Here is a 1,113,985-nt window from a genome sequence, read left to right on the forward strand (position 1 = left end):
ACCCGGAAGTTCATCTAGCCTAACCCCCTGCAATGCAGAAATCAAAGCGATTTTCCTTCCAAAAAGCCAACCTGAAGTTAAACTATTAGGATTATATGCCATTAAAATGTCGTTTAGGGCGAGGTGTGCTCGGAACGGCTGTCCCCAAGGTCTATCCGTAGTTGTCCCGGGCCGCAGCCCTTTAAAAACAGGACTAGGTGACTCCGGGTGCTTTTGCTTCTTTTGGTCCTCCTTGCTTTTTATTTCAGGGGAAATAGTGCGAATCCGGTTAGTTTTAGGAGCAGGAGCAGCAAGATGGGGGGGGGGCGCCTTGGGATCGTAACTGCTGGCTTCAACGTTAAGCTTTGGGGTCAGAGGGGGGAGAGACAGGAGAAAAATAACGGGGAGGGGCCAGACCCGCCCAAGCATATCCTAATAGCCCAGGTTAATTAGTCTGGGATAACGGCCACGCCCACTTCTTTTTACGCATAACCAGAAGCGCGTTTTAGAATCCCAACTCACCCACGAAGGACCGAGCTCGAAAAGCGTGGGAAGGGATGGGGGGACTGGCCTGTGGTTTTAGCACATTTTAGGCTCCTGAGTGCGAGCTGGACAGCTAAGGCGGAGTGACTAATAAATGATCCTGAGCAGAATCCAAAGAGGAGGCATTAATCCTGGATAGAGTTAAAATTAAGTCACACGGGGACATGGGTCTTCACATACACACACACATGCAGTGGTGCCATCATGGCAGGACTTTGGAGCAGAAATCTGGGGCAGAATGAGCAAGGAGGACCCCCCACCTTTTGAAGGGAAACAATACGCGTCGCCAGCTAAACAGAGGACGGGGCTTTAAAAGTACCGCATTCAATCCAGGGTCTAAAATTACCAACTGCACCAACTGGAAGGAAGAAAGAAAGAAAACTTCTCTCTTTAAAAAAATAATAAATCTAATACACTTGAAAGAAAATGCTGACAACTTTGCGACGCTAGAAGAAAAAACACTATGAATCCTGCAACGTATGGGAAAGAGAACCTAAAGAGCTATGAAGACATTGGCCTTCCTCCAGTTCAGAAGAAAGTTGCGTTGGGAGCCACTGGAATATCTATCTATCTATCTATCTATCTATCTATCAGCTATCTATCAGCTATCTATCTATCATCAATAGTAACAGCAGGTGTGCTTGGCATTCCCACAATGCCCGGGCCTTCCAACGAAATCGTTTTGCGCGCGAGGCTCTCCTCTTCCTGTCCTGCAAGGAAGCGAAGTTCTCCGGGCAACCGAACCGAACCTCCTGGAGTGGCGGCGGGGCTGCCGGGTGGAGCGTGTTTCCCTGTTGCGGCGAGGACGCTTGCCTCCGGTGCTGCCTCCTGGTAGTAGGACAGAGAAAAACAGCCACGCGTGAGATGCACAGCCACGGATTTGCCTCTTTCAGCAGTATAACCCGATACGATTTCCCGGGAGAAATAGGAAGGGAGGGGCAGGGCGGGGAAAGTGAAGTTCTGCCCCCCTCGTTTCCAAAACTGAAAGCTGCTTTCTGTTTTTTTGTTGTTTTGTTTGCAGGACTCGGATCCTGCCTCCCAGAACGGTTTCTGTGTACAGGATCGCAGAAACAACCTATCTGGCACTGCCCAGATTTTTATGCTCGAAAGGGTTTTTTTATTTTGTTTTTTTAGTTGTGTACAAAGAAACCACCCTCCAAGCTCATCCCCTCCCATTGTGTTAACGGCGGTCCGCCGCGCATCTTCTGCCTAAGTTAGCCTTGCAATTCTTGCAAGCAAAGGAATTGGAGGAACCGTGAGCGCTTCGGAAAAGAAAACGCTGCTTGCCAACCTATTGAATTCTTCCTTTCCTTTCAGAGATAGCCAAGCAGTTTCTTGAACCCAGAATCTACCAGGCTAAATCGTGATTTCCCTCCCCCCCCCAAAAAAAAAGTGAAGTCTACAACGCACAGGGGGGGAAACCCACCTGCCTAAACGCCATCCGTCCTCACAAACAGCACCCATAGTGACCAGGCAGTGACGTTTTACAATCCTCGCCTTGAAGAAGGGAATTTTTTTAAAGGAATCAGGCCCTGTCATTTCAATAGGATTGCAGAACCGACCCTATACAAGGCGTGCAAAACTGGGAAATAACCCACCCCTTGAAGTCTCTTTTTTTAATCGCGGTGATGCCACGTGGATAAGGTCTCGCTTTTATAACATAACATTTAAGGGCGGCTTCGGTTCTGTAGTCACAATTACTAATCCTGATTTAAAACCTCCAGTTCTCCCATAAACACCCATGGAAAGGGGAGGAATTAAATCCCAGCTTTTCACCACTCTCTTAACACCGTAAAGCTGGGTCGTAGTGGTGGCTTACAGGCGACAAGAATTCGGTGCAAGAGCTTCCCGCTACGATTAGTCTCCTTCGATGTATTGCTACTATTGCCTTGCGTAAAATTTTGCCACCCTACTTCGTTTGGAAGCGGTTGCCGTGGAAAAGCTATGGGCCGCCTTTCCCCGGGAGTGAATTTAGGGCTCTGGGTGTTGGTCTAAAGAATTAATCAATCAGCCTAAATTTAAACAAGGGGAATGGGGTCACTCTAAAAATAACCCAGCAGCTGCCCCTAATCCTTAACCTCCTCTTAACCGGGGAGAAAACAGGTTCTCCAAAGTTTAGCTCCAAAATAAAAGGAGGAGGGGTGCGGATCAATGCGCACAGCCGTGAACTCGGTTGGACAGGCTCCCGGGGAGGAAATGGAGGGTCGCTCGCCTCCTCGCCCACCTGCTCGCTTGGGGGCTTTCAGAAAAACCCAGCTTCAAATGGAGCAGCTCGGAAGGAGGGTTTGAAAGTGCTCGTTTTGGATACCCAGCTCCCTTGGGTGTCATAGAAATCAAATGGGCATCGACTTTCCGAGCAAGTGTTATGTTTAGGATCCCGGGGTAGGAGGTTCAGCGAGAAGCATTAACATCACGATCCCGAGCGTGTCTGCCCAAGAGGTTAGTCCCATTGAAGTTCAAGGTGTCTGATTCCAAGTCAAGGGCTGCAGGATGGAATCTAAGCGCAGAATATCGAGACGAGGATTTGGTATCGACCTGCCCTTGTTCAGAGCGCTTAGCTGAGCAGAGGAACTGGACTGTCCGAGATAGTGCGCGGGGCGGGGGGGGGGGGAGAGAGAAATAGACCAACAAGGTCAAAATAAATAAAAGCCTGACATTCCCCCCCCCCCCATGGACGAGCTGTTTTATTAAATGGCACAGACGCGGGGAGAGTTTTAGGGATATGGAGCAGTCGACGGTTAGGGACTAGAAACTTGAACCTCGCTCTTCTGGCTGCGTTCGCCCCAACCTGCTCTAGTACAGTGGTACCTCGGGTTACATACGCTTCAGGTTACAGACTCCGCTAACCCAGAAATAGTGCTTCAGGTTAAGTACTTTGCTTCAGGATGAGAACAGAAATCGTGCTCCGGTGGCGCGGCGGCAGCAGGAGGCCCCATTAACTAAAGTGGTGCTTCAGGTTAAGAACGGACCTCCGGAACGAATTAAGTACTTAACCCGAGGCACCACTGTACTTTAAACTGGAAGGGGGGGGGGGAGGTCGCAAAGACTGAACGACCACCGCCTATTAAAAGAAAGGGGGAGAGGAACAACCCTCCACATAGAAAAACTAGCATATCAAGGATCAAACGATCTTTGTGTCCTTCTTGACACATACGTACTGGTCTTCTCTTTTTTTCGATGCGGATCAGGCCAGCCCCGATCTTCAGCCTGAATTGAGAGGGCCGGACAGGGGTTTAAAACCTCGCCCTGAAGCCGTGGTGAGCTTTCAGTCCCGCCTTAGGGGACGCCCGACCTGGAAGAGTGACGATGGAAGATCTCTGATCCGTTTACAAATCTAGAGTAATTATAATTAACGAATTATCACAATAATCATTATTGTGTATTTGTAGAGAGGCTTTAGTCTTGGAAGCATTGTGCGTACATTATCTTGTTAGTGAGTCTTACAGCAGCAACAACCCTGCAAAGTAGGCCCGGTATTATTATCGTGTTCATATCGCAGGCGGTGGAGACTGAGAGGTTTTTCCACCTCCGTAACGCCCTCGCCTGAGCTCAGGGCAAAGGCGTAATTGGAATCCGGGACTTCTAGACCAGTAATGTCAAGCGCGCTTATTAGGGGTTAAACTCCGTTGAAGAATGGGGTTTATTATTTCTGTGTAGTCATGAACGGGATTGTAATGTCAACCTCTGACATTAGTGTGCCAGGCACACTTGCCCTGAGGTAAGCTTACTTACGAGTAAAGGTGTCCGAGTTTGCGCTGCTGTGCTGCATTCCTAAGCATCTTAAGAGTGTCTGCGCAGAAGCAAGACCTGTTGAATTCAGTGGCGGCTACTCCCAGGTAAGTAGGGTTAGGATTGTAGCCTTGGACCCTAAAACAGCGATCCTGTACCTGGGAAGTAAACCCCACTGAAACACAATGAATTTACATACATAAGATTACGCTGGGAGGACCTGTTTGTGGTTGGATCAGGACCTGGGAGACCAGGGCTTGCATCCCGGCTCAAGCCATGAAGCACACGGGGTGACCTCAGCCTGACCGACCTCACGGTGTTGTCACAAGGCAGGGAAACCCTGTAAGTCGCCTTGAGCTCCTCGGAGGAAAGGCGGAATACAAACGCAACAAACAAATACGCGGGAGTATGCCCCGCCAGCCACAAAAATAGGACCAGGAATGGAAAGAAGCTTCTCTAAGCCTCGCTGTTGAGAACACTGCAAGGGGCACTATCCTGGTTCTTTGGTTAGCATCTCTGGCGGTGCCACAAACGCTTAGCCATCTCATTTCTGCTATAACTAAGTCTGGGAGGGTCAGAGAACCCGGACTACGAGAAAGAGAGAGAAAATAACTTTTTCAAGGCCATGCAGGGGACTTGGCGGCTGAAGGAGGTGGCTGAATTTGAACCTGGGACTGACTTCCAGTCAGTTTGAGGGTTAACATCAGGGAACAAGTTCAAGGCTGCACCCATCTCTGGTAGATGGAGGGACGACGACGACGACACACAGACAAAACCCTTTTCAAAACAGATATATATATATTTGCCCATCTCCATCTTTCCTCCCTGGTCGTTGCGCGTTTGGTTGGGTTTCAGATGTTTGTTTGTTTGTGTTTCCGCTGTTCCCTGCTTCTTGAGTGTTGCCCTGGCCGGCTTTCCCGCGTGTGTGAAAGGGGGCTTTGTAAAACGGGACAGATAAAAATGAGCCACAGCATATTGTTTGACAGAGTGATCCAGGATGATGAAGCGCCTTCTCCGAGGGAGGGGGCGCGGGCGTCGCGAAAATGGAGAATCCCTAAAAAACAGACCGAAGCGCTCCTTTCCTTTCTTCGCTTTGTGACCGGAGGGGATCTGCGGGGAAAGAGAGAGAGAGAGGAGTCGGCGCAGGATCACGTCCAAGCCGCTCCTTTCAAAAGGGGAAGTCATTTGTTTTGTTATCGAGACAGCTCTGGCCTGGGATTCTCCTGCGTCCTCCTCTCTCTCTCTCTCTCTCTCTCTCTCTCTCTCTCTCTCTCCTTCCCCTCCCCTTTTTCCTGACGGCGGATGAAAAGAACAATTTTCGAGAGAAAGGCCCGTTTTGATTAAATCTGACATGCTGCTGATAACTCCATGCTAATGTGAAATAATTAACATAATAGCCATAATTAAAAGCACGCTAACAATGCCATAAATTTATCACACAATTTTACTAGCTTTCTGCCCTTAACTGCTCTCTCATCGTTAATTAAACGTGTTGCCTTTTGCAGAATGGATGTTTGTACATTTCCAGGACAAATATATCCAGTTTTGGAAACAGGACGCGCTCTTTTGGTTTTGGCTTCTTTTTTATTTATTTTTTGCTTTTTCGTGAATTTGCTTTTATTATTAATATTATTATTATCTTGCTTCTATGGAACCTTATCTATCTATCATCTATGAATGAATGAAAGAGAGAGAGAGGTGTTGAGATGAAAGTGGTGTTCCCTTTTGTTCTAAAACCTGCTTATGGTTGGGGCCACACCAGGTTGTGGCTGCAGGGAGAGGTGGCTGGAGGAGCCTCGCTTGGATCCAGACGGCGCTTTCTAGGGGCGCCTCCATCACCTCCTCTCCCAGCCCGCTCCGGCCTTGCAGGAAACCTCGGGAAAGTGGCGTCAAAAACACAGGCCAAGGGGGTTCACAAGAGGCGATTCCCCGCCGCCTCCCGCGCTCCAAGTCCGGGCCACTTCCGACGCAGCCACCAAAGATTTCAGCCCAGAACAGAACGTCTGGTCCTTTCCAATTTCTACTCTCAATTTCCCCCGCATCTCCGATTGGTCGACATGCTTCTTTGGAAACAAATGGAAATATGTGTCCATTTTATTTTAAAGTATCCCCCTCTTCTGTTTTCCTTGCCTTTATTTTTAAAAGCCCAGTAGGTACATCCTACTTACAAACCCCACCAGCCACCCGATAATGCAGGTCAGGGATGTATATACCTAATTAATGGAAGTAATTGGGTTAAGGAGAGGAAAGAGGACACCTTGGGTCCCTCCTTTCCCTTAAAAAGATTAGAGAGAGGATCTGAGTCCAGCGCTGCGATTCGCTCTAGCCGCCCCCCCCCCCGCCACCTCCTGTCCCACCTGGTCTCGGGATTCATCTTCAACTCGCTTCCCCGGCCAGATACTCTCTCGCTTTGGTCGCATTAGAAGCGAAGGGGACGGGAATTAATTTCTCCTCTCCATCATAAGTTGCTCCTCTCTCTTCTCCACCCCCCCCCACCCCACCCGCAACCTCGGCTCCCGGCTTTGATGCTGCTTATGTCTCTATCTGACTCCTTATCGATCTAGGCTGTACAGTTTCCTTGCCTCTCGTTGCTAAATCTTTTGTGTGCGTATATATCACATGCACACAACCTCTTCTACTTCTGGTAGCTCAAGTAAGGTCAACAGCTCTTCTTCACCTAACTGCAATATATATGGTAGATGATATAGATAGATAGATAGATAGATGATAGATAGATAGATAGATAGATAGATAGATAGATAGATAGATAGAGGGGCTGGGGCAGTCACCCTAAACTCTTCCAAATTGGGCGCCTCTCGGTACCCTCCCCACACACCTCCTGTGAAAGTTTGCTTATTATTATAAAAGGGTTTCTCTCCCCACCCCCGCCACTCCCTCCCTGGCTCTCGCCCCCTCCTGCCCGCCCGACATCCCAGCTCAGCTTAGCGCTGATGATTGAAGACGTGTGGGTTTTAAGAGCAAACTTCAATTAGGCTTAAACCAGGATTTACTTAACACCCGAGCACTGTCAGATGGACTGGCCCGTTGCAGAGGCGCTTTCTCGACGGTGACCTTCCTTTTTCTCTGCTACCCTCCCCACACACCTCAACCCACCCCCTCCTCACCATATCACCCTTTTCCACCCACTCCACCCAATATATTTGGACGCAGCCTTATTGGGGTAGCGGGGGTGGGGTGCTGTTTTAGGGTTGTGCTTTCTAAAGCAACGCTTTTCATTTTCCCTCCATTTATTTTATTTTATTGTATTGTCGTGCTGGACAAGGAGGGCAAGACAGCCCCCAACGTGGCCACCATATTCAGAGTGACCCGTAGTCCGGATGACAAATCCTTTCCACTCCGCCTCCCCCCCCCCCCCCGGCAAACCCCACAGTCATTTGATGGAAATGAATGGCAAAAAGAGATTGGGACGACAGCGGCCAGCCTTCCCGCTCAGAGCTCCCTTCAACGCCAAAGGGAGACCCAAACTTTCTGTCCAAAAGGGGGGTTTATCTTTTCTTTTCTTCCCTCCCCCGCTCCTTCTCCTCCTCTCTGCGCCTTCTCTCCCCCCCGCATCAGATGGTAACACTGATTGAACAAGAGATTAGCACAATAGATCTCTAATCGAGGGGAAACGTTTCTTTTCACGCTAAGCACCGTAATTAATGGTATGAATCAATTAATTTGACTTTTATTGTGTCGAAAGGGAAAAAAGCGCAACAAATGAAAGCGAGGCTTTTAGCGTGGGTCAGGGCGCATTTTGTTTTGTTCCAGTCTCCCTCCCGGTTTACATTTCCCTGAGAGATTTCGGGAAGAGAGGATCTCTCTCGGAGATCTCCAGCTCAGAGAGGTCATCCAGACTCTGGCCAGAGCTCAGCCAAAGGGACAACTTTTATTTTAAAGACCCCAGAAAGAAGAAGGAGGAGGAGGAGGAGGAGATGCTACTTAGGAGTTCATTATTCCTTTCTTTAAAAGGAATCCTGTTGTGTGGATCGCAGATGCTATAAAATAAACGGGCTAACTCCAATTCCTCGCAGAAACAAGGAAGAGTTTATGGACCGGGTTGACAACATTAAAACTGGGATCATTTGAAGGAAATATTTTTTAAAAAACACACACACACACAAACGGAAATCAATAGAAACGACTGTCATCCTCACCAAAAGAAAAGGGATATGCGGAATTGGGCGAAGCACGGCGGATTTTCACGCACCCGCCCCCCCCTTTATGGATTTTCCCCAAGCAAGCATCTCATTACCTCGCCGCCCTGATCAGCACCTCAGCGAAAAGTTAACATTTCTCCACTGTTTTTGATCGATACTTAGAAATACACTAACGTCCAGTCCGTTTCCCCACCGCGACCCAGAGAGCAAGTTCGTACTTGAGTTCTCTTTATTAAAAAGAAGACCTAAAAGCACGTGATGAGGGCTTGTGGCTTATTTCAGAGGAGTTTCTTTTAAATCCTTTTCTTTACAGAAATTGGGGGGAGGGGAGCGATTTGCGGGGGGGAAACAATAATAATAATAAAATAAACCCAGACGCAAACAATCTTTTCTGAAGAACCCTGCAGCATAGCTGTCAAATTTTCCCTTTTCTTGCGAGGAATCTTATTCGGAATAAGGGGATTTCCCTTTTTAAAAAAGGGGGGAAACGTTGACAGCTATGCCCTGCAGCTCGGCTTCTTTTTACCTTCGTGTTCATTTAGCAGATCAAGTTACGCTGAAAGAGAGAGAGAGAGAGAGAGAGAGAGAGAGAGAGACCCCTTCTAGGCGGCCGAGGAGCAGCCCCACCTCCCCGCAAGACAAGGGCTCAGCAGTTTCGAAAACTTCGGATTGCCCCAGTTTCCCGAATAGTGAAACAGCGAACGCCTATCCCCTCTCGTGTGAACAAACAATTCAGAGGCAACATACGCACCGAAAATTAGATTTACTCCTATGGCTCCCCCCCCCCCACTCTCCCCTCCCCGGTTTCTTTGGGTTTGGTGGAGGAGGGAGGACGGAATAAATCAATCTTGTATTTTCCCAGTGCCACGCGTGTAATATTCGCCCCTCGATTTCTTTATTCCCCAGTTTAGTTCCGCAGCGCGTCACCCTCACCGTAGCAGCTTCCCCGTGTCCTTACAAAGTCTGACCCACATTTTATAGGCTAACCTGGATGACAGATACTGCGCTGGAAGAAGTAACGCCACTGAGTTATATAAACCCATACATATGTATATGTATGTATGAATATTGCTGGGGTGGAAATCGTTTGGTTTGTCTGCAAAATAATATTCATATACATTTTGTATATATTCATATACAATATGTATATAGCTATAACTAAATAGCTATAGTTATCTATCATCTATCTATCTATCATCTATCTATATCTATATCTATCTATCTATATCTATCTATCTATCTATCTATCTATCTATCATCTATCTATCTATCTATCTATCTATCGTGTATCTAAATTAAATCTGTGTCTGTATATCGCCTTCTGGTTTATTTGGAACTGTTTGAAGGCTGTCCTTTCCCCCATCATCCAATTCCCCTTTTTTGTGACGGTTGTTGGTGTTTGTTATCCACATCGCCTCCCAAATCACAGGCGATTATTGCAACAATACACAGGATGAACAAACACAAAACAAAGCCACCCACGGAGCGGGCTGTTTCCTACCTAAACCCGAAGTTATTGCTCTCCATTGACATCGCTGACACAAGAAAAGGAAATAGGAATTTGCAACAAACTTTGACGACTCCCTCCTCTCCCTCCCCCCCCCCCAGCTTTTCTGCTTCCTTGGAAGAAACCCCACCTTGATCGGAGCTGAATGGAGCTTTTTCATTCGCACACAGCTTCCCCCCCCCCGCCTGCCCCATTTCCTACTTTTGCATATGCTAAGGCGCCGTCCTTTCTACTTCGTTAGCACCTCGGCAAAATAATACCAGTCACAACAAAGCTAAAGATTTCTGCATTTACATTTTCTCTTTTTTTTTCTTTTGTGGTGCGGGTTTTTGTTTTTGTTTCTCTGTTTGTTGTTGTTGTTATTTTACGTCTTTTTTTTGTTTTATTCCTTCTCTGCAACTGACCTAATAGATTAATCAATAGCTATTTTCTTATCTTCGGCTCCCAGCAGATGCTGCCGTTGTTTGGGAAGCTGGGGGAGGAAGGGAAGAAAAAACAAAAACAATGGTGGGGGTGTGATTTTCACAGACCAAAAGTAGTTCTAGTGGTGGCTGTTGGGGTGTGTGTGTGCGTGCGCTCAAAATAAATTAAAATAAATTAATAAACCAGGGGCTGGTCCTTGGTCCTGGCGATGATCCCTTCAGAATTTGATCCCGGCTCGTTTAGCACAGCTGAAGAGTCCTTCCCCTCTTTTGTTATCTGACATTATCTTATTTACTTTGACAGAAAGAGCATGGAGTTTTTAAAAAGAGCAACTCCTCCGCCTTTCGCAAAATTTCTGCCTTTTGATTTTTTATTCTATTGATAGATGCGTAGATGGAATAATTTGAGCGCTCCTTTCGTTCCCAACAGAAGAAAGTTGCCGGACGAGATTGTTAAAATGAAGGCAGAGCGAAGAGGGGGCTTGTGAGGGTCTCTGTATGTTTTTCACGTGGCAAAGGTGCTTCTCTTTCTTTCTTTCTTTCTTTCTTTCTTTCTTTCTTTCTTTCTTTCTTTCTTTCTCTCTCTCTCTCTCTCTCTCTCTCCTCACCCCGCCACCCCCAGAGCCTCCCTGAAGGGTCTGCACTGATAACTCGGCTGCGATCAAGGGGGCGCGAGAGCCGCTGTTGTCCCTTTGTTGACAATTCCGCGCAACAACTTGAGTTTTGCCTGGCTTGCCAGCGGGGCTGCGCTGACGTCAGGGAACCACGTGGCCCCGCCTCCTAGTATATCTTGCACGGGAAAAGTAATCTATCAGGCGAGCCTTTTTCAAAAGGGACTTTCAAAGTGGCCAACGAGTTCCTCCTCACGCCCGTCGCTTCCCCCGCCCTCCTTCCTTCCCTCTCTCTCTTGGCTGCAAAGACACCACCTCCCCCCCCCCCGCAACACCACCAGCCTAAACCTTTAGAGGGAGGGGGCAAGAAAAGAAGGAGGGAGAGGGCAGGAAAGAGAGAGGGCGAAAGATCCTAAAAAGAGAAGAGAGAGGTGGAGAGGAAAGGAGGTGTCTATTGAGAAGTAGGGGGGTTATAGGCAAAGCCTGGAGCCGTGGCTGGAGCTTCCCAGCCCCGCGATGGGGAGAGCGGCTCGACAGGGATCTAACCTGCAGCGCCGGCGGCACTTCCGATGACTTGCGAGCAGCAGCAGCAGCAGCAGATCGCGCGATCCCTCCGGCCGGGGACAGCCTCGCCGCTCGGGCGCTCCGATGCGCGCTCTCCTGCCGCCTGCAGAGACGATTCCCCGACGAGGAAGAACCCCTGAAGTGATCCCAGCCCGGAAGAGGAGCCAGGCGAGGAGTTGGAGCGGAGAGCAGCTTCAGCCGCCTTCCTCCTCCCCCTCCCACCCGACGCCCCCCCTCCCCACCGTCCTCGCCTCCTCCTCTTCCTCGCCGCCGCCCCGTCGCTGCTTCCGTCGCTGTCCTTTACGGAGGGGCTGGTGGGGGAGTCCCTCGCCGCCGCCGCTGCTACCAGCACTATCCTGATCCCTGATCGGAGAGAAAGAGGGAGACCCGGCTGAGAGATCGCTCCGAGAGGACTTGGAGCTGTTCCCAGATGCCTGCCCGGGGAGAAGAAGGCGCCGAGGCCGGCAGCTAGAGGAGGAGGAAGAAGAGGAGGAGGAAGAAGGGGGGGGAGGAGCAGGAGGGAGGGGGGAGCCTCTTCCTCTGCCAGCTCCGCTACCTGTTGGAGACGGATCTTCGAAGGAGGGGGACTGGATTGGCTCCCGGGCGCCTGGCTGGCCCCCACCCTTCCTCGTTTTGTTTTGTTTCTTTTTAAAAAAAATAGTAGTAGTATTACCCGCGATATTATTATTATTAATCCCCGCTCTCCGTCTCCCGCCACCCTCCCGCCAGCGGTGATGACCCTGTCCGGCAGCCTGAGCTCCAGCGACATGTCCGGCCAGGCGGTGCTGACGGCCGAAGATGTGGACATCGACGTGGTGGGCGAGGGAGACGACGGCATGGAGGAGAGAGGCTGCGGCGGAGGGGCCAGCGACGGCGAGGCCGGCTGCAGCCCCAGCGCACTGGCCGCGTCGTCGGGCTTGCCAGTCCAGCTGGCCCTCGACGAGGCGGCCGCTGCAGAGCTGCTGCTGGCCAAAGAGGCAGCGGAGACGGCGACCAGCGGCAGCAGCAACGGCGGCAGCCCCGTCGAGGAGAAGCTGGCCGGCGAGGAGGGAGCGCCGTCGGGGGGAGCGCCGTCGGGGGCCGCGGCGGCCGCTGCTGCTGCTGCCTCCAGCGGCGGCAAGCCCAAGAGCAGCTTGGTGAAGCCTCCGTACTCGTACATCGCCCTCATCACCATGGCCATCCTGCAGAGCCCGCAGAAGAAGCTGACGCTGAGCGGCATCTGCGAGTTCATCAGCAACCGCTTCCCCTACTACCGGGAGAAGTTCCCCGCCTGGCAGAACTCCATCCGCCACAACCTGTCGCTCAACGACTGCTTCGTCAAGATCCCCCGCGAGCCGGGCAACCCGGGCAAGGGCAACTACTGGACGCTGGACCCGCAGTCCGAGGACATGTTCGACAACGGCTCCTTCCTGCGCCGGAGGAAGCGCTTCAAGCGCCACCAGCAGGAGCAGCTGCGCGAACAGACGGCGCTCATGATGCACAGCTTCGGCGCCTACAGCCTGGCCGCCGCCGCCGCCTCGGCCGCCGCCGCCGGGCCCTACGGCAGAGCCTACGGCCTGCCCCACGGCGCCTACCCGCACCCGGCCGCCGCCCTGCAGTACCCCTACATCCCCCCCGTCGGGCCCATGCTGCCTCCCGCTGTGCCGCTGCTGCCGTCCAGCGAGCTCAGCCGAAAAGCCTTCAACTCCCAGCTCAGCCCCAGCCTGCAGATCCAGCTCAGCGGACTCAGCGCCGCCGGATCCGCAGCCGCAGCCGCTGCAGCCGCCGCCGCAGCCGCCGCCGCCGCCTCGTCGGGGGTGAAAGCCGAGCCCAGCAGTCGGCCGTCGTTCAGCATCGAGAACATCATCGGCTGCGTCGGCGGGCCGGCCGCTACGTCGTCGGCCGCCAGCGCGCAGACTTTCCTGCGGCCGCCGGTCACCGTCCAGTCGGGCCTCCTGGCGCACCAGCCGCTCTCGCTGGCGCGGAGCACGGCGGCCATCGCGCCTATCCTCAGCGTGCCCACGAACATTATCTCGGGACAGTTCTTGCAGCCCGCCGCCTCTGCCGCGCCGGTGCAGGCGAAGTGGCCGGCGCAGTAGGCTCGACGGGGCCCCCGCGGGATGCTTCCCCTCTCGCGCTCCTGCGCTTAGGGCGGCTCTTGGGTTTTTTTATAATAAGAAACGGCCGTAAAGATTTTCTACCCGACGTCTCCGGAGAGAGCAGAGACTCCGACGAAGAACGGAACGCGGCAAAGACCGCGGACTTCTTGGGACTCCAGTCGCTGGTTCCTGGACGGCGCCCTCTTGGAGGCCGAACCGTTGCACGGACGCTTCTCCAGCGCTTAAAAACTCTCGCGCTCCCGCTCACACGTACAAAAAGGAATGCTGTGTCTGTCTGTGCAGGTAAAAAAAAAGCCTAACGCTCAAAAAACCCACGGCAAAGTATTTGTACATATTTGTATTCGGGCGAAAGCGGGAGGCAAAAGACTGTCTTCCCTTTTGCGGTTTTTATTTTTTTAAAAGGAGCCACATTTGGGAGGGAAATAAAGGAAACACGCGCGCGCAAGCAAAGGATTGGGAGCCCCGAACTTTCACTTTTGTTGAAGGTTCTTATTCTCCTCGGTCGTTTCCTTCGGCAGGGGAAAAATAAGCCCGAACACACACCTGAATAATGAGGGGAGGCATTTTGATTTTGGATAGGAGGAAAAGAAAAGAACAAAAAGAAATCGAGCAAAAAATGAAATAGGGGGATTCCCCTATCGTTCTATTATAGAAGTCTGTTTATATATGAATGAATATATGTATTCTAAATGTTATCCCTTCGTGTTGTACACAGCTTTGTAAATAAATTTTTAAAACGGTGCTTTTGGTTGTTGACTTCCTACTGATGGGAGCGTGTGAAATCACTCGAGGCAGAGGGGATGCCGTGGAAAAACAATTTCGCGGCTTCAGGTAGGAAGTCGAGGCCCTCAGGTGGGAGAAGATTCAGTTTAAATCGCTGGGATTCGCTTCCCCGCAAAGGTGGGCATTCCGATGCCTTAAAACGGAATAGGCGAAGGGTAGCTATCACAGACTCCACGAAAAATATCGCCCTTAACATTTTTTAAATAATGATGATGATGATGGAAAACATATAAAGACAACTTCCCGTTTAAATACCTGCAAAATTACGCAGCGCGAGTTTTAATTTCGCAAAGGATCTTATTTACAGATTTTAAGGTCTCAGGTTACTGAAAATGCCTTCGTTAATAAAGCAAGCTGGACCAGGGTTGTTCGCTGAGGCCAAATTGTTTCTCGGTGGTGGTGGTAAAAGGACAACACCCCCCTCCCCCCACAAAGCTATAGGAGAGGAAATCGAATTAAATGCGGAATCAGCATTAACAAAAATTAAATTAAGTTTTCCATTCTCATCCAATAACCGGATAACTTTAATTCTCCGCCAAGTTTCCTTTTCCTTACCCAAATAATGCATTTCAAGATGGCGGCGCGCATAGACGCTGCGGCTTAGTGCTCTCCCTTAGCGTTTTGTTTTGTTTTTATTATTTTTACTTGGTCTGAGTTTGTTTGGTTGTTGTTGTTGTTTTGCTTTTGTTGTTTTTAAGGGATGGCATCCAATTTCGTTGCACTTGTGCAATGTTGCACTTGTGTAATGACAATAAAGAATCTATTCTATTCTATTCTATTTCCTCCCGCTTTTACAGCAGAGGAAAAGGCGCCAGGCTTCTCACCTGCTCGACTCTGAAGGTGTGGGTCGCTTTGTGCGATGTCTGGGAATACTGGGGTTTAACTCCAGGTTTTCGAACTGAAGGCTTGGAACGGTTTTTGTTTTTGTTTTTTTCCCCTTCCTGAAATAGAAACAAAGGTATAGGGCACAACCCAGAATCACCCACCTTTGTGAATGAAAGCTCCTCTTTTAACAAGGAGCGTCGCGGTGAGGTTGCGGCGCGATGGAAAAAAGAAGGTGTGCGTTACAAACCGATCATCGACGAGGAAAAAAAAATGTATTGAAGCAGGAAATCGTGCCTTTTTGCTGTGTCCGATCGGGTAAAGACGTCTCTATAGCTATTCCTATATATCAGTAGCCTTGTAGATAGAGATCTGTGGCTTCAGAAATGGGGATATTTGGGGTCATATTTTAAGTCACCGAAGGGCCTGGCGAGGAGGTGGAGAGGGGAGCCATTTGACTCAATGGGCGCCTTTCTCCTTGACTTTCTGAGAATGTCGATCCCACCCTATGGCGTGATATAACCATTTTGGAGCGAATTTGTTTGCATTCTGAAAGAAAGGAGACAACCGAAAGCTTCAAAGGGTAGGAAATATGGGTATGGCGCGCGCGCGGGTATCTATCTGATATCTCTATGTATTATATATATATATACATGGCAGTGGAAGTGCAAATGACCCCTCTCTCTTTGGAACAAAACATGCGCTTTGTCAGTTGAGGGAAGGCAAGGATTTCGTTCTGCTCTGTCCCTGGTCAGGAACGGGCCTTGCTCAGTTTCCTTTAGCGCAGGCAAGAGGCTGGATACTGGCCTGGATGCGCCTTTAAGGAGGGCCGCTGTCCTTGCCTGGTGCACAATTTGTTTTCCAGATAAACCATAAATATTATTCCACCCTAAGTAAACATTTAGACCTCGGGATATGTGGACGAAAATAAAGTAAGCTGCCTGGTGACGGGGGGGCGGCGGGGAGGAGGCGGAGAGCGAGTGCTTGAACTTTATAAATAAGGACCTGCTAATCATTTGACACTCCGAGGCAAACAGGCAGCTCATCCAAGCGGGCGATTAGGTATCAGCCGCTTTTTCAAGCAGGTCCCTACATGGAAGCACCGGGTGTGTGTGTGTGTCCCGTCCCCCGTCCCCCCCCCGTCGGGCCGCCGTGGCCTCCCATTTTCGCCCCCTTCTGCCCCCGTTTACCAATCTCTCTCTCTCTGTCTGTCTCTTCGCTTTTAAAAAATCTCTCTGCTTCTCTCTCTCTCTCTCTTTTCCTTTTATTTATTTTTTCTTCCAAGGCCAGAGAAACGGATTTAACTTGCTCGGTGCGCTGCTGCCTCTCCTCCTGCTGCCGCTATAAAAGTCACAAGTTGTTTCACAGTTGTGTCTGGCTAATCGGTTTTTACACAAACAGCAAATGGTCCGTGGGTTGTGCAAAACCCCGGTCTATATTTAGCTGATACCCCTGGGAAAAGAGGAAGGGGGCTCTTCTTGAATTCACAGCCCGGCTCGCCGTTGCTGCTGAGCCAGGCCTTCGCCATGACATTGGATAACAGAGGGCTCATTCCAGCCCTGATCCTTTGTTACTTATAAAATTACTCCCTTCATATTTCCGCGCATAGCTCCAATACCTCGCGGCCCTTGCGGAGGGGAGGGAGGGTGTGTGTGTGTGTGTGTGTGTGTACTGAGGGTCACCAGAAGCCTTTTGGTTTGAAGTGGAATAAGGTCCACGCAACACACCCAAAGGCGTCCCCGGGCATCATCTGGAGGTAGAAGAGAAGGAGGGAGGGCAGGGGAAAGAGAGCCGTCAACTTTCTGCCCAATTGGCTCCGCTTGACAGAAAGGAGGGGGGGGGGTGGAGAGGAAAACCTCGAGACTTTTCTGCTTGGACCTGTTTTTTTGTCTCGTAGCGTGCAAGAGAATATATAGGGCATGATAATCTGGAACGACATTGCCGCTTGGGTAACAGGGACCAAGGTGTAGAGTTAGGGGAATTTCCAGTTTCAACAGGAATTATAGTATTCTCTCTGTTTTTCTCCTTCTGCGTGTATCAGAGCAGCTCCTTGATCTGAGCAGGAAGGATCGGGGATCCAGATCGAGGCGCTTCTCCTTCTTAAGGGGATCCCTGCTCTCTGACCTGCTCAGAGGTGGATCCTTTGAGTTAAACTGAATCCTTCTCCACGGCGTTAGGTTGTGTCCAAGCTGCTGGGAATAGTTAAGAGCTAGGCATTTGCATTCGCAAACCTAACCCCCCCCCCAATGGCTGGTGCCTGTGCTGAAGGCACAAAAAGCGCATTTGGAATTATTACTGTTAGGCATAAGGAGCTGTGGTGAGAGAGAGACAGAGAAGGAAGGGAAGAGGGCGGCCATTGATGTTAGCGCCAGGAATCCGGGGAGAAAAAGTCCGAAGAAGAGGCAGGCAGGTGAAGCTGGACTCTGGAAGGATGACAGCCTTGTAGTGGCAGAGTGACACCTCTAGGGGGCTTTTGTCGTGCGCAGAGTTCTCCTGCTCTCTTGGATCGTTGCCTTCCAGCCTCCAGGCCCATTGAATGAAAACTGGGACAGAAAGAGGCGCGCCTCATTTTATCCTTGAATCTTGGGTTGGGGCGTCATCATATCATGGCAAGAGGAGGAAGAGAACTTTTCATTTTAGGGGCTAAACTGGGAGAGAATCCCAGGGAAAGCCACGAGAAGATGACTATCGTTGTGATCATTCAAAGATGGTCATCCTTACGCGGCTTAACTGGGGAGATGCGCAAGACAAGGGAGGAGGCGGATATAGTCGGGCAGATGCTCGGATATACAGGCAGGCGAGAGAAAGGCGGGAGGGGAATTCTGGGGAACAGATAATCGATCTCGAATGCTAGGCATTGATTTCGCAGAATATATGCCCGTTTGCCTTCTGACCCTTCTGAAGCGTCAGTCAATGTCAAGAGGGACGTCATATTTTTCAGGATAGACACCTGGGTGTTTGTGTTTCATCTGGTTTGAATTGGGGAAGGAATGTTAGGTGAGTAGATGCATCTTGGTACACCCCCCCTCCCAAAAAAAAGTGCTGTGGAAGAGTAGTAGTCACAACAGAAACAACCCAATTCTGCTCTTTTCGTTGGTTGCTGCAGTATAGTAAGCGCGGGTGTAGGGGGCGATAGAGATAGTAGTATCTTGGTCACGTTTCGGACCCCATTCCCAGGACCTGCTCCTTCCTTCCTGCCCAGAACTATGGCGGCAAAAGAGAAGGCAATTTCCTCCCAATTCCAGCAGTGCCACCAGCCCCCTAACAAAAGGCCAGCCCCCTTAACAAAAATCCTGGATACGCCCATGCCACGATCCAAATTCTCAGAACACCAGAATTTTTCATTTTCTTGTCCTTCCATTTTCTCTTCTCTGCCATCCTCCAGAAACCCAACTGTTCAACTAAAACAAACGCCTGTTTTAACCAGACATGACACTCTGTCCTCTGGAGCATTTTCAAAGTAACAAGATAATGGGTGGTGTTCAACTAAGTCTTACTCAGATCAGACCAATTGAAATTTATGGACCTAACTTAGGCAGGTTCGTTAATTTCAATGGGATTGCTCTGAGTAAGACTTAGTTGAACACTACCCTTTTAGTTGTTTTATTATTATTATTATTATTATTAAAAAAGGGACGCGGGTGGCACTGTGGGTTAAAGCCTCAGCACCTAGGACAGGCTGATCGAAAGGTCGGCGGTTCGAATCCCCGCGGCGGGGTGCGCTCCTGTCATTCGGTCCCAGTGCCTGCCAACCTAGCAGTTCGAAAGCACCCTCGGGTGCAAGTAGATAAATAGGGACCGCTTACCAGCGGGAAGGTAAACAGCGTTCCGTGTGCTGCACTGGCTCGCCAGCTGCTGCTTCGTCACGCTGGCCACGTGACCCGGAAGTGTCTGCGGACAGTGCTGGCTCCCGGCCTATAGAGTGAGATGAGCGCACAACCCTAGAGTCTGGCAAGACTGGCCCGTACGGGCAGGGGTACCTTTACATTATTATTATTATTATTATTATTATTATTATTATTATTATTATTATTTTGTTACATATATCCCCCTTTTCCATGAAGAATCATTTCGCTAACAATAAAATCCAAACAGATAATAAGTCAGCAACATCCCAATAACTCCCACAGTAAAGTCAGACCCAGTTAAATAAAACAATTATAGCAAGGATGCAGATTAACCATAGAGCGTTGAAGAAAAACACATCACTTCACTGGCAAAACATCTGTTTAAATAATATGGGGTTTACCTGTCGAAAAGTCGGGAGACTTCATCAGGAGAAGGGAATCCTTCAGGTAGCCTGTTCCCAAGCAATTTAGGGTTTTGTACATTATAACGAATGGTGTGTAGGGGGGGGGAGGTTTGGCTGGGCCAACAGTTGGTGACGGATTGTGTCTTAGTCATTTCTCCCTTTTGGATTCTCCCGTGCTGAAGCTGAAAGACCTTACCTGGTGGTTCAGCAACTGAAGCAAAGAGACATTAGGATGAGGCTTCTTTGGAGGACTTGGAATTTTTGGAAAGAGGCTATTGCTGCCCCCACCTGTACAAACTTTGGGACAAATGGATGGGAAAAGCTACGGCACTTTTCATAGAGTCCATGCCACCCAAGAACACACACCTGAGCTCTTAGTAGGTACTGTATATGGAAAGCAAAATGTCATTGCTGCCCTACATCTCTAGGGTTAATCCCCAGGGGGCAGCTGGTGTGTGGAGGAATTTGTATATAGAGACCCATAGAATTGTGTGTGTGTGCATGTCGGGGGTTGGGAATCAATACCATGTTCTTGCTAATAATAATTGGGACAGGGGCATCTCCACCCCCATCGTTCAGCCCGGACATTGAGATCCAGAGCCGAGGGCCTTCTGGCGGTTCCCTCATTGCGAGAAGTGAGGTTACAGGGAACCAGGCAGAGGGCCTTCTCGGTAGTGGCGCCCGCCCTGTGGAACGCCCTCCCTTCAGATGTGAAGGAAATAAGCAGCTATCCTATTTTTAAAAGAAAAAGGCAGCCCTGTTTAGGGAAGTTTTTAATATTTAATGCTGTATTGTTTTTAACTCTCGATTGGGAGCCGCCCAAGGTGGCTGGGGAAACTCAGCCAGATGGGCGGGGTATAAATTGTTGTTGTTGTTGTTGTTGTTGTTATTCTCAGTTTTATGCAGCTATTCCATTAAAAAAAAAGCATTAACTGTAATGAAACACACTATTCATAGAAGGAAAGGGCATTTAGCCACCTCTCTCACCTTTTCTAAGCTACTGTACTATGCAGCCTCATATTGAGTCAGGCTATTTTTTTTTGTTTTGTTTTGTTTATTATATTTATACACCACCTTTTTCTTCCAAAGAGCTCAAGGGGGTGTAACATGGTTCCCCCCTCCCACTGCATCATCACAACAACCCTGTGAGGTAGGTTAGGCTAAGAGATGGTGACCAGCCCAAGATCACCCAGTGAACTCCATGGCTGAGCAGGGATTTGAACCCTGGTTTCCCATGTCCTAGTCCAGCACTCTAACCATTACGCCACACTGGCTCTATTGGTCCATCTAGCTCAGCCTTCTGGGAAGGCAGGGAGGGGCCTGTCTCAGCTGTGCCTGAAGATGCCAGGGACTGAACCTTGGACCTTATAATTCACACAGAGCACATGCTGTCTACCACAGCAACAGCCAGCCTCTTCCCAAGCCGTTAAGTTACATCTTTTGCTTGTATTGCCAAATATTAAAAGCCTGGCCTATACGATCTGAATAATCGAGTGAAAAAACCTTTCCTGGATTGTACCACTTTAGGTTGCAGGTGGAGGGATTTTATACCTGAATGTCTGAAAAACCAAAAGGGGTAGGAAAGGCTGCAAAAAGATCTTCCCCAAACTGGGTGAATTGTCAACTTAAGCTGGGTATAAGTGGATCACACTGGGGCAAAAAACCCTAATGAATTTCACATATATACATTGATAGTGTTTGAACTAGCTACGAACTAATTAGGAAAGAAACAATTTGGGTCATGGCTCTATGAAAAAGGCAAAGTCCATGCAAGGGATCTTTAGGGAAAGGGATGGAAAATAAAACTCGGTGCTGATATTCTCTTGTGCAAATTGATGGCACATCCACATCTGGAACACTTTGTACAGATCTGGTTGTCCCACCTCAACAAGGCGATTGCAGTGCTGGAAAAGGTACAGAAAGGGACGGCGAAATTATCAAGAGGCTTAGAGAAGCATTTAGTTTAAAGCAGTTATCACCTATGCTAAATATATTCAAAAATATATTAATATGTGCACATGTGCACCTGCAATATTGCAAGCCCCAATACTCAACCAATTTGAGTGGCTGCAGCAAAAAAAAACCCCACAGAATATTAAGGTAGGTAAATCCTTGGGATAGGCTGAGCCAATAGTCCTAATAGGGATACAAATCGTCACCCTCCCCATTCATCAGATTAATCATTTGATGAATGGAAGTGGATCAGCTGTGTTTGGGGGGTTATCTGCCTGTGTGCACATGCGTATGTGGAGTGACCACCCATTTTTAGCCACATCCACACATGGCAGGTGGCGGGTGGGTGGACCAGGGGTAAATGCAGCACTTGGGCCAAAAAGAGTTTATTACCCCTACTTTAGGGCCTAAGAACATGCTTAAGAACCTGATAGCCCTGTTTGTGAATGAAAGGTGGCTTTGGGGAGGTGAGGTTGGAGCAGAGAATCAGCAGAGGAGTGCTTAACCCCAATCCCACCCACTGCTTTTCCATTCCAACTCCCCTTGCCTCTCTCTTCCCATTGGATTTCACATGTGTTTGACTTCACAACTGACCAGCTAACCTACTGACTTCTCCAACAAGGGGAATAATAATACTCACCATCCTTACAGGACTGTTTTAACCACTACTGAAGGTAAGGGTATCATAGTGCTTTGAACTATGCTTGTTTAGCTGCAGCTTTGGAGGTGTGGGTGCAGCGAGGGCTTGAATGGAAGATTGCATTCCAACCTTATCCACACCCATTTGCTTTCCATTATAGACGTCCATGATAGGTGGTAAGCTCCTGCAGGGGGTATCACACAGAGACTGCAAACTGAGCTTTCAAGGGTGGGGCACCAATAATTTTGGGTCCCCTTGATCCAAAGCCCCATTGATCCTTGGGTCCCTGAGCTACACCAACCTCTTTTACTTAGGGCACACTTTTGCACACTTTTGGTCAGCTGTATCAGCCACAAACCATGAAGTGATATACATGGAATGTACTTCCCCCCCCCCTTCAGGACTATTGTTTTTCTTCATGTGCAAATGTTTCCCTCTATCGATTGCCTTGAAAGCTGCCTTATATAACAGAATGAGTATCACCTAGTCCACCCCCCCTGCAATGCAGGAATATGCAGCTGTTCCATACAAGGATCGAACCTGCAACCCTGGCATTATGAGTACCACACTCTAACCAACTGAGCTATCCAACCAGGTCAGACTATTTGCTATCTAGCCCAGCATTCACGCTCTGGCTCTGAAGTACACCTCCCTTCTACCCAGCTCGGGCGATGGGAATTATGGTCCAAAACAGATGGAGTGCCCCAAGTTGGTGGAAACCTGGTCGACTCTGACTGGCAGGCAAGTAGCCTTTCCCTTCCTGATCCTTTTAAGTGGAGGTACCAGGTATTAAAGGGACATGGGTGGTGCTGTGGTCTAAACCACTGAGCCTAGGGCTTGCCAATCGGAAGGTCGGCGGTTCGAATCCCCGCAACGGGGTGAGCTCCCATTGCTCGGTCCCAGCTCCTGCCAACATAGCAGTTCGAAAGCATGTCAGAGTGCTGGTAGATAAATAGGTACCGCTCTGGCGGGAAGGTAAACAGTATTTCTGTGCGCTGCTCTGGTTTTGCCAGAAGCAGCCGAGTCATGCTGGCCACATGACCCAGAAAAACTGTCTGTGGACAAACGTCGGCTCCCTTGGCCACTAAAGTGAGATGAGCGCCACAACCCCAGAGTCGTTCATGACTGGACTTAACTGTCAGGGGTCCTTTACCTTTACCTTACCAGGTATTAAACCTGTTTGGAAAGTTTCTGCTCTATCCACTGCATTGGGGTCCCCTTCCCTCAATTAATTGGTTGATGACTAACGAAGTGAGCCATTGTGAGAAAGTGGTTAGAACATCACAGACTAGCACCTGGGAGACCAGGGTTTGAATTGAATCCCTGCACAGCCATGAAGCTCATTGGGTGCCAGTTGCTGCCTCTACCTCACAGGGTTGGTGTGTGGGGATTAAATGAGGAGGGGAGGCTGGGGAACCAAAGAACCATAGAATTGTAGAGTTGGAAGGGACCCCAAGGGTCATTCAGTCCAACCCCCTGCAATGCAGGAATCTCAGCTAAAGCATCCAGATGACCATTCAACAGATAACCATCCAGTCTCTGCTTAAAAACCTCCAAGGAAGGAGAGTCCACAACCTCCCGAGGGAGATTGTTCTATTCTTACTGCCAAGAAAGTTTTCCCGTGCTCCACCTCGAGCTCCCTGGAGAAAAGTTGGGATATGAATGCAGTAAGCTAGCAATCCCATGCACGCCCAGGATAGAGACCCACCGAGTTCAACTGACCTCGCTTCCTAAGAACCGAGTGTAGCAGGGGCTGCAGCCTGGAACCCTTCGACTTGATGCGTCGACTGCAGCCGCAATCCTACTCCACGTTTCTTCCTGGGAGCGAGGCCCCATGAGACGCAGTGGGCATTGCTTCCGAGTAGGACTGCGCTGCAAGTCAGAGAGGTGGCAGGAAACGCGGAGGAGCGGGGCTTCCCCTAGCCTTCCCTGCCCCTAATTCATTTTCATTTAACAGCAGGGAAACCCTGCCGCTGCACATCCCCTTATCAAAGGCAGAGAGCAGCTCTTTCTGGGAGCTTGCCGTGATTTGCTCCGTCCCAGGCTGTAAAGCTGCGACGGCGCTTGGTTCAAGTGCGCGCTAGCAATGTTTCCAGCGCCCGCAGCAGGAGAGGAGGGCAGCCTGGAGCGCAGCCCCCTCTGGCCGTCGAGCGCCTCTCTCCGCGACGCTGTCGCTTCTGCCGTGACTTTGACAGCTCTGCTGAGATCAATGGTTGGGAAAGGCGTTAAGGACGCGCGGAAGGACGCTGGGCGGGTCAAGTCTGATCCGGGAGGAGGTGGGAAGGCTGGGGATGCATGAGATTCTTAATCTCAAAGTCGTGGGTTCGAGTCCCACCTTGCGCAAAAGATTCCTGCGTGGGAGGGGCTTCGACAAGATGAGCCTTGTGCCCCCTTCCAGGCTGCACAATTCTATGATTCAATACCCTCACGTTAACCTTTGGCGGGCTGGACGGTTCTGTGGACCCGCTCCTTTCCCTGGCCTGCCGCCCAGGGCAATGATGAAGACCTTGGATGAAACGATCAGGAAGAAACCAGCAAGCCAGAAAACAACAACACCAAGATCTTTTCTGAGCTACGGGGAGGAGAGAAATCGGTAGCACTTTTAAATTCTTCCCTGAATTAGAAAGGAGTTGTCTATGAAATTGGAAATCCAAACAGGTGGTGGTGGTGGCTTTTTAAAGCAGCGCTTATATGTGCCTTACTTTCAGTTGCAAGAGCCCCAGCTTGACCTTCCTCTAGGTGAGCTTATTACAGTATTAGACCTTCTGGCGGACTGAAAGGAGGACTTGGCGCCCCCTAAGGCTTTTGTTGGGAAGGAAGCACCGCGTCGGTGTAAAAGGGGCTTCCTCCTAAGGAAATGTGTGCTTAATTTAAGGGTCGAGGCACATAGAAAGCAATCGATGGTGAATAGCTCCCGAAAGGATTGGCAGGGTTAGTCAACGGGTTGACAGGCAATGGTGAACTCCAACTCCCATCAAGCACAGCCAATGGTCAAGATTGATGGGGGCTGTAGTCTAGCGACGCTGGAGAGCACTGCAGTTATTTACTCAGTATCTTTGGTTTCTCAGCCAACCTTTCTCCGTTGCTTCAAAGGTTTGTTCGAAGGCAACAGTCCAGAAATGGTGTGACAGGTCTTGACCCTGTGACCCACACATTCATTTGTTTTTGGTGGGATTTTATCACAACTAGCTTTGCTGAATTTTAAGACTTGCTAAAATAAGAAAAGAATCTCCAAACTAGACCCAAAGTCTAGAAGACTTGATAATGCATTAAAAAAATAATTTGCAAACTCTTTTATCAAGAAGGGCTGGGGCAGGTAAAACTACAATAAACTCATCACATTGATAGCTCAGTCCTATGTCTACTTAGAAATAGGTCCCACTGAGTTCAGTTTCAAACATGCTTACTAAGAAGTAAGACTGCAATCCTAACCATTGAATTCAATGAGACTTATTCCCATCTAAGTGGGGTTAGGATTGATTGAACACACTGGAACTTGCCTCTCAGTACACATGCATAGGATTATATTCTATGAGGACACAAAAATACTACTGACTGTATCTGCGAGATGTATTTGATATCTATGTATGTATGATTTAAATATACTGCTAAAGTCTCTTTGGCCAAATATATGTCGCTCAAATAGGAAAATCTGACATTGTCTAAGAAAGAAGTTCACACACTTTAAAAAAAATATTACTAAAGATTTTCTTGTTTCACAAAAGTGTTTGCAATGTCTCTCTTGTATTTTTTCCCCATGTAACATTTTTACAAATCAGTTTCGTTTGTTGAGACATTGGGAAGAAAAGGGGGAAAGAGGTGCGGGGGTGGGAGTGGGGTCGGGCGACGGTGTTACTATTTTACTTACTATATGTAGGGTTTGGTGTCAGCGTTGCTTGTGCAAATTCTTTGTTGTTCGCTTGTGTTCCTTTGGTGGTGGTGGTGGTGGGGTTGGCCTAGGGTGAGGTTGTTCATTAAGTTCACACATGTTGAGTTCATCGCTGAAAGACTGTAGGCTCTCCCAGGCTGCCCTCCAAGTCCTGCAGCCTGAGTCTCAACAACCTGGCTACAGGCACCTGCTCTCCTTGGTTCTGAAGATACAACCACTTGTGTGGATTTAGGACGTACCCCTTTACATCTACAGAAATGCATTGATAATGGAGAGAGAAACAAATCTCTTGCTAGCCTCACCTGTAAGAAAGTTTTTACAGTGTTTTATTTTACATTTATATCCCACCTTTTCTCCAAGGAGCTCAAGGTGATGGCATACTTTTCCTCATCTTATTCCCACAGCAATCCTGTTAGGTAGGTTAGGCTGAGAGGGTGCATGACTGGCCCAAGGTCTCCCAGGTCCTAGTCCAACACTCTAACCACTATACTACCGTAGCGGTTTGGGGCTAACTGCCACCTAAATGGGAGGGTGAATGATCTTGGTGGTAAGCTCTTAAAGCCAGAAAATGTGTGTGTGTGTATGTGTGTGTGTGTGTGTGTGTATGTAACCTTTTGGCACCTTTGCACCAAGAATAGAAGTTAATTCAGTGTTAACTGAAAGAAGTTTCCTTTTGCTTCTGGTGTGCCTCCTCCCCCTTTTCAGGGGGTAGAAGGGATTTAATTGAAGTTTTAAGTTCAATTACATCTCCTTTCCCTGTCTCAATCAAATGTGTGTGTGTGTGTGTCTCCTCTTTAATTTTCAAATTGCAGAATCAATCTAGTTTATTCAAGCTGTTTAAATATCAGAACTGAACGTGAGGGAGGGAGGCTTTACCTTACTGGCTTATTATTATTTTTAAAAAATAGTAATTCTGATTTAGAATAGGCTGGATTAGCATGGATATTGCATTTCCAAGGACCCTGCCACTATTAAATAGACAGTTAAGTGCATTTTATGGTTGTTGAGGCCGTTCCCCTTTCTATCCGGAGAGACGTGCTAAGTTCATGTCTACCTGCTACATTACACACTCGTTGACTAAAATACTTCCTGTGGATGTAATACCAATGCTCTGTATCTTTTAAGTACATAACGCTAACTGTTTTAGGACTAGTAAAACCGAACTTCATAAAAGTCCCTAGGATCAGTGTGCTGAACATGTGTACATAGAACATGGGACAATTGGGAGACCTTGAGCAGTTCCATGGAGTAACAAATTCTGCACCCACCTCTTGCATCAACAACATTAGACTGTGTTAACAGAGTTTATATGCAAACATCATCTGCATCGATATGTACACCTTGACCCCAATATGTAGTCACCATCTGGTGGCTGCAGACTAATTCAGAGCTCACCATTTGGCTCACTTATTTTCAAAATAAGAATACCAGGCATTGATTCCACTAATTAAAATTGGATTTCAATGAGTTGGAATTTGAATTCTATTAATTTAAAATGTCTTATAAATGAAAACCAATCAAGCAATTTGTTAAAGACACGGCAGTTTATCTTTCTGTTTCTCTCCTTTTCTGTATTTAGCTGGCCTGATACTTAGACTAAAAGTGTGCAGGCGGTTGCTTAGGATACTTACTTTAAGGACATTAGCAAGAGACAATATAAAGCACACATTTCCTCCTAGAGGTGAGCAGCATTGACTGTCTGCCATGCTTTCATTTAGTTTAATGGAAAGGCTGGTTTCTGAGTTTCAAGACCTATTGTGTAAATTTAGGGAGAAAATTATCAAGTTATAAAGCTCTTCTGCAATCCTAATCCCTAATCCCACTAAAATGGGAGTAAGTCCCACTGAATTCAGTAGGATTTACTTCTAAGTAAACATACTTAATATTGCACTGTTAGTTCCTTCTACTACAGGGGCGGGCTTGAAAAACCTGACAGCCAGGTTCAAAATAGTGGTGGATCGCAGGACCAACTGACTGCCCCATTCCATGAGCAACACATGGGGACAACCTGCATATTATAGTACAAGTACAAATCTGATTCTGAATGACAGATCAGGGTGGGACTTGAATGCAACATTTTATACCTGGCCTGCATAAGTTTCCAAGGATTTGATCAATAATTAATATTCTGCAGGCAAGGAACACTTAGGCTGAGAGGTAAGTGAGAGGTAAGTACTACACCTGCCATGGCACTGGCAGATTTTTCATTTTCATTTTTCTTGCCAATCTACTACAAAGCCGTCAGAATTCTACAAGCAGATCCTGCTCCCATTCTATAAAATATTCTGATCCTAAGGTGCAGCCTGAAGGTTCATGACATAACAACTTAGGTGCAACTAAGCAGGTTTAGTGTCTGGATGGAGGGGGCTTCTTTTAAGCCAACATGGACAGATTTATTTATTTATTTTTGATAGTTGTACACTGCACAATAAAAAATGTCCTTTGGGTGCGTTAAGAGTAGGATAAAAAAAACACCAAGCACAATATAAAGCTAAAATAAAACAAACAGAAGCAAAATATTAAAATAGCAGAACAAAGGGGGTTATCTGAAGCCAAAAAAGACAAATATGCAGATTCCCTTTCAGCCATGAAGTTCACTGGCTGAAACAGTCATTATTTTATTCACTTATCCATCACATTTATAGCATGGTTCTCTTCACCCCCATTTTATCCTCACAACAACCTTGCCCATTAATTCTCTTAATGAGCCAATCCTGGGGATTGAGAGTGTGTTGAAACCCTGGTTCTTCTGGAGACTTCCTTCCATTGCCTCCACACTTTCAAAATCTAGACTGCAATCTTCTTGGGGAAGGGACGTGCCTTCTTTATACAGTGGTACCTTGGATTACAGACGCTTCAGGTTACAGACACGTCAGGTTGCAGACTTCGCTAACCCAGAAATAGTACCTCAGGTTAAGAACTTTGCTTCAGGATGAGAACAGAAATTGTGCAGTGGTGGCACAACGGCAGTGGGAGGCCCCATTAGCTAAAGTGGTGCCTCAGGTTAAGAACAGTTTCAGGTTAAGAACAGACCTCCAGAACGAATGAAGTTCTTAACCTGAGGTACCACTGTATATGTCCTTCCAGCATTGTATTTAAGCACCCACCTGGTAGCCAGAGGAGGCAAGGAATTACCTGCAGGCAAGAGAAGAGTGACTGGGAGGCTGGAGGAGGGACACAGCACTCTCCACCCAGCATGGAAAACCAAGCAGGCTTTCAGAAGAGAGAATTTTTTCTGGCACAGGCCCTGCATGCACCTGAGGACCCAGGTCCTAACCCTTTACCATTTCCACGGTGGTAGTGCTCCTGTTGCAACCCACCTTGGATCAGGTTGCAATAAGTTGAAGATCAGGGCTTCATGCCAAGCACAGGTAAAGGTACTTTACTAACCACCCAGAGGTCCTTTACCTTTTTATGCCAAGCACAGAAACGCAGTGGGGCTGCCTGATATAGCGTGCTCCCTCTCGCTTCTGCCACCTATAAAAGTATTTTGCAGCCTAGCAACTTTTGCGGCCTTGTTACTCTGTGGTGCTGGGACACAGGCGCTGTGGGTTAAACCACAGAGCCTAGGGCTTGCCGATTAGAAGGTTGGCGGTTCAAATCCCCGTGACGGGGTGAGCTCCTGTTGCTCAGTCCCTGCTCCTGCCAACCTAGCAGTTTGAAAGCACGTCAAAGTGCAAGTAGATAAAGAGGTACCGCTCCGGCGGGAAGATAAACGGCATTTCCGTGTGCTGCTCTGGTTCTCCAGATGCGGCTTAGTCATGCTGGCCACATGACTTGGAAGCTGTCTGCGGACAAACGCTGGCTCCCTCGGCCAATAAAGCGAGATGAGCGCCGCAACCCCAGAGTCAGTCACGACTGGACCTAAAGGTCAGGGGTTCCTTTAGCTTTACTTTACTCTGTGGTGCTGCAACAGCAGCATTTGTTTAGAAAGTATGCAGCGCAGCACCCCTCAGAATTCAAGCCTGCTTCTTCTCTGCCAACGGCGCAGCAACTTCTCTAGTAACAAACGCCCTACCAAGGACCTCCCTAGAGCTGCAATTGCAAACCCACACGGTGTTCAAACTCGACCTCGTGCAGGGTTAAGGCTCGCCTAAGGGCCGGCCTGGCTCTGCTAGAGATCGCCCTAGTTCCTAGGCTACCATCCCAGTCGACGGGGCGCGCTTCCGAATGAGAAGCAGCACTTAAACTCAGGGCTGCGACTGAGCCGAACGCTCCAATCCGTGGGAAGGGAAGGGAAGAGAAGGGAAGGCACGTCACGACGCGCGCGCGGCTGCCGCGTCAGGAGGACTTTCTGCGCATGTGCCTGGCCTCCGAAGGCGGGGAGGAAAAGCAGGTCGGGCGCGCGCCTGCCCATTCAACTTCCTCTTCGCGCCTGTCAGTCTCGGTGAGTTCGAGAGCGTCCGAGGCAGGGGAGCCTCGCGCGGAAAGGAATGGACGTGGCGTGTTGGACTGGCGGGGAGGGGAGGGGGGGCTGAGCGAGGGAGAGAAAAAAGGCGGGCTTGCATCGGGAGCGCGCTCCTGAGCTGAGCCCAGAGGCGGGAGCGCGGCGTCTCCCGGCTGGCAGAAATGGATTTGAGGGGCGGGGAGTTGTAGGAGGGTTGCAGGTGGCGAGCGAAGCGGGCGGGACCCTCTATTGGAAACTCGAAAGGGGGGCTTTCTGAGCTGCGCCCGACTCGAGGGAGGGAAGGGAGAGCCTCGTCGTTGAAGGAGGCGTTGCTTCACCACCACCAACCACCGCCCCCATCCTTTTCCTTTGACAGGGTGTCACTCCAGCGACTTTCCCCGCTCGGGGTTGTGTTTTGTTGGCCCTGCCAGCAAAAGGGGCGACCCTGGTCTTACTCAGCCCTCTCAGATGATTTGCTTAGATGCTGTGCCTCGGCTGCTGCAGAACCCGTTTCGGCCCTGGGTTATGTGAAGTAGTCAGTTTTATAGAAGAAACATCTTCTGGAGGCGTGTGCAAAGTGTCTCTACCCTTTTTCCACTGAGCATCCCTACCCTCGCGCGCACACACACACGGGGGCAGGAGGTGGAGAGTGTTTTGGTAGGCAAGTGAGTTTTTGAAAAAGCGTCTGCCACAACACTTCTGGGTATTTTTTTGGGGAGGGGGGAATAACCTCTTGGGATAGCCCTTTCTCTACAGAACTGCCATGCAACAGATGTTTGCCCTATTTCCACGCGAGTGGCAATTTCACAGATTAGACATTGCAGGTCTGGTGTGCAATTTATACTTAGCAATTCCATTGCTGTGTCTTATTTTATTTTTATTGCTAAAACCTATCAAGGTAACCATTAGGTCCAGTCATGACCGACTCTTGGGTTTTGGCACTCATCTTGCTTTATTAGCCAAGGGAGCCAGCGTACAGCTTCCGGGTCATGTGGCCAGCATGACTAAGCCGCTTCTGGCGAACCAGAGCAGCGCACGGAAATGCCGTTTACCTTCCCGCCGGAGCAGTACCTATTTATCTACTTACACTTTTGAACTGCTAGGTTGGCAGCATGGAATAAGAGGAAATAATATTGACAAACAAAGTCTTCGATTTTAAATATTTATAAACCTGAATTAAACTATGGCTTAATTACATGGTATTGACTATTGCCATTGAACATCAGGAGCCCCAGATAGATTAAATTAAACCTAGTCCTTGAATGTCCATTGTGCAGGAAAATACAGGATAAAGTTTCCAACTGTTTTGGTCTAATGGTTGACTTCTGTTTTGGTGTAGGTTAAGCTCAGCAGAATTCTGAGTAGATATGAATAGGATTGCACTGTAACTCTCCTGAAGAAGAGCCTGCTGGATAACGCCAGTGCCCCATCTAGTCCAGCATTCTGTTCTCAAAGTGGCCAACCAGATACTTATGGGAAGCCAGCAAGCCCGAGCTGAGTGCAATAGCGTGCTTCCCACTTGCGATTGCTAGCAAGTGCTATTCAAAGGCTTCCTGCCTCCAACAGTGGAGGTAGAACATAGCTGTTGTGGCAGTCAGCCACTAATAGCCTTCTCCACAAATTTTTCTAACCCTCCTTTAAAGGAATCCAGGCTGGCAGACATCACTACCTCTTGGGGAGTGAATTCCATAGTTTAACTATGCATTATGCAGAGAAATACTTCCTTTTTTCTGTTCTGCACCTTCTAACATTCAGTTTCACTGGATGTTCATGAGCACTAATAATATGTGATATTATTGATATATATGTGATATATTGATCTGTTTTTTTCTAGACTATGCATAATTTTATACATCTCCCTTCTTTCTTGCATTTTCTCTAAATTAAATACCCTTAAATGTTACAACCTTGCCTCAGAGAGGAGTTGCTCCACCCTCTTTATCATTTTGGTTGAGCTTTTCCAGCTCCTGATATGCATGATTTATGCATTTATAATTTCTGGCGTCTGTCAGATTCTTGGAAAAGAAAAACAAACACTTTGAGTTTCTAGGTCAGGATTTGCTTTTGTTTTCACAATGGTTTGTGAATTGTACCATGTTGTCATTTTAATGCTTCACTGCTTGACTCTTGGACCATTGACAACCAGGCATTATCCCTTGTTATCAAGCACAGATGGAGAACCTGTAGACCTCCAGAGGTTGTTCGACCACAACTCCTGTAATCCTGACTCTTGAGTATGCTGGTTGGAGTTGATGGAAATTGGAGTTCAACAACACCTGGAGACCTGCAGATTCCCTATTCATGCTTGAGTCTAGACTATCATTAAGGCCTAGCACGAAACAGAACTAAAGGGGAATATCTGGGGACAGGCTTGCCATTTCGTATGTTTGATTGTCAAATGTAAACTGTGGGACCTTTCAATCTTTTCTGGCCATGTGGGATTATGACTCCCTATCTGCTTAAACCAAGAGAATAAGTGTTGCTCTGTGCATGAGTAAATCAGCAGCGGAACATATAAGTAAACATGCATGGAACTTAGATCATGGCTGTGATTCCTTTAGTCCAGCTCTATTCTATTAGCCTTTTCCCAAATAATAGGGGTGGTTTAGCTTGTAGAATTGGATTGGTTACTTTGATTACACTTCCAAAATTTATGATCAGGGGAAGTTACATTTTCTTTGACATCTCCTGGAACTACAGTGGTATCTCAGGTTACATACGCTTCAGGTTACACACTCCGCTAACCCAGAAATAGTGCTTCAGGTTAAGAACTTTGCTTCAGGATAAGAACAGAAATCGGGCTCCGGCGGCACAGCGGCAGCAGGAGGCCCCATTAGCTAAAGTGGTGTTTCAGGTTAAGAACAGTTTCAGGTTAAGAACGGACCTCCAGAACGAATTAAGTACTTAACCCGAGGTACCACCATCTGCACTTTTGCCAATTTAATCCGTCCAGCTGAATTCTCCTTGTGAACAGAGACTGAGTAAAAATTTGATTTTGCTGATATCCCTGGCAGCATTAGAGAATTCTTTGCTCTGAAGATTACTTTGCTGGCTTTCACTGGATTTGCCTTTCCCATAGTAGCATAATCAAAAAGGCTGCATTTGCTCACTGTCCTACCTGTGGATTTATCTCTGTATATAAACTTTAGGGGCAGAAGCCAGAATTTTGTCACATTATTGTTTCTGTTCTTGTTTCAAGGTGATTTCGGAAAAGCAGCTATGGAAAAATGGAGCTTAATGACAATTACTGCATTACTAGGCCTTCTTGTCCGTTGGACTGTGTCTCTTGGTTCTTACTCAGGTAGTAAATATTCTGAATGTATATGAACTATTGTAGTGAAATTACTGTTAGAAGTTTCTTAAAATGAAATAAGTATATAACAGTTAAAAATGAAAGGTATATAATAATCATGTTCTCAACTCTGAATAGCCTTGTTCTTTTTAAAAAAATGTATTTTATTGCTTTTTCATCATTATTATTTTATTTGTATGCTGCCTTTTCATAGTTAAAACTATGCTCAAGGCGGCTTACAACATAGAATCAGTGCTTTTTTCTGGGGGGATGCAGGGATATGTATACCCCTAAATATTTTGTTAATCCAAGTTTGGCCTCATTGAAGGGCAGTATTTCAATATGAGTAGGAAAATGAGAGTACCCCTAAACATTTTTAAAGAAAAAAGCACTGCATAGAACTATTTACATAATTAAAAACATAAAAGTTGTCATAAGCAATAAATTAAGCACATCAAAAAGTACACAACCAAACTGAAGAATTTTCACATGTAATAAACAAAATTTAAAATGCAATAAAGAATTTCCTTCATTTCCTGACAGCACTACAACCATAGCTATAACTATTAGAATAAAGTAGTGTTATCTTCCCATTCCCTGTTCCACCACATCATACTCATAACTATTTTCTTAGCATTTCATGTTTACTTTCCATTTGATGAAAATGAAATCTATATCATTTCAGCTTGTTATAAATCTAAGCCAAATACAAAAGAGAACAGAAGAAAATATTACTGTTGTCACACAAATGTAGTGACGACAGTAGCTGTCTAATGTAGTTATTTAGAAAAACATTTAGTTGTACAGTACAAGATTAGGACCTCAGGTTCTTTTCACAACTATGATAAACAACATCTGAGCTCTGTCTGGGTGTTGACCTCTCACACGATTCATGTGAAAGCGAGAGCTGTTCTTCCTGGCCCACCTGCTCTGCTGCAACTCTAGGAACGCGCTTTACACATGAGAAGCTCTTTGTGCAGCTTAGAATCCTTCTGATCATGTTGCTTGGGGAGCCTACACAAGAACAGGCTCCTTTCTTCAGCCTTTCCCCAACAATACATGGATGGTGGGAAGGTGGGTCCAAAAAGCACAACTCTGGTCTCCCTTCACATTATTATAATCTAGTTACCATGATGTGGAAGTCAAAATGGGAAGATTGGTATTTAATTCTGGTTGTACCCTCACCTGTTCAAATTAACAGAACAAAGAGGAAGCAATTAAGATTCTGCTATGTCTAATGTGCTATGTTTTTTGGTATAACAAAATTAACTTTCCAGATGCAATAGTGTCTGAATATTAAGTTACAACTACTGTCCTATTCTGACGAAAACATCTAAGAACTAAAAAACAAAAAAGGCCAACACTTTAACAAACTTTCAACATACAAAGGAGAGTTAAGTTGAAGCTGTTAGTAGTTGTGTATATTGCAACTTGTACTGTATGCCTTGTGTATTGTAATGCATAGCGCTGACCTGCTCACTTTTTGTTTAATGTATGTATTGTTAGATGCTCACTGGGGACAAGGAACAATTCCTTGCAGTTGAGTAATTTGTTAGATCAGTCACTATGACGGACAGATATACTCCGTCTCCCCTACAATTGGCCAGCGTGGCAATTCTTTTGTACATATATCAGGTGAAAGTGGTGATGAAATGATGGTAGAGAGAAGCTACACTTTATACTTGTTGCCTGTATTAATACAAACTGCTTATGAATCACATTACATGTTTTCTAAATAGGTTCAGTAGTAGCATAAACCACCATAAAAGACTTGGATGCAAAACCCCAAATGTTCATTCATAAAATCCAACTATGTATCCAATTTGCTGGTTACCCTCAAAATGTATGCAGGTGCTGCCCAATGCAATGGCAGTTGAGATCGAAAGGCTGATATGAGCAGTTCTAATTTAACATAGTTCCAACTTAAGATGTGGATGACCAGATATAGGAAGGTTACTTCTGCTCTGAGTCCACTATATTTCAGATTCATCAAGCTTTTTTTTTTACTTCGCTTTTGCTTACTCACCATATATTTTCTTCCAGGTGGGTTTGCTGAACTAGTTAGCATTAGTGAATGTGGCTAACAAATGACATTGAACACTACTGGTTCATTTTTTTTCATGGTTAAGAATAATATAATACAATGTAAAGGTGAAGAAGAATTAATATGAGGAATTAAATTTGTTTTTTTGTGTGAGAAATTTATGATTGTGTCATCAAGCTGTCCAAAGTCTTAGTTGCTTCTATATATGGGTTGCATCAAAAGCAATGGAGAATGTCCTGGTCTTTGACTGATCTTAGGGCAACTTTTTATACTTTTTATATTTGGGAACCTCTTGTTCTTCAAAGGCACATCTCGTTCACTATAATAAAGCAGTACTGTATGCTGCTTTGAAGATCTGCTTAGTAATAACTTTTAAAATGTTATACTTTACAGCTTTTGTCTCCCTTGCAAAAGGTGTATGGAATTAAAATGTCCCCTTTGGAAGCACTTCATTGCCTGCAGCCCATGGCTTCAATACTGCACACATGCTGTTTAAGGCTCACTCATTACAATGTGCTTTTGCAACCTAATTTCCCAGAATAGCAACCCAAGGCAAAATATAAAGTGCAAAAACTAAAAAGAAAGGACCAAATAGTTTAGCTGATCAGTAATTTAATTACTCACCATTACTACTTTGCCTTGAGATGTCAACCTATATCCTTTTGCATCATGTGTACAAATAAACCCCAAACAATTAGAAATGGGTACCAGTTTTTTTAATGCATTCTGCTTGGTTCATTTTGGAAAACAACAACCACAAAGCACAGCAGATGCTAAAATGCTTGCCCTTGCTTTGTTTACTTTCACTGCTGCCTCAGAGTTGATAATTTTAACGGGCCTAGCTTTGACTGATTCTGGTCTTGTATTATATATTTTGCTGTTTGGACATCAGTTCCTTTTTGGTTTTGTAGTGAGAAGAACACTGTCATAAACTCCTTCTAGGAGAAGCCATCACTGGTTGGTGATTTTTGTAGGTTTCTTAATCTTCCCAGCATTGTAAATAATAGTGATAGATATAGATCTGCAGTAAAAGACATCAGTGGTCAAATATGAAGCATTTCCATCAGACATTATTGTTTTCTGTGGAATCAGTAGGACCCTTGTAGGGATGTTTCCCATCCTTTTGGTTGTGCCCTGTACCTGGAACATGGGCCGTTGCCATGTGAAGTTATTGCACATGTCTCTTGGCACATATTCTTAGATCTGTTCCCAAATGTCCATAGAGGAGTCTTCTGTTTGTAGAAGCACTGGCCTATCTGAAACCCTTTCCTCTTAATATCCTTCTTGTAGCAATTGTCGGCTCTCGGTGTTGCAAAAGGACAGATTATGTCCTTCTCTGCTGTTTGTGTGAATCGCTCAAACATAGATCATATGAAAGAATTATAGATAGCTTTCCTATATTTAAAAGAAACTCTTCAATCTCCATGAAGTTAGAGTCAATACCATAGAAATAAGTGTGTGCTCTCAATAGCTAATCAGGAACGACAGGAAATGAATAATCTGTGTGCCTAATTGTTTAATGTGATACTGCCACAATTGGCTTGTTCTGTAGTATTCAATAAAGAAGAAACTCATGCAAATTTTGTACTGATTTTAAAAAGTTACAGGAAAAAACAAAGAATTTCTGACGAGAGAAGAAAGGGGGGGGGGGAGAAAGGGAAGAATAGGGAACTAAGAAGAATACTCATAAAAGATGTATTCATAAAATGGAAATGTATCCTACGTCTAATACTACCCCAATAATTTATTCTCTTCCTGACAGAGTCGATTGTAAAACAATCTTACATGCAAATACCTGTTACACTTTTGCTACAGAGAGGGTATATTAATTTCCAGGCAAAGCATTGAATTGCAGGCATTAGTAGAGCAAAATTAATTTATACATGAATTAACAAATGATAAATATAGTTTCCCATCTTTTTTCTTTCTTTTAAGGTGCAGGAAAACCACCTATGTATGGAGACTACGAAGCTCAAAGACATTGGCAAGAAGTTACCTACAATCTGCCAGTCAAACAGTGGTATGCCTAATTTTGATTTTTTTTATTCCCTTTTTATATGGAAAGACTATAATCTTGGGGTGCATAAAACCTTCCTGCCTACACAGCCCTTTGCAGTGTAACCCTACATAAGGCTGCAAAGAAGTAAGCCCCAGTTAAGTGTACATAGCATTGCAGCCAATTACCATTTCCTTTACTTATTTTTGTTTCCCTTGAAATATCTCATTCTAGAGCTACTTAGATCTATATAATACCTGTGTCTAAAATGTTTTAGAACAATTTAGTAATGTAACAAAAAATATATATCGTACAACGATTCCTGTCATCTGCCTTTAAGATGCGATCCACCAATTTCAATATTTTAGCAAAATAAATGTTTGAAAAAAATATTTTCCAATTTGTCCAGTTAAATATATTTTACAACTATCAGTACCGATTTGTAAGTGATACGAATTCTCTGAAAACTGGAGTTCAGACATAAGCAGTAGATTTCTGGTTTCCATATCTCTCAACTTGTAAGGGTGGTGAGCCCATTTACATGGCCCGCTCTCAGAGACTGATGGGACCAGATATGTTCCTGAATGCTCTGGGGAATTTTCCAGTGGAGAAAGCAGGTGATATTGTCAAAGACCTCGTCGCTATGGAATGGCAAGAGGAACTGGGCAGTAGACACAATCACTGCAGAGCATTCTCTCTGGCATTTTCGAGCCCAAGGAGTTCTTGGTACTCTCAGGAGCTCCAGACTGTAAAACAGTCCGGATGAAGACTGGAGTGCAGGTGGCGCAAGTCTCACTCTGAAGCCAACTGAACACTGCTAAGAACACACAGTCGTGCCTATAATGTGGCAGTGAGGCTGCAAAAAAAGAAGAAGGAGGCTTATTTTGCAGTGCACATTGGGTCCTCTAGTTCTGTTGCCAATTTGCTACTGGACCAACTTCAAGGTGTTATAAAGCCCTTAGCAACTTGGAACCAGTTTACCTACAAGATTGCCTTTTAGAGCATATTTTGTCATTACATTGTGTCCTCCAGTTGTAATAAATTGACCACTCCGATGTGCAGAAGATGCTTTCTTGCTACATGGTGAAGTCATAACTTATCTTTTATATGTGCTCATAGGTTGAGCACATAAAGAACAGTACAATATTAAGAACAATAGCAGGGCTGCAAGATACTTTGGAGGTTGTTGCCTAACAATAGAGAATACAGTGGTACCTTGATTTACGAATTTAATCCATTCTGGAAGTCCGTTCTTAAACCAAAGAGTTCTTAAACCAAGGTGTGCTTTCCCATAGCAGCGAGAGACTCAATTTACAAATGGAATACACGCAACAGAAAGCGAAACATGTTCTGCTTCCAAGGCAAAGTTCACAAACCAAAACACCTACTTCCGGGTTTGCAGCGTTCTTAATCCAAGTTGTTCATAAACTAAGCTGTTCTTAAACCAAGGTACTACTGTACTGGGATAATCGGCCAATTGACTTGGTATACTGTCACTGTATATAGTAATGATGTTGTTGTTTTTACTGTGTGTGTGTGTGTGTGTGTAGAGAGAGAGAGAGTAAAGAGAGACATTGTTTGCAACATGACCTAATTGCAGGAATGTATTTGTCATAAAATGTGTGGTTGGTATTGATATTGGTGAGAAAGGGGGGAAAGATTGCTTAAGAATTAGCTGTTTTTAGAAGTTGATAGCAGCATTAAAATTTACAGCCAATGGAATGATAACCAATAAATCTGCACTGTCTGCCATCAAAACCAAATACTGTACTACAATTAGCCAATACGTGCTACTAGTTTAAATTTGGAAACTTACAATTTGTTCTGCATATATTGCTGTATACTATAACAGTGTGAGCGGTACAATGGGATGAGATTTCATTGTTTGGTAACAAACAAATTTGTGATCCCCTGTACTGGGTGCAAGGTGGCATCTTTTGAACGTTTGCCCCCTAAAGTCTTTGCCTTTGAAAAGGCAATGATTACTATTATTATTCAGGTATGCTCAAATGGTATTATCATGTACTCCATGTTCACTTCCTTTGTTCTGGAAAAAAAGTATATTAAAAAAGGTAGGCAGTAAATGAGAAATGTGATTTGTATGTAGTTTTCCTGTATGTAGTTTTTCTGAGCCAGAGGCACAAATTTAAATATTTCTGCCTTCTCTATCTTTCTTTGGAGCCCATGCATATTTATCAAAGACAATCTTGACAGCATCTTTTTCTTCTTATATTGCATGTTAGAAATGTGACAGTTCTTACCTTTTTTTCCACACCTATACACAAACTTTTTCTTTGGAATCTAAGTTCAAATAAGAGCATGGAATTGAATGAGATATTTACTAGTAAATCGCAAGACATCAATATCCAAATGAAGGAGTTAAAACTATCCTGGCATGAGAAATTTTAAATGGTGGGATAAGGGGCAGAGATGCAGCTTTAAGAAATATGATTTATCATGAATTGTTCATAAGATACTTCAGGCTGCTCATAAGGTATTCAAGAAATATCATTTATTGTAATAAATGTCAAAAATTGGCTGCATTTGAGTGGATAGACTGGGAAAGCTAAGAACTTGCCCCTTGGCAATTATAAAATACTAGTCACTCTGTTTCACTGAGATTTAAAGGTTCTGATGTCTTATTTTTGTAACTTTTATTTTCATTGAATAAAATCTTCTGCCTTTCAACTTGAAGATGTGGCTAAATTCTGACTGCTCTCCACAGAAACATAAGTACAGAAAAGTCGTATGAATGAAATCCCTTTATCTTTGCGCTTTCTTATTGTCCTCTAGAGGTTACTTTCTTGGCTAGTTTAGAGGGCCTGTTGAATTTGTTGTTATTGGTATGACTGAACAGGCTCATGACCTTTGTCATCTATTGTGCTGACAACTTGGTATTGTTGTAATTAAGTAGAGTTTAGTTTTTAGCACCTCCTAATTCTTGTGAAAGCCAGCAGTACTATTTGGATACTGTTGATATGGAGCAGCTCAGGTTCAGTAGTTTGTTAGCTCACAAGAATGGCCAATCATTCTTTTAGCACAGATGTTTGGGTTTTGTGATTTTGGAGAACTAGTGTTGGATCTTAGAATCCCTTAGATAAAATTGCGCTTAAGACTGCAAAACCTTGAAGGCTGTAATGCTCTAACCATTTTTGTGGGTGAGCTGAGAGTTTCTTTGAACCCTGGGTTAGAATCTGGAGCCTTAGAAGGAGAGTGTGTCAGTAACTATATTAGTGACTTTGTATTACTGTAACATTTTTATATGCAACTCTGTATTTCTTTAATACTTTGTTTAAGTTGTCTGTTGACACTTCAGGAAACACCATCTTGTCAAAGCCACAGACTTTGTTAGATGAGGGTCCTTGGGAACATATATTCAGCTGAAGGTGATTGCAGAAGGTTTCAGGAAAAAGGCTGGTCAGGTCAGGAAAAGCGTCCAACGAATGTAGGGCTGACTGGAATAGAGTCTTGTATTTTTGGAGCTCCTCACATATGAGAAAAAAGTGAAATTAATGGCACTGATGAATCAGATCTTGTGAATCATGGCAATTGGAACAATAATTACCTTTCATAGCCCAGTAGATTTTTGAATTATTCTAGCTTTGTTTCCTAGAAATGAAAATGTATTTCCCAGAACAATATCAGCTGGTTACAGGCACAAATTTTATATCCTTCAGATTCTTTATGTCTTGTATTCTGCTATAACACAAACATCAACAACTGCATCCAAAAACACAGGCAAGTCTTTGTTTTATTTTAAAAAAGAATCTACAACAAAAATGCAGTAAGAGCCATATTTTAATTTTTTTTTTTTTTTACTCTTATACTGAAACTGTCCAGCTTCATAGAAAACCAAGATGACCCTGGTTTGTATCCATTGGTTGTGCGAGTAGAATGCTGTCTGGGTGGAATGCAGCATGTATAACCAATCTGACGTGTCCTCTCTTCCCCCCTGAAGTGCTCTGTATCCCTCGCAACCCCTCCTTATAGGGTTTGGGACACTTCTGAACAGTAAGGGCTGTGGTTTACTAGGCTGCAGTGCAAGTGGGGAATTGGACAGCACTGAGCAGGGGGATCTTGCTGCAACAGGGAAAGGGAAGGAGGAAGATCTGCATTCTGTGTGAGCTGCATCCTGAAGACATATTTATTTCAGGGTTTCCTTTTCTTTTTCAGGTACTTCAACACCAGTGACAATAACTTGCAATACTGGGGCCTTGACTATCCGCCTCTTACTGCTTATCACAGTCTTCTGTGTGCTTATGTGTAAGTTATATATGTGAGCATTATTTTAAATGCATTTTGTTTGCTAGAAGAAATAGAAAAATGCAGGCTGATCCACGTATGGGAATTCTGATGCACAACTACAGCATTCCCCATTCACAATAAATGTGGTGATTACGCACGTCTGACTGTGTACACATAAGCAGCACATGGGAGTGCTTACCTGTGTGGTAAGCAATCACAGATGAGGCAGCTCTGTCTCTCCTGATTATTTAGTGGATAAAAGGGGTTTGTAGTTGGCTAAGTTTCTATGCCTACCTCATGAGAAGAGAAGAGAAGAGAAGAGAAGAGAAGAGAAGACTCCCTGGAAAAGACCCTGATGTTGGGAAAGATTGAGGGACAAGGAGAAGGGGACGACAGAGGATGAGATGGTTGGACAGTGTTCTCAAAGCTAATAACGTGTTTGACCAAACTGCAGGAGGCAGTGGAAGACAGGAGTGCCTGGTGTGCTCTGGTCCATGTGGCCACGAAGAATCGGACACGACTAAAAACAACAACAACAAAGTTTCTATGTACAGGCAACTCCCAATTTACGCAGGGGTTACATTCCAAGGCACCACGTGTTTACGTGAAATCATGTATATTTGAAACGCCATTGTAAAAGTCTGCAGACAACCTCTAAACCTCTGAAGCTCCCTGAAAAACCCCTTTAAAAAACCAGCAGCACTTACCAGGCGCCAAACTCCACCACGGTCACTCCCTCCAAACCTCCTTTCTCAAACTCAGATGTTCCAGAGGCCTCAAAGGTCAGTGCAAGTGCTCCTGGAATTGCACCTGCAAAGGCTCATGGGATTGCTAGGTGTTGTTTTTGTACTTTTTGCCCTTTCTGGGCTATTTTTGCCATTTTTAAAGTCACACGATGCATGCATGTGCGATTGTGTGTCAGTTGGACACGCGTAAATTGTTAGTTGCCTATATTATGTGGTAAGGCAATACCCAGCATTGTGCCAGAAGATGTGGCATGACTTCCTCTGCCTTAGTGTTATGCCTGAAGCAGATTGTGGTCTGTTTTACATATAATAGCAATATAATCCATGATTGCCTTTTTGGACAAAACACTGAGGAACGTTTTGTAGTTTGTTGTTGCTGCTCACACGGGGAGGGTGGGGAGTGAAATGGGAGCCATCAACACACATTAACTATGGTTTTCTGTGGTGCACAAACGTAGGCTGTATGTGAAAAGATAAAATATTTTCAGTTCTCTGTATTGCTGATAAAGTGCTTAATTATAATTGAAACTGAAGCAGTTTCTTCATGATGATTCTATGTGTGTCATCTGCATTTGTTAAGCTGAAGCAATTAGCAGTGTGAATAGTCTACTTTTTAATGTTTTGATACTTTGTTTTATAGAGCGAAGTTAATCAATCCAGATTGGATTGCTCTGCACACATCTCGTGGGTATGAGAGTCAGCCACACAAGCTATTCATGCGGGCAACAGGTAGAAAATAGCCTTTTTTCCAACATAAGTTCAAAATGTTCCTGATCCAATTCTATGTTTTTGCAGTGCAGATTACCCATACAAGGGGTGTTCTTAAGGTGTAAAGATGCAAGGAGATAAATAATTCTAACTGGGAATGGCCTCAGCCCCCTAACACTAAAGCAATTTCATGCTGATAAAAGACTATAGTGGGAGAGATTGCTCAAGGTATGGGTTACATGGCCATGAATGAGTAGTCAGGGGTACAACTGATAGCCACTGCTCATGACCCAATGTTTCAGATAAATTAGACTGAAGGGCATAAGAGACAGAATCTTTTCAGTGGTGACCTCATACCTATGGAATATGTGCTTCTTGGCTCCATTAGCTCATGCTTTTTAAAATGGGTCTCAAAAATCCAACCATTTGGGGCTGCTTTTAGTTGATATGCTGTGCTGAATGTTAAACTATTTAATGATCTGTGGATAATATAGTTTTTAATTCTTTAGATATGCCAGTCTGCTGCTGGCTGTGAATTGTTTTAATCTGTGGTTTTATATATTATTGGAAATTGGACATTATAGGGTTTTTTGTTTCTGTATAACTGCCTTGTATGAACTTAGTTCTACAATGTAACACGGTAATATTCTACAGTAATGGCAGTATATTGAGAAGTTACCTATTTGACATAATAGTTTTGCCAATTCCTACTATATAAGGTTAAGTTTTGATAGCACTCTGAAGTTCATGTCAGTTATTAACTATAGCCTATGCGTGTCTGTTTTTTTAAAAAAAGAATTTCATAGTTCTTTTCTGGTTAGTTTTCAAATTTAGCGGTTGGAAGGGCTGTCATGCTCAGGGATTTTTAATATTGAAGTAATGAAATTATATATTTTTAAGAAACATTGGAATGAAGAAGGTGTTATTACGCATGTTCAAAATCAAATGCTTATAGGTGCTGTGTAAAGTAAAGTAACTTTTCCCAGGCTTCAAAAAAGTTCCAATATACAGCTAAAAGTTCAGTGTTCATTTGCCTTTACAGCTAAACCAAATGAAGGATAACGACAATGATAATTCTCAGATGCATATCAATTGATAGTTCGCATGGTGGTCAGTGAAGAAAAACATGGACAGCATTGTCACAAGAGTAAGGTATCAGGCAGCCCAGACAATGCATTTATTGGCTTATATTCAGTCTTCCTCTGTTTCACAGGATTGAGTGAAGTCCTGTAAAAATCTCTTATGACGTGTCAGCATTGTCTTATTGCTGATTATCCTGGGCAGAAGCAGACACTCCTCCACACCACCTCTTGCATTGGCCAGAAACCTTTCCATCTGGTCTCTAGTAATTGATTATATTTTAAAAATCACTAGAACCAAATTACCCTTGAAATGGTCTTTAATAATGCTCAAATCAACACGCTTGACAAATCATTGATGTACAAACTAAGAAAATGGATAGACATTCTTTTTAACAATTGCCATTAAACGAGTGCACCAGGGTTACAAAATTCAATACAGTTAAATGTTGACCATTAGTTTTAGATGTTTTAGAAGATTCTCTCTGTGTTTCTGAAGCACATGCACAGACAACAGATTCTGCCAAATAAATTAAAACCATAGGAGTCCTGGAGCTCATTCAGACACCAGGATGTGGCATTTCATGAGTGAATCCTGAAGAGCCTTGGCCTCAGACACTCTTTTGCCCCTTATTGTGTTGTGGTCCCCACCTTTACTTTCGCATTTCTTGCACACCATAGTTTACCATTTCCCCCTCCAATCTGGGTAAACTATGGTATTGCCCACGAACCAGGATGGCTTACTGTTCTGTCTGAATAACTCTTTAGTGTTGGGCTTCCAGAACAAATAGTATAGAGCTTCTGAGACAAGGCAATACCTAAATGATCAATAACAGTAATTTTATTTATTTATTTATTTATTTATACATACCCTGCCCATCTGGCCGAGTTTCCCCAGCCACTCTGGGCAGCTCCAAATCGAGTGTTAAAAACAATATAGCATTAAATATTAAAAACTTCCCTAAACAGGGCTGCCTTCAGATGTCTTTTAAAAATAGGATAGCTGCTTATTTCCTTGGCATCTGATGGGAGGGCGTTCCACAGGGCGGGCGCCACTACTGACAATTCCAGTTGGCTTGAAATAGTTAACAGTAGTCTCTGTTCAAAAATGCCTCTGTTGTGAAGAGCTCTCCAAACCACTGGGTTTATACTACCCCAGCATCATCCAGGTGGCTGGTGTGTGTGTGTGTGTGTGTGTGTATTTCCTAAATTTTTTGCTTTGAAACCCCGTAATCTAAAGAAGAGTTCCGTATCCCTCTCTTCCATCATTTTGAATATTATGGGTGCAAATAAAGGTATCATTTCAGTTGCTCTACATCTTAAAAGAAATTTCAAGGTTATATTCTGTCACCTTGGAGGAATTTGGGGTTCTAGTCTTACACGGTTCTGAGCGCATGGGCTGCAGTCCTTATGTAGAGTTAAGTCTTCTTTAATCTCATTGACTTCAGTGGAATTGAAGTGGCCTGTGTGCAGGATTGAAGGGTTCAGCTTTAACTCTGTCAAGGACATTTTAATTATAAATGCTTAATTTTAAACATTTAGGGAAGTTATCGGCATTCTTTGAATGTAACTGAATGAAGTGAGTCAGAAAAAGAAAGAAAGCAATCCATTTTGATTTCAGAACTGCTATGAGGAACTGCCCTGCAAGCAGTTCATTCTTTGAACTCATGTATATATGGCTTGAACAGCTTCTGGGATTACTATTTTAAACATGTCATAAAACCTTTAAGCAGATTTCAATGAAAAGAGTGGCATTGGGCTGATCTTCTTGCAGCTATACCTCTTTGGTAGCATTTCTGAAGGAAGCACTTGGTTTTATGAGAACTCATTATCAGCTATGAGTACCAGCCCTATGATGCCACTGGATCAAATTTTGTAGAGTTTTCCTAGCCTTGAGGCTAGCTGGTTTCTGATATTACCATATTGACAGTATTATGACTTATGTTTAAAATAGTAATCCCAGAAACTGCTCATGCCTTATATACAAGACATGACTCCAAAAAAAAATTAACTGCTTTAAGGTAGCTCCTTGAAGCACATATCATTACTGTATGAAAATGAGGCTTGCCGGGGGCTCGCTTGGAGATGGTGTTTCTACACTCAGAAGCTCTAGCACTAAGAGATGATACAGCTTCTATGTTGTTTTCCCCATTGATTCCTTTACATACCTTTCCCCCCTGCCTACTGCACAAGGAGTCCAGTTTTACCATCCTGCAGGCAGGGGGGAAAGGAATGGAAAAGGAAGACCAAAGTGAGAGACATATTGACTGTGTTCAGCACCTTAAAGCATTTAAAAAAGCAGAGATGGGGATCTTTTTTCAGCTGCATTTAGGTTTCAGGGGCCAGACGTGGGCAGGGCAAAAGTGGGAAAGTTATGAAGAAAAATTTTACCTTTGTGCAGTAGCCTAGTTTCTTCTGTCTCTCACTTTTCTCTGTCTTCTATCTAGACAAGCAATAGAATTCAGGGACACATTCCAGCCAGACAAAAGCACTTGGGGCACAAAGAAGGGACAGTGAGGGGTGTGGCCTGGGGAGAGTTCTGAGGGCCATATAAGGATGTCTGAAGGGCCACATTCAGCCCCAGACCTGGCATTCTTCACCCCTGATTTAAAGGTGTAGACTGGACACTATCTCAGGTTGAGGATCTGTCAACCACAGCATGAATCCTGTATTTTCTTGTGGCCACAGAATCTTTGAAAAGGATATTATCCCTAAATCAGTTTTGAGTGTATGTGCAGACTTACATCTGGTTGAACTGTATGTGTGTAATGAATTATTGTGTCTACAGCACATAAGAGTTAATCTTGGTTGCTTTTGATATTTTAAATAATTCAAATATATGTCAGATGCAGGTGATGGGGAAATGGTTATGGGGGAAGGCCAAGAATAATAGTATTGTCACAGTTAGGAGACAATATTTGAAGCAGAATAATCAATAGCCCAGTTGGCTAATAGTACAATAGTAGTTTGATTCATACATAAATATATTTTCTATGTTTCAGTTTTTGTTGCTGATATGCTAGTTTACATACCTGCAGTAATCTTGTACTGTTGTTATTTAAAAGAGACTTCAGCTAAGAGGAAGGTTGGTATGATTTCTTTTTCTTTCTTTTTTTGGACTTGCAATGAAAACTTTTCTTCTAGAATGGAAGGCAAGGATGGGGCTACTTAATGCTACAAACTCAGAAAATATTTTCTTCTAACATAAAATTGATAGCACAAATTGCTAGTTTGTTTTATAGTTAATAATGTTACATTGACCTCAGTTACTGGAAAGCCTTGCAAAAACAAAACGTTTTGCAAGTAATGTTGACCATTTTTTGTATAATTAAGAAAGAAGGATTGCAAAAACAAACAAACATAGTATGCAGCATAATGAAAATTATATTTTTACTCAGAAGTAGGTCCCATTAACTTCAGTGGAATTTAGTCCCAAGAAAGATCGCATAGGATTGTGGACTTGTTTTTCTTCATTATAAATACTTTGGCCCTGCTTTTCCACTAAAAATGCCCAAGGCTGCTAACAATCTGGTAATGGCCACAGGAAAAGCCTTCTCCCAGGCCACCTCCAAACGCCACTCAGATGTTGATAGGACACAGATGTTGATAGGAGCCTCTACATCAGATGTACCTGCTCACCTTGGAAGAGACTTTCTTTTTGGCCTTACTTGCACTTTAGATGCTCCCCGCCCACTTCCAATGTCCCTGCCCAATGTAGGTCACAGATCTTACTGTAGTCAAATGTTTGTGTGTGCTTGGGGCTAAATTCAGTACATGCTTTTGAATCCCACATTTAACATTTAGACTGGCCCTTTTAATAGCCACGAATAGCTGGCTGAATCACAGTTTTGGCCAGTAGAACAAGATATGTTTGTAGAGTGATGCAGTGGATTCTCCGTTGCCTTCTATGCATTGTTTCAGCTGGGAGAAGTGAACGTGTTTAAGGTCACATACTCTTTCGAGGTTGCATGGGGATGAAAACATTTTTTCATGGGCAGCCTGGGCTGCGTACCAGTAGGCAGCAGGACAAGGGGCAAAATGCAGAAGAGCAATGGATGTGCCTCTTACCTTTGTATTCTTACAAGTAGGACTACATTCCAGCCTTGCAAAAGTCACACACCCCTTTTCCTTCTGTCCTCAAGACAAGTAAGCAAGCTCCATCACAGTTCAAAGCCTTATTCCAAAGCAGAAATACTTAATGAGGGTGTGGACCAGGGCTGCTGAGAAGTGTGGCCTGAGGGCCACATAGAGAGGCTTGGAGACTGCACTTGGCCCCCAAGCCTGAGGGTTCCCCACCCTTGTTCTAGTATGTGATGACTTATTACAAAATTAGCTTATTTATGTTTCTTTTAATGTAGAATGTCTGTCTTTCTTTCCCAGATTTCTAGTGCTCTATGCATACTGCTTTATCCGGGACTCATTCTGATTGATTATGGACATTTTCAGTATCCTTGGCTATTCTGTGATGTCATCTCTTTACACTTTACCAGTTCAATGGATTCTCTTAACCCAACACCAATCTCTTTGCTATAGAGCAACAAGGGGTGTAATGGTTTAGGGGAAGTATGTGAACAGGGAGGAATAATTCCTGTTCATTTCATAAGATCTTTATAAGAGCAGTGAAAAAGATACAGATAAAGGATACAGCCCGGTGCACGCTTACCTCAGAATAAGCCCCATTTGAACACAAGAGCAGCTAACTCCAAGGTAAACATGCATAGGATTGTGCTTAGGTATTAATGGTACAGCTAAACATTTAAAACAACAGTTATTGCCTAATCTGGGTTTCTTCTCTTATGCTGAATGTGTCGATACATGTTTGTTCAGTATGCGGTGCGTGGTATAAATACCCGAAGGTGAGTTCACATAGGCATATTTATCTCAAGATGACTGAAATAAAAGTTGTATGTGTGAAACAGCCATCGGAGATTAAACAGCAAAGATAACAATTTGATGTCACCTGACGTTATCTCAAAATGAGTTTCAGTGGAGGCAATCCATAGGAATGTATTTTGCATGGATCTTTATGGAAAGGTACCAAAACTGCACATCATTATGATGGTTGGAGCCAGTATGGGCAAACTACAAATTTTCAGGGTCCTTGTTTCATGTTATTTGAGAAGTGTAGGAACTCTGCTTTCTTTTGAGTTTCCGGTAATGCCAGAACAGAGACACACAGATGATGTCGTTCCTTCAGGTTCTGTCATATTGGTCTTTGAGAGCTCAGGGCAAAATCTCCTCACAGGTAAATGCTTTGAAGTCACATTTATTTCAACTGGAAGATTAATTAAACGTCAAATCAAATTGCTTAAATCTCTCCCATTGAAATCAGTGGGACTTCAGGCTTTGACAAGATTAAATTTATGGCTTGGGCAATCAGTAATGGTGGCGAGAGGAGACCATCTGAAGTATTTCCTTTATAACCTAACTTTTTTAATCTGTTTTGTCCTTAACATTAAAAACATATATAATTCTGTGAGCCTTGGCTTTGCTTTGTGGGGAGTGCTTTTCCTGTCTTATGATTTGGACCTCTTGGGCTCAATAGCATTCTGCTTGGCTCTAAACTACAAACAAATGGAGCTGTACCATTCATTGCCCTTCTTCAGCTATCTCTTGGGAAAGTGCTTCAAAAAAGGCCTGGTGGGGAAGGGGTGAGTATCTTTAAAAGTTGACATCCAGAAAATGGTCCTGGAATGCACTTAGGCAGGCTTGCCTTGGGAATTTGTGCATGTCATTCATTTCTCGATTAAGCTTTTGGAGAAGGGATTCATGTCATTATAATTCTTTACTCCCCCCCTCCCCCAGAAGAACATTTTCTCCTAAGTCATTAAATAACATACTAAATAGTTTTAAGAGTGTCCATAGTGTATCAAAATACACACGACTATCTTTTCTCTTCAACACCTGTCATTAGTTAAGCACAGGTCACAAATGGACACCCAGATTTAGAAGATAAGAGTTTAGCATATCTTTTTTAACATTTAACAGTTTTCTTATCCCTGATCTCTTCTCCTGTTAGCTATCTCACATTAGGTTATTTAATGTCTGCCATTATGCACGGTACTTTAAGTCAGCTTTATTTTTTGAGAGCACACAAACATTACTATTTTCTTTCACATGAGCACTTCTTCTTCAGGGCTTGGATTATTTTAATTTTTTTTCTTACAGGCTGTTACTGTTAATGAAACTGGGGTTTACCGTAGGTGTTTCTTTTGCTCTCTGTTGGCTCCCGTTTTGTACAGACGTTGAACAAATTTTGCAAGTGCTCAGAAGGCTCTTCCCAGTTGATCGAGGTTTGTTCGAGGTATGCCTCATCTTCCCTGCCCTGCCCCCTTACAAGCTTCTTGTAAATGTTTTATATTTTTAGCTCCCTTGAGAAACCTTCACTTTGACCCTTAGGGATTTCATGTGGAAGATACACCAGAAGGCTAGTAATATGATCTGGCTTCTCTGACCGTCATTTCTTGCCAGTTATTTAATCCAGCGTTTAACCCCTAGCTCAGCTGGCATCTTCCAGGATATTATATGAGTAGACAACATTTATCCCATCGTCAGATCTATAGCTCAGACGTACATTTTTCCGTTTGACCAGATTCCATAGTAATTAACAGCGTCCTTGCTCAATCTTATCTAGAGGGTCTAAAAAAATGAATACATACTGGATTCTCTTTTTTTACTGTTCTAAAATAGTCACTGGACTGATGCTAAAATGTTACATGCTTTAGAAGGCATTGAGATTCCTGATTTGCTGTGTTGGAAAGTGCTATCTTGCTTTGCTAAAGTAAGGCCTAAAGGTGTTGAGCATAAAGTATATGATTTTATTACAGATACGACTTCTATTAAGTGGTTTGCACCAGTGAGAGGGTGTGGGGAAGAGAGAGTGAGAAATAGTGATACAACTCATCAGTGGACTTACTTCTGAAAACCATTAACATCCCTGGTAGTGGTGCTGGCACATTGGTAGAAAAATTTAGGCTCACTTGTATGTTGACATTTTACGCGAAGTGTGAGGTATATAGAAATTCACAAGCCAAAGAACTGTCAAGTAATTTGGTGCGTTTACATGTGTATTTTTAGGGAAGCAGGATATGTATTTTTTTGATCCACACTGCTAGGTTTCACTGATGTTTTATAATGAAGAAACTTCACACGATTTTATCCAGGATAGCTCAGGGATTTTTGATCTAATGTTAGCTGAAATGTTTTCTGAGCTGAGCAGAGGAGTGACTGATTTGGATATTAATCTGGATAAACTGAGAAACTGTCTACGTAAGCAGTGCACGGTAAGTTTATACTGGGTTGCCTGTGACAGGTTCTTTGAATTGGTTCCCATTTACAGAGATGCCTGCAAGTGCTGATAGTTGTAAAACTTCTCTGGCTATTAAACAGGCATCTTATATGTTTGTGGGTGCTGCCAAGCACTTGTCACCTTCAGCAAATTTGCAGTGTGTGTTCTGTACACTTGTAAGTGAACAAGGAGGGATGTCTCAGTTGTTGGTAGTAGTTTTCTTGCTGTTATGTCTACACAGCTGTGATTCAAGCAGCTGTTTAGGGATGAGTTTCATGAGCATGCTAGCTGTGTGGTTACAAATTTAATTTGGAAAGTGATCCTAGCACAACTGCTAATGTCTTTAGACTTCTTGATTTATTAGGGTTAACTCTGTCATTGCTAGCAACTAGCAAGCAGAGCTAAATATGTTCTAGCAGCAGAATGTGGCAAAATATAGTGTGGCTTCACATTTGCAAAAAAAAGTTTCAAACTTCTCTTACTTAATATGCTACAGTATTGTTATAAGAGATTTTTCTAACACAAGCTCTGGCTCTTGTACTCAGTAACGTACTTCTCTGTTAATTAAAGGCTTGTTTAATCAAAATGACATTGCCCACTATTTTGAACCAAGGTCACACAGATGCATTTAATCTCGGCATCAAATATACATCCATGCAAAAAGATCCCTGCCATTCAATGTATAAATAAGGCCCATCAACAAAAAATAATGCAACACTTTAAATATCTTCTCAGGATAAAGTGGCCAATGTTTGGTGCACCGTAAGTGTTTTTTTCAAAGTAAAGGCAGTGCTGTCAGCAGAAACTCAACTTAAACTAAGGTAAGTAAGAATAGAAGTCCATAGCAACTTTCAAGTATGAATTATGTTACACTGTTGGTAGGATCACAAGATAGTATTTTAAAACAATGTAATAATATTGCCCTCTCTATGGTGGTTCCCACGTCTGTGGAATGCCCTCCCCTTATGGTTATGAGTAGTGCCAACATTGTTATCATTTCAATGCCAGCTGAAGACTTATATCTGCCCAGGCATTTTAAGTTTTGCAAGTTGATTGCTATTTAACTTGCTTTGTTTTTTCTAGCTGCTTTGATGGTTTCTTTTACAATTTATTGTTTGCTTTATGATTTGGTTGGTTGGTGTTTATTTCATTTTGTGTTCTGTACCTTACTCTTGAATCTGTATTGATGAAGGACAGGTTATACATAGTTTTTAATAATAAATACATTAAATGTCAGATTCTGGCACTGGTTCAACCATCTGCATGGAAACAGAGTTGATTTAAACAGTTAGTAGTGTCATGTGGTTGTTTTCTGTTTGTTTAATTTGTGAGTTTAAAATTTGGAAATTCGAAGCAGGAACCTTATTATTTGTTTTTTAGTGCAGGTATGAAAAAATCAGATTTGATCCATAGTTTTAAGAAGGTGAATCCATTGTTACTGAGATAGCATTTTTAATACATTATTTTATGTTCAGCTTTGCCTTAACATTCCTGACTGCACTTCCCAGTTGCATAAAACTAACTCTGCAGCCTTCTATCAAAGGATTTAAATATGCTTTGGTAAGTGTTTAATGAACTTTTTTTATTTTATTTAATGTAATGTTTGTATGTTTTATAATAGAAACAAATATCTTTCTCCATTCACACTCTGTTCAGTTTCATAGAACAACATATATATGTACCATATGATATCTTCCAATAAGAAACCCAAAACCTGGCCATTCTGAGTGACCATAGGTGCTGTATCTCAGACCAGTCCGACTGCTCATTATTCTTGTTTGTGCACCAAAACATGGTGCTCTAGAAACAGATTATGAAGTTAGAATCATCCATACGTCAGAGGACTTATTGCTTTCCTTCCCATAAATACATATGCACATATGCACGCACACACAATCATATATAGGATGGAAATATATCACAGAATGGAAATTAGGATTAGGTGGCAAAATGTGCACAGAAATTGCTATATAGACCATTTGGCCTATGCAGGAAATCTAGAGCAATGTCACCCTGGCAGATGACTGTCTAACCTCTGCATGAATTCCTCTAGTGAGGGGAGCCCACTACTCTCAAGGTAATTGGTGCTATTGAGAAACTTCTGAAGTCTATCCTCCTGTAAGTTATGCTTATTACACCCTTGTTCTGCCCTTTGGGACAGCAGAGAACAAATTTGTTTAAAAGCTTATATGCAATTTATCTGGTTCTAAAGACTTCTAGCTCACCTGAAGTAGCTAGGTATTTCCTGACCTACTTGGAACCACAACTCCTAACCTCTCACCATAGATATAATTATAGAATTGTAGGGTTGGAAAAGGTTCCAAGGATCATCTAGTCCAACCCCGTGCAATGCAGGAATCTCAGCTAGATCAGACCTGATGGATGATACATGATCAGTCATGCTACTTGTGCAAGGTTGCACACTTAAAAGTTATTTGGGCAGTGGAGTTCATCTATTTCATGTCACACGGACCATTACATATTAATCTAGATTAAGGATAACCAACTCCACCTCCAGGGAATGAGGAAGCCTCATTAATTAAACAATTATGTGGTAGCCTAAACAACCGCAATCCCATTAATAGGCCTGTTGGTCCAAATTGCCCAAAAAGACTCATAAATCAGATGACTAATATTTCAGGCTTGGAGAATAGCCACTGTATTGCGATGCTCAATGTTCTTTTTTGACCTATGCCTTATGTTAATAATCTCTGATAAACAGCCACCCTTGTCTCCGTTACTTAAATTTTGAAGTTTATCTGTCATTGAATGCTGAAGCTTTGCCTAAATAGTACTTTTAGAAGGATCAGTAAAGTTACTCCGCTGTGCTACTTTGTATTTCTTAAAAATTACTTAAAACACTTTAAACAAAACACGATTATAGCAGTCCTCCAGCAATACGTAAGTGGTATTCTTAAAATTGCTGTATTTTCTTCAAAATACAAAATCATGCAAAAAAGCAGAGGTGGATTTAAGGAAATTTGACTGGTCCAGCATCACAGGGCACAGAGTCCTATGTGCGTCACATTCTACAATAATGTAGAATGGAAGACGGGGTGGGGAATCATTGTTTGTGTTGCACAGGCTGCCGCTGAAATTTGAGACCTCAAGTTCCACCACTGAAAAAAGCCTTGTATGGATGAGTGTTCACTTCTTATTTTGCTTTTTTTCCAGATCAATATTACTTGTAAAAAATAACAGTAATTATTGCAATAACTTTAAAAAGGAACTATGCTTTTCTCTCGAATGCTGTTTTTATACTGCAACTTAAAAATATTTCATACACTTAGTTATGGTAACATACCCATTTTAAATGTACTTGAAAATAAGGAAAAGTGGTCTTAAGCACAGTGACATTTCAAGCAGAATCCTGTGACCTGGTGATCTCCAGATATTGTTGGGCTAAAGCTCCCATCAACCCTCACCATTGACAATGGAAATTGTAGTCCAAACATCTGGAACACCATGTTGGGAAAGCCTGCTTCTATGGATACATGTAAGCTGTTCCTGAATAGCAAAAGCATCCTCTACACGTTCCTGTCGATGGAAATATAAACAGTACTTGTTGCCTCTGTGTTAACCCTTGTCAACTTTGTTTTTAACAGGTTAGCTGCGCATTATCCTTCTTCCTGTTCTCATTCCAAGTGCATGAAAAATCTATTCTTCTAGTTTCAATGTAAGTTGTATTTTCTACTTTAAACATAAATTGCATCGTTATCTGTTGAAATGGGAAGTAAATAAACAGCACATCTGATGAAGTGGATCATGGGATCTGATCTAGAATCGGGCTCCAGCACCTATGCAAGGGTACATCTTGAATGTGCCGAAGCACAAGAGAATTGGTTCAACCAAATAACATCATTCCCTTTGCCCAGGATGCATGAAAGGGTATTTAGTATACCTGGCCAAAGGAGGTGCCTTCTATGTCTTATTTTTGAAAAGCTAAATGTTTTAGAATGCATTGTTGTCTTCCATCCTCTTTTCTTTTTACACCCATCATGTAAGAAGTAGACTTGGGAAGTAGGAAAAGTATGGGGAGGTGGAAAAAGTGACAGCTCTAAAATTGATCCACATGCTTCAGAGATGGCTTTTGCCAAGTTCACAAGATGCTGAACATGCATTGAAGTCACATGCTCAGCAGGAACTGTAAAGCCAGGTTCCTATATCACAGTAATGTCAAATCTGGGATTGTGGGATTTACTTGGGACCGAAGAGCAGTTTTTGCATCTGTAGGTCTGTTTGCCCAGAATGTTAAACCATGGCGGAGTGCTACATGCTTCAGCTGAAATGAATCTGAGCAAGACTCAGGCTTGCACGCTACTCCTTTCCTCCTGCATAGCTGGAAGGATGTTTCTAGTATTTACTTTCCGGCTTCTTTGGAAATAGTCTCGTTTTATCCAGACTGACAAACTGTAGTTAAACCAGCCAGCTTCAGAAACCATGATTTTAAAGTTGGCTTGTTTTGAAACTGAAATGTTGTATGTCTTTCTGCAGGTCACCTTTATGTGAGCTTCATTATCATGCCCTTCAGTTAACTACTTTCAGATACAGTAGTACCTTGGTTTGCATACATTTTGGATTACAAAGACTTCAAACCTGGAAGTGCGTGTCCTGGTTTGCAACCTTTTTTTTGGATTACAACCTATTTTTTTGGGATTATGAACTAATTTTTTTTGGAGGCCCCATTGGCGAAAGCGCACCTTGGGTTACAACCTGTTTTGGTTTACAAACGGACCTCCGGAACAGATTATGGTTGTAAACCAAGGTACCACTGTATTTGCTTGCATGGGTCTGTCAGAATTGCTCTTATTGACAAGGAAAGGGATATGGCTGAATGATGGAACACGTCTGCGTGCAGTATGTCCCTGGCTCAATTCCTGGTCTCTCCAGTTAGAGCTGGAAAAAGCTCCTGCCAGAAACGCTGGAGCCAGTCAGCATTGACATTACTATGCAAGATGGGCCTCATGGTCTGACTTGGTATAAGGCAACTTCCTGTGTTAAAAATGAGTCAAGTAGTAGTAAGGAGTGGGACTTGCAATAGAATGTTGAAGTGTGGGGTGACAGTATTGAATATGCCAGCCAGCCAAGCTTTCTTCCATTTTCTAGGTTCACTATATTTTGCTTTGGTTCCTTTGCCAGTGCCTCATCCCCTGACATCCCACATTCAGTAGCTACTGTGCATACTCAGCTCTCCCCTTAGTTTCCCCTACTAAATATTGCTAATGCCTTTATCTTGGTTTCTCAGTGGCCTTGTTTTGGTTACAGTTCTGGTGGCACTCACCATTTGGATTTTCTGTTGCTATATATACATGATTGTAAGAATAGTAAGTGGTGTTAACACTTCACTTACCCCCATAGGAAGGTGCATAAACAATCTCCATGTGCAATTTATTTTACTCTGTTGCCCTAATGGGCTGCTTAGCCATTATTGTTATGTATTGTGTATTAATGTGCTTGTGGTCTGTATTCTAAATAAATGCCCCTTACTCTTGTTTTGCGTCACTTTCGTTAAAACAAAAAAATAATGTATGATGTAGCAGCTCCGCTATCAACTAATTGAAATGTTACCTTGACAATGTTTATGTAGGTTTTATTTGCTTTTCCCCATAGACCCGTCTGCTTAGTTATACATGAAATTCCTTTTATGTCTACATGGTTTCTACTTGTTTCAACCTTCAGGTGAGTTTGAATATTAGTATTTCTAAATAATTCTAACTTGAGTTTATTGAGAACTTCCCACACCCTTATATAAAAGGTAAAGGTACCCCTGCCCGTACGGGCCAGTCTTGACAGACTCTAGGGTTGTGCGCTCATCTCACTCAAGAGGCCGGGGGCCAGCGCTGTCCGGAGACACTTCCGGGTCACGTGGCCAGCGTGACATCGCTGCTCTGGCGAGCCAGAGCCGCACACGGAAACGCCGTTTACCTTCCCACTAGTAAGCAGTCCCTATTTATCTACTTGCACCCGAGAGTGCTTTCGAACTGCTAGGTTGGCAGGTGCTGGGACCGAACAGCGGGAGCGCACCCCGCCGCAGGGATTCTAACCGCTGACCTTTCGATCGGCAAGCCCTAGGCGTGAGGCTTTTACCCACAGCGCCACCCGCGTCCCTACACCCTTATATATTGTTGGGCAAATAACCATGATAGGGCATGAACTAACTTGTCTCTTTCTCCACAGCATGCTCCCCCTTCTCCTGAAGGATGGCCTGCTCCTGCCATATATTGTGACAACACTGGCCTTTCTCACAGTGTGTGCAACTTCTTTTTCAATATTTGAAAATACTTCTGAGGACGATATGCAGCTAAAACTTTTCCCCACTTCCATTAGACGATGCATTCCATGGTTCAGAACATTCTCAAAGGTTATTAGGAGTTCAGTAAGTAACTCTTACAAACACCTTGTCTTTTATGCACTGATTTGTCTAAGGGGTAGATGCTTTCCTTTTGTTTATGTGTTTTAAACATAAGCTACTGTATAGCTGCCAAGGTCCCCAGTCACACCACTGCCATGATTCCCACCGTGTGCAGATGCTGCTGGTGAATAAAATTGCTGGAACATTTTAAGCAGTTATCTGGGGCAGCATCTGACACTTTTAGTGTGGCATGAAGAAGCTGCAGCATGCCTTGGCTGGCACTTAACAAAACAACCCTGCAGTTTGGCTATTATGTTCAAACCAACCAACTGTGGTTAACATTGAAACAAGCATCAAGAAAAGAGGAGAGGGAAGGATATGAGTAGGAAGTTTGATCCAGCTCATTTGGGCTTGTTCACCTCACACTAAACCATGGTTAGATTCGGCATCCTAATATGGCTGATGTGACCATGTTTGCATCAACCCTGGCAATTGGTACATAAGATGTCATGTTAGAGACACATTGTATTTTCTGAAATATCTTCCATAAGGATGATGAAAACAGAGCACCTAAGCAATGAAACGACTTATTGGACATTGTAAATCAGTGATAACCAGTGTACCTTTTCTCTCTCCTTTCAGTTCCTTGTCTCAATAACTCTGATGGGCATCCTGACTTTAATGAGTGCTACATTGGATCCTCCACAAAGGCTACCAGATTTATTTCCTCTAGCTGTCTCTGCTGTATCCTGCTTGCACTTTCTATTCTTCTTGCTATATTTTAATGTCATTGCAATATGGGAATCAAGAGATAGCCGAAATCAGAAAAAAACCAATTAGGTCAAAGTGCCAACCCGCAAAACTAATGACTAAAGCGAGGGAAAACCTTTTAATATTTTCATAGAACTATGTCTTAAATCATATGTAATGTGAGGTATAAATTGCTTTCTTATTTTATGTATTTGCTGGGGAAAGCCACACAAAAATGTTTACATGTCAATTTGTGCTGTTTCAGGAATGTGAATAGCCATTATTAAGAGAGGTTTGAAATGGACTCTTTGTCCTCTGTATGCAATAAAAGGGAAACATCATACTTGATTATTTGTTGAAGATGGAAAGCTACTGGTACCTTGAAAACAATTAAGTAATATTTTGGCCACCTTTACTGGCTTATTTTGAATAAAATTTCCAAATTAATTTAATAGTATGAGTTTCAGTTTAATGCACTTCAAATGAAATGTGTTGGGGATGCAGAACCATATTTTACAGCGTATCTTGTCTGTTGCTACTAAATGCTGTCTCTTCTACCCTATTTGATTACATACATTAAGCTGCCTTGTACAATATTTCACTATTCTCTATGATATGCTTAAAATCATCAAGGCCACTGAACTAATATTCATGACTCAGTGTCATGGTTCATGCTTCCATGACAGTCTTATTTCAGTATTAACCTTTATACTAGCTAAAAGTCCATAACAAGAGTTCCAAGGCACTGTTGTGGCCAACATTATTTTTAATGTACATCAACATGTAAACCTCCCAGCGATATGCAAATTTTAAAACCAAAATAGCATTTTTAGTCTATATGGATTCTAATTCTATAATTCTAATGCAGCAGATCTCTAAGAACTCAAATTGTGCAAAGTCCTTTTTCTGTAGCACTCTCTTGTAATAGTCTTGATATTTAATAGCCTGCAATTCAAATATTGTTGGGTTTTTAAAAATGAAGTTATTTCACAAATTCAAATCCATTTGGAATTCTTTGGTGCTTGATGGTTGTTTCCATGCCATCTGCCTGCACTGACAAAAGTATACATGGCGTATAAAGAATTAGACCAATTTCTAGCAGCCACTTACGAAGACTTGACATTTCTGCTGTATTTGACACATATTTATCATGGACATGAACAATTAGTTCATTGTTCCTAGCCAAAGTCTTACATTCAATACACATTGACTTTGAGTATTCATTTTAAATACAAAATTCAACTAGCCTCTGATTTAATTTGATTTGTTGCCATATTTTAGCACCTTATTCAACAAGACACTATACACTTATCATCACATGCTTCTATTGCATGTCAGCTCCACCCAAATTTATTCCTTTCTGCTGTTCTGAAAACATGTACAGCAATAAGACAAAGCCCTCAAAATGGGATAAAGTTGGTACTACATATTTCTGATACAGATTTTCAGTTTGCAAGTACATGGTTTGGTTTGCTGCCATACAAAATGCAACATAATCTGAATGTAGCTCTTTACAAAGCTCAAGCTGCCTAGTATCTTGTGCCAGGAAGCCAAAATTCTTCATGCACAGTTACAATCTATTATGCAAACAAATGCTAATGATGTCCTTCCCCTCCATTTTTCTAATGGCCCTGCTATGCTCTATGAAAATGAACAGAAGCTGAGAGCATAGGTTCAATCATGGGGACTTGAAATTAAAACATTGTGCTGGAATGTGAATATTATTAAAAGTAAAGTTGCCACAGAGCAGTAATACATAATTTATTGTATTAAAGGGAATGATATCTCACACCAATGAAACTTGTATTTTTCCTACACCAAGTGAGCCTTCTAAGTCTCAAGTATACAAAACCCGTATACACTTTCAAACTGTATCCTTTAAAGTTTTGTATATCAATCCATCAAAGGTCCAGTGTGCTGAAAGAAACTGCATGCATAAAGTGTTTGTTTAGTTCCTGTCAGTCTATATCAAGCACTCCAGGTTCCCAATATTGGATCAAAGATTATACCAAACAGATGGTTGGCTCTGTCAGCCTGGATGGTGCAATTGCCTCGCTTTTGGGTGTGCCCCAAATCCAGCCAAACTTCCTTCACTGTTGACCATCTGTTGGATGGCTTGTTGCTCAGATATGTGTGCAAAGAAACCCACTGGTGTGTGCAATTTCCCCTGGAGTGGAGGCCCAGCATTCCTATGCAATTTGGATATATTTATTGTGAACTGAAGAGGATAGCATGTGCTGAATGTGCAGCCTAAATCCTAAGCAGGGAGTTGGATTCAGAGTTGCCTTGCACCAGTGGGAACTGGTGTGTCGGGATAGTTGGCAGAACCTCCCCACTTCATCGCATCAGTTCCCATGCTATCCTCTAGGATTCTCAGGGCTATGTAAGGGGAATTGCTGGGTGATGTTTCATGGACCAGGTAGGAAATCTCAATTTTCCAAACTGTTGTCTGGTTCCAACCCAATGTTTTATAGAATGATGACATTAACAATAGTCTGTTTCTACCCCATTCTTAAAGCTATTAGTGTGGTAGGAGAGCTGATTCCCCCCCCCCCCCCAATCTGGCAACCAATGTACTCCTTTGGTTTCAGATAATACATGAGTCTAAAAAGCCCAGGACACAATTTTTATGGCCCTGATACTGATTTACCAGAAGTAATGCATGTAACATTAACTCTGCCATGTGTATACTCAGTTCTGACCAAACTAAGCCTCCTAGCCTCCACATATGAAAGGGCTATCTTATCTATGGATCACTTCCACATTTCCCTTATTAAATACTACCAAGCTTAACTTTACTCCTTTCTTAAAGCAGTTATTCCTCCCAAGAGGCATAGGTACCGCAACCACTGAAGAGCCAATTCAAAGTATGGAGCAACATGGGCCTAGTGCCAGCCTCACTTCCCTCGGGTCTAGAGCCGCAGATGGGAAAAAGCAGGCATATTCAGTCTCTAGAGTGCTATCAGAGTGCTATCAGCAACTGAACTGCTCCAAAATGAGGATTGTGTGGGTTTTCATTTACTTCATTAATTAGTTAAAAAGGTAAAGTAAAGGACCCCTGACAGTTAAGTCCAGTCGTGAACGGCTCTGGCATTGTGGTGTTCATCTCGCTTTACTGGCCGAGGGAGCTAACATTTGCTCGCAGACAGTTTTTCCGGGTCATGTGGCCAGCATGACTAAGCAGCTTCTGGCGAAACCAGAGCAGTGCACGGAAACGCTGTTTACCTTCCTGCCGGAGCGGTACCTATTTATCTACTTGCACTTTGGCGTGCTTTCGAACTGCTAGGTTGGCAGGAGCAGGGACCGAGCAACGGGAGCTCACCCCGTCACGGGGATTCGAACCACCGACCTTCTGATTGGCAAGCCCTAGGCTCAGTGGTTTAGACCACAGCACTACCCGCATCCCAAATACAGTTTGGTAAAATATTTCTAAGATGTTGAAGCACTGCAAAAATCACTCAGGGAAGGAGAGTGTGAAACAGTCGCTCTTGCTGACAGAGCACTGATCTCACATTTCCATTAGCCATTTCTTCTGCTTGTAGTCATCAGAAGCCCGGAGCAAGTATTCCCCAGCATAGAAAAACATTAGTTTTATGTGTATCTCTTTTCTTTGTCCTTCAGATGGCCTTCAAGGGTGATAAAGTGCGAGTTATCTGATCTACCTTATGTAGAACTAGGAAATGGTTCTTAACAGACCCAGCTGTTTCTGAAAAGAGAAAAAGCTTAGTACAAGTGGCTGAGAAGCAGTACTTTAATAGCCTTAGGCTGCAATTCTGAAGAAGCCTACAAGGGAGCAAGTCCCAAGGAAATCAGTAGAACTTACTTGTAAGTAAACATGCTTGGGACTGAGTTATGATGCCGCAAACGTGAAGAGGCAGCAATGATGTTGCCCCAATAAAGTTCCTCAAACTATGTAAGTGAAACTAACTAGCAATTGCATCTTGAGAAGAAAAAGGCCCTCAACCTTTTCCTGCTTAAAAGCATATGCATATATTTGAAGTAACTAGCACTGATAGCAGTGAAATACCTTGAACTGAAACCTGTACTCTTTACACCGAAATGTCTAAGCAAATCACTTTTTAAAAACAATTTGTCAACACCAAATTATCCTTCAAAAGTTTTATTCTATAAAAAGAATTGTGACCCAATTATAGTTGACAACTTCAGTTTTGAAATTGGTACATGCCGAACAACTTATTACTGTCTGCTTGGTTGCAAAAAGCTGCTTGCATGGGCAGAAGGCACTTACATTCCACATTGGGAGCAAGGGCTCCACAATTTCTACCTGTTTCTCTCCCACCCCTTCTGCAGCTCCCAAACCTGTTGTATAGAGCCTTCTAACTTTCAGGAGTGGCTTTTGGGGGATCAGAAGGGGACCCAGTGCAAAGCAAGAAGGAAAACCTCCCTATGTAGTGTCTTCAAACCATCATAAAGGGTATATATACAGAAGAGATGAGCAAGCACATTCTTAAGGCTCCACTCTTTGCTTACACTCAAAATGGTGAAGCTGGCATTTCAGTGTCAGTCATCTGAGAAGGTACATGCCTCAGCTTCACCACCACCTAAATTTCCATTAAAAATAATCTTTATGTTAAAAAGTTATTAAAGATGTACTTGGCCCTCTAAACATTCCAGCATAGTTACCATTTATTTTGACTGAAACATGATATCATTTGTGGATCTCAGTACATGCTAGGATAGGTTTTACTGATTCCTGTCCCTGCAGGTACTATTGCAAAGAAACATTAATCTCTATGGTGTTGCTTTTTAATGATTTTGCAGCATAAGTTCAGGCACCACAAAGCAGAAGAACATACTGATAGCTTTGCTAGCAGTGCAAAACTAAAGTTATGTGGTGCTTTTGTAAACCAAAGTAACTAAAAAGGCATTGCAAATGTTGCATGTGAGGCACATAAGGTTTTGCTAGCAAAATGATGGTAGCGAGCCAAAGATAGATGGAAAATTGCTTCCTTTTGGGTGTGCTGATAAGTTGCATAAACAATGCCCCGCATGTTGGCAAGCAGTCTTCATTGTTTGTGGTCAAACTGGCACTCCTTCAGAGAAAGCATGGAGCATATCATTACTGTGAAATTTACAGTTTGTTTGAAGGCCTGGGAAATAGTGTCCATCCTTAAGCACAGCTCTTCTTCCCAAAACAGGAGGGGAAAGCTCACAGAGGCATTTTACCAAGGTAGGGCAAGCGTAGGGGCCTGGTGCAGAAATTCAGCTTGTGCCGTTACCCATTTGCATAAAAGAGCTATGGAGAAGTGTATTATTTACATTGAGATTATCTGGTTGTGCAGATTGTAAAGTTTAAATTAGACGCAAGAAACTGTATCTAGATGTGCACCTGCCTAGTGCACTGAGCAATCCTTAGCTGGTATTTGCTGGGGAGATAGATTTACAGGCGTTTCTTTTCAACCTTTTAAGTAGGATCAGGCAGTTGTAGAATCTTGCAGCCAAGCAGAATATATTCTTCAGATATGGCCTGTGTAGGTTAAAAAATGATTAAAATAAACGACAGTTTTGGCATCCGTGTTGTCCTTTGAACACACTATTTGTGGTTTAGCTCTAGCTTTCCTGTGTATATACAGAACACCTAGAAAACAAAACACCCCACTTCCTTGAAAGCATCCTGGATGTTAAAATACAAATGCTTCCCAGTATTATTTTAGTTCACAATTTAACATGGGGCAACTTCATGTGTCAGCTTAATATTTCAAGGGACATATTTAATGAAAAACCCCAAATACATTGCTTCTGGTTGCTATTACCAAGAGCCAGTTTAGAAAGCTTCAACCTACAAAGGATTTGTTTCCTGAAAGGAGGGATATAAAGGATTAGAATAAAGAAGTATAAACTTAGACATATTACATAGCATCCTTGGGTTTGAATATTTTCTCTGTTTTGTGACTTCCTTTCAGCAAACTCCTGTTTCTTTCATAGCTGCTCTGGAATAACGGGAGGTGATTTTTCTAATTAAGAGACATGCAAGAGCTTTGCCTTTTGTGTAACTGGCAGTTCATCAACTGATTGTGCCAGCTGTGTTGGCTACAATTTTGGCTTCCAAGACTTCAGCTTGTTTTCCTGGCATGAGCATCCTACAGGGTGGTGTCCATTAGCAAGCATCGAAAGGAGACTCTGCATGCCCTCAATGTGCATGCTGCACATAAGCACAAGTTACTTTTAGATGCTTGTGACAGATGCTAGAGAGTCTATTGCTGTGCTCGCTATGTTTGGAGTCTCCTTGGTGCATTTTATGCCATGGAGACAGGCAAGAAACTGTATTACTTAAGGCACTGCTTTTCACATTCTTGCTGCCTGCCATAGCGCCAACATTTTCCTTGGAGGAGCATGGCTGCTACTGCAAACCTGCACAGTCACCTAAGCAGTGTTGCAGGAGTGGCAACTCCTGGATCTTTCTGCAAGTCACCTCCATTCACCTGGAGGTACATGTCATAGGTCCAATCAGAGGGATGGGATTCTAAACTGATAGGTCTTTCAACAGCTGGGTTCTTCTGCTCGCTGTATCTTGCAGAAAGACACTCTACTCTCTCAAGGCTCACTGTACTTTTGAAATTATGAACCAAGAAGATTGGTGGGCGTAGGAGCTAGCTTAGGAGAGAGGACTCTAGATCAGGGCTTCCAAAACTTGGGTCTCCAGCTGTTTTTTGACTAAAATTCCCATTATCCCTGACCACTGGTCCTGCTAGCTAGGGATGTTGGGAGTTGTAGTCCAAAAACAGCTGGAGACCCAAGTTTGGGAAACCCTGATATAAATGGTTAATGGGCCAAGGTTAGCAGCAGTTTAGTAAATGAGGGTTAGAACTTAGAGTAGGTGGGAAACAGGAATAAGGGGGTAGAGGAGAAGGCCAGAAACAGGAATCTGAGTGGGAGAAAGCTAGACGGGCAATAAAAGAGCTGCCTGTCTGGCGAGAGGTGAGGATTCATATTCTGATTTCAAAAGAACAGCCACATCTTTGTCTACAGGCAAAATTGCCATCCTATCGTGATAGTATGAAACCATTGATTAAAATAATTGAGCAATCATTAATTAAAATGCCATTTGGTAAAAGATATCCTGCAATCAACTACTTCTTTTTTTTAAAGGGAGTTCTGTAACAGCACAATTCATTGCACGCATATTCAGAAGTAAGCCTCACTAACTTCAGTGGAGTTTATTTCCATCTTCTAGATTATTTGAGGCATGATGGTGTCTTTTGTACTGTGGCAATAACAAAGCAGCCATGTCTGTTCCCTCAGCAAAAAAAACTGTGGTGCTTTGCAGCAATAAAAATAGCATCTGTAGTATACCATACACCTAAGTCTTTACTGTCCAAAACCAGAATTTGCTGCAGAACTGCCAATATGGCAGTTGATGCTCAGAACCCAAGTCCCTTTTTTGCATTGTGTATGTATAACAATGCAAACAGCACCAGGAATGCACAAGGGATGGCTTATGTTTGCTACACTGGGTCACCTGAGATTGAGCAGGAGTCCTTATTTTATCACTGACTGACATGAAGAACTGCTAACAATTCTTTTTTCAAAACTTCTCATTCAGCTAATAATATAATGAAGGTGTTTGGAAGAGATGACACCCAAGCTACTATCAGACACAACACTGGCCATGTGGAATGGGTAAAGGACCAGGTACTAGCTACAAAAAACAAATTTAAATGCAGCTAATGTAGTTCTTACCACATGTGTGAAAAACTGCAGATTTTATAAAAAGTGACAATCTGTAGGAGTCTGTAAACGCAGAAACAAGAGCCATACATTTTGATGGACTTGTCATTTCCTTGACAAACATTTTCTAGCTTTGATTAGGGTTCTTGGCTGACATATTGGGACAGGCTCAATGAACTTAATGTTTGCCTGCAAGGCAAGACCTGGAATATCTTCATTATGTTTCAGAAAGGATGAGATTCTTTTAAAAATTATGCTATGGAATAGCTCTGTGCAGCAAGATAATTTAATTTTGTTTGGGGACTTGTGTCCTAACCACACATGCCTTGTCTACTTTAAGTCGGGGAACAGGATCTTGCTGCCCCCCACAACCCATCCTCTGGGCCACATGTTGCATACAATGCTGGAATGAAAAGGTCTACAGGAGGAGAGTTCAGTATATGCAGACCCAGCTGATGGAATAGTTTTTCCTGCTCAAATAGTTGGGGAAAGAGTAGATCACACAAATCAGACCTACTCAATTTAAATGGTGCATTAAACACCATTTTGTCACATGCAGCTTATGAATGTGGGGTGGCCCTTGGAGGAGGGCGTGGTGTTCATGTCCCACTGCAAATATACTGCATGTTTTAAGATGAGCTGGGCTTTGGAAATGCCAGTACTCGAAAGTGAGAAACTTGTCTCATCTCGTGATTCAGCACACATATTCCTGGAGAAAAATGGCAATTAAAACAACATGATTTTAGTAGAGCTTCAGAGTAAATTTTGCCTTTGCGCAAGGGAACCTCGTCAAAGTTGGAAGTCATCCTATTTTGAGCAATTGTAAAATTACATCTCATGAGCTCTCAAGTAAACTAGAATTTCCTGAGCTAGCAAGAAACAAAAATGGTTCAAATACTTGCTAAGTTTGCTTTGATGCCGCGCCAAAAATAGAACGCACTTCATGTGGTATCATCCCAGCAAATATTTCTTTGGATGAATGAAAACACAAACAAAAAACTGTTTTGGAAAACATTCTGACATATAAACTTATGCATGTGTGCTAAGTATTGCCTTTTGAAAGACATTATGTCTGAACTAGCCCAGCATATTAATACACATTTTGGGAATTAAAGAATCATCAGTTTGCAGAGAAAATATTAATAATTAACTCTCAGAGTCATTTACATTCAAATTAAGTGAACACCAGTGAAAATAGTTCCCCCCCATTATGAGTTATTAATCAAGGGGTGCTAGAAATTAAGTCCCACTAATCTACCATTCCTCAAAAAGCTTCCAATAAACACATATATTTTAACTGTACTTTCAATTACAGATTTCAATCCTGTCTTTTAAACATGAAGATCTCCTCACCTCAGTTGATGAGGGACTTAAGGTACTCAAAGCTGTTGGCAGGTTGGAGATAGTCTGTAAAACAAAGAACATTTTTTCCACATAACAAGAAAACCAATACAATTATACATTGCAGTTTATAATTACAGTATAGAAAATGAAAAATCTAACATAGTCACTGGACACAATCTAACATGTAGTTGGGCCCACTGTTTTCAATGGGATGCATTCATCTTGTGGAACACAAATTGCTTTTAAACACAAGTTAATACAAATGTTGAAGATTCTATTTTAACAATAGGGACAAAAGCAGAGGCTTACCCAAAAGGTTTCAGTGGGTTGTTAGAACTTCAAGCTCTTAGGATTTGGCAAGTTATAAACTGAGGTAAGAATGAACTCCAAGCCAACTCCTGCTGACCACCAGGAAGCTACTTTTGTCAGGCATGTTGCTAGGTCAGCCTGACCCCAACGTGGTGCTCAACAGATGTTCTGGATGACAACCCCTATAAAAGGTAAAGGTACCCCTGCCCGTACGGGCCAGTCGTGTCCGACTCTAGGGTTGTGCGCCCATCTCACTCAAGAGGCCGGGGGCCAGCGCTGTCCGGAGACACTTCCGGGTCACGTGGCCAGCGTGACATCGCTGCTCTGGCGAGCCAGAGCCGCACACGGAAACGCCGTTTACCTTCCCGCCAGTAAGCGGTCCCTATTTATCTACTTGTACCCAGGGGTGCTTTCGAACTGCTAGGTTGGCAGGCGCTGGGACCGAGCAACGGGAGCGCACCCCGCCGCGGGGATTCGAACCGCCGACCTTTCGATCGGCAAGCCCTAGGCGCTGAGGCTTTTACCCACAGCGCCACCCGCGTCCCTGCTGACCATCAGGAAGCTACTTTTGTCAGGCATGTTGCTAGGTCAGCCTGACCCCAACGTGGTGCTCAACAGATGTTCTGGACGACAACCCCTATAATCCCCAGCTAATACATGCCACAATCAGAGATCATGAGAGCTTACAAGGTCCAAGGAATTTGAAGGACATAAGATTGGGGGGACTTGATGCTTGCTACTTTAACGGCCCTGTGGCTGAGGCCCATGACACAAGCTAATTTATATGTATAGGTACCCCTGGAGATTGCTTCTTGGGAGAAAAGCAATGACAAACCTAGACAGCATCTTAAAAAGCAGAGACATCACCTTGCCAACAAAGGCCCGTATAGTTAAAGCTATGGTTTTCCCAGTAGTGATATATGGAAATGAGAGCTGGACCATAAAGAAGGCTGAAGAATTGATGCTTTTGAATTATGGTGCTGGAGGAGACTCTTGAGAGTCCCATGGACTGCAAGAAGATCAAACCTATCCATTCTTAAGGAAATCAGCCCTGAGTGCTCACTGGAAGGACAGATCCTGAAGCTGAGGCTCCAATACTTTGGCCACCTCATGAGAAGAGAAGAGTCCTTGGAAAAGACCCTGATGTTGGGAAAGATTGAGGGTACAAGGAGAAGGGGACGACAGAGGACGAGATAGTTGGACTGTGTTCTCAAAGCTACTAACATGAGTTTGACCAAACTGCGGGAGGCAGTGGAAGACAGGCATGCTCTGGTCCATGGGGTCACAAAAACATGACTAAACAACATCATCCCTGAAGAATGAAGATGGTGGTACTGGGGAACACTACTTTCCTTATGGGATGTGCCCACTGCAAAGTCAGTGATCCTATATATATTGTGTGTGTCTGTGTGTGTGTGTCTGTGTGTGTGTGTGTAAGAACAAGCAGGAGATCTAAGACTCACCACCAAAGGTCCAGTCCCCGAAGATACCTCCTATGTCTTGTCCTGTGTTTATTGTAACAATATCAGGCCCCACAGTGGGCTTCTTACCATTCCATTCTGCCCTTTCTCCAACAACGCAACAAGTTAGTCAAGATACTGGCTTTCCCAAGGTCTTACAGAGAGTTCAATGGTCAGTGGGGATTTGGGGTTACATAGGAAGCTCCTGATACCAAGTCAGACCGTTGGTCCATCTAAGTAAGTGTTGTAAATACTGTCCAGCAGCCAGGACTCTTTCCCAGCTCCAGCTGCAGATGCCAGGGATTCAGCCTGGGACCCTGGCCATGCTATGGATGCCCTCTTATCACTGAGCTACAGCCCTTCTTACAGATTCTGGTCACTGCACCTCAGGGGCTCTGAGCTGAATCAGAATCAACTGTGACGCTATGTAGAGACCTTAATCAACTTTGCCATTCAACTTCAAGAGACCTGCCCAGGTCAAGGGGCGTTACACAAGTCTTTCTAGAGAACTACCCTAATCCCCTTGTGCAAAGTGGGGGAGAATCTTCTGTTCCTCTACCCATCCACCAGCACAGTGAAAGGTCATGATCTAGTTGAAAGTTTACTCTCTTTTATGCATGTGTGTGCAAGTTTAAATGCTTTAAACCATGAACAGCTCTAAAGTGGAGAGGGAGAGAGGAAAAAATGGCCACCTGTCTGGTGATATAAAACCAATCTTCTCTTAAATGTGCCAGAATAATTTTTCTCCACCTCAACTACAGTTAAAACCTTCAGTCTATTCATTACTGTCCTTTTATAGTATTTTTATTTAATAAAACCTATTAAGACTACCATACAAATCTCTTTACTTATGCTTTTATCTTTTAACTGATCAATTTTTATATTGCTGACATCCCCTCTTCACCATTTGCTCATTTAAAAATTCATAGTACATGAGCTATGTCTCTGGAGAAAATGTCTATAAAATTTGTTACAGCTGGCAAATGTGTATGAGTCAGTGATAGCACATGACTAAATGCTTCACAGAAAATAAAACTTGTTTCTGTAGTAAGCAGAACTGTTTAAATGTTATTTATTTTTATGTTTCAAAGAAAATATATTGTGAAGTGCTGCATTGATTTAATACGCAACAGTGTCTGTGTACACGCTGTATAAGGAAAATTTATGAAACCTTTGCACAACTCCTTTAATTGAATTTTCCAAATCTCTCACCACACACAAATAATCAATATCTTCTGCAGAGAAAACCAGTCAGAATTATTGCAGTCTTTCTTTTCAATTTTGTTGTCATCAGCACATACAGAGCACCTGGATATTTGTAATGTCTGGATAGCAAGTTATTTACACCTCTTAAAATGTAATTGCTATTAAGTGGCTCCAAACCAATGCACCTTTCCTTTTTTATTATTTAAAATAACTATTGTACATCTCAAAGAAGACATATTTAGGAGTATTTATGTACGAATTACTATACATAACACTTATATAATTAATAGTTTTCATTTCACCTGATATCTAATGTCAGGGTTTGGTTTTTTTGTAAAAAGCATTGTAGGAAGAGATCTGCAAGAAAAACACGTTGTAAAAGTAATGCATCAAAGTTCATGTACAATGGCTGAATGGTAGACCTTCATATAAGGAATGCAGTTTGACAGGTCAGTGAGTGTTTGTGCACATCTGTGTGGTTGGTTGTGTATATATATCTGAAGCTTTATAGTCATATGTCTCATATGCATTTCTATGTCTGCCACCAAAGTTAATAGCTTAATATTTCATCTACATAGCATAGGATAGTAAATAATTGGAGAAGTTTGTAGTTTGCCTCCCAAGTATCTATCACACTTGTAGCTCCGGCCTGTGATGCTAAACATGCCAAAAGCTGTATTTTAAAATTCACACCCTAATTACAGCCACATATTAACGTAAGTGTCTTTGGGGAAACAAAGCATTTTTTTGTTGAGATGAGAAAAAGATCTAATCGTGCAGTATTTGTAGATCAAATGAATAACTGAGTTCTGACCATTTTTCTTCACAATAAGTAGTATCTCTCTACTAGACAGATTAAAGTCTCACCTGAAGCAAAAACACAAAAATACCCCACAAAAATCAATACAGCCAAAACTTTGTCTCTTACAAAATAATCTCAAGAGTGGCACAGCCTTCGAGGCAACCAAGGCTGCAATCTTACACACACTTGTCTGCGAGTAAGTCCAGGGTGCCAGCAGTATAATGGGTCCAATGCACTCTATGTGGATTAGGCCTTATGCCCCCTCTTGCAAAAGAGGACACAAATTGGTTTAAGCTTTGTATCCTATTTTGCAGTTTGGTTGGACAACCCCAAAACAAATTAGGGTCACACAAGTAATAACATGTTTGACAGACTGAATGTGAACAGGTAGAGCTTTTTTCCATACCAGAAAAGGCTTCACCTGTTGAATTTTGACCTGCCACACAGCTGTTAAAGGCAGCTCTCTGGAAGAGGAGTGGACACAAAGCCTGAGGCTTGCTCAAGGTCATCCCCATCACAACAAACCATAGTTTATCATGTCATCATAACACAGCCAGTATAAGGCAGATCTCTCTGTTCTTCACAAAAGAGCACCTAAAAAGTGCAAGGGATGAGGTAGTAACTAACAGGACTAGAGCACTTATTAGCTCTGTTCACCGTTTTAAATGTCAGGCAATATCTTCCCAATTCATCCCACAATTTTTTTCCGTTGAAAATCTTTTGTTCCTTTTTTAATCTTCTGGGACAACTGGACTGGAACCAAGTCACTACATGGTTGCAGCAGCCTGGACAACCCCCCCCCCCCAAAAAAACCTGTAGACTCAGATACAGTCCGCTAGCGTTCATTTGCCTACCTCTGATCTACACTGGGTGATGATGGGAAACTGGACAAGCTGAACCAAATCAGGTTGGAAGCAGTACATTCAAAGCTGTGTAACAGAGAACAGCACTTTTTAAAGCCTGCAGAACTTTGGTGCTTTGTCTTGCATTGAACAAAAACATTTGTAAACAAATCTTTCAATCCTGGTTGATTAGGGAAGAGTTGAGTAAAAAGTCTCTTTTAGATCTAGCATTTACTGAAACCCTGCCTAAGAACCAGCAGGATAAAGGTTCGTTTTGTTTGTATTCACTCCCACAAAATGCTAAAACTGTTAAAAAGTTCCCCTTTGAAATATGCAGAGTGCAACCTACACACACATAAAGCATGCTTTGGACAGCAGCAACATGACTAGATTTCATCTCCTGGCAGCTGCTCTCAAGTTTGCTTACATTCTCTTCAAAAAACATTTTGTTTACTGTAAATGCTAGTCATGGGCAAACAATGGGGCCATTTTTTATGTTGCTAATGCAGAATGATATACTAAGATCTACATAATGCTGCCCATTGACAAAGGAATGTTCTGAATTAAGTTGTTTTAAGTAGAGGCTGTTTATGTAAAGTAAATAAATTTCATGCCTTACCATGTGATGATAATGTGACATTCCATCTGTATCAAGCCAAAGAATAGTCATAGGTTTCATGTCCTGAGCGTAACTAATTAAAAATAATTATGGAAAACCACATCCAAAAGTAAAAAAGCTAAATAAAGAAGACAGTCTTTCTCCAGCTTTTATTTTCATTAGGACAGCAGAAGGGATCAAAGTTCCCGTTCAAGAAGTATTTATTATATAGTTAACATGCTAAAAGTGCGTCATTTTGACTCATATGATTTCAGAGTCATACTAAATTTTCACTGCTTGGGTCATTAGTGTTACAAATGGAAGAAACATTATGATGCAGCATGTTTCACTGTTGTTCTTGAGCACAAATAAGGCTATATGGTTGCTTTACTTAGAAAGCAACTAAAGAGATGCTTAGTATACTATGGCACTGGTTTCTGTGGGCTTCATTAGGCTAAGAAGACAGTGGGAGAATTTGTAAGCGAAACCAACTTCAGAACGAGTAAGAATGAAAATTCCTTAAGCAAACTCGCTCTTCTGTCCTGGTTTTCTGCAGCCCAACTTGACCAATTTTCTAAACTTGCAGCTGTAAGGATTCTTGTATGTGACCAAGATTAGATTTCCCAGCTTAAAATTGGTCACGGATATTCTAGCGATTGGTTTCCAGACAGTAGCTTGGATCCAGACTTTGCTCCCATCAGCAAGCTCATCCCCTGCATGGAGTTCTCCTTGGGGACACTTGGGGAAAGTGGGAGAGAGGCAGGGCTGGCCCACCCATACAGCAAGGTGAGGTGCCTGCCTCAAGTGGCAAGACCCACAGGGGTAGACCCAGCCTCCAAGGAATGCATTGCCCACTGCTGTGGCTGCAGCAACAACACATAGAACATACTCCTTGGACGCTGGATCTGACACCTCCTCAGCAGCCCCACCCCCACCCCAATGCCTTCTCTACAGTGGCCTCTTGGCGAATAGGAGGTGCTGCTGGTCCCCTCCCACCCTCGTTCCTTGTTCCCATCCACTTCACTCATCTCTTCTTCCTTGGCAGGGGAGAAGCACCATTTTGTGCTTCGCCTCAGGTGCCAAAATGTCCTGGGCCGGCCCTGGAGAGGGGACTGTAGTTGATTATTCTTTCTGCTTGCACCCTCTGATAGTTAGGGGATCCCCCGAAAAGAGTAGGGGCTGCAGGGCAAATCAGCAAAATGGTCTTCCCCTCTCTTTCACTGGATCAACTCATCTAAAAAGATTTGAATTGAACCCGTATATGTTTATTCTGACTTACCCCTCGTATTACAAAGACATGGAGATGGGAAAGTACTGCTTCTCTGTGCTATCATTTACATACCTAGATCCATATGTGCAATTGTTACCTTGGATTTTAAAAGCAATAATCTCATAGCTCTGGTTTATATACACAGGCACCATTCCAACAGATATTAAGTAGGCCTGGTATGTGGCCCAATGCAATTTTGTTCCCCTAACCAGTTGTAGTCTTGCATAAACTCAACTCTGTTCCACTCAGAGGCAGTAACTGCCACTGTGATGTTCTAAACTTCAAAGTTAAAAAAAAGAAGACGATAACTAAGGTCTATATATTACATTAAAGAGAGAAACAACTCTTTTCAACGATCCTATGAACTGATACAAGGCAATTTTTAAAAGTACATAATAAGGAGGTGGGGAGAAACCAAGGAAAGAAAGTCATTTGTTTACTCCATGTTAAAGATAAAGAATGAGAAAACACCACTCAACTCAACTGACACTTGGCAAGCTAAGTCTTCATCGTTAAAATGTCCTTTATTCTGCTTCTTTTAAAAACTAAATCATAAACCACGAGGGAAAATTAATCTACTTGATCAAGATGTGTGGCTGCCTGTCTGGCATCAAGAACACACTGCTGAGCTACAGAGATTTCACTTCATATCGATATAAATGCTAAATGACTTCAAGCTTAGGAGGAAGTATTGCCTTGAGTTTAAGGCACAGGACCAGGAGTCAGCTGTCGTCTCATTTCATACTTTACCTGGGAGGGCAGACAAGCCACTCATCTTTTCAGCATTTAACCACAACTTTGTAGTAAAAGACACACAGGCACCTTCTCTGTACCAGCTGGTGGGCTGGTCTATATTCATACCCCAAATGTGCTTACCTAGCTGGCACAGTGCCAAAGCTCTCATTTTACTACAGAGCTTTGTTACTACATTTCTGAACATTTTGGGGAAAGGCTACAATGGGACAGAGGAAAGAACAATTCCTCCTGGGAGAGCCACTGACTTACATGACCCAGGTATACATGACAGAACAGTAAAATGGCATGGATGTTGTAAACTCATCTGCAAGGCTGGTGCGTTGCATGATAACACAATGCGCATTTAGAAAAGTGTTTTTGGAAACTCAGTCAAGTTTAATTTAAAAGCTTAAAAAAAAAAAAAAAGATCTGCCAAAAGGGTGGGTGTTCCACAGGATTTCATGGAAGTAGCTGGTATATTTAATCTGCTCGAAAGCTCATTCTAAGCCACTCATTCGCAGAATAGCAAAACCATAATGTGCCTGTTCTCCAAGAGATGCCTATGCCCCATATCAGACAAGCCGTGACGTCAATGATGCGCTTCCTCTGTTTAATGCAAGGCATGTTCTTAAGCACCTCGCCGAAATGGGACTTTGTAAAATAGAGATCATATGTCTCTGGGATGTGGCAAGGCTGTATTCATAAATGTTTGCAAAGTACGCTCAGGTCCTCTGGTAATAGACACTAGAGAAATATTATTATCATTATTAAAGCCTTGAGATACATCAAGGCTTTATAGTTCACTCAAAAGCCTACACCTAAGACAAGGTGATGTGGATAAGGAAGAAAATGTAAAAAAGTAAAAAATAAAATAAACATGGAGGCAGTTCATATCCAGATAGTTAAATAAAGGTTCTTCTCAAACTGGTAGGGTGCTCATATGCCAATACCAAGAACAGTTCTGACTACCATCCTGTGCCCAGTAACTCAGATTGACAAGTTAAAGATATATTACTGGGCAAAAAACTGCAGCCTTAATTTTTTTAATGGGGCTGACTAGTAAATGGGGCTCAACCTTTCCCGAAAGCCAGAGCTGAGGCCAAACCATGTGGGGGAAAAGGAGAGAACAGAGCAACTGCAGAGTGCATTCTCCTAACCACTGCGTGGATAACTCTGTCCAACATGCATGGATAGCTCTGCCTCCCAGGAGCTGAGTGCAACACCCACCCAGACCGAGGGGGAGCGAGGAGTTGACATAACCCACATGAGTTCCATCATTCTCACCACAAGGCCAGTATGCTCTGGATCTGGATTTGAGTATTTGTTCTTGGTTCTGGGCCAGAAAGACAGAATAGGTATGTTGCTGGTGAACTGCCCACAAAGCTGCTTCATTGAGCTAATGGTGAAGGCGAATTAATAAATACCCTTAGGGACATTGTATGAACATCTTAACATAAGATAAATGCTGGTGTCCATTTCACCTTGTGTGCAGGCAAGCAAATCACTTAGCAATTGTGGCTTCCTATCTTTTGCAAACACTTCAAAATAGAGAGGTATGTATCTGTCACCCGTTATGGCAGACGGCTGGTTCTCCTCCACTGCAGCTCCTTCTGGTGTCACAGCCAACAGAAGTGCAACTGATGTCCCCCCTTGGAGCCATGCCTTTTCTGCAATTGTACCCTTTATATGGAATCACTTTCCTCCTGAACGTAGGCAGGCAGGCACCATCTTTTATTCTTTTTCGGCATCTCTTTAAACCACACTTATTTAACCAGGACTCTGAAGATGTGCAATTCCACTTTTTGTTCTTACTCCCCCCCCACCGCCTACTGCAGCTGAATTTTAGCCTGCATACTGTTGTGCTTCTTAATAGTTTATCATTTTTATCTTGCTTATTTTTAATATGAACGCCACCGGGAGACTTCAGTAAAAAGGTGGTATATAAAAACATATCAAAGAAATGCATTTTTAAAATGCATAGTTTGTTCAGTTAGGCACTTTTGTAATCTGAAAGCGGCGGGTGGGGGAGTCTTTATCTTGCCAACAGCTTAAATGTCATACAACCAAAGAGAGGGCAAGAGACCTAATTTTGCTGAAAAGAACGCAAATCTGATACAGTCTCTTGCAAAAGGCCTTTTCAAGTCTTTCAGAAGAAATTTGCTAAATGGACCCCTTTGACAACTGTTTGCCACCAAAACAAATAATATGGGGGAGTTACCTTGGGCAGGCTGTCTTGCGCTGGTCCTTCTTAGCAGCTTTCCAGCTTGCTTTACTGAGGAACAAAACATATTTAGATATTGTGAGAACTCTACTCATGTGATGCTAATATAGAAAAATGGTACAAATGTGTTTTTTCTCTAACGTTCCAGGGAATTTTTCAATTAAAGAAAATACTGGATTGAATTCATAATTCCTCGAGCAGAGTTCTACTCCCAGAACAGGGCACTTCCAGATCTCTGCTCTCCCTTTCCCCTGCAAACCTTTGTACATCGGAAAAATCAGAAGAAAACAATCACCTCCCTTTTTCTCACACACACTTCTGTAGACAAAAGTTCTGCTAAATCTTTTTGGACATGGCTAGCTGAAGAGTGCAATCCTAAACACACTTACTAGGGAGAAAGTCCCATTGAATACAGAGGGACTTTCTTCTGAGTAAGACACACTGGATTGTTAGGCCAAATGTAAAACTAATGATACCCCTCAATACCTTCATTGAACAACAGGCTCAGGACACATCACTGTGGCACCTAACTTCTCACCCAAGTTGATGAGGAACCATTATTGGGAAGTCTTTTGGTTTAGTCAGTCAACCAGCTACAAATCCACCTAACACTTACCTCGTCCAGCCCACATTTTAGCAGCTTCTCTGCAATGTTATTATGCAGGACTTTGTCAAAAGCCTTATTGAAGATACACTACATCCACAGAATTCCCCTGATCCACCAAGCTTGTAATGCCATAAAAAAATAATAAATGAAATTGGTCCAGCATGACTTGTTTTTGAGAAGCCCACTCTGGGTCTTAGTAATCATAGCATCCTTTTCTAAGACTGATCACTTAATTATCAGTTCTAGGCCAAGCAAAACACTCAAAGAGGATGTGAAACAGGCTGAAGGGCAAGAGCAAGGGCATGGTGTTGGGAGAGTCATGAGGGCCAGACAGAGACTTGGAGGGCCACATTTGGCACTTGGGCCTGACACTGCCTACTTCTGTTTTATAGCAACTTGGATATAGAGACCCGTAATATAAATTCACTTGAGTTATACCAAGAGTGATCTGTATTGTTACCACTTATCAATTATTTGTTTGCTTAATTATGTTGCTTAATATGAAGTACTCAATATGGAAACTAATCTGTATTTCTGCAATACTTAATATTTCTAGGACACCTAGGCATGCTCATGTAAAACAAAGATTAAATATGTGAAAGGATGCATATTAATTCTTTCACAAAAAGGGAAATTATGAAAAGTCCTTCTTACTTAGCTTTCTGGTTTTGCTCACTTCGCCTTTCAAGTTACCAGCGGTCTCTGAAACACCGATAATATTTTCAAGCTCTCTGGTGCCCTCTAAAGCCTGAAAAAAAATATTTTCTTAAAAAAGCTGAATCTTAATGCCAAATCTTCTAACAAAACAGAACTCTTAAAACCTCCCACTCTTTCTGCATCATTAGTTTAAATGGCTGAAAAAAAATTCTGTATTACTAACATTTGATATTAGAAATGGAACGCTTCTGTATGCACAGCACGATCAACAGGTGTGAAGTTGGAAGCCTTGTCGCATCCCCACAATCTGAGCACATTATCGCTGAAGGACACCAACAGGCAGCCACCTTACCTTTTCAGACTGTTTGCTTGCCTGAATCCTGGTCAGTTCCCCTAGTTTACCCCATGCCTTTCAATCAAAGGAAGTGTAGCCCTGACTTTGGCTTCTAGCCTGGACCACAGAATCCATCCCAGCCTACCACCTCTGCTTTCTTTCCAGCCCTTAGGACATGACCCCACCCAGGATTCAGGTACAGAGCGGTGGGCAAAACAGGTGTCCTTAGGATACTCATAGGTGTGACCTCATGGGGCAAATAGCAGCTGAAGAGGGGCAGTTTAAACCAGGAAGCAGATATAAGGGAAAGTGTTAACATGCTTAAAAAAAAAAAAACTGTGGGAGATGCATGATCAAACTCCACAATCACACCTAGTTTGATCCTCACAGTGGAATCAGAAAACCTTACTGGTTACGAGGTGGAGACTGACCTACGGGAACAACAGTAGCTAATAAAAATATAGGTATTGTCAGGTGTGGGCAAACTTTTTGGCCCAGTAGGCCAATTAGTTATCTGTCCCGTGGGCTAACTTCTACCCACCTGTCAAAGTCTCTTGCATAACACTTTCCAAGTGCCCATCTGCCAGGTGGTTGTTGGATGCCTGGGGACTGCAGCGCAAGGGCTTTCTGAAGATAAGCTGCACAATCATGTTGTCAGCTGCACAGATGATGCAGCTGCATCTCTACCTGCCCCGCACATGATGTCACATATGAAAAGTAGGCTAGGGAAAACAGCCTTGCAAGCCAAATTTTATCGGTGGACCAGACGCTCCCCACCCCTGCTCTATAACGAAGATTGCAACAATTGAGAAGAAAGAAAGAAAGAAAGAAAGAAAGAAAGAAAGAAAGAATCAAGGATCAAGATGGGGGAGAACAGACCTGTAAATTGGTTAGGTTTTGTCTGATTTTCATAAATCTCGCCAAAGAATCTTCAACTTCAGATTGCAGTATTAATAGTCTTAAGGAAAGAGGGAAACAAGGAATTATTTAAATTGATGGCATAATTTCTGAAAGAAGAACAAAAATGAATAAAAACCAAGTAACAAAGTAGCTTTGCCGGCAACATCCCTCCCCTGGCTGTGAAATACTGTAACTTGTTGGTATATAACAGGTAAATAAGTCTAGGGTTTATCGTACATCAACCAGTAGCGAAATGCATACATTTCTAGCATGTCTAATTATACTAATTTCCCATCATTATCATACCTCCTCCCTAAACTCCAGCATAGAGAGTGAGCTCCACCCATTTCCCATGGATAGTGCAAAGAAACCCATCAATACTCCTGCACAAGATTCCAGCCCAGCCCAGTCCTACACATGGGACTCTTTAGGACAGGGTTTCCCAAACCTAGGCTGTTGGACTACAACTCCCATCATCTCTAGCTAGCAGTACCAGTGGTCAAGGATGATGGGAATTGTAGTCCAAAAAATGGCTGGAGCATAAGTTTGGGAAGCCCTGCTTTAGGAGACAGTAGAAAGCAGATCAGGAATGGAAGGGGGGGAGAGAAGTGGAAAAACCAGTAGGATCATCCAAAAGGCTAGAGAGTGCACCAGAAGCACAAGATTGCATGAATAAATAAAGCAAAAGGATGAAGGCAGCTTAACTAGCAATGTAACCTTTTCTCTTATAGAACAGATCTTAATTGGAGTGACATAAGCCTGAAACAACTGAAGCAGTGCCGTAGTACCAGGCAGCTCATTGCATAGACAGACAAATTGTATAGAATAAATTCTGGGGAAACTGGCTGCCATTTCTAAAATATTGTCAGGAAAATAATTAACCCCCACAAAAACAAATTCAAGCAGGTTTTGATATTTTTTTTAGAAGAATTTTTGTGATTTTATGTTAATCTGCATTTACCTGTGTAACATTGTGATAGAAAACAAACATTTCTTAGGGTTTTTTAAAACTCAGTTTTGTTGATAATTAATAATTGCAAAAGGACTAAATAAAAATTACTCCCCAATATTGCTACAGCAGAAACAGCTTTCCCAGAGGCTCTGTTGCAATAAAATTTGTGCCTCTCCATGCTTGGTTTAAACTATAGAATTAGGTAACATTACTTTTCATAGTCTTCCATTTCAGGATGCCCCCTTCTGGGTGATCTGATTAGCAAGTTACTGCGTTTCTCTCTGTTTCCTAGGAATAAGACAATCAAGAAATAAGAATTAACAATATAACCATCCTGTAGCTGAAGACAAAAATCAAAACAGTATAAAGCTTTACCATCTTCTGCACGAAAGATAAACATGAACTATTTTCTCTATTCCCACCCCCTTTTCATTACAAATGCACTGTAACCTGACATTTAATTAATTACAGCTTTTCCATTATAAACATCTTATGTTAGAAAGGAAAGCTACAAATACAAAAATAGAAATGGTAAAGTTAGTAAGTACTACTACTACTACTAACAGATTTAAGAGGTTAAAAAATTCCCAACATTCATTTCACTCCATAGCAATGTAAGATTGTTGGCAAATGCAAGATATTATGTATTATTAATTTGGATGCTAGGTATATGAAAATATATGAAAGAACATGCTCAATAACCACAATAATTTCCATTCGAAATTATGTCTTTACTAACCAAAGTTATATAGCTGCCCCATAATATCAAACTCACAAAAACCACAGAACAATTGAAAACACTACTCTGAAGGGTCCTACGTAGTAACATGAGAATGGTGCAAGGGACTGCTAGAGAAAAGAGTGAGCAGCAGAAAATGCCATCCTTGCCCAGTACGCTAATGGGGGCCTGCAATGGATCCCAGCGCTCCCTGCAAACAGAATGAGCCCTTCCATTTGCAGAGGGTTAGCTGCTTTGCAGTGTAATTTGCCTTAATATTGTTCTCTGTTCATCTCAATGTTCAACAAGACTATATATATATATATATATATGAATGAGATTTTACTGGATTTTGTATTCGATCTCATTGCAAAGGCTCAAGCATAGGGGACAGACCAAAACAAAGAGTGTAAATGAAAAAGCCCTTAAGGATATGGGGATATATGTGCGTGTGTATGTGTTTCAGGTCAAAATACCTATTCATTTACATTTACTGTAATAACAAGTGCAACTTGTATAATTGCACTTATACATCTATCAACAATAAAGCAGTGTTAACACTGTTGCAAGATAAAAAGAAAGCATTAAATATATAGGAGACAACTCAGAATTCTAAGTCCTTACCACCATTTTGTAGCTTGGTGAAACTAGAAAAGGAAAGCTATTCCTACTTTACTGAATAATTATCCATCTAAATGTCAGCTGCGGACACGTGATCTCTCTTTTTATGTGCAAAAGGACTGTTCCCTTATGCCCATATTTAATTACAATATGGAAATATAGCACACACTCACCTTTGCCTTTGACATCCCGGCACACAGGCGTTTTACTCCTTCAGGCATTTCCCTCTTTTTTTGTCAGAAATGGCATGGTGAAAAAATCCAACAGATTTTTTTCTTGTTTCACTTTCTCCCTCCTTCCTTCCCTCCCTCCCTCACACACAAACATAGAATCACATATGAACAGCGAAAGCAAAACTCATATAATATCATCAATAAAAGATTGGCTTGGGAAGTGGGGAGATAACAGCATTTGGAGTTTTCAAGTTGTATGTATACTTCACTGCTTTAAAATGTCAGTCAGTTTTCAGTTAACAGGGCAGAATCAGCAGAGCAAAGATGCGCTTTCACAAATGGTCATATTGTGTTTTTTCTCCTACAAGCAACTGGCTGCTTTGTGTAAAATGGCTGCATTTTGCAAAATGGCCTGTGATATGCAATCAAATACAGATAGCATCTCACTAAAAGTATCTAGACCAAGTAATATGGATTCCTAAACCAGGTCCTCTGCTTCCTCTTCTTCACCTCAACAGTAACTCCTTTCTTGTATTATTCTGTGAAATTAAATCAAAATGCATTTCTCATCTTTTGCTAAAACAACAACACCCAAATTATTTGAGGGCAGGAGTAACAGGAAGCAGAGAGTAAGGCTAAATGGACACTTCTCCCAGCAAAGGGATATAAAGTTAAACTGTGGAATTAACTAGCGCAAGTAGTAACACCCACCAACTTCAAAAAAGGTTCCAAAACAGATGGAAGATAAGGTTATCAGTGGCTATATGCTACCTCCATGATCCCAGGCCCCCGGCTTCTTAATACCAGTTGCTGGAAAACAACAATGCAAATCAGATATTGTCCTGCTTTTGGCATCTGGTTGGTCACTGTGGGAAAAGGATGCTGGAAAAAAACAGGCCACTGGTCTGATCCACTAGGGCTCTTTTATTTTCTTATGAGATAAGCGTTTTGAATTTTTTAAATGATGCCTTGTTGAACACCAAGGTGCATGGAGAACAATATTAAGGCAAATTGCACTTGATAGCCACTAGCCATCTGCGAATGGAAGGATGCCTTCTGTTGACAGAGAGAGATGGGATCCAGTAAAGATTCCCAAGTGGAGGATCCTTCAGGACAGATTTTCCACAAGCAAAAGTGGAGGGGAGAAGAGGGAACCATACTATTCCCCTTCTGCTGGTAGAAGTGCTTCATTAGTGGAACGGATGCTCTCACCAATGATGACTTAGTTGAGATATAACCTTTGTGCTACCATGTTCTGCAAATGTTCACTGTAAAGAACTTGCATAAGCCTGGAAAAGATTGTGCATGTATGATGATGTAGACTGATGGTAAAAGGTTAGAAGATTTGCACAAGATCAGACACACAGACAAATTAATGCAGGGCTCAGCATTATTAAAATATTATTAGCCATCATTACAGGGCTCAGTGTTAGAGCATATAATTTGAATGCAGAAGGTCCCAGGTTCAATCCTCACCATTTCTTATCAGGGCTGGGTGGGATCCCTGCTTGAAACCTTGGAGATCTGTTGCCAGTCAGTGTAGTCACCACTGAGCTAGGGGGACTGACGGTCACCCTATACACAAGGCAGCACCCTCAGTTCCATTGTACAGGGCAGGTAAGACCTTCTTTACTTTCCCCAATACAGATGTCAAACCTGTTAAATGTTATCATAGCAAGTTTCAAAGGGCAGGGAACTAGTAACAGCACAAACTCGCTGGATTAACAAACTCTGCCCACTCTACACAGAGAGAAATTTGGTTCCATTAAATTCAATGCCTGATTCCAGTTGTGTAGCTGGGGGGGGCGGGGCGGGTAGCACTGAGCCAGTACGTTTCCGAGCACAATTCAAAGTGTTGGTGCTGACCTTTAAAGCCCTAAACAGCCTCGGCCCAGTATACTTGAAGGAGCGTCTCCACCCTCATCGTTCAACGTGGACACTGAGGTCCAGCACCAAGGGCCTTCTGGCGGTTCCCTCACTGCGAGAAGCAAAGTTACAGGGAACCAGGCAGAGGGCCTTCTCGGTAGTGGCACCTGCTCTGTGGAACGCCTTCCCATCAGATGTCAAAGAAAGAAACAACTATCTGACGTTTAGAAGACACCTGAAGGCAGCCTTGTTTTTAATGACTGATGTTTTAAGGTATTTTTAATCGTTGGAAGCCGCCCAGAGTGGCTGGGGAAACCCAGCCAGATGGGCGGAGTATAAATAATAAATTATAATAATTATTATTATTATATGGGCAGCAGTTACCTTGGGGGTGGCATGCCGAAGCCCAAGATCACACCCAAGTCCAGGTGCCCCAGAGCACAGCGTGCTGCTCCCCAAGGAACTGCAGCCCAGGGCTGTGCTCACAGGGTGTTGAGCTGCTGCATTTTCCCCAGCCATCAGAGGGTGGCCGAGAAGTACACAACTGGAATGCGTTGGCCCTGCAAGCAGCACTGAGCCAGCAGCGCGCCTGAGCCATTGTGTCTCTCTTGGGAGTGGCTCGGGCACCTGTAGGCACTGTGTCGCCCAAAAAAGCAGCGTGGGGCCGGCTTCCGCCCACCACCTGCCCCTCAGCCAACCTCCAGCTGAGGGGGAAACAGCGGGCAGACTCTGTGCAGGTTCTGCGCTGCTTGAAAAAGCAACGCAGGCCCACAGGGTGCCCAAACGGAACATGGCAGCTCGGGCACTGGGACTCTGGCAGAGCGCTCTGCCCTGCCACGCCCCCCATGTGCAGAACGCACATGCCGCCCCAGGCGCACAAGCGGCTAGCTATGCCACTGCTTGATTCTCTTCAGTGAGCAAAAGTAAGCAAAACTAGTCAGAGGAGAATTGTTGAAGAGGTTTGTGAAGGCTGCAGAAAAGTTGGACTTTACCATAAAGATCCAAATTCATATTCGTGGGTGGGTGGGTGGAAGGAATCAGAATTACCGAGCAAGACATAAATTACTAAATCAAGAATTTGACTTGGTCAATAACCAGAAAAATTCTGCAGTAAGTAGGAGAGAATGTTCAACTAACCATTTGATAGACCATTTCCATGCTCTTGTACATTATTGCTCCTGGGAGTTGAAAAAGGACTGATTGGGCACGTTCCTGTTGTTGGTGAATAAGACTTGAGATTCTTCTTACTCCTCGGCAATGGTGTTGCAGACACCTAAAGTATAATAAATAATGGTAACAAAACAACCTGTACAGGATTATTATGCAGTGTAAAGCACATTCATATTTTCCTTTTCAACCTTCACAATATCCAATTCTGCCTTTTTATTTCTAGTCAAGGCAGGCTATAGAATTCTCCTATAACAGACGTGGGGAATCATGCCTCTCGGTGCATTTTTAGGTAACCCACACACTTTAACACTTCAAAGCTCAAGTTCCTAGAACAAACTATGTTTCTAGTCCTTGTGCTGGTAACATGAGTCTCACGTTTAGTCCTTTATCCAAACAAAAAAGAATCAAATGATTTTCAAGCCCACCCATCTATTCCAAGGGACTAACACAAGATTTTAACTTTTTGTTTAACAATTCCTGATGAAGGAAAATAGCTACAACACTCAGGGCCATCTATCACATTAGTGGAAAGAACAATCAAATTAAATGAGCAAACTACCTTTCATGTTCCAACTCAAATGGTCTTTTAGAAAGGTGGCTCTGAAAGGTGAAGCTATATAAATAGCACAAAGCTTGCCCTATAGCAGGGGTGGGAGACCTCTGGCCTTCCAGATGTTGCTGAACTCCAACTCACATCAGCCTAAGTGCAAATGGCCAATGGTCAATAATTAAATAAGTTGTGATCCAAGAACATCTGGAAGACCACAGGTTCCCCATCCTTGCCCTACAGTAAAACACTGTTGCTCCTTAATACTCCGGAACCATGACTGTAAATGCTTGGAGATTCGAAATTTTGAGAGCGGGTGGCGCTGTGGTCTAAACCACTGAGCCTCTTGGGCTTGCTGATCAGAAGGTCGCTGGTTTGAATCCACGTGACGGGGTGAGCTCCCGTTGCTCTGTCCCAGCTTCTGCCAACCTAGCAGTTCAAAAGCATGCCAGTGCAAGTAGATAAATAGGTACCGCTGCGGCAGAAAGGTAAACAGTGTTTCCGTGCACTCTGGCTTCCATCACGGTGTTCTGTTGAGCCAGAAGCGGTTTAATAATGCTGGCCACATGACCCAGAAAGTTGTCTGTGGACAAACGCCAGCTCCCTCGGCCTGAAGCAAGATGAGTGCCGCACTTCATAGTCGCCTTTGACCAAGGCTCCTTGACCTTTACATGTTTTATATAAATACTAGCTTTGGTGTGAAGAGATTAGTGGATTAGTCTACCAATCCTCAACTTATGACACGGCAGCCTTGTGTTTAAACCACTAGCCTAGAAGTAATGGGCAGTAAGAAACTGCATGTAGACAAGTGATCAGGCTGGTGAAGAAAGGATGGAGAGCTTCATCCCTCCCTCTGCACTGAGCACAGATGCCAAGTGGACTGCCAGAGGAGGAAATCCCCTCTTTCGTGACTAGTACAGGCCTACTGCAAGAAGGGCAGAGCTTGCCTTCCCTCCTCTGCCAACCCCCAGCAGACTAATAAACTTTTCTCTCTTTTTTTTTTGCAAACTAATGATTTCTGTGGTCTCATTTATAAGGCTGCAATATAGCCATATTAAGCTGAATTGCTTGTGGCCTATTTGGGTGACTCCATAGATGTAGGCCTAATGTAAACATCACCCATGCAGTGGATCCTACGTCACATCAGCAAAATCTGAATGAAAGAATCACTTGGGAACTAGCCATGTTAAGCCCCATGAGTCACCAGAGGGGTGCAGCATGGCTCTTCCCAAATGACCCACTCATCAGAAGAATCCCTGTCAACAGTATGGCATGAGATCCAGAAAATGTGCTACACCTGGAGTAAGTTAAAAATATATATTTAAGTATTTTGCAGATTGATAGATTGGTGTTATTTATAACCCGACTCTAAAACAAATCTTCCAAAGCAAACTTGAGTTAAAAGAAATATACTATTAGCAACAAGACAATCAGGTAAAACACTAAAAATACACCGATCAGACAGCTGTACAGTCACAAGTTCACGTATACTGGAGTACTGTTTGCACGGGACTATGGAGTTGCAGTCCCTGGGAGCCTTCCCATGGAAGCTTGCCTGACGCCATCTTTGGGCTCTTTTCAACATCAGGAACTTATGTAGTGTGGACCCTTCAATTTTAAGCCTGTGTCTTCATTTGGAGTGTGTGTGCGTGTGTAGTGAGTTTTGATTTTGTTATATTTTTTACTTTATGGTTTTATGTTGTATTTAAATTGTTGTTAGAGATTTTACTTATTTATTGTAACCCAGTCCAAGAAGTTTATTGTTATGTGGCAGCATACAGATGCCATAGGTAAATAAACCAAAGGAATAATTAAGGTGCAGTCCTACACTCATTTGCTTGGAAGGAGAACTCACTGAACCAAGTAGGACTGTCCTCTGAGTAAACACGCAGAGTTAGGAAAAGTAAAGAGTGACAATTAAAAACATTTCTTGGTGCAGGAAGGACTAACGTATGGCTCTCTAGATGTTATTGGCCTCCAACTCCCTTCACTTCTGACCCCTGGCTATGCTGACTGGGGCTTATGGGAGTTGTAGTCCAACAACATCTGGAGAGCTGCAGAATAGCCACCTTTGTTTCAATTGGAAATGACTGATAGTAAACTCCTATGCGTGTTTCTGATACATATAATAAACCATTTTCTCCCTTTCCTCTTTCCTTTTCCCTTTTCACATAACTATTTCAATTATCTTAAAACTCTGGTTAAGGATACAACATTTATACTAGGAATAATAATAATTCTGCTTCATAGACAGCTTTAGAAATTAATTCCATCACTGAATTTTGGAAAACCTGAAACCTCAAGCTTTCAATGAAGAAATTTTGACACTAGAAACTTCCTAAATAGTTAATCTCAACACAGACATTTTCCCCCTTTTAATTTCCATTTCAGAAGGAAAAATAGCTTTAGGGTGGAACAGAATCATTTCAAGCTGGACTGCTCGCCTCCAAAAATGCTACTCCAACCAAGGAAGCAGATGCAAAATTACAGTCACAGCTGTATTCAGAGCACAACAAGGTGGGTAATGGAAAACTAAATTGCTAATTAAATTGCTAATGATTTTTGTTAGTGCCCCTGCTGTATTTTGTCACCTTTGTTTAAATACAAAAAGTATACAGAAGATTTTTAACACTGCCAAGTTTCCAATTTTGCTAAGTACCACTGAGACCTCTGAAGACTACCATCTATAAAGAAACTGTTGGTATGTAGAAACAAAACAGGAGGCTCATTTTATTTACCAAACATTTAGGTATACATTTCCCCCCAACCAATTTTGCCTCCTTAAAGGCTACCTGCCCAATGAACTCCTCTGCATTATTGTTCATAGCAACGCCCACAGTTGGTATTGGAAGATAATAAACTGGCATATGTCGTGACATGATGGCACTGGAAAAACGGAATGGCCACATTTTATCAGAGAGAGAGATGGGGTGGGGGTGGGGGACAGCAACAGTACAATTTTATTTTTATTGTGATAACTGTAGGGGAAATTTATTGCAGTGTTAGTACTTTATCGTTTCATTATGTTAGATTAGCTGAGAGAGGTAATTATATTCTCAACATAAAAATGTCTTTAATGTTTTCATTTCAATTTTGCAGTTTATAATATGCAGATTACGGCATTATCATAATCCCATATTGTTATATGTACAGAGAGATGGCACTGCATTTGCTTCACAAATTACGGAACTAATTTCTAATAAATGATTTCACAAAGGTCCCTAACTCATTTGAGAGAGGCGTGTACATAATAAAAAACAACCACTGCAGTCTCCTCGGTTATAGCCAATTGCTTCATGTAGGCAAAGTCCGAATATTATATAAGAATAGTTTTTCTCCCAAAGACGTCTGGCAGTCAATTCTTTTCCATATTCAGGAATGCTTTACTGCAGATTGCCAAGTAATTTATGATAGTCTCACTGAACTGCTGATCATTTATGTATTTCCTAGAAAATAATTTAATCATAGTGTGCGCCACACACACACACACACACACACACACACACACTTACTTTTCCCATGGCAAGGCTTTCCAACTTCAGAGCTTTCTTAGCACTAGAAAAGAAAGGGGGGGAGCAAATTTTATCATATTTCAAAAGCAAAGTTTATATTGTTAACTTTATCAGTGATTATCAGACCACATATAGCATTTTTTACACTAGTAAAACTAACCTCATACATGGCATATAGTTTTTGAATACGCTTTGAAAATTTGATCCTATCCTGACTGCCCCCCCAACCTGTCCACTATCCCAATGTCACACTACCAAAAAAATAACAACAAAAAACAATTGCTTTTTATATAAAACTGATAAAGAATGAGATTATACGGACGTGCATAACAACTTACCTTCTGTGTAGGTGTTGCAATTATTTTGCTGTTCACAGAAATAATGTACTAGGCATTTAACCACCAGTACATTCAAGGTGAAAAAAGTAGTTCTTCTCATCATTTTAGCTCTTAACATGATTCAATGCTACTAGACTTTGACTTAACTAGGGAACAGATGCTCTATGTCTTTACAGGTCCCTAAACCATACGAAACTATTTTCTCGTGTTCTTCACTATACTGATTCAGGAACACGCCAAGCTTTCTCTGTAAAATCTGTTCTGCTGAACTGGATGCCCAGCTGTTAATGGCAACACTAGGAATGGAAAGCTGAATATTTATAATACTTTACATCGTACAGCTGTCTTCTAAAGAGCAGTCATCAAAATTTTATTGAATGCAGACTAAATACTCAAAGGAAGGAAAGGTCAACATAAATTAAGACTATTTTTTCCCAGAGACAACTCCAACTTTTAAAGTACATTCTTAAATCTTAAACAACAGTTAAAGGCCTTTTTATATAAAGCAACTAAAAACCCTTAAAATCATCCAATAAAAGCTTCAGAAGATTATTTTAGATTAAACAAGGTTTGCAGAAACATTTCATTTCAGAATAGAAAGGCGCAGGCACCATATTAGGAATAGGGCATTTTGATTTAGTAACCAAGATCTCAATGCTAAAAATGCTCATAAGGTTTAACAAAGCCCAGATTCTGCAAGCATAAATGGCTTGGCATTCCAGCAGGGCCACAGTCTGAAATGATTTCACTCAAAGCATTTTTGTAACCTTGTCATTCTTCAAGGTGAACCATAGAAAGAAAGTTTAAAAGCATATTTGAAACATGACTGTACTATGCTAGTTCCAGTTTAACATCTTATGTTGAAAATAGATCACTGAAAAACATTTTTGTCTTAAAAAGCAGACTAACTATACTGTGCAAGATTTACATTTTTTTATATTAAAAAGCCATCCACATTCTTGCCAAGGGACAGTCAAAGCTGAAACAGTTTGACAAAAATTCTTAACATCATGTTTCTTTTTAAATATAGTGCCTCATATTGCTTAAGGAATGTAGACTCCATTACATCTTCCACCCCAGTGGCAGCAGAGAAACATTTTATACGCTAATACATTCACTCTGCAAAGGTGCTCTAGGGGACCATGTATTTGCATGCTATACTAAGGCATGCTATGATGGAAGTTTTTATGACGGACTTCAGAGGAAGCTGGAAGCCAAAGTACAGCTGAATCTGGACTCAAGGTAGCTTTATGATTAGGATAAATGAAAAACTACATGAAAATCACATTAAATTATAGCAACCTGGAAAAAAAAGACTTGACAAAAAAAAGTGGCAGAATGGTCAAGCACTATGCTATTTAAAATCTTCCAGTGACTTTGGCTGGTAGTAGTTATAGGCCTGGTTTGGACGTCACACAATGCATGGGCTCCTGGAGAGGAGATTACAGCCATTTTACTGCCGTGCCATGCTGGGCTAAACTATGGTTTGGTTTAGCATGTGAAATCATGGTTTAGTTCTCTGCAGATTAACCATGAGCTATAATCAAATTTTGTCCTGTGGTTTATAGCTTAGGGTTTGTCTGGGAAAGCTGAACCACAAGCTTGGGTTGGACAACCTGCAAGTAAAACAGTGACTTTGCACAGCAGCTAAACAATGGGGTGTGGGGGTGGGCAAAACAGCAGGAACTCAGCAAAAAGGATGGGGACAAAACTAGAATTAGGACAGGGTTTCCGTGCACTGCTCTGGTTCGCCAAAAGCGGCTTAGTCATGCTGGCCACATGACCCCGAAGCTGTACGCCGGCTCCCTCAGCCAATAAAGCGAGATGAGCGCTACAACCCCAGAGTCGGTCACGACTGGACCTAATGGTCACGGGTCCCTTTACCTTTACCTTTTACCTGCCATTAGCTCTCGCTCCACCTACTGGTGGCCTCCTTGCCTTCCACACTACAAGTCCAAACAGGCACCAACTACCACTGTGCCCAACATAAATGCTTGCCACCCCAATGCACTAACAGTAACAGAGGCAGGTAGGAGCACTAGTGCCAATTTAAAGGGCAGGAAATTCATTCAAGGTTCCACTATGAAAAACGTCGCATTAGAAGAATTTGTTTATTTCACATCACTGTTTATGTCTCATAGGATATCAGTATCAGAAAATAAATTATATTTAAGATGGGCTAGCCTGTCATTCAAACTAGACTGCCACAGTTGAACAAAGGAAATGCATGAAAATGTGAATTCTAGTTATCATTGACTCTGGGTTGGATAGAGACTAACAATGCAGTCCTATGCATATCTAGGCATGAATCAGTCCTATTGAGTTCAATGAGATGTATTCCCAAGTAAACACAGTATATGTATAGGACTGCATACAAAGTTACAGTGGTACCTCAGGTTAAGTACTTAATTTGTTCTGGAGGCCTGTACTTAACCTGAAACTGTTCTTAACCTGAAGCACCACTTTAGCTAATGGGGCCTCCTGCTGCCGCTGCGCCACCGGAGCATGATTTCTGTTCTCATCCTGAAGCAAAGTTCTTAACCTGAAGCACTATTTCTGGGTTAGCGGAGTCTGTAACCTGAAGCGTATATAACCTGAAGCGTATGTAACCCAAGGTACCACTGTAGTTTAACTTAGGAGTCCAGGAAGAGCAACAGCTAAATGCTTCTGTTTACTAGTTCCATGGAACGGTATGGCGGATGGACCCTTTGGGGAAATGTCTTCGTCCTTCCATCCCATCTATCTATTCATAAGTTATCGTTGGTTATGCTCACTATTTGTCAATGTACTTAAAGGAGGTAACTAATGAGTGGCAGAGCAATCCTAAGTGGGCTCAAAGAAGAGTGGGGTGCAATATCCACCACTGGATCCTAAGTCCTGCCACCTCAGCACACACCAACCAGGGACAAAGGTGGAGGGCATTTTTTCCCTTTCTCGATATGCTAGTTGCAGGCTCAAGTAGCTGAGGGACCCAGTTCCACGGGGCTTTGGATTTGGTGCTTGCCCTTGTAATGCCTCATTTTGAGGCTTAACACTATCCACCTGCCTGGGTGCAACTGGGGTCTCCACCATGGCAGAGATCATCTGCACTGGCAGCACTCCTCTCTGCTGGTAGAGGCCAGCAGAGAGACACCAAGCCATGATCATAACTCCTTCCAGCCATCAGCATCAGGGGATTGGTTAGGAATGTGCTCTGCGATAGCTTATTCATTACTCACAGCAACACTAGTTGTCTTCCATATACTTATCAGAACTTCCATAACCATGATATGCTACTTTAGATTTGGGATTGAACTATTGTAGTACTTGAGGAGAAGCCAGGCCCATTATTCTTCTCTCCAAAACTATTTTTAATGACAAAGGAAACCAACAAACCCCACCCCACTTTGGAGATAGTCAGCAGTGTTCTGAGAAGCCTACGCTATACCCTGAAGAGGTTATGACCAACTCTTCTATCAGCAGTCATCTCCATGATTGTACTCAAAGACAGCATGCCTTAAACGTCTATTGACCCCTCCATATGCACTACCCCACCAATTCCTATCATCTTAAGGTGGTCTGCTTCAGAGGAACATACGCAGCTGCCTTATTCTGATTCATTGGAGACAATGGAAGGGCAGATAATGAAGGTATACAATGCCATCCCAGCCCCCAGTTAGGATGTAGCCCACCTCACACAAGATATGCACGAGTGTATCTGCCCAGTTAGAAACATAGAATTGTAGAGTTGGAAGGGACGCTCAGGGTCATCTAGTCCAGCCCCCTGCAATGCAGGAATCCTGCCCACAGCTGTCCCTGGGTGGGCCTGAACCACCAAACTTCTGGTTAACAGCCAGATGCACTGACCCATTGCGCCAAAGGCTCCCTGAATTGTTCAGTCTGGCTATAAGCTTGTCAGAACATGGACTTTTCTTTCTAGCTCTATATAGAACGCCTGGTGCTACATGTATCGATAATAAACAAACAAGAGAGCAGGGGCGCTGCATCCTGTTTCACCACTTGAGGAGAAATGGGAAGTGATGCCTTGCCCTGCCACTGCTGCCACTCCCACACCACCTACCTGCTCCTGCCATCACCACCCGTTCTGCTGTGAGCTTTGTCACATCTGTCACTGATAGAGAAGTGGCACCACCATCGGCACCGACTCTGGGCAAGATCTTGCCAATTTGGGGCGAGATGGACATGATCTTGCCCCCAATCGGCACCAATGGTGTGTGTTCTGCCACCTGAGGCAGTGGCTTCACCCTGCCTAATGACAGGGCTGGCTCTGGCATCTGCCATCCCTGTTTCTTCCTAAGGTTCCCTTCCATGGGTCCTTTTTATTGAGCATTCACAATGAGATGGCAGTTTGTGGGGGCAGCAGTCACACCGCTTCATTCCCAACCCGAGCGTATCCCGCCGTAAACAACCAGCAGCTGAAATAGAACAGCTTTTCACACCACAACGGTTCCTGCTTATATTTCTGTCCTGCTTTTGATGTGCTCAGAGACATCAACAGGGATATATATTATGGTAGCCTAATTGGAGAAGCACCACAAAAGAAACCGAAGCACTACTAAGGTACTCCCATTGCGTCGAGAACTTGTTGTAGTAGTAGACAAAGACCCGTGCAAGGAAGCCCTCAGCCCTTGAATAATAAAATAATAAAAATATATTATTTATACCCCGCCATAGCTGTCAACTTTTCCCTTTTCTTGCAAGGAATCCTATTTGGAATAAGGGAATTTCCCTTAAAAAAAGGAAAACGTTGACAGCTATGTACCCCGTCCACTCTGGGCAGCTCCCAACAGAATAATAATAATAATAATAATAATAAGCGGCAAAACATCAAACATTTAAAACTTCCCTAAACAGGTATACAAAAAACCTGCATAGGGCTAAACTCTGGTTCTCTCCAGTTGAAATGAAATGCACATAAGAAAGGGAAGGGGGGTGTTGGGGGGGGATGAAATGCCCCGTGGGCCCCCCAGGTCCTGCCCATCTATCCAGCTACCCCTTACCCTGCCCGCGACTCACGGCATGTCCGGCGCCCGACGCGCTTCTTCGCCTTCCCAGCCCTCGAAACTGAGATTCCCGCCGTGCAGCTCTCAAAGCGCTCCGGGTAGAAACACAGCCAGTCTGCGGGGAAGAAGAAGGCGGGCCCTGGAAGCTCCGGTTCTCGGCCCGGCCTGGCAAAGGCAGACGCGGGTTACTAGGCGACGGCGACAAAGAAGGCAGGGCCGCAAAAAAAACGCCCAAGGCCAGGTCGGACTTTCTTCTCATTTGCTTCTCGTCTCATCGTCCTTTATATTCTCTATCTCTCCGCGCCCCCCTCACAACCTCCGCCCCTCTCATTATCACCACTGTTATAACGGCTGTTCTCACAAGCGTCTCAAGAACTTGCAAAAGCGAAGTGGCTTCAAGTCACGGAATTCGGATTTAAGATCCGGGTTGGTCCAAATAAAGAGGCGGCGTCGTTCTGTTCCTTTCTGAATCGTGTCACGGTCGAGTAGTTTGCCGCTTTTGGGGGGGGGGGTAAACTGGGAGTGCGTGCATTTTCTTATGTTCTCAGGTAAAATGTTTTTTGGGGGGTTGCTGGGAAGCTATTCCTCAGAGGTGAGGAAAAGGCTTTTTCTGCTGGTGCCTAGATGCACTTATGCAGATCACAGCCCAAGCCCTGACTTCGACATTGGGTTTTGGAGCTCCATCTGGCAAAGTTTAAAGACCTGTTGTTGTTGTTGCTGCTGTTATCAGGGCTTTTCCCCCCAAAGGGAACTCACAGGAACTCAGTTCCGGTGCCTCTCAGGTGAGCGCCATTGCTATCCTAAGAGAAGAAGAAGGGAAGTGTTCCTGGTGAGCTCCTGCACCTCTTTTTCTATTAAAAAAATTAGCACTGGTGGTAATTAATTAATTACATTTATGTACCGCCCCTCATCACAAGATATTAGGGTGCTTCACATTATCCCCCCCAAAAAGTACCATAAAATGTTGTGACATCTTTTATTATGGTAGGAGCTGGTTCACTGGGGTTTGGTTACAGGTTTTGATTAGGCGTGTTTACTTCCTGTGCATGGCAAGGAAACTGTAGAGAAGTGGTAACTAGATGTGCCTTACTCTAGGGCAGGGATGTCCAACTCCCAAATGACTGTGATCTACTCACTGTATAAAAACACTGGCAGTGATCTACCCATTGTCGTTGGATGGACCATAGTTCTTGAGCTTTTTTAGGAAGCCTGAGTTGTTGAGGGTTTTTTTTTGGGGGGGGAGATCACTGAGGGGCCACAGATCTACCAGGAACACCCCACGATCTACCAGATCTACCTGTTGGACATGCCTGCTCTAGGGTTACAGTTTGCTTACAATCCTTGAATCAGATGATTCAGTGTTTCATCCTTCCAAACCACACATTACTTGTCAACTGCGCGCACTGATTTAGGGGCTGGTCTGCATGGTAGAATAAGGAATTGTCTGTGCAGTTGACAGTGTCTCGTCTGATTTAAGCCCTGTTCCCTGTCTTTCCCACCCCTGGTTTCCTGAGTGTTGACTTCCTGTGTACATGAAACTCATGCAGTCATGCATGTATAACTTGTACACTGGAGGCTGGAGGTAAGGATAGAAGGCTTAATCCCACTTCCACCTTAGTTGCATTAAGTCTACACAGATTTTTAACATCTCCACAGAGAATTTTGACTGCAGTTGTGTGCTTGCTTGCTTGCATGCTTACTTATCTGGGAATAAATCACATAGAATTATGGGGCTTACTTATGAGTAAACATGGATTGGTCTTTAAGGGCCTTTTGAAAGAATGTGGCTTCACGTGGGTGTAGCCAAGGTGGGGGACCTCTGCCCCCCAAATCAATAAAAATACATAGCCAACTGAGCCCCCCCAACAAAAGGCCTGCACCACAAACAAAAGCCCTGCCCCCTAACAATATCCTGGCTTCGCCCATGGCTTTTGCAGAGGGAGTGTACTGCTGAGAATAATCCAAACACTGTTTCTCTTCAGGACTTCTGTAATATAGTATCACACAAATGAGTTGTGTTAGCAGGGAAAACTTCTTCCTTCAGTAAGTGTTGGGAGAGTTCTTAGGCAGCCAGTTTTCCAAGCAAATTTTGGCAGCATTTACCCATAAAATTTAATGTATTAAAATTAGGATACAGCCATTATGCCTATTGCCTTGTTCTTCTGTTGATCACATCACCCAGTCTTCTCCTCTGTGTGCACTGAGGGCTAATTAGCGTCTTGCTCCTGGTCATCGATTTTGACTTTGGAGTCTAGGAAATGGTCATTCAGAGTGAATATTTTTGCAGTATACTTTAATCCCAAGTATTTTAATTGAACTTATTTACAAATATACCGGTAAGCATTTATGGAATGTTTACTCTGTTTGGAAGCAGGCACTTAGTAAGCAGTGTTTGAGAAAAGGGCATAGTATGTGGAAGGTGTTGTTCAGTGTAAAAAAACATTGCCTGATACTGTAATGCCACAAGTGTGGACAGGTGTGGGGACTGGCAAAGTCTTCCTTTGTTGGAACTGGACGTGCTGCATCTAGTACATTCAGGTCCCAGGAAGAATACCATTTGGACATGTTCTAACTCCCAAGTACATTCAATTTAAATTGAGGCTGGCTTCTGGAAGTGTATGGTGTGTTCCAGTCTGCCTGCATTGGCACAGAAGTACAATTGGAAAGGGCAGTTATTTTAAATAAATAACGGGGGGAAATGTAGGTGTGAGATTTTAATGCCATCTATTCTATGCTGAAATAACAGAAATTAGAATTTGAAAATTCAGTCAGATTGTCTACAGCCACCAACAGTAGATGCTACAAAATTGTTCCCTAGTCTATATTTCTGTAGTGCACTATCAGTGAAGTTTATATTTTAATAACCTTAGCAAGAGAGCTTCCCTCTACTAAATAACTCTTGCATGCTGTACGTTGAGTAACATATTGGAAACATCTCTGTGCTGCACAGCTGCCCAAATAAGAAATGGCTAAGTAATGAGAGAACTGAGGAGCATAAACAAGTGTTCATATTTGATAAAACTGGTTACTGGAAAATTAACATTTATTCTCTTTTCCCTCATTGGCTAGAACTCGCTTTCCTTTGTGTGTGCTAACACTGGTGCTTAATTATTATAGTGACACCCGTTTGCAGTAACTGGACTGTGTCCCTGTTGGGTCCTTCTTATGCCACTGTAATATGAAACTGTCAGGCAAGGCGGTCTGTGCATTATAAATAGGGTACTTCATCCATGATAAGCGATTATTATCTTTCTTTCCCAAGTGTAAAAGGCCTATATAACTCAAGAAGGTGCGAGTGATTTAGGCCTCCTGAGTAAGGCTCCAATGAGTCCTGAAGGGGACCCTACCTATGTTGTTGTCTTGTTATTGAACTTGAAATATTCAATTTATTATAGTGGAATATATTTTCAGAAGTCAGCACTGGATAAAATAATGTTGCAGGCTGTTAGACCAACAGTAGCACACGATTTAATGCCCCTCTGTGATGGCCTTCTAAAAACCCTCATCACCTTTGTTATAGAAGAAAATTACTATTGACATTTACTAACCATACGTGAGGAAAGGCTGTGCAGAATTATATCAATTATTTAAAAAGAAAATGCATTTATGTGGTCCTTTTATTCTATACAATTTTCTTCTGTTGCGCTACTAGGTTCTTCATCCAGGCAGCTACTGCATGTGATGGGCTGCCCAATTCACAAACCCATTAAGTTAGAACACTTGCATTTAAATCCACTTGGCCCTTTTGAAATAAACTGCCCCAAAGATGATCAGACTGCCACCCTCATGCCTATATCCCATTTATTTGGAAGAAAGTAATATTATTAATTTCAGTGGACATTATTTTCATATAAAGGTAAAGGTACCCCTGCCCTTACGGGCCAGTCTTGACAGACTCTAGGGTTGTGCGCCCATCTCACTCAAAGAGGCCGGGGGCCAGCGCTGTCCGAAGACACTTCCGGGTCACGTGGCCAGCGTGACATCGCTGCTCTGGCGAGCCAGAGCCGCACACGGAACGCCGTTTACCTTCCCGCTAGTAAGCGGTCCCTATTTATCTACTTGCACCCAGGGGTGCTTTTGAACTGCTAGGTTGGCAGGCGCTGGGACCGAAGAGCGGGAGTGCACCCCACCACGGGGATTCGAACCACCGACCTTTCGATCGGCAAGCCCTAGGCACTGAGGCTTTAACCCAAGCATGCATAAAATTGTAGCCTAATCACTCAGTCAGCTGTACATTTCCCCTGCTTCTGAAATCTTTTCTAATCTAAATAATCCCCCCACAAAGATGCTATCAGTCTCATGGAGGAAATAAAATAGGTACCTGAACTAGATGGCCCACCGGCCTGACTCAGTGTGTGGCAGCATCATATATTTTATTCGGTTGCTCTTTTTTTGGTGAGCCTATCTCACCTGAATCCTGATTAACCTACCCTTTGCCTGTTTGTTCCAGATTTCTTCTGGTCTACCTAAACACTCTTACTGTGTTCCAGTCTGATTGTCCTTCTTTATTCAGGTGAATTCCTGATTTACACAGCTGGCCTGGAGAAGAGTCCTGTTAGAATCTTGAATGTAAAGGTTAATGAAGTAGTTTCTACCCATTCCCTCTCAAGATGTTCACACTTCTGCTGTTGCACACCTTAATATTTAAACCTTGGATTTTCAGATCATGCTTAGGAGAATCCTTGAGCTTCCTTTGAGGTTAATCTGGTTTCCTTGGTGAAAAAATATGGCAGTGGTGAACAAGCTTCCTAGAATAGATATTTCCCTGCAACAAAGAGCCACAGGGAAGTGTTGAGTGTGTTTAGGGTACAGTGCATGGGGCAATGGTAAGGTAAACTAGTGCATTGTGTTAGCTGAGCTTATTCTAGAACATGCCCCAGAATCACTTGGAATGCAGGGAGCTTCATGGTGGATGTTCAGGGCTTGTTTGACAGATGAGTTGCTGTGGAAATGGTACCTTGAAGGTCAAAGGTTTGGAAACCACTACCTTATAAACCACCAGTTTTAGATCAGCCTAAGGTGGAAATGTTTCCTTTGCTAGGGACAGAAATTCTCATACACTTCATCAAAGCCAGGATTTGTGTTTAATCGAATCCATTTCAATAGAATGAGAAGCCTATTCACATGGCAATCCAGCACATGTTGGCTGCTTGCCCACGGGCAGCTGGTCAAGTGCACCTGCCAGCCACATGCAGGATTCATCTTTCAACGCACATTGGTAGATACTGGGGAAATGGCATTTTCAGTGGTATGCCAAAAGCTGATTCTGGTGTGAGGCAGCAGATGCACACAACTCAGGGAGCTTGTAAGTACAAGAATTTTGGGTGTTTTTCTTGCACCTACTATGCACTCATGCCAGGCATGAGATGGATTTTAAAAAGATAAGGTAAAAAATACTTTATTGCAGAGCAAGTCTTAGTCATTATGGGATGTCCTGCCATAATAATCCCACCTTCATGCCTCATTCTCCACTGCATCTATACCGTGTTACAGTGTAATGTGTAAACTTAAGTAATAGAATTTCCCAGCTGCTTCAGAGGAACTCCAGGTAGAGAAACTCTATTTCTCTGGAAGCTGGGTAGAGAAACCCCATTTCTCTGGAGAGTTCTAAGAGTTGGGAGCCAATGATACTTTCCGCAAAATTTTCAGCCGCTGTAGCGGCTGCAGGAAAACCTCAGGGACTGGGGAAAGGGGGCTTTGAAAAACAACTCCACTCCACAGACCACCCTTCAATGCCACAGCTTTTGATAGAAACAGAACAAGGAGCCATACAATATCATTTCGTAGATTAGACAGTGTGTGGTATGCTGGGTCTATCATTGTGAGGGTAATATGAGACACCTGCAAATCTGATTTTATTATTGTGAATGGCTTTGAAAATGATGGCTATCAAAGGTATATAAATATTCTAAAAAGAAATGCAAACATATACGTCAAAGCATATTTGCAGACTATTCCCATTTTTGCAGAAGCAGAAGCTCACAGCAAAGTCCAGTAAACACTCCCTCCCACCTGAGAGGGATGGACAGATGGTGATGTGATACTGAAATATGCAAATAAAAGAAATAGGCTCTAGATATGTTTGCATTATTCACAGGATGGCTGGCAGTCAGGAGAGCAATGCATCCCTCTTCAGTGATCAGACCCCATCCCAGGAAAGTTCTCAAGCAAAAAGATCCCAGAATTATGAAGAGGAGACATTTTATAAGAACTGCAGAGCAGCCTATTTAGCTGTCTTCAAAAGCAGCTTAGAAAACATTAAATCAAAAGAACAACTGTGTTTGGGTGAGTGTATTTTTTTAAGTTGTTATCAGTTTGGGAGAAATCTTGAATTCCAGCAGTGGATAATATATTTGAGTCCTTATAGTATCTTGCACATGTTAACTGTTTTAATGGATCTAAGAACCTTGATACGATTCATGTGCCATATTTCTCTATAATCAAAGCACTGTTGGGTGGACACTCACTGAAGTGCTTCAGGGAGAACCCCAGGTGTCCTGCCCTTGCTGCACACTAGGGGGACACGGTAGGGGGGCCCAAGGAAAGAAAATCAGGCCAAGCATCTTACTGTGTTCAAAACAGTATCTGTACCTAACTCTCTTCTCCCTAGGAAAGGTGAGGAGAAGTAAGTTTATTTCCACTGAGTGGCAAAAATAATAGCCACTTTGCATATTGTTTTTGATGGATACACAGAAAGGACACAACCCTACTCATTCTGCATGCGTAGATTAATAGCTATGCTATATAAATCAGTATAATTTTATTGTTCATGGGAAAAGTTGCAAATTAATTTTAAACCAAGGCATCAGTTTCTTTTTTTAAAAAATCATTCCAGCATGATATATAATAATAGACTTGTAGAGTTGGAAGGGCCCATGGGGGTCGTCTCGTCCAGCCCCCTTCAATGCAGGAATCGTTTGCTCAGTGTGGGGCTCGAAAAGTTTTCAAATTTCTGCAGAAAGTTTATAATCATAGAGACAGGCACACCTTACTAGTCAGGGCATTCCACAACTGAGGGACCACCAATGAAAAGGCCCTGCAACAGCTCAGTGCCAACCAGGTAGTTCCCAGTGGTGGCACCAACAGCAATGCCTCGCTTGCCAATCATAGTCTGATATGGTTGGTATTAGGGAAGATGCTCTTTTCAGTACTTGGGTCTGAAGCCATTTAGCGCTTTATATGGTAGTACTAATGCCTTGAATTGAGCCCAGTAACTACCTAGTAGTCAGTGCAGTCCTTTCAGGACTGGGGTCCCATTGGACCGCCCCATTTATCTACCTAGCCGCCACATTCTGTGCTAGATGCAGCTTCTGGACCATCTTCAAGGACAGCCACACATAGAGCACATTACAGTGGTCCCAGCAGGAGGTCACTATAGCATGGACAACAGACCAAGTTGTCCCAGTCCAGGAGCAGCTATAGCTGATGAACCAGCCTAATCTGGGCATAAGCACTCCTAGACGCAGAAGCTATTTGAGACTCCATTAACAAGTTGGAATCCAGTGATAAGTTGGAATACTCCTAAACTGCAAACCTCATATTCAAGGGTAGCAAAACGCTGCTCAGCACAGGATGTACACTTAATGACCAGACATGGGAACTACCCATCTACAGCACTTCTATCCTATGAGGATTCAACCTCAGTTTTTTTGGCCCCCATCCAGTTCATCACTACCTCCAGATACCCGTCCAACACTTTTGCAGCCTTTCCTGATTCTGATGGAATGGAGAAATAAAGCCACGTGTCATCAGCATACTTATGACACCATGTTCCAAATTCCCAGATGACAGCTCCCAATGGTTTCATATAGAAACTAAATGACATAGGAGACAGAATGGACAGTAAAGACATGGTTGTGTACACAAATTCACCTGTGGAACAGATTATTGGTGGTGCATTGGAATGTTACATAGACAGTAGCATAAGTTTAAAAGAGAACAACAGTATAAAAAATTTGATAAACACTGCATCCTGTTGTAATGTCTTTTCTTCGCAGTTGATGCTATTAATTAGTTATATATTGGCATCAATATACATCAAAGGATCAATGTCCTTTACATCCCACCTTCTACATTTTTACACAATACTCTGATGGTTTCAGAGTCAAAGTTCTTATACATTAGCCTTACGTGGTGTGACTCTAATATCAGGCTAGTAGAATCAGTTTGTAAATCTGTGTTAGCATCATATAAACTGGATTTTAAATATGAATGGTGTGAACAAATGCTCACTTGCTCTTTTTATGCTATTTCTTTCATCTCTGTCCATATGTCACTTGGGAACAGGGCATGTGTTTGGCCATGTGCACTTCAAGGTCAGTTTAGGAAAGACAACGGAGAGTTCAAGCTTTCCATATTCTTAACGAGATGTCTGGATCTTTAGAAAAAACAAACAAACATGTTTTAGCCCATTACAGATTTGTGTCGAGGCTTAGAGTTCAGTTCTAGCTAGGAATAAAATCACCGGAATGGCATTGGTTATATGGTGTTTGATTAATAACACAGATTCTGCTTTGTAATCTACAACCTGGTTCTTCAAACTCTTGTTTATGTGAGTTGTACTTATTTTATGAAATGTAATGTAATGTCCTGAGCTAAAATGTCTCTGTAGACACTTATCAGAGTCCAAGTCTTTTTATCAGGTACATTTAAAGAGTACAAGAAAAGAACTTCTTATAAAAATAGTCTGAGGAGACTAGTTAGCAGTTCACAGAAAGTACTGAGTTCCCAGTAAGTATAAATAATATACCAACCAGCAGAATTTCACAATATCTTTCAACAATATCTTTCAAGAGAGTTGGAGTTTTAAAGTGTTTTTTTTTAAAAAATATATTGAAAAAATGAATATCATCTTGAAGAGGGATGGCAAATTGCCTCCCAAGAAGCTAAACCCACCCACATAGCAAAATGTACCTTGCAGGCAATTACCACAATTCAGCAACCCATGCAACTAGATTCAAATGCCCAACAGGCCTTTAGACTTCACTTTTAAAACAAAAGCCTTCCGGACAAACTATTTTTGAATATAGGCAGAATTCAAAAGTAGTTTGTTACTTATCATTGGGCTTTGCTATTAAAAAGGAAAAGAAGCTGAAAGTTCTGTTAGGCAGTTTCAAGCTCTTAAGCATAATATCAGCAACAGCTGCAGAACATCCTTGGAGGCTGGATGCGCTGCCTCCTTGACAGCTGCGCCCCCCCATGATGCCTCTACAGCAGCCTTTTGGCAAATCGGAGGCACTACTTTGTCTCCTCCCACCCTTCTTTCCAATATATATACTTATTACCCTCTTGTTCCTGTTGTAGATCTTCATTCATTCCTTTCCCCCCCTGCTAGTGGTCATTTTGTAGTTCACTCTCGGGTGCCAAAATGTCTTGGACCAGCCCTGGTAGTCACATTGTTCTTGCACCAGCACCTGCTGCATCAGGAAAGATTGCACAAATACTAGCTATTAAATACCTCCTGGAATTGCACTGGTGGGCCTTTAATGCACAGTGGGGTTACAGGAGTAGAAAAGAGTAATTTGCAGTAGTATCAACTTAGAGTGTTTTAAGAAAATGATATATACACAGTCTTGTCAGTGTCACTAAATGCTTTTTTGCTTCTTCTTCTTCTTCTTCTTCTTTTTCTTTTTTGCTTTATTTTGCAGTACTTCAGCAAGCTGGAAGAAATCCATCTCAGAAGACAGTTAATAAATACTGGACGCTGCAAACCACCACACTGAATTTTGATGATTTTTGCTTCATCTTAAAACAAGAAGAACCTGTTAGGAAAACAGAGCTGCTCAAAGCATTTGCAAAAATAGATGTAAATAATGAGGGCTGTATTTTACATAGTGAGCTGCATAAACTTCTTACAACTGTAAGTACCTCAAAGGGTAGTTAGGACTGATACTTTTAACAATTCAAATAAACCACAGGGGGAATATGTTTAAGCTTTAATAAATCATTACTGTTAGTGGGGAGGCATAATAACTAAATATTGCAGCGTTTTTCCTTCATTGCTTTGCAAGTGAAGCTGACTTTTTTGTTTTGTTTTAGAGAGGTGAAAAAATGACCCCAGATGAAGTTAATGCAATCACCGAATTGGTGGAAGTGAACAGTGATGGAAAGTTTGATTATTACAAGGTATAGTGGATAAGACTACATAGGTTTGTATCTAAAGTTACTTGAACAGACATATGCTTTTGTATTGGGGATTTCCTGCCCTCTCCTTCCCACTACACCCTCAGGAAAGGTCTTCAATCTTGATGGTGCAGTCTTGACTGGGAGTCGGAATGGGTAAAAATTGGGGGAAAGCAGCTTATAAAAGTGGAGGTCCCCTGAGCCCTGACATGCTGTTCAGGGGGCTTAAACAAGAAAGAGGTGAGGCTGAATAAGTGAGAGTGATTTGGTTCTTAGACGCCTAATAGGATATTTCCATGGTGTCAAAGTTTTCTGGTCACCTTTTAGTAATCATTTCAAAGGAGGTTACAGCAGTTCAGAATGTGATACATAGGTGTTAGAGGATCTGCATGCTTTCAGAGAAAAGTATGTCAGGCACTAACAAATTGCAAGTTTTTAGTTGTGATATATTAGAACAGCTCTTCATGTTGCAGACATGAACAATAGAGCTCAGTGTGGTTGGCCTTTGACAAAGTAAAGGTATAGGTTTGCAACCTTGAAGTATGCTTATTAATATGGTAATGTAGCTAGTACTTATAAATATCTTATCACACACTGTGTCTTGGATGCAAAGTACTAGGAGTGGAGGGAGAAAATGTATTGGTGCTATTCAGTGTGCTGCTTGGCAAGGGAGTGTAAGACTTCTCACAGTGAGGCACCACAGTGCATCAGAGGTTGTGTTATAGTATGACAACCATGATAAATAAGGAAGATACATACTGTAGCATGGAAACTCTAGTTGGCTATAAGAATCTCTTGAGAACTTGTGCAAATGGAAGAGCTTCTCTGAATATGCAGTCAATTCTCTCATGTGACACTCTTTCAATTTGCTAGAAATGAAGAAGCTTTTTACTAATGGGAGAGTCACTGTCAGCATGAATGTATTAGAACAATAGAAATATAGAGTTGGAAGGGACCCCAAGGGTCATCTAGTCTAACTCCCTGCAATGCAAGGATCTTAGCTAGATCATACATGTATCTGTGAAATCCAAACTTGCACTGGCAGACTTGTGCTCATGCAGTAAGTCATCCCTCTCTCCTCCCCGCAACCTTCACTCACATCCCAGATCTGCTCTGCAGGATCCCCCAGTCCTCCAAAGCAGATTTTGAGGACTGCGGGGGGAGGAGAGGCAGGTGATATCCCATTGTGTGAGCAGAATTCAGTTCTGCTTGCAAACATAAACCTTTGGACACAACCGTATATACAACTATATATTTATGGCAGACATCAAGCTTAATACTTAAAAATAGAAGGAGTGTAGAGAGTGTCAGAACAGGAGTAGTATCCCATCGAGCTATATTGACAATGTCTTTTTCTCGTAAGAGTTCACAGTGAATATAGAAGAACATCCATTTTTTAACAAAGAAAAATAGAATAAGGAATGTATATGTGTAAAATAAGTGTTGATTAAAGGCTGTTCTTTCCAAATACTTTCACAAGAATGCAGTGCCATCTATCACAATACTATCTTTCTGGCCGTAGCTAAAGCAATGTTCTTTTAAAAAATCCAACTGTTAATTTTATGTTATCTGGAGTTCGTTAATCTTGGAGTTTACCTTATCTGAAATGACTGTGTTGTTCATTAAAGTTTCCCATCTAGACTCATAGAAAAGAAAAGAAAACTCCTTCATTTAAAATTAGACATAAAAAGCCAGTCTGTCCACAAATATGTCTGGTAGACAATATAAATCTTATCTTGGGGTACCTTTCATTTTTATTTTCTCTCAGTGGTATGATCTCCTCATTGAATCATGTCTCCATTTTATTGTGCCACTGGAGAGTGGTCAGTTCGATTCATGAAAGCAAGATGAGGATTGTACTAACAGAAGAAATATTTTTTATCTGTTGATCTATTTCTTGCTTAGTAGTGCCTTTGTTTATTTTCCTTCTAAAATACTTAAGAGACCAAGGTGTGTGTGTGTTTTGTTTACAGTTTTGTAAATTGTATATGACAACCAATGAGCAATGTCTGAAGAACGCACTAGAGAAACTGGAGGTTGACAGTAAACTGAAGCGTCAGCAGTTTGGAAGTCAACTGGAGACTTCATCAGAAGTGGCTACATCACTAATATCAAAAACAATACCAAAAACTGCAAGGAAAACAGAATCCAAACCAATGCTAAAAAGAGGTAATAATTTTTCAAACAAGAAGGCTCTAGTTCATGGAGCGTCATTTCCCCTCTACATGACACCTTGGATATAGGTTTTTTCCTCTTTTTTTTGAAATGTGTGTTCATTTATTTCACTAAAAATATTTGCTTTATCAATGGTGGAAATGTCTCTCTGGTATTTCCAAAGCCCTAGGCTCAAAATAAGTTTTGCTACATCCCTCATTTCAGCATTTTTCTTTCTCTAGCATTAGCTGATTAATGTTTGAGTGAGCCCATTCCCACAGCATATCCCAATAGCACTCTTCTCCTGCTGTTGCAATGCCACAGAAGAAGCAAGCTACAGTTTGGCTTTCATGTCTTCTGAACCTTACTTGCAGTTTGTTTTTTTCCAAATAAGCTAAGAACAAACCTTGGACCAGAGATCTTCCATATGTTGTGTTTTGTCAAATGAACTTTTCCTGCATTATGAGTGGCTGGTTCACTGAAAGCTGGCAGAATGTCCACTCTATTTAATAAAAGGGCGGTTTACAATTTAAATTTGGCCTTACCCTGATAAGATTTAGCACAGTATTATATGACACCAACTTTGTGATATGGGTTATTTAATGTTTGAATTAATAGATTTGATAGATTCTCTAATCTTTTAGTGCAAATATCACTTGGCAGCTGCTGGGTTGGAGATTCATTACCAGTAGACTTGGCAGGTTCAGTGCAAATCAAAGCAGATACCAAATTTTTCCAGTACATATACTGGCCCAGCAAAACACAAATCAGTTTACCAGACCAGATTAACTACTATAAGGTATATTTATCATTCTGTATCTATTTTCTCACTTGATGAATGTAAATATTCATAAATAAGGTGCTATAAATAAAACTCTGCAATTGTAGGTCACTGCAAGACTTCTTCACAATGTTCCTCAGCTCCAAGTTGCAAAGCATCTGTTTCTTCCACTATCAGTATGGGTGCCAGCAGCAACAAACATTCGAAGCTCATTGAGGCAAATGCTGCAAAGGTAGACTTCGTTAATTTAGTTTGACTCTTGCTCCCCCTCACCAGGTATAGACATTGCATTTTAAATAGAAAGCAATTTTTCTCTCTTTTATAGCTTATGTTTTATTAACTGCTTGTCAAGGGCAGCAACACAGCGCACAGAGATTTCTGGTTGCAAAACACTATAAACATTTTTATATAATGTTGGTTTTGCTGACATCCCGTTATTTAGGATCATTTTTCAGGTGTGAAGGTTTGCTAGAACAAAACATGTTTTTCTATAAAGGAAAGCACTCTTGGATAAAATTGTTAATGACTGTTTGAGAAATGCAAAATTGAATAATTTATTAGTACTTTAAATGCTTAAGTAGCCTGAAAGATTATATATCACAACCCTCTATAGGCAAGGTAATTGGAAATAAATATCTTCAAACGTACCCAGATCAGAAGACATTAATTGGTAAATATACACTGTAGCCTGAAAATATTGACTGTTATTTAGACTAATAAGTTTTACAAGTAATTTCTTTTAAATAAGTCATTCATTCAATAACCATTCCTAAGGGAGAAAGACAACAAAGTCACTTTGCTAAGTCAATATTTGTAGAGTGTTAATATTGATCTTTTCCCTTTGTTTTCCCTTTCCTGATTCAACCTTTACTAGTTTTCTTTCAGCAGAAAATAATAGCTAGAGAAATATAAAACATTAACTGGAAACTTCTAAGATACATTAAAAATGTGCACCTTGAGACCTCTGTGTAAGGGAGAACGAATGGTTATGACCACATAATATAACTGCAGCTAGAAGACTGAACTGATTGTTCTCTTGAGTTACATTTTTGTTTCAAATAACAACTCTGTATTTGTTATTGAACTCTGAAGTCCTTTATATCTTTAACATTGCTAGACAGTGACATTTGTTCTATATTAAAATTTAAAAGCATCCTCTCCAAGGATTTTTTTCTGTGTGTTTAGGTATCCAAACCCCTATGCAATTTAGCCTGTAATTCCAGTATGTTCAAAGATGATATGTTGTTGGTTATAAAAACACATACAGTAGTTTTCTACTAGTTGTAATTGGTTCAGTTTCAACAACCTATTAGATGGTAATGAAAACTAGCTTTCTAAGCTGTTAGCGAATGATCGGTTTGGTCATCACAAGAGCGATCCACCCCCTGCTTAAATAGTGAAGTTCCCAAAGATTAGTGTTTTGAGTAGGTTTCTGTTAAATTTTTGCTAATAAAAGTTCGTTGTTGTTCTTTTGACTTGCACCCCATTGTGTATCTCTTAATAGTATTCTGCTGATAGTTATTTGTGCATGAGGTGTTTTTGCAGGTGGAACAGGAGTATTCCGAAACAAGGTTTGGTTTCCTAACAGGTGGGCACTGCTAGAAAGGACAGGATCAGCTGAGGGGTGTCTGGATATTTTCCAGTATTTTTCTGAGCACTACAATTCCCTCAAACCATTAGGTACCACTTCCACTTCAACTGTTTTCCCACTACATGTAATATACAAAGAAGGAAAGCAGACTCCTGCTGCACATGGGGAACTGTGTGGTCCCCAGGTTCAAATAGGGGATATATGTGAATTTCCTTTCCCATCACAAGGTGTAGCAGAAAGCTGAAACCCAAATAATACTTGGATGTCTACTTTACACTGGTTATTGCAGCATGCACAGGTTATGTGGCAAATCAAAAAACTCAGGAATATATGATAAATTTCCAAGCCATTGCAATTTCTAATTGCCGACATCCCTGACAATCGGGAAAGCTTGATAAATTATGAGGAACATTCATCTATATGCTTATAACCCCACTCTGCCTCCAGTCTACCACATAAGAATAACAGCAAAGCATTCGTAGTAGAGCCCTTCCAGTTATGCTATATAAAGTTGAGCAGTGTATGTGATAAATTGCAAAAATATCCATCTTAGTCAACTGTCCTGTACTGAAGATAGGCAACTCCATAATAATATGATATAAAAGAGCAATAGAACCTGTGATCCCCTTATACTGTAAGTGTTCTAGTGAATGTAGAAATAGGTTGTTATGAAATAAATGTAGAAGAATATGTAAAAAAGCAAAATCCATCTGAAATATTTTAAACCAGAAAACTTGGTGAATTCCATGCCAGAATTAATTGCAAACAGCAGTAGATGCCATCATTTATGATTTGTCACTTGACTTGGGTTAATTTTTCTCTTGGATTTAGGCATAGACAAGTATACTTTTTCCAGTATAACCATTCCTATGATTTAAATCTGCAGCGTCAAATAGCAGGGCATGTAGAAAAAGTTATTCTATGCTTAAACAAACACAGTGGCATCATGCAGCTTTATCCCATATATGGTATCAAGTCCTACTCCAAAGTAACTGTAAGTAGGCTTGTAGCCACAAGCCTTGTTCAATTCATTGGACCATATATGGGGAATTTTAGGTAAAATGAATGGCAGTTTCTCTGATTTGATTGTGCCCAAAGCTAAAAAGCCATGGCCATTTCACCATTTAATCTTAGTTTTCAGAGTGTGGATGTTCCTTATTATTCAACATTTTGTTCTTTCCCATGTCACACTCTGCACTGCAAATTGAAATGAGCCATACAATGTGCAAATATCAGTTTGAAGAACGCTATATTATATTGGTTTACAAGTAGATACAGGGTCTGTAGCACCACCTTATGCTCTTCTGAAGCATAACAGGCTAGAGTTAGAGTTTTTTTCTGAGTTTTTCAATCCTTTCCACAACATAGACAGTGTTTTCTGCAGAATTATTGCAGCTGAATTTTTCTGTTATTTGAGACATACAAATCCACTCCAGCATTTAAATATTAGGAGCCAATATAGTGCAGTCTTAACAAGAGTGAATAGTGAGATGTCCCTGATTGAAACATTGTCTTAGCTAAGAATTTACAAGGTTGCCCTAGCAAGTTACTGTTTTCTCATCCTCTGCAACAACCCCGTCTGTATAAAACTGGAAACCTTAAAGCGTTGTTATAGGGATGACTGAGATGATGTACACAGCATACTCTCAACACTCCAAGTGCCATATAATTTATAAGTGTTATTATTGCTGCTGTTAGCAGTACTGTTCTAAGTTGTATCAGAAGATACGTTGTTGTCGCAAGCAAATTTCTGAAGGGGAATGTTCCAGTTTCCAATTATCCAAAGAATTATGCAGTAAATAAGGTTTGGAAAATAAACCTTCAAAAGATCGGACACTAACCTTTTAAGACTTAAAGAACCGCTTGGCCAACAGATGGTAGGAGTGACTAGCAAAGTCACTGCCTTACAAGGAATTAAGTAACTTCTTTTATATTAATTATTTGATTTGTCTCTAGGAATGGCAACAGGCACAGTCCAAAGGATGCTTCTTCTTAGAGGAAAATGGAGAGATAATTAGTCATAAATATAAGTTGTTTTTATCTCAGAGATCTACAGTATGCATTACCATTAATCCTGTGAACCTCCGCCAAATGGAAGGTAGGAATACCTTTTAAAAAAAACAACTAGGGGTTGAAAACTGGGAGATGTTCCTGTAATAGAACTGCACAAGGGATCAATGGAGCAGCCCAAGATAAAATGTAACCATTGCAGGGTTGCAAATTCTTAGTTCTAGCATTTTTTAAAAAAAAAACAACACCAAAAACATAAATGTTAATATTTGCGGCATATGTTGCTGTTGTTAACAGCAACAGCAGCAGCTTTCTGGTCTTTGACCACAGTAAAGATTGATTGATTGTATGCTGCAAACATGCATTCAATCACAAACATGCATGACAACTGTTTTCACTGCATGTGAGACTTTACAATGATAATGGGCAAAACACAATGGATTCTTTTGGTACCACTGTACATCACTCAGTTAATGACAGATCTTTGACTATTAGTACAATTTTTCTTGCTTTTTGATAGGAAAACCCTCTCCTTGGTTAGTGGTGGACACAGCTTTGTACATACTCAAAGAAAATGAAACTGAAGAAAACATACAGCTTGTCGGCTTCACTGAGCTACGAAATAAAGAGGTCATAGACATTTTTAAGTTACCTTTACTGACTTTATATATGCAGCATATTAATAATGAAGATATCTATAAATGGCTGGTACTTTGTGCTTTGCCATTGAGAAAATAGCTAAATTATCAATGAAGTAGTCAAGGAAACGTAATATTATTCCTAACAGAATTAATACACTGTTAATTATATACTTTCCAAATATTTCCCCTGTGAACAGACGATAAAAGCCAAAATCTGAAGAATCCCTTTAAAAAGTTACTTATGTTGGTTAGGCCTGAGACTGTTGATTTCCTTCACAACACATAAATGTGGACTTGAATAAGCAACAGAACTCTTTCATTTTAATTTCCAAACTGTCCTCAAGCGAGTGTAGTAGAAATACTAAGATAAATCAATACTTACTACTTTTATTTCCTCCTATACCAGATATGAGTCAATCCAAATGGATGGATTCTCTCTTATGGCTCTTACTTTATTATTTCTGGTTCCTTTTTTAATCTATGTGATCTACATGTGGAAAAGGGCTACAAGATATGAACTCTCTTAAACCAAGTATAAATAGGAGTCCCAGGCCTTCTATGTCCAATTTATTTATTTATTTATTTATTTATTTAGCAAGCACAGTAAGTATACATATGTAACCCGCTTCTGGTGCAGAGTGCTGATGTCTTCCCTCAATATAACATTTCTTTTGGAGGGCCATTGCAGAGTTCCCCACATTTGGCGTACTCTGTTTTGTATGTGATATAATGTCATTATTACCCCTCTTCATCAAGGTCAAACAATATGTGACTTTAAGGATAGGATTCAAAAACATATTTGGACTGGCCACGTCCCTTTGTTTACAAAAAGTAGTTGCAGGAGTACAAGGACCGCCAGAGTATAAAGAGTTTAATCCTAAGGCCACACATAATTTTCTCACTGAAAGTTAGCTCTGAACCTGCTGTCTTCTCCAGTGTTTGAAAAACTACAATTGGTGAGAGAGATTCCCCATGCTCACACTGTTTTCGAGGTTTTACATATTGTATTTGTTACTTTGTAAACCACTTCGAGACTATCTTAAGCATTAAGTATATAATGGTACATAAACATATAAAATAAAATAAATTTGTTTGTTTGTTTACATGAAAATATGCTCACTTCCAGAAAACACGTCAGGGAACTGGACCCAAATCCACTGCATTCCAATCTACTTTATAGAGAGTGGGAATGTGCAGCTCTCCTCCACATTTTATGCATTTATTACAGCAAATACTTTTGTACCCAGGTTGCCTCGTAAAGGGTGAAGCAATGCTGTGTGAGCTTTTGAGCACAGGCTTCTCATTTCTGAGTCCAGAACTCAATTTGGTGCACTTCATTGGCTCTTACTTTATTATCTCTGGTTCCTTTTTTAATCTATGTGATCTACTTGTGGGAAAGGTCTACAAGATAGGAACTCAAATACTTGTTGTGCTTGAATGAGGGGAAAGAATGATGGCAGTCAGAAATCTAAAACATCCTGCATCTATCTTTTTCCTTTGTGGTAGGTTTTTGGTTGGAGAGGGGAACTTGAAGGTGGTGTCTATTGGGTAATTCCTTTCACCACAGGCTGTAGATTCAGAAAATCAAAAAAGCAAATTAGAAGAGAAGCCAAACTTGTACATGGAGATGGAGAAGTCACAGCTACCAAAGAGTTCCGGTAAGGCAGGCCAGCTTTTGTGAAATTTAGGCCTTTCACATTTTAACAAACATATGTTGCTGAAAAAATTGTCTCCCAAAGAAATCAGTCTTCTGAAATGAACCGATGAGTGAGTCCAAGGGATGAAATGAAGGAAGCAGACAATCTGTTGAGCTGCTTTTTCTCTTCAACCTTTCAGAGCAGCCTTATCAGAAATATTTGAAATGATTGATTTGGATGGGAATGGCTTTCTCAGCCTGGAAGAGAACAACTTCTTTGAAATGAGAACTAGTGGAGAAAAGTGTGATGAAGAAGCTTGGGCCATATGCAAAGGTAACACTGAAATTATCTATATGCAAATTTAACCTCTCTATGCCCAAGTGCAGTGTCATTTATCTGAATGCCTTTGGCAACATTATTCACATAATCATATGATTAAATAGAAATGCTGATTACATAGATTCACAGTTCATTAGCATGAGGCTACATGGAAGGAACAATATAGTTTGTTAACGGTTAATGTAGTTTGGGTGTATTCACGGGCAACGTTATTTTTCTAATGAAAATATATCTTAGAATTCACTATCTTAAGCTCTGTGTGACATACATTGCTTTGGCATCTTTCCCGCCCTTATTGCTTTGTGCTGTTGTTACAAGGTCTTTCTATTACTTCATAAATTCATTTCTTTCCTCTTTCTTCTTTTAGCTTGCATCTCTGTAATATCAAAGGCAGCTCCTTCAGTCCCCTGACTGTCATTTTCAGTCTCCCTGCTAGCTCTCCCATTTCCTTTTGCTTTATTTTGCTCTTGCCTGAGGTCAGACTGTAAGATGTCCCTAATAGGGGGTTATGTTGGAGAATAACAAAAAAAGGGGGCAAACCCTCCACTGCTTTATCTCCTCATGGCTTCTACTCTTGCAGCTTCAGTAAGTCTCATGTCAGTTGTGGGGGGCATTCCAGATGGTCATTTTATTGCACAGTAAATGTACAGTTGTTATTCATTTGTTGCAGGGGATCTAAATGTCTTTGCCCTAAGGTAATGTTTCTTTTTCATTTCCCCAGCATTCAAGCAGCAATATTTTGTTAATGGGAAAATGTGATGTTTTCCTGCACATATTCTGCAGTGCAGAGCAGGAGTAGAAAAGCACAGGTCCAGGGACCAAATGTGGCCCTCAGACTCCTCAGACCTTGCTTCCTACACAGATCGCACCCCCTTACTGAATTTGTTTTGCACCCTCCTAAACTGTTGTTGTTTGGCTTGAATTGTGATAATGCCCCTTGCTTGTATGAATGGAGAGAGAGAGAGAATAAACCTCTTACTTTTGCATGGCTGGAATGTAATCTACTGTACAAAGGTAAGAGTCAAATCTGTTGTGCCACCACTCCAGACTCTGGAGAAATATGGTTTTGTGTCAAAGGCACCAGTTGATTAACATACATGACTTCACCAAAATACTTCCCAGCACATTTCCTGCATTATTTTGTAAATCTTTTTTATTTTAAATTACTTCTAGACTGGTATAGAGACAAGAGCTTTCCATGTTAAAATGAGAATTCATATAACCTACCATCCTCCTCCACATAAATGTCCTGCTACTAGTGTCCACCATGTTTTGAAATCCAGTGCTGAAGTATCTTCCACTTTTAGAAAGAAAATGGGTGGAATCATAGAATTGCAGAGTTTGAAGGGACCCTCTGCAATGAGGGAATATTCAGTTGTCCCATGTAGGAATCAAACCTGCAACCTTGGCATTAGCAGCACTGCGCTCTAACCAAATGAGCTACACAGGTTCTATTACATAAAAAAGAATATTTAGATATTGGCACTCAAAGGGGGAAGGGAGGCAGAATAGATTTGTGATTGCATGAAAGGGCCCATGTTATGCTGGCTGCTTGGTCATCATAATCATTCATTCATTCATGTCAACTGCATTTTTTAAAAAAGTTTTATAATGTGTTCATGCCTTTAGAAAAATCTGGCTGCATAAATGTTCCTATATATGTAGATATATTTCATTGCAAATAAAATTTCAGGAGGTTCACGTAACCGCATTGAAAACTATGTCTGTTCAGCATGTGTGCACAAATGCATGCCACCTCATTCTCCTTAATGTTGGGAAGTGCGTAATGAGTTCATGCATGGCAGGAATTGCATTTCCAGACATGGAAGAGAATTGAATTAGCCCTTACTCACCCAGAGTGCTGTATGTTCTCAGTTTTGAATTTTTAGATTGTAAATACGTTTGAGAAAACTATGACCATGCATGCCTTCTGAGACTTTCATCTAAGCATTCAACTATTCATAATCCACAGACATAGTTCAATTTATTGTCACTTCTTATTTGGCCTTCAGTATCACAAATTAGGAATTGCATGCTAAGAATAAATGATCTCGCACATGGATGATATGAAGGTAAATTCATTAATGCTTATGAGAAACTTCGTTATTATTACAGCACAAAATAGAAACTGGAATTAATGAGGTGTACCAGTAGACTTGCATCAGCTTAAACAGACATTTTAAAGGCTGCGGTGCTTTGTTAATTCCGGCTAAAATATTCAGCATTTGACAGATCCAGTTTCATATTACTCTGTAAAATCTTTAGAGCTTTTTATGTTTTCATTAAGGAGCACAAATTCAGACATCCTTTATATGATGGCTTCAGTCCAAAGGACCATGTGACTAATTCCATATGCCCAAGGGAAATTGAAATTGAGGGGACTTCCATGAAGATCTCAAAATCTGTTGCTCAAAGAAGGGAATTATAAAAATCTCACTGGCCATGCCCAAGCCTTTGGGCAGACATAAAGTTCTCAACTTTGGCTTTGCATTTTGTGCATTTGGTTTCTTATATATTTGAGAGTAGGGGACACAAGTCAGAGAACAAGGGAATGTATATCCCTTCCTCATTAATTCTTACATTTTCTGGAACAAACACAGCAACAATACTTAGAAGAGATTAGCCGGCCCGTCAAAAGGAAGCAACAGCAAAAGCTGTGAATAGATTACTTGGCAATTAATCAGCTGGAGGGTTCAGATGAACCTCATAAATCTTGAGAACAAAGTTCAAGCAGTTTATAATAGCACCTGAACCCTTAGATTTATTCATTTGGTAATCTCTTTTAAATAATACATAGTAAAGAATTAGCATTGTAATGAAGATGAGAAATCCATTTTTAAATATTCTGTGCTTTAAGAACATTTTAATTTTGTATTTGCTTGATGACCTGGTTTTCTAGCAAAAAATTGCTAGAAGAATTTGCTGAATATTATTGGAACCATATTACTTCTCAAAAATCAAACTTATCTAAGATATGAGCTCACAGCATCCATAACATAAAAGCCTCTCTCAGTGATGAAAGTGAATGGTAATTTCATAGATAAAAATAGTGGCATTCTTGTATCAATCCAATTCTCATACCAAGGATTGCCATTTGGTTCCCGCTCCACAATTATACACGGCAGAAGACTGTAGACATTGTTTATATACTGTATTCATTTACTTTGCAATACCTTGTCTTCCACTGATTTAAGAGCCAATATTTTGTTTATTCTTGTTGCTGAAGAAATTGAGGTTACTACTGATCTAGTTTGCTGTTTCCAAAAATTGGGATTGGGCATTAGCCTCTTTCATGCATCACAGTATATCATAGTTAATAGTTTACCATAAATGTGCCCATCTTGGCCTGTAGAGTATTCCTACATTGGCCAATTTGCTCTTCCCTGCTTGCCCTGGGAAGAAGAAAGCCATAAGAGACCATACAATGAACCACAATTTGTGGCCAAGGTTTTTATTGATTTGCTGATAAAACTCCACCCACTGCCTCAAATAATTTCAAGAGAAACTCATTAAATTTGTCATTTCTTGCATGTTGAGTTTTCAGTGAAGACAAAAAAATAACTTTGTCATGTATACATTTCATAACAAATTTTCTGAAACACAAGGATGCAAAATCTTTATAATTACTGAAATATATATACTAGGACTGGGGAATCTGGTATATACGACAGCTCCTGTCTTCCCTTATTATTTCCTTGATGGCTGGGGATGATGGGAGTTGCAATCCAACAATATTAGGAGGGCCATAGGTTCTCCACTGCTGATGCAAACATTGCCATCAAAGTGCCGGTTCTTCACAGAGTTTCACAAATCAAAAAGACACAGGCCTGCCTAAAGGAGCTTACAGTAGGAGACAATGTGAAGAAAGGAAGGAAGAGAAAAGCTAGGGTGGCAAACAACAGAAGGAAAAGAGGGATGGGAAGGGCCAAGGGATGAAATCCAATGTTTGTTTCTCCTGAATACAGGCAATTTTGATCGTTTCCACTGTAGCCTGTGAAAATATTTGCCTTATGTTTTCTTATTAAATAGAGAATTTTGATATGAAGAACAATGAACTCACAAGACAGGGATTTATGGATCTGAATCTCATGGAAGCCAGTCAACAAGGCAGGGATCTTAGCAGCCTCTGGATGACATTGCAGTCAATGGGCTACAACAAAGCATTGGAACTGACTGAGGTATGGTAAATGTTGGGCAAGGTGAGGGGGAAGTAGCCACAATGTGCAATTGTAATGTTTTTGCTGCATTGGGCTGATCTTAGGTTGAACCAGTTACAAAGTTGTAATGTAAGTATGTGCTTCAAGCTTTGCACATTATCATAGAATCATAGAATTGAAGAGTTGGGATGGACCCCAAGGGTCATCTAGTCCAACACCCTGAAATGAAGGAATCTCAACTAAAGCATCCATGACAGGTGCCCCTCCAATCTCTGCTTTAAAAACCACCAATGAAGGAGAGTCCACCAACTTCCAAGGTGGTCCCTTCCACTGTTGAACAACTTTTGCTGTCAGAAAGTTCTTTCTGATGTTTATTCAGAATCTCCTTTCTTGTAACTTGAAGCCATTGGTTCAGGTCCTACCCTCTGAAGCAGGAGAAAACAAGCTTGCTCCATCTTCCATGTGATAGTCCTTTGGATATTTGAAGATGGTTATCATATCTCATCTCAGCTTCCCTTTCCCAGGCTCCCTGAAACTCCCTCAGCTGGCCCTCATAAGGCTTGATTTTCAAACCCTTAGTCACCTTCCTCTGCACAAGTTCCAGCTTGTCAATATCCTCCTTCAATTGTGGCACCCAGAGCTGCACACCGTATTCCAGGTGTAATCTGACCAAGGCAGAATAGAGTTGTACTATTATTTCCCTTGATCGAAACACTGTGCTTCTGTTGATGCAACCTAGAATAGCATTAGCTTTCCTTGTTGCTGCATCACACTGTTGACTCATGTTAAGCTTGTGGTCTATTAAGATCCTATTAAGCTTTTCAGATGATGCGAAAACTGAAGCTCAGAATATTCTCTGGCATGCATATGCATATGCCACCTCTTCAGATATTGTCCATGGCCATGTAAGGATAAGTAGTTCCCAATTATAGCTTGGAAATAAGATCAAGGTCCATTTCAGTCATCAGGGGAGCACAGCAGGCTGCTCCCTGCTCCATTGTTAGCATTAACTGTAGTGGAGCATTATGTAGCATTGTCACAATCATAGCTTATACTAACCAGGGAAGGAGCTTTCAAGGCTTTTAAAACCAATTGCTGTGCCTATCTTGCAGTTTTAGGTCATCAAATAGAACAGATCTAGGATCATTTTCAGATTCCCCTACCCAAAAATTTAAATTTGGTTTCATTGAATAGATCAAAATATGATATCTACAATATCATACCCCCCTTCTTTATAGGCATGCCCCTTTTCCATTCGCGTCTATGCAGAAAAATGCAAACCCAGGATTCAACCTGTTTGTCTGGAAGCAGGTGGTGAGCAACTTAAGACAGCCATTTGTATGAGCGTGGCTAATAAAGGAGATGCTAAGCCGATGGATGCCAGTGAAAATATAGTTATTTACACTTATAAAAGTGATACACGGATCACATCTGTTATTGGAAACAAGGTATTGTATGAAATATATATAACAGGAACAGCCCTTACATAAGCATTTCCTTACATTTTTTTTTGTATTTTTACCATTGACTTATCACAGTCAGACTGGGACCAATCTAACCCTTCTCGTTCAGGGTCTTTGTTGTCAATGACTTGAGCTGGACTCTCACGTTGAAGCCAGACATGCAGTAAGCAGTAAATTCTGACCAAGCAAAGCCAGGAAATGAGGTGTGACTAGGTCAATGGGACAGTGCTATGTTGCTGCCTTCCTGACTGTGTCACTGCTGTTTACAGGATAAAGGTGGGGCAGGGCGATGGCAAGGTCAGAGCTGCATGGGCACTCCAGTGGAGCCAATTGGGTGTTCTTGCCTGTTTACTAATCAGCTCCAGTCAGCTGATGGGCCCAGAGAGGCATCAATTGGAAGTCCCTTTGCAGAACAGCTTGTTACTGAAACCACTTGTAAATGGATTTCATAGGTGATCTCTTCTCAAGTTGTTGCCTAACATCTTAATGTTGTCAGGTGATTGACGCCAGCTACATCTCAAAGTTGGGTAGGATGCAGGGTAAGTTCCCCACTTGTAGCCTAGATTGTCAGCAAACCTGTGATAGGCTTTCCCCTTTGATGATCGTTGTCAGCATGCTGTCAACCTGGACTTGGGTGGTGGGGAGCCTGCCTAATGACCAGTTCACCATATCCAGATTTATACTAGGTTTACAGCAAAGAAAGGGAACAGGTTTGAATTTAAGGATCAAATGGATCGTGTGAATTGGCCTAATGAACACTCTTCATTTCTCCTTCCTGATTTCTGTGTATATATTCAGGAACTAGAAAAGTTAGTATATTGGGCATTTCCATTGTATATTTTGCCATTTATCTTTACTAGGTTTATTTCAACTCATTACAAGTTTTCATATATTCAGTATCCATATTAGTGAAACATTTTATTGCCGACGAATTCCATTCCAAATAAGCAATGAAATATTAAGAAATGAAAAAAGGAAAATAGCAAACAGCTAGTCTTCAGTGTACTCTATACTTAATTATTTATCCAGGCTAATCAATATCACATTAGCTCAGTAACAGATAAAAGCAAATAGACCAAACTTTCTGTAGTGTTCATTACAAATGAAATTTAAGGACCTTCTGCGTACGATAAAATATGCTTACCATAATAAAATATTTCTAAGCACTTTGTTTACTAAAACATGCTATAACAAATGGCAATCCGTTTAAACCTGAGTAGTCCAAATAACAAAGGTCCTCTTGTCTATATTTCCCTCTACAACAGCTTTAACCACTTAGTTGCCAACAATCCCACCTTAGACTATAAATCTGCTCCATTTTTTATTTTAAATCTGTTGATGTGAAGAACATATGTAGAAAATGGAGTGGAGGATAACCATGTATGCTGTCCTTAGCTCCTTGGAGGGAAGGTGGGAAGTAAATGTAACAAACAATATTGATGATAATAATGCTTGTTGGTTATTCAGGGCCATTATGACCACCATGCAGGTTGCCTGGCATGACATGGTTTAATGCCTGGATATTTCTGTTTCAGCCACTGCACCGCTGAGGAATCAAGCAACTTTTAATTTAAAGTTCAACCTTGCTTTCCTCTTAAGCTGTTGCAGTGAGTTTCTATCTCTTCAAAAATACACAGATGCCCACTAATAAGCCCTGGAGCCTGAGAATTATTGGCCTATAAACACAATGATGACATTCACAAACATTCATGATTTCCTTGGCCAGTCAACTCCCAAACCAGCCTTTGGCAGTACTGAACTGCCGGCGAAAGACCATGACACAACTGGAACAAACCACTGTCAAAACCACTATTTTATTTTTCTTACTGGGTTTTTTAAGGCTAGAGATAGGGACATAAAAAGCCATACATAGTTTTTAAGAAGCAAAACAAAAATAAGTTGATCTGATATTGCTGGTTGAATTTAAAGATGGGCCCTGGGCCTCAAGGGGGTTGAAAATCACTGCCCTGTATAGCTTGAGTTAAAAGCAGAGCTCCCATAGATAATACTAGGTTTATGATCTTTTCAATGGACAGTATTTAGATAATTTCTTAATGGTCTTGTTTTTTCTTGTAGTGTCATTAATATTAATCCCATGGATTGATACTACTCTGAATGTGTTTATGCTAAAGTTCCTTTTCTCTTAACAGTCTGAAAGCAAAACAGTAATTCACCTCAACAATGAGCAAAGTAGAAACTGTGTCAGTAATAGAGGGCTCAACACTTTTGCCGTTGAAGTGGCATCCAACTCCATGATGGTAATTGCATCTATTTATTTAAGATTATTTAAGATATTCTGCCTTTTGACCTGTCAGGGTCCAAAGGGCAGTTTACATGTTTTATTACATTTTTCATGCAGTTTACAACAGCATGAAAAATGTAATAAAACAATACCACAAACAAACCAGGGACAAAACTGATGCTGTTTAAAGCTGTGCAGTAATACGCTGTAAACAAAACGTTATACACAACCATTTATGTCCTGTTCTTTAAAAACATTTTCTTGTAGACTTGAACACGTGAAAAGAAGAAAAGTAAATTTTTAGGAAAATCTAGACAACACTAGACTTTGAAAATACATTTTGTGTCCATGGCTGGGTATTGGCATTCATCATAGCCAAATATGTATTTATTTCATGCTATTGATAGATTTGTTTTCCTGTTCTACAAGTTTGCACAATGCTTTCAAAGTACAGGATAAACTTCATTTCACGACATCTTAGATCCAGAGTTATACACATGGATCTCACAATAACAATTTTCAGTGTTTTCCCCAGTGAACTGCTCTCCAAAGTAAACCCCCAAACTGTTCTCTAAATGTGGATGTTTTGGTACAAGAACAGCTGATGGAGAAACTGCCTCTAGTGTCTATGCCTGTGGCTTTTTCTGTTCTGTTTCCCTATTACATATGACCCAGCTGTCACTGGTTCCCAGGTATAGTACTGAATTTTTGGTAACTATACTTGATAAAGCATTCTCCCTGCTTTTGCCTTGAGGGTTCCCTTTTTGAAATTTTGTTAGCACAAGTTGCCAGACTTGTCATTTTTCAGACTTTCGCTCCCTTCACGGAGTCACTAGAGTTCAGTCACTTTGTGGGAACGAATGCATATTACTCATAGTGCACATCCACTTAAATACATGCATATGAGCATTGAGGCAGCATGCAGTGCACAGCCCACCATTTCACACATTGCAGCTGCAGAGGTATATTTTGAATGGCTTGTCACATATTGTAGAACAGTTATGTTTTTCATTAACCAAAAGTCTAGGCTTTTCACAATAGTAGATCAGGGTTTTCACAATGTGTAATAATGGAGAAAGGATGCTTGACCAGTAATCCTCAGTGGGTGGAATCCACTTGGTCCTCCTTGTGCTTTTGCTCTAGTTGGAAGTGTCACTAATGGAGGGATGGGGTGATTTTTTGCTGATTTCCTTCTCCCCCCAGCAGTTCCCAATGCTTCCTCAAAAATATGGTAATTATGTAGAATTCTAGAGGTAAATCTCTAGTGTATTTACAAAAGTCAAAACATAGATGCAAATCTATAACTAGTTATAGGGGAAGTGTGGGATAAACATTCAAATCAAGAAAAATAAATGGTGTGTGTGTGTGTTAATATATGCTAGGTAACTATCAACACTTTCCATAGTCCTTGCACAATATAAATCATTTTTCTCTTCAAATTGTTATTTCCTTTTTCTGCTTTTTGTATGCAGGTCTGTCAGCATGTGATGCCACAGAATGAGCAAGAAGAATGGATATACAGCTGTGTTTATTCTATCTTGCCTTAAGCTATCATAGGTAGGAAATGGTATTCTCTTGGTCCTTGTAGAAAAGATTCAATCTTGCACTACACGTTGATACATGGATGGCTTGATTTATCTCATCATTTTTAAAACCAAGAATCTGTTCCTCATTTTGGATTATTGTGGTTATCTTTTCGAGAATCTATCACAAATCTTCAGCCTTTGCCTTTCTGTACAGTTTCATACATAAGCAGGGGACTTAACAGAGGTGGCCTGATCCAAAAAACACGCTCTAATATTCCTAGACATTTCTGTGCATAAAGACAAACATCAGAGTGCAATATGAAGATGATGCCTCACATCAAAGTTTCTTCGCTCCACTTTCAAAACTGCAGCTTTCTGTGATTGCAAAGCTGGCTGTGGCCTTTTATCTGGGATTTGGGTCTGAAATGGTCAATCATGCATTCATAATCTTAAACCTGTACTATTGCTGCATGTTTGTGTACAACTGGTCATGAAGACTCTGCAAAAACTGCACCTGTTCTATAATGAGCAGGTCCACCTCATTCTCAGTCTTGTGAATAATATAATCAGTGCATTGTCTGTGGCATCCATTGCCTGTGCTATCCTTCCTGCAGGTGATGGACTTGACCTACAGAGCCCTTGATAGCTAAAATCCATGATATTTTAAATATTAACCCCTCATTTCACAATGTCTAAGATATACCAAGAGGGTCCAGTTGATTATAGCATGTATGTGAGGAGACCATAGAATGAATTCACAGAGCAATATTTGCAATGGCTCATCCACAAAAATTAACTTAAATTTTTGAAGAGTAGCCAAAACCTGAGTTTGCCATCTTTTGGAAGCAATGTGAAAACATTTTATTTGTTCTGGCTTTGGGTGGTGAGAATTAATACAACAATAAGCCATATTTAGCATGACTATTTTTATGACAGTCTTAATATGTGGAATATATATTGGGTTAAGACCAAGTAAAGAAACTGAGTTTAACCCAGTTGGGGCATGAGAATTGTAAACTGGCATAAGCTTGCTCACCTGAGCTGTAATAAACCAGGCTGTGTGCACTTTTATCAGTTCCTCCCCTCCATTCTAAAGAGTACATAGATTAAGGCTAGGACGAGACTTTTGGTGCCTAAACTAAAGAAGTAGAAAAGCGGCTTTTGAACTGATTGGGGAAAGCCTACAGGAGCTGAGAAGTATTGGCTCAGGATAAAACATCCCTAAGAGATGTGGGTGAAAATGTTTGATTGTCGAAATGTGAGAGGATGATACCAAATGCCATAAGGTGAAAGGCATATGCCAGAGGCATTTGGAAAAAGAGAGCTGGCATAGGTGTTTATATGCTCATGCTAGAGATTGGCTAGAATAAAGATGGATGGACTGGAGTGCTTGGTATTAAAGGAGAGCATGGATACAGAGAGCACAATGGAAATGTGGTAGGCATGGTATGAGATACGAACACTATACAGTGGATAGGGAAGGGCACACTGGAGATGGTGTTGCTCTGTACCTCAGTGATGTTGAGTCAAGCAAACTAGAAATCCCCATAGGGCAGACTCCTTCATGCAATTCCTGTGGGTGGCAATACTGGGCCCAAGAGTAATATAGGAATGCAGGAATGCAAACTTTGCCACACACACACACACACACACGAAAAAAGTATCAGGCAGACAATCCAAGATGCAAATTAATAATTCAAGGACCACATCATTAAAGCATTAAGATCAACAATAAATAATTTTACAAATTACCTAAAAAGACGACAAAATGATCTGGACTCCTTCGCAGGTTTTGAATAAACATCCACAAATTTATTAGTTGAACACATAATAAATAAGGCAAGGATATGTACAGTTTTATAACATGCAGAGAACAAGATGTGCAAAGAAATCAGAGGGGAGCTGATGGAAGTCCTTGGGGGGGGGAGGAAAAAAGGGGGGGAATGATGTAATTGACTATTTGGCCTGATAATTTGTTATGTTGAAATTGTTTAATAAAAATATTTTTTTAAAAAAAGATCAACAATAAATAATATTGAATACATTAAAGGAGGAAAGCAGCTAGAGAGGCGGTTCAACTGTTGGATGACAAAGGAGTCAAAGACATGCTAAAGGAGGAAAAGAAGATTGCATAGATGCAAAGAATTCAATCTTCACCGCAAACAATGTAAGAGATCCCTGTGCTTTAGCTAACTTTCTAAGGAATGGAATCTTGGGAACTGAAATAAACAGTGGTGACAAGAGATGAAATTCTAGACTTTATTGATGAAATAAAAACTGCCAAATCAGCTGATCCATAGGGCATCCATCCATGAGAGAAATTAATGTCTGTCATGGGAAAACTGGTGGAAAGCATTGTTATAGCTAGGATTGCCAAGCATATAGAAGAATAAGTCTTGCTGAAGGAGAAACAGCATGGGTTCTGCAAGAGGTAAGTCTTGTCTAACTAACCTTTTAGAGATCTTTGAGATGTTAACACTTTGAGCATATCCATTAGATATTGTATGGTGTGTGTGTGTGTGTGTGTGTGTGTGTAGTATCCCACCCTTCATCCAAAGATCCTAGGATGGTTCACAACAGAAAATGAGAATACATAATATATAATATATAATAAAACTAAAACAAACCAATAACCTCCCAAAACCCACAGGAAGTTTACACATTGCTACCCCTATCGCTAGCAAGTCATTTTGCCAGGGGTAATGAACTTCCAGCTGCAGATCTAATTAGGCCCCCCAGCCCCAATTTAGCCCATAAGACTATTTCTGCCAAGCTGCATCCACTTGACATCAGGTGCAGAGGAAATAATAATGGGGTGTGTGTACTGCGCCATGTGTTCTATTATGCAGGGCAGGCCTTACCTGGCCCCCCCCCTATTTTATTCAAGTTGGCACCCCTGCTGCCAACACTTTCAGCTCCCACTGCTCTGCTGTTTGCTTGCTCAGATACTGATTCAAGCAAGGCCTGTCAGCTTACACCACAATCCAATTTTAAGTTTATATTGAGCTTATCTGGTGCACAGAGGGCATTTCAGTTGATGCAGTGGCCCTGAACAAACAGGACAGGGCAATGTTCTGGAATTTAAAATTAGGCCACAACTAATTCCAGGTGTAGGTTGAATTTGGCTTAGGCATTGGAGGGCTGGTAGAGGACAGGCACATGATAGAGTCAAGACTAGGATTAATGAGTCCTCCCCAAGACACAGGTCTACACGGATGACCCTCCCAAGCCACTGAAGAAAGCTCTGTGGCCCATCTGCCGTACACCTAAGCTTTTGGACAGAGACTTCCAACTAGACTCCTCTAAGGGGTACCCTCTTATTGCACTGTTCTGTGGTGGCGTTGATGCACCACTGCACCCCCCGCCTGATGTTAGACTTAAAGAATTTCATGCAATGGCTTCTCCGCCAAAGTTGTGACCATTGCTATGGGGAGGGCAAATCCAATATTAAGTTTATACTGAGCTTATCTGGTGCATCAGTGTCCATCAAAGACTCATAAGCAGTTAGGGGGAAATGACAGGTCCTGTTAGGAACCAGTAAGTGTCTACAGAACAGGAAGCAGAGAGTAGGAATAAATGGAGAGTTCTTACAAAGAAGGGATATAAGAATAGGATCATGATTTGGATTGGTGTTTTTTAACTTGTTTATAAATGGCCAAAAATTAGGAATGAGCAATAAGGTAGCAAAGTTTGCTGACAATACCAAATTGTTTATGACAGTAAGAACAGAAAGGAGCTCCAGAAGCAGCCTTCCAAATTGGATGAATGAGCAAGTATAAAGTGATGTACATTGGGGTAAAAAATCCTAATTTGATGTATATGTTTTCAAGTTTTGAACTGGCAGTTACTGGCTAGGAGCAGTGGTGGATAGTTCAATGAAAATGGCAACACAATGTATGACACCTATGGAAAAAATGATTACCATGTCAGGGTTAATTAGATAAAGAATTGAGAAAAACCGAGCCAATACATATCTTTGGTGCAACTGCACTTGGAGTACTGTGTACTCTGCACATTTCAAAAGGGAGAATTGAAAAAGTTTCAAAACACCTATGAGGAAATGTTACAACTGCCTACTAAAAACAGGCTTATAATTTAAATAAGAGATCAGATTTATATGACCTTGTCTAAGAAAGTGCAAGAAGTCTTGAAAAGCTATATTTAAATCACAGCCACTCTTGTAGACTGGCTTCTTATGCCGTAACAGGATACTAGGCAAGTAAATGTCAGTTATGAAATTTAAACCATGCTTCGTCAAGTGCAGAAACTGCCTGCTTAAGTCTATCTAAAACTGTTCTCGTATATATGTTTGTGTGTATATATATCTATAGATATAGATATAGATATATAAAAGAAACTGTAGAACTAATGAAAAATGTATGTTTGGAAAGTAATTTTTAAACAGAGAAGCTAAAACAACATGTTTAAACAAGGAATAATAAATGAACCATGTATTCTAAAGTGTAAGGAAGGCCTCTAAAGTATAGAGAGATAAGTAAAAATAATAAATCAAGGTACTGGTTTTTTAAAGTCCTAAATTTCCTTGTACCAGTATACCTTAAGAATCTTGGCAATTCTTCCATCAGGGCAAGCATAGTGTGATTTTGTGTGTATGCATTTTTTTCCATCACCAAACATCTACTGATCCCTTTTGCTGCTCATAAATAAAGGCATCCATTTATCAAATATTGCTATGCATGGTGTCTATGGTGGTGCACACAGAATCTTAGAACTGTATTGCTGGAAGGGACCCTGAGGATCATCTAGTCCAACCCCTTGCAATGCAGGAATATGCAGCTGTCCCATATGGGAATCGAGCCTGTGACCTTGGTGTTACCAGCACCATTCTCTAACCAAACTATCCATGGATTTTTCCATCTCCCTTTTTATATTGAACTGAAAAAGCCAAACAAGTATGTCTCTTCCTTCATAAAGTAAGGCTACATGATCTAGCACAATTGTTGGGAGTTACCATCTATATAACCCAAAGACAAGGCAGAATTCTTGGGCTTGCCAATATGAGCCTCCCTGTACTGTAGCTGAAAGCATCAGCCTCTGGTAAGCTAATTTTTAAGAGCAAAATAATGAGAACTGCTTTTTGTTTTTCTAAAGTAAAATAAAGCTTCATGACAGTCAAATAGGATTTGCAAAACCATGCTTATGCTTTGGTTTGTGGGATGCTAAATTATTTAATTTAAAGCGGTGATGGTATTAAGTTTTTTTTAATTAACACTTATAAAATAATGACAATATGCATAAATGCTTTGCTAGATAATTCCAAACTCCATCCTCATGCCACACTCCGCAGGTTACAGCATCATGCAGAACCTGCAAGAGGTCTCTACAGATGAGGCAACTCTGACCTTTATCCAAACAGTAAGTGGAGTTTTTTCTTCTTCTAATACTTGCCTATTTGAAGCTAGGTTAAAGCAGTCATTCACTTTGCACAAACCAGATGTTTCATATGTGAGAGTGTGAAGTAATGTCTAAGGGCTTAGGCAGACACACACAGACTTCTAAGGACTATTAAACACCTTTCCCAGGTGTTAATTGTCTAAAAACGCCCACATTTGGGGAAATTATTATTCCAAGTATTTATTCTCTGAGTTTCTTCTTTTATAAAATGCATTTGCCAAAGTGTCAGCTGCCAAATAAGGAGAGGGGTGCCCCCTGCTAAAATTGTTCCATACAAAATTCCTTTCTCCTCTCTCATCCAGAGGGGCAAAAATACAGGTACATGTTTCTTTTTGTCTAACCATAACCCCCCCCCCCCATTGCAAGGTAAAACAGCTGAAGAAGATTGTGAGAAATATCCGGGGGGGGGGGGTAAGCAGCCCCTCTCTCACACACTCAGCTTAGTCTTCCATCACAGAAGGCTACATCTGTGGCTACATTTCGTAAACTAAGAAAACTGGAGAAACTACACACAACTGAGCATCACCATAAGAGCATATGACTTGGCTCTGCAGGGTCAGACTAAAGTCTGTTTAATGCAGCATTCCATTACCAATAGCAGCCATTATGAAAATGGCTTATTTCCCCTCTTCCATCCCAATCCTTTTCCCATTTATATTGTGCATTTTTAATTTTATTCCTAAGGACAAGGATTGTCTTATTATTTATATTTATATCTATATTTATATTACATTCTGGGAGCCTTTTTTGCCACTGATAAGTGGGGTAAAAATACTTTAAATAACGGGCATATGCAGTATTTAATCTTCTACCTGACTGCTCATTGTTCCAATATGAAGAAATCACTTTTTAAAAAGGGGGAAGTTTGCTTCTGATTTTAACCCAGAAAAAACTGTATCCAAGATACTGCAACTTCAGGAAATGTTGCTCAGTGTAACCAGTTTTAGAAGCTCCACTTCAAAACTCATCAGTGTACAGTAACCCAGAGCTATAAACTCCAAAAGCAATTTGTGTGGCACATACTTGCATATTTTAGAATGCTTTGATCTGTTGAGCTTTTTAAAAAAATCAAAATGGGTTGTATCCAACTAAGGTCCAATCAGAGTAGACCCATGGGAACTCCTGGACCTAAGTTGTGCTTAGTAATGTCAATGGGTCTACTCTGAATAGAATTAGCATTGGCTACAATCCCTTGTTTTTAACCATTTGACTTTATTATTGACCTAACCCGCCCCCAAGCCATCTTCCCTTCTCTGAAAATTGTGGCCTAATTGAATAAAATAGATTATAATTAGCATTGTATGTGAGCATACATGGTGTTTTTCAAAGTATAAGGGGGCAGGCCCCTTTCCTAGGAGGTTACCATCTTAAATTCAGCACACCATGGAGGATGAGGGAGGTGGTGACAGATATGCAAGGAAGCAATATAGGATTGTTTCACTTAACCATGCTTTGATACAGTTAAAACTGGAATGAAGGGATTATACCATACTTCAAATACGATTTTTTTTTTTAAAGGAGGTGAGCAAATAAATTCACTAGCAGAAGCTGGATTGGTAACCCATATGCAAGAGAACTAGTTATGATTATATATTTGTTAGCAGTGCTGGTGTACAGCTCAAGGACCCCATTTTGCCCCCCAAAGAGCAAGATGATGGACAAATAAAAGCTTGGACTTTGTCTATGATAAAATAAAAAAATCCCTTCCAGTAGCACCTTAGAGACCAACTAAGTTTGTTATTGGTATGAGCTTTCGTGTGCATGCACACTTCTTCAGATATACTGAAACAGAAGTCACCAGACCTTTATATATATATAGTGAGAGGAGGGGTATTACTCAGAAGGGTGGTGGGAATGGGTGATTGGCTGATAGGTGTGGTAAACCTGTTGACAACTGTTAACGACTGCAATTGGTCTTACAGGAAAAAGCAAGGGGTGAGATGGCTAAAAATAGCTTTATCATGTATAATAAGATAAGAACCCAATGTCTCTATTCAGACCAGGTCTCTCTATGGTTTTAAGTTTGGTAGTAAGTTGCAATTCAGCAACTGCTCTTTCCAGTCTATTTCCGAAATTATTTGGTAATAAGACAGCTACTTTGAGATCTTGTATAGAATGCCCTGGGAGATTGAAGTCTTCTCCTATTGGTTTCTCTGTCTTGCGATTCCTGATATCAGATTTATGTCCATTTATCCTTTGAAGAAGTGTGCATGCACACGAAAGCTCATACCAATAACAAACATAGTTGGTCTCCAAGGTGCTACTGGAAAGGATTTTTTGATTTTGTTTGAACAAAGTGAAATAGTCATGAATGAAATATGTCTCGAATCTGTGCGTACTCCCGCTGTCGGCTATGGGATGCTGCCGTCTTTTACACCCATACCTGCTTCAGTATGAAATCGGTGGGCACTTGCTTGCGAATCGACGCGCCCAGGCTCGGGCTGCATCGGCGCAGCACGGAGCGGGGAAGGGGAAGCTCAGAATGGGGCTGCAGGCGGGCGATCCGGAAGGGGAGTCTCATCTCCGGCGCCTGCGGCTTTAAGAGGGCGGAGCTGGCTGCTCGGTGTGAGAGGTGACTGCAGAAGTCCAGCCCCGCCGCTTGTACTAGAGGCGGAGAGAGGCGAAGGCAGAGTCACCCTGCAGCCAGCCCAGCTCCCCAAGCGCGCCCGCCCGCCCGATCCAGCTCCAGCCCCAGCCCACGGCACCATGGTGAAGATCGTGACCGTCAAAACCAAAGCCTACCCCGACCAGAAGCCCGGCACCAGCGGCCTCCGCAAGCGGGTCAAGGTGTTCCAGGGCAATGCCAACTACGCCGAGAATTTCATCCAGAGCATTATCTCCACCACCGACCCCGCCGAGAGGCAGGCGGCCACCTTGGTGGTCGGCGGAGACGGCAGGTTCTACATGAAGGAGGCCATCCAGCTCATCATCCGCATCGCCGCCGCCAACGGGGTAAGGGGGCCGAAGGGGCTGGGGTCCCGCTCTCTAGGCGCCCTGGCAAGCGCGCTGGAGGAACTGGCCAGCTCCGGAGGTTCCCTCTCGGCGCGCAGCTCGGGGCTTCGAGCCACCCTCTGCCCTCCCTTCATGCGTTCTCGGGCCCCGCGGCTTGTCCTGCAACACAGGCGTGGGAAATGAAGCAGGGCGCGCGGGACAATTCGTTGCTCCAGGCAAAACGAAATGAGCAGGCATTGCCACCACAAGCCATGCTCCTTGCTTCCTGGTCATCTTTGGGCCTGCTAATCAGGCTTTGGGTTGTGTTCTGTGCGCTCTGATGGGCTCTGTGCACTAGGCAATAGGCTGTATGCATCATTATAAAGTTTAATTTTTCCTAATCTTCCTTTCATGCGTCCCCTCCCCATTATTTTGAGTGGAGTGTTGTCAAGATTTGCCAGTGAATGGAACCACAATAGCATTGTGATAAGCGAGAGAAATAGCCATGGGAGAATTTAAAATCCTTGTCTAAGTTGGTAGGAAGGGAAAACTAATTCCACACCTGAAGCTTAAATCCCCAAACAAATACAAATTTCTAGTATCAAATTCAAAGGAAAAAATTATCCTGCCTACAGAGTTCTCTTTTTTTATCATTCTCTTCCATTTTGTGTTGCCTTAATGACAACCACAAGTGATGTGCTCTAGGCAAAAAGATGTTCTGAGTGCCCCTTATGAAAATGCTTCTTGTGACTGTGGTGGCTGCAAACAGAGAACGAAGCACCAGTAAAGTTAGAGCAAGTTGGGATTGAGGTACCGCTTAGGTAAGTTAATTATTTTTACACACACATCCGTTGCCATTAGAGGGGGGTGTTTGTGATGGCACTCCTCTTGCCTACTGCAAAAGGCTCGGCAATCTCTGACATTTAGCTTAACCTTTCAGGCATTAGAGATATGGTTTCTCTTGCTTTGCTGCAGGAGTACGTGCAGCTCGTAACAAATCAGTTGAAAGGTGACCCTCAATTTAAAATAAAGTAGGATTTTTGGAACTTTGCAAATGGACCTAAGTTACCTCTTCATATGTTTGCACAAGCGTGACCTTTTGCAAAGACCTTGATTGTGCAAAGGCTTGTTGTTATGTTCCTCATGACAGTTAAAAGTCCACTTCTTATATTTTTTAAAACTCTTGATTTCCACCCCTTCCCCCTCTCCCGAAGGCAGCTTTAATGCCAAGTGCATTGCTAGGCCTCTTGGCATGGTTCTAAAAAGGCCTTGCTTCCCTAGCAGCGAAAATGCTGGCCTCTCGCCAGCCAGGAACTAAAATGATGATTAGCATAGATTCAAAGAAACTATCCTTCAGGTACATATTTCAAACAAATGTTAATGGGGCATGAGCAATAAGTCAGTAGGTTTTTCTGTCCTTTGAAAGTAAATAGATTGCCCAATACTATTTAAAGGTTATCTTTCCAAGGGAGAAGGATAAAACTTGTAAGACTGATATCTGGGCTTCTTTCTTATTCTATCTGTGTACAGGCCTGCACAACCTGAGACCTAGCAACCTGTGCAAAGTTCACCAGCCATGCATTGCAGCCTCACAGACCCTGACAATCCTTGTGGTTTCCCAGTCCCAGATAGGGAATCAGTATTGCTGAGTTAAATGAACCCTTGATGGGACACTATGCATCACTACCGGGTTGTGTCACTTGCAAAGTAATGGGTTTGCATTTCTAGTCTATGGTGATTTCATTTAGTAGTCAAAGTGTGGCTATGCCCGAAACCAATCTAGGATACATAATAACATTTGACACTTTCAAAATGTTTCACATACGTTATCTAGTTGCAGTACAACAACCCTATTATCCCACTATTGCAGGCATAGGCAAACTCTGGCCCTCCAGATGTTTTGGACTACAATTCCCATCATCCCTGACCACTGGTCCTGTTAGCTAGGGATGGTGGGAGTTGTAGTCCCAAACATCTGGAGGGCCGGAGTTTGCCTATGCCTGCCCTATTGTAAATGTTGAGCCTGAGGGAGAGTAGCATGTCTAAGATCATCTAAGGAGTTCATTACAGAAGCGGGATTTGAACTGGATATTTACTCTTTTGTAGCTCAATCTCTTATCATTTGTGCTGCATTTGCTCTTGTCTCCCTCTGCATACCTACTGTACTTGCATTATTTATCGTCCTAATGGTCTAATTATTGAATTGTTCAAAGGTTTAAAATGCTTGGGCTCAAAATTTGAGTTTGTGTTCAGATGTACTACTGTACATTTTTTTAAAGATGCTACCCCTAGGATAGAAGTGCTTACCATTTCTTGGTCTGAGGACGACTTTAACCCTTGGTTAGTCCTTCAGCGGCTTCCTGCCAGTGATGGGTGTGGTCAAAACAGGCACACAACCCCTCCTCCTCAGCTGATCCAGGGTTACTGCCCCTACTCAGCTCATCAAATGAATGATTTGTTGACTGGGAAAGGCCTTTAGTTTTTTTTGTGGCCTTTTAGAAGTTGGTGGGATGTTTTTAATGTATTTCTTTTACCTCTTGGTTTTAATGTATCAGTGGACGGTTGCCATGGGCAAGATATGGTGACTAACAAATAAGAGGAGGAGGAGGAGGAGGAGTAATAGTTGTTCTGAGCTCCAGTGTTGTATCTACATACAGTGTTGTATCTACATCATCCCCACCCCCCTTGCCACTGCTGCCAAAATTGCTGGAAGCAGGCAGCAGGGGCAGACAAACTGGAGGGGTTGGATCAGCCCCCACCCAACTTGGGGTTAGCTGCTCCCTGCCCTAGGATGTTTTAAGTCCAAAGTTTGAAAGTCACAAGTACGGGCTTGGAAGCGCATGGATCCTACAGGTGTGTTCAGCAAGAAACTCACTGTTGACAGAATATTTGGTAGCAAGCCTATCAATGGCTGCTTGCCACAATGGCTACATTCTACCTTCACAGTCAGAGGCAGTATATCTCTAAATACCATTTGCTGGGTATCATAAGTGGGGAGTGTGCTGCTGCACTCAGGTCCTGCTTGCTAGCTGTCCAGTTGGCCACTGTGAGAACAGGGTGTTAGACAAGAGAGGGCATTGGCCTGATCCAGATGGATATTCTTATGTTTTGTGTGTTGTTTTTATTTTAGGCATTTATATGCCACTCTTCATACATGCACCTTCCCAAAATGGTGTAAAGTGGCCCTATTTTACAGAATATGAGTACACACACACACACACACACACACACACAAACACACAATGTATGCATATAACAGACATTCATTTAAGTTTAATAATGTGCATTGTCCGCTGTGCAAGATTTGAAGTTGCCCTAAGAAACTTGATAAAGATTACCTGTGCTTTGGATGTTTTTTCTGCCCGACTTAATTATAGCACATGATTAGTCTGTCCTCAGTGGACTAATCAAAGAGATCCTAACCAATGTGAATTGCCTTGTTAGCTTTGGAGGTATGCTTCCTAGTTCTGCTGAACTTCATTGTTTGCTTAGCACTTGGAAATTTTAAACCAAAATGAATAGTTTTTTGGCTGCAATTGTATGCTACTTACATGGGAGTATGTTCCATTTAAGTCAGTGGTGCTTACATGTCTGATGAGCAGAGAATTCAATCCATGCTGGCAAAACAGAGTCCTGCATGGCTGAACCCTGCCAGATGTCAGCTGATGGACAAGTAGCTGTGATTTGGGCGAAGCAGGCTTGCAAGCCAACTTTGATCCTATGGCAGACCAAGATTAGTACCTGGGCCGGAGGTGCTCCACCCCTTCAGTAGAAGATCCAATAGCTGTGGTGATCCCTTTCTATGCCAACAACTGCATTCCTTTGCTGGTATTCATTTGGGGGTTGTACACCAGGGATGGGCAGAGCTTGAATAGGTGGTGGGCACAGAAGAAAAGAAAACCGGGCAGGCCACCTGTTCCTCTCTCTTTCTGCTACTTCACTCCCTCCCCTTTTTTTCTCCCTCACTCAAAAACAATAGCATTTTATTAAGAAGCCGCAGCATAAAAATGGGGTGCTGTCCTTTAAATTTTAATCACCCCCTCAAATGTATAATGGTCTTACAGCAAACTTGTTATTCCTTAACCATAGAGGTCCTTCGGAATTAGAGCTCTAGAACAGGGTCGGCAAACTGCAGTCTGCTTTCATGTCACCTTTGGTTTAATTTAATGTGAGCACTTAGGAGGGGTGAAGGTGGATGAAAGTAGGTGAAAAGTAGGGGAAAGCTGCCCCACCTGCTTCTAACACTGGCTTTGTCCACCCCTGGCAGATTGCCCCTGAGAGAATGCAGCCCTATACAGGTTTTTTGTTTTTTTTTTGAGGTTGGGGGTTCCCCACTCTTGTTCTAGAATAAAGTTTTTAGAAAGGAAAGAGTAATATTTTAGATGAAAAGGGATTAGTAGTGCAACACAGCACTAATTTTAAACATTAGTTTTCAGAACACGGGGAAGTGTATATACAGATCTGTTTGAAGAAGGGAGTGCACAAATGGGCAGGCATTAGGATTGGCTTCAGCTAAATATAAAGGCTGGTTTGTCCAGATTTTGGAAGTATACCCAGGGGACCATAATGGAACATGGCGTGTTTCCAGAAGACTGAGCACTAGCAGTGCCTCTGCTTATGTCATAGCAATGCCAAGTGGCGAAGGATGAGTAAGAAATTAGGTCACACAGAGTCCTAGTCATCTTCTTTTTGTAATGTGTGTTGAAGCAATTTCTGTTCAAGCTACATTGAACATACATCTGAGTAAACACACACATTTCTGAATATGCAGTAGAGATAACTTTACATTTTTTAAAAGAAATGGTTTTCCTCTAGCCAATCTTTGCAAGCCATAGTATTATGCTTGCAAAGATCCCCTGCCGTCCTGAAAACAAATTATGAACTGTTGAAATTAAGACAAGTTTTCTGTCTGACTTCAAATGAATCTTGTAATTTAGTATGTGGGAGCATAGTTCACAGGGTCTCTAGTGTTGAACAGGCCTTATGCAGCCTTTTGATAGCATCCAAGGTTGGGTTGCTCCCAAATGTTCCAAAGTCTAAACTGGCACATAAGGAGGCATGAAGTGGGCACATGTTGAAATATACACAGGAGGATTTCAGCATACTAAATGAGTGAAATGGTAAAGTTAAAGCAACTTTACTAAGTAAAAAAGTGGCTGTGTGAATCAGCATTCTGCCCATGGCAGATCATGCTTTTTGAAGGGATATCTGTGTCCAGTTAGTGTGTCCGAAAATAAATTCATTCTGCAGTCCTTTACTCACTTACCTAGGAACAAATCCTATTGTGCTCAGTGCTGTGTATTAACAGTGCAGCTCTATAACATCTACTAAGAAGCCCCACTGAATTCTATAGAACTTAATTCCAGGGAAGAATTGTAGCCTAAGGCTGCACAGACCAGTGCTGGGAAACCTTTTGCCCAGAGGCCTATTAAGCCCAGCAGCCCTCTTCATTTGGCTCACAAGGGTGTCTTTGCTAAGCCATGCCCAGCTCCTCCATACCTGGCACTATATATAGCATCAGTGGTAGGGAGGGTAAAGACAGGACAAAGCACTGTTGATCAACCGTGCCTGCAAAGCCCTGTGCCTTTGCAAGCACCAATGATCTTTGCCTGACAGTGCACTGTCAGAAACTGTTTGCAGGCGACCATAAACAGAGAGGAGGGATGTCTGTTTACAGACATGGCTTGGATTCATTCTACAGATGTAAACAGATATTTTTTTCTGCTGATTGGTGCTGACAGCATACCTTCAGAGGAACAAGCCCCTTTGAATTTGTCATCTGATGTCATAATGATGTCATGTGATTGCCAAATGGGCATTCCCACCCTTTTGTCAAAATTGGCCTACAGTGAGGTGGGAAACCTCCACCCATCAATGAGGTACATAGCAGAATGAGTCTGGGTTCATTACTATGCCTAGAATTGAAGGTTAGAGATGCTTTTCACTAGGTGTAACAGTCATAGCCACTTTGATCAGATATTGCTAATGGCCTGCTGTATGACACTGGCTTTGACAGTTGTTTGGGAAATTTAGCTTTTGCAGAATCCATTGACTGATTCTAAGCAGGCGGGGACTGTAGTCGGGCACTGACAGCACATGCCCCAGAATCTACATGCATTATGGGCAATGGCCATTTTATGTTGGGGTTATGTTCCAAAGCACTGTGTGCTTAAGTGTAAGTGTGTATATTGGGAGCACCATTGAAAAAGCCTGCAAACAGCACAATCACTCTCTCCAAACTTCCTTGCTCAAACTCCAACTCTCCACAGACATCAACGGTTGGTGCAAGGGCTCCTGGGATTGCACTTGCAAAGGCTTCTAGGATTGCTAGGCACTGTTTTTGCTCTGCTTTTGCCCTCTCTCTTAGGGCTCTGTGGCTGTGCACATATTGAATGCGTGTAAAATGGCCGTGTAAAATGTACTAAATACCTTCCAGAACAGTTCAAGATGCAGGATCTTGACCTGTTAAACCATAAATGGCACAACTTACCTAAAATGTCACAGTGTCCCCTCAGTCCCTTTTATTTGTAATGTTTAATATAAACCAAGAATACCCTTGTAAATTTAATTAGTGCCGTGTTTGGACAGCAAAGGTCTCTACATTGGCTTTCCTGGCAGGCTGCTTCAGGAGAGCTGCTCTTTCCTTTTCCCAGGAGCAACAGAGACAGAGCTACTTCCACTACCTCAAACACGACAGGAAGCTTTAAACCACCCAGGGAGTAGGTGGGAACCAGTGACACAACAACTAACTCTCTTTAAAGCCATTAGGATAGATTACTCACCCTATCTGCATTACTGCTGAGAGAAGAGAGACTTGTTCAAAAAGCACCCAGGACTGCCACCAGGGGGAGCCAAGTTATATTCTATCAGTTGAATGAGGATGCTTTTCTGAATCAAGCAAAGCTGTATCCGGATTAGTAATTAGGGGCGTCTGTAGGAGGTGGGGACAACAAGGACAGTTGGCCATATGTTCCAGATTCCTTGCTTTCTTTCCTTTTTTTTCAAATAAAAAATTGTGGGAATTGAACTGGAAGGCCAAAAAACTTTTAAAAAGAAAAAATTCTGGAGCCGTAGAATGTACCAAGTTATTGAAAAATGAAAATAATGAGATTATGAACACATGCAGATTGCTGCAACAGTTAGCTTATACATGCAATGCATAACCCAATGTGACTTGAAAATTATTTTTAGTGAGATAAACACTTCTGCACCTTCAGACTTGGAGGATTGCAATGAAATTGTTTTAAAGATCCTAATGTTAGCCTTTCTTTTTATTGTCAGCCATCCTAACTTCAGAAGTAGTGTTTAATGCAGGCTAGCCAATCTCAGAAATGCCAGCAGTAATGTTAAGTTGTGACAGAATTTAATAAACAGTGTGACTTCAGAAAAAGAGTTTTTTTTTAAAAAAAACAACCACACATGTTGCGACTACAGTATTTCTTCTAAACAGAAGCAGAGATTTTCTCCTTTTGTTCCTTCCAGTCATTGTTGATGTTGTGCTTTGTGACAGAGAAGATTTTTTTTAAAGTATTCCAGTGCTAATAGAAAATAGTAGGGGAACTTCTTTTTCCAAAGTTTTGGCTTCAACCATACCAAAGGTTTCGTAATTGAATTCTGGCCTACATTAACCAGAAATAGTTTCCAGAAGGGCAGAAACAACAGTGTCTGGTCACACCTTGTAAACTGACAAATTTATTGTGGCACAAGTTTTTGTGACCACAAGATTCTTAGCTGTTTAATAATCCGAAAGGAGAGCCTATTCTATGTCTGGAATGTACAGTTTCCCTTTGGGATGTGCACTTGCACGTATGTACCACAAGAGGAAAGCCTCTACCTATGAATTTAACCACATTGCAGAGTTCAAGTGCATGTGTTCCACAATTTTCAATACAGACAGGGTTTTACAAAAAAACCAAACAAAACACTGCTTTCTTCCCTTACCTAAAACTTGATGTTTTCCATGCTATATATTGGGCCAGTCATTTTCTCAAGGGTGAGGCTACAGTGAGGGAATATATACAATTCCACCCTGGAGATATAATTACTGATTTGCATGGAGATGGAAAGATGGTAAAATCCACTTATCCAGCCTCCCACTGGTAGCAAAACAGGATAGACTTCAGTTTTAGTAAGACTTTAAAATTTATGTATGCTCTGGATTTGTTGTGAAATTGTGTGTTGGATTTGTTGGCTTTGGCATCTCGTTCACCTACTTCTGGCTTAGTTGGTGCTGATTTAGGGGCCATTTCCCCCAGGCACTTTAGTTTAGGAGCTACTCCTTCAGTCTTTTCTACCTTTCCCCCCGTTTTGCCCCTGCAAAACTGTACTTCATCTGCCCATTGTCATACATGGCTTGTGAGCCACATGTCTGGTCAACCCTAATGGGAGGAATAAACTCCATGAAAGGCGAATTATCATAGCAGTTCAGAATATTACTGTAGGGACTGAAGTTGTGGTGCTACAGGGACTTACCAGGCAGGGGGCCTTCTCGGTAGTGGCACCCACCCTGTGGAACGCCCTCCCATCAGATGTCAAGGAAATAAACAACTTTTAGAAGATACCTGAAGGCAGCCCTGTTTAGGGAAGTTTTTAATGTTTGACTGTATTTTTAATATTCTGTTGGGAGCCGCCCAGAGTGGCTGGGGAAACCCAGTCAGATGGGGGGGGGATATAAATAATAAATTATGATGATGATGATGATGATTACCTTTACCTGCTACAGGGTTCCCCTAATTCCTTGGGCAAAATATTTTGAGCTCATTACACAACTCTCTAAAACCCATTAAAAGGCATTGTGTTTCTGTCTTTTAAGATCAATGTTTCAGGTTTATTCTATGGAATGGAGATATGTTTTCTTTTTTAATTGTTTGCAATACGAATGTTAAAGCACATGGGTTGCTTAGATTGTCATATGCCTTGTATTCAAGCAAATGACATTTTTAATAAAGTTGCTATGATCAGCTTAAAATTAGGTGTATCTGGAATGAAGTGTTTGAAATCAAAGCAATTATACTGCACTTTATCCAAGAAAGGTTGAAAATTGGTTGCAAAATTTGGCATTGCCAATAACTCTTCTGTTTGTTATATTAGCTCAGTTTACAGTATGAAGCAAATCCTTTTTGACACTGGAGAGTTTTCTAGTTATTAAAATAACAGAGGGCTAAGGAAACCGTAGGTAACTGAGAAGTCCTGACTTCCATTTTAAGAGTGACCTTTTACATGCTAGACTCCACAAAATAACTTTCACACTACATTACCACACTTCTAACAGGGCTTACCTTCTCAACATACTTGCCTCTTGATGAAGACGATGTTAAAGTAGGCTCCACAACTGGAAACCAGGCAGTCAATTTATAAACCTGCTTATCTGGCTGAAACAATTCTAGCTTCGCATTGGTTTGGAGAGCTCAGCCTGGTGACAAATCAATCAATGCTTCTGACTGAGGAGCTGACCTACTAAACAGCTTTCTCTCCCCATCTCCTCTCCCCAAAAAAGAATGTCATACAGATTTCATTGTGTTTAAATCCCGCTTGCGGTGACAACCAGGAGCTCAGAGCCCTGCCGCTGTCGTGATCAAAAGGCTTTAAAGACTTCTACAACATCCATTTTTCCTCAGGGATTGCAGTGTGGAATTGGATGTATTCTCTCTGACAGTGATCTTTCAGAGCAAGTGCAAGAAAAGTTCTTCAGTTACAGAAACCACATTCAGCAGAAGGTTCAAGGAGCTATTTTAGGGTACAGAGCTACTTAACTGAACCTCTAACCAAGAGATCTGCTATTACCAGTATCAAGGCTGATTCAAATATATTTTTTCACTGTTGTTGTATTTTTCTATCTTTATTTTTTAATGCATTTATATGAAAAAGGATCATGGAAGACAGTCCATTGCCAATCCTGACTTTGCCAACAGCACCTTACTATGACCAGAAACCAGGAACTAGTGGATTACGGAAGAAGACATATGTTTTTCAGACCAACCTAAACTACCTGCACAATTTTATCCAGAGTATATTTTTCTCCATAGACCTAAGAGATCGACAAGGATCTACTATGGTAGTTGGAGGAGATGGGAGATATTTGAATAAGCTTGCAATAACACTGATAGTTCAGATGGCTGCTGCCAATGGGGTTGGTATATCATAAATGTGATTGCATCTCTAATACCTAACAGCTCTCTGATGTGCTGACTCTTTACATGTTAAAAGTTCTCAACATTTTGTAATGCAATAATAACACATTTTTATCTGGATGCTACTGATTGACTACTTAGGGTCAGATATAGTGATTGGTGGGATGTGGGGTGGGGGTTGCCTTAGCAGTCTTGGAAACTATAAATTTATGTTGTTCTGTAGTCTAGCATTGAAAAGTTGGGTTTTGATGGAAACGGAGAAATATTTCCTATTGTTTCCGTGTTGTCGACAACAAATGGTTGGCTGTTCGGTGGATTTCAGTGTTAGATTACCATGTGCTAATATTGCGGTATAGTATAGTAAGAAGTGTATGATTGCTTGAGAGAAGGATTTTGTGTCATCGTTCCCTTCCTCTTCCCTGCTTAGAGTAGCCAAAGCTCTGTCATTCTCCATCTGAGCTACTCAGTAGATGAATCGACAAAGCATGTTTTCAGTTTCTCAATGGATATAAATAGCTGTGTTATGAGAATTGCTATAAAAGCATTCTGTTGGATAATTTAGAGCGATGCAGAATCAGCCTCCATTCTGGTTAAATCCTTATGTTAGGAATTATATCTATCATTTGGTACAGTGTTAGAAACTGAGATATGAAAGCTAGGAGCTAAATGGCACCTTAAACCTGGGTTATGGGCACAACAACGGAATGTCTAGGCATGCTTTTTTTATAACAAGAATACAAAGCTGAAAATGAATGAACTGTAGCTAAAATATTATGTTCACTTTTCACATGGTCTACTCCTTCCCACCCCCTAATATTCTTAGGAGGGTCTCTTCTCCAGTCTTCACAGAGTAGCTAGAAGTGGGGAGGCAGAAAAGGTCCTCCTTTCCTTTCACTCTGCAGTTTTAATCTGAAATCTTAAGCGCAGTACTGCGCCCAGAGCTCAGATACGGTTCGCGCTAATGAAATTCCCTGTCACAAAATGCGCCTAGAACAATGGGAGTTTCAAACATTGATTTGGTATAGGGCAGTTAAATCATTCGTTTGATTTGATTGGGAAAGTTTGGAAGGATAATGTTAAAATTGCATTTGAACCTCTGGCGTGTACATGTGCATATTGTTAACGCAAAAGAGAAATCAATATGCATTCTAGCCAATGGAGGTTTTCCATACACGAATGTCTGAAAACTGACATTGGTGGTTAAATCAGTTTTAAAATTAATAGTTTTTCACCAAAATTTGATATCGAGTAATTCATAAGGGCATGTAGAAGACAATGATTATGTCTGGATATCACACACAAGCATAGTTTAGCATGATGAGAACAAGCCCCAGGGAGCCAAGGCATAAGAGGGTGTAGGTGGTTCTCGTATAATGCTGCATTTTAATGGAGGCAGTTTTGGCTTCAGAGTTCTCAGGATCAGGCAATTGCAACTGGTCATTAAACCACATGTAAACTTGGGGGGGGGGGGCTGAGTATGTATATTGTAGAAAGATCATTCCAAAGGTATATCTAGTCCAACATTCTGGGTTCTCACAATGGCCAACCAGATTCCTCTGGGAAGCCTGCAGACAGAACAAGAGGAATAGTCCTCTCCTGCTGTCATTTCCTAGCAACTGGTATTCAGAGGCATTATCCTGGAGGCAATATACATCAGTCATTCCTGGTAGCCATTGATAATCTTATCCTTCATGAATGTGTCTAATCCCTTTTTTTTAAAGCCGTCTAGATTGGCACCAATCACTGTGTCTTGTGGCAGTGAATGCTGTACTGTATAACAATGTGATGTATGAAGGAATAACCCAAATATAATATTTTGGAGGTATCTGCTCAAAATCAGGGAAATAAACTTTACATTGTTGTCCAAATGATATCTTAGATTAGGGCAATTTATTACCAAGGGTGGTTCTTAAAGGCAACATCTTAGCAGGTCAAAAGCTTCCATGATACAATGCTGGTGGGCTTCCAATAGGCATTTGGTTGGCCACTGTGTGGGAACAGGATGGGCCATGGTTCTGATCCATCTGGCTCTTCTTAGGATTGTTATGCTTCAAAAGAGGTTGGTGGGCAGGGAACAAGCTCTCAGGTTTTCAGCAGTATGGAGGAACCATGGTTAGAAACTCAATAATTGCAGCTGTCCCTCTCTCTCCCACCTTTGATTCACAAAATGTTTAGGAAAGTAAATAAGTGATAAAAGTGTGTTGTTTCCTTCCCACAATTTAGACCCACAGGCTGTGAGCATTTATTTCATTATTTCATTTCATTTCATTTCATTTCATTTCATTTCATTTCATTTATTGAATTTATATACCACCCTATGCCCACAGGTCTTAGGGCAGTTCACAGAATAAAATCAGAATATAAAACCACAAAATACATAATCAAAATAAAAACAACAGCCAAATAACACCCCCCCCCAAAAAAAACACATTTTAAAAGGGGCATAGGATGTGTTTACAGTGAACAGCTTGTGTGTGTGTTTTAATCATGTTAAAGTCAATGGATTGGATCAAGATTTAGCCATGCTTTCAGTAGCTCCATTGAAATAAATGGGAATTACCGAGTTCTACTCCAAGCATGGTGAAGATCTAACCCAGTGAACTAAAGTGCACTCAAGTCTGCACTGATTTACAAAGGCCAAATAGGTCAAGAGAATAAACGGAACAGAAATGAGTTACTGTAAAATTGTAACATGAAGCTATTCAGCGTGGGAGCATGTCAGTCATCTAAGACCTTCTGTAGCAAGCCTTAAAGTGACCATAGGACTGTAGGAAACTCACGTGTGAAGCAGTACTTAATTCTGTTTGCCACGGCAGGAATTTGTTTAGTGGAGAATTCCAGAGCCCCTGACTGTCCCGTGCTGATGCAGCAATTTGTACAGTTTATTTCACCACATCCCGTGGTTCTGTGCAGCTGAGTGGGGATATGCTTGCTGTACAAAGATTGTGCAGTAGCCATTGGATGATACAAACAAGTCCCCTCCCTCGCTTAACCACACTTGGCCTTTCTGCTCTGTTGTGCTGCAGTTGTCTTTGGCACCAATTCTCAACAAATTTTAGAATGTCTTGTACTTGTGGGATTTATTCTTAAAGATTGAAGAGCTCTCCCCCTCCGCCCTCTACTCCATCACTGCCATGCCATTTCTTCTTCAGTGGTACCTTGGGATGCGAACGGGATCCGTTCCGGAGCCCTATTCGCATCCTGAACGCAATGTAAGCCGTGATGGGTCGCGTTTTGCCACTTCCGTGCATGTGCGTGATATCATTTTGAGCGTCTGCGCATGCGCGAGCAGCGAAACCCAGAAGTAACGCGCTCCGTTACTTCCGGGTTGCTGCGGAGCACAACCTGAAAGCGCTCAACCTGAAGCACATTCAACCCGAGGTACGACTGTACACTTTAGCCACTGCTCTGCTCATTTGCTCATTTGGGCCCCTTTCTGCTTACTATTAGTCTTTCTTTCAGGGTATTGGCCACTAGGGGTGTTAACTTTCTTGAGCTCAGCTTCCAAATCTGTCAGTAAAGTAGCCCAGATCCAATTATCTTGACCTACACACACTGGCCATTATGGACTGGATTCAATTAAGTAGGTGTGCTTGCAGGAGCCAGGGCAACAAGGCCCACTAGTGCAATGGGACCCCTAGTCAGCCCCGATTATCAGCTGGTCTGGAGAACAGCATGTGGGAGAAGGGGGGGGGGGTCATTTCATCAGGTGAACTGAAATGCTTGCGACTGGAAGAGTGTTATGTTGACTTCTCCTGCAGGGCTGTATCCAACTAGGTTCTACTCAGAGTAGACCCAGTGAAAGTAATAAACCTAAGTTAGTCATGTATATGAACTCCAATGGCCTCCTCTGAGTCAGACTAGTATTGGCTAAAATCCAATATACGGTATCTTCCAACTGAAAAAGCATGATACGTTTTTTTTTAAGGGTTGCTTTTCCATCTCACCCAAAATCAGCGCTGTTTTAGAAGTGCCGGAACTCACCGGGAACACCCCCCTTGTTCTCTTATAATAGCAATGGTGCCCACCTGAGAGGCGCCATAACTGAATTCTGGCAGAAAAAGAGCCCTGCCAAAAATTACGACTATAACAGAACATAGAAACCAAAAAACAGGACTTTTTAATCCAAATGATAACTAGACTGCAACTTAGTTCATAGCACACTTGTTTAAAGTCTGTTGAAACTGGTTAATTTGTGCAAGTAATTTAGTACACAGCTGCTACACTTGTGGCTTTAGTTCTAGAAAGCTCTTAATTTAGCAGTACTTTAGGTCATGGAATTTAAGACCAGGATCACCTCACATTATTTATTTGTGAATGTCAAACATTAAATACAATTTTATTAAATGTTTTTACTTCTGTGAAATGTTTTTCAACATCTGGTAATATATTTATGGCCTTCATTCATCAGTAGTTGTGGGGGTTAAATGAAATATGCTTCCAAGGACATCTGCTAATATAAACTTCTTATGAGATGAACATATCACGTCTTAGGTGTGAGCAGTGGTAGGTGATAGAGGCAGGTACAATTACCTCTTTAGGAATGATGAATCCAAAGGATTTCCAAATAAGACCACAAATACTTGAGAAGTGATTCATTACCTTTTATGCTGGTTATTTTCACTGGCTCCTATGGGACTACACTACTGTAAATGGTTCGTCAGTTAAGTAATGTATTTTCCGTTTTTTACATGATGATTTAATTTAATTAAGGGAAGTTAATACGTTAGTAGCTCCCTGACTTGGCATGCCTAGGCAGTGATATCTATAATTGGACTTGTAATTATAGGATGGTTTACAGGGCCATAGAAGCCACATTTAGACTGCTGATGTGTCGTTCCGGTTTCCTTCCTGTCATATAGATGTTCTAAAGAAGAAAATGGTACTACAGACACCAACTAGCTTGACTGGGGAATCTGATCTTTACTATTTAAGGGCCCAAGAGCCAGCCATGTGAAAAGAAAAATGGAGATGTACTCTGACATGAATTTGATTAAGAACATAGGTAACACAATGCAATTTAAAATGACAGAATCCATCCAGGTTATATAAATGTATCTATTTTGAATTGGTATTTCAGATAATCAATTTATTTTCCACTTTAGGAAATGCAGCAGATGAAATATGTTTTGCTTAAACATTTTTCCTTGATCTGCAGAGAACTCTTGTGTAGTACATGATGATCCCTCCTTCTTGGAGCTTAGAAAATGCTATAATGTAGGTAGTAGTGACTTGTCAGTGGTGTGTGTGTGTGTGTGTGTGTGTGAGAGAGCGAGAGAGAGAGAGAGAATATATATATATGGATGATTTCATGGTTATGTTCTGCTAAGGGACATTCTTTACCTTTGGGATGTACAAATAAGCTGTTTGGATAGCTGCAGGAAATGAGATTGAAATGTGCATGTCTAATGTTTGAGTTGTAACTTAACACCAATTTCCGCCCTCTCCCCTTCTCCCTCCCTCTCAGTCGCATCCTAATTGAGCAAGTTCCTATGAACTTACACAAGAGTCACAACAAGCTATCAGTATACTTACTGCTCCTGAATATGGCCAGCTAAGTCGAAGTTCACATAGCTCTCACCCCAAGGGGTCAGAAGAGAGACACAAAACTCTTCTTCACTCTTAATAGGAAAGCACCAGAATACCTAAGTGGGAAGAAAAGTACCAGCCCTATTTATCTTAAAAGCGGGTAGAAAACATCAGAATGTTGCCAGACTTGAGAAAGTGTGTTTATTGATGAGATCAGTTGCATTGTTCTGTGCTAAAAGATAAAAAATGATCCTGTTAGTTTTGAAAAGGGGTCAGAGTTAGTACCTAATCCTTAAACCAGGTTAGTGACATAGCTCGAAATAACTAACTACTATTGCTGACATGTTCATGGTATTCCCTAGGTATGTTAATGATAGCTCATTAACAGCAGAATTGGGGCATGATCCAAAAGATTGCCCCAAACGCATATGACATCGGTAAAAGCTGCTGAGCCTTTAGCCCCTTTTTTGTGTGAACAATATTTAAAACAATTCATTCTTACAATCTATTTATATATAGCAGCATTTATTTTCATGTTACCAGTGCATTTCCTATTGATTCAAATTATTTAAAATAAGTCATATTCACATGTCTTAAATAGAATATAAAGAATGAATAACAAATATTAAATAACATAACTTTTAGAGGAGGCTAAAGTATTACACTTAAACCATTCCATACACAGTTGATCTGCCTCATCCCCAGCTGTTCAAAGTTCCTTGCTTATATATTATGCAACTGACCTCCATTTCTTCAGTCTTTCTTTATAATGCCCCTGCTTCTTTAATGCTATTATTAACATGACTATTGTCACTTGCTCCCATGCCCTCCTGACTGATTCCTCCTTATGAGATTCATAGTTTTCATTACATGCTTTTACATGCATAACTCTTTCTAAACCATTGGACAATCTTGGGTAGATAACATGCCTCCACTCTTCAGGATTTCTGACTCTGACCCAGGTAAGAATCTGTGGCAGATGTTCTCTGGAGCCAGCATTCGAAGTCCCCATGGCTGGTGCAGATGCCTTCTCTTTCCTCTTTTACATACTTTTGAGTGTCAGAGGCAGGGAGAAAATGGGTCAAATATTTCAGATGGGTCAAGGTCTTGATAAGGTGGCAGATGTTTGCGAACATACAAAGGGTTGAATAAAGACTTGCAGGGAACAAGTTCCGTGCACAAAACCTTTCCCCTGGAGAAAAGGTTTGTATGTATTGGGGGGGGGGGGGAATAATTTCCACGAATTCTTCCTTTCTCTCCTGAAAATCTGCTATAGAGTTGGGTGATCCTCCTGAACTGTGGGAAGGGTTGCATATGGGGAATCCATGAACATGACTTGCATCCCTCCAGTGGAGACCCTCACTGGATTGCAGTGTTTCCCGTAACTAGTTGGAGTTCTGTCTGTGGAAGAGCAAGATTGGATCAAACTCATATTTTATTAATATTTAGTGGAAGAAAGTACAATGGCTCTTTGGCTTTATTGGTAGTGAAAGGCAACTTGATGAACCATCCTGAATTACTGTGATAAGTTTTACAATCATAGACTCATAGAGTTGGAAAGAGACCCTATGGATTGCTCATATAGTGTTAGCCAGCATGATGCTCTGCAGATGTTGTTGGACTCCAACTCCCATCAAGGATGGGAACTATAGTCCTACTTTTGCAGGGCACTATGTTTGCTACCCTGATGCATAGCAACCTTTTTTTTTTTTAAAATGTTCACAAGCCGTATGTCTCTAATGCACTGCTGTTTCCCCTTCCCTTGAATTGTTCTTTCAGATTGGCCATTTAGTCATTGGACAGAATGGAATCCTTTCTACCCCAGCCGTGTCCTGCATTATTAGAAAAATAAAAGCAATTGGTGGCATCATTTTGACAGCAAGCCACAACCCTGGTGGACCTAATGGGGATTTTGGCATTAAATTCAATACTTCAAATGGAGGTGAGTACTTCTGACCGCCAATCCCACTCATCACCTGTGATCGCTTCCCTCTTGACTTGTTAAATCCATTGGGTGGGCTGCTTCAGGTTAGAGCAGAAGTTGAGGAAAAGGGAGAGGGAGGGAGTTTGAAGGGGAAACCAGGAAGGAATTGTAGAAATTGAGCAGTGCAATTAGAATGATACACTTAGTTTCAGCAGTGCCACAGCAATGCATGTTCTGAGGCAAGGATAGCCAATGAGGTGCCCTCCAGAGGTTGTTGGACTACAACTCCCATCAGTCCCTGCAAGCATGGATAATAGTTAGGGATGATGGGAGTTGTAATCATTGGTACCACATTGGCTACCCTTGTTTTAAGATAATGCTGCATTTACTACTTTTTTACCCAGACGCGTCTTGCTTGGGTTAAAAAGCAAACAAGGTTTTCCTTAAAGAAAAGCAATGATAATATAACTCCATTTAAGGTGTTGTTTCTTCTATTATCTACACTGCCAATACATACTCATTTCATATGAAGACAGGAGTGACTTGTCCATTTCAATATAAAACTTTCTCTTTGTGTGTGTGTACACACGCACGCACATACATACACACCTTTTGTATCGTAGGACGTTGTAGCTTTCTTTTACCACTGATGTGCTGGGAATTATACAAACAGTTTTGTGTTAATGGTTCTGAGCACATATATTAAATCTACCTCCTTATATCATTATCTCCAGAGGCACACTCTTCTGTCTCTGACTCTGAGATCATATCTGAGCATATCTTTTGTGGTCTGCCATAAAAATCTGTTTTCCCCCTAGGGCCTGCTCCCGAAGGAATTACTGATAAAATTTTCCAAATTAGCAAGACTATTGAAGAGTATGCTATATGTCCAGATCTAAATGTAGACCTCAGTACCATTGGAAAGCAGCAGTTTGACTTGGAGAATAAGTTTAAACCATTTACAGGCAAGTAAAATCAATTTTCTCCTCTTATTAATGAAGGTTCTCATTTGCAATAGCTAGCAATTTAAATATCATAGTATTATTTCAGCTTTGAAAGCCTCAAAAGGAAACATTAATTGGACTGGCTTCAGACATGCTTGACTTACTTCATTTCCTTGCTTAGAGTAGACTTACAAATAATATGACTAAATTCTGGATCCAACCCATATTCTCCTGAATGAGAGGACATGTAATAAGCCCAGGCAACAAAGACATGTATGTTTTTGGTTTTGTAAAACGCTAACTTGTTTGGTTCCATTTTGAACCACCAATTGATCTATCAAAGTTTGCCTCTTACGTCCATATCCCACTTTTACAATTTGGTAATTGTGAAACATTGCCATGGGGCATTGTGCTAGTGGGTTTGTACACAAAAATGTTGGGCAGTTTCGCAAAGGACCAAGTTGTAAATCTCAAACACTATTTTCCATTGGGGTCATATTAGCACATACAAGTTTGGAAAGATGAGGATTGTTTCCTGAAGTTGCACATCTTTTGTACTCTTCTCTCAGAAGTGGCGATGTTCCATATTTGTATACAGTAAGCACATCTCTTGGGCGTTTCCCCTATTACTGTTGCCGAATGATCATCGACGTATCTCCTTGTATTGAATTAGTAGTATCTTTTATATCATCAGGTTCTTCAAATAATTGTGGGTTGTTCTGTTTTATTTTTCAGTTGAAATTGTGGACTCAGTAGAAGCTTATGCTAACATGCTGAGGAATATTTTTGATTTTAGTGCACTGAAAGAACTGCTCTCAGGTCAAAACCATCTAAAGATTCGGATAGATGCTATGCATGGAGGTAAGAAAGATTAAATAAGGACACGTCCACTGAAAAAGTACAAATGTTCTTCTCTAAAACTGCTTGAAGATATATTTCATATTCTGATAAGGGGAGAGGAAGAGAGACTGTTTTTTCCAAGCACCATCACTAGCTTGAGGAAGCCATTTAAAAAAGGCCTTGTGTTACAATACTGTCAAGTTTTCCACCTCCCTCTTCTTTGTTCCATGAGCTTGAGGTGAAGTTCTCCTGAAGAGGGCTGCCACTACCATTAGGCAGAGTGAGACAGGTGTTGAGGGTCACAGAGTGAATGGAGTTGTGTGTCTGCCTTGCACCCTCAGAGTTAGCCTGCTGCTGTCAGGTGCAATGAAAGAAGCTGTTCCAAATGTCTTGGTCCTGTGCTGCTCTTGAACTTCATGTACCCAAACAATTTTGTGCATATTAAATGTTGTTGAAACACTTGTGTGAAGCGTATCAATACCTCTTTAACGTGTATGAGCAGTCAACCATTCCTTAACCACATTCATTTTATAGCAAAATCTTTAAAAGAATACAATAAACTTTTGATTGCCAGTAATTTACATGTGTTTCTGTTTTATCTGTCCATTCATTGCTCAATCAGTTGTCGGCCCGTATGTAAAAAAGATCCTCTGTGAAGAACTTGGAGCAGCAGCAAATTCTGCTGTGAACTGCGTACCCCTAGAGGACTTTGGTGGTCACCATCCTGATCCAAACTTAACCTATGCTGCTGATCTGGTCCAGACCATGAAGACGGGAGAATATGATTTTGGAGCTGCCTTTGATGGAGATGGGGTATGTGGAGCTATTTTCCTCCTGGTTCTCTCAGAGAGAAGAAGACTGTTCCCGACAACATGTGGAACATGAAGAATTGGACTAGACCTATCATTGGCAGAACTTACCGTATTTTTCGCTCTATAAGACGCACCAGACCACAAGACACACCTAGTTTTTGGAGGAGGAAAACAAGAAAAAAAATATTCTGAATCCCAGAAGCCAGTACAGCCTCTTGCTGTCCTGGCCTATGGGATAGCCGTGCACAGCCTCTCCCAGGTAGCGGGATGAAGGCTCCCCCAAGAGCCGCACTCCCTTTAAAGAGCGCGCAGAGCGTGTGTGAGGCTCTTTAAAGGGGGCGCTGAGCAGAGCCTCCTGCCTGCATTTGTTCCATAAGACACACACACTTTTCCCCTTACTTTTTAGGAGGGGAAAAGTGCGTTTTATAGAGCGAAAAATACGGTATATTGAAATCTAGGATGAATTAATTTCTATGTTCTGGAGTTGTAAGGGGAACTTGTTCAGGACTGTATGCTACTTATAGAATAATTATAAGCTAGAGGGTTGTAATTTGTATTTATTTTTTGAGCAAAGCTCTATAGTGGCAATCTTCCTGCATAATATCTGGAGAGCGCCAGGTGAACATGGTGTTAAACTGAGCATAAACATCCCACTCACGTTATGCAAGTAACATCAAAATGCACATTTTAAAAACCACAATATCAAAGTTTATAGAGATGCTCAGTCCTTCCCACAGGACAGCTGGGGGCCTGCAGGTGGGAAGGGACAGTCCAGCTAGGACAGGTTCCGAGGTGCTTTTCACTTGCCACCTTCTCTCTCTTGGAATCCTGGATTGTATTGTCAATGTGTTTTAAACTTGATCTTACTCTCAGAGTTTATGCGGAGTACGCTTTTGATTTTTTCTTCCAGCCATTTGTATCAACGAGGTAACAATCTGTCGCCACTGTTATTATTATTTTACTGTCTTCATTAGGATCGCAACATGATACTTGGAAAACATGGGTTCTTTGTTAATCCCTCAGACTCTGTCGCTGTTATCGCTGCAAATATCTTCAGTATTCCTTACTTTCAGCAGACGGGTGTTCGGGGATTTGCCCGGAGCATGCCAACAAGTGGAGCAATTGACAGGTAGGATTCTACATGTGGAAGGCCTTCTGCTTGATTCATTTGCTTCGGATGGCTCCTCCTTATGGCAGTTGACTATCAAGGATGGTTTATGTAAATTATGGGTGAACCATGACTAGGAATGAATATGTTTTACACTCTCACATTGTATCCTATTAGGGTGGACAGATGCAAAAGAGACGGGGCTCTGACACCTTTAATAGCTGTGTACAAGAGAGAATTTCATTTGATGTGGCTTGATTGATGAACTACTCATGTTGAAAACTCACTCTTCTCCACAACTATGAAATGTCCGGGAGCCACTGCCCACCCTCTTTTCCTGTGTGTGCTTTGGGAATGCTTGTAGGGATTGAATGATGTAATAACAGGAGTGAGGATGATCTGTGTGCAGACAGAACTGGCCGCATGAACTGAAGGTTCCTTTGGAGTCATGGGACTTGAAACCAAATTAATAGATTTATAGCACCCCTAATTCCTCTTTAAGATGGCACTTTCTTAACTCATGCCTGTTCTTTTAAAATAGTGGTTCTTAACTGTTGGCTAAATTTTTATTACAACATCTATTAAATGGATTTGTTTTTTAACAGTTTTTAATTGGTTTTATTGTATGTGTCATTTCAGTGACCAGTCTGTTAGCTGAGGGGGAGGATAAAATTTTTGAACACACAGGAAAGTGTTGGGTTTTTTTAGTGTATTTTTAATTGTTGTTATGCAAGCAGTATTGGCTTGGATTCAAGATACTGGACATGCCTAGTAAGGTTCTATATTATAATATAAACAACCAATCTGCCAGGCAAGCTACTTTTGGGACTCTTCTCCCATTTTAAAAGTGTGTTGGTCATGCAGCATGAGGGGCTTTTGTTTAGGGAAACCAAATCCAAAGAGCCCCTTTCAGCACACAGATCAAGTTGCATTGGACCTTTGGGACCTGGCCTTGCTCTCAAGGCCCCCTTTGTCTAAAATGTTGGAATCTGATGACTTCCAGCTCATCCATTCCTAGCTGATGCTTGAGTAAGGTAAGCATGTTCTTAAAAAGCACAGGAAGCTGTCTTATACGTTGCTCCATCTAGCTCAGTATTGTCTACACCAGGGGTCAGCAACCTAAGGCCCATGGGCCGGAAGCGGCCCGCAGAGGTCGTTTGACCGTCCCACGAGCCGCCCCCAAACCGAGCTGCCCACTCGCATGCTGCGCTAAACCGGCGCAGCGCGGCACAGGGACTCGCTTCCACAGCACCAAAAATCACGTCTCTGCATCCACAGAAAATCTCACCTGCGCAGATGTAGATGCTGAAAATCGCAGGCACACATACTCACGCACGCAATCCAGCCCACGGAGGGATCTCCGCAGGCAATCTGACCCAGGCAAGATAAACCTTTCTGACCTCTGGTCTACACCGACTGGCAGCAGCTCTTTCAAATGGGGGACATTCCCACCCTTACCTAGAGATGCTGGGGACTGAACCTGGAACATGCAAAATAATTCTGCCACTGAGCTATAGCCCAAGGAGCTGACTTCTGAAATGAGCCTTGCACCTCTGGTTTATTAAGTGGAATGCCCAATAACAGCTGTTCTTCTCTATAGTAAAACATTGGTGATTCTCTCTTGACCTCTTTCGCAGGGTGGCCAAAGCAACAAAGATTGCTTTGTATGAAACTCCGACGGGTTGGAAGTTCTTTGGAAATCTGATGGACGCAAGCAAACTGTCCCTGTGCGGAGAAGAGAGTTTTGGTACTGGTAAGTAAACAGCCTCAATATCCAGTTGCTTTATTTCAGTTTTTGTACCCCGCCTTATATATTGTAAACAGAAGACCACAACATACCAAACCGACTACAACAATATAAAAAGCAACATCCAAACAACATAAAAAGTTGTTTAAAACATAAAAATGCTACTATAAAATGTAAATTCGGTTCTGGGGGGGGGGGAATAACAGTTAAGACACCATACAAAATGCATAAACAGTAAATTCCTGTTTACAAATATTTTAACAAAAGGGGGGTTATAAAATACAACGCATACTTTAGTCAAAAGTATCTCAACACTCAAAAAGAGACACTACAAGACAGCTCCGTCGGTAGAGGATGAGGCTCTATGATTCTAAGTATGCACGCTTTATAGCTACCATTCCATCAGACATAGCATGAAGGCTTTAATCCCATATACATTTATGTAAGAGTAAGACACATTCTCCTTGATGTGACTTTTTTCTGAGTAGGTATGCATATCACTGTGCTATAAAGCAGAGAAATCTAGCTTAGAGCCAGCAGGAGCAGAGGTCTGGATTGAACCCTGTGATTTTCTTTTCTTAAACTCTTAGGGTGACATCTAATTGTTGCCGCCCATCAATGGCAGTGGACTTCCACTGGAGCAATAATTTACTCTTCCTCTATTTCTCCCCCGCAGCCTCCATGAAACCTCTTATTTGTTCAGGAGGATTAAGGGTAGAACAGATTGGGGGGGGGGCAAAGAAGAGGAAGTTGTAGAAGGGAAAATTCATTTGCATGCTGCCCTTAATATAATAAGTTTATAAACCAAACCTATTGTTGATTATGTTTTCTGTACAAACCAGTAGATAACAAACATTTTTACCGCAGAGAGGTCTTAGTATGCAAAATACTTGTTTCAGCCCTCTGATTGTAGCACACTTATGTTTCTCAGTTAGTGAAGCATCAATTGTCTACTCTTTATTATGCTTTTAGTGCAGCCATCTACCAACCGCCTGTATTTTGTGCAAGGTGCAAGTTTTGTGAGTTGCAGATTAGACATCGTTTTATTCCACCATGGTTAACCCAAGTTTTTCTCCGGATGTGCTGCTATTCCATTTGTCTGATTTGTGTGTGCTTCAGGGTCTGACCATATCCGTGAAAAAGATGGACTCTGGGCAGTCTTGGCATGGCTGTCAATCATCGCTGTCCGTAAACAGAGTGTGGAAGAGATCCTGAAAGACCACTGGCAAAAATATGGGCGGAACTTCTTCACAAGGTGAGGATTAGCACATTTCACATAAGAATTGTGTCATGGCAGTGCCACACATTTTATATGTGGTTAGCTGGAACAGGCAGAACTCCCATCGCCCCATATTCCATGAAAGGAACTGATATGCAAATTTGGAGAATCAAATTCTGCACCAAACGTTAAAATACTGATCAAACAACCTGTTTGAATGTGGCACTTGGGAAGGGAGACCAAAAGCCACTTTGCAGATTCAGGAGCTGGGGTGGTTGAGTAGGAACCAAAGAAGAGAGCTCTCCTTACTGCCCCTTATTTTTAATCCAGCGCAAGAAGGTTTACTAGGAAAGCACCCAGCACAGACTGTATGAAAAGCTAAACATGAAAAGGCATGTCTGGATGGTGGTGGTTACTGGTCATATTTGCCCCTCTGTCTCATTAAAGTCTCCCTGACTACTTCTAGGTATGACTATGAAGAAGTGGATGCTGATGGTGCCAACAAGATGATGAAGGATCTAGAGACGATGTTCTTTGACCGTTCTTTTGTGGGGAAGAAGTTATCAGCGGGGGACAAATCTTACACTGTGGAGAAAGCTGATAATTTTGAGTACAGTGATCCTGTGGATGGAAGCATCTCAAGGAACCAGGTAGAATAAAGATGGACTTGTAGATTTAAATTCCTAGAAAGATATGCTTTGCCTTATAAATCAATTTATAATGATGCCCTTAGACATGCACACAGCTTACTTGAGAGAGAAAAATTAATTTTGTATTTAGTTCCATTTTGTAATGGTAAGACCATGCCTGGTCACCTGTGGGAAGCATAGAAGCCATATCAGACTTCTCTGTTCTTCCCATGGCTACAAGGAGCTGTTATGCTACACAATAACTTACACAATTTATAGCCTTATAATCACAATTTCTATTGGAAAATGTCATAAGAATGAATGCCTCTTATCTCCTCCATCTCCTGAGGTCCTTTTGACTTGATCTGGAAAAGCAAGAGAACATTTCTTTTGGACTCTTGATCATCTAAATCAGTCTTCCTTAACCTCGGTCCTCCAGATGTTTTTGGCCTACAACTCCCATGATCCCTAGCTAGCAGGACCAGTGGTCAGGGATGATGGGAATTGTAGTCTCAAAACATCGGGAGGGCCAAGGTTTGGGAAGCCTAATCTAAATAGTTGTTGCAGACGGTGCAAAAAGAGTGCCGTATCCTCCTAGTGGTGCAGCAATAAAACTGCTAGCACATTTGCAAAGCTAAGCAGGATCTGGTTTGGTTTTAAATTGGATGGGGGACAGCATATTGAGATTCCTGTAGTGCAGAGGGTTGGACAAGATGACCCTTGGGGACCCTTCCAACTCAACAATAGTATGATTCTAGGATTCAATATGAGCTTCTCTCATATTGAAGGCAAATATACTTCAGAGCTAAAGTGACACAATGCTTGTCTGTTTCAATGAACAATAGTAAAATGGGTTGCTTCTCTAGGAACTATGAAATCATCTGTCCTGCTTGGGTGCAGTTAAGCTCACTTGGAAATAATTTGCCTATCCTGGTTTCACTGGCCTCAGCCTTCACATTAGCCCCTCTAGAAGCTCTTTTTTAAATGTTTCTTTGCTCTTTTCTTGTCCAGTTCTATTTTGTGTGGTGTCTGCCTTCCCTGAGTTTTCCTATAAACATAGCTAAGTAGTTCATTTAGCTGGATAATAATTAACGGACAAAGGAACTACAAGAGATATAACTTCATGGCATGCATAATATTATTTCTTTTATGCATCTTTTTTAGCATGTGTCGCTCTGTTCAGCAAAAAATAAAATTTGGGACTCTTGTCCCCCAAGCAGCAATATATCAAGGATCACCAAAGAGGAGAGTTCACCAGCTGTCGGATGTGGTTTTCTAAACGCATACACACTTTTTTGTATCTCTGCAATCTGAAAGGAGTGGCCTTCCAGGAAAACTGTTGTTGTGTGTTTTTCTCTTGCTAGGGTTTGAGGCTGATCTTTGCTGATGGTTCTCGCATCATCTTCAGACTAAGTGGTACAGGAAGTGCTGGAGCAACTGTGCGACTGTATATTGATAGCTATGAAAAGGATGCACCAAAAATATATGAAGACCCACAGGTAGGCTTCATTGCCACGTGCAGGACCTCATTCTGTTCCATCTGTCCTTGAGACTCCTTTCCTGGAGTGGGAGTGCTTAGATTCTCATTATTAGACTAACTGATACAGATTTTCATAAATGTGCTCAATTTTTTATTTATTTGTAGCGAAGACTGTGGGAGGTGCAAAAAGGAAGCATAGGCTGTCATGGTCAGAAACGTAAGAAATAGGGATGCTAATATATATTAGCATATTTCTGAACAAAGGGGTCATAATGAGGCATACAAAGCACCAAAGCTTATTAAATGTGTAACTATGAGTGCTAGAAAGTTGTCATTCATTTTGTAATGTTAAAACCAATATTGAGTCTGCGCTGCATAGGATGATTATAGCCATGAAGCAGAGGAAGATTTAGGGTGCTGAGTCGAGAAGGTGCCTCAGGGAATACCACAACAATGATGTAGAATAGAAGGTGAGAGGTAGGAAGGCCCCCCCCCCAAATTTTGGCGTTGCATTGCACAGGGTGCCACTGAAATTTGAACTCCCCAAGTCTGCCACTGCATGAAGGTTTCTAGATCTCTAGCTTTATCTATCTTTGCAGTGCTTCTGAATAGGATGAAATAATAAACGTTGCACTGTTTCTAGGATTTTGACTTATTTCTCTAATTTTTGCCTCTTTCCCTTCATTGCAGGTCATGTTGGCTCCCCTCATCTCCATTGCACTGAAACTTTCACAGCTTCATGAGAGAACAGGCCGCACCGGCCCCACAGTCATCACATAAATGTAACACATGAAGCCATTTGGGACAGGCTTCATGGAGTGACTGGCAGCTGTCAATTGGAATTAGCTAGTTTTAATTGCTGTTATCAAGTTTATTCCTAAAAATACTAGCTAGCACTGTATTTAAAAGCCCTATAAAAGGATAGATGTGATATTTTTTAAAAGTTTACACTATGTGTATGCTGATATACATTGTCTTTTTAATGTCACCTGTTACCGTTATCATTCGTGCAATGGACTTACTTAGTATACACTGCCTTTTGGTTTAGCAGGAATTGTAAGATGTGGCTGTACAAAAACAACAATGGGAGTAAACCCTGGAAAAAGATTACTCTTCCTTTCTCAGGAGATCCTCTGCACAAAGGTGGTTTTCTTTGGTTTTATTGGCAATGTGTAGGCTTTCTTTTTAGCTTTGTGCAACAAAATGTACAATCACTGTGAACAGCTGTCTTTCCAATCACCATGGAATGGTCTTGTTTCCAAAAGAAAAACAAGAACCCCAAAGAATCAATTGAACTTTGTCCCATGATCTGCCATACACAGATTGCACTGCCAGCCCTGCACAAAATTCACCATTGATACAAATGTTACAAGAGATTAAAGAAATGAAGCAGTATCACTGTGGAGTGGTTTTATTTATTATGGATTATTTTTATTATCAGCTATCTGAGGTTTATATAGCAATCTTATAGAGTCATGCTGCAAGTGGAGCAAAAACAAACAAACCCCAAACTAGGTAAGATATTATTAGCATTTTACTATATATTTTTATATTACATGTTGTTGGAATGCCAGCTCCCTACTCGCTCCAGTTATCATCTTCTTCATTTTATTATTCACAAAGTCAATGCTCTAGGCGCTGTACAGTTCTGTGTAAGACATCACTCGTTCCTGCCCACAGACTCTCAATTCTGTCACTATGTTTTGCTAGATGAGACATAGTTTTCAGCCGTGTCTCATTTCCTTTGGCCCTCTCCAACTACCATAATTCCTAATGCTGTCACAGCCCACTCTTGAGTTGAAAAGGATCTGGCATTGAAAAGGATCTTGTGGAAGCCAAGAATATGTCTTTGGGGGTGTGCCCCCCCCCCCACTAGCTGAAGTTCCTTTCAGATAGTCTGGAAGTAGCAGTTACAATTCCCTTCTAAAGTTTGCAAATGTCCTTGCTTTGATTTCCCTTGTCATTTCAACATTTCAGTAAGGAACGTTGCAGAGAGGTTCTTCGGCTGGATCGGAAAGCACTTGTGAAGCTGCGCTGCGAGCTGGATCATAGATGGGAAATGAAGACATCCATATCCTCGGGGCCAAGACAATATAAAACATAAATTCAATTGTATCCTTACTTCAGAGTGAGTCCCTTGGAATCAGTGCAACAAAGTATACACAGGGTTAAGCTATGTAAGAATTTCTTCCATAAGAGCCATAATACACAAACGAAATGACTAACTAGCTTGAGTGCAAATCGGCCCTTCTCTCAAAAATGTTTCTCTTTATGCTTAGGCAGGTGTTTCTCTTCTTGGGAAAGTCACCAAGTTGTGATGCGTACTAGTATGTGTGTGGGACCTGCCACCACAAGAGAATAGACTAGACCAGTGGTTTCCAATTGGAGGTCTGTGGCACCCCCACCCAGTGGTCCATGGCACCATTCACATATCAAAAGCTACCATAGAGAAATCAAAATTTCCAAAAGTAGGGGGTCCATGGCTTGGCTTTTGAAAAATGGGGCCTGCAGTTCTTAGCTAAGTGGGAACCACTGGACTAGACCTAATAATTCTGTACTTTTAACCAACCTAAAAAAGATCATTTATCAATCTCCTCACCTGAATTGCATAGAGGTTTATAGTTGGAGGCAGTATGATTCTGAATACTAGCTGCTGGAAACTGCAGGAGGAAAGTGTGCTCTTGTGCTCGGGTCCTGCTTGTGGATTTCCTGCAGCCATCTAGTTGGGCACTGTGAGACCAGGATGTTGGACTAGCAAGGCCAGTGGCAGATCCAGCAGGCTTGTCTTGTGTTAGTGATCAGAAAGTACAGAAGCCTTAGGAGTTGTGTGGCTGAATCAGGATATATTTTCGAGCATCTCTGGCAGCTGTTTTCCAACTAGACTACATTTTTTATCCGCTGTTCTTTGACAGGGACCCCTTTTTCCTTCCCCCATCTTCGTTAACAGCATGTCCCAACTGTACATGAAGTTAGAGTGAGATAAACAGATCAGGGCCTTCATCTAAGGCTTCTAATAGCTGTGCATTCAAATTGCCTGAACTTTGCCACTAACAGAGGAGCCCAATAAACTACTCTGCACAGTTTTTCCTGCAAGTGTCAAGAACCATTAATGTATGCAGTTGCTCTGGTTTTGGGAAAACTAATCATGCTGCAAGCCCCGTCCCCACAGTCAAGAGAGCCCAGATAGAGCACATAATGAGGCCTCCAAATTACTTTTGGGTGTCTCCTTCCCTCCCTTACCCTTTTTAATGGGAAAACTACCATCATAATTGGACATGACAGCTTCTAAATACCAAGTCCCAGGAAGGAGGAAAATATTTGCTCTCGCTTTTATTCAGTGACACAAGTTCAAAGTTTTAATAGTGAAATATATATCTTTGTTTATCCTGAATAGCAGCAAATGATGTGATGTGGGGAAAAAGAAGCCCTGATTAGATTGCAACACACTATCTGGGTGCATTTTAAAAACATCCCTCTTTAAAATACATGCTAAACTTATTTTGGTCAAAGCATGCCAGTTTGGGTGTATCCATTGCACTTCTGTGGTGGAATTGCTCTGCAAATATGGGTCCTCTCTAGCCTAGTTCTAGCATGTCTATTCCAAACAAATTCCCAGTGAAACTTATTTCCTAGAAGCCATGTTTAGGATTATATATTTTCAGAGTTTTGAGGAAGACCAGTGCTATGTAATTCCTGCTGTGTTCAATGGAACTTACTCCCAGGTAAATGTGTAGAATGCAGCCTCTGTTTCTATGGATGACTTTTACCTAACATTCTGAACAACAGCTGTATGTTTTTAAAAATGGGCATCAGCCATTGCTTCTTCAACCCTGAATCCTACATGTAACCTGATACCTGCAAGCACTCAGCAGTCTAATTCAGTCTTCATCTTCAGACTGAATCTAAATGCAGACCTCAAGGCTGCAACATCCAGCCTAAGTTTAGGATGTGGTTTTCTTTTTTTGCAGGGTGGGATCTGACCCACCCAGTTTGGGTAACATATAACCTGATAAAAAGAAATCTAGAAAAATCTGAGCTATTTTGTGACATTTTGGTTGGCTCTGATAACTGTATTGCCCAACAGTGGATTTTGGAATAAATATTTCTCAAATCAAAAGGTGAGTGGTGTTATCAATACAGTGGTGCCCCGCAAGACGAATGCCTCGCAAGACGGAAAACCCGCAAGACGAAAGGGTTTTCCGTTTTCAGAGGTGCTTCGCAGGACGAATTTCTCTATGGGCTTGCTTCGCAAGACGAAAATGTCTTGCGATTCTTGAGGGGTTTTTTCGCTCCCCAACCCCTTTTTCTAAAGCGCTAAGCTGCTAATAGCCTTTTAGCAGCTAATCCGCTAATCCCTTAAGCCTTTAATAGCAGTTAATAGCCCTTAAACTGCTAATAGCGCTAATCCGCTAATGGGCTTGCTTCGCAAGACGAAAAAACCGCAAGATGAAGAGACTCGCGGAACGGATTCTTTTCGTCTTGCGAGGCACCACTGTATGCTGGAACCATATCTAAACAACAGCATATCCCTTTCCAATGTTGCACCCTTTATTCTGGACTTTAAGCAGTACTTAATGTGTGGGTAGCTTTCAGTAAAACCTTCATGTGAGAGTTTCAGTGGTCTGTGAAGCTTTGCTTAGGATTCTATTGAGCAAGATCAAAACATATTCCAAAGTGTGAGCCACAATTAACAGAAGTGAAATTCTCTGGGAAAAGGAGGAGTGCAATTTCAGTTAGGAGTATCGCCCTTTTCTCTAGCTCATACGAAAAGAATAATCATAGAATCATAGAGTTGGAAGAGACCACAAGGGCCATCGAGTCCAACCCCCTGTCAAGCAGGAAACACCATCAGAGCACTCCTGACATATGGTTGTCAAGCCTCTGCTTAAAGACCTCCAAAGAAGGAGACTCCACCACACTCCTTGGCAGCAAATTCCACCGTTGAACAGCTCTTACTGTCAGGAAGTTCTTCCTAATGTTTAGGTGGAATCTTCTTTCTTGTAGTTTGGATCCATTGCTCCGTGTCCGCTTCTCTGGAGCAGCAGAAAACAACCTTTCTCCCTCCTCTATGTGACATCCTTTTATATATTTGAATATGGCTATCATATCACCCCTTAACCTCCTCTTCTCCAGGCTAAACATGCCCAGCTCCCTTAGCCGTTCCTCATAAAGCATCGTTTCCAGGCCTTTGACCATTTTGGTTGCCCTCCTCTGGACACGTTCCAGTTTGTCAGTGTCCTTCTTGAACTGTGGTGCCCAGAACTGGACACAGTACTCCAGGTGAGGTCTGACCAGAGCAGAATACAGTGGCACTATTACTTCCCTTGATCTAGATGCTCTACTCCTATTGATGCAGCCCAGAATTGCATTGGCTTTTTTAGCTGCCGCGTCACACTGTTGGCTCATGTCAAGTTTGTGGTCAACCAAGACTCCTAGATCCTTTTCACATGTACTGCTCTCAAGCCAGGTGTAGCGCTAGAATAATATTTCCATCTTTTTCACCTTCTTCCCTACTTTGTAGAAAGATGCATTTAGTAGAGGCTGCCAACATGGTTCATAGCCTGTAGAGGTCACTGTGGTCCTTAAAGAACTCGAATTTCAGGCCTTTGCGTGTGATACACTTTATAAGAACACAAGAACAAAAGTCCTGCTCTTGTCCAACATTCACAAAGACCAACCAGTTGTTTATGGGAAGCTCACAAGTAGGAGAGTTTCACAAAAGAAACCTGAAACTGTTCTTAACCTGAAGCACCACTTTAGCTAATGGGGCCTCCTGCTGCTGCCGCGCCGCCGGAGCATGATTTCTGTTCTCATCCTGAAGCAAAGTTCTTAACCCGAGGTAATATTTCTGGGTTAGCAGAGTCTGTAACCTGAAGTGTATGTAACCCGAGGTACCACTGTACTGAAAACAGTTTAAAACAACTTATATATTGCCACTGTGACAAGTAGTCCTTGATAGACTCATATTTCACAAATTCACTGAACCCCTCTTTAAAATCTTTCCCAGCTGGTTGCGGCCTCGTGGTAACAAATTAACTATATGATGTGTGAAGAAGCATTTCCCTTTATGTGTCCTGCAACTCCCACCTTTCAACTTAATTGGATGACCACAGGCTCTAGTCTTATGAGAGCAAAGAAGAAAAACTTCTCTCCATCCATTTTCCTCCCCCTCCCACATCATTTTATAGACCTCCATCAAATCCCTCCTTATTCAGCTTCCCACCCCCGCAAACCTCAAAAGCTCCAAGCATTGTAATCTTTCCTCACCATCTTTTGGTGGCCTCTCTGTGACTGGGCACTGACTGGCAACCAGGAGCCAAAATTTACAAGAGGCTGTGGAGGACACCTGAGAGAGACAGGAGAGACTGGCAGGCAGAAGTGGATTAAAGCATTATGCTAAAGCAGATTATGGGCTTCTTACTTAGAGCTGCCAGCCAATTAAATAAATCTAAGCCAATGAATGCTATGATTCTTAATTGACTGAATGATTCAACTTTCATCAAGGGTAGTTTTTCAAGCCAGCATCTTGGCAGCTCGAATGCTTCCATGATAAAATACTGGGCTTTTCATAGGCACTGTGAGAACAGGATGCTGGACTAAATGGGCCACTGGCCTGATCCAGCAGCCTCTTTTATGCATACACTCGTTTATAAAAATAGGCAATAATAATATAAAAGTCTATTTCACAACTAACGGAGGTTACTATTTTACTGGTTTTTTAAAACCGATTAATCTATTAAAAGTTGTAGTGCTAGACTCCATGCATCATTGACCCATAACTCTGCTTGCCTCCTAGTTACTTGACTTGACTAGTATTCACAAATACACAGAGAGCCTGCACAAATGCAGGCCTGTCCACCTATTCACTTGCACAGCCTCCCTCCTTCAAATTCAACTCACCTCGTCTTCCACAGCACAGACAGAACTCTGTTCCATATGGATGTCCAGATCAGAAACTAAAAACTTTCTGGAGCCAAAAATATGAAGGATCCTTTGACTTCCCCTACCTTTAGGTAAGTTCTTCAGGGCAACTTCTTCCTGAATGAGTTTCTCTCTACTTGCTGGAAAAAGCACGGATCACTTTTACCACCTGATTTATTATTTATTATTATTTCCTTCCAGTAAGAATCTGGTCATTTCCTCCCGGGTTTGTGCAGTCAGAATGTTCAAAGTTGCCAGGAATCTTAGGCTTTGTCCAGGCAACTATTTCTCTATATACTCTGTTTAGAGGAGATAATGGTATATTTCATATACCTGAGCAGTTGATTTTGTTAAGACCATTAAAGCTAGGAGGTTTTGTTGCATAATGATACAGGAATCTGAAATGTTGCCGCTGCAGAAGAGGCATATTGTAGATTTGATCAAAATGTTTACACATCTTGTTAGGCATTTCTTGACCCCTGGGGACTAACAGTGTTCTAAATAAACAGAAGCAGCATCCCCAATAACACTTCCATGGCAACCGTTGTGATCCAGTGTCAGTAATTTGATCACTGGAACCACTGTGATGAAAGAAGGGGAACTTTTCTTTGGGGTGGAGGGGGATGCAGTTATTTACTCAGTTTGTCTAATTCCTGATTTCGGTCTAGCCCAGATAAATAAAAGGGTAATATAAAGGATTGCAAATAACACCTAGTCTAGCCAATGGAACTGTTAAGGGGGAAATGGCACTTTTGTTTTCTTTTGTAAGGGCTCCTTTAGCGAATTTGTACATATGCACCCATTTTCTCTTATGCAAAGCTAAAAATAGTTCCAAAAGTGCTCTGGATCTTGAAGAAAGGGGACCCCTTATCATGAGTATTATTGAAAGCCATTATCAGCACTGCTGCAATACTGGTTATGGTGCTAGATTTCAGCTTTTTCAAAGTACTTATTTAAAGTGCTGCAAAAACTTCCAGAACCAGTTCTTCCTGTGACCATGGCAGGACATACAATGTGAATGTAAGTACAGTCGTACCTTGGAAGTCGAACGGAGTCCATTCCGGAAGTCCGTTCAACTTCTGAAATGTTTGGAAACCAAAGTGCAGCTTCTGATTGGCTGCAGGAAGCTCCTGCTGTCAACTGGAAGCCGTGGAAGCCCCGTCGGACATTCGGCTTCTAAAAATAGTCACTTCTGGGTTTGCGGTGTTTGGGAGCCAAAACCTTCAGCTTGCAAGGCGTTTGGGATGCAAGGTATGACTGTACAATGATGACTGACAACTCTGAAATACAGCCATCAACCCTCTAAACCAGAGTCGGCCCACCCATGAGGCCAGGTGAGGCAACCACCTCAGGATGCCCAAGGGCAGAAGATCTGTATGTAGATCTTTATTCCCCTTCTTATTCCCAATGTAGATCTTCACTGTCCCCTTCTTCCCTGGCGGGGGAGAGGGGGAACCATTTTGCAGTTCGTCTCAAGTGCCAAAATGTCTTGGACCAACCCTGCCCTAAACTAATGTGCATAGACAGACTTTAAGAAGCTCAGCGCTGGGAATAAAGAGGCCAAAATCTCCCTGTATGTGGTAAGCAACTTCTAAGTTCAAGAATCTCTGATCAGGATGAGAGATGCATCAGGGGAGAACGGGGAACTTAACCCTTTCCTCCCCACTATTTCCTGTTTCAGATCATACTCACCAAGCTTCCCCCTGCAGAATTCCAAATTGGGCATGAAAGCGGTTCTCCTGATCTTTATAGATCAGGATTCCAAATAGCAACACATACTTGGTATTCTGCAGAGAGAAATCCACGGGGGGAGTTGCAGGGGGGGAAATATTATGTAACCCCTCCCCTGCCACTTCTGTGATCTCTGTTGTTCCCTCTGGAAGCCACATTTCAATATTTGAAATTGTTGTCCTGATAATGTTACGCGCCTCTGCCTATAGTATCTAGCATAGACCTCAGTTTTCATGTGTTGAGACGTTTAACTGAAAATGTCACTATGTTAAAGCATGGCTGCTGTCAAAATGCGCCTCCAGAGAGGGCTAAAATAACCTTCCATACAGTGGGATCTAAAGCAACCAGATGCTTGTCAACTGAACCTACCTTAGGTGCATCTGTCTGTCTAATTTTAGGCAAAGGACAAAACCAAACCTGCCTGTGAATGTATGAGCTGTTAGTCCCAGCCAGCAAGATATTAAGCTAACACGTATGAGGCCCAGGTGCTCACGAGTTTCCTTGTGGTTACAGCTGTTCCCCAGTTGTTGTGGATATGCAGTTGGCATTGTTTTGCCATTATCCTCTGAGCAGCTGAACAGTAGAAGATTGTACGGAAGAACAGAAGGACAGCGTGTACTCATTTCGCTGCTGAATTCAGTGCTTTGTTCTTTGTACTTATCTCCTGTCCCAAAGGGCTCATCCCTGATATGGAGCAACATGCAAAGCGATTAGAAATTATAATACAGTGGTACCTCGGGTTACATACGCTTCAGGTTACAGACACTTCAGGTTGCAGACTCCGCTAACCCAGAAATAGTACCTCAGGTTAAGAACTTTGCTTCAGGATGAGAACAGAAATCGTGCTCTGGCAGCGCAGCAGCAGCGGGAGGCCCCATTAGCTAAAGTGGTGCTTTGGGTTAAGAGCAGTTTCAGGTTAAGAACAGACCTCCGGAACAAATTAAGTACTTAACCCGAGGTACCACTGTACTCTATAACTAAAAGTAAAATCCAGGTCCCCTCCTTTTTTAAAAAAAGAAAATGCCATCAGTTCTGATTTTTGAAAAGGGGAGACACTCCCCCTTGTTGGCTCCCTTCTTTAGTTCACATCAGAAATGGGATACATCCTTGCAAAAGGCAGGTACCTCTTCGACCAACACATCATTAAGTCAGCACTGCAAACAGCAAGGCTCACAGTGGAAGTGGTAGTGAAGAAGGATTTGGGGTTAGTGAAGGTGACGAGCAAAGAACTGTCCCATTTAATCAAGCACATCAAATCTCCCAAAATAATCCAGCACGCTACACATGCAGGGTCTGGGGGATACTATCGGTGGAATTCAACATTATGTCTGCGCAAGCATATCAGCTTGCCAGATGGAATTATCCCCCTTTCCCCACATGCTTTTTGGGGATTCTCCTGACACCCCCCCTTCCCTCGAGCCAATGGAAGAGGTGCAGTGGGAGGATGGGGGAAGCCCTGGTGAGCAAACGGAAGCTGTGATGGAGTTTGTTAGGTGAATCCTGCCCACTGTGTTCACCTTGGCCAGCAAGTCATTGCTTTTCCCACCTGCCTTGCCCCACCCTCCAGCCCTAGGTGCCTTCATAAGGGACCTGTTTCCAGAGGAAGAACTGATGAGAGAGATGCTCTGTTTGCCATCAGTGGGTGGCTTGTTTCACCTCCAATGCCCCACCTCCAGCCAGAAGAACCTTCAGAAGAGAGTTGCTGCCATAGGCATTATGTGGATGTGTATTTTACTGAGCTGAAAAAAGTAAAAGATGATGAGTCATGATGGTGTGGACGCAGTGAGTATGAACTTAATGCTGCTTAGTTTAGATTTTGGTTGCTAGATGTTGTTAATATTGTTGTATAGATTATAAATGCTGTAGTGATTTATTAAGCATAGAATATGACTTTTGCTTTAAGTGTGATGTTTAGCTTATTTTGTTAGTTGTTGCTTTGTTAATAGTGTTTTATAGATTATAATTGCTTCAGGGATGATTTATTGATTATTCTATGTGATTTATGTGATATTGTATTATGTTCTATCATGTTGTTGTTGTTGTTTAAGCCTATCTGGGATTCATTTGAATGAAAAGCGGCATAGAAATATAATCCATCCATCAATCTCTGTGCTATTTGCACCCCCATGTTGATAACCTACATAAACTAGAATGTACATTTGAATTTTAAAGTAGCTCCCTTTTGCATGCCACTATACTGCATCAACAATGGTCACATATGAACACATTGGAGTTAGATCCAGATCCAGAGTTAAGCCCACAATTCCATGCACACATCTGGGAGCAAGGCCCGTTAAACACACTGGGCCTTTCTTCTGAGTGAGCATGAATAAGATTGCTCTACACATTAGTTGCACTTAACATGCATCAAAATCAATGGGACTTAAGTGGTGGCCAACTTTTCATGGTGATTTCACTTAGATCTTACTGCAACTAACCAACCCAAATAATCACACGATACACTTTCAGGTTTTTTGTGGGAAAATGTCCTAATATGGGCTGTTCGATTTGTTTTCTTCATTTTCAGTCTGCGCAAATATGCATTGCAATTAGTGCTGCTGGTTATTTTGTTGCTAAGGGTACACACACACACCACTTTCCAGTGTAGCACTGCGATGCAAAAGTTAACATAGCCCACATGTTCATTTCTTTCCTGACACAACAAAGGGGGAGGGAGAGCAGAGGAAAACAATTTGTCATTTGTGCGTCCACTGACTATTGCAATTCAGGTCAATCGGTCTGGATGCCTGAATGGGGCAAGAAAGATTGCTATCGGCAGAAATGGGTCAGTAATAGCTGAATGCTTTTCAGGCTGCACATAGCCTTTGCATTGGACACACGTTGCATGCTTATTTTAAATTATTTCACAAACCGTAGCAATTCCCATCATGCTGACACAGATCATAGGCAAACTTGTTGACTGTTTGCAAACACCCTTAGTTGACTTAGGAAGTTTCTTCTGTCTCTGTTGCAGTCACTATGACAAAACCTTTGACATGCCTTGACAAAAGCAGCAGCTTAGTGCGTGTTTGTTTCATAAAATTGCTATATAGCTCAATTGTAGGGAAAAACAACAACCTCAAAGTGGTTTACAAAGAAGATAAAACAATAAAATTATCACTAAAGATTTTTTACAACCATAATCTAAAACATACAGAAAGTTAAAACTGCAATAGAATAGACTAAAGCAGATCAAAACACATATACGGTAAACTTCCTAAACATCTCGGTAAAGGTAAAGGTAAAGGGATCCCTGACCATTAGGTCCAGTTGTTACCGACTCTGGGGTCGCGGCGCTCATCCTGCTTTATTGGCCGAGGGAGCCGGCGTACAGCTTCCGAGTCATGTGGCCAGAGTGACTAAGCCGCTTCTGGAGAACCAGAGCAGCGCACGGACACGCCGTTTACCTTCCCGCCGGAGCGGTACCTATTTATCTACTTGCACTTTGAGCTGCTTTCAAACTGCTAGGTTGGCAGGAGCAGGGACAGAGCAACGGGAGCTCACCCTGTCGCAAGGATTCAAACCGCTGACCTTCTGATTGGCAAGTCCTAGGCTCTGTGGTTTAACCCACAGCACCACCCGCACCCCAATATCTCGGTAGGCTTGTTTAAATATGAATGTCTTCATCAGGCAACAAAAAGGATGCAGTGAATACTGTCTGATTTCAATAGGCAGGGAGTTCCAAAGTGTCAGTGGTGCCACACTAAATGACCAAGTTCTTGCAGAGGCAGTGTTTTGCTCAAGTGCTATTTAAATCAAATACATTTACATTTCCTTACATTTATGTCCCACCTTTCTTCCATCATGAAACGTAATGAGCTATGCATGTGGTTAATAGGTCTCAGCTCTAATATCCCATCCCAGACTTGCTTGAGTATGCCTTGGGCCATACCCCGGGGGCAGTGCTGCATCACCACTGCCCTCTAGCAGTGCATTGTGCTAGAGTGGTCACATATGCAGCATATGACTATGTCACCAGTGGCCTCAGCCTACCAGATCTACTGTACTGGCAGCATACAGCGATAATACATACGGTAAATCAAACAGAGTGGGTTGCCTACTCAGAGCTGGGAAACATGCACCAAAGAGCCCTACAGTACCATTTTCAGCTATGGAAATGGAAGCACAGGGTAGGGGGAAAGTATCTTGGCCATTTAAAATAATGGGGAAAGAATGCATAGCTTCTCTACTGACTGTTTCCTGAATGGAAACAGTTGTGCAGCTACTGATCTGATTTTAGAAAGCTTGGACAGTCAGTCAGGAGAGGGTTGTGGCAAATTGCAATGCAATGCGCAGACTGAAAATGAAGAAAACAAATTGAACAGCCCATATTAGGACATTTCCCCACAAACAAACTGAAAGTGTATCATGTGATTATTTAGGTTGGTTAGTTGCAGTAAGATCTAAGTGAAATCACCATGAAAAGTTGGCCACCACTTAAGTCCCATTGATTTTGATGCATGTTAAGTGCAACTAATGTGTAGAGCAATCTTATATGGTGCAAGTGAGGGGTGTGAAGGGAAAGGGCAGCTGTTGTGGGAAAGCTAATTCCAATGGCCAGTTGCATCTGCCCCAGCCTCTAGATGCATTGTGCTATAAGTTAGTTTTCTGTGATGAGTGAATGGCATAGAGTTCTGCATCTTTAGTTTTATGCAACACTTAGTCCCAGTTTGGATTTGAGATAGCAATAAATATTTTCACAAATGCCTAATTTCCTTATGCAAAAGAGCAGTTGAGCAATCCCTCCCACACTTTCCTTTCCTTACCCGCTATTGCACATCCTACCAGAATCCAATTAGATCCAGATGTTTGGGAGTTTGTGTTTGTCTTCCTCCCCACCCCCCCCTTTTGCAACTTCACCTAATATATCTGACTGGTGCGGCAAAAAAGCTGAACGACCACAAGGCTTAATTTGTGGAAATCCATTTGTGTAGGCAACACATTTGCTCTCATCCTTAACAAAGCAGTTAATCAATATATGGTCCCAAAATAAATTAGAAAATTCTGTGATGTTAGTAGATTCCACCATCTGACGAGGCGATGCTTAACTAAACAGTTTATTAATCTGATTTTTAGAGAGTGTTCAGATATAGCAGTCATCTGATGGAGCAACATGCCTTGATGTTCCATTAGTGGTAGTTTAGAACATCTGTTAATCTTGCGGTGATAACTGAAGTCATTTTCTCCTGCCCATAAATCTAAATATAGGATCCCAGGATGCAATTTGTATGTTTTCTGGAACCCCACAAAAGAGATCAGAAGCACCTACAGAATTTTGACTTATCTGTCCTGCCCTTCATCAATCTTTGGAGGAGAAGACTAGATAAACTGGACTACGGTTGAAACCCATGTGGCATGAATTTGTGCTAAAGCCATTTGTATCTGCAAGAGGATTCTGGCTCTACCCTGTTAATTGGATTAAGGCTGGTCTGAAAACTTACTCTGCCAATAGTTGAATATTGGGCTTAGTCTGAATTCAGTTCTTCAGATAACTGCATATTCGACAAAACAGGCTTCTTTTATTTTATTTTTTATTTTAGCAATTGAATTAATTTGTGCTGAACTGCAAAAGCTCTTCACTGACTTTAGCACTCCATGTTGAGTAAGCGCAAGTGATGAGCAGGTCTCTGGGAAATTAGAAGATTGTGTGTATGGCTGTTTATCAGAGGTAATGCATCAGCCTGAGGAGAAGCTGAGCTACCCTTTTGCTCTGTGTACTTGGGTACCAGGCAGCAGATGAAACAAGAAGATAGGCTTTGAAATATAAATGGAAGGGATCTTGGACAAACAACAACACTGTATGTTTACTAAGGCTTACTAAGGAGTAGTAAGCCACTTACTAGGGAGTAGGTCCCATTGAACTTAATGGGAGTTACTTCTGAGTAAATATGCAAAGGTTCATACTGCTGAATAATGCTGTTTGCAGGTTTTAATTATGTGGCTTTTCTGAACACTGGTCTGTGTATTAGGTGGTGGGGAGAATGGCCACATTGGCTATCTAGTGTGTGAAGGTCCAACAAAGGAAGGTGAACTCTCCCCCCCCAACACCATAATGAAAAGTTTGTTGAAAATTCTTCATATCTAAAGTTTGCAAATATTTAATACATACACTTTCTGCTCTGAAAGCAAATCAGGAGACAGTGACTACAAATTTACACACACACCCCTCCACATGCTGTGAAGCTACAAGCATTAAGTTGCTCTGTAATTATAATGCCTCAAAGAAAGTTTTATAATAGCAGTTTTCTGACTCTCAGCTATTAAAATCCATGGCACAAAATGAAAGAACATGATTCTAAACAACCCTGAGCTTTTAATTCTGCTCTGTAGTAGAAGGCAAAAGCTTTTTTTCTGAATTGTGCTGATGTAATTGAAATAGTCAAACATTTGGAAAAACTGTAAACATTTTTTGCTGCTCCCGACTGGTAAGAAACCTTTAACATTTGTCCTTAAATTTTACTGACACATTTCAAAAGCGCCTAACAGCTGCTATTCTAAAGGCTGGAATCTTATAAAATAGCAACCTCACTTGTTTAATCTAACTGATTTATGGAACTTAAATGCTGCTTTCCAATTCTGCAAGGAAGACTTCTTTGGACACATTTTAATTATCCCAAATGACTTTCTTTGCTCTGTTCTATTTTGAAATCTCCTGGATAAACAATCTAACCAAGTTGACTGTCACTGTTCGCCTAAACCAGCTAGTAGCTCGGGTGTAATTGTTATGCTGGATAACATTTTAAGTTAACATTAGGGTGGTGGTCTTCATGCATTTCCTTTCAAAATAAAATATGCAAACAAAAAAAGGGATTAAAATGCACTCTTTACTATATGCTTGTTTTATTTCAATATATATATTTATTGGAATGTTGTTACCACTTCTCCACCCTAATGAAGGTTGCAGTTTAATAAATGTTAATCAAAATTTAGAAGATGATTTAGAGGAGAGTCTTTTCCAGCACAGGGGCCCATTCCCCCATAGGTAATATATAGGGGGCTGCATGATAATGTCTGCAGGGCCAGAGGCAAAAGTAGGCAGAGTAATGCATGAGATTCTGACCTTTGTACAGTAGGTTATGTTCCAGCCACACAAGTCAGAGGTTGCTACATTCGCATACAAACCTCCAAATCCAGGCAAACAAGAGTATTACAATTTAGGGGCCCATTCCAGCAAAACAAAAGGTGCTTAAGATAGGTGTAAAGCTGAGCGAGTGAGGGGTGTGGTTTTGGGGGCCCCAAGAGATGGTGGGGGAAGAGCATGCAATTCCAGGGGTTGGGTTGCTCCTTGTGCCCCTGCTGTTCAATACTGGAGCAAAGAATACTTGAATGAAAGTTTAAACCCCAAGAGTGCAGGCATGTGGTGTTTCATTCATTCATTCATTCATTCATTCATTCATTCATATTCTCTCTCTCTCTCTCTCTCTCTCTCTCTCACACACACACACACACCCCATTCATTTTAACTCAGGTGTAAATTGCCCCCAGTGCCCTTTTAATGCAACCATCAACTTGAAAACAACAAAATATGGGAGAGGATTGAATATCGCAGAACCATCAAGCCCAGAATAATGCATAAGAGTACGCAGTAAAACAGATTAAGGGGGAAAGTTTTCCGTTTTTTTAGAATACCCCTTTGAAGCAAACTGTGACCTCAAAAACAAAGGGAGGGAGGGTGTTTTTGGACAAAAACTGCAAATAGACAACAGATTAGGAATTTGTATTTAAGGAACAGTCAAAAGCTTTGGAAAGCCACTTTGTCACATACTGTATAAAGTGAAAGAAACATGAAAAGGAACATAAAATCATGCAAATGTTTCTCAAATGGAAAGGTAAGTGATGCATGTGCTGGAAGTTGGGAGGGAATTTCTCAGTCTGTTTAAAGAAGCATTATATAATGCCCCCCCCCCTATTTAATGACCCCCATTGCATCATTTAACCTTTGCATGTTTCTAGCCTCACATTTGGCTTATTATCACCTGAGAAGAAACTACTAATTCAGAGTAGTTTGAGGGTCTCCAAATGAGAAGGGTGTCAGTGTACATCTGAACGGATTTTTAAAAAAATGTCCCTCCTTTTATACTCCAGAGAACAATAACAGGAAAGGGATTAATAGGAGAGGATGGAGGATTAAAAAGAGTCTGCTTCCCCCCCAATCCCTTATTTCTGTTCCTTGTTTATAAATCTTGAGTGCTGCTCACCAGATGACTGACTGTATCTCACCACAGCAAAGCCAACATTATTTCAAATGGTCACATCAGTTTCTAAGATCCCAAGCCCTCAAGATTATACACTTCTTCCATTGTTTCCGCTTGATGCAAGCCCCCCCCCCCCAACTCTTTAGAAGAGGCTTTTCCTTTTCATTCTTATAAACTTCAATTAAGAAGTTGATGGCTCTCACATTTCAGAGTGTATGACCCAGCGGACGTTGCACTTTTTGCCTTTATTCATTCGGAGAGCAAAATGAAATTCAGTCTACAGCGGCTGACTGAATATATTCTCTCTGACGTTTCTGCTGCAAAACAGAGCAGTACCTGAGGGCTTCAAACACAGCGGGGAGCAAAACTTCCAAGTCTTGTAGAAATCAAATAGCAAGACTTTGTGATAACTTAAACCCTTTTATTAAAAAAAAGTAAAAAGTTATCAGCTCAGATATCTCTGGATTGCAACTGTAACTGAAAACCTCATGTTTCCACTGCTAATAAACAGAAATAACATTTCTCATTCAAGGGGCAATAATGAATATAGAAATAATTTCACCCCCAATCCACTTTTGAAAGAATGGTATCCCATGTCTCACCCAGCTATAGAACAATGATGTAATTATTATCTTAACTTACAGAATAAATATTTTGGACTGGACTCAAGGGCCAGAATATATGTGTGTGTGAATGTTGTAGCTAGCCTTGCTTTTTAAGAGGGGGTAGCTCATTCAATGGCCTTGAGCCAGTCACCGTTTTGCAGGAATTATGGTGATCTCTTTTACAGCATTACTTTCAGACTGCTGAGCGTTCCAGAAATGGTAATGGGGTATGTGGGGAAAGGGTGCAATGCTCCTTGTATCTCACTGGTGCTCGTGCGATAGCCATGCTTGGCAAAATGGGATGCTTAAAGCGCTACAACATTGTTTTTATTTGTAGGAGTTAGGAGCAGTAGTACACCACACGATAGTGTTTTATTAAAGTTTCACAGCACAGAGAGTAGTGAAAAGTGTTTTTAATTCTATTTTTTGTTTTGCACATGGTGTGTGCACAGCCTTAAACATTTGGCAGCTGCACTGTTTCTTGCTGAACATTGCCTCCATGGTTATTCTCCCTTTCCTTCCAGAAGCATGTTTGACAAAGAATGAGGAATCTTTCTACTAAATCAGGCAAGTCCAAAGCTCAACAACTGTGGGGTAAAACAGGTCAACTTCACTTTATCAAATCTGGCCCTCTTTGAAAAAAGTTTGGACACCACTGTACTAAATGTTTTGGGGGAAATGTCCATAAATTACACTATTTATTAGTATAATTGGAAAGTATGAAGCAGGAGGCATATTTTGGAAGGAATATACAGACATTCTTGCAATGCGGTTGTAAGCCCATGTGACCAACAAATGTGCAATGTTGTCATCTATGGGAAGCCGGTTTCTCACATTGCAACATTTGCTTCCACATAGTTACATTCACTTTACAAATTATTCCCAGATAGTATTCTTATTATTATCATCTTTTTAAAAAAAATAAATAAAAAGTAGTCTGTCATGCATAATATTTCTTACTGGAATTAATTAAGGAGATCAACTACAAAACCGTTTGTTGTTTCAGAAAAGAATGTTGGAATACACAATTCGAAGGCTTTTCCTACATAGTTTTTTTCCTCTGATAGTTTTATAAGGTCTCGGTGAATTCCAGTAAATTATATATGAGAAATCTAACCGCTATACTATGGTCTGCCTTTGTCTGAGACCCCATCTTTTTGATACATTTAAAGCAATATCATATGATTTAAAACAGTCATGGCGTCCACCAAAGAGCCCCAGGAAGGAGGAACTCTAGTTTGTGAAGTGTGCAAAAAATTGTTAGGAGACTGTCTAACAGAGCTACAATTCTCAGAGTAGTTTAATCACCAATCCCTCTTTCTAGGGGACTCTGGGAATTGTAGCTCTATAAGATGAACAGGGGTCTCCTACAAACGCTCAGCACCCTTAACCAACTACAGTTGTCAGGATCCCTTAGGGAAGTCATGACTAGCAGAGCCTTCCAAACTTTTCATGCTGGTGACACACTTTTTAGACATGAATCATTTTGCCACACAGTATTCAGTTTTACTAGCAAACTGGATGCTAAACAAACCCTTTCCAGTTCTGGGAGGAGCCCAGGGAGCGTTCACACGACACACCTACACACTGCAGCTGACACACTAACCTGTCATGACACATGGTTTGGAAAGCTCTGATTTAAAGTGTTAGGATGCTGCTTTAAATGTATAGTGCAGGTGGGGTCTCAGTCTTGCTTATTCTATATCATTACAGAGTTATTTGGATATCTGATATTTTAATTATCATTTTTTTTAAAACTGGGTCTCGTTTTGTTACTTTCTACTACTTCCCAGGTTTTCATTGCTTCACTGGGCTTGTCTTCCCGTAAGACACACTGAATTCAATGGACCTTCCTCCAAGGTAAGTGTATATCGAATTGCAGTCTCGTTCGGTTTTCAGCTCTTCCGCTGTAGCATGCCACAGGCTTTCTGATTGTTGAGAGTTAAGGGGGAAATAGCAAAAATATTTGTGTTGACTTCAGAATGCTGCAGATTAAGAGCAGATGTATTCCCCAAGCATGTGTTTCAGCTTTCATTGATGTGCTCTGAAGAACATTCTGTAGGCCAGGAAGTATATTGCATTTGCTAATTGTGGGCAGCTTGGCAGATGGGGAGCTAAAAATAATGTTTTTATGTTTTATTACTGTAAATTATTTTGTTCCGCCTCTCAAACAGAATATATCTGGTGCATTTAATCTATCGATCAGTTTTGCATTACACTTTTGCAGTACTTTCCAACAGAGTTGTCATCAAGGCACCAGTCAACTTTCTGTGCTAAACCAATTAATAGCATATATTTCCACAATCCACCCCCCGCATCTTTCATGACTAAGAGACAGGGCCGGCCCACCCATGAGGCAAGGTGAGGTAACCACCTCAGGCAGCAGGATGCACAGGGGCAGCAGATCCCAATGCAGATCTTTATTCCCTTTTTGTACCTGATGTAGATATTCACTTACCTGTTCTTCCCTGGTGGGGAGGGAGGCGCCATTTTGTGGTTTGCCTCAGGTGCCAGAAGGTCTTGGGCAGGCCCTGCTAAGAGAGAATAGAATTAAAAAGAAGCACTAAGAGCACACTCCTAAATAAGGAGGAGGAGTGAAATAATAATACAGCGGTATCTCTAGTTATGAACTTAATTCGTTCCGGAAGTCCATTCTTAACCTGAAACTGTTCTTAACTAGAGGCGTGCTTTCGCTAATGGGGCCTCTTGCTGCCACTGTGCCACTGGCACACGATTTCCATTCTCATCCTGGGGCAAAGTTCTCAATTCGAGGTAACTCTTCCACATTAGCGGAGTTTGTAATCTGAAGCATTTGTAACCTGAGGCGTTTGTAACTCAAAGTACCACTGTAATGATAATAGTTGTGTATCCCACTTTTCCTACCAAAGGACCCCTAGGCGGCAATTAGCAAAGTGTTAAAATAGTACCTTCAAAAATAAAAAAGGATGTATATTAGTGTTGCCATATTTCATAAAGTGAGAATCTGGAAACAAAAGTTGTTGAGATTTGGGGGGGGGGGGCAAAATCTCAAAAAGAAGAAGATTTTGAGCTACTGTAAAGGAAATTCAACAAAATCTACACTTTTGGCATGAGTTGCCATACATCCAGATTTTCCCGTACATTGAAGCAATTTTGCCCACTGTTTCTGATGGCCAAATCCTGGCTTTATCTAGGAAATTCCAGACACATATCCTTCATAAATCTGGTCCTTTTTCTTCCCCATGATGCAGCAGTGGAAAATTGTCTCTAAAGGTGACAGACTTGGCTCAGGGGTTCAGTCCCTTGCTGCTGCTTCTTAGGTAAGCAACTCATCCAGTACCGGAAATGTTTTCGGTCAGCAATTTCAAACATGTTTTCCTGTACTAATAAGTTCCTCTACTTCGATTTGCATCCTGATATGGGTGAGTAAACCTGATCCTCTTGTATCTATTTAAAATGATGTGTCAATAAATAGACAGTATTCTAGCTCAGATTTAGCTGCAGCATCTTGAGAATGTGGGATATACTACATATGGAGCCATAATGAAATGGATTGGCTTTTCTCCTGTGTTGCCACCCACTAGGTCCCTGTTAAAGGTTCTTTTCCCCCCTGTGGAGCATAGGTTGCCTCCATTTGTAGCAAGGCATAAGGCCTAAACCAGGGTTGGAGATCTTTTTCTGTTTGACAACAGCATTCCATTTTAGACAACCTTCTGGGGGCCATATTCTGGTGGTGGGCAGGGCCAGAGGGAAGTAGGCAGAGCAATTAATGTGAATTTTACTTTTGTAGACTAGTTTCTACACACACACACACACACACACACACACACTTCTTTCTTGTCTTTCATCCAAGCAAGCAAGAGGCATTATCAGAGTTATATTAGACCCATAAAGACATTCAAAGAGAGTGTGTGAATGAAACAAGACCAGTGAGAGGTATGGCTTGAATGCTAAAAAGAGAGGCCTTTAGGGCTACATTTGCTCCCCAGGCCTAAAGTTCCTCACCTTACAGACTTCCAATAGGAAACGGCTTGTAGTTCTATTTCTTTTCCATCCATATGTTTCATCCTGAGGCAGAATGTGAATGAGGCTAAAAATGAATAGGGCCCCCGGGTCACATTATAATTTGAGGAGGCCCCAAAATATGTCCAACTCCTAAAATGAGAGGAGCAGAGCTGCAAGTCTTCCTGAAAACTATGCCCTCTTCCCAGGCCTTTTAAAAAGCTGCATGTTAAACCATCGCATTTCTAAAAGAACAATGTTGGGAAAACCAGTCTGTCCCAGAAGCCGCTGCCATGGTCTGACCACTGTCCTTATACTAATTCAAGGGTCTGCAACCTTTAAGACAAAAAGAGCCACTTGGACCCGTTTCCGAAGGAAAAAAAACATGGGAGCCGCAAAACCATTGCGACATTTAAAGCATGCGCGCCGCTGCCCTCCGATCTGACAGCAGGCAGGAAGGTGACGTCGGGACGGTGCGTGACTAACGCATGCACCGCCCCCATGCGACGCCACAGCCAGTACAGCGCCCGCCACAGTGGGGAGTTTTGGGGCGCACAATGCGCCTCCTCCCCTTGCTGGTATCCGCCCCGTAGCCGCGGCAAAGGTGTAAAAGAACCACATGCGGCTCTGGAGCCACGGGTTGCAGACCCCTGTACTAATTCAAAGCATGCTCTCTCTCTAGCTTGGCAAGTATGGATAGGATTGCAGCTTAAATCAATTAACACAGCCTAAAATGTTTGGTAGGCATGCTCAAAGTAGCTTACTGACAGGGAACACTTAGAAGACATACCAGCCAAGAACCTAAACAAGAACTTTATTGTTCCTCTCCAACAAGAACAAAGCGGAAACAGGAAAGTCCTGGCTCCACCCAGAGTCAAATAAAGCCCAGTGCCATCGAGCGACCATGACGCTATCCATACACATATTATACTGTACCTCATTCTGCCTTCCTAACAAAACTTAACACCATGCCCGTCAGCAGGAGCGGACTACTTTTCTCTTGCTTCGGCTGGTAAAACCACAAACCCACTTTAGGTAAGAGCAGTCTTCTGTTAGCTTACTTTCATTTATTTTCCTGGTTGGCTCAAGCCATTTTGCTGCCTGAGGCGCAACCCCCCCCCCCCCATTACTCATACAGAAGCCAAGCAGAACTGGCAGCTTGGTGAGGGAACAGCATCCCCCACAGCTCCCCAGAGCAGCAGGTTAGCTTAGGGGGCGCAGGGCAGGCTGTGAGCACCCAGCTCTGTTCTTACCCCTCACCTACTCCATCCATTGCCTCCCTCTGCCTAATAGCAGGACCTTCTCTTAGTTGCCTCAACCTTTCCCATAAACCACGACTAAAGAGCTGTCCTTTTTTATTATTTTTATTTCCTTCTGTGCGGCCTTAAAACTAATTTTGAACGTGCGCGTGCTTTACAATTTTAACCCCCCAAGCATTTCAGAGCCTGGTTGTGCCTTCTCACACAGACGAGGGACTTCCCGCGCCGCTTTCCCGCGCTAACCCAGCAGGGGCCGCTGGTGAGCCGAGCACAAGGGCTGCCTCTCCGGCCGCCTCCAGCCAACGGGGCTGCCTCGGCCTGGGATGGGTCGGCCTGGAGCGCCGCTTTGGGGAAGTGACAAGCGGAGGAGGCTGAGAGCAGCGAGAGAGCGCGCTGGGAGCGGCAGCCACCTCGAGGCAGCCGGCTCCACAGCGCAGAACCCCGCGAAGGGGAAGGAAAGGGAAGCGGGGACGGGGCAGCCCAAGCGCCGTTCCAGCAGCAGCAGCAGCGCCTCGGCTCAGGATCCCGTGGATGGTGGAGGGCGCGAGGGCAGGCGAGGAGAGCCGGCTCAGGGATGCAGCGGCACCTCCGGCCGCGCGGCTGGGAGAGGAGCCCCTTCCTGCTCCAGCTGCTCTTGTGGCTGCTGCACACGCGGAGCCTGGCGGAGCCCGCAGCCCAAGGTAAGAGGAACCCAGGCCCCCGGTCGCCCAGCCGTCGCCTCTTTCTCGGCGGGGCTGGAGGATGCGCCGCTTGGGGATTTCCTCCCTCCCTCCCTCCTTCTCCTCCTTTCTTGCTTCTCCTCCTCTGCCTTTGCCTCGGCGGCGCTGCAAATGCCTGACCTCCTGGCTCCTTTCTCTCCGTCCCTCCAAGTTGTTGCTTGGAGTTAGGGGGCGGCTTGTCCAAGCTGCGGGTTGCAGGAGAAATTCCGGAGTCTGTAAGGCGCTGGATCCGCCAATCCCGCCGGGATCCAGTGCAGATGAACAGGGGATCCCCCTGGCACACGAAATTCACAGCGGCATTAGGGTGCGAACCCACGCGCGGGGAAGGGGTTTTCGTGGGGCGCACTTCCAAATAAGTCTGCTTTGTGAGTGAGGGTGATGGATGGTCGGATTCTGAGAACTTGGGGTTTATGGGAGCACGGATTCAGCCTCTCCCGGAGTGTTAGAGCATAAGAGCCTGTCCGGGCCAGGAGTGTTGCCTCTGGACATGTGCAGAAAGCAGTTTCTCCCAGTGTGGGGAGAAGCGAAAACTAGGGTTTGAGTCCTGGTATGTGTTACTGCAAAAATGAACCTATAAGTTGTTTTATACGCACATACTCCCCTTTCCTGCGATGCTCCTTCGTTCAAAGTGCCTCCGCGGTTGCTGACGTTGTGCCTGCTAACTCCGAGTGCCTGCAGTTGTTTTCCTCGGGAGCCGAATTGGGTGGGCGTTGCCCCATGCTTAACTTGCAAAACAAGAGGTCCCGGGGCCCCCAGTTCGCTGAGAGTCTCCTCTGCCCAATACCAGATATGTTTGGGATGGTTGTGTTTACTCAGTGACCGGGTGTGTGTGTGTGTGGAGATACTCTGTACATGCTCAGAAGCAACTCACATTTTCCAACAGCAGGCGCTGAAAACAAAATCTGAGGCTGGAGCGCCGTGTCTGCCTGGAGGGGTCTCTCCACTTCGGAGTCGCTGCTGTTCAGGGTTCCTTCGACTTTTCCCGCCTCGTCCTATTCCGTTTGTTTGGCTCTCTCGCCCTCTCGAAGAGGTTTGCCAGGAACCACCAGAGTGTCTCCCCTCAACCCCATCCTCTCTCTCTCTCTTTTGCAATAGTTTGCATTTTGTTGAATGAAACTGAAGGTCGATGCGTGAATCTGAATAAACAAAAGCCTGGAACTTGGCAGTTGTTTACTTTATTGCTCACCCGTTTTCGCACTTTTTGTAGCAGAGCTCAGTGAGATCTGTGCATGCATCTGTAAAAGCCAGCACAGCATCTGCAGAGCCTAATGGTAACTGTTTGGTTAGTCAGGCTGATCTGTGGATTCCTAAGCATTATCTGAATTGGCACTGAAAAGACGAGAAAGCACAATGGCAACATTTAAAGCTAAATTAATAAGGCAAGTCTAGGCCTTACTAATGGCTCCGTGGGAAGCATTTCAGGGCTTCCTTTTATTTCTTTTTGGGGCTGGTACATAATTGAAAAGGATGATGGTTTGCTCCTGTGGATTCATTGGAACTGTTCCTGGAGGAGGGGAGGTGAAAAGCTGAGAGAGGTGACTGAAGCTGCAGTCCTGACCCCATTTACCTGGGAGTAAACCTCATTGGCTGAGCTGGGGAATTGGACCATGAGGAAATGAGGAGTGCCATGGTTCTTAAGGATTGTTTCTGAAAAGTCTTTAAATGCAACTGGAAAGGCAATAATTTGTCATTGAAATAGCTGCATCAGAGTCTGTAATTCTACCCTTTTTTTAAAAGAAAAAACATTTGGTTGAATACTGCGTAAAAAGGTGCAGACGTAAGATCACTTATAGTGCAATCCTATGCATGTCTACTTGGAGCCAGTGAGCATGGCAGCCTTAATGTGGATTATTTTAATCTGTGACTGCTCAAGAGAATATGATGATGTTGAAGCTAACTTGGTATAGATCTCTCCAGTGCTGTGGATAGGAGACACTGCTGAGAGCAATTCTGACCTTAGGCCATGTCCCTAAATACGGAAATATTAGAAATAAGCCACCCATAAATATAAGCATGTGCCCTTGGTCACTATCCTTTGTCTCTTCTGTTTGATAATTGCAGGCAGGGACCTATTTTCTTCTCTCCCTCTGTCTCTGTTAGAAGACAATGTACTTGATAACACTGCATAAATAACAGAAATCAGTTAGTACTACCTCAGCCATATCCAACTACTCTTCTAATCACAGTCAATCCTTTCTGTGAATGCTTGATGGGTGAAGTAAGGCTTTCTACTATATGTCACTGAATGTGATTGACAACCTTGGGATTGTTATCTTTTCTGGGTTAATGATGAGCACAAGAGGGTGATTTAATGTATATGCTTTGTATGAGACATTCTTAGACCCTATAGTTGTAATATGCGTTTCACACATGCATTAATTAATTGCTATATGCTTTATGATTGCCAGCTGAATGTGTGAACTAGAAAACATTGCACATGAGGTTATCTTAGGTCATGTGAAAACCTTATACAGTGGTACCTCTGGTTACATACTTAATTCGTTCCGGAAGTCCGTTCTTAACCTGAAACTGTTCTTAACCTGAAGCACCACTTTAGCTAATGGGGCCTCCTGCTGCCGCCGCACCGCCGGAGCATGATTTATGTTCTCATCCTGAAGCAAAGTTCTTAACCTGAAGCACTATTTCTGGGTTAGCGGAGTCTGTAACCTGAAGCGTATGTAACCTGAAGCGTATGTAACCCGAGGTACCACTGTATGTGGTGTTAAATTTGTGGTGTCAAACAAAAACAATGATCGCTGGAACTTTTTTCAGGCTTTGCTCTTTCCACAAAACATGGAAATCAGGATTCTGAAACTTGCAGGGAGTTGAGTACAGTAGGCTCCCCTCTGCAAAAGGTTGACCTCTAGCTGACATATCTACAGAGGTAGGGTTTTCCATAAAGAGGACACCACCACTGAGAAGGCTCTAACTTAGACCATCATTGTCTAGAGATAGTCTCAAGAGATGGCCTACCTCCAAGGATCAGTGGCTGGGCTGTGACACATTGGTTAAGGCACTCAGGAAAGTATTTGGGTCCCAAGCTATAAATATAAACATCCATACTAGAATCAGAAGCAAAAATGCAGCCAGTGCAGATCACAGATACTAGGTGTAATAGGACTCAGGAACTGAGCAATCTGCAGACTCTGAACTGCCCTCAAGCACAGCCCCAAGTAGAGTGTGTTACAGTAATCTAGATGTGAGGTTATCACGGCCTGGAAATGGTCAAGGAATAGCCATATATAAGCAAAGTAGACATAGCTAGAAATATTCTTAAGGGACTAGTTGCTTGCAACATGTTCCCTGATTCAGCTGAAGTGTGTGCTGGCAACTAACTTTAGTTGCTACAGATTTTTACTTTAGGGAGTAAGAAAGAATTTCCTATTTGGGAGGCCATGTGCAATACTGATCTATGCATCTTTTAATGTGGAAGGGTGAGTAAAATATCACTTTATTTTGGAAAATACTATGCAGAGAAAAATGTAAAAGCTAATAAGTGGGTGTTTATCTTTTTCTTAGGAATATCTTCTGTGGAATTTTAAGTCTATAATTTATCTTTCTGAAGGCTTAAACATTTAATCCAGTATTTAGATAATGTTCTGCTGAGTTTTTACATTTCACATCACTATCACTCTTCTTGTAAAATACTATAACCAAGCTGTCTCTTAAGAGACAAATTTGGAGAGTTTCCCTGTGATTCCAAGCATTCCTTCATATTTCTTCTGTAAAACATCATTCCAAGTTAGACGGTGCATTGTTATTCTTTTGGAACCAGAGCAGGACTCAGAGATAATAATGTCAATAATTATTTTTCTCTGATGCAGCTTTGCTCTTATGTTACACATGTGAAATTTCTAGCCAGGAAGAAATTGCAACCAGTAGTAACATAAAGTTTATCCAGTTTGATTTTAATTATATATATATGATGTTTTAAAAAACATTTAATTGTAGTTCTTTAAATTAAATCTTTTAAATAATTCTAGACCCACAGCACTGAAAATACCGCACAAGATATTACAAAATATTTTACTTCTCAATTAGTAAATGTCAAGGAAATAAACAACTATCTGACTTTTAGAAGACATCTGTGATATCTTAGAAGTTTGAAGTTGTTGCTTCTAAAGTTACTCCCATATCACTAAGCTTGTGAATCTTCTCTCCATGTTGTTAATGCATCTTCCACATCTGCCAAGTTATGAACAAGCCTTTTCCGTGCACACACAGGCAAACCATAACTAAACTAGGAGGCCTCTAATTAAAGTGTGAAGCTCTTGTTACCAGTTTTGGAAGAAACCAGGATAGTAAACCATGGTTTGAATTTTATTTAATACCCTGGTTTGCTCTGAAGCAGGTAACCAGGGTGAAACCAGGAAACTATGGTTAACTGAAGACTTCTGGTTTGCTTGTGCTGTGAAGAGATAAGCAAAGGGGTTTCATGTACAGGCAAAAAGCTCATTTATGTGTACAGTGGTACCTCGGGTTACATACACTTCAGGTTACAGTCTCTGCTAACCCAGAAATAGTACCTCGGGTTAAGAACTTTGCTTCAGGATAAGAACAGAAATTGGGCAACTGCGGCGCAGCAGCAGCAGGAGGCCCCATTAGCTAAAGTGGTGTTTCAGGTTAAGAACAGTTTCAGGTTAAGAATGGACCTCCAGAACAAGTTAAGTTCTTAACCCGACGCACCACTGTAATGGTTTAGTAAACTGAGATAGGAACACAGGAGTGATGGGTTAGCTGCAGTTTTCCAGCTTAGCTAAGTATATATAATTTTTATACATGGTGGTACATATATGACTGCTTGCTATTATCTATGCAGAAAGGAAGTAGCCATAATATACTCCATTTGTGATGAACATTTATTGGTTCCATGAGTTGACCCAGACCCATTTCCCCTCCGTAACTTTAGAGTTTCATCTGTTCCATAGATGCATACCTGTCAGTGTTTCAAAATCCCAAACAGGTGGATTTACATGCTTTCTGTTGACCTACAAATCCATCTGTCAAACGCTCTGTCCCTGACCCCTGAGCTCCTCACCCTTTGACCCAAGGTGAAGGGTAAAGCCAATAAACTGATATGGTATTTTAATAGTTCTACTAATTCAGATCACATTTGTGTCTTGTTAAAGGTGAAAATAGAAGACAACTTAAAGCACCAACAGTGAATGCTAGTTTAAGATTGTGCTTAGATTGTTTACATTTTTAAAAAAGAAATATATTTCATCTTGCAAACCTTGAGTTCCCTTAATTGCTGGTGACATTGACAGGAAACCTCAAAAGGGGAAACTTCATAGGGGGGACATGTATTTATTGGAAAGTAGATCGAAACAAAAGAAAACAAGTAGACACATGTCAAATGCTTTAAGGAGGCAACCCAAATATCTTAACAGCTTGTGTTGGCTGGGGCAAGTCTCTCTGCCTCAGCTTTGCAAGGGAGATTGTGAGATCCATTGGTTGTTCAGAAGGAGTTTCAGGGTGAAGATGGGGATTTAATGTGGAAGTAAAAATACCTACCTCGCCAAAGTCCCACCTCTTTGAGCTTTGATGGCCTGAGGATTGGTGCAGCAGAGGGTTTTCTACAATTTCTCTTGCTTTTACCAGCTTGATTCCTGGTGCTAACACTTAACATTTATATTAGTGGTAGGCTTCAATTGGAAAAGGTGGGTGTGTTGAGATGCCAGTTGACCAGCTTGACCTCACTTTATTACGTGGAGGAAGGTTTTTTAATTGTTGCTCGGTTAAAATAGAGAGCTGCAAATAAAACATTTTAAGTGTGTTTTATGTGCAATATACAATGTGACACTAGATGGCGATGGTGAGCCTTATGGATAATTCAATGTATTTTGAAAAACCCTTTTAAAAAAAGCATTTTCAGAACGTTTTTTATACTTGTGCAGATTCCACCCTAGTCTTGACAGTCTCTTAGGTAGTACAGTCCTCATCTGAATCTACATTAATAGTTGCCAACCAGAGGGAAAGATGGGAACAGACTCAGAGGTTATCTGAACATAAAGCGTGGTGGTGAAGTCACTTTACACAACAAATTTTGGGCACTGTTAATGGTGGCAAAGTGGAAGACAGACACAATCATAGCTGTAAAGTTCTTAAGAGCAAAGCAGCTCTAGGAGACTGTGAAAAGTTGCATTTGGATTTTTCACCTAGCATATTTTTGTTCAAATCCTGATCCTGCATGACCTAGCTCAGGGGAAGGCAACTTAAGGCCCGGGGCCCAGATCCAGCCCAATCGCCTTCTAAATCCGGCCCACGGACGGTCCAGGAATCAGCGTGTTTTTTACATGAGTGGAATGTGTCCTTTTATTTAAAATGCATCTCTGGGTTATTTGTGGGACCTGCCTGGTGTTTTTACATGAGTAGAATTTGTGCTGTTATTTAAAATGCATCTCTGGGTTATTTGTGGGGCACAGGAATTCGTACATTTTTTTTTCTTCCAAAATATAGTCCAGCCCCCCACAAGGTCTGAGGGATGGGGGACCGGCCCACGGCTGCAAAAGGCTGCTGACCCCGACCTTGCTTTTATGTTTACCATCATCAAATCATAGAGTTGGAAGGGACCATGAGGGCCATGTTGTCCAACCCCTAGCAATGCAGGAAACTTGCCCAATGTGGGGCTTGACCCTGAGATTAAAAGCCTCATGCTATACCAACTGAGCTAACTTGTTTGTTCCATTTTTACCCTACCTATCGGGGTGGAATAGTAACCGTTCCTAAGGAAGTATTATCTTCACATGTTACTTTAACAAATGTCTTCTGGGAGGTATGTGCTGATTTATATACTCACAAAAAAGTCTGGGTAACTTAAATTAAACTTTCCCAACCAAGAGTTAGACATCTGAAGATCACTTGTGAGTACATAAACCTGGAGAAAAAATGCCTTCCCTGAGGTGTGACACTGGATACTGTTCTTTAGAGACAGGCAGAGAAATGCAGTGGCCATTTGAGACCCTAAAAATCTCACAGTTGAAAATGATTCAAAAACCCCTAACTAAAAGCAGGTGCTTGTTGCACAGATGTTATCTTGCATTCCAGGAATATCTATAAAGCTGCCTAATGCAAAATAAAAACAAATAACTGTGAAATCGGTTGAATAAAAGCATATCTCTTGTCAGTGTTAGCAAAGTCGTATGTTCTCGTTGCTTAAGAAAACTGGTAAACAATGCATTTTTATCACTTTTAAAACTTTGGATATGCTTATTCAGCTATTTTAAATATTCTGGTATTGTAAAGCAGCTGAAATAGAAAGTGTTTATGGTATGGACGTTCTTGAAAGTAGCGAGAAAGAGAACAATTAAGATTATCAGGAACGTTTCAGGCAGAGCTAGGAATCTCCACAACTTTTGAAATACAGTATTCAAAGTGCTGATTTGACTTCAGAGGCGAACCTGGGGTACCCTTGGCAAGGAGGTGTATTGGTGCCTCCCACCCCTCTCATATCACTTTACCGCACATGCTGCGGTGTGATACGTATGAGAAGTTTCTGCTGCATTTGATCTTGCTGTGACTGTGGCAGTGTTCCCCCCCACACACATCATACATTCCATGTATGGAGTGTGTGATAGGTGATTTGGGGGGGGGCAGGCCTTCACCAACCCATAGGTATGTCTCTCTTTGACTTATAGAGTCTTGCATGGCTTGGGACCCCAAGTCCTTGTGGACTGCCCCCGCTGCATGCAAGCTTGCTTAGACCAGGCATGGCCAAACTTGGCCCTCCAGCTGTTTTGGGACTACAGTTCCCACCATCCCTGTCCACTGGTCCTGTTAGCTAGGGATGATGGGAGTTGTAGTCCCAAAACAGCTGGAGGGCCAAGTTAGGCCATGCCTGGCCTAGACCCTGAGATGGCCACCAGGTAGTTCCGTTCAGTCTCAGTCCTTCAGTCATAAGGTTCTCATTGTGGATTGGACAATGATTTAGATCATAAGCAGTGGTGCATATGCAACATGTCTATTTTTATGTGCTACCATATTGATGGCCAGCCCTGTGGGCATGTATTAATTATATCAGAATTAACTCTGAATGTTACTTTAATTGATGTTATGGTACGCCCCATTTCCTACAAACTGTAATAAATATTAATTGAATTTTGGGAGACTTAAACAGAATTCAGTTTATTGTAGGGCAGTTAGTAAGTAAAATGATGGTTTCAATTTTATCAGTCTGGTAGTTTTAATGCACTCGCCAGCACGTTCCCCCTTTCAAACCCCCTCCCCCTTTGATTCAGTGCTGAATATGTGGTTCATAAAGACCTCTTCCCACCAACACACCCAGATAATATACTTTCCCATCATGGAGCCTCCCCTACATTAGTAATTTGCATAGAATTATAACATTCCAATGTCATGATGTTATATATATCTAGGTGTCATGGGCTTATCATGTGATATATTATCCTTAAAAAATCCCCAACCCTTTATAAACTTGGAATCAGACATCAAAGTAATTTGGAGAGCATTTAAAGCTGAGAAGTGATGATGTGAAAAGAGTATTTAACACTTTGTCTGCCATCCTTTCCCTCCCCCCTTGGTATCTTCTCCCAGGTGCTTAGCGTTTATGAGGATAAATATACATTTTATTTATTTATCCATCCATTCATTTTTTCTTTCTTATGGAGATTTATATCCTTATTCTCCATTCAGGACAACTAATAATAATGGAAACAAACTGTGAAATACAACAATATTCTGCAAATATAATGTAACAAAAATAATATAGTAAAAACAAAGTGACATGCAGTAGGTAAAGGTAAAGCAAAGGCATCAGATAAAAAACAAAAATTGGAAAAGTTAACAAAAATGTCTTAACAAAAATGTTTTTTTTTTAAATGGTGAAACATCATAAGAAAATGGATTAGCTGAACCTCATGGGGCAAGAGTTCTGTTTAGGTGCAGCTGTGGAGGAGAAGGGCCCTACTCTCATGTCAATCACAATAATGAAAGTGGCTGACCATATCAGGCATCTGCTGCTTGCAAGCAATCTCCACCATCTCCTCTTCTGCTGTTGCCAAACTCTGGGTTTGTATTCCAGTCATGTGCCTCACGCCTTCATATGTCAGTAATGCCAGTTAAGTCAGACCCCTGACTGTTCGGCAAGGCCGTTGATTTTTCCTTTTTTCATTTCTCATGTCTGCAGTTCAAATTCATCGCAGTGCACTTTCCCTCTGCCAATATTCCCTCAGAGCAGACTTAATGTTGGATAGCCCAGGGCTTTTGAATGACCTTGGAGACTGCAATCTAGACTGTAAGCCTAGAAGTGCTAATTGTGTTTCTGTGTTCATATCTGATGTTCATATCCTTCTGCAATAAAACTGGCATCCCATTGAGAGAAGGACCTACTAAGGTATACAGTATTGCATTGGTGCTTTTTCTCTGATACATCAGGATGATCCTTACAGAAGAGGTGTTTAGTTTTCCTTGTTTAGGATTATGCTGGAATTGCATTACAGCCACTATAGGTTTAGGGACCAACCCTCATAATTCACTGCCTCTTTTCTAAGCCACTCTCCCCAGCCTTTGGCTATTAAAACTTTGTGTGGGTATAGGGAGAAAGCAGCAATTTACCAGCGATGTCCTTTAGAATGGTTTTTGTGTAGTGAAGCTTGGATTCCTTTGACTGGTGAAAAGAGCTGAGAAATGAAGCTCAGTTCTGTGGCCTAAGGGGTTGCAGCAGGAAGCAATTCTTGTGGTGTTAAAGCAGATTGTTTTTGTTCCCTCTTACTTTCATTCCTGAAGCTTTTGTTGTGAAATCTTATACATTGGATGATAATTGGCTAATAGAAGCCAGTCTGCATACTGCATTTTTATGCAAATATAAGCATGTTATAGAATTGCTAATCACTGGAATCTCTGATATTGCGGACATCTGGATAAACCCTGGAAGAATTAAACCCTCACTGAGCAAATCCCCATGAGGTTAAGTATGTTGCATTCCAATCTTTCCTCCTGCTGGCTGCAACAACTTGGAGGGTTTTATTTAAGGTTAGGGGTTGCTTGTCTGTATAGAATTTAATATTGCATTAAAATATTGTGCCTTTTGATAAAGAGATACAAATTTACAGTAAATTCTAAGGAGACAAAACTGGCAATAGCTTGAACCTGCAGGCCCACTAAGATATATTACTACCTTATGGAGTTGCTACATGAGATCAGTGTGGTTCATACACTATCTATAATGGCTGCTTTGACTCCTGCTATCATTGGAAGCTATTTTTCATTGCTAGCTTTGCAAGTTCTTTTGTGTTTTCCAAGACTTTGATCTATATTTCTAGATGCATTTCACTGAGAAATACATATGCGTTTTCTTCATCAACTGTCCAAACAATGGATAGGCTCCCTCCCTGAAACTGCAGCATTAATCCTTATTAATATTGGCTCTTGGTGTCCTGCCTTCCCCTTCAGTCACTTAGGATTCTGTGGAGGACAGTGGTGATGCTTCTCGGATTTCAGCTGCGCATGCAATGGTCTACTTGCTTGAATAGAATTACTCTTGTGCACATAGTTAATACTTAGGTGAGATATTTGTGTTCATTTTTGTTCTGATTATAATTTGTGTAGCATACCATTTCTTGACAGCTTAATGTGGATAATAATGTATTGTACTTTGAGAATCCAGAAGAAAACAATTCCATAATTAAGGAGTACCCATGGAATATTTCCACCCTCTTTCTTCCTCCTCCTGTGCTATCTTACCTTAGGCTTAGGCCACTATAGGCTAGTAATGAGGCAGTACAATTTTTGCACCTCAGGTTTCATGTAGGGCTGTGCATAAAAATATATATAAGTTAAGAACTGACAACTTCAAAGTGAATACTTAAACTGTCTTTGCTGAACTGAAAAGATGACCTTTGTTACATCTTTGATCAAATGAATTTGTTCAGCTGTTTCTAAGCAACTATTATACCAAGCCAGTTGCAAGGTAAAGTGATTGAGATTGGTTCACATGGTGCCAAAAGACCATTTCAACCATTTTTAGAGCCAAATCTAATAAAATGCTCAGAATAAGAACAGCAAGTTTCCAGTGAGGGAGATTGCAAGCAGTGTGCCTACATGGCATCCAAACCCACCCACCCCCGCCCCGCTTATTGCCAAGTCTGTGAAGAGCCCATTTTTCAAACCATGGCTTATTGTCAGTTCTGCTGCTCTTGGAATTACTTCAGATAATCCCATAAGATGATAAAAAGACCTAAGGGTAACAATCCTGTCTTTCTAAGTAAGGGGATTACGGGTGTATCTATTAAATGTAATTATTTAAGAGGTTAAACTTACACATGTTACCTGTCAAAGCAAGTGTTAGAACTATTTGGATCTTTAAGAGAATGCATATGTTACAAAGCTCTTATTTTTGTTCTGCTTTTATATAAATGTAACTCTCTCTTTAAAGACATGGTTGAAGTGAAAAACTGCTCATGATCTTAAGTATGTGATGCTAACTTATCTTGAATTCTTTCCTTTCAGTTGGCAATGGAAAGATCTGATATTATCCCTTTGTCAAGTGAAATTTAAATTCCCCCTCCCCATTTTTTCATACTTTGAAAGGACTGCAGTGGAAACTCTTAATGAGCTGGCCAGATTTCAGTAGTTGTGTGGTGTATCATTTTCAACCTGGGAACTAATTTCTTACGTTTGTAATGTTTAGAGTGTTGGTTTAGTCGCGGGAAACCCAAAAATCTTTCTCACCTACAAAGCTCACTAGGTGATGGGCATGATTTAACAGCCACTGTCCTCTCCACCACTTGACCCAAAAAGGGAATAGTCACCACTGGATGGTAGGTGTTCAGCTCCTGACAGTTCAGGGAGAGCTTTAGCATACCAACATTCCTTTCAAGGTCATCATTACCACCTTCTGTAAGGTGCAGTTACAATTCCCTGAGCATACTCAGTCAATCCCCTCAAACTACTTCTTAGAAGCCAAGATGAGCAGGGGTGGGGTGACCTCCTTCAAGTGCCTTGTCAACATGATCTAGCCACAAGAACTGAAACTGATCCCATGCACAGTACTAAGACCTTGGACACTTTGCATATTGCAACTCCAGCACCATCAAGTTAATAGTAAATATGGGCAACTTCTGTCCTCTTAAGTTCCTTGCAGCTTTTGTCACAATTGACCTCAGAAGGTTCTGTTGTCCCAGAAGATAGACTGGGACCAACCAGCTGCTTCACTATTCTGAAAAGTTCAGCTGGATGTCAACTTGAGGGTGCAGTGGTAGCAGGAAAGTAAGCTCTCTTTGCTGCTGCCATGCAGTAGGCTTGATTATATACACTGATGACTGTGCTCAAGTCAAGGGTGGACTTTGGTAATATGTCACCCTGAGTGAGGACAAAATTTGGTGCACCCCTAATAACTATTATTTTCATGCTCTGCTCCCTCTTGCCTTCTGTTCTGTGTCCCCTCAGCTTGGAGCTCTTTGCAGGGGAAGCCCCCACACCACCCTAAATCCAATGTTGGCTCAGTCATATTCACTATGAAAGCCATTCTGCCTGTGCTGCAGCCATGATCCAGTCTTCAGCTCTTCAGAATACCAAGGAGCAATTCTAGAAGGCCAATGCCAGGCAAGCCGCACTGGAGCATGCAACAATTGGGGTGGCACCACCCAAATGGCACTCTCATGGCTCTTACCTCCTCAACTTAAATTCACCCACTGCACCTTCTTTTTCTGTTTGTTTGCTTTTATTCCATGATCAGAAAAGACATGTTGCATGCACAGTTATCACCTGACTTCAGACAATAATAATACTTGGAGTGAGCAACGTGGAAGCAGTGGCTGGATATAGTCTAGTTACCCCAAAGTCAGCTCCTGTGTCAGTCAACCTGTTTAATCCCCCCCCCTTAATTGTTCTGCTCTTGCTAGAGGAGAGTTCACATTCTGTGGAAATATTACCTTAAAAAATCACTTTGAGATTTTGTCTTCTCTGTTCTAGGAACAGCAGAGTCAACCAGGTGTCCATAATCAGTCTAGACATGCAGTCTAGTTTTAAATCTGGGTTTTCAACATTTTAAAGTACTGGTTGGTCCAGTAAGGGAGATACATTCTGTACAGTATATCCAAATAATGTCTACTAAAACAACATACATTTAATGCAAACTTGCAAGAAGTATTTTTTTAAATGACCTATATCTCTAAAAAATTACTTCATAAGTCACATATTTATGGTGGAACAAGTGGATAGTATTCTAAATGTCATTGTGCTTTATTCTTTAAAGGAGGGGGGGGAATGATAGAAAAACCAAACCCCAAGTTATTTTAATTCAGGGAATTTGCTCTCCTGAATGGGAAATGGTTGCTTTCTTTGCTTGTCTGTGTGGCCTTTTTGTTTATACTGGCTTGCTCACAATTTGTTCAGTGAAAAGATTCATTTTAGTCCGCAAAAATGTGTTTGTTGACTATAGCCTTGAGGTTATTTCTGCATCCTTTTGAGTTTTCATGGTTTTGTTCAAAGTAAAATGGTTTTATTGTGTTTCAAAGTGATGATTATTCATACAGTATTGCACAATTTATGGGTAGTCCCTGTCTGAGAACCAAACTGTCCTGTGAAATTCAATGTTTAGGATCCTGTATTAAGCGGTACTTAGCTGATTTTTCAGTTTGTCAAGACTTTGAAGGAATACTGTAGTTATTAAAAATATGTGAAACCCAGGGGAAGGAAAAAAAATAGGACACCTGTGATGAGATATTTTGACAACTTCGTTAGGTCAGTGTCAGCCCCTTGGCCTACAGTGTCCCTTTTACTAGCAACACCGAACAAATCACAAGGTTCAGACATGACTTCACCACTAAGTTACCAATGCTTTGCTAATAGAATTCTCCATTGTGGCACCTCTGTTGACCCACTGCAGAAGTTGTATGGTTGAGCCTATCTCATGTGATATCTTGAATGTCTGAAGTCTTGGTCTGATTTAATTTACAGTATTTTGGAAGGAGTATACTGAAAACTAGGTAAATCCATTATCGTCTTTGTAGTCTAGGGCTTCCTAATGCTGCTGAAATAGCATTTACATACACACTTACCTGGAAATAAGCTTCTGTAACATATTGGGACTAACTTCCAAGTAAACATGCATTGGATCACATTGTAATGTCTCTTATTATGTTTCTGTCATAGGCAGATACGGCAGTGCAAATGCTGAAGGCTGAGGTGTAATAAAGTAATATGTTAACTTTGAGGCCTGTTAAATCTCTAGGTTGTTTTGTAACCAAATATCTCCCCCCTCCCCCTTTGTGTCACTGCTCATCTTTTATGACACCGTCAACCATTTTTCAAAATATATGCCCCTGGGAAAATCCTTCCATAGTGTGTGTTTCGGGTTGGCTTGCTATCCAAATCACTGTGACTTTCTTTGCTGAGCCTAAGTGACAACTTTCATGCCAATAATGTATATTTTATGCTGTGGCGGATGAAGAACAGCAGCCGTTTTCTAAGCTTTCATCTTCTTGTGTAATGCATCTGAGCCCGAAACATGCGGTCACCAGATGAACATTGATCCTTGGCCAGGGTTTTGCTTTGTTTTGTTTTTGCTTTGGAAGCTTTGTTTCCTCTGTGAAAGGTGAATAGTTACAAGGGGTTTAGTAAACAGAATATATCTCTCTTTACACATACTACACTTACAGGTTTACAATTGGGATTTTACTTCCTTCTGAGTAGACAATAAGATTTGGCTGCAAACGTCTGCTCTACCCCACCTTTCCTCCAAGGATCTCAAGGCAACATTTTATTTTCACAGCTACTGTGCAAAGATAGGTTAGTTGGGCCAAGAGATAACGACTGGCAACAAGGTCACCCAGTGAGCTCTATGGCTGAGTGGGGATATGAAACCGGGCTGTGAGTCTGATGTGCTAACAGTGTATCACACTGACTTTGGATATATTGTATTTCTAAAAATGACTGCATCTGATAATAACTGCATCTGATATTTTGTGTTTCATTTTATTTGGGAGCTCAAGCTCTTTGAAATCTAAGCACGCACACCCTTGGAATTCCCAAACAATGTTTCCCTGGTTTTTCTTTTTGAGTCCTGAAGAAAACTGAGGTCTAACCATACCAGGTTAGAGTGGGTGCCTTATCGTCCTGCCTATTCACCAAGTTGACCTCCACATAGTTATGCAGGACACTGCTATGCATTTAGCAGTGGGCAGCCCACTCTTATAGGTAGTCTGTACAGTTCATTACATGTGCAAAGATACAGGGGCTTTTGTTTTTAGTAGACTACAAGTTAAAACAAAGTCTGTGTGACAAAGAGGATAAAAAGGCAAATGTGACAGGACTTACCGTATTTTTCGCTCTATAAGACACACCAGACCATAAGACGCACCTAGTTTTTGGAGGAGGGAAACAAGAAAAAATAAATTCTGAATCTCAGAAGCCAGAACAACAAGAGGGATCGCTGTGCAGCGAAAGCAGCGATTCCTCTTGCTGTTCTGGCTTCTGGGATAGTTGTGCAGCCTGCATTCGCTCCATAAGACACACACACTTCCCATTACTTTTTAGGAGGGAAAAAGTGAGTCTTATAGAGCAAAAAATACGGTATTGGGCTGCTGTACTCATTTATTGTAACAAAGCTGTAAATAAAAAGTGGGACGCGGGTGGCGCTGTGGGTAAAACCTCAGCACCTAGGGCTTGCCGATCGCATGGTCGGCGGTTCGAATCCCCGCGGCAGGGTGAGCTCCCGTCTTTCGGTCCCAGCTCCCAGCTCCTGCCCACCTAGCAGTTCGAAAGCACCCCTAAGTGCAAGTAGATAAATAGGTACCACTTTATAGTGGGAAGGTAAACGGCGTTTCCGTGTGCTGCGCTGGTGCTGGCTCGCCAGAGCAGCTTCATCACGTTGGCCACGTGACCCGGAAGTGTCTCCGGAAGCGCTGGCCCCCGGCCTCTTAAGTGAGATGGGCGCACAACCCTAGAGTCGGACACGACTGGCCCGTACGGGCAGGGGTACCTTTACCTTTACCTTTATCTAGATAAATAAATAAAAAAGGCAAATGTGATTATGGCTTGCATCAACAGAAGTATAGTATCCAAATCATGAAACATAGTGGTATCATACCATACAGTGGTACCTCGGGTTACAGACACTTCAGGTTACAGACGCTTCAGGTTACAGACTCCGCTAACCCAGAAATAGTACCTTGGGTTAAGAAATTTGCTTCAGGATGAGAACAGAAATCACGCAGTGGGAGGCCCCATTAGCTAAAGTGGTACCTCAGGTTAAGAACAGTTTCAGGTTAAGAACGGACCTCCAGAACGAATTAATTTCTTAACCCGAGGTACCACTGTATTCTGTTTTTTATCACATCTCACGTGGTGTACTGTGTGCAGTACACAGCTGCTCAAGAAGTATATTAACAAACTGGAATGTGTCCAGAACAGGGTAACAAAGATGATGAGTTGCCAAGAGAACAAGATGAAAGGTTGAAGGGCTTGAGTACAGTTACCCCCAACAGGCGATTAAGAAGTAAGATGATAGACATCTTCAAATATTCAAAGGACTGCCAAATATGTGATGGAGATACTTTGTTTGCTGTTGCTTCAGAAGGTAGGACCCAAGCCAAAGTGTTCTAATTATGAGAAAAGAGGATTTTGACTAAACAGAAGAACTTCCTAATGGTAAGAATTGTTTCACAGTGGAACAGGATGCATTGAAAGGTGGTGGACTCTGCTTCTTTATAGGTTTTAAGGAAACGCTAGATGCCTCCCATTAGGGGTGTTATAGCAGTGGTTGCAAGAAGCCAAGGATAGCTGTTGGTGGTTGTGCTTTGTTAGTGCCATCCCAGTTTGGTTGTAACATACAGCTAAGTTTCATGACTTGTTGTTTCCACTTGTGCCTGGACACGACAAAAGCATGTTGTTCGATTGTGGTAAACCATTAACTCTGGGTTATTGTGATGTGTGAATGGGGTCTGCCTGAAGTAGTATGGTCCACACAGATTTAGCACGTCTTTGAAAACTAGACATAGTTCTTGCACTGCAAAGCAATGGCAGGGGCTGAGTGTCAGTAACTGCTAGGGATGATGGCAGTATACTGTGTCCAGTACTGGAAGTTGAATGTCTCAGCATACCAGTTGCTGGAGAGCACAAGTGGGGAGGTTTTTGTTGCACTCATATCCTTCTTGTGGGCTTCCAGATGTGAGGGCACTTGGTGCATTAACTCATAGCATCCAACACACAACCCTCTGATAAAACATTTATGCATCCATCTAATTCCTCATTATCTACAGTAGAGGACTGGAAATCCGGCAAACTGAGTTCTCCTTCCAGGCCTGTCATTGGCTTGCTATGTGACCTTGGCTAAGTTTCTTGCTTCCTCATTTGTAAAATGGGCACTAATAATATTTATCCACCTGTGCAACACACTTTCACATCCTTGAATCTATGAAAGCTGCTTCTGTATAAGAAACACAAGGCAGCATTATTAATAATTTCACATGGAGAAAAAACTTAATGACTATTTGGGGCAGGTTAACGGTTTCTTTCGCAAATAGGCAAAATGTTGTAGCAGAGAACAACATGGTCTTGCCTTTGTAAAGAAAGAGAAAAGGTTTAAACTGGGCAAAAATGAACAAAATAGATGGAAATCCTGTTTCTTGTTGTCTCCAGTTATTCCTTTTGAATATTTATTTTACATGATTTAGTGGCCATGAAAAATTATGGACCAGCAATCAGTAGAAGTCTTTTACATTTTTCTCTAGAGGAGGAGGAGGATCTGTACTTCAGACTTATTAAAAGTTCAGCTGACTGATCGGGGCAGGAGAGTGTTTTGAGAGAGAAAAGATGAATGCTTGGATCCTAAATTGCTTCTCCTTTTACATAAAGTACATGTGTGATTTCTACAAATTCCTCACACCGTATCCTACACCTTTCTTGAGAATCCTCCAACTCCTAGGAGCAGATTTTTGTGGGGGCACAGGAAGGGGAAAGCTGTGTTTCATTAATGTGAATTTTGTTCTTTTCATAGAATTTTGTTCTTTTCATAGAAAGTTAGGATCCAAGCCAGTGTGTTTGTGCATGTGCCTATATCTCACTAGCCTCACTAGCCCCTTCTTCCCAAAGGAGCTAATACATATATGTGCTCATGTATACATATAAATATCCTAAACACATGACTAAAATTGTGTGGCATGCTGGCCTTTGCTAGGACCTTGAGGTTGTATTTTCACTCCTTATTGCTATAAGGTTTAGATTCTAGCAGAGGCTATGCATTATATCAGTGCTGGAAGAATTAACTGTCTTTCAAGCACCCAAATGAGAATGCACTTACTTGCATGCAGGTGGTAAGATTAACTACTCTTAAAATTATAATTTTATTTTGATGGAGGGATTGTGCATGTGGAAAGAGGACATTAAAATGAATTTTCTGACTGGTCCTACACCTGCTTACTTGGAAGTGGTTCTACTGTATTAAGTAGAGTTCCAGTTAAGTGAGCTTAGGATGGAAGCCCAAATTTGTAAAGATGGAAAAAAGAATTGTACTAATAAAGTCTACACATGATACTTATAATGGTCATTGGAGTTCTGTTTGTAATGGTTCATGCAGGTATATGAAATTGGACTTTATAAGTGTCACATATTGCATCATGGTGAATTTGAAACATTAATCTAAATGTTGGCAGAGAGAATTGCCCATGCCTGGCTTGTTAATTCGTCAGCAAAGATCATGACTTTATATGTCTACCCTATGCATTTGTTCATAAAGATTCATGATGCATTAATTGCCTTAATCTAGAGGGTGGTGCAAAATGTGTATGAACGATTTAGGTTGATCATTAATTTAGTTTCCTTCTGATTTTCTTAGAGCTTTATGTTCCTTAAATGCTGTCAGTGTTTTGGAAAGCTCACATTTGACCACTGTAAATTGGTTTATATTTCCAGCACGGCAGTTATTTAATTTCCTGTTGGAAGTCTACATATGTTGAGGCTGTTTACAATTTGGCAAGGTCCCAGAAGAGTCTATGGTATCATTACCATGCTGTGTAGTTTGTTGGAGGCTTTACTTATTAAGGGTCCTATCAGTACTGAGGACTGAATTTTATAAAGCTCTCCTACAATGTAAGGGAGTCAAAGTGAGGACAATGTGTGCTTTTTAAAAAAAAAAAACACATACTTTTCCCAAGTTATGACATCATTTTTAATCTTTATTGGCTTTTCCTTCCAATTAAATGAGATATTAATACTACATGGCCAAGATTCTAGATTTCATTTTGACACAGCATGACAGAGCTCACAGACCAAATGTCTGTAGTAAGTTTCAAAACATGTTGTGTATCGGTTCTCAATTCCAGCATCCTGTAATTCACCACACTGTAGGTCTAAGACTCAGATTGTCTCACATGCTTATCAAGTAAGTTCACCTCTTTAAGAATCACTAATGTGACACTGCTGTGGGTGTGACTCTGTACAAGACTTGGGAGCTATTTTTGAAGCTCAGGTTCTCCTCTACATATTTCTTGAATGCATCTAGATGCAGCCTTTCTCAACCTGTGGGTCCCCAGATGTTGTTGAACTACAACTCCCATCACCCCTAGCTAGCAAGGCCAGAGCTCAGGGATGATGGGAGTTGTAGTCCAACAACATCTGCGGACCCACAGGTTGAGAACCGCTGATAGAGGCTGGCATTATATTTCCTTTCCAGCCCTCCACATCTCTAATGTGCCTGTGTGTATATTTGTCTCCAGAAAGTTGGGAACCCTGAGTTTCTGCTCCTTGGAGAGATGTGTACATTCTTGAACACATAGCAGACATACTTAAGAGTCCACATATGGTGAGGTACAGTGCCTGCCACTTGCCCTCAATTTCTTCCTGGGTGGGTGGAGATCCAAAATCTTGACTTGCATGATCTGACCAAGTGAGCATCAGAATGTTCTATCCTTGTGGTACAGATGAGAACTTGGATTTGCCAGTAGCTAAGACACAACTGAAAGACACTGAAAGAGTGTTGATATTAATGTCAGCATTTCACTCCTCCATTGCTGGATGTGTGATTGTTACATCACATGTCTGTGTTTACTTTCTAGGCTTGGAAAGTGGAAGAACGGAAGCTGGTGTGGCATTTGCCTCCTAGGTGGGTCATAAGGAAAGGGTTAAATGAGTGTGATGTAATTGGCCAGTGGAAACTGATAGGAGGAGTTAGAGTGAGAATGGGTGTTGTGTGGAAGTCAGTTCAGAGTTGGGAGTTGGAGGAGGAGGTAGGAATAGTCTGTGGGTTGGTCGACTTGTGTGGTGAGAGAGTGAGAGGAATTGTTAGGTGGAGTCAGATAGATAGATAGATAGATAGATAGATAGTTGGGATAATCAGTTTGAAGTTGTTAGGAACGAATAGGACAGTTAAGGAACTAAGATTAAGAAACTGCCAAGAAAAATTAACTGTAACGATAAGCTTGTTCATGCCTATAAAAATAAACTTGATTATTTGTTAATGTTAACAACTGACTGGACTCCGTGTGTACCCGTGAGAAACGGGTTGGTGGCAGCGAAGAAAGCAATTACAGTGGTGGCACAGGATCAATAGACCGTCAAACGTCCGGGGGCCCTGTGTGATCACCACAGCCGGTCTTATCTCTCTTCCGCTGTACTGTATTTTTGTACTTTTCTTTCTCTCTCTCTCTTGAAGAAGAAGAAGTGAGAGGATTCCATGATTGCTTTGTCCTATATATTGCTTAATAAATACTTAGAATGCACACACTCACGCTCCATGATCGTTTCTACTATACTCTGCTGAGTGAGTGTGCACATGTCTTTTGATATGTGTTGCTGGTGCGCACCGGGACTGATTTGTGAACGTCCCGGGCTGCGCTTCATCAGGAAGACACCCAGAGAGGTCTGTCTCATTCCAGGGTCTGTGTGTGCCCCCCCAGGTGTGTTCCAACAATTAATACTTTGAATTGCATGCAGTCACCAAAACCCCTTTTTAAGTTACATCTTGTTCTGATCATATTGATATATCACCCAGCCCTAGCTATTAAGTATAACAAGAATATTAATCTACCCTCCCTTTTTGCTTTGCTGTTGATGGCACAGATTGAAGTTGAGACCAGTGTGGAACATTTGGGAAAATACATTTAAATGTATTTGGGGTGAGTAAATTGATAGTATTGATAGTATATCAGTAGCAAGATTTTAACTTTGTTTTAACAAGATTGAACTGTAACACTGAACCTAAAATAAGGAGGAAACAATTCATAGTTTACTTCGTAATTATGTATATATTTTATTTTATTTATTATTAAATTTATATTCTGCCCTTTGTCCTAGAAGAGCCCAATTGCAGACATTAAGTTATAAATAAGTAAAAACATATTTAAAACATCTTAAAAACAATTACACTACAGACTCTAGAATAAACTGCGAATTGGCACTATCTCCTCTGGAAGAAATTCTGAAAACAGCTTCCAAACAAAAATGTGCAAGACAAAAAGATGTTCTCAGCAACACTTCAAAACACAGCCTCAGGCTTGCTACATCATTTGTAGAATTTTATATGGTGGTCCTATGCATACTCAAACAAAATCAGTTACGTTTAAAAATAAGTTGGACCTGCTTTCAAAATAATTAGTTTTAGGATCTAAGTTGGAGGCTACACAACTGAATGAAGTAAAAAAAAAGAAAAAAGAACTTCTTTTGTTTCCTGCATGTTTTGCTTCTTAGATAATAGCATCAGCTCTGTTTCTCAGCTTCCACTTCTTCACCACAGGAGATGCAGACTTTAAGGTGTGAAGAAGAGTTAATTAAAAAACATGATTCTGCTTTTCTTTGTAATTTTTTTTAGCACAGAAGCACCTCTACCTGTGATGCTTTATACTTACCTATATGTACTTTCTGGCTGCTATCATCCAGTGTCTTCTTAGGCTTGAGAAAGGATCTTTTTAATTTCCATTTTGGGTCAGAATAATTGATGTCATTTTGACTTAAAACATTTCCAGCACCACAAAGCTTTTAAGACAACTGAATGTTTCTCTTAGCAAGTGAAAAGCCAATGAGACAAACCTGCATTTCTTTTTCAACCCTTTCTGAGATTGTTACAATATTTTGATATGTCATCATTTTCAAGTGGCTGATTTGATTAATTGTTAACAAACAAACAAAAAACCTTTCAGAAATAGGAAGATTTTAAAAAGAAGAAAAGGTTTGGTTGTTAGCAGAACATCATCAGCCTGGCAAAAAAGCAAACCTCTTAAGTCCTTAGGTAATTTTTTAAAAAATTACCCACAGGTACAGAAAGAAATGTTAATACTGACAGTCTATCAGTTGCAGCTCCAACAACTGTGCTTAGGGAACTGGGTTTTGTCCAACAGCCCACTCTTAACTATTATTTGTCAAAAGTGGAACTTGCTTCCAAACATGCGTGCAAAGGTTATAATTGCACACATGAGTACTCTTCATAACTGACATGCTATAAATGATTGCTGTGATACGGGATTTATTTTTAAGTACAAAAATAGATGTAAAGCATCTATGACAGTTTATAAACAGGAACACATGACGTGATAGTTTTACCCTTGGATTTCTCCCACGACGAAGTTTCCTCATTAATTCACAAATAGCCAGATATGTGTGGAATCACTGAGGTGGTGCTTGTGGTACAGTTCCAGGCACCGTTAAATTATACATCCTGGCTTGATCCTTTGCAATCTTCCTTGGACATAGCATGGAGGCTGGCAGATTACCTTGATTTGGATATAGGCATGTGTAGTGGACCGCTGGATTTTAGCGGAGCACATGTTGCACTTTGCAAGATTCCAAGAACAGATCTAGAATTGATCTGTTAATTAATTTCCTTCACGTAGGTGTTGTGTTATGTCCCACAGAGATTAGCAGTGTTTCCACCATTGTTTAACACACCTATTTGGAGACCAGTGCCATCAGTATCCTGCCAGAGTACACCTTTTTTGTTGTTGTTGTTGCTTTCTTAACACTCAATCCGTAAGTTTTTGTCCTGAACTAGTGTTTGTGACCTGTGGTTTTATGACCTGAATTGTACATCCAGTTACAGAGAGGAGAGATAGGAAGCCTGTTTTATTTTACTCTGTGGATGGCAAATGAATCCAGAGCTTTTTGGTCCAAGGATATGTTCAACATACTAGACCACACCGGAGATTAATATACACTATGTTCATTATCAAAAATATCAAACACACATATAATTGAGTTGTAACCAGAAGGTACAGCTTACGAGGTGGCTGCCTTGCTGCGATTGTTCATAGTCTTTAATTACCAGAAAGTAGTAAAGCAGAACTACAGCTACAGGTGTTTTTCTCATTTCTTTATCTTCTTTTGCATAAATATGAGTGCAGGTCATTCATAATGTGAAATTTTCCAATGGGAACCACTTATAATATACAACAGATAATGGATAACTCAGGCTGCTAGCTATCAACAAAATATGCTCTCAGCAGTTCTTTTATTACCTTGGGGATGAAAATATAAATTATTGAGGTAGGACACTTCCAGTTTCTCTTTTGTTAATTCCCCCCCCCTATACATTATGTTTATTGTTTACATGTTTTAAATACTTTTCAATTGCTATCTTTGCTTTAGCATGCTTTAAAGTAATTTGAACCATGTTGGTGGTCTTGGAAAAGATCCAGAAACAGGTTTGGCTGATATTGTGTAATGTGAATACAATTAGTAGGGTGTTTTTCTTTCTACTTTCAGCAGAGAAAGCTATAAAAAGATAATACTTGGCAAAGTTGTCAAAACAATCATTTATTATTATTAAATTTTTATACCACCATTCATCCAAGGATCACAGGGTGATTTACAATATAAAAACACAAAAAAATACCATAATAACAAACAAACAGCAACAAGGCTGTAAAATTGTTGACCATCAAATTGTAGAGAAATGTTTATTCAGTTATTACTCAATTCTAGGTAAAATGGTATTAATAATTCTGCTGTTTAACATATTTAAATTGCATATTTTAAAACAAATAACTTATCTGTGACTATTTGCATATTGGGACATCTGCTAAGATCTGCCAGGAAGCCTCTTTTAGCTGTGCCATCTTTAGTAGGGGGAGAGCCTTTCTAGTTCTGCGACTGCATTCCCTCTGGGATACAGTTGGCAGCTACTCTTTTCAGTTTTTGACAAGGGTTGAATATAGGCAGCAACTGTTTGAGGTGTGTCTGATATGTTCAGGACCACACATGTGTGCATTGTGTTGAACCCAGAATTGACCCCAAAACGTCACAGAAAGGGACGGAATATGGCGGGGCGGAACAGGCTCTTTGCAAGCTTTCTCAATAGTGTTTCAAATATACACGATTTTACTTAAATGCATGGTGCCTTGGAATGTAATCCGTGCATAAACTGGGAGTTGCCTGTACCTGCTTATGTTGAGATTTAGTTCCGGAATTTATTTGTTTGTAGTTTAACTGCCTTTCTTTCTAGTAATTGCACTATGTATTCTATATTTGTTTTAATTGCAACATGCCACTGAATTACATTTGCAATAAGCAACAGGTAAGAGGTGTGTCAAATATAGGGAAGTATTTTAATAACTAGCCCAATGAGCGTACAATGGGACTTACCCCACTTCCCCCCATATATACACCATGCCTGCTCTAAATCTGCCCCAGAGGGTTGGAGGAACCCCTAGAACAGATTTGGGTGGGTAGGGGAGAAGGGGAGAACGTGCTGTTGCACAAGCAGAAATTCTCAGGCTCAAAATACATGTCACAAGGATGTGTGGCAAGCAGCTACATATTCCTTTTTTCTTAAATACTACAGACATAGCCTCTCCCCACCCATTGTTATCAAAATCTCAGTTCATGTTAAGGGAAAGGTTCATTCCCCACTGAGAAACACTCCTCTACACAATACCCAGGGATTCCTCAGTAGGTCTAAAAGAGCTACTTGGCAGACAACTCCCTACAGAGGGAAATTTAAAAAATGTTCTACAGTAGTCTTCCCCAAACTGTTGCCCTTCATATGTTTTAGGCTACAGCTCCCAAAAGGGGTGAGGAGGGCATGAGGTTGGGGAAAGCTGTTATAGAGTGCTGAGCAGTCTGACTTTTCGGATTTTGCAGTAAAAGAAGCCTTGCACTGGAACTTCGTGATGGTGGTGGTGGAGATAAACAGATGATGGAATTGCAGCCAAAAGACAGCTTTGTCATGCTGCCAGAGAGGAAAAATTCCCAAACCTGTGAAGAGGTGGTTACTGCCAACTGAAGAAGGAAAGATTAGTTGCTACCCATGAAATATAAACTGAAATCCTTGTTAAAATTAAACTGTTTACATTATGTAGGTCGACACTAACTGATTCAGGGTTCACCCTCCCACTCTTTCTGCAGAACAAGGTTGATTTAAAAATTGGTATACAAACACTGAGAGAAATAAGAACAGACGGCAGTTTAAATTTTTTTGCCAGTCATCGGCCAGTGAATACTGGAATTTGTATTTTTAAAAATGAAATTCAAATGATATAATGGTATCAGCCAAACCGTGTATGCATTCTGATCTGTGGCCTGGTTGGCACATAACACAAAGCCATGATCTGTTCAACAAATCACAATTTATCTGTGGGTTCTCCCACAGAAGATCATACAAACCAGAGCTTGTCTTTCCAGAGTTTGTTTTCCAGGTGGTCTTGCCCAATGCTTTTATAATTCAATAAGCATTTGGGATGGAGTAGCCAAAATAATAATAATCACAGTTTTAAAAAAGGTGCTGGGTTTCTATATAATACACCAAGGTTCATGAGCAGACCACAGACCATGGCTTCAGTTTGTGTTTTGTTGGAAGTAAACGTACCACAGTTAAGCCACTTAGGAAGGTACATTCATAGTACCAAACTATGGTTTAACAATAGAATCCTAGAATTGTAGAGCTGCCATCTGGTCTAACCTCCTGCAATGCAGGAATCTCAAGTAAAGCATACATGACAGAGGGCCATCAAATCATGAATTAGTGTTATATGTGAAACAGCCAATGACTTTACAAAAAAATCAGCAATGTATCCTGTGACTATGAATATATTCAGATCTTAAACAACACCTTAAGCCACCCTTGTCATGCATTTTCCCACTTCCTCATACACCATGTTCATAAGGTCCTCACTTTCATGTCTATGGTCACCTGCTAATGTCAGCACTGGTTAAGTTCTATATTTTTGTCTCATCACATAAGTAAATGTTCATTCACATGCAAGCCCTGATCTGTTGATGAATGTTTTCTGCCACGCTGCATGCACAAAGGGCATTTGCTAGGCAGTGCACCTCTGACAGCCAGACCTCCATCTTCATCTCTATACTAGGTGGGTCAAATAATGGATAATCTCTTGTACAGCATTGATTAATACAGGATAACCTCTAACTTCTCTTCCTGGACGCAGGACACTATATTCTGGTCTTCAGGGAATCGAAGCAGTACATGCTCTTAAGCAGTACACGATCAGAACAATGTAATTGCATAGATGTTTTCTCAAAAGTAAGCCCCACTGAATTCAGTGGTGAGTGTAGCAGAAATGTGCCAAAATTGTACATACCAATGCTCAAAATGGCTTATATAGTACAAGAACTACACAGCTTTTATGGGTATTTAAAATATCATTATGTTGATATTAGCACAGTCATGTTTATTTGCCTTGAAATAAATGGTTAATTTCAAAGTGATTAAAACTCTGCACTTAGAGCACCCTTTCAGCTTGCAGCAAACTGAATGTTATGCATCACAAAGAGAGTTAACAATGATAAGTCTTCCCACAGGGCGATTGGCCTGGTTTGGCAGAAACAGCAGGGCGCTAATAGAGCTTTTCTGCTTCACTCTAAACAGGCTAGTCAAGCATCTTAACTTCCCACCAAGCTCTGTTACCTTTTGTACTTTTAATTCCAGCTTTCTATAATGGTGTCTTCTGTCAGAATAGGGGGGAAAGGGACTTGGAAAACATTCAGTTTCTATGCAACAGCATTTACATTGCTTCCCTTTGCTGTTTTTTCTTTCTTTCAAAACTTGGGCTGGTGCATTTCAGAAGGCATTAACTAATGTATATAGTACAATGAAAGCGAATTTCCAAACATTCATAGCTGAGATTTAAAATATTCTCGTTGCATGCTAAGAAAATAAGTCCAAGTCAAATTCTGGCACCTACAGTAGCAATACACATGTGTAGAGTCATGAAACTGTGTAATATATTGCCTTAACAGTGCTGGTGCCTCTGCCTGTGATGGCATCATAATGCCATTGTACTGATACAGTTAATTATTGATGTTTTCCTTCACTGGTCCCAATGTGCTGAGAGAGCTAATCTCCAGGGGCTATACACAGACTCTTAGATAAATGCAGTGGGTGGTTTGAAGATCACATGAAAATGTGTGCTGCTAAATAATGTGTGTGTTTGACGGTGCAGATTATTTGTTTTTCAAATGAAAGCATTGTGCTGTGTGTTGTTGTTTTTTTAAAAAAGAAAATGAATGCTGGACACAATAGGAAGTGAATACTTGAAACCAGAAATATCTGAAGACTTGCCTTTTTCAAAGTTTTCCTCTTTGAAGGAGAGCTGAATTGGTGGCTTTGATTTCTACTGTTTGGCTCCGCTATATCTTGGTAATCTTGGAATGGTGCTTTGTTTTATTAGTTGCTGACTTTTATTATTTTATCTATGACTAATTTGAAATGACTTTTTGTGTTTCATTGGAATACTTAAAAAAATATTACTGTTATATGTTTGTTCAACTTTATATTATTGTTCACAGTCTTGTGAAAAATCTCTAAAATGCAGACACATTCATGACTGGAACATCAGGTTTCCTTGAAGGCCCATGATAAATGGGATCCATAACATCAAACAGAGTGTTGTGCTTCGAACATTTGTGTAACTCTTGACCCATCACAGATACCCTTCTGTAGATTTAAGAAGGGTATCTGAACTGACAGAAACAAATCTGGCTTGTTCCAACTCACAGCAGAGCCCTCATTTGGAGCCTTTTGGAAAAAAGTCTTACAGATGGAAGCCCTGTATTAGAATTGAAAGTTGTTAGCTAAGACATTATTTAGTGGGGGAAGGGAAGAGAGAGAGTATTTGTTTCTGAAGAACTTAGAGTACCTGTTGATCTACAAACCCTGTTTGAAAGGACCAGCTGAAGCAGAAAGCCCCAGAGGGTTAAGTGGAGGCAGGTATTCTGTAGACATGATAAGCTATCTGCTGATCAGGGAGTCTCCTGTTTCTGCTTTGGAATGAAATAGTGCGGGGGGGGGGGGAGTTCTATCCCCCCCCTTCCATCATTGTGTCCAAAATCTTTTTAAAAAATCTTATTGGGTTTCTCAGAGACCTCTGGTAGCACTTTGAGCAGCAGCAAAACAATAACACAAAACACAAAAATTGTGCGTGTAGGAGTTAAAAGTAAGTTGTGGAGAGGAGAAGCAGGGAGGGTGGTTGGACTTGCTAAGGCCTCTTATATATATATATATAGCAGGTAATCCAAAAAGGAGATACAGAGGGCACTTGGAACCATTCATTGTTGTTCTTTGCTCTGCTTTCGTTCAGTTTTGACTCACTACTTCTCAATTCTATTAAGCATGACCCAAACTAAAAGGATGAAATGAAATTAAACTTTGTTACTTGAAGGAGAATCTTTCTTATTTTATTTTTAAGATGCCATTAAGCCAGCTTGCAATAGATGTTAAAACATTGTAAAGAAGGAAAATATTTCCTCTGTCCTGGGGCAGCAGATTGATTCTGGCAACAAAGCACCAAGGCTTTTCTTATGCTTCTTTTCTTATGCTTCTCTTACTGGTTGTGTATCAAATGCTACAGGCCCCCTGCTGGCTCCATGTGTCACTTTTGTTCATGCCTCTGAAAAGACCACAGCTACTGTTGGGTTCTTCATCTGTTGTAGCTCTGACTCCTTGAGGCAGCTCTGGTGTATGTCCCCCCCCCCCTTCTTTTTAAATACTCTTTATGATAAAGAATATTGTGTTCCTTTAGGAATCACCAGTTAACTTGGCTGCCTGCTGCTAACTGATAGTTCCCAAGTCTTGGTGCAGGAAAATGTCAAAAGAGTTGGATGACACTAAAATGTCACAAATGTGGCGTTGTGCAGTGTCAATTAAAATTGAAGTGTTGGAAGGCATGAAGTATTCTGTGCCATTTGATGATTAGCTGTTCGTCCCCAGTGGGACAAACAGGGATCAAAATGCCAAGTTTTCAGGAGTGAGATGGATGGCTGAAACACACAAGGCTGCCTTGGTGACTGCCTCCTTATTGTACCATGTGCTTCCTAAGTGGATCTGATATGGGTTTTTTCTGGGGGCTTATATTTCCTGCTTGATCTGAGCTACTTGAATGTTGCTGTGGGTTGATGTTAAGTTACTTGTTTTTTTTTTGTCATAGTTTGCCTTTCTATCATAGTTTTTATTCCATAGGCCAGGATTGGGCAGCCTATGACCTTCTAGGAGTTGCTGAACTACAACTCCTATCAGCCCCAGCAAGCATGGCCAATGGATAGGGATGATGGGAGTTGTAGTTCAGCAACATCTGGCAGGTCAAAGGTTCCCCACTGTGTCATAGGTAATTTATGTAGCCTACCTTGAGAACTCTCTGAAGTATATAAGGCAGGGCTGGAAAATCTAAAACAAATAAAGTTGATTAACGTTAAAGAACTGTAATGGTGCTACACAGTTCATCAGTCAGTTCACGTAATCTTTACATTGTTATCTACATCTTGTTTGGCCTGGAAAAAAGTTTTCTTGCTCAAATGTTTTATCTATTCTTTTGCCGCCATAAACCGAAGTACCGGTAACTCATCTCTCATGCTTTGGGATCTAGCTGGCAAACTAGTTCACCTGAAATGAAGTTTGTTTGTGTTAGATACTGTTATACATTTTTACTATACATAGTTGCCCTGGGGAATTGTGTAAGCCTTCACCCTTTGCAATCCTATTACAGTACAGTGGTACCCCGCAAGACGAATGCCTCGCAAGACGAAAAACTCGCTAGACGAAAGGGTTTTTCATTTTTTGAGTTGCTTCGCAAGACGAATTTCCCTATGGGCTTGCTTCGCAAGACGAAAACGTCTTGTGCCTTTTTTTTTTAACCGCCAGTGCATTCCTATGGGAAACCGTCAATACACATTGGTGCTTCGCAAGACGAAAAAACTCATAGAACGAAAAAACTCGCAGAACGAATAAATTTTGTCTTGCGGGGCACCACTGTACTTGTACAGTACTTGCCTTCCAGACGGCTCTACCCGTCTAGATCACATAACTCTGCTCGAATCTGCTGAATTTTGAAAGCATTTTTATATTTCAAATGAAGCATTGTACATGCTTTCTAGAATATGTGAAAGAATGTTTGCATATGGATATTTTAAACTTAATATTTCAAAAATTCTTTGACAGCCATTCGACTGTGGAAATCATTCGTCCACTTCTTAGCTATGTGGTCCTTATTTATATGACACACACAAGTGTGCCCATTCCTATGTATAATGTAGGAGAGCTTAGTAAGCTAGTAATACCCATGCCTGTTGAAGTAAATATGTTTTTGAAAATAAGCAAACTGGTTTTATCTATTGCAGTGTTCCTTTAATAATCAGCAGAGTCTTGGACATTAAGCAGCCTTTGCGTCTATAGGTTAAATAATGGTTTTGGAAGTCCAAATAACAGTTATGATAAGGGCAGGGCTTTAACCTAGATACCTGTTCAATATGGGTGCAGTAACTTTAGGCACACATTTTGAGGAAAGTAATATTTCTATTTCTTTCCCCCCTCTTACTGGGTTTGGAGAGGGGGGTGGCAGAGAGGAAGTTCAAAGCTTAAAGTGGGCACTGTGTTAATGGCTTTATGACTGTGTCCCCAGACACAGTAGCTAATTGATAGCTGGCTGAGCTGGCAAACTTCATTAGTGTCATTAGCACTTCTTTAAACAGAGAAGTTAATTGTGTTGGGGATGAATCTGCTTCTGTTCTGTGTAGTAATAGTGAAGTTTCTACACAGGAGTGAACTGAAAAGGAATGAAAGAAATCTGTGAACGCTTCACTTATCGAGATATATTTTGAAGGTTTTTTACCCCATGCTTTTGATAGCTTTCAGACTTTTTTTTCTGCTGGCATACTGCCTCAGTGACATTCTCTTTTATCTGGAGACATCTTTTAATTATCACAGCAGTATTGGGTTGGATCCAAGGTATTCTTCGGCATGCAGAAAGTGTCTTCCACTCACCTCATGCCAACTTGTTTTGGGAGGAAAAATGAAACAAAATCCGAATATGACCTTCCACTGGCTCAAGAGCTTGTGCAACCTCATGTAAAAGCATCATTATGAGAACTCCTATAGAGCCCATGTATTATGATGCTTGTCAAATGGTTATTTGCATCCATTCCCTTTCTGCACTTAGTTACATGGCTCCAGCATATTGTGTTTTCATACATTCCAGATTAACAACAGAGCACTCTTGAGCATAGTATCCATATTCCAAATGACTATTCCAAGCCTAACCAAGATCTATGCAAAAAATTAGCTTTCTTAATTTCAGGTACAGTGACAATTTTTTAAAAAAGGAATAGTGCTCCTGCACTTCTTGCTAGGTAGATCAGGGTATTTGGCAGATACATTTCTTATTCCAGCACCACAAACTGAACAGTAGGCTAAAATGTTTGTGGGGTTATGTTCCAGGGGTTCATGTGCAAAGGCAAAAATAACACAAAGCTAGGAAGACCCCAGAATTGCCCACTCCCAACCTTATTAGGCTCTGGGAAGGTTGCATGAGGCCTCTGGAAGCCAGTGGCTCCTGAGAGATCCACCCACAGCCTTCCAGAGGTCTACCTTGCTTACTAGGCTCTGGGAAGGTCACATGAGATCTCATGGGGTCTTCATGAGCTCTTTCAAGATCTCGGATGGCCTCTTCCGGCTGTTTCTTGCTGTTCTCCGTTTCTTTATTTTCCTGCCACCTATGCAAAGCTGCAATCACATAAGTAAATCATGTTTGGGTTTACTGTTCTTAACACATATGATACAAGAGCCCTGTCCTCTGAAACACCCCCTCCCCCAGATTTCAGAGGGCATCTCTATGTAAGCACTTTTAGTAGTGTGGCGCTGTGGTCTAAACCACTGAGCCCTAGGGCTTGCCGATCGGAAGGTCGGCGGTTCGAATTCGCACAATGGGGTGAGCTCCCGTTGCTAAGTCCCAGATCCTGCCCACCTAGCAGTTCAAAAGCACATCAAAGTGCAAGTAGATAAATAGGTACCGTTCTGGCGGAAAGGTAAACGGCGTTTCCGTGCGCTGCTCTGGTTTGCCAGAAGCGGCTTAGTCATGCTGGCCACATGACCCGGAAGCTGTACGCCGGCTCCCTCGGCCAATAAAGTGAGATGAGCACTGCAACCCCAGAGTCGTCCGCGACTGGACCTTACGGTCAGGGGTACCTTTTTCTTTAGCGGACCATCAAGGACGGATTGATGGATATGGTTTTGCTTCTGAACATTTCCGATATATTGGAGTGGGCAGAGTTTATTATTCTCTTCCCCCATATCCCACTTGACCACTTCAGTATGCAAAACCAGAACTTTTACAAGCAGCCCATAATGTTTGTTCTGCACTTCTAAGGGGAAGTGGAATTCTCTGCCCATTGACATTAGGCCGGTGCTGTACTGTTTTTGACACCTGCAAAAAAACTTTTTTGTTTAGGCAAGCCTACCCAGATATGTAAATATGCTGTGAATGTAACTTTATTTTATAATGTGTATTTTTAATTGCTGATTTTATTTATATTTTAATGTTTAGGTCAATCTTTTTTACAATATCAATAATTTTAATGTACGGTATATTTTATGTAAACTGCTTAGAGGTTTTTATGATTAATGCAAATTCTGTTAAATAAATAGTCTGGCTCCGAATGGAAATAGTTTCCTGCTATTGTACATTGTGAGATGAGATGGTATCTTGAGTTAGAGACTTTTAAGCATTAGGTTTATGGGGAAATATTCTATAGAAGCACTTCTTTTGCTTTGGCAATCTATTTTTATTTGCATGTGTTTAGAATGAAAATCATTTCATTAAAAAGCAATTTGTATATTCTGGAAAAGTTTTTTGTTTTTTTTAAAAATCACCACCACCACCATCCTTATTAAAAATTGAAGATGCAGTCTATAGGACCCGAAGTTGCATTCTCAGCAAATTCCATGGTGTTTGGCTGGCTGTGTTCTGAGATTATGAGAACTTGAATTCCTTTACATTCACAACCATATTAAATTCTCCTCTGGGAATTAATTATTCAGTATAACTGTCATACAAATTAAGAATAGATTTCTTCCCACATCATAAATATGTTTTTGCAGTTTCAACTTTTCCCAAATGGGAAAATGCCATCTTAGTGTGTATCCAACACAGTAGTGTTGTAACAAACACTGATTCTGCATGCCCATTACAAATACCGATTGCACATGCAAGTACTTTCAGCTGTGAAAGGAAACATCTCTATTGTAAAGAAAGTTGATTGTAGTAATGGATATACATGATGAGATGGTTAGTTGGTAAGTAGTTATGTTTTGATTTAAAACGCTTTTTTTTTTTCTTCAAATAAGTCGCAATCTGTGTATATGTTGGCACATTCACTAGTGTGTTTCAGCCTACTAAATTTGCCACACATGGATTGAACCAAGCACAAAATAGTTGTGAGAGAGATTGCTTTTTTAAAATAAAAAGTGCAATACCATCCTTTTATTTCAGTCTTTTCTACTGCCTTGCATGAGAGCGATTTCTAAGTATTACCATATGTCTGCGTTGGTCTTCAGAGCTGCATAATAATTTCCGTGCTTTGCTCCCTAATTCATGGTAGAAGAAGGCATGCCTGAGCAGTTCACTGAATGTTATATATTGAGGTGGCTAACCTGTAACCTTGCAGCCACAGCCAACATGGACTTCTTAAGGGCTGCGTTATATATGCTGTCATACATATGTGCCCTCAGACTATCGCTGTGGTGTTTCCCTTGTTATAAGCCAGGGGTGGGGAAACCTAAGGCCCAGTGGCCAAATGGAACCCTCTAACTGGCCTGTGAGACTCTGCCCAGCCTACTTTGCAGCCTCCCAGGAAAAGGTAGTCGTCCTCATGTCCTTCTTGTGACTTCCCATAGGCTGTCTACTGTGGATAACATGATGCTTGATGAATTAGGCCTCTGGCGTGATCCAGCAGGGCTCCTCTTAAGACTATGCTGCCTTAGTGATAGTGCAGAATATCACAGTGTTGCTCCTGGTGGATATCTGGGAGGGAGTACACTATGTAAGTGCTCCAGTGAGTGCACTGGCCTTCCTGTTATGTTCTAGGTACAATTCAAGATGCTTGTTTTGACTTGCAGACTCCTAAATGGCACAGCTTATTTACCTGGCTCCACAGTTTCCGTTCTCAGTCATTGCCTGTCCCATGTATAAGATCCGTATGATAAGCTAGACAACAACAAGTGGTTGCTTCCTTGCTCTATGATAATGATGAAGCACAGGGCTATCAAATGGCTACGCTCTGCCTCCACTATTGTAGGGAAATGCAACACTTCTCTTGAGCTCAGTAGATGGGCCTTTGGCTGGAATCCAGCAAGAATCTTCTTATGTTTTTACTCTTTCTCTGAATGTTTTCCAAAATCTGTCTGAACACTTTTTGGAGACTTTGATAGACTTTAATTGCCAGAGATAAGTAAGGATTATTTCAACAACTTGTAATTGTTTTATATTGGGATTCGGTTCATATATAGTCACTACCTACTTTGATGAATAGGTTGAGATGGAACAATTTATGAAATAAGAAACATGCATAACTTCAGTTGGTGACTCCTGAGGATTCTTTCCATGAAGAATGATGGAGTCACATAATAAATTGAGGGATGAGTAACTTGTATGACCAGCTGTGATAACATGGTGGTATTATTTTGTATTTGTTTTGACTGTGAGAAGAAGTGATCTTCATTAAGAACCTGATATCAGGTCTTTGCACAATGAGGGGCACACTATGCATTACATTGAAGCCGTGTGTAATGAAGGCCTCATGGCCCTTTCTCACTTGCAAAGTGCTTTCAGGTCCCAGAATGCTGTGTGTTGGGAAAGAGACAGTAAGGGAATAAATCACATACTGCCTTTGTCTGTTGCTTTTCCCATTAATTTAAAAAAATGATGAACAACTTATCATTTTTTTAACGTGTATTAATAGAGATGAGAGTAAGAGTTCCTTTCAGGAACGCTTTCAAAACATGCGACCTTCCCTCCCTCCCAGTGCGAGATCATATAGAAGAAATAGTAATTGGCTCAGTCTATGATCAAGTTTCAAGAAAAAAAGAAAAGAAAATATTGTTTCAAGCTGCTTTGAATGCTCTCATATTCAAATGTGAAATGGACTGGAGGTACATGATATGACATGGCAATTTAAGGTCTTGCTTTAAAGGACATGTGCTTTTTATTCTCTAAGCGACCTCTTTCTTACTTTACTGTAGGGAAAAAGGAATGGGAAGTTAACAACCTTGTCACAAGTCCCTAGTGGGCTATAGGGTTCTACTGATGGTCTCAGTGCCCCCCATAGGAATGGGGAAGTTAGCAACCCTGTGTGCTGCAGGACTACACTGATGTCTCCTCAGTGCCCTCATGTTACAAATAAAAATTGGGAAGTTACCAACCTAGTCTGCTTCAGAGCTCCACAGATGTTTTCTCAGTGCCCTCAAATGTTAAATTGCTGGCATTTACAAGATCTGACAGAGAAATTCTTCACGTCTGGACTAAATTTCTAACTATACTTGAGTGGGCGGGCAGATTGCTGAAATTCTTACTATATGGAACAAAAAGCACTAAAGAGTCTCTTAGATTTCCTGCTTGGAGTGACTGAAGAACTAAAAATATGTAAAAATAATGGATTGCGAGATGAGACTGTGGCTTCCAAAAACCCGAACTTTTCAAAGTACCTAAAACATCTACACAATTTAGTTCAAATAGTTACTGCTTTCCTTTCAGATGAGTTTGTAAGGTGCCATGAAGGAAACTCCTGTCTATTTAATTAAATAAATACAGAACGCTTTATTAAAAGGAAGTGTAGCCTCAAGCTGGTAGACATTTTCTCTTGTCACTCTAACTTAGCACAGTAAAACATTTTTCTTTCTCATCAAATAGCTGTATGTGTTTTACCTGACCTGTTTTAACATGGCTGGTTTTACTTAGGACTGAAAAGGAACAAATGCTTTTCATCAACTGATGCCATTTGCAGGCATGAAAATTGGGTTGTTGAGGAGAGGGGGAAAACCAAGAAATAAAAGGGTTTCTAAAACAGAGTTCTGGAATGATGTTTAAAACTCTGGAACAATGCTTAAATGAGTTATTTGAAGGAGTTTTGCATTGTTTACTTTCTGAAAGTTAACTGATTTTCTTTCTTTTTAAAGTAAGTAATACAAAACACTTGAAATAATTGCACAGAGATATTGTTTTAGTTTTATGTCCGCACTAAACATTTAAACTGTCCTCACTACTTCAAGCACTGAAAAAAGGAGCTATAAAAAATGTTCTCAGGTCCTAGTTGGTTATACTTCCATCTTAAATAGAAGGAAGCCAGGATAAACGCTGGATACTGGATTTGGACCATATTCTATATGTTCCTTCTGCAAATGTCACAAAATTGTGTCAAGTATTTATTTGCAGCTCTTGCTTATGGAATCTGTCAGAAATATTCTGTCTTTATTTGTGGGCCTCTTTCAATCACTGACTTTTTTGAAATGAATTTCTCTTAACCAGCTGTGAAACATTGTTTTAATACCTACTGTTAGTTTCCTGGTAATCCATGATATGTCTGAAGCCCCCTCCTTCTTCAAGATGGGAGCAGTATGGAGAATTGTGTCCCAGATCTCAGGTGTCATGCTCCTGCCAAATTTACGTACTGAATATTTGGATTGACATGCTTTTGGCAGCTATTTGCATGAGGAAGAAGGCTCCCTCTATCAAGAATGAGATTACTTTGATAGGTGGGTCAGTGTTCCCCTACCCTCCTACCAACAATCACAATCCATTCAAATACACAGCAACCCAAATTGCTTGGATTGTGCCATGTCTAGTTTGGCCTCAGACAACTTGTGTTGGTTTTGAAAGTCAGTGAAGGCTTTATTGTCATGCTTCTTGCTGACCTTGGAAGCCCAGGGTCACAATGTGGTGTAAGAGGAAGGTTTTCAGTGAAGGTACTTTTGTTAGGGCATGGCGTAGAGGTTTCTCTTCAGGTGTCCTTATTCAGTGTGTGTACGTCAGTCATGGAGTAGCCCAGGTTTGACATAGTAGTAGTAGGGCCATCAGTCCAACCCTCACACCTTCAATTGTGTATCTTCTCATTGGACTAGGTGGTTCACAACTTAATTTCCTTTACAGGAGTGTTTCATTTTGTTTTTAAGGTGGGCGTGTGATCCACTGTTAGGGTTAGGAACAAGCTGAAATTATTTATTACAATTTATATTTGAATAATGAATTGTTTTCCACTACTAGTCACATGCCAGGTAGAGTCTATTATACACTGTTACTGGAGGAAAGGTTTACTTTAGTGACTATTTCGTGCTCTTCTTATAACCAAGCACACACAAGTTCTAATTTCCTTTTGTATAATCATAGAGTACACTGTTCGAGGGCTATCTTTCCTAAAAATTCCTGCTGTCAAAATGTTTATGATGGAAATACTCTAAGTCAACTGTTTGCATAGTTTCATACTTCAAGGGTCACAGCTTTCTATGTATAGTGCACACACAACAATACCTTGCTGCTCTTAAAAACTTTTCTCCCTTTTTAGACAGTGTCCTGAAAAAACAAAAGGATGCTGTGATTATGTTGCAGTAAAAATAAACATAGTGCAGTTTTAATTGTTTGAGCTGATGAATTTGTCTACAACAAAAAGAAAAGGCAAAGGCAAAGCAGACTTGGCTGTTTATGGCATAGTCTCACAAGAAGCTGGACTGGTCCAGTAAAAGGCTTGTTATCCTTATTAGAATTTATGATAATAGCAGGAAGGCTGTTAGGATCAGTTCTAATTTAACACTGGGATGTCGTAAGAGATTAAGAGTAGACTATGGTATTATGTATTTATTCAATCTGCCTCCCTCTTCTGCCCAGCTTAATTTTTTTAGCTGTTCTTAAATCCTGTTATGCATTACATCAGTATCTGTATTAACTCAACTGGAGTTTGCAGTCTGTTAGAAAATTCTGCTGGAGTTGTTGTTGCTTTTGTTTTAAATCAACCATTAAATGTCACTAAGGGTTAATTTCTGATATCCCAAATTTGCATACTTGAAAGCCAGAAAGAAGGGCAACAATTCATACTTTTTCCTATTGTGGCAGCATGTCACTTAGTTTGAGTCAACAGGACTTGCATTTGGGAAATCATATCTCAATCTTATAAACCAATATATGTATGAGCCTTCTGCTTACACATGTAGCACTTCCCTTCCTCCTTTCTAATAATGCCTTAATTAAACCCAGCAGTTACCATCGTTTCCTATTCCATCCAACCAGGAAACTGGCTTGTTCCAAACCTGGTTACCATAATCGCTAGGTCAAAATGGCAAACTATGGTTGATTGACTACTTCCTGGCTTATTGCAGCACACTGAAATGGATGGAAAGAAGGGGCAGCATGAAAATGGGGTATGTTCACATTGTTCAAACTAAGCCAATGTTTCTCGCAGGACAGCAAAGCAATCACTTAGATTGGTTTGCTGGGCTTTGTTTGAATTTCTTCCCATCTCTCTCTCCCCGTTTTATTCAATAGGCATTTTAAAGTTGGAGCCAAATCAGTCACTTTACTTCAAAGTATCTCAGTTTGGTGGAACTGAGTTTGCAAGCAACATTTCTGTAAATGTAAGTTAATTAACTTCTGTTGTGGCAAAATTATTTACATCAAAATTTTACATCTTACATCAAATGAACTGTCAAAATCATTAATGGTTATGCTAAGCAGGTTGCTACTTGGTTCATGTTCGTATTCCGTATCATGGAATATCATATCATGTCATGGCCCATCCCTGATAAGGAAAAAGCACACATCTGTTAGTTTACTCTTTATCAGCAAGAAAAACACTTCAGCAGGTTTAGCCTCTAGGCAGAGGTCCACAGGTCTTAGCCATAGGGAGCTGTTGCAGCAACAGAGGGGCCCTGCCATCTTTTGGCTTATATACCCTTCTCTGTCGAGTTGCCTGCTTACAACCTGAGACTTCTCCTGTATGGAAGTCGTCACTGCTCTTCCCTTATCAAGCCGCTCCTGGTTCTAGGAGACAGTGGGGCAGGGAAAAGTGGGGGATCTACTGGCCCGTTCCTCACATGACCCATCCCTTCTCCCTCCACCACATCCTGTGTACTTTCCTCCCTCCTTGACTCTCCCTCCTGCCCCTGACTCCTGCTTTTTGGGTGGCATCACACTCCATAAATTACTTGTCCCTTCTCCTGGGTCACTCTCCTGGTCCCCAGCCTCTACCACACACTCTTCAGAGCTCTGCCAGTCCCTGACATTTATGAATATGCTGTGACTATTTTGCAGTGTGTGGTGTAAATGTCTCAAGTGCCTATATTAACATAAAATACATTCCATTCTTGTTTATTATTATGAAATTGCTGGCCCCCGTGAATATTTAAACTAAAATATTTAGTGAAGAGAATCCTGATTTATATAACTTGTAAGTATTGCACTTCCTGGGCTAACATGATTGTATGCAAAGGATAACAACTCTAAAGCAAGTGTGTGAATAAATGATGGAAAATCCAGCCTGCTTTTCCAGATCTCTTGTTCATTAGGGTAGATGGAACCCCTAGAAGACTTTCCCCAAACAAGTATAGAGTATTTTAAGGCACTGCCTAGAACTGGTTTTGTCATTCTCTCTTGAATCAAGTTTCCAGGTTTCAATTGCATTCCTCTTGGGAGCAACATTTCTTTGTTGCTTTTTCCATTTGTAAATTATTTGCATAATTTTCTTAGCTATCTATCATTTTCCTCTTTCCCGCCAAACTTTTTTTAAAAGAAACAAGCATTTGGACGGCGCATCTTAGCACAGCTAAAACTGAAAATCAAGGTATTCTGGCATTTCATGTTTTAAGAGGCCCTTTAAAAGTTTTCAACTGTTTTAAAGCAAAACATATCAGTTCCTTGCAAGATAGCTCTATTTGTGACTTCTACACTGTATTATTATTATTATTAGGAACCAGAGGCAGATTAAGGGCACATGTACACATTGTATGATGAAGAGCATTCAGTGCAGAATGGAGGCACCTTTTTGGAACCCTGTACAAATGATATCATTGCCATGTCATCCGCATCCCATATTATTTGTCAATCTAAAGTGCATTCTGCTGGAATGGTTATAATCTTTTTTGTGAAGAGAATGCACTTCTCAAGTGCTTCCTGCATTCATATGTACACCGAGAGCGCTTTCTCAGGTCACCTTCTATTGGGGCAGACCTGCTGACATTGCAGGACTGTGTCTCTCCCCCTCACCATATTTAACTTGCCTATGAATGAAATAGGCAAAATAGGAAGCAGTATAGTAACTTAGCTGCTTCTGTATACTGATATGTATCCTCTTCATATCAGTATATCAACACATTAGTTTCCAGCCCCTCTCTTTTTGAAAGACTGCAAAATATAGATATGTATAGGTATATATGTATACTGTATTTTTCCATGTATAAGACACCCCCTATTTTGGGGGACTCAAAATTAAGGAAACACCCCTCAGCACTACTCATGTATAACATTAAACCTGTTTGTTTGTTAACTGGCTTGACCTTCCCTAATCAAGAAGTATGCCCAGGTAGTTTAAATGCTTTCTTTTTATTGTGTTTTAAAAGATGTGACCAATGTAACTGTTTTTCAATCTCAGTAATTTATTTATAACCCAGCCCAACCAAGTCCATTGTCCAACCATGTTTCTTCATAGATTTAATGTGGGTCACGACCAGAAAGGCCTTTCCCATGTCAGTTAAGAGGTGCATAAGAGCCAGCAGTCTGACTAGTAATAAATATTCCATGTTCACTGTTTGGTTCAGCCTAGACTGATCCAGAAAGTTAATATTAAATATTTATAGCACAGCAATACCTTTGTAATAGCAAATCCAATTGAAGATGCTTTCTGAACTTGCTTCATTACAACAATACTTTCATTTTTAGTAACCTGGGCCTCAGCACGTGATTTTTAATCAGACATTCATTTCATATTGTGGGTTTTGTTTGTTTGTGTTATGCAGTGCTCATTGAAACTAGTGCCTCAAATGCAGGAGAATTTGAATGAGACTTGGGGTTCTGCAAGTTATTGGTTTCCACCATTGTTCTTTAATATGAAACAATGGGGGAATTTTCTTCAATGAGAAGAATAAATCAGAAGGATGAATGGAAGGTAGAAGAATGTCATCATTGTGTGTTTGATTCTGCTCTCAGCAGCGCAGGTGTAGGGTTCTTTTCTTTCTTTCTCTTGTAAGAGCAGATCCACAATGTCTTGTCCTTGTAATTGATTTTACAAGATACTCAATGATTTATGGCACATATGTACCCTGAGAGTAAGGTCAGCCTAGTGCGGAACACCTGTGTGTCTAAGCACAACCTGTCAGACCCAAATGATTTAAAACTGTCAAGTTCTATTTTTTTTTTTATCATTTGCCACCATTAAAGGCAAACACATATTTAACTTTTTTCTTGAAAATCTAAAATTTGTTTCATATGATGCATTTTTAGCAAATACACACTGGGAACACATGGAAACAACCCTCAACCCCCTGGAAAAAAATACACACAAACTCTACACATACCCCAAGAATACAAATAGCATGGGAAGTTTCTTGGGATTCTAATTAAGTTCCAAAGAACCTCCAGGTAACCTAGCTGTAGATTGCTTACCTAGTTGAAATGTACCCATTGTGCCTTATAGGCACTAAATATTGCATAAGAGAGAGAGTTGTTTACTAGAATAACAAGTTTTCCAGAATGTGGATTTTGACTGTGTTTGGGATTCATGAAATGATTTATTTTTCTTCAAGCCTCTTAATAAAAGAGCACCTGAAATGTTTTTCCTTTATTCAGTATCAGGATTGAATTGATAGCTGTAGCCTTTGTAGGTTTAGTTTGCACGTGGGTACTTCAATGAAGCAATGTGAAAACCCCTTTCATATTTTATGGTGTGGATGCACATTCAACTTTACACCTGTCTTTCAGTACAATGGGAATGTGAAGCTTGCACCCATTGCTGAAAGTTGAGAGGGGTCTGGTGAGAAGAAAGCAATCACACACAGCTATTTCAAGCACACGGCATATTTGTTAACCAATTCATTTTTTATAATAGGATGCAGGGAATGTCCAAATTGGATAGATATTTACAAAAATATGACCATAAATCAGAGACGCAACAATACACCTTAAAGTAGATATTAGTTTTATTTTTGTATTTATTAATTTCATAAAATTTATATACCGCTTGATGATTAAAAAAACCCCACAACCCTCAAAGCAGTTTACAAAATATAAAACACTACATTCAAGAAGAAGTTACAACCCCCTATTTTAAAAGTACAAAAGTTAAAATACCAAAACAGATTAAAATGACCTTGGATGAAAAGATGGAAAGCACATGCCATAAACATCATGTAGATACAAGTAGCCAAATAAGTGTTGTGAACAATTATGTAAAGGTGCAAGCTTTGAATAATAAGCCAGTATCTTGTTATCACTTGCATAAGGAAATAGTTAAACAATAGGAAGGGAAAAGTTGACAGCACTGCAGCCACAAGGTGTACGTTTCAAATCCTTTTTTTGTATTTTGTTTTGCACCCACATGTCACTTAGGTCTAGACAGAATGTGCAACTTAGTCCAATTTGCTGATAAGAGATCAGATTCCTCCTTGCAGGCAGAGGTAACAGGAGTAACAATTTGTATTAGCATTTGATCCCCTTGTAGTCAGATCTTTGCATGAATATTGTTTCAGATTCTACGTGGTTTCCTTGAAGACAGGGGCAGTCTTTCTCCTCACTGATTGTCCTTCATTGACTGTGGTGAAGTCAACACCAGCAACTACCAGTTGCAGTAGTGCTATTGCAAAACTACTAACCTCTTTGCCACAAGAATATCAGAGAAAAAGGAGACCAGATAGCTTTGTTTTCATTCAAGTCTCTTTAGCCACTCTACACTAGAAATTTCTCATTCCTCCTATTTCTGGATAGTTTTATAACCCATCCCTCTTTCCAGGGAACTCTGGGAACTGAATAATAATAACAACAATAACAATAATATATGTGTTGCCCCACTCGGGGTGGCTTCCAATGGATGTAAAGCATAATAAAACATCAAACATTAATAAATTTCCCTATACAGTCATACCTTTGAAGTCGAATGGAATCCGTTCCGGAAGTCCGCTCGACTTCCAAAATGTTTGGAAACCAAAGTGTGGCTTCTGATTGGCTGCAGGAAGGTCCTGCAGCCATTCAGAAGCCACGGAAGCCCCATCAGACGTTTGGGTTCCAAAGAACGTCCACAAACTGGAACACTCACTTCCATGTTTGCAGAGTTTGGGAGCCAAAATGTCCGAGTACCAAGGCGTTTAGGATCCAAGGTACAACTGTAGTGCAGATGGGGCCTCTGTGTTAACCTGGCATGGCTTTCAACATGCTGGCACTTATAATGGGCAACATGTATAATAAACCTATTCAGCAATATACATGCCTTTTGCAGGAATATGGGGAACTAAATTAAGATAAGCGGTAATTGTGCTCACACATAACCAGTGGCTCATCATAGTAGTAGTGCAGCCAAAATCTGTGGTCACCAGAACTCTGTCCTCTTGTTCCAGCAGAATCCTATGTTTGTTTACTTGGAGTGAAGTATTTTTAACAGCTCTGTCTTATACAGCAGCTGGAGCTACTGTTGCTACTCAATATGAGAAAAACATTATCTAGCCTCCAACTCCGCAAAAGCAACATTAAGTGTCTACCAGGACAGAAACTTGCATATTCTAACATATTGTTGCAAGCCACCCCAAATTTTGCCTAGTGATAGCAAGATTACAGGGGTCTCGGCACTTAACCAAGGTTTGTGTTCCTTTGGAATGAGGCATGGTGGTGACATGCTTTGCGATGGCTTACCATTATCAAACAAACCAGGCCGTTACCAACCTTCTGTTTCTTCAGTGACCCACCCCTAGCGAGCTGTTGCCAGGCTGGCCTCATGAAAAAGCTAGCTGGTAATATTTCCAGGCCTTGCTAAATTCTTGAATTTGTGGGTTTGCTCACATTCTAACCCTTCACTGAATGTAGAGGTTATGGGAGGGGGAGTCTGCCCCCCACAATTCATAAGAATATTTTAACACAGGGGCAATGAATGTGAATTGTTGGAGCAATGGTAGTGATGAGGTAGACCATAAAAAACGCATGATACTGTATAGAAAGTGCTTGTTAACATGGAAGTGCTGACTTTCATGCCATGAAACCTGCAAGTGGAGCATTAATCGGGACAGGGCACAAATATTGCACACAGATCTGCACAGATCACTCACAGCTAAACCCTAGGCAGAGTGAAGTGCCTCAGCATGTTTTGCTCACCTGGAATGAGCCAGTGCACAGTGGCGTTATCATAAACACAAACTTCCAAGAGAATTTTATTGATCAGCATACTAGTGCCTTGTAATCTTTTATCATGTTTATTTATACAACCACACCTTGATCATTTATTATTCTAGTTTTAGACTCAGAGCCTGTGATTTAATGCCTTAGCAAAGGCCACCCAGTGAGTTCAAGGCTGAGTTGGGACTTCAGCCCAGATTTCCCAGGTCTACAGTGTATGAATGCTTCATGCCTAGAGAAAAACTGAGGTGGCTGCTGCCTAAGGTGCTTTGTTATTCCCTGTTTGGTACAAACAATTATGTTCACATGTCCATTTTTAAAAATTTTTTTGCAGGAGTTCCCTATTCTTAAATCTGGGGTGCTCTTGTGGAGTGTACAGCTTCTGAAAGGGTTGAAACCAGTGATCTCCTGAGGGAGTTGTGGCGCAACTTTCACAGTGATTGCAAGTAGAGATTAGCTGTTGGTGCCTGTTAATTAGAAGGTCGGATGGGGAACTGAACACTCAGCTTGCCGCCTTCCAGAGCTGTACAGGCAGCTGAGAAATGAAAGCAAGATGTGCTGGCAGAGAATAGCAGGTGTCTGCCTACACAAATGCTGGCAGGTATATTTTCTACATCATAAAGATTTAATTGCAAGTGTCTTACAGTGATGTGGCATTTTGTCTGTCTTTAGATGTCGTGGATTTCTTTTTTGCCTTGTGGAACCGGGGGTGGGGTTGGGGAGCATTGTTTTTGTTTTGTTACTGCCCATACAAAATGATCTGTCAAGAAGCAGAATTTAACATATTCATAGGGTCGGTAACATTTCTCGACCCTGTGTTTGGCATTGTTATGTACAGTGGTACCTCAGGTTAAGTACTTAATTCGTTCCGGAGGTCTGTACCTAACCTGAAACTGTTCTTAACTTGAAGCACCACTTTAGCTAATGGGGCCTCCTGCTGCCGCTGCGCTGCCGGAGCACGATTTTTGTTCTCATCCTGAAGCAAAGTTCTTAACCTGAAGCACTATTTCTGCGTTAGCGGAGTCTGTAAACTGAGGCGTATGTAACCTGAGGTACCACTGTATTGTATTTGCAGACTGAGATTCTAATAAACTCTTAGGACCATGAAAGTGGGCTGACCTAAAATGCCCAGGTAAAATGCTGACAACTGGAAAGTCTAGGCAAGGGTGTCTGAACAATTCCTTTTTCAGATAGCTTTAAAGAGTTGCAGGGCGCTTTTTTGAAGTGAGATGCAGCGCTTGCTTCAATATGTTTATGCGAGTAACAAATTGGTTTAAGGCTGGATAGGCTTCATGTAGTAGTTCTAAATTAAAGCCAGTAAAAGAGAGGCATTTGAATCCCATCAACAGTTGCAGGACACTTAACATTACATAAATGCTTGGCTCCCAAAATGCTTTCCTTATTTCAAATGGTTTTAATAAGATAGTGATTTATACTTCTTGAGAGATGGAACTGTTATCAAAGAATGTTAACTTGGCTCTCACATAAAGGAAACATTGATAGGCCCAGTGCACAGCTTGGTCTCTGACTTTTTTTGGGGATGCAGTTTTCACTGAAAAATACTGTATTTGACATTGCTGTCTGTGTACCAGTGGGCAGGCGTGTGGAAACGTTCTCTTTCATAGAAGACAAAGTATGGAAATATGCACTTGCACAAACTCTGGCCTGGTGAACTGCATTTGTTAACTTGCTTTACCCTTCATGTGGTTTATCAAAGGGCAAAGAAACAGGTAATGGCATGTATTCCTTCAGTCCTGTTTTAAGATAGGACTGTGACTTGCTCCTTTCTAATTGCTATAGTGCCTCACTGTTATAACCTAATTATTTACACTATTTCTAAACATGGATGGCATGCAGAACAGAAAAATAAAATCTGAGTTCTCCAACAATGGGAGGGCAAGAAGTGACTGGAACACTGGAAAGATCAGTTCTGTTCTTGTATGGAGTACCTGTATTATATCATGCCGATGGGCTCTGTAATTTCTGGCTGTGAATAGATAGGGCTCATGAAAGACCAAGGTGGCATGTGTAGGTATTGAGGTTGGATGCACATCTGACCTTTTTCAAAACCACCATACAGATGTGAGTTTTTTACACTGTAATCCCATCTGAAATCTTGAGGGACAGAATGACAGTGTTCACTAAGATGAAGCTTAGACTTTATGGTATTTGGGAAGGGCCCGGGGCAAAAACCTTGATTCCAAACAAGAGTTTTGGGCAGTACTTTAAAACAGCTGATGGAGGATAGAGTTGCTTAAACATGGTTACTTGGGCATTTATTTTAAAATAAAAGAGAACTCAGGTGTTTAGGATGCTCAAAAGGAGTTGGGTTCTTTGGCAGTGTGGGCTAGTCAATTCAGATGTTTACAAGATGCAAGGATTCCAGACTGATAAATAACATGATTATGCTAAGTTTGTATATTTGAGTGACAGCCATAAGCCTCTTCCTAATTCCCTCAATACATACACTGAATATGGAGGGTGGGGATCAAGGCGACATCTGCTAACTGTGTTCCCAGACTCTGAGCCAATAATCCACAATGTGAAAGAGTCTTCTATGCATATATCACTGTACATGCATTGGCTACTTACGCAGCACCTTGCACAACCACTTCCTAATTCTTGGAGAGCCCATCCATGCACATGCATGGAGGCCAAGTGTGAAGCCAACAGGTGCATCCCACTGAAACAAGATTAGGGGTCCTCACTTGATATGTTGTACTGGAAGCATGAGAAACCACTAACACGTGTCCAGACTGGATCTTGTACTGTAGATATTGCTCATGGACTCATTTTCTGATGATGACATCTGGTGGACACATTTCACCACTATGAAATTTCAACATCCTCTTTAGATCTGTGAGAGCCGCAGAAATTTAGCACAGATGACTTTGCATTTCTTTTGATTGATTGACCCTGACAAGGAATATCTGAAGTTCTGAAGACAGAAGCTCTGCAGCAGTGATTCTCAAGTCAACAGACTTATTGAGAGCCTGATGATGAGTCATTGGCTGTAGGTAGCATTCGCTGGGGACAGTGAGGCTCAAAGTACTAAGTCACAGTGATTTCTAGATCCAGGAGAGGAATTCATGAAGGCAAAATTCCATTAGTAGATCCTGGTAGTAAACGGCACAGATGATTCATAGTTAAAGGAGTTGGGGAGGAGAGTTGGAAAGTATTTTTACGAGCCATGGGTGTGTTCACTGTTACATGCTCAAGGGTGTGTTTCAGCCTAGATGGAAAGAAATGAGGCAATGTTGGAATACACGTAAGTGTATGTGTGCAAAAAAAACTGTGCTGCTCATCAAAATAGAAAAAAGCAACTGCATAAAAACTAGGGCTAAAATTCTGATTCCAGGGAAGCCAGTGGCAAAACTCTTAGGCTCTTACACCTTGTGTTCTTGGCTCCGCTTTTCATTTCATTTTAAATGGTATTAAGCAATAGAGTCCTGTAGGAAAAAACTAGAATATGGATATGAAGCATGTTGGCTATGATTTTTATAGGCTGCTGCATATGCTGCTGTGGAATAGAACAGCTTTCCTCCCTGGCCTCCTTGGTATAATCTTTCTGGCTTCCACCTGGGGTTATCCAATTATGTGTTTGAACGCTGAGAATAAGCCTGTTGCAGGCTACATGTCACATATCTACTCATTTATTTAGGTGATGGGAAAGTGGGGGAAGAAGCTCAAGTCTCCCTTGGTTAGTGTGTCCCAAATTTTAATCAGTATGGTATTTCCTCTTCCTTGAAGACCAGAGGGAACACCTGTGTTTTTCTGAGAGTGCCACAAGAGACAGTTGGCAAAAGCTATTGTTTCTGAGAAAACAGATGACTCTCTAGTTCAGAGGGGAAATGAATTAGAAAGTTCATCTGCATACATTGTCTTCAAAGGCTGCACAGAACTCCTTCACAAACAGTTTCAACAAATTAAAGAGTGAGACCCCCTGACACAGCTAATAAGATGTCTGGTAAATTGCTTTGACAAAGCACCCAGTTCTTATTGGAGACCTGAGGGTTTGTAGTAAAGGTCAGGGTAGGTTGGCATGACGCAATTTTTAAAGCATTTCTTAATCATCCTGCCTAATTTAATGTGTCAGAGACATGCCTTTCACTTCAAAGGATATTCTAAACTTAAAATTTCACCATCGTTCTGTATCCTTGAAATATGCATCACATGCTTTAACTTTCATTTTCCTATTACAATTGAGTTTAAAGGTTTCACTTAGTTTCTTATTTGCCTTGATTTTAAGTATTTAGTTAATAAATCAATCTCAGTGCAGGAAATATATATTGGGAGATTTAATGATGGCAAGTGTATTTTGAACAGATAAGCTAAATGAATGAATGAATAATTTACTTGAAGAATTATCCTAAATGCATTGCAAGAGGCAGTGAATTAAACTCTTTAGTGTAATGTCATCAGCTCACAAGTCACGAATTTGTGATTAGTGAATTGAAAGGTTCATTTCACCAATTATTTCGCTAATGGTCCGATCCTATTTTGTATTCTTTAAGATGACAGATGCTGCTTCCTTTTCCTTTCATCCAATAACAAGCGAGTCTCCTATTTTGATCTGAGCTTCTAACACAGCTCTTCTCTTTGATTGCTGTTTGGAGAATGTACATATACAATGTAGGCTACCTCCACCTTTGAGTGTATCTATATTAGGACAACTCCATTAATGACTGCAGTGGTACTTGGTGAGCTTAGAAAAGAATACCAAAAAGCATATGCTTTGTAAATTGGGAAATATAAGCTTTCTAGCCAGGAGCATGAGAAAAGCCCTCGTGGATCAAGCCAAACTCCCATTAAGTCTATCATTCTCTTTTCACAGTGGCCAGCCAGATGCTATGAGAAACACAAGCAGGAGCTGCGTACAATAGTGCTCTCTTCACAAATAAACACTGGCTACAGTTTTTGGTTGAGGAGGAGAGAACCTAACCACAAACTTGGCTTCAGATGACAATACACTAAGCCAAATCTTGGGTTAGCTCACATACGGTATGAGAGTAAAATAGACTGAGGGAGGAGCAAACCAACTGTGAACTGTGGAGCACTCTAGGAGCACTCACATCGCAGTAAACCATGGCTTGACCTATCATAGCAAAACATACAGCTGTATCATAGACTATACTTATAATATTGTAGGGGTTTGCCTAGTAGTCACTTTTCCTTTGACGCTAAGCACTAATTGTCAGAGAGAAAGGACCAGGGCAGCTTACAAAAGGTGTGTTGAAAACAACTGTGTGATAAACTTAATGTTCAGTGCTTAAAACTAGGATGTGATCAGCCTCGGTACTGACAATGCATATAAAATTGTCTGCTGTCCAAAATAATGAGATCAGCTTTAAAGTCACGTGGCTTTTAAAAAGCTCTTTGTAATTTGCCATTTACTTCTCAGCCTTCAGGGCAGGCTTGTATTGTATGTTCCAGCTTTGCTTTGTAACTGTGTGGGTTTGAAATTAGCCTCTGTTTTAATTAAATCAGCACTTTTCATATAATCACGTGGCTCCAGAAAGTTGCATTTTTATTTGAGTTGAGCAGCATAAGTATTAATTATGTTTAAAAATGAGACAGCTGCTTCATCATTTATTTTTTGTGCCTAAAACATTCTGGTGACAAAATATGTATATGAGAGTAGAGCTCTTTGATGGCAGGTTCACGGTTCAAATAAATACATTAACACCCTTCAGTTTTTCTCTCGTTTGGCCTGAATCAAATATTTGCTGTTTGGATAGAACTTCAATGAATACTAAGGCTGTTAACACAAAAATGAAGATAATAATGTATATTTTTGTTACATGTTGCATTTATTGCAGAGTTTTGAATATTTAGACAAGCAACTGTGGAAGACAGACAAATTCTTCTCTCTTGGGTCCCAGAAGCACCACCCCTTAACTATGAAAATATGCTGCCAAGTTTAGGCTCCTATTCTCCCAATCTTGCAGAGGAACACAGAGAAATACCAAGTCAGGTATATGATGACCCAGAGTGTTTGAGACCACATTAAGCCCGCCCCCCCCTTCAAGGCTTGTGGATTAGAGATGGTTAGCTGGGTGGGTGAACTTTGAATTTCAGAAGGAAAAAAACCTGTGGAGTTTGTGTTTGTCTTGCCTTCTCGCACAGTGGGATCTGCCTGTCACTTACCTTACCACATTTCCTTCTGACTTCAAACACTGATTGCTGGAACTGAATAATAGGTACAGCAAGTTGAGAATAATCAGCAGTAGCCAAAATTGGAAAAGCTGCAGGGAAGAACGAGGCGCTAAACCTAGCAGAGCATGTGAAGAAGTCGGTGAGAGGTGTGGGGAGAAATCTGAGAAGGGCCTGATCCTGTTATTATTAGACTAGCTGGAGAAGTAGTCTAATGGGGTATAAGGCAGCACCACATCATACACCATTATGAAAAAGAATCCTCTTTTCCAGTCATCTGAAGCAGATATAATCATAGACCCATGGAGTTGGAAGGGGCTCCAACTCTAGTATAAAAGTACCATATGCTTCATAGCGAAGCCTTGTCATGGAAAGCCTTGTTGTAACTTCTGAAGGTTCTGCAAAGAACATTGAAGATCATTCTGTTAACAAATATGGGATTGTCATTTTTGAATGATTCACACGCCAACCTACTTTTGAAGCGAAAGGAAATTTCAAAAGCAGTTATGTTAAAAGGGATCAGCTCTTAAAAGGGGGGAGGACTTTAAAATTCAACTAGGTTGACACAAACCGTATGTGTGAGCCTAAGCAGCTTTTTTGATTTGGACTGGATTTCTCTCAGATGATGATGATGATGACTCTGCCCTTAATTTCAAAGGGGCCCAGGGTGGTAAGCACACATAGGAAGGATGTCAGATGCAGGATACTATCTTAATTCAAGCATGGTGAAAAGCTGGCAATACCCTAAATGGAATTTCAGGCCAGATTCTATGTTCATGTCCAAAAACAACGCCTCTATTCAGTTTCTGGAGAATGCATTTAATTTTCCCCTCTGAAATTCTTGGGAGGAAGATATAATACAAATCCTGACAATGTTTAATATATTGCTGCACTGGCAGTTTCCAGATTCTGGAACGCAGAGGGCAAGCACGACTGAGAATCCCAACTGCAAACTCATGTCTAGGAGTTCTTTTCCTTATTTGCGGTTCTTGCTGTTAACAAATTATATATAAACACATATTTGGAATTTTACTATGCACAGATCAGATACTGAAATTCATATTCTAAGGTGATTGTATCCCATTTTCTCATTCAGCTTATACTTTTTCATATCAGAGTGGCAGGCACAGAGACATCCTCTTTTCAGTGGTAGTAACTGTATTATATATATATTAAAGTTTATGTACTGCAAATGTAATAACTTGAGTACCAAAAATGCTATTCCTTTTTTAAAAAATGGATTTGCCACATTTCATTCCCCAACATTTCCTCATAATGATTTGCTTATTGGAGCAAAAATATGTCTAAGATCCATATTTTAATGATAAATGAATATGTGGCATTGCATGATCACCTATAAGAAGCTTTCATATAAGCATTATTAGTAATACCCATAACATGCAGATTTGCTGATTCCATATTTTTAAAAATTGCAAAAGATGCAATTTCCAGATGCATTTATGTTAAAACGATAGTTTCATGTCATAATTTATCATCATCATTATCCCCTCATTTTCTTTTCTTCTGTAATAATGGCTGCTCACAGGCTCTTGCAGAGAAGGTTGTTATAAAAACTCAATGGCTAAGTGAAGCCAAATCAATTCAAATTAGAAACAGAACAGATTGTGAAATTAACTAGTGTACCCAAACTTGATAGGCACTCTCTTCTGTATCTAGGATCCTTGCGCTGTGGGACCCTCCTCAGTAAGAAGTTGGGGATGGAAGCTTTGTTGTTGTTTAGTCGTTTAGTCGTGTCCGATTCTTCACGACCCCATGGACCAGAGCATGCCAGGCACTCCTGTCTTCCACTGCCTCCCGCAGTTTGGTCAAACTCATGCTGGTAGCTTCGAGAACACTGTCCAACCACCTCGTCCTCTGTCATCCCCTTCTCCTTGTGCCCTTCATCTTTCCCAACATCAGGGTCTTTTCCAGGGAGTCTTCTCGTCTCGTGAGGTGGCCAAACTACTGGAGCCTCAGCTTCAGGATCTGTCCTTCCAGTGAGCACTCAGGGCTGATTTCCTTAAGAATGGATAGGTTTTATCTTCTTGCAGTCCATGGGACTCTCAAGAGTCTCCTCCAGCACCATAATTCAAAAGCATCAATTCTTTGGCGATATTTATGGTCCATCTGCAGTGATCATGGAGCCGAAGAAAGTAAAATCTCTCACTGCCTCCATTTCTTCCCCTTCTATTTGCCAAGAGGTGATGGGCCCAGTGGCCATGATCTTCTTCTTTTTTGATGTTGAGCTTCAGGCCATATTTTGCACTCTCCTCTTTCACCCTCATTAAAAGGTTCTTTAATTCCTCCTCACTTTCTGCCATCAAGGTTGTGTCATCTGCATATCTGAGGTTGTTGATATTTCTTCCAGCAATCTTAATTCCGGCTAGGGATTCATCCAGCCCAGCCTTTCTGTACAGTAATAGCTTGCAAACACTCCCTTGACCTAAAGATGAAGGGGAGGTGGTCTTCCAAATGTTTCCTAAAGTTTACCAATACCAATTTTACTCTTACATATATGCATACAAGAAAAGCTATGTAATAACCTGTCTTCCACCTCCCTGCCCACCCCAAGAGGCCTATTTTTAAACCACTGGAGCAGAATCAGTTCAGTTTTTGAATCCCACAGGCAGTGGGATTCCACATGTTCATCACCATGCAGGTGTGAAGGGAAAGGGAATAGAGTTTTAGGCAGCCTTGAAATGTTACACTCTTCAACGTGCTTGACATTTCTAATGCTTTTAAAAGGAATGATGGAAGTGCAGTGAGTATTTTTCACTATGAGTCCCTTGTTAACGGTGCAGTACTGGTGAGATCAAGGAAACTTGCCCCGCCTTGTTCTCTCTGGATAACTTCTTTTGTGTAAGTGCCCCTTTAACTGAAAGACTTTGCCAGACATGTGAAGGAGTGATGAATTCCCCACACAAATATCAGGAGTCGGAAGCAGCCTAAAATAGCTTACAGATAAGTAATATAAAACTGGACAATTCCCAGATGATAGGTTGGGTTCCACCAAGAGTGTCTCATAACTGGTTGAGCCAAGTGACAGCTGTAGGTTTGGAGAGAAAAGTAGTTGAGTTCCTGGTAATGTGGTTGAAACCAGCATGCCCCAATCTAGGAAAAAAAGAGTCCCTTCATAGGTGACCTTAGTAAAGTAAAATAAAATAGGGATCTGGTGCCATACATAATGGAAACTGATACCAGTTCCTCTAATGGAGAGATGTAGAAAGTGGAATTACCCAAGGATCATTATTAAGACCTGTACCTTTTATCACATCCATTGATTATCAAAAGTTAGTGTTGAGCCATGAGCTGGTTAAAACAAAAATTAGTTCCAGAGGGATCTCTTCAAACAGGGTGAATGGCCAGTAAAGTGTCAAATGTGTTCAATTTAAACAAGTATAAAGTGATGCACTTAAGGGTTTAAAATCCTTATTTCACAGGTGGAAGGTGTTTTGTTTTTTAAGTGTCAACACACCTGACACCTGTAGCCCACATGGGGACTTGCAGAATTAGTCCTATGCTACAGCCAGCAGTGCTACATCAATGGTAAATATTTGTGTACGGAACTAAAATGGAAAGAAGGGAATGCAATGCTAAACCAGAATTGGCTTTTTTTCTTTTCTTTTTAGCACTGCAACATGAGACCAGCTGCAAGGGAAACTGCTGCTTGGACAAGCCCTGTGATAAATTCCTTAATCATTTCATAGGAGTTCAGTTTTTGTATAGGAGAGGCAATGGGAAAGTGACTAAGAGTCATTTGAGTTTGTAATGCTGGGTCAGCTATTTGCTTGGCTTATACATTTTGACACCAGGACAAGATAAACCTTCTGCACAGACCTTGGCAGGTGGAGGATAACATCAGAACATCTGTCCTGTCATAGTTTTGTTGCTCTTCTAACTCATGTTTATATGATATGTTTACGTCTTGCGTGGTTTATTGTTGCACTGAGTTGTATGTAAACTCTCCATAGTGAATCGTGGACTATAAATGCATTTAAATAAATAATGTGACCAACTTCTCAACTATGATAACTACCTAGAACATTCCCAGTATAAAGTGCAAAATGGGCAAAAGGTCTGTTCAGTATAGTGAATTTCAGATCTGAGTATTACATGCCTTTGTGTGTACTGTATTATAAAATAGTGAATGGCTAACATGTTGGCTACAGTGTAGGGTCCTGCTATATCATTGCTATGGCTTAGTGGTTAAAAGCATGAATGATGGACTTGGTAGTCCCAGTTGAGATTTCAATCTGATAAAGGACCGACTTCCTCCTTGTAGGCATGTTGCTATCTTACAGTCTTCCCATGTTGAATATGGAAAACTGTAATTGCTGGCCTGTTTCACAGGAGTGTTGCAACTGTACTGTGATGATTTAGATGAAGTGATTTGAGCACTCAAGAAAAATATATTATGAACATGTTTTGCATGGCTCTTGGCACAGGGCATAGTGTGATTAACAGGCAAAGGTGTGGGACTCTGAATGTGGATTAACAAAGAAATCCCGCAATGGCTTAATCTAGCCCTGGGCAGGAAAGGCTTCTTAAGTGTTCATCTTTTTTTCTTAAGGAAGAGTACAGAGCCAATCCAGAAAATTTTTGATCTAATTATTCACCTATTATAAATTTGAAAAGAATTAAAAGTGCTTACAGTAGCCACAAGCAATCTATGATTCTGTCATCACCCTCCATACTTGGTATACCTTCTCAGTGTTTGCAGAAGTCTTGCAACTTTAGCTGTCAGGTCTGTTTGGATAAGAGTTATGAAAGGAGCAAGAACAAGCTAAATATACAAGACCATTTAAGATGTCTAACCCTTAATGCAAACCATTTATTTTAATGGGCTTTCTCAAACAATGACCTAATTTATTGTCTGCACTGCAAATACATATCTTCAAGGGTCTTTGAAACTACCATGCTGACAGAATGTTCACCTTTTTGTTGAGAAAAGAGGTGGCTGCTCAACTAAGAGTGGTTTTGGGTGTTAGACAGACTAGAGAAAGAGGATGCACAAATCAGCCTGCACTTGTTTTTACACTTCTGTGCTTTTTTTTTTTGGCATTTTGCTTGCAGGAAGTTTTTTTTCGTACTTGTGTATTTTGACATATTACAGTGAAGGAAGAAAAAAACAAAATGCAAAATCACATGTGCTTCCTATGACCCCAAATACATTCAAGGAGAAAGCAAGTGACTCAGGCAAGAGAAGACGTGGGGAAATGGAAGTTTTCCATTGCAGCTGTGTTCTGGAGGGCATTTCTTCTTTTGCAGCATGAAACCTACATTAGCCTTAATGCTGAATCTTGAGACTGTAGCCCTATTTGGACATTGATTCTCTTTGTGTGTAAACACATGAGGAGGAATGTGGGGTGGGACTACCAATCGCTGCCCCCTCTGGCATGCCACCTATGCATAGTTTAGAGCCCTCCATACATTTGAGGGCAAAGGTCTGCAGTGGGAACGCTTATCTACTCATGGAGTCTACCCATCTGACCTAGAACCCTGCACAACAAGGATGAGGAGCCTCCATGCGTAGAGAAAGTTGCCCACTGCAGACCTTTCCCTCAAACTCATGGAGGACTTTAAACCACGTACCAGTGATACACTGCTGGGAATTGGTACTATGTACCTGCTTCTCCCTGCCTGTTTGGAGACTCGTCGTCTGGTAGGGATCTAACCTTAGGACTTGATGAAGCAAGAGTTTCCTACTCTTTTGGTCAAATGTTTTCCTTATAAATAAAGATCATCGAGTTCCTAAACTTAGCTGTTGAAGAATACTGGATTATTCCAAACTAAGGAAATTTTTACTTCTAAGTGTGTGTACAAAAAAATAATCTAATGGGGGAGGATAGAGATATTTGAAAGAGAACAATTTGTGTGTGTGCGTGAAGAAAAGTCTGGCTTTTCTCATTTTCCTGCACAGACTGACTCGAAAGAGACCCCAAATAAACACTAGCTTTTTTCAAACAATACAAAATAAGTTCCCTATTTTATTGGAAACAGGCCTCCCTCTTGTGACAAATCACCTGTAAACTTGCAGGCCATTGACACACAGATACTTTCAAGAGCTCTGAGCTGAGGAGGACAAGGGGGTGAAGGAAATGCCCAAAGCAGCTTTTTTTTTTTAAATAAAATGAACGGTTTGAGTCTCACTTTCCCAAAAGGTCCTCAGAATTCATTTTAATGAATTGCGCTCTAATGCCTCAGTCCATGTTGTTGGAAAATGCTTCAGTAGTTTTCAGTAGCTGGAACTTGGATTTTCCATGAATGGTTATGGATAATTGCAAGCTAGGACTCTTGAGCTTGTTCTGTGGTTTGTATTTTTTCATAGTATTAGCTTTTAGCTCTGTGTTTTCAGGTCTGTATTGCTTGCATTAGAGTCACACACAAGTGTGTGTAGCAAAACCACAACGTTACTTCTGCAAGGCAAAAGCAGCTTCAGGAGGGGATCTCTCAGAGCAAAGATCTGAGCTTAACCACAGTTTTGTCACGCCCCCCCCCCCTGCTGTTGCCACTCCCCCCTAATTGCTATTCCGTCTCTAGGGTTTCAGGCAAAGGGGATTAGTTTTGCCTTCTATACATTTTTCTTACTAGACTTCTGTTTCGATATATTTGCTGATTCTTTTCCTCAGTGGTAGTAGGCTGCATAAAACACACTTTATTCAAAAATAAAGTGGGCATAAAACTCACAGGCGCATATTGCCTTTCTTGTGTCCTATGCAGCTCTCTGTCTTACTGCTGTGTGGTTAGTCACATGTGGGCTGGTTCTTCCATCAGAACCCGGAGTAGTATATCCTGTTGGCTTTGCTCCATATCTCCTTGTACTAATAAATCAGAAAATTGTGGTCAAAATAGGTCTAGCGGCCAAAATATTACCCCCACAGCTTAAAACACAGACATATATTTTTATTTAGAGCAATGTTAAAATCCAGATATGAAACTCAGACTGCCTTAAACCCAGACTTTTACTTCCAGGACAAAACACATGCCTTCAGTTATTGAAAATTCACCCTTTATTACATTACACAGCTGGCTGTGTGGCAAAGAGGTGTTTGAATAAAGTGTGTTAAAACATAAGAGCCAACTCCTAGGGGCAGGGCCCTAGGGCGGGGGGCTTTGGCCCCCACAATAAAATACTTGAGGGGGCCAGGGACCCCCAAAGTTGATTGGCATTCAAATGGCGTATGTGCACTGTGTCATGTGATTGATTGTGTGGGGCAGGGCTTACCTGGGCCCCCACAATATTTTATTCAAGCTGGCACCCCTGGTGGGAAAAGTTGCTTATTTCACATTGGCTTCAAACTCTGAAAAATAGATGATTGTTATGTTGCGTAGCCCATGAACAATGCACATTGACTTAGAATAGGTATAGGAGGCCTTCCTTACCTCCCTTATCACCTTGCTATCATTCTTTCCTTCTTTTGCCACACTTCCTTCCTTCCAAGTGGGCTACCTGGACTTGTGCCAAACGTTTGAACTGATGCTGTGAAAAGAGCTTTCCCTTTACTTTTCAGTGGGGCTTCCATCCTTGCTAGAAATTTGAACTGGTTTCTTGCAAGGTTTCCTATCCCTCTTCTATTGCTCTGTCAGTTTTGGCTACCCCTTCCCCTCTCCTGCCCTCCCTCAAGGCTCCCTACACCTGCATGAAATTAAGCCAAGACCCACAAGTTCCCCACCTATGGCTTAGAGATGAAAGAAATGTGCTACTCGTTCTTCCCATCCAAGGAATTACTCATAGATTCATAGAATTGTAGAGTTGGAATGGGTCATAAGGGTTGTCTATTCCAATCCTCTGCAGTGCAGGAATCTTTTGCCCAATGTGGGGCTCAAATCCATGACCCTGAGAGTAAGAGTCCTATTTTATACTGACTGAACTTTCAAAATGAAGATAAGTTCCAAAGCAGTTTGCAGTATTACATGAGGATCTGTCATTTGCGGGTTTAAAAAAAAACAATCAATTGATGGCTCCTTGGAACCTAGGCATTGAATTTGTGTGACCATGACAGATTTGTAGGTTCTGTGGAAAGTCTCCAATTTTGCCACAGGACCAGTAAAGAGTGCAGAAGATGACATATTGCTCTATTTCAATCCTGAATAGCTTTTAAACTACTGTTATGCAGGAAATTAACAAATAATGCAATTACGCTACAGTATTGAGTGGAAGTTCAGAACTAAATGCAGCGGCTTATATGTGTTCTAATTAGATTACAGGTTATTAGTATCCTCATTATATTTTTTGTCTTTTTTAATCTGCATTTTACCTTCAGTTGCAAACAGTTTTTAATATGGCGTGAGCACCTGCTATTTAAAGTGAAAAACTGAATATTCCCACTGGATAGTGGCTCATAAGAGAGTGTTTCCTTGATCAAAATGTGTTCACATACCAGATACTAAGGAAATAAAGTTTTAAATACTCATTGAATTATTCTATTGATTCTGTCGGCTTTTTTAAAAATAGCAGTTAGCCTTTTCAAAGTAGCTAGTGCATATGTTTATACAGTGTGGAAGAATAATTGCCCTTGGTACTCACCTCTCCTAGTTTTTGGCTTCATAGACTGGGCCCTTTCTGGTTGTGCTGCAGTAAAAGATTCCTGAACCTTCTCTGACCCTTCACAGTGATACTTGAAACTGGCCCCCTTTCCATCTCATACAAGGGTAAAAATGTCTTTCCTTCCCTTTCTCCCTTTTGGCCTGAAAGTTGTCAGAGGTCCAAGTACAATGTTACTTGATCATGATTTGGAGGATATACTGAGAGTTGTTTGCCAAAAGCACAATTAGTGTTAATAATAGATTAGCATGAATTTCTGGTGTTACATGCAAAAGAATTTGGTGCTTCTATTAGCTATGTGGCTTTATGCATGTGATATCTCGTGTTTGTAACTTGCATGTGGAAAGGAGAGTGGTACAAGCATCAGTGGAGCTCAGATTCAAATACTGATGGATATTCTTATCCTGATCCAGTACAGCTAGAAAGATAAAAATAAATCTTAAGCCTCGGTTACTAATTAAACTTGCTGTGTTAAATTGACTAGTTGGTTGAATTAATAAAAAAAGTGAACCCTAGTAAACCAAACAAACATATTCTTGAATATATAAATTATCTTCCGTACAGGAACTTACACAAACTATGGGTGTTAGGCATTTCTTCCTTTTCTGTCTCACAGCGGACGATGCCTTTTCCAAGCACCTTAAACTCAAAGAACCCAACTCAGAAGTGCCATGTCATTTTGTAATAAGCAACACGATCAGCTTGGCTCTAGCTGTCATATCTCATCCCATACCTTGGGAGCCTGGCACCATATGATTGAAATAACCTGGGATGACTGATGCAACGGATTTGTCTGACACCAAGGGAAGGTTTCAGCTTGCATGTTCAGTGACCAAAGTTTTTGTGTGTGAGAGAGAGTGTGTTTACTAGAGGGATAGCATCAGTAAAACACTTCACTTGTGAGGTTAGCAAGTGACTGTTGCTTGAATCAGCAACATATTTTTCAAAACTGCCTTCATAGCAGGCAATATTCCGGTAAATTGAGACTATATATTTACTGGCAAAATACACTCAACTTTTATGGCAGTTGGTGATAAATGACAACAAGATGAATAATTACTCTCTTGGTAAAAGAAAACACATTGAGGTGGTGGTGGTGGGGAAACATACGGAAAACTGCTAAATCTACCTTAAGTAATATTATTTAGAACCAGAGAGCTGTGGATCAATGAGGGGCACATAAAGACAGTCCATTGGATTCAATTCAGACTACCAAGGCCTATCACAAAGTTCTGTGGGGGGTCGTTGGGGAGAAAGGCATTTTATCTGTGTAATTTTTAAAAGACTGGTTGGCTGGTTATGATCCATTGGGCCAACTATGGTCATTTATTGAATGATTGCAAGTAAGACCAAAAGTAACCATGAGTGTACACAGTTTGGGCATTCTGTTGAACAGAGTAGTCAAGGGGCTCCAGACAGAGATATCCTCAGCTCATGCTACACTGCCTTCGTGAATGGAATTTTAACTCCATTATGTGGAGAGGGAGGGGGATGTAGCAGAGGGGCTGGGCCAGCAAACGTGGCCCCACTTTCTCCTTCATGTGCTTGGCATTGGATACCTAAATAGGGCTATTATAAACCCTACTGAACACATAACAGCGTAGGAACTACGTTGGGTGAAAAGGAACTCCCCAACTTCCACGGCACACTATTTTTCAAATGTTACCCTTAACATTCTAGTTCCTTCTCATATTACATTGTAGGTTATTACAGCAGTGAATTCCTATTTCTGTGTGAAACTTTTCCTTATAGTTTGATGATAAATCTTCCCTGGCCTTTTTCAAGTTCTCTGAGGAAAATGGTTTATAAGCTAGTGTGCAGTGGAAGGTCACCTTGAGGACAGACGTATTACCTCAGCCTCCTACTAATACAATGGTATGTGACTTTGGTTTAATTTTATATGGTGAGCTGTTAATTGGATATTGGAGACTGCTAACTTTATAGTGCTGTAAAATTGCCACAGTCAAGGAGGAAATGTATATACGCACACACACACACAAAGAGCAGGTGTTTGTGTCATTTCTTTCAGAGGAAAATATACCGTATTTTTTGCTCTATAAGACTCACTTTTTCCTCCTAAAAAGTAAGGGGAAATGTGTGTGCATCTTATGGAGTGAATGCAGGCTGCGCAGCTATCCCAGAAGCCAGAACAGCAAGAGGGATTGCTGCTTTCACTGTGCAGCGATCCCTCTTGCTGTTCTGGCTTCTGAGATTGAGAAATTTTTTTTTCTTGTTTTCCTCCTCCAAAAACTAGGTGCGTCTTTTGGTCTTGTGCGTCTTATAGAGCGAAAAATACGGTACTTTGAAATAATTTAGTGCACAGTTGCATCCCCCCAGTTCCTTTCTCTTTCTGAAATAGATGGATAAACATGTTACCATGTTCTGCCAGGCCTTTGGTCAGGGTTCAGTCTGACTCCACCTCCCCTTTCATAAGAACTTGAATGAAAACGGCCTCCCAATTTTTCTCACAGGCTTATATAAGTTCAGCACAAACAGTTGGGCCTGGTGAGCATTTAAGGTCCCCAACCCTAATCTGCAGGTTGCCATATGATTGGATTTTATTCTGAGCCCAGTTTTATTACCCACTGCTTATTGTCTGAGCCTCCTTGTATGAATTACAGTCCCCAGTAATCAACTTTCCTTTTTCCATCATCAGCCCTATTGCTCATGAGGTATACCATATGAAATTAATAGTAGTACCAAGTCTTTGTAATTTTAGTGCTTAAAAATGGAGGATTTGTATCCTTATTTCCTATTAATTAAAAGAAGATCGTGGTCTACTTGCACTGTATGTGCAGTAATTGTGTGTGGAGGATACAGATAGGGCTCAACTGAGTCCCACTTCTGCTATACCCCCCCAACCTTGCCAAATGACATGTGTATGTATGTGTAGGCAGTATAATGAATCAAGAGGATTTCACTTCCTGCATATTATTTACTTAAACCCCGATAGATTGAAAAAACAAAACAAAACAAGTTCAAAGTGGTTTACAAAAAAATAAAATCAAGAAACATTTGCAATAGTACTTTGTGCCCATGCATGCACTAAGGTAGGGAGAAGAGGAAAAACAGGACTCTGCTGAGCACCCAATAATTTGTGACTTAGAGATATCCTCCACATATCAATCTTTTATTTGTTTTGTGTGCCTACAAGTTAAATTACACACCCATTTTTAAGTTCCAGAAGGCCGATTAGTATTTATTGTCCAAAGGAGGAGGTGACGCTTACCATCCAAAGGAAGTACACTTGGAATTCTTGTACCCGCTGTAGTATTTTATGTGAAAGTGCAGTTTATGAATATTTAAATAAACTAATTAATTAAATAATTTTTAAAAATGCACCTGTGGAGCCAATTCCCCTGCCCACTTGGTCTAAGAAATCAAATCAGTGCCATATAAATAAACAGACTTTTTGAATGCGGTCTTTGATTGTTATTGAATAAGCAGACTTTTAGAATGCGGTCTTTGGTTGTTGTTGCTCCTATTAAATTGGCGGATGCCTCAGAGACAAAATACATCATTTCAAAAATGTTTAAGTAGTGTTAAGAGTATATAAATCAGGTGTAGGGCCTTGAGGGACTGGTGTTCTGAGCTCACACAGGTGCATACATTAGTAAAAGCAATAAACCACACCAAGAGATTGGTGGACTTTGTTTCATCTTAGGTTTTGTGTGTGGAAACCTCCATATTAAGAATGATCTACTACTTGAAGTATAGAGGAAGAAACATTCCACATTCTGCTTCAAAAGCCCTGTATAAGTGCACTACTGGTAGGAATCTGTGTTTTCTCACTGTCAGAGTAAGGACGGATGTCTAACTTGGATATTTATTATACAGATTTCAGGTGTTAATGGATTCAAACAGGAGGCATCTATTTGAAAGCCTGAAGTGATGGATAATTTGTAATATATAAACACAAATGAAGAGAAAAAAATGGCTTGCTACATGGTTGGCTGCTGAAATGTAATTTTTAAAATAACTTTGAAATAAGGTGGCGTAATACTGCATCTCCTAAAATTTGTTTTCATGCTTACTGCCATATTATTTACATAAAATAATATGCACTATTTTAAATTGTCAAACATCAAAAAAATGAAAAACATTACTTTATATTGCTGAATTCAAGACTGCATCTTCCATCTCTGTTTGGCTAATGGAAGCTGCAGGGAGTGGCAGTGGTGATTTAGATCAGTAAAATGGCACACAAGGAAAAGATTTAACACTCCCTTACACCAGTCTACTTCCATGATCAAATTGACTGCTTCAGACAGCTATTCTGAAATGTATTATTATTATTATTATTATTATTATTATTATTAATATGAGAGGTCCCAATCATGGGTGCTGATTATAAGTATTTAAGCCCTCCATGTAGGATACCTTAGAAAATACTATTGTGTGTGCTTTTTAAATATCAATATGTCTTAGGTTCTCTATGGAATTCAGAATTTGGTTACAAGATCAAACTAAAACAGAAAAAAATAAATGTTTAGGCAGGACAACAAAAAACTTGTCTTTATATCAGTTAGCCTAAATAGTATTTTTATAAATGAAATCCAGCATTTGTGACATTCCTAATCCTTGTGCCCAATCACTCATTCTGTCCCCGAGGTTCTTCTAAGTAATTGATATTATCTGCACTGCTTTGAGTTTTATGTTGTATAAGTGTATTACACGTTTCAGAAAGTTTAAAAAGAAAAGTTGGCATAAATCCTACAACTAGCAATTAATCTGCATGTAGTGCAAGACTGTACATATCCAAACTTCAAAATTCCCATGTCGACAAGTTAGGGAAGAAGCAATTCTTCATCTATAAGCCAAACTGCTTTCTTTCTTGACAGAATGTTACCTTTCAAGAGGCTTAAGAGCATTATTCTGCTCATCATATTTATAGGCCTCCTCAATGGTCTTTGGAGCATACAGGAATAATCTGGGGTGTTGAAAGAAGAGAAGTATGCAACTTACCAGCAAGATGTAGGCAAATACCACCATTTTGGATATCTCTCTGCATTTTCCAACCGTCTCCCCCAATACTTCCATTATTTTGTTTGAAGGATTGTTTAGATCAGTCATAACAAGTTTGCCTTCAGCAGTTCGAACTTAAATGAGAAGGAAAATGGGTCTTGACTAGACTGAAATGTAAGAAATAAAATTTGGTTTCTTACACAATGGCAATACATCCAATTGAAACATATGTTGGAAAGGCAGTTTGGCCCTGACACTATAGCAGCATCGGAAACACCCATGCTGCTACAAGATTTAATCTCTGTAACAAAAACAAAAAACTCTACACTTGCACTATATAAAACCCTACTCAACAGGAAGAAATACGATTTAGAGTATGATAGACAAAAATGGAGTGAAGAGTTAGGGGTGCAGAGAACAAATGATATATGGGAGTCAAGTATAAAATCAACAGAAATAGCCTCTATGGATCTAAGACTAAGACCTATTCAACAGAAAATAATATTCAGAGACCACTGGACTCCAGCAAAACTATACCAGAAGAAAATAACAAGTGCAGACAATTGCTGGAGATGTGGGAGTAAAAATGCGAACTTAATACATATGTTGATTTATCTGTCGGATGATAAGATCACTTTGGTGCGAGGTGAGGATATATATAGCAAGAGTAATAAAAAGAAATTGTTATTTAGGGGAACTGAATTTAATTGATTGCAAACCGGATAAAGTTACAATTAATAATGCTCTATCAATTATTTCTAATAACAAAGCTAACTGATTTGCTGCCTAGTGGTTTGGAAGTGAAGCAGTAAGGTAAGTAATTTCAACATACTTCAGGTAATCTGTAAGTATGCAGAACCGCATATCTGCCCTGACAAGCACCACTGAATTTCCAGAACTTATAGAATGTTACTTTACCCAGCATGACAACTTGGCCCTATTGCTAGTCAAATGCATCACTACACCTATAACAGTCTTGATGCATATGATAGGAGGTCTATAGTGATGGATGCTGCCAAAGGATATTTGTTCCACATTTGTCATAGTTTTTGCCCAGTAACAACAAACTAGGGTCTACCTAGGGCAGTGGTTCTCAACATGTGGGTCCCCAGATGTTGTTGGACTACAACTCCCATCATCCCTGACCACTGGTCATGCTGGCTAGGAATGATGGGAATTGTAATCCAACAACATCTGGGGACCCACAGGTTGAGAACCACTGACCTAGGGCAACACTACTGCTGGGCTCCAAAACTTCAAAGGCTGTGAAGGAGTTCATATTTTTAAAAAAACCTGAAACCAAGTCTAATGTAAGCAGAAAGTATCAGAACTTTTATTAATTCCTCCTCCATGTACCAACAGAGAACTAGTGAGTTTCGAAAATGTTGAAATTAGCAGTTGCATAAATAGTGTGTGAATTGGTGAAGATACAACAGATCCCCTTGGCAGCCTCAGAACCCTCTAAATAAACCCCAGAACCATCCATGGGGAGGAGGTGACATGAAGAAATATTAGAACTGAGGTGAAGGTCAAGGCAACTTAATTCTACCCTTTGAAAAGTGCAATATTGGAGTTGAAAATATTATTACTATAATTTTTAAGGTAGTAAAGAGAAGCAGAGGTGGGAGATCATGGGGATATCATAAAAGAAGAGTACTGGATAGGTGAATGGATGCTTACACGAATCCCCAGAATGAGAATTCGACACAAAATAAGTAAATAAATCTGTACCCCTGCGTGAGAAGGATTTGAGCCCTTCTCTGCCAGCTCAGCAGCAACTGGGGATATTCAGCTCTCTGCTGCAGAATGTGACTTTGTTAGATGTATTGCAGATGGTTTTTTGAAGGCGTAGGGAATAAAAGATCTTAAAACACCATAAAATGTGCAGAATAATGTTTCTAATATGTGAAAGGAATGAGTAAGTGAAGTTCATGAGGTAACATATTGTCAGTGGTACACAGTTTAAATACCACAGATGATCACATAGGGAGAACCATTTCTTATATGCTATGATAACAGGAAGAAGGCTATTTTTATCGAAGGAAATGATTCTTCATCAAAACTATACTCGAACCTTGCTTGCAAATTGCTTTGGGACTTTTTTTTCAGTGGGAAACGGTGTATAACATTTAATAGGCCTAATAATAATCCTAAACCTAATGTCCCAGCAGGGTCAGCAGCTTGTGGTATTAAAGCAGATCAGCAAAATGCTTCGATTGGTGTATCACTTTTCATGAAGTGGATTTTTCAGCATTTTGCAAAATGTAGTCTCTGTGCAATTCAGTGCGTGTTTAATCAGATGCAAGTTCAGTAGGGCTTACTCCAAAATAAGTGTTCATGGGATAACAGCCTGGATTCAAAGCCAGTTTGGGGCTTTAGAAAATATCCAGGGGAAACCCTCAACTAAGGATTGTCAACCCCAGAATAGCTCTCTGTGTATTTCAACAGAGATCAAGTTCAGGGAGGTCATTTGGGTGGATATATCAGTGGCTTACACTGTTTTCTCAACATTCTCTGTAATGAATTTGACTATATACATTCTGCATAGGAAGTGGTTGCCCACTCTGTAGGGCAGCCAGAGGCATTCTGGCAAAGGTAAAGGGTACTATGGTAACATTTATTTCACACACTTCTTTTCACCTTCTTACTTAAGTTGTCTTTCTTTTATAACAAAAGCGGTGTTAAAGCACATTAAGGGCTTGCAAAACTGAAATAATTGCATGTAGGATTGGTTCTGGTTGCTACAAGTCTGGTTTTGGAACAGTGATTCAACAGAAGCATTACCTCCCAGCTCTGTTGGCATTGCATCTATGCCCATTATTGAACTCCAAATGTAGAAAATGCTTTCTCTGTAGCACACAAAGTCTTTGTGATGATGCAGTAGCTTTTTCAGCAGCTCTTAGAAGGCATGTTGTGGTTCTGTTTATCCTGTTTATTTTCAGTTGTTTGTTTTGTCTTTGTATCCTTGTTTGGTTTGTATCTCCCGTCTCATCTGCTACTAAAGATGCTCAGCTGCTGGATTTGATTATCTGATAATATCAGCATTAGGGAGTGTTTCTCTTATGGATTTGTTAGTGCACAGAGGAAGTTTATTTGTATGGTTCTGCAGAAAGCTAGATGTGTGTGTTCCATGGATTTAGTTCTTTTGAGCAAAAGTTGCACTGTGCTCTTAGTGGCTGACCTTGGTATGCTAGGTGCAAATTGCTTTGGGACACAATATAATGAGGAAACCCTCAAAAGAAGATTTAGATATACTAATGAATAAACAATAGAGAAAACACAAGAGCTATGAAGTTATTTCTATGAACTTAACATTTCTGGGTTGGATCTAGTCTAGGGCTGCAGTTTTATCCCTTAGAATACAGTGGTACCTCAGGTTAAGTACTTAATTCGTTCCGGAGGTCCGTACTTAACCTGAAACTGTTCTTAACCTGAAGCACCATTTTAGCTAATGTGGCCTCCTGCTGCTGCCGCGCTGCCAGAGCACAATTTCTGTTCTCATCCTGAAGCAAAGTTCTTAACCTGAAGCACTATTTCTGGGTTAGCAGAGTCTGTAACCTGAAGCGTATGTAACCTGAGGTACCACTGTACTCAGTGGGAGAACTTTGTGAGGCTTGCTTTGGACTGAAAGTTAGTTGAGCTTAGTTCCCATAACAAGGAATGGAACTTAAGTCATGACTTACTTGCCCTATTCATTAAAGATGGAACCTAAGTGCAGCTTAGAATTAACACGCTGTTCTGAGCAGCTCCAAATCTCTCTCCAAATCTCTGTGTGTGTGTGTATCTTTCTGCGGATCTTTCTGCACATTATTTGGTTATAGAAATGCATCACAAAATTGGAAAGGTGCAAATTTCAAAGGATAGCTCTGTTCATATTTGCATGTTGTTTCAGGACGTGCAAATTGAGTGATATTGCATTAAAATGTGAACTGAGTTGTATTTCTCCCACACCGTAGTAGTATCAAGCATTATTTTGTAAATCCAATAACAGTGTAGCAAACTATGTAACTAGATCACTGCCTGATTTTGTTTCCATTCTGGTTTCTTTCTTTTATCTCTTTATCTCTTTATTTTGGGTAACATAACAGTGTTACCTTTCAAATAAGGAATAAGCCTGATGTGGACAGTGGTAGATGCATAATTTTCTCTCTCGTGTGCAAATCCCTTTCAATTGGGAAAAGCAGTGTGTACTTCCAATGCACTTCTTTTCTTATTAAAACATACCACAAGGAATAGTCATTTTATATGTGAACATGCGGGACCCATTATTGTTGGTATTGCCACATCCAGTCTACAGGAGTTACTGGTCCACAAATGAGTTTTACAAGCCTTCCCACTCACCCATATTTAGTTTAGTGGTTTGAGGATTAAAAGAAAAACCACAACACCTACAAAACCCCCCCACCTGTTAGCCTGGAATTTTACATGCCATAGATAACGGGTGAGGAACCTCAGGCCCAGGCCTTTCTGTCTGGTCCTTGAGACTCTGTTCAGGCACACACACCTCAGCCACAGCTCAAGTATTTTTTGCTGTGCTGGAATGTGTCCTTGAACTCTGCTAATACTTCTTCCTTATCTGGATGAATGATAGAGGGGTGTATGACAGTGTGTAGAAACACGGGTGGAGCTGTGGTCTAAACCACTGAGCTTCTTGGGCTTGCTGATTGGAAGGTCGGCAGTTTGAATGATGGAGTCTACCAACTAGCAGTCTGAAAGCACACCAGCGCAAGTAGATAAATAGGTACCGCTGGGGAAGGAAGGTAAACTGTGCTCCCCTGTGCTCTGGCTTCCGTCACGGTGCTCTGTTGTGCCAGAAGTGGTTTAGTCATGCTGGCCACATGACCTGGAAAGCTGACTGTGGACAAACGCCGGCTCCGTCGGGCTGAAGTGAGATTGGCACCGCTCCCCATCATCGCCTTTGACTGGACTCAGCCATCCAGGGATCATTTATCTTTACCTTTACTGTAGAAACTAGCCTACAGTCCAAAGGTAACATTAACATTCATTTTTCTGCTCATTTTTACCTCTCGCCCCACCCACAAAGGGCATGTGGCCCTTGGAACATCATCCAGATGGGAAAGAGGCATCTGGGCTAGAAAAGATTCCTCACCCCTGCCACAGGTGATCAGCCAAGTGGCTGTTTACAAGTTTGGCATGTCTCTACCCCTGCATTTACCTTTGGAGTAGGAGACTGCCTCATACTCCTTCTGCGGTGCAATTTTTTCACCCTCTGAGATTTCTAATATGGAAATCTCATATGGATCAGATGCCTTCACAGAATTGATGTGAATGGCATTACCAGACCCCAAGAGTAATTTGTAGTCAGGATATATTTTCAGTGCCCACAAACCAACCAAAATGTCTGAGCTGGAAGGTGAAATCCGGGGAGCATTCGAGGGGGAAGCTTTTGTTGTAATGAGTGACTGACTTCAGTTTATCTTCGCATAGAATGGGTAAATATATGTTTCATTCATGACAAAGAGGATCTTGTCAAAGTAGCTACACTGTCGTCAGGCTGTCCTAAAATTAATTTTCTTTCTGGGCTTGTAAACCTAAGACCATTTATTTAATTGAAAAATCAAACCTGGTTGTTGTTTTTTAATGACAATGAATTTATTTGCAAATCAGAACCATTTCTGAGATTCCATTGTTCGTGTCCAAGACGGTATGTTGTAGGTTGCTATCGCATTTCAATGTTATTAAACATTTGTCAGCCCTCCCTCCTTTCAATTCCTCTCAACAAGCTTGTGCCCCTCTATCATCTGCATTTATTAGACCCTGATGAGAAATGTGTGACTGAATGAATGTTCCTTTTGTATTCTGTCTACTGAGTGAGGGTGGCACTGGGGAAACAAAATATGTAGGATCATTTTGCCTGAACAAGTTATTGCTCATTCTATTAATCTGTAGGTTATTGCAATCCACATGATCAGCATTTTCTTTTGTGTTGCTTTCCCATAGAACTTTTATGATGACTTCGTTTATATATCCAGGTGAGAGGCTTGCTTTGTATGCTTGTTCTGAATTCTGAACCTATAATTAGTTTTTCTTCTGTCTGTTCACAAGTTTATTTACAGAGGCACACTAATAATTTTCTGCACATTTTACAGAGACTTTTTTGGAGGGGAGGGGGTTGGAATATTAGAGAGGGAAGTGACTTGAATTCTAGCACGATCTGAAGATTTTGTTTAGAAGGGAAGAGAAACTAAAATGAAATTTGATGAGAATATTCCTCACAAAGGTAAAAAATCTGTGAGTGTGTACATACATATGCATACACATGCACTGTGCATATGTCTAGTGTTCTCCTAACTTGTCTAGATTATCAGTATTAGATACTTCAATCCTAATTCTTTTTCTCCTCTTTTATTTATCTCACCATTTTATATGAGAATTAAAGCAATCATATAGACATAGCTGAATTGGGTTTTCTGGTGCAGCCTATTAGAATATTACTTTCTCAGTAGTTGTGTTATTGCCTTTGATACCCAGGGGTGTCATGTTAGATTAACTTTCACTTGAGGCATTTTAGGTTCATTTGCACAGGTGTTTGAGCCTGTGGCACTCAGGGTTTGTCTATACTTGGCTGCACCAAGATCACGTTTTCACACAGAGTCAGCAGCTCTAGAGGCTTTGATGGGCTGAGCCAGTTTTAAAGAAGCTGCCCACTGCTGCCCATTTTGTCTCAGCTAAGCATGGTTTAAATGTTTAGATGGCATTCTTAGAGTGTGGAGAAATCGTATCTGAATTTAGCAGATCATGTGGCAGGCTACAGTGTCCTGGTTACGATGTTGTGCAGGAAGAAGGATGCAAGATGAGGCCCATCTGCTATTCATGTCTGTGGGAAGTGCATTCCAAATACCTTTGTGCCAAACAATTAATGGCACCTTGGGAATATGGGTAGCCTTCTCCTGGTGCCTGGGAAAGCAGAAGCTGGGATCAGTTTCTATACTCACCTCTTTAGAATAGGTACAATTCCCTGCTGCTGCTTGTTTGGCCACCAGAAGAAGGCAGCTTCTTGCCATTTTTCAGTAGCTTAGACATGGGAATACTGTATCCTGCTAGGAAGCATGATCGCTGGAACAGAACATTTCTCATAAAGACAGCATTACAAGCTGCCTTCTGCTGGTCAGGACAAGTAATGGGAGATCTGACTAGATGATCTCCTTATCCCTGCCCCCCTTAATGTGGGAAAGAGGTATCTCATCAAATCCTTGGCAGCTGCTATCCTGCTAAAAAAAACCACCCCACACAACCTGGATATAATTGCACAGTACAAAAGTATCTGCAATAAGAGAAGCAGAGTGGGATCCAGTTAGGCGATTGCCTTCCTTCCTTCCTTCCTTCCTTCCTTCCTTCCTTCCTTCTTTCCTTCCTTCCTCCACGGTGGGAGGCAAGTGTAGAGCCTGATCTGTTACTATCACTACTCCGATTTTCATGACAATACAGGATGAGTGGGTGGATTGGTCCTGCTCCTCTTTTTCATGAGAGATGGTTGCAGTGACAGATTTCATGTTACTGGGATGAAGCAGTTTCTTTTATCCTTTGACATTACAAGGGCATGCATGGTGTCTCTACCTGTTGCCAGGAAAAGAGATGCTGTGATGGATGGATAAATAATTGCTGGCCTGGCTCAGGTCCCTGAGTCCTGCTGCTGCTGCTTTTCCTGGCTGGGTTTGGTGCTTTTCGCACGCAGTTCTCTTGGAACGATTTGAACTAGTGTGGGACCTCCTTGCAGTAGTCTGAAGCCCATTGTGGGAAATGTAGAAAAGCACCCCAAATTATGGGCACTTCAGCTATAAAAACCCACAGTAAATTCCACAGTAGCTACTGTTTCAAAAAATAGCCTGAAGGGTGGTTTAAACATGACGACTTCCACATGGAGGTCAACCAAAACTACTTACCTTGTGGTGGCAAGGCATTCCACATGAGGCTTGTAGTAAATTAAAATACTTTTAACAGCTTGCACAGGCCCTTAGCATACAGAGCCTGCATGGTGGTTTTGTATGGGTCTATTAGCAGCAACACATATAGTCTTGTATTTTATTTTATTTTGGAATTGTCATAGCTGTCACATGGATATTGACATGACATTTCCTTGGGGGAGCCATCATGTTTAAACCAGGCCTTATTTGATAGCCATTTGTGTCTTGAGTGTTTTCATATAATGACGTGAACATTGTTAATGGCTATAAATCTAGGCTAATTGGAATAAAGAGGGGAAAACAGTACTTTGGGCTGGTCTAATAACTGTGGAATTTTTATCCTGGAAAAAGAATCCATGATTAAACAGGACACTGGCAGACATCTTCCACCCAGCCTTTGAAATGGAGATGTATGGATCTAAAAAGACCTGGGGGCATGAGGGATAGAGTCTGGCTTATTGACATTGCTGTATAGGAGGCACAGCTGCATGCCTCTCAAGCATTTTGACAATTTAAAGGGCAGTTAGCCCAGGCCCCATAGTTAGTTTTTTCATAAAATCAAAATCAAAGGGTAAGGAGGGAGCCAAGCAATAATTTATTGGTGTACACAGAGTACTCATTAATTTTAAAGGTTTCTTTTTAAAAGCAGGAGGAATAATTCATGATGAATTGAATTTTTAAAGGGGAATAACTACTTTTTACCTTCTCTTTTAAAATAAATTTACTCCTTAAGTAGTCTTAATTCTTGAGGGTGTTGTCTGATTGCTATTTTGGAGCGCCAATAAAAAAATGGAAAGGTTTTCATCACTCAGAGCTCGCCTTTGAGCAGCTGAAGGGGCTCATAGTCCAGGGGGAAACCTCTGTAGGTGCTGGGGATGGCATGGGCCTCCCAACCTAAAGATCAAAGGGCGGATTGGTTGACAACCCTTTCCCATTTCACCCTGTAAAATGCAACCACCTTTGTGTGACTGATAACAACATGTTACTGCAGGAGACAAAAATGGACGTGGTGGTACAGTTTGTCTGGCTCACAGAGAAAACAGTTTGGGGGCAGGGGAGACACAATTGCTAGGTGAGCATAAGGCTCCCTACTAGTGACCCCGGTCAATGCTTCACAGCCGCATATTTGTACTTACAAAGACCAGTATTTTCTGTTTTAATAAACAAGTCTCTGAACGTATGTCCCATTGGTGAAGTGGTAATGAAGACATACGAGACGGGGCATTCTTGGTGACAGCATTCTGCTTATGGTACTCCTTCTCAGGTGGAATCCCAGGTTGTTTCCTACTCTAGGTATGTTCAGGCACATACCTCACGTATTTGTTCTTTTGAAAATATGTGGTGTTCTGGTGATATCTGTTGCTATTTGTATTGAGGAGAATCTACCTCTCTTTTAAATCGGAACCAGTGAAGGTGGTGAAGATTCTGTGTGAGTGCCTGGAGGCGGCTGGAGGATGGATGGCGGCTAATGGATTGAGGTTGAATCCTGATAAGAAAGAAGTACTGTTCTTGGGGAACAGGGGGCGGGCTGGTGTGGAGGATTCCCTGGTCCTGAATGGGGTAACTGTGCCCCTGAAGGATCAGGTGCGCAGCCTGGGAGTCATTTTGGACTCACAGCTGTCTATGGAGGCGTGGGTCAGTTCTGTATCCAGGGCAGCTGTCTACCAGCTCCATCTGGTACGCAGGCTAAGACCCTACCTGCTCGCGGACTGTCTCGCCAGAGTGGTGCATGCTCTAGTTATCTCCTACTTGGACTACTGCCATGCGCTTTATGTGGGGCTACCTTTGAAGGTGACCCGGAAACTACAACTAATCCAGAATGCAGCAGCTAGACTGGTGACTGGGAGCAGCTGCTGAGACCATATAACACCAGTCCTGAAAGACCTACATTGGCTCCCAGTACGTTTCCGAGCACAATTCAACGTGTTGGTGCTGACCTTTAAAGCCCTAAATGGCCTCGGCCCAGTATACCTGAGGGAGCATCTCCACCCCCATCGTTCTGCATGGACACGGAGGTACAGCACCGAGGGCCTTCTGGCGGTTCTCTCACTGCAAGAAGTAAAGCTACAGGGAACCAGGTAGAGGGCCTTCTCAGTAGTGGCATCTGCCCTGTGAAATGCCCTCCCACAGATGTCAAAGAGATAAACAACTACCTGACATTTAGAAGACATTTTTTTATGATTAATGTCCCATTTTGGTTTTTGGTGGGACAGTTCTTCTCAGGGTTGGATTGCAATTCAAGTAGCACGCTCTTCAGATGTATCTTTTCACAAAATCTCAATAGTTCCTGCAAAAATGCTCAGTCTTACTTAAATTGTTCTAAAATTCAAATTATCCTAGCTTGCAACTTCCTTCTCTTCTGGTTCTTACGTCCCATGTTAGACATTCCTTCTCTTACAGTGATGGGCACACTTTCATAGCACATGGTAATCAATATTAGTATTGGACGTGTATTGTGTGTTCATTATATGAGATCCAGTTGGCAGGATAGCTGATACTTAATGTGTCTAGCTAATTTAAAAAAAAAAAAAAAACTTAGGAAATTACATGGGGAAATCTCCATATATAATTTTCTGTTGGACTTTATTTTATATGAAACCGTCTGTTCTTAACCCTCTGCTGTGATTCATTAAAAAAATATCACTAAACTCAGCACTTTAGAGGGAACAGTTGTAAAGTACCATTCATAGTCATGGAGAGTTGTCCAAAACGCACTGATATTTATCATCCAGTGTTCATATAACTCTGTTCATACATTCCTAATGCCAAATATACTGAATCTGTTTTACTCCTTTTCCTCTCATATAATATTCGTGTGTGTTCTTTCACTGGAATATTATATGGCCATATAAATTCTGCATTGGGTCTATCTACTAAGACAGGGGAAGGGTGGTGGAATATCCATCCATCCATAATAATAAGATTGTGTTGTTATTGAAGATAGTTTTCACTTAACCATGAAAAATCAGACTGTGGTAGTAGTTCCACATACAAAGTGAATTTTAATAGGCTGTAGCACTGCCCTACTGAAATGTGGGCTAGAATTGCAGTTTCTGGTGGGGACTGGAATAATTTCTGGAGGAAGCCCAGCGCTTCGTCTTCTCTGGTGAGTTTCAGCTGTGCTTAGAAAATGAACAGCAGCTTCCAGTGCAGGGAGCGGACATGTTGTAGGATAAGGGCCTAGCTTGAAACATCCCTGGACAATATTAGATGCCCACCCTGCCCTCCTGTGGCCTTCAGCATTTGCAGGCATTCTGTTGCCCCCACCCTTTAGACTTAAAACCTGATAAATTTCAAACAGATTGGACAAAGAGACCCTATTTTACATACAGTTTTATTCCACTGCTCGTAACTCTGATATTTTCTGCCTAAATGGTACAGATGTTTTCAGTCTTGTTGCCACACCTCCAAAGGATCAAACCTGCCATGTTTCAGACAAAATTTCCCAGTTCTGTACGTATCAACAGTGCTATTTTTCTAGTTGGGTTGATTGTGAAGAGACTGATTGTGGATAGACTTTGGTTGTTTATTAAAACAGAAAATACTTGCTCTTTGTATGATTGTGGGGTGGTTGTGGAGAAAAATTGTCCAAGACCCCATCAGATTGTTGGAGACTTCTTGAAGCTTTGAACTTATACTTCCTTCGTTTCTGAGTGAAGAGTTGGCATGTCTTGTCAGTTTCACAGCTTTGTCAGTTCTTCCCCTTCTTAGAAGTTTGAATAGACTATTCCAGGGAAGTATTCAATTGTAGTTCTGGGCCTCCTATCTGAAAAATGTGAAAACTGAAATAAAAACAGTTTCTCACCGGTTTCAGTTTTCATGTTACATGTGTGAATGGGACACTATGCTGGAGTGCTGGGAAGTGGGGCCACACTCTGGCCTTGACCGTACCCTCCAACATTTCTCCAATGAAAATAGAGACATCCCATTCCATAATGATAATTTCTCTATTTATACATCACACATCTTACTGGGTTGCCTCAGCACTCTGGGCAGCTTCCAACATACATAAAAAACATAATAAAACATTACACATTTTAAAAAAACCTTCTCTATACGGGATTGTCGTCAGACAGCTCAGGGGTTGGATAACTCCATACCCTCCAACATTTCCCCAATGAAAATAGGGGACATTCTGGGATCAAATCAGAAACCAGGACAGCTTCTCTAAATCATGGATGTCCCTGGGAAATAGGGACACTTGGAAGGATTGCTTGACCCATCTCTGGTATTTGAAATGCTGCCTGGCTCCGCCTCTAGAGATCTATGGACCCACCTAATGTAACCATCTTACCTATAATATTTATTTGCATGTACGAAGCATTCAATTGTGCTTATGTGCCTATCTGATCTGATTTGTGCCTCTTATGAACCTGTATATTCTAAATATGGATGTTTGCTTAACAATAGGATCAAACATAAACAATGAGGTAATAATTACATGTCAAGGTAGGCCAGATTTTGCTCTCAATGTTTGGCTTTTGATTTTACAACGTATCATTAACTTTAAGCTGCAGGTTAGATGTCTAAAGTCCTGCCTATAATTACTGATCTAGCTATCAGATAAATCTATCTGTCTCGATTCTTTTTCTTTCTTAACATAAAATAAAACCTGTTATATGGGTATTGTGTTTCTTGGTCCTAAAACAAGACTTTTAATTTTTAATTCTCTGAGAAAATTTGAGTTATGAGTTTTTGCTTTTTAAGTTTTAAAAAAACCTCCTGCCATACAGAGATATGGGGAATTAATTTAATCCAGAGATTCTTCAACTTTTGTCTTGGCTGATCAACAGACATTTGATTTCTTCCAAAGGCTGTTATGATGCCAATTGACTTCAGTGGCCAGGAACCATGGTAGCTTTACAACTACTTGCCAGCTGTTTAATTGAATTAAAAGAAGCTGAAATACTTCATTAATTTTGTTGTTTGCATAGGAACAGTAGCTATACTTGCTTTGCATCACCACAGTTTTGTGGGTGGCTTACAAGTCTTTTAAAAATCTGTCTTCTCAATATGGAAAGCAGTAGGAAGTCCCTTAGTGAATAATTTAGCGATTTAATAAAGCACTGTGGAGTGAAAAATGTGAAAATGCTGACATTACTTTTAATCTCCAATAAACTACATGGAAATCTTTACTGTCCACATATTAACTTCCCTAAATATTCTCTTGTTTATCTGTAAACTCATGAATGTACCTGAGCTTATTTTGTTGAATGAATCAGTGCAGTGGCGTAGCGTGGGTTGTCAGCACCCGGGGCAAGGCAAGTAATTTGCGCCCCCTAACCCGTGGATTTTAGCTGCGAGTGCGAGCGCCGCCCCCCCCCAGATGTTGCGCCCGGTGCGGCCGGCCCCCCCTGCACCCCCCACGCTACGCCACTGAATCAGTGCCACAATACAACTACTTGATGTTAACATTTTTTGTTACAGCTGTGTGCAGCAACATTTATTCTACTTTTGCCCATGGGTTTCCCTTTTTGTGACTGTTGCAGTAATTTATGTCCAAAAGCAGAACAGTAGACAAAAAGCTTGGCAAATGGACTGAATTTGTGATATGTAGGATGCCAGTTTGAAAACTGCTTAAAGAAACAAGGTCTTATGATATGATTAGTTTCTTCTATGACAAGCTATGCAGTTGTAGTCTTTTAATCCCATTATATCCTGTTCCTTTGACAGAACAATCTTGCAACAGCTTACATAAACAATTTCTTTATGCAGAAGACCTGAAGTGAATCGCACAAAATTGTTCAACATATTTCTCATTGTCTCTTGCAATCAGTTCAGTATGGATGCTGGTCCCCAACATTTTCTTCTGTGTATGGATGGAATTTCATTCTAAATAGCACCTTGGGGGCTTTGTCTCATCTGAATAAAAGTTAAATGCAAATAAGATATATGTACCTTGAGTTGTTTTCTGAGCATCAAACTGACGTACATACATAATAATCATGTTTGACTTTTCAGAGACAAGGAAAGAATGGTTCTCCATCAGTTTTGTACCCAGATGCAACCTTGCATGAGTCAAGGTTAAGCTTACAGAAATATAATGTATGAACCAGACCTGCACATCTACAAAAACATCCAAACTCCTGCGGCTACTACTAAGTCATTTTTATAGTCCCTTGTCAGTTTGCCAATCCTTCGCATCAATTGCCTGATAGGATTCAAGGCCTTATGTTATCTCCCCCCAACCTAGTGCCCTCCAGATGTTTTAGACTACAGTTTCCACCAACCCCTACAAATACCTACATGTTACATGCTAACAGTCAAAACATGTAGTGCCACAAAATACATTACATGATGGCACCATGCTTTGAACTCCCCACCCATGATATCAGCCAGTGAGTTGGAGTGAGCGGCAGGAAATGTTGAAACGTGATGACATTGTGTCACACATTTTGTAGCACTGTATGCCAATGGGTAGAAGATGAGAAGGGATGTGAGGCTGTTCTCACAGAAGAAGGGCTGTAGCTCAGTAGTAGAGCATCTGCCATCCACACAGAATGCCCAGTCTCCAGCATCTTTAGGTGGGACCGAAAATGTCCCCTGCCTGAAAGCCTCAAGCAATGCTGTGAGTCAGTGTAGATAATACTGAGTGAGATGAACCCAAGGGTTTGACTTCCTATGCTCCTAGTGGTAACCATGTGCTCTAAATAACATATAGATCTCGCCGAATTGTTTTCATTGAGTTTCTTATTCAGTAAGCATGGGCATTTAATTTTCCTGTGGCATTTGGCCAATAACAAGTAATCCTGAAACCTTTATTTCAGATAACAATGCTCATGATTTTCAGCAGAGATTATGCAGCGCAACCAACAGATTCATGAGCTACAGTGTGCTCTCTCCCTCGGCTGTCACTTCACAGCAACCATTGACTTGAGCTACCTGAACTCTTTCAAGTTCAAGACCTAGTGCCTGAGCTTGTTTTAACCCTCCTCCTTTCCCACCCCAATCTTCTTGTAGGTAATGTCTTTTAAAAAGTAAGCTCAAGGACAGGCACTGTCTTTGTAAGCTGCCCTGGGGGAGCCTTTTTAACTAGAGAAGGGTGAGAATACTTTAAAATAAATGAATAAATAAATTTGTATAGCTTTATGTATTGCATCATAAAAACCACCTCTAAGTGATTTGCAACATGTTCCTTTTCTCACGATTTATTTTTTTTACAAAATGAACATGCTGCATCTTGGAGATTTATAAGACTAGGAGGTACTTCTTTATATTGTAATCTAGGGTTGTCATGTACCTACTTTAGTTGTTGAGCTACCTGCTGAACCTTTATGATCTCTATTGGTAGTGAAGTATGGTTGTCAGACAGAGCCGCTAGTGGTGTTTCAGAGTTTTACAACTGTATTCATGATTCCATCATTAAGAGTTCTGGTTTGTGCACTGTTGTCTAATCCAGAAACTTGTCAGAATCTTTTCCTGTTACTCAATAGGACAACTTGCAATGTTTTTGTGAATTTGCAGGTACTTGAATAAGGCCTGTCACTGTGTTGCAATGTGAAGTTATGCACCATAGCTTGAGTACAACTCACAGGACCATTGGGACGAAAGGTATTTGGCTCACGCAACTGAGAGTGAAACAAATATAAAGTAACTGCCCCTTATGGGTTATTATAAGACAGGGTCAACTAACCTGTTCTGCAAGTGAAAGCTAGCACAAGGATTGCTGCCGCTAGTGTGATGAGGCTTTCCTCCATCCTACCTGCATGCGACCTCTAGGCCTCCACCAAATTCACGTTGGAGGGTCAGGAGAATCCTTAGAATAGCACACCAGAAGGTAGGGGGAGAGGAAAGGGCAGATAATTCTGTCTTGCAAGAAGAACAATCTCCTTAACACTGTTGAATTCCAACTCATATGTTTTAGATTTTTTTAAATAATCTCTCCATCCTTGTTTTCTTTCCTACTGATAGGAAAGAAGGTCAGTGTCCTTGAACTACTCTTACATTCTCAAATCTCAGTCATGGCCTCCTTTCAGATGTTTGGGAATGCAACTCTCATCAACCTTGGTCAGCACATCCTTGATGGAAGTCATAATCCCAAACAAAAACTGGGATGGTATGAAGTTGGCAAAGGTTGCAGGAGGCCAAAACTGAGATATCGCTCATTGCCATAGAATCATAACTACATGACTAGGTGTTATTTGCTACAGTTGGAAGCCAATACAAAATATTCCAACAATGGATCACACTGAATTGACACTACTTGCGAAGCAATAGCCACTAATATCATTTGCAACCCAGCAGTATCATATAAAGCCAAGTGAGTAGAGTTGTGGGCTGACAAGGGCAGGTCTACAAATGAAAAAGGCCTTTCCTATGGGCATTATGACATCTGAAAGCTATACCTGATACATTATAGTGGGCTTTTGTAATGAATTAGTGTTATATCACGGACACAGGAACACTTTGGACTTTAACAACAAAGTAAGCTTTATTCATTGTGAATTCAGCACAGTAGGCTGTTCTGTTCTGTGCTCTACATGAACACATGATCGAGACATACATTAGTAACTGCCCTCTCTCTTCCAGTTTCATGGGCCCATTTGTATCCCATGAAAGTAAGGAGGTATTTTCAGAGACTTGGGGGGTGAAAATTTAATATTTTTCAGGCTGGGTGGTTTACAGTGATAGAAGCAAAGTTGCAAAGGATTGCAGTGGAGTGGTATTGGAATTGCAATAAGCAGCAGTTTAATGCACCTCTTTTTGCGAACAAAATGGCCTCATTGTAGCAAGTACTCTTGAAGACTATGCAAGAGAAACAAACTAAAACTTACAAAAGCAGAACTTGCCCCAGTGTCTGCAGTTTCAGGCGGAATGGGTGGGATGAATTAACCTCCTTTGTAATTTTGTTAAGTGATTTATTTACATCTGTAATGTTAACCTTTCTCCAAGCTAATGGTTAGTGATGCAAAGGGGAAATCCATGAGAAATTAGTTTTGATCATGCATACTGAGGTGGGCAAAGGATAAGGATAAGGGAAATAGATAAGAGGCAGAAAAAATGTTTTAAAAATAACTACATTTCACACGCTTGATTCTCTCTCTCTTTATATAAAAACTATTTCCTCAAATCTGTTTGTCATTTCCCCTCTTTCTCTGCATTACACATTATTGAACAGCCTTTTTTTTTTGGTACGGAAATGAGACCCATGCGGAAAATGATGCAGTTAATAAAACATGAGCCTAGTTGGGTCATATTCTTTAAGTGTTGAATCCTTTTCTTTTCTTTGTGCCTGTTTTATCTGTTTAGCCTATAAACTTCCTTACAAGCAAGAGATCTGTTTTATCCTTTATCAGAGGGGTGCTTAGGTGTCCATTGGGTCTTTGATAAACTGTAGTGCTCATATTTTTCACATATATAGTTTGCTGCAAATACTTCACACAAAGCCAAGAATATCAATTTTCTAGCAAAAATAGCTGCTATAAGAATTGGCAGAAGACCAGATTAAATCTAATTGTATAACTGAGCTCAAACCTCATTAAAACATCTCCTAGTTGTAATGTCATATTGATCTTGACCTGGCTCTTGCCATTTGAACCTATTTCTTTGAAAACACTGACCAGTCCAAATAAAGGGTGTCACAGGGGATAAAAAGGCTACATCAATTGATCTCAAACCAAACGTATTACAATCCAACATGCCATGATTCATCTAGCATAAAAAGGTAAAGGTAAAGGTACCCCTGCCCGTACGGGCCAGTCGTGACCGACTCTAGGGTTGCGCGCTCATCTCGCTCAAGAGGCCGGGAGCCGCCGCCGTCCGAAGACACTTCTGGGTCACGTGGCCAGCATTATGAAGCTGCAACTGGCGAGCCAGCACCAGTGCCACACACAGAAACGCTGTTTACCTTCCCGCTATAAAGCGGTACCTATTTATCTACTTGCACTTAGGGGTGCTTTCGAACTGGTGGGCAGGAGCTGGGACCGAACAACGGGAGCTCGATCAGCAAGTTCTAGGCACTGAGGTTTTACCCACAGCGCCACCCGCTTCCAGAGGTACAGAGACCATTCTGCATTACTCAGAACAAGTGGATCAGGCCCCATCTGCACTATACATTTGAAGCATTATTATACCACTTAACAGTCATGTATTGCCCCCTCAAAATCCTGGCAACTGTAGTTTGTTGACAGTGCTGAGAGTTATTAGAAGACCCTTATTCCCCTCACAGAACTACAGTTCCTCAGAAAGTTCCTCAGGAAGAGGCAATGGCTGATGAACTACGATAATTTCTGTGAGGGGAAAAGAGGTCTCCTAACAATTCTCAAAACCCTTGACAAACAACAGTTGCCAGGATTCTTTGGGGGAAGCCATGACCATTTAAAGTGATATGATACTGCTTTAATGTATAGTACAAGTGTGGCCTCAAGCTGCACTCTAAGCAAATGTTGCCTAAGAGAAATGCCCTAGATCCAAAATACGGTAATCCTGGAGCATAAAATATGGGAAACTTAACTATGCTATTCAACATTTCTATCCTTTGTTTTGCTGGTGTTATTCCTCCAAAGAATATTAGGCCCAAATTCCTTCTGCTAAAGCCTTAGCTGAGACATTAGAATAGTACTGGAACTTGGAAAATGGGAAAATTTCAAAAGCAGGTTTTAGAGAAGCTTAGTTTTAATTTTGCTATGATTCATTTGTGTCTTATTATGGCGTAATCTTCTCACCTCGCAAATTCATTGTGAGCTGTTTCCTAATCATGAATGACATTCATTCATTGTTCTTACAAAATCTCAAGTAAGAACATCTATTTAAGAGGGGGAAGGAGAAGCTTTGGGGTTGGTTTTTTTTTGGTTGGTTTTTGTTTTGCATTTGGGCCCTTTTCTTGCCCAGGGATTCAAATTCTTTCATGCGAAGCAGTGATGAATAAAATGTAAAAGAAAATAGATGTACAACAAGGAAAGCAACTGGGAAAAGCTGTTTCCTATGGGATGCTGAACCACAAAAATGTCCCCCAAAACCCAGTTGGCTTGATGAAAAGGCCATGTGGGGAACATTCCCAGCCTCAGGCTGGTGACTGTTAGAAAGGATTCTTAATCATCACATCATCAGGTTAGTCAGAATGCTACTATTTAACTCAAGAGTTTTTGTGCTGCTGTGGATACTATCTGAGTATTCCTGGAACAGTAATTTCCTTTTTGACCTCTATGGATATTACTTATAGAAAGTGCAGTCATAAAACAATTCTTAAAATGTCAGGGAAAATAGCATCTAATGGGACATATGAGCCAAGGAAAGCATTCTTGAGTTTGGAAGCATTCCCACCAAACCTCTGTAATCCTAAATCTACTAATAAGCTGTGCATCATTGCCTGCATAGTTCAGCATGACATTCAAAAAAGTATAACTCGTATTCCGGCTTTACTGAAATCACAATGTTCATCCATGCATTGGGTGGGTGTGCTGACGGGGACGGCGAACAGCCAGCACTGAAGTGCAAGATATATTATTAATAACCTAGAATGCTTGCCTTCATGATAAAAGAATGAGAGTTTGATGTTGATACTTCTTAGGTGTTGCACCAATGTAAACTTTTTATGATGCATTTGCACAGGATTTATATGCAGGGCAATGATTAATTAAATATTGTGTTTTCTTCCTATCTCATCAATTCATGAAAGGGCTGGCCCAGAATATTTAGCTGACTGAGGCAGAACAAAAAAATGGCATCTCTCCAAAGCGCTGGCAATTTGTCACAAGCACTCCTCTGTATCTCTTTCTAGGGGTGGGGGGGAGTACAAATCTGGGTGTGCAGGATTGTATCACAGAGATAAAGGAAAGAATGGGCAGGTAGGGAGTGACTATCATCAGGAAGTCAGTAGGGCTCCAGTGCTTACTTGATTTGATGTATAAATTAAAAACCTTTAATTGACTAAAAAAGTGCCACTGATTAATTGGGTGGTTTATTAAAAGATAAGAAAAACACCAGGATACAATTGCTTATAAAGGCAAGGAGTCTCTTAGGAGGAGCATTTCTCTTTTTTATTGCACTGGAAGAAATGCCTCTTGTACCAGCTGTAACACATGTGCATTACCTAAAAACAATGGGGTTTTTTACCTGTAGGGCAAGTGGGCATGACTTGGCTGAAATGGCTTTAAGGGCCAAATGGGGAGGCCTGGTGGGTCTAACTAGGTTCCACACACTTTCAACTGAGGGTTTATAGCAGCCCTTTATAGGTAAAATCGTGGTGTGTAATGAGTTTATCCGAAGAGACAATGTAAAAATGAGGGTGGGTGGAACTAGAAAGGGATTAAAAGGACTTGAACAGTGGATCACAACAACAAAAAGAGGTGCATTGCTTGTTTTTTTCTGCTTGAATGGGGATGATGTCAATGCTGCTGTTCCATCCTCTCTAACTCATTTAAAATATGGCCCATGCTGAAAATTAGTTGCCAACCAGCAAAAGGCATCTTGAATGGCTATGAGTGTTTACAACTTTGTGAGCATAAACTCTGGCCCATTGGATTTTATCATCCAACATAAACTAAAGGTTTTAAGCTGTTGCTCTGTAAAGTGCTGTGCCCATTTGATGCAGTTTCAGCAGTCAAAAGCTCCTGTACAAAGGAACAGCATGATTTTTGCTCAGATGCTGACTTGCTTATTTACCGCTCCCTGTAGCTTAGACTGTGTCTCTCCCCCACCCGCCCCAAAGTTTTGGAAAGGGCACAGTTATATGACAACCACCAACAACAGAAAAAAAAGAGCATCAAAGGCAGTCTTGACAAATCCTTTCATAGAGAGGCGAACTAGTATTTTGTTTCAAATGACTGAAATTTTTGTTTCCTTTTCTGAGCCAGCAGCTTGTCTTTCTCTTAAATACTGACGTTAATCTCCTTATTTGGAAGCAAACCAAGCTCCTGTATTTCTAATCCTCCCAAATAGTCTATACTTCGGATCGCCTTACATGACCAGACACTTTTACACACACACACTCCAACAATGCACCCTTAATACATGCTCTCATACTTAGTATTCAGGCATTTTCCACATCACCTACAGTAGACAGAGTTCTCTTTAAAGGAGATTAGGTGCCTTAGTTTTCGTGCATTACAAAATGATGGCACGCTTGTTCTTTAAAACCATTCTGTTAACAATCGAGAATTTTGCAAATACGCCTTCGTTCAGTGCACTTTTTCTTTTGACCTTAGTAAAGAGAACCACATGTGGCCGATAACAGAATCCATAGCTATGGTCAAGAGCATTGTGTGTACACAAGACATGTGTGTGTATCCAAGGTTTTTTGTTCATTTATTGAGTCACCCACCCTCACGACAGATCCTTAGACAGCACTATAAAAGCTGTTTACAAACTATCCTTTAGAGGTTAGGGTGGGAGAGCTGCTGATTCTGTAGGAAAACAAATACCCCTTTGAGGATCTATACAACTTTGTAACATGCAGAAATCAGCATTCTCAGAGAAATCAAAGAATGGAACTGAGGGAAGTCGGGGGGTGGGGTGGGGTTGTGTTGGAGGGAGGGGGGAGGGAGGAAGGAAAAATGGGGGTGTGTGAAATAAGGATGATATGTTTCTGGATAATATGTTTTGTTTTAATTTTGAAAAAAAGGGGGAAAAAAGAAAAAAAAAAGAAAAACAAATACCCCAGGTACATATAGCACATGCACACATCGAGAGACTGTGCTGGATAGTTAGCTACAAGCATGTTATGCTAGATTGATTAATTAGGTCTAAATTATCTAGAGCAGAAATGGGGAGCCATCTTAAACTTTACTGTGGCTAAAAGACTGATATTCCTGCATTGGAAAGATAATTTTACAGTTCCATTTATTCAAAGGATTGAAGGCATGAACGTACTTGCTACCTAGGAGAAGATTGCTTATAGAAGTAGACTTTGCATGGAGAAGTATAATGAAATTTAGAAATCATTTATACAAAATGCAGCAGATTAAAAAATGTAATTGTTGACTGTTAACAATTGTTGCAGTGGTATACTATATTCTTTTATTTCTTTTTCTTTTCTTCACTTTATAATTAAAAAGATAGCCCCTTATGCGCAAAGAAAAATTCAAAAATAATAATTTTTAAAAAATAACCTGAGGACCACACTCCTTTCTGCGCAGCCTTCCAGGGGCCACATGGCAATGGTGAGTAGGGACAGAAGCAAAGTTATGCATAGTCAGAAGCAAAATTATGTACAAACTCACATCTTTATATTCCATCCTGGCAAACAAGAGGCACCATCAGAGATCCAACACACATTCTAACAAGGCAAAAATAGCCAAGCAGTGGCAAGTAGCAGTTTGGCAGCAATTCTTATATTTGGGGAAATGGGGAAATGTTCACAAAAATGACATTCTGTATGGCCCAGTCACACAGGCTGAGATATAGAGGGCCATCATCACCCTTACCTACTTTCCATCCTCCTGTCACTTTGTAATAATAATAATAATAATAATAATAATAATAATAATAATAATAATAATATATTTATATGCTGCCCATCTGACTGGATGGCCCCAGCCACTCTGGGCAGCTTCCAACATTAAAAACTGCCTATCTACTCTGAAGGAAGCCCATTGTGTTCAGTGGGACTTCCTCACAGGGTATATAGGACTGCAACCTAAATAATAAAAAAGAAAAAGTAGCCATTTCCCCCCCTGCTACGTTTTGCCAGTCCAGGAACATGTCGCATTCTCTTGCTAGATTGCCAACAAGCTTGAAAAATCCTTGGATGCTGAAATTGCTAAGTATACACAAACGGTGCCACTGTGTCCTTAGTCTGTGCCAAAGCAAATTTCTAAAAGTTATGTAATTCTCCTCTGTAGCAGTTGAATTAAGTCAAATGTTCTGCATGTTATAAGTTGCTAAAAGAGAAGCCTTCTCTACAGAGGACTGGAGTATATCAAAAATTTCGCTGGCAGATGCCAGGGCATCAGGTTTCACAAACTTCTTAACATGGGAGTACCGGGTACGTTGACTTGTGCTCCCTGTCACATTATTGTGATGCTCTTGCTTATCGCTGTGCACTGGTTTCTAAAAATATGAGCTAAGCTATCTGAAATGCACTGTCTCTGTGGGGTCACCTGGGTGTCTGCAAAGGAAGGTCCAAAGAAAATTAACCACCTCCCTCCCTCCTGATTTCTTACAAAGCTTTTTCAGATTGTGTTTAGTAGAGAACCTTCTGTATTGTTCCACTTTTAATTATCTACACCTTCTGATTACTGGAATTCATGGAAGATGTTGCTTCCTATATAGGTCAGTAAAAACTAGCAAAGTTCCATTCACATGATCAGGAGTTGGTGTTTCAGTTGTAGCCACAATGCTAGAAAGAGTTCCTTCTGGGTGCTAGTCAAGTATTTGAGAGTCATCACCATTGGACACAGTGACCACAATCTAGCACAAAATTAATTAGGCTTAACCTATTGAAATTGATTAGCTCTATTTTGGATTTTGACCAATGTTTTAAAGTTACCAAATATTTAATGAAACACACATTAAAACTGTATGTCTATGAATGTTTACTTGGAGCTATTCTTCTGTTGTCCATTGAGGCTTACTCCCAAATTAGGGTGTTTGTCATCAAAAGTCCATTTGTTATCAAGGCTGCAAATTGATACTGGGTTAATTTAGTACAAGTACAAGGTAGCTCATTCTAGCAATATCCCTGGATTCACTCCTTCATGTTGATCTTCTCTCCCTTTAAGGTTTTTCCTTCCTGTGGAATATAGATGGCAGATGAAGCCTGGGTTTGTAGTGCTTGCAGCTTTCTCAAATATCATAGCTTTTTATCTCTATTTCCTCTGTGTGTGTGCGCGCACACACACACACACACACACACACACCTGTTACCTGCTGAGTGATTTGTTTTGTTCTCTTCCCCTGCCCTGCTTATGTTTAATAATTCCAAACTGAAGTGTCAATCATGTTTGGCAGTGGCTCAGGTTTTTGCTATAGACCAATAGGTGCATGAAGTCCTAGACCAAACATTTTTTGAATGTTGTGTGCTGCCAACTGTTTGCAGTAAGTAGCCTTATAATAGCCCCAAATTGGTTCTGGGTCTTTGTGAATGTGTTTGGCATTTAAACACATGTTTGGCATTTAAACACATGTCCTTAACAATGTTTTAGGGTACTACAGCCAGTCACTCTAGCATCCAGTAAGGACTAGTTACATTTTGGGGATCACTTGAAATATTGTTCTGTTGCAGCAAGACGTTTGTAACAAAGCTCCATAGTTTATGAAATCATATGAAAATATATGTACTTAGTATATACTTTGAAAGCTTCAGTTGATCTGCATAATTTTTTTCTTATGCAACTTTTTCGGTTGCAGAGATGAGAAAGATGTTAGCTATGTCTGCCTTCCAGAGAGTGTTGTTTACACTGATAGGATGTGTTTTCGAACTTAAAGTTGATCTTATATCTGACCTTAACTAAAAGACCAAGCTGCTAAAAATAGATAAGTAAATCATGAGGTGTGAATTCCACTCATGAAAAAGTTGCTTAAATGTGTATCAAGATTCACTTGCTCTCACAGCACCTCTGTTTGTGTGCCATGTATGACAACTGTTTTTTCTATTAAGTTAGGCACTTAACATCTTGGCTGAATATACACTAATCAGTAATCCCTGGACCAAGGTAAATTCCCAGAGCAAATACTACTAGAGTTGTGTTGGCTCTGTCGGGTTTCACTGTAATCATTACGTCCTATCTCTGAGACTAATTTTTACCTGGGCTAATAATAATAATGTTGCTGACTTTAATAGAGAACCTTATGAGAACTCAGGCCTGCAAAAGATTAAACCAGTGTGCCCAGAATCTTCTGGTATCTTGCCATTCTACCCCCCAAGTGCTGAGCCTAGATAGTCAGTCTGTGATGTCTCATCATCAACAAGTTCCACACCTCATTCATCACTCTCAGTAGCTTTAGGCATTACTACAACAAAGAGTAGCATGGAGTTACTGCTTAGTGTGTACATGAAAGTGAAAGCCCCAGTGGCAAAGATAAAATGATAGTTTATTCTGATGTGCCATAAGTAGTGGTAGTTGTAATAGCACTGCTGCGTTTGTCCCTGTTCTGGAAATTAAGATAGGGAGTCTGCTGCCATTCAGATTCACAGGGAAGGAAGCTTATAATGCTAGCTAACGATGTGGGCTCTAAGTGGTGTTTTGATAGATTCTACTTGTGTGCCGTAGTACACTGGTACCTCGGTTTTCGAACGTAATCTGTTCCGGAAGACCATTTGAGTTCCGAAATGTTCGAAAACCGAGGCACAAAGGGCGTTCTGCAAATTTAATAGAGAAAATTGAGAACAATAACATATACACTCAGCGAAAGCTGTTCGACTTCTGAGGCGTGTTCGAAAACGGAAGCATTTACTTTCGGGTTTACGATGGCTGAGTTCCGAAACATTCTTCAACGGAAACGTTTGAAAATGGAGGTACCGTTGTACCCTGCAGATAAAGTCTATAAGATATGTATAAACTGTAAAATTAAATCCAGAAACCTGAGGGGGAATGGTACAATTGGTATAAACCATTCTGATATTTTTTTAAAAAAACTAATTAGCAGCATATAAATATTTTCATGAATAAAAAATAAATAAATAATTGTCTAAACTTCAATGCAGTGCTATACAGCAGGGATAACAGTAGTGGTGCCCGCCCTGTGGAATGCCCTCCCATCAGATGTTAAGGAAATAAGCAACTATCTGACTTTTAGAAGACATCTGAAGGAAGCCTTGTTTAGGGAAGCTTTTAATGTTTGATGTTTGATCGTGTTTTTAATATTCTGTTGGGAGCCTTGCTGGGTGGCTGGGGAGGCCTGGCCAGATGGGTGGGGTATAAGTAATAAATTATTATTATTATTATTATTATTATTATTATTATTATTATTATTACTATTACAGTTCCTGATTAATCAAAGGTAACAATATGTATCCATGCTGTCATTATAGCATTTATGGGTAGTGTATAACCTTATGGATCATTTATTTCAGTGAATTCTTATTGAAAAGATCTATTAAAACCACTACTAACTGTTTCATCAGCCTGGACACTCTAACCTGTTTGAAATTCAAAGCACAAAATTAGTGCAGTGGAAACCTTTTAGAGTTACAAAAATTAGCACATCCGTTGCAGATTGTTTTCCAAATTTCATTGTATGAGACATCTTACCATTATTCCCATCTCTTTATAGATGGAGGGGGAGAAGGTTTTACAGATGCGGCCACACAGTGAAACATGACAGAGCTGGTTTTGAACTCAGGTCTTGAAAGTCCATGTTCAGATTTCAATCTGAGACCACAGTGATATTCGAGTAGCACATATCATAGTGGATGCATTATGCTTGTTTCTTGGTCAAAGTGCTTCAGGTTGTTCCTCTGGGGCAGGGGTAATCAGCTAGTTCTGAATCTCTGCGACATTCTCGTACAAGCTATTCAGGGCCATGTTTCATGCGAGAGGCATATCTGCCATGGAAACATAGTTATCTAGCTGGGCTTAGTCATTTGCCATGCCGTACAACAAAGGCTAACAGCAATACAGTATGTTGTGAATTCATCTACGTTTGGCTCTGGTTGATGCCAGCTCTTGTAATGGGAGATGATTGGGATTCCCAAAGTGACCTATTCCCAAAGTCACATGAGGGAGATTCCATTTGATGAACTTCAGCAGGCAGATGATGGGTTGAGCAGGTGGCTTTGCAGGTTGCATATTATGGACAGTTCAGTGCTTCATTATAGACAGCTCAACAAGTATTCGTGTTCACCATTTGTTTCTATTTATAGGGCATAACACCACACTAAAAAGCACATCCCTTTCTCAGCTTCTGCATGCATAGTGAGTTGGCAGTATGATGCTTAATGAACCTGGGGAGATGCTACCCAAGACAGTTGATAGACAGTTAATCTGACGGTTCTTCCTTTGATGCAGTTCTAATACCCTTCTAACATTTCTGTGTGTTGAGTGCATGTGATGTTCCCAGTGCATGTTACCAAGCACAGAAGATTGATGAACCTGTTCTCAAGTCCATCACACATTAATTTATTTATTTTTTTGAGAATTAGATGCTGAAACACAATCCAGAGAACTAAACAACAGTTTTTAGTCACCCATCACACACTGAAAACACTCCATGCAGTGTTTGAAGCTTCTTTTTTGAAACTCTGGGAATTTGAAAAAATCTGTTTGTGTTGTAGCATGATGTGTATTGGAGCTGATGTTCAAAAATGAATAGGCTTTTTAAAAGTTATTGCTTGACCTGTGTGCGTACAGATTTGTCTAGATTGTGACCCATCTCTCTTGTTTTGACCTGGGACAGTAAATTTGTAGCTATTGGGGTGGAGGTGGGGGAGAGAAGACCAATACAACAAATAGTTTGATTATGACAGGCTGCATCAGATTTGATCACACATGAAACTCCTATGTCACATATGCAATAAATCAATATAGATATGAGCCAGCTTCTCTCCATCTCTCTCGTGTGTGTGTGTGTGTGTGTGTGTGACTAAGTTGGCTTACTACCAAGAAGTATTTAATTACAGTTGTGTCTCATTAGTCAAGAGTAATTTCTCATCATATATTTCATTAAATGTGTATAAAGTAGGTATTTTGGCTGATATTCAAAGGACCATGCAACTAGTTCTGTGCTACCAATGGATATTTGGATTTTCTGTTTCTTAAACAACAGTTGCCCAGGCCACAGAGTTGATTTGCAAAGCTAAGGAGTGTGTCTGGTGTTAAAAGGAAGAAAATAAAAGAAGTCAAAAAGTACACTGAGTTACTGTAAGCCTTTGTACTCACCTAAATTTGGGGGTCTTTTTTACCATTTATATTTTGCTTTTAATTTTATGTCCAACGAAAGGTATGGAGCAGTTCTTTATAACTTGTCCTTTGCCTGTGAAACATTCATTCATTTATTTTTACACTGACTTGGAAACTGTGTTCTAAATCCTAGATGTTGAAGAGTTAACCATTCCACAGATTGCATTTCTCAGTTCCTTTTGTTTTCAAACCAGAATTATTAGCTGTCATTGTTTAAGCGATATGATATATTAATTTCATATTTTCCTTTACAAGCATCTTAAATGCACAACCACCACATTCATGTAGATAGTTTCAATGCTGTCGCTCAGATTGAAGCACATGATATTGAAATAATTGGTTTTTCAGTTAATTTACTTGGCATCCTACAAAGGGACTTCATGGCATATTAAAAGTATTTTTGAATTCATTTCGTGGATTATGGAAACCAGAATGCAGATTGTTAATGTGCAGGGTTAAATATAGAGAATGGTACTTTTGCTGTTCTCATTTATAACTATGTTTAAATGGCTGGTGTGCCTACAGGCATAGCTAACTAACTGTGAATCAGTCAGGCACAAGAGGTGCTTTGGTCTGATAGGAAGAACAGGTTCTCCCTGAATTACTTTTGATCAAGTTCCCACTGGAAACTGGATTGGCTGGCACACAGGTTTCTGTTTTGACTTCACAATGTAAATTCCAGATAGAGCATCACTTTTCTCACCACAGCTTCCTTGAATTCTATACATTGGCATAGTTCTGTTTCATGGATACTATTACAGCTGTGTTTTTTTCTTTATGTGCCCCAAATTGACCCAATATTTTGAGGAAGATGTCTGTTTTAAAAGGGACTCCTGTATTGTTGTTGGTCGTTTCCATTTATTGCTCTTGGGTTTTATGCCACTTTTCCACACACACACCCTTTCCCACAGGGTGAATAGCATTTTATTCAATTACAATGAGAAATAACAATTCCAAGCAATTTTTATTTTATTTTAAATTGTAAGAAAACAGTGAAAGTACAGAATCAGGGAGCAACACAGCAACTTCAAGACGAAATACAGAAAATGGTGGCCTTTATTAGTGACCAACAAAAAGAAGAGACACAAGGGGTGAAATGTATTTTCCAAGCCAAGGGATGAAATTCTAGAACCGTGGTGCCACTGTGGAGAAGACCCTGGCATAAATACTCTTTCAGCAGCTGTGCCATTTGCTATCTTCTCTTGGCCGGGATCTAACACTTGGAGGGGCAGAAGTTAAAGTTTGTATAGAAGGCTCTGTTTTCTGACCCCATGAAGCTCAGGCTTAAAGACTATTCTCTGAAATGAGAGATGCCATCTTGGTCAAGTCATGTCTTCTAACCTCAAAGTTTTGCCTTTTTGTTGCTTATTCATTTACAACAGAATGGGATAATTTTCTGTGTTATAGAATCCTGTGTTTCAGGACTCAGATCTTTCACAGGATGCAGATCTCAGTATGTGAACCAGTGTGTTCTCCACCTCCATACTGCCAAGATGCACCTTTTTTGTTGGCTCTTTAAAATCTATTAAATCGGTGGGGTATTTTTGAAACTTACATGATACAACCATCAGTTGTTAACGGTGCTAAGGAAACAGGGCAAAAAGCACCACATGCAGAGTCATTGGTAGCAGTGACAGTCTTGTTCCTAACGTATCAAAGGAGTCCCTATCTCCTACTCTGTAACCCAGGGGGATGCCAATGTAGTGCTTGTGGCTGCCTGTGTGTCCATCAATAACTCCTGTAGTAGCTGTGCAATGTCTTGGTTTCAGTAAGTGTACCCTCAAAAATCCACAATGCATGAGACTCCTGTTTGCACTGGCTCATCTTCTACATGTCTCCATAGCAGCCATTTTGTGTTACACCACACTCCCATGACAGCCATTTTTTGACTGGAGCCTTCAACAGTTTCTCAAAATTCCAAATGTATCCACTGGCCCTAAAAGGTTGGTGACTCTTGCTCTAACCCATCCTGCTGGCTAGCAGCGAAGAGGCATGGGTGAAATCACAGGATGATTCCCCTAGCAGTACAGTAATGTCCCGATGCTTCATAATGCAGTACAGGCCCAGGACAACATGAGTCATCTTTATTTGTCCTAAGCACTCCATCCTCCTCATTTGGAATTTGGGCATGGATACCTGGAGTGTAAGTTGTAAGCAAGCACATTTTGTGATATTGCACAGCATCATTGCTGATCACAGTGCACATTGTTAAGACCTCGGCTTTAGCCTCCAATCTGTGAGCTTTGTGGAGCTTGGTTTGAGGTGTTATGCATTTTCTTACCGGTGGTGTTATCTGAAATTTGTTGTTGGTTACAATGGACTCTAAAGCATTATCTCTGAAAGAAGGCATCAAAGAATATTTCTAGATATTTCTCTATTCCAGATTCTGTCTGTAATCCAGTTAGTATTTTGTGTAAAACTGCTGTGCAATGGTAGCCCTGGGTGTCGATTAGAGAGGGCGAGGGGAATTTCCCTCCTTAGCGCTGCACACATGATTATTTCTCAGTGGTTCCAACTTCACAGAAAGCAACCATGTTAAAACAATTAAGTGCACTATGTTAAAACAATTAAATGTGCTATGTACAATTTAAGGAATGCATGCCAAATGCTCAAATTATTGGCTTTTTAAAAAGGTGTGGCAGACCTGCGTTGGCAATGTTTCTATAGCTGCTCTGATATTTATAAAAAATGCCGTAATACATTGCTTCTTTGCTGTTTAACCTTGAATGTGTCCAAGAGCTCAGATTTGACCTTGCTGGAGCTCACTCCTCCTTGCTAAAAATATATTTCCTTCTCCCACTGAAATCTGAAGGTGCCCCTGGAAGGTAGTTTTTTATTTCACACTGGTGAATGGGCACACTTTAAACATAAAAGTTGTTTTTATGGGCATTCTATCCTATTTCACAGTTCACTAAAAGCTCTTTAGGTTTTTAATTAGTGATGTTTAGTTAGTATTCATGCTTATTTGAAACTAAGTATCCTTTAAATTCCCCAAGCAAAGTGTGTTTGTTTAGAAGATTTACTTAACATCTCCAGTGGCACAAGACATTTTCATGTTCTTTGTTCTGAGGCAAAAAAGAAACCAAGTCTCAAATCCTCCTGCAAATCACTTTAAAACAACAATTCCAGCTTTGAAAGTCTCTCTCTCTCTCTCTGTTCCATAGAAAAATCTCTTTCCTTGAGCTGCGTAAGAAATAAGTGTTGATGTACTAACTATACAATCCTAAATGGCAACCTGTTATGAAGTAGCCCAAGCATATATTTACTATACTTTCCACTAAAATTTTCCCTCAAAGTAACTTTCCCCCCATATATTTTCATTGGGATTTGTCTTTACAAATTCAGATGTTGAGTATTTGTTTAGCATTTGACATCCAGTATCTAATGGAATTTAATATTTGGTGCCCGTTATTTGATATTTGACAGCATTATATATTTAACAGCCAATGGCCATTTTATATTTAATGTTCAGCAGTTTATAGTCTATATTTTATAATCGTAGCTTTTATATTCTGCGTAGGCAGCCCAGACTCAAAAAAAGGCTTTATCTCTATCGGATGCATTAGAGGATGTTGTGAATAGGAAAAGTCCACTTCTGTTATGGGGGAAGATTTTGCATCTATCATGCACACGCCACTAAACAGACAAGTGGCCTGTCAGCAGTAATAGCATCAAACACCAGTCAGTTTGAAAGTAGAGGGACAAATTCCAGGCCCTCCCTCCCTTCTCTAAAAGTGATCAGCATTGTCAAATCTGACAACGTTAACTACCCTTGTTTTCCCCGAATGATGAATATTTTGGTGGTGGTTTTTTGAGAACAAAAACCTTTATGAACTATCATCAGTATTCTCCCCAATGTGATTTAGTAGACATTCATTCAGTGGTGCATTGACGTCCTATAACAAGAACTTTATTTATAATCTGAAGTGTTTATGCTGAGTGTGAGATGACTGGTTCCAAAACTTACATTAATTTAAAGGAATGAGTACCCTATCCTACTCCCCTGAGTGACACAGCAGCCATAACGGTGGGATACATGGGACAAGCATAAATAGAGCACAAAATATATACCACTATGTGACTTGCTTTCTGATATCCCATCCAAGCATTTTTAATATCTTCACACCTGGTATGGATTAAGGAAATGGCAGTGAGGTTTAACCAGGACTGTTTTGCCAAGTTCCTTTCTCTATATATGTCAAGAATAAATGACTGACAGAATTTATCCAGTCAGCACATCCCCAAGCTTACTCACATTTTGTGGAGGCTTGTGAGGTTTAAAAGGCCCAGTTCTCTGTGTGTGTTCCCACTCTTGGGTTAAAAATTCCAATCTGAAACAAAAGCCTAAGCAAAATATAACCTTAGCCTGCTTTTCATAATAGTTGGTGAAAACTCAAACCTGATTAGAGTTCTTTTCTTCTTCTAAAATACTGATTCTGATTTCTATCAAGATTCCTGAGAACTGCACTTTGAAAACACTGCGGCCCCAAGAGAACGGACCCTTCGGGTTTTAGAGATGCAAATAGATCAAATTTGCATGCTATTGCTTATTCTCTGTGATACTACAGGGAAGTGCAAGCCTGGCCCTTAAATGAACAGAAGGGCAGCCCTGAAATGCAGGAGTGGGGACTGGATCTGGGAGGTGGGCCACACAACCCTTCAGGCTCTGCCTACCTGTCGGTTACCTGACATCACAAAGATGTTAGGTGAACCCTGTGAGCTGTTAGGTGACCACTGTGGAGCATTACAGAAGTGCTGAGCATAGGACTTCCCAAACGCAGCTGATACCATTTGGGAATTGCTGCACAAGTGGCTTTGAAGGCACTGCCAATCAGCTGATTGACGTTGCCTGCAAAAGCCTCTTTTGTCCAAGCCCATCTTTACCTGCCCCATATATGAACATCAGGTTTGGGACAGGTGGGTGTGGCCAAATGGAAAGGCCTGGTGGGTCTAATTAGGCCCATGGGCTGCAGGTTCCCCAGCCCTCCTGAATTGCTTCTCACCTTGAAGAAATGGCACATTATGAATCACAGACTGAAGCACCACTGGGCCATGTAGAATTATGCTCAAGATGGCCCAATTAATTTGCTATTTTACCTCCAGCTAACTTATTACCCTGGTAATATTTGAAGGTTAGAATTCTATAGAACAGGCGGATAATACTTCTACTGCTTATGACAGGGTTGCCAGTTTAGATAAGATGGTGGTACTAGCATGGGTGGTGCTACCATTATGAGCTGTTTTGCCACAACTTTCTGGCCTTCAAACTCTATTAGAGCATCTTGGACCAAGGGGAAGCGGAAAATATCTCATGCAGGTAATACATGAATTTGGCTGATGGGCCCAAGATACAGTGAGTGGTAAGTTTAGACTAAGAAATTGTATACTTCAGGAAATGGGAGTGCATATGAGGGTTTGAAACACCTCAAGACTAGAGTCAAACTCACATTCTGTACAACCATGAGTATCCCAGTGGACATGACATGGGGATGAAATAACATCTGGGCAGGTGCAAACTCGTTGACAGGAATTCCTTCCTGGCCTTGATTTACATGAGCATGAGGACTGGATTTAGAATTTTGACTTGCCATGCACATGCAAAGTATTACCAAGAAGCCATTCCTGTCAACATGCCATTCTGGGTCAGGCTTTTGTTCACCATGTCATTTTTCTTTACAGTGTTTGAACCTATGTACATGTAAAGAGACATGCAAGGAAGTTTGCAAAAACATTAACTAAATATGTGGGCTTTCAGTGCTTTCCTCACCTATTGAACACAGAAACCTGGTAATTACTGTGGCTATACAAAGGGAAAAGGTAATCATGTTATGGTTCGCAGTGCAGGGAGAAAGATATTCGATAAATACTCTACGAAGAGCTAGTGGTGGAAGATCTCCCAATGTTTCTTCAGATTCTTATCTCATTCTAGGCCATTGATTCTTTCTGAGTAACATCTCTGTCTTGGCTTCTTCATAAAACAGAGATTTCAAGGTCTCACAACAGTGATCAATATAACTCTTTAGTGTGTCTCCACAAAAGAATAATCTTCTTTACAGTCTCAGATAGATGACTCACTTGAGTGGCGTATCTAGTGCTGGGTGATGAAAGATGACCACTTTTGGTTTCATCAGTGCCAAGACTCCAATTGAGTTGTCATTGCAGTGACAATTATATCCATACTGAAAACCAGACTTCCACTGAAAGGCATATATAATATAATTATCTGTATAGCAAATACCATTGGAATAAATGCATGTTACTTTCTATTATTAATGCCGTGAGGAAGCTTTGTATCTGACCAAGTAAACTTTGAATAGGCCCATTAAGATCACTGAATTTAAGTGTGTAACTATGGTAGATTTGGTCCAATGATCCCAATGGGTTAAGTGTCTAAGTATCACTTAGGAGTCAGCTACATTAGTAAAAACACAGCGTTTTGAATGTGTTATAAACATGCAACACCAGTAAAAATACAGTAAAAATAATAATAATTCTGTGCGATTTTCCATAGCATTCTTTCTCTTTTGTTATAACGATTTAATGTCTGACTTATTTATAGTGGGTTTTCCCACCCTGTGTGTAGGTCCACCCTTAGATACAACCCATAATTCTTAATCAAAAAATGATCAGTGTGTATTTTGCAATCATTTTCTTTAATTTAAAAAGTGATATATAAAATATATACACAAGTGTTAAACAATACTGAGATATTTATGAAGCTGAAAGCAAATAAAATCAAAATGTTGTTTTAAAAGAATTAACTGGAAACTTGTTGTAAGGAATCTAGCACAGTACTTCTGAAAAAAAATTGTGGACCTTTTAAAAAATGCTAATACATTTTTTTTTCTTTAGCACTGGCATTGTCATCAAAACCACTATCCTTAAGCCTGGTTGCTGAGAAGGGCTCCTTTACCTGGTAATTTTTTAGGGGGAAATTAGCAGACAGCACAAGGGCTATGCTATGAAAATCATGTGCCCCAGGCCATGGACCCAGTCAACAGAAAAATAAATGAAACAAGTACAGCATCAAGTATAGATATTCTTGGAGGTTCTGCAACCTTTCTGCAGACCAGGAAATTCTAATTTGAAAAAGTAAATAAATAACAGAAGCAATGCAATGAGAAACATGGGAGTATGGCTTTGGCCAAAGCTGAAGCAAAAGTAAAAAATAGAATGAGCAATGTGGTTTGGATCAAGCATCCCTTGTAGAGAGATATGCTCAGGAGAGTGTGTGGTGCTGAGGTGTTTTTTTTCTCTTCTGATTTTCCTTTGCCTCCTGCAGCTGCTTGTGTCATCCCAGAATCTGTTTAGGAAGGTTAAATCTCCAGAGCAGATTTCTCTGTGTGAGTGCAAGTTGCAAGATGCCTCCACTGGATAAAATAACTTTATAAGAAGCTCTTCCATTCATGGAACTCAAAGCCTGCATCTAACACATTATTTATTGGCAGACTCTCAAAAGAAATATATTATCTTATTATTACTAGAAAGCAAACAATAGACAAGAAACAAAAATATTTCATCATAAATGTGCATTGTTTTATAAGCAGAATCTACATTTATATTTATAAATATCCATACAACATTTCGTTTTTGCATATTTTTAGTTATTTCAACAGCGAACTGGCCATCCAAAACACTTTTGTATAATTTTAATCCCACAAAATATTCTGAGACAATTTCCCTGTTGCTAAATCTCATGGAAATTTTGGCATTCAGATTACATGACTATATGGTACCTCTTTTAGACAATATATCATTTATATTGCCTTAAAATTCTTGGCTTCATGGTGCCATGTATGTTAAAAGTTGGTTCCATGAAAACATTTATGGATGAATTATAATGCTTTCAGCCTCTGTGTTTACATTGGGAATACTTGGCTGACTTTTAAATAAACTTTACTACCAGGTGGGCTTGAAAGAGAACTTTTTTTTCCTTTTGTGTGTGTGTGTTCATGTGTTTGTGGGGTGTGTTTTTTACAATGAGAGTGTAGTGTCCTTACTATGCATGACTTTATTGGCTTTACACAAACACCTGATTCAGTTAAAACCTAACTTTTTTAATACAAGCAGAGTGGAATTCAGTGCCACAGTCAGCAAAAACATTACTGCTTGGCTGACAGAACAGTCTCTCCCCCGACAACCCTGCCACTGCCAAGCTGTCCTAGGGCTTCTCTCAATCCCCCAAAGCAGATTTGGCAAGGTGGGTTGAGAAGCCCAATTACACTAGCAGGAGTTCCTAGTATGTTCAAAGTCAACTGTGCCAATAATTTGTTTGTGCTCATACACACACAAGTAAGCATGGATGCCTGTGTAGTTTGAACAGCTGCTTTTGTCTTCAGTGTAATTTTGGTCTTAAAACTGGTATTAACATTCAACACCTTTGAAAGCACATCACATTTTTCAAATTTTGGCGAGTCATGAGGATGCGCTGTAGGAAGTGGAAAGGGACTTTGAGACTTGGAAGCTCCAGTAGATGATTATAGCTTGCCATATGGCTACCTGAGCCCAAAGCTCTTATGTTACATTACAGTGGTACCTCGGGTTAAGAACTTAATTTGTTTTGGAGGTCCGTTCTTAACCTGAAACTGTTCTTAACCTGATGTACCACTTTAGCTAATGGGGCTTCCCGCTGCTGCCGCGCCGCCGGAGCACAATTTCTGTTCTCATCCTGAAGCAAAGTTCTTAACCCGAGGTACTATTTCTGGGTTAGCGGAGTCTGTAACCTGAAGCGCCTGTAACCTGAGGTACCACTGTACTTTTATTTGGTTTGTATCCTATTCTACATTTCTGTATACAATGTTAAGCTACTGAGTGTGATTATGGCATTGCAATAATCTTCTCCTCAAAAGCTACAAAAACACATACACACACCCTGATTAGTCCCTGAAGATTTAGCTTGTATGGAATCTCATAGTCAGCGGTGGTCCTTTGACCACCGGTGTGGTGTAGTGGTTAAGAGTAGTAGTCTCGTAATCTGGTGAACCGGGTTTGTGTCTCCGCTCCTCCACATGCAGCTGCTGGGTGACCTTGGGCTAGTCACACTCCTTTGAAGTCTCTCAGCCTCACTCACCTCACAGTGTGTTTGTTGTGGGGGAGGAAGGGAAAGGAGAATGTTAGCCGCTTTGAGACTCCTTTGGGTAGTGATAAAGCAGGATGTCAAATCCAAACTCTTCTTCTTCTATGATGAGGCAGAGTGAGGCAGCTGCCTCAGGTGGTACGTGCTGGGGGGCAGGGAAGGCAGATCTGTGAGTGCCATGTGGCCTACCTTGTACCCCCTAGGTTGGCCTTCTGCCCTCAAGTGCAATGGAAGATACATTTGTCCAACATGGGTTCCGTGGCTTCTGATTGGCTACAGGAGCTTCCTGCAGCCAATCAGAAGCCACGCCTCGGTTTCTGGACATTTTGGAAGTCGAACAGACTTCCAAAATGGATTCCGTTTGACTTCCGAGGTATGACTGCATTTCCCTTTCACCAGTATTGGAGTATGATTAAACTGCCAATCCAACAGGCTTCTGTATGTGCCTTGGGGGAGGGTGGCATCTTGTCCTTCACCTCAGGCAACAAAGTGTCTTGAGTCAGCCCTGCTTATCATCATCATGACTCCTGCTTTTTCAACAGAACAGTCTTGTGCTTCAGAACAATGCTTGTCTTTGCATTCAGAACAATGCTGGCACTGCTCAGGATATCTTAATACCAAATACTTTTCAAAACCATCTATGGTATTACATAGGCTACAGCTTGTATTAACTCTTTCTTCCCCCTCTCTGATTTCTTTCAGCAATGAATGTGTCGGCTGCTGCTGATTTAATGCCTACATCATCATGGAATGTGTCAAGTGAACTAGACAAAGGTAAATGCAGGGGGGAAAGAGGAATTAAAAATCATCCTAGATTTTAAGAAGCCATTCTTAAAGTTCCTTTGTTTTGTGCTTGATCATATCAAAATCTGCTGTTAAAGTCACAAGAAGGAGGAATTGAGACCTGTTTTGTATGCCAAGCAATCATCTGATATTCAATTACACCCCAGTTTGTGATTTCTGAAGAATGTTGGGATTCACTCCCTCCCCTTTCTTACTTCAAGTAACACGTTCCACATGTTAAGAAAATATGTCAAGATGTGAATTATAGCAGTTTATGACCTACCTGACATTTCATCTGTGCCTCTTGGAATCTGGATTCAATATTACCTGCCTGGACTCTATGTTAACAAGCTTTGGTCTAAGTAGCCTTGCATGCACATTTTGCTATGAAATTTGGAGGCAATCAGTTAGTTGCTGGACTGGGAAGAGGAATGAAAAATCTTTTAATATTTGTATACAGCATGCAGAGAATTAGGCTGTTGAATGCACACACACACAGTGGGCATGTGTTGGTCTGCAATTTCATTTGTGCTTGCATGAGAAACGAGTCTCGCATGCACACACAATGTGAAGTTGTTCTTGCATACCTGTTTTCCATGTCTTCAAATGGCTGTTAGTTTCTCTGTACAGTAGAATCTCAGAAGCCGAACACCTGTAAACTCAAACGTTTTGGCTCCCAAACGATCGGAAACCGGAAGTGATTGTTCTGGTTTTAGAATTATTTTTGGAAGCCAAACATCTGGCATGGCTCCCCCCCCCCCCAAACAAAAATCCTGGCTACACCCATGTACAGGAGTTCATTCCAGTCCTACACAGAGATATTGCCCACATTCCCAAAGCTGTCATTTTCCTCCACAGGGAAAAATGTATTGACACTTGTTTCTCTTGCTTCTCATCTAGCTTCACCCATGCAAACCATCTTTTTTCTTTTTCTGTCTGGTGATCATGTGCTTCCACTGCTTAGAAATATGATCATGGAAGGTGGAATTATTGGCCTCTTAAAATACCCTTCTTTCTTTCACTTTCTGGTCAGGGGAAAGTTGCCTTACAGCCCCTCCAAAGGGGTGGGAAGAAAATAGGAAGTTGCCTTATACTGGGTTGGAAAGTTTGTCCCTCTCCAGTCCACCCTTACTGGAATGCTCAGACAGAGATCTTTCTCATAACTTGTTACCTAGCCCTTTCTTTAAAATATTTTTTTTAAAAAAAGTTTAACCAGGTTTAAAACATGCAGAACATGTGTTTTTCAATCCCACCCCGATATGATTGAGGGTTTCCAATGGTCAGTTCTGGGGTGGGATTGCTAGTCTCTTATCTGGCCTTTAAAGTACTGCAAAGCATCGTTTTATTAAATATAATAGCAAGGTCAGTAGTTCACCCACAGTGAACTTCCAGTGTTTTTAAACGTGCATTGAGAAATGACAGGTCATGCAAACATACAGCCTAAAGAAATCAACTTCCACCTGTTTTCCACAAGAGCTGGCATGTGGTCTCAGAAGCATCCATATAAACCGGATTTTAAAGCTTGTTAAACGCCTCATGTAAATTGGTTCCCAGCCAGCACTCCCAATTAAGCAGATGTCCCTATTCAGTGACCTTCACAGTTCCTGCCACTCTTCAGAAGCACTCCCTCCCCCAACAACCCCACAAATGTATACACTTCAGTGTTTCATTGGGTATGTTTTTCATGTTCTTATTAAAATATTGTAAAACTGAATGAATATTTTTTAAAAACAACAACAAACTTGTTATTCTGTCTCCCCTGCCCTCAACCTGACTACTTCTCCAGTGACTGTCTACCAACTGAGACTCATTCAACTTTCAGTTTTGATTAAATAAGCTAAATTGGCAGCATTAAACAGTTGCCTGTTTATCCTTTTTATCAGGAAATGAAATTTAAAAGGGACGCAACCACCCGTGAAGACCTGTTGAAAGCAGCAATTGATGCAGCAGGGAGGTGGTGGTTTCTCACCAAAACTTTAAAGAGAAATAAATGCTGCATTTTTTAAATTAAAAAAAATCATTTTTAAAAGCATCTCCAGATCATCAAGTGCTTTTCTAGTTCTTCCTACCACCCTGATTTCTCTACCTACTTTTCAGCAGACATTTGTTACAGAGAAGAGATTATTATGTTGTTTGCTGCTGCTGAATTTAACAGTTGTCAAAAGGGCATTGCACATTAGAAATCTGAGTCTACAGACTTTTGGGGAAAATAGGGTCTTGTTATGAAGAAACAATAGATTGTCTTAGGACTACTGAGAGGACAGACACAAGATCTTGTGATTGCAGAGCACAAGTTCATATATACAAGTCAATCGTGGCTAGAGCAGGGGTGGTGGACCTCTGGCACACATGCCTAATTAGGCATGGTACAGATCCCAATTTGGCCCACAATGTTGCTTCTTCCAAACCACACCCATATGCTACACAACCGACATAATAAGGGACTGCCAGTGCACAATCAGGAGCCTTACAGTACACACACAGTTATGTATTGGCAAGGGAGACTTCCTGTTATTGCCAGTCAGCTGATTGGCAATGAAATTGAGCCAACTGGGATGAGCTTCACTATTAAATTCCCCTTGGGGAGCTCTGTAGCCAGCTGATCCTTGAAGGGGCTTTGCAGGAAAGAACTTGCACTGGCTGCCAATATGATTCCAGACCAAGTTTATGTTTCTTGTGTCTTGTGCTAATATACAAAGTCCTGGGGAGCTGGAGCTCATCAACCTAAGAAGGTAGCGCATCTAGGAGAAGGAAAACTCTGGTCTTAAAGCTCCGCTGCTTTACAGAATATCTTTGGGAGGAGGAAAGGCTAAGGTACCAACCCTACACAAATCTGGAGTGGAGTGCCTAAGATGGTTGGGTTGCATCTTGCATCTTCTGGCAACTCCTGCAGCCAAGCTGGTGCCAAACGTATTGCTTTCCTTTCCTTTGGACCACATCAGTTGTTTGAGCAGGTCAGAACCTCCATACACCCAGCCCGGGCTTGCCCCCTGGGAAGGTCACTTCAGTGCTGCTAATACAGCAGTCTGACTTCACCCCTAGAGGCACACTCCATTGTCTCTTGAGACAGATGGATACCAACTATAGGCAACTTGGTATTAGCATGGCTTAGGGACTGGCTGCCTAACTGCTTATGAGTCCAATAACTGCAGTTGTTAGGAAGGGCATGTTAGTAATCCCTCATGGCCCCTGTTTTCTGCTCCACCATCATCAGGAGTAGGGCTTTTAGGATGATAGTGCCTCTTCTCTTAGACAAGCAGCAACACGATATGTTTCAGACCCTTTCTGAAAACCTTGCTATTCAGGCAAGCATTCTTCAAAAGTCTTCCAAAGATGACTGCAGCTGATAGATTTCTCCTTAATATATAAAAATTCTATAGCAGCAGGGATTCTGTAAAATCATTGTCACTGCTCAAACTTTCCCCCCCTGCAGTTTTTGCTCCCTTTCATTTTTGGTTGAATGTGTGAATCCTATGCTCACTTACTTTGGTGTACTGCTGAGGATGGCTCTGTTAATGTTGGTTTTGAGAGGGTCAAAATCCTCAGTGTTCAGATTCTCTAATATTCTACTGAATCTAATGCTTTTGGTCACTCATTTCTGTGGTGGTTCATAGATTATCCATGATTCTCCTCACAAAATCTTTAAATGTGAATTTGCTTCATGTGGTGAAAAGAGGTAAAATTACAGCTTTCATATTCATGCACAATTTACCTTTTCATTTTCTCTTGCTATACAGGGATATTCAGTAAATCAAGTACCCCTTATGGGACGTGTGTGTGTGTGTGTGTGTGTGTATTTTCTATTTGTGGGGTCCCATGAGTAGCTGAGGCAGTAAATTACTATGACTTTGTTTGAGAATTTTTTTAGTTACAGCACATTAGCTCTTTTGTTTGCTTTTCCACTGATAGAGTGTGTGTTTTTGTTTGAGAATTTGTGTTTCTTGAATGTCTCATTTATGGGTAATATAGGACGTAAAATGTGAAGTTCGTACAACAAAAGCTACCAAAGAAATTGACCTAAGTACCATTCACCAGTCTGCTAAACTGTTTCAGAAAATGTGTAACTTATTTCAGACTTTGGTTAGGTTTTTCCCCTTATAAACCCCAGTGTGTATAATGAATGTCTGACGTTACACACAAGGTAGCTATATATAATAACCTTGCCCTGGCTCATCCAGCTATCTCGGTTTATTTGAAAGATTAATAGATCAGAGGGCCAAGGGACGTGTTTTATTGTACATTTCTGTTCCAGATTTCCTGACATTTGGGGTTTAAAAAATAGACCTTTAACAGGCAAAGGAAGGGCTAATAAGAAGCAGATTCTAATGTGATTGTATGTCAAAATGTCAAAAATAACTGCTTATCTTTGACTTCATAGCATTACTCTTCAGCCATTTTTTTCACGTAGATGGGTAGGCACATACATTTATTTATATATACACACAATCTGCTTCATTGCATTATTCTCCATACATACATACATCCTCTATGTATGTGTGATATATCTACACATGCAAATATATATCTATATACGCATAGTGGAGACCTCTACCTATTTGTACACACTTTTAGCAAGTTAAGGTTTGGAATAAGACCCAGTTTGGTTTCTAAAGCGACAACAAAATTCCTTGATGTTTTTCAGTAGTTTAGGTTACAAGATGATACGGATTTTTGTATGCTAGCCACAAATTACTTATTTGTTATAAACAATAATTTGTAGCACATAGCTTTTCTAGACTGTGATTTCCTTTTCTTTTTTTATACAGTTGTTGAACCTTCTATTTTAATCATACATTTGTAAATGCTACCAGTGTGTGTGTGTGTGTGTGTGTACCTCTAACAACATAATTGTTGTTATAATTTGTGCATTTGCTTTGGGCCATTTTGGAACTGATACATTTTATAAATTAGTAACAAGTGTGTAGACCTCCTGCTTGTTTTATAAACCAGATTTCAAGTAAAGAAAATGTAATTCCTCCACACCAGTTTTCACTTATCAAAATTGTCACCAAAGCTCTTTGGAAATTTTAAAATGCATTCAGAAACAAAGCAGTATGAAAAATCTAAAACACAGAATTGAAAACTGTCAAAAGGAGCATAGTCAGATAGAAAATTCACTTTGTATTGACAGCTAAAAGTTTGCTTGTTCTCCTTACCATCTTTGAAAATATTGAAGGCCATTCTAGAGTAAATCTCAGTTTAAAAGATGCAGCATAAATTAATAAATAATGTCATTAAAGTTTGGTCATGTTTCATTTTTGGAATCTCATTTAATATTTCAGAATGGTAGTCACTCTAAGAGTAACTGCTTTTGTTTATTTTTGTTTTTGTGAGGAGTTATTATTCATTCAATCATATATGGCATCATATATTGTTAACTTTCTTTATACGAAAATTAGGAATAAATATAAATATATTTGTTCTAACTTTTAAATAAATTCCAGTGTCTGTTCATCTCATGCCTATTACTCTGCTGCTATACAGTTGACTGTGTGCTAAGGGGATATTATTGAATTGAATTAATACATTTAGGAATGTGCTGTCTGGAATGCACCATTAAAATACTTTTGCCCTTGTTTTACTGCCTTTTCCCTTCAGTGGGGGTCGGAGACTGGAGTTTCATGGAATTTTATTCTGCTTCCTTTCCTGTTTCAAATATTGACATTTATTTATTTAAAACATTTATTTAAACTTGATTTTCATCATAAATCATCCAGGACAACAAAACTCAATGAAGCAATAGTGGTTCTGAGTTGCCACCTATCTAACCTCTGAAGGTGTGGGCACTTAGAGCAGGGCTTCTGACGGATATATTATACTTAAAGAATGGGCAACTTCATATGGAAATTTCTCTGCTCCCAAAACATACAGTGAGGTTAGAGTACTATATGGTTTGAGTGCCAGACCAGGACAAGGGAGACAGATTCAACTGTCCCCTTGGCCATGAAGCTCACTGGGTAACTGTGAGTCGGTCCCCATCTCTCTCTCTTTCTTGGTCTAATGTACATGAAAGGGTTGTGATAAAATGAAGGGAGGGAACCATGTATACCACCTTAAGCTCCTAAATTGAAGGGTGACAGAAATATAATAAATGAACCCCAGAAGCTGATATGCTGGCTGCAAAGGGACACTGTCTTTTCCTTTTTCATCCTGTGGTTTGGGTGTTGGTAGTCTAAATAAATCAGAAAGGCTGATAGAGATGTATGACACTGCGAAGCTATCCAGCTTCTGTGGTGTGTGTGTGTGTGTGTGTGTGAGAGAGAGAGAGAGAGAGAGAGAGAAAGGGAGAAAAAAAGGAAGGAAGAAAATGGCTAAGCTTTCAGAAAATATCCACCCTAATGCCTATTGCCTGCTTCTGTATATTATTAACTCGGAAAGGAATATATGCAGTGGAACAATAAAGAGAAAACACAATCCATTCAGTACTATGTGTTTGGATAAAGCTTTCTATGAATGCTTCATTGAGAACTTTGGTGAAATAAAAGCAAGCTGGCTGAGCAAAATGAGTTGCTGGCCTTTGCTTCCTGCTTGAAATGCTGATGACCAAATATTTCCATTCATGTCTCTTTTAACTTTTTGATATGCTTCATGTGGGTTGCCAACTAATAAAAAATCATAATTCTGTTGTCTGAAAAGTCAATTTGCATTTTCCTTGTTTTTATTAATCAATATGATGAAATGATTCATTTTAAAGATGCTCCTGCATCCTCTTTTGCTGCCATCTTCATTACCCCAAGGAAAAGGAAAAGAGGAACTAAGGTTCTTTATTTGCATTCAATTCTTATTTTTGCAGCTGAATGGCTTGGAACAGATTCTAGCATGACATCCTGGTAGTACTAACAGCAGCATTAGCAATGATAATGAGCTTTTTGCTTTTGCCTTAGCATGCCAAATGTTCATCAGAATAAGTTGCAACTTAAGTTTAAGTTAAAGTAATCCTACAAAAGATTCAAATTCCTTTTGAAGAATTTGCCAGTTTTACTTTAAAATGCACCTGGACGCCACCACTTAAAGTAGTAAATAGTCTGAAAGCTTTCCTGTTTTAACAATGCACATATTTCTTCTTACAATGCACATTTTGTGGTTTCAGAACTCCTTAAAAATGAGGGGGAAAGTTGCAGAATAAAGACACCTAATATTTAGTTTTTGCGTTCTTTGTCTCCAGTTTATACTCTTAGACTCATGAAGGTGACTTATTATGTGCAGTGTTTTCTTTGGCAAGGCCTCAAAACCAGAAACATATTTAAGGCCAAGCTTTCTAGATATTATCTCAAGTAATTTAGAAGTTCATTATAGGGCACCCACTAGGCCTGCTACAGTAAGGGTCTGTCAGCATTTTACAGTGGTTTATAACTTGAGCATAAAGAAAAAAAGTCTCTGTGGGTTGAAACTTGGCATTTAGGATTTAAGACTGGGAACAGATTGTTTTAACAAATTGAAAAGTAAAGTTGACTTGTTATCAAATTATATGTGGTCTAAATTTTAGATTTCTGGTTTCATCTCAAAATTTCTGACATTAAAGTATTTTCTGAAAGCGTCGTCATACATGCTTGGTATCAAAGGCGAATATATGTTTTTTAAAAAAATGAAGAAAATGCTAACTGATTTATGGTACAATCCTTAAATCCTCCTAAATTCAGACATATAATTGGTGTATTCTGCAGCAATTAGCTTGAGCGCCATAGTCAAAAAAAATATTAAAGGGTTGATGATATAATTTGGGTCAGGATTTATATTATGCAACCTGTTTTCAATGACAGTGTTCATGTCAAGAACAGGTGAAGCAGTAATAAAACAATTGTGCTTCTGAGGATCCATCTTGATACTATGGTTCTCCCTCCCCCTCTGCACACAGTGACCTAGGTAGCAAAACTCAGGTTTGCTCAATGCTGCCCCACCCTTTCCTCTACACACCAATTGGGAAATCCTGTTTTTACCTTGAAAATGCATCTTCCTGACACTAATCAGGTGGGCATCTGGTAGCACTCAGGGATCTCTCTTCCTTTCCATAAACACTGCAGTGGCATTGGAGCTTGTAGACTCAGCCTAACACAGCAGCGTAACATCCTTTAGAAATCTGTTCTAGCTGCTACACTTCATGGAGAGGAAAGATACCTTTGCTACTGCCCTCTGTGATGACTTCTCATGGCCTCCCACCCCACCCCACAGGTGTGACATAGTGATCCAGAAGCTCCTCTTGCTCCTCTTGTGAATATTTTATTTCTACTGGGAATCCTGTGCTTTGCTTTCCTGAAAAGGGAAAACTCCACAATGGTGTTGGGAAGATGCTTCAGAAATGCCTCCTTGAGACTTAATGTCCAAGTAAACCTATATAAATTCGGATTACAGGAACTATAAGAGGCAGACAAAGGATGGGAGGGAAACTTAAGAAGGTGTGTGAATGGATGTGTGCCTGAAAGAGTAAGATAATGAATAATGGATGGATGGCTGGGGTATATACTTGGTGTGTGAATGGATGAGTTGCGGGTTGGGGGCTTGTGTGAAAGTAAAAATGAATGAATGAATGATCAAAGTGTGAGAGAGAAGGGGGTGGCAAAAATAGGTATCCCTGCTGATTGTTTGCTTTGTCCTTACCCATTGCTGATATACAACAAGCAACCACTTTCTCCCACAACAACAAAGGGCTAGGTAAGCCATTGGTCTTATTCCGTATGACAGCTCCTTATATCTCTACCTGGTCATCTGAATGCAGCTACATCTCTGTAAAATTTATATCTGTTTTTGTGATGATGCAACCATATTATAACAGTATATATTAAATTATCCATTATTTATCGACGTGTCAGAAACAAATCAGCACCCTGTTAATTGTTCCTCACCCGTGCTTCTTGGGAAATACTGTATGCTCTGTGTTAGTTTTCTGTACCCTTGTCAGCATGACGATCATAGAAAAATTAATATTTCCCTCTTTGACTCTATTGCACTGTAAAGCAGCTAAATTACTCTCTTTGAAGTGTAATCAAGTTCAGCATTGTAAAGAAATCTAATACTTAAAATTTGAATGCGGTTGCTCAGAAGCTGTGCACGATTAGTATGATTTTATTAAATGCAGATTTTTGTGGGAATTCAAGAATGTATGATCTGACTCAGGCTATACTTTAACAATGAGTTTTCTTTTAAGTGTTCAAAGCATGATGCCAGATTATATGGACCCCTAAGTGAGTGGTGAACCCACTTCCCCTTGGTCACTTGTAAAATTGTAGTCAACTGTCTTCATTGCTATAATACCTTCTTCAGTAAAATGGTGATCATATGTACTGCTAGCCCCTTGTGGGTTCTTTGCCCACAGTATTCATGATATTGCAATGTCTTTGATATGAAGCTAAACATCTAACCCAAAGTATACATAGGCAAAATTGTGTTAAGGTGTTAAAAGCTTGTAAAATTAGGTCTCTTTAATCACCTCCTTTGCCTTCTAAATTACAGTTCCGCAGTAGCTCTGTAATTGAAAGAAGCACATATATTTACAAAATTGTCCTTTGAGAGTTGACTTTTAGGTGGGTTGGATTTTAGTAGAGATGTCCAGGAACAACATTTGCTATTGGCTACCGAATCTGAACATCTGGATAGGAAAGGTGGCCCTTTGAAGAGAGAAGCTGGTTAAATTTGGATTTAAAGAGTAAACGTGCCATACTTGAAGGAAATTAATAGAGATAGGCAGTAGTTGGTGTTGCGCTGCATGGAAGAAAACATTGGCACTACTGATAGCCAAAAAATGGAACATAGATCCAATAATGGACATTTGAATCCTAACGCAATGCCAAAAAAAGAAGCTAGAAAAAATGGACGATGTAGGTCTTGTGGGAAATGAAACCAATACATGCATCAACATCAGCAGCGGATAGATTTCTAGTTCAAGAGGGGGAAGAAGTTTATTTTCTTTAAGAAACTCATTCTTGAAAGGAACCAACAGACCTGTTTTCTGACCAGATCCAGAGATACGTGCCTATTTAGCTGAACATTGGGAATATTAAAGTGCTTTCTAAATGTTGCTAAAGTGCCAACGTTACTTCATGTTACTCATTTATGTGTGAAGGCCTACAGCTACCATAAAATTATATTAATGTATATACAGATGAGTGGTCAAGCTTGTAAGGTAAAAAAAGTAAAGGACCCTTGGACGGTTAAGTCCAGTTACAGGTGACCATGGGGTGCGGTACTCACCCCACTTTTCAGGATGAGGGAGCCAGCATTTGTCCACAGACAGCTTTCTGGGTCACATGGCCAGCACGACCAACCGCTACTGGCAACGGAGGACCATGACAAGTGCCAGAGCGCATGGAAACACCATTTACCTTCCTGCCACAGTGGCACCCATTTATCTACTTGCACTTGTATGCTTTCAAACTTCTAGGTTGGGAGAAGCTGGGACAGAGCATGGGAGCTCACCCCGTCACACGGATTTGAATGCTAACCTTCCAATCGGCAAGCCCAAGAGGCTCAGTGGCTTAGACCACAGCACTACCCACATCCCTAGGTCAAGCTAGTATAACTTGCTAGAGAGTTGGGTTTATCTGGTCTAGAAAACTTAGTTGTGGCTTCCCATAGGCAGCTTACCTTTTCAACAACATTGCTTGGATAAATAAAGCTACCATAAGAAAGGTAAAACAGGGTGGGTATGTATAAAAAGCTACCAAAAAAAAAGACAATTAATTTTTCAAATTAGGTAGTTGCCTTCACCTGAAACTCAACTGCTGGACTAAGAAGACAATTCACACAATATTTTATGTCCAAAATACAGATAGATATAAATGCATACTCAATATGTTGGCTGTTAAACTTACTGAAGAAAAGCTTAGCTTTGGTACCAAATGTAAGTTCCAAATTATTTCAAATTGTTTCCACTTTCAGAAATCTGATAATAATCATATAGCAATAAAATGAAATAAGTGTGCTGGGTGAACAGTGACAGAAGTAGCTAAATATTATATAAGGCAATGCAGAGCCGTTATCTATATTGTCTAAATAACATAACCACAAGCACATTTGGAATGTGAAAGAGACAGAACAGATCTTCCAACAGTCAGCTTTATGAGTATACATCTAAATGTAAGACAGCATCTTCAGTAGATTATTTGTGACACTTTCCCTTATACTACTTTACATATTTGTATGTGTTGTATGTAGCAATAGATATACATCCATTAATCTTTCTTGATAGGAAAAAGAGATTCATTCATAGTTGATATGCTAGAATACATTATTTATGTTTGAATAGGAATTTCTTGGGTGGAAGAAACTGATTTGTTTAAAACTGTGGCCAAGTGAGCAGTTGTTTTGTCTAAACCCTCTTCCTTGTGTATTTGACAGATTATTTCTTGAAGCTTGATGAGCCCATGAACAATATCACCACTACCTTAGGCCAGACGGCAGAACTGCACTGTAGGGTTTCTGGGAATCCTCCTCCAACTGTGCGTTGGTTGAAAAATGATGCTCCCGTCGTACAGGAACCCAGAAGGATATCCTTCCGTGCGACGAACTATGGCTCTCGATTACGAATAAGAAACCTTGATACCACAGACACCGGCTACTTTCAGTGTGTGGCAACAAATGGCAAGAAAACCGTTTCTACCACTGGGGTACTGTTTGTGAAATTCGGTAAGAAGTCCCTCTTGCTGGAAAAGTTCCTCTTTCAAGAAAAGTTGGGTAAAATGGAGGCAAAGATAAATGTTTCCCCATCATGCCCAACCAAGTTAACACAGGACATAGCTGAACAAAACTGCATATTCAGAATAACAAAGCAAGCAGATTTATCACTTTATTCCATTATTTACTTTTCAGATTACATCTGATTGATGTTAATACAGGCCATTGCAATCTGATTGATGTTAATACAAGCCGTTGCAATGGAGAATCTTGTGATATTGTTACATTATAAACAGCTTGTTAAACAAACAGTGTTGGAGGCAGGCGCAGCTAAGAGCCAAACTACATGTTATATTAAATGTGTAAGCATTTTTTATTACTTAAATATCAGCCACACAGGCTAGGATAGCACTGAGATATTGGTGTGCAGGGATTTAATGTTTTCTTTTCCTGCTGTCCTGTTTGGGCGGGGAAACCATTTCCCACATATGATGCTGTTGGTGCCAATGGAAGCTTTTCTCCCATGGCTAAATGCAAAATGCAGCAAAAGAATTAAATCGCAGGATACGCCCATCCTGATGCTGCTTTGAGGCCCCAATCTCTGCAGACTAGATTTAAATAGTAATTTCAAAATGTGCCCTTAAACTTTTTGCATGCATTTAACATCACATTTTGTTTTTCCCCTAACACTACTGGCCAGTAGGCATGAGAACATGTAATCTGTTATTGTTGTTGTTATATATCTTGCCTTTCTTCCACCATGGAATCCAAACTGGCCTTGCATATGGTTCCCAGACAATCACCCATTCAGGCATTGAGCAGACCCAAATCTGTTTAGCTTCAGCAAGGTAGTGGCCTCATGTGCCTTCATATCATATGCTGGAGTTACAATACTGAGCAGAGTGAAAGCCGAACTGTACTAAACACACACACAAACACACACTGTCTGTCATTGTTTATAGAATGCACTCATTAAAATATTAAGTGATGTAAGAGCAAAATGTATACCTATTGATTGCAGAGAAATACATAGCAATAGCTTTGAATCTTATATTAGAAATTTGGAAAAATAAAATAGATTAAAATTGACTTAAGCAAAAACAAAAAATTTCCTGCTGTAAAGTTAGTAAAAACTAACTCCTCCTCTTCGTCTTTTTTAAAAAAAAATCTCATTTTTCTAGGTCCTCCGCCAACAGCAAGTCCAGGAACATCGTGAGTTGTTAAATACTTACTATGTTAATTAATTCTGTAAGGTTTTTTAAAAAGTAATTTCATAGTTCGTATGTATTCTGCTCTGAATTCAACATTAAGAATAGATTTGTGGTATCATTTTAAGTTCATTATATGTATATATTCACACATGCATGCACACACTAGGAGTTGTACAGTGGGTCTTGCCCAAGCTAGAGACAGCTTCTTCCGTCAGTAAAATCAAATTGTTTGCTTGCTTCCATGGTCCTTAATCCACCCTAACTCCTGAATGTTTGGAAAGAGTGCAGATGACAGACCTGAGATGTTACCCACTTTTGACAGATGCTTGCAGAGACTGTGCTTTTTCTTAGTCTTTGCTGTGGGCAAAGGAAAATGTAGGCTACAGCTCAAAGCATTTTAGAATCCAATCCTATAAACATTATATTCAGTTGAAATCGCAACAGAACATTCTCTCCCTCTCCTCCCACTACATACCCCCTAAATCTGTTCTGAGGGTTCCCCCAGTCCTCCAGAGCAGATTTGGGAATGTTGCAGGGTGCATGAAGGAAAACTCTTTTGCGCTAGTATTGATTGTTGTGTCTGCACAACTATTTAATTTAGTAACACCCATAGTGTTTACTATCACACTGGCCTTGGTCAAATGCAAGAGGAGAGGAAGGCTTTGGCTGTATACAACCCCCTGCTCCCTGCTGACTCTAAATCCAGTGTACTCCCACTACTGGTTTGAGAAGTGGCGTACACAACCCATATTATCGTGCTTCTCCTGTTGCTTCTTGTGAAATACTGTGTTCTGATGTGTTCCCCCCCCAAAAAACTAACTTCAATCTGAATGGGAGGGGAATGATCTAGCTTTCATCTTGGAGGAGCCAGAACCAGGTAGCACTGCCACCCTTGTTAACCACACTATGTGTTGTTCAAAGCTTTGATTCCTTGACCTTTCACTTGTTGCTGTGCCTGAGGAAATCCATCTAGGTTTCCTGACAGGCCCTGAGCCGAAGGACCTAAGAATGAACTCAGCTGCAGGGTTTTCTGATGATCATTGAGGGACAAGGGACCTAGTATGGTCCAAAACTCCAAATAAGCTACAGGCCGGCTCGTTGAAAACCAGCAAGTTAAATGCAAGCAAGGCAGAGAGTTAAAAGCTCTTTTCATGGTGGGTTTTCCTGGCATGAAAAGAGCTTTTAAGCTCTCTGCCTTGCTTGGGGAGCAAGGCTCACTCAGTGCACCAGCTCTGGAAGACTAGGGATGCTCACACAGAGATGGTTCCAAGGTGAGGGGTTGAGTATACACATTTTTGCATATGCACGGACCTGAACCCCTGCATAAGATTCAATTGGACTGTTTATACTATGGCAGCTACTGTTGACCAGTAAAATTAAGCTACTCATGCTATTTAGGAATCTCAACTTGATTAAAAATATAAAAAGATATTCAGAAAAAGGGAACTGTCCATGATTGAAAGCTTTTGTTACAATGGTTTTGCCATCATATTCACTTTAACTTTCCAAGAACTCCTGCTGATTTTTAACAGAGCCTAGTTTTGTGTATTTGCCCTTAAGCTTCCAGCTCAATCCTAAACATGTTTACTCAGAAGTAAACCTCAATAGGGCTTACTCCAAATTATTTGTGCACAGGATTACAGCTTTAATTGCTTGATGGTTTTGCACATAATAATTCTATCTTTACTTACGATGTAACACTAATAATGATATTACTATACTGCAATGTGGATAATCCTTTTAGCATTTTTTTAAAAAAAGTATGTGATGCTGTTAAATTCTTTAGCAACATGAAAATAAAATTGTTTTGCTTGAAGTAGGCAATATATATATGGTTAATTAGCCCTGAACAGCATCTCCTGTGGGACAACTCTGATTTTAAATATTCCCATTCTTAATCTGTGATTAAACAATTCATGCTGTCAGGCCTGCTAAATACATTGTGGAGACTAAGGAATGTTTTGATTGCAATTCTCAAAGAGACTTACCTTTGAGTAAAGGTGGATGTTGTGCAAAGTGGACCAAGGATCTATTGCAATACAATTGTGTCATTCTGGGGAAGGCGGTCAAAGAAGAAAGTGACATGTTGCTATTGTTTCTAATGAAAAATCACAAAAATGCACCTTTAGGTGTTAGGCAAGCAAATAAATAAAAGTATTCAATTTACTGAAAGCATTTTCTTTTTACTTAGTAGCATACCTTCTTCTAGCTTTATGGCCTTGAACAAAAATCCCATGGCCGGTATATGCTTGCTTGCTTTGACCATCCAGAAGAGACTTGCAAGAAGAGGCACAACTTCTGTCATGTTATGCATTGCCTTCGTCTAGTTTAAGTTTTACTGTTAATCAAGGTGCGGTAGATTGATAGCGGGAAGGAACATGAAAAATGAGTAAAACTAAACTAAAGGTTGGGACTTGTGTGGGGTTGGTTTTTTTTTTAACTTTGCTTGAGTAAGTTTTCTTCTGGAATTTGCAGCATAACAGAGTTGATAAATGTTGGTTTCTCACTTTCTCTCTCTGCAACCGTGGGCCAAAGTACACATTGCACAGGGAGATCTGCCACTGGCAGCAGTGTGAGTGCTAATAACATGTAACCCTTTTCTAGTCTGCTTCCTCGCCCCCCCATCATCATGCTCAGGTTACCATTTGCTCTGCATTTGTAATGCAGACACCTGCATGATGACTGTATCCCCACCCCCCATGTTGCAAATAGTAGTGCTTGGGGGAAGAGTGCATGATGAAATGGTTAAATGCCCCCACCTCCTGTGCTGCTTCCTTGGTCTTACTAAGAGCCTCACCTCACCCGACTGCTTCATTTAAGGGAAATGCTGAGAATTCAGTCACATATCTTATTGGTCTAATGGGTAAAGTGTAGAAGAAATGGTGCCAAATATGGAGTTGAGTGTCCAGACTGGAACAAAGTTAGAAATTGTAATGCCCTCATTCCAAGTCCTTGAACTCTCAAGATCTCAAGCTAGAAAGAGAGAGGTTTGTTGTGTTAAGCCATAATGAATCATGGATTTCAGTAGCAATGAACATGATGTATTACTTTCCATAAGTACCCATTCAAATGGCTTTAACAGAAAGAAAGCCAAAGTGCAGTAGTTAGATATTGTTACGTGGCAGATCAGTCAGTACTTTTTCTGATAGCTCCCCAAATGTGTGATGAAGAGTTGAAGCTAGAGAGAACCTTAATACCTCCATCCCCACCAGACGCACCAGTAGCAGCTGTTCACGAGGGCATAATATATGAATGAGGTCTGCACACCTAGAACCTAGCATAGCCCTGGTCATATGGCTGATTTCCCAGGTAAAATTGATATCCACATGAAAGTAATTCAGTTGAACTAGATAGTGCCCATGTCCTGATATGCATCTAGTTTATGCTGGTAGGTTCTGATCCAACAAGTAATATATACATTGAATCTTGCTTGGTGTTAAATGTTTGCAAGAGTGCTTGCAGAAATATATTAATGTACAGTTATATGGTTTCCCTTTGGCTGAGTGGAGAAATTGTGATGCCACTTACCAGCAATAGAAATATATGACAGAGGAACAGGACTAGAAATGTTATGACAGCGTTGAGTTGTTAGCATTTGTATCATTGGGCTGGATTGAACTAACCCATTCCTGCTTATACAACAGGGCTTTCCCCCCTCCCCTCCCCTCCCCTCCCTGCCACACAAACTCTGTGCCTCCCTCAAATTCACTATAGAGGGTTGGGAGAACCCCCAAAGCAATTGGGTGGGATTGGAGATCCTTCTGTCAGACAAGCAGAAATGCTGACAGAAAGATCTACTTAGCACCATTCCTCTCCCTTTCTTTAGTGCTAAAATAATCTTATAAAAGCAACGAACAAAACCCAGTTGGAGAACATTTCAGCCTCCCAGGACACTCTGTTGGTGACCTTAAAGTGAGAATTCTTGAAAGAAGAATGAAATCACAACTTATGGACAAGTTCAATTCTATCAGCTGAACAGAGATAACAAGTTTTTTTAATCCCACTGCAGGTGTTAATTAGTTAGCAATGGCAGGATGTTTGTGTTACCATCAACACTGCTTCAGGGACTGGTCACTGTGCTTATTTTACATACATTTAATCCTTACTTATTGTCACAGTCTAGTTTTTTGTACTGTTTCCTTTTCCTCTGACCACACTGATTACATCCCACCCACCCCCTAAAACCATGCATATGTATTCTTGCTAATTGAAGATAACACTTCATGAATCTAGTGAAGTTTTTACCATCTTGTTCTTCAGAGTGCCACAAGATGCTTTTGACGAAAAACAAAAAAGACTAATATGGCTACCCCTCTGACAACTGTGCCAAAAATAAGATTTAAATATCATACAACGTTAAAATACAAACATATTAAAATATCAGTAAAAATAACAAAAAATGATCTTAAATATAATTGCTTGCCTGGATCAAGGCATTGTGTTGGGCTGCCTCAGTTACCGTATGTTGAGAAGCTGGCATCTTTGTGCTCAACATACAGAGGTTGGAGGGCCAGGTTGGGAGAGTGAGCATGACACTGGTATGAGGCAAGCAGTGTGGCTCAATTGCCCTTTAAGGTAAAGGTAAAGGTACCCCTGCCCATACGGGCCAGTCTTGACAGACTCTAGGGTTGTGCGCCCATCTCACTCAAAGAGGCCAAGGGCCAGCGCTGTCCGAAGACACTTCCGGGTCACGTGGCCAGCGTGACATCGCTGCTCTGGCGAGCCAGAGCCGCACACGGAAACGCCGTTTACCTTCCCGCTAGTAAGCGGTCCCTATTTATCTACTTGCACCCAGGGGTGCTTTCGAACTGCTAGGTTGGCAGGCGCTGGGACCGAACAGCGGGAGCGCACCCCACCGCGGGGATTCGAACCGCCGACCTTTCGATCGGCAAGCCCTAGGCACTGAGGCTTTAACCCACAGCGCCACCCGGGTCCCTCAATTGCCCTTTACTCATGCAGAAATCTTTGACTTTCCCAAGCAGTATGTTATGTATAGTTCATCTGCTTATGAAGCCATATGGGAACATTTTACTTTTCCTATTCTGCTGCTAGCAACTTTTGCCATAGTATACCTTACTTGATCCTGCTTTCTTTCTCTGGTGTACTAATATAGGGATGATACATTTATAACACAATATCCTGAATTCTAGGTTAAGGTTAGAGTCCAATAGCATCACTGAATTTAGTGGGATTGCTTCCTAGAGAACATGTAGAGGATTTCACTGTAGAATAACCATTGGTCTTTTTCACTGTAAGGCAGCCCTTTTAAAATAATAAAAATGATGATGATGACGACGACGATGAGTCTTTCTAACTACCAAGAAATAGACTTGACCCCCAAAGTGTTAAAATCATATCCCAGTAGTAATCCATTATTTGCCACACATTGAAATCTGAGATAATTTCCATGACCCAGAGAGCAGCCTACTCTTTTAATGGCCTTAGAACTGTATTACTTCCTTAATCTTCAAGCTGTTTGGCTGCTACCATGATGGATCAGCAGTCAGAAGAGAGATAGAACAGTCTGGTGCTACAGCAGCAGCAGCAGCTGCAGACATGGCATAGCAGATTCCAGGAGATAAGAGGATTTCTTAAAAGGGGAGAAAATACTTTTAGCCTGGGAAAATGGGTTGAAACTCTAGCCTTTTCCATCTTCATGTCATTTCCTCTCCTTTTCCACTTCTTATATCATTATCCTAGACTTGATGGTGCACTTACATCAGTATAAATCAGAAGCAAGCTCACTGAAAGCTTTGAAGGATTTTACATTGCTGTAACTAAGAGGAACACACAGAGATATCTGGCCATAGAATTAAACTAAGAGTTAAACTAAATTAAACTAAGAATGGCTCTCCAATGCAAAATCTCAATGTTAGGTTTCATTAAAAGGCACAAATCTTGTATGTCTCCACCATGTGCATTTTCAAATTTAGAAGCATTTCTAAAAAGTTTCGTGCATTAGAAAACCCACTCTAGTGCTGTGTAGCTGCAATGGATAAGAGGATGAACCGTGAGCTAGGATTCTACAGGTTAATAATTTCTGTATGCCAAGCATCTCAGAACACCGAAGCCAGATCTGTATGTGCTTGCCTTGAGCTACTGCACAATTTTTGTGTTACTGAATCGCTGGAAGAGTTGCTTAATAACAACTCGCCAAAAACAGTTAAATCTGGATATCCTAGGAACTCAACAGATTGGCAGAATTCATGTAGGGGTTAGCACTTGAGACTGTAGGGCTGAATTTCATTAATAATGTGTGGGAGTGGGAGGAAGTAATAAGCTGAGCAATTTGGGGTGTTCCCTTCTGGAAAGTTGATAGATTTGTGATGCATAGTTTTTAAACTAGGGGGTAGCCAAAAAAGCCACAGGGCTGAAGGGCGGAAACTGTGAATGCATCATTACATCTGAATTTCCATTACAGCAAAATCCTGCCTTGCCCACAGTGGGCAGATAGACCTTCAGAAGTCAGGTCATGTTTGCAAACTGTGGAATTTTATCGATAGATAAAAATAGGATCTTTGTATTTTGTTTTTTACTCTCAATTTTCAGAATGGGGTGGGCTATAAAACAAGCAAACAAGCTCCTCATAGGGGTGAGGGAATCACAGCAACAAATACCTAAAGCCCCCAAAACAAAACCACTCAGTCCACTGTGGGTGTCTTAATGCAAATGGCCATTTTGGTAAGGACTGCAAAAATGGCAAGAAAGATGTTTTCTATGCCAGAAGTCCAGCGTTAATCCTACTCTGCCATGCATATACCATGGACTTGAAAGAGTTGGGAGACTTTATTGAATTTTTAAAATGATTGCTGATTCATCCCAGTTGAGGCAAAGTCTGAGGTTTGCTCCTTTTATCTGTGATTGAATATCAGGAACTGAGAGGCTGATCTGATAAAGCCACATGCTCTCCACTCTTCTCACTCCACACCACAAGAATTCCAGTTTTATTTCCATGGGAGAAAAGCTTGCTGACTTCTCCTTCTTAGCCTGGCTTCATTGCCAAAGTGTATATCTTCTGTGATGCCTACTAGAAACTGAAAACAATCATTATACTGCAACCAATGTTTTGGGGGCTCAGGGCAGGGTGACTTCATGGTATTAATGAGACCATTTTATAACAGACAGCCTTGTGAAGAAGATGACATTGAAACTCAATATGAAGCCAGTAAGGCCAGATTCATTTATTGCTTTCGATGGAACAGGGCACATTGTAAGCTATGTGGCCCAAACCAGTTCCACTTAAAGTTAACAAAGCTGCCCATTGTTGTGAAGAAGTGTCAATCTTGCAGACTTCAACTTAAACAAGTTTACCCTGTGCTTCACCGATCTTTGGAGTAGCCAGTGGTCTCAATCTTTGGGAATGTGTTTATTCAGTCTAGTAAAAACATTAAAAAGGGGAATAAATCCCTGGTGACCTGAACTGCCTTTCACTGCTGCTATAAACCATAGAACATTTAGAAAGGACTTTTAGAGGTAAAGATAATATAGTTTGCATAGCCAGTGTGTATATTATGGTCTTGAGTGGTAGTTACAGAGGTCACTTGCAACTTATATTACTTCATCACAAAATCATTAAGGGTGCAGAAGAAAGATTATAAGGTGTTACATCATTTATTCCGAAAATTAAAACCATATACAGTGCTACAGTGCTGGCCATATCTAAGCAAGTAAAGTGACAGAAATGTAATGGTAGGAGTTCCTATCAGAAGTCAATTGCTGTAAAAAGGGGTTAAACATTGACTTCACAATGTGGCGAGTTTATTGATCTTGTTAACAGCAAAAAAATGTGCATGGTTATTTCTGTGGGAAAGCAAAACATTTATCCACTCCCTTGTTATCTAGATGGTTTTTCAGTTCTGAGTCGACTAATGCCCATGCCACCAGTTTTCATTTACCATATTTTTCGTCCCATAGGACGCTCCGTCCCATTGGACGCACCTAGTTTTTTGGGGGGGAAATAAAGGAAATTCCCCCCCCCCTTTATATCCCCCCCAAAACCAGGTCAGGGAAACCGAACCAGGTCGAGGAACAGCGGGATGGCGGCGCTGCGCCTCCTTGCTGTCCTCTGAGCTTGTGGGGCTGGCCGATGTCCGTCCGGCGGGCGGGGTGCTCTGCTTCAGGGCGCCCATCGCGCCGGGCGGCAGGCTGCTATCCACAGCGTGGGGAGCCCTGCGGGAACTCCCGCAGGGCTGCCTAGGCTGCGAATGTGTTCCTGAAGCACCAAGCGCTCTGCTTTCAGCGCGCCCGGCGCCCCAGGAAGCAGGCTGCTATCCGCAGCCTAGACAGCCCTGCGGGAACTCCCGCAGGGTTGCCTAGGCTGCAGATGTGTTCCTGAAGCCTGGAGAGTGAGAGGGGTCGGTGCACACCCATAGGACACACCCAGATTTCCCCTTCATTTTTGGAGGGGAAAAAGTGCGTCCTATAGGGCGATTATATCCCATGCAATTCCAGGGGCAAGTTTCTTTCACCTTCCTTATTCAGGTTCATGTCCTGTTTTGAAAGATTTTTGTTCACGTTGCACAGTGGTGGGAGCTATTCTCTTAGTTCCAACAACAGGTCCTTGCACTGTATCAGCAATAGCTTTTCAAATTCCCCCAAGTTTCAAAAGAGGCTCATCCAGCTACTGTGTACATTATACGCTGACAGCCTTGCCTAGTTTTGAACTTGAGATTTATTTTTTATTTCGTTTATTGAATTTATATACCGCCCTATACCCAGATGTCAAAGATTAAACTACCCATGTCAAGGCAGAGCATCTATTATCATTTGGAATTGTTCCACATTTGTATTAATTTAGATAACTCCTTTGTTGTGAGAACAGGCTGATACTACCTATGCCAAAATCAAGTGTAACTGTCCATTAACAAAACCAGTGATGTGAACATGGCATTGTATGTTATGATTCACATACAAAGCCTATTGCTCATAAATTTAACATTGCTTCATTGTTTTGCTAGCATATAGGCATCTTTTTAAACAATACTTGGCTGAAGCTTTTTTTAAATGCATTTGTAAAATGCATGTTTTCCATTACCAAGCCCATGATAAGAATTTTGCTTGATATAAACCAGCTTTCTAGCCAGCCTTAGATTCCAGTTTTTGGACTTGATAAAGTAAAACAACACAAGTATGCCGTAGCCAAGTTTATTAAAACAGGGTTGTCTTAGACAGCTTCTTTGAAACATCTTTGTAACCTCAGGTAATAATTTTTCAGCGATAAGTCAGATAAATGAAATGATTAATGCACAGAGGTTTATCTGTAGCGTTACTAAGAATATCATTAAAAATTGACCTTGTCATAAAACGTTTTACAGAACTGTTTTACATACTGTTTACTATATATTTTTTAGATGCTGTCCTTGCTATTTTTAAAAGAAACCTTTAAATATTGACATAACATGTAAAAAAGGGGGGAAACATTACTGTGCCGTCCTCAAACCTTTTGCATCTATTATACTAGGGACAGACTCACATGAAATCCAACTGTAGCTAATAAGTCTTGGGGTATCTTCTGAGGGACAAAGGAAGCTACACAGTGGTGTGGCAGGGACACATGCTGCTCCATACAACTTTTTCATAACCAAAGACAAGGCAGAAACACGTGGTTTCCTTAACCCAGAGGATCAGCAACCTAGGCCTAATTGTATGCAGCCTTTGGCCTAATTTCCAAAGCTCTTTGCAAATGGAACAGGAACAGTTATTTTGCCCTCCCCTGGCAGCCCATTGGGTGCAGAAGAAACAGGTAGGGAGAGAGAAAAGGACTAGTAGAAAGGACTGTTCAGGACTGAACAAAGCTGTACTAGTCACCTGGTCACTGCTGTTATTCCTGTGCTGTATAGTACATTTTATCCCCATGTCTAAGATGATAACGGGATGCCAACAAAAACAGATTAATTAGGATTAAAAATCCTGGACACCTGTGAGACCATGTTGGGTAATGGCTTTCAGAGTTATTTTCACAGTGATTGCATATTTGACTCTATGTAGCCCAAGACTCCAAAGGTTTGCTTAGGCCAATCAAATGATAGGATCTCTAACATTTTGAATAGCAGTGTTGTGTCCTGGGAAGCAGAGAAGAAATTAGGCAAGATTCTAGAAATAAGGGAACTACAGAGGTGGCTGGCTAAGAGAAAAGGTTTTTTTCAAAATAAAGTATTAAATATTCCAAGTTATTGGTACATTTTAAAATTGTTTTCGTGATATTAACGTCTTTGTAAGTTCAGTTTGACTAGCATATTTATGTATATATTCTTCACAACTCTCACTGCACGCTTGTGACAGAAATTTTAATATGGATTGTAATATGGCTTGGATTTAAGTTTACTTTGGTTATAAGAGCCATTGCTCTTTTAAGGGCCCTGCATATTATGGGGGAAGGAAAGGGTGCACTTGATAACTTCCACTCCTCCCATTCCCCTGACTCATATCATCTACCAGGACATTCAAGCTGGCCCCACATTTCCACCAGGTTTCAATAAGGAGTCAGCGTGTGGCTACATGACTAGCAATATTGTGACTTCTGCTCATGGTCTTTAAAAATAACATTGTCCTGAAATATAAAAATTCAAAAGTTTTAAAATAAAGCAGGGGCTGACATACGTAGGAACTGTTTAAATGTCCATCTTCAGGCTTTGTGTTTGGAGGGGTGTGTGGTTGGTGGCTTGTTTTGAAGTTTCTGTCTGTGGTGCTGACTTTCACCTTGCAAAAGACTCACTTTTCCTTGCTGATGAAAAAGCAAGATCCCAAAATCCAAAGTCAGGAGCTAGCATCATTCACAAAAAAAACCCCTCTAATTGAGACATAGAATGAAATACCTTTCAACTTGGGGGCTTTTGTGGGTGCCTGCTATAGTGGTGGTCTTCCCTGTCCCCAAGAACCTTCTGCTTTCCCCACACTCCCACACCTTCGTAGACTCACTAGAAGTGATAGAAGTATAATTTGGTAATTTTGAAGGAAACACCTACTCTTCGGCATGAGTTAGTGGCAGGTCTTAATTTTCAATGAAGCACATGTCCATAGATGTTTGTTGCTTTAGGAATCAGTTTCTTATCTCAAGAGTAATCTCTTTTCCAACTTTTTCCGACACCATTTTAATATAGCTCCTGAGATTCTTAAAGCTGACCAGTTATTCCCCAATGAATAGCTTCTATTTATACGTGTCTATCAGGAGTGGAATTTATGAAAGGCGCACAAGTTATGTGAACTTCTAATGTTTTCACAGTTGTTAAACCACTTCATCTATTTTAACTAAGAGTAACTGCATATAAGACATTGGGACTCAACAGCTGCCGCAAATGATGTTAGAAAGCCAAGGCTCTAAACCAAACAAACCCCAGATAATTTAGCAGCAGCAAAGTTGACATTTCTCCTTCACGTACAGCCATGGGGAAAATAAAGTGCACCCTATTTGAATTCTGTGATTTTACATATCAGGACATAATAGCAATCACTTGTTCCTTAGCAGGTCTTAAAATAGATAAATACAACCTCAGATGTACAACAACATATGACATATTATACCGTGTCATGATTTATTTAACAGAAATAAAGCCAAGATGGAGAAATCATGTGTGAAAAACTAAGTACACTCTTACTGCTTCCATAGGAATTAAGAGGCTAAGTAGTGGACAGGGGCTGTTAATAAAATGCCCTTGCTTAATTGATCATCAGCAAGTGTGCCCACCTATATAAAAACTGAAGTTTTGGCAGTTTGATGGTCTGGATCATTCCGGTGTGCTTTAACCAAGGAGGAAAGATGACACAATACTCTTAGATAAGCAAGTGCATTGCTGCCTGTGAAACTGGGAAAGGTCACCTCCAGCCAATTTTAAGTCTATCATTCTACAGTGAGAAAGATTATTCAAAAGTGGAAAACATTCAAGACAGTTGCTAATCTTCTCAGAAGTGGATGTCCCAGCAAATTCACCCCAAGGTCAGACCATGCAATGCTCAGAGAAACTGGAAAAAAACCCCCAAAAGTTACATCTCAGGCTCTACAGGCCTCAGTTAGCATGTTAAATGTTAAGGTTCATGACAGTACAATTAGAAAAAGACAGAACAAGTATGGGTTGTTCGGGAAGGTTTCCAGGAGAAAGCCTCATCTCTCTAAAAAGAACATGGCAGCATGGCTTAAGTTTGCACGTGATTACACCCCCCCTCCCTGTTGAGAAGTTGTTTGAGCTGAATACAACCTTCATTCTTATACATCTTTATCTCAAGATGGCAATCCTGGTGGCAGTTGCTTTGTTTTGAAGAGTGAGTGAAATTTCTGCTCCCTGTTATAGCAACATACACAAAGAAGAAAAACACCCATACATCCATAGTACCTTCTTTGTACTAAAGTGTTCTTGGACTACCATGCCTCAGCCTTCATGAAAGCATAGTCCTATTCACTTTCCCTTGCCCTAGTGCAGTGGTGAGTCTTTTAGACCTGCTTTCTCCCACTGCCCTTCACATGTTGATGGTTGAACATCTGTACTGAGGAAGCTTGCTCTACTTCAGTGATTTAGAACCCTGGATAGAGCAGGCAGCCCACTGCAGATATTCAGGGAGGGGGGTGGCGACATCTGGGGGCCTGCGGGAACAGTAAGTTTCATCCCTGCTTTCCCCCTTATGTGATAATATTCATGCTGGGAAAGGAGGGAGGAAGAACAGCTGAATAGGGGCTGCTTGTGTGCCAGGTCTGCTAGTCAAATCAGATGGTTACATTGGGATGAAAAGTTCTGCAAAGTTTGTCACAATAAGAGGAGCCCCCTCCATATAAGGCAGTGAACCATTTTGTACTAGGGGACTGCACAGAGACGTGAGAGGAGCTGCTTACTGGTGACATACAACCCCCTGCACTAGAGACCACATGGGTTTTCTAAGCCCTCCTCACCAACCAGGAGGGAACTGAGCAAAAAGGCACTGGCGGTGTGGGTAAGTGTGTCCAAAAAGAAAGACTCTGCAACTGAGTACATGAAATGGAAGAGGCACACTTTATTCCATCTCAGGTCATTTGTTTCTGGGCACTTCATCAACTGGAGTAAGGGAGGGGGAGAAGGTGGTGGGTGGCCAACCCCTAGAGAAGACCAAGTAGAATGAGATTTGCTGGTACACTGCATCCATCTTTATGTGTAAAAAGAGAGTTTTGGCACAGGGAAAACACTTGAAGGGGACATAGAATAAGAGTTAGTTTAAAGCTGTTTTTCCAGTAGACTTCAATTAGAATTGTTAGTGTATTTTTTCTAGTTTTTTGCAATTAGTAATATGTATTACGTTAGAAACCAGCCAACATATACATCTTAAGTTTTGTCAATTAGCGTATTTTGCTTTTCATTTAATAGTTAGATCTGGTCAGTCTGTTTTTCATCATGCTTAAATTTGTAATATTGGCTCACCAAGAGCAATATTTATTTAAACATATAGCCATAGTAATATATTATTATGCTATGTGTTTCCCCCCTTAAGGCAGGGCACTAGTGATGCTGATGGCGCCAGCTTAATAATGTCTACCAAAAAGTAAGTCCCGCTGAATTCAATGGGGCTTACTCATACGTAAGTAGTGTAAGGATTGCAGCCTGAGCTTTCTTTCTAAGAGATGAAACCACTGGTTTCATTCAATGTTTTGACCTGATACGAAGTCCTTGGATGACAATCTGCATACCCCACCCCACCCCCAAGACAAGGACCTTGAGGAGCAGGACAGGTCCTCTGAGTCTAATGGTGAGGATCCCCTTGAGGAGCTCTCTGGATTGGTACCTGATGAGGAACCCCTGGAACTCTCTGAGCAGAAGGTGCAGCAACCCTGCATTCCTCAAGAGGAAGGTCACCAAAGTATTTGGGTCCAGGCCAAAGAACAATGGTGCAGTATGTGTCTGCAGACCCAGAGTAGTTAGCCTCCTTGTAAGTAAGGGATCTATTTGTGAGTAAGGTATACCTGTTACTCCACAGCTAGCAGTATATAAGGCATCCCTCTTGAGTTGTCTAGTTGTTGGAAACAACACGGGTCTTTAGCTCCTTTTTCCTGATTCTAGGTTCTCTGTTTTACTGCACCTTGCCTGACCTCCCTGTTGTACTGACCTTGGACTATTTTCCCATCTTGTTTCTGGATGATGTTTGAACCTAGACTGATTCTCTGTGCTTGACCTTTGTTTTCCTGAAATGTGCTGAATCTGCAACCCTGTCCTTATTTGTAGTACTTGGGAGTACCAAGCTTATATATTTTGTAACTAGTACCCTAGCCCCTGAGAACATCCCCTGGAGAGTGACATAATCAGATATTCATATCCTTCATAACTAAAGCAGTCTCTTTTTGGCAGGAACAGAAGAAAACTTAGAACAGAAAGGTATGTTTATTTTTAGAGGTTTGGTTTCCATGGATAAGCTGCCTTTGTTTATAAAACATGGGATAATTTGGCTTTTCTTCTAAAAAATTTTTTAATAAAAATTGGGGACACCACTAAAATAGTATGTCATCATTCTATTGAAATGTTAGTGAAAACCTTTATAAATATAAATCTCCACCTTTAAGAAATAAGTAGTGAGACTATACTCTGTATACTTTTCTTTATTCTGAGACTGCACATTTCCAGGGATGGTATCCACAGCCAGCTAAGCATGGAGACAAGCCTAGGACACTCACATCCCAAGAACCACCACTCCATGCATTCCGACCTGCTGTCCTCAATTGACATTTGCAGTGAACACCTAAAGAAGATGCGCTTTCCCATTTTCTTCTGTTGAATTAAAGGTTGACTGTCACCATTTTGGTGCTCAACAGATTTTTGCATTGCTTGTTCATAGGTGAAAAGGGAATTCTACTAGTTAATGATGAAAATGAGGAGTCTCAGGATAGTATTTACAGTAATCCCTCATCTTACACACATTTGACTTGTGGAATTTCAAACATTCATCAATGAAGGTGGGCTAGTTGAAATTGTGCAAGTCAAGTCCCAGACAAAGGAGAGAGCTTAAAACGCTATGGAAAGAGCCTTTAAGCTCTCCCAATCGCTTGTGGAGCAAGGCCTGATCAGCATACCAACTCTGGAAAGCTCTGGGATCTTCCTGTGAGACAATGTGACTTCCCATGAGATCTCGTGTGAGCATCCTTGGCCTTCCAGAGTCTGCGAGAGCGCTTCAAAGCTGTTTTCACAACAGGTAACCCAAGTGGACCAAGCACAAAAAGAGTTTTGACGCTCTCTACCTTACTTGCTGAGCTTGGCACATCATCTCTGGCAGTGCTAGGGATGCTCCCTCCCTCTCCCATTAGCCATGGGGTGTGATTTTTGTGTATACTTGTGTAACTCTTAGAACTGAACCCCTGTGTAAGATAAGGGATTTCTGTAGTCAAGATAATGATCAGCATCATTGATTGCTGAATTACTGATCTTCCAAATTAATATGAGGAAATCGTATCCTGATCAACCCTTGATGGTTACATGTGATTGTTACGCTTCTCAACATACAATCAAAGAGCTATTTGCCTAACAGATCAAAACAAAAACCTGGACCAGTCCTGCCTCATCTTTTAGATCACTTATGGGCCCGTCACTCTTTTTCTATCTGGTGATGCAGAAAAGCAGAGCTACATCAAGTGCCTGGGTAGGCTAGGATGTTGTTGCCATTTGGGACAGAAGTGGGAGAAGTCCTCCTCCTCACCCTATATCAAATTGTCCTCAGGTTTCTGTCAAAATACCAGTGTGAAGTAATCTGGAGACTTCAATAGCACAGCAAAGCATATGAGCATTTTATAATGAAGTGTAGACTCCAGCATGTGATACAAAGTATTTGACCAGCAAGTGTGCAAGTTACAAAGTGGGCACTATCAGAAATGGATGGAAAAGTAATTGTCAGCAAGATTATGTTCTAAATGCAGCTACATGTATTTATTTTAGATAGGAAGTCAGGGCTGGTGGTAGAGATCAGCGTGCACAGTGGAACTTCCCCTCCCCCTCCTCTCCCTGTGTGACACTGTGCCCACCCCCGCCAAATCTGCTCTGGGAGGTTGGGGTGAAATCCAGAACAGATTTGGGTATGAGACAGAGGGAGGAGAGGCAAGCGAAGTTCCACTGCGGAAGCAGAATTCCTTGTGCAAATGGGAAGACTTTGCTGGATATAACTTAATATCTAGAGGCATAGTTTTGCATGTGGTTTACTGATATGCTTACAATACACTTATTGGTTTATGTTTAATAACATATGTATTGCTTCAAGTTCTGTAAGAAGAACTTGTTAAAGAGACGTGGGACCTTTTAAGAAATCGAGGATGAGTTTGTTGCTGTCTCAGTTATTGATCACTTGGCTCGCTTGTGAAAAGAAAGGCAGTTCATATATGCCAAGTTTGCCTCATTAATGCCATCATTATCTTCAGTATTTAGAGTTATAACTAGTCCATTACACACATGGTATTCAGCAAAAAGAACAGTAGACCAAATCTTATGTATAAAGGACTTCTGTCTTAAGGATTGTATAGAATCTAAGTAGTTACTTTGGGATTTGGCACAATGTTTATGGCCTTGTATATCATTCTGGAGAAATAGTAAGAGGTAAAAAGTATCCTGTTCTCTACCTCATAAGCTTAAAAAAAAAAGTTAAAGGCTCATACTGTGTTAAAGTGTGCGTATAATAATTTCTACTTATGGCAAAGAATATATGTGTGCAGCATTCCTCTAGAGAATCTCAGCTTCCTGGTCCAATGTGTCAGATAAATAGGTTTTGTATGTGCAAAAACAGTGAAGTGTTTTACTAAGGAGGACCTCAGATACATTAGACCTATATTATTTATGCTAGAAAGCTACAACAAAGCCATGAAAGGGTGGCTGTCTGGGTGGCCAGCACAGATACAACTGCTTGACTGTGAAGTTGTTGCACTTCATCACTGTTAATAAAGCTCATGTTAAAAAGGTATCAAGTATCAGCTAAAAAGGAATTTGGTAGAACAAGAGTTTTAAAAATAACCTAAGGGCTAAAGCTTTGCTGGTTCCACAAGGGAAGTTCTTTCCTCTCACATTTCAATTTAATTGGGATTTAACTTCGACTTCCTGGGCTAACAACTGAGCGTGATTATCCGGTGATAAGTAACACCAAATCCAGCTGCATTTTTACTATCTGTAGCTGTAAAATCAATGAACACTGAGTATAAGACTGGTATTGGTTCTTATTGTAACCCACAGAGCAAATCATGAGAGTTCCATATAGCTAGGTGAAGACAGCAATAGAGCAGTAAAATATTTGTCTGAGCAAGAGTTTTTCTTGCTACAAATACTGCAGCAAGTGGAGCCTAAGTTCTGCACTTGGAATATATTATGCGAACAAATCAAACTGATTGTTTTTGCATAATGCTGGTTCTGTCAGCCAAGGATCTCTACAGAGCACTGAAGCTCCACTCTGACCCGAACTCCAGTCCAGTCTGTTTAGGCTTTCTAAGATGTTGCCAGATATACTGCCCACAGGGTTGGCCCACCCATGAGGCAAGGTGAGGCAACTGCCTCAAGCAGCAGGATCCACAGGGGCAGCAGCTCCTGATGTAGATCTTTATTCCCCCTGCTCTTGTTCCTGATATAAACCTTCACTCACTCTTTCTTCCCTGGCAGGTAGGGGTGGGTGTGCCATCTTGTGGTTCTCCTCAGGTGCCAAGATTACTTGGGCCGGCCCTGACTGCCCAACCTGTTTTCAAGGTTATCCAGGCCATCATAAGAATTAGAAATTTTCAGGTTTCTAGCTTTTATTGTAGTTTTGGTTTTCTGGATTTTGGTTTGTTTTTAGATCTTAACTGAGATTCTCAGAATATCAGTTTCTGCACCTGATGCCAAATGAGATTAAGAGCCTCATGCTGTACCGACTGAGCTATCCCAGCAGCTAATGTTCATGTGCTGATGCAGCAAGCACATGAAATACAGAGGCTTTCGTACAAGATACAAAATCCAGTAGCATGCACGGTGCTCAGCATTGATAGCCATAGCCTATTTGTCTAATCCTCGTGTTGAGTTGTAGCCAACTAAATTATACTCATTAGAATTCTACCCATTAAAATGGATGAACCTGTGTTATGTCCATTAACTTCAATAGATCTACTCTGAGTAGAGATAGCATTGAATACACCCGTTGTACTGATTTCTTTATCCTAAGTTTGGGAGGCTAGCCGTTCTCCAAGGGAAACCAGCATAGCTCCATTAAACAAAAAAAGGCAAATTCTAGGCGTTTCTTGCCATTTTCATAATGTGAGCTTATGAGCTGTAGTTCATGTTCAGAAATGATGTAAGAAAGCTGCCAGGAAAGATCCAAGCAGTGTTATCAATGCTGTTCCATAACTGGTAACAGCTGCTGTTGATCTGACAGCAGCTACCATAGTTTTGTCCTCCATTCAGAGCTGGAAAGGAAACCACTTCTGGAAAGGAAGTGATTGCTGCAAAACATTAATATGCAAAGAAGGAGGTTATTTGCAGAGGGCTGGATTTGGCCCGTTCTCACTACCAGCACTGGGTTTGTTGTGTAGAATTGTTGGCTGTATGGCCACAGAGTGGCGAGGGCTGTTTGTATTTACCTGGACAGCCTACTCGTCTGTATGACCAAGAGCTTACCCAAAATATTTTTATATACTAAACATGCATCCAGAATTGTGAATTCAATGCACTATCCTGAAAACAGTTACTTGGAGGGGGTTTTGTCATCTAGTCCAACCCCCTGCAATGCAGGAATCTCAAAGAAACTTATTTAGGTGTTGGCCATCTGTCATGGAGGCTTTAGCAGTGAAATTACCTTGCTTTGTTCACTGAAGAAATTGGATTTTTCATTATCTATTCTTCTAAGGTATCATATTAAATTATGTCCATAGCATTATTATAGCTGTTTTATTACTTTATTTTGCTTTTTGCTTCAGATAACTCATGTGAAACTACCTGCATCTTCAGTCAATAATAATGGGATCCTTATGGGATTGTGTCATTATCTAAAAGATTCCAGTGGACAGTAGATTTGAAGTGACCATACATTCGGAAAGATACATTTTTGCAGTTTACAAAAGTGTTGTCTAATGTACCTGGTACAACATGCATCCAGACAATGTAGTTCCATGCAGGCTTTAGAAATATCACTTTATAAGTGGACAAAGCAAAAACCTAAGTTTCAGAACTGCATCTTGTATTTGTTTGTTTGTTTGCTAGATTTATATCCCACCATTCCTCTCAAAGAATCCCTGGCCACATATCAGCATACTTCAAATAATACAGAAACATTATCTGAGATAATTTTCTCTCTCCCCTTCCAAAGTAAAATATAAGCTCTAAATTTTTGTCATGAAACGGAGTGAGCATGTATTTAGTTTTAAGTTGGACACAAGTAACTATTTTGTACTCTTTTGGAAAGTATGACGGAATATTATTTATCCATTTGCATTAATGTTTTCTTGCCAAGCAAAAGCTTTTACATTTTACTCCACATAGAGTTGGAACAACATTACAGAATATGGCAGAGAGTTTAAGAATATGAAAATAAATCTTATGGTTCTAATACATGTGTGTTGGTATGTTCTGCTATATATAACATTAAAATTACCTATCTGAAAGCCCATAAAAATCTTACCCAATTGAACAGACTCTTTGCCACTCGTTTCATCTCTAATTTTGTAAATCAAATGACTGCATTTCTTCTCAAAGTTCCTTCTATTTATTTCTTCTAAATTTAAAGCCCACTCACTTTCTCTGGCATGGCGCAGCATTTGCGTCCTAGCGCATCTCGCTACCATTGCCAGGTCACTTCTTCCATCTCCCAAAAAGCCAATGGGAGATGTCATATCCTCTCCCAGAAACCACAGATATTTTGAATTTGAGTCCACCCTTAAATTGGACCAATAGCGGGCAGCCCTGGAGCAGGAAGTGGGAGTCAGACATAGCTGATTGGAGTCTTCACTCAGGTCCTCTTCCAAGCCATAAATTCCAACAGCCATGGGACCCAGCTCCTCAGTTAGAGCTGGATCTCCCTCCCTTCCTTCCTGTACAGCAGGACTGTGACTCTAAGGGGCAAGTCAAGGGTATGACTTTACTATGGAAGTATCTGGTTGCCATATTTGGGGCCCGGGAGGAATTTTCTCCCCAGACAAAATTGGGTGAGTCTGGGCTTTTTTAATGCCTAACTTGTAGCAATTGTCACAACTTTTGGCAGATTAGACATTGGGTTGGATCCTTAGTCAGGGTCAGAGGGAGGTGAGCTGGAAGTCTCCACCTGCCCCCCTTCCAGGAAAATGGGAATCCCTCTAAAGGGATCCTAGGGGAGACACTTCTTTCCAAATGTCCAGGGTTTTACTTGCCCCATATCTGATGTCAGGTGTAGGCAGTGGCGTAGCGTGGGGGGTGCAGGGTGGGGCTGTCTGCACCGGGCACAACATTTGGGGGGGCGCGCTCGCACTAGCAGCTCTCTGCCCCTACTAAAATCCACGCTACGCCACTGGGTGTAGGACAGGTGAATGTGGCTTGGCCAAAACTGTCCTGCAGGCCAAATGGGGAGGCCTGGTGGGCCTAATTAGAGAGTCCATAGAACGGAAATAAACCTTGTTGTGAAATGCTGTTTCCCAGACTTTCTATGGCACTCGTAGCTTGAGGCAACTGTAGATCTTTCCAGCTTTGAATATTATTGTTTACTCACACTGTATATTTCTATATGCTGCTTAGTTTCTCCTGGTCCTTAAGATTCCATGACACCCTACTTCTTTACTGAGAACAGCCTCCACAGTGCTCATCAGAGTGTAATTAAGTTGTGCCTATTTGATTTTAGTGATGAATATGAAGAAGATGGATTTTGTCAGCCATACAGAGGAATAGCATGTGCAAGGTTTATTGGAAACCGAACCATTTATATGGAGTCCTTGCATATGCAGGGTGAAATAGAAAATCAGATTACTGGTATGTAAAGTTTGCTTCTATTTTCAGCTAGATTGCCATCATTCTTGACCTTACCATAATCTACACTATAGCAAGCTTGCTTGGGATTTAGAATGTTTAATGTACTCATAGGCAGCAGAATATATGGTTAGCTCTGTGTAAACATATTCTTAAGGAAAGAAACATTACAACTTTTGGAAATGCTACCATGAAAACGAAACTGATGCTTAAAAAGATGTAAAATGAAAATATATTTGTATATTTTTTTAAGCTTCATCAACTGTGTGTGTATTTTTACAACCATTTAACTTTATAATATATACAAAGGCTACAGACAAAGTTAGTGGTGCTTAAGTTCTATCGAAAACAGAATAGTAAATTTATAATGACTTAACTCTAGCTGCATTAATGGGGTCTTCAGTGTCACTAGAGGTGAAGTCCAGTTGGTGCCCCTGCACTTACAAAAGGGCTTTTGCTGCTGTGAACACCTCTGCTAATAGAAAAGGATGGGAGATGCTTACTCCTCCTCCCTGCAGGCCCAAAGTAACTCCCCCCCATTCAGCTCCAGAGAGTTGGAGGAACCTTCAGAACAGTGTAGAAAACCTCCTATGGAGCAGCTGTAGGGTTCTTTTGTTAGTGAAGGTGGCCACAGTATCAAAGCCCTTCCGTAAGTTGTGAAGGCCATCAGTTGGATTCCACCCAACGTCTGCTTTATAGACCAGTGTCCCTTAAAGCAGGGCTTTACAATTTGTCAGTCAGCCCATCAAACTCAAGCCTTGTATTGTAACCTGCTAGTTGCTTAACAACTACCCTGTTTTAGTTCCACACAGGCAGCAAAAAGAGAAGGGAGTCTATAGCATGGGACCTTCAGCATGTCAGGTCACAATTCACGCAGTGTTGTCAATATTCAATGTGAAACAGACTTTCATCTCCACATAGATAGACTTCCTTCCCATTATGTATCTTATTTTGGAAGTGGTTAGGCCATGGGTAGGCAAACTAAGGCCTGTGGGCTGGATCAGGCCCAATTTCCTTCTGGATCCGGCCCATGGATGGTCCAGGAATCACCGTGTGGACCGCCAGCGCACGTTCTTTCCCTCTCCCTCACACGGCGGCGGTGCCTCCTCTCTCCTCCTGGCTTCTCCCTGCTTGGCCTAGAGGAGGAAGGGGGCTGGGCTTTGTTGGTGTCAGCAGCAGCAGCGCTCGAGCAGCCACCATTTTAAACAACCTCTCTCCGGAGCCCTTTTGCACGCCACTCATCTTCCCCCCACTGCCAGCCCCTGCCACTCGCAAGACAGGTAAGCAGCCACCAGGGCTCATGGTGCTCTTGCATCATTCCCCCCCCCCCTTCAAAATATAGTCTGGCCCCCCACAAGGTCTTAGGGACAGTGGACCAACCCCCTGCTGAAAAAGTTTGCTTACCCCTAGTTAGGCTATGAACAACCATTATGGTGCTGGATATGTCACTTCACGTTGTATTGCCTAAACTTTTTTGGTATGGTTATATTACAGCTGCCTTCACTATGATTGGAACCTCCAGTCATTTATCTGATAAATGTTCCCAGTTTGCCATTCCTTCACTCTGCCATTACGCTTTCCCATACTGCGATGAGACTTCTTCAGCTGCAAAGCCACGGGATCTGTGCCGTGATGAGTGTGAAATTCTGGAAAATGTCCTTTGCCAAACTGAGTACATCTTTGCAAGATCCAACCCGATGATTCTGATGCGTTTAAAGCTGCCTAATTGCGAAGATCTTCCACAGCCTGATAGCCCAGAAGCTGTAAATTGTATCCGCATTGGCATCCCTATGGCAGATCCGATCAACAAGAGTGAGTGATAGCTGTAAACTTGATGTATTGCATACAAAATATCCTACCCATCTTTGGATAGGACTAAATGTCAAGAAGAATTAGTAATATGCTTTGTGGTCACAGAAGTTCATATTTTCAATTACTAGCCTGGTAGGAAGCCCCACTCATTATTCCAGAATCCGTCTTCCAATGCACCCACCCATTTGTTTGGATTTAGTTTGCAAGCTGCTTATTTAGAATACAGTGGTACCTCAGGTTAAGAACTTAATTCATTCTGGAGGTCCGTTCTTAACCTGAAACTGTTCTTAACCTGAGGTACCACTTTAGCTAATGGGGCCTCCTGCTGGCACACAATTTCTGTTCTCATCCTGAGGTAAAGTTCTTAACCCAAGGTACTATTTCTGGGTTAGCGGAGTCTGTAACCTGAAGCGTCTGTAACCCGAGGTTCCACTGTAGTGCATTTCAAAATATAAATTAACCACTATTATATTTTGAACTGCTTTTTGTACTATTCTTACACCAGTTAGTGTCTGGTATCCAAAGCCTTGCTCATTAAAATCCCCATTAGCCATTCCATTAAAGTAAACGGCACTACTAATGGTAAGTAAAGACTTCTTAAAGGGCCAAAGGTTGCTATGCAGTGCTTCTTTGCTACATTAGTAGGCCTGACTCCAGACACTGAGTAGAGTTCATGTTAGATCACAGACTGATTAGAATTAACATAATATCAAATGGCTGTATTTCTAAGATAGCACAACAACAATTGGATCTCACAGCTGCTCTTTACTTTCATGCCAAAGTAAGGGATTAATTTCAGGTTTCCAGGGCAGTTTTGATTTCTTATATGTCTTTTATTCTAAAATATTTGGGATAAGTGTTTTTGGTTTTTTTTTTTTATTCCCGAAACCTAACCTTTATATGTTCTCAAGTGTATGAATGAATAGCAAGCCTAGCATTATGGCCTCTGCAAATTGAGAACCTGAATTAAATTGAAGGACACGGGTCAGCAGAATGATACCTTCTCTCACTTTCATGTTCTTACACCAATCAGTATGTGCACAATACCCCTCTGATTCACCACAATTGAACTGCTGTTGTCATTTACAGATCACAAATGTTACAACAGCACAGGAGCAGACTACCGAGGGACAATGAGTGTCACAAAGTCTGGGCGACAGTGCCAGCCGTGGAATTCTCAGTACCCACACACACACACGTTCACTGCTGTGCGATACCCAGAGCTGAATGGGGGACACTCCTATTGTCGAAACCCAGGGAATCAGAAGGAGGCTCCATGGTGCTTCACCTTAGATGAAAATTTTAAATCTGAGCTTTGTGACATCCCTGCCTGTGGTAAGTGTAGTAGAACTCTCCCATTTTGAAAGGGAAACCCAAGTCTGGGTGCAACAAAAGGAATTCTCAAAAACCACAGTTGACACAATTATGAGCCATGCCGAGGGTTGAGCCCTACAACTAAGATGAATAAGGTGCAGGGAGTTGAGGAAGACTCATATTCTGCTGGTGAGCAACCGTCAGGAGAGGTGTGGATGAGGAACACGAAGGCCTGAAGGCAAGCGACAATCCAGGCTTCATTATAATTACAGGAGTCTGATGGATCGTGTCTATCTTCTCATTGTTGGACTTCAAAGAGTTTGAGGCAGGGAAGCTTTCTTAATACAAGCAGCATCCACAGTTCCTGCGTTTGATGGGAAACATATTGGATCTCCATGGAAGCTGCTGGCAGGTTCTGGGAACTGTGAGACCACACCAGCCTGCTTATCAAAAGAGACCCATACACATACAAAGAAACATACTCACTTTCTACAGTTGCCCATGGGCTGCGTTGAAATTGCTTCTTGTGGCTGACATGCCAGTTTTACCACCCATGTTGTTGTGAATTCTGCAGCTTGATACCATTTCCCCATCAGGTCTATAGTGCATGTGTCTGACTTCAATTATTATTTTATCAGCTTGGATGTTACTAAAAATAGCTATGTAAAAAGTAAGATGCAAAGCAGCCTCTCTGCTCCAGAAAAGTATGTTATTACTTCAGACTGGAGAATTTTCAAATTAATGGTTGCACTGTTCAGCATTTTGAAATGTGTACAATGTTACGGAAGTGTGAGGTATCTTAGGACTGTCATGTCCCTAAACAGAATACTCAGAATTGATGGCAGGTTGAATAAGGAAACTCACTTGATTGAGATCTATTCAAAACTAACAAGGCTTTGTGGTATTATTATAATTCTACATAACTGGTGAATAATTTGTGCATGAAGCTTCAGAAGAAAGGACACTAAAATAATCTCAGCTTGACGGGAGACTCCTGATGTACAATAGCAGGAGTAAGATATTTTAGATTGCAAAGGTGCAAACATTATGACTATGATACTATGGCGGTGGTGAAGTATTCCCAAAATTTCTGCTTCCTCCCTAAGGAAAAAAGCCACTAAGGACAGGTAGGGGAGGAGAATACCCCCCCGGTATTCTAGTTTTTTGATAGTTCCACTCTCCTTAGTAGGCCCAAGAAGTTCTGAAATAGACGTGAAGCTGCCAGCTAAGGTACAGTGTTACGATTATATCTACCAGTCTAGCTAATTTTAACCATAAGCAGCTCCTGCCTGCCACCTTCTGATGTGAAGTTATATAAAAAGGGAAAGCAAGAATATAAGGAGTGATTTTTCTCTAATCAACCCATACCTAGAAATGTATGTTTTACATACATTAGCTAAGCTTAGCAGGCATACATACTTTTGCCCGCCTTCATGTCATACCGATATATAGTACTACATCTAACTATATAAAACTAATGTGTGTTTTAAAGACTGGTAAGACTATGGTCTGGTTCATACATTAAGTTGCCAGACCAAGAAAAAACATTTATTAAAGCAGGAACAAGCAGTGAATTTCTCCCACACACACCTCTGACTTCTGGTTTATTAAATTACAGTTTCCCATGACTTCTGAACTGAGAAAACTGCCTTATCACTTAAAGGGATCTCTACAAACCAAGACTGAACTGTGGTTTGCAATTGTGGTTTGTAGTGAGCACTTAAACCAGTTTCTTGGTCCAGATGTTATGCAAGCCATGGTTTAACAAACCAGGAAATCATACAATTGTAAGAGCCCTGCTGGATCATGACAAAGGTTCATCCAGTCCAGCATCCTTTTCTCACAGTGGCCAACTAGATGTGCACAAGCAGGGCATGAGTACAACAACATTGTCCTCACTTGTACTCCCCAGCAATGGGTAGTTATGACACTGGAGGTAGCAGTACGCAGCCATCATGACTAGTAGATAACCTCCCCTGAAGTTCAGTTCTGCTCCATCAAAACTTAGATTGCTGAACTGAGAACGTTACATTCAAACTGGGACGATAGGTTTCCAGAACATTTCTCTACAAGATAAACACCTGAATGTGTTTAACAAACTTCCGATCCTACAGTTATAATTTATCCAAAGGATAAAATCACCACAGCCCTTAAAGCAACCCTGAAAGTATTTTAAAAGTTCTACTAGTGAGCACTGATCCATAGCATGAATCTTACTTACATATTCTTGTGAAAAATATTGGCTATCACGAAACAGTACAGTGGTACCTCGGGTTAAGTACTTAATTCGTTCTGGAGGTCTGTTCTTAACCTGAAACTGTTCTTACCTAAAGCACCACTTTAGCTAATGGGGCCTCCTGCTGCTGCCGCGCCGCTGCTGCATGATTTCTGTTCTTATCCTGAAGCAAAGTTCTTAACCCGAGGTAATATTTATGGGTTAGTGGAGTCTGTAACCTGAAGCGTATGTAACCTGAAGTGTATGTAACCCGAGGTACCACTGTAGTATCATTCCGGAAACACTGTCCTTGAGACTTTTCAAACGTCTTCTGTTGAAACCTTCAAATATGACAGGGCAGAATAAAAGGGAATGTCAAATACAGCTAGAGTTGAACTTAAAATGCTTTTGAAACATGTACTTCCTTGAGCTTCTGCATATGCCTCCTATCATGTACTTTTTCCTGTTATTAAACAAGGAGGGAAAGAGGTGAAATGTTGCTATAGGTTTTGCTGCCAAAAATTCAGAGTCTCTGTTCTTTTCTTATCCTTGAAAGATTCATCAAGTGGCTGTGATGGTCTTGGTCTCTCTCATCTTTCATCACTTTGCTACATGTGGCTTCTTTGACTTAGTAGTTCACATCTTCTCTTCCGACTTGTCTGACTTTACTGTCAAGATGTGTCAGCCTAATGTTCAAGCTCCCACTCACCTCTCTGGGCAGGGCTTGAACTAGACCAGCATTTGGTTTTTCTGGATGGAACCCCCAATTCTTTTGGCAGCATGCCTTAGTGGCCAGCATTTGTTATGGCTGCTTCAGGAGTGTGTGGGTGGTGGGTGTCAGCAGTGATCAGCTGTTTGCAATCCAGGAGTGATGTGTAGTGCCCATGAGGTTAAAGTTCTTCAAGAATGGGGAAGACCATTATCTTTTAATATTGGAGAAATTAAAAAGATAAACTCACAGCCTTAGACATTTTAAAAAATGGAAATAGAAACATTTGTATTACGCAAACAAGCATCTTGCAAGAGAGGGAAGTTTCCATTAACTTCCTCCCCACCACACTCCAAAGTGTGCATGATCAAGAACAAATAAGAGCAACTCTCCTCCTATTACAGTATAATATCTACATGCACCTTTCTTTCTTTCCAATGGTTTTTTTTGGGGGGGGGGCAGGTAGGAGTTGAGAATACCAGAAACAAAAGGAAATATGCCATATAAAAACACAAGATTAATAATTAAGGAGGACTTAATGGATTGCCTGGTATGCCATGGTCCATGGGGTCACGAAGAGTCACACACAACTAAATGACTAAACAACAACAAAATAACATTCACACACCACTACCATCCTTCCCAGAGGATCTTTCAGGGTGTTCCCTTCCTTCATCTGGCCCTTATACCTGGTATGTAAGACTTAGGTGTACATAAAATGCCTACAACAGATGTATGTGGCTCCCTCTCTCTGTTGCATGGCTTGCTTACTTAATTGCAAAAGACAGGAGAGCACCAGGCTGACCTATTCTAAGTAGGCTTTATGGCACACTTGGACACTTGGAAAGTCCGTAATGCCACCTACAACAGTAGGTTCTCTCAACTCTTTTGTCACCTGTCTCATTGTCTTTCTCTCTCTCTCTCTTTCTTTCTCTCTCTCTCTCCCCCCCCCCCCATCCTCCATTCCTTCCTTCCGTCCTTCTAAAGCAGCTCCATTTTCTCACCATGAAGCATTAGGGTCTTCTGAACTCTACACAGAATGCTACTCAACACCTTTGGCATTTTTTCAAATATTTTAAAAAGAACAACACACACCCAAGAGTGGGAGATATAAACCCATCGATGTATACAATGGAAGCCTATATGCCATTCTTTCTCAGCACTTGTCACATTCAAACAGTGCCACTAATTACCCAATGGATGGCACACAAAAAACCCTAATGAATCAGAGAGCCAGAGATTAAGAGTTGTACTTTTGCCCATACCTAGAAAAGCACAATTAGAACTACTTAAAAGAAATTTGAGAACTAGCCTGCACTTGAATTTTAGGAATGAAGTTCATGTCACAGTTAAGATAATGCAGTGCCTCATTCCTTCAGGGTTCTAAACTCTAGTATCTGTTGGCTCTCTGAAATAGTATACATTATCTATGTGGCTTTTTCTGAAAAGATATGGAAAACATTCCACCCCATTTGGTTTGGCCAAGGCATTGTATACCTGTCTGGCTTCCCAAATATGTTGGCAACTTTTCAGTATAATCAAAAAGTCTCAGCCAATTTTTGTGTGTGTGGAAGGCATTGAGAGGCACCTAGCCCATTTATGGGTTATAGCATTGGCACCACAGATGGACATTTTTGTGATGTTACTTACGTAAACCCACTCTCTGCAGAGAAAACAATTGGTTCCCCTCACCCCATTAAGGCAGTTTTGAGCTGCAAAACTGCTACTCTGCCAAAATAAAGCATTACAAAAACAATTAACTATGCACTAAGCTCTTGTTTTTCTTAATGTCTAATCTATCTGATTACAGGGCAACCATAGCCAGTTTGGGTGGGTATCTATCTTTTTGGTCCAGGTTATCTCAATTCTTTGTCATCTGCTGTCAAGTTTTTCCTAAAGAATACCTTTGCCATATGTCAGGCCTTTTAGAGAAGCATGAAATCCAACACTAATGTGAATATAATTATTTGTTGGGGATTTAAAAAATGTTCCTCCAAGTGCACTTCATACCCCATGGTTTCTGAATAAATTCTTATGATAATGGTTTGGATTTAGCTGGCTTTTTTCCAAATAGGATCTGTGGCTATCCACTGGAAGCTCGAAGTGCCTTCAAACGAACTGTACTCAAACTTAATAGCACACAACTATCTGGTATTATTGTTGCTCAGTCAAGAAATAGAACAGTCATCAGAAACAGTTCATGTGGCACACAAAACTTGTGTTTTATTTCATGTACAAAACTGCATTCTTTAGCATGAGATTTTATGCTTTTCTTCCCATTGTTCCCCACCCCTCTTTTTCTGAATTAGACACAAAAGACTCCAAGGAAAAGAATAAAATGGAAATCCTCTATATATTGGTGCCAAGTGTTACAATTCCCCTGGCTATTGCCTTACTATTTTTCTTCATCTGTATTTGCCGCAACAACCAGAAGTCTTCTTCCCCTCCAGTGCAAAGGCAGCCTAAGCATGTCAGAGGACAGAACGTAGAGATGTCTATGCTGAATGCATATAAACCAAAGGTATTGTTGGTGAAATCCACTTTATATGCCTATGTCATAAAAGAGAAATGTTTCCACTTAGTATTCTAGTTCAAAGAACCTTTGCTATTTTGGTCTCTTCCAGCTCTTTTGGGTGCAATAGTTTTCCTAATGATGTGTCAATCCCAGCTGACTGCATTTCACAAATACTAGTAGGACAATATTACAATTGTTTCCACTCCATAAAATATTCTTTCTTCTGTGAATATAAAATTGTATTGAGTTTGGACATATGCTAACTGATTCAATAAAAACAAGAAATAAACCAAATTCCCAGTTTTGTACATGAGACTTAGGCTTTGTACATGAGACTAAATCCTGTACTCATTTACTTAAAGCTTACTCCTATTGGACTCGGTGAGACTTGCATGTGAGTGGCTATGTGTAAGATTGCACTGTTAGGCTGCCATCCTAAGCACATTTACTACAGAGTAATCCCTAACTCAAGGCACTTGCTACATGCTTAGTATAATATCATAAATTGTGTCCGCTCTTGTCATTCATTTAATAGAAGCAACTGATAGAGATAAAGTGTCCCCTGACAAATTTCCTTTGTACTTGGTTTATGTTGGCATAGTGCCTCATATGTGTTTTACACTTCTTTGCATTTTGTACACCACCATATGACAAATACCTGTCAAACAAAAACTAAGCAGATTTATAACTGCTTAACTTAAAATGAACCCCTTTCCTGCCAAAACTTTATGACTTCATTTTCTTTCATACTTTTCCACTAGGTTGGTTAAAACAGACAATCCTGCATGAGGTCAGACAGAGGTCATTTCACTTTCATTACTAAAATATAATTTACAATATGCCAGACCTAAACAAGTTTTAGCCTAAAGGATTTGTATAATATAAACCATCTGTGTCTCAACAATACAGCTAATTTCCTGCCATCACTGCACAGTCAACTGGCTGCTTGTTTAAATGCCTCTGCAATATATTAATTCACACAGTATTTATCTAAAATTTGTAAATGGTTAGGAAAATTAGAATTCAGTCCTGAGTGTCACTTTCAAATGATAATAAAGTGCATTGGGGCTTTCTGCTCCTCCCCTTTTCTTTTTCTTCTTTTGTTTGCAATACTGCTTTGGCAAAATTGGAGTGAGAGTAGCAAGGATCTTAAGTAAAGGAAAACTTAATTTCCGAAAGGTCCTGAACATTGAGTTCCCCACTCAATTACTGTCACCTACTTCATGAATGGAAACATTGAAGTTCACATGCTTTATGACGGAATTATTTTTAACTCTGTATCTATAAAGTAAAGAAATGGGAAGGGGTGTCTTGAAAACCACTGCAGCACCACTCTTGTTATAGTATCCTCCTACAGTATCAGACATATGGCACTGAGATTTTAGCCATCATCCAAATTAATTGTTGACATGTCGTCTTCTTTCTAACAGAGCAAAGCCAAAGAGCTGCCTCTATCTGCTGTCCGTTTTATGGAAGAGTTGGGTGAATGTGCCTTTGGCAAAATCTACAAGGGACACCTTTATCTACCAGGCATGGACCATGCTCAGCTGGTTGCAATTAAGACCCTAAAGGACTGCAACAATCCACAACAGTGGGCAGAGTTCCAGCAGGAAGCCTCTCTGATGGCAGAACTGCATCATCCCAACATCGTTTGCCTTCTTGGCGTTGTGACTCAGGAGCAGCCAGTCTGCATGCTTTTTGAGTACATGAATCAAGGGGACCTGCATGAATTTCTTATAATGCGATCACCACATTCAGATGTTGGGTGCAGCAGTGATGAGGATGGTACTGTAAAATCTAGCTTAGATCATGGAGATTTTCTGCATGTAGCAGTTCAGATTGCAGCAGGGATGGAATACTTATCAAGTCATTTTTTTGTTCACAAGGATCTAGCTGCTCGAAATATTTTAATTGGAGAACAACTTCATGTGAAGATTTCTGATTTGGGACTGTCAAGAGAAATCTACTCTGCAGATTATTTCAGAGTTCAAAACAAGTCCCTCTTACCCATTCGTTGGATGCCCCCAGAGGCAATTCTGTATGGCAAATTCTCTTCCGATTCAGACATCTGGTCCTTTGGTGTTGTCCTGTGGGAGATTTTCAGCTTTGGTCTCCAGCCCTATTATGGATTTAGTAACCAAGAGGTCATAGAAATGGTTAGGAAGCGACAACTTTTGCCATGCTCTGAAGACTGCCCTCCCAGAATGTACAGCTTAATGACCGAATGTTGGCATGAGCTGCCATCTCGGAGACCAAGGTTTAAAGATATCCATGCCAGGCTGCGTTCTTGGGAGGGGCTGTCAAGTCACACTAGTTCTACTACTCCTTCTGGTGGAAATGCTACCACTCAGACAACTTCTCTCAGTGCAAGCCCAGTTAGCAACCTGAGTAACCCTAGGTACCCTAACTACATGTTTCCAGCACAGGGTATACCACAAGGCCAAATTGCTGGATTTATTGGCCCACCAATACCTCAAAACCAGCGATTTATTCCTTTAAATGGATATCCAATTCCTCCTGGATATGCTGCTTTCCCAGCTGCTCACTACCAGCCTGCAGGCCCACCCAGAGTAATTCAGCACTGTCCTCCACCAAAGAGTCGTTCGCCAAGTAGTGCAAGTGGATCAACCAGTACCGGCCACGTGACTAGCTTACCCTCTTCAGGATCTAATCAGGATGCAAATATTCCTTTGCTGTCTCATATGTCTATGCAGAGTCATCCAAGTGGGATTAGTATAACCGTTTTTGGAAACAAAACTCAAAAACCCTACAAAATTGACTCCAAACAGACATCTCTATTAGGAGATTCCAGTATTCATGGACATAATGAGACCGTGATTTCAGCAGAGATGTAAATAAACAAGACTTTTGTAAATAAACCTATTTACAATATGGAATATAGAACGTTTTTAGAGGAGATTTATATTCAAATATTTTATTGGAGATTCTTCTGGCTGTATAAAGAGATATTTGCAATAAGTATCTTCTGTGAAGTTTATTTGTGCTTAACAGGATAAAGAGGTGCCAACCGTATTTTTCAAAAATGGAGTTTACACTCAATATCTTGGGTGAACCCTTATTTTACAGCTACCAAGGAGAAAGAAATTTGTGTGTGAGAGAGTGAGTGAAAAAGAAACTTAACTGTGATATGTTTTATTTAATCACAGTTCCTTAAACCAAGTAATTTCTGTCTCAGCAATCTTATTATTCTAAACCCATTTTAATATTGGTCACTTTTATGAATGAACGTGGTTAAGACAAATGTTGAGGACGATTAAGTACACTCCTGTAGAATGGAAGTTGTACTCTTTTTTGGTCTAATGTGGTTTGAGGGCACCACAAGACACAAGTACCTGATCCAGTGATAGGGTGAAACCAAACACAGTGATAAATTTGCTTGTATTTCATTCTAATGGCACACATTGGGCATTGACTTTTATTATTTCCCCCCCTTTAAACAGCATCCACAAATCAGAAGTGTAGTGGATGTGCAATATATTATCAAAACGACAATTCCTTTTTATACAAGAATTTTGTTCAGACATATTCAGTTTTGAGTATGTAAACAGTTTCTGTCTAGTGATACATCTAAGCTCATGCATAAACTAGGACAAGCAATAGAACCCTCTTGGAACTGCATACGATAAGTGAGTGAAAATTATACTTCTTGACGTTATATCTGTAGTTGCAATAGAATTTTTGTATCCCTTTGTTGCTATGCAACCCTTTAATTAAAGAAAACTCTAAATTCTTATTTTATAACAGACAATCAGTTTTCCCAAGAATATTTATTACTTCAAGTAAAATAAATAGCTTTTGTAGTGATAACCCTGAAATGGGAAGCCTACATTCCATCAGTTGTACACAACAATTTTTTAGAAATTTTCTATGATAACTTTTGTATGTCATTTCAAATAATGTGAATTAGAATTAACTTTTTACTAGAAAATTGCATTTTTATTACTGAATTTTATTCAGGTGTAATCAATCTGGATTATTTTGAAACCACTGTAATGTTTGAAAAAATACTGTGTAAATTACAACCTCTCAGACTTTTTTATTAAAATAATTTTTGTATGGATTATATACACAAATCTTTCAGACACTTGACAGTACTTTTTTTCAAAATCTTTTGCACAAAAATGTTGTCTTTGTATAGCAGAAGTGAAAAATACATCCTGCTTTTTATTTCTTGTCTGTTTCTCATTTTTTAACTACGTGGATATGCCTTTAAAATATACAAGGTGACATTTAGACAATGTTTTAATACATATTTTGTTTTCATTGCATGCATTTGATTACTGTATTACTTTATTAATCTACTCATTGAGGATGTTGCACTAAGGTAAGCATGTAAACGTAGCAACACAGACTACTTTATGCAGAAGCTAAGTGCATTTTTGTATTTCAGACACAACCAGAGTGATATTAAACTCTGATTATTATATGCTGCTGGATATTAAAACATGGTATTAAAGAAGAACATGCATATTTTCGGAATGATAATCAATGTTCTGAAAATCTCAGATGAATTAAGCGCCACATCCTGCTAGCCTTCCTTATACAATAAGTCAATTGAGACTATTGTTATTAGTCATTTGAGACTATTGTTAACCATCATCCATCGCCAAACTGTCCCCAGATCAATCTCACAAAGTGGGCTATTTTATGTTTTTCTGTGTACTGCTTACTTTCTACAAACTGCTTTTGAAAATTTCCCCTTCATTTTACAGAGTTATTTGCCGTGCAATGAAGTAAAGAGACAACTGTCTGAGGAAAAACAATTCAAAAGCCCCTCCCCCGGGCTCTTCTATTACTATTATTATTACTATTCTAGTCACTATTGCTAAAGAGATCAAAAGTTCTCATGAGATGTATTCTGAATGACAAGCCAAATTGCATATATTTTAATTTGTGGATGCTTTAAGCATCTTCAAAATACAAGCCAATTGTGTGTCTGTTAAATATAGAATATTGGCAGTGAAAACCATGCACTGAGGAAAAACTGAGCCAGTTGTCTTGCGCAATAGAAAAAATCGTTAATGCCAACTATCAAATCTTTTTCTTCTTGCACAAGGTACAGGTTGTGTGCTTTTTTTTAAAAAACCCACTTAAATAGGAACAGGAATTCACAAAGGAGCTAATGAAGACAAGAAAGCAGTTCAACACTATCAATTGGATAATATGGGTGAAGCTTGAGAGATGCAAATGTAAGTTCAGAAAAACAGCAATATTAAAGGACAAAATCCTGTCTAATCCTGCTAACAGAAAAAAGCACCTAATTTAAAGGTTACCTCACACAGTTTAATAGTTTCATTACCTTTCACAAAGATTCAATAGAGGGGCACTTTTACAAAGCAAGCATCACAGCTGGAACTGGGAATTGCCCTGCAGTGAGTTAAGGACTGAAGATAAATATATGACAATGAACGTGACAGGTCTGAATACTGCATGGTTCTTGGATCTGACAAACCAGCAAAATAGGATTTTATTTTTGAAATACATGCAAGAAGACTTGTACACTTACTGACCAAATCTCTTGCTGGACCTGGAGCCATACTTGTACCCAGTTCTGCATTCATGCATTCAATGGGGTAAACAAGGACGGGGCATCTGTGGGTGTAGCTTGACATCAACTCCCATCACTGTTCACCATGGTCATGCTGGCTGGTGGGAGCTGGACTCTAGCAACGTGAGGGCCACAAGTTAGTTACAATTATGAGTTCTCACATATGTTGTTAGTTGCTCAAGAAAAGAATTCATGCAGTGAGTAGAATTAAGTTTGGATGGTCAACCATGAAGCTAACTGGGTGACCTTTCACAAGTCACTATATTATCAGCCCAGTCACTATACGATGCAGTTGTGCCCCAAGGAACAATGAGGCTGCTAGCAATAAAATTGAGGACACTATGGCCACATTCAGGTGCAACACGGAGCCATAGGCTATGGCTAAGCAAATTATGCTGTGTACAAGCTATGTGCTGGGGCTTGCAGCTCAAAGTCTCCCACATTGCACTTCTTTTCCTCCAGTGAGCAAACAAACCACAGAGTGGCTAGTGTTAACTACCTCTGACCCAACACTTGTGGTTTGTTTAGCTCCAAGCAAACCACAATCTAAAGCCAAATCTCAATTGTAACTTGTTTGGGAGAAACAATTCCTGGGCCAGCCACTAATGCTAAGCCAGCCACTACATGGTTTGTTTGCTCACTGGAGGAATGAACAAAATGGAAGCTGTATGCACAGGCTCTTTTGCTTAATCAGGGCTTATGGCTTGATGTTACATACACAGTGAAACAGTGCATTCCAAAACTCATGGGTATGTGTGAACAGCATGCTCACTAGTAACAACTTCACTAACTGCACATTTATTTTGGCAGGCTGTTTCTTCACATAGCTCAGCTGGATCACCGCACTGACTAACCAACTAACACATGAACCAGAAAGTCATTGAGAGTGTGGACTTCAGCCTAGAGCAGGGATAGCCAGTATTGTTGGGCTGTAACTCCCAACATCCCTGACCATTGACCATATTGGCTAAGACTGGCTGAGGTGAATTTGACGATTTCCAGAGTGTACTATGTGGGTTGTGCAAATACTATTAATTGTTTGGCTCAGTGGTATTCCACTTTTATCAACCATTTCAGCTTTGCAAGCTGGTTAAGGAAACTCTTCAAGAAAGTGTCAGAAACAATGAACAAATACAATACTTAAAGAGCCTATTTAGAACATACGTGTGATGCCCAGAGCAAGAAAAAATAATAAAACACTGTGTGCACATTTACCCACCCCCCCTTTCCAAATACGGTATTTCCCTCCATCAACAGGAAATAAAGCAGTCACATTCTCTTACATTACACATGCAAAGCACTGCTACAGCATAAAGATTTAATGATATTGGAGACTGATTATGCAGCTCTTACTCATAAAACCACATCCATCGATTCTCAGAAAAGGTCTGTCTTCTGGCTGGATCTTCAATCGCTAAGGATCATCACTCACCAAAACACCAGTCTCTCTGTGGGCCTACAAACCCTTTGACTTCACAATGGGGCAGCTGCAACTTTCTGCAATAATTTTTATAACCATATTTTTATGAGGGTAGATGATTCATTCAGCCGATATACCCCAATCATATTCTTGTTTGAGCTTGAAAAAGTAAGAACATTTATATTGCTGAGGTAGTATATAATGCTGAAAACACAAGACACTACATATTGAGACTATGTATTGAATTGGTCTCTGTGAAGAACAACCTTGAATCATCAAAATAATCTTTATGTCCGCAGTGGGACAACTGATTTCAAACCAATTTCATTTCTGAGTGGAATTGTCCATTTTATTCCAGTAGTGCTAAATATGCATGTGTTTAGAAGCAGGATTTCAACTGTTCTGACAGATTACAGTTGAATTGCATCTAGGGGTGTGCATATGTTTTGTGATGAATGGAAAACTAAACAACTAGTGGTCCAGTTCACATTTATCCCAATGCTCAGAGGATGAAACATGGAAGAATGGAAGCACTGTTAAAGGTTTTCAGTGGGTGGGGATTACATGTTTTTGCTGGCAGCAGAGCAGAAAAGCAGTAGCTGCTCTTGGCAGCCACCCATCTCCCCAGAAGCTTCCAACACAGGGTAATTCTGGGATACCTGGGAAGATAAAGTGGCATCAGCTGCAGCAACTATCACATTTTCCATTGGTAGCTACTAATTTTTGCTGAAAATGCAACGGAATGATGTTGCATGATGACATCTGAGGGGTTAGGTGGTGGCTTCCAATATCTGCTCGAGTGTAGCAATGGACAAAATAAATAGATAAATAAAAAAAAGGGGGAAGGGGAAATTTCAATGGAGATTTGAAACTATACTGAATAACAAAATGAGCACATGAAGGAAACGCAAAACAAATGCAATTTCAATGAAAGAAATGTGAGATGAAGAAAGCTTTTACATACAAAATCAAATGCAATCCCCCCAAACAAACACAAGAGCTGTTGCACACACAGCTGTGCTAAGGGTTGGTGAGATAAAATATAATCTTTACATGAATCTGGATGTGAATTAACAAGGGACCTTTAAAGTAGAGGAATCCAGCAGAACAATTTATGTTCCTGTTTGAATCCTGAGAGAGTCCTCTGAACAGCAACTGCAGAATATTTGAAATATTAGGTGTCCAGAAAAAAGTCTGAATTCATTTTCATTTCTCCATCTTTGCTTTTCAAAAAAGCTTGTCTACCACAGAACAGCATGCAGGATCTTGCCACTGATGTGGGAGTATAACCACCATGAGATATAGAGGATATAGATATATACTAGATCTATAAAAGCAAGCTCATGCAGGTGGGGATATCTGCAAAATAAGTCTGTTGCAAAATTAATCCCAGGAGTTTTATATTTGCTTAGGCCCTGTGACAACATCTTGTTTTTTGAATTGTTGGCCTCTTCCCCACCCCCACCCTGTGTAGTTGTACTCTGTCCATACCTCTCCCCAAAGTATTTTATATCCAGAATCTGGCTGTTATATGATTTAGCTTCAGAATTTGGATCCTTTTCCTTATCTGGAAATTGCATCCAGATTTCATCACAGCCCCATGGAAATAAAGCATCCGCGTTCTGGTGCTGCATTTGCAAAAAATGCTTTTAAAGCAGAAAGGCCGTGGTGTTGAGAACATAGTTTTGCAAATGTTACTGGCACATACCGACTTTAATTACTTTAATTAATGGCCAGTAGAATGATTTAAAGAAGCAAGTCTTACAGGAGTAGTTTTATCTTGTTTTATGACTAATACTACATCCCCTTTAGGGTAGAGATGACACACTTGTATCCAAACATTTCATTCAACATTAGCTTACAACAAAAACTACAATAAACTGCTAAGCGAGGGAAATCATAGCAAGGATGAAATGTGAAAGCTTTTGAAAACTGGGGGAAGGCCACAAGTTATAAACTTTAAATTGGCCAGTGGCCCATACCAAAAATGCAGTTGTGCATGCTTTGACACTCTGTCACAACACAGGTATAAATATTTTACCTTACACCAATACATGTGCTTGTATTCTCTCAGGTGTGTTTTTAATCAGCTCAAGGCTCAAACGCACAACACAAGTACTCTCACGCACACACAACACGCACACACACTTCCATGTTCAACAAGGCGCAACAGAGTGGAGATGAAAGTTTCTATTCCTCGACTACAGATGTGCAAAAATACCCCAGAAAGCATAGAGCATCTTGCCCATCTCTTCCTCGGGTCATCTATGTGTGGGAAAGCCATGGTGAGTCAGTTGCACTTTTGCCTCCTCTGCCATTTTGCCCTCGTGTGTTGATTTCCACCATGAAGCTCTGGACCAGATTTAAGTTTGCTGAGGCCCTAAGCTACTGAAGGTAATGGGGCCCTTTATACAATGGTACCTCGGGTTAAGCACTTAATTCGTTCCGGAGGCCTGTTCTTAACCTGAAACTGTTCTTAACCTGAAGCACCACTTTAGCTAATGGGGCCTCCTGCTGTTGCCGGACTGCCAGAGCACAATTTCTGTTCTCATCCTGAAGCAACGTTCTTAACCTGAGGTACTATTTCTGGGTTAGTGGAGTCTGTAACCTGAAGCCTATGTAACCTGAAGCATATGTTACTGAAGGTACCACTGTATGTCCAGCTGTCCTTTGTCAACAACAAATTGTCGCTGTTTTTTGTGTTGAATATATGCTATATGGTAATTTATGGACCTAATAGGTATCTAAAGCCATTTGCACATGGAGAATGTAGGCACCCTATATACAGAAACGAGCAAACCAGTTTTATATTAGGCAGCATGCTAGCAGGAGGGGCCCATGACTTACATCATAGGCGCCTACACAACACAAAAAAACACTGTTGCTGTATGTAGGTTTTATTTTGTTTTTTATCTTATATTTTGGAAATGTACGTCCAGGTTTTTCCCCCTTTAATTTTTTTGGGGGGGCCCAAGAGAATGGGGCCCTAAGATATAGCTTGTTTAGCTTATACATAAATCCAGCACTGACTTCCAGACAAACCCACACCTGGGAACTGTACCAGGACTTGCTCTGAGGCACCAAGCCTGCTCTTGATGAGCTGGACCTTAACCATAGAATCATAGAGTTGGAAGAGACCACAAGGGCCATCGAGTCCAACCCCCTGCCAAGCAGGAAACACCATCAGAGCACTCCTATAGAATCAGAGAATCATAGAGTTGGAAGAGACCACAAGGGCCAACCCCCTTGGCTCCTCCTCCTGCAATCTGTGCTTCAGCCCCACAGCAGGCGTCTGAGGGATGTGGCCAAGGGGGTTGGTAAGGGAATGGCATGGGCTGCTTAGCCCCTTCGTTTTGCCTCCACGCCCCATAGCATTTTTAAGCACTTGCTTCCCCGCCCTTACTTTTTTGAACACTTGCTGCGTTTGGAGAGCCTCCCCGCTTCTGTAATCTGATCCCAGCAGAAGTTGAAGAACTGTAGTTTCAAGGTCTGGATGAAAGCCTTCTTCTGATTGGAGGTAGGACAAAAGAGCAAACAAAGGCTTGTCCTGATTGGTTGGGCGAGGGAAAACTAATGAACCAAGCCGAGGGAAGGCACGCTGCTGTTGCTAGGTTACACTCCGTACACAGAGTATGGCCTAGTTCTTGCTCTGCCTTTGTAGTTTCCCCTGCCTATGGGTGCTATCTATGCCAGTAGCTGACCTTATATCTAAGAATAAGAAATGGATCAGGGTTGACTTCTTTGCTCTGCTGTCTGTCTGTCTTAAAAAAAAAATTAAAAAAATTAAAAAATTGCCGCTTAAAAGCTCTTCTATATCAGGATTGCTCTGCCAGGGTAACTTTGTGTTGGCAAATCACAGCTCAATTCAATTCAACAGTTTGAAAAGGCAAAATGTTCTAACCTTTTATTTTTGTGGTCTTTAGGACAGATTCTGTGGGAGAACATGAGTACTATGAATATGCACTCGAGAGCTTACTTGTTGCTGGAAAGAGAGTTTATAGAACATGAAGAAGCCAAGATCTTTGTGAGTACAGCTGGATTCCCAGCCCCCACCCCCTACAACTTTGTTTACAGTGGTCAAGATCAAGACTGAAGTATAACACTGTATCCATCATCATTATAACCCTCCTCATCATTAATAAAGGATGTAATGTCTCCTCTCTACTGTTCCATAAATCAAGATGATGATGATGATGATGATTATTATTTTAATGTTACACATGGTAAGTGATGTTGAAGAGCCTAACTGGATGAAGTGGGCTAGAAATATTCTAAATAAAAAACAGAGGTGGGGCAGTTTATTATGATTCTTTTTTAAAATGAATTGTGCATTGATTTTGTAACCAAATGATGAAAAATGCTTCTGACTCGGATCCTAACTGATCCTCTGCGTATAGAGGATTCTTCCATTTGTAGAGGTGAGAAGGATCTAGTAGACATTCCCACTGATAACATCTTTTTGCCAATTTCTCCTTCCTATACTGCCACATATGGTGGTTCAAAGAGTCCTCCAATTCCCTAGAACAGTTTTTTGAGGGGCAAAGGGGCTCCAGGGAGAAGAAATGAGGTCAATTAAAGTCACCTCCTCATTTCTGCTGGCTCACAGGATGCTCCTACCTGCAGAACTTGAGCTTCTGACCCATCTCCCCCTTTGCTCTGAAAAAGACCTAACTTTCTTCCTCATACTTCTTGAAATGCTGGGAATTAGTTTACTACCATCTCAAAGCTTCTCTGCTAAAGTGCTTAGGATGGTGCATAATAGACCAGCCCTTCCTTCCCCATTTCCTAAGAATAAGGTTGCCATCTTAAAAAACTTCACGACAGGCAGAAACCTTACCGGTACAGCCTTTTGCAGCACAGCAGTGGGATGGTGAGGAATGTTTTGCCTGTTGATCCTCTGCACTGTGGTCACTCAGCAGTTAAAAACACAGGAGAGCTAACCTGTGCCAACCCCAAGTGAAAAAGCCATAGAGTGACCCTTCTGCCATGTAGAGGTTTTCCAGCAATGCCAGAGCAGTAGCAGCCACCTAGCCTTCCTTTGTGTGGGGACAACTTACAATACAGGGACAACTAACCTTTCTCAGCTTAAGGGCTGCATTTCCAGGGGGTTCATGTCAGTGGTAAGAGGAGACAGAGGCAAAAGTGTACAGAATACACCTCTCCCTCCTTCCCTCCACCTCTCTCCTCCAGGCAAGCAAGAGGCATTATTACAGTGTAAGTGTGGTGGTTAGTGTGTTGGGCTTGACTGGGGAGCCCCGTGTTCAAATCCCCACTCAGGCATAAGGTTCCTTGAGCCAGTCTCTCTCAGCCTAGCCTACTTGATGGATGTTATAAAGAAAAAAAATGGGGAAGGGGACAACTGTATGTGTACCACTTTGAGTCCTTCTAGGAGGCAAAATAGAATAGAAATGCAATAAAAAATAGTAATTTTTAAAAACCTAACCAGAGAAAAACACTTGAAGGTCACAGAGCTGGACCATTGTGGGATGATGTCAAGGAAGGGGACATGACCAGCTGAAAGTCCCAAGAGCCAAATTGAGGGTCCTCAAGGGCCACAGTCAGTCCCTGGGCCTGAGGTTCTGCAATCTTTTCTAGATGATATCTGTCTCAAGAGACAATGGAGTGCACCTCTGGGGGTGAAGTCAAACCATTGCATTAGCAGCTCTGAAGGCACTTCTCCGGCTTGCAAGCCTGGGCTGCTTGTATGGAGGTCCTTTGCTGCCCAGATGATAAGACCTCCTCTTGCCCTCACTCACTGATGTGGTCCAAAGGAAAGCAGATCAATACATTTGGCACCAGCTTGGCTGCTAGAGTCGCCAGAAGGAGGCATACAAGGTGTCATCCAACCGCCTCAGGGACTCTACTCTGGATTTGTGTAGGGTTTATTATTTAGCCTTTTCTTTTCTCAGAGATATCCCATAAGGCAGCAGGGGCCTAGGATCAGAGTTTTCCTTCTCCTAGATGGGCTACATTTCCAGGTTGATGAACCCCATCTTCCCCCAGTAGTAGCCAAGCAATTATTATTTCCTTAGAACAAGGTAATGGTATATGTTATACTACTTCTCAATGTAGGGATGGGTTTTTATTATATATCCCTTTTAGTTTTTTCGGGGGGGCAGGGGGAGTAAGAACGTTGTATTGAGAAGATGATTTACATACCTATCCTAAAAGCAATAAATTTAGAATAAGGACTGGACTGTGGAACAATCTGGAGTTAAGATGAACACAGAGGAATGAACCAAATACAGTATGTGAGTTGTGTTGATGAGTTGTTTTGCTTGAGTAGGAATGAAGGGTAATGGTGGGAGAATGCATAGTGTGAAATTTTATTTTATCTAAAACATCTGTCCATAGAAAGAATGGATCTTGCAAAGAATGTGGATTCCATCCTTTCCTTAGTAGGAGGCAAATCAAGATGTACATGATAGGAGACTTTTAAAATATTGTAAACACCCTTTGCCTGCAGGGGAGCATGCCCTATCAACTCAAATGAATCTATAAATAATAACTAATTTCACGAGTGATTTAGGTGAATTTATGTGTGCATAAAACAAGGTATGATGATAGATAAAAACTGCAATAAAACAACTTACAGACATACTTTGAGTGAAAATGTACAAAGTAACATGATTCAGATACACCAGGAAACCATGTTTCTCTCTCTCTCTCTCTCTCTCTCTCACACACACACACACACACACACACACTATATATCCAGGTAATGTACAGCCGTATAAAAATTAATAGCAATACAAAACAATTATTAAAGTGACCATTACATAGGCTATCAGCATTCTGTCTGTGTGAATGGAGCCTGTCCAAATGCTGGATTTGCGCACTCCCACCCCAATCTCTTTCATGTGATGGGGAAGGAGATGGGAAGCTTCTGCTTCTAATTTTAGACTAACTGTATCTGAACCCAAGGAAATGGGGTTAGTTTAAGTTAAGGTTACTGAGAATAAGCCAGAATTAAACTGTGGTTTCAGATCCTAGTTTGTTGCCACTAGTCATAATCTGATCAATCCACAGTTCACCAAGTTCAAACATCACAGGGAACTGTGGTTATTTTAAAACCAGAAGCTTATGATCTCCTCTAGCACATGAAAGGAGAAGTAAAGTGATAGTCCCATCAAGTCTGAATTGGGCTGCTTTCATTTTCTTTTCTCAGGGCATTACTGTTGCTCCTGTGGGAGACAGCTTGATGGAATGGGTAGCTGAAATTGAAGGCCTGAAGGATACCTTATGGGAAGGTAGCCATACTGTTTCCTATAAATGTTGTGTTGCACTGTGATATTGCACTGCCAAAACAATTACGAATGCAATGTTTTTAATGTGCCGTTACTACTGCTTGCCAAATATATAACCCTTTACATATAAATGCTTTGCAGTCTCTATTGTGTTCTCTCTTCAATTACCTTGCAATATATTGAGGGATTATATTATATTGCCCAGTCAGTCTGGAAGTGGAACTTGAATCAATGTCTTCCAGATCTCAGTCCAATACCTTAACAGAAGCATTTCAAGAATAATTTTACTCCTTTCACTCTTTACAATCCAATAAAATATCTATTCCTGTTGTAAACATTTGTCTGGTTTTAACACCAATGAACAATTCACACTGGGTTGTGAATACAGTGTATTCTCAACACAGATTTGAAGCATATATGAGTGTCATTAAGTGTGTGGACAGTCCTTAACTACATGAACAGTGCCAGTGGATTCACTACAGTTAGGTAACATAGGAATATAGGAAGCTGCCTTAGATTCAGTTGGACCATTGGTCCCATGTAGCTCAGTATTATCTGCATTGACTGCTAGTAGCTCTCCAGGTTTCAGACAAGGGACACTCCCAGCACTACCCAGAGTCTTTCCCATTACGTGGAATGAAGCCCACACGCTCGGTGCAAGTATATATGTGAAAATAACTGCTCCTGTGCTTTCATATATTGCATCGTGAGTTCAGTCTTAATTTTTCTAAAACTTTGAAATAATAGGTCACCTCCCTGAAATGTTTTGTGATGTAGAAAAAGATTGAAAGAAGAAGAAAAAAGATTTCAGTGACCTTTTGAAATGACTACACATGTATTGATAGCATTGCAAATTTTCAAAAGCAGATGTTTTGCAACTATGAAATATCACAGCATAGGCATTAATATGTCTATATCTTTATGTAACAAGTGGAATAGCATATAAACTTTAAACACAATGAATTCGAGCTCATTGCTCTATTATTTGCTAATTCAGAGGTGGCTATCCATACAGCTACCATCCCCAACCTGATGCGGTCTAGTTGTTTGGGTCTGCAGCTGCTATAGTCTTTCACCATTGGCCATGCTGGTTGTGGCAGAAGAGAGTAGTACATCTGATAGGCACCAGGTTAGAGAAGGCTATCTTAGAGGTATAAATGTGACACTGTATGCATCTCTCTAAATCCCCTGATGCACCTTAGGCTCCTTCTGCCCGTTCTCTTTCTGTTCCTGTCATCTGCTTTCCTCTCACACATTTGAAGTCCTCTTCACCACAGCAGGAGAGGGAAGGAGTGGGCAACAAGACCAGGAAGAGAGTGGGTGGGAGGAGCTGCAGCTGCCTTATCTCCCATTGCTGCATTAGATTAAAAGGTTTGCATCCGGTGTCTGCATTGCAAAGTAGCAGCCCTAGCTATAAATATTTCTAAAAGTATGTCAATATAAAGCCACAGTCTGTGCAAGCTTACATGCAAGTTAGGCATATTGATGACAGCAGGACTTATTTCCAAGTAAATGCATGCAATTTGGGGCTACACGTGCACTTAGATGTTCTGATTTATTTCTTTTTTGTACTAGGAGCTGAACTCCAACTATCATTAAGGTACACTGAAGAGTACAACAGAGTCCCTCCAAGCATCACTTTCAACACTATTCCGTTCCATCCCAATGGTAAGGATGGCACTGATGGCGGTGTCCTTCCCATGGTGGTTGCTTAGCAGCAGAGGCTAGGTGTCCTTGACCCAGTCATACTCCTAGATTTCAGAGCGGTTCTACTTCAAAGTGCTTTTTAGCAGCTACACATAATTCAAATGCTAAAGCCTTTCCTTAAGGATAGGAACCTATTGACTTGCGACATTTCTCTCAGGTCCTTAGAGCTGCATTTTAGCTTCAAAACAACGCTATAAAGTGGGCTTGCCAAAACCAACCAAAGCTAGCTGTAGTCATTACACTAGTTACAGCTTTCTAATAATTATCGACTTGATAGTTAAGCTTCTAGTGTAGAAAAGTGTTGTGAATTTGTACACTAACCAGATGAGGCAGAAACATTGTTGGTTTGTGGACAGTCTGATCCAGATAGAGGTGTACAGGTTGATTCAGATGCAGTTACAGCCCTGCTGAAGACTCAGTTTCACAGCTTGGGAGTCGCCATTGATCCTGCACAGTTCTTAGAGTCCAAACTGGCAGTGATGACTAGGATTGTCCTTTATGAGCTTCAGCTGGTACAGTGGTGCCCCGCAAGACGAATGCCTCGCAAGACGGAAAACCCGCAAGACGAAAGGGTTTTCCGTTTTCAGAGGTGCTTCGCAAGACGAATTTCCCTATGGGCTTGCTTCGCAAGACGAAAATGTCTTGCGATTCTTGAGGTTTTTTTCCGCTCCCCAACCCCTTTTTCTAAAGCGCTAAGCTGCTAATAGCCTTTTAGCAGCTAATCCGCTAATCCCTTAAGCCTTTAATAGCCGTTAATAGCCCTTAAACTGCTAATAGCGCTAATCCACTAATGGGCTTGCTTCGCAAGACGAAAAAACCGCAAGACGAAAAGACTCGCGGAACGGATTCTTTTTGTCTTGCGAGGCACCACTGTACTACAATTCTGCCCTTTCCTCCAAATCAGACCTGGCCACTATAATTCATGTACTTATAGACTTGACTGCTGCTTCTGTAGTGCACTCTAAATTGTGCTGCTCTTTAAAGACATCTAGAAATTTCAATTAGTACAAAAAGACACTGCTAGGTCTGTGGTTGTTGCCTGTTTGTTGTCAAGTTCAACTGGAGGTAATGGGTCACATTTTTAAAGCACTAAATGGCTTTGGGACCTTGATGCATTAAGTATAGCTTTCTTCCATATGGACTCTTTCATGTACTTTTCAAGTATCTGAGGTCCTGCTCCATTCCAATCCCAACAAGCTGAAGTTTGCTTACTATGTAGGAGAAGATCCTTTTTTAGCAGTAGAGCAGATTCCATAGAACTGGATCCCCAGGCCAGTATTACTGCCTCCCTTTAGACCCACAGGTCAGCATATGTCTTTTTAAGGAGGCCATAGGTGCAGTAACTCTGTTGTCTTTCTGCTTTCTGTATAGATTACTTCTGCTGATACATTTGCAATCCCTTTCAATTTTTATTTTATTTTATCTCTGGTGTTGTGTACTTTTTTGCCTTTATTATGTTGTTTGTTCATTGCTATGACAGTTTTGTTAGTCGCTGTGAATTATTTGATAGAAAGCTAGATACAAATTTTAAATGAAAAATAACTCAGTTAGATCTTTAGATATCTGCATACCTTTCTTTTGTTGTCTAGCTGTAGGGAATAAAACTTATCATAGCCTGTCTAGCATAATTCTGATACAAAGTTTCAACTGTCTTATTGGCATATAAGCGTATGAACCTCCATTCTGAGCATTAATGATTTGTCTTCCATGCAAGTGGACCCAAAGACTGGAAGACCTTGTCTGGATTTTCTAGATGATCCTACCAAGTGGGACAGCAAACTTACAATGACTAGTATCCTACTTTGTATCCAGGTAAAGAAAGAACCGTGCAAAAAATAATTTATCTTACTTTTCTTTTGTTATCAGGATAATTGGGGTCTGATGCCAGGATCCAAATAGCTTACTTAGGTTCATGTAATAGGTTTCCATGAGTCCAGTGAAGTCCCTGCCACCGTTCACTATTTGAAAATGTGTTCACTCTCCCTCCCATAGCACAAACTGTTTATGAAGCTTCCCTCGGTTTTACAAGTTTCAGAATCAGTTTGCTGGTTAGTAGGAGAGAGGACCCATAAGGGGAAAAGTATAGCACACATGCACCAGCTTCAAAGAATTGTTTTCTCAGTTTTTTGGATTCTAGTCACAGTATTGATTTCAAACCTAAATTGTATTTGTACGAAGCAGGAACTGTTATTCATATATTTGTTTCATTGAACGCCATAGCAGTTTGCTATTGATTTTCATAGTCAAAACATGGAACCCAAAAAGAAAGGAAATCTGTTTCAATCGAGAAGTAGTTGTTGCTTTGAATGTAATATATCAGCAGTTTTGTACAAACTCATTTCTTTGGCCCCATTTTCCAATTAAGGTATGAAATGTGAAACTCAATTTTGTTCATCTTTTGTTAATTCACCTCATTTTGCTCATGTGCCTCACTTACTCCTTATTAGCCTTGTCTGAAACAGCTTGGACAAAACTGTTGTGAGAAGCAATAAAATAAAAGCAGAAAAAGGCCACCTTTTAAAAGCTGTAGCAGTAACTTCTTAATTTGGATAAGAATTTAATCTGTATGTGAATTATGTTTCAGACAGAACTTCAGACAGTTCTAATGGTGAACATGAATAGCCCAGCTGCAGCTTTTACCAGTTCTATCTTTCATATGTTCTTTCTGTCACTCTTTCACAAGCAAACCAGTGTGGGCAAAGTAATCAACATGGCTAACTTTCCATCATGAATTTTTGAGTGTTCTGGGACAAAATGTGCCTACATTTCTTTGGTGCCGCACGAAGACACCAAGCTGAATCTTGTTGGGGAACCCTGATAAAAGCTGTGAGTGAATTCCTATCTTCTGTGTGCAGAGTATTAGACTGCACACGCCCCGTACATTTAAAGCACACGCACACACACACCAAAAAAAGAATCATGGGAACTGTAGTGCACCCCTCACAAAGCTGCCCTTAACAAACTACAGTTACCAGGAGTCCATCTGGGGCTGGATGTGCGTTAAAAGTATGGTGTATGTGCAGCCTAACGCTCTACACACGCAAGATAGGAATTCACCCGTAGATTTTTCTCATGGCGGGACTGGCAGCAATCACCTCTGTAAGGAAGTTGAGGCTGCAAAGTCGCTTCCCTGTTAACTGGTTTAGCCACAGAGAGATCTGGCTCACTCCACTGCCCCCCCCCATTACTCCACGTCTGCCACTCAGCCATGGCAGTCAGGAGTGCCATGGTTGAGGCAAACAGAGCAGAACGGTGGGAGGTGGAGGCTGACCATACTGTTTTCCTTGTACATACACACACACAGCAGGATTTGCCAAAGAAGCAAATGTTTGTATCCTTCTTTACAGTCATGAAATGCTTTTACTTTCTCTGAATTCTGGTGATTCATAAAGCTTTATAAACTGGTACACCCATGTATCTTCCTGTAGGTTTTGCTGTCTATTCCAGTTTTGAAAAATCCAGTGAACTTGGAGGCAGCTCATTTGCTGAGGAACAATTATCCCCTGTATAGGAAAAAAGTTATACAGTGTGTCAAAACTAGCCAGCACCTAGAAGGTAATAAACCTCCATGCTTTATGCTTTTAGTCATAAATATATTCTTTGAGCACCATGGGGAGTTTTAGAAGAACCCGTTTAAATGGCTTTCTTAAAAAACCACTATTTTACACAAGGCAGTAAATTTTAATTAGTGTGATTGGCAATGTAACTTGAGTATGGGTTCTCTAGGCAGATCTATGATCTCACAAAGCATATTTGCCAGGCAGTGTTCAGAGGTGATGCAGAGGTCATGAGCTGGGAAATGAAGCAAGGGCAACACTGGAACAGGAGAAAGTTAGAGTTGTTAGCCAGTGATTTCTTTAGATGCCACATTTACCCTACAGCATGACCCACAATGAAAAGTAACCACATAGCAATGCCACTATTTTGCTACTACTTTACATTAAGGTTTGAGCCCAAGTAAATATTGACATTGGAACTGAGATGTATCCTGCACCTTCCATGTATTCTGATCTCACCTGAGCAGATCAAATATGTAATATAATTCAGACATGTTAAAATATGTGTAACTATAGGCCACATTCACTGGACCTCCAAGAGCAGCCTTTGTCAACCGTGGGTCCCCAGATTTTGTTGGACTACAACCAGGACTTTATTTCAGTGGGAACTCACTGGAACTCAGTTCTGGCACCTCTCTTGTGGGTTCCAGCACCTCCAGTCATTCTAAGAGAATGAGGGAGGCCTTCATGGTGAGTTCTGGCACCTCTTTTTCTAGAAAAATAGCACTGACTACAACTCGCGTCATTTCATTCCAGCATGGCCAGTGGTCAAGGATGATGGGAATTGCAGTTAAAGAACATAGGGGGACCCAAGATTGAAAAAGGCTGAGCACAAGGGTGGTTTGGTCTTCATATGGCAAGACCCTATATGAGCATTCTTTCCTTGAGGTTGTGTTTGACTGGAGGATGCGGTTCTCAGCTGGGGTAGTTGTAGCATTATTACTATACAACAGGCCTCCTGGGTCAAGACATCATTTTTATTCTGCACCTGTGATGTGAATGGGTTTGTTCAGACAAGTTAGAATCCGTTCAGGTCTTCATTGACCCCATACAATTTCCTATGGGTTGGCACTAAGTATGGGGCAGCCTCAAAAGCCAGACAGGATCAAGTGAGGCACTTGTTGCACATGGTATGTAGACAATTTGCCACTGCACTTTGAATGGTCATGGCAGTACTTCTTCAAGCTGCGGTGATTGTGCAAACTGCAGCAGTTGCATGTCCACCTCACACTTGCAAACACCAATTCACAGAACCATTGCATCCATTGTAGTTTTGGCCAGGTTTTGAGACTACTGACATTCCTGTGCACTGGGTTCAACTGCATCTGAACTATGTATTAGTGTGCCCTTTGAGGGGGGGCATGATAGGATTGTAAGTGCCCAGAACATTAAGGATAAGCAAATCACATATTTTTAAAAGTTGCTCTCTTTATAGCTATCAGTTTGGAAAGATCTCTCAGCACATTCAGGCGTCCCCAGGAAGATGAAGAATATGGCCAAGGAAGGTAATAAATTATGATTAAGAGGCTGTAAATGGGCCACAAAAAGCTTCCAATTTTATAACCATCCAAATTAGGGTAACTGTATAAATTAACTCATTTTGTATATTTCTGGTTGATCAGTTGGTTGGTTAATTGGTTAATTAGAAAACTAGCAAGCCACCCTTCAGAAAAATATATATCAGGATAACAATAAAATGATAGAAACAATAAAGATATAAAACCTCTATAAGTTGAAACAGTGGAAGAAGCATTAGAACAAAACCATAAATATTTAGCAGGACGGATAAAACCATAATAATAATAACTGTTTATTATGGCTGAGTTTGTGTGTAACAGCTAAACCGTGATTTAGTGTTACATGCATGAGCCTCCGCAAGCCCAAGTGAAGCCATAGGCTGAAATGTTCCCCACTCCCTTCCTCCCATGTGACTGGGAGAAGGATTGAACTGTGATTCAGTATCACATTCCACAATTCATTGCTTGTCACTACATATTGTTTAGAGCTTTAAACACTAGCGTGAGCATCTTAAATTAAGCTTAGAAATGAACCGGCAGCCAATGCAGCTGTTTTAGAGGAAGGTTTATACGAATTCTAAAGGCAACCCTATCCAGTAATCTGGTCACTGCACTTTGAACCAGTTGACGTTTCTGATTTGTCTTCAAGGGCAGCCCCACATAGAATGCATAGCAGTAATCTGGTCTGAAAGTTACCAGAGCGTGGAATACTGTGTCCAAATCATCTCTGTCCTGAGGCGCCGTTGCCAATAACCAAATGTAGCTAGAAACAGCCAAGCCACTGAGGCCAGCTGGGCCTCAGCTGACAATATTGGTTCCAGGAGTACCCTCAAGCTACAAACATGCCCCTTCCTGAACTCCATCCATTCCCACCAGAATTTCTGTGGTAGAAAAATATTGGGACAGTTTTATGGGGCAGGAGAGCAAAAATCTTTAGAGTTGAGGGTACTAGGAAAGTAAAGAGGTGTCAGCCTTGTTATTAGTGGCTGAAGAAGGTTCAGAGTTGAACAGTTTCTCACAACTTTAAATAAAGAGGGAAGTATAAAGTCTTTGAAGAGCAGCTGCTAACATCTTACAGGACAGCAGAAGCAAAAGCGGAGGAAAGAGCAGGGCAGGAACATCAAATATACCAAGAATAATGGTGTTCTTTGTGCTCAAGATTCTTGTCATTTTATAAGATACTACGTTGCTGGTCTCCTTCCTCTTGAATTCTTTGAAGCCTGCTGAAATATCTGTGGTAGTAACACGCCCAGAGGGTTTTTTGGAGCTCCTATACATGGCTCCCTCTGTTTGGCTTATTTATAAAATTATGCTGCTGCTTTTATTTTTAATTATTCAATTTGGTGATAGGCCTATTTTATTGAAGTATGTCCAACAGTGAATAAGACACAGAACGCCCTAGGCACTAAGCTATACAAAGGCTGCATACAACTCTGCCTGCTTTCTCATAGTGTCCCCCTGCCAGAGAGAGAGACCATCATTTTTTTCTTCATTTACACCGGACAGAAAGTCAGGAAAGAGCCTGCTGCCTAGCTCTCACCTTTGCATCCATGTAGTTTTGGCCACGTTTTGAGATATAGATATTGCCATCCTGCAAAATTTTAAAAATGCTACCAATTATTTTTTTTATAAAAAAAGTCTGGATTGCTAGCAGCCTGATTCACATGGAGGTTTGTGAGTTGTGTACAGAGGGAAAAAATTGAGGAAAAAATGGTTGGTTCATATGTGAACTTACTTTGCTAAACACATCCCTAATATGAATTTTTAGGGCTTATTTCTCTTGATGTTGTCCTAAGCAAGTTATAAGGTCATTTTTCTTAGTTTTGGGGCAGGAGATTCAAACAAAGGGATTTGGGAAATAACCAATCCAGCTCACTCAAACTGGGTGCAAATATGTAGGCTTGTGTTTTGTTAAAGTCATACTGTTTGTCTTTGTGTGGAAAGTGAGTAGTAAGAAATGTGGTCCTTTCAAGCCTCCTTTCTTTTTCATTTTCTTGCTGATTCTGTTGCTTTGTAGAACATTCTGCCAGAAAACCTGTGTCAGATAGCTAATTGCATAATCCTCTCTGAAAACTCATCCGTCTCCCAAATGTATATTTTCAGATATGTTACCTCCATATCGTATGAAGAATATTACTGGACATGGTATAAATTGGCCACATCAAAAGCTGCAGAAGAGTTTAAAAGCCCAGGTAAGCTGATGCTTTTGGTTTAGCAAAAACTAAAGATAGCAAGCCTGATTCTGATCTTGTGCTAGATTTGAGTAAGTGCAAGGGCTCATTCTCATGACCTCCCAGTATGGCAGCTGAAGTTTTAAGTCAGGCCACACAAACTTTCAGGAGCAATGCCATACACTAAGGAAATTTTTGAATGAAAGCTGGCTCATGACTTTGTGAGATTTTGGCTAGTCTTATTAAAGGTATTATAACACTGTAGCTTCTGGAGCAGTTGCTTTTTTTTGTAATGGACAAACATAGCTACCTTCTTTTTAAGATGGTTGGATGGCGGCTAACAGATTGAGGTTGAATCCTGACAAGACAGAAGTACTGTTCTTGGGGGACAGGAGGCGGGCAGGTGTGGAGGATTCCCTGGTCCTGAATGGGGTAACTGTGCCCCTGAAGGACCAGGTGCGCAGCCTGGGAGTCATTTTGGACTCGCAGCTGTCCATGGAGGCACAGGTTAAATCTGTGTCCAGGGCAGCTGTTTACCAGCTCCATCTGGTACGCAGGCTGAGTCCCTATCTGCCTGCAGACTGTCTTGCCAGAGTGGTGCATGCTCTGGTTATCTCCCGCTTGGACTACTGCAATGCGCTCTACGTGGGGCTACCTTTGAAGGTGACCCGGAAACTACAACTAATCCAGAACGCGGCAGCTATACTGGTGACTGGGAGCGGCCGCCAAGACCTCATAATACCGGTCCTAAACGACCTACATTGGCTCCCAGTACGTTTCCGAGCACAATTCAAAGTATTGGTGCTGACCTTTAAAGCCCTAAACGGCCTCGGTCCAGTATACCTGAAGGAGCGTCTCCACCCCCATCGTTCTGCCCGGACACTGAGATCCAGCACCGAGGGCCTTCTGGTGGTTCCCTCACTGCGAGAAGCCAAGTTACAGAGAACCAGGCACAAGGCCTTCTCGGTAGTGGCGCCCTCCCTGTGGAACGCCCTCCCACCAGATGTCAAAGAGAACAACTACCAGACTTTTAGAAGATATCTGAAGGCAGCCCTGTTTAGGGAAGCTTTTAATGTTTGATGTATTAGAGGATTTTAATAATTTTTTTGTAAGCCGCCCAGAGTGGCTGGGGAAGCCCAGCCAGATGGACGGGGTACAAATAATAAATTCTTCTTCTTCTTCTTCTTCTTCTTATTATTATTTAAAGTTGCATGTATGTGCCAGTACCACATGATTGATATTTTTCACCCACCGTGTGCTCTTGAAATGCTCAGGTGATATGTAGGAGCAAGACTGGTGCAATACATTGTGTCACCTGAGGCAGACAGTGGCCATCATCCTGCCCCCCCCCCATTTCCTCTACCTCTGCTGTTGGTTCCCCTCCTCCTTTCCCTTCTGCTGCCACTGTTACCCCTTCCTTGCCTCAACTAGTTACATTAAACTTAACTTCAGGAGTGCCAGCTTGGTCCCACGACCATGGATGCCCAGGGCTGTGGGTGCCATGCAGTGTGCATGGCCCTGGCACTGGAATTTGTGGGTGCCCAGTCCCTTCATAGGGAATTTTGTGGGTCCTTGGACACCCAGGGCCCCAGGGAGTTGGCACCTACGCTTAAGTTTAAACAGAATTTCTAGCTGTTGCTGCCAATCAATGGCAGCACAGGCATTCTCCCAGTCACCTTTTTCAAAATGCCTTTGCTCTTCCTCAGTGCATGGCAGGGGGAAGAGGGGGTTGTACTGAAGCTTCTTGCTGCTCTGATGTAGCAGCAGCAGGGCTGGTGGGTGGGCTGGTAGATAGGGGACCAGTTTGCCATTCCCCCAAACAGAATTTTTGAAAACTAAAAACATGTACACAGAACAATTTTAATAATAAGTTAGAATTTAAAATAGCAGCAGTAATAGAGCAAGACATAGAAGCCACTAGTGTCTATGAAAATTGGTTATACCCTGTCTCCTGAATAATAAAAGGTTGGTGGCTCAGTTACTCACCAAGGAAAGGCATTCTACAAATGGGACACAAACACTGAGAAGGTCATTTTCCTGGTTGCTGTCTTCCTAATGTCATCTGGCAGAAACACCCATAGAAGAAACCATGAAACATGTCTTAAATTCACTTTTGTATATAGGATTTTATTTAGGGTTCATGTTGCTCGCTGAAGTTTTCCTTTAGCATTCCTTCAGCTTTCATACTATGCTGAAAGGCATAGTATGTTTAAGGATCAGGCTTGTCCTTCAGACCCTTATTGTTTCCACTAAACACAATTGTTCTCCTGTTGAAACTGTTGGCAATTCTCTTTCTAGTGTTTGAAGACCCAAACTTCATAGGAAACCGCTATGGATGGAGGGCAGAAAATGTGGACAAAGGACAATGGGATAGTCTTACGTAGGTATCTTATGAAAATTCAAATTGTGCACATCTAGAAGCAGCAAAATATGGTGCCAAATTTGGGGTCTTGGTGTTATAGTGATTATATATGCAAAATGTCTTTGTGAGGGTATCCGCAGTAAATCAAAATGTATGCTTTGAATTATGAAGCCACAGGGTCAAGTAATACAGAATCATGTAGCAATAATAATAATACGGTGTAAAGTCTCCATCACCTGCCTCTTTTGTGAAAGTTTAACAAACAGCTGAAAGATAGATAGATAGATAGATAGATAGATAGATAGATAGATAGATAGAAGAAAGAAACTTCTGGTGTGTTTGAAGCAGGGGTTTTTCAGAATGCAAATTTGTCTCGCTTATAATGCTCAGATGTATTATGAATTCAGCATTGTTTGCTTGAGAGGTCTTCTCTGGGTCAAAATATAAAAGGAGATTATGGATATGCATGAGCTGTAAGTTTTTAACTGCTCTTCAAAATTTCATTTCTATTTTCATCCCAGTCCTAGGTGCTAATTGTTCCAGGGAACTATGCAGTTCTTAAGTTACAGCACATCTCGAGGCAGCTCCTGAGCCTTGGGAGCAAGGGAGCTCAGCAATCCTTGAACTTGTTTGTCCAAATGAGCAAAACCTTGACAGGGTCTCCTTATAATTTCTTCCCGTAAACCCTTTCATTAGTCCATGTCACCCTAGTTAGACTCTTAGGGTAGGGGTTCCTTCGTGTCAAGTGGCTGCTGAAAACTCATTGAAAATATAGGCACCTTTTGACAATAGTAAAAGCAAAAAGGAAACTGAAATGACATGTTTGACTCAGAATTAGTTTTGGGGACAATTCTCTTTATTATTTTATCCAATGTGTGTGGTTGCTGCCTCCTAAGTAGATTTAAAATCTTCTCTTCTTCTTTGTGTCTGTTTGGGATTGGGAGAAGAGGCTTGAATTTCCAATATGCCTCTGATACCAGGTACTGGGGATATAATGCTCATGTCCTGTTTGTGGTCTCCGTGCATCTGGTTGGCCACCGTGAGAACAGAATGCTGAATTACTTAGGGCTTTGGTCTGATCGGGCCCTTCTTATGTTCTTAATTATTTGTGGAAGACTATCAAGTTGCAGGAGGCCCATACCTGTCCAAATAATCTTGCCTTTATTTGTTTTTGTGACTCAGTTCAGTGTTCCTTTAGTCCACTGGCTCTATAGAAAATGGCTTTTGGTGGCACAGAGGACTAAATGGACAGTATTGTTTTGCTGCCTTCAAACAACTGAGTATCTGAGAAATAAATTGTCAATAACTCTACCTGTCACCCAGCCTGGCCCTCCTTTGTTACACATAACAGTTACTGCTTCGTTTCTGTCTCTAATCACTGATCTTAGTGCCTCTGTATCTCCACAAGGAGCATCATCAGGGTCAGGATGCAGCACTCAACCAAGTAAATTTGCAATATTTCACATTTTGCCTCATTAAGGAGAGGAGGAGTGGACAAGGAAGTTGACAGCTAGTGGATTCCTCTGATTTTCCCAGTACTGCAACCAGCCCTCCTTTAGCTGCTACTTATTTTTCCCTGTCATTTTCAATACTTGCGTATGACAGAATATGCAGAATGGGCTGGTCCTGGGGCTGTGTGGGGAGTGCGTCCTCATCCTTATAAAGGCCAATCATTCCATTTTATTTGGAACTTGCTCTGGGGACAGAGAAGCATGTGCACTCCTGTCCCTCTGACCCCAGAGCAAATAATCAGTCAGTCTGATTATAATGTCTAAAGGTTATAGAATAGATTATACCCATATGGAAGAATCTATTTTATCTGACTTGCACTATGTATTTAATGTGTGTTTTTAAACATGCTGAAGAAGATTGCAACTAATTATTTCATATATATGTTTATATATACAGGGCAGGGAAAGGCACTTCACCAGATAGTTTTGCCCACAAACTCGCAGAAACTCTATGAATATCTAATTTGAAGTTCAAATTGAAGGAAAGCAAACTATGGGACTAAATGAGTTTATTTTTCTTTCTGAAGAAACTCGAGGAATATAGGGTTAATTTTTCTTTGACACAACTTCCTTGTTTTATTTCCCTTAACAGAAGTTCTTTGTGTTATGCATTTGATAATTGCTTCATTATGTAGCACCACAGCATCCTACGTGACCCAAGAAAACATTCCAAAAAACTGAGAACGTCCTTTTTGACCCATCTGTCCATTTTTTACTTTTAAAAAAATGCAGCATGAACAGGCTGGAGCTGTTTGAGAAAGCAGCATTTGCTGTGAATCAGAGCAGCTTTCTCATGTTAACTTCATAGGAACATGAAAGGAACTTGCTATGAACCCCCCACCCGTTTGAATTTGCCTGAGTGAAATGGCCACCTCCCACTGCCATCTGGCGGTAGCAGACAGACACTTTCCAAGCCGGTCTCCTTTTTATCTGTTGCTTCGTTTGGTTGGCAAAAAGCTGATTCCCCTAACTATTGCATGTCCAGATGAGGACGGCAGCAATCCAGTTTTGCTTATAGTGAAAAAGTTGTCTGCGTGGCTGGCCCTGTTGTGTTACAGCAGGGGTGTCAAACTCAAATTCATCGGGGGCCGCATCAGCAGTTTGGTCACCCTCAAAGGGCCGGTTGTATCGGCCTAAAATATTTGAGCAGGCTGAGACCCCCAAAGTTGATGGGCTTTGACATTTAAATGGGATGTGTGTGGCATGTGATAAATTATGTGAGGTTCGAGCTGGTCTTTGACCCGTAATAAATGATGATGATGATGATGATGATGATGATGATGATGATGTGAGGTGGGGCCTACCTGCCCCCCTCAATATTTTATTCAGCCTGACACCCCTGTTATGAAAGATTACTAAAGTCTGCCCCTGTGGTGATGTATCATAACATTGTGCAGGCCCAGTCTGAGGGCACCTTTACTGGACTGCGTCTTGTGGCTGGGGCTTATCTACGCCTTCTCTTCCTTCTCCGCCTGGTGCTGCCTCCTCCCTGTGCCAGGTGCTGGCGGGGGGGGGGGGGGGAGATGTGCCGGTTGCAACCCAGTTTCTGACGGGGGCCAATGCTGCTTGTTCTTCCCTCTACTTTTCAACACTGCAATATATCGCTACCGTATCACAACATCACTATCACAATGTTGAAAAGTTGGTATCGTCTGCTTTTAGGGGCTGATGGGCTTACTCAGTACGGACAGGGGCACTCCTAGGAATTTATTGGATTTCAAATCCCTGGATTTCAAATCCCATTGAGGGGGGGCAGGGGCGGACTTTGGTAATATGGCACCCACCCTGAGTGAGGACAAACTTTGGTGCCCCCCCCCCCATAGAATAAATAGGCATCGTTATCATTATTTTGTCCTCCCTTGGCTCGGGGCGGGTAAGGCGCCCGCACGGCCCCAAATCTGGTGCTGGTGGAGGAAGCACATTTCCACAACGGGCCGAGCTGCCCCTGTGGATCCTGCTGCCTGAGGCAGCCGCCTCCCTTGCCCTCCGTGGCAAGCCGAGGCTGAGGGGGACGTTCGCTTGCCCAGGCGCCGGGCTTCCGTCCACTTGCTCCGGTGCGCTCGCTGCAGCCCTGCTGCCAGCTGCCAGCAGCCGTCGGGGAAGGCGGCCGGGCTCCGGGGCTCGGTGGGGCCCGCCGGCAGAGGGCGGCGCTGCGCCTCGCCTGGGCGTGGAAGCCCTGCTGGCACGTTGTCTCCCACGCCGCGCGTTCGCGTCGCGCTCCCGCCTCCATCTCGGCTCGCTCCCTCCCGTTCTCCGCCTCCGCGCCTCGCCTGCCAGACTCGCATCCCTGCCCGGCGGCGGCACAGCGGAGGCCGAGCATGGCACCAGCAGCGGCTTCCGGGGCGCGCGGAGGAGCAGCCTCTCTGCTCACCTCCACCTTCGTGCTGAAAGGCGACGCGGCGCACAACCAGGCGATGGTGCACTGGATGGGCGAGAACAGCAGTGAGAATGGCGGCTACACGGGCCACATGACAACGTCTGGCGGGCCGGATTCGGCCCGCGGGCCTTGTGTTTGACACCTGTGTGTTACAGCATAAAGCCATACCTGAAGGCAGAGATTGGTGTCTGAATGGTGTAGCAAGGCATCTTAGAATGTTGTCTTTTGCAGGGAGGTGCCAATTGGGTTCAGCCTCAGGCAGGAAATGCCTTGAGGTGGCATTGGCTGCCTGAGGAGCACTTCAGCATGAGCAGAGATATGTCATAGGCATCTTGAGCTAAGTGCTTAAAAGCAATAATTCAGTACAGGCTTCTAAGTAAGCTCTGCTCAAGGATGAAGCACTCAAGCATGTATTTTGAGTGTTTTGCTAGTATATTGACTATATTAAGTTTATACAATGTATTATGTGTTATTGTTTAGTCATTTAGTCGTGTCCGACTCTTCGTGACCCCATGGACCAGAGCACGCCAGGCACTCCTGTCTTCTACTGCCTCCCACAGTTTGGTCAGGCTCATGTTTGTAACTTCGAGAACACTGTCCAACTATCTCGTCCTCTGTCGTCCCCTTCTCCTTGTGCCCTCCATCTTTCCCAACGTCAGGGTCTTTTCCAGGGAGTCTTCTCTTCTCATGAGGTGGCCAAAGTATTGGAGCCTCAGCTTCAGGATCTGTCCTTCCAGAATGGAAGAATGGATGCATTTGATCTTCTTGCAGTCCATGGGACTCTCAAGAGTCTCCTCCAGCACCATAATTCAAAAGCATCAATTCTTCGGCGATCAGCCTTCTTGATGGTCCAGCTCTCACTTCCATACATCACTACTGGGAAAACCATGGCTTTAACTATACGGACCTTTGTTGGCAAGGTGATATCTCTGCTTTTTAAGATGCTGTCTAGGTTTGTCATCGCCTTTCTGCCAAGGAGCAGGCGTCTTTTAATTTCGTGACTGCTGTCTCCATCTGCAGTTATCATGGAGCCCAAGAAAGTAAAATCTCTCACTGCCTCCACTTCTTCCCCTTCTGTTTGCCAGGAGGTGATGGGCCCAATGGCCATGATCTTGGTTTTTTTGATGTTGAGCTTCAGACCATATTTTGCACAGTGATCCATGAAGGGGAATGTATTGTGTATAATGTATATAATAAGATATTAGATTTTTATTGTTTTTAGGAACATAAGGCACTCCCCTGACAATTATGATCACATCTTAACATGCAGAAATGGGAATGGGAATTTTCCCAAAGACATACCCGTGCACGTGGCCCTGGATTTTTGCTGTTTCCTCTGTGCAAGCCAATACACAATAATAATAATATAATATCAAACTTTTATTTATACCCCACCCTCCCTGGCCAAAGTTGGGCTCAGGGCGGCTAACATCAGATATATAACATTGGTATAAAATCAAACAACAATTAAATTACCTCCTAAAAACAGGTCGAAATCAAATTAAAGTCTAATTAGATGGCTTTCCGCAGGGTTAGGGTTGGGAACAGGAAGTTTGAACATTTGCAGTTTCTCTTTTAACATGTAAATTTGGACAGGAAGAAAAGAGCAGAGTGACAGTCATAATTTCAGCTCCGCTAAATATACCAGTAATTTTATCTCTGTGATTAAAGCTGAATTCATAAAACATTTTAAAACAGCACATAAGTCTGTTTTTATGTAGCATTTGTTCCTACAAACTGTGGTGAGAATGGTCAGCCACCTATTTTGTGGGCACCACTGCAAACTTTGCCTGTAGCAGCTTGAAGGATGTAAATAAACAGTTGTCTGAAGGCCCTCATTTTCTGGAGGCCCTGTGTGCTTAGCCTTGCCATGGTGGACTTTCCATATCTGTTGGGCAGGATGAGAATACCATTCAGCTCACTAAATAGTTGGAGCCTATAGATTACTGTCTCTCAGTGCAATTACAGTTGCCTTGCGGGGTAGGGGTGGGTTTAAGTTGATAAGCACATGTTAAGTGGTCATCGGATTTCACACACTGATACTTCATAAAGTACTTAGGGCAATGCTTATTACAGAACTAGTCTCTCTGCTGCAGAATGCAAGCTTCTGCTGTGTACAGAGCTCTTCTGAATTCTGCAATTAAAATGAGTTGTTTGAAAATAAAAAGCTTCAAAGCAGTCACTAGCTTCACTTACAAAAAGTGCTCTCTTTTTGACATCACATCTCTCATTTTGCTAGACCTAGTAAGCAACATTATCCACCAAAATGCTTCGGAGCCATAGTTAGTGATTGATCCTAAACATTTCTTCTTTCTGGGGTATCTCCTGCAATGACTGGGTAACATCCCCAGAACACTTGTGTGTTGTCATGTGTTCTGACATTCTGCAGGTGACATTCATGAGCAGCTTTTGCAAGTTTAGAAGGTCCTATGTGAGGCAACTGGACTTTCCGCAAGGAAGTGTATCACATATATAAAAGTCAGTTTCTGTCCCATGGTCATAGCGGGAGCAAGAAATGCTGAATAAGGTTTTATAAGGAACTCATTTTTTAATAAGCTCCCATTGAGTACTGTGGGGCAAAGTTAGTTGGCTCCAATTGGTGACACTTTGGGGAATAGGTGGTGATTAGGACATTAAACTAAATTCTTTCTTGTTGCAGCGAAGTGAGCCTTAGATTTTGTTTGTTTCCCCTTGATTTATCCATATGCACCAGACAATGTAGTTTGTAACTATTTGTATAAAACAGCAGTGGCGAATAATAGCGAGAAAGGTACATATGAAGATGAAATGGTGTTTTGTTTTGTTTTAATATTGGGAAGGGTGCCTTAAATTCAGTTAACAGATTGAGAGAGAGCACAGGGATTTTACCAGCTTAATGATCATTGAAACACTTTGAGCATGTAGTACATTTTTAAGAAACTCCCCCTGCAATTCTTTGTGGAAATCTAAGTCATTTATGCCCCCATGTGGCTGAAAGGAGAATTCATTTAACCAAATTAAGTTTACATTTAATTGAAAGTCACTCCCCCCCCCCGCCGTTTTGTCAGTGGGAGCAGGAGAATGGATAAATCAAGAGCTTATACAGACTTTTCATTTTTCAGAAGATCAAGGGGCTCTTGGGTTGATTTCCTTCCAGATTATGCATTGTCAGGAAGTAGAATTTGAGTTATGGTGGCAAGCAAACCACAAATCACACCGGACAAAACAAATTTTCTCCCACCAGAAACCACTGAAGCCAAAATATATGAATTTAGTGTATGTGTGTTAACTTTTGTGATTGTCATAGACGTTTAACAGTGTCACAAGACTCAATCCCCTCTCTATGCCTGAACAATACTTTTACATTTAAAAAAAATAAGGGAGGAACCTGTAAGACTAATACCACTAAAGCGTTTATGTGACCCATTTAAAAGAGTGAAAAATTCAAGGTTAACCCCTCCCCATTGCAGCATTGCTCTGCAAATAATTAAGTTCTTGTTAACTTTTTTAAAAAAAGTATATTTCCATTGAAAGATCTGTTTGCCCCTCTCTGTAGCACTGGAGAGCATCTAGTAATGTTGTCTAATTTTAAGGAAAGGGTGGACGTGGTTCCAGAATTTGGGGGTGGTATTGATTTAAATTTGCTTTCATTGTGGCTGTATTGGTACTCTGAGCAATCCACCCATATGGTTGTGTGGGTAGGCAAAAAAAAAGAATGATACTGTAACTGAATAATTCATCGTATCTACTTTTTAAGGACCAAACAACACATGTTGTGGGAGATCTGATTGGATTTCAAAGTGTCATTTTCCATGTTTTGTCTAGTCTTTTTAATGTTACCACTCTTCTATATTGTTGTGATGTGTAAGGGTACAGCTTTTCTAATATTACAGGGCTGTAATATTTCTTTCCAAGGTTAGGTCTGTTTTAGCTGCAACAGTCAGCTAAAGGATAGCCAAAATGCCCTACAGATGTTGTAGGTTGCAACTCCCATTGGTCCTGACGATTGTTCATACTGGCTGGAGCTGATGTGAGTTGTAGTCCATCTGCAGAGCATCTGGGGGGCACCATGCTGACTACATCTGGTGCATATTTCCCTCTGCCACAGCCAAGGCAGATAACTAGAGTTACTCCACTGGAATATATACAGTGCTCAAGTATTCACCTTTACATCGTATGCTGTCCGTTGCTCAGATTCTGGTGTGAACAACTGCAATTGGTATAGCAAAAAGCATCTTGTTAATAATGTTTATTGCTCTGAAAACAATGGTGCAAAATGCAAAGAAGAAATATGAACAGAGCATTAAAAATAAATGAATTCTGGGAATTGTGTTTGCTGTTGTGAGTGAGAGCATGTGAGGTGCTGAGGCACACGCATTCTTGTCCGCAGGAGTCCATAAGTGCATGCTTGGGAATGTGGGTTATCCTACTTCAAAGGATCTCTTTCATGCTTAGCAGATAAGAACCTGCTTTGTTATCTTGCTGAAAGTTGGGTAAAGTGCTAAATATCTTGAAGAGCAAAACCCCAGTCAAGACCTGCCCACACTTTCATGAGGCAAGCTGAAACAATTGCCGCATTCAGCTGGGGGTGGCAAATGGGTGCCCCCAAGACCTCTGCTTGCTTGCTTGCTTGCTTGCCTTGTGGGTTTAAGTACAACATCTAGGCGCAGTAGCAACGCAGCAGTGGTGGTGCAGGGGCTCTCCCAGTCACCTTGCCCAGAATGCCTTGCTCTGAGAAAAGACCCCTTGGCCCTTCCTCAGAGCAATGTAGGGAGGAGGTGGAGAGGATGCCAGTGCTTCCACCATTAGCATGGTGGCGGGGGGAGGAGGAAGAGGATAAAAGGGGGGAGAAGGAAGTGGTGTAGGTGGCCATGTCAGGAGCTAGAGGAAGAAGATAAGGAAAAGGTGGCACTAGTGGCAAGGAGGAGGAGGAGTTTGGGCAGAGGTGAGGAGGCTGTGGCCACTCATGTGAAGCAATGCAATCTCTTGTACCAGCATTGCCCCCAGCTGTTTTGTTTTTGTGCATGCTGAAGTATTTTTTCAGATAAGAATTAACCTTGGACTATTCTGGAGCCCTAACCTGAAAGCCATCTGCTGCAGATAAGATTAACTGAAAAGCAATTAGGTTTCTAAGACTTTACTGTAGCAAACAAGTCCATATTTCTGTTCATGGCCCAAGTTACGTTCAACCGTGCTCATTTCCTTTTTGGTTCTTTATCATTTCAGGCATCGATTGTTAATCTCTGAGTTTATCAAAAACCAAAAGAGAGAAAGATTGGTAGAAAGCAAGAAAAGTCATCCTCTGCTAAGCCCATCTCCAGGTACTTCTGAGACTCCAAGATTTTTGTTTTTTACTTTCTTTGAAGCGACACGTGTAGGCGGAAGAAATAGCCAACTTTCCCTGAAGTAATTGGGACTGTTGCTTGTGAACTTAGAGCTAAACTGATTTTATAATATACTATATAAAAATATAGCCATCTCTTTTCACGGTTGAAGATCATGTCATTTAGATGAATGAAAAGGTGTAGGGGTGTTACACACTTCCTTCTTTGTGAAGAGCTTTTGGGGGGGGAGGTCCTATTAGGACTAGGACAAAATCCTCCTATTTTGCACCAAACTACTGCTGCACAAACATGGAGAATGCCATTCCAATTCCTTTCTGGATTGCACCAGGAACCTCAAATGAAGACCTTCCAGGTGGTGGCTTAATGCCTGGAGGGCTCATAGCCTGGCTTGGAACAGTACGCCATCACAGAGAAGATTGATCTGCCAGATTGAAGATATTTCCCAAAACTTAATGATCCATCCCTGACAAACGCTTATCAGTCTTCCCTGTAACACCTCCAGAGGATGATTTCACATTCTCCCTAGGCAATCAGGTCTATGGCCCAGAAATGCAAGACAGAATTCTTTCCATAATATGCGGCTTAAATCATTGTTGCCACGCTGCCTCTTGTCCTTGCATGAGTGGCAAAGGTGAACCTCAATCTTCCCTGTGAGTACATTTTCAACATATGGAAAATGTTATTGTACTCTCCTTTAATCATATCTTCTGTAGCATAAAGATATCTGGTTTCCTCTTTTGTTCTATCTGCATGGTGGGCAGATTTCTATAAAATGTGTTAACTTTTTCTGTAAAACCCAACATGTAAACATTTTGAGCATACACTCTACCTGATGGACTTTTGCATAAACAAAACAAATTTTATACCTAAAACAATAAATATTAACCCAAATCAAAGGTCCTACCATCTTAAGCCATATTTCCAGACACAAATAATTATATGCATATTATTTCTCAAAATGATCATAAAAAGTCACTTCAAAGTAACTCCCCTACTCCTAATATACTAAAACACCATTTGAGTTCTTTGAAATATAAGAAAAATTATCTAGCACATATGTTAATATAGTATACCACTTTTTAAAATTTTAAAAAACCACAAATGTTGTGCTCCAATTTACTTACAGTTTTACACACCAAAAAAATCATTTATTCTCTTGTTTCCTTTTGCATAATTCCTACTATGAAAGCATCTGGATCCCAGAGTACTTCTGGAAGAGAGTCTAAGAACAGGAGCCCGGATGAGGAGCAATGGGAGAAGGAAGCGGAAGATCTAGTAATGTGGTCTGCAAGTCTTGAGCACTTGAAATTGGATTAAACTACGATCACTAATGTAATCAAGGTTGAGAGCAATATTGTTGTTGCAATAGGATCAAATGTCCAGCCATTAACCAGACCCCCCTACCCTGTACAGTTTAATACGAGGGAGATCATCTGCATATTAACTGTGCAGTTTAATAAGTGGGTGGCATGTTCTCATAGTCAAGGGTCCTCTGCCTGAATTACAGCCCCCAAAGTTCTGTATTATGAGGCTGTGAATACTGACAAATTGATGAGCAGAGATTGATGGTGGGTCACATAAGCCTTGGTTGGGTTTTTTTAAAGTGTTTCATCATAGATAAAAACTACAAATGAAGTACGCACACTTTAGCACCAATGTGGTGCTGTTGTTGTTGTGATTTATTTTAATACCTGGGCATATAACTATGTGCAGGATGCTTGATGAAGTGAAGACAGAGAAAGGGGAGGCAAATGAATGCAGAGATAGAAAGGGGAAGAGCATGGGATTGTTTCAATTGCACGTACTTAAGCTTAGTTAGAATGGAGTATGCTGACTAGGGGGATGTTCCAAAGACTTAAAAGTTTGGAGGAACCTAGAACCTCCTCCGGCTTTGAGTACATTAGTCAGTTTTCATCTTCTGCAATCTTTTGCTCCATAGGTGATAAAACATGTAGCACCTGGTCACTTGTGGCAAACTTCCAACAATACCTTCCAGCCCCTGTGACTCCAACAAAATCCCTATATTTGGTATCAAGTTGTTGGGTTTTACTGACCTGAAGTCAACTTTGGTGTAAAGCAGTCTAAAATCATGTCAGCCATAGGTCCAGCCTTATTATTTTTATATCATCCATATAAAAATCAACATATATATTAGTGAGCATAAATGAAGGAGTATTAGCTCACTATATGTGAGAAACAATTTCATCATTGCTACTATTTTTCTTCAGCAGGTCAAGAACATAATTGAGGATATCCATGCTTCTTCCACTGTACCCTTGTCAACATATTTCCTTATCTAATCATGACTTACTACCTATTCCTGACCATACTATTGGTTAGAAAATATAATTTCTCTTATTATTCCATGTCTGTTTCTTGTCCTCATATAACCCATGTGCTCTGAGGCACAGCCCTCTTTCTGCTTTCACCTCAAAATCTGATGCCCAGATAACACATTTGGGTACAGCATTTACCAGCCACACAAACCCCAAACACAGAATATATATCAACCTTTGCATTTGCCACCCATCAGCCAGCTATGATATCAGACTCTTGGTATCCTTTCCCACTTCTCCATCATATGACAGCCAAGGCAACTTTTTCTGTCCTTAAAGCGTGAGTTGGTGTGCCTGCCTAGCTCACTAGACTGCTCTTAGCCACTCCCATTCATTTTGATCAGGTATGTCCAGGTGGCTTGTGCCTTAAGGCTAGTGTCTGAGATCCCAGGGTGATTTGATGAGCACTGGAAAGGAGACAGAAGGGTGAGAGGATGACATGCATCACAAGATGGGGAAGCTTTTAATGTTTGACGTTTTACTATGTTTTTATATGTGCTGTAAGCTGCCCAGAGTGCCTGGGGAAACCCAACCAGATGGGTGGAGTATTATTATTATTATTATTATTATTATTATTATTATTATTATAAGATGCAACATGCCTTTGGGAGTGACAGGCATCCTTCAGTGATCACTAGGAGGTCCACTGAATTTCGCTTCTCGCCTCTGGTTCCTAGGGATATGCATAAGCCACTTCTTCCTCATCGTCTTTCTAGTGAGAGAGAAATAAGTCAGGTTATTCACAGGCAGTTCTGGCCACCCTTGTCTTTCCTGTACGCAGCAGGAATGGCCGTGATTGGACATACATGGTCATAACATCCCCACCCAGTGACTTGGGTGGTGGAAAGCTTTCCAGTGCTGCTCCCTTCCTATGGGCAGCTATCCTTTGGCAACACACAGTCTGTCTCTCACCATGTGCTTGCGCAGTGCCTAATTTGGGTGGGCTGTGATCTCAGCCAGGATTACCAGAAACTACAGCCCTATAAATACATTATATTTTCAGAATAACAGCTTGCTAGGGCCTCTGGTCATCAAAGTGCTTTGTCCAATGCAAGGCCTGTTTATTGAGTGCATCTTGTGCTGCGATAATTACCTTGAAGTACAGGGCTGATAGTTCCAAATTTAAAAGATAGTATTATCACAGATTTCTCAATTCAAAGTACTAGAGACATCGGGAGTTCTTAATCAGAAATAGGCTTTAAGCAAATGATCATTAACTCTGTGAGCAGAACCAGGCTTTTCCGTTCTGTGCATTTTTATAGGCACTATTTTACTGCAGGCCTTTTTTATGAGTTCTGGGATCGTGAGGCTTAAAGAGGGGACACAGCCAGGATTTGGACGTGGGAGGAACAAAGTGTCAAGCTGAGCAGGGCTCCACATGCACATCTGGGACCATTTAGAGCATATTCTTTGTGCGTGTGGTTTTTTTTTTTTTAAGTGCTCCAACCGATTATAGAATCATAGAATCATAGAATCATAGAATCATAGAATCATAGAATCATAGAGTTGGAAGAGACCACAAGGGTCATCGAGTCCAACCCCCTGCCAAGCAGGAAACACCATCAGAGCACTCCTGACATATGGTTGTCAAGCCTCTGCTTAAAGACCTCAAGGCAAGTAGCAGCTCTGCCGAATGAAACCCAGCAATGTGAATGTGAGAAGAGTAAGTCAGTTGAGCTTACCTGACACTCCTGGATACTGTGACTGGCCTCAGCATGGGGACGAACAAACGTGGTGAAGCATGCTGGTATTTTGCCAATTTCAGCATTCTCATACTCTCCAGTCGATGAAGTTTCATGCCGTAACTTTAACAGCCTGTTCCTAAAAAGAGGCATCTGCACAGAATCACACCGTAAGCGATTCACACTGGATCAGTTATATTGACTGGTGCGCTGTTGAGTTTTGACTGCAATGTTTTGTATGTGAAAAGGAGGGCTGCTATATTGGCAGGTACTATTTGAATGGGGAAATGCCCGCAAATTCACTGCTTTGCAGCAGCTGGCTCTGACAGTGCTGCTACTACATTAAAGGAAATGGAGACCATAAGCTGAACCACCACATTTCTGTGACCCATAGAGCAACCTCCCTCCCTCCTATGTGAACTTATAGGAGCAGGCAGCTTAGCCTGGCCTCCTAAACCCGGCACACTAAAGCATACGTAATTCTGCTTCTCATGCTTAAAAAGAAATGGTGGTTTTAAGTTTCACCATTACTTGGAGAATAGACACCCATACCTTAGAATAGAGCCCCATAAAATGATCATGTAAAAAAACAAAATTGGTGTGTACTTGGGTGCAATACTATTTATGGATAAAGAATATGAAGAAATCCCTTCATGAAGGAAACCAGTGTAAATGCACTGATATCACTTATGGGCTTATATCTTCTTTTGCAGTGAGAACTGGATTGCAGTGTAGTGTTCTTCAGCTCAATGTCCTCTAGAAGGCGCTATATCACTGTGAAATTCACAGTTTTTTTATTCCTCTTAGGAAATAAGCCATTTGTAATTGCTTGATTTGAAGCCAGTTATCGTTTTCCTGCTCTTAATTATAAAAGTTTTTTTTAATCATTTTAACACAATTACAGTGCATCTTTTTGTGAGAAAGGATGTTTTGTTCAGTATGATGGAATTTACAAGTGAAGGACCGTCTCAAAATGTTTTTTTTTTAAAAAATACAAAAATACATCTAAAGAATATTGTTAAGTGTTGAATCCTGTGAAGGATTATGGCATCTAAACTTGGTATTTGAAAAGTTATTTAATGTCTTTATTAAATAAAATATTTTTAAAAGCATATACATAATAGGAGAAACACTCTGGAAGTTGCAAGGGAAAGAAACAGGGTACCCAGGGGTGAAACCAGGCTTTATTTCACCCAGGTGAAAGACCCAATCTGGCACCCACATGTGCATTTGCGTACATACACACATAGGCTAGGAGGCTTCACCTGAGGCAAAAAATCCTGGCAAGCCCCCCGCCCCATAGCTACGAAGGTACCACAGTGATCAGGACTGTATGAAATCACTGAATGACGTACATTTGAGTCAGGTCAATTTCAAGTGATCCAATTTACACTGCTTTGGAACATGTTTTTTTAAAGAGCCTGGCTAGCTTTTCAGATACTTTTTAATTCAATAACTTTCTAAAGAAATGCCTGAAGTAACTGATATTATAGTTTGAAATCTTGTTTATTGTGTTATATTTTACTCTAAGAAGACACATTTATCCTAAATAGCACCCAATAAGGCAGACATGTATGTATGAAATATTTTTTTTAAAATGTGATCCCATTGAGATCCCAAGATGAAATATTGCAGGTAGCTCTTAGAAATATTAAATAATCAATAAAAAAATTTTGAATTTTTAAACTCATATTAATTTTTTTACCGTAATCACTTGTACTTAAATACTTAAAAATGTGTAACTTAAAGTAAGTCCATCATGTGACATAGCATATTAAAACCCATGAGGTTCTGAAGAGATTGGTGTTTTTAGTTTTGACGTCTCTCAATTGGATGACATAAGGTAAAAAAGTTGGATCACTTGATATGGAATGACCCAGTACTGCTGTAACAGGGAACTGCAATAACATTGAAATGCATGTGTCTTGTTAACATAATTCACAGAAAAAGGCATTTAGTGTTAAATCTTAGTGGCTCCATTCCCCACCCTTTTAAATGCAGTCCTGACCCCCCACTATAGCCAGTGCTAAAACTTCCCTCTATTTCAGCTCAGGATTGCACCTTGCACAGCGTATGTCAAAAACAAACTCACATACTAGGGACTTCTCAACAAACCAATCCATGTACAGTAGTACCTTGGTTACATACGCTTCAGGTTACAGACTCCGCTAACCCAGAAATAGTACCTCGGGTTAAGAACTTTGCTTCAGGATGAGAACAGAAATCGTGCAGCAGCAGCGGGAGGCCCCATTAGCTAAAGTGGTGCTTCAGGTTAAGAACAGTTTCAGGTTAAGAACAGACCTGCAGAACGAATTAAGTACGTAACCAGAGGTATATACTGCTTACTTGCCGAAATGGTTCTAAGAGGCTTACAAGTATAAAAACCAGTTATGAAAGTATTGGCCCCACATAATTAAAATACACAATAAAACAGTTTCATCAAAACATTAAAATAAGCACCCATAAATAAAATGTACAATAAAATGCCATTAAAACAGCACTGCTTAAAACCATAAGGAAAGTTCAAATCCGCGTATCAACCAATAGTCTAAAGTGCCCCAAGGATGAGGCAGATAAATGGAAAGCTCTTTTACAGAGGAAGAAAACTTCCAAGAAACTGGGGGACAGATTTTGACTCAGCGCTCATTGAAACAATATGAGTAACCCTCTTTTAAGATTACCGCAAAGCCCTTCCGAGATCTGACAGACGCAGAGCCTCCTACTCTGCTCTTCCTTCCCCCACTCTACATTTATAAGAGTGTTTCTGTTTTGACATGGTAATAATGACCTGATGAGAAGAGGCATACTGTGAGGATTAATAACAACTTGACAAGATGTGACTAATGATGATGGCAGGTTTGTTGAAGAAAACCCAAGTACCTTGGTCAGATAGTGCTGAGGAATGCAGAGGGTGTTTGAAAGTGCACACATGCAGGGCGATGTAGCAGGCACTAAGGGGGCTCTGACCTTTAGCTGGCTCACTACTCATCAAAACTAGATTCAGGGCAAGATAAACAGAATAGAAGCAGACTGTGAAGGCACTAAGGGGAAAAAGAGGGGGAATGCTTGAAAACATATGAAGGAGGAGCTAGCCTGATAAGTTGTGCATCCTTTTGCATGGTTTTGTACGATTTGTTGTAATTTGTGCATTGTGATTTGCTGTTAGTTTGTTGATTATAGATTAGTGGTTCTTTATTGCAATTGATAAGTGTAAACTGTTCAATTATTATTTGCTGTTTTTTAAATTTGCTGTTTACTGTTGGATTCTAGTAGAATATTGGATATTTATTTGTTTGTTGTAAGTTGTTTATTTTAAAGTTATTGTGACTTTTTATATAGGATCTGATTGTTACTATCAATGTTTGATGTATTATTATTATTATTATTATTATTATTTCTGTTGGAAGCTGCCCAGAGTGGCTGAGGCAATGCAGCTGGATGGGTGGGGTATAAATAATAATTTATTATTATTAATATTGCCTAATACATTGCCACTGAATTCATGACCCCATTAAAATGGAACGCAGTTGCCAGTCAAAGAGGTAAAGACAAAAAGCGAGGCCTCACACACTGGCATATGGATAACTTACACTCTTGCACCTAGTGACTAGCCTGACTCTTCCCAGCCAATCAGAAGATGCCTAGGCTGCAATTTTCCTGAGGTGAGAGTGACTCCAGGTGTAAGTGTAACTTCACAGCTGTGGAATTTTTCCCAATTAGCATACTGGCCCTCTTTAGCCTTGAAGCCCTGGTGCTGACTAAGTAACACAGGTGTAATTAACGAGAGTGAGAGCAACTTGCTGAGAGAAAAACTGCTCTCTCCTGCGCTCACCTCTTTACCCAGAAGTCTGCATTCCTCAGAGAACCAATGTTTGTAAACAAGGCCTAATACAAGACCCCTCAGTATCTTGACAACAGAGTTTCCTTCCAGAGGTAAGTCCAATTTCGAGCTGCGTTCCCTGTGAGGGGGATAGATAGACATGTCGCAGGTTTCGTCTTTCCTCAGGGTTCACCTACTGGTTTGAAAGTGCTTCTCTCAGTTGAATGTACCTCCATCCCCCTTTAAAAAGCAGAATCAACCAAAAAAGGCTTGAGGGGAAAAATGGGCTGGAGATGTTGTCATCAGTTCTGAGCGGTCAATGCTATGCACAGCCAGTTTCTACCAAGAGGAAACAAGTTCCCCACATCCTGAAGGTGATGCGTCTGGAGGGAAAGCAGTGAGTGGGCTTCCCCATTCAAAATATGCATGCCGCTAAAGTGAAAACTGGGCTTGATTTGATGTGACTTCAATTGACTTGAAACACTCTCAGACTGTTTGTTTGCTTTCAACACCTTTCCCTCCTCCTGTATGGTGTAGTAAATGTTCCCTGTCTTGTGGCAAAGTTTCCAGACAAATCCTTTTGTTTAGAAAAGTTTAGGTGATAAGTTTCCGTAGGTACTAATGGTTAGACAGTGACTTTTTGATACAGAAGTGTTGCAGAATATTATAAGCAGTGGCTCAGATAATGTGTGTTTGGGAATCTTCTCACCTCCCAGCAGATGTAGTCTGGGGATCTTTGTGAGAACAGAGGACGTGGATTATTGGGCTCTGTAAGCTTAACAACATTGCAGAGATGCTGTGTCTCCCCTGAAGATCTGTCTGTAGGAGCAGAAAGTTTTGGCTGTCTGTCGGAATGATTAAGCGCCTTCACCTTTGTTTAATCCGTATATTACAGAATGCCTACCCCTATATTTGATTGTGTGAACAGGGCAAAATATGACATTTAGGCTGACCACATATCCTACCATACAGTGGACAGGCCTTTATTTGGAGGAGTGCTATATTTAAAGGGCTGTGCAGTCAAAGTCCAGTTTAAAGATGAAGAGCCATTAAGAGTGGAGAGCAGAGGTCTTCAAGTTGGCCACTAACAGTTAACACTTGGGCAGCACGCAGGTCACCAGATCTGTGGAATTTATTTATTTCAATTTATTGTCATTATTTCTGAATTTGCAGCGCTGCGTATGAATCAGCATATGCAAATTTGATACAAATGTTTTCCTCTTCTGCCTTTTTTTAATAATTCATGGGGATACATAAGTGGCCACCCTAACTGCGTGGTAGGCATGATGAAAAAGGGCACACATTGACCAAGGTACATGTCATAAGTCAATAACTGACTTCTAATGGACCTCATACTCTCTTGCTGCTGGTGAAACCTTCACCTAAATTCCACAGCTATCATCTTAGCATCTGTCTGTCTTGTTTTAACAGACACATTGCTTTAAAAACTATGTGTCTCTGGGCTCCTGGTTTCAGACTGACTTGGAAGTGATACTCCTTCCTTCCTTGGCTGATGTGCTCCTGTGAAAAAGGACCAGGTTTTTTTGGAGGGGTGGTGGTTGAGGTTTGCATTCATTATACTTTCCATTCAGATTCATTTTCACTTAATAGCACCTTTCATCACAATGATCTAAAGTGACTTTTTATATAAGAACTACTATTAAAGGAAAATAGGGCGAGGAGAAAGAGAGAGAGAGAGAAGCCAGCAAATGAGACATTTCTGTGCCACTTCTTACAGACATTTGATTCAACAAGTAATAAAGGCCAGCTGCTTTGTCTGAAGTGTCACAGCAGGGTGGAAACGAGTGTGGAAGAGGAGAGAGCTGCTGGCAAAGGAAGAGCTCTGCTGAACTCTGCCAGGGTTATTATTAAATGATTAAGTTTTCACAAGAAGAAGAAAGGCTGTCTGCAGCAGTCCCAATGGCTGCAGGATAAACAGCTCAAGCCTTCAGCCAGCAGCAGCAGCAGGAAATGGAAAGGGGGCACTACCAGCCATCCTTAGGAAATGTGAGGTTGAACTCAACTTTTTTTAAAGGAAAGCTTATCTGGGCTCACCTCTCAGTCCAGACAGAGCCACTTGACTCTACATGTGCCCTGTGGAAGGGAGACACACAGCTCCAAATGTGCTGTGGACACTTTAATTGTCATGAAGTGAGTCCAAGTACTGGCTGATGTACACCTCCCTTTCAGCCATTGCGGCAGTAAAGCATGTAAACCTGTTTAGCCAGAGGTGCAGTGGTAGATTTTGAAGTGCAGGAGCATCTTCAGGATGAACACCTCCAGGGAGAGTTCATAGCCTTTCAAAAAATGCAAGCGGCTGCATTGATCATGTGTTTGTGTGTGTATGTGAGGGGGTAGGAGATGAATATATAAATTGCACATTTGTGTGCAGCATATATCGTGGTCATCCCCAATCTCATGTTCTGGGCTACAATTCCAACATCCCTGCTGGTTTGCCAAAGGAATTTGTGGTCCAACCTTCTCCAATCTGGTATTGATTTAGCCTAATATCCAATTTATTCTGGTCAGCTGGCAGTCATAAAATGGTAAACCGGCAAAAAAGGACTTTGCATGTTGGACTTTGGCTGGGAAGACCTGGCTGGCCATGAAGTTCACTGGCTGAACTTGGTCCAGTCTTTGAGACTAGTCTACCTCACAGAGCTCTTATTATGAGGATAAAGTGGGGTGTCCCATACCCATGCATGTCATGCTCAGCTCAAGTGCTCTGGCAAATGATCACATCACTTCCACTCTGAAAAAGTGTCCTGCAGTTGCATCACCTCACATTTCTCTTCCATGACTACATTCCCATGGCTTTCCACAGGCTAACATATATTAACAGCTATTATCAGTACTGTGATAAGGTAAGGGAATAATCCTACTGTGGTGCACACAGTTCAATTTCTCTGCATAAATCATACAAGGTTATTTGCCACAGCTTTTATCCATCCCTAGAAAATGTGCATCACTTTTAAATGATTATTATAAATTGGGGGAGTGAGGCTAGGCCCAAGGGGTAATCCTAAATAGTGCTGAATAATATTGTCAGACATCCCTCATTCTGTATAATGTTTTCATATTCCAGGACAAAGTAGCTCCATAAAGCATCATGGATATTAAATCTGGTTCCACAGAGCAGATCAAAATGTTCTTTGAAGGGTAATGTTTTGTTTAGCTGCCAATGCAAGATTTGAATTCAGGGCCACAGAACCCCACCCCAGACATAAACAAATACAACTGAGCTTATCCTTTCTGCTTTTCATGTGACCGTAACTGAGACCATCTGTGTTAAGAAACAATGTTTTGCCAGGGCTGAGGAATTTATTACCATTGTTTTTAAGAATAAATTGTGAAATCCATTGCATATTTTAACCATAACAATATACAGGATGTTGCAAGTCTCTCTCTCTCTCTCATTATTATTATTATTATTATTAGTTCTTTCTCCACCCTATCCTAAGGGCTCCAAGAGGATTTACAATAATTTAAAAACCAAAAAAATAGAATTGCATGAGGTTGTTTGTTTGTTTGTTTAAATCCTCATAATGTTCAAAAAGATTTTTAAAAAGTAATAGCTAAACCTGAATTTACACCCTAGCCACAGTGATAGAAACTGTGGTTTTCTAGTAGTTGAAGTGAAAGATGGAGGCTGCTATTTTGATAATGGTGACATCTGATGAACAGAATGAAAAACTTGGGTGAATGCACAGCATCAGTTCCGCAATGAACATCCATGTGGAACTCATTTCCACTTTTGCAAAGATAGAAAATAATGGATACCAGCAAATGATTGATGCTAAATAGAAACAAATCCTCCTAAAAGCACAAAGTGCCTAAAGCGCCCTTGTAGCACTGGAAATTGACTCAAATGAGATTTAATGTTGGATAATTATTAAAGACTGTGCACAAAATGTAATCCCATCCTCCCACAGCTTGAAGTACAAGGATGCAGAATCGCCAGACCTCTTACTTGCACATGCTCAGCAAAATAGATTTCAGAATCATGCTCCCCACTTCAGAATGGTTTTCACGGTTTTCTCTCGTTCTTGTGGTCCCTCCTCTTTTTTGTATTGTGAAAAAACAACAACAGTAATGCTGTCGCATCATGGGATCACATCCTATCTTCAGCTAGTGTTCTGGTTCCTATATTGCTTTTACTGGTGCTTCAAAATGCAAGAGTTGCCTGAAAGAGAAGAGTGAGTAGCTGGCTAAAATCCTACTACTATTTGTTTCTCACCAAGAGGTCAGATTAACAGATGAGGGAAATGAGTAGGGAGGCAGGGTTATGGGAGGGAGGAAATGTGCCCCAGGAAACTATGACACTAGCTGACATGCAGGTCAGCGAGGTTCCCCTATAACCCCTTTCTCCTTTCTCACAGTAGCAGGAAGATTCATGAAGACTACTCGGAGGCTAGGGATATCTGGCACTGAGGAGCAGTGGCGCTGTGAGGGCAGGGCTTTGGGGCAGACATACAGGACCCCCATTCAGCAGAAGGGCACTCAGGTGCAGCATGCACCAGTTTATCACATTTTGAAGGGAAGGAATACACTTTATGATCCAGAGAGGACCCTTATTCCCACATAGGACCATTAATTCCAACATTTCATAACTATACTATGACTGAGAATTTGTATAGCACATAGTCCGTTACAGGGGGTTGGACTAATGTCCCTTCCATTTTGGTCCCTTCCCACTCTACAAGTGTTGAGGTAGACTAGAAAGAGGAGGCTGTATCAGGTCTGAGAATGAGGTAAAGGCACATTTAGAGCTGCCATCTGATTTAATGCAAAGTACGGTAACTATAAGCTTCTCGGCATCCCTCATTGCATCCCACGTATATAGTCATGGTTGACATGTGTGGCACTGCTATTGATGAAGATATACTTTGAAAAAGAGCTAATTAATTCCATCTTAATCTATCATAGCTGATGAATCTCTCTCTCTTGTTACATCCTGCCTGGTTAAACTGGAAGTGTTTAATGCCTTGGTCAGAGAACAGCATAAGGATGTGGCTGAGAATATTGTCCATGGTTTCTTAATAAGCAGATGTGCGTAATGTAGCCTAACATGTCCTCAGTTGCCATCCTCATCATGAAACTTGTGAGTCATGGCTTACTTGTGTAATCATACAATCTCTGAGTGGTGTGAGCAATCTCTGAGTGGTGTGAGATTCTAGGGGTTCCAGGCACTTACTCAGGGTTCAATTACCACAGCAGAGACAGTGGTGTCTTTATGATATATGGTTTATTCACACAGATATACAACCTGGGCCTACAGTGGAGGGGTTCACAGTCTTAACGCCCCAAGAGGACCTTGCTTCTCCCATAGCCACAGCTTTATATCTGAGGAGAAATCAGCCCTGTGCCTTCCTAGCTTCTTGCCTTACTTTTAGCTTCTACCTCACATACTCTTTGTCATGGAAGGGAAGGTTCTTGAGAGAAGAATAAAAAATTGGGACTCCAAACAACCTGTTTATTAGGCATTCATCCTTATTCACTTGCACAAACCTTATGATAGACTTGTTGTTGTTGTTTACCCACCCTTCACCTTAAGGTCCCGGGACAGGTTACAATAATCTAATAAACAATATTTATAAAATTAAAAAAACTCAAAATAAGAAAGAACACAGTCATTAAAGAAAACAGGATGGGTCCTAAAAAGACACAAGTCAAGTGTCTGGTCTTTATTGAGCATTTGTTCAGAATATTCATTCTGAATGCATCCTGATTTGCTTACATAGTTATAGACCTTCCCATTGATCGATCATCCATTCCATACCATACCATTCCATCCAGTCCCCAAATTGGGACAGTATCCCAATTTCAAAAAGTTACTTGGTGTTGTTTTTAAGTGGATTTGTTACATCAGGGCAAGAGAGAGCTTTAATCCACTTTAATTGGGCAAGCCAAAATTTCTGGCATGTGCTTGAATCCATCCCACAGAATACTGAGAGTCTGGAGGTGACCTAGATTGCACCAAGGTTAAAAAAGAAAGGAGGGTTCTTCCTTCTTCTTCCCATAATTCCAAACACAGTTTGGTCCTCATTTTCCTTCCTACTTGGCAAGTAGGATGGCCAATGCTTGTATTTTGCTTTAATTAAAACAGCAACAACAACACCACTGGTACCTGGACAGATCCTGGAACAGATCAAGAGCTGGCCCAAGAAAAGACCTGGAATGTAGCCTGAGCAGGTTTTGGCAGGCTCAAGTTGCACCCAAGGTGTTGATTAAAAGCATTTGAATGCCACCTTGTATCCAGAGATACATCCCTGACCATTGGCTATGCTGGCTGTGACTGGCAGGAGCTGGGAGTCCTACATCTGCAGGGCCGCAGATTCCCCGTTGCTATTCTACAATAAAATAAAGAGTGGCTTCTAGTGGATTCAGAGGCAGTGGCCAGCACAAAATCTTACAGTGTAAACCTGTGCATATCTACCCCGAAATAAGTCCAATAGAGTTCACTATACCTTACTCTTCCAGGTGTGTGTCTGTGTAATCCAGCTTTATTCTACTAGGTATGGAGCTTTAAGAATAAGGACGAAAGGATAAGGAAGAGTGGGGCAAAACAGGGGAGGAAACAGCCACCCTTTGCTTTTCTGCCAGCTGACTGGAAAGCAAAAGAATCCAGCCAGTCCAATTGTTGTTGTTTTTTTCTGGTTGGTTGGCAGCCATATTGGCAGGACTTGCCAGAAGCAACAGCCCAGGCTGCACTAATTAAAGAAGGATTTCTTTTTTGTGTTAGTGGGCCCTCCTCTCTCCTTCTGGAGTTCTGGGTGGCCGAGTCTCTGGAGCCAATGGAGCAGCCCCAACAGATTATCTAACAGGGCCAATTCTGTGAAGGGGAAATTCAGAAACACAGGGGGAACCTGGCAACTAGGAGTTGGGGGCATGTGGCTAATCTCATTGCAGATAAGGCCCAGCATGAATGTAATCATTCACCCACTGTCTGCTGGATAGAACATAGGAAGCTGCCTTACATCAAATCAGATCAGTGGTCGTTTTAGATCAGTATTTCTACACTGACTGACTGTAGCTATCCAAGATCTCTCTGTGCGTGTTTTAGTTACGAGAGTCTCTCCTAGACCTACCTGGAGATGCCAAGGATTGAACTTGGAACCATTTGCATGCAAGGCACATGCTCTACTAGTGAACTGTTTCACCTTTGTCACAACTTCATTCAGGGCCGGTGATATAATTGGCCCTCCACACTTGCTCTGCTGCAGTTAAACCATTTGGGTATAAATATATAACCACTCCACCCAATATGATTTTCCTTGGGCTCTTCACAGCCTCAGTAGCACACTATATTATTTACCCTTGCACATAGCTGAGTAGAGAATTATACCTCTTTTTTCACTTGTGGAGGGCTAAGGCACAGTCCTTATTCCTCTCTCTTCTATTATTATCATTATTATTAATTCAGTTCCTTCCATGGTAAAATGCAGTAAACGAGATAATGATGCTTTAGTGCAGGCTTCCTCAACCTCGGCCCTCCAGATGTTTTGGGCCTACAACTCCCATGATCCCTAGCTAGCAGGACCAGTGGTCAGGGATGATGGGAATTGTAGTCTCAAAACATCTGGAGGGCCAAGGTTGAGGAAGCTTGCTTTAGTGTGTGAAAAGCAAAAGCATCTTCTGGACAGTGAAGACAACTCTGGGAATATTGTACTGCAAAAAGCCTTTACAACATTGGGGTTGGATTTTTGTTTTTGTTTTTTTAGTAAAAGTAAAGGTAAAGGGACCCCTTGACCATTAGGTCCAGTCATGACTGACTCTGGGGTTGCGGTGCTCATCTCGGTTTATTGGCCGAGGGAGCCGGTGTACAGCTTCCGGGTCATGTGGCCAGCATGACTAAGCCGCTTCTGGCGAACCAGAGCAGCGCACGGAAACGCCGTTTACCTTCCCGCCGGAGCGGTACCTATTTATCTCCTTGCACTTTGACGTGCTTTCGAACTGCTAGGTTGGCAGGAGCAGGGACCAAGCAACGGGAGCTCACCCTGTTACGGGGATTCGAACCGCCGACCTTCTGATTGGCAAGTCCTAGGCTCTGTGGTTTAATTACCTTAGTCACAGCATGGCAGACCCCTGGCAACCTGAACCTGAAGTGGCTCAGGGAGGCTGGAATTTATCAGTCATTAGTCATGGCTTGTATACTCTCAAAATGTTTTTCTGTGTTCTAGTAGTCATATTTGAATGCTTTCAAATATATGCTTGCTTGCTTGCTTGCTTAAATATGCTTCTTTATTGGGTTTGTGAGACTAAACATGGGGAGTGTATACCTTGTGATCCTTGGAGGAAAGATGGGATACAAATGTAATAAATAATCTCAGGAGAGAGGCTACATCAGTGCTCTGTCCTTCCTTTCTGCAGGATGCTCTTTTTATCTGCTCATGAATGATCCTCTAGTGGACGATTAACATCTTCCAGTTTCAAAGGAGGGTTGAGATATGGATAATTTTCATACCTCTCAACTGGGACATCCTGGTTTCCCCCACAAGAGCATGGCGGCCATTTTGGGCTCCTTGCTCTCGTGTGATTTCAGGCCAAGATCTCACCCTTAAAAAAAGTGGGGTTTTGGGGTCCTCTCTCTCACTTGACTCACTTAAGTTCACTGATTTCCCTTGGGTCCACTCTGAGTATGACATAGCTGGATAGAACCTTGTGAGTTTACTTTTAACATGAATTTGCCTGCCTAAAGAAGACTGCGTGTAGAAATCACATTCACTTGGGACAGTATTTCGAGTTTCAAATGCTGGGTGGCCTGATATTTCATAGTCTGAGACATATCCACGTTTCCTCTCTGCTGATCTCTGGCTGGTTTTTGGAGCAGATCCTTTTTCGCGTTAGAGCATTGACATATTCTCAAATAATCCCATATTGTCTTGGCAGTAAACTTTGCTTCCTTGTGCAATCTTCTCCTGTAATGCATCTTCACACAATGGCCCTAAACAGATGGTTGTGATGTACCTTCCCCACCCCCATTAAGACATAAATGGAGTGGAGATACTCAATTACTTGATCGTAGGTAGACTGTTGTGGGTCACAGATGAATGGCTCTTTCATTTTGTACTCGTACTTACACCACCCACCTTTTGTCTTTGAGAAAAACCACATTTATATGCCAGTATTGTACTCTTTTATTTTCAAAAGACAAAATTCCATCTGAGTTTAATAGGATGTCTCATTACCACATCCTGATTCGTTGCTCATCATGCACACTGAAAAAGAGCCTTTGTTCGCCTTTGCATCTTTGTGCATCCTTTATTTTTATTTTTTTTAAAGTTGCTAATGTGCATATCAAGAGGAGGCCAGCAGAGGGGGTGCACATCTTCATGTCCTCCTCTGCATTCATGTTGCAATTAGTTTAATAAGACTAAGAGCCTTTAAAAAAAATAAATAATTCTTAACTGCCTCTATTGCTTTTCCTTCTTTTCAGACGAATTAGGTTGCTATTTGTAAGGCTAGGGTAAGATCAGTGCCCTATTAAAGTACATGCCAAACCTTATGCTGGAGGCCAGCACTGCTGTCACTCATGCCGTTTTGTACATTCTCTTCTTTGCCTGTGGCAACTCAGACTAGGTTGGCCAATTGCACATTGCCAGAAAGAGAGGGAGAGGGAACGCATCACCCCAAAAGAGGACACATACTCACAAAAGATTTGCAGATGCTAATATAATTGTACACAGTGGTACCTGGGTTCTCAAACTTAATCCGTTCTGGAAGTCTGTTCCAAAACCAAAGCATTCCAAAACCAAGGTGCGCTTTCCCATAGAAAGTACAGTGGTACCTCGGGTTACAGATGCTTCAGGTTACAGACGCTTCAGGTTACAGACCCCATTAACCCGGAAATAGTACCTCGGGTTAATAACTTTGCTTCAGGATGAGAACAGAAATTGTGTTGCAGTGGCGCTGCGGCAGCAGGAGGCCCCATTAGCTAAAGTGGCAGCTCAGGTTAAGAACAGTTTCAGGTTAAGAACGGACCTCCAGAATGAATTAGGTTCTTAACCCAAGGTATCACTGTAATGCAAAATGGATTAATCCGTTCCAGACCTTTAAAAACTCTCATGCTAGCTCTGTTCTAGCTCTAATCTGCCACAGGTTTCATAGAGTAGTGCCTATTTTCCATTTCTAGTTAGATGGGAGCAACATGGGTTTTCATTTTTATTAATTCTTGCTTTTTCGAAGAAGAAAAATGGAAGATAATAATACCAATATTGCCATTCTTATGTATTTATAATTTTATATTTACAGTGCTGGTTCTTGTGCTTGGGATTCTGCAGTTGTGGGACCCAGTTCTAAGAAAACATTTATTGCCTGTTTGAAAGGAAGGAGTACCCAATTCAGAGGTGAGCTACCTCCACCCTATTAATGCAGGAAATCTTAGTCTTAGATTTTTTGTGTGTAGCCCTCAGATTACACTCTAATGTGTAGAACACTCGTGCTCAGTTCTTTGAGTACAAGTCAGCCAAAAAAGAACCCAAGAGTAGCTTAATTTATCATTAGGGACCAAATCATTCCAAGTCCAGAGAAATTTGAATAATAGGAAATGTGGTTCTTGATCATACATAATCTAGAACCTAGAAAACTATGTTTTCTTGTACTGCATGTGCTCAATATCTCTAGAAACTGTATGTGAAACAAGGAAAGTTGTGTGTGTTTACCGGTAAGTGTCTGAGCCAGTAAAAAAGCACAGACATTGTAAAGACAAATGAGACTACATCAGCTTTTCTATTTCTAGAAGTTTATAACTTATTTTAATAAAAGCCGGTAGTATGTATGTATGTATGTATGTGTTTGTTTGTTGAATCTGCCATGTGATCAGCAAACATTATTACAGTGGTACCTTGGGTTACATACGCTTCAGGTTACATACGCTTCAGGTTACAGACTCCGCTAACCCAGAAATATTACCTCGGGTTAAGAACTTTGCTTCAGGATGAGAACAGAAATCGTGCTCCGACGGCGCTTCTGAACAGTTTCAGGTTAAGAACGGACATCTGGAACGAATTTAGTACTTAACCCGAGGTACCACTGTACAGTATTATTTTTGGTTAAAAGATGTATACTCCTTTAGCATCTTCCATAGGAATGCAATTTTTTAAAGAATGTCAGCTAATTGAAGTGTACAGTATATCCCACCTGCCAGATTGGACTGACAAAAGCTTATTATAATATAAAATATCTACCCGTACAGTAATATCACCTAATTTGGGGTGGAACACAGCTGCTGCTTGACACTCCCATGTCAGTCAACAGCAGTTAATGGCAGCATGTGAAGGAAGAACTCATATGCTGAATGGATCTTTCAGCAGGCATTTCAAGACGCATTAAGCAAGGAGAATTGCAGTGGTAAATTTTGGTTGGTTAATCAGTGTGGAGAGACCCTATCCTGCTGTTACAGAAGTGCCCCAAGACCTTTAACAGCCTGTGTTGTCCTGCATCAGTGTTCATCTCATAGAAATATCAAAAGGCAATGTTGCTGGTCATATAAAACAAATCAGAAAATCTGTTGGGAAGATGGTGAGTGTTTTGAAAGGAATACTTATAGAATGTGACCCAGCCACGAAGCAGTTTCTGCTGTACTTAGATGAGTCAAATACCCTAAGGGAGAAGTTCAGCATACAAGACTTTGTGTTAGCTGAGATGGTTTCCTTCCTGCAGGAGAGAATGGGAGAGTTAATGGACCAGACCTCTTTCCCTATTACACAAAAATAGAAAATGAGACTGAAATTGTCTGTGTCGAACTGCAATCAATAATGTCTAAAAAAAAGAAAATCAAGTATTTTGAATCTGCCTTTCATAAACTTCTGATCCATCAAGACAAACAAAATCTAGCAGCTATCTATGGTGGCTCACTAGGATGCAGTTAACCCGTCTTTTTTCAGTTCCAGCAAAAACAGGAGCTATCAAAAGGTACAGTATTTTTATTTTATTTTACAGTGGTATCTCAGGTTAAGAACTTAATTTGTTCTGGAGGTCCGTTCTTAACCTGAAACTGTTCTTAAGCTGAGGTACCACTTTAGTTATGCGGGCTCCCACCGCTGTGTGATTTCTGTTCTCATCTTGAAGTAAAGTTCTTAACCTGAGGTACTATTTCTGAGTTAGCGGAGTCTGTAACCTGAAGCATCTATAACCTGAAGCATCTGTAACCAGAGGTACCACTGTATTTGTTTAGTGATTTCTCTCCCACTCATGTAGTGCCAGTGGGCAGCTTACGAAAATTTTAAACCATGATGTAATAAAATTCAATAGCCCATCTTGTCCAACATCCTACTGTCATAGCAAGCAGCACCTGAGTTCAACAGTGCTCTCCCTTCTTGCAATTCAAAGTAGCTGGTATTTAGAGGCCTTCTGCCTCCAGCAGTAGAGGTAGAACATAGCATTGTGGCTAGAAGTCATTGATAGCCTTATCTTCTATAAATTTGTTTAATCCTTTTTTATTTTATACCATAAAATTACAAAAGAAAATACATATACACAGTGGTACCTCGGGTTAAGTACTTAATCGTTCTGGAGGTCCGTTCTTAACCTGAAACTGTTCTTAACCTGAAGCACCACTTTAGCTAATGGGGCCTCCCGCTGCCGCCGCGCCACCGGAGCACGATTTCTGTTCTCATCCTGAAGCAAAGTTCTTAACCCGAGGTACTATTTCTGGGTTAGCGGAGTCTGTAACCTGAGGTGTATGTAACCTGAAGCGTATGTAACCCGAGGTACCACTGTATATTAAATTAGGGCTGCCGTATTTCAAAAAGTGAAAATCTGGGTTGCCATACTTCCGGATTTTCGCGGACATTTCAGCAGTTTTCACCCAGACTCTGTTTCCGAGGGCCGAATCCTGGCTATGTCTGGGAAATTCAAGCCGCATGGCAGCCCTATGTTAAATACATCTAGGGAGAAATTCCACATCACGCTATTCTGATTGCTTCGTCGGTGCAAGCATTTCTGCTTGTCAGATGGAACAATCTTCCTCTGTCCTCCCCCATATGCTGCTCTGGAGGTTTTCCTGACCTCCCAGAGCTGATTTTGGGGGGTGGGCAGGAGGCACGTATGTGGAGGAGAGCGTGTGGATGCTCCATTGTGTAAGTGGGAATCATTGAGCTGGTTCCCACCGGCACAACTATTTAGTTGAATTTGGCTGATCAGATTGTATCCAATGCTAGTCCTACTCAGAAGAGACCATTGAAATTAATGTATATGACTGTTGTGATTTTCCTCTTAGTTCAATACTTAAAATGGATAATCTCTGCCCATTTCTTTATTGCTATTAATGTGTAAGGTTCCGGGACCTACTTTTTATGATTGTAAGTTGTTTTGTTTTAATATTGTGTTCTAATGCTATAACATGCCGTGGGACCTTAGGGTGAAGTGTGGATAATAAACAAACAATAACTTGGTTTCATTGGTTTTAAAGGAGTTTACTTTGAGTAAGACTAGCACCAAATACAACCCATAATCTAATCAGATAATATGAGATGTGCATAAATATACCACTCTCTACAATCATAGTTCTGATCTGTTCTTCATAGTTATTTATTGCTGCAGCATATCTGTTCAAATGTTCCACTTCCATTGTTCCTATCTGAAATAAGCAAAGTAAACTGCAAACCATCCCCTGCATGATCTCAGTTTACTTTATTTCTTATCTTCTGTAATGTAACATGCATTTCTTATCTTCTGTAATGTAACATGCTAATCATCACCCAAGTTATATTTTCCATTGACTTTCTTGACTGTCTGGCTTTCTGCTCCCCCTCCACCCTCAGAAAGTTGTGCAACCAAAATAATAACAGCTGCCAATAAATTACAATACATATTAGTTCTACTTTGTGTTCAAATCCAAGCTCTTTAACATTAACTAATTCTACTTTTATTTCTATATAAGTCATCTCGCATCTTTTAAAAAATATGTTACCAGTACGAATGACTACTGCAGCATTGCAACACTAGGATTTTCCTCAATGCTCACAGTATCAATAAGCAAGCACCTTTAAAGTAGTTCTCACTCAGGTTAATAATGCACTGGTGACACCTGCTTTCCAAATATATTTCCACATACTTCTTGGAAGATTTTTCTTGAGAGTCTGCATTACATTCAACAGTAATAATCTTACTGAAAAGAAAATTCCATGATTAATTTTAAATATTTTTATATAACTTATCCCTACTGACTCTGCTGCTCTCTATTTTAACGACTGTTCCTCTTCTCAGTATTTGCTTGTTTGATTTCTGTAGTGTTCTTTCAGTTCAGTACGTAAAATGGATAATCTCTGTTCATTTTTTATTTCTATTAATTTTCCAAAAGTAAATTAAATTAGTTTTGATTAATGCTGTAGTCTTCTCAAGTTATACAGCTCCCAGTGATCAACAAATGTACTTCCCATCTCCTCCAACTTATAAGATTCCCATGGATATATTTTAGCTTCTCTTCCAATTTATTCCAATTAGGGCTGTGCCTTAGAGGTTCATAAACTGCTATCCGCTCCTTTATACTACACTATCCTGCTGCCAGGCAGGAGGTTTGATTTATTCCAAACATGCAGATTTACTTTTACTATAACATTACTGTACAATTATATTTTCAGCTCTTTTTCTCTTGCCCAGGGTAAATAGTTCAGGGGCATTTTAATAGTCTGCTGTTCAAAAGATAATAGTGGTGTTAATTATCTTGTCTGATGCACTCTAGTAAGTCTAATAATTGAGCTGCATAGTAATATAACTATTAAGTTGCAGAAAAACTAATTGACTCTGCTTATTTTAAAATTGTTTTTCTCCCCTTGAATCATTTGCCATTTTCCATTTTACAAAAATCCACAACCTTTTGCCATTTTCTCACCTTACATTCCTGCATTATCATTCAAAAATGTGGAATAAAAGCAGAGGTCTGGAGATTACATGCATTTTCTTTCAATAAATCTTTGCAAACCAATATATCTTCCTTCCTTCTGTGTTTCTAGACCTTCCTGAATGTTATTAATCATGGGATTATAATGCATCCCTCCCAATTTATCTCATTCAGAAGAGACACCCAGATGTCTAATCAGTTGTGTCTTCCACTAGTCAATAAACATTGTTTGTATCTCCTCTCAATGATATGGTGTGACAATTCCCAAAGGAAACACTCAGGGTGTGAAGTTCCACTGGTGCAACATAATTTATGTTTCCTTTCCTTCCACTGAGTGCCCCCCAAACTTTGCTCTGGAGGGGCCCCCACAACTGTCTGAAGGTGATTTTTTAAGATGCATGAGCATGTGGGTGTAGCTGGGACAAGAGCAACAGCAGCAGGTCTGTTATGCACATGGAAGTCCTGATGCACAAGCAGAGCTTCAGTGTTGAATACAGTCCAATGTTGGATACAGAGACATGAGCAAGTAGAAGATTTTTGTGAAGAATGGAAACATAAAAATTAGCAAGAAAATATCTTTTACACAACCATATTTAACTTATAGTGGTGGGACAATATTGCACAGGGTCCGGAGCTTAAAACTGTAGCTTTATTTACTGTGGCAAATGCACGCACATATTATTTGTTGAAAACCTTATGATTGCCTTACCTGCTTCAGTGCTTTCCCCCCACCTATTTCATTCTGCTTTGTGAGGAACTGAGAAAGTATGGCAAGATCATGTAATGAGCCCTGGCTACATAAGCCTACTTAATTATCCAGTAATATTATGCAACTTCTGAACTGGTTTTTTCTCCTTATCAGTACACAAATGTGTGGCTTGCCATAACAGCTCCGATACTTGAAGATCTTGGCAGCCTGCTCATTCTCTTAGTCACATCTTCCTGCAAATACTGTAGTACTATTATTTGCCTGGGAAAAAACCATATGTTCTTGTAATACATGTTGTGATAAGTCTGCTATTCCCCTTCTCCCAGATTATTCAGCTTGGGTTTAAAAACACCCTTCAAACCGTTCTTCACAAAGACAACATTAAGAACTTTTAAATGGTATCACAAGATGCAATCAAATGATGATCAGCTGGCTTTTGTGGAAGCAAGACTACTTCTTTACTAGCTATTTTTTTCTAGATTAGATATAATTTATTCTTTGTTATCACAAAGATTTCAGGCACTGTGTCACTGCCAAACTACTATGTTCTAGGGTTTTCTATCTTACTGCTTAAGTCCTGTGATAGTTTTTCTTGAGTATATGCACTTGTAGCATTAGCCTGTCCTGTGTGAATCAGCAAAGATCTCTTTATGCACCTGAGATGATGAGTGGTCTGTGATGCAGTTTATGATGTGGTGGCTGATGCATTGCTTTGCCTAGGCTTCCCATTTTGTTTTTCCTAGTACAGCAGAAGCAAACCAATACATTCAGGGCTATCAGTGGCTACTAGACATGATTTGTTCTGCCTTCACTGTCAGAGGCAGTATGCCTCTGAATACCCATTGCTCGGAGCCACAAGTGAGGAGTGTGCTGTTGCCCTCAGGTCTTGCTTTCAGGCTTCCCAGAAACATCTGGTTTGTCACTGTAAGAACAAGATAATGGGCTAGATGAGCCTTTGGGTTAATTAGGTCCGGCCCTACTATTAGACAGACTGGTCACCTCAGTCAGCTGATTTCGGTTGTCATGGAAAGGCAGCAAAAAGTAATGTATTTGTTTGTTGTATTTTAAAACAAAATTCCAGGGACGCGGGTGGCGCTGTGGGTTAAAGCCTCAGCGCCTAGGGCTTGCCAATCGAAAGGTCGACGTTTCGAATCCCCGCGGTGGGGTGCGCTCCCGTTGTTTGGTCCCAGCGCCTGCCAACCTAGGAGTTCGAAAGCACTCTCGGGTGCAAGTAGATAAATAGGGACCACTTACTAGCGGGAACGTAAACGGCGTTTCTGTGTGCAGCTCTGGCTCGCCAGAGCAGCGATGTCACGCTGGCCACGTGACCCGGAAGTGTCTTCGGACAGCGCTGGCCCCCGGCCTCTCTGAGTGAGGTGGGCGCACAACCCTAGAGTCTGTCAAGGCTGGCCTGTACGGGCAGGGGTACCTTTACCTTTACCTTAAAACAAAATTCCATAGAAGGAAAGGTGTGCTTTCTGTCTCAGGTGCCAAAATAACTTGAATAGCCTTGTGTACTGTGCACAATTTTAAATTAAAAGCCTATACCAGTTATTCCCCCCCCCCAACCCAGGATGGGAAATTAGTTAAACATGGACTATAATAAAAATATTTCCAAATGTTATTTTACTAACTGGTATAGGCTTTTAATTTAAAATTATATTTTGCATTTTTATGGTTATGTTCTTTGGTTAATTAATGTGTTGTACTGAGAAATATTAACCGCTGATCATTTAGAACTTTGAAATGGTATTTTTTTAAATAGTGGTGTTGTGTTTTGATGATATATATAGTAAGCTGCTTTACAAGAACAATGTGCCCTAAAAATGCAGACTGGAAATGCATTTAATAAATCTGTTTCCAGTTGTTTGTGGTGAATTAGCACTAAAGGCCCCTGAAGTTGAAAGGACCCAAAACAGAACCAAGGATATATGGCTCTAACATTCAAACTGGAGTTGTGCAGGAGAACTTGTTTTGGAATGGACCAACCCCGTAGCTGGCAGGGGTGGGAGGGCGTGAATTGTTAGGTATCTATAGAGATCTGTCTGAAGCAAGCCAACAGAACAAGAGATTATCAGTGCACATTCTTGTGTTTCTTCCTAGAACATAGAAAATGGAGCATTTCATTTCTGATGGGCCAGGCTATCTTTATAACCTTAAAATACTGCCAAGGTTGTATAACTTGCATTGTAGAAAAGCTGGAAAACATTACAGAGGCAACACTGCTGAGGAATAAAATAAAACATCATAGGTTATTGCCGTCCCAGTCCAGATCTAGAAATCGTCTGTTGCCTGTCTTGAACTCTTCGTAGTCTCCCTTATCTGTGGAAATACTTTGGACGTCTTTTTATCTGAGCCAGATGGTCCCATAATAGTTTCCTATCATCATTCCTTTGCTCTTTTTTATTTCAATCCAAACAATTTCTTCTCTGCTTGCCAAACTATATATTGTATGACATTCTTTCTTCAGACACACTGTGTCTCAGTCTTGGCATGCTTCCACCTGCCCTGTTGTGTCTTTCGCTTCTATAAACTTTCTGTTTCAGAATTGTGTTATCCCATCTGTTTTTACTTCAGTTCTGTTCTCTGTTAATCCTATTACATAATATATTGATTAGTCACAAAACAGGAAAAGATGAATTCCATGGATTCCAGTAGAAAAGAATATGAGATGATCTGGACTATATTTTCTGTCCTTTTCTCCATAAAATTCTAAAGAATTAATTAGTTTGCAGCTTAGGGTCTTTATATCCCAGGCCTTTATATCCCAAACTGCCATGCTTTTCACAACCACCTCATTTCATCCTGGAGATAGACCCAGGATCACTAACTAAAGTTTATGCATGAGCAGATATTTTAACCTGAGTCTCCCTGGTCCTAGCCCAACAAATTAACCACTACAGTATGCAGACTTTCACAAGGTAGGCACATATATTTTGTTTTAATTAATTTTGTCTTATAATGTCTTATTCAGTGCTATTTTTCTAGAAAAAGAGTTGCTAGAACTCACCACAAACACCTCCCTTGGTGTCTTAGAATGGCAATGGCGAGTTCCGGCTGAAGAAAACCCTGGTCTTATTATAATTTTGTCTTTATTGTATTCATTAAAATTAGGCATATAATCTGCCTTGTAGCTCTGTATTATATGTGTGTTGAATCCAAAAACTGTGTTTTAAAACAACAGTATGGTCCACTTTCAGTTACTTAGAAACAAATAATTTAGTTTCCTTTAGTCTTACTGTGTGAATGATTAGTTGTTATCATTTAGTATTTATTTATTTAAAATAAAATATTTTAAAACAAAATATTTAGTTTTTAAAAATATTTTTATTAGTTTTTAATATGAAACACTTTTACTTTATAACATATGCTGGACAATTTATTCATGCCACATCAAAAATATTGTCTCACTTCTCCTTTGTTTTTATTATTAAGTTTACTCTTCTTTACACAACTGAATTGTGGTCAGCATTGCTGGTGGGATCTAATGCAGCTTTTTAGAATGCTATGACTGCCCAGTCCTGACCAAACTTTGGTATTCATTCATAAGCCAACCCACTCGAAGCCTTCTCCTCCTGGAGGAAGTTGCTAAGCAAGTCATTGTTATTGCTGCTAATGCCTTTCTGACCTATGTGGTAGTCTGGCACAGCACCAAGACTAACACTGTAGCTTTGGCTAATAATTATTGTTATCTAGAGAAGAACGTGGGAATTTGCGTGTGCCTTTCTTGGTCTTAGTGACACAAATCTGCGGTGCCTCTGTTTTGTATCCAGTACCTTTATTCTGTACACCTGATATGTGCAAGCTGCTGGGACTTTCTCCTGCCTGTGTTGATGGTACCAATAGACAATGTGGGGATTTGGAGAAAGTGTGTACTAGTACGCATATAATATTAATTTTGTTTTGCTTGTCATTCAACCCAAGTCCTACAGTGTTGCTGGTTTTTTAGGGGGACTTTTTGGTAGCATCCAGGTTGGAATGGGTATAAAAAGACATGTGGCATACAGTATTTTAAATGATGTGGGGCTTAGAAAATATATAAACAATTTTATATCCCATGAATTTCAGAAAAAGAGTTAAACAAGTTTAAACCTCTCCCAATTGAAATCAGTAGGACTTAAGGGAGTTTAACTGTCTGACTTTGATAATATCTTTCAGTACACTCAAAGGTAACTCTATGTCCTTGCTGCACAATACATCAACCAAAAACATAGCACGGGCAATACATAGGCAACTTCACACAGCATCTAAAAGCTAATTGTAATTCATACTCAGTATGTGCCAAGAGATTTTCTTTCAAGCCTTCTTTCTTTCCCACATTATTCTCTTCCCCTTGTTTGTAGCAAAAAGAGAGGTATGGCTGCACATCTCAATCGAATTCAGTTTATAACAATACTCTCAAGGAACAGCCTGATTTCTTAAAATGGTGAAAGTCCTGTAATTCTAACTGTTGTTTATGATTATTGGACTATTGCGGCTCTCTAGGAACACAAACACATAAGGAGATCCCTGCTCCATCAGGTCAAGGTTCCATCTAGTCTAGCGCTCTCTTCTCACAGTTGGCCAACCAGAGGCTCATAGGAAGCCTGCAAGCCGGACCTGAGTGCAGACAGCACTCTCTTCACCTGAAATTCCAAGCAATTGGTATTCGGAAGCATACTGCCTCCGACAGTGGAAGCAAGGCTGGTAGCTGTTCCTTTTGTCTTCTCTGGTTGCACAGTCAAAAACCATCTCACATTTACTGTATAGTAGATATTGCTGATGAACAGCTTATTATTATTAACGTTTCTATACCACCCTTCATCCAAGAACCACAGGGCAGTTTACAGTATAAAAACACAATAATACATTCCATAGTAATAAACAAAAATACCCCCTCCCCATATTGGCTTAGAAGCTGCTCCCATTATCAGAGAAGTACTGGATTCACAAAGAGGGCATGAAAAGGGCATTAGAGAGTGGAACAACATATAGGTGTTTCTGTGTTGATGCCAGCAGCCTTGAAGCCAAGATGGGGGATTTTGAGATCCTGGCAATAAAAAAACCTCCCACACATTTTTATGTCCTTGTGTTCATTTCCCAGCTTTGTGTGATCACTGAACTCAGAGTAGCATACCTGTGGTTCCTATGAGGTCACCTCTCCAAGCACTGACCAGTAGATCTGTTGAGTTTAATTAGCTGGTGGCTTCATGTGCCTTCAGGCCACATCCTCGATAACCATAGACATTATGGGCATACATACCTGGTAACATTCCTCAGATGAAAGTAGGGACATTTCTCACTCCTCCAACTCCTCCTCAACCCCCATATTTTTGTGTTCCCTCCTTCGGCGGAGCATTTCCTATCAGAAGAAGTACAAGTGCCGCTGCTACTACCACCAGCGAGGCACAGCCCACATGCCCTCCACCGTCTTGAGGAAACCCCTTAATCCCAATTTTATTTTATTTTATTCTTTGGTAGATATACAAAAAGAAAAACACACGCCATACAGTGGTACCACGGGTTAGGAACTTAATTCATTCTGGAGGTCCATTCTTAACCTGAAACTGTTCTTAACCTGAGGTACCACTTTAGCTAATGGGTTCTCCCGCTGCCACCGCACGATTTCTGTTCTCATCCTGAGGTAAAGTTCTTAACCCGAGGTACTATTTCTGGGTTAGCGGAGTCTGTAACCTGAAGCATCTGTAACCCGAGGTACCACTGTAAATGAATCTTAGAAAGGGGCAAGATTAGACACAGACACAGAAAGTGTTTTTAATATTTAAAAAAAAAAGATTCCTCCTTTCTTTCTGCCTCTCAGAGCTAGCATCTCACTTGGGGCTGGGCCTTGGCGGCAGCGGCCGCAAGCTTGCCTCCTCCTTTCCCACTCTCCAGCAGCTTCTATGAGCTGTCCAAGGGAGGAGGCTGGCAGCGGGGTCACGGAGAGACAACAGGATGCTGCCTTGAGGCCGCTGCTACCGCCATTGTTGCCGTTTGGGACAAGCGCTGGCTCATTCTCCTCCCTGAGCTTGGCAGCAGTGGCACTGGTGGGGGAAACAGGGACATTTCGGGATCTAATCAGAAGCCAGGATGGCTTTCGTAATTCCGGGACTTTGGAAAATCAGGACACTTGGAGGGTATGTGGCATATCAGAAACCGAATGGAGCAAATTAAACTCTTTTTAAAGCAAAACTTGTTTGGGGATTAGGGAAGCGAGCCAATTAGCAACAGGCACAGCCAAAGTCTGCTTGTAACTTGCAAAAAAGAAAATAAATAGAAAAGAAAATCTCTCCAAAACTGAACTGTATTATTGCTTTCCATTATTAAACGCCAGGGGTGGGGGTGGTTTCGCAAGTTCAAAGTAGAAGCTGGCTGTGCCTGATGTTATTTGGTCTGTATCACCAAAAATACCCTCCTCTGATTAGGGAATCAGGGCAGATTTGAAGAATGGTTGGACATGTATCACTGGAAAACATTAAATCCAGCCCCTGCATTCTATATGCTGTAACTGTCTTCACCCTTGTGTTACCTGATGCATACTGAATCTAAGTATATATTCACAGTGCAATCCTATATATTTCTATTCAAAATAAATCCCATTTAGCTCAGTGGTTCTTTTTCCTGGATAAATGGGAGGAAGATTGCAGCCTTAAAAGACCCACCTTGCAGCTTACATGGTTCATTCCTTGTCTTTCATTGCAGCTGTGAATGAGGATGACATCTGCAAACTGTGCCTCTGTGCCTATCTAAATATATAGATGTGTCTATATATGGCATCTGAAAGCTGTGCTTTGCATTCACTTTTAATGGGGACGGCCAGGTATGTTTAAGGAGGAGATAATTAGTTCATGTTCTCATTAGCTAGCAAAACTAAAAATCTGTGATAAAAATCTGAACTGGAGAGCAAGTGATAAGTATTCTAATCCTATTTGTGGGAGAAGTGAAAGAAAACCAGCTGGGAATTTATCTATCCACATTTGCAACTCTTTGTTGTTTTAATTAAGTCTAAAAGAGCCCATATTATGCAATTTAGAAGTCTGTTGAAATACATATATAATTGTAATTTTAATTCTGTGGTAATAATCAATGAATTGCCATTTTAATTATCTGGCAACAATCAACTGAACTGCTAATTGAAAGAATTAACCAAAGGGAGTTGGGGGGGATAGGGGATGCCATATGCAACTGTGTTCATTGTTAATGAAATATCACTGTACCTTTAATGCAGATATAAGATATCCCCTATTTTTAGAAGAAGTATGTTCTAAGCAGGGTCTGGTCTGGATCTCATGGAATGGCAATTCTATCTTGAAGAGAAGGAATAAGGTTTCAATTTTTCCTGGCACAAAACTGCTTACTGCTCAATCCTGAGTTACACCTGCTGGCTGAGGATAGGATCACTCCTAAATCCCCCTGTAAAGTAGAGGCAGAATATATACTGGCCCTGTGAATCGATGTTGGCATAGTGACATGTTTGTGCTGGTGAAGGCACAGCATTATGCCAAAAAGAAAAGGTGGTGTAAGCAGTGGCGTAGCGTGGGTTGTCAGCACCCGGGGCAAGGCAAGTAATTTGCGCCCCCCCCGCCCACTGCACTGTCCCTTCCCCAGATAGTCCCTCACTCTCTCTCCGCACCGCACTGCACGCCTGGCACCCTCCCCTCCACAGTGGGCGGCGACCCGGCGGCTCGGATCGGATTCGCACAGCCAGCATTGCAGTGAGAAAGAGTAAGTGAGCCAGGTAGGGGCAGAGAGCTGCGAGTGCGCCCCCCCCCCGATGTTGCGCCCGGTGCGGCCGGCCCCCCCTGCACCCCCCCCACGCTACGCCACTGGGTGTAAGTGAAAACATTCTTATTAAATTAATGGAGAACCCCAAGGTGACTCTGAGCTCTATCCAAACAGAGGATAGGATTCCAGCTAACTCTTCACAACTATGGCTTAATAAGGAAACACAGATCTCACAAATCTATTCCTATGACTACAGGAACTTAGAATGCACTTCAGGGGACTTTGGTAAAGGGGAGCTTAGCAGGGAGGGAATGTATCAAACAAAGGTGTAGGGGTACATAGTAGAGAGGGAATGTGTTAAACAGCTAAAACGGCTCCTGGTATCAGACAATTCGATCTAAGTTTATCAATTAGTTGGTTGTTAGTAAGGAGTGGCATTCAAGTGAATGTAAGGTAGACTTCCGCATGTTTACTCAGAATGAGGATAAGATGGAGATAGTAGCCCATGCAAAGTGCAAATCCCCTCTCTCTTGCTCTTTGACCCTCTCCTCCCCTCTGCCACAGCAAAAACTATTTCCTCCCCCACTGGATGGAACAGGCTCCTGCAAACCCCGTCTCTCACCCTGTGACCCATCCGCCATAACACCCCTGTCCACGCAAACCCAAGACTCCACTGTAACAGGCCCCTGCAGTGCAAAGGTCCTCCCTTGCTCTGCTAGACCCACTCTCTGCCTGCAGAAAAAATGTGCTCTCTCTGCCTCCCACTCAGGTTCTTGCTCTTCTCCTCCCACTGGACCCACCCAGTGCCTGCAGTTTGGAGGAGGAGGAGCACAAATATGGGAAGAAGGTGTCCCACTTGAAGTCCAAATGGAACAAGGGGCACTTTTGTCCCCAAAAAGGGATGATCCCAATTTTCTAGGGATGGGTGGCAACCTTAAGTTCCATATACTTAGAAATTATGTAACATTGTGGTTTGCAATAGAAATAAATTATAGCAAAACATTTCTTTGTTGAAGGAATGTTCTCAAATGAACAGCTACAGGCAAGTGTCCTCTCATCACCATGCCCATCCCTATGTTATAAGCATTGGCCCAAATCCAGATGAACTTTGTTGTGATTATAGTCTCATATAACCCAGGGGTGGGGTGGGGGAGTTAAGGATGGCTTTCAGTGAACTCTCATAACTAACTTGAAAGCTGAAATGAGTCCCAAATATAAACTTAAAGGTTGGTAAGGGAGGAGCTTAGTATAACCCAAATATTATATATAAAATGTGAAACAAAATTAAGAACTGTGGTCCTGCTGAACTAATGTTCAGGAGGGTTGCACAAAACAGAATCACAGATAGTTCCTTAAGGCCAATGAAAAAAAGCAACACAATAAGGTAGTAATAATTATGATGAGTAAATAATACTATTTACTAAATGTGTTACATTCAGAAAGAGCTACTGGGAACCTGTTTTAATTATTTATTTTATTGCTGGGCAATGGCTGCCAAACTTGGTTATAAAAACACTAGCTTGGGGTGTAGGGTGGGGTAATTTATTACTGCCAGTATTTACTCCAGTGAGTAGATACTGTACATCTGAAGGGTTAAGGAGGCTGCTCTACATTATTGCAAATTATTTTCTGACACCCCAGGAGAGTATTTTACCACTTGGATGTCTAAGAGGTCCCCCCCCCCTGAGGTTTTGGCCTATCACATTCTCTCTCTTTCAAGTTGCACATCCCAAGACAGAAGCTGTCACTGTTTGTTGCTAAATCAGTTAGACTTTTACATGCATGCCTGTATTTCCCCCCCTGGTGCTTTGTAAATGTTTTCTCAAGAGTAGGCCACCTCTTGTGAAAATGTGTGGAGCATTTGAAAATGTTCACCTTTCAAAAATGAAATATGCTTACAGAATATTAAACATCCCAGTGCAGTTTCCAGGTTTAATATACAGGGCAGTTATTTTTTATGGAAGAAAGAACAGTGATAGTTTTAAACAAAGCTAAATTTATTATGCTTATAGCTCCAGGCTATATATATATAGAAGCCCAGCTAAAGCAAGAACAGGGAACACCATTTTTTGTATCCTGTTGTTAGGGAAAAGTTCCTAGAAGGAAGTCTGGCACAAAGGGTGCTGCGAAAGATTTAATAACAATGGGGTGCAAGGGCATAGCCGGGGGGGGGGGGCAGGGAATCCACAAATATTATTAAAAACCATTGAAAGTACACAATAAAATCAGGTTCTGCCCCACCCCCAGCAGCAGCCCGGCTACGTGATTTCCCCAAAATGATGGGGTGATCCTTTAAAGATGAACTTATTTATTTGCTTGGATCCAAAATGATGATCTACATTCGCTAGTAAACAAAGATGGTTCTCCCTCCCCACTTTTCAATAGTTTCTGAACAGTGGGCTGTGATATGTTCTGCAGATTCTCGCAGTCCAACAGGTGAACGCTTCGCCTCTGGAAAAGCTTTGAGAGGACCCGGCTTTCCACAAACTGCACTGGGGATGATGTGGATTGGATGTGTTTGCTGGAAAGTTTCTGAATGTCTTGCGAGGGCGGGGAGCAGTCAGCGGGGAGCGCGCGAGGCTTTCCCGGACTCTCCATTCCAATCCACACATTGTTGTGCACAAGAGCCTGCGCGCAGCTTGGTGGCACCAGACACCTCCCTTTCCCCCTCGGTGACTCCAATCCCGGCCCTGCCGCTCCTGCTCCTCTCTCTGTTCCGCAGTTTGCCGCTCTCCTCAGCCGCCGCTGTTTTCAGTCGGCAGCCGAGGCAGAGCACCCAGTGTCCCCGGAGCTGGAGCGCAGGCGAGCCAAGCCACTGGCTGCCCGTCTCGGGGAGGAATCGGACGCGCGGCTCTGCTCGGCCGACCCATTCCGGCTGCAAAGAGGTCCGCGGGGGCTCGTGCGCTCGGCGGCCCCTGCATGGAGGCGTCGGCCGCTTCTTCCCGGAGCCCCGAGGCGTAGCGCCCTCCTCCTGCTCCGCCTGCAATCCCACACCGAAGTTTGGGAGGCGCTCGGGAAAGTTTGAGCGCCGCGCTTTACGCACGGCGGTGGCCACCGTCCCCACCAGGGCGCTCCAGAAGTCGCCCCCCGCATCATGGCGAGCAGGCCGGCAGAGCTGGAAGAGGCCGCCCAGCCGGCTCGCCGCTCCTCCGGCGGCTCGGCTCCCCCCTTGCGAAGGGGCAGCGTTGGCCAGCGGCCCCTCTGGGTTGTCTACATGGCGCTTTTCTGGAGGCTTAGCGCCGCCGATTCGGAGTTTTCCATTTTGGACGAGGCGCAAGTTTTAGCCACTCAGATGAGGAAACTGGCCACGGAGGAGCTGGGGGTTGTCACCATGCAGGTAAGCTTCCCTTCTCCCCGGCGCTCTTTCGCATTCTTCCCCCTGAATTCTTTCCCTCCTCCTTTCTCTCTCAGCTTCGCTTCCTTCTTCCTGGTTTTCTTTCTTCCCTTTCCCTTCATCCTTTCCTTCCTGTTTTTCTCCCACTTTTCTTTTTTCTCCCATTCCAACCCCCCCCCCGCTCTCTTTTCAAATCCTGTCTTCTACCTTTTCTCCCTTCTCCTCTCCCCCCCCCCCCGCACCAGTGGGCTGCTGCTTGTTTATATCCTCTGCCTTTTTGTTGCTTGAAATTTTGCTTGAAAGTGGCATCCCTCCCCTCAACTTGCAGGGAACTGGAGTTTTTACCCGCTTAGTGGCGTCCCTCGCTAGATCTCCGATGTGGAGCACCACGCTGGCTCTCACCGTTGTTGTTTGGGGCGGGGGGCGGGTTAGGCAGAAAGAGCCTGTGTTTTCTCACCGTTTGCAGACTTTTGATCAGAGCAGGCTGCTGAATCCTTTCATATAAGAGCATCGATGAATGTTGAAACATGATCCGCTGGTTTCAGGCTGTTGCCCCCCTGGGCAGAGATACTTGAAGGAGGAGGCTTGGAACTGGGTTTTCTGCATACTGTGTGTGTGTGTGTGTGTGTGTGTGTGTTGCTCCAAAGACCTGCTTCATTTTTGAGGTAGCTATGGAAATCCTTATCTTTGACAAATCCAATTTTGGCAGATTTGAGAAGCTTGAATGCTTCCAGCCACTTAACGCTAGGGTCGTAATTAGTAGCTAAAGCCAGACTACTTGGAAGCAAGTAAAATGAGATTTGATTGTTGACTAGCACTGCTTTCTCCTGGATCTTTTTGTGTGTGGCAGAGTTCTCTTTAAAAAGAAAATGCATTAGCAGGACGATGATCCTATGCATGTTTTCTTGGAATTAAGTTTCATTGAGTTCTGGGGGCCTTCTTCCCAAGTAAATTAGGATAAGAGTGTATCCTAAAGCTATCATTAACATTTTCTCTTAAAGTTGCCAAACTGCTCAGTAATTTTGCTGGGTAGAGGAAGAGAGAGCTCCTCCGTTGAAATATTTTTATATAACATTTTAGAATTTCCTCCCCACCCCCAATTTTCAACCCAACAGCTAGGTAGGAGAATCATACTAAAAATATATCAGAAATATAAATGGAAATGCTGAGAGGATTGGTGTAGTTTTCTCTTTTTTTGCGAAAAACAAAACACAAAAAGCAGTTTAACAAATTTTTAGTATTTTAACTCCTGAAACGCATTTCCTGGCACTGGGTAATTTGCCCCAGTTCAGAAAGAGCGAGATGATTAGCAATTATAGTCTATCTCTGCCTTTGTGGTTGCATATTAATGACAGTTTGACTATTGTGCTTTCTGTAAAGGAAGCTAATAGCTGTGTTACAGCAACCAACTGCAGCCTCCCCTGACAAAAGGTGAAATTGGATCCCCAAACACACTGCAAATGCGAGGTAGGGTCAGTGGCAAAGGCAGTTTTAAAGCCTCCCAGATTGAAAAGGAGACGCTTCATGGAAGCAGCAGGGGTCTGTGCCCAAATGGCCCTTTATCTTCTTCAAACTGGCTCCTTTCTACGATCTTTTGAAATATTATTGTTTCGGCTCCCTCCTAGGGCTCTTGGGCTTTTGTCAGAGTTTCTTTCCCCCTCGTTTATTGTAAGAAACAGCACATTAAAAATGACTATGCTTAACAAGGTAGATAGTAGTAAATTATTGATATACTGAACTATGGAGAATTTAGAAGTCACTTCTCTTCTCCCACAAGAGCCGATGGCACATTTCTCTCCCTGTGTGTAATCTGTAGACTCTGGGAATACTGTTAAAGGAAAATGCTACTATACCATTAAAAGAGATGCTCTCATTTTACGAACTTCCCCCTTACTGGTACATGCCTATGTATAATTATGTTTGTGTAAAGTGGTCTTTCCTTTCTTTCTTTTTTACATCAGGGCATGTAAAAAATGCATTTGCATGCATTATTTGTCATGTTAATTCTTTAGCTTGTTGGGCGATTAAGTATCTGTCACTAAGAATTGTGGCTTTTAAAGGTTTATTGGCTTCCAGGAGAAATGTTTGATGCCCATACTAAATATATTGTCTTACTGTTAACTGGGACGGGTGAAGCTAGATGCCATCAAGACGGTAAAGCCAGAGATTGGTAAAAAAGAGTGTGGTAAAAAAAAAAAAAAGTTTGTTGTTTTTCATTTGTTTCAAGCTTGCCATGGTTTCTGCAGAGACTTTACTGCAGAAGGAAGTTAGTGTAAAAATACTTAATTCAGAAGGTGGTGATTTTGTTGACTTTTATGTATAATTTAGCTGTAGATACTGAAGCGTGTTTGTTGTCTCAAATATCTGCAGTCGTAAATCTGGTATAATACAGGAGATCTCCCTATGGTCCTGTTGACATCATCAGGTGTCCATAGTAATTGGGAATGTGTAAAAAAAGAAACTAGAGGAACAGTGAAGGACCTTTATGTATCCTAATTGTTGTGAGTGGGTATCTAGCAGTGGAGACAGCAGGAAGGAGGCCTAAAAAATCAGAGACCAACTAAAGGAGATATGGGGAATGACAAGGACAAAGCCCAGAGAAGAGAGAATAAATCAGGGCGAGACTGCAAGTTGTGATTGTAAGGAGGTAGAATTTGATTTCAAATGCCTTAAATGATTGATCAGAAGAACTGAAGGAGAGTGAAATGTTCTCCCTGACAATTAAGTTAAGGAGAGAGAAGGGGTTGGAGAAGTTGAATAGGTGATTCTGGGCTTTGAATAGTTCACATCATTATGTTTGGAGTAACAGGACTGTATAAGGAGGTGACACCAACCAGAACAATGTGAAAATAAGAAAGGGGGTAGCCACTCCCAGGTTTGTGAAACCCAATGATGAGAGAATGGAAGGGGCTATCTGTATTTCAGTTGATTTGAAAGGCAAAACAGTATTTCTGTTCCCTGTGAGTGGGGTGGCAGTGAGATGACGTATCAAAAACGTTTGTCAGAGATTGACTTGAGTATATTTGAATCTATGGGAATTAGTTAAGATTGCCCATGAAGGCTGTGTGAAGAAGCAACCAGCCTCAGTCCCCCATCGCCTACAGGAAATGGTCCCCACAAAGGGAGAAGGGATGAAGGAAACCTCTAAATCTTGAAGAAGCTGCAGGAAAGGTGAGAAGGGTAACCAAGGGTAACCAATGTGACAATCGGCCTCAGAAGACCCTGTAGTGGGTGGTTGTGTGCAGTAGAGAGCATGATAAGATTCAGAACTTTTGTTAGGCGTTTCTGAATTTCCTACAGCATTCTTTTGCTCCTGTTCCTGGATTTTCGTTTACTGCTGATATGTTTCCGTCTTCTGTGTTTTATTCTTACAGTTCTAATATCCCTTAATGTGAAATGCTTGAAGTTCTTATATAAATGTAACAAATTCATCCCAAAGCATGTTTGATATGGAGACGTGCACCTATGTATAGTTGTGGGGGAAAACACACATCTGTTGCGCAGTGAGTGAGGTTAGTAGCAGGAATGCATTGATCTAAACATCAGGATTGTTTTTCATTTTGTATGGCACACAGAATTACTTGTAACTGAAATGTGGATTTAGGGCTTTTAATATAGATAGATGTGTTGATTTGCATTTAGTATAACCTGAAGCGTATGTAACCCGAGGTACCACTGTATTGCTAATGGAATGGCATGGCTTTCATTTTACAAAGAATGTGTTTCGTCTTTGATCAAAAAAGTTAAACAACCAACAAATGTGTGGTCTGAATTTGCATAGTTACAAATATTACACAAAATGTCTAAAGGATCCTTCATTTTGACCATTTGGTTATATTCTGGTACTCGCTGGAATAAATAATCTAGAATATATAGACGTTTAATCAGTAGTGGTTTTTTTAGTATTTTACTGAAAGCTAGTTATACTTTCCTTAACCTAGTCTCTAAAAGTTGTGTTGTGGTTTATAAATGAGAAATGCTATGACTCAGAAAAAGGTAATACATTATACCTAGGGTCACATCCAGTGTTAGTCATACTCAGAGTAGACCTGTTGAAATTGACATGATTTTTCAATTCATTTCAATGGGTATACTCTGAATAAAAAATATGTGTAAGGTAACATCCTAAGGCTTCAATGGTATACCTGGTATATATGAATTTGGCCACAATTGTAAGGTATTTTAGTATCTTGCTATACTTTTTGTCAGGCTGTACTGGTAGGCTGGTTCTGAACTGTTTGCTTGTGTCTGGGAAATTGGAATAAATATGAAGTGACTAGCAATATCATTATTGGGGGATTTGTTTCCTGATAGACCAGTGAAATAACCTTACCAGAATTGGAATGAAACCTTAAGTACTTTTAGCTGGAAGTGAAACCCATTGAGCTCAGTGAAACTGCCTTCTGAGTAAATACGCATAGGATAAGACTGTTAGCCATTCCTATTTGTGAATTCTTTGAAGAAGGAGAAGCTAGTTCATGCATGTGTACAGTATACGTCACTTGAACACTAAATACTTATTTTACATACAAGAGACTCGGCCAAAAAGTGTGAATTGTCATTATTATTTATTAAATTTCTATACCAAAGATCACAGGGCAGTTCACAATATAAAATGGTCTCCTCTGAATAATAATTGTGTTTGAATTTGGTATTGGAGGATATAAAAGTACTGTTGATGATGATTAATCGCTAATAGAGTAATGTGCATGTATGTGACCCTGTCGTAAAATGCAAACTAGGTGTTACATGGGAGATGCTTTTATAAAATGAAAAAGGACATTGTTATGAAAATCAGGTGTGGGAGGCTTCCAGCTTGATAGAAAACTGTGTTAGGGAGGCCTTCTCTTTATGTTGCTCTGATTAAAATCCACACCCCCCCAATTGGATGGATGGAAAAGTAACTGTTTTCCTCCATTATTGAGTGGAAAAGAACCAAAGGAGACCATTCCTAAATCACAGTGGAAATCTTGGGGTTGGGGAGGGGGGAATTAGGAGACAATTACATGCATTCTCTATGTATTATCCAAGTTGTTCCTAAGATAATTCTGTTCATTCCCCATCATGTATCCACTGTACCTTAGTATTTGGAGATATGTGTCTTTGTCCCTCATCCATAACAAGTATAAGTTACAAAATGTCAAAATATTTATCATGTTAGTGTATTATAATTAGTACTGTGCTGAAATCTGCCCTCCCAATTTTACAAAAAAAAGTTTGTGAAATAGGTTTTAAAATTTTCTTATTCTTAGGACACATTAGAATTTATGTAGGTTTTGAGTTTTCCTTGTTATTGGGAAGTGGCCAAAGACAATTGTGTTTGGTTTTCCTTTCAATAAACAAATCTGTAGGCTGCCTGCACTTCCTGATCTGAAAAAGCCCATGGGGGGGAGACATCTCTGGATATCTCCCTCTGGACTTTAATTGACGTGTGGGCACCTGGGAAAGCTGCAGAGGGGAAATTCTGTATTCAGCCCACAGTGCTGTTGTACTTTGGCCACTAAACACCATATAATTAAAATAGGAAAAGTAAGTGTATCATCATCACCCCAGCTCTTGATAGGTTTCTAGTGTTGCATACCCCTGATCTGAGAGGGGAAGGTCAAAGAGGTTTCTTGGCTCTGCATAGCACGAAATATCCTCATGTTTTGTATTTAATGAAGCAAAAACAGGCTTAAAATATGCAGGGGTCAGTGGATCACTTCAAAATTGGGAGTACTTAGTAATTGGATGAGGCATTGTGCTAGCTGAAGGTTTAGCAAATGAAAAGCTGCTGTTTTGTCGAGTAGAAAAATTCCCAAGATTGTTTTAACACAGAACTGCTTATATGAAAGTGAATGTGTCTGACCGCAAGGAACACCACAAATTAATTGTACTTCAGGCTAAAGCAGGAGTAGCCAATGTGCTGCCCTCCAGATGTTGCAGGAATACAACTTCCATCATATTTGACAGTTGGCCATGCTGGCTTGGATTGAAAGGAGTTGGCAGTTGAGCAGCATCTGGGAGATGATGCTACATTGGCTACCCTAGTCTAAAGTAGGACGACCAGATAGAAAATATAGGATTCCTGTACATATTAATAGTTGTGCAGAAGAGGGAATTTTAGCAGGTGTTGCTTGACCTGCAAGCAACACCTGCAGGTTTCTCCTCTTCTACAGCTACTAAAGGTGCAAAGAGCCTTGCTTGGCCATCTTTGCCTAAAGGCTTCTGCCTTACTATTTATTGCATTATTTACACACTTGGAAAATTGTTGAAGCTAAAGGAAACATGAGAGGGAGGAAAATTCCCCTTCCTTCTGCTCTGCTTTGTGTCTTTGGCAGTGCTTTGGGCTACATTATCTATTGGCATAACTCGGCCTACAGAGAATTAAAGCATTTGTATAAAAGTCAAATTATTCTAGTTTCACCAGACAGTCGGGCTTTGTCTGTGGCTTATGACATGATGGTGGAAAGTGATCAAATAAATGTGATTTGTTAAAACAATTGACAAAGGGATCCCAGCTCTAATTATGTAGAACAAGATTTAAAATATTAATTAGCCCTAAGTTTGACAGAAACACGTTAATTGTTCTGCTGGTGTGTAAATGTGTAATCTGGTGTCACTGGGGCACACATTGCTGTGGTCTGCTTCGTAGTATATAGAAGACTTATGCTGCCAGGAGTTCAGGTGGCAGTCATCTTTGAGAATTCCTGGAGAACAGGCGAAGTCCCGGCAGACTGGAGGAGGGCAAATGTTGTCCCTATTTTCAAAAAGGGGAAAAGAGAGGACCCAAATAATTACCGCCCAGTCAGTCTGACATCAATACCAGGGAAGATTCTGGAGCAGATCATTAAGCAAACAATCTGTGAGCACCTAGAAAGGAATGCTGTGATCACCAATAGTCAGCATGGATTTCTGAAAAATAAGTCATGTCAGACGAACCTGATCTCATTTTTTGACAGAATTACAAGCCTGGTAGATGAAGGGAACGCAGTGGATGTAGTCTACCTTGATTTCAGCAAGGCATTTGACAAGGTGCCCCATGATATTCTTGTAAAGAAGCTGGTAAAATGCGGTCTTGACTATGCTACCACTCAGTGGATTTGTAACTGGCTGACTGACCGGACCCAAAGGGTGCTCATCAATGGTTCCTCTTCATCCTGGAGAAGAGTGACTAGTGGGGTGCCACAGGGTTCTGTCTTGGGCCCGGTCTTATTCAACATCTTTATCAACGACTTGGATGATGGACTCAAGGGCATCCTGATCAAATTTGCAGATGACACCAAACTGGGAGGGGTGGCTAACACCCCAGAAGACAGGATCACACTTCAAAACGACCTTGACAGATTAGAGAACTGGGCCCAAACAAACAAGATGAATTTTAACAGGGAGAAATGTAAAGTATTGCACTTGGGCAAAAAAAAATGAGAGGCACAAATACAAGATGGGTGACACCTGGCTTGAGAGCAGTACATGTGAAAAGGATCTAGGAGTCTTGGTTGACCACAAACTTAACATGAGCCAACAGTGCGACGCGGCAGCTAAAAAAGCCAATGCAATTCTGGGCTGCATCAATAGGAGTATAGCATCTAGATCAAGGGAAGTTATAGTGCCACTGTATTCTGCTCTGGTCAGACCTCACCTGGAGTACTGTGTCCAGTTCTGGGCACCACAGTTCAAGAAGGACACTGACAAACTAGAACGTGTCCAGAGGAGGGCAACCAAAATGGTCAAAGGCCTGGAAACGATGCCTTATGAGGAACGGCTAAGGGAGCTGGGCATGTTTAGCCTGGAGAAGAGGAGGTTAAGGGGTGATATGATAGCCATGTTCAAATATATAAAAGGATGTCACATAGAGGAGGGAGAAAGGTTGTTTTCTGCTGCTCCAGAGAAGCGGACACGGAGCAATGGATCCAAACTACAAGAAAGAAGATTCCACCTAAACATTAGGAAGAACTTCCTGACAGTAAGAGCTGTTCGACAGTGGAATTTGCTGCCAAGGAGTGTGGTGGAGTCTCCTTCTTTGGAGGTCTTTAAGCAGAGGCTTGACAACCATATGTCAGGAGTGCTCTGATGGTGTTTCCTGCTTGGCAGGGGGTTGGACTCGATGACCCTTGTGGTCTCTTCCAACTCTATGATTCTATGATTCTATGATTCTATGATTCTATGATTCTAGGTGACCAGAGGATTCTAATTGCAATTGTATGGAAGAGACAAACCTATAAGCAAAGATGGTTGTGTACACTTGACTATACCAGTGTATATCTAAATTTTGCAATACAAAAAGGTGGACGTGGACTACATACTGCATGCTTGTGGGTTTCATACGCAGATTGGCTGAGCATCAAGAAGAGATCTGTTTATAGGCAACTGCAGATCTTGCACCACAGGCAACTTCACCTGAAACACAGTGCTCAAAGGATAAGCAAGGATCTGCAAGCTAACCAATGAGAGTGATATCATCAATGTTTTGATGAGTCAGTGACTAGTTTAGACTGGAATGCCTCTCTTCATAGGTGTCAGCCTGTCCTTGTCAAGAACAGCAAGGGAGATGGCACTTAGCCTCCTCATACCACTGGAAAGGGCTGGAGCAGGACATTTTCACATTGGCCAGGGGTCCCAAAGTGTTGCGCAGCTGTGTGTTTAGGTAGGCCGTAGGGGGCAAGAAATTCCATGCTCTTTCCTTGCTCTGCATCCAGCATGGAAACCCAAGCAGCCTGGTAGAGAAAGGAGACTCCCTCCTCTGTGTCTAGCATGGAAATGTGACAGGCTGCCACCAGAGCAACATCGTTCTCCGTCCTTCCTCTGCAAGGTGGCTGGAAATTTTGTTTTGGCAGAATATTAACTTTTGTGGGCCTGTTTACAAGGTTGGCATTTTCTTCTCAAATAGTCCAGAAGCTTCATGTCAGTCCTGATGAATTAGCAAGCAATGCAAGTGAATTTTATTTTAAACAACATTTAACGGTTTTCTATGGGTGTAATAAGGGACGCGGGTGGCGCTGTGGGTAAAACCTCAGCGCCTAGGACTTGCCAATCGCATGGTCGGCGGTTCGAATCCCTGGTGCGGGGTGCGCTCCCGTCGTTCGGTCCCAGCGCTGTATTTTGAGGTGTATCTTTGACTTTCCAACCATGTACAACTTCAGTAATGAAAACCTCCTCTTAAGATAGGGGCATTCAGCTGCTTTTGTGCAAACTGTTGCTGCTACTTATCATCCCAAAGAACTCCCATATTTCATGCAGTAAACAGGCTCTGAAAATCAGAGGCCACAGACCGTGATAAAAAAAATCCGCTTTTTCAGATTGTACATATCAGTTTGATTTGGTTTCAGTTGTATGTAAATCTTATTATATCATGCTTTCGTAGATTTTCACGGGTACAGGAATGCAGGTTTTGGTGTCCTCGGGTGTCTTCCCGTGTAAAAGTTGGGGTGTCTAGGCGACGTTTCGACGAGGTCTCACTCGTCATCTTCAGGCTGGTGCTTTCGGCTTCTTGTTACTGGAACAGAGCAGGATCTCAGTGTTTGAGTTCCTATAAATACTGTTGAGGAGGTGTGGTGTATAGCCTCCAATGTTCTGGGCAGAGAGGAGGTTCCCAGGCTAGTGTGCCTTTTCTTCTTTTGTTCCTTAATTACTTGAGGGATATCTTGAGTGATTTCTTGAGTGATTTCCTGAATCCCACTTAGGTGGGTCATTAGGTGTGGATTAGTTGCTAAAGCCTTCGTGTCTTGAACTCTTGAACTTTGTGAAGAGTTTTTCTGAGAAGATGGCTGTAATGCACTTGGTTGTGCTCTGGCTTGGCTTCGTGTATAGGGGCGAGCCGTGGTTTTGTGGCCTGTGCCAGCCAGATCTGTGTAGGGATTGCAGGGGGGTGCAGCATCCGGAGGTGCCACCCTGGTTGCACCCACAAAATCTGACACCAGATCCAGAGGCACACAGAACGCCATCACCAATCAACCACACCAGACCCAAACCCAGACCCTCTCCACAGATAAATTACAGACACCATCCAGTAGCCAAACCAGGGTGGCACCTCCGGATGCTGCACCCCCCTGCAATCCCTACACAGATCTGGCTGGCACAGGCCACAAAACCACGGCTCGCCCCTATACACGAAGCCAAGCCAGAGCACAACCAAGTGCATTACAGCCATCTTCTCAGAAAAACTCTTCACAAAGTTCAAGAGTTCAAGACACGAAGGCTTTAGCAACTAATCCACACCTAATGACCCACCTAAGTGGGATTCAGGAAATCACTCAAGAAATCACTCAAGATATCCCTCAAGTAATTAAGGAACAAAAGAAGAAAAGGCACACTAGCCTGGGAACCTCCTCTCTGCCCAGAACATTGGAGGCTATACACCACACCTCCTCAACAGTATTTATAGGAACTCAAACACTGAGATCCTGCTCTGTTCCAGTAACAAGAAGCCGAAAGCACCAGCCTGAAGATGACGAGTGAGACCTCGTCGAAACGTCGCCTAGACACCCCAACTTTTACACGGGAAGACACCCGAGGACACCAAAACCTTATTATATCATATATATATGTGTGAATATCAAGGTGTTTCTGTGGTTTTTGGGCTGAATATTAACATGTTGTTGTGTAGTGTCTTCCTCATCAGGTGTGCTAGTTGATGTCATACCTACACAAATTGAAGAAAATAACAATAGTGCACAAATCATCATCATCATCTATAAACCATGTGCTAGGCAGCTTGCAACATAAAAAGATTTACCTCATTACAAAATGATAACAAAAATAATCATAACCAATAAATTAAAATCTCAATGCAATTAAGCAATTCCCACATAAGACATAATAAGATCTAGCAATAAAGATTAAAAAATAATCATACAGATAACAGCAAAAATTAAGCATGTCCAAAATTAAACATTGACCCCAACAAAACTCCTAAACAGTACCCCTATGCCAATCCCAAGAGTCTCTAGGCATGCTGAGCAGCAGGTCCTGCAGGAATCATATCAAATATAGTCTCTCTGGCCTCTTTAGCAGCCTCAGTCAGTGCCCCACCCACCCAGGCCACATGAAAAGAGCATGTAAAGCAGGACTTGCAGCAAACACATGCCCTATCATGGTCAAGGAACCCACCTTAGGATAAAATAGTGAGATGCAACCTATACCTGTACAGTGGTCCTTGCTCATCTCCTGTAAAGATCTGTGTAGAACAGCACTCAGGTTCTAGTAATTTTCCTGTTAGCTAGGCAAACTAAACTGAGTTAATCTGACTTACATGGGAAAAGTAGATTTCTCATTGTTTGGTGCTATTCCTGTGAAGCAAGATGTCCTCCGATTTGTTGGTCAGTGAACGAAAGGAAGTGGTTTTAAAGATGTGACTTTGAGTGTTGGAATTTGGTAGTTCCAAATGTAATGCAGGCTACCAAAGGAAGTTGCCAGCTAACTGCTGTGGCGCATCACTTGCTTTTGAATGAACTGAGACAGAGTGAGAATGGAGTTTGGGCTGTTACATTCCACATGAGCCAAGGGGCCTCCTATCTTCATGCCCTGGAAGAGATGTCTGAAGCTGATTTTCATCTGTTTGCTTTAGAGAGAGGGTTGTTACTTTCCATGTTGTGACCATCAGAAAAGAAAGATGACCTTATGCGTTTTGTCTCTTTGAGAATCATTGCTGTGCACATCGGTTATCGGTTCATCTGAAGGAACGACAGGAAGCAGCTATTAAATTGCTAGATATTCCTGATACATTCATATCACTTTGTTTATAAAACAAATTGCCTCTTCTCAGCAATTGCCAGGTACATGAACAAAATAATGACATTGTCAAAGGTGATGGTAGAATAGTGGACTGACAGAGGATTCTTCAATACTGAGACTGTAGGAGAGTTATAGTTAAGGTCATATGCAAAGTGCATTGAAGGACCACTTCAGGGAGTTGTGGAATCCATTCATGGAAACTGTTTATGTGCAGAGAATGCGCAAAAATGTTGCAACTCTTTGTATAGGAGCAGCTCGTTAACAAAAGTGGCACCTTATTTGCATGGCACTGAAGAACAATTTGCATCTGTTTGGTATGCCTGCCAAGTTGAATATCAATAAAAAATACTACCCTGAAGACAGATGTTACGGACTAAATGGTGATTTTAAATCATGATGTTGATATTGGAACAGTTTCCCAGATGTGAGAATCAGAGCTTTTCGCCAATGCTGTCAAGTGTATATCTATTGGCATCAAGTAACATTTCTTACCACTTCTAGAGGAGAATCAGCACAACTCTGGTGCCATAATATGTGGTTAATAGTTTGAGATGAGGCTATGCATGCTGAAGACATTCCAGGAATATCTTTAGATATTATCAGTCTTTTACCTGCAGAGAAATGGGAAATATCTTGGTCTGGGATAGATGCAACCTATCCAGTTATTAAGAGTTCAAAGGAGGAAGCAGGAAGCAGATACTTCCCAGCTGTTAATACAAAGAACTAACAGAATATATATGAGAACTTTATATGAGAAACAGATATTTCAGCTGATTAGGACCTTTGCAGATTTTGTTACATAACTACTATGGTTACATAACTACTATGGTGTACATCATGTCCTTACAGCCAGTCTTATACCATACAGAGTGCTGACAATGCCAACAAGACAACCCATCAAAATAAGGCTGCAGTTCCATCTTATTGAACTCAGTGGGACATATATCTGAAGGGATTGTGTTGTAAAACTTTTATTTCAACAATAGAGCAAATTAACTCTTTTGCCAACTGAATTAAGCTTTGTGTTATAACAATTTGGTGTATACTCGGTTTACATTAATTATAAGCATCTTGCTAGAACTAAAGTTGACCAGATTAACAGCTCAAATGTATTTCTTCTTTTTAAGCTTCTGGTTGATGTAGATTATTTAAATATCTGACAAACTTTTTTTTTTAATGTTGAAGCTGATAAATGCTTTATGGGACCATTTCCCCTTCAAAAATGGTGTATACTACTGTAATTGGAGTGGAAGTCAGTGAAGTAAAATATCATCTGTTTTACATGATTGTGTGTTGGTTTGGTTCCAATCATAACAGTGTTTTAAGAGACTCTCTGAATGCTCAGGACTACAGCATTTTTCATCATGTTCCTCTTCCACTTGCTTTTTTTATGAAACATTTTGGAAAGATATAACAAGGCCCTAGTGGAAAGGCAGTTAATGTTGTCATGCTTAGGAGGAGGAAAAAATCTGAATTTTTAATTAGGCTTTAGTTGTTTCTTCAAAGCGTCAAGGCATCATTAGTGATGTAAGTCTTGTTGCATTAGCGGAGACTGACATTTCACTTCAAACACAGAGAATGCAGCTGTCCTGTGCAGATAAAAGTTGCCAAATGTGGTGCAGCAAGGTGGATTTGTAGATAATTAGCTGTCCCATTTTTACTGCTGTGCTGAAGAACCCTGCCAGTCATGTCGGGGAAAAGAGAAAGCTGGAATTATTAACTGGGAGAAAATCCAAATATGCCATAAAACACTTCTGGAATCACTTCAGCTGTGGCAGGGCTGATAAGATGTATGTTAAGGGAGCACACAAAATGAGTACAGTATATGATATCGCAAGCTGCCGCCGCCACTTTTTTAATTAAAAAACCCTCAAAACTTTAATTTAGTCAACTGGAAATAGCATGGGCTATAATGAATCCTTTACTGTGTAGTAAAATAATTGCTTTGGATCCATTAGTCTCAACAAGACTTTGTAGCAAATAATGTAGTATGGCATAGTTTTGAATGAACCCTTCTGGATCAAGATACCCCAAAGTAATCCAGCATTACTGGATCAGTCCAGTATCCTGCTTTACCACAGCAACTGGTATTCAGTGATAGACTGTCTCTTGAATGTGGAGGTTACCGTATGAAGAGTTCTCATGACTAACAGCCATTGCCAGTCCTGTCCTTCATGAATTTGTATGTCTAACCGATAGTGGCTGTTGTGTTGTGGCAACGAATGCCATAAATTTATCACTCCTTTTTATTGAAACATTTTGAAAGAAAGTGGGGGTAGTAATTCGCTGGTTTCTTAGCTTTAGTTGCTCCTGCTCAGTGTGTGAAGTTCCGTGGTGGACCATACGAGTACAGAGATGAACCTGCAGCAGAGGTCTCCTACAAGCTTTATACGCTTCCATGTTCTTTGAAAGCCTGATCAGAACTTGGTTTAAGAGCTTAACTGACTTCACTAGGTGGTTAATGCCCACACTCCTATGGTTCACCATTAACTAGATTTGAAACTATGGTCTGAAGCTAATTGCAAGTTTCAGGTTAATAGCAAAGCTTAGTTTAGCATTCAGCATCCATAAGGTTAGTGCTGATAAAAGTTTCATCTGTGGCAAGGCTGGTTGGAAGAGGGGAGGGAGGATTTGTGCCATACGTAGGTGAGAAGGAGCCCACCTTCTTGTATGACCTAGTTGTAGTTATTATATGATGGGATTCACTGGTGTTTGCTGTGATAGGACCAGTTCTGATGCAACAAACTATAGTTTGTTAACTCAAGAATGACATCAGGACCGTGTGCGCCTTTGCTCCTGAAATGCTGTGGTTGACATTATTCATGCTAGAAGCCCCCACAGCTGTTGTGCAAGGGGAGGAAAGCAGCAGTGGGGTGAATATGCAGTCCCAATTCTTGTTCTTGACTTAATAAGCCAAGGTTTATGAATCCAAGTTCATGATCTCTGAGACAGCCCTAAAGTGCAAAGGAGAGATGCTCAGTTCCAACTCAGAGGACACATATGCACTTGTACTTGGTTAGTGCATGTAATCTGAAGTGTTTAGAGGGTGTACATTTCCCTAGTGCCACGCAATGTGTGAATGTATATCCAGTGTTTAATAAATAAATGAAAACTAAAATAAAGTGTGAATGGTTGTACAACACATCTGTAGGCTATGTTTACTGAAGGCATTCATGTTATAAATGACTCCATGGGTGTAGCGGGGGGGAGGGGGAGGAAGGGGCAGCTGCCCCCCCCAGTCAATACAATTCAGTAATAGTACATAGCAAACTGAGGCCTGCCCCCACAAAAAAATAATAATAAAAAAATCCTGGCTACGCCCATGGATGACTCATGACAGTACATTTTAGTCCCATAAATTTGAAAAGTATATTCTCATAATGGCTAGTTGCAGAAGGCTTTCATCACATTTGGTGACTATTTTCTCTTGTTATTGTAATGTAACAGTTGTTTGGATTTAGCACCCAGAAAATTAAGTGGAGATGGGTGTATAAATAATTTGTAATGTGTATATGGAGCGACTTTTACCTTAAATAGCACCATGCCTTTAGATAGCAATCACCAATAATCAAAGAAGTGGCATTCTAGTTTCAGGGAGATAAGTGGTTTTTGAAAGGAGCAAGAGGCCCCATTAGTGAAAGCCTGCCTCTAGTTAAGAACAGTTTCAGGTTAAGAACGGACCTCCGGAATGAATTAAGTTCATAACTAGAGGTACCATTGTATAATATAGTTTGCTCATTGATTTTTTCTTGGACTCCCCCCCCCCCCATAGCAATATACATGGATCCCCCTCTGTCTCTCTGTTTTGCCCTCACAGTAAATTTGAGGCAATCCCAGAGTCATTGGCGACTGGACCTAATGGTCAGGGGTCCCTTTACCTTTACCTTTAAGCTCATTCCTATTTTCCTTTCTCTTCAGTGAAATCAGTGACTAGATGGCCTCTTCAACCTACAGAGCAGATGGTCTGTGCATGTGGGTGTGTACATGTGTGTACAAGACCAGCACAGGCATATTCTACAAATTCTCTACATGATATAAATCAGTATTGATTCTGATACAATTTTAGGCAATTTCTGTTGTTGCATACAGTCAAGGCACTGCTAAAACACTCTGAAATAAGAAAATATCTGAATCATATATTATTGTTACTAAAAAACAAGACTATTGTTGCTAAAGAAGACTATTAAAGAAAGGTTTTTGTGTGTGCATATACCACAGTGTGTGTGTATTCAACAATAGCTATTGATGGTTTATACAACTTTTCTGTCAGCAAATACCAAAAGTTGAATATAAAGGGAAAATCAAAATGTCACATAAAACCACTTCAGTAACAAACAGAAACAAATAAGAGTAGCAAAAGATCAAGCCACAATCCCCACAAACCAATTTTTTTAAAACTACTAGCCCTTTTTTATAAAGGTTGGTGGAACAGGAGAGTCTTTACTAATTTTCTAAAACCGATAAGTATTGTAAGTAGGTCAGCCTATAGGCAGTTTTTTCTGTAAGTCAGACATTCATTTGACCTAATGCAAATGTGGATTCCTGCAAATTAATGATAGGGGAGATTCATATGTGTGTAGGCGTTCCCATATGTGTGTAGGCGTTATACTGGACAAGTTAGAGCAGGGTGGCTCTCCAGATGTTGTTCCAGCTAAAACCTCCATTGTCCTGGCCGAGGTTAAGGGATAGAGTCCAGCTGCCACTGGACAGCCACCTGTTCCCCATTCTTGACTGAGAGCTTTAAGTGTTCTATAAGCAGCACCTTAAAATGATATTGGAAGCAGACAGAAGTACTTAAGGCCTCCTTCAGACCTCCAGGTGTATTCTGAAACATTTCATTGATACAATAATAATGCTTTGGTGGTGGATTTATACTCTGCTATCCACACATTTATGCTGCACTCTTACACTATAACTCCTGCCAACCTAGCAGTTTGAAAGCACATCAAAGTGCAAGTAGATAAATAGGTACCGCTCTGGCGGGAAGGTAAACGGCGTTTCCGTGCGCCGCTCTGGTTCACCAGAAGCGGCTTAGTCATGTTGGCCACATGACTGCTGTATGCCTGCTCCCTCGGCCAGTAAAGTGAGATGAGCACCGCAACCCCAGAGTTGGCCACAACTGGACCTAATGGTTAGGGGTACCTTTACCTTGCACTATAACACAGCAAAAGTAGGAGTATAAAAACCCAACAATAACATTTGTGGTATGAAAAGTCATAGGAGTTCATCAAGACATTAGAGGATGTGCACTGTTTGAAAACAAAGTATTATATATGTACTAAAACCTTTGCAGGCACATGCAGTCTTGAAAGTGGGATTGTGTATAATGCCATCATGAGCACACATCATCAAGAATGCACAATAAAAAGGGTGTCTGAAGCGGCTCTGGAATGGACTCTGTGACTTGCATTTTACAAGAGAACACATGATATAGCACACTTTTAATTATTTCTTCACCAAGAATGTTTTCGATGTTTTGTGAAAATTGCTAAATTCACCGAAGGATGTGCAGTGCCTTCTCAGAAACAAACCTCCCTTTAGTTCTGTGGGACTTACTCTCAGGTAGGTGTGTGTAGGATTGCAGTCTTAAGTGAGAGGCTGCTTAAAAAAGACACACCGAATAGTGAGGTTCTAATAAACCTCACGTGTGGGAATTGGGCAAGTGGGATTTGAATGTGTTTGTAATACATTTGGAACCAACAATGTGATGTAAGGCAAGGGACGTGGGTGGCGCTGTGGGTTAAACCACAGAGCCTAGGACTTGCCAATTAGAAGGTTGGCGGTTTGAATCCCCACAATGGGGTGAGCTCCCGTTGCTCAGTTCCTGCTCCTGCCAACGTAGCAGTTCGAAAGCATGTCAAAGTGCAAGTAGATAAATAGGTACTGCTCCGGTGGAAAGGTAAAACAGCGTTTCTGTGCGCTGCTCTGGTTCGTCAGAAGTGGCTTAGTCATGCTGGCCACATGACCCGGAAGCTGTACATTGGCTCCCTTGGCCAATAAAGCGAGATGAGCGCCGCAACCCCAGAGTCGGCCACAACTGGACCTAATGGTCAGGGGTCCCTTTACCTTTACCTTTATGTGATGTAAGAGTAAACAGCTCCATTTCTATATACTCATACATGCTAATTGTGAAGCCTTGAAATTTTTCCTCTTAGTGTGAAAATTAAAATATTGATCATGCGTGTAAATTAGTGTGTGAGCTTGTGCTTCACAATCTCTTTATAAAATGTGTGCACATTAAAGGGATGTTTTTAATAGAGGTACTGCCTGGATGAAAGAATGCTTTGTGGATAGAAGCTATTGTGCATTTCTGAATCTCTCGGCAGTTCCTGTGGAGCTTCCAAAGTCCCTGTGACTGAGCAAAAAAGAAGAAGGAAAAAAAACCCTTCTAATTTTAAGCTTGAATGGAGAATAATTGGAGGTGGAGGAAAGGGAGAGAGGGATGGGGATTGGGGGATGGGCATTGGTAAAGGATTGGTATTGGCATTTGCGATTTAATACTCTTCATTCATCCTCCTGCAAATGGAGCTTTTGCATTTGCATTCTGACTGTGAAGGGAAAGCGAGGTTTTCTTATTTCATTCAGATTTAGACATCTTGTCATAGGTATAAGATCCAGACCATGTGTTGATTCAGGTCCTACCAGTAGTGTGTGCTTATTTTCCCTATTAGCTAATATTCTAACTATATATTACTTAAAAGAACAGTTTACAGATTACAGGGGTTATTTTGTCTGGAAAATATATTATTGATTAGCAATGGCAGAATGTTTATAAATTCTTCTTCCTCCATTAAGAAACAACTAAACTGTTTGTTCTACATGAGGTGCAATAAATGATGCTGTCTAAAGGAAAATAAAAAGGCAGGGTGCCTATGTTTTGTTAGAATATGCAGGATCTATTTTCTTCTTATTGAAGGGAGTTCATATTGGACTCTCCAGTCCCCTCGTAAATGTTTTGGCATCTTCTAAAGCGAAAGCAGTGTTTGTTATCAGTTATTATGTATTTACATTGATCCATCTCTTTCCACAAGAAGATGTTAAACGTTCATTAAATACAGTGGTACCTCGGGTTAAGAACTTAATTTGTTCTGGAGGTCCGTTCTTAACCTGAAACTGCGCTTAACCTGAGGTACCATTTTAGCTAATGGGGCCTCCCACTGCTGCCACGCTGCTGTTGCACAATTTCTGTTCTCATCCTGAAGCAAAGTTCTTAACCCGAGGTACCACTGTACAAAAAAGGCTTGCACGGCACAGGCAACACTAAATGCCTGACTTCTAGGTGAGGCCAGTTGGGCATCTGAAACATGGGTGGACTATGTGGGAAGGGGAAACTAGCAATGTTCTTCTGGATCTCAGTGATTGAGCTCTAGTGTAGCTCAGGCTGTCCTGATCCTGGATCCAAGTTGCTCAGGGCTTTGTGAATCAACACCTTGGACCTGGCCTGGTATATGCAGCCAGTTGAGATGCTTTAGCAGAGGTGTCACATGTTGTCAGCTTCCTGCGCCCATCAGCAGTTTACCCACTGCATTTTGAACCAGTTGGAGTTTTCACACTAGACCTAAGGCCAGCCTCACACAGAGCAGTAATCCAATCTCAAGGTTACCAATGTATGGACTCCAGTGGCCATGTTATTCTGATCCAGATATATCTGTAACTGGCATACATGACAAAGATGGTGAAAGGCATTCCTAGCCACAGAGGTCACTTGGGGCTTTGATGATAAAGCAGGGTTAGGAACTGGGATAGAAAAGCTAGGAGCGAAATGGCTTCTGGGACCTGGGTTGTGGGCGCCAAAACAGAATGTCTTAGTTGCCGCTGGGATGGGGGGAGAAGGGCGGCAGCAATACTTTTTATTCATAATTTTGATAAGCAAGAACTAATATGCTGTTCACATAAGTGACACATAGTTAATATCACATTTTTACCAAAAATTGTTAATACATGATTAATTTGGTGTTGACAATAAAAATATTGGCATCAATTTTCGAAACAGTCTACTCTTTATGATTAAGCTCCTTAACATATTGTTTATCCTTAACATATACTTTGAGGCTTCAAAGTGCATACATTTCAGTAATCCTTGAGTGTCAGCCAGGCGCAAAAATTGGCACCCAGACTTTTTGAGGTGCTCGCAAGTGGAGAATCTTTAGGCGCAAAATGCTAATTTTGGCGCCCTGCTAATTTCGAACCCTGTGACAAAGATGTATCCAGCCGTACCCTCAAGCTCTGCACCTGCCCCTTTAGAGAGAGTGCAACCATGTCCAGAACAGGCAACTGGCCTATCTTCTGGACATTGAAACTACCTACCCATAAAGCCTCCACCTTCCCAATAGTCAAACTCAAGTTTATTGCTCCTGTTCCTGGCCTCCACTGCATTAAGGCAGCGGTTTGGGTCTTGCACAGCCTCTCCTGATTCAGAAGTTATGCAGAAGTAGAGCTGATTCAGATGTTATAGAGAAACAGAGTTTTGGATATATATATTTTTTTCACATCATAGGATGGAATAACAATTATCCATTTGTTTCCATCTCACACAACCAGTGTATTTTGTTTACTGGGTGGCAAAACAATTGAAACAGGAAATGACCTGAGATACGGTTTCCATGACACCCTTCAGTCGCGTTCAGTTTTCAAGAAGATGAAAGGCTAAAGGATGTCTTTTGATAGAGAGAAACTAATTGGATGGCTGAAATTGGGGAAGGTTTAATTTAAAGAAATAAAATGAAATGGAACAAAAGTGGAACAGCTGTGTTTGTGTATATACTTATACTCCTCAGTTACAACGTTCCAAAGAGAAGGTGACTTAACAGAGCCTAGAGCATGCAAAAAAACAAAAACCCAATGCCTCTGAATGCACAGGACTACTTTTTAAACAATAAATTATATTCTGATTTAAAGTGATAACTGAAAGAGCAAACCAGCCCCTAGCCAGACAGTGGTGAGGCATGACAGAGTATAATTGCATCCACAATTCTGTTGTTCATGCCCAAGGTGACAGGCAAAATCCTGCTCTGTAGCTGGCAGAGCATTTGGGCCTGATGTTGTCAAGTGATAGGATTGGGGCCAGCTTCATATCTCTCCCCTGTTTAAGATAGGAGCGGGATCTGGGACTTAAAAGGGGGAGGGGAGGGGGACTGACAAAGACTTGCAAGTGTCTTCTCACTTCCCTTAAGTCCCTGAGATCAGAGACTTTGAGCTTCTGATGAATTTTATGAGCTTGTGATGTCTCCATTGGGTAACTAGGGGATGAGGTGTCTTGTCCGTCCATGGAACAAAAAGTAATTGGTACTTTGTTCAACTCTCTTGTCTTCCAAGATTTTGCAGAGGTATACTAATGTTTCAGTGGCAATTATCTGGGAAGGGAAAGGTGGAGTCTCCCCTGGCAATCCACCAGCAAGTCATACACACCTTTTGGAAGGCACTAATAATAAAACAATTTGAAGGAATTAAATATTAAATCTTCAAAACTTCAAACAACCCCCCCTTTTCTATGGTGTTGCATAAAAGGACCATTTATATCCTTCCTTATATTTATATATTAAGTGAAGCTGAATAATTTTGAATTTTGTTGAGTTCCTGTTTTCCGTAATATCACCACACTGAGGCAACAAAGCAAATGCCATGTATCTTTAATTGCTTTTATCATATCTTCTAGAAGGCACAGAAGATTTACAAATCCTCCTTTAGTTGACCAGAGATTTCACTCCAACATCCTGCCAAATTATAGCAAGTTTGAAATAATATGCCCCAAACATCAAATACCAACATTTTAAACTATGCTACCATTCAGTTTTGATAGCAATGTCAAAACTACACCACAGTAGCTTACAGTACTGGGCAATAGGCCAGGCTGATACTTGCCACTAAAGCTGCCAGATGCCACTAAACGCAGGCCCTGTTAGTTTTATATTTTTTATGATAAAAATGGCACAAGCCTCAATGATTTGAGTCCAAGCTTGGCATCTGCCAAGTGTAGCAACTGAGGGACAGGTCCTTTCATGTTTAACACAAAAGAGCATAAAATTCAATTTACTCCCGTGAGCTTGAGACTCTATATTGATAAGATTAGCAGCTGTTGCATTCCCCACCCCAACTTCAACAATTGTTACTTAAACAATTCCCCCAATCAATGAATGCCCAAGTTCTTGTTGGGGCACTGGATTCCTGTAGACAATGGTAGTTTAAATTTTGTTTGGTTATGCTTTGATGGCCAACTGCAGTCTTGTCTCCTCCTGTACTTGAGTATTTCATCTGATTTCAGAAATCAAAGGAGATTTTATGTACGTTGTGTCCTGTATTGATCCTCTGAACAGCACATAAAGTGTTGTGCGCTAAGCCTTACAAGCTCAGTGGTGAGCAGCACCCAGGAAAGACTTTCAGTACTGTTATTATTATTACAGTGGTGCCCCGCAAGACGAATGCCTCGCAAGACGGAAAACCCGCTAGACGAAAGGGTTTTCCGTTTTTCAATGCGCTTTGCAGGACGAATTTCCCTATTGGCTTGCTTCGCAAGACGAAAATGTCTTGTGAGTCTTGAAATTTTTTTTCCGCTCCCCACCCCCTTTTTCTAAGCCGCTAAACCGCTAATAGCCTTTTAGCAGCTAATCCGCTAATCCCTTAAACCGCTAATAGCCGCTAATAGCCGCTAAACCGCTAATAGCGCTAATCTGCTAATCCGCTAATAGGGTTGCTTCGCAAGACGAAAAAACCGCTAGACGAAGAGACTCGCAGAACGGATTAATTTCGTCTTGCGAGGCACCACTGTATTTATTAAAGCTGTATACTGCCCTTCATTCGTCGATCTCAGGGTGGGTCACAGCATAAAAATACAAGATAAAAACACAAAATACATAACAACAACAACAACAACACTCCCTTCCCAGAAATACATTTAAAAGTGTATAGGATGTTAATCAGCCAAAGGTCTAGTTGAAGAGGAACATTTTTGCTTGGCATCTAAAGGTATATCATGAAGGCACCAGGCAAACCTCCCTGGGGAGAGTGTTCCACAAATGGGGAACCACTGCAGAAAAGGCCCGTTCTCATGTTGCCACTCTCTGGACCTCTCGCGGAGGAGGCACACAAAGAAGGGCCTCAGATGATGATCGCAGGGGCTGAGTAGGTTCATATGGAAAGGAGCAGTCCTTCAGGTATTGCAGTCCTGAGCCATTTAAGGCTATGTTGGTCAAAACCAGCACTTTGAATTGGACCGAGAAACTAACTGGCACCCAGAACATTTGGACCAGGATGTTAGAACATAATTCACTTTATGATATCCTTCTAGCAGAGTAAATGCTTTCCATTATCTAACAACATTTCCCAATCTCTTTTGATTCTGTTTTGTCTTACATAGCAGAGATACTGACATGTCACATGCTGAAAGAAAAATGTTTTTCTTCTTCTCATCTTGGTTCCATTCAACCGGGAGCTGTGGGCCTGTTTCATCTATTCATAGACTTAATGGATGAGCAACTCTAATCACATAATTAATGCAAGAACATAAGCTTGCAATCTTGTCAGTATTTGGAATGGAGGTCATCTGAAATGATGTACCAGATTTGCACTAGCACACTCCTTCCATAGTTTTGCAGAGTATCTGTGTGGTAGATAAGCTAGAAGAGGTCATGTTCAGCATTTAAATGCTAACTCCTGTTCCATTTTCCAAAATCTGGATTCTTTGATCTGGGCCTCCAAAACCCCACCCTTGGACATTGTCAGAATTCAACATTGGCTTTGTTCACTCATAACACTAAATCAGGGTTTAGCTTTGGGTGCAGGAACCAAAAAAAGAGTATTTGTTTTTGTTTTGTTTTTAAAAAACTCTTCAGAGTGGTTTCCAGTCATGGGGTTTATAAATTTAATGAAATAAATAAATAGGCCTGAACAAAGCCTTAGGCTTTTTCACTCCTCTCTTCTCTCCTCCTTTTGAGCAGAAGGAGAATTTTTCCAGCATTTAGTTTCACTTTCAAAGATTCCTTGCTTGTTATGTATGAGTCTGAGGTAGTGATTTAAACCTCTGGTTAGTTAAACAAACCAGTTTCATAACCCACTGTTTTGAAGTTGGCTTGTTTGGAACTGACCAGAGATTGCTTTCAACCACAATGTCTGGTTTGGTATGTGACAAGGCAAGATCTCTGGTCTATACCAAATGACAAGCCAAGATTCTTTTCACAGTGAAACTAAATGCGAGTGAAATTCTCGCGGCTGTGCAGGAGTTTTTATCTTCTCTGGTTATCTGTCCTCTATAATTCTATATTTAGTGAGCATTATTTTTAAAGTGCGTGGAAAGAATGAAAGAAAAGATGTTAGGTTTCAGGTGATAGATTCAAGTTGAACAGCAGGCAGCATTATGCTTAGAATTTTTAAGGGCCAAATTAAGAACACTAGCTTGTTAAATGAATCTGTTGGGTGACACTCTCATATATAATTGAGCAAGAGGTTCCATAACCTGCTTCTGTCAACTGTTCTAGTGGCAGTAGCACTATTTTAAGAACTCCAGATTCTCAGAATGCAGATTAAGCATGTACATTCTGTGACTTCACTATGGCTGCATTCAAATGGCAGTTTATTCCATTTCCTTAATGCTTAATTTCTGTGTTATATTTCAGCTTTCACACAATGCAAAAGCCACTTCTGGAAATCTTGCAGACTATAGTGGAAGTTTAGCTATTTTTTCCTGTCTTAATTGCTTCCAGGGGGAAAAAATCCATTTGCAACTGCATCAACCCAGAACATGGTGGCAGTGAAGTGACAAAAATTTGGGGCAGTATACAGGCATACAGTTCCTTCCATGTTTTCATGGAGGAATCATGGAGGAACTGAAGTGGAAAGTGGGTGGAACGTGGGTGAAAAGGGTGGGGGAATAGTGACATTGTCCAATGATGTTAGTTGTGCCACACCACGCCCACTGGTGTGAATGAACTCTTAACATAACATGCTGGTATATGTCGAAAAGCCCTTATTCCATAATGCTATAGGTGTGAAAGGGACATTAGAAAATGGTATAGAAGCACTAGCATTATAATCAGGAAAAGTAATGCAATAAATCCCAGGTCTGAAAGCACCCTATGTTTATTTACCTGTAATGTAATCTGCTAATGTACTGCAAAAAGACAGATAATATGCTGACTGACTTACCTTGGTGTGAAAAACTGTTTACGTGAAAGCCAAATAAGCCTTGCACAGCTCATTATTTCAAGAGGAAAGAATGCCATGCCATCAGTTGGGAAGGGCAGTGTTTCCCCAGGGTTTTCCAAGAGAGCATTTTCTACATTTTTAGATTGCGGCGTTGCTCATAAGATCACAAAACCTGTCTGTCAATCAGCTCTGTCCTTAGTTGTGCACGTGAATCAAACCTGCTGCTGAACACAGAATGGATTTTTCTGTTGAGATAGTCTCATGTTTTTAGTGTTTTCCTAAAATACTGAATAATTTAATATAGGTTTTTGTAGTTGTAACTTGAAAGCAGATGAATGTTGTAATATAGACTGTCCCTGATGAAGGCCTTTGACCTCTTCAGCAGGAAAGGATTATTACACTCCTCAGTAAGATAGGAATCTCACCTAAGCTTCACAAAATTACTGTGTCCTTCCTTAAGAACATGCTCGACACCATCTAGTACAGAGTTTCCCAGGGTTTTCCAAACTTGGGCCTCTGGCACTTTTGGACTACAATTCCCATCATCCCCAACCACTGGTCCTGCTAGCTCAGGATGATGGAAGTTGTAGCCCAAAAACAGCTAGAGACCCAAGTTTGGGAAACCCTGGTCTAGTATGATGGTTTATTCTCGGATGCCTTCCCCAACACAGGACCATGTTCTTGCCCCAAATCTCTTTGGCATATTCTTCTCTCTGTTGCCCTCATATGCCTTCAACTTGACTGAAGATGGTGTGTACAGCGGTACCTCGGGTTAAGTACTTAATTCGTTCCGGAGGTCCGTTCTTAATCTGCAACTGTTCTTATCCCGAAGCACCACTTTAGCTAATGGGGCCTCCTGCTGCCACCGTACCGCTGGAGCACAATTTCTGTTCTCATCCCGAAGCAAAGTTCTTAACCCGAGGTACTATTTCTGGGTTAGCGTAGTCTGTAACCTGAAGCGTATGTAATCTGAAGCGTATGTAACCTGAGGTACCACTGTACTTGCATTCAACCTGGCAAATCCCACTCCAAGTGTGGCAGGTCCTGATCTGAGAGATATTGTTTGCAGATGACACAGCCTTGACAACCAACTCAGAGGAAGCTCTACATAGACTCATCAGCTGTTTTGCCCAAGCCTGATGGAGTTCAGCCTGATGAACACCAACATCCTGGGTCAGGACATGGCCAGCGCTTCACACATAAGCTTTGGTGACCACATGCTTGAGCTGGTAGATGATTTTTACTACTTAGGCTCCACCATAACCAGCAACCTCTCAATCAACACTGAGCTGGACAAGCATATTGGCATGGCAGCTACGGCAATGGCTTGCATCTCCAAAAGTGTATAGGAGATTGTGATGCTAATGTTCAGTACCAAGATGAAGGTCTGTCAGGCTTGTGTATTGCACACACTGCTTTATGGAAGTGAGTTGTGGGCAACTCACTTACTTAAAGCTAGGAGTGACGCGTCAATGCCTTCCCTATGTTCCATCAGGAAGATTTTGGATATCACATGGCAGGACAGAGTCAAACCAAGCTGTGCTTTCCCAAGCCCACATTCCCAGCATGGTTGCAGTCTTGTCTTGGTGACGTCTACATTGGCTTGGTCATGTCCACAGAATGGAAGATGGCATGATCCCCAAAGACGCGCTCTACGAGAACCCGAGGGTCATCTGGTTGAACCCCCTGCAATGCAGGAATCTCAACTAAAACATCCATGGCAGGTGGCCATCCGGACTCTGCTTAAAAACCTCCAGGGAAGTAGAGTCCACTACATTTGGATGGAGTTTGTTCCACTGTTGATCAGCTCTTCCTGTCAGAAAGTCAACGTAAAGATGATATAATTACTGGGTGGGGCCCTTCTCTAGAAACATGTACAGAATAATGGGTTATGGCTTTTTGCGGGGAGGCTGTTGTATGTTTAGTAAAGGTAAAGGTACCCCTGCCCGTACGGGCCAGTCTTGACAGACTCTAGGGTTGTGCGCCCATCTCACTCAAAGAGGCCAAGGGCCAGCGCTGTCCGGAGACACTTCCGGGTCACATGGCCAGTGTGACATCGCTGCTCTGGCGAGCCAGAGCCGCACACGGAAACGCCGTTTACCTTCCCGCTAGTAAGCGGTCCCTATTTATCTACTTGCACCCAGGGGTGCTTTCGAACTGCTAGGTTGGCAGGTGCTGGGACCGAACAGCGGGAGCGCACCCCGCCGCGGGGATTCGAACCGCGACCTTTCGATCGGCAAGCCCTAGGCACTGAGGCTTTAACCCACAGCGCCACCCGTGTCCCCGTTGTATGTTTAGAGAAGGACTAATAAATTAGAGGAAAGTGGGGGGAATTGTTCTTACTTTGAAGTGGGGATGGCATGTGAAACTTGGGGATAAAACTAAAGCTCCCAGGACAATGCAAGCCTAAAAATCAATGCAAAATAGGGCACCATCTGGAAATTATCCTGTACCTCATTCTTTGTATTACCAGTAAAACAAAACAAAACAAAAAACCCCCAATCCCTCATAATTGCTAAACTGTCATGCAAATTAAGCCTTGGCTTTGAAAAAGATTCTAAAGGTTTTGCTCTGATTTTTCATACTTTAAAAGGAAAATACTGGGACCCTTATTCTTTGTCTGCATGAGAGAACAGCTTGCTATATAAGACATGCAACAACCCAGTTTGTTCGCTTTTATAGTATGAATAATGGTTTTGAATAAACAAAAATTAGATACAGACACTCTGAAGACATTTTGTAGCAGCTTATGCAACAGGTGGCTGCTGTATGGGTCACATACAGTAGCTTTGAAATTACCTTAACTTTTAGAATTATGATTGGACGCTGTATTGAACATCTGTAAATAAATGTGAGGAATTTGCTAGCATTTGCTTCTTTTTTCATAATTTACTGTGAGGGTCACCACCTCATAATTAATAGCATATGTAGAATTTCCCTAATTCCTCGGTGTTGTATCCCTGGACATTTTGTTTTTATTAGATAATGTCATTATCTGCAAATTCCACTTTGTTCCAAGAGGTTCTGGACTTTGGAAACTTCAAAGCTGTCAGTAGAGAACTTCACCTTACAACTAAGATTTAGTATAAATGTAACATACAAAACATTACAGATTTAATGGATAGCTAGATTATAACTCAACAAACTTACATTTAGAAATGAACCTGAGCACATTCACTGGGAACCTAATTTCCAAGGAGATGTACTTACAGTTTCTATCTTTTTTTTTTTTTCATGTTGAAAAGTGAAAGAGGATACTGCTTTGTTCTATTAAATTTCTTCAACAGTAAACAGGAAATCAAGAAATGGTGATGGCACAGTATATACAAAGTACAGCTTTGTGGAACAGAGTCTTGCAGCTTTGACAAAATGTTATTTTGTTTTTTCTTTCTTTTAGAATCGCTGATTTTACCTCTCATTAGTGAAAGAATGGAAGCTGCATCTGCTAGATTTGCAGAAACCATGTTCTTATTCACACACACACACACACACACACACACACTTCACACAGTCATACTTCAAACATGAGTGGACCAGAATCTGTAGTAACTCTTTAATATACAGTGGTACCTCAGGTTAAGTACTTAATTCGTTCCAGAGGTCCGTACTTAACCTGAAACTGTTCTTAACCTGAACCACCACTTTAGCTAATGGGGCCTCCTGCTGCCGCCACGCCACTGGAGCATGATTTCTGTTCTCATCCTGAAGCAAAGTTCTTAACCTGAAGCACTATTTCTGGGCTAGTGGAGTCTGTAACCTTAAGTGTATGTAACCTGAAGCGTATGTAACCTGAGGTACCACTGTACTAAAACATACTGTGTTGCTATGGAGAGAGAAACTCATTTAAAAAAAAAATCTGACCAGAGTGCAGTGAAAGAGGGAAATATGATAGTATAAAAAAGAGCCTTGATCTGAAGAGAAGTGTATGTTGAAGAGCCGTATGGACTCTGTTCCCTATGGCTGCCCTACTTACCCCAAGGCATTTCCCTCTCTGCTGTCTGATAGCTGGGAATTGGAAAAAGATGCCTTAATATGAACCTTCTGTGTACTGCAGCTATGATAAAATTAAGTACTCTGCCTCGTCAGATCTCTTAAAGAATAGCATAAAATAACAAAATAAAGAATCAGAAGAGAGGTGGCAGTGGAGGAAGTTAATCGCAATTTATGACTTGAACTTTTTCCATGTGTAATGATTTTATTATGTAAATTTGTGGGAAGCAGTTTAATTCTCTCTTTAAAGTTTTGGTTTTTTTTTGAACAGTAAATTGAAAAATAAGAAATGTAAGAAATAAGAAAAATAAAAAATGTTTGCCATTTAATGCTATCTTCCACAAATTTTCTTTATTAAAGAATAATTACTTTGGAACTGGACATACTGAGTTGATTCGCAAGACACAGTTAGCCAAACTATGGTTTGGTGAGTGTGTGACCACCTAGAGCAAAGCAAAGGTTTGGCTTACTGCGTTGTCCAGACTAGGACTGATGGTTGAATTTTCTCCTCACTAAGCACAAGCTTGTAGCCAAGTTTGTTATTTTGGTTAGTGAGATGAGAGATTAAACAAGGAGTCCGAGATTGGATGTCATGCTGAGCCAAACATCAGCTTAGATTAATTTGGCTTTGCTCTGGGAACCTACACATTTGCAAAGTCTTGCTAAGCCACAGTTTGGCTTACAATGTCCTGTGAATCGGGTCTTCAAATAGGGAAATTGTAATGTTTCATTACTATAATAACCATTACCTTACTTTGTGTCATAGTGCTCACAGGAAAAAACCATTACAATTGGTCTCCTCACCAGGATACCGTGCAGTTATAGATTACTGAAACATTGGCTACATTCTGACATTGTGTGCTGCAAGAAGGAGATGGAAATCAAAAGTGAAAAGTTTCCAGTGGCCATAGTTTAGTGTTGCAGTTGACCCACTAACCTGCATTTGATCTTAACTATGATTTGTTCATAAACCATGGTTTGTAGTTAATTCCCCCCCAAACAAAACATAGTTAAGATTTAACCATAGTTTATCAGTTTCAGGTGAGACTAGAGGGGTGAAATAGAGGAAAATTATTTTTCAATCTTTCTCTCTCTCTTCCCCCAGCCCCCATATTGAGCAGCAGGAAAGTGTGTAGATGGAAGTCCTTTACTTGTTGGTAGCCATGAAACAAGACCTTGTCACTTCAAAATATATTCTACATTTTAAAATGAGGGCCTAACAATGTACCATGTTCACTACTTGAAAGTTGCACGTCTATAAGACTTTGCTGACATTCCGCTTATAACCAGTTTTCTGAAATAAAGCTTACTCATGTTTTTAAAGCGTAATAATATGAATGGAAAAAGTGGGTCACAGCACGTAGAGTATTGTGCTTGTAGGCAAGTGAATATATTGCAAGTACATGCACATGTGGCCTTAACACTGTTATACAACCGTATATGGAATGAAATTCTATTAACACTATGTGTTAATCAAGTCTTGATGCTGTTTAAGTCTAGTGTTCTGAGTATGGGATGACATCCAGTGTTTCTCTCTCACGAGAAGAACAGACCTCTCCTTGCACAACGGGACTTTATAGCCTTTGCTTCCCACTCTCAGAATTTGCTCTGGAAAGTTTGGAGACTCTGTGGAGCAGATTGGAGGGCACAGCAGATGGATGAGGAGAGAAGATGGAAAAAGACATGTTGTGTAAGTGGACATCCGTGAAGTATTGATATTTGCAGTAGACTTTGTGGCTAGGATTCCATAGCCAGAAAAAGTTCACCTGCAATTTTTGCTCAGTCCAGGGGTATTCTGTGCTCAGAAATCTGGACCAAAAAAACAAAGCGTTCTCATTTAAACAAATTGAGCATAAAATAATGGTGCCCTTTAAAAATTATTTTTATATTGTTTTGTTTTCCCCCTGTTACTGCTATTGGTAAGAGATTTGATTAAACACATGCTAAGCATTGCTCATAAAAACTGATAAGCTGAAATACAGGGCAAGAGTTTTACAAGACTAGGTAAAAACTGGTATAGATACAGTTTTTAATTTTAACCATTAAACCCTGAAAATTGTGTGCCAAGAAAACTACTCCCAACACTGCAGCTTTAAAATATACAGGTAGAGTTTCACTTTAAGTTACTAAGCCAATTGCTTATTGAGGATTTTTGCTGCTACACAGTGAGGCAGAAGTGAGGGGTAAGATCCATGATTCCCTACCACTTCTGGTCCTGCACTGATGGTAGTAATATAGCATATTTCAGGTATGGAAATGCTGGAGTTTGACCTGTTGCTATCTTATTTGTGTGGCCTCTGATTCCCACCTGCAAAAGATGATACAGATTTGCACATGGCATGAAGTGTATGGCACAAGCAGAAGGGGACGACAGAGGATGAGATGGTTGGACAGTGTTCTCGAAGCTACCAGCATGAGTCTGACCAAACTGCGGGAGGCAGTGGAAGACAGGAGTGCCTGGCGTGCTCTGGTCCATGGGGTCACGAAGAGTCGGACACGACTAAATGACTAAACAACAACATTAAGTGTATGCCAACTTTATGCAAATATTTGCCTTCTTGTGAGTGGAGCAAAGTCCACATACAGTGTACTGGGTCTGAGTCTTCTCAAGTACTGAGATAATTACAAGTGTTTAATTCCTATAGGTGGACTCTAATTGGTGCTCCTAGTGCTTTTGCTCTAGAGAGGGCACATAATTATCTTTTTTGACACCTTTCACCTTATTCTGGAGAGTTCCCCAACTCTTAAGTGCAGATTTTCAGGGACTACTGCAATAGGCTGCACTAGGAATGGAAATTGTCAAAACAGTCTCCTTTCTTTTTTATGAGTGGGTCACCTCCCACTGAATACAATAGGATACAGTAAGAAAGACATTGTGGTGACTTGGTAGATCATCTAGCAATCAATTAATTCCCATATGCTTGAATTGGGGACTTCTCAGACAGGAATCTTAGCAGGTGGCCTTTAAGAATTCCCAATACTGTATTGGCCCAAATAGAAGCCGCACTCCCCCCGCCCTGCCCAAATTCCGACCATGAAAAGTTAAAGTGCAGCTTAAATTCTCGACCTTACAAAAATGGGTTTTTACAATATCGTTGCTGAAACAGACATACGGTGAAACAGAATGGGTGCCTGTGGAATTTTAAGGGAATGGCTTATATTTGGGTATTGTCTTTTTTTCTCCCCCCCCCCCCTTGAGTTTTAAAGGTTCAGCTTATTTGCGGGTGTGGCTTATATTTGGGCCAATTTCACATTGATCCTAGTCTGTCTGTCCGTCTCTATCAGCTATAGCACTGGTTTCTCCATCTGCAAACATTTCCTGAGGTCTAGTTCAGCTGGTTCTGCCTCTGCCAATCAAGCAACAAACTCTCTCTGTCTCTTTCCGCTAGCGTAGAGGTGGCAGTGGTGGCAAAACGTTTTTCATGCTTCTGCTTCTTCAGGGAGTAAATTGCTGTCTGTCACTAATAAGGACTTGTTTGTGGTCATGTTTCCAACCCAGTTAGATCTTGAGGTTTGTAACTGCTGTGTAAGGGCTATGGTTAGAGTTGTGGATTCCTGAGTAGTGGCAAGGAAAGCAGATCTTTTTTCCTTCACATTAAGTAACAGTGGTGAGAGTCTCTTCAGAATCTTTCAGGCATGGATTTAATGCAACTCTCACTTCTTGAAGCTTGAATACTTCATACATTTAATACTTTCCCTTACATGGCCTGCATTCATATATCAAAACATCATTGTTCTGCTCTGAATCATCTTCAGATGTTCCTTCTCTCTGTGTATAATCATCTGTATAGATCTGCCCTCCCCAAGATTTCAGTTTTGGGGTTCTTTACATACATGCATACATACATACATACATACATACATAATTTTATTTGTATGCTTCTTTTCCACAGTTCAAACCATGTTCAAACATGAAAAAATACATAACTGCAACTACAACATAACAAAAGTATCAGAAACAATAAATAAAATATTTTATTTAAAAAAATGACTGAACAATCTCCACATAAACCACAAGATACAAAAAACCCAACAGCAACCCCCAAACAACACTGCTGCCCAAGAGTCTGTTCCAGCCTCAGCTGGAGTCAGTCAGGGCCCCACCCAACCAGGCCAGGTGGGAAAAGGCTTGCAAGGCAGGGAGCAGCACTTCCAGGAATCAGTCAAGATGGTCATGGTCGAGGTCTGCCACAGTTTCTTCCATTGTTCTTTTAAAATGCAGAGGTCACCGCTTTACCGAAAAGAGCATTGTGGGCACAATTGGAACTCAGTAAAAGAAGTCTCATAAAACATTCCAGCTGTTAGGTTTCCATTAGATAAGGAATCCATTAGTGCACCTACACCGAGAAATGATGAGGAACTCAGCCCTCAGCCTGCTTTTGAAAAACTCATATCTCAGATTCCACTGTTTCTCCCTATGTGCTTCTAAAACAGCAAGGCAGGGCCCTGTCGCTTGCAATTTAACAGAGACACGGAAAGAAAGCTGATGGGGACAAGGTTACACCAATCTAGAAAAAAACCCACAGCAAGTAAATGAGTTAAGGGGCCCTTCAACGTAGCAGCAAGAGGGAGCTAACCAGATGTCTGGGGGCAGAGAATTCCAGTACCAAGCTAGAAAGCAATAAAGATAGGCAAGAGATGATACAAATCTGGTTTCAATTTGATTTCACTTAGCTGTTTTTCTACAGTTTGCCAAGAACAGCTTATGATGTTACAGTCCCTAGCCATTCACTTAATTTTACATTTCATTATAGCTTGAGTGTTGGGGAGGCCAGTGGACTGCCGCTTTAGGGCTGAATTTACAGACATGACAGGGACCATGGGAAAAAGCGCTTGCTTGTTCCATGCATGTCCTGTCACGTCTAAATGTAGTTACCACATGATTTGCTAATTTGCATACTAGCACAGTAGTGATTGATGGCCTCGAAGGGTGCACTGCTGGCGTGCTAACTCTGCATGTAATGAGCCGGCTCGGATGCTATGTGTGGAAGATGCACCTTTGGCCACTGTCACGCCTGTTTCCCTTCTTTTAGATGACTTTGTCATAAGCAGGTGTGTGAAGCACATCAGTCACATAAAATTGTTTTCATATCAATTCAGTGTGGAAAAGAAAAGAAAATGTATGGATGGATTATATTAATAGTGCTTAATAAGAATTAATGTTGCTACATGTTTATATAGATTATGAACTAAAATGATTTTTTTAGGAGATGAATCAGACTACTGGTTGATGAAAAAGCTGGTGCAATAGGGAGCAATCCTATATTCATAGGGGCAAGTTCCATTGAATTTGGTGAGGGTTCCTTCTGCATCATCAGATTACTGTGACTTATAAAATTGTCTAAGAAATAGTATCTATTCTCATCCCTTTTCTATGCAATTAGCTTTGAAATTAGCAAGATTATGTTGTAACTGTGTCCTTCTTACTTCAGAGATGGCCAAGAAAAGAGAGGCTTGCATATAACCTTAAGTAAAGTGAAAACTATTTTGAAAGGGAGACCGACATTTTAGCATTGCAATTTCAAAAACCTGACTAATAAATATTTTATGTGCAGTGAACCATCCTCAAAAATTAAATATGAATGAGTTTAAGAAAACCTTCCTCTTCTATAGTAGAATGGAAATTCTGTAATTTCAGGAATCAATATATGCTGTGGATTCAAGTTTCTTTCAAATTAATAAGACATTGCACCCATGATTGGCATAGGGGTATCCTAAATAATGAAAATAATATATAAATATGATGTTTGGAAGGAAATTGCATTATAGTGTTTATTTTGAATAAACAGGTATGCTTTTCCTAAGGACATATAAATCTTTTTTTGTTGCAATTCATCAGACAGGCGAAGTGACAAGTGATTTACCCACCCACCCCAATCTGTAATAGAAATTGTTTTAATTGTAGCAGTTTGTCAAAAGCAGTAGTTCTTGCGTAATTTAGGGTAGCTGACTGAGAGAAAGCAGTTGGATATAATTGATAATTACTGGGAAATAGTCCCAGCCTTTCACTTTCTAATTTATAAGTTTAAAAATATATCTACTCACCAGCGTTGCAGGTTTCATATAATCTGCAAATCTGGGTCAGGAATGTTTTCTTTTTCTTTTTAAAACCTTAAATAAAATACCCTTGCAAGCCCATAGCACTTTCCTTTGCAAGTGAGCAATTTTTGCTACTTAGGATGTAATGCTGAACATCCTTACCTGGGAGCGCGTCCCGTTAAACTCAGTGCAGCTTACTCCTGAGTAGACATACGTAGCACTGCAATGTTAGTGGAGCAGGCAAGGAAATGGGACACTCCCCCCCCCCCCCGGCCTGAGGATGTGGTTTTTCATTTCTTCAGTTTGTATCCTTGAGTGTTGCAGCAGTTAATATCTCCAGACCGAACAGTAATAGTTCTTGTTGGAGGGGGCGGTGTGGGGAGTATTGCTGTAAAGTAGACTTGATTTCTGCTTTTCAGTGATTCAGTATAAGCAATAGAATAATTAGGATGACCCGTTAAATAAACTGTTCTTGACGTAAAGCTGGCGATAGATGGCTTTCAGTACTAAACCACAGGAATTTTGACCGCATGCTAAAGATTTGTGTATGGTTTTGTTAAAAAGCAGGAGACAAACCCTCCCAATGGCTACATGGTGATATTACTTGTGTGGAAAGTGGCAATTTTATCTTGTGGGTGGCTGGTTTTTAAGCTTAGGATAACATTCCAGGTATCTGTAGTCTGAAACTTGTGCCATAATAAACTTGTTAGTCTTGTTTTGTTGCAATAGCCTACTACACTGTTACCCCACTGAATATTATAAATTCTTCTTTATGAAGCTGAATTCCAAACATTTTAAACTTTTTCACTTCTAGGCATTTCCCCCTGTTCTGTTTGTGCCACCATAAATTTGTTAATATCAAGACTCCAAAGGTGGTGAGAGCTTTTTTTTAAAAAAAGGAAATAATGAGGTGTTTGTTTTCAAAGGTGTGCAATAGAAACTACTCCAGGTTGACTCTGAGGTGTCCACATAGCTATTGCCAATATTGTAAATCTGCGGTGTCATTTTTCGTATGTGGAAAGACATTTAGATAAGTTCAGAGAGTAATACCTTGTGCCTAGGCTGCTTCTTGGGCCATATACATCTATATAAGCAGCCTATAAGGTACTCCTTGTTTGCTTGGGTTACTGCAAAACAGATAGTGCTGAAGTTTAAAAGTGTATAACTTTGAATCCAAAGTTAGCATTCGTTTGTTCATTTTGTGAATTCTTTATATTTTAACCTTTGATTTTCAGCAATGTTTTGTTTATATTTTCTTTGCTTAGCATGCCACCTTTAGCAATGTTCGCTTAAATATTGAATGAATGTTCTTTGTCGTCCTTCAGTAACTTACTTTCAGGGTGATTCACTTTTATTTATGTAAACAGTGAAAACACAAGAACTTTAATGTACTCATGCACTGCACTCCCAGCATGTGAAAACTATATATTTCCAGCTTTGCCTGTACTGATCAGATTTATAGTGCATACAGCATTGCATGTATTGGACCTTTTTTTCCTTGTGGAGTATGAAATTACACAGGCTTATCCCATGCCATTAGAGCTGTGAGTGTGCAGCCTGTCTTGTGATTGATAGATCTGTAAAGTAGAGAAACACAGCGCCAAGAATGAAACGAAACTCTCTCGACACGAACATAATCCTTCTGAGGCCAACATTCCTCTTAGATTCTGATAGGGTTTTCCTGTTTTCTGTCTTTTAATAAATATCCATGAAGAACAAAACAGAAGTCCCCAGTTGTGTTAGAATGGTTTCTCATATGACGAAGCAGCTACTCCTGGCTCATATTTTGGGAACAGAGGGGAAAAAAGTGAGTTAACTGGCAAGTCAACTTACTCAGCTAGTGCAAAGCAAGACATTGGTGACCAGGAATTACAGCTTCATGATGGTGGAGATGAGATACTTCCATTTTATACCTGTGTTGGTTTCTGCAAAAATTGTACAGGTGACGGCATCTGCATTTTGCAGCTGTTCCATGTATGTGACCCCATAGCAATTGCTAGTACTGTATGTAACTGAGTCTCTCCCTTCCTTGGTTTGCCTCAGTAGCAACAGCCTTTCAGGTGGCTGAGCAGCATAGGTAGCCTCCCTTTGTGCTCATTGTTAGTGCCATAACTACTAGAAACAAACACATTACCGTATTGGCCCGAATACAAGCCGCACCCGAATATAAGCCTCACCTTTAAAATTTGGTGCCTTGGGGGAGGCTTGGGAGCCGTGAACGTGACGGGCGCCATTGCCCTGTGCTCCCGACGGCCCTTGTGGCAGCTGTTTCAGCAGCGATATCGTATGGTCGCGAATATAAGCCGCACTTTAGCTTTTTACAATCGGAATTGGGGGGGAAAGTGTGGCTTATTTTCAGGCCAATAGGGTATTTAAAGACAGAGCCACATGATGGGAAGCTTCACTTCCATTGGTGGCTGCTGCTTGCCATCTTAATTTACGCAAAATGCCCCAGCCTATAGATCTATGAAACGTCAGCTGGCCACTAGCACTGGTCCTGACGAAAGAGAAAAGAACAAAACTTGGCTTTAGATTGTGATCTAGGAGGAGAGAGCTTAACCAAGACTGAGCTTGGACAATATGCTAAGCTTAGCTGCCACTCTACATTGACCTGCAAGTAATAGGGCCTTTTCAGGTTGCGTCCCGTGGCGACCCGGAAGTACTGGAAAGGGTTACTTCCGGGTTTCGCCGCTCGCACATGCCCAGACGTGCAAAATGACGTCACACGCTTTCGCAGAAGTGGTGAATCGCGACCCATGTGTGCGCAGACGCGGGTTGTATTCCTTTCAGGTTGCGAACGGGGCTCCAGAACGGATCCTATTCGCAACCAGAGGTACCACTGTATATTTCAAAATTGCTTTTGTACTGGAAATGCTCCTCTATCTTTTACAATTGGACACTGTACCATTTGATAATGGCATTTTTGGACTCTTGAGTGTGGCTCTCCCCTTCTCTCCCCCCCCCCCCACCCCGTTATGTCATTCTGCTCTTGACCTCTATTGAGAATACAGGAATCCACTGGATAATTATCTACTATTATTGTAGATTATAGTAAATATATTTCCCTTGTCCCCTACTCCCAGGCTCAAGATGAAGAAAATTAATAGTGTATGGAGGTTTATTTCCACCATCTGCTTTATATTCTGAGGTTGCATAACATCAATTTTAGTTTTCTGTAAGATTGCCATGCGCATTGTCATGAGTATAACGTTAGTCAAATTACATAGACTAAATGCTGAATCGTTTTAACATGTGGAACTAATTTTTTTCCTTCCCCCCCTCCCCTTCTTTGGCTTCAAAAAAAGTATCTTGATGACATTTTTGGTAGTTTTCCAGCTCTTCTTTACTCAGGGTAAATAGGGGTTTCGAAGAGGTTATGTCTAGAAATACAGTGTCCCAGTTGGGGCTTCAATCTTTCCCCCCTACGTTTTTAATGGTCTCAGTTTGGATGTCTTCAAGTAACTGAGCATAGCTTTGAGCAATTACACTATCCCATTGACGTCTATAAATAAAATAAAGCAGAGTGCAGAGAGCCTCTGCCAGCTCAGGTTCTTTCAGAAATAGAGCCTAGTGGAACAGCTTCTTACATTGGTATAATCTGTTGTGGTAATAATAACTTGCTGTTCACCCTTTTGGGATGTTTGGGCAAGGGTTTGATTGGCATAAGTCGCTGCGAAAAGGAAGTGAAGGACTGATGTAATAAAGGTATTAAGAACTGGAGAAACTTTCTCAAAGTCTCCTTTCCGTCCATTTTGGTTTTGTTTTGTTTCTAAGATTCTCTCCCAAATGCTAATTCCAGCTAAGGGTTTGAAAATCTGTTTAATGAAGATGCTAGGTTAAATATGCTTGCATGAGATACAGGTATATATGCTTTCTTAAGCAGTGCTGCAGTGGTCCAGCCATGCTGCCTCTCCAGGATTCCTCTTTTCCTAGTTAAGATGCTCCCTGTCTTTTGTTCTCCCTCCTCTGTTCCTTAGCAAACTCTGGCCCCCATCAAAAGACAGAAAGCAAGTCATACAGGTGGATGTGGAAATAAGGGTTCTAACTAGCACATTTATTTGCTCAGTGCTTCCTGTCTCTTTTTTTTTTTGCAATCAACCAAAACTAAAACCAGTCAACAAAACAACAGTTTGATCAAATATAACAATTCAGAGCAGCAGTAGCAAGCATCAAAACTAATTGGACCAAAACCAAAGAGAATACAACAATTTCAATTGGTGCCCAAGTTATATAGGTGCCAAGAAGGACCTCTCTAGGGAGCATGAGCCTTAATTACAGTACTGGCTCAGAAAAGGACTTATCTCCACTTCCTGTATTCAAGGGATAAGGCAGAAAAGTGAATGGTATGAGTGGTCAGACTTTGCTTGTTTCAACTGTAGTTGGGAGGGGAAGTGCTTTGCCCCGTATTGGGAAAATATTTTATTGTTTCTGTTGCAGGGCTAGCTGTGTGTATGTTTGTGTACTTTCTTTAGTTTTGTCAAATGTCATAGGAAAGGGTTGACTCTTCCCCACCCCCAGCTCTGCTGCTACAGTGCAAATTATAGCATCACTGGGGCTGCTTTTAAGTAAAAATAAATAAATGTTAGATCTGATCACATGTAGTTTGGCCATAAGCCTAGTCAGGCTAGGAGCTGCTGTTCCTCTTTTCCTCCCATCCGTGCGAATGGCGATCTAGAATCAGCACAGATGCATGGAGCAGTATGCATTCTCAGATTTATTTAGTTATAAAAATTGTATACAGCTTAATGTAATGAACATCTCCAAGTGGTTTACATAGAAGTAATTAAAGCAGAACACCATTTAATAAAACTGAGCATTAAAAATTCATTACTTTTAAAATATTAAAAAGAGCCTATAATTAGAAAGTAGGAGATGGTAAGAGTCTAGGCAAACTTGCATAAACCTAAGCTTTTGAGAGTTGTTTTAAGATGACCACTTCATGACCGAGGGTTGGTATTCCAAAGACTGGGTGCCATCGCTGAGAGAGCCCACTTTTGCATTGTCCCCAAGGGACAGTCTGCTGGTTGTGAATTGACCAGTAGGTCATCCATAAGAAAATCTTACAGCTTAGCTTGGTCTGTATCAGGGGACATAGTTCTGTTATATGTCCTTGTCCCAAGTTGTTTACAGCTTTAAATATCAACAACAAACTAATTGACTATGTACTATGTTGCTAGGCTGATTTACATTTTGATAAAACATATGGTACAGTTAGTTATAATATTAAGAGTTCACAATTTGCTGCTCATGGTGAGAGCCTGGATGGGTTCGAGAGTGGCAGTGAAGGTGCTCAAAAGACTGGAATGAGAGTCTGTTAGCACAGAGTGGGGCCCTCTCTCTGATTGAGAGCGGGGGAGTGGGTTTCATTGCACCAAGTAAGAAACTGTGGGGGAACTGTTGATAGGACCATTTGGTTCTTCAGTGAATTGAATGTCCTGTTTTCTTCATCCACGTATTTTGTTAAATTGGAATTTCTAACTGTTGTAGTTTAGGTTTTTTTTGCTATATAATGGAGCTGTTTATTTGTTTGATGTTTATTGGACATACTTTGATGGATTTTATAATTCTGTTTATTGCTTTCCCCCTGTATATTATTATTTTACTTCATTGTTCCCCGCTCTGGAATCGACAATATTCAATGAAGAGTGAATTATAAGTACTTCAGATAAATGTATAAATAAACCCAGCAGTTTTGTATATGCCATTCATGCTTAAACACGAATCAATGATGGTAATTTGTCAGATATTCCACATACAGTATAGATAAATTCGCGTATGCCACATTTTCACAGTGTGTGATGCAAAGTGCATGCAGAACTGCACTGCATTATCCATATCAAAGGGCCCAACTACATATAACTCCAATCATGCTGCTTGCAATCACACAATTTTTCCTTCATTTAATTACAGGAACCATGGGGAGAGAAGATAGAACATTTCAATGATCACAGTATTCATGTGCTGCTGTTAGGTAGCAAAAATTAAGATTTGAAGCAAACATTTTCATAGTGGAAAATTTTATACTTATTTTTTCGACTCAAACTCTCACTTGAAAACATAAGCTAAGTAACCAAACAAGTGATTATCGGTATTCTTTTTTCCTAACTATATTCATTATTTTTAATGCTTCTTCATAGATCTGTAAAAGCTCAGGTTAAGGGCTAGCTTCGTATTATGGATAGAAACCTCAGTGTTAGCGAAGAGGCTATTTCTTTGTTTCCTTTGATGTCCAGATACTCAGCAATTTGTGAGTGGAAAAGAAAATGCAGTTCATTTTGCATCAAAATGACACCTTTAATGTATTTTCTTCTGATGTTAAATTAGCTTCTCTAAATTGGGTGGGGTGGGAAAGGTTTGTTTGTAGTCTTAGAAACTGATCAGAGCTTTTAATAAAGGGGATAGAATGAGAGGAAGTTTCAGTGTTGGGCTTTTTCATAATAGTTGTATCTTGCCTTTTTAATCCCTTTAGGCTCACTGGGACTTGTAAACTCAGAAGATTTACTGCCGCCCTCTCCAGGGGTGGCCTTAGCATTAAGAGTTCAAATTTCTTAAATTCCTGAAGTCCCCAAGAGGGAAAGGAATAAGGGAAAGTGACAGTCATAAGCTCAGTGGAACAAAACGTAAGATTATTCCACAGTGTTTTCTGTGACCAAGGATATGTCTTCCCTGAATGATGGCAAGAGGAGTGCTGAGGATAGAATTTGACCTGCCAAACTGCTGCTTATATCTTTATTTGCTTAGATGCTACATCTAGTTCAGATAAGGTACTTGCATCCTTAGCTGTGAATCGCCTTTTTTGCTACAGCTCTGTGATTTTTGGATGGAGGGTGGTTCAGTGGTACCTCAGGTTAAGAACTTAATTCGTTCTGGAGGTCCGTTCTTAACCTGAAACTGTTTTTAACCTGAGGTACCACTTTCGCTAATGGGGCCTCCCGCTGCTGTACGATTTCTGTTCTCATCCTGAAGCAAAGTTCTTAACCCGAGGTACTGTTTCTGGGTTAGCGGAGTCTGTAACCTGAAGCGTCTGTAACCCGAAGCATCTTTGACCCGAGGTACCACTGTATATAAATTGAATAAACTAATAAACTAAAACTCTGTAAAGCACTGCACACAAAGTGCGGCGCTCAAAGAACTAAACCGGACAACAAAATTAATATGATGAAGTGTTTTGAATCTTTTGTTGTTCGAAGTAGTCAACAATCTTTTAGAATAAGGTGCTTGGAAAGCAATTTAATCTTAATATTAACACATATGGCACACTTAGGATCAAATTACTGCTGTGCGTTGGCAGTGGGTTACACTCCCACCTTAGTTAAATGTACTGTACTTGGTTTGTTCCTTTTCCATTTCCCCCCAAAAATGCTCTTTACCATTTGTCTTTGGTCCCATATTTCTTTAAATTAACTCATTGTTGGCTTTGCCTGTATGCCTAAAATTGAAATGTATTTTTTAAGTAGTTGAGCTTAATCGTGATTTAAACTATTGATTTAATATGAGTTTCCCAATTTGTAACTCATTTGTTTCCTGAGCAAAAGAGTGCATATTATACAGTTGTGATAACAGTTAATACAGATTGGTCTTGCAAGTAAATGAAGTTTTTATGATACAAGATGCATTATCTAAAACGGGTCAGCAACCTAAGGACCATGGGCTGGAAATGGCCCATGGAGGTCATTTGACTGGCCCACGAGCCGCCCCTAATTGAGCTTCCCGCTTGCGCGCACACTGTGCTAAACCAGTGTGACACGGGGACCTGCTTCCGCAGTGCTGGAAATTGCGCCTGCACACACACAGACGCTGGAAATTGTGGGCGCACGCGCTCATGCACATGCACAATCCAGCCCACGGACAGATCTCTGCGGGACCGATCCGGCCCAGGCAAGATAAACCTTGCCAACCCCTGATCTAAAACCTCTGACCAGGAAGCACAAATGTATTTTTGTGCCACATACCGTATTTTTCGCACCATTGGGCGCACCGGACCATAGGGCGCACCCAGTTTTAAGGGGGGGGAAATCAAGAAAAAAATATTTCCCCCCCCCCAAGCCCCAAAGAGCAGCGTACAGGCTGCACACAACCTCTCCCTGCCAGAGGGGTTGCGCACAGCTATGGAACAAGCCAAAGCAGCAAGCGGGATGGATCCCGCTCGCTGTTTTGCCTTCCCCCTCAGCCCCGTGCAGCCTCTACCTCCTGGGAGAGGCTCCGTGGGGCTAAAGAAGCCATAGCCCCGTGCAGCCTCTCCTTGCCGGAGGGGTTGCGCGCAGCTATGGAAGAAGGCAAGGCAGCGAGTGGGATCCATCCCGCTCGCTGTTTTGCCTTCCCCTTTAACCCCGTGCAGCCTCTCCTTGCCGGGAGAGGCTGCGTGGGGCTAAAGAATCCATAGCCCCGTGCAGCCTCTCCTTGCAGAGGGGTTGCGCGCGGCTATGGGAGAAGGCAAAGGCAGCGAGTGGGATCCATTCCGCTCGCTGTTTTGCCTTCCCCTTTAGCCCCGCGCAGCCTCTCTCTCCTGGGAGAGGCTGCGTGGGGCTAAAGACTCCATAGCCCCGTGCAGCCTCTCCTTGCCGGAGGGGTTGCGCACAGCTATGGGAGAAGGCAAGGCAGCGAGTGGGATCCATCCCGCTCGCTGTTTTGCCTTCCCCTTTAACCCCGTGCAGCCTCTCCTTGCCGGGAGAGGCTGCGTGGGGCTAAAGAATCCATAGCCCCGTGCAGCCTCTCCTTGCAGAGGGGTTGCGCGCGGCTATGGGAGAAGGCAAAGGCAGCGAGTGGGATCCATTCCGCTCGCTGTTTTGCCTTCCCCTTTAGCCCCGCGCAGCCTCTCTCTCCTGGGAGAGGCTGCGTGGGGCTAAAGACTCCATAGCCCCGTGCAGCTCTCCTTGCCGGAGGGGTTGCGCACAGCTATGGGAGAAGGCAAGGCAGCGAGCAGGATGGATCCCGCTCGCTGTTCTGCCTTCCCCTTTAGCCCCGTGCAGCCTCTCTCTCCTGGGAGAGGCTGCACGGGGCTAAAGACTCCATAGCCCTGTGCAGCCTCTCCTTGCCGGAGGGGTTGCGCGCGGCTATGGGAGAAGGCAAAGGCAGCGAGTGGGATCCATTCCGCTCGCTGTTTTGCCTTCCCCTTTAGCCCCGCGCAGCCTCTCTCTCCTGGGAGAGGCTGCGTGGGGCTAAAGACTCCATAGCCCCGTGCAGCCTCTCCTTGCCGGAGGGGTTGCGCACAGCTATGGGAGAAGGCAAGGCAGCGAGCAGGATGGATCCCGCTCGCTGTTCTGCCTTCCCCTTTAGCCCCGTGCAGCCTCTCTCTCCTGGGAGAGGCTGCGTGGGGCTAAAGACTCCATAGCCCTGTGCAGCCTCTCCTTGCCGGAGGGGTTGCGCGGGGCTATGGGAGAAGGCAAAGGCAGCGAGTGGGATCCATCCCGCTCGCTGTTTTGCCTTCCCCTTCAGCCCCGTGCAGCCTCTCCTTGCCGGGAGAGGCTCCGTGGGGCTAAAGAATCCATAGCCCCGTGCAGCCTCTCCTTGCAGAGGGGTTGCGCGCGGCTATGGGAGAAGGCAAAGGCAGCGAGTGGGATCCATTCCGCTCGCTGTTTTGCCTTCCCCTTCAGCCCCGTGCAGCCTCTCCTTGCCGGAGGGGTTGCACTCGGCTATGGCACAAGCCTGCATTCGCTCCATAGGACGCACACACATTTCCCCTCAATTTTTGGAGGGGAAAAACTGCGTCCAATAGAGCGAAAAATACGGTAATTATACTGCTTAGAGCAGAGAGGAGGAGCCTATAGCCCTCCATTTGCTGCTGGACTCCAGCTTCCTTAACCACTGACAATTGGCAATGCTGTCTGGGGTTGATGGGAGTTGGAGTCCAAGGGCATCTGGAGGACCACAGGTCCCCCACTCCTAGCTTACCAGCTACAGAAGGAGGTGGGAGCATTGTAAAATGAAAGTAATTCAGATTGGGTTTGCATTCTCTTATCACTTATGTGAAGACAAGAGCCACACTCTTGGTTAAGCATGCTATATGGTAGCTCTTTGAATAACTGTGTTTCTACATGACATGAAAAATAAGTATTCATGCTATTTTGTTGGTAGTTTTGAATATTCATAATTTGACAGAATAATAAATGGTACATATGGGTATTTAGTTACATGATATAGGCATATTAACAATATAAATTTAGGAGCCTATAGAATAAAACAAAATTCTAAGTTTAGAAAATGTAGAAAATAAATGGGGAAAACGATCATAACCTTTTTTCCATGGAAGTACCGGTAATCTTTTTTCTTTTAAAATGCATATGTATTATGTAAAGCAGTCATGATGCAAATGTAGTTACTTTGCCTATACTTCTCTACTGATAAGAATAATAAATTTCTGTACACAACTCTTTGCTAATTTGACCAATCTCTGTATACAGATGTTTGTGGGGGCGGGGGGGAATTCTCCTTTGCACTCTAAACCATTTCCTCCAAACAGACTTCAAAGGGGCTCCTTGTAACTCCCAATTAGCTGATCAGCTGTTACAACAACCTCCTTTGGAGCTGGCAGTGTCAGCCAGCTGATTGGTGCAGTAAATGTGTCTTAAGAAGAGGTTGCTGTAACCATCAATTAGCAGATTGGCAGTTTTGGCAACCTCCCTTAAACACTGCTTAGAGCCTATTTTGGCATTAAGTGGAACAACAACAACAACAACAACAACAGGTGATTGACAGATGGGCATTCCTGCTCACCTGTCAGTGTTTGCCTGCAGCTTCAGTTCTCCACCATCAGCCCTAAAGTAGGAAAGATAGATGGTGCTCAGGAGATGTTTGGCTTGTTACATGCATCCACTGAGTCCAAGATCCCCCTTCCTATTGCTTTGGGAACAGCCCATCACCAATAGTGAGATGGTTACTGAAGGCCCTTGATGGCTGTGGCTCAATGGAAGCTATGTACTGTCTCCTTTCTGTCCAAGCCAAGCCTTCTTAAGATCTTTGGGGGCAAAGATAGACTGAGCAGATGCCTGTCTCTGGGCTGGGAGCTAAGGTTGGATAGGCTTCCTCTCAATAACCCAGTAGAAGCCTTGATCATTGCTTTGTAGGTAAGGGTTATCCACTTCTAAAACCTCTTAGCTGCCTCACTGCTGCTGACCCAGATGTAGGAAAGATAAAGGAGAAGACCAACAAGACATAGACTGGAGAATGTGAGCAAGAAGGGAGGGTGCGAGCAGAGCTGGTTTGTGTGCTGATGTGTGTGAGTAATATATAAACAATTTAGTTTTGTCTCTCCGTAAGGAGCCTTCACTTTTTCCGTGCCATTCCCTTCAACAACATGTATGTATACAGTGGGAAAAGGGAGGTACAGAATGCTGCTCCTTTTCCACCGCAGGAGTCCCAAAGCAAAGCCCGTTGAGTATAAGTGAAATCTAGACAGACTCCTAATGAAATTTAGAATGAGATTTTTTTTAATAAAAAAAACCTTTTTGAAAAAGCTGCATTGCATTAAATGTATGGTATATGTAAACAATTACTTTATTTGGGGAAAGCCATGTTTGAAATGTGAAGCATAGCTATTTTAAATTCATACCACTTGCACTCAATGTCAGGCACTCTGGATGCAATATCCTATATATTTCCACAAAACACAAACATCTGTTTAATTTAATTATGGAAGCGTATGTGTTTTTAATGAAACTGCTGTGGTTTTTCCGTCTCTTATTACCATAATTCTTTTAATCCTTAATCTTCTCTTTTATATTACCTGTTCCGTATGTAGCTGCTTTTTTCACCTAAATACGCTCAGTCACTGATATTATACCGATGTGTCTAATCAATCTTTCTTAATTTTATTACAGCGGATATTCAACTCCTTTGTGTACACGGAAAAAATTTCAAATGGAGAAAGTGAAGTTCAGCAGGTAAGAATTCCTTTGCTGATCAGCATTATATGGCAGTAACATTATACTGTAGTAGTAATCAACCTAAAATTTTATATCTGCAGTAGCTGGTTTCTGTTGTACCTTTGTATATGTCTAAAGTTATGCTCTTTGTATGTAAGTAGAAGTTTGATATATTTTCGCATAGGCAGATTTTAGCGCAGCTTACTATTTCATGAATTGCATGGTGTCCCGTCCTCCCCCCCCCCCCCCCGTTTAAAAAGAGATAATTGAGGTTTGACTCTGTCATTCTGCATCTCTCTCCCCCTTGATGCCTGTAGATGGCTGCATTCACACTAGACTAGGATTCTCTAGTAAAGTTTCTCTGAGTGGAGAAAACAGCATTCAAACCTCCTGAAGTGTAAATAAGACAAAACAAAACAAAGGCAGTTCATCTGGAAGCACTTTTGCTTGTCCTCTGCCTGCGGGGAGGAAAGCAGATCAAAGGATGATGGAATGAGCAGGGCCATGTGGGCCCACAGAGAAGGACCATTTGGAAGCAAAAAGCCCGCAGAAGAAACAAAAAGAAGATGCAACTGCGTCAATTATCCCAGGGCTGATGATAAACACAAGGGGCGGGTTACATGGCCTTCTACACAGCACTGATTAGAGCTGGCAAGGAGGTCATTGGGCCCTCTGCTTTCTGAAATGCTTATAGAAAGGATTTAAACTCCCCTCGTCCCTGTATGTTCCAAAGCATGCTAGGGCTTGTTCTAGGGTGTGTACTGCTTTCATACAGCGCTCCAGCTAGGCCTCTTGGGCTGAAGTGTCAACCTATGTGAACCAAGTTTTCTCTAGAAAACTTGGATCTCACATGCAGCTGAACATTCTGGGGAAACTGTACTGATTGCAGACCAGCTTACATTCCAGTGTTTGTCTGCCACAATTGATCTTCTCACAGATGAACTCTGAGAAGCTTCTCTGTAACCCCAGAGTTCCTCAGATAGAGAGCCACTGGCTTAGTGGCTATTGGGGAAAGAGTGGCGGTAGAAGAAGGCCCTTTCCTTCCTTTCCCCACGAGAAATCTCTCTTATCCATTAGTGTGAAGAGAAGAGAAGTGTTTTTAAAAGGGAAAATAGAGTTGATCGATCTTCCATTATTCTGTGGGGAAAGGAAAGATGCTGCCACTTAATTCTCATTTGTGTCTGGAATAGAGGCTAGAATCTTAATCTAAAACAAGCACCCTTTTTTTCATATCAGGTTAGTTTTTAAACTAACAAAAACAACATTTAAAAGTTTTACCTCATTTCTCATCCCATATTTTTCTGGTAATGTAAATTTAGTGTTTCTTTATTTAGTATTTATCTTATCCAACTCCTTTCTTTAAGGAGTTCAGGGCTGTGTGCATAGTTATTCCCCACCCTCATTTTATCCTTCCCACAACCTTGCAGAGTAGGCTAGGCTCAGATAAAGTGAATGGCCCAAACAGCTTCATACCAGAGTAGAGATTTGTCTCTGGGTCTCCCTTGCCCTAGCTGGATCCTCTAACCACGCCTCACTGGCTATGTAAATGTGGAATACATGCCCCATTGTAATTGTTACTAAGGCACGATGTGACATATATTTGGTGGTGGGAGAAGTGGACAGTTGTCAGGCAAAGTGCAATACCTTGTCCATCCCTTTCACTGCTAAGCCAGTGGGTTTCCAAAATTTGTTTTCCCAGAATCCCTTGGACGGTGTGCTGAGAAGTTTCCAAGCATCCCGTCATGTGTCAGTAGTACCCTTTCCCAATTACCATTAGGCAAGCAGACTGCTTTCTCAAAACATAAAAAATGGAAATTGGCGGGGAAACATTTAAGTCTCCATGGTCATTCAGTGAGACAAGAACGTTGTCATACGTCTTTAAAAAAACACCTCACAAAGTTTTGAAGGGAGAGTTGTATGAAGCAGCTGTGTTGGAATTCATTTGTAGATTTGACACTATCAGCCTTGAGCTGAATAGAGACAAAGTGACTACGGCAGAAATTAATTGTCTCTGGTTAGGTGTTTGCATCTCAGTATCTTTTGCTCTCTGGATTGGATTGCATTCACATTTGTGCTTTGCGTAGTAATAGGACTTATCTGTCTTGTGCATTGCTTGCATTCTGGACTCACTTTGCAGTGTGTATATTCACGTCAACTGAGGATAACCCCCAAGTTTATAGAGGTGGGATTTGACCCCCAAGTTCATGATACAAAAATGTCTTTTATCTTAATGGCACCAAAATTCTTTGTTGTTATATGCAGACTTAAAACAGAGTTTATTTAGTGATAGCCAGTAAGTTCTAGTAGTACTGTCGTAGGCCTGGAGAACAGAGTTCAAGTCTTCACAATGATCATTTGGGTGGACTCGCTAGGCCTCACCAGCTTCACATGTCATTTTCAGGCATTGCTTTCATATCAGGGTTCAAAATTAGCAGGCGCCAAGTGCATTTTGCACCTCAAGATTCTCCATGCGAACACCTAAAAAAGTCTGGGTGCCAGTTTTTGAGCCTGGCTGACACACAAGGATTACTGAAATGTATGTGCTTTGAAGCCTTGAAGTAATTGTTAAGGATAGACAATATGGAGTTTAACAATAAAGGGTAGAGTGTTTTGAAAACTGGAGTATGGTACCGATACTTTTATTGTCAACATCAAATTAAACTTGTATTAACAAGTTTATCTTCAGTGTATCTGAAGAAGTGTGCATGCACAATAAAGTCCATACCAAGAACAAACTTAGTTGGTCTCTAAGGTGCTACTGGACAATTTTTTATATATTTGTATTGACAATTTCTGCTAAAAATGTGATATTAACATTGTGTCACTTAACGTTAATTGTGTATTAATTCATGCTTAACAAAATAATAAATTAAAATTGTTGTCAACCCCACCCCCTCCCAGTGGTGACTAGACATTCTGTTTTGATGCTCACAACCCAGGTCCCAAAAGCCATTTGGCTCCTAGCTTTTCTAACCTAGCTTCTAACACTGCTTCATATGTACCCTTACTTGAAAGTCATTGAGGCTTACTTCTGAATAGACATGTATAGAATTGTGCTTTAAATGGGATAAACACACATGTCTGCCTCCAAGTTCCTGGGAGGAAGAGTATTTTCAGTCATCAAATGGGTGATTTTGGCTGGCTGGCAGTGTAAGTAGTCATGGGTGGAGACTTATTGAGTAATGCTTGCTGCTTATACCAGCCTTGTAAAAATCAGTTGTCTGACCAAATTTTAGAAACTGAAATAAGATACTGTCAGGGAGAGTTGACGTGACAATGATGGTGATGATACAGTAATTGCAAGTACCCTCTCAGTTGCTTGGTTATAAAAACACCTACCACCAATTTTCTATCTCCAATGAGCTTCTTGTTCTCCTAGAATCATAGAATTGGAAGGGGCCTCAAAGCTCTTCTGGTCCAACCTTCTGCCACTTCAGCAAATCCAGTACAATGCCATCTCTAATGGTTGACTATCCAGTCTCTGCTTAAACCTCTCATGCATCCATCACTTCTCAAGGCAGGCCTGTTTGGATGCTGTTCCGCTCATAGCATCTGGATGTTCCTCCTGTTGTTTAGTCTAAATCCCCTTCCTTGTTATTTGAACCCATCTCAGCATACTTAGTGTCAGAGGAAGCAGTTGATAATACCAGGTCATATGAACTGGCTATAAATGAGTGTTCACATACTCATTTTAATTAACAGGTTTATCACCTTGGCTTCCATTGCTGGCTAAGTGGCAGTGAGCTATGATAACTGATAACATGATAATTGATAATAGTGTCACGAAGAGTATCAAGATAATTGGTATACCCTTCAAGGAGTACACTGCTATCAGCCAAGTGCTGTGTATTACATTACCATTAGTCATGCTTAGGCTCATGTTGACATTGTTCAGTAGTTCTCCGAGTTCAGTAGTTCTCTAGTTAACCATTACTGTTCAGGGCAATATTCAATGTGAAGATTGGCTTTTGGAAGATACAGCTTAGAAATACTGGGCAACAATTTCGAGCTCCAATATATATTTGACAAAAAAATTGAGAAAAACATTGATAGATTAGTGTGGTGCTGTGGGTAAAATATTTTTAGTGACTACAAGCTTGCTCCTTTTTTAAAAAACAACACAGATCCAAAACTGCTCTGTGGTAAAGTTCCTTTGTGGAAATACCAGAGAAGGTATCATTTATTTTCTGCTTTCTGCACACTTGATTTTTTACATTTCTCAATGAGCCTTTGGCAAACATACAAATTCTTTATACACCCATTTTTTGCAATAGGAACCCATTTTTCGGGTATGACAGTGTTTTAATCACGTGTGCAAGGCATTCCTGTGGTCCCGCTAAGATGGCAGCCACTATGTGGAACTTATACCAGTGTAACTAGCTGGTACCCTTTGTTGCTCAATCTAAAAACACAATAGCTACAGGGAGGGAGATAGATGTAGTATAACAACTGTGAAGACGATTTGAAAAGATCCCTAGCAATTCTGTCATCACCCATCAAATGCACATCACTCCCAATAACACCCATGGGTTACCCATGTTTTGTGATGGCACAAACACTTCTCTTATGCACAAGCACAGCATCAATACCTTTTACAGAACAGGTGATGTCTCTTGTAGCTACAAGGTCTCTCTGAGGCTGTGCTCAGCTTGAACCCCTGTGAGTAGGTTTCCCCTCTGCTGCATTTCCAAGTTTATACAGTGGTGCCCCGCAAGACGAATGCCTCGCAAGACGGAAAACCCGCTAGACGAAAGGGTTTTCCGTTTTGGAGGTGCTTCGCAGGACGAATTTCTCTATGGGCTTGCTTCGCAAGACGAAAATGTGATTTTTTTTCGCTCCCCACCCCCTTTTTCTAAGGCACTAAGCTGCTAATAGCCTCTTAGCAGCTAATCCGCTAATCCCTTAAGCCTTTAATAGCCGCTAATAGCCGCTAAACCGCTAATAGCGCTAATCCGCTAATGGGCTTGCTTGCAAGACGAAAAAACCGCTAGACGAAGAGACTCACGGAACGGATTCTTTTCGTCTTGCGAGGCACCACTGTATCTCCCACTGCTGTTCACATTCACCTGATTTCTTTCCCCAGTGTTGCAGAAGGTTTTATCTGTGCACTTGCTGTCTTCTGTGTATGCTCTAAAGCCCCCCAGCAAACAATGATGTGAAAACACCTTAAGGTAGGAGACCAAATTCCCAGGAAGCCTAAGTTGTAGCCTGCAAACAACCACTATTTTCCCAGAGAGAATACCAGGGCCACACAAGGAAAGGTTTAACAATCCCGGCAAGCTACATGGAAGTAGCTGGAATATTCTGAACAGAAAACCCATAGCTGACACTTGGAGGAATGTTTGAGGCCTGCGTATCTTAATATGAAAAAGCAAATGGAAAACAGTTAGTTGTCATTTGGTGTGGATTGCCTTCCGTGATTCACTTATCTTAGATACATTGAGCTGCTTTATCAGTGGTATGTTCTCAAACCAGCCTGCTCTGGCAGGAACTGGTTGGAGTTGTAGCCCAGGACATCTGGAGGCCTCTATGTTTAGGGAGGCTAGCATAAACTAGCATGATAGCAATTGTCATTCCATTTGAGTACTCTGTCCTTGAAAAGTGACTAATGCTGGGCACTTCAAAGGATGTATTTAGGTAAGATGTTTACAAACTATGCTTATGGGAAAGAGATGAATTCCCTAATCCCAAGCTATTATGTTTGGTTTCACCCTTTTGAGTAGATAGTCTATGAATTCAGGTTTATTGATCAAGTAGTCAGTTGGCAAAAAGAATGGACAATAGGTCTATTCTGTTACTTAAAAACGGTATCCAGTGTGTGTTATTTCAGATTGAATTGTAACATTCCACATAACTAGTAGCCAGAATCTGACTGTGGAAACACATCATAGGATGCTCCATTGATTCTTATGAGAGATCATTTTCTTTACCCTGGCTCTGAATGGCACAACATTTAGCTGTGGTTGCAGATGAGAAGAAGGTTTGAAGGGTATAGAATTCAGTCCTCCTCCAACCTGTCCACTCCTCCAGTCTGTAGCTTTATGCCCGCAGAATGGCACTGGTGAAGCAGATATACTGGCATACTGCTCACACACCACAATAGTGCTGATGTGACTTAATTTCTGCCAGTTTTACTTGGTTCTGCTAATATAGCAGAGTTTCTACCATATCTTATAAGTCTTCAGTTGGTTGCATCTTAAGTTAGTTGAACTTCGGCCCTATTGAAATAATAATAATAATAATAATAATAATAATAATAATAATAATAATAAGAGTTTGGATTTGATATCCCGCTTTATCACTACCCTAAGGAGTCTCAAAGCTGCTAACAGTCTCCTTTCCCTTCCTCCCCCACAACAAACACTCTGTGAGGTGAGTGGGGCTGAAAGACTTCAAAGAAGTGTGACTAGCCCAAGGTCACCCAGCAGCTGCATGTGGAGGAGCGGAGACACGAACCTGGTCCCCCAGATTACAAGTCTATCGCTCTTAACCACTACACCACACTGGCTTTTCACACTTAATAAAAGCTTAGGTATGACTTGGTTCCCATTGAAACAAATGCAATTTAAGTACAGCTTTGTCTTCTGTCTTTCTGCTTTTATTGCTTAAGAGTTTTATTTAACAGTCAAACTTTTTTTAAAAAAAGTATTCAGATTGTCTTATAAGAATTTATCTACATGATAATGTGAAATGGTGATTTAAATTAAGCATTGATGAACTCAGTTGGTAGCAACTGGTGTGGGTTCTAATAAATTATTCTCACCTTGAATGAGGAGACTTAAGAGACTGGAAGCAGTACGGCAACAGTTCTGCCTAAACACAATAGGCAGACAGTTCAAAAGCATAGGTGGCTCCTCAAGTATGTGAATGAACAGTATATGACACGTGTAGAAGTGCATATTCCACAGATCAAAGTGGTCAAGTAGGCATGTATGAGACAAGGTGACCCTTCATGTAAACGCTTCCTAAGCCGTTAAGGGCTTTACATGTTAATAGTAAAACTTTGAACTTGGTCAAGTAGCAAAACGGCTGCCAATGCAGAACTTTGACCAGAGATGCAATATGCTTGATAGGATCTCACTCCTATCCGTGCAGAATGGTGCAGCATCATTATGTAAAGCAGTTTCTGGACCAACCACAGTGGAAGTTCAGTGTTGAGTAATCTAATTTTGAAGTTACCTGTGCCTGGGCGACTGTGATCAAGCTATCCCAGAAGCAGTCACAGTTGATGTACTAGCCTAAGCTGGTAAAAGGCTGTCCCAGCCCTCAAGGCCACCTGGGTCTTCAGTGACAAAGTTGGTTTCAAGAGCACTCCCAGACTGCAAACTTGCTTCTTCACATCTGATTTCTGAAACCAGGACCGTACAAGTCAAGGTTATTACTAGTAGTTATAATTTATGGTAAAGTCAGTTGTCCTCCTGGATCCAGGTGATGTTTCAAAAACAAAACAAACTCTGTATTTGAATGTACGTCCCATGGAGACAAAATCCTATTGCCATAAAGAATGGCCCCAGGATTGCTGCCAATTTTGGTACAGTGACAAAATGTCACAGAATATATATTCTAGGAATTTAGTATTTAATTGAAGGACATTTTAAAAAAGACCTATAATAAATATGGTAAAATATGCTATGTGCATGAAAATAAACATTTAAATATCCTGACATACTTTTACCACTGTACATCCCACATCACATAGTGTAGCCAAGACAACCTTCGTGTTGAAAACTTTGTGTGAATTTGAGAGCTAAAAGGATTATTGTCAAAGTAACTGTAAAATCTAGGCCTTTTGAAACCATCTTGATTCTTTCAGAGACAGTCTCATCGGCTTTATTTGAAGGATAATGCCTTTCACTGCCATTTTCTGGGTGGTCTGCACACCACTTAAAATCATATGGGTTAAATTATACAATGGGTTTTAGAAGAAGGGGGTGGTGGTGGTGAGGTTTCTGGTAAAGCCTCCAATATATGTTGCTTACACCACGGCCCTAGATGCATACATTAACTCTTAACAATATATAAATAAATGTCTAAACATTCTAAGTATTGTGACGAATACTTAGCTGTCAGAGAAGATAGATGAGGCCCCTATAGAGTATAACTACCATGGATAAAAGCTCAGGATTGAAAAGAGCAAGAGAGTAAGTGAGCACTTCTGTTTTAATAATAACTTGGCTCTTTAGTGCTAATGAATCATGAGTACTGGAGGTTTATGTGTAGGGTAATATATACAAATGGATCGTATTAAAACAAATGCAGACAAATTGTAAGCAAACCTAATCCTCCATCAGCCATTCCTCTTATTGTTCATTAACTTCTTAACTGACACTTTAAAAGCATTTATTGCCAGTTTGTCAGCCGAGAGAATGTTTCTGGTAGGTTACTGATTTCATAATCATGTTTTTATAATGTAGAAAACGTAACAATTTTCTGCAACTCAAACACGTGAAAAAATACAACTGTGGCTTAAAAAAAAAAAAATGATTACTATGTTAAATTTTAATACTGTTTACTAAAACCTTAGACTTTATTCTTTAAAATTCAGAGTTGTCTGTCATTTGGAAGGGTATTTCCATCGAAGTCCTTCCCCCCCTTTAATAGTAGGGAGCAAAGTCAGTATTGTGGGAGTGATTTAAGGAATAATGATGGGCTTACCCAGTAATAGAAAGATTCTCTGAGAAATCATGTTTCTGCTGCCTAGAGAATATAATACAAAGCTTGAGAGATGGGGGAAAGAGTATTATTGGCAACATATATAAAATAAGTAATTATGAAACATTTTGTTATGATATATGATATGATGAGGTGCGAAGGACTTGAAGTCAGGAAAGTTAATTCTGCTTTTCAAAATATACAGCAGCAGCAGAACTATGTAATTAATATCCACTCTCCGACAGCCTTCATGAAAATAACCTTGATTTATTCTACTCCAGCTAAGACTCTTTTCATATTACCGTACTTCCAGTTCCTCTCTGCTTCTGCATCAGACCTTGATATGCTAGGGATGCTTTCTTCTCTGACAGTATTCCCACTTGGCTTCTGGTGATTTCAACATCCATGTTGATAAACTCTCTGAAACAATGTAAGGGGTCTTAAAAATGGAACCCTAGGCTCTAATACTTTGCCTTCTGTACCCCCAAGGCAGCATGTCTCCTGAAGGAATGACAGTCTGAATTGTGCTATCCAAATGTGGAGCATCGACAACATTTACAAGCCTCTGGTTAGATGACTCAGGGAGACTGCAGCTCCACCTTGTCCTATAAATCTTCAGCTCTGGAGACAGTTTTTCAATCTGTGTAGCATCTCACAGCAATAAGGCCCTGCTCACCACACTTACCCCACACTGCCTGTGGAATGTGACTGTTTACTTCCCTCAAGATGCGCTGCTTTCTTCTAACATTTGGCTCATAAGCTGTTGCCTCTGGAACTGCACTTTTTCACTTGTCCTAGAGATTGCGCTGCTTGCTTCTAGCCCCATCACACTAATGGCTTTCTCACTCCTGACCTTTGGGGATCTGAACTTTTTACAACTTGCATTCCTGCTGCTCGGTGGACCCTGACATAAAGTTGTCTTCTGTCCCCAGCTGCTCCCTTTCACTTCCACTGTTGGAGCAAATACTCCTCTCAGTGGCATGGACATTGTCTTGCTCTTGCTTCCTCTAAGAATTGCTCCTCAAAGAATCTCTCACTGTTGCTGCGGAATTTATCCTGACAATCACCTTTTCAGTATTTCCATTATATCTGCTGTCCCCAAATCTATTGGGGTTCCTTGAGGTTTTCGCCTTGGTTGTCTTCTAGTCTTTCTTTACCCACAGCTTTGAGTGCCATCTATTTGCTGATCATTTTAATCACTTCCGAGGTGACTGTTTAAAGATTCTTAAGCCAGCCTAGGACCTAGGTCAGCCTCCTGCCCTTTACACATTATCCACTATTGGGAGTTAGCTGGCATTGGTCTGTGAACTCCTTTCTTGCTACGTAACAGGTGACTTTCAACCCAAAACTTATTTCTGCTGTTCCGTATGGACTAGTAGCAGGTCCCTCGCCTTTGAGCAAGGCTTTGTGGATGGCAAGAACTTCCTTTCAACTACAAAAAGGTCAACAAAGGATAGTTAAAGAAACCAAGATAGTTCAGGAAAAGAAGGCACATTATTGGCACATTAAAAAGAGACATACAAGCATTCTAATTAATTACTATTAAAAGGGAATCAAAGCTACTATCTTAAAGCATACAAGGGAATAGTGACTTCACATGTAATTATATAGAACAAAAAAAAACCAACAACGATTCAAGATGGCGGCACGGCAGGGAGCTGCATAAAGAGACTCAGCGTTGCTCCTTCCACTTCCACTTCCACTTCCAGGTCACCACGATGCACGAGTGCAGGGTCGCGCATCAGTTGAACACATATAAATCGGTCATTGCCTGTAGTTTCAGATGGCCTTCGTTTGGTTTAAGCTGCAGAGGAAATAGTGTCTCTTTGGTGCAAAGTTATTCTGTAGGACGTTGCTAAATGTGCAGCCCCATTAAAAAAAACCAACATACACAAGTTCATCTGTTTGCTGAAGATTTGCTAGGATATGCAGGGAGAGATAACTGAGAGGGGCAACCTCTTTGATACATATTTCAGAAGTAGCTCTTAGTAATTTTACATGCAGCAACTTGTATAAGTCTGCTTGTGAGAAGGGTCAGGAAGTGTCACTGTTGTATAAACAAGCCACCAGTGCAGGCTTAACTGTAGCTCTAAGGAAGGTGTTAGCATTGTATCATATGGAAAGAAACAGCTGATAGATAGCAGGCATTCCCATAGATCTCCTGTTTGTAATTCAACCTGTCATCAGATAGGGGATGAGGCTGCTTCCTAAATCCAACTATGAGTTAAGAGATGATATCAGATACAGCTTGGCAATGGAACATACAAAATAGTTTCTGGAGAGGATATAATAAAATTTCTGTGATTGTAGCAAACTCCCTAGTTTGAATTATACAGGACAATGGCTAGCAGTATCAAGCCACTTAGGAGGCTATGGGTGACAATAGAGGATATGTTCATTAGAGTTTTGTGAATGACAAACCAGGACTATAGATTGGAAGGGTCTGTTTGTCTCTTGTTGTGCTAAATTCTTTGCAGCTCTCCAAAGGCTGCTGTTTGAAATTAACAAATTAACAAAAGAATTATTATTATTATTATTATTATTATTGGAATCATGCAGTTTTAACTCCTGCTACATCAAGTGTCATTATATAAGTGTTGGCTTAATTTATGCATGTTTTGAATACAGTTTTATAGCATACAAATTTTACAGCTGGCATCAATAAAGCATGCTCTGAAGCATTTTTTAATTCTCAACCAGTGAGGAGGCAAGGAGTGGGGTGGAGGAGAGAACATCAGAGAGAGTTTAGCATTAAAAGGAGCTTTTAAAGCTCAAGGGGTATATGCAAATGAGTAAGCTGTCTCTGAGGAAATGGAGAGATTCACTGATGTTACGAACAAATATTGTCAATAGGACCAGCAGCATTTGATGTGCTTTTTACACATGGGTATAAATATGCAAACAGGTGTTATCCATGTATGCTTAGTAACCAAACTCTGGCTCCCAGATCCCATTGTTAGTGCAAGGGATAACAGCCATCTTGGCAGGAATGTGCCATGACTTAATGTTTTGGGAGCAAGAAGGGGAAGGGGAAGAATAGAGGAGAGAGTAGGGATGGGAAAGCACTTTTCTTTGTTGGGCCATATCAAAAGATGGCCACCCCTCTGCTAATCCCTCGTGCCCATTTTAAGGGGTACACAAGGAGTTCAGGGCTCTGAATGCAGTGTTGCACCTGTCATGTGCTGTATCTTCTGCTTGAATCATATAAACTAGAGTAATGTGTTGCAGTGGGCTATTAAGTTTATTGTTTGGTTTATTCTAATAAAGGCTGCATGATTTGTATTGTCAGGAGGGCTAATGGATTTATCTTGCATGTATGCCAAGTTGGTGCTATCAGCCAGATCTACTAATATATATGACAATTTTCCTACTGAGAAAAACTGATTCTGCAGCTTCGGTATTTTCCAATAAAATGTGGAGGATGGAATTCTTTATATTTCATAGTGTAAAGGGGAAAAACTCACCCAAAAGCAATTGGTTTGTGGAGGGGGAAACAGAGAAACCTCCTCAGCATTACCTCCTCACTGACAATTGAGACCAATTTAATGGTGTTAGACTCATAGCTTAGTTGGGACTATTAGCAGTCCTCTGGTGTGTTAGTAATAAATCATTCTACAATGCCAATTAGGTATAATTCTACAAGTCATTTCATTTGAACAACATTCTGTTAAAAACTATGTTCCTTGGAGACCTGTAATTGAGCTGTAGTATTTGATGGAAACAATTGAGGCAAAGTCACTTCTCTTATCAGTGTAGGCCTCATTATTCATGTAAGGAAGTAAATCATGATGAAATGACCTGTTATTAATAGTTAGGAAGGACATTTGTCAGTCTCGGAGACTAATGAACAGGCCAATTATGTATTTCAGGAATCCATACACAAATTGAGTTGTGTTTTCAGGTTGTTCCTTTAGGTGGAATATGGTGTGTGTAAGTAAGGGGTGATTGAGGGTGTTGAAAGGCAGCCAGTTAGACATTACTAATTAAAGAACTTTATCTGCCTCCGAAGGCAAGAATGCATTAAAATATGATATTGAACATTTTGCTGTGAGCTGTAAATTGTTAAAAGATTATTCTCTTTCTTGATTTAGGCTGCAAGCTGGAGGTAGCTTCTTGAAAGAATTATGAAGAAAACTTGAAATATGCCCTCTCTCACATACACATGTATACACAAATATAGATATATAATTATACACGCACACACAACCACGCACACACAATATCTTGGGATTTCTGATTCCTGTTTTTAACAGGTTGCTTACAGATGTGGCTCCATGTAAAACAGGATGTGTAAAAGGAAGCCAGTTAAAGAAGAGGCACATCCTGTTTTAGGGGTAAAGAGCTACTGTTTCCGTTTTGGCACAACAGCAGCTATTCCACTTATGCAGATGATGCTACTCTATGTGTCCCCTTACTGCAAATTAGCATAGGGGAATAGTTCTCTGGTTCATAGCACTGATTGCCGAGAAAAACACTATCTGGAGCATAAGCTGAGAGTCAAGCATGATAATAGAATTGTATTCAGCGTATTGCAAAACTACATTTACATATGGGTTTTCAATATGTATAGTAAAGACATATTGAGAACATTTATGCACACATCTGGTTTGGGGGCCCCTAGAATGTAACACTTACTATACTTCTAAACCGTTTCATCCCAGGTAATATGGCACTAGAATTGTGTGTAGGTTTTCAGCAAATCTCTAACATGCATCCTTCAAGTGACCATAACATATAGGTCTTCTAGATCAGTTTTTTCATTGTGGATGAGTGCATTTTTGGGGCTCCGTAAACATGCCTGTGGAAAATTTCAATTTTATTACCACCATGACAAAAGGATATCTTATCAGCCTAAATTTACAATACTACTAGAATACAATAGGGTAGTTTAACTACTGCTTTGTTCTGGCACATATATGGTGTTGGCGGTCAGATGAGAGCCATGCCACCCTCATGTACTACATTGGCCAAAATCAGTTAACCAGTTGTATATGTATTAATTGGAAGTTTAGTTTCTTTGATATCAGTACAATTTATTATCAGGATGTTTGATTTTGATTAGTTTGATCTGGTTTTAGAGTTAAAGCTGAATTGAAAAATGTGCAGGTGCCCCCTCAGAAATGAAAACACAATGCGGTGCAAAAAAAAAAAAAAAAAGCATATTAAATGCTCTGTAGCAGATTGAGTTCCTGTAGCAGAAGCCAACACAATAACTCTTGGTAGCACGGGGGAGCTTCCCTCCTTCTCTTCCTGCTGTGCTTCCACCATATTCACTCTGGAGCCGGCATAGGCAAACTCGGCCCTCCAGATGTTTTTGGCCTACAATTCCTATGATCCCTAGCTAACAGGGCCAGTGGTCAGGGATGATGGGAATTGTAGTCCCAAAACATCTGGAGGGCAGACTTTGCCTATGCCTGCTCTGGAGTGTGAGGAGAACCCCCAGGACAATGGGAGAGGGGAGGAGATGAGGCTCCTTCCATCAGGGAAGCAGAAATATTTGTGTTAATGGAGAAATATCGTTAACACAACACTGAATATTCCCGCCCGCCCCCCGCCCCCACATACGTGTCGTCCCAGATTATGTCATCTTTTTCATAAATTAGCATTTGTCTTTAAACTGTTCATATTAACACTAGCTGTTCATAATAGCAAAATAAAGAAGCATTTCTTCATGGTAAATATTGCGGGTGGGATCTTGGGTATGTTTCTTTCTTTTAGGCATTTCTCTTTGGGCATTTCATAACAAGTATACAGTATATATGCACACCCAAAAGCAACTTTGATTGACTGATTATTTATTTATTTTTAAAAAATTGTTTAGCTTGCAAAAAAGATCCGGGAAAAATTTAACCGGTACTTGGATGTGGTAAATCGGAACAAGCATGTAGTGGAAGCTTCATACACTGCTCATCTGACATCACCTCTGACTGCAATTCAAGACTGCTGCACCATTCCGCCGTCTATGATGGAGTAAGTATTCAAAAGGATCCCAACTGAGAGTTGCCTTATTAATTGGAATAAGCCCATTCGTCTGGGGACATCTTGACCTGGTCTTGGGGCAGGGCCCATGTGAGAGAGGCTTGGTGGAGCAGACGGTCTGAAATGGTTTCAAGTTGAACGCTGATCCCATGGGAATTATGGACATCAGGTTGTTCCGTGAAGGCAGTGTCAGTGAAACCTTTTCACTCCATGGAGTGCATTCCTTTCTTCACAGCCTTCCAGTGTTGTGCAGAGTTAGAAGCAAAAAGTGGGTGGACTGTTACCTTCGCACAGTAGGCCTGTTTCTATAGACTCATGTGCTTCTCTGTCCTCCATCTGTGAAAGCAATAAGCATTATCAGTGTTCATGGACATAATTCTACCCAGGCAGAAGCATGCAAAGAGGATATAGAGAAGGAGGCTCTAAGTCTGGCCTTGAATTTGCCCTGTTTTTTGTTTGTGGCCTAGTTTAAATGGTACATGTTGAATGATGTACTTGCATTATCAGGTCAGCTTTTAGCCAGTACATGAAAGTATAAGTATTTTCAGCCTAGTGCTTTGGTTTGGGAACATGGTGCTATTGAGTTTTGTTAGTGTGCTGTTAGAAACAGAAAAAGTTTGTTGTAGTAAGGCATTACAGAAGGAAAATTGGCTAACGTTTCAGAGTTCAAAATTGATTTATAAATATGAAAGACTTGTTTGGAAAACATGATTAATGCTGCTTTTAAAAAATATCGCCGGCCTGAAAGTTGAAAAGGCTGCACATTTTTGGACTGTATATAAAGTGCTTTGGTTGGCTGATCAATATTAATTAACAGACATAAAAGCCTCTAAACAGATAATAAAAATGCATTACAGTATATGAAACAGGATCACTTCAGTTACAGAATGCACATAAAATGACCTTTATATTTATTCTCTACCTTTACTAAAGAGAGTTGGCTATGGAAATATTGACCTTTGCTGCAATTGTGTCTTGCAAATAATTATTGAGAGTCCCAGTGAATATCGGGCAGTGGGAAGCAGGTTTACTAAAAACAGATGGCTTTTATATGGTCTTATAAAAGCATACTTCTGTTTAATAGCTCAGGACTTCCTGAATTACACTGATAAGGCATTTGTTGGAATACAGTTACAGATTTAGTGATAAGTACATTAGCTGTGTGTGGCTTTTAATTTTTAGAAGAATTAATTTTGTAGTGCAGTTCTGAGCGCATTCTCTGCCCATACCAACCTCACTTTGCCCAGCCTATTTTGAGCCAGGCTAGAAATAGCAGAGGGCTGTTCCTTATAGGAGTTACTATTTAAGTGTGCTTCCATACAGAGTACACTGGAAGCATTGAAAGGGGCTGTGCATTGATCACTGAATATAGTTAAGTTGTGAGTGGGCAGCTCACAAATACTGTGGGCACAAGCCATGCGTTCCAAATCAACAAAGGTGTGAAGAAGAAGCTGTTAGCCTTAACCACACTGCAGCCCTTTCTTTCACATACCACTGGATGAGCAGCTCCAGCACTTCTTCACAAAATCACAAAGAGCAGTGGAAGACTTAACAGAGTTAAGGTTCCATTGTGGAACCATAAGGACATAAGAAGAGCCTGCTAGATCCTCCTGCACTTAGTAACTGGACTAGAATGATTTCCAGCTGGAAGGAAAGTTGCGTTAAAGAGAGGATGTGACACAGGCATGGACAATGGCAAAGTAGGCAGAGATACCGTATTTTTTGCTCTATAAGACTCACTTTTTCCCTCCTAAAAAGTAAGGGGAAATGTGTGTGCGTCTTATGGAGCGAATGCAGGCTGCGCAGCTATCCCAGAAACCAGAACAGCAAGAGGGATCGCTGCTTTCGCTGCTCAGCGATCCCTCTTGTTGTTCTGGCTTCTAAGATTCAGAATATTTTTTCCTTGTTTTCCTCCTCCAAAAACTAGGTGCGTCATGGTCTGGTGTGTCTTATAGAGCGAAAAATACGGTACTTATAGAGGGCTGCTTTAGTCAGGTTTAATTATTCTAGCCTGAAGCTGAGTACAGCCAGATTCCAGGAGCCCAGCAATCTATGGTTAATGTTAACTGGTTTGTCTGAAATCAGTCAACTTCGAACCAAGGGTTATGAAGCTGAGTTATTTCAATAAACCATAGTTAAGGTTAACCACCATTTAGTGTTTGAACAGAAGGCTAAATTGCAAGTAATCTAAACGAGAAGCAAACTGGAGAGAGGAGGAAACACATAAACCCAAGATTTGCACAGGCAACTTCCATCATGGTTAACAATGATTTATCATGTTGACTAAACTCAACGTTATTTGACTCAGTTTTTGTTCTCTGTGCCTTAATTGATTATGCTGGGTTTGTTTGTTTTTTAAATAAATCCTTAAGGGACATTTTCTTTATTCCAGTACACTGAGAGAAATTCTTATCACTGTAACATATTACTTGACAAGTCTACCTTGGATTCATGAGTGTAATATTTACATGGGTAAACCAACAGATCTATTTTTGAAGATCATTTACTTCATGAATGCGATAATTGCTTCAGAAGTGGTCTGGCTCACCTTTTTAAAATAGCTGCTTAAATATTTGCTATTGCAGTTCAGCTTTATCACAGCCTTTTCTTCTGTTTACATGCCCTCTCATGGGCTGTTAAGTTGTGAGATAAGGAGATTCCCATTCTGATCTTTCAAGTTGCTGGTGGAGTTGTATTTTCAAGAATACGAAACTGGATTTGGACTCAGCTTAATGGAATTTCAACAGTGTGCAAAGATGGCTGTAGAGATTTGGAAGGACTGAGTCTTACAGTTTTGGAGTAAGTGTATTATACAAACAATTTTCTTAAGCACTCATTAGAAATTAGTATTTGATTTGTAGGAATCCCAAGTATGGGATAGGCTAGGAAGAATCCTTCTAACACAAGTATTATCAGGGCATACAATGACAAAACTATTATTTCCATCACAAATCGCTGCAGTGAGTTAAATTCTAGTATAATTAAGTGCTGAGAGAATAAAATAGAACCCCTCCCCATTATCATAAAATTCTGTCCTGAGTTCCTAGTTATTCTCACTATTAAAAAATAAATAAGCATTTAAGAAGCCTTTGAGATTATACTTAGCACCATTCATGTTAATATAACACCAGATAAACAACATTTGTTTCATCCAGACATATTGGAAAGTCTCCAGGTTAGTCAAATGGATAATGGTTTACTGTGTTTGCATTCCTTAAAAACAGGTGCATGCTTAAGTGCTTTCAGGATTAGAGCTCCATTATTAGTTCATTATAACTATTTTAAAATAAAAGCCATGTTTAATATTTTAGTACTGTACTGCAGTATGCAGATAAAATATTAGTTACAAGAATATGCCTTGCTGTTAAAAAACAACAACTAGTTTTAGCATTTTAAATAAAATTGTTAATTTTGAATTAGTTTGTAATGTAGCTGCATTTACCCCAGGGAAAACACCTTTATAGAAATTTAAACAAAGAATGGGAAAAAGGACAGGTCTTGTTACAACAACAGATGAGTGTCATTTTTATATACACATTCTCTTTCTTCACCCCCTATTTTCTAAAACTGAAACTGCATAGAAGAAGTTGATTTACTTTGTGAATAGAGGCTGAATGCAATCCAATTGGAGCTTACTTGAACACTGTTTTGATGTAAGATTCAAAGCTTCTGCAAATTTATTTTATCTTCTACATTTGCTGATCTTCTGCTTGTAAATCCTGTTGAAGGAGAATAAAAATGACTGCTGCCTGATGGGAATTAAATGTCTGAAGTTCAAAGCAGTTTGCACATCAGAGCAAACGTCAATCAAATGAACATCTTGCAAGCTAGGCAGGGAGCGAATTTCTCCATGGGGAAGAGATCAAAGTGGGAGTCACAGTTCTGTTTTCTCCCTCTGGATGCAGTTTCGATCAGTTGTTCATTAAAGTGAATCCAGAAGGAAGGGTTTTCATGTAGTATAGAAAAAGAAAGGGGGAAAGAAGAGGGTTGGGTAGTGGGAATGGATGAGACTTTTTCTTGCAGCTGAAGTTAAGAGCACATTTTGATCATTTTTAATTGCAGAAACTATTTTCCACCAAAAACCTCCCCCCACCCCACCCCTGGATTGTTTGGGGATTTGTTACAGATACATTTTTTCAAGAGTTTTTATAGAGGACATGTTTTAAAACCTGCTTAGTTAATCTACATTCTTTTGTTTGAAAAAGATGGAGGGACTAGTTAAACAACTCCCCAGTCCCTATTTAGAGTGCCTATATATATTATTTGTCTGGAGATCAAGAGTTCATCTTACATTTTTTGTGATTAGTATCTTAATCATTAGAAACACGTCAGGTTTTACGTTTAAGTGCTGTTACTGTATACATTTTAAGGATGGTGAAAAATAAAATCATGAAATTGCCAAATTGCCTGAAACAATTATTAGTACCATTAATAACATTAGTTGCTTTTAAATTTTAATGGAGTTGTTGTAAGCCATGGACACCATGCAGCAACTTCCAACGAGTACATCCTCCATTTTCTTTTATGCGGAAGGTATTTCTGGGCATGCACAATGCGGGGGGAAATCCCTGTATTCATCTGGTGCATTTTCATTCTTAAGTTATAGTGGGGGCTCCTCAGTAGGACTTACATCTGAGTAAACAAAGTTAACAAGGTTGTATGAAATGAGACTAATTTCCTTAAATTTCCCTTTCCTGTAATTCATATCCCTTCTGATTTTTTTATTTGGAAGGCAGAATGTAATGCAAGATGTTGGGAACAGACCTGGATATGTTTAGACTTGAGCAGAAATGAGCTAGTTTGGATGGTTTCTGCTAACTTAGGTACTGTGTAAAATTTATAGAAGGATTAGCATCAAGGCCAGGGGTCGGCAAGGTTTTCCTCGCCTGGGCCGGTTCATTCCAGAGGAGATCCCTCCGTGGGCCAGATTGCGTGCGCGTGCCCACAATTTCCGGCGTCAGCGCATGTGCAGACGCGATTACCGGCACAGCGGAAGTGAGGCCCCGCACCACATTGCGCCGGTTTAGCGCAGCGCACAGGGACTCGGTTCGGGGGCGGCTCGTGAGCTGGTTAAACAACCTCTGTGGGCTGCTTGTGGGCCGTGGGCCTTAGGTTGCCTACCCCTGATCAAGGCTGTGCAAAGTCAGGAGTGCTCTGATGGTGTTTCCTGCTTGGCAGGGGGTTGGACTCGATGGCCCTTGTGGTCTCTTCCAACTCTATGATTCTATGATTCTATGATTCTATGAAAGTTGCTAACAGGCCTAAAGCAGTGCCATAGCTACCGGGTTTTTTTTGTCTTGGGTGAACTTGGCTAGCTAGGTGTTTTGCCCTGGGTGAAGCCTCCAGAGGGGTGCTGTTGCAGCTTCCAGATTGTGTGTGTGTCCATGTGCGTCTGTGTGTGTCTGTCTGTGTGTGTCCTGTGTGTGTGTCCGTGTCCGTGTGTGCGCGCAAATGCACATGGAGGATGCCAAACTGGGTCTTTGGCCCCAGGTGAAATAAAGCCTAGTTTCACCCCTGCCAAAAGATATGTAATAAAGGTGAAAGGTAAACCTCCCTTGTGGAGAGCATTCCACAAGTGGAGACTCACCATAGAAAAGGCCCATTCTCATGTTGCCACCCTTTGGACTTCTCATAGAAGAGGCACACAAAGTAGGGCCTCAGATGATGATCGCATCAATTCATATGGAGGAGACCGTCCTTGAAGTATTGCAATCCTGAGCCGTTTAAAGCTTTATAAGTTAAAATCAGCACTTTGAACTGGACCCAGAAACTAATTGACAGCTTTTGCAGTCAGGCCAGGATTGGCGTTATATGCTCAAATTGTCTTGTTCTATTGAGCAACCTGACCACTGAATTCTGATCTGCTGAAGTTTCCGAACCATCTTCAGAGGCAGCCCCACGTATAATGTACTGCAGTAAATCGCTCTTCCCCTAATGCAAGCTCAAGGAAGAGTCCATATTTAAACAACAGAACTAGTTCTTTTGTCTTATTAATTTTACTATTGCATTCATTTTAGGTTTGATGGAAACTTTAACACTAATGTGTCTAGAACAATCAGCTGCGATAGACTGTCTACCACTGTGAATAGCCGAGCGTTCAATCCTGGCCGTGACTTAAACTCTGGTAAGTAATGCATACTTGAGCATGTAACTTCTGCCTTTTGCTGCAGAAAACCAGCGTCCAGCACCACAGCAACTGCGTTTTATCTGATGCTGCCACACTGTTTTTAATTTCCAGAACTGAATGAGAGGAATACGTTTTCCTGCAATGATGTTGATATTCCAATATACCATGTAATTGATAGGACTTTATATCAAACTTAATTTGTTTTCTGTGTAGCCATCTGCCCTGGCATCAGTAATGTCAGTTCTTCATAGTGACATTACAAAGGGGCCTCTTTGATCTTTTGAGTTCATCTAACGTAGAGGTTCTGCAGCAAACTGGCATTAACTATGATTTATGAAGATGCCCTGAAATACTTCGTTTCTTTGATGTGCTGTGGGGTTTCTATACTGGGGATTGACCCATTTGCTTGGCACGTTATAAAGCTGGAGGTGTGGTTGCTGTCTAAGACTGCAAGACTTTTCACAAGAGATTGAGCCTTCGGTTAACACTACTTTCTTAGCATTGTTTTCAAATGGAAATAAATTAGCTTTACTGTTTAGAAAAGGGGTTGGGGTGGGGAGAAATCTTTTGTCATCCAGCGGTATATGTGGTTTTTTTTTTTTTTTTTTTAATAGCATGGGAGGGTTCTGATTTGACTTAAACTCCTTTGCCACCCCCACCCCCCCAGAAATGAAAGGTACAGATTAAGGGGCTGTAGAGGTCAAAACGAAGGTGTGTGTGTGGGTTTATAGGAGATGTGCAGTACAGATATAGGAGTGTGTGTGTATTATATCAGTAATGTAGGGGGTGCAGGTGTGTGATTTTTTTTACTGGAGAGGACTTTGTCCTACATTTTAAATGGAAAAGGACCATCTCAGGAGAAGCTGCTGTGATTGTAACAAGCAGGGATCACTCTTCAGTTAGCAATTGCACTTTCTTTTCCTTGTTACTTCTTCTCCACCCATTTCCTCTCATTGTCAGTCCTACAACTGATGATTTTGGAATGCTTGGAGTAAAGACAGGTGCAATTTGGTCCAACATCCAGCAATGCAGGAATCTCAACTAGATCATACATGATAAATGGCCATCCAACTTCTGCTTACAAACCTCCAAGGAGGGAGACTTCACTACCTTTCCAAGGGGGTCTGTTCCACTCTAGAACAGCTCTTACTGTCAGAAAGTTTTTCCTGGTGTGTGGAATGGTATATGCTGGCATGGCTTCACAGCTGAAGGAACATACTCGTGAAACTTGTATTTTTATATAGTGTATCTTGATTTCAGCAAGGCTTTTGACAAAGTTCCCCATTATATTCTTGTGGAAAAGCTGGTAAAATGTGGGTGGCCTTGTGGGGGTTTGGATTAGATGACCTGGGGGTCTCTTCCAACTCTACATTTCTATGATACCAGCATATCAAATACTAATTCAAGCCATTGGCCTTCCCTCGCTCACTTGCTGCTGTTACATCTTTCTCTAGCTGGGGGGGGGGGGATAGCAGTGCACTGAAGCAGGCTGCCTGAGATGGAACCTGCACAGCCTTCTTTTGTGTTTATTTCATTAACTTTTTCCAGGTAGAGGAGGTGGCACCAATGGTAGCGAGAGAAAGGGCAGAGTGCAGGGGGATGCATGACCGATTGCCTGAACAAGTATTCAGCTTGCTGGTATGAACACCTGTCCATTCCACTGAGAAGCCAGGAAAGATCTGCCATGAATTCTGATTTTAATTCACATCTGTCTTCACCTTTAGTTCATTTGCTGCTGTGTGGATATAGAGATTCTTCATAGACCCACTGCCATGTAGCTGATCCTTCCCGGGTGAACTCTTCACTGTTGGTGGCTGTGTATTCTCAAAGGAGAGCTATCGCTGCTGTCACTGCCATAATAGGCCGCTATATCTGGTTCTCCTCTTGTTGGTTTAATATGGTAGAATGCAGGAAGAGATATCCTAGGAGAGGTTATGCACCTTTTGAAATGCCTTTCAGCTGTCCCAGGAATCATCCATGCTACATACACTACAGCTTTGAGCTGAAAAGGTGGTTGAATGTTAACGAACATAAAAGGCAAATGTGGCTGGTTTCCTTTCCTTCCCTTTTCCTTTTCTGGCTGTCTGATTTATCCCTTGTGGGCCATGTGGGTTTCCATTTACAATGAATAATTATTATTTTGAGTTTAAGTCAGGAATCATATAAATGAAGATATGGTATTAAAGAAAACACCCAGCCAGATTTTAAATTTAGGCCCCTAATGTTCTTTAGGGAATTGCAGCATAGCTATAAAAGAATGCTGGTGCTGATGATTCTCTTCCCTATATATGCCAGGGAGTGTCATGTAGGAGCTCACTTTTTTGTGAGTTTAGACTATAACCCTTTGCACTTCCTGGAAAAACAAACAAACAGTAAAGCTTCCAGCAAATTAAGGCGAAACATTACAAAACTACTCATCATTACTGATCTGTTTTGTTAAGGGATCGGGTCTGTAGAAACTCTTGAATAATGTGGTTTCTATCCAAATAGACAGATTATTCCTGATACCTAAACAGGTTTGCAGTTGATTGTAGCCTCAAAAGCCTTTCTTCCTTATCTTCATCTTCAGAAAGTTCTGATAGTTCTTTTCCTCCAGCTTGTTAGTTCGTTCTGCCTTCCCTAGGGAGAGCTGCCAATTTTGCCATAACCCTGTGCTTATTTTTCTATGACCACAGTGTACAATCTTCCGTGAGATAAGCAGGGACTACTTCAGCTGAAAAAATAAGCTTTCTACACCCCCCCCCCTGCTTTCAGGTATCCTTTTATTTTTCATCCAGTAAAGCTGCAAGAATTCCCTGCTGAGATTTCTTAGTTTCTTCCTTGCTACAAGCCCTAAGAGGTGTACTTTGGGGGTCTCCTTTTATCTTCATTCCAAGTCTTTTACTCTTTAAAATACTTTCCTTTTATGCCATGTTCCTATGTGAGGCTTGCTAAGATGGCATCCATTGTATATATCCTAGCATTTAAGCTAAGTAAGCAGGTATCTCTCCTGTTTCTGGTGCCCAGATAGATTTATTTAAAGCACAGTAGCATTGTTTCACAATGCATTGTTCCATTTATTGAGTTTAGCAAAAAATAACCACATTCCTGCTAACACATTCTCCCTACTAACTCCTATCCTAGAAAGAATGACCAATCACTTTTGTAAAATTCTGCCATTCTGGAGCTGTGGTGCTTTTCCTGCAGAGTTGCAGCGAGCTATTTAAAAGGGATCCTGAAAAACTTTTTGTGGAGGTAATCGGGTTTTCTGGAAGAGTACTTAAAAGTGCCTTACTTCTAAGATTAGGAGCACCTGGAATTTGCAAGCCTGCTTTTCACGACTTTTTGGCTCCTCTGTTTATATCTCCCCCCCCCCTTTAAACCAATGTGTATTTATATAGCTGCTAAGCAGGGATCATTCCTGCATTTGATAAAATAAGCTTATATGCGAAAGCTTAGGCGCTGCAAAACTCTTTCCTTGCCCCCCCCCCCCCGCTCCTGCCCAGGAGTTAGGTAAAAATATTTGCCGCATGCCCAGTAGCCGTCTTTTTATTCAGGGTTGAATCTTGGCACTGTGAAAAGGCAAAACCCTGAGGTCATCTCTTTAAGTGCCGGGTGTCCAGTAGATTTTAGCTACAGGCTCGGGTGTGAACATTTAAGAGAGGCATACTGACAATGCATGACTTTGGTGCAAGGTTTGCAAAATCCCGCACAAAGCACTTATTAGTTCTTCCTGATTAAAAATTACCTTAAAGGCGTGAAGCACGTAACAGGAGACGGGCCCCTTGTGGAGACAATCTTAAAAAACTTCAGAGAGAATGCCAAAATGATAACGCTTGGCACTTATGGATAACACTTGCAAGATATAAAGCGTATTGGAATCATTAACTAATTAATCTTCAAACATACTAAAAATGGAACATGATTACTCATTATGTAACAGTTACTTTAATAAGTCACATATTGAGTATTAAAGTTGAGTGCCTTAGGCTAGAATGAGAGCAGCACCCTTTCCACATTATATATGTAATATGGCAATCCTCTGTTGGAAGCTAAAAATAGATTCTCTCTCACCTCTCCCCCCCCCCTTATGTCAGTTTCCTCAACTGTGCCTTATGTGTTTTAGGCATCCTGAGGAATGGGGCGTTGAGAGGCAGGAATGTCACTTAATGCACATCTAAAGTTCTTTAAGAAAGCGTTGGGGGACCCAACCAGCCAGATGGGTGGGATATAAATAATTAAATTATTACGATGGGATAAAAACCTCAATCTGGATCAAATGTTTTGCAGTGCAACTTCTTTTATTGTACAGTTAAATTTCAGGTAATAAAAACAGCAAATTTAAAAAGTGTTCTCTCTACTGCTAGTGATAACGATTTCCCACTGTAAAATTCCCATATTTTATCGTCTTTTATCATTGCATAGTGCACGCCATCAATTGACACACACTGTTGTTTGGACAAAGCTTGCCTCCTTTTGAAAATCAGTCTGTGTTTATTGATGGTTTTCTTTTTAACAGCTCTATATAGCACTGCCTAAAAAGCTAACAATATGAAAGTATGACCCAATTACAATTCAGTATCATTGTTGCTCATCATAGCACCAGACCCAGTCAGTTTTGCTAACTACGCAAAAACAGTAAAAGTTCAGACTTAAAGTGAAACTTTTGTTGTTGTTGTTGCCTTGTGCCAAATAACTAGCTTTAGCCAAGTACAAATACATTGTAATTTTTCAAGCTTTTCATTGCAGTAGAAGAGATGTACTGTATTGACCTGAATATAAGCCACACTTTCCCCACAAATTTCAACTGTGAAAAGTGCAGCTTATATCCGCAACCTTACGGTATGCACCCAGGACAACTTATATTCAGGTATTTTTCTTTTCTTTTCCCCCCTCCAATTTTTCAGGAGCGGCTTATATTCGTGCCAATACAGTATGTGAATCTAGTGTCCCTTCGGGTAAGGTTACCAGATGTCCCCGTTTCCCGGGGACAGTCCCCAGATTTACAAATCAGTCCCCATACAAAATCCATTGAAGTTGAAAAGTGTCCCCGGATTCGTTGACAGAAATCTTGTACCCTTACCTTAGGGGAGAGTTTCAATTTGTTCTCTTGCCTGCAAGAGACTTTATTCATGACTGCCTCTTTTCTCTGCCCAGATTCTTTGCTGAAGTGCAAACTGGGAGTATTGTTTGTGTGTCTGACAATAGTAATGTGGGCCTCAGTTCTTCCCTAAGTTTCATAGGTTTTTTTCAATGTTTGTGCTTTGATCCTAAAGTTGGGAGCGTGGAGACTACTGTGCAGATGAACCCTGGCTTCATGTCTATTGATTTAAAGCAGTTCCATAGTTCAGTGAATTGAGTACATGTATTGCATGTGTAAGGTTCCTGATTCAATCTCTTGGCATCTCCAGTTATGAAGGCGTTCAGGTAGCAGAACTGAGAAGGACCTTTGTGGAGGCCCCTGTAGAGCTAGTGTCAATCAGAGCAGATGGAGCTGGCCCACATGTACCAAAAGGTTTACTTGGCTTTGATAATCAGAGCTGGATTGAATGTTCGCATTTCTACTGCAGAAAAATATCCCTCTGGTACCTGAAATCCCAGATTGCTTAGCTCTGTTCGCCCGTGTTCTGCTATTTCTTCCCAAATCAGCAGGAGTTTTTTCTCATGGCTTTTTGCATGCAGACAACATTATTCCAGAAACTGGAACACATAATCAGCTTGGCAGCATCATGGTGATTACATATATGTGATATATGTGATTACATGGTGCACATATGATATATGTGATTACATGATGCCACCACAAAACCAGTTCCGATTGAGGGCAGTGCTTCCAGCCCTCATTCTGAATGGACAAAATATTTTCACCCCTGTTTCTAGTTCCTCAAAATTCACTGAAAGGTGAGGTGCTTTTCACAGCTGGCAAGTGTTCACAAATGAAGCTTTCTCCCTGTGCTCTCCCTTAGTAAATAAATGTTATGGTGTATTGGGGAGCAAAACCTGTGTTTACGTGCTTAATGATCAGGGCTGGTGCCTGGCTGGCCTGGCAGCCAGGAAGCTGGTGAGTGAGTGGTGCAAAGGTTTCAGCAAGATAAATCTGCTGGCAAGGCTCAGCACAGAGCAATTACTCCAGCAGACAGGTTTCTTAAATGTTGGGAGCAAATCCTGAGTCAGCAATTGGGCAAGGCCAGCAGGGCTCCTTTTGATTGCCCAGGTCCCCTGATCCAGCTGGGCCATCAAGTTGCAGAATACCTTCCAGCTGCTGTGCAGAGTGGTGCTGCAAAGCAGCGAGGATCAGCCAGCAACTCTCTCTGTGGTGGTCCAGGGAGTAAGGTGCCCGGGCAATTCTGTCAACTGATTTGCTCTCAGCTGGCTGCTGACTTACAAAAATGAGGCTTAATAGTTTACGTTGCATATTAGTCAATAGTAGTCAATCTGCTTTGGAAGGTAGGGGAACCCCCAGAACAAATTTAGGAGGGAGCAGAGGGAGAGAATGTTCCACAGGACTATGAGATATCATTGAGCTCATGGAACATCCTCCTTAGCACTGCATTGAATACAATGCCTAGGAAGCATCAAATGATGTCATGTAGAGTTTCAGAATTGGCTGCACAATGCAGCTACTAACCCAGATTTCTTTCTGCCCTGGAACTGTATGATTGAGATGGTGCTATATATTGGCCTCCTGCTGTTCTCATCTAGCAGTGAAGATCACTTGTGTGGTTCCGCTTTGGAAGCCTGATACCATACCAAAAAAATCTGGTCCATTTCTTACTGTTAGCTTTAACAATGCCCATCCACTGCCTAACAGATAATAAAAGCTTTCAGAGCCTTCAGGGCATGTGTGTAGCTCTAAATCATTGTTCCTATGTTTTTATATTTTTATATTTGCATTTTGAAAACTGGCACCTGGAGTTTGCAAGTTTCATTGGGAGATGTTTGTATTCGAGGACGCTTGGTCCTTCCTTTAAAAAAAAGTCTATTCAGTAACGTTAACTTAGTATTGGTAGATTTGTTTGTTTAGGTTTAGCTGGGAACAGCCTTATCAGGGGTATACTGCAGTTCTCCTGTTTCCCTCCCAATCTGTTTTTCTTTAAAAAAAAAAATCCCCAAAAATGTAATTTAGCATAAGGAGCTGACATAGAGCTGGTGTTCTGACTTATTTGGTAAAATGTGTCTAACAGCTGTTTCTTCTCCAAGCTTAAATACCGCCTTAAAAATTCAAGTCTCACTCCATAAATTAAAAATCTGCACTTGAAAAGCTGTCTATTTGAATAATTAAGAAAGTGCAGTCTGGGAGAGTAAGTGAGCATAGTCTAGTAACTTGAACTTGCAGCTAGGAGCAAATTCCCCAAGGCTTATATTACTTGCTTGGCTGCTTCACTCACTTTGAGCTTTTGGATAAGTTACTGCATTTCTCTGCACACAGCTCCATATTTGTAAGATGAGAACAATCCTGCCTCATCTGTGCGTTTGTGAAGGCGCTTTGAATGGAGTCGTGGTGGGGAGTCCTGGTATCTGCACCGTATTAGTACTATTCTCTTCATACTACACAGGCTTATCTAATATTAAGACTTTTTTTATTCTATATAAGAAAGAGCATTTAGTATTTGTGGATTGTTTGAAGCTGAGGCTCACAGTCATGAAATAAAACCGGTTACTTAGAGCAGGGAAGTTTGCCTTCGTAGAAAAAGCAAAGCTAAGAGGTTTAAGGAAGAGCAGCATAGGTCCTGTTCTGTGAATTTTGGAGAAAGATTTGTGTTCAGGGAAAGAACAAGCATGGTAACTGTTAAAATGTGGCAGAGGAAGGAAAAGGAAGAGAAGCGTCATACAGTGAAAATATGTATTGTTGTAAACACGCTCTTAAAATGATATAATTAACTCAGTGGAATAGAACAAGTTGAGTTTACAGTGAAGTCTCATTATATCATGGGTTAAGTGAGGCTTGCATGTGCTGGGAAGCATGGAAACAGTGTGAAGGAATGGGACCTGCTACAAAACGTTGCAGCATATCTTCACAACTTTCCCCCACCCACCTGAAAAACACCAGGAGAGAACTTCTGGTCAGGGTTTCAGTCAGCCATGTTTCTTCTGTACCAGAGATGGGAAACTTGTGGCTTTCCAGAAGATATTGTTAGATTCCAGTTCCCATCACCAGCATGGTCAGGAATGAGTCTGCTGAGCCAGACCAAGGAGGATGTCATGAGCACCTTTGGAGAGTTCTGGCAGGAAGACAGGGCTGGAACCAGGCCTTGGGGGCAGGGCCTTCTCCCAACTAGGGCAATATGCTGTTGCTGCTTCGACTTTGGCACTAGTTACCACACTTCACTGGGCTCCTAGACAGCTTCAGTGATGGATGGGTGGTGGGACATTTGAATGAATGTTAAGCTTTGCTCTCATCCATGCTGACTGCCCGCCATCTTAAATTACTCAAAATCAATAGGTCTGTAGTTCTACCTGGACTATAGATTTCATAGCTCTGTGGGGCTGAGGTATGCTTTGGGTAGCATAAAATGGTGGGTGGCCACCACTGAAAGGAGCAGAGCTTGGCTCCCATTCAAAAGCTGAACTGCTACCCAGCTCCGGAAAGCTTTTGTGGGGACCGACCAAGGGACCCTTCCTTATGTAGGATCACCATTGACTTCTACATTTGTTTTTGGCTATTTGCCTTGAAATGTTTATTAAGTTCTAATGTTTCACTTATTTTACTATAGCACAGCTTCATGGTTAGTCCATATGTAGAAATCCTATTGTAGTGGTATATACAATGTAAGGCGCATTTACTGTATACAGTCCACCAAGGCTATTTCGTTCAGGAAAAATACATATATCCTATTTTACCCTTTGGCCCAAAGGTTCCCTGGCCGGTAACAAAAATCCGAAGTTGCAAACACTTCCACAGCTATTCATCTCAACAAGTACCATAGGTCTGAGGAAATGCCTGGGATGCTTACTTTGCTGGTTTGTGGACACATTGCAGAATTGAGGGTGGCATGTAGCCTTGCCTAAATTTGCCTAAAGTGTTAGGAGTGAAAAATGTCTGGTTTTGGGGGAGGTGTCCGAAAACATGTTGGTTAAAAAATGAAAATACAGTAGAGCGTTGATAGTGGGCATTCTTACAATTATATACTCTGTAAAAAAAAGCATTCTCTTTTGATTTCAGTCACGTTAATGTTACTTTAAAGAAACAATTAACCTGTTATTTTAAATCATTCTTCTGATTATAATACCATTCATTCACCTTCTCTCTTTTTTTAAATAGTACTTGCTGACAATCTGAAGTCCAACCCAGGAATTAAATGGCAGTACTTTAGTTCAGAAGAAGGCATTTTTACTGTGTTTCCAGCTCACAAATTTCGATGTAAGGGCAATTACGAGCACCGCAGCAGGTATGGTTTTATAGATTTTTTTTATTTTTCAAAAAACAAAATCTGAACAGAAAATATATCATGGGTGATTTTATTCGATATAATTTGTAGGCTGCCCTCCATTATGAATGTTTTATCAGTAAGGATGGTAATATAATAATCTGACCATACCCTGTGAACTTTTAATACACTCAAACAGGCGTGATGAAAATATGGATTTTAAGTGGGTTTCAGCACATGGTGAAGTTGTAGCGTGATTACTGCCTCAGGTGCTCAAACTCTAGCTCAACAGACATTCAGTGTGCCAGTGCTCAGCTGATTGCAGCTCTACAGTGGAACTGAAGATTTCAAATAGGGTGACACAAGCTGGTTGCTCGCGAAACAATTATATGGCTGTTTCACAGTGAGCTAAACAGTTTACTGGAATACTTAATCCCGATTGCCAACATAATAGTTCAGTCTTTTGAACCATTCCCCATTAACATCTTCACTTAAAAAAATAAAAATAAAAATCTCACTCTAAAATATTAACAGAGCTTTTCTCCAAGAAGTATTAAAATCAAGAAGGCTGAAAGAGCTTTCCAGAAAGGATGGTTATCTCCTTGCTACACACAACACTCACATACTTTGAGATTGCTATATAGCAGAAGCTTAATAGGCTGCTGCCAAACCAGAAAGGTGTGGCAAGTGAAGTTCCATTATTCAATTAAATTGAATGAGTGAGGAAGTATTCAATTGCAAATGCTGGAAGGGACTGAAGATTTCTAGATTAAGAAGTCTGTCAGCAGTCAAATGCCCTGATCCAGCAAAAGCTGGATCTACTTGCAGAAACAGGTTCCTTGTGTTCCATGTGCAAGGATGTAAGAGAAGTTTATTGGGAAGAAAAGTAACCAATATGAACGTAAGAATGGAGCTGGATGAAGCCAAGTGGCCCATCTAGACCCTGCACTTTTCTTCCGGCTCAGTGTTCTTGCCATGGTTACAAACTTCATTTGACATTCTAGTGGTTTTAAAATTTGCCTCTTTTATTGCTTTATCACATGAATTCTGGGAATTGTAGTTCTACGAGAATACAAATTACCTCTTAGATAGGTTTGTCCCATTAATAGAAAGGTAATTTTCAGAGCTGCTTCAGAAGTATCATTGATAGGCATGTATTTGTGGCATTTTTATTCCACTCATTTGAATGGATGTTTGCATGTAAGCTTTGCATGTCCACTATGTGTTTTAAAGATCCTAGATATTAATACTGTACCAGTGTATGGCTGTAGGTTGTTTTAATATTAAGAGCTGATGATGCCAACAAGTATAATCTAATGCTTATATAATTTTTTTCTGAATTCCTTTTTCCTGTAATAAGAATTATCTGGGAGTCTTTGATATAGTAATATTTAGACACAAAGATCTTTTGTTTATGCCAGAGAGTCTTTGGTCTTGACAAATGGAGAGGTGGAACAGGGTGTGTATGTTCCTGTTTTGTCTTTTTAATTTCCTTTGTCGGGATTCCTTTGTCAAGATTTTCAAACCTCAGTGGAAAAAACAACAACCTTGTTTTAGTCAAACCCTTCTCAACATGCAAGTACTCTGCTCCCTTAATAGACCTGACAAAGACTTCCTTTTAATAGTATGCAGAGATAAGAAAGTCTTGCAGATTATTGACCTTTATGAATGAATTACATTCTAGGGCATTAATAGGAAAGACTATCATGGCAAGAGACTTTGTCTGATGATCATAAACCCAAGCCTAATGCACTAATGCAATTTTACACAGTTTGCCTTTTTCCCTACATGCTAGCTGTACTGTGCTGTAATAATTTATCCAGCTGCTTAGCAGTCACTGCATCAGCTGATATAGATGTAAACCGGTTCAGACCTCATGCTTTCAGTGCAGAACAGGGATTCTTTGTTGAAACAAGTTCTGCATGATGTAAACATCATAATTGGTTGGACTATTACTAAATGATGGATTTAAAATTAGATACCCAAGGCTTACTCAGATAACCCAGTATAATTTTTCCTTTTGCATTCAAAAATTAGACTTGCACACAGTGTTTGTGTACCATTCACACAGTTGCACAGCAGACTCTCAGGGGAAGCTAATTCACTTTTAATGCTTGAAATCTTTATCATGGTTTGTCCTCTCAAAAGTCTCATCAGGTAAGGTCACTGTTATTCCAGTGTTTATAAATATTTGGGGAGAATTTTGCCCAAGGCTGCCAAACAAGTCAGCCAAACAAGTCAGCCGCTAAACTGGGATTTGCTGAACCAAAAATAAGCACATGAAAGAAGTAAAGATAGCATCCGTATCAGCTCTCAAAACATGTTCCAATCATTGTCTAAGAGCTCTTTAATATGGTGCCTTTTGCAGTTCTTTTCACAGTGTGATGTAGTGGTTAGAATGTTGGGACCAGGACCTGGGAAACCAGGGTTCAAATCCTCACCTGGCCATGAAGTTCACTTAGGTGACCTTTGGCCAGTCACTGCCTCTCAGCCTAACCTACCTCACAGGGTTGTTGTACGGATTAAATGAGGAAAGGAAGAACCATGTACACCACCTTGAGAGCTCCTTGTGGGGGGAGAGGTGGGGTGTAAATGCAATAAATATATAAATATTTAAAATACCAAGGAGTGCCTTCCAATGAATTCTTCTTCAGTTTTGTTCGGAGTTTCTGCGCATCTTCCTAACTTCTTTTTCAATTTCAGGCCTGTCTACGTCTCTACAGTCAGACCTCAGTCTAAACACATAGTTGTCATTGTGGACCACGGGGCTTCCGTTACAGAGACACAGCTCCAAATTGCTAAGGATGCATCCCAAGTTATTCTCAACTCAATAGATGAACATGATAAAGTGAGTTAACTCTTGAAAGATAAGTGACATGTTATGGTTTTAAACATTCATTTTTGTTGGGCCCAGTGTGTCAGTACTGCCTTTCCCCCAGTCATAGATTTAGGCAGGCTTAGAGTTTCCCTAAACCCTGGTGCTGTTGCACCCCCGTTTTCTAGCCTTGAAGAAATTCAGGATTTTTTTCCCTCCGTGTGATTCTTGGCTTCAAATGTGCTCTGATCATCTGAAGCCCAGCATTTTTGCAGGAGAAGAAGAGGATGAGCATGGGGCAACTACTGTACATATAATACTCTGCTTCTCAAGTGATCCGTGCAATGGAACAGGGATGTTTGCTGTGGTTTGCAAATTTGGGGACCTCAGCTGGCAATATATTGTGGAGGGATGGGGGGTGAGGAGAGATGAGCCTTCAGTAAAACTTCCTTCTGTGGCTACTTCAAATGTGGTTGTTCCCACACAGGTTATTCAGAAGACTCATAAACATGATTTTGTTAGGACCCTAGCCCTTCCCGTTGTCTCATACTTGGCAATAACATCCCTTTCTCCTTCAAACCCTATGCTGGTGTAGCCCTAATGCCCATTACTGGTAGTCTAGAAACTCAGTAGGTTTACATATGGGCAGAAACTGCAAGGTTTACCTATGAGCAGAAACTGTCATAATTCCTTCGCAAAACAAAGGCCAAAATCTCTCTCACACACAAGTCTAACCCTTTTCAGGTTTGACAGATTTATACCTCAAGTGTTCTTTTCTTAGACAATTGAATCTTAAACCCACATAGACTTTTCTGTTGGCTTATCATGGGGTGTGCTATAATACGGCACATAAAGAATTCTAAACGGTAGGGTAATCCAATATATGTATTTCTCTCTCTTAAGATCTCTGTGTTAACCGTGGCAGACACAGTGAGAACCTGTTCCTTGGATCAGTGCTATAAGACATTTCTGTCTCCTGCCACCAGCGAGACAAAAAGGAAAATGTCCACCTTCGTTAGCAATATAAAGTCATCTGACAGCCCTACCCAGCATGCGGCAGGATTTCAAAAAGCGTTTCAGCTGATACGAAATACAAACAATAGCACAAAACTCCAAGCAAGTAAGTCTATTATTATGCAGTATTAATGGGGTTCCCCCCCCCTTACCCTTGCATCTTTCTTTCCTGCATTTCCTTTTTTATTTTACTATCTCCTTTTAGCAGGGGTTATAGAGGGTTGTAACATTTTGAAGTACTAGTTTTTGTTTTTATTTTACCTGAAATGACAGTGTTTGTTTTTAAATGAATGTGGTGCACAGCAGCCAAAAGAAGGTTTCGTTGCATCTTTGTCTTCACCTCTGCCAATTTTCCTTTCCTCACATGCCTTAGTAACTGTAAGGCCATGTTAGCTAGATGTTCTGCACAGAATCATCTCATGGGGCAAATAAGGTGATTCCTTTGTGAATCCAACTAATGTCCAAACTGCTATAAGTGAGTTTTCATCCACTGGTGCAGAATGGCTCAGATAATGAAATGTATGTAGTTCCAATTTGAAACTTAGAAAATTTGGGCTTCACCAGTATCTAGTCCTGAGGCCTAGGGGTGTTATGTGCTGTAGGTAAGATCAAGGTAGCACACTGTCTGCCACAAGTCAAGTAACAAACCTCAGACAAAGGGAGTTTTTTTTTTTTTTTTGTATTCAAACAAAACAAAATAAAACAAAAAATGCATTTCATTCCCAAGATAAATTTTAGTTTAGTAAAAACAAGGGCTGAGTGTTTCACTTGTGCCAGCGCTTCCTCAGACTTTGTCCTGGTGTCTGTGCACAAAACCAGGCCTCAACATTGAAATAAGTGAAGAATGTGGGAGATTTTACAGCTGAATACATGAAAATGCTCCCGAGCAGATGCAGGGTTTGCTACCATGGAGCCACTGCAGAGCAGAAAGAAGAGCTTCATATTGAAAGGTGCCCTTTCCAGACAGTTTACTGAAGGAATTGAGCACCATTTGTGTGCAGCAGCTGCTGAAAAGCAAGCACCTTGCACCGTTCCAGCTCCAACAGCATGTGCTGAGGGCAGTTGTACAACTACCAGTTTGATCTCTGCATGGGTTGCTTTTGAGCATGCCATCGCAGTCTAATCCGATAAAGTTATTGTGGCCTGCTTGAAGCCCCAAGTTCGTTACATCCTGATGGTAGTGTGTCTCTTACAAACCTTCTACCAAACATTTGCTGTCTACACAGTCCTGTATATACATAATAGTATACATGAGTAGACGATCCAGTTTGAAAAGGCGAAAAGTAAGATGGCAGGAATGCAAAACCTCCATCTTTATAAGTGGTAAACAAGAGTATGTAGAGTACATAATACAGTGGTACCTCTGGATACGCATACCTCTTGTTGCATATCCTTTGGGTTACGCATGCGGCAAACCCAGAAGTATTTTTCTGGGTTTCTGCGCATGCGCAGAAGCGCTCTACAGCGCTGCATGCATGCGCAGAACAGGCACCTCCGGTTTGCGAATTCCTCGGGATCCAACCGGAGCTCCAGAATGGATCCCGTGCGCAACCGGAGGTACAACTGTAGTTACTGAAGCGTCAAACTCCCTAGCTGGTGGGGTATAAAGTATGAGCACAATACTTATATCTATATAAAACTCCTTGCAATGCAGACGGATAGAGTCAGATTGGGCAGGTGGCACCCAATAATGAACTTTTATTTGGTTCTGTTTCAGTGTTCAGGGTTTCGACGCTGTTTTACAGTTTCAGCTTTATTTTCGTAGTTCGTTGTAATTTTTTCCTTGTCTCAAAAACGCAAGCATGGTTTTTCTATTCCTGTGGGAAACCCTTTTTTTCAAAACCGGCTTCGTGTATCACTTTTGTTCCTTTCTAAAATAGGCACTGGGAGCGTATGCTAGTCTTTAAAGCTGAGGTATTGTATATTGTGCACAAACAACAGAATGGAGGGGCCATACCACTCCATAATTTCAGAAATAGGACGTGCAAAGTACTTCCATTTCCTTGTAAACAATCCTTTTGCTTGTTTTCATTTCCAACAGAAAAAAAATTATTATTCTGGTGTGTTGTGAGGTTTCTAACTTCCTCCTCTCCCAGCAGGCTCTGCATGCATGTCAAATAAGCCACACAGTATTTTTATTTATTTTTTTAAATGGAGATTTGAAATGCACATTACTGAGGCATATCTGGTTTGAGAGATAAGAATGATACTGAAAAGACGGGTGTTTGCATACCTCTCAGCTAGTCTCCAAAAGAGCAGTGGCCACCTCTAATTAATTTACATTCTTACAGTTCTTTCATTCCAGAGGGTTTCACAACACTTTCATAAATGATAAATCCTTACAAAGCTGTTACGGCAATTCAGTAACCTAGGATAAAAACAGAAAATAAGTGCCAATAGTCAGATGGAATACAGTCTGTTGACAATGGAAAATATATGGCCGAGGGTTTAAAAACACTTGAGTACCTTGCACTGCAATTTGTTTAAGTATGCAATAGAAAAGTAAGATCCTAAAATTGTAAGGAAGAACAGTAGCTTGGGCTATAGAACGGTAAAATAAATTAGGTTACAGCTACGACCTCTTTAACAGTAGAAGAATGATGTTATGAACAAGTGAATGGTGTCAATAATATTCCCCACACTCAATGTTTTCCAGGCACTGCCTAGCCCACTGAATAATGCAGTTCTGTAAACTACTGTCTGCCTGTTGATTTGGAAACAAACCTCAGTAACATTCTGCTACTGCTGAATGGCAAATTGCATTTTCTACTTCATCTGCCATTCTTCCAGTAGCCCAAGATGGTTGGGGATGCGGTTAGTTTGGAAGTGCTATGTTAAGAGTGATGATACAGAAAACCAGCTTTCATTTCTCCTTATATTTCCTACTTCCTTCATCCGAAGTGCCAAACTAGATGTGTGTTGTGTTTGTTATGCCTGTTTACCTAGTAAACATAGATGGGAGTCTGCTTTTTTTGGTGGGTGTCAAAATGTGTACCTTACGTGGCTATGCTCAGATGCTTTCAGCCTCGTCCAGTTCCAATATTGAAAGGGGTGAAATAAGATCCTATGGGTTAGATCCAGTGTACTAACTCAGGTCCATTAATTTCATTTCGTCTACTCTGTATACAATCCTATATGTTGTTGCAAATTTAGGAATAAAATATTGTAGTCTCCTGGCCAGCATGCACGCATTGCCATTCCCTCCAAGATGTACACCACATACAACCAGTCTTCTAAATGGCACAAATCAATGTTATTGTGTTTGGATTAAAGGTTTCTTTTATGTTAGATTCTGGCTTGAAAGCTCTGTAGGATGCAGTAGAGATCCTTCTGCCCAGTCTACCCACTACCCATTATTGCAGTGGTGGTTTTTATATTTTAATTTACTGCAAAGAGTCTTGATGCTGGGAATGCAATGTTGCAGATACGTAGCATAATGTAACATGTTTTCTAGTCTAACAAGCTCCCATCTTACATATCTCAGATACAGATATGGTCATAATTTACTTGTCGGCTGGAATAACGTCTAGGGATTCATCAGAAGATGGTAAAAAGACCACACTTCGTGTCATCAATGAAGAAAATGGTTTTCTTAACAACTCTGTAATGATCCTCACCTATGCTCTCATGAATGGTAAGAAGTTATCTTTTTAAAAAGAAAAGAGAAATTAAACTTCTAAGGTTCTTTGGGCTTTGATATGGTCAATGGTCAGAGATGATAGGAACTGAAGTCCAGCAACCCATTGTGTGGGTAATGAGATGCCTTTTCCACTATTTATAAAGATTTCCACATTTGTGCATATATGATGTTTCAGAATTGCTTAATAAGCCGGAGACTTACATCTTCTCATCTGACTGTAACATTTCTTTTGCAGAGGGAGTGACAGGTTTAAAAGAATTAGCATTTCTCCGAGATCTGGCGGAACAAAACTCGGCAAAATATGGAGTACCTGATCGAACTGCTTTACCCGTGATAAAAGGGAGCATGATGGTTCTGAACCAGCTGAGCAATTTGGAAACCACAGTTGGCCGGTTTTATACAAATCTCCCAAACCACATGGTTGATGAAGCAGTGTTCAGTTTGCCCTTTTCAGATGAAATGGGAGATGGTGAGTGCTTCAGGGACCTGAAAATGAAGATGCTTTAAAAAAATAAATGGAAAGGTTTACAATGACTTATGTATCTGATAAACTTTGTAGGTGGCATTTTTACATGTCTGCACCTTATGGAAGCTATGAAATTAGGAGGAGAGTTCCTGGAGGTATTGTACTAAAAACCCTCCATCCACAGTACATTATTTGGAAAATGAGGGCCAGTGTAGCATGATGTGCAAAGATGGTGATGCAGTAGGCTATAAGTAGGTTTGGTTGTCCTAGTACACCATAGCAACAGTTAATGGCTTACTGTGCTTTGCCCCAGTGTAAACAAGAGCAGCAAACTGCAATCCCTGGCCTAGCCTTACATCCAAACCGGGAGTACGGTTTGTTTTGCTCCAGACAAACCACAGTGTGAAACAAGTATTTATTCTTGGCTTACCAATCTTTTTACTTGAGTGAAACAAGCCACAATCTATGATCTGTACATAATGCTAAACTAGGGATTATGGTTTGTTGCTAGTGAAGCAGAAATGAGACTCCACATTTATGGTAAATTATTAGCCGTTGCCCACAATGACATGTGAACCGGGCCATTGTCAAGAATGGGTTCTCTTGTTTCAATTGCTGCATATTCCCAAAGGCCTAACAAAATTCTGACGGCTGCTTTTGTTGTAGAAAAGTTACATGAGGAGGAGGCAAACTTTCATTGGAAAAATGGCTTCCGCTTTTGAATTGAGGCTCTCTCACCACCATTAGCTTTCTTTGCTCTCGAGTTCCAGATTCATGTTTGTAAGAGTAAATGCATGTCTGGTAATCCATGGGGAAGAACATTGGCTTGTGGCATACAGGGGACTTCAAGTAGCCACTTCTGGTTGCTTCTTCACCAAAAGTTTATCTGTGAGACATTTTATTTTATTATTTATTAAATTTATACACCACCCTTCATCCGAGCCAAGATAGTGCTGGGTGCTTAGATAAAAACAGAAGACAGAGCTGGATCTTGACCAGTGTCTGTGGTCAAGCTGGTGAGGTTGAAGCAGGCTGAAATTCAGGCCAGAAAAGATAGAGGTTATTTACATGCTTGGAGAAGGTGGTTAATTCCTGTAATAGGTGGGGTGGCATTTTTTCTTCCAATCAAGTTGGTTGCATAGGGCTGCTGGGTAGACTGGTGTCAGCAGTGGCCAGGAGCTATATTTGTCAGCTCCATTTGCTACGTATGTGATTCTTTTTTGAAGAAGAAGAAAGAACTTGTGATGCTGTTCCGCACTTCTGTGGATTGACTTCTGCGATATACGTTAACATGGTGGCTGTCCTTGGAAATCTTAGTTTTATTTTATTTATTTGTGATTAAAGCTTAACCTCATTTGGAGTATTTGAGAAACCTAGCCATCATGCCTTATGAGGAAAATAGAAAACAAAACATAACAGTTCCACAAGGAGTAGAGCTGTAAGCATTTTATTTGGATCAAATTCCTTCTGCCGAGTACTTTTAGATGCTCTTAAAGTAAATTCTCTGTGCTGTATCACATGACAAATATCATAAAAGCCTCGATATATTAAGAAACCACCATTCAGATGAGGAAGTAGATGGTTCCTTCTGCAATGTACAACAAAGGGATTCCAACTTGTAACAAAATTATTCTGTCATTGACTCTCCCACCTTTTTAGTTCTTAGGTAGTGTGTCAGTTTCACCGTAACAGCCAGTTCCCAGTTTTCCCACCCATTCATTTATTGTCGGTAGGATCTGTAAACACCATTTTCCAGCATATAGTAGCCTCAGTGCTGAAACCGTAAACAAGATTAAGTCCCTACATCCCCACCTCCTTGGATTTTTTAAATGCTGCCACCATCCCTGACATACACATGTTGGGAGCAGGACCAGCATATCAGGGTTGCTCTATCCCACCCCCAGGCCCTACCACCAGCTAGCTGAGCCACAATTGCTACTATCTCAGCTGCTGCAGCAACAGTGGTGCTGGACCCCATTGGACCCTAGTGTTTGCCCCATGGTACTCAGTCCTGATTTTAGACCTACAGAAACAATATGCAGTACATAATTGGCATTTGAATTACACACAAGTGTCGTATATTATGGGCAAACAGCTGGTTTTCCAAAGCATGGAGATGTGCAGCAGCGATCTTGCTGAAATTAAGCAGGTCTTGAGTGTGGTCTGTTCCTGGATGAGAAACAGCCTGGGAACCCTGTGTTTGCTGCTTAGAACTCCCTGGAGAAAAGGCAGGATGTAAATAAATCCATAAATATAATTGTGTATTACTATTTCTTCTCTTTTCCTAAGCTCTTCTGTTCCCACTTATATATAGTACTATTTATTATCTGGGATTCTTGCTGAAATTATTTTGGGAAGTCCATCATGGATCTCCATGCTACCCTGGAGGGCAAAGGAAGGAATAGTTCACCAAACTTGCATAATTTTGTGCGACTATTCAAAGGAGCTAAATGTGCATTTGCAATTCAAATCCCTTTTTTCTTTATTTTGGGACGGTGCTACTTGGCAGTATGCAGCTTTGAATTGAATTTACTGGACATGATTCCTCAAATTACCATAAAAACTAATCATGCCCATCTTTAAGTGTTTGAAAACATTCATGCATTTTTCTTTTATCCAGCTACACTGGGCATAAACATTGCTGCTTTCATGTTTAGAATTATAATGCTTTCTTTTACCCTGAACCTACTGATATGCATAATCACCAAATGTCTGCTTAAAGATGCCTGTGATTAAACAATATACAAATTGCTGGAATAATAAACAAGCAAACCACAAAAGTATATTGGAGCAGCAAAGCTGGTCCACTTTATGCTTCCTAACAGTTGCAATTTTATTTTTTTTATTCCTTCTACCCCACCCAAAATAAAAAAAATTGGCACATAGGTTACATCAATACTGCTGATAATATGATAAGTCAAATTCCTTTAGGAAAAATGCTATAGCATTTAGTCTGTTAATTGGTTTGATTAATTTATTTTAATCAATTAAAAAGGTGCCCCCTATTAATCAGGCAATATATTGTTTTAATTAAGTAGATTAATTATTTCCAAGTTCTGTGCTTTGCCACACAGGATGGCTCTTGCCTTTCCTAAAACGAGATCTGCAGGCAACATCTAAACACAAAGAAAGGTGCTCCTTTCAGAACAATTGTTGGTTCATGTACAGTTGTGTGTACTAATGTAACTGATTGATTAAATTCATATTATGGTGTTAGCCAACTTAGAGTTCTCTCCACCATCCAGTGGTCTCCTTCTTCCTCAAAAGACTCTGCCCTTCTCTCTGCCTTGTAAGCCTGGACTTGCCTCCAGGAACACATGTGTGATGCCACCTTTCTGACTTCTGTCAAATCCCTCCTCAAAGACCACAGTGTTCGTGAAACCTTGAAACAACTCCCTAGTGGCCATGCATAACATGGCTATAACGTAAGCCCAAGCATGTGAAACTGAAACAACTGTGTATAACTTCCCTGCATATATTACTTTACAATGGATTCTAGGTGGATTGTACTTCATTCCATAAAACCCCATACAACTGTCTGCTGGTGTTTCGCAGCATGGGTTCTCATGGGACCACAATGCTATCCTCACAATATTATGGCTGTAGGGATTCTGAACACTCACCTAGAGTGTCTGTTGCAATGGCTAATAGAAGCCGCCCTGCTCCCTCCGAAAGAGGTAATTTAGACTGCAATACTGTGCATAACTTCTTGGAAGTAAATCCCATTGCATGCAATAGATTGGGCCACAAATCATTTTTCTATCTCCATATATAGATACCAGAGAATTCCTTATTGCTAACTGTATGCGTGCTTTTTCTTGTTATTAACAGGTCTGATAATGACTGTAAGCAAACCTTGCTATTTTGGAAACCTACTACTAGGAATTGTTGGAGTAGATGTTAATCTTGCCTATATTTTGGAAGATGTCACTTATTACCAAGATTCTTTGGCTTCCTACACATTCCTAATAGATAATAAAGGTAACTTCATGGCAATCAAAATACTTCATGTTTTAAAGGTCAATAGTCAAATCTGTATTGTTATTTTCTGATTCAGGTTGTCTCTTTGTTTTTGTCAGCTCGTAAATAATCACCTATTGGCACTATTGCCAATTACCTATTGGTTGTTGTTTTTAAGGGGATTGCAGTGTAGTGCTACATGTTTACTTTGGACATTTTTATATAGCATGTAATGTGTCATGTATATGATGATAAACATGTGTGCCAACTCCTTTTTCTTTTCATTTTTAGGTTATACCCTAATGCACCCCTCCCTTACCAGACCCTACTTGCTTTCTGAACCACCGCTTCACACAGATATAATACATTATGAGAATATTCCAAAATTTGAGTTAGTTCGACAGAACATCCTTAGGTAAGACTTTGGATTAATGCTTCATACGTACTTGCTGCATGCATGCTTAAGCTTCAGTGGAAATTATGCTGTACTCAATGGTTACAATTCAGCAGCTGCGATTCACTTTGGGGTCTTACTGGTGTTTTTAGTGGGCAGATTCTCCATACATCCAATAGGAAATCTCATGGTTTTGAATTGTGCTCATAGGTTCAGTTGCCATAGTTTAGTTTAAGGCTGCAATCCATTCTCTTCCTGCAAAAGTACCATTGAAATTAATGGGGGCAGCACACAATTATATGAGCTTGCTTACGGTTTCCCAACATTTCATTGGGAACATTGCTCAGGAGAATATTGGGTTGTCCACAGGCCGTCATCCCAGAGCCAAATGGTACTTTCTTCCATTTCTTCTGGGGATGTGTCTCACCGTTTTGAATACCTAATCACCAGATACTCATTCTGGATTTTATTTCCCGTTTTTAAAATCCAGGTAAGTTCACTGGGGTGACAAGGGACAGTCCTGTCCTCTGTTCACATGTTTGCAGAGTATTGTTGTAACTTTTCTATCCTACTAGCTCTTATTTTAACAAAGTTAATTTGTATGCACAGTGGAACCTCAGTTCTTGAACATTTCCATTGACGAATGTTTCAGAACCCAAATGCCAAAAACCCGGAAGTAAATGCTTCCGTTTTCGAACAAGCCTCGGAAGTTGAACAGCTTCTGTTGAGTGTTTTTCAGTTTTCTCAATTGAATTTACTGACAGCCCTTTGTGCCTCTATTTTTGAACGTTTCGGAAGTCGAACTGTCTTCTGGAACGGATTACATTCAAAACCGAGGTTCCACTGTATCCTGATCTTGAAATCATGACTCGTAAGTCAATATAAACATCATTCCCATCCCCATTCAGCCATTAATAATTTTTACAGACTACCTCCACCCCAATGGATTTAACGAAGTTGTGCGGAGATGCCAATAGTGGAAACATTGATTCTACTGGTGTGTCCCAATTGTAATGACAACAGATTTTTCAGCCTACTTCAGTCTCTGTATTATTGCTGTTACATGTTTTCAAGGCTGCAGCTAGCCATTAATCTTTAAACCCTACCTGTATTGTCTTTGTTATATAAACTTTGGTATACTCCACATATTTGACCACTCACAATTCAAATCGCTTTACTAAATAAGTCTTGACTCTAAAATAAATAAGTGTTACCTTTCTTAGGCTTATTTATCTTGTACTTATAAAACAGCATGGACAATAAACCTGAGGCTGCAAATATATAAACACAGAAATCAACTCTGTTGGTTTTGCTGTATGTCATCCTGCACTTTTAGTTCTGTGTTCTGCCATATAGGCTCATAAAGGAATTACATGGTTTAGAACAGACATGGAAACCATCAGTTACTTGAGAGAAAAATGCTAGGCTATCAAAACACATCAACTTGCAAAGGACTGGACAGTGTTATACAGTCTTGCAAATAGCTTTTATACATTCATCCGCAGCTTCTTAATAACCTTTTCCCACTTCCATTCCCTACTCACAAAGTACCAGGGCACCATCCTTTCTGTCTGTCTGGGCCCTTGTAGACTTCTGAACCAAATGCCCCTCCTGGCACTTTAAGCTTGAGAGAGGTGGCAACAATAATACCCCAGCATTCCTTAGCTGGGGAAATTGACAGCACAGTGCTATCTACCACAGCCTGTCTAGATATTGGGAACACCTGGTGTGGAAGAAAATGGCCATCCTTCAGGGTTGCCCTGTGCACTGATGCACAAAGTCTGTTCCATAGTGCAAAGATTTCTGAGCAAAGCAAAGATTAATTTAGCAGCTGATAGGAAGTGTTGTCATTTGTACTGTTGAGCATACAAGCAGCTAACTGTACCTCTGCTGCTAAACACAAACCAATGCCTCTGGTGATTTCATTCCGCTGGTGATATTATCACCGAGATCTCTCATCCAGAACCAGTCCATCTGATCAGAGTGGTAATACCACAACCAGCAATGTTCTGGGTGGGGAACTGGTAATTATGATGTAGCAAAGCATTCCACTTCCATTTTAATTAAGAAAAAATTCCTTAAAGCCCTTCTTTAAGCAATCTCATTTTAGAGTAAACAGAAGCCTCAATGTTTTTCTCCCTGTTTAATAAGTGATGGATATTGTTTGTTTCCAACTTAGCCTCCCTCTAGGCAGTCAGCTTATTACTGTCCCGGTGAACTCCTCACTGTCTTGGCATGTCAACAAACTGCGAGAAATTGGGAAGGAAGCCTACAATGTGAGCTATGCTTGGAAGATGGTAAGTGACAGAGCACCCTTTAAAATATGCTAATGTATTGACACGGAAGGAGAATTTTAATTGCAGCAGAACAGGTATTCTTTTCTTAATATTTCCAAGAATTTTGAGTCTGTTGCATGGCCTCTGGGCTGCATGTTATCCGCATAGAAGCCTAGCTCTCAGTGCTGAAGGTTATACCCTCAGTAAATTGTTATACCCTTAGTTATAGCCTTAGTAAAGCTGGAAGGTAGTCAGGTGACAACATTAAAGGGCCTTACTATCAGCACTTGGTGCTGTCAGTAGATTCCGCTTTTTCTGTTTGCAGTTACCATTTCAATTCAAAATAAAAAAGGGTTCCCCACCCCCTCTACAGACCGACAAAGCTGTCCACAAAGGTAAAATGTTGATTTGCAGGCATGGTTTGAATCCAAACTACATCTGCAAGCACACAACTTCACTCTCAGTGAGCTCACTTGCTGAGGAACAATAGATTGTCTCTTGGTGGCCAAGTCTTTACTGTTTCACATATGACGCCATATATGACCCCAGTGTGGGACAAGTTGGCATGTGGTAAACAGCCTCATGGAGCAAATCAGGACCCTTGTAAAGCACCGTTAAGCTTGCCACCACTGTTCTACATGATCCAATATTCTAAAAAGTCTAAACTTCCCTGAAATTTCTTTTCTTTGAAGTATAGTTGGGATGAATTAGGAACACTGGTTCCCATATACTTCTTGCCACAGCACTAACATACATGCCAACGAGGAGGACTGACATATGTGACTACTCCCAAATCATACCAGATCTGAGCATGGCATTTTCATAGCTGAGGGTCAATTTAAATATTCAAAATTTTAACTTGTCATGTAACGATGCCAACTCAAACAAAATATTTCATCACAATAGTGTAATGCGTCAATTTCAGAAAGTTGGAAGGAAACCTCACTCCTAAACTTTTGATGTGCCTCTTCCAAGTTGCAGCACAGTCTTCCATGTTGCAGCACAGAATGGCTTTGACAACTTGTCAGCCTCCATGGTGAGGACAAGAGAGAAAAAAATGGATTGTATGCTCATTCACAGTGTACAGAATTATCTTTTGCGGCAGATCTATAACTGCTGACTTCCTGGGGCTACCTTTGTGAACTCAGAGCTGTGTAGTTTTCCCTCAGTAGTTCACATCATTAAACTACTGAATTGTGCCTGTACTACTTCTTTGTCCTAGCCATTTTGGGTTGTTGTTGTTTTAAGAAACAAGAAAATATTTAGTTGCTGAGCCACTAACCTAAAAAATTTTTTTTGCATGTCTCAATAGTTGCACATTTAGAAGTACTCTTCTAAAATGTTATTATTAATTGCCTTCCACAAGGCGATGTGCTCTAATTATATAACTTGTCCAAATTTTAATTTTAATGATTCTTAATTTATTTTAATACAAATGCTTTCCTTATTAACTTTGACGATCTTGTGGTTGTTTTTATTTTAGGTTCAAGATACATCATTCATTTTGTGTATTGTTGTGATACAGCCAGAAATACCTGTTAGACAACTTAAAAATCTCAACACCGTACCCAGTAGCAAGCTGCTTTACCATCGACTAGATCTCTTGGGCCAACCCAACGCTTGCCTGCATTTCAAACAACTTGCAACCTTAGGTAAAGCGTTTATTTTCTGAACTCCATCCATTCACCAATCCATTGCTGTAAGCTAAAATAGTTATACATTATCAAATCACCAGCCGGGAAAACCCTGTTTGATCCTTATCCAATTGTTATTTATATAAATAGCATCTAAGATGTCCATTTCATATGTTAGATAAGGAGAAGCTGAACTCTTGCAACTGTTTTCTTTTTTGTATGTTCAGTGAAAGATTTCAAAAGACCCACTTTCGGGTGTATGAAAATCCAAAGGAATTATTGGCTTTATGTCCCAAGTCCTGGGGACTAATCCCAGCCCACACAAAGCAGTGCAAAGGCTGATAGTTAAAACTCCAGGGAACTATGTGGTTCCATAGCACAGCTCAGGAGAACAAGGGCCCCAATCTCTGTGCTCATCTGACCAAGCTCTGGAGCATCCTCCTATTTAGCTGACCTAAAGCTTAGAAGGGAAATCTCATCATGTTTCGCATGCAGAAGGTCTCAGGTTTAGTTCCTGGCATCTACTCTGCCTGAAACTTTGTGGAGCCACTGGTGTGATTCAGTATACAACAGCTTCCTGTCTTTCTAATTGTGTTTCACCCTTCCAGCTTTGCTGTCTGATAACTCCAGATACCCTCTGTTTTCAATGGTGTTGCCTGTCTCAGCCCAGCATAGGCTTTGGTACTCTTAACGGATAATAATAGAGCGAAAGTCTGCATGTCTGCCCTTGCTGCTGCTGCTTTCTTTCAGCCGCTCTCCACATTCTCCAAATCTAATGGGCCAGTCAGCACTGTGGTTAAATGCTACAAAGTGACGTGTCTTGAGATTGTCAGCTTCATTAAAAAAAAACGAAACCCTCGTGAAATAAGTATACCAGAACCAGGTAGCTGCATAATTTACCTTTCGTCAGAAAGGTTGGGTATGGGTAGTGTTGCTATAGTTTTTCAAAGCTGAGCTTGATTCTCCTTGCTGTCAAATAAATCATTAGCAATAACGTGAAAACATTGAAGTTCTTGCCAGTCATGCTGTATCCTGTTGACTTTGGAATTATGCAGATTTTATTCCGAGCTATAAATATTTAATACCATCAATCCCTCTGAAAGAAGCCAGAAGTTAGAACTCTGGTGAGAATATACTTTGAAATATTTTTAATTGGTGAGTTCAGAGATTATAAAAACTGTGTAAAACTTCTGAATGCAGTGGAGCATCTTTTTTTTTCTTTTCTGAAAAATACCTTTAAAGTTTTGTGTATTAAAATAAAGCACATTCATTTTAGAAATTTGCCCCAGGTTTTTTATGCAAAATACTTTTGACAATTTATTTTGACATTAGTGTTCAGACCCAGTTCCTTGTGGAAACAGCTTTTCACTTCCTTATATGTTGTCCCCTAAAAATGAATATGGCCCATAAAGCTTCTATCACATTGTGCCCTCTGAGGAATGACCTTCTTCCCCTGCCATCTTTTGAATAAGACTAGACCAAGTGAAAGTAGGCAGTCTTGTAAGCTTCTTGATATCACAGAGTTATAGAATTGTAGAACAGACGAGTTGGAAGGGACCCCAAGGGTCATTTAGTCCAAACCCCTACAATGCAGGAATCTCAGCTGTAAAGCATCCACGACAGATGGCCGTCCAACCCTCTGCCTAAATACCTCCAAGGAAGGAAGAAGTTAAGACACTTGTTTAAAAACTATTAGCAAAAGTAGTTTTATCGTTGTTGTTGCTGTTGCTGCTGCTGCTTATTTAAAGATCTAGGAATAAATTTCACTCGGCTGATTGAAAAAAATATGAGAAAAAGAATCCTCAACAGTTTTAATTCATATTTTCCATCCGGTCATATTAATTCAAGCGTGTTCAATGCAAAACTAACATTGTTAAGTGCCTAAGAACCCCTCCACACAAATTTTCTCAGCCTAGGCAAGCTACTTATAGCAAAATTTGCTTCTTATAGCAAAATTCAAGCTTAAACTGAAGAAAGTAGGAAAAACCACAGGGCCGGTAAGATACAATCTAAATCAAATCCCTTATGAATATACAGTAGAAGTGATGAACAGGTTTAAGGATTTAGATTTAGTGGACAGAGTGCCTGAAGAACTATGGATGGAGATGGTTGGACAGTGTTCTCGAAGCTACCAGCATGAGTTTTACCAAACTGCGGGAGGCAGTGGAGGACAGGAGTGCCTGGCGTACTCTGGTCCATGGGGTCACGAAGAGTCGGACACGACTAAACAACAACAAGGCAAACTACTGTCTTCAGGTGGCGTGTGCAACCTTGACAGCTGCCTGAGGTGGTCTGAGAAGCCTGCCTTCACTCCAGAATAGATACACCAGGGCAGACATTGCTTATACACCATTGGGCTGCAATCTGTATTCAGGCTGACTCATGTACACGCAGGCGGCTGGCTACCCACCGCTGTCTTGCTGTGGGTGGAGACTCTGGGAAGTCCATATGGACTGACAGATGTGGACACCCCAAACGGAACTAGTTGCTGAGTGCCCCAAAAGAAGCAGACCCAAGTCTTTCTCATCCTTTCCTGTACCCCTTAAGGTCCCAGGCACTAAGACCTGCCTCTAGTAGCTGCTAGAAGTCCCGTTTCCCTATGACATCCTTCAAGCACAACAGGTGTTTCTCTCCTACATTTAAAGCTCCTTCCCTTTCTTTACAATTGAGGAAAGGGAAGAAGGAAAAGCTTCAGTAGTGTACTGTTGCTGCAACAGTACCCCCTGGTGGCCACGTACGTAGCAACACTGATGTTTGAAAAGCATCTCTTGGATTATTTTTGCGTTTTCATCCTGGGTTGGGCTGCTCCAGTATGTTACTAGCAACAGCAGCACTGAGTTTTCATATGGCTGGGTGTCAGGGATATATTCTGATGTTGTGTATATTGCATGTATGTTGCCTTTCCAGAAAGCCCTACGGTAATGCTGTCTGCTGGTAGCTTCTCTTCTCCTTACGAGCATCTGAGCCAGCCTGAGACGAAGAGGATGGTTGAACACTACACGGCATATCTTAGCGACAACACACGCCTCATTGCCAACCCTGGTCTGAAAGTACGTTGCTTCATATGCCCTTCGTTTTTGGCTTTTTACCTTCTTTGGTTACCGTGATAAGTCTTGCTGAAACATTTATTTGAGTTTCCTTGGCTCCAGATTTTCAAGAAGCATCTGGGTTTTTGCTTTCTCTGGTGGAGTCTTTGGCTGCATCCCTTGGTTTTCTGCTAGATCAAATAGATGGTTTGGTTGCAATTTTTGCACTTTCCTCAGTGCCAGGAGTACTTTGTACTTAGCAACACAAGGAGTGAATTAACTTGGCACATGAGGAGTAAGAATGATTCTTTCCCGGGCTGGAAAGAATAATGTTAACTGAGTTAATACATACACACACACACACACACACACACACACACAGCTACTTGGACTCAAAAGTAGATTCCCAAAGATAGTGAGATAATGCTGTGTAACCATTTTAAGAGTTCTCAAGTAAAATAAACAATATAAAGGTTTGTTGGATCACGTGGGTGTTATCAGATCAGTGTTACAACACCAGGAACGGAGAACACTCTTTGTATTTGGGAGCATGGAATATAAAGCTGGGGACAGTATTTAGATCTACCCAGAGTAAAACATAAAATACAAAAATGCTAAGCATTTCCTTAGTATATTTGTTTTTTCATTTCTTGAAATTTGCTGTGTCCATCTGGTGTGAGAAGATTTTAAAGAAGTAATTGGGTTTAGATTATCTCCGATGAGTCTTTAGGAAACCCTGCAAGCAGCTTATTATCTTTTCAGGCAAGTCTTAAAAGAACCCTGCTAGGTCTGCCTTTGTTTTGCAGTTCTCTGTCAGAAATGAAGTAATGGCTACCAGTCACGTCACAGATGAATGGATGACACAAATGGAAATGAGTAGCTTGAACAGTTACATTGTCCGCCGTTACATAGCAACGCCCAATGGGGTGCTCAGAATTTATCCTGGTTCCCTCATGGACAAAGCATTTGATCCCACTAGGAGACAATGGTGAGTTTTAGGATCCCATTATGAAAGGTTTAAGAAAGCCTTCTAGGTTGATAATTTTGTATGTGAGAGAGAGAATATTTTGTGCTGGATTCGTAAAAAGTCTTCGTGGACTAAACAAGCAGAATTCTTCTCTAGTGAAATAGTATACAGTGATGAATTCAGTACTTTAAATCTGTAGTGGATATTGCACTGGATGCTTGCGTTTTCCAAGATAGCTTCTTTTTCTTGCCCTTCTGTGCAGCAGTGAATAATGAACGCATCTGCATATGGTTACTAAAATCCACCTTCCTCATAAAATCCCTTCCAAGCTTATCTCGTGAGGTTCTCATTATGAATTTCATATTCTTGTGGCAATCTTGAATCTCACTCTTGCATACAGCAATTACCCCCCCCCCCCCCGGTTCTGGAGATGTCTTATGCTCTTAATTCCACACATAAGATTATGCTAGTTTTAACAGTAGTCTATTAATTATGCACAAGCATGGTTTAAGAAAATGTTTTGTGTACACAGTAAATGTGATAATAAACATGAGGGAACTCCTGAGTGTGTTACATTCCATATGCTCTGTTGAAATAAGCCATCCAGGTGGGGGTTGCAAATCAACCAAGAAACTAGTTTATATACCAAATGCAGGGTTTCCCCCTCAAGCTATTCACACTGTCAATCACTTCTGTCAAGTCTACTGGTGCGGTTTTCTCCCCTCTCGCTCTCTTTTAAATCTGCTCAGTGAGCAAAATACAGGAGAAATAAGATAACCATTTTCCAGCTATCCTGTTATTCTACATCTCAAATGTTTGCATTCTCCCCCTCCCCAACAAGAGTCTGTCTTAAGAAGCTTGTTACAGTAACCTTGTTTTAATTAGCTGGGTAGTCCTACAGTATATTTCACAACCAAGCAGCAGGCCCGAAGGGGCTGTCCCTGAAGCAGCAAGAAATATCACAGGAAGTAAAAGCTGCAGATACCTCCAGAAAGGTTTATTTAAACAGCAAATACCCTTCATGTTTTGAGTGCAGAAGTTCATCAAGGGCAAATCTCTGAAACAATAACATACATCACCCGTTGCATTTATTTTATTTCTGGAGTTTATTTCCTATCATTCTCAAGTATAATCAACGTACACATGCAAAACCTTTTTAAAAAAAACAGTAACTAGAAGTTACTCTTTAAAAAAATGTTGATATAGTTTAGGCACATTGGCTCCCGAAAGCGTAAGCAAGCTACATTCACTTTGCACATAGTTCAGGTGTGTGTGTTTTTTAGCAAAATTCAGGTTCCATGTGTTTTGCAAACTCCCCACCCCAGCCTTCATTGTTGCCATGCAGAGTTATTTTATTACTTTAAATATGCTTATTTTCCTTTCTCTTAGGTACCTCCATGCTGTGGCAAATCCGGGATTAATTACTTTCACTGGGCCCTACTTAGATGTTGGAGGAGCTGGTTATGTGGTTACCATCAGTCATACGGTTCATTCTTCAAGGTAGATTTGTTTTTGGTAGTGACCAACGTCCTTGAGCCACAATTAAACCTGGCTAATATTTTATGTAAGAATCTCCTCAGATTCAACTTCCTGGAGGAGTAGCTATGTATCCAAGCTCTAGTTCAAGGGAACTAAACCATGCAGAGTGTATTTTGGTGGCATCTGAAAACATGGGCTATTAGACTTTTTGAACGCTTTAGTTTTTGTATAGCAAGTCTATATAATGCAAGAGGTGATGAAGCTAGATAATAGTAGAAGAGGCAGTGGAAGCTTGGTGTCAGTGTGGTGTGTTTTCATTTTATTTTTACCTAGCTATTTAGTTAATTTTGTGTTTATAGACTTGTTAAGGTGCACAGAGGTTGTGTGCGCAAGTTTGCATTCCCCATCCCCTATCCAATAGATGAGTTGCTACTTCTATGGCATGGATGCTTCTTCCATGTGGTTAGGGTGCCATATTGCAGCAATTGGTGACAGGCTAGTGTGTTATTGTAGGCAGAGAGTTACACTTTGGTCAGGGAGAGCCTCATGCAGCCATGAAATTTTACCCAAGAATTATTTAAGAACTCACATGTGAAACTGCTGATCTTCTAACAAAGCTGTGTAACTTGAGCCTAAAATCAGTCTCCATACCTGAGGATAGGAAAGTGGGCAAAGTAACATTTTTAAGGGATCTAAGGAGGATCTGGATAATTACAGGTTGGTTAGCTTTTAATGGGTATTCTGAGAAATCTGTGGAAAGCATTATTAAACATTGAATTACCAAGCATGTAGACGAATAATCTTGCTGAAGCAGATCCAGGATTGCTTGTGCGAGGGTAAGCCCTGTCTCACTAACCTAGAAATACGAGGGAAGATCCTCTTATGAACATAGGAGCCAACTCCTAAGGACTGAAGCCCCGCCCCCCATAATTTTTTTGAGGGGGGCAGCCCCCACAAAGTTGATGGGTATTGCCATTCAAATGGTGTGTATGTGTCATAGCTGTCAACTTTCAGATTTGAAAATAAGGGTTCAGCAGCCTTGAAAATAAGGGATCAGCAGCCTCACCTATCCCGGGGACAGTCTACGGGATATCTAACAATCCGGGATAGCAGCGGGAAGCAGCGGGAAATGGTGCTGGATAAGGGAATTTCCCACACAAAAAAAGGGAAGGCTGACAGCTATGGTATGTGTGTGCCATGTCTTGTGACTGATTATGCTGGGTGGGCTTACCTCACCTCTCCCTCCCAATATTTTATTCAATTTGGCACCCCTGCTTATGAATCAGTAACTGGTTCAGAAACAGGAAGCAGAGAATAGGAATAAATGGACAGCTCTCCCAATGGAAAGAGTGTAAAAAATATCAAGGGTCAAATTCATGTGTTCACAAATGATATGGGCTTAGGGGGCAGCAGTACCTCAAGGTTGTTAAAAAGGGATTGCATGGAGCTCAAAAGGATATCTTGAAGCTTTTACTGCTTTTATTCTCATATATTGTACTCCCCCTTGAAATTTTTTTCATAAAAGTGTGGATTATAAATACGTACATAAACAAACAAAACAAAATATATAGTACAGGTGGGAAAATGGTACCAGATGTCTGAGAACAAGGAGATGGTTCCCCCCCCCTCTAAGTATTATTGTGAAAAATATGCCAGTATAGGCTCTCGGAGACTGTGTTTTATGGCCCTTTGATGTGTCAGTTGCTAAGGCAACAATATGTAGTCTTGAGCTGAGGAGCAAAATAGGGGTATCAGCAGACCTCCACATATGGGCAAGATGTTATCATTTATTCACAGCGGCTCTTACTACTTCTGCATCTTTTAAGCTTTAACATACACAACACATACCAAATAACCATACCGTCTCCAGTTTAAATTATCATGATTGCACCCAGCTAATGTTGGCTGTCCACAAAATTTTATTTTTCTTGTGTTAGAGGGTTTTTGTTCTGATAATGTAAGATTCCCCAGCTTCCATTAAAAAAAGGGGGCACTTCCTCATTGTTGGGGTGGGGGTAATATTGAAAAACAGAATAATTGACACATTGGATGAAGAGAATGAGAGGGCAGATTGGCAGAATTTAATTCAGGTAGTGGAATGCTAAAAGATGCACTGAATTAGCCTAGGGCGGTTCCACACAATCAGGGTTTTTTAAGGAGTGGTGGAGGTGCTTGGCACAATGTTTGTTTCTTATTTGAAATTTATGGTTCGCATTGTGCATTTCTGCTGGGAAGTTACAGGACTTGCACTACATGTGGCTGGTCAGTAGTTCTCAGACTACTGGGAGGTATACCTGATCGTGGGCTAGAATTTGAGACCCATTTCTCTCTCCCCCTTCCCCCATTTGTCGCATGGAAAGGGATAATGGGAGAGCCAGTTTGGCATCACGGTTAGAATCTCAGACTGGAATGACCCCCACTTATCTCCCTGGGTCACCTTGGACCAGTCACTATTTCTCATCCTGTTTTGACTTCTGAATACAGTATGGATTTGTTCTGTATATTTTCTGGGTGTTTGCTCTGAAACTCAACAAAAATTACATTAAAAAACTTATTTCTCACCCTAGCTTAACCTCCTAGGAGTGGAACCTTAAAAACCCATCACATTAATTGTGGCATAAACTTTCATGGGTTGGAGACCACTTCATCAGATGCATGGAGTGTGGTCATCAGCTGGCAGATATGTATCCATGTGATTGTAGAACAGGGGGGTGAAAGAGTATATAATGAGATCGGAAGTAAATGTCACACACAAAGTGCAGACAGTAACAGTTGCCTTAAAGCTTAAGCTCACAGGGTTATTGAGAAGGTAAAATGGGGATGGAGAACCACACATACCACCTTGAGTTCCATGGAGGAAAGATGGGTTATAAATGCAGTACTGTCACTTGGGCAGTGGGTACCGCTGAATAGGGAAGAAACTGAGAAGACTAGCCCGTGATCTTGATTCTCCAGGATCTTTAGGTCTTATTCTGTCCATCCTGGCCCCATGCTGGAGTGTTCCCATAACTGTTTTTTAAAAGCTGGCTGGAATGAACAGCAGCACAGTTAGCCTAGGATGGTGTGCCTACCAAATCCAGAAAGATGCTGGTTGTGCCTAAACAGGTGGGAATCTTTGCAACCAACAGAGGGCCAAGAAACCGAAATGTATATTCAGTTGTCAGTGCAACAAATCCCCCGTGGATATGAATTTCATATTCCCGGCGTGCCTCATCTAGAGGTTCATGCTTAACACAAAGATCAAGAGGTCGCAGATGGAGTGGTCCCTTTGGGAGAAATGTTTGTCCATCGACAAGCTGCTTCTCTCCATACTAATTTTGCCGTGCGGCTCTATTATCCATTTCAAAGGCTGCTTGGTTTCATTCAGGGCCTGATCATTTGGTGCACAGTATTACTCCCAAGTTTACACTATAGCATAAAACCTGCTTACGTTGAAGTGTTCCAACTGAACTCGTTTGTGGGTAAATTATACTTTCTGAAAGGATTAGTTTGCGGTAAAGGAGCTAATTTCATGGATTTTTAACAAAAAACGATGAAGTAACTATTTCATCCCAGCCCTTATTAATCATACAATTTTTCTACTACAAGGGAAAAAAATAAAAAAGGTATTTTCAGAGAACATAATTCATCCACAAAGCAGTTAAGTCGGAACTCTTCAATGTAAGCTGATTTATTTTAGGCTGAAGTCCAAGTTTTCTGACCTAGATGGTGGGTCACGCTGTGTCCATATTCATTTTAAACCCAACCCTTTCAAATGGGAATTAGAAGAAAACTCTAATGGGGGGGGGGGAATGACCTTTCAGCTTCTTGGAATTTAAACATCTTTACAGGGAATTCATATTCCCTTTCTCATGATGGAAGGATAAGTGAAAAGCTGTGAAGAATTTTAATAAGCAGAAGGTCTGAAGGCCACGCAGTTCCCCAGAAGCTGAAAGGAATCTGATCCTTTAAACAGCATCTATCCGCAGAAGGCAGAAGTATTTCTGTAGCTTCTGTAATGCTTCAGGGGACCTGCAGGCCTGTGATGAGCCAAGGGATTTGTTGTTGGTTTTTTGTTTACCATTCAGGATTTTTAAAAAGTTGATCTAGCACTGCTCTATTTTAATGAAAACTAGTACTGATATTTTTTAAAAGACAAAAAAAAAATTATGACTGATTGCTATGTGTCCTTGCTACGTAGCGGCTCCGCTGTGCTTTCATAAGGAGAATGTTTTGGTAAAGATCATATTTTGAAGCGAAACAACATGTTATAAACAATTGGTTTGTGACTTTCAGATGCAAAGAATGCTGAAATGCTCCAGTTCATTGTATACTGCCAAAGAATACAAACTAAATTGTGGTTCAAATTTTGAGTGTTACTGGACTTAGCTGCCAGATAGATACAAAATTGTGTTTCCTCTGTTAACGTTTAGGCATGGCCCATTCTCACAAGAATTTCCATTAAGTTAATTGCACCTGGCTCACTTTCGTAACTCCTTGTCCAGTAAGAGCGAAATGTTTTAAACATATGCATACATTTATGCAGTTCAACAATCAGAATCTTCTAGAAAGTTCCATTAAGAGACATATCCGCTTACTCGCCTACTTACTTGACTTGCATTTTATCTACTTTTATATTTATCAATGATATGGAAGATTCTGAGTTACATTAGTCAGGATTCACAGGAATCTTTATCCAGCTTTATGAATGTGGAACTCAACAGTATGATTTGTCAAGGTGCTGAACATCACAATGAAAATGGTGTCATGCTTTACTTTTGGTCATTTATTACGCTGTCCAAGCATATTGTAGGATGGAAGTGATAGGAGGTGCAAAATTTTAATTTGCTAAAGTCTTTTTTAAAAAGTCAGGTATGGACCAATGAGATTCAAGTTCACAATTCTCGAGAAACTTAATCAAGTTCCTCATGGCTTTCTCATATCTGATATTGTTTTCTGTCAAAATAGGAAGGAAATGGGCAAAAACAAAGAACCTGACCCTTAATTGCATCAACTACAAATGTACTACTTCCCTACCCTGACGTGCCAGTTTACTGTTTTTGCCCATTGAAAATTGTGGTATTTCATAGAGTAAAATTGTTTACCACCACATGTGTGTTTACCTGAGACATGTATGTTAGTTGCTCTTTCTGTTAAGTGTTTTACCTAACTCTGAGGGTGGAATTGGTTGTCTCTGTGATCTAGTGAGAGGCCATTATCGTGGTTTATGAGCTCATGGAGCAGGCTGATTCCTCACTGATTCAGAATCCATAGTCTGCTTTTCATTTGACATGTCCATGACCACTATAAAATATAAAATGTTTTGGGCTTTTTTTGATAGCATGTCTTTCAAGACCTTTCTACCCCTCTTTATTGTTGTAGTTCACAAAAGTCTTCAGGCCATTCGGTTGCTGTGATGGGCATTGATTTCACTCTGAGGTATTTCTACAAGGTTCTAATGGACCTGCTGCCTGTTTGTAACCAAGATGAAGGGAATAAAATAAGGTAAATGTGTGTTAGTTGCATATTTCACAATGTTTTACCTGTTTTAGAACTCTGTTCAATAAAGTCTCTCACTCAACATTTTTTTAAAAAAACAACAACACATTGCATTGCAACCTAAATTCATTATCCTTGTCAAATCTGTTGAAATCTAGAAGCATAATCATGTTGAGTGTGTGAAGCTCTTAACTGCTGAATGGCTAAAAAACGTAACCATTTTAATCTGTAGCAGCAGGGAGATAGAAAGCAGAGCACCACAGAGATTAACTGGTTAACAGTGACAAGTGCTTTCATAAACCACTAACTTTGCTATCTAATATATGACATTAAACTATCTTCAAACAGCTTAATATTGTTGACCTGCGACAAAGATGTTAACCCTTGTCTCTAAGTTTGGATAAAACAGAAAAAAACTAGTTAATTAGAGATTTCCTGGTTTGTTTGGTGGTTTCTTAAGTCAACATGTGATCACCCAAACACTCTCCTATTGTTTTTTGGCTGCTATCTTAGATTATGCTAAGTTAAGTATCCAAACACCTGGTCTCTCCATCAGAGAAATTGTGTTTGGACAATTGCAGTTGCTTAATAAACGGAGATAGGAATGAGCCTTTTGTGCTCTTATCCAGCTTCTTTGCTACTTTCTTCATGTGAGCCAGCAAAAAAGGCAGGAAGACTTCAATTAACTGCAGTTTCCTGTTTCATCCATACTGAGGAATTAAAACAGGATCTTAAGCGAAATCATAGCTTAATATCCTGGCATGTTCTGAAGCTGTTAACCATGGTTTGTCTCTTTGGATGAAACAGAAGACTATAGCTAATAGAAGATTTCCTGAGTTGTTCATTCCCTTGCACAAAGGTGGGGCAAAAGGGTTGTGTGCACACCCAGGAGGCTCATTCATATCTTGACTTGTTCTCTACTCCTGCCTTCTGGTTTGCTCTCCAATCCTGATTACTTCTTGGTCTCGACTCCTGACGTTTTCTCCAACTCTACTCTCTGGTTGCCCATGGATTCTGATTACCTTTGGGTCCTGGCTACCAGCTATCAACACCTGGCTCTTAAATACCTTCAGAATAGTCCCTCAAAAGTCTCAAAAAGCAGAGTTCTGTGGACAATGCTCTTGAAAATTTAAAACTGCACCATTATAATCCAAATGCCAGCGAAAAGTAAATTTTTTGTGACCTGCATGTTATGAAAGTTAAGCTCATTTGAATGTATTTGTTTATTTTGCTTGTGTTAGTTGTGGTGATGGGCGAGAAGCAGTGTAGGGCACTGAATTTCCAGTGGCTTCAGAAACTTTGCTCACCGTTTAGCTGCATATATTCTGCGACAGATTTTCATGATTTTCAGACATGCAAGACTACAAAGTCTCTGCTTCAGTGAACAAACAGAAATGTGCAGAATGCATCTTGTACCAAAGCCTGTGATTTGTATTTGTCTCCACAGCTGTTTCTGCAAAATTGCTCTCAACATACAATATGCTAAATGTACTTTTATAGGTATTCTCACCTAGGTTTCATTTTATTGTACCCTGTTGGGCAGGTGCTTTATTATGGAGGACAGAGGATATCTTGTGGCACACCCTACTCTTATTGACCCCAAAGGCCATGCTCCAGTAGAACAACAACACATTACACACAAGGTTTGGCTAAGTCATTGTACTTATCTCTATCGATCTATCTATCATCTATCGATCTATCTATCGTGAGAGATATATAAATGTTAATTTAGCAGCTGCTGTTGCTTTGTAAAATAAAATAAAAAGTTAAAATCCTTACCTTTTATTTGCAGGAACCTCTGGTGGCAAATGATATTCTAAACCATCCAAACTTTGTGAAGAAAAACCTTTGTAACAGTTTCAGTGACAGAACAGTCCAGAGGTTTTATAAATTTAATACCAGCCTGACGGTATGTATGGCGTGTGGGAGGGGAGATGTATGTGTGTTTTTGTTTGGCTGTTTGTTTTCTTGCAGCTGGATGCATGAAAAATAGTAAAATACCATGAGTGGAATTCAATACCACACTACTGTGACAGTTCCATTGGCACAAGTGTCTCTTCATGTCCAAAGGAGCAATCTCCCCTATCATCTCCCCATGTGCTGTTCTGTTCCGACCAATTTGGGGAGGCTGGGGTATTGTAATTTTACAGTAGCTTCACATAAACTTGAAACACACACACAAAAAAAGCAGAACAGAGGAGGCTGGTCACTCAGGAACAGTACCTTTTTGTGTTCACCCCAAAATCCAAAGCTGTCTCCCCTCCCGCACACACTCATATTCATTAACTTCCCATAATTCCTGTCCATAAACTCCGCTAGCCAATCACAGTTGTAAACAGCCCAGTCAATCACAAGCATCACTGTGGCTAGCGGGTCCTACCCATCATCCTTGTCCTCCTAGGTTGGCGGGGGCAGGGCGGGGTTGAACTTGAGGAGGAGGAGGAGTCTCCCAGCCTAACCTCCCTCACAGGGTTGAGTTCAGTTAGATTCACGGCTTAAGCGTCCACAGTAACTTTGCAAGGAAGCAGGTTGAGGAGAAAACCAGAACAAACTGGTCCAGCCTCCACTGCCCCCCTAGGTCACCCCTCAAGGTCCAGCCACCACTGAACCCAGCTCTCAGAAAGAAACTGCATTATTTGGTTTTGCTTATAATAACCCTTTTTTAAATGATTAAAATGAATGGTGGGTTCTGATAACTAGTTTGGTGCTGAGCGGATACTTTTAAATCCTTCATGATAACTGAGGAAATGGTATAAACTGAGTTCACGTGGGGGTGGGAATCAACTTAGAGTTAAAATGAATACTCAGGAAACAAAAAGATTTTGATATTGTGGATTCTGTTTCCACCTCCTGTTTAACCAAGTCAAGGAAGACACTCCAGGTGCTATATTGGTGAGTGAGGAAATCTTCAAGAAGTGCATCCCTTAACAACCCCTTTGTGGCATGTGAAGGGGGCTTTGTGTGTTGGTAGCACTTTTCTTGCACCAGTAACAAGCAGTGGCGTAGCGTGGGTTGTCAGCACCCGGGGCAAGGCAAGTAATTTGCGCCCCCTAACCCGTGGATTTGCGCCTCCTAACCCTAACCCCCAGGTGTTGCGCCCGGTGCGGCCGGCCCCCCCTGCACCCCCACGCTACGCCACTGGTAACAAGAACTACACAACCCTAAGTAGAGGGAACCCTGTAGGTTTTCATTACAGGGTGACTTTTTTGTTTCAGAAACATTTGTGGTAGCAGTAACTCTTCACCTCACCAGGAGACATGTTCCCTGCCATATGTCTGATGCGTTTTCCTCTCCTTTAGGGTGATCTGACAAATCTCGTGCATGGCAGCCACTGTTCCAAATACAGGCTGACAAGGATACCTGGAACCAATGCCTTTGTTGGAATCGTAAATGAAACGTGTGACTCGCTTGCCTTCTGTGCATGCAGTATGGTAGATAGGCTCTGTCTGAACTGTCACAGGTAAGAGAATATTTTTTTTTTACATCCGCTATAGTGATTGGATTAGATTTATCAAAAGTGGAGGCCTTATGGAGCATCAGCTAATGTGCATTAAAAAAAAAGAAAAGTCATTACCTGAACCATGTGTGAATTGCAGAGGAGTATTTTAAATCTTGCTTATGTAAAAAGCTTTGCACACTTCTTATTTTTGTGCACTGTAATACTTTAAGTGCCTCATGTTTGAGGCATCTGTTGAAACACAAGCGAAAGCATCCCTGGGTACCTGGTTGGTATGTCTCCCTCTTTCTTCCAGAGTAGCAGTGGCTGCTGTTCCCTCTAACTATGTATATAAGAAATTATGGCACCTTTACTGTTGCACCTGCCTGAGCATCGAAAGCTGCAGCCTAGTCATATTGACTGTGGAGATAGAATTCCCACCTGTTGCATCAAAGGAGCAGGAATGCCATCTTGCCCGCTGGGCAGGTAGCCACTGGATTGCCACATCTGAGCTCTGCTTCCTGCTGGGAAAGGCTCAGATGCTTGTGGAAGAAACCAGGCTTCCCCCTTTACTGCTACATATTTGCACACTCCAGAGGAATTTGGGAGTATAGTCTCTGGGTCAGCACTGTGATCTTTTAGGAATGAGATTTGCATCTTAATATGAAGCAGAGTTTGGTTCTAACATCAGCATAACTTCCTTAGTGCCCATGAATTCTTACCTGTCCTTGAGTATTCAGGCTCTATCATTAGTGTTGTGTGTGAGAGAGAGTTTTGTAACAAAAGAAACAAAACACACACACACACACACACACACACAGGCACAGAACAAACCACATAGGTAATACACAGATAAGTAATAACAGTGTATAAGGCACCGTTGTCATGACAAAATTTCACACATTGGTAATTATAGAAAGAATTATATGTATCCGTTGTAGTAGCAGCATATGAAATAAAATTCCACCAATGGGGTAGAAGTGTTCTGGATTTCTTTTCTTTTTTAAAATATATTTTTATTGAATTTTACATTGCAAATTTAAATTCAAACATTAAACATCAGCATCATCATTTAGGATTTCCTGAATCCTTTGACTCCCCTTCGCCCTTCCATGGTTACCATTATCCATCTTTTTTCAACTGCTTCCCTTATTTTCTCTATTTTAAAAAAATAATCCGTTTTTACCATAGTTTTTCGTACATTACAAGCATTACTCAAATCCTGCCAGAAGTATTCTGGATTTCAGATCCACTGGAGACTTTCAGATTGTGAGTTACTTGCTAAGTTCCATACAGTTTTGTACCATAATAATAAGTGATGCTTTCCATTTTTGCACTACAGAAATCCTTGCCGCAGCCAACAGCCATGTTAAAAGCTCTCTTGAACAAAACTGCTTGTTAGTATTCTTCAGTCTTGTGCACATTAACTATGTGAATTAACCTACCTAGCTAACTCAGTTCAGTTTAACTCAGAGGAAAATGCTCATTCAGCGTAAAACTTCATGTGTTTCTGAGGGTTGATGAAAGTTTTATTTATTTGTAGCTATCTTTTAATAGCTGTTGTGTTTTGAATCTTCACTTAACAGCTAGATTTTGCCTCATGCATCCAGATTATCTATAACCTCTGCTGCAACCACACTTGGAATACTGTGTACAGATCTAGTTGCCACAACTAAAAAATGGTAACTGGATAGCTGGAAAAGGTGCAGAAAAGGGCAACCAAAATAATTAAGGGCCTTTCCTAGGCAGAAACATTTGGAGCTGCTTTAGAAGAAGGCAAATAAGGAGGAGTATTAATTGAAATTTCTGACATTGTGCCTCATGTGGAAGTACTGTTTTCCACATAAAGCATAATTTTATATATTTCCCTTATTTATCTTTTTATAAAGAGGCTTTCTAAACTTTCTTTCTCTCTCTCTCTCTCTCTCACACACATACATATAATACTACAACCTCAGCACTTCAGCACACAATGAAACTCTGGAATTTACTACCGCAAAACGTAATTAACAGCCACCAACTTGCATGGCTTTAAGAGGAAATTAGGCAAATTCATGGGGGATATCCTTGTTAGTCAAGATGACGGAGTGCTTCCTCCAGAATCAGAGTCAGCAGAGTTTAGGATACCAGCCCATGGGAAACAACAGCTGGAGAAGGCTTTTGGGCATCTGGTTGGCCACTGTGGGAAGCAGAATGCTGGTTTGGATAGCCCTTTGATCTGAGCCAGCAGTTGCATTGGCAATATTCTCAGTACAACACAGAGTGCACTGAAACTATGAGATATTCTGCAGTAGAGTGGTACCTCGGGTTAAGAACTTAATCCGTTCTGGAGGTCTGTTCTTAACCTGAAACTGTTCTTAACCTGAAGTACCACTTTAGCTAATGCAGCCTCCCACTGCTGGAGCCTCCCACTGCTGCCGCACCACCAGCACACGATTTCTGTTCTCATCCTGAAGCAAAGTTCTTAACGCGAGGTACTATTTCTGGGTGAGCGGAGCCTGTAACCTGAAGCGTCTGTAACCTGAAGCGTCTGTAACCCGAGGTACCACTGTATATGACATCTTTGCCCAAGTGGACTTTCAGGGTTAAAGTGTGCATGTGAAAGAGAGATTTGACCCAGGATAAGAGACTTGCAGACATCTTTCTTTCTTTCTTTCTTTCTTTCTTTCTTTCTTTCTTTCTTTCTTTCTTTCTGACATTTAGAAATAAATTTGATTCTAATAAGCATTGTCTCGTTTGTTCTTTCTTTCCTTCCTAAAGAATGGAGCAGAACGAATGCGAATGTCCTTGCGAGTGCCCCCTAGAGGTTAATGAGTGTACTGGCAACCTTACCAACGCAGAAAGCAGGTAAGATAGGACTAGCACAATAGTGATCTTTTTTGGTGGGTTATATTTGCTGATAGGTGCACAGCGTACTATACGTTCTAAATCGGAGTACATTTTCTCATAACTCTTAGTAACTGATTTCCTCCCCCCTGTGCTTTTCCCAAACTTTAGAAATCCTAGTTGTGAAGTCCATCAAGAACCTATGACATTTATTGCAGTTGATCCCAGTCTACAAGATGCTCTTCCTCAATGTATTAATACACGGTGCAATCAAAGGATGGAGAGCAGGTGAAGTTCATGGGTTTTCCATACACACACACACACACAAGCACGAGTGAATCTAAAATAAAACACCTGTAGTGTGGTAACAGCAAATCATGATTGAATTTCATAGTGGGCCTTGTCACAAAACTGTCCTTGACTTAAAATCAGCGACACTGGGAAATGAGGGGAGGTGGCCTTATACAAGCTTAGCGTAACATGCCGGCGCAACAAAATAGTCTTGCTTCACTTTTAAGGAAAATTACGCCTTTAACTTTGGGGGGTGGAGAACAGTTTCAGTAGTATGTTTTCTGAGATTTGGGACAGCAGAGTTCTAATAATCCTCACTGCCATTTCCTTGTCTTCCAGGGATTGCTTTGGTGTCTTGGACTGTGAGTGGTGCATGGTAGACAGCGATGGAAAGACCCATTTAGATAGATCCTACTGCGCTCCTCAGAAGGAATGCTTTGGTGGAATTGTGGGTGCCAAAAGCCCTTACGTGGATGACATGGGAGCCATTGGTAAGGATGGTCATTGTGGACACACATCAATGTATTTAATGCATTAAATGCAATGTATTTAATGCATTCAGATCTGCACAAGTCACTTGGAACATCCTTATGACAGAATATCTTGGGGCTTTCCCCTGCATTAAAATACAGCATTTTCAGCCATTGCACAGTGTAAGACAAAGTGCCATTGTCGGCGTGTTTGTTGATCACATTGCTCCCTGGTACTCTGAGAAGCTGCGGTTGATGAAGCAGGCTAGGCAAGCACTGGGGAAATCTCTTTCCAAAGTGGACAAAGGATGTGTTTAGGACACATAATCATGCCTATCACATGGCAGTGAAGGCAGGAAACAACCCGTACTGTATCGCAAGCATTTCATCCTCAAGGTGTCCATTGGCAGAATTGTTTCATGTGGTCCAGAGACTCATTACCCCAGATTTAGGGGATGGATCCCTGGAGTGCGTGGTGACTAGCTGTGAGCAGCTTGCCAGACACTTTGAGGACAACGTTGTTGACAAAGCCCTGAACGATTGGGCCCAGGATACCCTGAAAAGCCACCTGAACCTTTATATGTATGATCACACAGATCATCCAAAGTAGAGCTGTTAGTGGCTTCCCATGTTACAGAGGCCCACTTAGCCTCAATGATAATTTGGACATTTAGTGTTGTCGTTCTCATACCGTGGAATGCTCTTGAAGAAGAGATTTGGCAAGCATCCTCACTTTTGATTTCCAGGCATCTTTTTTGTGCTGATGGGCCTTTGCACCTGATTTATTTTTGATTGATCAGTCACCTGGATGAATATCTGTATTATTGTTTTACATATTTAAAATGATGCTTTATGTTTTATACTATACAATGCCTTGATACATCTTATGATATGGCAGTATAGAAATATTTTAAGAAAAAACAAACAAACTTGGACAGGGAATTTTGCATCCATTCGTACCAATCTTCCAGCATATATATGGCTCTTGTGTGTGTGTTACCTAGAATAGTCAACAGATTTGTATTCTTACAGTGTGTCCCTTTAAAGGCTGATACATTTTAAATTTGGGAGTTTCTCTGTGCAATCAGTACAGTCGTACCTTGGAAGTCAAACAGAAGCCGTTCCGGAAGTCTGTTTGACTTCCAAGGCACAGCTTCCGATTGGCTGCAGGAGCTTCCTGCAGCCAATTGGAAGCCGCAAAAGCCCCGCGGATGTTCGGCTTCCAAAAGAACATTTGCAAACTGGAACACTCACTTCCGAGTTTGCGGCGTTTGGGAGCCAAAACATTCAACTTCTAATGCATTCGTCAACCAAGGTACGACTGTATTATACAGTAATTGTTGTGATTTTCTCTTTCGCTTCTAATTTACATTTCGGGTGGTTTGAACTTTTTGTAAAGCATTTACATAAGCTTTATTTTTTTCCCCTCCCCCTCTGAAATAAAGGAGATGAGGTGATAGCTTTAAATATGATTAAAAGTGCTCCAGTTGGTCCTGTTGCTGGAGGTATTATGGGATGCATAATGGTGCTAGTTCTGGCAGTCTATGCCTATCGTCATCAGATTCACCGCAGAAGCCACCAGCACATGTCCCCACTTGCAGCACAAGGTAAGAACTTTTTAAAAACAAAAAACAAAAACACCACTATTTTGTGGAGGGTGGGGGTTGCAGAGAGTATGCAAATTGTTCAGAGAATTTCTGGCCACAACAGCTGAAACAACTTACTTTGAGGGTTGCCCCAGCACTTTTCTGATAATCCAAGGTTTATTGTAATCATGCGTCTCAGAATGTACACTTTACATTATCTGCTGTGACATAGAATGGGCCCTGCTGCCCTCTGCTGGATGCAGAATTTAAAGCTGGACTGTTCTAGCTAAAATGACCTTAAAAACATAGCAACACACCTCTTTCTAGGCTCCTGCAAATACAATTTCTCATCTTAGAGTTTAGGATTCTACATTCTTGTCTAGACTATTGACCATTACAGATGTCAATGATTTCAGCATAAATATGCGTGCATTATGTCGTCATGATATTTTGAATGCCTCCTGCTTCGGAAGTTCTTTTTTCCGAGACGTTTTCTTCTGTTCCAACTGAACAGAAGATGACATACACCAGAAACACAAATGAGAAAGGGTATCCGGTATTAGGGAATTTCTCTTTATGAAATGAAAAAACAAGCACATTATTCCTCATATTATTATACTGTTTCCTAAAATTAAACTAAATAGTGTGCCCCGTAAATGTTGACAGCCAGTGTGCTAGTCCTGGACAAGCAGTCACAGGAATTAAGAAACAGTCACCATTCAATAAAAAACTTAAGAGCATAACCAGAGCCTTCTGAACATAGACTGTAGGAAGCCCATTGTCTCACAAATATGAACAGTTGTTATGCTAGCACACTCACAACTCACCCTATGAGCATGATAAGCAAAATATTTTTTAAGGGCGCTGTTGTTGAAAAATTTGAGTTTCATGATAGCAATTTTAATAGGCAACTGCTTCAGTAGTAATTAAGTCAAGTCAAAATAAGTCACCCATAGTTTGTGACTAACTGTTGTTGAAGTGGCTCAAGAAAGGGAAGCAAGAGGTTAGCAAGTTTGCACCCTTGTTTTCAATATTGGTACGTGCCCTTTCGGTACTTGCTGTCTGTAGTTTTAACCAAAATATTAAAATTGTTGGCTGTGAGGCTTCTGGACCTCAGATCTCTTGTTCTCAGGAAAAAAGGGGGGCATCTCATGGCCATTTCCAAAGCTGGGTACTTTTGCAGGCTAATGCAACATATTCACCCTTAACAGTTGCAATTCTCTGTTTGCAATGGTGTGTAGAAATGTCAGTCCGCATGTCCAACCTGGAGAACGAGAGGGATGAGAGGGATGACGACAGTCACGAAGACCGAGGAATCAGTAAGTATGAAGCAGTCACACTGTCGTTGCAGGTGGGGAAGACTATGGGATGAGGCTCAGTGCTGTTTCTTCTGCACGCCTTTCCAACAGGATGACAAAAGTGCCTTACGGTTTTGGGTCCCAGTCATTCCCGCATCAACCCTGCGAGTGACACTGCAGTATTTGCCTGCTTACAGACTGGAGGCAACAATAGAAAATTATTGACTTGCCCTAAAGCCACCCACTGGCTGAACAGTGATTTGAAGCTGGGCCAACATTCTGTTCATTGTATCACTCCACCTCCTGCCTCCTTACATTCTTTCAAAGATCTTACACAATCTGGCAAATATAAATGCAGCCCTTAGTTCAAACAGCTCATGAACCGCAGTTGATCTTAACTTGCTGATTTCTGTGCCCTCACTGACGGTATGCTTGCCGTCAGACACCAAGTCACCTCCCAGAATCTAAATTAGACTTGCTAGCTTTCAAGGAGCCTGAAACCTAGATATAAACGTAGCAGACTGAATCACAGCTATTATTCTACAGGTTCCTGTGGTTGCCTTGCCAGGTTTTAGCTGCCGCTGGCATTTTTTGCAGCAAACACTGTAACTTAAGGTGCCTTAAAGACAGGTGTGGGTACAATTTGCTTCCAGATTTGTCATGAAGCACACACAGTGCTGACCCTGCGACAGAGAATCAGCAGCTACTCTCCTTGTTGTGAGATTCAGAAATTTGATCAATGTGCCCTCATCTCTCTACACAGTTTTAACCCTCATGTGTTCAGACGAAGGCTGAAGATGGCTTCTATTATGAATCCCACTGGGCATATAAAGTATAACAATAGATTTTTAAAAGGGAGGGGGGAGTTTGGTCAATATTGGAATTCCACAGCAACCTTATAATGATCTCTTTCATAAAATCTTTTCTAAACAGATGCTTTATTTGAGAATGTGTGCTCAGTGTAAAGTTTTTTTCTCCCTCCTTCTTATTCTGCTCACTCCTAGTCAGCAACACCCGGTTTATAGCAGCGGTTATTGAGCGCCATGCGCACAGCCCAGAACGTAGACGCCGCTACTGGGGACGCTCAGGAACAGAAAGCGATCATGGTAAGACTTTGGAAGTTGCTGACGTCTGTATTATGCGCTCATCTTACTTCTGCCTCTTGGCAGCATTGCGGACAAATCATCAAACAGATCGTTCCCAACACCGCTCCTCGTTTCTTCCATACTTGAAAACAATTTTGACACTTTCCCATTCCAGGGCAAGACTTTATCCAGCGTCGGAAGCTATTTTTGTCAGGGTGATCTTCCAACACGAATCCTTTAGCTTAAGTCTGTGCTCAGTATCTTAATCGTATGGATAGCACCAGCATTATTACATAACCTCTCAGCATTCCAAGAGGCGCAGAACACCACTAATCTCACACTCCCTCCCCCTTTCGCCTCCTGCTAGTCCTGACGTCTTTCAAATTCTCCAGAAAAGAGGAGAAACTCTTCATTCCTTTGTGTCGTTTGAAATGAACTGCACAAGTTTTATAAAAACGGCCTTTAATTTCTAGCAACATGGGCCTCCTGGTTGCTGGGTTAAATTAAGCTTGCGTTAGATTTTTGTTTTTAAAAAAAAGTTGAATGCTGTCTTGGCTTCCTGCCGTGCATTATATTTGAGCAAGGAACTTGTGACACACAAGAAAATATATTGATTCTATACAACCATATATGGCTATAGGTAGGGAAGATGTTTATTCTGATAGCATTTGGGTTTTCTGGCATTCCCTTTGTTGCTGGGCTATGGGTTTTGCCACATAATTGACCTATGAGAAATAGCTAGCAAGAGTGAGCAGCTGCTTCTAAGTCTTCAAACCTGTATCAAGTTGATGAGTCCACTAAGAGGATTAATATAAGTTTAGCAAGTGTTTCTGCCAGCGTTGTCAGCTGTATCTTCGTGTCACTTTTACTATAAATACGGGTATGTTATGTTGCTAAATGTGGGGACAGGGAGAGGACTGTGTTTGTATTTTATTTCTTGGAGTCCTTGGATGTTTTTAGATGACAACATCTCCACGCGGTACATGAAATGAAGAGCTGATTAAGACTCAGAATACACATCTCAGAACACACAAGAGATTGTGTTCCCCCAACTATAATCTGTGTCTACCTGGAAAGTATGTGTTTCAGGAAGAAGTCTAACCTAAGAAGGGAAACCAGTAAATGCCAAGGTGGTACAGTCATGGGGAAAGACTGTATCACACGAGTGCTAGCACTTTTCACTTACCTCCAAAGTTACCCACCACCAAGCAAGGGTAAAGGTATCGTCTATCTCTGTGCTTGCAACAATATACTGTTGCTAGGTATTTGAATCCATATGCCTCTTCAGTGCTTGCGGGTTGGAGAGGCAAAAAGTGGTAAATAATGACAATGGCAATAATAGTCTGGTAAAAGAATGTGGCACATTTTATCAGTTCCTGGTGGACAAAATCAGCATTTGGAAGAGGAAACATGGCAATGCCACACTAGTTAGACAGACATGTTTTTAGCACATTTGTAAAAATATAGAACATGTTCTGTTTTGTTCGTTGGACCAAATCAAAAGGGAAAGGAGGGGGGGGAATGTAAACCTGTGTTGTATATTTGACATCCTATAGGAAGTATAATGTTAGTCCCCTGTGTGTATTCTGAGGCAATACAGATATTTGAGAGGACTCATGAGTGTTTCCATATTACAGTGGGTTCAGTTGGTTACAGGTACGCAGCCAGACCCTGAGTTACAGGTATACATACACATAAGTTATTGAGGGTGATAGGAAACAATGAAGTCAGAAGGAAATGAAACACAGAAAGTTCAGAGACAGTTATGTAACTATCGCTGTCCATGCACTTTCTGCCTTTCATTTTCCTCTGACCTCACCGTTTACAATTCTCGCCTCACACACATGTACACGTTCCTGTAATTCACAATAAAACTTCATGCATCTAATGAAGTGTCGTGTACAAACGGTTTGCCAGGTGGGGTTGAGTCACCACACTAAATTCCCAGCAGATGGACCATTTCTGCATACTGGGAAGGAAAGAAGGAATGGTGAGGTGGTGGCGAGGTCACCACAGTGCAAATGTGCTGACATGAGCACCAGATTGGCTCAGCCGGTGTGTTTGCACCATGCTGATCTCCCCATTTCCTCACCCCACCCCCTCAGTAAGCAAGAACAACCAATTGGGAAAAGTAGCCTGGCAGCTCTGACCCACCTGGCAAGCTGCTTTTGGACAGTAGTCCATAAATGCTTATGCCATAATAAGTTTGTGAAAGCTGCCCCAATACTTTTGCTTTTTTTATTTAGGTGTATGCCCAGAGGTGTATTTAAGGTTATCCCTAGAAATTCTGTGTGTTTAGTGGCCCTGAAACACTGCATAATTTCTTTTTACCAGTCTGTTTCCAGAAGCAACATAAAGTAGTCAAGGACCTTGAACAATAGCTTTTGACTTTGGGTGTGTCCAACTTGGGATGCCTCGTTTTATGACTGTAAACATGTCATCTGCGTTTCTCATCCTGTTTGCTGCTCTGAAATGGATCCTTGGGGCATCTACATGGCAGACGTTCCCCTTTCTCCTGTTTCCTTTTAATCAGAGAGACTGGCACAAGATTAGAGAGTGTCCACCTTCCAAACGGATCTCTGTAATTCCTTGCTTCAGACAATTTATAGTGTCCACTAGCTTTTCTAAAGATAACTCCCTTTTAAAATGAGATGTGTTTCATAACCCAGTATGTGAAAAATGGTTCCAAAGAAGCATGCTGATATATTAAGGTGTCTGCTGTTTCGTAACAAATTACTAAATACAGGTTGGAGATTGTAGTATTGTGTTTGAAGGGGAGCAAGGCAGAATCAAGCAAGCCTAGAACAACTTGAGTGATATATTGCATAACAGTAAGTACAATCAAAAGCAGGAAGACACCCCCAGTCACCAAATGTTGCAAATAAACATTGCCTTTCTTGCATTTGTCACCCTACAGTATTGATGCCATAAAGCAGGGATGGAAAAATCTCCAGCTTGGTTGCTTGGTGCCACCCCACGGACCCCTCTATGTGGCCCTTGAGACTGTCAGAAGCTGACAGTTTTGGAGGAAATATTTGTCTGATTGGCTTAACTAGAAACAGCTTTTTAAAAATAAATGAGTAAGCAGGCCATTTAGCAACACTCTTTGTGGCTTTGCGGTCATGGACTATTAGGAAGCAGGCGGAAGACCAGTTCATTCCAGTGAACTGTTACATGTTGAGTGTATTACTGTTTCTCATTGATTTTGGTAATAACAAAAATCTTTCACAGGGGCGTGGTGCATGCTGGGTGTATGAAGCTGTTTTTGTTGTTGATGATTTATGCAAAATGTCGCATTGTCCAAGTTTATTTGTAAGGTACTGCACTCAATTAAATTTTGCAGTACAAAATCTGAAGACTTCTAACAAGTAGGCAAACATTGCACCTTCTTTTCCTAATACTATTATTTTTTAAAAAAATGTATTGTTATTGAAAACTATTTCTTGCCTGTTCATATATTTACAGAGTATGTGTACATTTCCATATATTTTTGGGTGGCAATGTTATTGGACATTGCTCACCCTCCTCTCCTCCCCCACCCCCCATCATCTTTAGGGCTTTTCTCTCTCTGTTTGTAGCGGACTTCAAAAGCTCACTTAAGTGCAGCCAGACAAATTAGCTGAAATATCCCCTCAAACTGTGGATTTTAATGGTGCTGGTTCCAATCAATGTTGCCAGTAACTGAAAGGCAGATAAATGCCCCAAAGCATCAGTGCAGATAAAAGGAAACACAAATGAGATCCCATAGGGGATCTTAAATTGTTATTTATTTTGGTTTTGTTTTCTTAGAGATAATGCCATTGTGTCTCAGTTACGGCACTGAACAAATTGCATTTGCTCAGGCAACGATGAGTCTTCTATCCAAAGAGAGATTCAGTACATCATACTGGCTCCAAACAGGTTCCTTGTATTGCTGTATTGTAGCTCTGGGCATGTTTTCATTTACTTCATTGCAAATGGTTAAGTACAAAAGATAAATGGAGTAGCCATGTTAGGGAGATCTTTATGATTACTGGACTTGTGATGGCTGTTTTCCCTCCTTCCTTTTTATGGTGACATCTGACTAGTTTAGGTCCACACTTCTGTCTAGGAGTCCACTCTGAGGTAATTTATGTTGACATACAAAACTGGCAGGTTCTGCTCAGGCTGAAGACCGATTTGATTTGTCATGGATACTTCCCCAAACATACATGAGTGTGATCTGTTGACCTCCTTGGACAAAGAAGTTAAAGCAGTATAATTATCAACTTGCCTTTTCAAATGAAAATTTGAATCATGTGTGAAAACCAGGAATTTCAGTGCAAGGCTTTATAGAGGCAAAAACCTGGGAGGGTATGGAGGAAAGCAAACAAGGGGGTTATTGGGTTGTTTTTGTTTTTTTGATTATGTATTTTGTGTTCTTATATGGAGATTTGTGAACCGCCCTGAGACCTGCGGGTACAGGGAGACATACAAATTTAACAAATAATAAATCCCAACACCCAAGCGGCATTTAGGATTGCTGCATTTTGGGTGCATTATTTTAGTGGTGTAAATTTCTGAGTTTGTTGTTGTTGTTTGCCTATATACAGTCATCTCTTCTTACCAATATGGCTTTATATTTTCCAGGCTACAGTACTATGAGTCCTCAGGAAGACAGCGAAAACCCTCCCTGCAATAACGACCCATTGTCAGCTGGTGTAGACGTGGGCAATCATGATGAAGATTTAGACCTGGATACCCCTCCTCAGACTGCTGCCCTCTTGAGTCACAAGTTCCACCACTACAGGTTGCATCACCCAGCACTTCATCACAGTCACCACTTACAGGCTGCGGTCACAGTACATACTGTAGATGCGGAATGCTAATGACCTCTGGCCTTGGGAAGGGAGAAAACGCAGCTGAGAGGAGACTTGACGTTTATACCGTTACGAGGCATGGTTTTGACTAACTTCATTGGACTCGTTTCGCATGAAAACTTTACATTTCCAAAATGTAAGGTTGGCTCTGAAGTGGAAGAGAAATTAGCATGATGAATGAACCTGCCATAACATTCAATAAAATGGAATAGTAGGAATGTTCGGCCTCCAAACACAGGAAGGAAGGTTTATACAGTAAACGGAGCCTTTTGAACCCTGTTGGTCTGAGCCAAGAAAAGAGTGTGCTCAGACAAAGGAGAGAGAAAGAGAGAGAGAGTTTATTTCCTTAACTGGAAGAACAGAAATCTTTGCAGCCAGAAACAAAGAAAGTGCCAGTTCCAGAAATAGACATTGCCACGAGGTTTCCATTTGTTGAGAGGCTTTTTTGTGGGTTGTTGGTGTTTTTTTTAAAGGAAAAAAAAACGTTCCTTTCACTTACAAATTGCTGTATGGGACCTGGGACAGTGCATCTCAAGATTTTTTAAATAAAGGATTATTTTTGTACTATTTATTGAACTCAAAACATTCATGAACTCTGAGGGAGAGGAAGATAAAAAACAAAAGCATCAGATGCTCTCCATGAATGCAGTCTATGTTTTATTTGTGTTGGTGAAGTTGTGGTTCTTTTCAAGAAGACTTGCCACCCCTTTGAATGGGATATTCTCCCCCCACCACCACCATGCTATAAAGGGAAAATGAAGAAATTGTGAGCTGATTTGTTTACATGATTGAGGTTTGGTTTCCATGGTCATTTTGTACACTTTGAAGATGGTTTATAACACAGTATTTTTATATATAAATATATATTTTAATGTGGGGAGGAGGGATATCAAGCCTCCTGGCTACAGCACTGAGGAATCCTCTCCCCACACTCCATCCTGTTCATTCTCAGACCTGGGCAGGATTTGCTTCCATGCGCAGTGATAATGCAGTGTTTAAACACTATTCATAACTGGTGAAATGAAAAAACAATAATGGGTGGAATTCACTTGGTGACCTTATGTTTGTGGAAGGGATGGTGATTCAGTGGACACCTCTGGTTGGAGAAGGAAGAGGAGAAGCAATTTCTGCTAATCCCCCTCTCTCTACCCCCCCACCCTAGTGACCCCTGACATTAGCTTTAGAGTGTTGGGGAACCCTCTAGAACAGGGTATAGGATGGTGTTATAGGGATGTGGGTGCTGCTGTGGTCTAAACCACTGAGCCTCTTGGGCATGCTGATTAGAAGGTCGGTGGTTCGAATCCCCGTGACAGGATGAGCTCCCGTTGCTCTTTTCCAGCTCCTGCCAATTTAGCAGTTCGAAAGCATTCCAGTGCAAGTAGATAAATAGGTACCGCTGCCACAGGAAGGTAAACGGCATTTCCGTGAGCTCTGGCTTCGTCACGGTGTTCCATTGCACCAGAAGTGGTTTAGTCATGCTGGCCACGTGACCCAGAAAACTGTCTGTGGACAAACACTGGCTCCTTTGGTCTGAAGTGAGATGAGTGCCGCAACGCCATAGTCGCCTTTGACTGGACTTAACCACCCAGGGGTCCTTTACCTTTACCTATAAGATGGTGTAAGGATGATTTGATGGTGGTGGGATTCTATTGAGGCAGATGTCTGCTGGATCAAAAGCCCTTCCCTGAGTGTAAGGGCACCAGTTGGTTTCCACCCCAATGGTCTGTTGTTTCTGACCCTTTTCACATTCGCTAAATGGATAGGTCAACCCATGGGGAGGTAGATGGGAAGCTTTGTAAAGTTTTGGGCCATTGTGAAAGGTTTATTTTGGAACCCTAATGATGAGCCCCTTGTCACCTTTATCTGGAATTTAATACTGCTTTAGTGATTAGCATCATCTGGGTGCCACATGGGTCATCATAATTTTCAATTAGTTTTAAATCAGAGCATTTTGTTCATTGTGATTCAAATATTATGAAAACATTCTTGCACTGTGCTTATGATAAACATCCATTTATATGTAGGGTTTTGGTTTGGTTTTTTGCAAGATCTCTAGATATTGTTTTAATGATAGGGTACCTAATACTTAATATGTAAAAAATGGTTCTTAAGCAGTATGGTAAAGTAAGGATGCTTGTGCTACCAGGATCCCCTTTATACTATGTATAAAACTACAACCTCTAGTGGAATAAACTGTATATAAAGTATGGGTCTGTGAGTTCACTTTGGAACAGTTCCTTTTGATATAACTGGACATAACTTTGTTTCAGAAGTAGATTGCATAGAGTCTTCAAACATTAGGTCATTTCCCCCAACTGTGTCATCTTCGTATCTCACTTTTCAGACTCAAAACTTCATGAAATACCGCTGTGGAGAGTGCATGTGGAAGTCACCGTTTTCTGATACATGTGGACTTTACAGGAATCCAGTGACACGGACTGACGTGGACTCTCCTTGCAAGGAGCGCAGCGGCAAATGCACAACAGAGGCACATGAGAAAAGAGCTAACCTCTGTTGATGTTGCTCTCTGCTGTGGCTCTCCTGACACTGGTGTGTGTGTGTGTGTGAAAAAACAACCTGGAAATGTATACCCTACACTTGTGCTGTATGCAGCTTGGATCCATTCTTGCCATCCACAGTGATGGAGATGTGTATCTTTCAGACTTTAAACTCTGAAACAGGTATTGCAGTTGAGAAGGGTGAGAACAGTTAGCATTACTAAATCAGTGTGTTATTGAATGGGCAGGCTGAGCCTCTTCAAAGGCAGTTTTTAGATTGTGCATCAACAGAGAGTTTGAAATGACCTTTCTCCTTTCTGTTACCGAGAGAAAGGGGGAAAGCACATGGGCAGCTGCATTGCAATCTTAGGGTGTCCTGGGGGGGAAGGAGGGGGAGAAAGGGTAATCGGGAGCATAAGCCAAGGAAAAGAATAAATTTATACCGATGAATTGATGGGAAAGCCAGTGAACTCGGAAAATCTGAAGCGGGTTGGGAAGGAGATGTACCGAGAATGAGGGTGAAAGTGTTCTGGCCAGCCTCTTAGGTTTAACAGCTCTGGTTCACCTGATCCATCTGCTGCTCAGCTTTATACTTTTTACACAGGTCCTCATCAATCCAAAAGCTACAGATTTTGATACGCACAGTATGCTCACTGGCACATGTGCAAAGCTACTTAAAAGTACTTCAAAACCCACAATTGGGCAATATCATATTTTTTTTAACCAACCAGAATGTCACAGAAGTCCTTTGAGTTCTCCTGTACCCTTCATCAAACAACCTTTTACACAAAGCAGGAGGGTAACAAGAACGAAGAACAAAATTAAGCTGATGTAGCCATGTCGTCAGTTTGCAGACTCTGTTCAAATACGGACTTTGTTCTAGTTGGTTCTTGCATATTGTTGATGAACTAGCACAGCTTGCAACTTTTCCAGCAGTGATTATATCCCACATTTGGTGCCCTCCAAATGTTTCAAACTCAACTACCATCTGATGGGCTGATGGGATTTGTAGTCAAAATTATCTAGAGGGCATCAAGTTGAGGAAAGTTTTCCCAGAAGAAAGCAGCATAGAATTCGGTCACAAGGAGCATCCCTGCTAGAGGGTTGGCACATGCACCTCTCAGATGGTGCATGTGGTGGCGGCAGGGGCAGGGCATAGCTCAGTTGTTGTTTAGTCGTGTCCGACTCTTCGTGACCCCATGGACCAGAGCACACCAGGCACTCCTGTCTTCCACTGCCTCCCACAGTTTGGTCAAACTTATGCTGGTAGCTTCGAGAACACTGTCCAACGATCTCGTCCTCTGTTGTCCCCTTCTCCTTGTGCCCTCCATCTTTCCCAACATCAGGGTCTTTTCCAGGGAGTCTTCTCTTCTCATGAGTTGGCCAAAGTATTGGAGCTTCAGCTTCAGGATCTGTCCTTCCAGTGAGCACTCAGGGCTGATTTCCTTAAGAATGGATAGATTTGACCTTCTTGCAATCCATGGGACTCTCAAGAGTCTTCTCCAGCACCCTAATTCAAAAATATCAATTCTTCGGCGATCAACCTTCTTTCTACATAGCTCAGTAGTAGAACACATTATTTGCATGCATAAAGTCCCAGGTTCAATCCCATGCCTCTCCAGGTATGACTAGGAACGTCCTCTGAAATTCATGTGAGCCAATACTTAACTAAATGGACCCAGTGGTCTGAGTATAAGACTGTTTCCTATGCCCTGGGCTTTCAGGTGCTACAAAGCACTGTAGAAAGGGGGAGATGAAACTGACCTTTCCCACCCTCCCTCAGGCGGGAATGTCCCATGAGTGACATTCCACTTCCAGGAACTCTGAATCCCACCTACCCCATGCATCTATATTATCACCTGTTTTATCCCTGTACTGGTAGTGCTTAACTACAGTTGGCCCACAGTTAGCATGTAACAATAATAGTAAACAATAGCTTTTAACTTTTCTTGCAGGGTAGCCGATGCCACAGACTTCTGGCATTCTGTCCTCATCTTCAGAATTGGTTGAATTGAAGAGCTATCCTTCATGTTGGCTAAGGAGACCCATGTTGGCTACAGATCAAGGTCACAGAAGGGGACTCATTAGTCTGGATTAAAACCTTGGCTTTTGCTGGCTCTGCTTTAACTTTAAAGATCACATGCTCTTTATCTGGAATCTGCTGCCTGCCTATCTGGTACTTCTGACAATTAAGTCCTATTAATATGCACGTTTCGGGATTTTTCTACTTCATAGGGGCATTAAAGGCATGACTAGATTTAACTTTGTGTCACTACTGTTAAATTATCCTCTCTCTTTTTTTACTTGAGATCTAGAAGATAGCTAGATTTTATTATTATTTTTAATTGAGTAGTTGACTTCTGCATGTTTCTTCATCCTATCATCCCTGAGTGTAATCTGAAATCAGCACAGCACCTAAAAGAGCCTAGGTGCTTCCACACACCATTTTAATAATAATGCACTCTTAAGGAGCAAGCCCCTTACTCAGCACTCAGCCTGATTAATCTGCAGAACTCAAGATATTACTCATTATTTTGTGCAATTAAATAAGTTGCCCTACTATGGATTAAGGCATCAAAGGATAAAGGATAATTTTACTGTGCACTCAGTATGAGCAATAACAGACAATATTTTTCCCCAGACTTCATGCTAATTAAAAATAGATATTTATACATTGAAATTTTAGGGTGGGAAACTTTGCTGGTGTTAAACTCTGGACTAGAGAGTTTTCTAGACACACAGTGTATATTTGTTTTAGCCCAGGAATTAAAAGCAATTGCTATAATGCAGAAAACCTGGGTTCCACAGGGTGCTCATCATTATATATCAAGTGAAAAGAAATGTGCTGAAATGGATCTTTGACTTCCTGTAGTTGTCTATAAAAAGCCCATGTGCTTACAATTTTCTGGGCCAAAGCCAAAGACCTAGCAATATGAAAACCAAGGCACAGCAATTCTTCTTTACACCCTAAAAGGGTGTAATACACTGGGCCCAGTACAATAACCCAGCTGAATATATTCTGCAGACATTTTCATGCATCTGCTTTCATCTTCACCCCCATTTCCATGCCTCCCCCCTTTCTTTTTCTGCAGCCCCCTTTGCATACAAACCCCATTATCACATTCACCCCCCCTTGCCCTCCTCCTTGCTTTTCTCAACTCTCTCTTGCACACAGACTACCCCAAATTGCCCTGCCTCACCCTTTTCCCTATTCTGCAGCCCCCTTTGTGCACACATCCCATGATGATCTATGCTCTTGTATCTTTAAGAGCATGCCTGACAACTTGTTCAGTTGGAGATTAAATTCAGGCAGTGGGTGTTGTCCGTATACGCGTGTTTGACTGTTAATAATTTACTACGTGGAAGCCGAAACTTCACGTTGAAGACAACACATGGTACCAGGAGTGAAGTACAGTCTGTAAAGGCACTATAGAATATTGGAGGATTCCATATCCTTTATCCATCTCACAGGAGGTAGCTGAGAAATGGAAGAGTGATAAGTTTGAATAAATGGTGTTGAAGGGGCACTGAGTATTTTTTAAAACAGCAGCAGCAGCAAGCAGTTTAATAAGGAGGAATAGCAAAGGTGGGTACAACATAGAAGCTAACACCAACAAGCTAGCTCAACAGAGCCTTTCTGAACTCCCTTCTCACTGTACTCACACCTTGTTTTAAAAGGCCATCCCATCTCCAGTGCTTGCCCTACTGAAAATGGCCACTTTTCCCCTCTCAGTGATTCTCCATCCTTGCCTTATTCAATTGGGTTGCCAACTGCTATAGAATAAGTTCAGATGATTGAACAGAGTTCAATCTCTGCAGTCCATTTTTAAACTGGTCACCATACTCCAGGGAAGTAATCAAATAATTTATCCTCCATGATTCTGGATCATATGAACCAGAGAAGAACCACTTCTGGTTTTCCATTCATTTATTTGAAGATTTCTGTTGAGTAGCTATGCCTAACCACAATGCAGTAGCATCATAATATTTCACAGTAATGTCCTTCAACCATTGAATGGCAGTTCACCACTCCAGACAAGCACTGCAGCTCATGAAATGGGCAGCTGTTGTTGCATTCTTTGATTCTTTTTAATGACTATTTACTTTACCTTTTATGACATTTAGGAATCTTAACAGAAGTCGTTTCCATACCTACATAAAGATTGTAAAACCAGCTAACAGAAGGTGGAAAGAAATATTTACTTGGTCACTGCAGACTAAACTACTAGTTTTACAAAATGGTTTATTCTCTCTGTTTTAAAATGATAAAACATTAGCTGTTAAATCGACTGCAAACCCATATTTAACAAGATGAAGGATGTTACGTTGCTATACAAGGTGTGTTTATACAGTAAGACACAGGATACCACGCGAACATAGATTTTAATGATCCAGCAGGTTACAAACTTAATATGTTGTGAGTACATTACAGATTTTTTTTTCTTAAAGTAGCTTTCTTATATGTTCAAATCTCTAGTCAACTGTGACCTGAGATGAACATAATTTCAACTGCACTTCTATTTGTCTTGCCCAGAATGGATGGGTAGTATCTCAAAGTCTCTTGGCTTTTATACAAATATAGCAAAAGAGAGAGCAGTAGCGGAAGAGAAGACTTCTGATACTTGTGCCCTAATTGGTCACCCTGATGGATTACCTGTGTTGAGAGTGGGACAGAGGTAATGCATCTGCTTCTCAGTCTCTTGTGGCTTTTGGTACCCTTAACCATGGTGTCCTCCTGGACTGGCTCTGGGGGATGGGTATTGGGCACTGTTTTACAGTGGCTTCTTCACTCCTGCCTACAGGGTTCTGTCCACAGCAGGGGTCAGCAACCTTTTTCAGCCGTGGGCCGGTCCACCGTCCCTCAGGCTATGTGGTGAGCTGGACTATATTTTGAAGGGAAAAAATGAATGAATTCCTATGCCCCACAAATAACCCAGAGATGCATTTTAAATAAAAGGACACATTCTACTCCTGTAAAAACACGCTGATTCCTGGACCGTCCACAGGTCGGATTGAGAAGGCCTACCCCTGGTCCAGACAGTAGTGTTGGGAGACTGTTTTGACCTCATGGTCCTAGTCCTATGATATGCTGCTACAGTCTTGCTCCTGGTATTTATCATTATTGTACTGAGTTACTTGTACACCACTTAGAGACAATCAAAATTAAGTGATATATCAATTGACTACATAAATAAATAAGTGAAGTCATTGCTCAGTTGCAAACTGCAGGGAGCGGAGTCCTGCACTTGCAAGTGGGGCAAGTTTTTCCTGTTACGCCGATTGTCACCTGCAGTCACGCTGCAAAAGGAAACTTGGCAAATATCTGAGACGCAAGAAGTGCTGACAAAGTGACATTAGGTTATTGCAAAGGGAAATGGTCACCGGTTCTATTTGCCCTCTGCCCAAATCTATCAGCTCTGTGCAAAAACTTTGCATGAAGTAGTTAAACCATGCATGCCACACTTGCAGTAGCAGCAGCACCATCAACAACTCATAGGAGCACCAACTAAGCTACAGTGTGCACCTATCCTGGGTTAGCCAATCATTTCAGTGCAACACCCCATATTCTAAGTTTTATTTACGGTACAGTACTTTAAATACTGGCTTGCTCGTGCAGCCAGTCACAGGATCAGACAGTTGATTGGTCCGGTTTGTCAGACAAAGCCTGCAAATAGGTGTTGGTCTTTACTGATGTGCAATGTTTAATGCAACTGGAAATACAAAAATGCAGCCGAAATACAACTTGCAGCTGTAGAAAGTGAAGGGGTAATTAAGTGTGGAACCAACCAGTCTATGATGGGATGTTATAGATTGTATTGCCCAGGCCTGGCATTTAAGTAAAGCGCAATCAGGTTTATTTATAGCAATTCCAATATGGAGGATTCAGCAACCTTTAACTACAGGAGTCAGCTGCAATGTGTGACTAATGATTTCCCAGGAAATACTGCTAACAACTGCTGCTCGTATAGAGCCAAGAGTACAGGGAATCCTTAACATTAATTTTAGTTATTAACTTTCATGAATAAGTTAATTGAAAGGTGGGGGGAATATTGATTTTGCTACAGAACTGTTTTGTTGGTGTTTTTAGACCATAAAACAGAAGAGGGCAGAATCCAAACTTCCCCCCACCATCAGTGGGGCTTTACAGATCAATGGAGCCAGTGTCACATCCACAGCCATGCCTTGCCTAGTAGCTCAGGCAGAAGGTGGTGGACAGACTGGGCAGTAAGCTTGCTGAAGCAGTGATTGGGCCTGATATTTGTTGCATGGTGGTAGTAAGACCCTGGGCTGGCTGATCCCACCACCAAAACACCAAGTTTCAGGGCCATTTGCTTGGCTGCTACTCTACTGGCAAGCCCTCCTTCAAGGGACATGTTTGTACTGCACTGGCAGAGTGACTTTTGTGTTCCTCCATTGTTAGTGGGTGGCAGAAGTAGAACTGGGAGGGTCACAAGGCGGGGTGGAATTTCTCTACTCAACAGTTCTTCATTCTGACCCCATCTGTTTATTTTATTTTTATCCAGCTGGCCTGGTGGCTATTGAAACCAAATAAGATTCTATGTCCTTTGTGTTTTTAACTTCTGGGTCAGTTTGGTTTCTTTCTCCTTTTCCTACGATTTTTTAACATATTTAGTTAACCAAGAAAGCCATTTTAAACGACAATAATATTTATATTTTTAATAAATTTGTATCCTGTCCCAAAGGAGCGCAGGGCAGCAAGCAACAAAGCAGCAGAGCAATGCAAAAAATAAAAATGAAGAAACATGTATTAAACAAAATACAAAAGGTCCATATTTCTAAAACACAAAGATTTGTTTCACATTTTATGCCCCTAGATTTTTCTACAGAGGCTGTTAAACGTGGCTAAATGTAAGTGTCTGGAAAGCTCATGCAAACTCCATGCCCCCAAAGGAAAACAGGCACAAAGCAAAAGCAGAAAAGAAAGATCTCTAACGGCAACTAAGTTTTATTTGCTTTTCACACTCCGCCCTTCCTGTGAGGAACTCCAGAAGCTCTCTCGACTCCTAACGCGCACGAGAAATGGCTTTTAGAGTGCCATTGTAACACCACGTTCTGGCCAAACGGTGCATTGTATGCCTGCCTGCTTCGAAGTAAGTCTTTTGGAGTTCAGTGAGACGTACTTCCAAACAAGTATGCATATGACTGTAGCCTAGCTCACTTCCATTTCAACTCGCCCCGTTTTCTGCGAGCTGCATATGCAGCGCAACAGGCACTGCTCCCCCCGCCCCACCTCCCCGTTGCATCTCGACTGCTGGCGAATTGCCCTTTGCCTTCCACTTCGCGCGCTCTTACGCAGCTGCTCGAGGTAGAAAACCCGGCTATTTATTAATTAAAGGGTTAGCGAAGGGGAAAGGAGAGCAGCCTTGCTAGCGGGTCGTGCTCGCTTGGCTCGCAGCTCTAAATAAGAGCAGCCGCGCCTGTTTCCGAAAACAACGGCGTTTGTTCTTTAAGCAGCCTAGCAAAAGTGTGTTATCATTTTCTTTCGACCGAAAAAAAAAACCCCAACCACGCCAAACAGCGCTCTGACTGTGGTTGTGCGTGATTCTGAGGCGAAGCAGAGGCAGCGAGAGTGCAGTGATGTACTTCAGAGGTTAGGGGGCATGTCGGGGGGCGCGAGGGGAAGGCGGAGGCGGGCGAGACCGTCCTCCTCTCCTCTCTTTGTATGCAGCGTGGCTGCTGGGTCCTGCGCGCGGGGTGGCGCCCAGCTCCCTCCTCCCCAGGCTCCCGCCCCCTGCCGCCGCCCCAGACCCAAGCCCAGCCCGCCCCGACTGGCTCTCTTCCCCCACTCGCTGCCTCCACCCCCCGGGCGGTGTGAGAGCCGCGTTCGCGTCCGGGCCGGCAAGATGGCGGCATCGTCGGGGTCCAGCGGCGCCGAGCTGCCCGGGACTCTGGGGGAGTCGGAGGGCGCGGCGGCGGGGACGCCTCGCGCTCTGGCCCCCGAGGAGATCGCCCGCAGGCTGCGCGGAACCAGGAGGGAGCTGAGCAACAGGCGCAAGATCCTGCTGAGGAACCTGCCCGCCGAGAGCAGCAGCCAGGTGAGCGAAACGCCCCCATTTCTCCCCTTTCCTCGCGGCGCGTGGGGAGCGCAGCTCGGGGCAGAGCCCTCAGAGGAGCGGCGGCGGGGGGGGGGGGACGAGCCACGGGTCCCCCGCTTTCCCCGGGGCAGGAGCCGAGAGTTAATGGGTTGCAGCTGTGGAAGGAGCTTGGTCACGCAGACTTGGTCACTCAAGGAGCGTGACGGGAACCCGTGGGGAGAGAAAAGATGGCCCGGGGGTTCATCGTCTCTAGGTAGGGAAGAGGTAATTTAGAACTTGCCAGGGATAACGGAGGCGACTGGGCTGGGAGGGAGGCTTGTAGAAGCACATCCTCTCCAAAGTGGAAGAAGAAGGGGGAGGGTCCCCCCCCCCTTTTAATGTTGGGAGTAATAAGATTCCAGAACTTTGCAGGTAATGATAAGTGACCCAGGTGGGTAGGTATCGTCATTCAGCTCCTGAGATAGTGGGAGAGAGGGGACATCTCTATAATTGGTTGAAAGGGAACACATGCAGAAGCCTAAGTCTTGAAAGTTCTAGGAGGGATTGTGGGCTGGAGGGAGTTAAGGAAGAACACTCCCCTCTCGCTTTCATAGCAGCAAAACATGCGGAGTTGTCTTTCGCTTTATTGCAATGGATACAGTGCCGTGGATAGGAAGTTTGCTTGTTTCCCTGTGTTGGGATTATACCTTACACTTGGTGGCATGAGCAGCAGCTCAGCAGGAACTCCCATCCCTGAATAAAGAAAGTCAAAAGGCAGCCAGAATAGGAGAAAAGAAGCAAAACAAAATGGGCATTGCTTCTTGTTCTCCTATTCGGAAAGCAGATGAGATTTTGTTCAACATCCTGTCTGTGCCTAGTTTTTGCCTTTGGAAAAAAACACTTGTATGTTCTCATCCTACCCAATTTGTTTATTGCTTTGCATGTCTTTTACTGTTGCTGAGACCATCATTTTTATTTATTTTTCATATTCACTTACCAAGAATATATGCCTGTAGGTTAGGTGGAGGAAAGTTTTGTAAGAGTTTTATTTTATTGACTAAAGAACTTACACATTCTAAATTGCTTCCCATTGCTAACATCAATGACACTTAACTGGAATAGATAGCTGAAGCTGTTTTTCTTTCTTCCCCCTTGGCTTTTCTAACTCTTGTGTAGAATAGGTATGTTCTGTTGCAAAGATTGTTCAATGAGAAGATAGAGACATGGATAGCCAATAGGAGGTTTTTGGAGTTAGCATTTTCAGCCTTTTGGGCACTGTTAGAAATTATTGTTTTCCATTAAGTAACAGATTTGTAGTCTTCATGATTGCGCAGGTGCATCTGAAAATTGGGGAAAGTTTGGGAAAACAATAAAGAAGTAGAACTGGGATTAAATTTTATTGTTTTAAATCGTCATAGATTTCCAACTCAAGATAAGAGATTTTTGCAAAGGCTGACTCAAGTTCCTCTAACATTTACAGTTTGGGAATAAAAGTATAATAAACCCATTTCATATCCAGTTATAAGTGGTGAATCTCATGCAATAAAACATGCAAATTAACCAGGACTTTCTAGCTCCTGTTATGTTCCTGAATACTGAACAAGTTGCCTTGTTCAGTGACAATCTCTGTGTGCTTTGCTTTAGTGGGTGGAGGTAGGTTATACAGAATTGAGTTTTAAAGAGGCTATTAGTCCCCAGAAAATCACTGTATTGATAACCATAAAATGTTTACTAGTGGTAGGGACACACTTCTAATGAAATGCATTACTGTTAAAATAGTAAGGCGTTTGCAAGTTAAAGGCAAAGATTCTATCATAAGCAAGCTAATAAATGTCGCTGAATGAGTCTGTGGATAATGAAAATGAGTGATAAAAAGAAGACAATAATATTCTGTTCTGTCAAGTACCACATAGAAAGTTCCAAAGTCTGGCATCTTTATAATAGAGTGCAAAATGTTCCATTTTTTTAATTAAATGTATTCATTGCTTTTAAAAAATAAGTCTCATATCAACTTGCAATAAGTTAAAATACAGAAAAGGTGAACACTAAGAACGAGGCCATAAATCAAACCAGATTAAGATCTTACAGTTCTTGCAGAGACTGTGCCAGTTCCTTTCATTTGCTGTGAAGTGGATATGATAAAAAAAAAACCTTGAAACCTGTTGTGTTCCTATTTTGCCCTATGCATGGATGCGGAGGCATTCAAAATACAAAAGCTCAACTCAATGTGGACATCAATAGACAATTCCGATTTTAAGATCACTGGTGTGCCAATTGTAAACCCCATACACTTTCCACCATCACCCTACTTAAAAGAACTTTCAAAATCTGTTTTACCAGGAGTGACAGTGAGACAAAAGAAATACAGTGGTGCCCCGCAAGACGAATGCCTCCCAAGACGGAAAACCCGCAAGACGAAAGGGTTTTCCGTCTGCAGAGGCGCTTCGCAAGATGAATTTCCCTATGGGCGTGCTTCGCAAGACGAAAAATGACAAAAAAAATTGATTATTTTTTTTTTGCTCCAAAACCCCTTATTCTGAATCGCTAAGCTGCTAAAAGCATTTTAGCAGCAAAACCGCTAATCCCCCCCCCCTTAAAAAGCCGTTTTTAGCCCTTAAAATGTCAATAGCGCTAATCCGCTAATGGGCTTGCTTCGCAAGACGAAAAAACCGCAAGACGAAAAGACTCCCGGAACGGATTCTTTTCGTCTTGCGAGGCACCACTGTATATGTGTGCACCATGGGAAAGAATTGCTTCTGCAACTTGTCTATGGTCTGCCTTCAGCCTCAGATAGAAGTACATATTTTTGTGGTTTCAGTGGAACTTACAGGGTGAGATCTAACAAACTCTTTCCCTGAAAAGACCACCCAAAAATCAATTGACTTAAATCTGAGTATGGTTAATGTTGGATATTACACATAATGCTGATTATATATGGATACAAGGAAGGCCTTAAAAATGTCACAGCAACTTACTTTGAAGTAAGGTTCATTGAACTCAGTGGGACTTGCTGCTTAAGCAAACATGCGTAGAATCATACTGTAAGCCATTTTACGTTTCAGCTTTCCAATTAGCATTCTGGGGATTATTAATTGGTTTAAAAATAAGTGAGACCTTCAACAAAATACTGCATTGTTGAGGTTCCAGCCAACTAGTTAGAGCTTCTTTCAGAAGTTTCTGTTCCATTATCTTCAACTTTTCTGTCTCTAGTACTCAGTTTTCCATATTCATTGAGCATTCTTGGTGGGTTGCTGAGTCTCCCCAGTCCCCCATATATATACTTTAAAAACATTTCTGTACTTCCCCTAATCTGCTGATGCTTCTCTCTTGTTCATGGTCAGTGCTGTTTTGGCCACATAAGGAACTACACTGTCTGAACGAGTTTGCCGCATAGCATAGATAGAGGATGGGAAATATGTATTCAGGCTGCTGCTTGTCCTGTAAGAATAATTGCTTGAAATAGATTAAAATATTCTTTAAAATTATGTACTTTCTGACAGGAAAACAGGTTCAAGTGTTTTTTCCATAAGAGGGAGTCAAGCTGCTATGCTGTGCTGAAAAGTAATTTTAGGACATATGTCTTTGTGGTCCAAATAGTCCTTGTAATAGAAACTTGCAATAGGATTGCAGGGATTGTTACCAAAAAAGGATTTCACTGCCAAGATGTTTTCATTTTCATTAGCCATGCTGTCTGAGTATTCTCTAAGCTCATTCTTTATCCAGGCTTTCTTGGATATCCATCGGAATATTGGATTACACGTAGATAGGAGTAAACACATGGTGTCTAAATATATTTTGCTTTTGGAAATATTGCAGCCTCAGAACAAGAATAATTTAGATGATAATTTAAAAAGCAATAGACTTTATTCTCCTTAAACCTTCTGTTTCTTGTGAAAGATGGTGCTTCAGTGCTGTTTACTGTATTTTTTTTAACCATGTATGTGAACGAAATGTAAACGGATGAAGCCCGAGATAGTTAAGCCCAGCAAGGTATTGTGAGAAAGTAATGGCTGAAGACAGTTACTGGACATATGCGTGTAGATATTTCAAAGATTTGTCTCTGGATATGTACCACGGTGCATCTAATCTGCATACATGGTTTCTGATCCAGAAGGACATTCACATGTAAACTTCTCTTACTGAGTGGGATGTTTCTACATGGGTTGCAGTTATAGGTCCTGTTTAGGCCAGTAGGTCTTCAAGTAACGAGGCATAGGATTGGACTGTACTTGAATGTAGTTTTCCTTTAGGGAACTATAGATTCAGCTTGTAGTGTTTGGGGTTTCGTTCTTTATAAGCTAATAACAAACATTTGTTCCTGCTTCACATGACCTCTGTCTTTGTTTAACTGTCCCAATAGCCAGTCTTCATCAATTATTTTTTATTATTCATTTCTGGATTTTTGTGTCATCTGCACTGGTCCTTCCAAGTGACTTATGAAAACACAGATTCAGAAATACCAAAATATATAATACCTAATTACGTCCCCAAAACGTGGAACAGCCAAACCCCCTCTGTATTACAAAACTTATACATAGAAGATTCTCCATACCACATCACCAACATAAAAAAATCCACTAAGCAACAATTAAAAACTTTTAGCAAAGAATAATAAAACTCTAAACCCTTAAAACCAGGTAACTGTTAAGATAAATAAAACTACTAAAATCACTGAAAAGCATGGGGGGGGGGGGAGAAATGTCTCCACATTGTGCCAAAAATATTGTACAATGGACACAGGTTGAGCTTGCAGAACCTTTGAATTGGGTTCAGAAATGCACTGGCAGCCACTACAAGTGAGTAAAAACTGGTGTAAATATGCTCAAGATGCCAGGTCTCAGTTAAGCAACACCACTGCTTAATGTTCCACTGGCAGATGTTTCCAGACCTTGCTCAGGGGAAGACCATCAAAAAGCACAGTAATACAGACAGGAGGAGATCAGATTGTAGATCCCTGATGCCAGGTTATATCCGTCCAAGATAGAGCTGGTGAACTGTATTCAGTGCCATGGAGGCCACAGGTGCCTTCAGTGACTCCCAAGCTTCAGTACTCCCAAGCTTTGAGCTGCATCTTTCAGGGGAAGTGCAACCCCATCCAGAACTGGTTGAATCCCAGTTATAAAGATTCAGAGACGACCCACCAGCATCTCCATTTTGTCTGGATTACACCTGAATATATTGGCTCTCATCCAGTCCATTCCTGTGTTGGGGCACCTGCCAAGAACACCTGCTGCCACCATCACAGCTGATGAAAAGGCCAAATAAAGTTGTGTGTCATCTGCATATTGGTGACAGCACATTCCATAACTACAGATTGTCCCTCTCAGCAGTTTCATGTAGATATTAAACAGCACAAGGAATAGAATTGGCTCCTGTGAAACCCCATAGGACAAGCTCCTTGAAGCTGAAAAATCCCCCCAGCACCACTACCTGGTACCAAACACCCAAATAAGAGCAGAACCACCACAAAGCATGATGGTACTGAAAGTCACCAAGAGGGCCAGTAGACCTGATGGGGTTGTGTTCCTCCTGTCATTTTCCTGGCACAGATCATCCAAAAGGGTGACCAACGCGGTCTTGGTGCCAGAACCAGGTCTGCTCCGCTATTGACATTTATACAAAAAATCAGTTTCTTCAGGATGACCTGGATCAGTTCAGCAACCAGCCACTCCAGGACATTGCCCAGAGAGGGAGCATTTGCCACTAGCCCAGGGTGGTCCAGGCCACATGCAGCCCTCACTACCTCTTTTGGCGGCCCTCAGCAGTATTTGACACCCTCTGCAGCCTTCATGCTGCCTTCCTGAAGCTGGGTTATTGAAGCGCTGGGCTTGGGGCTCTGGCATGAGGGCTCTGGCAAGGTCCTAGAGACCTCCAGCCTCCATCACAAAACCTAGTTAGTGCTTCCCGAGCTTTGGGAAGGAGTTGAGAGGGCTCTGTGACCTTACTAGAGCCTTGTGCCTCTTTCCTAAAGCACAGTACTTCACTTAGCCAGCTTTGGGAAAGCAGCACAAGGACTGTGTGTGTGCGCGCCAACGCCAACTTTTGGCTTCTCTCACTGCCCCTGCGAAGCAAGGCAGTGTGCGGCCTGCAGGTTCCATGTCAAAGTACTTTTGCGGCCCACTTGGTATGAAAAGTTGGACCGCCCTGCACCAGCCTTTAGTTGTTTATATTTTATTGGTCCTGGGAAAGTTTATTTAGAATTGGATTCACCTCCATTCATTCAGGTAGGGAAGAACTGTTCCCTCTTATAATGAGGCATTTGGAGCCTCCCTGGCCCATCCTGCTAGACTTTGTAAGCCAAGTGGTGCAAAGATCCATAGCCTTATCTACATCCTCAGACCACATCAAGTGAAACTCATATATCACTATTGGAATAGCCAGTGGGAAAGGACACTTAGACTGGAGTCCTTTCTGCTGGCTTGCAATGGACTGGCTTGAGTTATTCCAACATTGTTTCTCTATACTCGATTTCATCAAGATTCTGTAAGTCCTGGAAGCTCATAGATCCTTGTCCGTCTATTTTTAAATATACACTTTTAATTTTACAGACATCTGATTATCTGTTCTAGGGAAACCTCTAGATACATGGAGACCATTCTCTTCTTTATGTAGAAACTGATACTTTATTTGGACGCAGGGAGTGTTTCACACTGATAGGCACTGAGCCACCAACACTCACTAGTTGAGAGAATGATGCCTTATATATGCATTTGAAACCAAATTGCCATATTTTATCATTTGTACTTGTTTTGGAAATGTTTTCTGGTAGCTTTGTAGTGATACATACTTCTGTTTCTTGGCATTTGAAAATGGGGAACTGTTAATCTTTAGTCTTGTGGAAGCATAGCTTTTGGTTCTGGAATATATTTATTAAAATCAGCTGCAATTAGAAAAGTCCCTTTAATGAAAAAGCAAGCTCCCCCCCCCCCCAAACTGACTGCAAAATAGCAAGTACTCATCTTTGCTACTGCTTCAGCATGACTGCATTTGCCTTTTCCTAGAAATAATAAATTGTGAGAACACATAAGCTCTTGAAAGTATCATTGCTTGCTTGGTACATTAGAAATCTGACTATGATTTAGCATTTTTATGAGTTAACATTCAAAAGAGGACTTTATTTGATACGTTAGAAAATATAAAATGTCTTAGTTGATAAAACATTCATGCGCACTTTCGCATCTCTGCTTAGTGTCACAAGCTGCATTTTTCATAGTTAAAGTCATTTGCCTCAGAACTACCTGTTCATTGTAGTATTTATTTATTTTATTTTATTTTATTTTAAAAACGTATATTCTGTACCACTTAACTACAATAATCTCTAAGTGGTGTACAAGTAACTCAATGCAATGAAGATAAAAGTTAGTTAAAGCTATAAAATCAGAATTTCAGTTGTTAAAAATGCCCACTATTTTTTTTTTTTTTAAGTCTTCAGTAGGTGCTGGATGTTTAAGAGGGAGGGGGCCTCTCTGACCTCAACAGGAAGAGAGTTTTGTAGAACACTGAACATACGGCTTCTGGTGGATATAAGGCATGCATCTGAGCCATGGGGGACCACTAACAGAGGCTCACATGAAGACCCCGGTGGTTGGGCAGGGGTATAAGGGATTAGTCACTTCTTTTGGCAACCTGGACCCAAATTGTTAAGGGCCTTGAACCTGGCCTGATAGCAAATGGTCAGCCAGTGCAAGCTTTTATTTATCTGCTGGCATTGTAGTGAGCAGTCTTCTAATTCTGGTTCCTTTTCATAAAGGATGCTGCTATGATTTTGCTGGTGCCTCTTATGCTGTCTAACTAGCAGACTGATGAAGTACATATGCTAACTAATGGCCAAAGGCTATGCTTAGCTTTGCAGGAAATAAACAAAAAGATGGGATTCTAGCATGGGATAGTAAGAAAGTCTTATTATAGCTATTTACTTTCTCTCTGTGTAATAATGTGGGCGGCACAGCTAGCTGTCAAGAAGCTAAAAGAGACCGATGCCTTTTCCCACGCTAGTTAAGCTGGTGTATTGGGAGTTAAGCTGATTTAGTTCTCTTAAAGTCAAAGGTTATAAATTAACTTAACTTAACAGAAAGTACTTTGTAGTAGCGGGTTGGTGATCTAGCTGTCAGTAGTGAATAAGAAGGTACTATTTGAGATGAGAACTGAGATCAGAGTGTGGGTAGAGTGTGGGTAGAGATTTTATCCATGGTCACCCCAATTGGGGTGAATTGGGGTGACCATGGATAAAATCCTCACTTAGCTGCAGAGCTAATTGAGTGACCCTGGAGAACTTCCTACCTCACCATCCTAATCACAGGGTTTCTACGAGGGTGAAAAATTAGGTAGCGTCATTGATTCCTAGACTCCTTGAAAGAATAGTGGGATAGATGTGGATGATAAATAATGTGACTGTTGAATAGTGTTGCACTGCACGCAAGACACTAAATTAGCTCCCAAGATATATGTGAGAATATGCATTCCTTTTGGAAAATAGCATTCCTGAATCTTCTTTCTTATTTGGAGTTCTCGAAGAAACACTGCACAGGTCAGAAGGCGGACTCTAGCAGCCCTGTTTAAAAGTGTGCTAACATTGTCAGGTTGTACAGCAGGAATGGGGAACTGGGTTTCCAGAAGCCTGAGTCCTGGGTTCTTAACTTTGCCCAGCCCACCTGGCATCACTCTGAAATCAGCTGGCCAATTCTTCCCTGTGGAGAGTGGCAAGCTGTATTGCAAAAGAAAATCCAAGCTAAGCAAGGCCTGAAGTTGCTGCTGCTGATCAGCTGGTCAACTACCTTGGAGTTGCCACCTATCAGCGAAAAGGTGGCAGCTTCAAGCCTGCTGGAATTCCCCATGCCCCACTTTGGGCAGGGGTTAGTTGCACTGCCAAGTTTCCCATGCAGAACCCAGTAGTGCAGCTGATGCCAGCAGGCTGGCGCTCACTGCCAATCAGCATTCCTTGCTAATGCACAATTGGGAGTGATATTAGTTGTGTGGGTCAAGGGGGTGTGATTAATGGGTAACTAGAACCCCTGTCGGGTCTAATTATATCCATGGACTGGGGGCTCCCCACTCCTGTGGTAGAATATTGGCCAGTGTGGTGTAGTGGTTAAGAGCGGTAGTCTCGTAATCTGGGGAACCAGGTTCGCGTCTCCACTCCTCCACCTGCAGCTGCTGGGTGACCTTGGGCTAGTCACACTTCTCTGAAGTCTCTCAGCCCCACTCACCTCACAGAGTGTTTGTTGTGGGGGAGGAAGGGAAAGGAGAATGTTAGCCGCTTTGAGACTCCTTAAAGGGAGTGAAAGGCGGGATATCAAATCCAAACTCTTCTTCAGAATATTGGCCTGGTTTGCATGATGCAGTAAGCCAAACTATGCATTTGGGGAATCACACAACCCCCTGCAGAGAAGCCACTTTGCTCCTTCCTGGTACTTCTATTAATTCCATGGTGCACTGAGCTAAGCCACATTTTACTTAGCATGTTGCCCAAACCTGGGCTCATGGTTTAAGCTCTCCCCTTTCTAACCATTAATAGAAGCCAAGGTTTGTTCTAGGCTGCAGCTTGTGGTTAGTTGAGGAGAGAAGTTGAGCATAATAGTTCAGTCAGTAAAGCAAGAGACTCTTAATCTTGGGGTTGCAGGTTTGAGCCCCACACTGGGCAAAAGAGTTCTGCATAGCAGGGGGTTGAACTAGATGACCCTCGTGGTCCCTTCCAGCTCTGATTCTATTATAAGCCCATGTTCAGGCAACATGCTGGTCTAGCTCAGCATGGAGTGGCAGTAAAACAGGACTGAGGAAGAGCAAGGCAGCTGTGAATTTGGTTTGCCATGCCGTGCTAGCTAGGCCATTGTTTAAAGTACAGTACTACTTGCCAGAATGCATAACAAATTCCTATATATAGAGACAGGCTTAGCCGATCATTTTAGTGAGTGAATCATTTTTAAAAATATTGTTTTATAGGTGTCAGCTAGGGATTGTTTTTATTTGATGGGTACTCCAAATGGAATGATTTGTGCTGACAAATTTCAGAAGATGCATGTGTGAGTTTCAGGCATGCTTTCAACCTGTTGTAAACATCAAATATATATTTACACACAACAAGTTGGTCGTGTACTGACCATTCCTTCCCTTTAGTGATGGTGATTTAAGACTCCAAAGAAATGTACCTTCCTCACATCTCCCTATGTCAGTCAGAATCCCCATTCTGGTCACAATTCCCCCCCCCCCCCTTTTGCATTTAACCCACCATAAGGCAGATGTATTGGATTGCTGAGTAGTAGCAATAACATACTATCAGTGTATGTAGATAGCCTGAGGAGCAGCATCATGTTTTATTAACACAGCATTTGACAGCTGTTAACCGATGAAATAAGAGACTAGTATCCAATCTGACTAAAAAGAATACACTTGATCCTATTCAGATCAAACCCCTATTACCCACTAAGCTATGTATATTGAATTAGCAGATTGGCAAGGTGGGAGTGTGTTGTGATCTAGGGCACTTTGTAGAGTAGAAGGATGTGTCGTAACAAATTCAGTTTCGTTGGAGTCCCTCAAGGCAGAGTGAGTGTGTAAATATATCATAATCAGTCTGATTAGGGCCAAAAGTACTCATTGTTTTTAATGCAACAACAGGGCCTTCTTGGTCACAGTTCCTCTCCCTGGTGAGGTACATCTGTCTTGCTCATAATTAACATTATTATTAACATGTGGAATTTAAATAACATTTCTGTTCAACCAGCCATTGGTGGCTGAAAGATACTGTTCCTGGCAACTTTGAAATTCTTTAACCTGTGAGGATATTTTATTGCTTTTGCGTTGTTCTTTTATGTTTTGTTGTTTCGGGAGGAAAGATAGAATAAAAATTTAACCAGTAAGTAAAATTTGCCACGTCTTTCTTTAGAACAGGGCTGGCTAACCTGTGGGGCCTCCAGATGTTGTGCTTAATCTCCCATCAATCATGGTCATACAGTCCAACAACATCTGGAGCATCACAGGTAAGCCATACCTGCTTTAGAAAAATCTGCGGGTAGACTGGGGGGGGGGGGTAGCACAGGCCTCCCCTGTATAGTTTTCCTAATCAAAATCTCCATACGAAACTGATGATTGTTCCAAAGGTGCTATTTGAAGGGCAAATAGCCACATCAGGGGTGATTTCTGGTAGCAAATGGCCAGCATGAAATGGTTAAACTCTCCTCCCGCACAGCAGTCCTGACCTAGATTGGGAGGCCATACCAAATGCTCTTTTTAAAAGGAAGAGACATAGCCAGTTGCACATTAATTGAAAACAATGTTCTGCAGTGTGCAGGTCCGACTCCTAGTCATGTTGAAATTCTGATACAGGCCCTCCTCGCACACTAGATAAACCAGAAGAAAACCATAAACTGAAATCAAAATAAACTGAACAGTGCAACATAAATGGGCAATGAATATGAAAGTAGCATTAGATTATGATTTGGATAGATTGTTATTTGGAAGCTGTAATAAAAGTAGCAAAAAACACACACCAAAACAAACGAAACAAAAAACAAATACTAATAATGGTTGTATCCAGTTGGCACAAGGAATTTTGCCTGTGCTGGGGAACTTCCTCTCTCCTTTTCCTGTGAGCCCCCCCAAATCTGTCCTGCCTTCCATCCCACCACACAACTCTGTGAAGCATTGGGGGGGGGGGAGATGAAGTTCCAATGCACAGGATGAAGTCCTTGTGCTATATGACTTCTCTGGATGCAAACCAGTGTTTTAGTTGTAAATTGTTTTGTAAGAAGAGACTCATAAATTAAATAATAGTGCTTGTTTACACCCCCAAAGTAGACCTAATTATTTTTATAATAATCAATATCTATGTATCTCACCAAAAAAATCACGCACCCGCTGTTGCGTGGGGCCGCAATGGCGCAAAAACGTGGTTACAAAGCATGGATCCACATGGATTCTCAGGATTTTTCATTGGGCTACCACAAACTCACTGTCAAATCACATGTCTGTGGCCACAGCATGAACCACAAAAATCATACATACACTGTTTTGTTCAGAATATTTTTTCCTTGTTTTCCTCCTCTAAAAACTAGGTGCGTCTTATGGTCAGGTGCATCTTATGGAGCAAAAAATACGGTACTTTCCTTAAGCACGAGGTTTTGCAGCCCCTGTTTGTTGTGGCTATAATCACCTATTTTCCTTTTCTTTTAAAGCTCAGATTAACAGTTTTGTAATGTCCTATCAGACATCTTAGCATTTTCTCATAATTGCATTTCTTGAAGTAAACTTTCTGTGAACTTTACTTTCTGTATTACCCCTCCACAAAATGACTCAGTTCATATACCATAGTAAAACAAACCTTAGTTTACAGATTGTGGTTTATTGGGAGCAAATACTGGTTCAGGCATAGCACTAAGCCAGGAGTTGTGGTGAGTTTCCCCTATGCAAAGCAAAACAGCCCAGAATGGTGTGCATTCACAGTCAACCATTAACTATGGAATAAGCCTGTTATGCCAACAGGCTCAGCATATTCTTATTTAATGAGGAAAATCTCATGTCCCTTCTGGAACTATCTTGATTTTACCAGCCCAAATATGGTATCTATATACATTGCCTTGTCTCTAAATATCTGAGTTTATTGTCCCTCTCGTGAGTCTATAAAGTTCCCACTGACCCCCAACCCACTTTCTAAGTCATTGACAAGAGAGGAGAGGCACATGTTCCTTTTCAGTACACAACAGGAAGAGGATGCAACACCCCTTGGGAAAAAATAAGAAGCATTTAGCACCTGTGAAACAGGTGCTAGCTGTTGAATTCCTCAGGGATGTGCACAGAATTGCCTAATTATAGAGGAGGGAAAATGCATTATAAGAGTAGTACTGTGTAAGTTCATTGAAATGCTGAAAATAATTGTGTTCTCTAATTATACTTCTCTGTGACCTTGTTTGCAATGGTAAGATGCACAGTTTCAGAATCTAGTCTTGGTGTGTTGTAGAAGTATACAATAAAATGTTGGGAGCATGCAGACTTTCCCCTATGACTTTAGATATTGCTAACTACTCATTGACATGGTGTTTAATGCTGTATCTTTCAATAAAATGTGACTACTGAAGTTTGGATAAAAATTTATATTTTTGATATTTCATTTCTGTGAAGAACAAGGCAATCTATCTCAGTAAGAGATTTCATTTTAAACAGAAGGAGTTTTGCTGTACAATGCAGAATAAATACCATTGAGTTGCATTATTAGCAGTGTTCTACATCATCCTTATCTGGCAACTCAGTATGCCAGCCTTTTATAGTTCTTTTTTTCATTAAGCAAGAAGTAACTGCTCTAGGAATTCCACTTTTCAAAGGACAGAGCTTGTGGTTGGAGTGAGTGCTCACTCATATTGATTCCCAATTAATGTTTTGTATAGCAGTATGTCTATGGAGTAATTATTTATTTGGAACAATTCGAAAACCTTAACGTTAAAATAAAAATGTTCAGTGCACTGAGTTTCTTCTGATGTATTGTGTTGTTTTTTCTTTTACCACCTCCCCAGGAAATCCATAATTTATTAAAAGACTTTGAATTGAAGTACTGTTATGTGGACAAAAATAAAAGAACAGGTAAGAACCAAGAAGTATTATTTATTAATCACCTTCCACACATTGCTTACAGCTTAAAAAACCAGTTAAAAACAAGTGGTGTGTGTGTGTGTGTGTGTGTGTGTGTATTTATCTGTGTGTGTGTGTGTGTGTGTGTGTGTGTGTTTGTGTGTGTATATATACACACACAAAAAGTTAACGCCCATGGCAGAGAGCTAGGACTGTAAGATTTTGCATACAGAGCTAGTTAAGTCCATAAGACACACATTTAGTTAAACTGTGACTTCAATGCCCTTGTTCACACATAATGCAAAGCTGTGGTTTAATGCTATATGAATGAGCCTTGAAGGATTCTGAAACTGACACTCCCCATGTTTGTTATCCCATTGTTTGCATGGGAATTCAGCGTGTGCATTGGAACCTCTTTGTGTGCAAGGAGTACGGAAATGTTGTCAGATTCAATTATTTCAATTTTATCAGAACTGCCTTGAATTTCCTTTGGTTTAATCAGAAGTCTTTCATTGGTCTTAGATTCACGTTCAACAACACAATGTATTTAGTACGAAAAGCAGGGCTTCCTTCCTTCCTTCCTGTTTAACTCAAGGACTAAACACCAGCAGTGAGTGAGGCCAGAGCCAAAGTGGGTAAAGCCAGAGCCACCCCCAATAAGAATAAGAATTTATTATTTGTACCCCGCCCATTTGGCTGGGTTTCCCCAGCCACTCTGGGCGGTTCCCAACAGAATATTAAAAGCACAATAAAACATCAAACATTAAAAACTTCCCTAAACAGGGCTGTCTTCAGATGTCTTCTAAAAGTCAGATAGTTGTCCATTTCCTTGACATCCGATGGGAGGGCGGGTGCTACCACCGAGAAGGCCCTCTGCCCAACTCTTTTTCTCTTCTTTCTCTCTCCCACACAAGCTTGCACTGCATCAGTCATCACCCATTCACCGTCAACTCTCTCCCTGCCACTCATTGCGTTAATCTATTCACGTATACACAAAGACCTCTCTTTCCTCCTCCTCCTCCTCCTCCTCCTCCTCTCTTCTCTCCCTCCCTTTTTGCTCTCTCCTTCCCTTTCTTACGCCTCTCCTCCTGTCCCCATGGGGCAATTCGGCTTAGATCGAAAGCTTCCATTGTCACCAGTGGAAGCTTTGCCTCCTAAGTCTAATGGGGCAGGGCAGTGGTGGTGGCAGCTTATAGGAAGGTCTTACTGTCACCTCCCAAAAATGTAAATTGCCCCCACCATGCAGTGGTTAGACTTCTTAATGGTATTGTAGTTTGTAGGCATCATAATATAATTCCTTTGAGCAAAATAGGAATTAGTAGTTTATAAGCATCACACTTCGTTTCAGTTTCACTACTGATTGCTACCATATTTTCTAGAACATGAATTGTATTTTATATATATATATATATATATATATATATATATATATATATATATAAAATATTTATAGATGAATAACAGAATATATAAGGGTGGTGGTATCACACATCCTGATTGGTCAAATTGTGCAATACAGAAGTTTTATGAGGAAACAGCTGTTTCCCTTCAATTACAAAACATATTGCAAGTTATAAGAAAGCTTTGCGTAGCTGGTATCTAGACCAAAGCCTTAATGATACAGTAATACTTACTCTAATCTGTCTATGTATGTGCTTAATTAGTATAAGATGGTCCCAGCTACGATTCAGTTAAACCTGCTTTAAAAAAAAAAAAAGTGCCACTATGCTTATAATTTATTTAGTAAACCTTTTAGACTTGAGGATAGTGTAACCTCTGATTATTCAGGCTTGAAAGAAAATGTTAGCATTCCTGATTCTCAGTGGTATCATCTTTCCACTCAGTTTCACTTCTACTTGAGCTTCGGTGTTCAGTAGAAGCAGATGATTAATAGGCAATCTGGAATAAAAGATGTTTTCTGTTTTAAACCATAATCTTGCAACCAGAGCTTCCTGGAATTGAATTTCAGGAAAAGGCTCTATTGAAATATGATATGTCAGCAATAACTCTAAAAGGTTACAGCGCATGAGGCAGCACAGTCACCCCCACAGACACATCATGGCAATTTTTGACAAAGCACATGGTGGGGGATGAGGGGACATGGAATTAATAGGTACATCCCATGTTACTTGGTTTTTATTCAACAGTATACAGCTGTGTTTGTTTTGAGCTGTTGACCACACTACTAATAATATTTAAAGTATGCCCTCACATAGTAAAGACAAAGAATATTTTCTAAGTAAGCCTTGCTTGTACAGTGGTACCTCTGGTTACATACTTAATTCGTTTCGGAGGTCCGTTCTTTACCTGAAACTGTTCTTAACTTGAGGTACCACTTTAGCTAATGGGGTCTCCCACTTCCGCCGCGTGCTTTCTGTTCTCATTGTGAAGCAAAGTTCTTAACCCAAGGTAATATTTCTGGGTTAGTGGAATCTGTAACCTGAAGCGTATGTAACCCAAGGTACCACTGTACTGTGATTAGTATATGAACAATATTATGATAGAACTGGAAACTATCTATCTTTAGAGTGGTGGCAAGGGGACCTTCCTCCCTAAGAGTCCCCTAAAAAGCCTCGTCCGGAGGGTTGGGGAACCCTTAGGAAAGGCCTCATATTTTTAAATAGGGGATTACGGCGAAATGGAAATGGCTTCCCCAAAATGAATCCTGGGAACTAGTTTATCTTTCGCAGAGCTGTAATTCTTAGCATTCTTAACAAACTCTAGACCTCAGGATTCTTTGGGAAAGTTGTGTGCTTTAAGTATATACAATGGTACCTCGGGTTACATACGCTTCAGGTTACATACACTTCAGACTCCGCTAACCCAGAAATAGTGCTTCAGGTTAAGAACTTTGCTTCAGGATGAGAACAGAAATCGTGCTCTGGTGGCGCAGCGGCAGCAGGAAGCCCTATTAGCTAAAGTGGTGCTTCAGGTTAAGAACAGTTTCAGGTTAAGTATGGACCTCCGGAACGAATTAATAACTTAACCCGAGGTACCACTGTAATGTGGATACGACTTACATTTGTAAGAGTGGAACATCCACTTTCTATGAGCGAAGAGAACTGTAACCATGAATTCTCAAACCCTTACTTTGATTCAGAATTCAGGAAGAAGAAGAAAAAGCAATAGGGCCTGATTTACATTTTACACTATCCATTGTTTTATGTTTATCGTGATCTTGGGGCATCACAAAAGTCAACCAACAACTTTGTAATAAATGCCGGTACTTTCCTTGCTCTGAGGCTCATCCGACAAGCCAACATTGTTGCTGAAGATGAATTGTGGTAGACTATGTAAATATCTGTTGCTGCTTTTATTGTTTTCCAGCTTTTGTTACTTTACTGAATGGAGAGCAGGCTCAGAACGCAATACGCTTGTTTCACCAATACTCCCTTCGAGGAAAAGAAATCTCAGTGCAACTTCAGCCAACCGATGCCCTGCTCTGCATTACCAACTTACCACGCTCCTATACACTGCAAGAGTTTGAAGAGTTGGTGCGGCCCTATGGCAATGTTGAAAGACACTTTTTGATTTATAGTGAAATCACTGGGTATTCGAAGGGCTACGGTTTTGTGGAATACATGAAGAAGGATTCTGCAGCTAAAGCTAGGTTGGACCTTCTAGGGAAACAAGTAGGTGGGAATGCCCTTTTTGCTCAGTGGATGGATGTCAATCAGTTAACTCCAGAACTCATACATTCAAAGTGCCTTTGTGTGGAAAACCTCCCTACAGACTACGCAGATGCAGAGGATCTGATGCAAACTTTTTCGTCAAAGTATAACCCTGTGTTTTATCAGGTATGTAGGACTTTTAAAGCCACAACTCTTGTCTTTGGGGGCTGTGTGGTTTGACTACTCACCTTACATGGACTTTCCTTTGTTTGATTTTTAGCTTAATATGTTCAAGCTGGTGAATGATTATAGTACGCTTGTAACAGCTCCAATAGAAGTATAAAGGTTTATTAGGGTTGGGTACGGCTGGCCTGCATTAGTCACCTGAAAATTATGTAAAAGGCCATCTGGGCCACTTCCTTGCATTTACAGAATTTCTGTTTGAGGAAGCAATTCTGGGAAACATTTTAAACTTTCACTTATAAATCTTAGAGTTTCTGGTATTTCAGGGGAGGGGCGTCGGAAACAACAGAATAAAGCTCCCTCAGTATATATAAAAATGTTATATTTTAGAACCCCAGATTGGAATTTAGAAATCATTTACTGTAAATTGGTAAAGATAACCTACCGACTGAGGAAAGCAATTGAGACATCTGATGAAGTTGTTTCTAATTCATGAAAGCTTGTGCCGCAAGAAGTCTGCTAGACTTCAAGATTCCAGAAAACTCTCTGTAGTCCCCCCTCCCCTTCAATAGACTTCAGTTGGCAATCTCTTTGGATACTAGAAAAGACAGGGGCAAGAACATCATCTTTGTTTTGAAGGGGGTGAATGGGATCAGACAATTTAATACTGCTTGTTTATAGTATTGGAGAGGGGACTATAGCTCAGTGGGTAGAGTATATGTTTGCATGGAGAAGGTGCCAGGCTTAAGCTCCAGGATTTCCAGTTAAAAATATATTGAAAGCCAGAACTTAGAAGGGCTTCTGCTTGAGACCACGGTGATCAGTATACTGGTCTAGATGCCACAAGGCTGCTCCATGTGTTCATAGTTATTTCCAGTGTGCTGAGAAACATCCTTATATTTAATATTTTTCTTTCTTCCTTACCTCTTCCTTTTAAACTAATTTAAACTAGCCCCTTCTCTTAATATATGTTGGAGATACGTTTGTCTTAGACTATTTCAGCTGTGGGCTGTTTAGTCACAGATGTTATTTTTCCCCAAACATTATTCCAGTTTTGTTTACATGTAGTTTTGGAAGAATGTACACTGCTTCCTATCTGTTTGACCTGTCACAATATTATTGTCTAAGTATATAAATATGTTGGGTTGGTGTGTTTTTTTTACAGCATCCTTTGTGGCTTAAGGATATATTTTAGGATATTTTTGGTTGATAGGCATGGTTTATTATGAACCTTCAATGCATTTTGATAGGGTTTGCACCGGTTGATTATACCTATTATGTTTTTAATGTTGTTCCAGAGTGATTCCATAAGACAGAATAAACAGCTGATGCATGTTTATCAAAGGGCAGAAGCTTTCAGCTGGCATGAAATAAGCCCTGATGAGCTCTATATTTCCTGTGAGACAAAATCGTTTTAGATGTTTTGAAAATGGGCTACAAGTAAATTAGTTCAATGTGGAACCTTCAAGATCTATAGAAATGCAGCTAGTTTTTATTCATTTTACTATTTTTATTGTAACATATGTTAATTGTATTACTAAGCTTTGTAACACTGGTTGCATGTTGTATCCAACAAACAATCCCTGCTTTTCACTAGTTGATTGGATAATTACATAAAACTGACGCCATCCCTATCTTCCTAGGGAATACTTATGTGACAGTAAAGGCTACTGAAATAAGTCTTAAGTTGTTGGTGATGATCCAGAAGAGTACATGTGCCAGATTCTTTCCTCTGGCCACATATCAAGGTCTTTCCCCTCCTCCTCCTCCTTTAGTGCAGCATAACTCTCACCTCCAGTGAAACGCAAACAGCTTTTGTAACATGGCTGTTTAAAAGGCAGCTTCTGGTGCGTTTTTGGGAGACTGCTGCAATCCTGCAAAGAAGCAAGAAAACTAACATTTGCACGTGTGCAAAGCAGTTGGTTTCCTGTACCTCCGCCAATAACTGAGGTGTCAAAACTAAATATATACCACCAGCTAGAATTTCATTGAATTTCGCAGATGTCGCCACTGCAGTTTTTCATATTATTTAAAATGCAAAACTTTTCAGGAAAACTGTACATGGAAAAAAAGTAGTATTCCTCACCCATAGGAAAGAAATGCAAGGGGGGGGGGGAATGTGCCCATGGTTTCAAAATAATCCCCGGTTTAATTCCGTCCCTTAATGCTCCATAAAATAACTGTCAAATTTATTTCATAGCTCAAGTTCTTCATGAGATTAGATGGCAGGGCAGCAGTAATTCAAGTACGGTTCTGTGTGGCTGTCATCTGCAAAATATTTGTGTATTAAATTTAGCTTGGAGGGAGGAGTGATCAGCAATGTTAATCTGGTCTTAGAAACACATTACTTAGTATTTTTCACAGGTGGTTCGTGCTTGAGGTGGAAGGATATAGTGCTGTCTGGAAACTGATATAGAGAGCATGTACTTCATTCATTGTGTTGTGAAATGTCCCTTCAGCTTGCTCAGGATGAAGATAGCTCGGTTGATGGCTTTGCAGTCGTTGAGTATGAGACAGCAGAGCAGGCAGAGGAAGTCCAGCAAGGCACAGATGGCTTGACTTTCAGAGAGAAGAGAGTGCATGTTTCTTATTGTGCTCCGGGAGCTCCAGGCCGTGGAACTCTTGCTACACTTATAGCAGCACAACGCATGGTAAGAGACTCTACCACACCACACCACACCCCCCAGGGAAAAACATGTGACAAATGCATTTAGGACACTGGACATAAAAAACTGAATTATATATTTATATGATGGTTGTATCTTTGGGCATGGTAGGCAATTAGTGGCTTTGTTCATACATAGTGCTGACCCAAGTCATGATTTAGCAAGAACGAACAAGTATGCAGATACCCACTCTTGACTTCGCAAGAATGAACGAGCATGTGACTACTCTGGGGGCAAATCATGGCTGCTTTGCTACTTAGCTACCAAAATTATGGCTTAGCATTACGTGTGAACTTGTGCTCGTAGTTTGTCTCCCAGAAAGGAACGATGAGCAGTAAGCCGTGAACAAACCTTGGTTAAGGCTCATGGTTTGTTGAGAGTGAGACAACCCGGGAGCCCAGATTTGTGTGTGGAACTAAACCAAATCATTACTTAGTTCTGTGTAGCATGGCAGCGACAGAAGTTGCGGAGGAGTAAAGTGGTTGTGGTTTTCTCCATGGAAACTCACACAGCTCCTCATTCTTGCTAAGTCACAACTTGGTTTACTTCTTAACTGGGCTCCTGATAAAACTGTTCTTAGTTATAAACACTGTGGTTTTCCCAGGTTTTCTCTCCCATCTTGTTTGCATCACTAGCGTATGATATGATGATTCCTGCAATTTTTTGCTGAACTACAAGCCAATAAAATCTCTCCTGAAATTTGAGCCAAAGGCACCTGTATATATCCCAAGAATGTTCCCCTTGCTGGATTGGGTCTAGCTACCTAATTTTTTCTGAACTCTTTGGTATTTAAAAACACAAAGACCAGAGCGGCTAGTTACTGAGTTTTGTCTGACGCTTCAGAGCACTGTAGTTAAGCAATTTTGGAAAGAATTGCATCTGCAAGAGAGTGCTATGCCATTTTAAAAACAGGCGGTGCTAGTAGGCATGGTACTGACCAAAAAGCAGAGAAGTATACAACAATTTCAGGATAGTGGAGTTGGCTTAATTTCATGCTTGATGAGGAGTGAGGCTTTCCTGCCTTGCTTGTCATAAGAGATTATTCCTCGGAATGTTGGGTAGCGAGGTATTACTGGAAGTTGTGATTTTTGTATGCAGCCTTAGATCAGAATGAATTCCCACTGCGTATGTAATAGTGGCTCACAAACGTCCTTAGGACATAATGTTCTTTTCCCTCTCACCCAATTTTTAATTTTCTGGCAGTGGCCAGTATGACATGGCAATCGAAAGGAAGAATGAAAGCAATAGGTAGCAGAAATGAGTAATGTGGAGTAGAATATGGCTTGATAAACAAAAGAAGAGCAAGATGCCATGTAGGGCAAAGCAACTTTGGCACTCACATACTGGACCCTGGTGCAAAAGCCTTGCATGTCACCTACATCTAGGATAGCAGCCAGATTTTTTTCAAAAGAAGAACCTTGGGATTCCATTTTGCATATGAAACCAGTGAAGCACAGCCCAATAATACCTCAAAATGAGAAAAGCAGAGTTTTATTTTTGATTAGAATGTAATGCTGACATGCTGAGAAACAGGCTGCTAAAATCTCAACTCCTTTGTTCTTGGATGTGTGTGCTCTTGTAACCCACTGGTAACCCATTGGAAAATTGGAAATTTTCCAGTTTCTGATTTCACAGTCCTCTCACGAGGAGAATTGGCTGTGTGACCAGGCCTTTCATGAAGACTCTATTTTGTTGGAACAGTTAAGAGTTCACTAGGAAGTTACACACATACAAACATTGATTCCTTCATAATAAAATGATATCAATAGATAAATGTGCACTGAATAAAAAAGAACCATGTTTTACACGCCCATCTTTCTCAGGCTGGAACACTTTCACACTGGCAGTCAGGCTCAATACCTTGATCTGAACCTGGGATCTCTTCTCACTGTGAGAGACCATGGCCTGTTGCAGAGAAGCAGTGTGTTAAGCCGCAATTCAGATTGGTGCTAGTGATCAGGTGGTCTTGTCTGATAAAATATATTCTCTAGTAAAATCCAGTATTAGTCTTAGTTCCAGAAGAGAGAAGCACTTGGGCAAATATTGGCTGCTTGTTTTCTTGAAATTTTAGACAGGTTATTTTGATGTCAAGTACACACAGTTGGGTTGTGTGTGTCAAAGTGGTGTTGGAATTATGCTTCCATACTTCGTGGAAATTGGTGCTAATTGAACTATGCCTAATGCACAAGTATTGTTCCTCCTTTCTTTGGAAGTAAATGTTTAAGGTCACATGACTCAATGCTCTCTAATTCCAAATGGTCCCAATTTTAATCTCTGGCAACTCCAGACAGGGTTGTCTGGAACCCTGGAGAACCGCTGCCAATTAAAATTAGATAATACTAAGTCAGATGGACCAGTGATTTGGTGTGGTTTAAGGTTATGCCTTGTGTTAAGGATTAAATATAAAATGGGCCCTGTTGAAAAGTACTGAATTAACAAAGAAAGGTACAGTACAGTGATGTGGAAGGAAGGAAAAGTTAAAAAGTATATCAGTGGTGTTGGCAGATATAGAAAGATATGAGTAACATATTCTAACCCAGTGATTTGATTGGTTGACATGTATTTTCAATAAACAACATTGAAGGTGTTTTTTTATATTCATAAAGTAGTAGTGAAATAGTTATGTTATATTTGAATATTTTCATTGTGATAGTACATAGGTAGTTTTGTCTGTGGTTAAATATTTTCTTAGACCAGTTTTGAGTATCTATCACAGCCTTTCTCAACTTTGGATTCCCATATTTTGTTGGACTGCCACTCCCATCATCCATAGGCAACAGGGGCAGCAGTCAGGGATGATAGGAGTAGTAGTCCAAAAATATTTGGGAACCCGAGTTTGAGAGAGGCTTATTTGTAAAAGACTATCCGAGATTACAGTTAATATTATTAGCTTTGACGGTGCATATAATTAAGACAGCCTGCTCATCTTACTGTCTCTTATCATGACTGCTTGGAAGCCACAAAGTAAAAAATAAGATTGCCTGTTTGTAAATGTTCATGAAGTGATGCCCCTTGCAGCCACAGATCCTTACCTTTAATAAGCATATATGCAGTAATTGAAATCTAAATGGCTAGAAGGGAAAATGGGAGCATCTCTAGCCTCTGTCAGAGTTACAAAAGGTTCCTCAATGTGTTCAGTCTTACATGTGACTGAGAAGCTACTTGAAGTTCAACAGCTATATGCAAGCAACTCTGCTTTACAAAATGAACTTTCTTCTATCTTGGGAGAGAATCTGATTTCCCCCCCTATTTCTTTATAATTCAAGATGAGGAACAACAGAAAAGGTTTGCTTCCTGAACCAAATGCAGTGCAGATTATGAAAAGCTTAAATACCCCAGCGATGTTACAAATGTTGTTGCAACCCCAGTTACATGGATGTTCGAATAAACTTGGTAAGATTTTTTAAATATATCTGTCTGTCTCCGTCTCTATCTATAGCTATCTATCTATCTACAGTATATCTGAAGTGGAGAAAAGTCTCCACCTTAGTAATGGCTTTTGAATACAGACTTACTGTATCAAAAACAGGTTCTGGGGCCACGTTCTTGTGATCCTTGCATTGCATTGGCCCTAATTCACATATCATTGGAGGACCTCACTGCTTGTTTGCTTTATAGAAACTATCCATTTATTCCTGTGTTCTGACTCCTTGAACCAGTTACAGATCCGTAAGAGAACCTGTCCTCCTCTTTTTCTTTGTAAAAAATGCTTTCTGGATCATCCTTGGGATACACCGGTTGACTCTTCCGAATACCCACAAAAAGCTTTGGTGATACTTTGCTCAGCAGGGTTTGTTTTTCTGTGTTTCACTTAATTCTAGCTTTAATATGTTTTCAAAATTGGAACATCAAGAATTAGCCCAATAGCCATACTGCTGCACATTTGCTTTTCATGTAGCAGCACAAGCTGTGTTGGGTGCTTCTCAAGTGAAAACTCATTTCCGTGCCAAGCAGAGTGTGCAAAGTTGGCTTGCTCTGCTTTACCTCCAAAAGCTCATGTGTGCTTTCCCTTTATATTAGCTATGGCTGGTGCATAATTAAATGCAACTGTACAGTTCTTAAGAATCAAAAAGGAGATTTTGTTTCACCCCTTTCAGATTCTGCATTGGCTTCCATAGTCTTTCACCAGCAGAAGTAACTCTAAACTGTATCAGTCCCTAATTGGTGTGTTTTCTTCTTTGTGGCCAACTTGGACAAAAACTGCCAGGACGTGTTCATTGTTATCAGCATTCAAGGACTTCACATTGTCATTAAATCGGGGGGGAGAGATAGGAAAATTCGCACCTAAGAGGAATTGTCAGTTTTGTCTGCATGCTACTAAATACAGGGGTACCTCGTGTTATGGACGGGATCCGTTCTGGAGGCCCGTCCGTAACGTGAAATGCTCACAACTCGAAGTGCTGCTTCTGCACAGGTGCATGGCACGATTTGGCACTTCTGCGCATGCGCGAGCAGCGAAACCTGGAAGTAACCCGTTCCGGTACTTCCGGGTTGCCGCAGGACGTAACGCGAAAAGACGAAACACGAGGTATGACTGTACCAAAGCAAATCCAATGTGAAGTGCAAGCAACTGTAAGGCATATGAAGAAGTTTCATTGGCCCAATTTGCAAGTAATGCAATGGTTTATTGCTACGTGCAAAAGCTAATGAGAAGCTTAAGCAAAGCCTTAAACTTGAGCGCTCCACTCTTCCTTTCTTCTGTGTCTATGAGACTATACAAATGTTGAGTTTCACTTTTCATCTAGCTTGTGTCATGTGAACCAGATATCTGGTTTAAAACAGACTGGTCATTTTCAAAACAAGACATGTTCAAAACGTAGCTTTTGAAGGTAGCCTTGTTAACTAACCAGAGTTTGTGACTGGCCTTAATCTCTGATTTGTATGCAACAACAAGCAGAGATTCTAAGCTGAACTTCTCTGTGAGAGGAGGAGAGGAAAGGAGCCCTCGATTTTGTTTGGGTTCATTCCAACAAAACCATGATTTAGCATTTTTTGCAAATGATGATGACTTAGCTATTTACACATCTAGCAGAACAATTAAAAAATAGCAAGGAAATTGTGGCGTTTATAGCAATTATTCATACTGTTTATATATACAGGCATTAAGTGCTGTGGATTTATAATAAATATGACAATCTGTTTACTCTAAAGCAGTCCTTGGAGCTCCCATGAGTGTGCCCCACCTCATAAACCCATCAATCAACCCAGCCTTTTTGCATTTCAACAATGTTCATCAGGTATGTCTATAAGCTGATATAAAATATTTTCGCAAAGTAATTTAAGTCAACATGCACAGTGGGAATTCACGTGCAGCTAATGCAAAATGTCAATTGTATGCTAGGGTTGTAGTCAATATAGCATTAAGGGGAACATTGCTTCAGTGCAAAGATTTCTCCTTGTGCAATGGAACATTCTCCCCATCCCCACCAGATCTGTTGCGGGGTTTTCCCCAACCCAGCAGAACAGATTTGGGGATGGCACATGGATAAGAAAGGAAGGAGGTTCCATTGTGCAACTGGATCTTACTTTGCTCGTGCAGCTCTTTAGTTCAGGCACCCCCAAACTCTGCTCTCCAGATCTTTTGAGACTACAACTCCCATCATCCCTGACCACTTGTCCTGTTAGCTAGGCATGATGGGAGTCGTAGTCCCAAAACTTCTGGAGGGCCGAGTTTGCCTAGAATCATAGAATCATAGAATCATAGAGTTGGAAGAGACCACAAGGGCCATCGAGTCCAACCCCCTGCCAAGCAGGAAACACCATCAGAGCACTCCTGACATATGGTTGTCAAGCCTCTGCTTAAAGACCTCCAAAGAAGGAGACTCCACCACACTCCTTGGCAGCAAATTCCACGGTCGAACAGCTCTTACTGTCAGGAAGTTCTTCCTAATGTTTAGGTGGAATCTTCTTTCTTGTAGTTTGGATCCATTGCTCCGTGTCCGCTTCTCTGGAGCAGCAGAAAACAACCTTTCTCCCTCCTCTATGTGACATCCTTTTATATATTTGAACATGGCTATCATATCACCCCTTAACCTCCTCTTCTCCAGGCTAAACATGCCCAGCTCCCTTAGCCGTTCCTCATAAGGCATCGTTTCCAGGCCTTTGACCATTTTGGTTGCCCTCCTCTGGACACGTTCCAGTTTGTCAGTGTCCTTCTTGAACTGTGGTGCCCAGAACTGGACACAGTACTCCAGGTGAGGTCTGACCAGAGCAGAATACAGTGGCACTATTACTTCCCTTGATCTAGATGCTATACTCCTATTGATGCAGCCCAGAATTGCATTGGCTTTTTTAGCTGCCGCGTCACACTGTTGGCTCATGTTAAGTTTGTGGTCAACCAAGACTCCTAGATCCTTTTCACATGTACTGCTCTCAAGCCAGGTGTCACCCATCTTGTATTTGTGCCTCTCATTTTTTTTGCCCAAGTGCAATACTTTACATTTCTCCCTGTTAAAATTCATCTTGTTTGTTTTGGCCCAGTTCTCTAATCTGTCAAGGTCATTTTGAAGTGTGATCCTGTCCTCTGGGGTGTTAGCCACCCCTCCCAGTTTGGTGTCATCTGCAAATTTGATCAGGATGCCCTTGAGTCCATCATCCAAGTCGTTGATAAAGATGTTGAATAAGACCGGGCCCAAGACAGAACCCTGTGGGACCCCACTAGTCACTCTTTTCCAGGATGAAGAGGAACCATTGATGAGCACCCTTTGGGTCCGGTCAGTCAGCCAGTTACAAATCCATTGAGTGGTAGCAGAGTCAAGACCGCATTTTACCAGCTTCTTTACAAGAATATCATGGGGCACCTTGTCAAATGCCTTGCTGAAATCAAGGTAGACTACATCCACTGCGTTCCCTTCATCTACCAGGCTTGTAATTCTGTCAAAAAATGAGATCAGGTTCGTCTGACATGACTTATTTTTCAGAAATCCATGCTGACTATTGGTGATCACAGCATTCCTTTCTAGGTGCTCACAGATTGTTTGCTTAATGATCTGCTCCAGAATCTTCCCTGGTATTGATGTCAGACTGACTGGGCGGTAATTATTTGGGTCCTCTCTTTTCCCCTTTTTGAAAATAGGGACAACATTTGCCCTCCTCCAGTCTGCTGGGACTTCGCCTGTTCTCCAGGAATTCGCAAAGATGATTGCCAGTGGTTCTGAGATCACATCTGCCAGTTCTTTTAATACTCTTGGATGCAGTTCATCTGGCCCTGGAGACTTGAATACATCTAAACTAGCCAAGTATTCTTGTACTATCTCCTTAGTTATTCTGGGCTGTGTTTTCTCTGCTGAATCATTTGCTCCAAATTCTTCAGGTCGGGCATTGTTTTCTTTATCGGAGAAGACTGAGGCAAAGAAGGCATTGAGGAGTTCAGCCCTTTCTGTGTCCCCTGTTTGCATTTCACCATCTTCTCCTCTGAGTGACCCCACTGTTTCTTTGTTCTTCCTTTTGCTACGAACATACCCATAAAAGCCTTTTTTGTTGCTTTTAACCTCTCTAGCAAGCCTGAGTTCATTTTGTGCTTTAGCTTTTCTGACTTTGTGTCTACACGTGCTGGCTATTTGTTTGAATTCCTCTTTGGTGGTTTCCCCCCTTTTCCATTTTTTGTACACATCCTTTTTTAATCTTAACTCAGTTAAAAGTTCTTTAGATAGCCACCCTGGCTTCCTTAGGCACCTTCCATGTTTCCGTCTCATTGGTATTGCCTGAAGTTGTGCTTTTACTATCTCCCTCTTAACAAACTCCCAGCCATCATGAACTCCCTTTCCTTTTAGTATTACTGTCCATGGGATCTCACCCAGCACTTCCCTAAGTTTTATGAAGTCGGCTTTCTTAAAGTCAAGAAATTGAGTCCTAGTATGCTTGGCTGCTCCTTTCCGTTGTATAGTAAACTTCAGAAGAGCATGATCACTTGCGCCTAATGATCCTTCCACTTCTACCCCATTAACCAGGTCATCAACATTGGTTAGGACCAGATCTAAAATGGCTGTTCCTCTTGTTGCTTCTCCCACTTTCTGGACAATGAAGTTGTCTGCAAGGCCAGTGAGGAATCTGTTTGACCTTATGCTCTTGGCTGAGTTTGACATCCAACAAATATCTGGGTAATTGAAGTCCCCCATTACCACTATCTCCCTTCCTTTTGCATGCTTGGCCATCTGTTCCAGGAAGGCATCATCTATGTCCTCCGCTTGGCTTGGGGATCTATAGTAAACTCCCACAATGAGGTCACTGTTATTCTTCTCTCCCTTAATTTTGACCCAAATGCTCTCACTTTGGCTTTGAGGTTCTAAATCTTGGATCTCTTCACAGGTATACACATCCCTGACATATAACGCCACTCCTCCTCCTTTCTTGTCTGGTCTGTTTCTCTGAAATAGATTGTATCCCTCCATTTTTACATTCCAATCGTGGGACTTATCCCACCAGGTTTCAGTGATGCCTATTATGTCATATTTAGTTTGCTGTACCAAGAGCTCAAGCTCATCTTGTTTATTTCCCATGCTTTGTGCATTAGTGTACAGACATTGAAGTCCATTAGTCATTCCCCCGTGTCTCTTATTTAAGGATTTTCTCCTATGCTTGCTTTAGTTGAATACCACCTGTTTTCATTGACTTCTCATATAATAACAATAATATATTTTATGAGCCACACTTCAGAATGGAGTGCTGAAATATCGTTGGAATTCTTACTTGAGTTTAAGCCGACTTTTTCAGCACATTTTTTATGCTGAAAAAGCCCCCCTTGGCTTACACTTGAGTGAGGCGGGCGGTGGCTGCGGAGGGACGAGCAGCCCAAAAGGAGCCCTTTCTCGCTGCTGGTACCGCCACCGCCACCCATCTCTCAAGGGCAGGCACTGGAGCCATGGTTGGGAGAGGCGCTGTGCTGTGGCTCTCCCAACCACGGCTCCTATGCCTGCTTTTGCAAGCATCAGAGGTGGCGGCGGGGGGATGAGCTGCCTGAAAGGAGCCCTTTCAGGCTGCTCCTTCCTCCTCCTTTGCCGCTGTCAGCAGTGGAGGAGGAGGAACGAGCAGCCCGAAAAGGCTCTCCACTGCTGCTGCCACCACCAGGTTTGTGGTGTGGTGTGGTGAACCAGCTTATACTCGAGTCAATAAGTTTTCCCAGTTTTTTGTGCTAAAATTAAGTGCCTCGGCTTATATTTGAGTCGGTATATATGGTATATCATCTTACAATGCGATACAATAATGCTTGCTTTCCTAAATACACTCTCAAAAGAGAGAGAAAAGGCCCAAATATCACTGATTTATTCATTAAACAGCAGACAAAGAAAAGGACCTGTTAAAATAAAGCATCTTTCAGTTAGGGAGATGTTCAAAGCATGACCTCATTTTGAACTGTCTGAGACAGCATGAAATCTTGGGATTTTTTACTTGACCCACAATGACAGATTGTTCTAAAGTTTGGAGGAGGGAGAAGTAAAGTATAAACCATAAAGCGAATATAGCGTTTCCCTTTAAAATTCCATTGTATGGCTAAAGGAAAACACATGCTAAGCCTCCAACTTGTTCTCTTAACAGACTGTCTATAAGGCAACATGAATCTAAAGATAATAAGCCTTGTTTCACTTTTCTAGAAATACGCTGAAGCATGAGGATTTTTGTTTTTGTTTGTTTTCTAAACCAGAAGAGAGAGAGGAGAATAGGTATAACGTGATATGCAGTTGATTCGCACTCGGCAGATCAGAGGGTCAATCACACTTCTGCATTTGGAAGTGTAACTGCTAAAGTTGTGTAGGTGTTAGCTGTTACCGCTATTATGTAGGACTTTGGTTTATACCCAGAGAAAATTGCTCCCCCCCACCCCCCGGGAAGTATCACTGGAAACACATGTTGTATGGTTGCATTTTAAAAAGTAACCCTTTCCCAAATACATGTCATTGGTGTTCATCTCTATGGTCTTTGCCAATTATGTAACTGCTTTGCAAAGGAACAGGAATGCCTTTCCTCAAATCACAGTGAGGGGGCATGTTTGACTGTAGTCAGAGTCTGAATGATGAGGCTTGAGAATCCTGCCTTGGATTAGGTATGCAACGACCAAACAAGGAGGTGCTTTTACTTTGCAACAGAATTATGCCCTGATTATACTTAACGGAAGAATTATGGTTTAAATGAGTCATTAAACTTGACCCAGAAAGATTAATTAAACTGTCATATAATCAGCTATATTTTGTTTAACACCATACTTGTGATATCATTGCTGAAAGATTTATTTTTATACTTAACTCCTGACTAATTTAAATTGCTGCAGCTTTTTTAGAATCCAGTGGTTTTGTTTTTATGTAATTGGTTGAAGAAAGTTGGCAGCTCCCTTTATCTGTGTTATACTGCAGTTTACTTCCAAATGTGTTTTTGATAAAGTTGTTTTGTTTGAAGAATGTATTAGTCCAATTTCATCTATTGAAACAAGCATTGGGGGGAGCGGGGGAAGCAGATTAAATGCTTTGAGGCTCAAAGTGATTGCTGCAGGGGACTTTAGGTAGTATAAAAAAAGAAGGGAATAGATATTTCTTCCAATTTATAATGGAGACTATCCTGAATAATAGAGTAACTTTAAATAACCTCTTAACAGAATTATGAATTGACAAAAGCAGATAATTAATGTAGCTCTTGAATTTACCTTTCTTTAAACTGAGATTGTAGAGTTTTCTGACAGACATATGAAAATATTTCTTCTTCTGTATCTGAATAATGCTGGTTTCACATATAACTCATTTCTCCCCTCCCACTTGAAACTGACAGGGACCAGTTCTTGGAAATGCATCTAGTTTGCTGCTACAGAACCTTTCCAATTTACAGCTGGCACAACTAGCGAAGCTTGAGAATATCCAGACAAATAGTGTGAGTTGAAATCTTAGACTGACCATAATAAACCTGTAGTAATCTCCTTTAGTCTATAATTCTGGATTAGATAAAAAGTGGGGAAGTCTTCCTCCTAGAGAATGTTATCTTGTCGCACACTAAATGTTTCCTTGTTTCTTTGGTCTTCTGTTAATCCAGTAGTATACTCAGATAAATTACCTGCATTTGAAAGGCTGAGAAACAAGTCTACTAAGGCATCTCTTAAACGTATGCAATTCTTTTGTACTTCTTTGCAGAAACCAGGCTTGCTTGGAGAGCCTCCAGGTGTGCTGCTTCAGACAATGTTAGGAATGGGTGCTGTGCCATCAGTGACCACAGACATGGGGAGTCACGGAGAAGCACGCAATTGCAAGTAACATTTCGATTGCTGTTATAGTAGCAAACGCCCGCTTCGAAAATATGCTTCTGACTCAGGTGGTGAACCTCAGTCCTGGAAGCCTAATGCAGCTTTCCAGGCCCCTCAGTCTTGGCTTTCAGGACTCTTTCCCAGGGCATATTCCTTGGCCATGGGTGGCCCTCTGTTTCAGGGTTATGACCCCCAATGGACCTGCTGCGCAAGTGCTTTTCTCTGCCTCGAATGTGTCTTTGAACTGTGTAAATGGCTCTTGCTTGCCTGAATTGAACAATGTTTGTGTGGAGGGGTATAGGTGCATGCAGGTACCTCTGACTTTTTATGTGGTAGGACTGTAGCCTGTTGTAGAATGCAGCCCACTGAACCAAGGTAAAGAGCCATAGTTGTTGCTCCACCCACTTTTGCATGTGGCCCCTGGAAGGTTGTCCATGAGGGAATGTGGCCCTTGACCTAAAAAAAGGATTTCCCACAGTGCATGTATAATTGAGAACAGCAGCCCCTTTAGATAGCATGCTCTTGGCTTTGTTTTAGCAACTGTGTTAGAAACGAGAATGTTTAACGAAGACAGTTTATGGGTAGCTATGGTTGTTTGCCATGGCGGATTTCAAATACCTGGTGGAGGGACTGCAATCCTGTTACAGGATAAAGTTATGGTAAATAATCATAGAATTGCAGAGTTAGAAGGGACCCTGAGTATCATCCAGTCCAAACCAAATGCAGAACTATGCAGTTGCCACATACAGGGATTGAACACGCAACCTGTGTGGAAGAAGGCAGCAGAAAAAACAATGGGCGTATCGTCATGTATTAAAAATATATATATATTGTCTTAATGAAAGCTCCGCCTCCAGTTCTACCCATGTTCCTTCAAGAGGCTTCCATGTTTTGCAATTCCCACTTCCTCTGTCACACCCTGTTTAGTTACAGAACAATGAATGTCTTTTGAATGGGGGCATGGGCATAGCCAGGATTTGGGGGGGCAGGACCATCGTGATTGGTCAGTTAAGTATTTCTATTGCTTTGCTTGATCTAGGGTGGCAGCTGCCCCTCCCTGTCCCCCCTTGGCTAGTTCCATGGCTCAGGGGTGGGGTGGACGGACAGGGAATACAGGGGCAGGGGCAGGAGGGCCTGAAGAAAAGCGTGGCTGGCACCATTTTATTATAGGTCCAAATTTTTTTCTCTGTAATAAAGAGGAGGTGGACTGACATACTGCTGGGCTGGAATGGCCAGTATGTGATGGCAATTCTGGAAGGAGTCTATGTCTTTGTTCCTCTTGTTAGCAGATGGTGGCTCCCATATTACTGACCATTCAGATCTTTTAAGGTATGAAGAGCCGTAGCTTTCTCCTTCACCACAGAAGATTCTTCCTAATGCTTTCTTGCCTAAGGCATCCTCTTTTAATTCTTCTCTGTGAAATTTTAAAGCACAATATCCCCCTTTTTGGTCACTAGCAACGGTTAAGGTGTAAGACCAGTTGTATAAATAGCAAAGTTAGAGAGTCTTTTGAGTTTTAATGTATTTCCTTGCCAGCCATTAGAATTACCTTTTCTGTTGCAATCATTTAAATAGATTTCTTTTCACATAATAAACAACATGAGCATGATGTTCTAGTAATAATTCTTGCCTAATATAGCTTCCTTTTTTTCCATTTATGGTTGGCTGCGCAGTATCTAATCGGACTGCAGCTCAAACGCCGGTTGCAACAGGGATTGGCATGTTGCCATTCTTTCCAAATCAGCATGTATCTGGACAAGCAGTGCCAAGGCAAAACAACACGCAGGACAAGCTGTCAACCGCAGTAGGACTGACAGAAGGCACTGGCTCAGGGTCCCAGGGTTACCTGCAAAGCTTACCAAATGTCGCTGCTGGAGGCCTACGGCCAGGACATCTCAAGCAACAAGGCCAGGCAAAGAGCCCAGATTCAAGCTTGGGGGTAAGAAGTTGAGTACATTATTTTGGAAAAAAATGTTTTTAAAACTTTTTTTTTTTTTTACTGATAACTTTGTTTTATTATCATTGTAAACTGCTTCGAATTTATTTTGCTTCTCTTTACATTCAAGAGGTGTATAAATTTTGTAAGTTCAGTACAGTCGTACCTTGGAAGTCGAATGGAATCCATTCCGGAAGTCTGTTCGGATTCCAAAACATTTGGAAACCAAAGCATGGCTTCTGATTGCGTGCAGGAAGCTCCTGCAGCCAATCGGAAGCCCCACTGGATGTTCAGGTTCCAAAGAACGTTTGCAAACCAGAACACTCACTTCCGGGTTTGCAGCATTTGAGAGACAAAATGTCCTGAGTACCAAGATGTTTGGGATCCAAAGTAAGACTGTATTGCAATTCCATTCGGGTGCTGGTGTTGTTGAAGTCCATAGGAAATAACACCTTCATGTAATATTTCCATTACTGTTCATTCTTAATTTCACATGAATTTAAAACCACTTCTCTTATTCTTGCAGGAGATGACATGTTAGTGCTGTTTAATAATATTTACCCAGCTGAAATTTTATATTTGTAATTATTCGGGGGGGGGGGGTTATTGTGCAACAGAATCTGATGTATAGATAATCAATGTTTATTTTATGATGTAAAGTATATTATATTTAGTTAAAATTTCAAAACAGTGCATTGGGACCAGTGCAGAGATAATTAAATGGGCTTTCTAAACTGCAGTTAAGAAGAGTTAGGTCACGATATCATCAGCACTTTACATTGATTGCATTGAATTCCACTGCCTGTATTAACCACAGTGCAGCACTGCATTATCATTGCCAGTGACATTAACTGCAGTTATCTGAAACAGGCTTAAATAAACGAACGAACAAATGAATGCGTGAATATGGCTATCGGTCATGGATGCTTTTGTTGTGATTCCTGCATTCCAGGGGGTTCAACTAGATGACCCTCAGGGTCTCTTTCAACTACTACAACACCACCACCAAAACCCCCCATAAAATCTTAACCAAGATTTGAAATCTAAATTGCTTTCAGTCATATCAAGAGTGTTATGGAGAGGGAAGAGTGTTTATTCTTGGGCAAGGAATAAATGCAGGGTACTTTGGAAACACATTTTTAAATGGAGCCTTTTTGCATTAACATAATTTCCATGTAAGTGGTGGTTTGCAAGGCGTCCGCTAGGAGTAAATAGATGTATGTTTTTGCTGTGTTGATAAAAACCGGGCCTGTGGTTCTTCCTTTGTCTTTCAAGAAACAGTGACTGGAAAGTGAGGAAGAGTCATGCAATTCTTATCCATTCACGCCTTATGCGAATACAACTGATGAAAATTCAGAGTGGGGGCAAGATTCAATATGGCGCCTGTAAATGAAATGCAACTTCCTCTTGCTCCTCTCCCCTGTCCTGCTCACATCTCCTCTGGGTGTGTCTCCCAACCCACCAGAGAATGCATAAATGAGGATAACGTAGTGAGGAAGAGTTGTTGTCATTTAGTCTTGTCCGACTCTTCGTGACCCCATGGACCAGAGCACGCCAGGCACTCCTGTCTTCCACTGCCTCCCGCAGCTCGGTCAAACTTATGTTTGTAGCTTCGAGAACACTGTCCAACCACCTCGTCCTCTGTCGTCCCCTTCTCCTTGTGCCCTCCATCTTTCCCAACATCAGGGTCTTTTCCAGGGAGTCTTCTCTTCTCATGAGGTGGCCAAAGTATTGGAGCTTCAGCTTCAGGATCCGTCCTTCCAGTGAGCACTCAGGGCTGCTTTCCTTCAGAATGGATAGGTTTGGTCTTTTTGCAGTCCATGGGACTCTCAAGAGTCTCCTCCAGCACCATCATTCAAAAGCATCAATTCTTCGGCGATCAGCCTTCTTTATGGTCCAGCTTTCACTTCCATACATCACTACTGGGAAAATCATAGCTTTTACTATACGGGCCTTTGTCAGCAAGGTGATGTTTCTGCTTTTTAAGATGCTGTCTAGGTTTGTCATTGCTTTTCTCCCACGACAAGGCAGTGATCCATGAAGGAGGGCGAGGAAGAGAGGAAGGGTTAAATCCCATTTATAGAAGCAGAAGTTCACTGCACAAACAGGATAACACAGCTGAATATCATTCTTGGACCCCTTTTTTGCTTTTGTTTATTTCTATACCCATTTTCTCTCTTCATCTCTGCACATAGGCACCCACCCTAAACAGCTGATTGCCATATTGCCGATTTACTGTTTCCTGCCTTATATAGGATTATAGAATTGCAGCCTGACTCTCTTTGGGTCTATGTTATGAGAAGTAAAATTTCCCTAATAGGATGTTTAATTTCAATATCTGTTCAAAATGTATTTTTTTATGTTGTTCAACCTTTAGTAGTAGAAGTGTCGACAATTTATTCGCTTTTTACTTCAGAGTTCTTCAAAAAACCAGACCTCTCTGCTGGGAGAACCTCCCAAGGAAATCCATCTGAGTACCAATCCCTACTTGAACTTGGCAAGCGTGCTGCCTTCAGTCTGTCTTTCAGGTAAGCAGGTAACCGGTGCCTCTGAAGGCAACCCTTGGGTTTTCTCAAGAGGGGGAGTGTCGTTACTGCAGTTGTAAATAATGCCAGCGGCCGCGGTATTTGGTTCAAATTATTTAAAAAGAAATCTTTCATTTTAAGAAGATTACCATTAAAAGAAAAAATTATCAGATATACTGGGCTTGAGGCTGTTTAGGGCTTTAAAGGTCAGCCCCAACACTTTGAATTGTGCCCAGAAACATACTGGGAGCCAATGTAGTTCTTTCAGGATCAGTGTTATGTGGTCTCGGCAGCCGCTCCCAATCACCAGTCTAGCTGCCGCATTCTGGATTAATTGTAGTTTTTGGGTCACCTTCAAACGTTGTCCCACGTAGAGTGCCTTGCAGTAATCCAAGCCGGAGATTACTAGAGCATGCACCACTCACCTTCACTGGATTTTGCCTTCTTAATCTAATTTCATATGATCAAACTAACTCATGCACAGTCTCAACTAAACTGTGTGTCTTGAACAAGTTGCATTGCACATAACAGCTAGTGTCCCACCTATTTAACTCCAAGAAAATGCTGATAACAAAAGCCAAAATACTACATGTTATGTTGACTTGCCAAGCGGCAGCAGGGCCCACCCACTTTGGATTAGGCCCACGGGTTAGGTGGGGGGGGGGCCGGTATCTTAATCCTTTCTGTGCACACCAAAGCCTCTGCTCCATGAGCTGCTATTAGTTGCAAGGGGAAATGTGTGTTAATTCTGCTAGTTTTGCCTCTGCAGCTAATTGCAACTATGCATGTGTGTGAGTTTCAGAACTGCAGTAGGGCAGGGTAGAGTGGAACAACCCTCACTGAATGCCCATAGTCCCAGTTAAAAATGGGAGTCCCCTACAGCTGTTTTTACAGAAAGGATTTACTTGGAAGCACCAAAAACAAATCTCCAACGTAATATGCAGTTTAGCCCTAAGGCCAGAGCTTACCCATTATGAGACAAACATGGGGGTTTCCATCCTTGTGCAAATGCGCAGAGGTGGGGAGGCATTTATGGTGAGAATTGGCAGTCCTAGTGGTTTGCGTATTCCACTGATTGTTCACCACAAATGCTCTATGCCATTTTTAGCTCATTTTCTCCCAGCTAGGTTCCTGGCTGAGGGGAAAACAGCCTTAAGAGAGCATTTGCAGGAGCTAATCAGAAGGTGGTTTCTCCTCTACAGAGCCTCTGAGAGAGCCTCAGAGAGCCTCTGAGCCTCTGCATTTGATCTGGCCTGTTGCCTTACCACCTGTCTGTCATGCTCCCGAGATACCGGAAGTTGAGGAACTGTGATTCCCAGTTATAACTTTAAGTAAATGACTACAGCCCACCCCTTTTAATCAGAACCTTTTAAGCAGGAACCTAGGGCTCCATGATGATACAGAAGCATAAATAGAAGGCAGAATAGTAGTGAAAAGACAGAAAAGATTTATACAAACTTAAATGCCTGCTCTATCTCTTCCCAAGTGTTGGTAGAGGCTTCTAATCGAGGCCTAGATTCTGATATTAATTAAGAGAGAAGCCAATGGTTAGTCAGCAAAATTGCCCTGTTCTGTATTACTGCCAGAATTTCATGAATTTTATACTTCGATGAAGAATAAGATCTTCAATCAGGGTGATAACCAAGTGCTCAACATCACTCCTTCCTTTTTCAGCCTAGCTTTGGCCTTTGGGGCTGTGGATTGGTGGTGAACATTCTGTTTTAGATGAAGCCTTGTTTTCAATCTTATAGGACATATAAGAATGCTTTTTTTCTTCTTTGAGCAGCAGCAATTGCCAGCAAAGCCAGTAATACTAAGCAGCAGGCCGGACTTTCAAATAACTCACTCAGTGCTGCAGCTGCTCAGGGAACCACAGCGCAACAACCGGTGGAAAGCTATTTTAACTATTCACCGCAGTATGAGGATTACACACAGGTATGTGGCTTGAATATGGTTTCATTGCAGCTGGTGGCTGTGTGTTTTGTTTGGGTCAGAGTTTGTTATAAAAGCATGGCTGGGTTCTAGGCAGATGATCATTTAAGGAGACCCATAAATTATCATGCATTAAAAGCATCAGACAGTGAGTCAGATTTCTAGCTGGTAAATGTTTTGTGTGATGTAAGGGGATGGTATAAGCTTTGGAATACCATTCACAGAGTCACGAACCTTTCTGCGCAGGAAACTGATAAAGTTGAATAAAATGGTTTATGTGTCGGTTTTGAATAGAACATTAAGGGGGAAAGTATAACTATTACCTGTCTGCATTTTGCCACTTTTTTAGTTCTTGTGAATTTGCTTTCTTCTAAAGTGCCTGGTCTGCCTTGTGTGTGTGTTGCTGCTAATTGTGGAAACTGTTGACAGCGGGATTCTGTAGGTCTCTGCTGGCAGACAATCCTGCTGTCAACAGCTTTTCATACATTTAATGGGAGTAGAAACAAATAGCACCATTTAATATGGAAGCACAGCGAGGCAGATGGTTCTAAATTGGTGAGGTGCTGCTAATAGTGTACCTGGAACCACATGGCAAAGTACGTCCTGTAGACCCAGTACAACTTGAGAGGGATCACCAGCACTGTTTCCCATTCAGGAAGTTTCTGACACTGATGGGAAGTAGCTATGGCATGCAGACCACTGTTTTAAGGTTTGGGGGAAGTTGATCTAGTTGAGCTGCTGCAGTAGCTTAGTTTATTGAATCCTGAAAGAGAGAATTAAGAGCATTCGCTAATCAGCTGGTTTGATTAAGTTTCTCACTGGCATTTCTCATCATTTATTTAATCCATGCCGAAAGTCCTGAACTGTGAATGTTGCTGGGAAACATGGGGCTGAACTAGCTTTTACCAGACCAGCCCCCCTCAAATAAATACACTGTAGCTACTAGCGTAGCAAATCAAATGCTTCTTATTGATTATGCAAGACAGGTTGCAGCAAAACTAATGATGAATTCACCAAATACAGCATTTATAAAAGAAAATGTAATAAAAGATAAATTTATTCATATGAAAATTGAAATAACAAGCAATTCTAAGTAAATTCTACCTTAGCTTGTGATGACTGTTGCTAAACAGATGGCAAGATTTGGATTTAGTCTTCTGTTTTAACTCAGTTTATCTAACCTGCACAAATTCTAGTTGGCCTTTCATCCTCTTCTTTATTTTTTTCCTGGACAGTCAGTCAGTATACATAATAGAGGCCAACACATCATTAAAAACGGGTCTCATGACAACTTCAGCCTGGTTGGTTTTAAACTAGCCTTGCAAATATTTTCAAAAGCCAGAGTGTAAGTCAGTTCGTGTCACATTGACATCCTCATCCCAAGTGTATAAAGACATTACAACCTGTTAGCCAAGAAGCATTATTTGCTGCAATACTCAAAGTTATCTTTCAGCCAAGACAGAGGATTTTACATTTGAATCATAGAATCATAGAGTTGGAAGAGACCACAAGGGCCATCGAGTCCAACCCCCTGCCAAGCAGGAAACACCATCAGAGCACTCCTGACATATGGTTGTCAAGCCTCCGCTTAAAGACCTCCAAAGAAGGAGACTCCACCACACTCCTTGGCAGCAAATTCCACTGTCGAACAGCTCTTACTGTCAGGAAGTTCTTCCTAATGTTTAGGTGGAATCTTCTTTCTTGTAGTTTGGATCCATTGCTCCGTGTCCGCTTCTCTGGAGCAGCAGAAAACAACCTTTCTCCCTCCTCTATGTGACATCCTTTTATATATTTGAACATGGCTATCATATCACCCCTTAACCTCCTCTTCTCCAGGCTAAACATGCCCAGCTCCCTTAGCCGTTCCTCATAAGGCATCGTTTCCAGGCCTTTGACCATTTTGGTTGCCCTCCTCTGGACACGTTCCAGTTTGTCAGTGTCCTTACTGAACTGTGGTGCCCAGAACTGGACACAGTACTCCAGGTGAGGTCTGACCAGAGCAGAATACAGTGGCACTATTACTTCCCTTGATCCAGATGCTATACTCCTATTGATGCAGCCCAGAATTGCATTGGCTTTTTTAGCTGCCGTGTCACACTGTTGGCTCATGTTAAGTTTGTGGTCAACCAAGACTCCTAGATCCTTTTCACATGTACTGCTCTCAAGCCAGGTGTCACCCATCTTGTATTTGTGCCTCTCATTTTTTTTTGCCCAAGTGCAATACTTTACATTTCTCCCTGTTAAAGAGAAATATAGATAAGCAAGCAAGGGCAGAAACTTGGATGACTGCAATAACAGTTACACTAAGGTCCTGTTTGTTGGCCACTCTGAGAATAGATGGGCAGGAATTTTCTTATGCTTTGAGCTGTTTTCCACAAATCAAAATACTTGTCACAGGAACTGTATTGGTTTCTTTCTAAATTAAAGGATGTGCCTAATAGATGGAGTCAATCTATTAATTCTCCTGTAGTTGTGCAAATTACTGTATAAATTATAGGATTATGATTGTCAAAATATCTCAAGACACTGAGTATTAAACATTTTCCAGTGCTGTACTTCCTGAAAAACCTTAAAGTTATAAACCTGTTAGATTAGATATTGTTGGGGGATTAAAGCTGATCAATCAAGGAATCAACTAGGTAAGCACATATAAAAACACAAAATATTGTTGAGTGATTTGCTATAGGAAATGAAAGAGAATAAGTAAGAGGGAACAGAGAAAGCACCGCCTTAACTTTCTCTTGCATTCAGATGGAGCAGATTGATCCAGATTAACAAAAACATGCATATGTATTTGTTTTTACAAAGCTTGTGCTTTTTATGTCTCGTAACGTAATCATGGTGCGAAATTGCAGAAGTTGATAAATTAAAAATTGCCTTGTCTTTTGCAGGATTCAGTCCAGCAGTGGTATCAACAATATGCCCAGGCATACCATACCATCCAAACTAGAGTAGGGGAATTAGAAAATGGTGGCTCAGAGGTAAGTGGATGATGATTCAGTATGCTTCACCAGTAGCCTATGTCAAAGTTGTCAGTAAACAAGGCTAGATTTTGAAATTCAACCAAAGTAACAGATTACATAGCACTTCTTATAATTTTCTCCCTGAAGTTCTTTCAGTAACCATATTTCAGAATCTTCAGGACACCTGTGTGCCATGAAGTAACCAAACACTATTTGAATAATTATTTTTTTTCTTTGCAAACTTGAGCTTATCCTTCTTAAAAGGGGGGGGGGGTGAGGCTAGGCAGTGTGAACCATAGAATTCTGAATTTCCCTTTTTGTGGGATTCTTTTCATAAATGAAAATTATCCAGGGTATTTATAGGATAGGTATTTGTTGGTAGTAGAAACATTCCTTTAATGGAATGAGGTGCATTCCTCTTATGTTCATGATCTACATTTATAATTGCTTGAGTTTTCCTTGGCTGATCTGGGCACAGGAAATCAAGAAAATTGTTCATTGGGCTCTAGCAAAATCTCAATACCATTGTCAAAACACCTGTAATTTTAGGGAAGCATTTTAACAAGGTGATGTAGCAAAGGTGACAGCATCTGAAAAACAGAATGAATTGGTTTTCATTGGTGTTTGGGGTAAAACATCTCCCAAGTTTGGTACTGACCATGTTTCTGGCTCAGATGTCTGAGAAAAAAATACTCTCTCCCCAAACAGTAAAGGGAGATTCTCAGAGATGCTTTGCCTTTAAGAAACTTACACTACTTTTGAATACAGTGGTGCCCCGCAAGACGAATGCCTCGCAAGACGGAAAACCCGCTAGACGAAAGGGTTTTCCGTTTTGGAGGTGATTCGCAGGACGAATTTGCTATGGGCTTGCTTCGCAAGACGAAAATGTCTTGCGATTCCTGGGGGTTTTTTTCCGCTCCCCACCCCCTTTTTCTAAGGCACTAAGCTGCTAATAGTCTTTTAGCAGCTAATCCCTTAAACCTTTAATAGCCGCTAAACCGCTAATAGCGCTAATCCGCTAATGGGCTTGCTTCGCAAGACGAAAAAACCGCTAGACGAAGAGACTCACGGAATGGATTCTTTTCGTCTTGCGAGGCACCACTGTACAGGGAACAACAGATTTGTGTGTGTCCATTTGAGGTGTGACTACACACGTGCACATCGCAGAGACCCAGAAGTGGTAGGAAAAGCAGGCACAGTCAAATGGGCTTATGCAGCCTCTTGCTGTCACACATCATGACCTGGACTGCAACCCTTGCGCAAATTGGGGGTTGCCTGCACATTAATACTCTCCTCTTTCTGTCACAGAATTTATGATTAATCGTTTCTCCCGGAAATATGTCTCCGTTTCTGTTCAGTGGCCAGCAACCATAGTGTTTCCCTTCCTGTGTTTTCTCCATGTAGGAATCTGATAGTGGAGTGTATGGGGACTTCAGTAGCTACTTGCAAGTCATGCCATCGTATTACGCTGCCACCCAGGGGTCCTTCCATCCAGGCATTTTGCCACTGGCGCCTCAAAACCCACTGAAGGTAAGAGGAAAGAGTTGGCACGCTTATTCCTGGAGCGGCCGATAAATTACACTACACAGCTGTGATGGATAGCCTTTCAGCATTCTCATGTATTTTTAAATAGTATGCAAATGAGAAATTTCGTTAGGTACAGCTTTCCAAATGCAGTGGATGGGTAGGATGAAAGTGCAATAAATAAATGAGCTAGAATTCCTTCACACATACATATGAAATGTAAAATTTTTATATTATATATGTATATAGAGAGAGAGTGAAGCAGAGAGACCAATTTGGAAAAGTTCTGCATACTAGTCTGTTTCTCTGTTGGCACCTACATGTTGCTAGGTTGATGTCTTGTGCTGCCACCTAGTGTTCAGAAAACGCATAATGCAGCTTAGGAATTTGTCAGGGCTGCTATACAAAGTCTTTTGACTTCATTTTGTTGCTATTGAAAAACATTCCAAGTAGCCTTATGGTTTGTCCTAGTTGTAACTAGATCTAGTGTTGGTCATCCTTAGAGAGCAGTATAGTTTGCTTATAGAAAGGATAATTCAGTACTCTTTTAAATAACTGCACACACATTGCTGTAATAATGGACTTTTATGATGTTTAGATGGCACCAATAAGAAATGAAAAGCGGGGCTCTTCATACCTCATCACCACTCCAGAAGATGGCCCAGTGGAATACGTTGGTCAGCAAACTCAGGGCTCGGGAGTACATTATGCAGAATTGTATCTTAAAAGAAAACGTGTTTATTAAGATCAGCATCTTGCTTGGAGTCAAAGCCACATTCATGTCATCCTTACCTTTCACTTTTAATATGTATTGTAGATATTGGAGAACCAATCTATGTAGTTTCTCTGAGTAAATTTGTGTGTGGGGAGCTACTAATGGCAGATACCCTCCAGACTAGTTTCTATGCATTGAGTGGCAATTAAGTTATTTCTTAAGCTCTTAAAGAAATGGCAGCTTTGCCCCCTTGAGAATGTTTCTCGAAGCAATAAAATAAGAGTGAGAGGAAATGCTCTTGCTGGGAAAGTTGCAGTGGTAGTCTTAAAGAAACAATTGTGCTGGGTTTTTCCTCCTTCAAAGATTTAGATTCCTGGCTGCAAAGTTAAGTTCATGTTTGATCCTGATAGCAATATTCCTTTATTGGCTTTAATGGGGCTTGCATATTGGATTACAGCCCAGACAATGGTTAGGTTGAGTATAATCATTGCAGTACAGTCTAGTCAAAGTAGGCAGATCTTTTCTGGATTAAAAAATAATAAAATAGCAGTTGTAGCTGCTAAAGTGGAAGTACGCTAGGAAGATATCAACACACTTCATTAAAATAAATGCTTGCTGGCAATAGCAAGTGTGCATGACAAAATTTCCATGAAGAGAATTGATACTAGCTGTGCATTTATAGTCTTAGGCTTCTAGGTCTACTTCTTGTTAATTGGTTTCTTTGGGGAAAAATAATGTGAATTTCCATTTAGTATCCAGTGGAACTGAATTTATTGCTATCTTACTGACTTGCATTTAGTTTAAGGATCTATCACCCTATGTCTATACTACAGTACTCTTGATTAATCACTGCCACCTTGGAAATTCTTCAGTATCTTTTCTTGCACTTTATAACCATGGCAATTATTTGTGTTCACTGGAACCGGGTGGAATGTGGTGTATTCATGCTTTTTGCTGGCTTTTAATTTATTTCTAACTAAGATTCACAGAAAGCTACTTTCCTGTTGTTTGGAACATGTTTGAAATAACCAATACAGCTGCCATTTTCCATAGTGACCCCAATTTGTAGGTTTTTGTTTCTGAAGTAAGATTTAAAATGCATGAGGCCCAGCGTTAGCAATGGTAAAATCTGTAGTGGGAGGTTATGAAGAAATGTACATCAATGAAGGCAGCACAGCTTGTCTCCAGTGAAGAGAGATCAAGGTAAGCCTGATTGAAATCCAGTCAGATTTAAAGTTAGGTGCAGTTTACAAGTTTCTTGATTAGGAGGCTGTTATATAAAACTAATATACATTATTCAGAAGTAACAGAACGTCATAGCGAGATTTTTCTTCTCTGTGTTTAGTATTATTCACATTGAATGTATCTTTTCTGAGCAATCAATTTCTCTGTAAATAAATTGGCAAGCTACACTGAAGTCTAAAGCTGGCGTGGCTTATTGTGTGCTCCTGAAGGTACATTGTGAATGTTGTGAAGCTGAGAAAGGGGAGGAGTTGTATCCTATCAATGCATAGTCTTGTGGCACATTTTAAAGACACTTAGGGTGCTATAAAAAGCAAGCCATGTCAAATATCAGCAGGGCTACCTTTCTGAAAACTTGGTTTGTTGAGCTAGTTGAATATTTGTAACCCCAGCACATGACAACTCTTTTCTTGAAAAGTCAGTGATCCCCTAAAGTGTATGTGTGGTATTGTTAACATGACTGGAGGTCATATTGCTTGAATTTTTAAGTTTCTAGGACAGGCTGGGCAACCTCCACGCACCATAGGTTACCCTTCACCTCTGACCTAGAAGCGCTGCTCTATTTAATTCACGTTGTACTTATGTACCAACCTATTTGCACAGTAAGGGCCCAGATTTTCACAGCAAACTGGCTGCCAGTAGCTGGCGCTGTGATTCTCCCAACAGTTTGACTTCACCTTTAGAGGTGCACACAAGACAGCCAACACCCCTTGAGAAATGTTGTCTCAGCTACAAATGAAGGCAATGCATTAATATTAATTGATAAAATCTTTATTTTTTATAAAGAATAACAAAGTGCATACAGAGTACAGTAGGGGGAAACAGGCAGTATTTGCAAGAGGGTTCTTTACTTGATAGCATTTCTAATTTGTTACACATTACATTATTGCAAATTCTGAATAATTCCTGAAAAGCAATATCTGACTTTAGGAAAAAGACTAGCCTCCAAATTAGTCTTCCATCTGTTAAGACAAGCAAATTCACAGAGTAAGGCAATGCATGCATTCTGGCCCCAGAGCTTGTACATGACTCTCTCTCTTCATTGCAGAACATACTGAATCCTACTTCTTTTATAGCAAGTGCACAATGCAGGAATAATGTACATCCATCCCCCTACTCCAGGTTGGCATATGTTATCTCTTGTAATATCTTCATTTACAGAGTGTGCATTAAAATCCATGCACCATTCAGCCTTGCTGGAGAAATGTCTTCAAAACTCACTATTCTGCTTAACCCCAAATGTTGTCATGCTTCAGTGGTCTTTCCCCTGACATTATTTTTGCACCCCTAAGATTATAGAGTTTTCCTTTTAAAGAGAAGGAAAATATGAGAAGGACTGACTTCTGTGATGTAGAAATTTTGGACTAGATCAGAATGCTCCAGGACAAAGTGCCAATGGTGTCTGGATTTTAATGAATATACTAAAAGCAAATGCTACAAATATATATATCAAGAGGGAGAAACAATGCTGCGATGACAGGAGTTACTTCAGGTTTGCTGCACACAAACTGCTTTTGCGAGTTGATGCAAGCTCAAAAAGTAGCTTGGGATGTGTGGCACAGATCCAAAGTCCCTTTGTGTGTAGGACAAAACTGGTGTTGGATTCCAACCAAAGTTATCTAGCGCACCTCCTTAATATTCATTTTTGAATGCTGTCAAGAACATTTCTATTTATCTGCCATGATTAACATTTTGTACTGTAATGACAGCCACTACACTGTTTGGAAATCATCTTTTGCTCTCTAATACAACATGATTCAAACTTTGTATAGGCACATATCACTTAACAAGTAGCCTTAAAATATTTTTTTCCTCCCTCTAAAGTACTTGGCCCAGCAGCTGAGATCCTACAGGTAGACCCTGTTGGCACAGATATATAAACTGGCAAAATGTTCAGCAATGTTCTCTGCTGCTTATCGGACTCACGTGTTGGCTACTCAAACAGAAAAACCCTTTTCAGACACAACATTACCAAAGTACAAAATTACACTAGGTAATAAAAAGGCCTTGTACACTTTTCAAAACATTTAAGTGGCAAGTATAAAATGCATGGATTACATTTTTTGGATAAGTGCTTCAAATCCTTGAATCAGATTGTGAAAGCTTGTCCGCTCACCTGGGTCTTGAACCCAACACTTCCCCATCAGTTGGTTAACCTAGTAAATGAAAAGGGTACGTTATGGCTTGCACATCGAAAGATTCGGACATTAAGTTTGTGTCTACATGTACAAATTATGATTAAAAGAGCTTTTTCCTGTGAAAGCTCATAAACATCAAGCTGATGGGAATTTGCCCAACACAAGACGATGCATAATAATTCTTAATGCCTTACCTCTGGTGGGCAATTTTTGGGACATGGCAAACGTTTGCCTTCTCCTAATACCCGCACAAGCCGTGTCACTGTCATCTGGCCTTGAGTTGGTCCAATCATATTCAGGAATTCCTGTAAGTTATGAAAACCCACGTTTAATCTCATTTCTTTATTAGTAAAAGGGTACAGCTGGGCTGGGTGCAAGAGTCAAGGGAGAGGGTAGGAGTGGTGCCTGCTTGATGACAAGGGCCCAAAGATAGGTAGCAGAACCTTGGACTATTGGTGTGGAGGTGGGTGAAGAGAGGTTAACGATGGGGGGAATAGTTGGGATATGTATGCATGCACAGCTGCCATTCCAAAGACCAGCAATGTTGGGTTGTACATAGGTAGAAGGGGAGGGAGCATGGGCACTGGGGTGGAGGGTTACGATAAATGGAATGCAAACAAAAGCAAGCAAGTCAGCTTTGCTGTAGAGACCAATGCGGATTACAGAAACCTGGGGAGACAAACTGGCAGAAAACCCAGGCTTCAGTGTATTGAATGAACACCTCCTGTTGTGTCTAGCTAACCAAGGACTGGGACGCTCAACCCCTTAGGAACAGTTTCACATCTTTGCAAAGGATGGACCCCTAAAAGTGAAATTTCCCAAAATAGAGGGTGTGTGGGTGTGTTAGTTATACATCTTTGTCTCATGAGACAAAAACGAGAACAAAGTGTCCTCCAGGTCAAGCTCAGCACAACTTTAAAGTACAGGGAGCCTGCGCTTGGAGAGTTTTAAAGGCACCCAAAGAGAAGTTTAAGAACTGGTAACCCAATTTTATAATGACTATATCCAGTGCTTTTTTTTCAGGAGGTACTCAAAGAGGTGCAGGTAGTGTATACCCTTAACTGTAACAACTTCATGGTGAGTACTGGCACCTATTTGTCTAGAAAAAAAAGCACTGGCTATATATCAAATTGCTTTCTTAAGATCCCTAGACAACCTAGAAGTAGTAATGGTTCTCCTGTGAATATAAACAACTAGTTTCAAACAGAAATCATGGGACCAGCTATATAAAGTATGATCATTTTCATCAAATAAAGGTCTATGTTCATCCTTACATTTCATCCCAAGTTAAGCTTAGGAGTTTAAGTGCTTCGGGGGTGGGGATCATTTTCAGACAGTGAACAACATTCCCCTAAATGCAGTATTATATCCATGTATGCAACATACTTAACTGCCCTGAAATCTGGGACTTTTAAAGAATAAGGGGGGAAAGGACCCCTTAAAGCACTTACACACACTTTACTCTTATTTTGGAAGAAAGCATATGGGAAAGAACTTTTCCTTTCACAGCTACTTACTGCCATTGGACTGCATGCAGGATCACAATAGGTCAGTAGCTCATAGAGGGTCACTCCAAAAGACCAGACGTCTGAAGCAATGTAGAATTTGCTCTGCAGTAAGCATTCAGGAGCATACCTGGAACCATATAACACTTTCATTTACTTTTGGTACAACTGCGGCACAAAAGCCAAAACTCACTTTGCATCATTAAATAGTGGAATTCTGGATAGCGATGTTGCCATCGCAACAGAAACTACTAAGATGACTCCATATGCTTCACACAAAAGTATTATGCATCAATTGAACAAACAAGAAAGAAACAAATATTGAAATAATTAAAGGTAAGAGAAGATTGTAAAGAAACAAATATCAAAGTAAGGACTAATTCTACACTAGTCAGTTAAAACATTAAAAACGTGTTATAAAAATGTGACACCAGAAGGTGCTGTAGAGCAGTGAGCCAACGTCAATGTAAAATTGCATTGAGAGCTTATACTACTTTTTTAATAGTGTTTTCCAGATCAATATAGATCCAGCCTATGTCTGTTTTCAGGCAAAGACAACTACGAGCCACATTATACTTTTGCAAGGAATTCCTATACCTAACCACAAATGTAAGCATAAAATGCATCAATAAATATATGTACATGCCACCACCTGTCAGACTGCTCTTGAACTAGAAAATGCAATACAAGAACCCTTTCTTATGGTCAAGTGATCATTATCAAGTTAAAACCTCCCATTACTTATTGATAACACCTACCATGAGGATAATCCGTAGTGACACACAGTGCAGTTTCAGCTAAAAATAATATCTCTTGCAGCAAAAACTTACAAGCTTGTCACTATATATCTATCTTTCTTCCTTACCAGAACACAGGGCTGTCTTTTTCATCATTGACTTTGTAATATTCCTTATCCGTCTCAATTGCTTTGGTTAGCCCGAAGTCCCCAATCTTCACTCTCTGTTCATTTTCAACTAGAACATTCCTTGCAGCTAAGTCTCGATGAACATACTGTTGAGATCCCAAGTAGTCCATTCCCTGATGGTTAACACACAAAACTTCAAGTACTGTTTCATTCTCTTGCAATTAATTACTTTCTACCTCAAGCACCTCTAACAATGTTCTTTAGAATTTGTACACCCAATCCTTCTGTTTGGTAAGCTTTTCAGTGCTCATAGTCTGAACCTCCTACAGAACCAGCTAGAGTTTTGGAACTAAAGCACATGGCAGTGTGAAGAATCCCTAGGCCTTAGGTTCTTTTTTACTGTTCTAAAAGGTCCTCTCTTTTTCTACTGCTGCTTGGTTACATATATTTTAGCCAGAGAGAAAATTGGCAACAAAGCTCACTTTAATACAAGGCTGTATTATCATTTCCAACATTGTTTTCAACTTTCATAAATGAAATCATTCACCCCATTTAATGTGCCCCAACATGGGGCACATTAAAGGTAAGAAACTGGGAGCAGAGATAAAGTGAAGGATATACATGGTTTGGTATCAGGTTGTATGAAGAACCAGCTACACACACCTTAAAGCTCCTTAAACCCCAAAGTCGGATTCAGGGGATCTGTATTCTGCCATCACCAAGGTTAATAACTGGTGCCCCCACCCTTGTGGACTCTGTCCCTCCCCCAGGAACTTGCCTTTTAAGCAACCCCTAAATACTTTATGCATTTATCCAAGCTGCTTATGGCTGCTGTCCCATTAGCTTTTATTAGCCTTTTTGCTCAGTTGGTTTATTCTTGCATTTTTATTGCAACTGAAAGGCTGGCCTTAACTGGTATGGAAATGTTGAATAAATTATTTTTTTCAAAAAGCTAACAACCCACCCCCATATTCATGCATTATGATTTTAAACAGATATTTCAATTCTGAACACATGAATGAAAATTAAACATCAAGACACTGCTACAACTATATATTAAAATATGTACAGCATTACCTTGCAGATTTGTACAGCGTATTTCAATTGCTGTTTCAGACCGATTTTATTCTTGTTTAGCGGAAGATATTCCTTTAGGCTTCCAGAAGGAAGAAACTCCATGATCAGCTTAATTCCATTTCCACCTTTGATCAAGAAAGCCAAAATTATCTCAAGCAATTTTCAGAGTCAACACCTATTATATAGTGAGTCCAGCCAGTGGTAGTATGGTAACATCTTTACTCATGGCAGCAAGCAAGTATAAAGACACACAAAACCCCAGCCCTGCTGCTACACATAGGCACCTGGGCTAGGACTACCCAACCCAGCTAATTAAAAGCAATCACTACCTCCCTTAATTAGTTCCTGGCTGCTCTGTTACCGTGCTGTGCCTGCAAATTCAATACACAACACTCTTGACCACATTACTACTACTACTACTACTACTACTACTACTACTACTACTATTATTATTATTAATATACTGCCCTATACCTGGGGGTCTCAGGGCGGTCAAGTATTACTTTTAAGTATTTTCCATGGTCCATTTCATCCAGTGTTTTCCTAACACCTTTCCATCCCTCCTAATATCTTTCCGTTCCAAGGAAAAGAATGATTCACAATGACCAGAAAAAGGTCAGTTTGTCTATTTTCCTAGCTGCCATAACCAGGGGATGTAACATGCATAATAAATATGTTCAATGGGATTAAGTGTATTGTATTGCTAGAATTTAGTAATTGGTCTCTTCCTAAAGATGTCTGGGGGGAGGGATAATTTAAAAGCAAACAGGAAAACTGAAAACATTTTCAGAACTTCCAAGACTTACCATCTTCGGTGCAGATTCCTTTGTATTTCACGATGTTTTCATGATAAAGCTTCCTCAGGATTTCGATTTCTTTCTTTAGCTCAGCAATATGGTTCCCACCACAGTCAGGTTTCAGTGACTTTACCGCCACTTGTTCTCCAGTATTATCACCCTCAGGATCGTACCTGCAGAGTTCAACTTTTCCAAAATGGCCCTAATTTCAAAAAGAAAATAAAAAACCATGGTCAGCCACCCACACTCTTGCTTTGCAAAAGAAAGAGAAAGAGAAAATGAGGCAGCTACTTCACCTAGGAGAATGTTTCCATGATACCCAGTGATAGGCCGCATTCGTGATCAGCCACCATTGCAATAACAAACAGGGTGACCTCCACTATTCAGAAGTTCCACAGAAGAAAAATGAATAGGAACCAAATCCCTGCTAGGTTTCTTTTACAGACTTTTGAATCTGCTTCTGGCTTTATTGCTTAGTGGATCTGTGGTTCTTGGGACAATCACTTAACCCTTATGGACCAAAAACCACTCCATACTGGGCGCTTCTGGGTATTTGCTTCAGTCCCTCTTTGCAATACCAGAACATATCTAGCAGGGGTGGCTAACCAGTAGCCTTCCAGGTGGCGTTGGACTATGTTGGATGGGGCAAATGGGAGTTGTGGCCTTCCGGATGGTGTTACTTAGTTACTACAGATGTCAAGCAATAAACAGAATGTCTATAAAACGTGTGTGAGGTGCTTTGTCTCACTGAAGTGTTTGCTACAAGTAAAACAGGGGCCTGGAACTTACACCAAGGGAGGTGGGACTCCCAGGCAGGTTTGAGCTAAGGCATATCTCTACTCAGAAACCTTGGCCTTTGCACTGTGCTGCTTTTGGAGCCCTATGCATATTTACTTATGTCAGAATATTCCACACTTCACTTCCTCTATAAACATATGAAAAATCCACTACCCTGCACAGAGAAATGGGCTGACTTAACATGTTATTCCTGTCTCTAAAAACAATAGAAGGAACACAATGCTGAATGATCACAACAAAAATACAAGCCATCTATGTTTCAGCACACCATGACTACAGGTGCAAAAGGGGGATAAGAGCACCTTGTACAGCACCTCAGTGCCAAATCTTAAAAAAAATACTGAGCAGCAGCAATAGAAGTAAACATACCTCGCCTAAGTCACGAATGCGCTTCAAGAAGCGTTTCTCAAAAATGGTAGGATCAATCTCCGCATTAGGCTTCTTCTCCGAGACGATATCAGGATCTGACACAGGTAAGAATATTAGTGTGGTACAAATGAGTACTTTTACCCTTTAAATTTTCAAATCTGTTTTTACATACGCTTACTTTGCATTTCAACAGACCCCATCACCTTGCTGAATGTTCTCTCAAACTGCAGATTCCTAACATTTGTGTATCTTCCTCTAAATCATTGGCCCCAGTGAAAACCTTCACAGAAGATGGACTTTCTTTAGAAATGAGGGAATTAAACGGGCAAAGGGAAGCTGGCAATATCTGAGGGCAGGGATTAGCAGTCACCCGCTCCATTCTGAACGTTCAGAGTAAACCTTGTAGTCTTATTCCTAGCCAAGAGCCAGCCACCCTCTCACCAAGGCAAGCAGAATCATAGCACAAGGTGTGGGCAAGAAGACTACACACAACCTCTCATTGTATACTAAGGGCTAAGGGAGGGGTATTAACACTGGCAAAATAATCATTAATACACAGGAACTGATGGTGAGGCAGAGCTTGACAGCTCTACCCTTACGTCACCCTGGATGCTTCCATAACTACTGTAACACAAACAATATTCCATGACAACGGCAATCCAAAACAGTGTCGGGTTGCGGATTTTTATGTATAGAGCCATCTTGGTAACTATCTTACTTTCTGAACAGCAAATCCCTTCTGTGCCTGCGGGGGACTATATATGGCTTTTTTATACTGCCATCAAGATGTTTGCAAATTCATTAATGTTCATGTATCCCACAGAGCAAAGGAAATAAAACTGACAATGAAGAGGGGAAATAGGCAAAATAGATGACTTACTTTGTTCTTCTAGCTTGTTGATGTCTCGCATGATTGCTCTGAAGAATGGTCTCTGGCTGGGGTCATAGTGCATGCACTGCTTCATCAGGTCAGCCAGCTCCTTGCAGGATGGGACTGGAAGCGTGAAATGCCCTTCATAAAACCTCTCCTTCTGCAAGATGGGTTGGGAGACACCTGTGTTATTCATAGAGCTAGGAAACATGCCTTCTTTCACGCCCCAAGTTTCAAAAGAGGCTGCTTTCCAGCAGGAAATATCCTTTTGTAGGGGAGCTCTTAGCAGTGGACTGAGGTTTTGCAAAACCCCACTGGGGTTTAATTAGGCTACTCAGAACGTGGCTTCTGTTTGTAAAACTCTACTGCGCTCTACGAAAAGGTTCTTCGGCTGACATCTCCACTTGCCCCACACGCTTTCTACAAGAGAGCTAAAAATGTATTTCCACAAAAGGCAAAATATAGTAAGAAAGGGATACCTTAACGCCGCCACGCCGCCACCACCCAGGCCTTACCTCTGCTAATGTCTTGTCTTTAAGTGGCACTTCTCCATTGTAGCAAATTTCCCACAGTGTTGTACCAAAGCTCCACTTATCAGCAGCCACACTTAATTTTTTTGAGTCTTCTACACATTCTGGTGCAAGCCAAGGGATGCGCTCAACACATTCTGGGAGGAAACAAAAAAATGAGGTGGAAACGGTTTTGAAGCGAGTCATGGTATTGGCTGCTTAAATACACATTCCTTTTTAAACTACTTTTTTTGGGGGGGGGGTGTACATTGAGGAGACTCACTTTTAACGTAAGCACAGAACTATTAATAGAAATAGCCACTCCTATAGAGAAAATACACAGAAGGAAAGGATCTGGAAGCAGTTATGGAATGGGTATGGGTTCGAACCCCACATTGGGTAAAAAAACCCCTGCATTGCAGAAGGTTGAATATGGTCCATGTGGTCGCTTCCAATCTGCAATTCTATGTATCTGCCATATTTCAGCTGTGCGAACAGCCTTGAACTACCTGAGTCACTTGAAAGATTCATTTATTGCCCTCTTGTTTCTAGGGAGAAACTTGCTAAATCTTGTTTTTTTACTTTCCTAGTATTCAAGGGATCTTGATCTATATACGCACATCATTCTTAATTAATGTGTAAACAATCTGCCCATTTTGAGGTGTCCTTTGAGTGCCCTATATTGCAAGAAGGGTGTATAAATATCACATTTTCCCAAAAAAACCAAACCAGTAATTTTGGCCTCTTGGACCCATGTATACCAAATTTCAGGGCTGCACATCATCAAGAGTTATTCCAACACTTTTTTTTTAACACAAAAAAGTTCAAAGTTGCCTTAATATCATGGGCTAGTCAATTGCTTCAGAACCCAAGTTTCTACCGTTCAGTAGCATTGAACAAAATTGAACAAAACTATAGTTCACTGGCTTGTCTGTTTGAAGTACTGCAAGCAGAGAGTCAAAGCCTAGATATGAGCATGTAAATGCAACCAGTGTGCAATTAAGTTATGGCATGCAGTATCATGCTGTGGGCAAGTTAGTCCTTCTAATATTAACCCAATTATAATATTAAGGGCAGTTCGACTTTTTAAGCAGAAGTTGAATGGCCATCTGTCATGGATGCTTTAGTTGCGATATGGACAATGCCAGCTATTCTCAGTGCATCTCTTTGGAAAATTAGTGCCAACACACCCTAGACATACACACTGATACACAGATACAGATGCATGATACAGGTAATAACAAGTAAGGTTGTTTTCTTTACAATTCTGATAAAAACTATTTTCTAAAATAATACCTTTTCTAGACAGCACTGTTATTGGAATTCCTGGATCGCTCAGTTTTATGAAAGGTCCATATTCATTGTCAATTCCTTCTCTTGCCAAGAGTATATTTTTTGTGCAAACGTTTCCATGAACTAGATCTTTGTCCTCCTGCATTTATAAGAGAATGTCATGAAATTGGCATGTTAAGACAATGGCATCCAAATGCACTGAAAACGTTTTTGAATAATCTGAAAAACATGCTTAGAACAACAGTTCACAAAACACTACTGAAGTTCACAGAAGGCAAGCTTCCCCCTGCCCCCCCCCTTTCCACTCACTTCAAGACTGTGCATAACTGGCTTGTCAGAATGCATAGCCAATGCAAGTTGCATTTTGTGATATGGAAGACTTGCAGAAAGAATTGCTATCAGTAGGTAACATCTGGGACTTACCAGGTAGCTCAATGCACTTGCCAATTGCTTTGCTACTTTGAATTTCCAAGGAGTAGTAAGCAGATCGCTCTTGCGGTGCATGAAGAGATCCAGAGGTCCAAATTCAACAAACTCTTCTACCATAATGTCTGCAACAAGCACAGGAAAAAAATTAGTGGTGTAGGAAGAGCACAGATACTTCAATCTCTTTCATGCATTTTTAATTGAGAGGGAAATTGCAGGAAAGGCATATTTCAGGCAGGTTTAACTTAGAAGCATATGCATCACCAATATATATATAGAGAGAGAGAGAGAGAGAGAGAGAGAGACGGAGATGTAATTTTAAGATGAGGAATTCAACTACCACTTCGTTTTGAAAAGCAGTACTCAAAAGATTTCACTTACTTTCCACATCACGGACACAAACTCCATGGAGGAGGACGATGTGTTTGTGGGAGATCTGCCTCATCATGCTTGCCGTCTCAAAAAATGCCTATTACACACACAGGGTGACAGAGCAGAGATTTTAGATCAACGAAACTATGGAAGAAGCAACAGTAAAAGCCTACAGACAGCCAATGTCTAAACAATAACCAAGTTCAGTGATGCGCATATGTTTAAACCACTGCTTGAGTTTGTTATTATCCATGAGCAAAATTCCCCTCACCAATTACAATAGCCCAGGTAACAGGTTTTATGTAAAGTCCTGCAGCCACAGAAAGATCCTGGACTGATTCATGTGGCTGTAACGTGTCGGACAGAAACACAGGTTGCCAGTTTCTAATGACTTATAAAGGGAAGCAGTCTGCTGCATTTCTAAAGCTCCAGTGATGTGCTGTCCAAAAAGCACTTGCTGGTCTGCACCATTAGAGGAGCAGTAGCTTAAGATGCAGCTCCTGTTTCTACCCTATTAATGACACGCAGGAAATGAGAAACCCCTATGCAACACACACCTTCCCCTCCAGGCAAGAAAGAAAGATTTCCTGATAAAATATGTCAGTTACTAACAGAAATTTGGGACACCCCATTCCTAACTGGAAACATGAGACAGATCTTTCACACACAAAGAGACTAGTTTCAGTTCGACAAATACCTTTAATAAATGGGCATTTTATCTCTTCCCAAGTGGAAATATGTATTGATGTAGCCTCACAAACAATTGTATGAACTCCCACCCAGGTTATAAACCGTAATTTCAAATGGGGTTGACAATCATTTATAGTCTTGCATTCCAGACTGCCTATAAAAACTTAGCAGCAGTGACAGCAGCCATTTCATAAAGTGAAACATACCAGAGAAAAGTGCCTGTGACTGGGGTCCAAGACTTTCAGGAGAACCTTCATCGCCTTTTCAGCCTGATAGCTCTCATCTTCCTTATACCTAAGGACCCCAGAGTAAATCTGCGTTCTTGTTCCTCTGCCAAGGTGTTCACCCTAAGTATAGTTTAAATCCAACAGTTAGAAAGTGTGCCATACTTATCCATTGGCTTTAGTATTGCAAGGACCATCACATCACTTTGAGTTTTCATTATCAAGAGGTATATTAATTGTACTATACTCATTTGATAGATAAGAGATCAGTCTTCTGCACTGGTATCAAATGAGTCCAATGTGACAGATATAATTAGAATATTGCCTAATGGCTTCTTTTTCAAACTAACAAGATATGAATGCAATTATTTTGAAATCCTAAAAAGTAATTCCACTTGGGTTGCTATCTTTTCTTCAGACTGCAAGTCAGTTTGATGGGACAGCTTTGATAATAAGTCATTTGTATTCAAATGAATTCTGGAGTCACAAGAGTGTTCTACAAATTGCAGTAAAGTTACTTTATGCTTTACAGAATCATGTGTGGTATGCATTTCTCATTAAGGAAGTCTTCCTCTTTAAAACAAACTGATCTGAGTAACCTTTCACCTAAAAACAGCTTGACTCATAGCTCCCTCTCCAAAAATAGATTAGAATATCCTTTTTGCAACAGATTAATAGCAGTGCATACCATAACTTGCAGGATTTTAAGAAGGCGGAAATGAACCTTTTTGTTACCACAGAAACCTGAAGGTGCATTGTAATCTGAACATTTACGACTGATTTCAACAGAGGTTGGGATAAGGTGATCAGTGTTTTCCTCCATTTTCTTAGACATTAATTAATATTTATCAAAGAGTAATAAAACACAAAATGTTTAAATGTCATGATCACTTACTTGTATTATTTCTTCTTTAAGGATTCGGTGGAAGCTCAGCTGTCCTAACGGGCAGACTGGTTGCCATTCTAGGGATTTCTTTGTCGCCACCAGCAAATTGGAGATTTCTGGAAATACAAAAACCGTTCACTAAAACACTTCAAATAGATTTGCCACTTCATGTGATGTTTCCAGAACAGTGGCAATTAGCCAGCACTGGGGTATTACTGTAGTAGGTAAAACATATGCTGAGCATACGCTTCAGCATTGCCTTGCTTAAAACACAGAAAGCTTAGATGAGATACAGACTTTTTCTATGAGAAACACAAGTTGAAGTTAAAGGTTTTCCGTGAGAAATATACGGTACTTCTGTAAAGTATCTTTACAGAAAGACCCCCTTAAAGACTCTACCTCTTGGCTTTGGCTGACAGCACTTCTTTAGTGTGAAGACTATATTGTCTGTCCTAAGCATCTGTCCTTTTAAATGGTCCATCAACTCCTTCAGAGATAGAAATAAGCGATCAGATCCATGTAAACGACATCCATCTTTAGTCATTTCAATCTGGAAGTTCTTGTACTGTTTTGTAGGGTTCAGCATTTGCTGTGGGGAAGGAAGGAAGACAGAATAAATCATCATCAAGTAAACCCAAGTAACATGGAGATAATAATTAAGTCTAAATGTATTCCTGAAAAAATTTCCAGTAAATGCAGTGAAATCATACTAGAGGTTTGTTTATCAAGCATTTGATGAAGCATTTTCATCCTATCTTGTGACACAACGAAGGAGTCCTGGATGATTCATCACATGTATGACAATGAGAGGAAACATCACATGTATTTTCTCAGCCAGAATCTGGAACAATGTCATCAATAGCTTTGCCATCCAATGTAGGTTGATCAGTTAACAGTGCCATGTCAATCAGAGAGGTACAATGACAGATGATTTCGGATCTCCTTGGCACCAAAATTTCAGATTAATACTTTAACTACACATAAATCACACTCCAACTGGTAGTAGAAATACTACAGATGAGAAGGGACCGCCACACCTAGATTATTATTTAATCAACCACTCCCTGTCTCTAGTTTACCTTCCAGATAGCAGAATGGTACATAGTATGGAGTCTGCTTAAATTTGTCACATGCAGAAATAGACTCAGCTAGTTTCAGCTTGCAGGCTGTCTCAGAAATAAGTGGGAACAAAATGTCACACTTGTGCTGGAGTCTCATGAGCATATAAAACTAGCAAAGGCAAGACTTTTCTCAATCCTAAATCCATAAATTATTTTTTATAGATCAAAGTACAGTCTTTACAGCTAAAGCTATTGGGCATATAAATGATAACTCTTATCGTACCTGTGAGTATTCACTACATATAACAGTCATGAGGATGTTATGGAAATCTGTACAGCTCCACCTCAAGACATACATCCCCTCCTCATTTCCTTCTTGCTTCAGCTTGTTGATCGCATAATCTGTGCTGGAAGTGTTAAACAATGAGCAGTTATACTTAAAAGCCTCTTGAAAGCAAGCCTGTCATGTAGCAAAACTGAGCCAATTTTTTAAAAAATATGGGATAACCACAGCATAGACATTTCAGGTAGGGGCCATCGGGAATTCCAAATAAAAACAAGAGTGAGAAATTCAGAATATTAAATTCAGTTTTCATTACCTTAAAAGTTTGGAGATTCTGTAAATAGCAGTTTAAGAACAGGTTCAAATTTTGGACTATAACTCATATTTCTTAACATTTGTTTTTTTTAAAAAAACTTTTTAAAAGATTACTGAACAAAGTATCCAAGAGGTAAATTGTTTCAAAAAGAGGAACAGACAATCTACTACTACTATCTTTTATTTAGATACAGTTCCCACAAGTTGCAAAAAGTTGCAAAATCCTTATTAAACACATAGAAAGCATTCCACAACCAAGAATACCATGCTTATTCAAAAGTACCACATATGGAGGTATCTTCTCTAGATGTTCATATTATTATTATTAAGTTAACCAGTGGCACTGAATGTGGGAAGGGAATACTTTAAGAACAATTTTAGCAGCTGAAGCTGTTATCAGTTCCTTCACTTCAATGTAACCATTTACTTTGGTTTTAATTATTCTGCAGAGTCCAAAATGGCATTGGCGAGAAATTACGTGCATGTTGTTTATGTGAACAAAACTTTACAAAGTATAGTATAGTATTTGAAGGATATCAACTAACCATATTGGACCATGGCAGCCATTTTTAATGTTGTGTTTTATCAACGGCGGCGCGACATCAGTGCAGAGATAATGATGGGCATCTGCAGTAAGCCTGAAATACCCATCTATCAAAGAGGCAAATGACAAAGCTTCCTCGCACGAAGACAGCTTGAATTCCTAGAGTAGAAAAGTAATTTCATGAAGAATTATTCCTCTTCAATTAAGAAACAAGAGTAACCAACATTTAGGAATCCATTTGTTTGCTTAGGATTTTGAAGGTTGTAAAATGTGTATCTATCACACACAATGGACTTGAGAGGAATTAAGTTAGTTAGTTAGTTAGTTAGTTAGTTAGTTAAAAGGATCTTCAGCTTAAATCCATAGCACCTGCTCTGAGGAGGATAAACTGAAGACCCATTAAAAAGGAAACACCTCCTCTAGATCTTGGCATTTTCCTACAAAAACGTTCACCCTTCTCTGGATTCAGATCTACTGAACCTCAGACACAGCGTCCCAGTAATGGGAAGCAGATCTTGTATGCACAATCAAACAATTTGCATAGGATAGATTGCTACCTTAATTAACAATACACAGTTGGGTTTCTGTCAGTACTTTTACAACACCTTACGCAAGTGGTTTGGATGATCACACACATATATATGAGCTAGATGAGTCTCATGTATTTTCCAGTCCTTTGATGACAGTGTAAATAGGACCAAGTTCCAATTTCAAATAAGGTTCAGCAGGCTACTGCAAAAAGGGTAAGATGAGCCTTGTCACATGCTGAAATTCTCTTGTTAATAATTTACACTGATAGAATAACCTCCCTAGTGCAACACTTGATTTTCTACCAAAGGCCATAGAATTAAGTAATGGTAGTTTTGTTATCATTTGCACAGAATTCAAAAGTGTATGAACATGTGTAATGGGATCTAGAGCTCTTACCATCCTTTTGTTATCTTGCTTGTAAATGCAGACCGTGGATTCCTTGATCACAAGGTGAGTAATTTCGGGAAAGTAACAAAAACTATTCCATTCTTCTCTCTTACTTTTTTCTTCGTTTTTCTTGGCTTTGCCATCTGATCTTTTCCTCTTTGTTTTGTGTTTCTCTCTCTCGCTCTGTGTAACCTGTGTGACACAAACACATGGAGATTAGGGGCAGAAAGATAGAAGGACCCTGAACCTGAACAGTTCTGGAACTGTGTGTTGTGCCATGTGCTTGCACAGAAAAGACATAAAAGAACACTGAATGATAAAAGTGAAATCAAATTAATTGTAGGCAATTGTGTTGGCCTACAAAAAGGCAGTTTTATATTTCTTCAATTGTAATTGAATTACAGGGCTTGTCCACATTTCTGCTTGTCCCATAAAGAGAAAGCATGGGTCTGAGCAGTTTTTAATTTGTCCCAAGGAAAACCCACTGTTTACCACTGAATCGGAACAAACATCAATCTGCAGAAAAACAGTTTGTTCCAATTCAGCAGCAAACACTGGGTTTTCCCAGGAGAAAATGGTGTGGCAAGTGGAATGAGCCCCAAATGAGGCTTTAGAAGTGCAAGACATCCCATTAGTATTGAACCATGATATGAGCAGGTTTGCAATGCAAACACCTGCTCCTTCATTCATTCTTGATCATCTCACGCCCATAAAACAAAGAGTTCAAAAGTCCTATAACTGAAAAGATCTCTGTCCATTGTTTGAACTTCCTTCTGTTGTACAGTCTTGTTCTAATGAAACCTTATTTAAGAAGACACTTCGACCAGTACCAAGTGTGTTTATAAATAAGTAAACACATCTAAGCCATAGCTACCGACTGGCAACAACTTTCATGACCTCAGAGGCTGGGTGGTTTACCTATGAGATTCCTGATTATAGCTGTTTCTGAAATTAACAATGCTGTACATATGTTATTTAAATAATAATAATAATAATAATAATAATAATAGTAATTTTTATTTATACCCCACCCTCCCCAGCCAAGGCCGGGCTCAGAGCGGCTTACAAGCAATAATAAAAACAAGTTGAATGATTACGACTTAAAAACATTAAAATACAACATTAAAATATTGAAACATTAAAATATTAAAATGTAGCCTCATTGCAGGAGGAGAAGGAAAGGAAAAAAGAAATAGAGGGAGAGAGGGAATCAAATTGGCTCCAAGCCAAAGGCCAGGCGGAACAACTCTGTCTTACAGGCCCTGCGGAAAGAAATCAGATCCTGCAGGGCCCTGGTCTCATGAGGCAGAGCGTTCCACCAGGCCGGAGCCAGAGTTGAAAAGGCCCTGGCTCTGGTTGAAGCCAATCTAACTTCCTTAGGGCCCGGGACCACTAGGGTGTTGCTATTTACGAGGGTCCTAGGCCGTGAAGGGTTTTAAAGGTCAAAAGCAGCACCTTAAATCTGACCCTGTACTCTACCGGGAGCCAGTGCAGTTTGAAAAGCACTGGGTGAATATGCTCCCATGGCAGAGACCCCGTGAGGAGCCTCGTTGCAGCATTCTGCACCCGCTGGAGTTTCTGGGTCAGCTTCAAGGGCAGCCCCACGTAGAGCGAATTACAGTAGTCAAGCCTGGAGATGACTGTCGCATGGATCACTGTGGCCAGGTCATAAATAAACAGGTGAAATGCAACGAAACAATTCCTCTAGCGCAAGGATTTTTAGCTAGGCAATGGAACTGGCACTTATGCCTATTAGGATACTTACAATTGGTTTCAGCCGCCACTGGATTCCATTATTGCCTGTTACCATCACTTGATAACATGGGATGATCTCAGAGTAACCCGTGTCAAAGATCTTCTCATTCTCTGATGAAATCAACAATGAGGCAGTCTCGAGTATTTCTGCACCAAAATGTTGCGTTAACGTTTCCAATGTCGCCAAGTATTTCACCTTCAGATCATGAGGAGAAACGCTGCTGTCGCAAATGGTCTTCTTGTTAAATTCCTTAAGGAAATCCTTGAAAACGTTGTTTATCCGTGTTCTGGTTAAGAAGTTCCTCTGTCTTATGGTCTTGCTCAGGCTTTCGGGAATATACCGTTTATAGCTGGGAAGGGGTGGGGAAGAGATGCATATTAATTGTTTCTGTCAATGTTTCATTTATTCTAAGCTGCCCAAGGGGATATTTCATGAAAAACAATGTATAGAGAAACAAAAAACCCTTCAAAATGTCAGATAAAAATACTGAATACATATACGCAAAGACATAAAAGCATATTTGTTGTTTTTGAGTGCAATGTATGTAAAGATACGTGGTTCAATTTATTCCCCTTCCAGCTCAGAAACCTCTCCTTGAAATAGAGGGTTGATATCCTTTGATGTGTCCACCACTGACAGAAGACATGGTTTCCAAAACTTGGGTCTCCAGCTGTTTTTGGCCACCACTCCCATCATACCTAGATTGCAGGGCCCTAGTGGTCAGGGATGATGGGAACTGTAGTCCAAAAACAGCTGGTTGGGAAACCTTGATCTACAGTAGACATTCCCAAATTGTGATCTGAAGACCATCAGTGTTTGACAAGAATTATTCAAGAGGTCTGCAGTCTGTGTGTGTGGATTTGTGGTTGAAGATGGGAGACAGCACAACCACTGCACTGAATATTCATATTATTTTTAGTTATATTTGTACTGCTTCTTTTATTTCTTATGTTGTATTGCAGTTTATTGCTCAGGTCTGCATAGTTGCTGCAGACTTGATGGAATATATGTTTTGTTTGATGAAGTATATTCATTTTGTTTCTATTTCTTTATGTATAGAATTGTGGTGGTCTATGGCTCTTAGCAATAAAGATCAGCAGCAATAAAAATACAATTAAGAACCATATAGCTTGGTCAACTGCCACACTCAATGTGCCGAGCAGAGACAGACGAACATCCTGAATCACATGTCCAGATGGAACAGCCACTGAACACCTTCCCTTGACCAAGGCTAATGCCTTGGTCAAGGAGCTCTTAAGAACAAGTCAGAGAGTTTACCTGGCCCCAACTGCTACCATATTAGTCATGACTAGCTAATAAAAGTAGTGTTCTGGACAACAGTAATAAGGAACAGTGAAATAAATAGAGCTAAAGGGAGAAGGTAATGCTTCTGGTAACTGCAGAAATGTGCTACTTGATTGGTACAGTTGAGACCAGGCTGAAGATTTCCAAGTCAGCAAAGACCTGGCTAAACTACCCTCTTGTAGTCATGCAATATCAACAAGACAGCACAGGCACATACTGTTGCTTTGCAAACAACAGGAGACAACTGAGTGGTGTGGAATTGTGTCTGGGATTCTGAGGGGAGAAGGCAGGAATTCAATCACATCAACTCCTGAGAGACACACCATTAAAATGCTTTGAGTTCAGTGACAACTTAAGTCATTACAGTTCACACCAATAAAGGTTCAGGACCCGCTATGGCACATTTGTACTATGAATGCCTTCAACTTCATAAAAACTTTTTTAAAATAAAAATTCCGACTCACCTGAAGTCTCTGGAAACATCTGGCAACTTCAGGTCTTTTTTAAGTGCATGGTGTGAGATTGCAAGCACAGCCATCCCCAGACACTCATTTTCAATTTCATTAATCTCCTGGTCATTTTTCGGATCCCGAACAGGTGCAAAGCATCTTATCAAATCATTTTGTCCCTAATCAGAAAGCGGGAGAAACCTGTTTTTAGCTAAAGGCATGGCTATATCATTTCAACAACCAGAAACCCATGAAGAAAACTATGTGAAACATTTTATAGCTTGAATCAGCAAACGGGCAAGGCCACTTCTTCACGACAAAAAATAAATAGTTAACACATATAGGGTCAAGAGGCCCAGGGGTATGATGCAAAAAGGTTCACAAACCTAATTTACTTATATCACATTATCTATAGGTAACTTTTCTGCAGATGTGCATCTAAAGAAATATAAAATTAAAATGAATCTATTAAAAAAATTGTTGAATATTTAGTCAGTAGCAGCCAGTGGTGTGGGTGGAGCAACATGGCTCCCCCTGTTTCCCAATACAGTGTGTCACTGGCACTTATTGAGAGGGAGAGGCAAGGTGCAGGGAGCTCAATGTGCAGCATGTGGAGGTGGGAAGCATCAGACTGGCTCCACTGCCATGCACAACACTGGGCGAAGCTCCATGTGCCCTTACCCTTGGCAAGCACCAGTGGCCTAACCCACTTCACTAACCACTACTGCATTTAGACAGTGTACGAATTGAGAACTTAAATTGGATTTTATATGGATCATTTTGAAAATAATCGATCAGGTGATGAACATGATCATGAGACCCACCCCCTCCTGAAGAAACAAATACAAAGTTGTACTGATAATTTTTTTTAAAAGGATGCTGCTGCTATACCACCAAACATAAAATCACTCTCTAACTTACCTGTGCAAAGATATATTCTAGAGAACTTGCATCAAGTAGAGGTGTTCCTTCTTGTGCTAGTTTCTTCTCATAAGCACTCTTTGATTTCTTTGGAGAATGTCGCCAGACCGGGGGTTCGCTTTCGTTTGTCCCATGCCAATTAGTAAAGTAAAACCTTGAGGAAGTAAAGAACGGGACTTTAGGAAACTATGTGAGGTCATGTGCAAAATCTAACCTTTTTAATATAAGACTGGAAAATAAGGACTCAGCAAATGCCAAAATAGAACCTGGTCAACAAAAATAACATTCAGCTAATAGGAATGGCAATTCGCTCATAACCACTGAAGTTGAGGCTGCTAATTTAAGATTAGCAAAGCCATCTGCAGGTGAACTACCTAGTCTCTTATACTGCTCCCCCTCAAGCCCCCCAACCTCCTTATGCAGCCCAAGCCAGTGATGGCCGTACAACCTTCTTAACACAGAATTTCCCCTTAATGTGACTTAATCCTAGCAACTACTTCCTGCTAGGCACCAGTATCACTCAGAGTAATGACCACACAAGGTTGGGTAAAACAGAACACTAAACTCCACCCAATAGGTTTGTGACCTTGGGGGGGGGGGGAATCCAATTTACCATATTTAATATCTGGTACAGTACTGTTTAGTTTAATTGTGCCACTAACAATACTGTCACTGAAGCGATGAAAACAGAGTAAATTTAAAAGAGCATTCTGATAAGCAGGTGGTGCTATCCTGTTCACATGGGTCTCTGGAGCAGAGTGGGCAAGAGTGAGCTGTATACTGAAAAGTCCACAGTTCAAATCCTCCCCATGAACTTACTAGGTGGCTTTAGGTTTTGTGAAATGTAAGTAATAAAGGAGGATTCTGATGATAAAGATCAACTGAATTAGAGCTGGGAGGTGGGTGGTATAATATGTATGCTCAGGAATTAAAAGCTAGAAAATTAGACTGTGTGTGTGTGTGTGTGTGTGTGTGTGTACACATACTATCTATCTATGCGCCTTTTAGGTAAAAAATGATGCATGAGTCTGGGAATGGCCACATCTCCATCGGATCAGCAGATATACCTTCTCATCCATCTCACTGCTCTACTTTATGTAGCCTGGAAATACAAACCATCCTAAAAAGGGTATGTAGAAATGAATATGAGAAAGCGGCCATTAATTTGCTTTTTTCTTCCTTAACACATACACAATCTTGCATCTTGTATCTGTTTTTACTTTGCTGTTTTTTGGACTGTAGCCAATTTCTGTTTGTGCTAAACAGGACAACCCCGCCAGGGTTCAAAGAATACACTTTTGCAGGCTACAAAATGCTGTAACAATTGTTCCAATGGCAGTCTGAGATCAACGTTACCTCAAAGACCATGTTTCAAGAAACCCACAGTTCATATAAGTTTAAATTCTTATATACAGAGACTATAAGAAGTTCAGATCCTCCTGTAGTAAGTAGGGTTGACATACATCCGGAATTTTCCGGACCTATCCGGAATACTGAGGTTGGCAGCAGTGTCTGGGTGGAAATTGGCAGAATGTCCATGAAAATTTGGGTGTATGTCAGCAGTGCCATTTTTGTCAATTTTTCATAAAAATAGTTCAAAAACAGCATTTTTAAAAGTGATTTTGGAAAGAAAAAAAAAGCTGAACAACTAGGGGGAGGGGAGCTCGGTCCAGATTGTGAGTGTTTGAAATATGGCAACCCTAATTGTAAGACTACATCAAACCAAATAATTATGACTTTGTGCCTGGCTTAGCTATTCATTGAACTTATACCTAATCTTCTCTCAACACCCCTGGAAACTCAAGGCAACAATCAAATAATAAAAGTTACAATAAAATCATTTTGTGTCATAAGCAGTAAGACTAAAACCTTTTCAAACCTTTCAAGTCAGACTCTTGGAAAGAGATAGCCAAGGCTACAGTCTGAGGACTGGTTGCAAATTGAATTAAATACCATATTCTACAGAAAGTCACAGGTATTTGAAAAGATTTAACAATGGAATAAAAGTCTTGTTACATGTACCTCATGCGATAATGTACTCGGAGTACAGTTTTGTCATCTATTTGGAAGACATGATTCGGGGCATACCACAGCTTTGTGTGTTCGTCAAAGAGTGCAAACAAGTTGTGGCACAATGGAGATATTGCTGTTAAAAGAAAACAATGTAAGTTCATCAGCTTGGGGAAAAGCTCACTAAATATGTATTCACACAAGTACTTAAAAAGAAAGAGGCGATAGGGAACTGAGCAAAGCACAAGACACCTAGAACTAAAGGGCACATTGCATGTGAATAGCAGCCAGTCAGCACTGTGTGCCAATCTGAGGGGGGGGGGGTTTACACAGTACTAGAGACTTGTGAGGACAAAGTTGGATAAAACAAATACAGAAACTTCAGCCCTGTTTGCATGTTAGCAATCATGAGAGAAGTGGGAACTGTTTTGACATAAGTTGTCAATAGAAGAACAGAGGAGATATTAAACCATCCTTATGAAGGCAGCCTTGTTTAGGGAAGCTTTTAATTTTTAATAGACTATTGTATTTTAATATTCTGTTGAAAGCCACCCAGCCAGATGGGTGGGGTATAAATAATAAATTATTATTATTATTATTATTATTATTATTATTATTATTATTATGCCACTGCAACTACCCTTCTGAAATTTGACAAGATGCATCCCCTCAGAAGGAACTACCATGCCTACAAATATCACTCAATTCAACCAAAATATAGCAAAGTTATTGCCTGTTCCTTTTTTTTTGTTGGGGGGAGTAGGGTATCTAGGACAAAACCCCTTAATTTGGTGGATATTGGTCTGCACAGGGAAAAATCCATCTACTGTACTTCTGTCAAAGGGACTTAAAAAAATTATATCCATAACAGCGAGTGTGGGAGGCATGATGCTTTGTTCTTCAGTATCAGGATACAGGTCTGCACCCTAAACCAAATCTGACAGCCTCAGAATCACTTCAGATCAAATGTTGCTCTTTTCCAAAGCAAGGTACAAACCGAATATTGTGACCAGTGCACACCTTGCCAAGACGGAAGAGGACATATTAGGGAACAGGACATATTAAGGAGGACTTAGTGGGTCACATTTATACATGGTGTCCCCACAAGCAGAGGCAAAACTGAGAATTTGTTAAACTAATAATTATGAATGAAAAGGGGGGGGGGGAGCTAATACAATATCTAAAGGATTTTTTTAAAAAAATAAATCAGAAAATTATTCTATTTAAACCAGAAAAGGTAGTTGAGAATGGAATAATAATAATAATAATAATAATTTATTATTTATACCCCGCCCATCTGGCCGGGTTTCCCCAGCCACTCTGGGCGGCTTCCAAAAGAATATTAAAATACTGTGATACATCAAACATTAAAAGCTTCCCTAAACAGGGCTGCCTTCAGATGTCTTCTAAAAGTCTGGTAGTTGTTGTTCTCTTTGACATCTGGTGGGAGGGCGTTCCACAGGGAGGGCGCCACTACCGAGAAGGCCCTCTGCCTGGTTCCCTGTAACTTGGCTTCTCGCAGTGAGGGAACCGCCAGAAGGCCCTCGGTGCTGGACCTCAGTGTCCGGGTAGAGCGATGGGGGTGGAGACGCTCCTTCAGGTATACTGGAATAGAATGAGTTTGAGTTGAGTGTTGGCGACTGGTGGTATCTTCTTTTTGGGACTGTCTGTCGTAGTTTAAACCAGCGCTAAGGACTGGAGGGATTGTGTTCATGGTTTGATTGCCTCATATTGTGCTTCATATTTACTTATTTTGTTTTTTATATGTTGCATTGTATATTTGTAAGTCACACTGAAAAGCTTTTATAAAGCTACTAAGCTTCATAAATATTATGATTATTTTTGCGGCAGCATCCTGGAGGGCCCAATCTTTCACTGGATAACACAATGAAGCCATGAATTCTTGGCCAACTCTAAATCCATTAAGGGAAAACAAACTCTAGTTTTCTCAAAAGAATCACCTACAGGGAAAGAGTGTTCCAAAGGCCCACAAACAAGATTAAAAGGGTAGGAGCTGAAAAACCTGTTTGGGAAATTTCGGCAGACTCTAGGCTACAGCACACCAAGCTAACTGCATTGGCATTCAGGTTAAACAGTAGTATAGAAGACAACTAAAACTCACAGCATTTCCGGGCAGCTTCAATGCAGAGGTCTTCTGCTGTATACCTGCCAGACGTATACCTAAGAGAAGGCTTCTCTTGCAAATAGAATGCTACTTCCAGGCCTGGTTCTTGAGCTTCTGTGTTCACTTCGTTTTTCCTGGAACTTCTCAGTTTGGCACAGAAAGCCATGGCTTTGCAGTCTTCTCTTACATTAAAAAACTATATGAAAGGGGAAGAACCAGAGAACAGTACACAGAAGAGTTAGATTGTACTTCCGTTTTCTTCTCGTCTTGCATCTAAGGTTGTGTAGGCATCTGGGAATAGGCATCAATGTGAGAAAAAACTCCAGAAAATACTATTAAAAATGAAGACTCTAGTAACTATGGTCAATTTTGGATACACAGTTTTCTTGCAACAGTAAGGTGCTAACAAAGAATCCTATCCAGCTTTTAAGGCACAAACATTTTTGGCTGGGACTGACAGTCAATATTAGTTTCTTGATTTTCATTGCAATTAACATCAGCTATTCTGTTTTGGGCCTAGGATAAAAAAAGTTTCAGTGCACTGTCGCAGAAAGTCATCTTATCTGGAACTGCTTTTGCTCTTTCGCCTGCTTAGTGAAATGGATGGCTTAATGCCGTTTCTTGTGTGTAGACACTGTTCATCTTTCTATAAAGTGTTTTTAAAACTCAAATAGTGCTTTCCTTCAAAGGTGGGTGGCACATACCAGATATCTCACTGCAGCAGCCAGCTATGGGCAATTCAGGGGTTTAGGGTAGCGAGTGGGCTGAATGTGTACAGGTGGCTCCAGCTATTGATAGATCCAATACCAGTGTACAGTGGTACCTCGGGTTAAGAACTTAATTTGTTCCGGAGGTCCATTCTTAACCTGAAACTGTTCTTAACCTGAAGCACCACTTTAGCTAATGGGGCCTCCTGCTGCCGCGCTGTGCTGCCGGAACACGATTTCTGTTCTCATCCTGAAGCAAAGTTCTTAACCCGAGGTACTATTTCTGGGTTAGCAGAGTCTGTAACCTGAAGCATCTGTAACCCGAGGTACCACTTCACAGGTCTTGATCAATGAAGAGGGGCCAATTTTAGAATGCTGCTAGTGAGCAAGTCAAATGGTAGCTTCTCCTGTGTTCTACACCCTCTCAAGCTCTGATTCTGGTTCTATGTTTGCTAGAACCTAGATCCCCTCTCACATGGCACAAGCCACTACTAACAGGACACACACTCCTAATGATATAAATACCAAGAGAGTATTCCAACAGTAAAAGGAGTACACCACCACAAATCTGACACTGCTTAATTTGGACTCAACAAGTTCTGGGACTGTCACTCATCACAGAAATTAACAGATCATGCTCCACCTCTGTATCTCCTTAGTTTAGAAGGGATCGCCCATGCGGACGAGTTGTTGCATCAATCTAACTGGTTTCTCGATTCATTTGTGCTCTGAATAGCATTGAGACACACACTACTGTTTCCTGCTTGACTTTGTGATCTCACTTTGTTGAAGAAGAAAAAATCCTTTCTCTCTGTACTCAGGACATACATGCCTATCCACCTAAGTACCACTTTGAGCAATTCTTAATACTATAACAAATTGAATCTTTAAGTTGCCACAATACCACATATGCTATTGACTGGCAGGAAACAAGGACTAAACTGATTTTTTAGAAAATGGTGTGTGGTTTGGTCTTAAATTTGCTAACACTATAATTACATTAAAATACATACCGGCATTTATATGGCTGTTTGAACTTCCAAGCCAGCTAAATAGATGTGACTTCAAGATAATCCAGAATTTATTCAACCCTGAACAAGAGAACAGAAAATAGTATCAAATCCTGAAATTTTAGGCTACAGGAAAATAATGCCAAAGATAATTTTCAGTTTACCAGAACAGGGTTTTAGGAATGCTCTAAAAATACGATACTTTAATCATCTAAATGTTCTAAACTAGAGTGGCTATATATTTGAGGTGGGGAGAGAGAGATTTCCATTCTGTCTATAATATAGCTAAAATACAGAGGCAAAGCCAACTTTTTAAAAACTCTCATCCATGTCTACTGATGTTCCAAACATCCCATGTTATCATTTTACAACAGCAAGGAATCTTTTTTCCATTGGAGAGCCACATGTCCTCATGGACAACAACATTTAAGAAGTGGTGGGATCAGTAGGTGGAGCAATGGCTACATTTCAATCATAGGCAAAAGTAGTTGAGAATGTAAAGCAGGATTGGCAAGGGTGTGGCCTGGGACAAATGGTGTAGCCCAGTGGTTTTCAACCAGTGTGCCGTGGCACCCTGGGGTGCCTTGAATGATGGTCAGGGGTGACATGGGCAACACTGGCCTCTGTCCCTCTTTCCTTCCTCCTCACGTCTCTGCCTCCCAAAGGACTGAACAGCTATTTGTTGCTGCAGCTCTGGCTACAAGCTTCCCAGGCAAATGGTCCTCTGGGGCTGACCAGGGATGCTTCCTAGGCCGCTGTGGGGCAGTGTAAAAAGTCACCTCTCTTTGGGGCAGAGGGGGGAGCTCAGAGACCGGGGCAGCAGCTGTGGCTGCCCAGAGGCCTCCCGAGGAGAGGAGGCTGAGGGAACACTCCACAATGGAAGGTGTTATAAAAGGGTGAAAGGCTGCCAGCTCTGTAGGACCATTTTGAGTCCACACCCCCTTTAGAACATCCTAGTATTCCACTCCATAGGGTCTCACAGCAAAATTAATTTCTCCTGAAGACTACAGAATCTAGACACTCATTGGAAATGCCTTGTTTTTTTAATAATAACTTAATAGAGGAACAATACATTTGAAAATTGATTATACCACAACCACTGAAACATTTGTGAGAACTACTATCAAGGAAGAATACAGATTTAAAGATGAGAAATAAAAGCTACAGCTTTCCCGAAAACCTCAACTCAAGTCAAAACTATTGCTTTTGAGAACTGCTTTCATGCTACACTTAACCCTTAACTCTGGTCTCCAATTATAGCAACTATTCCAGGAATACAGAAAGTAGTGAGTGCAATTCTTTTGCAATAATCTTCTAGGGGCCAAAACAATCAATGCCCAGTCAATAAGTACTTACTGCAAAGCTGTCCTCATATTCTTGTATTCAGTAGGATTTTTTATTTTTAAAAAGCAGCTCTTCAGCAACAATCTAGTCAGTGGGACATAGTCATCCACAATATTCACCTTGGTTGCTGAGTACTCCGTATCCAACAAATGACACCATTTATCTAGACACTTAATACAGTTGTATCATGGGAGAAGAACAGAAATCCACACTTACGATCCACACAGACAATATCTTGTATGCTCTCGATCATTTCTACTGCTTTGAGAGAATCATGCCAGGGTGCAAAGAGCAGTTTCTTCCACCACCTGCTGCAGGGATTTGTGTAAGGTGGGGGTGGAACCTCACTGCGTCCTTTGGCTTGTTGTTGTCTGCTCTCTATGGCAATGGTCCCCAAACTCCCCACCCCGCACTCCAGACTGGCCACAGACCGCTTGAATATTACTGAGGGTTTTGATGGGCTGCTTAAGGATTTTCCTGCTGTTGTAGCAATTGTAATGCACTGTGTTAGGTACTTTACAATTTTTAATTCTGTGGTCCATGCTGTAGACCACAGGGACAAAGCTGGCTGCACTTTGAGAACCCCTGCTCTATAGTGTTCTATTAATATATATTCGTTGGCTAGGTATATTTAAAAGCAAGTGACAACTGTAAAGTATTTTGGGCCTGGCTCCATATACCTCGGAAGTCGAACACCTTGTGAGTCTTGGCTCCTGAACGCTGCAAACCCAGAAGTGAGTGTTCTGGTTTGTGAATGTCCGATCGGCTTCCGGGGGTTCCGATTGGCTGCAGGAGTTTCCTGCAGCCAATCGGAAGTTGCGCTTTGGTTTCCAAATGTTTTGGAAGTCAAACGGACTTCCGGAATGGATTCCGTTCGACTTCCAAGCGGTTTTCAACCTGTGGGTCCCCAGATGTTGTTGGACTACAACTCCCATCATCCCTGAGCTCTGGCCTTGCTAGCTAGGGGTGATGGGAATTGTAGTTCAACAACATCTGGGGACCCACAGGTTGAGAAAGGCTGTCTTAAAGCAAGACCAATAACCTTGGATGGTGTGAAAAAGCACGTAATATACTGGATATACTGATGAATAATTATTCCTCCTCTAGATGTGTTAGACATTAAGAACTTAATATTATAATGGCAATTGTTTGCCCGTAAGCAGTAGCTTAATTTAGCTACTGAAAATAGTATGACATGTAATCCAGAATTTAAAATTAGTCTTAAAATATTAATGTTGGAAGGCAGCTTTAGGGCATTAGGTAGTGTTTACAGAAATCTATGACCAACATGAAAAATTTACAGCATTATAATATCTATGTACTGCTAATGGAGCTATTTCACTATTGGAAGAAGATTGCAAGGACAGCCACTAAAATCACAATTCTTTTAAGGATATTAATGGAGGAAAACATTAAAGGTTTCCACTGTTAACTTCCGTGGACAGGAAGGGAAACCAGTTCCTTCACAACTGAATCTTTATCTTGTTACCCAAATACTTCTTAGTAAATCTGAATAGCTGCAACTCATCTTCCCAACCAATTTTTAATAAGTGTTTCAGATTTGGGGAAGGCAGCACATAAATAAACCAAACAATTATTTTTTGCACCCTACTCTTCTAACCAAAGGGCACCAAGAGCAGATAATTTTTAATACAAGACTTTTATGCTACTTTTCAGGACTGGAGTTCTTTCAAAGTAGCTCACAATTAAAACAACAGAAGCCTGCCCATTATCAATACAAGCATTAAAACCACATTTAAAAAAAAGAAAAACTCACAAACATAAAAAACACTGAAGGCCAGACAGAATCACTTTGCCACACAGGCCTAATTTAAAAGGCGTTGTGTTGTTTTTTTACACAGCACACTTAAAATTCAATAAGGAGGGAGCCAGCTATACAGCTAGGGCAGGGTTTCTCAAACTTGGGTCCCCATCTGTTGTTGGACTACAACTCCCAAAATCCCTAGCTAGCAGGACCAGCGATCAGGAATGTAAGGATCCTTTTCAATTACCTCCGAAAACTATTCCCATGCACTAATCATCTGGCTAAGTGTTGGGTCTGGTAAGCCCCAGGATCCTATCTGATCAAATGCTGGCTTTTCCCTTGTCAATCATAGTCTTCCTTTCCACTAGTCATAGCACAGTAGTACAGGTCAGCAACAAGTGAAAAATGAAGTGGCTCTATGGTTGGCAGCACAGACTGACAGCACAACCAGCAGCTCATTTTATGATCAGATGAGGTACCTAGCACAAAATACACCAATTATAAAATACAATTACAGAGCATTTGAAAAGAATAACAGCTTTATCTAGATTGCTTTCAGTACTTACCATATTTTCCCGTCTATAAGATGCCCCCATGTATAAGACGCCCCCTGTTTTTGGGGACTCCAGTTTAAGAAAATGGGGAGAGATGTATCCGTGTATAAGATGCCCCCAAATTTTTGACATTTTTTTAAAAGGAAAAAAGCCCTAGTCTTATACACGGAAAAATACGGTATTCAGTCATAGTACAAAAGAGTCCAAAAATGTTCTGTGCTTATTTTTTTAAAAAAACCAACATCGCCACTTTACTGATCAGCTATTGCTATAGAATCACATTTACCGTTTAGTTTTCACACAAAGATATGCATTTGACCAACTTTATGAGAGAGAAATATTAGATTGCACTATAGACCCTAAGCCTCAAAAAACTTCAACTACAATAGTTTTATTGTTAAAATAACCATGATTTAAATCAGTGACAGAGAACCTGTGATCTTCCAGATGTTGCTGAACACCAGATCCCGTCAGCCCCAGCCAGCACGGCCAGGAATTATGAGACTTGCAGGCCAACCACTTCCAGAGAGCCACAGGTTTCCTACCCCTGATTTCCTGTTTCCAGGAAGTGTGGGAAAAGGAAAGCAGCCCTTCATAGTACATGGAGTCTTTCTGGAGTGACACATAAGGAGACACATGAGTCAGAGCTACTCTGGAATTCAGCAGATCTGCTCTAACCTTAAGATCAGTCTATTCAAATATCTGTACCTCTAGGATCCTTATCTAAGGTAGCCACATTCTATTGGCCAGGCATTTCTTCTGACTAGGGAGGATAATCCTTCCTCTGCCCCACACACATAATTAATAGCAAGGTATGGGGCAAATCAAGAAAATGGGGGCCTGAAAGGTGTCAAGATGCAACAGCCAACTAGTTCTGTACAGCCTAAGAAGGAAAAGAAGACCTTCTCATCAAGTGAAAAATTCATTCTCTCTCTCTCATCAGATATATTTTAGAGATGTAGCTAACAGTGTTCCCTCACCCACATGCAGATGTTAGAGAACTGTTTATTTTGTTTAGTTTTGTTTCTCCTCATCCTAACCACTACTTTTCACCAGTTGGCTTCTACTTCCCCTTTGAATGATGGGGTTTGATTTTATTTCTCTGAAGAAATGCTGAATTTGCTAAAATACATGTAGGGGGGAAAGCTGATTATATTTAATGTAACATGACCCCCCCCCCAAAGGGTGCATGTATGAGGCCTTTGAGAAAGAATTATATATAGATATGGTCCAAGAAGGGACGTGGGTGGCGCTGTGGGCTAAAGCCTCAGTGCCTAGGGCTTGCCGATCGAAAGGTCGGCGGTTCGAATCCCCGCGGCGGGGTGCGCTCCCGCTGTTTGGTCCCAGCGCCTGCCAACCTAGCAGTTCGAAAGCACTCCCGGGTGCAAGTAGATAAATAGGGACCGCTTACTAACGGGAAGGTAAACGGCGTTTCCGTGTGCGGCTCTGGCTCGCCAGAGCAGCGATGTCACGCTGGCCACGTGACCCGGAAGTGTCTTCGGACAGCGCTGGCCCTTGGCCTCTTTGAGTGAGATGGGCGCACAACCCTAGAGTCTGTCAAAACTGGCCCGTACGGGCAGGGGTACCTTTACCTTTACCTTATGGTCCAAGATCATGAAGGAGTCCATCATTTCTAAAGGAAATTGCATCCCCCTCTCCACACATAAATATTAGCAAACTGTTTAGGTGAAGAGATGCACTGGCATGCACACATACACACACAGTCACACACACATGTGCAATAATGAAGAACAAGCGTAAAGTCTGCCTTAATACAGGTGCTTTTTTTAAAACAGTATTTTACAGAAAATCATAATCATATTTGCTCAAAAGGTCTTGTTTAGCCACACACTAATGCACTCTACGTAATTCCAATTCAGCTGGTGCAGCTCTGGGTACAAGTACAGTGGTACCTCGAGTTAAGTACTTAATTCCTATCGGAGATCTGTTCTTAACCTGAAACTGTTCTTAACCTGAAGCACCACTTTTAGCTAATGGGGCCTCCTGCTGCCGCCATGCTGCCGGAGCACGATCTCTGTTCTCATCTTGAAGCAAAGTTCTTAACCCAAGGTACTATTTCTGGGTTAGCGGAGTCTGTAACCTGAAGCGTATGTAACCTGAAGTGTATGTAACCCGAGGTACCACTGTACAGTCTTCCCTTCCCTTCTCACCACCCCCCACCCTGCCCTATAACATGATGAGATCTAGAGAAAGACCTACTGGCAGAAGCATTTGGGGTACATGTATGCCCTGCATTCCTCAATTTGTCTCACCACTAAAAAAAGTTACTTAAAGTACCCGTGAAGCACCTTATTTTTTGCTGATAGAAATATATCCATGGTATAAGGTAAAGGTAAAGGGACCCCTGACCATTAGGGCCAGTCGTGGCCGACTCTGGGATTGCGGCGCTCATCTCGCTTTACTGGCCGAGGGAGCCGGCGTACAGCTTCTGGGTCATGTGGCCAGCAGGACTAAGCTGCATCTGGCGAACCAGAGCAGCACACGGAAATGCAGATTACCTTCCCACCAGAGCAGTACCTATTTATCTACTTGGACTTTGATGTGCTTTCGAACTGCCAGGTTGGCAGGAGCGGGGACTGAGCAACGGGAGCTCACCCCATCGCGGGGATTCGAACCACCAACCTTCTGATCAGCAAGCCCTAGGCTCTGTGGTTTAACCCACAGTGCCACCCGCGTCCCATGGTATAAGGTACTTGCTTACTAATGGGGGTTTTTATATCAGAACCCCCAACACAAATCAGTGGATTACATATGAAGCAAAAGAAGAAGACATGCACAGTCCTGAGAAGGTTGAACTGTTGTATAAAAATACATAGAAGATAAGCTAATGTAGAATTATTTATCTGGGCAATTTATGTAACATAAACATTCAAAGAAAATTCCTAAGCAGTTTCATCTTTTTCATGAGACCCTATTCTAGTCTATCACTGCACAATTACTCATTATAATAGGCTCCTCTGGTCCCTTCAAGTATTCAAGATAGGACACTTTCACACACAGTCTTTCACACACGCAAATGCACTCAGAGATCTACCATGGCTCCTGCATTGCTATAACACCTGCAACAGCTTCAGCTAAAAAGGTGTGGTTTCCTGTACACTTTAAAAAAAAGAAAAGAAAAGAAAGAAATGCATTACTTTTCTCCATATGTGGGCAAAGTGTATACGCTGATGCCCACACTGCAATTCATATATTTTAAAATCAAGAGTCGTTTTTTAAAAACTGCTTACATATGCTTCAACAATTAGGTAATTCACAAGAAATGTGTTTTTGGCAGCAATCTACAACACAAAAAACAAAAAAGTATTTTGACATCAAATTCCAAGTAAACAAGCATAGGAATGAATGGAGCTTAATGGGACTTACAGGTAAGCATGTATAGGACTGTCTGCAGTCATAGTTACCAACAACTCCTGTAGCTAACATGCAACTGTTTAATTTTAAAGGGAAATAGACTGATGCTCTTACCCCATAAATCTTATTGCCTATGAAGAGAAGGGCTTCAGGCAATATACATTTAGATTCTTCATTCACCCCACCTTGAAGACTTATGGGTACATAATAATATTTTAAATATAATAATAATAAACCCAAAGCATAATACAGTTCCTTTTAAACCGCTGATCTCTGCACCTGACAAGCCAAGCAGCCTGCTTAGAAGACTGCAGTCCCATAATATGTGTCTGTCTCTCTCATCAGGAAGAAATACCACTACCCAGTGGGACTTACAAACACAATTGCATGAATGCTTGCTCAGTAGTATCCTAAATGCCCAGTGACATGCATGAATATAAAATAGGTGGATATGCACAGTCCATTTCAGGTATTTCTAAGATGACCAAATACTGAGCTCATTAGTATGGGGAAGGGGGAGAGATGATTTCAAATTCTGTTTTCCATTGCACAAAGTGGTACTACCTAACTTTATTTCGGTAATTTCATCCACATCCATATTTCTTCACTTTGTCAAAACTACAAACTGTAACGTTGTAACAACTGGCTCTACCACTCTAAAGAGCCTAACAGTTTGTGCTTTGGTCACATTTTAGCCAGTATCAGTGCTGATTAACAGCAACACATTTTTCACCTGGTGCAAATAAGTTTCACCTGGTGCAAGTAAGTTTCACTTGGTGCAAGTTCATCAAGCTCATTCTGTACTCATATTGCAACTTTACCACTCCTAAAATCTGAAGACTAAGAGCAGTTCAAAATAGGCTTCTTAAAAGTACATTTAGCAAAACAACTGCTACTATTTTTCTCTATGACACAGAACTGTTCTTTCACACGAAGTCAATGTCCTTATGCAACATTGCTAATTGTGCCCGTGTCAGTTCCTCTTTCCTCCCCTTCCCACACCATTTGTCCTAGAAGGACAGCTTCATTTCTCTGGCCCTCCCCCAAGCAAAACACAAAACAGTAAACAGGGAACTTCCTGATGCTACAGCCTTCTTCAGAAGCCGTGCCATGATTCAAGATTAGGACTATTAGTGCCCTTTTTCGAATTCTGTAGTTCAACATACAAAACCCAGCGATCGGCAACAGCTGCAAGTTCTTTCCAGGTTTTAAAGAAACCATATAGTAGCTTGTCTGTGGACGGGGTCATCTGGTTATCGAGAACTGAGCAAACACACACACAACCCTCACTATTAACACCAAGCTGTCTCAAGAACACAGACCACCTCTGGTGCGATTATAAACAGGATGTCAGCCATCTCCACTTCTGGTTGTTTGTCACCAAAGCGCAACGACGACTTGTACACGCGAGCTGGCTATGTATGCAGAAGGGAAGGAAGCGGGTTTGCTTCTCCTCTCGCTCTTCTCTTTTTTCTGCAAACCTCTGGTCTCGTACGCATCCCCAGCAACAAGTCCACCCGTCACCCCCCCTCCATCTCTTTTATTTGGGGGTGGGCAACAGTCGAATTTCTTGGCTTCTGCGTGACACCCCACCCCCCCACGAAGCCGCCTACCACTTAGTTGGGCCACCACCAACCCCCCCACCGAGCTTGGTGCCGCCTACTCTGGCCGGCAGCAGCAGTTCTCGAGGGTTTCAATTTCCCCAGTCCTGCCTGTAGGGCGCCGGGGATCGAAAGCACCGTCCAAAGCAGCAGCCCTTCCAGGGAGCTCCAGCCATTGCCCCTCTCCCCGGAGGGAGGGAGGCTGGCTGGCGGGTTTCCCCTTCCCAAGGCGGTCCCACCTCTTGCGCTGAGTCCCCACCCTTGGAAAAGCACCGCGGGGGCGGGGGGGGGGGGCTTTGTGGGCAGGAGACGCCGAGCCCTGTCCCGCAAAACGGGCAAGCGCGACCCCCAAGCTGGGCGGGCCAGGCTTCTAAGATGGCAAAAGAAGAGTCACCCCCGGGGGGGAGACGCCATTCACCCCGCAGCGCCCCGGGGTAGGAGGAAAGGAGGGCTCCTTTCTCGCCCTGCGCCCCTCGACGTACTCACCGCTTCCATGGGCGCCTCCTTGGGCGAAAGGGGTTCCGCACTGCTGCTGCCCGACCTCACTCTCTGCCCCACATACTTTCCTCTCCAGCCAGAGCAAGGAGGGTGGGGGAGAAACGCGGGGCTTTCCAGGCTCAGACCCCAAGGGGAGTCGAGGTCCGCTCCCGCCCACGCAGGATGGCGACGGACCCACTGAACCCCTCCGCTCCTCTCGCCGACGGCTGAGTGAGGAAGCCAGCTCCGCCGAGCCAGTGCGCAAGCGCCGGGGGGTTGCCCAGCGCAGGCGCACTGAAGTTTCCTCAGCCTTCGCTACGTTTTCGGTTTGTCCAGCCCCTTGTGTGTGTGTGTGTGGTTTTTTTTAAAGTGACGTATTGTTCTGCAAGGGGGGGGGCTGTTGCTGGAGTCCCTTTCTCGTGTTGCCACCCTCCGAACCTCTCCAGGAGGAGGCACACGTAGAAGGGCCCCAGAAGATGATCTCAGAGTAGGTTCGTAAGGAAAGAGGCAGTCCTTGAAGTATTGCCGTCCTAAGGCTTCACAGGTCAAAACCAGCACTTCGAATTGGGCCCAGAAACTAATTGGTAGCCAGTGCAGTCGGACCAGGATCAGTGTAATAGGCTCAGTGGCGTAGCGTGGGTTGTCAGCAGCCGGGGCAAGGCAAGTAATTTGCGCCCCCTAACCCGTGGATTTGCGCCCCCTAGCCCTAACCCCCAGATGTTGCGCCCGGTGCCGCCGGCCCCCCCTGCACCCCCCACACTACGCCACTGAATAGGCTCAAAGTGTTCTGCTCTGATGAGCAACCTGGCTGCTGAATTCTGCACCAGCTGAAGTTTCCGAACTGTCTTCAGAGGCAGCCCTATGTATAACACACTGCAGCAATCTAACCTTGAACTTACCAGAGCATAGACGACAGTAGTTAGGCTATCCATGCCCAGATGGGGCACAGCTGGGCCACTGGGCCATCTGAACCTTGTGAGACAGCAGAGGATCCACAAGTACCCCCAAGCTATGAGCCTGCTCCTTCAGAGGAAGTGCAACCCCATCAACAGCAGGCGATCTCCCACCCATCTGGTCTAGGGAACCACCCACCAACAGTGCCTCCGCCTCATCTGGATTGAGTTTCAGTTTGTTGGCTCTCATCCAGTCCATTACCAAGGCAAAACACTGGTCCAGCACTTCCATTGCCTCACCTGCAGATGCAAAGGCGAAACAGAGCTGATTGTCATCAGCAGATGTACTCCAAACCTCTGGATGATAACCCCACCCAGTGGTTTCGTGTAGATGTTAAACAACATACGGGATAGGATTGAACCCTGCAGAACCCCACACTGAAGGTTCCACAGGGCTGAAAAGCATTCCCCAAGCAACAGCCTCTGGGAACAACCATCCAAGCAGGACTGGAACCACTGGACAGTCACTCCAGAAGGATACCATGGTTGATGGTATCGAAAGCCGTTGAGAGGTCGAGAAGAACTAACAGGGACATGTTTCCCTTGTCTCTCTCTTGACAGAGGTCATCTTACAGGGCGACCAAAGCAGTTTCTGTGCCAAAACCAGCCTAAACCCCGATTGAAATGGATCCAGAAAATCAGTTTCTTCCCAAAGCCCCTGGATCTGGTCTACAATCTGCACCTAGATGGAGGGCAGAGTGGTAGCTAGGGGGTGGGGGGCACTGGGTGCCACACTGCAGGGGGTGGCACTTACTGCGCCAGAGCCATGCATCTTTCCTGGGAGCTATGGAGTGGCTCAGGCTCCTGCAGGCTCCATGCTGCCCAAAACAGCAGTGTAGCCAGGCCTCCCCCTCAGCCACTCTGCAGTTGAGGGAGATGCGGTGGGCGGACTCTGCACTGCTTGAAAAAGCAATGTACCTGCACCACCCTGAGCTCCCTAGCTATGAAGGTCTGGCTTCCACCAAAGAAGCAGCATTGGATTAAAAGGACATAAAAAGGGGGTGGGGCATCTTCTGTGTCTCTTTATTCAAGCCTGTCATTCTGCTCCTAGGACCTCCCCCTAACCTACCTCATTCGAAGTTGAAAAGCTAAACCTCTACCCACTAACACCCAGCAGATCAGGGGCCCCATTCTCCCTTGGCTGAGAGTCATACCCTAGCAGTTCTTCTGCCTTTATTACTAACAGCTTGCACATTTTAAATAGTGAGCATGTTTGTGCAATTGTTACACAACACCACTTTCTTAAACAGATGGGTTAAAGAGGAGGCATTTGTAAAGATTCTTATCAGTGTATATCTTGAGAAATTATCTAATGATGCCAGACCCAGTGTGGCTAATAGAATTTTTCTACAATCAATCATTGTTTGAGTGACAAAAAAACTAGAAAGCTCTAGAATAAACAACCCTAGAGGTTAACTGACTCAGAATGAACTTCTAGTGATTTTCTCATCCTATAAACGGAGGCTGTGAATATATTACCATTTACTCCAGCTCCAGTGGTGTCTGAAGCCAAGTACACATGGCATTAGCCACAATCCATATGCATCCAGTGTGTGCAGTAATGTAAAAATGTGACCTGAAATACAGGTGGGGGGAACATCTTCACAGATGGAGACCCTTCAGCAAATATGAAGGATAAGAGATTTTAAGCAGCAAAATAACTAGCTAACAGCATGTTCCTAACCATTTCTACTCAGAAGTAAGTCCTACTGACTTCAATGGGGCTCACTCCGAGTTAAGTGGGGTTAGGATTGCTTAAAGATGAAAGTTCCCAAAGAGATTAGATAAAACAATCTGAAGTTATAATGAGATAAAAGATAGTATGTACAAATATGCATTCATCTATCACTGCCTGAAGAAGGCACTCAAAAGCAAAATGGAAAATGAATATTAGCATTCCCAGGTAGGAAGTTCAAGCACCAATGAATACTATAGGAAATTTATGGAATAATACACACCATGGCATCCTTTTTGAAGTGATAAATCTTATACTGGATACCCTGAACTAAACCCAGTTTAGTTGGCACATATGCAACCAAATGTGCAACCAAATGGCAAAATAGCATGGATTGCACAAATCAGTCAATGTTTTTATGTATTTATATATTATTGCTATTCACGTTCTGCTTTTCTGTCCTGCAGAAGAGATAATGAGTTGGTCAGCAGGGAGAAATAAGCCACAAAGGGGAAGGTAAGGATTGACTCAGTCTTGCCATAAAACATTATGGCACCAGAGTTGATGAGAACTAAAAATTGCCAGCTCCCATCTCTATGTCAAACAACAACAAGAAGCCAACTGTATGGATCCAGAGCAGGGGACATTTTGCGTTTGAGCTACAAGGTTGAATTTGGTCCCTGGTTCCCAGCTCATCATCAAACAACACGGAAGACTCTTCTTCAGGTGTTGTCTAACATCTTCACTGTAAAGTAAGAACACATAGAGAGAGAGATGTTTGGACAGGGTAGATCTTCTAGACAAGGGAAGGGCAAAATTGAGCGGCAGGGGAATTGTTTAGCAGTGTTCTGTAAGATTTCCTCCTTTTTCCTGCAAATGACACCTACTGGCACTGGCAGAAACTCAACAGATGCAAAAGGGGTGTGTGAGTTTTTGTAGTGTAAGAGGGTTTTACCAAGCAGAAAAGGAAGACAGCAATGCTTGTGGTAGAAAGTGTGCAGAATGCACACTTTAGGATTTAGAAGTATACACCTCCACCCTGCCCTCCCACCTCAGGCCTTGAGCCAAGCTTAGGAATCTTATAGCTCTGTCGAAATCGGCCGATTCTGGTGCCCTTCGGACATTTAATCGGCCCCAACTCAAATTGTTCCAGGCCGCCTGCCACGCTGGCTGGTACTAATGGGAGCTTAAGTCCAACATCATCTGAAGGGTGCCAGCTTGATAAAGGCCACTCAGCAGAAAGCCCTGGTCTGGTCATCCATAGACAGAGAATAATAATAATAATAATAATAATAATATATTTATACCCCGCCCATCTGGCTGAGTTTCCCCAGCCACTCTGGGCGGCTCCCAATTAAATGTTAAAAACAGTAAAGCATTAAATATGCCAAACCCGAGTAATCCACATCTTTTCTAGGACAGCGTAGCAAGGCAAACGGGAGCTAGTCTCCTCTCTCCCTCGTTTTTTCCACCTATATTCCATAGACTTCGTCTCAGCTGCACGACACGTGCAGAAACACGCGTCCTTTTCGTTTTGTTTTCTCGCCTCTGCGTTTCGGCTTGGCCCGCTCTCTCCAGCACGGCTGCACCGCTTGCAGGCGGCTGTTCTCCCGCCAGGGCGTTGCAGAGCCGGCCTGTGCCCTTGCTGATGCCAAGCGCAGCGAGAAGTCGATGCGCCCTAGGACCCGGGCAGCTGCAGTGAACCAGAAGAAGAAGAGGCCGGGCGGAGCCTCGCAGCCCTCGGTGCTGCGTGTACGCCGAGACGTCACTGCTGGAAAGTGGAAGGTGGGCGGAGGAGGCGGGGAGAGAGGGCTTTACCGAAAGTGGACCGCGCTTGGCGGGGTTTGGATGTGATATCCTGGAATTCCCATCAAGTATTGATTTAGTTGTGAGATGAATAGATCAGGTTTCATGCGTGCCACTAACTTTGTCGTGTCTCCCCGCTTGCCTCGAGTCCTTTGCTGGTTTTCAGAGGCTGGAGTGGGGATCAATCCTGCGCTTGCTAACCTTTCGCGAGGACCTGAGCCCTCCCGTCTTCTCGCCGCCGGAGGGGAGGGGTGTGCGCGCGCGGTGCGGGAACGAGCATTACTCACGGCTCTTCCTGGAAAGTCAAGGTTGGAGCAGTAACGATGGCCGAAAAGAGCTACAATAAATCGCACCACTGCAGATGGAAATCGTTTTCAGAAAGCTGCGTGCTGCTCAGGCAAGCAAGGTTGCTGCGGTTATTGTAGAGTCCACAACAACAACACCTTCATTAAAATGCCAGCCTTTACTACTTTTTTAAAAAACATTTATTCCGCATTTGCTCTTACCACGGAAAATCCACACACCAGACCATCATTCATAGCACATTCAGAGCTCATCATCCGTCTCTCCCCTCCCCCCACGGAGCTGTAGTTAACCTTCCACACAGAGCTAAACGCTCAGCAATCTTAAAAACAACAACAACAAACAGTTCCCAGGATTCTCTAGAGGGAGGGAGGGAATGTGCTTTAAGGGTAGGGTGTATACCAAGTATTTATTTATTTCATAACATTCACAAAGGGCTTGATTTTAGAAAACAAAGCGGTTTACAAAAGTAAAAAATAACACACATCTGCCGCCACTGCTAGTGTGGAAGCTCATTAGTGTAGGTTTTCGGGTGGGACGTGGAACTATGGGTATCCAGTTTGTGATGTTTCAGTGGGTGTCCTCTAACAGCACACCATGACTTGCTCCTCGTTTCAGCTCTGCCCAGCTATTTTGTTTCCTGTGGTCCTTTCCAACTGAGCTGTCCCTCATGCATATTTCCTTATTTTTTACTGATTGCCTCTTGCTGAAGTCGCATTTGAATTTCAATAACCCGGTTATAGAGTTCATGTGGGGGGGTTACCTCAGAGGCTGTGCTCACGGTACACGCACTGAGATATTTTCTTGCACAAGAATGCAATATACTTTTTATTTATTTTTATCTAATGGAAATGGATATTGCTCATCCCTGCAGAAAAAGCCATGGAGCCAAGCAACAATTTCGCTGTGCTCATTTCTGGTAGCAACCATGCAGGTAGGAGCAGAACCACCTCCCGCTTCCCCCAGTCACTCTAGAAGAACACCATGGTCAATAGTGCTCAAAGCCATTGAGAGGTCAAAAGAAACCAAGGTGGTTTCATTTCCACCATCTGTCTCCCAAGAGAGGTCATCAATCAGGTTGACCAGGGCTGTTGTGGTGCCAAAACTGAGTCTGAAACAAAGCTGGAACAGATCAACACAAGCCTAATACCTTATACATTATGTTCCAAGTGCCATCAATAGCCAGCTTCCCCCCTTTGAGATTACAATGGGGATCATATAAGACTCCAAAAGTTCTGCACCTGCATAGAACTGGGAATTACCTATGATCAGTGTATAACTGATGTCTTTTGGGATTACTTGTTTTTCCATTATTCAAGCCTTTCCTGTTACATTTCCCTCTGTAATAATGAAGCCAGACATAAGTTTTGTTTTGACATAGGATGCATTCCAATGTGGGGGTTATTGCATTAGTTTTTCTGATTACAATGTTGGTGCTTCTGCCCTGATTTCCAGTGTTCCTTTTACACTGCTTTACCTGCTGTGTTGTGGAATTGTGGCTTTTTTAAATCGATGTGCTCCCATGTCATACTAAGTTCCATCCACATCACTGGCTGATGTGTGATACAGCAGAGGATGTCATTGGACATGTCACCAACCACTACACACCCTATATGCGCATGTGTGCTTCTGTTCCCCCACGGGTTGCCTATGGAAATGGTGGGAAAGCACAGTATGCCAGGATACCACCCCAAATTTTGTCCCACAATTTTTCAAGGTTAATGGGGCTGAAAATGGTTCCCCCCCCAAGAAGCAATTAACACAGAGATGAGTGCTAAACTTCTGCTTGATTCTGCTAGATTTCCAGAAGCAGTTCAAGTGTACTTTCAGTTTGATGCAAATGTGTATTTTCCAGTATATAGTAATTAAAGCTGGGAATACCATAGCATTAGCTAAAGTGAACCCTGAAGGTATGAAAAAGTGCCAAACATGATATTGCCTCCTGACAAAATCAGGTGTGGAAAGGTTGCCTAGTAAGCAACAATGGGGAGAAAGTTTTATAAGCTCTTGCTTAAGATACACATACTACAATGATGTCTGAAGGTGAGTAGCATAGCCTTGGAGACAAAGCATGGTACAAACAGTAGTATCTGGAAATTGGGGCAAGAAGCAACAAAGAGTCTTAAGCACCTTATAGGATAAAAAAAACTACACTGGCATAGCTTCTGTGGACTGCATCAGGTGCTCTGGATAGCACCCACAAGACTTTATGCCATAAAAAATGGTTAGTCTTTAAGGCGTCATAAGATTATTTTTACTGCAACAGGGCAACATAGCTCAAATGCTACCCGTATGGAAACTGGAGCTAGGATGTTCCTTTGCCATAAGCTCCCCTTTGCTCTAGAGGGAAATGATTTCCTGCTTCTCATCAGTAAACTTGATGCTTGGTCTTTAATTCCAAGGTGGAAACAGATGATTGTTTGCTTTTCCTAGAGAGCTGAAGGCTGTTTTTAAAAGATTGATGCTTGTCAATTGTACATACCTCATTTGCATTGCTAGCAAACCGGCTTTGCAGGGTTTGGGATTGTTGCAAAACCTGACTGAACCTAGTTGGCAATGTGTGTGGAAGGGGATCAATGTTTCGTTATAAGTTTGGTGCATGTGTTTGTCAGACTAGGTGCCAGACCCCACTAATCCCTGGATCAAGCAAGTGTTGAAATCTAATCAAGACAGGCTAGCTTCCTGAACCCCTGGATCCACCAAGTGTTAAAATTAATAGCCAGGTGAGGTGTAAGGAGAACAAAGGGAAGGGGCTCTGTGGAAGACAGCAAATGAGCAGGGCCCATTCTTCAAACTGCACATAGTAAGAAGGGCAAAAACTAGAGTTGGGAGTTGAGAGTTTGTAGTGATATGACCTAGAAGTAAAGCAGCAAGCTGGAGAAAAAAAATCAGAGCAACATTTGAATCCAAGGCTATAGCTATGGGAGAAAAAGTACTCTTTTGGGGTGTTGATGCTGTGAACCCCTCCATCATAGGCTCAGGTTGTATATATGTGTAAATAAACCATATATCCTAAAGACAGCACAGTCTCCTCTGTATGTCATCCTCAAACACCTGTCAAAGCCCACACCTAAAAGGGCCAGGGCCCCCAATGCCATTGCTGCTCCTCTTGCCATTTCTTACTGGCTCTCCGCTTGTGACCAAGGCAGAGAGAAAAAGAAAGAGTGTCATGCCAGCAAGCTATGGGAGGGTAACTGCTGCTTCTTACTCCCTTATCTGGCCTTTCCTCTCTGAGAAATGGTGGGGATTGGGCTCAGCATGAGCAAGCAAATGATTGTAGGGAGGAAGAGAGTGGCTAAAAGACACCCCCTTCCAAAACAAGAACAACACATGGCTTCCTTCTGTATTCTTGCATTATTTCAAAGCTCCAAGTCATGTGGAAATGAAACCAGCCGGGTTGAATTGAGTTTGATTTTTCTTTTCTTTTCAACTAGATAATTTTGATGTATTTCAAAAAGGAACAACAGAACACAGGGCAATGTTGCTGTTGTTGTTTAGAACATAAGCTATGCCCTGACTTTGAACTTCAAAACTGGTCCCTGGCAAGAAGTTAGTTTGTTGAGTGGGCAGATTACAGTACTGCAGAAACGTATAATTTGGTATGTTGGAGGTTTAAATTCTTTGCATTTGGGGCAAATTCTGTAACCATGGGAAAGCCCTGGTTTTGCATCCAAAATATCCCACATTTAATCCCTGCCATCTCCAGTTTGGACTGGAGAAGGCTCTTGCCCAAAACCTGCAAAGAACCAGAGCCAGCCAGGGCACACAGTACTGAAAACCAGTGCTCTGACTCAGTAGAAGGCAGCTGCATTTGTTCCTTATTCTCACCTGGCTTTCTCTCCCCCAAAAACAAGAAATTTTACTTTTCATGTTGACTGTTTGTTCCTTTAAAAAGTCACATTAGACGGTTAAAAAAAAGAAAGATGATACCTAGGTGTATCATCTTTTAATCTGTTTCTAGTTGCATACTATATCTGGTCAGGAAAACAGGGCAGTTTGCCTGTCTTTATTTACCTGGTAAATGAATAATTGCCCTTTTCACCTTTTGGATGAGTCTGCAAATATAGATATACATATCTATACAACTGCACAGAAGACAACTCTGCACGAGCATGCAATTATTGTTTCCTAAGGGCAACACACCTGAGTTTATGCTATTATTATTATTATTATCATCATCACCTTCCTCCACTGTCAAAGACAGTTAACTTCTGAATACCAGTTTATGGGAATCACAGGTCATGAGAGTGGTGCTGCACTGAAGTCCAGCTTGCAGGCTTCCTATAGGCATCTGGTCAGCCACTGTGAGAACAGGATGCTAGGCTAGGCAGGCCATTGGCCTGATTCAGCAGGCTCGGCTGTTGTTGTTGTTGTTAGGCACTTTTATCCTACTGAAAAGAGCTCCAATGGCAGGGCTGATTCCATATATAAAGTTATATGGAATTACAAATGTAAAAAAAGTAAAGACTAGTGCTGTGGTTTGGAATGTAGCTGAAGACAGTATCTATGTAGGGAAATAACTGTGTGGACCTTGGGCATGATAAGACTTACGTTGCAACATCTGGCCCTTGGCTGTTTAGCAAGAGAGTCTTTTCATCTCTGGGTGGCTTCTGAACCTTCATCCAGGACGGCTGTATCTGTTGTGTCATATGAAGTCAACTTATTACAGATAGCCTGTGCAGGTAATGGCAGCTGAAATGGCAGCCACAGGCAGGGTTAGGAAAAGCATGAGGCATAACCAAAATCCAGGCAGAACACTTACTGTTGCCCACACGGTAAGCAAACACCCCTGTGGTAAGCCCATTGTTTGTTTCCAGCCTAATTCTTTTGCTTCCTCTGCTCCCTTTTGGAATTACTTGGGGGAAGGGGGAGAAAATTACCCAAGTCTCCAACTGAGAAGTAACCAACAGGCATGGTTGCATTGGCTGTTAATTTTTACCTTCCTTTTGTTAGCTCAGGAAGAGACAAAACCTTTAACTAAGACTCTTAATCCTAGATTTGATAAGACAGGAAAATGGGATTCTTAGTATTTGCTCTCCTTTTAATCATTAAAGCCCCATCTTAGTCATAAAATGATTCCTTTTTGCTCTTGGGGTCCCCAAAAAGACCTGATTTCCTTTACATGTGACTGTTCCTCCCTGCCTCACCTCCTCCTCTGTCACTTGCTGAACAGGTGCCCTCATCTCAACCACAAAAAAACCACTGCCTTGTAGACATATGGAAAGTTATTAGCCCTTCCCCTTCTCTCTCTCTCTCTCTCTCTCTCTCTCTCTCTCAAAACCAAACCCTCACTCTCTCATATATTCTGCTTTCAAACCCAATCAGGTCCCATTTTCTTTGGGAAACCTGCTCTCTTTCTTACCCTTTTACTCTCAGATCATTCTTCAAGGGTGTGTTCACATTACTGACCTAGAGCATAGTTACACCCCACCTGTTGTGTGTGCATTCTCCATCTTCCACTTAGTGTAGAAGCACAAGAACGGTGCTTGTGGCGACCATAAGGGGATATGTGTGGGAGATTTGCTATCAAACCTAACAATGCCAGTTAGTATGTGAAGGGGTTAAGGACCACAGAGTTCTAAATTTATAGAGTAGGCTTACTGATGTCACGCCCCCTCTTCTCCTGAGAGGGAAAAAGTAAGGCATGTAAGGTGGTGGGGAACACTCAGAGAGGGGGGATTGGTGGTAGGATGGTGATGGGTGGTCAGAGGGAGAAGTGGGAGCAGACTGGGAGGAGGAGGTGTCAGAAGCTGAAGAGGTAACAGGGTTTTAGTGAGCAGGAAGTGGCTGTGGCAGAGAACAGTCCAGAATCCGAGGCAGAGAGGAGTGGAGGCTGGAAAGAAGGGCAGATCAAGAGGCAGAGATCAGGCAGGCTGCTGAAGATGCCAGGAAGTCTCCCCCTCTTGCGACCAGCTCCCCGCCCCCCGATCTCCCAGAACCAGACAAGGAATGAAGAGTGCAGAGCAAAGAAGGACAAGACGAAGAAACCTCAGGTTGCTGGGAAAGGACCCAGGGGAGCAGTCATGGAGAGTGCTGGGAAGGACAGAACCCTCAGTTCTGGCAACTGCCCCACTGGGGCAAGACCTACTGGGGAAAATTGCTGTGATCACTAGGCATGAGGTGTCTTGAATAAAGAGTTAACTTCACTGATACTGTGTGTTTTATTGTTGACCTGCTCCTGACTCCAGCTCCTGACTGTCATAGTCTCATTGCTGAGCAACAATGTGCAGAGCTCAGTGGAGGGGGAAGCCAGCCAACCAGAAGAATCTCTGAGGTGTACAGTGGTACCTCCAGTTGTGGATAGGATCCGTTCTGGATCTCCAGTTGGATCCTGAGGTTTCCACAACTGGAGGGACAGCTTCTGCGCATGCACGCACGGCAGTAGAGCACTTCTGCACATGTGCGTGTGGCAAAAACCCAGAAATATACTTCCGGGTTTACCGCTTACATATCCCAAAGTTTACATAACCGGAGGGATATATATGTGGAGGTACGACTGTACTTGCCTGGAGGCAGAAGTCAGGTCCAGTCCTAGGTTTGGGCGAATAGCAATCCACGTGGTCAGATGGTCCAGGGGTCAGGAAATCCAATGATCATGGGGTCAAGGGTCAAGGCCTAAGACGAGAAGGAAGCAGCAAGGTAGGTCCAGGAGCTTCCAGTGTTGTTACCCGCATCTGACTGCTGCTGGAAGTTCTGCTTAAGAAGGCTGAAGCCAGCAGGTTATCAGTGCTTTCTCTGTGTCCTTGAAGGCTGATCAGCTGCAGGTGGAGTCACTCCACCTTCTCCCCCTTCAGGCTACTGTTCAGCAGGTGAAACGGACTCCTGGCCCATGGCACCGACACTGAGTCAGGTAGGATGTAAAGGAACCGTACCTAAAAGGATAAAACCCAGCTTTAACGGCTCAGGCCAATTTTTTATATATAAAATTAATTTAGAACCAAATGAGACTTTTTCAACAGTACCCCTTTCTACCAGTGCAATCCCATACATGCCTCCTCAGAAGTAAGTACTATTGAGTTCAGTAGGTTTTACTTCCAGGTATGTGTGCATAGGATTGCAGTTTATGTAGATATTTCCCCATTCCACTTGGATATTGCCCCAACATATGCAATGGAAGGTGAAACTGAAGACCAAATACACAAAATATACTTTATGGAAATAGCGCTCATGTAGTCTATTCCATGAGGAATGTGAAGCTTTTAAAAGAACTGGCTGAAATGAAGACTCTGTGCTGGGAATGAGTTTGTTTGCAATTTTTATGCCTCCAGGGAAGATATTTCCCCTAGGAGCAGGCAGCGCTGAAATAATTTGTTCTGGGAAACCAAAAAGTGATAAGGCCTTTTCAAACATTTTTATTTAAAGGACGGGTGTTTTAGTATACTATTTGAGATTTATCAATATAATGTATATATAATCATTATGAAAATACATTCATAACTGTATTTGGGTTATAACCAATATTAGTCATACTCAGCGGAGAACTACAACAATTAATGGGCATGACCAAGGTCTCTTTATTTCTGTGGGTCTGCTCTGGGTGTATATTAGTTGGATACAAGACATTATTTCCATATACAGTGGTACCTCGGTTTATGAACGTAATCCGTTGCGGAAGTCCGTTCTTAAACCGAAACCGTTCTTAAACCGAGGCACACTTTCCCTAATGAGGCCTCCCACTGCCGGTGCCCTTCTACCATTTGGCTTCTGTTCTTAGACCGAGGTAGAGTTTGCAAACCGGGACACTGCTGGTTTTGAAGAGTTCTTAAACCAAATAGTTCATAAACAGGGCTGTTCTTAAACAGAGATACCACTGTATCTAACAAAAAACTAAAATAATGGGGGAAATCTGGAGCAAACCTTACAAGAGTAGGAACAGGGTAATAGTGTATGAGAAAGTACTGTCTACTCTTAGCTGTGGACCTAAATGAGGAGTCGGTAATTATCTGGTTGGAAAATTAGACCAGGGCTTGCCAACCTTCATGGGTGAGTGGCCACTTTTGAATTTTGATAAACTGTTATGGGTGCCCACCACAAAATGACTGCTCTTGGGGTATGGCATAACACAAAATGGCTTCTACATCTAATTTTTTTGTGAGAGGGGGATTGTGTTCAACCAAAGATGAACTGTTCTGGAAGCTCTGCTAGTACCATCTTGGTAGTCAAAGATAACCCCACAATTATTGGTAGTTGCTGCAGCAATGAGCTCATATATGTTTATATATATATGAACCCTTATTTGTGGGCTTGAGGGTGCTGGCCTCTGAGCTCAGAAAAGGGAACTATAGGTGGTATTTGCCACCTATGCCCCCATCTAGTCAAGTGAGGTGATGGGAAGTCCTAGACAAAGTGACCTATGATGCTCTGTGTATAAAGAATATGTGCACTTTTGCTTAGGTGCAGACAAGCCATCTCTTTGGTGCAGTGTTCATCCTGCGTTTGTAAAGTCTAGGAGACCTACACCCAATCTTTAATAAAGCACTAGAACTGGCCATTCTGATTTTTTTGACATCCTTCTTTGGTATCCCTGCAACCAACCACTCACAAAATCCCTCCTTTGGGCCAGCAGTTCAGAGCAGGAATACAGGACCACATTTTGTGGCATGCTGCCCATTGGTTAAAAGTTATACCTACATCAGCCACCACTATACTTGTTCAGTGAGCCCACCAGCACTTCATGTGGTGCCTATGAAAGTTTTCAGTAAATATTGCCTCAAAAATCAAAATGCACAAGAGTCTGTTTATTCTTATTGCTCAATTTCTGTTTGCACATTCTCAGCCTCTAATGCACTGAACATGTTCCCCAAAACATGTCCACAGAACTGGACACCCACCTTCTGTTCTGTTCTGTACAGAGGAGAGGTGCAACGAAAGATGCAGCACCACAAACATGGTAGTGGCTGTTGGGAGGATATATATTGGGTTGCCTGACCTCCAGAGCTGACCTATACATGCTGCTTGCATGCTTCAGCCCAGCAACAGCTGGCTGCAAATTATTGCATAGATTCCCTGGCTGGGGTCTGCCCTCCTTTCCATTCCTAACCGAACTTTTACACAGCCATGGAGTCCTCTCCCTTATAGAGAGTTACCATGGAAAAAGGAAAGACTGCACTGGAGTGAAGGGAATAGTCCCTAAGCCTAATTACACACATACCAATAATGGGGTGGTACACATACAAAAAGATGCTGGCCAGGGATTCCTTGTAACAAGCAAATACAGGAAAAGGTGAGGCTTTGAGTGAAGCAGCCGCAGCCCCATGTTGCCTCTGGGTTTTTGCTATGTTGCCTTCCCTGAATTGCCTTCTCCAAATCAGCACTGAGAAAGAACTACTTTTATAATGGCATGTAGTTTAGAGAACAAAGACCCATGTTCCAGGAACCATAATGGCATAGATTGTGAAAGCATTATCCTTTGCCAAAATCCAGTGCCAAAATCCAGGCCTGTCTTGATTCAGGTGCATGGGAACAGCCGTTTGTAGAGGCCCAGAGTAAGTAGCAAAATCCAGCTTGCTCCAGCTTGTTCTTCAGCCCCTGTAAGAAAAACCATTCTGGAAAATGTATCTGTTCTGATATGTGGTTGCTAAGCAGTTGCTAAAAACATCCAGGCTTGATTTTAAGGTTACTGATAGAGAATCTGCAGGGCTTTATTATACCAAGTTTTAAATCTAGCTACTGTATTAAAGAAATGTAATAAATGAAAGGGCAGAAAGGAATTAAGATGTGTTGCTTTTTAAAAGCACTATATGTAATAAAGAATATATCATGAACATAAATGACTCCAGCAAGCATTGACTTACTGCACTTTCTCAGTCTGTTTGAGTACTCCAGTACAGTATACCTGAAGGAGCGTCTCCACCCCCACCGTTTAGCCCGGACTCTGAGGTCCACCGAGGTCCTTCTGGCAGTTCCCTCACTGTGAGAAGTGAAGTTACAGGGTGGTACAGATGGGCGGGGTATATAATAATAATACCCTACAAACTTCCCCCAGGAAAAAGACACTGGTGGATAGCTGAGTTGGTTAGAGCATGGTACTGATAACACCAAGGTTGCAGGTTTGATCCCCATATGGGACAGTTGCATATTCCTGCATTGCAGGGGGTTGGACTAGATGATCCTCAGGGTCCCTTCCAACTAAAAAAATAATAATCTATGATTCTACAAAAACCCACTCTTTGCTGCTGAATCAGAGCAAACTGCAATTCAGGTATTCCACAGATTGTTGTTCTGATTCAGCAGTATAGAGAGGGTTTCCGCAGGGAGAGCATCAGGGCAAAAATAAGAAGTGCTTGGAGAAGGGCTTGGAAAGCCTGGACCCATCCCTAGAAATGAAGAGCAAATGTAAACAAGCACTTACTAAAACTATTTTTAAATGCAAAATGCATTTTAATTGTGACACTTCCTTAAATTTCCAAATGCGCCCTCTGGCCTGAAAAGGTTGGCAGCCCCTGATCTAAGTCTTTAATACTAGGGCAACTTTAGGAACTTCAGTTAGTCAAGCGGGTAGCAGATTTAATTGAGCACACATGGCCAATACAAACACCATAACAGTTGGCCTCTATTTTGGGAAAGAGGCCAAGGATCAAAGATCCTGAAAACATTTATATATTGGCACAATATTTTTAGTGTCTTTGGAAAAATAAAATTTAAGAAATGAAGGATACAGAAACTCACAACAAAAATTGGCATCAAGAACTCTCTGCAGCACTCACTGACTTCAGTGAGTCAGTGCTTTGGCAGCAAAAGGGACCATGCTGTAAGGGGACTTGCAAAGAGACAGGAGATGTTATGGATCTTTATATGGTGGTTTCTTACATTCAAAGTTTTCTTACATCATGGCTGACACGTACGTAGAAGCACCAGGATTTTGTTCTGCACAGCCTCTGCTTACAGCTGCAGCTGTGAGAACATGTAGAATATATTGCATGTGGCCATTGCTACACAAAAGCTCTTCCTGTGCCAATCATGTGGTAATTGCAATGTTGGAAATGCTTTTAATTCAGAACATGCTAGGACCATGTTGTGGTACCCAGGAAAGTATGGTGTATGTTCTGACAGAGTGAACTTCAGTTTTGTATAGGAAATGCTATGCTGTACTCAATATGTGATATTTTCTCTAGGTTGCACACCCTGATCAGTCTAATTAATCAGTCTAATTAGCAGCATCCTACTTTTGTTATACCATGTTTTCCTGAATCCACTTTTCCCCCCATGCACAGGTTAGCTTGCAACTGTCTCTGCTCTGCTCCATTTAGAGAGAGTAACGTTCCTTTGGGAAATACTAGTTTGCTGATTTGAGTATGTTTACTATTGCAATACTTGGCTGTTTCAAACAAGATTCTTTACTGATTGCCAGGAAAAGAAAAGCAAAAATCCCACTAATGGTAGTCAGCCATGCCAAGAACTAAAAGCAAAGAACTTAACAGACCTTGGTTGCTGGGATTGAAGTTTTTCCTATAAAAACTGGACTCAGATCTGCTGGCATAAGACAGGGAATGTATAGTAGCAGAGTTAATGCCAGAGAGGGGCAAAAGGCTAGGGAAACCCATGATGTTGATGATCTTTCAGGTTTCTTCCCTGAACTCTTAGCCTCTTCATTTTAAAAGTCTAGTCTTCTTATTAAGGAAGAGAGAAAATGAAAACAACAAACAAACCACACAAGCAATATACTGTTTAATTGCTCAGTTAGAAGCAAATATGATCCCACATTCAGGTTTTCTAGATAGTGAATGCAAAACAACAACAACAGTGGGATAACTAACTGATGCTTGTCCACAGCACATTTTCTATGCAAATGCAGAATTTTATTTTTTTAAAATTAACTACTTATATTTTGTGTTATGTTGTGAATTATAAAACTCCACCCAATGTGCACTCGGTTTTACCTCATCTCTAAGTTTGCTTTACTTGAGCTTTCTTCTTCTTCTCTGAATGCCAAACTGATTTCATTTTGTACTGTGCCATGAGGACCTATTATACTCCTTTCCTGTCACTGGGAAGGCCAGGGCATCACTGCAGGCTGTTATCTGAGCGCTGGGAGCTGCATCGTTCTGAAGTGTCAATCAGCTCATCGGAGCTCCCTAAGGAAGGTGCTACATGGCTGCATGGTAACAGTGGCGTAGCGTGGGTTGTCAGCAAGTAATTTGCGCCCCCTAACCCGTGGATTTTAGTAGGGGCAGAGAGCTGCGAGTGCAAGCGCCCTCCCAGATGTTGCGCCCGGTGCGGCCGGCCCCCCCTGCACACCCCACGCTACGCCACTGCATTTTAAACATTTTGGCAGGTGTCAATACCAGAAGCGCCATAGTACTTCAGATTACTCTGGCCCAGGCAAGTTATACGACTTGTAAACAGGCAATGGCCTGTGGCAGAAATGCAGGGAGGCACAGCCCAATGAAGTTAACACAGTTCCTATAAAATCTATCTAAGGAGGCTCTGTCCCTGACTCATTCAAATTCCTATTGAATTTTCTATTATTATTATTATTATTACATGGGAAACACAGTTTGTTCTGCACAGACGTTTTGTGCATTTTTAAAAGCTAAAAGAACATCCCTCTGCTGTAAATCTTTGAACACCTCCACCCCTCTGCCCATTTTTGAATTATTTAGCATCTCCTGTCAACTTATAAAGTTAATTAAGGCATGCGAAGCAAGAGGGTCGCTGGGAAGAAGACAACTGGAAACCACCCGACCTTCCTTTGTCCTTCTAGAAATGCTCTAAGTGGGCTGCATTGTAACTGACAGACTTCCTTAGTGGTACTGACAAGCCCCAACCAAACACTGGGTTCAAAGCAAACATGCCTTAATGTAAAGAGACGTGTGAGCACAGTGATGCAGGCCCAAATGTAGCACACAGCAAGTCCTATAAGAAGGGTCTCCTCGGGAAACATGAACACTCTCTCTACAAACTAACTAAAAAAGGTGACAAGGCTTGAACAAATGCAGCACTGTGGCCCTGTTACAGGACTGCTAAGCAGGAAAAAGAAAGAAAAGCAAACAGAAAGAAAGAAAGAAAGAAAGAAAGAAAGAAAGAAAGAATTTAAGAGTAGCTGGATCTTCAGAGAGATCAGTGGGTGAAAATTTTGCAACATGGAGATAAGCATTATCACTTGCTCCTGTCTGAAGATCAAGCTACAGTTAAAAGGGAGAGAAGCAGAGACTGGTGGAAAAAAAGAGGCAGCCTTATTCTCTAGCAAATAGATGATGCTTTATTGAGGCATGTGATTTTACAAGACAAACTGCCCTTTGGGTACAAGGAATAAGAAACTAGGAAAACTGGAAGACCTGGTGAGGGTCATCTAGTCCAACCCCCTGCAAAGGAGGGATCTCAACATGCCGTCCCCCATCCAATCTGAAACCATACTGGACCCTGCTTAGATTTGTGAATGTGCTAGCAGCTTTATTGCTGGACCACTATGAGCAGGATTAATGTTTGAAAAAGCAAGAAACAATAAGCCCTAGTAGAAAATTACCCATACCTCAAGAGTTGACCTCACTATACAAAATCAACCAAAAATGCAAACCTAGAGCAGCGCACAAAGCATTACTTAAAGGGCCTGGTTTTTTTAAAAAAAATATCCACAGCAATCAAAATTTTCAACATGTGCTTAAACACAACCAGAGAAGAAAGAGGTTTCTGTATGTTGTGAAGCTATTGAAAACACAGGATCCCTCCTAGAAAAAAGAAGGCAAACCTCTCGTTCCAATCATATTGGGATGGGGGTCAGCGATCATTCAGAACTTATCCTAGCAAAAAGAAGGCAAATATCTCATTTCAATTGTATTGGGGTGGAGGGATAATTCAGAACTTATTCTGTGGCACATAAAAGTCTTAATTCAGCATGGAAAAAAGCTAACTCTTATGGGGTTATTTGCTTCACAGGATATGAGCAGGAAGGAAGTGCTCAGCTTCTAAAAAAGAAAGTAGACAAAACATGCAATGGTATCTCTGTATGGCTGCATAAACAGCAATCGTAAATTGATTCTTGTTCTTTTCGTTACTGTGCATAATAAAAGGTGCTGGAGAGGAGTGTTTTGGACTTTGAAGTTTGCTTTGTGTTTCTGTTTAGAATAAGGTTTGCAATGTTGGGTGTTCACAGTATTTTGAATCCAGAAACTGTTTATCCCACTCAAAACACATTCATATCTTCTGTATTTCCCCTTTGATAGAACAAGTACCAGATGTGTGCAACTTCAGCCAAGATCAAGACTTGGCTGAGTCCATCATGTTTGTGATGCATGGGATACAACAGAAACCAACAAACAAATTCACCCAAAGCAACATCTGACTGCACTTTGGAATGATGTCCAGATCTTAAATGCTGGTTTGGCTTTAATAATGTTTTTGCTAAAAACATTTTTTGTTTAGGCAAGCCTATGAAGACATGTTTTAATCTGGTTGGTGTGTTTTTTTAATAGCTTATTGCTGATTTTAATTGTTTTTTGAATAGTCGTTTCAGTTGCTGGGAGCTACTGGCTCCGTGCAACATAAAATAGTATTGTTCACCTGCACAGAAATCTGAAGAGACTGAACACCTATTTAGCCTGTGGAGAGCATCTGTGCAAGGCTAAATAGAACAACCCCTCAACAAAAAAGTCAAACAACATTGTGGTTAGCGTCTACTACTATAGGCCACCACACCAAAGAGAGGATGTGGATCGTGTCTTCCTGCAACACATGTTTCAGAGAAGCAAGAATTAGAAGTCACAGAGAAATTCAGCTGCCCTGATGTTTGCTTGTTAGACAAACGCTAAGCATGGAATATCAAACACATTCCTGGCATGCACTGCAGAACAACACCCTCTTGCAGAAGCTGGAGGAAGGACTAAGGAGATTAGCTGCCCTCCATTTGATTGTAACCAGTAGTTTGGTCAGTGAGGTTAAATCAGGAAGAACCTTGAGGCGGTGGGGAGTGACCATTCAACACTGGAATTCTTATAGTTAGGAAAGCTAAAGGTTAGTACTGTATAGGCAAACATGTATAGTGGATTTCAGGAAGACTAGTTTTAAAAAGCTCAGATACTAAGTAAAATTCCATGGTTAGATATACTAATGGAGAAAGAAACTCAAGATGTAAGGCACAATCACAAACGTTTCCAATGAGAAAGAAAAATAGGACACATCTTTAAAAGGCCTGTGAGGAGGGCGAGGGGAAGCAGGTGGGATTGGATTTGTTTCTTTCGGCTACTTGTATGGATTGTTGCATATCATAGAGGCATGGATATTTCGCCTGTTTGTAAACATATCATTCTTGATTATCCATTGGGGAGTATAATGTTAATTTAGAAACCTAGCAAATACTCTGAGACTCAAGTATCAAGGTACGTACAGTGGTACCTCCGTTTATGGACTTAATTAGTTCCGGAGGTCCGTTCTTAGCCCAAAACCCTTCTTAACCTGAGGTGTGCTTTCGCTAATGGGGCCTCCTACCGCTGCCGGATGACTTCCACTCATCTCCCGGGGCAAAGTTTGCTACCTGGAACACCTACTTCTGGGTTAGCGGAGCTCATAACCCGAAGCGTTTGTAAGGAGGACAGTACGTAACCCGAGGTTCCACTGTAGTTAAAACTCCATTGCACATGTAAGAGATGACACGTCTCTTCTGAAGTTAAAAGACTCCAGACTTCCTTGAGCCTGTAACCTGAAGGGAGGAACATGTGATTGACAAGGGAGAATGTACATAAACTGGTAGATAGCTAGGAGGCTGGCAGTTCAAGGTATACAATAAGGAAAAAGCTTTGGAAGCCTGGCAGATAGGCAAAAGGGCTTCTATTTCACTATTGTTTGGTGAAGAGCAACTATAAATGTGCACAAAATGGATATGCTTTAATTTCTGTTTTTAAATCCTCAGTTTTCCATAGTACAAAGACTGTGGCCCAGGGATTGGGAACCTGGGGTCCCCCAGCTCTTGTGGGAATCCAGTTGCCATCAGTGCCAGCCAACAGGGCCAACAGTCAGGGGAGATGGAAGCTGAAGTTCAACAACATCTGGAGTTCGCCATTCCTACTGAAACCAATAACTTCATAAAACTGGAGCCAAGCTGAAGTGGTTAAGCATTCTTTAGATTCCTCCCTGTACATAAAACCTAGGTTTTAAAATTTCAGCAAACCTAAAAATCAAGACACTCTGGCACCCTCTAGCGTCCGGTTCTTAATTTTGCAGCATTAGACAGCAACAATGCAAGGCTTTCAAGGGCTGCTTCCAGCATTGCTTCTGTTTTACAAAGCCTGATACAAGTTTGAGAGCAGTTTCTGATGTTGTAACAAATGCTGATGGAAGTGTGATCAAGCACTACTTTGGTTTTTATGCTTTTTATGCACCATGGAAGATGCACCAACAATAACTGCCCTCCCGCCCAATCTCTTGAAGGACAGAACACATACGTACACCCCCAAAGTCAAGGTGTGCATGTTTTGTTTTCACAGAGAAGCAGCAGCCCAGCTCAGTCACACTTCTTGCTTTGGTGGCTGTTCCATTCCCCCAACTGGGCAATCACTGAAGTCACCCATCAGAAATCGTCTGTCAAGCTAAGCTCCCCAGTTTACACAGCTCAAATAATTTGGCAGTGTGACTCACATCTGTGCACTGGTTCTCAGTGCCCATTACTGTTAATGTGGTAACTATCAACATTTCTGACCATTATTAACATTATGAAGACAAATTCTATCTTCTTCCCTACACCCATTTTCAACACTCAAGTAGGGGGGTGTAAAATGATGTGAACCCGGATTGCTCTTGATTAGCATGGAGTGGCTCTGTAAGGGGTCAGAATGTGGAGGTAGTAACCAAATTATATAATATTGGTCTTTGGCTCTGGGTTGCATTTGCAAGCTAGTAGCAATTCCCTTTCAATCTGGTCATGATAACAAATTTGTAGCTTCAAGAACTAGCAGTGCCTGGGTGCTTGGTTTTTTAAAAGCTCCTGTCCCCATCTTTTTCCTATTGTGTTATCTTTCAGATGAAAAGCCTGCAGCTAGGATCCATCTTGGGTTTTTTTGCTTATTGATTTTATATATGTGAGCCATTCTGGGATTTGAGGCTGAAGAATGTAGAATTGCTTAAAATAAATACCCAATCAGGAACAGGCCATGCGATCAGACTCTCCTTCCCCTCTATTATGAAGCAGAGATTCCTCCACCAGGCTTAACCATGACTAACAACTAAATTGGCAGCAAGGGGAATTAGAGTTACTGAAGAAACTGAGGTTGTCTGATTAATTTAGGATCTGAAGCTAGCTCTAAAGTATGGTTTCAGGTCTTGTGTTAAGTAGAACCTAGGTTAGTCCTGCACACAGTTAATGTTGATTTTGACAGGGCGCTTGTCCCACCTGAGCATTATTTAGCTGTTAACCCAATCCCCAGAATAGTTCCCACCTGCACATTTTTAAATTCATGTATGAACAGCAACTTTGGTTTTTCCCATTTATACCAGTAGTTATCTCTTTTGTCTTTGTCCCTGCCTTCTAATTTGCTGATTCTGTTATGCAAGTTAAGTACTGACAGGGCATGATCACATATAGCTGCTCACGTTTTGTTTTGTTTTTAATTCCCCCTTAAGAAGTGTGCAAAAGCACAGTGTCGAGCAATTGTCATTTGCTTGTGCAGCTTTCTGGTTCTGTGGAAATGTGAGGGATAAAAGGAAAAGTATATATAAAGTACTGTATATTAAAAGGCCAAGCACCTGGCACATCCTTGCTGCCATGCTGGAAAAGAAAGGAATTGTAAATTCTCAGCACACTCTTTTCAGAATGGTGCCCAATATATCTAGTGTAGAAAGTTTTCTTCTTTTTCTTTGGCGATCATTTGTAGCCGAGTAAAATTGTCTTCCATGAACATGGTCTTAGCAGTGAGTCCGTAAGTGACTGTGGAGGCCAATTCTGGATCCACACGTCCTTCCACAGTGGGTACATTGGTTTCCGGGTGAGAGTTGATCATGGATGAGGGTTTGCCAAACATGCCTTTCTCTTAGCACGTTTCTCCCTTTCATCCTAATTTGAGTTTGAGTGTCTTCAAAGTCCATGACACCTTTGGTAAAGGCTGTTCTCCAACTGGAGCACTCGCAAGCCAGTGTTTCCCTGTTGTCGGTGTTTATACTACATTTTTTAAGATTTGCTTTGAGACAGTCTTTAAACCTCTTTTGTTGACCACCAGCATTACACCAGCATGAACAACATTACCAGTCCAATGAAGTTGATGTTGAAGAATCATTGCTTCGACACTGGTGATCTTTGCTTCTTCCAGTACAATGGCATTAGTTCACCTGTCTTTCCAAGTGATATGTAAAATGTTTCGGAGACACCCTTGATGGAATCTTTCAAGGAGCTGAAGATGGCATTTATAAGTGGTCCATGTTTCATAAGTATACAGTAAGGTTGGTCGTACAGTAGCTTTATAAACAAGCATTTTGGTTTCCCTGCAAATGTCCCGGTCTTCAAACACTCTGCACTTTAATCGGGAGAAAGCTGCACTCATAGAGCTCAGGTGATTCTAGATTTCAGCATGAATGTCAGCCCTTGTGGAAAGATAACTGCCCATGTAGGAGAAGTGATTGACACTTTCCAACATTACACCATTGAGTTCAATTTGTGGTGCTGTAGAGGGGTAGTTTTGTGCTTGTTGGTACAACACTTTGGTTTTTGGGATGTTGAATGAAAGGCCAAGCTTTTTGAAAGCTTCTGCAAAGATATTTAGGATGGTTTGGAGGTCATTCTCTGAGTGTGCACACACTACGTTGTCATCAGCATACTGAAGCTCTATGATGGATGTTATGGTAACCTTACTCGTTGCTTTCAGCCTGCTCAGATTGAAGAGCTTTCCATCTGTTCGATATATGATTTCTACCCCGGTGGGATCAAGGCAATGAAAATAATAGAGTTGGGGTGATAATAAAACCCTGTTTAACACCTGATCCTACTGTGAATGGTTCACTTTGAGAGCCATTGTCGTCTGCGATTGTTGCAATGATATTATCACAGAGGAGCCATAGGGTGTTCACAAATATATCTGGGCAGCCAATTTTCAGAAGCATTATGGGCATTATGATTTACAGTGTCAAAGGCCTTGGTCAGATTGGTGCCCAATATATCTAGTGCAGAATTTTTTAATGTGGTTTGCTTGTGCAGTTATCTGGATTAGTGCAAATCTGAGTGATCAAGAGGGAGGACCCAGAAAATAGTTATTAGTACAGCTGGAAAAGAAATGACAGCATAGAGGAAGTAGTGGGCCCAGAAAGGGGAGGAAGAGAAAGCGACAATGGATCCACCCACTCCAAAGCACCAAGTTTTGGAGCCCAATTTCCCCCCCCCCTCATCCAATTATCTCCATATAGAGTAAACTCAAATTTACTGGAGAGGGACAAACATGGGAGATTGGTACTGTTTGAGGTCAATGTCTTGTGGACTATGCAAATTAAATGGGAATGCAAACAGCTGCAAACATACAGTAAACTCCGGGGGATACAGGCCCTAAATAGCTAACCATGCTTAATCCTGTCAGAGGAAATTTATAACTCCAAAAATATTGCTTAGAAACATTAACTTGTTCTCTCTCGCTCAAATCGTCTAACAATGACTGTGCAACTGATAGCATTATGTTTGTGTTTTCTAGTGAAACGTTCACCATGACCATATATTTTTGTCTTTGTTCCCGCAACTTGGGAAAGGGACTCACCCATCAATTCTGAAGGCCAATTTAAAATGTTTAAAAGTCACAGTGGAAGATTTGTGTCACATACACACAATCCAGTTAAAGTACTTCGTTACCACTTTCCCAGTCATGACTTCTGCCAAGGAATCCTGGGAACTGTAGTCTGGAGTCTCCTAACAACTCTCAGCACTTTGAGGAACCACTACAGTTCCGAGTATCTGTTGGATAAAAGCCATGACTATGACAGTGGAATCCAAGTGCTTTAACTGGATTGTGTGGGTATGCTGTTATGCTTTGCTAGGCTCCTTATACCTCTGGATGAATGACGGATATTTGTCAGATTCAGGTTTTCAAACTGCGTCATTTTAAAAGTGTCCTTCCATTAAAAAGGTGATTGTGCAGCAAAGTTTGATTTTCATTTTTTGGAGAGATCACCAAACCCACCTGTCACTCTTTAGTCTAATGTCTATAATTTATGGGAGAACCTCTAAACAGCAGAAAGGAGTTACATGAAAAAAGCAAACTTTTGCTTTCAAATTTTATTGAAGGTACCATCTTGAAGTGAAATGTTAAGCTGCAAAAATAGTGAATGTGTGTTTTCCAGCTTTGGTATGTGCTGCTGGCTTTGGTTTTCATCAATAAAATACAGCCAGGTTTTCAGGACAGAACACAGTCTTCTCTGATCACCGCTTGCTGAGTTCCTGTGACGCTAAGATGGCTGCCATCCTTCAGTTATCACAGTACTGTACCTTTTGTATAGACAGCATCAGCACAGTGATAACTGAGCCAGGGCAGCCTGTCAGTCATTGCCTACCCATGTTCTTGGGATGACTGGACTTCCATTTACCAGATGCAGATGGCTCCAAGACTCAAAAGCTTTACTTCTCCTCAGCTGCATGTGCAGAAAGATGAAGGTCACAGGGGGCACTGATGCTCGACTCTCGTCACTGCTGAATCTGATGCACACATAATAAATATACAGGAAAATTTGCTTGGAAGCTTATTCAGTAATTGAGCAACCATGCTGCAGGCACTCTAGTTAATTGTTCATGGTATGACTAGATGTATTTTTATACAAACTGCTCAGAGAACAACAACAAAAATCACTGGTACAGCATTTATTGACAAAATGGTGGCCGAGTCATTCCAGAGAGACTGGCATCATGCTCAAAAGACTCCTATTTGTGCAAAAGAACAACACTGTGGTTGAAAAGCCGTTCACACAGGGGGGGGAAACATGGCATGGCTTGTCTTTCACAGCTCTGCTGAAACCAACTGAAATGTTGAGTCAGGATTCAGTGATGCGTAGTTATTAGACTGGCACTCCTACTAGGCCTTATTATGTCACTTTCCTCAGGAAACGTTTCACATGAAATCATGTTTTACACAATACCTATTTTTAAAAGCAGTTTTCAGACTTGGGATGGGGAGATCCTGAAAGAAGAAACATCACCCAATGAACCTCAGTTTGTTTGCTCCGTCACCAGCATGTACTTTCCAGAAACTCCTGAAGATATTTTTGTTTCAACAAGCTTTTTCCAGCTAAATGAAAGGGTCTCTGCCTTAGATGTTCATTTTGTATTGTTTTTCACCTATCTTCAGTAGTTGTTTTGTACTGTTTTTATGCTACTCATGTAACTGGGAATCCCATTCAACTCCATTAGACTTGCTTCTGCATAAACATGCCTAGGTTTGTGCCATTGGACCATTACTAATAGAACAGGTAGAATAGCAATGGTGTTGCAACTGCAATTTATCAGGCTTCTGTCTTGGGTGCTTGCTTATATTGGTTATATCTAGCTGTTGTTGTTTTTGTATTTTTTACACCTGCTTTTAATGGTTTTTATGGTATGGTTGTAAATCAGCTTTGGACCTATGTGAAAGGTAAATCAAGAACTAATTAAAAAACACCACCACCACCAAGACCACCAGAGCTGTTATGTCTTGTTTTGACTACAAATCTAATCTAGGTCTCAGAGTTTTAAAATCTAAGCAGATGACTAACTGTGTGGGGGGCAGGGGGGAGGTCCAAATTGTTTTGTCCACAATACATTTAAACTTCTAGGTGCCGAATAAAGAAGGAAGAGTGCAGAATTGCTGTCAGCAAACATTAAAGATCCTCTGGGTTTGCAGTGCCTGGTTTGAGGGTGGAGGGGTGGGAGGCTGCAGGGAAGATGCCCTCAGTTGGCCTACCTCTCCCTCCTTGCCTTTCTTCCTCCTATTTCTTCTTATAGCTGCCTGCTCTCTCCAAGAAGAAAGTAAGTAGGTAAGATAGAGAGAAGGGAGGCCTGTCAGCTGCTTCTGCCCATCTTCTTACTATCATCACCTGCTTGCTCATCACTTCTGATCCAAAGGACATGTGAGCAGCAGTGCTTAGATGTTATGGCATGACTGGACCCCTAGATTGTGAGCCACTGGAGGTACCCAGTCACATCAACTTCTGACACCCGTCCCAGAAGGTAAAATCATTGTTAATTTACATTACTTATAAGTACCGTATTTTTCGCCCCATAGGACGCACCGGCCCATAGGACGCACCTAGTTTTTTTTTGGGGGGGGGGGAATTATTTCCTTCCCAGGTGCGGGGCTGGGGCGGAGGAAGCCCGAAGCTTGGGGCGTGCTGAGCTCAGCGCGCCCCAAGCTTCTGGGTCCTGGCAAGCTCTCCACTAGCCGTGGGAGAGCCGCACAAAGTCACGCGGCTCTCCCACGGCTAGCGGAGCGCTGTGCAAAGCCCGAAGCTTGGGGCGTGCTGAGCTCAGTGCGCCCCAAGCTTCTGGGTGCAGGCAAGCTCTCCGCTAGTCGTGGGAGAGCTGCGTCTCCCACGGCTAGCGGGTAGCTTCCTGAAGCCTGGAAAGCGAGAGGGGTTGGTGCGCACCGACCCCCCTCACTCTCCAGGCTTCAGCGAAAGCCTGCATTCGCCCCATAGGACGCACACACATTTCCCCTTCATTTTTGGAGGGGGAAAAGTGTGTCCTATAGGGCGAAAAATACGGTACTCCATGCCAACAACAACATTCTCTGAGCAGCTCAGGAAATAAAACATTCTTTAAAAACCATTCAGCAATACATTTAAAAAAACCACTAAAATAAAAGAAGATATACCATACAACACCTGTAAATTGCTGTTTGCATACCATTTGCTATTCTATGTGTTTTATTCATCATAGCCCAACAGCACAATCCAAGGCAAGTCTACACAGAGGCAAGTCTTATGGAGCTCAATGGGACTTCCTCCCGGGTCTGTGAGTGTAGGATTGTAGTCTTAGGTTAAATAGGGCTTTTGTGACTACCTACTGTAGCATTCATAACTGTTGTGGCACAAAAAAGGAATTTCCAGGACCCAGGGCTCATCTGTGAGCACATCTTTCCAAAAACAATGCAGCAAAACTCTCGGGAACTGATCCCAACAGAACTCTTGTCTCTAGTAGTGTTACTCCCTAATGGAAAGTCAGTGCCATCCAGTGGCTGGTGTGTTGCATTTGTTATGAAACCTGCCAGTTCAAATTTCAGAAGAGAGATCAGAGATGGGGTGACTACTCTAGCCCAGTGGCTAAGAGACTGTTAATGCAATAGGCAGCCTCAGGCAAACTGCAACCCCCCTTCCAGTAACAGGGGGATAAGAATGTGATCTACATTACAGGTCTACCAGAACAGTTACTGAGATGAGGTATGGTAAAGCACTCAGAATATGAAAAAGGTACTACAGAAGTGCTAAATATTACTAGCAAGTCTTCAGAGCCATGCTTTGTCACGAGGCCCAAGTTCCTGAATAATAAAATACAAAATGCTGAGAAAATATATTGGGCACTGCAGCACACTTTCAATCTGAAAAATAGGTACTGCAAACTTTGCATTAGTGAGGAGTGGGAACCTGGGTATGTGAACTCTGAAATAGCAAGGAGCCCTCAATGAAATTTCCTTGTGATAAAGATATACGAGACCTATTGCTGAAAGGCCAGCCATCCTTATGTTAGCCAAATGACGAATGATTAAATGAACCTAGCAGCACTGTGGCCATTTAAACAGGTGGAAGCAGAAAATCACTGTGTTTCAAATGCTCATGTTACATCAAAAAAACACATATTACAACTGATGTTTCATTATACAAGCAGGGTATAAGGACTTTGTTTCACAAAGCATTTCAAAATGTTTCATCCCAATTCAGGACCTGCCCAATTCAGGCAGCCCATCTCTAATTAGGCAGGGTGATTTTGGGCAGCATTAATATGCATATACATCAATTGCATCCACACACAAACATATAAACTATATTGCTTATATTCACCCCCCCCCCACTTCCTTCCTTCTGCTGTCTCCACCTCTATATTTAGATTTGTAAGCTTGTTGGGGCAGGGAACTATGTATTGCTTATAAAGGTAAAGGGACCCCTGACCATTAGGTCCACTCTTGGGTTGCAGCGCTCAGCATCACTCTTGTACACACTTGAGTTAATTAGTAAAGGTAAAGGGACCCCTGACCATTAGGTCCAGTCGTGACCAACTCTGGGGTTGCGGCGCTCATCTTGCTTTATTGGCCGAGGGAGCTGGCATACAACTTCTGGGTCATGTGGCCAGCATGACTAAGCCGCTTCTGACGAACCAGAGCAGCGCACGGAAACGCCGTTTACCTTCCCGCTGGAGCGGTACCTATTTATCTACTTGCACTTTCACATGCTTTTGAACTGCTAAGTTGGCAGGAGCAGGGACTGAGCAACGGGAGCTCACCCCGTTGCGGGGATTCGAACCTCCGACCTTCTTATCGGCAAGTCCTAGGCTCTGTGGTTTAACCCACAGCGCCACCTGTGTCCCTGTATTGCTTATAGTTCTCTGTTAAATATCATGTTCACTGATAGTTCTGAATAAACAGAAAGCAAACAAGCTGTCTTTTAAAAAAATTGTAAAGAGGGAAGCCTAGTTTGATTTTTTGCTCAGGTAAGCTTAACTTTACCTTATTTACTAATGTGCCTTAAACCACTCCTCCAGCCCCATGGAACAGAAGATTTCAACAAAGGGTTCCTGCTACATTTGGTGCTGCACCCCAGTTTGGACTTTTGTAGTCAAAATTGAGCCTCAGTGCCCTCTGGTTATTCCAAGGAGCTCTGGGACATAACCTTTTACTGCACTCTTAAGGGTCTTAACAAACATAGCAAGAAACCAGAGCAAGTCCTGCCTCTGCTAGAAACAGTAGTGAGCTCAATTACTGGAATGCAAGTAGAATAAAAAAGGCAACCTGCAGAAAGATGTCTACATTTTCCATATGAAGACAAAAGCTAATGAAAAATTACATAAGAAGATGGCTTATATAAGTCTGGTGATTTAGGATGCCACTCAAATCAATGGCTGCTTAGCCATTAACTTCAGCGAGACGTGAACTGTAACCTCAGGCTACGATGTTCCTTGACATTTAGATCCAAAATACAAAATGTTAAATCAGTACTTCTAGAAAAGAAAGAAACAGAACTGCACATAAATAAATAAATCTGCATCTAAGTTCCCAAACTAACTATGTATGTATATGCCAATGAATGTTTCCATATTACAAGATGGGAATCATAAAGCCATCAAGCAATTGCACAGAGAAATTGCTAGGCTGAATTAGTATTAGAATAAATCTTGCATACTTTGTTAAACACAAGAGGGCAATAAAGAGACAGAAAAACTTCTTGGAAAAATACTTTTAACGTCTTAAAAATAAATCCCAAGCAAATGTTACATAACAGCAGACAGATATTTACACAACGGGATATGAAGCCCCAGCCATCCGATCTTGGTTAGTTGGAACCTGGAATGATTCGACAAACCTATTTACCCAAATTTTCTGGGTATCTCCCACAAACCCCTGTGCCAGTATAAAAGAAAAGAGGCATGTAACATAATAGCCCCAGATCCAGAGATCATACTGTGTATAAGCAGCTGTGCATAAGCTGCAAGATGTAAGATGTGAGGATTTCCTGCACTCACCACAAAACAGATGAGCAAGATATTCAGTTCAGATAGTGATCACCTGTTGGGGAAGGAGACACTGCCTCGAGTCAGTCTCCCAACCCCCCAGGTCAGCACTGTATGCACACTTTCAGGTGTTGGGTGTGGGCTTTCCCCCTTGTGTTTGTGCTGGCCAGCAGCCGTAAGAGCAGTTCACACACAGATGGCTGTTTCCAAGTACAGACTTGGCACTCACACTTATCCAGACCTCTTAATACAAACCTGTCATTTTCAGATACGATGGTGCCAGATGTTGGAGAAGCTGAATAACAGGGTTGAAAGAGGCATTCTTACTTGAGACCTACAGCAAGAAAAGCAAAATAACATATTGCCTTGGGGTTTTTTGGGGAGAGGAGAAAGGTTGGAGGCAGTATTTGAATGAGTCCTCATTACGGTATAATTCACAAACTCTGCTAATCTAATTCCCCAAGTGAAGAAATAACAGACTCTGAACAGAGCTAGGCAACCGACTTCAACTTCCTTACCCATCTTCACATGCCCATCATCTAGTAAGTATAAGTACTTCCCACATATAAAGTATATGTTGTGACTGAACCATAAAGTGAGTTTGCTACTACTCCCAATCTTCTTATTCCAAACAAGCACAATGCAACTAACATAAGAAAGTGAATGTCTTGAATCTTGCCATTTAATGCCTATTGGATTGGAATGTGAAACCTTATTTTCCATTTCACTTTTCTTTTATGACCACTGAGGTGCAGCTAGCTCTCCAGAATGAACTAAACAATAGGAACTGCCAATGGTAAAGAGGCTAAACCAAAACAGCACCCAGTCTCTCCAGAAAATACCTATACATGAAAATACTGTAATAAAAATAGGCGGTGGTTTGGATCAAGAGGAAGCAGGAAAACTGAGAATTAGCAAAAGTCACCCCTTTTCATGCTGCACAAAAAAGTGCAATTTCTTTAAATATACATATGCTCCTGAGCTCCTTGGAGAAAGAGCTATAGTTCTGGGTCATGCCTCAAGCGGTAGAGCACATGCTATGCAGTCAGACTCATGGAATTGTAGAGTTGGAAGGGACCCAGAGGATCATGTAGTCCAACCCCTTGCAATGCAGGAATACACAGCCTGTTTATAAGGATGGTGTAAACTATATGTTATACCACTGAGCTATAGCACACTGCACTGTTCCAACAATATTTTTTTTAATTATATAATCTGTAATGACTTGTTGCTAAATGTATTTTCCCCTTTCCCCATAGCACCATATGCTTCATTAACAGCCTCCACACTACCCAGCATTTACATCTACAAGAAGGAAATGTATCACAATCATGTTTAGCAAGAATTAATATTTTAATCAAGGGAGATATTAAGTACAATCCACTGGGAAACTTGTATGCAAGGCCTACCTATTGAAATCAGGGCCACATTTCAATGCGGTTTGGGCAGGAAAGGTTCCCAGCAGACAATGCTGTATGAAATTATGATAAGAGCAGAGCTCCGAGTGCTCTGGGCGCTACTAAGAAGAAAATCTATATTTTTGAAACAAATGAATTACTAACAGAAGGAAAAGGTAGACACAGCAACAGAAAAGCCATAGTTCTGAAACTGTCATTAAAATCAATCAATTTCCCAATAAGTTTAATGAGCAAGACTTCTGCCCTATATTTTATTTTTTGAGTTCTCTTTCCTTGCATATTTTAAAGCATCAGGCTCCAACCTTTTTTGAGTCAGGGCCCATATTTAATCCCAACCTTCAACACTGGGTAAACTTACTATTATCCATCTAAATGGCTCCATCTTTTTAGATCTTCCTTTCTCTCACTTGCTTCCTTTCTCACCCTGTCTGTCTGTCTTTTTTATTTCCTCTAGCAAGTGGTGGCTGCTAGAGGAACAGACCTTAGGTGAGGCTCCAGGTTACATCCTACCAAATGAAAACCTATATGGCGTAGGCAAGTCCTATGCAGGTTCCCCAGCCATAGGCTTAAATGGCTGTTGTCTGTGGCTTAAGAAAAACTGAACATTGATGGTCCACAAGAATCACACAAACGACATAAACAAAATCTCAGCTCGGCCATCAGTCATCAAAAGGCTTCTGGCTGCCTTTCTTTGGTCCATTCTTCTCCTTTCCCTTCTACCACACCTTTCTTTATAGACAGCTGTTATTTGAGAGTCTACATATGACAAGAGAATTCTCACTCACCCTGAAAGGCAACTTCTGCTGTCAGAGCACCAAACAAATGAATAATTCAACACATAAGTCTCCAAAATGCCTTATTAGTTATGCATTAGCTATTATTCACAGGCATGTAATCCTGTCTTTCTTTCTTTTCCCTGGAAGCCTCATGGACCAAACAACCTTCTCCAAAAAATCCTCAGATATGAACTCCCAAACCTGTGCTCTTGTATAAGAACAATGGAAGATATCAGGTTAACATTATGGCAGCATTGATCCTATGTCTCCTAAGGCAAAGGCTGCAATCCCACTTACCTGGGAGTAAGCCTCACTGAATTCAGTAGTGTTACCTCCGAGCAGACCTGGTTAGAATTGTGAGGTTAGTATCTTCATCTCTTCCCATTATCAAGTAAAATGGAGATAAATTTTGAAGTTTAGATTTCAATCACTTCCAAAGTCCTTATTAGCACTCAAAAATAAAGGGAAGAGAAGAGCTAGCTGTTATTTCTAGAATGTCTCTGCCATATTCAGGTGTGCTGTAGATCAGTGGTAGAACACCTGTTTTAGTATGTAGAAGGTTTTAGGTTCAATCCCTGGCATCTCCAGGTGCGGCTGGGAAGGACTTCTGTCTGAAACTCTGGAAAGCTGCTGCCAGTCAGTGTAGGCAATACTTAGCTAAATGGACCTATGGTCTGACTCAGTAGAAATACAGCAGCTTCCTATATTCCTATCAAAATTCACGGATGCTGCAGTCATGGAACCAAGGCCATAGACCTGGACCTTTGTCACTTATTGGCCAAAGAGAGCAAACATCCCTATATTTTGTTAAAATATAACCTCAGTCAGTCACCAAGAAGCAAATGGTTTATCCAAGCATTCTGACGGAGTGGCCATTCTGTTTGTTCATATATAAACTTAGCCCTAGAAAATCCCTGGGTTTGCCAAGTAGAGTTAAATGATCTTATCTCCCCTATAAAGCAAAAAACTAGGATCCAACTGCAGGTGAGACTGGGGGTTGGTAGTATCTCCACCTCTTCTCCTTATCAACTTATGTTTTTGGTGCTCTGCTGAAGCCCTCCTACTGATATTTCCTTGATCAGAGGAATAGCACTCAGCAGCAAGAGACAGGGCATTTTCAGTGGTGGCACCCCAGCTATTGAACATCTTCCTTAGAGAAGCTTGCCTAGCACCGACTTTACAATAATGTTGGGACTAGGCAACAATGTATTTTATTACCCAGCTGTTTCAATCTGCTGGAAGCCAATTTTTTAAGTGTTTTATTCAGTTTTATTTTTCTTAAAATTATTTATTGCACACAGTTCAGAAATGAAATAAAAGATGTCTGGCAGCATGAAAATGTTTCAGGTAACACAAGCAGAAGGGACCTAGGGAAGGAACTTCAAGTCCAACCTCTTGCTCAAGGTGGGATCCTGGCAGGATAAGCTGCCCAGTCTCTGCTTAAACATGAGCGCCTGCTGCTTCCCAGGGTCAGCCTGTTCCACTGTGTCAAATATCTCCTACTACTTCTAATCTTTAGCTGGGTCTGCTTCCCTGATATTTTCACCCTGCCCTCTGGAGCAAGAGAGAATAAGAAATAAATAATTAGTACATTTGGATGAGCAGGAAGACCTTGAAGCTTGGCTGGCAAGTAGCCAGTTGACACAAGCGTGTTCAGCTAAATTGCAACACAAAAATAAAACAGGAGGGAGAAAGAGAAAGGAAATGCTCCCTGGATCTTGCGGGAATAGCTTCATAGGGATTTGTTATGCCTAGAACTATCAGATATCCTTGATTTTTTTTAGATGTCGTGTATTTTAAATTTGTTCCCTAACTCCATATTTTCAGAGCTTATTCCTGGAATCTGAGGGTCAGACTGTCCCAGGCTTTACCTGGCCCAGTAGTTAATTTTCAGGATGAGTGGGAGGGCTGGTAGTGACTGTGTGTGTGATGGAAAGACACTCTGGCCATACCCAGAGACACTCTAGTCTTACATGCATTGCCAGGAATTGAAAACAAGATGGAGATTAAGGCTGAAGTCCTGCACGCTTAATTGGGAGTCAGCCCCAATGAACTACCATAAATAGACCTTCTTTCTGAGTAAACGTGACTAGGGTCAGTTGGCATACCACCGTTTCTGGATAAACTCAAGCCTTACAGGGCCAGTGTGGGACAGTAACACACTACTGGCTTCTGACAAGAGACATACAAGTCCTGATATCCGCTCAGCCAAGATGCCACTGGATGGCCTTGGGCAAGTCACTCTCTTTCAGAGAAGATAAATGTGGTGTGCATGCTATGACTGCTTATAATAGGGGCGGCCTTTTAAACACCCAGGGCCCTAGTTGTGCAGATGAGGGAATTTTAGCTGATGCAACTTGCAGCCCACTGCGCACCTCACCTCACCACAGTACTGATGGGGCTAAGCTCCATCTTCCCAAATCTCTCTGTCAAAAAACACAAGATCCCCAAAGTTAGTGTTGTCAGCTGACAGGCTAGAGATCATGTGTGGTCTTTTGAAACCTCTGAAGCAAGAGCAAAGACACAGCCACTAGGCTGTCCTTTCCATTCCTTCAGCGTTTCCTATCCAGCTGCCTTAACAAGCAGGAGTTGATCTTGCCCTAAAGCAGGCAGAGGAGAAAGGTGGGTGACAGGGGCTAGTGGTGGAATAGGGCAGGTGGCACAGAACTGCATCTTCCTTCACTTTTAAACTGACAGGCAATAGAGAGCTAAGAGCTGACAACACCCCCCTCTTTAATTCAAAAGATGATCATTTCATGCACAGCCTCAAGACATTTTGGCTTAAAATCCAAACTCTGCAGTAAAACAAACAGAACAGAGCGCACTACACTGAGTCACTGACAATCTGCTGCCCTTTCAGTGCATCTTCAGCTTTATTATGTTGGAAGGCACCCCTGGCCCTCCCTACCTTACCAGCTGAAAATAAAAGAAGATGCACACCAAAAAGTGCCCATACTGGAGAAACACGACTCTGCAGGAAGCTGCTTTGGACCAAATCACACCAATGGTCCATTTAGCCCCCTCCTGTCTACTCTGAACGGCAGTGGCATCTCCAGGGTTTGAGGCAGGAGACATTCCCAGCACTGAGAACAGCAGCAGGCCAGAACAACCGGCTCGCCTGCCCTTTGCCAGCCCGGAATCTCCAACAGGAAAGAAGCTTTGGGGTATCCGAGGAGCAGCACTTGTCCGAGGAGCGACCCTCAAAAGCGCGCGGTACCAAGGCTGCTTGACAACAGCCTCCAGCCCCAGCTGTAGCTCCTCCTTTCGGGATACTCACCCCAGCCAGCCTGGGAGCCTCCTCCGTCTTCCTCTTCCTTCTGCTTCCGAGGCTCCTCCCTCTGGATGTTTCATGTAAACAACATCTAGGCTATATTTACAATCGCTTGACTGGAAGGGAGCAGCGCCAGGATTCTTAAGCAAAATAAGAGTGCGCAACGTTTTTTAAAAAGCTACCCAGGCACCCGCCCTCGGGGGGCTCACTAGCCATGCGCCCCCCGCGCCGCCACCTCCACAATCGCAGCGCAAAAGGAGGTCTCCCCTCCGCAGGGTAGAAAAATTCGCCTCGTTCTAAACATCCGCTCCGTCAAAGGGTTCGGGAAGAAGATGGGACCCCACCCCTACCCACCTCCCCGTCCCTCGGGGGTGGGGAAGAAACCCCAAAGCAAAGCAAAACATTCGCTCCCGTACCCGAAAAGTGCGCCTGCGGTAGGCGTGCCTGATGGTTAGAGCAGAATAATTAGCCAGCTGTTAGGGAGCCCCGCTTGTAAACAAAACCCAGCGTCTCCAGCGGCGTGCAGCCACGGGCGATCGCGGATAGGAAGGGAAAACAAGGGGGAAGGGAACCCGAATCTGACCCGCTACTCCTCCCCTCAGACCCCGCACCCTCGAGAAACACCCCTCCCCTCTCCGCCGTAGAAACATGCACCAACCTCGGCAGCTGGGCTTTCCAGGAGAGTCTGAAATGTGAATGGAGACCTGGCAGCTCGGGAGTTGGGCTGCTTGGCTGCGATGCCCTGGAAAAACACACACGCCCGCCCGCCCCCTCCCTGATCCCGTCCAACCCCCGCTCCCCGCAAGCCGCTGCCTTCTGCCCACCCACCTTTCCAGTCGCGTTTTCTACCCCCTCTCTCTTTTTTTCTTTGTTCTTAGCGATCTTTGCATGAAGATTATCTAATGACGCAGCATAGACTCGCCACAACGTGACTGTCGCCATTTTTCTGTTTTTATTATATATCTCTCTCACTGCCATGTGATAGATTTAAAAAAAAAAAAAAAACACCACCGAGAAAGACACACACATACACACACACACACTTCCGGGTCTCATGACCAGAATGAAAGCAGCAAAACAAGAAAGGAAGGAGACAACTTCTGGGGAACGTGTGGGCACCTTGTCTCGGTCTCTCTCCTATCCAAGCGGGAGTCTCAGCTGACAGAGCGGCAGCAAACACATGGCGCATAGCTTCTAACCTGCACACCCGATCAGCTGGTGGCTAAAGTGTCCGACCAGGACCACACGACGCAGGGCAGGCGTCGCTTACCCCGGAGTCACTGACAGTTCAGATGGTATCGAAGCAAAACTGGCTTAGCTCCATCCTCGGCAGCCGAAAGGGCTTTCTGCAACATGACATCTTGGGGAACCAACTCAAGGCATTTAATTTTACTTCCAAAATGCATTAAGGATACTAAACACTATCCCTTGGGTTTTGTTTGATTTCGGAAACTGCTGCTGTTTTGAAGCACAATAGTAAACAGATTCTTTTCCTGCTTTTTAAAACATCAATAATAAGACGGAATGCCAGGGATTAAGGGTCAGTTTACATGTGTACACACACACACACACACACACTGGTGGTGCCTCACAATTGGTATTCATGCTCAGAACCAAAGGTGTGAATTGACTGCATTGAAAAAGCATTCAGATGCAGGTGACATGCAGTTCTGTGGCTGTTTAATTTCTGGTGGCAGCTTTACACATGCAAATGAGGACTGCTGCCTCCTTTACTATTTTAAATATTGGCATGAGCCATGGACTTTCATATATCCAGTATTCAGACAAAACAGCATAATGGTGTATGTTGGACCTTCAAACAGCATCTTCACTGTAAGCCCCTCAAGCGTGGCACAGCTTCAGTGGCTGCCTCCTTCTCCTTCTCCTGTGGAGAGGAAGGAGGGCCAAAGGAGCCCCTCACCAATGGCAGTGGCAGCAGCAGCAGGAGGAGGAGCCAGTGGCCACTGAAACTATGCTGCTGATGCATTCAGCTCCACCCCGGCTCCTCCCATTGCACGCACAACACCGTGCGCATAATGCCACCCCCCCAATTGCCCTTGCAAGCTGTTGCCCCTGCGCTGGAAGGAGCTCAGAGAGAAGAAACACCATGGTGCATGTGAAGTTGCCTCCATCTTCCCTAGCTGCAACAAACATGTCCCTTCCTTATCAGTCTCTACAGCCACAGCAGGCACTGCAACCTTCCAACAGTTTGACTTCGCCCCCAAAGGCGAACTCCTACATTGTCTTCCGAGGCAGACGAATGCCAACATTGCGTTTTATAAAACAAAATATAAAAGTTCAGGCGGTGTAAATAAAGCAATAAAAGTTCAGGCAACATATAACAGCGGTATGAACAGCACCATTAGAACGGAAACCTTCCATTAAAACAGGAATGCAGAGCCTCTGGACCAGGGGTCAAATGCAGCCTTCCTGGCTTGTCTAACCTGTGTTCAGGATTCTCCCCAAGCCACATCCCTCACTGGCCTGGAATGTGTCCTTGAATTCTCCTAATGCTTTTTGCTTGCCTATAGGTTCCATCTGCACTATATATTTGAAGCAGTATAACACTACTTTAAACAGTCATCACCTCCCCTTAAGGATACTGGGTATTGTAATTTGTCAAGGGTCCTAGCAGTTGTTAGGAGACAATTTGCCTCACAGAGCTTCAATTCCAAAAGCTCTCTGGGAAGAACAATTGATTGTTAAACCACTCTTGTCATAGAGAGGAAGAGGGACTGAATACGGAAAGTAGCCTATTGTAGGAACCTAACATTCACATTGGGATGCGGGTGGCGCTGTGGTCTAAACCACAGAGCCTAGGGCTTGCTGATCAGCAGTTCAAATCGCAACGGAGTGAGCTCCTGTTGTTCGGTCCCAGCTCCTGCCCACCTAGCAGTTCGAAAGCATGTCAAGTGCAAGTAGATAAATAGGTACCACTCCGGCTGGAAGGTAAACATGATCTGGAAGCTGTCTGTGGACAAGCACAGGCTCCCTTGGCCTATAGAGTGAGATGAGCATGCAACCCCAGAGTTGTCCAGCCCTGACCACTGCTATTATGCAGGCTGCAGAAGGTTGTCCAGAAGGAAGTGCAGCCCTGTGGCTGAGAAAGGTTCAGCCAGAATAACCACAGCACTCTCAGACATCCCTCATGGGATATTTCTCCCAGGTTTCTTGTGCTGCAGAAACGAACAGTTCCATGATTCTCCAAGTGGTCAGAAACTCAAAGCAGTGCTCAGATTTATTACTATTTTATGAAGCATCCTTTTGTGAAGAGAGTGTGAGAATCTCTCTACGTTCAATACACACACACACAGCCTAAAGAGGGCAAGTATGTATGTCAAGCATGCTCTTGTACTTAGCTTACAGACTCTGGGGTTGCGTGTTCATTTATTCAATTTCTATACCACTCTGGTGCAGCAATAAAACTGCTAGCACATTTGCAAAGCTAAGCAGGGTCCAGTATGCTTTCAGCTTGGAAAGGGGGCCACATGTTGGATCCCTTCCAACACTACAATTCTGTGATTCATCTGAGGATCACAGAACAGTCTATAAAATATAAAAACACAAAAGTGCACTGCATAGTAATATACAACCCCCCCCCTTTAAAAGGCCATAGACTGCTTAATTAGCCAAAGGCTTAGGAGAAGAGGAATGTTTTTGCCTAAAGATATGTACCAAAGGTGCCGGCTGAAGGTCCCTGGGGAGAGCATTCCACAAGCTCATGTTGCCTACTCTAGACCTCTCATCAACTTTGAATAATCAACAACCAGTGCAATCTTAAAACAGGTTTACTCAGAAGCAAGCACCATTGAAGTAAATGCAATTTACTCCTTGGTAAGTATTAATAATAATAATAATAATAATAATAATAATAATAATAATATCTTTATTGTCATTGCCCCCCTTTGGGGACAACGAAATTACTTGTTACTAGATAAATACTTTCAAACTCAAGGGGACTTGCTTCTGAGTAGCTATGTAACCAATTGCATTTTAAATTTTAAAAATGTTACAAAACGGCTTCAGATTTGTAGTTAGATTCCCCCCTCCAAATGGAAAGCAAACTTGTTTCTTCTAAAGATAGCAGAGAATGATGAGCGATGCTGCATGTGAAGCTCATATGTAGATGTTTGTGATCCAACAGAAGAAACTGCTTAAATGTTTCTATTTTCCTTCCTTGTCTTTCAGTTTGTTATTATGTGATGTCTGAAACATTATTTCCATTATAATTCTAGTTTTTGTCTTTGGTAGTCCAAGGATTGTATAAGGATAAGGCTGGGCACCTGTCCTTATAGATCTAGTATAAAGGGGTCTCTGGTCCATATTTTAATCATTATTAGGGATTGTGCATCTACAGCGTGAGGAGAGGGTTGCATGCATTTCCTAATTTGGGAGGTGAGGGCCCTAGTAAAGCAGGTATAAAAATGACTCCCAGGGCCTTAGTACTTCAAGGCTGCAATGTACTTTCTTTTGAGCAGACATGTATCAAGTTCAGCTTTGTGGCTTGTATTTTTGTTATACAGCGTATGTGTCAGGTTGTATACTCTGCAGGAGGTGTTTTGCCCTCAGAACTTAGGTACAGAAACTTTTAATGTTGAATGGCGTCGATTCAATGAGTAGTGATTGTTATGTAAAAAAAATGTAGCTGCATTAATTTTAATATTTATATCCATCTCAGTGAAACAAATTTGTTTCATAGATCTCTGGATTTTCGAGGGGTGGGGGAAGGAAGAATTTATAGAAATGGCTAGGTCCGCCTCCAAATTGTGGCTGTTCTTTAAAAATTCCACCACGTGTCTTGTCCTCTTCCTAGACGTTGCAAACCTACGAATTAGCAGTCTTGTTAGAAGGTTGTTTCTTAATGTGTGGGTGTGTTTTTTTGTTTTTTGTTTTAAAAAGTCATACTGTGCAAACTGCATGATACCGCCTCGTCTAATAGAAATCAAGGCAACTTCCGAGTAAGCACGATTCCGGCTGCAAATAATTGTTCCCTACTCCCTCGGTGCCAGTAGGGGGACTCGCTGCCTTCCTTTTTCTCTACTGTGTTTCCAACCCTTAAAATTAGCAAAGGGGATGGAGAAACTCTGCATCCGAGGAACAAACTTCCAGGTTTCAAATAGTTGAAAACAAATAGTACGCTTTTGATAAAATGATTGCTTCTACCTCTAGACTACTCGCTGCTGATTAAAAACATTTCCTACACGAGCTGTCCCGCCCGCCATCCTTTGTAGCATTACGAAATAGCGCCTACGTATCAAAAAATCCCCATTTTAAAAATCACACATTGCACCTACATTCCAGCGTCTTCCTATAAGCAAGGTGGGTGGAGAAGGGCGGGACACGGTCGACTTCCACTGGGCTGCTGGGATACGTAGTCCAGCCGAGCGGCAGAGGTTAAAGAATGGTAGGCTTTTAAAATGCAGATCAGTACTACGAATCCCGAAGTTCTTTGCTTCCTACAAGGGGCGGAGTTCTCTTCGCTGTTGTCTACATACAACTGGCATTTCTTTGCTTTAATGATGTGCTGGGCTGGCTGCTGCTGCCGCCGCTGCTTTCGCGGGCAGGATGAGTAATTGAGAGCAGCAGTTTGCATTTGCAGGCGCTCACTCTCTCCTCTTAAAGGCGCAGGCGAAGCAGCGGGACAGCAAGGGGGGGGCATTGCGAGCGTGTATTTTTTCATTGGATGTCAGGATAGAGAGGTAACATGTGAAACAATCAGTTGAACATTTTAAAAACGCCATTTTGCGGGTTTATTTGCTTTTCTGGTGTTCCCTCGGCCCTCCTCTCTTTTATAACGCTCCAAAGAAGTGGTGAGTTGACTTTTCTTTCTCTTTACCCTAACAGGCTATTTTTGTTTAAATCTGGGCGTGTGTCAGTTTTCCCGACTAGGATAAAAGAATGGACCGCGTTGCTTGCTTGCGCCCCCCCCCCCTTCTCCGTTCAGGCGTCAAAAGTTTTCTGGGAGTTTTCTAAGGGTCTCTAAGCCAAGTTAGTGTTTGGGGCTCTCTCTTTTTTGTAGCCTGCTGCTTTAGCGGACGGCAGGGCTGAATTTTCACTCATAACGGCGCGAAGGAAGTTTCATTATTGCTTTCTGTGGAATCACTGCTGCCGCTTAAAAGGCGTTTGGGGAGACTTTGTCCACGTGCAAAAAAGGCGAGTTGGGGAAGGGGGAGAGTGCACACGGGCATAGCTCTCGTTCAAACTCTTGCAATTGTGTGTTCCATATTGCTTTCTGTGCCTCTGCATTTATTTAACTGGCTCTGGGAGGAAGGGATTGGAAGTGACAAACCACCATTCAGTTCTCCGTTCCCCACCCCTCGCGGGGAACATTCCTGCCTCGTCTCCGGAGGTGATGGGCGGGGAGGGAGAAAGTTTTGCTAGATCAACACGGTCGGAAACGACTGCTGTGGCGCTTGCTCCGGACTTGGAATGATTTGAAATCTGGGATGTTGTGACACGGAAGCAAGGGCAGTTAGGAAGCGTAGGACGGGACCGTATGCAATTCTCTGATAAGGCAGAGCGTTATGGGAGCCGCACTCTGCTTTGCAGGTTTTGCTGGACGTCGCGGTTTTGACTCTTTGCTTCTTTTCCTAGATTGGGCGCAATGGCCTCCAAGCTTCTGCGAGCTGTTGTCTTGGGTCCCCCGGGCTCCGGCAAAGGAACCGTGTGCGAGAGGATCGCCAAGAGCTTTGGCCTCCATCATCTTTCCAGTGGGCAGTTTTTAAGGGAGAACATCAGAGCAAACAGTGGTAAGTAGAGGCGGGGGGGGGGGGGAGTCCTCCTACTGCTTGAGATCTAGTACGTGCTTTGCTGCATGCAAAAGATACATTCGGAACGGAGCAGATCAGTTGCAGCAGCTGTCATCCAGCTCTTTTTCGTGATTTGTTCAAAATGACTGTACACAGTTCCTCTAGGAAAGAAACAGATTGGCATGTGTTGTTTTTGGTGGGGGCGGTAGCGTGTATCATCAGAACCTGCACTTTGGAAAGGGCTTCATGTGGAGTACTAACTTGGGAAGAGGACTACAAGATTTAACATTGCACCTTCCATCTCCATGCTGTCTTAGGCACTTGTGCAAAAGCTTCAATATGAGTGCAGGGCGAAGATTAGAACCAGTTACATGGGAGGGAGAGAGCAGCCTTTCCCCCAGTATCTGAGAGCTGGTTGTGAAGTCCTCTGTTTAATCTAAACTGACCTGCCATCCTATATCTACACAGTGTCCTGTATTGCCTGAAGCAAGCCCTATATAACTTGGTGATGCATGTTTCTGAATAGTCATGCAAACGATTACACAGTAAGATTTCAACACCACCACTTCTGTATTTCAGTTAGTAAGGCTGGAGATTGTGGACAAGGTGCTTAGATAGGTCACTTGTGTGTGCTCCGGACCCTTGTCCCTCTTGGCCGATTAGAAACTAGCAGGGAAGGAACAGTTCTTGGAGGAAACTGATTTTCTAGATTCATTTCAATCAGGGCTTAGACCCAGTTTTGGTGCAGAAACCAGGGGCAAAACTAGGCATTATTTCTTCCAGGTAAAGACGTACATTTGTGTATGCCAGAAGTTTTCAACCTATTTGATTCCACGGCTCCCTTGACCAACTGTGTTCCTTCTGTGGCCCCCCATGAGGCTCAGAAGCCCAGTTATATCACCCCTTTCCTGCAGAGCTGGCAGCCTCTCATGCTTTTTTGAACACGCTCCCTTGTAGAGTGTTTCCTCAGCCTCCTCTCTCCTCTCCCCTCTCCTTGGGAGTCCTCTGGGCAGCTGCTACCGCTGCCCCTGGTCTTTGAGCTGCCCCCCTGTTCCAAAGAGAGGTGCCTCCTCACACAGCCCCACAGGGGCCTGGGACTTGTCTGTCCATTCCCAACAGCAAGGGCTGCCACACTGGTTGGCTGGGCTTGCTTGCTTGCTTGCTTACTTAGAGGCTACCTCAGCTCCGGGCAGCAGCACCCCCTGGCCAGCCCCAGAGGCACCATTCACCTGCTGAACTTGTAGCCAGGGCTGCTGCAACAAACAGCCGCACAAGCCTTTGGGAAGCAGAGACACCATCAGAGGAAGTAGGGAAGGGAAGAGGGACAGAGGCTAGTTGCCTGAGGCACCCCTGACCACAATTCAAGGCACCCCAGGGTGCCACAGCACACTGATTGAAAACTACTGGCATACATACACAGGGTGGGAGCCTCAATGGCAGGCTTCACTGGGGGGGGGGGATCCTGGCTAGTCCCCCTCTTCCCCCCAGCTATGGCTTCTGACAGAAACTGCTTTGATTGCCCTGTATGATGACCTCTGTCGGGGGAGAGAGAGGGGAAATATATTCCTGTTAATTCTCCTCAGCTTCTCAGTTGTGGCGGACCTTGGGGTCTCAGATTTCAGCAATGCCCTGTGCAACTCCAAAATTTGGTGCTCCTTGCCTTCCATTCGACATCTTAGTTGTGCCGTCCCCTGCAGCGCCCCTGAGGCTCTGCGCCCAGTGTGACTGTATCGGTCGTGCTCTCCTAAATCAGCCTCTGCTCTCAGTGGCTTTCAATATCAACTGTGGTATCCTTCTGTAGCAGCTGTTTGAGTTGGGGTGGATGGCACTGCTTTGTGGCGGTTCCATTCCTTCTTGGGTGATCATTACCAGAGGGTGATGCTTGGTGAGTGTTCTTCAGTTACATGGAGTTTCCATGTGGGGGTTTGATTTTCTCCCCCATGCTGTTTAACATTTACATGAAACTGCTAAGTGGGGTTATCCAGTGTTTTGAAGTATGTTGTCAGAAATATGCTGATGACAAATATGCAGGTGTGGCGGTGGATGTTCTTACAGTAGTACCCTATATATAGGGCAGGGGGTCAGCAAACCTTTTCAGCAGGGGGCTGGTCCACTGTCCCTCAGACCTTGTAGGGGGCTGGACTATATTTTTTGGGGGGGGGATGAATGAATTCCTATGCCCCACAAATAACCCAGAGATGCATTTTAAATAAAAGGACACATTCTACCCATGCTATAGGGTGTTGACATGTTGCCAAAAATGTGCTCTTTGCAATCAGCTTTGTTAGACTGCAGATATGCTCTTAAGCACATTGGCTCCCAGTCACTTGTAGTTTTATGCATGTGCAGTCTTCTGGTATAAATACCAGCCTTTATTGCACATTTTGGGCTTTCTTAGTCATATCTTATTCATTCCCCAACATTGCCATTTTATCAGTTTGTTAAAAATGTAACAATGATGAGCCTTGTAAATGATGCATGTTACCAAGTGTTTTGATAAATGAAAATGTCACTTAGCTCCCTAAATGGGAAGTTTTTTTATTTAGACTGTAGCATTTAGAAAGCATGCCACACAGGACAGAATATAGAATCAGATGCTGGCACCAACAGCTGGCCCCATTCCTGTGCCAAAACAATGACAGCCATCTGCTTCCAAAGGGAGACCCTGACTTGGTACAGGAATACTTTTTTAAATGATCAATTTTTACTTTAAAGAGGGTAGCAGACATTAACATCTTTAAATCTGGCAACCAGTTTATAACACTGATGCAGTTTTGTGCTGCTCTTCCTTGCATTGCATAAGATCTTGTTTTGTAGGTGTTTGCTCCATTACAACTGCAGAAGGGAGTAGGAGCAAGCTGCCTATCTAATCACTGCCTTGTACATGCAGCAGATTTGAAGCTGAAATTTGAACCCATAGCCAAAATGTCAGAATTGACTTATTCTAAACATTTGTTGATAGAATTTGCCTCAAGTTCCCCAGGACTGAACTTTGGCATTTAATTATGTAGCTATTCTTCATTCTACTACTATGTAATTATCCAGTGGAATCCAGAATCAATAATTGTGCCTAAAAACTATCAATTTGGTTTTGCGCTTATGCACTGCTGTATTACTTAGTCTCGTAACCTCTGAATGTGCAGTTATATGGCTTTTTGCAAAATTGTGAACAGATGCATGCAAGCCACATATTGTGCTATACTTGCATGTTTGCTTAATAATGGAGAAGGAATGATAAGTATCGGTTCATCAATTGGGGCAAACTTTCCCCTCTTTTATCACTCCTGTTAAAACCAGTGGCAAACCTACTTGCTAAGCATGGGCTGGATCATGCCATGGATCTTGTCTGTATCAAAGAAGCATGTGATTATATAACCTTATACTAACTACAGTCCATGGAAACAAGTTGCACTGATTTCAGTAGAGTTCATTTCTGAGTAAATGGGTTTAGGCTTATAGCCTTCATGTTGAGCCTTCCTAAGTAGCAATTTTGACAGGCTTACTGAACCTAGTTGCAGCTGTTAACATGCTGACATCCCAATTATTTAAATGGGACTTGGTATATCTAACTGTGGGTGGCTGGTTATTTCAGCCCGGCAGAGTTTCTGTGGAACAGGTGGCTTTAAGCCCATTGTACTGAATAAATTAGTTCAAAATATGTCTTAAGTGCTTCTTTAAATGCTGAAAGTATTCTGTCCCCTTATGCATGAATTGTTTATATTGTTGAAAGCAAAAAGGGGAAATAATGAAGCTGTTTTCCTTTATATTCAGTGTATCTTTCAGGAAATAAGCAGCAACAAGCAGATACATTTTCTCATTTCCTCCCATCTTGTGAGGATGAGAAAGTACAGTGTTTCAACTTTAGTGTAACTTTATTTTAATGTATTAATTTATGATGAATGTAGCCTTTAAAATGCTGGATGGAAGTATTTCATGGTTTTTGATCCAAAAAATGCTTCCACTAATGTAAAAGTGGGAAGGGTTGTGGCTCAGCAGGAGACAATCTGCTTTGCATGCATCTAGTTCAAACCCTGCAAGGCAAGAGAATGCAGCTGCCCCATATGGGAATCAAACCTGCAACCTTGGTGTTATCAGCACCGAGCTCTAACCAACTGAGCTATTCAGGCCAAGTAATGAACTTCCCAGGTTCAATATCTGCCATCCTCAGATAGGACTGGGAGAGAGACCTTTTGAAAATCCAGCAGAGATGCTGCTAGATGATATCGACAATCCTGATCTAGGTGGACCCATGGCCTAAGGATAATGCAACTTCTCCCCCCTCCAATGCTTCTGTGTAAGAGGAGGGGAGGACATCTTATCCAAATCCCCCCCGCATCCCTAACATTCTGTTCCAAAGGAAACAGTCTCACCATTTCTTATGTTAGCATTACTGGAACAAAAACTATTTCACTAATGGAACAGCACCATTGGATTTCACCCACTATCTACAAATTATTCAGGACTGCATCTTGTCTCATTTATCGAAGCAAATTGCTTCTCTGCTTCAGGAAGCAAATGTCTTCATGCCTTGTAATTATAACAAGACAAGAGGTTGCCGGGGGCAGGGGGGAGTGTGCTGCCTAGCTCTAGGGTTGGAAACCTGTGGACCTCCATATCTTGTTGGCTCCTATTGTCCCTGGTATTGGCCATGCAAACTGGAGCTGATAGGAGCTGGAAGTTCAGCAGCCTCTTGAAGGATTACAAGTTTTCCCACCCTAGCCTGGATGAATGTTTTCTGATAGTGCCGTGAGGACAAAAATGCAGCATACTGATGAATGGAGCATATTTGAAATTTTGAATGCTGGTCATTCACTAGTGCCAGCATAGTCTGCTGTGCCCTCATTCAATAACGGCAATAGTGTTAGATCTGGTTTGCTCTGCCTTTCAGCATCCACCCACTTAAGTGACTCCAGAACCCAGCAACAGGGAAGTACTTCCATGGTTTAATTTACTGATTATATCCCTCTTTTCTTTCCCAAGGGAAGCCACAAGAGGCAAACAACAAACAGAAAACAATTCAGCTTAGCACAAAATATCAGAATGGTTAACAAAATGCAGCATATATAAAATAAACCAAGGCTACATTCATGTCAAAACAATGACAGAAGAAATATATCCAGAAGAAATAATTCAATATCAAAGGTCCTACTTCTGGCCTTAATATTCCCACCCTATGTTCCCATATTTGGCTTCATTTGTACAATGATGTGGGCTGCTTCTCCATGGGATAATCCCATACCAATATATGATGGATGGTATGTGCCTTGATTCTACAAGAGAAACACAGCTGTGTCTGGTATCATATTGAATGTACCTTTTCCGTTGCCCCATAGACAATTGTTTAAAAACTTGTTATAAATGAAGAGTCAGCAGGATACTCTGGATACTGTCCTAGGTTTGCCACCAGAGCTCACTCAGTTCTACATATCATTTGGGCAATTAACAAACTACTGATAAAAAGAATTAACAATAATCTTAATTGCACAAACCTAAGTTTCCAGTTATGCGCTTGAATTCTTTCCACCTGGAGGCATTTAGCCACCCTATTTGACGAGTTTCTGTGGCATGTTAATAAACCTTGAGTTGCAAGGGGTTTTTTTTAGTGAATGTCACCCCAGCTGTGTTTGGTGAAGATTTGAATGGAAAGATTATACTTGCCTGGCCCTTGCACCCATAAGTAGGGATAGAATACCACTCGAGTTGATTGCATCATTGGATATTAAAATTCAGCATGACAGGTGTGTATGTGTTTGTTAGCAAGAACAAAGCTCTTTTTCTTATCTTTCTCTTACCCCATTGTTTCTGCATTACCCTCTTTGCACAGATACAGTATCTGTGTCGCTCTGTTATCATATCCTTCTTAGCTAGTTGGGTAAATATTGGACAAATAGTAATTCGGTATCTGAAAGAAAAGTGTTGTTCTTATTGGTTACCTAGGAGATGCAATGTCAGATAAGAGAACTTGGGGAATTTAATGTTATGTTCCTCTGAAAGAGAGAGTGACAGATATATATATTTTTAAAAGCAGGGCATTAGTCTAAACACACTGAAACTTTCAAACTGGGGCAGTTTGTTGGAAATAAAAGGTTGCAGGACGAAGGGTGTTATGGTGCAGGGATAATCCTTCTTGGGTAAAGGAACTCAGTGTCCTAGAAAAAGAATTTGGTTTGCTTTTTTAATGAAAAGACTTAATTATATAGTTGTTTTCTATTTTTGTTTTGTTTTGAGTCGTTCTTGGGAGATGGGGGATTGAATGCCAGGCCAGATCCCAAACTCAACTGTTAGGATTTGCATATTTATAAATCTTTTTCACTACTGAATGAGAATGATATTGTGAATTGAAGTGGCCTCCTTCTGGTCCGGGTAAAGATCTGTTACACACCTGTGGCAGCAAACCACTCACGCAGGTTAAATTCTTGCTCCTATTCTCAACTATAACACTAGGCAAGAAAAGTTATCGACTTCAGTTTATTATGGGCTTGCTGAAACTGTGTCTTCTTCTAATAGCAAACCCTGTCTAAGGGTTTATCAACACTTCCTTTTGTTCTGCTGCTTTCCCTTGGGGAAAACCACTCTTTAGTGCTCATTTGGAGCAAACAGCAATTCAACATTTTCCTAGATTGCCCTTTATTCCCAGGGGGGTTTTCCCTTGGAAAGTAGTAGATCAAGCAGAAAACTGCTCAGACCCGTGTTTTCTAGGCCCAGCACAAGTGGCAGAGTGGATGAGCCCTAAGGCTAGACAACTAGTTGCAAGAGACTGGTCTTCACTCTTTACCGAAAGATATCTGAAATTATTATGAATTTTAGTACTTGGATAGTACATGGCTAATCAAATAACAAAGTTAAGGGTCACCTTGAGTCACCTTGATAATTTTTTTATGATCAAAGGCACAATCCTTATGGTGTTACCTTCTCCTAAGCCTCACTTCTCCCACCCTCTGATTTGTTGGTGACTCGCCTACATCCAGGGGCGTAGCCAAGGTGGGGGACGGGGGGGGGAACTGCCCCCCTAAATAAAGTGAAAAGTATTCCACTAACTGAGGTTCTGCCCCTCATAACATAAAGCCTGCCCCCTAACATAAATCCTGGCTACAACCATGCCTACATTCTGATCTGTCCAATAATTCATTGGGGAGGCACAGGCAAGACTGATGCTGCTACAGCTTTCATCTCTTTGAGGCAATTTAATCAAAGGAGGGTTTTCCGCCCTCACGGATAAGGTCCATAGGTTTGTAAAGTGTGCCTGTGGGTTTTTCATAAGTCAAAATTTTCTAATTCCTTATGGAGATCAAATTGTTTCACGTGAGTTTTCTGGATGGGAAATTGGGATTTAATTTTATATTGTACCTGTGCCTATAGCATTTGTTTTAGGGGTTGCTACCATGTAAGTATGCAGTGCTGCTCTGCATCATGTCATAGTGATGTGGAACAACAAATGACCAAGCAACGCTTGTTGTTCAGACTTCTAGGCATATTCCAAAAGCAATACCTTTCCACCCTGCTCTTTTGTATCACTGCTAAATTCACTCTTGACTTCTTGCCAGCCCATATAGGTTTATCATAATCTGATATGCTTTCAAGTCTTTTACGATAAGCAGTCACAGTTTATTAAACAAGAAACATAATCTGAGTGTGGAATCCTTGTTAATTATGGGGATCTTACCAAATCCAGGAGACTGCAATTTAAACCAATTGTAGCTTTTAAATAACAATTCACCCAATGTAGCAAATGGGAATTCTCTATAAAATTAATCCTTATGTATTTTATTGGACTTTCCATCTGGTTTATTTTATACTTAATGGTTGTTTTCTGTTTGGATGTTTATTTGTTACCTTCAAACTTGTTTTTTTTTTTTTTAATGCCCATGACATTTTGTCTTTTTCTTCCCCAACCCAAATTCCCATCTAGTTCTGAGCCTTCAGGAAATGTCTTCAATGCAATGAAATGCAAAATACCATGATAAAAGCAATGGGTTTTTCCTTTGCGTTGCTAAAGTTCATATTGCTTCAGAACAGTACTGAGGATTGTTATAATGGCTTTTGGGTATTGGAAGAAGCTGGTCTTAATAGGTGAACTCTAATCAACTTGGTGCATAATTTACTGTGGTTAGTGTAGGATTAACTACAGCAAATATGCATGCTTCCTCATTAATGAAAGCCTTTTGATAAATTAAAGAAAAACTAGAGGTTTTGGTTTGAGGATTTTGGCCTTGACCCCGATGGATAGAGTGCATTTGGCAAGTGAAAGCAGTTAAAGACCTGTTTGAAGATACCTTACACATATACAGTGAACCACATGCAGCGGTACTAATCATTGTAGTGACTGCAAAGACCCCCTGAGTGTGTAAATGTATGTGCAGTGCACTCAAACCACGGCATATTCAGACCCTCTGCTTTTCCAAGCTTCCCAATAGTACAGAGAAGAGCTTTCTGTGTGTACAGATCTTCTCAATGAACACACATTCATTGGAGGTGGGAGCTTGCCACCCCAATGCAATCCACCTGCAAAAATATTCATTAGAAGTGCATAAAACAGCTTAAAAGGGCTCAAGACTGGCTATATTGCACTATTGATTTAATAGGGATTTGGGAAAGTTGCATGAATTAAAGTATAACGCAAGAATTCTGTGGGATTAGAACTAGCTTCAGTGACCAACAGAAGAGCACTGTGGTTAAGCCAGGAGGACTATTTGCCAGTCTCATTGGAATACTTGCAGGGGAGGCCGTTCACATGTTTATTTGAGTTAGGCGGCAAGGAAAGAGTCACTCATGCTATAAGAATCATTTCCTAGTGTGGACAAATCTTTTACTGCATCTTGATCACTCCATAGGGCATGCTTTTAAGCATGTTTGAATAGTAAAGGATTTGGCTGTTTCCATTCTTCCAAAGAGTATTCCAACTGTGGATGTAATTCTGATACGTATTAATGATTGAGAATGTCAAAGATGAATGGAATAAAAATGTGATTTATAATATAAAATCCCTCAGATTGTTTCAGCAGGAGGCCAGTTAAAGTGAGCTGTACTGTGAAGTTCTACGTACAAGTATATGGAAGTGACACTTTTTAGGTTTAATTGGGTTTGCTTTTAGAATGGAAGGTGTGCCTCCACATTTTTAGGGCAATTTTACACATGGGAATAGGTTGTCATCCAATGTACACTTACTTGAGAGTTGATCCATTGGACTCATGGGAACTTCTACGGACACATTCATAGAATTTGGCTGTGGAACCTGTTGGTGAAAACAGAAAATAAAACAAAAGCGCCATCTTATTAATGCCTACTCAAGAAAACTCTTATAGGATTGCTAGATGCTACTTATGTTAAAAGGGTTGTTCTTTATTCCACAATAATAAAGGTATATAGAGTGCTCCTTTACTCAGCATCACTCTTGTACACACTTGAGTTCATTAGTAAAGGTAAAGGGACCCCTGACCATTAGGTCCAGTCGTGACCGACTCTGGGGTTGCAGCGCTCATCTCGCTTTATTGGCTGAGGGAGCCGGCGTACAGCTTCTGGGTCATGTGGCCAGCATGACTAAGCCGCTTCTGGTGAACCAGAGCAGGGCACGGAAACGCCATTTACCTTCCCGCCGGAGTGGTACCTATTTATCTACTTGCACTTTGACATACTTTTGAACTGCTAGGTTGGCAGGAGGAGTTCATTGGTAACCAAGAGCAAATGTTAATTGCTTTTCTTACTAAATGCAAGAAAAATAAGCATGCTAAATTAGTGCTCTCTAGGGCACCAAATTTTTTTACCATTAAAAACTGAAAATATTCTAATGCAAGTTTACCCGTAGCAAATTTCCCTGTGGGTAATTACCCTAATTTGCATAGAATTTTTTCCTGGAAAAAGAGTCAATTATTTTCTGACTTTCAAATATCAGAACACTGGTTTTTCACAAGCACCATAAGTGATTTCTGCTAGTCATCTCAATTTAGGATTTATTGGCCTTTCCTAGCTAAGAAAATGTGGGTTGGCCTCGTAAGCGCCAGCATTCCTTCAAAAGGCCAAGGACTGTATATTCATAAAGTATTGCTTTAATTCTCAGCTTTCTTTATAGTTATTGAGGCATATTCTGAGAATATGAAGCTTTGGTTCAAGGCCTTGTGGGTTGGGAGCAGAGAGATCTCTCCCCCCCCCCCCATTTTATATAATGTAACTTTTGACATATGTGGCTCTTCACTTTATGATGAAATTGGTTATGATCTTTCACCAATTCCATGTTTGCACTGCCATCAACTGGCAGGGCCTAGGCCCTGTTCAACGTTTGTGCCTGAATGATGCACTTGGAAGGAGGGAGGACAGTTCATATTCCATCTTCCTGTTACTATTCAAGCCGTGGATGTGGCTCTTCTATGTCTGGTCTTGCCTGCATGAAGTGTCTCTTGCCATCTGACTTTGAGAAGCAGCTAAGGGATAGTTTGCTTCCTCCACCTCTTGCAGCTCCTAGGATAGGCATTTGTCATCTCTCTCACAGAAATGGAATGCTTTTCATTGTGATACTGTTGGCCAGTGGTGAAAAGAGCAGGTGCCTTTTAATTATAATAATAGGTGTAGGGTAATTTGTGACTCCATCTTTATTGTTATTCATTCACAGTTCTAGGGATGTGTTTGTGAAGGTAGCACTTTGAGCAGACAGATCTTACTCTCACCCCAGATATAAACACTGAGGTTTTGAAAACAAGCCTGAGTCTGTGAATGAATTGCTGCACAAACCAACTCACACGAACAACTGTGTTGGGGAGTGGCTCTTCCTAGCAACAGTGCATTCTCAAGCTTTTAGCAAAGTTGTTAAAACAAAAAAGCAATCAGGAAGATGTTATTACAGGTCATCTGCAACGGTTGGTTTCATAACTTGTGTTTTTCTAGTTCTTTCAAGGAGCATTAGCCAAGGTTGCAGTGAGGAGTGGAAAGAATGTTGATGTGTCTGTATACAAAAATCTCTTCAGTGAAAATCAAAATTGATCTTCACTGACACTATGTGTGCACACGAATCTCCCCATCTGATTTAAACTTGCTTTAGCAAAATACCTTGCTTTAACCAGTGACTCATCTTCTTTACAGTAAAATGAATGAGCTCACTTTTTAACATAAGGTTGATTATCTGGAATATGCTGTGTATCCAACGTCTTTATGCTTCCGGCAGGGAAATGCAAAGAAATATCCATTAAGTATTATAAAAAGCATTCCTAGCAATAAAGATGTGAATTAACAGTTTTTAAACTTTGGTATACCTTTTATCACTGGTAATGCTAATGATTTGTAGATCTTCTTTCTCCATTTGCTTGGCACAGTTACTTGCCCCTTCTGAAGGACTTTGTGTTAAGTTCCATATTAAAATGGGAACCTTCCTGTATCCCAGTTTGTGGTGATTTCTAGCTGACTCTGCCACAGAACTATCTTGACACCTCTCAGAATTGTCCTAAATATGATTGGTGCTTGCTGATTTGGGGCTGAAATTTATTTTGCTTCTTTGTTTAGAAATACGCCATCAAAAATTGATTCACAATAATACAGCCATTTAAAATAAAGCTTCAATTGGACCATAACACCAAGATGTGGTAGGGAGTTATTGAAAAGGTGTCTGGGAAGGAGATGGGATGAAGAGTGTTTGGTACAGATTAGGTGGCTGCCTACTAGAGAGAGAATGTTTGCAGTGGTGCTGCCTATTTGTCAAAAGCCCTTCTTGGGGGGGATCACTTGGTGTCTACATTGTGATCTCACCAGGTCTCAAATGTTTAGTGTTTTTAAAGATCATTTGCACTATGGTTGTTCCCTGTCACTGGTTTTACTTTGGAATTATTCTTCTCTTATTTTTTATTGGCTTTTGGTTCTATGTTTGCTCTATGTTCAGGTTCTATGGGCAGTGGTAAGGGGATCTTTTTCAGCCCAAAGGCTGCATCCCCCCATGGGTAACTTTCTGAGGGGTGCATGCCAGAGGTCAGTGGAGCTAGCAATGTGACTATTGTCTTTGTATAGTTGGCTACAATTCCCATCATGCAAAAGTCAGAGTCTCTCTCTCTCTCTCTCTCTCTCTCTCTCTCTCATGCATGCACACACATGCACTCGTGTGTTCCGTTCTTCTTCCAAGCAAGCAAGAGGCATTAAAATAGTTCAAGGACATGTTCTAGGCAGGGAAAAGTACTTGAAGGGAAACTTGAAGGGGGACTGTATTCCAGCCCCAAGGCTCATCACTCAGCTCTTTGACTTTAAACTGCTCAAATAACATTGTTATTAGGTGGAATATAAATAGTGTAAGTAAATATTCCTGATAAAGAAAAGTGCCTGATGCAACTACTGATGGCCAGAGCCATCCTTTAAAACAGTAAGTCCATCCAGTGTGAGAGAAGATGCAATTCAAAGATGTAATATAACACAGGTGTTTTAGTTAAATTCCTAACTAGTGTGCTGAGTTTCAGTGGTAACCAAGTTATGGAATACCCATCCCAGTTTTTGATGGTTTGCAGGGTTAGTGTCCCCTCTCAAAAAAACCCAAAGTTTTTTTTTCTGGACAGGAGCTTTGGTTGTGCCATAATTAATAATTTACATCAGCTTAGTATAAAGAATAGTGTTTTGTATGAGAGCCAAACACTAGTTAAACAGCAGTCTTTTATGAAATGCTTCCAAGTGCCTGCCATTTGTTACAAGGTTTATGCTGCATTCACTTTAGCCATAAGTGGATCTGTTTTATCCCCTAGAGTTCTCTTTTATACCTGGGACATCCAGGGTTTGTAGTGCCATAGAGGGCATTTAGAAAGAGCTGTGTTTATGGCCCTTTTCATTGCACCATTCCAAGATGGGGCACCAACCATGGAAACCCGCCCCCTTCAGGAATCCCCCAGATTCCATAAGTCATAGAATCATAGAGTTGGAAGAGACCACAAGGGCCATCGAGTCCAACCCCCTGCCAAGCAGGAAACAGTCACCGGGCAGTATCCAACTAGTATACAGTTGTACCTTGGGTAACAGATGCTTCAGGTTACAGACGCTTCAGGTTATAGACTCCGCTAACCAAGAAATAGTACCTCGGGTTAAGAAATCGTGCTCTGGTGGTGCGGCAGCAGTGGGAGGGCCCATTACCTAAAGTGGTACCTCAGGTTAAGAACCACTGTATAACTGTGCAAATGTAATTACTTTTGCTTGAGCAGTGGGACTCCCCCCCTTCTCCTCCCACCATGTGTCCCCTGCACCACACCCAAATGTTCTTCAGAGCAGATTAGGTAAGCACGAGGAGAGAAGGGAGAACGTCCAATGGTGCAAACTGAAGTCCTTCTGTTCATGTAAGGAGTTACTCAATGTTACAGCTCAGTCTGTGTAGATCATCCTAATTGTCCCTCTATCCCTGCAGTCAGTCCAAACGTTACCAGGAGATGGTTGGTCTAGGGCAGCAGTTCTCAACCTGTGGGTCCCCAGATGTTGTTGGACTACAACTCCCATCATCCCTGAGCTCTGGCCTTGCTAGCTAGGGGTTATGGGAGTTGTAGTTCAACAACATCTGGGGACCCCCAGGTTGAGAAAGGCTGGTCTAGGGCAACATGGTAACTATTACCATAACTATTAACCAGCTGTCCAGTTGAAGAAGAAAAAAACTAGGGTATGGCCTGCCTTGTATAATGAACCAACAATGTTTTGAGACAATCACCAAGCCAATCCATTCAAGGCAATTTTTGGTTGTTTATTGAAATCTCCCAGAACCAGCATCCTGGGATTATCCAACAGTACCCCAGAAACCACCTCCATCAGCTCAGTGAGGAAGACTTCTGAGCAGTGTACTGGATGCTACACCAGCAGAATCCCTGTTTTGTATCTCTGGTGCCACAGTATGTATACTGCTTACTAACAGCCATGCCAAATGATAGTTTTCATGTATGAAACATATACCATAGATGTGATAGCAAGCATGCATATCACCTGGAACAATGTTTTAGGATGGAGTTGGTAAATGTGTTCTGTGTGTATGAATTAGGCCATGATATTCTCTTCTGTTATTTTGACGTTTGCTATGATGAATAGTAATTGGAACTGACAGCTGGTGCAGACAGACAAATCTCAGAGCTGGCCTTACAAATATTTTCCCCTATTAACTCTGTAGGAAGGCAGGCCTGGATTTGTATCCTCTGCCACGCATTTCTGTTACAAGACCTGTGATCTCTTGTCCCATCCATCTTTATTTTGAACTGCTTCCCTGTCAGAGAAGACTTACAAGCCGTGGTATTTGGTTTTTCTGCCTAGTTTATTGTATCTGTTCTCTCTGAAATCAAAGATTTGTTTAGCTAACAATGCAGTCTGCTGAAGAGAGGTTGTTCTAGCTTTTCTTGCAGAAACTATTGTGAAGAAATCAAAAAGCTTTTGTTGTGTCATATAGTAATAAAAGTATATTTAGGGAAAGGGTTAGACTGCTCCCTTTCACCTAGTAAATGAGTTGCAGACTTTTCCACTGCATTCTTGAGTTAATATGTAAAGGTACTGGTCAACTGAGAGCATTGGTAAGGAAGGGTTAGCTAAAGGAAGTTTGAATGGGTGAAAGGTTACTCAATCTTAACATGCTGTATATATTGTTTAACAATTTAACATATATGTAATGTAATGGCTAAATTATCACCAGATAAAAGATGACTTAATATGATTTTGTAGTACTGGGGGATAAATGTGCCTGGTAAAAAATAAAAAAAATAAGCTTAACATCTTTCTGGAATAAAGTTGTCTGTATAAACTAATAACTATTTATTTATTTATTTGCGCTGTGGTCTAAACCACTGAGCCTAGGGCTTGCCAATCGGAAGGTCGCCGGTTCAAATCCCTGCGACGGGGTGAGCTCCCGTTGCTCGGTCCCAGCTCCTGCCAACCTAGCAGTTTGAAAGCACATAAAAGTGCAAGCAGATAAATAGGTACCTCTCTGGCGGAAAGGTAAATGGCGTTTCCATGTGCTGCTCTGCTTTCGCCAGAAGCAGCTTAGTCATGCTGGCCACATGACCCGGAAAAACTGTCTGCAGACAAACGTTGGCTCCCTGGCCAGTGAAGCGAGATGAGCGCCGCAACCGCAGAGTTGTTCGCGACTGGACTTAACTGTCAGGGGTCCTTTACCTTTTTTATATAATCTTAAGTCTCTGTCATTTTATACAGTGGTACCTCAGGTTAAGTACTTAATTCGTTCCGGAGGTCTGTTCTTAACCTGAAACTGTTCTTAACCTGAAGCACCACTTTAGCTAATGGGGCCTCCTGTTGCTGCCGCGCCGCTGGAGCACGATTTCTGTTCTCATCCTGAAGCAAAGTTCTTAACCCAAGGTAATATTTCTGGGTTAGCAGAGTCTGTAACCTGAAGAGTCTGTAACCTGAAGCGTATGTAACCCGAGGTACCACTGTACCTGTCTCTGTGTTGGCCTTCCCTAAAAAGAAAATCCAGTCAGGCAAGCTGAAGATGATTTATTTAAAGCATTTTTACCTCACTTGTTAACTGAAGCCTCAGAATGGCTTACAAGAATCTGAGGTGAGACAGTTTCTGCCCTCAGGTTTATAATCTGAAAAACATTATGCACAGGGAAAAGGGCAGGGGGTAGGGAGTAAAGAAGAGAAGAGCAAGCTCACACACCAGTTATTAAAAAATCCTGTTCTTTTAACGGCCAACTGGGATGGAAACAGTTCAGATAGCCTGATGGAATGGCTGCTGGTAGGTGATAGTTGACTGAAGGCCAAAGGAAGTTGGTCTACTAGCAGGAGTGATGGAAAATTCATGATTCTCTGCTCTTCCTTAGCTCTTGGCAGAGGCAACAGACCTGGGATAGTTTGGTCAGTAGAGCATGAGACTCTTAATCTCAGGGTTGTGTGTGCAACCCCTGTTAGGCAAAAGATTCCTGCATTACAAGAGGTTGGACTAGATGACCCTTATGGTTCTTTAAACATCTACAGTTCTGTGAGTCTTTGATCATATGCCTGTAACCTCTATGGTTATTTTTTTTGGGGGGGAGGGTGTTTTCAGCCCAAGGGCCACACCCTTTCCAAAACAACCTTCTGAGGGGTACATGCCATTGGTGAGTGGGGCCTGAGGCAAAAGTGGAAAGTGCCAATAATAATAATAGTAATAATAAATAATTTATACCCTGCCCATCTGGCTGGTAAATTCTACCTTTGTACAGTAGTTTCCACACACCTATCCTCTATCCAGGCAAGCCAAAGGCATCATCAGAGCTCAATGACACATTCCAGTAAGGCAAAGGTGTGTTTGTGTGTGGGGGGGTGTGGAAGCAGGTCTAGTGAGGGGTGGTCTGCGGGTAGGAAGCAGGGGGTGCCAACTTGAATAAAATATGGGAGGGCAGGCAAGCACCACCCCACAGAAGCGATCACCTGGCGCTACACGCACACCCCATTTGAATATTTTGTTCCCCTTGTCTGGACTCTAATCTCATTTTACCAGCTGTCTGGCTGCTGCTGTTCCTGTTCTGACAGGCAGGTGGGTTGATTACATGCTTGTTTTAGGTCTTCTATAAACCAAGATAACCTGCTTCTGTGGAAAGTACATTTTATCCTGTTTTGAATAATACAGTTCAATTAAAAACAATGTTTGTGATGTCACCTCATATGCTATCAAAAAGCAACTTAAAAAATGCATTCTATGTACTGTCAAGGATCTAGAACACTATTCTAAATGTTACTTTAGTAACATTCAGATATGAATAGCTTGCTGAAAAGCTATTCGGAGTGTTAATAGCTATTTTGCATCATTTACAAAAAGCAGGAGTAAAGTGTAAGGTGTTTTGTTTGTTTGCTGGGGGAGTATTTATTGAGTGCTCATTTAAATTCCTTTTCAGTGTTTTGAACTCTTTCGAGCTTAGGTCTTATTTCTGTTCATAGCTAAAATGAAATGTTCATGTTGTTACATGCCCAAGCTATTGAATGCCTGGAAATGTAACAGCTCAGTTCACTCTGTCAGTAAGTTGCTTTGCCAGATAAGTTGTCTGTCATGCATTGTTTCCTTTTACCTCTTCTCTCTCTCCCCCTCCCCAGTTAAATCTCTGAAGCTTCTAATCTGAATCTTCCTTACATGGCAAATTATTCATAGCATGGAGAATACAGGGAGAGTGTTTTTTATCCCTTTCTCATAACCCTAGAAATTGTGGACATCCAGTTAAGCCTAATGTTAGACTATTCAGGACGATTCAAGCAGCAGATAATTAAACTATGGAACTCTATGCCACAGGAGGCAGCGATAGCTACCAGCCTAGCTGACTTTAAAAGATTAGACAAATTAATGGGGGAGAGGACTATTGAGGGTTACTAGTCATGGTGGCTATGCTCTACCTCCACAACTGGGAAGCAGCAATGCTTCTGAGTACCAGTTACTGGAAGCCACAGGAGGAGAGAATGTTTGTGTGCTCCAATCCTGCCTGCAGATTTCCCACAGGCACCTGGTTGGCTGCAGTAAGAACAGGACTCTGGACCAGATGAGACATTGCCCTGATCCAGCAGGTGTTCTTATGTTGGGGGGAAAGGTAGCCACCTACCTGCAGACAAATACTGAAACCCAGAATGCCCCATTTATAGGCAGTGGGATTTGCTTCTGAGTAAACATGCAGTGGATTGTACTCAAAACATAGCTAGGTATGTTAATAAGCAAATGAATTATCAGGTGATATAGTGTAGGATTGTAGGTCTGACTCTGCAGGAGGTCATCAAGGAAACTAAATCATTTAGCAACTTAAATACTGGGGATGTGGCTCTAAAGTTGGGTCCCCATTTGCCTCCACTGTTCCCAGCCCTCTTAGATCTACAATTCTCCCCACTGGTTTTTACTTTCCTCAGTTATCTTTATTTAAACTCACTTCTTCTCCCACCTCTGATTTCCTTAGCTGTTGTGTTTGGGGCTGATGCATAATCTGCCCTTATTCTTGAAGTCTCTGGCCCCTCTTCCATGGCTCCCTGCTTTTTCTTGCTGGACCAGGAGTGGTTAACCTGTGGCCCTCCAGATGCTGTTGGACTCCATCTCCCATCAGCCCCAGGCAGGATGACCAATGGTCAGGTATGATGGGACTTGTAGTCCCATCTGGAAAGGCCTCAGATTAGCTCCCCCTGTCCTACGCTTTCGACTTGGCTCTGACCCATGCTTCCTTTGTATTGTCTTTCCACAGCAATTGCTGCATCATCTGACTTTATGCTCATTTGCAGAGCAAAATAGGTAATCTGCTCAAGAGTATATTGCAGCAATATCTCTAATACCACCCCTCCCCATGTCCATGCAAGTACTTCCCTTATGGCTGCAGATATAGCTATAGCTATATAGACTGAGCATGGGAGAAATTCCACCCTTAAGGCTTCAGAATTGGTCTTTGGCCTGCCAGATGCAAGATGGCTAAGCTGACGTACATGGCAACTTAATGATTCATCTTAGCCTGGCAGATAATGCTGGGAGATGGAATTATGCTAATGAGATGAGAGGTATGTTTCCCTGTTTAGGGAAGTTTTTAAGGATTGATGTTTTTAGATACGCTGTAACCTACCCAGAGTGGCTGGGGAAACCCAGCCGGATGGGTGGGGTACAAATAATAAAATTATAATTATTATAATATATTTATTTATTTATTACTAGTGGTGTCAAAAGGCACGGAACACTGAATAGCCAGCCAGTCTTTGCATGGCTTTCTCTGTAGTTCTATAGGGCATGGGGAGATATTGGGGAGGGGGGGCATTGCTTTGGGGTAGACAGTAATGGCGGTTTCAAACATAGCCTGTTTCTTTCTCTTTCCCGCTCCCCCAGGCATTCTGTTTTGTACCTCTTTCTTCTGAGTTAGTGAAGCAGTTCAAGAGGAGGGAATAACTCATTCAGAATATGTCCAGAACATACATATATATAATCTTAGCAGAACAATAAAAAGTTTTTGTTTCTTCTTTCATTCCTGAACAGATGTTGGCATACTAGCAAAGCAGTATCTTGAGAAAGGCCTTTTGGTGCCAGATCATGTATTCACACGAGTAATGATAACAGAACTGGAAAAAATGCAGACCCAGCCTTGGTTACTTGATGGTAAGTGACCCCCCCTTTTGTTTAAACATTCCGAGTGCTAGTAAAAACCATTTTGCACTTCCCTCCTTCTACAGGCTTTTTAAAATTTGATTTAAATAACATGCTATTTGTGGAAAAGTAATGTAACATGAAAACAACCTTTCCAGTATTTTTAGCAACTGGTGGTGTAATGGGGAGGTAAGTGAGAACACCCCGAGAGCTTTTAAGGACAGAGGATTCATAGTTAAACCTTTGGCAACTATGATTCCACACATGGAAACTAAGGGATGAAAATATCTGGGTTTCTTTCACAATGGTGCATTTATTGAGAAACTGAAGAAAGGTGACCACAGTCCAAGCCACCTTGGATTTCTCTTGGGGCAGCTCAGTACAGTTTCTTACTTGCCTGAATTATCTTCAAGTACTAATATGGACTACTCTGCTCCTAACATCCCAACACATTCGATTTCATTTTGCCTCAAATGTTCATTTGGTGAATGAATTGGGAGGTTACTGATGATGCCTAGAGCAGTGTGTCCTGCAACTGGCTATTATTGGTTTCTGCGTCGGCACACAATTATGTTCAAGAAAGAAAATGGCCGCTTTCCCCTCAATACCTGAAAAAGGTGAAAAAGACTGGCCTACTCTTTTAGGAAAAAGAACTATGATAATACTGTGGGAGATACAGGATACTAAGCAGGAGGTATTATCTTTTCCTAAGGTCATCAGTGTGATGCCCACAGGGACCAGTGTGCCCACCAGCAGGTGCCCACAAAACATAATACTGTTGTAAAGATCCCTTTCAAAATCCAGAGTGTGTGGATGTTCAAGGCTTTCTGCTTTCCCTGTTCAGTGCCTGTTTCCTCAGCTTACCCTACACTAATCACATAGCCTTGAACATGTCAATGTGTCATTGGATGCCATAATTGGGCACCAACCATCCCATTTGTTCTGAACAGAGGAGAGGTACAAAGAGCTGTTCCTAGCAGTTCTTGTTGAAGATGGTATCTTTCCCTGCATTGATAGGATATGCCCACAGCACTTTGTGGTCCTGTCTCTTTTTCTGATATTTAGATGTAACAGCTATTTTGTGTTATGCCATTCCCTCATGGCAGCTATTTGGTGAGTGGTGCCCACTGACCCCAAATGACTGGCAACCCCTGCTATATTCATATCCAGTGTCCCTCAATTCCTGCTGCTATGGCCAATGAATGCAAAAGCACTAGGAACTTATATTTTTGAAAATATAAGATGGAAATTTTATTTCTGTTTAATGGGTGATATCCTATGTAGGGGTGTCTACTTGTGCAGTGGGGTGTGTGTGTCTTCTTCCTCCACTGCCCCACCTGCAGGGTCCTGTTCAGGTTTGGTCAGGCTTATGTTTGACAACACAGTCCTTCTGGTAACTAGGCCCCAAGCCATCTAGGAGTTCAAAGACAAGTGCCAACACGTTGAATTGTGCATTGAAAGCAATAGTAGTGCTGTCTGTTGTTTCAGCATGGTCTTGACCTTCTGAAATGAAATTGTGCAGTGGTTGAAAAACACATGCTTTAGCTTTGCCATCCTTCTCAGTGAAAAATGACACATAGGAGTCTTGCTACCCTCCAGTGCTTGGGGATATGACTAAGCTGTGAGGCTCCTGGATCGGCCTTCTGTTGCATGAAACAGTGTGATCTCTCTGTGTGTCTGAAGTGTGGCAAGTAGCAACTGGTAGGTGGGAAGGAAGGCATAGAGCCAAGATAAATTGCTAATAGCAACATCATCTGTGTGCTATGGACAATTGCTAGCCATGTCTCATTTATGCTAATTTGCATCCTGATTATTATTATTTTTTTAAAATAGATGCTTCATCCAAAAATCATTTTCTTTTTAAAAAGCAAGTTTCTTTGCATTCAGGAAGCTTGAGTTTATGACGAATTACTATGGGAAGAATTGATTATATGGATTTCCGAACCCAGCCTCCATATTAAAGCAGGAAGATAGAGGTCAAAAATAGAACAAATACTACTTTGGGGGGGGGGCAGTACTCGCCCATGCATACTTGAATTTAACTTATTGTAAATAATAATAAAAATTCTGCAACACTCTCCATCTCTTAAGACATTACTGAGTAATGTGTAAAGGTAAAGGAGCCCTGGACAGTTCAGTCCAGTCAAAGGTGACTATAGGATGTGGTGTTCATCTCGCTTCAGGCCAAGGGAGCCAGCGTTTGTCCACAGACAGCTTTCCAGGTCATGTGGCCAGCATAACTAAACCACTACTGGTACATGGAACACAGTGATGGAAGCCAGAATTCAAGGAAACACAGTTTACCTTCCCGTAGCAGTGGTACCTATTTATCTACTTGCACTGGTGTGCTTTCCAACTGCTAGGTTGGCAGGAGCTGGGACAGAGCAACGGGAGCTCACCCTGTTGCATGGATTCGAACCGCCAACGCTTCCGATCGCAAGCCCAAGAAGCTCAGTGGTTTAGAACTTGAGACCACAGTGCCACACTGGACAATGAGACTTCTAGCCAAGTTGGCAGATCAGATGAGAAAGACTTTCTTTTCTGCCCAGGGACTTATTTACTAACAAACCTTGAGTAGCAAAGCAATAAAGGCTTTCTGCCTTGAAATGCAGCTGCTACTTGGCATTAACCAACTTTTCCCAACCTGAGGCTCTCCAGATGTTTCCACCAGTCACAACAGCATGGATCAGGGATGATAGTAGTTGCAGTTCAAGGCATCCTGGGGGAACCAGGTTGGGGAAAGCTGGTGCAAAGTGTGCATTAGTTTGAGATGGTATAAGGCGCATACATCTGATATAAAAGTGAAGGAGCTCTATCTAAGTTGCTTCAGAGAAAGCTCTGGGCAGGAATCTAGCCACACATTATGCACTATTTTGCTCACTATAACATACTTATGATTTATTCGGTAGTTGTCTCCTTTTTTCCCCCTTGACCAAGTTCCAGATCTATATCTCTATAATATTAAAGAGGTGGCTTGCATGAGACTTAAACAGCCACTCGCTTGAATAAATGTGTCCTTGCTGAAATACTGCAGTATTCAGAAAGAGAAATAAGTTGTTGCAGGTTCTGAAATGTTCCTGTTCATCTACATAAAGAAACCAGTGTGGGTTGAGAGCCCCAGGAACTAATGCACATGGCTTGCAGTACTGTAAAAGATCACGTTGTTTTCTAACGAAAGACATGAAGTAAATCTTTAACACTCCCATCCTCTCTTACAGTGATTCTCACTGTTGCAAAGAACATGTGTAGATCTAGTCAAGACTGCCAGTACAAGAAGATAGCACTGTGTATTTATAAAAAGAGAAAAACCCATTTGTTCTGTTAATTCAGTATGAGGTAAACCTTGTGGTGGAAAGCAAAGCAAAACACCACTCGGGGGCTGTTGGACAGTCTGAATTGGGGGAAAATATGGTTATCAACCAGGCCCTGAGTAATAGGAATCTGCCTTCTGCTGAGCTGGGCCATTGATCCATCTAGCTTAGTATGGTGTGACACTGACCAATAATAATAACAATAATAATAATAATAATAATAATTGTACCCTGCCCATCTGACTGGGATGCCCCAGCCACTCTGGGCAGCTTCCAGCATATACAAAAGCATAATGAAACATCAAACATAAAATACCTTCCTATATAGGTTTTGCAATGAAAGCTCATGTAGTAATTAAAGTAGCTTAATACTAGCATATTCTGTTGTGTGGGGTAGCAGTCAGAACAATCCCTGATGTGATTGCTCCTATAACCTATTGCACTTGAGATCCTGATACTGTTTCAAGTCTGGAGTCACAACACAGGTAGATAAGTATGTGATGAATTCAAAATTCGCAGCAAACTCTTGTAACAGGTTATTAATTTTTGTTCTCTTTTTGCACATAGGTTTTCCAAGGACACTGGGTCAAGCTGAAGCACTTGACACAATATGTGAACTGGATCTAGTGATAAGCTTGAACATCCCATTTGAGTCCCTGAAAGACCGCCTAAGTGCTCGTTGGATTCACCCAGCGAGTGGAAGAGTCTATAATATGGAATTCAACCCACCTCAAGTACATGTAAGATAACTAGTCCTCCCCAAACAATGTGACTTAGCAAGAGAAACCATAGACTATTCATCCACCAGTAAAAATGGTGAATTGTCTTAATAGTTGTCAGTGTGTTGCCATTGGGTTTTGCTGTTGTCTTTGTTCAGGGGAACTCTCCAATGCACTGCTTCTCAGGCACACAAATAATTCCTTCCATGCACCATTTTGAAACAGGAAGGTCAGGTGAGTTCCATCTGTGCTTGCCAAATGGTAAAGAGAAGGAACCATTTGTGTGTATGAGAAGTAGTACATAGGAGATTTTCCCTGGCAGGAAACAATAGAACCCAGTGGGAACATGGAAATTCAATGAAAACTACCGTATTTTTCACCCTATAGGATGCACCGGCCCATAGGACGCACCTAGATATTTTTTTTGGGGGGGGGGGAATAAAGGGGAAAAAAATTATTTCCCCCCCAGGCACGGGGTGGGGGTGGGGGAAGTCCAAGCTTCCCCCATCCCAGCGCCCAGAACAGGCAGCTCTCCGCAAGCCGTTGGAGGCCAGCGCGAAGTCGCGCCAGGCTCCCACAGCTTGCAGAAAGCTGCGCGAAGCCCGCTCTGGGAGCTTGCGGGGCTGGGGGCGGGGAGAAGCGGGCTTCTCCCTGCTGCCAGCCTCCAAACCACATCGGGAGACAGCGGGATGGCACGCTGCGCCTCCCCGCTGTCCCCCGAGCTTGCGGGGCTGGCGGCAGGGAGAAGCGGGCTTCTCCCCACCGCCAGCCTCCAAACCATGTTGGGAGACAGCGGGATGGCGCGCTGCGCCTCCCCGCTGTCCCCCGAGCTTGTGGGGCTGGCGGCAGGGAGAAGCGGGCTTCTCCCCACCGCCAGCCTCCAAACCATGTTGGGAGACAGCGGGATGGCGCGCTGCGCCTCCCCGCTGTCCCCCGAGCTTGTGGGGCTCTCCAGGCTTCAGCGAAAGCCTGCATTCGCCCTATAGGACGCACACACATTTCCCCTTCATTTTTGGAGGGGGGAAACTACGTCCTATAGGGCGAAAAATACGGTATATTGTAATACTGGGTGCTACTTAACACTACAGTGGTACCTTGGGTTAATTCGTTCCGGAGGTCTGTTCTTAACCTGAAGCACCACTTTAGCTAATGGGCCTCCTGCTGCTGCTGTACCGCCAGAGCACAATTTCTGTTTTCATCTGAAGCAAAGTTCTTAACCAGAGGTACTATTTCTGGGTTAGCAGAGTCTGTAACCTGAAGCGTATGTAACCTGAAGCGTATGTAACCCAAGGTACCACTGTATTAGCGTTTTTGTGTACTCACCAATTGGCTTGGCCTGTGTTCCCATTTTTTCTACATTGGGTGTGGCTCTTTTGGGTGAGGGCTGTGTATAATTTGGCATACCAGTAGCACACGTGTCTGTCTGAAGTGTTTGGCTATATTGTGCCCCTAGTTCCTTGTGACAACCAAGGCTGTGAAGATAGGCCAAAATTTGACACCTTTTTACCTGAATGTTAATTTTATTTTTAGCGCAGCATAATCATTTCCCTAGGTAATACTAACATGTTGATTTGTTATGCCACTCTTGTTAACAGGGGGTTGATGATGTTACTGGTGAGCCATTAATCCAACGGGAAGATGATAAACCTGAAGCTGTTGCTGCTAGGCTTAGAAAATACAAAGATGCTGCAAAGCCTGTAATGGAATTGTACAAGTAAGTTGGAAGCCCATGCTCCATCTAAGACTAAATTTAATTGTTACGGTGTATGTGCCGTGGCATGGCAGTAGAGTTTTCATATTATTTCATGAAAATTCTGCTGCCATAATCATGGCATATACATTTCTGGAAGCAGTTTCGTTGGCCAACTTAATATGCTCTAAACTGTATTAATTATTAGTACATTATATTATTGAACTTTGGCTAATGAAATCATAGCTGGACATCTAGATTAAACTTTGGAATGAGATATCTTGTCTCCATATCATTTAGGAAACCAAAATTTTTGGTTCAGGAAGGTGATCACCACCCTTAAAATAAAATAAAAAAGCACGTTTAAGAGAGTGCAAGCTTTGGAACTTGGAGCATGCATGAGTGGCTATATATATATGTATATATTACACACACATACTACCTTATACTGTCATACCTCTGGTTACGTCCGCTTCATGTTACGTTCTTTCAGGTTATGTCCCGCGGTGACCCAGAAGTACCGGAAAGGGTTACTTCCGGGTTTCGCCGCTCGCGCATGCACAGATACGCAAAATGATGTCATACGCATGCGCAGAAGCGGTGAATTGCGACCCACACGTGCACAGATGCGCTGCTGTGGGTTGCGCTCTTTTCATGTTGCGAACGGGCCTCCGGAACGGATCCCGTTCTCAACCAGAGGTACCACTGTATTAGAAAATAGCTATGTGTACACAGAACATATGCACAAAGGTTACCACATGTTGGTGAAGCCCATGGATCTCCTTGCACGGGTTCTATTCTTGGAGAGAACCGAGTGTGATGGCAAGTGGAAGTACAGGTACTGTGCGTCCACATACATACCGTATTTTTTGCACCCTGTTCTAATCTGCAAATCCACTCCAGAGGTTTAGACAAACACACAAAATCCAAACACACAAGGCTCTTCCATGTGGGAAATAACATGCCATTTATATATAACAGTCCTTCATTTCTCTTTTATTCTGTCGGTGCCCATGGCTTGTGGAATGTTTCACACATTGCCTTCCTTGGTCACAAGTACGAATACAAGTATACACACTAAAAAAGGGAATATGAATCAGCACTCTATCATAAGATAATAATTGCATCATAACTAAACTTGCAATACCAGGGTTGGTTGGTTTGTAAAGATTCTTCGTTTAAATTTTTTTTTTTATTTCTTTATTTCAGAAACAGAGGAATCCTACACTCATTCTCTGGGACAGAGACCAACAAAATATGGCCTTATGTGTATTCTCTGGTGTCCAGCAAAATTCCGCCACTCCAGGCCAAAGAAGCAAACTAAGCATTTCCAAAACAAGCAAGAGTTAATATAACCAGAGTTGATTTTCTATTAAGTTTGTGGTGTCCTGTATCTGTGCTCTGCCTTTATATATATATATATATAGAAAGCAGCTGTCTCCCTGGTTTTACTGGAGAATAGCTGCAGAAATATAGTGATAGCTAAGAACATCTCTGAAAATGCTATGGAATCCTAGTCCTCAGCATATTAAGTACTTGTGCATGGACTTCCAAGGAATCCTAAATTGTTATGCAGAGACAGATATACCTTAGGAGGCTTACAGAGCCTGTTGTCTGTTCCATCTAGCCACAGCTAGTTCTTCTGCATATTCAATGTGCCATTTCATGAATGTTTGGAATTGTTTTCCTTGATCTAACACTCCACAGCAATTTAAAAACAAACACTTCTTTAAATGTACCTGCAGTGCAACAAGCACTGTGGAGCATATATGCATTATATAGTTCAAATAACAAAAAATGTGTCCGAGTATCAATTAATGGGGAATGGAAATTATGGTTGTTTTTAAACATGTTGGTTTGCGGAAAATACCAACATTTAAGAATATATATAATAAAAATGCTGCTGTAATGTTTATGGAACTAGTTTGTAATTCAGTGGTGTGGATTTAGGCCATCCTGTATACTAGGATATAAAGGTGGTCTATTTTTTTATCAAGAAAAGTTGCACAACTTTGATAGTATTATTATAGCCTTAATATTATACAGTGTTACAGCCTGATAGTAACTGCCAATGAGCTTCTGCTCTCTTTAAATCACATTTAAAATTGTCCCAAATTATCTCCCCGACAAGTGATCATATGATTTAACATAATAACCTGTCCAGATGATCACTATTATATTGAGCTGCTTCACAAGTCACTTGTTTGCAAGTCACATTAAGTCATAGTTTAACCACTGAAATGGCATGCACTTTTACTGCTAGTTTTGTCCAAACCAGAGACTTGTTGTTTCCTCCCTTAAACAAATCACAATCAAGAAACCTGGAGCAAATATTGGTTACGGCTTGTGATTTGGACAGAATCAAACCATAAACCTAGGTTCAGATGTAATGGCAAGCCAGATCATTGCTTGTTTCCTGGGCAGTGGCAAAAGCAGGGGAAGAGTGAAATGCCTGCAATTTTGGCAGTATCACTAGCATGCTGTGTGTTCACATTAAATGTTTAAGCCCTTTAGTTTAACTGTGGTTTATTGTGACATGTGAACCAGGACAGTAAGCAACAAATTTTCATGACCACACAGTCTAGGAAAAACGCTGTTACAAATGTAGAAACTGTTGCCAATATATATCAATGGTTTGATTATTAGACTTGTTCATATAAGGACAATCAGTTGCGAAGGCTCACATGTGCAAAAGGAAAAAAAGTTATGTACTGGACCAAAGACTTAGGCTATGTACACTTTAGCCGTGTTAAAACACAGTGAGGTGGTTCTCTCCCACTGCATTTGAAGTTGCATTTGCATGTTGCTGTACACACTAGAAAGGGTACAGGAATATCCTACCCAATGCACATTTCCTGTTTAGTTTTTCCATGCCTGCAACCCCGCTACCAGCTCCTATTTATAAAGTGGTCATTGTGCGTGCATGGTCATTATGCATGTGCAATGGCTCTCTCAAATGTACACCGCTCAGCTTAATTGCATAGTGGATGTGACTTAAGTTTTCAAATTGGATGGAAGCTGGTTTGAAGGGAACACATCAAACAGCTGTATTTCTCAAGAAACTACAGGATAGATGTGAATTGTGGCCAATAACACATATGCATGGCTTCAAACCCAGGTGGTGCAAACCAGAGCCAGATTATATGGTAATGTGTACATAGCTTTATTTCAGTTGTGTGTGTGTGTGTGTGTGTTTTAACCACCTGTCTTTAACTGAAGTCCTTTCTCTCTTGTGTGAGTTTGGCCTGTTTTAAACCAATTTTCCTTTTTCTCTAAGTGATCTGTCTTTGTCCACATAAATCTTAAGATCTCTTCTATTAGTTCCAATGTACTTTTCTGTGAACGCTTATTTGCATCATTCACTAGAATCCGAATGAAAATGAAGGTAAGTAAGCACTCAGGTCTGAATGGAAGCAAAATGGTCTACTATGCACATATTTCTTGATAGCTGGCCATTTGGAATGTTGCTCTTGAAATGTGTTGCTAAGTATGCTAAGCTGACTTGAACACTGAGCAGATTGCTACCAAATAATTTTAGACCAAAAGCTGAACAGAAACACTTGATTTTTCCAGAGCAATTGTTTCAAAACTTTCTTTCCTCAAAGAACCAGTTTCTGCATGGCTGTTACTTCTAAAGAATTCCAGGATTCCCTGAACATAACGTAGGGTTCTAGGTTATATTTTAGCTTATGATTTGGCTCTTGCAGTACATGCATGGGCCAGCCATAATTCACGGTTCTTGGTGTTGATCCATGCAAAATGGAGATGGTACCCTAGAGTATTTCCAACACACTCCCTCAGAGAGAGCATTTAATCAGATCAGTAGTGATGGGAATGCTGGTCTGCCATTATAAGATCTCACTGTAGAACCTGTAGCAAGGAATGCCAGAGTTCTCCAGACCAGTCTTAAAGCTACTGTTGCAGATCAAACAAATCAAATCAAATCAAATCAAATCAAATCAAATCAATGTGCTTTAACTTTTCTCTTCACTTTCCTGCATGTTGGATTGGTTCCAGAGCAAAATAACTTGCACTTAAGACCTGTTGAATTCAGTGTGATATGTTAGTGATGAGTAACTTGTATCCCACTGAAATCAATAGGATGTAAGTGCAACTTAACTTTGTTTCTACTTTTCTATTTCCTTTCCAGTAGTACAGGCATAGCCAATGTGGTGCCCTCCAGTGTTTGCTGCACTCCAACTCCCATCAACCCTCGCCATCGACAATGCTCTCTGGGGCTGATGGGAGTTGTAGCTAAACATCTGGAGGGCACCATGTTGGATACCCCTGCTGTAGTATATGAAATAGTCAAAGGCTATTGGTTAAAGTGGGTGTGTGTCTCCTATTAATGTGAGGAGCACAAAAATGTAGGCTGCTGTCCATGGAGAAAGAGTGTGATACTTTTCCATGAACAGATTGTTTTCATGCTACACAGCATTGAAGTAAAGCAGACTTCCTTTTGTATCACATGGCAAAGAAATATGATCTGTTCGTTCATGGGCAGATCAGCAGTGATCTCAACCATGCTCCATCTTTCCTGCTCCTGAACTTAATCTCCAGTCAGCAGCACTGGCTGTGGTTGAACTTTCCCCCCTGCACTTGCCCCATGGCTTGTTCAGCTGGTCAGAGATTATAGCTCAGGAGTGGGGGGGGGGGGGCACTGCTGAGGAGAGGCCAGTGGACCAGACTGGGAAGTCCTGCAGGTCTTACCCATCTCCACCCCAGAATCAAAAACTAGTTTCTCTTTAAATGGACGAAACAAAAAAACTGGGAGTTTTCCATAATTCTTAAATGTATAGAGATGTGTGTGTATACCCATTTTTGTGTATTTTTTTCCTATATCCAGAGTTCATATAGCAGCTTTCCTAAACTGGAAGCAAATACTGTATTTTTGATGCGTAATATTTGACAGGAACTATAACTTGATATGAGTGTCCTCAAGTTGCCTTATTTTATATAAAATGTGGGGGGGAATGTATTTAGGGGAGAAATTATTCTGAATTATGCTTTGTAGTACCCACCACCAAGAGATCTATGCTAGTTTGATGATAAAATTATGCCGTTTACGCTCCCCCGCTCCCCACTGGCTAGCGTATTATACAAGAAACTTTATAGTATTTGAGTATGGGCTACTGTATTAACTGCCAAACTAAATGAAATAACATTTTAACATCAGCAGTGCAAGACTACAGCTTAATGCCATCTTACACCTACATTAGAGTTTGTTCTACCCAGTGGCGTAGCGTGGGTTGTCAGCACCCGGGGCAAGGCAAGTAATTTGCACCCCCTAACCCGGGGCAAGGCAAGTAATTTGCGCCCCCCCCCCCCCGCTGCACTGTCCCTCCCCCAGATAGTCCCTCACTCTCCGCACCGCACCGCACGCCTGGCACCCTCCCCTCCACAGTGGGCGGTGACCCAGCTGCTCGGATCGGATTCGCATAGCCAGCACTGCAGTGAGAGAGAGTGAGTGAGCCAGGTAGGGGCAGAGAGCTGCGAGTGCGAGCGCCCCCCCCAGATGTTGCGCCCGGTGCGGCCGGCCCCCCCTGCACCCCCACGCTACGCCACTGGTTCTACCCAAAAGCTGTTTGCATAACTGTTTGAACCCACTAAGCCCTGGCGGCATAGGTATAATACTTCACAATGTCTTAACCATGGTGAACCTTGGGGGTCTCAAATTTCAGTGGCACTCTGTGTGACACAAAAATTTGGCACCCCTTGCTTCTCTTGCTCCACTCTAATTCATAGCTGCAGCGCCTAGTGTGACCAAACTAGTTACGTTCCCCTAAAACCCCCTCTGGTGCAGTGGAAATGTTGGTTGTTCTCAGTTCTCTTCTCTACACTTGGATGTAAAGTGTGGATAAGCACTTTTTCCTGAACATCCACATCCTAACAGACAAGGCTCTGTCCATGATAAGTATTTCCTTTTGAGAAGGAGGAGCATGCTATCTGAATGCCGCCTGAGCTTTTCAGGCTGCACTGTTGTAGAGCAAAGTGACAGGGAATGGCAAGCTGTCATCTGGCTCTGCCAGTACCCAAAAAAGCATTCCGTATACAAAGATGCATCCCAGGAAGTAGACTCTAGCATTGCTGCTTTTTTCTTTTTTGCACTTTTATCAAGACAATCTGGACATTCAGTGTAGATGAAGCAACTACTATATTTGTGCTTTAGAAAGACTAAAGGTCTTCTGAAGGTCACCTGTCTCCTGAGACTGCTCATGTGGTGCTGATAACACCAAGGGTGCAAGTTCGATCCCCATAAGGGACAGTGGCATATTCCTGTCTTGCAGGGGGTTGAACTAGACAATCCTCAGGGTCCCTTCCAGCTCTAGTTTTTGATTCTATGTACTGAGGACCCCAGCACTGCAACTCTATAACATCTAATGCAGGGAGTTTCCAGAAAGAAGGTGAAGGGTTTACGTATCCTTGTAATTGGCTACAATGATGAGCACATTTTAAGCTAATAACAAAGAATCCAAAGAGTTTAACAAAAAATCCCTTATCTCTCACTGTGACTACGTCTGAGTGGGCCAGGTGTACATGAGGCCATCAATTATATTGAGAAGGCTCAAATGTCCATGAATTGTCATAATGTTAATTTTTTTAAAAAAATAAGTGATTTTCCATGTGGTGCACATAATTAAATGTGTGATAAATGTATGTTTACACAAAGAATTGGACACCAGTGATAGAATGCACTTTTGTATTTTTTATTAGATCTTCATTTTTATACAAAAAGCAATATCTAGAATAACTGGGGAGATGGGTCACCAAGTGCCCTATCCTTCCCTGGCTTCCAAGGAGAAGCTTCTTTTAGTAAACCATCTCCTGAAGGTGTCTTAAGTCATGGGAGGACATTGGGGGATACCTTCATTCACTGAAACTCAAAGCACTCTAGTTTCAAGGGGGCAGGAAGGTCTGGCTGCCTTCTAGGGGGGCTTCTTTGTTCAGCCTGTGGCAGGTGGGAGAAGACTCATATAAGGGTTTGATTCATGTCTTGACTGAGTTCTATATTTTATCATGTTTTTCTTCACCATGGGCTGTCTCCAGGGTTGCAGAAGCAGAAGTCATGTTTGTACAATGGATCCCCTTCTTTCACCTGCTCTCCCCTGTAGCCCCAACAAAAGTCCTCGCCAAAGAGTTGTGCAGGGGGGTGGGGACTGACCAAACATTCTGGGCCTTATCATTTGGGGCTGCAGTGAAAGAAGGGAACCCCAAACTGGCCAAGGAATCTTGCACTCTGCTGTCTTTGTCTCATGCAACATTGGATTTTAATACAATATGGTTGAGGTTACTTGCTCAGCACCCCAACTTTTATTACCTGCTTGTATATCTATGCATTAAGAGCAACTGGCCTATGTGAGCAGAATATATTGAGTATGAGACTTGGGCTTCTTCCAGACTGTAACTAATGTTAACAAATGTTGTTTGGCTTTAGAGTGATGGGAAAGAACTGCAGAAAGATAACAAAGAATCCATCCACTTCTGTTATTCTGTGTTTTTATTTCAAGGTTGTAAAACCCTTTGGCAGAGCTCAGTTTGTGCTTTTTTAATTTTAAGTAAGGTTTATTTTCGAGTCCTTTGTAAATAAGCCAGGGGAGAGCTGGAAATGTGAAACTGGGGGAGCCAAGTGTGTGGAGATAAAGGAGCTTGGATGTGCTCTTTTGACTTGGATGTAACAGCTCTGAGAAATTTGACTTGTTCAAAGTGATGGATTCACTTTACATATTCATTAATTTCATATTCAAAGCAAGAGTGGTCTAATTATTAAAATATATTGCTAGGTGAATTTTATAGAATTTATAGAAATTATTCCAGGGTCAAAATACATTATTGTTGCTGCTCTGAGTACTTTCAAAAGCGCTCCATTTAGAAGCTACCCAGATACTATGTTCTCTATTGCTTTGGTTTTTAGCTTTTCCTCAGAATCACAGTCTTCTGTAATGCACCACAATTTTCACCTCATGATGTTGGCACTTTACTGTGAATCTGATGTATTTTCTAAAGTTATGGTTCTGTTTTGTACTAATGACAGTATGTTGGGAGGGAGTTCTGTAATTAGTTGTTCTAGGGAACAGTCTTTGTATGTACTGTAATTGAGGGAGGTGGGGTTTTTTGTTTTTGTTTTGGATAGTCTCCCTCCCCCCCCCAAGAAAATCCTACAGCTGTATAACCATTTGATATTTGTAAATAAAGTTATTTTGAACTTACTCTGCATCTTCTCAGATGTGTTTCATTCCATTACCTACATTTGTTGGTGAAACCCAATTCTGTAAATTATAAAGATGATTCCACCTCTCTATACTATGAAAGGGAAGATCCAAGTTTTCTAAATTTGTGGTATTTGATAAGTTAAAATAAACTATTACCTTCATGCATAGGGCTGCAAGGGAGGAAATAAGCAGAACAAAGAACACAGGACGTCTGCCAAAAATAGCAATCCTGAGTTGAGTTCATACTTCTGTTTTTCCTGTGGTATGCAGTAACATAATGTGATGTGATGTTCCATTTCCACACACACATGATAAGCAGCCCCAGTAAGCATGGCCAATGGGCAGGGATGATTGGAGTTGTAGTTCAACAACAACTGGAGGGCCAAAGGTTCCCTACAACTGCTCTAGAGGGTAGAGGAGGGGGCTTGCAGCACCAGGCTTGCTATTCATTGTTGACGTCATCTCATTTCACCCAGGAGGAGACTTCATTGTATGCAAGTCTAGCATCTTCATAAGCAATTGATTGACTATGCATATGTTAAAAAAAAACCCTGTAGCTTATATCCCCCCATGTGGTGTATAGCACCATAAATTACTTAAGAGATGTGAGCTAATGAGGTAATCTGCACTTTGAGTGTGTGAGTGAGAGAAAGCAGTGAGGCAGGGACGGACTGTGAATTTACAGAGTTTTGACCACAAATAGGTGATTTTCAAGCTTGTGAGATCTTCTTTGTTTTTGACTAGAATTCGAAGATGAACCAACCCAGAGCCACATGGAAACAGCACACCATTAGAATTAACCAGCAGGCCACCCCTGAGCATATTCTGGGCTTAGAATTTTGTTTTCAGTCCCAGAACTGAACTGAGCTCTCAGTGCTTTCATATCAAGACCACTTCTGGTTAGCTTTCTTCATTTCGGCAGCCTTATTTCAGTGGAATGGTTTTGCTCTTGCTGTTATTAAACAGTTGGGAGTTGACCTCTTGCTATCTACTGCAAATCACCCACAGTTCTACCAGTAGATCCAATCTGCCATTTGTTCACCCTGGTCTATGTTGACCACCAGCTCTTTAGCATTTCAGTCAAAAGCTTTCTCCAATCCTCACTGGAGATGCAAGGGCCTGAAGCCAGGACTGATTTGCATGCAAATCATGGGCTCTATCACTAAGGTAGAGCGGGGTCAATTACCCCAGTTCCAGTGCTGGGTCTTGCATTTCCTGCTTGCTTCTCCATGCCCTACACGATAAGCCATTGGAGGTGGCAATTGTTGCTAGAAATCTGAGTTGGACAATCCTCTCCCTTCCCTCTGGAATGAATTAATGTCCAATCTCCTCCTTCCCAGTCCTATGCAAAATGCTAAGCTTTGACCACTATTTATTGCTGGTTGAATCCAAATTGGTTCATGTATAAGTGGAACTGACTTCTCTTGCAACAGAACTTCACCTTCATCTGTTCTCTTCTGTAGCTCCTACATACCCTGAAAATCTGCTCCAGGAGGTTGAGGGGGGACCCTTTGCTGAGAGGAGAGGAAAGTATTCTGTTGCACTCTTGCAGTGTTGGATTCTGCCCTGTGTCCTAAATAATGTGCCCAACAGCACAGCTTTAACTAGCTGAAATTTTTTTGTGCTCTGTTTAAATATACATTACAGTCATCGATGCAACTATGAGGAAAACTGGAATAAAAATAAAGTGCTGGAAGCCCGCATTTAACAAGAGGATTATATTTGTTCTAAGTGATAGATTAGAGGAAAGACATTTCTGCAGAGCTATTACATAAATCAGATTTTGTTTGTGGGCTTAGACATTCAGAATGAAGAACTCTGTTACACTGGGGCTGCTTCTAGACTCACTATTTTCAGGTGGGATTCAATCATACCCCCAGCAAACTCAGGCTTGGCAATTAAAACTGATTTGAATCTCTTATTGGACAAGCCCACCTCCACAAATATCAGGCTCTATTTAGGAGGCCCCACAGCATAATGTGTATTAAAGGGCCCTAACTTCGCATGCTAGATGGCCTTTCTACCCTTCTATCATATTGTTCTGTGTCCAAAAGGCTCTGATATTGTAGCCTATATGCATTGCCTTTCGCATGAGATCCATAGAGGCATTTACTGTAGCCTCCAACACGTTTTATTAAAATTACCTCTGACTTCAGAGTAACCCAATATATGTCTCTTACAGAGCCAAGAGCCAATATGCTGCAGGGGATAGTGTTAGACTAACTAAGGAGACTTCAGCTCAAATCCTCTCCAAGTCATGGGTTGATCTAGGTTAGGCACATAGACTTAACCCAGACTCTCACTGCTTTGTTAGATTATGAGAGGGACATCTATGCCTCCTTGATGAAAATGAGTGAGATAAAGATCAATAAAATCTGGGCCTCAAATACCACAATATGCATCATCCCATCCAGTTTTCTTGTAGGGTAATTAAGTAGCAAGCACCCCTTGCATAGGGGTAGACTTTCTGGAATGGACTGTGTTTTACTATAACCCCACATTCACCAACTGAAGTAAGGTGCAAAGCAGTGCGAGAAGAATCTGCATACAGAGTTGTATGCAAAATTGGGGCTTGGGTGAAGTCAATAATCTTGTGCATCCCATAACTCATTCCCTGGGATAAGCTGCAAGTTCAAGGACAAATATTCCCCTGAGTTTTTAATACAGATCAGGGATGCTAACACAAAGCTCTACAACAGGCCAAAAGAGCTGCAAAAAGACCTAGTCAAAGGAAACCAACCATTACTCTTATTTTACAAGTGAAGAACACTGAGATGGAAAGGTAAGTAGTCAACAGAAAGAAGGTCAGCCAGGACAAATTAGTGTTGTCACTAAATGATTAGATGACAAAAATCCATGCCAATCCATCATAAAATATCTATCAGTAGATCACCTGTCATAAGAACAAACCTATTGGATTGCATCCAACATTTTTCCTACTCTGAGTAGACTCATTTAATTTAATGACCATGAATAAATTATGTCTTAAAATTTACAACCCATTTTCTTTTTCTTATGGCTCAGCAGGGGGAGCCAAGGCCTACATCACATTATATCACATTGGTCTTTGTCTTTCAAAAAAAATTGCAGCATGTGATTCATGAAGTCAGTTCTTTGTATGCTTGGTTGGGACAGCAACACATGACATCTGTGTTACTAGTCATACATTACAAAATCAATGAGTGTAGACCTGTGTAAAATATGCAATGTTTTTACACTATTCCTGTATAAGCTCCTCAGGGAGGGATCTGTCCTCTTGTGCTCTGAAACACATCATGTATGTTAATGATTATATAGTGCATGGGATATTTAATGTTATGCTTAACTTATTCACTTTTTATGGGGCATCCACACAATGCTATCATCTATTGCATGTCATCCTACATTTCCCTTGTGGGTTTTAAAAAACTTTTCTCAGACTAACAGAATATTTGCCTTTCCCCCCGGAAGAAAAGAAGAGTAGTACAATCTCTACAGGTGCAGGTGCCTTTAATACAAGTCTTTTCGTCTTTTATTATTATTATTAAAGGGGCAGGATTTTGATGTGGGCAAGTAAACCTGTCACAGAAGAAGAGAAGAAGAAGAGTTTGGATTTGATATCCTGCTTTATCACTACCCTAAGGAGTCTCAAAGCGGCTAACAACTTCTTTTTCCCTTCCTCCCCCTCAACAAACACTGTGAGGTGAGTGGGGCTGAGAGACTTCAGAGAAGTGTGCTAGCCTAAAGTCACCCAGCAGCTGCATGTGGAGGAGTGGGGAATCAAACCCGGTTCACCAGATCACGAGTCCACCGCTCTTAACCACTATACCACACTGGCTCTCAAAACAGCTCAAAACAAACAAGCAAACTCAACAGCTCAAAACAAATCAATTTTAACCTTTGTGTTGGGTTGCCATTTATTATCCCGTTTCTTTTTGAAAATCCATTGCATGCAACAACTTAGTTGAATCGTGCCCAATTTGGCATGGTTTTGCAGCAAGGTCTGGATTTTTGTAGCACTAAAATCACTGAATGGTAAAGACTGACACTAGTCCACATTAATGTGATCTAAGCTAGTGAGAGCCACTGTGGTGTAATAGTTACTGGACTAAGGCTGGGGAAAAACTGGAATTCAAATCCACAAAGCCACAACGCTCACCTGAGAGCAACAACTCATGCTGCCTGGAGGTCCTTATAAAAAAGGTGGGATATAAATGTAGCTTAAAATATATAGGCATGTTTACATTTTAGTGTGACTATGACTGGCAGCTATTCGATAGTATCTCTGGCATGTAACAGCATGCTATATATTGCAAAAATATGCATGCTGTGGCAGGCAGCTTGTGATGTATTCCTGAAAATACTAGGTGGTCAAGAGGAGAAGCAAACACAGAGAACTTGAGCAGAATGCAGGGAGAAAAAGAAAAGTCTAAATGGGACAATTGCACTTAGAACAAGATTTGAGAGGCAGTTCCCCACCCAGCAGGAAAGCTCCAAGGCTTTGAATATTCCTCTCTAGGACTGTTCACTAAGAGTCCTCCAACTCTGCCCCAGCATCTAGCTAGCTGAAGGTCTGAGTATATTTGATTTATGGGTTGGGTATATACAACACTTAAATCCTAATTTCTGTATCTGGCACAACTTTGAGACTGTTTTAAAAGACTACTGTATGTGAAAGAATAAGTGTAAAACAAGATATAGCAAGCCCTTTAAAAAAAGGAAAAGTTGCTAAACCTCAACTACAAATTGACTAGACCAGAAGCTTGGTGTAACAATAAAATTGCAAGCACACTTGCAAAGCTAAGCAGGGTCCAGCATGGTTTCAAATTGGATGGGATACCAAGTGCTGAGATTCCTGCATTGCAGGGGGTTGGACTAGATGATCCTCGAGGTCCCATCCAACTATACAATTCTATGATTTTATCTGGTCCAGTTAATTTCACCAATCCAGAATAATTTATAAGACAATAGGGCTGCATTTATAAACATACACTTAAATGGGAGTAACCTACTAGGACTTATTTCTGAGTACACACATATAGGATTGCCCTATGAGAGAGAAGCAGCTGCAATGAAGAAAACAGAGTGAACTCACTTTTTTCACAGTGAAAAATGGTGCCTGTCCATCCATTATTTTTGTTAATAGCTGCAGACCAACCAGTGCTGAACTGGACCTGGTTCTAAAACAGAGGTCCAGAAGAAATTGCTCCATGGAAATAAACAGTTGGGGCAGGCATGTTTTTTCTTTAGTAAGGTTACACCACAGCAGGAAGAATGGAATTTTATAAACAATTTCATTCTTTACATTCTATAAAACATCAAAGCCACTTACAGATTTATATGACACAGGTCAGTATAATTTATTCTCTTCTCAGTATACTTTATATATGTTTATTTCATTTTTTTGATATATAATTTGGGTATTTATTACAAGGAGGAAACTGCATTCTGATAAACTCTGGAATGAATTCTCAAGACAAAAATAGCTAAATGTGGGAATTAACTATCCAGATTTCTAAACCGCACAGATTCTAAGTTTCATGCTAGAATCTATCATAACATGTGAATTATGAACATTAGCTTCACAAAGAACACCTTTTAGCTGTTTTTCCTTCATCCTGTTTCTTGTTGGGGAAAAAGTAACAGAAAGATCTGGATCTTTTAAAAATAAATAAATGAACAAACGTTGCCTGTAGAAATAAAATGAGGAAAAACATTTTGACTCCAGATCCTCTGTTCCATGCCAGATTTTATAAAATATGCTATGTCTTCTTGCATCCTCATCCTTCCTCTGATTTTGTATAATCCGAACTATAACCCAGCATTATACACCGTTTTCATACAAATTATCACCACATCACTGCCTCGGACTGAGGAACGTAGCCTTCGTGACCTATGACTGGCTGTGAATGACAAATCAAAAGTCAGCGTTTCAGAAATCAGCTGGGTTGTTTTTTTCCTGCTGAGCTGCAGCAAGGAGAGGGAAGGGAGGATGAAAGAATCTGAAAATAAAGGTAAGGAAAACCTATAACTAGGAACATGTACAGTGTTATAAACATATGATGCTTGAGTCATTTATGTGCTACTATTTACAGTCTATTCTGCTGAGTAACCATTTTAAAATTGCATCGTGCATCTTGAATGCAAACAAGCCATGTTTAAAAATAAATGCAGTTATATAATATGCTAAGGGATAGACTTTGTATGAAATCTCCTTCTTATTTGAAGCACAAATTAGGATGCCAAATTCATTAGTTCATAGCTGTGAATGCAGTATGTCTTACAGTATGACTGTATTACCAAGGCTTTCTTCAAATACCAATGTATATATTTACAGTGCAACCCTAGTCATGTCTACTCAGAAGCAAGCCTTACTGAGCTCAATGGGACTGATTCCCAGGTCATTGTATATAGGATTGCAGTCCTAATGTTTAATGTTATGTTATCTGATAATGTTGATAATAGCAAAAAGAAATGGGATGTCTCCCCATTAAAATATTTATGGAAGCTTGTGGTCTACAGTAAATAAACAGACCTCTACTTCCTTTCAGTGTGTGTATGAAAAGTATCGAGTATTTGAGGATACTTGACCTTCATAATTGTATCAGAGTGATATTGCAAAACTGAACATAATTTTCTCCTTTAGGGGAAAATACTTTTAAATCTACATTACAAATCACCTGACATTTATGTCACATTATTTCTGCTTTGAAATCTGAATTATCAAAACTAAGGCTGCCCAAAGGAGTGAAGGGAGATTGGTTGAACTGTGTGCTTGTCACAATGTTGCTGAGACAGTGATGTGACATTACTGCCACTATTCGATGCTATAGGTAGGTTTATTCCACAATTTTGCATTGAAGTGTTTGGCCTTTCCTATCATGTTTCTGATTTATATACAAATGTCCTTTCAATTTAGCAAAAACTAATGTGAGCAGTATAGATTCAGATGCCGAATTTGGGATGAGGCCTCCATCTTCCAATGCTCCTTGAGGGAAAGAGCTGTTTATTTCAGTCGCAGCTTCATCTGAGAGGTACAGCCTCTTTCTATCAGCTCATGTAATTTAGATGCTACCAATAGCAGCCTGAAGACAATGCAGGGGTGCACTATATTTAGCCAGCTGTGACAGCATCTGTTTCCTTCTGATCCAAGAAACGCAAAGCTCATATGTGCAGCATTTATGAATTTCTTTAACCTTTAAGGAGAAACCACGGTGGTTTTTTTGCCCTTGAAGCTCATGGTTGTGTGTGTTTGGTTTTTTTACTGCATGCCAACGGTAGTATAAGCACTCTCATTTAATTGCTGACTGACCTAATCTGTTCTGCATACGGCTTTTACCCAGCTGCAGATTAATCCTCAGAGTAGGAAAGAAAGCCTAGGCCTCAAGTCTATATACACCGTTTCCCATTCAGAGTGGAGTTAGAGTTGTTGCAGAGTCAGGCATGTTAAAAACAACATCATGGATTTTCCCATGCAGCACAAAATCTTTAGACTAGGATATTATATATTACAGAAGAGGTAATCATATGAAGGAGATCTGTAGAGACTATTTTGAATGAATCATAAGCCAGTCATATGTACACACATTAAACCATTTTATCAATTGAATTATATAGAAGCTGCAGTATATATTCACTTCTTCACCTTCTACTTTCAAGGTGTAAATACCTTTGTACGAGAATTGCATATTGCATAATATTACATTAGCATATTGAATTAAAAGGTGAAGAATAGTTGGTACCTTTAGCTGAATCAAACAGTAAAGCTTTTCTGGGACTGTACTACTTCACACTACCAGAGGACTTGCACATTCAAAAGCCCCTCCAATAAGAAATAAAGCTGCCCAGCACATACGTACAGAAAAATGGTGTACCAGGGTGAACGCTCCTAGGTTTCGAGACTTAATTCTCCCTTACATGCTAGCTTTGTACATGAAGGGAAATACATGAAGGGAAATATATAATGTGCTCCCGCTCCTATTGTTGTACAGCCCAGGAAATCTTTTCAAGTTGATTCTGCTGAATGTATAAACATGTGCCCTGAGAGATTATTTAGGGATACAAAGAAAACATTCCTGACTCTAGATCAAAGTGATTAGGGCCAGTCTCCTCATTGGTACATGACTAGGGATAGACAAATTTGTCATTTTTTATATCTTTCAGTTTTCCAAACTTTGGTTCTCAATAGTTTGCAAGTGTTTTTTTTTTTAAGTCCCCCTAATATGCACTTTGTACTGTTTTCCATTTTGCCCAATACAGATTGTTGCAAAGCTATTTCCCCCAATAAAAAAAATGTTCATTTTTTTTTTACTAATATATGCATTTTATGCACACTTGTCCTCAGTATGTGGAAAAATATTTTTTTACACATCACTTGGCAAAGAAGTACATTGCAAAACTCTGAGAAGTGTGACTTTTTGGCTATTTTGTTTCACAAATTCACTAGATTTGCCTTTAAATGTGATCTGAATCAAGTTTCTCCCCCATCTCAGAATATGACTCATTTGGCTTGTTAGTGTCAAAGGGGCACTTTCCCTGGATTCTATGACTCACATTCTCAAGCCATCTGGCTGCATTACGTAAACTCATCCCTTGTTTTAAAGATACCTCTGACTTGGTGCTCTTTTTAATTATTATTGCTGCACTTTGGTCACACAGTGCAAGATGCATGATGTGCTTTGTTAACCAGTAATTGGACTGGCTACACAGAAGATCCTAGCTCAGGCTGCAGAGTATACTTACTCAGGACTCTGAGCTTGACTGAACATAGCAGGACTTACTTCTGAGTAAACATGCATAGGACTACATTGTCAGTGCCTGAAGCTACATTGCATTTTCTGCAAGTTGAGCATAGTTCTGTAATTCTTTAGCGCAGCCAAATAATAGAAACTGTCACTGTCAACAAAAAGCTTTAGTATTTTGTATTTTGATGGGGCAGCTTCTGTTAATTGTTGACTGCTATTTTATATTGTGTTTTACAGAGTGTTTTACTACAGATCATTTTGATTTTTTATAGTTTTAAAATCATTGCTCATAGCTGTCAACTTTTCCCTTTTTTTAAGAGAAATTCCCTTATTCAGAATAGGATTCCTCGCAAGAAAAGGGAAAAGTTGACAGCTATGTCATTGCTCCTAGTTGCCTCACACAGCAACAATTCCCAGAGTGGTTTAACAATCTTTGAGGGGAATAAGGATCTCCTAAGAACACTCAGCGTCCTTAGCTAACTAGACTTCCCAGGATCCTTTGGAGGAAGACACAACTGCTTAAAGTGGTATGACACTCCTTTAAATGTATAGTGCAGATGCGGCGACAGTTACACTTATCCTAGTACTACACATGGACATTTTAAAGTACGTCCTACCCTATCCTTGTGTGGATTTTTAAAGGTTAACTCTGGATAAATCCTTTTAAAAGGTATTTAAAACATTCACAAAACACATACACACGCAGAGTACTTATGAGGTGAACCAAGGCCTACTCTCTCCTTTGTGTTGTCTTTTTCTTATTTTAACACTTAATTCAACACTTATTTCATCCCATTGCACCTCAACCGTGTACTTTAAACACTATAAAAATGGTACAGAAAGTTACTGCATGCCACTTTCCATGTAATGGTATGTACAAAGAGCATTTTATGAACAACTAGATGACTGATCCCATGTACTGATGGCTATTTCAGAATGGCACAAGATACCACGTACTCAGTTATTATGCCCCACAAGTGGCATAAGGAACATACCGGTACTATGTATATGCCATTTTCCATACATACATTGCCCATTTGTACATACAGTTACACACTTCCTGCAGAAAAAAGTGTTTTTACTTAAGCCACGATGGCTTAAAGCTGCTCCAAGCAGCTTTGCACTGTTACAGCAATCAATCAATCAATCAATCAATCAATCAAAAGAGAGCAAGCCCTCAGTTGACCTCCTAAGTACAATGGCTGAACCAACCCTCAGAAAGAGTCGCAGATCTAAAGAACTAAACTGCAGGTCTGTGGCCTGTTTGCACTGGTCTGATGACTGGTTTCGCAGCAAAATCTGGTATTCTCTGACATCCCAAATCTAATCTAATATCTGTTTACCCTAACTGGAAACAGTTCTCCATGCTCTCAGATACAGACCTTTCCTCAACACCTGCTGCTTGACCCTTTAAAAACAAAACAAAACAAAACAAAACAATAACCCTATGAGGTAGGTTAAGCTGAGTGACTGGCCCAAGGTCGCCCAGTGAGCTTCATGGCTGATTGGGGATTTGAACTCTAGTCTCCAAGGTTCTAGGTTAGCACTCCAACCACTATACCACACTGGTTTTTATTATGAGCTCTGACCATGTGGCCCAGATCTTCCCAACATTATCTGAATAATGCGGGAGAAGCACAAGCTGCAGTGAACCCCACACCACCCAAGCACAGACCTTAGGACATGGTAGGCCATGCTAAAAAGAATACTAATAATCATTTCAAATATTATTCATAAGGACAAACTAATGGTAGTGTGGGTCCACCACAATCATTTGTGTGCACCCAATTCTAAAATGCATGTTTCAGGACTATGGAATCTTGCCCACCCTCCCATTGGCACCACTACTGCAAGGCTTACTTCTAACAAGTCATTCCTCCAATAACACATTTTCATCAGCCAGGCTCCAGTTTGAAAGTGAATCCAGCTAAGAGATAAATATTTTGGGTGGTAAAAGGCAGGGTGCTGTGGAAGGAGTGTTCTGAACTCCTTTCTTTACTGAGCCAAAATAGGCAAGCTGGTAATGAGATGGAAGTGTTGTTGTAGGGACACGGGTGGTGCTGTGGGTTAAAACACAGAGCCTAGGGCTTGCCAATCAGAAGGTCGGCGGTTTGAATCCCCGTGACAGGGTGAGCTCCCGTTGTTCGGTCCCTGCTCCTGCCCACCTAGCAGTTCGAAAGCACGCCAGTGCAAGTAGATAAATAGGTACCGCTCCAGCGGGAAGGTAAACGGCGTTTCTGTGTGCTGCTCTGGTTCACCAGAAGCGGCTTAGTCATGCTGGCCACATGACCCGGAAGCTGTACGCCGGCTCCCTTGGGCAATAAAGCGAGATGAGCGCCGCAACCCCAGAGTCGGTCACAACTGGACCTAATGTTCAGGGGTCCCTTTACCTTTACCTAAGTGTTGTCGAACCAATTGAGAGCAGTAGCCATAAAGCTATTGTGTTAAATATACATGCAAATCGCTAAGAAAACTCAACATGGTCACATCTGATTTCAAAAGTGGAAACCACCCTGAAATGAAGAGATTGGTAAAAAGCCAAGGGGGTCAAATCTCTCTGAAATGCTTGGGAGTTGTTTAAAAACACAAAATCAGAACTGGCATGCATACTGCAGATCAGAAAAGGTATCACCAAGGCCAAGAATATGCCAGTATACAAGCAGAGTAGAGGAAGCTATTAGAGACAATAAGGTTTCCTAAAAATTGAAGTTTTGAACATGCGAGAACAGAAAGGAACAGAAATTTGGCAAAAGAAATGCAAGCAGACAATAAAGGATGGTAAAATTACATAAAATTTTAGGAGCACATTGCTAAAAACATAAAGACAATCACTGTCAACAAAATCTTTAAATATATTAGTAGTAGGAGAAGGAGAAGGAGAAGAAGTAGTATAGGGAGGGAGTGATAAGGGAGTTAAAGGTGCTGAAGGAAGATAAGGTTTGCTGAATGAATTATTTTCATCTGTCTTCACGGCAGAATATATCAGATCCTCCAAGTGTCCCTATTTTCCGAATTCTAATTGGATCCGTGAATGTCCCTCTTTCCCTGCCAGAGCTTGTGGCGGCTATTTTTTTGCCAACAGAGCCAGGAAGTCTGCGCGCGAGTATCACTCTTCACTTTTTCCTATCTCTATGGACACGCCTGTTCTCGGTACAAAGACTTGCTCTGCCAGCAGAGCCAGGAAATGTGCACACGAGGATCACTCTTTACCTTTTCTCTATGGTGCTAGCCTGGACTCATCATCCATCGGTGGATCCAAGGCTGCTATCTAGACCTGTCCGAGCTGTGGCATGTCGGTGCCCAGTAAGCTGCCCATGAGCAGGCGGGAAAGGCTCATTGAGGGGGTCCCTCTCTCTGTCTCCCCTTCCCCTTCCCCCCTTTAGGGTCTCTCGTATACTCTGTGTGCCTCAGTGCCAGGATCCCCACCCCACCCTAGTGCATTAGCCATTGATTGCAGATAAGCTGACTCTATTCTGCAATACTAGAAAGATCTAAGAAGAGAAAGAGCGACCTGCTAGTGAAAATGATCTCAAGCTCTCTCAGTCCTAATTAAAAGTTATTTGTCCAATGGGCATTTGGATAGCTCGTTAAAACACACATCTCTCATGTATGGTCAGGGAATGCCCCCCTCCCCATTTTTTTTTTGTGTTAGCTGGAGAAAGTAAGTGCTGGGGCTTGGGAGGGTGGAGAGTGGAAAAAATGGCTGAAGCACTGGGACCCCATTTCCCCCCTAAAAGCTTTGCTCCCTTCCTTTGATCACTGTACTGCTTCAATCTTCATATTGTGTTTCTTTTGGCCACTATGTGACCCCCGAGCCAAGGAGATAAGTAACAATACAAGCTTTAGAATACATCTGAAGGCAGCCCTGTATAGAGGTTTGTAAAAAAAACATTTAATGTTTTTTGTTATGCTTTTTTTATAGGTTGGAAGCTGCCCAGAGTAGCTGGGGCAACCCAGTCAGTTGGGCAGGGTATAAATATTATTATTATTACTATTATTATCAAATAGGATGTCCCTATTTTTTATCGGAGAAATGTTGGTGGGTATGGAAAAGTGAGAGGGGAAATGCAGTGGAAAGCACAAAATAACAGCCAAGTGCTTGCAATGTCATGTAGCTTCTTCGAAAACATATAGGCATGACTGCTCACTAAACAAGCCATTTAGAAGCTTTCACTCTTCCTTCTGACTCCCTCTTGAGGCTTATATAGTAGATGTCTGGAGGCTTGCAGCCTGTATTGTCAGCACCAGCCTTATCCACCTGTAGCCCATCCTGGCTGATTACTGGTTGTACTCCTCATCAGCAAGTGGATAGTCTAGGAGCTGCTTCTTCACATCCAGGTCTTCAAAATGTTCTAAAAAGGGTGGTTTGCCTACTGACGGAGTGGGGGAAATGTTTGGCTTTGTTAATGTCCCCACCCATCTTTTTAAACTATGTTGGTGCTGTCTTTTCATATCTATTTCTTCTTGTCAAAAGCCACAGTGCATAGGGGTAAGCAGCCATATTGACCCTGACTCACTTTAGAAGTTGCTTAAAAAGATTTGGGCACTGGAAACCCTCTGTAAAGCAACACTTTGCGGCAACTGCTCTTGGAAAGTTTAATGCCTTTCATTCATTTCTATGAAAGGTATGCCACTTGCACAATCTTCTCAAACACCTTGACAATTCTACAGTGAAACAGACATTGTTCCATTGAATAATTGTGGAAGAATTCATTGATTGCCTCCCACCCTCTTTCCACCTGCCCTCCCACTTCATACATTCTTTATGAAATCACATTCATTCTCTTGGATGAGGAAAAGAACAAGAGAATGACATACAGACTGAAATTGCTTGATAACTACTGCTGAAATGAAAGCCTTGGGAGAATAATCAATAAAAAGGGAAAGGCTGCTTTATTTGGTGAGTCAATGAAGAAAAACACAAGGCAAGCAAAACTAGACAGGATGCCAGTAATGTTAGAGGAAGAGTTTGTAAAGAAAGTCTTGACATTTTTGAGGGACTGAATAAATAGTTTGCTGGACAGCAAAAGGAGGTGGCTTGGAACTTCCATCAGCTGTATGTTTCAGAAGGTATGCATTAAGAAGTTACCCATTGGGATGGGGTGGTTTCAATACAAAGCACTTATAAGTGGACTTCAGAAGGGATGGCTCTGCACACTAATCAGCTGATTGGTGTACAGAGCCAGCCCCTTTAAACTTGTTACCTGACATCATAATAATGCCAGGTGATTGACAGATAGGTCAAGGGTAACTACAGGAACTACAGGTTACACAAGGGTCGGAAGGTTCTAGCTCACCAGCCAGATCCAGTTGTCCACTCCTAATCTAGGCAACAAACAAATTTCATTTTACATAACAGTATTTTGTGGGTGCCAGCTACCTCTTTCTGTAGATCCAATGTGGCAGCAGTGGACTTTGGCTGTCAGTTGAAGTATTTTAAGTTCACCTATGTTCAACCTGTGTATTTGTAAATAAATGCAAATATTACAAAATCCAAGAAACCTCCAGTAATCCTTCATTTGAAAGGAAAACACAAACCTCTGGAGCTTGTCACAGCTCAGACAAGCAGATAGAGCATAACAATATACACAGATTTAATTTATAGAAGTCTAAATGCAATCACTGAGTGGAAGTCCTAGTAATGAATATAAGCACTAGTAATGAATACACATCTTGATGCACTTCAGTGAGCTGCAGGCATAAAAGAAAGCATTACATTTATCCAAATTATCTCAGTAGTTCTTAGTTGCATTCTCTTGCAAACACTTAGCATTTTGCACATAGATGAAAATGCAGCAGAATCTTGTGCTAAACAATGTGCATTTGAAGCTGGGACATAGCAGAAAGCTTTTTCCATGTTCACAGACCACTGTATAGATCTCCGAAATGTGTAGATATTGGTAAGAATATTGTCCATTTCAAAACCTTTTTTTGTGTTTGCTATTGACTATTCTAACAATATGTATGAATATTATACTGGTTCAGCAACTTATATAGCGTTTAGAAACACAATTTTATAAACAAATTTATGCGGAGGAGCAACGGAGGAGCATCTTTTTGTATGATACGATCAATCTGTAAATGTTAATCCATTCTAATAAGCTAATCATCTTCATTGTACTTGTGTGCTATAGCCTGGCTGACAGGATTTGTTCAGGAGCCCAGAAAGGATTAATTGGGATTCTAATGAATTTGCACTGAAATCACTCAATTTCACTGCCACTCTACTCTTGTTCTATAGTCCTTCTGCATCACCGTACCCAATGAGAGGTGAACCTAACCTCTATCTGGGTTAATGAAGCTAGGACAATATAAGCATGAGAACTTCTGACACTCTATTTCATAAAATATATATTGCCTATGATTGTTTTTTTATGTTGGCTGAAAAAAGATATGTGTTGCTTTCTCACATCATGGAATAATTATGGTCAGCCTCAGGCTCTGGGATTTTTGTGGGTCAAAGGAAGAGTAAAAGCTTCTCAATGACAGGGTACAGCTCCCAGGCAATTTGGAGTCCAACAGCTCTTTCTTTTCTTCAAATAATTGCTCTTCTTTTGATTTGCTATAATAACAGATGAATCATTAAGGTCATCCTAAACCTAGTGACTTTGGGCATGGTGACCAGTTGCTCTTTGATGTTTTTGTGTGTCACAGTTCTGCTGGCTGCTCATCATTAACCTGCCTCCATGTTGACCCAGCTTTTGTTAATGTTATAGGGAATGGTGTACACCCTCTAACCACCACTCTCAAAACATTTCACCCCATAGTGACTTTGTTGTATCAGTTACCATCTCAACATTTCGCCTGAATCTACTCCTACCTATCTAGCAAGTAAGACCTTCCAGTTTCCCAGTCTGCAACGTGATGATAGAGAAGTCCATATTTTAAAAATATTTTTATTAGATTTATATACATATATTCATCCCACCAATAGTTTTTGCAAAAGTCACAGAGGTTAGCAGCTGTAAGTCAACTGCATTGAGCTCTATAGCTGCTTAAATTGAGTTGATGTCATTTGTAGTTCTGTGTTACTCCCAAACTGAATAATAAGGCCTTGACAGTCTTGGAAAATGAAGCACCCTAGAGGTATGGTTAGGACTGCAGCCTTTGCAAACAGAGCTGTAGTAAGGCTATAGAAAAAATGGCTCAAGCCATAGGTGGCAGGTTTAACAGACAGAGCCTGTTTCTACAGCACTATCTTTTCCTTTCAGAAAAGGTTTCTTAATGGACCACATTAGGACATGAAAAGGAACTCAACTTATTTCAGCAAGTTAGGGCCACTTCCTTCCAGTGATATGGCTGTTTTTGCTTTTCTCTTTCTGCAGATGGGCCACCTATTGCCACCTTTTAGGCTGCAAATCTGTGCAGCCTAAAAACCCTGTTTAACTCAGTAAGACTTACTTTTTAACTAACATAGCACCAAGCGCTTTTACACCCACATGTACCTCGATGCTATTGTTGGACAGATCCCCATCTACTTCACTTTTCTTTTAACATTCCAGTTATCCTGATTACAAACTCAGGGTAGCTCTAGGCTTCCCTTCCCCTCCCTTTGGTTGTAGTCTCTCTCTCTCTCTCTCTCTCTCTCTCTCTCCCCTTCCTAAAATAAGGGAAAGAGGTGGCAAAATAAATAAATAAATAAAAAATCTGGGAGAACTGGGACGTGAGAAAGTGCTGGAGTCAAGAGTGGAGGATGCATCACACACAGGGCGTGGGAGGGAGCTGGGAAAACTTCCACTTTTGTGGAATTCAGCCGGCTGACTTAAAACCGAGGAACACTCCTGGGTTGTGGAACGCGGAGCTCTGCAGCTTTCACCGTCGGGATTCAGTAGGGCTGCTCCTGCTGTCCTGCATGACCATCGAGATTGACAGTTGCATGGCTGGCGATGCTCTGTGCGCGGAGAGGAGAAGCCCAATGGCAACGGAGGCACGGCTAAGGCGCCTCCCGGATTGCTTCCGGGCACCACATCTCTGGAAAGCGATGTGCTCCCTAATGGCCAGGCCCCGGCTCTCGTCCGTGGAAGGCGAGGCGTGCCTTGCCCAGGCTGCTCCAATCGCTTCCAGGCAGAGAGGCGGGGACGGCGGGAGGGAGGCGGGTAGGCTGCCACCGCGCGCGCATACACCCATCAGCTCGCTCGCCAGGAAGGCCCTGCTGGGGCTGCAGCCCCCTTTCTGGGCGTGTGGCTGCCTCCGCCTCTCGGGGAAGGTTATGCACTTGTGATTCCCTTTCTTCCTCCTCCTCCTCCTGCCGCTTCCTCCTTTATGCCAGTGGAGACCCTCTGTGCCTGACTAGCCCATGAGCCTCCTCGGGAGCTACCGGAAAAAGACCAACAATGATGGCTATGAATCTTTGCAGCTCGTGGACAGCAACGGTGACTTCTGCGGCAGCCGGGAGCGAACCGGCGGCGGCGGAGGCGTCGGCAGCATCAGCAAACAAGGGGTGATCCCCGCGGTGGTGGCGGCAGCAGCAGCAGCCCGGAGCCCAGCGCGACAGCAGCACCAGCCGCTCGACTGCAGCACCATGGACAGCTCAGGTAGCGGCTTTAACTTCTTGGCCGGGGAGGGGAAGGAGGCTGTGGGTGATGGGAGGCTCTGGTTACAGCCCCACCTTGCTTCCCAGCAAGATCTGAGAGGCCCAGGCGTGCTCTGGTGCTGGGAGGATGGCAAGGCTGGCCGGGGTCCAGGCCATCCTCCGGTTTCTGAGGCAAGGAAACCTAAGAGGGCCCGGTGTTGCAATTTTAAAGAGCTTTGAAGACCAGCTAATGAGGAAACGTATCCCAGCTGTCACTCTCTTCTGTTAATTGATGGGGAAAGGAGTGAGGAGAGATGCAAAGGAACTGCTGAGGTCAGTGTATTGTTCTCAGGATGTGTGCTAAGTGGGCAGGAGAGTGATGGAGTGAAGATGGCTTAGGTTTCATTGGCTGGTGGTGTGCCTTATTAACATAAGTGAAGAAATCATAGTAAACTCAGGGTGATCATTGGAAGAAGGAAAATGTATTTTTCAGAAAGTATTAGGTCCATGTCCAGTTTATCTTATGGTGAACATGCTTAAGAGCAGTTTTAAAGGACCACATTACAACAGTGGAAAAAGTGCTTTGGGTCATTGTTTAATGGGGGTAAAATACAACTGAATATCAGATGTGGAATAAATGTTGATGTTGTATTGGAAATAAAGGCTACTAAACAATGGCTCATTTATTTCTGCAAACAGCTATCCTGAGTGGCTTGGCCGAAAGAGTTCTTTTGTTATCTGTAAACGCTAACAAGCATGCTAGTATTGTCTCTAGATCTATTGATAGGGAACAACACAAGAATAAATTAGGAAACACTGCTTTATTGGCAGGTAAATAAAGTTGTGCCTCCTCACAATAGCAAAGGGAAGGAAAGCTTGAATGTAATTTTGCTGGAACGTTTCCTTCATGACCAGTGGAATTAGACTGGCATGCTGCATGAGTTGGGAAACTACCCCCACCCATTGCTAAATCTTCCAATTGTATAGCCAGATGGCTCACAGGATTGGTAATGAGAAGCTATGCACTTCAGGGGTCCTGGTTCAGATTGGCCTGGATTGCTGAGAGTAGTTATTGATGGATTATCAGCTATGTACTGAAATGTGTGGATGGGTGTGTTCCTTCCTTCCTTCCCCCCCCCTTTTTTTTTTTTTAAAAAAAGGGTATTTCAATACTATTGATACCAGCTGTGTTTGCTGACAATTTTCTCCATATCTCTGTTTCATTTCTGATGCTAGCTTCATTTTTCCTCCAGAGAACATCATCTTGATGTATAAGCAGTTTCCACAAAGTGATGTGCTGCCAGTCCGTTTAAAAATATATTCTCATATCCAGTGAAGTGGAATCCCAAAGCACAACTGTTAGCGTGAGAATATGATAGTCTACAAGAACTTAGTCCCCATCCTTGAATTTATGTGGTGTGATTAACTTGGTTGATATAAAGAGGATTGGACTTGAGAACTGGTTTATTCACTGTCTCAGGGTTGGGGGTAGAATTCCAGATGCTTTACATGATAGAAGAGTAATACACATGATGAACCATATGTCCTGAATTTGGGAGTCCAGTTTATAATACAATACTACTGAACTAATGGTTTATTTTAAAAAATAGACTCCATGTAGGTTTCAAAATTGTAGAAGAAGAACTAAGGCATCTGCCATGATTACTCCTCTTCCCCCAATGGGCTGAACAGATGTTAAATTGTAGCCTGTGCTGGCTAGGCCTGATGGGAGTTGTGACATAAAGTACTTGGAGGACACCAGGCTGGGCAAGACTAGTATAGTCACACACAATGCGTTACCTCCACTTGGTAATTAGCAGAAGGCCAAATCCCAGTTTACATGCATCAGTTCGTTTTAAACAAACAGGTGTGTTTAGTGTTAGTGTGCACCCACAATGGAATAACTTTGATCTAAGAAAACTTTGTCTTGGTCTTGTAGAGGTAAGGAGTCTTTTTTCCTAACTGTTACTGATCAGAGAAGGATGTAAGGGGTAAAACTTTGGTTTCTCTTGGAATAGAAGGAGAAATGAGGTTTGTGCAAACTCATAAATTGTGCTGGACTTTTCTAGGTACAGTTCAACCCTCTTGCCCATCTTGGCTTCTTAAAGATAACCATAGGAGATTAATAGGGTCCAGGAAGTGATTGGTGCTTCATTGGAATGGGTGAGGAACCATTTGTTTTGAAGTAGGCGGTGGTGTGTCCACTCTTTAAGAGAACCTCCCTAGACCTGGAATTCAGTGGCAAATATCCTCTTTTTGGAGAAGGTGCTTGAGAGGATCGTTGCAATTGAGCTTCAGACATGCTTGGAGGAAAATGAATGTCTGTATCCATTTCAGTCTAGCCTCGGGCCCATTCATGGCCCTAAACTGTCTTGATCACAGTGGTTGATACATTTGTTAGAAGAGAGATGGAGGGAAGTGCAATCCTGTTTATTCTTTTTAGAAGCTTTTGATACCATAGACCATGGCATCCTTCTGGAGGAGCTCAATAAGGTGGTGTTTGAGGGCACTGTATTTCAGTGGTACCACTCCTACCTCCAGGGTCATTTCTAGAAAGCATTTATGGAAGGCCACTGACATCATTCGAGTTCCCTGTGGTGTTCTATAGGATTCCAACTTGTCCCCCATGCTATTTAACACCTATATGAAGCCCCTGGGAACTGTCACCAGCAGTTTTGGAGTTAAGTGTTACCAATATGTGAGTAGCACTTCTATCTCTCTGTTCCATCTGAATCAAGAGAGGTGGCTGAAGTATGAACGCAATGATGTGGGCCAACAATTGGAAACTGAAGCCTGAAAGGACAAAGGTGTTATGTGTTCCAAGTCTTGAGTTGAAGAGGTTCTGTACAGGGTTGCAGTCCCCTGGAAGGATCAGGCTTGTCGCTTGGGGGTACTCCTCAACCCAGTGAAGTCACCTGAGGCCCAGGTAGCCTCTGTGGCCAGGAGTGTCTGTTTCCAGCTCCAGCTGGTTTGTCAGCTACACATTGTGGGTTTCACCTTGATCTGGTAACTTCCAGATTGGATTATTGCAGTGCTCTCTATGTTGGTCTGCCCTTGAAGTCAACTCAGAAACTTCAGCTGGTTCAAAATGCAGGGACCAGATTACTGGCTAGGGTTTTCTTTAGAACTCTTGTATAATCCCTATTTTAAAACAGCTACAGTAGTTGCCATTTTGTTTCTGGGCCTAGTTCAAGATGCTCACATTAGTGTTGAAAACCCTACATGACTAGTTTTGAGACTACAATTTCCATCATCCCTGACCACTGGGTCCTGCTAGCTAGGGATCATGAGAGTTGTAGGCCAAAAAACATCTGGAGTGCCAAGTTTGAGGACGTCTGCTATAAAGTTTTCAGTGAATGCTGGAGACATACATCTTTACTCTGGCCTTTGACAACTGAGAAGTGTGTTTCCAGAAGGCATCCTATTCCTGTGACTATAATTTGTTTTAACAGGTTTTATTACCAAATATCCAGATCTGCAAAACAGATATATTCAACACTATTGTATCGACTCATTTAAGATTAGAGGAGGAGGTGTAACTTACCCTTACTTTGTTGTTCTGTGTAGTCCAGTATTTGTATTTTATAAATTAATTAAAGATTATTTAATTTATTTTTAAAAAATAATAGAGAATTTTAAATTATTGTAACCTGCCCTGGGGCTTGCTGGTGAAGGCAGGTAATAAATGTAATAATGCTGATAATAATACAGTCCTAGAAAACTTGACAGAAACGAGTGCAAAAGTTGGCTTAATTTTTCATTAAGAGCATTTGCACTGAAATTAAGTAAACGGTAAAGAGGAAAGCCACAGGGGGCAAAGTTTTCAAATACTGAATCTGCAGCTTTGAAATCTAATGCTTTTGAGTTCTGAGGCCACAATCAGGACACCACAAATTAATTGGTGTTCCCTGCATTAAGGAAGTGACACACTCTTTCTTCCTCCACCCTAGTTCACTATTCTTCTGTGCTCTGCCCATGGGTAAACGTATCTGTAAGGTATAATGTTTTTGAGTATTGCATGTATGTGTCTGTATTGACGTGGTGGAATCGTATTTCTGCAGATCTATAAGCTCTAAGCTTCCGAAGAATATAGGAATCAAGTGTGTTGGCGCTTGATAAATGCCACAAAGTAGTATCCACACACTGGGGTAATACCAACTCCCGATGCTGTTCTTCAGCAACAGGATTTCAGAAGCACATTGCCTCTGATCTTGGAGGTAGTCATTTTGGTTCTTTTAAAATTATTGGATAGATTCCTAGTACACTGTTTAGAGTGTTTATTTTCCTTAAATGGCTTACAAGAGATCAATAAACTACATTAAAATTCAAGGCTTGAATAGCAATAAACAACTGAGAAAATTAAAATACAGTAGTAGATAAAATAGTCATCAGTGGTATGCGGCCATCATGGCTAGTAGGCTTTATCCTTTGTGAAATTGTTTAATCTAGGTTGGAGGCCATCACCACATTTTGTATTATTCAGAGAACAAAAAAAATTCTCTGTCCACTTTCTCTACAGACATAATTCTATACATCACTATATGCCTCCTCTTTTTGCCTCTCTACCAAGCTAAAAAGCCTTGTGAGGACAATGATGCTGTCAGTTCAGATTCTAACAGTGCCATCCCATATACTTTGGTTTGGAAGCAAGTTCCATAGAATTCAGTGAGACTTTCTCCCAGGGAAGTAGGTGTAATATTGCAGTTTTAATCATGGGTAGCATATTACTAGAAAACATTGCCATTGAGAGGCAAACCTGCCATGCTATGCAGTGTATGAAACTGCAACTGTTTGGCATTTATTTAGTTTTAAAAGTGTGCAATACTAAGCAACAGGTCTAAGAATCGGGAGAGGGGGTTACCTGTTCTAGATGGGGGTCACACTCACTCTGAAGGAACAGGTATGAAGCTTAGGAATGCTCTTGGGGTCATCTTTGTCCATAGAAACTCAGGTGACCTCAATGGGGAAGAGTGCTTATCACCAGCTTTGGCTGGTACGTCAACTATATCCTTTCCTGAACAGGGATAATTTTGCCACTATGTGTGCCTTCCCTCATGGCTGGTCTGGAGACTGCAGCTGGTGCAGAATGCCACAACCCCAGTGGTGAGTGATGCCTCTCATCAAGCACACATCACACTAGTGCTAAAAGATATGTGCTGGCTGCCTTTAATCACTGAACCAGTTTTAAGGTTCTACTACTAACATATAAGGTCCTGAACAACTCCAAACTATGTTACATTTCCCCCTATACAGTCTGGTAAGGGCATTAATATCACTTCTAATACATCATGGCTACATTTCTATGTGCATACAAAATACTATAACTGCTGCATGTGATGCATATGCAGGCCTAGCAGGACATAGATTAACCCAACTGCGGCTAGAAATTTCCAAACCCACTTCCTCTATGTAGCTTCCATTGTCTCAACCAAAGTGCCTCTGACTTAGCCTGCTGCAGATTCCTTTCCCTCCATGAAGAGCTTTGTTCCCTCCAGGTATCTTGTGTCTTTCCATCTCCCTTCCTTGCTTTTAGCAGAAAGGCAAGATGGGAACTCAGCCCAGAATGCAAAGAACTACTGGAAACCAGTTCTGTGAGCATCTACCAGATCCTTCAACTGCTTGTTCAATACCTCATGATCAGTGGGTATTAAGGGACTTCTGAACATCAAAAAAGACCAACATACTACAATTATGTCCGCTTCAAATTTACTGTATGCATACTGCATAGCTAGTATACTTTCAAACTAATCAAAGTAATCAAACTGAATGCACTAGGATAATGAAAAGAGGCATGTTACATAAAACAGATAGCAATTTATGCCTGAATATAGAAGCCATGTGGTGAATATTATACAGTTGTTTAAGCTGCTGCATTTGTTCTGCAATAGCTTGTGTGTGTGGATGCATTGTTCAATTGATCACTAGCAAAAATGCTTCTGACCCCAAACTGCTCCTGGGATAATATATTTCCCCTGCTCTCGAGATTTTGCATTGTAAGCTATTATCAGTTCTTGCAAACCTTCATGCTTAAAAAAATATACATGAGAATATCTTCATTTTTATTATTTTCATTCATTTCATTATTCTAATTTTAAAAATGTCTATGCTGAGCAACTCTCTGAAATTTATAGGCATTGCATACCAGTTCTAGTACTTCTATGAATTTAATTATCTTCCTTTTTATGATAAAGGCACATGCATATTTCCAGTTTATTACTTCTAGCAATACATCTTCTGCAGGCCTTGCTAAAAATTCTAATAATTCAGTTGTAATAACTAGACAAATGAGAGTATGTAGAAGACTGTACAGTTCTTTACCATCAGCACCTGTCAGATTCTGAACAGGTATGAAAAAACATTTCCACTGATTTCCGTAAAGCAGTGCTGATGACCATAAGCAGATAAAAAATTTTTGCCATGGTGTGCTTTGTTTTTTTGGGGTGCTGGTAGTAGTGATTTCAATATAATTGCTATATGAAGCCCTAGGGGCGGACATTGGCAATCTTTTGTAATGGTTGAAGAGCAACATTTTTGCCTGCTGTATAATAAAGGCACCAGCTGAGCCTCTCTGGGAAGAGCATTCCACAAATGAGGACTCACTGCAGAAAAGGCCTGTTCTCTTGTTGCCGCCCTCTGGGCCTCTCATGGAGGAGGCACACAAAGAAGGGCCTCAAATGATGATAACAAGTTTTGGGTCAGTTCATATGGGGAGAAGTGGTCCTTGAAATATTGTGGTTCTGAGATGGTTCTGAGCTGTTTAAGGCTTATAGGTGAAAATCATCGCTTTCAATTGGGCCCAGAAACTAATTGGCAGCCAATGCAGCTTGGCCAGGATTGGTGTAGCATTCACAAAACCATCTTGCCCTGGTGAGCAACCTGACTGCTTAATTCTGCACTAGCCGAAGTTTCTGAACTGTCTTCAAAGGCAGCCTGATGTATAACATTTTGCTGTTATCTAGCTGAGAGGTTATCAGAGTACAGACAGCAGAAGTTAGGCTATTCCTGTCCAGATAGGGGCACAGCTGGGCCACCAGCTGAAGCTGATGGAAGGTACTCCACCTGAGTCTTAAGCAACAGCAGTGAATCCAGGAGTACCCCCAAGCTGTGTACCCACTCCTTCAGTGGGAGTTTAACACCATCAAGAACAGGCAACCTCCTATCCATCTGGTCTATGGAACCACCCACTAACAGTGCCTCAGTCTCAATCATCTGGATTGAGCTTCAGCTTGTTGCCTCTCATCCAGCCCATTAGCAAGGCAAGACAAAAGTCCAGCACACCCACTCCCATACCTGCAAATGTAAAGGAGAAGTAGAGCTGTGTGTCACCAGCATATTGCTGACAGCATAATCCAAAACTCTGAATGAGGGAGGTTTTATGTACATGTTAAACAGCATGGGGGATAAAATCAAACCCTGAAGAACCCCACATTGAAGGCTCCATGGGGCCAAAGAGCACTCCCCAAGCAGCGTTATCTGGAAATGATCACCCAAGTAGGAAAAGAACCATTGCAAAGCAGTGTTACCCACCCCTAACTTGGACAGCTGTTCTAGAAGGTTACCATGGTTGATAGTATCAAAAGCCACTGAGAGGTTGAGGAGAATTAATACGGACACATTTCTGCTGTCTCTTTCCCAATGGTGGTTATCATACAGGGTGACCAAAGCAGTTTCTGTGCCAAAACCGGGACTAAACCCCAACTGAAATGAATCTAGAAATGCAAAATATCACTTTAAATTTGCTTTCTGAAACTTCATAGCTGCAGGGTGGACTATGAGAACAAACATCCTCTATTTGATTGACAAAACAAGATTCATTTACAAAACACTGACCATTCAATTAGTCCAAAATACCTTCAGATCAGGAAATGTCAATGACGATAAGACCTTTGGAGTTGGGTTTCTCATAGATTAATCTCAAGAGCTAGCAGTGATCAGCTGAAGTAAGCAAAGTATTCTTTGCTTTTCTAGAAGTTAACATCTCTTGTCTTTTTATATTTGCTTTTCAATAAGCCAAGAGATATCTCTGTATCAGTGAAAACAAAATAAACCAAAACAATCTGTTAGACAATGTCTGGTCTGTCTTTCTCCTTTTTTAAAACAGAAGAGTCCATTTCATAAGCCTCTTTGTTTCTAAGAACTGAATAGCACCGCCAGATCGCTTGCACATCTTTTGCCATTGCATCATTAGTGCTTGTTTTTACACAGTTTTGCCCTTGACTGTGTTTCGTATTGTCGTTGTTTAAATGACAGTTCTAAGCACAAATCTAATTGCATTTTTGGCTAGTGAGATAATACTTTGAAAAAGTAAATAAATAAAAGATTTTAGTCCACATAAAGCTTAAGTGACAAGCTGATAGAAATGTCAAGGTAATGAGAAAAAGTTAAACATTCCCCCTCCCTTTTTCTATGGTAGGTGAAATCATGCAGGATTATAACTTATTCTGCCATCAAGGCTATTAGAATCAGAACAGTATTTATTGTTATTGTGTTATCTAATTAAGGTCCGTAAACCATAGAAGAATAAAACAACAATGTACAAGGCAATTAAGACTTTCATAAAGGTGTAGATAAGGCTATTAACAGAGGCAGTTATCACAAGCAGCTGCATTTCAGGGGAAAAAACCAAATCCTTCCAATGAGATGTTAGCAACTGACTTAGGAAAGCATGCCTGTTACCAAATATCCTAGTCTTATTTCACAACCAAAGTAGCAGTTCTTTACCAAAAAGTGGAAAGGAGAACCAATTGCACTAGCTATGCCCAAGAGGCTCTTTGGATCCCGGCTATATTCTTGGCTATGCATAAAGCACTTTCAAATCTGTAGATGCAATGCTAAGCACATAGAGTGTTATGCAGAGGTGCTGTAGTATTTAGTAGAGCTTTACACTCCCACCCCCAGGTTGCCACTATGCTGCCTGGTACACAGCATTGTGGCCAGTATGTTAATTCCAAGGCAGGCTTTCCGCATCTTCCCTGTAAGCATTTGCAGGGGGAATCTGTGGACCCCTGATGAAAAGGCTACTGCCCAGAAACACAACAACAGTTAGCTTTTGGGTGCTTGCAAAGGAGGTGTGGAAGAAGAATCTGCCTTGGAATAAATAGCACAAAGGTGGCCCAGTGGGGGACCGAGCACTCCATTAGGGCACCTACACATACTACTGTGTACATCTGCACCCATTTGCTAATTCTTAATTAGCAGCTGTGTTGTTACAAACACACCTTTGTTTTATTTTATTCTTTTGTGTTCATGTATGCGCCAGTCCAAGGATCCATTGCCCATTGAACTCTGGATCTGTTTCCTCCTTTGGAGTGAATGGGAATGCTGAAGCAGTCATTCACTCAATATATGTGGTGTAGCTTCCACAAAACAAATTGCAGATTGACAAAATGGTTCAAAGAGAGCTGTGCAATGGGCTTTTAAGTAGGGGAACTTGCATAAGAAGAGTGAGAGATGTTAGAATGCTCTCTCTCTGCATGGATATCATTGCGTCTGCTATCAGAATTTATCACCGCTGAGTTTCAGATCATAAGAACCCAATGTCTGGATACATGTCAGAGTGTGAATTTCGCAATGTAATTCTGTTAAATTCTCTTTAAATGGGTAGTGTATTCAAATGCTGAAAATATCTGATGCCATAGGCTTAGCCTGTCCAGGGAAAATGGACTGATAAACAGAAATTCTTTTGCATTTGTCAGAGTTGGGCATGGTTGATAGTATGCCTTTGTTCCATATGACTTTTTTAAAAATCAAAAGTAACACAGCTACAGACCTAGAGCACCATTCTTTTAAATGCCTTGCAACTTTACTTAAGACATGTGGCTCTGTATTTAGCAAGCCATGCATTAGTGATATAATGACTCAGATGGGCTTTGTCACATCAACACCTGCCTCTGAAAGCTGTCTCGGGTCCTGCAGTACATCCTGCTGAGCAGCAACCTGAAAACAGGTTTTCCTATCTGAAAAATGCTTCTTTCTGTGATACCCTGTTTCCTGTTGCTAGTCTCTCTCTGTTCCAGGTACATTCACCTCTGATTCTGTCCAGCCCACAGCCCACATGGAACAGAGCAAAACAAAACAGTACAGTACAGTGCAGTGTTTGTTGCGGAACTGTGCCTGGTTTTGTAGTGACCATGCAATGTCATTGGTAGCCTGTCTTTTTGCACCATTTAATCTGATTTTTTGCTTTCCAGGAAAAATTCTGTTAACCTCCCCCCCCCCCAAAACAAAAATTGTAACATCCTTTGGTTATGTCACTACCACAGTTAAATAACTCTGATGCATCCTGTTGTTTACCAGAGATTGTGACTAACTTGGTTGGCATTTACATCTCCATTTGCTCGTTCCTAACTGGAAGCTGATCTGGTGCTTGTGGTGGTTGGTAAATCTCCAGCAAAGCAATGTATGTGTGTGTGTGTTGTCTTATGTCTGGTTTTCTTCTTTTAAGGTGCCTCGTCTCCGGACATAGAGTCTAACTATGGGGGAGGCCTGTTAGACATGATGAAAGGAGGAGCAGGGAGACTGTTCAGCAACTTAAAGGATAACTTGAAGGACACTCTTAAAGACACTTCTACGAAAGTTATGCAATCTGTTGCAAGGTACTATGAAACAAAAGCCCTGGAGAGCTCAGCTAGCAAAATAGTAAGCTTAGTAATTATTTCCCTGTCACAGGGAAATAATCAGATTTTAGTAGGCTTGGACAAAGGGATTATTTAGCACCCTGGTGAGATCTTAGGAGGGAAACAGAAAAGGTTGCTGTGAATTAAGCTGAATTCACTAACGCAAAACACAGAAGTCTGAAGTTTGAATAATATTATGATGGACCTCAAGCCACTGTGGCAAACTCCAGGAAGTCCATAAGGAAGGCATGGAGCTACTAACTTTCCCTTTCTCTTGTTCCTCCAGCTGATACTCAGGAGCATACTTCTAGATATGAAACAGTTCCCTTTAGCCATCATAACTAATTAGCTATCAATAGCCTTATCCTCTATGAATTTGTCCAATCCTCCTTTTAGAAGCTGTCTTGTGGAAGTGAACCCCATAAATTAACTCTGTACTGAGTGAAGCTCTATTTCTGCTTGTTTGCTCTGAACTTACTGTCAGTCAAAACCACTGGTAGACCCTGAGTTATAGACAGGAAGAAGAACTTCTCTCTAGCCATAAATTATTCACTTTTTGGAAATGAATATCCTCAAAAAGGTTAGTGTAGAACTGAAAAGGGTTCAGAAAAGGGCAACCAAAATGATCAAGCAGATAGAAAAAAAATCCCCTGTGAGGAAAGGTTACTGCATTTGGGGCTTTTAAATTAGAGAAAAGGCAAGAAGAGGTGATATGACAAAAATTTATAAAAGTTTGCATGGTGTGGAGAAAGTATAGAGAGAGAAGCTTTTCAATGAAGCTAAATACTGGATGATTCTGGACAGACAAAAGAAAGTAATTGTTCACACAGTGCATAGTTAAACTATGGAATACACTCCCATGAGAGGCAGTGCTGGCTACCAATTTGGACGGCTATAAAAGAGGGTCAGAGAAGTTCATGGAGGCTAAGGCTATCAGTGGATGCTAACCCCAATGGCTATTATTCTATCTTTGCTGTCGAATGCCATTTTACTGGAATCACTGTTGTCCTCAGGTCCTGTTCATGGACTTTCCATAGTCATCTGTTAGGCCACTGTGAGAACAGGTGTTGGACTAGATGGGTCACTGGCCTGATCCAGCAGGCTCTTCTTGCATTCTTAACTTTTGTCTAAAAGTGTGTGGAATTCGACAGAAAAGTAAGGAATTTGTCTGAAAGCTGAGATCTTCAGTATTCAGGCTGGTGGTAACCATGAACACAAATTCATGAGGCAGCTTCTTTCCTAATGTTCAAAGTAACCACTGCAAATCAAGAGCTTTGTAGACTTTTTTTTTTTTTAACTACGTAATTTCTAATATTACAAAATAGCTTGAGATTTTAGATATTTCCAACAGAGTCGTTAGAGTGAAAGGCAATGAATCCCAATTCAGGAATGAAGCAACTGTGGCCATCCCAGAGGTTGGGCTACAACTTCCATCATCCCTGACTACTGTGCTTCCTGGTTGGTGTTTATGGGAGAAGGAGACCAGCAACATCTGAGGCCACAGGTTTCCCATCCCTCATATACTTTATTGTTACCTGAAAGAGAGCGAGAGAGAAAGCTCATGGGAACTATTTCTTAAACCACCTTTGGTTCCATGACAGAAGAGAAGGAGGGGTATACATATAAAAATATTTTTTTGGTTCATCATCTCTTAACGCATTCTGGTGCAGCGCCAGTTTAAAATCAATAGCTAATTGACATGAAATATCTGCATAATTGCATGAGAGAGAGATTCCGAGAGATATTCCGCTGCATAGTCAGAAGTGAAGTAATATGAATGTAGCAATTGGAGAGGAACCACAGGGGCATAATGCACCCCCCAAATATGGGGAAATGCTGTGCATTACAGGATGCTGCAGTTGTCTCTTTGCTGAGTGAATCTGATTATTACTTTACAGACACAGGGAAGACTTGTGCATAGGCCTTTATGGGACATGGAACATCTATAAAGCTTCTGTTGATTTTGGTGTGTGTATTAACCAGCATTTATTTTCCTGTCTTTTAAAATAGCTACACCAAGGGAGAACTAGATATTTCTTACATTACCTCAAGAATTATTGGTAAGTGTGTGAGTTACTTCAAACAATGAAGCAGTGCTCCATGTAGCAATGCAGCCATGTTAGACTTGCTAATTGTCAATCTTGTATCTTTTCTGGTTTAGAATGTAAACTTACATTTTTCATGTCTTGATAGTGATGTCATTTCCTGGTGAAGGAGTTGAACTAGGATTTAGGAATCATATTGATGATGTACGGACGTTCTTGGATACAAGACATCCTGACCACTACACAGTTTTCAATTTGTCACCGAAGTCTTACCGTACTACCAGGTTTCATAATAGAGTAAGTGACTTCTGCTGGTACTGTGATTTGACCCAGACCATCACAGGGTGTTAGCTCGGTTTGTAAGATTAGGCATGTTATCTTTACGACCTTCTCTATGCAAAACAGGTGCTCTACTGGTGAGCTACATCCACTCAAGTTGGCAAGGAAAAAAGAGGTGCCTAAATTATAGAAAAGCCTTTCAGTGGAGGTTCAGATGGGTACTACTTTGCCCGCTTTTAACTAATATCATAAGACCATGTTATTCTGATGGACTTATATTTTTGGATGGAGCCTGTACTAAGTTTTTGTTTGTTATTTGCTGATATTTAAATGGTGCTGTCTTACTGATATTTAGTTAGTTTGTGTATTGTTAGGACAGTTATTATTAGGGTGTTATATGCTTCCATTAAAAAATCCCCTTGGAAATAACGTGGAAATGAGCGCTTAATTTGTGCTGTATTCTACTATAATCCACTATAGTTCTGGAAGTAGCTTTTACATCAAGCTGCTTTTATATAATATGGAAATTAGATTTTAGGGAAGTGTCATGAAAATGGAATAAACTGCCATGTGAATGCAGCTCTTGAGTCTTAAAGAACAATGGCAGGGCCTTGCCCCAAGCTGGATAAATACACTTACTAGAAACAAATACCATTGAGACTAATGAGGTGTACTACCACGGAAGAAGAGTGGGACGCGGGTGGCGCTGTGGGTAAAACCTCAGCGCCTAGGATTTGCCAATCGTCAGGTCGGCGGTTCGAATCCCCGCGGCGGGGTGCGCTCCCGTTGCTCGGTCCCAGCGCCTGCCAACCTAGCAGTTCGAAAGCACCCCCGGGTGCAAGTAGATAAATAGGGACCGCTTACTAGTGGGAAGATGAACGGTGTTTCCGTGTGCTGCGCTGGCTCGCCAGATGCAGCTTGTCACGCTGGCCACATGACTCGGAAGTGTCTTTGGACAGCGCTGGCCCACGGCCTCTTAAGCGAGATGGGTGCGCAACCTCAGAGTCGGACACGACTGGCCCATATGGGCAGGGGTACCTTTACCTTTACCTTTTACCACGGAAGAATGTGGGTGCATGCAAGCTGGAATTTTGTAATACATTGTGGACAAAATGCTAGGGACTAGTGTATACTTGATACAAAGAGCACTTATTAGTCAAGCATGCAGGAAAAGTAATGCATATTTCAGAAAAGCTACTTTAATTATTATTTAAATTATTTAATTATTCTTAATATTATTTAAAATAGTTTAGGCAGTTTTTCAGGGCAAATGCCCCTCCAGTGTATCTTCTCCACTGTTCATTATTCTGTATGTGGTGTTCCCTAAATTCGAACAGACAGTTCTTTTGCTGCAGTGCTAAAGAATGGTTGGCACTTATATTGTTGTGCCTCAATAATAGAAGAAAGTTCTTGTTCATGGAAACTCATGTATTAGCTTAAGCTGCCTTAATCTTGTGGCTTTCAGTGAGATGTAAGCAGCCCAGTTGTACACAGAATTGCAGCCATTGTCCTTAGTTGCCACAGGTCTCTTTGCAATTATATCAATTTCATTTGGTTAGCTGACCTCTCTCCCTTTATTAAATATATTGTAATTTTCAAAGTAGTATGATCGTTTTTTTAGAAAAGCCATGCCTGAAAATTTTGTTTTTAATTCCTGAATTCTGTAAAAAATTGTTACTGTTAACTGGGTAGCTGCTGAATTATTGTGTGCTATGCAAGCACAGACTGTAGATACAGTACTCAAAACACCAGGGCTGAATGCATACACACCATACATTAAAGCACAGTATTATTAATATTATTGTTGTTGTTTCAACAAGTAACATACAGTTTAATTTACAATCATCTCTAAGTGGTGTGCAGAAGATTAAATAAAACAAAAATTTAAAAACTATTTTAAAAAACTTCAACTAAAATGCCTGCTAGAATAATAAAAAAAGTGTTCAGTGGATGCCTGACATAAACTGGAAATTTGAAACAAAATTTCACCCAAAACACTGAATGCACAGCTCCTAAGAGATATGAACTGTGCATCCAAGCCTTGGGGGACCATTAACAGTGACTCCTCTGAAGACCTCAGTGATTAGGCAGGAACTTAAAGTATCAGGCAATCCCTAAGGTATCCAGGGTCTGAGGGCCTTGTAAATCAGTGTAGGAACTTCCACAACTTCTTCCAAATTATTCTGGGAACTGTCATTTGTTTAGGGCAGGTATAGGCAAACTCAGCCCTCCAGATGTTTTCAGACTACAACTCCCATCATCCCTAGTTAACAGGTCCAGTGGTCAGGGATGATGGGAGTTGTAGTCCCAAAACATCTGAAGGGCCGAGTTTGCCTACGCCTGGTTTAGGGTGCTGGGAATTTTAGCTGTGAGGGGTAAACTACAGAAAAGACTTGAATCTTTTCTTTCTAAACCATGAATTTTTATGTTTGCTAAGCAACCCTTTGTTTAATGTTTGAGAAACGTGCTTAAAGGGGCAGCTTGTCCATTAAAATGAATGGAGCAGATGACCTAACATGTTACTATGAAATTTCAAATTAACCTTTCCTTACTTTGTGACTTCTTTAGGTATCTGAATGTAGCTGGCCAATTAGACAAGCACCAAGTCTCCATAACCTCTATGCTGTATGTAAGAACATGCATAACTGGTTGCAGCAGAATCCCAAAAATGTTTGTGTCATCCACTGTATGGTAAGTCAGGCAGTAAGTAACCACTTTTCAAGAAAAGTCTGATCACAAAACAGCTTGTTTATAGAGGAACTGAGAAACTGCCGACTCATTTTTAAAAGCTCATAGTGGTGTACAATAAAGTGTGTATAGTGGTATCCAATTCAGTCATTTGTTGTCAGCGAAATCATTTGATTGTGGTGCCCTAAATATTTTGTGGTTCTTCCCTCAACCTTCTGGAGCAGATTTGGGGAGGGTGCACACAGTGAGATAAGGGGGAGAGTTGTGCAACTGTAAATCCTTGTGCTGACAGGACCTTTTGGTTGGATTCTGCCTGCATATATTTATTTTTAAATATCAATTAATTAATCAATTTTTAGTAAGCCTAATCAATCAATTTTTAGTAAGCCTAATTGATTAGAAGTCGCAGTCTTACTAATATGCTTGATGCTGTACCCCAACAACAAAGCCAAAAAGAGAAATAAAAAGGAATATCAATTCCAGCCTGCCAGGGACACAGAAGTACCTTTCTGAGTAAATCTCAGATGAACAGAAGGCTGATTCATGGGTTACTGAGCCAGTGTGGAGATAAATAAAAACTGTTTCATTGTGGCATTGCTACAATGCTGACAAGCTTCTTGCCACATCTGCCTACTCAAGAGTCTCCACACTAGAGCCACTACTGTAGTTGCTAGGGAAATGCAGTGCTGATATGGAGGCTGGAAGATGCAGTAAGAGGTTTGCTGATGGTTTAATAGAAACAGTTTTTCATAGACTCTGTATCAATCCTCAGAATTAATTGTGTGGATGTCACTGGCTTTTGAGTTGTATCTATACAGTGCTTTGGGGGCATTAATGGTATTTGCATTCAATTGCTACTGTATGAATTTAGTATTAAAGCCAGGAAGCTTCTAACTTGAGAGAACCTTGATCAAATAATGTATGCATTAAATAGAAAACGGCAAACCTTCCTCTCTAATTAGCCTGATAGATGCTCCTGTGTTTTATTTGACAGGATGGTCGTGTAGCATCAGCAATCCTGGTCAGTGCAATGTTCTGTTTCTGTCATCTCTTCTCTAATCCAATTCCTGCCATTCAGTTGTTAAATTCAAAGAGACCTGGAATAGTACTCTGGCCATCCCACAGAAGGTAAACTTTCTTGATGGACCAAACCTGTGAAATGTGACTTTCCATTTCTTTATTTCTTGGAGTCAGATTTTATTCAGTTCCACCCTTCCTGTCTGTTTAAAGCTATGTATCTGCACTGAAATCAGTGGGAATTCATTTTATCCAGTCACTGACTGGTTGAAGGCAGACTGGCAACAGTTCAGCAAAACAAATGCTTTTAGCTAGGGCTTCAATGATCCCACTGGGTTTCTAAGGCTGCATTCCAAAACACAAGTATTCCTAAAATGCTTTGGTCCCGTATAAATTAGACTGTTCCAGTATAAGTGGGAATAATAATTTTTAGCCATTAGTAATCTCAAGCCCTGGGTTTTTGACAATCACAAGAGCATCAAGACTTTAAAATGCGGTATCCCTACCACAAATGAGGAGCTGTAATCCAGCAGCATTTGGAGGGCCACAGGTTCCTGACCCCTATTCTGAACTTTAAGGGAATATTAACTTAGGACCTGTTTTTACACTCAATTGGTAGTAGTCCTGTTGTCAGGGGAGAGAAGAGCCAAATCCTTTTGCAGCTTTCAAACAGAACTGCATCAGGGATTGCATCTGTAAGATGCTTATGTTATACTTGCTTTCTCCTCATGGGATTTTTGCCCCTGAGATCTCTAATCTTATATTTTAAAATTAGACATAGCATTCCTGTTCCTTGACAGCAGGATTTCTACTATTGAAAATACTAGATTCTGCAACTTGAGGAACCCCAAATATTTTTATAGAGCTAAAGGATGCAATTGTTGTTGTTGTTGTTGTTGTTATTGTTATTATTATACCCTGCCTATCTGGCTGGGTTTCCCCAGTCACCCTGGGTGGCTTACAGCATATCAAAAAACATAATAAAAACATCAAGCATTAAAAACTTCCTGATACAGAGCTGCCTTCGGATGTCTTTTAAAAGATGTGTAATTCTTTACCTCCTTGACATCTGAAGGGAGGGCGTTCCACAGGGAGGGCGCCACTACCAAGAGGGCCCTCTACCTTGTTCCCTGCAACTTCACTTCTCTCAGTGAGGGAACCAGCAGAAGACCCTCAGAAGAGGACCTCAGCAAAGCAGTAATATGAATGGACCCCTCTAAATTATTTTTCTCATTGCAGGTATGTAGGATATATTTGTGATCTAATAGCAGACAAACCTATTCAACCTCACTGCAAGCCTCTAACTATCAAATCAGTCCTCTTCAGTCCAGTGCCCTGTTTCAACAAGCAGAGAACTGGCTGCCGGCCTTTCTGTGACATTCTTATTGGAGAAACCAGAATCTTCACGACCTCCCAAGAGTATGAAAGAATGAAGTGAGTGCCACTGTGTTTACTTAGAATACTTCTGCATCTATATATACAAAGCAGGCGAAGGAGCTATCTAGAGCACACAAGCTACTTATGCCCCCAGGCACCAGTAAACATGCTGGTTGCATCCCCTGGTTGATACGTGATCAACACCAGTCTGAAATATAGGTATGGGTATCTGCTTGGGCCTGTGTCAATACAGCTGTGGCTATTTGGATGGGAACCAGGATTTCCCAATGCATATGTGTGTAGGGGCATCCTGTCTTCACACTAATTCTTATTACACATGAACTGGGAAGTGCTGCCACCATACATGTTGGTCGTGTTCTGGATGGGCCCTTCACACATTGGGCACCTACAGATACATAATGCTTAAATAGGGATAATGTTTTGCCTCTGTAGTTTTGATTTTTGTACTATGGGCTGTTTCAAGTTCTGTGCATTTTCTGCATATAGTATATTGGTGGATGTTGGCATAGGCTGTAACTTATGCTGTGAGAGAGAAGGGAGGTAAACAAACCAGCCAAACCAAGACTTCCTTCTTGTTAACTGGCCCAGCCTACTCCTTCTACTGGGTAGAGTCGTATAGTACTTGGGTGTGGGGTACGGTCACTGTGAGTTTTGTTTTGACAGTTCTGATTAATATCACAAGAGTTGTAAAGTAAAAGTTATTTTACTTTTCTTTAGGGAATTCCGTATTCAAGAAGGGAAAGTTGTAATTCCATTAGGAGTCACTGTCCATGGCGACGTAGTGGTTTCTGTCTACCATATGCGATCAACCATTGGGGGACGACTTCAAGCTAAAGTATGACTTGATGCATTTGTTGAATGTAAAGCTAAACAAGTGGGGGTGGTTAGCCAACACCAGATTCTTTAATACTGTGGTGAGGTAACAGTGGGGTGTCAAAATCTAAAGACACAACGAGAAGATCAAAAGCAGCTGCTGAAGTCAAATCTCAAAAGGGAAGAGACAGCTGAAAAAGACAATAGTTTCCTGATATTTTTCAAAACATTCACTTTATCAAGGGAAATTTATTCCAATATTTGGGGGGTAATGCTTGGTACTGCTCTTCTTTCAGCTCATCTAAGCAGACCAAAAAGAAAACAGATGTTCCCTTTCAGCAGTACACAGTTCTGCACCCAATTTTTTTAAAAAAACCTGGGAGATATGGAAGCAAAATAAGAACGAGGCAGTGGTGCTACTTATTGAAAGATGTTTGGTAGTTTGTCTAATAATATTGCTGAACAAGTATTGATGTCACTTTAGACTACGGTCCAGTTCAGAAACTTATGGAGAAACTTGAACTGTCTTCACAAAGTAATATCCCTCTATGTGGTGACAACAACACACAAATTCTTATTATGCATAGTCCATTCCCTTTCCAAAAGGGGTGGACAGATCATGCAGAACTAAGTCAGAATTTATGTTATTACTGATAACATAAAAGCGATAATAATTCTATATTGTACAGAATAATTCTATACCATGAGCAGTATGTTTCATTCATGTCTGGATTCTGCTTAGTCACATGAATATTAGGAGGGAGTGCCATCATGTTTTATGACTCAGATACCATTACATTTTATGTACTCATGGTAAGCAGGGCAAATGGGCTTCTGTTTCTCCCCCCACTGTAAAAATTGAATGCAATAGAAAGATACATATTTCCTAACCCTGATCCAAAAGTATGTCTTCATCAATGAAATATTTTCACACTTTGTTATAATGAAGGATTGATTTTGCAAAATAACTGTTTAAGCCTGCTACAGACTAACTTACTAATACCTGCATACTATACACCAAATATTTTATTTTTGTGAGGGGAGTTGATTTTAAAATTGTGTTTTAATGTTTTATTTTAGATGACGAACACACAAATATTCCAGATTCAGTTTCACACTGGATTTATAGCCCTGGGAACAACGGTATTAAAATTCAATAAGTAAGTATCTCATGACTAGAAATGATGCTGTGTTCTGAGTAGTTAGCTGCATATGGATTATTGCAGCAACACCCATAAGTGTTGATATGCAATCAAGCGACACCTATTTTAATAGAAATCTCAGGAGTTTGAGTAAATGAAGCATGTAGTTCCCTATTTATCTTAATATAATTCATTACAAAAGCAATGCATGCTTTTAAAATCTCTTTAGCAAAGGTTATAGATACTAGACCGGGCATTCTCCTGCTTCATCCCATGATTTATGCACATTGGAGTTTTGTTTCAAGCAGAAGGCCTGCATAGACCCAGAAACAAAATCCACAGAGAAGCCTGTATACTTAACTGGTTGTCATAGATATACCTAATAATGAAACAAGATTATGCTCCTTAATTAAGGAATATTCTAAAATAAACTAGAGAAGTCTTGCCTTCTAGACACTGTAATTTTGCTAGTGAGTAAGATGTTCTGTTCCCTGGCATGAAAATGTTCCACTTCTCCTAGTAGCAAAATAGGATGTGTTTGAAGTTAAGGCTGAGATTAAAACTCATATGTGAAAATTCTTCACTTTCTCTCCATAGTACTTAATTGTAAAGTCCAAGGGACCATTATGCTCTAAATTTATCCCTCTGCTCCAGGACAGGACCATCCATACAAGTCTTGTAGATCATGACTTGAATGTTTAAAACACAAGTGGTCAGCAAGGTACATTACTCCAGGTGTCTGTAAAGTAGGCAGGTTAAATTAGCATCCTGTGAACCAGCCCCTGCTTGTGAGAGCCATAGCAGATAGCTGCTCTCATCTTTGCAAAGCCACCAGAGAAGCTAATGCCAGTTCTTCCAGCCACGGCTCTCTTGTTTTGCCTGCTTCCTGAAGAAGCCAACCACTGTTATGATGAGCAAGGAGACAAACACTGGTAGCAATAGTAGCATGCCTGCTAAATGCCTGCTAAATGGGCTAAAACAGGGATGGCTGTGGCAACAGCAATAATTTAATCTGCTACATCTAGCCCAAGGCTTCTGTACATGTTAGAGCTGGTTCAAGATCTCTGAAGTAGCAGAAAGGAGCCCTTTAATACAACTCTGCTCACTGAGGCACAACGTGTTTTGAACTGAAATAGCTTTTTATCAGGGAGAAAGTTAAATGTGAATCAACTTTCATTTTGCGTGCTCTAAAATAAAAGGTAGGTGTCCTTTCCCTGTGGATCACTATTAAATACTCCCTGAACCCATTTGGACTAGAATTACAAATCCAAACTATCCTCTTCATCTGCAATCAGAAATTTCTTCTGAATTTTTAAATACTTCCGATTGAGAGCACAAAGTAAAAAAACCCACTAAGGTAATATTTTGTCATTGCTCCTGTCCACTAGGATGTCACACTCTGTAAAGCTTACTTTAATATATAGAATGCGACATATTTCAGCCATATCAAGTACTTCTTTGTGCTCATCCTATGCAGGCTCAGTATTTAATTTTAACATGATATCTTCAACTGTTTTATTTTAATTTGAAGAACTTTTTGTCAATGTTTAGACCTGAATTGGATGCATGCGACTCGTCAGACAAGTACCCCCAGCTGTTCCATGTCATGTTGGAGATAGAAATAGATTCTGCTGATAGACAGACTGATCTAACACCTCCATGGGAAAACTTCACAACAAAAGATATCAACCCCAGCATTCTTTTCTCATCGCACCAGGAACACCAGGACACCCTTGCCTTGGCAGGTAAAAGCTCTATAGTTTTAGTGCTGCAGTCTTGACTTTAATGAAAATGCCAAAGTTGGCCATTTATTTCACAAATTTTTGGTATGCCTTGACGCTTTGTACATTATAGGTAGAGGTCCTGTAGATGCGCCACAAGATAACCTGAAGAATGTGGGGCAGGGTGCATTCTTGACATCTCTCAGCTGGCAAGGTATGGGTAACATATCTTTTCAGAACACATAATTCACATACTAGTTTTCTTCTATCCCTTATCTCATTTCTTGTCCCCAAGGAGCTCGGGAATGCTGTGTTCACATGGCCCCATGGCAAGGCATAAGCATTTTCTTGACTCATAGGAAAGAACTGGCCAGCATATAGACATGCATAGTATTCATGGGCTCATCACACTTCATAGAGCTCTCATGACAGGCTTATTTTGCACTCATCATTGCAGTTGACTGTAATAATGGCCCTTGGAAAATCAATGTGCTGTCAGCACTGGGCGTTTCCAATTTTGTGTTTTCCATTGTGTGTTTAACCCAAAATACTTGGGTTAAGTGTAAATGTTGCTATTGCTGATAGTGTTTACTTCCACATGTGGTGTGTGTGTGTGTGTGTGTGTGTGTGTGTGAGAGAGAGAGAGAGAGAGAGAGAGAGAGAGAGAGAGACAGAGAGAAGGGGTATTTCCCTCCTTGTATCTAGCACTGAAGGATTAACAGAACTACTAGCTAATCTTGAGCTTCTTTTGGCCACTTAGATCAAAAACTGGAGAGAAGTAGCTCTCATCCCAGCTCCGAGGACCGAGCGGCACTGGTGCATGAAGAAAGTGAGCAGTCAGATGATGAACTCTTATCCCTCTCCAGTCAGCATAGTAACACCAGCAGTGACAAAATCCACGGGGCACCAAAGCATACCAAGAAGCATCAAGAGCCACCGGGTCCACCACCCCCAGAGGATGTCGATCTTTTAGGCTTGGAAGGCAGTCCTATGAGCAAGAACTTCCCAGCAGCACCTGCCGCACCGCCCTCAAACTCAGACTTGCTGAGTGATCTCTTTGGGGTTGGTAACTCTGGAGGACCAAATCAAGGTGGACAGTCGGCTGTTGAGGATGTATTTCAGATGGGTGGCACTGGATCCACACAATCCACCCCACGACGGTCTGCAGCTTCAGCATCCCCATCTCTGTCCCCAAGAGTAGGAGAAGGTAAAAACTCCTAATTGTAACACTTAAAAAACAAACAAACTTCTTCTTTTTTTCTAGGCAATCATTTCTAAATAGGATTCTCTTTCTACTAGAAATGGGGGAGAAACTCAGTTCAGTTCACATCTGAAATGTGTACCACATGCACATATTGTTAACAATAACATACATGACACTAGGGGAAATGTGCAAAAATATGTATCACAAGAGAAATGTGCACTAAAAGGATGGCAAAGATTCGTGAGGACTTTTTAAAAAATGCAAATTGATGTGGCAAAGTGAACTTAAGATTGTACAAACAAACCCTTAAACAACTGCAGATTCTAAGAAATGCTGTTTTATATTAACAGTTACTTGTCTGAAGCACGGTAGCCTAAGCTGTCAATTTTAGCTTCTAATTTTTACAATTAAGATTCAGATAGTATTATTTCATGATGATTAACTTGGAGTAACCATTGGCTTGGTTCTGAGAATTGTTAATGGGAGAAAACTTTCTGCGTGCTTTCAAATTTGGGAAATTTCCTCCTGCCCTTGGTGCTCCTGTGATGTCCCATCCCCCACTTCTCAGGAAAGTCTCCTGACCCAGGTGAGAACCTTTTTGCTGGGTGCAGGAAGCTGAAGATGTAATGGGAGAATGAGAAAGTCCCCTTCTGTGAACTCCCTTCCATTCACAGTTGTGAGAACTCAAGCCTTTGTTTATGAGAACAAGAAATTTCTTGTTGTATCAGTCACAAATCCTTTATTATCTCAAGTCATTCTGGTCACTTGTTTTCTGTAAGAAACTCTGAAATCCCCCTAACTAGACAAAACAGCCATGATTGTTTACCTGATTCTGTTTCAGCCCCATAGTGTATGCCAAGGAGGTAGTGCATGTTGTGGCTGCCAGTGGAACATGCTGAGTTTTTAGCACGTAATCACAACTGCCAGCTTGCTTCTGATTGTGACAGCATGCTAAATGCCTATCCTTCCTTAGCGCATGCTGGCAGCAGTCATATGTCATCTCCTCACCCCACCCCCAACACTGATTGAGTGCTGTTGTTGTGAGTGATTTGCTCCAATAGCAACTGGGCACTGCAGGGGGGGAATGTGCCATATTTTTCCACGTTTACGTGCGTTGCAACAGGAACCCTTTAGAATTTGCTGGTTTTTATTAAAACTCATCACATTATTCTGTCCTTAAAAATGAAAAACCTTGATAAACAACTATTGGTATGCAGTTAAAGATGCCTGCATAGTCCTAATAAATGCATGGATTTCAGTCCCTGCCCAGACTTCTATCAAAGTTTATTTGCTATCCTCACAGACTTGCTTCTGTCCCTTTAACAGGTTCTCTTGCTATTCTCTTCTCTTCTCTTTCTACCTGGGTCCACTCCCCATTTTCCTAGGCTTTTGTTACCTCCCACTTGCCATCCCACTCCTGCTCTCTTCTCTGCTTTTTTGCACTATGCCTAATCCCAAATTTTCTGATGACACAAAGCCCCCCCCCCTGTTTCTTGGTCCTATGTGAAGCTTTCTTCCGTTCAACCTGATTCTGAACATCTGTCACAAAACCTGCTGTGCACTGACATTACTGACACATTCACCTTGAGCTGACAGAACACCTGAACATGGCACCACAACAGCTCAGGGGCACCTTCTGGATATATAAGAGGCAACATGCATTTTAAATGCTTCCTCTTTATGTCAGAATTGCTGTTCCTTAAACCTTCTAGCCTCTTAACTAAATTTAGAAGATAAGAAGAAATATCTTGGTTCACAGTGAACACAAACAGAAAGGAAACATGAGAAGAAAGTACTGAAATGCTAAAAGTGAATGAACTCACTGAAGTTGTGTGCTAGTGAAATTTATGTACATTCTGGAGGAAACAGTTGGTATAAATAAGAGAGCTGCAGAACATAACGAGAAAGATCTAAATGCAAATCAAGAGCAAACTTGCTTATTGTGAGGAGTTATTGCCTTCTTGATTGTTTTTTTGGTTGCCCGAGTTGAAATTTAAACACTCTCCCATAAACTCCCAATTTCACGTGTGTGTGGAAGAAGGTTGTCACTAGTTTCAGCCTCTCCTGCTCCTTCCTCCGCCAGAAGATGGAGCAATGTAATCAATACCTCTACATGAGTCTTTGTCTTCTATAGTTCTTGATTTGATGGCAAATCCTTAATCTCTTTCCTAATTGTATCCTATTTTTATGTACAAAATAGTTAGGAGTAATATGGGTTTGCTCTGGAGTAAAGGAACACAGCTTAATAGTGGACTTGGGGTGAATGGGATACACATTTAATAGAACAAACATGTTGTTCTTGCAGCAGCTGCCTTTGACCCGTTTGGCAGTAGTCCCAAGAAGGCTGCCCCTGATCTTCTAGGTTCTTTTCTTGGTTCATCAAATGCCACCACTGATCCTTTTCTTCAAGGAGCACGGAGTCCTTCGCCTACTGTTCAAGGAGATCCTTTCAATATGGGTAGGAAACATTTCAAATGCCCATTCTTTTGTTTTTGAATAGAAGTTTAGTGGTGATAACCATATCTTCATACACTTGCAGATTATTCATAAGGTCAAATAGTTTCTCTTCCAGTTTCTTAAGTGGTTAGTGGGCCTCAGATATTCAATACTAAGATATGATTTTCATGTTTTGAAGTTAACAGCAACAAGCCATGGGCTCCAAATTGTTCACATGCCAAACAATATGAAATTGTTTGATATCAGGAAGTTTCTTGGTGAGACTGTATTCTTTTCCATAAAATTAGAAAAAGACTGAAATCCTATATACACTTATGTAGGAACAAACACCATTGAACTCTGTGGTGCTTACTTTAGAATGAACACATGGAATACAGTTGTGTGGCATCAAAAAGCATGTCATTATGAACTGTAGGTCTAGATGGGCTGGGTTTCTCTGAGGGCTACAGAAGAACTTTTCTCAATTTTAAAGCTTAGTATAAGTGCATCTAAATTTTCCAGCAGGATGCAAGCTTAATCTAATACAGTGGTACCTTGAGTTACAAACGCCTCAGGTTACAAATGCTTCAGGTTACAAACTGCGCTAACCTGGAAGAGTTACCTCGAGTTGAGAACTTTGCCCTAGGATGAGAACGGAAATTGTGTGCTGGCAGCGCAGCAGCAGCAAGAGGCCCCATTAGCAAAAGCATGCCTCTAGTTAAGAACAGTTTCAGGTTTAGAATGGACCTAAGGAACGAATTAAGTTTGTAACTAGAGGTATCACTGTATCAGTGTTCTGTCAAAGCTATGAATATAGTGAAATAGTGTGCATCCAGAATTACTGGAAGGACATTTCCTTAATTTTGATAAACAATGTATGTTAATAGGCAATTCTCTTCTTGTTTAGCTTCTTCTAGTACACCATCTGTTTCCATTCAGCCAGATGTTTCAGGTGATTGGGAATGGCCTAGCAAATCAGGTTTGTCTGAAACTAGTTTCTAACTTGCTTAAGATGATTTGCTATGTGACGTTCATTCCTATTGGCTATGAACAGTGACACTTTCCACTAATTTCCAAATAGTCCACTTTACATTAAAATGAAGCTATGTGATGAGGTAATTGCACAAATGGAGACCTCTAATTGTTATCTTAAATAAACTTATCAAATTCATTTGTTCTTATTTGAACATAAAGCATGCACACCAAAGTTACCAAGAAGATTGTACCTCTGGTCCAAACTAGATATGAAGTTAAATGTGTCTTTGTATTTAACATGCATTAAAAAAAAATGCAAATAGTCAATGGTTGGTGTTTAATAATTATAATAATTATAATTAAAAACACCAGGGGGAGAGGAATTTAACCCTTTCCTCACCTTTTGGTGTCCTGATGAACATATGCCTTCTGTGGCTGCTGTGTGCATTGGGAATAAATCCCCCATTGGTTTAACCTCCCTTTTCCCTACCTGTTGTGATCCCAATAATCATCACCCTCCACAGAAGCTGCTATTTGCATTAAATATGTGCACATTAAATGCAATGATAAATTTGATGTCGTGGCCCTCAGAAACAGAACATATAACGCAGAAAAAACTAGTCTAAACTTTAAGCAAGAACTACTCAAATGTGTTTTAAAAGTCTGAGCAAAATGTAACATTTTTACACACAAAGATTCCCAACTCTCTTTGTGCATGCCTAAACATGGCAAATGGCTTGTATGCTATTAAAACTGGCATATTATTCATCCTGCTAGCTACATTTACACAATTGTCAAAAGCCACTTCATAGAACATGAACGAAGTTAAAATTCTTTAGTATTTGTTCATTTGATGGCAAAATTTAATGAGGGTGCATCCTGAGAAATTGCCACCACTGGTGAGTTTTGCCAAAAGTTATTTGGGTCGCAGCAGGAACACCTTCAATGCTCTGTTCAATGTATCTTCTTGTGTGAATTTTGTACTTATCATTTATCTCTAAATTACACGTCTGCTGGGGTGTCCGTGTGTTGAGCTGACCAACTGATAAGAAGCAGTAATCTTATATTAATTTTGTATCTGAGATCATTAAATTATATTTTATAAGCGTTCTCTTTTTCTTCTTAGGTGGTCTACGTATGGGGAGCAAATCAGCTGCTACCAGCCCTACAGGGTCACTACACAGCACACCTACACATCAAGCCAAACCACAAACACTGGATCCTTTTGCTGACTTGGGAACTCTTGGTGCAAATCTGGCAGGTTAGATTAAAGCTGAACATTGAGTAGAATGGGTAGCCAAAAACATGGACAATCAGATGTGCATTTTACACTAGGCAATGAAAGGGGGACCACAGTGAATTGCACAATGGAGCAATTAACCACTTGCCTGCTTCTCTGGAATGAATAGCCCTTGCAAACCCATCCATGGCAGGCAAGCAAATGCATAGGTTGATCCTGTGATCCTGACATATTATAGCTGCATATTCAACTTGTTATGCTTTTTATGAAGTGGAAAGAGAGAGAAAAGGCAGGCGGGGAGCTGATCTGAGAAAGATGGTAAAAGCAGGCAGATTCAGTGGAGGAGAGCTTTAAAATCTGTTTGCAAAGACCGGCAGATTTAGAAGGCAGGATCTGCTCCATCTCTTGAGTCAATTAATATAGATCGGTAGCTTGATTAGACTTTCAATAAAATGTTGTATTTAATATGCGTGACTTATTGTACACAAATATTGTACACAATATTGTACACAAATATTTGTGTTTGCAATTCAAGGTTTAACCTCCAATATCTAATACAGGCTTTAATATATGAAAAAATTACCCTGGGAAGGTGGTCTTTCCTCTCCCCGCCCCACCCGTTTTAACCATATATCATGATTAATTGGATAGATCCAAGACAGATGGATCTGTCCTGTGAACAATGCAATGTGTGGCTTGCATAGGGCATCACTTAAATGTGGGTCACAACCCTAAAAGTCATGGACTTCCTTCTTGTCATTGACAACAGTATGTGAAAAGTTAACCTTGCTTAGTAAATACAGTTGAGGAACAAAGTAGGAAATTCTGGGAGGGGGTGGGAAGGATGAAAATGTACTAAAACTGAGAGTAAAATGTAGGTCACTGCCTTGTTTGCAAGTACCTTCTTCAAGGGATGCTTTCGTCTTTCCTCCTTTTTCTAAATAGGCTTCCCTTCCGTCTTCCCTCCTTGGCCCCCTAATTTCTACCATAACAATAACAGCTTGCATTACCTCCGCTCCCTGTTGTTTACCACTTCATGTGTCCAAATCTCAAATTAGGTATCCTGCTTCCCTCTGCTGGTGTTCTGCTGCTCTGCAGGATCAAAAACAGAAAATGTGTCTGATGTCACGTAGTGCAACAATTTCATTTTTTAAAAAAGAAAAGTCTGCAGTACTGCAGTACATAATTTTAAGTAAAAAGAAGTTGAATATGCAGGATATTAATATCTGAAGTAAAAAAACCAAGCAGCCAAAAAAAAAAAAAAAAAAACCCCACAAGCAACAAAAAGGCAATTTTTAAATAATCTATAGTTTCTACTATATTTATGTGATCAGAGGAAATGGTGGAAATGGTAAAGTTCTGATGGTACTTTACCAAAACAAATGGGTGAAGCTTTTGAACTCTGTAAAAAAAAATTGTTAAGGACATTGGTGTTGATTGGATTTTCATTCTGATCCAGAAATTGCTGCCTGTGTGTGGAAATACCATTATCCTTATTTTGCACAATGTTGTGTTTAGCCTTCAAATTGCTAATACCTTGGAGAAAAAGAATGACACATAATCTCTTTCTCTCTCTTTGCCCCCCCCCCCCAATTATTAGTAGGTTGAGTAATCATATGTGATCTGTATTTGTGTAGACTGCCCCAGAATGCAATGATATTCAGTATTTACACTCTTGAGGAACTTGCAAGTTTAATCTATGCCAAACCTTCCAAGAAATGCATATTGCTGTTTTCTGGTGCAGCACATTTCCATATATGCTATGTCATTTCCACCTGCCCTATGCTTCATTGGAATATATATCTATAACACAATGCTACTAATATTCTTCTTTAAATGCTTATATGTATTTATTTAAAAATCTGTATATTAAATGATTTTTTTAACAAGTATACAAAACTTCAGTCATTATAGAATATATAGGCGTAGGTGAAATCCAAATATTTATGTGTGCTATCTAAAGTGCTTCCTGGAGACTTTATCGACTTGAGGGATTTTTATTTTTGCTTCTTGTGCTGCACTGCAACACTTCTCCAACCTTCAGATATAGAAGGGATGAGTGGAAGCCTCAATGCGTGGATCCAGGTCCACCTGCAGTCCTTTGAATCTTAGTAAGGAAATTACCAGATATCAACTGGTAATTCTGCTTTCCTGTTCAGGGCAGCCCTGTTCAGGGAAGTTTTTAATCTGTGATATTTTAGTGTATTTTTGGTTTCTATGGAAGCCACCCAGAGTGGCTGGGGAAACCCAGCCAGATGGGCGGGGTACAAATAAATAATAATAATAATAATTATTATTATTACACAGGCTGTATTATTAACACAAAATGCTTTGCTTCATGTTTCAGGCTGTCCTTCCTTTGCTAGCAAACCCAGCACACCGACAGGAATGGGTGGAGTATTTCCTCCTATGGGGTCACCACAGAAACCATCTCCTCAGCCAATGGGAGGAGGCAGCTGGCAACAAGGCACTGGATACTCTTGGCCACAATCACAGACAAAACCCCAACAAAGCATGCCACATTCCTCTCCACAGAACAGGCCTAATTATAATGTGAGTTTTTCTGCAGCGCCCGGTGGCCAAAATGACCGTGGAAAAGGACCAGGCAGTTCTGGTAAATTGATTTTTTGATCTTTTTAGTCTTCTGACGCAGTTTTGTAGTTTTGAAGGCCTAGAGGTGGAGTATTTCCAAGCTGAAAATATTCAGTCAGCTATAATACAGGCGATGTGTTTTGAAATTAATTTAGACATTCTGGTTCTATGTGAAGAACTAGATATTATTGCAGACATGATGTCATGCCCTGACCGTTGTCATCCATGTGGAATAGGGATGGGGAAACCTGCAGCATTATGACCTTGCATCTTGCCATTAGCATGAGATGCTACTGGGAAGGTAGGAAGAAAGAAACTCACTCAGAGGGGCTGTCATATTTGGTGGCAGTCCCATACCTGCCAGAATGTTCAGCTTCACCCTAATATGTTCTGCATCAACTTAATGGGTGTCAGATTTAACAGATGTTAAATAGTTAGAAGGCATCTAGTTCTTATTTATCACACTATTTTATTCAGTTTGAATTGCTGAGTGAGTTCAAGTTCAAAACGGGCAAGCAAAACTTGTAAGATTCAACTGGGAAATCCTGCTTGTACATGGATACTTTAGAAAGGGTGATGTGCTAAGAGACTTGTGTTTTTAGAGTGACCTGTACTCAGCAGAGGGGTGAATGTGCCATCTTTCTCACAACGGTGGTGTTGGGAATAAAAGTGCTTAAACTCCTTCTGTTTGCGCTGCAGAGGAAAAATACAGGTATGCCCATATGTACTTCTCTGCATCGTGCGGAATGATTTTGTAAAGTATTTAGAATAATGTGACATTTATATCTTCTTAAATCAAGCAATACTTCCTTTTAACACTCTATACTTTTTTCCCATTAAGAATCCAAACCAAAAGTGTCTGCTGATTTTGAAGACCTCTTATCTGGTCAAGGCTTTAATGCTCACAAAGACAGAAAGGGACCAAGAACAATAGCAGAAATGAGGAAAGAAGAAATGGCCAAGGAGATGGACCCTGAAAAATTAAAAGTAAGCTGAATGCTTTGGATTTGATTTCCAAATTGTTCAAGATTTTGCTTTGACTGGATTGTATAATAGTTGAATATTTAATACTTCAGAGATGTTTTACGATGCAAGCATGATACCAAGATCAGTAACAGGACCTTGTCAGTATTTGGGTTTTGCACGCCTATATTTTTCTAGAAAGCTTCAGTATCCACACAAGGGAACTGATTGTTCAAAACTGAGAAGGTGGGGATGGACTGTGTCTAAATGTAGGTAAGACTCTGTCTTGATGGTAGAGACTCCCTATTTGTGCAGGAAAATAGTGTGAGAGAAGGATTAAAACAGTTCCCTCATCTCCTAAGCTCTGTGTGGATGAAAGTTGGCATGCATTCTTCCCTCATGCTACCTGGAAATATCTCTGGCAGTAGAGAACAGCTTGCAGGTTCTAGGTCTTGACCTGTGTGGGGAGCAAGGACTGGATCAGGAAAAAGGGCGGCCTTTGGCCTGCTCCCTCAGACCTTAATTCCCTCTCATCACTTTTTCATAATCAGCCAGCTTCAAACCCTTCAACAAGGTGTGGGGGGCGGGGGCGGTGGGGGCTAAGCCCACTTAGCCCAGCTTCTCCCAGCAATGGCTTTGGCCATGGGGGGTCTCTAAACCCATTTTGCTCTTTTCTAATTACTGTTTAAGGGGTGAAAAGGTCTGTGATCACTATGGCAAATGAAGGTGTTTAGATGGAAGATAAGTGCAAAACTCACTATGCCTTCTGCTCCAACTCTCTTCATATGGTCTGTGGGTTCCAACTAATCACTAGTTGGAATGATTACCAGAAAAACTCATGAATAATTATTATAATTAAACTGACATTAATCTTTTATGAAGGACTAAATAGGGTCTGTCCCAATAACGGTACAAGTCTTTCATTTGGAGGATTATGAATTATGTATATAAGTTACCTAATATTTATTTTGCTAAGTTTATTCTATTTATATTGTTGAATCCTTGGGCATGTGATTCACACTAATTTCCTTGGTCACTAGCTATATCCATGTATCCCACAATTCTAATTTGGAGAGTTACAGAACAATACTAGATGAATCTCCATATTCAGAAGCAGTTTTATGTATCTGTTCTTGGAGGTAACAATTAGACATTTCCATTTGATATCTATCTCCTGTCTTTCTGAGATTCAAAGCAAACTGGGAAGAAGCAAACTATAAACTGTTCCAATCAAATAAGTATTCATGCTAGTATAGATATTCTCTTGCAGTTTGGTTTAGTACTACATTATCTATTTTCACAGATTCTTGAATGGATTGAAGGAAAGGAGAGAAACATAAGAGCCTTGTTGTCCACAATGCACACAGTACTATGGGAAGGAGAGACAAAATGGAAACCTGTGGGCATGGCAGATCTTGTTACTCCAGAGCAAGTAAAGAAGGTTTACCGGAGAGCAGTGCTTGTTGTGCATCCTGATAAAGTAAGTAATAATATTTTATGTTAATCTGTTACCTCATGTACTAGTTTAATGATTCCTACTTGATCCATGCCTGCAATTACTTTCACCATCATCACTTTAAAACAATATGGAGCGAAGAGTCACTGCAGTTCACTGAAAATCTTTGGTGTAGCAATTATTACCAGTTGTGTGGGAGCTTAGGGAAAGTTTATTGGGGTAATTTCAGAAATAGTCTGAAAATGTGATATGGCTCAGTCAAGTGAATGAAAATAATAAGACCTTGCATGTTTACTAATTATGTTTCTGGTTTGAGTTTTGCAGCAAAAAAAATGTTTTAAAATAAAAACTGTGGTTCATAAAACTGATATGCTTAGGCTAAGAATTAAAGTCTGATGGGTCTGGAAAAAATTAAACAAGGGGAAATGTTGATAGATTGTGTGGGCAAGGTGTGAGGTCATGGTGAACAACGTTACTTTATAGCTCAAAACTATATGAATAGGTAAATACCGTATTTTTCGTCCCATAGGACGCTCCGTCCCATAGGACGCACCTAGTTTTTTGGGGGGGAAATAAAGGAAAAAAAAATTTCCTTTATTTTCCCCCCAAAAGCAGGTCCGGGAAACCCAACCAGGTCGAGGAACAGCGGGGTGGCGGCGCTGCGCCTCCCTGCTGTCCCCCGAGCTTGTGGGGCTGGCCAATGTCTGCCCGGCGTGAGGGGCGCCCTGAAGCAGAGCGCCCCTCGCGCCAGGCAGCAGGCTGCTATCCGCAGCGTGGGGAGCGCTGCGGGGAACTCCTGGAGGGCTCCCCACGCTGCGGGTGTCCGCCTGGCACGAGGGGCGCCCTGAAGCAGAGCGCCCCTCGCGCCAGGCAGCAGGCTGCTATCTGCAGCGTGGGGAGCGCTGCGGGGAACTCCTGCAGCGTTCCCCATGCTGTGGGTGTCTGCCTGGCACGAGGGGCGCCCTGAAGCAGAGCGCCCCTCGCGCCAGGCAGCAGGCTGCTATCTGCAGCGTGGGGAGCGCTGCGGGGAACTCCTGGAGGGCTCCCCACGCTGCGGGTGTCCGCCTGGCGTGAGGGGCGCCCTGAAGCAGAGCGCCCCTCGCGCCAGGCAGCAGGCTGCTATCTGCAGCGTGGGGAGCGCTGCGGGGAACTCCTGCAGCGTTCCCCATGCTGCGGGTGTCTGCCTGGCACGAGGGGCGCCCTGAAGCAGAGCGCCCCTCGCGCCAGGCAGCAGGCTGCTATCTGCAGCGTGGGGAGCGCTGCGGGGAACTCCTGCAGCGTTCCCCATGCTGCAGATGTATGCCCGGCGCGAGGGGCGCTCTGCTTCAGGGCGCCCCGCCCGCCGGGCTGCAGGCTGCTATCCGCAGCGTGGGGAGCGCTGCAGGGAACTCCTGGAGGGCTCCCCACGCTGCAGGTGTCTGCCTGGCGCGAGGGGCGCTCTGCTTCAGGGCGCCCCGCCCGCCGGGCTGCAGGCTGCTATCCGCAGCGTGGGGAGCGCTGCGGGGAACTCCTGGAGGGCTCCCCACGCTGCGGGTGTCTGCCCGGCGCGAGGGGCGCTCTGCTTCAGGGCGCCCCACCCGCCGGGCGGCAGGCTGCTATCCGCAGCCTAGACATCCCTGCGGGACCTCCTGCAGGGCTGCCTAGGGTGCGGATGTGTTCCCCAAGCGCCGGGCGCTCTGCTTTCAGGGCGCCCGACGCTCCGGGAAGCAGGCTGCTATCCGCAGCCTAGACATCCCTGCGGGACCTCCCGCAGGGCTGCCTAGGCTGCGGATGTCTTCCTGAAGCCTGGAGAGCGAGAGGGGTTGGTGCGCACCGACCGCTCTCGCTCTCCACGCTTCAGCGAAAGCCTGCATTCGCCCCATAGGACGCACCCAGATTTCCGCTTCATTTTTGGAGGGGGAAAAGTGCGTCTTATAGGGCGAAAAATACGGTACTACGCCGGCCTATTGGAAGTTGTAAGTCTATCTCCCTAAGAACTACAGATTGCAATAAAGCTTATTCACTAAAGGCAAGTGAATATGTACCAGGAGCAACCACAACCTACTTCTATAGTGTCATTAAAACATACCCTATTACCCCAGGGTAAATGCTGCAAAAAAAAAAACACCATGTATGCACAGATCAAAGATATGCTTGCCTTTTATGAGTAAGAATTGCCTCTAGGCAGTTAGGTAGGAAAACTTTATACTATGTTGACTGTTTCTTTTAATCTACAAATACCTGATAAGTAGATGTGGGGATATAGGCTAGAAAAGATTTTTGTCAACTCGTAACTATTCTGGGTTAATTCAGGGTTTCATGCCACCCTTTTCAGCATGCTTGCTCTTCTATGATAAGCGTAAATTATACCTACACTCTGCTACTGACTTTCTGTATGAACAGTGTCATCTTTAAGCTTATGTTAATATGTTTGTGATGTATCTTGTTTTGCTTTCTTGTAGGCTACGGGGCAGCCATATGAACAATATGCAAAGATGATTTTTATGGAGCTCAATGATGCCTGGTCAGAATTTGAAAACCAAGGCCAAAAGCCCTTGTATTAGCGTACTTCCTCAGACATTGCTGTAGACCTGTGCTAGTGCTCATATAGTTCCTTGCCACAAGATTTTCACAGCTGAATTAGTATCTGGCTGGAAATTTGGAAAAAAATAAGACTAGCCCTAACACTAAAACCTTTTCGTATGGAGAGTGGGAAGGTATGGAGGCTGCTCCTTACGTATGCCATGAATTACAGATGCAAAGAGAGGAGTTCTAGAAGTTAATCTTATAGTGTTCTTTCAGGTATAAACAGGGTAGGTAAGGTTGCATTCTAGAAAACTGGGATTGCTTGTCTTGGAACAAGTGAGGTGAAATGAATGGTCTCTCTCACTACGAACCAAATAGATGCTGTGTCACTAGGAATGTGGCTTAGTCTTGAAAGTTTGTATCCAGGACAAGCTTTGTCAAAACAAAGCATAAGGATGTTCATATGTGGTTATTTGCTGTACACTAAACTCTCATAATAATTTGACCCTTCAATTACTTCTTGTAGTGTTTCTTTTTTTTTTTAATATGACAGCTAGGCAACTGGATATGTCTTTGGCAACTTACTGCTGCCTTAAACATAGTACTGTATTTCTTGTTTCAGACAAGCAGACAGCTAGACATTTTACACCAACAAAGAATTTGGGAAGTATCTTTAAATTATTATTTATTTATTAACATGCAAAAGCCTGTTGAAGCATTATCCCAAATCAACAGACCACTAAAGTTGTTTGCTGTTCATTATTATTAAAGTAAGGGTGCAAGAATACCTTGCAAAAAAATTCCCAGTTAAAAAACACTTTGAAACCTGCCTCTGAAACAAACTTTGCTGCCTTCTTCAGCATTGTGAAGTTATGTTCTTAATTGATTCAAATTGTATATTTAAATTGAATCAAATATCCAGTTTTTCCAGAACATTTGTGAACACAAGCTAATGTTACCATGTAGCCTCAACGTCTGGACTTCTATAGGTAACTTACTATGTTCATGTAGTTTTGTAAGATCTGAGGTGAGCAAAAAATACGAAAATTTACTTACTTACTAAAGTTATATTGGCCCAGTAAGCAATAATGTTCATATATTCACATTATGGTATCTGATGATAAAACAAAAGTATGTTCTCTCATCTAATGAAACTAATTTTACATAGCACTTTGAACTGTTTCTCCTTTTGCAGAGAAACTTATAATGGGAGTTTTATTTATTGACATTTCCTGAATGAAATCTGGTCTCTGGCTTGCATGGGGTAGATTAATATTATCTGGTCTCCTCTCCTTCAAGCAGTTGATAGTTAAGTCAACGTGCAGCAACAGCCATGTGAAACTTGGTTGTTTATAGAGGTCCAATGTGTTTATAGATGCTGATTTGATATATTTCTTGAACACCAAGTATCTACAGGCTGTTGAAGGCATCGTGCCACCTGACTCCATTAAACATTGGATCCCATTATGCAGCCGATTTCTTCATGGAGCTGTTGAATAGTAGCTACAAAAGTCACTGTATGGGGGGAAATGGTAACATGCACCTGCCTTTTTGATGTTCAACAGGTGGACAAACAGGTTTCCACATGCAGGGAAAACTCTCTAGATGACGTGAAAATCTTGGTCAAATTGGTGTTTTAAGACAATCTGTTTTCTGTTGTTCTATTTTCTTTATAGTGGGAAACCCTTTTCTGCAGATACAGCATGTCCACCAGCCTATGTTTATTTTTATATTAAATGCCATCTTTTTGTTGTATTGATCCATTATTTATTGCCATTACTGCCAATGTGAAACAAAACACCAAGCTCTCCTTTTTATATGTACAAGATATTAAGACGTTTGAACAACTATAACAAACTGGATGTTATTTATTAACATATTATGAAATGTTTTGATCAAGTATGTGCTTGTCTATTAAAAACATTTTGAAATGTGAATCATGTTCCTGTGACTTGTTTTAATCTTTCATTCACTTCTGTAGATATTGTGTGAATTATGCTTATGAAATATAAATGGATTCAGTTAATGTAGCATCAGTTTTTGAAATTACAAAAATAACATTAGCTTTGTGCATCAGACTAATAGATCTTTTTTTAAAAGCCCAGGATAAATTCTAATTTTAACAAAATAAATCTATCATTTAAGCTTCATCTAGTTCAGTAAAAAGGAAAAAAAATCTTACCCAACTTAAACACCTTCTCTAACTGCAGTGCTTTCAATGGTGCATGAAAGTGAGACCTATGTGTCAAAACTACTGAACTCAAAAGGGCTTTTCCTTTTGGTCCTATCTGCTCGTCAATGTTCAGGTTTACTGTTCTGACTAAAACCACTATTATAATCTCTCTTTTTTGTAAATATGCAGTATACTCAATGAACTGTGACTGGTTGAAAGCATTTGTATATATATTAAAAAGGTGAAAGAACTTTCAGTCCTTTTTATTTGTATTTTATCCTATGCAGAGAGGAAGACAAAGCGCCTTCAAAGGGGATGTTATTGGGTATATTGATACTGAGGTTGCTGTAGCAGAAGGCGAAAGAAAATAAACCCACTACTCCATGGGACTGAATAACCTGTTCCTGAATGCACTCTCTTGTGTTACCTTACAGTACAATCCTATATGTCTTCATAGGAGTAAGTCCCATTGAGTTCAGTGGAGCTTACTCCTGGGTAAGAAAGAATAGATAGCAATGCAGCTGTAAGTCATTTTTATATGCTGAGAGGAGCAAATGACTTCATTCTTATATAAACTTAAAACTATTGCTCCTCTTTCTGAACTTGTGTCTAACATTATAGAATATGTGTTTTACTGAATGCAAAAATGCTTCTAGCTGCCATGTCTCCCAGCTTTATACCATAGAAGTCAACTCCTGGGAGCCCCCACAATAAAATATTTGAGGGGGCCAGGCCCCCACAAAGTTGATGGGCATTCCTATTCAAATGGGGGGGGTGTGTGCACTGCGTCATGTGATTGATTATGCGGTGCAGGGCTTACCTGGGCCCCCACAATATTTCATTCAGGTTGGCGCGCCTGCTTTATACAAAGCATTGGCATTGTGGTGAAATCACTTTCGGGGGAAATTGCAGTAGGAAACAGTAAAAAGCATGAATTAGAAAGGTGTGTGGGTATATAAATATGCATGAGGACCCCAAGGAGCACTAATTAGACAATGCTTAACGCTTGATTTAAGTAATGGAAACCCCTGGCTGTACAGATGCCACCCATATTTCTAAATACAGTGGTACCTCAGGTTAAGTACTTAATTCATTCCGGAGGTCCGTACTTAACCTGAAACTGTTCTTAACCTGAAGCACCACTTTAGCTAATGGGGCCTCCTGCTGCTGCCGCGCCGCTGGAGCACGATTTCTGTTCTCACCCTGAAGCAAAGTTCTTAACCCGAGGTACTATTTCTGGGTTAGCGGAGTCTGTAACCTGAAGCATATGTAACCCGAGGTACCACTGTATCCATGGGTGTGTGCAGTCAAAAGACTTACCCTCGCTGGAAATGGATCTACATCAATGGATCCATACAAGTGCGATTTATTTGGGCGAAAAAACCAGCACGCCCACAAAATCCCACTGACTTCTTTCGAAACTGAGGTGATGAATTGTGCATGGCTGGCATGACGGCGCTCGCTTGCTGAGGTCTTTGCTTTACTAACAGGGCCATCCTACTACGTCTGTCTGCTCTGAAGTAGGCCCCGCTAACCAGGGAAGTGTCTGGGATGGCAGCCCAGACTAAACAGCAATTTAAAGTTTTTTGTTGATTTTGTTTTTAAGATGGAGTTAATATCACATGCCCGACCTAAAAACCAAGGTTTTTGCTCTGTGGGGCCCATGCTTGACCCTGAAAGTGAGATAAGAGGCCGCCCAAGCCTTTGCAATCCGAATATGCTCTGGGAGGGCAAAGGGAAATGCGGGCGGATGGATCCACAAAAAGATGTTTGAACATCTGGCACAAGCAGCAGTAGGACCAGGACCAGCATTTTAAGCCATTTCTGAGGGAATTTCTGAGGGCCATTTCTGAGGGAAATTCCCCTCACTTCGACTGCCTTGGCGCCGCCCTGAGGCAGTTCATAGGCGTGAAAAGAGTCTTAGTTTCTTTTTTTAAAAAAAGAAAGTGCTGCATTTTTGTTGTTGTTCCCTTCCCCCTGTGAGAAGGGGAAGGGTTAGAGCAGGAGCCACGTGAGCAGAAGGCGGAAGAAGTCGACACATTATTCTCCGCCTCCTCTGCTTCGTCGTCCAGCGAGAAAGAGCGAGCGAGCAAAAAAGGCGCCCCGCAAAAGAAAAGGAGACATGGCGGGGATTAAAGGTATCGGGCCGCTTCTCTCCTCGCGCGGCGGTGGCCTCTATCTCTCTCTCTTTCTCTCGCCCTCCGCTTTCCCCGTCGGCGCGGCTCTCTCGCTCCGCCGTCGCTATGGCTACCTCGCTCCCGCCCCTGCCCGGGGAAAGCTCCTCTGCAAATACGGCTAAATGAGCCTTTCGCTGTGCAGCCCCCTCTCGGTTGTCGCCAACAGCAGACTCCTCTTTAGGGCAGCGTAACTTTTTGCACTGCGCCGGCGCTGGGTCTTTTTCTCCTCCTTCCTACGCCCTTTTCCAGGGTGTGGATGTGAAGCGCGCGGGGTGGGGAATCCGGAGGCGCCGGCGAGGGCAGGGCTCTTTTCTCTGGAGCAACTGCCGAGAAGGGCTCTGGCCGGTCACATTTTGCTGAAAATTCCTTTCCCTTGAAGCCTATTTAAAAGTTCAGGATTTTTCCCAGCTGCTGTGACCTACCATTGTTTTACATGCGATCGGTTTTGATTCGAAAGCAAAAAAAGAAACCCACTATAGTTCTTACCAGTGCTTTTCTTCTAAAAAAAATATATGTTTATGGGTACTCTCATTTTCCTACTCATTGAAATACTGCCCCTCAAAGGAGGTCAAACTTAGATTCACAAAATTTTTAGGGGTGTGCGCCCCCCCCCCGAAAAAAGCACTGGTTATTACAAACTTTTGGACTTTTTGTTTATTGTAGTCACCAAGGCAATGAGTATACAGCTCATGCGGAGTGTGGTACTTCACTAAAATCTCTACATCCCAATTGCAGAAGTATAATTTAAGTGATCAGTGAAACCCTTAAAAAAAAATTCCAGCAAGAGGGTCCCATCCTGGAAGTATGGCTGTCGAAAGTGAAACAAACGTTATTTACTTACTTCATAAGATTTATACACTTCTTTATAGTAAAAACAAACAATCTTCAAAGTGGTTTGCTAAAAACAACAACAACAGTAAAATCAAGGAAAATTCAACAAACCCTACTTTAAAACACACAAAAGTTAAGATACTAAAGCATTGAAATTACCTCGCCTTTCTCTGCATCCAGATAGGCTTGTCTAAATGCAAGAAGTAGTGACCGCCACCAATTTGGGATAACTTTTAAGGAAGAGAAGACAAATTCATGGAGGATCAGGCTGTCAGTGGATACTAGCAAGTGGTGGTGGTGGCGGGGAGAGCTCTTGCAGCCAGGTCCTGGTTCTGGGCTTCCCATAGGCATCCCATTGGCCACTGAAGAGGATGTTGGGGCATTGGTCTGATCCATCAGGCTCCTCATATTCTTAAGGTAGATCAGAATATACTGGCAGATCTCTGGGTGATATGCATTGATTACTAATGGCAGCAACAAGGTGATTTCCACTCCACCCCTATGTAGGCTGCTGAAATGAAGAAAGCTAGCCAGGAGTGGATTTTTTTTTTTTACATGAAATGACTGTGAGCTCAGTTATGTTCTGGTACTAGAAAGAAATTCCTAGGTTCAGGAGGCACTTTGGTATTTAATTCTAACTTTTTTGTTTTTAATTGGCTCTGATTGGAGTTCCAGTAAAAAACAAAGTAGATCCAACAAGCCTGAATTCTGACCACCTCTTGAGATGGAACATCTGCTGTATCAGGAGGCTACACCTTTAACTGCAATGTTGGATCACTTTGTGAATTAAACTGCACAGACTGTGATTGTAAAAATGAATGTTAAGCGTGTTAGTGATGTCATTCTTTTTATTTCCACTTGTGTAGCCCTGGTTGGCTTATCGTTCACTGGAGCTATGGGTCTGACGTTTCTTGTATTGGGGTGTGCACTGGAAAGTTACGGGTAAGACTGAATTAATACGAGATATATCACTGTTCTATGTTGTGTGATGGTTCCAAGCATGCTTATTTGGAATGAAATCCTTAAGCAAGTGGTTTATGAACGCAGCTTGAATTCTTTTTTCATTCTTACGCCTTTCAGATGATTGAGGGAAATGAGCGGCATCAGAGATTGTAACGGGCTTAATGTGTGGGAGAGCAGTCTGACAACTGAGAAGGAAAATGAGGGTAGTTTGGTAAACCTTTGCTAAAGCAGTGGGTGTTGCGGAATAGAAATTGGCCTGTCAGATAGAGAAGATGCAGTAGAATGCTAAAAGGTTCACAGATTAGAATCTGAGTTGATACGGAGATAGGAGATGACAAGGGATGCGGGTGGCACTGTGGTCTAAACCACTGAGCCTCTTGGGCTTGCTGATCAGAAGGTCGGCGTTTCGAATCCCTGCGACAGGGTGAGCTCTGTCCCAGCTCCTGCCAACCTTGGAGTTCAAAAGCATGCCAGTGCAAGTAGATAAATGGGTATCACTGCAGTGGGAAGGTAAACGGCGTTCCCATGCACTCTGTTTTCCGTCACGGTGTCCTGTTGCACCAGAAGCAGTCATGGCCACATGACCTGGAAAGCTGTCTGTGGACAAACGCCGGCTCCCTCGGCCTGAAAGCAAGATGAGTGCCGTAACCCCATAGTCACCTTTGACTGGACTCAACCATCCAGGGGTCCTTTACCCTTTTTTTAAAGAGATGAAACTGCAGAAAACAAGGGGCAAAGAAGGGAGGAGGAAGAAAATGCAGTTGGGCTGGAAAACTGAGTATCCTGAAGTGAGTGGAAGAACAAATGTATATGGCCCTATATTTATACTTCAGTGACTTTTTCCTATGTACATTGGTACGTCTGGATATGAATTTAATTCGTTCCGGAGATCCATTCTTACCCCGAAACATTTGCATCCAGAGGTGCCTGTTCTGCGCAGGCGTGCGTGACCGTAACCTGCTTCTGCATAGGTGCGGGTGGCAGAAACCTTTCCGTTACTTCCGGGTTTGTCGCGTGCGTTTCCTGAAGTATTTGCAAAGGAGACAGTACGTAACCCGAGGTTCCACTGTATATAATTATGTGTATATTTCTGTGCTCAGCTGTTACGATTTCAGAGGATGATAATAGGTTGTGCATAAAATTCATTTTAAACAGCATTAACTTCTCTCATCTTTTGTGTTTGTCATTCTGCAGCGTCTACTGGCCTTTATTTGTTTTGATATTTTACTTCATAAGTCCTATTCCCCACTTCATCACAAAAAGAGTAAGCGATGATACTGATGCCGCAAGCAGTGCCTGCAGGGAGCTGGCATGTTTCTTCACGACTGGAATTGTGGTTTCTGCCTTTGCGTTTCCTATTATCCTTGCACGCGTTGAAGTGGTAAGGTCTTATCACAAGAAAAGTTTATACGTCACCTTTTGACCCCTCACAGTCCTGGGCAAAATACAACATCCCACTCTTCTGATTGCTCTATTAGCACAAGCATTTCGGCTTGCCAGATGAAATGGACCCCCCCCAAAAAAAATCTTTCCCATGTATGCTGTTCCCTCACGTTCAGTCAAATTTTTGGGGGGAGGAAGCTTGGTGCTCAAGCGGAAGTCCTTGCACAGGGCTTCTACTGATGAGAGTCATTATGTAAATCCCACACCCTGTTTTTCTGGTGTATGGCACATTGCCTTGCAGATAAACACTTCAGAAAATGAGTCATCTTAATAATGTCTTCTGGTTAAGTTGCTGCTCACAGTAAACCAGACAAAGCACCAAGCATAATTTCACAAATGTCACTGTGAGTGATGCTGCTGCCCCCCTTTGTTGTTTTTTCAAGAAAAGTTTACATTAAAAATAATAATTGCTTAGCACTGTAAATAGAAATACTGGGTGAGGCAGCCACTGCTAACTTCTCAGGTGAGGGGTAGGACCCAGAGTAACTGACGATAAAGAAAGTTATCCCAACACTTTCCCAGCCCTCTCAGGAATCCAGAGAGGCCTGGATGCTTCTGGTTCTTGAGGTGCCCAGCCATAATATAAAAATGTCAATACATGAAAACAAAAAAAGCACTAAAAAGAGTGCAGTGTTAAATAAGTTATTTAACAAATGCTTCTTCTAACATCTGCCTTTAACCAAATCACCTCTTGCTTAAATTTTCAGCTGTGTGATAGTGTCACATTTAGGTCCGGTGTGCATAAAAGCAAGTTGTCAAATGCCAAAAAATTAACAAGTGACTAAATATAAGCCCCCCTTTGAACTTGTAGCCCAAGCCAAACAGCCTTGGATTTGCCCTGCCCTTGCAGTTACAGTTCTGAACGAGGAAGCTGCTGTTATTGCCATTCATTTCTTTAGTCCCATATCTCTGGGCTCAAACCCTGACATGCACTGGGGATGGAGCCCAGAGGTACTGTGAATGACCGTGATTGTAGCTGACTCAGCCAGTGTTGACAAAAAAAAGGGCTGGGTGTGAGGCAGACACAGATGCTAATAACTTCCTTATTCACATTGTCTCTGGGAATCCAGCATGAACACGAGAGGGCAAAAAGTTTGTAGTGAGCTGTGTGTGTGTGTGTGTGTGTGTGTGTGTACATGCAGATGTCCGCTCCTTCACTCCTGACCTTCATGTGTTTAGTGTTAAGGCCTGAAGAGGGCTTCTTAAGCGCACTTGGCTGAAACCCCCATTTTGCCCTCAGACTGAAGCAGACTGATAAGTTTTTAGTGGTCTTCTTGCATTGTTTACATGCATTCTAGTTTGTTTCCTTTTGAAAACTTTATTTCGCAATAAGGTTCTCACGTGAATAAACCACTGGTTGTGCGGGTGGAACTCTGAAATCTCTGCAGTAAATGTTTTCTAGCTGCAGTCTAGAGGAGTGTAAACCCCTAGCTGAACTTATGGCGGTTTAGGCGTAGTTAACACACACGGGATTGCATTGTCTGGCTTTGATGACGGGAGCTCCTTTATATGCCCACCTGTGCTTGCAAGTATGCATAGCAGGACTTCATACTGCTTTCCATTATCTGCTTGGCAATTTTTCCAAATCCACAGAGAGCAGGAAGGTAGAAGGAGGTGCTACATGTTGCGATTACTGATATCTGCAGTTGCTCACCTTCCGTGCTTTAAGAAAGCGAACTATTACCTGCTTTAATGCTTGACTCCTCTGAATTATTTTTTGGCGTTTGTGTTAGCTATTGCAGATGCTGTTTTGGCTTTCATTCAGGTATTCCTCTCTATCCACTTCCATACCAGCAGGACTGAGTTCAGCAGCATCAGTAGGCGAGAGCTGCTGCCCTTGCATGTTATTATTTTGCTCTGTTCTCCTTCCCCTGTTGGTTGCCTGTGACAAGATAGGCTAATGACAACCATACTGGGTTAAGGACAGTCATACTGGGCAGCAGAATGCTTGGTGATGCTGGCTGTCTTGCTTGCAGTGTCCAGTTAGAAATCCTTTGAAACTCCAGTCTCCTGCTCACTGTTCTTAAAACATCCCTCCCATTCACAAATGGTGAACAGTCTGTTTCACCCAATTTACATTTCTATCTTGTTTACTGTTCTGTTTGCTCTCATTCACTTTGTGAGTTTAATAGGACAGGTTAAGATAAACAAACCTTTTTTTTGTTTTTTGTTAGTGCACTTGACTTTGCCTTAATGATTAAGCCACAGTGCTTTGTTACCAGAACAGAAGCACGTAAAGATATATTTACATCTTTCTCATATCGACTAGTATTCTCCCTGGTTTCCTTACTCCTGAGCCCTTAGTTGAGGTTTCATAAACTTGTTATGTCTAGAATTCTCCTTTCCAAGATCTTATCTAATTTATTTTCCAGTAGTAGTACTACAATCATACCTTGGGTTTACAAACATGATCTGTGCGGGACGCATGTTCACAACCCGCAGCGCCGCATGTGCGCACGCGTGTGATGTCATTTTGAGTTTCTGCGTGAGCGCCGAAACCCGGAAGTGACCTGCTCTGGTACTTCCGGGTTCGCTGCAGTCCGCAACCCGAAAACGCACAATCCGCAGCGTTCATAACCCGAGATATGACTGTATACATCTTCTGTATACTTAGTCCATTTCTCTTTGTTAAGAATGTTAAATAAGAATAAATAATACAGTCCAACCACTAGAGAGAGCTCTAATTCCTTTTCTTACCAAACAATGTTTTGCTAAAGGCTGAAGATTGTAAAACATCTGGAAATGCAGAAACCATGGGTGGGAGGAACATTTTTACAGGTTTTTGGTGGAAGAAAATCTGTACAATACATATAAAACCCAAAATTACTTTACTGGAAGAGCTTAAAGTGAATAATGGCTAAGCCAATAGAATTTTATTTGCTGATCTATGTGGCATATTTATGAAATGTAAAAATATAAGTGTTACGCAGCACAGTGCTTTGAAGTAAGCTGCACAGAGTTCTATGAGACTTATTTACTCCGAAATACAGTAGTTCTTTCTAGGTTTGCAGCATCAATTGTATTGAAACAATATTTCTCAATAGTGCCAGTGCTAGAGATGGAATTTTGAAAGTTACTGCTTCCAAAGGTATTTAGGTATATCTTAGTTTTTGTTAGTTGAGAAAACTTAAATAAAATACTGTGGTAGAAAGTATCGAGTTTGTGTTATGGGTCTATAACTTTAACAAATAATAAAACCATGTAATAAAACCTACATTTTGTTTACTACAATCATTTTACAGCTTCTAGCTTTTTTAGGTGCTTTTATATAAAAAAGACTGCTAGCAGTAATAATACTATTTTATTTTTATTTTTTAAAAAACTTGCATATTTTTAGAAAGTTCAGAAAATCTATAATATAATCAAGAAGTAGCATTAATATGTATATTGAGCCAAGCAGGGTTACTATAAAGTTTATATCATCAACTTTTAAAAATGGGCTGCTTCCTTGGATCATTGTTCTCAATCTTCCACGTCAGCTTTTTGCTTAATAGTTTGCATGTTTTCAAACAATAATGGTTTGCGTCCTCTGATGCACAAGATCAGGAATCGAAGGCTCATTGAGAAGCACAAGAGATTAGTGACTGTGTTGTCCAAACCTCTTTCTACCTTCCTTGTTGCAGGAACTCAATGTTCCCAGGTTGACCAGAGTTGTTGCATATACTTGCATTTGAAAGTAGTTTTCCAGCACCAAGTTCTGAGAATAATGCTTGGTGGACCTGTAATCCTATGCCCATTTTTCTGGGAGCAAGCACTATTGAATTCATGGGACTTATTTTTGAGTAGACAGATGGAGAATTGCCCTATTAGTAATCTAGAGCAATAACAATGGAATAATAACATAACAGTTTAAATTTATTTTAGCTGTAAGAGATTTACAAGTGTAAATTCTTTTTAATATTATTTTAAAACATTGTCTTTTCAAAACCATTCTACTCACAATTCAAAGATAAATGATGTCATATTTGTCTTTATTTTATCAGTTTCACCCAAATATTAGTTTGGCCAAGGTGGCAAAGAGAAGCAATGTGTGGACAGTGGGATTTCCAGGCCTTCATAGTTCTAGTAATGGGGGCAGACTTTTAATTTGCTCTTTTGAGAAGACTATGGCTGGCTGCCGCTAAATTACTCTAAATTATTTTCCCCTTCCATTGTGGATGAGCTTGAAAAATTACCACTGAACATCTTGTAAACTTTTCATGAACTGCTATCTCGACCAGTTTTACTGTACTCATAAAGGACAAATAATTGTTTATATATATATATATATCACTGCATTTTAGCGAAATGTTTAATTAGTTCCTGTAATGACTACTTAGGTATGTAACAATTTCAGATTACATTAGTTTGCTTGGTACTCAAAATTTACTGTTTGATCGTAAGCGCTTTTAGCATCCTGATGTTGTATTTCTTTGTATGTGTCTAATGCTCAAAGTAGGGTGCATTTTCTATCAATGAATAGAGAGTAAATCTTTCTTCTTATTCACTTTGTATTTCAGATCAAGTGGGGAGCTTGTTGCCTTGTTCTGGCTGGAAATGCAGTAATTTTCATTACCATTTTAGGCTTTTTTGTTCTATTTGGAAGAGGAGATGATTTTTCCTGGGAACAGTGGTAGACTTCACTATGGATTTTCATATGGATCTGCACTTTAGGGCTTACAGGGAGCTTTACTATGACACGGATCTTAGAGTGCATTGTATGTATGTATGTGTATACACGCATACGCATATGATGACATATGTTATTTGCATGCATTAATAGCTTTACACTTGCAAGGCTTCCCAAACTTGGATCTCCAGCTGTTTTTGGACTACAATTCCCATCATCCCTGACCACTGGTCCTGCTAGCTAGGGATGATGGGAGTTGTAGTCCAAAACCAATGGGAGAAACCATGCACTATTGGATATGGGTCCGCTTTTTGTATCTGGTGCCAGCCTAACACAGGGTAAATGTATTGCCTTTTAAGTACTAGTCTTTCTATTTAGTTGGATACATGCAACTTGTTGCAATTTGTGAGAATTTTTTGGACTGCAACCTACATTTTGCAAATGTACAGACATTTGGGTCTGTCTTGCAGGTTAGATGGATTTGTAGTGATGTGGAGTTTCGTTTCAACACTTAAATTTGATACAACATTTGCTTTTTAAAAACAAAACAATCCTGACGTACAGAAAAAAAGGTATTGAAAGTATATCAAACGCAAAAAAAGAGTTTCATTTTGCCCAAGTGCTGAAATAACTGTAGTAAGCATTTCTTCGTGACAATAGCACAAAGACATTTTAATGGTAATGTTTGTAAAATACTCAGACTATTCGATTCTTAAATTACTCAGGGTTTGTAATGCTTTGAATACAGTCTTGAAGAGCTTTTGCATCAGTGAGAAAATGGGATACAATCCTGCAGATGTATTTCATGCATTGACAGTTCTATGTTGCTGGAAGTTTTGAGATAATTAATTTTAAAAGTAGTTTTAGCTCTGGTAAGAGTAGAGGTATGAAAAATTAACGCTGCCCTCCTCTACACGTTTGCTTGGGAGTAACCCAGACACAAGTTTACTCTACTGAAGACAGTGGGATTTACTCCTGAGTCAACATGCATAGGGTTAGGTTGTGAAGTTGCCTTATAAATTATGCTGCAGCAAAAAAAGAGAGAGAAGGAATAGAAATTTAGCTTTGATCTTCTTTTCCTGGTGTTCCAAAAGTCTGTCTTTCACCATCATTTTCAGATAATACAGAATACACCTTTTTAAAGGTGGCATGATAAAGGCAAATGATAATGTTCACTTTCTGGCGCAGGGATGGCTATCCCGCAGCCTCTGGCCTTATTTCACAGGGCCTTCAACCTGATTTAATATGGGTATTCAAAAGAGTGTGCCTTGCCTTGCTTTGGGATCTGCCCCTCCAAAACTGACTTTGGTCGCACCCACCTTGACCGAGTGTGACCTTCAAAAGGAAGGTGCAGTTCTAAAAGGTGCTTTACTCTTTAAAGTGGGAACACAAGTTATTTTATAGGTGAGATATAGTGATGAAAGTTCCCACCCCCCATTTAATGTGCAAACTCAAATTGCTATTTGTGGTGGTGTGAAATAAGAGTTATTGCAAGGGTTATAAAGGTTCCTGTGAGCCTGATATTACTTGGCTCCAAGCTTGTCATCCTGCCAGTATCTGTGACCATTTATGTTAGCGATTTTCATTATATAGTTAAAAAAAAAAAAAAAGTATTGTGGTACCCTAAATACTCATAGTAATCTTACTCCAAAGTGCCTTTCTCCAAGATTATTGTGTTCTGCAGGAGGCATGTGCATCAAAGCCATGCTGCATATATTTGATAAATATTGCTTTGCATTCTCTTGTTGACGATGTTTCATATACAGCATATATGAACTTTTGTAACCTTTGTAATTTATGTCATTTGAAGTACTGGAATTGCACAGTATTAGAATACATTTGTGAATGTATTTTTTAAAAACTCAATAAAATTTTACTTCAAAGTCTTTTTTGTGGCGTGTCTTCTGAATTATTGTGTCCCTTTTGATTTTATAACAAATTAAAAGAAGTAAGGACTGCACTGACCTTGATCTGTGGAAAGTAAAATCTAAATGCAAGTAAAAAAGTTACTGTAAGTGCAGTAAAATGAAATTCCCCAAAAGACATGGCTCTACCAATGTGGGCAGCAGTTTTTGCCTAGTAAACATAACAAGCTCAGTTAAAAGTACTTCCCATTATATAATGTTTGGCACTTATCACTTCTGACAAGAGAAACCTTATAAGAACTGTTTATCTAAACTTGCCTTTAATGCAACACAAACAGGTTCTAATTACATTTAATGGCAAATTTGGGTCTACAATCAAGTGAAGATGCAATTTAAGATTTTCTTATTTTCAGCAGATTAAATTAAGCGTTTCTCAAATAAGTGATAGCTTTTGTTCTATATACATATAATAAAAATGTAAGGTTGTTCTCACATTGTAGTAAGCTTGGCCACAGGTGTGTGACACTGCAAACTGCAGCATGATAAGAAGCAGTGGAGGGACAGCTAGAGCACACTGCTTTGCCCCAGCCATCTTGGGGATCCACTGTTTCTGCCACCAGTTAGGATGAAGAGCCAGCCTAGCGGGAGGAATAGCACAGGAAGGTGATTGGAAGTGGTGGCTAGCTAGCTAGCCTGGTAATCTGTCATTATTGTCACCATTTATAATGAAGAGTTGGCCTACAGCAGATCTCTAGACTGGCTAGCCACCACTTCAGGTCTGTTTCCTGCAGTGATCCTCCTGGTGGGCCAGTGGTCCCACTTGGCTGCAGTGGTGGCATGAGGTGGAACCAGAATGACAAATAGATTAATGGGGGGACTGGAAGGATGGCAAAGTCTAGGAGTTGGGGTTGGCACAGTACATGGGGGCTTCGTGAAGGCTAGACAGATTTGACAAGCAAAGGTTAGTGGCGGGGGTGGGTGGGCGAGATCTAGGGAGGCTTGGTGAGGGGGTTAGATGGGGTTGGCAATTGACACCCCTAAAAACATGCATATTTTCCTTCAGCATTTAATATAGCCTTGGAAGAGCCCGGGCTTACAAAATCAGTTGTTGCTTCTAACTTTTGCAAATTACAGCATTCCAACGGTTTGGGTAGATATGTAGCAGTTCTGGGTTGGATTCCCCCTCACCCTGCATCAGCTCCCATGCTGTTTCAGAGGGTCCTCCACCCGGTGGTAGGCAGGGACAAAGGCAAATGTGGATGTGATTCCTACCTCTGTACTGTTGGCTTCGTGCCAGTCACGCAGACATGTCTACACCACCATCCCATGTACACACTCCCCTACATCCAAACAAGCAAGAGGCATTATCACAGTTGAAGGACACATTTGAGCAGGACAAAAAGCACTCGAGGCATGTGCAGAACTGGGACGGTGGGTGGCATTGCGAAAGTCCTGAGGGCCAAATAGGCCCCGAGGTTCTCCAACCCTGTCCAAGGCTATGAAGCCTTCTAGAAAGAAGCTTTGATTCTGTACTGAGGTCAGTCAACAGAATTCTTCATCCGTGGTCCATTGTGTCCCCCAATTCTGTTTCTTAGAATCAGTAGCAGTGGGGAGGTTGACGTAGTGCATATGCCAATTCAGTGCTCCTGCTGTTGTGTTTGCACCAAGCCAACCTCTCCACTGCCTTTCTCCTCTCCTTCTGGGTAAGAAATTCAACTGGCAGGAGGTCTGGTGAGTGCTGCTGCTGCTGCTGCTGCTCTACCACTCTACCCACTAGTGCTTAGGAGATATGTGCTGGCTGGGGCTGGTGGGACTTTTTGTTCAGAGCAACTGGAGGACCCTAGGTTGGTTAAGGCTGCATTAATACAATAACACCAAAAAACTTGATGTTCAAGACTAGATCTTTTAAGTAATTGTCATTGAGACATTTTAAAAACTTCACAATAATAAACTAGTGTACCACTGTGACATTTTACAGGGCAAATACATCCTGCAATATTTCTCTCCCCTCTTTTGTGCTTTATGCCAGCTGGAAACAAGAACAACTGCTGACTCTCTTTTCTCCCAGAGGGGAAATGCATATCTAAGGTTTAAGTGGTGTTACTTTTCTTGCCTCCTAGCAATATGCCACAAAGCACATCTTAACATAAGACATACTCGTTGATGCAATGCTGTCTCAAGGTGCTGAAATGAGATACATTACCATCACATCCTATGTGAGTGGTGTTTTGTAGAATAGGGAAACTTCCCTTACAAGATGGAAGTGTGCACATGTGTATGTGTGAAAATTAGTGGCTGAGTTATATGAAAGTTGCTTTAATTGGGAGCTCAACAACGAGAGATTAATAGACCGCTACCATCCATTACCCTAGGACTTTTTGTGGAACAAGGACACTCAGAACTATGACCAATATCATATGCTCACATAATTCCAATTACATTTCAACCTATAGTAAGTTTCAGACGAAATAATATTGAATGAATTGTGTGTTTTTCTTGGTCTGAAAAATGAGTCAATGCCTGTTGAGGTTTTACCATATTATTTATAATCAGGATTAACAGACTTTGTAGAGTGAGTTTATTGAAGTTGATGTAGCTATCAAATTGTGTTTACCTGATAGACACACTTTAGGACACAGAGCAGTCAGATGAGACTGGCTGGGCTTTGGTGTCAAGGTTTTCAAGTCTCAGAAATGAATGTTGGCTGTATTGAGCAAATGTTTGAAAAGGTAGTCAAACGGCAGTTTGTTTTCAAGCTGAGGCCATTTACTGGAATAGCAAATGCTATACTCATTATTTGATCAATGCATTACATCTCCATTCGCTACAGTATATTTATTCTGGGAAGAAAAAGAGAAGGGTAGCACTCACAGTGAGCAATTGGGTTTATGTTCCAAAGAGACTGTTTGTGGGAAATATTTTCAGTATGCAGTATACATCTAGGTTCTGCTCAGGGAATAGCTGACTTCCTAAGATTAGCACAAGGTTGTCTGTGGGGGAAGCAGCAATGCCATGACCCTCATGGCAGCCATTTTGTGCTAGGCCACTTTCCAGTGGCTGCCATTTTGTGACAGGCAGCCATAGCACTACCTCAAAATTCAAAATATGCCAACTAGTCCAAAAAGGTTGGTAATTCCTGCACATCACATAAATAATATTACTATATATTGGAAGATGATAAACAGAATTGTTTTCTTATTTCTATTACATCCTGATTAATATAAAGAAAAATTGGCTTATTGTAGAGGGAAGAGCAGTTGCTGGCCCTCCAAGTGTCCCTATTTTTCAGGGACGTCCCTCATTTAGAGAAACCATCCCAGTTTCTGATTTGGTCCCAGAATGTCCCACTTTTCCTTAAGATGTCCCTATTTTCATTGCAGAAATGTTGGGAGGGTATGGAGTTATACAATCCCTGAGTTGTCTGAAGGCAATCCTGCACAGGGAAGTTTTTTTTAAAAATGTTTACTGTTTTATTATGGTTTTATATATGTTGGAAGCTGCCCAGAGTACTGGGGCAACCCAATACGATGTGTGGGATATAAATAATATAAAAAATAAAATTATGGAATCGGACGTCCGTATTTTCATTGGAGAAATATTGGAGGGTATGAAATCAGTTATCCAAAGGTTTTTTTCTTTTGTAAAAACTGTTAATGCAAGTAGGTTAAAGGACAAACTTGAATGATTGTGCTTGTTTTTGGTTTTGTTCTTCTAATAGCAAGATAGACATTTTGTAGCACACGTCTCCACCAAGGTAAGGTAAGGTATTATAAGTTGTTGAAACTAATTTTATTCCCACCTCTAAATCTTTTTTGTAATGTGTAGATAATGAGGAAGTCTTCTAGTTAAACTCATTATTAGGAGCAGTCAATGTATGTTTCCCTGTAGCGCTTCAGGTAATTTCATTAACTCTGTAGCATTTTCCACAGGTTTTTGCAAACTTTTAGGTTTCAGCAAGTGATCATTCATTCATACTGTCTTCTTACAGCACTATTATGTGAATGTTTACTGAGAAGTAAGTCCTATGCTTTTCAATGTGGCTTATTTCCTGGGCCAGTGATTCCCTAGCCTGCTTTCGAACAACGGTACAAATTGGGAATATTTTCTTGCATCTAATGGCTCTTTACATTTTACAGTCTTTAAGAATGTTTAATGATTGATTTAATTGTGTTTTTATCAATCTGTTTACAAGCAACTGTGGCAAAAATGTGGCACCTGCATTTAAATGTAACTTCAATATGTTTGCTTCTTGGATAAAGTTTCAAAAATCTTATCTCTTAATGTTCACGTGGCAAATGTTTGTTTATTTATTTGTTTGTTTGTTTTTGTTGCTGCTCTGATTAAATAAAACATACTTTATATGTAGCTTTTATGTTCAGCTAGCTTCATTAGTTGATGGTGTATATACAAAATAGACTCCAATCTTATAATCGATTGGGGGGGGGGAATACAGTTTGGAATAATGTTAGATGCAACCTTTGCAAGGGGAAGAGCTGTCTGTCAAAATTGCTGGGTCATGCTTGACATGTTTCATGGCAAGACCTTTCGGTTAAGGAAACTGATCAATATGTGTGAAATCATAGTGGGTAACCTCAGGGACAGCACTGAGTGGTATTGTTATATTGCAGGCATGTCCAAAGTCCATTTCAGGGGCCTAATCTGGCCCATCAGCCAGTTTAATCCGGCCCCTGTGGCAGTTTGTTCCCTGGGGTAAAATCCTTAAAAAAGGTCAACAACTTTCGTCGACCCTCACGCATGTTCACTTCATCAAATCTGGCCACTTTATCAAACCCAGCCGAGTAAGAACTATGTTGCTGCCCAAATGCAAAATGATGATGATGTTGATTAAGAGGATAATTAAATTTCCATACCACCCATCATTCAAGGACGACAGGGCAGTTCACAATATAAAAGCACAAAAAATGCATAACATAATGACAAACAACCCTCCTCCCCCCCCCCCCCCGTTTCACATTTAGCAATTTGGTTAAAGGTCAGGATGAAGGAAAATATTAAAAGTCCCCCTCCCTTCAGCTGCCTCACTATGAATTACTACAGAACCCACTTGTGGATAGTGATGTTTTTAGGTGCCCCTGACTCTTCATCTCTCACATTTGACACCATCAGCATTTTGGGACCAGCATATCCTTATTCTGTGCTATTTGCAGGGTCAATTTATGTTTTCCACATGGTGTATGATAAAGTCATACATTTAGAGGGAAAAGGAGAAGAAAATGCAAAATTGCACATTGGAGTGTTCTTCGGCTTCTTTGTCTGGAGTTTTAGAAAGCCATATATTCTCTTTAATTCAATTATAGTGTCTGCTGTGTTAAATGGTCCAGCAACTAATTAATGTCAGGTTCTAGAGACATTTTTTTTTATTGGCAGTGCTAGAACATGCGGAAATTTTTCATATTATATGTGAAAAAAGACATGCTTATTTGTTCCATAGTCCTCTTCCACTTTCCTCCCCCTCTGAGACATCTTTCTATTCAGCACGTACATCCTATTAAGCATCAAGCACATTTTGTGTACAGCATGGTTATTTTGAATTGGCTTTTAATATAATAGTTGCATGAAGAATTGTATCAAGTGACCTACCAACCATAATTACAGAACCACTTTCATAGAACAACTAAGGTAACACATTGGTCAGAATAAGTATTGAAAAAAGAGATAGTTCCAGGTTAAGAATGAACAATAAATCCTAGGCCTGTGTCTATGTGACAGGAGTTGCTATTCTATGGCTTCATCCCATAACACTACAATAATATTTGAATGCCTATAAAGTACCATAAAGTAGTATATAGCACCATCAAGTAGGTCTCATCCTGCGGTGCTGATCAGATGGGAAGGACCTGCACAATCCCCCCCAACCCCACCTTCATGCACGCACATGCACATTGTACTGAACATGCAAAATTTTTGCAGCAGTGTGGGATAAATACATGAAAGAAACATGTCCTTGGTGCTGCTAGGGTCAGACATGAAGAATCCTATAGTCCCCCTACGATTCAAAACTCCCAAGAATTGAATTAACATCTGATGGTTTGGGTCCAGGAAATGAAGTCTTGCTCTGCTATGTCCACAGCCCCCTGATGGCACTGTGACATGAGGACCATAAATAATCCTGCTGGGCCTTCCATGTTAGTGGAGGTTTAATATCCAGAGAGACACATGAGTTCCTCCAACAAAATGTGCTGATTAATTGGCTAATTTAGTGCCTCCCATATGTATTGGCAACTGTGTCTAGAGCAGGCATCCCCAAACTCAGCCGTACAGATGATTTGGGACTACAACTCCCATCATCCCTATCTAACAGGACCAGTGGTCAGGGATGATGGGAATTGTAGTCCCAAAACATCTGGAGGGCTGAATTTGGGGGTGCCTGGTCTAGAGTGTCCTGCAATATACAGAGTAAACTCAGGTGCTTGTCAAATTTCAGTCTCTGTCCAGACTAGTGCAGCAAACTACATAAGGGATATTTTAATTTGCTTTCATTCGAAGAAATGGTGGAAGTAATCATTTTAGGAAAACTGGTGGTTGCCAACTGCACTTGAAAAACTGAATGAAAGGGCTATCCTGGAGACACAGATAATTGGAACCACTGGATAGATATACCTATCAAGTATTCTGCATGTCTTCCCTTTCTCTTGGGTTTTTAGATCAGCCAGGAGGTGGGGCAGAGACTTGGGCCTGGAAATGGACTGGAAGGCAGTGAAGATGTTAAAAGTACTGGCATAATGGACTCATATTGCCCAGTCCCAATAATCTCCCTTGCCGCCATATACTGCACTAACTGCAGTCTCTGGATTATTTTCAAAGGCAGCCCATACAAATAATGCATTACAGGAGTCTAGAAGGGAGTTTAATAAGGCACGGATGACTGTAAACCAAGTAAACAAGTAGGGCTGCACTTGGTCTTAGCTGTTAACAGCACTCTGAGCCACAGAGGTTGCTTATGGCTCTAAGGACAAAAATTCTTACCTACTCCTACTCCTCCAGGTCCCCCAAACATACCTTTTCCGGAAAGGGGTGGATTTGTTCACTGCCTTTCATATTATTATATACAGATACGCTCATTGTAGATCCATATTAGAGCACAGTGGTGTGCTTCAATTTTATTGACAAATAGAATTAGTTAATTAACAGCCTGCCTTTACAGTACTGGTTTTCCATTGCTGCAGTTGTTGTGAGTCTAGAGAGGAAAAGCTCTGTTCACTTTAAATGAGCTACTGGCAACCATTAGAATTCTAAGGGAAACAAAACCAGACATATAAAGAACCAGCATATTCTCCCTCTCTCTGTGTGTGTGTGTGTGTGTGTGTGAGAGAGAGAGAGAGAGATCTCCAGCTGTTCGAGATAAGATGTACCCTTTCCTCTCCCCTCATAATCATTTAAAACGTGCATGCAGATCAGATATGTGCTTATTGACATTGAAAGGAATCCACCTTGAGGAGGGAAGTTTATACAGTATTTGTTGGACAACAGACTTGTTCTTTGTAACACTGAAGAAATGCAAAAGGTTCACATGTCAGAATGCCTTTCTCTATCAGCAGCAGCATAAGCGCAAACTGTGATGCAAATGTTACTATAGAAACTACTTTTTTTCAATTTAAACTCCATAAACAAGCTTGCAGAACACAGGTATGCTTCGGATTCATAAGGTACAACTGTCTGGCTTTACATTTACCTTGCACTTTTCTACACATGAGAATTTACTTTGTATTAAGGCACTTGATACCTATTATTTTTCTTAGTTACCAGTATTAGAGTACAAAAAAAAAAAAAGGACAGGAGAAGGCTAGATTAGAGTTTATTATGAAGGATGTGACCTGTCCCTGTGCTCCCATGTGTGAAGAGAGTGAAAATGTCCAAGGCTTATTTTTTTGGCAGTTCACAGTTGACAGAAATGTGAAGATAATGTGTTCTCTGAAAAAAAATTAGAATTTTTTTTTAAAAAATGCTTCCCTATGTACTCTCCCCAGTGGCTGGATCTTTAGGAAGACACTATTTTAGAAACATTTTTGCTTCTTCCTACAGAATGATTCCAATTTTCTCCCTGAACAAAAACCTCAGTGTCACCAACACAGGCACCTGAACCCCTGGGCACCTGCACAGGCCTTCACTGGCACACCTGGGCAGGGACTCCAAGCTTTTGGAGGGTTTTTTTTTGGGGGGGGGGTGGAGTAAGTCTCTAGCCCTTCTAAAAAGTAAATCAGAAAATGTGCAGGTACATATCTCTATGATTTCAGTGAACTTAGCCAACCTCCCTATTGCTGTTTTTAATCAATGAATGAAATCAGAGTTGTGATTGATAAGTGAGCTGTTTGGACACCAGGCAGTAGGAGTCCCTTGAGTCTAAAGGACTGCTGTTTCTCCATCCTCTTTAGTGGTCATTTCCTGCTTTTGTCCTGCAATCTTGGAGATTACAAGGTCTAGAAATAGTTGGCTTTGCATTTCCCCCTAGCAAACAGAATATATCTTTCCTGTGATGGGTTCATGTGACAGCAGGTAGTCCTTAGAATGCAGCTACACAAATACTACTACACAGCTAAGGGGGTTAAACAACCCCCGCTATCCGCCAAAGGCAAATGTGAAAATGTTTCAAAGAGGCTTAGGGATATGACTTACCTGCAGAAACCAAAGACTACACACTCATTAAGAATTAGCTGTATAGTTAACTTTCAGTTCAATGGTATTCATATCTAGTCACAGGTTTAATGGCAGTAACTTCCAGGTAAGAGATGGTAGCCTAGGATTTGGTTTAGGGTTGGTTTTGGTAGAGAAACAAGGTTCTTGTGCCTTTAAAAACAGTATGGCAGGCAGAAATTCAGCAAGCAGGTGAGGCCTTTCCTGGTATGGAAAAACAATTGTGAGAAAAGCTTCACTACAGTGACTGCAGTTTCTAATTTTGTGTTATGCCATGCCCCCCACAGCAGCTATTTTGTGGCAGGTGCCCACTGCACATTCTGAAAATTATGAAACTGGTCCAAACAGTTTGGTGATCTCTGACCAAGAGCAATGGATAATTTTGAGTTTCAGTGCCTCCTGATGTTCCCTAGGTGTCTCTGTGCAGCCTGGAAATCTGATCAGCTAACCATGCTGTTTTCCCCCAAATAGTAGAAAATTGCTTCGTTAATTCCAAGCCCAACTGAGAGTGTTATGGGGTCTGGATTCTGCGCCCAAACCCTTTGCTGGATGATGCTTCAGCAGCATGAAGGATCAGAGAGGCCTCAGTCTTTTAATTAAACCACTGCAGTCAGTTCCTTTTGCTTTATCCTTTTTCTCTGTTTATATGAACACATATCATTGCTGCTATTCATCCTGCAGATCAAATCCCAAGAAACATAAGGAAGAAGCATGTGTGTCCAAATAATACAAGATTTTCTGCATCCATCTCCTACTTTGGGCAAGGTTTGCTATGTCGTATGCTTGATGTCTTCCATTTATGCTGAAAGCTTTATTGTCCACCTATTCTGGAAATTGAGAGGTGCTCCAAATATTTCCCCTGAATAAGTATCTCTGTGTGTTCACATTAAGAAGTTCCACAAGGCTTTTTCTATATGCTTTGTACTTGCTAATCTGCATACCAGTTTGCTAAAGTGAAAATGCAACTTGGGAGTAATCGCGAACCAGTGCAGTGGTGACTGCATATATCTGTTACTAATTAAAGGGGAAAGAATGATAAAACCAGGGGAAACACTGCAGTTTATGAGTCAACCTATTTTGGACTCGAGTCACAGACAGTTATCTAATTCTGTTATCCCTGGTAATTCAACAAGGGTTTTGCATCATATCTATGTAATGCAATGAATACATTCATTAAATATATATATATATATATATATATATATATATATATATATATATATATATATTTGCCGCATGTTCATACCATTCCCTGACTGAAGTTTGCACTGAAGTCTACATTTGGGCTCATCCAAAGCACTCTCCTCCTTTGTGCCGTTTTCACACACAGAGCAGAGTGGCTGCTTACAGTCCTGCTCAATAAATGTTAATCTCATAGGTGTCTTCATGGTTCATCACTGTCCTGGGGACATTTCTTATCCACTCTGCCAGAAGTTATATTTCCTTGTTGTTTTCATTCTGGCCTTTATTAACGCACTGCTAGACATGTCTGTCAAAACTCTGCTTCTGGCTCTGTTATAAATAGATCAGACTAGGGATTCTATGTTGGATTAGTTTGGTTAAAAAGAAAAACAGATATGGTGAAATAAAAAGAGAATTCCCTTGATGCCTATATCCAGGTTTGGGGGCAAGGACTCTTTGGTTGAACAGCCCCAGCAGGGACTTAAAATCACAAAATATGCAGCAAAGTAAAGCATGGAAATATAGGCTCTTAGACCTTCAAACTATCCCTTCTAAGTTGCCTCCAAAGTTCCCGACTTCCCTTAGCATACAAAGAGACCACACATTTGGTAAGTTAAAAATGGTTTACTTACAAACTCATCAAAGGCCAGATTCATGTGCTTTTCCATACGACAGCAAGAAAATACAGGCAGTATAACTTAGGTTCCAAAATGGTGAGAGTTTCCAAATTATTTGTATAGAAACACAAGGATGGCTTGCTTAAGCCACCTGGTCTAAGCTTGGAGCATCAAACTTAGACCACCTTACTGGTAGAGTTCATATGGTAGAAAGTGAAAGTACAGAGTTTGGCAAGCCTTCCTCCCAAGGTGTTCTTTCACTTTCACTCCAGAGGGACAAATAATATGTTTAAAGGCAATATAATCCACTTCATGATGCTAGAGGTCCTGTTTATTGATGAGAGAAAGTGTGGCTTCTCCCTCTTAATTGCTAGTGCCCATATTTTTGCATTAATTTCCCCATATTTTGTAAAGCCAGTAAGGTGAGCCTACAAAATTTGTGGCACCCAAACAGCCAGCCAGCCAGCATGCTGTGATTCAGTTTAATACTAAGTGTGATTTCAGGTTAAGCCTGCAAATAAACTTCTCTTAAAAGGCTACAATTCTACTTACACTCGGCCAGCAGCAAGTGCAACTGAACACAATAGGCCTAAATCCCAAGTGTAAGTTTGGACTGCACAACTATTGCAACCCACAGACTGGGCTTTTTCATTCACCCTCCTTTTCCCTCTCAACAGATGGCCTGAATAAGTCCTGTGACCTTGAGTAAAAGGTAAAGGTAAAGGGACCCCGACCCCATTAGGTCCAGTCGTGGCCGATTCTGGGGTTGCAGCGCTCATCTCGCTTTATTGGCTGAGGGAGCCGGTGTACACTTTCCGGGTCATGTGGCCAGCATGACTAAGCCGCTTCTGGCGAACCAGAGCAGCACACGGATTCGCCGTTTACCTTCCCGCCGGAGCGGTAACTATTTATCTACTTGCACTTTGACGTGCTTTTGAACTGCTAGGTTGGCAGGAGCAGGGACCGAGCAACGGGAGCTCACCCCGTTGCGGCGATTCGAACCGCTGACCTTCTGATTGGCAAGCCCTAGGCTCAGTGGTTTAGACCACAGCGCCACCCGCGTGAACTTGAGTATTTTCTCTCTACTTTGTGATGTTTCCTTTAGACGCACCAAAGGTCTAGTAGTACTATTGATGTTCACTGCTTGGATCTAGCACTGAAAAGGCATACCAAGTGATTCCCGTAAACATGTCTTACTTTTCTGCCCCCATAATGTTTTCAAATACTCCTTCTAGCATTCAAGTCTGAGTCTCGCCAGTAGTGAAAAGTGGGTTGGTCTTGAACTGCCGCCTCAGCAGCTGCCTTATGACTGCTTTCGTCTGGAGAACCTAAAATGGAAGTGCAATATCTAAGAATGCAAGAATGCTCTAACTGGGCATGGGATGCTTGCATCATGACATACAACTCAAGGTATTGTGACCACAAAGGGAACATCCTGAAGCATGCAGATGCTAGGCGTCATTGCAAATCCGTTGATGGTGGCTTCAGTACATGGTATTTATGGTTCACAATAGCCTACTTGGCTTAAAGTAAAAGGTTTGTTGATGGAACAAGGTCAAGTACGAAATGATTTGCAAACTGCTTTGAGGTTTTAGTACAGTCAAAAGGTATATGTAATTTTGTGAAAGAAAGAAATGCACAGAATAGTGCATTTGCAGGATAGTCATCTAGCATGGTGCTTGTACTTCTTGTACCTTAATTTCTTGTACCTTTTCAATGCAGAGCTATGGCAATTGTTCCGTCAACATTTCCACTTGCCAGACTGAACAGTCCCCCTTTCCTTGCCCTGCACACTGCTGTGGGGGGTGAGAGGACGGGCAGGGAAAGCCCTGTTGTGCTAGTGGAAGTCCTTGAACAGGGTTAATAATAATAATTTTATTATTTATACTCTGTCCATCTAGCTAGTTGCCCCAGCCACTCTGGGCAGCTTCCAAAACATATAAAAAACATAAGAAAACCTCAAAAACTTCCCGATACAGGGCTGCCTCCAGATGTCTTCTAAAAGTTGTGTAGTTCTTTATCTCCTTAACATCTGATGGGAGGGCATCCACAGAGAGGGTGCCACTACAGAGAAGGCCCTCTGCCTAGTTCCCTGTAACTTCACTTCTCACAGTGAGGGAACTGCCAGAAGGCCCTTGGAGCTGGACTTTAGTGTCCAGGCTGAAAGATGTGAGAGGAGACGCTTCTTCAGGTATACAGGGCCAAGGCTGTTTAGGGCTTTAAAGCTCAATACCAACACTTTGAATTGTGCTCAGAAACGTACTGAGAGCCAGTGTAGATCCTTTAGGACTGGTGTTATATGGCCCCAGCAGCCACTCCCAATCAGCAGTCCAGCTGCCACATTCTGGATTAGTTGCAGTTTCCAAGTCACTTTCAAAGGTAGTCCCATGTAGAGTGCATTGCAGTAGTCCAAGTGGGAGGTAACCAGAACTGTACCACTCTGGCGAGGTAGGGTCTCAGACAGTGTACCAGATGGAGCTGGTAAACAGCTGTCCTGAACACAGAAGTGACCTGTGCCTCCATGAACAGCTGTGAATCTGCTAGCAATACTCGTTCACTGAATCTGCTCCATTGTGTTTATATATTTTCCCCCTGTATCTTTTTATCTGTTGTAAGCCATTTTGAGATCTTCTGATAGTAAGTGGTCTTTAAACGGAAAAAAGAAAGAAAGAAAGAAAAGTCAGCTTAAAAGCACATGGTGTGAATATATCGTTAAAACCCAGGAAGGGAAAAACCTGGAAAACTCCACTAAGCTCATGTCTTAATATACCCTGGGTGTTATTAAACCCTACTCCATAATGAATTTTAATAGTCCTCAAACTGGTGCAGAAAGATTTGATCATATCGGTATATGGAATTATGTTTATGCGGCATCTTCAGATCTGAATCTTGCGAAGTGCTCTGTGACCTTATTCCATCAAGGAACCTTTACTTAAAGCCAAGCTCTTCTTGTTGTCAGGCTGTTATGAACCATAAGTATCTTGTACTGAAAGCCTTCTCAATTGCTTTGCGATGATGCCTAGCATCTGTTAAATACGTGGTGATTGTTTGTTTGGTGATTGCTCAGAGCAGTGCTTGAGCTTAAGAAACTCAACCTCATTTCAAGACAAGTTCAATACTAAATAGGCAAGAAAAATGGGGTGGGAGGACAGGAGGATACGGATCTCAGAAAGCGTTTGTTTTGCTAGAGATGTACCACCTTGCAGAAGAAACAGATTAAAACCTTTTATGCTGATCTTTGAAGTACACGTTAATATGCATCCGATTTTTTTTGGAAATAGTGCACCTTTCTCACCTCTTCATTGTCAGTCCTTTCCCTCATCTATAACACTGCCTTTATTTTTCTTAAAGAAAGAAAATCTCTCAGTTGTATTTCTGCAGTAATTGAAGTCCTGTTCCTGAGAAAATGAAAGTCTGTTGGCTGTGCAGATGGAACTATGGATATGTTAGCCATGTAAATTAAGCCACATTGTAATGAAATACATTTTTAAATATAATTGAAAGTCATTGTGAAATACAAATGAGTATGGTCTTGCTAATTTGATGCTGTGTGTCTCAGTGAAGCTATGAAAAGAACATTTAAGCTCTCCTCACTTCCTCTAAGGTAGACAAGTCCGGAAACAATGCTATAGGCTGCATTCAGACATGGCATTTACAGTGTTACAAGGAAGTTTTGCTGATTATCATGCTAGCACTCTATTCCAATTTCTAACGTTCTATTTACACTGCAATACCTGTTGCATTATGGAACTGGGGCTTCTATGTTGCTATATCCCCATGCCATGCTTAATTTTAAATGGCAGGAAAGAACTGTATGCCGGGATACTGCCCCAAATTCCGTCGCATGAAATTGCAACACAAAAATCCCATTATTTCCCAAGTTAACAGGGTTGAAAACTGATTTTTTTTTCCTGGAAGAAATTAACATGGAAATGAGCACTAAAGTCTGTTGGAGTCCGCTAGATTTTCAGAAGCGGATTTTACATCATGTGAAAGATTGCATAAATTGTGCAGGTAAGGAAATGTCAAGACTATGGAAGAAAATGCCATCTGAACGCAGCCATAGTGTTACATTTCCTTCAAATGAGAGTAAAGAATTAGGTCACTTGTAATGTGCACTTAGAAATCTTTACAAATGCACAAGCTGTGCATAAAAGTAATAAAGGATGGATCTAGACACATCAAAAAACCATTTCAGGAAACTGCGTTGCAAACCACATAATGGAAAATCACATTGCCTAAAGACTGAACTCTGCAGCGCCATCTGGTGCCACAGTGTTATAATGCATTTAAAACTTTTTTAAAAAACAAAACCCTAATGTAACAGTCGTCTAACCAGCATTAGTCTAGAGACAGGGGTCAGCAACCTTTTTCAGCCGTGGGCTGGTCCACCGTCCCTCAGACCATGTGGTGGGCCAGACTATATTTTGGAGGGGGAGAAATAAACAAATTCCTATGCCCCACAAATAACCCAAAGATGCATTTTAAATAAAAGGACACATTCTACTCATGTAAAAAAACACACTAATTCCCGGACCGGCTGTGGGCTGGATTGAGAAGGCGATTAGGCCGCATCCGGCCCACAGGCCTTAGGTTGCCTACCCCTGGTCTAGAGACTCTTGCAGCTACCAGGTTGCTTCTAGTCATGTTAAACTCTAGCTAAACAAAAGCTGTGAAGCACATGCCTGCCCTTGCTATATATCTGCCATAGGAGTGAGACTAGTTATGTAAGTTACCTGTGGTGGTGTTCTACCACCACCACACCTCCTTTTTACCGCCAACTCTGGGGCACGCAGGTTGCTATCGCACCAAAGCCAAGAACTGGATCAAATAACATCACCTTTTAAGGTAAGGTTACCAGACGTCCCTATTTCCCCGGGGACAGTCCCCGGATTTACAAACTAGTCCCCATTCAAAATCCCAGATTCATGGAAAAAAATGTGTCCCTGGATTCATTGAAAAAAATCTGGTAACCTTATTTTAAGGGCAGGCGAGAGACATTTGCTTCCATCATCATTGTTGTTTTGTTACAGTTCTTGACCACCTTCTAGCTGCTTGGAGGTACACATATTTGCAGCAATTAGGACACCCAGTCTTATTACTTATCCTCATTGCAGGGAAATTCTGTATCTTGATATAGAGCAAATTGGAGCCTGTGCTCATGTTTAAAATGTGGATACTGGGGAAGGGTGAGCTGGGGATAATATATATACAATCACTTGTGCACCCAGGACCATGGGGATATCATTTAAGATGTACATGAGGTCCTGAAGCTCTTGGTTCCTGCACAGTCCAAAAGTTTCAAAGTCATAATTTTGTAAATACATGGAAGTGATACAGGGTTAAAAACTAGCACTCAGTCTGATAAGTACCCCCCCCACCTCAAAAAAAATATTTTTCTGTTGAATTCCTCAGAGGGTGCTTACCATGAGAAGAAATGAGGAGCTGCACTTCCCCATGGATTATTTGGTGTGTGAGTTAATTTAAGTTCCTCCATGTGCAGCCGCTCGCATCAGGAGAGCACCTAATCAATCATCATCTCCCTGATTTTAAGTTGTGGTCTAGCATGGGGGAAGAACTGTGTAAGAACTGTAGGAAGATTAATGCTATTTTAGAGTTTGTATTAGCCCTGAATATGTCTGGAAAATCAGAGACAATCGTTTACATACTTAAGCTGATTAAATATCAGGGAGTTTGGGTAAGAGTGCAGGGATGAAATTATTTGATTTCTTGTTATAAAAATGATTGATGGGTGGGTGGGGAGAAAGGAATGGATCAACCCGACGTTTTGACTGAATGGAGAAGCCCCAGAACATTTTAAACATCCAGAACATTTCATTTGCAATTCAAATGTTAGCTTTTATCCAGCAGGGATTAACAGAGTGGCAGGGCCATCTTGGGATCCAATTGATCCTGGACCAGCTGAGCCCTCTTCACACCTAGAACGCCCCATTTCAGGTCCCAAGCTGGCCCTGAGTGATCTGGGCCAGGACTGCACACCAAGAGAAGGAACTAACTGCCCTCATCTCAAATCTCGCTATATGTACAGAATAGGCAATCCTCCAAAGGTTTTTTTAGAAAGTGAAACAAATGGGTTTTGCACTGGAAGAATCGTCTACCTCGTTCCCCCACTTCTACTGGTATGATGCCACTTGAGTGGTATATAAGAAAAATCTGCATCTTTGATATTTGTCTCCTTGAAACTAAGCATCCTTTGAAAACACAATCCAGTAGGAATACTGAATCATTTTATAAATTGACATGGTGTGAGTGAGAGGCACAGCTTTGTAATTCTTTCTGCTACACTATAATACGTGAATACGTGGGTATTTAGGCATATTGCACTGTAAAGCTATGGCCAAAAGTACTTGAATGGAACACCATTTAATTTCTTAACAAATGTTGCTATGGCTTCAAACCAGGTTTGGGGAGGGAGGAGCATGAGAAGGTATGCATTAACAAGAGATAGATATACTTATTGTATTTTATGCATTATGTTAATACACAAAATTGTCATTGGTTTTAGTTCTGGATATTATTGCAAATAAAAACTGAGTTAATGAACTTCAAACAGGTATGTTGACTGAGTGGGAGAAAGAGACTTTCAAAACTGAACATTTAAACATTTGTGCAGTCTTATTTCCTATTAGTAAGCATTTGTGGATCCCTTGTTTGAATAAATTCAGACGAGAACTGTGTGGCCAAAGCACACTGAAGATATTGAATATTTTAATATCAAACACTTGCTGTGAACATTTACAATCTTCCACTGAAGAAAGAGGCAGCTACAACAGAGTAACATTATTTCTTATTCATTTTATTGGAATAAGAGTGCAAACTAATTTACTCACGGCAATTAAGTCTGGTAAATGAATCAACTTAAATAATAGCTGTAGGTATTTAATAGCTATTGCTATAAAGAATGGGTGCAAAGTAATTCCCCACCATTGCAGATTAAAATATAATGATTGTGTACAGCTTCTTACCAGAACTGACAATGGGAATGTCTGGTTTGTGTTCTTATAATTTTCAGAGGAGAACACAGGTAAGCAATCCTGAATCACATCTCATGATTATTTGTTAGATTGCTTACCCATCTTTCACCATGATGTACCAGGGTGGGTTGCAACAATTTAAAAATAAAATATTGTTGCACATCACCCCAATCTCTGAGTTTTGTGAGGTTCCATGGGTTGCAGGCGCTTACCTGGGGTTCGGTTTTCTTGAACTGAGGGAGAGCGGAGATGATGGTGTCTTTATGATATATGGTTTATTTACACATGCATGCAACCTGAGCCTAAGATGGAGGGCCTCACAGCATTAGCACCCCAGAAGGTATTGCTTCTTCCATAGCCACTGAAATATACTTGGAGTCGAGAGTGGATTTCATGCTCTTTATTCAGCTCATAGTGGTGAGGAGGAATGAAAGTTCCCCCACAATATCTGCTTTATATACATTATTTACACAATGGGCTGCACGTGATTGGCTAATCCCGGAATTCTCCTGTAGGCCAATCAGGTTGCGAATTCACTTCCACCTGGAGCAGGATTGGGTGGCTCCTGCAGACCAATCATACTGCTGCATTGTTCTAGGACCAATCAGACTGCTGCATTCTGAATCCTATTGTTCTAGGACCAATCAGACTGCTGCATTTTGGATCCTATTCCAGTACATAACAGCCACAGTCTTGGATTCAAGCAGAAATTAAGCATGGCTCTCATTCTCTGTTTCTGCCAGCAGTCTGCTTCTAGCTCAGCACACACCAGCCCAACTATGGCTTTTGTCCTTCTAACTACCAGCCCAACTATTTGCCCTCTGGCACAAAGCAATTTCCTTTCTTATACTAACACCCCATACTTAGGTCCATTGTAGCCCTTGCCTGGCTAATTTAACAATGGGATCCTCCATTAGATTCCACACACATACAGCCTCAAACTCACAAAAATATAAAAAGTACTTAAAACAATTAACAAGAAAAAAGCTTAACCATTAATTTTAATGAATCCAAAATGATCTCAAAGGTCCTAATTCAGAGAAAGTTAGTGTGATTCAGGGCTTATCCACACCTGTGTTTGCCTCACTGCTTTGCCCCAGGGAAACCTGAACTTTAGCGTTGAATTGGAACAAACAGCAATGGGGTTTTCTGTAGAATGCCATTTGTTCTGATTTAGCACCAAAGAGTGTTTTTTTCTGGGGAAATTCAGCTGGGCAAAGGCAAAAACCACTTAGACCCATGTCTAGAAAGTGCAGGAGAAGCAGAAAAACTACTCAGAACCCGTGCTTTTTAGGCACAGGACAAGCCAAAGTTGTGTCTGATCTAGAGCCATGCCTTATTTAGAATTCTAAGCTTTAACATTTTTGATGGGAGCAGACACTTAACAGCTTTCAGCACCTCTGCCAAAACATTTGCACTGGCTGCCCATATGCTACCAGCCCAGGTTCAAGGTTCCCCTATTAATATACAAAGCCCTAAACAACTTGGGTCCAGGATACCCTACAGACCGTCTGAACCCTTGTATCCCAACACTAAGGTCATATGGATGAGTGCTGTCAGTGGTCCCCACCACCTCCAGTCTCAACAGTAGGAAAGTTACAAATATGCTTGCTTGAAGCACACCATTAGTTGCATGCATACTACAAGTTTCCCTCCTTTTTTGTTCTGAGTTAGTACTTAACTCAGTTAGACCTGCTCTGCTCTACCTCACAAGATAAAGTGCCACAACCAGCTTTGAAACTTGAAATAGTTGTGTGATGTGACACAGAAGTTGGAGTTAGTGTTGCTATTTGGCAGTGTGGGTGGGTGTGGGTGTGCATGTATGAGAGAGTATAAAAGCTGGACTGGGCATGAACAATCTTTTTGAGAGCCAGTGTGGTGTAGTGGTTAAGAGCGGTAGTCACGTAATCTGGGTAACCGGGTTCGCGTCTCCGCTCCTCCACATGCAGCTGCTGGGTGACCTTGGGCCAGTCACAGTCTCTCAGCCCCACTCACCTCACAGAGTGTTTGTTGTGGGGGAGGAAGGGAAAGGAGAATGTTAGCCGCTTTGAGACTCCTTAAAGGGAGTGAAAGGCGGGATATCAAATCCAAACTCTTCTTCTTCTTCTTTTTGACGTGTAAAATGATTTGCTTTGGTTACAGTCTTTGTTTCTGCACCTCTTTTCAGTGGATAGAATAAACTATTGTTGTTCCTCTTCTTTCTGAAGTGCATTTACATGGTTGAATCTCCCAGTGGCATAGCGTGGGGGGTGCAGGGTGGGGCCAGCCGCACCGGGCGCAACATCTAGGGGGGGGGGGCGCTCGCACTTGCAGCTCTCTGCCCCTACCTGGCTCTGTATTTAGATGCATTTTACTTTAATTACATCAGTATTTTCATAACAAACAATACATGTGCTTAGGGGGTAAGGGTTTCTTTAACTAATCTAGTGGAAGAGACTCGAGTGCTAAAATCCACGGGTTAGGGGGCGCAAATTACTTGCCTTGCCCCGGGTGCTGACAACCCACGCTATGCCACTGGAACCTCCTCAACCTATATCTCTCTACTTCTTTTTGCTAGGCTATGCACGCATAGTTCTCTCAGCCTTTAACTTGTTAATTTGTTTGGAGTATTTATTTTCTCCTTCCTCTTACACAAATTCCTGTGGATGCTCATGGGGTTGAGAATTTTATTAGAGCCAGTGCAAAACAGCTTCTGGTTTGCGCCTGGGCATAGTTAAAAATTACTAACGGAACACAAAGTGAAACTAAACAAAAGCACATGCCTTGCCCCAAAGCAAGGGGTAGAACCTTTTTGGCCCACTGGACCAAATCTTTATCTCTCCCCCTCCAAACTGTGGTGGTCAACTTTGACAGGGGAGCAGTGCCACCCACCTGTCAATCATTATATATAATGATGGTGTTAGGTGACTGATAGGTGGACAAGACCTGTTAAAGTTAACCCATGGGGTTGGGGAAAAGGTCTGCCTATTCCTTCAGGGAATATGCTGACAAAACAACATGTTTGTCATGGCCAGAGGCTAGTACAATAAAGTTATTTGGAATGGATTGGACAAAGCAGCAACCAGCAAAATTGAAATCTCTGCTCACCAGCTGATGAGAAGAGCGTTCAATCCTGTGAGATACAGAGGCCAGCTTTGTAAGCAGGATTGAACACTGCCAAAGTGCCCATCGGCTGATATTACCCAGTGCCATCAGATGATGGACAGGTAGGTGTGGTTTGGGAGAAATGGTCCTGTGGGCCAACTTGGACTCCCTGGTGGGCCATGACTGGCATTGGAGCTGACGATTCCCTACCTAAGGGGTCAGGTCAAAATTACTATATTGTAAGGCAACACCCACAAATTCCCAAATGCAAGCAATACATTCATTGCTGGTCTTAACACCATTGCGTGGTCCCTATGACCCTATTCCATTTTCCTAGCAAGTTGCACTATGAGGATTCATGACTGCTACAATTGGATTAGTAACACTGCTTATAGTTATAGGTTTAAAATGCTGAGAATTAATCTTAAATGCATTTTTATTCATCTTGAATGCAGCTAAGAGTGGGATGTTCAGACCTTGTTTAATGTTTTCCACCATTCTGCAATAGCATGTCTGCTTACTAATGCTGAGCATACAGCATGGATAGCGTCGTTATATAGTTTTATCACTGGATGGCACTGGCCTTAACTGTATCTGCATAGTCAGGAGTTTCCCATTCACAAGGAGTTTGCTACTGTGTTATTTTTTCATGAAAATGAAGTTGTTCGTCTCGCTTCCTCAAATGATGTGTTTTGTAAGCATTGCCTTACACATATCATGACTAATGCCTTCTGTGTATTGAAAGCATCTAAAATGACTAAGGACTTTTGAGTCACAGCATCACATTATTGACTAATGTTCAGTTTATTATCTGGTACAACCTGAGAAGCTTTCTCCCTAGGTAGTTACATCATTCATCTTGTGGGAATGTTCAGGATGGCAGGAGAGGATATATTGTTTATTAATAACCTTCCTAACTTGTGCTAGCAAGTTCCTTTACTTAGCAGAGTTTACATTCCCTTTTACACAGCAGAAAACTAGTTGCAAACTCATGTGAGTTTCTTAAGACAATACACAATTCAATCTGACTTGTCCGGATTGAAATGTGTTCTAATATTTTCCTGGTAAGACCCCTTGAATCCCTCCTAAAAGAATAAAGACACCACAGTCTTATTCATAAGCAATAAAAAGAAAGTTTACTCATGATCAGGCAGAGCACAGTGTGATCCCTGAAGGCAGGCTTAAGGCTTAAATATACAAACAGGTTTACCCCATATGTGGGTTGACCTAGTGACTGCAGTTAGCAGTCTGGGAAGTTTGCAGGATGAAAGGAAGATGGAAAAGAGAGAGAGTGGCAGGATGCCTTGTCCTTTTACCAGGAGGAACAGGAAGTTTCAACTGGCTGGACCAAACATTCCCTTGCATGTCCACTCTAGCAAAACAAGGAATGTTGTATTTGACTGCTCCCAGTGGATTACATCCCACACATCTTATATTTGTGCATTTGGTTTTTCCTTACTGTATAGAACAGGTAGTCTGTTAACAAGTTAGCAAGGCACTCCACAGTTCACAAATTTCATTGAGCATATGTGTAAATATTTCCAGCACACTATTGCTAATATTGATGAAACTGAACAGCAAGAAAAATTTGCTCTATTGAATGTAGAGTACAAAACTATCAGAAGAAGTCAGAGACTATGAAAAAACAATGATGGGACGGCACCTTTAGACAAAATTTATCCAAGAGACAAATTTAGGATAAGTTCATTTATTCCTGTCATGGATGCTCTTAAAGCCAACCTAGACAGAAATGCAACAGGTTGTAGGAGTCCAGCTGGCAATTTTTCATTTTTGGTGAACCTGCTATCAACAGATTCGCAATGGTGGTGACATGTTAATGCAAGAATATCCAAAGAATGTTGACCTTAGTCTGCTCAGTGAACTCTTGCACTCCCAACTGTATGTCAAACAAGCTCACCCAGAAAATTAAAATTTTAGCTACCAAGATATATGTATTAAATAATATTCCAGGAGAAAATTTGGACAGGTTTTCCAAATGCAGAAACAATTTTCAGATTATTCCTGTGTTTAATGGTTACAAACTGTACTGGCGAAATATCGTTTTCTAAACTAAAAAACGATATAGTATTATCTGTCAACAATGTCCCAAGATTGCTTGTCTGATCTAAGAATTTTCTGCAAAGAAAATTATAAACTGTGACTTACCAATTTTAATGATATTATTGAAAAAAGATCTTGTTCTGACTTTGTATGTAGTTCCTCAAAATATTTTGCTTCAGTTGCCATTTTGTTCCTACCTCTACCCTTTACATGATACTGAGCATGCTTGACTTATGCGACGGTCAGGTCCCATTGACCTGAAGGGACTGAAATGCTTTACGCACAACCCTTTTTAATGACTCAGCTAAAAGTAACTAAATTTCTCAATGAAATTTAAGCTTTTTGCTGGCTATTAACAAAAAGTTCCCAGCGCTCAAACCAATTGACTGTCATGATAGGACCACCCTTCAGTGGCGCTGTAATCACATCTTATTTAATTAACTCTTGATCCACTTCTGCCAGCAAGTCATGCAGAAGTTGAATTACGTTAAGCGATGTAAAAAAAGAGAAAAAGAAAACAATGTAAAAAAGTAAATTAAGTAGTCCAGTTGGCTGTTAACATCTCCCCTTCCTCTCCGGAGGAAAGGCTGAGTCACTGAAAATGTTCATGGTGAGAAGATGGTTGCTCTCCTTTTCATTTTTGAGACTATGTCGACGTGGAGGAAGAACCAGATCTGCACACCTCCTCTCTGTCCATCTGAATCTTTTTTTCCTGGGGTTTATAGAAAGAGAAGGGGAGAGAAGCAGTGCTAGGGCCTGTTTAGCTCTTTGCTTTGGGAGAGATGAAGCATAGAGGTCAATCCATATGCTGCTGCATTTATTTTGCTGCCTGTTCTTGCTCTGAAATTGGTTGTGGTGTCAAGTCCTCTCTTCTTTGGAGCGAAGGACAAGTCAGGGCAGCTGTACTTCATGCCAGGAGAGATTTGCAAGGCAAGCAACCAGTTAGGATGGTTGCTACCCATTTTATTTATTTATTTGGAGGGTGTTGGGAGCACCAGGGCTGTCCATCTCTTTATTTTACCCATGGAAGGGCTTTTGGAGGGGGAAAAGAGGATAGGAGAAGGTATGTTTTCTGTGGGCTTTCTGAAAAAGAGGGGAGGGAGTAGAAGCACTGGAGCACATTCAGCTCCTGTTTCCTTTGCTGACCTTGTGGAGCAGGCAGTGGGCAACTGATCTGGCCATGGGAGGGAAATGCAGGGCTGGAAGTGATGGAACAAGCACAGGGATCAGCTGGTTGGTTGCTGTATTTGCTCTGCTCCATGCTGGTCACATCAAACAACTACCTGAGAAACTTGTTATAATGTGTGTGTTAGAATGGAGGGGGGTAGATGAAAGAAGTCTGGGGACTGCTGTGTTTGCTTTGCTGCCTGCCAGCCATGCAGACCAAGTAGCAGGCAGCTACTGGAGGAACTTTAAAAAATGTAGGAGTGGGGGAAGAAGCAACTGCTTGAGATTGACCTCTGCTGAACATTAGCAGTGGGCATGGGGTTATGATAACCTTTTCTTGTTCCTGCTGCCTGCCCTGTAGCAGGCATTGTTCCAAAGTTGTGGTAGGCAGTACAGAGGCATCATTATCATCCTCATCTGTTCCCTGATGCTTACCACCAGCAAGGTCTAGGGATTGCAGTGCAAAGGCACAAACACCATTGATACCATCAATGTTACTATTACAGTGGTACCTCGGGTTAAGAACTTAATTCATTCTGGAGGTCCGTTCTTAACCTGAAACTGTTCTTAACCCGAGATACTCTGCTACTGCACCGCCATCGCACGATTTCTGTTCTCATCCTTAACCCAAGTTCTTAACCCAAGGTACTATTTCTGGGTTAGCAGAGTCTGTAACCTGAAGTGTCTGTAACCTGAAGCATCTGTAACCTGAGGTACCACTGTATTACTCATCATTATTAATACAATTTCATATTGCTGTCCCTTTTCTTTTTCTGTTTTTATTGAAGGTGGCAGCTATTTTGTGCTAGGCCACTGTTTCTTTCAAAGTCTGTGTACTAAGAAGGTGTGAGCTGAGGCCTGCAGTACAGTGTGCATGCTTCTGCGGCTTCTTCTCTTGTTCTTTTTTAATATCTTTCACTCCAAATAAAACTTTATTGACCTCTTCCAAGGTGCCTCGTGAGCAAAGCTTGGCTATAAACCTCTCTGCATTAAGTGCTGCCAAAGTCCCAGTTGTGAGGATTTCCTACCACTCTGTGTAAGTTTCTAAATGCCATGGAATGTGACACTAAACAAACAAGCATTTATGCACACATGAGGGAAACACAGAGGTGTGTTATAGCATTGTGTGCATTGCACACTAATTATAACCATATACTGTGCTAGGCAGGTCTAGATTTTCTTTTTTAAAAGCGCTGCCCCCCCCATCATATTTTTAAAACAGCCACTTGCACAGCAATCTGCAGTGCAACCCTAACCATGTCTACTAAGAAGTAAGTCCTATAGAATTCATTGGGAAAGTGGGATTAGGAGTGGGAATCCGAGGGGCTTACAATATGCAAAGTTCTCCCAATCAATCTGTTTATTTAGTTCTCAGACTTGCATTCATGGCAATTATTTTTATTTTTTTCCTCTGAACCTTAACCAATCGAGGAAGCAGCATTTGGTTGTTAAATGAGGAATGCCTTTCATTGCTTTTGTGTGTTGACTCTTCATTTTTAGTTTTTGTTGTGAGTCCAGGTGTCCAAAGATGGAAATGGACTGGACCTCTGATAAACCCTAGTCCTAGCTTCTCTCCTCATTCTCACAGCAAGCAATATTAGTCAAATAATCCACCATTCCTGGCATTCTGCTGTGTATTCTCTTTGTGTCCCTTAATACCAGTGTAGATTCATGTTTTTATGTTTAAAAGTTTGGCGACTTCCAATGAAAGAATAAGTAAGATGGAACACAGTCGTGTATGTCACCTCAGGGGCAGCTTTTTAGGGGAAATGGAACTCTTGTTTATGTGGTGAAACCTATAGTGGACATTTGTTCTCAGTGCGAAATTTCTAAGAAACGAAATGGCCAGGTCCCCCAAGAATAGTACCAAACTGCTCATGTCCTTCCACCCCCTTACGCTCCTAAGTATTGTGCAATTTAACTTCCTATTATGTGTACTTAATTTATGCCCTGGAAAACGACAACAACTTTTTTGAAAGCTTGATGCGGAGCTCTGGCTGCTCTCCATCGAATACAACTTGGGCTGCTGTCACGAGCATATAGTGCCCAAGTGGCGGGAAAGGTCAGAGGCGTTGGGTGACGCTGAAACCGCGCAGGTGTTGGCGGCAGGTGCCGGGGGGTGGCCAAAGCCGTCCCTGGAGACGCCGAGCAAGATCCGCACGACCAGCACCAACGCCTGAAGGAGCGCATTATAAGTCCTGGTAGCGAGAGACCCGGGCGCCACGTGACGCTGGCCCCAGCCTCTGGCCAGCCGGCGCTTCCCGCGTCCCCAGCAGGGAGTGCTAGTAGCCGCACAGGTAGCGAGCGAGAAGCTGCAGCATTTTCCCGCCCGCTGCTTGTCCTCACCAGCACCGCGCGCCCGCCAGCCTCAAGGCTCCTCTGCAGACGGCGCCGACGCCGAGCTGACCGGCTGGCTGGGATAAAGGCCGAAGGAGGCTGGGGGGGGGGGGGAGGCGGGGAGAGGGAGCTATGGTTCCACTGCCAGCCGGGTGAAGAGCGTGGGGCTTGAGGGGAAAGGGCGCGCGCCTCACAGGAGCAGGAGCAGCAGGAACAGTTTCTCCTTCTTCCTTCCCCCTTCTCTCTTCCCCCCTGCGTGAGAAGAGCGGCCGAGATTCCAGCTGGTCGCCGCAGCAAAGGTACGTGTTTTCCTTTTCTTCTTCTGCCTGGCTAGCTCTGGCTGAGGGTCTTTTGGCACCGACTGCGTTGGGGAGCGCGACCGTCAGTGGGCGCCTTGGTGCGCCACACCGCTATAACCATCACAGCTCACAGGAGCTATAAGCGTTGTTATTATTAATAGTAGTATTATTAATATTGGTATTAATATGGTGTTACCATTTTGGTCGGGTAGGGCTACTTTCAGTTAACTTTGGGTGCCTCCTGGGTGCTTGGGACGGCAGGTTGGCCAGAGAGTAAGTCTCCTTGAAGCCAGGGAGGGCTTACTTCGGAGTAAACATGGCCAGGACTGCACTGCATAAAGGATGCTGCAGGAAGGACCTGCTGAAGTTTGCGCAGGGAGGCAGAGAGGGGAAAGCGAAGAGCGTGTGAGGTGTTGCGACTGGCTGGGAGACGATTTGCCAGGCGATAGAGGCAGGCTTGCGTTTGCGCTGCCGCGGACCAGACTGCGCATCCGCGTCAGTCTTGTTGTCCTCGTCGCCTGTCAAATGGGACGTGCAACAGTTTTAGCGGAACCACCGAGGACAGGAGGAACTCTCTCGGAGTTGACATTTACAGCTGCATGTTGTAATCATTGTAGAGTTTCCTAGGTTATGTTTTAGATCTCTTCAGTCTATAAGTCAGTGAAGCTCCTTTTGTCCTTTGGAAAAAGAGAGGCAACGATGCTTTCAGCTCCTTGGTAGTTTGGCCACCTTAAACGAGCTATTTGTCTTGTTCTCTCAAAAGTTTTCACGACAAGGACTGCAAACTAAAAGAAAAAGCCTGGAAAAAAATAAACCGAAGAGAAGCTTGTAATGAACGCTGGTAAGGTTTTCCTTTGCAAATCTCACCAGAGCTGTAACCTACAACTCTCTTAGTGATCTGGCACCAATGGCATTTTTGCACATCATGTTTATCATAGTTCCTGTAATGCAGTTGGAAGACCCAACATCTACCACATTTTCATCCTAGCCTTCCTCCAGGGAGCTCCTGGTGGCATAGGCAGGGGTTATTCCATTTTTACCATCACAACAAGCTACCAAGGTAGGCCACTGCTGCAAGTTTGATCATGGCTGTGCAGGGATTTGCATTCATGAGTTGCTGCTCCAAGTCCAAATTCTAAAAAGCTTTTGGTACAATGTACTGTTGATTTCAGATTGTCAATTTGGGTCAGAGCGATAGTGTTCCGGTGTCGGTGACACAGTTTGGAGAGAAACAAAGCCACAAGTGCTGGTTGCTATATCACGGTAAACCAAGGCTCATGGTTTGTTCCTCCTGGCTCCTGCTGAAGCAATTCAGCAGTGTGCACTAGCATGCTGCTCATTCACAGCAAGCCATGGCTTATGGCTTACCACAATGTGTCAATGTGTATTTACATCAGTTGGAATTGGTTCCAGAAATAGGTTCAAAAATGGTGGGAAATGTTAGATTTTGTACAGCCAAAATCTGCTGGTTGATACTAATAAAAGTCTTGCCCAACTGTGGGGTTTCCCCCCTTTCATTTTCTTATGAACTAACATGGCCCCTTTACACACACACACACACACACACACACACACACCAGTTTTATTGATTTGAAACACATTCCTAACTTATCTCTTCTTTTGTTTGAAATTACCCAAGCAATGTGTTGTTGGCAGTAACTTTGTAACAGTCATGTAAAGATGCAGTAGCTGTTAAAAGAAAGCATAATTAAGGGTTATGCAATGGGACTGTTTAGGACTTAAGTGTTTTCATTGGCACTTGTTTTGTTTCCTAGTGTAATAATGTTCCACATTTTCAAACCTTGTGGGATTTGCATGACACAGAACAGGGTGAAGAGTCATTTTATTGAGACCTTTGGTTGTTTGCTTAATAAATACAAATTTTAAATTATTTTAAAATATTAGCTGTCCTAATATTTGGAGAGCAAATGAAAACTGCTCCGTGGCTTGTGTATAGGTGTGCGTAATGAAATAGAGAGAGAGGGAACTCTTCATGTGGCTATCTGAATTTATTATTTATTATCTACATAGATGAAATCCAAGCAGCTTCCTAGAGTTTCTGCTCACCCAGTGGATTTTAAAAATCAATTTTCCATAGGATAGCTGACCCCTATGCCACTTCAAACTGCTTTTGAAAGTCCTCCTACAAAGCAAGTTTTACTCAGAATTTGCACTGTGTCCAGAACAGCTTACTCACAGTGCGCATAAAATTATGAGAGGTGCTGCTTGAAAAAAATATCTTCAAAGACTTGCTCCATTTGTTTCACATCTTTTTGGATCCTGAATGCAGTGCCTACAAGTACAATTAAGACTAGACAAGATTTCTTCCTGTAGCAAATCTGTATAGCAGAGAGTTAATTTGTAAACATTTGAGAGAAAATATTTAATAAAAGTAGGTTAAAAATTAACAAATAACAATAGGGTTGCCATATTTTGAAGAGCAAAAAAGAGAATGCCATGATGACTCTAATTTTAAATACCCCAAATATATGCTGGCTATAGAAGCTGTGATATATTGCTGAGGGGGGCAGGAGAAGAGAAGAGGAAAGCAAGTCTTCAGCCACTAGTTATGTCTATGTCTCATCCAGAAAGTATAGCCAGAGACATTTTGGCAAATTTTAAAAATCTGCCCAGACAGAAATTTTACCCCTGAAAAAGAGGACATGTCCTGGAAAAAGAGGACACATGACAACCCTAAACAATAACAAATACCAGCAAATAGTGAATTCCAGATATTTGAAAGTTATGAGGGGTAGAAGTTCTGCATGGCATGGGGAAGAATGTGTGACAGAGGCACGGGCACATGCATTCTACCCCTAATTTGCCCTGTGCTGTGCTGAAAAGGAAATATTTAAATAACCACGTTGGAAATATCTGCATGGTTCTAACAATGTTCAGCTGAACACAGTTATAAGGCCCCTTCAGACATTTATGGGGAATGCTTGCACATGAGACATGGTGGCTTTCGTCACACATTCACTTTGAATGCCTTGAGACCACAGCAAATTGGGCAAGAACTGACCTTGCATCAAACTAAGAGACATTGACCATAGTACCATATAACTAGTTCTGCACAGCTAAGGAAGCTTTGGGCTATGTCCCCTGCCCCCTGACAACATAATCCTGTGTCACATGGTGAACTACGTTTGAAAATGAGGGTAGTTTGAAAAGTAGGGCCTTCTCGGTAGTAGCGCCCGCCCTGTGGAATGCCCTCCCATCAGATGTCAAGGAAATAAGCAGCTATCTTATTTTTAAAAGACATATGAAGGCAGCCCTGTTTAGGGAAGTTTTTAATATTTAATGCTGTATGGTTTTTAACACTTGATTGGGAGCCACCCAGAGTGGCTGGGGAAACTCAGCCAGATGGGCAGGGTATAATTAAATAATAATAATAATAATAATAATAATAATAATAATAGTTGCAAGCAGTTTTCTATGGCATGGAGGTCTGCTATTCAAAGAAAAAGGGTTTTGAAAAACCCTATTCTGCATGCTAAGCCATTGGATTCTTGCCTTGAATTAAGAGAATGAGGTTTAGTGTAGAGATCAATCGAATAAAGATAAAAATTGTGTTCTGCAGGAATTTTTATATAGAACTTTCAATTTTTGATTTAAGTTTATTATGTATAAGCTTCACAAAATGATTATATCCTTCAAAGATAACAAATGCAGCACCGAACAGTATGACAGCGTGAAACAGGGCTGTGCTCTTGCTCCAACTCTTTGGCAAATTCTTCTCCCCAGTGCTCTCATACACCTTCAGCTCAACTGAAGATGATGTCTCCTTTCATTCAAGGAGCGACAAGGGGCTGTTCGACCTGGTATGGTCTCTGCACCAAGACAAAAGTGCAGTGGATCCTTATCCAAGAGATGTTGTTTCCAGATAATGCAGCCTTGACAGCACACTCTGTGGAAGCTCTACAGAGACTCCTCAACTATTTTGTCGAAGCCTGCAAGGAGTTCGGCCTTTCCATCAGCCTGATGAAGACCAACTTCCTGAGTCAGGATGTTGCCAGCACTCCAAGCATCAGCAGTGATGACTACATGCTTGAGGTCTACCTGGGTTCCACCATAACCAGCAACCTCCTCATTGATGCTGAGCTGAACACATGTATTTATTGGCAAGGCAGCTACAGCAACGGCTCGCCTCTCCGAAAGGGTATGGGAAAATGTTCAGCACCAAGATGAAGATCTACCAGGCTTGTGTATTGAGTACACTCCTTTACAGAAGTGAGTCATGGGCAACTTACAACTGCCAGGAACAATGCCCCAATGCCTTCCACATACACTGCGTCAGGAAGATTTTGGGCATCACGTGGCAAGAACTATGGAATGTAAACATGAAATTTACAGCTTGTACTGCCTTAAAGGAGAATTTGTGGGAAATGATCTACAGATGGCATCTAATGCCGGTAAAGCTAGCAAGGATGTATAGAACAAAAAATAAGAAATGTTGGAAGTGTGGAGAGGTGGAGGGTGACCTCTACCATATGTGGTGGACCTGTAGTAAAGTGAAGGGCTTCTGGGAATTAATCTATAACGAACTTTAAAAAATCTTTAAATACACTTTCCCAAAAAGACCTGAAGCTTTTCTACTGGGATTGATTGGAAAGGAAATTGAAAAAAAAGATAAAAACCTCTTTCTATATGCCACGACAGCAGCCAGAAATATGTTAGCTCAGAATTGGAAAACAGACATAATACCGAATATAATGGACTGGCAGGTGAAAATGATGGACTATGCAGAACTGGCCAGACTATCAGGAAAATTAAGAGATCAGGACGAGCAGAAGTTTCAAGAAAATTGGAGTAAATATTTGATGTATATAAGAAACAATTGTAAATCTTTGAAGACATTGATAGGGTTGGAATAACTCTTACAGCGTGTAGCTGATAATATGATATATAAAGTACGTGACATTAGAACTTTATTTGATGCTTACCAAAGAAATGGAGGGAAGTCAGAGGCATGATAGAGCCTAAGTTAAATATGTAACCTATATATGTGTAATTTATGAAAGTATGAATGTTTACTGAAAATCAATAAAAATTTAATTTGCAAAAAAAAGAGTTAGATTTTGGGCATCACGTTGCAGGACAGAGTCTCAAACAAAAATGTGCTCTCTGAAGCCCATATTCTTAGCATGCTCACATTCTTGTCTCAGGAACAGCTACGCTGGCTTGGTCATGTCCACAGAATAAAAGATGGTAGGATCAGGTTCCCCAAGGATGTGCTCTACAAGGAACAAGCTTCAGGCACAGGCCCTTTGTAAGACTAACTCTGTGTTACAAAGATGTCCGCAAATGTGACATGAAGGCTGGCAATATCAGCTTTGCTGTGTGGGAAATCCTTTGCAGATGACTGCAGTGCCTTGAGATAGTCAAGTTGTGCATCTGTAGCAATGACCAGAGAAGGAATGACTGTTGGGAGGAGTGCAGAGAGAAGAAACACCCTGGTGCATCTGCAGCAGCACAACTGGATGTCTTCATCTGCCCCAGTTGCAGTAAAACATGCCTCTCCCATATCAGTCTCTACAGCTACATCAGGCGCTGTAACTCTCCAGTAGTTTGACTCCACCCCTAAAGGCGCACTCTTCCATTGTCTTCCGAGACAGATGGACGCCAGCCACAAGCCGTAAAGTAATGTCCACAATTGCAGATAACAATTATGATTTAAAATTCTATGTAAAACAAATTTACTTTCAGTATAATATTGGCATCATGTTAAAAATTATCACTAAGGTCCACTATGAAGCCAATTATGTATGTCAAGAAAACTTTGATTACCTTTTGTTTGCAATCAATTGCTTCTCAGTCTTTTGACTAAGATCAAGTGTAGTGTGTTGTGTTTAATGTAAATGCAACTTAATGGTGGTGGTAGACTGACATAGTGAAGTTGTGTTTTTTGTACTTTGTGTATTCTCTGCTTAGTGCCAGAAGATACTTCTTAAGGAAGCAAATGACCTGAAAGTGAGGAGCTTTTTCATAGTTGTCAGACCAATTCTAGAAGCTTGCCAAAATGGAATGTTTATATGCTCCATCAACTTCTTCCCTGTAGACAGTTGGAAAACTGACATGTCTATACAGAAAATAAATATTCAGCCAGCAGTACCTTCTTAATCTGTAGAATTTTGTAAGTGTTTTGTTTTGCAGGGTGGAGAGGGGATTGACCTTGTCCTTTCTGTATTGTCTTTTTGTGTCTACAAAACCTACGCAGTTAAAAATATTTATGACTAAATGTGATATACAGCCTGTTCCTCTGTGACTCACTGTCTTTGTTTGAAGGCATTATGATATGTGATTATCTAGTAAATATATATGAAGTGCTTCTACTAGTGCAAGGATTTCTGCTCGCACAATGTAACTTCCCCTCTTTCTCCCTATGTACTTCCTGTCCCCGCACGCTCTCAAAATCTGCTCTGGAGGGTTGAGGGAAACCCTAGAACAAATTGGGGTTGCAGGAAGAGGAGAAGGAGGGGAAGTTCTATTGCACAACCTTGTGTTGTCAGAACTACTACATTGGGTATGGCCCATAGTATCAAAATAACCTGTGTTGAGACTTATGCTGATTATTTATACATGTATTCATGATACACTTCACGGAAATAATTGATTCAAATCAGGATTTGAATCACTAGGAATGAAAAAATAAGTTTGAATAAGTTATTTGAAGAATCAAATCTCTCTTTTTGTAATCTGTGTTATTTCCTGACAAGCTTGCACAGTAATTTTTTGCCATAAAGAATTAAACATATTGCAGCACAAGCCTGGATTTGCCACCAAGCAACGAACTTGGTTTAAGACTGATTTTTGTTTGTTAGGGAGAAATAAATCACAACCCTGGGTTTGGTAATCCTGGGTTCATTAATCTATTTGCTTCTCAAAGAGGGATGAGCAAAGCAGAAGTGATCAGGATACATGCTCCAGAACACAACTCACAGTTTGGTTTCTTAAGCTAAGGTTTTTTTCTAACTGTTACATGCAAACATAACCATGTGGAATCCAAATCATTCCACACTTGTTGCACCCAAAAAGCTATGAGCATGAACTATGGATTGGAAAATACCTCAAAACTAGGATTGCAAATCAGGATCAAACAATGATTTCTCCTACTAGTTTGGAGGAGTTATACAAACCACAGTTTTCTGGTTTGTCACCCAGTGGTAAACCACATTTTACACAAAAGTGGAAATAATGGATTAAAACATAGCATGCAGGTGGAAGAGGAAGTGCTGAAGTTTTCTCTCAGCCTGCCAACCCTGAGCACAGAGCCTGTTGATGCTAAGCCTTGTTTCGATGTTAAATGTGAAGCAGTCCTCCAAATTACCTTAGCATGGGGTGCTTCCAGTGTGTTGTTAATTTGTGGATGGGATTCAAGTGCATATCAGTAAGTTCAAGTTGTACATTTAAAGTGGATATGGTGCTCTTGCGCAATGAAGCCACTTCAGAGAGGGGGAAAATACAAGTCTTTTTTGTCACAAATGATGGGAAAATGCACTGTAAAATGTGGAATAACAATTGTTTGACCCGATGTTGCATAACATCCCCATAAACAAATAAGAACGAATGATCAATAAAGGGTGGACATCATGTAATCTCTCACAAACTTTGTGGAAACCAGTTGAGATGAACACACACCTCATCTGGAAGCAACCATGGAAGTTTCATGGACTACTTATGTAACATGAAAATAGTTGTTTCTTGGTAAGTGTGTGGCAACTCTGCAGTCATGTATGTGTGACAAACCTGTGAATCAATTACTCCAATCCCAGGGATGTAGCTCCCTTGTTTCACAGCTTACAGAATTTCTCTATCTACCTTAGTCTATCCAAGGCTGGCCTGCTATTGGTGTTGGTTAATACTTATTGATAGAAGTGTAAGGCTGCTATGCTGAAAACTAGGGAGTAATTCCTGCTGAAAACAATGGAATATACTTCTGAGTAAACATGTATAGCATTTTGCGGTATGTTACTCCTTCACTTTTATTGGTGCAACCCCGAAGTATCTTGAATGTATATTTGCTTTGTTTGTTATTTTAACTTGTATGCTACTTTTCCTCCTAAACGTGGCACAACAGCAAAAATACATATCACTACATGTTTACAATAAATACTAATACCTTGCAACAGATGATTTTTAACAAGCCCCACTCTCGCTCTCGTATTCTTGTGCAGTTCTTAAAGCAACAGAATGGGGAACTCGGTGTTCTGCTGAGCATGTAGAGAATAATTGGGGAAATTACATAGCTTTCAAAAGTTAAGGGTGCAGTCATCCATACTTGTCTTGAGTGAGTCCAATTTAATATTGTGGGATTTGTTTCGGGGGGGGGGGGGAGGATCAAACTACAAGCAGAAGTCTTGCTTTGTTTTTAAGGCCTTTACTTCTTTCAGAACACTTTTTGTAATATATAGCCACATTTCAAATTAAGAGAAAGCTAATTATTAAAAGGGACGCGGGTGGCGCTGTGGGTAAAAGCCTCAGCACCTAGGGCTTGCCGATCGAAAGGTCGGCGGTTCGAATCCCCGCGGTGGGGTGCGCTCCCGTTGTTCGGTCCCAGCGCCTGCCAACCTAGCAGTTCGAAAGCACTCCCTGGTGCAAGTAGATAAATAGGGACCGCTTACTAGCGGGAAGGTAAACGGCGTTTCCGTGTGCGGCTCTGGCTCGCCAGAGCAGTGATGTCATGCTGTCCACGTGACCCGGAAGTGTCTCCGGACAGCGCTGGCCCCCGGCCTCTTAAGTGAGATGGGCGCACAACCCTAGAGTCTGTCAAGACTGGCCCGTACGGGCAGGGGTACCTTTACCTTTACCTTTAATTATATGGAGGACCCAATTTTTAGGAGTGTGGAGTGACTTCTAACTCTCAAAGAAATTAATAGGAGATGCATGTAGTTAGTTATGAAAATCAGAACACATAGCCATATGCACTATATCCATATGCATTATTAGTAGGATGTTATGCTTTGGAGGCATTTATTTAATATTCAAAAACAGCTGTTTATTATTAAAGATAGTTTGGGTGTGCACAGTAGTCTGTTCCCATTTCATGTTAACTAACAGCTGTTGATGTTTTTATTTCACAAGCTTTTTGTCCTGTTAATAGATAAATTGAAGAAAACCCAGCCAGATGGGTGGGGTATAAACAAACAAACAAACAAACAAACAAACAAAGTTTATGTTTTCATTTGCCATTTACTGCCAGAACTACTGGATGTGTTCCCACTCTTGTATGGTTTGCATCTGATCATTGGTGACTAATTTGATGTTTGAACTATTGCTGAAAGACCCACTTATATTTTAGTGCTGTTTCTTCTATGCCGGTTCTGAAATAGAGTATAACTTCTTCACTCACCCATTGATTTTAGTGGGTCTGCTCTGAGTATGACCTAGTTGGATGCCACCCCATATCTTCGAATTCAGCATAGGAATGGACTGGATTTTAAAACATAATTAATCAAAAGTTGCCAGTTCCTGTTGATGTTAAACAAATGCTACATACATGCTGATATGTCATTAATGGTGGTTGGGTTTTTTTTTTTTTTAAAAAACGAAAAGTTTGTTGGGAAGTATCAGTCGGAATATTGATAATGAAAAAAAATGGGAGGGCCCAATCACCTCATCTGTCTCCTGAGAAATCTCTATGTGGGATAAGAAGCTACAGTTAGAACTGGATATGGAACAACTGATTGGTTCAAAATTGAGAAAGGAGTAAGACAAGGCTATATATTGTCTCCTTGCTTATTTAATTATATGCAGAATTCTTCATGTGAAACCGGAATCAAGATTGCTGGAAGAAACATCAAGAACCTCAGATATACAGATGACACAACTTTGATGGCAGAAAGTGAGGAGGAGGAATTAAAGAACCTCTTAATGAGGGTGAAAGAGGAGAGAGCAAAATATGGTTTGAAGCTCAACATCAAAAAAACTAAGATCATGGCCACTGGTCCCATCACCTTCTGGCAAATAGAAGGGGAAGAAATGGAGGCAGTGGGAGATTTTACTTTTTTGGGCTCCGTGATCACTGCAGATGGTGACAGCAGTCACGAAAATAAAAGACGCCTGCTTCTTGGGAGAATAGCAATTACAAACCTAGACAGCATCTTATAAAGCAGAGACATCACCTTGCCAACAAAGGTCCATATAGTTAAAGCTATGGTTTCCCCAGTAGTGATGTATGGAAGTGGGAGCTGGACTATAAAGAAGGCTGATTGCCAAAGAATTGATGCTTTTCAGTTATGGTGCTGAAGTAGACTCATGGACTGCAAGAAGATCAAATCTATCCATTCTGAAGGAAATCAGCCCTGAGTGCTCACTGGAAGGACAGATCCTGAAGCTGAGGGTCCAATACTTTGGCTACCTCATGAGAAGAGAAGACTCCTTAGAAAAGACCCTGATGTTGGGAAAGATTAAGGGCACAAGGAGAAGGGGATGACAGAGGATGAGATGGTTGGACAGTGTTCTCGAAGCTACTAACATGAGTTTGACCAAACTGCGGGAGGCAGTGGAAGACAGGAGTGCCTGGCGTGCTCTAGTCCATGGGGTCACAAAGAGTTGGACATGACTAAACAACAACAAATTCATTCATTCAAAACTGATGTATGGTTATTGGATTATAGCTTCAGGCTGGAAATATAAAGTCTCTTTTGCTGTTGAAAAGATTGTTTTTTAAACATGTAATTTAGTCGTCTATACCTTGTTTCAAAAGTTCTATTGCTTTTTTACCTGTGTTTTAAAGACAATGGTTTTATGGGTATTTGGGGTTTTTTAGTTATTTTGTGGACTTCAGCTGTGCTTTAGCTACAATTCTATCATGTACACTCCTGTATTAAATTTCATGGTTTATGTTTAATTTTTATGAATATAGTATATGAAACATCCTGAGGTCGCTAAAATTTAACACTGGCTTGATTTAAAAACAAATGCATAATCTTACCACATTTCAGATGAAAAGTGGCTGCCTTGAAGTTAGGTTTCAGCTATAGTTGTGTGCCATTGTTGTGACTGAGGGGCCTTTCAGTGGATAGCAGAAGGCTCTGATGAGCTTGAGGCAGCTGTCCCGACTCTGACTCTCCTCCTCAGACTCAGAACTCAAACTGTCAACATGACTGGAGGTATTAAAGGCTGTATTAACGAAGTCAGCACAGTATTCCAATGGGTCTACAGGTTACAAGCTAGTAAAGCACAGCAGAGCATGACAGTGCATGAGTGGACTTAGCTAAGAGGTTGATGCAACATTTGACATTCCCCCGTGCTGCCATTTTGAAGAGCAGGACAGGCACAGCTATTTGTGCAGTGGATGTCCCAAGCCTCAGGTCTGGATAAGAAGAAGAAGAAGAGTTTGGATTTGATATCCCGCTTTATCACTACCCTAGGGAGTCTCAAAGTGGCTAACATTCTCCTTTCCCTTCCTCCCCCACAACAAACACTCTGTGAGGTGAGTGGGGCTGAGAGACTTCAAAGAAGTGTGACTAGCCCAAGGTCACCCAGCAGCTGCATGTGGAGGAGCGGAAACGCGAACCCAGTTCCCCAGATTACGAGTCTATCGCTCTTAACCACTACACCACACTGGGTAGTCCTCCATCAAGGCTGGTCATGTATGGTTTGTTTGCGGTGTCACCTCCATGTCCTTGGAGATGGAAGTGGCACTGACGGAGACTTATCACCAGGTGCCTCCCCAGAAGGTGTTCCCCTGACAGGGAAAGGTGCCAGTTGGTTCAGTGGCCTGTGACATTGCGCTTGGGGTGTCCTGTGTTGCAGGGGTGCAGGCTGTTGTCTTGCTACCTTGCTAGGCCTCTTCCTTGGCTCTGGATTTCCACCTTCCAAGCTGTTGGGACCCTCTCCTGGGCCAGAGTTCTTCTAGGGTCCCATATTTCCATCCCCCAACTTGCTAGGACCTATCCTGAGATCAGACTTCTCTGAGCATCTCCCACTCCTTCTTGTCATCCCAACTGCCCTCTTTAAGGCATCACCATGGAACTCATGACAGCAACTTTCTCAAGCAGACTATTGCCACCATCCTGTGATTCAGAGGGTGGGTCCTCTGCAGTACTCCTGCCTCCCCAGCCTCACAGAACTCAAAAGCTACAAAATAAGGCAAGGGCTGTTTGGCTGACCAGCCAGCTGCTCCTGAAGCAGAGCTTACAGCACTTCCGGTCTGGTTAGGCTACATAACACTTACTCCCTGCAGTTGTAGCATCTCCTGTGGCTGGTTTAGCATGGCCATTTAGAGCTGTCCAAGGTCCTGTCTTTTTGACCGTCTTCCCTTGTGAGTCTTCAAGCTCACATGTTGCTGGACACATGCATTTTCTAATGCATTTATGCCAGCGCAAAATGTATCTTAGTTTTGCAGTTTTGATTCTGTCAAAACTTCAGGGATATTGCAGAGGACCTATCTTTTCTTATTTGTTTGGGGGGGGGGGAATGCTGCATATCCCTAAAATTATGTTTCAAAGTTCCTGTTTTGATCAGTCATTTAGCTAAATGCAAATTGTTCAGCACATGAACAATTGGAGAGAACGTAACAATTTTTACAGCCAGTGTCACAATACCCATGGTAACACTGCCAACAAACAACAGTTATGGTGCAGCATGGCAACAACAGCTTTATGGCTGCAGCCTGTAGACAAAGTAGATTGGGGCTGAAAGAGTACAGGAAAGTGTGGGTACATAGAGGCAAAGTTGTTACACTGATGAAACTTTGGAAATTGAATTGTGGGGGAAAAACATCATAGCTATTGCTTCATGCACAAATGAAATAAAAACACAACTGAGAATGTGCCCAACTGTTCCTCTGGCTCGGCAATTGAGGGGGAATGTTGGTACTAGTGGATGAACTGTTTCTTTCCAGCAACTTGTTCACCATTGGTGAGCTTCCTCATTACAGAACGTTTGACAAGCAGGAAGTCTGTATGAGGGCTATTAAGAGAACATCTCATCCTCTGAATTTTAGAGATAGTATGCATGGCTATTATTTTCACTGTTCTTGCACCCTTCTTCTCTGGGTCCTCTATTTTTTATTCTAACATTGAATGAGAAGAAGGGGGGGCATCTGCTTTATGTATTCTTTCAAGACAGATGCTTGCAATAGGTTTGCTTTAGATTGGGCAGTGTGCAGCGTTTGACTGCTTACTTTGTACCCCTGCTGAGAATCGCAACATTTTTTTAACTGAGCACATACAATTTTGCAGTCAACCTGGCTAATTAGAAGTGTGTGCTATGTAATTCAGATTATCCAAGTAGAGATTGCACATAATGCAGTGTGTATTACTGCACTGAAGCTTTTGCAGACTTTACCTATTATTTCAAATTGCTTGGCTAAATCCATAAAATAGTTTGAGAGATTCTATTCCTTCAAAGTAGTAAATAACACTAAAACTGGTTTGGTAAGCAAATAACATTCCTCCAATTCAGAAAAATAACATAGCACACATCTCTTGGGCCTGTGCCTTGGCTTCCTGTTTGGTCTCTTGGTGCTAATGTCTTCAATATGTCACTGGCAGCCATGACTGATGGGACATTTGTGACTTGCCATGTCCAAGTGAAACTCTAGGGAATGGAAAAGAACAATTTTTTCTTATTTTTATCTTATTTTATAAGCAATAAAATGTGTTTTCACAGTGGGCAGCCCTTTTTATTTCATTTTTAGCCTAGTTGTTGTGAATATGAATAATGAATTTCAATTTAATTTCCTGATTTAAAGTGATGGACTTCATTACACTGAGGCTGCATCACATTAAATTTGAATTCCTTCCTAAATAATGTTACAGACCTCTTAAGTTCACCCCATGTAAGCAGCTCCCGTTTAAGACTGATCTTGCATTCGTTGTTGGAATGCTGTTGAAAGTGGCATTCAAGTAGTGAATACTACACATACCACATTTAAAATTAGAAGTTCTTGCCTTGTGGATAGGAGCCCACACATTGTGATCATCCCCACTGCCATCTGCAGCTTCCAGGGTTGGGAAATGGTTGCTGGTGGTATCCGCACGCATGCAAAATAATAGCTGCCTTCCACAGGGCAATCCTTTAACATTGCAATGGGATGGGACTATGTGTGTGTCCATATACCCTTTGTGAATCAAGGTCTGCAGCTGACACCTGCAATCTGCCTTTCCTATCCTCCCTCTGTCAGTGACATAATGCTAATTCAGTTTTAAATGTTTGAAAGCATCTTCCTCTTTCTGTGAGACCAGATGCGGCATGCACCAAAGCACCCAGTACTTAGCTAAAACTCCCAACTTTGATCTGCATCAGGGACAGTGGGAAATCTTCCCTGGCCAAAGTCCACCCCATCTAGATGTGATTGCTTCTGCAGGAAATTACAAAGTCAGCTTCCACATTGACCAGAGAGTTTCCAGTATGAGGTAGGTTTTTATGTGTGCCAGACACAGCCAGCTTGTCTTCAATTTGAAAATGCCTTGAGCAACAAATGAACTTTGGGAATCAAATAAGTTTAAAGGACCCTGTCTAGATTAATACATTGTCTGACAATGAAGTAAAGAGCTTAAGATACAGTGGATGAGATTCAGAGATGCTTTTCTGCAAATAGACCTTTTCCACAAGCAGAAGAGCATTTCCTGACCTCACACATGTGAAGAATAAACTAAGGGAGGAAATCAATGTAGCACTATGGCAATTGTCCCATTGGTGCAAGCATTTTTGCTTGCCAGATGGAACGATTCCCTGCTCTTCCACCCTTGTGCTATTCTGGGGGTTCTCTTGACCTCCCCAGAGCCAGTGTTGGGGGCATGCAAGACTTGCTAGTTGAATCTGGCCCTGAAAGTCTGTAGTGTGTGAGGTCTTCCACTGGCTCTTGTGCAACAGTTTACAATAGCATTGCCAGTATTTCTTCTTCTGGAATACATCTGGATCCAACTCTCTCTCTCTCTCTCTGTTTGTGCGTGTTTGTGATGCCAATTTTAGAAGTTCATTTCTTCCCTTATTTTCAGTGTTGTCAAACCCTTGATTTCTCTAAATGCGGATGATACCCAGCTCTACCTCTCTTTCAAATCAGAACCAGTGAAGGCGGTGACGGTCCTGTGTGAGTGTCTGGAGGCGGTTGGAGGATGGATGGCGGCAAACAGATTGAGATTGAATCCTGACAAGACAGAAGTACTCTTTCTGGGGGACAGGAGGCGGGCAGGTGTGGAGGATTCCCTGGTCCTGAATGGGGTAACTGTGCCCCTGAAGGACCAGGTGCGCAGCCTGGGAGTCATTTTGGACTCACAGCTGTCCATGGAGGCACAGGTTAAATCCGTGTCCAGGGCAGCTGTGTACCAGCTCCATCTGGTACGTAGGCTGAGACCCTATCTGCCCGCGGACTGCCTTGCCAGAGTGGTGCATGTTCTGGTTATCTCCCGCTTGGACTACTGCAATGCGCTCTACGTGGGGCTACCTTTGAAGGTGACCCGGAAACTACAACTAATCCAGAATGCAGCGGCCAGACTGGTGACTGGGAGAAGCCGCCGAGACCATATAACACCGGTCTTGAAAGACCTACATTGGCTCCCAGTACGTTTCCGAGCACAATTCAAAGTGTTGGTGCTGACCTTTAAAGCCCTAAACGGCCTCGGTCCAGTATACCTGAAGGAGCGTCTCCACCCCCATCGCTCTACCTGGACACTGAGGTCCAGCACCGAGAGCCTTCTGGCGGTTCCCTCATTGCGAGAAGCCAAGTTACAGGGAACCAGGCAGAGGGCCTTCTCGGTAGTGGCGCCCTCCCTGTGGAACGCCCTCCCACCAGATGTCAAAGAGAACAACAACTACCAGACTTTTAGAAGACATCTGAAGGCAGCCCTGTTTAGGGAAGCTTTTAATGTTTGATGTATCACAGTATTTTAATATTCTTTTGGAAGCTGCCCAGAGTGGCTGGGGAAACCCAGCCAGATGGGCGGGGTATAAATAATAAATTATTATTATTATTATTATTATAAATAAATTCAACATTACTATTTAGTTGTAACCATGTGGCATGGATATTTCATGCTCAGTTCACCTATGCTGGTGTTCTAGCTATATACTGCTTGGAGTTCTGGCTCTTATATAGGTATATCCAGGCATATTTAGTGCCACGTTTCTTGTGGAAGCCCAGAAAAGAACTGGGGGGTTAAGCAGGATGTTAAGGAATCACTCTGCACCCCCAGTTTGCCACAGGGGCATGCTGCCTCAACACTCACTTTCTACGTCTTTACGGGAGCAGATATTGAGAGAGAAGGGAATGTACATGCAAATCTGCACAGTAATTTGTGGCATGAGCATTGGAAATAGTTCCATGTTGACTGAAAACAGTGTTGCAGTTCACCCAGGCTTTTATGGGGATTGATTTGTATGATCTGAAAGCTTATGGTTTTTTTGGACTGCTAAAGGATTAAAGCCTACCATTGTCCAGATCTGACTCAGCACCAGTTCACGTGCTGTTTACTAAATAGAACCCACCCAACCCCCCAGACAAATTTTTAACAATGGCCACATCTAGTTTGGACTGGTGCATATTCAGTGAATATCAAATCTTCCCTTATTTGTAATAGAGTGGATTTGCAGAATCCATTTGGGTTACTTGAATTAATTATTTGCTATGGATATGAGGTAGCTAAATTTTTCATTTCCTCAGAAGGAGTATCTTCTAAGGTTATTGTAAGATGCATCCTAATTATGGTTTGCTAATAGTGAAAGAGAATATGAAGCAAGGATCCCTGGACAGCACTTTGAGGTCCCAACAATCAGCTGATTATCATGGCATCAAAGCATTCTTTGCAAGAAGCTTCTAAAAAGCCCTTCATGGTGCTCTGAAGCTCAGATGAGCAAGACTTTAAAGCTCTGCACAAGGCTCTTTGGAAGCCCTTTGTAAAGAGCCCTGCACTGTGCTTTGATGCAACGGGTGCACCAACCTGGCCACCTTTTTACCTGCCTACACCTGATGTCATGTATGAAGTTGAGTGATTGGTAGGTGGATGTAGCTTAGCCAAAATGGCCTGATGTGCAAAATGTGGAGGCCTTGTGGGCCTAGTTAGACCATGGGTCAGAGGTTCCCTACCCCTAATGTATGGGAAGGACAGTCTATTAACTCTTGAAGCTGACTTTAACTGGTTGCAACTGCTGTTGTGTTAATAACTCAAGCAGTAGTTTCCCTATAAAGGTACATCACATTCTGGCTTTGGCTTTTAAGCAGACAAAGCTATTTTGGTTTAGTAAATGTTGATAATATATACTACGGGCTGCAGAAGAAATGGATACTGTTTATTTTTACAGAAGAGGTTGAGATATACAGTGGTACCTCTGGTTATGAACTTAATTTGTTCCGGAGGTCCATTCTTAAGCTGAAACTGTTCTTATCCTGAGGTGTGCTTTCACTAATGGCGCCTCCCATTGCGCGCGTGCCTGCTGCTCACATCTTGGGGCAAAGTTCACAACCAGGAGCAACTACTTCCAGGTTAGCGGAGCTCATAAGCCAAAGCGTGCGTAACCAGAAGCGTTCGCTACTGTAGGACTGGGAAAGAGCACCTTCAAATCCTACAATGGTCTGACTGAATAGAAGGCAGCTTCCTATGTTCCTTATTCTGGTGAGAAGACAATTCTACCCATATTCTGTTTTATTTTCTTTCTGTTTCACATGCTATTAAATAACTGGAGCATTATATAAAATGTAGACTTCTAACGTGGGGGACTCTTGCACAATGTATGGCGTTTTTCATTTACTTAAATGGAAAGAGCAGATGTGTGCTTCATAAAAGAATGTGCAGATAGCTCTGCTCTCTCTCAACTGAAATGAATGGTGGGTGTCTAGTCAGTGCTGTGTGTGCATTGGGGCTCTCAAGGCCATAGAAAAATGAATGGACAGGCTAAATATATGTGAGTTCTGTTGACTTTTTCTAAGATGCATTGCTTGTGTTTTTCTGCTATATCATTGGCAGCATGTTATAACCACAATGGCTTCTATATTGGCGTTATTCTCAAATGCACAATAGCAGTTATAACCACTCCTTTTAAATTGCTGTAATGCTTGACCATGTAAACTTCCTTGTTGGGAGAATAACTAAACTTGTTACAGTTCAAATACAGAACTGAAAAGCATCAACTCCTCTGACAAAATGCCTTTGAATTCTAGGTTTCTTTATTTTTCCACAAATGTACAGGATCTCTAAGAACTGCAATTTTAGTAACACAGAGATCCTAATTAGGCAGTGGGGGTGGGAGAAGAGATAAGTGGCAAGTCAATCCATCACTTCCAAAGTGCTGCTGGTTCACTTTGGGAGGGAGGTGTATTTTATATTTATTTTTTTTAAAAACCCCACATTTCATTGCTTTCATTGGGAGGGGGAATTCCTATAAGTATAGGAGCTCAGAACTAGCAAGCAATGGACTTTGGATCCAGCAGATCCAAGGCTGTCCTTCTCAGTCAGCCTTAAGTTGGAGTTGGTTTGCTGTGTCGTAAATATTCTTTATTCTTCTATAAATGCCAGTGTGACATTATTTCCCCCTGATTGTTTTTGCCCTCAGATCTGCTGTTTAGACCAAGATGAACTGGTATAATATTTTGACTGGATTTCTACAGCTGAGTAAGTTGTCGGCTACTCTTTCTAAACAACAGCATAAGAAAATAATCTTAGAAGATGCTAGTCGTCTATTTGGTGCACTTCTTTCTTGGCCAGTGTCCCTGAATTTCTCTGTATCTTTGAGGGATTTGATGCTAGGATTAGTAACAGATTGGCAGACGAATATTATAGCTCAAATCATATCAGAGGAAACATTTTTGGGATGAAATTGTTCTAGATAATGTAATAGTATAGCAAGCCAAGCATACAGTTGCAATCAAAATTATTCAAAAAACCCCCCACCCAGTTACAAATTGGCTTTGTTACCAAAATTTAAAGGCTTTCAGCTGTTTGCAATGAGCAAATCAAACAAAAGCAATTGAAATAGCTCAACGCAACAGATGCTTCAAGTGGTTTCCCCAATTAGCAACTTAACACTGTAAATTTTGATAATAACCCTATTTGCAATGGGTTGTTTTATAATTTGACCACATACACAGGTGCATGTTCAAAAGATAGGGAACACTATATATTATCTCAACATTAGCAACATGATTCTGTTCTGTTGATTTCTTACAAAATATACATAATATATGGTCAGAATTGCCATCTTAAAGTTAATAGCCACTAGGCTTTTATATATCGCCTACACGTGTCAAACCAATGTGTGGGGCTGTGCTGGCTAACACCACCAACAATGTTGCATGTGCTCACTAGCAGTTGTTGCTGTCATCCATACATGCTTCTGCAGCAGGGAGCCTTTGTGTGTTCAGCTGTGTGGATGAAGGTTTCCACGTGATCTGGAATCCTGTGAAACACGTGGTAATGATTTGGTTGTTTAATTAAAAGCATTTCCAAACTGTTCAATATTTAAAGATATCTGCGTGGTGGACAGAATTACAGCATGAAAACAACAAAACAGTATCATAAAAACAGTGATACAACATAGAGAGCAGGAATTCAGTGACTGCGGGATCCAGTCTTATGGGGCAAGGCCTAGGCATAAAAGATATGAAGAAGATGAATGGTGCTTTGTTTACTGTAAGAGGAAAGGACATTTAACTGTGCAGGGGGTTCCAGGTCACATGGAAGGCCCCCTCCCTGCACATATTTGTGCTGGCCCCTTGAGCTCCAGGGGGAAGGGCTGCACATTGCCTGTAATGTTGTGGGCGGGGCTAATAGTTGTCACTCCTCATACACTGATCTACTGCACGAGGCCTTTATATGTACAGAGACATACTTTTGCAAAGTAAGTACAAGTGGTTTTATGCAGTGGGGGTGGCCAGTATCAAGACAAAAAACACCAGTTGCAAAATTTAAAAACTTGACAATATAAAACGATGTAAATAATGATAATTATTATTATTAATAATAATTTGTACTCCTGAATTTGGTAACTAATTTTTACAGGGAAATATAAATATGCTGTTCTATAATACATTCGTTTATAATATATACCCTTCCTTGCTGAAAGATGAAGGCAATTTTGGAGTGCTTCTCAGGGGATGGAACTGTGGCTGAACTGCTTCACATCAGTGTACATAAGTCATTTTATATCCATGTGAATCTAGTTCTTGATGTTTTCTTCGTGAGTAATGACAAAATAAAAGAATGGGGTTGGTGGGGAACCTAGAATTAAGCTGATGGCCAAAAAATTATTTAAGTATCAGTGAATGTATTTCTGTGATTTTATGCATGGCTTTGGAAGTGTGCGTTCAGTAATTTTGCCCAGAATTTGTTTTATCTTGTGCTAATAAATGTTCTAGCTCTCAGTTATATGAGGTATTCAGACTAATCCTTTCCCCCCCCCTGTACCCTCAGATTTTCTTCGAATGGTAATTTCCTATTGCATGGTATATCAGATTCCTCCACAGAGCTTTCAGCTACCATGTGTGCCATCAGAGAAGACTTCTAACATTTCTTTGCCCGCTGGAATTGCAGAGAATGGTCCTAGCATAAATGAGGAACATGGTACAATTAAAGCCAATGCCACATCACTGGTGACTGAAGATCATTTCCTATGTTGCCAGTGGAGTGATACACATATTAACTGTTTTGTATATACTTCAGAAATGGAAATCAAGGCATTTACGTACTCAGAAAGTGGTGCTTTTACATCTCAACAAATAGGTATGCTTGGGGAAGGTACAATCATCATTATTATTGTAGAAAATCATTGTTATCATTGTTGTTGTTTTGTATACAGCCCTTCTTCCATATATCTTCCATGGCGGTTCAAAACATAAAAATACAAGATAAAAACCACAAAATACATAATAAAAGCAAACTAATAACCTCCACCCCTTCCCACAAACACATTTAAAAGGGTATAGGACAGGGGTAGGCAACCTAAGGCCTGTGGGCCGGATGCGGTCCAATCACCTTCTCAGTCCGGCCTGCGGACGGTCCGGGAATCAGCGTGTTTTTACATGAGTAGAATGTGTCTTTTTATTTAAAATGCATCTCTGGGTTATTTGTGGCGCATAGGCATTTGTTCACCCCCCCAAATATAGTCCGGCTCACCACATGGTCTGAGGGACAGTAGACCGGTCCATGGCTGAAAAAGGTTGCTGACCCCTGGTATAGGGTGTTAATCAGCCAAAGGCCTGGTTGAAGAGTAACGTTTTTGCCTGGCACCTGAAGGTGTGTTGGTGTGTAATTGAAGGTACCAACCAACCCACCCCCCACCCCCCCGGAGAGAACATTCCACAAACAGGGAGCCACTGCAGAAAATGTAAGAGGATGTTTTGAATTTATTGGTATTGGTACTAGTAAAAGAATTAAGATCACCCCATAATTTAAGAACACTTGATTATTTTTGGGGGGATTGGAAACTTTCTTAGAAATGTGTTCTCTCCAGTACATGGTATTTCAGTGGTTTTGGCTTGCAATGAAGTTCTGAAAAATATGTAAATTTTCCATTTAGATTCAATATGGAATCTACAGTTTTGGTCTAAAGAAAGCACAGAGGAGTTATTTTGTCTTGTGGAATTATCTACTAAGTCACCATACCTGGATGAAGACCTTTCAGTGAATCTGTTGTACACATTGTAAGTATAATCTATGTCAAATGTGAAATTTATGTAGTTTACAATTTTCAGGATTTATTTATTTTTTTAATTCTGCTTTACTTCTTCTAACACTAGCGTTGGTAATGGGTTTGGGAGAAGAGTATAGGAAATTATCAGCTGGCCCCATATATCACACTTTAAAAGCAAATTGTTAACATTGGGATTTCCTCCTGTCCTGCTCTATCTTTGTCCTTTTATGAAACTGCTACTAACATGAGTTTGACCAAACTGTGGGAGGCAGTGGAAGACAGGAGTGCCTGGCATGCTCTGGTCCATGGGGTCACGAAGAGTCAGACACGACTAAACGACTAAGCAACAACAAAGCATTTTATTTAGATCAGAGGTCTCTACTGTCAATATACTTATTGTGCAATATTTCATGGTTTGGCCATAAAGGATGAACTTAATCTGCCTCATCATGTTGACATCAGATACTTTATATTTCTTCAGTTACTATTGGCATGTTTTCCAGCAGTACCCTTCACACAGCCCCTTTGGAATTTTTTATTGCTGTTCCATGTGTTCTTTTGAATAGTTAGATGTTTTGCTTACATGACCTGGTGTCCTTTATGTTAAATGCAAAATTTATTCATAAAAGTGTATGTTTGGTTAACTTTGATGATAGCAATGATCTAAGTATGTTGCTTTTCATATGAATGGTACACATTTCTGTTAGGACTTGTAGAAGGACTGTGTTCATCTCAGCTGCAAACACAACATCAGACACTCATGATACTTATAGTAAATCTTTGTCTCCTATAATGTAAACCTACTGTGCAAAAACATATAACAGAGGATCCAGCATGTTTCCAGTCTTTCCCAATCTCCTATCGTAAGTATACTACAATTGTTGATATGGGTTGCCCATATTTTATGAAAGCACTGGCTTCTCTGTAAATATGTAATAGCTATTACAGCCTTGGACATTCACCTCCGTGGGGAACAGTGAGCTGAGTATATTCTACTGAAAACTGCAAGCCTAGACCTATTGATCTCAGTGGAACTTATTTCTGAGTCAGAATAGAATTGGCTGAAAATGTGTCAGCATAGAATTAGGCTGCAAATGTATCAGCAAGTAGATTCAAACATCATATCCCACATCATATTTATAGAATACAACATGCTCTCTCAAACATTGCTATGTTAACTGCAGACAATAATAATAATAATAATAATAATAATAATAATAATAATAATGTGCCCCCTTTTTAATCAGAGTGACTCTAACTTTCTTGTGCCACAACAAGGGTTCTAAAATCAGTCTGTCAAACCAAGGGAAACCAAGGATTATTTCTTGGAATTTGGTGGTGGAATTAGGCTGCATGCAGAGTGAAGAGTTCTTGCTCCAGAGTCTTTTGGGTATCTGAATGTTGACTGCAATGAGTCAAGCAGTGTAAGCATTTATTGGGATATAAATCTACTGAGAAAAATAGCTGCATTAATTTTGCTCAAACTTTTGAATAGCTGTCCATGATTTATGATATCTCTTAACAGACAGCTTAACAGACATATATAGCCAGGATGCAGTCACAAGTACCCTCATAACCATCAAATATGCAGATGCAGCCAGGCAGTTTCTAACTCTGGCCAATAACATCTCCTTCGCTGTTCAGTAGGATGAGCTGGAATTGACCTGCATATTTCCTCCAGTGGAACAGATTCCCTAAACAACCAATTCAGATAATGAACTTTTCTTAAGAAATTTGATATCTAACTCTCACTTCTATCTTTTGGCAATATGAACATGTCTTCTTACATTGATCTCTATGGTAGCTGAAAATAAATTACTGAAAGGCTGTTTAAACTCCCAATATACCCAGTTATTTCAAATTCTTCCTTTAAAAAAAAATACTCAAAACATATTTTCCACAGATGATTTTAGAGTACAATATTTTTTTTGCAAAACTCTAATATGAATAATAGGCAACAATGAAACCTTGCCAAATGCTTTTTTAAAAACAACAACATTTTTCTTGAGTGCTTCAAAAATTTTCCATCACATTACAATGCAACTGTAACATATAAAAAAGAGAGAATACAGAACAGTGGCCAATGAATACCACAGCTGGTTTCTCTTATAACTACAGAAGGAAACGGTGGCAAGTGGAACAATGCTGACTTTCCACTTTCAAGTAGTGTTGTGTGAGCTGAAGCCAAACCGTAAAGAGTATATATTTTTTCACTCTGTTTATCCAAAGTCTGGTCCAGGAAAACATTAATTTTACAACTTTAAAAATAAAATTCTGCAGTTTCATGCCAGTTTCAAGAACTAACCTTTCATGTTGCAAAACTAAGGGAAGTATTCTTTGCTGCTGTGAGCTTTTGTCATTATCTCCTCATGTTAGTTCTTCATGGTTTGTGAACTGTAAGCACCACCCGAAAAGACCAATAAAGTTTGTGATTGTCTCATAGTAAGCTTGCAAGAAGATCAAACCTATCCATTCTTAAGGAAATCAGCCCTGAGTGCTCGCTGGAAGGACAGATCCTGAAGCTGAGACTCCAATACTTTGGCGAACTCATGAGAAGAGAAGACTCCCTGGAAAAGACCCTGATGTTGGGAAAGATGGAGGGCACAAGGAGAAGGGGACGACAGAGGACAAGATGGTTGGATAGTGTTCTCGAAGCTACCAGCATGAGTTTGACCAAACTGCGGGAGGCAGTGGAAGACAGGAGTGCCTGGCGTGCTCTGGTCCATGGGGTCACGAAGTCAGACACGACTAAATGACTAAACAACAACAAAGCTTGCATTCCCTTTCCCCAGACTGCCTTTTAGTGCTTTAGAAGAAACTATCATTTGGGGGCTCAGTGGATTATTTGGAAGGCTGGCCTTCTCTAATATTTCTGAACTTATTCGCACTGTGCACAATTGTCATTTTTTTGTTATTAATTTCCTTATCCTAATTTTAATATCCCCCCTCAAGATTGGGAGAAAAGTCAACTTGTGTCTACTGCATTCAGTATTGCAGGAACTGAAAGGATTTAAATTGGGAATGGTGTGAGATGCGTGAACCCAGTACTTCTGGTACATTGCTGATCTGTGTGCTCATCTGTCACATAGGCTGTGCTTACTTGAGCTGTAGCTAAGTTGTACGTGTCAAACATGCAGTGTATGACTGTCCCACAGCACATTGGCACATATCTGACCAGTCTCAAAAGGGGCTGTGCATTTGTGCTACTTTTCAGCAAGCACTGAAAAGAGTACAGTGAAGGCGCCTGCTTGATCTCAACAGCAAGGAGTTCCAAAGTGCAGATGCTGCCACAACTAAATGACCGAGCTCTTATAAATGTGGAATGAGTATGTTGGGGCACCTGTCGCAGTGCCAGTTGCACTGATCAAAGTGGTCCAGGAGGCACATGGACTCAGTATTTACTTAATGGCAGTGGAGGCTGGTGCATGTTGGAACTGGTAGGGTGGAAGACAAGGAGAGCAACAGAAGGTAGAGCCATAACCGATGATACGTAGCATCAACGGATCTGAATTTTTGTCCCATCCTCCTCCCTGCTGAGTTCTACAAGGGCAGCTCTTGAGACTGAAGAGTATGCTGGTAGCCATTCCACCTCCTGGACTGCTTCTAAGAGAGAAGGCAGGCAAGTGGGGGCTGGCTGATGCAGACAGGTTGGACAGGTTGGCCCCATTTGCCCCAATGCACCATCCACTACTACATGTCACTTTTTCATGAATTTCAGGATGTTCCACATTCACTTAGATTTGTGGGTCATCATCCAAATAAGTGTTCCAAATGTGCAGAAGAAAACAAGGCTACAGCTGGAGGCTTTGTTTCCCCCTTGACACTGGGAACATCTGTAGCAAAATAACAACAAATGACCTGGCTGCATATCTGGGTCCTGGCCACAGGGTATCTGCAACAGTGTTTTCTGCAGATTGGGAGGTCCTTTATCTCCGTTAATAGTCATACTATCATCAAGGCTCAGCACAAGTGACAGAAGTTTAAGATAGAAAGCATAGAAACATCTATGTTTACATTCCATACGCTGATGAATTAATTTAAATTAAAAAAACCTGTGTTTCAAAATAGGGGTCACTTGGCTGGCCTGCTGTGTGCGAGGCAAGCTAAAACCACTATTTGGTGTGTGGAGTTAATTACACAGTTCTCTGGATGGTCTAATGTGAGACTGGTGCCACACTTGCATTAACTATTACGGACAATTAAATGAAGGATTGATTTTTCTGCAGCTGGTCTTTAATACATATTAAACTTACATACTTCATACTGTAGTGCTTGTGCTTTACATTTTGGATAGTTCAGTTAAATAGTACATTTTTTCAATAAGAGTTTTGCTTGAGTCTATGGGAGCTTTCCAATATTGAAAAATGCATAAAACCAAATTTATTTGGGGAGGTCAACCGAAGATATTTTGGGCTTATTTGAGTTTTGCAGAAGGAACAAAACAGAATGCTAAAAAGCCAGAATATGAATACTTTCCATGGTTTATTCCAAAGCAATAGCAGGAGCGATTGGGTTTAAATGAGTCTTCTTCTTCTTCTTCTTCTTCTTCTTCTTGGAATTGGAGAAGCAAATTATCCAAAAACCTCCCCCCCCCCCAAATTCTGTGAAATTAACATTAGAGGATTACTTGAGACTAATGAATTTTGAAGTATGCTTTGTGTGGAAACTATACTATTGTCTCAATATAAACAGGTTTCAACAAATTTCTGCTGAAAACAGATGTAACACTGTAAGAGTGAGAAGGCAGTTTGATAGTGCCATTGATACCTATAATATAAACTTATTTTCCCCCTGACCTGATGTGTACACTGTTCAGACTTGTTTTGTGTGAGGTTCAAGCGAAACTGAGAAAACACCATTCCTCCACCCCAGAAAGGAGACAAAGGGTTGTATCCAATGTTAGTAGAGAAGATCCACTGAATTAATGGACAGGACTAGGTCCATTAATTTCAGCTGGTTCTACTCTGAGTAGAATTTAGTTGGCTACAACCCAAAGGCTGTCATTTGCATCACAGCTATGGTTATCTATTGGCCAGTTTGTAACATCAGTCCCTTCAGTCTGTATCTTCCATTCTCCAGCCCCAGATTTGTTTTGAAATTATGTTTGAAAGTTTTAGACTTTTTATTGCATTTGTGTTTATTATTATTTTTAAAGTTGTTTTTTTTAAATTGTGCAAGTTTATCTACTTGTTCCAAGGCTTTAATCTCACAGTTTGAAAATTAATTTCTTATTGCCTTTCAAAGCATATTCCAGTGAGTAAAAATGTGTTCTTGCTTTCCGGCACTGTACTTAACATTTTACGGTATGTTTTAAAATACGTAATGAGGCTTTTTTCTTGCACAAAGACCATCCTTTAATCCCCACAGTAGGACTTCCAACTATGTGACATTTGCTGGCATAGCCAGTTTTTAAGGCTGGATTGAGGGTAGAGCCATACCCAAACATATGTGGGAAATCACTTGGAAAATGTTAAGTTTATATGCAGTGTGTAGGTTGTTCCTAAGAAAAGACTAAATGTTGCTATATGGTTTTTTCCTTAGAATTTTGGATAAATAAAAGCTGCACAGTCAAGCTACAAATCCCCTCCACTTCCCAGTGGGGAGGAGTTGCAGTGGACCACATGGCCATCTACTTCCCTCTGGGGCCGGCCGGGGGACAAAGTCCTGTGTCACCTGGAGGTTCCTGGTCACGTCATTCACTAACCAGCCAATCTGCTGCCTGGGGGCGTGGCCAGGCCCCATTTAAACTGAGGTGCGAGCTGGAGAGCTTCCTCTTTACTCGCTTCCTTGATCTCCTACCTTCCCTCCCTATTTTTCAGGTTTCAATTTTGGCCTTGCTATGGACCTCGGTTGGTCACCCTTGGGGGGCCTGGTAGGAATTTTTCCACTTGGCAAATTGGCATGTGCCATTTCACTTTCACCTACCTCATAGCAATCGTCACAACTTTGTAAGGATTTGTGGTTAGGCATTGGTTGATCTTATGATGGGGGAGGTGTGGCCATCAGCTGCCCCTCCAAGTTTAAGGGTATTCCGTTAAAGAAATCTGGGGGTGTGGATCTTGTCCAAAGCCCAGGGCAGGGCTAGGGCCATGCCACGACCCCGTCGGGAATCCAGGGGGAGCTCGAGTTGGTTTGCATCGACGGGGCTCCCCCTACCGGTGGTTGACCCTTACTGGACTCCCTGCATGACAGGCAGGAGTCAGATAGAGTTGGGTCAATTCCAATGCCTATGCCAATACCGCTCACATTCTGTAACCAAGAAAGTTGTGGCCTAAATTTGCCCAATAACATTGACCTAATATCCGTGTCCTTGTGTCTTATTCATCAACGAGGGGGTGGTCTTGGGGTCTCGACACACAATGGCATTAACTCCAGTACTCTTGCTTTTTTGTTTGATTAATATGACTAGGCATTGGAAATTTTTTAAACAAAATGATCACAACCTTTCTCTTGTCTTTGTATGGGTAAAAGTGGCATTCTGGCATGTTCAGCATACTCTTTCTAGAGGGTCTTGATCTAAAATAATTAACCCATCTTAAAAACAACATCTAGTAAAATGCTTTAGACATGCTACTTCATACAAAATATTCACAATTGATGGGTTTCTTTTTCTTTTACAATTCAGAACAGATGTATCATTGGGAAGTACCTCTACACGTTCCCTAAAGGACAATGTCACGATCACTCACTGCAATGCTGTAAAAAACCAAAAATACAAATGTCAGATAACTTCAGCAAAGTTCAAGCATATTTACATTATGTGGCTCAAGATCACAGATGGAATAACATTGCTTCAGTCACCACTAATGTTAGTCAAGCCTACAGATATTGGTAAGTTTCAGTTTATTGGCCAAAGTGTTAAAATCAGAATAACAATAAGAGTCTGAGGAAGCTTCCAAAATGATGATTCCAGAATATACACTGAGTTTACACTATGGCAGAACTTAATTCTATGGAAAACACCCTCCCACAAAGCAACACACAAATACATAAGCTAGTGTAGAATAAAATGTTGGTATTGCAAGCCATTTTTTTGCTTTTCCCAACATACTTTAGTTATATAGCAAAATATAATAAGTAAAATCAGTGATGTAAGTCCTGAATGAATTCCCTAAGATACATGAAATCTCATCCTATTGTAATTCCAGCAATGTTAAGCTTGTTCTTGAAGCTATCATAATTCATAACAATAATGACATAATTCTTTCCCCACATGAAATTGATGGTGGAAGCTGTTCAGGATCTCAGGGCTCATCCAGACTTCCATTTGTACCACTGCTTTCGCTTGGGAAAACTCGATTTTTATCGCTGAATCAGAGCAGACGTCAGTCAGGATTTTCATGGATTTATGTTTGCTACAACTCAGTGCTGAAGAGCGGGTTTTCCAGGGGAATGTAGCGGAGCATACAGAAAACCACTTGGACCTTATGGCTAGATAGCATGGGACAACAAGTGGGAAACCTGCTTTTTCTAGGCACGGGATAAATGTAAGCCTGGAGACGCCCTTGGTATTTTCAGTTTTATGCATCATATACTTTTTCTACAAGGTAAATGAAGAGCAATGTTCATTAGATCATGATGTCCTTAAGATTTAATCACACTGTCATTTCTGAAGTAAGAAAATTCTTGGCACAGTAACTTTGATCCCTTCGGTAGGCCGGTTCTGTTCATTGCATGGCTGGCATTGGAAGCCTGAATGACATGAGTTTCTAATGAACTGAAATGAATTATCCTGCACAGTTCTTAACCATGCCAACAAAATCCATTTCATTTTATTTTTCAAAATGTGGTTGTTGTGGCCCAGGGCCATACTACGCAAGATGGTGGCAAGTTCTGTGTGTATGAATATTGAACTGCCTCAGTCACACAGAAAAAGAGGGAAGTAAGGGTCCAAAAGCAAAAGTGTCATCTGGACAAATAGTGCAGAACTCTCCCTACACTTCTCCCCCTGCAGCTCCTCTTATGCTGCTTCTGGTACTGGAGCTCATCTGAGGAGAAGAGTGCATGGGGGAAAGAATTCCCTGAGAGACATGTAGGGAATCTGCAGGCAGGAGGAGTGTCCTGCTCGCATTCTTCCCAGGTGAGTCTTTCCCCATTCTTATAATTGGATGGATGCTCTCCCTTTTTCTGCATGGCTGGGGCAGTGTAAACATAGAACAGCCACTGTCAAATCTGATGTGGCAATTGTTAAGATCCTAGAACCTGCTTCACAGAAACAAAAACCAGCTTTCCCCCGTAATGGTTGAAGGTGTACTGCCAGCACAAAGTTAAGAATAGGCTTTAAGTTTTGCATGGAGGAAATGTTCATCTGAAAGCAGGTAGAATTGCCAAAATTACTATCTTGAAGAATACAGCCATTTGACATGTTTTCCATAAATAATCATTTTTGTACCCAGGACTCCTTCCTGAAATCCATGGAATTTTTAAATGCCTAACTCTGGCTGGATCGTGCATACTATCTGCAAAGAAATATTCATTGATTGGAACTGTTAAACTGTTGCATCTTCACAGCACAATGTGGATTTGAAAAAATAAATATATATACATTAACTCAAATGAACTGCCTGGATTCTTGAGGGTGACATCACTGTCAAAAATTGTTGGAAAATCTCATTCCAACCCCTAGAACCTGCTTCATTCCAGCTCAATGAAAAAAGACAATTAAGAGAAAAAAAGTTTTCTAGTACATTCAGAAGACGCTGAGACTCAATAAAGTTCTAAAGGGTTACTTATTAATGGGTGTTTTAAAATCAAGGTACAGATTCTTTTAAAATTAGAATTTTAGCATTTAAAGGGGTGAAAGCTTTGCTTCTGCTTTTTAATCAAGTCATAGGAAATGGTACAATCAGATGGCGGATGCTTTTAATGTTTTGTTGCTTTCTGGCTGAAGAAGCAGCTCCTTATGAACATTTGACCATTTATGAACTGTTTAGTGTTTTAACATTCTCACCGTAATGAAAAGAACATTTCAGTAGCCTATTTTTCTTAGTATCTTTTTTGTAATTAATTGAAACCTTTTAGAATGACCATTTCATGTTGCTTACAAATTAGGTTAATGCTTTTGAAAGATGATGGGATTATAGGAATAATGCCACAGTGATTCTTTCAAATCATGTCACTGAGTGGCCTGCTACTTTAAAACTGTACTATCTAGCTTAATTATATCTAGAATTAAAAATGGCACTAGGTGGAGTTCATTTCATATCAAATCCTCTGTAAGGCCTTGAAGGAATATACTCTTGTGTGTACAATCAGTCCTCCGGACCACAGCCATTGACTATATCCAGTTAAGGTTGCAACCCAGCATCCATATATAGTACCTAGGAGTAACTCCCATTGAACTCAGGGGGACATGGTTTTAAATAAACATGCATAGGACTGTGCTTTCAGTAAATGCTTGAATTGTACTTTAAGTCCCAATAGCAACTTTTAATTGTTTTCTTAGATGTATTTATTCACTGTTTATCATTTCGTAATACCCAACCAATATACAAGGCTAGAACCATAAAAAGATAAAAATCACTAAATAGAAAATACCAGCATGTATGGCTGGAATCACTCATCTGAAAGGGACTACCTGAACAAAACATCTTGAAGTTTCAGAAGCCTAGCATTGCCAGCATTCCTCTAACATCAAAATGGAAATCCAGAGGGTTGGTGCCAGAACACTAAAGGTGACCATGGAAACAGATACAGGAGCATATGGTACCTCTACAATTGCCCTCCTGAGGATTGTAGAGACTGCATTGGTCCATGGAGGAAGTTAGACAGTCTCTCAGAAAGCCAGGGCCCATGTTTACGGATTAGCCTGGCAGCACATTGGCAGTCAGTGCAGTGCAACATGTTGTTGGTAGGTCTCTTGGGTCAGCTGCTTAGTAGCTGCATCCTGCACCACCTGCATCTTCAAGACCAACCTCAAGGAGAAAGCCCCACAGAGTGCATTGCAGCAAACCAATCTTGACATCCACCAGTGCATAGACCACTGTCTCCAAGCTATCCCTAACCAGTATGGCCATAGCTGCTGTACCAGCCAAAGTTGATAAAAGGCATTCCTAGCCACTGAGGCCACCTGTACTCGAGTAACAAAGATGGAGCTAGGAGGATGCCCAGACTATGCACAGGTTTCCTTCAAAGGGAGTGCAAGTCCATCCAACAGAGGCTACTAACCTTTCCAGGACATGGTAAACACTTGGCCACAGCACCCACCCTAAGGGCCTCTGCTTATGGAATTTTGCATTCAAGATAGGATTGACTAAGGACCAAATGCATGTTTGCATTTAACATACATGGCTTGCGTGTTTTTTTTTTTTTAATTAACAACTGTTTGTGGATTGACAATTAAGTCCCCTACAACATCCCCTCTGGCTTTTGTACAATTAAGGGAATGCTGTTAGTCACCCTGCGAATTAGAAAACATTATGTCATCCTTTTGCACTGTCTTCTTCATCACTGAAAGAAGCGCTTCACTTTTATTGCTTCACCGCTACAACTGTAGGCTGAGGTTCCTTTTCATCGTTACATCCCAGCTATGAAGCCTCTCTTCCAAGCCTTCAAATGCTGAATGATAGAGGGATTTTGAATTAATTGTTTTTTCTTCTTTTGGAAACTGAACAAGCTGCCACCACAGCTTTTCCAGACCACAACCGCAACTCAGGAAAGCATTTATGAATATGTTGAAATACTTTCAGTGAACTGGGGCATGAGGCAGTAGGTTATCCTTCATAGCTTAAAGCCACGTAAGGTTAAAAAGCATGCTCCAGTTACTGTGTCCCTTTGAAAGACGTTTTGCATCATTGTGTGTATGCATGTTAATGTATAATATGCATATATTATGAAAAATGAATATAAAATAAAAATGGGAATATAAGTGGCTATTCAGAGTAACCAGCATGCTTAAACTACCTTGTTGATTATAATGTTTTACAGTAAAGCCTGAACCTCCATCACATCTGCATATGGATATGACAGACGAAGGACAGTTAAAGATATCTTGGTCTCGCCCAGCATCAATATCATATCCTCTTCAGTATGAAATAAAATGCTTTGCAAATTCAACTGAAAATGTTTGGCAGGTGACGCTTTTCTTGTTCCTAAATTCACTCTATGAAATAAGCAAGCCAAAGACAAAAGTTAAGTTCTGATCTAGGAAATCCTTATCTTAATATTAACAGCCCTGAACATTTCATTTGTGAGAATTTTATAAAAATAATATCAATAATGCACTACAAAATTTCTGAACACGAATAGAACTATAGACTTTTTCATGTAACTAATACGAACAATGATAGTTTCATATCATGGCATGGTCCAGTAAACATTGCTGCCAAAGTACTATTGAAATCAATTGAATTAAAGTGATCAAAGGGATTAAAACTCATGACTTGAGTTTTACTGGGTTGCACTAACATGGTTTGTGCTGTAGGGGCACTGATGCATGAAATTATTACTGGGGTTTGTTTTTGTTTTTTTAATTGAGATTAAGGCAAAATTCACCTTTAATGGGACCACATAACATTTGCCTAGCTCAAGCTACTTGTAAAAACTCACTCTCTGTATACATTTTGAACTCTCATGCTAAGCAAGCACAGTTTGGGCCAGAAACCAAACAGATGTGTGAGCAAATAGAAACCACTTCTGTGTGAACACATTAAGATTGGCAATTCCACCTAATGATGTTCCCCATGTACATCAATCCAAAAACTACTTGGGGGGGTGTGACTTGAAAAGGAGATCTGGAAGAACCTCTAGGTGTACATGAAACTCCTACATGCAGTTCTTTGCATTGTGGCCATAATAAGACCACATCATATCTGGATGTAAACGCCCCCCCCCCCGGCGGGGGGAGCTTTCCTCTAATTAATGTATGTCTTGGCTTCAAGTTAAAGTGTTGCAAGAGTGGCATTAAATAGTGTTGTTCTGTTTGTTTTTGACATAATTTAATAGGTGGTTGAGAAGACCATGGAAACGTCATTGATCATAAGCAATACACTATTTGATTCTTCATATGTAGTTCAAGTCCGATGCAAAAGCCTTTATGGACCAGGCCTTTGGAGTGATTGGAGCACACCTTATAACTTGAATCTACAAGGTTTGTCCCCGGTGGAAATCTGATTTGCTAGTACCGTGGAATGCAAAGAATGGACTAGGTGACCCTTGGGGCCTGTCCAAGCCTACAATCCTATGAATCTCAACATATGATCATTATCTGTTTTGAAAAACATATCCCTATTTATAAGGTGTGATGTATGAATACATGTTATAGGAATAATATATGTGTGTGGACTTTCTTCACCAGGCCAGGCTGGGTGGCACGGTTCTGCATCTGGAAACCACAGAACAATCATACTTTCAAAGAGCAAAATGGTCAAAGAGTTCCTGGACATTTCTTACTTATCCAGTCACTATGCAAAACTGCTTTATGCACATAGATTCCCCCCACCTCCGAGCTCAGATTCTAGTTCTCTGAGGGCAGAGCCCAGTTAGAGGCACTGTGACCACTGAGTGGGAGAATGATACAAGGGATCCTTTTTTTAATGGGATATTCCCCCATGAGTTCCGTATCCCACTGAGAAGATGGGAAACTCTCCCACAAGTCTGGATGCTTCCAGGGGATCTACAGAATAATAATAATAATAATAATAATAATAATAATAATAATAATAATAATAATGATGATGTACTGTCCTATTATTATTATTGATTGAATTTATATACTCCCCTATATCCACTGGTCCCAGAGCAGTCTACAGAATAAAATAAAAATACAAAACCACAAAATCCATAATTAAAATAAAAACAATAACAACCCAATAACCCCCAAAGACCCCCCCCCCCATTTTAAAAGGGCATAGGAAAGAAGGAGGCCAATTTTACTTTCCCCTCTATGAGCAAATAGCCATCCATTATTATGGTGGGGAGGAAGCACTTGGAGAACACCTTTTTTATGGAAACAGAAAGTGCTTAACTTCTCCACCGGTGAGTGGGCCAACCCCACTGACAGGCATCAGTGTGCATGGTGTGTCTGAAAGACGTGTCTCCTTCCCATTTTCTAAGGAAAGAAAAACTTTTAGGGTGATGGAAGGATGGGCTGTAATTTTTTCATGCTTTTGTTCTGGCATCAGGTTCAGGTGTGAGGAAGGAGAAAACACAATTCCTGTGCTTGTGAATAGGAAAGCATTTTTCAGTTTCTTTACAAGGTCTCAAGGGTATGTTCAGTTTGGATGTGCAGTCAAGGAAAAATAGTCCTGGACCAACTCCTTTGTCTGCCTCTCGCAATTGGCTTTCCGGACTCCATCCCATTTGCCAGTATATTGTAAGAATCAGTTTCTGGCAATGCACACAGAATGCATGGGAAACAATGTAGTAAAGGATTATAAGTCTCTAATGCATAAGATGAAATATTAATATTCAGCAAACATGTGCTTTACTGGTCACATACCATGTTGTGATGAGCATGACGAGAACCTTAGGAAGGGTAATATCTTCCCTGCAGGGAACTCAGATAGGGCTATTCTCTCAATGGCTAATTCTAGTGTTAAACCAATAGAAAAAGAATTAACCCATTAATGAAGTTGTGGCAGCAAAGAAGCTGTTTTGTATTCACCTCAGTGCATTAACACCAGAAGTACAAAATGCTGGAACTAAACAATTATATATTTATGTATTTAATTAGAATTATGTTCAGACCTATATTTAACACTGAAGGCTGTACTTAGTGTAAATTGGTAATGCTGCATATTGCAGTGCCTGGTTTGTGGGAACTCCCTCTGAACTGAACTGCACTGGAAATTTATTCTTTCATTAAAGAGTTACTATGCAGGAGTCAGCAAGCTAACCTTTTATAGTGAAACACTTCATTGTAGTATTTTGCCAATTAGTGATCAAATTGGGTTACTCTGGCTGTGTTTTGTCACCCACCAAAGGATTAAGACCAGTGCTATTTTTCCACAAGAAGAGGTGCAAGAACTCACCATGAACACCTCCATCATTCGCTTAGAATGGCAATGGCATCCACCTGGGAAGTGCCAGGACTAAGTTCCAAAAAAAATAAACCCTGATTAGGACACTAGGGACAACTGTGCCTCAATACAATTATCTAACTGTTTTTTGGTGTGACATGCACCCTAACCTGGGAGTACTAGAATCTGAGCTTGGAGCATATGGACATTTGACATAAATGTTTCCATACTATGATCATTTATAGTGATCGCTTGTATTATGATGTTCTGTATCTGCACTGTGTTTGTGTGTTTGTTTTGGAGTCCTCTTGAAGAATAGTATGTGCATAGCTGTGGGCACCAAAGCAGCACTGAGTTGCTAAAACCTTATCTATCTTTCTATCTATTTATCTATCATCTATCTATCTATCTATCATCATCATCATCTATCTATCTATTTATCTGTATCTATCTATCTATCTATCTATCTATCTAATCTATCATCTATCTATCTATTTATCTATTTCATGTACACCCCAACTTTTCCCCAAGGATCTCAAAGTGGTGTACATAGTTCCCTGCCTTCCCATTTTATAACAACCCTGTGAGGTACATTAGGTTGAGAGTGAGTGAATAGCCTATGGTCACCCAGTGAGCTTCATGACAGAGTGGGAATTTAAACCCAGGTTTCCTAGGTCCTAGTCTGACACCCTCGCCGCTACATCACACTGGTCCTCTTAAACTGACAAAATGGTTTCTCCTTCATAGAGTGGTATACAATACAGAAACACTCTGAGCCCTTTTTTCAATGTATGACTCCTTTTCCAGTACATGTGCATGCCATTTCTTGTTTGCTGTTCTCTGTATCTTATGTATGCTTTCACTGAATACTTAAATTGACTGAACCTTCCACCTGTAGCTAAAAATTTTACACACACATACATTTTTTTTCCTATAAAAATGTTGAGGAAGTACTCTCATTTTGACTCAAGAAAATCACCATTTTATAGTTCAAATTGGGAAAAGTAAATACAGTAAATGGACAAAAGTACAAAGAGTCACAAAATGTTTAGGGTATGCATCCTCCCAGAAAAAAATCACTGTGTGTGTATATATATATGTATATGTGTATGTATATGTATATATATATATATATATATGCTTTCGTAGATTTTCACGGGTACAGGAATGCAGGTTTTGGTGTCCTCGGGTGTCTTCCCGTGTAAAAGTTTTAACTTTTACACGGGAAGACACCCGAGGACACCAAAACCTGCATATATATATATATATATATATATACACACATACATTTCTTTAACAAAATTTATATACGACTTGATTGTAATAAAACCTTGAAGTGGTCTACAAAATAAAACACTGAAATTATCAATAAAAGACAGTTAAAGAAAGATGATTTGACAACAACAAATTTCATTTCAAAAACAAATGAAAATCAACAATAAGCTAAAAACAGACTAAAACACATGTGACAGGTTGGATAAGTAATCTTAAACACTACAATTAAGAAGAAAAGAGATATTTATTGTTTTCTATTGTAAATTATCATTAGCACTCATTATATATATTTTGAAAGTTTACTGCACTGCATACATTTTGGTATGTGATTGTTTTCTTCCAATTTATAATGTTTGTCTCTATTGTCTTTTTTCCACTTTGTTTCTTGTAACAGAAGTCATGTATTTCCCTTCAAAAATCCTGGCAACTGTTGGAACAAATGTTTCCTTTTATTGTATTTACAAAACCAAAGATAAAGTAATCTCATCGGAGAAGATAGTCTGGTGGTTAAATTTAGCAAAAGAAATCCCTAGGCATCAGTACACACTTGTGAATGACTACATTGGCAAAGTAACGCTTGTCAACTTAAATGCTATGAAGCCTGGAGGGAATTTCCTCTTTAATGCCTTATACTGTTGTAATGAAAACAAGGAATGTAATCACCGTTATGCTGAATTATATATAATAGGTAAGATTCCTGCTTATTTTTAAATTAATGTTGGTAAATCCATTTTTTCTTAGATTTTCTGTTGATTAAGTCTGTCTTTCAAATAGATGTTAATATCAGCATCACATGTGAAACATATGGCAACTTGCAAAAAATGACTTGCAGATGGTCCACCAGCACAGACCCACTGCTTTTGGAGAGCACTTTGCTGTTGAGATACTACAGGTACATGTTCATTTTAATCTGATGTTTTGTGAAAAGGTGCCACATTGGAAATGGTGGTGGATAAAAGCATGAAGCAAATAAATGCAGTTGAGCCTAGGACTTTTGCTAGACCAAAGAGGAAAGCCTGAGGTGGAAAGTCTTATAATCAGGAAGCTTAGTTTGGGAATTATTTTTTTATAAGTATTTCCCCTGTTTCCAGTCTGGTGTGATCTTAATGGCAATGTTTAGGCTAAATGTTTATCTCATATACTGAGGTCCCAGGTTTGAGATTCACTAGTAGGGTTGCCATATTTCAAAAAGTACAAACCAGGACACCCCAAAAGTTGTTGAGCTTTTTTAAGGAATTGACCGCTAATATCATAGAAAATCTGGACGTATGGCAGCCCTATTCACTAGAGACCATTCCTGATACTGCTGAACACACTTACTCATTGTAAGATATTATTGGCTCTTTGGCTCTATCACATCAGACTTTGCTTGGAGGAGGGGACTAAATCCAGGCATTCCCATGCTCCATTATCACTTGCATCAAGTGATCAGCTCTCTGATAGGACATTACTGACTCTGTGTTCAGGGGTCAGTAAAAGGATTTAATCCAGCTAAAATTATTGCTAAGTCCTATTAAAATGAGACATAAATTACCTGTAGTTGCTACTCACTCCTTCCATTGCTTATAGTAGGACTTAAGCCATTGTCTTCTGAAGAGTGAGTAACTGACAATTTTCATTGTCAAGATTGCGTCAGCTAGACTCCTGAAAATGTCTGACAGAAGGTCTTGAATAATATCTATTCTTTAGAAGCTAAAGTGGTTACTGATATTGTTTTGGGGATCAGTTCAAAACAGATGGTGTCCAGTTTAAAAATCCAAAATGACCAGTGTTGAAGGAACACTTCCACCCATATACTCCCTATTGTGCTTTGAGGGGGCCTGGTTTATTATCTCATTTTTTCAGGAAGCACAGTTATAAGTAACAAGTTGTTGGGCCTTCTCTAAGTAGCATGTCACCTCTGGAATTCTCTACAGGAGATGTGTAAGTAGTTGTCTCTAAGTCATAGTTCTAGTGTTCTGTCAAATCTGGGCCACTGTTTTTATGTCATGCATCAATTTCACCAATGAGAACAACTTTAAACTATGCTTAGTTCAAACAAGCTAGAATCAAGCTATGGTGTATCATTCTGGCTTCTTCACTAACCATTGTATCAACTAACAACAGTCATCCAAGTCCAGACATAACATGGAGCTGTGGTTAGTTTAAGACTAATCTCACAGCCATGGCAGGATAGAAGGGGAGTAGAGCATATCTCTCTGGTAGCACTTAGGCTGGTATAGACAATACTGAACTAGTTGCACCAATGGTACAATTTAGTATAAAGCAGCTTCATATAGTATAAAGCAGCTATGTGCCTAAGATTAATCCATGCATGTTTAGGTAATGTGAAGCCATGCCAGAATTATGTCTGAACTGGCCCATAGTTTCTAAATCACCATAATCTTGTATCACTGCAACACTGCACATAGTTCAGATAGAGACAATGTGTAGCAAACAAAGCAAATCCCTTGATCTTTACACTGATTGAAATTTTGCAGGTGAAATTCTGCAATGCTTTTCCAACCGGAGGTCAGTCATGAGTTGATGTTTATTCTTCCCTTGATGCTGGTAGTTGAAATATACTTTTCATAAAAAAAATAAAAAAATCCTGTGCTAAATCTTCAGAGAGAATTGTACTGATTTAATCTGCATTTGTTTGTCTGACATTAAGAGGGAGAATACAGCTAAATATGCCACTGAGGGGCCAATTAAATAAGCAATTTCCTTTCTGGCTGCCTGCTTGAAAGGTTTATGTGCCACAGGTATGTCTAGTCATTCTAATAATATAGAATATACTTTCAGTACTTTAAAAAAACAACAACCAATCAGCCAATTTAAGACTCACCCATATATAGTGCTTCTGTCAAAGCAACTCCCTAGTTCCATTCCTCCGGGTTGAATACAATAACCACCATGCATATTTCTCCTTTTACTAACCACAGTGCTACTTATGCCTGTGCATACTTGGTTGGTAGTGGGTTAAAGGTTAAGAACCGGTGGCCCAGCTCACACATCACATTAAACCATAGTTTGTTTTTAACTATGGTTTAATGTGAATGAGCACCAGGATAATACACTTGGTCAGACAGTCTCACTGCACTCCTCCCTCCTGCTGCTCCAGGAAACAAGCCAGAGTATAGCTTATAATGAGAACTGAACCTGGGCTCATGGTTTGTTTCACCCAAGAACAAATTTTGTTTATGTAGTTGTTGACGTTCATCTGTCTTGGAAGATAATGGAAAAGTACACCTTCAGGGGTAAAGTAGAATTGTTGGAGAGTTTCAGCGTTTGTGGCTGTGAAGACCAATACAGAAGAGACATGTTGTATTGTAGGTGTGTAGATGAAGATATCTAGTTTTGCTGCTACAGGTTCAACACGGCGTTTCTTCTCTCTGTGTTTCTTCCAAAAGTCATTCCTCCTCTGGTCACAGTTGTGAATATACAACCTGTCTGTCTCCAGACTGCAATAGTCTGCAAGGGATTCCCGTATGGCAAGGTTAATGTTGCCAGCCTTCATGTCATGTTTGCAGGCATCTTTGTAATGCAGAGTTGGTCTGCTAACAGCCCTAATGTGGAAGCTAGCTGCTCTCCCTTGGGGATCCTGCCATCTTACATTCTGTGGACATGACCAAGCCACAATAGATGTCGCTTAGAACATGCTGGAAAGGAGGTCTTAGGAGAGCACACATTTGTTTAAGACTCTATCCTGCCATGTGATGCCCAAAATCTTCCTGACACAAAGATATGGAAGGCATTGTGGCATTGCTCCTGGTGGGTGTAAGTTGCCCATGACCCATTTCCATAAAGCAGCATGCTCAAAACGCAAGCCTGGTAGACCTTCACCTTGCTAATTTGGTTATGACAAACCAACCAACCAACCACAAGTTCAGGTTCAAAGGTCCCAGCAAGCCAAAGCTTGCATTGTTTCATGTCAGCAACAGGGCCAGATAACTTTTCAGTAATATGCACATTAAACCATAGTTTCTTTTTATCTATTTTTTAAATGTAACATTCAAAGCAGATATTTGCAGAAGGATTCCAGAGACCCATATGAACTTACCTATTATGTTCCCAGTTGGACATTTTATATCACTGAGTGCCAACTCCCCTTTTACACTAGCTCAGTACTTGGTTATGTCTGCTGTGTGCCACTGAACATAGGTTTGCTATGAAGTCTTAGTTGGAATTGTGGCCACAGTCATTTGGATTGCTAATTCTTATTTGATCAGAAGTGGGTGAACCTGCTAGGTGGGTTGAAAACACTTGCAGGGCACAATGGACATATTTCTAACCAGAGGCAAGCAGTATGAAATAGACTAACGTTTATCAAAGTATGAGCTGGGTCATTCTAAGGGAGCACATATACTTGCTGCCAAAGTGGAGTGAGTAAACAGGAGCTCACAAGTGTTTTGTTTTGTTTTTGAATAAGCTATGACTATACTGAGAGGCAAAACAGAGCCATGTGAGTGTAAGACGAAGTGGGAGGTCTAGACAGCTACTCAGCTTCACTGGGTGTATGCTAAGGAACTGTGCTTTTATAATATCAAAGACCAATATGGAGTTTGTTGGGGGACAGTCATATCCAGAGATGTCTATGTGCATCTGCAAAGCACTTCACCTTGCTCTGGGGGTGGTGGGGAAGATTCCTCACCCCACCCCACAACTCCATTCTCTCATGCCTCTTGGTGTGCTGTTCTGGAATAGCCTCTGACCTTTTGAGAACAGCAAAGTAATGCCACTAGAAGACACAGAAAACCATTTGCAGTGCTTTGGATGCCTGCTTATGAGTCAATATGTTTTTAACGGTGGTACATTTGGGGACATAGCATGGCGTTTAGCAGTGACAATCTATGGCATTTAGGAAACATCTGAAGGCCACCCTGTATAGGGAAGCTTTTTAAGGTTTAATGTTTTACTGTGTTTTATATATGCTAGAAGCCGGCCAGAGTGGTTGGGGCAACCCAGCCAGATGGGCAGAGTACAAATTAGTAGTAGTAGTAGCAGCAGCAGCAGTAGTAACATGTCAATTCTGAGGTTTCCTGCCAGGGAAAGGAGTATTAGATTTGGCTCAAAGCTGCTTGGCTGTGGGATCTCTGGGTAGGCTCTCTCAGAACCTTAGTTCCCCACCTTCAAAATGAAATTATTATTTACCTACTTCACAGTAATTGTGAAGAAGAATAAGACAAAGGATTGTGAAGTATTCTGTGTGCGAGAAATGCTTTATAAAAATAAATACAAGTTTTATTTAAAAATTGAGGGTAACATATAGCCCTGAATAATTTTTGTTCATGAGTGCACACACAAATGAAAATATGCTACCAATGAGCGAGAAGGAAATTAAGAAACTTGTCTCTTCCCCAGTTTCCACAGCCTGCAAAAAAGTGTACAAAGAGAATAGTATAGCTGATTCATGTTTTATAAAAATTACTCAAGAATCTGTATTTTGAGCTATCCATCTACCTTGAGAGATTCCAGATAGAATTGGTAGTTTTGATTCTTTATAGCAGGAATGGGGAACCTGGGATCCCCCAAGTATTCATGGGTTACAGCTCCCATCATTCCTGACCATTGACCATGCTGGCTCAGCTGATGGGAACTGAAGTCCAACAACATCTGGAAGGCCCCAGATTACCCACCCCTGCTTTCCAACACGCTCTTAGTCCAGTATTAGAATAATTCATTCATATTCCCAACAAGATGTACATTAGAGCCAGTTATTATTATTATTTTTTGTGTGGCAGGGTTCCCAGTGACTTAAACAAGCTGCAAGGCATGCTCTTTTTCTAGTGAAATTGCCAATACATTGCCCATTGTTGAATGACTAATGTGAAACTGAATAGGAGCTGGGCACATCTTAATTTCAGAAAGACGTCAAACTCTTGGCTTGGTCAAGTGGGGCAAATCACATCTGTGATGTAAAACATTAATGTAGGGAACGTTTGTACAGGTGTCTGCTTGCGAGACGGATATGGATCTGTCACAAGGTCTGTGCATTTACATCTATCTTGTAATAGGTACATTAAGAACCTTTTTTTAATGATTGTTTGAGTAGCCATGACCTAAAATGGAAATGGAGAGCAGCCTTGCTTAGCCTAAAGTACAATGACCAAGGTTGCAAACTGATGTGTTCCTGTAAAATTTGCCCTGCTCAGGTTCAATGTTTTGTTTGTTAGTTCCTTAGACTACAGCTCAATAGTGCTTAATTTCTAAAATGAGAGGTAAAAAGGTAAAGGTACCCCTGCCCGTACGGGCCAGTCTTGACAGACTCTAGGGTTGTGCGCCCATCTCACTCAAGAGGCCGGGGGCCAGCGCTGTCCGGAGACACTTCCGGGTCACGTGGCCAGCGTGACAACGCTGCTCTGGCGAGCCAGAGCCGCACACGGAAACACCGTTTACCTTCCCGCTAGTAAGCGGTCCCTATTTATCTACTTGCACCCAGGGGTGCTTTCGAACTGCTAGGTTGGCAGGCGCTGGGACCGAGCAACGGGAGCGCACCCCGCCACAGGGATTCGAACCGCCGACCTTGCGATCGGCAAGCCCTAGGCGCTGAGGCTTTTACCCACAGCGCCACCTGCTGAGATCCAAATAGACTTACCAAAGGGATAGTCAATGTGGTACCCACCAGATGTTGTTGGACTACAGTTCCCATAATCCCTATGAGGCAGTTCAAAGTGAATTAATACACATTACCATCGGAAGAGGGGATCCCTGTAAGAGTATTAAACCTGGAGATTAAAATTACCTAAATCACCACTGGCTTCAGGCAGTGTGGGACAAGGCAGTGATGCAGAGAACAGGTAAAAGAACATGGTGGAGATAGCAATGGCTTCAGTCTAGGCCCAAGCCTTGAAGCATGTTAATATGAGGGTGCCATTTCAATGCAAAGAATAACCCACAGCAATGTCAGTATAAGCTCATTACCTTTTTGAGGTTCCATTCACTGACCTGGAAGGCTGTAACATCCCCCTACCCCCCACCATGGAAAGTGGTTATAGGTAGCCAGTGGGGAGATATAAACCTTCACTTGCTTCATCTATTTTGCATTCAAAATATCACAAGAATTTCCGTTGGATAAGCCCGACTTCTGTTTTGCAAGAGAATTCAGTCCTGCTTGCAAATCTAGCACTATGATACCTTTCATAAGCAAAAATATGTTGGCGGAAAAGGTAATTTAACAGCAAAGTATAATTATATGTATGAGTTGTTATTCCCTTTTCAGTGTTCACAGGGATTGTTTTGGTTTTGGGAACTATTTTTAAATGACTGATTCTGAAAGAGATATTTAGTCCATTTCAGCTGAGTAGGCAGAGAGAAATTCTTAAAAACAATTATTGTTAAATTGATGGGTAAAAAACATGGTGTTTGAGGGCTTTCTCATCTGTATTAGTTTTTTTTATAGCATATACAAATGACAGTTTTGCATTGTTAATCTCCAGATGCATATAATCTCATAGCTAAACTGAAAACAATGTTTTCATGTCTTTTTAAGGAGTGATGTGTATTGTACAGAGTCTCCAAGTATGGCTTCTGATTCGGAGGTAAAAGAATGTTCTTCACAGAGGAATAATTCTTACGAGTGCATCTTTCAGCCTTTTTATCTCCTGTCTGGATACACAATGTGGATAGAGATTAAGCACTCACTGGGGACAGTGACATCCCCACCAGTGTGTATCCTTCCAAAAGAAGTAGGTAAGTGAAAAAAAATTCTGAGAATGGATCATTGATAAGTTTGGGCCTCCCAAGGTCTCCTAGCCCAGGGTCTCCAGTTGCTTAAATCTGGGCCTGCCTGGGACCTTCTGCATGAGGGGTAGATGACTCTACCTACCACTGAGCTATGGCCATTCCCCCTGGTGCTTTTGTACCCACAGGTTGCAGTATATTGCCCTTCTCAAGGGACTTGGGCATGCTATCCAATTCATTAGGGGTTTCTTTCAAACGATGTTGCCAAGGAAAAGTAGTTTGTAAAGTAGCTTTTCACTTTTGTAGTATACCAATAGCTTTTAAGAGGAGGGGGGATTTTGGGCCCTAGCCACACTTTCAAGATGCATATAATATGGAAAATCCCAGCTACCCCACAGTAATTCAGACTTTCACTTGAAAACTGTAAATTACAGAGCTATAATATGCTTCCTTCTCGCATAAGTGCCTTTGTGCCTCCCCCTCCAGTTCCTTATCTCCCCCACCTCATACATACACACTATGGTCTCTTCTCTAAGCATTTGCTTTTCTTATGGTGTTTAAATTATCCAGTCAATGATGGTGAGCTTGTGTGGTAGCCAGTGACAGCTGGTTTTATTAAAACTGAAAGAAAATTAAGTGTATGAACTACCACGGCATGCAATAACAAGATATTTCCAACAATGGCTTTAATTTTCAATACTCCTCATCTCCTTTTCCATTTTCCATCGCTTCCTTGTTACTTTCCCCCTGTTATAACTTGTCTCCAACTGAATATATACATTCATAGGGAGTACCATATATCCCCAAACTACACCCAGTTCATATGTATTCTCAGCTCCTTGGTGATGATATGCTTAGTATCATACCCAACATTTCAGATGGCATGTGGAATAGAATTTAAAGAATTATGAACATTTTGAAAAGAAAAGCTGTTAGTAACTATGAAGTGTTCATGGCTTTAAACTGGGGTGGTACCACCCTAGTTATGGAATATGCCCTACACAGTGAGGCTCACTTGCTACCTATATTAAGATATTTTTGATACCAAATGAAGACCTTTTTATTCTCCCTGTGTTTTTACATTTTAGAGTTTTGCTTCAGTGGATTGTTTTATTGAGACTGAGATTGTTTTATTGAGATTCTTTTATTGAGAGGAGACCCACTGAAATTAATGGGCCTAACTTAGTTATGTCCATTAGTTTCAATGGATCTGTTCTGTGTAAAACTTAGTTGAATGCCACACAGTATATTTTAGCCCTTGAAACCATAGTTTAGTCCCGTTGTATTTCTCTCTCTCTCTCTCTCTCTCTCACACACACACACACACACACACCGCGGCCATCCTTGTGCTTGCTTTTTTTAAACTGGTATTGAAAAACATATCAAAATTACTGAAGTACATACAAAACAGTTCTTGCATGAAGGAGTGCCTCTCCTCATACATCAGCCATCCCTACATCAGGCTCTCTTAAGATCTTCGGAGGCTCTTTTCTATGTTCCATTGCCGGTGCAAGTTATTAATGTTGTGGTGAGGAAGACAGCCTCTCTTTTGTGATGGCACCACAGCTGCAGAATGTTCTCCTCATAGAAGCATAACTGGTGCCAGTGTTGCACTAATTCTGGCTCCTAGTTATCTATCTACCCAGGCATCTTAATGTCTTATGCTTGTGATTGTTGAAGTACTCTGCTGATTTGGCTGTCCCTGTTTCTTTCTATGTTATTTGCTTTGCTGCATTATTTTGGCCTGTCCCACTTTGTTCCATGTCCCTGTATAGCAAGCTGGCATCAGAATGAGCCAACATGGTGTCCTTCAGATGTTTATGGACCACACTGACACCATCCCTGATCACAGGCCTTGCCGCCTAAGGATGATGAGAGCTGGAGTCCAACAACACTTGTAGGGCACTATTTTGGGTACCCAGTGTATAGATGATGGTCAAGCTATAAATATTTTTAACAAAATGTAATAAATGAATTGTTAAGAAGACAGAATACAGCTATAATGAATATTAAAAAAAACACATTGCTCTAATGCCAGTATGGTAAGGAAGAACTGACAACACAGCTTTATAGGATTCTATTAGAGACCTCATAAACCAGTCAAATTTATTTTGTTTAACTTTCTAGTGAAGCCGTTTTCTCCCTCCAGTGTCAAAGCAGAAATTACAGGGGAAGCAGGACTGCTGAATGTGAGCTGGAAAAACCCAGAACTTCCAAAGAATGATCTCCAGTTTCAGATTCGGTATGCTGTCAACGGAACCGAAATTGCCTGGGAGGTATGGCCACACTTAATCTTTTTATATATATATAATAGATTTTATTAATTTTAACATATGAATTATAATACATACCACAAAACTTCACCACTTGTACAGTCTTTTTATGGACTCCCATCAGCACCTCTGATGATCCCCCGTTTTGACCACTTCTTATGCATCTCTTAAATTCATTATTGCCTTTAATTATCTTAACTAATCATCCTCCCCTTTATCCATTTTTGCAATAGTTCCAATATTTCACCTCACAAAACTTCTTGCAAACCTACAAACGTAGTTTGATCATCACTATTACTTTTCAAATAGTCTGTAAATTTACACCAGTCTTCTGTGAATTTTTGGTCCCACAGATTTCGAATCCTTCCTGTTAGTTTGTCTAATTCTGCATAGTCCATTAATTTCATCCTCCATTCTTATTTCGTTGGTAATTCTTCTTGCTTCCATTTTTGTGCCAATAATATTCTTGCTGCCGTCATTGCATATAAAAAAGTTTACATTCTATTCTATTTATATCACTTCCTACTGGCCACACTTAATCTAAATTAGCCTGTGCATCATGAGATGCAAGGGTGCAATGGCGTTTTGCTGCTAGTTTGTAAAAATGTGTGGATTCCAGCATTTGGTTTGTCTAGCAAAATAAACATTTGTGACATGCCTATCTTCAGTAGATTAACTTTCACCATTGTGTGTGAGGGAGGGGGAAATTGGGGTGTATTTTCCACGCCAATGAGATTTCCACTATATGATGGGTTATTTTCAATTATGAACAATTACAAACATAAAACTATATTTTAAAGTAAAATGTAATGAAAATATTGTAATCTTTCTTTAAAAAAAACCCACAACTTTATTACAACTGAGAACCAGTGCTAATAGTTTTGTGGGGTGTTTTTCTAACTCCTGCTAGAAATTTGCCCTTTGTTAGACAAATATGGTTTGTGCCAATCTGTTGATACCCCATAAACTTCATGACCTTTCTTGACCTTCTTCTGCCTATTTGTCTATGAAAAAATGACGGGATGTTTTACTACACCAATCTGCTAACATTGGCTGGCTTAGTAAACACACACAAAAGACAAAATTCATTGCATTTCTGGTGCAGGGTTGTTGTTGTTGGGTTTTTTTGTGGTAACTGGCTGAAATTTGGGCACATTTTACAGGTGACAATTTGTGAGAGTGTCCAGGGAGGGAGAACTGTTCTTCAGGTCAGCTTATGTGTGACTTGCACAATGAAAAATGCACTGGGGAGTGCTTTGGCCCCTACAAATTGGATGAAGATCTCGGCCTGTCACTCAGAAATGATTTTGTTTGTTACTAGTTTAAGCATCCTTTTTTGTTGCAGGTGCATGAGGTTTCTGATCCATTAGTCAGCTCTGCCAGCGCAAAGGTGCAGGATCCCTGCGCAGTATACGTCGTTCAGGTGCGCTGCAGTGTGATTGATGGAGTGGGCTACTGGAGTGATTGGAGCAGACCCGCCTATACAGTTGTTAAGGATATCAAAGGTCAGTCAGTGTCTTACCTGTATGCTTTCAGTTTGTTGGGGTTGGTGTTTTTTGTTTTTTACTAGATTTATAACCAGATAGTCTGTTGTTTGCTTCTTACTGTATTTCCCACCCCCCCTCAGCTCCCTTGAGAGGACCTGAATTCTGGAGAACCATTAATGAAGATTCAATAAGGAACCAGAAAAATGTTACTCTTTTTTGGAAGGTAAATCAATGGAGGAGGGTAAATGAGATATTTGAAATCTATTTCAGGTTTGTTTTTTTGTGCGATGTTCATGATATATATTGTGGGTGTTGGCTGGCTTTGAAGGATTCCAGACCTAAGACACTGGTAGCAGTGTCTGTTAGCAAAACCAGTGAAACATAGGTTTACAATAGAGCTCTGTGACAGATCAGAATATGATGTTTGGTGTGGGGCAGGTGGTAATGGCTTGGAGAAAATGGCCTTGCAAGCCAAATTAGGATTGTTGTCTGTCTAATTAGGCTTGTACGTCAGAGCTTACCATGAAGATCATCCCATGATGATGACCCGCCACTCTAGGCTGACAGAAAGTTTCCCATTAGGCACAGGAAAAAGATCTCTAACAAAGAAAAGAGCCTCTTGAATCTCCAAGTGCCACCTTTTTAATAAACAGAAACATTTTCTCATGAAGAATGAGAGAATCTGTTTTTGGACATGGTCCAATCCCTGTTGGCCAAAGCTAGCAGGGGCCTGGGAAGTAAGAACTATTCATAGATTATTATTCAAAAGGGGAAATTGAATTAAGTTAATAGCATTTCAAGCACCCTTACTGCGCAGCCTGCCGGGATGTCAGACATTCCCTTAACAATTCACAGGTCACTCATATTTGTTAACATCACTTATCAAATAGGAAGAAAGGAGGATGATTTGGTAGGTGTCTGATTCTGAATGACAAGCATTAACTCACAAAGGAAAAGGCTGTTTAAAATCAGGTTTCTTATGTAAAATTTATTTCGCCATTTAAAAACCCAAATACTTCTCTTTGTGCTACACTACACTTCATACTATAAAACCTAAATTTGATTATTTTAAACCCAACATTGCTTGCCCGGCAAACTGTGTTAAATATTTTAATTTATATTTATTGGTATATAGAAGTAATCAAAGGTGGACTGTTATAGGCAGTTATGCATGGTAATTATTATAAACTGTAGCTTTTAGTCTTGCTAACATAAAAATGAGATACCAACCCTCAATTGCTCCTTTAAAAAACATACACCTCTGCCCAAACCAGCCTCAATCCACAATTGAACTGCCTAATGTATCTGAATTTTTCTTACAGCCACTGATGAAGAATCTTTCCTTATGCAGTGTGCTAGACTATGTGGTTGAGCATAATACTTCAGAAAACATTACTTGGTCTGACTATGTAGAAAATGATACTGCCTACACATTTTCATGGACGGAGGATGTACATGCCATTAAGGTTCTAGCTGTCAACTCAATTGGAACTTCCTCAGTCAATTTCATTTTAACTCTATCACAACAAATCAGCACAGGTAAGAAAAACATTTTTTTTGATAGCTTCAAGTATTGTTAACTCAGTAATCTAGTTTATAATAAACCATTCTCATTTTGTAATGTGTTCATGTTTAGATAAGTAGTTATTTGAGTGGTAAGGCCATGTTATTGCTCTTCTACCTATTTAATCATATGAGTTTCTGCTGCCAGCAGAAAATTAGGAGGCAGGGAAAGCTGGGCCACATGTTTCCTGCCATCTGGGCAGGAATTTGGGTTGGGGGTGGGGAATGCAACTTTCATCATGTGCCTCCACATGCCTAAAAAAGAAGGATCTTCATGGTGCTCCGGTTTCTTTTCTTGTGAGCTTTTCCAAATTTTTAACCTGCAGGCTAAAAGCAGCAGTTGAAATATACTTCACTCTTCTCTGTAGCATCTGATGAGTTCTCTCCTAATTTGTAAGGGATAATGTACCTGATGACCAACATGCTGTTTTCCTGTTTTGTCAGTAAACATTGTGAAGTCTCTCAGTGCCTACCCAGTGAACAGCAGTTGTGTCATTGTGTCCTGGACACTTTCGCCTGTGGCTTATATAATCACATCTTTTGTAATTGAATGGACAAACTTAAACGAAGAAGAGCAGATTAAATGGATTATGATTCCCTCAAATGTTAGGAAGTACCACATTTTGGGTGAGTTTGTACTTAAAAATCTATTACAGCTTCTCTTGTGTTTCAATATCTTCCCACCAGTATTTGATTATAAATAAAGATTTACTGCAAAACTGGAGAGGCTAGCAACTATTGTACATTTAACATAAATTCCAAAAGGTCTCCACAATAGCCTTTTATTTAACATTGGCGTACAGGTTTCCTTTCCTTTCCCTGTGATAAATGGTATACTTGGTTTCTTATAGTGCAATTTGCTCTGTTAGAAATGGGGTTTCCCAGCTCATCTTTGAAATTTATTGTGGATTATCCTTCTTAAGACAAGACTGATACAGTAACTGAATGGTCTCTGTGTGAGATGAACAGTTACAGAGGATTGTTATGTGTGGTGACTTTTTATTCTTTCCTGATTTCTAAAGGCTGTAAAGCAGGGATGGAGAACCCATGGCCCTGCAGATGTTGTTGGGTAACTGCTCCCACTATGCCTAAACAATGGACTTGCTGGATGGGAGGAACATATGAAGGCACACATTAACCCTAATGATAGAAATCAAGAGAGATGCCCATCTTTCAGCGTTGCAAGGCCCACACTGTTCTACGGATTTTATAGATTAGGAATTGTTAAGAAGATTTAGTATGCCCAAATTAAAAATGTGCTATGTTATCTTTGTTCCAGATAATTTCATTCTTATTGAGAAATACAAATTTAGTTTGTTCCCAATAATTCCTGAAGGAGTAACAAAGCCCACAGTGACATATGGATTCTCCAAAGGTGAGCAACTGGCATTTTTAGTAGACTTTTCCTTCAGACCAAGATTTCTTGCTCTAACTTTTAATGAGAAAAAAAATCAGATAATACGTTGGGAATGGCATGGCACATCTCGAGTCTTGATTATGCCAGGAAAATTCAATAATTTTTAAATGAATAATCTTAATGATCTGTAAGCAATTCCAATCTCTCTACTTAAAGCATACATGAGCATTTCATTATTTTTACTTAATTGCATGGTTTCAAGAGAAGAGAAAGGGAAAGTCCCATTGCATGAGCAGAATGCCACTCACACAACATTGGATACAACTCTATATATCCAAGTCTCATTTAACTTTATGGAATAACAAATCAAGTTCAACTGTACGAGCTGATGCAAACAACCAAGTCTGCAATCTTATGGTCACTTAATTGGGAGTAAGGTTCATTCTGTAGGATTACATTGTAAATATTCTCTGTAGCGATAGCTGTTTTAAACTGCTGGGTCTTATTTTCAGCTGGAATTGAAAAACAGAATGATGTGAACTTCTATGTGATTCTACCCCTAGTTATTTCATGCTCCGTTTTGCTGCTTGGAGGTCTTTTGATCTTGCACCAAAGGTAAACCTTTCCTGTATTGAATCTGTTCGCAAGTTTAGATTGAGATGAATAATTTGAAAGGTGTTATAGATTAACCCCTGGAAAGGCAATTTCCAGTAGCAGACAGCAGGGCCGGGGGCGGGGGGGATGACAACAGTGGCGCTTACTTGAGCTCCCGCAAGTGTGCCACTGCTGCTTACTGGGAAGGAGAGTGAAAGGAGCAAGGAAACAGGAACATCTGTGTTTTGCAAGAACATTGGCAGGTGTGCCGTAATGGCTATGCCATTAGGTAATTTTTGAAATTAGGTAATTTTTAAATTCAGTTGACATTTTTAAAGCATCTGTAGGTGCTATTGGTTTCAAGATGGCTTCTAAAAAGAATAAATCTTTATTTGTGAAATACGTATTCAGAGTGAAAAGTGATTATATCCTTCACTGTGCCAAATCAATATCTTATCGGCATATTTCAGAATGAAGAAATTATTCTGGGATGATGTTCCAAACCCCAAGAATTGCTCTTGGGCACAGGGAGTTAACTTCCAAAAGGTATGGATTCCCACTTAAATACATTTCAGTGATTTGTGAGCTTTATTTGCTTTTAACTAATTTATTTACTCATCAAGTTTTTTAACAACCCTGTAAATAATGGCCATGAATAAAGAAATGAAACTTAATCATGTGCCTGCTACTCTCATGCAAACTTAAATACTAGAATGAACGGGGCTTTCTGGAAATGAAAGCCAATGCCTACTATTAAATTGATGAAATTGGGTTCTACATGGGTTCCACAGGTACACATCCAACAAAAAAATGCCCTAATCCAGGGATCTTTTATGTGAACTGGAGACTCTAGTGTATGGAAAACTGTTCTCCTTCAAGGCTTTCACTTCATCACAAGAAGCAACCTCTCATGCTCACAGAAATATGTGCATGGCTCTCCTCTCTCATTTGAATATAATAAAGTAGCCCATGTGAAGAGAATATTCTGCATGCAGTTGGTGCATAGGAAGCTCTTAGAATGAGTCAGACCATTTCACTCAGTATCTAACTTCCCCCAGCTTGGTTCCCTTTCAGATGTTGTTCAACTCAATATCCTATCAGCCCCAGCCAGCATAGACAATGGTTGGGAATGATAGGAGTCCAACAACATCTAGAGGGCACTAGGTTGGGGAAGGCTAGTTTACACTAACTGGTAGGAGCTTTCCAGGGTTTTCACAGTAACCTTTCCAAATCCTACTGGGAAATGCCAAGATTCAACCTAGGACCTTCTGAATGCAAAGCAGGTGCATTCCCATAGTGAATGGGTACATTTCTATAGGATTTTGGTGCATTTATTGGTAAACTGGACTCTGCTAGTGCAGCTGTTGTAGCTTAAATGACAATGTTTACCATTAGATAATTTTACCTTGGAATCACAAATGTTATATTAACAATTGAGATGGGCACAAGAAATATCCTAATGATCGAGGAGAATGCTTGCTTATTAGGTTTTTCCCCCATTATAAGTTATTTCAGTTTTCATTCCCAGTGAAATATTTATTTTCTCATCTTTATTGTTAATTTTATTTCATTTCATTTAAACAGAGAATGGACATTCTTTGAAGTCTAATCATGATCACTGCCCGCTGAACCAATGTGACAGCTCCCAGACTTCCTATACAGAGTTGTTAGAAGAATTATCTATTTGAATTCAGAAGACAGAATTACTTACATATCATTTCATTATTCTGCTGATTTTGTTCATACATAATAGTGCTGGAAATGATTTTGTTGAAAAGTTGCACTACTGGTATACAATTTTGAGAACACTTTCTATATTTCAGACCAGGTAAAGGGTTTGCTGGGTTTAAAGGGAGCATACATATCAAGATAGAAGTTAGGAGGACATGCTACATTATGATTTAATAACATGGGAACAAGCCTACACTTGAGAGCAACCCTCTTGCTTGGCTGGGAGGAGGAGTTTGGACACCTTTAGCTCAGCTTTTTGTTTATTGCAGTTTGTCATGTCATCCAGACCAGCAACTTTGGTTAACATGGGCTAAGTTTAGTTACAAACTAACTTACTTCAAACTGCAGTTTCTGAACCATAGTTAACGTTGATGACAAGTCCATAACTGAATGATATGGCAAACTGTTGCTGTTTGCTGGCATCCGTCTGGTGAAGCAAAATGGAAACTTCTGCCACACAGGAGCATATGAGCTCAAGAAGATGCTTGGCTTGTTCCTTAATAAACTGTAAGTGAGCATAATGTGTGAATGCAACCAATGTGTGCCATGCTATTCTCACTTTACTCCCCAAGACTCCTGTTAACCAGCCTTAACTGACACGAATGCATAGAGAGAACATCAGTAGTATATGGCTGACTAAATGAGGGGTGGCGTAATGGGAAGGGAACCTGATTTTGCATTTAAGCCTGATATTTCCCATCCTTGGTTTACAACAATAGCAATAGGAGTCCAGAATGCCATGGCCTTAGAAACATCAATCTTTCTGCCATATTTCCATTTATTTATAAATGGTCTTTTAAAATGCTTTGCTAGTTGAACCGACACTTCACAGTAGGTGCTGCTGAGTGTGTTGACCACCTAGAACGTGATTATTCTGTGGCTTCAATAGAGCTCTATGTATGTACAGTGGTACCTCAAGTTACAAACGCCTCAGGTTACAAATGCTTCAGGTTACAAACTCCGCTAACCTGGAAGATACTTCAAGTTGAGAACTTTGCCCCACGATGAAATGGAAATCATGTGCCGGCGGCGAAGCAGCAGCAAGAGGCCCCATTAGCGAAAGCACGCCTCTAGTTAAGAACAGTTTCAGGTTAAGAACGAACCTCCGGAATGAATTAAGTTTGTAACTAGATGTACCACTGTAGCTGAGTAGCATAGTCAGTAGAGGCACAGCCCTGAATTCCTCCCAGTTACTCTAATATTTCCTATAAATTGAACAGGAAGCAAGAAGAGACTGTCATGAATAAGTAACCACATCTAAAACAGTTTTATTCAGGAAGAAACCCTCTCTACTTAGTTTGATTAGTAAGAAAAGTACCTAATTACTCTGACATTATGGCTTTTAAATTTTCGACTGTCTTTGAGGTTATCAGTTGGAATATGAAATAGGAACTTCCTTAGAAACTGAACTTCCAGTTCAAAATCCTTCAAAATAGGGCACTCTGTGTTAATGAGAAGCTATTAGATTCTATGGGTCTGTGATCTTCTTTGTATGAAGAGACTTTTCTTAAAGACAAGAGATGCCTGACAACACTATTACGGAAGTAGATGTGATTTCTGTTCATGTCCATCAGAGTACTGAATGTCACACAACAAGATATATGGAAAATCCCACTTGTTTGTTTAGCTATGCACATCTACTCCACTTTAATTTCATTTCATAGATGTATACATCTCCAAATTGCCTTTGAAATGAACATAATTCTTAAAACCTTCTTAATTCCCTGACTGGGTCCTCTGTGGTTATGCATATTTTCAGTTTCTAGTTAGTCTATTAAACTCATTTTTCTTTCTTTATTGTATTTACTTGACTATATCAATAGCATATTAGCATTTAAAAAAGCAATGTCAATATATGTAACAGAGGATGAGTTCTGAAAGCAACAGGATTTTCCATGCCCTCCCTCCAATTTCTGTTTACCTTAGTGCACTTGGTGTAGAGGTTCAGTTTTAGAAGAAGCTCCTAAAAATATTGAACATGTTTGAACAAAAAGTTTATTATTGGAAACACTAAGGGGGCTATACTTCCTAGTGTAAGTATAGCACTTGTGTACAGGGCATTGTACCTATGGCTCAATGGAGGCCTTTTTCTACTGTCACCTCTTGAAATGCATGCAGAGGTGAGAACACAGGCATCACACCAGGGTATTGCAGGGGACAGGAGGTATTTGAACACCTACCAGCCAGCCATTCTTAATTACTTAGGCATGGGGAGCTGGGGATAGGGAGCAGGACGAGAGGGAAGACAGAGAAATAAGATTCTGCCCACACCAGAAAGGATGCCCTAAGGTAACATAGAAATACCAAAATGTAATTGAGATTTTCTACAAAAGAAAAATGCAACATAAACAAAGGGCATGCAGTAAAAATTAAATTAGTCATCTTCATTAACCTTAGTTGGTCTACTCTTGAGTAGGAGTAATGTTTCAGACAACCTCATGTCTACAGAATATTGAAAAATCATTATTTTTTGCAGCCACACTCCAATCCTTCAAAACTACCAAGTTACAGTTTCCCCAGTGAAGTCAGTGGGATCACTTTTTCATATCGTAAATACAAATAAATTGCATGTAGGACTTTAAGTGACTGTATTTTGCACTCTCTCCTTATCTTGCAGTTGAATACAAACTAAATTTTATATGACAGCTACTGAAGTTATGAATGCTCCCTTCGTGTTACTTTTCACAGGCTTAAATTGCTGTAAAAATGTTTTCCTGGCACTCCCATTTGATGCATATATTCAAGAGCAAATATTTAACAGCCAAATGCTTAAGCAATTTACTCTGCATTTAACTATTTTATCATTGTAGCATTGTGGGGTGGTTTTTTTTCCAGGAAACAGTACCTACAACATCTAACTCATATTAACTCATATTAATTCATATTCTGATTCATATTCATTCATGCTAACATATGGCTTATTTGATTTATGCAATCTGTGTCCTTGATTTGACTCTGTAGATCAAGTATCAGAGAGCTGCATTAGAAAGCTGTAGTGGTAAACTCAAGCCCTATCACTGTGTGATCTGTGGGAGCCTCATACGTCTCTCTGTACAGAAAATCTCTATAGCACCCAAGGGACCCCTGTGTTATATAAGCAGTCTCTCTTCTCTTATTTTAGCTACTGCAATTTTTTGTATTTGATAGTCATATAGATTTATAAGCCACTTTTCTTTAGTTTCTTCTCTGTTGGGCTTATAAAAACTGCCTACCTGAGCAGGGTAAGAGGAGAAGCTATGCACCTGGAATGCATAACCTTATCCCATGACTCTAGAACTAGCCCTGGGTAGCTAGTAGGTAGGAAGGAAGCAAAATGGCATTACATTTTAATCAATATCTGATCGGAGTATGGGTTTAGTACCACTGGATACAAATTTGCAGGAAACGTTTTTGATTTTTCAAGAAGCCAGAATAATTCCCCATGCAGACTTAACAGATACCAGAAAACTTCTCGTCAGAGTATGGAGCAACTTGACCAGATATTAGGATACAGTAGCCTGTTAGGTATGGCACTTGACTAAATTCTTGAAGTTGATAAGGACTGGCTGCTCTTGATAAACACTTGTACCAATGACACGTATATCCATCATTATTTCTACCGGATTGGAGAAGTAAGGGGTTCAGATAGACCGCATCATTTCTTCCATATACTATAGGCTATAAAACTTGTGAACCTTAATTACCCAGGGTGGATGGCTTTGGGTGGACTTTAATAATTTGCAGAGACTGTAATTGTTGACCACAGCCAATTTTACTTGTCAACTTGTGGGTTTTAAGTGCTGCAAAACTCCCCCCCCCCCATTATTCTCATAATTCCTCCTAAATGACATGAATGAAAAACTGGCTCAGAGCAATTGCTTTAACAAATTTTGAGGCCCTTTTCCCTGAAGTGGGTGGGTGCTCATTGTGCTAGTTGTATGAACCAGTTTGCTGCCAAAGTGCACTATAGCCCAGTCCTTCAAAGTGGAAATGGGTAGGAACTTTTTCCTACCAGTCTACTCCAAAAGCATAAATAGGGAGCAAGACTCAGGGCTTCAGCACTGCCAATGTAATGCATGCATACTTTCTCTTCATTGACAAGAATGAAAATCTGGTTCAGAACAATTATGTTTCCATTTGTTATATAAGCTCATCAGAGACTGACCTGAAATGGAACCTTCAGTATTATCCAAACTCCAATGGTATCATAAATGTAAATGTGTTACAAATTTCTGGCACTAATCTCTCTTTTGTTATAATGCTTATGCACACTACTTAAAATAAAGCATACAACTTCATGAAATGTGAATGCCATTACATTCATCAGGCTTTTAAAGTTGTGCCAAATTAAGAATAATAAAATTGAAGTGTTTAATGTATTTCCTTTCCCCCACCTTTCTTTTCTGTTCATTTCAAGTCATTAATTAATAAATGAGCATTAAAATGTATCTTGTCTTCTAGCCTGAAACCTTTGAACATCTCTTTCTCAAGCATCCTGAAGCACTGTCATTTGGTCCTCTTCTTCTGGAGTCAGAAATAGTGTTGGAAGATATCAGTATTGAGAAAGCAATGAAAGATGAAGACAAACAAGACTTACTAGCTATTGACTCTCTGTTTGCAACCACACAAGACTTGGAGCATGACTCAGCTTGCTCTAGTGGCCATTTCAATAGTGATAGTGTCTCTGAGAATGTCCATGATGCTGAAACCCGTGGTGGAATGACAGGACAATCTAATATAAAATATGCAACTATTTTAACCAACTCCATGTCAAGTGGGCTTTATGAGCCATCAAAGGATCTAAGCAGTTCTTTTGTAAGAGGTTTTGTAGGCCATGATTCCTTAGTTCCAACATCTTTCTCTGGCAGTTCTTGGGCAATGGGAAATCAGTCATTTCTGCTATTGCCTGATTGCGATGAACACGTGTCCCCTCAAAAGCTCTCTCTTTCTGTTGTTTCATCTGAGGGCTTCTCAGAACCTTCAGAGCAGGGTAGAACTTTCAGTGAGGAAGACAGTCCAAAGAGAAGCATGTTCTACTTAGGAATGAGCTCACTCAAAAGTGAAAATGACATCTTTTTAACAGAAAGTTCCAATGGGGTTTGTCACTTTCACACCAATGCTCTAGCTGGAGGCATGAAGTTTCCTCAAGATATAACCAGTGATCTAAATCCCTTTATCAACAAGTGTGAAACCCCTGTTCAAGCTTTCATACCATACATGCCACAGTTCCAGACAACGGCAATTAAATTGCATGAGACAGCCAGTGGTAAAGTCTAAGCTGCCACCTATTGAAGTGTACGCTTGATGTACTCTTGATTAAGGCCTCTTTTCTCTCGTGATTCACATTTTTCCGCAATGAACAGGCCCATATTTATTTATTTTTTAACTCATAGCCCACATATTTTATTCAACGTTGCACTTCTGTTGCAAGAATATTGCATTTTCTCCAGGTACAACAACGAAACAGCATTAGGTACCTGGCAAAATGTGTTTGCTGCCCTCCCCCTGGCTGATAATTCCATTGTAACTTTTATGTGAAATGTGGCTGAATCCAAATCTTTTGGATGCCATAGTGGCCTTACTAAATTCAAAAGGAACAAATCCTTTCCTCCCCTGTCCCCCATCTGCTCCATGACTGCATCATTCTGAGAACTTTCAAAACCAGAAAAGGACTCTCTTGCTGTATGGCGCTACTGCAAAAACAAACAAACAAAAAACCCTTAAAAAAAACACCTCGCTGAGCCTTGTATTATATCACCCCATATTCCCCCCACCATTTTATGAACATTTAAAAGACAGTTTAATGTGTGTGCTTTTCCCTATTCACATTTTTAGAAACTTGGGTGAGAAGAGAAAGCCTATCTGTTATCGGAAAGGCAGATACATGCACTCGCACACAGCATGTGCATATAGTGAGCAACTGAAACTGGATGGGTGACTGGGAGCATGGGGAATAAAGTGAGGGCTGGATACTGCTTGATCTAGTGAAGAGACCCTTAAAATGTCCACCTATATTAGATATATTGATTTATACTGAGTGTAGGGTGTTTTATGTTATTTTTAGTACCAAACTAAGTGCTTTGCTGCATAGTAGACTCAGAACTTACCCAGTCTTCTGCTTGTCCTGTGGATAGAAAACAAGGTTCCGAACAGCTTTTTGGTTGTCCTGTGCTTTCTAAACATGGGTCTAAGCGGTTTTGCCTTTGTTCCACCACCTCCACCTGGAAAACACACTCTTCAGCTATAAACTGGAACAAACAGCAATTTGTGGAAAACTCAGTTGCCATTGGCTCCAAATCAGCACTAAACCATGGGCTTTTCTGGGGAAACACATTATCTGCAAAGCAACTAGTAATAGCTCTCCTCCAAAGAGCACTGTTGTCAAGGGTATTTTCATACAATTTTCTAGCCAGGACTTTAATAGAAGGTGGCAGGGGCAGCCCAGACTGTTTTGCCACCTGAAGCAAAAAGGGGAGGTGCCACCTCACCTGGCAGCTGCTGCCCCTGCTGCGCGTCCTCAAAGTCGGAGTCACGGGGCGTCAGCTTCCAGCAGTGAGGAGAGGTGGTAGTGGCTTCTCCTCACTTCTATGCTGGGAGGCGACTGCGGTGGCATCAGAGGAGACGCGGCAGCAGCAGTGAGATCTGGCCAACCCCACTGCCACTGCTTCTCCACCAGTGGGGGGGGGGAGGGAGCACACAGTGTCAGGGGGTGCTGCCTAAGGCACCTGCCTCCGTTTGCCTCATGGGTGGGCCAGCCTGGAACATGTGAAAAAAATGTTGAATAGGTATGGGGGGGGTTGTGTGTGTGTGTGTGTGTGTGTGTGTGTGTGCTGTCTTAAACAACTAGATGTGGCATTGTGCAAGCATATTCCTAATATCTAATCTCTCAACACTAAAGCTTGTCCTGTCATTTGGGATCCGTGCCAGTCTGTTAACATGGATATGCTTGAGCAACACCTGTAATCATGATGATTCGGACCACATTGCATGGAGGGGATGCCTGAAGAGTATATGAGTACCAACACTTGCATATGCCCAGTCTCTGATTAAAATCTTCAAAGATATTTTTCATCCATTTACCCAGTGTAACAGGGACAGGGCTATCAAGTTCTAACGTTTTGTTTTTAAAGTGGATTTGTCAGTGAGTAAGATACTGTTGCCCTCAGCAACAGATCTTAAAACACCAGCATGCCTTCCTTCATAATTTGGATAGAAAATTGACAGTGCAAACCTAAGTTTGTGTGTGCTCAGAGGTTAAGTCTCAGTGTGCCCAATGAGACTCACTCACTAGTAATGAGTTTAGAATTGGAGCTGATACAAAGGTAGCATAGGCTGTGTTCCAATTCCAATCTTGCTCTTCAGCAGAGAACTGTAGAGAAGTGATGCATCTCTGTCCACAAAAAGCAGGGTGGGAACAAATGCTCTAGGTATTGTTCTAGGTGGGCAGATAACTCATTGGAATTGGCTTAGAAGAGCCATGCTTCTTCCGTGGATTTTGGTGGACTGAATTGGTTTAACAAATGTCCAGGTCTCCAATATCCCAGGTCAACAGGGGTTTTGAAAGCTTTCATTTGGTTGTGGCAAGTCACACTTTTGCCACAACCACAAAAGTGTTCCCACTTTCCAAAACAGCTGAAAACCCCACTTTTGACAGCACTGTGACAGCACTGTGAACAGGCATTCAAAGAGATAGCAAATTTATTGACTTTTACCATAGCTACCCCAACCAGTCATCATTTGTGTGTGTGTTTTTAAATATATATTTAATTAATTGATGCTAGCAACCCTAGTCCATTTCAAAGATTCTGGTAACAGGACCAAGCCACAGCTTTCCTAGTAAGAAAAAGCAATAATTTGTAACTATTTCACCATTCAGCTTAACTTTAGGTATCAAAAGCACTGCAGACTGAAATCTATTACATAATTTCTGAAGCTGAACCCACAGTTGCTACCTGTCTAATGAATGTACAGTACATGGAACAAAATCAGCCCTGGAGGAATTGTGTGTTTGGCTTTATCAGTGGCCTGCTGTTTTATTTGAATGTATGGGAAAACTCTTGTTGGTTTTGTAAGCAAGAAGCATCACCACGATGAGTTAGCAAGGCAAAACAAAAAAACACTCAGCTCTTTCACCATAGCTCTAATCTTGATTAGCACCTTAACTTTTCTATTTGCTGTGCCTCTGAACTCTGAATGCTGTGCCTTACTGTTTGTTCATACTGCTTAGCTAATTGTCGTACTTTGAAATTCAGGTTAGGAGGATGTAGTGACCCACTTCTAAAGTATACACACAATTCTAGGCAAAATCACGGGTAGTTGTTGCTCTTTAAGTAGTTATAAAAAAATAGGTTCATGTTTTTAACTGCAACCAACGAAGAGGAATTTCCCAGGAGCTTTATTCTTTGTCTTAGTTTCAGTGACATAGACAAGCAGAGTGCATATATATACTATCTAGAATTGCTATTAAAATCTCAAAATGACATTCAGTCTTGCACTCCTATAAACTCCTATAAAAGAGGCAACATCTGCATATTCTGCATCTACCATCTGCTCTGTTCTATCTATGCCCCAGCCTAATCTTTAGTAATTACTGTAGCTAACGCTAATGATGCCTAGGAATAAGGCCTTCGACAGTGAAGATTAGAAGCCTGGGCAACTCTTATATAATGCTTCATTTTACGATTGCTTTTTGTGATTCTTCAATCTATGGTCTGTTTTCTCAGTATTTCCATTACTTTAGAGCACTGTAATGAGACTTGTAAAATCTCAGTGTTCAAATTGCCTGGAGAGCGGTGGAGGTGAATAACAAAATACAGCCTCACCAGTCGGAATTGCCCTGGGACATTCAAGAGGACATGAAAATAAACAGTTCCAATAAATATGAATACTTTTTACCTTCGTGGACCAATATAAAAAGACAAGGAATTTGCATCATGCAAGTTTTTATCATTATCCCAGTCCACTTATTGTACAATATCTGGAAATTCTAAGAACTAGAATGTATGTAGGTCACCAGTAAAATGTTCCTCTAGGTCCCAAGAGGGAGATACGATTAGGTAGGCAGAACCAAATTTGCTTTGGCTGATGTACATGTATTGATGCTCACAGTAAATTTGGTCAAGATGCACAGCTTTTTGCCCAAATTCTTTCCTGTTATGTAAACACTGGACATATGATTAGAAGTGAACAGATCCTCCCTTGATATTCCCCTGTTTATCCACACAAAGATGGAAAAGACACCGGAGGGGTGGGGTTGGGAAATTTTAAGCATTACACTGATGCTATTTCTACTTTACACTGTTCTGTCAAAATATAAGGGTCTATGTTTTATGTTCATGTCATTGATTCATTTAGCCCAGGGCTGCCTATACTGGCAGGCAGCACCTTTCATGGTTTTGAGCAAAAGCCTTTATTGATCTGTTACATGAAGCTGTTTTAGCCAGGCTATGCTAGGAATAGCAAACGAGGCCTTATACACAATCCCAGCACTGGTCCTTTCTCATTGTAAACAGAACATCACTGGTGGTTTCTCCATAGCACTATTCCCCCTCCCCGCAACTAAGTTTAGGGAAAATGTTTGGGTTCTAGATAATAGGAAGAATGCAAAGATATCCATGATAAAGTCCTGTCCTGAAAAAGCAGAGGATATCCTGACCCAAAGACAATCACTTGCAGTCTTTGTATGCTACCTCCTCACCCCCCACCCCCAATACTCTCATGTTTCTGGTTACTGCTCTTGCATGCACTACATGTTGCACTCTGATGTCATAAAGACAATTGCAGGTACTCAGGCAGCCGAAATTGGCCCACTTCCCAACACAATGCTGATTTATTAAACTGCAATGGCCTTAGGGTGCTTTTGCATTTCCTAGGTACAGGACTAATCAAGCAGCAGCTCAGTGCTTTGGTTCACACGGTAGTATCTGCGATCTGGTAAGAGTCAGAGCATTACATGGATAGGTGAAGCACTTTGGTAACCACCATAGGTGAAGCATAGTTTCCACCCAGTCCTCAGTGGAAGTGAGCTGGGAGAAGGAGTGCCCTCACCCATAGCTAATAGCCATAGCTGATTTGTTTTAGTCAATGACAGCTATTTCCTCATCAGGTACCCCTGCTCTGGCATCACCCTTGCTTACTGCATACCATTGTGGATTGCTCTAGCAGCAGAGTTGGTAAGAGGATGTTTCGTACATTTTGCTGTCAAAATGCTCCCAGTTGCTGTCAAAATGATCCTAGCTCCCACAACCTGCTAAATGCCGCACTGTGAGCAAAGCCCATGCAGGTCTATCTATACAGGTATTTAGAAATGATTATTATTATCCTTTGATTCTTACTCTTGTCATTTAAATTGGTGGAACACTGGCCCTGGAGAACAACATATGAATAGCTTCCCAGTACTTTCAACAACAGTGTGTCTGATGCGCACATTGTGTAGCAGATATTTATTAGAGGAGTGATATGTTTATATGAACGTGGAGCATAGCTTGCAACACTTTTTCAGGTGAAAAAGTAGCAAGCTGTATTAATTAACTCTGATTATTGACATTACTTATAAAACCTGAAATAGCAGGCCTGTTCACTACCACATGGTGCTGTAGGAACAGAGGGATGTGAAGGGAAAGTCAGAAGGAGTAACATACCTTCTGTTGACAAGGAGAACCCCATCAGAATTAGTGGCTCCTGCCCACAAACTCTACAGCATAGTGCACGCTGACACATGCTATTGGGTAGTACTGTGCCCAAATTGCACATAAACCTGCACTTATAGCTTTTGTTCAGGAAGAATCCAGGACAGGTGCTAATGGTAGTTTTTAACCAACACCTTCCTATAGATATACCTCAGCCACTGCTAAGTGCAAAACAGGGTTGATTCTTACAACTTTGGTAGTATAATTGTAAGTTTTGCTGAGTGATAAATTATTTATCCAGGTTACACTTGAATACACATCCAGATGGAACATCCATACATCCATGAGTCATTTCTGGTAACCTTCAAGAAAATAACTCAGATTGAATTCACATATGCTATTCACTATTACGGGTCATTTGCAGCTAGATATGATTATATGATAGATAATCTAACTATATTTTTCAAATTGTGGCCTGTGAGTGGCATAAGTAACAAGTACCACGTTGCTTTTGTACGTCTGTAGAATTATGGTTTGTTAACCTCTCACGCCATTCTGTCTGACTATCCTTGGTATTTGAGTGTAAAAATGTTCTGGGTTTTTGTTCCTGCCGAAACTGTGGCTTAAATTGGGCTTTGAACCACGATTTCTTAGTTGTGGGGTATCTCTTGAGCTCATGCTTTAAAATACTTGCCAGAGTACTTTTGTATTTATTTTTGTGAATAAAATGTTTACTGTTGAGGTTGTATTTTAATAACATCCTTGTACTCTTCTGTGTGTAGAATCTTTGTTTAACTTTTGGGACGCAAAGCGTCTGGAGAGTTGCAAAACGGAGCCCAGTGAAGAAATTCAGTGACCACAAAATGGGGCAAGAGCAGTGATGCCCAAGCGTGCAGCAATTAGAAGGTTTCAAGCGGCTACATATTTACGATCTTATGTAGAACATATTTACATATTTTTGCCACATGTCACTTGCCTTTCGGTGAACCCCACATCCACCAACAGCACAATGGTGACATTCCCAATACACTTATAGTAGTTCATCAGACATTTCTAAGACAGGACGTTTGCTGCATAGTATCAGATTCTAATGCTTCTGTTACCATGGGGTACCCAGTGGTAGCAGAGAGCAACAGCTATAGAATGCAACTGACTAAAGACATTGGGAGCAATCCAGAGAACATTTACCTTCTTAAATGCCACTGAAATCCTCAACTCTTTGAATTGATGGGGAACCTCAGATCTGGGTGCCAAGTTGGCCCTCTGATCCTCTCCATCTTACCTTCAGAACTCGCGCCAGGCTACATTCATTTTCATGCATCCTTTTTGGGTGTTTGTGTCTGGCTGGCATGTCGCCCATAATTCTGATAATGCTTTACAGAGGTGGGTATGTTGAGTGTGTGTAGAAATTAGTGTACTTTGCCAAGCTAAAATTCACATTACTTGCTCTATCCACTTTCTCTCTCTCGCCCTACTCACCACTGGCATGTGCCTGCCCCCCACCCCTGCCATATTGCCCAGAAATCAACAAAAATACTGGCTGGAAAATGCTTCCCTATCCCTCCACTAGAGCTGTTAATTGAGTGCATAAGGCCCCTTGATTTGAGATAAATTCATATGCACCTGTTTTTCATTAGCTCTAGCCTCTTTTCCAACACCATAAGGTAAATGCAAGCTCAGAATGCATTAGGGTTATATTCCAGCAATTATACGTGTTCTTTAATTAAAGGTGTGTTCCCAAAAGGAGAGGAACAGCTTCAGCCTCTTTTAGAGCTCGCAAAAGCCAAGCGATCAGGTGAAGTCTTTCCTCACTCAGGCAGAGTTGTGGCATGAGAAGCTGCACACCTGAGAAATGTGAACCTCTTTTTAGTGCCCTAGTTTAAAAACCTCCCACAAAAAACAGAAACAGAAAGGCTACCTCTTTTCAAACAATGTCACTTAGCAACTTAGCTTTAAAGGTTAAAATATCATCCAAATATCTGCAGAAAGAGTGGGTGGTTCATCCTGCCTTGACAGCAAAACTCCCACCCATGGTTCCAGCTCTCAGTTGTGAGAAAGAGGATGACAAATTTAACAATCTGAGTGCTTTTGTTTTATAACAGCAAACCCATTATCTGTATAACGAATTACAAGAAAACTTCAGCACTTTTTGAATGCATGGAAAAGCAAATAAAAAGCCAAACTGAAATGGTTAATAATGATTTGAAATGGATGTTCAGATTACCTTTTGAAGAAGGCAGAGTCTTCTTTCCTTAATGCTTGAGTCCTGCAAATAATGACAAGTAGGCCTGTCAGTCAACAAAGGTACCTGTGGGATTTTCTGCCTCAGGTGCTAAAATAACATGGCTGTTGTTAGATACTGTGCTTGCAGGGGAGGGATTTCCACTTGCTTTTCCTCCTTAGGTAATCACACATATATGTTTGGTGACTGCAGCGTTTAGTGGTGGGCTGCATATACAACACTACCAGCACAAATAAAACTCCACCAACAGCCCTTTGGGCGAACTCTCAGGCAGATCACTTTTCAGCAGAAGGTTCATACACATTTGGCTACTTAATGAGGAAGTGATGAGACATTTAGTGATGTACACACATCTATTAAGATCAATGTACCTGACAATATGCTAAGAGGTACTACTAAGCATTAAAATCAATATGTGTGCAGCTTGTCCAGAGACACTAATTGTTCCACTCAGTTGTGTGCAACTAGAGCTGGATGAGACTCAGGGTCTCCAAATCCTGATTTCATAAACAACTGTTTTCGCCCAAATCTATATGCATAAAAATAAAGGGCAGCCAATTTTCTTTCCAGACTGATTATTTGCATCTAACCCTCCCCCCCAAAAAAGAAGTTTCTATTTGTGTAAAAACTATGGATATCAGGATGAAGCCTCCTGTGTGCTGCTGCCAACATGATCAAGTTTTGCAGGTCGTGCTGCTATAGTTGTGCCACTAAGTAGTTCAGGGTCAGGACCTCCCTCCCTGGCACACCATGTGTTCATGCATTTTGTCTTCCGCAGCTCAAAATAGCAGAGGCCAAAAGCATTAACAGAGCCATCAGTGTTATTTATCCAAGAAATGGCTTCAAAAAGAGTGGTCTAATGTTGATTGCTTTCTGTGAAGGACATTTCAGGATTTTTATTCTGATGCTTCATTTGCACCCTTTTGGTACCTTTTCTGCACCCACGGCTGGAAAGAGCTTATTGGGTAGAGAACATTTGTGCCCTCACCCTCAGGGCCATGCAAAGCTGGTAACAGGCCCAGGCCAGATGGGAAATAAAGGCCCCATTTCTGCTTTTACTTATCTATATTTTATCTTGCATTAATGTTTTATGTATCTTCTTTAAAATATTAATATGTTGTGTTAAAGGATCCCCCTTGACTCTCTTTACAATATCCTACCAGAGGGACTCAGAGTAGGCCTCCTGAAAATCATAGGCCCATGCCAATTGGCTCCCCTGCCCGCTGCCTCTGTTCGGGCCTGCTCACCCCCATGCCCTTTCAAAAGGCTTCATTGGGTTTTGTTTCAGGCACCATGCAAAACCTGATACTATATTTGGGGGGGGGGGGGTCAGAAACAGCGAAATCTCACCAGCTTAGTTAGACTAGCTGGCATGGTTACTTCAACCACCCCCTGCTACAATATATGCTTTTAACTCTCTTTATGGTATCTTAATGCATAATTAGTAAAACCGACAGGTGACAGAACTCAGGTTTGCTTGGTCATTACACAGTCTGTCATGTACTCACAAGAAGGAAGGTTTTCCGGTTCATTCAATAGTGAGGAAAAACAATATGAACATGACTCTGTATTTTTCCCTCATATGTTTTGAAGCTAAGCCCTGGACATTGAAAACAATTTCTGAGAATTAGCCCCTTGGCTCAAGGCTAAGCCATGTTTTTTTTTCCTGGTAAGACACTGAAATGAATTTACACTTGAAGTGACTCATTACATTCAAAATTGAAATGCAGTTATGAAGTAGGGATGAAGTAAAAGATTAGCACCTTGATGGGAGATTCTGGTTTGGAAGTATCTTAATTTCCCGGAGCTTTGTTATGAATGCAAGGTTTTACATGAGCAGCAGGTATAAGTCTTCTATTGTTTGTCCATGTGCAAATACAGCAAGGGGCACATTTATGTGTGTGTGTGTGCACCCTCCTCCCTAAACATGATGTAACATGACTACATCCCCAAAGGCGTACTCCTCCCTTGTCTCCCAAGACAGACAGATGCTACCAACAACCAGGGCAAGTTTGTATGTATATTATGGACAATTCCTGCGATTGTTTCATGCCTTTCTTGAACTGGAAGGATTTCAGCAATCTATGTACATGTCTCTCCCCCACCCACCATCGCAATGCACACTTAGTGGTGGTGTGGCACATGGTTTCTCTGTCCTTGCATACACACAGACCATGAACTGCCTTGAAGGCCTATTGACCCAGTTGGGTTGTCCTGGGATGCTAACCTCCAAGCTCATTAAAAACCTCTGGCTTCCTTACATATTTCAGGAGCAAATATATGTTTCAAAGGAGCCAAGTGGGAATTGTCAGTCCCTGCCAAGATCAGTGGTTCTTGACTCTTTATCAATTCTTGGCACAAAGAATAATAATAAAGATCTTTCAAACCATAACATAGTGGTTAGTTTTAGAGGGCAAAGTTCACAGAGACTTGCAAACGACCCAACATGGTGAAAAGGGGTGTGTGCCAAAGATAATTTTCAGACATTACAGAAGCAATGCCAGCTAGATGTGCAGTTTCTCATACACAAACCAGCAGTGCCTATTTGTAAGATCTGAAGTGAAACTTGCAGGAAGATACATGACTGCTGTAGATGTGCATCTCCTGCCATGCCAAGAGACAAAATACCTGCACTTGAGCTTTATTGGGCTCATTTGCGCTGAATGAGATCATTTGAATGTTAGAGAAAAACACCACCCAGTTGTATTTTACATCTCCAGACACTCTTTCCAGTGATCCGCTTACATGTCAAGAGGCCACATGTGAAGACCTTACTGTGAAAGTCAGCCTCCTGCCAGATTCAGTACATTCTCTGAACCTTTTATTGAAAGATTCGGGACAGACAAATTCATGGCTTTGTTCTATCTCCATTCTCGAAGATACGCTTCTGAATACCAGTGGCTGGAAGCCTCAGGACAGTGCTGTTGAATTCAGGTCCTGCTTCCTGGATTCCCATAGGTGTCTGGTTGGCCACTGTGAGAACAGGATGCTGGACTAAGATGGGCCGCTGGGCTGATCCAGCAGGCTCTTCTTATATTCTGAATGTCATCCAGATTTAGTGCACAGTTAAACCATAGAATTCACTGCCACAAGATGCAGTGAGAGCCACCAACATAAATGGCTTTTAGAAGAGCTTAGCTAAATTCATAGAGGATAAAGAAATCAGTGACTGCAATAGTTATATAATGTCTCTGAGGCAGTGGGCCTCTGAATACCAGTTGCAGGGAAATGCAAACAACAGAGGGCTTTTGCATTCATGCCGTTTGTGGGCTTCCCATAGCCTTTCCCACTTCGCCACAACGGAAACAGAATTCTGGACTAATTGGACCTTTGTTCTGATCCAACAGGGATCCTGTAGTCTTATGTTCAACTACATAGACTACAAAAAGTACTTAGCTGATGGTGTGTATTTTAACTTTCTCTTCTGGCATGTGTGCTGTTCCTTTGGCCATTCCTTGCTCCCACTCCCCACCCCTCCCAAGTTCTTTAAAGAAGTGGTGACATTTCTGTAATGGCATAGCTCATACTAACAGCAGATATTAGATACAGTGCTCAGGACAAAAAGCAAAATGTGCTTTATCTCTCAGCGGGAGCTTTACATTCTTTTTAAAAAGAATACCTTGGCCAAATGATAGAAGGCTTCCTTCCAATACAAAAGTCACTTAAGAATTTTTTTTTAATCTGAAGTAGCATTTATCTTGCCTCTGAATTTCAAACTAAAAAGCTTCTCTCCTCCTTCCTGCTATGCTCAAAGGCTTATGCTGCAGTAGCCTGCCATCTTGTGGACTCTAAAGCAAGTTTGAATTTCTACTTGCCTTCAGTTAGTAAGGAAACCCATTATATTTAGATGATAATGGAAACAACTTCAGTTTTTTTAATAATGCACAGGAAAAACAGAATTAATGTTTGTGTGAAACTACAGTATGTGCACTGGCTGATTAAGGCTGCAATCCTGTACCCACTTACCTGGATAAGCCCCATGAACTCCATGAACTTATTTCTGCATAGACATGTATTGGACTGCAGTGTTGGACATCCCTATTAGTGAGTTGTAGACTACAGCAGGGAACTTGCATATCATAATGTTCCTTCAAACACACAAATGGTATATATTTTTAAATCCCTAAACACACACATATACACACACACAAAGATAAAGGTTTTAGCCCAGCTGGTTTTCTATTTAAAGGATTGTTTTTGTGGGGGGTGGGGGGGAATGTCCCACAGAACTGGTACAGTTGAGACACAGGTTTACAACTGGGAGAAAACGAGGCTTTAATTTTCTAAAGAACATAAATATCTTAAGGCACAATACTATGCATGTTTACTCAGAATTCAATGTGGCTTACTCCCAAAATATAGGATTATACCCTTAATAGTCTGTTTTCAAGAAAAAGTTACCTTCCATAGAGATTACAGTTTGTCTTCCTCCCTTCGTTTTTTGTTTGTTTGTTTGTTTTGTAGGCGGTATCCCTTAGGGCTATAGTGCTGAGCATTAATAGTTGGAAGTAAGTAGTTTTTAAAATCATGCAGTTTGCTTAAAGAGTATGCATTGTCAGAACAGGTCTACTAGCCTGTGACGTTTTATGGAACTATTCATAATATTTTCAGGTATGCTTTTGTAAGCAAAACCGGTATACTATTATTAGGTCACATACATATACAGTAAAGTATATGCCTAGCCAGCTAAAATCAGTAGGCTGGCAAGCTTGAGTCGGTACTAAATGTTCATATTTAAACTTTTATTTACTCCAGTGGAAAGTTGCATACATGCACAGGGTGGCCACATGCATATCCCTCAAACATCCAATTTTAAGTGAGACACCCCAGAATTACAGAAGCCATCCTGACTTCTGATTCTATCCCAGAATGTCCTGTTTTTGGTCCAACGCTCTCGCTTGAGTGATCTGGCTCCTGCGAGAGCTCAGGGACAAAAAACAAGCATCCCTGTTTTGATCAGTTGGAGGATATGTACATGTATCACAAAAAAGGGAAAAGGAATGGAAAACACCACCCACAAAAGGTCAAAAGATGCGTACATGAACAGCATAAAGGAGCACAAATAACGAGAGATTTCATCCCAGGCCTGCTTAAGCAATATGTAATATACTCTATCTGGCATTTCATATTTATGTGGTTAAGTAGAGCTCACATAAAATATGTGCATGAATATAATACAGAGAAGGAGACTTCAGAGGGAGGAAGAGAGCAATTATTATAAAATGATACTTCATGTAGGTTCCCTTCATTAAAATAGTGTTAGGATGAGATAGGAAGCATGTTGCAAGTAGTTGGAGTATCAAACTTCAAACTGGGTGAACCTGGACTACCTCATCTAAATAGAAGGTGAGCAGAGAACCCTCACATAATATTCATCCATCACATCACCTCTGCTATTATTATTATTATAGCTCCCAAAGTTTATTAAGAACATAGAAAATTGCCTTATACTGAGTCAGATCTATCTCATTGTTGCTGACACTGATTGGCAGCAGCTCTCCAGGGTTTCAGTCAGGGGACATTTCCAGCCCACATACCAAGAACGCGGCAGCATTTCTTGAACAACCAGCCCTGTGAAGTCTCAGCCTAGATTAGTAATTTGTTTTGTAACCCACTCATATACGCCTCAAAATGTAAGAAGGCTTAGTATCAACACTTACCCAGCCTCCTCCTCTGCGTCAACTGCTGAAAGCAGCTCCTCGGGAAACCTTGATCTGCCTGACTCAATAACCTGCTTTTAATTTCCATAGGAAGACACTATTGCGAAAGACCAGCCCAGATCAAATACTCCACTATTCAGAAGGCATCAAAATGTCTTTGTGATGAGTGATACTTAGGAAGATGCTTTATGCTGAGTCACATCACTGGTCCATCTACCTCAGTACTGTGCATGTTGACTAACAGGACTCTTGACTGGAACATACCTGGACATGGTGGGGATTAAACTTAGGACTTTTTGCATGCAAAGTACATGCACTACTGCTTGAAGGCAGAAAGGCTGAAGGCTCAATTTTGCTAGACGTTCGTTCTTGATAGCAACCCCAGTGGTGAAGAGCCTGGTTCATCTTTCAAGTATGAAAGACAGAAGGGCTCTGTAAGAGAGAGGAGGAGGAGGCAGAACAAAATTACCGGTGAATGTTTTACGTATTTGTTGCGAGAGTCAGTGTGCCTTGATGTTATGATTCATCTCAAATTATAAAGTGACTATTGCTCAGTAACACAAGCCAAGGTTCTCAAAGTGAATGGCTCTATATGGCCAGCATAGGCCACTTCTTGACACCTGCCATGAATCCGAGTGCCCATGACTCACTATGTGGAGGCTCCTTAATAAATAACTTGATGTGTCTGCACAGTTCCTTGAGGGAAAGGGAGATTTATGCCCTAATTTTCCCACTGCATTGTGACAAGGGCAACTTCCACAGGGTTCAGTCTGCTCTGGCAATATTGGCAGTGGAAGTAACAAGATCAGCCATCCAACCCATGTGATTCACGGATGAGACCACATCATGTATTTGTTTGAACATAATGCTAAACCACAATTTAGTGTAGTGGTGCAGAACCTCTGGCCTAATCAGGCCTGCAAATCCATTTTTAGCAAGCCATACCCACATGATTTCAGACATGGGAAAGTTCAAGGCAGGGTGGCTATAAAAAGGAAGAATCAGAAGTGTACTCTAAGGGCTCATGCAGACTTCCTTTTGCGACATGCTTTCCAGGAACAGGCCCGTGCTTTAAGGCTCCATGTCTGAGCAGTTTTTGTTTCTCGTCCTAGTGCTTTCCCTGGAAAAACCCACATTTTACCACTGAATCAGAGCAAAGGGCAATCCTTGGAAAAGCCGACTGCGCTTGGCTCCAATTCAATGGTAAAACACAGGCTTTCCTGGGGAGAGTGTCATGACAAAAAACAAGAAAGAAAACTCTTAGATACGGAGCTTGAAAACGTGGACCTGTGCCTAGAAACACAGCACGAAAGGAAGTCTAGATGAGCCCATAATCTTCCTTTGCAGGCAAAATCCAAATGCGTCCATTTTTGTATACCACCCTGAACAACTTGGAGTCCTTCCTTCACAGCCACAAATTGAAGTTACAACCAGATGATGCCGGATGAACTGGGAACCAAGGTACACCTTAAATCCAAATGATCCAATTCAAACCAGTTATCCAAATAGCATAATGACTTCCGATAACAAAGCTGAATGTGGAGCGTAATGCTATAATGGATTCAATTTGTTGCTCACCCTTCCCCTCGCCCCACTTAAAGAGCCATGGGTGCTTTGGAAGCAATTTCCTACCTTCTTTTTAATCTAAGCAGTTACATAATGGTTTAAATTGTCAACTGCTTCTTTAAAAATATGTGGGGGCCTATAAGCAACTGCTGAAGGAGAGATTTGTCCCTCTGCTAAATCCATCTTCCCAGTCAGTGGTTGGCTCAGAGTTGGAGTTCCCCCACAACCTACAGGGCATGAAGAGACCACTTTTGTACAAGTGCAAGAATTAAGGGTACGATACTCTTCTCAAATAAGAAAATATTTTAAAATAAAGGAGGAAATTCAACACTGTGCTATGTTAAACGTTCCATCAGTAAGACCTTTTCAGCTTGCCAGATTGAATAATTCCTTCTCTCCTGCCCCCATGTGCTGTTCTGGAGGTTCTCCTGAACCCCCTCAAACCAATTTGGGGGGCCAGGGGATGGGAAAGGAGGTGAGGAAGTCCCACTGTGCAACAGGGAGTCCTTGCACAGGGCATCTACTGAAGTGAATCCTGCCCTCAGAGTTTTTTTTAGTGCAGTACTAGCTTGGACTAGCTCAGTAGCAGCTCCTCAATGTGGCCAGCAAGTTTGGAATTAAAACAAGTACAGTGGTACCTCGGGTTACATACGCTTCAGGTTACAGACTCCGCTAACCCAGAAATAGTACCTTGGGTTAAGAAGTTTGCTTCAGGATGAGAACAGAAATCGTGCTCCAGCGGCGCGGCGGCAGCAGGAGGCCCCATTAGCTAAAGTGGTGCTTCAGGTTAAGAACAGTTTCAGGTTAAGAACAGACCTCCGGAACGAATTAAGTACTTAACCCGAGGTACCACTGTATGGGAGAACGTGAAGTACTGTATATCCCTTCTTCCCCCTTGCTTTTCTGCTTTTGTTGCCCCAACCCAGGACAAAAGGGGATTCTGGTCAGAATTCCCATCCATTCCACCCTTCCAGTAATGCCAATAGCAGCAGAGTTCAAGAGACCCTTCCTCTCTCTATCTCCTCCATTTGTTTATGTGCCCAAGAGAGCAGAGAATGAAATCTGCACCCCACATTAAATGTGAAGAGTTAATAGGGGTTGGTGCTGCCAGGGAAGTGGGGAAATGGAGGGCTACGGATCACCACCACAACAGTTCGGAACAAAACGTAACACTTTTGAGGCACTGAAACAAAGATTCTAAATTGCTAATGCGGCCCAAAGGAAGGCATGAAGCTTCCTTAAGTAAAGAAGAGCAACACCGTCATCCCCTTTCTATTGTTCCCTACTCTGTGGTGCTGTTGAGTAATTTGTAGGCCCAGACTTTACAGCCGTCCCTGTGTTTTACTTCACGTCCATCATAATGGGGGTTCAGTAGGCCCTGTTGCATTTGCTGTTGATTCTGCTGTGTGAGTCCCTTGACTTCTGCTCCAGAGTGCTGTCCTGACAGCACCATTGACTCAAATTACTAGCTCTTCACCGCTGAGCTTGAAATGGGAGCTTGCTGCTTTCTCTTTCTCTCTCTCTTTTTTCTGCCCAAATCCAAACAGCGGGCTTTCAGTCAGAACAGTTTCCTTCCCTGCAACATTGGGCCTACCATGTGGTCACTCCCCTCCACTGCTAGAACTCTTACATGTACCACCATGGCTACACACACTACACATTTAAAGCACACAAACAGCCTACTGGAGTCCTGGGAACTGGAAATTATAGCTGGGTTATTATTATTTTTGAAAAAGGGTGAAGGATTTAGAGTGTGGATGGGGACCCTATGTGACCCCACAGATTCCCTCCGTTTTGCACCCTCAGCAACCACGCACCCCCTCTGAAGGTTACAAATATATGTAATATATCCTGCTTTGCTAGCACAGTCTCTGACAACTAACATTTTTCAGACTTCATCAATGGCAGGAGCCTGTCTAAAAGAACATTATGAAAAACCCTTGAAGCTATCCTGGTCCAAACATCTGTTCTTGCAAGGTTGCATTAGCAGGGCCATAACTGCATTAGAGTGGAGCTACAAATTCAATACAGTTGGAGATAATGGTGGTATAAGTGTTTCTTCATAGATGATAGTCTAGTGGAGGCGAAATCCGGGAATCAACAGTTTTAAAAAACACAAAAAGCCAGGCTACTGTCAATGCCTTTAATGCACAAGGCACCAAAAGTATTGCAGAAACAATAAAAAGTCCTGTGGCACAGACCTGTTGTCCATTTGTATTGCAGCAGAATAACATGGATGCTCTTCTGGAATTCGTTGCCATCAAAAGTATTTCAATATAGGAGTGAAATCCAAGCCAGAATTTGAAGCACTTCTCAGTTTCAAATATTTGCCTTAAAAATGAAATAATTCTAATTGTAATGAAAGATTGAACAATACCTTATTTACAAGCAAGTAGCATTAACAACAGGTTTAGTGCTGTCAGTTAGCGATGAAAGGATCTGTTGATTTTGGTTACCTCAGTTTCTCCAGTCTGAAATCTAATTCTCCACATTTCTGCAGCAATTTGTGATTTATTTATTTATTTATTTAAAAATCATTGCATTTTAATGAGATCTTCCCCTCATAAAGACATTTTGCATGCAATTTTAACCAATGTACAGATTTGTGCAGGGAATTTCTCCAATATAATGTATTTTTGTATGTTATTTTGACTAATATATTTCTTTTTACACACACTTCCCCCTGATATGTGCATAATTCTAAACACTGTTTGTATGAGAACTGTATCGTGAAATTTGGAAATGTGAATTTTGAAGGATAGCTGTGCTTTGGTTCACATATTTCAGAAAGTGTGAATTTGATAGATTCACCTTTGAATGTGAACTGAATCAAATTTCTTCCGCATCCTTAGTTGTTTACTTATGGAGTTCAGTGGAACTTATTTTCAGGTAAATGTGTATAGGACTGAGATGTTGAAAATATCGACATTTTTCACAGGTACTTCCCATACTCCTGACTGGTTGCAGTGTAACTACATCCCAGTAATATAAAATGGAGTCCTATAAATAAGAAACAAGTAGATTGCAGACAAATGTGATGCCCTTAGTATCATTACAGTATCTTTGATAATTAACAGGTGATTGAATACGTATCAGTTTTTAAGAGGACAATCCAAAAATAAGCTAAATGTTTCTACATATTAATGGGAGCCCCTCAGAATGCAGTTGTATATAAGTTTGTAAAGAAATTTATCTAGAGGAACTAGACAGGGATGCCCTTTATACCCTCTGCTCTTTGCTACTGTCATTTATCCGTAAAGGTACCCCTGACTGTTAGGTCCAGTCACGGACGACTCTGGGGTTGCACGCTCATCTCGCTCTATAGGCCGAGGGAGCCGGTGTTTGTCCACGTACAGCTTCCGGGTCATGTGGCTAGCATGACTAAGCCGCTTCTGACGAAACAGAGTAGCACACAGAAACGCCGTTTATTTTCCCGCTGGAGTGGTACCTATTTATCTACATGCACTTTGACGTGCTTTCGAATTGCTAGGTGGGCAGGAGCTGGGACCAAACAATGGGAGCCCACCCCGTTGCGGGGATTCGAACTGCAGACCTTCTGATCATTTAACCTTGGGCTATAGCAATAACAGAAAACATACACATTCATAGGATCCAATATGGCTCTTTGGATACTAATATAATCCCTGTGTCTCACTCCCAGAAATCTTATAAATAAGTCATAAGGTTATTATCTAGTTACAGCGAAATATCAGGCTATAAAATAAATTATAAGATAGCACAGTGGCTACGTTATAATGTTTCGAAAGAAAATTTAAAAGATGTTCAAGGGATAAACAAAATACCATGGAGAAATGAACATAGAATTAAATATTTGGGAATATGAGTTACAAATAAATTGGAAGATAGAGTAAAGATTGATTGATTGATTGATTGATTAATTACCGAAAGCTATTTCATGAGTAGGAGAAAGAACTGGAATTTTGGAATTTCTTCTCTCTCTCATGGTATGGGAGAAAATCTACTGTAAAATAAATATCCTGCCCATAACTTTGTTTATTATACTCCTAAACATTCCATTAGTTGCTCCATCTGAAATACTGTCAAAATGGCAGAGACTGAAAGTTTTATATGAAACAAAACACACACACACACACACGAGGTAGCTGCCAACATTCTATTAAAAACCAAGCAGCAGAGGTATGGCAGTACCTAGCATAATAACATAATAACATAAAGTTATTAAAAAACAAAATTGGCAGGCAAGCCGCACCTACAATATACTGTCGGCCCTGGACATTGCCCAGACCTAGAGGATATATAACTGCCCAATCACAGCCATACTAAATTCCTGGGTTTTTCTGCTGTTTTCTATAAGCAACAGCTCTAAGTCCTCTATCGCAGAGAGGAAAAAAGGTGTCTAAAATAACTAGATTTTGGACAGCTTGTGTGAGTCTATCAGTTAATGCTATGGTTGCAAGCAGGGGAGAAAGGAACAAAATGTTCTCTTCTCTGAGGAGTCACTCAACAATTCTTAGCACCCTCCATAAAATATAGTTATCAGGATTCATTGGGATAAAGCATGACTGCTGAAGAGTGCTCTAGATCTATGGAGGAAGAGGGAAAAGAATGAATTGACCTCATGCCTCTTACAGTTTATAAGGGTATCCAGAAAGCGGATGGGAATTAGGGCTAGCAAAACAAATCCTATGATATTAAAAAAACTTGTCCTTCTTACATTTCGGAAGCGGCAAATGTTTCATTTTCACTAGTTTATGTACTTTTAAGCAGTTATATCCTAGCACAGTGTGGTTCCATGTCAAAGCACTCTTGAAGCCCACTTGGTATGAAAAATTGGACCACCCTACACTAGTATATGCAAGTTATACCCTGGCTGGAGAAGTACCTTGCAAAATTCAGAGAAATGACAATTTAGAAAAATGGCTTCAATTGGCAGAGTTTCAGAAAATGGAAATTAAGTATTTTACCATATGTGGTGGGATTGTAGTAAAATCAAAAAATTATGGGAAATGATATACAGTGGTGCTTCGCAAGACGAAATTAATTCGTTCTGCGAGTTTTTTCGTCTTGTGAATTTTTTCGTCTTGCGAAGCACCACTGTGTATTGACGGTTTCCCATAGGAATGCATTGGCGGTTTAAAAAAAAAGGCGTAAGACGTTTTCGTCTTGCAAAGCAAGCCCATAGGGAAATCCGTCTTGCGAAGCAACTCAGAAAACGAAAAACTCTTTCATCTTGCAAGTTTTTCGTCTTGAGAGGCATTCGTCTTGCGAGGCATTCGTCTTGCGAGGTACCACTGTACAATGAGTTGAAGAAAATGTTCCAATTAACATTTGTAAAAAAGCCTGAAGCGTTTTTGTTAGGGATTGTAGGAAAATACCTGCCAAGGAAATTGAAAAACATCTTCATGTACGCGACAACGGCAGCAAGAGTCTTAATAGCACGAGGATGGAAGAACGAAGAAATCCCGACCAAAGAACTGTGGCAAGAGAAACTGATGGACTGTGCGGAATTGGCAAAATTGACACACAAACTACGTGATAAGGACAACTGTGACTTTAAAGAAGAATGGGAACCTTTTACAAAGTACTTAAAGAAACAACAAAATGAACTGGACTCCTTGGCAGGTTTTGAATAAACATACACAAACTTTTTATTGGTAACATATAGATAGATAAATTAAGGATCTTTACAATTTTATAATATGCAGAGAATAACATGTGCTGAAAAAAACAAAGAGAGGAGCTGAGGAAAGTCTGGGGTGGGGTGGGAAGGTTGGGCTTTTTTTTCTTGGGGAGGGGGAAATGGGGGGGGAATGAAGATGATGTGTTTTTGATAAATTGCTATGTTGAAATTCTTAATAAAAAATATTCAAAAAAGAAAATGTAAATTAAGTAGGTTTGCTTTTAAATGCATACAGAATTGAAAATTCTCCCCCATACCTACTTGCGGTAAAGCGGGATGTTTCAGGAGAGAAGACTGGAGAAGAGGAAGAACTCTTCCCATGCAAAGGGGCGGGGGGCAGCTGGGTACACTTGTCCCAGGCCTCGGAAGGCTAAGCTAATAGGGGGACCCTGCTAGGGACTGGCTGTTTTTTTTTGTTTTGAGTTTATAACTTCATTCGAACAAAACTCCCACCCTGGGCCTCAGACAAGCTCTGCACGGGCCTGCTTCTCATCATTCTCCAGAGACGTAACTTACGCCACTGTCATTCAGAGGAAAACCTCTCTTCTGAAGAAGCCTGAACAGCAGGAAAGGCTCTTGCCTGAGGCCACCTGGACTCCTGAATAGGAACACTCTGTGCATGGATTAGGGATACACTGCAAAGATTCTGCTGTAGGGCCCCACTTGTACTGAAAAACAGAGCCCGTCTTAATATGCTCCTCTCAGTCATTTACTTCTAAATAAAAATCCTTTTTATTTAGACATGCAGTTTGAATCACAACATCTGAGACAATCCAAGTTTTTGGTTTCTACAAACAGCATAACAAAGAAGTTCTGGGCTAGGTTTGTACTACAAAGGAATTACCATCAATAAAACTATAAATATTCAGGTCTGTTCACATTAAAGAAAATGCATTGGCGGTGAAGAAAGCACAGCCTGTGTTGCATGGTTTTTTTTTCATGTTGCCAAAATAAATAATTAAAACTAGGCCTGAAATGCAACATTCAGCTTCCAGTTTTAATTTCCAGCTTCTGCAGTTGAACTTGATGTTGAATTGTGTGTGTCTATCAATTTGCAGAACAATACTTTTTTTACCCCTAAATCCTCTTTTGATCAGATATCCTTATTTTATTTTAAACTATTTATCTGATGTAGGGCACATAGCAAAGACAATGCAAAGCCCTTTGGTCACTGCATTTTCTGTCACTTGATATGAAATTGATTTCATGTCGATATTTTAAAAACAAATTTAAAAGGGGGAAGGAGTAACAGTTCCAGAGCCCAGCACCAAGGACGAGGCCACATCCTCATAATACATTTTAAGCATGTGATGTCTCACAGTCCCACAAAGAATCTTAGTAACTGTAGTTTACTCCCCAAAGAACTCTAATTTCCAGCAACCTTAACAAACTACACAGTTCAGGATGCTTGAGGGGCCAGCCATGCGCCTAAAATGTATTGCATGGACATAGCCTGGGACTCAGACCTCTGCCAATGATACCTCTCCTCTTCTCCAAATTCAGAAGTCCTTTTTTTGTTTGTCCACCCCTCTGCAGTTGGAGGGCCTTTTTTGGTAGTGAAGCAGCATGCCTCTTTGCAGAAGCAATTAAGATCCTTATTCTACAAGACTGGTTTCCCCCCCACATGCTTAATCATTCCAGCTTTAATAACACTTCCTACCAACTCTTTGAGAATATTAGCACACGTGTGGGTGGCAGAAACGCAGTGGATATTACATTGATTAAAGTCACACACAAAAAACTACTGAGTAATAGAAATTTTCTGAGCACCTATATACCAGGATCAGTGATATTCAATTTCCCCCCATAAATGATCCAGTAATAGGAAAGGGTAGTAAGATATCTCCAAGTTGTTCAGAGTCAAAAATTACTTAACTGCATAGCTTGCTGTTTGTTCTTACATTCACTAAAAATACTGAATCCCACTCTAGATGTGGAGACTTCACCTTAGCATTGCTCACAGACTTTAAGCTCTTTTTTGTGGTTAAGATCTTGCTTTTGTATAATTATGAACGCTGGGATTGTCAGAATGGAGGATTTTGCCCCTGGTACCAAATTCTGTGGTGGAATATATGCACAGTCCTCCAATTCTAATGGGTGCAGTCTACTTAGGGATACACAGACACACACACACACACACGGATAAAATCCTGTTTGCAAAACTGCTACAAAATACTACATCAACTGAAATTCTGAGATTAGAGAGCCCATTACTTAAACAAAAAAAATCATCCCTAATGCCTATTTACCAATATATAAGCACATTTCCCCCATAAACAACACTAATTGACACTAACCCAAATGAGCACAAAATGCTCTCTGTAGCATGACTTCCTGGATTGTAATGATGATTCAAGCTTGTTTGTTTATTCACTAATGTGCATAATCTGAAAATCCACAGCAGGGTTCCTAATTAATATGGGAGAATTAGCAAGAGTCTGCTTTGTAGCTTCCAATTAAACTTCTGTAGAGGCAGAAGAGGTGTTTTGTGCCCTGATGACAAGTTGCTTCTGTGGCATTGCCATCACCCTACCTGCTTTGTGTTTTTTTAATCTACGACAGTTCACATCGACATAATTGCTTCAGTCTTCATCAGAATATTTCATGTCATATTAATTATGCATTTATTTATTTTTTAATGAATGCAGGACCTGCTACTTTAATTATTTTTCAAGCATCACTGTCCTGGCCTGCCCACCATCTTCATTCCCCAATACTGACCAGCACTTTATTGTTGAGCATGCCCAGCCACCTCTTCCCACTGCCACCTGGTAAGCAGAGTGGGAGTAAAGTCACCAGTGTTGCAGTGGGGAAAGTAGCAGCAGGAACACAGCAGTATGGGGCAGGGGGGCAGAGGACACTTGGACCAGAGCTCCTTCAGACTTGGTAGCATCATCTGTTCTTTTCAGAGTGGTGCAGCCTGAGCAAATGTAGGCTATGATGGATGTTCCATCAGTGTGCAAAAAGGATGGTAGCTTTTTGCTCTTGTTGGCAAGTGATTGCTCTGAGAGTATCCACAGGAGCAATGTTTTAAAATAATTTCTCAAAGAACATTTTATTCTCTTTATTCAGGATACTAGCAGCCTCAAACCCAGCATTACTCAGAATTCTAAGGTGGGAAAAATCAGTGCATTTTTTAGTGGTTGAAGTCAGTGCAATTTTTAAGTTTCAGTCCACCACCTTGATTCAAAATGGTGTCCAATTGTATCAAAACATAGACGAAACCCTGCTTCTTGACTTTAGGAATCGTTATGCATGATTTCGTTATGGTATCTTAAGAGCTGCAGAAATGCAGAGCAAAAAAATGAACAGCTTTCAAAAATGAATAGGAGATTCTGAGATCCCTCTTCATTCTAGCAATTATGTACTTCTTTCTTATACAGGCGGCGACCATTTTGCACAGGGCTTCCATTCCTGCCCCCTGTGTGTTTCGGCGAAGTGTACATAAGCTTTCCCTGTTCAGCCCCACCCCTGTTTTCGGGCAACTTCCGGATCAGCAATAAGAAGTGTGTGACTGTGCATCAATTTTCGACGCATGTAAAATGGTCGCTATCAGACTACTATAGGAAGTTAAATTTGACTTCTGTGAGGTGGGTTTGATGAGTATGAGAGGGTATATTAACTACAATTTTTCTCTTCGTGCGTGTAGGTTAAAGAGGGTTTTAAAATCTCATCCTTGGCAGCAAAATAGAAGCTTTGGGAATTAGGCTGCAAAACCTGCCTTTTGAGCAAGTCTAGCTAACGAAGTAAGCTGGCTTCCCCCTTCTTACCTCAATTAACAAAACAAAAAACAAAAACAAAAAACAATTTGTAAAGTAAGTTTAAATATGATTTACTTACTTGATAGTCTTGCATTGGTTCACAGCAAAGGCAGCAGTAAAAACTATACAGGCAAAATACTTATATTTTGAGCCTGGAGCTGAAGCAAGCAGTGACATGTCTGCTTTAACTGTTGGTTGAAAAAGAGAGCAAAGAAAGAGAGGGCAACAGGAAGGAGAAGGGTTTGTATCTCTTGTTTCTTCCTGCCATAGAAATATGCTTAAAGTGGCTTACAGCAGAAATGCAAATCAATACATCATTACAGTATCAAATATAAGTAAATCAATAAATAACTCAAGTTAAATAAATAACACTTAAAATCATCATAAAACAAACTGTCCTTCAGTAAAAACATATCAATTAAAAACAAATATAATGATCATCCTAATGTAATCTCATGACAACTATAATATATCTAACAGCCACTGCATGGCAGTACTAAACCAAATTGTACAAAATTAACAAATTTTCATAGGGGCTAAAAGAACTGTGCTCATAGTTCCTAGAAGCTTGATCATATATTGTAAAATAAATAGCAATTAATACTACTATGCTATAAGGTGCATAAGAACTTAAAGTGGTAAAAAATTTCATAGCATGTTTCACAGCAGTTTGATTGCATAAACTGCTAAAAACAACAACACCTCTTCATCAGTCCTCGCTGGGAGGCACTCTTCTGTCAACAACAAACAGATGGCTTTGATCACCTTTGCTTAGGACTCTCACCACAGTTTCCCATTAAAGACATCAGATAATCCCAAATCCACCTCTCAGATGGAGAATTCTATATTTGTAATTATTCCTCTATATTCCATGGACAAGGCCCTTTAGGATTTTTTCCTGTGAATAGCACTTGAAAGTTGCAATCAGTCTTTCAGTGAAGTAGGTCCTTGTAGAATCTCATGCCTTGTTTCACTGACATCATAGCATGCTCAGTCCACAGACCTCGCAACATCTTTTGCCACAGTGGTTTAACAATCAATCCCTCTTCCCAGGGAACCCTAGGAATTATAACTCTCTGAGGGGAATAGGGGTGTCCAAACGACCCTCAGCACGCCTAACAAACAACAGTTCCTAGGAAGCCATGACTATTTAAAGTGGTATGGTACTGCTTTAAATGTATACTGTGGCTGGATTCTGAGACAATGGATGAGGAAGCTGACAAGCAGTTCCATCACCCAGATTTGTTGTAAGTCTGGAAGCTGGCTGAAGGTGGACTGAGGTTGGTGGGGCAGTACCCTGTTTCCCCCACTGAACCAGCCTTTATCAATGCTTACCCACCACTGTTGCTACCAGTGGCCACCAACTCTTGCTCCCACAGGCAGTGCTGCAGCCACAGAACTGCCAGTGATTCACCCACTCACCCTGAATGGGCTTACTTGATGGCACCAGAGCTTTTGCGATGAGTGCCAAGGGCTCACTCAGCTCCAGTCTGCACCAGCCATGTTTTGGGTGATATAACATGGCATACCCTGGCCTCCACCCTCAAAACACTACAAGGTAATCCCGTCCAGGATAGGCTGAGTAACTGGCAACTGCAGCACTACTAAGGAGCAGAACTGGGGGTGGTAGTGCCTGATGGAGGCCCAGGTCAGCATGTGTGGTGGCCACCAGTGGCCCTATGCAGAGGGCCTGCTCAAGCCTTGCCAGTTGTGCAAACAGCCCTCTTCCCCCCTTGCGGAAATGGTTTATAGAAGTAGCATTCTTGGAGGAGTGGAAGGAGATTGGACCTATCAGTTTTATGGTCAAATGCTGCTTTGCCTTACCTCTTTTATTGCTAGCTGGAATACATGTTCATTCGGTTTCTGTCTCATATCAGTATAAATCCTGGGAACTGTAGTCACACAAAGGGACAAAGAATATCCAGTCAAGAATTGTTGCATACTGTACAAAACTGTGGGGCTTCTAGGGCGAGATAAGGAAATCAATCTGGTTTCAAACCTTTAGTACATACCGTATGTGCATGTAAAACAATTTGTGTGTGGCAAGAAACAACTGTGCAAACGTGTGCTATGTAAAATACTGTACTATGTAAAGCAAATACAGGCTATTCCAGGTTTGGGCAAACAGAGAAACCTCCGCTCTTTCACAAGACCACCTCCTTGTAGGAAATTGCAGATGGAAATGGGTAATGTTCAAATAATGATGGTGTGCAAATTTTATGAGAAAAACACAGGAATGTCATGTGCAGTGAAGTATCAGTTTGGGCTAATATGGCCACAGACAAACACTTCTTATTTGAGAAACTTCTAAACAGCTTGTAAGCATGAGTACTGAAGTCTGACAAAGCGGTGCAGACTACATTGCGATATAATAACATCCCGTTAGGCCCCATTTTATGACTTCCCTTGCCTGACGGCTAGTACGCCCCTTGCTCATTGAAGAAGGGGTAGAAGATCATCTGTGCCCCCACGGATCTCTGAAGCTAATCTTTCAGCCTCCTGCCTGAGATTTAATATTTCTCTCCCCCACCCCTTCCTCCCAGAGCAACGCGAGCTGTCTGCCGTCCCCACTGACCAGGGCGCAACTGGTGTTTGCGTGTTTGGAGAGGGTCTGTCAGCGCCTGGAGCTGCCTGGGTGAGCAGAGCAGCCTCGACAAGTGGTGTCCCGCCCTCTCCCCTCCTTCACACACACACCAACTGTGTTACGTTGCTGTTCAGCGCGCTGCTTTGGGCAGCCTGGCAGAGCTCTAAGGCAGCCTTAGGTGCCGCTGTTGCCGCTGCTGCTCACGAAGAGGCGCCGCGGAGGAGAGACCGAGGCTGCTGCTGCTGCTGCTGGGCGCTGCTGGGGGAGCATCAGGTGGAGGAGCAACAACCAGCGCTAGTCGGGAGGCGCAGAAAAGAAAGCGCCTTTTCGCCTCTCCGGCGGAAGCAGCGAGGGAGCCTCGTTTCGGGGCGCGCGGGGCGGGCAGGCGGAGAGGGAGCGCGCGCCGCCGCCGCCGACGCTGCCGCCTCCGCTAGGAAGGATAGCGGCAAAGGTAAGATACTTCGGGGCGGGGGTGGGGGGTGGGGTGGGAGGCGAGTAGCCAAGGGACGCCGAGGTGGTGCAGCAACGTTTTCGGCCCCTCAGCCCTTACCAAAAAAACCCGTGGGTACTGGCGTGGGTTGTTTACCTAGGCGGTGTGGGGAGGTGTGCAGCACACTCGCTTCCCCGTCAGAGGGGTACCAAAAGATGACCGGGGTGGCGGTGAGGAGACGGGCGGAGGAGGCATTTAGGGTTTTTTAAAATATAAAAATAGTATTAAAATTAGTTTAAACCACCCAAAGGGAGACCAAAATGCCTACCCGCCTGCCTACCGCCGGTGTTCTGGCTTCTGGAACGTGCAGCACATATGCAAGGCTCTCTGGCTCGCGCTGGCGAGGACAAACTCCTGGCGCCTTTTCGCCGCCAGAGCACCCACAGGAAGAACAGCGCCGGGGAACTTCGGGGTGCCAAGGTGCCTGTCGAGGAGACTTCTCGGGGGCGACAGGTTAAGACTAGCCTGCCTCTTCCCTGTGCTGACAGCTGAGGCGAAGCACCCGGCGGTTGGAGGTTGGGGGGCGGGCGGGTGATCTTCTGAACTTGCACCAAACAATCTCTGGAACAAAAACTCTGCCCAAACCGTGCAGTGAGTGTGTGGTATCATAACTGAGGGTTAGCTGTTCAGTGGAAAGCAGGGCAATTTGCACTGTTTTGCTTATAGCTGCGCTGTGATTATTTCCTTGCTTTTCTTTTTGACCTACTTTCTGGGGGGTGGCTGGGTGGGGGGATGGATAAATGGGTTGCAGAACTGTGGGAGATATTTGAACGGTTGTGACAACACTAGTTCATGCCTTCTACTTACGGTTGTATCCCTTAGTCTGCTTTTGATCTTTAATACGATGCATCAAGGAAAATTGGTTTTACCTTAGCATACTCGTTCACCAGTGATATACATACATGGTGGATGTGTTCAGGTTACACTCGCATCTCTTTGGCCATAATATTTACACATTATACAGTAGATCTAATTAGGACTGCATCGTTTCTGAATTTTACTGCTGCATTTATATAATATTCAGACATGTAAAAAAAAAGGGGTATCCTCACTAATAAGCAAAGTGTGTGTGCGCACGCTTCATCCATTTTTTTTCCTTTTGAAAAGTAATTTCGGTTATTAATCCTTAAGTTCTCAGCTCTTTCTAACCTGTTGCTACCACATTCATAAGATTTGTAATGGAATGGCAGGACACTGGCCCACACATTTTGGTATTTTTGCATCTATCATATATAATGTTTAGAAAAACAAAATGAATCAGTCTAAGTTTATCTCTGTTCAAGGTTTTTTCTTGTAATAACAATAATTGTGTGGTCCATTTTCTTTCCTTTATTTTACATCTTCTAATATAAGTTAATGTTTTTCTTTTATGTTGTGTGATGTGGAGGGACCTAGAGAACTGTCCCTCCATTTTTGATTTACATATTGTTTGGAGGACATATTTGTGTTTTTAGGAGGTTGGTTCACAGTGAGGGTAACAGGTGGCATGGAATTGATGGAGCATTGTATGTATTTCCTGAACAAGAAAAAGAGAGCAATCAATTCGGTTGCTGTGCAGGGACACTCATGGAGGGTCCCATAAAGTAACTGCCTTGAAGATTAAGCATAAGATTTACAGAAAAAGCTAGTGAATGCTGAATTAGAAGGTTGTATTATTTCATGTTCATTGTCAGCAGCTGTATATATTTCAAGGTGTCATTATCTATATGGAAGAAGAAAATCCTTTTACTGGAACTATACTATTTAGGAGCCAATATACCTAATATGTTGGTTGGGTAACAGTGGGTTTTTAAACCATATGCACTATTAAGAAATCTTTTTTTAAAAAAATATTTTTTATTTTCCAATATTTTTTTTTAAAATAACAACATTTCCCCATTCATCTTAACACCAAATTCATCTTGTTTGACTTCCTGCCACCCCCTGGTTTCCAATTTTTTTCATTTCTTCCCCTTGCATATAATTACTTTTCCAATTAATTTTCGCTTCTTCATATTTAACTAAAATATCAAATTAGTTCATAAATCCTACGCCAATCCTGCTAATGTTTTGACATATTTACAGTGTTGTTTAACATAGTCTATAATTTTCTTCCAATCTCTCTCGAATTTCTTCTTGTCTTGGTGTCTGATTTTCATGGTAAGTTTTTCATTTCGGCATAGTCCATCATCTTAGTTATCGATTCTTCCTTCGTTGGTACACCCTCCTCTTTCCACTTTTGGGCAAATAGCATTCTAGCAGCCATTGTAGCATACATAAATAGTCTCTTTACATTCTTTGGTATTTCTTCCCCCGTTATTCCAAGCAAAAAGTCTTCTGTTTTTTTATGAAAAGTTTTCTTAAACATCTTTTTAAATTCATTATATATCATCTCCCAGAAGTCTTTTGCCTTTTTATAGGTCCACCACATATGCAAAAACGTACCTTCATTATCTTCACATTTCCAACATATTTTAGAGGATCTTTTTACATTTTCGCAATCTTTACCGGGGGTCACATATCTAAAGAAATCAATACTGTATTTCATATTTAAATAATGTTGTTAGTTTTGGCTTTAGTTGTACATGCAATTGAAAACAAAAAACAAAAGTTCTCTCCCTTCCTCTTTCATTTTGTTACCTGCAAGATTTGTGTTATGTATATTTAGTTTGAAAGGGTAGTTAAGTATGTAGAAGCAGAAAATTACCCATTACATCTTAAGGCCAAATGTATTTGTTATTACAAGAACATTAATAACAATACTTTGCTATTTACATCTAACTCCTGCAAACACACTCAAGAGTTGCGTCCAACAAAGGAAAGATAAACATAACCATCAGATAAAGTTAAAAATGTTACAAATTAAAAGTTATTGCAGGCCAAAACATTTTTATCTGATGCTATATACTAATATTTACTTGATCAACTTTGTGCATAATATATCTGCATAACAGACCAAGGTAATAATTCGAAGAATGCAAAGGAGAGAAAGAGTTCTTAGGGTGATAATGTTTTAGAAACAAAACAAAACACCATATACACTTGCCAATGTTGTTCTTTAAATTAAGGCTATAGAATGTTGGGATGCTCTGACTTAAGGAGTTATGTCTTGCTTCTAGTGTGACCAGTGGGGTGTCATGACTGGATGATCTCCCAATTGGAAATATTTCTAAGTCTGAAAGCTAGTATCTATCTACGTTTAAAATGCTTTTCTATCAGTTATTCAAGTCCCTTTGTTGTGATGGGTGACCTGCCATTTCTGAAATGGGTGCAAAATTATGTAGTCTTTCCAACGCGTTGCGTGTGGCATTGACATCTGCCTTCTATAACATACAACGTTCTCCTGAATTTCTTGCCAGTCATTCTGCTTTTGAAAGGAACAATTTCTTCAAGATGAGCACAGGTATTTCAATGACTGGATTCACAGTGACATGACCCTGGGTTGATGGCAGACATTTGGAGACTTGTGGAATGAAAGAAGGCTTTCTGTTAGCTTTTTCAAGGTATTGTGAAGTGGCTGGCAAGGGGTTTACTTAGGAGATAGTAGATTAAAAGTATGCCACCCAAGTCTTAGAGTGCTCCTTCTTAGTATCTTCTTCATCTTTACAGTAGATGGATTGTTTGGATAGACAGATGCTTTGTGGCTTTTATGGATAATGGCATATTCAGAATACTTCTTTTTAATATTTGTGAGCACTTGATTTGTTTTCGGATGGCAGGAATCCCAGTTTCAGCAGATATGAATATCAGTGTATAGCTATCTTGTTTTGTTTGGTGAGGAGAACCCTGATGAAAGACATGTGTGCATTTTTCAGTACAGTTGTACCTTGGTTTACAACCATAATCAGTTCCGGAGGTCCGGTTGTAAACCAAAACAGGTTGTAACCCAAGGTGCGCTTTCGCCAATGGGGCAAAACCAAAATTGGTTGTAATCCAAAAAAAGGAACACTTCCGGGTTTGACATGGTCGTAATCCAAAACGGTTGTAATCTAAAGCGGTTGCAAACCAAGGTACCACTGTAGTGCTATTGCATAAAAAATTGATTCCTGGATAAACAGAACTGATACAGTTCCTGAATTGTCACACACTTTCCACGCCACTGGTCTGTACTGCAAATATATACTTAGTGTATCATCTTTGTTGGCAAGTTCCTTAAAGATAACTTGTTCCAGTTTGCCCATGTGGATAATATGGCGTTAAAAGGGAGCCAAGTGGGTAGCATAGGTGGACCTTGTATGTCTAAGTGCTGTTTATCATTGAAAGTAAAGTTGTTGCTAAAGTGGTGCACCCTTTAGGAGGTTAATTGGAAGGTCTTCTGTTTAGAAAATCTTAAATGATTTTAATTCATCTCTATTTCATCAACCACTTTATAAAGATTTTATTGTTAGCTTCACTCTGCTTGGAAGCTATTCAGCATTGTTGTTTTTATGATAATCTACACAACTAATAAAGTACACAAATGCATATTTTCTTAAAGTTTTAGCCAGATAATCTCAGGGTGAGCTCAGGTACATGTTTTTCATCCCCTGATTATTTGTATAATGTTAAACAGCCGTTTCAGGTCAAAGAACATGTGTTGAAGTTTCATATTTGCTGATGTTACCTCAAACTCAATACAGTACTCTTTCAATGAGACCATTCACATATTCACCTAACACACACTGAGTGATGATGAGTAATATATATTAGTCCTCAGATTTTTTAGCATGGTGAGGGAAAAAAGCTATAATGGCTGTAGGTTGTCCTGTTCAAGAATATGTTGGGTAAAATAAAACTTGTGCATAAAAATGGTAGCAGTGTGGCACACAGCTGCAAGAATTGGTTAACTGGATGAAAATATTGTGGAAAAGTCATTTTCACTTGAAGATGATCTGAATTCTCAGGGTATATTGATTAGTACATTTTGTTATTGTATATTTTGTTCTTAAGGATTATTCACTATACTGTAATCTAAAAAGCCCTTTACTTTTATTACTAGGGCTTTGAAGCAAACTCATATGAGGTTTTGGTGGGTTTTTTTTACAAAGGGGAAAAATTAATTCTGTTTTCCTCCTGATTTCTCATTAGAAACTCCTTAGAAACTTGCGACTGAAAATCAAGCTGTTTTCTGATGTCAGGGGTACAAATTTTTGCAGGCAAATGGAGGCAAACATGGCACTGAAATGAAACAGGGTGCATTTATGCCCTTTTAAATCCCAGCCTAAGATTACAACCCACTTTTACTTACCTGTCAATTACAGCCCAGTTAATGTAATGTTTATGAATGTGTATGCTTAGGGTTCAGGTAAAAGGCTGCATGGGAAGCTGCAATTAGCTGCAGTGTATAATGCAGTCAGAACATCTAATTCTAAATGTCTTTACCTGAAAGAAATCCTCAGTGGAACATAGTATTATGTGTGTGTCCTCAAAGCTTCAACTTAGGAATTAATTCAGTCCTTTGTATACCTTTTTACCTTTATTACACAGTCTTCTACCCAACTATCCCTCAGAATGCATATGTGGGAAGCACTCATTGATAGCATCCTCAAGTCACCATCTCCCTGCGTGTGAAAAAGTTGTTGCTGGCATCCATGTGTCTTGAGAGACAATGAAAGGTGCCTCTGGGGGTGAAGTCAAACCACCGCATTAGCATCACTGAAATTACCTCCCCAGGGTGCAAACCTGGGAAGTGTGTATGGAGATTTTGGGCTGCCCAGATGACAAGACCTCCCTCTCGGCCTTGCAGATATGGTCCAAAGGAAAGCAGAGCAATACTTTGGTACCAGCTGGGTTGCATGGGTTGCTGAAAGGAGCTGTACAAGGTGCCATCCAATTGTCTTAGGGACTCCACTCTGGATTTGTGTAGGGTTTACTCCTTAGCCTTTTCTTTTCCTGTAGATATCCCGCAAGGCAGCAGAGGTTTAGGATCAGAATTCTTTTCCTCCTAGATGGATGATCTTTCTAGGTTGATGAACCCCATCTGCCCCTCACCTCCCTCTACAGCACCTGCAGAAACCATCTTTTTGACCATTGCACCCACTATTGGTCTCATCCTTCCATTCACCAGAGCCTGTCTTCACATTCAGGGGGAAGTCCCTAACAAACCAAGGGGTTGAGACCCAACCAGATATCCTCACCTGGTCAGTTGAAGCTGTTTCCCAGGATGTGACCACTGTCACATGCTGACAGCTTCTAGGAGCCACAGGTGAGAGCTGAGTGCAGGGTGGGGACGGAAGGTGGGCAAACTACACCAGAAGGAGCATGGTGTGTCCCCCACCAGAGGTACTGCCCCTCACTTAACATCTGAGCAAAAAAGGCTCTGAGTTATGAAATCTTCTGTATATTTAGGAAAAGAACTATTAGTACCTATGCAACTGTTCTAAATCTGGCAATAGTCATGATGTGTAGGAGGAAGTGATATCATCCCACCAAAGGCTGATTGTCACCATATTTAGCACATCTGCATAAGGCTGCTTCTTCCCCCCTGCCACTTCCTTTTTTTGCAGTTAGACTGTCAGCACTGTTGCCCATTGTCTATCTAATATTTGAAAAGTGTGCTTTGATTTTCATTCCAGCTTTTGCCATTAGTATAACATTTATACATCCTGTAACGTTTCAGCATTATAAATGTAGTTCTGAAGTGGAATCAGTTCAGATGGGGGTACAAGGCAAGCCCAAGGCATTTGGGTGCTTCAGCCACATTTCCATGTTCATAAGCTGATCAGACTGGTAGCTGAATCTCACTTCTACAGTAGCAGTGGAACAGTCTTGAAGCTAGGGTTGAACACTAGCCATGAAACAACACTTGAGGACGGGAGGCTAGTTTATTGGTCAAAAGGCAGGTTATGCGGAATACACAGCTATCTTCCAATCTGTCCCTGCCACTCTCTGCCTTCTGCATCTGCTACCTGAGATCAGTGGCGAAGCTGCATGCTCCACTACCGGGGTTGGAGAGCAGGCGGGGGTGTAGCTGACGCCCCCGGGGGGGTGGCACACCGCCCGCGAGGGCATCATGCACTGCCCGCAGGGGCGTGGCGCGTGCTCTGGGGACATGATGTGCCGACTATGGGGCCATGGTGACCGGGGGGGTTGCAGCGGCTGCCCAGGGGGGCGCCACAATGGCACCCTACCAGAATAGTGGTGCTGGGGGCGGTCTGCTCCCTCCGCACCCCCGTTCCTCCGCCAGGGCCTGAGATGGCTGCTTCACTCTGCCTAATGATAGGGACAGCCCTGGGTATTGTTGAACAGCTCGTTCATTTCAAGTTCCACCATGTCTGTAGTACAGCCTAAAGCTGCAGTGTTGGGCTGCTATAGATCAGTTCATATATTGTGTGCTATATTTGGTGTTCAGTTCTGCGTTGAAGGACCTCCCAAATGCTTTCTAGGTTCTGTTTTGCATTTAAAGCTTGACATGAATTGTTTCTTATTTGCACAAACAAAATTAATGAGGCACTTTTCTCTGATGCCATCAGATCCGTGTGTTTTCAGGAGACTGTGTGTCTCTTTGAAGACAAGACAATTTGACATGAGGTAAGCCATGCTACTTTTCTGGCTAGAATACTGCAAACATCCAAATTAATTGGATATATCTCACAATTTGGATCCTATAGGTTGATGTAAGAAAATGAGCAAAAAATCACTTTTCATGCAGTATAGACATGGACATTTAGAGGCATAGAGCATTTTCCAGAAGCAATTCAGTTAACTTGATTCATATTGGTATGGATATTTTGATTTTGAAATTGGTCCTTTGCAGATAATGAACCAGGGGTAGCCAACAGGCCTGTTTTTGGACTCCAACTTGTATCAGCTGCAGCCAATGGTAAAGGATAAAAGGAGTTGTAGTCCAGCAACATCTGAAGGGCATAATGTTGACTATCTCTTTAATTAACAATACCATCCATAGAAAGACTAAGAATTGTTAGAAAACACAGAGGAGAGATGGATTCACATATTTGTTTGCCTGTGTTACAAATTATTACATGGTGATAAATACAGGCTTTTCCTGTGCAGCAGGGCATTTAAGAAAAAGTGAGTAACAGGGTCATGATAGATGTGCACAGAATTATTCATGGCAAAGTGAACTTTGACAGGAGGAGGTATTTGTCTAGACTAGAAATTGTTCAATGAAGCTGAATGCTAGAAGATTCAGGGCACACTTCTCCACACAGTACATAGTTAAACTGTGGACTTTAAAGGGGATTGGATGATTTCATGAAGGATAAAACTATCAATGACTTTGTCACGATGCCTATGTATTGCCACCAGAATAAGAGGCCACATGCCTTTGAATACCAGAAGAACAGCAGCAGAGGACTATTGCTCTTCCCTGCCTATGGGCTTCTCGTAGGCATCTAGTTGGAAACTTCAGGAAATGGGAAGTTGGGATTAGATAGGCTTTTGGTCTAATTCAGCAGGTCTCTTTTATGTTTCTTGTAACAAACCCTATAAATAAGGAGGCAACGTCCTATTTTTATACCACCATCCCTGAAAATGCATGCACATAGAAACAAGGTTGAGGAAAAGTTGGGTAAGTCAATTGCTTTCAGTGTTTTCGCATGGCCCTTTACTATCTAAATGTTCACTGTGGAACACACACAAGCACGGAGGAAGATGGTGATCAATAGTATTACTGCATATACAGTTAATGTATCCCATGACAGCAGAAAAGAAAATTATCTCCCCCTCATGTCAATTGAAAAGTGGAACAAGAAGGTGAAGACACATTTCTTGGTGTCTTAATAAGTGATTACATAGTAGTCCCTTTTCTCCAGACATGAAATACATGCCTGTCTGAGGTTTGACCTGTAGTAGGTTTGGGTCCCTCTCTGGGGGGGAAATCTGCGCATAAATTGTCTTCAGCCTTAATGAGCAGTAGAACCATGCTCTTTTTTTGTATTGTAGTCATTTTAGTAATGAGAAAAGTTGCGTGGAAACAGATCCTTTATTATATCTGCTGAATTGGTAATATACTTTGTAAGGTTAAAGTTTAAGTATTCAAAGGAGAGGTCTCAAAAATAACATCACAACATTTCCAAGTTTGTTTCCAAGCTGATTTAAAACAAAAGTGAGTAAATGAACTGTTAGGACTATATGGAGAAGGGAGAGGGAAAGGATCTGGTATAATAATGTACAGGAATTAGAAAAGAACGGTTATCATTTAAGATAGCAAAATGTTTCTCTTTTTTTTTTTTTTAAAAAAAGAAGAAACTACTAAATTCAGCTACTGAGAAAAATGCTGGAAGAAATAAAAAGTGAAATGGTGAAATGGCATGTTTGTCTTTGATATGTGTGCATCTATAATCAGTGTCCAACAGGAATGGGTTGGGTGGTGAAGTGAATGGGTTTAAAACAGGCCACAACATTGGTGAATAAGCTACAGCTCGTGAAACCCAGTAAAAAACTTATTTTAAAATATTTCAATAACTAAATATTGCCAGAAGAGTCCTTATTGCCTATGTCCCTGAGGCTTGCCATGACTGCCTTGCCATTTGACCCCAGAGGCCATCTTACTTCTCAGCTGTTCCAGATTAAGCTGTCTTGCTTTTTGGTCAAGGGACCAGCTGGTCCACCTGTCACAGTACTTGTGCACCTGCCAGAGACAGGGCTTCTTTTGCTTGGCTTCCGCCCCCCATCTCCAAACCAGAACTCAAAACACAGCAAGAACCCCAACATAGATCCCACAAGAACTCAATATAAACAATGAAAGAGGACATGATATCAAATGATATTTGAGGAAAATGTCTCATCCCTAGTCAGAAAGATGGATTTGAAAGAAAGAAGGAAAGGTGAATTTCATCACACCAGTAAAGTGGTTGTTCCTACGTAACTTCTTCTTGTTGTTTGGACACCCATCACCACTAAGAAACTGCATTGGCAATTTCAGTATTTGATTTAAGTGAAGCTGTCTTCTTGGCCGTAGGATATCTTGCCCACATCCCTGGCGTGCTCCCCATTGCCATGATCCTTGCCATGATCTCAAGACAAAGTCAAAGCTTCAGTATCTCAGTCATTCCCAATCACTTTTGAGAGGCAGTAAATCAATTGAGACTGAACCCAAGTCATTATTTCCCAAATTAATCACCAGTTACATAAGCAGGGGCTCAGGACTTCAACGCGCCCATCAACTCAGGGGACAAAGAAGCCATAGCATCTCTCAGGTTCTAAACCATTTGATATGAGTCATTCTGCTAAAGTTCCAAGATGTCAATGTGCAGCAATATGCCTTGTTATCCAGTGCAAGAAGTAGCTATTCTCAATGACCCACATGTTTTGGGTGAAGAAGGCTGCAAAAGTAGAGAGAAAGAAAAACCCAGGCTTAGCAGCCAAAGCTACCTGCATTCCTAGCTTCCCAAGCCTCAGTTCAATATAGGACCAATATGTCCTTGAATGCCATCGCTACTAAATCCTATTGATGCAGCCATCATGACTGCCCTTACGCAAAAAGAACAGAAAACATTACCACCACCACCAGCCTAGGAACAGCCAAATAGCAATCACTATAATTGCATAGAAAAGTCATAGAAAAAGTTAACTCTTCCACACTTCTTTTACCACTGAACATCTGAACTTGCTAGTTTTCCTTAAGATGGTAAATAGCAGCTGGGAGTAGTGATTTTTTTTTTTTTAAAGAATGTGACAATAAGAAAAAGGATTATAAATTTGTCTCCTAGTGCCATGGTGCCAATCCAGGCTGAACTTTTCAGAAGGCTATTTGCTAAAACTGAAAGAGACAATCTATTGTTGCATTTAATCATTGTTGCATTTAATTTGACCCCGTACTGATGCAGGGGGTGTCTTTCCAGTTGAAATATAGTTAATCGTTAGGCAGTTGATTAGTTTGGTCTGAATGCATTATGGATGTGCTTTGTTGCTGTTTCGTCAGCATGGAAATCTCACATCTGAAAATGCATGGCATGTTACAAAAGGGAAGCAGCAGCATCCGTTCTCAACTGCATAACAATTTGCAAAGCACTTGTCAAGAATATGACAGACTGTACTGATAAAGAGCTATACGTGATGGCCATGTTTCTAAGGGTCCCTATAAATAGCAAAGAGCTGTGGGATATGAAAAGTATAAGTGGCGAAGCTATCCATTTCTGAACAAAATGTTTTAAGAGGCAATCTAACAAAGCAACTATGTAAAATGACACATAAACCAAGCACAGGGTGCACTGTAACAAAGACAGGTGAAGTAATTTTGCCAATTGAGGAAGAAAATTCCACAAGTCTCTCCCTGCTTCAATCCTTGGCAATAAAAATACAACATTAAATTAAATACTATAACAGCTGACTGCTCTTTCTTGATACTCAAAATCAGCTGCATTACTCTGCCTTATTTATTTTTAAAGCATTTCTAAACTGCCTACATTTTTTTAAAAAATCTCTTTTAAATGGTATGCACTATGTACCATATAAAACAAAACAAAAATGCAATTTGAAACAATATTAGACATCTATAAAAAACAAGTAAAACAGAGATTTGGGGGATTCAGGGACATAGATTGGGGTCCAATCTTACGGCTCAGGGATAACTAGGACAAAAAGATCAGCTTTTAGAAGATGGTTGCTGCTTCACATGGCAGAGGGAGGGACAATGGACAAATGCCTGGTTTGGAGTCATTGGCCTATGATATTCTATAGGATGTGATGCCATGATTGAAATGATCTTACAGGCCTATAGAGAGGCTGGCGTTCTTTTAGTTCTGATAGTAGGGCTAGTCTTCTAAGATAATCCAAATCAGTAAAGTGTTTCTATAACGCTTAGTGTTAGATAATCCTTTAATCCTTAGGATGTCAACATGGCAAAAAGGCACAATTTGGGACATTCCCCCCCTCCGCAAAGCCTCTGAGCATCCCCCCCCCCCCAATTCATTGTACCGTTAGGTGAGATGTAGTGAGGGTGGTTAGCTACCCCCCCCCCCCCAAATACTACAGAATTGAATGAGGAAGCTGAAAGAACAATATTTTCTCTCACAACTTTATGTGCTTTTCAAGGCTCAGATGGGCAACCTGAGCGGTTGAACAGAAAGTTGAAGTAAAGGGGAGCGATCTTGGGGGATGGGGAAGGGAAAAATGGGAAGAGAGAAAGTAAGGAGCTTCAGAGTCAGACGGGAGTGAAGAAGAAGAGTTTAGATTTGATATCCCACTTTATCACTACCTGAAGGAGTCTCAAAGCGGCTAACAATCACCTTTCCCTTCCTCCCCCACAACAAACACTCTGTGAGATGAGTGGGGCTGAGAGACTTCAGAGAAGTGTGACTAGCCCAAGGTCACCCAGCAGCTGCATGTGGAGAAGCGGAGACGCAAACCCGGTTCACCAGATTACGAGACTACTACTGTTAACCACAACACCACACTGGCTCTTAACAACTACACCACACTGAGTGAAAGGAGACAGCCCACCATTGGCCATCAAGGTACAGGTCACACCTGTCCCCGGTGACAGAAATAATGGCTCTTGTGCTTTTTCAGCACTGCCATTGTGCAAAAACACGCATCTAAGGCACAGATAGGGACGCGGGTGGCGCTGTGGGTAAAACCTCAGTGCCTAGGACTTGCCGATCGTATGGTCGGCGGTTCGAATCCCCGCGGCGGGGTGAGCTCCCGTCGTTCGGTCCCAGCCCCTGCCCACCTAGCAGTTTGAAAGCACCCCTAAGTGCAAGTAGATAAATAGGTACCGCTTTATAGTGGGAAGGTAACGGCGTTTCCATGCGCTGCGCTGGTGCTGGCTCGCCAGAGCAGCTTTGTCACGCTGGCCACGTGACCCGGAAGTGTTTTTGGACAGCGCTGGCTCCCGGCCTCTTAAGTGAGATGAGCACGCAACCCCAGAGTCGGTCAAGACTGGCCCGTACGGGGGCAGGGGTACCTTTACCTTTTAAGGCACAGATCCTTACGGCCCTCAATTTTTTTATTTTTATTTTTTTGTTAATGAGATCTGCAAAACCACCATCAAATCATAGGCCACCTGGATATGCTCTGTGATTTGTTGGTGGTTTCACTGACATCCTATGTAAAAAACCCATGAAGATCCGTAAGGGTCCATGCCTAGAAAAATGTGATTTTTTTACTGCACACTCTACCAAGTGAATATTAATTTGATAGCTTTTTTTTTAAAGACCCTGTAAAATTGTGCAAATTAAAGAGAATCAGTTTAAATCCTACTGGATCCATCTTTGAGGCACTGTCTATACGTGCACACTCAGATGATTTCTGCCTGAGGGAGAAGTGACGGGGGGTTTCCACAACACCCTCTCAAAATTCCAAATGTGCTGATTGGCCCAAATAGGTTGGTGACCCCTGCAGTTTATCCTATAGCTATATGAACATAATTATTTGTGTTTTTTTAACCATGTGAACTGCCTTGGGAACCACTCCTATTCAGTTTGCATAACCGGAATATTTAAATTGTACTCTGCACAGTCTATGCTGGATTTGTTATTGAAAGCATCACTCAAAGTCTCTCTGCATTTTCTCTCTCTTGTGGCTGTGAATGGCTCAGTGGAAATGTCTTATGGCAGTTCTATATTTAAGAAAGTCTTTTAGATCATAGATGTATGCTCACTTCTTTATAGACAACAGCATTTTCTCGTAAAATAAAAAGAAGTCAACAACCAATTCACAATAAACAGCAATCTAAATTCAACAGAGTAAAAACAATGCTTTATGGCTCAGTGAATACTTAAGTTATATTTTTCCTGCTTATGTCTATAGGAAAACAAATGTGCAACTATGTAAATGCCTGATTTTTAAAGTACGGCAAATAAAAAGCTTTTTAGATGCCATAGTGTAAGGATTTCATCCCCTTTATAGCAGGGATGGGGAACCTATGCCTTTATGGTGTTGGACCTTCCATAGCCTGAGAAAGCATAGTCAATGGTCGGATGATGAGAGTTGTAGTCAGGAGGGGTTTCCCACCCCTGTTTTATCTTTTCCTTGAGTTATAACTGATCCGTGGAGCATAATACTATACTGGTTAAAAACTTCGTATTGGAGTGCACACGCTGAGAAGGGAAGACATCCTGCCAGGACTGAGAATCTGCCTCTTTATCTATGGCCTTGCTAATACTTCACGGATTGCATGGCTCTTTCCCCGCCGTCTGTCTCGCCATGTTACCTTTTCATTTCCATAGCTATTGAGCTGCTGAGTGAGCATAGTGCTACAGCATTTTGCTCTGGCATTGCATGCGCTAGAACAGGGGCACTGTATGGTTAGGCTGAGTTGTCAAACAGTAGGAATATATTATCTAAGTTCATGGCAATTTCTGTGAGTATCAGCTTGCAGCCATTAGAACTCTAATGTGTTTGAAAGACTGTGAGACTGTATTCCAAGAAAACAATATGTGAGTTTGAAATTGAATGACTGACTAAAGACACCCCACAGACAAATAATGCGTTATGTTGATAGAAACCTGGATGTTTCAACTTTAAACCAACCTGGTTTACTAACCTATTGGTTCCAAGGTATTAAAAACTTTGTTGGGTAAATCCCGCCTCCTTGGAGCTTCTGAATATTTGCCTGCCATCAGGGAGGCTAGGGCTAGTTCTTCAAGTGATTCTCAATGTCCTGAAATAATTGTTGTAGCAACCCCATACCTACCTTCCCTGGACCTACTTAAAAAAGGCCTGTGTGCCCTGACAGAAGGCAAAAGTGAGGCTGTGTCTGGCTAGGAACCTACCGCCATCCATTCCTGGTGGTTAAAATGCCATGTTCAAGTAGATGTTATCACCAGATCAACATGAAGCTGAAAAGTAGAAGGAGGGTCCTGTACGCATCTTTCCCCGACGCTTGTCAACATTTTTATGAAAGCAGATAAGCTGATGTTTGCTTCATTAAATATATTAATATCATGCCTATAGTCAGGCTACATTGGACCAGGAGAAAAGTCTTCATAGATACAGATTCCAATTTTGTGAGAAGTATTATCCATATGAAAAGTTTAAATGGGGTTTAAATGGGGAAATGATCAGAACCAAGAGAAACTTAATTCACATAAGATTGAAGTACTGTAGGCTGATGGTCCATCTGCATTGGGATGAGATGTGCATCCCATTTTTGAATGGGGCTACACTTCAGTTGAAAGGTCATGCTTATAGTGTATGGGTGCCTTTTCATTTGTTGCTACTTTTTGGAAGATCAGCAGATGGTAGTGACTACCTTTTAACATACTATGCCCTTCCTGGAGAAGTCAGACGTGTTATCTCAGTTGTCTAGTCATCTCAGTTGGTAGAGCACGAGACTCTTAATCTCAGGGTTGTGGGTTCTAGCCCCATGTTGGACAAATGCAGGGGGTTGGACTAGATGACCCTCACATACAGTGTGTTACAATAGTTGAGCCTGGAGGTAGAATTACAAACTCATAGACTTGTAGAGTTCCAACTCTATAAGTCTATGAGTTTGTGATTCTACCTCCAGGCTCAACTATTGTAACACACTGTATGTGAGGCTGCCCTTGAATAAGGATCTGGGCACTGGTACCATGCTACTGACATAACTAATTGGGCCATATCAGTACAATCATATTCAGTTTAGTTGGGTCAACTGTTTGTCTCTTGTAATAACAGAAGGTGCTGGTTTTAATCTTCATATTGGAGGCCTTGTTCCAGGTGAGGAGCAGGGCATTTTGAATTATGGTACCAACTTTGTGGAATACCCTCCTCAGAAAGGCCTATACCTACAATATATGGTCACTAAACTGTTTCAGACATTGGGCCAAATCCCAACTCTTTCAGAAAGTCTCTGAGTTAAATTTAAAACTGTTTGGTTGTTGTTGTTGTTGTTGTTGTTGTTTTTCAGTTCTGTTGGGTTGTTTGCTTGGATTATTATATATTGTTATTAATTTATGCTGTTTTTCAATTGCTGCTGTAGCTCTTGCTTTTCCTGTTTTTCTTGTATATATTGTTTCCCTGTTGATTTATGTCTTTCATTGTCCCAGTGATTCTATAGCGTTAGCCATTTTGGGTTGCCTTTTGACCAGATAAGGCAGGATATGTTTTTTTGAAAAAAATAGTAAAGTGGCTAGGCTATTCAGAAGGACATGGAGATTTTAATGAAGGACAAATTGATCACACGTCTTCAACGACTTGCTGTTGTATTAGGATAATTGTAACCTAACAAAAACATTTAATCCAGTACTTTGAAAACAATAATACAGATGTGCTTGCTTCTTTTGCAATAGGTAGCGGTTTTTAATATAATTCTTAAAATTACTGAAAATGCAGGACATGTTGGAGGATGCTTGGTCTGAAGAATAAAGTGTTAAGGCAATGTGATTATGGGAGTTGAATAAGGAGGTAGAATACATGATATTTGCTACTGATGTTGAGATAAGAGGTGATGTGAAAGAGATACAAGCAAGGATAAAATTCCTAACTTCAGGAACAAATTCTCTAGCAAACTGCAGAATTGGCTTCACTAGATATTTTGAAATCGAAATGGTTATGAAACCATCAGAAATTATTTGGTCTAGCAGATCCTACCTCCTTTTTAGTACATTTAGTTTTTTCTGTCCATTTTTTATTAAGTGCAGTTTATTAAGTCCAAATCCAGACAAACCTGGATAAGCTTAAGTATGATTTCGGGAAATGAGTCAGGCTTGAAAACCACAATTTTACATTGTCTTGTTTGCTTAAACTAGGGATGAGAAACTTCCTTACCTTAACAGTTTTGTTGATCTCTAATTATCATCAGCGGTAGCCATCATGGCCAGTGATCATGGTTGTTGTAGTCCAACACCATCTGGAGGGTCACAGGCTTTTTCATCCCTGCCTTATACCAGAGTTGACCACAGTTAATTTAAAATGGAAGGAAAAGTCTCTGGTTTTCTCCTAGTGGCTGTGCCAAGGGAGATGCTACATGTTCAAAGGCACAAACTAAAGACCTATCTCTACTCATCTGCACCTGGTACAAATCTAGACCAGCTTGTTTTACATTCACTTTGGAATGCAAAAGAGTTACTTTAAAATTCTTATGAAGTGACGAGGCTGATTGCAAAGGCACAGTGTGGTTAAGGTTTTCATGAGCTATCTAGCCTTGCTCACAAAATTGTGCCTTAATCCTCCCTGACTATGTACCTCAACTGTGCTTTCCAGAGCAGGGAATGGTGATGGTTATGCGATATTATCACAGAGAATGTGGAGAATGTTCATTATGAAAAATCTTACAATAGTTTATGACGGTGCATCATTTATGAGCCACTTTTCACATTTGAACCTTTATCAGTAGAGACTAGTATGCTAACATGTTACTCCTGGTAGAAAACAGACAGATTTATTGTAGTCACACACAGCAAAAATCCGCCTACAGGAATATGTGCATGAGTGTGCAACATGCGTTAAAGGCCACATAGAGATTTCATTGAACATCTATTACTCATGCAAAATGAAATTCTTTTTTGAATGTGACTAATCTGTACTGCAGATGACAAGCAAAATTGAGGGAGATGCTTAATGTCCAAAAATGAAAAGAGTGCTTTATTTTATTGCTGGTGCGAAAACATGGCTTTGGGGCATAAAGAGAAATTACTTAAAAACAAAACCCAACACCTCACTGAGTGGACCGTTTGCACAACACCCCTGTTGCATACTTTTCTCTAATACAGTAGATCCACAACTTATGTGGGGATTACGTTCTGGGGGTCATAAAAAGGTAAAACCAAAATTGTGTACAATCAAAACCCATTGGGTTCAATGGCAGATGGGATTCCCAAAGTCATTTCCCCTGGAACCCCGCCCCCTTTTTAATATTTTTGTCGCATGTGCAAAATCTAAATGTACGCAAATTGCAGGCTTACTGTACTAATATTCCAGACTTCCCTAACCTTCTGCCCTCCAGGTGTTTTGAATTACCATCATCCCACAGGAAGTATAGCTGGTCCAATACATTTGGTGAGCACCAGGTTGGGTTGGGCTGTTATAATGTATTGGCTTACAAATCATGGTTATCTCTTTTTCTCAATGGTAATTTAGATATAATTTAAAATGCTGTAAGCATATCATGGGCTCCTGCTGTGCAGAATATATATCTATTACACTTTTAACATGTTCTTCCTCCAAAGAGTGGTTATATATGCTCCCTAGTCAGTTGATCATCATCCATGCAGTTTTAAGGACCAGAGATGCTTCGTCTCATCCCTAGAAAAGTGTTGGCTGCCCTCAGACCATTTCTTGGAAACAACCTTTAAGCAATTTGACATTTCCCCAGGATAAAAATTGATAATGTGTTTCATGAACTCACACTGTATATATGAAGAGCAGAAGTAGTCAATAGCATTTAAAAGAGTGTATCACTTTGAAGGTCAATATGCAGAACACTTAATTTGTGTGTTTCAGGTTTGTGTCTCTAAGTAAGCAGAACTGCTACTTTGCTTGGAATGCTTCTGGCAGGAATACCTGGGCCAGCTTCTTCTGATGTGTGATTCCTTAATGAGTCCTACTGTGACTTATGGATTATTTAGCTGACACTGTTGCCTCACTGTAGGGTGCTGTGCATCTAAAGGTTTTTAATTCACCATAACAGAAATAATACGTAGTTTTCAAGAAGCTAACCTTTAAAATCCAGCAGTTTAAAGAAAATTGTTGTTCTGTTTGAGAAACAAAAGGTCTTGAGTTGCTATGTTTGTGTTGCAGCTATAATATAAGTGTACTTTTCTTGTTTAAAGGTGTAACTGTGTTCTGCAATATTTTTAAACAATTGCCTTGAAAGACTTCCAGAGGATATACAACAAGGAATATCCCCAGTTCACACCAGTATCTCCAAACATTTAAATTTAGAAAGCGGCTTCTATATCTCAAAGCATTTTTTGTTTTGTTTTGTTCCTAAGAACAGCTTAGTATGGCTGTCATTCAGCTCTGATTAAATTCTAAGTATTTTCCATACCATCTGGTCCATTGCTGTGATGTGACTAATGCATCTGATTTAACACAGGCTCTTAACAAAAGCAGTTTAGGAACATCCTAAACTGCCTCCATTATATCCTCATTGTGCTGTCCGGCAGAGTTTTTTGAGGTAGTGTGGATCCTTTTATAGTTTGGCCCCAAGACTTATAAAGCCTTAACAGCTCAGGACCTCAAGGACTGTATTTACCCATATGAACCAACCCAGACCCTGCAATCATCACCCGAGGCCCTTCTCTGTGTGCCTCCTATGGGAGAGGTCCAGGGTGTGGTGAACAGGCCTTTTCTGTGGTGGCTCCCCATTTGTGGAATGCTCTCCCCAAGAAGACTCACCTGGTGCCTTGATTGCATATCTTTAGGAGTCAGGCAAAACCGTTTCTCTAAAACCAAGCCTTGGGCCATTTAAACATTCTAGGGCCTTTTAAATGTGTTTTGTTTTATTATGTATTATGTATTCTCATTTTGTATTTTTATGTTGTGAACTGCCCTGTAATCTTTGGATAAAGGGCATTATGCAAATTAAATAAACGGTAGAAATAATAAATATCCCTTGGCTCATTTTAATGAGGATTAAGACTAGGGAAAGGTGATGCTAAACCTGAGTGGAGTGGAGCTTAGCCATTTAGGTGCAAGAGGGGGGAGGCATAAGAGGAAGCACATTTATACTCACGTCTGGTTTCACTCTTTCTGTTCTGAGTAGCTTTACATTTTCACTGTGCTTTAGAGAATGGGATATAAATGCAGGTTTTTGATGATACAATACCAACCGATGTGATTTATTGTCTGAAAGGATTTTAATAAGAGTCTTTCATGATGTTATATTGAAAGTTCCTAGAATCCCAGTAGGAGTAGCTTACCTGGTCTGAATTGTATAGCACGCGTGACTGTCTTTATCCTACCCTGCTATTCACATAACTTCATGGGGGAAGATCAGAGAATTCTTTATTTCCCCTCCTACTCCCAGAGCTTAAGAAGCAAATGGATTGGCAATGCAAGTTTGTCATATTTAATGCTGGTCCCTTTCTGAAGTATTTCGTGTGTTGGCTTGTGCACGATAGTTTCTGGATAACGTTTCTTTGCATCTGAAATATTAATTGAAGATTCTATACTGAGCTGCAATAGCTAGCTTTCTTCAGCAGCGTTTCCTTCCTTGCAATTTGAAAAACAAGATAACAGTGTATACCAATTGGTAGCAGGGATAGAATAAAATCTGAAGAGTGTATCCCCCCCACCAAATAAGGAAACACCCGAGAGCAGGACTGGGGAATTCACGATGCTCTTGATCAGAGTTTCCCAAACTTGGGTCTCCAGCTGGTTTTGCATCATCCCTAACCACTGGTCCTGCTAGCTAGGGATGATGGGAGATGTTATCCAAAAACAGTTGGAGACCTAAGTTTGGGAAACCCTGCTCTAGATATGTTGAACTCCAACTCTGTCCTGTCCCAGCCATCATAGCCGGTAGTCTGGGTTGATGGGAATTGCAGTCCAGCAACATCTGGAGGACCAGATGTTCCCCCATCACTGTTCTAGAGACCTCTAACATCCAGGGAACCCATAGACTCATAGTAATTTGAGCATGGCAAACACACTTATAACATTCTTATAACATTAAACTGCTTCTCAAGTCCTGCCTGCTACAAATGTAATTGCTGCTTAAAGTATTTACATAACAACTAAACATTTATAAACATTTTAATGGGTTTACAGATTTTTTTTGCATGTGTGTTACTATATGCAGTTCCTCTCCAGTTGAAGTCAGCATCAAAAACTCCTGTTGCTCTTTCTAGATGTTCAATAATAAGATCATGAGGCTCTGAACAACAATTGCATGAATCTAGCTTTTGAGGAGATTGTTTACTATTTAGTTGTTGCCAGACCATGCAGCAATTAAAGAGTAGGGGATTTTTTGCAGGCTGTCAAGATGGTTTAGGGCTTATCTGAGGTAAAAAGATGACCGAATTATAAGGCACAAAAATATGCTATCTGGTATTAATTTTGTAGTGGCTACATAATTATATATGGGAAATAGTTTATTGAAGTAGGACTTGGTGCATGCTATTGTACATGGAAGTGAAGGCAATTTGTTTGAAAAGGATTTTAGTAGAGAGTAAAATCCTCCACAACCTAAGTCTCAAAGTAATTCAAGGCTTGATCCTTGAGTAAGAGAAGATTATCTGCAAATACTAAAGAGTCTGTGATGGATTAATCTGGGACATAAACTAACTAACTTGTTGCCTGGAGCCCCTGTAAAATGTATTTGTTTATATATAGCACTTGTACACCATGCTATAACGTAAAGTTCTCTGAGAGACTTAAAATAAGTAAAAAAATCCAATAATTTAATACAAAGTAAGACATAAAATCAATACACATACAACAAAAACAAAACTCATGGCACCTCCTAAAGTCAAAACACAGATTTTTAAAAAGAAACTCATACATAAGTTGTTTAAAAGACCTGATTGAACCAGGTGCCAAAACCATAAAGATGGCATCCGTCGAGAATTCCTTTGAAGACTGTTCCATAACTGGGATGCTACTAACAAAAAGGCCTTCTCTGTGATAGCTTACCCACCTGGAGTAGGTCAAACTAAAATATATATATTTAAATTCTATTTTGTTTTTGAAAGTTGTAACCACACACAGAATGGCCTTGTGCTTATTTGAATTCTTGGTCTTTGAAAATTTGTCTTTTCTTCGCTTCCTTAAAAAGGATATAAAACTAGAGAAGGTTTAGAAATTTGCCTCTGCCATAAAAAAATATGCCTTGTAGAGTACAGTCATACCTCGGGTTGAATATGCTTCATGTTGAGCGCGTTCGAGTTGCGCTCCGTGGCAACCCGGAAGTAACGGAGCACGTTACTTCCGGGTTTCGCCACTCGTGCATGCGCAGACGCTCAAAATGACGTTACGCGCATGCACAGAAGTGGCAAAATGTGACGTGTGCGCGCACAGATGTGCCATCGCTAGTTACATTTGCTTCTGGATGCGAACGGGGCTCCGGAACGGATCCCATTCGCACCCTGAGGTACCACTGTAATTCAAATTCTTCTCTCTCTCTCTCTCTCTCTCTCTGTGTGTGTGTGTGTGTGTGTTTGTGTGTTGGTTTGAGGAGGGTATTCTACTACCTCTGCCCTCCCAGCCTCACACCAACTACTGCCTGTGGATTGAAGACATTGTCGCCTCTCTCCTTCTGCCTGAGGAATGTGGGAGTGGGTAGGACTGCCAGCCATGTGATCGCCACTGGAGGCAGTCACTGGGAAAACCCCAAATGGGACATTCCAACATTATATTTGATCCCTAGTTGGCCCTGTACATTCAGGTAACGACATCAGACTCAGTCAAAGCCCAGTCATTGCACCAGCTTCAGGCTGCCCCTCACCTTCTGCCTCATCACCATACACAACAGGCCTGTGTTGGTGGCTCCATTCAGCCTCACTGGGAGGGGATCAGGGTTCATCCACTCAAGTTCAGGAAACGGCATTGTTAGAAATATTTTTTTCTGTGGAGAAAGGCTTACAAGTCAGGTACTCTTAGTTAAGGGTGGTGGTGGGGGAGATCCTTAATGGCAGAGCATGCTGGAGTGTCGATGGAGATATAAAGTAAGCACTGGAAATGCAAAAGCCCTTGTTTCTATCTGATGTTTTGAGAATTATTTGCCCAGTTCATTGTGTGCATATTCATCAGTGCACCCATCTCTGTATTTCCCATTCCTTGCTGCAGTGTGACCTTAAGTGCTTTCCTGTGCAGCCCCATTCATATGCAAAGGTGTTTTCTTATATATTTAAGAATATTGAATGGAAGAAATTGGAGCAGAGGTCTGCAAAAGCATATAAATAATACACCTACAAAAGAACAGTGTGAAGCAGCAAGACAAAACTGATAGTTTTGTAGACAAAGGTAACTTTAGAAATGTCCTATATTTATATCACTTAAGGATGCTGCTGATTATAAGCTACCATCTGGCTTGTTTCACACGGAGTACAAGAATAAAAGAGATGTCATGTCCAGAGCTTTATTGCTATGAAGGAGCATTTGTGAGAGATCGGGATGCTATTCCCGTGCCAAACCTTTTTGGGAGGAGAGGGGAAACGGTATCCTTTGCAGCTCAAACACAATATATATTGTCTATGGATATGCATAGAATTTTTGAAAACCAGAGAACTTTTCAGTTGCCCACTCGTAGACTGATCAGGACTATTACACAAAATATTGCTTCCCAGGTGTTCTGAGGACGCATGCCATGGGATGTTCTCAACATCTCCCTAATAAAATATTTTTTAAAATAGTGTTCTCTCTTCTTTAAAAAACAAATATGAAGAAAACCAGCTCTTCTGAACATGGTTTTCATATCTTCCATTGAATGTTGTGTATTCTAAGCAGATAGACAGACGATAGATAGATGGGTAGAGATAATTTCTGAATGCATTCTCATATTTGCATATTTCTGGTTGGCATTTTTATTTATTTATTGGTAATAGCCTCAGATTTATTTATTTGTTCTTTAATGAGCATTTCTGAAGCCAGTATTGGCAGTTTGATCTCTATATAGTGCTTCACTGGCACAGTCCCCGTTGGGGTTGTTTATGTGTGACCTTGGGCAAGTTCCTTAATCTCTCTCTGCCCTAATTCCCCTTATCTGTAAAATGTAGATGATTTTTGCTTTGAAATCCATTAGAAGCAATGTGAGTTGGGAGTGCTTTTTTTTTTTTAATAATCTGCTTGTTAAAAGTAACCAGTTGGCTTGTGTAGCCAGTCTTTTGACCTGAGAGATCACACTGTAGCTGTACAAATACAAGAAGCTGTTTTATATTGATTCAAACCACTCATCCAAGTGCTGTTTGTGGCTTTACAGGATATTGGGTTAAGATGGGATAGTGGAGTCTACCTGGTTTTAGTGGAAATGCAAAAGATTGAACCTAGAACCTTCTGCTGCATGCAAAATATTGCCCTGTTGGTGAGGTTCAGAGAGTGACAACATAAGAACAGTGACAACAGTTCTCATGACAACATGGGAACAGTGATCTCCTGCTTGTGGAATGCTCTCCTCAAGGAGGCAACTTGATGCCATCTTTATCTAGTTTTAGGTCTGTCTCCCCTTCCGCCCCCTTTGCGTGCTTTTGGTCTTCAGGTGCTAAACGAAAATGTTCACTTCGACCAGGCCTTTGGCTGATTGGCATCCGGTCAGGTTATTATTTTTACCACATATTTTGTGGTTTTTATATTGCAGTTTTATGTTCTGAACCACCCTGAGATCTATGGATTTAATAACTTAATAAGCAGCAGCAACAACAACAACAACAATTAACAACAGTCAATACTTTCCCCTTCAGATTGCTACTGAGTGGGAAAAGAACCAACAACTATGCCTGTCAACAATTGCAATAGGTATCTAGGGCTCCCAGTATCAGGGTAGGGTCTATGTTCAGCTTTGGAGTAGTAAATTCCTCTCAGCCACACTCCCCTAAGAAATAAAAACAAAAGCTTTGCTTTCTTGGTGCTGAATGGGACTGGTAGGGCAGAAGACAGGGAGGCCAACAGTAGACAGAATTCCATTTTCATTCTGCTCTGTCACTGAGCTAGGTTGCTGCCTGAGAAATCTAGAGGTCCTGAAGGCTCCCAACTAAGCTGCTAATTGCTATACGTATTTGGGAGAAGTTATATTTTGTAAAGGTCAGAGTTCATCGGCTGCCATCTTGTTTAAGTTGCGAACAGAAAGATGCAGCATGAGGTAGGCCTACACAGTGAAGCTTTGCTGGAAAATGAGAGCTGTGTCCAGATTGAGGCTTGAAGCTGTTCGCCAGGAAACAGCTCTCCCCACCCCTAGGAATACGGTGTCCTTTTCCGTTCAATTAACGGTGTCACACAGTCTGTAACTAGCCTGCCAAGACTCCCAGCAAGTCTATAGATCACTCACAGGGAGGAATGGTGGTTTATTTTTTTGTATAAGAGAAATCTGCAGGTTTTTATAGTTTTGTCAGTCCCAGCCATAGATTGGCACATTTTCTTTCTTTCTTTTCAGAAATAGCTTTGTAATTTGTTCTCATGAGTCACTTCAGTGCAGGAATGTTTAGCGCTGAGGGTTATCTGTATAAAAGAATAATTGACTTCCTGTTGGTGAATAGAAATATCAGGTAGGTGGTGTGATGAATGGTAGCTGTTTGCCACTGATTTTTTGGGGGGGGGTATTGCTTTCTCTCTGTGATTGGCTTTTTTTTAAAGAGCTTCATCTTCATTCCTGTCCTTCATGAAACCTGAAAGTTGGCATACGGGAGTCTCTAGTAACTCAATGCTATTTCAGCAATTTCCTTTACTTTGCCAATTAAGTTACTCCTGCATCATGAATTTAAAGATCCATGCCTCATGAAATTGCCAAGACACAGGTATAGACACTACTATTCAGTTTTGAATTCCTGGTCGATAAAGAACAAATGGGCTCTACTATAGGCACCCTTACACTTTCCAAGCTATCATGTGTGTCGTCTTTGGAACTGGGACAGAAAGAGAAAACCTGAGAGTACCGTGGTTTGAAAAGTAAGACAAAATGTTGGTTGAGGAGAAGGAGAGAGAAAACTGAGGGAACTTGAGTTGGCCAGGACTGCTAAGAAAAGTCATTGCAGCAAAGAGGGGGAGAGGAAACAGTAAATAGGCTTTATTTCCTCTCAGGAGAAGAGGGGCTGTGACCTAACTGAGCCTACTGTAGCACTTAAAACTCTGTGGTCCTTAATCCTTTCATATACTAACAAGCAAACATGATTTGTTATGTTTTACTGTTGAAATCTCCCACAGCGACATCCTATTTCCTCATGTGACGTCCAGTTAGTTACACGGGCAGCACCCACAGCTTGTGTGAGTGACCATGGCAGTGTACCACGAACCATCAGCTTGTTCCCAGCAAATTGCTTTTAGTCTTAGCATATTTGCTGCTGTCATTGGTGGGGAAACTGATGTAGGGAAGTGCCCTAAATAAACATTGGAAGGTGGGTGGGAGAAAAGCAACAAATCCTCCTAAAATAGATGCTATTTCATAATTTATCCTTCTTGGCACAAATTGCTTTGTCTGTCATCATATCTGTAGCTACTAATAGGATTTGGTTACCAGAACATGTACATGCTCCTTTTGAAATTTTTTAAATGGCACTCCAGTTACTCTTTGCTCAACACCCTTCACTGTAACTTGCATGTCGGAATGAGGAAAGGATATTCTGGAAATCAAAGGTAGTTTTTCTTATTTCTGTGTGATAATTGTGCAGTGTCCTGAAATGGTGACTATTAATATGCATGCACTCATTGAGACTTACAGTCTTGGGAAAAAGTAATGGTTTAAAAGCTGTGGAGAGTAAGCTCCAAATGTTTTATACCCAGCCAGATAGAAATTGCCAGTGCACAATGTTGGAATTTGCAATTCTTATTATTATAACCAGCAACTTTCCATTTACACATTCAGGTCCAAATGCAACAATGCTGCATCCCCCCCCCCCCCATTCCAAAGCTAGTTTTAGCAAACAATACTTCCTTCCTTCCTATATACATGAAAATGTAAGGCTGTCATCATGTAGCCCCACTGGAGGAATTATAGTCCTGCATTGCAGCCCTGGATTTGCATGAAATCACGGTGAGAAAAAGAGAAAGCAGGTTGCACCGCAGTAGAGGAAAACCATGGTTCTAAACAACACAGAGGTTTGAATAAAGTAGAGATGGAGCAAAACGGAGGGAAAAAATGGGCATGAATTTAGCAAATGAGAGAAATGCAAGAAGCAGAGGCTGTGGGGAAGAGGAGGAGGGAGGGAGGAAAGTTTTGACTTGACTGCCCAACATAACAGCCTGCTGCACTGCGTCCAGCTTCAGAATGACATATAATTTGGAGCTGGATTATTTTCCTAATTCAGATCATCTCATGAAATGGCACATTAGAATTTACTGTTGAAAAGAAGTGAGGTGGGTCTGATTGAGGTGAAGTCGTGTGGATCAAGGCACATACGAGGAGCTACTAATCCACAGTATCAATGGGGTAAATGAGTCCTCAGTATCCCAACCTTTGAGTGGTTCTTTAAAGGCACCTTTTATAGTCTTTTTCCTGCAGAACAAAAGAGAAAACAATACTCCCCACATGGTTCTCTGGGTTGTAGCCACTGACCTTTGGCCTTCTTAGAATGCAGAGCATTTAAATCGCTATTCATACACATTTCTAGTTCATAAATAACACAATACTCAAAAACTATAAAGTTTTTTAAAAATACCTTTTATCTCTTAGACATGCATTTTAACTCATTGACAAGTAAATGTTTTTAAAAAAATCTCGGTAGAGTTATGCTTTCATTGTCAGAATACTGAAAGAATTACTTGCACTTTCAGTTTAGCTCTGCACAAAAATTTAAACCTTGTGTCAAGAAGCAATGTAACACGTTTAAATTAATATAGATTTTCCCATCATGTTTGGAGAAAATGAAAACCAATGGCAGTATAATTGTACCTTCTCTGACAGATCGAAAGAGTTACTGGAATTTCTAAAGGAGACTAAATATGTTATACTCATTTTTAATGATTTGATTCCGGCGGCAGGGGGGGAGATTTATCTTTACAGTCCTCTAACCATTGTGACATCAAAGTAGGAGACTCGCTAATGGAAGCTGATTGTGTGTGTGTGTGAGAGAGAAGCCATAGATATGAAGTAGTAGTAGTAGTAGTTGTTACCACCGTCCTTCATCCAAGGATTTCAGGGTGGTTTACAATCTAAAAAGACAAAAATGCATAACATAGTAACAAACAAAAGCAATGCCCCTCACAGTTTAAAAGATCATTGTTGTTGTTATTGTTGTTGTTGTTTCACACCGCATGCCAAAATATATTAGTGCAGAATTGAATATGCTTATTTATCTGTATTTGTATCTGTATAGGGACGTGGGTGGCGCTGTGGGTAAAACCCTCAGCGCCTAGGACTTGCCGATCGCATGGTCGGCGGTTCGAATCCCCGCAGCGGGGTGCGCTCCCGTCACTCGGTCCCAGCGCCTGCCAACCTAGCAGTTCGAAAGCACCTCCGGGTGCAAGAAGATAAATAGGGACCGCTTACCAGCGGAAAGGTAAATGGCATTCCGTGTGCTGTGCTGGCTCGCCAGATGCAGCTTGTCACGCTGGCCACGTGACCCGGAAGTGTCTGCGGACAGCGCTGGCTCCCGGCCTATAGAGTGAGATGAGCGCACAACCCTAGAGTTGTGGCTCCTGGCCTATAGAGTGAGATGAGCGCACAACCCTAGAGTCTGGCAAGACTGGCCCGAACGGGCAGGGGTACCTTTACCTGTGTTGTTGTTTAGTCGTGTCCGACTCTTCGTGATCCCATGGACCAGAGCACGCCAGGCACTTCTGTCTTCCACTGCCTCCCGCAGTTTGGTCAAACTCATGTTGGTAGCTTTGAGAACACTGTCCAACCATTAAAAGGCCATAGATGGTTTAATTAGCTAAAGGCCTACAAGAAGAGGAACATTTTCACCTGGCACTGGAATAAGACCATTGTTTCCTGCAATAGCAATGCATCACATGACTTGCCTGGCTAGTGCCATAAATGAAACGGGCCTGTCGTACTATGTAGGCTTGTCAAAGGTGTAAGATCTTTGTTTCCAAATGTGTTGACCTGCCCTCTTAACAATTGGGTCAGACCGAGGAAAATAAGCAAATCTAGGAGCTTTGTACCAAATTGCAACACCATGTTGGTCGTCCAGCATAATGAAATGAGGATTATGTGCTGTTTTGAGTCTGTGTCCTAACTGAAACCACCTGCTGTTGCCCCTTCCCAATAAACAGCTATTATCCTGTAGGGAATCTATGTCTAATTCACAACTTTCCTTATTTGAGCTATTGAGCAAATTTATAATTGTTCAAACCTTTAAAATTTATAATTGTTCAAACCTTTTATAATTGTTCAAACCTTTAAAACTACGAATAAAGGAAACAAGTGTTTGTTTATATAAAAAAAGTTTGAAATAACTGGATGTACTTTAGTTTTAAAATTTTCAGCAATTTTACATGAAGGCACAGTTTCTGAGAACCTGCTTCTTCCATGTGTGCAAAGCAGCTGATTTTAGATTTGGACTATACTACCCGTTTACTTTGTTAAAAGTTGCTAGCAGATCCTAAGGTGCTGCTGATCGCTCAGGAAATTGGATGGTTTCAGTGTGATCCCAGCTGACAAGTGATATAATTACATCTGTGTGACTGGATAATCTCTTTCATCCATTTGTTGCTTCCTAAAAGCTTTTCCCCTTAATTCACTCTCAGGACTCTGCTTTTTATCCCTGAATCATCTGTTTTGGTTTGTCTGTAAGAGTTTGTTGCAGTGATCAGTATCATTTCCTTCTAAAAGCATATTTGTTTTTTCCTCACCATTATTTATTTTTTAAAGTTGAATGCCCTCCAAAACCCCACAGAACTCTCTTCTCTAACCTATTGAATAGGCAGTAGTCTCCCCCTCCCCCCACCGAAAAGATAGGAATCTTTATAGGATCAGAAATACAGTTTGGTCTCTGTAATTACAAACCTGTCATCCTGTATCTGCTTCAGACAAAATCCAAACAAAACAATTATGACTGCAGTAAATTGGTCCTTCAGAACATGCTGTCCATAATTTAGAGGTGATAATAATCTTACTTTAAAACTAGGTGTGGATAATAGTTTCTCTCTGTTGGAATTAATGAAATTTGACATGTTGAAAAGGAGGTAGGTAACGAACATTGAGTCATCTTGTTCTGAGTACTGACCTCTAGCAACAGAAAACTATGATTATTATTTTTTAACAAACACTAAAAAGACAGTGTTGCACTCTTGTTTTCATCAGCTGGTTATGTTGCTGTTTTCTAAAATCAAATTGAGTTAAGAAATTACCATACTTTCTGTTTTTAAGTGTAGACTGATCAGGTGTTTTTTTTATTCCGCCATGCAGCACAAAACCTCCAGATAAAAACCTGGCGAACCAAAGGCTTATATCGCCTAATAGACTTTTATAAAAATAACAACCTTTGTCAACACAAGAAATACAAGACAAACTAGAAGACACCCAAATGCCCTGGTTAAGACAACACCAACTACATGCCCTCTTAAACAACCCAACAGTAAAATTAGCAGCAACTAGGCCCCTGACAACCTTCGAAAAACTCTTCCTAACAACAAAGGGAAACGGTAAAGGGACGGTATCCGCAATATACAAAATACTACTCCAAAATCCCGCAAATCCCCTAGATGCAATAAAAAACAATGGGAGAATGACATAGGCTATGAGATTAACCCCACTCAATGGACCAGAATGTGGTCTAAACCCCCCTTTAAATCCATATCAACAAAAAGAAAAGAACTCACACTGAAACTCACCTACAGGTGGTACCCAACACCAAGAAAACTAGCGCTAATACGCCCAGGAACCTCACCAAAATGCTGGAGAGGGTGCACCTCCACAGGCAGATACCTCCACATGTGGTGGGAGTGTCCCAAAATCCAACTATTCTGGACAACAGCCATACGAGAAATATGTAAAATAACTAAGCAAGTTAACTAACTATATACTATATATATATATAACTATATATATTAACTATTAACTATAACTAAGCAAGTTAACTAACTAAAATAACTAAGCACCCCAGAATTGGCCCTACTAAACATCTTCCAAGACAACAATGCCCATTTACACCACAAAGAACTCATAACCCACCTACTTTCAGCAGACAGAAACACCATAACCAGACACTGGAGAGACCTGTCAGGAGTAAGCATGGACCAATGGTACCAAATAGTATGGGAAACAGCCCTACTAGAAAAATTAACCAATAAACTGAAACTGACACAGGGACAAACAGAAGAAGACGCCTTCACCCCGGTATGGCTCCCCTTTATCACATACACAGCCCAACAAGACAATGACAATAATCCACCAACAGCATACAAATCAATATGGCTAGCCTGATCCAAAACACCCACCCACCCCACTCACACAAAGATCACCACAGCCAATCACAAACAAACAATCACACCCTAGGCCAACCCCAACCTCTCTCACCACCAAAGGAACACAAGTGAACAACACAAGCAACGCTGACACCAAACTCTACATACATTAAGCATAATAGAAACATCGCCACCCGACCCCACCCCCATCCATCTTCCCTCCCTCCACCCCCCTTTCCCCCCCTTTTTCCTTCCCCCCCTAATGCCTCAACAAATGAAATGGATTTGTAAAAATGTTACATGGGGGAAAAAATATGAGGCATTACACTTACTTCTGTAAAACAAGAAAATCCTTAATAAAATATTTAATAAAATTAACAAAAAAAAGAGTGCTGAAAGTTACTAATATGAACTGTAATATGAGTGCTGAAAGTAACTAATATTTTGGAGTTTCTAGAGAGCATACAAGGACCCTTGTTTTATCTGAATGGCTGAAATACATTTTCTTCAATGACTGAGATTTGGGGATTTATATCCCCAAGTACACAAGATATGGAGCATAAATTTGATGGTGATGTCACACACCAAAGAGTGCTGCTCTCTATAAGTTGCTAGTAAATAAGCCATGAAGAAATTATTTGGCATTAGATGTAGCTGCCAGACCTAAAAATAGGTCAGTCTTGCAATGAGAGAAATGAAAAGGTTACTCTGGATGACATGATCAGGCAGCACAATAGGAATGGTGACTGCCCATGTGGGCCCAGTCATAGAATTTGAATAATGTGAGCAATTAAGCCAAATAGGCAGTTATTACAGTTAAAATATCAGATAATGATCTCAAGCTTAATATGGCAGATTGGGAGAACTACTCATGCCATTTGAATATCTGGGCTTCATTGGTTCCTGGTGAAAACATAATGGTATAAACACAATCTCTTATGGTGACCCAGATCCCTGACATCATGTTCCAGGTTGCTCCAGCAGAAATAGAGACAGTACATGAGTTGCCCATCTCTCAAATGCTAAATGGATTCAGAGTTGTCTTCATATGTGCTAACTTCCAGCTAATGGAGAAAAATGCCAAATTGCCGAAGGTCAGTGTGTCCATTTGCCATTGATGAAGCTCAGATCTTCATCAAGATTTCTAAGTTGTGATCTTAGATGTACTCAGCAATTTAAGTGCTTCAAGCACAATCTTTGAGAAACTGGTGTGTAATGCAACTAGGGTTTTCTTTTGAAATTTATAGTTCATAATCAGTGGCAAACTTGAACAGCCTCTAATCAACAAAAAAGAGCACTCTTTACTCAGCTAGACCTCAAGGCTCCAAACATTGGGCCATAGCCAACACTGTAGCTCCTCTGCTGTAAGGGAATTCTGTGTGCACAGCAGAACTTCCTCTTCCTCTCCCCGTCCAGCCCCCACATGCCCCCAGAGTCAGCTTCAGAGAGTTGGAACCCCACTAGTACAGCATTGGGTGCAACCCATAAATTCTAGTTCTCATCCACAGGAAAATGGCTGGACTATGAAAGAGACTGAAAATACAGGAAGTCACTTTCTTCAGTTAGTTAAAAGAACGGTCTCTTCTGGATATGAAGTTTACTTGCATTTAATTGGATTGCTTCTGTTTTTATACATCATTTAAAGTCAGGGTTTCATACGTGAGGGAAGAGCACGCATGGCATTCTGCAGTGTGCTGAGAAGGGACCGTTGCTTATTTTCTGACAAGAGGACTTGATATAAGGCTATTGGTTGGTTGGTGTTCAAAATCTGATTAGTCACTGCGGTTTGTTGTTTAAATATTGTCTTGTAGCTTGGTTTTCCTCTTATTGTCTCTGGAGATTCTAAGTGTCAGTGTGTTTATTTGTTTTTGTTTTTGTTTACTGAACTCTGTGTTAGAGGTGTGTATGGGGGAATCCAAAGGATGTATATTCATATCTTGAAGGAATTATGTAAGCATTGAGCTACTGCATTGATTTGTTAGATCAAAGGGCCTCTGTGGAATGTTGCTGTTGGGCACTCATAGCCCACGTTTGCCTCAGCACAGATATCCAATAATTGGATTCATATTCATTTCTTCAATCAGTTTTATATGTTATGTGTAGAGAGTCAAGAGGGCCCACACTGTTGTTTCACTGCACATTGCTTCTAGAAGAAAGAGATGTTCTGCAGGGTATTTATGGAGAAATGTATGTTCCTGCTACACCGGTTCTCATGGGAAATGGTGTTGCACACCACCACAATCTTCAAGTGGTGCGATATTCTAGGAGTTCCAGCACTTGCCCAGCATTCATGTTTTCTTTTGGGAATGAGGGAAAGACTGTGGCGTCTTTATGATATATGGTTTGGTTTTTTTTACACATACATACAACCAGAGCCTATGATGGAGGGGTTCATAGAAGAGAAGAAGAAGAGTTTGGATTTGATATCTCGCTTTATCACTACCCGAAGGAGTCTCAAAGCGGCTAACATTCTCCTTTCCCTTCCTCCCCCACAACAAACACTCTGTGAGGTAAGTGGGGCTGAGAGACTTCAAAGAAGTGTGACTGGCCCAAGGTCACCCAGCAGCTGCATGCGGAGGAACGGGGACGCAAACCCGGTTCACCAGATTACGAGACTACCGCTCTTAACCACTACACCACACTGGCTCCCATAGCATGAACACCCAATAGGGTATTGCTTCTTCCACAGCCACAGTCTTGGATTCAAACAGAAATCGAACATTGCTCTCACATATTGCTCTGATTCTCTCTCCAGCTTGCTGCTTTAATTCTAGATCACATCACTGCCACTGAACTCTGATTCTGGCTTCGTCCTTTTAACTAAACATGAGCTGGGGCGGGGGACCCACCCATTTGCTGTCTCCCACAGAGCCCCTTTCCTTTGTTTTCCTTAATGGCCCATCACCCAGACAATCACCTCAACAGGAAGCTAGCCCGGCTTATATGTCAACACTTGCGGGATGGAGGGAAACCCAGGAACTCTCAAAAGAGTCAACATTATCAGTTTCCAAATTCACCCCGTTGTGGGGATTTGAACCGCCAACCTTCCGATCAGCAAGCCCAAGAGGGTCAGTGGTTTAGACCACAGTGCCACCTGCGTCCCAGCTCTGTCCCAGCTCCTGCCAACGTAGCAGTTTAAAAGCATGCCAGTGCAAGTAGATAAATAGGTACCGCTGCGGTGGGAAGGTAAACAGTGTTTCTGTGCGCTCTGGCACTCGTCACGGTCCTCCATGCGCCAGTAGCGGTTTAGTCATGCTGGCCACATGACCCGGGAAACTGTCTGTGGTCAAACGCTGGCTCCCTTGCCTAAAAGCTAGATGAGCACCGTAACCCCATAGTTGCCTTTGACTGGACTTAACCGTCCAGAGGTCCTTTACCTTTTACCTTTTTACCTGTTTTATAGTGCTCATACAAACTGAAGGCACTATCCAGTTCCTATCCTGCAAAGAGCTGGAACTTTCAGGTGGTTCATTGATAATGAAGCCGAGTTATGCTGTGTCATGCTATTGGTCTTTCTTACCCAGTACTGCTTGCTCTGTCAACAAGTTTCTAAGGACTCAGCAGATATTTCCCACCACAGCTGGCTTTTAACTTGAAATGCCAGGAATTGAAACCTAGAGCCATTTGTGTGTAAGGCATGTGCCTTATTGTGGTGCTATAAGTTCTTCCTATTGTGTGAATTAATCTTTCTGTGATTGTCCTAAAATGACATGGCTTGGCATGGCTTCAGGAAATGATTAAAGTGAGAAATGGATTGTTTCTAAGCACCATCCTTCTATACAGGGGGAATCATGGTGATTGACCTGTAAAGATTATTTGGGCCCGTAGTATTTTTACAGTTACTCTCGAGAAGTGATAAATACACACATGGTTTCCTTACTTTAGCTGAATAAATATAGATTAATGGTGTAATGATCAATTAAGAATTTATAATCCATCTGCTTCTTGTTAATCTAAAATGAGACGATGCATTCTGGAGATGGGATGTTTGGGGGGTTTGGCTGGTGGTGGGGGAAGTTGTTGCTGTTGTTTTTTGTATTATTATTTTAGATTTTTCTGTGATTGATGTGGAAATTGTTTAGTTTGGTTTTGTATTTTTTATGTTTTATTTTTTGTTTATGAGTACTTTTGCTATGTTGTAGTTATGTATTCCTTTTCATTTTGTAGGCTGTCTTGAGCATGGCTTGAACTGTGGAAAAGTATGTATGTATGTATGTATGTATGTACCTTCCCAAAACTGAACTCAGTTATTATTTTGCAAAATAATTATATTTATGGAGTTCTACTGTGTCCAAGTATTTTCATGACAAATCCACATATGAAGGCAGAGTCAATTGTGGAAAAAATGTGTGATTGATCCTTCAGCACGGACTGAGAATATGATTATCTTCTGTTTTGCTAGGTTTATTGGTCTGGCGGAAAACACCACTGAGAAGAGTGCTTGACATAACTGGGACAATTTTCGATCGCTATCATGAAGAAAAGCAGGAGTGTGATGACGGTCACCACAGATGGTGTAAGTGTGTGTTTTATATATGTACAGGGGGCTACCTTCACCTAGTTAATTCACATTCCAGTTGACACAGTTGTTTGTATATGCATTACTTTGCCTCCTATTTAAAAGACTTCTTATTCACAACAGATACAGGCACTTACATTAAGGCATTTCTTTGAGAACATCAGCCAGTCACACACTTCCTGCTGCTTTAAATATATATCAGCAAGAAGTGCCAGTGCCCTTTGTGACACATGATTTATGCTTTTGCAGAAAAACAGTATATTGGGCTGCATAGAGAACTGAAAGTTGGCTTGCTCATAGCTGAGAAAAAGCTAGATGCATTGGGTGCAGAATTTGCTCCTGCTTAAAAGGAAAATGGGATTGGTACAAAGGTAGGCCCAGTAGCATCATGCAGCATCTTTGGCCTCCATGCCCATTGCTGTGTTGGCACCTTCCCTGAGTCTCCTGTGCCAGCAGGCTTGTACCTACTGCTTTAATTTTCCCCAAAACCTCTAAGGCAAGCATAGGCAAAGTCGGCCTTCCAGATGATTTGGGACTACAACTCCCATCATCCCTGACCACTGGTCCTTTTAGCTAGGGCTGATGGGAGTTATAGTCCCATAAACATCTGGAGGGCCGAGTTTGCCTATGCCTGCTTTAAGGCTATCAATGGCTACTAGCCACGATTAACTATATACAGTGGTACCTCGGGTTAAGAACTTAATTCGTTCTGGAGCTCTGTTCTTAACCTGAAGCAAAGTTCTTAACTTGAGGTACTATTTCTGGGTTAGCTGAGTCTGTAACCTGAAGCTTCTGTAACCTGAAGCATTTGTAACCCAAGATACCACTGTATTACATTCATTATCACAGGCAGGATGCCTATGAATACCAACTTATGGGGGACATGAGTGGAAGAGTACTGTTGCATTCATGTTCTCTTTGTGGGTGTTGATCTGTTTCAGAAGAGAGCTCTTCTTATGTTCTTAGTGTTGCTCCAGAGAAATGTGGGAACTTCAAACCATATCTCAAAGCTTTCTGGTGCTGATCGCAGTGCTGCTGCTGCCACCACCAGAGACTGGCAATGCTGGAGGGCCCCATCCAGGTCTCTTTGCTGAGTTCTGTCTCAAACCTCAAACATTGAACATATCTATTTCCTTATGAAAATAAGTTCTTCCCTGGGAGGAAATGGGGGTCACTGGAAGGTGAGATACCTCACCCTGCAAAAATCCTGTTTGAATCCCCCCCCCGACATTCTTAATGTTCAAAAGGTCCACATGAATTTCTCATGCTCTGATGTGCTCTTTTTTCCACATTTGTTCTGGACTAGTTTGAAAGTATGAGGGGTTGGAGAGAAAACTTATTTAACTAGGCCGCTAAATTCCCCTCTCCCCCACTTTACTTTTATGTAGATTGCAACCCTTTAAAAAAGGGAAGTAGCAAAGCTATATAAGGTTATTAGCTACAAGAATGTGCCATGTTAGTGACAAGAAAGAAGTTACTACTCAATATTTTTAGTCAACTATTGACCTTTCCCCAATTGTTTAAACTATTGTGATGGAACTAACATTGCTTTCAGAAGCTCTTGTATTACCAAATTGGCCCGAATGTAAGCCACAGCCCCCCCCCCCCAAATTTTGCCAGGGAAAAGTTCAAGTGCAGCTTATATTTGTGACCTTACGCCACCAGCAAAGGTCCCCCCACCCCAGGAAGCAGCCCAGGAGAGCGGGGCAATGGCACGCAGCCTGCCCGTTTCTCCCAGGCCTCCCCCAAGCCGTCAGGGTGGGAGGCCGCCAGCAAAGCGGCACGGCTCCCCCCCCCCCCGAGAACCGCCAGGAGTGTGGGGGCAATGGCGCACAGCCTGCCCGCTGCTCCCAAGCCTCCCCTGAGCCTCTGGAAAGAAGGGGGAAGGGGGGGGGGAGACCGGCAGGAATCAGCCCGGGGATTTTCTTTTTTTTTCTCCTCCCCCTTCAATTTTAAAGGTGCGGCATATTTGTGCGTATGGGTTATATTTGGGCCAATATGGTATTCTGGTCTGTTGTTTTGCTTCACAAATTGTGCAGTTGGTCAAGCTTTTTTTTCACTAAGCATGACCTATAACGAGGTTTTTTCTTGGTTACATGGTTAATTTGGAAAGAGCTGATGAACAAGTCTGGGTTTGGATGACACACCAAGTCAAGAGTGGGGAACTTTTCTGGCTCCATTATTAGGATCAGTCTCACAGGCCATTTTTAACAGGTAGACAGCCACTGACCTGTCAATTACTCGGTGGCGCAATGATGTCAGGTGCTGCTAAAATGAAGGGGTTTATTGTTTTTTAAGCAGGCTCTGTTTTGTCATTGGATGAGCAGGGGTTAAATGCTGCTGCTTTGGTTGTGCACCCCGTTCCCTTCTGGGAACAGGAGCATGCAGTTAACACAGAATTCTACCTTGCCCACCTGATAACCTCATAATTCATATCAGTTAGTGGACAGGTAGCTATGGTTTTGGGAAAACGGACTTATGGGCCTGCTTGGACCTCCTGACATGCCCAAACTGGCCCATGGGCCAAAGCTTCCTCACCTCTGTACTAAGCAAAACCTTGGCTTGGTTCATGGCAACAAAGCAGCAAATAGGACCAGAGGTATGTGGCAAAGCGACTGCATTCTGCTCTCTGGAAGCCTGCATATCTGTGTGAAGTTAAACTTTGGCTTGGCATGACACATGAATCACGCCATTATGCCCCTTTGAGTTCAGCATGTGTTTAAGTTACGTGTTTAGGCTGATGGGTGAATTGCACCCAACACCATTTTGAACTGACTTTTTACTCATTTACAGCTATTTTGTAATTTCACTGTTGTAGTCACAAGCTGGAAGCCAATCACACAGCTTGCCAAAATATATTAGTGCAGAATTGAATGTGCTTATTTATCTGTATCTATACATGTTATCAAAACACACACACATACACACACACACTATATGTTAAGAAACTATTTTATATGTTTTTCATGTGAATGAACAGTGTACCTTTCCATTTTGTATTTGTAAGCATTGTTGATATTCTAATTCATGAAATGGAATCCCTGTATAAATAAAATCTCTAATTTATTTATTTATTTATTTATTTTACAGAATGTGAAAGATTACTTAGAATGCGGCCTGAGCAAGTCTTATAGCGCATCTAGTAACACCCTTGGCATAGATCTCTGGAGAGGAAGAAGATGCTGCTCTGGTAATTTGCAGTTGCCACCGCTGTCCCAAAGGCAGAGTGAAAGAGCAAGAACACCAGATAACATTTCTAGACCCACGACTTTGCCCCTACTGAACCTTCCCAGCATTGCTATTACCACTTACCAGGATAGGTAAGTTTCTCGAAGAGAGATTACATCTGGGAAGTTTGTTACGTATTATCTTGAGTTCTTTAGGCCTTTCTTTTGTTAGAAAGACTGTTTCATAACAATAAATGCTCATGTTTCAAAACCGGATTTCCATGGCATGTGCATTTTATAAAAACCATTAAGAGGTGAAGCAGTTATTCCTTGATCCTTTGACCATGTTAAGTGTACACCAAGAGCCATGGAATGCTGAAAAGATGAGGGTAAAAGAAAATTGAGGAGTACTGAAGGTGAATTGGCTTTCTAGAGCTTCTAACAGTTTACCTGTATCCCTGAACAGGAGCACTCCTGGGGGCAGATATACTGCAGTATTTTGTTGCAGGTCCTACTTGTTCAATTTAATTTGTGAAATATTTTTCCAGTATAAAGATGCAAAATATATATGCTTGAAATTTTAATGCTAATTTAATTACTGTATTACTGTATTTTGCCTTTATAATATCTTCAAAAATGACAAAACCAATTGTCATTGGTTAGGAAGGATATTATAATCTCAGTGGAGAGGGAAAAAGTGATTCTGCCATCTGTAACAGTCCATATTCTCAAGGAAACTTTATCTGAAAACTTTCCAGAGACTATTAGAATATATTTGAGGGCATGAGCAGAATGTGTATCTTTCAGCAAGATCTACTTAATGAATTCTGTTGGATGTTAGTGATGCCTTGTTCAACAAAAATTCATGGGGGGCGTGAAGCCCTTTCTTTTCACAAATCCCAAATGAATAGCAAAGAAAATGCATGTGTCTTTTCTTAGGATACCCAATGCATTATGTTTGAACAGCTTGTCTCCTTTTGCCTTTAATCTGTATAGCTTTCTATTACTTTAGAAAGATGAAACATTCTTTGATCTTATTACCTTTGCATACGTTTATTTTAAAAACTTAAAACTTTTCCAACCTGGATATGTTGCAAGATCCCAACACTATTAACGAACAAGTTCAATCTAAAGTATGTTACTTAAAGTCTTAAACAGCTCAGGACTGCAATACCTCAAGGACAGCCTCTCCCCTTATGAACCAACCCAGACCCTGCAACAATCACCACCTGAGGCCCTTATTTGTGCGCCTCTTTTATGAGAAGTTTGGAGGGCGGCAACATAAGAATGAGCTTTTTCTGCCTTGGCTCTACGCTTGTGGGATATTCTTCCCAGGGAGGTTTGGCTGGCACCTTTAGATGCCAGGCAAGAAACACCTATCTTCTCCCAGGCCTTTGACTAGTTAAACTATTTATGGCCTTGCTTCATTCATGGGAATAAGAAGCATCCGTCAGTTACCCTGTCACCCTGAATGATGATGTTATTGCTCTTCCTCTGAAAAAAAGAGAGAGGCCTGGAGCTGTGTTTCCCCCATCAGCTGTATGATTCGCCAACAGACTATGATCATTTCAACAGTTTTGTAGTTGTGCCTACTCTCTTCCCAGCTGAAAAACCTTTCCACAGCCTCATATGTGCTAACAGACTCACACTCCGCTCACAAAACACCCCTCTCACTTTTGAACAGTTGGTCATAAATAGTCCAAACTGAGGAGCTGAGCCAAGGGTGTTTACTTCAGGTTTTTCCTTTGGTTGCATTTATTTGATTTGAAGTGAAAGTGTATATTGGCAAGACCAGTGTTGGTCTGAATATCTAGCTGATCTCTGCTTATATTTGATTTCTCATTCATCTCCTTTCAATGATAGTAAACGACTTTTAAATGATTATCCAAAGCTGGCTTTGGCAGCCTGAATAAGTGTATAGATTGCCATGAATATGCGGTATGTGGGATTGGGTGAAAGATAAAACACAGGTGTTCCTCTCTTTCCGAATTGGTTACATGTTCTACTTAACTATTTCCATCCTTAAAATATACTATTTCCAGAAAGAGCAAGCCCCATACAGTTGTCCTTCTACGCACTTATGATTATAGATTTGGCACAGTTTTAACAGTTTCTCCTTTAAAAGATGTAATAAACAAAGTTCATGTGCCTGTATCTTAAAAACAGGTTCTCATTTAGCTTTAGCTAAATACAACCAGAAATTACTGGTTCGTGATTAGTTTCTTTACAACACAAGAGGGCATTGCTGCACCTCTTTTCTGATACAGTATGCATTTAATAAAATATCTTCAAACTGGTTGCAGCCATCATGGATGAAATATCTCCTAATTTGTGTTTTAAAAGTATTCTTGAATTAGCACCGGCTTGTTTTTTGGGGGGGATTTTAAGTTTCTGATATACGGCAGTATAGGTCATATCTGATTTAATAGGCATTGTGCAGTAGAATCCTAAACCTAAGTGTCATTACAGAATGTCTGCTGTAGTGTCACAAATACCTTTTCCGGTAAAATACTGCACAGTTACCTTGGAGCAGTGAGCCAAACCCTCTCCACTCTTCTCATTCCCAAGCGTTGGCGCCTGTTTACATGATGGGTGTTGGAGATGCAATGCTTACCCCTCCATTTGTCTGTGATTACATAAGCGCACACCCCCAAGTGTTTTTTAAGTTGTTTGTGCACTGGTTGGAATGACAAGCACCTGCAAAGGATGGATGTAGTGAAGGGAAACTGTGCCCCTGAGGAAGAGCTTGGACGTTTTGAGATAAGTGTGGGATAACTTACACAATTTCTTTTCAACTCCCCACGCAGATTCATAAACTCTATTTCTTGATGCCACTGCATTTTGAAAGGGAAGGCTCTTCTGTTTACCCATGCTTCAATTCTGCTAAACAATGTGAAATGAAATAAAATTGGAATAGAGGCATGTGGGTACAGCTAGAAAATTGTGGCATCCTTGCCTCACAATAGACACCTCTTCATGCTGTGATGCAGTCCACTTACTCCATAGCCAAAGTGAAAAATAAGATTGGACTGCCTATGCATATCAAGACTCAAGTTGTTACTGGCACCTGTCTGTCTCAAGGGACAGTGGAGTGCACCTCTGGGGGTGAAGCCAAACTGCTGGAGAATCACAGCACCTGCCGGGGCTGCAGAGACTGGTAACTCGTAGCTGCTGCTGCCGCCTATCACATTGTTTTTTGCTGCATTAGCAGCACCAAAGTGACCTCTTCAGGGTACAAGCCTGGGCAGTGTGTATGGAAGTCCTGGGCTGCCCAGATTAGAAGACCCCTCTCTTGGCATGGCTGATGTGGTCCAAAGGAAAGCAGAGCAATACCTTCGGCACCAGCTAAGCTGCAGGAGTTGCTAGAAGGAGGCAACTGTTTTAGGATTTGTGTAAGGTTTACACCTTAGCCTTTTCTTCTCCTGAAGATGTCCCTCAAGGCATTGGGTACAGATTTTTCCTCAGGGCTTACTCCCAAAGCCTATCTCATGAAATGGGTATAGCCTCAAGGCAGCGAATGTTTAGGATCAGAGCTTTTCTTCTCCTAGATGGGCTACCATCCCAGGTTGAAAAGCCCCATCTGCCCCTCGTTTCCCTGTAACTATCTTCTTGACTGTTGGACCCATTGTTGTTCTTGTCCACTCAATCCGCCAGATGAGGGTTTGAGACCCATTGATATAGATATAGATATAGAAATTTATTGTCATTGTCCGTATATACACAGTATACACAACAACGAAAATCAAACACCCACCCAAAGACCGGCTTCACATACACATTTGCACGTACCTCCAACACTCTCATCCCATTCAGACATAATCTATAAAACATACATAATCCAGAATATAACATGACCTATTAAAAGCATAACATGACCTAAACCCTATCTCATTCCTTCCTACTCCCTGCTTGCTATTTCTTACAACTGGCCCTGAGATCATTATTTAGTGCAATCAGAGCTCTTGGATAGAAACTATTCAGAAGACGTGTGGTTCGTGTTTTCATTGTCCTATATCTTCTGCCCGAAGGCAACAGTTCAAAGAAGTTGTGAGCAGGATGGGTGGGATCTCTCAGGATATTGTGTGTTTTAAGTTGTTTAATTGGCTACACTCACCTTGTTTAACAGGCTGGTGGAAGCCATTTCCCGCGTGTGGCCACTGTCACTTGCTGACAGCTTCTAGGAGCCATAGGTGAGAGCTGAGTGTAAGGTAGGGGCCAATGTTGGACCAGCTACTCCAGAAGGAGCATGGTGTGTCCCCCACAAGAGGTGCTACCCCTCCCTTAACACCCCCTCCCCAAATACTCAAGTATGTTGAAGGAAAGAATGTGGAAAATCTTTCTTGTGCATATTGTCTGCAACATTAGCATTTCTTGGAACTGGCATTCACATTTTATATTGATTGGGTTTTTAAAAAGTTACATCAAAGTGACTCATTAATCATTGACATCTTCAGAAAATCTCTTGGCAATTAGTCATGTTTTTAATCATTCTGGCAAGCTTTCTGGCATGTGACATCTGATACTGCAGGTCAATTTTTATCCTGTTATGTGTTGGTATTAAAATACCTTCTAGTCACCAGTACACTTGCATGAATTTATGTATTATCATTATCAAAACATATTTTTTTTACAAATTGTGCAAAACATATATACTTATTTCTCTCATGTAGACAAATTGGAGCTAACAAAATATATTTCCCTATGCTTGAATTGGTAGTCTATGTATATTCTATGCATTGGCTATGAAAGAAAACAGTGTGAAAGGAGCAACATCTCATTCTAGATGGCTAACTTAGTTGCCGTTACTTTAAATAAGAATGCATGTGCTGCTAGGTAACTCACTTTAGATGGTATATCAAACATAATACAGGGTCCCTGCCTCTTTAATAAGATGCTGAAGTGAGCTTCAGAGTTTCTCACCTTAACAAAATATAAGTCTATTACTCTATGAGGCTCCTCCCTCACTTTCACTCCCCCAGTTATCACTCATTAACTAGGCACCGTGGACCATACTTGCACTTCTCAATTACATCCGCAACTTCTTCGTTGTGGAGTCTGTCAGGCTTCTGTCAGTTTACCTCCCTACTGTTTTCGCAAAAAAGGTTGCTTCAAAAGCTACTGTGCTGAAATTTAACTACAACTCTCTTATCAACCATTGGATAGTCTCCAGTTGATCTACTGTATCTTCCCTCAAAAGTACAGGACAGTTTAGATATAGTTCACCCTTTGCATTCAGCTTTGAATTCTGTTTTCAGTTGAAGATGCTGGTGCTTACCTGTAAAGTCTTAAAGGGCTTGGGGCTCAATACCTAAAGGAGTACCTCTTCCTATACCAGTCTGCCAAGGTCTTAAGATCACCAGCAGTGGCCTGCTTTAGTTACCTCTTTTGCAGATGTACATTGTTTTTCCTTAATGGAGAGGGTTGTTTCACCCCCACCCCCACCCCTACCCGGTTGAAGTCATGACTTTGGGATTCCCTTTCCAAGGAGCACATCTGGCAATGACATTACAGGCTTTTAAACACAAGGTGCTTAAAACAGGTGCTTCCTGTTTGGGAAGCTTAGATAATTTTTGGAATTCTGTCTTACTCTGCTGTCTGCTTGTTTCTTTCTGTTTTGCTTCTTCTCTTACTGTATTTGTTAAATTTATTTGCTGGTTTTAAATTGTCTTTCTATGTTGTGTGAATTAGTTTGATTCATAGTTTTGTACATCACCCTGGAACCTTTTGATGAATAGCAGTAGGGTATTTATTTATTTTAAAATATTTCTTACATTATTAAAGATTGAGATGATCTTCTATTGGGAAGTATGTAACTCTCTGCTAAAGGGAGTTTATAAGGGCCTAATCTGGCATTCTGGGTCAATCCAAAATTGGATGAAGTTTGGTATTTGCAATAATTTTTTTTAGTGTTGCTAAACATAAAATATTTCATTTTAAAAAATGGCATTTGCATTTTTTGTGGGTTCATTTACTGTCATACATTGCTGTTAGGCAATAAACTGTGTTTGTCAAAATAAATAATAACAAAGGACTAGGAGATAATTAATCCTGACTTTCAATAAAACAAGGAATCTGGTTTGGGTATATGGGGTTGCTTCAGAGAAAGCTCCAACAGGAATGAGTCCATGTGTAGGAGCTTCACCCATGCTGTTCAGTGGCCATACCTATCCTGTCTCCAGGACATCCAGACATGAATGATAGCATTTGGAAAGATGCTATGTAGCAGAACTCAAAATGTTTGCTCCCAGTTTGTGTGCTCATTTTTCATATTTTCAAGGGCCATTTATCAGACCCAACAAGTATCAGGTTTCATATACCCGCTGCTATGCAAAACTAACATCTAACACATGGTTGCCTGACACTGGCAGAGTGAACTGGGCCACACTTACTTCTTGCACAGCAGTTCCCTGTATCCAGCATTATCTGAAGGAATCCCCAAGTTTCAAGGTCATTTTGTGTACTGTTTAGAATTGAAACTGATATGATTCCAGTAAAGAAGAGTTCACATATTTGGCTTTTTAAATTAATAGAAGTGCAGAAGGGACCAAACGTATTGTGGTAGTAACCAAATAATTTAGTCACCCAGGGTTAGGAGCCTCTCAAAGAGCCAGACAAAGGTTGCTTTGGCTTTCTAGAATTAGATTGCAAGAAAGGTTACCTGTTGCTGCTGCCTCCTGCCAGCAAGGTTCCCCGGTGGGTATTTTTTGTTAGGATTGAGCTTGTTATGATCCTCTCACTTCAAGAATCTCTGTTAGAGGTGCAACACTTGCCCATATAAAATCGAGGACTTCATGGGGCAGAAGTTGTTGTTTTTAACCTTGCTTTTTCTGGTTAGCCTATGGAACATGACGGATGAGCAGCAGCAAGCTTTGGCTAATTATTACATGTGCAAGAATTGTAGTAAGCAAACACAAGAGGTCTGGATTTAAACAGTAGTTAAAGCTTCCTTCCTTACCCCAGTTCTTTGTAGAAATCGAAGAAGTTGGAACAGAATTCAGTGATGAAAAAATGTTAGGGGTGGGTTAAAATGAGCAAAATGCTGGAGTATAAAGAACAAAGTGGAGAGAGTACAGTGGTACCTCAGGATGCGAACGGGATCCGTTCCAGAGCCCCGTTCGCATCCTGAATAGAACGTAAGACGCGACGGCGCATCTGCGCGTCATGTTTTGCCTCTTCCGCGCATGCATGTGATGTCATTTTGAGCGTCTGCGCATGCGCGAGCTGCGAAACCCGGAAGTAATGCTGTCCATTTCTTCTGGGTTGCCGCGGAGCGCAACCCCGAAAGCGCTCAACCTGAAGCACATTCAACCTGAGGTATGAATTTATGTCAGCTGCTTACCAACATTTGAACTCCTAAGAAGGCTATTAGCATTATGTTATATAAGCCAGGGGTGTGTGGAACTCATTTATATCCTGCCATATAAATATAGCATAGGTTTTTAAATACTGACAAATACTTTCCTAATACCAGTTCAGTCCATACAGATTAGTTAATCTTTTAGTCTTGATCTATGCTTGTTTGGTAAGGTTTAGAGAAGCTTTCCTCAACCTGGTTCCCTCCAGATGTTTGGGGCATGTAGGGTGGGGACAGTGCTGTTGTGCTCAGGTCCTGCATTTGGGCTTCCCATAGGCATCTGGTTTTGCTGTTGTGGGAAGAGAAATCTCGATTATATGAGCCACTCATCTGATCTATCAAGCCCTTCTCATGGACATGCTAGCAAAGGCTGATGGAAGTTGTAGTCCAAAATATCTGGAGGGAAGCAGGTTGGAAAAGGCTGGTTTTGGATGACAGGGAACCTTATTTTTCATTTTGCACATATCTGCACACACACACACACACCATTTTGTCCTTCAATGCCTGCCATGTTTTTCTTTAGAACAAGGTGACATTTCTTAAAAAGAAAAAAATAGATCATGTGCTGTTTGTAACATCTAATGTACTCCATAGGAAAATGGTTTTTAATTACAATCTACTGTTTCTGGACAATATAAATGATAGCTTAGTTTGGAAAAGAGAATTACTATGATTATCGCAAGTTTCCTTGACAACCAAGTAGATATCGTGAATGTTGAATTGTTTTAGAGCTGGATATAGACTTGAAGACTTCATCTAGGAAAAAATATTTCGGCGTGCTTTGGGGGCTTCTTTTCTTAAAATGGAGATTACCATGAAGCCTTGCCCCAAGTGGTTAGGAATCTTATTGGTTTCAGCATAGACCTTGATAGGTGTTGAACACAATTACTCTCTCTTGTCATTTATGCCTTCTTTAAAAAAAAATTCTGAAAGGCATGTCCACTGAACTATGGAAATATGCCAACAAAATGGGAAAGTATTCCTTGCATATTGAAGTGAAAGGTTATATGCCTTTTGGTCATGTTTACTGCTATTTAGCTTGGCATAGCTCACCGCAATAACATATTTCTATTCTATGAAAGTGTTCAGAATAAATATTTGTGATAAATTTCTTGCCATGACTGTGCTTTTTGTAAAGCCAACAGACCAAAACAGGAATTATTTTCTTGGACGAGAGAGAACTTGAATTTAATAATGCCAGGCAGGAAATAAATGAGTTAGATCTAGCATCTGTGGCTCAGCCAAATATTAGGACAGGCTATTGGACATACTGCCTTGTGCTTGCTTGCAATATAAGTTTTGTTCACATTATCCATGTTGTTTCCCCACAACTGTTGGTCTTTAACTGTGAATACCCATACAAAGTATAATCAAGAGAATTCAAAACCTTAAGCCACTATTTGAGCCAAGGTAAGTTAAAACAAAGGTGGGAAGGTGGTAAATAAAGATGAAAGGATGTAAAAGTCCTGCCCACAGGTGAGAGCCATTATAGTCAGTTTTCATCTGCACATTTTTGAGCACATTGCAGTTTGAAGTGGAAAAATCTGCCTGTCCACTCAGACTAGCGTCTTATTGTGATTGAAAACAATAGAGAAGCTTTTATTATATCTATGATACATTTCATAGATACATCTTAAACTGAATTTTGGTAGCCCATTTCTAAATTGTAAGGTTCAATAAAGAAATGAGAAATTCGGTTCAGTTTACACTTCAATGCAAAAATTTCTGACTTGCACTTCTGAATGAATATGTGAACCAAAGTGCAGTTATCCTTTAAAATTCTCGTATTTTTAAATTTCCAGTGCAGTTCTCCAACCACATATGTAGCAAGATGTGTATATTAGAGAAAGGTGTTCATAAAAATGCATATACTAGTGAAAATAACATACAAAACTCATTATATTCGGGAAATTTGCTTGCAAAGATACGTATATTGAGAGCAATTCGCAAAATGCTGATGAATTTTTGTGGAAATTTTTTTTTAAGTGCCGACAGATGTAGAATTGTGGAGAACTAAGAATGGAAAAATGAGAAATTGAGCGAAACCAAAATATCACAGGAGGATCAAAGTGCAAGTAGATAAATAGGTACCGGTCTGGCGGGAAGGTAAATGGCGTTTCCGTGTGCTGCTCTGGTTCGCCAGAGGCGGTTTAGTCATGCTGGCCACATGACCCGGAAGTTGTACGCCGGCTCCCTCGGCCAATAAAGCGAAATGAGCGGTGCAACCCCAGAGTCATCCATGACTGGACCTAATGGTCAGGGGTCCCTTTACCTTTACCTGTTTTAATGGAAATCAAAAACAACTAAAGATCCTGGGAAGGCTGTCCTTTAGAAATTGACTTAAGTCCTGGTTTTCAGCCATTTTCTTTTCAGAATTTCTTAGCTGTGCTTAAATCTAGTGCATGTTGCAGGTACTGTAGCATATATCAAGAGACTAATTGCCAAAGAGTTAATTTGTGCTGTCTGTGGTTTATCAGTAAAGTCATTTTAACTGAAAATATACAGAGAAGTGTTTTGGCTGTCTATATTTAGCTTTCATCTGTTGCTGTCACAGATGAATATCTTGGATCTTTCAGCTCAGCAGGAATATTCTCTGTTTAGGGTAGCTGCATGAGTATGGTATGATTATTATAGTTTAGCGTGATGATAACCCCCTTATATAATCACATGAAACACTTGTGGGATTATTTACTACAGGTTGTGGTTTAAAATGTGAATAGATGATTCTGCTTGTTTGGACAAAGGCAGCTATGTCTTCGTTGGCAATGAAATTTATTGTTTGGGTATGCAATAGGCTCGTTATTGCTGCGGAAAATCATTCCAAGATGCAGTGCGGGTATCTGAAAATACAGAAAGCTCTGGATACAGGTAGCTGCACAAGCAGTGGAAGAGAATATGTTTTAATGATTCTCTGACAGTAATGTACTCCCAGCAAAAGTAAAGTGGGGCAGCTCAAAGTGTATCTAAAACTGGGAGAGCTGTTTCAGCAGGACCAATTAGCAAAAGAATTGAGCTGCTGAAAAAAACCAGTGCTTAGATGCAGCCCACAAAATCCTAAAATAGTAATAACCATATTTAAGGGGAAATGCTTTAAAAAGAGAGGAAAAAAGAATGTGATAGAAATGAAGTTTCTTGAGCTGAAATGAGGACAGTGGAAACATTTTATAACATTGCAAGTTTGAATCATGGGATAGTTTTCTAGGGAATGAACTGTTGTGAGCCTAAAACATCTGGTGCATATAACAATTTACAGAGAAGTCACTAACATGTATTTATTAACTTGTATCCTCATCCAAAAACTGGTTGAAGTAGAACATATAAATTAAGCCATGATAGTCAAATGCAAGAAAATAGGGTTATATCTGTGTGAACCAACATACTGTGGCTTGTTTGGGTTGGGATTGTGTATTAGCCACTTTCATTGGCATATATACCATCAATTTGCAATGTGTCCATGAGAAATGATCTTCTACATATTCATACCAAAGTGTATGTGGGAAATTATCTTCTATCTTGTCATAGCTACATGACAATCTTATGTTAATGATGAAAAACAATATCAATTCCCACTGTTTTAGAATTGGATGCTAAATTGTATGAATATGCAGTAATGGTCAAGTTAGCAAAATTACTATGTTTAATCACAATTGGAAATCTTTGTTTTGTTTTGTTTTGTTTGTTTTTTGCAGAATAAGGCTAACACTCCTGAAATGTAAATAATTTATTTTAGTGGCTGTGACTCAAAATATGTTTACATGGATATGAGATATGCACTCTTTGTACCTTTTCTAATTTTAAGTTCTTAAAAAAATTACAAAATACACATCAGTAGTTATCTACTCTTGAGATGTTCTGTTCCGTGGGACCAAGTACAGACTGGGGAGAAGGATTGACTGATGCCCCAAAGAACCTAGTTGCAGGGATTCCAAAGAAAGATGCACAAAATTCTAGAGTGTTTAGTTCTAGAGCTTTATTATAGAGATCTATAATCAATGCAATGCAATGCAGGGTTCCTGGCCACTGCCTCAGGACGGACACTGAAGCAGCAAGCACTATGACTTTGTCTGTGAGGGGCTAGTCATGTATGGGTTACTTACACGAAAAGCTGCAACAATAACCCAGTTAACCACTCCTGGTTTAGAGGCTCGTTCCCCACTGCCATTCCCTCTCCCAGCTTACTAAACCAAAAGCTAAGACTCAAGCAAGCAGATAAGCATATAGGATCTCCTTTTACAGCTTGCACCAATTATTCCTGGGGTTATCCTGATGTTGGTGTTTAGAGGCTTTCCAGGACATTTGAACCATTTGGTTCTATTCACGAGGTTGCAAACATGTGGACAGTCCTAGCATTCTGGAAGAAGTCAATTAATACTGAAAAACAACCCAAAAAAACTTTTACACCTCATTTAAGATGCAATTATCTTGGCCTGAAGAAAAAGTCCATGAGCCCAAATGCTCCCTTCTCCTTCTCTTCTTACCCCTCTTCCTAGCCTGACTTGTTAAAACAACAGCTTCCCATGATCATAGAATTGTAGAGTTGGAAGGGACTCTGTGGGTCATCTAGTCCAACCCCCTGCAATGCAGGAATATGCAGCTGTCCCATATGGGGTTCGAGCCTATGACCTTGGTGTTATCAGCACCACACCCTAACCAATGGAGCTGTCTGCCGGCAGTATAGTTTAAGCACTGCTTACAAACCAGGATATGAAACATGGATCAGACATACCACAGTTTATCAGCCCAAGATTGCTGTGTCTGAACCATGTCTTAGTCACTCAGAATTGCCCTCTGCATATCAACAAATAGCATAAAGTCCTGGAGAGGCCCTAGATGCACATTTGGTCAGATAAATGCAGGCTAATGACATTAATGATGGGTATTTCAACTTCTTTTGGAACTCCAGCCCTGTCTACCTCCCAGCCATAACTTGTGTCTAGCCTGGGTTTAGTCTTTTTGTATTCCTAATCTAGCAGGCAGCCACCCTCAAACACTAGTTAATTATTGAGATGGCTTGTCCTCTGTCTCCCCCTCAAATAGCTATGGCCAGAAATTTCAGCTACCATCATATGAACATCGTCAAATGCCACTGACTTGACTGATATTTTTCCCCCACATTCTCATTTCAAAATATACTTTCAAATCTAAACACTTAAAATATCTTATTTTCAGTTGCGCTTCATTTTATGGTCTAGCTCTACCTTCCTTACATTGCTTTTTATTTTTAAGGCCTATGGCCCTACATGCCCTATCTATATTCCTGTTTTCAGCTTCCATCTGGATTCTGTCATTACAAGCGTGTAATTTTAGTTTGAATCTTTATTTGAAGCTTCTTACTGCAAACAGTCTCCAAGTGGTCCCTTTCAGCAAGTCTGATCATGGTTCTAACAGAATTTAAGGCTTGCAGAATTTAGGAATGTAAGGCTGCGGAGGAGATGGTGATGCCTAAAAGCATTGCTGCATTGCACTACTTATGCATTTGAACTATATATAGCAGAATTTAAACAGAAAATGAAGGAATCCTGATGTGCTTCTCTTTCCAGTACATTAGGAATAGAATACTTTTGAAAAATAATGAATCAGACAGATTTTCTAGCAGCCGTATTTGACTCAAACATTAGGCTTTCTTTCTAGTTTTTAGCCCATTCCCCCAAATGAATCTGTAGGGTGCTTCTATGCCTTTTATGTAATAGATGCCTGGAGGTACATAGCAGTTCTGTACTTCATCTGCTCTTCCTATAATCTGGAATTGTACAGCTGAAGATAATGCTAGACAACACTCTGTTCTACATGAAGAAGAGTTCTGCATAACTTAAGCTGCTATATCAGAAGTATTTGGTCATATATATATATATATATATATATATGGCAGCAGGTGCCCATTCTTCATCTGTCTGCCTTACCTGAGCTGCCGGTAAAGGCCCAAGTAACATTTCTAAAAGCCCACTGCCGAACATTTATCCCAACAAACTCAACTACATTACAATAGACTGTATTGGGTATTTGTGGTTCAGCTTCTTCTAGGATGTTAGTTGAAACACACATGTGGTCATAGTGATCAGAAGCCACTAACACTTGAGAGCTGTTTAGTGGCAGGAACTATTTCACTTTAGATACGTAATGGATATGTATCTGTCAAAGTTGCTGTTTCATTTGTTTCTCATTATTGGATGACAATCACAGGAGAGTTGCTTGGAATGGTCAAGTTAAGGGATAGAAACAGCAGTCAAAATTGACACATCAATGTATGCAAACCGCTTTCTGCTTGCTCCCCAGTGCTGTATCAGAATCTCCAATTATTGAAGTGTGTCTGCATGTATATATTTTTCTCTGTGGAAAGCTTGCTTGGATTTTGAATTCGTTAGTAAAAAATACATCTGTGCACTTCAGAAGAGAATCCCCAAAGCAGCCCACATCACATCCTGCCAACTGTGATTACCCATTATGAATAATAGAGCAGACGGTTAAATATTCTTTGATAAATATCCTAAACCAACTAGATTCAAACTTGCTGAGGAAGTTCTCATTGAGAGAACACCAGCTACAATTACATTAGCTCTTGCCTGCTTTATACTTCAAATAGTAATTTACAGACACACACAACACCACCACATGCATATGCTTTTGCCATACAGAAGAATATTCTTGGTGCAATAATAGCATTTAGTATTAGTTTCTGTTCCATGGCCTGAGGTTGCTTGTTGGGGAGTGGTGTGCATGTGTACTTTGTGGCACACCATGTCAGCATGCCAGATATATTTAAGCCCATTATCTTCTCCATCTTCTGTTTTTTTAAGGAAGTAAAATGACAGGAAGCCAGGGAGAAGCCTGGACTTCTTGATATCACGAAGGAACCCCTCTAAGTGCAAGTGATGGGCAAGAACTACAGTGGATCCCTTTGGGTAGCTACCCGGAATTTATATGTCACTTGATGACATGTGGCTGGTTATGACAATGGTTGGCATACACAACCATAGAAGTAAAGCTAGCTATCTGAGATAACTGAGCAAGGAATATGAAACCATGTAGGAAGACTGACCGCAGGAACTAGGCCAGAGGAGGAAGGATCCAGAGTCCTTTGCTCAAGGTTTTCTGCAAGAGTTGCAGGCTCCCCTTCTCCATTCTAAGGTTGCAAAGGGGAGCACCGAGGAAAGAAAAGGATACCATCACGTGTGCACTGATTTACTTCAGATCATTCCACAAACAGGAATCCACACATGAATAATTTTTATGTCAAAACCATATTAAATTGAACATGGTGAGCGTAATTCACTGCAAACGTCTTCTATCCTTCCCTGTTTCAACCAATGGAAATTACAGTATATGATCAACTTCCATTCAGGTCAGAATGGGAGAAGTTCTGGTGGATGGTGGAAATTCAACTTTCTCCAGTTGTCAGAAATAGCTGGGGCCAAGAAACAAGGTCTGTGTGAGTGACATGGACCTTTTAGTGCAGTTGAGGTATTACTATTCTGCAACCATTTGGAAGTGCAGTTATAACTTGGTTCCATACAGCACATAATATACTGTCATTTTTACCATTACAGTCAATAAATTGCATTCATATTTGCTGTTTACCTATTTATTATTTGTACTTATAACCATGGGTTGTTTTTTTAAAAATTAAAACCCCAAACAACTAATGCAAAATAACAAAACAGAAGCTCTGATCCATGCTTGTCAACAACGGGAATGATGGAAGCCATTTTTTACTTAGAAGTAACTCCCTACTTTCTAGAAAGTATATTTGGAACTATTTCCTTTAATCACCAATGGTCTCCCTGGTGGTTGGAGTTTAACACTCCTTATATAGCTAAAATTGCCTTTCCTTTTTCTGAACTGGCTTTCTTTAAGCCCCTGCTCTCAGTTGTTTAAGGATTGTCAATCCCCACAATTTTTCATCCTCATTTATTTATTTGCATACTTTTGTAAAACCATGTAATAAAAATTATCTCTAGCCATTGTGCCCCTGCTGTTCCCTTCCTCAGTAGCAGCAAATTGTAGTGGTTAAGGGGAGATGGTGCCAACACTATTCATGCTTCTGGGTAGCCATGGTTCAGCCCTTAAGGATTCCCAGTTTTCCTCATGTGGAACCTTGTGTATAAATGAAACTGAACATTTTGGTTTCCTCCAGCAGCTAACTGCGCAGTCCCTTTCTCTTCTACCCCTTCTTGCACTGCTCCAAGCAATGGTATGCATGTCTGTCATTTTACCTGTCCACAGTGTACAGGCTGGTTTTGCAGTTGTGTTGTAGATTCTAAAAAGTCACCACAAATCAGCTCTGAAAAGACATGCAAGTATTTGACAGTGATGTGGCCTGGATATTCTGTAGAAAGGGAATCAGTAAAGGATGGCAATTCTACTCAAAACAAAAGGGTAAATTAAATCCAGGATTAGGGGTCAGATGGATTCTTGCAATGTTTTTATGTCTTGGTCATTTTGTTCCCCCTGGCCTGGAAGGACTATCAAGCTTTCCAGGTCAAGCTGAATCTTTACCACTCAGCTGTATCTGACTTGCTTCAAAACTTAATTTTTGACTTCTGTTTCCTGACTCTTCATACAGCAGCTGCCTAAGGGGCAGAGCATTGATCATTCTCATGATTCATGAAATCTAAAAGACTCATCCTTTAATTAAAAGTAACTTCAGTTTATCATTAGAAGGGAGTAGATAGAACAAATGGATTTTCTTTTGGTATGCATCTTTTCTGCGACAGCCTGTTCTTAGAAGATGTCCACTAAAAGAGTGATGCATCTTCATTGTTGTTAAAATAAATCTGAAGTTTTGTCCAGGCATCAGAGACACTTCAAAGACTTGAGTGGGATTAGTTATGTGGGATGTGTACTTTAATCAACTTGAAATCCCAGTTCTGTGGTGGGCTAATGTTTGCTGTGGGGAATAATAATTTGCATTCTTATGGATTGATAATTTCTCCCTTTTGAGCAATCAAACCTTGTTTTCACTGAATCATACAGTTTATAACTATTCATGTACTGCAGTTTTTGGTTAGCCCACCATCTTGGAAATGTCAAGCAAAAGATGAGGAAGGTCCTCAAAATATGTTGCCTGTTTTTAAAAGAGCTTTTCAGAGGCTGGCTTCTGGAAGCATTCAGCTGTGAAGTAGCAGATGTTGCAAACAAGCTGTGGGATGAGGAGAGTGGGAGAATTCTTTCTCACAAAATACAAGAAAATGGGTTCCGCTTGTTCTACAAATAGTCTTCCTTCACCCCAAATCTATTTGCATCAGGATAATATTGCTCATAGTCGCCCCCCCCATCCTCAGCACCAACCCCTTTTTCTTACTCTGAATTAAACATTCTACAGGAAATATTTCAGGTACACCAAAAAGATTTTGTTGTACAACTTTTTGTCTAATTAACAAGGCTCTCCTAGTTATTTCTATCTTCCCTGGACCCAGAGCATTGTAGCAGAGCATGGTTGACATCCTGCACATTTTAGAAAAGGGTTGATCATCATGTTTATGTGAGGTACTCATATATGACAGCACAGACACTTGCAAAGCTTTGTGAAATAATGCAGGATGATTTACCACACTCTGCTGATTACAAAGAAATGAATGGGCTGCCAGCCAACTATACATGCTTCTGTGAAGGTTGTCTCTAAAGTGTGCAGTAAGCCTTTATAACTGCAGAAGCATCCTGACTCGGCCCCAGACACATTAATCAGATGCTTGGAAGCTGTGGCTGGATGGTTACGTGGGAGCCGGTTGAAGTTAAATCCTTCGAAGACAGAGGTCCTCTGGCTGGGACGGGACGATATGGGATTGAGGAGGCAACTCCCATCTCTTGCGGGAGTGCAATTAGTGCCAGCACCGTCCGTTAAGAGTTTGGGTGTAATCTTCGATACCTCCCTCTCCATGGAGGCGCAGATTGCAGCTATAACAAAGGCAGCATTTTTTCATCTCCGCCAAGCTAAGCAGTTGGCTCCTTATCTCTCTCGCCCTGACCTAGCCACTGTGATCCACGCGACAGTCACCTCCAGACTGGATTATTGTAACTCGCTCTATGTGGGGCTGCCCTTGAGACTGACCCAGAAACTCCAGGGGGTGCAGAATGCCGCAGCGAGACTCCTTACGGGGTCTTCGCTGCGAGATCACATTCACCCGGTGCTATACCAGCTGCACTGGCTCCCCGTGGAGTACAGGATCAGGTTTAAGGTGCTGGTTTTAACCTTCAAAGCCCTATACAGCCTAGGACCCTCATACCTACGGGACCGCCTCTCCTGGTATGCCTCACAGAGGAACTTACGGTCCTCAAATAAAAACATCTTGAAGGTCCCAGGCCACAGAGAGGTTAGGCTGGCCTCAACTAGAGCCAGGGCTTTTTCGGCTGCGGCTCCAACCTGGTGGAACGCTCTGTCACAAGAGACAAGGGCCCTGCAGGACTTGACATCTTTCCGCAGGGCCTGCAAGACAGAGCTGTTCCACCAGGCCTTTGGTCAGGGTGCAGCCTGACTCCCTCCTTTGGCAATCTTTACAAAACTTTAGTTTATGGTTGCCATCAATTTTGATTTTAATTAATTTTATAATGTTTTATAATGTTGCACTATTTTAGTGTTGTTAGCCGCCCTGAGCCCGGCTTCGGCTGGGGAGGGCGGGATATAAATAAAATTTATTATTATTATTATTATTATTATTATTATTATTATTATTATTATTATTATTATTTGTAGCTGCCTTACTCCTTATCCTCCTCCTGGAATTAGTACTGTTTCACTTCTGTAGTGTCAGCACACACAGTTCTGAAATTTAACTACGGCATATTTCTTTTCCTCTTGATTGCACATAATGACGCTCCAAGCTGAGAAAACCGTGTTTTTCTTCATTCACTTGGTAAATATTTTTGATATGTCCTCAATGCCAAGCAAGCCATACATGCACAGTTCTGCATTGGTAATTTCCATCTACTAATACTCCCTCTGATTTATACTGGCATCCTTTAAGGAATAATATTGTAGCTGATGGATGCAGAGATTTCTTTGCATTTTCTTTGTTTCAAGTTTGCTTTATCAGGTTTTTCCCCAATTGCTAGATTGTCACAGGTAACTGCTTATCTTCCTTTTCATCAGAAATAATAAAAAACCTTCTATATATAATTGTCTACCATGATACCCAAGACACTCTAGTTGTCATCCCAGTGTTTGAACAAGAAACTGATTGAAGTGCAGGGCAATTTTTTATGCTGCCTTAGAAGGGACAGAATCTGATTCACTTAACCTTAATTGCAGAGGCTCTGCTGGGCTAGTGAAAGTAAACAGCAGCTAAATGTAATTTTGGCTATCGCCGCAGGCAGATATTATTCCACATACTGTATACCCAGAAGAAATCTACTGAACAGAGAGATGCTGTCCGTGGGCTCCTCCTGCCTACACAGGTAGGTTCTCCACCTATAAACATAATTATAGGCAGCACCTATACAGAACAGATAGTGTATAAGATGGCAGTAATGATAATCATAACTCTGCAAACTGCCTCGCAGTTTTTCTCATCTTCACCATAGACCTTTGAGAAGTGGAACAGCACTGGGTGTGAGCTGACTTGCTGAAGACTGCCCAGATACTGGACCCAATCCGTGCAGGTTGAATTCCAGCCATATTTTCTCTCAGCGTTCATTGCAAGCAATTGCTTGTACTAAAAGCTGGCATTGCTTTGCAAAATAGAAACATCATTTGAATGGAATTTTCCAAAGTTTCCTTTCTGGTTTTGGGTGAGGTGGGGGAGCTAGTGTTATCTTATCTATAATTTGTTTGAAATCACCCTTTTTTTTTAGTTGACAGGGTTAGCATTATCTTTTGGCTTTTAGAGAACATTGTGCTAAGAAAATTCCTAGCAGCTGTTATATGAAGTTTTCCTTTCTTTTGGTTTGACTCATTGTTGCTAATCCCTTTTAGATGGTACAATGACCTAAGTGACAGAAAGAGGAGCCTTGTAACTAATTTTATCCAAATAATGTGCTTTCATGGAATGTACCTTCTGGGAGAAGCACCCAATTACTCTGCCATCAGTGTTGTAAAGAGTCAATGAAACCTCCCATCTTTCCCCAGCAAGGCATACAAATGCTTCAGTGTTGTGCTCTGCCACACCAATATAGCATGATACTTTTGACTTATAACTATGCAGATAGTGAGAGAGTTTTTAATGTTGAGAATCTTAAGTAGAATTCATAGTTGTTGATAATTCTATGTAGATAATAACCAAAATATGAAAATCTAATTGGATCAAATTTTATTGTGAAATTTGCTAGTTGCTTTTGAAGATGTGAATCCTGTGAAATATCAGAAGGATAACTGCAGTGGTTTCCCCCCACAAGGATAGCTTGTTATACTTTTAGGATGGATGAAAATGGACTTATTCTAGGCTGTGTATACACTAATTAATTGTCAGCACAAAAAGGTAGTTTTCATAAATTTGGCATCGTTCATGCTTGTCCTCAACATTCTTCTTTCAGTCTAGATTTATTCTATCATCCACAAGGGTTGAAGTGGATACCTGAAAACCCTCCCATTGATTAGGTTATGCAGACTTTTTCCTTCTTCACATGCCCTTGGTTAATGAAGAATGAGGTGGCATTGCGGACTTGGTGTATGGGCATCCACAATGTAATTAGGAAGGTGTAGATACGCATACATTTGCCATCATCAAGACTGCTTACATCCTTTTTCATCTGTTTCACAATAAGATTTTGTTTTTTTGGGAGTGAAACCAGTTTTTCAAGAAGCAGTTGGGGAGGGGAGAGAAATGTGCAATAGATCTAGATGGTGTGCAGACTAGGGAGAAAAAAACCAAATCTTCCTTATCCATTGGTTCTAGGATAAAATGTTGTGTTTACACAGCTGAAGTGTTTTGCGAGCAGTCGGCCTGAAAATTGCAGACATGAGAGAGAGGTACCACTGGGCAATAGACCTGCTAAATTGTAAATAAGCAGGTCCTGAGGCTTTTTGTGAGGCACCTTTAAAGTAGGTAGGGTGTGTGTAGGGTGGGAATCTGCCTTCCATGTAAAATAATTCCTTTTGATTATAAGTTAGAGCTGTCATGTACAAAGGAGATCCTCCCTCCCTCCCTGCCAATCCTGGGATGGGGAGCGTCTTGGCATAAGCTTAGAACAGAAGTTTCACTCTTGCAGAACTCCCCCCTCTTCCCAAAGCACTGGGATTGGGGAGTACTGGTAAAAACATCCCACCTGGGCTCTTCCTCTGCACCCCCTCTCCACTCTGATGTTTGCTCTCTCTTCCACCATCATCTCAGCCTGGCATTAGGGTAAGCCTACAGATGTTATTTTCCTTGCAGAAGATACTTCTCTGCAGTATTGTTTATCTGAAGGACTGTCTCCACCCACATCATTCTGCCTGGACACTGAGGTCCAGTGCCGAGGGCCTTCTGGCGGTTCCCTACCTGCGAGAAGCCAAGTTACAGGGAACCAGGCAGAAGGCCTTCTCGGTAGTGGCACCCTCCCTGTGGAATGCCCTCCCACCAGATGTCAAAGAGAACAACAACTACCAAACTTTTAGAAGACATCTGAAGGCAGCCCTATTTAGGAAGCTTTTAATGTTTGATGTATTACTGTATTTTAATATTTGGTTGGAAGCCACCCAGATGGGTAAAGGGTAAAGCCACCCAGATGGGTAAAGGGTAAAGGTACCCCTGCCCGTACGGGCCAGTCTTGACAGACTCTAGGGTTGTGCGTCCATCTCACTCAAGAGGCCGGGGGCCAGCGCTGTCCGAAGACATTTCCGGGTCACGTGGCCAACGTGACATCGCTGCTCTGGCGAGCCAGAGCCGCACACAGAAACGCCATTTACCTTCCCGCTAGTAAGCGGTCCCTATTTATCTACTTGCACCCAGGAGTGCTTTCGAACTGCTAGGTTGGCAGGCGCTGGGACCGAACAACGGGAGCGCACCCCGCCACGGGGATTCGAACCGCCGACCTTTAGATCGGCACCCCTAGGCGCTGAGGCTTTTACCCACAGCGCCACCCGCGTCCCATAAGGTAAAGGGTACAGGTACCCCTGCCCGTACGGGCCAGTCTTGACAGACTCTAGGGTTGTGCGCCCATCTCACTCAAGAGGCCGGGGGCCAGCACTGTCCGAAGACATTTCTGGGTATATATAAATTATTATTATTATTATTATTATTATTATTATTATTATTATTATTATATTTCTTTTTTGGATTACAGAGGAGCTACAAACTGCTTCTACTTGTTTCTGTTCCTACTTGTGCTTCCTTGTAGAGATCCCATGTCACCTCTGACAAACCCAAAATACTGATGAGGGATCTCACTTCAACTTGTGATTCAGGATGTGTCCAAATCTGATTTGCATTCCTACTTTTGCCTATAATTCCATTCCATTCCACATTAATCTGCAAAATTAAATCTTCTCCAAAAATTTTTTCTCAGGCTGCATGTTTCCTCACAAAATATGCATGTGTATTTTTATGGTTTTAAATTGCTGATACCTGCGTTGCACCATTTGGAGAAGTGAATAAGCCAGTCCTGATCCACCCTTTAATTTCAATCTATGTGGTTCATGCTATTTATAAAGGAATTTGAGAATATCATATTCCTGAAACATCTCCGAAGAGGGTACCATTTTCCTGCCTCCATTATCTGAGTACTATTTTAAAACAGATTCCAGTTTCTGAGCAAGAAGAAACTACAGTGGTACCTTGGGTTACATAAGCTTCAGGTTACATACGCTTCAGGTTACAGACTCTGCTAACCCAGAAATAGTGCTTCAGGTTAAGAACTTTGCTTCAGGATGAGAACAGAAATCGTGCTCCAGCAGCACGGCAGCAGCAGGAGGCCCCATTAGCTAAAGTGGTGCTTCTGGTTAAGAACAGTTTCAGGTTAAGTACGGACCTCCAGAACGAATTAAGTACTTAACCCGAGGTACCACTGTATTCTGCTTTCATTGTGAAAAAAATGTCTTATGAGCTAGTTACTTGTTTTCTTTTCCTTATGGATTCTTTCATCAGTAAAATTAGGAGGTGGCATTATTAAGGCCTTACCATGGTGCCTTTCTGCTGAGTAGCATTAATAGTTGTAAACCTAATTAATTTGTTCCTTTTCAAGGCATGGCAATGCTTTCCTTATCTGCAAAACAGATAAGCCACCAACCCACACATTATGACATAGGTGTTTGTTTTTTCTCTCGATACAAGCTTTAATGCCCATATCTGAAAAAGTAACAAGCTGGGAATAGAATAGCTTTTTCAACATGATCTGAACGACTGAGGGAACTAAAAACCGTGACAGTCACCACTATATAGAGAAGCGCCAGAAAGATATGCAAAATGAGGTATTTGCTTCTAAATTGAAACACAGCCCTGAAATGAGATTACACTGATTGTAAGAGTTAAATGGATAGATCAGAAGCCTGGTGGAAATGGTATCCTAGTTCTGCTATGTCTGAGATGTAGCTCATATGTGGGAATGAACATCTTGTGTGTATTATAGCCTCAGCACTCTAAATACAATTAATCTCTCTCTCCTCCCCACCCCACACTTTAAGGTAGGACTGGTGAACTGCTGGCCCTCCCAACCAAAGCTTTTGAAAAGGGCTACCCTTCTTCCTATTTTGCCAGCAGTGGTGAGTAACATTGGAGAGGGCATGGTCTTCTTCAGCTGATTCTCTTACACCCTCTGAGCTTCCCAGTTGTGTTCTTCTACTTCCTCCCCCGACATCTGAGACCCTGTGACATGGCGCTTACTGCAGATCTTCCAAATTCTCCCAAAGCAATTTTTTTTTTTTTGGCAACACTGCTCTCATCTGTGGTTTGGGAAGAAGAGGTGAAATGTAAGGGGAGGTTGGTTGAGATAAGTAATTCCTCCCTTCCCCTGCCACATGTTTAACCCCTTATTTGCAAACCAAAAATGAAAGAGGAAGCATTGCTTCCTGCTTGGTCTGGCTCAGATATATGGGAGAAAGTCAGTGTGTGTGGAATGCAGATTGGCTGGGGTGGGTGAATGAGAGCGAGGGGCAGCTTCCTGCTCAGCCCTTTAAGCTGAGTTGCCTGGAGACATGTCCAAGAAAGGAGCTCCCTTCCTATCCTAGGACTCACCGCATGATCAATCTGCAGCCTTGGGGAATGTTTTTTTTTAATTGTTTAAGTAAGGGCTGGAAGGGGAGCAATGAGCATCTCCTGTGACTCATGGATGGCTTCATTGTAGTGGCTGAAGAAGGTCTCGTCGTCATTTTATCTGTTTTCAAATACCACTAGTAGTGATTAGTGGTGGCATCTTTGCAAAATCCCCCATTGGAGGCAGTAGTGAGGAATTTGGGACACTGCTCCTTTGTGTCTAGACTGAATGTAGGGCAGTCATGCAGAATTTGACCATGCCTTAAGAATGTGGGTTAAACCACAGAGCCTAGGGCTTGCCGATCAGAAGGTTGCCGGTTCAAATCCCCGCGATGGGTGAGCTCCCGTTGCTTGGTCCCAGCTCCTGCCAACCTAGCAGTTCAAAAGCGCGTCAAAGTGCAAGTAGGTACCGCTCCGGTGGGAAGGTAAATGGCGTTTCCGTGCGCTGCTCTGGTTCTCCAGAAGCAGCTTAGGCATGCTGGCCACATGACCCAGAAGCTGTACACCGGCTCCCTCGGCCAATAAAGCGAGATGAGCGCCGCAACCCCAGAGTCATTTGCGACTGGACCTAATGGTCAGGGGTCCCTTTACCTTTACCTAAGAATTTTATAGTACAGGATTTTGCCTTGGTTTGAAAATACTATTCTTTTGTCAGATGTGTATTATGTGTAAAACCTGTAATATTGCACAATACATTAAATAACTACACCCCCCCAGCTTTATTCAAATTTAGCACATTTGTCCTTCATTGGCTGTCAGTGGAGGCAGAAGGAAGAGAATAATGTAAATGTTTGTCTATTGATCCATATATTGCATTTTCAACAAGCTAAAAAGCTACTCATTTTCCATTGGTGTAAAAAATGCATTGATAATGCAAAAGATACCCCCTGTGAGAAGCCGTTTGCTGGTGAAAAGATACAACAATAGTGGCAGCTCAGGAAAGCCCACTTATGTTTCTTCTGCATGTTTTCTGCTGCCTCCATATTTTTTATTTTCTTCATTGAACTCAAATTTAAATAACTGTCTGAAAAAAATTTATTTTTATTTTACAATTTTTGTGGTTACTAATGTGCACTCCCTGACATGTAGCATTATTATAATATAGGCTGAGAAGTATGGCTCTCATTACAAAGTATGTAATTCTCTTTTTTTTTTACACAGTGTAATGTTTGGGGAGGGGAACGGAATTAGATACAGATACAGATACAGATACAGATACAGATACAGATACAGATACAAATAGTGCTACTCATGGTTGTCCTTGTGGGAGGTATTTGGGAACAGAGGAGTGGAGAACTTATAGCCATCCATCTGCGCTTAGACTCCAGATCCCATCAGCCCCAACCAACATAGCCAATGGGCAGGGTTGATGGGAATTGTAGTGTGGGAGGCCATTCCTGTCATAGAGACCATCAGCAAGAGGAAAAGTTGCTGACACCATCGAACCGACATCTAAGACACTCCCTCCAGTGACTGACTATGAGAGCTGCTCTATATTCTGTCAGGCTCTAGCTGTTGTAGCATCATTTGTAGCACTGCCTAGTTTGTTTTTGTTGGGAATGAGTGAATGAGTGAAGTCCGTATAACACTATGTGAAGTATGAGCAAAAACTTCATACAGTTTTTGCTTTGTTGTTGTTTAGTCGTGTCCGACTCTTTGTGACCCCATGGACCAAAGCACGCCAGGCACTCCTGTCTTCCACTGCCTCCCGCAGCCTGGCCAAACTCCCAAACTCATGCTGGTAGCTTCAAGAACACTGTCCAACCATCTCGTCCTCTGTCGTCCCCTTCTCTTTGTGCCCTCAATCTTTCCCAACATCAGGGTCTTTTCCAGGGAGTCTTCTCTTCTCATGAGGTGGCCAAAGTATTGGAGCTTCAGCTTCAGGATCCGTCCTTCCAGTGAGCACTCAGGGCTGATTTCCTTAAGAATGGATAGGTTTGATCTTCTTGTAGCAACTACCAACAGCCGGATGGCATGGTTGAAAGATAGGGTGTGACATCCATACACACACACACACACACACACACACACCAGGCCTTTACGGATATGGTAATGTTCAGTAACCTGTCTTTCACAGTGTAGGGGGAGGGGAAACTTCCTGCAGTGTTATTAGAACACTGATTGTAATGTTGTTTTAATTAAAAAGTGCACAACAGGAAGGTGTACATCAGTCAAGGAAAGCATTTATGGCAAGAATAACACAAACTGCATAGAAAGTAAAAAACAATGAAATAATCTGTGTGAACAGCAAGCATCCCGCCCAACCTTGTCTGCGCCCTATGGTGCTTCTTTTGCAAGAAAACGTTGTGCTCGCTAATAGAATCAAAGGTAGAATAGAATGGGTATAGATAAGGGTCTAAACTCTAAAGGATCTAAAGAAGAGAATGAGGTTGACCAGGACGATCAACTTACCACGTGTGCTCCTATTGCAATAGAAATACCAGATTTAAGAAGCTGCAGAATCGGCAGGGCACTCGCTTTTACTTTCACCTGTCTGAAGTTCTCCTTTAATAATTTTTAAAGCTATGTAGCCTTTTCAACTTACCTCTGCCAGATTTTATTTCGTTCTGTATTGCTGTATACTGCCCCAATGTTTTATGAGAGAGCAGTATTTAAATACGTAGATAAATAGATAATTTAAGAAGCAGTGGTATTAGCACCTTCTTCCTAAACAGTTCATAGTGACTATTTAACTCTCATTTTTGTTTAGGGCTCAGGTGCGATTTCACCATAAAGCAACAGTGAGCGTGATCTTACCTTGCTGCTCTTGCTTTCCACAATAGCAGTGATTGCCACTTCCCAGGAGGCTCTTAAACTTTTATAGAAAGTAAGATTGAGCAAAACTCTACCTATTTATTTGCTTTTGCTTCCCCCCATCCCTTGCGGGTTTAAAAAATGTTTTAATTTGCTGTCTATTGACTGTAGAGCCTTTGGATGACGATCTTTATTTTTACATTCTGCTAATAATATGGTCGATTCTATCCTTGCCTTTGTTTGGAGATCATGAGCTGGAGGCTCTTGGTGTGTGCACAAGATCTCTTCTGAAGCAGTCCGACTGATAAAGTGCCGTGGCACCCTTTATGTATAGAATAAGGAAGGACAAACTTGCATCCACTTGTCAAAATAAGTTGAACCAATAAGCATGTTGTAGGTGGAGCAACTGCCGTGTGGGCTGTGAGCAAATAATTCTGAATGAAAACCGTTCAAAATAAAACATGCTGGATTTCAAACAGCCATCCTGTAACAAACAGGAAAATAATCTGTGTCATTTTTCAGAGATGGGAGGAGGGAGGCAAAGTTTGTGTTGATCAGGTATTTTAAACCTAACATAATGTGGGAAAGGGCTGATGGGGAGTCCTTATGCATTTTTCATGAGCTGGTATATGCAGCTGAATGAATTCAGCGAGTGTCACACCATGTAGCTTGCAGACAAACCACATCCACAAGGAGGCTACTGACACAGAAAGCACTCTGGCGCATTTTCAGAGGGAAAGCCAGGACTGATCAAGCTCTCTTCTGAAGGGATTGACTTATCTGTTCTTCGATTATGCTGCTGTTGCTTTAGGCAGCCTTTTCATTCAGACCTCAGCTGGCTGAATGACTGGCACGGAGGTTCTCGATTTATCAGCATTTGAATCTGCAGCAATGTCTCTGGGCTGTGCTATTGTTGTGTTTTCTGAATGGTGAAAGCTAGCACAACATCCAAGCTATGACAGCAAAAGATTCTTCTAAGGAACTTGCTGCTCCAGAGACGGAGATTTACATAAAGACTTTCAAAGAACAAATGCATTTGGAACTCGAGCTTCCCAGAGTGCCGGGGAACAGACCCACCTCTCCAAAAATCTCCCCCCGCAGCTCTCCAAGGAACTCTCCATGCTTTTTCAGAAAGTTGCTGGTGAATAAAAGCATCCGCCAACGGCGACGTTTTACAGTGGCACATACGTGGTAAGGCTACCTTGATATTAATATCTATTTAAAAGGGTGTTTGTGGCTTTGCATTCTACACTTTTTTTTTAAAAAAAAAGAAAGCCTGTTATCTGTTTACAGTACCTGCTGCAGTAGTCAAATTATGTATATTTACATTATTTCTGCAACTGCCCTTCACGTCATGTTTTTCAAAGCAAAGAATATGTTGCTCATGAGGATTCTAGTTAAGCTTTGCTAAATGTGACTTTCAGAATATATCTTTTCCAAGCAGTCTGCCCCAGTGTTGAGAATCTTATCCTGCAATGGATTGTTTTTGGAACCTTACGCTCCAATGTGATGTGCTAGAATTTTGACATGACTGTCATTTGACTGTAGGACAAAAATCTCCCTCTCACAAAGCATCTTCAAGAAAGGTCTAGCTGGCAGCCAGGTTTCTTAAACTGACAGTTTTTGGTTTTTCAGCCCTTTGTGTGGTGATGTAGCTGACGCTCTGATCTGGAATTTGTTATCACAGAAAATAAGTAGGAAATTGTTCTATTGATCATGCTTTAGAAAATAATAAAGGATTAGAAACCTGATTAGATTTGATTAATCTGTGCTGTGGCTTTTCTTCTCCTGACATGAACTCTGGATATGTTTCATGGATATGCACCTAGTTCCCGCATTTTTAGGTATATGTTTGATTAACATTCCCAAATATGTTGTAACTTGATTGTGTGGTTTTTTAAAAATAAAAAAACCCTTTCTCATGTTTATAAACATATTTGTTGATACCTAATTTATAAACTAAGGCGGGATGAAGGGTAGGTGGTCACAAAAAATTGTATGTACTATATAAGTATGTATACATATATGAAATATACCTTTTCCCTTTGATAATTTCATCTACTTACAGTGCAGGGGGGGGAATCATTTAAAATAGTTTATATTTGTATTAGGAAAATGCTTACTGATGCATTAAAACAATAACTTTCTAAAAAGGAGCTTTCCTTCTCTTTTTGGCATTTGTTTATAGCAAACGAACAGCTGTAGCAGCTGTTTTGAATATTGACCAATACAAGTACATTGAGAGAAGGAAGCCTGATGCCACATGACCACAGATTGAAGCCAATATATTCATAATAGACTCTACCATAGGGAAAAGCAATGGGAGTAAATTTCAGGCAGCATGTTATTATAAATCAAATTATCTTGGAATGTATCCTTCTTTGGGGCTTACCATACCAAAAAGAAATGTCATAGAATTCAATTTTCTCATGGTTCGAAATTAACTGCACGAGTCAGTTCTGTATAGTTCACTGTCCTAATATCTTAGCTATCCGTTTGCCAGTGCTGCAATTGGAGTATGGTTTGTTTCACTTGGTCTGAAGACACTATCCGGCTTAGAGACAGTGCAAATGGGTTATTGGAAGGATGATGAGAAAGAGGTCAGTCAAATACGTCAGCAGATATATGGGCAGCTGGGCATTTAATAGCACTGTAGATAGATTCTGGGAAAAGATTTCCACTTGTTTTCTTTTCAGATTGTTAAACAGCGACAGATAAAAATAAAGATGGTACGCTGTTCATCTCTTTGTATCTGGCAGAAGTAGCAGAGCACTTGGTAGTGTTCCTTATTTTTATTACATCTGATATATGTTGGCCACAAAGAAGGCACAGTTGCATTGTAATGTCAATGGGAAACAACACTACTTGACCAGTATTGTTGGAATCCCAGGTGACAGCTGTGCCAGGAGCACTTTTGATTGGTTCCTGCTGATTCACTGGCTATGCCTGGTGCTGGAAAATAGAGACCAGGCTGCTGTCATTAAAGTTTTGGTGGTTTCTAGGTGAGACGGTGGTAACACACTTCATGTGAAACTGCCCTTGAAGACAGTTCAGAAACTTTAGCTAGAGCAAAATGTGCTGACCCAGCTGTTTATCCAGTATAGACCAAGACTCTCACAGCGCCTAATTCCTAGAGCTAGTTCTTAACTTTGAAGCCCTAAAGGCTCTAAAGTCCTGATTACCTCATCAGATGTCTCCTTCCATATGAGCCCATGCAGCAGTTACTCTCTGACATGCCTCTTCTGAGGATTTCATCTCATGGGGAATAGAAATGGCCTTCCTTCAGGGAGTGTGAGCTGTTCTGTGGTAAGCAGCCCTACAGAACTCTATGCAGCCCTATGGCAGTTGTGGACCTCTCTCGTCTGAAGGATTTTTGTAAAGCCCCTGTCCTGCTGTCTTTGTACGAACAAATGCAAAGTGGGTTGCATTTTCCATTGGTCTTTTGCATTACTTACACTCGTTCCCTACCTACGAACTAATCTTCATTCAATATGGGAGGTTGTCATGATTAAATTGTTGGGCACTGGTACCCTTGGTCCTTCAACTGCTGTGTTGTTGCAAGACCTATGAAGCCATTTCAGGTTCCTCTCCAGTTTCTGTGCTGCAGCCTCCTAAGCAGAAGAACCTCAATAAAGGTGAAATACTTGCCTTTCTGCTGTTGCTGTGATCCCCCATGCACAACCCTTTTTCTGTCCATATCCTTTGTGGGATCCAAGCAGAGCAGCTTATGTATACAGGCTAACAGAGGGCCAAACATCTGGACACTTTCCGGCTGTGGCAAGCCTTCTATGGAAGCTCCATATCTGGTATAAAGTTCTATGATTGGGACAGCCATGGTATAGTTCAAGAGACTTGGTGCAGGTACTGGTTGTGTGCAGTGAGGCTTATGTGCACTGCCCTTTACACATGGGCCAGGGTAGGAAGCTGTGTTGAACCTAGTATTTAATGATATGAGTTACTTTTCTTGTTCTTAAAATGTGGTCCTAACCTACTCGATAAATAGATTTGTTAATAAACTTATTTCTTATTCTGGACTGCCCAACTGTTTCCTGCTGCTTCTTTTGGCTACTTAAAGGATTTTGGTTATAGTTGATGGCATATTTTAATGTTGCATAAGCTGTAGCACTGCAATAGCTTTCACAGAAACATTTCCATTAACCTCCTGATAATTACTCAGGAGTGTGCTTATGCAGGTTTGCAGCTGCTTTATAAAGAGATGGCAGTAACTTTAAACACTTAAATGTCTTTTTTGTTTTACATGTGTTTATATTGTGAGAGGAGAATGTAAACATGTGTAAATCGTGTACTTGCAAATTACATTATCCTTGTCCCTGCTTTCAGAGGCAGACATTTGGAACATAACATAATATCTTTTAAAATGGACAAATGCTGTGCTTTTGTCTTTCATTTTGGATGGGTCTGAGTGTCTTGCTTGATGGTTAATTAGTACGGTTGCTGTATTTTGATAGTATTAGCATTTGTTGCAAGCATAGTGAACGCTGAATTTGTATGTACACAAATGATGACATTTATCAATCTGCCAAACAATCTGAAGTACTACTTGTATTTGCATTACTTGTATTCTACCTACTCACCCACTAGAACAAATGGTTTGGAAGTTGTTTTGTGAAGCTTGTAGAATCACAAGAATCCAGATTTTTACATTAAATTTCAGCCTCATGGCTGCATCAGCCTCTAACATGGCTTTCAGTGTTTTATTTTTACGATGTCTTTCAGCTCTAATGATCTGAGGACAGCTAACAAAGTACTGTATAAGAGCAGAAAAGTTTTAATATAAAGTATTAAAACAATAAATTCAAGTAATCACAACAATAGTGGCAGAAACAGTGGAAGCAAAACATTAAAAATTATAGCAGTAAAATAAAATAAAACCAGATTCAAGTCCCCAAGGTTTTAAAAGCTCTGGCAAAATAAGGTTTTAAAATACATGAGGTGAGCTTCCCTGGGGAAGACATCCAACAGATGTCACAGTCAAGAAGAGCCTCTGCTTGATGATAGCCATTGTGATCTTAAAGGATCTCCTTTGAATAGAACCTTAAAATACAGCAGGTTCCTTTGGGAGAAAGTGATCCACTAAGCGACACATACTGATGTTGCCAAAGTTCGTCATTCCCTGGCTCAGACTACAGATTTGCCCAGCCCATAATGCTTGAACGTATTGCAAAACAAATCCACTTTCCTGAGAAGTTTTTCTTTGCACAGAACCAGGATCTCCACACTAACTAAAGGGAAGCCAAGTGAAGGTGTGAACTCTTGTGAGCCAGGTTCCACTTGCACTCTCAGAAACAGCCCATCCTGCCAATAGTACATCCAACTAAAAAGCAATAGATAATACTGAGTCATCCCAGGCTTTGTCATGTAACACCTCAACAGACAGAAGAACATCAGATGAAATGATCTGCCAAGAGTCGCTTGTCATTCATTGGAATGTTGGTTGCCTTTAACAGAATAACCGTCATGTTGCTGGTTGTGTAAGATTTCCCCCCTCCAAGGTTCCCCCATGTGCCATTTTTTATTAACAATGTACAAATTACTTATATTGATATGCAGTGGACTCATGGCGATGCATTTATTATTTGAACCCCCTTTTTCTTTTTCTCTTTTTTTGAAATCTGGAGGAATATATGCCAGGATGTTAGTAGTTATGGGGTATGGTTGATGTGCCAATCATATATGTGCATATACCCATTAAAATATAACAATATATCATTGTTTGGGCAGCTGTGAGAATACAGTGCGAGGAGGATGAATACCGTTGTAGATCTGTACACTTATTCCACAAAGCATCAAAATCCTTTAAGTTAGGCTGTGTTCCTTCTGCTGCTCAAATTTATATCCAGGTGTGCTGCAACAATAATTGCTTTGCTTTACTTTATTGCTTGCTGTCGTGAGTTTTATGGCAAGACAAAGTGGTCATTTTGTGTGGGTCAAAAAAAAACCAAAAAACAAACTACTGGTGCTGCTAGAACAGTGTTTCTCCAGCTTTTTTCTCTGGACAACACTTTCAGAATAAACATTTGCTCACCCCACACCTATTCTTTTTATTGATGAGAAATTCATTGGAAAACAAAAAGAAGCAACTCTTGGCAGTGCTTGATTTATAACACAGAACACAAGTACTTTATAATACGATCGTGGGTCATCCAGAAAGTATGAAACGATGCAGCTACATAAGAGCTGGAATCATTCCCAAAATATAGTAATAAATGACTCTTCCATATATATACCTTAAATATGTATACAAGCTCAATGAGTGTTGTGAGCTTGCTTTTGCCAGGTAATCTCATATATATTAGGTCTAATTTGAGACAAACTCTCATCTCCTCTCATCTACACAAATAAGCCTTTCTGTTTTCTGAACTTTCATATTTGTAAGAGTTGACAGAGTTGCTTGGGCCTGTTGCTGGTCTCAAATTGAATGTGTGTTCTCCAGCATTCTGTTCTAACAGCATTTTCTGGATCGCAACTAGGACTGTCCTCAGTATCACATGAAGCTCTTGCTCTCATCTTGAAAATTTATCTATCCAAATTCTGCAAATAATAACAACAATAATAAATTGATACTACACCACACCACACCACTACACTACACTACACTGAGATGTTTAAATGTTTCTTTGATTGTCCATGAATATTCCCACCACACATGCCATCCTCTCCTGTCACACCAGTGTGGCACATCACACCCTTTGGAAACCACTGCTAGAAGCTAGTTTGAACATTTCACTAGTAGAGCTTAAATCGTTTGTGGACCTGGTTTGACCAGGGACCATGAATGCATTCAGAGTGGGCAATGACAATTCCACATCTCTGAAAACTGATCATCTGTGCAAAGCTGCTGAGAAAAGATACTTCCAGACGGGTTGTTTTATCTTTATTCCCTACCCACCACAGTAAAGTACAGTCTTCATTCAGAACTTCATGCTGCTTAGTTCTGAAGAGCAATAGTCTAAGTCAAATTACAAACAGCCTATATGCTCTCATTAGTTGTTTATGCTCAAAGTATTTAAGAAATTAGTAGGTTTAATGAAATATGGTTAGTCTTACGTTTTTCATTAGTTTTTCATTCAGCATATGACTCCCATTCAAATCCACTTGTACCTTCATTCTAATTATTCTTTTTCATGCCTGATCTCTCTTGAGACTTAAAGATGTGTTTACTAGGTCAGCTCTCTTTAACTCAGTGGGACTTATTGCTTGGTATAGATATACTTAGGATTGCAGCCTAAGGCAGAATTAAGTTGGATCTCCTGCTCAAATACCAGATCCTGTTGACATGAAGCCTATAAGGATAGTTTCTTTGCAAAGGGACAAGGATAGTAGTATCCTGTTGGTTTTGGAAGCTGTGCTATACGATTTGTTTGCCTACCTATGACAGTTATTCCAGTTAAAACGTCTAAAGAGTTTTCTCCACTATTCTTCTGCTGTCACTGAGCATGACTGGAGCTGAACACTGAAAATATGAGCATTTTTCTGAACGTTATGCCTTCCTGCTTAAAAGTGTTGCACAAAAAGCGAAGCACAAAAATCGAAGCTAGCTTTGATTTACGAACTTAGGAGCAATCTCATGTTGTCAAAGCAAGGTCTGAAGGTGCCCCAGTGGTGCCCCAGTTGTGGAAGTCCATTCCCAAACAGCCTCACCTGCGCTTGCTCTGCTACCCTTTAGGAATCTGTCAGGTTAAGACGTTTTCGTTCTCTCGGGCATTTTAATGGTTTTGTATTTTAAGTATTGGAAGTATGCTGTGTTTTAAACACCGGAAATGAAGTTTCCACTCTGCTGCTTTAATGGACATTTAATTGTTGTTGTACATTTTAATTATTTTGTTTTGTGTACCTTGCTGTTTGCTGCTGTTCTGCACTATGAAGTGTCCTGGGAGAAATATTAGCGAAGGGTTGTCTATAAATGCCTTAAATAAAAATAAATAAATGCCTGAAATTAATAAATAATTCCAGCACCCTGTTTCCAACAGCTGAAAGGCAGAAGGGGCAGGGAAGTATCCAAACAGGGAGTGGAGGCAATGGACCTGTTTGTATTGTTTGTGTTCAGTGTTTGACATTCAGAGGCTCATGCCTCCAAACATGGGTGCTCATAAACATGGATGCTTTCGATTTTCTTATTGTGGCTGAATTTTGCATAGCTGCCTATTTATATAATTTGTCTACTGAAAGCTGTTGTATCACAGCATAATTGTAGATGCAATTAAAGGTAAGCTTAGGGCTTCAGCAAAAAGAATTCAGTTTGAAAAGTAGGTGAAGGATGTTCAGGAATAAATAGAATGTGATAGTGCTTGTCTTGAAGAGGTCTTCAACGCCTTTTCATTCAAGTATCCTTAGAGTGCTGTTATAATATTCATTTCCTAAATTTCAAAATAAATGCTGCTAAAGTGCTGCTGATACAAAATCCATTTAATTCATCTCCAAATTACTCGCTATTTATATAAAAAAAAATTCTTTGAAATTTAATGCTTGGACCAGTACTGTCTACAAAATGTGCATTTATAGACCATTGGGACAAGTCTCAAGGCTCCTTGACACTAGCCCTGTTCAGGCATTGTTCAGGCATGGAGAAGGAGGCTGAAGAACCATGCTGCCAATCCTGCCTTCAGCCTCTTGTGTGTGCCCTGCAAGAAGTCAGAAGAAAATCAACTGGCACAGTCCCACTACTTTTGCAGTAGAAATGTTCTGTCCATGTTCTATGTATGGAAAATGCCTGAACAGGATTACTGCTATGAGATTCATTTTCAAACTGTGGATCTTTATCCAACCAAAATGGAACCATTTAAGCACACACACGAGGGAGTCTTGGAGCAGCAGTCTTGGAGTCCCAAGAAATAGATTTTTTTTTAAAAAAAACCCAATAAAAATACACTGAACTCCAAACAACTTTATCTTGTTTGGTGGGCCCAAGATGCTAACTGTTTATTCGAGTTGGAAAAAAATATAGAAATGGTCAATGAATGGAGTAGCCTGAAAAGGGGCATTCCTTCCTGGAACCCTTAACAGGAGTGATCCACACTGCAATATTTTATTGCATACCCCACTTGTACTCAGCTTTATATCAACTGTGCACAATTGACAGCGAACAGACAGATGAATCAGAAAACCATTCTGATTTCAAAACAATACAATAAAGTGATAAAATAGGACATACCACTCCTGATCTCAGGATTCCAAAACTTACAACGGTCAGTTCTGAGTGAAGGCAGGCAAGCACCCATAGCCCAGATGGGGCTTGTTAGCTTGGGGAGGGTGTGTGTGATTCCTCAGCTGGAGAAAGCTCAGGACAGGTGAAGCTCACATGCCTCGTCAACCCCAGCAGCTATAACAGGCCATAGCTCTCCTGATAGATTATTTGGTTTGCAGTCACAGTGTGGAAATCAAGGATGAAATACCAAGCAATCTACTATTCAAATTAGGCCCCAGTGTTTTCATTACTCAATAATGGAGTAGTACAGAGTTCAGTTTGCTGTCACAGGAGCTAGCATGGAATCAGGAAGCCTTGATGGCTATTTACCGTGCAGGGCTGAGTGTAACCCTGCTGGATGAGTTGGCAAGAATGGACTCACCCAGTTCCCTGGAGGTGTTGATGCACCGCCATTATCCAAGAGGCTGGGTTTATTGAAATAAAAAAGGACGGTAAGAAACTTTTCCTCGTCTTTATACTTTCCTGGGCAACCAGCCGGGAGCTGCTGACAGCATCCTGACAAAGATCTATGCTGGGAACCAACAGACTGTGTGCAGTCTATCATGGTTGCCCGAATGCATTTCACTTCCTGCTTTCTACTGCTGTTTCCCTGATGTCCCTGAAAAGTTACTCACTAATGTTGAGGGACTCTTCAGACAGGAATCTATGAGGCCATGAAAATGCCATTGGAAGGGGAAACAATTAAATCCCAAAGCATGCACAAAACCACAAATCATAGCATACAATTGCAATTGCATACATAGCAAACACGTTTAAAACAAACGTAATGTTTGAAAATGTGTTCCTAATAACCCTTACATACTGCCATCCTTTAATCTTAACTCCTTGAAATGAACTTTACGTTGCCTTACAAGATGGATAGGGAACATTTTTAATAATAATAATAATAATAAATTTTATTTATATCCCGCCCTCCCCAGCCGAAGCCGGGCTCAGGGCGGCTAACAACAATAAAACAGCACAAACAACACTTTAAAATCATTCATTATAAAATTAATTAATTCAAGCCACTGGCAACCATTGGGCCAGAGCTCTGCGAAGATTGCCAATGGAGGGAGTCAGGCTGTGCCCTGGCCAAAGGCCTGGTGGAACAGTTCTGTCTTGCAGGCCCTGCGGAAAGATGTTAAGTCCCGCAGGGCCCTGGTCTCTTGTGACAGAGTGTTCCACCAGATCGGAGCCACGGCCGAAAAAGCCCTGGCTCTAGTTGAGGCCAGCCTAACTTCTCTGTGGCCTGGGACCTTCAAGATGTTTTTATTTGAAGACCGTAAGTTTCTCTGTGGGGCATACCAGGAGAGGCGGTCCCGTAGGTACGAGGGTCCTAGGCCGTATAGGGCTTTAAAGGTTAAAACCAGCACCTTAAACCTGATCCTGTACTCCACCGGGAGCCAGTGCAGCTGGTATAGCACCGGGTGAATGTGATCTCGCAGCGAAGACCCCGTAAGGAGTCTCGCTGCAGCATTCTGCACCCGCTGGAGTTTCTGGGTCAGTCTCAAGGGCAGCCCCACGTAGAGCGAGTTACAATAATCCAGTCTGGAGGTGACCGTCGCGTGGATCACAGTGGCTAGGTCAGGGCGAGAGAGGTAAGGAGCCAACTGCTTAGCTTGGCGGAGATGGAAAAATGCCGCCTTTGTTGTAGCTGCAATCTGCGCCTCCATTGAAAGGGAGGTGTCGAAGATTACACCCAAACTCTTAACGGACGGTGCTGGCACTAATTGCACCCCCGCAAGAGATGGGAGTTGCCCCCTCAATCCCATATCGTCCCGTCCCAGCCACAGGACCTCTGTCTTCGAAGGATTTAACTTCAACCGGCTCCCACGTAGCCATCCAGCCACAGCTTCCAGACATCTGGTCAGTGTGTCTGGGGCCGAGTCAGGATGGCCATCCATCAACAGATAGAGTTGGGTGTCATCAGCATACTGATGGCAACCCAGCCCAAAACTCCGGACAAGCTGGGCGAGGGGGCGCATAAAGATGTTAAAAAGCATCGGGGAGAGTATCGCACCCTGGGGTACTCCACACACCAAGGAGTGGCGCGATGACAATTCCCCCCTAAGTGCCACCCTCTGTCCCCGACCAGAGAGAAACGAGCGCAGCCATTGAAGGGCTGTGCCCTGAATCCCCACGTCGGCAAGGCGGTGGTCCAGAAGTTCGTGGTCGACCATGTCAAAAGCTGCTGACAGATCTAGAAGAATCAGCAGCCCCGACCCACCTCGATCCAGCTGTCTACGAAGATCATCTGTTAGGGCAACCAGAGCCGTCTCGGTCCCATGACCAGCGCGGAAGCCGGACTGGAATGGGTCGAGAGCCGATGTTTCATCCAGAAACACACCAAGCTGTTCAGCAACCGCTCTCTCAATCACCTTACCCAGGAACGGAAGATTCGAAACTGGGCGGTAATTGGATAGATCTAAAGGATCTAATGATGTTTTCTTTAAGAGCGGGCGCACCACTGCCTCCTTCAATTCTCCTGGGAATGTCCCCGTGCCAAGGGACAAATTGATGATATCCCCCAGGAGGGCCCGCACCTCGTCTGGACACGCTCTAATCAGCCAAGACGGGCACGGGTCGAGAGGACAGGTGGTGGGCTTTCCAGCTCGGAGGAGTCTGTCCACATCGGCTGGGGATATCCGGTTGAAGTGGTCCAATACTGGACCCGAGGACAGTCGAGGGGCCTCCAGTTCCTTTATTGTATCCAAATTGGCAGGGAGGTCATGGCGGAGCAACAAGACCTTCTCCGCAAAAAAGCTCGCAAATGCCTCACAGCTATGTGTCAAATTGTTATTTAAATTTGGCTGTCCCTCAAGGGACGTTAAAGACCTGATTATCCTAAATAATTGCGCCGGGCGAGAGCTAGCAGATGCAATGGAGGCCGAGAAGTAAGACTTCTTAGCAGCCTTCACTGCCATCTCGTAGGTTTTCATAAAAGCCCTATAAGATGTTCTTGAGGCTCCGTCACGGGCACCCCGCCATACTCGCTCTAGCCGTCTGAGGTCCCGCTTCATTTTCCGGAGCTCCTCGGTAAACCAGGGAGCCCGGTTTCTGCGGGGTCGCAGAGGGCGCTTAGGTGCGATCTCATCGATGGCTGCCAGGAGCTGGATATTCCAGCCCTCAACAAGCTCAGTCAATGAGTCGCCAGGGGGAGCAAGGTCCCGCAAGGCTTGGCGGAATCTATCAGGGTCCATCAGCCTCTGCGGGCGAGCCCAAATTGGCTCGCCACCTAAGCAGGGTGGGGGTGGAAAGTCAATCCTGGCTTTCAGAGCGTAGTGATCAGACCATGGTACCTTCATCGAAGGAGACATGATCACATCTATACCTACGCCAAAGATCAAATCCAGCGTGTGACCTGCTTGATGTGTGGGGCCCGAAACAAACTGGGAGAGCCCTAGTGTCGCCATGGAAGACACCAGGTCCAGAGCCTGTGAGGAGGGAGTGGCATCAGCATGGGTGTTGAAGTCCCCCAATACCAATAGGTTAGGGAACTCCAAGGCCCAGCCGGCCACCGCCTCCAATAGGCCTGACAGGGTGGCTGCTGGTGCGCTAGGTGGCCGGTACACCAGCCAGACAGCCAAGCTCTCCTCGGAGCCCCACACTAGGCCAACACATTCAATGCCGGGGATCGATGGCGATGGTAGAGCCCTGAAAGGACAATCTTCCCGGATTAATAATGCCACCCCTCCCCCCCGGCCCACAGTCCGCGACTGGTGGAGGACAGAGAAACCCGGGGGCGCCATCTCTCGCAAGGTAACTGTTGCCCCTTCGCGCACCCAGGTCTCCGTCACACAAGCCAGGTCGACCCCCTGCGAGATAAAGAAATCTCGCAGGGTGGCGGTTTTGTTGCCTATAGACCTGGCATTGCACAACACCAGTGACGGAGGTGAGTAATCCTTGCTCACCCTACCCTCGTCCCTCGGGATGAGGCGCAGATTGGAAGGGGTACGAGCATATCCATATCTCGATCCCCTTCGCCTATAATATCTGCCCCCACCGCCATACCTCCCTCGCCCCTCCACGGTAGGAATCCCAAGCCTCATAGTGGCCTCCATTGATGGCAATTAATGTTATTCTTCCGCAGCCTAACACAATAAAACCTTAAAACAATAAGTACAAAAAACAAAAACAGCCCAGAAACAATAAAACAATACAAATAAAAACTTTAAGCCTAAGGGCCATATTCCTTTTTCGGGCAGCCTTTTGGGGACCATTGATAGGTGGGATCAGAGGCAAAAGTGGGCAGAGAAATGAATGTAAATTTGACCTTTGTACTGTAAAGTAGCTTCTACACAAACCCTTCCCTATCCCCCATCCAGACAAGCAAGAACCATTATTAAGAGTTCAAGAGGCACATTCCATCCAGGCAAAAAGAAACAAACAAAAAACAAGAAAACACCACAAAGGAGGTTGTGAAGCAAGGCCAGGGAAGGTTCTGGGTGAGTCCCGTGGGACAGAGAGGTTGTATTTGTCTCCAGGCCTGAGGTTCCCAACCTCTGTTTTAGATGATGTATAATTTCTGATTTTGGAAAATTATGAGAGGAAGACTGCTCAGGGCCATAGGCTTTTCCTTTACATGCCCTTGTTCTCGAAACTGTTATACAGATTGTGTGCTTAAAGAATAGAATATATTTGTTCAGTAAGTAGTTCAGTAAGCTAATAAATTCTGTGGCAGGTATGTCATTGTGCTTAGGTTCAAAACCCTCCCATTGGTGATTTGTTGGTAGTACTGAAGCTTCACAGAGTGCAGATAAAATGAGCAAATTGTGACCTCTTAAAATTCAGTACAAGGTAAGTGTCAGATCCTTATTTAGGCATGTGGATAAATGGGTCAGACTTACATGCTGAGTACTAGACAGCACCTAGGGATACTTTGCTGGATAATAGTCAAAGCATCTCTATCAAACCATGCCTTGCATTCAGCTTTTCACTACAGCATCTAAGCTCTGATTCTCATTAGTGCAGAAGACATATTTAATTGCTGTAGGTGGCTCTAAAGTTGAGAATTTTTCTTGATATATTTTCAAAATCCAATCTTACAATTGCTACATGACGGAAACCAATATCGCAAGTATAACCCCATAGCAGTAATTAATTTCTAAACTCTGTTTCTGGAGAATAAATGCAGTCTTCTGTGATGTAAACTGATTTCCTTGTAATTGTGATCCATAAACAAGTGGTGGTGGTTAATCATTATGAACAAATTAAAATCTAGCTTTAGTAATCTTCATGGACTTTGCTGATAGTGATGCAAAGTTAAAATGGCATTTCTGGCAGCAAATAATACACTGCATATATTATTTTCTATTTTGCAGAGATAATAAGCTTAGATATGTTCAGGATTTCAATAATGCTGTTCCTTCACATAGGCATTCAATCTGAAATCCTCTGGAAGCTTTCTGGAAGCAGAAAAAACCTGTATACAGGTAACTCATAAGTTACACACATTTAACTTATGTGTGTTCAGCTTTATACATTTGGCAATTTAAAAAAAGCCTGTTCAGGAGGTCCTCCAACCTTCTGGAGTAGACATTATGAGGATACACAGGCTTATCCTCCAACATTTATCCGATGAAACTAGGGATGTCCTATTCCATAATGATGATTTTACTATTTATACCCCACACATCTTATTGGGTTGCACCAGCCACTCTGGGCAGCTTCCAACATATATAAAAACATAACAAAACATTAAACATTAAAAAAAATTCCCTATATGGGATTACCTTCAGACGGCTCAGGGATCGGATAACCCCATACCCTTCAACATTTCTCCAATGAAAATTGTGACATCCTACCACACTCTTCAACATTTCTCCAATGAAAATAGGGACATTCGAAGGAAAAATGGGACATTCCAGGATCAAATCAGAAACCAGGACAGCTTCTCTGAATCAGGGACGTCCCTGGAAAATAGGGACACTTGGAGGGTCTACACAGGGAGAGGAGAGGGAGGGGAAGTTCTGTTTCACAAATGGGAATCCTCGCTCTAACAGAACTTCTTTGGAGACTATTATTCTTAGGTGCCAGCATTGCATTGTCTGAGTCTCTTCGGTTGGTAAAACTGTGGCATTTAGGCTAAAGCGGAGCTATGATCACATGAACCCAGCAAGAAGTACTAGACTTCTCTGTAGACATTTTTCGGGAGCAAATGCTGTGCAGTTCACACACAGACTTTATGTTCAGGAATATATTCCCATAAGAACTGTGCATAAACCTGATTCAGAGGAAGATCAAACACTGTTTTGATATGCTGTTCCTACACACTGTGGGGAAATTATGCAATGAGATAAGGCCAGTGTTTGTTTTTTCAAAAAATTCAAACCTGAGATCTCTTAAAAGATTCTGAATTGTGTCTTATTATGAATCTCTGAATTTGTTAGGACTAGGAACACTAAGTTTAGCAAAATGCTCCCAAGATGTATCACTGGAGAATTGCACATTGCAGTTCAGCTAAGTTTATTTTTATTTATTTAAAACATGAAGAACCCACTTAATCTTTTTTTAAAAACCTTTTATGCTGTTTTTGATAAGTAGTATATTTTCACTGCAGTATTTCCTCTGTCGTTTGTTTAAGCTGAAAAGACTAATGAATTGCAAATCTACTCTTACTACACATTTTTATTAACACAGAACTGTATAAAATATTGAATGAAGTGCTTGCTCCTTACACAGTTGCATCATGATTGTACCATAATTAAAACCATTCCACAGCTATGCTGGCATACAAAAGAGACCCATCAAAATTCCCTAAAGGTCAGTCACCACACTTAATCATGCAAGAAGATAATAAATGAGAATAGGAGTGACTAAGCTGAAAGAGAGTAGCTGAGAATAAAACCACAGTCGTTTAGTAACTGAGCGTGATAAAATACATTTGATGTGTGCTGGATGAGGGAGGGTTGTGATGTGGCACAGAGCAGCCTCCCCCAACCTGCTGCCCTCCTCCAACTGGTGTTTTTGACTACAACTCCCATCAGCCTCTGCCAGTGGAAGTGGTAGTCCAAAAGATCAAGGGGCAGCAGGCTGGAGAAGGCTGGAGGGTGAAGGAAAAGGGGATAGTACTGTCTTCCCTGGTTCTATCCCCCAGCCCAGCCTGTCACACTATGGCTGATTGGTTATCTCTGCCATAGCCCAACTATCAATGTTTCTAAGATCAGGCCTAGATCTTTGCCTAGGTAACAGTGACAGATGGAAGAATCTGTCCATTTACGTTTTCTCCATTTTTCATTGTTCCATCTTAGATTCAGTTACACACATTTTTGCAGCAATTTGCAGTATATTTATTTATTTTCAAAAGGGAACACATTTTAATATGCAGCTTTGGCTAATTTGCACATTTCTGCAAGAAAAAATTTCCCTGGTAGAATGCATCTTTGTATGTTATTTGCACTACTATCCTCTATTTTTTTTTTGTATACTTCCTCCTAATATATGCATTTTTGTAAACACTGTTTGGTTGGAGAACTATGTTGCAAAATTTGGATATGTGTGAATTTTGAAGGATGGTTGCATCTTGGTTCACATATTGTTCTGAAAAGTGTGAATTTGATAGAGTCAGCTTTAAATGCGTCTCTCACCCCTCTCCCCTTTTTAGAAATGAATCTCTCCCCCCCCCCATCCAACTCTAATAACAACTAGATTTTGTCCTTGGTGGTTCCTTTTTCTGGTTCTTGGGTTTTTTAGTCTAAGAGTTGTTGTGGTTTTTTTCTGGTCCCCTCTCCTCTTTGGATTTTGATCTGGTCCTGGGATCAATTTGCTTCCTTTGGATTTACTCTTCTGTGATAGGTTCAGGTAGTCTCACTTCCGAAATTCTGCCTAGGTGTCTTTGGGATCTGCCTCAGCATGCCATGGTTCTCAGGTCCCAATCCATGCATCCAACTGCTTACAAGGAGCACTAACATATAACGTAAACTGCATTTTTTTGTTAAAATATTGCGAATTGCTAATCTTGTTTTCAGCTGTACATTATATACATTTTTATTGCTTGTTGCCTTTGCCTGAAACCTCAGTTCTGCATGATTTAAAGCTGGTTTTTGTCTTTTTACAATATAAGCACAGTCGGTAGAGCATGAGACTCTTAATCTCAGGGTCGTAGGCGTTGGACTAGATGACCCTTGTGGTCCCTTCCAACTCTGCAGCTCTACGATTCTATGCATGTATAAGTTTCCCATACCTCCCAAGATTTTTCATCTTGTTTTTCTTTATTGTTGGCACATGTTTCCCTCCCTCCCTCCTTGAAAATCTCTAATTAACCTTTTTTGTATTTCTTGCAAGCTTGATTTTTTTAAAAAATCCATTATTTCAGGTAACCCTTTGCTAAACTGCTAGAATTGAGCTGGGCAGATGGATTTGCCATGTTTGGGCTCTGTGCTGCTATTCTCAGAATCACTTGTATATACAGAGAGAGATAATCCCCTGGACATCGTTGACTTTACCTCTTCTGAGGTTATACTAATGCAAGTTTTCTTGGCTGAATTTTGACACTTTCCCACTATGCGCCTTAACAAATACAGAGAAATAGTATCTCTAAACACATTATCCAAGTAGATGGCTTTGGATTCCCTATTCTATTTTTTATTATTATTTCACAGTAGCCTTTTGTGAGACTGTGCAAGAAAGAGGGTATCAAAAGTTGAATAAAATATTTCTCCTTGTCTGTCCGGTTGCCATAGGTCCCCCTTCAACTTGACAGGTTTCTTACTTACAGCCCAAGGTCATTGTTATGATGTTTGTGTCAGCCTTCTGCTTCAAGAAACCAGCACTGCAGGTAATTCTACATGCTAGCCTTTTTGCTAAGCAAGCAGCATCATTCGCAGGAAACTCACACATGGCCTGTGCCTTAACTTGTATATATGAGCCTCATTCTATGCTCAGCTCCCATGAAGGAATGGTAAAACAGGCGAGGGGGGGTGCGAGCATGGAATGGAATGAAAAGACGTGGCTGGCTGGAACCCTGGGCAGAACCCATTCCTACGCTGCAATACAGTGGTACCTCGGGTTACATACGCTTCAGGTTACAGACTGCGCTAACCCAGAAATAGTGCTTCAGGTTAAGAACTTTGCTTCAGGATGAGAACAGAAATTGTGCTCCGACGGCGCAGCAGCAGCGGGAGGCCCCATTAGCTAAAGTGGTGCTTCAGGTTAAGAACAGTTTCAGGTTAAGTATGGACCTTTGGAATGAATTAAGTACTTAACCCGAGGTACCACTGTATTTTGTTCCAGGCCTCACTTTCTCAAAATCCTTGGCAAGTTTCAATTGTATATTCTAACTGTAGATGCTATTTATGGCAATATTCACTGTGAATTCCGCTATTTATTTTGTTCTGAGTTGAGGGGAACAGATGTTCTTCATGACTTGAGAACCAACAGGCTGCTGGTTTGGGTTGGCTTTAGCTCTGGATTTCCCAAGTTTCCTAAGTTTTATTGGGTGGGTGGGGCACACCAAAGCATAATTATAACAATATCATACCAGTATATATGATGATAATATATAGGTAGCATATACTACCTATATACTACTAGTTTTAGTAGTAAAACTAAATATTACTTCTTGATAGAGTAAAAAGAAAGAGGGGGAAGGAAGAGATGAATAATACTACTTTAAATAATTATATAATTATAAACCATCTGTAAGGAAAAAAGATGCTTCTAATATGGCAAGGGATTTATTGCACCAAGAATGAAATAAAAAGTCTAAATTTAAAAATAAATCTATTGCTTTCAATGTTATCTGACTGTTACCATATATGTTAACTGATAGAGTTAACTGGTGGGGTTTGGGTGAGTGACCGTCCAATGCCGGTTTGTGCTGGCCTGAGTAGGGTGGAGAAAACAATATTGTTCTTTTTTTTGTCAGGTAGCTTTCCTTTTTTCTAAAATCCCCCCCTTGATACTAGTAGGTTGGAATTAACTAACTCAGGTACAAGCTTGCCATAGTTGGAAACTTGCTTTTGGGATCCCTGAGAAGAATGGAGGAGCTTTGGATTAAAGCTGAGCAGATTGCTATCAGACAGCTTTTACACACACACACACACACACACACACACACAAAACAAGGGCATGATTTCCTTCTGGTGGCAACCTCACACACCACATGAGATTCTACTGCAATGGAGGACCACTTCAAAGCATTTGAGGGTACAGGGAAGGCTGCTATTGGGCAGACTGTTTATTTTTTTCAAAAATCCATGTAGAAATAGAATACCATGCTTGATAACTCAAAATTCAGCCATTATATCTTTAAGCCTTTTCCCACACTAAACATTTCTCAGTTTTCCTGTCCTTCACACACTGATTTGCTGTGAGACAAACTGAGATAGAATCCTACTAAGAAATCCTACTGCATATTATTCACCTGTTATCATCAGTGCAATGCAAGCTATATTTTTGTTAGATTCCGCTCTTTTAGTGAAAGGCATTGAGGCATTATTTTTCCCCTTCTTCATAGAAAAAGAAACAAATGCTAAATGTGTTAATTGTAAGATTTCTAATGCTTCTGAATGTGCCAGAGGTGGGGAAACAAAAGCCACAGGTATCGTCAGTTAATCCCGTGTGCGTTTTGAGCTGGGGCTCTTTTATCAGAGGCAGAATAAAATCTGAGAAAAGCTTTCATTCATAAATAAATGCAGTCTTTTCTATTCTAGCCAAAGAAGTGCCTACTAACAGATCATAGACTAAAGATCTGGATAGATTTGGAAATTAATTATGTAGCATCTGGTTCTAATAAAATAAAGGATGTGGCTATGATAATTAGGGATAATTGTTACTTAGTTATAGAGGGGGGAACTGATAGAGAAGGGAGATTAATTTTTAACTGAGCATATGCTGTGAAGCCACAAGAGTGTACATAAAGGAAAAAATGTTCTATTGAACAAAGAAATGCCAGAGGTCCATTTCAGACACAATTATTTTCAATTCCTCTCCTAAACATAACTAATATGTTTGGATGTGAGAATTACATCTGCCAGGTAGGATTGAGACAGGATAGATATAGAAAACTTTCCAAAGGCCAGGTGTTTCATGGAAAGCTGTTGTCACCTGAAGAAAATCTATACAACATTTGCAGAATCCTGACATTCTCAGTATGCTAATAAAACTTAGTTTTGGCCATTAACCTTTTAACATGCTTGACAGTGTAAATACTTGCATAGTCCTAGCAGCCATTGGTGTTTGAGGCTCTATGTGATCTAGGTCATGCTACATGATGAGGCCACAGCTATACTGGCAACAAACAAGAGGACTATACAATTTTCACAATTTAACACCTATATCATATTCCAAAGTAGAGGTGAGTTGATTATCTACTTGCGAATGAAGCTTTTAAAGAGTACAAACAAAATGGATCTGCATACCTGCTTTTGCACTTTCCTATTAAATAGAAACCTCAGTTAAGATTTCCCTAGGTATTGTAAAGTAGAAGTTTTATTAAATGTCCAGGTTCTTTTGATACTGCCACTTCATATTCAGAACTTGAACTGTTAGCTGTGTCTGTACGTTACGAAGTCAGTGCAGCCTCCCAACATTGGCCAATATAGGTTGGTAGTACAATAGCTATGTAAACAAGCATTTTGGTTTCCCTGCAAATGTCCCAGTCCTCAAACACTCTGCACTTCAATCGGAAGAAAGCCGCACTTGCAGAGCTCAAGCGGTGCTGGATTTCAGCATCAGTGTTGGCCCTTGTGGAAAGATAACTGTCCAGGTAGGAGAAATGATCAACATTTTCCCACTTTACACCACTGAGTTGGATTTGTGGTGCTGCAGAGGGGTTATTTTGTACTTTTTGTGCAGCACTTTGGGGGTTTTTTTGGATGTTGAGCGATAGGCCAAACTTTTCATAAGCTTCTTCGAAGATATTTAGGATGGAGGTCATCCTCTGAGCGTGCACACACTACATTGTCATCAGCATACTGAAGCTCTATGACGGAAGTTACAGTAACCTTACTCTTTGCTTTCAGCCTGCTCAGATTGAAGAGCTTTCCATCTGTTCAATATATGATTTCTACTCCTGTGGGGAGTTTCCCTTCGACAAAGTGTAGGATCATGGCAATGAAAATAATGAATAGAGTTGGGGCAATAGCACAAAGTCTTGAATTATGAAATGCTTCTTCATATATCATACAAAGTAAACAAGTGTTCCAGGGTCATGTGGTAAAATATTTATATCATATCTGCCCTATTCAGTGACAACATCATCAAATAAGCTGAAATTGGGGAGGAAGTGACTATAATGAGGTGAGCTTTCTATATGCAATTACTTGTAGGTCTGCTGTGTTCAAACATTGTTGTACCTTTGCCCATTTCGCTAATCAACAGCCAGGAAAAGTGATAACCCATCTTTTTGTGTGTGTGCTAATGGGGTAATAAGTCAGTATGAAGTCTGGCTCCCTCTGCTTAAAATGGACTTATCAGTTGGTTGGTAATGGGCCTATGTTTTTGTTGGCTTATTAGAGGGTCTTTTTGCAATGTTCACAGTGAAAGATGGCTGCTGTTGTCGTTATACTCTAGCAGGTTGTATAATGTACAGGATGCTGCTTTATGGATGTATCTTCCTTTCTTTTTCTTGGCCACTGCCTAGGAATATATAAACATTAACAGATGTAGTCTTCATTGCAACATAGACTAGAAGTTCCACAAGCCGAGTCACATAATTGACTTATTACTCAATTAAAGTTCTTAGAGATATTGCTTTCTTTTGAAGAGCCCAGCTGCTCAAGCGATTCACTCTTGCTTTCAGTGTTAGCTGTGATAGTACTGAATGGGTGATTGCAGTAACATGCATTAATTCTGAAACTTGTTTATATGAAACAATCACGCATAATACGAAATGTAATTAATAATAGACTTTTACTCCCTCTCGAAATTCAGTGAAACTCTAAACCATTAACCAACATCATTGGAATCTTCTACATCTCAGTTTTGTGTATTGATATTAGCGTTTAGAGACAGAGCACTTCAGTAAAGAACAGATTTTGATGCAAGAGTTAGTTGCTTTAGTATTGAATTATTGATGTCCAACAGAATAGAGTGGATGCTTTTTGCCTGCAGCCCTGCTGGCATTTTTGTGTGTATGTTTACGCATCATTGTCCTCTCTCTCTTTAGGAGAATAGTTGATTGGCAGTCTCGTTCCCAGAAGCAGGTAGATTCTTGGTCAGCAGTTAGATCCACTTTGAGGAACTGGTGGCCATTGTGGCCCAGGTGATGTGGGCCTTGTATAGGCTCTCTTTTATCCTTCCTATTCCTTCTTCTAGGAGGGTGGGGCCTGGGGGAGTAAACACATTGCCTCGCAATTTTTAATCCGTGGGCAGAGCTTTGCCCCATAAAGGAGCCTAGAGCAAAAAGGAGCAGGTTGATAGCCATAGTAGAAAATGTACACTTTAGTGGCTGGAAATGCAGCAAGGTTGCACCCACCCCCACCCCCACCCCCCGTCTGTGTTTCAAGTTGTGTTTATATGTTTCTGTTCACACCAGGAGTGGGCAGGGGTGTCTTCACCCAGTGTCCATTACCTGATTTGGTTCCCTGCACTGAACTCTAGTGCATTGACGCGTACACACCTGATTGCAGCTTCTGTTTTCAAATGGAATGGAAGCGGTTTTGAGGGAAGGACAATTAAACAGGAGTATTACTCAAGAAGCAACAGGATACCTATTGCAACTGGAGACTTCAAACTTGTCTCTCTGTGTGTTCTGGTATCATCATTTAAGGTACCTGTCCCTTCCTTAGAACGAGCTGTTTCTGCCACAGATCACACTCCCACGGGCTGTGTCCCAAATCCCTCCCAGTAACAAAGGGAGCCCTAGCAGACAAGTGGCTGCTAGTCATTCCTGAGGTGGTTCACTTGTCCAAACCTCCCTAGCACTTCTTTTTCCCCACATTGGCATTCCAGCTCTTCTCTTGTTTGCCTTACCAGCCTACCTCACCTTTTAGAGGCTGTGAAATGCAAGCATGATAAGCTATTCTGGCCTTTCCAGCAGCAATATCTTTGCATGACAGCTTGCATCCTGCCAAGTTCCCTGAACTGATATTCCTATTCCCTTATTCTTCTTCACCTCCATCCCAACCCACCACAACTGTCACTTAGCTCCCATCTACTGAGATAAGAGCTCCATAGCTTTCATTCCACTCCTTTTATGGGAACATTGACAGAGTTGCACTTCCAGGCCTAAGGGAGATTATGTGAAAGCATAATCATGGTTTTTTTTTTCAGATTGCAAAGGAATCAGATATGATTCATTGCATCATATTTGCTGATTCTGATCGCTTTAATTAAATCTGTACTGGATGATGATCCTTGTTTCAGAGCATCCAATTGAAGATTGCATTTAGAAGAAGCCCTATAAGAACCTGAACCTGAACCCTAACCCAATCAAATCTTGGGTTTGTCTGTAGTTCCTGACTCAATGCAGCTACACTTCTATGCTGATAGCTGGTGCTCAGTGCTTGAGTTGATATTCTTTGCCCTAATTCATTTGTGTATCTTACTCATGCACTCCAGCTGCTCCTTTGAAATGGAAAGACAGTATAGGAAACTAAAGGTTGTCATCTCGTGTGAATTTCCTATCAAGTTACAATTTTCTGCCCTAATAACATCAAGATGAATCCCATTATTATCATTACAGATGGCTAGAAATCTTTCAGACTTACAAATTGTGTTAGAACGATTTTGTTTGCAGCATGGCTTTGTTGAATTTTTGGTTCCACTGAGTTCATAATCAAACACCAGTTTATGGAAATATATCAACAACCTTCTCACTTACATGTATATTTTTTTATCCGTCTATATCTTTGTAAAGGTATTGAATGGAATTCGTATGAAGAAATATTAAGGCTAAACTATGCTTAAATAGTCACTGACTCATTCCCAAGCATGTTGGGATGTCCAATTCTGTATGTTATACAATCTTTGTTGTAATGATTATTCCATTACAGCAAATGTAAATACCTAGTCAGGATTTTAAGTCCCTGTGATGAGCCACTGGGACTTGGAAGTCCTTTGCTGGCACCTTGCACTTAAGTAGACTCCAATCCCTATCACCAAACAACAACCAGGTAATGACTTCTGAGGAGACCATACCTGGCCATTGCCTGGAGGGTCCGCATGTGTGGAGTGGGGTGCTCCTCATCTAACTGATGGAATGGAAGGAATACAGATGCAGGGCATCAGCCAGATGGGGTGGGGAAACTTGGAGGCAGTAAAAAGCCCCACAGAAGGGGAAGCAGAGTAGTTAAAGTCCAGAGTATAGGCTGGATGAGAGTTCCCCACACAAAGTTGAGAGGCTTGGCCCTCACTCCTCCAGCAGGGTCCATTATTTAGGCACCTTCCCTTACCTCTATTGGGTGGAGGTGAAGAGGAAATAGCTGTATTCCAGATCTGCCTAGTCCCCTTCCTGCACAGGAAGCCATATGAATTCTTAAGCTCTGCCTGCCAAGTTCAGGCACCTCAAGAGAAGAGGCCTACGGAAGGGCATGTTGAGAGTAACTTTGGACATGGTAGAAGCTGGCCTGTGAAGCAACAGTCCTGAAATAAAGCCATCCTTTGCAGATAACCAGTTATCATACTGGACTGTCTAAAGTGTTTCAAAGAAGCTGGGAGGCGGGGAAGGTTTAGGAGAAGTAAGCTAGACTTGCAATGTATCATGCAGTTGTTTTTGTTTAGTCATGTCTGACTCTTCGTGAGCCCATGGACCAGAGCACGCCAGGCACTCCTGTCTTCCACTGTCTCCCGCAGTTTGGTCAAACTCATGTTAGTAGCTTCGAGAATACTGTCCAACCATCTTGTCCTCTGTCGTCCCCTTCTGCTTCTGCCCTCAATCTTTCCCAACATCAGGGTCTTTTCCAGGGAGTCTTCTCTTCTCATGAGATGGCCAAAGTATTGGAGCCTCAGCTTCAGGATCTGTCCTTCCAGTGAGCACTCAGGGCTGATTTCCTTCAGAATGGATAGGTTTGATCTTCTTGCAGTCTATGGGACTCTCAAGAGTCTCCTCCAGCACCATAAAGCATCAATTCTTCGGGGGATCAGCCTTCTTTATGGTCCAGCTCTCACCTCCATACATCACTACTGGGAAAACCATAGCTTTAACTTTACGGACCTTTGTTGGCAAGGTGATGTCTCTGTTTTTTAAGATGCTATCTAGGTTTGTCATTGCTTTTCTCCCAAAAAGCATGCGTCTTTTAATTTCATCACTGCTGTTACCATCTGTAGTGATCATGGAGCCCAATAAAGTATAATTTCTTGCTGCCTCCATTTCTTCCGCTTCTATTTGCCAAGAGGTGGTGGGACCATAGCTGTCTACATTTCCCTTTTTTAAAGGGAAATTCCCTTATTCCGAATAGGATTCCTCGCAAGAAAAGGGAAAAGTTGACAGCTATGGATGGGACCAGTGGCCATGATTTTAGTTTTTTTGATGTTGAGCTTCAGACCATATTTTGCTCTCTCCTCTTTCACCCTCATTAAAAGGTTCTTTTAATTCCTCCTCGCTTTCTGCCATCAAGGTTGTGTCATCTGCAGTAGGCCCCTTCATGTACCTCAGTTGATGTGGGGAATTGTAGTCTTAAAGCCCATGAGGTTTTGTGTTTGAACCTTGAGACATTAGTTGAGCTATGAACTTACTGGATGGCCCTAGGAAAGTCGCTGTCTTCCAGTCTCAGTTCCCAACTTAAATCTTCCAGCTTTACAGGAATATTGGCAAAATTAAACTTACCCCCTGCTAAACTGGCCTATCACATTCCCATTACATTATTTTACTATTGCTTTAGCAGAATGTGGGCTGCAAGCACTTCAGCTACTTACTGCTGCATGCATCACATGAAACACCTGGGTCTAGTCAGGACAGGGATGAGGCCACGCTGCAGCCCTTCCTAAATTAAACAAATTTTCAAGAGTTGATAGTGGTATAGGAAAGAGACACAACGTGGGCTCCTCATGCATGGTATGAGACTTCTGATGATACACCAATGGTGTGAGGAGTAGCATTGCAATGGCTTTTTATTTTAAAACTGAGGCCCAGGAAAGTTGCTTAAAACTGCAATGGTATATCAGTGTTGCTTTAATGTGGTCCATTGTGGCTGTTGAAATATGTTTTTAGTACAATATACCAAGGTCTGGAAAATAAAGATAATCTCAAAACAGCTGGAATTGTGGAGAGATGTTGTGATTTGACAACAACTAGCCTGAATGGATCTTACAAAGACAACTAGTTTTCTTCTTGTGGCAATGTTTTCATGCATCCATAGATTGTGTAGAATTCCTAGCGCTTGATAAATTAATTTTTTGGTTTCAAATGTTTATCAAAATAGAAGGAGTTTTGTTAAGTTCCTTTTGTAAGTAGTGCAGGCTTGGAGAACCTACCAGTTTCAGAAAAGAGATTTCTGAAGCTTTCAGGAGCTCTCCGTTATACTGACCTTATATTAAAAGAATGAATTCTGTATTTATTATGTATGTGAATTCCTCTTTTTAAAAAGCATGTGTCCACCTGCTGTCTGCAAGTGTGTTCATTTATTCTGCTTTTCTTATGTTTCAAATTGCTAATTGTGGCTACAAGACTGTTACCATCAGGCTACATGAAATTTGTAAAAAAAAAACCCCAAAACATATTCTCTTCGTTATGTTTGGCAGTGGATATTGCCTAAAAATAAGTCAGGCTATGGAAAAAGTAACTTTGCTAAGCAGATACAGATAATATTCACAGGTACATTGATTTAGACTGAATCCCTATTTATGTAGAACAGTAACAATAAGGCAAAAACTGGAACATGTTTCCTTAGCCTTCTTCACGGGAGAATATCAAATCCTGTATTCCTGCAAGGGAGGAATTAGCCTTATTTTGCAGATTTGGAGAGGGAATCTGTGAACAGCTCTGCTCTTCGAAATGATCCATTATATCAGTGGCAAGAAGCATGACCAATGCTTTATGCAGCAATGTTGTAACCATGACACTAATGACGTCATTCAAACCATTTGTGAAACAAAGCTAGAGCTGCTCTATTCTCTGTGCAAGGGCCCGTTGCTAAATGGCTGCTGCAGGGAAACGTATACTTTTTAGATTTAGATCGACTGCAAGCAGTCTTCTTGCCTTCGTAACTGTTTTGAATGAACTGGACGTTTTTTAGACTGCACTTTAGAATCCTTCCAAAATCCCAATGGTTGTTTTATTTTGGGAGAAAAGGTTCCTTTTTGGAGAAAGAGGGTGAGATTTGGCACAGTGGGCATGGGCAGGTTTTTTTTTTAATCGCTGCCATCTGCTTGTACAGTTGTCTTCAGCTAAGGCTCAAGTGCAGGAGGTTGGAAATACAGAATCTTTCTTTTCAGCAGGTTTTCCTGAGAGGCAACTCTGCTGACTCATTCAGTTTTATGTATTCCTGACTCTTAACTGCAGGTGGGGGGAGACCTAATGAAAAAATGGAGCTGACTGTGGTATAACATAACAGTAGTTAATGCATTAGAGAAGCCATTAAAGCTGTTTCCATTGTCACTGTAGCAGAGAGATGGAGAAGTTGTATATAAACATAGAGGAGGAGGCAGTGACAGCCACCATAAGGCAGGCAAAAGGATGAAGTGTTGGGTAAAAGTATATGCAGTTAAAAGTAGGCAAAGATGCATACTGTATATGATGGAAAGGGCTGAAGCAGGGAAGTCTGAAAAATAACTGGAGTCTTGAAGTCTATGTCGTTGATTTCTTCCGCTGTTCTTTACCTTCATGTTTCTAATCTTGTCCTTTTTAGATTGAATTCTCTCGTGTTCTGCAGATCTTCCCTTAGACCAGAAAATAAAAGTTTGACATCCCAGTGTAGACAAAGTAATTTCAGCCAGCTTGCCAGGCGAGGTGTCCATTGTTGGTTTAAAGATGAGGAAGGGATCAGTGATAAACCTGCTTTGATCCAATTCTCATTACTCATCAGCCTCATGCAGACCTCAAAATCTGGAGCTCTGTTACATGCATTTCTATGAACCTCTGTCGTTTGGGGCTTATCATGCTTGCATGGGAACCATGTTAGCCATCTGATCCACGTGTTTCCTATAGACAGATGAATATGTATCTGTCGCCATCTGTGTGCCTGGTGCTTTACAAAGCAGAGGTATGACAGGTCCCTACCTCATTGCATATGCATATAAAATAGACAGCAGAGAAGGAGGAAAATTGATTGTGGATAGGCTGGCAACAGCATACTATTTCAATTACACATACTTTGACTTAGTTACAACAAGGTATAGGGATTAGGGGAGATGATGTAAAGCAGGGGTAGGCAACCTAAGGCCCGGGGGCCGGATGCGGCCCAATCACCTTCTGAATCTGGCTCAGGAATCAACATGTTTTTACATGGGTAGAATGTGTCATTTTATTTAAAATGCATCTCTGGGTTATTTGTGGGACATAGGAGTTCATTCATTCCCCTCCCCCAAAAAAATATAGTCTGGCCCCCCACAAGGGACAGTGGACCAGCCCCTGCTGAAAAAGGTTGCTGACCTCTGATGTAAAGGCTTCTTGGAAAATGTGAGTTTTGAGGAGGGAATGTAAGGAAATAAGAGAACAATTCTGCCCCTACCTTGTAATGATTTGAGGGAGGTGGGGCATTAGGTTTGTTCCATAAAGTGATCCAGTTGGGGGTTTTCACCATATTGGAGGCTCCAGTTTTCCCCAGATCGATGGAAAACTACTGCTAGCAGTTCTCACATTAGCTCAGCGACAAACAAAATGCCCTGACACAGGCCAACTCTGGAGGGGGACCACAGGCCACTCAAAACCATATCTAGCCTAAGGCACATGCATTAGTCACCTTTGTTCTAGCAAGAACCTCCTGTGTAGGCATCTGTAGAGTACTGGAAAGCTAATAGAAAGGTCATAGAATTGTAGAGTTGGAAGGGATCCCATGGGTCATCTAGTCCAACCCCCTGTAATCTCAACTGAAGCATCCAGGGCAGGTCCATGTGATCTGTCTAGCCATGTGGTCGTGTTCTTTCTCATGCAGCCAGCAGAAGTTGCGGGGGGGGGGGGGCAATGTGGCTTCCCTGGCTTCCCAATGCAGAGGTTGCTGCTGGTAATTAGCTCTGCTGCTGCTCCATCTTACCTTACAGAAAAATGGTTTGCTGTGTTTGCATGAATCTGAGCAGCTTTTTGGAGTAAAAGTGTAAGGTGCTTCAGCTGACTCAATCACAAGACAGATTGGCAGTGAGTGCTAAGATTTGTTCAAGCCCCCAGCTGAGTAGTCAGCAATGTTGTGTTTTCTCTCTAGTCAACAACTATTTGCTATTCAAAAGAAAGGGAAATGTCCTACCCATTTCCTGCTTTAACTTCAGGAGATTGGCTGATATGGCGCTGTGTTTAGAAGGGGGTTCCAGAGACAGTAATTCCAGCTGTCATCTGAGTCAAATGGTGCTGCAACTTGGCACAGAAAGCCCATTCCTTTATTTCGAATTTGTTTGCTGTTTTTACTTAAAATGACAATGTTAACCCTGCAATTTGCTTCAAAATAGTATAATAAAGTAAGGATTAAAGCAGAATGCTGATAATACTTGCTATGCAAGCAAAATAAACATTTCTTTATTTGCAATAAAGTTTGGGATAGGAGGTCATGGGCATCAGAGCATGAAAATAGTAATGTAAATAGTATGCTATAAGTAAGGCTTTTGTATACTCTAACTTGACATGATGTCTCTTGGGATTTGCAAAAGGCTGTGTAACTCTCCTCTGCTGGATAGATATATATATATATATATATATATATATATATATATATATATTCCTAGAGGATATACAAATGCTGGAGATAATTATGAAATGGATGAACAGGGAGATTAATTGCTATTTTGGACTTTTGAATTCCTGTTTAGAGTAACAGTTTAAATTCATGGAAAAATATTCATAGAAATGTTTCCTGTCTTTAATAAGATGTCAAATAGTGAAACTGATGTTAAGCATCTTTATGTTTTTGATCTGTGTAAAATGAGACACAAATCTGGCTTCTGGAATACCATTCAGAAGGTGGGGGGGGGGGGAGAACGTTGTTCCATGTACATCTTACAGATAAATGTGTACTGTATATTTGGATTTTTAATTTATTTATATCTTGCCCCTCATACGTGTCCAGAGTGGATCACAACCATTTAAAGCACAATACAAAATGAAAACTGTGATTTAGTGTGTAATCTGTGATTGTAATTAAGATCGGATTACTTTAAAATGCAACCACCAGAAACAAACCTATTTTACAATAAAATTAGAAGAACTAAGGCATTTTTAAAAGGTGTTGAGCTTAAGGGACAATTTGGTGGTGGTTGTTTTTTTTAGAAAAAATAATATGAAAAGTATCGTAGCTGGGGAGAAATTAAGTATGGTGCAGTTAATATTTTTCAGTTTTGACAGCAAGCAGTAGGAAGATGACGCAGAAGCCTAAATTGCATTAAGAACCTGGAAGTTGACGACATGAAGCATGGCGTATTGGCTCAAATACACTTGGAGCACTGAAGTGCATGGGCTTATCGAAGTTATGCCTCTTGTTCAGCAGAAATATGTTCCTATATGAGCAGCATCTAGAAAAAGTAGATATTCTAATTGGTATCTACTATTTATGTCACATGGCTAGCGTTTTGTTGAGGGGTGAATATCCACAAAGGAAGGAAGAACAAGAGGAGAAACAGATCCATTTATGTACAGTATCATAACTATTACCTGTTATACAATGCTGCTATAATGTATTCATAACATTAAAATCACAGTGCATTTAATATTGCAGCACAGTTCTTTCCCCTTTAGCAAAGCATGAGTCATGAACCTCTCCCTTCCCTTAAATCAACTTGTGCATTCTGTTTATTCATTCATGAAATCTGCTTGGCTGCTTTTCTGAAATGTTGTATTGTAAAGAATTTAAACCCATGATCCAGGTGTATTTTTACCTTTGACTGTTGTGATTTAGTATTGATTTAATATTTGAACTAGCTGACGTTGCAGTGTAAATGAAATCACAGATACCAAACGTGGGATTTGATTGAGGAACATAGGAACTCAAACTCAGCTTATGCAGGCAAGTTCTTTTGACACAGATCTTGCAGGTCAACATGGAAAGTTTTTGAGTTGAAACATTACAGGGTGTTACAATAACAATAATGTATTTTGGGGTCTGCTGAGGTGCCCTCTCTGTCTCACCCTACTTGTACAAAGACTTTCTTCTTCCTAGGGTTATTTTATTTTCTCTATACTCATTTACCCATTATGTTATAGGTCTGCACTGGACATTTGTGTAGAAAGTTGGGACAATGAAACAATGCCCAACTCAAGCACCACAATGCTAATAATATAACATCCAAACAGCCACATTAAGCCGAATCATCAGCCTTGTTGACCCTGGGCCACTGTATGGAAAGTAGCCTGGCCTAAGCAATTAATATGTCAAAAATTCTTTCTATATCTTGTGATGGGCAGTCAGCAGTGTGTTGTGTAATATAAGATGATCTGTCATACTTGCCCAGCCAAAGCAGAGCCAGTCCTGCCATTAGCCTAATTGATTCTGTACATTATGTGATTCTGTTTTCACACATCCTTTAAAATCATCCTTACCTGAGTGTTGTACAGTTGTACTTCGGCTCCCGAATGCCTTGGGAGTCAAATGTTCCAGCTCCTGAACGATCGAAAACCAGAAGTGACTGTTCCAGTTTTCAAACGTTCTTTTGGAAGCCGAACGTCCGACGGTGGTTCCAATTGGCTGCAGGAGCTTCCTGCAGCCAATCAGAAGCCGTGTTTTGGAAGCCGAACAGACTTCCGGCAAGGATTCTAATCGACTTCCGAGGTACGACTGTAATTTGAACCCTATGGCAGAATTAACTAATTCATTTTGTTCTCTCAGCAAAGTTTGTGTTGTCGATCTATAATTATTTAAATCTTATGGGTAGGTTTATGCATCTTGTCTTTTGTAAAATGTCAGTTCCATAAACTACTTTCAAAAATTATACTCCTCTGCTAGAATTAAATATAGTATGGCACCACATTTACAGAAAACTTTTCTTTGCCTGTTTTTACTTCAAATTGAAAACCACAAAGTTAGATGTAAAGTTAGATGTAAAATAAGTGTATTATTTTAATCTTATTGTTTCAGTAGATTCATCCACTATTGCTGTACTAATTCAGTTTTACTATTGCAAATAACCAAGTTTTGCAAGTTATAATGCTTGACACATTATTTTGAGGGCGAGGGTGCTCTTTTTAACAGCAATTTGAACAACCACTAACTTAATTGATAAAATTGTTTGTTTGCCCCCTTTATGGTTCGGGAATGGAACTTTTTTCTTTTTTTGTAGAGACGTTTGGAAGGATTAATGATTGAACAGTTTAGATAGCCATTACAGGCAGAATGATCTATTCTATTATATGTGACAGTTTCTTGCCATTAGAAATTATGTTTTTAACTTTGTCTTAGACAAGGTAAAAAGTTATTAAATAAAAAATAGTGTTTTTCTGTATCATAAGGTCGTCGTCCCCCCCCCCCCCAAATATAACTTTTCTCGCTTTCGCTTCACTTACTCATGGGTTTCCTTCCTCTGGAGCAAGATTTGATAAGGAAGAAATGACAGAATCATGCAGTGAATATTGGGGTGGGTCTAAACAAAAGGCTAGTTGAGAGTCTGAGTGGGGGGCAGTAAGAGATTTGTAGTGGGAAAAGGTTCAACTACCATTGAAACATTTTGACTACATATAAGTATAGTTTTCTTGAACCCACAATTGATAAGCTCATGCCATTCAAGTGCACATTCTTCAGACATGGGAAGCCCTTACTTCTGATACCAACTTTTCTACTTGTCTGGATGAGGAATGGAGGGGCCCAAATTGTTTTAGCAGCTGAGTTACTGTGTGTAGAAAAGGGTAGCCTCCAAGAATTTAGAGCAGAGTTTTCCAAAATTTCCATGTTGGTGACACCAGGTGGGCGCCATTGCATTTCTAAGAGAACAAGGGAGGCGTTCATGGTGAGTTCCGGCACCACTTTTTCTAGAAAAATAGCACTGGGTGACACACTTCTTCGACATGCAACATTTTGTGACACATTAATTCAGCTTTACTAGCAAACCAGAGGTTAAACTAACCCCTTTCCAGCCCCGAGAGGAGTGCAGGGAGTGTTCGTGTGACACACCTACACACTGCAGCCAACATACTGCAGTGACACACAGTTTAGAAAGTTCTGATTTAGAGGATACTCCTAACATAGATAGAGTAATCCCATTCATAAAGTCTCCTCTTAGCAAATTTTCAAGAAGGTTTGTATCTTTTCTTTTCTTAACTGGAAAGGGACTGGTTATTTTCTGTTTTTCCTACCTTTATCTTTCTTTTGTCTTCCTCTTGCTGCTCAGCTTTTGATTTGAGATTTACCATATTGCAGCATGAACCCTATTAGGCTCCATTTTTCATTTGACACAACCTTTTAAGCTGTGCCAAAGCAGTACATTAAACGTATGTTCAACCGAACTTCGTAGTTAACAGAAATTAAGTTTAGCATGATTTATTACAAAATTCAAAATAAGAGCATAATAATTAATTTCCTTTTAATTTTGTAGAAGTATGTTGCTTGAAGGATTTAAACGCTGTCTAGCATCAAGTTAATCACTAACATCCTCCCACATTAGTTCTTTCTTTTATTATAATCATTTTTAATGGATTATTATGATAACGCGAGTTTGGAAGAAATTCTGAGAATTCTACATTCAAAGTAGTTAATGGGAGAAGTAAATTAAATTAAATGTTTAACATAACAACAAAAGAAGTATGTGATATATGGAAGAGAATGACACTAGGCCTCAAAAGCTGCACTTATTAGGTATCTAATATTCCACCACCGACCTTCAGAAATGTTCAGTAATTGAGAATAAATGGGTCTGCACAGATTAACCTGGACGTTAAGAACACAGGAAGCTACCTCACAGTGAGTAAGGCCATTGGTCTGTGGTCTAACTCAATATTGTTTTACAGCATTAGGCAGCAGTTCTCCAGGGTTTGAAACTGGTGGCATTCTTATCTCTACCTGAAGATGTGAAAGATAGAGATCAGACTGGCTTCTATGCCTATGTATTTAGTGGTGACTGTTTTTGTCACTCAAGCTTAGATTGTACGGGTTCGCATTTCATAGTATTTGTATGGCCTCGGCCCAGTACGGCGAGTTGCGCAATTCTGATTGATTCCAACTCTCCTGTCCCAAATCTGCCTACTCAGAAGTAAGCTCCATTTAATTCAATGCAGCTTACCCTTCAAGCAAGTGGTGCATTTGTTAAAACAAACAGGTGTATTACTTTCACCATAGAGCTATCCAGAACCTTTAAAGCAGGCAGCTGATCGGGAAGGAGGGAAAGGTGATATTTTAAAAAAGATTTCTTTTCATTTTGGGGAACAAAAAAACATGCTCTGGATTCAAGAACAGCCAGGGGGGATTTATGTGTGAAAGATGTTTTTAAAAATCTGTACCAATCACGAGCTTACACAGGAGAAATGGCAGGTTGCATTCACAACCCAGTGAGCTGCAGCTCTTGCTCATTTTCTTATCAGCTTTGTTCCCACCCGTAGTCAAGAATTGAACTGATGCATTCTGCATACAAAGCAGATGCTCTACCTCTGAACTGCAACCCAGCTTAACCTTGCTTCAGAATATTCCTGCCTGTTACCTGCTTCTCCTCCATTTCCCTTCTGTTTCTGCACCTTTACAATTCATTGCTTGGTTTTCATTCCTGATATTGTTTACATATTTTTGACCTTGGCATATATTTATCATCACCCAACTATTGGATTTTCTGAGTCTTTCTCTTGAATCCACTTGCTTGCTTCTGATTCTATCAGAGCTAGTACATACTTCAGCGCTGCCAGGTCTTGCAAAATCTGATCCACGTTGGTTATTACACAGATTTCTTCTAGCATACAGGACTACTGCTTAGCGGCGAAGTTCCCACTGACCTCTGTGTGCTAAATTTTCACTCACCATATTTGATCCTTTGTTATTATATTGGACCTAGTGAAATCGTTACATCATTTGTTGCAATTTGTAATATTTTTGTATAGGCAGAACCTTATTTTGCAAGTTCATAAAATGAAATTATAGTTGCAAAGAGCTGGTATTTTGCTGGATGCCACGAGACTGACTTTTTCCAGAAAGATAACCCTCTGTTTTGATTGCCCCATGTTTCTGTTTGCCTTTCTTTGGGCCTATCTATCAAAAATTTGAATGGGGATTTCTGGAAACAAATATCACAGATATGTGCCAACTCAAGTGTTCCATATTTAGTATACATTTGCACCATTAGTTGTTGTTTATGTATATGGCCCCATTGATGTGCATGGTGCTTTACAGAATAATGACAGATACCCAGAGTCTCTGGCTGAGGAGCTTACTATTTGAAATTCACCACAGGGGACATAGGAAATAGAGGGAGGGGAGATAAATGGAGGCAAAGTAAACAGTAGATGAATATGCTCACATACATTTTACAGGTACTTAGATGTGATTTTTGAGGAAGAATGAAGAATTAAGAGGTGACATCATGCAGATGTTGTGGGACAGTTAACAGGCATAGCATAATTCAACGATAAGGATTTGAGGTGGGGTGTCATGCATGGTTGAAAGTGGCACAGCTGGAGGAGTGAAGGCCACAGGCAAGGTTATATTGGGATGTAAGGGTAAAGGGAAAAGTGGGGAATGCCATGCTCTGAATATTTGTGCTAGGCCAATAGTTGGACAGGAAACCACTGTAAGGATTTGTGGAGGGACATCATATCATCCAAGTATGAATGATTTGGTTTGTTGGAGGTTTTGTTTATATATATATGCACACCATACAATAATGCCCAATGAAGGCAGGGCAGGGACATTGTACAGACTTTCTAAATTGATACAAAGTCAGAACTAAGAGACACATGAAATATGAAATATTCACAAACCCCTAAGGGAGCCGTGTTTCACACTGTGGTAAAACTGTAGGTTCCTGGAGGTTATTTACCTCTAACCAACATTCCTGTATAGGTGGGCACTCCCAACATAAATGGAGGAACATTTATGTGCCCCATAGCCTCTTCAACAATTCTGATTGATAAAGGTGAGAGAGCTAAGATGTGTGAATGGAAAGCCAGAGAGGAGGAAGTTACAGATAATTAAAGTGTGAATCATTTCGTCAAAAGGATTATGGAAGAAGGGTCTTATTTATTGCGACATAAGACAGGGAGAAGTGCTATGATCAGGAGTACCAATGTGAGGAAAGATAAAGTCAGGTTTTTGTGATTAACAGGTGGTGTTGCTGAGTACAGAGAGTATACAAGGAGAGAGAGAGATGGAAAGTCAAGTGACCCTTGAAGAATGTTATCTGAGCAGAGGAATGCAGATGAAGAACTTTCTTGTTTGAAAACAGTAAGACAAGTAAGATGAATTAGCTGAGGATATTCATGGAAGCCCTAGTGCATGAAGGGGATTTGCACTGGAGAGGTTAAGGAGATTAGGACAGAGTCAAGACCTGTTGATTTGGCAGTGGGGAGATCCATGGTTTGGTGATAAATAGTTTGCAAAAGTCTGACGTATTGCAGAAATTTCCCAAGAGGATCAAGAATTGAACTAAGGAATATTGATTTTGCAGGTTCAATCTAATAATGCATCTCATAGTCAAGGTTATTAGTTTCATAGCTAACATAATTTTACATTTATAATATAATGTTACATTTCTAACTTGCTTTCAAAGGTTTGTTGTTTATTAATGCACAGACACTGCTTTTAGAAATTATATTTTGCCAGTGTGCATTCTTATAAAATAGAGTAGACATTTTCCCTGGAAACAATTACCATAAAGTATTGATTGAGCAGAATAGATTAGTAAACACAGAAGGATAGAGCTTGTTGCCATGGAAACATAGATATTTAGAGAAATGCAGTATAAGAGAATGTCTGTTGTTTCTTTTCCTCTAGTTACACAACTCAAAATAACTTCATTCCTTTCACTTGTCTGAGGATGTGTGTGTGTGTTTTACACTACAGAGAATTAGCTAATGCAATTCTTTCTTACTGTTTTCAGAAAATATGGTTATCTTCAAAATTAATATGGAAATTATTTCAGAGTAACAGTTTTGGTAGCAAAAGGGAAAAAATGTGCCTAATTTTCAAATGGGTTTGCCTCAGAAATAGTGCTGCTTTGTAAATAATATGAAGATTTGTTATAGGTACCATACCAGAGTCCCATGTGTGCTGTGACATGCACAGGGAGTTCTTTCAAACTCCCTCATTGATTTCAATGGTGGGCCTGGGGAGTTTATGTATGTAAAATGATGTGTGCTCTGGCCTACTCCCTCCATGGAGATTACTGGGCACACTTTTGTGGGTGGGCAAAATTCAATGAACCCACCAGGTAAGGAACTAATTTAGTCACACCCAGAAGTAGGTTTGCCTTCTCTTCTGTCCTCCATCTTTGAACATGAAATCCCCATGTTATGTCACAATATATCAGTTTTTTCATGTGGCATCAGAGTTGCTGTGTATACTACAGGTCCATCATACTACTTGAACATACCTGCTGTGCCTTCAGGTGCACTGTAGGATTCTATTCCATTGCCAGATTAAGATTCATCTCCCAGTTCAGTCAGCTTTTGTTGGCTGGAATGGCGCCATCTTGTCTTTTGCCCAGGTAGCAAAATGAGGTGGTCCTGTGTGGCATTAGAGGACGTGCTTTTTCAGAAAAACAAGTCCAATGCTCCTTTTAGTGGATGAAACACTTCATGCAGCTCTTTGGGTCCAGATGGTAATCATGCCTCTGGATCATATAGAATAGGGAAGCAAGTAGGTGATCATGAGCAGAAAATTTGCTGACAATAAAAGGTATCAAAACCTCTCAAAACTCCACTCAAAACTGCCCGTTCTTGAAATTGTCCCCCTCTTTCTTTCTTTCTTTCTTTCTTTCTTTCTTTCTTTCTTTCAAAGGCTGCTGGACCTTTGTTATAATCATTTAGATGTAGCACATAGTCTGCTTCTAAGAAAAAGCTAAATGAAGGGGAAAGGGAGGGAGACCTAGTGCTCACCACATAAATATTCAAAAGCTGCTTACTTCATAACTTTCCCAGCATTACATATTAGGAGTATTCCATGTTTCTGTCAAACTGTCTCTATCTTGAAATGAGAGATGTGCAAAACTACTCTGAGAAACGTTGCTAACCTGGCTCAAATTCTTTTTTATTTTCCTCAGCGGTTATAAAGAAATTTTGCCTCAATCCTTCTCTTTACAACATGCACTCATCCTTCACTCACATTCGCTTCAAATTGTTTTAGGTGACATTTGGAGGCAAGTCTAAAGTTGGTGAACATCAACTTGAAAGGGAATATACTCTCTTACCCATTTCCTCCCATGAATCTAACCAGAACTGGACATAGCTGTCAACCGTCCCTTATTTGGCAGGAAAGTCCCATATCCCAGTGCCGTGTCCCGCTGCTGTCCCTTATTGATGATGTCCCTTAAATTTCCCAGGTTCCAAAGGAAGCAGCTCCTCTCCCTCCCTCCCTCCCTCCCTGCCGGCCAGGGAGGAGGGAGGTTCCAGCTGTGTTGCTTGGCTGCGTTGCTCACCCAGTAAGGAGTGAGCTGGGGGTTGGAGCTTGCATGCCTTGTGCTGATCAAATTGGCCGCGTTGCCTGGGGACTCGCCTTCCCAGCGGAGAGGTGACGGTGTTTTTCCTTGCTGCATCCCCTTTGCCGGGTTGCTGCGCTGTGGGAACCACCGCTTGAGGCTTCATTTGGCTGCTGGCTGGGCTTTCTGCCTTTGGCTCAGAGCGGCTCAGAAGTTGAACATCCTGTGAGCCCCCTATGGCCAGCTGGGGCCACTGGTGGCTGTGTGGATGATGGGCCCCCTTACTGCACCCTCTCCCTGAGACTGTGCAGAGCCGCAACTGCTGCTGTCCCCACAATGGTAAGCTGAATTTATATTTCACAAGGTTGTATTGTAAGGACTGTTTCACTTTTAGGTAACCGTGATCTTGTGTTGCTGGATTTCAAGGATACAGCATTTCCCCATACCCCTCTGCAAAGACAGTGTTATGAGTTTGTGGGCACTGATCCTAAATTTATGGACTGTAAGTGTTAGAATTTAATCAAGGCTCAGGGAGTTAAAACTCTGGGTGCAAGGTTCGTGTGTATTACGTTGTGTGTATTAAGTTCCTTGAAGAGGAAATGTATATTTAACCCCACAGAACTTGCAAATGTTATTTCTTAATATTCATTTGTGTTAATTTCTCCTGTCTTAACACACAAGCATAAGTCAGTTATTCATTATCTGAGCCACAAAATATCTCTGTGTGCTTGTAATTATTCTGTAATTAGTATTCTTAGTTTATTTTACTGCATTTGACCCTCATGGGTACTTAAGCATATGTCTGAAAAAGTTTTCTATAGAAGCATAAGAATAATAAAATTGAGAAACAATATCAAGGTTCCCTGGAGCATAGAGTAGGGAGCCAAAATTCAAACAGTGCATCCCAACATGGGATTTATATTATTAACTCATAAAACAGAATGACACCCTTGCTATTGTTTTGTGATTCTACATAAAAATATGTCTTAAAATGCTGTTTCACATAAGGTCTTGGAATATAAAGAGCGAGGAAGAGGGATGCAGAAAGTGGGATAATGCAGCCGTACCATGGAATAAAATTTAAGATAGAAAAGGGCTTGAAGCTGAGACCTGAAAGTGAACGTATCTACTTTTGAATACCTACACCATTTTTGTGGTTGAGGTTTGGGCCGGTAATTATTTTTCTTTCTTCCTGGTTAATGTCTATCTTTTCTCCCAGGTCTCAATACTATGATGATTCTTTGTGGCTGGATCTCTGGCCAACCCTTGAATGGTTAGGAAATAGTTATGCAAATGTCGTTATTATGCTGGTTGGAGATTTAACGCTTGAACAGAGATGAGGACCAGTTAATTGCTTCTATTCTGGGCCTTCACATGAATGACTACATTTTCCTCTCTAAAACATCCTAAGGATGTTTCAGCAGGAAAACAGCTGAAAACAGCTTTTACATAACTTTGTTAAATTGTATAAGGTAGGGGCCAACTGGATTAGAAAATAGGATTTTACCTGATTTTCAACTCATTGTTCCAGTGTTGGTGCTGATAGTTAAATGCAGTCAATAGATGAAGATGTTAAAGGCCTTTCATACAAATCATGGCCAAGTCTAATACTTGCATGGTGAACACTAAGCTCCCAGTACATTTCTGACCGTTAAAGCCCTAAACGACCTTGGCCCAGAATACCTGAAGGAGTGCCACCACCCCCATCGCTCAGCCCAGACACTGATATTCTCCTCCGAGGGTCTTCTGTTGGTTCCCTCACTGCGAGAGGTGAAGTGACAGGGAACAAGGCAGAGGGCCTTCTCGGTAGTAGCGCTCTTCCTGTGGAATGCCCTCCCTTCAGATGTCAAGGAAATAAACAACTATCTGACTTTTTTAGAAGACATATGAAGGCAGCCCTGTTTAGGGAAAGTTTTTAAGGATTGATATTTTTATTATGTTTTTAGATACGTTGTAAGCTGCCCAGAGTGGTGGGAAACCCAGCCAGATGGGTGGGGTATAAATGAGAAAAATATTCTTATTCTTAAAAGAAAAGGGATTCTAGAACACAAATAAAGGCAAAAAAGTTATATACACAAATACCATTTTGGTTCTGTTCAAACATTTCTGTTCAATACATCCCTTTCTTGTAGATGTTGGTAACAATTGCTAGGATTGGAGCTGTTTGTTTCATGTTAATATCTCAAATATGGCTTAGAAACAACATTTGTTTGCTTGTTTTGCTGCTATATTAAAGTTGCCCAAGGTTTAGAAATTCGCTGGACCAGTACTGATTATTTGTAAGTTTGATAGCTGTTTTAGATGCAGATAAATTAATTGCTCATCTTTCCAGCCATGAGGTATCAAACGAAAACAAGATTCCCAATGAGATCTTCAAAAAAATAACACTGGCCTTGTGGGTTGCTGTCATTTGTAAGCTCTTTGATTTCATGAATTAATTTCATTGCTTCATTTGGGCTGGAATGTGAGCTTGGTAGTATCTCATTTATTAAAAAAAAAAAAGGAGACAGATTGCTTCCCATCAATCACTTCCCTTTACATTTAGTTGACATGGTTTACAAATTACATACTATTATTCCCTTCTTAAAGAAAGTAATGGGCTGCTGTGGGCAGGTTTTAGCACTGGATACTGAACCACTGACAATAAGTTTTGTCTTCTTCCTTGTTGTTTTCAAATATGTGACTGTTTATAAGGAATCTCTGTTTGCTGTCATGCTGTCACCATCAACCTAGATGCCTCTTTAGCCCAGTGCAACTTCTTTTCAGTGATGTCAACCATTGAGAAAGGTCTGCTTTGAACTAATTACTGAACACCAGTTTGATTGCCATCTGTTGTTTTTACTAAAAAGTCTATTACAGATTTAGATCTTCCCCCAAATAACCTTTTAACAAAGAACTTCAGCACAAAACAGGGTTGTATCCTGGTCCCATTTTTATTCAATTATTTGAAAACCCAGAGCTATGATAGGGCAAGAGCTTATTTAGAAACAGAGGGGCAATAACATTTTTCAACACAGAGATATTTGTTCACACAGGTATAGGTTTGCACACAGGGAATGTTTGACAAAATAATTTTCAATCAATTATTTTTTTCCTTTCGCTAATTTTAAGCTTTTCCATTATTTGTAAAAATAAATATAGATTGATAGTAGAAAAGGAGAATAATTTTGATTAAGATTTCGATTGCAGAAACTAACTTTTGAGAGGAGGGAAGATATATTGTCCCTTTGGGAAATATAAAACAGTTGGAAAGAACAGAGGCGCTTCGTAATTAATTTATGTTCTTATTGTTACAGTCTTGGGCCTTTGCAGAGGTAATGGAAAATCTAATCTTCCGTGTTCAGTCAAATAAATGGGAAAATAAGGAAGAGGATAAAAGCGAAATGAGAGGTGGGAAGGAAGAGATGGGGTACTTTTTCTGTGTCAGCTGGGCAGAAAGAACAGTTGCTCTTTTGGTAAACTTGTAATCAAAGCACTCAAAAGAAAGGCATGAATTATGGTGAGGTGTAAGGAGAACAAAGAAAAGGGCTTTGTGGGAGGTGGCAAATGGATGGGGCCCCTCCCTCAATTTGTAGATCGTGAGAACGACAAAAGCCAGAGTTGAGAGCAGAGAGTTTAGCGGTGATATGACTGAGAAGCAGAGCAGCAAGCAGAGAGAGAGAGAGAGAGAGAGAGAGAGAGAGAGAGCCAGTGCCATGCTGCATCTCTGCTTGAATCCAAGGCTGCAGCTGTGGGAAAAACAAGATCCTTTGGGTGAGTTAATTCTGTGAACACCTCCATACACTCAGGTTTTATATATGTGTAAAGAAGCCATATATCTTAAAGACACCACAGTCTCTGCTGTGCCTCATTCCCAAAAGAAAACATGAACCCTGGGTAAGGACCTGGAAAGTCTGGAATCTCACACCACTTGGAGATTGGAGTGGCGTGCAACAATGCCATGTGGAAAGTAGGGTTTTCAAACCTGTAAAACTGACCACTTAGATTCAACATGCTGCCTTAGTTACTATCTATTAATAAAGATAAAACCGGAGGGGATATGCCCATAAACCAACTTTTTGGTCTTGAGAATCCTACAAGTGGCACGGCTTCTGTAGCAACATGTTTCAGGACAGAGGAGGAGAAAATGGAAAAAAATGTTCCATGACTCCTCTCTGGAGCCTTCTTTCACTGTTTTGTATAGCATTTGAGGGCTGTGGTGCATGACTGGATGTTAGACCCAAACCTGAACATTGTTTAGCTATATAATGCTGGGAAAGGGTGTCTAGAGAGTGGAACCTTCTTGTAGAGTTCAGGGAGGACCTCACAATTCAAGCTCCCTCAAGCCTATTTATCCTTCCAGGATACTTTTATATGAAATGCATTGACTTTTTTATTTTCTGTTTACATACACAGTATACATTGTATATCTGTGGCAATACAGTAAGGTTAAAAGAAACAATAAAGATAAAACCGGTTAAAATGAACCATAAAATTGGACAACTTTCTTAAAAAGCCTCCTGAAATAAAGAGGTTTTTACTAGTCATTGGAAGTTTGACATGGGGTGGTGATGGAGGCACAGTAGTAAGTGTGTGGCTTCCCAAAGACCTCAGTGGCTAGGAAGCAGTTAAAGGAATCAGGTGGTACTTAAGGTACCCTGAGCCAAAGTTGTTAAGGCCTTGTAAAGCAAACACGTAGGCACAGTGTTCTCGCTTGGGATGAACACCATGTGAATTACCATGTGAAAGGGAGGGGGGTGTACCATGTGTTGGATGACATCCTAGTGCTGAATGTTAGAATAAAATATCTGAGGGATAAGAGAAGGAATAAGAAGTTGGTAAAGACTCGCTGAACACAGTATTTTCACACAGGAAATGGAGGCAGAACAACAATTTTAAAATTACTTAACTGATCTGGATTACTTTAGCAGCAGATTTTGTTTGTACACTTTTCATGTTGGACAGTAGTTGTACATCAGCATGTGAAAGCCGAACATATTGCAACATTACAGTAAACCTCACCAAATGCTTTTTAAAGGGGACGTTTGATCGTGGTGAAATGAATGGCAACAGAACGTCCTGGTTTTCTAATTAATTTCACGCAGAAAAGATGTAGTCATGTTTTTAATCAAGTATGAGACAATACTGAGAGACATTGATGAAATAAGGAAAGAAGGTCAAAAAATACCTTTCTTCAGATAGATTAGCTAATAGTCGGGAGCATGTTTTAGTCCTGGGGTTAGAAAGCAATATAAATCCTACAGATAGTTTGTCATGTAGCTGTAATTACCTCAGCCCCCATGTCTGCTTCCTAGTTTATTTAGTTGTCTTCTCAGCATAAAAGATGCCGGTACCAGAAGAAAGAGCAGAAGAACAGTCAGAGAATTGCAATTCACCATAAAAGGAAACCTCTGTATATAACTGTATGTAACCTATAACTGAGTGCCCTCTAAAATAGTCCCTCTCCACTTAGGACACTTGAAGTTCAGTCGTCTCTGTGCCATGAGTGACTTAAATGTCATTTCACCTATTCTGACACATGGCTCCAGTGGCTTACTTTCAAAGAGTATAGGATCATCTTTGTGACATGCTCAGTCCCGAAAGTGAAAGCGCAAATGGAAGAATTTCATGAGAACTAACTTTCTTCTGTAGCTAATGACTATGCTGGTCTTTTTGCATGGCAAGGCCCCGAGCACCACCCCATTTCTTAGATAATGAAACACACGGACACCAATAAGGCCACAGCTTTATTGGTTACAGATGTAAGTGGTATTGGCTGAGGCATTGCAACTGAACCGACTATATCTGACTCCTGCCCGCCATGCAGGTAGTCCCATAAGGGTCAACCACCAGTAGGGGGAGCTCTGTTGATGTACATCAACTGTGAGCTCCCCCAGGGTCCCCGATGGGGTCGTGGCATGGCCCTATCCCATACCTGGGCTTTGGACAAGATCCACATCCCTGGATCCCTTTAACGGAATACTTTAACCTCCCCTCCCATAAACTAGGTTTACCAATGCCTAACCACAAAACTTTACAAAGTTGTGACGGTTTCTACAAGGCAGGAGAAAACCACAAGGCTGGTGCCAATTTGCCAAGTAGGAAAATTCCTACCTGGCCCCCTCAACAGGTGACCAACCGTAGTCCATAGCAAGGCCAAGATGACAAACGCATGAAAATAGGGCAGGAGATCTGATGCAGGAGGAGAAAAAGGAGAATGGGCACCGACTGTGCGGAGGTTTAAATCCGGTAAGCCACGCCCCACAGTCAACCTGATTTGTTGGCTGTGGGGGTGTGATGTGGCAGGGACTCCCAATGTCGTGAGCGGCATCACCATGCCCCCCCCCCGCTGTGCATGGGGAGTGCTCATGGCCAGCCCACAACTCTGCCCTCCTGGGAAGGTGAATGGTTTTGTGACATATTAAATAACCTCCAGATACTCTAAACTATGTCAAGTTTAAGAAAGCCCATAGCACTAACCAACAAAAAAAATGCATTATTCTAACAGAAATGATAAAAAAATATAAATAATAATGTTTTACATTTTCATATATACTGGTACATAGGCGACAAGGCAACTAAAAATTAACTTTTTAAATCTGTTATTCAATTCTACAATTTTCTTATTCTATGTAAAACTTGAGATTAGACATTTATCTGTATTTAGATGCTTCTCATAATCTGAGACCCCAAACCCATACTTTGTGCATAAATCTGGCACTGAGAACATCAGGTTTTTTCCATGCATTCCTGACCTTTTGTTCTCCCTCCTTCTGCTTCCTTCTTTGTGCCTAGGGCTACACAACCTGTCCCCCTGCTCACCAATTCATGCAGCTGTTCCTTCCTAGCTACTTGCTAGACTTGATATTGTTCCCATTCACAAATTAGTGACCTTAATTGCTGTCCCTGAAGATGGCTTGCATATGATTGGGTCAGCTTTGTCTTATAATAAATAGAGTGCCTTTTCTTTTCCTTACAGCACTTTGTAAAAATCACCCTTAAATCGTAACTATGGTTTCTACATCTATAGAGTTTTCTGTTCAGTTTGGTAAGTCTTTTAAGAACAGAGAGTGTCCACTGTTTCAAGGCAAGGTCAAGCCCCACTTTCCTATAGTCAGCCATGGATATCAAGTGTGACGGTGGGGTTGGGAGAGGAAAAGCATGTAGACAGTTCCAGGTTCAGTCGCTGGCATCTCCTGTTAGGGCTGAAACCCTGGAAAGCCACTGCCATTCAATGTAGGCCATACTGATCTAAATGGACCAGTACCTGGGACTCAGCATAAGGCAGCTTCTTATTTTCCTATGACTTATCATCCAGGCAAACGACCATTATAATTTAGTTTTTCCCTTCACAGCATGTTGAATATGTCTGTCCTTTGCAACTGCAAGCCTCTACAGAGAGCAATTCACAGGTGCCTGGAGTTCTGACTTGATTTGTGCTATGCTCCCTGTGGTCAGGATCCTGACTTAGGATGTGTGCTATTTGTTTATGCTAATTTAATTCCACTATTTCTGTACACAAGGGACGCGGGTGGCGCTGTGGGTTAAAGCCTCAGTGCCTAGGGCTTGCCGATCGAAAGGTCGGCGGTTCGAATCCCCGCAGCGGGGTGCGCTCCCGCTGTTCGGTCCCAGCGCCTGCCAAGCTAGCAGTTCGAAAGCACCCCTGGGTGCAAGTAGATAAATAGGGACCACTTACTAGCGGGAAGGTAAACGGCGTTTCTGTGTGCTGCTCTGGCTTGCCAGAGCGGCAATGTCACGCTGGCCACGTGACCCGGAAGTGTCTTCGGACAGCGCTGGCCCCCGGCCTCTTGAGTGAGATGGGCGCACAACCCTAGAGTCTGTCAAGACTGGCCCGTACGGGCAGGGGTACCTTTACCTTTATTTCTGTACACAGAACTATCAAGTTTTAGGTTTTTGTAATTTTATTGAAACAAAAGTATTGGCCATAACCTGCATATGTCTGCAACAAACAAGGAATCAAATGCACAAATGAAATGTTTCAATTAGGTAGAAGAGATTGTTTAATTCTTTCTCTGCCTACCACTTGTCTGCTTCTGATCATGCTCTCAAAGTGGCTCTTCCATTAGCTGCCTATTTGCAAGGGCAAACGTGTATTTGAAATTATGGGGGATAAAAACAGCTGAAGGGGTGCAATTTGGAGTCATAAAATTGCAGAAGAGGATTCAGTGCCTCCCCCTAAAGTAGCTTTTCAGTGGGGTGAGGACTGTTGAGTTTCCATTACATAGGTTAGCATATAACTGCAGTGTTGCTCTCAGTGGGTCAAAAACAAATTCTGCTTCCATGGTGTAAAGTTTCTGATTAACAATTTCTGATTCCTGTTGCAGACTAAACTGTATTTTGCAAAACGATAAGCAACTTCCTTAAAATTCCAGAGGAGTGCAAACCTTCTGCCACTTGAGAGGGTGATGATATAAAACTATCGAAAGAAACCAGATGAAAGACATAGAAAAACTGATCGCTTAGATCCATTCATGTATGTTAACTAACCTGTATGTACAATTGATGCCAATCTCTTAACAGCAAAAAGAAATATTTTTTGTAGTTCCCACCAGATTTTGGGGGATTTGAGCAGGAAGCACCCACTCACATTTGTTGCCTTATTCACACATATACAAATGCATGTACAATGAACACATGATTAGCCAGGAAGTGAACAACCTGCCTCACTTCCAGACATTCAGACATTGAACAGATATGGGCACTTATTCTAGGGGGGAAGGTCACTTCCGCCAATCTCCCGCCTGCCTGCCACTGCCAATCACTTGCCACAGCCACTGCCGATCGCACACCTCTTCGCAGCCGCCAATTGTCTGCCCGCTTGCCGCCACCAACAGCCCACCCACCCACTTGCCAATTGCCTGCCTGCCTCGTCACAGCCGCCAATTGCTGCAGTCAATCACCAGCAGGCCTTGCCACAGCCACCATCACCCACCCAATTGCCGCTGCCATTCTTATGCTTGCTGCTGCCATTAATCGCACATCCCCCCTCTGCATTTACTATCCGTGTATAAGACAACACCCAATTTTTGCCTCTTTTTTTAGCAAAAAGCATTGTCTTATACACGGAAAAATATGGTATATATGACATTTATGTAGAATTTCACAAAGTGGAGGTGAGAGATACCTGAAGCATGGATAATTTAGCACAATCAGCAGAACATATACTGCATAGGAGGGGCTATCACATACCATAGGTATCAGTAAGAGGCTAACTAGCTTGCAATCCACTGTGTGCTGGTCCAGCAACAGCAGGAAGAGACAGTTAAGGGTATTTAACTCAACTTGGAACAGCTCTTAGCAGGTGGCTGCTTTAATTCTTTAAGTCAGGTAGCTGTGTGGAGGTTATGACCTTCTATTAACAATTCAGAAAACGTTTTCTACTTCACATTTTGTGGCTTTTCTGACAGTCTTGGAACTCTCAGCATCTATTTGCCTCTCTAAACACACTCTGGAATTCAGCTCTTTTAAACTCAGTTGAGACTTACCTTTTAATCTCCATGTTTGTTGAAATAACTGGAACTGGATTGATTATTTATTTCTCTTCCATTGTGCGGCGTTGAGCAAGTCATGCTGAGCCATTATTCTAGAAAAACAGGCCTCCATTGCTTATGAGTAGGTTTCTCCTAAAGAGCTGACTCATTACATTACTAGCACAAACCGTGAATAGGTGTGAGAATCATTCATGATTCTGGTTTCGCATCAGCAATAAAATCTGAGATGAGTTGACTTACAGTTGGATCAGTACACCGAAAAGCACTCTGGAGGATATGGGTCCTTCCCAAACTCTCATGCTTAGGGTACGCTTAGTCTCCCAAACCCATGTATTGAAATGAAGTGACTCTTCTCCCACTTCCAATATTTGCAGTGTACTTGGTGAAGACTGGTCCATTAGGGCAAACACAGCTGTGTCCCACCAACCTCAGTCTACCCTCAGCCTGCCCACACCTGGCTGTCTTCTTATGTCCAATCCAGGGGGTGAAGACACTGCATCTTGGCTTCCTCATCTTAACTCTGTGTTGCCATTGTACAAGTCAGCGGGGGGGGGGGGGATAGAACTAGTGGACTCCACCTGCCATTGGCTTTGCCTACTCTTGTGTTCCCTATCTTCTGCCATACCTGTCCCATCAGCAACAGCTACTGGCACAAGCCAAATAGTTGCCTAAGCCTGCTATAAATATTAGAACGCAATCCAAAGTAATCTAATCTTGATGACGGCATTCATTTTAATGGATTTATGATTGTTCTGTTGGTTTCTTACGGGATACCGTAAGTCTGCAGCATTTACACTTGTAGTTGAGCAAACTCAAAAAAATGAGCAAGTATTTCACATCCCATTTTCCTAAGTTTTCAAGAATCCTATTTAGTTCAGTTTCACCGTAGTTGCCAAAAGTATACTTTCCAACTTTAATGGGTGGCATTATCTGAATGGGGGAAAATATATGCAGGTGGTTTTATCTGAGAAATGTTTTTAATACAAATCTGGAAGTCACTTCTGTGGAGTCTATTTCTGTCTCTTAGGTCCATAACTCTTGAAGGCAATAGGGTGCAATTCAAATGTCGTTTTGAAAATGGAGTCCCACAGAACTTCTCATATCTCTGCCTGCCAAAAACTTCGTACCTCAGCGGTGTGTCTTTTATCTGTTTAAAGAACTCTTTAGGAAACTTTTTATTTATCCATTATGATCCAAGGATAGAAGCCATTCTAATCCAAAGGGATAGCCGATTCTGTCTTTTATAGCAAAATCAACAGGGTTCCATGTTGTCAGATGTATGGATTTGTGTCCTAAGTTGACAGTGAAGGGGAAATGGTATAAGCAGTGGCCCTGTGTAATGCAAACAGCTGCAGTAGACCCACAACATTTTGATGTAGCTCCAACTATATACAAAAATGTATTTATCACTGCACCACGGTTTTCAAACTTGTTTCTCTTCATCCCAATGAGTAAACATGCCTGCCAACTGACAAAATGAGCTCTAGTCCACAAAAGGTTATGGCGAAATGAACGTGTTAGGCTTCAATGCGCCATGGGAATTTTTGTTGTTTAAGCCGTTCTTTGTTACCTGGTGAATACTGCACACATCTGTACTTCTTATATTGGCATATTATTTGCTCCATGGGTTGCAATGACCCAATTGCAGCCACTTGTCTCTTTTTAGAAAATATGTGATTAATTTTAAGTCACACTGGTAGTAAGTGAAAGAGAGGCTTGCTGTGCAATATTGCATTTAATGTTACATTACTATTTATCATGGTTTTAATAACAGTAATGCTTAAACTAAAATATAGCCTTTGCATTTCTGCTTTAGTTTTCACATGTCAGGCTCTGAGCCGTAAAAAAAAAAGCTGCATAAAATAATTCTCTGGTTCACTGGTTTGCATGGTTTCTATTTTCTATGTAATACAACAAAACCAAAACACCAAACCAGCTTGCAAATATAAAGGGCAATTTTACTTAGTTCAGCAAATTAAAGTGCAACGTGCATATCAAAGCCTGGAGATACTTATAGACATACAGTCAACTAGTGGCACAACTCTGCTAATAATGTATATAATAATAGTGTCATAGCACAGTTGAAACAAGCAAATTGTTCTACAGTTAGTTATCTACTGGAAACGCAAAGTCATGTATGTGGGAACGGTTGCAAGAAAGGGTTCTTCACATGGCCATATGTAGAGGCAGGGGTCATACGTAAGTAGTAGTTGCAGACGAGCACCTCCTCACCATCCCATGGCAAAAGTAGTACAATTGATCAAAAGACCTGTACTCCGGATGTTAAGCAGGTTTCTCAACAGCTTCATCAGTCCATAGTACTATACACTCAGCACAATACACCAAGAATATAAGATAATCACAGGCACAGCAAGTGTAGGTCTTTTATGCTGAAGTAATGATCCCTGACTTCAGGATGACACGCAAATTCGTGAAGCGTTCCATATTTTTGGGACGCGGGTGGCGCTGTGGGACGCGGGTGGCGCTGGGGACGCGGGTGGCGCTGTGGGTTACAGCCTCAGTGCCTAGGGCTTGCTGATCGAAAGGTTGGCGGTTCGAATCCCTGCGGCGGGGTGCGCTCCCGCTGTTCGGTCCCAGCGCCTGCCAACCTAGCAGTTCGAAAGCACCCCTGGGTGCAAGTAGATAAATAGGGACCGCTTGCTAGCGGGAAGGTAAACGGCGTTTCCGTGTGCGGCTCTGGCTCGCCAGAGCAGCGATGTCACGCTGGCCACGTGACCCGGAAGTGTCTTCGGACAGCGCTGGCCCTTGGCCTCTTTGAGTGAGATGGGCGCACAACCCTAGAGTCTGTCAAGACTGGCCCGTACGGGCAGGGGTACCTTTACTTTTTTAATGATCCCTGACTTAAGTGGCAAGAGCAGATCCCCAATAGGACAAATAGCACATGGCCTGAGTGTCAATACTGAGAAGGAATTTAGCAGCTATCTGCTGGCTTCCCTGGCCAGTTACAGATTGGTATTTATTGCAGTCCTTTTCCCTTTCTTGGCAAGCTCTGTTGCCTTCTCTAAAATTCCTGCTGAATTGTTTTCCTGAGGATAGAGGAGAGGACAACAAAATAATTGCAAGGGACAACACAAAACTATAGGGTTTAACTACAGAGCTGCTATTCTTCCGGTGGGACAATTTGGATACTTTGAGAGGGCAAATATATTTGAAATCCTGTGGCATTGGGACAACAGGAGTCTGGGTAATTAGGAATTGGGAAATAGTGAGAATAATAAATAATAAATAATAATAATAAATTTTATTTATATCCCACCCTCCCCAGCCGAAGCCGGGCTCAGGGCGGCTAACAACAATCAAATAATCAAACAATCAAATAATCCAACATTCTAAAAACATTTCATTATAAAAATTAATTAAAATCAAATTAATGGCAACCGTTAAGCAAAATTCTGTGCAGGTTGCCAGAGGAGGGAGTCAGGCTGGACCCTGACGAAAGGCCTGGTGGAACAACTCTGTCTTGCAGGCCTTGCGGAAAGATGTCAGGTCCTGCAGGGCCTTAGTCTCTTGTGACAGAGTGTTCCACCAGATTGGAGCCACAGCCGAGAAAGCCCTGGCTCTAATTGAGGCCAGCCTAACCTCTCTGAGGCCTGGGACCTTCAGGATGTTTTTATTTGCAGACCGTAGGTTCCTCTGTGGGGCATACCAGGAGAGGCGGTCCCGTAGGTACGAGGGTCCTAGGCCGTATAGGGCTTTAAAGGTTAAAACCAGCACCTTAAACCTGATCATATACTCCACCGGGAGCCAGTGCAGCTGGTATAGTACCGGATGAATGTGATCTCGCAGCGAAGACCCCATAAGGAGTCTCGCCGCGGCATTCTGCACCCGCTGGAGTTTCTGGGTCAGTCTCAAGGGCAGCCCCACGTAGAGCGAGTTACAATAATCCAGTCTGGAGGTGACCGTCGCGTGGATCACAGTGGCTAGGTCAGGGCGAGAGAGATAAGGGGCCAACTGCTTAGCTTGGCGGAGATGAAAAAATGCCGCTTTTGTTATAGCTGTAATCTGCGCCTCCATAGAGAGAGAGGTATCGAAGATTAGAAAAGAAGAAGATGAATGTTATATCTCTTCTGCGCCTTACAAAGTGGCTTTGTCACATACAGTTTGACCTAGGGAGTTAAAAGGCTTTTTGTGGTGTCTTCCTGTAGTAGATTAATACAGCTACTCTCTTGTTAGTTATATTATTTGCTTAACATTGTTGTTCTGTTCTTAAACCAAAAAGACTCCCAGGGCAGCTTACAAAATCAATACTAGGCCACCTCTTAAAGTTAACATTCTTACCACAACCACCTGGGATGGGAATATTTCAAGCAGCTTTATGCAGTGGCTGCTTTTAGGTCACAGTTGAGGGATGACTAAAGACAACTGGTCTCTTGGAAGAGGCAATGAAATTCTATAGTTCACCGTAGAGTTAGTAACACAGTGCAAAATAATATTTGGAATATGCCTTTCCTGACTATGACCTGCAAATGGGAATAAATGAAGGGGTGGATACAGGAAATTCTGTCATCTAGAGGTTGCTTCCCATGTGACTGAGCCGATGTTCATAACAAATGCAAATCGTGCTGGGGTATTTATCGTTGCTTTTACATTGTAGTTGGTATTGGAGTGTGTGTTTTCATCTAAAAAGACATTTAAAAATAAAATAAAAATATGATGCAATTCTGATTTTGTCTGAGAGATCGACTTAGTCAGTGCTAACATCCCCATTTTAGCCTTTTCCTGGGGTGCAGTATCTGGACTTACCAGGCTGCTGAAGCAATTGTAAATTGTGGATGAACTCCAGGTTGTGGAAAAAAGGGAAGGAGAACAATAAAAAAGAAAGTGGATAGCTAGGAAATAGGTTTTAACCATTTTATTTTCATTCAAAAATCGAATTGCTTGTTGTTTACTGAAGGTCTTAGCGCTGCCAGGAAATATTTCAAGCCCCTCTCTTGCATTTCTCTTTGGCTATGACTGAGGCTGAACAGCAGCAGTGCAAAGGTGATTTCAAGATAGGCTTGTTCGCTTCTTGATCCTGTGCCATCTCGCTTGATGCACGCACAGATGTAGCCAGAGGCTGCATACCAGCTTTGTTCTCCTGTTACTTTATTTAGCAAGATTATAAGAGGTGGAAAGTGTGTGAGTCATTGTTTTTCTTTTTTCTCCTTGAAAACCCACTGTCTCTCTAAAATTGTTTGAAGCATTTTTTTTTACACTTGCCATAGAAAAGTGGCATATTTAACTAAAAAAACAACAAATAGCCTTGTGGCTCCTTAAAGATTTACACATGTATTATGGATGTAGTCCACTTCATCAGATATATGAAGTGTTATCCTGAATTTTAGGTGTGTACACACACACACACACACACACACGTGTACACACACGCTTTTCTTTGTGGGCTGTGTGTGCAAAATGAGTTTGTAAATAATAGAAATGCAAAAAAGGACAGACTGTGATAATAATTTTATTAACAGTAAATATCCTGGCATTGCTGAGCCAATTGACATGTGATTCAGTCCACAAGTGACAGCACTGTATTCTCTGGATGGTTTCATCAGCATCGTTTTGCAGACACCCTTTGAAGTTCTTTGTTCCAGTGTAGGCACCTTAAGGTCAGTTGCAGAGTGTGTTGGGAGGCTGAAATGTTTCCCTACTGTGTTTTTGATACTGCCATTTCTGATGGAAGATTTGTGTCCCTTCTTTTGTATATACAGAATGGCCTGCTTGCACTGTGTAGAATGCACAAGGACATTGCTGGCAGATGATGGCTTGTCACATTAGGGGGTGAGCAGGTGAATGGACCCCTAATGTTGTGGATGGCCTTATTAAGTCCTATAATTGCACTTACAAAGTAAGCTTGGGGACAGAATTGGCACCTGTGTCTGCCACAGGTCCCTGTGCTTATATCTCTTTTATATGGCCTCTTGTTGCTGGTGAGTAGTTAACGAAAGAGCCTCTTCAGAACCTTACCAGCATTGTACCACTGAATGTTCAAGTTAAGTGCACTGTTTCCCCCCCTGTTTTTTTCAAATGTGGCATTAACTATAGTCAAGAAAAACAGGAATGACAGCAGGAAAATCAGGTCTGAATATTAAATACGGCTCTATCCTGATATGCAGCAAGGTGGGGGCGGGACACATCATAGAAGTTTGCTTACACTGTCAAGAAGTCATGAATATTCTATTCATTTCCAGTGACACAGTCAAGATGGCATGAGATGCTGCCAGATTTTTCCATGAATTATTTTAAACTGAGAAGCACTGTTTCTCAGCCACTAGTTTTGTGTTTGAATTTCCCCAGTGCATTTATCATAACTTGATTTTCTAGCTCTGATAGCAGAAGGTGAATGTTTTTCTTACGGCGCATATTCTAAAGCTGCACTGACTTTCTTTTGGTCGTTTTATTTACTCCCAGAAACTAATTCAAACTGGAAAATTATGAAATAATAAGTTTAGTGGTTATTTCCTCAGCAATACCCTTATTGTTTTATGTTCTTCCCCTAGATTCTGTAAGTCATGGGTGCATAACAAATGTTCATTAGCTATAGGCAGTGTGACTTCCAAGAGAGCATCTGTATCAATAAATATCACTTTGGGAATGGCTATACCAAACTAATAGTTGGGACCTTAATCTTTTTGGAAGCTGCAACTCTCTGGAGTCCCTGTTTGTAAGCAAAATGGCTCATAACAGCAGCAGCACAGCATGTGTCAGAATGCCGTTCGTTCTTAGACTAAATAGCCCCAGGGCTGCAGCTTTAGATACCAATCCTCAAAACACTTTATTGGTGGAGGGTTGGAAGGATAAGCTCTATTTATTTCAGTGGTGGTTGTACCAAAGAAGCAGTATAAAAGCCTGAGCTTCTATGAGGAGTAGAGGTTAGTAACACAGAAGCAGTAACAACAAATGTTAATATTATTATTATTCCCAATCAAGGAAAGCTTCCAGACTGTGACTATTTTGCAGGCATGATTCTATCCTAAAGCAGCAAATTTAGGTTGCTCAGTTGAAGTGGATTAGGTGTTCTTATGCAACAAACCCAATTCCGAAACGAGCAAACAAAAAGCCAGACAAACAAATCAGGGTGAATGCTCAATGTGCAAGTCATCTGGAAGAGTGGAATCAGACTGAACTTATGACTTGATCTGGAAAATTAGCTCACAGGGTGCACAATGAGTGGTGTCCCCTGCACCTAAAATTTTCAGCCTAAGGACCCTTTTGACTTCAGAATTTATCTCAAACATGCAGGGTGGTGTGTGTTTTTTTAAACTTAATGTGACAAAAAATATCCATATTAAGCTTTACGGAACCCGAGGAGGTCCATTGTTAGTGACTGATAAAGGTAAGGCTGCAGCTATCTGGTCTCAAGTTCAAAACCTCAGACTGTGAAGGGCCACTGGTAACAGGGTTGGGCCAGACCTCCAGCCACACAACCCAGGCAGCACAATGTCAGGCAGAAGAAAGGAGAGGAATCAACTCCAGGTCAGGGGTGTGGAACCTAAGGCCCAGGAGCTGAATGTGGTCCTTCAGGCCTCACTATCTTGCTCATGGGACTTTCCCTTGGCAACACCCGCCTCCTCATCCCTGTTCTGCATGTTCCCCAAGTGTTTCTGCCTCCTTGGAATGTCTCTTTGCATTCTGATAATGCCTCTTGCTTGCCTGCAGAGAGAACAAAGAGGGGGGCATGAATGTGCATAGAAACTAGCCTATCATACCAAGGTACAATTTGCATTAATTGTTCCACCCACTTTTGCCTCTCCCCCACCCACCACTGGGAGGGTGGAAGCTTGCCCAGAAGGGAGTGGGGGCCCTCAATCAGAAAAGAATCCTCATCTCTGCTTCAGGTGCTACAAAACAGTATCGTAGAACCTGAAGAGTCTTCCTCTTTTTGCCTGTGAGAGACCTTAGTCTGATGCTCTCGACTCAAGTCTTACCCTGTTTTGGCGAATAATGTGGTTGATGGTCCACTGGAACCCCATATCTCATATCTGATTGTCCCATTCACTGCTTCTACATACAGTCACACATACTTGAATTAGAGGACAAAAGTTACTGCCATGATTGTATGTTTTCATTATACAGTGGTACCACGGGTTAAGAACTTAATAAGTTCCAGAGGTCCATTCTTAACCTGAAACTGTTCTTAACCTGGGGTACCACTTTAGCTAATGGGGCCTCCCGCTGCTGCAGCGCAATTTCTGTTCTCATCCTGAAGCAAAGTCCTTAACCTGAGGTACTATTTCTGGGTTAGGGGAGTCTGTAACCTGAAGCATCTGTAACCTGAAGCGCCTGTAACCCGAGGTACTACTGTACAGAGGTATGCATAACTCCTCTCTCTGCCAGCAATTGTCTGCACCACCCTTCGTCCCCTAATTATTTTGTCATCACCCCTGTTTAAATCTGTGGGCAGCAGTAGATACTTAATGCTTCAATGTAGCCTGTTGCAGCTAATTTAAAATGCAAGGCAACAAATTGTTCATTTTGTCACTTACTTGAAGGTAAACAGCATTGTTTTGCAGCAGTGGAAAAGTAACGGTTACAAAAATAGATTCTAAACAAGGAAGGCTGACTGGTTTTTTTATTTCTCTTCTGTGATATTTCATATTTGTGTGTTGTGGGAATATTGAGAAATTGGAAACAAAAATTGCCATAGCAAATGTAAACAGTGCAAAGTACAGTAGACACTTTCTGCTCAGCTAATAAGGTTTGGCTCAGCTCTGCTTTAAATTGACGTGCAATTGTATGTTAATTGTGAAACACTTTATAAGCTCTTAAGTCTTCGAAGAAGTTTCTAAGTGATCAGTGATTGCTTATAGGAAAGTTTCCTAGGTAGTTTATTTCTGTTATTTTTTCTTCCTTCCAGTCTCTTTCTCTGTTAATTCTTATTTTCTGTTCCCTCTTCCATGTTTATCTGGGGTTACAAGAAGTTTGGGGGTGGGCAATGTGCTTGGGTGCTTGTGCAGCAGGGCAGGGGGAGTTTAGAATATAGCTTGTCCTGAACAGTGAGCTTCTAGTTTTCCTGCAATTGGGATCCCGTTTAAATAATTTATGCATTGGCCTGGCTCCCTTAAAAACACTTCCAAGGTGCATGAAGAACTGGGGACCAGAGAATAAAAGAAAGGAACTGGCAGACTGGGGAGAAAAAAACAAAGTCAGCCATTATGGAGCTTCAAGTGGAATTGTCAAGGGTTGGGAACAGAGGGCTTGAAGAGACTGCTTAGCAATTCTGAGCTGGTTTCTTTGCAAAATCTCAGCTCTCTATTTCTGGAAACTGGCTATCTTGGGAAACCACCCACAGGTTGCTTTCCTCTATTGATTATGGTACTGGCTGGGTGGTCTCCATCTCTGCAGTGGTTGCAAGCATCTTGTAGAGAGCCTGTCAGATTATTATAAATTGAAAAGGTAGAAACAATGAAGCTCATCACAGGATAATGCTTAGCAGGTAGGCAGCCTGCTAAGTGTTTGCAAAGTGATTTAAGAGGGGCCTAATTCCAAGTAATTGGGCTTATTTTTGGAGCATTGCAATGCAATCCTATTCGAAGTTAAACATGCCAGAATCCTTGCTAATTTAAATGATTAGGATCTGAATAGAATTGGGCTGAAATAGTTAAAATGAAAACAGACAAACCCTGTAAGGTATTTCTCCCAAATTCTCAGCTACAAAGGTTGTTGCTCACAACCTTTTGCTCTCCATGATATCCCCACGTTCTGGAACTTTCAATGCCTCAGCCATTGGTATATGTTGAAAATATGTTGTGTGCACACAGTTAAATTGCCTTGCTATAAAGAGACAGACTTCTGCAGGTTTGAAGCACCATTGGGGAAAGGAGGACTCCCAGGGCCCCAGATCACATAGTTCACTCATCTGCAGGCTGCAAATGAAAATGAGAGCAAGCAAGAGTAACTCACTAGCATTAAGTAATCTTGGATATCAACCTTATGGGTGAAAAGGGATTATAACAAGCAGGATCGATTTGCAGACTATGGACACTGGAGGTGTTTGGATTCTTTAATGTGGGATACAAGGGTGTGTTCTTGACTGTGTTATTACACTGTATAATTTGCTGCTGTCTTAAGATCAGCTGTATTGAGTTAATTTTTTCTAAAGGCATATACAGTTGTACCTTGGAAGTCAAATGGAATCCATTCCGGAAGTCCGTTTGACTTCCAAAATGTTCGGAAACCAAAACGTGGGTTCTGATTGGCTGCAGGAAGGTCCTGCAGCCAATCAGAAGCCCCGGAAGCCCCATCGGACATTCGACTTCCAAAAATAGTTTGCAAACCAGAACAGTCACTTCCAGGTTTGCGGTGTTCGGGAGCCAAAACGTTCAAGAACTAAGCTGTTTGAAAACCAAGATACCACTGTACACCACTTTTTTAGTCATACTATCAGCATGGTAACAGTGAGCTTTGATAGCTTGTGAAGTTTTAGTTTGCTTGATCTAATCCGATTTTAGAGCTAGTCTCTTTCCTTTACTCCCCATATCATTCTCACTAGCCAGTTAAAGGATGCCTGCGTGATACTGTGTAAGGTTTTAACAAATGTATAAATCAAGCTTCTACTTTTTTGCTGTATGAAGGTCATATATTTAAAGCACAAGTCTTTCCCCTCAAGAATCCTGGGAAATGTAGCTTACCCCCCCACAGAGCTACAGTTCCCAGCACCCTTAACAAACTAAACTTTCCATAATTTGTATGCAGCCTGTAGTCTGGAACTGTTTGCAGTTAATAGTATTGGATTTCTCCCACCAACAGTGATCCCATTTCTATATTATTATTTATTGCAAACATTGAATAAGTTATTTATTTGTTTGTTTGTTTGTTTGTTTATTATTAGGGTTATGTTTGTAACTATAACCCTAGTAAAAATTTTCAGCTCTTGTAAAATGTTGTTATCTGAGGTGCATTATATTTTTGTAGTTTGTTACTTCTAAAGGTAAAGGGACTCCTGACCATTAGGTCCAGTCGTGACCAACTCTGGGGTTGCGCCGCTCATCTCACTTTATTGGCCGAGGGAGCCAGCGTACAGCTTCCGGGTCATGTGGCCAGCATGACTAAGCCGCTTCCGGCGAACCAGAGCAGTGCATGGAAACACTGTTTACCTTCCCGCCGGAGCGGTACCTATTTATTTACTTGCACTTTGATGTGCTTTCGAACTGCTAGGTTGGCAGGAGCAGGGACCAAGCAACGGGAGCTCACCCCATCGCGGGGATTCGAACCGCTGACCTTCTGATCGGCAAGTCCTAGGCTCTGTGGTTTAACCCTCAGTGCCACCCACGTCCCTTACTTATTCTAAGCATGAAGTGGTACTGTAAAGGCTAAGTCTGTAGCTGTTTCATTTTATCTGCAATTTTACAGCTCAGCTAAGGAGTGAATATGTAGTGGATAGCTGCACAAATGTCTCTGGACACTGTATTTAGTAGGTAATAGTCTGATACAGAAAAGTATTCATCTGGAATGAAGCTGCTTTTTGAAGTGCATATATATCTGCCCTAGCTATTACTGTAATGATCACTTTAGGAAATATATTATTCCACACTATTACCAAATTGGTATTTCCTTAAGTTTGGCAGCCTACTAGCTTTTTAAAGACGAACTATATATTTGGCCTCCTTGTAACTGGCATTGCTTATTGAAGAGTGCAAGATAGAGGGAGTTAAAGGTGCCCGTGACATTTAAGTTAAAAGACTATTATTAATCTTTAAGTCGAAGTTAAAAGTTGGCACAGGCATCAGGAACTGCTACTGAAAGCCAGAAGAAATCATTTGGAGCCAGTACCACAGGAATGGCAGAACAAAACAAGGCTATCGAGACCAGAAGTTCCTTTTGTTTTAGAAGGGTTTATTGTCCCAGAAAACAATATCTTCATGTAGAGTGTCCTGCGTTTCTCTCCCTATTTTTTACCCTGGTTACATGCTTTTCTTTTCCTTACCCAAGCAACTACAGTGGTACCTCAGGTTACATATGCTTCAGGTTACAGACTCCACTAACCCAGAAATAGTGTTTCAGGTTAAGAACTTTGCTTCAGGATAAGAACAGAAATCGTGCTCCGGCGGTGCGGTGGCAGCAGGAGGCCCCATTAGCTAAAGTGGTGCTTCAGGTTAAGAACAGTTTCAGGTTAAGTACGGACCTCCGGAACGAATTAAGTACTTAACCTGAGGAATCACTGTATGTGTTTTGAAGACACTAGTAAAATCTAGCATGCTTATCTACTCTTCTTCCTATCCTGCAGCTTCAGCATGTACCTGTATTTGTGGCCAAGGGAGTGTTTGACTCGTGTGCCTCACTCATGTTGAGCAGAAGCATCAGGGATCTAATGAATCCTTTACTAACGATTTATCCCTTTAACAAGTTCAAACTCTTAAAACTATCTTAAGCCTAGGTTTGGAAGTCCTTTCACAGCAACTTCAAAAGAATGTAATTTAATTATAGAGTTTATGTGCAGGCAGTGTTTTGAATACTCCAAACGGTTTTTTTCTGATTACCTGTCACATCAGGACATCTTGACGTCTGTGGTTCGCTTGTCACCTCCAACAGTGAAGGTTGTCTCTCTGGTGTACTGTACTGCCTTAGGCACTTCATTAGCATTCATCAACAGACCTAGTTCAGTTCTGAAGATACAACTAAACAGCATGGTTGCCCGAAATTTAAAATAAATTGATGCACTTCACATGACAGGCAGCTCTCCTTCATTCATTCGTCCGAGAGCAAGTGAGGCATTGATATATTCCCTTCTATTTGAAATTATTTCATTTGTTAAACATTGCTGTTACATGGTGCATTAATACACATAAATATTTACATGCAGATTCCCAAAAAATGTATTTTTTATGGAAAATATTGACAGTAAACTACTGAAAGAGTTAAAGTAAAGAACAAAATCAATTTTTTTTATCTGCAAATTTAACAGGGAAAATAAAAAAGAAAACGGGAAAATAAAATAAAAGTGGAGAAAACAAAAGAGAAAGAATATACAGATAATAACAGTAAACCACGATAAGTTTACATCTCAAATGCATAGGTACATAGTGTACAGAAATAGAATACCAATCATAAAGTAGTATTAAAACATAAAAACTAACAAGAATTAAAAACTTCATAAATAAAATAGACTAATGTGGGATGGCTTGAGAGAGAAGAAAAGTTTTCCGCAAACTTAAAAATCGCTGCAAAATTGAGGCTGTGTTATTTTAAAAAATGTATTATTTTTTTAATTGCATAAAATTTGCAAATTCTACTTTATATGTATGGTTGCAGATTTAGACTTTAAATGTCCCAGGGGGCAAACCAACTAATTTCCCATCCAAACCATCCCAGATAATTGCTTCAATTAATTGGTACTCCACTCCAGATCATCCCAAATTAGTTCCTATTTAACTCATTTTTCCAACAAATCTTGCTCCAAATCAGTTATACAGTGGTACCTCAGGTTAAGAACTTAATTCGTTCTGGAGGTCCTGAGGTACCACTTTAGCTAATGGGGCCTCCCACTGCCGCTGCACAATTTCTGTTCTCATCCTGAAGCAAAGTTCTTAACCCGAGATACTATTTCTGGGTTAGCGGAGTCTGTAACCTGAAGCATCTGTAACCCGAGGTACTACTGTATTCTCTTTAATTACCCCTGATTAAATTGCCCTCAATAATATCTATAGTTATCTTAAATTAATTGATTTTCTCGGATTAGTATTCTACAAAATAAACAATATCGCCTCCCTTCAGTTCAATTTTCCCTGCATTCATTACCCACTCAGAAAAACTCAAGACCTGCAGAGAAGGTCCCTGGCAACACACATGGGAGCTGAAAGTCTTGGATGCAGGGCAAACTACAAACCTGCCTGTTTCTGCTAAGCTCTTCAGTGCATAGATTTGAGTGACACATTGGCAGTACTAGAGTTAAAGGCACAGCAGGTGAAAGGCAAGGCTAAGCAGGATCTGAGACATTGATCCAACAAGCTGCATTCTCTGTGCCTTCTCGGTTTGAAGAGTGGGCAGGTGCAAGCCTGAATGTGGCAAATGCTCTGGAAAAGCAAATGGGCACTTCTGTGAGTGGCATGGAATGTGTAAGTTTTATTCATGCTGGTGCTGGAATCTCCATGCCCTTGGCAGTGGACTCAGTATCCAATTTGCTCTCATACAACTCCCCTGCGAGAGGCTCCTTACAGACAGACTGGATGGACTGGGGATGGCCTGACTAAAGGTGTCTGAAATCACAGGGGTGGAACAGCTCTCTGACAACCCACTTGATCCCACTTTCCTGGGATCCAGCTCCTGCTCTCTGCTCCATCATCCACCAGCACTGGCATTTCCTGAGGCAACAATGCCACTTCCCTCATCCTATGTAGGCTCTCCTCCAGGTCATTTAGCTCCAATTAATTATCTTTGCCTCCACCTCTTCAGGATCCTCACTCTCTGATGATAGCTCCACAGGGTTCATAGAATAATTCACTTTTTCCAGCTAAATATGACCCCTGTTATTAGTGAAGATTAGAAAAAAAAACCGAGGTGTTTAATCATGATTGAATGTGTATCCCACTGGTCTATCATTTCACCGTGTGTGTTTCAACAGAACACTAAAATGCAAATAAACTATAGTCATTCAGACAAATAATATATTTGTGCTTATTTCAATGGTTTAATTGCTTTAGATTATGTGAAGATTTTGTTCATTCAATCAGCTGGGTTAAGTGGCCTTTTTGAAGTTCCAATGATAAAAATATAGCTTTGTGTTATCATTTTTTCTGGCTTAAAATAACTAAACCTTGGCCCTCATTAACGAGTTCTCTTTGGGTTAAGGTTCCGTGAAGGAAGGTGAAAGGCTTTGTTTCCAAGGAAACAAATATGCTTCAGTTTTCATTGCAGAAAATGCTGTAACAGTGTTCTATAGCCAGGCTTGAAAAAAGTTAATGAGATTTTTCAAACATTTCCTAAGTATAATTAATTTTGTATTTTCCTAAAATAACGAGTGTTTCTTAAAAAGAGCTACTTGAACATTTTAAAGCATATTTCATCATACAAAATATAGTCCTTGTTGAAATACAGAGCAGTTTTTTTGTATGAAAACATGCTGTTCAATAGTCTTTAGCTCTGTTAAAATTTGTCTTCGTTAATCCATTAAAAAAACCAAACCCTCTATGAAAATCATTTTGTATATTGCAAAAAAGAGAAAAGAAGTGGCACTATATTATTGACCAAAATACCAAGTATTTCCTAAGACTTGCCGGGCTAGATATAGAGCTCTATGGGACACCTGAGGGGCACATGGAACTAACAGGTAAAGCTCTTCCGTTTGCTTAACTGTTAAACACACAGAGGCCTTCCTGACAGTGAAGTAAATCTCTTGAAGACTTGTTAAGGTCCAAGTGTTTGTCGGAAACTGTGGATGTGCAGTTATATGGATGATTGGGATGAGAGGTGTTGGACTCTCCTTCCTTGGAGGTTTTTAAGCAGAGATTGGATGGCCACCCGTCATGTATGATCCAGTTGAGATTCCTGCATTGCTGGGGGTTGGACTTGATGACCCCCAGGATCCCCTTTCAGTTCTATGAGTCTATGAAATCAGGCTTTTGAAACTGGGAATTAAGTGTTTGAGAACAAGCTAAGTTTATTATTGAAGGGTCCTAGCACTTAGATGGATAGGATAGTTGTATTTTCCCTACCCCCATAAATTTTGTTTCTAATCGGCCTGTTTTTCCCCTTTCTTCTTATGCAATTCTTCCTCTACTTGCTTTTTGTTTTCCTCTTTCATTTTTATCTTCTGTGTATCCTAATAATAGCCTGTATCTCCATAGGGAGGCCCACTCACACTTGGAGAGCCATGACCCTAGGATGCTAGGATGTAGGCAATGCACAGCCAAAGCTCTGACTGAAAGTAATTCAAAGAAACCCAGTGGAAGCAGCAGTATAATTAAAGTTGAACACTATCTTCAAAGCTGTTTTCCTTGCTGAATGTTGTCAGGGACCAAAATTACCTGGGCTGTAATGATTATGCCATAGATTGATTTACCATTCTGCTTCCTATATTACATATAACATGTTACTCCGGCTGATAATTTATATCCCTTTATGCGGCATGCAATACAGATTTAAGTCGGGTATATTCCTATTGGGGCAAATTAAGCAAGATACACAACATCTAGCAAACTAGACATGCCAATCTGTACAGCAAATTGTGCTGTTTTGACTGATACGTTTTCAGATAGGATGCCACAATTATTAATATGCCACAACACTGCTTTAAAAGTCACAATTTATGAGTGTAAGCAGTTTTAACAAGAACCCTGGACAGTTTTATTTTTCTCATGGCCTCCTGGTTTCAGTTAATGTGACTGAAAGGAGGAAAAGAAGGCAGGGGCAAAAACTTCTGATTTTGTATGTGTAGATATGTCTGAAGTCAACATAAATTAAAAGTCAAATGGGATTGAGAAAAGAAGCAATGTGGTACCCATATGTGTTTACTTTCCCTTCTGGCTTCTCGGTAAATTGCTTCTTAAATAAGCATTCAGAATAACTGCCTTCTCTTGCTGTTAGTTTAAACAGCTAGTGCTGTGGTCAGATAGATGTAAAGCTCATGCTCCTGGGGACGTTAAATCCAAAATGTGCATGGCTACGCTGTTCATGAATGACTGGATTCCTCTACTTTGTTCTCCATCATTTTAGCATTAGAAGACCCATCACTCCATCTAACAGCAAACTCAGCTGGTGAATGCTGACAGGACTGGAGCTAAAATGGGAGAACTGAGAAATGGCAGGGGTGACCTGCTTGCTAAGCAGAAACTCGAGATTTGCAAAGCACCAATGCACTTGTATCTTTAAAAAACCCCAAAAACAAACAACCCAAGGGGGCAAAGCACAATCCAGTATGGACCAAGTATACTCAGTAGCAATGGAGTGTTGTGTGTCAGAAAATAAAAATGCAAGACAAGGATGTGGATGGAATAGTCTCCTGGAGGGATGGCATGGCTGGCTGGAATCTTGGAGTATGCAGTGCAATATTTTTTACGGGTCCCACTTGTAAAATCTGACGTTAAGCTTCCAGAATTCACCCAAAGCTTGCCTGTTTTAACAGTGCTGTTTTCTAAGTGATTCTTTTAAAAAGTCGTAGATGAGATGAACTGGTTATTCTTGCGTGCATTTCAGTTCTCAGAAATGCAAGATCGCTGATGTTATTGTCCACACTAGAGACTTGTCCTTCCTTCCTTCCTTCCTTCCTTCCTTCCTTCCTTCCTTCCTTCCTTCCTGGAATCTTGCTCACCACTTGGCCCATCAGCTTTTCCAGGGAGGGGCACTGGTGAGCCTCACAACACTTAGCAGGTACAAACACGTAATGTTGCCATGGGGGAGCACCTCTTACTGGACTGTTTTAAGCCCCTCTGCCCCCTCTCTGGCATCTTCAGACTTCTTTGGCATCTACCCACCCTTCCTAAGCACATTGCAGGAATATCTGGTAGTATTTGGAGCTGAGTGGGACCTGTAACAAATTCCTTGCAGGATTTTTTGGCTAATTGACTCAGTCAGCAAGGAGTCCCCCTACTCTGCACTATCTACTGTCTCTCTCTCTGTCGCTCCCCCAGCCCTGCTCCTTTGGGTTGGATGCCTGTAAAAATAGGTTGATTTGGTCACATTTTGCTGGGTATGTGCGGGAATTCAACAGGTAGGATAGGTTTTGGTGAGCATCCTAAGGCACCTTTTTGGAATGGGCCAATGGAATGGACAGTGTCTCCTTTTTCACATTGCAGGTTGGGTTTGCCTGATTGGTTATCACTTAGCACCCTGCAGATCTTTTTGTAGGTTCGTTCAATAAATGTGCTCCATGTTTAACCAATTTCACCCTGAATCATGCCTCCTTATTTCCTGGCTGCAGTTGCAAACAATTGAACCTGTACTTCTGTTACGGAGCTTTAGAGGATTCTGTAGGGAGAACCCAGGGGGTTTTGAGTTCTGTGAGTTCTTATGTTCCAATAAGCTCTTGCTTGCTATTTTGAGAGACAAACGATGGCTTTGCTGCTGTTTTGTTTGTTTTTTGTCCATTGTTACTTACAAGCCACTTTTCAGCAAAAGTCTCCAGAGAGATATCTACTTGCCAGCGTTCGAAACTCCCATTGCTCTAGGTGTATTTTGCGACAAGGAATTTCATGAGTGCAAGCAGTTTCTGGGCTCTGGGCACAGTTCTGTGCCTTAAGATTTCAGGTTAAAACTGCAGAGTGGAAGGAAAGGAGGACCTTTTTCTGCCTTCCCACTTCCAGCCACTCTCTGAAGACTGGAGAAGAGACCCCCTTGAGAATATTAGGGGGGCAGGCAGGGGGAAGCATGGCTTTGTTTTTTGCAATCTTCAGATGAGGACTAGACCATGTAAAAATGAATATAAGATTTTAGCTGCAGTTCATTCATTTTCAGCTTTGTATTCTTGTTATTTGCGTACATGACCCAGGTTTAAGGTGCATTCAGCTCCTATCTTTCATCTTTCCGTTTCTAACACTGCTTCTTGTTGCCTGTTGTGGGATGAAGGGGGTAAGTACAGTACAGCGTGCTTGGAATAACACTGCTAGGCAGTATCCATAGGTCAGAAAAATAGTGGCAATGTTTTGCAACCAGGAAAGGCTGTTATAGTTTGGCACTGACTTATTCTGAAATAGGACGTATAATGTATGCAGGGGAAAGTTCACTACTGGATATTATTTGCAGTATATCATAATAATTGTTTTCCATTAATAACTAATACATCTTCACAAACTAATCTTACTTATTAATCCAAATAGCCCTGAAATGGAAGTATACAAATGGTAGATTTCTTTTAAATTAGAATTGGAAGAAAATCATATGCCATCATTTCTTGGTAAATGTTAAAGGCAACCATACAGACATGTATGCAGGGTTGATAAATGTCATTTCATGTAGAAGGCGGATGTGTAGTGTGTGTGCATGTTTTCCTTTTGATTACATTTACTCATAATTTTAGTCTCATTAAGGTATATCTCTTGAGTTACAGATCTCCGGTGGAACATCTTATATATAAACCGTTGTGAAATATTTTAAAAGCTTCAGATGTATACAAAGGGAAATGAGTAATGAACTTTCCCTTAAGGTAAAATGTAATCCAGATGGAGATGTGTTTTAATGTGCATTTATCAGAACACATTCTTGCATTCGGTTTAAAATTGTTTGCATTTTTTTTTTTTTACATATAGCTATATCTATCTATCTGTCTATCTATCTATCTATCTATCTATAATGGAGATGTGTAAAAGCTAGATGTCGTTTTGTAATATATCTGCCATTCAGTGATTATTTGTGATACATTATTTAGGGTTTTTTGTTATTAAAAACCGCTCAGTATTATTTAGTTAGAGAATACAGCTTCAGCTAGAACGTTCCCATGATAGTTTAATACAGCACCAAGTGTGGTTTGGTGTTTTACTCTTTGCCTCTTTCCAGTACTTTAGAAGCAGGCGTGGCTAGTGGCCATGGGGACTTTTGGGGCGGGAGGCAGGAAAACCAACAGGAGAGGGAGCCAGAACCAGAAACAACTATTTCTGACTTCGTAGTCCTCCTTCACCCTGCTGAGTTCTGCAAGGTGAAAACTATGACCGAGGTTGAATGTACACCATACAATGAATCTTGGGAGAATGGTTTGTTAAGGTGCTGGGAATTGTGAAGGGTAAACTACAATTTCCTGGATTTCTTTGCCGGGGGAGGGGCTCTTTTAAAAGTATGGTTTTTAAGCATCCAGAGGAGGAGGAGGAAGCAGACAGTGAGGGCCACCCCTGCACTTGATATAAGTAAAAAGGTGGGCAGGTTGGCTTGGAGGAATGAAGATTGTGGTGGGGGAGGCATGCCCCATTTGCCCCAACCTCCACCATTTAACAGTGTTGTTCCAATATGCCACATTAAATGCATCCCACTTGTTCAGACATGTAGCATTGGGGATTTCCCTAGAGAAATTTTGCTTCTGATTTCTATTTCATCTTGCTTTTTCTGGTTAGGTGAGAGAATAAATGACTTTCTGACACATTAATTGGCATTATGACATCTGTAACAGCAACCCAACGACTTCTTACAACTGGATTATTTCTCGGTGTTTTTAGAAATTAGTATGGAAAAAAATGGCTGTGATCAACGATCTACTTTACATGTATTTTTCCAACCAGGGACTTTCCAGATGTTTGCTGAGGATCATGGAGTTTGTAGTCCAAAGCATATGGAGAGCACCAGGTTGGGGAAAGGTGCCCTACAGTACCCACATGCCATTTTTAACTCCTCCCATCCTTTGACATGATATTCTTTATAAAACAATGCTCTTAGTTTCAGAAGTGGTTTCTTATGCGGCCTTTGAGGGGCAAGGGATAGGAAGACTGCATGAGAAACCAAAGCCCAAAGCAAACTTGGGCACACAGAAATACTTGAGACTAATATATTCTGTTCCAAGTACAGGCTTTAAAAAAAAATAAAATTCAGCAATCTCTTAACACCAGTGATAGGGATGTGATGAGCATTTGGGCAGGCCCTCGTGTAATTGAGCACCCCTGATCAAAGACTTGCAAGCAGAACTGAGGCAGGCACAGCTCTGCTTGCCACACTATGCTGGCCTTCATCTGCAATACTTTTCTGCATGTTCCCCATGTTCCGAGGACCAGAAACTCACCTACAGGCAGGGAAAGACAGGGGTAGAAGCAGCGGCAGTAGATACTTCGAGGGAGCTGAGCATTTATTTTCCCCATCTAGAACAAGGACTTCAAGCCACAGAACCCCCAGTGTGAAACAGCTATTGCACATATTATTATTATTATTAGCATTGATATATTTCTAGGACCTGTAATCACAGGCCCTGGTGGGAAAAGAAGCTTCACCTGGGGCCTTTGTAGAAGCCACACACGCCACCACTGTAATTTTCTGCCATGGAGCAGGTTGGGTCTTGGCACTGAAGAAATGGAAGGTGGAAGATGTGGATGCACAAGTCTGTATTCTGCATTGAAAACTCTTAAAGCCCTTAATTATGTCCCCCACCCCCCACCCCGTCAGCACACAACAACATTTGATTGGAATGCTTGCAAAAGCACTGGGGTGTTTCTGCATCCCTGATCTGCATGTTTAGACCGTGTGTAGCAGTTCTGACACTGACAACATATCACATTATAATGAAATGTAGAACAATATACCTATAAAACTAGCACTAGCCATAAACATTTGGCTCTTTGAGTTCCTTTTCTCCAGTAAATTTTATTTTTCTTTACTTCTTCTTGCACAAGGATTTGCTTAACTGGCAGCGTGTGATCCCAGTTTACCACTTTACAGGGTGCAGATCACACTTACAGACATGCTATCTGTTGAAGACATAGAAATTTGAATTGCAAATCAGAGTTTCTGCAGTATTAAGCAGTATAGTCAGTAATAATGACTGAGTTGAATGGATTTGGTCTAGCTGAGTAATTTGTTGGAAGCCACAAGCAATTTCATCCTTTTAAAAATCAATCAGCGCTATTGTGCTGCATAAATTAGCCTCCGAGGGTTTGTAAATAAAAAAAAGTTAAAATGAAACTCTTGAAAAGGGGGAGATATTTTTCCCAAGGGTGAATTCTCCCCCCCCCCCCAAGCATAAGCATAACATTGTGTAAACCTCCTCGCCATATAGGTGGTGACAGGGGAAAGGACTGAGGCTGAGAAAGAGTACAGCTTGCCTAAAACCACGTGGCAATTTCATGGCAGGTGTGAGATTCAAACTGCGTACTGATTCCTTTCTCAGCTCTGCCTCTGAGCCACTGTGCTAAGTCAGGTTACTTTTTGGCATATATGAACAACTCTAGAGTGTGTACACACCTAATGATAATGTGCATTCACTGCCTGATGCAGATGTGTTTTGGGGGCACTGTATACACAGCACCATCCCCATTTCATCCCTGCCCCATCTAAAGCATGTGCTGCTTTAGATGTACTTCTCAAGTGCTTGCAGCTGCCATGCATACACAGAGAAGATTTTCTTAAGTCACCTCCTATTGGGGTGGACCTAGAAAAGCTGTGCTACTGATTCTGCCTTTCTTCTTTTGCTGTCCAACTTGAATTCAAACCAAAATGGCATATCTAAGCCAATCCTTGTGAGCCGCAGTTAAACTAGGACACTTAGGTGTTGGGAGCTGTGCGTTATAGACTACAGACTGCTTTGGTTTTGGGAAATTGTGAATTTCTGCATTCTTTGGCATTCCTGCGTATCTTTGGGCAGCAGACAAACTTGGTTGCCGAACTGAATTTCACAGGAGGTGCCTGCCAGCCAGCCATGCATTGCTTCCAAAGCTGTTCTTTCCGATTCCGATTTGGTTATGATGATCATGCGGGGAAATTGGTTCCTGTGGCATCTCAGAGTGAAACAAAGAAGTGGACATGTTTTTAATATACCTATGAGAAGTCCCTTTTTTTGTGGGGAAGGATACTAGAACTATTTTCAGTGAATTAAACATGCCCCCAAAACTTCCTGTTCCCGTGGGACAGCTGTCAGTCTATTCTCATTAACAAGAACATACCTGGGGGAAGGGGAGACATATGTTATGTCACCCAAGGCATAACAGTTACCCGATTCAGAATACAAATTCTACCACACATATTGCCTAGATATATTTCCGTAAAAACTTCTCTGGCTGTCAGAGACTAGACCTAGGACTTAGTGTCTTTGGAAAGCATTCCTAATCCTCCCTCTCCCAGGACCCGGCATGCGTTGAGAGTACAGTCGTACCTTGGAAGTTGAACAGAATCCGTTCCAGAAGTCCATTTGACTTCCAAAACATTTGGAAACCAAAGCGCGGCTTCTTATTGGCTGCAGGAAGCTCCTGCAGCCAATCAGAAGCCACGGAAGCCCCATCGGACATTCGGCTTCCAAAAATAGTTCGCAAACCAGAATAGTCACTGGTGGCGTTCGGGAGCCAAAACGTTCGAGAACTAAGCTTTTCGAAAACCAAGGTACGACTCTAGTAGAACAGAAAGCTCAGAGGCAGACAGCACAGATCAGCCAGCGCAGGGATGAAGTAGAATAGGAGAGACGGAGGGGGTGGGACTTTACTCGGAGCAATGCCATTGTTTGAGAGTCAGCATCATCCGTCTCTCTCTGTGAATAGTGAATAAAATACCACGGTAAGAACTTCTTGTTTTCCCATTTCTGGCTGCCAGCCGTGAGGGAAGGGGACCGGATTCCCTGAAGCCTGACACTGGCTCACAGTGTAAAATGAAGTTCTGCACATTAGCTTCTAGGTGGGCATCTGTGCTAAGTGTTCTTCAGTAAGCTTACTCTCATCACTTTCTGTGAACTAGCTGACCAGACCATTCAGTCAAGCAAGTTTCTGTTTGGTGTGCCCTCTCTCTTCAGGTCAATTATCTTGATTTTGTAAACATTTTAAGCAGTGATGTTCCCATCTAGCTCTAAAACATTTCCTAGTTTTTAGGTTGGGTTTGTTTTCACAGGGTTATGTGCATTTAAGTTCCACACTTCTTCTTCTTTTTTACCTTTTCCAGAGTCAATACAATAGGCACATGCACAGAAGAGCATCAGCAATCATTACAAGCCAGGAGAGAACTTGCCAACATAGATGAGCTGTTTTTGGAATGCTTTCAGAGATAGCTCATAAATATTGAGCTGATTTTGAATGAAGCCAAGTATGTTTACTGAACATTGTGTGCAAGAGGAAGTTAATTTAATGGGCAGAACCATTCGGTGGCCTGCCTTTCTATTAACAGGTTCTCTCGCCTAAAGGACTTGCCAGTTTTATAGTTTAGCGTTTCAATATTTGTTATTAAATTAGATTGTAATGTTTTGTTTATAGTCCTACAGCTATCACTGACTGGGGGCAGCCAGCCTGTCGAAATTTGGGCTCCCATACCTTTCACAGTTAATTAGAAGGGACCACGAGGGTCATCTAGTCCAACCCCCTGCAATTCAGGAATCTTTTGCCCAATGTGGGGCTCAAACACACAGCCCTGAGATTAAGAGTCTCCTGCTCTAATGACTGAGCTATCAGAGGCACTAGACTTGTCAGTGCATATTACATAGCAGGGATGGAGAACATGTGGTCCTACAGGTTTCATGGCACTTCAGCCCCCAACAGTTCCAGCCAGCATGGCCAATGGTCAATGATGACAGGAGGGTAGTCCAGCAACATCTGGGCTACAGGTTCCCCAACCCTTTTATATATAAAGAGAATTGTTTTGCGGGATGCTTAACTGTTTCATAAGGGACGCGGGTGGCGCTGTGGGTTAAACCACAGAGCCTAGGACTTGCCGATCAGAAGGTCGGCAGTTTGAATCCCTGCGACGGGGTGAGCTCCCGTTGCTCAGTCCCTGCTCCTGCCAACCTAGAAGTTCAAAAGCACCTCAGAATGCAAGTAGATAAATAGGTACCGCTCCAGCGGGAAGGTAAACGGTGTTTCCGTGCGCTGCTCTGGTTGGCCAGAAGCGGCTTAGTCATGCTGGCCACATGACCCGGAAGCTGTACGCCAGCTCCCTCGGCCAATAAAGCGAGATGAGCGCCGCAACCCCAGAGTCCGTCACAACTGGACCTAATGGTCAGGGGTCCCTTTACTTTTACCTTTACCTTTAAATTTAACTGTTTCATAATTTACATCTTCCTGTGAAGCTAGGCTTCCAAAAATGTTCCACTTTACTCTACTTCATCCAGATGATATTCCTGGAATAAAAGAGGCTCCATGGAGAAAATTCTGTCTTTTGCTAAAGTTGTACAAGTCTGTGTTCATCTAATTTAGAGCCCCTGCTCTCTTCGTCCCTGCCCTCTTACTTTACCTCTTACAAGTCTCTGGCTTGCTTAGAGCCACTCAGCATCTGTATGCTAAAGAAGCTTTCCCAGACAATCATTAAGTGATCCTTGATGTTGACTCAGATGTGTCCCAGCTCACTTCAGGCAAGTCAAATGTCCATTACACCTGTAATTCAGATTCATTTGGAAATTAATAAAGCTTTGTTTAATGTAGGGCTCATTTTTAAAAATTGGAACTAGTAATATATTCTTAGTTTTGTGTAGTTTAACAGAAACGCTAAGGGCTAATTTTGGTTGTGCTGTCCGGATGATTTGCCCAGTTGATCAGTTGCATCATTGAAAAATCTCAGGTGTGAGATCTTTTGTTCTCTGTGACATACTATAATTTAGGTGATATGGTTAGGGGGTGAATGGTGGCTGAATTTCATGCACGCAGAGAGTGGGGCGATATTATACATGAGTTCCCTTCAGTCCTGTGATTCTACAGTTATCCTTATTGTCAGTATTTTATTGGATTAATAAATTAGCTGCCATGTCCATAAATATGTATTATGTATCAGGAGGAAATAGCAAAAAATTATAATAATGTACCCAGTATCTAGCTGGGGTGTGTGGGAGTTTCTTTCTCATGCATCTTTTTCAGACTTCCTCTTATCTGACAGATTGCTTGAGCATAAAATATACATGCCATTTCTGGACAACAGTTATGTGTCAATACAAAGCATGTTAATATCGTCCTTTTATGCTGTGGGCTAACAGACTCTGCAATTTCTAGAGCATGAAAATGGGCCAAAACTCCATTTCACTTCTAGGAGCAAAAGTAATTGAATTTTGAAAGTGATAAATTGCATCCAGAATTCTGCTGCTGTTGCATGTGTGTGAGTGCATAGATTGTATCCAACATTGTTCATCATTCACTTCCACTATGCATCCTCAAAAAACGTCTCAAGGAAGTCAGGGGGCTACTGAACACCAAGGACTCTGTCTTATGATGCTGCACTCTGGGGGACATCACGTAAAAGTGGGAACCTTGCATGAGCGATGCACAATTCATATGTTATGACCATCATAACAAAAAAGCACGGTGAATAGCCATAGAACCTGCAGACCGCTAATACAGCCCCCGGTAAGCTGCCTGTCACCACATGCATTGAGGAGATATCAGAAAACAAAAGAAATCCTGGGATAGGGCTCCAAGCTCTTTGTCCATAGGTAGAGAGATCTCTATAGCTCTCCAAATATGTCCTCTGCCCATGAACAGAAACAGCTCAGCTGAAGTAAGCAGGAACTGAAGACTAAAGGTCACAACAAAATGTGGATTTAAGTCCACTAGCATCCTCTTCATTGAAACAGCTGCACCTATAAGTCAACAGCCATTTGAGGAGTGGATCAAATGAGCACATCATGGGGAAGGGATGAGAAGAGTATATGGGCTGGAGGACAAGAGAAGGAAACAAGCACACCAGATAGATGGTCCTACTGAGAGGCCACATACACAGGGACTATCCATTCCAACTGAAACCAGCAGAAGTCACCATTAACATGCTCTGTTTCTATCTTTCCAAGCAGGCATCCATGCAAAGTTCCAGGATGCACTTTAGCCCATCTTCCTGGAGCCAAGTAGACAGCTTAGGTTTGCTGTAGAAACACTGGACTGAGAATCAAAGAGCGTCAGTAGATCCCCTGTGATGCTGAACAACAACTTAGTCTTTTTTATAACTTTTGATAAAAGCTTTCGCTGATGCTGTTGGTGCTATCCATAGTGCTTGGAAATTCAAGAGTCACCCATTCATCCACGCTGCTGTATTTACAGAGTTCTCTCACAACTCATTGGTATAAGCTGATCACAATGCTCTGTAGCTTAAGCTCCTAGTACTGCAGCATTGACATAGGCAAACCCACTGAGGCGGGCCAAGCAGGCCTCAATAGCCATGTTGGTGGAAAGCTATACAGTGTGCGAGAAAATGGGGTATATGAAAAGGGAATGGGTACACAGAAGATATTGGAAATACAAAGCGCGACCACAACTTTCTACGAGTCTTCTAGTGCTCTTATATGAGCACTAATTATACCATCAGTACTGTCACATGGGTAAAGTGGTTAATTTTAAATGTCAGTCAGGGCAATGAAATAAAGCTTTCTACTTCTTCCTAGGATGGGAAATCCACTGTAAAGGGCCCGTGATGTTTCTGGCCAGCATTTTATTTTCTTTAATCCATTGAAACTTGTTTTAGTGTTTCATATGCAGCAGTGTTTCCTTTTTAAAGCAAGGTTTAAACTTTCTCGCTGAAAACCACAATTAATAAAATGGCGTAAGTGCTTATTTTTCTTTTCTTATGCCCATCCCTTGAATGCACATGCATTATTGTCCAACACTGGTTTCAAAAGTCAGGCCAATAATGATATTCTTCCAGCAGTAATGTGTGACTCATTGTTAAATGCTGCTGGCAGCTAGCGGCTAGCTGTTCAGCTGATAGCTGAGGTTGTTTCAGTGGCATTCATGCTGTTAGCCTGCTGCTAGGCTGCCTACATTTCTTTTGTACAGTGTGATAACACATCTTTTAGAATTACCTTTGAATCTGATGAAAGCCTCCTTGTAATCAGGGACTCCCTGCAAAAATTGTGCTTCTGTGTAATGCCTCCCCCCCCCCCTACTATTTTTAAAAACAATTAAGAACATGGAAATCCTGTACCCATTTGTATGGGGCTTCCCCTGAAAACACCCTTTTAAGAAATACTATATATATATATTCAGTAATTAGCAAAGTTGTCAGTGGTGTATGACTCCTTTCACACCTTTTATATGTGCTTTTTCACCACCTAGATTGTTAACGTGCACTGACACACTCCACTTATCCACATGTACCACTAGCCTGGCGCTTACTGTTTAGCACTTTAAAAGGACCTGGATATTCCCTGCATGAACCTGGCAACTAGCTGCGGACATCAGGACATGCCCTGTTATATGCCACTTCACTCACATGAGGTTTGGAGAACAAGGACAGAAGATTCAGCCACCTTTTCAATGCGGGTGGCACTGTGGTCTAAACCACCGAGCCGCTTGGCCTTGCCAGTCAGAAGGTCAGCGATTTGAATCCCCACAACGGAGTGAGCTCCTGTTGCTCCGTGCCATCTCCTGCCAACCTAGCAGTTTGAAAGCACACCAGTGCAAGTAGATAAATAGGTACCGCTGTGGTGGGAAGGTAAACAGCATCTCCAAGCACACTCTGGCTTACATCACAGTGTTCTATTGTGCCAGAAGCGGTTTAGTCAGTCTGGCCACATAACCTGGATAGCTGTCTGGACAAACGCCGGCTCCCTCGGCCTGAATGGGTGTATTGAGACATCAAGTCAAAACATGCACTTTATGGCACTATGTGCTGTTTTTGATGTATTTTCCTGCTGGTTTTGTGCTGATGTGGGATTGTTTGTTAATTTACCTTTTGATACTGTATTTTTTTTTATTTTTACTGTTTTATGCCGTTAGGCATCCTATTTGGATGGAAGATACAGGGTACAAATGTTATCTATAAATAATTAAAAATAACACCCTAAAGTATTTACTAACTTGGCCCCAGCACTCATTTTAATTATTCTCTTCTCGTAATTCCAGATCATAACTTACATTTTCAGAAGCCCTGGGAACCAGCACATCCCCATCCCCACCCCACCTTAAATTGCAACAGCTTCCCAATGTGAGACATGGGATTGTGGTCCACATAACTGCATTTTTTTAAAGGCTTGCAGCAATAACAAAAGTGAACCATGGCAGGAAAACTGCTTGCTACATGGAGGCAGCTACCATGAAAAGCTGTTAAAAGTAGACCCTTCATGCTTGGCTATCACTGACTGGGCTGTTGATTTGAAAGTTAACAAGTTGAGAGACAAAATTCATTGTGCCTCTGTTTGCGCATGTGCGCACACACACATGCTCAGAGGCTACAGACTTTAAAATCTTGTAAAATGTTCACTTGGTATCTTTAGCTGTAAGTGCTGATGCTATAATTAGCACTTTCTTTCTTTTTTACTTTCAATGGCTAAGGATGAGAAATATATTTTCTAAACACTTTTCGCCCTTTGCTGCTTTACCAGTGTATCATGCCACTGACGAAATTCAATTTTCTGTGTTAGGACTGCTTCCAGCTTGCTCAGAAATGCTAAGCAGGGAAGAGCTAGTCAAATGAGAGGTACTGCAGCTGCAGGAGTAATGTGAAGTTCAAGAACTTGATGACGAGTAAGTGAAGTTTAAAAACATATCCACACATGTTGGATTTCACTGTGGACTTCACTTTGAAGCTGATGGTTGGACAGTGAATAAACTTCCTGCTTATCCTTCTCATTTTTGGATTTCATTATCGTTGGGGAAGGATTATATAAATGAAAACAGGAAACTGCAGTCAAGATATTTTTTGCCAAGAGTTGATGTTTCTCTCTGATATAAGCAGGGAACTACGGAAGGCCACGGAAGATGTTCTGAATGCACCCTTGAATTGTGAATAGCAAATTATTTGCATTCATACATATATATATTTGTATATGTATGACATCCAAACTGAAATGCAAGCTGATACTCAATTACAAAGTATAAAAACCTTTTGGAGCGCTCTGTGTGCAAGTTAAGCAAATTATGGAGAAATTAGAAAACCAGCTTCTGATTAAATTTAAGAACACAACAAAAAATTGCAAGTTGTTAAATATTAATAATTTCTGTAGTCGCCGTCATTCATGGATATGGTAAGTTTGTTTTACCAATGAATTTACTTATGTTTGTGAAAGATAGCTATAAATATACTGAACCCACAATTGTGTTATATAAACATGCATTAGAATATACAGCAAGGCAGGAAGAAAGATAAGAAAATTTTGTGATTATATTCATAAATGTTACTGGTGTTTTGTGGTTCATTGCATCAGCACTCCTCAATTTTGGTACAATACTCTCTTTGTGGTGTGATAGCAAAATTTGCCTTAAATGTTGTTGACAGGATTGCAGGACGTGGCTGTAAATAGACATGAGCTACTGATCCTATGGATAAAGTTCTAGTTGAGTGGAAGTGTCTTGTTTACAAGGACTGCACAACAAATGAAACAACTTGAATTGATGATATAGACTGTGAACATGTAGCTTTTAATTTCTGTTAACATTTTAAGTATTGCATTTTCGACATAGTTTTATCAATACAGTTTCCTTTGCCAGTGTTAAAATACAAACTGCTTTTTTTTTGATGCAGATGTTTATTAATGCTGTTTGAATTCAGCCATTGCAATGCAATTGGAGGTAGAATGGTGTTTCCAAAAAATACATCCTCTTAGATATAATACATTTGTGAATTCTTGAATTAAAGGGTGTGGTTTTTTGTGTGTTTTATGTTGATATACAGATAGTAGTCTTACATTAGTATAAAACTGCAATTTGGGGCAGTTCCTCCTAGTAGGGGGACTAAAAGATAGTGGCTAGCTTAAGGGCACATAATTCATTCATGTCAGATGTGAATTTGAGCTGGACACTTTCAAGTTTACATGGTTTGACCATACCACCACACATATTCTTACCAGTTCTAACAACCTCTGCCTCCGAAGATTCTTATCCCTTAAAATATATCTGACATTGACACTGGATCTGCAAAAAAGTGTGGCAAAATAACATGGTCTCACTGTGATGAAAGTTTAATTAACAGGGCCCCCGGGTTTTTGTTTTTGCTACTTTAATCTTTTCCTGTGGCATAAATAATAAGTTTTTGAGAATAATTCTTCTCATCCATTCAGAGTTCTGCTGAGGTACACTCTAATTTTGTTTACTGGGCTGCTCCATAGGTTGTATCTATTGCCAGTCCTACTCAGAATAGACCCAGTGAAATTAGTGGACCTAATTTTGTTATATCCATTAATTTCAATGGGTCTACTCTGACAAAGATTAGCATTGGATACAGACCTGTACTTTCCTAAAATAGGATATTGGGGAATTGAGAGACATGGCTAACATACGCATGAGAGGATTACAGAAGATGTTGTAGAGTCCTTTGACTTTCCACACAGTGCAAACGCATTGGGGGTGAGTTAAAAGGTTTGCTTTAGATTGCTCAGAATGAATCCTCTTGAGCCACAAGAAGCTTAAATGTTCTGGAAATACTCCAGCCTGCTCTAGCATAAAGGAGGCACTGGGCAGTGGGAGCATTTGCACATAATAGTGTTGATCTACAGAGTACTACAGAGTACCCTGGTAATATTTACAACAGTTTATAAGCCAGTGTGGTGTGATTATTACATATCACACAAAATATTATCTCCTGACTCACAAGTGCTGCTTCCAGGTTATGCAAATCTATGATAGCAGCGAAACATTCTGCATAGAGTAACATATATCACACACCACAGAGGCTGCTAAGTTGCAAATTTCACCTAATTCTGTCAAATAAAAAAAAAGAGTTATATTTATTTCTTGATTTCCCCATAATAGTGAATGGGTAGATACAAAGCTTCAGACTTTCAGATTTTGACCCAAATCAGGCAGTCTCTTGTAGTCAGTACTCACCCCAATAGTTTTAACTTTGTGTCCAGCATTATTATCAGTCTACTATGAGTGTAACTGGAAAATCAGCAAGTTTCGGACCCTGAAAATGTAATATATAATCATGTATTATAGTTTATGTTGTGTTTGAGCAGAAGGAATGCCACTACATAAAGTCATATGCTTTTTTCCTGCTTGAGACATGTGCAATTTTTAAATTAGGCTCAAAATATTTCAGTCAACAGTTTCTGAAGTGATTGGATGTTTTAAATATTACCAAAAGCTGTCATTTCTCATGAAAGCTTATTAAGCTCTTATTGTTGTTGTTTAAATAACTGAAGCACTGTCATTTGGATTTATGAACTTTTAAATAGAAATTTTGCTTTAAGTGTTAATGTTTTGTCTTGTCAGATTCTGCAAATCATATGAATAATGGGGCCCTGAACTAAATCTAGGTTTAGATAGCAAAAATTGAATCTGGATTCAAAGAAGTAATGGGGTGAACCCTCCCCTTGCCCCCAAGATTAACTTGTAATTGGGCTTCGAAAACCAAACAGAAAATACAGCTCACGCAGCACAGTTCTTACCATTTCTATTCAGAAGGCTGATATAGTGAATTTTGGCAACATCACAAGTTCAAATTCCTTTCATCAGCTATCCACTCATCAAGTGGCCTTGAGTAAACTGATGGTTCTTTGTTCGGTTCCCAATGTACAATATGGAAATAATGCAGACCTACCTCCAGGAATTGTTTTGAGGATTAATTAAATGTGGATATGCTGTTGTCAGTTGCATTGAACTTTCAAGACAGTGTAGGTGTAAAGGTAATAAATAATATTAATGGAATACCCATGCAGGCAAAGTTTGAAGGCTTAATCTATTTCCTCCTCCACCCTAAATCATAGCTGGTTCTTAAAACTTCAGGCTGTGTTACTGATGCCGGGAAGCAGGCATATTAATTTCTTTGAATAACTTCCAATCTGTTAAGTATTACAGTGAGGCTGTTGGCCAGAATGCAGGTCCAAGTAACAATGCTTTTCTTTTCCCTTTTTAAAGCAATTAGTCAAGAACTGTGCCTTCATGGAACCAAGTGCAAAGAACCTCATAGAGTGACATTTTATACTGTCCAAGAAGAGGTGAAGGGTGGTCCAAATCTTTGTGTACTTGAAAAAATTAGGGAGGAACCTCCTCTACCTAGTTATTTCAGCTAGTCTGAGTACTAGTATGGCTTCACAGAGGAAAGTCCTGTATTTGAAAAGCTGTCAGAGGGCAGGTCTCTATTTGAACATGGCCTGTATTTCAAGGGCTGTCCAGTCCAAGTGTGGTTTCAAGATAAAGAACCAGGAAATAGGGTCCTTGAAGTTCCCCTTCAGCAGTTAGCACCTGAATCAGGAGGTTGCACACATGCCACCTGGTCAGTATTCTCCCCTGTGGTGAGACTGACTGTATTTCTATTTAAATTATAATAACTATTTCTGTATTTGCATTTATACATCTAAATTAACATGCTAAGCTGTGCCCTCTTTAGATGATGCATGCCCTCTTTATTAATGGTATGCTACTTAGTACAGCCATCCAGAGCAAGATGGTGACATGGCCCCCATCCTCATACACAGTAGAAGGTGACCAGACTAGCATTTAAATCTTAATTTAACATTGGTGATGGGACTTGTTCTCTGCTACACCAGCACCTGGAAGCAGGAAGCTACCTTAAGGAGCATAGGGCAGGTAAAGTTGCCACCTTTGGCTGGGCAAAATAAAGGACAGGTCAGAGGAGAATTGGGGGGCTGAAAATTACTTTACCTGGTGCAGAAATGACTTCAAAGCTCTCCACCAAACGGGAGGGAACCAGAACCCCCTCTCTCTGACTGACCTCCCTCTGCCTGTGCAAAAACTCTTATTTCCCAGTTCCTGCCCCCCATTCTCCACCAGGCCTATGCAAACCCTCATTCTCTGACTCCAAGTCTCTGTCTCTGAGCCACCCACCTCTGCCCACCCCCACCCCCAGTCTCCACCAGGGCCCTTTCCCCCTCAATTCTATTTCTAAACCTCTGTCTTCCTAACAGATATAGGCAACCAGTACTTTTTGCACAACCTTCAAGCTCCCATCACTTTGCACTGTTGACTCATAGCTGTAATTACATGAGGGGAGAAGGAGGAGGAGAAATGAAGGTAATCATGGAACTGAGTCTTACCAAAGCCGTGCTGCGGACTTCCTAAAACTGGGTAGCTCTCCGTTGCATTATCTCGCTATAAATTTGTGATCTGAGCAAACACCATCACTTTGCCCTGCCTGGCCAAAAGCTTTGTTTATGTGATTTGTTTGTAGAGGAGCTTTTGTGTGTTCATATATTCTGATATGGTTTCTGTGGCCTTGGCTGGCAACTAATTTTTAAAAGGAAGCATATTTTGAACTGCACTGAGAGGCTAAGTAAAGACAAATGCAGTATGCAGAACATTTCCAAAAATAATGTTAAACGAATTGCCCTTTATCAGCAATACATAATGCAACTCTGTTTATTTTGCTTTCTGTTGTTGTGTTTTGGAAATAATACTTTAAAAAATCCAAACACAGATTGAAGGGGCTGTAGGACTGGCATGACCCACTACCTCACAGGCAAATAGCCCCTTCCTCATCAGTAAAATGCAACACAGCCTCTCTAATAATTCCTCTCTCATGCTCTTAGGTACCGGTATTTTTCTCTAGTCTTGGCTGGTAAGGAGGAGGGTATGAGCATAGCTGTTCAGGTTCATAAAGGAGAACTCCATCAAGTGTGGATTAAAGAGCCATTTGCCTGTATCTCGGGGTGAGTGGCTGAGGAGTGTACAGTAATATATGTGGATGTAATAAATAGAAGGGATGCGGGTGGCACTGTGGGTTGAACCACAGAACCATCAGAAGGTCGGCGGTTCGAATCCCCGTGACGGGGTGAGCTCCCGTTTCTCGGTTCCTGCTCTTACCAACCTAGCAGTTCGAAAGCACGTCAAAGTGCAAGTAGATAAATAGGTACTGCTCCAGCGGGAAGGTAAATGGCGTTTCCGTGCCCTGCTCTGGTTCACCAGAAACAGCTTAGTCATGCTGGCCACATGACCCGGAAGTTGTACGCCGGCTCCCTCAGCCAATAAAGCGAGATGAGCGCCACAACCCCAGAGTCGGCCACGACTGGACGCTAATAGTCAGGGGTCCCTTTACCCTTTACCTAATAAATAGAAGGTTGTGCCAACAACCTGCCACTGTTCGCACTGGATGGTTAGATTGCTTTGCCTGTGTCTTTGATTCCACAGGAGTAAGGTCTGCAGTGAAGACTGAGCCTCTTCTGGTGCTAGAAGCCTGTCTCTAGCATATTCAGTGGATGGAATGTTTTAGCAGGTGTAAAAGGAATTTCAGTAACTCCAATCTCTTTCCCATTAATGAACATTACAAATCCAAAGGATACTGCAGGCAAAAATGGATGGTCACATTAGCTTTATTGTATATATTAGGCAGTGAAGTGGGGGTTTTTGGCAATGGAAGGTGTGGTTTAATAGGAAATTTGTGACAGACCAGGAGCAGGAGATCTCAGGGTCCCTAATGCAGACTTCCACATTGCAGTCATTCTGACTTGTCATGAATAAAATTCAGCTATTGATGCTGGAGTTAAATCAGATTTTTTTTAAAGCATAATACTCCATCTCCGAATGTGCTGGAACTAGGACATTATTAATTCTTAAATTTCAGCATTAAAGGAAGCTATAATTGGTCTCCTACTCTCTCAAATTTCCTATTTAGGAGAGAGATAGCAGGAGACTGTAAGCACAATGGAAAATGGGAAAGACAAATATTTTCACATACTCAAGAAACTGCAGTCAAATAAAGACAAAGAATGCATTGTTTAACCGTAGTTTTGATTAAGAAAATTCCATGAGATGAAGGAATTGGGGGGGGGGGGGTGTTTGAGGTAATAAAGCATTGTGCTTCAGTGCTTCTTCCTGCTCACGGAGCTTTTTTTAATATAGGGATTGTGTGCGTTTTTACCATCCTAATAAGATGTTGGTTACATTACCCTTTCTATTGTCTTCATAGAATTGTGAAGTTGGAAGGGACCCTCAGGGTCATCTAGCTCAACCCCCTGCAATGCAGGAATCTCAACTGAAGCATCCATGGCAGATGGTAAAATATAGTATAAAGGATATTGGTTTGTTTTAAAAGTAGTCATTTTGGGAATGCAGTGTACGCGAAGCGTTGGGTCATGAGGTTTATCCTATATATACAATTATTGCTTCCCATTTTGATTAATTCTGCAGATTTCATTAACATGCTTCTATTTTTATCCCACTCATCACTGCTAAAAAAAAAAATCTGACATTGAGACATTAGTTTCTCCCCCTATCTTGTAAGTTTTCCTTTTTTATGTAATACATTTTAAATTTCTGGTCCATCTCATGGTATCTTCATGGATGTCACATTTTCTAGTTAAATAATGTCTTATATGGGACTATATTAAATATAGACCTTGTTTGCCAATGTGCGAGATTTAGAACATAAACACAGGCATGTTTATATTCACATAATTGGGAATGTGTGTGTATTCTATATATAATCAATTCAGGAAGTTGTTTACAAAAAAAAGGTTATTTGGCAAACTTCACTATCCTAGTGATTACATGTCTCTTCCTCTTGTATCCCAGTATTCCTTCAGCAGAAATTCCAATTGATTTCTACTGAGTGCTGGGTTTAATGAGTTAAGAATGGGACTGGCTTTGTGCTATAATGATTGTGAAGCCTATTTCACTGTGACTGAACTGGAAAACACATCAGATCATCACAGCTTTGCTAGCACAGTAACCTTCAGCAGTCTTTCCCTATGGCCATCAATAGCTTATATGCAATTACTCACTGTGAACTGTAGGATCAGCTTCCAGCTGCAAGCTTAACAGAACATAGCCCACAAGCAGCAGATGAAATATGGTTTTATAATCTAATCCATAAAGAAAATCTGAGTATGTGTGCACATGCTTGAATCTAAAAGCATACTTCACGGGGCGTTCCTGATGTGATGTGGTTTAAAGTCTTCATGATCATGAGTCCCAGGTGCCAGATTCCTGAAAGTATATATAAAACTGCATCTGTGATGTTAGCAACTATACCCTCTGATTACTAGGAAGAGGCAACTGAAGGCAATGTCTTAAACAGCACTCCATCTGCTTCTGCCTATGCTATCAGCACTTTAGAATTTCGTAAAACTATAAGCCACCTCAGGGCCAGATTTAGGTTTGATGAGGCCCTAAGCTATAATGGGGCCCTTTATATGTCCTTTGTCAACAACAAATTGCTGCTGTTTTTCGTGTTGAATATATAATATATGATATATGGTAATTTATGGACCTCATGGGTATCTAAAGCCATTTGCACAGGTTGCCATGCAACCAGTCCATGCAGAATGTAGGCACCCTATATATAGAAATGAGCAAACCAGTGATATTTTAGGGAGGAGGCGGGGCCCATTACTTACCGTATTTTTCGCTCCATAGGGCGCACCAGACCATAGGGTGCACCTAGTTTTTAGGGGGGGGGGGAATAAAGAAGCCCGAGCTTCCCCCAACCCCAGCCCCCAGAACGGGTCTGGGAGCGGGGGCGAGGTTGCGCACAACCTCGCCTTCGCTCCCAGACCTTGCTGCTATCCGCAAGCCTTCTGAACTCGGTGGGAACTCCCACCGGGCTCCGAAGGCTTGCGGATAGCTGCCTGAAGCCTGCATTTGCTCCATAGGATGCTCACACATTTCCCCTTCATTTTTGGAGGGGGAAAAGTGTGTCCTATAGAGCGAAAAATACGATACGTCATAGGCACCTACACAGCACAGAACACTGTTGCTGTCTGTAGGTTTTTTTTTTTTATCTTATATTTTGGAAATGTACATCCAGGTTTTTTTCCTTTAAATTTTTTGGGGGGCCTCCAAGAGAGTGGGGCCCAAAGCTATAGTTTGTTTAGCTTATATGTAAATTTGGCACTGAGCCGCTGGCAAATGCCATAGAATCATAGAATGTCTGCCCATAGCCCTGTTGGAAGCTTTGTTCAATAGTTCCACTTCCTGAGGGCCGTACTTCTGTATTTCTAGCTCTGGTGATTATCAAAACTGAGCACAGTTCCCTGGCATGCATAATGCTCTGTCTGCAAAACTCTCCTTTCTGTCCTGCCTTTCTGCAACTGGCACACAAAGCACAATGCAGATTAAATGAAGAGTGCCTGACCCAAAACTGATTAACTTGACTCTTTATCAGCCGTCTCCACACTCATTTCCTTAGTTTAGGAAAGTAGTAGAATTAGGAAGGTGGGTGAGCATTCTCATCATACTTGCTCCTCACAAATTATCTTCTTTGTAACTCATCACATGCGGCCACAATTGTAAGATGCGCATGAGAGAGCATGTATTTTCCCCTAGTACCAAATCCAATCTGCAGTTGAAAGGCTTTGGAGTAGAAAATGAACCTGGGGTGAGGTTCAGGGACAAACAACATGTTACACTTATCTATATGTACCTTTTATCTTAGCTTTTTTATTTTTGTCACTGCACTTTGAAGCTGGCAATTTCTGCAAACGAACTTGGGAGGGGAGAGGAGAAAAAAAAATGCAACTTAACACTTTGCCTGCTGATCAATTTTTCTTTCAACTGAAAAGAGATACAGATGGCCATATTTTTCCCTCCATGCAAAAAGCCTGGTTGGGAAGAATTATGGTATGAACTGGCCAACAGGGAAGAGGTTTAAACATACTCTTCCATGCCACTTTGCCTTGAAATTTAAAGCCTAATGTAATCCTAATGAGTTACTGTTTATCCCTCCCTTTTTAATGCAATTTTCCCGCTTCTGTCTCATTTTCTAGTTCTTGAAAACTCTATAGTTTCTCTTCCCTATTTTCATCTTTCATGTGGTAGGTTTGGCTGAAATCAGGTACCTAGATGGTATTTTCTGCAACACATTAAGTGCAGAGAGGGAATCCCGTTCCCTCAATTCGCAAGTGTGAAATCTTTGCAAATAGACTTAGGCATGTCTTTTGCTGTGCAGGAGCTAAATAACAAGCATCCATTAATAATTCACTGTACAGTGGTACCTCGGATTAAGTACTTAAATCGTTCTGGAGGTCCATTCTTAACCTGAGACTGTTCTTAACCTGAAGCACCACTTTAGCTAATGGGGCCTCCTGCTGCCGCCGCACCGCCGGAGCACAATTTCTGTTTTCATCCTGAAGCAATTACCCGAGGTAATATTTCTAGGTTAGCGGAGTCTGTAACCTGAAGCGTATATAACCCAAAGTACCACTTAAGGTTAACTTAAGGTACAACGGTATAAATGTCTACTCAGAATTAAGTCTCTTTGTTTTTAATGGGACTTACTCCCAGTAAGTTGATACAGCCTAGGCTTTGGTTTAGAGTTGGCATGGGGGACAGCCAAGTTTTTTGTGCCTTTAACAGCTGTGTCAAAGGCAAAAATTCAACAGGGTAAGCCTTTTCTAGTATGAAAATACAATTATGTGGAAAATTTCATCTGTTCCTGTTCTGTCTGTCATGCTTTTTAATACGGGGTTTATTTTTACGTCCTCCACTCAACCTGCAAAAGGGAACACACGTTTTACAAATGATACAAAGCATATGCAAATTGCATGCATGTGTTCTCTTTTGTGAGGGCCCAATCCACATAGTGTCGACACCTCTGCCAAGGGATTGCCAACATGCCATCTAGGCTCCCTGGAGAGAGGACCAGAAAAGGAATGGTGCAGAAATGACCAGTTATTCTTTCCCCATAATGGCATGCCTAGTCTTCACTACCATGCCTGCCTGTGTCCATTCTTGTCTGAATGGAAGCGCCCTACCCAGTTCTAGCCTTTTATGCCTTTCAGAAGCGTACTTGGCCAGCCTACTCAACCCAATAAGAAGAAAACAAGAAGAGCATGCAGGTTGCCACATTAATAAACAAACCACAGTCCAGGAAGAGTTATACACTCAAAATGTGTAGGCATGTATTTAACCGTAGCATCAGAACAAGAACAGAAAAGCGCAAAACATGGCTTACACTTACTACAGTTCCGGTGAATGAGATAACCAGCTCCGCTACCAGCGAACCACTTATGGCTGCCCTCTCACTGTAGGGCTGTCTTACCCATAGGTGCTAGGGATGCCAGGCACCCGGGCGCCGGGCTCTCAGGGCTGCCAAGCCAAGAGTCCCGGGCCTGAAAGTTGAGTCTGGGGAAGAACCCACCCATCGGTTGGAGCGCCATAGCGGGCTCTTCTGCTGTGGGTGGCTCTGCGCCACAGGTCTGGGGGCGACCAAGCCGGTGAGATGCTGAGGTGGGCGGCCGGCTCTGCTCTCCTGTGCACTTGGGACTGGGCAACCTGGGGGGGGGAGCCGGGGGGATCTTTGCACCCCGGCGGCACCGCATATGCTTAAGACAGCCCTGAGGCTCACAAGGGAGCTCACTCCCCTCCAGAGGGAACCCCCCTACCCCCCTGACCAGGGGCAATCTGAGGCAGGGGGTGGGAAGCTTGGAGCACTCTCACAGCACTCCAAAGAGGGACAACCCAAAGGAATAATTCCATTTCTCTTTGGAGGTGGCCTACCACTGTGTGGGTACCTTGGGGGTTAAATTCCTTCTACCCTGACAATGGCTATAGACAGGTGTCAATTTCTTCACTGAAACATGAGGTTTTCCTCACCAAGGCAGCGAAGGTCTCTACGCTTCCATTGCTGACTCTTTTTAGGCAGTGCAGCATTTGTTGGAAAGAAATCTGTGCTAAAGCTGAGAATATTGTAAAATCAATATAAGTTAGAGTAGGCCATAAAGAAATAACCGAAACGTTCTGGAGGGGAAAATATTTGTCTCTATATATAGGTCTATTGGTTATATTTAATAGTCAAGGGAGACTAGAATAATTGCTATGTATTACTGAACCAGAGAGAGAGAGAGAGAGAAATCAGGTTACTTTAGATTATGAAAGAGGTGTTATTCTTCATCTGCTGTGCTGGTTTTATAATTCCTCACTGCAGAAAAGAAAGAAAACTTTTAAGGGAAGTAAATTAAAACCTTTTAATGTGATTTCCCAGTTTTTACTACTGGGATTTCCCCCCTTAAAGGATGTTACAGATCAGTAAGCAGATTTCATACTTAATGGCTCTGTGGTTATATATGAAACCTTATGTTTTATTTGGATTATTAATAATCATGCTGGGCAATAATATTTCTAAGATGCTCTGTGCTATTCTAATTGCTGCAATTGCAAGGTTCAGAATGCTGAAACACTGCTGCTTTGGTGTTGAGCCAGGAGCGCCTGATTGATAATATCTGTCTCGGGTGTCACCATGAGAGAAAAGAATAAAGTCTCAGTAGATTCAGTGCAGTGCAGCTGTCTAGCTTAGCTCTAATTTCTCTGGCCCATTGACGTCATTGGGAGGTTTCAAACCAGTCCAAGACGCCTAGTAAACTTGCACATAAATGGAACAAAAATGCACTGATTCTATAATCCACTGCTCAGGAAAAGTTAGGGATTGTCTCTTCTCATTCTAGCTTGTTTCATTTCCCACATTAATTCTTTTCACTTTTAAAAACAAAACATTTCATTAGCTAGGATGTGGAGAGATGCCTTTTTAAAAGGCAAGTGCAGAATGCAGATGTAGAAAGATGTAAAATGACAGAGCTTTTCTTATCTGCATCTTTCAGCCTTGAAAGATGATGAATTTGTGAATGTGTATAAGGATTTAAACAAGTAAGATGCTTCAATTGTAGGAGGGTTTTTTAAAAAACGAAAATGCCACCTCTGCCTCCCAACAACCCATTGTGTTCAGTATTAATCTGCTTATGTCATATTTATAGGTTTTTTGGGGTGGGGAGAGGGGGTAAAAACAAGAAAGAATTATCTAGTTTAACTGCAATTAATTCATTTAAAGCTGTGGAAGTTTTTTTTTTAAAGAATGAGTAAAATAAGCAGCTGAAATAGATGCTTTTGCTTGCTAATGTACATACTAGGGAATTTTCTCTACGTGAAAAGGATTTTGTTGTTGTTGTTGTTAGCATTATTTGCACTACACTAATACCTTTACAGATTAGATGTAGCTTTTTACTGATTTAAAGTACTGAAATTACCTGCGTTAATTAGTAATGATACAAAAGGCATTAGTGTGTTAGGAGTGTGCATTATTAAAAAGGAGCAGCGTTCCCCAAATAAACCATTTAGAGCTTTGCAGGCAGCTGAATGTCTGCATTGAAGGGGGGGAAAGTAATGCAAACGTTAATTCATCTTAAAGTTTGTAGTTTGTACAGCCGACCTTCCAAGTGTTCCTGTTTTCCAGGGACAGTCCCAGATTACAGTTTCTGTTTAGATCCCAGAATGTACCACTTTTCCTGAGGACATCCCAATTTTCATTGAATAAATATTGGAGGGTATGGTAAAAGGTAAAGGTACCCCTGCCCGTACGGGCCAGTCTTGACAGACTCTAGGGTTGTGCGCTCATCTCACTCTAGAGGCCGGGAGCCAGCGCTGTCCGCAGACACTTCTGGGTCACGTGGCCAGCGTGACAAGCTGCATCTGGCGAGCCAGCGCAGCACACGGAAACGCCGGAGGGTATGGTAGGATGTCCCTATTTTCATCAGCCACATGTTGGAAGGTATGGAGTTATCCATCCTCCAAGCCAACTGAAGGCAGCCCTGTATAGGGAAGTGTTTTTTTTATGTTTAATGTTTTCTTGTGTTTTTATATATGTCGGAAGCCACCCAGAGTGGCTGGGGCAACTCAGTCAGAAGGGCGGGGTATAAATAGTAAAATTATTATTATTATTATTATTATTATTATTAGGAATAGGACATCCTTTTTTCATCAGAGAAATGTTGGAGGGCATGTGTACAGTATGGTGAACAACAACAACATAGTATTGGTTATAGCATAATTTGATTCTGTGAGATAGACAACATCACAGTCTGCGTGGGTGTGGTATTATGCCTTAAGGTATCGGATTCTTCCCCTGTACATTTTCACCTCATGCCCTTCTTCCCGTTTTGTGAAGGTTAAGAGAGGCGCTGTAACTCCAAGTAAAACTCCTGTGTTGCGCTTCAGAAGATGTGAACCATTCTCAACTCCTCACTTTTGAGTCACTGGAGTACTTTCCCTGGTACCAACACATACTCATGTCATGCAAATGCCTGTGGCTCTTCTGTTCCCTCGCACTGCAGTGCCCTTCAGAGGCTTTCTGTCTCCTTCCCATCATTCATGCTCCCAGAATACAGAAACAGAGGCAGGACAAACAGCCACTATGGTGCTGCACTGTGTCTCCACAAAGGTGCCCATTCTGTTAGGATTGCCATATTTCAAAAAGTAAAAACCAGGACACCCCAAAATTTGTTGAGTTTTTTTGGGGGGTAGACCACAAAATGGATCTTCTTTTGAGGAGACCACTAAAACTGAGCTTTTTTAAAAAAATATGCCAAAAACCATGATTTTTCAATTGACTTGCCTAAGATCCAGGACAAAACTCTGCCTTTCAGAATTTCCCCTGGGACGTAAATACTGCATTTAAAATCCCAGACATTACTGGGAAAATTAAATAGACTTATATGCTGGAGGACCCAGTAAAGGGGCTTTCTCCTTCAAGTTCTTAACCTTAGTTTTCAAACATGAAATAGGCCAGTCTTACAGCATTTTGTATGAGGCTTGCCCAATCTTGAGGCTTCATTTGGCCTGCCAATTGCATGGGCTGATGTTGCATATCCTCATCTTGATTCATTGCAATTTTTCTACAAAAATAGGTGTCAGAACTCACCATGAATGCCTCCCTCTTTCTCTTAGAATGGCAGTGGCACCCGCCTGAGTAGTGCCAGAACTCAACTGAGGGGTTCCAGAACCCATCTGAGAGGTGCTAGAACTGAGTCAGTTCCCCCTGCGGAAAAAAGCCCCGCCTGTTTTGGTCATGCAAATCCCATAGTCTGTGTTGGCAGCTCACTGGGCTAAGTTTCACTCTCTGACCCTGAGATTTCTGTAATAGCTGCATACAACATTTTCTGTTGAAAAGTGGATATATCACATTTAAACTGATACCAATAATATGTAGTTCTCATCCCATTTGCTATCTAAATCCCTGTCTCTTACATAAAGTTGGGTCACAATGTTGTATCCAAACAGAATACCTGGTACACAGCCTTAATGTTCCTCTTGTGATTATATATCACAGGAAGTTGCCAGGACTGCTGCAGCACAGCGGGAAAATCACTGGAGTTTGGATTGTGGTGTGTGCAGGTGCAAAGGAAACAAGTGCTCTTATTCTGCTGAGAGGACTCTGGTACATGTCTGTGTTGGTGCAGAAATCCTGTAGGATCAAGAGGCTTATTGGCTTCCAGAGCCAATAAGTCTCACATGGATTACTACTCTAGACAAGAAACCTTTAATTTTTCATTGAGCAAATATACTTGCAAATACAGCTAAAAGCACTCTCTGAAGAAAGCTGAACCATTTTGCAACAAGCCTGATAGATATCAAGCAGAGAATATGAGATGGCCTTCCAGAAAAAATGAAGATGCCTGTGTACCCTAAACTGGAATTTCTGCAGAAATACTTTGTGCATGTTAATTTCACATCTCTCCTTTAAAAATATGATGCAGTTGACGTCAGCCACATAAAGTAGCTCTTTAGGAGAACTGGGCAAAGGAAATAAGCCTGGGGCCCAATGTCAGTTTGATTGTGCTGTCTGGTGGATCTCTGAGCAAAGGTCTATGGCAGCAGGGAAGCTCAAATTTTTCCAGCAGTTCAAAGGCAATTATCTTCACCTTCAAGGCTACCAACAGTGCATTTTTAGATAACGTTTGGTAACTTAATTGTATGTAGATTATTTTACTTATTTTCAAACATTTCTATCCTACCTTTCTAATAACAGTAACAATAGTACACAAGTTGGCCAAAAAATACATTCAGAACACCAAAAAACCCATTATAAAATGCAGTATTATTTATGATTTACTGCGTCACATTGTAAAATTTAAAATGATAGTTTAAAAGATCAAGATTCACAAGCAATGCATTTAAAAGCCTGCTTAATAAGAAAAGGCTGGGCTGCTTGCCATCAGTGGTTGGGCAAACATCCTTTGGCTGCGTGTGCCAGTCTCTTGGCACCCGTAGAGGAAAGGACCCTGCCTCTCATGGGTGAAACGTGGAGGAGAAGCAAAGCAAATGGGATTAGGCACACAGGTAAAGTCAGCTCTTGAAACATTCTGGGCTCTTTCCAACTATACTGTTCCACAAGCACTTTTGGCTGTAGAACAGAACTTCATTTCCCCTCTCTGTGCAACCCCTAAATCTGCTATAGGTTTCCTCCCACCCTTTGGAGCAGGTTTATAGAGGCTCACGAGAGGAGAGGGAGCGCATTTTGATTGTGTAGCCAAAAGTGCTTGCACAACTGTTCAGTTGGATACTTCCAAGAAGTATTCTGATGTGTTACAGACCAATTAGTGTTTCCAAATTCTCTTCAAATGTAACTTTGCACATAGAAAATCACAATGATTCCAGCTCAAAGGCTTGTATCAAATTTTAGCCCTACTCAAAGTAAGCCCATTTAAAATAATGAACTCTGGTTCATTAATTTCAGTTGGTTTACTCTAAGTTGAATAAAATTTTCATGTGTTAATCTTGTACGGGACGTGGGTGGTGCTGTGGGTTAAACCACAGAGCCTAGGACTTTCTGATCAGAAGGTCGGCGGTTCGAATCCCCGCAAAGGGGTGAGCTCCCATTGCTCGGTCCCTGCTCCTGCCCACCTAGCAGTTCGAAAGTCAAAGTGCAAGTAGATAAATAGGTACTGCTCCGGCGGGAAGGTAAACGGTGTTTCCATACACTGCTCTGGTTCGCCAGAAGCTGCTTAGTCATGCTGGCCACATGACCCGGAAGCTGTACGCCGGCTCCCTCGGCCAATAAAGCGAGATGTGCGCCGCAGCCCCAGATTTGGTCACGACTGGACCTAATGGTCAGGGGTCCCTTTACCCTTTACCTATCTTGTAAGTCAGATGTGTGGGAACTCGGGGATATTCCTGAATGCCTTTCAGCAAAGGGCTGGAATCAGGCTTGTTCAAAGGTCACTAAAGCTCATCGTGAAGGATCTACTGTCATATCAGGCTTATTGTCAATCTTATACTCATGCCATGGTCTACAGAGATGGACCGTATCGTAAGTTCAGATTCGCACACACCTCTTCACACTCTGGGCTTCCAATACCTCAAGCAAACTCCTAACTACTGGTTTTCTGCTGCCACGATATAGACCTAATATTTCTGGCTGACTTTGTCACAGCCTTGATAGCTTGGCCAAATATGAGACATGGTTTGAATGAATGAGTCTTTATTATTGTAGCAACAGCTGAATATAGCATGTGCTTATACGGTTTGTTTTCAATAACAGTGCTTGGATACGGTGTTTGTGCATCGTAAGTAACATGCGCTTAGAACGCTATTCCTAATGTAAGTCCTAACCCTGCCCTATTCCCCTACGCTTCAGCAGCAACACCAGCCACCCTTCCCCTTCTCGCTCCGGAATCCAACTCCCTCCTACCCTCATGTGTATGCCCTTACCCTCAGCCAATCAGCACAGCACACCCCAACATTCTATCCCTCCCTCCCTCGCACTCCTTACCTCTGTAAGACGCATAACATTGTACCGAATATCTCTTAATATACAAACTTGTACAAGTCAGCTACAATGACAAGCACCACTGGAGCACCCTAAATTGGGAACCTGACTTTTAAAGGATGTGCAGGCCTATCCAAAACGGGCCGAATATTTCCTGGAATGGAGCAACTCTCAATTAATAGTACCTCTGCCTCGTCTAGAGCAAGGCTTCCAGCGGTTCATATTCCAAAAGTGGCTCCAGGCACCACTTCAAAACTTCCACCGCTTCTCTGAGTGAGATCGTTATTGTCTGAGCCTCAGACAATTCTTTGTTGGCAAATTTGCTATAATTGCTCTCCGCTGACTGTAGCTTTCCAATCAAGAGGAAAATTTGTTTGGGTAAAAATTTGCTTCCAAGTTTTACTTAGCTTGCATATAAAAATTGTGCAGGAAGAAACAAATGGAAATATATCGGATATTCTACTCAAATTCTGAAGATGTGTGGGTTGATTAAAGTAGTTTTCCTGTTTGCTTTAATTTAGCTTGTTTATTAATGATGAGAACGATGAGGAGAAACAGCCTGTTAATTAATACAAGAGATGATGCTAATTTGGGAAGTGTTGAAAAAGGCAATGAGGATGGAGAATTAACATGTGGGCAGCTCCTCTCCAAAGACTGCAAATAGATTATTAGGGGTGGGAGAAGAAAGAACAGGAATATATGCCTTTTCCAAAGCTGCCTCGTGACAGGCAGTAATGTTGAAAAACAATAGAGTAAAAAGTGATAGATTTAATTTCACTTATTTTAGAATGATAAGGTCCATTTTTATCTGTAAATACAGACCTTCTAAGTATACTTTATGTTGTCAATTTCCCATTGGTTGCAATTGCCCCCTTTAAAGATTCATAATTTTGTTCTTGAGTAGGAAGAAGTCAAGTAAAGCAGCCAGAGTTTATGGTTGTTTGTGTACGAAGTATAGAGGGACTATGCTGTATCTAAGAGCCAGGGAGAGGCAAGGCAGAAACATGGGGGAATAAGACCTAGGCAGAGGGCCTTCTCAGTAGTGGTGCCCACCCTGTGGAATGCCCTCCCATCAGATGTCAAGGAAACAAACAACTCTCAGACTTTTAGAAGACATCTGAAGGCAGCCTTGTTTAGGGAAGTTTTTAATGTTTGGTGTTTTAATATTCTGTTGGGAGCCACCCAGAGTGGCTGGGGAAACCCAGCCAGATGGGCAGGGTATAAATCAGGGGGCAGCAACCTTTTTCAGCCATGGGCTGGTCCACCGTCCCTCGGACCATGTGGTGGGCTGGACTATATTGGGGGGGGGGGGAATGAACGAATTCCTATGCCCCCAAAATAACCCAGAGATGCATTTTAAATAAAAGGACACATTCTACTCATGTAAAAACATGCTGATTCCCGGAACGTCTGCAGGCCAGATTGAGAAGGTGATTGGGCCGTATCCGGCCCCCAGGCCTTAGGTTGCCTACCCCGGTATAAATGCTATCTATCTATGTATCTATCTGATCATGTCCATTCCCATTCCCAGTTTAAGTTTTGAGCATTGCTTGCTTCCAGATGTTTGGTTTTTTTATAACTTTATTAGTACTTTACTAGTACAAATATTGTTGTTGGTATCCATCTTCCTTGGTCGACAATGGAGTATCCCTCCAGAGGTGAAGTCAGACTGCTGGAGAATCGCAGTGCCTGCTGTGGCTGCAGAGACTGGGAACTGCTGTCTACTGTATTGTATTAGCAGCACTGAAGTGACCTCTCCAAGGCACAAGTCTGGGCAGCATGTATGGATCTCCTCCCCCAGCCTCACTGATGTGGTCCAAAGTAAAGCAGGGCAATATGTTTGGCACCAAGAGTTGCTGGAAGGAGGTGCACAAGGCACCATCCAACCATCTCAGGAGCTCCACTCTGGATTTGTGAAGAGTTTATTCCTTAGCTTTATCTTCTCCCAAAAATGTCCTGTAAGGCAGTGGGTACAGATTGTTCCTCGGGGTTTACTTCTAAAGCCTTTCTAATGAATGAGTCTAGCCGCAAGGCAGAAGAGGGATAGGATCAGAGCTTTTTTCTCTCCTAGATGGGCACCTTCCCAGGTTGACAAGCCCCACCTGCCACTCACTTCCCTTTACAGCATATGCAGATACCGCGTTCTTTAGGGTTGCCATATTTTGAAGAGCAAAAAAGAGAACACATTTGCCGACTTCTACTTTTAACTATGGATTGTTATGACTGCTATCATTTTACATAAGCATGAAAAAGAGGATGTGTCCGGGAAAAAGAGGGCATATGGCAACCCAACGATTGGACCTACTATTGGTCTTGTCCACTAAAAGCCACTGGAGGCTGTCTTCATATGCAGGGGAAGTCCCTAACTCACCAAGGGTTTGAGACCCATCAGCTACCCTAACCTGGTTTAGCTGGCCAGTCGAAGCCATTTCCTGGGGTATGGGTTCTATCGCATGCAGACAGCTTCTAGGAGCCACAGGTGGGAGCTGAGTGCAGGGTTGGGACCAAAGGTGGACAAACTGTCCCAGAAGGAGCACAAGGTGTCCCCCAGCAGAAGTACTACCCCTCCCCTCACACCCCATACACTCTAGTAGAAATATACATTCATAATTATGTATGCATCATGCTAAATAGTCTGTCCAGCACGCAGGTTGCATTGTCCACTTGTTTCTTATCAAACTGAAAAACATATTGTTTCTGTGGATGATGTGCCTCATATGACAATCTGTTCCCATGGAGCTGGCTGGCAATTTTTCTCCGCTAAGAAGTGGTGATGATATAGAAATGTAAGGAAAGCTACTGCTGTAGTTCAATGCTGTGGTAAAATGTTTTATGGAGCTGTGGAAAGAAAACTGTGTCCAAAGTGTCCTCTCCATACAATACAGAATTGTGTAGCTCAGGAAATGTGATTTTCCCAACACCAATACTCAATATAAGACACAGCATTTTTCTAGTTCAGACGTTGGGTGTTCATTCTGAAGATTTACTGCTAATGTCTACAAAAGTTAGTGAAAATTTTTAGTCTGACACAAATTTCTGGGCAGTATCTGTCACCTAGCTGTTTCTGGACTCACTGTATTCCCTGTGCTGTGACAGAATCATTTCCACACACACACACACAAAGATTAATACATATCCAGGTAAGACATTTTTAGATAAAATATTTCTTTTGACAGTTGTATGACATGTCCCTGTGGAGCCTGCTTTCTCAGATAATAGACAAGAGAACACAAATATTGGAAATGCCCCTCAGATGTTGGCTAGGTCTATGTTGGCTTTAAAATTATTAATCTATACGCATAAAGAGAAAATACTAAAGCTGGAACTACACATTTTAGCTGGGTACAATTTAAGGGGGAGAATCAGTGAGTTAAAAGGAAGCTTCTGCAAGATTAAACCCTATCTCACCAACTGTTTATAGAGTTTTCTGAGAGCATCAGGAAGCATACTGGCTGAAGACTCTTGCACAAGCTTAGCAATAATGGAATAAGAAGTGAGGTCCTCTTGTAGATCAGTAATGATTAAGAAACAGTAAGAAGAGTAGGAATAAATGGATAGTTCTGCCATTGGAGAGAAATGGGAAGTGGAGCCACACAAGTATCAGAGAGTTGTAGTACTTTTTATATCTATTAGGGGTGAGCAGTAAAGTAGCTAGGTTTGCTTTTGGTGTCAAATTATTAAGGGTGGATTGCAAAGCAGTCCCAAAAGTTCTCTCCAAACTGAGTGAATGGGCAGTAAAAAGGGAAATTCAATTCCGCTTAAGGAAGTATAAAGTGATGCACACAAATGTGCTCCTGGTGTCTGAAATGGCAGTGGCTGAGCAGGAGCATAGAGGGGTGCATGCATAGCCAAGATGTTGAAGATGTTGGTCAGTGAAAAAGGTGGATGTCGCGCCAGAGATCACAGGGAAAGAGACTGACAGTTTTATTTTCAATGTCATAATGCCACTGTACAAATCTATATTGCCTTGCCTCAAAAGGGATATCGTGGATCTGGAAAAGGTTCAAAAAGGGCAGTCAAAAATTATCAGGGGGGTGGAGCAGCTCCCCTGTGAGGAAAGATTGCAACATATATGTATTCTATTGTTCTGTAAGATGCTGTGAGACATGCAGTGAAAAGAAACTACGTACTTAAATTAAAAAACACTATGCAGATACTAATGTTTTGAAAGAATTAACGAGCGACTTAATTCAATCCTTTAAACCATGTTATATGCTTAATAGAAACATTCAAAAATAGCCCCTCTGTCTTTTAAAACAGGGTCCTTCCTGTCAATTCCCAAAAAAATGAGTTTGCTGAAAAGTCCAGCATAGTTAATTTCTTATTTGGCGCAAAAAGAAGCATGACTATTCTGGGATATAATGCCAGTAGCAGTGTTGAGTCATCGACTGCAGCAGAGGTAATGATAAGAGAATCTATTTATTACTCTTCTCTTCCAAGCACCGTGTGGTTAGCTCATCAAGAAATTGTTATTATTCCTTCTGGATGATTTTTATTTATTAGTTTGTAATTATGAAAATATTATCAGAGCGTGGTTATATCTAGAAATTAAGTCTTCACAGTTAAATGGAGAACTGCAAGATTAAATCTTACTGCTTTTTTTAAAAAAAGTAATAATGTCGCTTCCTTGATATTGATACATAATTCCTCATTTCTGCAGACTCTCCAGCATGTGATACTCTATTTAAATTCCCTTCATTGGAGTGTATAAACCACTATCTGGGTTAAGACTCACGGGAGAAATAGCTCCCCCAGGAAAAACAACAACACCCTGCAGTATATTGCAAGAAGTCAGTATTGTGAATCCCCTATCTGAAAACTAATAAAAGAAACGTATCATTTTCAGTTCCCGGTCTCCCAATATCTCCCCCCGCCCCCCACTACTAGATTTTGAAGCAAGTCAGAGGTATGACCCTTTCTGCTTTCTTTCTTCCACATGGTAGAAAACAGAAGAATAACCTCCCTAACTGGAGCTACAGAACTGATTGCATTCTGCCCCCCTCCCCTTGCAGCTGAGGACATAAGAGTCCTTCTGGATCAGACCAAAGGCCTGTCCCATCCAGCATCCTGCTCCCTCAGTGACCATCCAGGGTCTCATTCAGCAGCTTTCAGGAGTAAGCTGCCTTGGAACCAAACTAAACTAAACTAAACCAAGTGGTACAGTCCCCTTGGGAAAACGGGGTTTCTTCTTTTGTGAGAATAGCCATGATGGTATGGAGACCCCATTTAGGATGTCATACCTGGGTGCCCCTCAGACCTGGCAGTGCTCCTGACATTCAGTTTGGGCATAATGTTAAACCCACTGGATTAGGTGAATCAGCTTTGGTGTCAGGGACTGGGCAGAGGAGGAATGGTGGAGACCGCCTCCCCATCCTGACCCTTCCGGGGAGGAGGAAGAGGAAGACAGTATAGATTTACAACAAGTGTGTGAGGGAGGTCACAGCTCAGAGGCAGATGAGGGGAAAAGCTGGGAAATCATGGGAGATCCAGAGCAACAGTTGGCTGACACATTGTCATTTGAAAGCATTCCAGGCCCTCCATCTCCCAGAACCCAGTCAGCCTTAAAAGTAGGAGAACAAAGAGCTCAAAGACAGAGGGCACTTAGCAGTACCCATAGAGGAGGTGAAGAGGATGACAAATGAAGTGGGAGAGATGGGGGGGGGGATGGAGATTCACTCGGGCCAACGCCACTATCCAAGAGGCTGGGTTCTATAGCCTATCTCTTTAAAGATTGAAATCAAAAAGGACTGTAAGAAACTTTTCATTGTCTTTATACTTTCCTGGGCAACCAGCCAGGAGCCACTCGTAGCACCTTGACACTTGGGCTCATGCTGTCCTCCTTTCCCTTTCCTCCAGCAAGGCTGCAAGGAGGAGATCGGAAGCACCTGCTTCATATTTTTTAGTGAACTAGAGTTTGTCGCTAGATCTGAGAAGGACAAACTCCAGTCAGTTGGAACCTAATACAGTGGTGCACCGCAAGACGAATGCCTCGCAAGACGGAAAACCCGCTAGACGAAAGGGTTTTCCGTTTTGGAGGTGCTTCGCAAAATGAATTTGCTATGGGCTTGCTTCGCAAGACGAAAATGTCTTGCGAATTCCTGCGATTTTTTTTCGCTCCCCACCCCCTTTTTCTAAGGCACTAAGCTGCTAATAGCCTTTTAGCAGCTAATCCGCTAATCCCTTAAGCCTTTAATAGCCGCTAATAGCGCTAATCCGCTAATCCGCTAATGGGGTTGCTTCGCAAGACGAAAAAACCGCTAGACGAAGAGACTCGCGGAACGGATTCTTTTCGTCTTGCGAGGCACCACTGTAGTTTATACTTCTGCTCTCCTCTCATCCAGGCCAGAAGGGACTGGCACCTGGTTTGATGGGGCCCAGGGCAAAGTGGGTTACCCAAATACATGTGGCTCAGTGGTAGAACACCAGCTTCCTGGCCTCTCCAGGTAGCGTTGGGAATTTCCCCAGTCTGAAACTCTGAAGAACCACTGCTATTTTGTGTAGAAAATATCGAGCTGGGTATTAAACTGGTGTGACTTAATGTAAAGCAGCCACCTACATTCCTTCCCTAACGTTAACACATGTTGCATGCTTACAAGGGAGTGAAGGTGACAGACAGCAGTGGGCAGCAGAATGGACAGCTCCAGCTGAAAGCTACACGGCTCCAGCTTGCTTGGCACTACTTCAGCCTGAATCTGTGAAGAGAAGCACTGATCAAAGCAGCTGAAGCCACTGCTGCCGTCCTCATTACGTCCGGTGTCTGTGGGCTCTCCCCCCAACATAGTACATGTTAGTACTTCTAGTCATAGTGCCAGGCCATAATTATGTTTGCGTTTTCCTTTTATTAAAAGGAGGCCAGCATCAGCTGCAGTGAGCTCTCTGGGCTCATGGGCTCCTCCAGAATTCGCCTCGCCATGCCAGGTGTTGACACCAGGCCTGGCACCAAACATCAGGGGATGAGAGGGAAGGGAGTGCTCACTCCTGCTTAACCACAGCTTAATGTTGCCTCTGAACTGAGCCATCATCATCATAATCTGTATAGTAAGAAGTAGGATCACTATCCAAATAAGGGAATGATATTTATATGTGGAGGGCATATAGTTTATTTCCTAGTTTCACAGCTGCATTTTTTCAACACTGCACAGAGAAGCTGTTGTGCTGCTTTAAATGTGGTTTAAAACTCTCTTCTGCCATGGGAAGTGCTGTAGTAGAGACACAACACTCTAGATACATACGCACATTTTGTTCCTTACGTTTACACCCCATCTTTGGGTCCCCATTTATATAGAGAGCCAGTGTGGTGTAGTGGTTAAGAGCGGTAGTCTCATAATCTGGGGAACCGGGTTCGCGTCTCCGCTCCTCCACATGCAGCTGCTGGGTGACCTTGGGCCAGTCACACTTCTTTGAAGTCTCTCAGCCCCACTCACCTCACAGAGTGTTTGTTGTGGGGGAGGAAGGGAAAGGAGATTGTTAGGCGATTTGAGACTCCTTAAAGGGAGTGAAAGGTGGGATATCAAATCCAAACTCTTCTTCTTCTTCTTCTATTTAAGCCTTTCTGCCTTGGCTTGCCATATTTAGATTATAACTTGCTCTGAAGCCCAGATTTTGCTGGAGTAGAGAAACTTTGAGGCCCAAATTTGTCTTCTGTAGTTAAGTGCAGTAGTAGCCCCTAAGCTCTCCATAGAAGTTAAACGTGATTAAGCTCTGCAAGCGCACAGCCTGTCTAGTCCATGTTGCTTTCTTCCCCGAAAGGCTGAACTTCAGCGGGTAACTTTGAATTCCTGTTTTTAATATATATATATAATTCCCAAGGGGAGACATTTTTGAAAGGCCAGTCTGGCACATGCTGTAGTTACACAAAGTAGCACTCAGCTGGTTGGGGCTAATGCTCCTCTATCACAATGCACCACCAGCAGATAATGGCATGCAGTTATCCTTTCTTGGAGTTGTCATTTTGAAGTATTATTCGGAGCTACCTAGAGTGCTCCGCTCTAGCCTTTCACACTTCATTATTTATAAAAATTCACCCTTTTGTTACATATAATGCAGAAAATGAATAAAAAAATTATTGGGAGAGCAACTTTTATGAGTGTGTGAAATAGTTTTGTGTGCAAAAGGCTATGCCTTTATATGCTTGTCATAAATTTTTGAAAGATTAACTGGATTTTGGTGTATTTAGACAGTACATTTTTCCTGGGAAGGAAGTGGCTGTTTCTTTTATTGCTTGCTCCATCACTGTTGTTATCTCAGTTGAGCAATCTTTTGCTGCAATCTTGCAGCCTACTTCAGTGAGACTGAAGTGCCTAACAATGGGTGTGTGGGTGTGTGGTTCTGGCCTATGCAGTACTGTATTCTCATATAAACAGTAAAGTTGGATTGATCTAGAACAGAAGTCAATAGCCTCAACGTGAGTTTGCTTATTGGTTTATAATTAGATGTACAGTGGTACCTCGGGTTAAGTACTTAATTCGTTCCAGAGGTCCGTTCGTAATCTGAAACTGTTATTAACCTGAAGCACCACTTTAGCTAATGGGGCCTCCCGCTGCTGCCGCGTCACCGGAGCACAATTTCTGTTCTCATCCTGACCTGAAGCAAAGTTCTTAACCCAAGGTACTATTTCTGGGTTAGTGGAGTCCGTAACCTGAAGCGTATGTAACCCGAGGTACCACTTTATAGGCGGCTTTTCTGCCCAAAAGGGCAACAGAAGCAGCATAAAATATACTAGCAGACTGATTCCCGTGAGGGAAGATGCTGGTCCTGTGCCTGCTCCAAAGTTAGGTTTTTGCTGACTTACGAACCATACATTTAAAGAACATTAGTTCTCCCTACCAAAGGATCCTGGGAACTGTAGTGTGTGAAGGGTGCTGGGAATAGTGGCTCTGTGGTGGGTAAGCTACAGTTCACAGGATTCTTTGTGGGGAGTAAATGTATGGTGTACGTACCTTAAATAACAACCTGTCCTTAAAATAAATGTTTTTTAAAATAGTTGAAAGCATAGGAAATATTGCAGACGCATTCAGAAAGAAGAATATGAATTAATATAGCTTGGAACATACAGCTATAAATATAATGTTCTCAAGTAAGTAACAGAAAACCTGGGTTATAAATAATGCTCAAATGTGACAGAAGTTTGGTTTTTCTAATTACATATTGTGCATTGCTCTGTGGATGATGTTCTATCAAGAAGAGGAGGTGTTTCACATGTCCACCAAAGTTAAGTTCTATTTTGAGCTGTGTTGCGAGCAAGTTAAAAGCCTAGTCAGAACAGCCTGGAGCTTTGATAAAGGGAGTAGCTATTGGTAAATCCAGTTTGTCGACAATGTTTTGGTCAGATTTAGACATTTCTCCTGGCCAAATAGCAATCCTGGGATGCTCCACTACCAACAATTGCAGCTTGGGTTCTCTATCTTCATGGAGAATAGATTGGCACAGATTCTTTTAGATAGTGTAGAAGAGGAGTTTCTCTCCCCCCCCCCTTACAATTCACTTTATCCTTCAAAGCTGGACAGTATGTCCAAGCTGAAGCTGGCACAATTTATTGTACAAGATCGGCTTTACCAAAGACCCCACTGGTCTGACAGGAAGAAAATAAGTGGCTATGAATATCTCTGAAGATGATCTAAGGAGCCTAGGGCATTGCAGTATACAGTGGTACCTCGGGTTACATACACTTCAGGTTACATACGCTCCAGGTTACAGACTCCGCTAACTCAGAAATAGTACCTCGGGTTAAGAACTTTGCTTTAGGATAAGAACAGAAATCACGTGGCGGTGTCGCAGCAACAGCAGCGGGAGGCCCCATTAGCTAAAGTGGTGCTTCAGGTTAAGAACAGTTTCAGGTTAAAAACGGACCTCCAGAACGAATTAGGTACGTAACCAGAGGTACCACTGTAGTTCCCCCCTCCCTCATCAACTCACCCATGTCCAATTCTACTCCACTTTTCAGTTATTAAGTTGTATTAAAATAGTGTTGCCTCACAACATGTGGAACTCCGTAGTAAGATTTCAGAGCAATGGCTTTCTGCAGGCTCACATAATAGGGTGAACGTAAGGACACAGGGTGAACTGTGTGAAATGATAATCTGCTTGCCAGCATAAATTTGTCAAAAAATGAATTAAACTTGCAAATATTTTACACAGTTTAATATCCTTCTGATTTCTCTCTCCAGGTACTTACAAGCTCAAAGGTGCTCTTAAGAGAACGAATAGCTAGGTCAATGCTGTTTTGCCCTATCTTTTGAACATATATTTAATTAATGTTTGCAATAACTAACATTGATTGTACAATTTTAGAAAAGTTTGGGTTAAGGGAAGAATTAAGGCTCTCCTAAATTCTCTCATGGGACGCGGGTGGCGCTGTGGGTTAAACTACAGAGCCCAGGACTTGCCGATCGGAAGGTCGGCGGTTCAAATCCCTGCAACGGGGTGAGCTCCCTTTGCTTGGTCCCTGCTCCTGCCAACCTAGCAGTTCGAAAGCACGCCAAAGTGCAAGTAGATAAATAGGTACCGCTCCGGCGGGAAGGTAAACGGCGTTTCCGTGCGCTACTCTGGTTTGCCAGAAGCGGATTAGTCCTGTTGGCCACATGACCCGGGAGCTGTACGCCAGCTCCCTCGGCCAATAAAGCGAGATGAGCAATGCAACCCCAGAGTTGGTCACGACTGGACCTAATGATCAGGGGTCCCTTTACCTTTTTAAACTCTCTCATGCTCCAGAAAGTGTGAACATTGTATCTTAAAGCTTCCCCACTTAATTTAGTAAGCCCTAAATATGTTGAATGGTCTTGCATATTGGGCGTACTTACGGGCTAGGATTCATACACACAAATTTTGCATTTCCGTCCCCATGATCATCTTCTGCTAGTTGGGGGCAACACTGAAACTAGGCCCAGGTTCAAATCTTAATTCAGCCATGAAACATCACTGGTTGTCTTTTGACTAATGACCACCTCTCAGTTTAACTTACCATGCGAAGCAACAGAAAAAAGTGCACAGAAACCTCCAATTGAAGTTCCTAAGAAAGAATTTGGAGCACACTCTCTTTCCTTGCAGCTGCAACTTGAACCTTCCCATGCCTGACATATCCCAATTCATTTGGGACCACTAACCCACACTTTCCCCAAAGTTCAAGTTACTACCGACTTGTACCACAGACCTTTGCTCACACCGTCTTGTTCAAGCATGCGTTCCCTCCCAGACTACCCCTATTTTGCATTCAGTCACAGGATTTGGTGCTTGCTTTCCTATTTCGTGATGAAGAAAGTATGATCCGTCATGAAAACAAGTATCTTCGTTGGCAGAAAGGGAACAGTCAAGGTGGACAGAGGAAAGGATTTTTGGCTTTCTGGTTGAACTTCTAAAAGTGCTTACTGATTATTAGTACGGCATACAGGTGGACTCATTTCCTGTGGGTTTGTGGTGTTTAGAGGTAAAGGTAAAGGGACCCCTGACCATTAGGTCCAGTCATGACTGACTCTGGGGTTGCAGCGCTCATCTCGCTGTACTGGCCGAGGGAGCCGGCGTACAGCTTCCAGGTCATATGACCAGCATGACTAAGCCGCTTCTGGCAAACCAGAGCAGCACATGGAAATGCCGTTTACCTTCCCGCTGGAGCAGTACCTATTTATCTACTTGCACTTTTGCCGTGCTTTTGAACTGCTAGGTTGGCAGGATCAGGGACCAAGCAACAGGAGCTCACCCCATCGCGGGGATTCGAATCGCCAACCTTCTGATCAGCAAGGTTGGGACTTCTTTCCAGGTTGGGATATCCTATGGTGAGGGCATTCTTTTGGGGCAAGTGTATGTCAGGAATGTTGATGAATTTCAAAACTGTGTCCTGTGCTGGGTTACCCCATCCCACCCCAAAGACTCCTATGTTTTGCCAGGAATTCACTTTATCCAAAAGTGGATGGGGAGTTACAAAACAGCCAAAAACAAATATCTGAGCAGAGCAGTACAAGGAAAAGGTTAAAGAGCTTCTTGACTTGAGAAATGCCAGGTGTTCCTTTGAAAGGGGAAGGCAGGGGGTGCTGGTATGGCGCTGCTGCTGCTGCTGCGATCAGCCAAACAGTTTGATGGAGATCTTTCATACAGGCAGCCAGTGGAGAGGGGTCTGGTAATGCCAGGTTAGGGCCCTGCAAAATTACTTGGGATATTGGCAGGCAGTGAAGAGTAGGCAGGGAGAAAGCAAGCCAAGGCTTCAGTAAACAGGCCATGGTTAGTTTGAATATCACACAGCTTAAACAAACCATGGCTTTGCATAAAATGTGAACGAGGCTAGGCATTGCTGGAGGAATAGGAGGGAATGTGTAAACATCAAATGACATATAACACACACACACATCGGTTCCTTGCACATGAATCTGTGTAATTCTGATCACTCAGGAAACCATATTCAGAGAACAGAAGTAAATAAAGTGAAGCAAATAGAGAGAAAAAGCTCCAGAAGAATCAGATTACTGTGAAATACCTGAGTTAGCTGTATTTAGATGACAGTATCTGAAAAATAAAACATTGTCTTGTGGAATAGTATATTTTTTCAATAAATTTGCAGAATGCAGCCTTACTATAATCATGTGTGAAATTTAAACATATTTCATGTCCGACTTCAGCTGGCCATGCTTTCTGTTCGGTTCAGCTGTGTAAATAGTCAGCGACTCCATTTTTGTTTTGTTTACCTTGCTCAAATAGTCTTTTTGGTTGATGTGGCTGATTAATAGAGTATGTCGCATGTGACCTTCATGGTGTTGCATAAAGGCAATGCCCACTAGATTTCTCTTGCTTTTTGATCTTGCTCTTTACCAGACTTTCCCTGGGGCTGGTAGACAGATAATTCTCTTAGTCTCACGATTGATTGGTGTTTTGGACATCATCCAGCCTTAAGTGCTAAAGCACTTTTCAGAAAGGTCTTCCAGGACTGGAAATTGCTCTGTGGAGCACATGTGTGAATACCTTTATGCATACATGTAAAAATGTGCAGATGTGCAGATGCACAGCCCTCAGTTTGGGACCAATTTTATATTCGATGAGAAGCTGGTATTTTAATACATGTTAGAACGGTTGGTGATCCATGGGGGTTGTTTGTAAAGTATATTAGAATATGTGGCATAGTTCAGCTGTGTGAGCAACTGGCTGCAACTGTCTAGTACCTGGCAGGGTGCACCTTGCTTCCTCTGTTAGTTGTGTGCTAACATCTGGATGATATAGGAACGCAGGTGGCGCTGTGGTCTAAATCATGGAGCCTTTTGGGCTTGCTGATCAGAAGGTCGGTGGTTTGATTCCCCATGACACGGTTAGCTCCCGTTGCTCTGTCCCAGCTCTTGCCAACCTAGCAGTTCAAAAGCATGCCAGTGCAAGTAGGTAAATAGGTACCGCTTCGGCGGGAAGGTAAACAGCGTTTCCGCGCATTCTGGTTTCCATCATGGTGTTCCGTTGCACCAGAAGAGGTTTAGGCATGCTGGCCACATAACCCGGAAAGTTGTCTGTGGATAAACGCTGCTTCCCTCGGCCTGAAAGCAAGATTAGTGCCGCAACCCCACAGTTGCCTTTGACTAAGCTTAACCCTCTAGGGGTCCTTTACCGTGACCTTTTTACCTAATATCTGGACGGACTGTGGAATATGAAAATCAAAGGATTGTGTATCTGGGCTTGTGGCTTTCACACTATCTTCTGGGGAGCACTGGATTTCTTAGAAACTTTAGCAGACATTATTCAGTTAAAAGATTGCCAATGCCGGACAACTTTCCCTGAAGGACAGTTTTCCCAGCACTATTAGCCTTGCAGAATATAGCTACAAGAGAGCCTTGTATATAGTTTTGCGTGAACATTACGTTCATGTGGGAAATAGTGAAGCCCAGGAGACCTCATTAGAGGACTACATGGGTCCTTTTTAGCCCTGTGATTATATGTTTCTCTCTCCCCCATAACAGGTGCTTGCAGGGAGGGAAGTTAAATATAGATGTATTTACTTCATCCACTTCAGGTGAGTGTTGTGTAAAATGTATCAGGAGCAGCAAGAATTTCTTCCTTTCTTGAGGTTGTCACCTTGGACACTCTCTAACATCTCTGCATGTGCTTTGTCTTGTCCAATAAAGACAACATCCAAACAGGATGTCTGCCTCATACTACTGAATCAGGTTCTTGAGCTTGATACAACTTGACCATCAGTTTATCTTGATCATTGTTGGCTTTATAGCATTGTTACATGGTTGTGGTTGGGTTGGATGACTTCTCAAGATCCCTCCCTGCCACATTCTCCAGCATCACTGGACCTAGGCAGCTGCTTCATTCTGCCAAATGGCAGGGCCATTGCTGTTGTTGACATGTTGCCTGCTCTGGCTCCGTATTGGCTCAATAAACTAGGAAATTTGAAAGGCATGGAGTCATGTCATTACTAGTTGTGCCACGGCCAGCAACTGAAGGAGGAGCATGCCTGCAAAGCAGAGTGGCTGCACATGATACGTTTCTGGACTAATGTAGAACTAGGCCATGAAGCAGGACAGTAGCATATTGTTTTAACACCCATTTGATAATCCCTTGAGATCCAGAGAAAACCAGGCTGTTGACCAGAATATTATTCTGATAATTTCCCCCTTCATCTGTGAAACTAATTTGCAGAGCCTGGGACCTATTTTCAACCATTTCTGCTTCCCTGAGGCCTTGTGCCGTGATTTACTTTAATTTTAAATGAAACCTGAGGTTTTAAATCTTGTGGCTATCTCAGGTTTGGGATTTAGAAAAGAGGCCAACTGCAATGATATTTATTGAACTGAAGACGGCTTTCTCAACTCATGCTGCTAAGGCTTAGGGGATGGGGATGGAAACATATTTGCATTTATTTTCTTTCTTTCTTTCTTTCTTTTTAAATAATTTTATTTTTTATACACACACACACACAAACACACACCAAACAACAATTCGAAATCCAAATACTGAGATTACTCTGAATCTCCTGACTCCCTCCCCCCCCCCCCCGCATCCCTTCCATGGGTCCTAATAAAAATAATTACAACTACATTTCAGTATTTGCATTTCTGAACCGATATTTGGTCAAACGGCCCCAGTTCCTAGTTATCTGAACTCCTTGCTGGATCAAAATGTTTGCGACCAAAAAGTATGTGTGAAGAGCCTGGCAATCATAATTTATACCTGCTCAGCAGTCTTCCTTAGAGGAAACAGTCAGAGCTACTTACTTCCTACTGTTAAGTTGTAAGCAAGTGTCCAAGCTCTTGATTTTTGCTATAATTAGGAATTGCACAGCTCGTTCATGGTGGGGCGTAGTGTAACTCAAGGTTTTATGAATATAGCCGTATTTTATTTACCATACTTTTCTGTCTATAAGACGCCCCCTTGTATAAGACCCACCCCCATTTTGGGGGACTCAAATTTAAGAAAATGGGGTGGGGGAGATGGCTCAGAGTTGTTTAGCTTTTGGGGGGAGATTGACTTGAGTTTTACAGCTTTAGGAGGAGAAATTGCCAAAAATCGCTCACATGCAGCATTGACGCTGACAATAGCCCACTTGCCACAGCAATAACAAATCGCAAACAGACCCTTCCCCAGCAAAAAATCTCTTGCCCGACTGAGAAAAGCTGTCTGCTGGCAATCACGTGCATCCCTGAACAGCAGCTGCCAATCGCGGCCGCGACAGCCAATCCACAGCAGTGTTTGCTGCAGAAACCAATCGCCAACCCAATTAGAGAAGCAGCAGCCAATCCAAAGCAACCCTTCTAGCAGCCAACAATCATCTCTGACCACAACTGCAGCCAATCACCTGTCCACCCCATTCACTATCCATGTATAAGACGAGGCACATTTTTGAACATATTTTTAGAGGGGGAAAACCTCATCTTATACATGGAAAAGTACGGTACATACCATATTTTCCACAGGTTTGTGCTCAAAATATTTCTAAAGCTGCTGACAGTAATATTCACAAGCAATACATCCCCACACCAACTTTTCTACCCATCTGAAAAGACCAGAAAGCCCCTTATAGTTTTCCTCTCAGCTCTCAGGGCAAGGAGGGTGGTTTATGGCAGGCAGAAGCAGCCTTCACTAATGACAAACTTAGTCTGCCTCTCTCCACTCCCTTTCAATTAATATCAAATTGATCTTCTCTTAGAAAAATAATGCTTGAAGTTTTCTTTTAGCATCTCTATAGTTAAAGCTCTGCACTTTTAGCCGAGGCAAAAAATAATGTCTAGGTCTTATGTAACAGTCTAGAAAATGTGGTTTCGGGGTGGGTGGGTGTGTTCAATCCACAGCATTTTTCACAGAATGACACATCCGAGTTCTTTTGCCCTTAATATTGGAGCAAATCAATGTGTATCTTTATCTTGTGCAATGTGTCGTGCTTTGATATCTCCTAAAATGCATATTTCAGTGAATTAATACAGTAACACAGATGTGTAATATTTTGCTTGCACGCCTCCCTCCTACTTAGAATACTTGGTGCTGACAAGTAATGCTACAGAGCCACCTACTGCCATGCCTTCGGTTAACATCTAGAAGGCAGTAGGAGGTGGGGAGGGAAACTTTCCTTTATCTTTTATCTTGCTTTTGCTGGTTTTATAACTTCTGCTTTAGCAATAAGGAATGCAATTTCTTCTTCTTGGATTTTTTTCAATTCCTTATTTTGCTAGCAGTGCCTCAAATACATATGCTAGCTTTCTGAATAGTTCCATTACACGTTATGCAGCTGTATCCCCTCAACAATTCCCAGAAGTTTAGCAAATTAAGGCGCAGGAGGAAGGGAATTAGCTATTTTCACTGTGCCATTTTGCTGATTAAGTCACACCCCTCATTAAAAAAAAACCCAAACCCCACCTTTTTTGTTTTTGTTTTTAGTCAACATGGCAAAGCATCAGGTACAATATGGGTCAAATGGCAACTATGGGGCAGGGTTTTATTTGGGGAAATGGCAAGGTCCCGGTCAGACACCACCTCTATTCCCCAGCCACTCTAAAAATATAATAAAAACATTTTTATTTATGAAATAGTATGTATGTTTATCATTGTAAGCAGTCTTTGGACTTTTTGAATGGTGTTTTATAAATAATATTCCACAGTAGTAATTTGTTGTACCTGAGATCCGAGCTATCTTTCCATTCTGTCTGATAAAGATTAATATGGATCTCCAAAGACTATAGAAAGATTATTATCTTCCTTTCTTTCAAGAATGTATTCTTGTATTTCAAGTTAAATAAGGTGGTTAAAGATAGGATTGCCACTAAATCTCCTAATCTGGCTAAAATGCAAGTTACTATGGCATAACAGTTACAATGCTGTACTGGTGTGATTTATAGAATGATCTACATCAATTCTAAATCTAAATTAATTAAAGGTAATGTGATAAAGAGCTCAAAGACCAAATGATGATGTGTTGGAAATGGCATTTCCTAGTGGGCATCATGAACGGAAAATCTGACAAGTTGGTGCTTAGAGCTTGTGGCAGCTGATAGCCAGCAATATTAACAAAGGCAAAAGTCACAATCTAGTCTGATCCGTACATCTCTTTCTCCATTATTTAAACATGTTTTCTCTAGATAGTTCTACAAAGTATTGCCAACTTCATCCAGTTGCCCACCTCTGCCTTCAGATGGGTGGATTTTTTGAGTAATTATGATGGCAATGACTAGAACTACAACTGGGGTGCAGTATTCCAGTAGATGGCACTCACTGAATAGCAGCTGCTTGCTATGATTCCTAATATGGGACTCATTAATAGTATTCACTATTGACACCTCTACAGTATTTAGAGTTTAAATCATGATGGCATGAGTTGATTTCAGGGACTGGCAGGATGTTGGAAAATGGTGGGAAGCTCTAGCCAGAAAACTCTCTAGGGAAGCCCTAGAGGAGGAAGGCTCAGAGCCAGGGTGGGACCCTGAGGACAAGTCTGAGGATGAAGGGAACCAGAATGGTTGATGTTGAAGAAGCAACAGGCTTGATTGAGAGAGAAGAGCCAGATGCTGGAAGCCGTGCAGACTCAGGACATGAAGCAGAGAGGGAGAGGCCTGAGGTTGCAGAAGTATCCCATCAAGCTTGTGATCATCTCATCTTTGAGTGGTTAACTTTGAGGTCAGTTGTTACCCAAAACTGCTCCATCTTGAGAGCCTACTGCAGCGTTACATTTTGCCTCCTTAAAATAACAAGCAACAATTGTCCGTGTTACCCATGGGTAGGCAAACTAAGGCCCAGGGGCCGGATCCGGCTCAATCGCCTCCTAAGTCCGGCCTGCGGACAGTCCGGGAATCAGCGTGTTTTTACATGAGTAGAATGTGTGCTTTTATTTAAAATGCATCTCTGGGTTATTTGTGGGGCATAGGAATTCATTAATTTATCCCCCCCAAAAATATAGTCCGGCCCCCCACAAGGTCTGAGGGACAGTGGACCAGCGCCCTGCTGAAAAAGTTTGCTCACCCCTGGTGTTACCTTTGGGGTGTTCTTTAAAAAGGTAGTGATCTAAAGGATCCTACAGTTGTAGAAACCAACCATTGCTTTCCTTTATCAGTGAGAAAGACAAATACAGTGGTACCTTGGTTCTTGAACGAAATCCGTTCCAGAAGCCCGTTCGGCTTCCAAAACGTTCAAAAACTGAGGTGCAGCTTCCCATTGGTTGCAAGAGCTTCTTTGCACTCAGAGGAAGCTGCGTCACACGTTCAGGTTCTGAAAAATGTTTGAAAACAGAAGCATTTACTTTCAGGTTTTTGGCATTCGAGAACCAAAACATACGACAATGGAGGCGTTCAGGAACCGAGGTTCCACTGTACAGCCATTTATATGTTTACAGAAATGTAAGCAAAAAGGCATTAAGGAGTGGCCACACTAGGCTATCATTCAAGTTTCCGCCCAACACTTTAATACTCTCTATGAAAGGCATGAGAATGGTCAGGGGCAGGAGCCAAATGCAGCCCACCAACCATCTCCATCTGACCCTTAAAATTATCCACAGGTTCCCTCCCTCCTCAGCCACAGCTCCTCTTCCCAGGCCTCCTTGAGTGTGCTTCCCCAGCTGAAATATGTCCTTGAACTCCAATAATTTGCTTGCCTGGACAGAGGGTAGAGAGAGATGCATGTAGAAACTAACCTACTGTACAAATACAACATGGGCATTCCTTGTTCCACCCACTTTTCCTCTAGCCCTTCCCGGCACAGGCATGTGGCCCCTGGAAGCCTGCCCAAGAGGGAGTTTGGCCCTCTAATGCAGAAAGGTTCCCCACTCCAGGTCTAGGAAATAGGAGGATAATACTTTCAAATACACAATCATTATTATATTACAGTAATCACTTGATTTTGATTTTTTTTAAAAGAAGGTTTTATATTTGCCTCTTTCTATACAGTGGTACCTCGGGTTAAGTACTTAATTCGTTCCAGAGGTCCGTTCTTAACCTGAAACTGTTCTTAACCTGAAGCACCACTTTAGCTAATGGGGCCTGCTGGTGCTGCCGGAGCACAATTTCTGTTCTCATCCTAAAGCAAAGTTCTTAACCCGAGGTACTATTTCTGGGTTAGCGGAGTCTGTAACCTGAAGCGTATGTAACCCAAGGTACCACTGTATTCAGAATTAACAAGAAAGAAAATAGTGTTGAATCCAGTTACGTCCTATTCAGAGGTGACTTACTGAAATATAGCTTACTTGGATTCAACTCATTATTTACTTTGCATCAAGCTATGTATCATATTAAGTATTGCTGGCACCATTCAATCCTCTTCCTGATTACACTGAGATTTAGTTTTAATTCAAGTACAAAAAGGTGTGAATAAGAATGTGGCTGTTAACCAGAAGTTAAGGGGGAAATCATTATGATGTCACATCTATTTACCTTTTTATCTGTACGAAGCGGATGAGTTTCTACATGTGAAACACATTTAAAAGTGTATGGAAAACAGGAGAAATGACAGTTGAGTAACACTGACCTTTCAGATGGCCTAAATAAAGCTGCGAATGCACATGAACCATGCTATTGCCCTTATGTTGTGTGCCATGCGTTGCTGAGGAGAAAGAGGAATGTATTTGCATGCAGGGATTGATCTGGTGTCTGAATCAAATGACTATTTCAAATGAAACAGATAACGTTTTAGTGGAATATCTAGAGACATTCTGTATGTGATTTTGTTTCTTAGTTTTGTGAATGGATGGTGAGCATAATTTATAAACTTATTTCAGAGTACTCTGCTGAAAAGCTAACACTCTACCTGAAAAGTTAACATTCTGAGTGTGACTGTTTTGGCTCGCACGGACTGTGTAAGAAAAGGAGAATAAATTGTGAATCAAGCAGCTTCTGATAAACAGGTCAGAGACAAATACACATGGAATAAGATATAACTGAAGCTTCTAAGATACCTTGATTTTTCCCACAAAGGAAAGAGATATCATTATGAAGTTCTCCCAAATTGTCCTTGTACTCTCATAATATCATAAATTGCAATGGAGTAACTTTCCTGCCATGATACGATTACAAAATGAGATCTTTTGTAGATCATTAATGGTATTTGCGATTGTAAATAGGGACAATAAATGAGATATATAAGATGAAAATATTTTAAACATTGCTGACCTTCTAAAGACTGGGAATATGAATTCTAAGAGAACTTGGGAGACATTTGAAATGGAATTCTGAGTTCCATGGAAAGAATTTCTTAAATGACAGAGGTGTTGCCTACATGCCATGGGCTTCTAAATGCCACCTTATTAATCTGGTGCAAATTAGGTGAATGGTTCCTGATCATTATGGTGTGCACATGTATTCGCCAGAGAAAGCCACAATCTTGCTGACATGATACATGGTAATGGCATGTATACTAGCTTTCTTTGCTTAGTGTATGTTGATTTTGAAAGTCTAAAAATTGCAATATTTGGAAGCTAGAATTTGTGCCACAGAGGGTGCCTGTCTTTGTTTTCTGTCTGCAGTTAATGGCGATTTGGAAGGGGGAATGTATTGCAGCAGAGAATTGAAACGAGGAGAAAAGATTAGGTTCCCCGCTGCTCTGTTTTGCAGCCCCCATCCAAATCAGGCCTCCCACGGCTGCTTTTTGGAAAATAAAATTATGTGAGAAGATCTAGTTATGGATATACAAGTTCTTTGTTCTGAGTCACAAGAGTGCTAGTGCAGTCCTGCTAAACTGTTTATATATCTCTAGCTATCTAAAAAGACATACACACACAGAGCTCCACAAAGTTTTGCTTGGCGTACTACCAGCGCTAATTGGCAGTCAACACTGATCCCCCTCCCTGAGGTTCTCTGCATGTGCCAGAGAACTTGTGGGAGGAAAGTTTCTCATGTATTGCTGAATGGGGAGGAGGCCTGAAAATGTTCCTGCAGTGTAGGAAGCCACTTCCGTGAAAGGCAAAATAAATGGGCCTGAAAAAAATATCAACTTCAGAGTAAATGTAAAGCAAATGGGATGGCTGTAGCTAGAATTTCTGCAGAATTTATTAGGAAACTATAGTGGCTATACAGACTCATTTCATTATTTTATTTTATTATATTATTTATTAGACTTATTTATTAGACTTGTATCATAAGATATCAGGGCAGTTCACAAGATAAAAAAAAGTACAGTGGTACCTCGGGTTAAGCACTTAATTCGTTCCGGAGGTCCATTCTTAACCTGAAACTGTTCTTAACCTGAAGCACCACTTTAGCTAATGGGGCCTCCTGCTGCTGCCGCGCCGCCGGAGCACGATTTCTGTTCTCATCCTGAAGCAAAGTTCTTAACCCGAGGTACTATTTCTGGGTTAGCAGAGCCTGTAACCTGAAGCGTATGTAACCCGAGGTACCACTGTATTACACGAACTTTCAGAAAGTGATGTTGGAAGTGCAGTGTCTTGCATTCAGGAAGTTTGCCTGGAGATTTTTAGACCAATTTTGAGTTTGTCCACGCATGTTTAATATCCCAGTATAGTAAACTCGTCTCCCACCCTTTCCCTTAAGAGATAATAAAGAGAAAGTCTTAGTGGATGAGTTAGGAGTTCTTCTGGGTTCAAAGATTTTGCAGCTGTGAAAACATTCTCTGCTGGACTCACATCGGAGATTCAGATCTCATCCCACACGCTCTTTGAGCAAATTAGACCCAGATGCTTGTTGTTGGTCTGTCAGGTTAGCAGTGGAATTCCTGGGGATTGATATGAAACATAGCTGAAGTTCTAAAAACATTAGAATTGTAGTAATTAAACATGAGTGATTGTTTGGGATTAGCCAATCTTGTAAACATTTCGCACCATCAAAGCTGCAGTGTGATTTGATGTTATAAAGGGAAAGCAAAGGGCAGCAATCAGTTCAGTCTGGGGCAGGAAAAGCACATAATGTGGACATACATCATACCTTAGAGCTTCTTAATATACATCTGAAAATAATATGACTTGTTATCAGGGAGTCGAATCATTAAAAGTTGAGTGATAAGCATTTTGAACTTTCCAGTTTGGTTTTAATTCAGACATTCCTTTAAAAAAAAAAGGGGTTAGTAATAAGCTTCCAGATGGCATGCTGATTAATATCAGATTTATTTATTTTTTACAATGGCAGTGTAATCCTATGGAATTAATTCAGGAATAAATATTTTGTTTGAGAAGGAGATTTTTTTAAAGCATAGTATTTGCATGTGCTGCTAGCATTTTCTGCCAATCATATTCAACTACTGGGGAGACAGAATGAATTACAGTCACCAGAAATTCTGTGTGCATTGATTTGCATAGTGGGAACAAATTTCAAGTGCATTTGTCATTTCCTCTCTCTCAACAGTAAGCATAATCTCAGATGAATACATGGTGCAACTTCATCTGGAACACGGAGCACAGTTCTGGTTATCCAATCTCAAAGAGAATCTGGGTGAACATATACAGGCAGTTCTTCTTTGAGATTGTCTTCCATAAACACGGTTTTAACAATGAGTCCGTAAGTGGCTGTGGAGGCCAATTCTGGATCCACGCATCCTTCCACAGTGGGGACATTGGTTTCCGGGCGGGAGTTGATCATGGTCTGGATTTGCCAAGCGTGCCTTGTGTAACATGTGTGGGCCATGTGAGCAAGTCTACTTTCTTCTTAAATGTGTGCTGAAGGCAGCAATTGAGACAAAAGTGGCAGTTTTTGAAGTTTTCCATGGTTACCAGTGTTGGCTGGTATCCAATGGTGGAAGGCAGGGAGCAACTAACAGTAGATGGAGCCAGAATTAATTAAAGCCACTCCACTAGACCTAAATTGTAAGAAAGAAAGCAGGAAGTTGGGGGGTGGCTGAAGCTGGTGGAGCAGTGCCCCATTTGACCTTATTGACCAGCCTCCACTGATGGCTGCTGTTGCTCCATCCCTAGTTATTGACAAGTTTTATGGTGTTACGATGTTCATTCTACCTGTACTTTCATAGATTGCTGTCTCTGTGGGTTAAACCACAGAGCCTAGAACTTACCGATCAGAAGGTCAGCGGTTCGAATCTCCGCAATGGGGTGAGCTCCCGTTGCTCTGTCCCTGCTCCTGCCAATCTAGCAGTTCGAAAGCACATCAAAGTGTAAGTAGATAAATAGGTACCGCTCCGGCGGGAAGGTAAATGGCATTTCTGTGCGCTGCTCTGGTTCGCCAGAAGCGGCTTAGTCATGCTGGCCACATGACCCGGAAGCTGTACGCTGGCTCCCTCGGCCAATAAAGCGAGATGAGCACCGCAACCCCAGAGTCGGCTACGACTGGACCTAATGGTCAGGGGTCCCTTTACCTTAAAGTGTTTTACTACTACTTTCTGAGTTCTTTCTAAACAAAAAGTTGATGGTTCTGTTTTAGAAATCATAAAGTTCATACTAAATATGGTAATCTCTGCACTGGTTTCCCTCTCTATATACATGTATACAGTGGTACCCCTGGTTACGTACTTAATTCGTTCTGGAGGTCTGTTCTTAACCTGAAACTGTTCTTAACCTGAAGCACCACTTTAGCTAATGGGGCCTCCCGCTGCTGCCGCACCGCCACCGCACGATTTCTGTTCTCATCCTGAAGCAAAGTTCATAACCCGAGGTACTATTTCTGGATTAGCGGAGTCTGTAACCTGAAGCGTATGTTACCCAAGGTACCACTTTATATATATTTTAAAGTGTTCTCTCTTTCACATGAAAAACCGCAAGGATATTGCAGTGCAGTTTCTCAATAGAGCATAAATCCTCACACACCAAAACATAATTAAAAGGGGGGGGGGGGAATCCTTCGCCACCACTTCATGGAAAGTGCAAAGGAATGTTTCATGGTGCATAAACGTACCTGCGTACCTGGAACTGTATAACCTAAAAACCGTGCAGAAAAAGAAGGTACTAGTCAGGAAACTATGGTACAGGAGAATACTTTCCCCATTCAATATCACCATCCACTAATATGGCACCTGTAAGTGCATCTGTTCCTACAGAGGTGTTCTTTAGTGCTGACATCTCCCCATTGAAGTTAGGCATGAAAGAAGGCTTCTTTAGCTGAAAGAACACTCTTCTCAAGATTAATCATGGTGCGAGGGCAATTTCAGGGGGTTACAGCTGGGGAGGGGAGAGTTCTGCAACACGTGATACCCACAGCAGTTTCTCTGGTTTGCAAAGGTGCCCATGGCAAACAACCAACTACATGACTACGCAAGGAAAATTAGATGTTTTCCAACTTTCTCGTGTTCAGCTTGCTTGCTTTTAGCTATCACAAGACACAGTTCAAGTGCAGAACATGTAAACAGCTTAAGGCACTAATTGCATCTCATACTGCATGACTTTTATCTGTTCAACAGTAATTAGGGTAGGAGTATCTTGATATTGAGAAGAAAATAGGAGGATGTAGTCCTTATCAGTTCCAAAATAAGGACTTCAGAACAGCAATGTTAGACACCGTGTTTTGAAAACAAAAATTATTAACTCTCCCCCCCACACACACACTAATGAATCAACTGAGTTAGTCAACTAAGTTACTATAGTTCAAGCCGTTTATCTCCCCTATTGAGTAATGAGCCAAAATAAGTTTCACGGCCTGTGAAAAAGACATCGCAAGAGTTCCACAGTATAAATTCAAAGTATGATATCAGGCATCACAAATGGCAGCATTGTGTGTGTGTATCTCTTCGTGGTGGATTAATGAGACTATTTTCTCCAGTGTGAATGAACATTTTTAGCATCCCCTTGCAAATGATTCAGCATATTCAATTTTTAATCAGCTCACATCTGGAAACATTCGAGACTAGTAGGCTGGCTCATATTCTAAACAGTAAACCATGAACACAAGGGCTGCTGCTCAGATCAGCCTGAGTTTGTCCTCTTTCAGTTTCACTGGAAATGTATCACAGGTCAGTTCTATTTTGTTTTGTGTGTAAAAAAACTTTTTTAAAGAACACATGAAAGACCAGCATTTAAATTCTACACATTTTAGTACGCATTTCTCCTAAAATATCCCCCCCCCCCCCAATATTTCCAGTACATCTGCGAGGAGGAAACATGAATAGTGTTGTGTCTGTGTAAGTCTTTGCAGGAGCCTCCGCTGACAATAAACCAGATCAGGCTGATCAGTGCAGCTCTCCTCCCATCATGCAGCAATAAAGCAGAAATGCTTCGTGGGAGGCATGGGCTTAATGAAGAAGTAGGAAGAGGAAAAGCTGAGAGGAGAGGATTGTTGGGATGCATTCTATCCTGCTTGCAGTTTAGGGGAACAAAGTTAAGAGGTTGGTACCCTCCAGAGAGAGGTTAGAGGAGAAAGGGGATTTGGGTGAGGGAGCCCTTACACTTCTGTCATCGAGGGAACAATAAATAAAGACATTGATGTCAAGCCTATGAAAAGAGATTGGCGGAATTGATGGATAGGCTGTCTGAGCTCTTGTAGCAATGGCTCCATCCATTATACTCTGGAGTAAGGGTTGGAGCTCTGAGGATTCTGTATATAGCAGCATTCTTCAGTAAATGCATGTTTTGTCCAGGTGTATATCTTGCAGTGCAGTTAATTTCTAGGATCTTCAGAGAAGACAAAAGAGAATACTTTTCACATAGGCCACAAATAGCTTACTGCCACATGGTGTGATTATGCCTACTGTTCTGGAAGAACCACTGTATAAGGAAGCATTGTACAGTGGTACCTTGGTTGTCGAACAGCTTGGTTCCCAAACAAATCAGTTCCTGAATGCCACAAACCCGGAAGTGAGTCTTCCAGTTTGCGAACGTTTTTCGGAAGCCGAATGTCTGATGTGGCTTCCGTGGCTTCTAATTGAGTGCAGGTTTTCTGAAATCACCTTTGTTTGGTTGATTTTGCATTTGTTGTTATTGTTGTTGTTATTTCTCTCATCTGGGAGATAAATTTACAGAATTGCTATTTGACTGCAAATCTTGTGTGTTCTTCATTTTGACATCTCATTTGCTTTTCTCTGTGTCCACAGTGAGTGCTCTCAAAGGTCATTCAAAGGTGGCTTTAAGCTCACATAAAGGATGTATAGATTTCTCAGAGAGCTTTAGGGGAGACGATGCATGAAGAGAATGTTTGGGAAAGGCAGATGATGGTGTGCAATGCATGGTGGGACGATTTTAACAAGAGATGCTGTTAACAAAATGAAAACTAAATGGTAGTAAAATGACAAAGGCAGCCACCCATGGAAAATATTGTTCTGATGGCTTTGCATTTCTGCATCTCCATTTCCCATTTCCCTGTTGCAACATGAAGGAGTGAATGATATTGTTTGTATTTGAACACATTAAATAAAGTAATGATCTAAGATGAAGAATATGCTATCCTGTAACAGCCATGCTTGCTTTCTTCACAGCTTTGATGTGGAAAATGGCCCCTCACCAGGTCGCAGCCCACTGGACCCTCAGGCAGGCTCTTCTTCGGGACTTGTGCTCCATACCACTTTTCCAGGGCACAGCCAGCGCAGAGAGTCATTTCTTTATAGATCAGACAGTGACTATGACCTGTCACCAAAGACCATGTCCAGGAATTCCTCTCTACCAAGTGAACAGTAAGTACACATATCACAATATACTCTAGTAGGACCATGTGCCGTACCAATGCATATTAACAATTTGATGGCCTAGGTTAAGCAGTAAATTCTGATTGCCCTTGGCTACTAGTTTCTATTGAGCGTGTCTTACATTAGCTATAGGTGGTTGTACAGTACTGCAGCAATGTTATTAAAACTACTTGATGTTGTAGATTTAAGGGTTTATAGGTGAAGATAAGTTTGGCTTTAGTTGGCTTTCAACAACTTACCTCCTTATTCTGGAATTATCAAATGGTTCTCCTCTACCTTTTCCATCCTCTTTCCTTATGCATTTAAGGTTGCAATCCTATACATACTTACTTGGGAGTAAGTCACAAAGAATTCAGTGTCGTTTACTTCTGAGTATAGAATTTCATTTTAAGTCTTTAAAAACATAAACCTGATGGTAAGGCATTAGGTCTTTAGTTTGATTTATTTATAATGCTGGGGACTGTTGAAAAAATGTTTTTTGTTTGAGATGCAAGTAAAACAACTAATGCACAAAAAGTAAAGACTACAATCTCTAATTGTATACAGTATATATAAACAAAATATCCAGAGCAATATAAACACATCAGCACAGTTGTAATATGCCATTTCTAAGTCAAAAGGATAAAGTTTTTTTTAAATTAATATAATGTTTAGCGTGCATATGGTTGATTATAAATGAGAATATATATTTAATAAAAACCCCAAAGATTTTAATGCCCTTTCTACCATGCATTGTATCTACCATGCTGAAAATCCACTGCAAATCTCTGCAAATAGCATTAAAACCAATGAAACAAGCCAGCAAAAGCCAGAAAATTTAAAGTTGACCTTTACTCAGATGGCTTTGCTCTTTTTCCAGCTGAGAGGGAGTGTACAGCCCTAACTTTGAATTTCCTGGCTCTTATTGCTGTGTATTGCAAGAACCGAGTGGTAGCTCCTGCTTGGATTCTTTTCTTTTTATGAATATACACTATGATTGGAGAACATTAGAGGCAGCCTTGCATGGATACATAAAACAAGAGGTATAGTATAGGTGGTAAAGAGTTTCTTACTGAATATATGTTATCATAAGCAGATAATCCTTTCATAGTATCTTACCAGCTTATAAATAAGTTGAGGTTGGCATATATATATATATGTGTGTGTGTGTGTGTGCGCGCGCACGCACGCGTGCAATGGTATAGCTACAGTAAGCCCACAATGTATGTGCATTTAACTTGCGTGCATTCAGCTTTATGTGTTTGGCAATTATTTAAAAAATGGGATCAGACCCTAGGAAAAAAGAACCCCAGTGTCCTTTATATGTGATTGGGCTTTAGGTGCGATCCCCGAAACGTAATCCCTGCGTAAATTGCAGATTTGCTGTATGTATGTTAATAGGAATGTAAGTTGAGTGGTTAGGTTAATGTGCATAATAACTGGCCATTGTGCAAATTCATCAGGCCTCATGGAGAATGTACATTTATTCCTTCCATGAAGAGGGATTTGTGCACATTGTCAGTTTAGTATACACAATCTTCAACAGGCCCTGGAGAATGTGCAAATCTTGGCTGAATTTTGTAGTTTCCAGCTATTATGCATACAATGTTATGCAATATTATGCAACAAGAAAGGGAACTTTTACATCTTCTCTCCCCTTCCGACATTTCTGATGGAAGTTCCCCTTCTTCAGTGCTGCTATTAAGCTAATGGGTTTTTTTATAGTAGCTAGGGCCAATCCTAATAGGAATCACAGGGGAGAGAAGATGTAACCACCTGAAGAAGGGTTACCCAGCAGGTAAAAGAAAGTTGGGAGAGAAAGTGTAAAGTACATCTGATCTTACATGCCGCCACCCTACACACTGGAAGGAGGATGGAAGGTGGTACTCAGCTGTCTGGGAAACAGCTGATAGTGGTTAAAAGGGGTGCTGGATTGCAGGAAAAAGGGCTCGTTTAGAGGAAAGGTGGGATAAAAATGCAATCAATCAATTAATTAATAAGCTTTCAAGCCCCCCATTCCTGATTCTTCGGCAATCAGTGTGAGGGTATCTTGTGGACCATGTAACATTAGACAGTGGGTCAGAAGCAGCCTGGGGAGTACAGATTGCAGACTTCTGAACAAGAAATAAAGAAGAGGATTTGTTTCTTGGAGACTGCACATACTGATTTGATAAAGTGCATATGTCCGAAGAACATACAGAATACATTCAAGAAATGGACATACCCCAAAGCCTGTTGGAGATTATGCAATGTACTATATGCCCATTCCCCCAATGCCTATTGGGTATTATGTATTTTGGCTGGGAAATGTGCACAATTCCCTCCTCATGGAAGGATTCCATGCACATTCTCCATGAGGCCTGGTGAGTATGCACAATGGCTAGCTATTATGCACACTAACCATTCAAGTTACATTCTCCTTAACATATACATCTGGCACTGTTTGGATGTACCACTAAGCCAAACCATGCAAATCTAAGCTTAATGCAAAAGAACAAAATTCAGGTTCCCATACAGAATATCACTGTTTCTTTGCTCTTCCTCTGGTCATCCCGTGAATAAAGCCATGGTTTGCTTTGGTTTGGTTTGGTTTGGTTTGGTTTGGGTTAGCATTGCATCTGAAGCCAGATAAACCATGAGTCATAGAACAGAACTTGGCTACAGTTTGTGCTTTCTTTGCAGCAAGATAAGCTATAAGATAGGGCTCAGATGTAGAGCTTAGTCCAGCCATAGTTTGTCAGAAGAGGACCAAAGTAACCACAGATTGGCTGACTAGTTCTCAACAGGTTTGGCTTTGTGATGCGTGCAGGTGGTATCAAAATACACTTTACAGCCTAAACGTGGTCTGCAATCCGTCCACTCTTTCATAATCACTTACCTCATTTAGCGAGGTACACTAAGGAGGTAGGAAAGAGATGTGGAAAACGTCATACATGACCAAGAGATGCAAAGATGGATGTGCGTCACAGAGACAGGGGTTAGAAGGTAAGGGAGCAAAGGCCAAATCAGATGCAACACTAGGAAGGTTGTGTGTAGCAGTGAAGAAACAGAATTTCCATAGTGACTCAAAGTTGCTACATGTGTGTTTCAGTGCACATCTCTACAATCTTAATCTGTATGTACAGCATGAGTATGCAACTGTAACACAGGATTTCAAACAATGAGTATGCATCATGTTTCTTGACTATGTGGTTGTTTATTAAAATACTGTATGGGATTCTTTTTCTTTTCATTTCTTACTAGGCATGGAGATGACCTGATAGTTACACCTTTTGCTCAGGTATGTTCCAAATATTGTAACACTGATTCTTGTGCTGATAGGATGGTGGCCTATCTAAGGCATTTGAGAGCCCAGAGTATTGCACCTTTGCTTCATAAGAATCCTGGCCCATGTGATTCCTCCTTCATCACTGCATCTGGTCTTCTGATTTGTCAGGCTTCACAGGTCTTACTGTATAGTCAACCATAATGTGTTGATCACAGCCTCCCATTCCGGCCCCACCCTACCCCAGGCATCCTGTTCCAAATATCATGGCATTACTAGATTGTGATAGTTGCATTATAGTTATCACTTCTTTTTCATCAGTTTCATGTGCTAATTGTTTCCTACAAATAACTGTCCTGATTAAGGATGTATGAGATCAGCTGTGTATATTGTATAATGAAGTTGAATATTTAGCGGGTTTTTTGCTTGTTAGTCACGATCCATTCAAATTCAATACTGTGAAATCCTATTGTTTTAATGGGAAAGTGTCAATCATGTGCTTAGTTCTCTCCCACTACTTAAATCAATGAAGCTTTAGAGTATTTAACTGTCTAAATGTTTATATGTACATTCTGAATGCTTGCACTTGTTTAAATATTTAGTGTGGCCTTATTTTTTTTGTAGGTCTTGGCTAGTTTGAGAAGTGTAAGGAATAACTTCACGTTATTGACAAATCTGCAAGGAGCATCAAACAAGTAAGTTGTCTCATTATAAAAAACGTGTTACAAAATCCACTGAGCTCCCATCCTATGGATGCTTACTAAAGAGGAAGACCACTGAAATGAGTGGAATCTAGGTTTGACAAAATATGCACAGAATTGCACCATAAGGCATACCTTCAATCTCAGACTGATTTTTACCAATGCTGGCACCTGATTAACACTTTGTTCAGTGAGGGAGCTATAGTGAAGAAGCATGAGGCCCAATGTAATGCATGCAGCCTGTCTCATATTGAACTCATGACCAAATCCAACTGATTTTAATGAAACTGGATTTTAGTCACTAATAGTTTAAAATGTGTCCAGGAATTTTACCTAGCCTGTTGAACTATTTGTGAGTGCAAAGCAGTATGCTATAAATCGGGCACTCCTAAGCATGGCCAGTGGCAAAACTGCTTAAAACATTGTATTCCATTGAGGTTTGTATGACAACAGTAATAAGACAGATATGATGTTGCTGGACTCCAGCTCCCATCAGCCCCAATCAGTATGGCCCATTGTTAGACAGTAGTGTCATTACACTAATGTTGGGACGAGGACACGGCTGAGAAAAATAGTGGCTTGTGTCAAGCCACCTAACGGGTTCATGCTGAGGTGAAAGTTAAACTAAGAATTTCAAACTTCTAGTCTACTTTCTTAGCCCTCTAGATTGCACGGAAAAGGCTGCAAACCTAACCACTGTCACCTGGGAGTAAGCCTGACTGAATTCGGTAAGACTGACTTCTGAGTAGACATTGTTAGGATTGTGCTGTAAGCTAAGAAGTGTTGAATTCTATAAAGATTGAAGTCAGACATTGCATGCCCCTTCTGCGTTATACGATGTGAAACAGTGTCACATCAGATAGCTATTTCTCATATGGCTATGTCTGAAGAAAATGAAGCATTCCTTCTATTACTTCAAAACCTCCATCATCTCTTTACTGTCATGGAGGCACTTGTAACAGAATTCATCATAATTTATTCTCATTTTGCTCCAGCATTTGAGATCAATTGAAACCAGTTTAAACTGATGATTATTTGAAAGAATTAGCTTTTTCACAGGATGTCTATTTTTGTTGGCCTTGGAGAGACTTTAAGTGGTATTTAAGCAACCTAGAATGTCACATATAACTAGTTCTCTCTCCCTCTCTCTCTCTCGTCTCTAAACTTGTAAAGGCATCCCAATGCAATAAGTATGCATATGTTGATCTATCCATATCAAAAGCACTTCTTCTTTCAGCTTATGATTTCATAGAGTGCAACCTCACTTTTCCTAGACTTGCACTCATGTGGAAGTTGCTTGCAAATGAATCTATGTGGCAGTTGCGCCACGTGGCAAGTGCCGCATGGATCAGGCAATATGCAGTATCCTCTATGCAAAACGTTCCAGTTTGCTGCTTATGGATACACGAGAAGAAAAAACATTGCTAAAAGCTGATCCATATGAAAATATTCTACATTCGCACAATTCACATAACCCTCAATTGTTCATGTGAAATGGGGAAGAAGAAGAAAAACCTTTCTGACTATATTAACAGGTACCTACCAGCCCTGGCAATATGAATCTCACGATGCATTATTTATACCTATACAGGAGGTCACCGGCAGCAAATCAACCACCAGTCTCCAGGGTTAACATTCAGGGTATGTATTCTGTTGAATGAACCGTGTTTAAGTGGCAATTTTTTTTTATTTTAATAAACAGTTAACAGTACTATTGATTCCATTAAAACCCATTAGAGATATAATATTTCAATCACCTGGGCTAGGTACATTTACAGCATAGAGCAAATCTGTGTCATAATTGTACAGAATATAAACAGAACTGCAGTGCTTCCCCCTTGTTTCTTTGTATTTGTTCTGGTCATTCATGAGAGGTGGATAGAAAACTATTTGACAATTCTATCACTGTAACCCGAGTGGGTAATCCAGGAGAAGCACTTCTTTAAAAATATGCAATGGTTTGTGACTAAGAAGATTGTTATTGTGGAAAGGTTAGTGGCTGTCCATTGAGAAAACTGGATACAGAGAATCCAGCAGATGGCAAGATATGCATGCAACACATTAGCTGGAAGAAGGGGGAAACAGTAATAGAAAAGAAGAGATATAGGAAAAGATTCAATGATGTAATGTGTGGTGGCTTTACACTTGATTTGTGACCAACCTGGTTATACAACTTTACATAGAGACTTCTGTAGCAGAGTGATGCATTTCACTGTCTTAAATTCTTTGTGCAGATACAGCAGGGGTCACTAACTTTTGGGGGCAAACAGAAGAAACTCATGGGCAGCACACACATCCTGCAACTAAACACGCAGAGCAACCCATTCCATTGGCTCCAATGCTTCTTTGAAGCCTAATTTCAGCAGGGAAAAGGGGGTCATGTGGACAACAGGGAAGGCTTCTGCAGCCAAAGGTGCACCACCAGGCAACAAGTTGATGACCCCATGTTGGCTGTACCTAACTGTTCTTAAGCTGAAATACTGTATTGCATTTCATTAATCATTCATAAGTTGTCCTGGACTATGAAAAAGCCTTTTCAAAGTTCATGCAGCAGGCCTACTCATAACTGTACAGTATATGCCTTCTTGGGCCATGCAAGAGCCCTAAGCATAAGCCTTCATTCAAGAAACCCTTAGTGAGTTAGGGACTTTCGCTACATGCAAAGACAGGCTCTGGCAGATTGAGTGGACAAGACCATTAGTCCCAACAGTCAAGAAGGCAGTTTTCTTCACGTGCTGTAGGGGGAAGCGGAGGGCAGATGGGTCTTGTCAATCTGGGAAGGCAGCCCATCTAGGAGAAGGAAAACTCTGGTCCTAAACCTCTGCTGCCTTGTGGGATATCTTTGGGAGTGGAGTCCCTAAGATGATTGGATGGACCTTGTATGCCTCCTTCCAGCAACTCTTGCAGCCAAGCTGGTGCCAAACATACTGCTCTGCTTTCCTTTGGGCCACATCAGTGAGGCCAAGGGGGGGGGGTGTCTTGTCATCTGGGCAGCCCAGGACCTCTATACACACTGCCCAGGCTTGTGTCCTGGAGAAGTCACTTCACTGCTGCTAGCACAGCGGTTTGACTTCAGCCCCGGAGGCATTCTCCATTGTCTCTTGAGACAGACGGCTGCCAACAAGAACAACAAAAACCCTTTACTGATGACAAGTGCTGGGATACTGGTGCAAGTGCTATACCTTGCTGTCTTCTTGCGCAAGAGGCATCAGGTGGAACCAAGGATACTACTACCAAGCTCAAAGATAGCATCTCTTGACAATTCTAGAAATTACTCATGGTTTTTGTCACTCATCCTTTTGTTCCTTCCAACTTCCCTCATAGGACACATTGTCATTGGCATAGGTCACCATCATCTCAGTCCTTTATACATGTCAGTACTCACTTCATGCTTCCAGGACACAAGACTGCCAGTCCTGGCCCCAGTTCTGTTTGGCTGTACAACTTTACCACTATCCTTCTAAAGCCAACACTTTGTTCAGCAATTTCTCTGCATGATTGGGCTCCCATCAATACCATGCCTTGATATTTGGATAATGCATCTAATAACAACATATGTTCTTATCTTCCAATGGTACATAAGCAAATCCATACATTTTTAAATGTTTAGTTTACTCTAAAAGGAGGGGCGAGGAAATGATGCCCGAATTTAGGAAGTGTGATTAATTTGGAAACAGATGGCCATTTACAATCCCAGACAGCAACCATTCAACTTAATAAGAGAGTTTCTGTTCGTTTGGATAAATGTGACATATTTCTTGCCAGCTTTCAGAAAAAAGAAAGACTAGAGATCAAGAAGTTACATACTTTTTTCAGTAGGGTCAGCAATGTGTGTGTGTGTGTGTGTGTGTGTGTGTGTGTGTGTGTATTCTCTTCTGGCTTCTGTTTCATGCTATGGCAGAGAAAATTATTTTACCCAACAAAAGACTATCGTCTCTGTGGGGGTTCTTTTGACACTTTCAGGTTGTTTGAGAAACAAGGAGCACTGTTGTTTCCCATTTTCTGTTGTGATTCTCGTGCAGGGGGGCGGGGTATTGAATCATCCTCAAACTGAAATAGCAATCTTTTCTCATTGAAAAATGCAGTTCAATCCTCATCATTCATGCCTTAGCAATGGTTGTATGGCATTTGACTGCTCAGGTATAACAATACTGAATATTGCTTGTGTAATCATGAGTGAAGAAGCTCCCAGTTCTTCCACGCACCCCAAATGCCAACACAAAGTTACTTTTTATCATTTCACAAGTATTCCTTTGAATGACAATAATTTCACATATGGTCTTTTTTGTTTCTGCTTTCTTTTAAAGTGGAAATATCAAAGGATCCCCTTAAAGATCCCTGCTACACATATCTGGTCAAAATGTTGATATTTAGTCACAGGGAGAAGAAAAAAATACAAATAATAGAAACAGTTCTATGCCTAGTGAAAACAATAGACACCAAGTTATAATTCCCTGGTGTGTCAACCCATGTGGCTTGTGACTATAAAAATTCAGGCTGTGATAATCATGAAAACATTCTTGGACTCTTCAAAATATTTTTCCAATTATAAGTCCTAAGATTTAAACCTAGTCAGTGGTTTAAAGAGATAATATTGATCTTTGCATACCTTTTTTTCCTGAATGCTGTCCACTGTGTTAATAGCAATTTCAGAATTTCACGTGTCCTTAACCGCTAGTTCAATATATGCATTCATCTACTGTGGGGTTGTTTCCAACAAGGTCACCCCATTTGTGCAAGGACTTCCACTCTTCCCCCTGTGTGCCTCCATAATCTGTTCCAGGGGTTCTTCCGGTCCCCGGAGCACATCTGGAATGGGTATGGAGCATGAACAGAAGAGGGAGAGGAATTTGCACTGTGCAAGCAAAAAACCCTTGTGCAAAAAGGACATCTTGGTTGGATACAACCATGTCTCTTTATATTAATTGCACTAATTTGGTTCTCTTATTTTTTTAAAAGTGCAAACTACACTGTAGATTACTTTGCTTTTAAGTTTTGTGGTTTAGTGGAGATACATGTTTACCTTGCCCATTATTTGAAACAATATAGAGTAGGGGTGAGGAACTCCCATCAGCCCCAGAGCATGGCCAGTGGTCAGGAATCATGTAGTGTGATCTGCAGGGTCACAGTTTCCCCATGCCTGTAACAAGCTAGGTGCAAATTTATTTTTATTTTGTCCAAGTGTCTAAGAAAGATGCACATATATTTAAAATATACGAGTGGTGCTTCCTAGCAGATCAATGTTATTTTCCAGCACGGGTTGCTTCTCTTGTTAACAAGGCTAGGTACTCCCTTCACATCATCATAGAATACACACAATCAACTAACATCAGTTGAATCAGGAGATTGTTCTCTTTGCTTTAGAAGTGTGACTTGAATCCTGTTATGAGAAACCCAGCTGACAAGTGTAATGTTCCTTGTGAAGGAGGCAGACCTCATTCAGCATTTGCACTGGAAATGAACACAACACATTTCTTGGCACTAAATAGAATTTCCTGAACTTGGCAAGCAAACGGCAATTCTTCACTCATTATGTTTTCTTAAAAGATTATACAAGGAGTTTCTTTGCCCCACAGCGGAGCATAGAATCGTAGAATTGTGGAATTGTAGAGTTTGAAGGGACCATAAAGATAAATCTAGCCCAACGCCCTGCAATGCAGGAATCTTTTTCCCAATGTGAGGCTTGAACCCATGACCCCGAGAGCAAGAGTCACACGCTCTACTGACTGAGCCATCCCTCGGACAGGACATAGTAATATTCAACACAGATATAATGTTCAGTGCATTTTTAATATTGAAAATGCTTCATGCACATCATGACAGAAAACTTTATGGCAACCTTGTAAGGTAGGCCTTTGCTAATATCTCCATTTTGCCAGTGGGGAGCTGAGGCAGAAAAAATACTGGCTTGCCTATGCCTACTCAGGGAGCTTGTGGCTTGGGCAGGATTTGAACTGGAGTTTTCCCAGCTCACATTCTGTTACTACACTATACTACTAATTTAATGTTCTTTTAAACAGCTGTCCAGTCTTGTCATGAGATGTTTCCCTTAGTCTTAAAGCCACAGAGAGGACGAATAACATGCATTAGGAATACACCCTGTGCTTTGTCCTAAAATCCAGCCAGATTCCCCCCCCCCCTTTAATTTTGTTGTAATTACAGACCACAGGAACACACAGAACTGTTTTCACAAATTAAAAAGACTCTTAAGGGGTCAAAAAGGCAAGTATTTGACAAATAAATAAATCTAGTTTGTGGGAACATCTGTTCTGCAACTGTGTGAAAAACGTTTAGTTCAAGGCAACAGTAATATAATAGATATTGTTACTGATCCAAGTTGCTGTACCACAACCCTTGGCAGCAAAAATATATATGCAAAAATGTACCACTGCATTCATACAGTTACATGCTGCTTCCATGCTGTTAATGCTTCTGAGAAGTTGCAGTTCTACTATCAGCTGGAAGCAGTCTCATGCTATGTCAGCCTCAGATGCATAGGGGAATACAGTGGTACCTCGGGTTACAGATGCTTCAGGTTACAGAGGCTTCAGGTTCCAGACTCTGCTAACCCAGAAGTAGTACCTCGGGTTAAGAACTTTGCTTCAGGGTGAGAACAGAAATCATGCGGCGGCATCGGGAGGCCCCATTAGCTAAAGTGGTACCTCAGGTTAAGAACAGTTTCATGTTAAGAACGGACCTCCGGAACGAATTAAGTTCTTAACCCGAGGTACCACTGTAGATGCATGGGGCATATTCATTATAGCTGAGTGGTAGTAACATGATATAGCGTTTCTTCCATATGTTTTTTTCAGCCATTCTCCAGCAGCTAGTGAGAAAAGAAATTGTATTAAAAAAACAATCAAAGGCAAAATAAAATTTCAATGGAATTATCGTGGATGAGCTGTGGGTTTTTGTTTTGTTTTTGTCATGCTTGCCTTACTTTTGCGGTGGCCAAGAAGGAATTGTGAGTGACCTTTCATTCTTCAAATCATCTCGCTAGTGGTCTGACTTTGCTGCCTCCTGGGTGCCTGCACTTAATCAAAGCCCAGGAGAAGACTTCCTTCCAGAGGGCTTTTTCAGCTCAGGAAGTACAGCAGCCAGAGACACGCAGCAGAGTGCTGGAGAAATGTTTACTGGAAAGACAAACAGATATACTATCCTTGGCAGATATACTATCCTTGGCCACCTTACAGGAATAAGGTAAGCTCAAAACCCACAGAAATTCTAAGCTGCCTGGACAATGAGGTAGAAAAAATGGAAGCCTCTTTTGCATATGAAGAACGATTTCGAGAAATTGAACAGGACAGATTTCAGCACAGTACTGCTGAGCATTTTGGAATCTCTCCTTGCCTTGAAATGACCTGTTCTACACATCCTTGCCTGCCAAGAACGCTGGAACTTATAGTCAAGCTCCTTGCGTTATTTGCCCTCCACCAGGCAAATACATATTTTTTTCCTCAAGTGTGGAGCCTGGCAAGGAAGCATGGGGAAGAAACATAGGTCAGTGGTTGAGCAAATGCTTTGTGTGCAAAAGATTGCAGGTTTCATCCATGACACCACCTTGTATGACTAGGAAAGACCTGTATCTCAAATACTGGGAGATGCTGGACGTCATTATAGACAATAATGAACTAGGTAAACCAAGGTATAAGGCACTTTCCTATGTTATAGTTGAACAGTTTGTGATTTTAAGTCACACACACACACAATCCATCATGCCATGAGTCTGGAGAAATAGTGGAGCTCAGGTGAAATGGACAAGGAGTGGGGAAAAGACTTAGCATCTGTGCTTTTTTAAAAAAAGGAGTATGTTTACCTGTGAAAATACTAAATCAATTTTGACCTTTCATACAAATGTTTTACTTGAATTGAAAGCTAAATTCTCTTCAAGACCACCCTGAGATGAATTATTTTACAGATTAAATCGGTATTTTCAGTATGATTTTCTGTCAGTGAGCCTCACTGAACACAGTGGAGTTCTTACTTCTGAGTAGACATATATAATATTGGACTGTGCAGGTATTACTTGAGTCTGATGGGGCTGTAGCATAATTTTTAAAGGATGAAATCATTTTATTATGACAGTAAATTGTTACAGAAACAGATTGAGGGTGGGGAGGGAGAGAGACAAAAAGAGAAAGCTCCTCAAGTGTTTTCAAAAGAAAATAAATGCAGTATGATAATGAATTACATGCCCAACAGTACAAAATCTGGCTTTTATGCTTTGCGACATTAGCTTGTCGATGTGTGCAACAAATTGCATAGTTTCCCAAGGCTCATAGGATTTAAGTATAGTAAAAGCTCTGCTGTTATGAGCAGGTGTGAAATGGTGTTTTTCCTTTATTACTGCATCAGCTGGCCTTTTCTTAAACTTCTTACATGCCTTTACATGAACAATCAAATGTACTTTTTTATGTGGGTGTCTTCTTGTGCATGAAAGTCCAAAGAAAAAGATAAATGGCTAGGTTGTAAATTATCTAAAATAGCATCGTAACCAAATTGTAGAACTATTTTGAGAACTTTTTATTTTAATCCATATAGATTATGGATGTGCATATAGTAAATGAGCTGTGGGAATTTGCCATCATAGCCCCAAATCTCATGACAATCTCTGAGGATTTTCTCACCTAGCTCAGTGTATGCATACTGATGCTTTGGGATATAGCTAATTCATGCACCTGCTCAGTTATGCAGGATAAAATACTATAACTGTTTGTCATATATCACTTGCAGAGTACTTCATAGTCTTCATTGTGGTTTTCTTGCACAATAACCTTATGAGGTAGGCACAAAGGAATCATGGTAGAGCAGTGATTTCCCTAAGGCCACAGAATGAGTCTGTGTAGGATTTGAACTCAAATCTCTCAGACGCATATACTACTCACTGTCTCCTGGTAGGTCCAAAATGAAGCCATTTAAGTTGACCTTTAGTAATAGGACAGCTCTATACAGGGATATAAAATTACTGCTTTTGTGACAAAAAGACTTTAAAGATCAGAAGTTACGTTACTTCTATGAAAACCAGTTCAGATGCAAAAAATAAAAAATAAAAATGTTAATATAGAATTTATAGTAGGGTGGTTTTATGCTAGATATCTAAATTTAACACATACTTGAAAATGGCTAGTATCACCATCACGTAAGTAAGGAGGGATATAAGCAAGCCAAGATTAATCATGTACGTAACACAGACTTCAACAGGAAAGTTGTTTTTTGGGTTGTGTTTTTTTTTACCAACAACCAAAACACAAACAGTGAAAACAGACAGTGAAAATCCCTAGGTGGCTGATACATTGGGTATACATAATCAATAATAACATATTCAAATCAACCATATGTACAATTCTATATGCCTTAACACTCCTCCCTCCACAAGGTTTATTTAACTTTTAACATTTTAATGGCCCCAAATTGTTCAAACCTGCCCAAATAAGTCAATATTTTCTCAAACCAATCCTCCTCCTTCTCACTGACCTTAAACCCTTTCATTTTATGTATCTTCACAGTTAGATATTCTAAGATTATAATATTTTTCAATTTGTCCCTCCATTGGTTCACCCCTAGTTCTTCTGCATTTTTCCAATTACTCGCTATTACCTGTCTGGCTGCAATTACCATCAATTTTACCCATTTACATTCCTCTTTTGTTTCTAACTCAGTGCTAAAAGGTATCCCTGCCCCTATGGGCCAGTCTTGCCAGACTCTAGAGTTGTGCGCTCATCTCACTCTATAGACCGGGAGTCAGCGCTGTCCGCAGACACTTCCGGTTCACGTGGCTAGCGTGACAAGCTGCATCTGGCGAGCCAGCGCAGCACACAGAACGCCATTTACCTTCCCACTGGTAAGCGGTCCCTATTTATCTACTTGCACCCGGAGGTGCTTTCGAACTGCTAGGTTGGCAGGCGCTGGGACCAAACGACGGGAGCGCACCCCGCCGCGTGGATTCAAACCGCCGACCATGTGATCGGCAAGTCCTAGGCGCTGAGGTTTTACCCACAGCGCCACCCGCGTCCCCTTAACTCAGTGCTACTCAGGCTAATAAGAACCATTAATTTAGATATTTCCACCTTCCTACCCACAATTCCCGATTCAACAGGAAAGTTAAGCATGTGCCACTGAAATGTCTGGGCTTGCACAACAATCCTAAACATGACTACTCAGAGGTGAGTCTGTCTGATAAAGTTCAGAGGGGGTCACTTTCCAATAAATGGGTGGTAAAGATAGGAAACTGCCTTATACCAACTTAAACCATTAGTCCATCTTGCTCACTATTGTATATATACTTACTGGCATCAGCTGTTCAGGGTTCCAGACAAGTCTCTGCTATTTCTTTGTGAAAATGCCAGGTTTTGAACCCAGGATCTTTTGCATGAAAAGCATGGCCTCTTCCATTGAGCTATGGTCCTTCCTCTGGCTTTAAAAGAATTTAGGCTGGCTAGATTACACTGTGTGTTTTTGAAAACACAACACAGTAGATTCCTACTGGTAGAAATCTAAATTAGGAAACTCAACAGTGCCTCTCAATTGTTTTGTTTTTAATGTGAAAGCTTTTTAAAAAATTAAAAATCAAATTTCTAATGAAGCTTGATGTTGTTGCAGATAGCTGGGAACAGCCAACAAGATAAGCTGTCATTCTGCATTGCAAATGAAAATATTGTGATCTTTAAAATATACATAAAGTCTGCTGGAGAAAATGAAGAATAGTTCTTTTGTCAAATAATATTTAGACTCCCCCCACCCCACCCCAAATTAACTGACTAGTGTCCAATGATCCTGGCTACAATAGTGGCTTCATTTCCTGCTCTGCAAGGCTAGTTCATTCCCACAGAGAATCCACTTCTCATTTTCCCATTGCTTAGAAATACACACCCCCTGAAAGTTGGAATCATGCATCTTACTAAGTATTTCAGTTATGCTATTGACGTCAATGCAGTCATTAAATAGATTGCTGGCCCTCCCAGCAGTAAGCTTGTGCCAAAGACCTAGAGGCAGACACGTTTTAAAAGAAGAACATCAGGTTTTCTTTTTAGAAGTTCAGAAAAATAAGAGGCAGCATTTCTCCCTTCACGTCTCTCTGCTTCACAATCCCTCTTCCGTCTTTTAGAAAATTTTGTTGCTTTTCATTGTTGGTAGATTCGCTCAGGGGTTGCCATTCTGTTACTATGTACATAAACAACCTTAAATGAGAGACTTAAGGAGTAGTTTCTTGTGATCAGCTCCGACTGAAAAGCGACGCTAATTTTACGTTCTTGTAGATGGACTTGCTTACATATATCATGTAACATTAAGTCAGCCAAACCTTTTTAGCCTTTGACTCCAGACGTTCTTCAAGGATTGATTTCATGGAGTCTATTAAAAAATCGCTGCCATTTCTCCTCAGCGAGCCTCCTGTGGGCTCTGAAGATGTGTAAGCCAATCACGGTTCCATAGCAACCGATGTAAACTGTTCCCTGTCACCCACACCTGTGGACTCTCATGTTAGGCATTCCACACGTGCTACACCCATCATGCCCTCAGCCATTCCACCCAGTCCAACTGCCATCTATGGCAGCTGAGCAAGCAACAGTGATGTCAGTGGGACTCCCCGAGCGTAGCCAAGGAACCCTTCTGAGGTTCCAGAGGGGAGGAGGGGAGGCAAGCGCTCTTCCAAGACGAGAGTGACTGACAGATTCATTCATTATGTTAACCAGGGCAATACATACATCCTAGAGCTGCCTGCCCCATCCTCTTTAGATACACAGTGCAGGATATGCAGCTGTCCCAGACAGAATGGATCTGACAGGCAAGAGTTTTCTTTAAAAGGCCTTTTAGAGCTCCACAACGGAGGATTATATGGCACCCTTAAACATGTGGTGGACGACCTTACCTTTTGATGGAACAATCAGGTATGTTTTACAACGAAAGCACTAGAATTGTTTTCTAGCGATTTGTAGGTAATCGAGCCTCTGCTTTATTGCCATTTGCCCTTCCTTATTGCTCCCTGCTTTTTTCAGTCTGTTAGGAAGATTCCTCCATCTAGCAAAGCCAAGTTCCTTTCATAATGTGCTCCAATGTAAACAGGAGGGCTCCAGCATCACTTCATACTACATTTCTTAAAAAACCCACCGAGCTGAATTCTGAGTTTTGTATACCATATGCAGACAGACTCAACCTTGAAGAAAAGAGTCTGTCTGAAAGTGAAGGCCTGGGTTAATTAAATGTGCTTTATTGAGAGTGGTGATAGCTTTTCTACAGTGGCGTGTTTCCCCCCAAAACTGACATTTCTTGTCTCGAGGTGATTTCAGGCCTCCAATTTACTTACTTACTAACTTGCATCTATACATTTCCATGTCCAAATGAGAACTTCATTGGACTCTTGTCACCTGGGGCTGATTCAGAGCAGTTATCCTTTGAGCCATCCCAGCAACCTATCATCCTGGCCTCACAGATATGCCAGCTAGGAATGGGAAGGGTGAGATTTAGGAGCCTCAAAACAAAAGAAGGGGTGCATATCAACAGTGTGTCTGTAAGGAAGGGTTTGCACGTGCCAAATATTTAATAAAGCAAACTTTTAAGTTGTGTGAACTCAAATTCAAAATACTATGTGTATATAAACTTCTGAAGCTGAGTTTTAGAGAATGAGAACTACTGCTGATGACTCATTCAAGCACTGAGAAAGTAGGTGGCAATGATTAGTCAAAGTTCTTTCTTTAACTCTTGCTGTTATGGGCCATAACCCATGCCTTCAGTTTTCCTAACTCCTTCTGATGTCAGCACCAGTCTGGAAAACCTGGGACACGGCTAGAATCCATTGTTGCATTATATGATTATGAGGGCATAAAAAGTTTACTTCTGATGCTACCATTCGCTACAGAAGAAGACTAAAAGTAGTGCCTACATGTACTACTTGAGTTGAAATTTTATTTTTATTTAATTTGTTTTCAATTTTGTATTTAAATTTAAATTCCATAAGGACTCCTGAGCCACTTTATGCAGTAAGTTACATTAAAACCATATCTAACAATAAAAAGCAACAATAAAGACAGCATAAGCAAAATCAATTAAGTGGATATAGCATTAGGAACAACTATATAAATCCACCAGATATTTTGCTAACACCCAGAAACTATAGATTAGAATTTTTAAGTGTCTCTTGGATGACAGTTCACCTTATTTTTTCAAACTTTAATTTGAAAGGCAGACTTGCTGTTTTTGCTTTACCCTGTGGAAAATAGGTTCATGCTATTATCTATGCGGTTATTAATCCCTGTGAACTAAACAAATAATACAGTGGTTTAGCTAGGTAATTTGAGATGAGGGGGCTTTAGCTGGTCATGTAAAATTTTTCTCTCTCCCACTGCTATTCCATATTTTAAAAACTTCTAGATTCCTGATTATCTGTGTGGGTGGCTATTTGAGAGAGAGAGAGAGAGAGAGAGAGAGAGAGAGAGAGAGAGAAATTTCCAATCTTAAAAAAAAAAAAAAACAACTTGGAACATGTACAATTTAGCATTTTAAACTCACTTAAGTGTCATTGTATAATCATGACTGCTTTGTTGATTCCAAACACATTTACTTTGGAAGAAGGACAATTTTGTTGTAGAAACAGATAATAGATTCCAAAAGTAAAAATAATAAAATGAGCATCTTTAACCATATATATATATATATATATATATATATGAGAAAAACACCTCTAGATTGGTGTTTTATTGTGGGCATCTTCTGCAACATGTTCTTTACATAATAATAGTAGTGGATTTATTCTGCTTTAGAAGTTGTTCTGTGATGCTCCTCCAATGTTACCACATTATTGATGTCTGGAGGAGCTATTGCACAAGGAAAGCAGGACAAAAATAAAGTAAAATGACTGTGGTATGAAAAAGTAGCAGGACATGCAGTGGCTGAAAGTGAAGCAGTGTGACCACCTCAGAACTTATGTAGGTGCGAACTGTATCAAAAGCGGGATTGCACCTGACCTTCCCAGTAGCATCATGAGCACAAGTCATCATGGATGCGGATGCACAACAGTGTTTGTGAAACAATAAACATACAACAAGACAACTCCAGCATGGCCATGTTGGCCCAGGTGTTGATGTGGGGTGCTTTGCTAGTGCCCTCATCACCTTCCATTCTAAGACTTGTCAAGGTGGAACCGTGAGGCCCTGGACCTTAGCCTCTTGTTTGAGCCCTAACTGCACCATTGACGTAATGTATGGAATACTGCACCAAGTTCATTCCTCACTAGTTAGCAAATCTTAGAAGAGTCTGTTCTTAAGAATGAGTCACTCAGGCTCCCGTAGTTAACAGTGCCGCCCACCACAGTCTTGGGCAGATTTACTCAGGAGCAACTTCGGATGTATCCTGTGGGGTTTATTCTAAAGCACGTTTAGAATTGCAGCCTTACAGAGCAATCCTAGCAGTTGGGTGTGTTGTTGTTTTTTAATTGATCTTTAAATTGCATTATATGGCTGACATGTTGTGACTCTTAAGTAGCAAATTGTCACCAAGGGTCAAGATTCCAGAGCAGGCATAAAGTTCTCATGGGCTGTTTGCTATGCGAAGAAAGTAAAGAAGTCTTAGGTAACTGGAAATGTTAAAATAACTTTAAATAAGCAATGAGAAACAAGATCCAGTATTTTTGTCTAGGTGTTGTTGTTTTTTTAAAAAAACACAAATCCTTTAAAAACCCCACCATTATATTACAGCATATTATTAACATTTATATGAAACTACTAGATGATGTTGCCTGTTTCTCCACTATGTGAAGGTGATTGTTGGATGGGTTGAGTGTATGTACCAGCCTTAACCTGTAGAGTTTTCTGAGTTGCCACTAATCCCAATAAGAAAGAAAAAAAAGTTAAACAACCCAGTTAAACTAATTAAAAATTAAATAAGTAAAGGAGGGTTCTTCTAGTTCCTGTTCATCCCTCTTCCTCTCTGTGATTTACTTGGCAATAGATTGTTTTTAAAACTGATTTCACCACAAGAGAAAATGAATTTCATTAAAAATGCATCAAAACCACAGGCATTAAAACCACAGTTTTGTTAGTCAAGGATGGTTAAATTGCTAAAAAGTGATTTTAGAAACATTCTTAGGTCTATTAGCAGACTTTTATTTTTAAGGATTTTTTTTTCTGAGCTGCTGATTATGGATTATTCCATTGTGTACAGAATTACAGTGTTTCAGCAAGCTTTCGTGCATGTAACAAACAATAATGATGAGAGAAAACTCTGAGAACATTGTCATTATTTTATCATGTGTGCGCCATAAAATGCAGGTGTTTAACATGCAAGAAATAGATTTCTCATACGCACTCAGAAGCTTATTTTGATGCATAAAACAAATGCTTGAGGTTTCATTCTTCAGTTAATCCGCGTACAACCTATGAGCGGACCTAAATAAAGATGTGGATTATCAAGGCATATTTTCATAGAAATAGAGGCCAGTGGATAAGTAGCAAGTTATTGACAACATCTGATGAACATTCATATTTGCTAATTGCCTCCAGCCTGGGACAGGGACTCAAAGTGGCTTACAGCTATAAAATAAACAGCTAAAAACATAGGGGGAAAGAAATCGTCAGAGAAAATAAAAGTAAACATTAAAACATACACATTATTACAATAAAACATCACAGTACCAGCCCTTTCCTTAAAAGCAGTCAGTTCCCAAAACCTGTTGGAACAAGAAAGTCCACTCCTACTAGTGGAAGGACAACAAGGAGGGAGCCGGTCTAATTTTGGCTGAGAGCCCAGGAAGACCTGTTCCCTGCCTTGCTGGCCTTCTCCTACCTGGCCTGGGAGGAAAGGAGACTGCCTGCCTGCCTTCAGCTACGAAAGCTGCTGAACAGGCTCTTTGGCTTTGGTATTGTTTAGAGCTTTTGGTTGGGGTTTATTGCTGCTGTTATCAATACTGATATTATTTTTTGTACCTTTTTTTTTTTTTAGATCCATCATATGATTTATGTGGATATTGTTTCCATTTGGTTGTGTACTTTTTGGTGTGTTTTATCTATTTTTGTTATGTTTGTAATGATGTTACTCTTGTTGCAAGCCATTTGAGCATGGTTATAGCTATGGAAAGGCGACATACAAATAAAATGATGATGATGATTGATGGCAATTTCTCTAGGAAAGGAGTTCCAAAATCTAGGAGCACCTACCAAGAAGGCCTTCTCCTGCATCACTATCAAGTGTGCCTGTAAGGGGGTCAGGACTAAGAGATTCATAAAAATGAAACCAGATTCATAAAAATTAGTAGACATTTGTGGACTTTTTAACATAATTAAAATATATTTTGCCCTATTTGCTTTGTTTCATATACTGCCTTAGTCAGGGATTGTTATTTCATCTTTCCATAAGCATTTCTAAATGGATTGACAAAGGGACTTGAAACATTGTGATAAGGAAGCAAGGACGTTTTGAATTTTGCCCACAAAGTATTAATGCCTCAGCCTAGTTCTTTATCCTGGCAATGAGTTCTGCCAAGAGCCAAATGCAGGAAACAATGTACTGAGGCTGCCACAAATCAGAAAGAAAAGTGACAGCACTTGTATGGTGCCAAATGGAAGTAGCAAAATGCAGGAAACATTTTGTCAAATGTCACTTAGCAATGATATCATAAGGGGAATCAAGGAATGGGATTTGCCTGCATACTAGAAATACCACAGTCAATGGATATGTAGAAGCAGAAATAGCCAAGAGTACAGAGACTTATCTTCGGACATTGAATGAAAACGAAAGATTACACAGATCTCTCTCCCAGAGCAAATGGATGATTCATCACATTATCATTTCACTGCCTTGGCTTAGTTCTTCAGCACCCAGCTGAATTCTTGTGTATGTTCATGAATCATGGAGGAAATGATGAATTGCTTGTCTGTCAATTCTAACAAAAAGTTAGAACATTGAGGAATAACTCTGCAGGTTAACAAGTGCATCTTTTGGGATAACATTTCAAAATGAAGTAAATTGCTTTAAAATATATAAAGAGAACAGAATTAGCGGAGGAGAGAGTAAATGGTTATTAAAGTAAAACAATATATTCGAATCAGGCTAAGTATTAATTTATTGGAACTCAAAGATAACAGCATGGATCAGACAACTGAAATAGTTGATTGCCAAGACCACAGAGCTCTGCTGGCTCCTATTGATTCTATAAGGCTTTCGTCCCGCCTCCAGCTGTAGGTGTAGTTCTTACATCAAATTGTGATCGCTGATAGTATAACTTCTTTTTGCTTGGTGGTGTCAGGTCCTTTTGCAAAAACATTGCTCTGCAGTTGGACTTTGTCATAGGCTTCCACTGAAGTGCCGTGTACATCAACTGAGTTATGGTCTTCCTAGATTTTCAGAGTTGTGTCATCTACTTTTGAAAAAGCTCAGAAGCATTTGTAATCCCAGGTGGCAAGATTTCGAAGAATATTTGGTTTATCCAAAGGTGCTTGTCAAAAACCTACTTGGAGCACTGAGGCACAGCCTTGCCTGTCTCAGATTTAATAGAAAAATAGAGCTGGGTGTTGTCAACATACTGATGACATTGCGCCCCAGACTTCCTGATGATGGTTCCTAGTGATTTTGTATAGATGGTAAATGGGGACAAAATACTGCCCTGCATGATGAACACAAGCTGCTCCTCATTCTAACTTGTTTGTATGGAAAAGCATAAAAGATTTAATAGGCAACCCACTAGGCTGTGTAAAAGCAGTTTTAGCTTACGCTGGTTGAGGAGTTTTGGAATCCCTCGTAAACCTCCTCATAAATAACTATTACATCAGCTTCTGCATCTATTTTGAAATTAAGGATTGTCCCACAAATAGCTAAGTTTACTCTCCAGGGTGGGATGGTGTCTTTACAAAATATGGAGCCTAAGAAAAACTAGCTGCCCGCTACCATTAGATATGCAATACATTTTGGCGACTAATTAGGCGTGAACTTTCATACATATCAATTACACATACTCATTACTGCAGGTAAATTCCCCTGCAAGGCAATTACTATGCAGAAGATATTTGACAGGAACCGCAGGGACTTCCTCTATTGGGAGTACCCTTAGCTTGAACCACTGTAGCTTCCTCTATTATTTCCTTGCAGTGTCACCATGCTTGTTGTTCAGAACAAAACCAAAACGAAATACACGATCCCAGGATTCATGCAGAGTTCCAGCTGAACCAAGCTCCTTGGTACCTTTGGGCAAACCCCTTGTAATATTGAGCTGATGGTAGAATCTTGAGAAATGGTAGTTCCCCCCTTTTTTTGATGCAGAGTGCTTTTTAAAAAGTAGCTGGATTGCTTTTGGGGACTTTCACTTCGCCTGATTTTGCAGACACGAGTGAGTTTACCCTTTTCAGAATGGCTGCTGTAACTACCCCGTAGTGTTTGTGAAGCAGAGCTTACTTTTTCAAAGTCATTCCCAATTTTTCTTTGCTCCTTATTCCGAGGTTTGCACAGCTGGTTACTTTGCCATCTTTATGGCTTTGTGAAAGGTTGATCCCCCTATTAGCTCCGTCCTTTCAGGAAGCCCTTTGCTTCGAATTCCAAGCGCCAATCGCTCTCTAAGGTGCTCTTCCTTTTTATTAGCAAACTCAGCCTGTTCATACAAGGCACTGACAAATGATTGCACTGGTTCCCAAGGCTTCCGCACTCTTCGATAGAACTGGAGCCTTCTCAAAATCCAAACTCCTATTGGAAATGAAATGGGCATCCAACCTGGCTAGAACACTCTCCACAAAAGTAAATGATTTATATACATTGCTGGCTTCTTCCCCTATAGCATAATGATTTGCCTTTCTGCATGGAACTTTATAGCAAGGCAAAGCAAGCATGTTGCAGGATTGTTGTAGTTGAAAGCTTCTGGTGTCCTGGGATGTTTTACAGATGAAGAGCGGTATTAAAAAAAATTGGGTGAATAAATAAAACAAGCAGATGTTCCCATTGGAACCTGCAAATCACAAGTACTTAATCTCTAAATTTATTCTGTTGATTAAATAAAGGTACCCCTGCCCGTACGGGCCAGTCTTGACAGACTCTAGGGTTGTGCGCCCATCTCACTCAATAGGCCGGGGGCCAGCGCTGTCCGGAGACACTTCCGGGTCACGTGGCCAGCGTGACAAAGCCACATCTGGCGAGCCAGCGTAGCACACGGAAACGCCGTTTACCTTCCCGCCAGTATGCGGTCCCTATTTATCTACTTGCACCCGGGGGTGCTTTCGAACTGCTAGGTTGGCAGGCACTGGGACCGAGCAACGGGAGCGCACCCCGCTGCGGGGATTCGAACAGCCGACCTTTCGATCGGCAAGCCTTAGGCGCTGAGGCTTTTACCCACAGCTCCACCCGGGTCCCGTTGGTTAAATAAATGTGGTCATAAATAGAATTTACCATATTTTATTCTCACAAGCTGCTCTCACCTCAGTTCATGATGCCATCTGAATACTAGAAGATTCAGTAGCATAAACCAGAGCACGACAACCTTGGGGTTTCTTAGCTCATAGACTCTAGTTACCAAGTGTCATCACTCTCCTTAGTCCTGTGAAAGTGTCAGGACCATTGTTCGTCTCAAAAGCAAGAATCTGAAATGCGCAGGCATATAGCTGTCATAGCTATGGTGTGTTCTGCACGAACTGTTCTACGTATAAAAGTTTTTATGTGTTCCCTGCTCTCCTTTGCCAGGAATGTTCTCTTTCCTAATTTTGGTGGTGAAGTTGATTTTCACACACAGTTCCTTTGTGCACATAATCAGCTCCATTCATTGAAATAAATGGCAGGATTTGTGTTTACCAAAATATCTGGATTGTGTTGCCTATTTACAACCTTTGCTGCATGTTAAAGCGTTACGCAGATTGCAATACCTCTTTTCTGGAATAAGAATTGCCCATGCAGTTGGCCCCATCCACATGATTTTGCTATTAATAAGCATACCACTGCAGCCTCATATCTTGGTCACAAGGAAGCTTCTCCCTTCCACAACTTTATAGACTTGTCCAGGTGGAGCAGAGTGTTTGGAACATTGAACTCACAAACCAGTGTTTATTCGGAACCAAGCCACAAAATAAAATATTCAGCAAAGTATTTGTTAAATCAGTTTGGAAAATATCCAAGTAAAAGAAGCAATGGCATCGTAATTAGGCATTCCAGGCAAGGACTAAGCTAGGATCCTTAGCACTTGGATTCATTCCCAACAATGTGCATTTTAGAGCTGCGGTTTATGAAGCTTTATTTTCCCCCAAATAAGAATTATTAAATCAGTGCTATCTAATATAAATGTGCATGCGTAAAGACACAGCCTCACATACGTATTAACTGTGGAAGACCACAATTTTTTGCTTGGCTATCTACTTTCTGTTATGTTTGGACATGCCTGAATGAAATGCTACTCTTTTAACTTTGAAAGTTAAATAAAGGGTGTTCCTCGCGTTCATGTTTAATTTGGGATTAATTAACAATCAGCTGAACCCTGCCCAGATGTGTGTGCAGTCAGTTGCTGTAGGTCACTCTTTCTCTTTCTCAACCACATTTCTAATCTCCAACGTGACTTTCAAGCACATGGTTGTTGCTTAGTCAAATCATGCTCGGAAGTAAATACGGTAGCACTTTTTTTCTTCCACTGTAGAATGTTTTCTTCTGTGATCTCCTGGTAGGATTTTTGTGAAACTGAATATTTTGCTACAAGTCAATGCCTCTGAGTCCTGAACCACTACAGAAATATAAACGAGATTGTTTTAATAGCTGCCTGTTAGTTTTTATTAAAAAGTATTAACTTTAGCAACTAATTAGAAGTAGTGACATTAACAAAGTTTGCAAACAATGGGTTCATAATATGAATTTTCACTGTTTTTAATGCTAAGACATCCTATTTGTGTTGGATATTCTCACCCTTGAGCTTTTACTCCAGTCGTAGTTAATAACAAAGCGTATTTCAAGTTAATGTCCCATTTCTGCCTATTTGCTAACAACATTTAGCGGAGCAGGCTGGCAGCTATTGGTTCATGTCCAGAACTCGATTACTCTAACTCTTTACTCATTCAATATTATGTGAAGCCATCCTTTCTATTTGATCACTGCATTATAGTCCAGTCTTAGTTGTGAGTATATATTGGGGGTGATCTCCCACAACAAACCCTGCCTCCTTCCCCTATGATTACTTACCAGCATTCAGTCTACTTCAGCATGGGGAGGAGTTCTGGGGGGACAATGGGTGATATGCAATGCACAAGTGAAATGTGTGCCAGTTCCCTACTGCCAATGCTGCTGCTACTAAAACTGTGGCTGTATCTTCCTCCTCCACATTCCCACCTGCTTTCATCCCACACTACAGTTTCCAAGTGACAAAACAAAAACTCACATGTGCCAAACCATTGTGAGCCCATTTAGCACTTTCCCCCATTGTTCATAGAAAAAGCTTATAGGGGCCCAGGTATTATTCGAGGTAAATGGTGTTTCTGCATCACTACTTAAAATTTAGTTTAGGGAAGACCCAAATCAAACTGTTACTAGAGTGCACGGATACAAAGCTGTTTACAAAATAGGTGCAGGTATTGAGATCCCCTTTCACTGTTGCCTGGTATTTTGGGCTTTAAATGTGTTGCCATTACTGGAACTGCTACCATAAAGAAGCGTGTGGAGGCTCCTCAGATAAACAGCTATTTTGCAAGAACAGGTTCTCAGTCACAGACAAGCCAACTCCACTTCCTCTTGCTCAGAGAATTATAAGAAATTGTGACACTGATGTGAAAGATAATACTTCCAAGGAACTTCCTCTCTTTCAAGTAACATCTTAACATGAAATGCGGCCTTCCTTAAATTATTGACCCTCTTGTAAAGCTGTATATGTACATCATTTCTCCCCTTACACAGTTGTCCTTTCTCGGGAAGACTTGAGAAAACTGCTTATGCCAAACAGTATATTTCCCCCTCTGCAGACATCTGCGGGGGGGGGGGGGGGAGGGGAGGAATGCTCCATAGTGGGGGATAGTGGCTTGAATCCCCACTGCTTTCTCCAAAGGAAGAAAGCAAACCACCTTGACTGCAATGTCACATATGGTGCAGGAGGTTGTGTTTTACATGGCATGACCTTGCAGCACAGATTATTTAAAAACATTGGTTTCACTGGGTCTACTCTGAGTATGACTACTATTGGATGTCACCCAGAGAAAATAACTCTCCTGCTGTAGCCCTTTTAAGCACTCGGAATAGAACTTTATGTGAAAGCACGTGGTTCCTTTTCATTGCCTTGAGTTGGGAGGGTGAGTACTCTCTACTGCTTAGAGATTTAAAGCTGCATCTATATCTATATCTATATCTATATCTATATCTATATTTATCTATATCTATATCTATATCTATATCTATACAGTGGTACCTCTGGATGCGAACGGGATCCATTCTGGAGCCCTGTTTGCATCCTGAAGTGAATGCAACCCACGTCTGCACGTGCACAGGTCGCGATTTGCTGCTTCCGTGCATGTGCGTGATGTCATTTTGAGCGTCTGCGCATGCACAAGCGGCAAAACCCGGAAGTAACACGTTCTGTTACTTCCAGGTCGCCATGGAGCGCAACCCGAAAACTCTCAACCCGAAGCTACTTCAACCCGAGGTACGACTGTATCTGTATCTGTATCTATATCTGTGTATGTATCCTCCAACAATATGGTGCCCACCATATTGGACAACAGCTCCTTTGCTGGCTGTGACTGATAGGAATTGTAGTCCAAACCATTTGGAAGGCATCATGCTGATGGCTGGTATATGAATACAATAGAATTCCCAGTTGTGTTCCTTATTTATTTCTGGGTTGGCACTACTTTGGAAGACAAGAGAAATAGTTGTACCTAGAGGAGGAGGAGGAGGAGTAATAATAATAATGATGATGATGATGATGATGATGATGATGATAAATTTATTATTTATACCCCACCCATCTGGCTGGGTTTCCCTAGCCACTCCGGACGGCTTACAGCACATAAAAAATTGTAAAATGTGCATAGCTGTGTGTGTGTGTATATATATATATATATATATATATATAAAACTGAGATATTGCAGTGACACCCTGAATGAAGATAGATATAAATTTATTGAACAGGTGCTGAGCTATCATGGCAGCTGCTCTTTTTCTTTTCTTTTTTTCCATCTTCAGACTAATGATGCATTGTTTTGCTTCGGACTTCCTGTACCATTTCCAGCAACAATATCATGGCATTTTTGGCAGCCGGCCACCATCATTCTACACACACACACACACACACACACACACACACTCCTGGAATTATGCTATGTGTCAAAGCATTATACCGAGGGCATTCAAGGGAAGGGCAGAATGGTAGCCACAAGTGGCAGCCACTGAGAAAGATTCCACTGGGGCCACAGGCAGTGGCAGAAATATACATCACTTACATTGCTTAAAGTGAAAAAGAGAAACGCACCACTTGCCATCATAAGCATGCCACATGAACCAAAAGGATTTGACCCAAAATCAATAAAATAGCCCCTCCCTAAATTTGCAACCTGCAAATGAGGTAGCGGATTTATCAAGGAGCTGTCTACCAACTCTAAATATAATTTCCACAATCCTTGCAACAGCAAACAGGTTTATGCATAACTTTTGAGTCAACTACTATCATGGGTTTTTAGAAGTAATTTTTATGACCAAATCTGAGGTGCTTGCTACCTGTAGTCCAGACAGTTACTAAGTACTTAAAGCTCACAAGCCTGTGTTCAAATTTACATAAACTTGCATATACTAATGTGCTTGTATTGGTGTTTCTTGGCAAATTAAGATGGCAGGTCACTGGAGCCCCAACCTCTTATAAGGAACTATTTTTTTCCCTATAGTTTGTTTGTTTTATTATTTTGTGAAAGGGAGAGGAGATCCATGCCCTCCTTGGGCCACATCTGCCTGTGATTCTTTGTGGGTCCCTTCAGCAGAATCCTTTATTTGTTTACTCAGAAGTAAATCTCAGTAAGTTCAATGGGACAAATTTAGCTCCATAAGTTCATTAAAGATTGCAGCTTTAGAAAAGATTTTAAATAAAGGCTTGTTCCCCAGATCAAATGTGCAAAGGCAGGAAAATAATGGTAGTGTACTACAGTCAAAGGGGGACACGGGTAGTGCTATGGTGTAAACCACATAGCCTAGGGCTTGCCGATCAGAAGGTCGGCGGTTCGAATCCCCGTGACAGGGTGAGCTCCCGTTGCTCGGTCCCTGCTCCTGCCAACCTAGCAGTTCAAAAGCACGTCAAGTGCAAGTAGATAAATAGGTACCGCTCCGGCGGGAAGGTAAACGACGTTTCCGTGCGCTGCTCTGGTTCGCCGGAAGCAGCTTAGTCTTGCTGGCCACATGACCCGGAAAAACTGTCTGCGGACAAACATTGGCTCCCTCAGCCAGCAAAGTAAGAGTCGTTCGTGACTGGATTTAACTGTCAGGGGTCCTTTACCTTTACCTTACTACAGTCAAATTTTAAATCCCTTCTGGAAATCCAGTTCAGAATTTCCTTGTGACTTTGGCATGAACTAAAGGGGAGTTTAAAGTTGGTTAAAAGAAGCAGGATTTCAATTTTGCCAGTTTAAATAAAAATCCAGTATTTCTGTGGTTTTCTGTTAAGAGACATTTCATTGAACACCTAATTTAATAGATACGGATTTAACAACAAGAAAAATCCCTCCTCTTTTAATGCAAACGATCTTTCTGAGGAGAGGATTATCACAGCTGCAGAAGTTCAGGGAGTTTACTTCCAGTTATTTTTTCCTGCCCGTTTGTTTTTTATTTGAAGTTAGGTTTTTTTTAAGGGAAAACTGAGAGGTGCAGATTGATTGCCTAATCTCACTCGGTGACACTTTAAAAGTCTTATAAAAAAAATCTCCACACATGATTAATGCTTGAGAGGAGACGGAAAAAACCCCTTTGCTTACGAAGAACTTGCTTTTCTTCATCTGTTCTGTGAGTGCATAATATACAATGCAGATGAGCCTGTCAGAGGTCCCTCCCCTTACATCCCCTACGAGAGGAAGTTTGTTGATGTAGTACTGACATTGCTTCTTCAAAGCCAGCAAGAACAAAAAGAAAAGAGAAGAAAGCCCATGAAACCACAACAGCCACTCCAAGGCGAGACGTGCATTGATTTGTTCTCCTGGAGAGTGGAACAGGAGCTCGCAGAACTCATGATGAAAGAGCACAGCAGCAGCAGCAGCTACAGCAGCGTCGGTCCGAGCCGTGTCAGCGATTCCACCATGGAAAGCCTGCAATCACTCAAGCCTAACTACATGCCTGTGTGTTTATTTGCAGAGGAATCTTATCAAAAATTAGCAATGGAAACTTTGGAGGAATTGGACTGGTGTTTAGACCAACTTGAAACCATTCAGACCTACCGATCTGTTAGCGAAATGGCATCGAATAAGGTAAGAGGAAAATATTTATTTCCCCCCAAAATGGTTTTGAAAAATGGAATTTAGTTGCATAGGGATTTAAACTTTTTTTTCTCCTCATATACAGCTGTATCTGCAGTCAGAACTGCTACTGATTTTACCAAAACAAAGTTAAAGAAAATGGGTGAACTCTTACACACCACCTCTGCTTCTTATTAAAGCTGCTAAATATTGGTAGTTCCTATCATTACACTGTGGAGGTGGAGCAGTAGACATGTGTGGCGTCAAACTTTGCAAGCTCTCAAGCAGAACACAGTTGTATCCAGAAATCAAGTTTTGCTCTTTGATTTTGTGAAATGGGTACCTAGGTGATTTGTAAATTGGGGGAGTGGGGTGGATTATTGTATATATTTACATACTCGGAACAATTCCTTATTTTGTATTAATTATCCCTTAGATACAAAGGAATAGCAACAATTAGGCAGTGATATCAAGTTAAAGGAGTGTTTGTAGGAATGGAACTTAAAATCCTGATGGGATTATAATTGGGACAATCAAAAACTTTGGAAATAATTGTTTTTAGTAAATTGTGGTGCTGATAATTACAGTACAGTTATCTTCGCAGTTGTCATGCAGCAAATATAGTATGTATTGCTTTGATTTCAGTTACTGCATTGTACATTGTAAAAGAAAGGTGTTCTGGTTTTGTATACAGTGGTACCTCAGGTTAAGTACTTAATTCGTTCCAGAGGTCCGTTCTTAACCTGAAACTGTTCTTAACCTGAAGCACCGCTTTAGCTAATGGGGCCTCCTGCTGCTGCTGCACTGCCGGAGCCCGATTTCTGTTCTTAACCTGAAGCAAAGTTCTTAACCTGAAGCACTATTTCTAGGTTAGCGGAGTGTGTAACCTGAAGCGTATGTAACCTGAGGTACCACTGTATTAGTAGTTGCATATGTAATGACAAGTCATATAAAGTGTTGCTATGTTAAGAGGCACATTTCTAAAAGGGGTAAAAATGTGTTGTAGAAGGTTGGCTGATATGCTTGTGTGTCGTATGTATGCCTTCAACCAAACCACTTGGAGAGCCATGCTGATTGTATGGGTTTAACTTAGTAATTAATTGTAAAATCTCCCCATTGTATCTCTAACACCTTATCCTTTTACAGTATAGTTAAAACCTGTCGCTCGGACTGTATTTACACCAGAGTCGCTCTTTCATTGGCTATTAGCCTGAATATTGATGGATTAAACAAAAGGCACACCTACTTCCCTGAGGCCATGGGACCTTATCTGCTGTGATCCAGGCACTGTTCAACAGAACAGTCTTTTGCACTGTTAATGCAGTCAGTTGAGCTACAGCATACATGATTCCAGAATCAGCATACAGTGGTACCTCGGGTTACATACGCTTCAGGTTACATACGCTTCATGTTACAGACCAGAAATATTACCTCAGGTTAAGAACTTTGCTTCAGGATGAGAGCAGAAATCGTGCTCTGGCAGCAGCGGGAGGCCCCATTAGCTAAAGTGGTGCTTCAGGTTAAGAACAGTTTCAGGTTAAGAACAGACCTCCAGAACGAATTAAGTACTTAACCTATATAACCACTCTATATAACTTTCTCCAGGTGCTCTTATTAACACTGGTACAGTGGTACCTATGGTTACATACGCTTCATGTTACAGACGCTTCTGGTTACAGACTCCACTAACCCAGAAATATTACCATGGGTTAGGAACTTTGCTTCAGGATGAGAACAGAAATTGCGCAGCGGCGGCAGTGGGAGGCCCCGTTAGCTAAAGTGGTACCTTAGGTTAAAAACAGTTTCAGGTTAAGAACGGACCTCCGGAACGAATTAAGTTCTTAACCCGAGGTACCACTGTACGTGGCCTTTTATGATAAGCAAGCTATGGGGCCTAATATCTTACTCTGTTTTCTTCTGCAAAGGTATCAGTTTTCACACGCTGTTTTCAACATTTTCTTTAACAAAACCCTCCTTTTAATATCCAGCCTTCATAGACCCAGCTACAAACTACCTACTTAACCTTGCTCAGGTCACCATCATGCACTTTGCTGCTTAATAATAATAATAATAATAATAATAATTTATTTGTACCCTGCCCAGCTGACTGGGTTGCCCTAATTTGTATTTAAATTAGGGATTAATAACCAACTTCACAACCCTGTTGTGAGCAATAATGAGATATGGACATTTTACACAAAAAAAGGGCTACGTGGCAATTAAACAGGAGGCAATAAAGATAGAATAAGGTTTCAGGCAAAGGACTCCCAACCTCCTCTCATCTTTAATTTGCAGTTTTTTTACTAGATTGTGCAAAATAGGTTAGAGCATGGTGCTGATAACGCCATGGTTGCAGGTTCGATCCCCATGTGGGACAGCTGCATATTTCTGCATTGCAGGGGGTTGGACTAGATGATCCTCAGGTCCCTTCCAACTCTACGAGTCTTACTATTTCACGTAAATGTGCTTTTTAAGGATATTGGACGTGTGTCGTGCAACTGGAACTACAGTGTGATTGTAGCTTTTCAAAAGCTCTTAAGAAGCCTCTTAAAATATGTCAATTAATTAATAAATTGTCAAGTTTTCCACATCCGTGAAGTATCAGAATGATCTGCCTCTCTTCCGTCGTCTGCGCAGAGATATGGCAGTAGCAAAACAGTCTGATGCTTTGAAAACAGGATGCTTCTACCTCCCCCTTAGTAAAGAATAACGGAAAGAGCAACAGTAGAGAAAGGAAGAAAGCATATAGACCCAGCATGATCCCAAGTGCAAGAGCTGTATAAACAGTGACCTATCTTCCTGACCTCTGCTATTGCTAAGTTCCTGGCCCTCTGCCACTGAAGCCAAACTACGTCATTTGAGAATGATAGTGGGCATGGCACAGCTGTTGTAAGTGTGACTCGAATTTCCTGTCTCCTTCCTGACAGACGTAGTTTTGAAGTACAGCGTTGCAAAAACAGTAGACAAAGAGGGGGGTGACTGGTTTCTAGTGTAGTGCACTTATTCAAAACTGTTACCAAAACACGTTTCTTAATCATTTTGGTGATGGGAAAGAGAACCTTGGATGAATGTATCCTGTTTGTAAAATACTTGTAGTAAAAAAGAAGACGCAAATGTCGCTGAAATGAATAATTACATTACTCAGGAATATGAGGAACTTAATCTCTGGTGTTCAACAGCATGTGGCTCTGACATTCAGATGAAGAAGCGTAGAAAACAGTTCAGAAGGTCCCCCAGAGGAGCAAACAGCAAAAAGTAGCAAAGCATTCACTGTGGCTTGGCATGTTCCTGTTTCGTTAAAATGATACACAAATGTTGTGTTAATCCCATTCAGCTATAAAATACAAATTAGCATACTTCCTGCTGCTGTTGGCTCCTGGTTCATGATGTGTTTCTTGTGCAACTCTTTGTTTTGATGAAGTTTCCAATCCTATTTTTATTGGCATTACTTATTTGCATTTTAGAATCCTTTCCACACAAAAATCTTAGCGGCTGATTATTATTAGGTGGATCATATATAGAAGTGGTGGTTTTTAGAAATCTCATAAGGTAGCATGACATATATTCCAGGTATACAAGTGTACTTTATCGTTTTAACTAAAGTCACTCAGTGTGTAGAACTAGTGCTTCTGATGAATAAGAGTAATAATTTGAGATCTGAATGCTTGTGGAGGCAACCTACAACATTGCCTACTAAAAGGAGGAACCAAATAATGACCTGCCCAATACACTCAACCTGCTTTTCATTATTAGAACAGACATCACTTTGTGTTTTTCCATGGCCTGTATAAAGCTGAGATAGAAATAAGTTGTACAGTATATTTAAAAAAATCATGAATACTGCACTCAGTCAGGTCTTCAGGTATCCTGGGCATGCTTATGGCCAATTTGCATAGCTTGTTGAAGAAATTTAGCCTTTACCTAGATGATAATTTTGTATGTCGTGTTTTGCTCATAGGCCTGGAGAACATGCATGTCTTCTTTCTACATTTATAGAATCATAATGTTTGAAGGTACTTCAGGAACAGTATAAATCAGGAGTGGGGACCTCCCGCCTGGGGTCTAGATGTGGCCCTTCAGGCCTCTCCATCTGGCTCCCAGAACTCGCCCCAGGCTACCCCTCTCACTGGTTCTGCTTTGCAACCTGAGTGCTTTTGTGTCGTTGGAATGTGTCCTTCAATTCTGATAGCGCCTCTTGCTTCTCCGGATGGAGAAGGGAGGTCTGTATGAGTGTGTGCAGAAACTACCCTTCTGTACAAAAGTAAAAAAAATGTTTTTGTTCACCATCTGTGGAGGTTGCCTAGAGGGCATGTGGCCCTTGGGGGCTGCTAAAGGTTCCCCATGGCAGATCTGATCTAATCCAAACCCCTTCTGATACAGGAACTATCCCTGATATTAAGCCATAGCTATCACTGGAAAAAGAACTTTTAATGAAGGAGAGTCTGCTTCCTTCTAAAACCACTGTCAAACTTGTCAGCTTCCCCAGAAAAACTGGGACATCCCATTTTTTTCTTTGAGAGCATGGTGGCCCTTTTGGGCGCCTTGCTCTCTTGTGATTTCTGGTCAAGATCTCACCCTGAAAAAGCTTTCCCCCCCTAGTTCGTGATCTTACAGGCACCCCAAAACACTCATCTTTGGGCACCTTGCCTCTAAAAAGCTGTTCCCTGAGCCATGATTATCTAAACAGCTCATAACATCAAGAAGCTAATTTTTAACGGAAATCCCCATGCTTGTAATTTGAACCCACTGGTTCAGGTTCTAACTTCTGGAACAGCAGAGACGAGAGTCATCTATGTGACACTCTTTCAAATGGTTAGAGATGGTAACCATGTTACTCCTAACAGTAGCTTTTCAAGGCTAAACATACCCAACTCCTTGGACCTTTCCTAATAGGACTTGGGTCTCCAGTCCCCAGCCCCACCTTATGACTTCATTGTCTTTATTTATGGGCATGTGACTTGACTGAAGTCAGCCATGACCTTCACAAAGCACACCAGGATATGATATTTCAGAATTACCTAAATGACCCCAAGGGGTATGTGTCCCTCCATCACGTAGGCGCTTGCTGAAATGTTCCATTATGGCTCTATTCTGTCTTTTGTTAGCAATATACATACTAGACTATTGTCTGTTATCTGTAAATGAAAATCTATTGGTGTAAACAAAACATTCACTGCACTATTTCAAAAGGGGTTTCAGTCACATAAGACACGCAGGGTCACGCCTCAGTTTTAGGAGGCTAAATAAACTAAACATGAGGACACTAATGTAAACTCTGGAGGTAACTGCTGGCTGCCTTCCAGCTGTCTATGTGCCTCATTGCACAATGTCCATATTGGGAAAGAAGGGGGTGTCTTATTATAAGTTTGCAAGCTCTAGATTTTGCTCACTTGGTACGTGATGGTTCCCTAAAGGTGTGTCAAACTGTTCCTGCTTTTCAGTTTACTGTAACTTCCTTTGTTTAATATACATTGCAAAATAGCCATAAGCCTCCCAAAGACTGTCTAGATTAGCTGTTGGGCAGTCAGCTATAAAACCTACTCCTTTCATTCCCTTTGCTTTTTTAAAGTGGAGTTTAATAGCTGTAAATCAGGGAATTTTGCCTAGATTTATGACCTTTGGTTTGGCATTCCTTTATCCTGATAGGCTACAGCTATTTGTCCTTGCCTAAGCAAATGAGGAAAGTTGCTACAGGAAAGAATGTTTAGACTAATCAGTCATTAGAGGTGCTCCATAATTATCAATAGATTTCTTAAATGAATCATAACCTTATAATAAATCTCACATACCCTGGAGCAATTTAGTGACTATAAGCGTTAAATAGCTAAGTCTTTCTCTAGTAGCTTAAGTTATTATTACTAAACTCTTTGTGAGAGTTTATGGAGGTACTGAGGAACATTCCACCGGACAACTGGATTGGCTAACTTTGTTTTCAGTCAGGTTCTTCTAGCACAGAGAAAAGCAAACAGATTATTTTCTATAGCAAGGAGTGAGTTGTGCAAATATTAGTTTTTGGGGCCTATTTAGGATGCACTGCCAAATTAGGGAGTTGCTGTTGGCATTGCTAAAGATTTGTATAGCGCTAAAATAGACTAAATACTTTAAAAACTTATGTAAAATAAATAAATATAAATAATAGGACATAATAAGCTTTGTGTCCAAAACTAGCCCTACTCAGCGTAGACCCATTGGAAATAATAAACAGAAGTTAGCCATGACCATTAGCTCTCGTGGGCAAACTTCGAGAACTCACTGTGGTTTATTTACCTTTAATATCCTACCTAGAACTTGAGAGTTTGCAGAATACCCAACTCTGATTTAGGGAGATGATGGTTGCCTTAACAGAATACAGATGCAGCCTATGGCGTGCTAGCTGGTTTTTTGGGCTTAGTTAGCACTGAGGAACAGAGTTTTGGCTATTTTCCCTTGCAAATTTGGAAACTGAGCAGTTCCATTTCATATCCTTAACACTGGGTGACTTTGATTAATTGAAATCAACAATTAATAAAGGATTTTAATGTGCCATAACATTGTCTCAGGAATGCCAATGATCTTGCAAATGATCTTGCAAAACTGGCTCAATAAGCAATTGATTTGAGACCAAAATTTGTATAAGAAAGCTTGATGGAGAGGAGTTAATGTGTTTATTTTGGACTGTCCTTCCTCTTTGTCCCCCACCTTTTTTAAAAAAAGAAAATGTAACACCGCTGTGAGATAAATGGAATTGATAATGAGGGAAATGTACATTTATTTATTTTTTATATTTTTGTTCTTCAGCCAAGATTCAAAACTAAATCTCTCTGTGATGTGCAGACATGTATCCTCTCACCTTTTCTAAATTGATGTTGATATCCTGTTTGGAACTGTATACAACTCATGTCCTTTGTTTGAATTTGAGCATGGTGCCAAATAAAGAATTTAGTGGGATTAGCAAGAGTCCCTTTCCCCAAACATGGCACCAGACAATGCCAACTTCTCCCATGTTATCACTGATTGTATTTCTTCCTCACGTGGAACTTCTGCACCAGATTTGTTTTTAAAAAGCAGGACATGCATTTAAAGGCAGTTGCTAAAATAACAGAGGTTGTGTGTAGTTTTGCTTACTGTGAAACAAGAAGAGGGGGAAAAACTTTGACAAGATTCTCGATATAACCTCATAATGTGAACTAAACTGAAACGCTGCTTAAAGGTTTCATCTTAATGCATTGCAACTATATCAAAGAGGGAAGAATAAAGTTTCCAAGGAGGACTTTGTTGTTGTTTAGTCATGTCCAACTCTTTGTGACCCCATGGACCAGAGCACGCCAGGCACTCCTGTCTTCCACTTCCTCCTGCAGTTTGGTCAGACTCATGTTGGTAGCTTCGAGAACACTATCCAACCATCTCGTCCTCTGTCATCCCCTTCTACTTGTGCCCTCAATCTTTCACAACATCCGCGTCTTTACCAGGGAGTCTTCTCTTCTCATGAGGTGGCCAAAGTACTGGAGCCTCAGCTTCAGGATCTGTCCTTCCAGTGAGCACTCAGGGCTGATTGCCTTCAGAATGGATAGATTTGATCTTTTTGCAGTCCATGGGACTCTCAAGAGTCTCCTCCAGCATCATCATTCAAAAGCATCAATTCTTTGGCGATCAGCCTTCTTTATGGTCTAGCTCTCACTTCCATACATCACTACTGGGAAAACCATAGCTTTAACTATACGGACGTTTGTCGGCAAGATGATGTCTCTGCTTTTTAAGAAGCTGTCTAGGTTTGTCATTGCTTTTCTCCCAAGAAGCAGGCGTCTTTTAATTTCATGACTGCTGTCCTTCTAGCCATTCCAGTATCCCTGCCAAGAAAACTCAATGGACAAAAACAAGGAGGACTACAGGAATATTAAACAAAGTCGTAAGTTTGTCAGTCCATCTGTCAGACTCATCTCCTAACTCTTTCTGCTGTCATATCCCTTAATGCTTAACATATTCAGAATAAGGAAATTTGTGCCTCCATCTTTGCTGAATACAGATTTCACTTTTGATTTCGTCTGAATATCTTACAACTTGAATTGATCTAAAAATCCTATGCAGTTCTTTCCCATTCAAGCACTTCCATGCTTTCCCATGGAAAGAAGTATGAAGAAAAGTAAAAAAAGGTTGTAATTTATCATGAAATTGACCGAAAGTGGTTAATTGAACATTCCATCATTCCATGTGTCCAGCATTGGTCCAGCATGCTGAACGTCCTCATTCTTGGCACTGGCGCTTATTTTAGAAAATTACAGGACTAGAAAGCATGAGGGGAAATCATGAAGTCCATCTACTGCCTTGAGACAGGTGGATTATGCCCAGTGTACTCTATATTAAATAGACCAAGAACTAGTTGCTGAGGTAATTATGTGGGATTTGAGCTCAGTAGCAAGAACTTTGTCAGTTCTAATAGTAAGTTCATGCAGTTGATGTGAGAAACTTTGATAAACAAATTTACCCAGGATCATTAATAATATTTATTTATTTATACATACATACCCCGCCCATCTAACTGGGTTTCCCCAGCCGCTCTGGGTGGCTTCCAACAGAATGAAAAGCACAACAGAAAATCAAACATTAAAAACTTCTCTAAACATCAGAGTTGCCTTCAGATGTCTTCTAAAAGTCAGATAGTTGTTTATTTCCTTGACATTTGGTAGGAGGGCATTCTACAGGGCAGGCGCCACCACCAAGAAGGCCCTCTGCCTCGTTCGCTACAGCTTCACTTCTCGCAGGGAGGGAACTGCCAGAAGGCCCTCGGAGCTGGACCTCAGTCTTTCAAGGGATAGTCAGTGGATATAGTTGGCTCACTGGTCAAATTGCCACCTGTCTTTTGAGTAAAGAGAAGGAGATGACTAATTTATTACTGTAAATGTAAAACATCAACATTAATGCAAATCTGAAGTAGTACTTCCCAAAGCCTTTTAAAGAATTGTAAGTGCAGTGTTTTTAAAAACAACAAGAAAAGCAGGGGCACCATCATACTTAGCAATTCTTACAATAGGCAAACCTATTAACTGGAGAATGACTCAATGTCTGGCACAGTTAATTAGCTCATAATTGTTTTTACAGTAGCCTGAAAACATGCATAACAGGAAAACTTCACAATTGGGATCTATTTTTCACAGCTTTACATTTGCATTGACCATTGTTAAAAGATAATGATAGAATGGGTTTTAAGCTTAATCATCTATTCAGATGTTCACAAAGTGTGATCTTGTAAATGATTATGTGTATGCAGTATCTTTTTTCACTGTCTTAATTAAAATAATACAATTTAATCTCACTCTACATGCGGGGAAAAATTATGAATGCAAATTAAGTTGTGAAAGCTCACTGAAATATACAAACTGCTGCATTCATTCAACTTACCTAACCCAAAGTAGTTATAATTTTCTGTTGTTTATATGCAGTAGTTATTTTACATGTCACTTTTAGTAATTTAGATTAAAAAAAAAATTTTTTTACAGAGGGCTACACTAGTATTCATGGATTTATTCAGGGAAATCAGTATTTGCTTACCCTGCAGGCACAATTGTGTTTCTATGCAGCATCTGACATCAGTCAGTGCTCCATATAAATGTTATAAAGGCTTGTTTGTATGGTAAATACTCAATGTGAATAAAACTCCATCTGAAGTTGCTGACCAAGCAAGCAATTTATCTATATACCAGTTGCTTCAAAATGTCACTGGATTACATTTTGTTAAGCAGAGTCATAACTTATCAGTGCCCTGTATGTTCCTCCCTTCCTTTATCACGGAAATTCCACTGAGTGGCACAACATTTGGGCATGGCAAAAACCAAGAGAAAGTTAAGCAGCATATATCTGAATGCAGCTGACATCAATGGACCCCTCTTCTGAATTCAGCACTTGCTCAATTGATCCAAATTAGATTCGGGCATGCCTAACTTCCAGTAGCATCCAATTAAACTGGTGCTTCTTCAGATTGCCATTTAGGCTTGTGGGCTTTCTATAGGCATTTGGTTGGCCATTCTGAGGGCTTTTCCACACTTACCTTTTGCCTCACTCTTCCCAGGCAGAGGTCTGTGCTTTAATGCTCCATGTCTGAGCAGTTGTTGGTGAGGTTTTTTTGTCCCCCTGAGCTTTAAAGAGCAAAAAGCCGCTCTTCAAAACTAAATCAGAGCAGACGTCAATTTGGGTTTGCTGCAAAGGGATGTTTGCGCCAATTGAGCTTTAAATCGCAGGTCGTGCCTGAAAAACACAGAGGAAAGTTAAGTGAGCATAAACCCTGAAAACAGAATGCTGGGCTAGATTGGTCTATGTTCTTGTCATGTTCATGATGACGGTTCTTGTCATGTTATCTGCACACACACTTACCTCCCATTGAACCTAATAGAGCTTACCTTTGAATAGACATACAAGGGATTTCACTGTTAATTGTACACATCCATCTGAAAGGAAGTGTATTGTGAGCGGAGGAAGTTTGGACAATGAGTATGAGAGGAACTCTTTCTTAGACCCATGCAGTCTTCAGCCTGCTCTCATATAGGCCCTATTTAATTTATAGATGGCTGGGCTCTTCAAATGTCAGCAGAAAGGCAATTCTCCCCTGTAGACTGCTGGTCAGATTATATATATTATTTCCCCAACTGTAAGCAAATTTAAGAAAACCACTTCCTGTTCAAACGTCTTTATTAATATTGCAGAGCTATACCTTTGTGTTCAATATAAAATTAAATGTCTTAGATTACATTGATTTGGATCTCAGAATAAAATCTTCCTTAATTGAAAGCCTGACGTTCTTTCGCTTTTGACTAAGTTGTTGGCGCACCAGTCCATTGATCTGAGTCCTAAATGAGATTCATGAGCTTGAAAGTCATTCCCCTGCGCCTACGTGGCTGGGATTCCTGACCTTCACAGGGAGCATCATTCACACCTTCTCTTGCCCATATCTTATGACATATTCCTGAGCAAACCCATCATGAGCCGGTCGGAGAGTGACGCACACCAGAAGCCGCCTCTGTCCATGTGACGCTTCTCCCAGAGCACCCACTTGGAAGCACACAATGCTGGCAGGCAATTTAAAAGACTTCTTTTCACAGTCTGTAAAGGAAACGGTTCGGATATGTTGTAGCTTAGATTTAATGTCAGAGTTTCACAATTCTTTGTTGTTTGTACATAAACACCAGGATTGTGTGCTTTCTCTTCTAGCATTTCAGATTTTGGCTCCAAAATCCAAATCATTCATATTTGCCATTCAAACCCAAACTGTGGAAAGTGAGGGCAGCTGAGTACTGTAGGAGTAGTAAGAAGCCAGAGTAGCTAAAAGTTCTGAACATTCTTTGACGGCTGATTCTCAGATTTGTTTTTTATTTAGACAAAACATGTATAGGTAGTATTGACTGTGTGCTCTTACTGCAATCTAAAAGACACAACATAGGCTGCTGTTAGCAAGGTTCGTGTTGCCATTGAACTGGTTATACAACCTGTTCAGTTTTCCTGTTACTGCGTATATAGCCCACTTGGGAAAATAAACTAAACAGTCGCATAGAGGACTGAAGAGTATGTGTCTAACAGATGTTGTTCTGCTGCTGCTAGTTTTCAGTCTTCACTATTTTGTTCTGGGGTCAAAATTATTCATGGCTTCTGAACGAATCCCTTAGTGCTTTTCGTCACAACTTGGAGCTATTTCATTTTCACAGCAATCACTTCAGATCTGTGAACATTGTAGAGTATTCTGGTGTGAGGAGGGATGGGGGAATTCTGTTATGGTTATGGTTTATCGATCAGCTGGTGTGTGGTGAGTTCAAACCTGTAGGACCAGCTGTGCAACTGATTTCCCATGGGGAAGCCGATTGCATAGCCGATCCTTGCAGAAATCCTCTTTGCTGTCCCAATGCTTGGGAAGCACTGAAAACAGGGCTGAGAAGAAAGGACATTGTGCGGTGCTTCCAAAATGCCCCAAAGCCAGCTGGCTCTCAGGCATTTGGGAAGCACTGCACAATGTATTTTGCAAGCCCGGTGCTTAGCACTTCCAAAGCATCAGCCATAGGGCTGACAAAACTCCTTGTGCTGCAGTTCCCAAGCACCCAACAACCAGCTGGCTGTGTAAAGCATTTTGGGAAGCAGTGTGTGAAGCAATTAGCAAGCCCACAATGATGTCAAATGATTGACATGTGGGATGTCTCATCTACCAGTCAAAGGTGGCCCTAAGGGTGGGATAAGAATAAGGTTCATAAATGGTTTATTGGAAACCAATCTTGTTTCTACCTGTTAAAGGTAAAGGTACCCCTGCCCGTACGGGCCAGTCGTGTCCGACTCTAGGGTTGTGCGCCCATCTCACTTAAGAGGCCGGGGGCCAGTGCTGTCCGGAGACACTTCTGGGTCACGTGGCCAGTGTGACGAAGCTGCTCTGCCGAGCCAGCACCAGCACAGCGCACGGAAACGCCGTTTACCTTCCCGCTATAAAGCGGTACCTATTTATCTACTTGCACTTAAGGGTGCTTTCGAACTGCTAGGTGGGCAGGAGCTGGGACCGAACGACGGGAGCTCACCCCGCCGCGGGGATTCAAACCGCCGATCATACGATCGGCAAGTCCTAGGCGCTGAGGTTTTACCCACAGCGCCACCCGCGTCCCTGTTTCTACCTGTTAGGATGGAGAAAATCCCGTGCAACTTCTGTTTAGCAGTGGTGATTAGTCAGTCAATTCCAATGGAACCTCTTCAGGTCAAACTTTTTTAGCCCTGCAGAGTAGAGTTAGCAGAAGTCTCTACTTCTTAACAGCACTTTTATGTAGCTTGAATTCCAACACTAAGCTTACCTTGTTGCAAGCAAACAAGGAGTTCTAAGAAATTATTTACATAATATCTGGGCATGGGGTACAATTAAAATTTCTGGGCAGGCTGGTTCTTCATATGTGGTAAAGACCAAACAAGCAATTTATCTAAAAAATAGCTAAACACACCTGTATACTATTTTAAGCATTTGATTAAAAAAAATAATCAAAACATTATCTATTGTCTGAAAGGAGAGTAAATAATATGTTTCTCTACCCAATAAGCTCCTTTCCAAGCCATTATTAGGATAAAAGGTTGACCCTAGGATCAGCATGGGGAGAAGCTATTAAAATATTTGGATTGCCAAAACTTCCTATTTCAAAAGGATATCTCTTAGTCCAAGCCATAAGAGATGCGGGAAATTGAATGGAATATCTATAGAACAGTCAACTTGGAACCAAGTAGGTCTCTTAATTTTGAAACTGTAATATGCCACTTATTGCTAAGCTACACTGGAATTTGCCAGTATAGTCGTACCTTGGAAGTTGAACGGAATCCGTTCTGGACGTCCATTTGACTTCCAAAACGTGCAAAAGCCAAATCATGGCTTCTGATTGGCAGCAGGAAGCTCCTGCAGCCAATCAGAAGCTCCATCGGATGTTCAGGTTCCAAAAGAACGTTCGCAAACTGGAACAATCACTTCCGGATTTGCAGCGTTTGGGAACCAAAACATTCAAGTTCCATGCTGTTCGGGATCCAAGGTATGGCTGTACAGAGAATGGGATCGTAAATCTCTTGCATTTCCACAAGGAGTTAAAATAAGCAAGGAAAAGGAATAGACCTAGCTCTGCCCCACAGTTGCAAAATATGTATTGGTTGCTTCCAGGCCTTCATCCTGATTTGTTTGCAGGGAAGTTACACCACATTGCATCAATCACAGCACTTTATGGTGGTGCTGTGGGGAGTGGTTTGTTGTGCAAGGGCTCAAAACCCACTTTAATTTTGCAACCTGAATTTGCCAGTGTGCCATTGAATGCCACCCACAAAACTGCAACAATCTGGAAGCACCCACTGTTGCTATATAATCACTCAACCTCTCTTACGCATTAACTCCACTATCATGGGAATAAATAAAAGGGGAAGAGCTTGAAGTGAGAAGCAGCACTGATTGTGGGAACAGGGGCTCATCTGTGGCTACACTTAAAATGTGAATTTATGGAGCAGTGCCAACCTAGCAGTTAAAAAGCACGTCAAAGTGCAAGTAGATAAATAGGTACCGCCCCTGCGGGAAGGCAAACGGCGTTTCCGTGTGCTGCTGTGGTTCGCCAGAAGCGGCTTAGTCATGCTGGCCACATGACCCGGAAGCTATACGCCGGCTCCCTCGGCCAATAAAGCAAGATGAGCGCCGCAACCCCAGAGTCGGCCACAACTGGACCTAATGGTCAGGGGTCCCTTTACCTTTAAAAGAAACAAATGTTACTGTTTTCTGTTGCTAAAGGTCGTATTGAATAAATCACTTTGTGACTGAAGAAAGAATAATACTTCTAATGCAACTTCCATATAACAGACTATTTTTTATAGTTCATATGTATTATATCATGATATAGATCATGACGTCATGATTCTGGTACCAAAAATGCTTAACAGCTTTTAAGAAGTAGATAAAAATATTTTTCTGGTCGAAGCTTTTGTAGCTTAGGTTTGAACCAATAAATAGCAGGATTTCTTTTGTCCAAAGAGACGGAGATTCTATATTACTAGACTTGCTTTACACACACACACACACACACACACACACACACTTTAGATCTCAGGAATTAGCTTCCAATTTGCTTAAAGCACTCTTGGAATTCCTGTAGCAGGCCATTAGGGCTGCATGACAGTAATCTGAAGGGAAGCCTGTCTGTAAAGGAGGGTGGCTGTCATGTGGTGCTGTTGCCATAGTACCATGGTATTCTTTTGACCAGCTGTATATGAACTCTTGAAGAAGGGAATGAGATATGTGGGGTGGGGGTGGGGAAGATAGCAGCTTTACATTATAAACCTATGCTGGCTGCTAATTAAAAACAGAAATAATATGAAGCTCACCTTTATTTTTAAAATATCCCTCACTCCTAAAGTGGTCGGGGGAAGAGACAAAAGCGGTGCAAATGTGCTTGAAATGACAACAATCATTCAGTCTGATTTATTTCACTTTACTGAGTGCTTTTAGTGTGGATTCATACACTGACATAAGAAGAGGCAGCGTTTGCATGCAGTGGTTCCTTTGCAGCCTGGGCTTGTAAATGAAAACATGCAGCATGCTGCATCACATTGGGCTTCTGAATAACTTCTTTTAGGGAACAGGCTATGGAAATCATCTTACATTTTGCTCTGCAGATATAACATCGCTTTCTATGTTTGCTAAGAATTTCAGAAGTGAAAGCCGTCTGGTTTTCTTTGCACTGAAACATTAAAATACTTCTTAGCCACATGTGAGCATATGTATCTTCTCTGTATATGTAAAGAAATACAAAATCATACTGGAATGGGTAGGGAGAAAACAATTATAATTTTAAATCAGTGTCCTAAAGCTGTGTTTAAAAATCTCTGTGAGTGAAAGGGGATTTCTCCTAATGGCAATGCAGTGATCTGGAGGAAGAGGAGGAGGGGGGCTGCTCGCCTTATTTTGCCTTGTTTAGATATGCACGGGGCTTCCTCCATTTTAATCTTTCTTTTGAAAAGATGGCTGTATAGCTAAATCCAGCAATGCCTACAAAAGCAGCTGTCAGTTCTTTTTCGCTCAGTTCAGCAAAGGAACACTAATTTGGAAACCCCCCTTCAGACAACTAAGCAACCAGGACTATTCATAATTCATAAGTGCTTTAAGGCAGCTTGCTGGAAACAGTTGGATTAGCTCTCTCTCCTCTCCGCAGCCCTTTTACATCATTTTTGTGTGTGTCTTTTGCCGACAAAGCCTCCAACAATACATTCTTTTCTGCAAACCTGGAATACAAACCTTGGTGTTGTCTTGGAGTAGCAAGTAGCCATTATTACAGGAATTGTTGAGTTTTACCCATATTAATCTCACTGACCGGGAAATCCTTTTTCCTGAGGAGTTCCTCCCTCTGATCTGCAAATTCTTCATAAGAGATTTCTCACTTTTGGCGTGCAAAGTCTTCCAAAAATGCCTGAGGCAAACTATTTGTTATCTGTATCTTGGGGTTATATCAAGGTGGGTTTAAAATAAAGAAAAGCAAATAATAATGTCCAGTTGTGTTATTTATATGTAAAGTATATATCAGGATCATATTTATTGCTATATAGCCTTAAACATGTTAGATACTTGTACAGTAAGGTGTAATATTGCCATACAAACAGAATGTCATGAAAAATAGGAGCATCATTTTATGATCATTTACATAAAGTATATTTAAGTTGTATGCAACTTGATAATCCAGCCAAATGCCATATTAACATTTCATTTTCCCCCTGGTAAAAAATTCTATAAATTGATGTTGCTTTTTTATTGTGTGTGGGAAATTGCTAAATCGCTCATGATCAAGATTTAGAACAGGTTTATAACTTGTGAGACCAAAAACTGCTCTAAAATCGACATAGTTTTCCAGAATTAGGTAAAATGTATCTGCCTTTTTAAAATGATATTTTTAAAAAACTGACAGCACCATAACCTTAAATCGCACCATGTCGTCTAAAAATATTTCTTATATGTTTATAGTTTTATCTATAAAGGCATTGCTGAATGATGTCATCTTTAAGTTAGTTAATAATGTCCCATTTTATTTATTGTGCATGTATCGTTCAAAAAAACTGATGGTTTGGGTTTTCTTTTCTTCTAATTACCAATAGTTCAAGAGAATGTTGAACCGAGAACTGACACACCTTTCAGAAATGAGCAGATCTGGGAACCAAGTGTCTGAATATATTTCAAACACTTTCCTGGGTAAGTTATTTAGCACCAAACCCATTCCATTCTGTGTGTAAATTAGGTTTTAACAAGCATGTTCAGGCTCTGATGTGCATGCAGGGCTGTTCTTACAGGTGCAATGATGCTTCAGTGATGTAGCTGCACTTAGTTAAACTATGGAACTCACTCCCACAGGAGGCAGTGATGGTTACCAATCGAGTTGGCTTTGAAAGAGGATTAGGCAAATTCACAGAGGAGAGGACTATGGAGGCAGTAATGCTTCTGAACACCAGTTTCTGGAAACTACAGGATGAGAGTCCTCTTGTGGTGAGAGAGCCAGAGTGGTGTAGTGGTTAAGAGCAGTAGATTCGTAATCTGGGGAACCAGGTTCGCGTCTCCGCTCCTCCACATGCAGCTGCTGGGTGATCTTGGGCTAGTCGCACTTCTCTGAAGTCTCTCAGCCCCACTCCCCTCACAGAGTGTTTGTTGTGGGGGAGGAAGAGAAAGGAGAATGTTAGCCGCTTTGAGACTCCTTCGGGTAGTGATAAAGCGGGATATCAAATCCAAACTCTTCTTCTTGTCCTCGAATCTTGCTTGCACGTTTCCCACAGGCATCTGGTTGGACACTGAGAGAACAGGGTGCTGGACTAGGTGGACCAGTGGCCTCATCCAGCGGGCCCTTCGTATGTTTACAACCCCAATCCCTTCCTTTCCAATCCCAAACCCACTGCGCTGCCCAACAAACCATTTTAAGAACCTAGTGGACTTCTGCTTTGAGTATAGTCATTTGTTTCTCTCATTGAAAATTTTTTTTAGTGGACTTTAGGAATCAGTCTCCACTGCAATGAAAGGAGCTGTGGTCAGGCAGGGCTATTGTAGAAGCCCCAGTGCTGTGTAGGGGTGAGCTTGAGCAAAGAAACTGGACAAAGTGCTGTGGGGCGCACATTTCATCATGACATGTCTTGGGCAGCAGATGAAACCGTGGCGTATGAAGGGAGCGTGATTTATTCCTTTACGCCACCTTTAAACAGAAGAAAAACCTAAATAGTAAAATCTAGAAGTATAAGAGCATACAGTGCTATCGAGGGCAGAAGTTAATGTTGCAGGCCGTTGCTTAGCAACCATCCATACTCCATACTCCATACTCCCCAGGCTTGAAGTAGTGGGGTTGTGAATGGTGTTTGCTTGCCTGGGGCTATTCATCATGGTGCATTATAAAGCTGAAAAGTTAGAGCAGACATGTCAGCTAACTCAGTGGTTGGGCCTGAAGTGGTTGGCCCATTACACCAGGACAGCCCTACTTACATGCTTTTATATGCTCTTCATCTGATTTCTGCTTTGACTATAGCCATTCTTTTTTCTTAATGAAAGTTTTTTAGTGATTTTTTCTTTCATTATAGGAGCAGTGACAAAGTATTTAAATACTAGTACCCTTCCACAACCAATACTCCTCCCCCCCCCCAAATAAAAAAACTTCCAGGCTTCGCTCCCTTTGTCCAAATGCATCCAGTTGAAACTGGCCCATAATATGTAAGATCTGTTGCAGTTTTGTTTTGTTTGGTAGTGTTTAATAGTGACAATTTTTATGTGTGGGTATTTGTTTCCCCCATTTTAAGCAGCCAGCAAACTTTCAGCGATAGTGTTAACCTATGGTTTTTCCAAAAGACTGTTGGTAAATAGGCATTTTGACGCACGCACACACACACACAAAATTAATCTGAAAGTCCACATTTCACTTAGGATTGTGAACACACACAAATACACACACACACAAATTATGACATTTTTAATGTTTTTACTCTTGTTTTACCACCAAGTAAAAATAACTTGTTTGTCTTCAGTGAATATTCTTAGGTGAACACTTTGATCCACAGTCTTTATCCAAGCAATGATAAAATATCTATTGAACAAATAATGATGATATCACTGTGTTAAAATTGTCAGTGATATTGGTCCCTTTTTAAGGGCCTCTGCCATTAATGGCTCCTGTTGACTTCATCCATCACATAGCTCCACCTTTGGTTATTAATCATTAAAAATAATCTTGGCAATAGTAGTAGTTTTTGTCTTTATTTGTAACAGCATCCAAACATTAGATTTATAAATCCATTAAATTGTTTAAACTATTTTGAATAAGCAAGCTGTATAATATAAACATTGTGCACAAGTGATATTAAAACAGATTGCTTCATAACCTTTGTAATTCATTTCTCTATATGTTCTTCACAGACAAACAGAATGATGTAGAGATTCCCTCTCCCACACAGAAGGACAGAGAGAAAAAGAAAAAGCAGCTCATGACACAGATCAGTGGTGTGAAAAAGCTAATGCATAGTTCAAGCTTGAATAATACGAGCATTTCAAGATTTGGTGTGAAAACAGAAAAGGAAGACCATCTAGCCAAGGTGAGTGCAGTTAACTTATCGTTATTTTAGTCTTTTGGTGTAAGATACCACTTGCTACCAACGGAGAGAGAGATTTTGATCAGCTGCTTAATATAGTATATAACACCAGTATTCAAACATGTATTCTGATTATATCAGAAAAGTATTGTCTTATGTAGTTTAAGATTTCAGCATTACAGGGTCTAGTTTTGACTCACTACTCCCTAGCACATAATTGGTGCTGGCATGGTAGCAAAAAATAGTTAAATACATTCATAGCTTGGAAGTCAAACAGAATCCGTTCCGGAAGCCCGTTCAACTTCCAAAACGTTTGGAAACCAAAGCACGGCGTCTGATTGGAAGCTGCGGAAGCCCTGGTGGATGTTCGGCTTCCAAAAATAGTTCGCAAACTGGAGCAATCACTTCTGGGTTTGCGGCGTTTGGGAGCTAAAACGTTCGAGAACTAAGCTGTTCGAAAATCAAGGTTCGTCTTTATGTTCAAATATGTAGCTGCAATTTACGAAGAGATGATCTTCCTTGTTCCTTTTACATGATATATAATGTTCTTTCGATAACTATCTTATTAGTGTTTGAGAGAGAGAGAGTTTTGAGTTTATAAATATAGCTATAGACTACTTACGGGCTTGCCTTCATTGCATTAGTGTTGTATATCCATTATTTTTTGTTTAATATTGTTTTCTCCCCCTCTAGGAGCTGGAGGATCTGAATAAATGGGGCCTGAACATATTTAACGTTGCAAGATATTCACACAGTAGACCTCTCACCTGCATTATGTATGCCATTTTTCAGGTTCGTAATTTCACTGGTTATACATTGCTTCAGATGGTTGCATTTAAAGGAAGCAACAACAAACAGTCCCATCCCACCCACCCCCATGACGAAGCCTTCAGGTTTGCATCACCTTATAACCTTCTGCAATTTGAATTACCTTGAAACAGGAGAGAGATCTGCTAAAGACATTCAAGATCTCATCAGATACCTTCATAGCTTACATGATGACTTTGGAAGACCACTACCACTCCGATGTGGCCTACCACAACAGTCTCCATGCGGCTGATGTAGCCCAGTCAACACATGTTCTCCTGTCCACCCCAGCCTTGGATGTGAGTAGCTCCCCACCTGCAGTGAGAAATTTGCAATAGTGAATTTGTTTCACAGGTTAATTATTTATTTACAACAGTTCTTTGTTTTATTTTAGTTCCTGTTCCTTTGTAGTTGCTTTCACCCTTCTGGGATTCTACAGCTGTTCCCATATGCTCTTGCATTCTTGGTAGTTGCACAATTAAGCTGATTTCCATACCCCTAATGGAGAACCTGTGGCACGCCAGATGTTGGGCTTCACCTTGCATCACCCCAGTCAGCATGACCACTGGCCAGTGATGGTTGGGAATTGTAGTCCAGCAACATCTGGAGGGCTTGGGTATATAGTTAGTAACTTTAATTTAGACCAGGCTTCCTCAACCTTGGCCCTCCAGGTGTTTTTGGCCTACAACTCCCATGATCCCTAGCTAGCAGGACCAGTAGTCAGGGATGATGGGAATTGTAGTCTCAAAACATCTGGAGGGCCGAGGCTGAGGAAGCCTGATTTAGACCTTGATTTCTAAGTTGGAACTTCTCAGCAAAACTCTGAGATCAAAATTTTAATTTTTACATGGAGAAACGTAATATTGAATGCAGTAGATTTATATTTGTGCAGTTACATTACCTGTAGTGGGTATACAGGGTCTATTGCGCCCAGAAGAATGTGTCAGAATGGAGGGAAAGTGGCAAGTGGTCCTGAAAGTTTTTAAGTGTGTCATTTTAATAATGTGTGACTAAAACAGTTTATTTAACTCAAGTCCTACTTTAAGAAATGCCTATGATTTGGTTTCTGTTGATGTCTGTGTGCGTGGTTAATGAGTTCAAAATTATGATCTATCTATTGCTCATTTTTGCCTTAGGCTGTCTTCACTGATCTGGAAATTCTTGCAGCCATTTTTGCAGCAGCTATTCATGATGTGGATCACCCTGGTGTCTCCAACCAGTTTCTTATTAATACAAGTGAGTCCTATGTTTATTACACACACACACACACACACACACAAGCATACACTTATCACCAATTGGGGCAGTTATACTTCATGAAACTTGTTTACTAATTAGATCTTTTTTATAAAAAAAACCAGTCATGTAATAAATATAATACATTCATTTTAAATCATGAAGCCTCAAATATACTGAAAATGAATTTCCTTAGGAAATAATGAGTTACATTATCTGTTTTTTGTGGGTTTTTTGGTCAGATTCTGAGCTTGCTCTGATGTACAATGATGAGTCAGTCTTGGAAAATCACCACCTTGCTGTGGGTTTTAAGCTGCTACAAGAAGAGCATTGCGACATCTTCCAGAACTTGACCAAGAAGCAACGTCAAACTCTCAGGAAAATGGTGATAGACATGGTAAGGTTTTGGTATCCCACCCCCTGAAAACTTCTTACTGCTCATTTTTCTAATGTATGCAACCGAAATTCAGGTTTCTACTTCCTTGCATTTACAACAGTTACTTTTCTTTTCGTATAGGTCTTGGCCACAGATATGTCCAAACACATGTCCCTACTGGCAGACCTAAAGACTATGGTGGAAACTAAAAAAGTGACAAGTTCTGGAGTTCTGCTTCTAGATAACTACACAGACAGAATACAGGTGTGTACGGGAGCTTCTGTTTTTGTGATGCTGCTTCTCTTTTAAAAAGGCATACTGCTTACTGCGACTTCCTTTAGGGATCAAAACAGAAAACATAACAAGTTATATTCTTGGCTTACTGTGAAGAAGGTGTGTCCAGAACCTGATAGTTTGTTCTGCTGTGCATCAAAGAACTTCTAGCACAAGGCATTGCACTGTTGTTCTGGTGGGAAAAGCCAGCCTATTTTCTGGTAGTTGGGAGCGGGGCTGGGGGGCGGGGCTGGGATAACTTTCTAAGGCGAGGATACAAGGCTACCTGCAGCTTTAGCATGGCATAGTAATGGCTGTGGAAGTGACTTGCACCAAAGGGGGTAGTAAGAGGAAACCTGGCGGGACAAACCTTGACTATATGCTGCTGTAGATGTTGCAACGCAAAATTTCCCCTGTGCTTGAACTGCAGTTGGAAACGTGACTGAGCTGATAAGCACACTGACATTTGCGCACGTAAACTATATAATCGTATAAACCTCTCCACAAGATAGGAATCTGGTGGTTTGTGGTTTCCTACATTCTTCAAACCCACTTGGAGAAGACAGGATCCCACAGTCATAAGGAGTATAATCAGTTCAGTGATCATTTGGATTTGTAGTACAGCCAAATGTTGTGCAATCTGAAAATTTCTTCTTTACATGCTTATAGCTTCCAAGGATTAAGACTTGACATGGGTGGCTAAGAATATTGAAAGAAGAAGTTTATTCCTTAAAGACAGGGACTCCATTCCAATAGTTTACCTGCTTTTTCCACTTTGATGATGATACACCTAGAAACATCCATTTTAGAATATTCCTAGAAATTTCTGTGACTTGAAAAAAATATTTTTATGTGAGGGTACTTAATTAACCCTTATCTTGATGAAATATTTGCCCTACAGTTCCTCAGTGCTTCAGACACAACAGATATGCCAGAAGAGTAACTAGCTTTGTGGCAATGCACAGTGCCGCAGGACAAACCCATTGTTCTTCAGTTCTAAATTTCTCCCAGTTGGCACAGAATTCCCATTTTTAAATAAGCATTACATAAATATGAAAGAAAAATATCCCTTCACAGAATCTCCTACATTAAACCTTTGGCCCTCCTGTAGCAACTAAGAGCTACAACAGTTATATAACATATTCCAGCTTCTAGGAAGTAAGTAGGGTGGAAAGAAACATGACTAGACAGACATTCGGATATCTATAATGCTTGGGAAAAAAAGGGCCAGCTAGATGCCAGTCTTGGCAGGCACTGTCTGTGAACCTGCATAAATCAGGGTCACAAATTCTGAATCAGACTCACGAGTTTGACAGCTCAGGTGCTACAAAACCACTTTTCATTTGATTTATTTCCTCCAAGGAGCTCAAGCTGGTAAATGTAGTTTTGTCTTCCATTTTATCCTCACAGCAACTATGTGAGGTAGATTATATGGCATGCCATATTACGTCTTCTATAAAGGTCAGGGGGGGAAATGAAGTGACACTTTTTAGACTAACTGAGGGAGGCTGAGAGATAGTTCATCCCATGGCTGAGACAGAATTTGAAATTGGGTACCTCAGTCTCACTACCATACTAACACTCTGTAGGATTTGCTGACACCCAGATGAACCAGGGACCTTTAGATCTTCAGTCTAACTCTCTCCCAACTGATCTTGAATCAGATTCAAGACACGAGAGTCTGGACACATTTCTTTCTTCCACACTTGTATCTTTAAGGCACAAGCAGCGTAAAGTAATGCGGAAGGCAACTCTAAGCTAAAGGGTAGGATGGAAGTTTCCTGTGAAGTAACAAATAATAATAATAATAATAATAATAATAATAATAATAATAATAGATAATAATAACTTTTATTTGTATCCCACCCTCCCCTGCCGGAGCTGGGCTCAAAGCGGCTAACATCATATAAAACACAATATACATAAAAACAAACAAACAATGGATTAAAATGCATCCCAAAATTAATTCTTAAAATTAAAATTAGACTGGACAAATGGCCATCCTCAAGTTAAAATTGAAAGTGGTTAATACTCACCAGGACCAACTATTTCCACTGATATTATAAGGTCCTGTGAGCGGGCTGGGAAACCTCCTTCATACTTGTTTTTATACAAAGAGGAAATGAGTCAGACTGAACCTTGACCAAAGGCCTGGTGGAACAGTTCTGTCTTGCAGGCCCTGTAGAAGGATGTCAAATCTCGCAGGGCCCTGGTCTCTTCTGAGAAAGTGTTCCACCAGGCTGGGGCCACGACCGAAAAGGCCCTGGCTCTGGTTGAGGTCCATCTAATCTCCCTGGGGCTCGGGATCTTCAGGGTGTTGTTATCTGTACTGTAAGGTCCTCCGTGGGGCTTACCAGAAGAGGCAGTCCCGTAGGGACAAGGGTCCTAGGTTGTACAGGGCTTTAAAGGTTAAACCCAGCACCTTAAACCTGATCCTGTACTCCACCGGGAGCCAGTGCAGCTGGTATAAGCAGATGTTTGTCCTGCTCTGTGGTGTGGTGAGCCAAGGCCCAACCAGGATCTAAGAAAAGTCACTCCAGCAAGGAATAAACTGAGCCCTTATATAGCAGCAGCAACTAAAGCCTTATTGGTAGCCCTGCCTGCACTGCAAGGGTCTGCTTTACTTAAAAGAACCAAGCCTTCCCCAATACTGCAGTGGAGCAGAGGAGCCTCAGATCATCTGCTGTAAAGTCCTCCAAGTCCAAGAATGGCAGTGCCGCATCCTTGGGTTGGAGAGGCAATGGTCCCCCAGCACTTTTGGGGCTGGTCCTGCACCCCCCATCCCTTCAGGTTTGGAATCCTTGCCTCCATGACCCATGAAACAGGACTCCTAGTCCCTGATTTAGTCCCACTTCTGGGGTTTAGTTTTAGTTTTAGTTTAGTTTTGCACTTGCGTATTCAGGAGAGTGTTAGTGCAGCTTGCACAGACCGAAATTATTGCTCATCATGCATATCCACAGTTAATTAGGGTGATATAACATGACCTCTCACCAAATAATCCACATCTTGACTTAGTAAAAATGTATTTTAATGTTCTCTTTTTATAAAATACTCCAAAATAAGGGCATTTTTTGTGATCAAAATGTTCTTCTTTTAATGTGAAATTGTACAGGATGTGCCAGCAAGTAGAGAATGAAATGTTTTTCTATTCTGCCTGATTATGTGAGCCTTCATATTAATGCAGGTTATGCAATTACAGGTTCTCCGAAATATGGTCCATTGTGCTGATTTAAGTAATCCTACAAAATCCCTTGAACTCTATCGACAGTGGACAGACAGAATCATGGAGGAATTTTTCCAGCAGGGGGACAAAGAACGGGAGAGAGGAATGGAAATCAGCCCAATGTGTGACAAGCACACAGCTTCTGTAGAGAAGTCACAGGTATTTGACTTTACCTCCCCACCACACACATTTTCGGTTGGGGTTTTGCCATGAGTGTGAGCTTTTTTTAAGGTGGGGTGGATGTCCCCCCCACCAATTCTGTGTTATTTGCATTTACTGGTAATTCCAGAAGGTTTCTTTTTGTATCTGGTGCTGAACACAGATTGATTCCAAATATCTAGATGTCTCTGAAACCTTTGCGGACTTAGCAAAAAAATCTTCTACTGTCAGCTATGAATGTCTCCATTGTGTAAGGGATATAATCATTCTTTTGTATATTCCCAATTCTAGTTGCAAATGCTTGAGAACCATTTTGGGGTAATGACTATATCAAGGGTAGCCAATACAGTGTTCTCCGTATGTTGTTAGGCTGAAATTCCCATCAGGCCCAGCCAGCATGGCCAATGGTCAGAAAAGATGGGAGCAGTAATTAAACAACATCTGAAGGGCACCACATTGGCTACGCCTGGGCTTGAGCAGTGGAACTTAAACTGTAGGGACTGAGTGCTCACTAGGTTATCTTTGGCTGGTCTATCTCACTGTCACTAGCTAACCTACCTCACAGGATAAAAATAGCAGAAATTGTGAGGATAAAATGGATGGGAAGTTGTATGCTGCCCTTAATTCCTTGGGAGAAAATCAAGTTGAAAAAAACTAATAATAATAATAATAATGGAAAAGATAGCACAAAAAAATTAAACAATGTCTTTTACAATCCCAAAACAGGTAAAACAAAGTCTATGCATTTTCCTGGTTCAGGTTGTCTGCTAATAGAATAAACTTTCAACTTAGTGTTTAAAAAGTTGAAACATTTCTAGTGGCGTTTCTTTATGGCTATAAAATGCCAAAGAACCCCACCTTCTAATAACCAGGCAAAGCTATTTAACTTAGAGGTCTCTCCTGAGCATACTCTGCAGGAAGTTTTCGTCACCTTTTGGCTTAAGCTGTCTCAGTGGTTACAATGGAATTATAACGGCTCATTTAACATCCTGTTGTGTCTGAAGAAGGCAAATGTGATTTCCAAACCAAACATCCTAGGACTGCGATGGGCTCCTTGGAGAGCTGTTTTCCTGCTCTGTAAAGTTGCCGTCCAGCAGCTTTTGGAATTAAGTGACAAACCTTTGGCCAGGCGGAAGACGATAGCTTTTATGGCCATTCAGTTTTCTCTCTTCTGCGCTTCCTGTTGTCAAGCAACTTAGAACTAGCTCAGTTCAGAGCTTACTCATCAGACAAAACGTGAAGGCATCATTCTTTCCCCACAATGACACACCATTTCCACAGAACATGACTGTATCCCCACACTGAGTGCAAGGGGCTGGGTGTAGGAGCAGTCGCCTCCTTTCTCTTTCCTGGTGGAGGAGAATATAAATATTAAAAGGAAACATCATCCACCCCTCTGCTTCTGTCCAAAGATACAGTGCGTTGTGCAAAGTATGTTAAAAGTTATAAACTGTTAGAAAACTTCACATCAGAGGTAGGGATGGAAGGACAATTTCAGCTCTGTTTTTCTCTCTTTTTCACCAAGCTTAAATGCAGTTCACCACATTTTGCACCCATTATAGCAGCAGCTTTTCATGTTGTGTATTTTCTTACAGTTCTTTCTTTGGTTCTTAACAAATTTAGACCCGTAGTAACTTCTTTCTCTTGCTTTGCAGGTTGGCTTCATTGATTACATTGTCCACCCGCTTTGGGAGACATGGGCAGACCTAGTACAGCCGGACGCCCAAGATATCCTGGATACTCTAGAAGATAACAGGAATTGGTACCAGAGCATGATCCCTCAGAGCCCTTCTCCTCCCCTTGATGAACGCAACAGAGACTGCCAGGGCCTGATGGAGAAGTTCCAGTTTGAGCTCACGCTTGAAGAAGAGGACTCTGATGGGCCTGAGAAAGAAAGCGATGGTATCAGCTACTTCAGCAGTACAAAGACACTCTGTGTGATTGACCCAGGAAGAAGGGGTTCCCAAAGCGAAGCTAATATAGAAATTGTGACAGAAGATACATCACCTATCGATACCTAATATATTGTTATCTGTAAGGGTGAATTTAAATACTTCATGCACATGCAGGTTGTCTTGCTAACTAGCCTGAAATCGAGGTCTTGGGCCAGCACCTACCATTGGCTAAAAGACCTTTCCAGCTACTTGAGATTGGAGTCAGGGTTAAAGAGCGTGTAGTGATTGCTCAGGAAATTAACAGGTGATTTATATTGCAGCTTAAGCTTTGTCAGCCAAAAAACAAAAAACAAAATCTGGAACCAGTGTGAGTTGCAACTGAACAAGCCTGATCGTGAACAACACTCGGCTGAAATATTTTCTATTCTTAAGAGATTTTGAAATCTAGACAGGTCTGGCATCTAGAACTACTGATTTGTAACTCTGCATTTAAAACTTGTCCACCTGTCTGCAGACCCGTGTGCCTTTTTTATATAAAAAAAACTTCCACGTCTTTTCAAGAAACCTACTAAGTACACAACAAAACATGTTTGATATTGATGTATAATTTTTTTAAAAAATATTCCTGTTTTAACGAAATAGGTCTTCCTTTGTAGGGGCAATACTTGTTTCTTTATTGCAGTTTAATCACGTTGACTTGCTAAATCAAGCAGGGTGCCCTCCTCTTTGCATTACTGCACCAATGGTCACTTTATCAACCCTGCAAAACCTGTGTTGTTAGCTACTGAAAAATGTCCCCCCACCCGCCCCCAGTTAATTGTTTTTGACCTTTCTTTTGCACAGGATAAAGTGTAGCTTTCTGTTCCATAGCACAATACAGCACATGTAAAAGTCAACATACTGAGGTAATGTGATGTGCATTCTCCTCCCCTTATTTTTTTAAAAAAAACACTCGGTGGAAGTTGCACGCTTGGTCCTTTGTGTTTTCTCTTCCCCACCATTCATGTCCCCTTTTCTCTCTTGCACTTGCCTTGAGCTCTAACATGTCCAGTACTGTTTATAACAGTGTATTTATTACTTAATGTATATAATGTAATGTTTTGTAAGTATTAATTTATATAAATTAACATTGCCTGTCAGTGGTGATGTTACTTGTGTAGAATACTCTGCATAAGAGTTGCCTTTCTTGTAACCTTTTGTATTGCATAAAATAGAGAAACCTGAACATAGCTTAAAAGAGACATATTGAACCCAGAGAGGGCATTCAGGTAGCATTGGCTCACGGGGGTTTCATTTTCACTGGCATTTGGGAAATCATCACAGTTGGTGGGTGATGGAGAAATATTTAGAATCATCTGTTCAGATGATGTGAAACTACTGAAACTTTGAAAGAGGAAACCTACAGTAAAATGCCACAAAATGTTAAGTGTCAGTTTCCAATTAATGAACAACCCAATGTGAATTTCTATGACAAAATGTGAACTGGTGTTATAATTGTGCTGTGAAACTTCTTCCAACAAAGCTTGTTAGGCATGTATACAGTGCCAATCTCAGTTTGTAAAACTATGTTCCAAGCTTTCAGTCCAACTTGTGACTAACTAGTTGATGAAATAGCACAGTTGTGCATGATCAATGGGTTTGTATGTCTGTTGAACACTGCATTGTTCCAGGTGGTTATTTTGTTTCAAAGTTTCACACAATGTATGTTGTTATAGTATTATATATTGTGTTCAGATGCATTCTTAAGAGATTTTTATATGAAGTGAATAAATTAAAGCATGACTTAGGTTGGGCTTTCCTAGATGTTCTTTTTAGTTATCTCCTGTGCTTCAGTTGCATGTTTAATGCAGAATTTTTAAACGTCACCATTGGTGGTAGTGAACAAGGTATGATTCACTCAACACAAACACACATACTAGTCACTGGTAGAGACAAGATACTGAATTAGGCAAATCTCTTACTGATTAATAAATACATAAGAACACAGAGGGTGAAACAGATTTTCTACCTTAAGAGTCTCATACCCTGCAGCAAGTTATGGCAGTGTTGTACCCCATTAATTTCTGTAAAACTCAGCAGGTTTTTAAAAACTTATAAGCTGCCCCATGGAAAATATTTCTGAAACGCGGGGTATAAACGTAATAAATGGGGAACTAAACACACAAATTTACTTCATGGGCTTAATAATTTTCCTTCTCAACACCAATTGGTATTAAATGACAAACCAACATACCCCAGTATCTTAAACCAGTTCCCCACAAATGAAATGCCCATTTTATCAGCATCGCAGAGAGCAGTAAAATGTAAGCAAAACTGTCTGGGTACCTGAAAACTAATATAGAAGAGCCATGTGCCTCCTGGTGGTGGCTGGAAAGCAGAAGCTGCTGAAGTTTGTAAAATGTCTATGCAGTAGTGGTCTTAATTCTATATTTTAACTAATAAACACATAGTTTTTCATGCATTGGAGAACTTCCCAAGAGTGGCTGCACAAATCACTGAAAACAAAATGTGATGTGACTGAAGCCATTCACTACAAGTAAGTCATTCTCAGTTCCTAATCCCAACTCTTCTTTGTGCCGGTGATACAGGAACAAAGGTCATAGGTAAATATGGTCTCAGGTTATCTTGGATAACCTCTTAAATAACATTTTTGTCTGCTAATCTATGAATAGATCAGGTGGAGCACATTCAAATGCCACTTCCCCTGGTTTGTCACCTAGATTGCTACGGGTATGATGTGAAAGTACCTGCAGTTCTAAATTTTGGATTGCCAAGGAAATATTAAATTATATCATTCTTTACTGCAGAATATTTGCATGAAGTGGTTAAACATAGAAGAAGCTGGAGAGGTAATGAAGACACATCTCTTGCTGTCAACGCCCCCCCCAGCCCCCCCACACTAGGATACTCTTTAGGGGAGCAGGTGGCGCTGTGACCATGCCTCGGGCTTGCTGATCAGAAGGTCAGTGGTTCAAATCCCCACAACAGGGTGAGCTCCTGTTGTTCTGTCCCAGCTCCTGCCAACCTAGCAGCTCGAAAGCATGCCAGTGTGAGCAGATAAATAGGTACCACTGCCACACTGCACAGTCCTAAGAGGGAATGAACTCAGCCAAATACTTTACAATCTCTAAGAACTGTTGCAATCCCTTTTTATAATCTAGTGGGAGCATTTCATTAATGGCATCCACTTTGCTGTCACCTGGCTTCAGTCCACGACATAATAATAATAATAATAATAATAATAATAATAATAATAATAATAATAATTTATTACTTATACCCCGCCCATCTGGCTGGGTCTCCTACCCATCGCCAGTAGTCATATTTTTCATTGAGGATGGCAAAGGGTTTCTTCCTTGCCAAGTTTCTCTGGACATCAATATCTGTGTGAATGTAAAATTGTCTCCTGACAGCCTTCTTGAAGTTCTAGGGTCAGGACACAGCCTAAGTGACCCATTCTTCTTTTGTATAATACTTCAGCTACTTGCCCATGCTATAGGCTGTCATGAACTGGCAGGATGGTCCCAGCGAGGGGTGTAGCCAGGACTGGGGCAAGCAGGGGGTGGGGTAGGAAGTACTCAGAGGGTGACAGGGGATAGATGCACAGGAACCAGAGCAGCAGGACCCATCACCAGAGCCAGAGGGGCTCTTGTCCCCATGAGCACAGTGGGCTCTGAGATGTAGGCAGCAGAGGGAGGGGTGTTCTAGGAGGCTGAGGCAGACAATAGCCCACAGCCCTAGCTGGCCAGGTGGGGCTCGTTAGCTCTGGGAGAAGGTGTGTACTCCTCAGCTGGAGTAGACTCAGAACAGGTGAGGGTCACAAGCCTCATCAAGCCCAGATGCTGCAATCAGCAAGTAAAGAAGGAAGCAGAGCTGAGGTGCTGTGTGCTCAACGGGCCCTGTTGATAGACTTTGGCTTGAATGCTCCTGGAGTCTGCTTTGGGTTTGACTCTGGACTGCATTCTGACTGCTGCACTTCAGAATTGGCTACTTGGATTGACCGTGGACTGCGTTTCCTGAGCTTTGGACTTTGGTTGTGTGGCTTGACCCTGGACTTTGGATTTGCTGCCAGGTAAGGCAGGGGTTCAGGACATAGACTTAGTCACTTTAGAGATGACCCAATGAACTTGAGGTACTGTGGGGCTGGTTGCAGTCGGTCCTCTCTGGTGTTGAAGATATTCCTGCATCCATAAACAACTAGGGGCACAACTTAGTCTACATAAATGTAATGCACACCTGGAAAATGTCTCAGACCAGCAAAAACATAGTGTGCTGTAAGGAGCTATGTCTTTAGCAGTGGCCAAGTGGCATGATCTTCATTCACACACCTGATGAGTTGCATAGTCTCACATGCTGCATGGTCCACCTCAAAACACCTTTCTTGCAAAAGGCTACAAATGTTCCTCTTGGTGTAATTCTTGTCCCTCCAAATGCAGTCAGGGTGACACTTGCTGGGATTGGTTTCACCTTCTTGTGCAATAATTTGGCCACATTCTCTGCACCAGTGTCCAGTTAGAAATAAATAGGCTTGCCAGCAACAGTAACTGGAACACCAGGGAGCAGAGGATACCTTTTGCACAGCATCCACAAAGGATTATGGTCCTTGTCCAGGAGTTGAATAACAAATGTCTACAGCACAAGTTAGGATTTAAATAAAGGTTTCTTAGCAACCTAGCCCTCAGCCTGCCTGAGCACGCTCTACAAACAGCATGGCTATTTAATGAGGAAGACAAGCAATTCTCCAAACTCACAAGTTTGTGCAAGCATCTTTAAATCAGTGTTATAGTGATTAGTACTTTCCCCTTCCATCTGAATTCATGTGAAGAACTTGTTTCTGTCAAGTCTTTATTTTTAGGAGTGCAGTAGGCCTCAGATTTGCTGGTAACAAATGATGTATTTTGCTTATCTGACAACAGTGGTACCTCGGGTTACATACGCTTCAGGTTACACACTCCGCTAACCCAGAAATAGTGCTTCAGGTTAAGAACTTTGCTTCAGGATAAGAACAGAAATCGGGCTCCAGAGGCACGGCGGCAGCTGGAGGCCCCATTAGCTAAAGTGGTGCTTCAGGTTAAGAACAGTTTCAGGTTAAGAACGGACCTCTGGAACGAATTAAGTACTTAACCCGAGGTACCACTGTATTTGGTGAACTGAAAGATATTGAAAACCTTCCTAGCCTCTTCCCCAGGCACATGCAGAAATAGGACAGTTTTTGATTCACCATCCTTTATAACTGCATCACAAACAATGCTGTATACTTCAGATTCCTGCTTCCACTTTCTCCAGTTGCTGGCCACATTGCCCTAAAGTACCAGCTTCCCTGGAAACTCATATTCGTGCCATAACCACTGTGCTGAGATGTCTATGGGGAACAGGCCCAGCTCTGACACTATGCAATATGGTTCAGTGGTCACATGGTTGCACACCTTCCTGTTAACCCTACACCACAGCAGACACCCCCCCAAAAAGCAGTTGCTTAACTACAGAGGAAAAACAAATAGCTCTGAGGCTGGCTTGCACCAAACTGAATTGGTAGAGGGCTGACACACACTGAGGAGCAATTGTGTAACAGTCAATCTCATTTTAACCCTTTACATGCCATATATCACAGGGCACATCTTTTCCACAGATTTTTGCATTTAGTGTTAATATGCTGTTACCTCATTCTTCATTTTGAGTTACATCTTCCTATATAGATAACAATGTAAGGCTGTCATTGTACAGTCCCACTAGAGGATATGTAAGTGCCTCATCACAATCCTGGATTTGTGTAAACTCAGGGCTTGGCAGGAGAGTAAAAGAAAAGGCAGTTTTTTAAATGGCAATTTTAAATAACAGAAGAGGTTTGAATAGAGAAGGGAACAGAGGAGTTGTGAGGCTATGATGGGGTTTTATTCGTCTATTTATTAAATTTATATACCACCCTTCATCAAACGATCTCAGGGCAGTTTGCACCTCCTTCCCAAAGCCTACTTAGCACTTTCCCAGCTTTCGGAAGGAGGTGGGAGGGCTCCTGGTCCCTGACAAAGCTTTGTGCCTCCTCCTTCCCATAGCCCAGAATCTTGCTTAGCCAGCTTTATGAAGGGAATGTGAGAGCTGGGGGGGGGGGGTGTTGTCCAGTTTTGGCCTTGCTTCCCCTGTCCTGCATCATGAGGCTATGTGTGGCCCATGGGTTCTGCATCAAAGCACTCTTGCAGCCCACCTCATATAAATTGAGTTGCCCTGATCTAAGAGGTTATTGTGAGGGTGGCAGGGGAGATGGCAATAGGAATGATCAGGGGCACAGCCCCATGTGCTTTCAAGTGTTCAATACATTATTCTGTTATAATCCTCACAGCATCCTTGTAAAGCATACAGAATTACCCACATGGGGAAGGGAACAAAATGAGGGGTGGGGCTTAACTGAAGTCATCTAGTTGAGTTCATGATAGTGCTGATACATAGCTAAGCTTCTTAGTCATTATGCTAAACTACACCAGATCTCAAGTTATTTGGCCACTGATAATTCTTGTGTTATATTCTGAATTCCGTATCAGTTATGTTGCTCAAGCATGGTGATTTTCTAAACAGGGCCAACTTTTGCTCATCCTTCCCTAATATGAACTGGAAAAGACTAACTTCTGATCTTTGTGCATTCAATCATAAATCAACAGCACCATCTGGTGGAGAAAGGGATAATAATCAAGTCTTCCTGCACCAAATCACTCTACCTATCTGTCTGGTCTTCTTCCTCCTTCCCTGACCCCTGGTCCTCCTCATTCTGTTCCTGCTCCTGCTCCTTCCTGACTCCACCAACCACTCCAACTCTCAATTAGCCCTCTTCTCACCAGCTCCTGGCCATATATATATATATATATGCACTTCTTCTGGAACTTCTAGCCAATTCTGGAACCCCAGCCAATCACACAGTCCAAATGAAAATTAAAAACTCGAATGCACCAATCAAAACAAGCATATTCTTATGCATAAGAAGAATTCTAACACCAAGCAATATTTCACTGGGCCGGAAAAAAGCTCCCCACAGTGAATCCATTACAATGTAACATTACCCTACAAATGTCAGAGCACATTACGCAATGCCCGTTAACACTTCATTCGAATAAACAAGATTCCTTCACAGAAGCACAGCCAGGTTTGCCTGGCGCCTTCATTATACACCAGGGTTCAGCAACCTTTTTCAGCCGTGGGCCGATCCACCCTCCCACAGACCATGTGGTGGGCCGGACTATATTTTTTTTGGGGGGGGGGAATAACCCAGAGATGCATTTTAAATAAAAGGACACATTCTACTCATGTAAAAACACCAGGCAGCCCCCACAAATAACCTAGAGATGCATTTTAAATAAAAGGACACATTCTACTCATGTAAAAACACACTGATTCCAGAACCGTCCGCGGGCCAAATTGAGAAGGCAATTGGGCCGCATCCGGCCTACAGACCTTAGGTTGCCTACCCCTGTTATACACCTTTAGGTGCTAGGCAAAAACATTTCTCTTCAGCCAGGCTTTCGGCTAACACCCTATATCCTTTTAAACGTGTCTGTGGGAGGGGGTGGAGGAAACGGGTTGTTTTGTTTTGTTCCTGTTATGTATTTTGTGTTCTTATTTTGTATTTTCATGCTCTGAGATGTACGGATGAAGAGTAGCACACAAATAATAACAAATAAATAAAAAGCTGCCTTATGCTCAGTGCTATTTTTTCTAGAAAAAGAGGTGCCGGAACTGAGTTCCGGATGAAAAAAAGCCCTGCTTTCACAGAGTGAGACCATTGGTCCACCTAGTTTACTAGCTGGCAGTGGCAGCTCTTCAGGGTTTCAGTTAGGGATTTTTTCCCTGGGACCTTTGGCATGCAAAACAGGTCCTTTACCACATGCTCCACTCCATTCCCAGTTGTAAGGTGGAGGGTGACTCACCACACACCCCATCAAAATTTCCCTGCCCCTCTGCAATTTGTGTCTGTGAGAGGGGAGGGGGGATGATATACTTTAGCAATGGAAGGTTTAAGGTAATAGAGTTGATTCCTAGAGAGGAGAGACAGACTGCACTGAAGAAAATGGCTGAACAACATATACAGGCCTTAACCCGACCATAAGAGCAACACAATGCATTATCTACATCTAGGGAAACTGAACAACTGTTACAGTATGTTTAAAAAAATTAGGCTTTTCTGAGCTACAGAAACAAAAATAATCTTGACAGGGAAGACGTGGGAGAGAGAGATGTTCATGACGCTCTGCAGAAACACAGTAAAAAGTAAACAAGAAGTGGCTATTCCACAGTAATTACCCTCATACACACCCCACAACCTGTGATATAGGGAGGGGTCTTCCCCCCCCGGGAGAACTCACAGGAACTCAGTTCCAGCACCTCTCAGGTGAGTTCCAGCACCTCTCTGGTGGGCACCATTAAATAACAACACCTCAGGGGAGGTGTTCATGATGAGTTTCAGCACCTAGAAAAATAGCACTGCATATGGGGATAACTTGGCATGGCAATGGCCTGATAGCAGGTGAGAAGGTGCAAGCACTATAATAATCAGAGATATTGAGATCTCAGGAAGTTATATGGGGATAAGTACCAATAAACCTAATGGGGCTTATTTCTAATATGATTTAGGCCTCTGGTTTTTAGTAGACTTCATATAACAACGGGCACTGGATCCCAAAACATGGAAAAGAACCTAAGTATTACTTGTCCCTTGTGAATAACTACTGTACATACTTGCTATATTGCTTCGTCCGGCTATAAACATGTGTCTGATGGACAGCAACAGAAGCTTAAAGAACTGAACTGGAACAATTGTTTTAGATTTAAGCTATGCTGCAACATCTGTATATGGTTCAGAGAAGTGTATATGGGAATACTGTGGATGGGCAAACCACACAATTATACATATTGTGGGTTTTTGTTTTGTTTTAATGGTGCATTCAAGACGTAGTTTCTAAGACAAAATTTATACAACTACTATTAAAAAATGTGGGGTGGGGGAAGAGGAGGAGTAAGGTTACAATCCGATACCCACCTAGCTGGAAATAAGCTTCACTTAAGTCAGTGAGTCCTACTTCTGAATTTACATGTATAGGTTTGTGCTATAAATTGTTTTGCAAGCTCTTCACACAAACTAGATAAGTGCAGATTTATAGCAGCATAAGGACAAGCAGGTGGAATAAACAGAAATAACTGCTGCATAATGCTCTATATACTTAAGTGTGGTGCGTTTCATAATGGACCATATCCTTTTAGTGTTTGTTTTTTATTTGCTAGAGGCAGATTTCGCTTGGTGTCTATAAACTGTATTCCTCAGAAACCACAGCAATATCAGCTGTAGGGGGAAATTTCACTTTCCTTTTTAAAAAGAAGCTGTCATGTGACAACTGTTTCCTTCAGCAAAATACAGCTTTGAAGTAACCAAAAGCAACTAACGTTCCATTTTCATTGGAAACTAAAATGCTTTTCTCCCTGAAACAATTTTAGATGCTATAAAATTGAACATGATGAACTAGGACAGAGAATAAGAATAATTGAAGTGCTCAGACATTGATGCCCACAAAGCTGTCCTTAACATTTAAAGTATGCGGCAGGGGAGGAATCAGCATCCCAAATCATATACAGAGACTTGTGTACAACATAACTCTTAATCCAAACTTGTAAAGAAACCTTGCACATTTTGTGTTGGTCTGCTGTGGAAATGCTGGGTTTTAGCTTCTTAGCAATGTACTAAATAACTGCATTGTACCAAGAGGACAGGTGGAAGCAGAATGGAGTGATTTGTTCATCCTCTGCCAGCTCTCTGTGTTTCCATGCTGGTTGTGCAGGAATAAACTGTGCTTCCTTTGTAGCTGGTGCAGAAATCTAGTAGGCTGGATGGAACGATCCACCACCCCTCTGCCAACTAGAATTGATGGCTGGTCCACTTAAGAATTCAACCTAACAGTGCTGGGCAATTTTTCATTCACCAGGACACAGGCCAGTGGCACTCAAGGGCCTTTAAGGATTACTTCTGCTCATCACAGCAGCTACCACTGGTATTTTTTGAATATGTTGTAGGATGGAAGTGGGTATGGATCCTCAGGCACAGCATTGTGCACTGGGAAGGAAAACGTGAGGTTGACACAGTGGTCAAGTCAACTACATCCATGGGTGCATTTTTCCTGGATCTCCAGGTAAGGATAAAGTGGTTTAAGTTGTGTTCCCTGGTGGAGAAGAAGCAAATCCAGCATCAAGGCCCTCCCAATCTGTTGGTTATTTGCCTGGGTGAGAATTATCTGTGCTCACACAGGGGCATAGACTTTGTATGTCCATTGCCTAGGCCTCACGGCTGCAGTGCTAAACTCCTAGCCTGCTTAAACCCCTCCCTGGATGCCCAGTGGGATCCTGGTTTCTTGGCTTGTTGCACACTAGGATCCAGCATGTGGGAGATTGAAGTCAAATACAGCTAACAGTCATAGGGCTAATTAGAGCATGAAGTACCACAGAGTTGTATTGCTAGACTCAGCTAGGACACGCCCCTTCCTTCCTTCTTTCCTTCCTCTCTCTCTCTCTCTCTCTCTCCCCCCCCCTCTCCCTCTCTCCTTGCAACATGTAACGAGATGGAGGTGTGTAAACTTGCTTCAGAGCTTATATATTCTGTACTTTCTACCCAATAGAATTTTGCCTGTATTACCTTTGCTGCTGCATGGAACAATGCATGACTGAGACCTTGAATCTGTAAGTAAAGTATTTTAAACTTATTTAACTGTGTGTGGTCTGCTCTAGGGGCAGAAAGAGGTCAACTGTTATGCAGCACTGAATGGGATAAAAAATGTTTTAACAATCTATATCTCCAAGACTACATTGCTGCTTATTTTTGTGAGTTTAATATTCTGCTTCTGGAGCTTGCTGTGTGCTAGCCCCATGTTTTGAATCTAGGCACCCATCCATTTTCTTTTTGTTGTTCACCTACACATGTGGGTCCATATATTAATTCCTTATACAGCAGTAGTCAATTCACAAGGTTGCAATGGGTGCATCACAGCCATAGTGCTGAATACTATTCCAGTAGCAAGGACTGCTTGGAATGATGACCTGATCCTTTCCTTACTTCTCTGCCAACCCCACTCAGCTGCTGTATAATCAAAGCTGTTGCCTGATGGGAATTGTAGTCCAGAAGCACCTGGAAGCAAGAGGTTCCACACTCCCAACTTAAAGAACTAAGGGTTTAAATTAGAGTATTGAGAGCTTAAATTAGTATGCAGATGATGGGTGGCCTCTCCTCTTTCAAAGGTGTATAGCACCTTGAAGATGTGTACAGATGGCAGCTGATGCAAGACTTGATGCGTGGTGCTTTATTTATTTATTTATTTTTTAAAAAATCTGCCCTTCAGCAAAATGATCAGCCATCTGTAGATGAAAAATCACAGTTAAAATAGATTCAGTCTGCAGTTTTAAGCACACTAACTAGGAAGTAAGCCCCACTGAGTCCAGGGGGATTTACCTTTGAGTAAAGATGCATAAGATTGCACTCGAAATTAGAGCTGCAGTGCATATGTTCAAACATTGCATCTTCTACCATGGTTCTAATCAAATCAGCCAGTTTTAGGAGATGTTCAACTGTATTTTGAAATATGGTGCATGGAAAAAGCCACAAAGAAGGACATTGGTTTCCCACTAAATTAAAACAAATCCTTTAAAATAAACAGTTTTTGCATCTTTCATATAACTATTGTAGCAAAAAAAAAGGTATAATTATGATATGTACTGTCAAAAGCAAAAATAAATAACCAAAACAAAATCTAGATTTATATTTTGAAATATCAGATGAAATATTAGCTCAGGCTGACATATGCATTTACATGCAGCAGCAAGCCTAACCATTAGATGTCAGTAGTGTGCACAGTACAAGACTGATTTCATATTTAGCAGCCAAATCACCAGCTGGGATAGTCACCATGATAAACACTTCATTTCCAGTTCCAAGAAGCAGTCATTAACCCTTTAATGATGTAAAATGTTCAAGGGCATGGGGTTTTTGAGCTCTTAAACTTTCAGCGGTAGGTTACTGTAATGTTAAGGGAATCTGGTCTTTGTTTTATATGTTCCAGTTCACCAGAGTCTGGAGTAGTATCCAGTCCAGGTAAGGTTACCCCTTTCTACATGACAAACTACTTCTGAAAGTCCTCTCTATTTCAAAAGGGCTGTGTTGCATTTTGAATGGGAAGCTGGTTCAAGAGACATGGCCTAAAAAGCCCTCCAGCTACATGGAGCACGTTGTACAATTATTTGGATTCTAGCCAATGTCTGCATCCATTCAAGGAGAGAGATAAAGGAATTTACTACACTGTAAATTCACTCTTCTGTCTAGAGTATAGCCTTTATTTCTGAAATAGCACCACCTCTTGGTCCTCTAAATCAGGAGAGGTTATGAAAGCTCGGGATCGGTGTTTGAATGCAGTGGTGGCCAGTAAACTGAATCCTGGGAAGACGGGAGGCTCTTTCTGTCATTCCCATGTTTGGGAAATTAGCAAGTTGCCAACTACAGTCATACCTCGGGTTACAGCTGTTTCAGGTTGAGTTTTTTTGGGTTGCAGACCGCCAAAACCTGGAAGTACCGGAACGGGTTATTTCCGGGTTTCGGTGGTTGTGCATCCCGAATCGCAACCCGTGCGTGCACAGACGCAGGTTGCAAATGCTGCAGGTTGTGAACGTGCATCCCGCACGGATCACATTCACAACCCGAGCGTCCACTGTATGGCTATTCCTGGATAGGGATGCCTGATCACTGTAGTCCATGTGTTGGTAACCTCGAGGCTGGATTACTGTAATGTGCTCTACATGGGGCTGCCCTTGGTCTGGTTTGGAAACTCTTGCTGATGGGGGCATCTGGTCAAGAACATGTGATGCCAAGGTTAAAACAGCTGCATTGGCTGACCATCCACAGATGTGCCATATTCAAGGTTCTTGCTTTAATTTACAAACTCCTGAACAACTTAGGTCCAGGGTACCTCAGGGATCGCCTGAACCCTTATATTCCAACTAGATCACTGAGCTCATCTACTGGAGTGTCACTGACCATTCTATGAGTTGGTAAGGGTCATTTGACAACCACTTTAGTATCTTTGGCCCAGTCCTTATGGAATACTCTGTGAATAGAGATTCGGCAG

The 1,113,985-nt window shown here is 41.3% G+C and overlaps 17 protein-coding genes and 10 long non-coding RNA genes across 67 annotated transcripts; 17 read left to right on the forward strand and 10 right to left on the reverse strand.

Moving 5' to 3' along the window:
• The first annotated feature begins 10,446 nt into the window (after positions 1 to 10,446).
• FOXD3 (forkhead box D3) lies at positions 10,447 to 14,356 on the forward strand. The gene has a single exon (XM_083448164.1). It carries the CDS (start codon positions 12,250 to 12,252, stop codon positions 13,591 to 13,593), a length of 1,344 nt encoding a protein of 447 aa, XP_083304290.1. The 5' UTR covers positions 10,447 to 12,249; the 3' UTR covers positions 13,594 to 14,356.
• Positions 14,357 to 30,333: 15,977 nt separating this feature from the next.
• On the forward strand, positions 30,334 to 59,292 carry ALG6 (ALG6 alpha-1,3-glucosyltransferase). The gene is made up of 16 exons (XM_083448264.1): positions 30,334 to 31,081; positions 31,156 to 31,407; positions 33,540 to 33,641; positions 37,612 to 37,696; positions 41,846 to 41,935; positions 43,304 to 43,392; positions 47,453 to 47,535; positions 48,831 to 48,895; positions 49,916 to 50,101; positions 50,619 to 50,754; positions 52,474 to 52,559; positions 53,214 to 53,298; positions 55,344 to 55,414; positions 57,349 to 57,417; positions 57,916 to 58,114; positions 58,733 to 59,292. The coding sequence occupies exons 2-16, from the start codon at positions 31,341 to 31,343 to the stop codon at positions 58,928 to 58,930; spliced, it is 1,611 nt and encodes a 536-aa protein (XP_083304390.1). The 5' UTR covers positions 30,334 to 31,081; positions 31,156 to 31,340; the 3' UTR covers positions 58,931 to 59,292.
• A 296-nt stretch (positions 59,293 to 59,588) lies between these two features.
• ITGB3BP (integrin subunit beta 3 binding protein) lies at positions 59,589 to 142,664 on the reverse strand. Of its 4 annotated transcripts, XM_083448225.1 has the most exons (13): positions 141,002 to 141,999; positions 138,506 to 138,654; positions 102,947 to 103,091; positions 102,472 to 102,528; positions 96,868 to 96,965; positions 89,374 to 89,416; positions 85,282 to 85,417; positions 80,979 to 81,054; positions 79,794 to 79,872; positions 78,578 to 78,671; positions 77,314 to 77,367; positions 67,883 to 67,936; positions 59,589 to 64,328 (listed from the first exon to the last, which is right to left on the reverse strand). In XM_083448225.1, the coding sequence occupies exons 5-12, from the start codon at positions 96,945 to 96,947 to the stop codon at positions 67,884 to 67,886; spliced, it is 615 nt and encodes a 204-aa protein (XP_083304351.1). In that variant the 5' UTR covers positions 96,948 to 96,965; positions 102,472 to 102,528; positions 102,947 to 103,091; positions 138,506 to 138,654; positions 141,002 to 141,999; the 3' UTR covers positions 59,589 to 64,328; position 67,883. The 4 variants fall into 4 exon arrangements, with proteins under 4 accessions (XP_083304351.1, XP_083304348.1, XP_083304350.1 ...); XM_083448222.1 differs by lacking the exons at positions 102,472 to 102,528; positions 102,947 to 103,091; positions 138,506 to 138,654 and adding exons at positions 73,112 to 73,137; positions 103,999 to 104,130 and having other exon boundaries at positions 141,002 to 142,664; XM_083448224.1 differs by lacking the exons at positions 96,868 to 96,965; positions 102,472 to 102,528; positions 102,947 to 103,091; positions 138,506 to 138,654; positions 141,002 to 141,999 and adding exons at positions 73,112 to 73,137; positions 94,728 to 94,840.
• Positions 94,833 to 148,920, forward strand: EFCAB7 (EF-hand calcium binding domain 7). 9 transcript variants are annotated; one of them, XR_014513010.1, is made up of 17 exons: positions 94,849 to 95,262; positions 95,445 to 95,543; positions 100,812 to 100,999; positions 104,362 to 104,573; positions 104,753 to 104,839; positions 106,810 to 107,005; positions 107,879 to 108,003; positions 111,319 to 111,460; positions 111,893 to 112,002; positions 113,520 to 113,671; positions 113,850 to 113,983; positions 118,019 to 118,167; positions 119,385 to 119,594; positions 121,760 to 121,867; positions 123,324 to 123,408; positions 125,428 to 125,544; positions 128,686 to 128,748. XR_014513010.1 is itself a non-coding variant. In XM_083448070.1 (15 exons), the coding sequence occupies exons 2-14, from the start codon at positions 100,813 to 100,815 to the stop codon at positions 123,396 to 123,398; spliced, it is 1,887 nt and encodes a 628-aa protein (XP_083304196.1). In that variant the 5' UTR covers positions 94,833 to 94,955; position 100,812; the 3' UTR covers positions 123,399 to 123,408; positions 125,428 to 125,618. The 9 variants fall into 9 exon arrangements, 6 of the variants coding, with proteins under 6 accessions (XP_083304196.1, XP_083304197.1, XP_083304198.1 ...); XR_014513011.1 differs by lacking the exons at positions 94,849 to 95,262; positions 95,445 to 95,543 and adding an exon at positions 146,716 to 148,920 and having other exon boundaries at positions 100,750 to 100,999; positions 128,686 to 128,753; XM_083448070.1 differs by lacking the exons at positions 95,445 to 95,543; positions 128,686 to 128,748 and having other exon boundaries at positions 94,833 to 94,955; positions 125,428 to 125,618.
• On the forward strand, positions 130,785 to 159,480 carry PGM1 (phosphoglucomutase 1). Its single transcript, XM_083448108.1, has 11 exons — positions 130,785 to 131,744; positions 149,162 to 149,324; positions 150,125 to 150,271; positions 150,986 to 151,111; positions 151,713 to 151,903; positions 152,877 to 153,031; positions 154,648 to 154,763; positions 155,877 to 156,012; positions 156,443 to 156,626; positions 157,970 to 158,104; positions 158,776 to 159,480. The coding sequence occupies exons 1-11, from the start codon at positions 131,499 to 131,501 to the stop codon at positions 158,863 to 158,865; spliced, it is 1,689 nt and encodes a 562-aa protein (XP_083304234.1). The 5' UTR covers positions 130,785 to 131,498; the 3' UTR covers positions 158,866 to 159,480.
• Positions 159,481 to 159,617: 137 nt separating this feature from the next.
• Positions 159,618 to 179,691, reverse strand: LOC310680984. Its single transcript, XR_014513041.1, has 4 exons — positions 179,522 to 179,691; positions 177,996 to 178,068; positions 164,353 to 165,146; positions 159,618 to 160,161 (listed from the first exon to the last, which is right to left on the reverse strand). It is a non-coding gene; the product is annotated as an uncharacterized lncRNA (long non-coding RNA).
• Positions 179,692 to 180,244: 553 nt separating this feature from the next.
• Positions 180,245 to 329,684, forward strand: ROR1 (receptor tyrosine kinase like orphan receptor 1). Of its 3 annotated transcripts, none has more exons than XM_083448021.1 (9): positions 180,245 to 180,553; positions 283,160 to 283,231; positions 294,572 to 294,859; positions 296,029 to 296,059; positions 316,807 to 316,934; positions 318,426 to 318,743; positions 319,833 to 320,078; positions 325,291 to 325,502; positions 326,927 to 329,684. In XM_083448021.1, exons 2-9 carry the CDS (start codon positions 283,162 to 283,164, stop codon positions 328,349 to 328,351), a joined length of 2,718 nt encoding a protein of 905 aa, XP_083304147.1. In that variant the 5' UTR covers positions 180,245 to 180,553; positions 283,160 to 283,161; the 3' UTR covers positions 328,352 to 329,684. The 3 variants fall into 3 exon arrangements, with proteins under 3 accessions (XP_083304147.1, XP_083304145.1, XP_083304146.1); XM_083448019.1 differs by lacking the exon at positions 180,245 to 180,553 and adding an exon at positions 181,027 to 181,457; XM_083448020.1 differs by lacking the exon at positions 180,245 to 180,553 and adding an exon at positions 226,504 to 226,616.
• LOC310680979 lies at positions 325,174 to 327,615 on the reverse strand. Its single transcript, XR_014513034.1, has 2 exons — positions 327,504 to 327,615; positions 325,174 to 325,531 (listed from the first exon to the last, which is right to left on the reverse strand). It is a non-coding gene; the product is annotated as an uncharacterized lncRNA (long non-coding RNA).
• A 6,388-nt stretch (positions 329,685 to 336,072) lies between the features above and the next one.
• Positions 336,073 to 362,619, forward strand: UBE2U (ubiquitin conjugating enzyme E2 U). Of its 4 annotated transcripts, none has more exons than XM_083448192.1 (12): positions 336,107 to 336,319; positions 336,409 to 336,509; positions 339,654 to 339,735; positions 341,308 to 341,400; positions 343,154 to 343,251; positions 344,868 to 344,994; positions 346,432 to 346,501; positions 348,617 to 348,705; positions 350,983 to 351,064; positions 360,140 to 360,234; positions 361,448 to 361,590; positions 362,487 to 362,619. In XM_083448192.1, the coding sequence occupies exons 1-11, from the start codon at positions 336,172 to 336,174 to the stop codon at positions 361,573 to 361,575; spliced, it is 1,113 nt and encodes a 370-aa protein (XP_083304318.1). In that variant the 5' UTR covers positions 336,107 to 336,171; the 3' UTR covers positions 361,576 to 361,590; positions 362,487 to 362,619. The 4 variants fall into 4 exon arrangements, with proteins under 4 accessions (XP_083304319.1, XP_083304318.1, XP_083304317.1 ...); XM_083448191.1 differs by having other exon boundaries at positions 362,490 to 362,619; XM_083448193.1 differs by lacking the exon at positions 362,487 to 362,619 and having other exon boundaries at positions 336,073 to 336,115; positions 361,448 to 361,594.
• Positions 362,620 to 365,191: 2,572 nt separating this feature from the next.
• Positions 365,192 to 379,051, reverse strand: LOC310680996. Its single transcript, XR_014513056.1, has 2 exons — positions 378,940 to 379,051; positions 365,192 to 366,411 (listed from the first exon to the last, which is right to left on the reverse strand). It is a non-coding gene; the product is annotated as an uncharacterized lncRNA (long non-coding RNA).
• Positions 379,052 to 379,413: 362 nt separating this feature from the next.
• LOC310681028 (general transcription factor IIH subunit 5-like) lies at positions 379,414 to 379,916 on the forward strand. The gene has a single exon (XM_083448326.1). The coding sequence runs from the start codon at positions 379,614 to 379,616 to the stop codon at positions 379,809 to 379,811; it is 198 nt and encodes a 65-aa protein (XP_083304452.1). The 5' UTR covers positions 379,414 to 379,613; the 3' UTR covers positions 379,812 to 379,916.
• A 13,768-nt stretch (positions 379,917 to 393,684) lies between these two features.
• On the forward strand, positions 393,685 to 516,715 carry CACHD1 (cache domain containing 1). 3 transcript variants are annotated; one of them, XM_083447976.1, is made up of 27 exons: positions 393,685 to 394,688; positions 441,380 to 441,442; positions 455,898 to 456,046; positions 462,073 to 462,179; positions 471,424 to 471,550; positions 474,233 to 474,377; positions 475,248 to 475,464; positions 478,843 to 478,992; positions 479,234 to 479,467; positions 483,296 to 483,445; positions 483,716 to 483,839; positions 485,998 to 486,115; positions 487,578 to 487,746; positions 490,636 to 490,778; positions 491,561 to 491,742; positions 493,111 to 493,221; positions 498,562 to 498,684; positions 500,222 to 500,321; positions 500,471 to 500,587; positions 501,978 to 502,138; positions 504,875 to 504,961; positions 505,112 to 505,228; positions 505,571 to 505,722; positions 507,147 to 507,308; positions 508,529 to 508,606; positions 509,590 to 509,691; positions 514,279 to 516,715. In XM_083447976.1, exons 1-27 carry the CDS (start codon positions 394,446 to 394,448, stop codon positions 514,515 to 514,517), a joined length of 3,870 nt encoding a protein of 1,289 aa, XP_083304102.1. In that variant the 5' UTR covers positions 393,685 to 394,445; the 3' UTR covers positions 514,518 to 516,715. The 3 variants fall into 3 exon arrangements, with proteins under 3 accessions (XP_083304102.1, XP_083304103.1, XP_083304104.1); XM_083447977.1 differs by lacking the exon at positions 393,685 to 394,688 and adding an exon at positions 397,838 to 397,856; XM_083447978.1 differs by lacking the exons at positions 393,685 to 394,688; positions 441,380 to 441,442; positions 455,898 to 456,046 and adding an exon at positions 459,357 to 461,197 and having other exon boundaries at positions 461,305 to 462,179.
• Positions 516,716 to 524,020: 7,305 nt separating this feature from the next.
• RAVER2 (ribonucleoprotein, PTB binding 2) lies at positions 524,021 to 569,299 on the forward strand. 2 transcript variants are annotated; one of them, XM_083448035.1, is made up of 14 exons: positions 524,021 to 525,063; positions 538,545 to 538,611; positions 541,927 to 542,396; positions 544,853 to 545,044; positions 548,326 to 548,452; positions 550,211 to 550,296; positions 555,815 to 555,913; positions 556,171 to 556,282; positions 557,954 to 558,219; positions 560,633 to 560,744; positions 562,528 to 562,676; positions 565,565 to 565,654; positions 567,041 to 567,166; positions 567,759 to 569,299. In XM_083448035.1, the coding sequence occupies exons 1-14, from the start codon at positions 524,629 to 524,631 to the stop codon at positions 567,903 to 567,905; spliced, it is 2,478 nt and encodes an 825-aa protein (XP_083304161.1). In that variant the 5' UTR covers positions 524,021 to 524,628; the 3' UTR covers positions 567,906 to 569,299. The 2 variants fall into 2 exon arrangements, with proteins under 2 accessions (XP_083304161.1, XP_083304160.1); XM_083448034.1 differs by having other exon boundaries at positions 524,769 to 525,063; positions 550,214 to 550,296.
• Positions 569,300 to 569,872: 573 nt separating this feature from the next.
• Positions 569,873 to 604,780, reverse strand: JAK1 (Janus kinase 1). The gene is made up of 25 exons (XM_083447979.1): positions 604,467 to 604,780; positions 595,345 to 595,422; positions 593,622 to 593,820; positions 591,512 to 591,635; positions 589,490 to 589,643; positions 588,584 to 588,747; positions 586,824 to 587,163; positions 585,068 to 585,250; positions 584,142 to 584,299; positions 583,282 to 583,405; positions 582,337 to 582,526; positions 581,947 to 582,053; positions 581,034 to 581,174; positions 580,147 to 580,234; positions 579,763 to 579,890; positions 579,343 to 579,478; positions 578,053 to 578,204; positions 577,547 to 577,697; positions 576,667 to 576,761; positions 575,509 to 575,701; positions 574,703 to 574,827; positions 573,626 to 573,798; positions 572,773 to 572,890; positions 571,450 to 571,560; positions 569,873 to 571,273 (listed from the first exon to the last, which is right to left on the reverse strand). Exons 2-25 carry the CDS (start codon positions 595,348 to 595,350, stop codon positions 571,172 to 571,174), a joined length of 3,462 nt encoding a protein of 1,153 aa, XP_083304105.1. The 5' UTR covers positions 595,351 to 595,422; positions 604,467 to 604,780; the 3' UTR covers positions 569,873 to 571,171.
• Positions 604,781 to 607,333: 2,553 nt separating this feature from the next.
• On the reverse strand, positions 607,334 to 736,034 carry LOC310680980. Its single transcript, XR_014513035.1, has 10 exons — positions 735,751 to 736,034; positions 725,752 to 725,833; positions 656,159 to 656,225; positions 640,251 to 640,384; positions 635,035 to 635,113; positions 629,679 to 629,787; positions 624,671 to 624,828; positions 618,557 to 618,722; positions 609,093 to 616,066; positions 607,334 to 607,830 (listed from the first exon to the last, which is right to left on the reverse strand). It is a non-coding gene; the product is annotated as an uncharacterized lncRNA (long non-coding RNA).
• Positions 645,741 to 675,332, forward strand: AK4 (adenylate kinase 4). 4 transcript variants are annotated; one of them, XM_083448227.1, is made up of 6 exons: positions 645,741 to 646,054; positions 646,839 to 646,993; positions 665,895 to 666,014; positions 669,881 to 670,053; positions 671,628 to 671,746; positions 672,932 to 675,332. In XM_083448227.1, exons 2-6 carry the CDS (start codon positions 646,849 to 646,851, stop codon positions 673,044 to 673,046), a joined length of 672 nt encoding a protein of 223 aa, XP_083304353.1. In that variant the 5' UTR covers positions 645,741 to 646,054; positions 646,839 to 646,848; the 3' UTR covers positions 673,047 to 675,332. The 4 variants fall into 4 exon arrangements, with proteins under 4 accessions (XP_083304353.1, XP_083304354.1, XP_083304356.1 ...); XM_083448228.1 differs by having other exon boundaries at positions 645,746 to 645,943; XM_083448230.1 differs by lacking the exon at positions 645,741 to 646,054 and adding an exon at positions 646,147 to 646,232.
• LOC310680985 lies at positions 676,055 to 681,231 on the reverse strand. Its single transcript, XR_014513042.1, has 2 exons — positions 677,288 to 681,231; positions 676,055 to 676,949 (listed from the first exon to the last, which is right to left on the reverse strand). It is a non-coding gene; the product is annotated as an uncharacterized lncRNA (long non-coding RNA).
• On the forward strand, positions 685,657 to 734,194 carry DNAJC6 (DnaJ heat shock protein family (Hsp40) member C6). Of its 6 annotated transcripts, none has more exons than XM_083447999.1 (20): positions 685,657 to 685,925; positions 697,012 to 697,189; positions 707,612 to 707,762; positions 709,794 to 709,843; positions 709,977 to 710,125; positions 712,676 to 712,810; positions 713,790 to 713,923; positions 715,052 to 715,246; positions 715,928 to 716,045; positions 717,104 to 717,183; positions 718,717 to 718,910; positions 719,020 to 719,100; positions 719,647 to 720,093; positions 722,396 to 722,548; positions 723,434 to 723,505; positions 724,628 to 724,762; positions 727,089 to 727,355; positions 728,175 to 728,320; positions 729,600 to 729,776; positions 732,194 to 734,194. In XM_083447999.1, exons 2-20 carry the CDS (start codon positions 697,177 to 697,179, stop codon positions 732,293 to 732,295), a joined length of 2,799 nt encoding a protein of 932 aa, XP_083304125.1. In that variant the 5' UTR covers positions 685,657 to 685,925; positions 697,012 to 697,176; the 3' UTR covers positions 732,296 to 734,194. The 6 variants fall into 6 exon arrangements, with proteins under 6 accessions (XP_083304125.1, XP_083304126.1, XP_083304122.1 ...); XM_083448000.1 differs by having other exon boundaries at positions 685,658 to 685,925; positions 712,676 to 712,798; XM_083447996.1 differs by lacking the exon at positions 685,657 to 685,925 and having other exon boundaries at positions 696,654 to 697,189; positions 722,399 to 722,548.
• A 125-nt stretch (positions 736,035 to 736,159) lies between the features above and the next one.
• Positions 736,160 to 746,339, forward strand: LEPROT (leptin receptor overlapping transcript). The gene is made up of 4 exons (XM_083448260.1): positions 736,160 to 736,568; positions 738,305 to 738,380; positions 739,596 to 739,782; positions 744,344 to 746,339. Exons 1-4 carry the CDS (start codon positions 736,553 to 736,555, stop codon positions 744,458 to 744,460), a joined length of 396 nt encoding a protein of 131 aa, XP_083304386.1. The 5' UTR covers positions 736,160 to 736,552; the 3' UTR covers positions 744,461 to 746,339.
• A 25,696-nt stretch (positions 746,340 to 772,035) lies between these two features.
• Positions 772,036 to 830,609, forward strand: LEPR (leptin receptor). Of its 3 annotated transcripts, none has more exons than XM_083448031.1 (19): positions 772,036 to 772,712; positions 791,208 to 791,266; positions 793,064 to 793,372; positions 794,169 to 794,292; positions 800,908 to 801,113; positions 805,209 to 805,354; positions 806,226 to 806,370; positions 809,910 to 810,203; positions 810,290 to 810,407; positions 816,987 to 817,186; positions 819,305 to 819,453; positions 820,796 to 820,955; positions 821,078 to 821,160; positions 822,260 to 822,476; positions 822,945 to 823,127; positions 823,780 to 823,875; positions 824,370 to 824,472; positions 824,922 to 824,997; positions 826,036 to 830,609. In XM_083448031.1, exons 2-19 carry the CDS (start codon positions 791,227 to 791,229, stop codon positions 826,051 to 826,053), a joined length of 2,667 nt encoding a protein of 888 aa, XP_083304157.1. In that variant the 5' UTR covers positions 772,036 to 772,712; positions 791,208 to 791,226; the 3' UTR covers positions 826,054 to 830,609. The 3 variants fall into 3 exon arrangements, with proteins under 3 accessions (XP_083304157.1, XP_083304159.1, XP_083304158.1); XM_083448032.1 differs by lacking the exon at positions 772,036 to 772,712 and adding an exon at positions 772,834 to 772,856; XM_083448033.1 differs by lacking the exon at positions 809,910 to 810,203 and having other exon boundaries at positions 772,369 to 772,712; positions 810,257 to 810,407.
• LOC310680983 lies at positions 798,494 to 858,474 on the reverse strand. Of its 3 annotated transcripts, none has more exons than XR_014513038.1 (7): positions 858,375 to 858,474; positions 857,505 to 857,572; positions 855,760 to 855,868; positions 848,459 to 848,588; positions 844,956 to 845,123; positions 839,014 to 839,055; positions 798,494 to 800,978 (listed from the first exon to the last, which is right to left on the reverse strand). It is a non-coding gene; the product is annotated as an uncharacterized lncRNA (long non-coding RNA). The 3 variants fall into 3 exon arrangements; XR_014513040.1 differs by having other exon boundaries at positions 858,256 to 858,382; XR_014513039.1 differs by lacking the exon at positions 848,459 to 848,588 and having other exon boundaries at positions 858,256 to 858,382.
• On the forward strand, positions 829,531 to 832,484 carry LOC310680250 (leptin receptor-like; the record flags this gene model as incomplete). The annotated part of the gene is made up of 2 exons (XM_083446627.1): positions 829,531 to 829,641; positions 830,623 to 832,484. 2 exons carry the CDS (start codon positions 829,531 to 829,533, stop codon positions 831,436 to 831,438), a joined length of 927 nt encoding a protein of 308 aa, XP_083302753.1. The 3' UTR covers positions 831,439 to 832,484.
• Positions 835,962 to 848,444, forward strand: LOC310680988. 2 transcript variants are annotated; one of them, XR_014513046.1, is made up of 4 exons: positions 835,962 to 836,094; positions 844,782 to 845,162; positions 846,039 to 846,152; positions 848,150 to 848,444. It is a non-coding gene; the product is annotated as an uncharacterized lncRNA (long non-coding RNA). The 2 variants fall into 2 exon arrangements; XR_014513047.1 differs by lacking the exon at positions 835,962 to 836,094 and adding an exon at positions 838,041 to 838,172.
• Positions 858,422 to 1,102,632, forward strand: PDE4B (phosphodiesterase 4B). 9 transcript variants are annotated; one of them, XM_083448045.1, is made up of 18 exons: positions 882,603 to 882,693; positions 890,509 to 890,631; positions 893,940 to 894,053; positions 897,147 to 897,376; positions 1,044,314 to 1,044,508; positions 1,047,743 to 1,047,779; positions 1,048,389 to 1,048,459; positions 1,050,057 to 1,050,106; positions 1,073,724 to 1,073,836; positions 1,090,418 to 1,090,511; positions 1,092,705 to 1,092,880; positions 1,093,571 to 1,093,669; positions 1,093,819 to 1,093,983; positions 1,094,821 to 1,094,920; positions 1,095,163 to 1,095,317; positions 1,095,438 to 1,095,560; positions 1,098,769 to 1,098,951; positions 1,100,607 to 1,102,632. In XM_083448045.1, the coding sequence occupies exons 3-18, from the start codon at positions 894,012 to 894,014 to the stop codon at positions 1,100,970 to 1,100,972; spliced, it is 2,199 nt and encodes a 732-aa protein (XP_083304171.1). In that variant the 5' UTR covers positions 882,603 to 882,693; positions 890,509 to 890,631; positions 893,940 to 894,011; the 3' UTR covers positions 1,100,973 to 1,102,632. The 9 variants fall into 9 exon arrangements, with proteins under 9 accessions (XP_083304170.1, XP_083304171.1, XP_083304172.1 ...); XM_083448046.1 differs by lacking the exon at positions 882,603 to 882,693 and adding an exon at positions 883,308 to 883,337; XM_083448044.1 differs by lacking the exons at positions 882,603 to 882,693; positions 890,509 to 890,631 and adding an exon at positions 858,422 to 858,715.
• Positions 1,050,133 to 1,059,209, reverse strand: LOC310680981. The gene is made up of 3 exons (XR_014513036.1): positions 1,058,753 to 1,059,209; positions 1,055,406 to 1,055,598; positions 1,050,133 to 1,055,291 (listed from the first exon to the last, which is right to left on the reverse strand). It is a non-coding gene; the product is annotated as an uncharacterized lncRNA (long non-coding RNA).
• LOC310680995 lies at positions 1,075,191 to 1,078,255 on the forward strand. The gene is made up of 2 exons (XR_014513055.1): positions 1,075,191 to 1,075,343; positions 1,075,633 to 1,078,255. It is a non-coding gene; the product is annotated as an uncharacterized lncRNA (long non-coding RNA).
• Positions 1,082,001 to 1,087,744, reverse strand: LOC310680989. Its single transcript, XR_014513048.1, has 4 exons — positions 1,086,439 to 1,087,744; positions 1,084,195 to 1,086,061; positions 1,083,846 to 1,084,042; positions 1,082,001 to 1,082,657 (listed from the first exon to the last, which is right to left on the reverse strand). It is a non-coding gene; the product is annotated as an uncharacterized lncRNA (long non-coding RNA).
• Positions 1,102,633 to 1,113,985: the final 11,353 nt, after the last annotated feature.

This window comes from Podarcis tiliguerta (genome assembly GCF_965153285.1).
Source record: "Podarcis tiliguerta genome assembly, chromosome: 6".
Taxonomy (NCBI): domain Eukaryota; kingdom Metazoa; phylum Chordata; class Lepidosauria; order Squamata; family Lacertidae; genus Podarcis; species Podarcis tiliguerta.

What these genes read in the sequence shown, in the direction of transcription:
- AK4 (XM_083448227.1), top strand. Translation starts at nt 646,849, where the DNA reads ATGGCCTCCAAGCTTCTGCGAGCTGTTGTCTTGGGTCCCCCGGGCTCC. An exon ending in TCAACCCACCTCAAGTACAT is followed by an intron (nt 670,054 to 671,627) that starts GTAAGATAACTA and finishes TCTTGTTAACAG; the next exon opens with GGGGTTGATGATGTTACTGG. An exon ending in CCTGTAATGGAATTGTACAA is followed by an intron (nt 671,747 to 672,931) that starts GTAAGTTGGAAG and finishes TCTTTATTTCAG; the next exon opens with AAACAGAGGAATCCTACACT.
- DNAJC6 (XM_083447995.1), top strand. Translation starts at nt 696,952, where the DNA reads ATGAGCCTCCTCGGGAGCTACCGGAAAAAGACCAACAATGATGGCTAT. An exon ending in GTTATGCAATCTGTTGCAAG is followed by an intron (nt 707,763 to 709,793) that starts GTACTATGAAAC and finishes CTTTTAAAATAG; the next exon opens with CTACACCAAGGGAGAACTAG. An exon ending in GGAATGGCCTAGCAAATCAG is followed by an intron (nt 723,506 to 724,627) that starts GTTTGTCTGAAA and finishes TTTTCTTCTTAG; the next exon opens with GTGGTCTACGTATGGGGAGC.
- CACHD1 (XM_083447976.1), top strand. Translation starts at nt 394,446, where the DNA reads ATGGCGAGCAGGCCGGCAGAGCTGGAAGAGGCCGCCCAGCCGGCTCGC. An exon ending in TTCAGATGAAATGGGAGATG is followed by an intron (nt 479,468 to 483,295) that starts GTGAGTGCTTCA and finishes TGTTATTAACAG; the next exon opens with GTCTGATAATGACTGTAAGC. An exon ending in AGGAACAGAAAGCGATCATG is followed by an intron (nt 509,692 to 514,278) that starts GTAAGACTTTGG and finishes TATATTTTCCAG; the next exon opens with GCTACAGTACTATGAGTCCT.
- ALG6 (XM_083448264.1), top strand. Translation starts at nt 31,341, where the DNA reads ATGACTAAGCCGCTTCTGGCGAACCAGAGCAGCGCACGGAAATGCCGT. An exon ending in AAAGGCCTGGTGGGGAAGGG is followed by an intron (nt 50,102 to 50,618) that starts GTGAGTATCTTT and finishes TTTTTCTTACAG; the next exon opens with GCTGTTACTGTTAATGAAAC. An exon ending in TCTATTCTTCTAGTTTCAAT is followed by an intron (nt 55,415 to 57,348) that starts GTAAGTTGTATT and finishes TTTTCCCCATAG; the next exon opens with ACCCGTCTGCTTAGTTATAC.
- ROR1 (XM_083448019.1), top strand. Translation starts at nt 181,352, where the DNA reads ATGCAGCGGCACCTCCGGCCGCGCGGCTGGGAGAGGAGCCCCTTCCTG. An exon ending in GGCGGAGCCCGCAGCCCAAG is followed by an intron (nt 181,458 to 283,159) that starts GTAAGAGGAACC and finishes GATTTCTTTCAG; the next exon opens with CAATGAATGTGTCGGCTGCT. An exon ending in GGTACTGTTTGTGAAATTCG is followed by an intron (nt 294,860 to 296,028) that starts GTAAGAAGTCCC and finishes TCATTTTTCTAG; the next exon opens with GTCCTCCGCCAACAGCAAGT.
- RAVER2 (XM_083448035.1), top strand. Translation starts at nt 524,629, where the DNA reads ATGTCGGGGGGCGCGAGGGGAAGGCGGAGGCGGGCGAGACCGTCCTCC. An exon ending in TTATAGCAGCACAACGCATG is followed by an intron (nt 545,045 to 548,325) that starts GTAAGAGACTCT and finishes TTATAATTCAAG; the next exon opens with ATGAGGAACAACAGAAAAGG. An exon ending in TAGAAAATGGTGGCTCAGAG is followed by an intron (nt 565,655 to 567,040) that starts GTAAGTGGATGA and finishes TTCTCCATGTAG; the next exon opens with GAATCTGATAGTGGAGTGTA.
- LEPR (XM_083448031.1), top strand. Translation starts at nt 791,227, where the DNA reads ATGAACTGGTATAATATTTTGACTGGATTTCTACAGCTGA. An exon ending in TTTTACATCTCAACAAATAG is followed by an intron (nt 793,373 to 794,168) that starts GTATGCTTGGGG and finishes TTTTCCATTTAG; the next exon opens with ATTCAATATGGAATCTACAG. An exon ending in ATCACAACAAATCAGCACAG is followed by an intron (nt 822,477 to 822,944) that starts GTAAGAAAAACA and finishes CTGTTTTGTCAG; the next exon opens with TAAACATTGTGAAGTCTCTC.
- JAK1 (XM_083447979.1), bottom strand. An exon ending in TGAAGCTGCCCGGAAATGCT is followed by an intron (nt 591,636 to 593,621) that starts GTGAGTTTTAGT and finishes TTCTTTTAACAG; the next exon opens with CAATATCTCCATTGTGCCAC. An exon ending in ACGCTGTACAAATCTGCAAG is followed by an intron (nt 573,799 to 574,702) that starts GTAATGCTGTAC and finishes GTTAACCATCAG; the next exon opens with GGAATGGACTACTTGGGATC.
- PDE4B (XM_083448044.1), top strand. Translation starts at nt 894,012, where the DNA reads ATGAAGAAAAGCAGGAGTGTGATGACGGTCACCACAGATGGT. An exon ending in CTCCAGGGTTAACATTCAGG is followed by an intron (nt 1,050,107 to 1,073,723) that starts GTATGTATTCTG and finishes GTTTATTTGCAG; the next exon opens with AGGAATCTTATCAAAAATTA. An exon ending in CCAGTTTCTTATTAATACAA is followed by an intron (nt 1,094,921 to 1,095,162) that starts GTGAGTCCTATG and finishes TTTTTTGGTCAG; the next exon opens with ATTCTGAGCTTGCTCTGATG.
- ITGB3BP (XM_083448222.1), bottom strand. Translation starts at nt 104,025, where the DNA reads ATGAAGATCTACAACAGGAACAAGAGG. An exon ending in TGGAAATGGTCTATCAAATG is followed by an intron (nt 81,055 to 85,281) that starts GTTAGTTGAACA and finishes TCTTATTCCTAG; the next exon opens with GAAACAGAGAGAAACGCAGT. An exon ending in GAGCAAAACCAGAAAGCTAA is followed by an intron (nt 77,368 to 78,577) that starts GTAAGAAGGACT and finishes TTTGTTCCTCAG; the next exon opens with TAAAGCAAGCTGGAAAGCTG.
- EFCAB7 (XM_083448069.1), top strand. Translation starts at nt 100,765, where the DNA reads ATGCAAATAAAAGAAATAGGCTCTAGATATGTTTGCATTATTCACAGG. An exon ending in TGCATAAACTTCTTACAACT is followed by an intron (nt 104,574 to 104,752) that starts GTAAGTACCTCA and finishes GTTTTGTTTTAG; the next exon opens with AGAGGTGAAAAAATGACCCC. An exon ending in AGCTTGGGCCATATGCAAAG is followed by an intron (nt 113,984 to 118,018) that starts GTAACACTGAAA and finishes CTTATTAAATAG; the next exon opens with AGAATTTTGATATGAAGAAC.
- PGM1 (XM_083448108.1), top strand. Translation starts at nt 131,499, where the DNA reads ATGGTGAAGATCGTGACCGTCAAAACCAAAGCCTACCCCGACCAGAAG. An exon ending in GATAGATGCTATGCATGGAG is followed by an intron (nt 151,112 to 151,712) that starts GTAAGAAAGATT and finishes TTGCTCAATCAG; the next exon opens with TTGTCGGCCCGTATGTAAAA. An exon ending in CTGCCTTTGATGGAGATGGG is followed by an intron (nt 151,904 to 152,876) that starts GTATGTGGAGCT and finishes TGTCTTCATTAG; the next exon opens with GATCGCAACATGATACTTGG.
- FOXD3 (XM_083448164.1), top strand. Translation starts at nt 12,250, where the DNA reads ATGACCCTGTCCGGCAGCCTGAGCTCCAGCGACATGTCCGGCCAGGCG.
- UBE2U (XM_083448192.1), top strand. Translation starts at nt 336,172, where the DNA reads ATGCCAGTAGCTGACCTTATATCTAAGAATAAGAAATGGATCAGGGTT. An exon ending in GAAGGATACCTTATGGGAAG is followed by an intron (nt 339,736 to 341,307) that starts GTAGCCATACTG and finishes TTTTTGTACTAG; the next exon opens with GAGCTGAACTCCAACTATCA. An exon ending in AACTAGCCAGCACCTAGAAG is followed by an intron (nt 344,995 to 346,431) that starts GTAATAAACCTC and finishes CTCTCTTTATAG; the next exon opens with CTATCAGTTTGGAAAGATCT.
- LOC310681028 (XM_083448326.1), top strand. Translation starts at nt 379,614, where the DNA reads ATGGTGAGTGTTTTGAAAGGAATACTTATAGAATGTGACCCAGCCACG.
- LEPROT (XM_083448260.1), top strand. An exon ending in TGTGCACTGGAAAGTTACGG is followed by an intron (nt 738,381 to 739,595) that starts GTAAGACTGAAT and finishes GTCATTCTGCAG; the next exon opens with CGTCTACTGGCCTTTATTTG. An exon ending in TCCTTGCACGCGTTGAAGTG is followed by an intron (nt 739,783 to 744,343) that starts GTAAGGTCTTAT and finishes TTTGTATTTCAG; the next exon opens with ATCAAGTGGGGAGCTTGTTG.